Source organism: Molothrus aeneus, chromosome 4 (assembly GCF_037042795.1).
Source record: "Molothrus aeneus isolate 106 chromosome 4, BPBGC_Maene_1.0, whole genome shotgun sequence".
Lineage (NCBI taxonomy): Eukaryota > Metazoa > Chordata > Aves > Passeriformes > Icteridae > Molothrus > Molothrus aeneus.
Window position 1 is genome coordinate 69463578 of NC_089649.1, and position 1150045 is coordinate 70613622.

The following is a 1150045-nucleotide window of genomic DNA, read 5'->3' on the forward strand; positions in this document are numbered from 1 at the left end:
TTAATCTTTCCCTTCTAGTTTATCTGTAATTAGTGACTTAGGCTTGATCTTGTCTTTGCCATCCTAAGACTGGGAAATATTTTATAGGTGTATTTTTACCCTAGAATTCTTCTGTATCAATTCTACTGTAATTGTTGTAGAAAGGCAGAAACCCAGGAGCAAATCTTTTCTGAAACCAGAGGAGAGCAGGAAGGAGATGTTTAGAGAATTGGGAACTGCCAAATCACAGCCCCACTGTTATTCCCTTGGAAGAAGATGCAATGCAAATTGTGGAGTCCAGCAAAGGGAACAATTTGAAAGTTGTGAAGGATGCAGGGATGGCTGGACATCACCTGGAACAAAGAACTTGCCCATGTGAGCAAGGATTGGGGAAGCATTGAACAGGGTGGCCCTGGAATGTCCAAGAAATGGGAAGGTGAGATGCTTGGGGTCAGGGTTTAGGGCCAGACCTGGCAGTGTTAGTTGATGGTTGGACTCACATATCTTAGAGATCTTTTCCTTAAAGATTCTATGATTTTATGAGAAATTTTTACTCATTCATATAGTCTCATGGGAGAAAATAACATTACAGCAGGACTGTTTTGGGGAATATAAATATATTGAGTTGGCAAATGTAGAACTGCATGTCCAATACCTATTTTTTAAAGTACTTTTGTAGTGGCAGCTTAAATTAACAACTAAAACCCTTAAAAACCCCCACCAAAACTATGCCAGGTACTAATTCTCTAATACAAACATACCCAGACTGCTGATCCCATCATCTGCTATAGATAATTAATTTAAATGTATTGCAAAGTAAAAGTTTAGATCCACATTCCTTACGCAGCTAATCAAGAGAGAGATCTTACAAGGGAATGCTGCAATGCAGAACACCTAAGATTTGCTAATGTGAAGTAGTAGAGTGACCAAAATTTAAAAAGATCCTTTGGAAAGAGAAATGTGCAAAAAAATAGGCAAAAAAATGAAGATCTTACACTACAGGGAAATTATTGGTAAATGAGCACCATATCCAGGGGCTGTATCTTGAACTTTGGCACATCTCTATACTGAGAAAAAGGGAAAATGGAAAAAAACCCAAGACAATAAGAAGGTGCCAGAAACCTTGTAGTTGAATGGAATGTGTGTTCTTTTTTATAGGAATGCCACTACCATATTTTCTGAAAAATCCCTTTGCCAGGATTTTTCTCCTGGGAAGCTGAGAACCCTCAGAGAAAAAGGAAACCAATTCTTATCTCATTTGCTTCTCCTGTGTTTTGCTTCTTTGGAATGTGTTTGGAGATTGTTTACCCACAGGTGATTGTTCCATTGGATTCTGGTGTGAATTGTTTTGACTCATTGGCCAAATGGGGTCAAGCTGTGTCAGGCTCTGGAGAGAGTCAGGAGTTTTCATTATTATCTTTCTAACCTTCTGTAAATATCCTTTATGTATTCTTTAGTATAGTTTAGTTAAGTATTCTTTAATATAATATAGTATCATAGAATAATAAATTAGCCTTCTGAGAACATGGAGTCAGATTCATCATTCCTTCCATGGTAGGGAATCTCTGAAAATACAACACAGGAACACTCAGAACAGACCCTCTCTCTTTTAATGTTTTCCTCCTCAGGAGGAAATGAGGCAGAGAGAGGCTTTTCATGGAGATGGACTGCTAAAGAAGATGCTGTGAAGAAAAGCAAAGTACTTGAGAATAAATTATATTGCACTTCCTGGCCTTCTTTTGTTTTGTTTATTTAAATTTTCAGATGGTTTCCTATTTTATCCCACATCAGACAGAAATATGGAACTATACAGTTGTAAGGGTCAAAAAATAAAGCATGGTTTTGTATTCTTTAAAATAGGTTCAGTTGTTCCCATCATCTCTAAGAGGTTTTTGTATAATCTGTTCATGTTGGAACTCCCCAGCTTGCCTGGTCAATATATCCCAGTGTAGCCCTGACAGTCTTTTTGCTCCTGATATTTAACCCATATTTTCCGTGCTAGAAATAAAACAATCTGTTCTTATCCCAGCTTTCAAGGAGATGGAGAAGTGATAATTGCTTCTCCCTGCTGAATTTTCCTCAGGATGGGGTCTGTAAAGCTGTGTTCTGTAAGCAACACTGGGCTGTGAATAAGTCCTGTAAATATCTAAAAGGTAATGTCAGACCAGAGACCAGGGCAATTCCCTTATTCTCTTTTATTCCTTTTTTTTTTTTCCTCTGCATATTTAAGCAATAATTCTATTTGCATTTTTGCTATTCAGGTGTTAAAACTGATCTCATAAGATGTGCCTCAGTCAACATGAAGAAACACTGTATGTGATTCTCACCTGTCTGCTCCCTTGGTTTTTATGATGTTACAATAACTTGCAATTTATTTCTCCCTCTGAGTTTAATATTTTCCATCTTATCTTATGCCAAATCTCTCCTGCCCTGTTGCTGCTGCTTCCCACAGGGCTGTGAGGTCTCAGAGGATCTACAATTTCTGTGTGAATACAGATTAAAATGCCAATGTGTGCATTCATCCCACTTTATTTTCAAATTAGAATTTTGTTTGCTCATAGCTCCTGTAAAAGTGAGTAGAGTTGCAAAATGCTGACAGAATAATGTTTTCAGTTTTGTTCTAATTCTTTTCTTCCCTTTGTTTTTGTTTTCTCTTAGTTTGTTTTTGTTTTGCTTTATTTACCTCTCTAACTCCTCATCTACAGTGCTGCAAAGAATTTGATATGGCACAATAAACTCCCCCATGTCACTCAAATCACATGAGCTCTGAAATGCAAGATGTTACTTGCAGGGCTGAGTTAGAAATAAAAATGTCAGCCTTACTCTGAGACTTGCTGGTGTACACTAAAACCTGTCCTGCCTCTTCCCCTCATTACCAGGTAAATGAAATTGAGTGGGAAAACTGCAGGAATAGGCCAGGGAGAAAAAACAATTATCCAGGCTGGTGGTCACAACCTCACACAAACACAGTGTGACTCATCTCTGGGAAAAATGAAGGTACAGCAAGAGGAAATCATCACAAATGCAGGGTCATGCTGGAGAAGCAAGATTTATCACTTGATTTGCAGGGTTGGGGTGCCATGGTCATGACATCTCATGCTGGTTCATGGATCAATCATTCCTGCACAGCACAGGAGCAGCTGCAGATTACCCAGGGCCAGAGTTGGGTATAAAGGATGGGAAATAAAGCACATCTCACTCCACCTTCAGGAATGATTTCACCAAGGAGTTTCTTTAAACAGCACAACACCAATGTAGTGACAAACCTGACTGAAATTTCCTTTTAAGGTTTTGAAAGACTACTGGGATTTTTCTTCTTCCTTTTCCAACAGGAAAAACCTGCAGAAGCTTCTGTACAAGACTGTGCAAGTGCTTCCAGTGCAGCTGTCCCAAAGCACCTGATATACTGCCAGCAAATCCTTATGACTGCATTATAAACTAATTGTCCTCCTGGCTGTGAGCAGGATGAGAAGAACATACTTTAGATGCAAATACTTTTAGTGTAATATTGAAAGTTCTCTCTCCTTTACCTGAAGCCACAGTAAATCTCTTTAAAATACATCCAGGCAGCAGGACTGTGTTTACTACATTCCTGCTTAGCCAGGTACTCCTTTTTCAAGGGAGGTGTCACAATAGGAGACAGCACTTGTCAGCAAATATATAATATAATATAATATAATATAATATAATATAATATAATATAATATAATATAATATAATATAATATAATATAATATAATATAATATAATATAATATAATCTTGTCAGCAAAGATTGCATAACTGAATCAGAAATATTAATTCATACATCTTTAGTTAAGATGGATGGTGCTGCAGCAAAGCATCTGTGCTGACAGATATCTCCTGCTCTCAGTAGCAACTGAATTCATAGATCCTCTCACAGTGTAACAGGAAGAACTACCTAAAAGCAGAGCTGGGATGAGGGTTAAAAGAGAATACAAGCTTCTGCTTTCAGTCCCATTCATGTTATTAACTGCAAAATCAAGCTGTGTTTTCATCTATGTATTGGTCTGAGCTCCCTCTCTGCTTACACTGCCAGGAACATGTGAAACACAGCAGCTTCCTGATGAGAAGATCACAGAGCAGAGTAATGACAATTCCAGGAAAGAACTGCCCCTCCTGTGCTGAAAGCTGCACCAGGCCCTGACCCCTGACTCCAGCAGTACCAGGAATATTGGCTTGCAAATGAATATTGATCACACAAACAGCAACCAGGAGGTTCAGGTTCTGTCATGATTTAGCCACCATGCAGTGAGGAGAGGTGAGCACCAGAGAAGACAAAGAGCTTTCCCAGGTAGGTGATGTTACTGCCTGATAAAACACTCGGGATGATGTGGAGATCAATACAGAACACTCAGAAGGTTTAGTACGCAGCTGGGTATTTATGTGAACACTAAAGGTCAGTGCTCTTCAGTCCAGAGACAGGCACAGGTTGTGCAAACACCACCCAGGAAAAATCCAGGAGCAGGAAAACAGAGGAACTGTGTGTGGATCAGTCCTGCCCAGAGCTCACCACACACCCAGCACTCAGTGGTCTCCTCCCAGGGTAGAAGGAGGAAAGGTGTGGGATTTTTGGGGTCCCCAGATGGAGGAAGAATGAATCTGACTCCATGTTCTTAGAAGGCTAATTTATTATTCTATTCTATTCTATTCTATTCTATTCTATTCTATTCTATTCTATTCTATTCTATTCTATTCTATTCTGTTGCATTCCATTCCATTCTATTCTATCTATACTAAAGAATAGAGGAAGGATACAGACAGAAGGTTTAGCAAAATACCAATTAAAAACTCGTGACTTTCCAGAGCCTTGACACAGCTGGCTGTGATTTGGTCATTAAGTCAAAACAATTCACATGTTGGATAAGCAATCTCCAAACCACATTCCAAAGCAGCAAAACACAGGAGAAGCAAATGAGATAATAATTGTTTTCCTTTTTCTCTGAGGCTTCTCAGCTTACCAGGAGAGAACTCCTGGGCAAAGGGGATTTTTCAGAAACTGTGATGGTGACAGAAAGGAAAGGAAGGAGGCAGCAAAGGCAGCTGCAATTCAGAGCAGTACTGAGCAGCCCAGCTCTGCTCCTCTTCCTCTGCTTGCCTGGCATCCAGAGATGGAGTAAAAGACTGAAAGGCAAAACTGCTGATTTTCAGAGCCCTGCCAACCACCAGAATTAGTAAGATCCTTGTGGGCCCAGAATCTTCAGATACAAGAAATCTTATGGACTTAGGAGAAAGGTGAGTTTTGCTTTGTTCCAGAGGGGGAATGATGATTTGTGAAGGCTGACCTAGAACAGAGACTAGACAAAGCTAAAGAATAAATTAGGGATTTATTAAAAGGATCTCCTCAATGGATGCACCTTGGGCAGCACAAGAGCCCAGCCAGGGCTGCACCCAAGATGAACCAAAATGGTCACAAAATGCACAACTGCTCACGGGGTCTGTCACTTTTATAAGTTCTGCTCCATTTGCATCTTGCAGTTAATTGTCCAATTCCAGCTTTAGCCCATGCAGTCCCACCCTGCTTGTTTTCCTCTCTTCAGCCCATGTTGTTTGTGCTCTTGGGCCTGAGATTTGGATCATTTGTCCTTGGTCCCAGCTGGAGCAGGAATTGTTTTGTCTCCCTGCTCTGTGCACAGAGCTCAGCATCCCCTCATGTGAAGCCCAGACCCACACACTAAAGCAGCACAGAATCTGAAAAATAGAAAAGCCAAAACCTGAGGTGTCAGAAACAGGACAGACTAACAGAGCATTGAATGGACAGCCTTTCCCAGAAATTGATTTTTCTTCCTTCAACCAAGAGCAGTATCTGTTTTTTTTTTTTCTCCTCCTGCATTTCTGTGAAAAGCTGAACACATTCCAGTTAATGTGGTTCATTGGTTAATCTTAAGGCTTCCATCAAGTGAGGAGACATTTCCTTGAAAATTACACTGGGGGAGTGGAGTGAGAATTTTGCTGGGGGATAGATAGTACATTGTATGGGTTGTAGAAGGAAATGTAAACTACTAAGGAGAATATTAAGGCCTGAATAAGTTAGAGTAGCTTAAATTGCAGACCAGTGTTTCTTCACATATAATCCAACTATTGTGAGTAGGCAAAAATACAAAATGTTTCACTGTTGCTTTAATGTAAGGGCAAAAAATTAAACAAAAATAGTACAAAAAATAAATCAAAATATGAAAATACATAAAATAATGCTTCACATGAGTGCAGAATGCAGTGTACTTGTTCCTCCAGCTGTTTTAAGAGATGTGGATCCAAAGAGCCTCCCTAAATGCCTTGGGCGATATAGGTAAGAAATCTGATTTTAAAATTAATTTTATAATTATATTGTACAAGATTTATAATTGATAATGAACAGGTATTCCTGACAGTTGTCTAAGCTCTTTCTTTCTCTAGCTGGAACTTAAGAACAGATTTTATTGTCTTCTTCAGCAATATCCTCTTTTGACTTTGAACAGTGCCAAGAAACCATAAGAAAGATAAAAGCAAGAGAATTAACCAGACTTTCCAAAATCTAGGTCTAAAGAGAAAGACAGAAATAAAGACTGCAAAGTGAATAAGTGAATATAGAATCTTGTCTATCTCATTAATGCTGTATTTTTTCTAGTAGGCAAAAATCAGAAATTCTTTAAATAGCTTTGACCTAAATTGAAACAGAATCTCAACATTTCCGAAAACCAAAGAAAACAAACCCAAGGCAAAAAAACCCTGAAAGTTTTTTAAAAAATTTAAAATAAGTGCAGGCATTTGTTATTTTCAGGAAGAGGAACAGGCTGCCTGGTGCATGGTAGCTCTTTAACTGGCTTAGGTAGAGTTCTTTGGAGTGAAAGACTTTCCTGCAAAATGGGAATTACCCAGAAACCAGACAGCCCTGCCTTTGAATCATTTCCCTGCCTCATACTTCAGAAACTGATGACAGCTTGAAATCCTGGGATACCTGGAATGACCTTTGAAAATTCATTCCTTGCAAGTCAAGCAGATGGGCACAGAACACTTTGCTGTTTTGGAAAACATTAGTTTAAATCATTGCTTCAATAAAACATTGCCTTTATTGCAAATCCTGGTTTTATATGAATACACACAGCACAGCGTTCCAGATCAGCTCTGGCTGTAACAGGAACTGCTCTGTTTTCTCCCATGTTTTCCAAATTCCAAAATAAGATGAAGAAAAGAGAAAAATTACCTAAAGCACAATGAAAGCTATTTAATGGTTAGCTAGGATAACAGATATCTGTAGTCAGAAGAGCAAATACCAGCTGAGCTGGTTTGAAAATTAGGCTGCTGTGCTGCTCGGCACAAGTCTCACACTATCACATACAAAAAGTCTGCCATGAAATTGGCATTTCTGGAGTATTTCTGTAGCACCTACAGGCATATTCATGAATAACACTTTCTTAAGGTGAAGCCTTAGCAAATATGTCCTCTTCCCAATTTAGAGCCAAAGATGTGCAGAAAAGCTCTGCACAGAACTGAAATTTGCAGCATGCTGCTTCACCCCCAGGCCTGTGCCTTGCTTCTCTCCCTTCTCAAACACTCTCTAGAATGTGATGTGCAAAAGGTGAAGGGAAGCCCTATTAATCAACCACAAAGTACATTAAAGCACCTAAATAACTTGTTTATACAAATGATCTGCTCCACTGTAAGTGATGAGGTCAAGAGTCCCATTTGTTGCGTGGTGCCATTTTATTGATGTGGCAGGAGGCAGCAGCAGCTGCAGTTTTGTCACGCTCTGCTTTCCACCCCTCCCAAGGATCATCACTCCTGGGCTGTCAGAGCCATTGAATATCCCAGTGCATGCTGCATGTTTGATAGAGCCCTGCCTGGGCCATTCATCATGCCGGGAGTTAAATTTCCTCTGTCAATATGGAAATTCTGCAAGGGCAAGAATGTGTTATCAATTTTTATTGAGGGAATGACAGCAAGAAAGTGGGTCAGTGTGAGGTTGCCTTCAAGCAGTTCCTTCAAAATTAAAATTGTACTGACTAGCTGAATTTCATAATGTGATTTAACTTTAAACTATTTTCCATGTCCTGTAACATACCAGGTCTCAAGGACTGACCTTTTTTTTTTTTTCCTAAAGTGCATCCCTTTTTAAAAGTATAATATCACTCCAGGCAGGAAAAGGAGGATTTGAAACATTATCCCATGACAAGTCATTGGCTATGGCAATAAAAAGAGATTTTCCAGGGTCTTGCAAGCTTTTGAAAACATTTTAGAAAAACAAATTTACTGACAGGGACATTTAGAAATCCCCCCAAACTATCAATAGTTCATCAGGTTGTCCAGCAGGTACAGAGACTAAAATAAAGGAATATGAAATATGTCAGGCATTGCAACTTAACATTCCTGTATTAATTAAGTGCAAGAACAAAGAAAAAAAAAAGAAAAAGTTATGAAAACTCAAATCAGCTTCAATAACATCAAAATTCAACTTATAGAATTATGGATGATCAGTATTAACATAAAAAGATTTCTGAGGGAAGAGACCTCTTTGATCTGTAAGACAAAAGTATAATGAGACACCATGGCTGGAAGATGGAGGGAGATATATTCAGAACAGAAATAAGGGAAACATTTTAAGGATGAGTGAAATTAACCATTGGAACATTATCCCTGGGTGGACGGTGAATATTTCATCTGCTGTCATTCTCAAATCAGTAATTTTCTAAAAGAAATGCATTGGCACGTTTACAAATTGCTATGAGTTTGATGCAGGAATCACCTAGGTAAGGAGGAAAATAAATAGGCAGAGGTTAAATATCTGTTAGATATCTGTTCATAAATGCAATATAGTATAATATAATTATACCATATATTATAATATAATTATACTATATAATTACGTTATATAATACACTATATTATTATTTATTATTATACTATATTATAATATATATTATATTATATTATATTATATTATATTATATTATATTATATATAATTATAATAATCCAATTTTTTTTCCTTGTACATTTTCCTCCTTATACTCATGAGAACTGCCCATGTTTTTTGTTTGGGTTTTTTTTCCATTACTCCTTACCTACAGCAACAGAATAATTGTTAACACTGCTGAAGATATTTCCTGCTCAGTGAAGGAGATATGGTCAGGGGTACAGGTTTTTTTTGTGGAGTTACTCTTCCATGACACCAAAAATAGCAGCTGACATTTAGTAGTGGGGATGATGATACACAAACCTCAGAGGATGTGATTCTTGTTTCCAAGACAGAGTAGTAACTATTTTGTAGGATGGGCTTGGGAGGTAGAGATATGGTAAACAAGGTAAACAACATCTGCAGTAGTTAAAATGAAGGATATCATTCTAGCAGAATCACTTCAAAAAGTTGGATTTCTTCCTCAAAGTAGGATTTAGTGGTGAAATTCTCTTCCACTGAAGACCCCCTGCCTCTCTTCCTGTTGAGCATTTGAATAATCTCAGCATGCAATATTTTCATTTGCAGCCTGCGAAGTTACACATGGAAAAAAATTCATGTGCAACAAATGAACTATTTATTTTAATGTTTATTCCATCTGACATTCTCTCTAATTTTGAAATATTGGCCAACACTAAAGAAATCCCTCAAAAATAAAAGGACAATTTAACCCTACCTGTAGTAGATTTCCCCATGTGTAAATATACAAGGCTGTGTATATTTACATGAAAAAAAATTGAAATTGGCTTCATTCAGATTGAGCGCCAGAAAAGACAAACAATACATCATTCTTGATTTACTTATATATACTTATATAAGATATATGAAGATCAGAAATTCATGTGTCACAAAGAGGGTTTAATATTCCGTAAACATGACAGGAGACAAATGAGAACCAAATGTGGAGCTGCTTATTCTGGGAAGAACTTTTTATTTCACTTTTTTTCTTCCTTGCCCCTGTAAGCTCTGCTTGAACCAGAAGCAGCACTTGAGAGGGTCACAGGCTTGAACTGCTTTCTCTTTACATATTTGAGTTAATGTTCCTTTGAGTGGGAAAAAAAAACTGAATCTGCTGATCCCAGGGTTGAGCAGGCTTAGATTGATGCCTCCATTCTTTGTGCCAGCAAGTGACCTTAATTCACATATTCCATCTATTTTAATATATGGTATTATTTACTGCACTGCCTCAGTGTAGTGCTTTTTAAATATTTATGAAAGCAGCCTTTACATGCATAGCACTGATGTTTATCCTTTGGCTGGTGACAGGGAATGAGCAGTGCATGGTTTGAACAATGAGTTTGGATTATGCAGAATTTATTGCTTTTCTTTTTTATCTCTTTCATGCCATAGACAGAAGCTTTCATCTGTTATAAAGTACAATACTGTTTTCTCCACATGATAGTATTACTGCCTTACCAGATCTTTTTTTTTCCCTAACCCACCCTGTCATTCCTGGCTTTTAATCTCCCTTTGTGCACCTACACATCTCTCTTTTTTTTCTTTTTTTTTTCTTTTTTTTTTTTTTGTTAATAGAACACAAATATTTTACTGTATTCTTGATGTCCCATGTTCTACTAATATTTTAAGAGTGTCATGCTCTATTTAAGTGTCAGGATGAAGACATCTAGTGTAATCTCTTTTTCCTGTGAGTGCTTCTGACTTCTTTTTTGTCTGTATAATTCTGCCTTGCAAGGAGCCTTTTGCAAACTAATGTTCTTAAGAACACTGGAGATGAAAACAGCTCACCTATGGCATTACAGAGAAATGAAACTGGCAGTGGGTGAATGGCTGGGGAAGTGAGATATTAGAAAGAAAAAAGAAGCAGTCTAACCACAGTGAAGCAGTCAAAAGCTTATAGCTGAAATGAGGGATAATGAATTAAAAATGGGTAATGTGTGCTTCTTCTGAGTGAGGTAGATTCTGGTTGGAGCTTGAATTGACAGTTCTGAAGGATTTGTCTGTGGAAAGGATGCTGAGACTGGAAAAGTGCAAATTTGTCCTCATCACTGGGCATTTGATCTGCTCAGGGGAGGTTTTCTGCCTGCATTCAGTCTGTCTATTGGGGATTTGGATCAGAACTGATCAATTAATTTCATATAAAATCACCTTCAAGTTGTAATTGGTGGTGGTTATTTACATCCTGCTTCACAGGCTGGTGTCTCTGAGGTGATGCCAAATCTTTGTTGAGGTGCAAAGAAATAGAAACAAAGTTAATAGAAACAACAACAACAACAATGATAAAAATAATAATATATTACTTTATTTAGGAGAAACTTTGGGAAACGGCATCTCAGGTGATAGAAATAAATGTGGGTCATATTAGAAAACCACAATTTTAACTTTGCCTATTAAGTTTGTTTGCCAGACTGGTGTTGGACATTTCAACAGAATCTATTGCTGATAACATCTCAAGTTTTAACATTTCACCATAAAAATGTCAAAATGCGTGATATACTAAATCAAAATGTCAAAATGCCTGATATTCTAAAATAACTGTCTATGCATGGAAACCAGGAGCATGGTAAAGCAGTGGCAATAACCACATGAGGATACCTACATTTTACAGTCTGAAACTGTAGGTAATTATTGCATTTAATTTGCAGAACTGTGAGTTCTGCTGTTGCCCATCAGTGCTGTGACCATTTTCCAGATTCAATTGGCCCTTTCAAATCCCTTCCCATTGGGAAGACCAATAATTGTTTACATGAGGCCCAAAAAAGCCCCAAATAGTTTTCCTTGACCTGCTGGATCACAGCTCTGCACTGTTGATTGTTCTATTGGCAAAAGCATAAAAGAGACAAGCTGGAAAAACATATTTAAAACGAAAATCTTCAATTAGAAAAAGAACAATAATTTTTCCATGAAAAATGGCATAACCCTGCAACTTGTAAAAAGCCATTAAGAAAAGTATAAGCTAGTTTCATTTTTATTTGTTCTGTTTTATTCCTTCTTTCTGTTTTGGTAGGAAAGGAATCAATGTAACAACACAATTTCATTCTATACTTACATAAAATCGTTCACAAACTTGATTTTTAACCCTAGAATTAAATATATTTTGCATTTAGGAGTTACTGGACTATTATTTCTATATGTAAAAAGGTAGTGGATGAATTATTAACTAGTTTATGACTAAAAATAATCAAGAGTAATAAATCGACACTAAAAGGCCTATACAGCAGAAATATTTTGATACTTCCTATGCTTGTAAAACTTCCATCATCATGCAGATGATTTTTGATAATTTGGGATGTTAGCTGTTCATTCTGCAAGTGGAGTCATTTGTTGCAGCTAAAGGAACAAGGACATCTAGGAAAAAAAAAAATCAGGTTCACAAAACAAACTCAAGGTTTCCCCTTTTGACTTCTGCACCTTTTGGTTTCTTTAACTTGGGGAATCCACAAACTTAATCACAAAGCTTTCTTCTGGTCTGCAATATTTGATACTTCATTGAACATTTTTTTGCTTTGTTTGTTTTGTTGGTTTGTTGACCTCCTATAATTAAAGCCATGAAATGAAACAATCACCTAAATTCCTCACAACTTCACACTGTGTATTCCAGCTGTACCTGTCTTTACAAACACAAACCCAAATTCAAAACTATCCACAATCCTGTGAACATGTAAAGCACATAAATCATGGAGTGCCACTAACTTGGACCAGTTTACCTAAAAATTAAGAATTTTTTTGCCAAAAAATTATTAGGAATATTAAGAAAGAAAAGACTCAGCTCCTTGTATCCAAAGCCTATCCCATATATAACTAAGGTTTATTGACTAGAGGCACAACATTAATAGATTCTCTTCTGATCTCTCTGTTGGTAGTTTGGGGTAAATCTGAAAAAAAAAATTAAAAATATATATGTATATATAACCAGGGTTAATTAGAAATTTAGGTGGCATTGGAATATGGTATCATATTTAAAGCAATATCTGCTTCAGACAGCTTTACTCTCAAACGTTCTGGCAAGAGAAAAGAATAGCTAAAGCCTGAAAATTGAGCTCTTTTCTCTTTTTTCACTTTATAACTGATAAGAAATGCCATCAACTGTGCAGGAAAGCTTTGGAAACAAGGAATTTTTTATGCAAAATCTAAGCATCATCAGAAATCATCATTACCTAGGCTGCCATAGTGAACAGTATTACTGCAGAAGCAACTATATAAAAAACCAAATAAGTTTCCCTGAAGACAAGACCCAAGCCTTGCAATTTCCCTGTCAAATGCAAGATTATCATCTACTCATAAATATCCTACAGGGAAGCCAAGGGATCTCAGTCTGGGCACGTTTTATGGATATGCACCATATGGATGGAGGAGAAATGTCTATATTAACAAAAGAAACCACTGAACAAACAAAATGTTATCTCTGGGGTCCAAAGACTGACAAATTTACATAAGAAATGAGTCCCACAGTTTAAAAAAGAAGGTTAATCCAGCGTTTCAAAAGTTTATCCAAGAACATGATCAGTTCCATGAGCTAAAGTCTCCAAGATTAAAAGGCTTTTTAAGTGATATTAGCAGATTTAACCAGAAGATTTTAGGGAATTAATATAGGCATCACTGAATAAATTCTATGAGCTGTGCATGCTAGATTAGATTTAGATTCTGTAAATGTAACAAAAATGGCTTAATGATAATGGATGCTTTGACAAACCAGAGCCCTGCTCTTAAACAAAATGACCCCAAAGTTATTTACAAGCATACAATGCTTTGTAGCTCTTGCCAAATATTTGCCCAATAGGTGTCTGTTCTTTGGACAGACTGCTTAACATCTTCTCACTGTGCTGTCTTCTACAATTCATAAATAAGTACCCATGAACTATAGAAATATGGATAAATTAACCAAAAATTAATCTGACTCCATATCTGAATACACTCAGAATAAGAGGGCTCTATCTTTTCATGTTTGCTTATCACTAAGTGTGAATAAAGATATCAATGAATATGAGGAGGTTTGAAGGTTTAATGATGCAAAAAATGCAAAAACATTTGAGCCTCGTTGAACCTGCCCATAAATATTTGATCCAGAATCTGGGTTGGAAACTTGATAAACAAGATTTCCCAGGAGAGCTGCAGATTTCAGTTTCCTAATATATTTTTCAATGGCCTATTTAATATAATTTCCATGCTTAATATCTTTAATTTGTTTTCTTTTTGAACTTCATCCTTTGGGAGAGTATTTTTTATATATATATATATACACTAACAGATCAGTGTGTTTGGACATGGAAGTTTTATCTTTCCCTCTGTTGTTCCAGATGCATGACACAAAGCTAAATAAATGTCATCTAAATCCCAAAGGGCCATCTACTCTGGATTCTGGAGCCTGAAAGAAAGACAAATTAAGATTGCTAGAAGTGATATGAACAAAGAAAACAAAGGCTGGATAGCCTTGGCCACAGAACCGTGTGTGAGCTTTCAGCAACGATTTCAGGCCACTCACAAAGCAACAGTTTGGTTTTGGAATTGAGTTTCAAGCTGCTTTTGTATTCTCAGGGATCCACAGGCTTCTTTCAGCCTGCCTTGAACCTTGGTTGTGCTGCCAATCTTCTCTGTGGTTCATCCTGCCTCCATCCATCTTTCTCAGCAAAAGAGAAATTCCTTGCTCAAACTTCCTGCTTCCTCTGCTTCTTGGTATTTTTGAATATCCAACGTGAACTGTTTTCATAGTTTTAAAAGTTTCAAGTTATTAGATGGCCCAGTCAGATTCTGATATGTCACAGGCCACTTAATGTCATCAAATTATCTCCTGACAGACAGCAATCACTTTTTATTCATGATCTTGAATGACTTTGAGGATTTCAGGAGGCTGAGGAGTTGTCACAGTTTTTGTAGTTCACTGTAATTATTTTCCATGTTAAGGATTTTTGCTTTGTTTTGAATTTATATCAATCAATTTCTAAATTTCAACAATTACGCATGATTAAAGGTCCTTTAGCACTTGGCATTTTCTTCAGAGAGAGTATTTATGTGCTCTAATGAAGTCAGTTCTCAATCTCCTTGTGAAAATCCAAATATTTATCACTCTCTGGAATTTCTTATGTCTTCAAAAGCCTTTCTTTGTGCCTGCTCTCTGCTCATTTTTTCATCTTTTTAATATCTTTCTAAAATCACTGAGCATTCTCACTGAGAACACAGTATTCCAATACTGGGCTCACAGATATCACAGGAAGGCTACTGTTAACCTTCATTTTTAATGAATTAATCCCTGCTTTGTACATCAGGAATCACAGTCCCACCATTGCACAGAAAGCTTGATTTTCTTGACTGTAGAACTCTTAGACCCTTGTAGCTCCTTAAATTTCCAGCGCTCAGTCTTCATAACTGACATTCATTGTTCCATGGTCTCTAATGCTTTTTTCAGCTGTGCTGACACAGGATTTGTTTGAGAGATCAAAAACTATCAAGTAAAACAAAGCTCTTTGTGTGACTGGTACATCCCTTTTTTATTTAATAGAGCACAACTGCTTGGGTCATCTCCAGGTTCCACCAGGAGTAAATTCAGGGTGAATTTGTCTCTGGGTGACTGAATGGCAGATTCCCCATCTCTCAGAAATATTTCCCCATCTCCATCTCAGCGTTTTCTTTCACCTCAATCTTTTTGACTGTGAATTTAACCTAGAGGACCTCCAGGAGTTCCTCCCCAGTCTGACAGGAGAACAGCACAAGGGATGAAGCATTTTTTGAGGTCTTGAGATAACACCACAATGATGGATAACTTCACATTTGCATTTTTATAAAAACTAAGATGAATTTTGTCACAAACCAAACCCATCAAGAACTCTCCTGGATGAAGTAAGGTGTGACATCAATAAACACCCAGAAGAACATTTTCTTCACCATTGCAACCCTTAAAAGCTTGAGAGAGAAAACTGCCTCAGCAGCAGCTGAAAACAGGTGGAATCATGACTCAGTTATGTTTCTCCTGAATTAAATTTAGTTCCATTAAAAGTCCATCATTGCTGTATCATTGCAGCCGTGAGATGAAACTCAGGCCTGGTAAAGATTTTTTTCTTTGTTCCATAATTTTATCATTCACACCTCAGTCATCAGAACACACAAATGACCTTACAGATATGCAAGTCACAGAGAGCATCTGGCAGCTTTGTGCTCAACCACCCTTCACAGCAGGTATCATTCACAAAATAATATAAGCACACCTTGGGGCACTGCTGTTTGCACCAGCAGCTGCATTAATCTCTCTATAAGGAATACAGATTTTCATGGATTTTACTTGGCTGTAAAACTTACTTTCATACTGGCACTGCCTGACTGTCATGAAATTTTTAAAACATATTTTAAAATAGAGAATAAAATTGACAGATTTCAAAGAAAAAGAGCACCAGCTGTATGCAAGTATTGAAATCAGGCAAGTTCTTGAATTCAGTGCACAGCCCGAGTTGTAGGATATTTCATTTATTTTCTAGGCAAAGTGATAAAACCACAGAACAACAGGATGGTTTGGGTTGGAAGGGAACTTAAAGGTCATCCAATTCCAACCCTGTGCCATCTTCCACAGGTTGCTCCAAGCCCTGTCCAGCCTGGCCTTGGACACTCCAGGGATCCAGGGGCAGCCACAGCTTCTCTGGGACATTTCTCCATGTTTTATTATCAGCTGTTCTACAGTCGCAGGGTAATTTTTACATTTGCTACAGCAGAGTGTATCTTGACTCCCATGGCATTGATTTGTCCAGCAAAAGTGGGGTCCATCAGACTGAGCCTGAGTCTGTTTCTGTAATTATGACACTGATTAGATCTGCCCTGGCTGTGATCTTAGCAGAGCCCTAAGAGCTGTTTGCTGGAGGTGCCTGCTCACCAGTTCTTTATAATGTTATTTTTTCCACTTCTTTATGGCTGCCATGGGGTCTATGAATGCCAAACACACCTGGTGTCATTTGGGACACTCCAGGAGGACACTGAGTGTGGCTTGCAGCCACACGAGTCCAGAGGATGTGTGGCTTTTTCTCCATCCTGTCTAAACCTGAGGAGATGCCACAGCTCTGCTGCTGTGTTTGGAGAGGCTCCAGATCCCTGGTTTGCAACAACTGCCTCCAGACTCTCACAGACATCCACTTTTAGATGCAGCAGAATCTGCAAGCTGAGGCCCACCCCGAAATTTGAGTGTTTCACCTAAATCAAGAGAAGTACTAAACTGTACAGTGATAAAAATAGCAGGAACTTTGGGTCTAATTCTGGGTATAGCCTGATTTTTGAGTCAAAAAGTGTTTTAGTGTTCATATTTCCCCACTGAATATGTGGAGCAGGGGATATTCCAAATACAGATGATTGTTTATTGCTTAATTAAAAGCTCCACTTCCCAGTGGCTTTGTGTTTGTACATTTATTCTGGTTGGAGTAACTAAAAAATAGTCACCAGCAGATAGAAAAACACAATATATTTGGTTTCCTTAAATGACCCATCTTCCTGGGACATTTCTGAATAGTCACATAGTCACAGCCTCTTATTGTGACTATTAAAACAGGTTAAAAGAACTTACACTTAAAAATACCAGAGTTGTGATTGGGATTTTTTGGTACGAGCCTTTTTTCCAGGCTGCTGCATGGCTGGGATTTTCCCCAGAAAGTCTTGATATAAATGAGCTTCAAAGTCACCTGTGAATAAAGAGATAAGAGACAAGGTTATTTTGGAGAGTTGAAAGTAGTGTATTGCTCTTCCCTATATAAAATTACAGTTCAGCAAATCAGGCTGTTGGGGTCTGGAAGAAAAGTCTTTCTTTCCTTTCTCCCTATTTTCTTCTCACTTGCCTCTCTATAAAAATCCTCCAAAACTTCCCTGAAGTTAATGAAATGTCACCAGAGTAAAAGGAATCAATTTCAGGCCATTTATGTTGTCTCACATTTGATCTTTTTCTGGATGTTTTACTTGTCTTTGTCTTCCTTTCTTATTTCCCAGGAGAACAAAATAAGCAGGATCAGAGCCCAGTTCATCACTGGATTTTTTACGCCAGCACAAAGCCATTTATTTCAGCGCTTTATGCAGGTATAAAATTTGATTTATAATGTTTGGATGTGCACATCCACAAAGTGATAAGTTACAAAGGAAGCACATTGGAGAAAAGGTAATGAGATGTGAATCGTGATGTTATTTTTCAACTTAAAGTTTGTTAAAGATTTGTTTCTTATTAAATGCCTGAGAGGCAGTGTATCAAATTTAAGGTTTCAGAATTGAAATATAGAAAGATCTCTAACTGTCATAACAACAGCAGATAAAGTATCAATAATTTCTGTTTTGAATGCAATCTGAAATTAAATTTCTTTCATTCTATGACAAAGTTGATAACAAAGCAAAATGAAACATTCCAATAATGTACATCCCATATTTCTGAGAATAAATATAATTTCTTTGTTGAACAGCCTGGAAATTGTCACATTTCATATACAGAGACATTAAAGTATTAAAGTAAGCAGCGATTTGCAATCAGAGTCGACCAGAACATCAAATTAAAATTACATTATTAATATGGTCCATTGCCTCTGCCCATTCCTTATGTTATTACCTACAAAGTTCCATTCTCTTTTGGTTTTGTTTATGCAGTTTTTGTTCATGTTCAAGTAGTTTAAAATGTGAGTTCAGCAATGTATTCCAGACACAACCTAGCTTTGGTATTTCTCAGATGCAAAACTCCTCTGAAATGTTTTTGAATAATCTTTCTCTCTAAAGTAGGTACAAACAAAATCCCTTCTCCTGATGTTGGCTGTGCCTGTAGTTACTCCCAGCAGTACTCGAATTGTATCCAGAGGAAAACTCTGTTTGCTTTAAGAAAGACAGAAAAACTTAACTACAGCTATAGGACATAGCTTTGATTAACTTCTGAAGATCAGATCTGGTAAATATTTTAATAAAAATGTTTCAAAGGAAAACACAAGTCTGGGGAAAAAAACTGGAGGACATATTCTGAATAGGTTTTACCTTTAGAATCCAGTGTGGAGCATAGAGTCACAAAAAATTAACTTTTAAGCATACTTGGTTTGGGTGGACTTTTGATGAAGTGCTTTACTCTGTATTTCTAAGGGAAAAGACAAAACACAAGGTTTATAATTCTCATCATCAAAGCATACTTGAATAACACAGAACAATCATCTGCAAAAAAAATAACCCCAGCCTCAAAGGATTTGGAGAAATTATCTGGTGGCATCTGCTGTACTGCCACTTGCAAAAGGTGAATAATTTAGCATTCTGCCAATGCAAAGTCTTTAGAAAACTTTCTTTGAATATCTCTGTTTAGTTGGTGGATATGTTTTGTTAAATATTTAAAATATATCAAACAAATTTAACCTTTTGTTGTTGTTGTTGTCATTGGGTTTTTTTTTGTTTGTTTGTTTCCCCTGCAGGGCAAATCACTGGTTCCTTATTTAATATATTCTGGCCCAAAAGGAACTTGGCATTTAAACATGTGCAGAACTTTAAACACAAGCTTAAAGACAATGACTTCTCCCATGCTTGGGTACCTTACTAGGCTGGGACCATAGGCCTAGTCCAATTTCAAACTGTCTTTTCATTAATTTTAATGAATATTAGATTGGATGCTCTGTGAATTTATTTCACCATTGTCATCTCCCAGTATTTCTCCCTGGGGACTGAGTGCAAATATTTGAGATTCAGCATGTGTTGCTTATCACTTTCATTTAGAAAATATGCCATGTTTTGTGTCTTCCTGCTCTTTGAATGGGTGAACACAGAAGAGCTTCCCACAGGATGCCTTTCAGATTTAAATCTCACTTTCTAGAGATGCTCATATGAGGATTTCATTTTCATTTGCTGTGAACATTTGTGCCAGTAAAACTTCATTGTCTGGGTGTGTGCAGAAAGTGAGCAGAAAAGATGTGAGAATTTGAAATCCTTTGCTGCTAAATCTCTTTTACATCTTTTACTATGGCTGGTGAAGAGATGAGGGCTGGCTGCAAGAACCAGGCAGAGAATTTAATTTTGCCAGTCATGTTTTTCAATGGATTAGTTGAAATTTCTCTAAATCCCAGAGTGCTGAGTATTTTAGGAAGGCCAGTAGAGAAGAAAATCTTCAAAGATCCCAGGAGTCAGTTCAGAGTGACAACAGAAATGGCAGTCAGTGCACACACACAAAAGGAATTGAGGGAACTAAATGACAGCTGACAGAAAATGTTTGAATATACATTAAAGCTGGGAAAGTAGTAAGGCCATTTTCTGTTTAAACTCTCACATTGCACAGATGAGAATTGTTAAAGAGCTGCCACATTCAGCATCGGTAGTTCAATTTCAGTGGTGAGAAAAGTGCCTGTGAAGTGTTATAAGCATACATGAGTTGTATGCTAAATGGCTACATTTGATGATAAAACCTGTGAGTAAATACATAAAAATGTTTTCAGAAGAAAAAAATTCTCTCCAAGCTGGGATTAAATGAGAAAGAGTTTATATTTATCCCTAGGCACAACTTAACACACCACAAAATTCTATAGAAACAGTTACAAGCCTAAATAATCAGTTCACTTTAGAGACAACCTTATAAATCATGTGGTGAGCATGTTTATGTCTAAAAATGAAGGAAATTCCCTTCACACTTGAATAATTAGGAGGGCATAGATGGAGAGAAAAGATGAAGATCTGCTTCCATGGAAATAATATCCTAAAAGCTGGGTTATCAATCCAACAGGACAGATTCCCTAACACAAGAGCTACCTTTTAAATTAGCTCCTGTAAATTAACCAGCTCAAGTCAACGTTGGCAGGATCTTATCACCATAATGCACAATCAAGTCTACACTATTAAAATTCTACTGGAGAAAACTTAGTGTGAGATAAGGCAGACATGAATGATTATTTAACATTAATCCTGATGACAACCATTTCCACTTTGCTGTTGAAATTCCCTCCTTCCTACATTTTCATTTCCAAATACAATGCAAACAACATGCTCTAATCAATCACTTCTACATCCACCATAATTTTTATTTAAAGCCCTGTATCTTAGATATATAAGCCAATGAAGATAATTTGTCTTCCCTCTTGCTTTCCAGTCTCACTGAAGGGAAGGAAAGGTAGAGTAAGGTGAGGTGGTACAGAGAGGTAACAGGTAAGATACGGAGTTTTGGGGTTGTTTGGTAGTTTTAACACTGACTTTTGCATCCAGAATTCATTCAGGGGTGAGTTACAAATGTTGGCAACACTCAAGGCTTGTCCCAAACCAGAGATATGTTTGTCTGGCACAGCATCCCCTGAATGTGATTATAATTATAGATATGATTATATGTCTAAGTCAGGATGAGCCACTTTGGTCATCTCTGCAAAATGATTCCGAGTTCAGGTTTGTCATAGAAACACAAAATGGTGTCAGGTTGTCATAGAAACAAAAAATCACTGAATGGTTTGGGTTTGAGGGGACCTTGAAGACCATCCAGTTCCCAGGGACACCTTCCACTAGAACATGATCCTGCTGCTCATGGTCCTGAATTCCCTTCACCCCTAAGTGTAGGGAATTAGGATTTTAATCATCACAGGTGTTGGTCTTTTACTGAAAATGAGCACTTTATTCTGAAATCTCCCTCACAGATCAGTGTAATGGAACTGCTGAAAATTTTGCTTAGAACATGATTTTGTAAAAATGAGAGTTTCTTTATCTTTTTCTTTCTTATTCTTGAAAAAAAAATCTAACACAGCTATTGCATGGGATAATTTTCTAAATGAAGACAGCATTTCATTCAATATCCATCAGAAGATGCAACTGGGGATTTCAGAAGGTGAGCAAACTAATAAATGAGAAGAAAATAAAGCCAACATTTTAATCAAAATTCACAGTGACAATAGAAAATATATATTTGTAAAATGATTTGAAAATTAAGCCAATATAACAGTGGCTCTGAAAGAAACATGAATTAAAAATTACAGTGAAAAAAAAGGATAAAATGCAATCCTTATGCATGGAAGTAAGAACAAGGGTTCAATCAACTCCTGCAAATGCAAATCAAGACATTTAACATTTTGAAGAAGAGCAATATAATGCAGCGGGACAAATTTGTAGACAAGAACACATTTTGGGAACCTGATGGATTCCACCTGAAAAGCAATTCACTTATGCTAACCTCAAAAGAAATATTTAGAGTGATTCATGGCTCCATCTGGCTTCTCTGCACACAGAACAGGTACTGGTAGTCATGAACTTTTCATCTTAAAATATCAAGAGAACAAATCCCTGTCAGAGGCACTCTGAGTGTACCTAGGAGAGGAAAACTGTGTTGCTAACAGAGTGCTTTTACTGGCTGCAGTCATGCTCCAGGAATATAGATCCCAGGAATTTAGGTCTTACATTCCTAAGTGGTGTCAGAATAAAACCAGAATATAAAAAATTCCTATAGCTGAGAAGAAGAATTTGGATAGGATTGTCATATGTATTGTAGCCAAACAAGAATAAGAGAAGGAACAAAGAGGCTGATTAAAACAAATCCCCAGCACTCTTCAAATATTTACATTTTTAGTTATTGATAAACCGACACTCAGTCAGGAAAGTTTCACATGGCAGAGTCACAGTGAGTTCCTTTGTGACAAAAGATGACATAATTATATTTTGTAATAGACAAAATTCCATTAATACCCAATGAGGGTGAGATGAATTTGATATGTTTGAATGAACAACTGTTATCATCTCCCTAAGCCCTCCCAAATGAACAGTGCTGAAAATCTCTTCTCTGCTGACCCATGCACAAGGAAGTCTTGCTGGCAAGAAAATGGGAGAAAGAGCAGATAAACTAAGAAGGACAGTTTTCAACAGCACATGGGATGGCCAAAAAAACAACAAAACAACAAAAAAGAGAAGTGTCCAAATCCTCAGTGAACAGTTAAGATCTATGGCCTCATTGACTGTCCTTACTGAATAAATGCCTTAAATGACAAAACACTTGACATCTGCCAGGGGCCTCTGTGATTCTGCTTCCTGTGGCAGCATTGCCAGGCCATTGGCATTTGGGTCCTGATTAATCCCACCCCAGGCTGCCACCTTGTGTAACCCCTTCAGCCAACCATAAATATTGCAGGGCTTCTGATAAAAATATTACAATGCTTTTCCTCCAGGAGAGGCCTGTGCTTTTCTATTTCATGGAATCAGATCATTGTGAATGCAAGATAATTTGGTTTACAACCAGATTTTTTTACTTTCTCGCTGCTCATTAATAGGTCTGTGCACACAAGGAAAATTTCCTCCTTATTTGTTGTGTACGTTTGCATCCTGCCTGTGTGTTCTTCTCATTTTTATGAAGCTAGGTCATGTCTTTCAGATAAAGTTGGTAAAAAAGCTCATATCGCAAGTCCTCACAATTCTTTTAAGAAGAGAATGTTTCACAAGAAAGTGGCAGTTTCTGTGGAACATGGTTTAAGAAAGTGTTTCAGACTGACATATATTCTTTTTTGTCAAAATGTAAATTTTTTACATAAATATACTAATGTTGATCAATATATATTATATATGTGTAAGTGTATTTATTTCATATATATATATATTTGTCAACATATAGTCACATAAATAAAGAGCAAAAAGAAGAAAAGAAACTGAACTATTTTGCATAATAATGTCACAGGCTATGAAAACTGCATTTCAAAACTTCTTCTATATCAGGCCTATCTATTCCAGGAAAAATATCCATGATAGAGATAAATTAACCTTGACTGCTGCACTTTAAAAAAAAATTCTTCATGGGAAACTACTAAAGCTCTTGTTTTCATCTCACTTCAGAAGTACCATTAATTGTCATGAAAATGATAAAAAAAAAATTTCTTTCTCTACTATTGAGTAATATTAATGGCCAGCTTGGCAAACTTTGACCCCTTCCACTTACACTCATATCTTTTGTTTTCTCCTCGCTATTTTTCATTATTAATTTCTATTTTCAATCAACAGTTACATGTCTCTTAAGGTACATATTATTTTATAAAGTACGTGCATTTTTACAGTAAATTTACTTCAGCCTGTGACTTTGTGAAATAAAAGGAAAACAGGTCATGGAAAACAAACCAAGGAAAATGAGGATTATTTAAATAGAAATAAACCAGGTAACTTTCTAAATTAAAAAAAAATGAATAAAATAACATAGCAAAATAAAACAAAACAAATTAAAAAAAATCAAAATAAAGCAAAACAAAAATTTGAAGGTAAGCTAAAATTTGGCAAGACAGAGTCGCAACACAATTCAAAAGGATCACAGGATTCTTTTCTGTGTGAGAGATTCCTGCACTGTCAGGGAATGAACGTGTCTTGCTGCTACCAATGTTCACTCACACAGGAGGCACCACAGCAGGGAAAGGTGTTGGGGTGTTTGATGCCAGTGTGAGTAAACCCAGCCAATTGCTGCAAGCAGCATGTTCCCCTGCTTGATTTCTCACTGGGATCCATCAAACACCAGTTAAGCCACACTCTCAAGAGAGGTCTCCAAGGGTGAAGCCAAGGCCTTGTCAGAAACAGGTGGGGGGCACCGGACCCCAGGCACTTCTCAGGAGCATCATGATAGGTGGTGATATTTGATGTTTGAAACTAATCCATCATCCTGGGCAGTGCAAACTGAACAGGGAGAAGACAAAAAGAAGGTAAAAATTGCATATAGACCATGGAATTATTCCGCCAGTTCACAAATGAATGCACAAGGTTTGAGGTACAGTTAAGAGATCTAAAGGTATTTGATTTACTGGCCCCATAATGCTGGAGAACAGTGAGGCTTAAAGTACAGACAGTCTGAAATCTTCATTTAGACGGCATTAAATACATGCAGCCAAGTGCTATATTTAAGTATTAGACAAATATTTTAATTTTCAGTGTCTCTTAGGGCTAGTAAAATTCATATCTGCAAAATCACTGAGAACATTCAATCAATTAAAGGCAGATTTGCAATCTCCATCAATAACATCTCCCTCTCCTTTATCTTCAGTTTTAGAGATTAAAGTTTCCCCTGTGGAAACAAAAAAAAAATTCTCCTCATCAGCCTCATGATAAATATCCTCCATCCATTGTTGGCTGCTCAGTTCTCCCATCAAACAGATTCTGTTGAAACATATTTCAAGTTGTTTTGAAATCAGCATGCAGACGTGAAATTAAAAAACCCCACATGCTGTTATTCTTTGATCACCTCTCCATGGGTATTTTTCTAGGGTCACACAGAAGGTCTGACTTGGTGAGGGAGAAAAAAAAGAAACCATAAAAGGGATTCTATTCTGGCTGAGAGCACAGGAAGCTCCTGAGAGAACTGGTTTCATTTCCTCATTTACTACAATCTGGCCTTCTTCCTGTAGGCAAATCCTTTAAATGAGACTTTCTAAAAGTGTTTTATTACCAACAACTGAGGACAGACACTCAAAAGTGCTCCAAAAATGGGAGGCTATAAACAGACAAAAATCCCCTAGCCTAGAGGTCTTTTGTAACTTTGAATCTTCAAACTCAGTTTTGCATTCTTCTCTTTTGAAATCAGTTGAGGATAACTGGGTTTAATTCAAAACCACAGGCTGTCCCTATTTGTAAAATAAAGATAAAATATACTCCAGCTCTGGGCAAGGATGCTATCATTAATGCTGGGAAAGCTGTGCAGGATCTGTGGGCTGAAAGCACCTTCAGGTATTCTTAATTCAGGTATGTATCCAAACTCATCTGATTTCCTAATCCCTAATTTAATCCCTAATCCTAAATGTCCCAGGGTGCTTATTTGAAACTCTGGGTCTCTTCCAAGACTTTGGACATGGTCCCACACAACATCCTTGCTGCTAAATTGGAAAGATACAGGTTTGAGGGATGGACAGATGGATGAGGAATGGGCTGGATGGTGACACCCAAGGAGCTGCAGTCAGTGGCTGCTACAAGTGGCAAGTGGAGACCCTGAGGGTCAGTCCTGGGACCAGATCTGTGCAATATCTTCATTAATGACCCATTAGGGCCAGTGGGGGCTAATGACAGCCAGTTTGTGGTGGCACCAGGCTGAGCAGTGCAGTTGGTTCTGCAGAGGGAATTGTTGCCGTGCAGAGGGACCTGGACAGGCAGGAGGAGTGGAGAGGGTGAACACTCTGAAATTCAACCAGCCCAAAGATGAGTTCCTGCTCCTGCACCAAGGCAGCTCCAGGGGTCCAGATGGATTGGGTGATGAATGGAATGGGAGCAGCCCTGTGGAGACGGAGTTGGGGATGTTGGTAGATGGAGAATTGGGCACGAGCTGGCACCTGCAGCCCAGGAATCCACTTGTACCATGGGCTGTGTGAAAAGAAGCCTGGGCAGCAAATTGAGGGAGGGGTTTGCTTGAAGAAGGCCTCACCTTTGGTTTTAAAGGCTCATTTTTATTAAATTCTTAGAGGAAGGAGGGATTTTCTAGTTGGAGGAGATTCTGCCGTTTCAAATGTCAGCTACCTTATATGTGAGTAATTTGAACAGTGCCTGAAAAAATAATGCCAGGGCTCTGTTCTATTGTCATTTAATTAGCATTATTTTTTACACAACAGAATTGCAAATAAAAGAAAAAATCCATCCTATTAAAATGGATCCCCATATTTCTGTGTGTTTACCTGCTGAATGTTGTGGTGAATTGCTCTAAAACAAGGAGTTCCATAACTTATTTGTTACCCCTCTCTCTGCTTTTATGCCCTTCTTTCTTTTGCAATTAATTTACCTACAATAATTTAAAGATAACCCAATGAACAAAAAAAAAAAAAAAAACAACCCAGCTTTAATAACCTCAATAGGTTTATACCATGAAAGATCAAAATCATTAAACAATATAAAATTGCACTATATATTATTAATGTATCTATAATTAATCCAGCCTGGCAGTGCTCACCAATGATAAAAGTTTTTCCACCACAACCCTTGCAAACAAAGGTTGCTCTGTTAATTAAAAGCAGCAAAGGGCTTTTGTAAACTTTTTTTTTTCTTTAATCGAGACAGTTCATCTCTGCCCTGATCACAAAGCAAGGTGTGTAGCAGGAGGTCTCAGTGTGCTGTTTCTTCAGAGAGAATTTCTTAAGACGAGGTGTATTTTTTGTTGCACAGAAACACAGCAATAAGCTCCAAACCCATGAGCAGATTGTAATGCACCCAGCTACGGCCATTCAGTCAAATCCTAACAAGATCTGTATGGCCCTTCAGAGAGTTTTACAAAGAGAAATTCCAATATGAAAAGGCTTTAGTCTGTTTGTTTCTCTGATTTAAAGAAAAAAAAACCTGCAATGTTTAGACATGTTGCAGTGATAAAACAAAAAATAATGGCATTGTTTTGGGTGCGTTCTGATATTCCCTCTCCATTTTCCGACTTGGCATCCATTTTTGGGATAAAAAACTGATGTTATTGTTTTTCAGCAATTGTATCTAGTTCAACATATTTTCCTCTGCCCTGGGGAAAGCACAGCTCGATATACCATTCATCTAGAAACAACTCTGGTTGGCCTTATACAGCTCTGAATGTGAAATATTCAATTCCTTTCATCCAGCTCAAAGAATTGCCCATTAAGACCCATAAAATTAGAAGGAAATGTTCTTGGAAAAAAAAACAACAACAAGAACAACAACAAAAAAACCCAAAAAAAACCAACAACAACAAAAAAAACAGAGGAGCAAGGCCCCAGAAAACAGAGACTTGAGAAATTATTTATAGAACTAGTTTTAAATTAATTGTCCTCCATTTAGAACTAGATACTAATCTGGCTGCCAAGGTGGGATGCAGCCTTTTCTGTGCTACACACTTTAATAACACTATGATGGTAATTAAAACAGAGTGAAACAGTAAGCTTTATAAATAAAAAGCAAACAACATCTCAGTTGATTATATTTCCTCTTTTTATTGTGATTTTGACACAAATGAAGACAAGATATATTTTATTCATTTTCTATTTTCTCTTCAGGTTTTGTTTTATGGCCCTCAGGGATACAGGAGTGTGCATGTAAAGAAGTCCATAAATTAAACCAAACTGTGTTTATGGTAATACTACTACATCTTTACTATGTGTTAACTTAATGTGAGCAAACTACAGTTTTCATGGTAGCTCATTTGCATTTCCAGCCCTGCAGTTTCACAGGTATTTTGAGATATCAGTACTTTGCTTCTGGAAACCACTACAGTGAATGGAAAAAAAAAAAAAAGGAAAAACAACAAGCTCTAAATTTTCTCATCTCAATAATTTTCCTTCAAGTGATTTTCACTCATAAAACCATATAGAAGTTTGGGTTAAAAATGACCTTAAAGATTATCTTGTCTTAACCCCCTGCTATGGGCAGGGACATCTATTTTGTACCATTCAGATACAGTTCTGACAACTGGTGGAGATGGGGAATCTGAATCATTATTGATTATCAAGACAGTTGTATTATGAAGAAAAACCCTAGGTTTGGGTCCTTATTAATGGAATTAGAATATTTTGAACATCAGATGTTAAAAGTTATAATTTTACATCCGTAACAACAATGTGCTTCTCTCAGTGGGTTATTATAGAAAATCATCAAAAAGCAGATTCATCTGGTAAGAAAAAATAGAAAAAATATACTTTTCCCTCTTCTCCAGAGGTGTTTGTACCCTCTGGGTCAAGGATGTGGGCAGAAAGATTTTATTTTGTGTCTTTGGTTTCTTTGTTTTATGAGTGACCAGGACCAGCATTTCACACCAACCTGTGGATCTAAGCTTTCATTCTGCACCTGCCTTTGCTCTCCTTAGGGCCTGAGCAATTCTTTTCCAAAAGAGATTACTGCAGGTGACAAAAGCCTCATCAGGAGCTGTTCAGTGAAAGGTGCCAGAAAAAGGTGCCAGAAAGGTGCCTTCACCCCCAAAATGTGTGATGTCATCCAAATGTCTGAGTGATGCTCTAAACAGAATGAATTGGTGGTTAAGCTACAGTGATGGCAAAGGGAGAAGGAACCATCCTGTGCCTTCTGCTGCTGGGAATTGTTCTCAGCTCCAGGGGAGTATCCAGTAATGTTATATACAGAACCATGGAATACCCCGGGCTGGAAGGGACCCACAAGGATCATCCAGTCCAGCTCCTGGCCCTGCACAGACATCCCAGCAATCCCCCCCTATTCCTGAGAGATTTGTCCAAATGCTCCTGGAGCTCTGGCAGCCTCGGGGTATTGTATTTGCAGCGACCCCTGTGGCAGGAAGGAATGATGAATCTGACTCCATGCTCTCAGAAGGCCAATTTATTACTTCATGATACTATATTAAAGAATATTAAACTATACTAAAGAATACAGGAAGGATACTTACAGAAGGCTAAAAAGATAATAATGAAAACTCCTGACTCCCTCCAGAGTCCTGACACAGCTTGGCCCTGACTGGCCATTGAGTCAAAATAATTCATACCAGAATCCAATCAGACTGTGGGTAAACAATCTCCAAACACATCCCACACAGGAGAAGCAAATTAGATAAAAATTGTTTTCATTTTCTCTGAGGCCTCTCAGCTTCCCAGGAGAAAAAGTCCTGGGCAAAGGGATTTTTTCAGAGAATGTGAATGTCACATTGGGGCTGTGCCCATTCCCTGGGGAGCCTGGGCAGTGCCCAACACCCTCTAGGGGAAAGACTTCTTTCCTAATTTCAGCCTAAACCTCCCCTGACACAACTTCAGGCCATTTCCTCAGGTCCTGTCACTAGAAAGAAAATGAGAAAAAATACTAACACACTATTGCTTCTTCCATAGGTGCATTTCTCCCTCCTGAAATACTCTCAGATTTTCACAGACGTACTTTCGTGCCAGAAATATTGATATTATGCCTCACTCCTCCTATAGAGATGATAGGAAGAAAAACAAATGTTTCATCTCCTTATTATGCAGAAATTAATTGAGTGTAAGAAAATTCTATTGAATCCAGCTAAAAATACTGTGCTTTCAGTTGTCATCCCCAAGTCATATGCTTTTTAGTTTCTTGTGCAAGTGCAGGAGATTAGTACACACCCCATTTAATCTGATCACAATTGCCTGCCATTTTAATTAACCTTTATTGGCATGCCTATATTGCCAAGAAAATATACTTTGAGAAGCCCCATTAATAACAGTATTATTTGTTAGGCTGAGAGTTTTTTTTCAGTTTTACCCATCAAATTCTTTAGACAGATAATAAATCTGTGCAGCCTAGGTTTACTGGTAGGCTGTTTGTTTTGCTATGTTTTTTAACAACACATTTGAAAGTTAATTTTCTGAGAAAAGGATACTTAAGAAAATAATTTTATCCTTACCTTACAGAGACAAAAACCGAGGCAGAGGTTATATGGTTTGCCCCTCGCTTTACAGCAGGTTTAAATGCTGGGTTCAGTCTGGGTGATAAAACAGACAACTCAGATAGATAATTCAAATTCTTATTTAAATTTAAATTGAAGTATTTATGAATATTTAATTTTTTATTTTTTTTTTTTTTTTAGAATTTCAATTTAAATATTCATATCATCCCACTTCCCATCCTTTCTTGCCTCCCACTGATCTATCCCTACCTGATGGTGGCTCATAGAGGCTGGGGGCAAGGAGCTGGTCCAGATCCTTTTATCCTCATCAGGAACATGTCAGTGAAGCCATTGAAGCACCACGGGGCAATGGAGCATTTATTTCCTTATTTCCTGCAGCTGATCACCACTGGCCTGAGCACTCGAGACCAGGGAAAAAGTTACAGCTGAACTGACCCCTGCTCCTTGAACATCCAGTTAATCCTCTCTGTCCTAAGGCAGGCTTCTGTCCCGAGCCTGCCCACATTTCCTAACCCACAAAATAAGCTCCTGAAGGCAGTGTTTTGATGTATTTTCCAAAAGCTTCCAGAAATCACATTTTCTTCTTTTCTGCTATTTTTCTTCTTTGGCATTACACTCTGACTCCGTATGTTGCTTCCTTCTACTATAAAGTTATTAAAGAAATCTCAGCAGAACGTCCCCCACTCTTAATTGGATCCCTTCCACTTTCCATGTGAAGACAGAGCACTAAAGATGATTTGTGGCTGATTAGTTGTTCTCAAAGGACTTTGAATGAACCATCTTTACTATCACCTTGCTCTGCAAAAGCACAGACAAACCAGCAAGAACAACATTTGCCACTCTGCACCCACTTTAAAGAATTATCCTGGTTTCACTTTTTCAAAAACAAATTTTATAGACGTAGTAGAACACATGTGTTGAATTGAGATTTTCCATTTAGTGCCATTTGAATAATAAACACTGCCCTCCATGCAAGTGAAAATCACAGCTCTGGCCTTATGGGCTTCTCCTGCAACAGCCTTGTGAGTGAGAAATCACAGCACATCATAAATCCCATCCAATATTGAAACTCCTGCGGAGATAACAAGGTGAGAATGAGTCCTGTTTGTTCTCAGTTATGCTATCACATTTATGGCTGCTTAGCCCTTGAAAAACAAGTAAAACATTTTGTATCTGCAAGCAGAAAAAAAGACATACTATAAGAGAGAAATACCACAGTTACCTCTTTAGATTTTCAGAGTTTTTTAAGTAACATTGCTTATGAGCTGCTTTATTTTTATTTAACATGAAATAAGACATGAGGAAAAGTAATAAAATTTCAAACAGTAGTGAGAATGAAGTTTTCCCTAATTGCAAATAAAGGGAAAATTGGAAATGACATGGTGGGAACTGAAGAGAAGAAGGAAGCAGTGAGAATTAACTTTGGACATTTTATGTTCTAAATTTGGAAATTTAGAGTCCTTTGGACATTTAGTGTTCTAAATGTCTTTTGTCAAAATTATTTCAACTTCATGGCTGGTGCTAAAAGATGAATCAAATAAATACAATGGAAAGGTATTATTAGTTTCAAAATAAATTTGAATACCAAATCAGCAAAATCCACTGACAAAGCACTGAATAACCCCGAATGTTTTTCCCATAAAAACCAGGAGCTGTGTGCCATACAATAAGAGGAAAAAAAAGGTTATCTTTCTGATAAACATATGTTTAGTAGAATAAACTAAGCAATACTCCTCCCTAAATAAGTGTTTGTTTTTGGGTTTTTTTCCTCTGCTCATTATCAAACTTATGGTTCAAACCATCCTCAGTTATCCTCTGCCTGGACACTACCTAAAGAATGTATGTGTTTCATTTCACATGCTTATATTTGCTGCAATTCAATGTACAAAAAGAAACCATCTGTGTTAAATCATTATCCTTCAGGGGGAATTAATTCATGGCAGTAATTATACTTCTTTTTTCCAATAATTCTTGGGTTTTCCAAGTCCAGCTTGCCCCTGTAAAAGGGGGATTTCAGGAAAATTCAATATGCTTTGGCTCTGGTGATAAGGAAGTTGCCATCTGATAGCAAGGACTCCTTTTTTATTTTACTCTAGAAGAGGAGAAGAAAATGATCGTATGAAAATGGTCAATGTTAACATATGATCATAAATTACCACTGGACAAGGACCTGTGTGATGGCTTCTGTATATGATGGCTTGTGTATGTATTTAATGAATTCTGTAGCACCAAATGAAAGCAATTTTGTTCTTTCAGAGCAGCTTTTGTGGAGTTCGTAGCACCATATATCTGAAATTACAGATAGAGAAAATGGTTTACAGGCAGTAAATTGCTTGTGCATGGTCAAATAATGTATAAAACATTAAAACAGGAACAGATTCCAGAATGTGTCGTTGCCATATCTGGGTTTTGACCACTGGAATGTGTATTTGTTATTTGTGTATTTGACTGGGAAGATTATCAAGGCCACAGAAGAAGCCAAAAGCTCACAAATTGGTTCACACATTCAATTATGTTCTTTGAAAATCTGATTTTGCAGCCTTGTAGTGGTAGGAGTCTCCCAAATCCATGTAGGACACTGGATCTGAGCCTCTTGAGCACAGCACAGCATGAAATTGAGATAATCAACCATAAGCAGTGCTGGGTAAATACCTTGCTGCTAAACTCCTTTTTACATTCTTAATTCCAGCAGAAAAAATATTTTTGATTGGGCAAGGCCAGAAGGACCCTTTTGGGATAGCAAGGACTGCTGAAATGTTTCCTGGATGGACCATCACTCAGTTATAGGATAGGTGTGTACTTGCTCAATTCTCTCTCCTTTCTCCTGACATTAATTGTTTAATTTTCTGCCAAATACAGATTAAATTTTATGTGTCTGAGGAGTGATAGATGGTGACTTCAAGACAAAAAACAGATTCAGAAAAGCTTGCACAGTGTCCTACCCCATGGATAATTATTGGCCCCACACCAGCAGCCTTAGATGCAGCAGCCTTAGATGCAGCAACCTGGAGAACCCTTCATCTATTCTAGAGATGACTTTAACAATGATTTACTGAAGGATTGGTTTACTTTTGTGCGTGCATATCTCTAATTTATTGTTTAAGTAGATAAATAGAGGATAGGCCCAAACTACACATTTTTTAGTAACAATAAATGGAGGAAAAGGTTAACTCAGTCTACAGGGAATTATTTCCCGTGTATTAAACAAACACACAAAATAGCTTTGTCTAATCAAACTTCACCATTATTATACAAACTGGGAATGAGAACATTCAGAAATTCAGGTAAATTTTCTTCTTTTTCTTCCTGATACCTCACATTTTTTACCCGCTATAGCAGGTCTCCATAAAAGTAAGGAAAGAAACTTCCTTAGGAGACATTTTTTAACAGCAGTCAGGCCCAGAAATGTCATACACAATGGGATAACTGCTGATATAAAAGGAAATCCTTCTAAAGGTCTCTTCTCAGAGAAAAAAAAAGATGTCCATATACACTCATACAAATATAGATGTATACACACACACACACACTCACATTTTTGGGTGTGTAGAACACCAAAAAGCCAGGAGTAATTCAAGCAGAGATTAGATGAGATCTCAGCAGCTAAGCAGGACCATCTCCCACAAAGAATTTGACTGGGCTCAGAATTAAAGTTGTGTAGCCTTGGGCAAGGCATGATCACAGTTTTCATGGAATTGACCACTGGAAACATGTGGTTATGTTGATTTTCACAGCAGATACCTGGCAGAAGCATTAGGATGGGACAAAAATATTCCACAGTTCTATTTCTGTGTGTTACCTGGAAGAAGACAGCAGCACATAGATCCTGGATCCATCCCCATCAGTGTTCCTCTGTGGCTGAGGGATGCTCACCTGCTCTCACCTGGCAGCAGGAGCCCAGCAGGACATCTCCCCTTTCCTGGGAGCCCCCACAGGTGGGTCCTGAGCAGAAATTTGGCCACTGCCACGTTCTGAGTCCCTGCCCAGGCTGGGCTGGGAGCCTGGGGCTGGTTCCACTCTAAAATTCTGCATGAGGCCTTGTGATAACCCACAGTGCAGCATTCAGTTCAGTTTAGGATTATTCAAAGAGCTGATTGCAGTTAAAATACCAACAGAGAAGGGCAGGAGCGGCACAGAAAGAAATTACTATTTTTCATATTTTCCATGCATACTAATGAATTATTTTAATTAAATCCAGATAAAGTTCCAAACAGAACTCTTTTATTTCAGAAGTGGTGACATGAATCCCTTTGATTTCTTCATCTCCTCCCCTTCTCCTGCTACCAAGCTGAAACAATTATATTAATTCACTATGAATTTGTGATTAGTTTCACTGATTCTGAAACCCCATTGACTTTTTTGACAAAAAAAGCTTTTCAGCTATTCATCACATTCTACTGCAGAGCTGTGGGGTGGTAAACCAACCACAGCACAAAGGTGCACAATTTATTAGAAATGCTGGATCAACATGGCAAGAACCAACAGAACAGACCAGCACATTGGCCTGGCTATGTCTGAATTGTCAGAGCAGGTCCTGCTCATTGAAACACTGCAAATATTGAAATATTCTCCTGCAGCCACCACTTGGCCATGGCTGACCTGGAAGACTTGGGGCATGCATTTAGACTTATCAGAGGTGAGTTCAGGGTAATAAGTTCAGATAGGTGTCTTATTGTCTGCAGGCCACCACAATGTGAAATGTTTCTTCTTGAGGAACTTGTTGGTATTCTTGACATAACATGGAAGTCTGTAGCTTTTCATTTAGTCTCAAATAATGCCCATTTCTCAAAAACCTTCAGTTATACCAAAGTCCCTTTGGTTACCAAGACAGAGTCTGGAACAAAATCATCCCCCCCTTAGCCTGCCCTATCCAGGGGCTGATAAAATGTTTTCTGTTATCTCCACTCTTCCAAATTCCAAAAACGTGTGATTAGAAGATAAAGGCCTCCAGAATACAAAGGAGGGAGGCACATGACAGTATCATTCATAATTTCTACTCTCTCACCAAAAAAATTACACCCCCAGCCACATCATCAACTAAAATAGCACAAATACAGATTCTTATCTGTCACCGTCATATTTTCTGAAAAATCCCTTTGCCCAGGATTCTTTTCCTGGGAAGCTGAGAAACCTCAGAGAAAAAGGAAAACAATATCATCTCATTTCCTTCACCTGTGTTTTGCTGCTTTGGAATGTGTTTGGAGATTGTTTACCAACAGGCGATTGTTTCATTGGTTTCATGTGAATTGTTTTTACTTAATGACCAATCACCATCTAGCTGTGTTGGGACTCTGGAAGGAGTCACAAGTTTTTCTTTATTATCTTTTAGCCTTCAGTCTGTATCTTTTATGTATTCTTTAGTATAGTTTAGTATAGTATTCTTTAATATAATATAGTATCATAAAATAATAAAGAACATGGAGTCAGATTCATTCATTTCCCCCTCCAACGAGGGACCCAGAAAATACCACACTTATCCACAAACATTAAGATTTTATCAGATGTCAGAGGCTTCTACAGATAGCCAAAGAACTCATCCAGATCACAGCAAGCAGGATAAGTCATTCAGTTTGGCTAAGAATATGGAATTCTGAGTTGATTACAAAGATTGCTATTACTGGAAAGCAGATCTCAAAAACCATGAATTCTTTCATGGTAAACCCCTTCCCACCCAAATTATTTCCCACCCTGCCCTAAGAAGATTTTGAAATTTTCTTCCCATATCTAAAATCGACCCTTAGACTGCAAAGGTTCTTTGCCTTCTGCCCACAGAAGATGAAGGTAAAGCAATAAAAACAAAAGTAAATTCATATGGAATCAGGTTTTCTCAAGGGACAGGCACTTCTCTCAATCCCTCAAAAGGAATGCAAGTTCAGGAAAGATTATAGGAATACAAGAATTCCTTTTTTTTTTGTCCCAAAGATCCTAGAGGATTTATCTAAGAAGAATTGCATGTGTGGATTTCTTCAGCCCCTCTAACACTGACCCTTTGTTGTGTTTGGAGCTGAAGAAGTTGACTCCATTTCACCTGGCTGTGAAATAATTTAGCATTTAATCCTAGTTGCTTTCTAGTAGTGCTGATTCCAAATCTGGCAGAGCACCAAGGTCTAGGGAAAGAATAAGGGAACAAATGATAACCTGAAGGGACTCTGGACATAAAAAGCCACACAATATGTTGTTGTTATTGCTGTTAATATTTATGGCTATCACAGTGCCCTGAAATTCTAGGGATGGATCATGATCCCACACACTAAATACTAGTTTCTACAATTAAAAAGGTAAAATATTACTAACTTCTCCTCAGGGAGAATAGATGCTGCATTATTCCTCAGGGAGCATTTTCTTTCTGTGAGTAAAATTGACTGATAAACCACCAGCATCTAGATTTGGGATGGATGGACTGCTGAACCTTGTTTCCATTGTCAGAAGCTCTGGGAAATCCATTTTCATGTCAATGCAACAAGTCCCAGCTGGTTTCTCTATGTTCCTGCTATCTGGGACATTTCAACTTCACAGCTCAGGAAACTGAAATGTAGAAAGGAATTGTCCAAGGTTACAGAGGAAGTTGAGGCAGGAACAGGAATAGAAAATGTAGGTGGCAAGGCACATCACCTTTCCTAAGGAACAGAGCAAAATATCTTTTCATTCTCCAGCTTTCCCTAATGTATTGTTACAGAGCAAATTCAAGGTAAAATGTCCTTTTAATTCAAGTTCTTTGTTTGATTTTTCTGAATTTAGAAGAAAAAACAACTTTGTTAGATGCTATTGGTAGTTATAGAAAATACTTTGTAATTCTTTTATTCAAAAGGTAGAAAGGACTCAAAACCAGTTATTTTTAATTACTGCTATAATTTTGCTTCCTTAGCAGAAAAAACAGTTTATCATGCTGATGGAGAAGGAATTTAAAAACCTATTTGTTTTAATTAGAATACAAAAATATATCACTTCACAACAAACCTGAAAGGAAAGTTCTGAATTCTTAAAATTTTTCAAAAGCCTGATATATAATTGGGAAATAATTAACTGTTTCTAGATTTCAATAATGGCATTTCCACTTTTCCATGTTAATGAATACTGAAGGAAGAGTATGTCATGAAAGTGTAATCAAAGCTGATTTCTTTCGTGAATGATTTACAGGGGCTGTGGCATTCACATTCTCTGGAAAAATCCCTTTGCCCAGGATTTTTCTCCTGGGAAGCTGAGAAGCCTCAGAGAAAAAGGAAAACAATTCTTATCTCATTTGCTTCTCCTGTGTTGTGCTCATGTGGAATGTGTTTGGAGATTGTTCACCCACAGGTGATTGTTTCATTGGATTCTGCTGTGAGTTGTTTTCACTCTTTGGCCAATCAGGGCCAGGCTGTACTGGGACTCTGGAAAGAGTCACAAGTTTCATTATTCTCTTTTTAGCCTTCTGTGAGTATCTTTTCTGTATTCTTTAATATAATATAGTATAATAAAATAATAAATTAGCCTTCTGAGAACATGGAGTCAGATTCATCATTCCTTCCTTCATTGGGGCACCCTGCAAACAGAATAAGGGGCAGAAGCAGAACCTGAGTTTTTTCAATCACCTCACACTAATGCTTCATTGAGACACTGAAGTGCACTGCATTAACAAAGCTACCCCTCCCCCAGAAATTCTATAAATGCAAATATACCATGTATCTCTCATTTCATGACATTAATATGAGCTCAATACATCAGCACAGAAGTAAAAGTGTGCATAATGTGGACTGCCACAACACAGTGGGACAGGAAATACAAATTACATCATGTATTTGGGCCACCTGAGTGGTGTTTAACACTCCATTGGTAGGGGATGATCGACTGGCAGGCATGTCAGAGGCACACAGGCTCGTCAGAACCCTCATTAGCTGCACACTGAAGAAACTGGGGAGGGAAATCAATACCAGCTCAGCAGCAGGAGGAGGGTAGGGAACCTCCATCTGCAAATCCTCAGCCCTGGCAATTCAGTTTTCTCATGCAGCTGGTGCCTATTGAAGTAGAAGGGGCTGAAATCACAGTAAAGATTTATAGGGCGAGATCCACAGCGAGGTTTTTGTTCTGGTTTTGCTCAAAATGGAGGTTATTGAGCCTTGAGTAATGATTAAAGCAAACTGGGCAGGTTGTATCACGAGGATAGTTCATTTTCCCTTATTAAATGGAAAGAATAATGTGTAAAAGGTACCAGAAAATTCAAGGAACAAAGCTGGTTAATCAGGTGATACAGTCTTGCCTGGGCAGGTCTAAATGAGAGGAATTAACAGGAAAAGATGAAGATATCTTCAAGAATCTGCTATAGCCTGGCAAAGGAGATTTGTGGTAGAAATGAATGCCATCCCTGTCACCCTGATTGTGCTACCTTGAAGTACAGAGAGTTTGTCACTAGAATCTGTATTAAATTCTGAGCCTCTCTATGGAAAGCTACAGGACAGTCAAAATTTTCTTTGTCCCCTCACTGACCCACAGTGAGTAAGAATTAGAGTTACAGAAGTAGAGGTAAAATGTCTTAACCTCTGAAAGGCCTTGTACTTTAGAGACCAAGGCTTGCCCTGTATCATACATTTTTCTCCAGATAAAAGGGTTTATTTTTTGTATTACTCACTCTTTCTTCTTGGTCACACTGTGTTTTTTTTATATAGCAGACAATTGAGAATTGGTTTTCCTTATTGGAAAACCAGACCATGGTATTACAAAGCTTAATTCTCCCCTCATGATGCATAATTAAAAGATGACCCATCAATGGTAACCTCCATTTTACTTTAAATAACTTTTTTATTAACTACCTCTGAATTTGAAGCTGAGTTGATTATGATCATTAGATAGTTTTATTATGAATGAAGTGATTACTCCTAATTTATTTTATTTGTCATAAAACATTTCTAAAGGGAAAGGCAGATATGCCATTAGAAGTTCTAATATATCTGACTCCTCAATTCAAAATCAATCCACTTTTAGTTCTATATTTTTTATTTCACTTAGGATATTCACAAAGTCATATTTCCAATACTTAGGGTAGATGCTATCTATCTCCTACATTGCTTTAAGAAGTGGAATAATGGAGGTAGAATAATGTATTTTTAATATGATAGGTACAATCCCTAGGCCAAAGAGAAAAAAAGAAAGAAAGAAGGAAGGAAAAAAAAATCTAACTGTATGAAAATGTGATCCAGATCAGATTCTTTAACTCTACAGTTGTAGATCTGCCTTTGCAAAGGAGATTTCCATGTTGCAGTTCACAGTCCATAAGCTGTCAGCTCATTTTATACATCAATTACCCATCTAACTATGTACAAAATATTGTGAAATCCTGTATATCCATCCTGCATTAACCACTGAGCTCTGCAAACACATTACATTGTGCTCTTTTTTGTGCTTCCTGTGACAAGTACAGACAAAAACTATTGAAAACAGGAAACACTCAAAAAGCACAGAATTTTCAGCTGTTCTCCCATTACTTTCAATGGGAATAAACCACCTAACTTGTCACATCGGAAGACACAGAAATTCACATTTCTATAATGCCTAAATATATATAATTTTATTCCTTAAGATACCAGGCTTCCTTTGAGGAGATGCCCTCCCCGCTTTTTTGCAAGATCAAGGTCTGTAAGAATGCCAAAAGATCAGGTAAAAAAGCATATGCCTTGCTAAAAATAAGTATTTTACTTCATTGTATTGTACTGTACTAATTCATCATGAACTGCCAAAATTGACAGTTTCAGATTGCAGAAATAATATCTTCATTCTCTAATTTTTAAAGCCGAAGAACAGTTTGACGTATAACTGGGAGCTGGAAGAAAAAAAAATATTGAAGGCAAATTTTATATTAGTTTTGTGTGAGATGGGGATATTCTGGCAAAAAAAGGTGTCTGATCTTGTAACACAACAAGAATTTTCTTATTTTGAATACTTTTGGCAACACTTTTAATGGCTGGTAAGAAAATATTTGTTAGAAACCTTAACATCCTGTCAGAATATTTGTCACTGTGAACTCAAGAGTGTGACTACTTTTGGCTGAATGAATTTTATGCTACAGAGAACTGTGAAAAAGGAGATACCCTCCTTTACTCTGCCATAGATGCTGAGGGCTCATCTTTTCCCAGAGGCTTTGCAAGAGGGACAATAGAACTTTTACCAGTGTAAAAGGGGGGAATCAATCAAGAAATTTTACTTAATAGGCTCATGAAATGCACAATTTAGTATCCATTTTCTTGATGGGAGAGCGTGGATGGTTGTTCAAATAGCACATTTGCAAGAAGTGATTTGTCTTTCTGCAACTGCAAAGATTATTTTGCTGTAACACATTTGTTTTGCTTAGGACACGCAATAAAAGCATAAAGTGAAAAAAAAAAAGCGCCAGTTAAGAGAAAAGTCTGATAAAGTTAAGGATAAATTTCTGGTCAAGGCTATAAGAAGAATTTTGAAGGCTAGAAGAATTTAAATATTATGAATTCCTGATGAACTGCTTAATTAAAATCACATCTTCATTGTCTTTCAGAAGTTGAATTCTGAGTTTTTAACCCAATGGAGCAATTTCTCTACCTTCACACATTTTTGTCTCAGTTTTCATGAGTAAAAAGTACTATAATTTTTTTTTAATTATCTAAGAAAATGTTTATTTAAAGCTTATTATTACACTTAAATGGTTTTTAAATTTATTTTTATCTGTTTATTTATATTATTATACATCATCTTATATCAATTTATTTTTAAAAGTGCAAAACCAAAGAAAACCACATAACCATGATGTGACATTTAAATTATCATAATAATAATCTGTTAACAGCAGAGTCCCAGCTGCAACTCAGTAAAAAGTTACTTTATAACTTTCAAATATGGAAAAAAGTTTCAAATTAAACTTTCTTTTTCTTTAGAAAAGAAGAAAAATCAGAAAGATCAAGATTCTATTTTCTTAATTTAGACACATCAAAATGTGTAAAGATTAAATGATGTGACAGAAGCTGTGCAAGAAAAGTGATTGTGAATTTAAGTAAAAAAGAATTGTCTTATATATTCACTTTAATAGATGTAATTTGACATGTCAAATTCAAGAAAGTATGTATGCATAATGAAAGTTCATTAAAACGTGTACATGCTCAAATTTGGTCTGGATATTGGTGAAATTTACTCTGAAATTTTAAATTAGATTATAGTTAGCCAGGGATTTCTGTAAATCCCTTCATTAATCTCACAGCTTCCTGGGACAGGCAGATTTCACAATTCAGAGTATGGGCACTAAACACAGGAAGGTCAGTTTCACTTTAGTTACTTGTTTGTATCCGTGGTTTTTTCACCCATTTCAGGAGAATTCCTATTGATTTTGGCCACTTCATCCATGAGGAAGGGTGAAACAAAGGTCTTCAACTCTGAGACCTTTCCCTGTGCAGAGATTTCCCACGAGATGTTCCAGGCTCAGCTGAGATCTGGGGGTCACAGCTCCATTCTCTGTTGTGTCCTCAGACCCATCAGAGAAGCTTTTTTGGGGTGTAATTCTGAGTTTAGCAAACCTCATCCACCTCCAGCTCCTCCTCCAGGCCTCCTTCTGTCCCCCTTCAGTCCCCTGGGCTTTGTGTGAGACAGGAGATCCATACCTCTCCTGACCATCAAAATCTCCACTTAGGACTCATCTGGAGCCACTTTTGGTGAAAACAATGAAAATTTACCTCCAGCATCAAAGCAATGAGGCAGCAACAAAGATTTATGAAGACAAAGGTAAGAGGTATGTGGGGAAGGAGCAGAAGGAAAATACAATAACTAATTATGAATAAACTAATTATCATCAGAATAAATTCCAAACCTCTCTCTTTCCCTCCTTGTGTCTGTCTGACATATTGTCAGCATTTCCTTTATTTCTGTGACCAGCAACCTGTTCCCCTGCCCATTCCATGTGCTCAGGTTGCTGCATCAGGAAACATTCTTTCCTTGGCAAAAAGTTCTGGTTTTTATGTCCAATCTTTTTCTTAAATCTCCCTGGGGTTCCATTTAGATTAAAATCCTCCTTTCTCCCACCAAACACTATTGATCCTTAATTTATTTAGGAGGCAGTTTCAGCACTCCTTCTTCCAGATATTGACTGCTCTTACTGCCTTGGAAATGATAATGGCCTTTCAGAAAAAAATAGGTGCTATCTCTTGCACTTGAGTAGGCATTAGAAAAATATTAACAGCTCTCCCCCACTTGGGAAGACAAGGAGTAAATCTCCTTTGGGAAGTTTTTCTGTACACTCAACCTTGTATCTCATATTAACGTGGAAAGTCCTAATGATACATCTGCAGAAATGATGCTTGTAGGTCATTAGTAGGTGTTGGTTGAGACAGAAGTGAAAGCAAAAATATAGAATAGGTCTTAGTAAAGTTGACTCAACAGTATTCTAAGGAAAATGAAATAAGCCAGGTCTCTCAGTTATTTGCATCAGGATCTGTACAAAATAAAACTGTTACAATTGCAATTGCAAAAACAAGCTGTTAAAATTGCAATGCTAGCATTTATCTGGCTGAGGTATCTGCTCAGACTCTGCCTCACAAGGCATAAATTCATTATCCTAAAAAAGAGCTCATGAGAGAGCAGTAACATCTGCAGGTTTGCATGTTCTGTCAGAAATATTAATTACATCCTACCATGGTTATGAAAGACTCTCTCTCGTGTATCACCTGGTAGAATGTCAGTCACCCATTTAATATCACTTCTCACCCCAGAAATGCCCCTTAAAACAACCTCTAAGAACCATCAGAAAACTTTAGATGCATCACAGTAGACAGCAAGTGACTGTGGAGCTGTATTACCCTGGAAACATTTAAAAGGGAGGAAATGTGGGTTCTTCAACAGCTGTATAGAGGAAAAATTGCATTTGAAATAAATAACAGCTCTGCAGAATGGTCTGTCTACATTTAATATCCCCCTTTTTCCAAATCAGGGACTGTGATCTCATTAATGAGTGTTAATGAACTACATCTCACACAATCTCCACATTCCCTGGATTTATGATGAAGAAATGATTGGGACAAAGAGAAGCCAGGAGTGTCCCCACTCCATGGCACAGAGAAGGACTTGGGACAATGTATTGGCCACCTTTTCTAGATTCTCTGCATTTCCACACAGCTGGGAAAACAGACACTCTGACCTTTAAAAAAAAATCCATCATGAAAATTTCCTCAGTGTTTTCACTTTGCCTTAAATGAAAGGCAGCTTCTCTCCATGACAAACTGCTGGGTAATTACATTTGCTACAAAAAAATGTTTGTTCTCACCTATTGTTCCATGTGTTTATGAAAATAAATCAGGCCTAATGCAGTCATGTCTCAGAGTAAATTAATCTCCTGGCAAAAGATTCCATTTCCAGTTTAGACTTTCACTAAACAAGGGTGTGGACTTCAATGCGTAAAAGCAGCATAGATGGAGTCTGACACCAAAAATTATTATTAAGGTACCAGCTCTGTAAAAGCCAGGATAGTGCCAGAAGCTGGAATTTATAAAGTACCTGGTATCCAGTGAATAATAATAACATGCCCCACTAATTTTAATATATTTATTAGTAGCAAGTATTGTAACCTTTGCATAATAATTTTGGAAAACAATAAATGTGCTAATATTCGGCTTCAAAAAGCAAAGCATTTCTTTCTAATTGCTATTGTTTCCTGATCAAATACTTGGCAGAAACTGTCTTCCTTTAACCCACACATCCTCTGACTGCCCCAAACTGCTCTCTAGAAGGAAGAAAATTAATTATTTCTCATATGTATGGTGCCTCCTTCTTCTCTACATACAGCTGAAGGAATGTCTTATCCTCCAGCAGAAAGAAAATTGGACGTAAGCAAGGAAACGTGGTCCTTTTTTCCCTCCATGTCTTTGAGTATTCATTACAGGTACAGGCCAATACCTAGAGGATCCCTTGCTGCTCATTTCAGATCTTCCACGTTTGATTCAGCTGCCCAATTAAAACACTTAGGAGTGATGAATCACCCATCTCAGTGGCTGAGAAAGTGAGGGCTTATATTTATATTCTGAATTTGCTAAGGCAAAGATGGAATCAGGAAGTAGAAATTCCATTCATCAGTGCAAGAAAGGTACAAGAAGAAAAAACCTACTTGTCCTGCAGCTTCTGGTCCACCTAGCCCATCTTGGACTTGATCTTAAAGATCTTTTCCAGCCTTAATGATTCTATCTTCCCAATCAACATCCAGTATTACATTAAAAGACAAACAACAACAAGGAAAGCAAATCCTAATAATCTGATATTCTGCCAACATGCAAAGAAAGTACCTGATCCAAAGACTTTGGTCATGTTCAGCATCACTTTGAGGTAGAGCAGGAAAGGATTCAAACCCATGCAAAAAATATATAATTTAATCCTAGATTTTAAGGCTTAAGCCTAAATGGGGTTCTCCACTGGAATTAGATGCTTCTGTAACTTTGAAGGTCTTTTTTAAATGCAAATTGGAGGAAAAAGGTGATATCTCATGTCACACAAATTCTGAGGATAACTACACTAAAGATTACAAATAAAATCACGTACTACAACAGAGGATTCCAACTAAGAATTGTGACAAAATGTATTTTTCAAACTCTCTGCTGCATTTCCCACAAAAAGCAGACATTATTCTTCAGACTCCAGGTAAGAGAATGAAGTCCAAAAATGAAGAGGCAATCTGCAGCCCCACGCTGAGCACAGAGCCCTGTCTGAACTGCAGCATGCAGCAGGGATTTAAGAAGAACATACAGTCCAGTCAATGATAAAATGTTTGTTGCTCCCTCCCTGGAAGTTGTAGAAAATCAATATCCCCATCAGTACCAGGTCCACTGGCTCTAACAGGCTGAGCTTTGCAGCAGGCTTGAATTTCTTAAATTCAGTCTGCAGCCTGAGCAGGGAGGGAAATAAATGAGTGCGTGTGTGTCAGTGCCTTGTGTGTGTGCGCTTCTGAGGGAGAGGGGTGTGCAGTGAGCTGGAAACCAATTAAATTGTAGTGTTAGATAGGTGATGAAAAGGGCTCTGTAAAAGGAGGATAGTGCCAGAAGTTGGAGTTTATAAAGTACCTGGTATCCAGTGAATAATAATAACATTAAACATGTTCTGAAGTAATTTACTTGTAGGGAGAATTGGAGTGAGAAAAGCAAAGCTTAAAAAAAATGTGAAGTTCAGGCAACAAACCTAGAGGAAAAAATGAAAGAGTCAGATCTGATGCTTTAAAAATACACCCAGTAGTACAAAAGAACAGTTAATAATGAAAGGCTTGAGGATGACCCATACTGACTGCCAAACCTCACAGAAAATAACCCTAAAATGTTAAGTGGTTGTGATAAGGACTCTTATTGAGGAGATGGGAAGGAGGTGGGGAAAAGTATGAGTCACATAACCACTTTCCCAAACCTCTTGCACTTATCATCAGCATCCTCAAAGGATACTCTGATCCTTAAAATCCAGTGTAGCCTTTAGGCAGCTGCCAATGGAAATGTGGGGTGGTTGGCCTGGAATCCCAACTGACCCCACCGTGCCCTTTGTGCTGCTGCACCTTCACTTCTCCCTTGTTCTGATGCCTCAGGTTTTGGCTTTTCTATTTTTCAGATTCTGTGCTGCTTTAGTGTGTGGGTCTGAGCTTCACATCAGGGGATGGTGAGCTCTGTGCACAGAGCAGGGAGACAAAACAATTCCTGCTCTAGCTGGGGACCAAGGACAAATGATCCAAATCTCAGACCCAAGAGCATAAACAATGTGGGATGAAGAGAGAAAAACAAGCAGGATGGGACTTCATAACCTGAAGCTGTAATTGGACAATTAATTCCAAGATGCAAATGGAGCAGAACTTATAAAAATGAGAGACCCCGTGAGCAGTTGTGCATTTTGTGACCATTTTGGTTCATCTTGGGTGTAGCCCTGGCTGGGCTCTTGTGCTGCCCAAGGTGGATCCATTGAGGCCTTCTAATAAATCCCTACTTTATTCTTTAACTCCATCTAGTCTCTCTTCTAGGTCAGCCTTGACAAGGCATCAGTTCAGGGAGGGAAGAGCAGCTCCTGCTTGGGAGAGAGTTAAGATGGAGTTCACTTCCTGAGGTAACAACTTGAACAGTCCAGCTTGGGGGCTTGACCTCCAATGGAGATGTCAATGGAGACATCAGTGCAGAGTCACCTCCAGAGGCTGAATGAGGTTATGGGAAGAACAATTCCTCCTGCTTTTCGTGGTTTCTCTCTCTCCTTTGTGCACCTTCTGCTCTTGGTTTGCTCTAATCTCCACCTCCCCTTCCCCAGTTGTAGCCCAGCCTAACCTTGACACCAGGAGAGTTGCAGCACCGGTCTGAGAGAGAAGCTTCACCTCTCGGACTACTAAACCCATCAGCCAGGCATCATCACCACTTCATTTTCTAAGGAATGAATAAAATAAGAGTCTTGATTTGGCCCCAGCCTTACAGGATGAGGAGAAGGGAGGAAGAAAGTTTTCCTCAGCATTTTCGATCTTCACCCTGTTGAAAACAGGATGCTCAGGGGAAATATTTAAAAACAGTTTCCAGCCTTGATCTGCCTCTGGCAAGAAGCTGAATAAAAAACTGAACCAGCACAGTCTCCCTGAGCATGGTTTGAGTATTCAAAAAAAAAATGCAAAAAGCTAAACATCCCCTTGAATGTTTGCACAGCCATATCTCCAAGTTTGGGCAGAACATACACACAAGGGAATCTCTGGGAATTACTGAAGTTTTTCGCCATTAGAACAATTATTTGGAAGTAAAGCCACATTTATGCACATGTTAAAATCAAGGCAAGAAAGAGCTCCCTGTATAGGGAGTAAATGGAGCTATAAGCAAACCAGTTGGAAACTATTGTTTTTATATAGCCAGACTCATTGGCACTGGTTTAAATTTTTGAATGAAGGAATAATTAGGAAAAGATAAGTCAGCATCCCTAATTAGCACTCTGCATTGAGCAGCAAAGACAAGTGCAGTAGTTTGACTCTGGTCATTTTGAAATACAGGAAAGGGATAAAAATTCTTGCTCTGAACATCCAATTTTACCTGTTGGAATCTCATTATTTCCTAAAGGATTGCACTGTCAAAGAAATAGAGTTAAGCACTGAATTAAGCTCAAAGATATTTTCAAAATAGGGTGAAATTGTGCACCATATTGAAGCATTACCCTCTCCAGGTTTTTTTTTTTTTTTGTAAATATCAACAAATAGTCAAGCATCTTTCTTTCTTTCTTTCTGTCTTTCTCTCTTTCTTTCTCTTTTTTTCTCCTTCCTTCCTTCCTTCCTTCCTTCCTTCCTTCCTTCCTTCCTTCCTTCCTTCCTTCCTTCCTTCCTTCCTTCCTTCCTTCCTTCCTTCCTTCCTTCCTTCCTTCCTTCCTTTTTCTTTCTTTTCTCTCTTTCTCTCTTCCTTTCTCTCTCTCTCCCTCTCTCTCCTTCTCTCTTTCTATTGTGTTACAGCTTCTGTGTTGACAGATCTGCATTGAGATCAAAGCTCCACTGATTTTTATTGGTTCTGTTCTAATATTGACACCTCTCACCTGATGTGTGAGGGAAATCACTGCTACTGAAATCAGCCAGCTAAAAACCCAAATCCCTCAAACAGAAAGAAATTAGAAAGAGAAATGGCCTGTGGTGTTCCAGCAGTAGTGAAATGAGGATCAGGTGTCCAAGTTTAAATTTGGAGCCCTTGCAATCAATAAAGGTGCTTCAGATTTGTGCCCGCATGAGAGCAGCATTGCTTTATGAGATGAGCACAGACTTTAAGAATTGCCATATTTATGGGTCCTGCCAGGGTTTCACTGGAGGAGCTTCCACCATAGAGCTGAAAAGAAGCAATTAAAAGTGGCAGTGGCAGGTTATAACTGTAAAACACCTTCAGAAGTTATTGTCTTTTAGGATATCTTCATAGTAGTTTTCCCGTTGGGACATCCATTTAGGCATCCTCAGTGGATTAAAGGCATAAACAATCCCATTTCACTCCCACAGGTTTGCAAGCTGAATAGCTGTCAGTCTTAATGTGAAAATACAGGAAAAGAAAAATAATTTCCTTCTAAGTATAACAGAGATCCAGTTGGTAGCTCACAATTCAGCAATAACCATCCCATCCTGCATCTCTCAGCAGGAACTATGGGACTCAATAAGATTTCACCAGATTTATTATAATGGTAGAATTATTGGAATAAGTCTACCAGAACACCTGAAGGGACTGATGGAGTATAAATACCATTTCCATTAGGAAGTAGGTACAAGTGAAGCTCACCTGCCAGCCAAAAACCTCTCACATCTGCCTGGGATGTAGCTCTGCTTGGGGCCTCCTCTGTGATTTTCCTGACAGTCAGGCTCATTTCTCTTTGCTCAACATACAGGCTTTTCTTTTCTTTTCTTTTCTTTTCTTTTCTTTTCTTTTCTTTTCTTTTCTTTTCTTTTCTTTTCTTTTCTTTTCTTTTCTTTTCTTTTCTTTTCTTTTCTTTTCTTTTCTTTTCTTTTCTTTTCTTTTCTTTTCTTTTCTTTTCTTTTTTCTTTTTTCTTTTCTTTCTTTTATTTTCTTACTTTCCCTTTCTCCTTTCCCTTTTTCCTTTCCTTTCCTTTCCTTTCCTTTCCTTTCCTTTCCTTTCCTTTCCTTTCCTTTCCTTTCCTTTCCTTTTCCTTTTCCTTTGATATGATCATATAGGTTATTTTTATGCACAGTAAGGAATAGTGCAGTCATCTATCCATGGAAAGAAAAGCATAATTCATGCAATTTGACTGATCATTACTTCAATATGGTTGGTATAAAGTGCTGTAAGAGGCTGTCAAATTGCTGTTCCTTCATCAGCCCCATTTTGCATGGAGTAACAGGGGAAAATAATTCATTTCTCTTTAGCTGTAAATGTTCTCAAGCCAGCCTTCCTCTCTCTTACACACAAATAACTAATTTAATAAAATACCACAAAGCACAACAAAGAATGGGGGGAACTAATTTTGAAAATAACTTTCTTTTGAGAATTCTTCAAAGCTAAGACAATCTAAAGATCCAATGCAAAAAAGCTGTTTGAAATGTTGTCTGGATAGTTAACCCCAAGGTCTCAAGAATTCATTGATATTTGAAAATTTCTCCTGAGCAAAAACCAAAACAAAATCAAAACAAAACCCAAAAGGAGAGCTATTGCAGTCTGTTGTTGAAAAATCAATTGCTGCAGTCTGCTGTTGAAATGAAAAATGAGAAGACTGTTTGAGGCAACTCTTAAATCTTCTCTACATCCCTGCTCTCCAGGAGACTTCCCTATCCTGCAGGAAAAACTGAGTTCTGTACTTCCAAATGTATCACTGCATCCAAAATATATCAGAATATATTCTGGTGAACGGTGACCATTTTTCCAGGCATCTCAGATCATGCCAACATTGTTTACACCCCAGCAGTCTGTCTGCTGTACTCATGGTTTCACAAGATCTGAGTTGTTGGATAAAGGACAGGAACCCATGAGGAATAATTTCTTTAATGACATCTCCTGATTAGGAACTTAATTTGAGATCTGCCTGTTACAAAGTTATTAATCCACCTAATGTTCTTTGTTCATTCTATGTATGGAAAGTTTCTTTTATTCAAATGACAGCCAGTCATACATCAAATGCTCTGAGAAAGCCAAAGTTTCTCTATAACAAACAGACCTTTTTGGCTAGACCTGAAATTCTGTCAAATAAAACATGCTCTTGTTTTAAAAAAAAAACTTCTTTGAAGCTATGCTGACATTAATCTTATGGTTCTTTTCTTCTAGTCCTTTGCTGCTGGTGCCTGCCTCCATATTTTACTAGTTATGCTACTTTATCTAGAATAAATCAACAGATTGATGCAGTTTATTTCCCCATATAATTCATTTTAGCCCTTTTCCATACTGAAATTAGTAATCTTCCAAACTCTGGAATCGAGATTTGATTACTAACAAACACTCATGGTCTAGAGGGCCCTTTGGCTAACTCTCTCAATGCTTATGACACATTTCCTTGGTTTGCTGATTTATGTTGGAACCCAGGACATCCCTCTGGCTGTCCTGAGCAGTCCAGACCCCTGCCAGGGGGCTCAGAGACCCTGGCACAGAGCCCAAGACACCTGTGGGTTTGATTATGACCCATGGAGCAAGTTACCAACCTTAGATGAAGATCTGCAAACCACGAAAGTTTAAGTAGAATGATAGTGAATTTATCATGGGGTGGAAAAAAAGATTTTGGGGTTTTTAGAATGGGGGTTCAGGGGGCAAGATGGAGGGATCTGGGTATGTCCTGCCTTTCTCCTTCTTCTTCTTGGCCTCCATCTTCTGCTGTGATGTTGGCACTTTTCAGATTGGTTTAGAGTAGAAGCTCACTGTCTAACACAGGTGATAGGTACTGGAAAGTAATTGTAAATATTGTATATGTAATTTTTAGTATAAAGACATGACACCACCCTGGGGGCAGGCAGTGCACCTGGATTGTCTTGCTGAATGGACCTCAGCTGGACAGGAGAAAGAATTTTACAGATAAGGAACAATAAATAACCTTGAGACCAAGAACTGAAGAGTTCTGGCTCCCTCTTTGAGCACCAGGCTGGGAAAAGAGACTTTCTAACACACCTTGGGGTCACTCTGAGCAGCAAGAGGCCCCAAGACAATTTATTAGGATTTGCAAGTTTTCTTTCCATCCTGAGGACCAGGAAGGCTCAATCACATTTCCCAGCAGGACGGGCAGCCTGGAGCTGACACAGGATGAGGGATCTGCAGCCTGTCCCTCATTCTGACACTCTTTAGGGTGATATCAGTAGGTGCCTGCCCTCAATGACCATCCACTCTCCCTACATGAGCAGTGCCAGCTGTTTGCCACTCCCAATTCTCAAACTTTACCAGAACAGCTTCTACCCTTTCCAAACTGAGCAAAACCCTGCCCTTGCCACCAACATTTTCAGTTCATTTGCATCTGATAGAAGCTCCTGCCCCATCAGCTGTCTTAATTTTCTTCACAAACACAAGCTCCCCTTCCTGTGAACTCCAGACTTAGGGAAAGGTAAATCTGCTTTTAAAATGTCCTGTATCATAATTTTTTAATGCTAATGCCTGCTGTAGTTCCTCACTTCCTTTGCTTTCATTTGTAACATTCCTGCATTTTTTTGTTGGCCACAAATTCTTTGCACAAAACAAACCTGACCAGGCAATAATCATGGGTTAGTTGCAGAGCTGCTATATTTTAAATTAGTGATTAAATTTTTACTGAGAATATAAAATTTTCCCTTGCTATGGACTTTGCTGTATTTCTGATGTTTTGAAATCTAAGTGGGTTTTGTCACTACGTCAAATTAAAACTCCTCAGCTAAAATTGCTCCATGTGACACAATTTTTGATGTAGCTGAGGTCATTCTTTATTGAGAATAAGGAGTCCACAATAAATTCCTGCCCAGCAATTTCATTACATGCAACTTTAATGAATTAGTATTTAGAGTCCTGTAACTCTCAGTGGTCTGTGATTTATGAACATCTAATACTGACCCCAGCAACTTTCCTTGCATTCTGATTTTTAACAATCACCAGCTCCATCAGATTTCCTTTCTGGGTATGGTGTTGGCAACAATGCACACAGGCTTGTTCTTGACAGGTAATTTGGGGTTATTTTTCACACATAAAGGATTTTCAGCTTGGATTTCATGCCTGAGAATTCAAACATGACTGGCCTGTTTTAGCCTTCTCTGTCTTGTTTGTTTACAGGTCTCTTGACTAGGGAGAGGTTTAAATTACCACATTCATACAATCTACTCTCTCTATGCTTGACCTAATATCCCTTGGTCAAAACTCTCCATCTGGTGCCATTTAAATACTCTGGTTTTGGTATCTCCTGAGTCCTTTCCTTTCTATACTGCAGGAAAACCTCTCTCAGGATAGGTTTTCTGGGAAATTCATGGATAGCCTGGATATTTTTAACTTTCATCTTTCTACCCAGATCAGTCAAGCTTTGCAGACTGTGAGGAGCTGTGCCAGATGCTGTGTCAGAGTCCAGCACAGATGGAGCCAAAGGTAGCCTGGTTTCAGTCCCACAGTCCTGCCAGCCCCTGAGTCATGGTGTTTGCTGTCACTCCCAAAAAGGAATGAATAATCTTCATATGCTCCCAAATTTACACCAAATGCCATCCTCTTCCCTCAGCATCCCTTCCTCTGTGTCAAGTGCCACTTGTGGATGCTCTGTTAGTGATGTCTGCGCTTTATTCTGCTTTAAGCTGGGTTTTGCCTCCATCAGCCACTGAAGAAAGACCTCTATGCCAAGAGCACTCCTCACATCCCCTCATTAACAGAACTGTGCCTTCAGAGGGGGAAACAGAGGCTGTGACTCACTCCAGCATCTGCTGGCACCAGAAGGCCTGGGAATGGATGGATGGATGGCTGGTGGGTGGGTGGATGGAGCCAAACAGACAGAGGAGTCTCTCAGTCCCAGTGACAGCTCCTGAACATGCCATCTCCCAGCTCTCATACATCAGCTGAGGAGCTGACCCATCAATATGCTGCACTCACACTGGAGTTTCAGGACAGAAGAAGATTGTGGGGCTTCTCACAGTCGTGATTCTTTCACTTCCAGCCTCTCCCTGGCACTGCTCAGTGGGAATGAGCAGTGAAAATGAAATTAAGTGAAATTACATGAAAATGAAATTGAATGAAATTACATTCCTTGTTCTCACACTTTCCCTTCTCTACCCTGTCAGGAGTGTGAACCAGCATACAGGACACAAGGATAGTAAAAGCTGCTGAAAAAAAACCAACCTATTATTAAAAGGAGCTCTTATTTAATTATTGAAAGGATTTATGAAGTGGTTGATGGATAAGAGTCACTGGAAGGACAAAGTATGGGGCTTTCTACAGGGAGGAGAGAAGCCCCCCTCAGCTTTAACCCACACAGAGCATCAGTGTCAGAGCAAAAAAAAACAGCCAAAAAAACCTCTTCCACTTTAACTGACTGAAATAAAGACTGGACATTGGTAAAAGTGGACATCAGCAAGACTACAAAAATTTTGTAGAGTTACAGCAGTTAATGTTAAAAGTTTTGAGAAGTTATGTGTGGTGTTTGTGAGGTCCCCAGGACGAGGTGAGAAATGAGAATCTGACTCCATGTTCTCAGAAGGCTGATTATATTATATTATATTATATTATATTATATTATATTATATTATATTATATTATATTATATTATATTATATTATATTATATTATACTCAAACTATACTAAAGAAAGAGAAAGGATACAGACAGAAGGCTTAACAAGAATGATAATGAAAAACTCATGACTGACTCCTCAGAGTCTAACACAGCTGATGGTAATTGGCCAATAATTAAAAACAATTCACATGGAACGAATCAAACATGCACCTGTTGGTAAGCAATGTCCAGAAATATTCCAAAGCAGCAAAACAGGGAGAAACAATCAGATAATTCTTGTTTTCATTCTTTTCTGAGGCTTCTCAGCTTCCCAGAAGAAGAATCCTGGGCAAAGATGATTTTTCAGAAAATATCACGGTGACAGTTATTGAGCACCATCCTTTAGTTTTAAAATAATTTTGAATATTAGAGATTAGCAGAAGACACAATGAAAAGAACAGATCATTGCACTTCTTCCCAGTGGGAAATTCGTGCATCTTTTTATGGAATATCTAGTCCTATGTTCTGCAGGACCCTGGTTCTGTACTGGACATCTTAGGTTGGAGCATATATTTCTTTGCTAACTTGACAGTAAATCTTCCCAGCTGTATGACAAACAGCACTGCCAGGCTTTAAAAGGGTATTTCTCCATAGCAGGAATTCCTTGAATATGGAATTTCTCTGTAATTTCTTCCTAGAAGATGCCACCTTTTGGGGGACCAGGGCAGAAAGCAAAAAGGGTAGGGGTAAAATCACTGGGATTTTTTGGGTTTTTTTGTTTTGTTTTGTTTGCTTTTTTGGTTTTTTTTTTTTGTTTTTGTTTTTTGGGGTTTTTTTCATTGTTTATTTTTTGGGGGTTTTTTTTGTATGTTTGTTTGTTTGGCTTTTTGGGGTTTTTTTTTCAGGAAACCACACCTTGTACCCTTGTTCCATCTCCACTTCAAACCAGATCTCAAGAAGTTCTCTATCAGAACACAGCAAAGTAAGTGACAAGCAATCATTTTCCATACCCTAATTAATGATGTTGTCTTGAGGTTTGTTCTTTCCTCCCAAAATTTGAAGGTCACTGGATGACTGACATAACCAATGGTAGCAAAAAAAGCCTTTTATCCCTGTTCAAACATTTAGTGTTTCTAATTGTACAGATGAAATGGTGAAACCATGGATAAACAGATTCCATATCTCCTGATTAGATTTTTAATAAGTCAGAAATTTGCATCTTTTCTTAGCAAATTTGGACAAACTTGTTAAAATGAAAAAATGTATATTAACTTTAACCCAAAGAAGAGAAATAGTTTTCAATTATGTCAACAGATTTATCTTGTACATTCTTTGCATCTGCTGAAGTGTTATATCTTTAATATAAAATAACTGCTTGGTCAGAGCTGGGCTTCATTTCCCTTGAATACAGGCTTTGGGAAACCAGTGATGTGTTCTGCTTAAAGCTTTTTACATTATTTGCAAAATTTTTCCTTTTAAGAAACCTATAACATCCACAGAAAGTGAAAGAAATACTGTTAGCTGGAAAACATTTTGAAACATCTGCATTTTATGCAGCAAAGAAAAATGTCTTTAACAGCTGATACACTGGGCTCATAATTCAAACTGTCCCTCATTACAGACCTAAATTTATCTTCCATCCCACACAGACTTCTACTCTATCCCAATTTTCCTACTCAGAATTATTCACATCAGAAATGTAGGCCCATGAAATGCAGGGCAGCAAAAAGTGTTATTTATGCTAAAGGAACCAATTCCACTTCTTATTTCAGCTTTCTGACTGTGGGTTTATTGTGTCCTCCCTCTCGGGGCTGAGTCCCATCTGGTATCTCACATTTGCACCCAAGCACATGGAGAATGTGGTGTCTTTGCCTCTGAGAGCTTGAATTAATCCACCAGGACTCAGCCATAAAGTACTACAAAGAGCTGGAGGCTTTATTGACTCCAAGCTCTCCGGATGCATTTTTTTGCCATGTGAATTATTTAAAGTCCTTCACGAGTTTCCCTGGGGCCTTTTCAAAAGGAACTCACAATCACCTTCAAACATGCTCTGGCCAGCCCTCTCTTCTAAATCTGCTTTCTCTAAATACCCTGAATTCTGGCAGCAGCTTCCCACCTCTTGTGGTGTCTGTGAGGGTCTTCAGGACAAGGTGAGAGATGAGAATCTGACTCTATGTTTTTAGAATGCTAATTTATTATGACATTATATTATATTAAAGAATGCTATAGTAAAATTATATTTAAGAAAGAGAAAGGATACAGACAGAAGTTCTAACAAGAATGAATAATAAAAACTCATGACTGACTCCTCAGAGTCCGACACAGCTGATGGTGATTGGTCATTAAATAAAAACAATTCACATGAAACTAATTAAACATGCACTTGTTGGTAAACAATGTTCAGACTACATTCTAAAGTAGCCAAACACGGGAGAAGCGAATCAGATAATTATTATTTATATTTTTCTCTGAGGTTTCTCAGCTTCCCAGGAGAAGAAATCCTGGAGAAGGGATTTTTCAGAAAATATCATGGTGACAACCTCTGGGAGGGGAGTGGAGCCCAACAGTCAAAATTTTCAGACCTCTCTGCAGTTACAAGTAATTATTATATTCTAAATGACTGGCCTTTTTTTTTCCAGGACAATAGAGAGATGGTCTAATAATTATAATAGTTCTGATGCCCTGTCATACTTCTACACACAAGATTTATCTTCACAAGGAATATGACGAGTGATGTTATTTCAGAATTGCACATACATGGCTTTATACAGGCACACAAGTTCAAGAATACTTGATTTTAGTTAATTTGCATTAAACCTATTTAATAAAGCTATAATCATTCAGAAATTGCTTCAGAATAACAATAAGATTTTCATTTCACAGTCTTTTTCAAGAACAATTTCTCCATGAAAATCAACTCAAAATTATATGGGGCACAGGAATTCATTATGAAAGAGTTCTGTTAATGAAGTCTGATGATTACTCCAAACAATACTTCTGGGAAACTTGGTTCCCAAAAGCTTTCAGCTGATGAATCCAAGAGTTCAGCCTGAATATTATCTGTAGGAAATAGAGCAATAAAAAAGCTAAAACACCACCAATAGACAAATGAATTATGGCCCTAATTCTTTTTTCCATCAGACTCCAGTGAAAGCATTTTTAATTTTTTTTCTGTTCCTGTAAGCTTAACCAACATTTTTGTTGTTTATGGCTAGTAAGGAAATCATGTTGTAACATCAGCCAACTCAGGACACAGTAAAGAAGCATCTCTACCCTGGTTTAGCATCTCTGTTTCTTCCTTTTTCCTCTTCATCAGCTGGGATTTTATCAACCCCCATTCAGGCCCAGGTAGAGCTTCTTCACCTGTTCATATTTACAACATAGACTCTGAATAAACAATTTTATTGACTATGCATAACCTCTCTTTTTCCATCTCCCTTTCTTATTTTCAATTTCTGGCTCAGCCAGGATTTATTTAATGAATTCATCCAAGTCTTACCAGGAAAACCTGCCCCGCCTTGTATTTTTTATGCACCACTCACAGCGACAGACTTACTAAATAATAAGTATTGATAATAAGAACACCACCATTACCCCAGCTCTTTTCTTGAGCTAACAACTGTGACACAAGCCACCAACAACATAAGAAACCACTTTATTCACCAAACAGTCCTGACATTAACTTCCCCAGCAACAAATAATTATCTAAATAATTTGTAAAATTGTCAAGCAGCAACCTGCTTTTCCTTCTGCAGCTCCCACTGATGTGATGGAATTTCCATTTGGAACACTATGCAATATTTAAATTGGAGTGTCCTGGATGCTTGTAAGATGCTGCTCTTACCCTGAAGGGAGGTGCTTACCTGATGCACTCTAAGATTTCTTTCTCCTTTGAAGGTAATTTTAGCTAACATCAGATGAGGATCTAGCCCACAGAATTATTAGGGCTCAAACCCAACAATGAGAAACTTTCCTTTTGTATCAGAATCTAAAGATTTCCTTCTTCCCTTCCATGAATCCATAGTACACAAAAGTGCAATTCTGTAGGGTAATGGTCGTTTCAGCTAATAAGGAAGGTGGATTTTTTGATATTCCAAGATTTCGTGGAATTCTATACTAGGGCCAGAGTTAAATTGCAAAGGCAGGATCTGAAATTCCAAAGCAAGATCTCATTTCTTCCTAAATTGACACAATATGATACTGCTGTCCGCAGAAACCAAGTTCAATTAAATCTATAATGAGGAAATTGCTTTCTACTATATATTTGCAGTAATTGACTTATTTTTCTCTTTAATTCAGATTCTGAGTCAGGAAAATAGATAAGTCTGATTCCTACTTCAATGCTGGAACTTTTATCGTAATTGAAGACAAAGAACCCCCATAATTTGGCAGGTTTGTACTTACTTATAAAAAACCCCAGTTTATAGACTGTCAAAATATTTCACACTGCTTCTCAAAATAGCCCTTTCAGTTTTCTGAAAATCATTTATAACTGTGAAGAAAAATCAATCTCTCCTTTATACATTGCAATCAATTACCAGGCAGAAGATTTTTAAGTCTTCCCATGATGTAGTTTCTTGGATCACTAACGTTATGAGATACTGACCAAACAGTTATTAGGAAAAGCAGAACAGTGGGAAGATATTTCCAGTTCTAACATTTTTCTGACTGTGGGGCTCTACATACATCTGCAGGAATATATGGATTATTTTTCTAATAATATATCAGTATCTAGGAAAGCTATCAAGGAAACTCTCTGCTTGAAAGTATAAAAAAAAATTAGAAAGTATTTTAGGGAGTGATTCAAAAGTCATAAATGTCACAATACCAAAACGTTCATGGGGAATCATCAGTCAAAGTGAAAAAAAAATTAAATCAAACAATTCGACCCATGTCCTCAATATTTGCATCTTTTCCCAAAAACTCCATGCTCACACAAACACAGCAGCTCATAAGATTTTTCTAACCGAGGTCTCTTGAAGAACAGGACATATTATCAGACCTTTTCCACTTCTCTCTGTACCCCTTTATTCCAAGGATCTGCCAAAGTAGGAACCCAGAAATCTTCTACAAACCTTTCTTTTCTTAAAATAACCAGAATTAGTTTTACCTCTTTACACAGAGAGGGGCATTATCTATCAAAAAATTATTTGCACCTAAATTAGAAAACAAATTTGTTTGATCCTCAGTGGCAGTAAGGACAATAATTTCAGACTGATGGCAAAGGCAAAGCAAGATTGGTTCATAGCTTACAGATGAAAAACTCTAATTTTCCTTTGCTGCTGTGTTCTCCCCACTTCATGCCTAAACAAGACACAGGAACAATCTGATCCCTTTTTCTGCCTAAATAGTGATATCATGTTCTGACAGTGAATACAGCAAATTCTGCAACTGCTTTGCTTTGCATTTGCTTGAATTAAGAAAAAAAAAATCCAGATAGTTCAAGAAATAAATATGTGAGTTCAGTTTCTGAGTAAACAGCAAATCAGTTAATAAAATGAATTCATTCAACCTTCCTGCATCATTACACCTTAATGAAATCAGGACAATAAAATTCCTACAAGGTTACAAAAGTTTAATTTAATAAACAATGAATTCTGTCATGTTCTCAGTTCTCTCAGGATCATTTTTACATTGAGATTTTGCCCCAGCAGTGCAAGTGGTGGTGTCTCATTCCACTTCCTTTTAGGACAAATAGAATCATAGTGTCACAGAACCATGGAATTGTTTAGGCTGGAAAAGATCTCTCAGATCATCAAATCCAAGCATCAGCCCAACGCTGTCAAGTCCACTGCTAATTCATGTCTCTAATCACCACATTTGAACATTTATTTTACATTTCCAGGGACAATACATAATTCACCTGTTTAACTATTAAATAAAACATATTTTACAAACTCCCTGCCTTGATTCAAACTCCCTGCCTTTATTCAGCTGTTCAGTGAGCTTTCACTGAGCCTACACAGCTTAATATCCCTATGAGTGAAGCACTAAGACTGTATCTGGTGATAAATTTGCATATCAAAATGGACATGTGAGTTCAAATTGGAAAGGTACAAAAAGAAGTGATCAGAAATTAAGAAACGGTACTGATAAAGCCAAAGCCTGAATCTCTCAGTAAGAATTCACAATCAAATCACACTGAAAATACCTATTGAACAGCACATAATCTCATTAACTAAAAGTGAAAATTACACTTAATTCTTATTCTCTGAAGGTATGAGTTACAATAAATCCTACTGACATAGCAGTGCATGGGCCCAGGAGCTGGGATCTATTATAATCTACTTAACCTCTGAGAACCTAATTTCCACTCGAAATAATAATTTAAAAAAAAACCCTTAAATACATTGACCTCTAATACACTCAAAACGTTGGAATAAATCAAGTAGCAGAGTTAATAATTGACTCTTTACTAATGTGCTGCTATGAAAGAAAAGAATTTAGTAAGCTTAATGCTATCCCTAATTTGAAGCTCTAATAGTCCATATTTCATATTACTCTTTCTGCCAGCTTCCAAGGTAAATCTTTTTAAGCATTTTGGAGAGGGACTAAAGATGGAGAAAGTTGCAGTGCTGTGGTCTGAAAGGGAACATAATTCACCACTTTATGCCATATTTCCCACATCAGACAATGGTATTTGGGATTTACAGTGATTTTTAGGGACAGAAACTAAAATTGGAGCTTCATTGCAGCAAATGTTAAGAAAAGGCATCACTCTTGAAATAGCGAAAGAGTGAAACAGAGCCACACTCTGTCCAGTTTTGAGGATGGAGGATGGAGTATGGAATGCACAGACAGAAAAAAACTGTACAAAAGTTACACTGAAAGCTTGAGACAAAGCAGAAAGTGGAGACAGTATGTTCCAGTTGTTAATCAAGCTAAATGCACACCCTCCCTCCCTCCCTCATCAGTTCAGGGCCTAATTTTCTGCACACCAAATGTAAAATGTGCCTACTCACAGCCATTCAATTCCAAAGTTCCAAGAGCCACTGACAAAAGATAACCAAGCTTATCTGTGAAGGAGGGAATTTTCACCATAAATAATCAACAGTAAGAAATGAAATATTATATCATATTTATTTTATTATTTTTATCATGGTGAATGGAAGAGAATATTTTTTTGGAGAAACCCCCTTTTTATTAGACACACTATCAGGATTATTCCCAAGGTATTTAAGAAAGGAAGGGGTCATCTACATTGGTTCTGCAACTGATTTAAATGTCAAAATGTGTTGGGATGCAGTCCCTCTGAGATCCATGTGAACGTAGCACTGCCACGAGATATTTGGGCTGCTAACTTTGTCAAGAAAAACATTTTCAACATGTAAATGTCAGTAGAGGTTCCAATTGCTACATTTTCTGACTGAATAGGAGCACAACATATGTAAAAATCAATATAGATGTATTCCACCATATCTATTTTTATATTCCAGGAATAGCAAAGTGAGGAATTAATTCCCTGCTCCCTGTGGGCAGGCAGGAGTTCAGCCATCTCCAGGAACACTGGGCTCCACCACACGTGGTGGTGCTGGCAGAGCTGGGTTTCTCAGCTCCTGGCAAAAAGTTATTTTATGGAGCCCAGTGCCCTAGTGCTGCAGAAATCCCTTTATACCATTGGTATTTAATTAACTGAGGCATTTTAACTCCTAGTTTGATTTCAACCTCTTTAAAATTCAATGTTTTCAGTGAATGATCAAAATTTATCATGAACTAAAGTATATTTCAAAAATAATCTAAACCTTATTTCCTGCATAAAGAAATAAGGTTTAGATTATCTTTGATTATATTAAGGTTTATTTTTTTATTAAGATTTAGGTTATTTTTAAGTGTATGGAGTCATTTTGCTCACAATAGCTACTTGTCACTCTTAATAAGCATACCTGAAGACATATCAAATTATTAACAGATCCATGATCTTTGACAAAGTATCACAACAGATTTTATATCAGCTGGGTAAACCTGCAACCCTGGTTTACTTGGAGACAATTAATTCTGACTTTCCCTCAGTTATGCTCTTATGGAGATCCAAGGTTTTGGGTCTAATATCACAGGAAGAGCTGTCACAGCATTTTCAAGTTTAACTCTACTGAGTGAAAATGGGCACTGGTGCATGGACACAGAAACAACGCTGGGAAGGTCTGGAGTGAGGATTTCAGAGCAAGCATGGAAATGTGAGACAGTGACAGATTCATCGAAATGTTTAGGTTGGAAGGGCCCTCTAAGATCAACCTTAAGGCAACAGTGCCAAACACACCACTTCACCCTGTCCCCAGGTGCCACATCTACGTGGCTTTCAAATCCCTCCAGGGTTGGGGACTCCACCACTGCCCTGGGCCACCTGCTCCAGGGCTTGTCAGTGGAGACAACTTTCAGTGAAAGAAACCCTTTCAGTGAAGAAACTTTTCCTAATATCCAGCCTAAACCCTCCAGGTGCAAATTGAAGGGATTTCCTCTTACAACAGCATTGACAGACATCAGCACTCAAGCCCAGAGCCAAACATGCAGATATCAGATGAAACAATTAACCATGAAACAGAGAGATTCTCAACCAGGACCTGACCTGATGATCCTGCAGAGAATAACCTTCAGTATGGACAAGATCATCAGGTCTGTGAGACTGTGGGCTTTGAATTGATGACTACTGATGTCCTCTATCAGGTTAATATGTGCACATATTCTCAAAGGATTTGGCTTCCTGGAGCTTCTCTAAAATAAAGGTTGTCCCCAAACTCCTTTTTTCAGCAATTCACAGAGTCATGGGCTAATCCTCAGTTATTCATGTAAAGGTCTGTTCCCCAACATGATTCTTTGCACTCAGATTAATTTCTACTGCCGAGCTGAGAATGTCTGTTCCTAATTAAATTAAATCTACCACTATATCTAAGACATAAAGTCTTTATAATTTTTTGCCTCCCTGCTGTCTTTGAGGACTGATAGATAAATAATTTTGATTTGATACTTATCACAACTTCCTAATAGTTTCATTAAAATTATTTTCTTTGTATTCTTTTTGTTTTAATGCTTTATGGGATTCAATCTCCTTTGCTAAAGCCTGTGACCTGCAAAATTACAGTGGTGAAAAAGGGACATTCAAAACCTGATTTCAGGTGATTTCCCATTCATTTGCTTTTTTTGAACTTGAAAGCTAGAGAGGATTAATGTAGGTTCAAGTTTGTCAGAGCACTTAACGCACTGCACAGAGAGCTTTGCTTTGCATCTGCCTCTTGAAACATTTGACTTTTTCCTGCTACATGTCCTAAATCTGCATTGTGATTAAACCCCAGCCAGCACCAGCATCACACAGCACTCATTCCTCGTCAGTGAGGGAGAGAATTGGAAGGGTAAAAGGTCAGACACCACTGTTACAGTCAGCTAAAAGAGATACAGTCCACTGGCATCTTCCAAGGAAAAAGTGATTTGGAAACACAAATTCTATGAAGTATAAATCCAGTAATCTAGGAACAGATTGCTAATTACTTATACAAAAGAAATCAAGTCAGTCTTCATAAACCAGCAGCAACTGCAGCTGTTTAGGGAAATGAAATAAAAATTCCATGCTGTATTGAGGACAACACAATATTATTTTAAAGAAATGCTACCATAGACCTATGGGTAAATATCTGGAAGTTATTTCAGCTTGTAGTTAGAGCCACAGCCTCACTTTTCTCCTATGAGTGTACATAAGATGTGCATAAGATGTTACAGCTGCTGTTTCACAGTTATCCTTGTATTAGTGCAGTAAATTTTTATTATTACATATGTCACTACTTAATAATTCATAGGCAGACCTGTATCCTGTTACTTTTTAGGAGTTTTTATAATGAAATCCATTTGCTCTGCCTTGCTCAATCGATATTTCAGCACAGTCATACAAATCATTGACTTTTCTCCCAGAATCATGCAGAAAGTGCTTATCCAAGGGGACGCAAGCCCAGCCATACTGAGAAAACTGAGCAGGTTGGTGCCAATCTTTTTTATCCTTTTTGAACAACCTATTCCTCTGATGACTTTTCCAAACCAGCTGGGCTGGTCATGAAAACAGCAGCTGGACTGGTCAAGGTTTAGAGGACAGTGCTCCTTCCCTAACTTTTGGAAATGCCTCCACGGTGTTCTCATGGTAGCTGCTGGATGCCAGAACCACTGCAACGAGCAGGAGATGCTAAGAGGACACAGTTCCAATATAAGGTACATTCAGGGCCTTGCAGAAAACAGAGCAGAATCTCTGCTCTAAGACTGCAGTAGATTTTCAAGATTTGGAAGCTGAAGTTGGAATTTTGTAGAATACATACAGCAATGGAAGATAGAAAGTGAAAATGTGTGCCTTCCACAGCAATTCTTTGTGAAAATTATCAGAGATTCCTCAAAAGCATTGCAGACACTCTTTGTGTAATCACAGGGAGGAGTCTTTGCCAATGGCCATCCCAAAAGAGCTGCTAAGCAAGGACATGAGGAGAAGATGACTTTATAATGCAGAATGTTTTTATCTGCGTTTCAGTAACTCAGCAATAATGTAAATTATATTAAAGACTGCAGCAAGTGGATGAAATATAAAATGAGCCAATATTCAACAGATAAAATCTCTAGATGAAATTAGGTCTGCTTTTCACTGATATAGACACTAAAAATGGCTGATAAGGCATAGGAGAGGTGAGGAAAACAGATAGGTGTAAAAAAGGAAAACAGATAGGTGTAAAAAAGGAAAACAGATAGGTCTAAAAAACATGAGAAACAACACAACAAGGGACAGGAATAGGATGCAAGAACATGAGAACCAAGACTCCCTTACAACAGAACAGGTCTTCCAAGAGTCATCTTAACGTGGCCCTAGTCACCACTGAGGAGCATCTAAGTCCAAAATCCCAGAAAGTTTTTCTTAGATAAGAGCTACAATGACCAGCTTAAGAATTTAGGGATTTTTTTTTGCCTTTATTTATTGGTTTTGAGAATAATTTATGAAAGAGCAAAACTGGGACGTGTGTGAGGGACAATACAAAACAAGGATCAAGGCACTGCACAGATACAACTGTTAAGGAATTCTGTGCTGCTTGAGATGCTTTGTCTCCATCCAACAATGCAAATCAGCCATGAGATTGATTTAACTGGGAGTGCTGCTTCTTACCCTCAGAGTAAAACAGCTGGAGGATATTGATGAACCCCACCCGTTTCTGCACATATTTTATAACCACCATCTACTTCATCTGCTTCCACAGTTATTTTGGTGGGGTTTTATTCAAGATGCTTTCTAGGTCTTTATTTGATTTTAGGCTGTTTTCCCAGCCCAAGGAGTATCCAGCCCAGGAAATGCATTTTTCCTTCTCTGCATATGCATTTCAATGTTTGCATTTGTCATTTGCTAAATGCATTATGACACACCGTGGCTGCAATTCCCTAAAGAATTCTTCCTATGATAAAGTGATTTGAAAAGCAGCTGATCAAGGCACTGGGCTTGTTAAGTTTCTAGTAATAGCTACATCCATACACTCCAGGAAGGTAGCAGCAGATGTTAAAATGTGTTATTACTGCTGGATAAGTACAGTTTGCAAAAATTATTTCCAGTAACAGGCTTCCAGTTTTCAGTTGCCAGCACATTTATTCTGGTTATCAAATACATACATGATGCTTTTGTAAAAATACATTTGGTAAGCATGCAACCATTCCAGAGTGCTTTGATCACTGTGTAGCCATCAGGAGGAATTTCTGCTTAGTCCAGCTGCCAGAGACCCTTGGGACTGCCCAAAGAACAATGAGGCATCGCTTCATGTTAAACGAATCTGGTTGAAAATGAGGAGATAGCAGGGGGAACAATTCTTCTCCATGACCTAGTTGCACTTCCCCATTCATAACTACTACAGTTAAGCCTGTGTTAATGGCAATCAAATGCTGCTGTCAAGTGTGACTCCAGGGTGCACCCAAAGTGACTCCAAAATTAGTGCACAACTACTGCAAAGCAGTTTCTGTCTTGGAGGATGAAATCTGAGATGCACATGAGGATTTATATAGTACCATGCTCAATATTAGAAACCCTAATTTTAGGGGAGTTCACCTTCATTAGCCACATGAGGAATATTTTTTCTTGGGCTGCCAATTGAGAAGACCCTTTTGATGTGCTCACCAAGGAGAGCTTGAACAAAAGCGAGCAGAGCATCCTCAGCCATGTGGGCAAATGCCTCCTCTGGCTCACTGTGACACTCTGAAGCGAAACTGAAGCCTCGTGCCATTTCACCACTATTTCATTATCAAACACTACAGGATACAGTAAATTTATTTAACAACTACTGCAAATTAGCAGAGCTGTAATTAAGAGAGATGCTTCAAACATTGTCTCACCACAGGGTGAATCCTTTTGCTGCTTCTTGATGTTATTAGGTCAGAACCTGCTTCCTTTGGTTTTCTTCTTCACTTTCTTTTCTAATTACTAATTTTTATAGACTCCTAGTTACAACTGTGGAAAGAATTTCTTTGTTGAAATAGAGGCACTTTCTAATCCACCTTTGTCAACCTTTATTTCTCACTTATTGTGGTTTGGACTGTCAGAATACTCTGCTCTTTTTTCTGCAGTTGTCTTTAGTTTTGGTGTTTGTTTGAGGTTTTTTTTCCCTTCAGTTTCCAGAAAACCATTCTCTGGCTGTGTAGAAGTAGTTAGACAATTCAAATTACTCTTTATTATAGTGCAAGCAAAAACTTACAGGTTTTTGACTTTTTTTCTGCCTGGTTCTTTGCCTGCCAGGAATCTTTTCCTACACCTGGTTTATTTTAGGTCCTACACTGGAAAAAAGTTATCTTTTAAATCCAATCACTCTCCAGGACTTTTAATATTCAAATAGAAATATTTTAATTTTTTTTTTTCCCTAGGCACCAACAGCACAAACCATTTACTAAAGGAAGGCCTTTGTGATCTACCTTTCAATATCACAATAGCAGATGGGCCTTTCTTTTAAAGAAAAGAAAAATTAGGAAGTGTGAGATGCCCACCAAAAACAGAGTGAGAAGGAAGGTGGGTTCAAGTACAGGTGTAGCAAAGAGAGCCCATATCTACTCCAGCTTCTGTTGAAATTGATCCATGACCATTAACCCACTGTTTCTTTTTAATCCACACTCAAGCACAAAAGGGAAAATGATTCCAGCAGGTGAATTTCCTACAGCAGGACAGCATCCCAGAGGTGGGATGTTCACATCCATGTTTTTGGTGACACAAGAGCTTTGAGGGTCTGGTCTAGACCTTCATGCTAAGACCATGCAGAACTTCAGAGGCTTGGGGAAATAACCATTGAAAAACAGAGTTTAAGAGCATCTGGGGTAAAGTGGCAGCTGAACTTGAGGATTGCAGTTTTGGTTTCAGATAGTCAAAACTGGAGGTGGGCTGGAACTTATGAATGAGGGAAAGAGAGCAGGAGGGAAAATAAATACATACTATTTATATATGCCTGTGACATTAAATAATTGCAAGAAATATAGTAAGTGAATTCCATCCATCTGTCCCACAAACCACCATTAGTCAGTAGATTTTTTTCATGTCTCTTATCAGAACAGAGTGTTGAGACTTTCCCCCCCCCCTCTTTTTCCACTTTCCCTTATGGATCACACTAATGAATCACTGTTTTTCCAGATATTCTCATTTCTTCTCCAAAGAGGCACTTCATACTTCTTAATTCCAATTTTAATTATCTCTTTAGGAAGAGGCTTCACTATGTGTGATTTATTGTACACAGGAATTAAAAAATAGATAAAGTGCACTACCTAATTCTTTCCTTCTTGAATTTTTCTGCACTGAATTGCAAAGTAGAAGGTGAAAATTGATAAGAATAGTCTTGCAATACATAAAAATTTGGTGCCAGCCACCCAATTTCTTAATGTACAAATTGACTGTGGTTTTATGAAATAATACATTAAAAGAGTAAATTGGCTGTTGCAAATGTTAATAACCAAAGTATTACATTGGTAGTCAATGTGCATATGCAAATAGCAAAAATACTATATTGTAGTAATATACACTATATATTACTATATTCTCACCTACTTTTAGTCCAAAATTATTTCAAAGACAGAAATATATATAATTAACAATACTTACAATTCTAGGTCTGATAAGTAGGTACTGCTTGCTTATCTTTTTTTTTTTTTTTGCAATTGGCCTTAAACTGAAATACTTGATGGTTGTTCTACCATTCAGCTGTTTTCAAGCAAATACACATCCTATGTAGAAAACAGAGATTTTGATCAAAAAATAATTTTAAAAAATGAACTCAGGAAAATAAGGAAAGAATAGCTCTTGGCAATAAGTAAATTCTTATCTAGTTCTTAAAAATCTAACTAATGCATATTTCTGTCATGTGTTGATGTAGGCAGAGGAGATCATCTGATTATTTGACAATAAAAGTATCTTTTCTCCCTCTTTTATCTGTAAATGATCACAGTTTAGCCACTTCATTAACTCCATGTTTTGAATATTTTACTAGAAAATTTCCTCCAAGCTATTGCTACACCAAAATTAAAAACTTGTACTTGACCTAGAATGTCTTTTAGGAAGTCATTAATTTTCAATCCAAAGATAAATGATAGAGTTGTTGTTCTGATGACTAATTATGCTAATTGTTAAATTTGTGTGATTTACAGTTTCTTATACTTCTTTTTTCTTCTGATGGACTAAAGTGCCCTTCACTTTCAGAAGTCTCAGAGGGTGAATTTACACAGAACATCAGCAAGTCCTCTCTTAACCTTCATTTGCTGAGTTAAATGCTTGGATGTTTTATGTATTTATTCATTTATTAATGTTAGGCTGCTTTCCCAGAAGAACTATAGATTTTTCATTTTCTGAAACTCTTTCATTCAGCAATGCTCTTTCTTTACTACTTTATCTATAAGCAATAACAATTTTTTTATTTTTAGTCAGTATTGCCTTGGTTTTGCACAGAGCATTGTATTTGCTATTTTAATGAGGACAAGACTTTTTAATGAGTTATTGACTAATAAAATGCCGCTAATAAGGATATTTATGTTTTTGACCTAAACTTTAAATATTATTCTTTAAATATTTTGTCTTATGGGGACAGTGGGACTGGGAATAGAATCAGGAGGGTAAAAGCTACAAAACTCTTGGGTTGAGATAAAGACAGTTTAATAAAGCAAAGCCCACACCAGCCACTGGAAAAAAAAAAAGCCAAAACAAGCAAAATGATCATAAAATATATGGGTAGAATTGAATTTATAACTAGTCACTGGAGGCCTGTAATGAACAGACCATCACTAATACATTGCAATACAGCAATTTTTTAAAACTACCTTTGAGGTCCAATGTCAAGCCAATTTTTAATATGCTTTATGCCATGCTAAACTTAATTGCTCTAATTAGGCCATCGACTTAAAAAAATTCAGTGTGTTATTGTCTGAAAAATGACTAAACAGCAGCATAAAATGAGAAAGAAGTTGCAGAGTGCTTTATAGGGATGGAATCACAAGAAGGCTGGCAGCTTCCAAAAAATATTTAATCTAATACAGCTCAAAACTCTTAAAATATTAAGCTCTTAGAAAGAGAATATTAGGTTACAAATGTGAAGCATCTCCTTCTAGAGGAGACCACCATTCCAATCATCAGCTCACAGTAATACTTCAAACACAAATATCACTGTACATGGGTCTTACTTTTATGTGCCAAGAGCAACCAATTATTCACAATTTCAGTTTTACTGACAGGACCACTCTAACTGCATTTCTCAGGTCTGTTATTCAGAGTGCTTAAAGATCACACTCTGAGCACTCAAGAATAAATCTATCTGGAGCTATAAGATGAATTATATTACAAAGCTGGCATCAAGTTAAATTGTTCAAGCAGGGGAAAGAGGTTTAAAAAAAATGTTCAAAGCAGTATCCCCACAAGTCTGCAGGTACAAGACACAAATACTGGCACTGCCTTCTCAGGTAGGTTCCTTATGCTCTGTTGTTGTGATGGAACTTGGAAAAACAAGAATAATTTTTCCATCTTGAAGCAGCATCCTGAAGTATATAAGAGGACACTGCTTCACCATGGAAAACATAATTTAGGAAAAATATAAAGCTAGGACATCTAAGTATAAAAACCTCACAAACCAACACAAACAAACAAAAACACTCAAAAAAGCTGATCTCCATTTAATGTATGAGGAATTGAAAGGCAAAATCATGAATATTCCCAAGGCTATTTGCAATGCAGGAGGTCAGAGATTTTGCACTTTTACTCATGACCAGCATTTCATTCCCAACTGTTCCCATCATTTCCTGTTTTTCTCAGTCATATGAGGATTCTGCTCATGAACAAGAAAATGTTATTTCTGTACACACGCTGCATTATCTTGGAAAGGGAAGCACACAGACACCGGACACTAAACTAAAGTGGGCATTAGAGTTGCTGTGGGTTCCAAAAGACAAACCAGGCAGAATATTGGACAACCTAGGCCAAACACAGCAGTCACAACATCAAACATCAACAGAGAAGCCCACCTGAACTCTGTATATCTTTTCATTTTCACTTTATCATACACTTCATCCAAGCATCTCAAAACTCTTAAAAATATTTATGAAATCTTGCAGAACTCCTGAGAAGTAAATTATCATGACTTGCCACTTTACAGACTGGTACACTGAAATTAAAAAACAGCTCAGCACAGCACTAGAGCTGGGGAAAGGATTTCACACATCTAACACCGTCCCTTCAGTCCTGAATAAAAATGTCTTAAACTGCCTATGACAAGAAGTACTCAGAGACACCCTGGCAGCTTTGAGAGATTTTTTTAAATTCTATTAAATTGCAAAAATAGATGCTTTGTGTTAATTGATTTTCTTTCTTGCCATCCCTTCTAAGCAGTCAGTGAAGTGTTACAGTTCTCAGAACTCATCTCACCAAATGTCCTGTATTAAATGGGACTTTTCAATACAGATTCACAGAAACAGTCATGGAGTTGGTTGAGAAGGTAAATTCAGATAATCCTGAGAATCTTCCTGAAAAGCAAGTTTCCAGAACTATTTATGTCTCAAGACATACTAATCTGATCTTCCATATCTAATCAATTCCTACTCTTTTTTTTCAGTGCAGAGGTTATGATCATTATGCCACAGAATGATTTAATTTGGAAAAGACCTGTAAGATCATGAAATCCAACCTTCAACCCAGCACCACCATGTTCCCCATTAAACCATGTCTTTGAGTGCCATATGAACATTTTTTTTTTTAACACTTCCAGGAATTGTGACACCACCACTGCCCTTGTCAGTCTGTGCCCAAGCTTTGCAACCTTTTCTGTGAAAAAAATATTTTTCTAATTTCTAATCTAAACCTTGCCTGGTGCAAGGTGTGACCACTTCCTTAGGTTTAATGAATTTTCAGTGTCACATGGTTATATTTTGTCAAAGATGCTCACAGACAAAATGTTTAAAATCTATTAAATAATAATAATAAGTTAATTGACATGGAATAAAACTGGGATAACTTCAAAATATTTCCACTGATTTAGCTCCTTTGCATTGTCTCAGTGTAGTGGCAGGGTATTTGGCCAACAACCCTGCATTGATTTGGTACTGAGAAGTGGAAGCTAAAAAGGAAGAATTCCACTGAGAGAGATGGAATATGCTACACTTCAGGCAACAGTAAGTTAATTCTGGCTTTGTGAATGCTGACTGCAAATCGATGGAAACATAAAGAAATATTGGACCTAGTTTGTTCATTATTATCATCCTGTTTTATTTAAGGGACAGCCTCTTCCTGCATTCTGCAGGTGCACAGCCCAGATATCCATGTCTCTGACTGAACATCTAGCATTAAAAACAGGATTCACCCTCAATCATAGTTAAAATGCTAAAAAAACTTTCAAGCAGGCACTCTACATAGATCCCAAAGAGAATGTTTCACTGATTGGCAGTGGTGGGGTTTTTTGGTTTGTGATATTTTTTGGTTTTGGTTATTTTTGGTTTTGTTTTGTGGTTTGGTGGCTTTCTATTCCTTAAGCTGTTATTTGGACAGATAAATTAAATTAACAGAGATTAGACATTCATGAATTGAATGACAGTGAGGAAAAATGGGGGGTTTTGATCTAGAGCTTCTTGGTTCCTGTGCTACTTTAGGTGTGAACAGTGCAGAACTCAACATCCTCTCAGGCTCATTCCAAAGTACACAGCTGGGCTTTAATCCTGTTTTCAGCTCCAAAACAAAGAGGGTGAAAATGAGGGGTTCTTGGGAAGGAAATACTTTGTGAGGTTATTTGTTTTGCCTTTTTTTGTTTGTTTGTTTCCTTTTCCATGTGAGATTCTTGTTTTTATGGGACACCAGAAATGCAGTTTGTCATATCTTAGCATGGACTGGGAATCAGTGAGAAATGCAAAATTGCTGGGCATAGATTACCCACTATGCACTTTTCTGATTTAAGTTATGGTGAAAGCTGAGATCTAAAGGGTGAGATGGGGAGGTAGAATGTGCTTTAATCTTTCCTTTTTTTTTTAAATTTCTTTCCCAATATCTCACATTTAATACTTACAAGGGAATTCTTCCCCTATTGTGATAGATTTATCTCATGAACACAATTATGTATTCTGTCCTTGAGGCTGAAAGTGTTCTCAAAGAGTTCTTCCTGTTACTCAAAGAGAAAAAAAATCTGTAGAAAGTGCAACACTTTCTACAGTTTATGAATCCAAATCAGCAGGCCTAACTGTCCATTGATCTACTGACAAGTCCTAATAATTTTTTTAAAAATTGCATGTCCTGAAAAAAAAACCAAAAATCTTTTCAGAATTTTCAGTCCTGAAGGGTATGATTTTTAATATTTGAAACTCTAGAGCAGTCCTTACTATCTGCAGTAAGGCTCAGTGTTAAATCAGAGCTGCACACCTACAGACATTTTTGCTCTTGTATCAATAAATATGACTGAGAGGTAGCCAATTAGTGTGCAGCTGTGCCACTGCACTGATTTCATTGGATTCACAAGCTAAAATACCCAGTTAAAAAAAAAAACTGTTAATATTCAGACAGAAATCTTCCATCTTGTTAATACACACACAGCTACACAAGTTGCAGACAGCATCAATGTTTTAACATTATGTTCATTCTGAGGTAAAGGGTTCCTCTCTCTAGAGCTGTTCTGAGCTATATCCTCTCCTTAATTGCTGCTTATCATCCATTCCCCTGCTCTTTCTCAGTCAGTGATAACAAGATCTGTGTGTCACATCCTCACTGCCAGGGGAACCTCGCTCCCTTTGAGAAGGAAGGTCTTCTCTTTTTGCAGAGAGATGAGGTGACCCGCTCTCCATTGCTTAGACAAGTTGTAGACTGTACAAGTGACTCTAGAGGTCCTCAATCTGTCACAAAGCCAATACAATCCATGGCTAAGCCTCCTTCCACATGCCTGCCAAATGTTTCTCCTCACATGTTGACCCACGCTCTATGGATCTTCTCATTTCCCGTCTTTCAATCTTTTATTTTCGTTTCCGGTTCTGTCTCTAAATTTCTCTTCCCCTGTGCCCACTTACCATATGGTGTGTTCTTCCTGATCCTACCATCAAACTGAAATCCAGACTCCCAAGATCAGAGCACCCTCTTTGCTGTGTCAGCACAGACCACAGAACCACAGGAGGGTTTGGGTTGGAAGGGACCTACTCCCAACACCCTGCAAGGGCAACCCCAAGGGACCTTGGGAACAGCTTCAAACTGGAGGACAATAGGTTTAAATTGGATATTAGGAAAAAATTCTTCCCTGTGGGGGTGGTGAGGCCCTGGCATGGATTGCCCAGAGAAGCTGCATCTGCCCCATCCCTGGCAGAGTCCAAGGCCAGGTTGCATAGGGCTTGGAGCAACCTCGGATAGTGGAAGGTGTCCCTGAATATGGCAGGGGATGGAACAAGATGGTCTTTGGTGTCCCTTCCAACCCAAACCATTCCATGATCCTCAACTAGACTGATTTTCTCATAGCCCCATCCAGCCTGACCTTGGATGTTTGCAGGGATGGGCCATCTAACACTACCCTGGACAATCTATTTTATCACTGTCATTGCAGAAAAATTCCATCTTGTATCTAATCACTGATGGCCTACAGGATCTCAAAGAACATCCAGACCTCAGCTCACAGCCCAGATAAGTGTCCATCCACTAAACCTGTGTCGCCATGGTATTTTATGAAAAATCCTTTTGCTAGAATTTTTCTCCTGAGAAGCTGAGAGGCCTCAGGAACAAAATGTAAACAATAATTATCTGCTGCTGTGGAATGCAATAGGTGCATCTGTGATTGGTCTCATGTGGTTGTTTTTAATTAATGGTCAATCACAGTCCGGCTGTCTTGGACTCTCTGATCTATTATCATTCTATATATATATAGAATCATATAAGATTCTATTATCATTCCTTTCTATTCCTTGCTACCCTTCTGATGAAATCCTTTCTTCTAATCTTTAGTGTAATTTTAATATATTATTTTCTTTTAATATAATATATATCATAAAACAATAAATCAGCCTTCTGAAACATGGAGTCAAGATTCTCGTCTCTTCCCTCGTCCTGGGACCCCTGTGAACACCACCACAAACCTGCCCCACAAAGGTGTAGAATCCTTCTCAGCTGTGGACCCCACCTGTCTAAATGGAAGAATTTGACACCATGAACAGACCTTCATTAGCTTTCTCCGTTATGCAGGATTATTTCCATTCCTATTATGGAGCACTGCTACTTCACACAGCATGGTTTCTGTCACCAAGCGGTCCAGAGACTTCTTCAGCTTTCTGAGATATCTGCCAAACCATCCACAGTAGTCCATGCAGAGATCCAGATCCTCGTCACCTAAATTAAGGATACATTTGTCAGCTGTAACAATAATTGAGCTACACTGACTTGAGGATGACTTGAACAATGGACTCTTTAGAGAAGTGCAGCCATGCACAAGCCAGGCATAACTGGCAGTCATGAAACGTTCTGATAAGCCCCCAAAAGTGGGGATAAGCCCCCATCCAGCTTCCCATGTCATCACCAAACTGGGAGGAAATAAGAAATAACCAACATCTGGCACCCTATTGTCTCTTTGCCCCGTGAACTTTTAAAATTATGATGTTGTCATATTAATGAGGAGAAAGTGTTTAATTTATTAATTCATCTTTAAAAATTATGGGTGAAGTTGTGTACCTAGTCATTACATCTTTTCCTAATTTGATGCATTAAGGAATGTTATATTTGGTGTCATCAAATGATCTCACTTAATTATGACAATGGGTAATGATGGCCATTAAAGTAATGACATTTGTCACCATCAGTAGTGGCAAGGGTAATGAATAATGAACAAAATTTCCACAGAGACTTTATAGTCTTATATTCCACTCAGCAACAGACTAGAAAAACACAGAAACAAAATAGTTCCCTGAGGACCTAAAAAGTTTAGGGAAGACAGGAGAGAAGCTTTAAAACTCTTAAACACACTAGCCAAGAAAGATATGGATTAATGATGTGGCATAAAAAAACCCCACTAAAACTTAAAAGCCTCATGAGCAAATCCATCTTATTAGATCTGCAATGATATCACCCCATATATTCTTTTCCTAAAGAAACACCAACTGGATTTTAATGTGACTGCCCACACCTGGAGTATGGTGTCCAGTTCTGCCCCCACAGCTCAAGAAGGGTGTGGACAGACTGGAGATGGTCTGAAAAAAGCCACAAAAATTTTCAGAGGGCTGGAAAGACTGAGTAAGTTGGGTCTTTTTTCCCTGGAGAGAAGGTGGCTCTGGGGGACCCTCACCACAGAATTCCAGTAATTATAGGGTGACTGCAAAGAGGGTGGAAGCTCTCAGAGAGCCCATGAAGAAGGCCAGGGACAACAGGCATGAGTTGTACCAGAAGAGGATTCCCCCAGGTATAAAAAAGAAATTCTTTACACTGGAACAACCTCCCCAGGAGTGTTGTAGAGCCCCCATCATTGGCACCTCTCAGAGGTGACTGGGCAGGGTACTCAATGATCCCATGTAGGTTCCAAATTCTGGACCAGGTCAAGCAAGCTCCCTTCCAATCTGTCTGATGGATTGTTCTATGATTCCACTGAATCCCAGAGGTTGTTTTGTACCCTGATCTTGATCAGAAAAAAGACCCTGAATTAAGAATGCAGGCAAGTATTTTGAGACTAAGGAGAATTATCTTTTTGCCCACTTACAAAAGTAACAGTTAATCTGTCTCTGTGATGCTTCCTAGTCTTACTCTGGCATATAAGCACAGTGGATCCTAAACATAATAATATTATATTTTCTTTCTGACATGAACATCCTGTGTACATGCAGAAAAATACAGCACATCTGTCCTGCATTTACACATTAAACTTCCATGGGAAGTGATGCAATGTGGAACAGAGACTGTTTCTGCCAAGAGAAATGACCAGGACAAAGAACAGCTCAGGTAGGCCTAGAGTTCATACCAAGCCTGGTGTTATATGTTTGCTTTCTCCAAAAGAAACGAGGAAAAGCACTTTATTTGTGCTCATTCTCTCTGACCAGATTGTTTGTCAAGCTACAGACCAAGCAGGGGGAAAATCTAAGTGAACTAATCAATGATTCCAGCTGAACTGTCCTTATGCAAAACCTCTCCTATTACCTGTAGGACCTACCGCCCGCTTTAAAATTGGCAAGGACAACACTTAAGCCTGCTCTGACATCTGCTTTTCTAGGACATGCCATAATTCTGCTAAAATGAATGAGAGTACATTTTATAATAAGTGTCTTGCTGGCTTTTAATGAAATGATGCATTATTAGCAAAGATTAAAAGAAGTAATTATGTACAGTGTGGTTGAATGATGGCTGTGGGGCCAGAGATGATAACTATGTCTGTGCATTTGAAAACTGAGCATTAAGAAAAGAAAGGATTTTTAATTTTTAAGGTGGCAGAGATGGGACAGACTTCATTAATAAAACAAACAGAAAAAAGCCAATCAAAAAAAAAAGGAAACCACAGCTGGAAATTCAGTGAAGGTAATTTTGGAGCCAATATCGAATGGCAATTTGTCTGCAAACTAAACTCTCCAAAGTGATTGTCAAATCTCCATGAGTTTGACTACTGAAAGCACAATGATAAAAAGTATATGAAAATAACTCAAAGAATTATTTCTTGAATATGGAAACCAGATTGCCTGGATGCATCATAGACAAAATGGACAGCTGTGCCAGGAGAAAGGTCAGACTCTGGGCAGTGAGAATGATAATTCCTCCTGGTGCTCTCATATGGATGTGATTTAGCTCTTACCATGTGGGGATCCACAGCTCCTGAGATTAAAAACATCACAGTCAAAGACCATAATACCATTTTCCTGGTATACAAATCTGTGAAACTCAGGCTTCTTCAAGCATAGTTTTGATACCATTAAAAAATAACTGGTTTAGAAATAAAAATACTTAAAGCAGAGTTTAAATAGCAGCTATGACCACCAAGTTATATCATCTATTAATTGTGCTAGCAGGCTCTATAACTGTATTGGGGTGTAAAAAAATGCCCTCGTGCAAAATAAATGGCATAAAATCTATGTCGAGGTGAAATCTTTATGATAGTAAATTTGAGCATGGAGAGAAAGATTTTAATAATTTGACAAGGTATGGGTAAAGAGTTTTACTAATTTCAAAATGGAGTTTGCTAATTTTATGTTTGCCTGTTAAAGAAGAGAACTTAGTGCAACATCCCAGGAATTATCTACCTACCCTACAACTCATGAGTATATTAAATGGAAAAAAAATGTTCACAACTGGAGCCTCAAAAGGAATGGAAGCTCGGAATAATCTTCTTGGATGGAGTACTTTTACCCCATGTACTGCTAGGCAGCAGGATAAGAGCTGGAATAGCACTGCAGGAAATGCTCTGGTCTCTTTATCAAGGGTAGCAAAAGACTTTACTGATGTTTTCCCATCCTCAGACTGTTGTTAGAGACAGGCATAATGCTGGTATTTCCCCCTCCTCTCCTGTTTTCTCCCTCCAAAAACCAGAAGTAAGGGGGAAATTGCTGATGCTACTGCTCCCAAGGTGGGCTCAGCCCATCAGGAAATGAAAACCGAGTCTATGATTAATGTGATCAATTAAAAAAAGAGAAAAAGCTTCTTCTGCTCCAAGAAAATCTTTAATTTTCCCCCATTATGAATGTCTTATTCAGCTGAGGACAGTAAACAGTCCTGTGTTCAGCGACAGGTGTTCCATTCAAATGGACTGGAAATGTGATGAGCTATCCAGTTCTGTCCCACAAAGGCCGCACTTTCACTGGAGTGAAACTCTGAGAAAATGGCAACCAAACAGCCCAGATTTATGAGTAATCCAGAGGACACAGGATATGGAACACGATCAAGAACATAAAACTCCTGAACTCCTTTAAAATATTGAACCTTTAGAACATTATGTTCACTAAATTAGACTTAGTTGATAAAAAAATGAACAGGTACGAACACTATGTGGATTAGTCTGGAAATGATTTAGAGTTCAGTGCACAGTCCAGAGTACATATTCCCTGCTCATTTGGCTTCTGTGGGCAAACTGCTTGTGCATGAGAAGTAAAAAAACAAGAAACGGGAAAATTAATTAGGCTAGAATTACTACTTTGCACCATATTAAAAGGAATTAAGAAGCTCAATAGAAGCCAGATCAGAAAGGACCTTAAAACAAAACAAAACAAAAAAATTATCAGGTTTGATGTGGGAAAGAAGAGCTCACAAACATGTGGTAAAAATGGGTAATAGGATCAGAGGAATGAGGTAGGAAGCCTTCTTACTGGGAGCCTCAGGTGTAAATTGTAGAGTAAAACAAACTTGGTCCAGGGCATGAGAAGAAGAGGGTGTGGTAGTGAATATTCCAGACAATGAATATTCTAGACAATGAAGCTTGTGAATATTACTTGCAATTTTCAATCAGCTCTAGTGCAAATGTCATGAGGTGTTTTTTCCTCTCCTAAGGTGTGGTGGTGGTTTACTTTTCACAGTTCAAATCCTTCCTAAACTTGAGGAGCTTGTCAGTAAATACAGCTCTTTGGTCCTCTGCATGTTCAAAAAATATTATTCTTTCTAAAAGAACAAAGCCAGACTTGTGGCCTCCTGTGTTTGGAAAATAAACACAGTGAAGTTTGGCTGACTTGTGGCTGCCCCTTCCATAGAAATGTTCAAGGCCAGGCTGGATGGGGCTTGGAGGAACCTGGGATAGTGAAAAGCGAAGGAGAGGTTGGATCCAGATGGGTTTTAAGATCCCTTTCACCCCTAACACCCCTGTGATGCTATGACTGTATTTTTCCTTTAGTATATCTTGTAACACACTTAGCAGGTAAGAGATAAGAGGTCGTGTGCTTGTTTTCCTTTCTGTGGAGTCCACTTCCCCAACCAGAAAACTACAAACAAACCCAAAACTAACTATTTTATGGCTGAAGTCTTAAACTGAGAAATTAGCAAATTGGAAATCAGAACAGTAGCACCCTTTGTTTACTTTCTTATCAAGGTGTTTCCACAGTGAGGCAGAATGAGAATCTCAGTTTAATCTCAGTTAGTCTCTTTCTAAATCCCCAGATCAGAAACTCTCACATCAAATTTTTTTGTTATACATAGCAAGAGTTCAATAACTTTTAAGAATTTTGACTTAAAAGCTAGAGGTTTTGTTAAAAAGTTTAAGAACAAAGGTTGGTTCTTAATACAAGAGAAATATTTAATCGGGCATCATTTGTCTGATTTTGCTGCACAGTTTCATTAAAAACTGAGTGTTACAAGACAATTAGAGTTTATGCTGAGAACACAAAAATAAAAAAAAAAACAAAACCAAAAACCAATTCGCCCCAAAAATCCAATAAACAAAATAAAATTATAAATGAAGAAACATGACCTAAGCTGGCAAAGGAAAATATTCTTGATTGATGTAATTCCACAAAAGACAGGAGTATTAATTATGAACAAGACACCACATGTAGAAATCTTTTGTGTATTACATTCTGTGATGTGGTAGAATTCAGATAATTTGGTTTTTTAATGATTAATGAAGTCAGAATCATTCGCATGTGGGTTTTTTTCCCCTACAAAGAATGAAGCAGATGGATGTGTCAGGGCTTTATAAAGTTCAAATTAAAGATGAGGATTTTCCTCTCCACTGTTTGTCTTCATTCTGTGGGGGAGGAGGAATTGAGAAGGAAGAATAATTGCTATTTCTTTGATCAAATCAGTTTAGGATTCTGCATGAATTCTGAATAAACCCCTTTGTGTTTGGAGTGGGCTTTTTTTCCTCTTTTTCCTCTTTTTTTTTAAGCAGTTGGGTTTTCAAGTGGGTAAACTGTATTTTATTCCTTCTCCAGAAATTTATATTCTTATTTCTTAATAAGCCATTCCCAGCAGGCTTTCAAGGGGGTTGCATTGCAATGGGGGCTTTTGCTCTGCGTATTGTTACTAGAATTCAGTCTCTGACTCCAAGAAAAGGCCTAAAGGCAAAACTAAATCAGTTTAATCCAACTTAACATCCTCCAGGGCCTTTCAGCAGATGCATCACAGCACAGACATTTGGGATCTTTTCAGCTTATGCAACTGTTAAATCAGAGCAAAGAACCCAGACTGCTCCTGGGACTCCTAGAACACAAAAACTTGCCCAAGAGCATCATACAGAGCATGTGTTTAATGTCCAGCCTTCTTCACAGCTGCACAGTGGCTTTTCTCCTCCTGATCAGATTTTATTTATCAGATTTTTATGACAATTTACATTCTTGATACACAATTGTCTCACAGTTGTGCTCCAGCTCTTGCTCTGTTTAGACTCTCAAAATTCCAAATATTTCAGTCCAAGACAGGGGATTCTCACATTTCCTCTATTTTTTTTTTTCCTAATTTTTTCCATTTCTAAATGGAAATAAGAGTTGTGTAAAGACTTTTTGCACATCCAGGCATGAAAACTGCTTACTCAAGCTAATACACCTTTATCACACTCCCATTGTGTCCTAATTGTAAAGTGATTTTTAATAGCTTCCAGGTTTAGCAGAGAGATGTGCCAATTGACAGGTATCCATTTGTCTGTCTCTGGGACTCAGGTGCCCACATGGCAAATTGGAGGCACAAAATCCAGGTGAAGTTCTCTGGGAATGCTGCCCCACAACGACACCCAACCTCATCCCGGGGCTGCTGCTTCCTGGAGTTTTGAGAGTTCAGCATTGGAAAGGTCAAACCCCATGGACCCAAACCTTCCTGTTAATACAGGTAAGCTGCAGGAGTGCCCAGACTGTCTGGGAGCCAGAGAGAGGCATCATTGCACTAAGTCACCTTACAGAAAGCCCAGTGACGACTTTTTCTATTACACAGAGAAAACATTCCCAGAAGAGAGAGCTTGAACTCATGTTTCCCCCTTCTGTTGCAAGCTCATGGCTTGATTCCTCCAAAGAACCTTAAAATCTCTTTTGCACAGTGACACTGCTCAGCTTTGCTTGGATTTCATGAAATTTTTAACCTGTTTAGTCTTTTTAAGCTGAAGTGGCTGAAGTTCCAAGGGGGTCAGGTGTGCAGTGCTCACTCCAGCTGTGGATCAGGCAGGCTTGGAGGGACAGGATCTCACAGCTGAGCTGAGCAGAAGGGAAATCACAAATGAACCATGTCGAAAAACCTTCTAAACTGGTTGTAAGTTTTGAGGATCATAACTGGGCAGCAAAATGCACACCAAGCACCTTGGTGCTTTCATGAATTTTGCCCCTCACCCCTAAGTCAAATGGTTATCTCCGGTCATTTGATTTGGAGATGTTGAGTCCCTTTCTGTCACTGGTCATCAAACAGTCACTCTAACACACACCTGAAATTAATTAAATTTACCTCAGATTAAGGAAATCCTATGTTGTAATTAGAATGCTTTCCTGGACACTATCTGTTTATTCACACATCAATCTGCCTGATTATAATTGAATGCGCCTAATTAATTTTCCACTCTCCACCACTCCACATTATTCTGAAAAAAAAAGAAAGCCTTTCCCAGCAGATTGCAAACAAGAATTGCACCTTTTTTCCTGAAACTGTCCTGATAGAAATCATCTTAATGAAAACTGGATACAAAATTTCAAGCAAAATATGAGCATGAAGATAATATCTGCATTTCCTATTGAAATAATGTGCAGATTTCAATGTCATTGCAAGCAGTCACCCAAAGAGTTAAGAGAGACTTTACAGATCTGTCTGCAGTACCAGCCTCTGTGTTACAAAAGAAAGAGAACTTGCTGTATGAATATAAACCTCTAATAAGATGAGAGACTTTTACTAAGCCACTCATGCTTGAAGTCTATTGAAAGATAATCTTTGGTACAGTACTCCCAGAAAAGAAGTGAACTGAAATCAATATCCAGTAAAAAACAGATTAAGAGACCAAGCTAAAGAAATCAGAAGTTACTCAGCAGAACAGACATATATCTTAAAGATTATCATTGATCATGAAAGCATGGGGTCTTTTTAGCTCTGAGGAGAGAACAATTTCTAAGGACAAGACCCTGCCTCCTCTTTAGCTTTAGGTACAATCCCTGTAGTACAACAAATTTTAAATCTCCGTATTTTAATTTAAAATACAGTGGAATAAAAAAAAATAAGGTTCAGATATCATCTGATTATGGGGAGAAAATCTAGTTTTGCACAAAAAGGAGCTTATTTTCACTAACACATTTGAATAAGTCTTTGTTTTCCTATGAAAAAAAAGACAATTCATTTCTGAGATGAAAGATGATTGTGCAGGCGGGAAATGAACATTCAGCAAATGTGAGGTTATTGCCAATATCTTCAGAGACCTTTGACCAATTTAATTACTCCATAAAGCCATTCCTGACTCCAAAATGTCAATAGTAATAGTGTGCATCCTTCCCACTCAGCTGGCCAATGCTTTGGACCGCCATAAACTCTTTTCATGTAAATCAGTCCATAATTTCCAAACACAAAATGATCTTTATCACAACAGCCATTTTCCCTCTCCTTTGCTGTATGTTAACAGAATCAATTTGCATCTAGGAATGCACTTCTTTAAACTTTTAATTATTATTATGATAAGAAGATGCAAGACCCAAAAGTTTAACAGCAGAGAAAAGCCAAATATCTTAACAAGAACTGCAGGTGGAATGTTTGATTTCACATCTGAATGATAAATCTCAGCAAATTAAACAAACCTATTTTAGTGAACAGCAGAGTAACTTATTTCCACTGTGACACAATTCAAATCCTGAACTACCCAGTACTCAAAAAAAAATTATAGAGGGAAAATAATACCAGAAGGAATTAACAATAGATTCTGTTTTCTTTTCTATTCTATTTCTCTTTTCTTCATTAAAGTCTATTTAATATTGAAAATTGTTTAATATTTCCAACATACATCCATAATTGTTTGAGTACTTATTCAGCAGAGAGTATCTCGCAACCCAAAACACCAAACTTCAAAATAAATTCAAATACTCAGTCCAGTTTTATATTTTCACTGCTGTAAAAAGTTTTAAAACATATGCCACCAAATTTGTTTGGTTTTCTTGTCTTCTGGATTACTTTTTTCCTGATTTAATGTTTTATTCTGATGCATTGTATACAAAGTTTCACATTCTTAGGTGGGTTTCTCATTCTCCCTCACTATTCTTTCTTTTATCATTAGAAGAAGTTTAAATATGTAAATACATAGGAGCATCGCAAAAATTAACAATTTTTAAACCCACCATCTGCTACAAAAACAGACTCTTTTTCTTTCCAGGACTAGCATTTAATTTTGCAATCCTAAGGTGAAGCTTCTCTTCCCACAACACCATTCCTTCCATGCCCATTTATACACAGACAGGGTTTTTTTCTCTATGCTTTCAAGATCAAAACATCAAATAAGGGGAAGATAACTTTTCTTCCCCAAAATACAAAAAAGGCTGAAAACAGAGCAATGGTGAGGGATTTGATCCTTTCCTTCTGCTCAGCACAAGGAAGACTCTTGGACGTTTTGTAGTGGGGAAGGGTCACAACCTTGATTTAAGGATTGGAGCATCTGTCACATGAGAAAAAGCTGAGATCACTTATGCTGCTCAGCCTGGAGAAGAGAAGGCTCAGGGGGATCTTCTTAACATGGATAAACACATGAGGGAATAAGGAGAAAAGAGCCCAGCTCTTTATGGTGGTCACGGAATGGACAAGAGGCAATGGGTACTAATGGAAATACAGGAAATTCCATTTAAACATGAGAAAAATCGAATTTATTGTGAAGAGGATTGAATGCTGAAATAGGTTGCCCAGAGACGTTTTAGGGTCTCCATTGCTGGCCTCTTCCAATCTCTGTGATTCTGGGATTCTGAGGGTTACAATAAATGTTGAACCTTCCAAAATACAGTGATGTAAATACCTAATTGTTTGGTCACACTTGATTAGGAACTCATAACCATATTGCATCCTAAGCTTGCTTCAAATATTCCTCACAGGGAATCCCAGTTGTGCCATCCCATTTGACAAAACCTCTAAGTTTTAAACAACTTTCCTGTGAAATCTTTCTTTTCCATCTAAAAAAAAAAAACACAGCAAAAGAAATATTATCCACAAAAACAGATTTTTCTTATTCCCCAGGTATTTGCAGAGTTGTTTCTCTTTCTTATTCTCTCTCCAAGTGAAGTTACTGGGGTTTGGGGCTTTTTCCCCCTTTTTAAGTCTATTATCTCAGAGGCACCACCACCATCATGGATGGGCTCAACCTTGGACAGCAGTGGGTCTGGAATTCACCCCTTGGAAATGGGGGAAGTTTCCAGGAGCGTGTATCACCCCTGCTCCCAAAACCTGGTCACACAATCACATACAACCCATTTTTCACAACTTCTGCCACCTGGGACAAAGGAGGGCTGATCCTGTGCTCTTCTACCTGTTGGCTTTTCTTTTCCTTATCTCCCACCCTCTGTTCCTCTGCTGTGAAAGTAAAGCTGTTTTCACTGCAGAGCTTCATTTTTTGTTCTTGGTCTCTCCCTGATCAAGCACAGCCTTCAGCCTGCATTTTTGCTTTCACAGTTTCCCCAGCTAGAGGCTTGAATTTGGGACAGCTTGTTGGAGTTCAAAGCAACAGAATTACCCACTCTGAAATGAGGGGAAATTATCCCCCTGCACTGACAGCTCTCCAGTTGTTTACTTCCATTTTTCCCTTGTGCTCTCATGAGCAGGCACATTGTCTCCTGCTCCATCTCTTTTCAAGCTGGCACATCCCAAAGTGTCCCAGAAAAAGATGTGTTATCCCAGTTAAACTTGGATTGCAGCTCTCCCCTCCCTTTTGGGCCCAGCAGACTGAAGAGGGAGGCCCACACTTCCATTCTGGCTTAACATAAGGAGAAGGCCAGATTCCTTGTGTGTCATCTTCAGGGTTGTCCTGGATTGCCAAGCAGGTTGTATTCTATTTGCCACCTGCATGGCAGCTGTCTTCTGTTCAGTGGGCAGTTTTCCTTATCTCTTCCACACCCACTCCTCCCTCCAGGGAAACACCTGCTGATAACAGCCATTGAATGTCACTGCATGGCTGATAAGAACTACAGCATCCCACTGGGAGATGCTCTGCCCAGAGGGAGGAGCCAAGCATTCCTACCTGGGTATAATCTGGAGATTCTGGAACACCAGCACAGCTTCTCCACTGGATTTCCCAGAGGAACAGCTGCTGCCTCTTCCACTGGATCTTCAGAGGAAGGCTACACCCTTTTCTACAGGATCCCTGCTCCAGCAGAACCACCCCTGACACTGCAGGAGGGCTGCAGCCACAATTCCAATGGGACTGCTACCAACACCCTGACCAAGAGGGTGTCAGGCTGTGTTCTGTCAGTGTTGTTTTAGTTTACTGCATTGTTTAGTTTATCCTTTTATTTTCTTCCCTAATAAAGAGCCGTTATTCCTGCTCCCATATTTTGCCTGAGAGCCCCTTAATTAAAAATTCGTAGCAATTTGGAGGAAGGGGGTTTGCATTTTCCATTTCAGGGGAGGCTCCTGCCTTCCTGAGCAGACACCTGTCTTTCCAAACCAAGACAAGGGCGTAGGTGCTGAGGGACAGGCCAGATTAACCTGCTGCTCAAATCTGCATTTGGTGATCACCAAAACAGACTTTGAAAGGCAAACGTTAAGATTAATTCAATTACAAAGTTCCCAGACAATACACATTAAGGAAATTGCATCCCATCCTTCTGTTTCGGTGTGTCCAAGCTGCTTGTTTTTTTGGCTGACTAGTTCTCAATTAAAATAGTGTACATATTATCACTGATGTCAGAAGGCAAAACATTTTAGAGCTTGTCAGCAGGGGAGGAGCCCTGAATGGTGTTTAAGAAGGAGAGTGAAAGGAGAGGTGTATATGACAGATGCATCCAGGAAGAGCTCTGTGTAATCAGATTCTAAGTGTTTCTGCTTCAGTGCATAGTCATAAATGTCAGCTGAAAGTTAACTTTGTTGTTTATCAAATGCATGTTAATAAGTTAATTGAAAACCAAAGCGCTCTATTGATTGCAAATGTAAATTGGCAATGCTGTGGTCTCTGCCTGCCAGTCAATGACAGCAGCACAAGTCAGGGAGGCAAAAACAGAATAAGGGAGCTGATCACAGAAGGCATTGAAGGAAGACATAAATCATAGAGAATATTTTCATATTTCAGTATCAGCACACTCCCTACAGTACAACTTCCTGCAGCAGCTGATAAATATTCATTCCCTATAGCCTGCTTCAATTTAAAGCTCAGATGAGACACACACAGACGTCCCCACTGCCCCACCACAACCTCCTTCAGGAAACAGCAAGAAGCAGTGCAGGGTCACAGGGGACAGCCCCTCAGGGAGCACTGTCTGCACTGACAGCTGCTGGGTGGGATCAAGAACTCCAGGAACATCTCACTCTTCTCCCCAGCTGTACTTTTACTGACAAGAATGGGATAAAACTTTCAAAAAGTGACCATATCCAGAGCAAATAGATGCAAGCAACTGGCAACATTTCAAGAGAGTGAGGAATAATCTTCCTTCGGGGAGAGAGAGGACAGCTTTCTTGTAAAGATGGGCTTTTCTGTACAGGATCTACAGAGGTTTTGGCAAAATCCTTTTTTAGCAAACATGAACACCTTAATATTGCTTGATTTTTGATACTGATAAAAATTCTTTTAGTGTCAACAATGACTCAGTGCTAGAGTCAACAAGCACTTAAAATCTTGGGTTTATAATTCACCCCTCCCTGCCCTTAAATTCCCAGCTATCAAACAGCACAACATTATTTTGCAATTTTTCTGTGAATGTCTTTCCATATTGTTTACAATAATAGAACTGAAATTCACTTGAACTGCTCATTAGTGGCATAGCCTGAGTAACTCTAAATACGACCCCTATTATTATATTATTATGCAGAAAGGGTCATAAGTGTGATTTGATTGATGCTATTTGTTTCCTGTACACAAATGAGAGTTTCCCTCTGAGAACAGCAGATACTGTCTGGAACAATATTTTTATGGAGATAAAGCATCTTTTAAGGGAGAATTAAAGTCATTCATAAGGAGCTGAACTAGAAAATCCTGTGTTCTTCTTTATTGGAGTCCTACTGCTACATCTCCTACTGCTTTCCCTCATCATCTGTTCCCAAAATCTTTTCCTTGCTGCAATAAGTAGTTCAGGGAAAGCCACCGTGATGCTGCAGCTGCCTTGTCATGGATCTGGACTGTCCCCTGGGGAGGTGTGCCTGGTTTAGAGCTGCCCATACATCAGTCAGGAGGTGCTGCTGGAAACATTAGCTGGCCAGCCAAAACAGGTTGAGCTTATTTGGTTTGCTTTGGTTGGAAGCACTGGTTTGGGTTGTTTGCCTGTTCAGAATTGTCACAAAAAAATTTGACCCTTGTCTCTCTCCATTTGCCACTTCTGACAAATGGAGCAACAGTCAGCAGATTCAAAAAGCATAAAGAGGAAATGAAGCACCAGGTACATAAAAAACTTGGTCTGATCAGCCTCCCTTACACACAAAATTATTCTGCCCCCTCTTCTTCAAATCTGTTTAAGGTTTATTTCCAACTCCACCAAAACTGCTAGGAGCCAGGCAAACACATGCTAATCTGATAATAAGTAATTCATATAAACATATAATCTGCTAATTTCAGACAGACTGGCAAAGTGAAGCCACATCAAATTTCTAATACTAGGGCGGAAAAGGCACATAAAGAAAAATGGTTTTGTTAGATAACAATAAAAATGTTAGACACAATAAAAATGCTGTAAAATCTCATAAGTCTTAAAATGTCAAGTGACAAATTATTTTATAAATTACTATTTAAGTCAAGTAGTAGTTGACTTGATTTTTTGAAGAAACTATAATTGAAGTACTTTGAAATTTTTTGCTGCCTATATAAAATAAAATAATTGCATAATTAGCACATAATTACTTTCAGGAGTGACTAATTTTGGATTCCACTAAGTATGCATTAATTGCTATGCTGGCAACCGCAATACAAAAAGGCAGAAAGTGAAAACCTTCCCCTATCAAGGTCAGCATTTGCATTATAAACCCATCAAAATAGTGTTAAATCAATGGATAGTCCAATATGCAGGGGCTGCAGGGCTCAGGGCAGTGAGATGGAAGGACAGCCAAGGCATTGCTGGCAGAATTCAAACTGACCTCACCCTCAAAGGTCTGGTTTTGCACCCAGTGAAGACAAATATTTCCAATGGCTTCACTGCTGCAGGATTAGGTCCATTGATGATTTATCAATTGGCTGGTGTTCATTAGCTCTGCACAGTCCACTTTGAAACCTCTTCTCCCTCCTCTGTCATACCTAATTACTCCTATTGTTCAGTTTGAGGAGTTATAGACTCATGACAAACAAGTGTATAATTTTATTTTATAATCCAGTGCTCCATTCACCAAGTTACACTTTGTGAATTTTTGTGTTATTAAAATATTTATGATCAATTTTTTTTAAAGAAAAAATACCAAACAACTCACACATGAAACAAATTCATTTACATACCATTTTTGTCTTCTAGAACATCAGGAAACTTTAATATATTCCTACAGCCAACTAAATGTATTAACACTGCATACATTGTTGACAAGCCTTTCTTCAACAGGAGGTTAAAACCCATTTGATCTTTGAAACCTGTTCATACATTTTTGTTCCAGTTTTGGTATCAACATTTCTCATGATCCTGAAATCATCCAAGATAGCTGAGATACTGATAATATCAAACATCCCAGTTTAGTCACCTCTTATTTCTGTCTCAGAAAAAAAACCCTACCAAATTGCTACCTTTTTTTTGTTTAATGGTGCTGTATAGAGATTGTCCTTCTGCATTTAAACACATTTTAAATAAACCAATTTGTGTTTTTCTGAAATGTTAGAAGGTCTGGTTTTAGGTTTTTATCCTGGTCCTGCTCACATTAACATCAGTCTTGCAGGGCCTTCAGGCAGCTGTTTTCACTTCTGTCATTCCTACATTTTCTGCTCTGCATCCCATCCAAATTTCAGGGATCTCAAAGGGATAATTACCTGTATTGGTCAGTCTTACACACAGGTGGCCCACAAGTCACATAAATGGTTGTGGAATTGTCTAAACATCTCAAAAATCCTAAAAAATAGGTAACTGCTGGAAAAGTTGTCTGTCTTTGGACAGGAATAATAGAAGGAACCAATGAGAGAAAAGTCTTTTTGCAATTCTTTCATGGAGTGTGACCTTCAATGTACCCAGACTGTGTGAGGGAAGGCAACTCCTGCCAACCAGATTAAATTGTCAGAGTGCATGAATTTAAAGCTGAGGTTTTAACTTTCTACCTATTTACATATCACATGGAGTTTAACGATTAGCAAATTAGACACAAATCACGTGCAAATCAATGCAAATTACTGGTTCACACACACAATGTAAACTTCATTTTTCATGTTGGGATGTAGCCAGTGCCTGGTTAACAAGCATATGGATTTCTGATCCGGGGTAAATGAGCTACTCCCCACTCCTTCCCTCTCATTCCTCCACTTGGCACAAACCCACCACATTTCTCATTCAATCCACATAATTCACTCAATACTCTCCTCATGTCAGGCTTCATGTAGGCAGGTAATAACTTCTAGAGTCATTAAATTAGGCTGTGTGCTTTCTCTAATTTGTGCTCCTTGGTTGGAGTTTTGTGGTCACTTACACTAATTAGAAATGCTGAGTTTATTAACAGAAGATATATGCTTTGGAAAGCTCCTGGTGATTTCCAAGGTGTTTATAGATCCCTGCAACTTTTGTTGTCTTGACTTTTGAACTGTGTCATATGTAACTATTCTGAACTGAGCTGATGAAAGCCCTTTGATCTCATCCTATTAATTAAAACCCATTGCATTTGCTGCTTCTCCAACACCACTTCTTATTTCAGAAGGGATCTCCCTTTCTCAAGAGAGATTGCACACAAACAGAATCACAGAATCAGACAACAGTTGTGAGCAGATTTCAGAACCCAGGACATTCCTCTGACTGCCCTGGAGGACTTGAGACCCTGGAAGGGGCTCAGAGACCTTGGCACGGAGTCACAAACACCTGTGCCTTTGATTTTAGCCCATGGAAAAAGTTACCGACTTTGTGTGAAGATTTACAAGCCACAAGAGTTTGAGTAGAATGATAGTTAATTTGTCACAGGGTGAAAGAGTAGAATTTTGGGGTTTTAAAATGGGGGTTCAAGAGGAAAGATGGAGGAATCTGGGCATGTCCTGTCCTCCTTCTTCTTCTTGTCCTCCATCTTCTGCTGTGATGGTGGCACTTCTGGATTGCTTTAGAGTAGAGACAGACTGTCTAACATAGGTGATAGGTATTTGAAAACTATTGTAAATAAAGTATATGTAGTTCTTAGTATAAAAAACTAACACTACCCCAAGGGTTGTCAGAGTGCCTCAAACCAACCTGCCAGACATTTCTCAGCAGGTCAGAGAAAGAATGAAATAGATAAGAGAAAATAAACAACCTTGAAAACCAGAGCCAAGGAACCTCAACTTCTTCTTTGGTCGCAGGGCTGGGAAAAAAGAGACTTTCTAATATCTTGGGAGCCATTTCAACCACAGAATACCCGAGAGCCAGAAGCAACCTCTGGAGGTCTGCTCTGCAAACTTCTGCTCAAAGCAGGAGCAGCCTCAAAGATAAGTCAGATTTCATAGAGTCACAGAACCACAGAATGGTTGGGGTGGGAAGAGATCTTATAAATCATGTCATTGCAGCCCCTGCCATGGGCAGGGACACCTGCCACTATCCCAGGTTGCTCCAAGCCCTGTCCACCTTGGTCTTGAACATTTCCAGGGATGGGGCAGCTTCTCTTGGCAACCAGTGCCAGTGCCTCAGCACCTTCATTAGGAAGAATTTTTTCCCAATATCTCATTAAAACCTATTTTCCTCCAGTCTGAAGCCATTTCCCTTAGTCCTGTCTCTTTCTTGGGTAATTCTGAAGTCTGGAAAATCTGCAGGTTTTGTGATTCTGCTCCCTACCTGCTGAGCCTCTGTTCCTGTGCTGATGGGAAGATGAATTTCCAAAACTCCAGGGTGAATTTCCACTGCAGAAACATGTGGCCTTTGCCTCTTGACCTTTCCTTGTGCAACCCCAAGACTCTCCTCTGTCTTTTCTCCGTGTCGCCGCAGGCAGTGGAAGGAAGGTTGCTCTAATTCCCCTTGCAGCTTCTCTCATTCCTGTGCTCCTGTCTCCAGCCCTCTCTGCTGTACTCACACCAATTTCTCATTTTTTGGGGGACTCTGAAAGATTTTCCACAGCCTCTTCAGTAGCTGTTAAAATACCCAACTGTCCTTTGGTGTGCTGCCGCCAGTTAGCTGTGAATTTTGAATAATGAACTTTTTATGTAATTAAAAGCCACAATTTTTCCCTCCTCTCAAATTCTGTGGAGCAGAGACCTTCCTTTAAGGCCAGGTGAAGAAAAGGACACCTGGAAAATTCTGTTTATCACCCTCAAACTGATTTTGGACTGCTGGAGACAAGGAAGATGAAAACACAGAAATCAAGGGAATGTGCCCACTGGCAACATATAATCCTTAAAACTCCAGTGTGCCTCACAGAAAATCCCACACAATGTGTACATACAGAAAAAGTTGAACTAAAAACATTGCTGAAGTCACAGCATCCATTTAAACTGCCTCAGGCAGGAACATCTAGCTGGGAATGAGTGATTTTAGTCCCTATCAGATGTGAATAACATAAACAATCAAAGAAATATGTCTTCTCTGACATGACCCTTAATCACTGCAAAAAAAAATAAAAAAGAGAGACGGTGACCTTGATTAACATTGTGCTGCTGAATATGATATAAGAGATCCCATTGATCATGGATTCCAGCAGCTGGGGACATACAGATCCTTTGTTTTTATCCCTTCATTTAGCACCTACAGAATTTAAGGTATGATCAAAATAGAGGAGAACATTATACAGGCTGCATCTGTAATCTTCTTCTCCCTGCTGTATACAAAGCTCTTACGTCTTTTGTATGAAATAAGAAAGAAATACTCCCATAACCTGGGCTCAAGAGGAATTGCCAGTTAAGTTTCCATTTTAATGTGTGTGCAGGAGGACAGAGTTAAAATTCTGCAGGCAACTGCAGGCAGTATGTTGTTGACCATTACTTATGTAGCTTCTGCAGTTAAATAAGTTAATTGTGCTATTTTTATTATTATTATTTATTTTGGAGGATTTGAACCTTAAGAGTCACCTTTTAATCAGAAAGGTGTTTTGTTCTGTAGCAGTACAGTCATCCCTACAACATATTAAATTAGATTTTTTTTCTTTCTTAAAATGTTAAAAGTAACATTTTTCCCATGAATATTTATTTTATTTTTTTTAAGCTTGCTTATTTCACAGTTCATCCTTCTCCCATCTAAGCTGCTCTTTCCTTTGCTCCTTGCCTTGCTGCCCAAAGAAATTAATTCTGCTATGCCCATGGTTTTGCATGTATAAAACATCAGATACCAGCATTTTCTGACCTTCTGCTTCTTTCAGAATTCTGTTCATTATTCTGTGGCTTCAAACAACCAGGTATTCATATTTTTTAGACTTCACAACCATCCATTTGATGTTTCAAATGTTTTAAGAGGCTTAGTCAACAAACATCCAGCAAGATGAAATATGCAGAAAGCAGCTACAGTCTGAATACCAGACAAAAAATGTCCACAAATAATTACAGACCTCTCTCATGAGCCCCAGCCACATTCAAACAGACTGAAGTTACAGTTCTATGCTAAATCCAGTATCACAGCTGACATTTACAGCCCCAAAAGTTAAGGGCTCTGGAAAGGATGCGTGGCTGTAGCTGATTGCAAACTGTTGGGAATTATCTCAGCAATGTCACGACTCCCAAATTGGGCTCAGAATTGCACAGGAAGTTATTTACCAGGTCAAGGGCCCAGGTTCAGGTTGACATGGGGATGTACCCCTGTTCCCCAGGTTCCTTAGGATAGCAAAGAGGGGGCAAGTAATGTTTAATTGTTTAACAGTAATTAGGAAATCTTTTATAGTGCATTGGGAAGTGAACAGGGAGTTCCTCACAGCTTTGAGTACATGAGTTGCTTTTGAAAGCCTGCCCTCCTACAGACATCCACTTCTGAAAACACCTCAGTGCTTTGGGTTTAGGAATTAACCTACATGGGCACTGCAGTGACAGAATTTACTTCCTCAGCCAGGAGACTTCATTTACAGCCCTGCACTTGAGATTTTTACCCCTGCTGCAGTATATATCACAGAAACTCATTAAATGAGGTGGCTGTGAACCACTTGCTTTGTATCTAAAAATAAGTTCAGTGCCTTATTTCCACCATGGGATCAATCCAAGAGGGAGATGCTTTTCTTAAGGAATCCAAATGCACCATCATGAACACCGCATCTCTTTTCCTCAGAAACCATATGGATTCACAGAGCAAGTGAAAAGGTTGTGAGGTTTGTTTTTTTTTTTTTTTCCTCCCCTCGTCTTTCCTTTCTCTTTAGTTCTTAAGTCTGGGCATTGTGAAGGAGGGTTGAGCACTAACCTGCACCCACAAAGAGCTTAGAGCAGTACCAGGTCTGTCTGCAATGCCCCTATTGAATCAAAATAAGCTGACATAAGCTGGGTGATAGGATGGCTGGGTTTGTGCTCTCAGAGCTTTTAAACCTCTGTTGAGCTCGAGTGGTGATCGGACTGAAGTTTAGCAAAATAAAGCAGAGAAACTTGCCCGAAACAACTCTCTAGCTTTGGATGAATGCTCTTTATCACTGGCAAACTTAAGCCTTTCTTCTGGGTGTTCACTCTGTGCACTTTATCTTCTCCCAGGATTGCTCCATTGTGAAGAGAAGCACAAGTGTGATACTGCTCTGAGCCGCAGCTCCCTTGGGAGGATCTATCAGGCAAAGCTGCTGCTTTCTCAGCTTCTGCAGAGAATTCATTCCAAATATATATCCCATATAAAACACATTTGATTTTTTTTTAAAAATACACCTCCCTCTCTTCAAGTAAATGCAGCTTCTGTTGTAGCTCAGATGTAGAGCCTTGGATCTGAAGCAGGGATAATCATGATCAGATTTACCAGCCCCACTCTGAGTGGGGCTTCTATTCCATATTTGCTGCTTTTCCTACATAGGTGTTTTTTTTAATCTTTTCCACAGGCATCACCTCCAGACAGCTTTTGAGCCATGCAGTTATCTGTGCAGGACATTTGAATTTTATCTTTCCCTTGGTATGCATGGCATTCATTAACAGCCTGACATAAATAGGATGTGTGAGCACAAACATTTTTTTTCTTAGACCCCAAGACTCTTTCATTGCCATTGCAGGTATAGAAATTTGGTTTTTTTCCAATTTCCTATCTTTCCTCAGAATAGAGGAGCAGGAGGAGAGTGATTGAGTCTTAGCAAACATTGAGACAAAATAAAACTGAGGAAGAAGTATAAGAATCAGATAATAATTTAGGTTGGAAAAGACATGAACATTGAGTTCAAGTGTTAACCTAATGCTGCCAAGGCCAGCACTAACTGGTTCAGTGCCAGAACAGAGGGCCAAAGGAGTGGTTTAAACATTCATCCTTGGAAATTTTCAGTGTTCAACTGGACAAAGTCTTGAGTAATGTGCTCTTTGTGGCTAATCCTTTTTTTTTTTGCACAGGAGCCTTCACTACAGACCTTATATATTCCCTCACAACCTAATTGTTGCACGATTGCAGTACATAGACTGTAAAAAATTGTGAACCAAAAGTGGGATTAAATATGTGCAAAGTAAATCCACAAACACAGTCAACAGCTTCTTTAGACCCGTACTTGACTCTGTAGACCATTCCTGCTCCCTGGCCTCAGGGCAGGTGGACTGAGATACAGGACAGGGTCTGCAGGTGGTACTGTTTGGTTGTGCTGATATTTAGCAGAAAAAAGGAGCTGATGGCTTTGATTTCGGGTTGGTGATTTTACATAACTGACAAGCCAGGCAGAGTCTGTGGATGGGTGTTTTCTATCACAGTCAAATCAAAACAAATAATATGGTTAAGGCACCATACAAACTGTTTGGGATATTGTCATATCATTACATGCTTTCTATTTCTGACAAACATTACTTACATTTCAAAGCACTTTTTTCCCCCAGCTTTCCATATGTCAGCTGCTATCAAAATACACTATTTAGAGTTCAGTGGAAAGAAAATTAAAATTATTATTTTTTTCTCCTCTCTGATCTTCAAGTGCTCAAAGAAAACCCCAGACACTGCAATGTGTGTTAAATGTCCAGCTTTATCCATAACTCTAAGACCATTCTACTGCCTGCAAAGATTGTCTAAGCACTGGAGGATTCCAGCCTCAGCCTTGCAGCAAATAACAAACCTGTAACTTTCCCAGGCATTGTTTCAGTTATTCAAAGCTCATCTAAAATAGAGAGCTCAAGACTGGGATAAAGATTCTCCCATTTCATATAAGTGCTAAATATGACTGTCTCTTTGGAGGGATACCAAGCTGTTCCATCGTATCAATATGTGGTGCTAAAAAGCTAAAAATAAGAAATCAGAAGGAACAATACAGACTCTTACACAAAGTGGCACTGTGGGAAAAATTGTCAGAGAAACAATCTTCTGGGTGACTGTTGAGGCCTTATATGTGAAGTACCTAATTAAGTTCAGAAGGTACAACCACAGAATGGTTTAGGTGGAAGGGACCTTAAAGCCCATCCAGTTCCAACCCCTGCCATGGGCAGGAACCTTCCATGAGCCCCATCCAGCCTGGCCTTGGACACTTCCAGGGATCCAGGGGCAGCCAAAGCTTCTCTGGGCACCCTGTGCCAGGGCCTCAGCACCCTCCCACGGAACAATTTTTTTCCTAATATCCAGTCTAAACCCCCTCTCGGTTTGAATCTATTCCCCCTTGTCTATTCACTAGATGTCTCATGAGTAGTTTCTCCATTTTCATAGCATTTTCAGGCATTGGAAAGCTGCACTGAGGCCACCCCAGACCCTTTTATCTCAAGGCTGAGCAACCCCAGCTGTCCCAGCCTTTCCTCCCAGCAGACCTCCATCCCTCTGATCATCCTGGTGCCTCCTTTATCATCTTATCACAGGCGTTCCATGCTGTTATCTCCTATCACAAAAGTTCCATACCTTCTTGGTACTTCTTGTGGTCAGCTCCTCACAGCACTGACTCTTTCTTCTTCACAAAGCAGCCAAGTGACTCCAGTTTCCTTCTCATCCACCCACCCCACTCTTTTATAGCACTCTTCTTCTCACTGGTTACAGCTGTGGCCCATTAAAGTCAGGCCTGTTCCTAATCTTTGATAATTGGCCCAGATGCAACTCCTTAGGGGTAAGATTACTTTCTACACTGTCTTTATTTTCTTATATTCTATTCCCCTATACCTTTGGGCTTGCTCCAGCAGCTCCTGGTCCCTCCTGTGCTGGATGCTAGGGCTGGAGGAGCTCTGCAGGTGGAGTCTCACCTGAGCAGAGGGGCAGAATCCCCCCTTTCCCTGCTAGGGGACCAGCCCAGGACATGAGGGATTTCAGAGATGGGTCATGTCCACCCAGCACCTCCAAGTCCTTCTTCCAGGGCTGCTCCACCTGCCCATCCCCTACCCTGGATGCTACAAAGGAATGGTCTGAGAAGTGACATGAGCACGGAATCACATACAGTCTTTCAAGTTTCATCAGAACTGCTCCTAAATGGCTGCTCAGAGCAAATTGCAGGTCATAAGGAAAAAGGCATCCATCCAGCGTGCTTCCATTTCATCTAAAACCAAGTTCCAGAGTAGATGAGCAAACACAAAAAGGAGAAAGTGCTGAAAGCATTGCAATATTCAAGGAAAAAAAAAAAGCACAAACCTTTTTTGCATTAGCTGAAAGGATTTTTTAAAGGAGCTCTCTTGACCCATTATGGAAAATGGTTTCTGCCAGTTCAGGTAAGGGTAGTACAGTAGTGGGCACAGTGCTAGGAAAGAGAAATCACTCAGATTAATTAGCAATATAAATGCAGATTTCAACAGGTGAGTGACAAGCAATTGCTGAAGCTGGATGTACTTTCAGTCCTAAATTCAGATAGTGATGTGAGACTACGAGACAGCTATAGCATGTTAATGTAAAAAGCTACTCAAAAAGTTAAGATGAAGGTTAAAGCCTGCTTTGAGCATGTACACTTCAGTTCCAAATTTATTGATGGATGTGAATAGAAGAACAGTTTACTCATACAATGGTTTTACAGACCCTGATCTCATGTGTAGGGAAAGGCATTAGTGCCAACCTCATGCTAATAGATTGCTGGGAAACAAGAACAAAGCAAAAGATGATCTGTGTTGCTGAGAGACTCAGAGTTTGATACCAGTGGGAAATTTACTTCAGACAGGTTTACACCATGCAGTAAATAAAGCACTGAGTTTGCAAGATTGTGTGCATGCTAGCTCACTAGGAAAGTTTGGCCAACAAATCAGTTGTAACCTTGAGTTTGTCACCAGCCTCCCATCCATTATCCTATTCTTCCCCCTCTGCAGTAGCACTTACATTACATATTATGTCTCCTATTTTCTACAAGAGATAACCCTGATCTCTCCAGTTTTCTTCAGAGGCAGCATTTCTTGATTTCTTATCACACTTCCTGCTTCCTTCTTCTGTTGAACCATATTAGAGTTGATTATTTATACCTAAATGTAGAATTTTGAACCTAAGTATGTCTTTTCTTCCCCTTACTCCTTTTTTCTTAAGACTTTGGAACTATTAAATCCAGGTTGAAATGAATTGATTCAACCCGTCTTTGTTCTGAACCAATTATCATGGTGCCAATATTAAAGGTGCATGTTTATTCACATGGGTAATTACTGAAGCCTCAACACAAAATGCTTTCTGGCCTCATACTTTGGTCTAAAGTACATGATCTTTTTTCAATAGACTTTGGTCTAAAATACCTGGTATGTTTTTTCAAAAATGACTTCTCCCCTCCAAAAATGTGATATGATCTGTGTAGGCTTTACCCTTAACCTATTGCACTGATCCAGCCAAATGGAGGAATCTGAGTGGTCTCAGATCAGAAACAAAATCCAGGCAGAAAAAGGCTGTTAATTCACTGGGCTTTTCTTAGAGCTCCAGATTTTCAATACAGTTACAGCTGACCTTGAAACTTTGGATTTGTGGCTGAGGAGATAATGGCAGAAGTGCTGATAGACTAACTAGTGTTTGGGGATATGAATCTGGAGTTTACTCCCACTAGCAGTACATCATTCTGCAGCTGAGGTATTACTTATCCTGCTACTCTTACCCCTGTCAGCTCCAGGAGTTATCTCCCTCCATATCATTAAGGGAGAAAAACCCTGTAGAGTGGCATGAAAGAATTTACACTTTGGAACAAGGTAAAAAAAATATAAAAGGGAAGAGAAAGTAACACAATTTGTGTGCAAGGCATAAATTCTATGGCAGTGAGAAAGGATGAGTCTCAAGGAGAGGGAAAACAAAAATGCAGTTACTTTATTGCTACAAGAGATTAAAACAATCCTAAAATCCTTCAATGGGGTATGTGTGTGTGTGTGAAATCCCACACAAACACACCCAAGTCCTTGGATACTTTTTTAAAAATTTCAAAATATTTCAAGAATACTGATTACCTCACACATTTTCTCAAATAAAGGGTAAAAATAATACTTAAGGTTTATCTGTATGAAAACAGGTGATTTTATCTGGTGTGTTCAAGATCTTCAGAAAATACACCACTAACCCTTACCAAAATCTAAATTACTGCCTGCATTGAATCCCAATGATCTGTGTTTCCTGGAAGTAAAGGGAAGATTTGTTCAAATGGTGCTAAAGAATTGGAAGAATCCTCAAAGTAAAGGCAATTTTTATTCAAATGATGCTAATAATGCAAAGGATCCTCTAAGAAAAGGGACTGGTGATGTTAAGAGATCTGATCAGAGGCACAAATCTTCAAAATTCAGCCTGGAGCAAACTTCAGTGGCTCTGGTCATATTCCAGATTACTGCAGTTGTTAAATATTTATCTTTTCTGTTGTGTCATGTCCAATGCTTGTTTGAAGAAACAATATTGAGAAATGAAATTGAAAAAAATGGACCAGGACACAGGAAATAAATTGCAAGTTGGACATCAAAATTACCAGGCAGGGCAATTCTAAAGCAGCCAATTTTCACACAGACCTTGGTGATTCAAGAGAACATACTCTTAATCAATAAGCTTGTCTGACACACAGCCAAATATGTGTTTTGTACTTACAGACATTCTAAGAATGATTTGTAAATATTTTGCTACCAAGGTTTCTTTTAAAACCCATATTATAATCCAAATATAGAGAAGGAAATAATTGGAAACTTTCAAAATACTTAAAATGAGATTTGGGAAAAGAGTTGGTCTCAAATTCAGGGTCAGTTGGCCTCAAATCGTCCAAGTAGATCTTAATGCTCTGCTGCTGCTGAGAGCCTGCCCTGGGCACTCATGAGTGAGGACCAAATCACCCACCCCAAACACACAGAGAGAGAGGGGGAAATGCAGAACACAAAGTCTCACAGTCCCCACAAGATGACTTGTGGAAGAATCCTAAAAATCATTTCAGCAGTGATGAGCAGGTGACATTATTATAAACTTGAGTTTTCTATTTCAGTCTGGGTAGAGGGAAGGCACTCAGGAGAGGTGCAAGGGACTGGATGCTGCTGGGGAGGTGTGTGGTATTTGCTGGGTTCCCAGGAGGAATTGATGAATCTGACTCCATGTTCTTAGAAGGCTAATTTATAATTTTATGATATGATATTATATTAAAGAATGCTATACTAAAGAATAGAGAAAGGATACTTACAGAAGGTTTAACAAGACACTAATGAGGAACTTGTGACTGTCTGGAGTCCTGACACAGCTGGACAGGGATTGGTCATTAAGTAAAAACAATTCACATGTTGGATAAAGAATCTCCAACCACATTCCAAAGCAGCAAAACACAGGAGGAGCACATGAGATAATATTCTTTTCCTGTTTCTCTGAGGCTTCTCAGCTTCCCAGGAGAAGAAATCCTGGTGAAGGGATTTTTCAGAAAATATGACAGTGACAGAGGTGCTCATAGAGCACCTCATATGACAGAGCCACCATAGCTATCAAATGGATGTGCAACTTTGCCCACTTTCCTTTGGAGAATGCCTTATCCAGCTCACCTCTTGGCATCATTAACATAATTAATAATTGCTAGAAGCTGCCTGCTCTGCCCGTGCTGGGAGTAACAATTTCCTGGGTAGCTGCAGATCCCTTGTGTCAAAGTTCCATGGAATGGTGGGGTGAGGATGGAAAGTGAGGAATGTGCAGCCTTCTTTCACTCACGTAATATTCTTGTGCTCATGATGCAATACTTTCTCCAGTCGTTTTCCTGGCTAAATCTAGGGAAACTGAATTCTATCCCATCCCTGAAAATTCTGTTCTCGTGGTCAAATAAAGATTCAGAAATATCAAAGCACCAATATAAACTGTATTGTACCAAAGCCAATTGGATAAGGTTGCTGGAGGTAGAATTACAGAGTATTCTGAGTTGGAAAGGACCAACAAGGATCATCAAAGTCCAGCTCCTGCCCCTGCACAGAGTCAGTCCAAGAATCCCACCCTGTGCAGATAATATTCTGCTCTCACAAAACAGCTGCTTTGCCAGGGAACTGGCTGGTTAGTCAGCCCCCCAAATGCCTCAGGTTTTACTTTTTGCTTTGCAGGGTGGCCTTGGGCAATTATTTTCCATTTGCCCAAACTTCCCTTTCTCCCTGTACAAAGGATGTGCAAGTGATCTGCTTCTACCAAGTGCTGTAAGAAATTAAGATATTCTTCAACTTTGGAAGCCAAGTACTCACTTAAACGATTCTTATCTCCCCAGGCAAATTTTCTTTTGCTGTTAAGAAAAAACAATAATCTGGAAAGGCACCAACAAAGAGCCTCATTAGTGTGGAGTAAAGATTCTCCTTATATTCTTCCAAGACTGTTGGAAATAGAACTCTGCCAGCAAAAGAACACGAATTATATGGCAATAATATCTTGCCTGCACTTTCTGAGGAGATCAAACACTTTGTGCTTGCAGATGCTGCACTTTTTATGGAGAATCATAGAGATGGAAGAGGCCTTAAAAACCATCCAGTCCAACGCACCTGGAAAAAGCAGGGAAAGAGGTGGGGTCTCCTAGAGAAGAGGACCCACAATAATTATTATTTACAACTTAAATCCCATTTTTCTTGGAAAGGGAGCAGCTGTCCAGCTGAACCCTGCTGGAGAAGGCCCCTGCCACAGCCTGAGTCCCTGGCTTTCTCCTGGCATCACCTCCACACCTCTTGTACAATCCCTGCCTGTTACTCCATGCTGTGCCCTCCTGCCCAACCCTGCAGCTCTGGACTGTAAAAGTGCCACATCTTACAGCTGACAGTGAAGATGGCAACGTTCAGGAAATAAATTCTGAGCCCTCTGATATCAACAGGCACCTTCAATCCCATGGGGAGAGCAGAGCAGCCCCAGCAGCTGCTGGCAGAGCTCCCCTGACCTCACACTCCCCCAGCTGCCTGTGGCCTGGTGCAAGGCAGGAGCCCTTTGGTGACATCAGGAACAATTACTGGTTTGGGTGGGAAAACCTGCACTGCATTGTTATTTATCAGTTGGGTATTTTCTCTTTTCTAAACCTGTGAGTGTCACTGCTGATGTTCTGGGAAGGCAAGCAGAGTAATCTGAGCTCCACCTAATGAACTTGTGCTAATGAATAAAAGAACTGGGCTGTGCTGTGGTCTTTTAAATTCAAGTTGTTAATTTTTTTCTGATAACAGCAATGGTATTAAAACAGTCCCTTTGTACTAAGAAAATGGAATTCATAACTATAATCAGAATTTTACTCTCATTGGTGAGCTAGAAAGAGAACACAGTCTATAATATCTTATTGTTGGTGTGCTTCCACATTCATTGCTTATTTATTTCCCAAGAGCTTAAAACATTTTTACTTTAATCAGTAAAGAAGCAGCAATTTCCCATAATGTCTTTCAGATCATACAATGTCTATATTGAGGCTATCACGTGTTGTTTTTTCATCTGTGGTAGTTTTGTTTCTTTTGGAGGGGTGGAGGGTGTGAAGAGGGAGAAGAAACAGCATTTGAGAAGGAATTGTATAACTGAGACTAGACCCTCAAGCTCTCAGTCAGAAACTCCTAGGCAACAAATTCTGCATCCAAGACACTTGATTTTAAATGGAGAGTTAATCTCTGGGTTTATTTTAAAAGGAGGAAATAAAATAAATGGAGAAGGGATTAAAAAGAGAAGAAGAAGAAGAAAAAAAGGCAGTTATTCAAACTTAAACATTGACCCATACTATGATTTAATGTATCCCATTCCTGCTTCAGCCAGGTCATGTGCTCTGGAGGGGATTTCTGTGAAAACTGGTACATAATCATCCATATCATCCACAATTTATCTTCATCTGTCAGAAACCATCCAAGTCTCATCCACACCACGAGTGACCATCCTGTGGCTCTGTCTGTAGGTGACAATTGTCACATTCTGGGGCTTGAGGCAGCACAAAGGCTTCACTGGTGCTGTGTCTAATGGATTCACAAACCTCTGCATTCACATTAATATTTACTGCTAATTATTGTTGCCAAAACAGAGCAAATAAACCAAGTGTGAGGATTTGTTTGGGTTTCTGAGTGAGGCTAACCTTCCACAGCAATATCTTAAAACTGCAATGCATCCCATGAAGTTTTATCAGACTTGTACCACACAGTATAAGGGAAATAAATGCCAAAGGCATTAAAAATATAGGTTCTTATTGTTCTTTAAAAAATGGCTCTGTGATCATATTGTAGCATAGAATGTAACTTTTTATTTCAAATATTTTTGTTCCTGTCTGTGTATGAGTGCATTGATAAGATAACGAAACATAGAAATAAGATATTACTGAACAGCTTTCCTGTGTGCAGCTATGCCAGTTGGGAAAAAACACTATCAGCAGCAGGAATAAAGCAGCCAAAAATCAAAGTTTAGGAAGGCTTAGGAAGATTATTGCATTACCTCCAGTGCAAAGGAGATACAGATCCTAAACATATTCCAAATCTATTCAGGCTTCAGAATAGTTTAGAATGATCTGTTTTTGTCCATTGTATTGAGAGCCCATGTATAAACACATAACAGGGATTCTGAGAGGCATAAAATTCCTAAGAGTGCACTGTAATTTCCCTGGGCTGAATCAGCTCTACCTACCTCAGGTTTGGTTGGAGCCACCAGTCAGGGAAAACAGAGAAAACCAGGAAAACAGGGAAAACAGGGGATGGAAGTTGCAGGATCCTCCAGCAAGTTCCTGTCGTGCCTGGCTGCCAGGGACCCCAGCCCTGCAGCACAGCAGATCCTGATGGAAGCTTTGGAGCACGGCCATTCCATCAGACACAGAGCACATGGTCTGACACCAGATATTATTGTATGTGCAGGGATGCCCTGACAAAGGCAGGAATGATAAATCTGGCTCCATGTTCTCAGAAGGCTAATTTATTATTTCATGATACTATATTATATTAAAGAATGCTATACTATACTAAATAATACAGCAAGGATACTTACAGAAGGCTAAAAAGATAATAATGAAAACTCCTGACTCTCTCCAGAGTCCCAACACAGCTTGGCCCTGATTGGCCAAAGAGTGAAAACAACTCCCAGCAGAATCCAATGGAACAATCACCTGTGGGTAAACAATCTCCAAACACATTCCACATGAGCACAACACAGGAGAAGCAAATGAGATAAGAATTGTTTTCCTTTTCTCTGAGGCCTCTCAGCTTACTGGGGAAAAATCCTGGGTGAAGGGATTTTTCAGAGAATGTGACTGCCACAAGATGCTGTGCTGGCTAGAGTAGGATGTGGACATTTCCAGGAGGTGATTTGGACCAAAGATACAGCCAATCACTTAAAGCAAGCTTGAGGGGAGTTACAAAATCAAACCAATTTTAAAGAACAAACAAAACAAGGTAGGACTAGGGGGATTGGCTTTAAAGTGAAAGGGGACGAATTTAGATTGGATATTGGAAATAAATTATTTATTTTGAAGGTAGTGAGGGCCTGGCAGAGATTGCCCAGAGAAGCTGTGGCTGCCCCTGGATCCCTGGAAATGTCCAAGGCCAGGTTGGATGGGGCTTGGAGCAACCTGGGCTAGTGGAAGGTGGCCCTGTCCAAGGGGAAGATGATCTCAAGGTCCCTCCCAAGCTCAGCATCCCATGACTCTAGGATATTATCATCTTAAAGCATCTTGAGTCATTCACATTATCAAATATTTCCTGCCAACTTCAATGAAGTTTCATTACTAGCTTTCATTCAATTAGCTTTTCCCTTCATGTGTCATTTTGCCCCACTTCAGTCCCCAAATCCTGCAGAAATCATCACGTGGTTTATGGCTGACATGTCTCCAGGAGGAGGATGTGATGTCAAATATGTGTCATGGATCCTCATACAGATCCACCTATCAGCTCACCTCAGAAACACTTCGAGAGGAAATTTCGCTTGCATTGAGTTTATGGATATAAGATTGGCTGTTGAATGCATTACTGCAGTAGAAAAACAAGTGATCACAAGAGAACAATGATTTTTTTCCTCTCTCCAGAAGGAACACTGCAGAAATCCATTCCTGCTGAAGTACATCTTATCCTGAGAGGTTCACAAATAGCAGGTTTTATTCTTGACACTCACTGGTGGCAGAGTGGTTAGTTTTTAGATTTCATCTTTCCAGCAAGGTCATTTTCCCTGGTGAATCAGCACTTTGGCATCTCATTTTCTCTCTAAAATGGAGGAAACAACATCCAGCATAGCAGGAACACATGGACACACAAACTTTTGGAGATGAGAGACAAGAAAAGGGTCAGACAACTTCCTTTGTGCCAAGGAAATGATTAGACTGACTGGTTGCTTTATTTAGATGTAGTGCAGACAGCTTGCAGTGGGTCCATTAGAAGTGCCTTGCTCTTAATTACATTGACTTTTAAAAGCTTTGATTAATTATGACAGAGAGCAAAGGTTTCCAGCAGAGAGAGGACTGTATCAGAAAACAACTCCTGATGCTGACCAGACCAGGTCAGTGTTTGAAGCATTTTATGTCCCATGATAAACTGGACATAAAGTTGTTGCTAGCAGGATTGTAGGTGTTAAGAAATGTTTATATTGTTCAAAGAGAGTAATGATTGCAGAAGACTAGCAATTTCTTTATTTATTTTAATTGGTGGAACCAAATGAGAGGAAAGAGAAAAATAACAGTTTGGGGGGTTTTTTGAAAGCAAATCAGAATACGTATTTCTTGTAGAGATGGAATTTTTTTCCCTAAATTGAACTAAAAAAAAAGCTTAATTTATAAAAAAAATTGTTGAATTCATTCACCATGTGAATTACAAGGTCTTGAGAGCCTGTGTAAACAGTCAGATGCTTTGCATCTTCCCACCTCATTTCCATCCCAACCCTCAGTGGCTTTCTCAGGTTGGTGCAGGAATTTTCTGATATCTATGGCACTATTATGAAAAATGATGTGCTTGCCTGAGTTGCATAAGGAATAAATTTGCATTCAATTCCCCAAAGAGCCATCAAAGGTTTGCATGTCCTTGAAAGCATCACTGAAAGTGGGATTCATTGAAAACTAACTGATAGTGGAGCTTTCCAATGGCTCTGGGAAGACAGCAGAGGAAAATTGAATTGCCCTGTGCCAGTGCTTCTGTGTCACCAGGAGCTCAGGGTGGGAGCTGGATGACAAGGTTAGAGTGGCTGCACAAAGTTACAGGACACAGGGCTCTCTGCCTCATTTTCTACACCTTTAATTTAGTAATGGCAGCAATTCCCAGGGCTACTCCATCAGGGCATGTTCATTAACATTTCAAGTCCTGCTACTAATGACAAGAATAGGTGACAGATTTAAGAGAGTGAGATTCTGCTGCTGGACTGATTTTGCAGTGCTGATATTTGTGGCTTCTTAAATCTTACTGTTGCAGACATTCCCACCATCTCTGAGTTCAAAGCTTTTTTTTAAACCCCTGACAATTTCTGCCATTGTTTTACTCCTTTATATTTATATCCCTCCTTTTTTTTATCTCACTACAGTAATTATTTTTCTTTTAAAAGCCTCCTGGAAATATGTATCCTACTTTTTTCCTGACAATCAAATTATTTCAAAATTTATCAAATTATCAATTTACCAAAATTTATCAAAATCTTTTCAAAATTTTTTATTATATTTATTTTTCAGCGTTACTATTTGAGCTGTAACATACAGAATTGGTTTCAATACTAAAATTTTAGTCTATTTCAATGATCTTTATATAATATTTTTCTTTGTCACCTATGCTGTTACCCCATCAACCTTCAGACTAAAGCTTAGAGGGAATAGATTGTAGTATTGATAACACACATTTCTAGATAATTCTGCTTGAATTTCAAGATCCGATTAAATCTGAACTATTCTCCAGTTTCAAAAATACTGGTGGGAAATGGAAATACTGGGCTCAGGAAAGAAGATCTGATCAAATGAAATGCAGTTGAAAAAAAAAATAAAATTTGCAAATGAAGTGACTAAAACTAAATGGACTGAGATGAAATGAGGTGCAGTGAAAAGGACAGCAACTTGCCAAAATGATTCATGCTGAAATCCCAAAATCAGGAAAGAAAGATAAATAAAGAGAAAGGAGGAGAAATTGGAGGAATTAAATAGAACAAAAGAAAGACAGAAAATTTTGGAACAAACTGAAAAAAAGAAAAGTGAATGGGATAACATGAAATGCACAGAAATGGACAAAACTTTGCCCAGTTGATCTTCATTGAAATCACAAAATTTTATTTCCTTTCCTGGAAGGAAGAATTTGAAATCAGAGAACAAAGTGGAAAAACACTCTGGAAAGGATATAGGATAAAATCAAATGCAATTAAAAAAAAAAAAATTCTAAATGGAGTGAGTACACCAAAATGTACTGAGATGAAATGAGGAGCAGTGAAGAGAGGTCAAGCGGGGTTGAAAGCAGCACCTCAGGAGAGCATCCATCAGCAGTCTTGGGGGTCAGGCAATATAACACAAGAGGCACAGAGAAAATTCAGGAGTCACCTCATGATGTATTGCTTTCCTCAGTGCCTTCAGAATGGGGCTCTGCCGCAAGCACTACAGTGATATTACAGTGATATATTGGTGCTGCAGCTTCCCCACCCACCCCACCAACTCCCTTTTCGCATCTGACACGACGCCAGGTACAAAATAACACTTTCTCCTAAACTAATCCTGGTCACTGGCATGTCCCTTCTGAGGTAACCACGGAGAGTTCAAGCTCAGAAATTCTGGTAATTGCCCTCCCTGGACTTCAGGGCCAAGCAGTCATGGGGGCATGTCATAAAAATTTCTGGAATTTCATTTCACAAAAAGGAGACATGAATGCTTCCTTGGTGGGAACCACACCTTCAAGGCCTTTTAAGCTGTTGCCCTCGGAGGAGGTGTCCAAACAGCAATTTTCCACATGTCCAGGGGCAACAAAGCTTAGGGGAGCACCATGAGCAGATACATGTGCACATCCTGTGTGTTTTACAAAGGCTGAGTACAGGGAATTAAGGACCCCTGGCAGTGACAGCATGGGCAATCAAAGAGGGAAGCACCACCACCACCACCACAACAACAACAACAACAACAAAAAAACCAAACCACAATCACTCTAATAATCATCACCTGAAAGAGCATATTCCCTTCTTCAAGTCATGGTCCCACACAAACCATTAAACAGAAAGCTGATGTTATATTTACTATCTGCACAGAAACACCTGCACAGAGAGTGAACCTCAGGGAAGTGCACACAGCAAGTTAAAAGTAACTTGAGCACTTGCAAGGACATCTGAGTGAAAGAGGAACTCAAACTTCTCTGCAATTAGACCTTCCCCTCACTGCACATATTTTTATCTCTGACATGAATGCATTTTCTGAAAGTTACGAGGTCCAACCTCTCATCTACAGCCTTAATTATAGGGAAAACAATTTACAGCTTAACTGCAAACACCAAAATTCATTTCAACAACAAGTTCATTTAAAAAAATTAAAGTTTAATTACATATATTTGATTTGATAGTTGAATAACAAAACCTTCCTCTTTCCTGTTTTTCCTTGTATAGACCTTTGCCAGCATAACACCCACCATCCAGCCTTCTCTTCCCCTTCCTTTTACCAGGGGATAGAATGGGCAATTTTTAGTTTTATTTTTTTACAGGCCTGTCCATGCTGATTGCCCAGTACCTCATTTTCTGCTGGCTCTAACATGGTTGTTACATACTGCAGTTATAGGCAATAGATTAAACCTGTTATAGTAAACAAACCAACTTTCCATCCTTTGGGCAAATTTGTGCGATCTCTCCTGCCTTCTCCCCACAGGGTGAGCGGTTCATGTCACAGACATCTTTTATGAAAAATCCTTTCCTTAGGATTTTTTCTCCTGAGAAGCTGAGAGGCCTCAGGAACAAAATGTAACCAATGGTTATCTGCTGCTGTGGAATGCAACAGGTGCATCTGGGATTGGTCTCATGTGGTTGTTTCTTATTAATGGCCAATCACAGTCAGCTGGCTCGGACTCTCTGTCTGAGACACAAGCCTTTATTATGATTCCTTCTTTTTCTATTCTTAGCCAGCCTTCTGATGAAATCCTTTCTTCTATTCTTTTAGTATAGTTTTAATATAATATATATCATAAAGTAATAAATCAAGCCTCTGTAACATGGAGAGAGATCCTCATCTCTTCCCTCATCCTCAGACCCCTGTGAACACAGTCACAGGTTCACATCAGAAAATAAAAATCAAAGCACTGAAGGATGTCAGGTCCTCAGGAGCAACCGAGTCAGAAATTCTCCAGAGGTTGTGGAAAGGGCAGTTAGCTTTTCCTGCTGGCAATAATCCTTAAATTACTGCCTTAATTAAGCATTTAGGTATTTTACTCAGAGATGTGAGGATGTATTTCACATAGAGCTGTGCTGCAGTTGTAGCAGAGGGGTCTCCTCCTGGCTGCCTGTGTTGTGGGCACCTTCATGCCCAGCCTCCTCCTCATGGTTAGGGTTTGATTTGTTGATGTCTCTGTCCCCAAAAGTTCTCCCCCCTCACTGGAGAGAGTCCAGAGGAACCCACCAAGGGCACCAGAGGGATGGAGCAGCTCTGCTGGGAGGAAAGGATGAGAGAATTGGGATTGTTCACCCTGGAGGAGAGAAAGCTTTGGTGTGACCTCATTGTGGCCTTCCAGTGCCTGAAGGGAGCCCACAGGAAAATGGGGAGAGGCTCTACAAGGGCCTGGAGCTACAGAACAAGAGGGAATGGATTCAAACTGAAAGAGTATAGAGTTAAATTGGATATTAGGAAAAAATCCTTCCCTGTGAGGGTGGGCAGGCCCTGGCACAGGGTGCCCAGAGAAGCTGTGGCTGCCCCTGGATCCCTGGAAGTGTCCAAGACCAGGTTGGACAGAGCTTGGAGCAGCCTGGGATAGTGGAAGGTGTCCCTGCCATGGCATGGGTGGATGATCCTAAAGATACCTTCCAACCCGAGCCATTCCATGATTCCGTGATCCATAACCCACTTTTCTCCATTTCTAGAGCAAATCAAACCTTAGCACTTTGGAATTGTTTTTCCTTTTCTATGAAGTTTCTTTGGTGACTTTTTGTCCTCATCTCATCTGTCTTGAGCCTCTCTCTTGCTAACCTCTATGACAGTTCTTTCAAAACTTATTATGTCCCCATCAATTCCCCCCTTCACTGTGACACTTTGTGGCCACTGTAATAAAGACTGCAAAAGTGACCAGGGTCCAGAGGACAAATCCACACCAACAGATCCTTGGGGTTTATAGGAAGGACATAAATAAACCAAAAATACATGGAGTCTTCTCGGCTGAAATAGTGAAAAACTACCTTGTCCTCTGAGATTCAAACATTTGGTAACATAGGTTTTATTTTTATATATTCCTTTAATTAATAATCAAATTAAGCAGAAGGAACATCTTTTTTGCTTTGGATTTGCACAGGAATTAGCCAAGTGAAGACTGGAATTGATGTCCTTCTGTACAACAAATGCTGATTACAGTCTCTCCTGTCTAGAAGTAATTTATTTATATTTTTCCAAATGATCATTAGTGAAATACTACTGACCTCAAGAAAAAAAAAATATAGACAAATTATGTTCTGCTAATGAAGACAGAGAGATTCAGATCTTTCTGGTTTTTAACTCAGAGCTACACTGGAATCTGCCAGACATTTGATGTAATGCCTCATGAAATTGTATTTACATACCAGCAGGTACATCTATGCCATGTAATCTGAGAAAAGAGGAAAAATAGAAAAAAATATTAAACAGGAGTGCAGCAGGAGGAGCAGTGAGGCCTCTAATAGCTCTAAGAACATGGGTCACACTGGATCTTAGAACTACTCAAGGTTTTCAAGTGCTAATGAAATTTCCCTGCTAGAATTCATTCTTTTCAACTGGCAGGGACCAGGGAAATTTTCATAAAAGTTTCTTCCTTGTGTTGTTTACAGCTACTTTTAGATCTTTCACATGGCTTTCAAATTTCAGAAAGAAGGTGGAGGGTAAACAAATATTTTTAAACTAGGTGTGATTTTTTTTTCCTTTTCTCTTTAGTCAGCTTTGTTAAATATATTCACTACATAATCTTGAAAGAAAAAAAGGAAAAAAAAAATCTTATTTATTCTGCTGAAATGTACCAAACTTAGAGGGGTTTGAAAACACCCAGCAGAGCAAGAACATAAAAAAGAATTTTATAGCATTTGTGAAATGATAAAATCTAAATTTGCAGATTTGTTTTTAGGCTTGTATAGCACTGGAAGAGGATTTTTTTTAAAGTTCTTTTAAAGTAATTCACGTCACAATCAGTGTCTTGACTTGTGCCATCTTTGAACTCATGCAATGTAAGGAATGACATCTCAAGATCTCAGCTCCTGTTTTACCACTCATGCTGCACACATTGCTTTGATCTCAACCAAATTTAGCTGAACTTTCCAGAAAAACCAGGACAGAACTCATCCAATTGCATGAAAATTTTAGTCTCCTCAACCTATTTAAGGAAGAGGCAGAGAAAATCAACCTCTTGGATAAATAATGATACCAAATACTCAGTAGAAATTATTGGGCTGTAGCCATTCTTTTTCTTAGTAGAACCCTCTCTACAGTTAAAATCAATTAAATATTTTGAGGGATTTTTTGTTTGTTTTTTTTTTATATTGAGGGAAGTGTTTCATCACTAGTGAATTTCTTTTATGGCATCTTGTTCTTATCTACAGGGCATCCACCCATCTTTGTTTCTATAATCGAACTTTCCTCCAAAGTTCATTGCCTTCCAATTTTTCCCTTTCTATCAGTGTAAATTTATTTCAGAAATGTTCCTTATCTCTTCCAGCTTTCCTTTCTGTATATGCAAGAGGCTTATTCTCCTGTTCTGGGGTTGCTTTCTTGCCTCCTGGAACTCATTTCAAAACATTGTCTGCAAAGATGCAGGATGAGGAGAACTCGGCTTCACTTTCTTTCCATAAAAAACCAAAAATAAACCCACAATTAAAAAAAAAAAAAAACAAAAAAAAAAAACCAAGCCACCATAACTCCCTGCATTTACTCCTAATCACAAGCCATTTTGAAAACAGAACTGGAAAATCACACAGCCTGACTCCATTTTTCTCAGGACAGCCCACTGCAGGTTGGGGTTAGCCCAAACAATGCAAGTCTGCTCATAAAATATCCTTTGTCACCATCACCAGGTTTAATTCCATGAGTGTGACAGTGGTCGCAGGGCTTCTTGGATGAGGGAAGAGACGAGAATGTTGACTCCACGTTCAGAAGGCTTGATTTATTATTTTATGATATATATATATATTACATTATAACCATACTTAAAAGAAATAGAAGGAAAAGGTTCCTCTCAGAAGGCCAGCTAAGAATAGAATAGAAAAGAATGATAACAAAAGGCAGCTCCCTCAGACTCTGTCCGAGATAGCTCGGTCTTGATTGGCCATTAATTATAAACATCCAAGATGGGCCAATCAAAAATCCACCTGATGCATTCCACAGCAGCAGATAACCATTGTTTACATTTTGTTTCTGAGGCCTCTCAGCTTCTCAGAAGGGAAAAAAATCCTAAGAAAGGATTGTCACAAAAAGATGTCTGTGACACATGAGCCCTACACATTTCTTATCCGTGGGAACTCCCATCTCACTTTCAGACCATGATCTCAAAAGGATTTAACAACATTGGGAGATTTGTTGTCAGTATTCCCACTACCCTGTAAATTACTGGCTTTGGAGAGCAATGTGGGACCTTGACACTGCTCCTTCTCTCCCTTCAATTGTCAGAAATGAATTTAAGTTGGTGGAATTACATTAGTGGGAAACCAGATAATGGTCCTAATTCAATAAAGAACATTATTTGTTTACTTTTAATCTGGCAGTCCCACTGAAGTTAGCCAACTTTGAGTATTTTCCAGAATAGCAATGTTTTTTGAGTGAGGATTGGAATATAAAGGTGTTCAGCCTGAATATTTCCTCTCTAATCTAATACAGAAGCATATGTTTATAATTTAGGAGCCTGTGATATAGGACAGAGAGAGAAATCCTTGGCATGAATAACTTCACTGATATACGTGTTATATAGGGCTTTCCTAAAAACAGAGGATCATATAAAATGGCCAAATTCCCAGGCACTGTCAAAGGGGGAGCAGTGAAAAAGCAGATTCCAAGTTAAGGGCATCATGTAAAATTTGTAGATATTCACATTGCATTTGGACTGTTGATCATACACACTTATAGATCTCCCCTGCAGCAGGATTTAAATGGTTTATTCAGCAGCTGCCCCTTGATCCCCCCTCTCCCTTCTCTCATGTGCAAACGAGTCTCACTCGACTCCCAGACCCCACAGCAACTCCTGCATTTGGCTTTGATCTTTCTGATCAGTTGTCAACCTGCACATGCCCTGGTCTCTTTAGAGTCTGAGCAAAAATAGCAGTCTGAAGAAATTTTCAGTCTTCATCAGTTACTCCTGATCAGTTTTAAATTCCTCTAACTTTATGCCTAAATTAAGGGACAATTATTATCCAACTAAGACCCCCATGGACAGGAGCTTCCACCCCCAGGCTGGTTGGTCTGTCTTGGAAAAAAAGAGTCATGGTAATTCCATAAAATCTTCAACTCACATGAAAAACCTAATTTTAAACCTTCTCAGCTAAACACAGCTGACTGGCTTATCTCTATAACTACTAAGACTATAATAAATTGATAGTGTTTATATGAGTGTCCAAATAATGGGGTGTAATGAAGAAACTAGAATGATGTAAAAACTGTTACATCCTATTTTGACTGAATACAGTCTCAAGACAGATTACCAAATTAAAAGAAAAATATTTCTATTGCATTCTATGCCATCAAGATTTTGTCTGCTTTGGAAATGGCAAGCAGTTAAACTATATCACTGAAAAGATAATTTGTGAAGGAGCTCTCAAATAATATGCACACAAAAAAAAACCAAAAACCTTCAAAGAAGATGAAAGATTTTTCAGGTCTGTTTTTGAAGCAGAGAAAACAAGAATATATTTATACAGCTGATAGAAAAACAAAAAGGTGTGATGGTTTAGAAGTTAAAATTAATGTGTTTTGTTATTTATTTTTTTTAATAGCAAGAGTTTAAAAGCACAACTGAGTCTTTAATATAGCAGAGATTTTAATTTATTTTAGGATAAGTGGAGGATGGGTTGGGCTTGGCCTTACAACTTTTAAGGCAGGTTAAGTTCTCTGCACCTCAACAGGCTTGCTCTATAACTTTCAGGCCTTATGCCCTCTGTCTTATATCCCTGTTTCTAAAACAGGGGAAACGTTTTTTTTTTTTCTGCCTCCCAGGATTTCTGGGAGGATCAACACATTAAGGATGCAAGACATTCAGATATGGAGGTGATGTGAACTGTACATCCCTGAGATGGATGGCTGCTGAGTGGAAGCCAAACCCTCAGTTTTCAGAATCTCAGAGGGATTTATCATTCTGGTCTTTACACAGGGGAGAGCTGCATAAAGAAAATGTGACCTTGAGATTCTGTGTCTCCTGTTTTGATGGCCTCAGTGATCAGTTAAAAAACACCCTGTAGATTGACCCAAACCTGCTCAATTTTCTGCTTTATTTTGGGGTCCCAATAAGTGACCAGACTCCTGCTCTGGCCAATACCCTCTTGCACTGTTGGTTAAAAGGGAAGGAAAAGTGTCATCCTCTTAACAGAGTCTTGTACCTTGCCCCGATGTGATGGCTGAGACTGGAACCCCAAGTGCAATTTGGTGATATTCCAGGTCTATAAAAGACTGACAATCCCACCCAGGAGAGAACTGTGTCACTTACACATTAAAGTGTCACTCTTCATATGTCAGCGACTGTCTCATGCCTTTGCCTCTCAGTTCCTTAAGAGATACAAAAAACACATTTCAAGAGAAATTCTCTCTTTTCTTCCATCCTATCCACCTGATCCATCAAGATATTGCAGCAAAGACCACTGCAAATGCAGACAAATGGAATAAACTTGTGAAAAAATGGAGATGGATATGGTCCTCCTTGGTTTGGCTTTTTCACTGCATTTTAAAATGTTAAAGCAAGTCTAGCAATACAACCTACCAAATTCAAAACATGTCTGGTGCAAGATAAAATCAACAAAAAAATCTCTTTAGAGTTAGAGAACTATTGTAGCTGAGTAAGGATTCAGAAAGCAGAATTCAGATCAGTGTTTCCTAAACAGATAAAGTGGAGGGCAGGGATACAAAAATCTGTACTTGGAAGTAAAGGAATATGGCAAGAAGCAGCAAACAAGAACAAATCAGAGAGGGCAAGGTGCGAGAAATCCAGGTTTTATACTCCTCATTTTAACATGAAGAGGGATTAGGAAGTGTTATTACTTCCCTTCTGTTCATTCACAGAACACAGCTAAAATAGGAGAGAGGATTATTTTTTAGCACTGAATGAACAGAAGCTATGGAAATGAGAAGAAGTAGGGTACAGCATTCATTTTGGTCCTAATTAAACACTTTCCAATCTCACACTGAGGGCAGAGTTCATCTGGTTTGACTGCCAGACAAAAGAGAAAAGGAAGGAGCCTACATGGCTGAAATCTCCCCTAATACAGCAGGAGTGGTTATGAGATTCATGTTCTTCATACAACAGCAAAGGCATTCAGTGTTTATTGATTCACTTGACCAAGAATTATGTTACACTCAAAACAAATAAGATATGAGGGAAAGCAGAACATTATTTCCTGCTAGTCGTGCATAAGCAGTGCAAGAGTTCTCACAAAGCCTTAATATAAGTTAAGAACTATAATAATAAAGAAAATATTTTATTGATTGGATAGCCAGTTTGACCACTAGTCCATTTATAAAACAAAAACCATATAAATTGCACCTAAGAATTACCAAGGTCACAACAATCAGACAATGGACTAGAGTGTGCACTATATTTTCTAACTATATGAGTTTATGTTAATTCTCTACTGTTTCTTTCCACAGAGAGGAGAGTGCTCAATCTCCTCCTGAATTCTTCAGTGCTTATTACTATAGTAACCAAGTGCTTCAAAAACATTAATTAATTTTCAAAATATCTCTGTGGAAAATTAAATCCATCTGGACATGGTCCTGGACAAATGTTTTAAGGGGGCCCTTGTTGAGCAGGTGGTTGGACCAGATGATCTCCAGAGGTCTCTTCCAACCTCAGCCACTCTGAGATTTTGTGAAAAATAACATTGTCTTCATTTTATTGAAAGGGAGAAGAGGTAGAGAGTAATTAAGACTGCTTTTTTTGCATCTCCTTTTCAAAACACATTTGTATAATATTTTAGGCATATTTGCATTTGTCTCTTCAAAGAAAAGCTCTTCCCATCTTTAGTTTAGTATTTTTGCAGATGAGATACAGAGTTTTCCTTGAGCATCAAAGAACTGACAGTCTCAGTACTGAAGCAGCACTTTAGGATCAATCAGTCCCAGATCTTTTATTTTTCTCTCCTGCTTTCTCATGATCAGGATCATCTTTATTTGTTGATCTCAAAACCTCAAGCTATAAACCTATCAAGCTGATTTCACAAGATAGTTTTCCCTAAATTAGCATGCCTACATTTGTATTTGGTGGAGAGGGGAAGACAGACTCTTCTGTGGCTGTCCTTCCTTCTCCAAAACCTTCCCCAAAAAATTTAGCTCAGAGAATTCAACAAGAATGTAAAGATTCAGCTCAAAACCAGGCTGAATCTTGTAAACTTACAAAAAACTGAACAGACAGATTTACAACAAGGAGAGTCAGGAAACAACATGATGGAGTCTGATGCAGAGAGAAGAAGTTTAATTCACCAGGCATTTAACTCCAGCAGCCTCAGAGCAGTCTTTTCCCCAGTTAGGTTTAGATGACGCTAAATTAGGATGGGATTTTGTACCAGCTGAGATTTGAAGGTAAAGAGAGGCTTTGGGGTATGAATTTTTGCCTAGAGCTTGGATTCTCTACCTGGAATTTTAGGGGCTTTAGGAACTTTATCTTGCCTGACTGTCGCAATAGGACACGAAATAAAACTACACGCACGCTGGAACCTCCAAGGTAAAAAAGAAGACATTTATAGATATTTAAAAGTGCCAGTGGATTGGAAGATGAAAGTGCCACCTCCTCAATGACACTGGGTGAGACAACAGTCCATCAGATTTCTCCTCCTCCGGAAAAGAATGTAAAACAATAATTATTTACATAAAAGCGCGTGAGAAAGTTCATTACAAGAATGTAAACATCAGAAGTCTGAGAAGAACTTAGAGGAACTTAGAGGAACTTAGAAGAACAGGGCAACACCTGACATCACAGCTGAAATAAACCCAGCTGGTGTTACACCAAGAAATTCAGGGACTTTAGAAGTTTCTGGCTGGGAAAAGCCTCCAGCCGAGGGTGGGAGTCACAAATCCAGCAGCAAACCTTGGCAAAGCAAGTTCCAATGCTAGACTGGCTTTTTCCATCTAGAAAGAACTTTGCAGGTAGCTGGGTCTCAGTGCCATGCAACCGCAGTCATTTGGCAGGCAGCAAACACAGCAAATTAGCCCTACTGATTCCAAATCATAAAACAAACCCTCAGAAACCTCAGAGATTAGCTATCACAAACTTCTAATTTTGTTATTTATAGCAACAACAATAGCCAAATAATCATGTACTTGGGAACCTAGCAGGCACACTAGTGGGTTTTTTAAAAATTATGCTGGTGCCAAAATGACAATACAAAAGTAACGGGGAGGAAAAGTTGATTTTTTTCCTACTTAAAGTCTTATTTTTCTGTCTTGAACTTTCCATAAACCTCCTGGTGATTATCCAACACTACTCCTTGGTTATAACCATGTCAGCTTCCAGCAGGTTTGCCAACTTCACTGGGAGCAGAAGGGCAATCCCACCTACCTGAGCACTTCTCTTCACGTGCTTCTCTCAGCTAAGGCAGGCAGGCAATGTCTGTGCAAACAACCTGGTAGAATTCAGCAACTGAAGCAGAAACAGCTGAGAAGATCCTCAATATTGTCTCAAAGTGCAATTTTTAATAACAGTGCCAGCAGATTAATTAAATTTGCGGGGAATCTCAGAAGCAGGACCAAGTGGAGGAGATGTGGTTGCAGTAGGAGGAGAGAAATACAGAGTAAAATCCTGTCTTTGGGTTGTTTTAGCCCAAACTGTGGAACATGTGCCTTTCTCTGGCAGGAGAGTCCCTATGGAACCTTTTCTTCCTGCATTGTCAGAGGTGAACAAAAACATGAAGAGGAGGAGGAAAAAGAGCTTGCACCTTGTAGGAAAATTAGCATTAAAGGAGGTAAATATTTGATTCCTTTGCTGAGTGGAGCATGCACTGTTGGCTGACTTTTCTTTCTCCCATGTTCTCATTCCTTTTTCATTGAGGCCACCCCGTGTCTATCTCACACTCCTCAGGGAATGCTGCTCAGTTCATGTTGTTTCCTTTTCCTTGAAGTTATTCCTCTGCCAAAAAATGCCTTTTTTGCACCTTTAGCCTTTGCTCTTTACCATAACCAGCCCTTCTCTATTCACACTCTGCCCATCTTTCTGATTTAGGTGAAAATTCCTCAGGGCAAGTTTTGTGGGTGTCTCTGGGTTTGCACAATATTCAGCACCAGTTTCCATGCTTTTAATGGCAATTACAACAAATACACAAGCCATAAAAGGGGTGTGTATGTCAAGTTTGAAAGTAAGAACAGTTGTAGAAGAAAAGTCTTCAGGCTTTTCAATCTTTAAAAGAAAGGCAGCATGAAATTTTATACATTAATTAGGACAGGAATAAATATTTGAAGTAGGATTCTCCTTTTTTTTTCTTTTTTTTTCAGACTGTCCATGATGATAAAAAAAATCTTTCTTCTTTTACTGTGCAAAATTAGAGTTAAATCCAAGCTAATCCTGTTTATTTTCTTGAAACCCCATAGAAATATGTGATACTGCAAAGGCTTGAGGCTCAAAACTTCTTTAAAAAGACAAAAATTTTCAGAAATTACTGGAAAGTGAGTGTGGTTTCCACAGATTAAAAATTGTAATTAATCATGTGAATCAAGAGAATGGGTTTGTACCATCTTCATGGTACATGTGTGTTCTATGGTTGCATTTTAGAAAACGCTTTGGAGACAGGCTAACTTTATTATTCCCATTTTATAAGGAGGATTGAGATACAGGAAGAAGGATCTGACATCATTCTCAAAATCTGCAGTAAGGTCAAATAATTAATACATTCCTACTGTTCCAAAAACAAGATTGTGCTTCCAGCACAAATTGCTAGACAAGAACCTTTTTCAGAAAGTACTAATTGATCGCACACTACTGTGGATGTTGCTTTTAATGTGCTACAGATGCTTGGATACACCAGGTTTCATATCTTTCATAAAACAGATGACCAGGTGTAGAGAACTTCATAAGAATATTTAACATCTTAGCTATTATGAGGTTTTTTCATGCAGTTTTTCATATAGTGAAGCTAAGGATAAAAAGAGATTTAATTTTCTTTCTCCTCTAATGTGCCATTTTAATTTATTTAATTGTGCAAACATATATGCAGAAATATAATATCTATGAATGTGAAAAAGAACTCTGTGGCATCATAGAATATTAATGTACCCTGCAGCTTTTTTATTACTTAGCTCTGAATTGTACCTAGAGAGGAACTGAGATTACTGATGCAGAAAGCAGCATTTTCTCAAGGTAAGTTTATTGTTTTATAGTCCAGCAGTATGCCTGCCATTGCCACCAGGTGCAGGGCATTCCTGCCATCTGCAAACAGTGCTTTGTCCTTATATAAAATCTGTTCACAGCTCTGGTACAAATAACAAAAATACTACTCCCATTTAGGGTTTTGTGTGGTGGCCACAGATGAGTCCAAAGCACAGAACAGGAGGCTATTCAGGTTATTTGCTCTGCTGAGATCATTCCAGGTGTCCTTTTAGCTACTTCATATACTGAAAATTCCCAAATAAATATCTGTATAATATCAATTCAACCACCACAGTGTTTTAGAGCGGGCTCCTAGCTGTGTGAGCTGAAACTGGGGAGGTTAAGACAATCATCTCCTCCTGTTGCTGTTGTGAGAAGTGAGAGGAGGAGACATCAGAAGATTCATCAACCCATATGTGTCAGATCTGCTGAAGTTTTGTAATGGTTTGGGCTTGGCAGAGATCCTCCTCTTGGTTTGCACTTGGAGAGGTGAAGTATCAGTTCTGCTGTTTAGCAGAGAGCAAGAGCACTCATGGGCAGAGAAAAAAGGAAGGAAATTTCCCAAAGTGGAGGAGACAAGACATATGTGTGTCATTTCTGGATTTTGCCCTGCTTCGTTGCTGCACAGAAAAATGGATGGAGGAGAAGGATTACCAAGAAAAGCCTTCTCCTTCAGGCTGGGGACACAGGGGAGTGTTTCTCCTGGAGTCTGCAGCTGAGCAGATATTCCAGAGACCCCTCTTGCTGCTGGAATATCGGCTGTAGGAGCAGCACAGCAATTTGGTATCAAGAGTCATAAGCAGATCAAAGTGCATTCAGGAAGAAAAAAGAAAATATTAAGTCTTTAGATTTAAGAGCTTTAAATAGTGAATAGATAAGTATTAGGGAGTGTATATATATAAATCCTCCACATTTCCTAAGGAGCTTTCCTTGATGCCATGCATAAAATAACTGCCTACTGTACAATATTCTGCATTATCTGCCAGCCACCAATAAGCACAAGATGCTGAAGGAAATGAAACTTCAGTTGCAGACTGATGAAAATTCCTGCTTTTCAATTAATAGTCTGATGGAAAGGTGTGTTCCATAAGGAAAATTTAAATAATACAGTCCTTGAATTCTAGTCACAGGTATTCAAGTATCCATATTTTAGCATTGTGGGCTAAACCAAGTGAAGATTGAACAGAAGTATAGAACCCACATACGATTATAAAATAATCCTATTTTCTGAAGTTTGGGATTAAAGAAGAAAGGTCTACTTATATTTTGAGCTGAGTAATTATTATTCCATTCAAGCAATCTGAATAGAAAGATGCAATTTTAATTATTATAACAGGATGTAAATGCAGCACAATTGAAGAGTTGATTATTCACAAAATTATTGTGCCATTCTTCTACAAATAAAATGAAGCAAAGTGTATTTTGTGGTTTGAAAGTTTAGGAAACACTAATGCAGTCAGTATATTTCTGATGTGAATCTCATTCCATAGTCAAGTGAGTTCCAATCAACTTTCTCACAGAATCTGCATGTACGAATTTTAACTGGCAAATTAGATAGATGTCATCTGTTGGCTCTTTTGGGAAATAAGAAATCCCTCTACAAGATCATCAAATTAGTTTGCACCAATTGTATGAAATGATATTAAGTAATACCAGGCTATGTTTTATTTATTTGAAAGTCTGCATCGGGAGCTGATGAGTTCAAACCCAACCAAACAATCCCAAGGGTAATTTTTATGAAAATGTCTGCTTCAAACCATGGAGTGAATGTGATACTTCTGAGTGACTTGGGCACGGGTACCACTCACACACAACCTCTGCCACTCAAATTAGGGTTTGCATTCCAGCTGAACCACAGGAGAGACCTGGAGGCACCACCAGGTGTGACCTCCCCTCCTGGGTGGGGAACACCAGATTCCATCTGCAGCCAGCTGATGAGGGAGATCCCCACCCCTCAGCAAGAAATAATGAGGGGTTATTTCAGCAGGGGAAAGAAATTAAAATGGAGAAAGAAATAATAGCTTTCTCATCATGGTCCTTTCAGATCATTCCTGGAGTTTTTACTGCCATTGTCTGCGCACTTGCAGACCTTGCCAGTGAGTTATTGCACCATAGAGAACCACTTGGTAATCTCCTGAATGCTTCACTACAAATTGGTCAAAACCTGGCATTTTTGCCACCTCAGTCAGAATCCTTGACTATCTCAACAGAGCTAAAGTTTTCAAGTCTCACACGCAAACCTAATACATTTTACCAAATCCCATGATTGTAAGATTCACAAACACATTTGCTAAATCAAAGTTATCTATTCCAGAAATAGTTATATGACATTAGGAGTTATTTTTTTTTGTGTAGAGATGGAGTGAAATTGGAGTTCTGAGAACTTCAGTATTCAGTTATAAATGAGAAGGAAACTCCACAAATAAAGACACAAAATCTAGACTAGGTAAATAAACTGTTTTCCAGTGGTGTGACTAAACCCCTTGGGAACTGAAAAGGACTGATTTATTTTGTGGTCATGTTACTAAAATTAATTTTTTTCCCCACTTTCCATATGTTAAACATTCTCTTAAAATGAACTGTTAATTATTAATATAAATTTGTTTTGATTTTTATGCCAATTAGGGATTTTTACAGACTTTTATAAATTATACTTTATTTAAAAGTACTTTGTTTCAAGTACTTTTCAATCTGGACTCAAAATTACTTTAGTTTTAGCCTATCTGTAATACTCATTAAGGCAAAACAAATGAAATTTAAAAAAATAAAACCACCTAATCATATTCCTAATAAATTCTTGTGGGTTTTTCTGAAGCAAATACAACAGAATCATAAAATGCTTTGGGGTTGGAAGGGACTTTAAGGATCATCTGGTTCCACCCCCCTGCCATGGGCAGGGATGGCACCCCCTGGGCCAAGCTGCTGATCCTCCATCCCAGCTGGCCTTGGGCATTTCCAGGGATGGGGCAAATTTGGTGCCATGCAGGCAGTGGGCAAGGCAGGAACCTCCAAAGGACAAATTGCAGCTGACACAGGTAGTCCAGAGCCTCTACATGGGTCAGAGCAGCTTGAGGGGATGCTGTTACTCCATGGAACAGGGACAGCAGGAGGAGAAATCTCTCTCCCATGCTGAATTTCAAAATTCTCTCTGTACTGATCTAAGAAGACAAATTCAGGCGATTGTTTTTCAGGGTTTAAAAAAAAAATCTCAGTTTTTCAGGGTTTAAATAACATCTCTCTGTAGGTGCTGGAACCCTGGATGCTGAGAATTTTAAATTTTAGTTTTAAATTTTAATTCTACCCCTCAGCAGCAGGGCTGCTGGATCATTTCAGCACCTGACACCACTCATGGCCCTCTGAGCCCTGAGCAGAGCCAAGGAAGAGCCGTACCTCTTGCACCACCCATAAAAGCCACGATTCCGCAAGGGTTTGCAGGTGAGGAATGTCCATCTGCAATCCTGCTCCACAGGACCCTGAGTGCAGGGAACTGTCCACAGGGCTGGGCTCAAACGTGATACCTTCGGTTTAAGTTTTTCTGTTCTTTTGTATGAAGTGTCACTAGAATGTTTTCACAGGGTGGTGAAGACAAAACAATCCTGTTCCAACTGGAGACTCAAGGACAAGCTCTTCAAACTTCAGGCCCAAAGCATAAACAACATGAAAAGAGGAGGGCAGGCAAGCAAGGAGGATGAAACTTCATAATTTGAAGCTATTAATTAGGCAGTTAACTCCTATATGCAAATGGACTAAAACTTGTAAAAATGTGAGATCTCATGACCAAGCTCCCTTTTGCTTTCACCTTGGAGCCATCTGGGCAGACCCACGACTCTGGCTCTGATACTGCTGGGGTGTGGCCCTTGAAGGCCCAGCAATAAATATCAATAAATACCCACTTTATTGCTCTAAACTCCCTCTAGCCCTATGCAAATGGACTAAAACTTATAAAAATGTGAGATCTTGTGACCAAGCTCTCTTTTGCTTCCACCTTGGAGCCATCCAGGCGGAGCCACGGCTGTGACTCTGGTACTGCTGGAGTGTGGCCTTTGAAGGCCCTTTAATAAATATCAGTGAATATCAATAAATATCTACTTTATTCCTCTTAACTCCCTCTAGCCCTATGCAAAAGGACTAAAACCTGTAAAAATGTGATCCAGGGGCTCATGACCAAGCCCTCTTTTGCTTCCATCTTGGAGCCATCCAGGCAGAGCCACAACTGTGGCTCTGGTACTGCTGGAGTATGGCCTTTAAAGGCACCTCAATAAATACCAATAAATATCCACTTTATTCCTCTTACCTCCCTCTGTTCCAGCCCCTTAAGGCATCAGAGGGACAGAGAGGAGGGGAAGGTGAGGGAGGGGGCAGGAAGGGGAGGGAGAACCCACTGGTGTCACGAGAGAAACACCCAGTGGGTTGTGTTCATCTTCCAAGACTTCACTTCACTTGTTCTACTTCTACTTTATGCCATTCCCACACAGAAAAATTATATTCACTGTGAACATAATGAATGCGTCTCGAGAGCTAAGTATAAGTAAACATAGAAGGGTTTGTTTTTTTTTTTTTCTAAAGATATAGCAAAAATCACACAAACAGTGCAATAACTGGGAAAACAAGAGCTATAAGAGGAAATTCTAAATTACAGTTAATCCAAATGCTGCTATTTTTTGCAAAAATATTGGGCGTACAGCACAGAAAGAGAGTTCCTCAAATAACTTCAATGCTTTTCTGACAGAATATTCTAAAGAGGAGTGACAAATAAACCACCTTTAAAATGGTATTTATCTGGGACAACTGATAATAAGTAGCAGAAAATACAATCTTCCTGCTGCCAAATTATGTTACCGTAGCCTAAATTCTTTCCAGAGATGTGACTGCTGAAGCTAGAATGGTTTGTTTTAAAAGATCTAATCTGTATGTGTAGTTATTAATCATTTTGTAGGAAATTACAGATGTATGCTGACTCTTCTGTTCAATAGCCTGTGATATATAATCCATCTATACATGGTTAAATAAATCACAAAATTTTAACTTCAATGAAAATATGTAGATCTACATGTAAATATGTGTATAAAATATCTTGTATAGATAGACAGAATACTGGTTGCTAAATAGAGACTTGGTTCAGAGACAGGTTTGATATTTTAGTCTTTTCCTCCTGTATAAGGCCTAGGAAGATAAATTTGATGCCATCTTCAGCTGGATTTAGAAAGACTCAAAGAATTGTTCTGGCATAACCCTTAAAGCTTAACTGTGTGTAACAACTTCATATTCTTCACTTTGGCAAAAGTTACTTCTGCTTGCATGGATTTAGTGACACGGCAAAATGTCACTGATTCTTCTGCTTGTATAAAGATCCAACATCTCAGAGAGAAAATGTAGCTGTGCTGGAGTCAGAATGAATTTTGCAGTATTTAAGCTTTATTCCTTGCATTTTCAAGTTAGGGCTGAAGACAAATGGCTGAGGCTTCTGACTAAGCCCTGGCTCGAGGGAAAAAGAGAAAGAAGCACGGATAGAATTTGCAAATCCTTCAGAACATTATACCTTAGGCAGAGAAAGGAGTGGGTCCATTGGTAAAAAGATTCATTTAGGAAACAGGTTTAAGCTCATTGAAGCACACTGAAATTTTTCTAATGATTTATTTTTATGGTTTAAAATGGTTTTAATGGTTTAAAATGATTTATCTTATATAAGTTTTGGGTTCAATGGCACGATCTTAAAAAACTCCTGACTATGTTTGACCCCAGAGGCGTGAAAAGATACATCACATTTCTCAAATAATTTCACTAAGAAAAAAACTCTGCACATCAGAAAGGCCAAAACATTTTTGTTTGACATACTCACAGCAAACTTCCTCACTTTTGCATGGTGAGATGATATCCCTTTCCACTACACCCACAATCAGCATGAATCAGTTTAAAAGAGGCTACACACAACCAGATTTTTGGAGGGGGTCAACTGAAAGGGAAACAGTTTGGGTTTTTTGCACATCTCCATGTTTGAGCTGCATATTCAGCTGACAGTGAGCAGCACATTCAACTGGAGAAAGAAAGAAAGAAAGAAAGAAAGAAAGAAAGAAAGAAAGAACGAAAGAAAGAAAGAAAGAAAGAAAGAAAGAAAGAAAGAAAGAAAGAAAGAAAGAAAGAAAGAAAGAAAGAAAGAAAGAAAGAAAGAAAGAAAGAAAGAAAGAAAGAAAAAGAAAGAAAGAAAGAAAGAAAGAAAGAAAGAAAGAAAGACTTCCAGATAATTACTGAAGTTTTCACTGCCATTGTCTATGCAGTACTTGCCTGCTTTGTCATTAAATGGGTGAATCAATCATCACAGATCCTGAATTCACTGAAAAAATATCGGTTTGTGGAGCTGTGCCAGCTCAGGAAAAAATGGACCATTGACTTCTCCCTCTCAGTGACAAAGGGAAATGTTCTTTCAGTAAAAGGCAGAATTGATGGCCTTTTCTTGTTGATTATGAAGGTCAAAAGGCTGAAGGAAAAATACAGCAACTGGACAGAGAAAAACTATCCTGGCTGAAGAGCCCATGAACTGCCAGTGGCACCAAATGTTTTGTTTTGTTTGCATTGACACCCTCAGTGAGGTTCTGACCACCCCTCCAACCTTATTCACCCCATAACCATAAAAATATAATAATGGTGCTCACTCTGGCTACAAATACAATTCTAAGTTTGAGAGCCTCCTTCTGATCCTTTGGATCAATAAAACACCCACAGCTCATTTCCATACACCAGTGCAGAGGTGCAGGAGCAGGAGGCACATTTCCCAGTCTGACAAGCTGGGATTTACTGCTGTGGTGGGAATATAGAGGCACAGAATGGTTTGGGTTGGAAGGGACCATAACCCCATCTTGTTCCACCCCCTGCCATGGGCAGGGACACCTTCCACTATCTGTGTGCTGTAACTACAAAGATACAGGCACAGACCTAAATTCCATTCATCCTCTAGTTTAGGTCACCCAGACCAACGAGAGTATAAATTGCATGGCACAAACTCTGCTGGCCTGTTTATCTGGGAAGCAGGACTTACAATTTCTGGCCCAAAGAAGAAGACAAAAAAAAGATAAAAAATATTTACACCATAAAAAAAACCCACAGCAAAAATCAGGTTGCTCCAATCCCTGTCTGTCTAGGCCATGGACACTTCCAGGCATCCAGGGGCAGCCACAGCTTCTCTGGGCACCCTGTGCCAGGGCTCCTCACCCTCACAATTTCTTCCTTATATCCAATCTAAATCTACCCTCCTTTTCTTAAAGCCCTTGTCCCTTGTCCTCCCACATACCCATGGACTGTTCATTGTGCTCCTGGTACATGGAGATAATTTAATTGGGCCTCCCTGTTCCACACTGAAGCAGGCAGCCCATCTCACAGAGCAGCAGTACACACATGCAGGTAGCCCATCTAAGACTGTATCTTTCTAAAAATATGTTGTAGAGCTTTTATCAGTTGTTTCCTTTCCCATCCAGCTGTTTGATCTCTCTCCAGTTCTAGTCCTTTGCAGAAAGCCTTGTTCCATCCCAGCCAGGCTTCCTGGGAGCACAGAAACCAATCTTCTTAGGCAAATCAGTTTATGTGCAACTCTAAGCATGTGCTAATTTGAGCTGATTTATTGATGCCAGCATCCTGCCCAGTGTGTGTGACAGCAGCTGCCCTGCTTTAAAGGATTCAGAATCTGCCAGTGGAGGTAAACCACTCTGCATCCTGACATCCCTTCCCTTTTCCAGGCTTTTCTTCTGTGCCAGTTCTTGGGCTCCCTCATCTCAAGGGCCACAATTGTGTCTAACCTGGAGCAGGCTCCCCTGGGGGAGCTTGGAAATCCTGTTGGCACTCATCTCCCACTCCCCCAGCACCCACACAGGGTCAGGCACAACTGAGCCCCTCGTGTCTGAACAACTTTTCTATTCATTTTTCTCCCCTTGGGAGTTCACAGCTTGAGTAAGAGCTTATCTTTCATCTGGGTGAAAAGAATTCCATCTGAATTTAGCAGCTTTTTTTACATCCAGCTTGTACTAGGGGGTTTGATCCAAAAACCTATGGCAGCTTTTCCAGTTTTTTCAAAGTGATTTGGATTGGGCTTTTAGCAACAGGATTCTCTTCTGATGAACATAATTGTCCCACAGAGGCTGATAAGGAGCACACAGCCAAATCCTTCCAGGCTGTCCCTGCCACTCACAAGTTAAGCTAGGTGGCCCTGTGAGTACATCTGAGAGAATGACAAGGGTGATGCGCCATTTTTTCCAAGTGCTCTGATATTGCAACCTACAAAAGGGTTATTTGATTCACCCCAGGTAAAAAAAAAAAACCAAAAAACCCAGTCACTGATAGTGTGTTCTGATTGGGTGCATTCTGACCCAGTAATTTCTTTCAGTAACCTCTTGATTCCACTAGTCTGCAGGCATCCCTAAGTAGAAGCCAAGGATTCATTCAGCTCATGCCACTCAACCCTATTGTAAAATCCATCAGTATTTATGAGTATTGTCCTGGAGATAAAGTGTCTCTGAAAGTTACTGCATGCTAAACAGGTAAGCCTTGATTCAAAGACAATTTCTAAAGAGAACTTACACATTTAAACACCAAAATACTTCAGGAAGATCAGTTGGCTGCTGGTTTTCTTGGCATATGAAGCCAAAGAGAGAAAAGCACATTAAACTTTCTATTCATGCACAGGATGGCTTCCAGTCTTAACATTTGGATGCTGCAGCTCACAGCTCTGCATCATGGAATAATCACAGAATGGTTTGGGTTGGAAGGGACCTAAAAGCTCATCCAGTTCCACCCCCTGTCCCTGCAGGGACACCTTCCACTGTCCCAGGTTGCTCCAAGCCCCATCCAGCCTGGCCTTGGACACTTCCAGGGATCCAGGGGCGGCCACAGCTTCTCTGGGCACCTTGTGCCAGAGCCTCCCCATCCTCACAGTAAAGATTTCTTTCCAATCTACCCTCTTTCATTTTAAGCTGAAACCTTATACAGGAACAACTGAGGGAGCTGGGGGTGCTCAGCCTGGAGAAAAGGAGACTCAGGGCTGCCCCCATCACTCTGCACAGCTCCTGAAAGGGGCCTGTGCTCAGCTGGGGCTGGGCTCTTTCTCCAGCAGCACTGACACAACCAGAGCACACAGCCTCGAGCTGCACCAAGGGAAATACAGGTTGGATAGCAGGGAAAAGTTTTTTACAGAAAGGGTGATAAAGTTCTGGAATGGCTGCCCAGGGAGGTGGTGGAGTCCCCATCCCTGGGTGTGTTTAACAAAGCCTGGATGTGGCACTGGGTGCCAGGCTTTGGTTGAGCTGCTGGGGCTGGGTTGGACTCAAGGATCTTGAAAGTCTTTTCCAACCTGGTCATTCTGGGAATCCTGTGAACTCTTTGAATCAATGACTTCTGTACGTAGTCAATTTATTAAAGATTATGGTACCCATTAGAATAAAAGGAACTACATAAACATAACTAATTTTTAAAGAGGAAATTATTTTTCTTTCAAATTAATTCTACTTATTTCTTAAAAAATAATTAAAACCAATGAGAACTATATTTAGATTATTAGACCACAGGACTAGTTGATCTAGATTATAAATGTTCAGTCCTTTCAAGGGCACACTTTCCCTTTGGGTTTACTTTCTTCTGAATTTCCTTCATATGTGAAATCTACTTTGAAAAGACCCTGGCCCTAGAGAGCACTAGGCAATGTGCTTGGTGAGAAAGTGTCACATATCAAGTATTAGTAAGTAATGACATGAATTCCTTCAACAAGTTGAAAAGGGGAATCCAAATCAAAGAGCAACCATGGCTTCCTCCAAGAGGAGGAAAGCTGAGTGTGCTGAGGACATCCGAAAATCAATCCTGTTCTATCCTACTTCACAGAGCTCTCTATCAAATCCTACTTCCCATTGCATGGTACCTTAAGACTCCTGGGATTCTTTATTTAATCAAAGGAATTCTGTCCAGATCTTTGTGCCCAATGGGGCACAGCTGAAGAGATTTGTCAGCAGTATCTACATCTTGCTGTATGACAGAAGGAGCAACATTAAAGTACCTGACAAACATGGATATCTCCCTGCTTTTTTTTCATCTTTCTACATCCCTATTTCTATCTCCAGGCACCCAAACCTGTTGACAATTCAGGTCATTTGCAATTGCAAATAGAAAACAACAATAATAGACAGATCTCTGTGTGCTGTAACTACAAAGACACAGGCACAGACCTAAATTCCATTCATCCTTAAGTTTAGGTCACCCAGACCAACCTGAGCATAAATTGCATGGCACAAACCCTGCTGGCCTGTTTATCTGGGAAGCAGAACTTACAATTTCTGGCCCAAAGAAGAAGACAAAAAAAGGTAAAAAACATTTACATGATAAAAAAACCCACAGCAAAAAACCCCAAAGCAAAACAAACCAAACTTCAAAGTATCTTAAAAGTAGATGAAAACATTGTCAATTTACAATTATATAATATGTCATGCAAAATGCAAATAATGGTGAAGAAAAACTGCTTTGTCACGAGTCATTAAAGAGCCACAGCCTTATGAATCAGAGCCAGGGCTCTTCTTGCAGGCAAGAACAATTTCAGATTTTCCTGGCCATCTTTTTCCCAAAACAGATAGCTGTGAAATTCCTATTTCCATGACTTCAGATACTGTTGGATCTATGTTAACAGTAGAAAGTTGTTTTTATATTTTCTTTTACAGAGGGTGGACCATATAAAAATCCCTTAAAAAAAAAGAAAAAAACAAAAAAAACCACAAAGTGTTGATTCCACCTTGCCAATTTATCAGCTGGTACAGCTCTTCCATCCAGAGTAAGCATGTAAGAGCTAAGCCATGCCCAGTTGTAGCTGGCACAGTTTTCTACCCTCCAGAGCAAGAATTAAACAAGGACCAAGATTTTGAACTACTCAAGTTTCCACTTTTGCTGCAGCTCTGCTTGCTGGGCAAACAAAATGTGCCTGGCCCCTCAGAAATATTTAAAACCACTTCCATCAACTGTCCCCATGGTTTGATTAGTGGTATTTAAAGGTCCTTTATAAACTTAAAAAATATATATCCTCTTGTCAATTTGAGACAAAAATCATAGAAACCCACCAGTTTTCATTGCACATTCACAATACTCTGTGACCTTGCACTGCTAAGACTACTGACAGCTGTGTGTGCTAGGCTGGTAAATAATAGCTCTGGAAACTGAAAAATCATTCTTTGGAAAGCTCAAGTCTGATCCTTATAAAGGAAACCCTCACATATTCTTGAATCTACATTCAGAGGGTGAGACATTCCCCAAATGTCGAGATGTCGACACCACATACCCCAAGGTTTGCACTAAAATGCTGAGAACCCCAGTTAAAATCACGGCAGAGAAGGAAGAGTTTAGTGCAGCTCAATAAATATTATTATCCCCAGCAGGAGGAAAGTAGGACCCAACATCACCTTGCCCAACAGCAGCTCCTGACCCCAGAATGGCTCAATTTCAGTCAGAACTGCTGGTGACGCAAATTAATAAGGAGATGAATGAGTTGGCTGCTGTTAAAGGGTTGGCTTGTTTGTCAGCATGAATGCCTCATAAGATTAAAAGATCTCATCCCCACTAAAGGCAGGAACTTTGTTATTATGAGTTACAGAAAACACATGAGATCCCTTTCATTTTAATATAATACTCTGTTAATTCAAAATGAAGGATTCGGTTGATACACACACAGTTCAGCTTTTGATGTGCTGTTCAACATTATCTTCTGCTGTTACTCATTTCTTCTTTTGTTGTGAAAAGAATAAATCCTGTATATCTGCTCAACCCTGCTCATCTTTAGAGTCTTGTTTTGTTTTGTTTTTTTTTTTTTTCTTTTATTGTTGTTGTTGTTTTTTGGGGGGGGGTTGGTTGGTTTCTGTTTTGGTTTTGAATGATTTCTTGTTTATTTGGGTTTTATGTATGTTTGGTTTTGTTTTTTAATTCTATCACATGTATTTATAGTGAATATAAAAATAATAATTCTTAGTGCCTCCCCCCAAAGCTTTAATTTGGTCTCATGACTCTGTTTCCTGTCTTGCATTAACATCAAACAGTTTGTCTGTGAAGACAGTGGCTCATCAAAATCACTTGGAGTAATTTCAATTTCACACTGATCACACAGATCTGAAACCTCTCCAAGCAGAGATTTTCATCATAATAAAAAATTTGGGCTCCTGTTGGGGTTGTTGATATTTCAGCTCTGTCTCTTGTTAGTTCTTGGAATAGATGTGTCACGGGAGCTCACCTACAAAATTAAATTGATTGCAACAACGATTCAGGATTAAACAAGATTATTGCATTTCCTTCCAAGTAACATTTTTTCCCCTTTTTTCCATTTTTATCTTTTCCCCCCTCTCTTCACTTGTACTTCAAAGCCTGGCCATTTTGAACAGTATAAAATCAGTTTTTGGTTTTGTCCCACCTTTCCACTGCTTCTTTTGCCCCTTTCCTGATGTTGTTTTTCTGTTATTAATTCTCTTGCAGTTGCACCTGGAGTCTTCAATCAAGACCATGGGAGTGGTGATGACAGGCAGAGCACAGGTTGGGAAGCATCCCCACAGCTCTCCAAAAACAAAGGCAAAGAAAATGCAGCAGAAAGACAAAAAGGCATTTCTGGAAATCTGTGAATGTGTCTCAGCTCTTCTGAATTTTCTGGTCATGCTCTGTTCATGTTTTTCTGTATAATTTTCCATACACTGATTCGAAAATGCCTAGTGCAGACTGTGAGATCACTGACAGAGATGAAACCTGGTTCTTTGCATATTTGGAGCCATTATAGGAAAAAAAAATCATTAGCTATACATAGAACACAATAACTAAGGTGAATAAATTTTGTGATAAGAAAATATTTACTTCCTTCAACTACTCTATAAAACTATGCCAAGCCAATCCAATACATGATTGTGAAGTCACTCTTCACAGATTTTCTTCATCGTGGAAGAATATCAAATGCCTTAGGTGTTATGTACATAAATTCAACGTTTCTTCAGATTTTTCAGAAGTACTTTTGGTTAGCCTAAAACACTTTGCACATGTGTTTAAAAAGACACATGTTGCACACTGTGGTAATGAATGACCTGAAAAAGACTCTGTCACCAGAAGGATGAAATTTTTTAAGCAATCTCAATGATGCTATTTCTTAAAAAAAAAAGAGGACTCTGGATACCAAGCACGAATATTAATTTCTCTTCTGAATAGACTTATAGGTCTAGCCTATAAGTTAGGTGTAAGTTCCATGGTCTGTCCTAAGCAGAAGGCAAATTTTGATGACTTCCAGGGGTCCCTCCCAGGCTGAGTGATTTGGAGTCTTTGATTCCGAATTTATTCTTCAGCTCCTGTTCTTACTCAGAAAAAATAAAAAATCTTCATTTTTTTTCTAGCTTAGAACTTAATACACGCTGCCAGGATGCAGAATAAATGCCTGATTTTCCCTGGGAGGATTCAAAACCTTCTCTTTCTCCAGGAGAATGCAGTGCAACATATTATAAATATGCCAGGGTAAAATGTGGAAAGGATATCCTTGACCTCTTCCTTTTGGGTTTGTTTCATTTCATATAATGTAATTAAAGATTACACTGGAGAGAGAGAGAGGGTGAGTTTAGAGCTCTAGCCTAGGTGGTTCGTGACTTCATCTGGGAAAATTCTGATTTGTGTTTCTGCTCCAAGGAACGCTACTGTATTTTATACAGTATAGAGGTAAGAATAAAGACAACAAGTAAAAATGTATTCTAATTTAAATCTTCAGACTTTTCCTCACTGTATTTTATACAGTGTATCTCTACTATATATTTTTTTTGGTGAAATATGGCTAAATTCAGCCCCAACCATACTATAAAGCAGAATCTTATCCTTCCTGATATCCTTAATTTAGAATATCTGTCTACAAATATTCTGTTACAACATATTTTTTGATATGTGCTCTTCTTCTCCTTCATATTACCAGAATAACTTTCCAGCAACAATATCCTTAACCAACAACCAATTTTCAAGAACCCTCTCAGCATTATCTGATTTCCCATTGAGAGACAGCTATGGTACATAATAATGAGGTGAACAGGAATATATTTTAATGTGTATTTGTTACATATAACATCAAATATTGACATTTCTATTCTTTAAAGATTAAAGAAAAATAGATTAAATCAGGAAGAAGATGCATCAACTCAGGCTTCAGACTGAGAGATATTTGTCCTATAAAAAACACCAGAAAACACACGGGGAGCCATACGTTGTTTCCAAGGGGGAAATTAAGCAGCTCTTAAAATGCTGGCACAAAGCTCTCTTCTTTTTAATTTTCACACTCCTCTCATCTTTTAGAAAATATTGCACTAGGAAATGCTGGACTTACTTAAAAAAACATTGCAGTAGTGCTAATCCTGGCCTCCTTAGCTGCAGAAAGGCTTGAAAAAGTAAAACTCTTCTCACAAGATGGAACATGCTTTACTCATCTATTTGCTCATCAAGCTTAATTTATCCTTGGAAGAGTTGATGCAAAGTTCATTTTCATCTCAAAACAATCTTGACAGGCAGGAAAAATCACAATAATTTTTTTTTTAATTCTCCTGCTTCTCATCTAAGATAAAACATTTTGATGTTTTTGTCATCATACTTTAACTCCTTATTTTAATTAAATGTTAATTCCTCGCCTGCCTTTGCATTCCCTAATATTCTCTGTCCTAATGCATGTAGATTAGGACTCACATCTCCTAATTTATACACCTTCACACCTGAGCAAGACACCTCAGGGTCCTTTTTATTTTTTCTGTCAAAGGCAAAAATAACTATTTTAGAGTTTGATCTTCTTGCCCAAAGGTAGTTGCCTGCTTTAGGATGCAACTAGCAGCACCCTACAGTCACTTGCTTTTTTTTTTTTTTACTAAAAGAAGAGCCTTCAGTGACTCACTGTAATAATTTAAATATCTGCACTGTAGAGTCTGTTTGGTCAGGCAACCTCACCCCTGACATCAGGCTTGGACAATGCTCAGGTCATTCAACAAATGACTGGAGAATATCTGAATCTATCAGTAGCTTCCTCTTCCAAAAATACACCAGCTTTATTTTTGAGGACAAACAAATCTCTGCAGAACCAATCCCAGTGATGCCAGCAATTGTTTACCTCCCCCAGGAACACGAGACAGCAGCAGCCCCCACCTTCCCACAGTGCACAGGAATATCCAGAACCTTCCACCAGAGGACAAACCAGCCCCCAGCACAGCACAGGGAGGGAATTCTCTTCAGAGCCTCTTTTTTCCTCCAGTGTTATTTATTACTCCTCATTTTACATCAGCTCACTTGGAGGGTGTAGCTCCCTCAATTTGCTTTACACAGGCATTTAATCTATTTCCACCTATTTCCACTTCTTTCCACCAAAACAAACCCTCAGGTGGCACTTGGGGACATGGGTTTGTGGAGGACTCAGCAGTGCCAGGTTAATGGTAGGATTTAATTACTTTAGAGGGCTTTTCCAGCCTAAATGAGTCTATGATTGAATGTGTCTCATGTTTAAAAGCCTAGCTGTAAGAATATGGGGGTTTATTTCAATTTTTTCCTCCCCATGTACGCCTTGTATCCAACAAAAAGCTGGGCAGAACAGTCTGCTGTCCTCAAGGCTTAATCCTGTTCCATTGCTGCAGCACTGGATGTGTAAGATTTTCATTACTATGCAGAACACAAACCAGCCAGAAGAGTTCTTTCTGTGGTCAAAAGTTGGAGCTACAAATTGCAGGGGAATGCAAAGAGTGACTGTTTAATGGCAACTTAAAGCTGTAATAGCAGGTCACAAAACTTCTTCCAGCATAACTAGAATTTTGTTGTCACTCAAAATTGCCCAAACAATTATGACACTGTCAAGACAAGTGGTGTTGTCAGAGTAGGACAGAAAATTTAGTGGTTTTTACTTTTCCACTCATGTCAGTCATTGATTTTTTTTTCTTCCCCTCTTATCAGCTTCTCTCTAGTGACCTATTTATTAGATAAACAAGATTCCTCTCTTTTAACTTTTTTTTTTTCTTTTAATTGCCTGTGATTATTAGAGAAGCACTTGTTTCCAGTCACTGTTTGAGCAGTCTCTCAGCTAAACACTGCAGTAACCCCTCTTTATATTACAGTAATTTTACACATGTCAGAAATGCCAATAAAACAAACAGGTAGCTACCAGCTTCTGTCTAATTTATCACATGCTGTATCCACACTGGAAAAGGTGTTTTTCCCTGTGAGGGCTGGAAACAGGGAAGCTGATGACATTTAAAGAAGAGGTTGTGTTGTCTGGGAGGGATGTGCTTCCAAATTGGAAATGTTGGTAACTGAGACCTCCTCTGCAAGGAGATTATGTGTGCATAGGCTGTCAGCTTCCATTAGAAAAAGATTTTATTATATCTAAAAGTATCAAAATTCAGCAGATAATCCCTTCAGGATCTCATCTAAAAGACCCATTTTATCTTTGAGCCAGCAAAGTTATTATAAGATTTTTCAACCCAAACTGAAGTCCTATCTTAGGTGATTTAAACACCTTTATAGGCACAATTCCTAGAAATTAAATATCAAGTAGTTTGCATGGTCAAATGATTTGCAAAAGTCAGAGACAGGAGCTGTGAGATGTAGAAGATCTTTTGGAAGAGGGTGAAAGGCTAAGGGGCATCAAGAGTCCTTGGGGCTGTTGGAGTGAAGGGAGACATTGCTGGAGGGAGAGATTTGACCACTGCATCCTGCTTTCCTCACCACCTGCCCTCATGTCCCTGCAGTGCTGGATCAGGGCTTTTCCACTGCTCATCCTCACCAAAGCTCCACCTGCATGAACTGCACCTCAGGGAGCTCCTTCAGCCCTTCTGCAGCCCCTGACACCAGTGGTGAGTCACGACCCACAGCCTTGGCCAAGTCTTCATAAATTGTCCTCAAGATCCTGGTCTTAAACACCCCCATTTTAAACTATCACAGCCCAAGAAATATAAAAATAACAAAAAAAAATCAACAGCAACAATAATTATATACACAGGATGTATTTCACCTGAGGACACGCTGGTGTTTCCCAAGCATCCTCCTTCAGCATCTCTGGACTGTGACATTTTACTCCCTCATTCACAAATAAATTAAGAATCAGCACTGTGCACAGGATGTTAAAAGCAGCTCTGCTGAGAAGAGATTCCTCTGTGAAATTTCCCTGCCAACACACAACTGCAACCCAAACACTGATAGCACTGGTAGACAGCAGAGCCATGGCCTGGCTAGATGAACTTAAGATTAAATGGAAATCAGTGACTTGAAGCTAATGGGACTTGGAATCACTGTTTAACTTCAGCAGCCTGAAGATTCAACTGGAGGACTGATATTGATTCCTTAAAATGAATACCAGTAATAAAAAAATAAAATATAAAAAAAAGTGTACAAGCAACGAGACAGGATAGGAAGCGGGGGTGGAGCAGATGGGGGATATGGTGGAGAAAGACCGTCTTGAGCAAGAACAGGCAGTACTGAGGAAGGGGAATGCTAAATTATCCATCTTCAGCTAGTCTGTGATGTCTGATAGATGTTTCCTGAGAGTTATGCAACTCAGTAATTGCTGGGGTTTTTTTGTTTTTTTTTTTTGGTTCCACGCTGATTTTTATTAAACCATTCAGCAAATGCTAATTTCAGAGCCGCTTGTCCAATTAGTCACGACACTTCACGGGTATCTCTGCTAGTGAGCAGATCCTTGAGCCTTTGCTCATCCTCAGCAATACTTTTACCTCCTAAAACAAGGCCTGGTGCTTCCCAGGGCAAAGCTGCTAGGATCTGCCTTTGACATTTCTCCATATACAAGGCATTTGCTTGGTCTTGTGGTCGGTTTCAAAAAAGATGGTTCTTGTAAGTGATACTTATCATAGAAAATGGGAAAAATATCCACCAATCTAACTTTTGACAGATGAAACAAACATCTTTGTTTATAACACTTAGAAAAGTCATATATTTTCTGGGAAAGGGAAATAAGAAATTAGTATTTTTCTACTTTAACTAATTTAGATGTGGCTGTTACCGATATGCTGCGTTCATTCTGAAAGCTGAAAAAATCCCTTGCTAATTCTAACTGCCAAAAAACCCCATCCCCAAATCCTCTTTTTGTCAGATTCTTGAAAGCAAAATATTTTTTTAAAAAAGGAACTGTTCAATTGAACATTTTCAAACAGCACTATTAAGTCTGATAGCAGCATGCAATTCAATCTTTTTTTGCAGGTAGATATTGCACACAAGAATGATTACTTAATTGGCATAAAGAGAATGTCTAATCTATTGTAAGTTTTAATAATTCCTAGTTTATTGAATTGAGCAATGAACATCAATTTCTTTATTCTACTTTTATGATGCATGATACCATAGAAATGGCATTTTATGATATTTCAATTTCTGCCGTATGTACTCTTTGTAAAGTATCTGACCTCAATTTATTTATCTGTAAAACAAAAGGAATGGTTCTGCTTCTTTTCTCCTTTTTTTAAAGAGTAATATTCCACTGATAAGAGTGTTATATAGGAATCACTGTTAGAGAATTTTCTGTACATTTGCATTTTAATTACGAAAATATCACCATTATTATTTGCAATTATTTCAGGACAGGATTATTTTCATAAGTGCATTGGATACACAAAATGCCAGGGATGTGAAGTACATCTTCCTTCACAAAAACCCCTCAACATAAGTTCCAGTAGTTGATCAGAGGATAAAGTTTATGCCTCCATTCCTTTGTTCCTTTCCACATCACAAGAATGTGGAAGGTGTCCCTGCCTATGGCAAGGGGTGGGAACTGGATGATCTTTAAAGTCCCTTCCAACCCCACCCATTCCATGATTCAGTTAAGAATGGCCTGAGACAGAAACTTGCATTTCTTAGGGACACAAATCCAGGGGCTCAGCTCTACACAGAAGTTGTTAATGCATAAACTTTGTGTCTGTGTTGATGTTTTGCTCTGGGATTTCATGGAAGCCTGCACACTAAAGTAGAGAAAGACTTGGAGTTCGGTCAGTGTCAAAATGTTGGAAATGGTGTTTTCTTGAGTAAAATGCCCTGTTCAATTTTTTTTTACTCTTTCTTTCCAGTTGAAAGAAGAAATTCTGAATAACGTTCAAACCATTTTAGTAAGAAAAAGTAATTTCTTTTCCCAGGGTAACACAACTCTCTAAAGCAAGGTTTCACCATAACATTTCAAGGAAAAAGTGGTCCAATTTTACAGTTATCTGATTTCTTGGGGTTCAAGACAGACAGAAAGATAATTGCTTGTATTTCACACCTCATCCACAGAGCAGGAAGGACAGTGCTCACTTAATCAGCTGCCATTTGACACTCATCTTTCAGTTTACTGAGCTGTCCTGTATTTACTCTGCCCTAGTCAACTCCAGCTTCAAAAGATAATTATTAATTTCTTCCTGAACCTTCTAGTGTGCTCATCACTTCAAAAACCAACTACTTCTTAAATATTAATTAAATTAGCCTTGCTGGGAGGCAACGTGTGTCCATTCTACCAAGAGGGAGCTGAAACACAAAGACATTAAAATCAAGTAAATACAAATAATGAGGATTGTCTAGCCTGGAACACCTAGAATATTTTTTCAGGCTACTTATATCCTGTGGGTTTTTTTCTCCAGCACAGACTCAGTGGCTTTGGCTGCTACTGCAGGAGCTCAGACTCCTGCCAGTCACCACGTGGGATGTGAAGGTGAGAGACCTGGAGGTGAGGGATTCTCAATTAATGACCATTTGTGCAAAGTTTGGTTGAAATTACTTGATGGGCATCACCTAATTGAAGGCAGAGGTGGAAATCTCATTTATTCCCTGCCTCACCATGAGGATGTGTCCCCTTCCTGCTGTCCCTGGGTGTGCTCAGCCCAGCTGCTGACAGAGAAGATGAAGTCTGACAGACAACCTCCTCTGAATGCAGCCATGGTGTATTCCCAGAATTCCATCACACTTGTGGATTAAGAAAGAATATTGCTTAAAAAAAAGTCTGTGCTTAAGTAATTTAAAATTGTCCCTTAGTTTAGACAAACATGATAACAGAAATTTGGCTGTGCAGGTAGCAGAGAGTCAGATATTTTAAGTATGAGTTTTGCCTGATTTTGCCATGTTAAAGATGGGCTGTCAGTAATGCTCTGTCTGCCCTGTGATTTCCTCCTTGGCAGTCACTCATCACACTCCATTTCCCTCAGAAATATTGCTCAGCTGACAGGCTCTGCCATCCTTCCATTGTCCTATTTACTTTCTTTGAACAATATTTAATTTGAGGAGTTGGCAGAGTGTGGACACCTATGAGCAAATCATCCTAAACTGCCTCCATCACCAACAAGTGAGAAAGAGGCATTTCCCAGGGCTCAGTTAATCTCACATATTTCATGATTATGTGTGAGGATGTAATGAACTGGAGCTCAGCTGCACCCAGCAGTGTCATCTTTGACTGCAAGATTTACGTGTCCCCATTAGCCCAGATGAATGGGGGTGATTTCCAATCCTGGAAAAAAAATAAATCTGAAAACACAGCAATCCCCTGTGTCCTGCATCCACATCCTTCAAATGGAGAGAGGGTTGGTATTTAGATAAACCAATATTTAGATAAACCATGTAACTACAGGCACATCATCCTGACAGTGGTTACGAGGAAAATAATGGTTGACACAAGATATAACAGATAAAGACCTAAAACAAGATGCTATAAATCACATTTTCTTTTGAAAGTGATCCTATCAAGCTAATTTAATGCCTCCTTTCAGGAAATTGCACATTATTAAAGTGTATGGTGTCACTTTTGCAAACTGAAATTGCTACAAGGCATTTTTTATGCCATCACACACCATTTGGGCTAAAAAAAAAATCAGAATAATCTCTAACTCATAGTAAGAATATATGACAAGCAATAGAAGAAGAGGAAACAGCATCAGGTTCTGCCAGAGGTTGGATATTTGGAAAAACCTTTCACAAAAAGGGTTGGCATTGGCACTGCTGCCCGAGGCAGTGCTGGAGTCCCCATCCCTGGAGGGATTTAAAGTTGTGTGGATGTGGCCCTTGGGGACAGGGGTCAGTGGTGGCCATGGCAGTGCTGGGGAATGGTTGGACTCGATGATCTCAGAGGCCTTTTCCAACCTCAATAATTCTACCACCCTGTAATTCAAATGGGACAGATTTAGTTCAGACTGGTTTTTTCTCAGCTGGTTCAGAAACACACAGCATAGAAAATCTTACTCTTGAAATAATGTGCTTTGGCAAAAAGGCCAACATCCAAAAAAGAAGCCTTTTCACATCCACATTCTCTGGAAAAATCCCTTTGCCCAGGATTTTTCTCCTGGGAAGCTGAGAAGCCTCAGAGAAAAGGAAAACAATTCTTTTCTCATTTGCTTCTCCTGTGTTGTGCTCATGTGGAATGTGTTTGGAGATTGTTTACCCACAGGTGATTGTTTCATTGGATTCTGCTACGAGTTGTTTTCACTCTTTGGCCAATCAGGGCCAAGCTGGGTTGGGACTCTGGAGAGAGTCAGGAGTTTTCATTATTGTCTTTTTAGCATTCAGTAAGTATCCTTTCTCTATTCTTTAGTATAGTATAGTTTGGTATTCTTAAATATAATATAGTATCATAAATAATAAATCAGCCTTCTGAGAACATGGAGTCAGATTCTCCATTCCTTCCTGCCACGGGGGTTCCAGCAAATACAATACAAGTGTTCCAGTATGCAGAGATTGGTGAGTCCTGCCTAAAATACTGAGTGAAGAATGCAGAAATCATCCAGTTTTTAAAATCCTATCAGGTAATAACTTAAAAAGATTAACTACTGATGACAGTGTAGCTATTCTGGCTTAAATCAGATGATGATGTCCTTTGTGCAGAAGTCTCTGATTCTCTTCAAAACACATCTAGCTGGAACTATATTTTGTTAATTTTTTTCTCACAGGAAAAAAAAAAAAAGGGTTTTTTGTTTGTTTTCCAAAGAAAGCTTTGTTTGATTTAAAGTTTGACAACAGGAAGATCACTTGCTCACTGTAACCCTTCAAAGCCTCAGTATATATTTTTCTTATTGTGAGTGGAAATAAATTTGGCATTTTAGGAAACTCTAGTTATTGGACTTTCCCCCCTAAATTATATGCTAAGAAAATATTTATGAAATAATGTAACAAATATTTTTCCTTTCAGAGTAAATACTGACAATTTACTAGCCAAGTCTGCTTGAAAATGTTGCAATTCAAAGCAGGTAATACTTTAAAAACATTTTTTTGGTATTTATTTAAGGTGGAACTGACAGGAGAGAGGGAGGATTTTATTTAAGGACACAGCATCAAAATAAAGAATTTTGCTGTCAGTTATAGAAAGATATAATAGGAAGTTGTGGAGCACAGAAATCCTTCCAGCCTTGGATATATTCTATAAACTGAACCCTTCACCTCTAGCTCTTAAAATGTTATGGCAAATTTATTCTTCATTTCTATGACAGAGGTGTTCACATGGTGCATTATTTGAATAATATCTTGTCCTTCTTCAGAAAAATTATCATCCAGGCTCTGTCCAGCAGGGCCAGAGGTTGTCAGACAGAGACCAGAGCTGCCAGTGGCTGTTTTGGGCATGGAGCATCACAAAACATCTCTAACTGTGCTGGGGACACAAGAGCCTCCTCAATTTGCTCTGAAGTGTTTTAAAATACAGAAACTTGATGGTTGCCAGGCTTCATTTTCTCCACCTGTCTGCATTTCCCCCCTGTTTGACATTTAACAGTGTTGATGTCAAGGTGCTCTGTGTTTCAGGAGTTATTCTTAAATGTTCCAACTCGAACACAGACAGGAGCTCATTGGTAACACAGATCTCTGATTTCTTTCTTATTTTTATGCTCAGAGCCATCAGCTCTGTGCCTTGTACTTGTGGCATGCTTGAGAGAGTAAGTTTAAATGCCTGCAGCAAGGCCTTAGAGTGGAATCAGAAATCTTGGTGGAGCCACAGTGCAATAATAAAAAGATACACACAAGAACAGCTGTAGCCAATATTAAACACTCAGCCATCAATTATTGATGAAATCTGCTCCTTGTGCCTGCATGAGAATGCAATTTTTAGGATCTTATTATTTAGAATTCTTAGTAAGGCTTTGTCAAATAAATACAGCTTCCTGCAGTCTGAATACCTCAGAAGCTTCAGGTCATTTAATGTTTGGGTATTTTTTTAGCTTATCCAAACTCACTGACTCAAATAATCTGCTGCTAAAGCCAAAGCTGTGAATACAGGACCATATTCACAGAACCAACAAATCATGGAATGGTTTGGGTTGGAAGAGACCTTAAAGATCCCTTTGTTTCACCCCTGCCATGGGCAGGGACACGTTCCACCATGCCAGGGTGCTCCCAGCCCTGTCCAGCCTGGTCTTGGGCACTTCCAGGGATCCAGGGGCAGCCACAGCTTCCCTGGGCAATCTCTGTCTCACCACCCTCACAGTCAAGAGTTTGCACATAATATCCAAACTAAATACACCCTGCTTCAGCCTAGAGCCATTCCCTCCTGCCCTGTCACTCCAGGCCCTTGCCCAAAGTCCCTCTCCAGCTCTCTCAGGGCCCCTTTGGGCACTGGAAGCTGCTGGAAACTCTTCCCAGAGCCTTCTCTTCCCCAAACTTGCTTCAAAAGATAGCCTCACAAATTGGCATGTACAAGCCTACAAACTGTAAAAACACACACAGAAATTTTGGATTAATCTGGGCCAGATGCTGCATTACTCCAGTTAAATTCCAGTGATTTCCCCTTTCCTCTGGAGAGGAGCACAACAACTGAGTCACTTCTCAAGCAGTTCCACATTGGAAGAACCCAAAAGGCTCCAGGCTCATGGAGCTGGTGATCCTTTAAAGGCACTCACTGAACACACTGCCAGTGAAAAAGGCAGAGCAAGCACTTGGAACCTGCTCTGCATGCCAGGGATCTCTGCCATGGAGTCCTTCAGCTACTCCCACCCAACAGCTTCCCACCCCCTCACTGCAGGGCTTCCTTGGCATCATCTCTGTGAGTCACCAGGCTGCTGCAGCTTGTTCCACAGCCAGCCATTCCAGGGGCCAGGCACTGCCAGAGTCCCCTGTCAATGGTGCTACAGGAAAATCTAGGCGAGCATTTTCAATTTTACACCCAAAACACCCCACCAAAATCCAAAAAAAAAAACCCAAAAAAAACCCCAAAGCCACCAAAAAATGCCCAAAACAAAACCAAACCCAAAAATAATCCATTAAAACAACAGCAGCATTCCAAAGAGGTAATCAGCTGCCATTGATTGATTTTAGATGGGTTGAAGTAAAGAAAGATTCCCTTCCCCTCTTTTAAGCAAAGCAAAACAAAAAGACCCTGTGGAAAACATGTCCTTGCTAGTACAAATTTCAACTGGGGTCAAATCACTACTGTTGGAGAAAATTGATGTATAAGAAAATCTTTTTTCAATATCAGTGCATTATAAGCTAAGCTAACTTATGACTGAAGGGTCATTTTGGCAAAATAATTATAATCAATTTATGACAAAGAGAGGGTATTTTGAATTGTCTCCTGTTTCATTTGTGCACATAAGGGATATAAAGTCACTTTAATGTTACTGCACAGGACAAGAATCCACAGTTCTGAAGAATTGGCATTACAAAATGTTACACAGTTTCTTACCAGAAAGAGTTTCTTACTCAGACAAAGATAATTACAATAAAAGATGTTTGGGACAATTAAAAAAAAATAATATAAACTCCTGATAAAATTCTTCACAAGGGGCCTCACTATTGGTGAAATGACTCATTGCTTCAGTATTATCCATATTTACTGGTGTCCAATCTGCCAATATATGGATTTTAATATAGAATTAACTGCAGGTAGAAGATTTTGCATAGCATACTTATGAAGTTCCTATTCATTGATATACATTTATGACCTCAGGAGTGAAGCTCATGCAATTCCTCCACCACTTATTGTCAAGTTTAAATTGGTTTCTGAAACTTCCACGGGGAGAGAACTTCTGTGCTCAAGTGGCCTCCTACAGTCACGGTGTCAGATCAGGCAGGTTAATGAGACAGGCAGCCAGGAGTGAGAATAAAGAGAAAAAAGGCAGAGCAAACAGGTTAACAAACCCTCACTGAGCCCTGTGCTGCTCCTGGGCCCTCCCCAGCCCCAGCCCTTGGGGCACTGCAGGCAGAGATTTCATCTCAATCAGGCAGCAGGAAAAACTTCCACACCTGATCATGGAAATCAGCTCCAAAATTCAGTGCAGAATTTCTGAGTCTCTGAGTAAATTCTCTCAGTTTATCTGAGAGATCGTGTAAAATGATCAGGTAAACTCAACTCCCTCACTTGATCCCAAAAATCAACCCCAAAACACCTTCATTCAGTTCAGAAGTTCTGAGTGTTTTGAAGAGATCAGATAAACTCAACTCCCTCACTTGATCCCAAAAATCAACCTCAAAACTCCCCCATTTAGTGTAGAATTTCTGAGTATTTTGTAGAGGTCAGATAAACTCAGCTCCCCCACTTGATCCCAAAAATCAAACTCAAAACTCCACCTCAAAACTCCCCCATTTAGTGCAGAATTTCTGAGTATCTGAGTAAATTCTCTCAGTTTATCTGATAGGTCAATTAAACTCATCTCCCCCACTTGATCCCAAAAATCAACCCCAAAATTCCCCCATTCAGTGGAGAAGTTCTGGGTGTTTTGAAGAGATCAGATAACCTCAACTCCCACACTTCCTTTCCATCCATGGTCTGGTTTCCTTCTCCACCTCCACCACCAGTTCCCACGTCTGCCAGACTTCTGTTTATTTTTTAAGCAATCTGACATTTTGGGGAAAGATTAGTTGTACCTCCAAGTGCAACCTGACCCAAAGAATTATGCTAAATGCCCAAATATTGCCTTTTATGCCCTAGTTGCAGTAAACAACACAATCAAACAGCCCATAAAACAATCCAGTGTTATATTACCCAGCACACACACTTCTGCACTGCGGTCTGCAAGCAAGTTTTGTGAGTCTCACAAAGGCACAAATCTACAAGTGGAGAAATTCAAATGTCTATAACAAGCACACCAGCACTTCAGGGTCTATCTATGAGAATATAAAGCCCAGGGAAAACAGGATTTCCAGGCAAAGGAAGCTGTTGCTAAGAGGGTGATGTTGAGTGGTTGGTTCCCACAGTAACACTTGTGCCACGCCTGGCACAATTTCAGTTCAGACAACACACCCATAACAGAAAACATGGAAATTAATCTCTCTCATCAAAGCCTGCTCTGAGAAATCACACTTTGACAGAAGTAAATAAAAATTTAAATCCTCTCCAAATCCCAAAAGAGCCAAAATGAGGGAGGGCAACAGTCCAGTTTCAAACTTGAAGTAGCTGGGAAAGTGTCCCAAAAGTGTGTGGAATTGCTGCAAGGAAACAGCAATTTGCTCCTGCCCCTCTTCTCCTACCCTACATTGCTGGCCCACCGTGTGGAGCCCCTGGGGTGTTTTCCTGGGCTATCCCAGCCCAGTTTCTCCCTGCAGGCAGGCAGCAAAATGAGCTCAGTGGTTTAGCAGAGAGGGTCTCAGGTCACTGCTGAGTGCAGCCTGAGAGGACTGTACAGAGCCTGCTGTCAGCCCTGCTCCCAGCTGTAAAGAAAATCAATCCACAAACACCAGAGGTTTATGTCCAAAAAGGAGACAGAGGAGCCCTTTCTGGCTTTGTTCAAATAAAGGGAGAGGCCATGGGGCATTCCTCTGGGTTGTCTCCAATTTTGGAGGACACAGCCTCCTTTTTATCCCAATTTCCTGGCTGCATTTCCCTTCTCTCTTTCCCCATTTCTGAGGTACTTGAGAGGTTCAGACTTCCCAGAACACCTGATACCAAAGATTCTCCTCTAATGTTAACCCTCCCTTTTGATTTTTAATTCTTACAGAATTTAGGGGTTTTTCTTCCCCATTGTTTCTTTCATCTCTCAATGTCTCATTTCATTTATCAGCAAACCTGAAGTTTATTTGTAAAAGCAAATATCTATTTCCAGTCATCAATCGGAGGAATCCTTCCCATTGTTTCTTTTATCTCCCAGTGCTGGTTTTATCTACCAGCAGACCCACAGCTTGTTTGTAAAGAAAAATCTGCCATTCCTCTCAAAGGGAAATCACCACAGAGTGGATCATCCAAAAGGAACATTTTGCTTCTGACAAATAATGCCTTGGAGACGGTCTGGGATGGCCCTGCTTTTGGCCAATCCTAATTCACACACCTGAGACACGGAGCTGCACATCCCTACCCCACAGCACCTGGGGCAGAGGGTCCCCAGCCAGCTTGGAACTGACAGAGATTTCCTGGAAAAAGTGGTGGGGAGAAGGAGATGATCCCTGGGGAAAAGGGAAATTGGGGTCCAGAACAGAGCCAGAATGGGAAAGACAAGGGAGGGAGCACAAAGTGCAGGGAAGGGAATCGGAGAGGTGCAGGCAATGAAGCAAATGGGAAGGGAGCTTCTCTGAGGAGAGTTTCCAGTCAGAAAACATCAGTGACTGATGGAAACCAAGCCTGGAGTCAAGGAAGCAGCTGTGATTGAACAGCTGCCTTCGTCCACTGCACTTACTGGGGTTTTTATGACTATCCTGTTTTCTCAAGACATTTGTGCACTTTAGTTCAGAAATATTATGGCATAATGAATCTTGACTTTTACAGCTCTTTTAATCTCCTTATAAAAGATTATTGTAGAGGAAAGTCATGTCTTTTCTGTGCTGAAACCCTGGATAACTTTTTCAGCCATTGTAAAATGCTGCTTATCAGGGATTTACTTGCTCAGAAAAATTCTGTGGGGCCATTTTACAGCTTCTGGTTTCAGCTGCAGCTCAGGCACAGCCAGTTTGGTTATCTCCAAGTCATGTTCTGTGGCACAAGACAGATAACATCTCAAAAAACAACACAGGCAATACAGAGGCCTGGGCCCATCTGAATGGTCTGAGGTGAAGATCAATGAGAATTCAGAAACCATTAAAACCTTTGTGATATGGATGCACTCAGCCCAAACTTTCTCTTGCAGAAATGTGAGATAAAGGATAAAGCTGTTTGACATTTCCTCTCTTCCAGGACACTAAAAAACCTTCCTGATGCCATCACAGTGGGAAATTATAAGATGCCCACCTAATGAGGTTAATATAAATAATGATGCTTCCTCCTGAACACGAAATCCTGAGGAGGTAGGAAAAAAAAGTCATAAAATAATCAGCACTGAAGTATTTCTTCAAGAAAGAACAGAGCTTTCAATAGATTGACTGCAAACCTAAAATCCCACAGCTTTGGGAGGAATAAGAAGAAAGTGAAAGCAGAAAATAAAAGAGCAAGGTGCTCTGTAGGATTGAATTAATAATGTAGAAAAACCTCCCAAGTAAGAAACACCAATCCTGAAAGGAAAAATAAAATGTCACTGCAATCTAAAATACTTCATCAATAATGGATGCAATTGACTCTGAATGAGGTCTGTTGGCTCATTTTTTTTCCTGTAGAAGTGCTGTAAATGCAGGTTACCTCCTGCAAGCTGCCCTTGTCACACAAGACAGAGATTCTGCTGCTTAGCTCCAACAATCTGAGGGACCTCTGCAGCTCCTGCCATCACCCCTGAGCCCCAAAATAAAATAAAATAAAATATAAAAAAAAATAAAAAAATAAATAATAAATAATAAAATAAATAAATAATAAAATTAAAATTAAAATAAAATAATAAAAAATTAAAAAATAAAGTATTTAAAAATAATAAAATAAAAATAAAATAAAATAAAAAATAAAATCAAATAATTAAAATAATGAAATTCAAAAAATAAAATAAAGTAATAAAAAATAAAAATAAAATAAATAAAGTAAAAAATAAAAAATGAAAAATTGAATAAAATAATAAAATAATAAAATAAATAAAATTTTTAAAATTAGTAAATAAATAAAATAAGATAAAATTTAAAAAAATTTAAAAAGTAAAAAATAAAAAATAAAAATAAAATAAAATAAAGTAAAAAATAAAAAATGAAAAATTGAATAAAATAAGAATAAAATAAATAAAGTTTTAAAAATGAATAAATAAATAAAAAATAAGATAAAAAATTTAAAAACATTTAAAAAGTAAAAAATAAAAAAATAAAAATAAAATAAAATAAAATAAAATAAAAATAAAACAGATGAATGTGAATCCCTCCCTTGGAAAAAACCTTACCTTGCCCACATCCTCACAGGCAGGAATCACATCCACTCAGCTGGGGAAGCTCCAGAGGAGCAATTAAACCTAATGGGAGGCTCAGCTCCCCATAAATCTCAGTATTTATCTCAACCAAGGCCCAGGGAAGCAAAGGGCAGCGTGCCCTCTGTCGTGGGACGTTCCCACATCAGCTGCAGCCTGTCCATGTCTCTTTTGAAGTTTAATCGCTGCCCTCTTTTCCCAATCAGCTGCACCAAGGCAAGAAGCCTTGATGGGGAGGGCATTGTCAGGAGACAATTTAGTGTGCCCAACACTTGATGCTCTACAGGCCAACTAACAAACCATATTCTCAGACTTTTTTGAGTAAAACCAGGAGAAATTAACAGGTTTTAGAGCTGCCCTGGTAATTTTCTCTCTTTCTCTGCCTCCCCACTAAGTTTGGAAGGCATTTGAGAAGGAGACTAAGGAAAAAAAAATAAGGAGTTTTTGTTCACATTTTTATTAAAGCAAGGCAGTAGTTTCTGAAATGGAAACAAACACCACTCTTCTACAGTTATATTTGAGTCTGAAAGCAGATTTGTGCTCTTTCTGTAGTGAGGGAAGGGACCAAAAGGTCCTTGTGCCTGGCTGTGCACAATTAAATGATCTGGGGACAGGACTCATACTAATTTATAAATTCTCCCAGATTCAGCCTGGCCAATACAATCCCAGTGTGAAAACCTTTATCCATGAAATCAGCATACATATACTGTTTAATTGCAGACTGACACTTGAAAATTTCCCATAATCCACAAAATTTGAATCTGAAAGATGTAACAGCTTCTCTGTGAAGGATGGTGGCCACAGAGTGCAGACCTTTGAGGAGGGGAGTTGCAAGTGTTGTGGTACAATATTTGTAGATTTGATATGTGGAAAAATCAAGAGAAAACTAAATATATATGAGGGTGCTATTTTTTTTTTCTTTTTTTAATCTTTCTAAGTGGTTTCTATTGACTTGTGCTCTACTGAAAAAAAAAAAAAACAAACCACTACAGATCATTTTTTTAAAAATAAAATTCTTAGGAATTATGCAACAAAAATTAGCTGAGGAATTTGATGGTGATAAAGTAGGATGCAGTAACAATATGTCTCAAAATGGAACCCACAACAGTTCAAACAATACTTTTCCTGATGAAATATCTCTAGAAAATTAACAGAGATTACTGGTTTCCATGTGAGTATCTGTGTGGATGTAGACTTAGACTAATTCAGTTTTATTTTTCTTACCATCAGCTTGTTTGAGGAGGTTCAGTGAGAGTCTCCAGTATTTGTGTCTTATTCAGGGCACACAGTGGCCAGTGGTTTAGGTCTCTTTTAGTCTGAAAATTTATATAAAATTTCTACAGACTGGTAAATTTTTTTTAAATTATTTTCTTCTTTTATTTGCAGCATATATTAACACAAACTGGGATGGGAAACCCTTCATCCTTGTGCTGGATAAGCACAATATGCTCATCTGACTGCAATTTCACCATGGAAAGTCCTTAGGATGTTGAAGAGGGGTGAAGAGAGACATTGAAGATCAATAAAACCCCCAGGTTTCCTACATTCTTCCTTAAGATCTATTAAAATTTAAATGATAAAGGCTCCATACACTTTTACATCTCTCTAAAATTTAACATCAAATAAGTTCTGTTCAAATAAATACATATCTAAAGTTATTTTAACCCATTTCTTCACTTATTTCCAAGGAATTAGTCATAGAATTTCAGGATGACAATACCTGACCATGCCCTGTTTTATTTCAGGATTTGTTTTTTGAGGTTTCTTTCCAGTGCAAAATTCTTTTTCTCCTCCTCCTCCCAAAGATCCTAATTTGAAAATTTTCAAGGTACAAAGTGTAATTGCTTTCACACAAATGCTGTCACAGAGATATGAACTGTAACACATTTTCATGATTCTTTTAAAAGCAAAGAAAATTTTAAAGGGTTGATTTGTGCAAAAAATCAAATCCCAGCCCTAGAATTTTAGTGGGTGAAATAGCAATCTAAGTCCCCTTCAATCAGGGGAGATGCTTCCAGCTTCTTCAGGCTGAGGTGATGGGAGTTTATTCATAAAAGAGAAACAAAAGTTAGAAGTGGATAATTCAAAACAGGAAGGATGATATAAGGAAATAAAGAATGAGAAAAGGCAACCTGGAGGGGCTTATCCAATACAAAAAATAGCTATGATTGATGAACTTTTATCACTCCTTCCCACAGAGAAGTCTTTCATGTGTCCATGCAAAATAGGAACTCAGGTAGAAACTGGGTTTTTTCCCACAATCACCTTACAAAGTCACTGTTGTAGGTAAAAGGAAAAAGCAAGATTATTTCTAGGAGCAGCAGAAGCACTTGAAATGCACACACTGAGAAAAGCTAAAATCTCTTCCTGTGGACTGTGACTCATGTTCAGGGTACAATAAAGCTGATGTTTGAGATACCTGCAGCACACCCTGTGCCCTCTGGCAGGGACTTTTCCCACTAATCCACACAAACACAGACCTGTGCTTTAAACTGCTCCCAGTGACAGGCATCTCCCACAGCGTGTGTGGGGTTTTTGAGACATCACTTCCAGCAAAGGGAAATCATAAATCTCTGCCCTTTGCTCCTCAAATACAGAAAACTGTGTGAGCACCCAAGTCAGGTTTGATCAGGGCACGAGGGAAAGCTGGGGGAGCTTTTCTTCCCAGCATAAATAAATGACTCAAAGACCCCAGAGGTGTCTGAGCCCCCAGCAGATCCAAAGCTCTGTCTGAAGGAACAGAACCTCAGATGCACGTGGGCCTCACCTAGATCTGTGACAAAGTCCAGTGATCTTAATTTATTCCACAATTATGGACCAAATAATGGATCTTCCAGGGCCTAATTAATGGTGGAACTGGTGTATGACAAAGAGAAGAAGGTGTCTAGGAGATCCTGCAGGTTCCAGGCTGAGTAAAGCTCAGTGCAAGCTGAGGAAATTAGGGCCTGGGGTTTAACAGAGCCAGACTGGGCTCCACGCAGCCAAAACCCAACCAAAGCCAAATATAAACCCACTAAAAACTGTGTCTGGGTTCATAGATACAGATATATGTAAAATCATAGATTCATTTAGGTTGGAAAAGCTCTCTGAGATCATCCAGTTCAACCCTTAACCCAATACAGCCAAGGCCACCACTGACCCATGTCACCAAGTGCCACATCCACTTCATTTTTTGAACATATCCAAGGACGGTGAGCCCACCACTGCCCTGGGCAGCCTGTTCCAATGCCTGACAACTCTTTCTATGAAGATTTTTTCCCCCAATATCCACCCTGAGCCTCCCCTGGCCCAGCCTGAGGCCATTCCCTCTGCTCCTGTCCCTGTTCCCTGGAGCAGAGCCCGACCCCCCCGGCTGTCCCCTCCTGTCAGGAGCTGTGCAGAGCCACAAGGGCCCCCCTGAGCCTCCTTTGCTCCAGGCTGAGCCCCTGCCCAGCTCCCTCAGCCTCTCCTGGGGCTCCAGACCCTTCCCTGTCCTGTTCGGCTGTCTGTCTCTGTCTCTGCCCCGACACGGGTAGGGTGGTTCTTGGGTGGCACGCGTTTCAAAGGACGAGTCTGGACTCTTCAGCTTTTTGGTCTTCAGATTGTTTATTGTTTCTTATCTACAAAATTTTCTGTCTGCCCAACAGAGGTCTGATCTGCAAGGCAGCCACAGGCACTCTCTGACCACCCACGGGGCGGTCATGTCTTTTTATACTAATATCTACGTACATGATATTTACCTTTATTTTCTAATACTTTTCACCCATGTTGGCAAGTGCACCTTCACCATAAACCAATCCCCAAGTGCCAACATCACCACAGGAGATGGATGACAAGAAGAAGAAAGAGGAAGGACGAGACACGCCCTGATCCCTCCATCTTGTCTCCATAACCCCCCTGTACCAAAAACCTTAAAGTTTATATTTCACCCTCTCAATGTGTCCCTTTTACACCCTTCACTCTAAAGTGATTCTCATGTCCTCAAACTCTTGTTACTTCTGTGGATGGATCAAAATCAAGCCACCAAACACTCTTGGCAACATTCCAGGATTTCCGAGACCCCCAAGGGTTCTCCTGGCATCTCTGGACATCGGGAGCGATGTGCTGAGTTCCCACACTTCCCCAGCTCTGTTCCCTTCCCTGGCCATGCTCCAGCCCCAGTGTTTGCCTCGGAGTGAGTGGCCCTATATATATATATATATATAAATATATATGTAAATACACACACACATATATATAGAAATTCAGAAATTCAGGTATTGGGATCTGCAGAGATCTCAAAAAACTCATCATATCCCATCCAAAGGTCTTGTGTGTGACATTCATGCAATATTCCAGCTAAATAAATGCAACAGCTTCTTCCTGGGGTGTAGATTTCTGCTTGTCAGATTTTTGGTCATTTCTCTGTATCCTGGAAATTTTTGTGCAGGCACAACTAGAGTACACATAATTAAAAACAGTCGCAGTTATAGAAAAATAGTCAAATAGGTTATGAGAGATTAAGATTTAAAAGTGGATTTTTGTTTTCATTTATCCTCCTGCTAGCATCTAATTCTATGGTTCACTGAGAAAACAGAACCATAAAGATAATTTAATATGACCTCCTCAAAATGCAGGCCAAAGAACCTTTTTTTTAAAAAATAATTTCTGCATTAAATATTTCAGGAAAAGAAAATAATAGATCAAACACATCCTCCTAGCAGAGTCATTACCTCTGAATATTCTAGGAGGCTTTGGAAACCCTACTTTATCTCTCTTTCTTCCTTATGTTTAATTTTTAGTGAGCTGGGATAAAGCAGGTAAGCATAAACATTTCACATTCTGCAGCGATTCCACTCTTTTCAAGCCCATTATTATTCAGGACTTACCAAACAACACTGGAACTTTGAAATTTTGCCCAAAGGGGGAAGATAAGATTGGGCAACAGCTACTCACCTATGACACCTCACCCAACATTATCAAAAGGAGGAAACATTCCTCAAGTAATTAAATATTTATTCCTTTAAAGGTATAACTAGAGCATGAAAATACATTTCTACCTCCCACAGCTTTTATCAAGCTGTCAAGTTCTCCATAACTTAGTGTTAACTGAGTCATAAAGGGAAAAATATCTAAAGCAAGAGAAATGTGAGAACCCTTGCTTGAGGATGCACTTGGTCATTCAGCGAGAAACAGGAAAAAAAATCTTGGTTATTCCTGATTTCTGCAGGTGCAGCTCAGCAGCAGAATCAGGATGTGCTCAACTTCCAAAGAGGGGCCTGAATTCCTGCTAGGATGATGTGGGATAATGTGCCTGCCCTTGGACACAGCTTCAGACCTGACCTTTCCCTTCTGGGCAAGCTCCTGATGAAGTTTCAACCATTAAACTTTAGCCTTTTTGTCTCTTCCAGCTTCTTTCCTTCTCCACACACATATTCATCACCTGACAAATTTAATGAACAGCCCAGTCTGGTCTGAGGGGTTGTTTATAAAAACAATTGTGTGTATTTATAAAAAGAGTGAAAAAAGATACATTGACTTATTTCCATTACAAGCCTTTAATTCAGATTCATACCAGGGGGTTCATTTAAAAAATACCCCAAACCTACCAAATTTTTGCTTGAAAATCCAACTGAAATCTGCATTTTTATACAGAGAAATGTCATTTTAAGTCTATAAATATCCATCCTCTGTATTAAAATCGAGTTTCAGAGAGACACAGGTACCTTGCTTTGGCCAGCTGTCTTTGGGATACAGAACAAAGCACCAGACATAAAAATATCCACACAGTATTTTTGTTTTCATGGGACTGTTTCCTTCTGGGTTTCCACAACTTGGTCCACTTCTTTCTAAGGTGTAAAAGAACTGAACTACAGATCAGCATTTCAGACTCTGAGGGCAGTGTAGCAGGAAATTACTGGATCAAAGTGAATTTCTGCAGATGCTTTATCCCCCATTCCCTTACTGTCTAAACATTTCATTTGTTCAGCTTTAAACATATGAAAACTATCCTTCATATGAAGCCAGGCACTTAAATTTATGTGTGAGTTCAATAATGAGATTGAGATCAGTGGGAATGAAGGATTAAAAAGTTCTGTGTCTGAGCAATGGACTAAGTTATTTTGCTACACCTCAAACCTCTCTTCCTTTGTAGTAACAACCTGCTCAGTAGCTTCTTGACCTAAAATACAGATTTAGCTGTGATAACTCTTCACTTTCAGATTTTCATTTTAATAAATAAACAAGTAAGAAAAAAAAAAAAAACAACCTTAGGAAAATTATTTTGAAAGTTATCCACAGGCTTTCTGTGTTCTCTGACTTCTTAATTCAGGAACTGTCTCCTTGCTGAAGATGTGTATTATAAATTGAAATACGTTCATGGTCATTTTCCCATGGTTTATTAAAAGGGGAAAGCCAAAATAGGAAGTTTATCAAATGGGAAGTTTATCAAAATAAAAAGCTAAAAATTTTCTCTAGCCTTCTTCTCATGGCCACAGGTGAAAAGCTACAGACATTTCTGACTGACTTTGTACCTTGGGTGTCTAATTCTCACAGAAAAATACAATGCCTGGCATATGAATAACAGGAAGAGCGACCACAGAATTTGAAACCATCAATAGAAAGTGTCTCCAGCTCAGGGAGGCCTCTCTGCCATTCATGTTGGTTTTCAAAACAGTCATTTGCTGCATATTTATCAGCTGGAAGGAAATTATTTAAAAATAACTAAGTTCTGTCATTAAGAAATATATAAATATATTCACTTCTCTTGCATTTCTGGTACAACTTGAACATTTTCCAGGTACACAGGAAGATGTGTGATACCCACACATTTAGGCTGAGAACCAAGGTGATAGTCATGAGAAAGGGCTGCAGATTTCTGAGCAGAAGTGTGGAGTTCCCTTTTTTCAATGGAGCAATGTCTCAAGAGAACATTTACAAAATCCACATTATTTTTTTATGCCTACCCTTTATACTACACCCAAAATTCTTCTAGATCTGTAAGATTTGCAAGATTTCAAGATGGAAATTCTGTGGGATAAATTCTTGACTGGCGAAGTTAATGGAATTAGCATTGTGGCAATTATGGCATTGTGAAAAAGAATTTCACAATAACTTATTTTAAGATTTTATTTTTTTAAAATATTGAACTTGATGTTTGACAGTTCACTTTGTAACACTGGATTTCTGAGTTCTAAGGGCCAGTGGTTACTTTTTTGTTTATTTAGATTTAGTGCTTATTTTTGCTTATTTAGATTCATAGAATCATAGAATGGTTTGGGTTGGAAGGGACCTTAAAGCACATATAGTTCAAAACTGTTGGTGCCTTACCTGATTTAGTCTCTGCTTGCATGACAGCAATTCCAGATTTTGTAATGATTCTCATGTTTCCATGCACTTTTCCATCCCTTGTTTCAGATGCATGAACAATTCAAACACAGGCACCCAATATTTTCCTCTATCAAACCTGTCCTCATCCTGTTGGCTTTACTACACGAGCTGGGCACTGAACTGGCACGTCCTGGTTGGTTCCTGGCTCATTTTCTCATGTGCATTACTTTATAATGTATCAACACTAAATTTTATTGTGAGGCCATGAAGATATTTAGAGCATAGATGGACAAAAGGCAAACAATCCATCCAAAAGCAGGACTCTAATGGCCATGGACTAATTTGCCCAAAATCACTCTGGATTTTTCCCTCACTGACTGATTTTCCTGGAGCATTTCACAGACACAGTGGCTATTCTGAGTGAGTGGCTGGTCCCAATCTCTTTTCACTGTGATCTTTATCCATGGAGCCCCCAGCACAGGTGAGTCCACATGTTCCCAGGTTCCATTAGACTCCATGCTTTCCTCTAAACTTTTCCAAATTTGAGATGCCTTTTAGAGCAACAGCATCATTTTAAAGCAACCATTGAGTTAATCCATCAGAGATTCAGAGGAAAACACTTCTGCAGAAGGGCTATTGCTTTTCTTCATGGTAAATTGCCTTTTTTCCTTTTTCATGCAGCCTGCCAGGACATTTTTACTTGTCTGATATTTGCTATTTTCGTCTTTAGACTCTGTATCTGTCTTTTGTCTCAGTAGCCTCATTTGTAAAGATCCTAATTACTTTTAGGGGGTTAATTGTTACCACAAGCAATGTCAGTCTATGTCACACTCCAGGGCTTTGTAGGGAAAGCTCTGCAAGGACTTCCCCACATCTCAAATTTTGGTCATGCCTACACTCTCCATCTCTGATTGGGGAACTGCTTTTATTACACAGTACAACCAAAGAAAGCAGAAATAGTAATTTCCTAAAAGACCTCTGAGAGTACATTTCTTTACATAGACTGTGTAGGAGGGCAATAGAACAAAATTTGGTGCTTTGCTATTCTGAGGAATAATCAGCGTATCTGAGACAAGATCCAAACATCTCTCAAAGACTCTGCAAGGGCTACACTTGTCACTATTGCTGGAACCCAGCGTTTATCACAGTGTTTCAAATCCCCTGTGAGGCCACAAATGTTCCCTTAACTTGATTATCTAATTACAAGAAAAATTAATAGATGCTCATTGTTTTCTTTTATATATACACCCAGCCTTTTTGATAATGGCAATACAGGCTCTGTAATTAAGTAACTCTTGGTGTCAAAAGGGAATAAAAGTAGATATTTGTGCAGTGGACTTTGTACAGGCCTGTAAAGCATGGCACAATAGATGATTCCAAGATTGTGAAGTGCCAACCTTACAAGTGAATAAATTGAATTCTCTTTATGATTGTTCTGAGGTGTTGCATTTAGACAAATAATTTCATGACACATATGCCTCAGGTGTATTGAGGGTTAAACCTTTCTCAGATTTAAACTCTGGTTTTGACTCACTGACCATGTTTGGCTTATTATGGTTATTAAAAAATGAGAAAATTCACAAAAATTAAGAATAAGAAAGGAAGCACAAAGCAGAATTAGTAACTCTATACATCTCCTGTGGTTCAGGAGATACCTGTGCATTAAAGGAGACGAGCCAGATTGAGGATTCCAAGGTTAAATGAGTTTATTGAGTTAGTGGTTACAATGGTATGTCAGATACCTGTAATCCAAGCTACACCTACATATTTGCCTCTAAATTCTCACACTGTCAGTTTCCGTGTCTCTAAACATTCCACCACCAGGTCTTCTATTACTAATATAATAATAATAATAATCAGAATAATAATAATCATAATATAAAAGGCAATGTCAATCACCATATTGTGCTTCATACTCCACCATAAGGAATTCAATTGGCAAAAGTAAACCTCTGGTCATATTAATGGGATTAATTGAAATGTGAGCAGTCATAACACTACTAGAATATAAAGAACAAAATCTGGTTCAAAAGAAGCATTTTTAAGATGAATTAGTTTGAATCTGTTTTAAAAATTCACATACTATAATGAAGATGACTTAAAAGTTATATCATTTAATTATTGGGCCACACATTGAAGCATATTGGCTAGTACATTTTTGCACTGCAACAGAAGCAATACAAGCTTTATGGTCTACCATTACAATTCCTTTTTTTTTTATTATTTTTCACTTAATATACCTGCCAACCTAATGTTTCTTGCATGCATAAAAATTTCGGGGTTTAGACTTGAATTTATCATTTATTCCACACGTATACACCCCCGTGACGCAAATTCTTTGGCCAATTTAATGCGATAGTTTAGTTTTAAAAAGGAAGCTTGGAGTTAAGTCCACTCAACATCAGAAGGCAATGCCCTGAATTTTGGGCACTGCAGAGAGTTATTTACTGGAATAGAGTCTCAGGTCGCATGCAAATTGTCACTTTGTCCCCCCCTCCCCATGCCAGACGCACACAAGTCGGCAGGTATGCGTACAAAAAAGAATATAAAACCCTCCTGGTAAAGCTCAGTGGTTTAGAATGAATCCATAGCTTTAAATTCACTTAAGGCCTGTACAGGGGAAATATGTTTCTTCTGGGACCCTCTCCTCACTCTTGTCTGATATTCTTCTGGTTTTTCTCTCTTTACTAGAGGTTTCTTCTCGGGGGCCTTCATCTTCCAAGATACAACTGGAGAGTTCACTGCAGCAGTGCCATAGACCTTCTGATATTTAGTAGAAGCCACATATGATGCTTTCACTGTAAGGACCACAGCGTTCATCAGGTTTTTAGCTGCCTGGATGAGAGAAGTGGCACTGTCCAGCTACAAAAACAGAAAACAAAATGAAATATAGCAAGGTTACTCCAAAACAAAATACAGCAAGGTTATTCCACGGCTGGATCACTGGGCCATTTCCTGACTGGAGCCTGGATCCTCCCAGATCTCATTAAAGATGGAACAAATCCTCTTCCTCGGGGTACCCTGGAGTATCCAGCACAGGCAACATCATGCACTGAACAGTAAAGGTAAGACTGTGGTACCTCACATTAAATTTTTTTAATAAGCTAAAGGAAAAGCTTGTGTTGTCTGGGGGTTGTTTTTTTTGTTTGTCTGTGAGTTTTTTTGGTTGTTGATTCTTATTCTACAATTTAAGAAGTTTTCTGTTTTCTCACAAAAACCCCTTTACTTCTTACTTAAACCTTTAAGAATTTACTGTTACATGTCAGCTGCAAAACAGGTCAACAGGGATTTTTCCCAAGTGTTCCAGTTTGTTCTAATTATTCCTGTTAGCCCAGGATAACCCCCCCAGTGATGTCTACAGGAACAGTGTGAGGCCAGCACTGAGCTTGTTAAAGAATCCCATCTGAAAAGATGAAAGGGGCTTCTGAAACCCCTACAGAAATCAAAAGATGAGACAGTTAACTGCAGGTTTTGGCAGCTCCTGTAATGTGTGAGTTACTTCTGGTCTCAAGGAATGTTACTTTGTGGTTACCAGGCTTTTTGTGCCTTTGTGCTTCTCCCATGCACGAACCTGCATGAGGTTCCTGGGTGTCCTCAGGATGTAAGAGCCCTCAAGGACTTGCTGAGCTTCAAAACACTGGGACTCCCAGTCAGCAAGCTTCCATCACACACTGAAGTGAAGTACATACCCCTGGCCAAAATTTTCAAAAGGATTCCAACATATAATGGGGACTTCCAAGGCAATGCCTCAATGTTCCACAACGTGAATCAGGTACTCACCAGATCCAAGTGGATATTCTGAAAGTAATAAATCCTAAAAATATACTACTAAGGACTGTAGCAAGCCAGGTTACTACTTATGATGTTCAATTATCCCTTTCTTAAAATACCCAAGAGTGGGATAGATGTTTTTTGTGATAAAGCCTTTCAGATATACCATGGAAGCTGCTTCAATTTCTTATGCCTTTCCCAGAGTGTAGGAATGATATGGGATGTTGTATTATTTTACCTCTTTGATTCTACCCCACACAGTTCAGTAAATTTTTAGCTATTTTTAATTAGTACAAATGGCCTGTGTCACTCCAAACCTTTCCTGCTCCCTATTTTGGGAGCACATGGCTGTGTAATATAAATGCTAAGCAAGGTGAGCAGGACAAACAGTCATAGGGCAATAACAAAAGCCACACCATACTTCACCTCAAGCATTTTGCATCATTAACAGAAGAGTTCAGGAGAAATCTCCTTCTGAAGGGTCAGTGACTGATGTGAACAAAACCAGACATTACAGAAAGCCTATATTTGAAACCACATTAATCTATACTTACCTGGGCTGTTTTATTTCCTCTGCTCTGGCCTTACACTCATTATAGTTCATCAAATACATAAACAGCTACATATATTGAGGTGAAAACCAAAAAAAAGCATTTTTATGACATTCACGTAGGTGGTGCCATTCCCTGAAATGCACAGTTAATTGCCTGCCCCTAGTAAATATTTTTCCCTGGGACTAATTTGTATTTCTGTTAGTAAAAGAAACGAAGTTAAAAGATGGAAAATTACATTACATGGTAGAAACATGAGTGTTCAATAGGGAGTAATGAAATATAATCCAGTCTAGTGTTATTCTATAACCACACTGCTGCATGATTTATAAGGCAATCTGTATGTTTGTTGGCAAATAACAGATCACACTCTATTAAATTAGGATATTCTAATTTGCTACAGAGATCTACAATCAAGCATTATTCATTGTTAAATTATTCTTTTTGAAACACTGGTGGATTGATATTGAATATAAAGTGATACCATCAAATAGTGTTTACTTCATAATCAGTGTGGATAAACTGACTGGATTGAGCCTCTATTGCACATTCCTGAATGAATTCTGGTTGCTGAAGGTTTCCAACAGTTTCACATTTTCCACCACAAAAAGCTGTTTTACATATATTAAGAAACAGAATAATTAAAGGAATCATTTTAAAATGAGGGGGCACCAAAATTAGATACTTAAACCCATACACAGTTCAATCTACACCTCTGAACACAGCAATTAGTAATTTTATGGACTGTAGTGATGAGGGCATGCAGAATCTTCCACTTCTTCACAATCAGATGCAGGCTGCAATGACACCTTTTAGGAAACCAGGTTTTGTATTCTGATGCCATTTTGACTCTCTTCAGTTTCAATATGCTGTTAGAGTAGATAAAAGCTTCCTGCTTTCACCATTAATAATCACATTTTAGGATGCAGATACTCCAGTCCTTAACCCTAAAATCCACTTATCCTGTAAAACACTTCCAAGTCTTGGAACCAGAAAAGAGACATAAAACCTCATCACAGGCTGTGAGTGCTCTCCAAAATCTGCTGGTGGTCATTCCATGCATCCAATTTGGCCACCCAAGCACTTCCCGTGATTTTCTTACAGCTTCCAGCTCCTTGCTTGTATCATGGCTCAGCAAAGAAGAATGAAACTGAATCAACATCATCCCAATTAACATTTAGATCTTCCCACACCACCGTGTTGCTCCAGCTTGAAGCTGTGCTTTGCCACACAAAGCTGGAATGAGGCACCAGTGAATCAAGCCCTGAGTGTGTTAATTCCCTACAAAACCTGGGCACAGAAACCCGTGCACTTTTCCAAAGGTTATGCTAATAATAATAAAAAAATCATAAGAAGGAAAATTAACATCTCAAATTAAAGCACCACTAGGAAAATTACTTCACAGTACAGAAGGCAACCTTTACTCCCTGCAATACACAAAGAATTATAGATATAATGATGGATTTTGGTCCAAACAGCCAACAGAGACTTTGACTTGCTGCACAAAGTAATGGTGTCCTCCTGCTTAGACTTCTTTAAAAATATGTTTGCCTGCTTTTAGGGGAAAAAAAAAAGGTAAACTTAGGTGACTGTCCCATGACACTCAGTGTCAGCTGAGGAAAATTCAAATTTCATAAAGAACCTAAGAATAACTGCACTGCACCTGGTCACTTAGAATAATTAAGGTTGGAAAAGATCTGCCAAGAGTATAATTACAGGGTTTTCTTCCCTCTAGAGAAGATCCTTCAGGTTTTGAGGAGTTTTTGAGCTGTTTATCAGCTGTCCTGCAATTTTCCTCTGCTATTTGCAGAATTTTCCAGAATCTTGAGATAATCAAGATTTCTTGCTTCTTTTATACATAATCTAAGTAAAATAATCAGCAATTGCAATAACAAAATAGCTGAAGAAATGGGAGGGAATAAAGCTGGAAATTTTTGTCCTTAACTGTAAAGCAATGAAAAGAGGTGTTCTCCCTGCATTGTCACACTGCTGTAATGGGGAAAAATTATAATTTATGTTTTATAAAGGAGAAAATCTAACTTCCAGAGATGTCTTCATATTTATAATGGTAAATATCCTTAAAAATTAAGGGAAATTGAGAAAAAAACCAAAACCAATCTGTATTTCCAGTGAGTAAGGATACAGAATGGGTAGTTTTAAAAAAGCTGGTTGTTTAAGAATGTTCTATATTATTACTGCTGACTTTAATAAACCTTGAAAAGTGGGTGAAGACATCAAAAGAATTGTAGATAGTTTCTAGTCTATCTAAAAATTTGAGCAATGAAAATAAAATGACCTGTGAAATTATGGGCCAGCTCAGCTGACAGCACTCCCAAATTAAATGATGCAACGTCTGTGGCAGACTCCATAAATAGAGGCAAGAAATGCAGTTAGTGGTAAACAAAGGGTTGTGTGGGTTAAAATATTTTCAAAGTAACCTACATCATATTTTGGTATGATTAAACTTTGAATTGCTTAAAACAGTGCTGTGGGTATAATTGGATCTTTGAAAGGTCTTTTGCTTAGTAATACATGACAGTTTGATTAAAAACTCAGTTGACACAAAACTAACAAGACACAGACACAGAAGGATTCCAGATTCTCCAGCAGCTGCTTCCAGAAGTACACACACACACACACAAAAATAAATAACACTGCTCAGCAGTGAATTTCACAGTGGGGCCTTGGAGAAACCATGTGGAGGCTTCAGAATATTAATATTTCTTCTAAAACTTGGAAAGGGAGTCACTCATTTGAGGAAATTTGCAGATAACAATTGGGAAAGTGTCAAGTCATGCAGAGGGCCTGTGATTGATACCTGTTAAAAGCCACAAATGTAGATTTAATTCTGGCCAGATCTACAGCAGACGATGCCTAATTGCACAATAAGGAACTTTATTCTCTGCAGGATCCCAGGCAATCACTCCTTGAGTACCCAACAAGGAGGAGATTGATTAAATAGGTTCAATTATCATATTCAGTTTATTGTCTGTCCACAGTCATGGGATACTGAGTCCTCTTCTCAATGCAAGAGCAATATTGAGGAACTGGGAAAAAACTTTCAAAAACTCAGTAACAAAAAACATCTTTTATGGGAAAGACTCAGCCAGTTCTGTTTTTTCCCACTTTCAAGTGAATGACTAAAAAAATGAGTTTTCACTGACTGAAATCAGCAAGTACATGTTAACAAAGCTGATTATATTTAAAGTTCCACATGTGAGACAAAGATAAAACAAAACTTAAAGGCTGAGAGGCGAAGCAGGTCATTTTAGTTATTAATTACCTGAAATTATTTATTTAGCAGTTATATTAATTAATCACAAGAACTCATGAAAGATTGATTCTATTTCTTGAAATTGTAAAATCAATATTGGATGGTTTTGCTTAATATGTATTAACTAGTGGACATTTTTAGTGCACATCAATTCAGGGAGCCTGGGCATCAGTTATGCAGGAAGGCAGCTCAGCTGATAATAACACCCCTAGTGACCTTGAAAGGTAGGAAAACAAAAAATTAGCATGAGGAGCTATTGATAAATAGAGTTTGTCTGGTTCACTTTGTATAGATTGGGAGGAGAAAATATAATTTATTTTACACATTGAAATAAAACCTGTAGCCCCTCAAATACTCCTGGCTAAGACTTGATTTGTACACCTTGAACAGGTGACTTAGGCACTGCCAAGCCTTAAGGATTCTGTGAATTCTGGGTGAACTCCTTGCTTCTCCTCCTTTCCAAAGGAAGTTCACACTTTCCTAGACAAGGCACAGTTGCTCTTATCCCACCCCAAAGGTCAATCCACAGTCTCCAGAGAAAATAAGGCTACAATTATGCAATTATGAACCTGGATGGTAAATCAGGAGTATGGATTTCTCAGATTGTATTCTTATGCAACGGAACATTTTCCTCTCAGCTGAGCTTAACAATGAATCCATACCTACAAGAGGCATGCCAGAAAAAGATCTTATTTATAAAATTATATCTTACATTTCTGTGGCACATTTCATGCATAAAACAGGATGCTGTTAGAGAGAGCCAATGCAAGAATGGCCTGTTTGCTATTCAGATGCTCCCTTCCCTTTGGAAGGAGACATCTGCTCTTTATCAACACCGCTGAGGGGCTGTTTTAGTCAGGCACTTCAAAATCTCACAGGGCTCTTGCTAGCTACAGTTCATTTGGAGAAAACTATCCTAAATACTTGAAAATTTCTCTCTCTCTCTCTCAAAAGAAGTCTTTATCTGGAATGTAATGTGGTCATAATAATGTTAAAAATGGATCTGTAGCCACGCAGAGAAAATGGTATTGTACTTGTCCTTTCCTAGCTATTTGTTTTCACATTTGACTGCAATTAACTTACTCCTTTGTACATGATGAATATTCAATTCATTCTGGGGATAGTTGTGTTTTATAGGTGCCCAATCCACTGAATAACCACCCTCATCTGCATTTTTTCAATTACAGGTAAGAAACCCAGGGGATTCCCAAGCCCATTTTGTTGTATTAAACAAAGGCTGCCACGTCCAAGGACAGCAGAAAGCACAAAAACACAGCAATAACTATGGATATCTTGTGTCTTCTATGGACTATAGTCACTTTAAAACACATTACCAACTGCTGTATGCTAATTTGCAAAAGCAGAAGCAAATAAAAATACTCCCAGAACTGACATTCCCAGTAAAAGGTAAACAGCCATAATAGAAATGTATTTCCATATTTCCTTTACTTATTCCAAGTAAATATTTTAGTATTTCAGACACAAAAGGATAAAGGACAAAATGATATCCTAATTCATTTGCTTTGAGAAGAACACTTAATGGGAAAGCTCATATTTTAACAAGTGAAATGGTGAAATGACAAAAAGACAATTGGAAACACCTGAAAGTTAATGAATTACCTAATTAACTAATTATTTTTCTGGAAAATAATTATTGCTAGTGTCTCTCTAGCCTGCAGGTCCCAAAGGTGGAAAACACATTATTGAATTTTTGATAGATACTATTTTTTTCCTATTTAACAAATGCATTTACAGTGAATAAATTATTTCTCCAATACTATTGTTATGAAAAAAAATTACAATAATTCATCTAGTTACCAAATATAATGTAGGTTATTTCCTCGGTATTTAATATTTAATTAATATCTTGTTGCATTCATTTCAGAATTTAATGGGGGAAATTATTTTGACCCATAACAAAAAAATCTCAGAGAAACATTTAATTTTCTTTTTCTACTCATTATCTGCCATTTCACAGGAGAAAAAAGATGCCAAACCAGTACAATTCTTACCACTTACCAGAACCTCTGTAAGGACAAGCAATCCTACACAGCATTGAATTTTTAAAATTCAATTGCTTTAGCAGTCTTTTTCATGCTACAGCACTGTCTCAGGACTTTCAGAGTCTGCTGCTGAATTAAAGTATTTCACAGCAATCTGCATGCCAAAATATCTGGAAAAACTCTAGAGGACAAGGAAGAAATCCTCAGTGAATAAAGCTAAAGGAGTTTTGTAGATGGGGACAGGAAAATTTGGCTCTTTCTACCACGTTTTCTTTGCTAAGGATGAATGTAGAGGAAGAAGCACTTTCTACATCAACCCACGACTGAGAAACAAGGGAATGAGTCTCCTGCCATGATGATTTGTAATATTTTTCTTCCAAATCCTCCTCATTCTGCACAGAAGGAAAGTCTGGAGGACGATGGCAAGGGTGGAATGTCCTGGACAAAGAGCAGGATTGTCTAATGGGCACCACAATTCCAACGCTCCCTGAAGCAAACTTGGCATAACCATATTTACAACTTCAAAACCATTCTGCCCCATGGAATTTTCTCTGAGTCTTTGGATGATTAACAGGAAATAGAATTTTATATGACTGATTTAAACCTAATGTTCAACAAGATAAAAAGTCTGCAGCAAGATGAAGTCCAAACTCTATCTGATGGGAGAGGCAAACTCGAGCTATAACTAAAATTCTTTATATTGCCAGGAAGATTCCTGAAGAAAATTAAAGTAGGAAGTCTGCCAAAACTCAGTATCAAGCCAAATAAAAAAAAAAAGAAATTTACACTAATTTACACAGGGATTCACATGCCTGAAGTCTACCCAAGACACAACATGGTCTGAACCCGAGGTCACAGAAAAGCAAGGGCAGGTCTCTGTCAAAAACATCAGTACACATTTCCATTACATATCCAATTGCAGCTAAATCTGAAAAAAAGAGGAAATAAATGATCTCTAACTAATCTATGATACTGATCTCCCTGCTCCCAACTGGTGTTTTGACTTGTAATGTGAAGATAGAAATACATTTTAAAAGCCCAAAATAATCTAATGCTCTTTCAATCTGAGTTTTAGGAGCAAATCTTTTTGTTCTTTATCTAGAGAACAGGTACAATAAAAAGAAAAAAATCATGTCTTTCTAACAATCTTACCTGAAATGAGTCCAAATCATGTCTGGTTGGCTGGAAATTGTACTCAGCGATAAAATGCAGGAGACTTTGGATACAAAAAAAATCAATAAAGCACAGAAACACTCTATGCTTCACATGAGTAAATGTGTTATCTCCTGCTATTTCTCCTGATTTTGTCTCAAGGAAAACAAAAGGAAAAGCAGCACAAAGCAGGACTTAAGACTACAATGCTGAGAGATGTGCTATTTCCCCAAATTCTTTTTTAATTTGTACCAGTGTCAGACTGGTATCTGTATGTGATTTATCTCCATATCTTCAGCTGTGAGGATCTGCCAGTTTTTGAGGCAAATCTGCTCCTCCAGCTCCTCTCCTTCTCTAAAATCATGATTGCCAGGTCAGCACAGGGACACTTTGAAGATCAAAGTGCTGCACAGGTACAGCTGGCTTCTCTCAGGAAAAGTCTTGGAAACAATGCATCAAACACATCAGAATAAATAAAATAAAATAAAATCTTCTTGTAGAATGGAAGATGATACCAGGACAACTATTCCTTGCTACCTAAAGTTTGCCTGCTGTTCTTCATGTGTATTTTATGTCTTGTAGAAACAGATAAAGGCTTCAACCATTCAAGATATTGATCCTTTTTGAGGTGCTGAAAGGATTTTACTCCCTTGGAGCTGAGGGTCCTCCCAGTGTTGATCAACTCAATCACTGAAAACATTCATTTCTCTGTTTGATTCCCTGCGCACTTTCCAGGACTTTACAACAGTGTGCAATGTAAAAAGAAAAAAAAAAAGAAAAAAAAATCAAAACTCCACCACAGTCTTCAAGGGGAAGCTCTATTTCAGTCTGACACAGATGGCTTAATCATATATCACAAAAAAAAATTAATGGAAATTCTACAATTTTATACCTAATAAATTATGCATTATTAACTGTTCTATTTATTTGGCCAACCCAATCAATAGTTAAACAACATTCAGTAAGTAATGAGAGCTCCCTACTAGAAGGATTTTTTTTTCCCCTGGTCAATTACTGAACAAACAATTTGTAAATGCATCTGTTCATTACATTTTAAACTTTAGCTAACACTAAATGTCATTAAAAACCATTAAAACAGGTAGTAATTACCTGTTCTTAGTGGAAGAAAATGAAACCAGAAAAGAACAAAAACATTTGTAAAGGCCATTGCAATTCACAGGGAAAGAACAAGTAAAGATGACAGCAAATTGAGAATAAATTGGAATGAATAAAATCTTGCTCAGAATTCTAAGGCCTCATTTTTATTACTCATGTTTTATTATGCAAATATACTTTAAGGATGAAAAGAACCTTTTGAGGTCATCTAGTGCAATGTCCTGTTGAAAATTTGAATTACATGAGGTTGTTCTGGATTTTGCTGAAATTCGGGTATGTCCAAGATGGATAATTTCACATCTCTGGGCTAGAGAACCACACCCTGCACTTGAATTTCACTACCCTCCAATTAAAACATTTTTACCTTATCTCTAATTGGTATTTCCCATGTGAAAACTTTTTTTTTTTACTGCTTTTCCTGTCCCTATGTCCATGCAACTCTGACAGGTCTGGATCTGGTTCTTCCAAACCCTGCTCTAAGGTAATTGTAGGCAACAATATTTTCTCTGAGCCTTCTCTGTACACATACAAATGTGTCTGTGACCTGTGCAGATGATGTTGGCAATCTCATTTTCACTGCTAAAAGAGCAAGTGTCCTATCCAAATGGAAAAAAAAAAAAAGAGTAATTGTAGAAAAGGAGGAAAAAAATATCACTTCTTGACAAATTTTTAATTTAAACTGAAAATGTTTAAGTCCATTATGACTCTCTTGAGAAAATACTTGTGTCAGGGATTACAAATTTTCCTGGAGTCTCTTTTCCTTTGCAGTTCAGTACTTCAGGCAGCATTTTCCCTGAGCAACAAATGCAGAAGTACTGATATCTTCCACGACTCAAATAATCCAAAGGGTTCCTCTGCTTTTCACCTCAGGACAACCATCCCACCACAAAACAGATTAATTCAACCACATGTCCAAATCTTACCACTAATCCAGAATTTACATAAAGGAGATGAAGGTATAGACTGCAGGAGTATGGTGAAATGAAAAGGCATTTGCAGAGGCTCTTTTCTTATAAAGTTCTGATTTAAATGGTCATGCTAAGCCACAGACTAGACTGATGCACTTATTGGCATCAGAAAAATTCAAACTTTAAAAATTAGTCATGTCTTTAAATATTAGTCATGGCTTGTGTCACTTGAAGCCCCAGAATTTTTTCAGGTGCCTGTTACTGAGCAATTTCCCTAGGAATGAAAGCAGGAAAAACAGGGCTGTTCTTAAAATCCTTTGATTTGATGTGTTTGGTGACTGAGTCAAAGTGTTCAGAGCTTTCATTTCTACAAATTAAGTCTTGCACTCAATCTACCCAATTCTAGGTTCTGGACCAAAAGATTTCAGATTCCTTTTCTTCTTGGTGAGGAAGACCATGGAGCACTCGAGGTCTTTCATGGGTTCTTTTTCTACAGAGATGGGCCAGAGCACTTCCCCTTTAAAAGTCAGTTTAGAGATCCTAAATTGAATTAGAATCCTAAAATTAATACAGTGAATCTAGGTAGGTGCTCAACATCTGCAAAAAAACACTCCTTGGATTTGGCCTAGTGGTTCAAGAATTCAAACAACTTAATGAATGTTTTTGTGACTATTTTTCTTAATTCTCTTTTGGTCTCCCCAAAAGAGTCAAATGGGCAAAACCCACAAAATAGAAGACATACAAATCTCTCCAACCTCCAGAACCTAAAAAAATCAGGGCACCAAGACAGAAAGTTTACAGATAAATTTTCCTAGTAAGCAATTTAAAAATTTCTGTTCAGGAAAAAATTAGGCATCAGCTCAGTTCACAGAAAGTTGAATTTACTTCCATATGAATATCAACCCTCAAAAGAAGCCCAAGGCTAAACTTTCTGACTCTGTACACATGGTTTAATTCACCTGCTTATGCCTGTGTATTTTTTAAGATATTACCAATCTAGGCAATTGTCAGTGTCTACCTGGAATAAGAATCTCTGCCCTCTGGAAATGGCTCTTGAGTTCCACACTAGGAAAGGCTGGAGTGAAAATCCCAGATGCAGATGTTTACACTTGGCTAGATGAGTCAGTATTCACACAGCAATAGAGATGAGACCATAGACCTCTTCATCATTCAATTAAAATCTTTCTGAATAATAAAATAATCAGTTTCCATTACACCAGAGACCTACTCTCATCTTTTTGCACAGCTTGAGTGGGGCAGCCTCCCATTGTTACTGCAGAATTTCTTTCTAATTCTATCTTTTTCAAACCATACTTAACTTGGGTGAAGTCTTTCTCCTGTTGGTTTGGTTTTTTTTGTATTTGTGGTTCATTTGTTTTTTGGGCGTTGTTTTGTTGGTTTTGGTTGGCTAGTTTTGGTTTTGGTTTTATTTTATTTGGCCATCCAAAGTGGAAACTGCAACATCAAATGCAAGGCAGAGAAACACTGGTCTTGAACACTGAGTATTTTAGTAGTATGCTATTTTAAAAATAGCAAACTAACTAAAAATTTTAAGTTTTGTTTCTTTACATTTTAAATAGAAAAAAAGATATAAAGAAAGAAGTATTCTAAAAAAATTATTTTAATTCTTACTACTTTTTTTCTTTTAGTTACTATTAATAAAATTTCCTTTATAAGATTTTAAAATTTTAAACCTACTTTACCTTTTTCCTAATCATATCTCACAACAAGAAATAAGTACATAAGTAATTAACCAACACTAAAACCCACCACACTCATCAACACATTCATTAAGAAGTCTCCAAATTAAAAAAATCTTAAATTACCAAAACCACTACAGTCATGAAGGAGTATGTAGTGCTTGAAACCCATTGTGATTCTGTAGATCCTTTCTGCCTTGAGCGTGGCTCAGGAATATTTGTAGAAAGGAAATAATGACAATATTTATTTCTGTTTTCAGTTCTACCAGGGTACACCATGTGTTTGCTTTGAGACACTCAGATGGGACTGATAAAAATCCAAGGGATTATTGATTCAAGAGAATCATTATTGAATGTCTTTGAGTGCAACTGTCCCAGGATCAGAAAGTCCAGGGTGTTAAGGCAGTCCTGGTCTCCTCCATCACCACACTGACTTCAAGTGTAAATGTGTGTAAATTTGTGTTGTTAATTCAAACAAGCTGAGGTCGAGGTTTAAAAGGACTCAAATCAACATGAAGAGTCCTCTAGAATGCTGTGCACTGTCATTGTGACTTCTGCTGAAACAAGATTAAATCCACACGATTCGTGTTGAGGCAATGGTGTTAAACCAGCCCAAAACTGCAGGAAGAGAGGGCAGGGGGAGAAGCATCTCTTTGCCAGCTGACATGGTTTGGGAACAGATGGAGCATTTCACAGCTCTCCCTCACTTCTCACAGAGAAAAAGAAGGTAAGAACCAACCCACAAAGTTTTAATTCAACTTGTAAGATAAACCAGCCTGGCAAATAGAGAAAAATTGGGAATTTCACATAGCTGCTTTAATCATACTGAAAAAAATGCTTGATCCCTGTAGGTGATCTTATATCATTAAACTATTGCTCACCCTTTGCCATTGTGACTGAGGAATAAATCTTTCATCTGAATGCTGATCTCCTTAAATATATAGATGTAAATAGACTAGTTAATATATTGGGTTTGTTTTGAGATGATTATACACAACGTGATTGCAAGTATAAATTTTTTAAGAATATTGCATCAAAAATTGACTTTCAGTTTGCTAATAATTTATGATGATTTAACTCATTGGAATTAGCATGTATTGGAAGAAATTTCTCAGATACTTGCTTTAAAAGTTTTCATACTAAACACTAAATAAAATCAGCTGAAATCTAGGCCTTATAACATTTTAATTTAATGTAATGTACATGTAAATAATATTAAACAAACTTCATAATTTAGTGAACACACATTTAAGCCAAAGCTGTAAATGTAGGAATCTGTGCACTTTGGACATTTTAATATTTTTTTAAATCATAGCTGCCAGTAAAATAATTTAACAGGGGAATTAGCTCAGTAAATGTAGCATGAGTTTATTTATTCTCCCAAAGTTAAGCTATTCAGCCAAACTCACAGCCTGGGGTTACCTGGACAAAAATTTGTTATTAGAATTGGCACAGACAGATTTCAGGTTAATTATTGCAACAGTTCATGTAATTTGGAGTATCTTCCCCTCTACAAACTCCCCGCTATACAGAAGTCAGCCAACTGCTAATTTGCTCATCTTACAAGACAACTTTAGAATGCAAATTTCTCTGGATTCAAAGAAATCCACTGACATCTCTGTTCCACGATATCCCCTCCGTGCTGATCACTGTCTCTAATTCACCATCCTTACTGAATGACACCAATTCTGATTTTCTTTTCCCAATACTTACGCCAGTCTTAAAAAGAGTTTCTCCACACCACCAAAATGCTTTTGTATCATTGAAGTGAGATTAGGGCACTGTACAGTTGCTCTTTGTGTTTTATCAATTCTGTGCAAAAACCTCAAGTCTCCTGCATTATGCAAGAATAATTATGTGAGAAGGCAATTTGATAAACTCATCAGCAAAGGATGTGCTTAGGATCTAAATTAAATTTTACCTCCAAGCATTTGCCTCTGAAAAGAACAAACTTCAAATCATCTTTAAGAGCAGCAATTCCCATGAAGTTTTCCCAGTGAAACATTAGAGATTGACTAACCTGTTTTTTTTTCCTTTTCCTTTCCTGAAAAGATTAAAGTTTGGGGAAGCTAAATTTGCCAGGCAAGTTCATGGCTTTGCAAAGGAAGATTTGAAGATTTCAGTGTCTGGTTTACTAAAGGAATAGGCAGTAGTAATAAAACACCTCGTGCACATTATTCAAAGCTAGAAAAGCCTGTCAGGGAGACATTTTTATATTCTTTGTCATTATTTTTCTCTTTGACAGGGAGGGAAACAACCATTTCTGAAATTTTTGGTAGGTAGCTTTGTAAACAAGACTCTCACTCTCCCTGAACTCCATTTACATGTCCTGTGCTTGGATACAAAGAGCATCCCTGAGTCATCAGGGAGGGATATCTGTGCATCACTATGGACCAATTCCCAGCAATGCCACTGACCAGATGATGGAATGGTCTGCACCTTCACCCAATTGCTGAGAGCCACCCAGTCACCTGAAAACAGAAGTACTTCATCCATCAGCCCATGAACCCCCTCTGCTGAAAAGGCTGGGGCTGCACTCTCCTCCTGTGATTTATCCAGGACATGGTGCTGCCTTTTAGTGCCTCTCACTGGGATATGAGCAGACCCCACACAAAGCTGGTAAAGAGCTTCAAACGAACAAGAACAGCAAGATTTGCAGTATCCCTAGGACCCAAAATCTTCATATGATCCTTCTTCTGCCCTTTAGTATGAGAGCTCATCTTGACAGCTTTGATAGATACCCAGGAGGCAGAACAAGAAAGGAAGATCTTCGTAGTCCATCTTGTCTTTTTTTAATATGCTGAGGGATATTAAAACAGTGAAGCAGTAATACGTGGGGCTGAGGGAAATAGGTAACAAGACAATGCTTTAAAGTAAAATTGTAACATGTAGGTAGTGAGACAAAAAACACACCAAGAAATTCAGTCAGCAGCATCCCTGCCCATCTCAAGTTCTTATCAAAGTCAAAAAAAATCAAATGCTTTGATTTATAATTTCAAAGGCTAAGCCTGAGTTACATCTCTTCTGGGTTTTCTGCTTAATGTTATGTCTTCCACAATTTACCTTTGAATTTTATTTCATCTATGAAAAAGGTTTTATAATTGGCTTATTGTCAATACACAGCTTCACATATATTCTGGATAAAGTGAATAAAACAGTAATAGAGAATATTAAAAAAAAAAAGAAATCCTGTCCCATATAAACAGCCATTATCCACAGTTAATAATGATAAATATATAAATAACACCATCTATCTTTAATCATAAAGAACTTCAGGAAAATTATGGCCCAGCACCGTAATTAAATACTGTAATTAAATTAATGGAAGTTCAGTAACTGAGTTCAAGGGGACCAGAGTCTGCCTTTGCACAGGGCAAGATAAACATTGAAGGATCAGTTTAACCATCAGCCAATGGACCACTTGTGCAGGGAAATTGCTTTGCAGGTGAATTTAACTCTGGGACTTCTGGACAGGGAGCAAACGCTTCTCCACATGTGACTGAGACAACACATGCAATTAACTCTGTGAGTCCTATGGTTAATTGGAAAAAAAAAAAGAGAAACTATCAAAAAAATCCCCCATTCTCATGTGTCTTCCCTCCACCCCCAGAGCTACAAAGACAAAGATGAGACAGGAGGTTACTCACCGTTGAGGAGTCACCGCTTCCAGTCTCAAGCGTAGCTCCCTCAGCACAGGTGGGTGGGTGGGTGGAAAGTTGACTAGCCCTGCCCCCATCTATGACATCACACTCTACCTCATAAAAGGTAGTGAAAGTGCTCTGAACTCCAGTCTGATTTCCGAGAGATACAGAAAAGAGATAGTGAGAGAGAGAGCAAGAGAAATATTGTGCCGTAGCGTAGAGCGAGGAGAGAGGGAACGTGTGCTGAAGGAGCTATGCTTGGCCAAGGACACAGGGCCTCCTCCACGATGAGTAACCCCACTGGCTGGGGGTCCCTCTCACTCCTTCCCACAGCACAGGCCTTGCTGATTCAAAAGGGGAATGTTTTTGGCACCTTTTGATGACAACCAGAGAGGACAGAAAGCTCTATCCCAATTAAACGCTGACTGACATCAGATCGGGCCTGAATTTGGTCAATAGATTCCTGATTTTATGTGTGGTTTTGTACAGCCAAACTGCACAAAAACATCCACACCAGTGCAAGCAGCTAAAATTTCAGTGATTGCAACAGGAATTACACTTGTGTTGCCCCATGTGGGATAAACATCCAATTCACACCCGTGGATTGACCCTTGAGTAGAGTAATCCAGAGGGTTGGGTCTCCTGCACCAATGCAAGAGGGAGGGCAGGAACAGAATTATGGTTTTCGTGTATTGAAAATTAGAACTGACAAACTGTGCTGAAAGAACAAGTGAGGGAAGTATAAAAATTCTGGGCATACATTTATTTACAGAGCACACTTTCAAGTTCCAGAAAATAGCAATAAAATTGCAAAGAGGTGATGTTTTTAAAAATATACATTTTTAGACAATGATAGCTGTACAGGCTGAGGCACACTTTTTTTTTCAAACAACATCTCAAGGACTGATACTGGAGGACTTAAAATGGGATATTTAGTCTACTTTATTGTAAATTATATTTTTATCATCCAAATTCTGGAAAAGCAGGTTTGGGAGTAAACATAATTGCTTATATTATCCACTGGGATTTTCTTAATAACCTAGCTGTAGACTAAAATTGAAAAATAGTGTATTTTTTTTTCTGCTGCTACACCTAACTCTATTAAATAAAACTGGTTAGAGAATGGGGGACTTATGCAGTGCCAGTAAAGACTGCTAGTGTAAGAGCCTGCCTTTTGGAAGAGAAAAAATAAATATTCCTTAAATGTCTTTTGAGGGTATGTATTATAAGCACATGGAGTTAATATTGATGCTTTCCCTCAGGCTTTTTTGGTGCTACAAGGTTCATGTGAATTATAGTCTAATAATGATTAGTATTTCTGTCTTAATAACGATTAATGTGCATTCCCTGCTCTGTCAGTGTGTTCTTTGTTTTTCTCTCCTTTCCTTAGACTGAAAAAAGGAAGTGTGTGACTCATGTCTAGTACCAGTCACTCCACCTGACAACAGAATCAAGCATTTACCTTCTTAACCTTCAAAACTTTCATCATCGTGGTTATCCTGCAGTATCTGCAGATGTTGCTTTAAAGCAGTGCATTTGTGGGATTAAAAACTCAACAAAAATGGGTGCCCAGTGGGCAAAATGAAGAGTTATTGTGGCTGTTAGTGATGAGATGTAACTGCAGGAACACAATGCAAAACTAGCAGCTGAGGAATGCTAAATGTGACAGCGCTGTTCATAATTTAACTGTGTTCTCTGTACATCATCTCTTGATTACAAACTATTTGCATGTTTGAAGACAGACAGGAGGAAAACCTCCTCTGGTCCCCCGTACTGCACTGAATCTTTATTAATATTTATGTCTAATGGCCTGATAAAGAGAAAAGAAAAATCCAATTTTTAAAGGCTTTTATGGTAAAAAGTACCAAGTAGTATTCAGTGAATTCATAACTTAGGTAACCTATGGCTTGACTACTGCACCACAGTTGTTTTTGCCAAATAAAGTAGGAACATATTTCAAACTCCTATGGCCACCAGTCCTGATGGAGTCTATGTGAGGTTGCTCCTTCTGATAAAGAGAAGGATGTTCAGAGGATATAACCTTAAATATCAGAAAAATTACATATGTAACAGCAGTTCTAAGATCTTGTAAAGACAGAGTTTAGAGAGATAAAGAGGTAAATTGTCTTTTATTGGGATGAAACATATGGAAAAAGCAGCATTAAATCCTGGAAGACTGAGTATAGCCAAGGACATTCTCCAGTGTAAAAAGAGAAGAAATATGGAGAAATATGAAAATTCCAAAAATGTGATGTAAACAGTTCAATAGATTGGGTGGCAAATTATACCCCAGATGGTATTTTGGGGCTAATACTACTTAAATCTGAAATCTTGTTTTGACCTCCTTAGTATGATATCTGTAGTTGATAAAGAGAATATGAAGTGAAGAGCAAAGTTAAGAGCTGTGCACATAGACCTAAACACATTACTGAATAAAACAGAAAAAGAATACACCTCATGAAATTATTTTTAAATGTATATACATTCAAGAAAGTGCATAAATCTTCCAAATGTTTCAAGGAACACAAGATTAATTAAATGAGTGCATGGAAATGCAAAGAAACAGTAAATGAAGACTTTATTATCAAATATTTTCTTAAAGGATGTAAGTTAAGCCTAACAGCATAAGAAAACTATGTAAATGCTGGTCAAGTAATTGATTAAATCACTTGCAGCCAGGCACCAGAAATCAGCTTAAAGTAGGGGTCCATGTTTAGTCTGACCTCAAAGATCTGATGGAAAAACAATCCCAGTGTTCTTTCTTTCTTGCTGAAAAGGATGAACATGTGGTGGAAAAGGCAGGCACCACACGGGTACCTCTGGGTGCTCTCTGGGGAGTTTGAGCACAGAAAACCAACCCTGCAAAAGCATCACCCAGACTGGCACAGACACAGTGGGTAAAAAAGGATGGATTGTAAGGAATTGAAACGAAAGCTGGAAAAGGCTGTGTAAAAATGCCGAAGTGACACTTATCATAAAAGTCTGAGAGCTTTGCACAGACACACCTCTGACCCAAAGAGGGCCAGCTGCTCTGGGGCATCAGCATGATGGATAAGTGGGAGAATCCTTTTTGTACGTTACCTGTCAGAGTTAAGGAATGATGAAATACGGAACATCCTACCTGACACTGAGTAAAGCTGTAACTTCTCTAACTTTTTGACAATGGAAATGTCGAACCCCGTTGCAGGTATAAAAAGGGATGAAAATGTTTCTGCAGTCTTTTGGTTCAGATATTGATGCTCTAATCCAGTTTTACAGAATTCTAATTTGGTCTTTTATGAGATTTAGCACACATTACTTGTATATTTCATCTCAGTTTCCAGACATGCTATTACCTTCCTGGTAACCCAGCTCACAAGGTTTTGATGAGGTTTTAGTCAGAATCAGAAAGAAGTGATGTTAAAAGAAAGCTTTTGAGAATATCTAACCTAAGAGGTTAGGATTGATTTTTCTGATACTGGATAGTTTTTTTTTACTTTGATTTCATATCAATGTCTTAATTACATTAATACAAAACAAACCCTTTTTGTTGAAGCAGCTGCTTATCAGTCATGTAAGATTAGATGTGATAACAGAACTATTCCTTTGCTTCTGTGAGATACATAAATAATAATTTTAATAATAAGATCTCCCAAGTGTGGAAGAAAATATTTCAGAGGTTAAAGATAGAAGACTACTTTTAACCTTCCTCACTCAGTTAGCTCTCTTCCTAAAGGCCATTATGACATCCCTTATTTAATGGAAACACATCTCTTTTGTGAATTTTATGAAAAACTTTGTTGTAAGCTGTTCTGTTCAGTATTTGCAGTTGATTTTGCTTAGGCTGTAAAAACCTGCTGATGTTTTCCCTTGAGTGCACATCTTCTTGTCTGTGAATAGTTCTGTGTGTGTGTTACTTGTCTGCAACTCTGGTTGTCAAGAAACACAATTACAGTCAAAGTAAGTGATGAGTCTGAACTTTAGCTGTTATTCTTTTAATATCTGCAAAAGCACCATCTGATAGTACTTTCATAAGTGGGATTTCATGTCACCACTTTCCAACTCAAGGAGTTAAATAATTGCAAGAGCTACAAGATGTACTTCTGTATAAGAAACACAACCCAAAATCTCCTATTGTGGGTTAAATGTGTCATTATGGAAATTCAGTCCCCCATAATTCCATGTGCAAGAAACAAACCTCATTTTCATTTATGGCCTTGGGATGAACCTATTAGCAAATCTATGCTGTGCATTAGGGAGGCCAACTGAGAATGCCCCAGGGGAAAGGAATTCTTATTTAATACAAAATGTTGATGCTTGGTCCCAAACCATCTCTGTTAAAGGCAATAAGATGGGAAAACAAGTGAACATAAAATAGCACCAAAGTCCTCTCTTTCTTTATAGTAATTCTTACAGGAATAGTCCTTTGGGACCATCTTAGGGTGTGTTAGAATGGTCTTTGAGCCCTGCTAATTATTGTAGGGCTGCTCTAATTTGTGTATCACAAAGCCATTAAATTCCCATTTTCTTCCCAGCTCATTCAGCATGGCCTGGAATAGGAAAACAGGCTGAAGTGAGCTGTAACCACTGGAGCAGGTGAGCCTTGAATTTTTGAGTGGCTACTATTTTTAAAACAAATGCAGTATGCAATGAAGCACATACAATGGTATTTCCTTCAACTCTCTAACCTTTTTCTATGGTCATATTTGGTTCAAGCCTCAGTCTTGACACTCTAACATTTTACATTGTTTTCAAGGAATTAAACGGCTTCATATTGTTTGGTGTCAGATATGCTTAATCTTTGCAGAAAATTGTTCTAATGAGAAATTTCAATAAATTTAATCTTCACAAATGCATGACTGTTAGTCACTTGATCAAGTACAAGAGCATGTTCCCCAGAGCCAAAATGCTTCTTGAAAAAGGATAAAAGTCTGACCTGTCTAAATTTAAACCTACTGAATGCAGACATATAGATGGTGTGTGTGCTTCTTGTCTCCATGAATATATGACAATGAAGACAAGCGCAGTGTAATTTTGCTTTGCAAATTAAATTCTAGATAACAACTTTCCATTTATGCGGGACATATTGTTTCATATTTATGTGTGTTTATACATGCTTTCATATAAATTGAGGTATTTTCATAGCCTTAAACATAGCCTTTTATATAAAAATTGGAGCTTCAAAAGAACTGAGATTATTGCACAAAAAAATATTTTCTTGTTGGATTTTTCAGCTGTGTCTTGAGCTTTGCTCATCTGCTTTTCGTGACATAAACTCTGTCTGCCACCATCCACCTTCTTTGAAGGAACAGTCATACACTAAGAAAAACAGATTAACTTTTCCAGAGGCTTCAGCACAGCTTTTCCTGTGGATCACAGTTATGATCCCCTTGATGCCCAAAGCTCAGGGTGTGCCCTATCATCCAATCCAGCACCTTTGACAAAGGCAAAACCCTGTGAACTCCCTGACTCAGGAACAAGATCCTGCAGGATCTTTCACTTGGCTGAACCAAAACTCTGCAAAATCGTCACTTAAAAGAGAACTCTGGAGGACTCTTGTATAATTTTAACTTGAAATTAACTGATTACCAACACTAGAGCTTCTCATCTTCTACACTGTCTGCTGCAGGCTTGGATCCCTCCAAGGAAGCCAACTGCATAAACCCTCTGAGCTCCTGGTCCATGCTCCCTTTACTGGGATGCAACAGGCAAGCTACATATAATGAACTAAATTCCTATTATTGTCAAATATTTGGGAGAGGTATTGCACACAGCTTTAGAGTCGCTACAGGTGCATCTATTTGCCTCTTTTATTTTTTTTAATGCATCTTTAAGATGTTTCATAGGATAATTAGGAATTATTCACCGTTTTAACTTTGAGAAAGCCCTAAGATAGAGCTTCTGTAAAATACATCATATATAATGAATAGATGACCATGAGGGATTTTACCAGCACTCATTTTGATTAACCTGCATAACTCACTGGTGCCTTTGTCCTTTAGGAGTAGTAAATTGACTCAGTGTCAGGATGATAAATTTTTTATGTTACCACATCAGGTAGTCCCTTCATGGACAGTGTACTGAGGGACATTCTGTGCCAGCAGGAGTTGTAGATTCCTAAATTAGTCAGCTCAAACAAATTTGTTCCAGATAAAGGTTTATCCAAACCTGTATAAGTATATATGCTTCACATAGCAATATATTTTGGAACTGAGTGCACTTGCTATGGCTGCATTTCACCCTCACATGTATCAGTCTATCTGCATACATTCAGACACTTATGCAGAGGTTACTTAAATATATCTCCAACCCAAACTGTCCAGCTAAAACATCTTTCTGTATTTTTCATGCCTTTAATGTCTCCCAAAGCAGATGACATGAGCTACTTGAATACACTATCTAGATAAAGGTCTCACTTTCACAACCCAGCCCCAGCCTTCCTGTCCTGGAAGCTGTCTTATCACAATGTCAAAATAAAGACCCTGAGTTTTTTATTTCCTCTACTTGCTTGTTCTATTAGGCAAGTAAAGATTATTGTGGAGTTAATCAAGTTTATGGTCCTGACTTTATCTCAGTCCTTTCCCAACACTGCAATTCTCTGACTTCATACTCTTATCTTGCTTTTGGTTTGGCTTTCTTCCCCTGAACGTTTCATATCTCCTATTTCTTTGGCTTACTTCCTTATTATTTCCTAAGTGCTGTTCTTTACCCTCTGCTTCCACAGAATCACAGGATCAACGAGGTTGGAAAAGACCTCTGAGCTCATTGAATCCATCCTATGACGCAGCACCCCCATGGCACTGAGTGCCTTGTCCAGTCTTTCCTTAAACACCTCCAGGGACTGTGACTCCACCACCTCCCTGGGCAGCCCATTCCAATGTCTAATCTCCTTTTCTATGAATATATCCCTCTTTATGTCCAACCTAAACCTTCTCTGGGACAGTTTAAGACTGTGTCCTCTTATACTGTGGCTGGTTGCCTGGGAGCTGGGGAGAATCCCCTCCCTCCCCTGCTGCCCACGGTGCTTTGGATGCAGCTCAGGGACCGTGTGGTTTCTGGGCTGCCAGTGCACATTGCTGGGTCACGTGGAGCTTTTCATCAACCAACACCCCCAAGCTCTTCTCAGGTCTGCTCTCAGCCCATTCTCCTCCCAGCCTGTGTTTGTGTCAGGGATTGCCCTGACCTAGCTGCAGGACCTTGCATTTGGCTTTGCTGAACTTCATGAGGTCCTTAAAGACCCACCTCTCCAGCCTATCCAGGCCCCTCTGGATGACATCCCTCTCTCCAGTGGCACCACACAGCTCAGTGTTGTCACAAAACAAGTGCTGAGGGTGCACTTGATCCCACAGTCCATGTCAGTGACAAAGATGTTAAACAGGGCCAGTCCCACCACCCCCCCTGAGGAACACACTCATCCCTGGTGCCCACTTAGGCAGTGAGCCTTCACTACAACTCTTTGAGTGTGACCAATCAGCCAGCTCCTGATCCTCTTCTCTACAGTTTAGAGACAAGGATATGTGAGCCAGTTGTTCCATTTCTATGATAAATTTATAGCAAAACTCATTTTGTCACTGGCTGAGTAACCTTTTTGCACTCCTGAGAATCTTGATGAGAAGAAACCCAACAGTTTTGTCAATTTGCCAACTCTCCCTTCAGGAACCTTTATTCCATATAATTCTCAATTCTTGCCTGGTTCAGGAGTATGAAATTGGTCTGTTTACCAAACCCTTAATCAACACTTTTCCCATTCTCTTAAGCGTTTTAAATGCAAAAATTCTCTCTGATTGCCAACTTCAAAACAAAGGAAAACACCCCAGAAAGGCTTTCTGTTTCAGGGAAATGAAACACCCCATCAGTGGCTCTTAAGTAAGTGCTCTTCATCCAAATTCAATGAAAGATGGCCTTGCTCACTTTTAATAACAGGTGAACTTCAAACTACCTGATTTTTCTTTGAGTCTATAGAATTAATATGGAGTAACTTGATACTTTACTGCCCACACGATACCAACTTGCTTTTACAGTGTGAGGTAGTTAGAGTGATTCAGCCTTAATTAAAATAAAACTAGGATATTTAAGCTATTTTTATTAATGTGAGATCCATAGGCAGAATTGATAGGGAAACTGCTGGTGAGCTCATCTGAAATAACTGCTGGATGCTCACTGTTATTCTCTGATAAATAATGAGGCTCATTCATATTTGATGAGGACTGGCTCTCTCTGGTTATCTTACTCTTATCACTGATCACAAATAAACATGTAATTATTTTGCAGTATCTCTGTATTTGTTCATCCTTTTATGTTCACCCTCCCAGTCCAGGTGTTTTGTCAATTTTCATCATGTCTCACCCAAAACTAATGGGATTGCTCCAGCCCTTTCACCTTCCTGTTCAAGCTAAATTCCTCATTTCAATCCGCCAAGCAAGAACTCCTTGATAAACTCACAATCTTACCTACACTGTCTTGTACCTTCAACAGAATATAGGAATCCTTCTCTGGGTATCGCAGTTGAGCCTATTATGTTAAGATAAATAGGACTTGGAAAATAACTGGGAGCTGGATCCAGCTGAAGTGTATGTTTGGAGTGTGCTTTAACTATTGATTCCATACTTTTGGACAGTGCTCAAAGGCACATGGCTGCCACTCTAGATGACACTGCATATCTGTCTGGTTCAGAAGTTTAGGACTCTGGAAAATTTTCTGATAATACAGCTGATTTTATCTGTAGGGCTCTAAATCAAACCTGAACATGATAAGGAGCTGCCTTGGATAAGGGATTTTCTTAAATTCTGCTCAATTTAATCCTACAGGAAAAACTGTGGCAAATCTACTAAAATAAACAAGAACTTTAAAAAATGCAAGCTCACAGCCTAAATGGATAGTTGGTAAATGAGCTGATCAGCTACTGAGCAACAGTAAAGAGAACAAGTGGATATTTACTCTAGGATAGGAAATGAATACATAGATTTGTTTCATTGTCATTCTCTTGCTAACAAGAGGCAGACAGAAATGCTAGAAAAATAAAGGAGGCCTAGAGTTAGAAGTCTAATTTTTTTATCTAAATAAGAAACATCATTAAGCAACTGAACAAAAGTAGCTCCCACAAAAAGGCAAGGCCATCAGCAAGAGTTAAGTATATGTAAATGGGATTTACTTCACTGAGAGCAGTGTACTCTCAGCACCTCAGAGGACTCATTCCAATACAATACTGCAAGTGATTATGAAGCAAATATGCATTACCTTAAATAAACCAAAGCAAGAGACAAAGCAAATTATTTTGAAGTGCTTTTACTCTGTAACTTCATTAAAGGAGGTTGTTTATTCTCAGAAGGGAACTAGAAATTGAATATTAAAATCTAAAATTACAGAAATGTAAATCTGTTTATGGACCAAGGTCAAGGAGAGTTCTATTATGAACAAGGCTATCATCTACACAGTTAGAAATATTTTTAAAATATTTTTTAACTTTTGATAATAATTTCTTTTTGCTTTTATCTAACATCCTCCTCACCACATTTGCTTATTTTCTTCCCTGCAATCTTTTCTGGGTTTCCAGGGCTCCTCACTGAAGACCTGGTATCAGGGTTTTTCCTTATTTTACTTTCCAAAACTCCATTGGAATTGGGAATTAAGAATCTCACCTTGGAACATAAAGGGCCGAGTCAACAGAAGGTCGAAATTGTCCTTGCACTCTTTATATTAATGTGGGATTAGCTGATGTGTGCTAACTCCCAATTGCCAGGTCTTACTTAACTGTAAAAATGATTCTGCTATCTGCATGGAGGGAGTCTGATGGGAAAGATCAAAGGAGAAAAAAGACCAGAGGGGAAAAGGAATGGGAGGAAGAAAAGGGAAAACAACAGTGGGTTCTTTACTGAAATAATTCACAATTCAGGACTGTGACATTTTCTTACTTTTTGATCTATTTTCCTATTTGCAGCAAAGTCATTGATGCCAAAAAGGACCCTTCATATGCTATGCTAGAATCATACCAATCTATAGAGGAAAAAAGCAAACAAGATCAGCTTCATGCTTATTTTCAGAGGTAAACCATACTGAACTACTGAATCTTGGGGGGAAAAAAAGGAAATAGAAGTTTCATCAAAAGACATAAGGCACATTAAATGTTATGTACACAGTATTTTTGAAGTTGTTGCAACATATTTTTCTCTAACAAAACTGTAAGAACTGTGGGGTGGCTTTCATCTGTCTTTTAGCTTTTAATTGGTTTTATGTCTCTTTCCTTTATATATAACTATGCATACACCCACACAAAGATTCAAACATACATATGCATACATTCATTTCATTTATAAATATTGATTAATATTCTTAATAATGAAAAAAATCAAGCAGAGATCCTACTCCCCATAATAGTTCTGAATTGCAAGTCATCTTTTGGATTGCTCTGAATTGTCTCGTGGTACTTGTAAACACAGTAGTAAATTACAATATTGTAATAATTGTCATGGTGCTTGATATTTACACCAAAACATTTCAATATAGCACAATCACAGAAACTTACTTCTGTCCTCTTAGGTTGGGAAGCTTGAGTTCTGGATTTCTCTAGTACTTCTAACATTGTACTGTATGCAAGTTGCCAAATAATGGTATTTCATTTTAGTATAAATAAAATACTGCTTATTTGTAATTGGCTATCCAAGAGAGAATGAAGAAGAAGATGGAAGCAGAAGCAGCAAGTAGACAAGCAGATGTGGATGTGCACTTGGATACCAGACCTCTGGATAGCAAAGGAGCATACAGTACCCAGCACCCTGAAGATCAACAGCTCAGAAAACACTGTCAGGAAAGCTCTGCACTGACTGGGGCATGTCAGATCACAAGATAATGCTCTCACAAAGGGATGCACAGGAGTTCAACTCACTCTACCTCCTGCTCAGAGCACCAGCAGAAGAAGCAAGCTGGGCAATCTTCAAATTTTCAGTTTTACCGAATCTTTGGAACAGACCCAAATAATTTCCGTGGTTGAAGCTCATTTTGCCTTTTGAGACTGACTGTGAAAACCCCACCAAACAGAAACACAATGGTGATGGAGCCTGGGAAGCAGCGGATGCCAACAATGCCAGACTGGAATGATGAACTCAAGCAGTTTGGCCACTGATAATTCCACAACAGATGGGGATGTTCCAGGAACGAGGAGATGCGCAAGGCTCACAATGGCTTATTCAGCATCCACAAACACTGAATAAAGAGACTCCAAAAAAGAAACACACACAACCACAAAAGCCAAGCCAGGAGAAGCACTGATTCGGGAGGTTGTTTTAGAGAGATGAACATGACAACCAAATGGGAATGAAAGGCTGGACCCAGGTAGCAGGAGGTAAGAGAAGATCATGGCAGTTACGATGCAGCAAAGCTGTCAGTGATACAAGGACAGATCACGCCGCTGCTGTCAGGAAAATGGAAGAGGATTTTTCATTGCTGTGGGAAGATCAAGGCATTAAAATTACATACGTACATACGTCAAGAAGTGAAGACCAATTGCAGGACGGATACAGGAACCTTTAAGCAGCTCCTTTTAGGATTGTGTATATGACTTCAGAATGCCTGATCCAAGAAATCCTGGCAAGTGTTTAAGACCTTCTATGGTGCTTTGCAAAAAAAAAAATGTTATGTGACTGAGAACACTTTCTGTGACTTCTGATACGTTTGAGGAAGGCCAGTGGTGCCACTGGGGAATCTCATGGATGGAATGAAGGGCACAAGTTTGTTGTTCTAATAATCTTCGTACTTGATTGGGCTTAAACAATGAAAGGGTGCTTTTTTAAAACCATGTTTGGAAACAATTTGTTTTCAGCATCTTGGGTCTCACAAATCACTATTGTTTTGAAACCACTCAGGAGAGTGGAATATGTTACAAATTTACACACATATGGTCTGTACTTGAGTTAGAGGATAACAAAAGTGTCATGGGGCTAAACTAGTGTCAAAGAAAAAAAATCACAAAGAGCAGTCATTGCTTCTTTGCGGTTCTAGCATACTCCCAGAGGCTCAAAGGTCAACATAGGAGAAGGAAAAAAAATATTTTAAAAATGTAAAAAACCTATTGCTTACAATATTACTGCTGCCTGTCTTTATTTCTGCAAAAGGTTGTATGTAAGAAGTTTGTAGTGTTCATTGAAAATAACGGAAATAACTGGGTGGTATTAGAGTATATAATCACTGTGTTTGCAATAGGACTTAAAAACAGCATATGCATCAAAATTTAAAGTATTTTGCTGGCCTTCCAGAGTCTTTTGCTAAACCTAGTGTGCATTGGAACCTGAGTGAATGAATCCCATTAGTCATCACCATCTTAACAATATGCACTTCATAGAGAGTTGGCTTCTGCACAGAGGAAGGAAATTACCAGTACTAACAAAGGAAGGAAGATTTATAACGAGCAAATATACAAAAGCTCCAAATAATTCTAATTTTCACAGCTTGGCAATGACTTTCTAGGCTATGAAATTACTTTTCTTTTGGAAAAATGAAGATTCTACAAGGTTAGTATAAACAAAGGGTAATTGGAAAATCAAATTGCTCTACACAAGTTATTGTAAGGCCTGGAATAATGGTGATAGAATTTAAAAAAAACAAAACCAAACAAAAAAAAACCAAAAAAAAAACCAAACCAAAACACCAAAAAAAAACAAACAAAAAAACTTGCTTATGATTCAGTGGATTTTTGTTTTGCACATTATTGCAATCAAAAATTCTCCCTTTCAAGTGCTACATGGGAAACAAATGGCTAAACACAAATCCCAGCTTACCCCTGATACAATGAGTTCTCCTCCCAGGTTCTGAACTTCTGCCTTCACTTTGCTGCAGATATTGAGCTGGTGGCAGTACAGGGCAATGCGCTGCAGGTAGGCCAGCAGATCCTGCTTGCAGGCTGAGTCTGGGCACTGCAGACAACACAAACACTGATCAGATGGAGCTGAGTTCATGGGATCAGAGACAGGTAATCAGATAGTGGCAGTGTGTGTATTAGGTGGATCTATTCCACTTTGTCTTTACATGAGGTACTAGATAAAATCTGAAAACTCAAATTCTACCTTTCATTTGACTCAAGATTTATGAATTGCAACCTAAAGATGCACTCTACCTTTCTGGAAAATGAGAAACCTCTTTATCGGCATTATGAAAATAATAATTTTAAATTATGCTCCGCAATTATCTATGGAATTGTACTGAACACCCAAAAGGTCAGGTTTAACTTGAAACTCCAGGTTGCCTGCTGGACATCCAAGTTAACATCCAGTATGGACCAGTTAATGTCCAGATACACCCAGTTCTGAGTGGTTACCCCCACGCCAATGCCAGCTCCTGTCTGCCTGGAAGCTCCCCTGGCATTTGTGCAGACATTCAGAGGATTAGATTAGGAATGTGCTGGATGCTGTGAGGGTTTCACAATCAATAGAACTAGAAAGAGCCCCATTACAATTTATTCATAGTCTCTGGGACTCAATAGAAACTGCATCATCCTTTACAATATCAACAGCATAACAAACAACAGCCTTGTAGTTAATATTCCAAGTCTTGCCTCAGGAGAGCAGACCTCAGTAATTCACTCTGATGAAAAAGAGCTGAAAGGACCCACTGCTAACAGCATGTCCCCAGTAAATACTCTTTGGGGCTACCCAGCAAAGTCTGACTGACAATGCTCCTGCATAGCTTGGGGACCAAAGATTCCGAATATGCCTTTTTATCACCTTACAGAGTTCATGCTCAATTAAAAACAAATATTATCAGAGCATTTCAAGAAAAACTGATAGAATTAAATGCACGAGTCAACAACATCACAGCTCCAACCTTGAGATCACTGCTCTGGCCCCAGCAGCTCATGCTGGCAAGGAATGTGCTCATGGTGAAGTAGTTGGATATATTGTTGTCTATAACCCCAAATGGAGTCACTTGGCTTTTTTCTTGCCCTTTAAAACTAATAATAAACAAAGCTGGATCTTCACTGTGGCTGCTGTAGAGCCTCTCTTCCTCAGACAGTTGCCACACCTTTCAGGCATTAATCCCTCAAAGAAATCTTCTCCCTACTGATGCCAATTTAATATAAAAATATTTACTCAGTTCTTGAAGTCTCTGAACTGAAAGGAATGAATTTAAAGCAATACTTCTGAAGAGTTGTCAAGGCTTTAAATATAAATACCTTGGAGTTAAAAAAATGTAAGGGCTCTTTCATTGGAACAATAATTAAAAATGCAACTGTCCACAAAAAGTTTATATTGCTTGAGGGTCCCCAGAGTTCTGTGAAATATCATGTAAGTGTAAGCATTAAAACAAATACTCTCAAAATAATTTCACTGTTTATTATTAGGGTTACAGTCCTCTGAAATTTAAAATATGACTCAAGTCAAGGCCCTCTAAGCCTAACAAGTCTCCTTCTGTTTCTTTCTTTAAAATATTCCACCTCTGCAAACACTGCAGACCAGGAATTTCATCAGCTGACAGATGGATTTCTTCTTTCTTGTGTTAAAATGAACAGATGCTACAATTGAAGGACTGGAATGGGTTAACTACAGGAAAAATGCTTGCTGCTGCTGAAGAAGACCTAAACCCAACATTTCTGGGGCTACAGGAAAATGGAAGCTTTGGGGTTTTTTTGCCACTCTGGCCCATATTCCATGGCAAGGTGTGTTACACATTATCACACTCTTACTTGAAGAAGAAAATGACATTCTTATTTTGAAGAGAAAGAGGCAAGGAAGTTAACAGCTCCCACTTCCAGCAAATTTCTCTTGATGACAATGAAATTAAAGAAACTATAGGAAATTTACAAAGGGAAAAACAGTGCAGTTTAATTTGTCTAAATCTAAAATTAGCTACGTAGGACCTGGATTTAAATTTGGCTCTTGACTTTTAATACAATGCTTCCTCTTGCTCTCCAGATGAATAGATAAATCTGAAAATATACATACAGCAAGGTCATCTGTCCAGCTGTATATATATTTTGAATTTGGTAAAGGAAGTGGGGACACAGACCCCCCAGCATGCACAACACACTGAGGCAACCAGAAAATAGGGAGTCAGAGAACCTTGACAGAGGAAAGAGCCAAATCAAGAGAAAATTGCTGGAAGAATGAGCTGAAAAGAATCTAAGCACTCCAAGGGACTTGGCAGGGGAAACAGAGCATCCAAATCCTTACTGTGCTTTTAACAGCAAAGACATTTGGGAGGTGATGATCTCATAAGTCTTTTCCAACCTGGAGGAGTCTCTGTCTAATTCTAAGAGGCTCAGAAGTGAGGCCTAGGAACAAGCCAGGCATTTCTGAATTTTGGAGAAACTCATTTATGAATTTTCTGCTCTGCAAAATGCTGATGGGTCTAGAAGAACCAACGGGAAGATCTGGATCCAGATTCCCAACAGGTGATTTTCTGGTAAGACACTTTTCCTGCAAAAGGCAACTCATGCATAGAGGTTCCATTGTGTTTCAGCTCATTTTGGGGCTACCTGATCAGCTACTGCCCGTGCCAGTTTGTCCATCCTGGATCCTGCCTCTGCAATCTTCTTGGCTGCATTAATGACATCAGATGTGTTCTTCAGGGGGCCTTTCCCTCTGTGAAACACAAGACAATTACCCACAATCTCAATAAATCGTGAAAAGCAACACTTTTAGTGACCCTGTTTAGTGCTCATTTTTAAAATAGTAACACAAATGTCTTCCTAATTTATTACAATTTTGCCTTTTAAGTACTTTATAGTACAGCTTGATTAAGAAATCTTTCTGCTGTATTTCCTCTCCCTTACAAAATGCCTCAGTGGCAATTTAGTCTGATGGTGCCTTCAAGCACATGAGCTGTACTTAATAGTATATGCATTTTTAAGTGCTCATTAAGCCAACGTTGTTCCTGGAATACACAACTATTTCAAAATGATGTGATTCCCAAGCCAGTGCTAAATGTTCAGCCCATCATGTCTAAGGCAAGAACGTCACATTTTAGAAGACTTTTTTTTAGAAGATTTTTTGTTGGAAAATAAAGAGAGGTGAAGCATAATCATTATGTTACACACTTGAATGTTACACTTAAACCATTTATAATTAGCTTTAGGTCTGATCTTTCACCATATTTTTAAGATGTTGCACAAAATTCTGATTTTAGTCATTAAAACTACCAAAATGTATTAAGACAGAAGGTCTCCACAGACTTCTGTGAGTTTTCATCAGACTCAAAACTTTAATCCTGCTTGTACCAAAAAAAAATTGCTGCTGCTTCTGAGAAAGTCTCAACTGGAAGTGAATTCATTTTCCATTTTTTTTAATGTGGAAAATGACAATATGATCAAACTTTTTTTTTTTAATTAAAGAGAAGTCATTTTTTCTAAGCACAACACTGCATTATTTTTGGAATTTTTTAAAATCTATAATAGCAAGAATAATGTGCTGAAACATATTTCCATTTTAATCTTCCTTCCAGACTTTCATTACCACTTTAAACAGATACAAGTATCCCACTTCTGGTGAACTTAAACTGCAGCAAAAATACTTCTTGGTGACCTCGTGTGCTTCTACATTAATTACATGAGCAGCTCTGACTGTCACAAACTCCATGCATTTGAAAAATTATTCTATTCTAACACTGCTGAGGTTACAGCCAACCAAAAAGGTTTGAAAGGCTTGTTTCTGTTTTAATGGAATATATTGAACAACTTGTTATTTAATCTGATGCAGACAGAGGTGCACTTTGATTTTATTTTTTTTTTATTTACTTCAAATGTGTCAGTAGTCTTTATCTCATTCTCAAATTAGTTTTGTTCTTTTGTTGCTAGAAAATACAATTATAAAACTTCCAGTTTCATGGTCAATATATCAAAGGTTGTCCAGGAGGTTGCAGAAACTGTGCATATTCTGGGCTGTTGCTTTAGAACATCATTTCTTCCTTCCATGATACAATGACAACGTTTGGGCAGTTTTCACTCTATGTTTTGCTGACAGAAGGATCAGAGACAATACAAATGCAAAAGTAACACATAATTGTGTAAAATATCCTCTCCATCCACTTCCACCCCTTGCCACTATCCCAGGTTGCTGCAAGCCCCAACCAACTGAGCTTGAACACTTCCAGGGATGGGGCAACACAAAGAGATGAATAAATGGATGTCTGATTTTAATCCTGAAAAAAAAAAATCACGAAGATTTTCATCCTGTTTTGTGTAATCCCATTTTGATAAATACCATTTACACTTTTGAACTCACTTAAAAAATAAACACTGAACAAAATTTAATTTACTACAGTGATCTGGAATTCAAAGAATCTTGTAAACCTTTCTCCCTGGTGTGATTAACAACATGACCATAATAAAAGACAATAATTCTGTTTACATTGTATCATTAATGAATGGCCTCTGCAATTAGAGAAGAAAAAGGCATCAATAGAGAAAAGAAATGAAAGTGAAAAAAAATCATTACTGACAGACTCCCACGAAGCATTAGATCAAACCAGTTTCATTTCATTTGGGATTTTTTTTGGAAGGAAGTTCAATGTTCAAATGATATAAATAGTTTTGCCATTATTTTTGATTGACACAAATTGTGCTGAAATGTTGAAAGTTCAGAGAGCCACATGCACTTAGATGGGTACTAAAGGAAATGTCACTGGAGTGTCTGTAAGGTCACAGACTAACTTTACAAAATGATCTGCAAATAAAAGAGACTTCCAAATAGCACAAAAAATTAATGTGATTAATCCCACTTGGACAAACACCCAGAGCAGTGGATATTATGAGCATTCCTTGGCTTTGCATCCCCAAAACCACAGCAAATCATCTCAAAAGGGTACAAATCAAGCAGAAAAGGGGAGATGTGGCCCATCTGAGCTGCTGAGCTGGGGTTGTTTTGTCCTTACCTGGTGAAATCTGTCATTTCCATCATGATCATGCACATCTGCTTGGCCAGCACAATGATGTCATTGCCACTGTCATCCCACTTGGCCACCTCTGCATCCAGCTTGCTCTTCTCTTGGTGGAATATCTCCACCTGCTCAGCAATCTTTGCCTTCTCCTCCTGGGGCAGCTGGGCCATGATAGCCTGGAGAAAATACAGGAGTTGGGCATGAAAAAAAAAGGGAGCTACAAACTGGATCTTTCCAGTGGTCCCAACAGCTTGAGTTACTTTTTATGGGAGCTGAAGATGCAAAGTCCTGTAGGCATTTGATTTCTGTCAGGACAGGTACAAGCACATTCACAGCATGTTTATGCCTCTTCTTGCACTTTCAAGATGATAAAATTTATATTTATGATGTCGTGATTATTCAGCAGTTGACAAAGGAGAATTAAACCTCAATTTTGAGGAAGAACAAAACAAGTGACATTTATGGGAAAAGGCAGACTGAATTGCTGTGTCTCCCCTAGTCTCATCCTCTGTCAGAAACAGAGGATTTCAGATTAACACTACACTAAAATAAGCTATGACACACAAGACAATACATTCGAAGTGAATTGCAACAAGTGTATCTTTTAATGATATTTAGTGTTCTGATTTTCTCTTGGAAGAGATGCAAAAAGGCACTGGACAGGTTGGTACTGGTCTGCCTCAGCATGAACAAAGCACAAAGTTCCTGCTCCCCTCCAAAAACACCCTAAAAAAATTATAATAATTACTTTTGAAGATCAAATGGACACTTTGAATAATGATTTCCAAGTTAAGCTATTATTTGGCTCTAGGGGGTTCTGAAGACCACATTATGCATTTAATGGGGTGTGACACATATTTAAGTGTCATTACATTTTTTTCTTGTTTATGTCACTTTCAATCAGCTGCAGTCTTTTTCTACATTTTCTTAAAATGCTCTTGGCTTTTAAAAATTCGTAATTGACCTTTTCCCAAACTGAAATTAAAAAGGGTTATAAACAGTAGATCAGAAAATGAGAAATTTGCAAGTTAATCAAATTAAAATTCAAGACGAGTTTTAATTAGGCCTTATCAATGTAACTCAGCAGTTTCAAGTGTGAGCATAATAGTCTTTGCACAGAAAAATGCAGTATAAGTCAAGCTAATAAATAAATATATAAAATGCACGTAAAACAACAGAATTGAGGAATTAGCTGAAATTAAGACAATGTGATAGGAGTAGTGAAATTTGGGAAGTTTATCTGTATGACTTGCCTGTGGGTTCTTAAGTGGCTGCTTCACCTGAACACTCTTCAAGCTGGTAAACAGTGCTTTAATAATTCTGTTCCAGCTGCTGATGTGCTTTCAAAGCAGCCATATCCTACAGCAAATGCAGCCTGTAAATTCCACTTTTATTTCTACTGAAGACCAACACAAGTCTTTCTGCTAAAACACTTACCAGCCTTATGGAGTAAGCATATTAAACAAATCCATTATATGGCACAAATAAAAGTATTTTGCATCTTTTCCACAGGAAAGGTTCAAGCAGGATTCTATTCTGCTCAGCACTCCAGAATGGGGACTGGACAGCTTCTGCTTGGCATTGTTTCCCTTTTAGGTTTTTATAATTTGTTGCTTCCTGTGCCACATTGCAATCTATGTTATTCAGGAACTGTCTTTATGATATATTATGTTTATACAGTGTGTACCTGATCAAAGCAGAAGGATTTAAGTGCAGCAGTAGTAATAACCACAATAAAAATGTAGTAGAATTCAAGAACCCTAAATCCCCAGGTGAACTCGATTCTTAGTAAGAAAAATTACTGCAGTCTTTACTTGGGTTTCAGATCAAGAAAGGATGACATGCTGCCCAGTCCTAAATGTAACCAAACAGGTGAGAAAGGCTGTGAAATCTGACAAAATAGTCTGTACTGTATCTCGTTTCTGTTATACCTGAGATTTGCTTTAGTGGTCCATACTTTGAATATCTCAAACAGGAGTTTATACCCTTTAAAATATAAAAACCACAAAAGATATTCAACTACATCCAGAACATTCTGTCACCAGCCTCACAGTAAAGAATCCAGGTATTTTTTGCCTTAGGGATGTCATGATAAAACTCCCATTTTTCTGATACATGGTATAGTTTGTTTACCATCTATATTCAATATTTGGGGAAATAATTTTAAGACATTTCTTGCATTTCTCCCACACCTCTGAGTAAGCTTCTTTGAGATTTTTGTTACTCCACTGTTTCTTTTCAGGGTGTAAAACCTTTGTGTCAAGCCCCAGCCTACAGCAGCTGAAAACTCTGTCCTGGTCCTCTGAGCTTTCACAGCATCTTTGCCTGCTGGTCTTTAGGTTCTCAGCCCTACAAAGCCTCTTCCAGACTCCAATCCCCATTGCAGTTACAAACTTTTGCTGGTGTTTGAGTGTATGGGGAGGATGCTTCTTATTTAGTCCATAGCTTCACTTCTAGCACAACAGAACAAATCAGACTTGTGTGAAACAGCCATGAAAATCATTCAGATAATTCCCAGTTTCCTGCTGGTTGTCTCTTGGAAAATGTTAAAAGATGCTTTTCTTTAAAAAAAAGCTTTTCTTTAAAAAAAACCCCTTTTTCTCCAGTCAAATATATTTTCATGATTCATAAAATTATATTCTGATTATTTCTTTTTTAATAATCTGAGCTGAGAAGACAATTCAGTAAAAAGTAAACATTCATCAGAGGACGGCATAATCCTGAGTGTTAACAGGAATATTTCTGAGTGTTAACAGACTTCACTTCCCCAGCACCTGTGACCCCTGAAGCACTCATCAGCCTAATTTGCAATCCCCATGCACAAGCTGAGGTCGCAAATCACAGTGACTGGAGTTTATCATGATGTAATTACCCTGGTAAAATTACATTGACTCAGTAGCAAATGTCGTCAATTACAATTAAATTACAGGGACTACTCAGTAGCTTAAACAGATCTTCTTGACAGGTTTGCACACTGGGAAACATGACTAATGTAAGATTTCTCTGGATACAGCACATGGTGCGCTGATGGGATTTTTTTTTTTTTTTTTTAATTTGCTGACTACTCCCACAGTTTCAGCACATTCCAAACCTGCAAAGCCTCCTCTTACAGCACTAGCTGGAGCAAACAGCTGATACTAGGCACCACGAAAGCCTCGAGACCATTCAATAAATACTACTTAAAAAGGTTTGACGTGAAAAAAAAATCTTTAACAGCTCCATCAGCTTGGTCCCATCCTTTCTTAAACAACCCTGAGGATTGGAGATCACCTTTGCTTTCTGAGGCAGAGATTTTATTGGTCACTGCTGGACACACAGGTGGGGTTTGCACTCACCCTTGCACTCTGGCCAGCAATGAGCTGGTCATCCTCGGTCTGGACGCTCGTTCGGCTGCGCACGTCGTAATCCTCCTGCTCGAAGTCTGAGTCGTCCTCGAGCTCCTCAGGGGTCTGCAGGGACGCACAAAAGCCACAGAGAGGAGATGACAGGCTCAAAAAGGACACAGAGCAAGTCCTCTGCACAGTGAGCTCTTATTTCATTGACTGCCAACCCAGGAAATGCTGTTTTGTTCTTCTCTGAAGTGAATTTGTCTGCCCCAGCAGTCAGGAACTGAAATTGAATTGTCTTAAAAATTAAATTGTTTCAACCCTTGGTTTCTTTACAAATGGCATTTGTCATTACCTTGCCACAACTTTTCTTGCTGCAATTTCTCTTAACTCTGTTAATATGATGAATGCAGTTCCAGGAACAAATATCCTTTGGAAACACTAACAACTGGAATGCAGTATTTTAAAATTATGTTATTTCATATATAAAGGGCCACTAACAGTATTACGTTACTAGAAACTACAAGTAATCTTCAAAAGAGGAAGTAAATACCTGGGAAAAAGCAACTAAAATCCTGGAAGAAAAATTTATCAAAGCAAATAAAATATTTCCCATTGAAAGAAATTGTAAATTATGTCAAGTGGTTTTGAAATAAACATGAAATTCATAATCTGTGTAATCTTGTTAGTTCACATGGTCCTTTTCATATACAGAGCTTTGGAATTTGACTCATCCCCTTGCTGAGACCATGATGTCTTCAATGCTGATGCTACCTACAAATGATGGGAAGGTTTCTTGGAAGATTGATTAAATCAAGTTACATATTTTCAGGCTTCAGATTTTTTAAAATGTTGGAAGGAAGGAGAAAAATTAATAATTGATGGATCTGTTCATTTGGGGTTTTTCACCTTCCAGCAAAAAGTTCTGAGAAAAAAAAAAAATCCTTATTTATATTTAGAGAGACAGTCTTCTTAAAATCAGTATTTAGTATGATATTTAAAATAGATGGTGCAAAAAAGTGGGAACTTTAGAAAGAAGAGTATATTCCATTTTATGGTTGAATAATACCTGGTACAACAGCCTGAGTAAATTCTGTGGTACCAAGCATGACAAAGGTATGAAGAAAAAGAAAAGAAAAAGAAAAGCACAGTAACTGCAGAGAAATCCTCACCTTCCTGGACACCCATCACCCCCAGTGACAGCCTGGAAGGCCAAAGCACTACAGAAGAAATCATCCAGGCTGGCATTTGGTGCTTGGAGGCAATGTCAAGTTTCCCAGCAGAGGCGCTAATCACTGCCAGTTGTCATTACAGCTCAGGCTGGGGGCTGCTCAGTCACCAGGAACGGCTCCAAAACCTCGACCGTAACGCAGAGGAATCTTCTGGTGATATTTCTGTTCCAACACCAAGTGCACATCCCTGTTTATAGCTGCACAGTGAAGTGCACAGGATGGGGAGAGTAAAACACAGCCACCTTGGTGTGACACTGAGAGGATGGATTAAATACGGGCTTTGGTGCTGAGCTGGAGGAAGAAATAACCAAGTGTGACGGTGTGGTAATGAAACTGCACCTCTGAAGAGAGGCATGCACAGAGAGTGTGTCTAACAGGACAGGCAGGAGGAGAAGTTCAGATGAAAAATGAATTTACCTTCCCTCTATTGTCACAGGTAAAATAGAAGGATTGGTAGCCATCCAATAGTCCTGTTTTCCAATCACCTTTAATCTCTTTGTTTTCTCTGCTCAGCTGCCCGAGGGCAGGATGAGACCTTAAAATCTGTCATAAACAACAAGGTACAAAGAGAATCCTACAACTCCCTGAGCAAAGAGTGTTTTCTATCACAAGGCTCAGCTTTTCATCTGCTTAGGCTTTGCTGTTTAGAACAAGAACAGGGTGCAGAGCTTCAATAAACCATCTGGCTCTTCCCCATCCTCCAAATCCACTCAATGAGCCAGTTTCACCGGTCATTGTAAAGCCAGTATCCTTTCACACCTCAAATATATTCCTCTTAGTTTCTTCTGTCTCCACTTTTATAAATAAGATTATAAAACACAATGTGCAGTCCTTTCCAAGGCTCTCATATTCAAACTTGAAGTAAAGATGTAATATTCAAAATATTACCTCTCAACATGGTAACCAGTAAGGACATGAGGCTGCCTCTTAAAAAGAAAAAAATATTCTGAAAATTCTATGCAAGGACTTATTCTTGAAGAAATATCCAGAAAAAAAAAGAAAGTATTGCTGTTACTGACATTCATGATCTTGAAATCTGTGGCCTTTGAAAGACTGAAATTTAATGGGTATGAATGTTGAACTTGGAGAAAATGTAGTGCAAACCAAAAGGGCAAGTGATGCTACTGTTAGCAATATACTACAAGCACAAGACATCCTCCTATTTCCCCTCTGTACAAGTGAGATCTAATTCAAAGTGATCTTTCTGATTCACTCTTTTCATGTTTTCAAGTGTGGTGAATTTCACACTCTCATTTTCTTCCCCAAGCAGCTGCATTTTGCATTAGGGTGAAGAAGTGGGGTTAACTTTTACCTGTTTGCTGCCATTTCGAGCATTTTCATGATTTTCACCATTGCACCTTTGCTTTGTCTCAACTGATCCCCTGGAGATGCAGCCCATAAAAAAATAGAGTCTCCCTTTTGTTTAGACACAAAGGTACCAAAAAAAAAATTATATTGAATTTGACTTAAAGGACTACTCTTAGCAAGGCCTTCTAAATACACCAGAATGACTCTAATTTTTGTGCACAACTAACAGGACCTTGATATTTAAAACCTTGTTTCCAAGACAACAGAGTCTGAGACTTCATTTCTCGGAGCTGGAAGATAGAAAGACTGATTCTGTCTTTCAGACACCTGGATTTATGGTTACACAAACACAGGAATCACAGATCTGAGGTTGGAGACAGCTTCCAAACAGAGCTGACTGCCATCAGTGGCAGAGGAAGCTTGAGTAATATTCAAAACTAATGGATTTTATGCACTGATTGATTTCAGAAGAAAAATGGACCATTTTCATAATCTTTAATCTGTTTTGTAGCACAAGCCATAAGAGTCAAAAAAAAATCCCAAGATTTTTTTTCAAATACATTATCTCTACTACATTCATCTATCTCAGAGGAAGTTTTCCAGTGAAGAAAAATCTTTCACAATCCCAGATAAATCATACAATAAATATATGCTTTCCTCTTTTGAGATGCATGTTTTATTTCTAATATGAATGTGGTGACTTTCAAATTCCAGGCATTGGAATACATATATATTTTTTAATATCCCTCTGGTAGTTTGATTGAAGAGCTTGCTGTGAACAAAATATCTTCCATCTATGTCATTTTTTAAATCTTTTGTGACTGCAGTTTGAAAATGTGAATTATACAAGTATAAGGAATAAAATGGCATATATATGCAGATTTAGAAATGCTATTTGTTTCATGTTTCACCAACTCAAATATACTTGATGAAGATAGAAACCTCACTTTGCTATGCACTTAACAATTGTAAGATGCAATTACAAGAATTTCAGCACTGTGAACACCAAGTCAAGCTAACCTTGTAACGAGAGCAAAGACTGAAGAGATGAAAAGATACTCCCCTGTTTTTTACAATGAAAATTCCTTCTAATTCTAGAAGACAAGGAGAAAAAACCCCAGACTTTACAAGGTGCTTTTAAATCCAACTCCAGACCTTTCTGTACATTTGTTTTGGTACCACTGCAGCCTGAGTGACTCAGCTGCAAGCAGCACGTGAGAGCCTCAATCAGAGACCCTCTCTCACTGCAGGTCTTCAGTTGTTTGGTGATTTACAGTAAAATCTAACACTTCAAATTCAATCTGAGGAGCAGCAGGCACTCAGTGGAAACACTGGACCCCAGGACACCCTTTGGAGATAGAATGTTTCAAAAGATGAGGGGATTCTGCACCAAATCTGGTTTTACAGAGGACACGAAATGTTGCAGCACTTTGGATTTTACTCCAGTGGCTGCCCCAGAGGTGATGGTGGCTAAACCTGACAAGTCTAACAGAGGAGAAGAGCATTAATAAATACACCCAAACCACTGGGGCTGAGGACCCCACAGTCATTTTGCTGAGGTTTTCTCCCAAGGATTGAAAATCCCTTAATGACATAATGGAATAGAAATGGAGTTAATAATAGAATGAAATATCCTGTATTGGAAGGAGCTCACAAGGATTATCAAAGTCCAACTCTTGGTCCTGCACAGGAGATCCCCAAGAGTCACAACTTGTTCCTGAGAGCATGATCCAAATGCTTCCTGAATTCTGTCAGGCTTGATGTGAGAGACTGAAATGGTTAATGGCTTAAACATTGTTAAAAAAGGACTTGGCCATTATGGCAAAATTGTATGGAGAAGCCGTGAGCACCAAAGCCCTGTTCAAAGGTGCCTCCTGAGGGGAACTGGGCTGTGAGTTAAGCCGCCTTGATGGGAACTTGAGCAAAGGTAAAGGTGGTACCATTGTCCAGGTCTAAAGAGAGGTGTAGGGAGAGCTAAACAAGGCTGGGGGAGAAGAATCAGCTCAGTTTGATGGGGAGAAGAGAGATTTTGGGTGTGTGACAGAGGGAGTGAACACCCACCTTATTGGTGCAGGGCAACCTCACTGTAGGGAATAATGTGCTCTGACTCCACGATTCAGAAGGCTGAACAAATGCTTTATTAAGCTATACTATATTACACTAATACTATATTAAAACTATACTAAAGAGATACTACTAAAGAAAAACCCATGACCCTTACAAGACAGTCACAACACAGCTTTGACCCAACTGGCCCATCAATCCAAACAACCATCAGCAGAATCCAATTAACAAATCACTCTTGGTAAACAATCTCCATAACACATTCCACATGTGCCAAACAACAGGAGGAGCAAGTAGAGACAAGAATTGTTCTCTCTTCTTCTCTGAGCTTCTCACTGCCTTCCCCAGGAAAAATCCTGGGAGAGAGAGTGATGTCTCTCTCTGTTCAGAGAATGTGGATACAAAACCACCCAGCCTTACACAAACTGGCTCAGTTGTAAAACCCACCCACCCTGGGGTGGCCACATCCACAGGACACTCACGTGAGGGGCAGCAGGGGAGGGCTCATAAACCATCAGAAAACCATCAAAGAGCCCCAAAACACCCCCTGACTCATTGCTGAGGCCCTGCAGCAGAGAACTGCACGTGATGCAAAGTGATGCCACAGAACCTGCTGCAACAGAGAGCTTCAAACTTGTCCCCCAGGGGAGGCACCAGGCATTGCCAGGTGGCCCAAACATCCATTAACCCATTGAGCTCTCTGTTTGTGGGACCCTCACCACTGAGAAGACCAGAAGAAGGGGGATCAATGAGATGCTGTCAGGATCCAGAGTGCTGGTATTTTCTGCTTGATCTGTCTTTCACTCATTTTCTCTCCCACCCTGCCCCTCTTTTTCTTTCTCTCTCCCTCACACTACTGTTAAATAAAATCCATTTTATCAACCTCATCATATGGTCTTGTTTGCACCTTAACACAGGCAGAGGCATCTCTCTAACAATTTTAATAACCAGAACTCAACACCTGGTGCTGTGACCACTGCCCTGGGGACCCTGTTGCAGTGCCCAACCACCCTTTGGGTGAAGAACCTTTTCCTGATATCCAACCTAAACCTCTCCTGACACAGCTCCAGCCGCTCCCTCGTGTCCTAAGAGGCTCCCAGAGAGCATCTCCGGGCATCACCCCAAAGAATCAAGTTCACAGATGTTTAAAGTCTTCTCTGTAACATGAACTAAAACATGGCAAGAGGAAACACCTGGACATTGGCTCCAATAGTGCACTCCCGACCCAAACAAATGTAATACTCGATTGATGTAGATGCCTCTGAAGAAGAGGTTGCTAATGGCAAAGGCCATGTTTAAAACCAGTAAATAACAGTAAAGTGGCCTTGGAGATTCATAAGAATGAGAAAAGTTGCCATTTTGAGTCCTTCTGAGTGTAGAGAGCGTTTCTGGCCAATAACTGAGGGAATTTCATAAGCAGCTATGAAAACACAAAGTGCAATTTCATCCCTACACAGCAATAGGAAAGGTGTTGGAATGAAGTTATTATTTTCTATTTTATTTCTAGGTTCTATAATTATACTCTTAAATTCATTTATACTACTTCTTAACTTGTGAAAGAGATCTTTTTCTTCTGTATATATAATAATAATAGTCCTCAATGAAAAAATGAGTCTCCTTTCTCCTCCAGAGGGACAATAAATTCTCCCCTTTTGAGGAAAAAAGAGAAGAACAGAGACTATCCACCCTTTCTTTCAGCTTACTAAAAGTAATATTACCAACCAAAATTAATTTCAAAAGTGGCTTTATTTAGTCTCTGGAATGAGGGGACTCACCTCAGATAAATTCAATCTTTCACAGCTTGCACCACACAAACAATCACTGCCTGAAAATAATTGTGTCAGATGCTCTAAAAAGTTTGCAAGATTGGATTTTTTTCCTTTTTTGCAATTCTGAAAAAGTTTTACCACCTGAATTAAAGGGTGCACAATATTTGACAGATTAATAGATGAAAATATTCTAAAGGCTTTTATAGCCTCACCCTTTAATTATACATCCCATTTCAGTGTGAGATGTTCAGATGGAAATGTTAAAGAGTATCTCAAAGTGAAACTAATTTTGTTTTCTACAGCAAATAAGGTTCTGATTCAGCAAACTCTGGTCTGTGTAAGCTTATATATGTGGATTTTTCCAGTTAACTCACATGGATAATGAGTCCATTTATGTGCTTTAATTCTCTGCCTGGGTAAGGAGTATTACATTGAGCTCCATAAATAAGTTAATTTTCTGAAGGCAAAAATAAATCTTCCTAATCTGGGCAAACAGAATTCATTAACTCATATCATACAATGGGTGGAAAGTTGTAGTGATATAATGGCAAAAGTAATTTGGGATTTTCCTAAGGAGACTGAGAAGCCTGAATGCTGATCAGCTCTCCAGGTTCACAGAAGTGTCAGGCAGTGACCAAGGAAGCGATCAGGCCTTCAAAATTCAAAATTTAAACTTAAAAACATCTCACCAGGATGGACATTTCATGGCAAACTCTCGGGGATAACTCTGATGTGTAGGGGGTTGCTGGAAGATGGAGCTCTGTGTAGGGGAGGGGAAAACCTGGGTTTGTAGGAGATCCCACCTGATGATTGAGTCTGTGCCACAATCACAGTTTGAAATGACTAGAAAAGATTAAAGTGTGCTAAGCAATTGTCCTTGTCCTAAGAAAATTTGGAAACTGTTGTTACTGTCTGAGGAACTGGAAAATCAAAGGGAAAACAGAGATGCTTTACTATGCAGATCTTTCATTTTCCAGAATCATCGAATGCTGGAATGGTTTGGGTTGGAAGGGACCTTAAAGCCCATCCAGTCCCACCCCTGCCATGGGCAGGGAACCTTCCAGGCTGCTCCAAGCCCTGTCCAACCTGGCCTTGGACATTCCAGGGATCCAGGGACAGCCACAGCTTCTCTGGGCACCCTGTGCCAGGGCCCCACCACCCTCACAGGGAAGTAATTCCAGTAAAGATTTCCTTCCCTTTCCCTTCCCTGCCAATCCTTTAACACTGCACAGCCAGAGAACAGGATGGCTTTGCCCCCACCACAAGCCAGGACTATAATTCAGGCCACCTGGGATAAGCACTGGGTATGAGAATGGAATTTATGTTTGGCAGTAATAAAATTAAGCTTGTCAAAAGCTTTTTCTGTAAATGTTAATGCACAGTGGCAGATGACTAAAATGGAGCTATTTTGGAGTGTTCCAACTGCCAGAAGTCTTACATCAGTGCCATAATACACTCACAACCACAAGTGCACACTACCTGTTTGCTCAAAGGGGTCAGTTGATGTTTCAGCCCTGTTATTTGCCTCAATAGTTTCCTCCGGGATTTTCTCCACAGATTTACTTGTACATGGCTTTCATTAGGGCAGATTCAAGGCAATTTGTGTTTCAAATAACAGTTTCAGTTGCTCAAGAGGTGTCCAAACAAGGTTTGGTTTGCTGTTTTTCTTTTTTAAATCTTTGTCTGCTGACTCAAGTTAAAAGCAACACCTACTATCACAATAATGATGCTGTTCTGTGGTGTCTTTTATTTGTTTGTTTATTTTATTAAAAGATGTCTAAACAAATTGAATCAACTGGTTAGTCAACACTGAAATGACACGTTTTTTACCTTGGTAAACATTTAAAACCATCTCTTCAGCAGCTCACTGAAGCAGCAAGATAATTTATTCATTTAGATTTTAACCAGACCTACCTCACATCCCAGGCACCACACATACATTGGGAAAAACCCCAAGTAAACAAAAAAATCCACACAAACTTTGAAGAGCTTGGCAAATTAATCCTATTACTATGGAAACAGTAATGGCGTTTGCATCTATTGGCAGTTGTGATCAAATTTTCTAGCTGATTAACATACTAATTGTGATTCATCCACTAAATAACCTCATCTCTTTATTTACTAATTCTTTTGTTGTTGTATATACTTCTGTTTCATGCATGTTTCAATGTCAATCTTTTCACTGTCAGTCTGGTGCATGTTTCAATATCAATCATTTCTGCCCTATTACAACATGAGGCTGATTCCAAGGAGCTTTTGCATTCCTCTTATCCATGAGACCTCCCTGTAAACCCCAGCTTTTCACACCCCCCAGGTGCTTGACATACCCTGATCATCAGGACAGCTTTCCTGATGTCCCGCACGCCGTCGTAGACCAGGCGGGAGGCGTCGATGAACTCGTTCTCCTCGAAGGGCTGGGGCACGTTGGCACTCAGGGCTTCAATGGCCACCTCCACTTGCTCAGCAAAACGTGGCATCACTGGGTTGGACACAAGAAAAGGCAGCAGGATTAGATTTGTGTTCTCTCCTGAATGCTTTTCTGCTGCTCTGGGGCATGGATAGTTTCCAGGAGGCACGGCACACGCTGTGCTGGAAATTCCACAGGGAGCTCACGGATGGGTTTGTACCCACCCTGCACGTGGACAGCTCTGGCACTTGATCTGACAGCATGGAAATAACCATCCCTATATTCTCTCCTCCAATTGTGCAACAAAGAATAGAAAACTTCCTTCCAAAACTTTGATTTACTAACTTTTAAAAGGCTGCAAAATACCTGAGCAGGCAGTAAAATTCATTTAAGAGCTTTACAACCTGTAAAGAGCACAGCAAATATTTGTATCAAGTGATCAAAACAAACTGTAGCCATTATGCCTGCTAATTTACATAATTTGCTCTCTAGCTCATACTAAATAATAATAATTTTATAAGAGACAAAATGCAAAATCAAGGATATACTTTTGTGAAGACACCTAAATGAATCTTCTGTTTCTTTGCTACCACCATGTATATAACACAAAACATAGCCACAGATATTGGCTAAAAATATTATAAACTGTGCTATGAACTTATTTAATATACAATTTAAAGCTATTATTTACTTTTGTAAATGGTTTCAGAGCATTGCTTGAAGTAGCAAGAGATTTTTCTTCAAATTTCATAGAAGATTCCTTTGAAGGCATAATCACTTTCTGCATGTTGTGTTTGCAGGAAAATAACTATTCCCCAAATCAGTCCCCTAACAACTCAAATCTTAAAAACATGAACATCAGGTCCCACTGATTATACTGCTCCTCCATTCCTGTACTTGTTTACTCCTCTTCAAAATTTTAAAATCAATATTGGAGGACTGTGCTCATAGAGGACAAACATAATGAATGTTTCATTAGAAACCTGGATAAAAGAAGCAGTTGGATTAATTCTTAAGAATTTAAGGAACTAGGGTCAAGTTCAAGACTTACAGCCAGCCATCTTTTCATCATGTTCACATCACTTTTGTTCTAGCATTTAGGCATCCAGATCATGCATCACTGACTTTACTGTTTTGGCAATATAAGTAGAAGAACAGGAAATGATGATTCCCAACACAGTTATTGCCTTTTTTTGTTGTTAAAATACTACGTTTTTTGCCCATCTTTTCTCTAAACCCTATTTTTAATACACTTATTGGTAACCTGAACCCAACTGATGAATACAAAGGGGAATCTCCAGTGTTATTTTCATCAAGAGCAGTGACATTCTTTCCTAGGAACTTCTACTGTCATAGGAAACCACTTTTTCTTCTTGACTGAATGTTCTTAAATTTATTTTACAGAATCTGACTTAAAGTAAAACCACAAAAACACATGATTTAAGAATAGTTTACATTTTGAAGAAGTGGCAGCAACCATGAGCTCAAACTTTCTGTTTCTGGCATTTAAATATTACGCATTGGATGCAAATGAGAAAACCTTTAAAAGGATATAGGGATTCAAATATAGTTTATACATCACTATATATATATATTATATATATATACACACATATATATATGTGTTCACATAGACAGATGAAAGAACAGATTTGTATTTTCCATGCAGATAATGTTCAGTAAGTTCCTGGATACACTGGAGAAACAGGAAAAAGTGACAGCAACAATAGACTTTAAAAAAGTAAACATTAACAAAACATTGCCAGGCAGAGGGGAAACATTTTAATTAGAAAAGGAGTTTAAGAGAGATGAAAGTTTTGGAAAGCGTATTTAATAAATGCATATATCAAATTACCTTAATTAATAGAACACTTGAAAGTGTAGTAGGAGACTAATATAATTGCATAAGGAAGTCTCAAGCCTGAATATCAAAAAGCAATCATTAAAAATACAATCTAAACAAGTAAACCTAAAGAATAAACCAGAAATTATTTTGGGTTGTTGGGATAAAACAAGTAATACAAGAGATGCAATAATGCCAAAAAAAAAAGGAGGTAAAGAACCCTAATATTTAGGGTTAAATTAAACTAAACCTTAAATCTCAGTTTATAATTTCTTAACTAGCAGAGGTGGTCAGGTATTTGATATAATTAATAGTAGGTGCAACAGGCCTGAATTAGGAATGGGTAGTTTGAAGAACATCTACATAAGCATAAGGAAATTTATCTTTTACATATGTGTTCAAGTTAACAGAGTAAAGTAAAATTTACCCTGTAGTTTTTAAGACAAAACATAAAGCAATTTCTGAACCATTTTCAGAGAACTCAAGAAAAATATTAATGGTGGAAATTCCAGAGATTTGTTAAGAAAAAAAAAAAAGCACTTGTCTATTTTAGATAAAGGCATATAATCCTTTTATAAAGGTTCTTGTAAAGGTAGAGAAAGAAGGAAGGAAGATTTATACTATATTCAACAGAATTTTAATACTCAGAAACAAAATTAAACTTGACATGGAGCAATTAATGTTTAATTATCTGTAAATAATCAGCAGATGCTGGACAGGCAACAGATTTGTGGCAATAAGTTGCACCAAGCTTTTAGAATATCTCCCTTGACAGGGTAGTGATGGGGGAAGCAGATACAGCTGGGTTTGTCATGGCCACTTGTGACATTCTTAGAACAAAACAAGGGAAATTTAAATTAAATGGTTGTAAGGTGGAAAGTTACACTTTATTCATATTCCTGAACATGAGGTATTAATTCCTGATCACATTTATTACCTCCACTGGGTGTGGAAGCTCCTCTGATCTGTTCTGATTTTGCAGACCTGGATATAATTTAGTCCCTAATTTAAAATACGACATGTAAACATTATCTGCTGCTTCAAAGTGGGAATAGATATTAAAAGGCTTTATGATTGCTTGCTTGCCAGTGGTATTATTACATCAGTGCTCACTTTTGATTGGGCAAGCAAGGAAAAAACACCTTCAATAGGGCTCTATTACTTATTGCTTCTCTAAGCATATGTTGTCATTTAATGTAGGAAGTTTTTGAAAATAGAAAATTGAGTGGAGAAATGTATTAATCTCCAGTTAAGGTTATTGAGGTCCATGAAAAAATAAAAAACCTCCTGTCTTTCTTCTCTGTATTTACCACACAAAGAAGGATACTCCCGTGCCAAAGGTGAAAGAACCACAAGTAAAATTCAGGCAAAGGCGTGTATTTGAATCTGGAGTTAAAACTTGCAAATGTATCAGACAGAGAATGATTCATTTATTAGGCACAGAGGAATTTGCTATAAATTTTAGATTCAGAAGTAAATCAATACTTCTGGGGAAAAATTAAACATTGGTTTCTTAGTTTGAGCTGCTTGAGCCGTGGCCTTAAAAACAGTCACACATATGCTTACACTGAAAAATGTGGTCCATTAAAATCTCTCAGCCTAACTACATGAATTAATTAGGCACCTGCATAAATGTTGACAGAATCAGGTCCCAAGTTAATAGCAACACTTCTAATTCACTGACTTTGTAATTCCAACAAAATAAAGATTTGAAAGCTTTTCTGTGGATGAGTTTCCAATGGCACTGAAAGCAAGACCAATGCCAACAAAATCTAGGTTGAATGGCTGCTGGAGAAAAATTTGGAATCAGAAAAGTTGAAATTATTTCCATTTTATCAACTGATCAATTCTTTTGAATTATACTTTTTTTCTTTTGGCTGATGTATAATAGAAACCCAGCATATCACCATATGTGAATTCATGCCTTGATCAAACTTGTATTTTTTTTGTGAACCCCTCTGTTCCACAAAGAAAATATTTTCTCTAAAGTTCTTGTTTTTCTCCCACCCACCCATATCTCCTACAAATTAAAGTTATCAAGTAATTACCTGTTTCCTAAAAATATATTCCCCGTTGACTTTTTCTCCTATGGCAATCAGTTTGTACTGCAATTTTTGTACTTAGAAACTTCACTGCAAATTTTGTTTAGTGATATGGGAACAATAAGATCCCTGATAGACAGAGAAATGCTAGGTTACATAATAAAATTATTGAGATAGAAATTAAAAAATGTTTGGGCGTTCTTGTTCGTAGCATTAGAACAAAAAGTTTCATTAATATGCAAGATTAAATGAATGCCTTGCTGATTTATTGTACTTTTATGGCCTTATTATTTAGGAACTTGAATTCCTCAGAATCTTAAGTAGATGTGAATGTTCAGAAATGTGGAAAGGGATAATTAAGACACAAAAAAAAGCAATAAAGGTCAAGGACCCTTCAGGTGCACAGTTTCTAATTCTTAGTAGCATCAATGGGAGTGAGGAAATTTGTCTGGTTTTGTCTCACATCATACAACTGAAAGTTTTAAATCTTCCCTTATACCAGGCAGAGAACAGTAGATGCTTCCATGAGAAAATTAATCACACCTATCCTACTTTAAAGACTCAGGTTCACCTGGATAAAATTCTGATTTTCCTCTGCCACTGAACAGAGAGGGAGGTGTTTGGCTTAGATCAGATTTCTGATTTAGACAACCAAGTTTAGGCATAAATCACCAAATCCTGGCACACTTTTGGCTCTAAATCAGGCTGAGCACAACGTGGCTCCTTTCCATCCCAACCTCACTGGAACTGAAGGGTTCCCAGGGGTATCATCTTTGGGGTATCATCTTTGAGGCATTCTTCTGGCCAGCTGACAATTTTTGAGAAGCGCCAGCAGAGCTATTTCTTAGAGCTTCATTTTGAAAAGACGAGCACCTACCTGAGATTTTTATAATCCAGGGATTTGGATCCAAGGGAAGCACCCTTCTCAAAGACCAGGGATTGTTCCCTAGAGCCAGAATGTCCTCAGACAAATCAGATATTTGAGCAGCAGAGAAATGACTGCTCTCTGTACCCACTGCACCATCTTTGCCCTCTGGCTGGCCCTCATACCTCTGTATTTGCTTAAGCATTTCTATCCATCCTTAACAAAACTGATTTTCCCTATGCCATGTTGATAGAGACACATCATTTAAGGTGCCAATCACATTATTTATGTAACCCTCGAATGGCTTTAAAAATCCGGTCACTTGTGGGTAAGATTATTCAAGAATGACATGGCAGTCTAAAGGTTTGCTAAAAGTTTCAGGATCCCTGAAAATGTCTGTGCTTCTCCTAAACATCATAGTTGTTTGTGTCACATAAATCAAAAACATTATCTAGAATGACAGGCAGGATTTATAACTTAAAATTATCAAGGGAGACTAAAAAGAAAGAAAAACTATGAATGATCCATTACACTACAAAAAAAAAAAAAATGCTCTCTTAGAAAAAAAGCTCAGCCATTATCCAGATTTAAGAGGTTTTAGTATTAAAAATTCACAAAGTTACAGCTTAAAAATTTCAGAGCACTGGATGAAATTTCTTCTGTTGGTTTTTGTGTTTGTGTGGTTTGTTTTTTGCTTTCTTTTTGTTTTGTTTTAATTTTTTAATATACTTAAATGAAGAAAGAATGCAGTCTAACTGGGAACTTCAAGTATTTAAAACAGGTACTTAAAAGATCATTCCCAAGGGATATTTGACATTGTCTGTAAAAGACAGCACAGTTTCTCTGTTTCTTTTGACAGATGAATAAGGAATGAAAAATGATACCTTATTTAGCTCAAAGTGTTTGTCAAAGTCTGTTTCTAAAAGAACTGTACATTCCTTATCAGAAGATTCTAAATACTTCACAGAATGTTTTCAAGTCCTGGTCTCATATAATTCACATTTCAGTCATGACTATTATGTTGCTAATTAAAAAGAAAAAGCTTTATAAAAGTCTAATGAAACATTACATAAAATATCAACGTTTGGGTTGGAAAAGATCCCTCAGATCACGGAGTCCAACCATTAACCCAGCCCAAGGCCACCACTGACCCATGTCCCCAAGTGCCACATCCACATGTCTTTTAAACCCCTCCAGGGATGGGGACTCCAACACTGCCCTGGGCAGCTGTGCCAGGGCTGGACAAGCCTTTGGGTGAAGAAAACTTCCCTGATATCCAACCTAAACCTCCCTGGCCCAGCTGAGGCTGTGTCCCCTTGTCCTGTCCCTGTTCCCTGGAGCAGAGCCCGACCCCCCGGCTGTCCCCTCCTGTCAGGAGCTGTGCAGAGCCACAAGGGCCCCCCTGAGCCTCCTTTGCTCCAGGCTGAGCCCCTGCCCAGCTCCCTCAGCCTCTCCTGGGGCTCCAGACCCTTCCCCAGCTCTGTTTTGAGTATCAAACCCTGTGTGTTTCACACTGGTGAAATGGTTAAAAGTCAGCAATAAAATAATGAATAATGAATAATGACTATCCACACCCTACAGCAGTTTGCAGTGAACACAAGACTTTCAGGAAGAATCAGCCTTCACTGCCAAACACTGGTCTAGCCACAGGCCATAAAAACAAAATTCTCAAGGCTTCCTTGAATTTATGGCCAAGCCCTGACCCTTTGGCCCACTTGTGTTAAGTCTTCTGGAACTTCCCAGAAGGCTCCAACTTTATCTGTGGGTTTATGCACCCCAGCAGATTGATGTGGGAATGGAAGAAATGGATTTGCTCATGTGCAGCCCAGGTGAGACGGACACTACAGAAATCAATGGCATGCCTGGAGCTATGGTACCAAGCGTTGGGAGACAGGGACACACAAACTAGAGGGAAAAACTCACCTTCAAGCTTTGTTCTGACTGAACTGCATTGACAGAAAGATAAATGTCAGCTAAGTGCTGTTTGCATCCTGGCCACCACAGGAGCAAAACCACTGATTAAGGACAGGTCCAGCCCAAAGTGGACAGAGGAGGGTAGCAAATGTGTCTCACCAGCTTCAGCTGTCTCTCTCTCCCCTCTACCTGTGCAAGATTCCACACGGTGAGCACCCCCAAAATATTATTCCTGCCAAACAGAACCCTTCAGGGTAATATTTCAAATGAAAGCAAGCTCTTCAGAAGATTCCCTCAAGAAAGCATTCTCATGCTGTTGGGCACCAAGTAGGTTATGTAAAAAGCAAACCACCCTCCCTGGCTCAGCTAGATGTTTGTGTGTATCAATATGTAGGTGTGTGTAGGCAAGGAGATGCAAGGAATACCAGGGCTTTTATTTTAAAACATTATTGTACAGTTCACACTTGCATTCACAAAACATTCTGCTGGGGTTGGTGGATGAATATTGACTCCATTTCTCTGCCTATATTTTGTAGACCTGGTAAATTTCTTCCTACTTCTGCCACCACCCTCCTTATTTTAAAAATGGCTTCTAAGAGCACGAAATATTTTTGAGAGAAGATTTGAACAGTGACTAAATAATACTGGTTTGTGAAAATGGACATTTCTATTATATTAACCCACTATTCACTATACAAGGTGTCTAGCACATCCAAAATAGATGACTCTGGTATTTTTTAAACTCTCACTGAGTTAATTCACAGCTAAATCTTGAATTTTCTTTGATTATATAATCCTTATCTTGACCTTCTTGCATTTCTGGAAGATCTTTAGGTGGTGGAGAACAAAGTGGGAATATCTCCTTGGGGTTTTCAGTGAATGTCCTCCTATAAGTACAGCCTAACATCTTCAGCACTGATGTGAAGCTGTTGAGCATGGAGAAAATATGATTTCTCAGCTGCCCTTTACAATGCCATTGTTTTTCTGAGATAATGAAGTAGCTCAGAACCTTTCTGTCCATGCAGATAATATAGATTTAAATGTTCCATTGACCTAGAGATATTAACTAAAAATAACTTGTAGTCTTGTCTTTCTCTCCCAAGCAGCCCAAACAGCATTTTCCTTTTGGCACCACTATTCACCTGGTAATGCATGCACTGTACACCAACCATGGTGCTGGCCCTGAAGTGACACAAGATTTCCTTTTCTGCTTGCTGAGAAATGATCCCTTGTGCTTTGCCTTGTCACCAGCTCTCAATCCATCAAAGGCTTTAACACTCACCCCATGGTTACCTGGTTGCCAAACAGCTGTGGGTGGAGCATGTTAGGAAAAGCCTTTGAAAATCTACATCAATTATGTTATATTCTCCTTTAGCACTCTATTCCATTTTTAAAAGTGGAGAGAAGAAGAACTAGCATTTCAGCTTTGAGCTACAGTGGTGATTTATTCACCTCTTATGTCTCATTTAATTGCTTTATAATGCATTTTATATGATTTGTTAGTGTAATCCTCTGTATATTGTTCAGAGTTTCTCTGGTTAAAAGTTATTTGGATCAAACCAACAATCTTGGGTGCTCTCTGGTCCTTTTGTAAAGTACCTTTTCTTTAATAATGCATTACATTTTTCTTTTGTTGGTGGCACCCTGACCTTTGCATTTCAGTTTGGGAAAACTTTAAAGAAAATGCTACAATACTTTGCAGAATAAAAGTCATAATTTGATCAGAACTCCTGGATAAATGATTCCATGTACTCAGGATGATGGTACCCGTAAGTTTTACTATAACTACCTGAACTCCCATAAAACATGAATTTAACATCATTTATTTTTTAAATAGGCTCCATTTCACATCTTTTAGCTCTCCCTCAGATTCAATATGGGTTTTTTTTTGATTAGAGCTATGCTTAAATTCATCTTCTTGCTTCTACATTTTGTTTCCCTTCATATCACTGCTGAAAAATCCATCTTTCCCACATTTTTAGTATTAGGTTTGATAACATCATTGAGCTGCCTTTTGCTAGTGATAAATATCTTTAAAGTTTGCCCTACTCACACTGATAAAACTCTCACAGGCTTATTGCTGAATTGCCAGTAGTGCTGATTTTCAACTTCAGTCCATTCTGATAAAGACAAAATAAACCACAATTGTGTCAAAACAGAAGTCGGAGTGACCTACTTAAAACCAGTGATTACAAAGTTACTGGGATATTTTTAAAACATGCTAAAAGCTGAAACTCCAATTTCTGGTGTGAATCAGACGATTTCAAATTTCCAGTGTCCTTCACAGGAGTAACCCAAGTAGAAAAACAACAACAAAATGTTGGGAAGTTTTCACAGCCTTTCCCAGGCAGTCCTGGTCCTACTTGTTCTGCTCTTATCCCTTTCATTTCCCATTCACTTACTTTCATCATAACCCTGCAATTTCTAATCCAGTTTTCCCAGCTTAAATCCAACTCTCGGCCTTTAAATAATGTCACGGCTTTTTCTCCTTCCTGACCCTGAAAAATCTTGGAAAACAGGATTTGGTCTCATTGCCTGTTCCTTGATTTCTTTCTTGGGACAATTATTTTTATTTGTTTAGAAGCACAGGCTTCTTGCCTTCAGTTTTTACAGATTTTGAAGTAACTGCTCAGCACACTTCAGTCTCCTCCTTGGGGAAGGCAATGGGAAAGTCTCAGCTGGCCTTGGTCACTCTGGGTACTGAGCAGGATGAAGAACCTCAATATTCAAACCAATTCTGAGCAGAATTATATAATTGTAATTCTGCTCTGTTTCCTCTTACTTCCTTGCCTTTCCTTTTGCCTTTATCCTTGCTTTTAACTTTTGCTTTCTTCTCTTTTCCTTTCCACCCTTCTCTCCTTTTTCCCCTCCATGGACAACTTGTAACAGGATGATTTCACAGCTTTCCACAAATCTGAATACCAATATAGCACTTAACAGAGGCACCCTAAAATAACTCAAACAAAAAAACCCCACAGAGAAACAACCAAAATCCACCTCAAAGCCATTCAACAACAACAAAAAAATTTGAACCTTGAAGCTCTGGTTTACTCCTGCACGAGTAACATCCAGTAAAATCTGTGAGTTTGGTGTTCCTAGTGAGCCCCATGGACTCTGTGGTTTTATAGATTTCATCTTGGATTTATAAGAAAATCAGCAAGCAAAAGTGAAGTTTTTGTTATGGTTTTTAGAGGAAAATAAAAGTTCTCTATTTTAAAAGGACTTTAACCAGTCTGTCACTCCCTAAAACTGCTGCCAGAGAAAAGAATCCAGCCTCTGTCAAGGACTTGGCTTTAAAGGCAGTTAGACAGGCGCAGGCAACAAAGCACTGAAACACTAAAAACTCCACCCCATATATTCCAATGGCTGTAAATTAAAGCAACAAATAATAAACCTTGGAGGTGAGACTGGTTATTGAAGCAATGTTTGCAGTTTCCATTTCTCAGAAAGTATCAATATCATTTTCGTGAGAGATTAATATTCTCCCCCCAAATAACAGACAAAAAACCAAAAAAAAAAAACCCAAAAAAAACCAAACAAACAAAAAAAAAAACAAAAACAAAAACCTCAAACCAAACCATTAGCAAGGTGCTTGTCTTTCCAAAACACTATATCCATATTTCTCCACTGTGGTTCCAACCCAATACTCACAGATCACAGTGAAATCTGTGGAAGAAGAGGCTTAACAGAGGTTTTCCTTTTCTGAGTGGACAATTAAAAGAAAATAATAATTATAAAAGAAAAGTAATCTGCTTATTTTTTTTCCATCATCATTTAACTAAATTTTTCCCAGCTTCCAAAAGCACTTCATTTAAAATTAAGGTCAGTTAAAAAATAAAAAACAAACAAACAAAAAAAAGGAAAGAATAAAGATGAAAACAGTGAGATGTTCATGATTGTACTTCTCATAAAGATTTTGATGTGCACATGTGTGGGTGGAACCTGAATCCAAATCAATCCCAATCAATCACTGTGGTATTCACGTGCCTTCTGAACAGAGAGAAGCTGTGAGAGAAGCAGAGAAAAGAATGATCAAAGCAATTCTTATCTCATTTGCTGCTCCTGTGTTTGTGCTCATGTGGAATGTGTTCTGGAGATTGTTTACCCAAGGATTGCTTGATTGGATTCTGGTGCAATTGTTTATCTTAATTAGCCTATCAAGCTGTGTCCTGATTGTCAGGAGACAGTCACGAGTTTTCTTTTAGTATTCTTTAGTATTATTTGCACTATGGTATAATATAGTATAATAAAGTAATTAATTAGCCTTCTGATATCATGGAGTTCTGTGCATCATTCCTCCCTGCCTTGGGGGATCCTGGTATATCTGATAAATCAATTCCTAAGCGTTCAATAAATCTGGGCAGGAACTCGAGGTGGGGAATTGAAAGAATATTGCAATAAATGTATGGATCCACAGGTACCCAGATCAGGGAATTACTGAGCTTGGAAAATTCCTCTCAGACCATCGAGTCCAAGCATTCCCCCAGCACCACTGTGCTCACTGTACTCTGTCCCCAAGTGCCACATCCACAGGGTTTTGAACGCTTCGAGGATGGTGATTCCAGAATGGCACTGGGGGACTAAATTCAATTTTAACCACTTTATTCTAAGGCGATGAAATGACTCAGTAAATTCTACTCTTAATCATACAGAAATCATCATCAATGCCTTTGTAAATGGCCTGAAAAGCTGCAGATAGAAATTGTGCTCTAATATTAATGATCCACATTCACAACTGGCAGAAATTGTTTAAGCTTCGTCAGCTTCATTGAATTTGGCCATTCTGTCCCCTGAACTGCTGCTACACAATTTGTACATGATACAAAGTTCTTGATATTGTAAACATAATATTTTAATTTTTTTTAAATACTCACAAGTTTATTTACACTTCATAGAATAAAAAAAAATAATAAAAACTTTGACTTGGAAGAACAAGGACTTGTTCTTAACTATTGAATCCCAACAAAAACACATTGATGCTGTCAAGATGCACTCAGTCCAGAGTTTATAGCACTTAGCTATAATTCAAATTATATGAAAAAGTGAATTAAAAATGGAATATAAGTATTTTTGGTGCATATTATTGATCTATATAATGGCACTTTATACCTGCCCATTAAAAATTTTTAATAAGAAAATTTATAGAATGTTGGGTCACAAATTTTAGCTAAATATAAAGCTCAGACATACATTTTGTTTTGTTTAATAAAGAAATCTTGATGGTAGGAAGAATTCTTCATAGCTCCTCTTCCACCAAAAGACAGCTTTAACAGAAGAGTGCAACAAAATATTTTACCATGTCAAACTGGCAAGATTATTTTCCTTCTGTGAATTCATAAAACCAGCTCATAAACTTTTAAAAAGGAGCTAAATTTATGGTACTTATTCCACTGATCTCTTGTTGGGTAGTAAAAATAGGCTGACATTAAGCTGGGGGCTACAATACCACAAGTAATATTTAATCATCCCCAAATCAGTTTTTAGCTTGTTTTGTTGATTCCTGTTCTCAAAGTGAACACAGAGACTGCAGAGCTAGAACAGCTTTTGCTTTTCCATCTCACAGGGCAGTTCCTGGGCTTTTGGTCCAAAAGTCACACCTAAAGTGTCCTGAACTGGTGCAATTGTCATTTGTTCCTTCTAAAATAATCTAAAATAATCAACCTCAGATGAACAAGTGCAGAGAGGCAGGGGAGGATGAGCTCAGACACTTCCAGACACCCACAATTCGTGCACCTCTATCCCACCAGGGCACCTGATCGGTGTGTGGCGACCCAGACTGTGAAGTCAATGAAATCTGGAGCATGATTTACCCAAAAACCAGCCAAACCCACTGCTTTCAGATGAGAGCACTTGGCAGCACTGCCTGCACTGAATTACTGAGAGCACTGATATAAAGGGCTTTGAAATGATCAGCACAGACCTAATCACATACACTGAGATGAATCCAATCCCTGCTCTGGCAAGGCAAAAACAGATTGAAAAAAGAAAAAAGAATATTTCTTCTGGCTCTATCAATCTTGCAGACTTTTCTACTTTTATATCATCTATGTATTTTTATACAATCTAGCAGAATTTTCAATTTTTCAATAAGGTGGTGCATTTTCAGTTGCTTATATGTATTTTTCAATGAAAAGTTGTTTTGTTTAGCAACAGTTCAGTCATCAAGAAGTACATTCACCCGCACAGACCAAAGAGTAATGTTTGCAGTGATTTTCTGGAGATGTATAACACATAATCAATCAACTCAGAAGAAAAGGCTGTGTATTATTTATTCAAATCATAGAAACTTTGATGTAGTGGCCTAGTCTTGATGTGTTCCTGAATTTCTTCTCCTATATGGCTCCTGTCAGTATGACTTCTGCAACACCACTGAGTAGAAAACAAAAACCACACTCCCAGCCATGAATGTATTTGTATCTTATTTTCAAGAACAGATCTCAGAGAACCACCTAAAATTTTAAATGAGTAAATAAGAGTATCTCAATAATTCTTTCAGCATTGCACCAAACTCACCTGTCGCTATAGGACATGAAATAAAACAATGTGGTCACACAGCTTTCTCAAGGTAAAAAAGAGAGTTTTTAATTTTTGCCTCTAATATTTATAGATTTTTAAAAGTGACAGTAGATTGGAGGGTGAAAGTGCCACCTCTCCAGTGACACTGGACAAACTAACAGTCTATTAAATTTCACTTCTTCCATAAAAGAACTTAAAACAATAGGTTATTTACATAAAGTGTGTGAGAAAGTTTGTTACAAGAATGTAAACACTACAAAGCTTAGAAAAACTTAAAAAAACAGGGTGACACGTTGAGAAGGATGAAAGTTTCACAAAAAAAGTCTTACAGATATGTATGCTTGGCGGAAAGATTTTTGAATGTAGAGTCTGAAGAAGGAATAGAGATGGAAGCAAGTTTTGATAGAGAAGAAAAGAATTGCTGAGCCAGTCTCACTGGATAACCAAGGAGGCAAAGGGTGTGTGAGTTACAAGGGGTTTTATGGCTTAGAGCAAAGGATAAACCCACCTCAAACAAGAAGATGTTGTTACCAAGCAGAAAGAGAGCACAGGCAAACAAGCCTGCAGATGTTGCAAGTAGAAAAAAAATCTCAGACTTTTCAACTGCAAGAAAACTGAAAAACAACTTCTGGCTGAAACTGTAATGCACTAACTTATAGTGATTGGAGAACAGTAACATGAATATGGTAATGACAGTAGTTATGATGGGCTAGAGATAAAAGTTAAGGTACAGATTGGTTCTACTGTATGAAGATGCTCAGCAAAGGAAAGTCTATAATGCAACGTAACCAAAAGAAAAGTCTATAATGCATTGTGACCTAAACTCAGGGTCTCCAGGCCTGGCTGCAGCTGGAGCTGACAGCTGTAGGCACAGGCTCTGTCACCCACAGCCCTGGACTGCTGTGACACCTTGGATGGGATAAACTGCATTTTGGAGAGCTGCCTGGAGTCCTGCATCCCTCTTCTTAGCTCTTACAGACACTCACCTGTTTCAGAGAGCAGTTTGGTAGCTTCCAGCACCTTCTCAGTGTACACCCCAGTCTCATAGTTCTCCATCTCAGCGTTGATGATGTGGATGACTCTGGCTGCGCGGCCCCGGATGGCGCCCGCGGTCCTGTCCAGCGTGTCCACGTCCCCCTCTTGCAGGGCAATCACACACTTGTTCACATCTTCCAGGATGTGGTTTTCTGGAATTCAAGTTAAAAATACACCTGGTTTGATTGCACTCTTCCTCACAGCAAAGCTTACTCATTTGGGCAAATGTCACTATATTAAAAAATGGATATCTACCTTTATCCAGGCTGGAAAACAAAAGCTCTTCTGTGATATTGTCACATAACAGTAAAAATCTGTGTGACATTTAGCTTTAGTAGGGACTGGGCTACATCATCCTACCTCTGCTGTGTGTCCCAACCTGTAATTCCTTTAAAACCACTCACATTAATTTCAAACATCACACTGAATTTTATCATAATGAAATTGTAATTAAAATGAATGCAAAATAGAAAGCAGTCAAATATTTTGTAGATTCTCTAATAAACAGCTGAGCAATTTTCTGAAGGTGAATTTACACTCTCCCATAAATGTTTATTACATTTGGCAGATTTTTGCCTAAGTAAGTCAGGAAAAAAAAAAATCACATTGAAAAGAAAACAGCAAATGGCCTTTGTAGATAGCACAAAATCTGGGCATGGGCAGTTCATCTCCCTCACTCCATCTCTGCCAGAGAATAAACTGGGAATTTCTAATGACACACCCTTATAATTATGTGTGACTTTGCATAATCTGAAGCAAGAGATGACAACAGTGACTCTGCTCAGAGGAGGTGATATCAAGCACTTTAATTGGATTCTTGGGACATGCATTGTTATTTTTCTGGCTCTGGATCAGGCCATCTCCTCTCATGTGCTACAGCATCAGAATTTATGTAGTATTCTCACATACAAATTATGTGAAAGCATGAAGACTCTGACTAGGTCAGGCATTATTCTCTGAAGTCAACAGAGTCAAAAATAATTTTACTAAGACCAAGATTGAATTTCGTATTTGACTAAACTCAGTCTGAGAAACTCAGTGACTCTAAACAGCAACTTGAATTTTTGCTAGAGACACCTCTGAACTGAAAAGGAAATGCTGTTCTTTGTAGTAGTAGGAGTAAAACAGAATTAATCAGTTCACCAACTGTTTTTTGTTAATTATCCTTTGCCACTAGAAAGAATGACCCACTAATCTTCACAGTTAAAAATTCTGAGGTTGGATCATTTGAGGGTTTCAGAAATGTTTTACATGATGTCACATTTTACACTGCAACAACTTTGGATGGAAACTGAAAGTCCCCTGAGCTGTGAATTTGAATAACTTGCAAGGCAAAATTCTTTGTTTCAAACACTCCCTACTCAGAATAAAAAAGCAGTGCTTTGCTAAAATTTTTCTTTGCTGTTTCCATTTCCCCATCCCCAATTTGCTTTTACTGTGGCACAAACAAATTTTGCCCAACAAGAGGCAATATATGAATTTGGACAGTGCATATGGAATATGAAATAACTTCTTAAAATTGTGGTCAGCTTTCTTCTGGTAGCCACCACATTATTAAAACATACCATCAAATGTGACAGTCAATATGAAGAGGAGGAGGTGTCATTTTAGGAGGTACTTTTAACCAGATAGTGGCATTTTGACTGCTTCACTGGTTTAACATCCAAAAATAAAAGTACTCTGTGTAAGCTGAGGCTTCCAAGCTTTACAGCAGGAGCAACAGGATGTCTGTTTCCTCATGTTTAACAGAGATGTCTGTGCAGAGAATTAGGAAAAAGGAATCTAAACTTTACAGAAATAATAATTCTCAACTGCCTTGGAAAGTTTGGATCTAAGGCAAAACTCTGTTTGAGGGAATTAAGATTTGAGAAAAAGAAATTAAAAAGCTCATCATCCATTTAAATTATTTCTGGTTTATGGACACAAGCACTTGAAGTAAGCAAAGTCCTCAAACAAAGAAGAAAATAACCATTGGAGCCAGATTTCCAACTCTGGCACATGGCTGGGTCTGCAGTTTACAGCCTGGTCATCCCTTTCTCTCTGAACTAGTTCTGCCAGAAAGTGTTTGTCAGCTTCAAATCTCAAATAAAAATCAATGTGCTCCCATATTCTGAAGTGCCCTACTGTTCAGAGAGCTCATTTTCATTTTCTTGCAATGGCTTGCAGGAAACACTTGCAGGGCTGTTGAACAGAGGAGTGTAATTAACTAAACCAAATCATTTCCCTGTTAATAAGGGGAGCAGGACACAACCAAACAAGAGGGCAAAAAAAGAAATGAAAGGATTCTTTTAAATGATAAATAATTCTTTTCTTTCAATATTTTTTCTCATAAACTTCTTTTGGAAAGTTTAAGAAATATCAAGGAAAATAACATTTCGGCCAGACTGTCCCATGAAGTTTGGCTCTTCTGAGACATTTGAGTAAGCAAAGCCCTCTTGGCACACTCTATGTCCTTACTCACAACACTGAAATTCACCCTTCTAAGCAAAAAAAGAAAATGAGTTTTCTGCAGCAGAAATTAACCCAAGCCATGCACCGCTTTGCAACTACAGCATTCACTGGGTATGATCAAATTATAAAAATCCACTCTGCCACAAGCTGGAGCACTTCAGCAGGAGGATGGGAAAGACTGTGACCCAGGATCAGATCCAGGATCAGTCCTTCTCTTCTCCATCCCTTCTTTACCCTCCCTACCCAAACCATCCTGTGATTCTGTAAAGTCCACCTTTCACACAATTGCACAAGGATTCCAACAATTTCTACAAATACTCTCAGCCTGTAACAGGTCTAGAACACATTTTTAGAAAGTAGGCAAAATCCTACTTTGTGCCTGAGTTGGAACAAACATTCTCTAGGAACAGAAGCACAAATAGGTGCTATTTTCTGGGAGGTGAAGCTGGATTGCTATCAGGGATTAATTAACACAGCATGGTTGGTCCTACTGAGTACACAAGTTCAGCATTCCAATACACACAGACTAATGGATTAATGATGCTTTAGTAATTATAGCTTTTATCTGCTCTGACTCAGTGCTTTAATCTAGCAGGATATTTTTGGAAAAGTACCTGAAACAGAGAGGAAATCATCCACTGAAGTGATGTCGTCGACAGCCTCAGTGAGAACTCGCACCTGTTTCTCCCACTGGTCCTTGAACACGTCCATGTTGTCCTGGGCTACTTTGCTCTGGGGTCTGGCAGCCAATGTCAGTGCAGCATTAATTACCTGTTAATCAAAGCCATTTGTTAGAGGAGGAGTGGTAATTTTATTCTATTTTATTTTTTTTTTCCAAGGGAAAGAGCACATAGCTTATGGACTGTGTTAAAAATACAGCATACAACGCATTTGATACGAAGGGTCTCAAAACATGGATGCATTTTTCACAGTTCATGGAATTCAGGCAACAATCTCATGACAAAGACAAGGCCATGCTCTTCTTCTAATGCTTTTAAGTGCTAAAAGACTTCTCAAATAGCTTTTAGCAGGAATCTTCACTCACCTGTGGGCACAGACTATCAATCTGTGTGGCTGCCATTCGGACTAACTTCACACCTTCCTCATTATTGGAGATTGAACAGGCCAGATTTGCAACCTGCAATGAAATCATGGAAACATCAGGATGAGAATCAAGTTTTAGGCAAGTGAGCCATTTTATACCTTTCTCTGTTCTTATTAAGCTTTGCCTGAAATGAAAGTTTTTTTACAAGAGGAATAATACATCTTCTGTGCTGGTGAACAGAAACCCATGTAGATGATTTCCTTACAAGCAAACTGAACTACTCATCTTCTTCAGATTTTTCTCAGAATCTTCCTTCACTGTCAAGTGTTTCAAATCCTTCTCTATAGCTCAAAAATTATCTGCTGAGAAGTTATATAGGGAATGCAGAACATCCAGATATTTATCTGTACATTTCCTCTTCTCAGTTTCTTTTTCCTCTTATGAACTACATTCATTATTAATAAAGGCAATCAGGCTCATCCATACACTCCAAGCTTGGCAAAAGGAAGGCTTTTTGATATCTTAACACATGGAATCATACTTTTCAACCCATAATCAAAACTGATAGTGGGCAGTTACATATCTCTCAAATATTTTCATTGTTTCTGATAGCTTTGTGCATATTAAAATAGTTTTAATTTTCATGTGGACTTCCTTATTTCTATGTGTTTGTCTGCCCTGCAGTAAAATATCCATTAGTTACAGTAAAGTCACTTAGAGATGTGAAATAACTGTTGAAACCTCTGTTCTGTAATATACATCTGAAGATCTCATTCAAAGATCTTTAAATCCACATTTACTTGCCATGGGACAGCTTTGGGAAGTCTGAGCCTCTATGACTGAAGGCTATTTAGATAAGATAAAGACTTGGAGAGACATCTGAATGAGACCTAGAAATCAGACCATGTCTCCAGACACAGCAGAGCTGCATCTCTGTGGCTTGGATTCAAGAGGGGGAGCATGTTCTCCCAGCTTTTCCAAAAAATCCATTCCCAAATCTTTGTGCCAACTCCATGAATGTGCCCTGGGTTTTCCAAACAGCAATTCCCAGTGCACATTGTGATATTTCAATCACTAAGGTACATTTTGGGATGGGGGAATACAGGATATTTTTTAATCATCCAAAATTATGGCTCTTTATTCTAATCTTCATTAAAACAAACTTATAAAATTTTAAATATGCTTCCTTGATATAATTCACTGTGCCTGAAGGCATAGCTATCAGTTGGAAATGATTCATGAATTAGTTCAAATGCCCCCATCTTCCCAATTTTCCTCCAGTCTCCCCTTGTGGTATTAATCTGTTCTCATCTGCAGTGCACATCCCTGCCCTAGCCCTGATCCATCTGTTCTGCATAGAACCTATTTCACTTCCAGTTCTGTGCAGCGTGGTTTGCATAAATCAGAGTGCCAAAGCCCAGGCAAGGAAAGAACCCAAGGCTTCAAAGAGTCTTGCAGGCATTTCCTAGTCAAGATTTTATCATAATGTTGTGATTTTTATTTTCATTTCATGATGAGACAAATGAGTTGGTCTGTTTGTTAACAGCCTTACAGCCCTCCTGTCAAAAACATTCTCCTGAGATGACATCTTCCAATTAATTTACCATTTTCTGTAGTCACTTCTTTGCACACATCAAACAAAACCCTTTCATCTTCACCAGAACCAACAGCTAAGCAGGATAATATTTAGAATTCATTAACATAAGTGGAAATTACAGACTTTAAAAACTAGTAAATGATATTAAGTTTAGCAAGAGCCACCTTCCTGTATTAGAACTAAGTGGCTTTTCAGACTGCCCTTACATTTTGTGATTAACACAATCAGAACTTGTCCCAAGGCTTCAGATGTACATTTACTTTTTTGCAGATAGAAATATGTGATGGAGGTTGCTGGGTGTCATGAAATGGCCATCAAACTCTAAAGCAGGTCTTTGAGTTCCTCTGGAAGGGAGCAATGCAGATATAACCAGCAAAAATAAAACTTATTTCTTCTCTGTGTCTGTTAATTACTCTTTAAATAGAATCTGATAGACAATATTTGGATCTTGCAAAGTGCTCTGTTTTTCCAAGAAAGATACAGACACAAGCAGAGAAATCTTTTTTCTCTTTTTTTGTAAAATAGAGTTCAGTACATTGTTTTGGGTGTTACTATCAACACAAGAGTACAAACATAATTATTGCTCCATTAAATATATATCAAAGAGCATTACAGTTGTCTGTTTAAAAGAAATAATGCTATACATCAAGTATAACCCTAAGTTTGATAGTTTCTGTGGTATTTTTCAAGCCTTGCATAAATCCAGCCCTGCATCATCAGCAGTCAGGCAGCAATATTATTGCACAATCCAGCAGGGAGTGTGCCAGCCTGCACCACAGCAAGATCTGATTATGTCAAATAAACACAGAGATAAGCAATTTCCACAATGGCAGATGCAATCTGGATAAAATTGAATTCAGCCCTACAAACCTATGACTTTACCCAAAACTTAATTTTTAAAAGATGGCAAGAAATAGCCTTACTTGCTCCAGCCTGAGTCTCAGTGCATAAGCATGGATCTGTGAAACAACACAAGCTTTAGGTGCTCACTCACCAGATACCTCACTTTTTAATTACTTTGATTGACTTTGTTATCAGATACACAGTCAAGTCACCATCAATTAATATTCTGGCCACAGCAAGGTCCACATGCCTGCTCTGACTTGATAGAAACCACAAGGTAATTCCCTCTGCTTAAGCTTATTATAAATTCAGCAACTTCAGATATTTTTCCTACCTAAAACTATGAATGAAAAATTTAATATACAATTGCACCCCACTTAGCTGACATTTCTGGATCAGGTGCCAGGCTGATCCCTTTGGACAATGGATAAAAAAGGGAGGGCCCTTCCAGGGGCTGTTCCAGGTGCCTGCTTGGCTCATGCTCCAGATGTGTCTGGTTTGTTACAGCTGCCCCTGGTGATAGTTGGAAAAGGTATTAGTGAAATAAAAGGTGTTTTACTGGTGCATTATAACTTGATTGGCATGGGTGTATTTAATGGAACATGTTTTGTGAAGAACAGAGACACTTTTGAGGGTGGGAATTTCCTTCATGTGCCACTCCCGGGCTGGATGGAGCAGAGAGCTTGGAAAGGAAAATAAAAAAGCTGTGTATTTAGTGCAGCTACCAATTTAGCAGGACTTTGATTTTAAGCCTTTACCTTTGCACTTCAAATGCTCTGTCTCCACCAAAGCATTGAAGGGGAAGTTTCCTGAGAGGCTATGGAAGCAACCAGGTAGTTAATTTATTTTTCTTTTCTTTTACTGTTTACTAAGTTCCTTGAGAGCACTGAACTCAGTGAGTGCCTAAACAGAATTTAGGATTGTATTGAGATCAATGTGAACTGTCTGAAGAGTGCTTATATCAAGGAACACATTTTAAATATCAAAATCAATGAACTGTGAATCATTCTCGAAAACACATGGAGAACTTAATAACAGTGAAACTGCTGTGTGGATGAACATTATTGTCCAGAATTTCAGGTCTGCTAAGCTGCCCTTTTACCATCAAAACAATTGCTGAACACCTTAAACCTGTCCTGCAAGAGCACAGAGAGGTAATGAGCAAGAAGATAAACAGCCAGCTCCAGTGATGCTGTATTTTTCTGTAATCACCAAATCCACTGAACCAATACTCAACCTGGGGATGTAAAAAAGCAGGAACCAACTCCTCCATATGAATTTCTATCAGTGGCACCGACAGCCCAAGATGCATTTCTGTACCTTGCCATTATATGTCTTAAATCATGCAAGGAGTTCCATTAGTTTTAGTTATTTAAAATACACACAGGACCAGTTCCTATAAAATCTATCTGTCTGTATTTTTTTTTTTTGTATTTCAGCCTCAGTTTCCTGCTAGATAGCAGATTAGGGTGGGGAATGACTTTGTTTCTAATGCAAATTTTTATTACTCTTTGTGGCAACCTTAGGAGAGGAAAATTTAATTTCTGCCACAAAATTGCACTTCAAACTACAAAAGCAATCAAGGATCTTTCATATCAATTGACTTCATTTTTACACTGATTAAAATCAGGTGTAGCTACCTTTTGTTGTGGTTTTAAATGAGACTATTTCCATTTTTTACTTGAGCCCTTTGTATTATTAAAGGTAACCATGACTATCAAGATATATTGTGCTCTTCTGACTACCAAAATCCATTGTCTTCTGTTTCAAAATTAAATTCAAAGATTTAACATGGCCATTTGGAATTCAACCTAAGTGAAAAGGTCCAAAAGAAAAATCTATTGCTTAGAGCAAAAATGTAAAAAAAGGGAGCAGTATAAGCTACAGCAAAAGAGCAATAGCAACACAAAAGCTGCAGAATATCCTATTTTTTAACATTTTCCTTATTCTTTTTTTCTCACCATAAATTGCTTAGAAGAAATAATACTGAAAAGGCTCTGCTCAGCTTCCCCAGCCATTTAACCATTTAAAGGTAGAGAATGGAATCTATTTCTATCTCAGTTTCTTAGTTTTCCACTTTTTTTTTTTAAATACTTAAGATTTCTTCTTAAATAGTTTTATTGACATTTTTCTATTTATGTGATTTATGTTTTCACTGTAATTAACTGGTGGAAGTAATAGGAAGAAAAACGTTTGCAAGAAATTATTCTTTATTTGGGAAAATGCAGAGTAATTTACACAAACCCAAGCCACTGGTAAACTGCTATGCCTACACCACACATTTGAGAGGCTGAAACTTTTTCAGTGATTCAGCTTGAGCTGAAGGTGGTTTAAGGCAGAGACTTCTGCAGTACTCACAGGGGACTAAAGCCAAGCAAATAATCAATTACCATGCTCAGCTGATGAGAGTAATTTGCTGAGCTGTGGTATCTAAACTATTTGTAATTATTTATCCATTCACTTAGTAATTTATCCAGATATTGCTTCAATCTCTGAATCCTTAAAAATTCTGACATATATTAATGGTGGTACCGCTGTAGGGAGCCCAGTGATATTCATGGAGCTACAAATAAGATATTTTTTTTTTTCTAAAGGAGAGCAGAGTTGAAGCCAAGCTACCCAAGATCTTCAACTTATTTATCCTTGCTGTACTCATTCAAGCATTCTATTATGAGCAAAACTCTATTTATCACTGGACAGGAAGTTTTTGCACACACACAAACAAGTGCCAAAAAAATCAAAATGTCACTGAGAGTGCACATTGCAGCAGATTCCTGTTCCTCACCATGCTCTGCAGTGCCAGCTCGTACTGCCATGGAAATATTGGACTGTGGCTTCTCCGTTCCAGCCCATTCCATATGGCATGGCGAGAACCTCATACTGGATAACATGGCCAATTTTCCCTCTTTTATATTAACCAGTCACTTTTCTACATAAGAGATGGATTTTTAAGTTCAGCTGTACATATATTTCACATCTATTAAATAATCTAACTGCATGCAAAGCAGTAAAAAAAGGCATTACTTTTATAAATTAATAATGACCTGAGTTTGATGTTTGCCTTGAAAATTTCTAGCACCAAACCCTGAGCATATTTACCATGCACTGCTCAGCCATTTACAATATGGATCTAAGGAGATTGGTACCAGCAGGATGTTAGAAAGCTACAGAGCACGTCAAGCACAACAGCTGAATGTTTTATTTCATGTCTTATGTGCTGCCCAGTGAACCTATGAAAACCTCTTTTCACTCTCAAAAGGTCAGCAGCATTTTCTCTCTGTACTTACTACAGGAATGAGGCTTTTCCACACACTCCAACTCCTTTCAGACTTGCTCTGTATCAGATTTAGTTGGAAGATCTTTAAAAGATTTTTGTTTTTGGTAATGTTCCAAGTACCTCAGACGTCAATGAATGCAGCAGGTCTGAGATTTCTGAAGGAAACCTAAGAGGCTTGGAAGCCTCATGTGTACAGAAAGCTTAACTCTAAATGAAAAGATCCTAATTTTAGACTATTTCAATGAAGTGTTATTAAATCATTCTGAACCTCCTTCATTTTCCCCAACCATTATGGTGCATGCACAATTATGGCCTATAGGATGGAATAAAAGGGAGATCTAAAATGAAGTACCTTGAAAAGTCCTTCTACTTAACTATTATCATAACTGAAAAGAAGCCAACATTGTCTCATGTTCAATTATAGAGCTGCTAGTGAAGAACAGAGGAAAAAGGTATCATATTATGTTTGATCTTTTACTTTTCATATCACAATAATAATGATTTCAGACATAAATAAAAAAAATGATAGAAGTAAATACCATCTCTTCTTTTCTTTCCTGTCTCTTTATATATGGAATTTGATCACAAAACTCTGTCTTCTTGAAACAGGGCAAGTTTTTACACCATATTGATGAGCCTCAAGTGTGAGAAATGTGCCTGATTGCAAACTCCTCACTGTGTCTAAAGAGCTTCTAGAAGAAGAGTGGGACAATCTCTGATTTTAAACCATCTTTCCAGGTCATTGTGATTTCTCATTGTGAATTCTCTATGGAAAACAGGAGAAAGCAAATTGATTAGAGAAAATAATCAGGTGATCTTCTCAGGGCGTTTCTCCAATTTAAACCTGAGAAAAATAATTCTGGAAATTACTTCAATTTCAGTTTTACAGGGTTTTTTGTTTGTTTGCTTTTCTTTTTCCATTTTATTCAGGGTTGAAGTTTTACTTTATTTTAATTTGTGAAATTATTCAAGCAATGCTGTTGGACACTTGCAGCGGACACTGCCCAGAACTATCAACTGCATTCTCAGCTGGAACCAATGGCCCTGACAGCAACTGCCCCAGCTCCTACCTGAAGATCCAATTAAAAATCCAGGCCCACATCTGTCAGAAGTTCTCTGTTCCACTAAATAGCTTGAAATTCAGGGACTTTAAAAAAGTGGATGTGGATGTTAATCCCCAGAGCTGAAACCAGCGGAAATTCTCTGTGCTGTGTCACCGTCACATTTTCTGAAAAATCCCCTGGCCCAGGATTTCTCTCCTGGGAAGCTGAGAAGCCTCTGACAAAAAGGAAAACAATTCTTATCTCATTTGTTTCTCCTGTGTTTTGCTGCTTTGGAATGTGGTTGGAGATTGTTTGTCCAACATGTGAATTGTTTTTACTTATTGGCCAATCAGGGTACAAGTTGTGTTGGACTCTGAAGAGAGACTCACAAGTTTTTGAGTAGGATCTTTTAACCTTCTGTCTGCATCCTTTCTCTATTCTTTAGTATAGCTTTCATATAATATAGTAACATAAAAGAATACATAATTATAAAACAATTAAATATTTTATAATATTTATAATTCATAATAAAAAGAAAAATAAATATATTTTAATAAATAAAATACAGTAACATAAAATAATATATAATAATAAAAATATAATAATATTCTTTAATATAATATAGTAACATAAAATAATAAATTTGCCTTCTAAGAACATGGAGTCAGATTCATCATTTCCTCCCTTTGATGGGGGTCTCGGAAAATACCACAGTGCTGTGCCTGAAAACTCCCTCAGGAATTATGGATGATGCTCCCTTGTTGTCCTGAGGATGTGTTTGTGAGCCATTCAGCTGGAATAGAACTAAATGAAAGAAGCAGTGGGGAGCCCAGAGATGAGGGCAGCAGGAAAGGGGTTCCCTCCTGAGGTTCACTCCCCCAGGAGCTGGGAAGGCAGCAGGGCACTCAGCTTCCTCCCTTCAATGATTTATTTTAACATAATTTCTGAAATTCCTCTCTATTCATGTGCACCCACTGCTGAAGAAATAAACAGCAAACAGCTGGAGTAAGTCAAGAAGAAGAGCAGGACTTAGTTAAGACCAGATTTGTATTTTAATTTTAACTGGCCTTGAGCAATGTAGCATTGAATGGATAGAATGCAGCAAGTCTTTCTCCTACAAGAAATCAGCTTGTAAAGATGCAGGGGATCTGTTCCCTGCTGTTCACCTATTCAGGTGGATCATGGAATAGATAACCTGCTCTAAACTGTGCCAGTCACACGACTGCTGAGCCTAGATAGTCTAGCTAAAATTGTTTAATTTCATTTACTGACTTTCTGAGTTACAGGTAAAACTGCATTTTACATCACATTGCTACACCTTTGTTTCCTTTCTCAGAAAGCAAAGGTAAAATGTCCCACTACAAGAGGTCAGAGACCCAGCTCAGTGCTTTTTCACCTCTGTTAGCAGGATTGGGTTCCTTTTCTATTTAATTTGATAACAGGTAAAGGATTTCAGACACTCTTCCTCCATTACTGGTCTATTCACAACGAAACACCAGTGAACAGAGAATGCAGAGGAACACAACAGAAATGACAGCACTGGCTCTGAATGTCAGAGACCCACTGACACACACAACAGAACCTTTCTCCAACAGTAAGTGTGAAGTTCCAAAGTGTAAAAAATGGCCAAAACAATTTCTTAGTCTGGTACATCAACAAAACTCAGGAAGTTTTGTGTGTTAATCCTTTCTGGTCAATTTGCAGCCAAGGCCCCTGCTACTAAAACTCATAATGAATTATGAGCAATGGATCCTGAAATATCCAAGGAGCAAGAGGGCAGCTGGTGTCCTATGGAAAGAAGATTTACAACACTGCAATGTGTGTGAGTCGATCCCATAAAGCAATTTTGACAACATACCCCTGGCAGTGCTGTAATTAATAGATATTAATAGTAAGCAGTTACCAAAGCAATCCATCTATCTAATAACAGTCCACTATTTTGGCAAACTGCTCAGTGACCCTGGGACAGGGATGCATGCCTGACTAGGCTGTGATAATTAAATGTTAGTTATATTATCAGGGAGCTGTATTTTGACAGCTGTTGAAGAAAAAGAGGGGACTGTGTTGGAACTGAGAAAAGTTCAAGACATTAACAGAAGCTCTGAAGGCATTAACAGTGTGATATCAGACACCCCAGGGTATAAACAAAGCACAAATTATAATCACTGATCCCTACAGAAACATAACTTGCAGGTTGGGTAGAACCAACTTTATTTAGCTGACCAATGTGGATGGAGCTGAACTTGGCAGGGGATGCAAAGAACAATAAGGGCTTGTGGAGGTGCATCAGCCAGAAAAGGAAGGTCACAGAAAGTGCATCCCCCCTGATAAGCAAGACTGGCAAACTGACAACAGTTAGAACAGAAGAAATTGAGGTACCCAACAGCTTTTCTGCCTCATTGTTCAATAGCAACCTCTTTCCCCAAAGGAGGGACTGCAAGGCAGGGACAGAGGGAGCCAAGTCCCTCCTGCTGACAGAGAAATGAGGCTGGAGACCAGCTGAGGAACCCAAATGAGCACAAGTCCATGGAATCTAAGGAGATGCACCCCAGAGCCACTGTGATATTTCATGAAAAATCCCTTTGCCAGGATTTTTCTCCTGAGAAGCCTCAGGAAAGAAATGTAAACAATAATTATCTGATTGCTTGGAATGTGGTTTGGAAGTTGCCTATCAACAGTTGCATCTTTGTTTCCATGTGAATTGTTTTTACCTAATGACCAATCCCAGTCCAGCTGTGTCAGACTCTCTGCTCAGTCACAGGTTTTTATTATTCATTCTTGTTTAGCCTTCTGATGTCTCCTTTCTCTTTCTTTAGTATAGTTTTAGTGTATAATTTTCATAATATATAATGTAATGTAATGTAATGTAATATAATATAATATCAGCTTTCTGAGAACATGGAGTCAAATTCTCATCTCTCACCTCGTCCTGGGGACCCTCACAACACCACAACACCCCAGAGTCCTGAGGGAATTGGCTGCTGCAGTTCCCAAGGCACTCTCCATCATATTCACCAAGTCATGGCAGTCAGGGCAAGTCCAGGTGGCTGGAAAAAGGGCAACACTACTCCCATCTTTAAAAAGTGGTATTTGAAAGACTCACAAAATCCCATTCATGATTTTACATGAACCCAATTTTTGTGCATGAATAGTTTGTGAAATGTTTTTACAATAATTTAGTAATGGCTCAACAGGAATGCAAAGCTAAGTCATCTGCCCAGAACCAGAATGTGTGGTGTAGACAAGGCAACAGAACTGGATGTTCCCTTTCCCATTCCTCCTGTCAGCTTTAACCCTGGCATGAAGAGAGCTCATATTGGCTCAAAACATCATTTAGTTTACTTGCCTGCTTAGCAGCCCTTTTTTCTGCTAATAAATTGCTTTTTCTCTTGGAAATGTGATATTTATGCTAATAATCCTTACAATAAGAGTGTCTGACACCAAAAAACAAACAGCCAGAGTACTTTGCAGAAAAGCTGTATGTTGATATGAGGTACTTTCCAAGTTTTGTGTTAAAAAACCACCTCATCAATCCATTATTCCTGACTTCTTGTCCTGTCACTGTCCATCCTTTTGGTATGACCAGAAAAAGAGATTTCTTAAATACAGTTGTTTACCAGCAGCTGCATTTATACCAGTAAGGTAAACACAGACCTGAGCACTTGCTGCCACTCATCCCCCTTTATTCAACAACAAACATAATCCCAGGCAGAGTTTTACCCTGAATGACCTCTTGTAATGTACACATGGTCTCTCTCATATCTATCAAAAAGATGTTGGCCAAAAATATGGCACTGAGAAACCTGGATGTGTTCCTAAAGATATGATAATGGGCTGAGAAAAAACTGCTTTTATATTCTCTCTTCTCATCTGAAATGGGGAATACATTAAAAAATCCCCACAGTAATAATTATTCAATGTACTGGGATGCATATCCTCAAATTATAATTTCTCCTAATTTAACACTGCACTCTTAAGGGTTTTTGCACAGAATTTTGGTTTTGTTATAGTAAACATGGAAATTTTCATCTCACTTGTGAACTCAATCATGTTTATTTGACTAAAACCTGTCGGAGCCCATCTTACATTTTTGTCCCAGTTGTCACATGTTTGCAGTTGTGTGTATGAAAGCTGATTACCTTTGCAAAGGATCATCATTAGCTGAAAAACACCCAAAACCATTTCAACAAAACCCAGATTATTTATTGTGTATTACAGTGATGTTTTTTACTTTTTTTGTGGCTCTACAAAAAAAAAAAAAAAGTCATGTGAATGCAGCTAACAAACAACTAATTTTTAATAATGGGATTTTATATCAAGAGCTCTTCATGTGACTTTCAGCATTAAACAAAGAATGGAAACAAACATATATTTAAGAAATCAATAATGACATCAAAATTCTAAACAGAACTGCAGACACCTTTAATTCACTGTGCTTTGATTAATATTCTCCTGGCATGCAGAGATGACAATAATAATTCAATTGTCTCTGCTGTTAGTTTTGAAGGCAATAGCACTGTGAATTTGGGATTTTTTGGAAGTTGCCATTTGAAAGTCAAGGGCCAGTAGGTCCATGATGAAGTTGCAGAGAGTCTCTCCAGCAGTCCACCTTAGCAATTTTTTTAAGCTTTTGATTAATTTAATTCAAAGGAACAGAGAAGCCTCAGTGAAAATTGAATTCAATGAAAAATTAAAATGTAAGGAAAATTAAACTTCAGTGAAAACAGGCAATTTTTTTGAGGACACAAACCTTATTATGCTCCTGATGCCTCACTGAGGGAGAGTTTAACTCATGGCCCACACTGGGGATTCTGAGGAGCTGAGAAAGTTCTTACAATCTGTGGGAAAAGCTTCACTTGGATCTGACACTTGATTGCAAACTACAAATCTCCAAGAAACCATGATTCATCCTGTCTGGTGTTTACAGAGCTGCTTGTCTGAGAGAAGGAAATCCTTCTTCCAAAAAACCACAGCAAGAACTGCACACCTGACGAACCTCTGGCTGGGAAACAGGAGAGTTTGCTACATGAGGACAGGCTTGCAGTTGGAAGATGTTCCAATTTGCTTCCACAGGGCCTGCTGACCATGGGGATGATCTGAAATTAATATTTTTAACATGAGCCTGGATGTCTGAAACCCTGCACTGGGCCAAGGAGTAGCTCCAGCACTTTGGTTTCAGGTTTCTGTAAGAACTTTTTAGTAAATCACCTTTAAAATTAGCCCCAGGTGAAGGAATGATGAGAGTATATTCTCCCCCTGTGTTATTGGGAAGTTATCTTTCATCACTCTGCAGGTCATCATTCAGTTTTCCAGGAACAGTTTTTAGATTAAATGATTTCTAAGATATCAACCTGGAACAGGAAAAAAAATGAAAGGACATATACAATAAAATGGAGCATTATTAAGTCCCCTCATGCAGCTTTGAAAATTGATAATTTCACTCAATAATATATCCAGGTTAGGTGATGGATGCTACCTGTATTTATTTTTTTTTAACCCACAGGTTGCCCATCTGTGAAGCAGGTGGGGAATAACCCTCTGTCCCTCTTTTGGAACACTTAAATCAAGTTTATTTCAATGTTGGGAACACTGTGGCTAAGTCTGATCAGTTTTTACAGAAACCACAGAACATCCACGTCTCTGCACTGATATTAATATAATCCTACCCCAAGTTATGGAAATTGGATTTGAGAGGAAAGCTGGCAGATGATGCTCCTGTCTGAAAGCAGCATCAGCAGTGCCTGAAGCACTGCTGGCAGGTGTTTGTTTCACTTAGAGCCTGCACTGATAGCAGTTGCATGGATTTCTGTACATGGAACATTTCATTAGGGAAAACAAACAGCAGCAGTGTGTGATGAGGTCAGATTTACTGCACCAACTGCAAGGAGTGTGCTCCACTCTGTGCTCAGGGCCCATTCAAATGTATATTAAGAGATTGAGTAATGACAGCAACAGGAAAATAAAAAACTCAACTCAATAAACATCTCTGCACATTCCTCCTTTGCAGACTCTCTGTGAGCTAAACTAAGTCTGCTCTGTTCAAATTTCTGAGTGAAGAGAACAAGGAAAAATCACATTTACCTACTGTACAGTATATCTGTATCCATTAGGACTATTTTTGCTTATAGTAAATTCACACAACTTTAGAACCTCAAAAAAAAACCAAAAAAACCAAAAAACAACAAACCAAAAAACCCTTAAAATGGGATATACCAAGAAGATATCACCCATGGAGATGACATTTTAAGCTAAAAGAAGTTTTGACACCCCTTCATACTGTCTTTTTTGCATGTGCATTTCTGTGCTTGGAACATGACCCAGAAGATTATTGGTTGAGTCTAAAAATTAATATTTTAAATTAAATTGCCACATGTTACCCAGGTTCTTAGAATATCTTTATACACTTGGAAGATTAAAGAAAAAATAAAACTAAAACATATCTTTGAAGGATTTTTCTTTCTCTCAGAGAACTTCTTTGTATCATTAGAACAGGAGGCATGCTCTGATGTGTTTAATGTGTTATTGCTGTCTCCACTCAGATGTCTGTAATAGCTCAGACTCCCCAGACAATGCAAAAATAATGATGAAAGTTTGATCACTACTCATGTTATCTAAAGTGGGTTGCAGTCAACTCAATTCTGAAAACCAATCCTGTTCTTAGAGTGAGAAACAGCAATAGAGGCCCTGAACATATTAAAAGATCTAGCAAATTTGAAATTTGAATTCTTTAAGTTTTGTGTGTGGGAACAAGAGCTAAAGGGGGGTCAAGTGCAGCTAAGTAAAGGTTCTGTTCATGGTCTCACTCAGTAATTCTCAATCCAGACACAAACCCCACCCAGCCCCACACAAAATGATGGAGCCTCTTCACTCAACCCATGCCCTGGGACAAAGCTGGAGATCCTCAGCCCATGGAGAGCAGCAAAGCTGCAGTGATTGACCTCAGCCCTGGCTCCTAGAACACGCTTTGCTCTGTGAATTCTAGCTTTGAAGAACTGAGGTAGAAATGAATTCCACAATCAATCACCAACAATACGAATGTTTCCGCGCTTTCACTTCTCCATCTGCACAATGGCATTCCAGAATGTTCAAGACATTCTATGTAGAAGAGTCTCTGTAGTGCCCCTCCGTGTATTGAAATAAATAACAAAATAGTATTTTCCAAATGTGTCAATTGATCATAAAAGCTTTTCTTTCACTGACATGAACAGGGCATGATTTGCTGACCAAAGAGCATGTCATAGTCTATATAAAAAATGTATACCATAGTCTATATAAAAAATATACCATTGCAACCAGAAATAATGAGTAATGTATTACAGAAATTCATCAATCCTACATCCTTTTATTCTTCTAACCCTCAACTCTTTAATGGTTAATGTGTTATGTATTCACTGAAGAGCCATCAGCATACATTTGCACTACCACAAACTGGAATTTATTCATCTAGCTGCACAGAGGGATTTGTTAGTTATTGGGGGTCAGTGAACACAGCTTTATAAACTGATATTGAACAGGAAGGAACTGCATTAGTATGAAGCCAGAATAACAATAAGCCAAAGAGTCAGGTACTTTTTGCTTCAGCTCTTAAATACATTTTTTTCCTACTGTCAGGAAGCTAATGATATATATATATACACATATATGTGTGTGTGTGTGTGTGTGTATTTAAAATCTTTACTTTCTTTCCATTACTATTTTGTTTAGCTTTTTAAAGCCCTTGACAGCTGCTGTGCAACAGGGGTTCCTCCCAGTGACAACAGGTCCCAAAAGGCAGCAGGTGCTCCAACCTCTCACTGCTAAAAGCTTTAATCCTACTTTTTCCTCTGTCTTTCTCCAAAATATGTTTCTGATATATCAGATTATTGATTCTTTCTGTGTATTTTGTATTACAGGATCACCTGCCACAGGAGAATGAATCCTGATTTATGCCAGTGTGAATGACAGGAGAAATGAGCTCAGTGGTTTTGGCGTAACAGCTGTGGAAAATGTTTATTTGTGTAAGCTCACGGAAATCAATTCCATTTCTGAGGCAATGGAAATAGAACTTACCCTAGGCAAAGCCCACCTGAGAAACCACCTTTTCTGAGTGAATGACAGAGAAATTTTCTGCAGGATATTAACACCAATATTACACTGCAGGTTTAAGAAACTCATCAAGAAATGAGGCAAAATGACCAGAACTGTGTGGTGACACAAGAGTAATATTTGAAAAATATCACACCACATACACCAGTAGTCATGCAGCCATTCAGGATTATTTAAACTTCAAACAAAAAAATATTTTTCAGTTTATCAATTGAGGTCAAAATTCCTCAATTTTTGTTTCCTAGCTGTCAAAACCCAGTATAAATAAAGGCAAATGGACTTGTGCTGAGGATATTTGAACATTTGATATTGGATGCTGAGAAAACACTGGTGTATTTAAGATCAGCATTACTCATTTCAGAAGTTCACAGAGGAACAGCTGATTTTCACATTCTGTTATTCCCAGTTTAGACAAGCATTCAATTTGAGAAAGGGAGCACAGAGGTGATTTAAATTTAATATCTCGATCTCATTTCAAGAGAAAGGCTTAAACGCAAACACGGTCAAGTTGAAAGTCTTAATGTTCTACTTGAATTCACATGATTTATGGCAGGGGAAAAAAAACCAAAACCTTGCAGTGTTTCAACAGCCTGAGAAATGCTGGTTTCATCTACATGGGCTAAAGAAACCCAAATTCAAACTTCAGGCACTCAAAGTAACATTTGACACTCAAAGTAACATTTAACACTCCAGCTGACATTAGACACTGGCATTCAAACAAACATTCCAGCCAGGAATAAATCTTCCTTTGAAAAATCCTAAATATGAAGTAGGGCAGGTACTGCATTCATCTCCATATAGATGAATAATATATATAATTAGACATACAGGACTGAACTCATGTTCTTACCCTGGATTTACACACTGCAATTGAAGCCCATCTTCAGTCCTCAGTCAAAGGCCAAATCTGCTGCTGAGAGGGCTCAAGTTGCATCTCTTTCTCCTGAGAAATGCTGTTCAAATTGGAATTTAGATGCCCAAATATGCTTGTGAAAGCTTCTCAAGTATTTTGAAACATTTTTATCCATTTCCAGAATCACTCATTGGCTTTAGTGAGCTGTTGTTAGAAGTGCACTCATGTATTAACCAAAATTCAGTTTTTCCTTTAATAAATGCCTCTTTCCCTGAAGGCATTGAAGTCTCTGCTGCCCAGTTCTCTACATATTCACATCAGAATATGCAAGGTGAGTGTATAAGGGCAAAATGTGACAATCTTGTCCTCCTTCCTCAGTGAGACCTGTACCCAGATGATGATTGCTTTGCAGACCAAAGTCTGCATGTGAGCCCACAGGCTTTCATAAAACTCCCTAAATATGGGTGAAAACAGAACAAATGCCAACACCACGAGCTTCAGGCAGCTCCCTGAGAGTTTTTTATAAGCTGTCTAATCATTACTTGCAGAACAGGGAATAAATTTAATAAATTAATTAAATAACTAAACATTTATTAAACAACTAAACAAACTCTCTCATTTTGTCTGCTCTGAGGGAAAAAAAACTTTCCCTTATACAGTGGATAAGCCAATTAGAAAAGAATTCCCATCCAACCCCAGTAAGAAGTATCCTATCCAACCCATGAGGATTTTGGAGTGGATGTTTCTTTTCTGGACTGCAGGCTGTTTTCAAACTAGGAGAATAATCCTCCTTAATATTTAGTGATGGTCCAGCTGCTGCTATCAAGCAGTCTTCTGCTTTTGACAAGTTAAAACCTCATGTCCACTGTAAAAAGGTAGATAATAATCTGCCTGGTCTGAATTGGGAGAGCATTTTAACTTGGCAGTGATGTCTCTATCTGCATTAGTCTGTTAACAAAATAAAAAAAAAAAATCTCATGATGACGAACCAGAGACAATAAGAATTGTAATATTTTTCCTGCTGCTGCACTATTTTTTCCAAGCTAATTCCACATGTCAGGAGGTAATGAAGGGCAATGTAATTCCAAAAGAGAGGCTCAGCTTCTGTCTATAATGCTATAAATTTGAAACTCAGTTCCTCTAAGTGATTAAAAAATTGTATGCCCAAAATGCATTCATTTTTCTGCAACTTCATCCAGTTAACAAAACCCACAAAATTATTTTTACTCAGGCTCTCAGGCTACTAATGCTTTCTGCAGCCAAAGGAACACTTGGGTTTTTCATTCTGCCTTAGCAGTAAAATCTGGCTTCAGCAGCTCAGAGCAATTTGTAGGAAACCAAATTCACAGAGTCTCAAATCTGCTTCTGCTCTCCCAGCACAAACGAGAGAGCCAAAGGGAAAACCTCAGTTCCAAAGGGTCGCAGCTGGTGACATTTTCCAGCAGGTAAAATCTTTGTCCTCTCCCATTGCACCTTCCCAATAGCAGAGGCGTCTCCTTGGTTTTGGAATTTGGTGGGAAGAAGAGTATTTAGTATTAGTATTTATCCATCCTTGGAAAACAAAATTTTTAAACATCTTGGATTATTTCTATGTTTTGCCTGCACAAACAGCTTTAACCTCTGCAGACAGGTTCCAGAGCAGTTTTCACTTCTCCCCACTGCCTTTTGTAGCAAAGTTTAAACACTATGCAGAAAAACCTTTGAAATTTCATGAAAATCAGCAAAGGTTTTGTTCCAAACCCAAACCCAATCAATTGCACATAATTCTGAACCTCCTTCAAAGGGTATTTGAAATAAAACAGTCATTCCTTTGGCAAAACTCAGGCTAAAGCAGATAAAAGTGCTAAAGCAAGGGAATTCTAGTTCTTGAAAATCAAAGCAATCCTATCTAACCATTTATGTCTTAAAAAGGAGAATGTGTCAGCATTTGCTAAATGGTGTATTTCTTCAAGAGTGAGCAAAATTTATTTAAAGAGAGTAATTATACACAATCCTTTATGCTGATAGTATATGATCCTGCATTAAATTGCTACAGGGTTCAGAAATTCTAACATATCAACTTTTCCTAATAATATTAGCTTATTTTTGTAAAAGTAAAGACAGCCTATATTCCTTCAACCTACATAAAACAAAGGATTTCCTTTCTATCTGAAATCATAAATCACATGTCTCAGTCTGTTGACTTCCAGGTGAAAAGAATGACAGAATGGTTTGGGTTGGAAGGGACCTTCAAGATCATCCCCTGCCATGGGGAGGGACGATTTTCATTCTCCCAAGCCCTGTCCAGCCTGGCCTTGGGCACTTCCAGGGATCCAGGGCCTGCCCACCCTCACAGGGAAGACAAGCACAGAAAATTGAACTAGAAAATTTCCTTCCTTCACTCCTGGACAACTGGGGCTCTCTAAGTACATTAAAAAAAAAAAAAAAAAAAAAAAAAAAAGGTTTACATGAAGAAATAAGATCATGTCGACCTGCTATTGCATTTTCCCCCTAATGCATGCATTAAATACATATCAGGATCAACTTTATTTTCTCTATTATCCATAGGCTGTTTTTTATCGAGCTCACAATTAATTTATTTTTTTTTTACCCAGAACAGTCTGGTGGTTTTTATAACAGAGTTTATGAGCTGTTTACAAAAGAACCCTGACATTTCCACATTTCAGCTTAAGGAAGGAAGTGAAGAATATATCAGCTAAACAAAACTGAGGGGGATGAGTAAAATAGTTCCAACAGCAATTAGTCAGGGCATTATGTTTGATATTACACACTACTGCAGGAAACACGACCAAGTCTCTAAAATATGCAAGAATTCCCACACAATTTCAAAAGATGTTACTAATACAGTAATTTATCCTGGGTTTTTCCTCCAGATCTTCATTGTTATTGAGATAGAAAATATATATGGCTGAGGGTTGCAATTGATTATAAACATATATGACAAATTCAGGAAAATTCTTTCATAACAGGAGAATAAAAATAAAGAAATTGTGCCAGACATACGATCTGTATACGAAGTATGTGCCAAAAATATAGCTGTTTAAATAATTGTTTTCTGTCTGGTGGCTGGAAAGAAAAATAATCACCAAAAAATTGTGTCAGGTTGATATGAAGTAAATTCCTATTGGCCAAATCCAACATGTTAGAAATATATTGACCTACAAGTGTATTTCCTACCAGGAAAACATTCATAGGAGATATTTCACACAGCTTCTCTCAAGTCCCAGGTTTTTCCAGAATAACTCAAACCTATATTTATACAATATGCATTGCTGTATTTTAAATTCCCAATGTAGATTTGTTTAGAGGTGTCAGGAGATTTTGTGTTCAGTTTTATGGATCCATTCAGCAGCTTCTGAGTTACTCCCCTCGTTATTTTTAAATAAACCCACGACTTTTACCTGCCAGCTTTACCCTTTATTATCAAGGCTCCTTTCTTAGTGTTTAGGTTAGCATCTAACATCAACCCAAACATTTAATGAATTGTCTTATTTTTCAGTGCTCTTTTCATTGAAAATTTCTGCCTATTTTGCATGGAACTGACATTTTAGTGCATTTTTCAGCCCCATATAATCTCATGCTGTAAATGCAGATATATTTATCAAACCATTATCATCAGTTACCTGAGAGCTCCAGCTTCTGAGATATTTTATGAATTCCTGAAATTTTTCAGAGCACTGACATGACAAAATACATGTCAGTATGTTTTAAAATGGTTGAAACAGCATTACCAAAAAATGAGGTGGGGGGGAAAAAATCAGATTAAACACCACCTGCTAGTGCCCTTATCATGATCATTTTGCCTGTGCACATTTCAACAAACAGTTTTCTGGGAAGGAACTTTTCTTTTCAAGGCCAGTATCACAAGAGTCTCCAGGCACAAAGTGATTTCCACAAATGATGAAACACAAATGATTAAACACTATCCCTTTAGATTATCCACGTGCTCCCAGTAGATCTTCCCTTAAAGTGTAACAAGGGAAGTAAAGAACTGCTTTAGAAAGAGATATTATTCTATATCTGCATTGTGATATATGAGAATTCCACTGAATCACCTCAGCTCTTGCAGGAGCTTTCTGATCCTCTTTTATTCAGAATTACAGATATATCTACAAGGCCAAAAGGCTTGGAGTTAATTCACTGAGGAACTGCCAAAGAAACCTGGATTTCCTCGATGCCCATCAGGCCAAGCAACTGCAGAGCAGGGAAAAGATTAAGCAGAAATAGAAATTCTATTGCCTGATCAATCAGAAGGAATTATAACAATCCTGACATGTTACAAGCACAGATAATAATCTAGTGTAAGACTCATATTTGTGGGAGCATTTATTTAAAACCTAAATAAACCATCTAAAGCATCTAGACAGAACTAGCATCTAGAACTAAAGCATCAAGACAGGAGCAGATAAAGATGCTGAAGAATTAGTGATAATTTAAGAAAATACAATGAATTGTGAATACAAACCATTGAAAAACTTCACTTAGAACAGTCTCATGTGTAAAAAAGAGGAGCAGAAACTGAGAGGCACAAAGAGTTGCCAGGAAGTTTGGGGAAATAGAACATTGTAAATGTTTTACAAATGCATCCAAGGTAAGTGCTTGGGAGGAAAAAAGAACCTCACATTCTGGTAGGATTTTCAACCCAAAATTTAGAAGATTTGTGGTCATTTTGGGAATAAAATTCTGGATCACTTTCCAAATTGCTTTTTGATGTAGAGCTTGAAATTTTCTGGATTTTACAGATTAGAAACTGGACTAGAATTAGATTATTGAATACTTAGAGAATTTGAATGATTATTTACTTTCTCCCACTTTGTTTGTCTGACATTCAGCCTATTATATGCAGGGTTTTAATTGCCTCCTGTTTAGGCTTTTGGTTTGTTTGTTTGCAGTTTTAGTCTTGTTTGTCTTTACAGGCAGCCTCCTCCACCTTCCTAGCAAGTATTCTGCTCTGCTGCTAAGTGCAGCATCTCATATATCCTGTGAGAAAAATTTAATTATTTGAAATTTTAATTCTGCCCTGTCTTCTAACACAAGAAAAGGCTCTCTTAGACATCAAGATGAAAAAATAATAATGATAATTATCATAAGCAGGACAGAGTTGCAGAATGAGGCACAAACATGAAATTTAATTTAACCAGAAGAACTTCTTGAAGATGATTATTTATATAACAAAGATGTATTCTTCACTTTGTAATAAAGTTGCTGATGAAATAAAGGTAGAGTTTGAAGCCACAGTACTGTTCCTTTATTTCTCTCTCCTCCACGCCTTCTGTGAATCATCTCAATAAAGACTAAATAAGTCCCTCTTGTAAGATTCAGATTTCCATTTCTTTATGCACACAAATATAGCTGGGCTTTTTTTATTTTCAAATCGTATTACAACAAAAAATGTCATGCTTAGACAAGACATGAAGAAGAACACACGAGAGCTTGGTTTTATTTCTTATATTACTGAAGAAAAATTCCCACAGGAAGAATGAAAACAAGTATAAAAACCTGTGCAGAAAAAGCTGTAGTGAAGAGGATCAGTGAGTAAAAAAAATAGATTTCTGCCTCCCTACTGTAATAATTTCAATTGAAAGCATCTGTGTTATTTAGTTGCATAAAGTTGTTTTTGTCCTTTTTTTGAAAACACTGAAACAAAATGATGCCATCTAAAACTAGACTTAATAGTGTGCTTACATCTGGCAAAGGAAAATCATTTTTCCAAGGTCTTTGTAATCAGATGATGGTATTTGCTTGTATCTGTAACTGTGTGTGTAACATTTGTAGTTGGTATAATTGAAGAAATCAGAATAAAAGCCCTTGTACAAAGCACATGATAGTTTCCCAGCAGCCCAAAGGAAGCAAACATTGAAAAATGTTGCTGTGCTACCTCAGTCAGATTGTTTTTTTAAAATACAAGCTTTCAAAATACAAGCTTTTAAAATACAACATATTTTGCTCAATTTTAAAGAACGTGTCAAACATTTTTAAAAATATGATTCAATGATTATATATATATATATATCTATATCTCTATATATCTATATTTAATATTCAAACTCCCAATCAGTGTTAGCTGAGTGCATTCACACTCCCACCCAACAAATGGGACAGGAGCCAAAAGGATGGAGCCTAAATTCATGTATGAAAAATGAATCTAGGACGTGTAAAGGTGTAATAATAATCATCTCTAAAGACAAAAAAGTGTTGAAAAAGGGTAAGAAAATGTTAATGAGACCTTTATCCCTCCCTCAGAAGCCAAGGGTACTTTTTAACTGCTTTTAGTAACTCCTGTCTTTTACATTTTACTAGATATAGAAACTTCTAGTGTTTATTTTTCTGGAGGGGATTGCATCCCTCAGTTTTGCAGTGGAGTACTTGAGTTCCTCCCAGAATTCTCTGGGAGAATATAAAAAATAAAACCTGGCCTGTAAAAGATTTAGAGCTGGTAGCTATTGGTCTCAGCCCAAAAAGGAGTGCAAATCCCAAAGAAATGGGGGCATCAGGAGCTGAAAACAATAGAACAGTGAGACCAAAGAGAAAACCTTGTAGAAATGGCAGATTGAGATGAAATGGGCTGACCATTTCTTCAGCACCACTTTTCAGGTGCCACTATTCAAGCCCTGTTTGTCCTCAGTCTCTTTCCAAAGACAGTGAAAACCATAAACATGACTTTGGAATCTCTTCTAATAAAGTCCATGTGCGCTCCTAACAATGTTAATTTCACTTCCTCCTCTTGGTTGGAAGAAAATCTAAGTTTTCCAGGCACTTCATCCCTCTGGTTCTCACTAAAATCAATGGAAATCTCTTCCAATCCCACAAAACCTCTATAAAAACCATCCTCCTCAGCCACTCCAATTGCAGGGTTGCAGCTGGCACTTGTTAGCTTGGTCTAGAGCATAAGAAGTTCTTGGAAGTTTATTTTATGGTAATAAAATCAGTTTAGCTATTTAAGTGCTGAAAGTAGAGGTCAGCCAAGATGCAGCATGTCCCATCTGTTGTGTTACAGCTACATGCCAACAGAGCTTTCCAGCACACAAGATGGAAACAGGAGCATCTTTGACAGACACTGCAAACTAAAATAAGCTTGGGGAGCTCAAACAGGTGAAGATCCAACTGACCATGGGCAGTGGCTCCAGGATGTTATTCTTTTGCTGCAGCTTAAAAGAAAATATCAGGGAAACATAACTTCACCCTGCATGAGGTGGGAAATGCTGATGCTCCCCTAAGGCACACATGCCACTGGTTGTCTCACTTGCAAAGAGACTTGATATGTTGGTGTTATTACAAGGGAAGGATTTGATGTAAATGAAGCATTTCAAGCTCTCACCAGAAGGTAATTACAGGCACACAACATCCCCTCTGCAAGAAACTGAAGGCAGATTTCGAAGAACACTGCAGGAAAGAGCAGCATCTTCTGTGGGAAAAGCTTTTGCCACAGACATGACTGTTGTTGTTCCAGAGGTTTCACCATATGCAACACATCATGAGCTGTCTGAAAGACTTTTTTTTGCCTCTAATTGTCTAGGATCCACATCCAGAGTTGGAAGGGACCCACAAGGATCATCAAACCCAACCCCTGGCTCAGCACAGACACCCCAACAATCTCACCCTGGGCATCCCTGGAGTGCTGTCCAAACTCTCCTGGAGCTCTGGCAGCCTTGGGGCTGTGCCCATTCCCTGGGGAGCCTGGGCAGTGCCAGCACCCTCTGGGGGAAGAACCTTTCCTGATATCCAACATAAATCCCCTGAGCCAGCTCCAGCCATTCCCTGGGTCCTGTCCCTGTCACAGAGAGCAGAGATTGGAGTGCAGACCCTGATGAGGTCTGACCCATCTCCCCCAGACACAACAGCCCAAGTGATACCAGCTGCTCCTCACCCAGCTTCTCTTCCAGATCCTTCTCCATCTCCACAGCTCTTCCCCTGGATTATTTCTAACAGCTTGCTACCTTAAATATCAGAAAGCATCCAAGGGAGAGCTGCAAAGAGGGCAGATCCCTACAAAGATCCACAAGGGAGAAAGGGATCTTCAGTCAGTGCATCCCATGTACTTTGTCTGATTCCTCTACTTTGGGATGACAATAAACACCTTCTAAAATTCCATCTCCTTACTGTGCTGTCCCAGAGGGTACAGACTACAGCCATCTAAAAGGCTGAAGGCAAAAGTTGGGCAAAATTAATTTTATTTTGTATGTTAGCAAGGTTCTAGCTATTTAAAATTAATCCTGGAAATCTACTATGTTTACTTTTACTGGCTTAAATATAGTAAAGAGTAGGCTGCATCTAATGGTTTCTAAATGCTCAAAGTTTTCTGCTCACTTGTATTTAGACTACTATTTTCAGTGACATGCAAATAACAAGTCAACCAAAAGTCAAAAGATATTATGGATAAAATGCAGAAATTGGAACAAGGAGTCTGAAAATCTCACTGATGAACCACTGATAGAAATCACAATGATCAGATCCTTTTTCTCCATCTGCCACTGGTTCATTAAAAGGATATTGCCTACAAAGTGGAGATCATATTAATGATTAAATTAAAAAAGCATTCTGAGGTAAAAAACAAAACAAAACACAACAAAACAAAAACAAAAAACCCCCAAAAACACAAAAAAAACCCCAAAACAAAACAAACAAACAGAAAGAAAAACAACAAAAAAAAAACCAGAATAAAACACTCCAAACTCCCAAAAGTGAAGCAAGACAGACATTTGGTGCTCTGGAGCACTGGAAGTGTTTGAGGCCATAAGCATCACCCAAAGACAACCTGAGCTGTTGTAGTTCTATCTTCAGTCAAGTCCTGGATTTAGCCCTGGTTGATGGACACTGACATTGTGTCTGTGGAGATGGAGGAAGATTTATCATTTTACCCCAACTAAGCATCTTGTTTTACATGTTCACCTACAGCATCAAAATACCAAAGTCATTTGTGTCAAATATTAAAAAAAAAAAGAAGGAAAACAAATTGCTATTCTGCTTTGAAGCTGTTGGAAAGAATTCTCTGCAAGAGAAAAGACTTTTTGAAGGCAGGTAACAACAAAGAATAGGATTGGACTCAGTAAAAACACTGGGGAAGGATTTTTTTGTCTTTCTAACTGTGATGCATAAAAATGATGAATCATTCCAATGATTGCTACCAATTTTGGGTAACACCTCTTTCATTTGCAAATCAGGAAATTTCAAAAGTGGGGACAGAAATGCAAGTTCCTCAGCAGAATTCTGAGCTTTATTAGAAATAAAACTCAAATAAAAGATGGTTTATGGCTATGATATGGATGAGAAAGAAGGTAACTTTTGCAGCAAAAGGCCAAGACAGAAAGCAGTAAGGTAAGACCAAGGTAAAACTGCACGTGCACATTTGCTCTCCAGAGCTCCTGCTGCTGCCTGGCTTTTTGCCATCTCATTCTCTGTACGCATTTCAGATGGGAAAACTGCTATCAGCCACTTTCAGAAATGAAAATACACGGTGTGACTCAGGACTGCCTCTCCAATGCAAAAAGGGATGGAAAGGAGGAAAAAAAAAAGATAGATTTTTACCTGGGGTGGAAGGGGGAAATAATGAATACTAGAATATTATAGTACATTTGAAAGATTCATTAACTTCAATTTTTAATTGAGCAGACAGTAAATAAAGGACTGACTGGAAATAATCAGATTAAACTAATGATTCATGGTTTTAAAGCTTTTATCTGTTAGGCTTTTGAAAATCATCTGTCAGAAATGAGTGTAATTAATACCTACATTGATGTAGAACCTTCTGTATAATGCTGCCAGTGATCTGTTCATCCTATTTATTTATTTACCAGTATGCATTGAAATGGGCAAAGACTATAGGAATACGGAGATATTTTTGTGCAAGCCAAGGTACAAAATAAAATACAAAATTCATCTGCTCTTGCTTTCCCTTGCATAGGATGGGAATATGAAGTGTTGCAGCTTCCTATTTGTTTTATTTAAGTGCTTTACTTTCTTTAAACCAGTGGATGTTAAGGTAACTTCAGTGATTAGCTGCAATCCCATGCATGATTAGAGGTTTAATATTAATATTGTAAGATTTAATATTATTATTGTAATTACTATTAAGATTGTATTACAATATATAATATTGTATATATATAATATATATAATACTTTATTATAATTAATATAATACAATATTGTAAGAACTGTGCTCAGTAGCAGCTAGTCCTACCTACACTTCAATTTTTACAATGCAAACCAACAAAATCACCCAACACTTTTGTTCAAAGGGATGTCCTTTGACACTGTTATTACCTGAGAGGGGTCCCACAAAGCCTCAGTGATTTTCCTCTCCTGCATAAACTCTACAACTATATTAGGATCCCAACAAGAATAATAATCCCTGTGAGGACTGAGTCAAATAAAGTATCATTATTGCTTCTTTCTCATTTCCCCCTCTGCTATTTAAAAATCCTTGTTTTATTGTTAATACACACTGCTGCCTTCATGTTCCTTCTGACATTGCAGCAAGAACAATTCCAGTAACAAAAAAGTACCCATGGCACTTTCAGTCACGTCACAAACAGTGGTTTCAGACCTTATGGCTGCTCTTGCCTGTTTCCTTGGCCATGATATTTCCAAATCTTGATATTTCCAAATCCCCTGAAGCTCTGATCAGTAAAAACTGTGTTTTGGGAAGGTAACAGCTGATGTGCTACAATCAAAAACTGCCCTTATTTCATTACAACTACAAGAAAAACTGGAGCCCATTGACTGGTGCCCCAAAGGGTAGGAGTGTGAAATTACAGACTAAGAGGAGACACCTCCATTTCTGGCTCTGTGATAAAAGGTTCTCACTACAAAACAGTGACTCTGTCACCCAGATATAGTGACCCCATCATTTGGGTGATTCAGTTACTCATCCTTCACGAGCAAGACCTGAATCCTACAAACCTTTGGACTGCAGGAAGTGCAGCCGTTGATAAAATCTGGGCTTTTCCTTCCCTCTCCATCTTGTGCTTTTTCAGGCATAACATATTGTAAGGAGATTAAGGCTTACAGAACCACTTCTCCTCAACTTCTGAAGTCTTGGGAGCACTCCAGGATCATCAAAACAGGAGTTTTATAACCTGTGTACGCTGAAACTAAACTTACTGTTGAGATTACACTTTCATGCTAAAATCCTTTTTAAAGCTACTTAAAAGTTCCTTAAGAAGTTGTCCTCAGGCTGAAGTTGCTGCTGTCTGCTCTGAGGCCATAAGAAAAACTTTCTGGGACTTTGAAGAAAATCCACTTAATTGTTTTATTTGATTTTCAGAAGGCCAAGTCTGGAAATAAAGCAGTGAAACCAATGATTTTTTTCAGGCAAAGTGATGGAGTCAGTCCTCCTTTATTACCATCAATATTTCATAAAATATTTTCTAGTGAAGTCTGATCCACACACTTGTTAAAATGTCATTCTAGAAGAATGGTGAGGTGGTTGGTTTTATCTTTGAAAATTTAATTAGGGTAAGAAATAATTTTTCAAACACTACAGAGATTTGTTAGTAGGCTTATGGTACTTTACTCAGTAATATCTAGGTATTTTCTGAATGAGCTTGCTGCTCTTTTATTTCATGAGGCTTTCTAACATGTCTCCTCCTTCATAAGTGAGCTCTAGGATAATTCTGACTAAGAATACTTTCTTTCTGGATCCATATCTACATGGCATGAAGAATTTTCTTCTCGAATCCATGGGTTGTCAATAGGTTAAAAAAAAAAAAAGAGAAAAAAAAAATCTAGCCCCATATGTGCTTGACATCCAGCAGCAGCATTGCAAGCAGGTATGAATAAATTCACTGAAAATTCACCCTAAAACCCTCTCTTGCCCCAGCAGCTCTCCCAGACCACATTTCTCACAGCCTGCTCTGTGTCCATTCATATCATCATCCTGATTTCTCCTAAAATTTCCCTCATGCAATTCTGTAGCAAAAGTTTCCAGCAAGAGATGAATATTTTGTCCAAATAACAACTGCCCTGGGGGAAACAAAAACATGGTTTATCTGACTCTACTGCTTATCTTTAGGATCTGCTTTGACAGAAAAAGAGTTTAAAGCTGCCCAGGCCATTCAAGGCTGAGACTATTGGTGTCAAAACACAACAACAACAGTTACTGAACCAATCCACAATGGAAAAAGGTGCTTTTTTATTCCTGAAAACACCTGGAATTCTAGGAAAACACACAAAAAAAGCAATGGGGGATACACCTAGGACTGGTTTACCATAACCACAATGCTTGTTAGCATCCAGCTAATAGAAAAAAACAGGGTAAAATCCACTATGACCCACACATTGCATCAGCTGAAGCAACAGAGACACTCCAGTGCAATTCCAGTGCTCCTTGATACTGGGATTTAGATGCATATTTTGTTCTGGATGAATAAATTAATAAATCAGTTTTATCACTCAGAGGTCTGTATTTGAGCATTTGACACATGTATTTTGCAGGCAAATTTTTTTTAAACAACAACTGCTGTAACTTTTGTTCAAGATCATGACATTCCCAGATAAAGGGTTACAATTTCTTCCTCTGCATCAGTTCAAAACTCCATCATTAAACGTGCTGTTCTGTGCTCAAATCCTTGACATGTATTTTCTCTGGATATCTCCTCATTTTTGAGCAGGTCTGAATGCTCTCCAATATTTCTGACTCACTATTTCCTAGTAAATGAATTTTTTCAGTTTCCTCAGAAGTACTTACAGGTTTTATTGAACTTTCTGACTTTTTATATAGTTCTGCCACTCCATTTCTGCCCTGAAATGGCTCAATTGTTAATGACAAATTCCCTTTCTCTACAGTAATTAGAGCTGTTTGTTTAATTTCCTATTTTGTTGTGATTTTGGAAAAACAGATTAGATTCCTGTATTTCATCCTTTCACTCCCCATCAATCCCATTATTTCCCTTACACTTTGTGCTCTAGGACAGGCTATTTAATTAAGCTCTTACAATGTAAGATGCTCATGTAAAAGCACAGGGCTAATATTTAATAATTGAAATATAACCCTGCTAATACATCAGAGAACTAAGGCCAAGATGCTAAACTTCTTACAGAGTAATAAAATGTTAACCTGCCTTCAGTACCAAAAACGTATCCAACACACAGGTTTGAGAAGACACATTGAGGTATACATTTTAAAAAAGCACAAAAAAAAAAAAATCAGTTCTGGTTAGGGCAAAAATAAATACTGTACCAAATAGGATATGAGAATAAAAAATAAAGAATGAGGTTAATTAGGTGGGGCTGTATAGAAAAAATCCTTTCTGAACATCAGCATGCCAGATGTTGTCCTGCACAATGGTGTACTAAGGTTACAAATTCAAACAACTGGTTTGGAGGAGCTAAATCCTTAATTTATGCAATCAGTTCATTAACAAAAGTACCAAGTGCTCTGGATTGTTTTATTAACAAGTTATAAATCACAGAGACTGGGGTGTGATCAGATTGTAAGGGATTGTAGGCATAAATGGAGACTGGAGTTTGTAGGAGTCCTGTTATTTTGGGAAAATATGAATCACACAGCACAGAGCATGATCAGACTGAAGTGAGTCCCCTGCTCACAGGGTGTTATTCACTAGAAAAATTTTTTTAAAATATTACTGATTAAAAATGGAATAATTTGATTTTATCTATTTTAAAGAGGCCTAAAATAAACATGGTTAAAAGTTAATTATCAAAAAAATCAGATCACTGGAAAATATTGGGAAATTATTACCAAATTATCATTTTGCTGCAAGGTTATCTCCTTGCAGTGAAAAAAAAAATTGCTGCAAGGAGATAATCAACTATTTCTCATGAAAATAAGTAATGTAGAACACATAGAAATGTAAAAGGATTACAGAAAAAATGTGAAAAAGTGGCTGCATTACACTTTTGTTGATAGGAAATCCTCCAGCCTTTTTTCCAATGAGTAAAACCACATGATAAGTCATTTTTTAACAAATGATGACCTCTAGGAAATCAGATAACAGAACCAGCCCAGCACTGGCTTTATGTTTACAGTCCCAAAGCTAAAAATGCTTTCAAGTTGGCATGGGGGATTCTGCAGCAATGTCCCAGTTAGTATTTTTTCAAATTTAATTTTAAATCTTGTACTCTCCTGGGAAGGAAGAAAACCATCATCATTACCCACAAGTTGCTAACTTCATGTAGCATTTGATTCTTATTTACATTACAGAAATATGTGTGAACAAACAAAATTATCCTTCAACCCTTTGGTGTTGCCGTGAAATGTAAGATTGCAGCAGTCTAAGAAAAATGGGACAAATGAATAGAAAATGATTATTCAAGAGAATGGTAACAGCCTCACTGCCTCTGGTGTGATTGATTGCTTACTCAGGTGTTTACAGGAAGAAATCTGGGTTGCCAAAGCAGCCATGAGATGAGGAAGCTCCTCCCCCTTCCAGCCATCCTGGATCCCTTGGTGTCACTGGAAATCTGCCCAGGGCAGATGTTGAGGGATCAGCATCTGCTGTAGCCAAGTTCTCCGTGTCCAATTGTTTCATTTCCCCCTATTTTTGTGCCAGCAATGAAGTTTAGAGATCACAGGCTCTGCAACCTCTCCCTTCACAGCAGATGCCAAACTTTGGAGATGGAGCCTCACATCCTGAAGGCAGTGATGGTTTTTGGACAAAACCAGTCTGGACCATGAGTATTTACCTCCTTTAATACTCACTGAGTATTTACCTCCTTTATTAACCTACCTTCTTCAGAGACAGGACCACCAGAGGCTCTAAAAGTCACAAAGCAGCAGCTGTTTCTGTGACTCACCTTGTCTAAGGGGCTTTGATTCCATTTCTGCATTAATTGAGATAGCAGAAGATGAAACTGGCATGGATCCCAGTGGAATAGCGATATTCAGTGGTTAAAGTCAGTAAAAAGAGCAGATAAAGAGTTCACCCATAAGACTGCATTATCAGAAAGTTTTATCCTGAAAGAATTGCAGCTTATTTTGCCTCAAAAGCATTTACCCCTCCAAGGTGGACAAACACATCAGATCTGGCTGCAGGAAGGACTCAGGAACTTCACTCAAAGAGTCCAAACTTCTCATTGTCTCACTGTAAATAAGTGGATTGTGGCTTTAGCTATGTCAGTACACTCCTGATGTTTACCAGGAATGAGGAACATCTGCTGCACACACAACAAAGAAAGGTCTGGGATGGAAATTAAAACTGAGCAGATGAAACACTAGGACACAAAGGTAGCTCACAGCTTTAATTTCAAGTAAAATCTCTCAACTTGAATGAAGAGCTTGAATTAAACTAATCTATGACCTTCTTAACACTCCTTGATTAGAAGCAAGGATTACCACTTCCTAAATTGTACTTCTTATCTAGCTTAAATGTCAGCTAAAAGAAAAATGCAGAGAAAAAGCTGCTCAGTCTGTAAGAGTAAACCCAGGGATGTAGAGATTTTTCAGGATGCAAGCTGGATGCAGAAGCTATGACAGAATATTGACACTTTTTCTCCATCATCAGAAGCCAACAGCTAGCTGTGTACTCTGATGAAGCAGCAGCGTGCACTTAAACAAAAAAAGAATAGAACATGTCAAGTATGTGTGAAAATATCAGCAGGAACAGCCTTTGTTCCTTGAACTGAAGTTGCAGAAATAAATGAGCCAATTTTTTTGCTTAGGCTTCTTCCTCTGGGTTCTGTCTGTCTTAAACTAAAATCTGTCAATGTGTGGATTTATACAATATTTACAAAAGCACAAAGAAAACACTGTCACTGTTCCTTATTTCCTTATGAAGGCCACCAGTGCCTCCTGCAAGGTGAGCTCCCAGCACTGCATCGACCTCAGGTGCATTGCAGAGCTCCACAGATGATCTCCACTCCCTAGGAGAAAGTCCAGTTTTGCATTTCTCATCAAGAAAATACTCTTTGTGGTTTTCTGAGAGTTATTTCTGGGAAGAAAAAATACTGTTTGGATATTACTCCTGTTGATGCTGATGTAAATTGAGATTAAAGCCATTGTCGACCACCAGAGTAAAATCCTCTTTCACGATTTTGTCCCTTTTCTCCCATTACCAGTTGAGCTAAGATGGGGTCACTGAGAAGGCCCAGCTGCTTGTTTTGTGTGCAGGGAACACTGACAATGGATTTTTTCTCCCCTCCTGTCTTCAGCATGCAAACCTGCTTCCACCTTTATGATGAGAAATATTCCAATCAGTCTGAATTAGGGAGCTCCAAATAATAATTTTTTTAGAAAATGAAAGGTAGCCTGAATTGTGTCTCATAAAGAAGTTCAAACTATTTTCATCTTTTTTTCTTTTGTAAAATTAAAAATCCCAAGCTCTAACTGTCCAAAAATAACCCCATTATCCTCTTGAAAGTGGCAATTACATTGAGAAAATTATTAAAGGTTCCTGCAAACTGACTGGAGAGAGAGAGACTATAAACCAAAACTAGGTTCTGTTAGATTTCATCTGCTCCAAATTACCATCCAACCCTATGATATTATTGATGTGCTTTCACTATATCCACTTTAAACCACCATAAACCATTGCCTAACTCAGTTCTTCCACTGGCCAGGTGCTCTTACAAGGCAACTTTTTTATTATTTGTTGTGTCTCCAGAAATCTTTTAATTTTGTATGAGGTGAAACAGACAGATCCATGTGGGCTCCACAAAATTCTTCATAAAAATCAATTAATGCAAAAGTGATAAGGGACTTTTCAAAAGTTGATTTTTAAGTGCTTTAAATATGGTGCTTCATCAGTTCATACTGAAGAAGAAAACGCCCCTTCATTCAGGTTTTGTTGGAAATAAGAATAATGCAACTGAGTTTAACTCTTGTAAATGTTCACTGACTACCAAAATGGTGAAGCATTTCCCTAAAAGTATCAAAACTATCCAAAGTGAAACAACTAGTAGAAATCTCTTGGCCTTATGCCCATCCTTTTGAGAATGGAAAGTCTGATCCATTCCACAATAATTTGAATTCCAACTGAACAGCCTGCTACCATGGCTCTTAAGAGTTTACTGGATGCTGAAAGTCATCCACCAGGAAAACTTGTTAGCTTTAATAATTTAATTTTTCAAGAAACAGTCCAGGGGACCAACACTTAAACCAAAGAACCTCTAGTAAACAGAACGATGAAAATTAATTAATTAGCCTCCTTATAGTGCTTTGATAGATGCATTGAATAAATCTGAACTGATTTATCAGTCAGGTGCCTTTGTGTGGTAGGTGTTAGAATTATCTGTCATTAACCTTATGCTACCAATGAAGGTGCTTGAGTAGAAAAGTTAAATGGTCCCAAGGTCACATTTGAAGCTGGCATCACAGCTCAGGAATTTACTTTCAGTCATTGGAAATAATTTCTTAAAAAACATAAAGAATTCATGAGGTAAAGATCATGACCTGGAAAGGCACCATTATTTCTCTAACCTCAGTTTCAGAGGGCAGAAAAAAATTGAGAAATGGCTGTGAAAAAACATTGCCAGGGAAAGAGTTACCCATACAAGCCTGAACTGGTACCATCTAAATTCTATTATATCATTATGATTTACCCCCAGAATCTGACAATTTGATTTATTTTGTATGATTTACATTATAGTTAAGTGACACCTCACTCTGTGTTTCCAACAAAACCCATAGACAAATCTAGTTGTCAGTGAATGTCTCGAAAAATGACAATCCATCTTTGTTGTTATTAATGTTATGGCAAGAGGTAGGGAAGGGAAATTATTATATAATGAAAATGGCTTTTGAGAGAAGATTTAAATATTCTGCAATATGGACGATAAAAGAAACTTAACCTCCTTAAGGCTCAAGCTGACAAAATATATTTTTAAAAACGTATTGGCTATGCAGAGAAAATTCTGCCATTTCTATTCAACAAATATCAAGAAGTGCAATTTTTTTTCCCCTCAGGATGGAAAAATGCAGGTTTCACGTAAAGAAATATTAAAACATGTATTATTTTTTCCTGACCTTTTGACAGGCTGTCTATTGAGCTTGGTAGGACATCCAAGAAATTCAGATTTCAAAATTAATGATTAATACTACAGACTTTTCACAGTATCGAAGCGGCAGTGCCAAATTCCTCTACCATGAGCAAGTGCAACTCCACGCATTTCAGCAGAGCTGTGTTTGCATATCTTAGCAAGCAATTCTGGCCCCGTGCCTGGGAAAGCATCTTACATTTCATAGTCACTTGATTATGGCTCATCTTTAAACCACACTTTACTATTTGCAAGATACTTGACCCACAAAACCAGAGGAGTCCATCTGCTAAGATTCCATTGTGCATCAGTAAGTAAAAATGATGAAACTACTTGAAGTGCAAAAATCCAGTATAAAAGGGACATAAATATATTCCAAATACGTATTTGCTTCTGCAGACTGATGAACTTGAAATTTGGGGTTAAAAATTTCACTTGCACTAGAAATTTGTTTTTCAAGATGCTTTTTACCTGAACCAGAAATAGTTCTTACTACTAAAAGGGCAAGATCCACCTAAAGGAACCCATCCTTGGAAAAAAGTAAGAATGCACCCACAAGCCAGTACCAGCTGTCACAGATATATAGAATTTAATTAAGAATCTGCTTCTAATATCTGGAACAGCCTAAATGGAATAAAAATATTAGGTATTAGCCTGAGACATCTATTGAAACCAACATTGTTGCTTTTTGGTGGGGTACAACTTAACCACATGTCAAAAATCATTAACCAACCTCCAGTTTGGTCTGAAAGACAAATCTAATGTAATTTTAGGCTTGTAAAACCAAGACTAAATAATTGAAACTGTGCATTTTTTTTTGGTTTCATAGAATCACAGAATGCCCTGGGTTGGAGGGGACTTTTCAGTCCATCCTGTGCCACCCCCTGTCATTGGCAGGGACACCTTCCACTATCCCACATTGCTCCAAGCCCCATCCAGCCTGGCCTTGGACATTTCCAGGGATGGGGCAGCTTTTCTGGGGGCATCAGGGTCTCACCATGCTCACAGTAAAGAATCTCCTCCTAAGAATAAACCTAAATTCTTCCTCTGACAGTTTAACAGCATTACAGCTCTTTCTTCTTCCCCTTAAAGTTGTGGGTTTTTCTGGCAGGGAGTTTTTGGCTTTTTTTTTTTTTTAACTACACCCCTAAAAGGTATTTTTCCTCCTTTTATGCCATTACCTCTTATAATATTTTTAAAACAACTACTTAGCTATTTTTAACTTTTTTAATAATGCTATCAGACCTGTCATTGCAACACTTTTCTGCAAATCTGTGGAGGATGTGACTGCTATAACACTAACCCCACATATGTTCACTGCATATAAGCCTACAACTCCGCTGCCACTATAATATAACTATGAACAAACATTGTGGAGGGGGTTTTCCATTTGCTTGGGGTTTATTTTTCCCTCTCTTTACACACCTACCAGCTATTTCCTTTTTCATTGCCACAGCTCCAGTCACAAGGAGGCAGCAATAAATCTTTGCATGTACACAGGGGCTGGGAGGGAAGGTTGCTGACAGCCCTGTGATCCTCTTGCAGACAACAGCAATAAAAAATTACTGGATTCAGCATTGTACAGAAATTTTAGACCCCCCCAGACCTTTCTTTAGGCACCTACAAGTTAAGTACTATAGCAAACACCTGATTTCCAGAGCAGAATGAGCTACCTTGACTCCCTGTTTGGTACATGGCAAGATGAGATGCTCTAGAACATTTGTAAACACACATCTACTGTTAAAACAAAACATCCAGAGACTTATTTTATCAGGGAACAATCCAGATTTAGTCAATATTAACCAAGAAACCCTTACTCTTTGCCTCAGCTCGGGCTCTACAGAATTAGGATGAGTCCTGCTTTAACAGAAGGCATTCAGATGTGTAGCTCAGTACCTGTCAGATCAGTAGTTCCCTAATTGCATTTCCCTTTGCTAAACAGCACATTGTATGACAAGAAAATGCGTTGCAAAGGGGCTACAAAGCCTTCAAAACATTGTTAGTGCAGAAAAATGCCACACAATGTTATGGAGCAAATCACTGAATTATATTATTTTTTTTAAAAAAGCACTTTTCATAGTTCTTGGCCTGTTGGAGGGCAAACCAAAATGAACATTATCATTATTTTATTAGATGTCCATTCCATGAGTATTCAAGGTTTCAATCATTTTATTTTGTACTCCTCATGGTAGAATAAAGCTATTTCAATATCATCCCTGAAGACTTGTAATTATCACTGGTTGATTTTACAGTATGTCCCTTCAGAAAGAGAAGGTACTATAAATATATATATATTTATATATGAACTACAGAATTTTCAAGACCATACATGTTCTTAAGGCTGTGGGTCCTTTTCCCTATTTCAGTTCAGACTGACTAATGATTAAGTCTAGAGCAGTCCTTGGCCAGGACCAGATTGTGAAGCACTGATTTGGCTTTTTACTTAATAGACATTCAGCTCAATTGTACTGTTAGTGAAGCTGAACTGAAATTTAATTCTTGTTGCTCATGTCTTTTGACAAACTGCTGCTAACACCATTTCTAACATGCTCAATTGCTTTAATGAACCACTAAAACACAGCACATTCCTCTGTCCATCATCCAAACATTTCCGGGGCCATCACTGGTGTAAAGTTGACCAGAACTCCTGAAACAACATTTCTCCCAGTCTGTAACTTTTCCTGCCTCTCCTGGAGGTGCCAGATGGAAATCTGGCTGTGTCAATAAGGTCACTTACTGTTGGAACCCAGGACATGCCTCTGGCAGTCCTGGATGGCTCAAGCCCCTGCCAGGGGGCTCAGAGACCTTGGCACAGAGCCCAAGACCCCTGTGCCTTTGATTTTGACCCATAGAAAAAAAATTACCAACCTTATATGAAGAATTACAAGCCACAAAAGTGTAAATAGAATGATAGTTAGTTTGTCACAAGGTGAAAAGTAGAATTTTGGAGTTTTTAGAATGGGAGCTCCAAGTCCCAAAATAAAGGAATTTGGGTGTGTTTTGTCCTTCTTTCTCCTTCTTCCTAGCCTCCAGCCTCTAAGTGATGGTGGCACTTTAACATTAGTTTAAAGAAGGAACACACTGTCTAACATAAGTGATAGGTATTGAGAAATTATTGTAAATAATATACACGTAGTTTTTAGCATAAAAAATAGCACCGCCTCTGAAGGAAGTCAGAGTACCTCAACCCAACCTTCCAGACAAACCTCGGCAGGTCAGAGAAAAAATGTTATAGGTAACAGAAAAATAAACAACCTTGAATGTAGCCATGATGTTTTCTGAAAAATCCCTTTGCTAGGATTTTTTCTCCTGAGAAACCTCAGAGGAAAAGAAAAACAATAATTATGCAACAGGTGCATCTTTGATTGGTCCATGTTGGTTGTTTCTAATTAATGGCCAATCGCAGTCAGCTGGCTTGGACCCTCTGAGAGTCACAAGCTTTTGTTATCATTCTTTTCTATTCCTTTCAAGCCTTCTGATGAAATCCTTTCATGTATTCTTTTAGTACAGTTTTAATATAATATAAATATATAACAATAAAATAATAAATCAGCCTTCTGAAACATGGAGTCAAGATTCTCGTCTCTTCCCTCGCTCTGGGACTCCTGTGAACACCACCACACTTGAAAACCAAAACAAAAAAAAAATCCTCACTCCTTCTTTGGTTGCCAGGCTGGGGAAAAAACTCTCTGACACATCACAAGGTCAGCCAAAAGCACAAAGACACCAAGAGCTTACCTCCACTAACTTGTTGGCGTGTTCACGGAAGACCTGAGCGTATTCCTTCACCTCCTTCTCGTTGCCGCTTTTGGCGGCCTCGATGAGAACCAGCAGTGGGACGTTGGTCTCCAGGAATGAGTCTGAGATGTGATCCATCACTGCCTTCCGGAGCTGGGACAAAGGACAGCAGAGCAGTAAATAAAGGACATTTATCAGCACACGTTCCCCCTGTTCACGTTGCAGCACCGATGCGTTGCGTCTTGTGGCGTTATGTGGGAATTTGGTTTTTTTGCTTTCTTTTCTCCAATATTTGCAGCAAGCAAAATTAAAAACTTGAGGGCCCAGGCTCTACAAAGCCCCCCTGGGATTTGTGCTGACATACACCCAATCCTACTGGCCTGAATGGATCTGTACAGAATGATGGTGATAACTCATGTAAGACAGAGCAAATTGATGAGAATTGAAAGCTCCACACTACTTGAAAAAACAATTCAGCTGACTAAAAAGGCAAATATGGATTAAGGAGCTTAACTCCAAGCAACCATTAAAAAATATTAGCCTGGATATTTCTAAGCCTTCTCTAATTCCTCCAGTGAATAGTATTCCATGCAATAATTAATATTTTGTGAAGCAGATGCCCTGTGCTTTGTATTCCCTTTTGAATAGCTCCAAGAAGTATAAACAGAAAACCTTTTTACCATTTTCCAGGCAGATTAGAAAACATTCCAATTCATTCTAAAGGTAAAAAAAAAAAAAACACCTTACAAGTTACTGAAGATTTAACACCTGTTAGTCTATATAAACATCTATTTGAAACAGTATTACTGTAAGAATGATGTCACTAACCTCTTTTCCACCTTGCTAATGACCACTAATTAATGTCAAAATTCTCCAAAATTTGAAAGACAGCCAGAAAAATGACTGAAATCTTAAATAATTCTTCCTGGAAGCTTCATTGCTCTGTGGGACTGTGGATCAGAAACATCTTGATTATGTTTTCTCCAGCTTTTGGGTTGTTAAGAATGAAAAACTGTGGACTCAAACAGAAGTTAGGAGCTATTCAGCCTGGAGCCTTGGGTACCCATTAGTCTCCTTAAATCATGCATTTTTAGTTAGATGAAGCACCCAGAGAGGTAATTTTCTCTATTCTGCAGCCCAGACAAGAAAGCTTTAGCTAGACAAGGTGCCATCAAAACACCCAATCACACTGAAAACTGGCCTATTGTCAGACATTGCAAATACACAATCCAAGATGCATTTGCTGTTTGATGGCAGCAATTCTCAGCTCTATTTGAATAAGGAGAAAGCTAACTTTGAATATTTTCCTTCATTCCCTGAGTGGTGCAGTAAAAACAAGCAAAGCAGAATAGCATATATGTGCTTGTAGGAGGTATTCATTTTATTTCCATCACAACGGAAGCAGTCAACGTATTAAGCAGTTCTCAATTCTCCTTAAAAATTAATTCTACTCAGATTCAACCTGGAAAGTTTTTTTTGTTTTTTTTTCCACTTTCAAAATGATTAAAGGCACTCAGAATAGCTAACTCAGTAACACATACAAACAGGGGGAGGAAAGAAGACAAAAAGAAGAAAAGAATCATCTATCAGAGACCTGCCAACAGTTTGGAAGCTGGTGTGTGTTTGCTACCACCTATTACATTTCCATCTTGTTCTCTTTATTTTTTTCTCCCATCAATCTGCTGCTCTCCACTTGCTGACTCTTATTTTATTCTTACATTAAAAGCTCTTTCAGACCATGCTTTGGGTCTATTTGCACAGCATCTCACACAATGGGACCCCAATCCATGAATAGTTTTCATAGGTACCATCTCAATATAAATAACATTATTGTTCCAAATACATCAAAACATTGCAGGAGAAAGAAGAAATAATGTTCTAAGATGCTCAGTGTCAGAGAATAGTGCAGCAGCACAGCACCCTGCATGCTATGGTTGATAGATTTCCAGTCAGTATTTATAATTTTTTTTTTAACTTAAGAATTCAGACACATGGTGGGATTCTTGGGGTTGCTCTGTGAAGGACAACCTGGAGTTGGACTCTATGATCTTTGTGGGTCCCTTCCAACTCAGGATATTCTGTGATTCCCTATTAAATCAGTAGTTGCCCCTATAGCCAGCATTAAGGGAGAAATACTGCCAGAAAAGGTGCATCATAAATTTGCATAATTCTCCTCTGCAGACATCCATTTCCCAGGGCTTGCAGGCAAACTCCAGATCAGATGCCTGATTTGTGTACCCACAGTTAGACTTTGATGCCCATTGTATCAAAAAAGGCCAAATGGTAGCATTTATAAAGGAACACATCAAGCTTTTAAAAATCCAATGTGGCTTCCAGCTCATTCTCAGTGAGAGATCCTTAAAAAATTCCACTTGCTCAAATTCAGTATGTGCCAGTGAAAACTACTGTCCACTGCACTAAAAACCTTACTTTAAATGCTAAATGAGCACCAGCACTTTCCTGTTTGTGTCCTGCCATAAGGAGGGATCTGTTCCAAAGGCTGGTATTTATTCAATGAACAAGAATTCAATTTTTAATCCAAGGTAATGTGCTGTTATGGATCAGGTTATAATAATATGCCCCATGGAATTGTAACAGCAGTCTCAGGATGTTCAAGTAAGCAGCATATTTTCATCACTGTTAAATATCTTCAGCCTACAACCACGTACCAGAAATCAATAAAAAGGACAGCAAGAGCATCAGCTAACCAGCAATTTGGGGTTTACCATAGTAAATATACAGTAGAGCTCTTTCTGAATCAAAAGGAATGAATAAAATGGATATCTGGTTTCTACTGGTAACTGTGTGTTGCACTCTGAGGTTCATAATTGCAGCAGCTGAAAAAAAAAAGAATCTGAATTCTGACTGTCACAGATTTAATAAATACAAAATTAATACATTCTATTTTTCTTCTGCTGTGTTAATCATAGATGTCAGAAGAATATTTCTGGCCACTCTTGTAAACAGGCACTATAATTTCTTTAGGAATTTGTTATCTGAGTTTTAGGACGTCCTTGCATTGAAGTTGAAAGGTAGAGTTAACAGGTTTTATGTAAGCTGGAGACCACAAATTTTGCCATCCTTCACCACAAGCTGTAAAGAATACCTTGACAAAATCATTTGTTAAATGTGACAGCAGTAGGAAGGCAAGACATTCATGCAAGAGCTCAAATGGATACATGACAAGGTAATATAAATGGCACAAGACAAGACATTTAAAAGTACTGGCTCACCATTACCAGTCTATTTGATCCAATTAGGGCTATTCATCAAGGTAAATAACTACTGGGAAAGCAATCTTGTGTGTTCCTGTGCATACTGCAACAAAGCCCAGTCTAAGTGATGGCTTGTGCACCCAGAGATTTCAGTTTCATGCAGGTAATGTCAGCTCAGAAGGGAATGGGAGAAGGCTGTGACTTGAATCTGAAAGCAGCAAAAGCCTGTCATGTTTTATTCCAAAACCAGCACCAGGGCTTTGCTCATGCACCTGTATTAACAAATGCCTCTGCAATGCCTTAATTTATGCTGAGTTCTGATGTAAATATTATGACACACACTATTACTTGTAAGACAACGCTTTAGGTTTTTTCCCCCACAGGATTTTTAATTTAGAGATGAATTCAAAGCACAAATTCCACCACGTGAAACTTCATTTATTAGAGGAGGAAGCACATTAAATTAAGGTCTTGCTTAATTCATTTTGTCAGAAAGGAAACATTATTAATGTACATAAAGCTAACAGATTAAGAAATTTGCTACACCAACAAAAAATATAGAAGGTAAACATCAAGACCTGGAAATATTTTTGAAAGCATGAATGGTGCACAGGCAGATTTTATGCCTTTCCAGTTCAGTCAATTCCATCAGTTTATGGTGCACAGTCAAGTTGCTGTTTTTGATAGCATCATGCTCCACTGTTCTAAGCACTCTTTAGGGCACTTTTATCATTGTCAGTTCACAGCCATAATTGAGCTCAAAGAGGTTAAATGCCCACCAAAACGATGTTTTCCGTGGCTATATAACAATTTTAGAACCAAAATGTCTCAGTGCTACTTACAGTCTAGTAGAGAATTAAATGTCTAATCCTGCCACTGGAAGGTAAAGCCACAGCAGGAGATTAATGACTCCAACAGATTGTTAAACTTTATAAAGCCTGGCAGTGCAGAGCTGCCTGTAACAAAAGTTTACCAAGGAGCACCTTATTCACCATTTTCCATTTAATGGGTGTTGCAACCCAGCTCCAGTTTGCACCTGCAGAGAGCTCCCAAACAGGCATTAATTCAGTTGAAAGGGATGAAAATAAAGCCTTCTCCACTAAGTTAAGGTGTGTCGCCTCCAATATGCTGTGAAATTGAGTTCTGGAGAATAAGGCAGTGACCATTAGGAGCTGCTGCAGTTTGGTGCTAAAGAGAAAGTCTCAGTCAATTCTGCAGAGTTTGTCACAAAGGATCTGACCAAAGAATGGTAAACTTGGGGGATGGGGACAGCAACACCACCAGTGCTGTCTTGGCAGATTAAACAGCAAAAAGACTGATATTTAGAACATGTATCACACTTGCATACTCAAACTCCAGATCTATGGAATAGATTGATAAAGTAAGATTTGAGACAGAGAGAAACCAAATACAGGTAACAAAGACAGGTAATACTTATTAGAATAATGAAATGGCCTGGATCTTAAAGATCCCAGTTCCAACCCCCTGCCATGGGCAGGGACACCTTCCACCAGCCCAGGCTGCTCCAAGCCCCAATGTCCAACCTGGCCTTGGGCACTTCCAGGGATGCAGGGGCAGCCACAGCTTCCCTGGGCACCCTGTGCCAGGGCCTGCCCACCCTCACAGGGAACAATTCCTTCCTAAAATCTAATCTATACCTGCTCTCTTTTAGTTTCAGCTTCTCAATATATTTTTCCATGTGTGAGCTCTCCTCTCTCTATAGAGAAGCTGCCATAGTCAGGAAAAGATTTGGGGTGAATTTGCTAACAGAAAGCAAGTTGAAGGGACAATTTTTGACCAAAAATTTGGAAGAGTATAAGAAACACACACAAAGAACATTCCTCCTAGTCATGGGCCACTACAAAGGATTCCTCAAAATGGTTCATGGCCCAAAGCATGGAAGAACCCAGTTACCAAGTGCTAAGGTACTTAATCCCCATTGATTTAAATTTGTTTGTTTGTTTGCTGGGGTTTTTTTTAGGGCCTAAGGTGGGTGGTTTATCAATTTTCATGACAGAAAAATTTTATACTGCCTTTTCAAAAAATATTTTTCAGTGAGGGCAAGCCTCAGTCTTGCTAGCAATATTAGTGCAGTTACATAGAAGCAGAGAAAAAAAATTATATGTTTGGGGGAATGATAACCACATACCCCCCAAACATGTGAGGATTATCAGGGTATGAACTCTGTCTTTCATGTCTGGATAGAACAACAAAGACTCAACTCTGATAGCAGTTCTGGGATTCTATTAAATATTCATTATTTCTAAAAATAAAGAATTATACAGGGGATTAACAGGTAGAGGACAATACAGAGTTTCCAATCAAAAATGTGGGAAAGCCAGAAATACAGGTAGGAACTGAGACAGTGAAAAACATTAGGGAAGTCAAAATAACCCAGAAGTGAAAAGACAGTGATTAACTTTTGCATTCTCTATGTCCTGAGAGGGTAGAATTGTGATAAAGTGAATGTGGGAGGATGAAATTGCAGAACAGGAAATTGCATGTAGGAACAAAGAGGGGGAAAAAACTATAGGTTATCCCAGCAGAAAAAAATGGATCAGACTTTGAAAAATAACCTTGTGAAAACTGAAGAAGATTGTGAAGTGTCAGAAATGTCACCAAAACTGCAAACCTAGAGTCTGATGTAAAAGAGGTGGGACAAAGAGGATAATGAGGAAGAATAGAGAAAATGGATTAATAGTGCAAGGATTAAACTAAGAACCACAGTCTATTGTGTAGTTTCATTTACTGTCTCAGGTCCTGTTGAAATTATACTTAAATCAAGTAGAGCACTGGAGCTTTATGGGGTTTTTTAAATCAAATACAGTAAATAAATAAAAGGGAAAAAGGTGGTTTGGGGAGATGAAATAGCTATTTGGTCAAGATGAGAAGGAAATTTTCTACATAAACTCTTAATGAAGTTATCCTCACTGTGAGCAGTCAGATCCAATAAGTCTTACAGGTTTAATACAATAAATGTCACATGTGTCACCCTTGCAGTCTCACCTAACCCAGCTGCATGAACAGCCTGGCATAGTAAAATATTGTCTTCAGCTTCTCCAAGACCCAGAGACTGAGCCCAGTGGAAGCTGATGACAGCTCTTGAGTAGACCTGTCTGTTGAAGTGCCAGACAATGGCTGAAACAAGATTAAAAATTGATTGTGTGCTGCAAAAATGGATTTCTCATCATCCTGCCCAAGACTCACTCAAAGTCACCAGTGGATCCTGCCCTATGGACAGAGATGATTGATATCTGATACTATCAATTATCACCCATGCTTTTCAAAAAGCCCTTCCAGCAGTGAGATCAGTCTGGGGTTTGTTCTTGGGGGTTTTTTTGGGTTTTTTTTTTGTCTTTTATCTCGTTTCACTTATACTTTGTTTTCTTCTCCTTTGCAGTAATTTTTACACAGTAAGAATTGCAAACAAACCTTTTGTGTCTGGTTGCTTAATTACAAGTAGAACATAACATTAAAGATAATTCATAACACTTAGAAATAGAGTTGGTGAACAAAATTAATGTCAATTAAGAAACAAATGTAATGTTGAAATCCCATTTGGCAATTAAACTCCATGTACTTTGCCACTGCTCAAAAGTCATTAGGAGGATGGAATTAGAGAAGGCTTTGGAAGAGGATTATGTTTTCCTCCATGTTTATGGTGCTCCCTATCTCATGCTACTGCACCAACATTTGGGGCTATTTTTATGAACCCAAACTTCTCTAAGTGCCTTTAGCTGATGTGACTACAGGTCATTCTTGAGATGATACTACAAACCATGAAAGCTTCTTTATGTAAAACTATTATCAACAGAAGTCTCTTGAAATACATTTCTGGTGGGTTTTTTGCCTTCTTAGTCTGGCTGGTGGGTAATTTTATTGATAATGTAGCAACATTACACACTCCCATTGAGCTTCTCCCACAGTTACAGTGGTTTTTTATGAAAAAGTATTTTAAAAACTCCATACTCATTCCTCTGCAGTGATTAGAGAGGGAGGCATCTTCCAAACACAAAGATTTGTTGGAATATCTGAGATTTTATGAGGGCTCAGTATTTGAGGAATAATACACAAATTATGTGCAGTAATCTCTTCCAATAGAGCTGTCACTGACTTTTGCCTCCTAATTCTTCTCAAGGCACTTTGAAAGGCCAACCCTCTGCTCACTTAAAGTGACTTCAGTTAAAAAAAGAAGAAAAAAAAAATCAAGTCCCTATTTCAAAAAAGCAAAAGCAGCCATGGTTAGTACTTTGAAGCTTTTACCAGGAAAAAAAAAATAATCCATCATGAATATTATGTTGCAGCTCAAAACTTCCTTTGTTTGATGAAACTGTTACACACTGCAGCCTTACCCAAAAGTACCTGATATGGGCATAGTTTCCTGAAATATGGCACCATATGTGCATCAGTAAACATTATGTGTGGAGTAAATTAAACCAAGCCTTATAATTAGGCAGTAAGGAAATTACTGCAGACCTGAAAGAGTAAATCAGCAGTATTAAAGCACTCTCCATTTCCTCTGGAGCACTTCAGAGCACCATAAAAACCTCAAAGTCACAGTGATAAACACCTAGAAGTGCATTTTGAGGGAGACAAAGACATGTGCATTCAAAGAAGTTAAAATCAAAATCCTTATTGATTGTAATTCAAATAACAGGGCATTTTCCCTAATTCTTTAGATCAGATGTTTGAAAATTTTACTAGAAGTCCTTTCCTGAAGTAAATACACCACTTTTTTTCCTAAGAAATGGGAGCAGACAAAAAGTGAAAATATTGATCAGCATGCCAGGAGCTCCCAGCTCTTTCAGACCGCGTTGGTGACATTCAGAGTGTCCCTAATCCTGAGGCCATAGATTCAGTGGAAGCTGTAGGAGCAGAGGACTTGGGGCACTGCTACCTCTGCCTTCTAAGCCAGCATCACACCAGAGTCCAGACTAACACCTTTGTACCTAGAAAACAACTACAAATCTAGAAAAGAACTACAAACAATGCAGTGCATCCCTATCAAATCAATACAAGGCATAGACATGTAGCCCTGGCACAGAAATAAATCTGTATTAGCATTTAATAGACTGCTTTTGGGAAGCCAGCTTCCACATTTCCATATTCAAGAGCACTGGAGTCACTGCAGGTGAAAATCAAACCTATTGAGCAACAAGGAAAAGGTGCTGAGTTTCTCACGGGCAAGAGCTGATGCCACAGGTGGCCTGAGGTTCAAAGGGGTTCAGATTAATTTGTGGCTGGCTCCCTTTAAAAAATGGCAGCATTTTTTCAAAATGTATTTTCATGCAACAGAATGGGGCAATCTGAGCAGTGACACTGCACTTACTCTTGGAAACAGCCAGAAACTCCCCCTTGGTAATACAGCACAGACTCCTGTGGATCATCTGGTTAAGTGTGACCTTGTTTCAACTCTGCCTTTGCAAAATAAATCTTAATAAACATTCCTGCCAGACTAAATTCTGAAGTTACAGCCTCCTTGGAGATTCTGCTACTACTTCACACTTGCATGAAATTTTACATTTTCAGAGCATTGCATCAACTCTTACAAACTCTCACAGTGTTATGTGAGCTAGGGAAGGTCTGTGACTATTTCATTTTCTGTTTTCTTCCCTTATTTAAATTATACAGATCTTAATTAAAAAAAAAAACCAAACCCTTCAGTATTTATAACTTTACCCCATGCCCTCTGGTTTGCAACAAAGGGCAGATCAGAGAAGGAGAACACAATCCCCAGCCCCCCCAGAAATGCACTGATTGCTGCACTGTTGACTATGGACAGCTGGAAAGCCAAAGCACTCCTCACACAAACCCACCTTTAGGATGCCTTAATTAGAAATCAGATTTTTCATGGCTCCCTGTGTATAAAGAGCTTACACAAGACACATCCTGGAAAATGCCAAGTCACCCTCCAGAGATGAACTCTCCAGTGAGTGCCAGTGAAAATCACCTCTTTATATCTCCACCTGATTTCTTTAACTGACATCAGCTGGTGTGAATGTTCAGAGTTCTTTTTTTCCTCTTCCCCCTGCCCCCTCAGTATGAGTTTTTTATTTCTTTGAGTGTGCTCTTCATTGTCTTTGGGAAGCTGAAAAAAGTTTGTTATTTGATGTATATTAAGTTTGATTAGAAATGGGTTCACTGTTTTTCACTAAAGATTTTTTTGCTTTTTGAGCCCTTATGCTTCCCTTTGTCTTATGTTTTAATATTCAGATGCTGTGCACCTCCTAATGCTGGTACAACACAAAACACCTCAAGTGAGGCAGCTTCACTTTCAGAAGCAACTTTATTTTCTGAGCTTCAGATTACTCTTCTAAAACTGGACAGTAAGTCTTGCTTATCCTCACAGAGCACAGTAAAGAGAGGATAAACAGAAAAATTAAGTCAGTTAATCATGATCTAGAGCACCAAGATTTAATTTCTAGGTGCTGCTGACCCTCCCTACAGCATTTGAAGTCATCTGGTCTGGGTGTGAGACAGCTTTGCCGCAATAACAAGAAAATAAGATTTCCTCTTTTGGAGGAAGTCCTGTGTTTTCCTCAAAGCATTGACATTCTGTAAAGAGGCATCCTATGCATATCTTTGAGTAGAGAGATTTAATCCACAGACTGAAAACTTATATAAGTGTCTATCTATAATTTAATTGACATTGTATGGGTTAGCTGTGATAAAATCTGTTCCAACAGAACACATTCTTTCAGTTTTCGGTGTCCCATCAGTCCAATTCCATGAGTTACTATTCATGCTTTTTATTCTGAGAGTCCTTCTAGAGTCTACACCAATTTTTGGCCAGCTTCAAAGTGCTAAACTTTATTTTTTTTTTTACCCTAAATAGCATTCATAAACAGTGATACAAGTCAATCTACGTGGAAGTGAGCAACAGAAAGAGCAAGCTGAGACACTGCTGCTCAAGGAACAGAGAGAGACGATAAATAAGTCCAAGAACATGCTGAAGCCTGGGATCCAGTTCAAACTGGTGTAACCCATATTAATCAAAGGACAGCAGATTGCAAGGCCTTTCAGAGACCTATGAAGATGATAAAAACTGAATATGATCAAGATGTTGTCCCCAAGGTCTTTGTTTTACCAAATTTGCACAAATAAATTACAGGAGGTATTTGTCTCATCAAACTTTAGGCTTTTGCAAGCTTGACTTGCAGCCTGACACAGCTACTGAAACAGGACTATGAAGGATTTAGTGATCATTGTGGGTGCCTTCAAACTCAGGCTATTCTGTGACTAAAAGGTAATATAATAATTGTAGATTGAAGGGAGGGATGTTAGAGATTATGGCTGATAACAGGCTGATCAAAATCATGCCCAGAGTCCACCAATTGTCTTCCAAAGGAATTGGCAAGAGCCCACCTTTGCACAGGGGGATGTAAATGACTGATCAAATATAGATAAGGGTCATGGGAAAGGATGTACTTACTGCATTATAAATAAAGAATTCATTACAGGTATAAAAAGGGCAAATATGACCTGGATTTTATTTTTTTTTTTAATTTTGGCTTCTGCAGAGTGTGTGACTGGTGGAAAGACATCACAGCATGGTCACTATTAATATTAATTCATGCCTAAATGGCCAAATCTGATCCTGAGTACCCAAAGTGTGTCCCCATTCCTAGGACACTGATAGTGGCTGTTGGGAAAAAAAAGACACTGAAAAGAAGCAATCAAAATCCTAACCCATCAAAAAGAGAGAAAACTCATCTAAACCAAATCAGAAATCTTGGAAAAACCTCTCTTACAGCTTTCAGCCTAGCAAGGAGCTCTCATTAAATAACCAGTAACAAGGATAAACCACAGATATACCCAGAAGCTGTTTGTGGGAAATCATATAGAAAAACAAGTTCTGTGCCACTGTGGAAATCACACAAAGGGTTTATTTATGAATAGTAACCTGTCATGGTTATACAATACCAATGTTAGTGCAGTTGCAGATAGCAGAGGAGAGCAGAACCATACTCTGGGCTTTACATTCTGGACTGGTGTTCTGAGGGAATGATACTCATCACAGAAACACTGCCCTTCTTTTTTTCTTTTTTTTTTTTTCCAAATACATATTAATTAGTTGGCCAATTTTAAAACCATCTGAGAGAGAGAGAAAAGGTCTTAATGATGGTGAATAGCTGGAGTTTGATGGAAAATTGTCTGGGTAGCAGAAGAGTGATCCGAATCAGTGTCCTGTGGAGGGAAATTTGTTTAAATTTGTTTTGTGAAGTCAGAAGCTGGCTGGCTGTGGAAACCCAGGGCACACAGGGAATGTTTCTCTGTCTGCTCTGGGGTGCCCTGACCCCCAGGGCAGCACTGACTTTCACCCTCATTCATGGAGAAAGTTTCCCAGACTTCAAGATAGACTGGAATCCACAAAAGTGTGAAATAGATCATAGAGAGTAGTGTAGGTGTATCACTTGGGGAGAAATTGAGGTTTTGGGATTTTTAGCATGTAGTGGATGGAAGCAAGATGGAGGGCACAGGGTGTCCTCCTGGGTTTCTGCTTCATGCTTCTTCTTCCTTCTTCTCCATGGGTTTGGGTGGCATTTTGTAATTGGGCAGAAAAGTCTGCATTGTGGGCTCTGTGGGATCAGTTATTGGGTTAAAAGGGAAAATAATCCAGGTGTCAGCTCTTAACTGGATAGTTTAGTCTTAAAAGCCCTTGTAACAAGAGATTGTTGGCCATTTTGTACCTTCTGATGAAAAGCTGCAGAACTCACAGTAGTGAGACTGTTTTACTGATAAGAAATAATAAACACCTGAGTCTGAACATGAATTATTGTCTCAAGTGCCTTCAATCCAGACCCAAAAAAATCAACAACTGGGACCTCCACAGCTGGCCAGAGTACCCAGACAGGCACCAGCTGGGCAGGAGCCAAAAGCAGCCCATCATTCTCTGCATTTCAGCCTCAGATGATGAGGAATGAGCAGGGAGAAAGATGGGGGTGAGAAGATGAGAGGAAACGTGAGAATCAAGGACCTGAGATTATTGCTGTAGAAAGCCCCAAACAGACAGTACAATGCTAGAGAAAGCAGGATTTCATTAATTCAGGTGTTCACAGTTTTGGTTTTCAGTCCTGTGTCTACACAGCATGGATTCCTCAGGATGCTGTCTGGAAAATACAATTTGAGAAGAGGACATTTTTGATAAAAAGGAGAGCTAAAGTGAAATGTTTTGCCTCAGACAGTGGTGTGAAAAATTCTTTTTTCCATATTCAAAATCACCTCTTCTCAAATTGTATTTTCCAGACCTTAGCTACTACCTGTATGTAGCTACTAAGAGGATGTTGATGTAATTCTGCTTTTTGTGTACCTGTCCAAAAACTTGAGCTGGATTTTACCCAACAACACACAAAGGCCACAAAACTATAATCAGGTGCCAAAAAAAATGCATTTTTGATACTGCACACAGAAACTTAGATATCTAAAAGTAAGATTAATTCCTTTCAGGCATCCATTCCATTAAAGTGAAAGCCCAGGATATCAGTCTAAATGTTCAAAAGTATTTATCAAAATGCAACTGGTAATGCAGATATTTCAGGACTTTCTACTCCACAGTTCCTATTAATATATATATGTTTTAATGAAGTTTTGTTACCTAAAACTGCAAGGGGAAACAGAAATCCAACATAAAAAAATTCAGTACTTTTTATTTTTAATTTTTTTCTACTTTCAGATGAAATATGAAAATTTAAAACCTATAAAAATTCTTTGAAACAAAGGAAAATCTCCTTGGCTATTATAAAAATGAGGGTTTAATTTTTAATATTTATTTATATACAAATATTTGTATTTGCAATGCTAGGCTAAAAATAAGTTAATAATTTTCAAAATGAAAACTGGAAACTACTGGAAAAAATCCACACCAGACTTTCTAAAGCTCTCAGGCTTCTTTTAATTTTAAAAATTAAATTTCTTGATAATTTAGGGACTTTTCCAGTTTTTAAAAAAATTTAATTTTCTGTGGAGAATTTATTTCATGAAGTATTTCCAAGCATCTTTAGTAATAACATAAACCTCAGTCTGTAGGAGTTGGATGAATTCTCCTTAACAGCTGTATGAGAGTACAATTTCCAGTACAAACTGAGAATTGGTGGTGAAAAAAAAATCTTATTTCTGTCCAATTCCTTCCACTTGGAGGCACAGGAAACCTTGAATGGGCAAAAATGCAATACCCCAGGCTGCAATGGCAGCACAGATGGGTGGTATTTAGGGCAAAACAAATGGTTTTGGTTCTTCCACCTCGAGTGGCTCGTGCAGAATGGAGCAGCCCGGCTGCCAGGGGTGGGACAGCAGCAGTGGTGGTGACAGCACAGCAGCTGCTGCTCTGAGCTGTGCCTCCAGTGTCCCTGTGCCTGAAGCTTTTCAAATGCTCCAGGGTTACCTGGAGCATTTGAACTCTTGGGTTGGTGTTTTTCTTTGTTCCTACGGAGGAAAAACTAACAAAAGGATTGGAAAAAGAATTGGAATTGCAAAAGGATTCTAAAAGAATTGGAATCAACCAGCACCTGCTGCTGGCCTGGCTTGCTGTACCCATGCCTTTGTTACCTTTTGGGTTTTGTCTTTTTTTATTTTTTTAACTACAGGCTGGCATACCAGTGGGAAAAAGAGATCCCCAATCTCGCCAATTGGCACAACTTTCTATCAGATCCAGTTCTTTCTTCAGCTTGTTCAAAATGAAAGGCTGATTCAGCCTGGGGAAGAGAAGGTTTCCAGGTCTTGTAGCTCCTTCCAGTGCCTAAAGGTGCTGCAAGAGAGCAGCCAGGGACTTGTGGAAAGGGCATGGAGTGACAGGCCAGCAGGAATGGCTTTACACTCCCAAAGGGCTCGGTTACAGAATCACAGAAATTTTAGGGTTGGAAGAGACCTCTGGAGGTCATCCAGTCCAAGCCCCTGTCAAGGTAGTGTCACCTGGAGCAGGTGACACAGGAATGTGTGCAGGTGGGTTTGGAATGTCTCCAGAGAAGGAGACTCCAGGGCCTCCCTGGGCAGCTGTTCCAGTGCTCTGCCACCCTCAACATAAAGAAGCTCTTCCTCATGTTGAGGTGAAGTTTCTTGTGCTTTAGTTTGTGGCCTTTAGTCCTTGTCCTGTCATTGGGCACCACTGGAGAGAGTCTGGCACCATTCTGTGACCCCTGCCTTGGAGACATTTATATGGATTGATGAGATCCCACTTATTCTCTTTTCCAGACTAAACAAACCCAACTTCTAGAGTATCTCCTCATAAGGGGGATGCTTCAAACCCTTCATCTTTGTGGCCTCTGCTGGACCTTCTCCAGTAGCTCCTTTTTTAAATTGTACTGAGGAGCCTGGGTTAGATTTTAGTAAGAATTTCTATCCTGAGAGAGTGGGCAGGCCCTGGCACAGGGTGCCCAGAGAAGCTGTGGCTGCCCCTGGATCCCTAGGCCAGGCTGGATGGGGCTTGGAGCAACCTGGGCTGGTGGAAGGTGTCCCTGCCCATGGCAGGGGGTTGGATAGAGATGGGTATTATGGTCTCTTCCAACCCAAACCATGCTGTGATTTCGTGAAAATCCAGTAAGGAATGGCAGCAGCAAACCATGGGCTGGTGAGGCGTGTCTGCTTCCAAGAACTTGCTCAGTCTGACTTAGCTTCATGTTCTTACTGGCAGTTTACAGTAAGACATATAATTAGATCTCTATTATAGTTTCCCAATTCCCAGGAGAGTTTAAATGATAAGTTTAAAAGATGTAATTCCATCAGAATAAGAAATATTGCAGTGACTGTGAATTGTGAGGCGGAATTTTAGCACCGTGTGCTCCATCCACAATCATTTCCCATGTCTGCATGTTATGCAGATAATGAAATCAAACCTCCCAAATAAAGAGCTAAGTGACCTGGGAAGAAAATGGAAAATCAGTCTTAGATGAGTGAAAACTGAAAACTTGCAAGGGACCCTGACTACCAATTGGGGGAAAAAAAAACCCATTTATCTATATTTGTATTTTTCATCACCAAAACACCTCTTGTAGGTTATTGTAGCCATGATATTTTCTGAAAAAACCTTTCCTTAGGATTGTTTCTCCTGAGAAGCTGAGAGGCCTCAGGAACAAAATGTAACCAATGGTTATCTGCTGCTGTGGAATGCAACAGGTGCATCTGGGATTGGCTCATGTGGTTGTTTCTAATTAATGGCCAATCACAGTCAACTGGCTTGGACTCTCTGTCTGAGACACAAGCCTTTGTTATCATTCCTCTTCTATTCTTAGCTAGCCTTCTGATGAAATCCTTTCTTCTATTCTTTTAGTATAGTTTTAATATAATATATATCATAAAATAATAAATCAAGCCTTCTGAAACATGGACTCAGATCTTTGTCTCTTCCCTCATCCTAAGACCCCTGTGAACACTGTCACAGGTTTTCTAGTTTTATGGGTTAACTTTAAACATCTAAAGTCTGACAAGCAAGCTTTAAAAGGGAATAATTAAGACAGAAGGCATGATGATATTCAAAGCTGGTTGTCTCTGCAATGATTTTGCCCAGGATATAAAGACTGAAACAGAGGGACACTGTAATCTCCACTGCAGCTCATTTCCTCTGAATCTTCAGGCCTCTCTCCCCAGCATCAAACCAAGCCCTCAGTGAGACCCTCACATTCTGGAATTTAGCAGGGAGTGCACGGGCAGGTCTGGGCAGCCACACACAGGTACTCTGCTGATTATATTCATGTGATGAGGCAGAACATTGATCATAATTCTGAAGGATCATGATTTACAGTCAGAATGCACTCTGTTGAAAGCAGACTCCATCTTCCTCTATGTTTGTGCAAAACCCAGCACAATTATGATTTAATCTTGATTAGTTTACTAGCAACTGCCACAATTTAATAAACATTATACCTACGTGATTAACTTCCATAAATACCAGAAACTGTATTAAAAGCTTCATCTCCAAGCAAGAAAATACAATATCTGTGTTTCACTTTACCCACATCCAGAATTCCAACCTCTCTGAGGCTGATCATTGCACAGGGGTGAATACACATGAGAAGCACACAGCTTATTCAGACAGGGGCCATTTTTGTATCACGTTTCAGAGTAAATTTGGCTTTAGGGATGAGTAATTCAGGCAACTGCTGAGAGCCTCACACAGAACTCACTCATGTGTTAGTCTGCTACTTCCTTGAAGCAGTGAGAACAGAGGTGGGAGGCAACACATGGTCCCAGCTCCACTGCAGAGCTGAGGATCCCACAAATTTGGAGGTCAGAACAGCAGAGATCTCTCTCCTGTCATTAGCTGAGCAGCAGATGTGATGCCAGGCTTTATATAGGAGACTCAGTGATTCATATTGTCTGTAGGTCCACTGCAAGGGGTTTATTTGGCAAAATAAGCTCTGAGAAGATGATCTTCAAACATGTCTGCTAAAGGTTAGGAAGGAAGAGCTGAAACGAGCTGAGTTTTAGCACTGCAGAGCACTGATTTCAAAATGCCTACAGGGGCCACTCTCTCCAAAATTATCATGCTGCAAATAAATACCTGAAGATACATTTAAATCTTTACTTGGTTTGGTAGTTTTCTGGATTTGGGATCATTTTCAATGAGGCCAGGTAGAATTTTCATTATCATTATAAATAATTTGTACAAAAAAATGCAGAACTGGCATCATCTCACAGGGAGAAAAAAAAGACCTAAAAAGAGGCAATCTGTCCTGCCTTAACTTGCAGGTATAAAGAGAAACCTCTCCCTTTTGGTTGCCAATCTCCTTTCACTTCTTTTCCATCTCAAGCTTTTGAAATTAACCTTTCTTCTCACAAAACACAATGATAAATGTAATAGAAGAAAGCCAAAATGTATGGTTTAAACTAGGTTTTGCAGTTATTCATAAAATCATAGGATAGTTTTGGTTAGAAGGGGCATTTAAAGGTCATCTGGTTTATTTCCCTGTGCCAGGGTCAGGGCTATCCTCAATGAGATCAGGTTGCTCAGACCCATCCAATCTGGCCTTGTGTGTTAACAGGGATGGGACATCCACCTCTCTACCAAAATTTTTATTTATTATGACTTTCTGTACCTTCACAGGATCTTTATTTAATACAGTACCTTGGAAGTTCTCTTTGAATATATTTTAATCTTACAATTTTTCATATTCTGCTCATCTTTCCTGTTACTCCAGTGAGAGTATTCAAATAAAACACAAATAAGCACATATGCCACTGTTTTTATGACTGGGTTTTTGAGCTGCCAAGGCAGGGAAGGTCTGGACAATCTGCCTCCCCTCCCACATGGAAAGACCATTGGGGGCTGCACTTGGAATGCATTTTCTTCTGCCTTTTTTTTTGTCACAGGAAATGTTGCTACTTTCCTTAATGTCATGTGCAATGTAGGGCCATATCTAAATGAGGACACCAATTCTTTACACCTCCTCATGTGGAGAAACCAGCCTGAAGTTGGAAAGCAATGATTTCCTTGGAAAATCAGGAAATATCAAAATCAGGGCTCACCTGTCTCCGAAGGTCTCGTGTTTTCTTGGTCATCTTGTCAATTGCAATGTTGAGTGGGTCTCCCTTCTCCTTCCTTCCAGTCTGTTAAAAACACAAAATTTTAGAGTTAGAGAAAAATCCTCTAGGCAATATAAACTGTAACAAAAAAATTATAAGGATTCATCAAAGGAAATTATTGCAGCTTTTTTGTTTGCTACCATCAAGTTGTTATTTCCAAAGTAATGTTTTTAACGTGTTTACGTGCAGGAGGCACAGAAGATTATTTTAGAACAATCCTAAAGTGATAAGAACAAAGATTAAGGTGACTCACCGGAGAGTTCAGAACTTTTCCACCAATAAATTATGTGCATATATTATAGCTAATACTCAAAAAAATCTGGCAAGACCTTTCACTATAAAATGAATATTAAGAGTTGCTAATCTCCATTCTGCCAAGCACTGGGAATGTTAAACATGATAATAAGCAGCAACACAGCTTGAGGACAGAAGGAAAATGGTCCCTACGCCTGTAACAGGAATCACATTGGCAGACATTAGGTTCAGTATAAAGAAGAATTCCACTTAAAACACTTTCCTGCAGGAAGTCTCAAAGCAAAACTCCTCACGAAGATTAAAAAGGGGGAAAAAAGCCTTTTGTGTCACGTAACCAATGGGGGGAAAATATGGTTTTCAGGTTCAACGGCACAAAAAGCATGAAGTGACTTTGTTAGCTGTATTACCTTTCTCTTAAGAGAAAACTACTTCTCTAAAGATTTGTCACATCTTTTGCACATTGAACTCTGTTTGAAAGCTTTTCATCAAGAATCAAAATGATCTTCCATTCTTTCTGGCAGTACTCTTTCCTTCCCAAGGCTGTTTTCAAATACTTCTATTTAGAATTGTTCCTTGCATATGATTAAGAGCCATTTTCTCTCTCCAGCTGAGCCTAATAGCACACGGTTTCTGGGAGCTATTGAGAAGTCACTTTTGGGGTGGGATGGGGATTAAAGACACCTTTCAATGATACCCTCTCACATGTACAGCACTGTTATCAGCCCTACACTGGCAAGAGGCCTCTGTTCCAGTCTTTGCTTTAGGCATTCATTCCAGAGAACGCCTGCTTGCTGTTACTGCCTGTAATTCTAATTATGACACGAGGCCAAAGCTTTTATGATCATTTAAAAATCTGTAAAAACCATCCCCTTTCTTTTATACAGAAATTCAAACATAACAATATCAAGTGCCACCAGAATTTAATACAAAACATAAATTTACCTCTTAGCTTTCTAAAAAGGATCCATTACAAATTCTGGAGTTAATCACACAAATTGACACCAGAAAACAGAGATAAAGCATTTGCTATCACACAAGAGGAGGCATCTGTGTCACCCGCTGATATTTTTATCTCACTTTTCTTGTGTTCATCCTTTGACTGAGTTCTTCTGGTCCCCAGCTGAAGAACCACATCTCTTCAGCCTGAGCAATGTCAGCACAGGCTTTTGGTTTTAGATGTCCCAAATTCAGTCCCCAGTATTTTGTTCAAGACAGCAGGTGTCATATGTGCACACAATCGAGCCTGTTTTTCAAGCTGAAATTTCACAATAAAGCTGAGGCAGAAAAGTTTGGTTCAGGAAGCCTCTCCTGATGATAGAATGGTGCAGCAGGGACTGCCAGATGAGCCAGCCTCAGCCTGGCTCTAGTTTGTTAGACTACAGAGTTACAGTCTAAGAAAACTTAGAAAAAAAGACAATTACTCCAGCTGTGTGCTGTGCAGTTGCTGAACCAAGTTTCCTTGGTTACATTCACACTCTGGGATGCTTTATTTTCCCAGTCAAATAATTCAATTTATCTAATATTCTTTAAATTCTTCTCTTCCTTCTAATTGTTTAAGCTTTAATGGACTGGCTTGGAAAGATCCAAAACCACAGAAGACATGTTAAGACTTTTTTCTTTTTAGGGCAAAGATAACCTTTGCTTGGCACTTTTTCTTTCCTTATTTTAAATAAAATCAGGGAATAATTTACTAAACAGGCCAAAACTCCTGTGAGACTGGCACAAGGTGAATAATCAAAGAGCAAACACCAAGACACTTAAGACTACACAGGGATGGTATTTTACAGGTCTCAAATAAAACAAGTGGTTCACAATTCCCCTTCACTGACCTCATGCAGGGCAGATACATTTCATATTCGCCACCAACATGGTGAGGTCAAGCAATTAATGCTTGGCACCCACTTAGGGGTCAGAAAGTTGTCCTTGAGCAGGAACTTGGGAATCCTTCCAGAGTAGTCAGCTATGGGATAGAGTGACACTAAATAAATTAAGCATTTGATAAACAGCACCATTTAGAGGAAAAGGCTCCTGGAAAAGGTCATTGAAAAAAAAATAAAAGTAGAAATTTTGAGATTGACCTCAAAGTTTGTAATGTTCCTAATGTGGGTGTTTTGGCTGTCTAACAGGTGGGAACTCTCACTGAGAGCAGGCTCATGGCAGCCTAAACCCAGCATCCCTCCTAAACCTCCCTTCAAATCTATCTGGTAACTTTTCGACTCCAGTTTTAAATAAACAGTGTTTATATAAACAGTGGCCCTTAAGGTACATCCTATTGTGAAACACAAAACAACTGGGAACCCTTCTGTGACCCTTAGGCCACACAACACAAACTGTCCACATCCATCTGGCCAGTCCCTGGTCCCTCCAAAGCAGAGCAAAGCCTGTTCCACATTTCTGTGTGCAATTGCCCAAACTGTGCCTCAGTGCTGCCTGAGATGCTGAATGGGATGTGCTGGAAAACTAAACCAAAACAAGAGATCCAGCTGAGCTCTCTCAATGGCAGTATTTTATTAATTCACACAAATAAGGCTGAAGTCTCCCGTTCTGCACCATTTTTACTTATGCAGGAATTTTAACTGACCTTCACCTGTTACTTATAAAATGGCCTTTTAGTCTGTATACAAACCCCCTTCTTCACCATATGATTTCAAAGAAATTTGTTTAGTAAATCACATTATTGAAAAATAACTAGCATGGCATGTGATGCTACATAGCTTCAGGCAGGTCTGTCAAACACCATCTGCTCTGTGCTGAAAATATAAGTTTATTAAAGTTTATTTATTTAAGTCCTTAAATACTCTTATTTTATTGTTGCTCTGTGATAAATTTTTGGCCTTCATTCCTAGAAGGGATAGAAAGGAATTTATTGGTTTCCTGAAAAAATGAAAAAGCTTGGTATTGAGCCATTTGCTATTTCTCTGGTAATCTTTCTCTGCAAATGGAAGAAAGATACTTTGGGATGAAAAGGAAGTAAAAATTGCTGCTGGCATTGGGTTAAAAGGAGAAGGAGGAGAAATGCACAGAATTCCTTGAATGCCAAAATATCTGTATTCAAGTTCTCATGGACAGAATTACATCTATTCATGATGTAATGAGGAGAACTTTGCAACAGGAGAATATATTAATCAAGTCCCTGATTTCTTGTGACCATTAACAGCATTTGCGTACTCAAGATATTTTCAAACAATTTTCTCAGTCTGAGTTGCTTCCATTCTAATTTCCTCAGAGCTTTTCCCTGCCCATCTGATTTATTTTCAGTTCAGGATGAGCCAATTCCAACAGGCTCTGAGCAGGGGCTGTGCTGGCTGCAGACTGCCCCGGGTCAGGAGAGGATCTTCCACTGCGTTCCTACCCCGAGGCTGCAGGTCCCTCCCAGGTCACTTCATGTCAGATCCAGCTCCCTGAAAACTAACACTAAAGTGTTTTTAAGCCTGATTTGCCACCTCACATGAGAAGCTGTGTAGTTTTTCAACACATCCATGTCTGGTAAGTGGAAGAAATCAAGGTACTGACTGTTCTGTTACTCCAGAAAATGCCTACAGTCCCAACAGCATTATCTGAACAATAAAGACAGAACACAGTAATGTATATCAAAGTCTGAAAAGCCTTACAGGTAAAACTGCATGGTACTAAGGCTAGAATTTATTTATACAGGGAATTTCAACTTCATTTGGTTAGGAAATGAAATAAAATAAGAACAAAATGCACTTAAGGATGGTGAGAAATGTCAGTATCTGCTGAATGCTAGGAAGATCTCTGCTAAGGTATAGCACTGGTTTTCCTTTTTACAAAGACCTTTCCCTCTCCTTCCATTTTTCCTTTTTACACTTTAAACTGTTAAGGTAAAATATAAAACTCCCAAAATATGTATCACAACTATTAAGGACATTTACATCCCACGATTTGCTCATTACAGAAGTCTTTTGATCAGCATGAGGTACTTAACAGGACATTTTTCTAACCCTAGAGAATTCACAGAACCAAGACAAGGACAGCCAGGCCAATCAGCCCAGAGACTCAGTGCATTTGAGATGAGATATGGTCAACCTTGGAAGAAGGTGCTCCAGACTGGAACTGTGTTGTTGGTTTTTAATAATTCCTGATATACCACAAACGAGGAAATCGCAGAGCTCAAATTTCAGCCCAGGAAACAGATGAAATTACTACTACCAAAATTATGATAAGGACAGATGTTATTGTAATGAATATATTTGCACTGAAAAGTTAGGATCACCTAGAGATGTTGGGGGAGCAAAGCCAATACTTTGAGCACGTTATTATAAAAAAATGCCAGATGAACAAGTAACCTATAATGTAAGTAACCTGACAATGGTGACCCATAAAAGGGGATGGAATGCCAAGAAATACACAAAAAAGTGGGGCAACTGCAGGCTACAAAAGAATATCACAGACAAAACCCCAATGTGTATCACAACTAAAAGAGTGATTGTTACAGAACACTATTTTCCTTTAAAGCTTGCAATTTAGAAGCTCAGGGTTTCAATTAAACAGTAACAATATTAATAACAATAATCAATGTAAGATGTTTTGGAACCACCATTTTCAGACATTCCTCTTTTTTCTGTGCTGCTTCAGATGTAAGCCAAAGTATCTGGGAGAGTCAATCTCCTCAAACATCAAGTGTTGCATGTCCAAGACACCCTCACTATTGTTTCAAGTAATTTAGCCTCCAGGAGACAGCTGGAAAGATTATCTATTGATCCAAAAGCTACCAAACACTGATCTATTTCTATGTTTTCATCATCCCCTAGGTAGAGGGCTCCATTATTTACAGGTTATTCAGAACTTCAATATCACAACGTTTTATTAAGGTGTAAATTGCAGCTCAAAAATATATCTGTCCTAATATTTTATTTTAAATGTTGAACTTCACTCCTTTAAAACTATGCCAATGTTCAACAGCCCTTTTAAAAGTGATGAAGAGAAGCTTAGTACTAAAAGGAAAAACATTTTGAACAGCAGGCATAGGCTGCATCAGTGCTTTTAAGCAGAAATCTACGTTTAAACATACCAATACATAGTCCCCTTCTGACAGAAGATTATTCATTTTGGGTCAGGAAAAGGCTAAGTAATATATTTCAGGAGAAGTAGAGACTAAATTTCACTGTAAGTTGAAAATTCTAGAAATTTTCTAAGGAGACAGGTCAGGAAAACAAGTTTTACAAAATTTGTGTGGTTCCTCTAGAGATGAGCTGAAGAAGACTTCTTAAAATAATACGTTTAAGGAAAGACTGAGTGTTAAGAAGTCTCTTGGAAATGTGTTATGAACATGAATTACTGTTGTACTCAGTTCAGTGATTTTATCATATTTTTATTTGTATAAATTATTTTGGTTTTAGAATTTATTCTAAGGAAGTGCACTGGGGGTTCTGCAGTCACCCATTTTCCAGCTTCAATTTTGCTATGGAAACCCCTCCTGTGGAACTGAAATTTGTGCATTCCTATGTCCTCTTAATAATTCATTTATTTCATCAAGAGAAAGAAAAAAAAAATTTGTAATTTGTAAAGAAAAGGTTGTGTAGTAAGGTCTTTAGAGCTTTGTTTATGCGGTTGCAAAGGAGAAAGGCTGAGTCACCACAGAGAAAGGAAAAGACCGAAATCATGGAATCGCAGCATGGTTTGGGTGGGAAGGGACATTAAAGCCCAGCCAGTGCCACCCCCGGCCATGGACAGGGACACCTCCCACCAGCCCAGGTTGCTCCAAGCCCCATCCTGTTGCCATCTTATTGCAGGGGTTCCAGGTTGCTGTTGTCTCCCATCACAAAAGTTCCAAACCTTCTCGATGTTTCTCGTGGGCATCTCCTCAGAGCGCTGGCTCTTGTGCACAAAGCAGCCAAGGGACTCCAGAGCCCTTCTCACCCAGCCACCCCACTCCTCTGCAGCATCTTCTGCTCATTGCTTATAGCTATGGCCTGGTCAAGCCAGGCCTGCTCCTCATCTTTGATAACTGGCCCAGCTGCAACTCCTTAGGGGTAGGATTACTTTCTACACTGTCTTTATTTGCTTATATTCTATCCCCCTACACCCTCCAGCCTGGCCTTGGGCTTTTCCAGGGATCCAGGGGCAGCCACATCTTCTGAACAATTCCATCCCAATTTCTGATCTAAACCTCCTCTCTATTAGTGTGAGGCCATTCCTCCTTGTCTTGCCACTCCATCACTTGCAAATATCCTCTCTGCCTTTTTCCTGCAGGCTCCCTTCAGGCACTGGAAGGCCACAGTGAAGTCACCCCAAAGCTTTCTCTTCTCCAAGGTGAACAATCCCAAATCTCTTGGCCTTTCCCTCCCTCTGATCATCCTGGTGCCTCCTCTGGTGCTGGGACAGCTCTTCAGGTGGGGTCTCACCTGAGCAAGGCAGAGGGGCAGAATCCCCCCCTTTCCTGCTGCCCACCCTGCTGTGGATGCAGAGAAATCCCCTCCTGGTGACTGAATTACAGCCCCTTCCTTCCACAGAAATGCTCAGTTCTAAAATGCCGCTCACTAAATAATCTGCTCATAAATGTATGACACAGACTATAAGTTCTCTTTAAATAAAACAATTGCTCTCAGCAGTGTTTAATTACCTTGTGACCAGTGAAGCTATCTGGTTCCAGGGGAGTGTGAATAATTACAGCAATGGAGAAAGCTGGGGAAGCCACATCCTTGCAATCTCAGATAGTAAATAAAGTCAATAAAATTAAAATGAACCATGAGCTGGACACAGTATCAGTACCTGAGCTGTGCAAATCTTATCCTTGGCCTGCATCCAAGCAAGTTTTATCTAGGTCTGTACATAATTAAAACTAAGTATGTAATAAAATAAATAATAAAAACTGTACCCATTAATGGTTGAAGAAGATTCTCTTGTTATATTTTATGTGTGTTTTTTTATGCAGGCCATATCACCACAATATCTGAATGCCTTCAAGTGGTGAATTAAATGGTTTGTTTAATATCAGTCACGTGCAGTTTATTCTTTTAACCTCCCCAAAATGGGAAAACTTGTGTGTAGGGGAGTATTTTACTTTGGTTTGTGTCATTATTTTTCTTGTTTTGCATAATTCACTTTTTTAGCTGTTTCTTGTCTTTTGGAAATAACCAAAGATTTCCAGAAACATCATCAGTGGCAGCAGTTGGGTTTGAAACTCCATTTAGGATTAGGGTTTGATCATCCTGGTTCCCAGGTGGCAGCTGCTGCTATTATTGACTGATATTTACCCATAATCATGTCCTGGCATATAAGCTTCCAAAAAAAAAAAAAAAAAAAAAAAGAACTGGCTGAAGAATTTACATTCAAAATTATTAAATTATTAGAGGCTGCATAAAATGGAGAAGTCTTTCAACTCTTTCACTCTTGAGACTGAAGACAGCAACGTTTTGGGTTTGGTGATTTTTTTTTTTTTTTTTTCAGTTGTAGAGGATACACTGAATAGTTCTGTATTTCTGTGTATTTTTGAACAAGGGTTTCCAACATCACCATGTTGAGAACATGTTCTTGCTTTTCTAGCTACTGGCCAAGACTGGATTTTACAGCATTCTGAGGCTCTGAAAATTCAGAAAAGGCAGCTGGTGGGACCTTCCTAAGTGACAAAGCCTGTGTAACTTCCAAATCTCATTGATTTTTATCTCATAAAACACATGCATTGTTTGGAGAGGTTTTTTTTGACAGGGGGTGAAAGCCACGCAGCAATAAGAAACTTTTCCCCCTGGCAAGAATATCCTGCCATCATTAAAGAGGTGAGCCATTTAATGAAATTCAGATTATAATGTAGCACTCTGTCATTCCAGAAAGCAGTGATAGTGCTCAGGGTAGGACCATCCCATTTAATTTTACCATTCTGAAATACTGAATCAAATCTAGTTATTTTAGCTCCTTCTATATTCAAGATATAGTGAGAGGCATTTTTAGAGCACCCATCTGTCTTGCATATTTATTTTAATACGGAGTACTTATCATCACAGGGGATTGCTTCTCTCCATTGACAGTGGAGGGGAGCTTGAAGCACTTGATGATTAATGTTTAGAAGAATACTGAGTTACATGAGATAAACTGCCTATTTAATAGCTGCAATGAGTGTCCAGCCCTCCTAAAGATCAGGCTGGGGATTTTATCTTGGGCAAATGTGTAGTTTGCATGATTTTCTTCCAGAGAATTAAAAAATATAGTGTTATAAAGGCGTGTTTTTAAAAATTCTGCACAAGACATTCTTGTCCTTCTAGGATGGGATATTAAAAAAAAAAAAAAAATCACCCTCTTCCCACTGTCTGAAAGAAAAACACTTCATAATTTAGATTCAACATTGAATCTTAACCCTTTCAGGTCCTTTCCAAGCTGGCAGCCTGTCACAAGTGGGACAATATTGATCCTTAATATTGTTTAATATTTTCAAATATTAAACAATATATATTTCAAATATTAATATGTTTAATATTTTCAAATAAGGCCAAAGAGAAGTGGGTAGGCTGAAAAGGTCCAGAAAGGGCCCAGGAGGATGATCTGGGAATGCCATGAGAGGAAAAGCTGAGGGAATTGGGAGACAGAAACATCACAACTTAATGAAGAAAGACCAAAGAGCCCCTCCAGTTATATCAGTATTTCTCTAATCAGGTAACAGCCAGATGGCAACATCACCCTAATTTGGAGCTGAAATTTGCTGATAAGGGGGGAAACAAGGGAATGCAGCTGCAGGAGCCAAGACTGATACCCTGAGAGAGGATTTCTGATACGTCCTGTGTCACTGTCATATTTTCTGAAAAATCCCTTTGCCAGGATTTCTTCTCCTGGGAAGATGAGAAGCTTCAGCTTCTCCATGTTTTGCTGCTCTGGAATGTGATCTGGAGAATTGTTTGAATTGTTTATTCAAACATGTGAATTGTTTTTACTTAATGACCAATCACCATCAGCTGTGTCAGACTCTGAGGAGTCAGTCATGAGTTTTTATTATTAATTCTTGTTAAGCCTTCTGATGCATCCTTTCTCTTTCTTTAGTGTAGTTTTAGTATAGCATTTTCTTAATATAATATAATATCATAAAATAATAAATCAGCCTTCTGAGAAAATGGAGTCAGATTCTCATCTCTCACCTCATCCTGGCACCCTCACAGTGCTGGAGAAACCTCTGGCAGTGTGTGTGCAATGTGATTTCTGTCCTTGGGAATGCAGGAGTGTTGGCATGCAAGTCTACTTCTTCTCCTCCTTTCTGTCCCACTGTCCTTGGGAGCTGATGTCTGTGAAGCTTCCCCTCACTCCTTCCTGTTTCAGGGGTGATTTTATAGCAATATGTGCTAGAATTTTAATAGGGCAGAATATTTCTTGCACTTAAAGAACATCTTTTCCTTTGCAATGCCTACTCAAAGAGGAAAACATCAGGGTTTTCATAGAAGAAACTGCACATTTCTATTCAGAAGATGCTGGTACAGAAAATTGATGCTGTTATGCTTAAATGCTTACAAAAAATAGAATTTTTGAAGAAAGAAATGTGAATGATGTAAACTGTTATAAAAACATCAGCCTCACTGAAGCCACACTAATTTACACCAGCTGAGAATCTCCCCACTCATCATTTAGGCAAAATCTTGCAGATGTTTCCATTTAGAAGGTCAAAAATGTTTACTCCAGATTTCAAAATTATTCTAATTTCTTCACAGACTTCTACTTGCAAAGGGTCCACTACAAACTCCTCATTTAACTACCAAATGCTTTGCAGCTGTAAATTGCATTCTGCTTTTAAATTGCTCCTGGATGCCTTCTCTTAATCTAAAATAATGAGAAAAAGGAGATAGTACACAATTTTTTCTTTCCATTCAGATATCAAAGCCCATAGTGAAGGACTATGCAAATAAAAAAATGTCAAAATTTACCTACTTAAATGCAGGCTTTTGAGAAAAGTAGAAAAGTCTGTTCTATTATTTTAAGCATAATAATGTTCCTGAGTCATATATAGTTATTAACAAAATCTTGTGTCATGCATTCCATTAAAATTCTGTCAGTGAAAAAGTTGATGCAATATGGGAACTAAAAAAGAGGAGGGGTAGAGAAGTAGAGGATGTCTTATGTGATGACCAATAATTCATGCATCTAAACTCTGAAATATATTGACTAAATCTTTGGTATGTCACAGATTAGTGGAAATGCTTGTCAGAGCTCTTAGTGGAGGTGATATCCACGCCTGGTATTTCTGTCAGTTTTATGTTTTATATTCTCTTTCAAACAGCACCTATAGCCCTGCTCTCCCTGGTTGGTTTTAGACTAAAGGGTGCATTAGGAGTCACAGGAATTAAATGCAGTATTTCCTGAGAAGTCTCAGCATTCCTTAATGCTGAGATTCCTTAAAAATTCCTTAAAAATTCCTTGAAAATATCCTTTCAGTATTTTCCAGCTCTCTCTCTTGGAGGAAGAGAAGGGCCACATAACAGTTTGATTATAAGCAAAGGATTTTTTGTTTGTTTAGGTATTTAAGAAAAAGGCTCCATTTGGTAACAACATTTGTCTGCAATATTGCCCTCCACAGCATGGACCTTTTTGCATTTTTTTTAGCAAAGAAGCTTTTTAACCAAATCAGCACCTCTGACAAATGAAGTGACCACTGGAGGTTCATCAGAGCATTCACATTTACAGGTATTAAATGAATTTTTCTCATGAAAATATTGAAGCTCCACCTCTGCTTTTCTATTTAGGTGCAGAATTACTGTTCAGGGCACAAAGACAAGTATTACACAGAATTCAACCCCCCAAATGTCTCCTGTCTGTGCCCTGGAAGCACAGAACTCTTTTGGCTGCACTTCCAGTGCTTTGATTAACAAATATCACTGAAAAATAGGATTTCACCCGGTTGGCTGCATCTGTCACTATGCAATAGACCTGTGGATGAGATGTGTATTGACTATTACATCTGCATTTCTTTCTTTTTAATTGCATTGTGCTTATATTCCTTGGGTGATCCATGAGGAAACAAGTGTTGTTTATGCCCAACCAAAAATGTGACCATCAAGGCAGGCAGCTGAAAGTCAATGTCAACTCAATATTTCTACTTATAACAGAGGACTAAATGCATTATCCAATGAATTATTAGGGTTTTTTCCCCTTTTCTTGTCAGTTTCCTCCAGACCACCCAGGGAGGGTTTTTTCTCTGTGAATTCTCTTTAATAACCCAACTTCCTCTGAGCACTTTATTACAGTTCACAGTGAGACAATATTTGACACAATTTTGGATGATGTTTCTTGCATCCAGTGAAACCACTGCTGCTTCCCAGTGCTGGGCCCCACTTGGCAGATGCTGTGCAGCCTCCACAATTACCTGGGGATGCCTCAGACCTTCTGAGGACAGTGACAAGTGCCTGGCAAGAAGAGATTTTCCCTCTGACACTCTCCTGTGAAAACCCCACCTTCAAGCAAACAATGAGTGTGAGCTGTAACTGCACAGGTACCATAACTTCAGCTCCTGTTTGGAATGAACGGAGACAGAGCAAAGAAAAGAACTCAATCCTCATTATGGTAATTAAGCTTTCACTTTGAGTGCAGGCTTCTTTGTGTCCGCATGCTCCTTTGTAGGACATCACAACTGTGAGGCAACAGGGATGAAATAGAAGAAAATAAAATCAGGGGAAAAAAAAAAAAAAAGGAAAAAAAGGAGTTTTTAAACTCCAAGCCAACTTCCAAAAGAGTTCAAGAGCAAAGGACCAGCTCTATTTTCACAGAGCAAAGCCATGGTCTATTCCTGCCACTGCCTCAGATCAATGTGTTAAGTGATACCATTCAAATTACTTGTCAGTTTAATCAGAGGAAGTGAAACACAATTACAGGGCATTAGTGGAAAAGCCAGCACAAAATAACAGAATGTCCATGTGGGATATCTGCAGCAAAAGCCTGGTGAAAATAACCCTGTGACATTTTCATCAACAGTCTTTTTTACAGAAAAAGAAACCTTTTGGAAATGCTATTACAAACTAATTAGGCATAAAATAAAGCTTTACTTCTACAGACTGATTACAGGCCTTATTTCCTCTTGTAGATATCAGAAATATTTTTGGCTTTTGTTTTGTTATTAGAATAAAATTAAATACATGAAGACCTTTACTGAAGTGATAACTGGTACATTTACAAAGCCTCTCTGTGCTCTCCCCCAAGTCAGCAGGAGTTTTGCCGTTATTTCCACTGAATGATTGGAGCATTCATTTTTCATTGACACTCCAAATTTCCATTGAATAAAAGATTTTTTTTTTGGAATCCTCAAGCAGATGACTTGGATTAAGTGGGTGAAATGGGAGCAGGGAAGGGTAGGGATGACTCCTTCTCCTGCTGAAGGCAGGGGTTCAATTTGGTGGATTCCAAAGGAAAAAGAAATGCAAACCTGCCCTGAAATCCCTGCCTGCAGTCCCCAGCTGGGATATTATGGGGTGGGCACTGTGCCTGGAGTCCCTCTGACTCTTCCACCCCAATCTGTACCACAGCTCAGTTTCACTGGAATAGGGAAAAGGGTGCTCAGTTCAGAGGTGTAAAAAAATAGGGATTTGTGAATCCTCATGGTAGGAAAGTAGACTGAAGCCCTGTGTGATCCTCAACCATTAAAATTAAAATATAGGAGGTAGAATAACCTTTATGTGTGTTAGATTTTTTTTTCCTTTTTTTTTCTCTAATTTTAAAGCCCCTATCCATGCATGCCTTCAGGACAGAACTGACAAAAGCTGGAAAAAGCCTTCTCCTTCCAGGCCTAATTGGATTTTTAAGATCCAAAAGAGATGGGGCCCAGACTTTACTCAGCACAGTGAGTCTCCTGGAATGAAGAGACTTCACTTTTTTCAAGAACCACAATGCATAGCCCAGGTCTAGGTGCCCCTATGGTAAAATCACTTAAAATGATCATCTTGTAATTCTGAGCTCAGAGACTCTGAGGTCTTTAATTGGATTTGGCCCTTTATCTTCTATATTCATGAGATAGTAATTAATTTGACCATCCCTGCCTGGTCCACAGGGTAATTGAATGAATAGCTCTGCACAGCACATAAATGCCTCCAAAAAGAGTTATTGCTATGACTGTGCAGTGTGACAAGTTAACTCTGCCCCCTTGGTAATGATGGAATTGAAATTCCCAAGGAAAGTGCCACTGGAGCCAATCTCACTGCTAATGGGAAAGGAAGAAAGTGAATATGCAACATGCAAAACCACTGCACAGCTCATACTCTGCCCTTTAAAATAGTGGCAATTAAAATGTTATCCTATTTTTCCAAGTTTCCTTGCCACACCTTCATCTTCTGGCACTACTAAAACCCTGAAAATACCTCAGAAAGGGTTAAAAGCAACTTAATTCTTTTGGTAGATTGCCACAAAGACTTCTTGGAAGAAATGAAGTGGAAAAAATGTTAAGGAATGTTAAATGAAATCACAGCAGACTGAAACCTGTGGTTCCAGTGCAAGACCTGAAATAAATTTGAAACAGATGCTAATTGGCACCACCTTCACTCTGATGCTCATAAATGAAACGAACGAGACTTCAGAGGTGCCAGAGGAAGACCAGCCATCCAAAGAACATTAGAACAGGCTTGGATTTGGTTTGTCAGCTCCAAAGTTATTTATACCCTTCTAAGTCATCTAGATCCTTCTGAAAATTCATCCAATGAGACACATGTGTACATTTTTAAAAGGAATGAAAGGCTGTGGAATTGAAATCCTTCAATTCCCCTGGATGTGCCTTCCATTAGCAATCAGGTTGGCTTTGGAGGTGAGCTCCAGATCTGGGGCTGTGCTGAGCTGTTCTCTGCAGGAGATTTTTCCCTGAGGAATGGGTAATGGTTTGTATCAAGACAAACAGGGTTGTTTGCAAGTCTCAGTGCAAATCATGCACTGCCACACACATCTGCAGCTGTTTGGAACCCCTTTGAATGACAAATGCTTACAAAACTGATTGCACGTGGTAAAAGTGCTGACTGACCACTACATCTGGTTTGATCCTTTCCCTCCCAAAAGACCTGATGTTACAAATCAAACCCATTTAAATATATAAGGATATCAAACATTTTAATTAGTGTTATTCCAATAGTTCAGCTTAATTCAGCTTTTAATTCAATCTTCTGTGACTTCAATATCAATTTCTGTATTAATACAATGCAGCATTCCACATTTCCTATTTATTGCTCTACTCTTATATGCCACAACCTATAATCCCACTGGCATTATCTTTGATGTTATAATTGAATAAATGCCTACTATAAAAATGAATTATTTCACTAAAACAAGAACAACTGAGGAACTTCTGCACATTCCACTTGGTTGTGATGTTCACCAAGAAGAGAACAACTGAATCCACAGTCTCTGGGAACTTTACTTCTAATTCCCACTCCTGGTATCTAATAGACCACATTTTAGTGAAGTTTTCCTCAGTATGGCAATTAGTGTTAAGGGTGAGTCAATTCCATGATGATCAAACACCTAAAGAAATTTAAAAAAAAAAACAAACTAAAGCTCAGCAGGAGAACCTCTGCGGCTTTCCACACCACATGATGCTTTTCACTTCAAAACTACCAAGTAAATTACTGAGAAAAAGTTACTGTGAATAAAATGGGCTGCACTGTGTTAAGTAATTATTTCTAAAGTGTGAAATGGGTAGGAAGTATCTCATCTCAAAGTAGTGCCATGATGCATATTACCTCTCCAGTATAAAGTGAACAGTCTTTTTTTTTCCTCCTTTTTTCTTTATCTTGCAGGAGCAATCACAGGAACGAAAACTTTATTTTCCTAATGATTTTGTATGTGGGAGAGAAGTGTAAAGACTCAACCTGTGAAACTCTGCTGTGCTCCACTATTTGTATTGTGCTAGGATTTGCAGAATTTTTAGAGGTTCATGAGCTGTCAGGAAATCACACAATGGGTAAGGTTGGAAAAGACCTCTAAAATCAAGTCCCAACAGCTCACTGCCATGTTCACCACTACAAACTCAGTAAATTATGAATATATTTGGGTGATATTCCTCATTTTAGGAATTCAGGATAGTGTTGTGATCCATGTCAAAGACCAGCATTTCTGTGAGTGTTGAGGGGTGCACCTCAGGGAAGATTTGATTTTGGAACAGTGCAGGACACTGCTTGCATTAAGTTTGTCTTTCAATCCTGTTACGCCAAACACTCATTTTGCCCCTCAGTCCTGAAACCAGAGGTAAAAAAAGGTAATTTTAATTGAAAAGTTACCTCACAGCATGGGGTAGGAAAATACCTTTCTTTCTTCTGAGAGAACAGAGGGGATTCTTGCCATTAATTAACACCTAGATGCATAACAACAGGCTGCAAGAAGAAAAGGCTGGTGTTTTTATTGTTTTTTAAAGGTTTTTTTTTTTTAACAACTATTATTAAACGTTGCAAGGATTGAGGAAAAGAAAGGGGAAAACCACATAAAAATCAAAGAGGAGCTTTCCCCAAGACAAAAGGTGACACAAATTGGTTGTAATGACCTGGCTAAATACTGCTGTCTATTTAAAGAATAATTACACAGACATTAAAATATTTATGCAGCATTCATGTGAAATTCAGTCCCAGATCAAAATCAAGAGATAGCAGAGATTAAATAAGAGAATCCTAGTTCAGGTTTAATAGCTGAGAAGCAGGATTATTTTTCCTTAATATCTTTCCTTAATAATCTGTTTCAACAACATGCAATACAATATTTTACTTTCTTTTGTTCACTGCAAAAAGGTCAGAAAGGGTTATTTCCTGAGATTAAATACCACATGGATGTCCAAATCATACTTTGCAGGGCTGTGACTTCTGAACACTCAGAGCCATTCAGTGACTGCCTAAGATAAAGAGCAAAAGTGCATCCACAGAGTGTAAACTCATTCTGGCATTGGTCCTGAAACTATCTTTGAGGTCTGACCTTCAGAAGAACTTCCCAGAACACAGATGGGTTGACTAGGGCTGGCCACAGGAAAGTGTTTAACAAGTCAGTGCTGCACAGCAGTTGGAAATGATGCAGAACAGGACTCTAAACAGATCCAGAGAGCTCTGCCGAGGTATCTGTGTGTTCATAGCTTGTTCCCTGGCACCAGGAGGGGAATGGACAGAACATTTCAGTTTTAATAGAGTTTGGGAATTATATGTTATTAATATCGATTTTTAATACTTTATTATTGAATTAGTTTAATAATTAAATTTCAAAATTCAATAATTTAGTTTAATGTTTGAAATAATTTTACAAATGTGCATATTTCCAAATACAGTAATTGTTAGGTGGGGTTAGCCTGTATTTAGAGGTAAAATGCCAATTCATTTTGGAAGCTTCCCTGTGATGTAGGAAAATGACACAAAGTCATCAGGAAAGGCCACTTTGTCACATTCCCTGATGGCTGCATTCCTGCTGGGCATGGACAGGGAGTGGACAACCACAAATCCTCAAATCCATGACCATGATAAGTGATCCTCAAATCCATGACCACATCAGACTGATGAATGTCTCTGGTGAACCTATTTAATCTCACATGCTCATGCAAAACAAAAGAAATGAGTTTGTTTACCAAGTTAATATTTCATCAGCTTCTCTTTACACAGAGATCTGTGTCTTTAAACAAATAATTGCCTTAAGTGCACAACTGTGTGTACACATTTGCAGATATTTTTAAACTCAGAAATGAAATTTCTTTTCTTAGATGACTCGCTAAATCAAGAGAAGAGTGCCCATCAATCATTTAATATAGCTAAATTCTGGTAAGGAGTGCTTTTTTAAAAAACAAAATGAGGCTGGTAGGACGATTGCCTATGCCAGTGTTCACTTTGACTGATGAATTTCAGAGTGGTTTATTACAACAAATAGCATCTCCTAGTGAAATTCTCTCCTTCTAATATCATTCTGCTCCACAAAAACGTGGTTTTGACATCAGAAACAAATTGCAACAACGTGCAGAAGAATGAGTTGTTGCCTCTGAAAGCTATTTCCAAAATACCACATAACTTCAAATTTTATCAAGACAAAAAGAAAGCTGGGTGACACATATTTATTCATTTGTGAGTATGTAATGCTTTTGTAATTCCAATACACCATGTTTTACCATGAAACCATCAAAATAAATCAAAATAGTCATGTTTTCTTGACTGGTATCATTAATATTTTCAATGCTGAGAAGGACAGGGTCCAATATTATGGACTGTGTTAAATATCTTAATTCAACTGCTATTTTTTCTTTCATGTCACTGCCCTCCTCAGCTGGGCAGGAAAAGGTCAAGATAAGGACAGGGAGAGATCCCTCACCAGTTCCTGTCATGGGCAAAAGAGACTCAGCTGGGAGGAACTAGTTTAATTTATTACCAAGCAAATCAGAGTAGGACAATCAGAAATAAAATCAAATCTCAAAACCCCCTCCCTGCACCCAGAGAAATTATTTAGAACAGCAAAAACTGATGTGGAAAAGTGTTTCCTTCTGAATACAGAATTTTACAAAAACTTTTGGCTTTGTATCCTCATGACTTCTGGCTTAAATTGACTTTTGAATTATATTGACTTAACTAGCTTTGGTATGACTGCTGATATTTTTTTTATTACAAGACAAGCATTATTAGAATTGGTTATTTCTGTAAACCTTGAATCCAGTGAGTTAAATGTGACCATGATTCCTCCCTTCTGTAATAAATCCTAATAACCCAACTGGATTTATAACAGCCTATTATACAGCACATTCATGAATATAGAGCAATTTTCAGTTTCCTGGACTAGAAATCATGATCATGTCTAATCTCCTGAGCCTGACAATAAGTTTATGATGTTTAGTGGAAAAGCTCACTGACTTCAGAGGTCACTGAAAGAGAGCACGAACTGTTTTACACAGCACAGTTTTTAGGGAAAAAAAACCAAAATGAAACAACACCAACAACACACCAAGAAAACCCAAAAAACCCCAACCAAACAAAAAAACACCTTGTAGAAGGGATGTAAAACAAATTCTCCTATTGCTTTTTGTGTTCCTCTATACTACATGGATTTTATGGGCCTTTTTATTCCACAAATGTTATTCTGAAATAAATACATTATCTTAGAGGGGTTTTTTTTCCCCTTTTCTCAAGTATTTTGGGAATTTCAAAGGTCACATTTTGAGGTTGAATGCCTCATCTCTGGGCAGGCCCCATTCAAGGTTGGACAGAGGTTTGATGTAGTGAAAGACTTCCTGACTCACAGCAGAGGGATTGGAACAGATGATCTTTAAAGGTCCATTCCATGATTCATTTGGATTCTGAAGTGTATTTTTGATTCAGTTTGGAGGGTTTTTTTTTCCTAAGCAGAGTAATTGAAACTACTTAAAACCTGCCCTCGGTATTACCAGAATGAGAATTATTCACCAGTCTAAGAAACAAAATTTGTATTTCTGAAAATGTCCCAGATTTTCTCTCTGCATTCTCCCATTCTCCCACTCTATGGAGTGGATTTGAGATCCTGGTTGAGCTCAGCTGGGAAAAGATGCACAACAGTGGCTGGACCAGCTGGGGGGTTCAGGGAATTGGAATGAGAATTTGGGCTCAGATCTGATATCCCACCTCCAAACAAAGGGCAAGATTCCACCTGAACTGTAAATAAAAACTGTAACTGTGATAAAAACTGAACTGTAACTGTAACTAAAAACACTAACTGTGATTTCCTGCACTGATACACACTATACAAACTATTACTTTTTAAATTAATGCCTTGTATTGAATTGAGCACTGTAAAACCAGCATTTAAATACAATAATCCTTTTAAAAGAATACATAGAAAATGAACAGATCTGCTTACTGCTTCAAAAACCGAGGGTGAAATTCTCTGTTTTGTAAATATGATCTGCAAATATTTATTTTTAAAAGCCAATAACCTAAACATTCTTCTGCCCAAGTCTTTATTTAAATGTCAATTACTATAGCACCAGAGAGCATTCCCACAGCTAAATGATGCTTCAACCAGCTTGCATTGATAAATGTTCTATGACCACTACAGACTATCTATAAAATACTTTTTATTTCATCCATTGGCAGGACTTGCATTGAACTAGCGAACCAGGGCAAGGGGAATAAACCCTCTAGTGATTCCTACAATGCACTTTATAAATATAGTAGGGCAATTTTAACAAATGTCAACATTTACTATCTTTTCAAAATTCCTCTTTGAGAGCCCTTGTGGGATGATTCCCCTCTTTACATCCCTTTCAGGTGGCATTAGCCCACTGTACTGAACTTAATAAAGATAAAATCCAGAGATGCAATAATGGCAATATGGAGAGTTTGAAATAGACACATAAACCCAAAAGAATGCTGCTTAAAATAAAACATTTTTAAGGCATTTTTTATGTTTGGGGTTTTTTTATGTCTTAAGATACTGTGCTTCAAATATCTCCATTAGAAATTTCCTTTATTAAAACAAAATCGGGAATACTTTGTGTGAAACAAACATATGAGAACTTAGAACTGAAATGTTTGGTGATGTGGAAACAGAAGAGCTACAGCTACATCAACCACAAAACAGAAATAATATTTACCATCCTCCTACCTCACCATCAAAGCCCTTCCCCATTCTGGGGCAGTTGCCACCTACTCCCTCTGTATCACTTCAGAGAAAGCTGCAAACACCGCCCAACATTTCTTTTATGTTCCACAAACACATGCAAATCCTTATGCATATGTATGAGCACAGAGACACGCCTCCAGGATGAAACCCAGCTCCCTCCATCAAGGTCAGGATCCTCAAACTGGCTGCTCCCAAGCCAAGGAGTCTGATTGGAATGGGCAGTGCAGTGGGAAAGGGCAGATTGGGAATAACATTGTCACAGAGGATCCTTCCAGCCTGTAGGGTTCAGTCCTTTGTCTCTCCAGTTTGGAGATTCCTACGTATTTTCTCAATTTTTCTTGACCACAGGTTCAAGGTTTGCTTCTCTAAGTGGCAGTTTTGATGTTTACTGCTGAATTTCTGTCTATTTAAACAATCTCAAATTGACTGCCTGGGCTCATGTTGTTTTCTTACAACAGTCACAATTCTTTCCATGTTCCTTTCTTGTCCCTCTTTCCATACACCCACTAAATAACCTGGCTTTCCTCTGACAGGCTGTCAATGCTCTGCAGAGCACCTGTGTGTGCTCAGCAATCTGCTCTGCTTCCAGAACAGTGGTTTTGTTCCCTGGGCTGAGGGGCACCCATGGCTCAATACATTTTCTTTGCCTCCTGCTTCGTCCAAGTCATCCTCGTTCACTCATGAAATAATTTTGGACTTGAGACCTCTGAAGGGCCCATGAGCCTCCTGTGGAGACACCTCCTGGTTTGTTAAGCTGGAAATGCAGCCCCTCAAAATATCCCACTTAAATTCTCTCCTCTGCTTCCATTTCTCTGCTTCAGTGCTGCCCCAAATTTTTGTACCAATTGACTTTTCAGCCTTCACTCTCTCCTGCCATACAGGATGAACACAAAGGCTTGTTTTGAACACTGGGATTGAATGTTGTGCCCTCACAGAGACACATGAATATCAAATCTGGAAAAGATAAAAAAAAAATAAAAAAGAAACAACAAAAGAGAACATTTCACAACCCTGGAAAAATATTTTAAAAATGAAATCCTGTGTATTCTCTTTTTTAACCAGTGATTTAGCACAGTGATAAGCACAACAGCTAATTGTATTTGTGCAAACTCAATAAAAGGAATTGAAAAGCAAAATGTTGCAAACTAAATGAAATAATAGCATCAGTCATCTCTGAAATCATTATCTTACTTGAAAAACATAATAAAATCCAAGTGCATGAGACTTTCCTGGAAATTTCCCACACACTTTCTGAAGACATCTGTTCAAAGCAGAAATGTAGGGTAACTTTCTGGAGAGGGAAGAAAACAACAACAACAAAAAAGCTGAAATCTTCCTGATTTCCCCTATAGATTACACAATGCAGAGCAATTTCTTTGGGGCACTTTGTGACCTTTTCCGCTTGTCTGAACCTCTCCAGTGCTCTGGGGTGCTTCAAGAGAAGCCCTGGATCAGCTCTGGGAAGCTTCTCATGAGGAACAGAAATGGAGTTTTGGCTTTCAGTGTCTACAGACCCATCTTTAACTCATCCATCCTATTTAAATCTAGTGCTGGTGATGAAGGGACCACACCCACAGGAACCTTTTGCTGATGCACTGTGAAAAAATTTCCTGTCTGTGCTGATATTGCACTGATCAAAACCTCATGAACCACTGCCACACTTACAAACACAGGCAAGAATTCAATTTAAATGTCATTTTAAATTCCCACTATTAGACTTTGCCACTGTTACTACCCTAATTTTTTTCCTTATTCCAAGGCTACTGAGCATCTTTATGTTCACAGATTTTAATTTTAATTGCACACTCAACTATCCTAAATTATTAGGCAATGTACCAAGGTAGCAGGAAATTTGCATTATAGTGTTTTCTCCATATGCTAAGCAGGTTAAACTATATCATCCATATGTTAAATTCCTCTCTGCTGTGAGTAGAACCAATGAATATGATCTTTGCATGCCTGTAACAGACTGCAGAACTGTTCAGATCTGCTGACAGCTTCAGCAGACCTTCAGGAACCAGCACCACTTGTACTGGGCACATTTTTCTCCCAAGACTCTAAATATTAAATCACTGGGCATATATATTTGTAGAACTTCTGGCTCAAAACTACCATTCCCACCAGTTCCATCAAATACTTGAAACTTCCTCACAGTATCAGTACCTGTAAATTTATGGGGTTTTCCCCCTGCTTTTTTCCAATATTGTGTTTTTCCATGTCTGCTTTAACTCCTTCTGAGTCAGTTCTGCCTCTATTTTCTCTCCTCTCTCACTACTCACCATTTCAACCTCAGAAATTCCCAGCCAGTCCTTCCCTACCTTTCAAATCCAGCTGGAATTCCTGGCTTTCCATTTACAAGCCATCCTTTAATTCAGCCTCTCTCAAAGAGCCTTGACCAGCTCAGCTGTTCTGGCCACACAAATATCTGAGATTCACAGGAGAGGAGAAAGGGTTGCAAAAGCTGTCAGTGGTTCCTGCCTTCAAATGGCAAGTCCAGTAAAATCTTGCCCAGTGAGAGCTCTGAGATTCCATTCTGGCCAAATGATCTGGCCTGATTTGGGAACCAAAATATGGGACAAGGAACAGGGAGCTTTGGGAGAAAATACTGAGGAGGGAACTCAACCTACAAGGAAAGAAGCTCATGTCCCAAACCACATTGATCTGCAGGGTAAAATGGCTCTTTGGGAGCTGGGGGTGCCAAAACCTCCTCCCAGCCAAGCTTCCCCAAATCTGTGACACAGGTGGGTCCAGGCAAACAAAATATTTCTAGAGGTTATATTACAAATATTCACTCCTCTAAATCATGAGACAAAATGAGACATGCTCTGCATTAAGTGTTTCAATGGACATACAGATCCCAAAGGCATTAGGATTGGGATCTGCCTTTGGGATTTTTCTGCAAATGCTTCTGCACAGCTGATGCTCAGGTGCAGAAGAAACACCAACATCAGCTTGTGTGGCCATTGGCATGTGGCCATCTCCTGCTGCAACCCCCCAGACCAAAGCAGGACTCATGTTCTGCAGGAAGGAGCAGCAGCCAGAAAAAATGAGAAGATCACAATTAGCAACAGAGATAATAGATTTTACCACCCTGGGAAAATAAAAAATCCCCTCAGCATTTAATAAGGAACATGAGATTTGAAGCTGCACTGGGGGAAATTTCATCTTATAAAGAACATTTAAACACTGTAACATGATTCAGCAGAATACTTCCACAGAGATTTTAAGGCTGTGGCATCAGAAGGATGGAGCAGAATAGCTCTGAATCCACCTGCTGCCAGCCCTTTCCAGACCCCAGGGTGGGAATATCAGCCTGGAAAACAGCACAACTGATCTGGGTCCCCAAGGGCTGGGCACAGGAGCCACCTGAGAGCCCTTGTGTGACAGTGAACCCCTTTAGAGAGGCAGGTTACACGAAACAAATCCTGAGATACAAATAAAGGAATGAGAAATAGAAAAGAATAAGCCAGCTCTGGATAAACTGCTCTTTTTTCTTTCCTTGCCTCACTAAGGTATTACAACCTGGTGGGCATGAAAACCAAATTTCTGTGTGGGGGGGAGCTGAGCAGGATGTTTTGTGCAACAAGAGACAGAAGAAAAGGGTTGGATGCCCATGGTGTCAGTTTATGATTTCTGAAGCAAAAAATCTCTGCTTCAGCATAGGAATCCTGTGTGGTGTTTGTGCTCTTTAGCCTGTTTACCTTCTCTATTTCTAAGCAGGAATATTTCATGCAGGTGTTTTGGAGATAAATGGCACAAAGAAAAATACTGGAATTGCAAAAATACTATTGCACTGGAATCTGCAGATATACTTTAGATAGCTGGAAGTGCCTAAAGTATTGGGCAGGTGTCAAATAAATTGTAAGAAATATTATAATAGATCATTCCACATAAGCCAAAGTATCATGGAAATGCAGTTTAGATAATAAAAAAAAAATTCCTATCAGTTTGTCATTTACTCTGTGTGTGTGGGCTTGTAAATAACCATCCCAGCAAACCAAACCAAAGCAAACCTCTTGGGGTATATTCCCGGGAGAATAACACTATGGAAAAAATAATAATAGTTTTTATTTCAGCTCAGAAAACCAAAGGTGCCAAAGGGTCACTTCATTGAATATATTTTGCATGTGAAATGGTCACTAACAGGGATGAAAAAGGCAGGCAATACACCCAGCTTAATGCACATAATATATTCCAGGCCTTCACTGCAATAGTTAATGCCTTTGAGAGCCCTCAGGGGCACAGCTGTCCAGCTCCATCAAGTTTTACACATAATGCAGGTAATCAGTAATTCAAATGTTATACTGAGCTCATAGAGACAGAATAGATTAATGTAGATTAATGTAGGAAGTCTCACAGAAGATGTACAGCTAGGCATGAGAAGGTGTATTTATTTAAAATAGCAGAATCTTATTTCATATTAAAATAAAATTTAGGAAAATCCATAATTCAGCACAAAGTGATTGGTGCATTTAAGTGAATGCTTACAACTCCCAAGCTCTGTGGGGAAGGCTGTTGCACAATGAAATGGCGGAGATGGGAGCTGCAGTTGTGTGGGCACCTGTGGGATCAGAGCAAAGATGAAGAAAATCCCTTTTATTGTGAGTTCTTGCAAATTTTCTTATTTAAATTACAGAGTTTATTCGTACTCTACAGACTTTCTGGGCAGGCAGAGGAATGAAATATGCATTGCACTGCTTATGCATGTTACCTAAACACTCTTTCCTTCTCATTACACGACTCAGCTCAGCTCTAGAGGAGGAGAAAATTTATTTTGTTCTTCCTGTGTCCTGCTCATGAGCCTCAGATGGCATTGAGGCACAGTCAGGTAACTTCAACTCAGGCAAAAATTGAGAGGAGAAAAAGAATTCTTGGTGTAGGCAAGTTCTTCCATCACCACTGTTTGAGGCAGATCTTCTTTACACAGTTTCATTAACATTATATAATTATCCATGCTATATAATGAGCTTTTTACCTAGAGAAATTCACTTAGAAATTACACAGAAAGGTTTTTTCCTGGGTCCATCTATTTTTCATATCATCATTAATGACCTGGGTGATAGCACATGGAATATGTTTATTAAATTTGGAGGTGAGAAGCACTGAAAGTGCTCAGGAGCTCAGGAGAGAAAAAAAAAAAATCCAAAATGATTCTGACAAATTGAACTTATGTTCTCAAAAAGGGGAAAAAAAAAAGAAAAAAAGATGCTATTCCAACAGGGTCATGTGCAAGATGTTCCCTCAGTCAGGAATAAGAGCTATAAACCCCAGAACAAGCAGCAGCTCTATAGAAAATCTGCAGAAGAGGCACCACGGGAGCATCACGAGCCACCAGTGTCACCCAGCTGCCACAAAGGCAGGTGCCCTTGTCCAGCAGGAGAAGCCAGCAGCAGCCAGGAGAGCCTCTCCTCCCTGTCAGAAATGCTTCAGCTTCAACACCTTTGTTTTGGCACTGCGTACTCAGAAAATGTGGAAAGTTTAGGAGGGATCCAAAACAGATCCAAAGCAGCTACCAAGGATCACCAGCGGGAGAAGCCTGAGTGCACCGGGCTTATTCAATTTCTTCAGCCTGAGAAGTGAATCACAGAATTGCAGATCACAGACTGTCCTGAGCAGCAAGGGGGCCACAAGGATGGCTGAATCCAGCTCCTGGCTCTGCACAGACCCCCCAGTAATCCCAACCCTGAGAGCAGGGATGTCCAAGGGATGTCCAAACTCTCCTGGAGCTCTGGCAGCCTCGGGGCTGTGCCCATTCCCTGGAGAGCCTGGGCAGTGCCAGCCCCCTCTGGGGGAAGAACCTTTCCCTTGAGAAGTTTTCAGAGCCTTCAGGAGGCTCTGATGTGTCAGGAATGACCAAATGAATACTGCCTTAGGGCAAACACATGGACCAGCTGATTTTTTAAATCCATTGCACTTCCATGGACTAAGAAGTCCAGCAATAAAACAAGGATATAGCTTGCCCAGCTATAACTGATAGAAAGAATCATGTAAAATGGAGCTGAGCGACTTTTTAACTCCTATTCAGAGGGGTTAATAATTCTTTAAGAAGACTGGGTCAATGGGAACCTCTAAGTGAAATGTTATTTATAAGGAGCTTTCAAAATAGGGTCAGGGCTGACTCAGAGCTTTAAAGGCAATGCAGAAGTCCCCATCCCACCATTTTGGTGAGAATCCACCTCAGCTCCAGAGGATCTACAGATCAGAACACACATTCTTAAACTCTGTCTATTCTCCATATTCTAAAAACACTCAGCACTGAAGTCAAACTTATTTTAGACTTCAAGTAAAATATTTTAAAAATTGAAATAAAATCAGCCCCTAGAATAGCTCCACTGTTGTATTCTATCTTTACTGGTTAAAGTGGAAGCTAAATGTTGGAAGTTTCTGCAAAAGATGATGTCCTACATATTGACTAAAATTCTATTTTTTTCCTTAGGGATTAAGTGCAATATTGGAGAAATGAATCTTGTGGACTTGGTTCAGAAGTGGCCTTGGTGCATCATCTTAAAGGGTTTTTCCAACCTAAATGATTCTGTGATTCTACACTTAGTGTACCAATCAATATTTTTCTGTTTCTTGGTATTTTGATTAAGCTGACTGGATTACACATTTCATATGAGGGTGTTTTTTAATTCCCACTCTGTGAAACATTTCAGCTTTATAAACTGTCAAGCAAAACTTAACTACACACAGATTTTACTCCGTTAGCCTTGACACGATGTTATCTAAACTGGTATTCTCTAAAATTCCAATAGAAAATATTGCAAAAGAAAATTGCAAGAAAGTAAATATATTTTTACAGCCTCCTGTAGTTGCTAAACTACTCTATTCTGTTTTGTAGAGAAACATCTGGAAAATCGACTTCAAAATGAAAAGTAAGGAGTGTGATGTATGGTACATAGCAAAAGTAGATTTTTTATTTCAATTCCTGCAGTTGTTAGGCTAGAAATAAACCATGGAAATGGCTACAGGGGAAATTTCACTGTATATCTAAGAGTAATTATTTATATTTAATATTGTGCCTCAGACACAGCAGTTGGAGTGCAATATCCATTGTAACACCCACCATTGCTCCAGATTTTGATGGGGCCTCTTAGGTAATGTCACATTTGCAATCTCTGAACGCAGCACTCAGGGAAAATCCAGTCAGCAGGAAACAATGAGGATGTGAATGTGCTTGTGAGCCATCCAAGGAACTGTCCTTGACAAGCATAAAGGAAAGCCAAACACCTGTCTGCCTATTATCCACTAGCAATCTCTTTTAATATCAAACATCTTTGCATTTCAATGGACACCTCAGTCTCTGTAAAGCACTGAAAGAGAACAAACACTCCCAAACTACTGCATTTGTAAATGCCACATGATCATGTTTTAAAACCAGACCAGCAAAGTGAAAACATGCAGTTTTGGTTTGGGCTCATAAATTAAAGATCTTATTCTAAGTCAAAATTTTATTTTATCTGCTCATAAACATGAGAAGATTTTACAAACTAAAAAAAAAAGAAAAGAAAAACAAACAAACTTTTTTTTTTAATTTATTGACTAACTGAATTCAGAAATATTTGCCCACATGAGTAAGACAGAAATTTTAAGGAGGAAATTTTTTATGAAGGTGTGTCATGGTTTTGTCTGGGACAGAGATAATTTTCCAGAGTTTTGGATTTAGGATGAGAATGGTGTTGATAACACACTGATGTTTTAGTTGTTGCTCAGCAGTGCTTACACTAAATCAAGACTTTTCCAGTGTCCCATGCTCTGCCAGAGAGCAAACACATAAAAACCTGGGAGTGAGCAGGGCTGGGACAGCTGACCTGAGATGGCCAAAGGGATCTCCCATCCATGGGACACCATCCTAAAACAGAATAAACTGGGGAGAGCTGGCTGGAGGGGCCAATCACTTCTTGGGGATGAGCTGGGCATCAGTCAGTGTGTGACAAGCAATTGCAATGTGCATCACTTGTTTTGTCCATTATTATTATTATTATTATTATTATTATTATTATTATTATTATTACTACTACTATTATTTCTCCCCTTACTGACTTAATAAACTGTCTTTTCCTCAACCCCCAAAGTTTAACATTTTTCCCCAGCTCTCTTTCCCATTCCAGCCAGCAGGAGTGGGGAAGGTGACAGCGAGTGGCTTGTGGTGCTCAGTTTCTGGCTGGGGTTAAACCCCAACAGCTCCTTGGTGACTGTTTTTCCTCTGCAGGTTGAGTTTGATTTTCCATTCCACATCCTCATGTCCTCTCCTTGGTCATATGGGGCAGCCTGTGAACGTTGTGAACATTTCTCCTCTCCCAACAGCTGAGATACAGGTGGGGAGTAAGCCAAGACCAGGATGGGATGGGCAGGCCCTGGCACAGGGTGCCCAGAGAAGCTGTGGCTGCCCCTGGATCCCTGGAAATGTCCAAGGATAGACTGGATGGGACTTGGAGCAGCCTGGGCTGGTGGAAGGTGTCCCTGCCCATGGCAGGGGTTGGAATGAGATGGGTTTTAAGGTCCCTTCCAACTCAAACTACTCTGTGACTCCATGATGTGCAATATCTGGATTGCTCATGAGCAAGACTTGCAGGAAGCAATGGTATTCACTACCCCTCTCGTGAACACTGTGCTCACACCAGGAGCTGTAGGATTTGAATGGCTTTTACCAGTGCTTAACTCAGTGCTCTGCTGTGCTCTGTATTTTATTCAGAAATAACTGACAATGACCTCTCCCAGCGCACGAGACCTTCAGGACACATTCCTAAACCACATCCTCAATGATGCAGGTGGCATTCAATGGGGTTTTAGCAGTGAAAAAAAATAGAGTCATATAGTTCAGGTGCAGGGAAAGATCCACAAATGTGTGCTCTGCACTCCCTAGTAGGAGCAACAAGGTCTTTCCAATCCTGGAACAGAATTTTTGATCAAGTGCCTGGTGGCGAATTTGAAATACTAGCCTGGGGGCCCTGATGAGACATAATTCATTCCAGAACAAATCCAGCTTCTACATCCATTCCTCTAAAGTCATTATTGACCCAAGGGAAAATGCTGGCCTTAAGCAAGTTTTAATAAAGACTCTGGTGGAGTCGTTTCTGCAGCACTGAATGCGATAATGAGAAACAAGCCACTTAGCTGCAATAGACCCAGGACCTGTATATAACCTGAAAGTCAGTTTTCTGAGGTTCTTGGGATTCCTTCCAGGAATGAAACAGGCATCCAAAAGAGATCTAATTACCTTGCACACTAATTTGTTACATAAAAATCAGTCAGGCTTAAATGGACCAATATTCCGCTTGTCCTATATGAGTGTAATTTATTTTAATACTGTTTCTGTGAAGTAAAAATATCCATAGGCTAATCAAGTCTGGGTTGAAAATCAAGGTTTTTACTAAACCAATACAAGTGTGAACATATAAATCTGGCCTTAAATATTGCTCTACTTTAGAACTTTTCTTCAGTTTATTTTGAACAAGAAATGTTTGCATTTATGACCACAAGACTTAATATAAAATAGCAAATTTTCCTACAGACTCTGGCAGATTGAGAGTTTCTTATGGGATTACTGAAAGTTCTCTATGCATGAAGTAGGTAAAAAATCCTTGATAAGTAGCATGTATTAGTTTTAAGTCAGATTTGTAGTGTTTTTTTAAAAAAAAAATGTCCTTCACTCTGTCCCTTTCTAACCATCAACCTCAAAATAAAACCTTGCTAGACACAGTGGAAGTGATTTGAAAATTAAGCTACAGTCTTGACAGAGAGAGATAGAGAAAGAACCCTTTGTGTGACTGCTATGATCCTTAGCCTCCATCCCAGGCAGAGCAAGCACAATCTTTTGTGCCTGGGGTTGATGTCTGGCATTCACTCACAGAGAGATGCTTTGTTTTTTGGCTTCCAATTCTACAGGCAAGTACTAAAGTTGTGAAAGTCAGCAGAGGAAAAACCAGAAATAGGCTCCTCTGCACTGGTGCTTTGGTGGTACAATTGATGGGAGGGAATAGGAGCACAACGAAGAGGGGCTGAGAGTGGCAGTGCCTCAGGCAGGAGGGAAACTGGAGAATATTCCCATGGCTAAACCATGCAGAGAACCCCTGGGCCAGCTCCTGCCCTCACCCCAAACAAGCTGCATCCAGGTATATCATTATGAAATTCACAAATTTACAAAGTTTTACAGGTCTGATCAAGTGTTTACTATGAACAGCAAAAATAAATAATTTTTGCATTTTAGCATTAATCAGGGGGAGATACAACTCACAGCCAGACTGTCAAACCTAAAGCCAGTGTGCTGTACTTGCAGCCAACCCCTTCCTTTATTTCACACAAAAAGAAGTTTGAGTTATTAATTGTTTTTAAGAAAATTCCTAAAATATTTTCTAAAGTTACAGGGGAATCAGTGTGTAACACAACCCTCCTGCTTTATGATCCAGGAGGATTGGCACTTACAGACCTTTTTTTAATCATCCTTTAGGTACTGTTTGAGTTGAAATCAGATACTGTGTGGTAATTTCAATAAAAGTAATATTGCCTCACGTTTCTGTGAAACTCACAGCTATTTATAGGAATGAGATGCAGGGGTGGGGGCACAGCAAATATTCCTGGTTTGAATGGAGATGAAATGTCAGGAAGACTGGAGTTGCCATCTACTGGAATGTGCAACGAATGACAACTGCCATGCAAAAATCCTGAATTTCAAGCATTAGTCACAGGAACAGTCCAGGTACTGCATGGCTCCAGGACAAAAAAATACACACAAAAAAACCCCAATCAAATATTATAAAGTAAATCTCCAAAGACAAAGAATTATTCTCCACTCAGCTTTTGAGAAGTCAGAAGATGCACAAGGAGGCTGTGTCAAACCAATCTTATTTGCATCCTTATCCACATTCAGCAATAGATTATATTTATCACTCCTCATCAGAACACTGATAATTGCACTTGCCAGCTTCAAAAGCACAAAAGAATGTCAGAATCTGAAAAGGAGAGAATTATAAATTCTTCAAGTATGGGCATCTAATCACCACTGCATTTTTCAACCACCACTTTTTAATACAAGATAATATTTAGGAGTATCTTCAGCTGATGAAACACAGAAAAACATAACACAAATCTTCTTAGAGCTGCTTATCATCAAAGACAGTCCATATTAATTTTGCTGTTCCAATAATGTGTAGTAAGTTCATATCATAAAAAAAAAGTATTCAAGTATTCACTCTTGTGCTTGTAGGTGATCTAAAGCAGAATTTTTGTTTCCTACATCCAGGTCTTGCAAAAGACCAATTATTTAGCTAAGAAATTATATACAGGAAGTCTTTACTGCTGGACAGACAGACAAACCAGACCTCTCCAGGGCAGTTCAGAGGAAAAAAGAAAACAGAAATGTCCTGAAAGTGCTGTGACTGAAAAGACACCAAATGAGGAGGAGACTTGATGCTGATAGCAGCTACAGCCCAGAAATTCAAGGTATTTGCAGACATCAAGAGATCACGTCCCACCTCACAAGACCAAACCTATACACCAGGATTTTCTGCAAGCAGTTTAATATTTTCTCATGTTTAGTGAGGATGTTTATTAGTCTCTTAATAAATGGAGAGTATGAAGTGACTGGAGAGAAGTATCTGACATGTGAACTGTGTTATTATGATTAATGGAGTTCACACATAAAGGGTTATTTCGCTGGAAAACGTCAGCTTGAATAATTACTGGAATTACTCCCAAAGGGCTTTAGAAAATGTTCTGCCCAGTTTCAAGTCACATTCTTATCACAGTTTTCTTTTGACTAGAGGGTGATCTTTAATTGCAGTTTTAAGTAAAACAAGTACTGTAAGCAATTCATTAAACATTATGAAAAATGATGTATTTCTCTAACAGTCCTTGAAAGCAGTTTTCACTTTTTACCCTCATCTTTAGGCAATACAGAAAAAATCAAATCAATAAATACAATGGCTTTCTTCTGCCTTTGAAACAAAAAAGCACACTGTCCCTGTTTCCCTGCACCAGATTAGGTATAGAATATCCTAGAACTGATAAATAGGAATATTACTGGCAATATTATTAAGATAAGTAGGGAAGAGATGATAGCATTATTTGGTCTCTTGGATTTCTTAAATCTAATCAGTATTTAATGGACACAACGGTGCCAGAAAATCCAGACAGTCAGAGAACACAGCTCAGAAGCTTCTGAATGTGTTTCAGGGAAGTATCCCAAGGTCAGCACTACTTTGCAGCGCTGCAGATGCTTCCAACAGGCTCCATGGTCCTGCAGAGTGAGGGCCAAGGAAAAGCAGCACAGATCAAAGGATAAAGGGATTTTCTTTGGGCTGAAGGTAAAGAAGCCAATACCACCCAACTTCATCCCACTGGCACTAGGGAAACTTCTTCCCACTAAGTTTTCAATGTCTTCTGCTGCTCATTGCTCTCATGACCTCATGGGAACAGCTTCAAGCGAGTTCTGCTGACCTGATGTCAGTGCCCGGCCCCAGCTCAGCTGCACAATAGATCCCATACCAGGGAGCAGTAAAACACTGAATTCTTGTCCAACAGCTGCCTTGAACACCAGAACTGTGTTATTGTAATATTCATTATGGTTAGAGCACCACTCATGTGGAACCAGGCTGGAAGAGCTGTGGGTGTTCACCTGGAGCAGAGAAGGCTCCAGGCAGACCTCAGAGCCCTTAAGGGGCTCCAGGAGAGCTGGAGAGGGACTTGGGACAAGGTGTGGAGTGCCAGGACAAGGGATGTGGCTTCCCACTGCCAGAGGGCAGGGTTAGATGGGGTATTGGGAATAAATTCTTGACTATGAGGGACAGGTTGTCCAGGGAAGCTGTGGCTGCTCCATCCCTGGAAGTGTCCAAGGCCAGGCTGGACAGGGCTTGGAGCAACCTGGGATGCTGGAAGATGTCCCTGCCCATGGCAGGAAGTTGGAATGAGATGATTTCTTTAAGGTCCTTTTCAACCCCAAATGGCTGTGATTCTCTGACACAGCAAAGGATAGTTCATGCTGGGCATTATGCAGGGACATAGGAAGAGACAATCCCTGAAAGTAAGAACTGGAAACAATAACAACCAACAAAAAGCAACAACTGTAGATGTAAGAAGAAATAGGGCACAAAACGAGCAAAAAAAAAAAAAAAAGAGATACAATTAAAAGAAGCAAAGTGAGGGTCTGGACCTGCTTCCAGGATTGATTTTTAGCAGGTCTGGCACTCACTATTTGTGCATTGCTAAATCACCTTTTGTCTCCTACCTGCCATGGGTACACAACATCCCCTGCCAGCATTCACAGACCACACCAAGCATGAAGGGGGGGTCATTCAGGAGTTTCACACCAAAGGTTTCCCAAATTTTTAGGATTGCTGCAAGGAACATTACTGATGCAATCATGAAAAGTGGGTACTTGTCCACATGCATGTGTGCATCACAGAGCATCCACTTAGACACAAACACCTTTTAATGGACAAAACCCACCTGAATAATGGGGAAAAAACTACAATATATCTTGAGCCACAAGCATTTTACAGATACTGACCTTTGGTTTTGATTTAGAGGCTCTAACTAATAAAGCCTGGCTTTGCACCAAATCTGAAGAAGAAAATCAAGTACACTCTTGTCAAATCATAATTAATTTGCACGACAAAAAAAAGAGCAGAACTAAGCCAAGCATTCTTTAAAACGGGTCTCTAGAATTCAAAACACTCCATAAAATGTCCTATATCTTGAAAAACAGGATGATATTTTCCTGCCTTTTCAAGTTGATTATGCATCTTTCCACTCATTTAAAATATAAACTGAGTTTTAGGAAACAATAAGCTCTTCATTTTACAGGAATATTAAAGATTCAAAAGTACAGCAGTAGGAGAGGGAATGTGATTATGAAACACAGCTGAAGTGAACCCTAAAGCTTTGTTATTGTTTGCCCTCCAAATCTGCTGTTTCACCATTAAAAACATGGCAGGGTAATTTACATTCATGCTACTGAGCAGATTTTGAGAATGCATTTGGCATGTTCTTTCTAAAACCTTGGAAAATTCAGGATCTTTGCATATTTTACTAGAATTTGGTATGCCTCTATATATTTATTAAAAGTAATGGAGTAACACAAACTTTTGATTACTTTGTATGTTTCTTCATTCCAAAACATGAAAAGTCTTCAAAATACATTGAAACAAAACCAAACAAGAATCAGGAATGCATATTTCAAAGAGTGCCATTGGATCTCACAAAATTAAATTAGCCGTTGAGCAAAGCTGAGTTTCTAAGATTACACATACACCACACACAACCCTCCTCCACCATATAAACTCTTCAGTAATGCCTTGAGTATTTTTAAGTTGGTTTAAAAAAAGAAGGTCAGGTTATTCTCTCTTTTTTTTAAGAAGGCATGACTATCTTTTGTTATGCCTTTAAATGTGTCCTTCGGAGACTCCTGACCCATGACTATTTCTCTTAGACATTACATCAGTTGCAAATAAAACGTAATGAAACCATAAATATTGCAGGTAGTCAACAAACCATCGTCTTTAGGCTTGCAAAAATCACAATGACTTCTCTCTGAAATATGAGTCTTCAACCTGGTTTCTGCATTATTAATTCTGTCTATGAGCTAATGATCCAGAGGCCCTCTAATCTCCCTGTAAGATGCAATACACATGCAACCAGGATTTCAATACATTTTATCTTGAGTTTTCCCTTCAGAATATGGGAATCATTGGTTGGACAGGGCTTGGAGCAATGTGGGATAGTGGAAGGTGTCCCTGCCCACAGCAAGGAATGGAAGGACATGGTCTTCAAGGTCCCTTCCAACCCAAGCTATTCTCCAATTTTATGATTCCATTTTTCTGTGGAGTCAGTTCAAGTGGTGTTCTATGTGATAGAAGAGGACTCAATAAAAGTCTCATTCAATTTCAAAATACCAGCACCAATTTCATAACTAACCTGTGTTTCTAGAAACAATGTATCTACAAAGGCCAGCATGAAGTTTTTTTGTCTTTTCTGATTTTGCTTTAAAATACATTTGGAAATGAGCACAAGAAATGGATTAAAAACAACTGGTTGTCTAATGCTGAGAACAGATTTTCTGTTCTAGGAAAAATTTCCAAGAGCAGTTCATCCACTTGTAAAAAGACTTTCCAGAAGACTGCCAGAAACAGCTTTTAACTTGTTCATCCTTGCTTTTAATAATTGATTTCATAAATTCCTCTCTATTCTCCATATATCCTGCACTTTGGAAATCCAAAACGTGTTCACTGCCCCTCAAGGTATTGCCATTGGTAAAAAGAATGAAGGGTTTTGCATCATGAAGGTTATCCCAATGTATTTCCAATGACTTCTCTACAGCATGGTGCTACCTGTGTCCCCAGGTGAGACCTCACAACTTCCCAAGCAACACAAGTTATTCTGGAAAAGGACACAAATGTTGGTAGAACATGATGGATTTGGGGCCATAACTAGTTTGGCTACAGGGGGATTTTTCACAGTCCTAAACAATCCTGCTATTCTGTCACTTCATCCAACCTCTTGATAAGTCTGAGTAAATACACCAACAACCAACCAATCAGCCAATTAACCAACCCCAAGTGGAACAGCTGGAAGAAGGAACATCCATGGAAGAACAGAACCCTTCAGTCAATATGAGTCTCAAAGCATAAATAAAATTCTGTTTAGTACCAGAGTTAATCAAAAATAACCCTCACAGATGAACTATCAACAGTAGCAGAGGGCACAGTAGATGTATTCAGGAGTGTGGATAAGCAGTGGCCCTCCCTGCTTCTAAGAGAATTGGAAATTAATTACAGTTTATTTGCTGGTACCTCCAGAAATGCTTGGGAAGATCTTGAGATAAACCTTTGTGGAGTGTCTCACTTAGCACTTCTGAAGGTGGAACTAATTGATTTCCAATCAAATATGACCAACTAAAACCTTCACACTTGCTAATCATTGCACTCCACATGTGCTTCCTCCATGACTTCTTCCTAAGACATTTTTAGAGATATAAATTAGCAAAGGTTAATCAAAACCCTTTAAATTTTCACTTTTCCTGCAAACCAGAGTTCCACCAACCTGGTAACGTGACAGTAACACAGCAGCCTTTGCCTAGCCAGGATGTTGCATGATCTTCATTTGTTGATTAATCACAAAAGGATCATTTTACTTCTTGTCTTTTTCCCATTACCCCTGGACATTCAGAACCAGTAACTCTGACAAGAGTTTTGCCATCACATCCAGAAATCCAAAGGTATTTTCACAGATACTTAGGAGAGTCAGTCCTTTTTTAGCTTATTCAAGTAGTCTATCAGTCATAAATGGAGGAGAGAGTTACTTCTCCATACTTTGGATATGTTGTCCTAAAAACTGACATTTCTGCACTGCGCTGACAATTCTGCACATGGGTCTCTTCTGTCAGTGACCTTCTAGAGCTATGCATGACCACCTGCAAATGAATGTGGTTGATGAGGACGGAATAACTGCAATGAGACAGAGAAATGTTTATCACCTTGTCAAAAACAAAAAGGTCATTAGCATAAGAACATCTGTGATTTAAAGGTAGCCACAAACCCAATGTGCCTGTCAAGTACTGTAAGAATTTAATAACATCTGGAGCCAGCAGGATTATTCTGGTCAAAATCTTGTATAATGTCACTCATTTTTATATCTACTAAAACAGACATGTTATCGAACTGGACTTCTTACCAGCTGAAATCCTAAATTCTATACAGAAGGGGCAGCCAATAAATGTTCAGGATGACCAAATTCAAGAGAAATAACAGATGTAGTTTGCTTTACCTTAGGTCATATCTTTTTTCCCCCTTTTCTGCTTTTAAATGTTTCTTTTATGCAAAATGTCATGGTTCAGCACACTTGAAAATTAAAGACTACCAAAGATCAAGGTTTGAGTCCTTCCATTCATGAAAGGAAATTAAAATCATCACTAAGAGCATCACTTTTTATTATTCTGATACAAGCCACTCAGAAAATGCCAAAAGGGAGAAGTACACTCAGTATTTAATAGGTTGTTTTGCCTTTTGATATTTTGGTGGAGAATTTATGAAAAGATGTGTGTATGAAGAGTTAGACATAAGCAGCCACATTCTGATCTCATGTACTCTGTCCCAACCCCATCTGTCCTGGATTGAAAATTAAGGTAAGGTAAATATCCAGGCACAAACAGCAAAGGAATATTCAAGGCATTAGCAAGAATTAAATCATTCTGAGGCCAGTTAAGTTATATGGGACATTTAATGGTTGGACTGGATCATCTTAAAGGTCTTTTCCAATCTTGATGATTCTATGATTAATCTGAAGACAATATTAAAAATGTGTAGAGCAAACACATTGAAAGGTGTTTTTCTTTTCCAGACTGAAAAATTCTGACCATTGCTGCCACTGAATTATCCTTTTCATGACTACAAGAAGAAGCTTCCCACCTAAACTTTCTAAAACTTTATTCATGTTGTTCTTCTGTAACCTACTTTACATTGATTTAATCAAACTCCTTTAAACACATACAAACTTAGTTTGCCATTCTTAAAATGTTTTATAATAGCACATTTAATAAAGCTAATTTAAATCTGCTAATTTATAGAGACTTGCCAGAGGCTTTGAAACTTCAGAAAATGTGTAAACTTAACAGTTTGGCTGTGATAACAGCTCAGACAGTGGAAATTAAGCCCTTTGCATTACAATCATCTTCAAAGTGGATTCCTGGTTTGATTGCAAAAAGGGTACATTGCAAAATACAGTAGGACACCAATTTACAAAAGATATTTCAGGTGCCCCAGTTCTTGAATTTGGTCACTATTGTGCCTCAACATCAGAGCCTCAAACATACCCTGAGGTCTCTCATCTTAAGACTACCTGGATTCTTTTTTACAACCAAATTTTGGATAAGAGCAGAATTTCTTCTTCAAAAGCCCTCTGTTAGAGCTCTGAGAGAGTGCACTTAGGGCCATTAATTCTGGGTCCCTAATTCTGGTTGTCAGTCTTCCAGCTGCTGCTATATAGGTTTGCTACTGTCTGCTCTAATTCCTGCCTTTGAAAACCAAATGATAATGGATTATATGCCAGAGTGGGAATAGGCACATTGGTTGGGATCCAAGCTGTATCCCAGGTGATAACAAGGAGAAGCAGTGAAAAAAAAATATATATATTCAGATATATATTCAGCTCCTTAGTGATGTATCAGGGAGCTTCATCTCTACTAGAATAAGTCTTTATACATAGCATTCAAATGGCAACTAAGTGATCCTTATCATCATCTGATTTGCAGAAAATGGTAGCTTTCCTTGAAGATATAATTGAAATTTTCAGGGCTGCTGTTGCAGACCTCTCTCCAAATTTTTACATGGGAGAAGGCATTAAAGCTTCACCCAAAAAAAGACTTGTGGGGTTGCAGATTTTTAAGGGACACAACCTCATTGCTTTGAAGCTTTTTTCAGTATCTGTGAAGTTCAAGTCATCCTTTAATTTTTTTCCCCCTGCTAATTGCACCAAAATATTCATCAAGGCAATCTGGAATATATTCTTGGGTGGGTTTTTTTAGTCTCTCCTGCTTCAATGCTTTTTCTGTCGGTTCTGTCACTGCTTTCCCTCCTGCTTTTGTGTACCGAGAAACAGAATTAAGGTGTACTGCAACCAGTGGACACTTGCATAAACAGCCTGCTTTGAATAAAACTGCATGATCTGAGGAGAGGAAAACCACCTTCAGCTCTCCTGCCCAAATGCTAAAACATAGATGAGGTTCATATACTATTAAAGCATCACATTTTTGCTTTGAGACCACTGAAATGTTGTGAAGAGCAGAAAAATGTAAATAAATTGAACAGGGAGCATAAAAAGCACATTGATCCTCAGGTTCTGCAACCACAATTTAAATGGTTTATATTTGTAATTTATTTAAGACTGTTTCTGGCAAATCCATTAGTAATGAATCTCTTTCACACATTTTTATTTTTATGCACAAGAGCTTTAAGTTTGCCAGGACTTCTGCAAAGCAACTTTTACTGCATCAAATTACTGCATTCCTTGATCTCCCCCAGCACACACTCACAGCAGCCACACTCAAACACAATGTTTAGCTCTGCAACAGACCCCACCAAAACAAGGAATTTCTTTAAAATTAACACAGCTGTGAAAAAGAAAACAAACACAGTGGTTTTGCCCTGTCCCTCCAGCATTTTGCATCCGATGTCCACTTAAAATCAGCACGATCCTCTGCAATCCTTGCATCCTAAAATCCGTGTGGAACTTCTTCATTGGGTATTGATGCAGAATTGGGAGCTGTCAGCTCCGATCGCTCTCACCAGCACAGGGGCTTGAGATTCTATTTCATAATAGGAAAAGATGGCCAGCGTTTTCCTGACAGAAATACCATACATTTTTCAGTCAGTAAAAATTACAGAGCTCATTGATGAAGCCTTTCCCATAGAGAATGAGGACTGAAAATTACCCAGCAAAGAGTTGTTTTTTTTTTTTTCTTGGAACACAGAGCAAAAATCAGCACGATCTGCTAAACTTATTAACTAATGGGGTTTGAAACCCCCTCTTTGCATGCTGCTGACACACTCACAGCAACCTATGCATTGATCTTATTCAAAAAGCACAGTAATCTCAATGCTGCTAGAATTGGAGTTCTGTGTGCCGTAGCATACACCGCAAAGGAAAAGAAAAAAAAAAAAAAAAGCCTTTAGGAAAGGCATGTGCTGAACACACAAAATATGCAGGATGGAAAAAGACCAAATGTAATTAAAGCTTATATGAAATAAGACATTCCTATTTGCAGAGCTCTGGCTGCATTTCTATGAGAAAGAATGCACAGAATTTCAAATCATGCTCTATTTAGACAATGTCAGAAGAAAAAAAAAAAAACACATTTCCCCCCACACACCCCTCAATCCCCCACCCAAAGACCAAAAGGCAAATCTCATCATCGGAATTAGAGAGAAAAAGCAATCCAAAAAACTGGTTTACATATTCCTTCCCAAACCAAGTCGAGTCTCTCCCTCTCCCGGCTAATAGCTTATAAATTCAGACTTTAAACAAAAGCATCCGAGGAAAAGAACAAGAGAAAGAATCCTAATTCTCAAGCTTCCTACTTAGCACTGCCTTGCTTTTGATGATTTGTGCGGCTGTGTGTGCATGCCTGTTTGAGAAATGGCGAGATAGGCTTAAAGTATTTTCCATTTCATCAAAGAGCATATATTACTTTCCTGGTTCGCTCCGATGTTGGTTTTATGCCCACCCCTTTTCAATCTGCCCATGTCTGAGATGCACAGTGCAGGCGTACAATCATGAGCAGCTTACGACACTCAGTGAACACTGGGTGCCTCTGCATGCTCTAGCAACATACTGCTCAGCTGAAGGGAAGGGATTCTTGCTGTCTCTCTCTGCTCTAAGCATCACCTAACAAGCAAAGCGAACAAAGAATGGGAAATAAAGCGACCCTTAGCCGGTCTGTGAATGAATTGTAACCTCTCTCTGGAGTAAAGGTTGTGCCGGTCCATGGTCGTTGCAAATGATGGACATTAAACTGATTGACAAATCCTGTGGAGTCGTTAGTAAAGAGTTTGGAGTTTTTTTCACGCCACAGTGTTAACTGCAGAGGAAAGGACAGAGGGAGAAGGAGAAGATCAAGCTCATGTACATAGTTCTGAAACTTGCAGGTCCTAGGAGGCAGCTCAAAAGCTAGCTGGACAAGCCTTTCGCTCGTTGAGCAGAAGCGAAGTGAGACATTGTGAGCTTGCCAGCCTTGCACAACATTGAAAGGGACTGAATTTGTAGCACAGAGGGGTCTTTTTTAGCTCTGCATATAATTAGTCCAAACACAAAGGAAGCAACTGAATGGAGGTTGTCACTCTCTGGAAAAGGGTGGGTAAGACACTTTTTAATTAAATTCTTTCATGAAGAAAGATTTTTTTTTTTCCTTTGCTGCAGCATTTAAAATGAACAAAATCACTATCATTTTACCTTTGAATGTCTGTGAACTTTAATGCTGCACAGCTCCTGCATGCTGTAAAGTGAAATATTTGCCTCTGTGTTTGTTCTGTTTGCTGTTTTGCTTTGGTTTTCGGGCTTTGTTTCGTTGGTTTGCCTTTTTTTTTTTTTTTTCTCTCCCTTAAATAAAATATGATGTAGAATTTGAAAAGACTCAATGGACATTCTCAAGCCTATTTGGAAATATTCTTGCTAATGGATTTCCTTCTTATTGGTCTCTGTTTAAACTGGCTGCTGAGGAAGCCCCCGGGGTTGATATTGTGTACGCTGGGTATCTTTTCTAAAATGCTTCCAGCTGTGAATAGTGGGTGTCCACAGCTCTGTCGGTGTGAGGGCAGGCTTTTGTACTGTGAATCACTGAATCTCACAGAGATGCCTCGCAACCTGTCGGGCATGATGGGCTTGTCTCTGCGGTACAACAGCCTTTCAGAGCTGCATGATGGACAGTTCACAGGGTTAATGCAGCTCACGTGGCTCTATCTGGATCACAATCACATTTGCTCAGTGGAGGGGAATGCCTTTCAAAAATTGCGGCGAGTTAAAGAGCTCACCCTGAGTTCCAACAAAATAACCCAACTGCCCAACACCACTTTCCGCCCCATGCCAAACTTGCGCAGTGTGGATTTATCATACAACAACCTGCAGTCTTTGGAGCCTGACCTGTTCCACGGGCTGAGAAAACTGACAACTTTGCACATGCGGTCGAACGCCATCAAGTTCGTGCCGGTGAGAATTTTTCAGGACTGTCGCAGCCTGAAGTTTCTAGACATAGGATACAATCAGTTAAAGAGCCTGGCTCGAAACTCTTTTGCTGGCTTGTTCAAACTCACTGAGCTGCACCTCGAGCACAATGACTTGGTGAAAGTGAATTTAGCCCATTTTCCCAGGCTCATCTCCCTGCACTCCCTCTGCTTGCGAAGGAATAAAGTTACCATCGTAGTAAACACTTTGGACTGGATATGGCAACTCGAAAAGATGGATCTCTCCGGCAACGAAATCGAGTACATCGAACCTCACGTTTTCGAGAGTGTACCTCATCTCAAATCCCTGCAGCTGGACTCCAACCGGCTGACCTACATCGACTCCCGAGTCCTCGACTCCTGGAAGTCCCTCACGAGCATCAGCCTCTCCGCCAACGCCTGGGATTGCAGCCGGAACGTCTGCGCCCTGGCCTCCTGGCTCAGCAACTTCCAGGGTCGCTACGACAGCAACCTGCTCTGTGCCACCCCCGAGTACGCCCAGGGAGAGGATGTTTTGGACGCCGTGTACGCCTTCCACTTGTGCGAGGACGCCGACCCCACAAGCGTCAACACCTTCTCCCCGGTGACCAACAACAGCGAGCAGACGCTGGGTTATGGCTCGGCCACCGCCACCTACGACGCGCCCGACGGCGACGAGGACCGGACCACGTACGCCGTCACCATCACCATGCCCGGCGAGAACTCCGAGAACGCCGTGCAGATTCACAAGGTGGTGACGGGCACCATGGCACTGATTTTTTCCTTCCTCATCGTGGTTTTGGTGTTGTACGTCTCCTGGAAGTGCTTCCCGGCCGGCTTAAGGCAACTAAGACAGTGCTTTGTCACACAGCGCAGGAAGCAGAAGCAGAAACAGACCATGCACCAAATGGCTGCCATGTCAGCCCAGGAGTATTATGTTGATTACAAACCCAACCACATTGAGGGAGCCCTGGTGATCATTAATGAGTACGGATCTTGCTCCTGTCACCAGCAGCCAGCGAGGGAATGCGAGGTGTGATTTTCCTTTGGGATTTAAACAGTGTGCAACCAAATAACAGCGTGCAGGCAGACAGTGGCACGGGGTGGGGGGGGGTGCTGGGCTTTGCTGGTGATTTCTGACGTGCACCCCTGCCCAAATTGTTTAAGAGGGGCTGTCCAAAAGACTTGATATTTTAGCTTTATCGTGTCTTAAAAACCTTCAGGACAGCCAATCTTAAGGTTTCATATGCTAATACTCCCTTTGAAGATCTGTCAATATTCAGGAATCTGAGAGTGTAAAAAAAGGTACCAATTATTGATCTTTTGTAAACTAAGAAAACTGTTTAAAATAAAAAAAAATAGCATTTACAGTTTTTACAGACTGGTGTATATTACATGAATGGTTCCCTGTATACAAAATGCAACAGTTTAACCTCTCTCTTCATGCTGAGTGTTGAAATGAAAAGTAGAGGAGCAAAGAAGCCACGTAAAATAGAAAGCTTAAAATGACCCAGGTGGCTTCCCATTGTAATTAGCACACATTCACGTACATCATGTTGCTGAAGATATGAAGCATGACACTGGAATTCTATTTTTGTTAATGTGCTACCTGTAACTGGATGTCAGTACAACAAGGAGCCAGAGCACCTCAGAAAGGCTGAAGTTTTGACTGTGTCACTAGGACAGGATTTCTGAGGATTTTTTAAGTACAGCTCCCTTGTTAGTTGCTGTAAGATCCATAAAAACTGCATTAGAACCCCCAAAAGTATTTTGTATCAAAACTGATGATATTGTGAGGACTCTCTAACAAAACCCAAACAAGTGAAACACTGCCAAAATGTGCTCATCAGAATTTTCTTTAATATTAAAAACCAAACCAAAAAAAAGGCTAAATTTAAGAGTTTTTCCTTGCATTTACCACTTTAATGCTTGTTTTGAGCTATGCCAAGAGCAAATACCCCCTCATTTTGTGCTCTGTGGGTCCATGGTGAAAAGCAAAAGCAATTATTTGGATCTCAGTGGTGAAAGTCAAGAGCAAAACCACTGTCAGGGTAGGACAGAGAGTTTCCAGAGCACCCTTCTGGGTCCTGTAGTAAAGTGCTGGCAAAACCCAGCTCGTGTCCCTCCCTTCCCCTAACAAAACAACCCCAAAACCTCTGCAGAGGCTGGAGGCAGATGTACCCTCCTTACCAAGGACTGAAAAATGGCATTGATGGACATAAGCAGTGATTTCATGATGTAGAATCCCACAGCTGTTTTATCTGACTGCCCTTAAATAAAGGCTTCCTTTCCTTGTATTTTGGATTTTTCATTCCAGAACGTGAACAAGCAAACGATTGATCTTTTCAGCAGCTCCTCTCGCACTAATTGACGATGAGGGAGTTTTATAACATCAGGCAGAGCATCTTGAAATCTTCTTCCTACAGCATTACATGTGAATAAAATGTGATGGATAATGAACTGGGTGACATTTCTATGCTTTGTACATGTTTCTCTATCCTCAGGTTACCACCAAGAGAGGAGCAATTCCAAAATTTTACATGTGTTTTAATGTAACACAAGGTTTTTTTTTCCTTTTTCATTGCAATAAAGTGCTATCTACTCTTACAAGGGTACAGCAGGCTTATAAAGCAGAAAAACAGGCACAGAAGAAATAATTTGTTTTCTTGCATAGCAGGTTTTAGTCATTTATTTAAAATGTAAAGAGTGAATTTTGCATTTCTTTTCTGACTGAAACTATTTTTAAGGAGTCAGAACTTATTTTCCTCCATTTGGTGTATCTCATACCATGTATTATAAAACATGAAAATAACCTCTTAATCAAAATTTTTACTCAGTGAGACTATAATATCATCTATGAAAGCAATGAGATTATGTACTGGGAGAGGACAGTGCCACAGAAAATTTAATGAAAATCAACTGCTTTTTTTTCCTAAAGCAACTGCAAATTCACCCCCAGCTTTCAAACAAGCAAGCACTGTTAAACCCAGGCTTTTCTCTCCTTAAACAAATGCACATTTCTCTTTCTGTGCCTCAAGCCCACAAGGGCTTGATCCATCCTGAAACTCCCCAGTGACCTGAGGGGTTGAGTGTGCACGTACAAACCCAACAGGAGGGGCAGAGGGAAGGTTCAGAACCCCTCCTCTCTTTGGGCTCCTGACCATGCTTGAAGCAAAAGTACTTTATGCCATGCTAACTGTGGGCCCAGCTAAATTTATTTTCTCCATTAAACCTTTCTCTGAAATCGATAGGGAATTTAAGTGTGAAAAATTGACTCTCTAACTTTGGACTGGGCTATGTGCTCCCCAAGCCACCAGGCAGCACTTGGGTACAGCCACTTGCCAGGAAGTTTCTCAAATCAACCAAGGTTATTAAAATACTGTCTGCATATGGTAAAACAAAATATGAACTGGCTTTATGGTGATAATGACCCCCCTGTAGCTATCAGGAAACGTGTTGGTGCAGTCATGGTTTTGCCCCTGTGAACCTGAGACAAGCCTGGTACCAACAAACAATCATCCTGTGGTTGTATTTCTGTGTATTTTCAGCATTTTTGTGGGTTGTATTTGAAACACACGAGTGACTGCACCCCTCTGGAGTCATCTCTGCTGTTCATTGGTGTTAGCAACCTCCAGCTACGTTTGCAAAGATTTGAGCAATTCTGCCTTTGGAATTTATTCACCTCTGTGCTCCATGCATCTGGCATTGACAGCCCAAGTAAATGGAACAGAGCATTTTTCTTTGAAGGTGCAGTGGTTTCTTGAGTGAGAGCTGATTTGGGGTTTGCCTGTTGCCACTTCTCCTGGAGAGAGGTGAGGGCCACCAGTGCTTTGCCACCCTGAGCAGGATGATGGATGGATCCCTCCATGGAGAGCACAGCACTTATTAAAGGATGTATTTCAAAATCCTCCCGCAGAAATCTTTTCTAGAAGGGTAATCCCTTCTAGAGACAGCCTCCTAGTGATCCCCAGAGGATTTCTGGAGATCTTGACACCCTCTGAATATTTATTGGAGAAAAGAGGGTGTCACTGCTGTTACATGGCATGAAGACACTCCACAGGGTGCCCACATCCAGGCTGAAAATTTACATGAAATATGTGTGGGTAATAAAGAAATAAAAGAGCCTGTATGTAATTTCAATCCAGCTATTGCAAATCCAGTTATTCATCCTGCTCCAGGCTACTTGCATTGGTGTATATGAGAGTTATTATATTTGTACTGCATTTAGAGCAACTGCAGGGACAGATTTTCCCCAATTCTTTCTTCCAAATTTCATGTTCAACAACTGCCCAGAGATAAGTTATTCCCTCTCTTTTGATGCCCTTATTCTGGCCTATTAAATGCCTCCAAAATCAAAGGACAAAAAAAAAAAAAAAAAGAAAAAAAAGGATGCTTTTGGGGTGAGTTGTGAACAGTGTTTTGTCCATGAAATGCTTGGGGAATATCAAAGGAAGGGAAATATTTTAAATATTCCCTTTTCGATGTTCCACTTAATAGGACTAATCTCCCTTTTATAATTAGGTAATGAATATTATTTTTTTTATATTTAACTGTCTTTTTGCACAAAAAGCAGGGTGAAAGGCAAGCAAAAGCATTACCTTTCCTGAGCTGGTTAGCAGTACCAGTGTTACAGATCTCTAATATGCATTTTCTTGCTGCTAACATCAATACCCACTCACAGTGCACCCAGTGCTGAAGGAACTGTTGCTGTGTATGCTTTGAATGTATATAAGGGATGATTTATTTTCCTTTCTGCCTTTTTTCCCTTCCTTTCTGTACTACTTAAAAAAAAATGATATGAAACCACAGAATCAATGCTAATGTACCACATTCTGTTTCTGGCCTGAAAATATAAAATACAAAGAAATTCTGTTCAAGGTGCCAATTCCCTGCTTTGCCATGTCTGGGTGCTGCAGGGGGTGAGCCCAAGGGATGACCCATTGCTTGTGGTCACAGCAAGGATGCTCTGGAGCAGGCTGACCCAGCTCCCTGCCCACCTGTGCCACAGAGAGTCCATGAACCATCCCCAAGGCTATTTTTGTATGCTCTAAAATATTCTGTATGTTTTCATGGCTAAGGCATTGAGGGGTAGTTGAAACGAGTCTATTTGATCATTTTGTTCAGTGCTGATAAAAAAACCCCAAACAACTCTCATTTGCTTTTGAGACGGACTACATTTGTTCCTTGTGTGAGTCTCATTCTGCATCAACAGCAAAAGGACTCTCTGAGTCCCCCTTCCTCCCCCCTCCAGCTTCTACAGTGGTATTCAGAATGGCAAAAAGGGAGTGTTTAATGAGGAAGCTCATTTCTAGTGCTATTATAATAATAACAGCAGTGATAATAATGAAATTAAGAGGAGACAAAAGATAAGAGGAAAGACTGGAGCAATGGCAACCAAACTCAGGGTGTTTCTGGATTCCTCTGCCTTTTCCTTTTGTAAAGATGGTTAACCTAAAGAAGTAGCACAGATGAAAAACCAAGACTGAGGGTGGGTGGAGCAAGCAGTTTTAAAAACTGTGCAAGCAGGGATGAAACAGCTTCTGCAAAGGAGGGTACACCACTAAATAGCTCCATTCAGCAGGAGAGAGAAAAGGAAGGGGTGAAGGGACGGGATGAAAGGGAAGATGAGAGCTGGTGAGAAGGCAAGGGGGGCACTGTGCACACATGGGAAATGAGATTTTCCCGTGCCTTCCCCTCCCACGTTCGGGCTGTGGCAAGGACGACAGCAGGGATTCGCTTTAGGGAAGATGCCCAGCATCCCTTTGCCTGTCCCAGCAGAGCAGGGAGGGAGGCGCAGTCGGACGCGCTTCCCCGGACGCGTGCCCGCAGCGCCGTCACTTCCTCCGCCACCTCCCCGGCCCCGGGGAGCACAGTGTCCCCCCATCCATCACCGCCTGCCCAGCTCCTGCACGGTGCCCCTGCCACCAGCGTGTGCGGGCTGGATCTCTCGGCTGTCCTAATCACAGTTCACCACAGACTTGCTAGAAAAGCAGACATTTCTACCCCAAATATCTATTTTTTTTTTTATTTTTTTTTTTTTTAAGAAACCCTCATAGAGAGGGATGGGTGATCTTGAGCTACTGCGGATTCTCCTGCTAATTATATCCACACTCACAGTCAGCTTTCACATTCACAGCTCTAACGACAAACAGATCTGAGATATTTTTGCTGTGTTCAAATTACCATTATGCACCAAGGTTATGCTTTTCCTTGACCTGCCCAACCCAGTCTAATATTAACAAATTGAGCATTTATGCGAGTTCCTTTCCAAGCATGAAGTTGATTAGGAATTTAGGAAATGCTGGTGATTTAAAGATTAACCTTTCATATAATTACTGACATAAACCAGAGCTATTAAGGCATTAGAGACAACTATTCAGAGCATATTCTACATTAAAAACCAAATCACATTTAGAGCCATGCGAAAGACTTTCCATACCAGCCAATATTTTTTTTTTTTTTTTTTTTAACAGCAGAAGAAAAACCTGGTGAAAGGAAAGGAGTAAGCACAGCCTACCTCTAAAGTTATGGGGGGGAAAGCAAAGCTATAAAAATAATACAGAAACCAAGCAACAGTCTTCTGCTGGCAAGACACAGCTTGTAATTGGGTGGGTGGCTGTGAAGAGCTGAGATGAATGCTGCAGAGCACTGTAATTTTATTGCACCCTGTCTGCTCTAAAGTGAACATATTTGCAATGAAAGCTGTATTTCTGTGAGAACAGGGCAATTGGGTTTTTGGGGTTTTTAGTTTTGTTTTGTTCGGGTTTTTCTGTTTTGTTTTTTTTTTGTTGTTGTTTTTTTCAATTAAGATCACGTCACTTGTTGGCATTCAGGCACAACTCTTGAGGCTTTAAAGCAATTACTGTTCTTACTCCCTTTGCTGGGGTGATAGCTGGGGGAGACAGTCAAAGGGAAGAAGCTGCACTGAAAGGAGTTTGAGCTCCAAGTGCCAGATTTGCATCACAAGAGAAGAAATTCAGTTGAAAATAAACACCAGCTTTTCACCTTTCCCTCCATCTCTCCCCCTCCTAAAAACCCAAATATGTAAATATGATAAAAATCAGAGATAGGTGGCAGTGCTAATGGATTAATAAATTAATACTATGCACATTTATGCTTGGCAAACAGCACCTACTATTCTGCTGAGGCACTTTTATTTTAAATCATTTCCCTGCTCTCATGTTCTTCACATCCTCACCATACACAGTCACTACTTCCAGAAAATGTCTTTCAGCACGGGTGCTATGGGAACATGACCAATTCCCTTCCATTTCTGAGCTAACAAAGACTAAATCCAAGATTTAAAAGGCAATAGGTAAGTAGAAAAATCTACTTCATCACTGAATTATCACTTTTAGCACAGCAGATTTCTCTGACTGATGTGATTAGACAGTAAGCCCAGTTATTCATTTATTCCCAACTTTAATCTGGCCCTTTTTGCTGATGTGCCTTTCTCCTGAGAGCAAAACAGACCACAACACTGCAGAGAGGGCTGAAAATGTTTTTGGTAAAATCTAAGATTTGTAAAAATATGCATGGACACATCAAACTGATTTTAGGGCTGATCCAATGGAAAAAAATGCAGCTTATGTACAGCAGATCTTCCTGCAGTAGCACACCTCTGTACCCTAGTGGCTACAGTCAGGTATGAGCAAACATCCTCTGAGAGCTGGGGGACTCAAACTGAAAACAGATTTCTGAATACCTTTCAAAATATCTATTTCTCCTCTAATTTTTACCCCTTCTTACCCATTCTCACATTTTTCATTCCCAGAGCCTCACAGGGAGGGTGAATCAAAAAACAAGAGGGGGAGGAGGAAGAGGAGAGCTCTGAAAATCCCAAACTAAGCTGCAAGAACAGTCCACAGCTATTGAATTCCTGAGGTTTTCAGCCTTTTCACAACTGTCAGCCCTTTGAAACATGTCTGCTATCAACCCTCTTTGCAGGATGAGAGGTAAAGTGAGCTCCCAAGGGTAAACCTGGATCTGTCTTTGTGGTCCAGTGCCTCTCTGACAGCCTGGCTTGCTTAGAGAGCCTGGTAAATATTAAAGAATGTTAATAATAATGAGATAAACCATCCAGGGACTTTTTTTACCCATTCTTTTTTTTTCTTTTTTTTTTTTAAACTTGGCTCCATATTAAAGCTTATCATGACAGAAAATTTACTTATCTGATCCACATTACTTCCCAATGCAATTTTTTTTTTCCACAGCAAACAAATTTGTGGCTGCTGCTCAAAGGTTTGCAATCCTCATGCTAAAGAGGCCACTGGATGTCAAATGTTTACCCTAATCCCATGTAAATGTCACTTAATATTGGACATTTTGCATTTCTTTACCAGTGAATTCAGCTGCCTCCACCTTCACAAACCTTCCCCCTGCACCATAACTCCCTTTCCAAACAGCCCAGAACCTGCTGCTCCTGTCAGATCAAATTCCCAAACAACAACTGGATGCCATGAATTTCTTATGTAATTGCTGCAGTCTAATAAATTGGATGTGCATCCAATGGCCTGGGAGATGAAGAAATCCTGGAGACAGCAAACAAGCAGGAGGAATGCAGCTGCCATTCCCTCTCTGGGGAAAACCCACATAACAAAATCCCTGTGTGGGACAGGGCTTGGGGAAGGTGGAGGGCATAGAGCACAGCTGAAAGGAAAGGGGGATTACATGGGATAGAGGAAATCACTGCTGAAAAATAGAGGGGGAAATTGGAAAGGGGACAGTGTCCATAACAGATGAAGCAGAAAGAGATTTAGATGGTAACCAACACAGCTGATCCTCACTAGGTGATAACAAAGCTCTGTGGAGATTTCTGATAACACGATGAGCCTGTATAAACCTACATCTGCAGTGGGAAACCGAAATCCACAGAGTCCCAGGGAGCTGAACCCTGGGCTTATTCCTCTGTCCATCTTGGCTTTGTCATGATTGGCTTTTTGGTTGATTTTTTTAAAGGTTTTTGCTTTTTTATTGCTGTCATGCACAGAACTGAACCCTTGGAGATTGTGCTTTGGCTTCATGGGGAACATGCCAAGCCAAAAGTTGTTTTCTCAATGGGTGGCACTTCAAGACTGAAGCAAACCTTCCCATATTGCTTTGTGTGTCTATTCCTCTGATTCTGGCAACTGTTGGGAATTACATTAGGTAATTCCCTAGCTGGCAGAATGAAGAACTTCCCAAAAAGTTCCCTGAGTAGTTTTATGAAGTTACACTGAGTATCTTTCCTAATGAGAGTTGAAAACCCTTTTTTTTCCCCCTGGTTCTCTTTTCCCACCATGTAGGATGCTCCAGCCCCAATCTGTCATTTTTCATTAGCACAGGAGTCAAGCTATGGCTATTAATGAAAACTCTTAATGAGGATTTGATGAGCAAGTCCTGGAAAATCAAACTTGAAACAAACAAGCTAAAATCTGTGTCAGATCTATTTTTTGTATGCTGGAAATTGGGAAATGAAGGCCTGTGTAAAGCACTAGGGAATTTAAAACAACAAATTATATTTGGACTTTTGAAGAGCTTTTGACAAGATATTCAGTTTCCCATAAATAAGACAAGCTCCATTGTCATAGAAAACTAGGTAGGAACTCAAAAATACAGTGGCTTTTTATTCATACAGGGAAAAAATGGAGCACAGTGTGGTTCCAGGGTCAAGGCTGCTGAATCATCTCAGCTATGATCAGGAAATAGATGGCATTTTTCAAATGACAGATTATTTATATTGTGAAAAAGAATGGAAATGGTGTGGATGTGCAAAGGGACTTCCAAAGGCTGAATCTTATATAAGGTTTGATGGATGAAATTCTGAATAGTCAAATACAAAGCAAAAAACAAGATATAAAGGAAACTGTTCATCTGTGCCTCGCTGATGTAAGCTATAGGCAACAATTGTACAACTGCATTCCAGGATATTGCATTAAAATCTCTGCCCAGTGTGCAGAGAGGGCAAAAAGAGGAGAAAAGAAAAGTGGAATAATATCCCTAAAGGAACAGCTCTCAAGAAATTAAATAGTGTGATATAAACCACTCCTATGGCTTCAGCTAGAAAATTCTGTTAAGGCTAAGTTAGGAAAGGCTCTGAGCGCTAGATAAGGATAAACTCCTGCCAGGTGAGAGGATGAACGATTTGGGAAAGTTTGCGAGGAGGGAGGGGAAGAAACCGGACCTGCAGGAGCGACACGAGAGCAAAACGTGGATCCACCCCCCCTCTAGCGGCCATTCCCCACCGGCTGCTGCAGAACGCGCCCGGAGCACCGGGCAGCAGCTTCGGAACAAGCACACACCCGTCCTTTCCACCCCCCCTTCAATCTGATGTTCCTTCACCGTATATTGTTATTTTCTATTCCTCATTAAAGTGCCTGCTGCACTCCTGTGTTGTTTCTTGTCATTACTCAGTGCACAAGCTGTTGTGCAGATGGATTTTTTATTTTTTTTCTGCCTGCCTGCAAGAAGAGGATGCAGAGTGCAGAGTGTGACAGGGGCCACGCACACCCTGGCATCAGGAACAATCATAAAATTTTAAAAATAACATTTGGAAGTCACTGTACACATCACCGATGCAAAAAAAGGCATTAAAAACAAGGAACAGTTGTACAGAAATGGGAACATGGAACTAATTTGGTACATATATCCCTAAAACTTTATAGATTAAACAAGATACTTTTTTAGGAACAGCATCTGGGACAGGGCATATCATGCAGTGGAAATGGGTTTTTTTAATTTCTTACTCATGGACCAGTCACTGAATTTCTGTGTTTCCAACCAACCAGCACACATGAGGAAACTGAGGCTGGGTGAGCCCTTCACATCCCCACATCCTGAACACACACAGGTTATTCCTGCTCACTTACACCCTCCTCTGTCTTCTGTAGGACATGCACTAAAACTGGAAGAATCCCCATTTTTACAATTCTTTCCACATAATTCAATATAACAGACTGTGGCATTCACATTCCCTGAACATGATTCCTTCACCCAGGGTTTTTCTCCTGGGAAGCTGAAAGGCAGCGAGAGAGGCTTCAGAGAAAAGGAAAACAATTCTTATCTCATTTGCTTCTCCTGTGTTGTGCTCATGTGGAATGTGTTTGGAGATTGTTCACCCACAGGTGATTGTTCCATTGGATTCTGCTGTGAGTTGTTTTCACTCTTGGGCCAATCAGGGCCAAGCTGTGTCGGGACTCTGGTGAGAGTCACCAGTTTTCATTATTATCTTTTTAACCTTCTGTAAGTATCCTTTCTGTATTCTTTAGTACAGTGCAGTATTCTTTAATATAATACAGTATGAGAAAGCCATAAATTAGCCTTCTGATGAGATGGAGTCCTCCTCATCATCCTCTCCCCTCATTGGTGGCCTGCATTTACCATACCAGACCATTTTCTGCTGCTGTTCTGTAACAATGCACCCTGGAACACTTTGTGGACTGAGGAGAAGAGGTGCTGGGCTGGGTGCCGAGAGGGGCTGGGGGCGCTGAGCAGGAGCTCAGCCCTGTCTGTGGCTGAGGTAACACCACTTTGTCAGAACTGGGTGTTTTGTTAAAATAGCACATTCTACCCCCAAAAAAAAAGAAGAAGAAAACAAAAGAAACCTGGAGCAGAAGTGAACATCCTTCAGCTGCATCCACTGCACCCTCAAGATAATTAATTCCAGTGTACCAGGCTGGGCTTGTAGGGCAGATGAGAGGTGACAAGGAGTTCTATTTGCCTCTTGTAAAAATCATTCCATCACTTCAATTTTCTCAATCCCTGCTTCAAATGCCACCCTCAGCAGTGATTTTTAAGATGCAGCAGGTAAATTTATGTATTTGATAGGAAGAAATATTAACCCTTGCTAAGGTGATTTGCTAAGAAATTGCCTAAGAATGTATTTTTAATTAAGGCTTGTAAGACACTCTTGTATGCATTTTAATAATTAAAGCAGGGCTGCTGCCCTTCTATAAATTATTCTGAAATTACCTGTTGATTATCTGAGATGGTGCCTTTTTGTGTCCTCTTATGGCTCAGATGGAGTTCAGAGCATCCTTAATTTCATTTGAATAATTAATTTAACTGAAACTGAAGAATAAAATCACAAACAGGGCACATTTTGACTTCTCACATGTTAAATCTGAAGAGCAAACCCATGTCTTGATAATGCGAGCTTGTTAAAATAGCCAGACAACAGATTATTCAAAAGATTTGTGTATAAAGATGCAAGCAATTTGCTCTTCCATTACCAAATTAATTCAAGTTTCTGTACATGGCAAATATTATTTGCTAAGTCTCTTCTGTGTGTACTCTGTGCTTCCAGAGGATTAAAGAAGGAATTTTGTCACTGAAAGAATAGGAAAACAGATTTGCAGATGTAGCAATCTTATAAAACCCTGAGCTCAGAAAAAACACTTGCAATGCCACCAAGAAGGAAAAATCATTTCCCAAATTGTCCCGAGTCTCTTCCTACAGAGATTACAAGGACAATGATGCACCTCCTACGTGACTCTTTTCAACTGCTTGCAGGAACAGGCCAGCTCCCGTTCCCTTCCCCTTATTAGGCTCAGGATTATTCCATGCCTGTCTCTTGGTGCCTATATTTGTCATGTTAGGCATTTTTTGCAAGGTGAACACAAGTTATTTTATTCAGAGGTGTGAAAAAAATAAAAAAAAAAAAAGATCTGGTCTTTGCTGCATTAGTCAGGTTTCCATCACTACGAAGTAAAACATCAATTGGGATGAAAACTCTAGAAATCACTTTTTTTTTTTTTTAATTCTTGCCAACTACATAATTATGCCTCAAATGATTTTGTGCCAGGTGGTTTGGCTAACAGATGGAATGGTATATTTGTTCACTCTTCGTAAACCAAGCTCCTTTCAAAAGCTTGTGAGCCAAAAGTATCTAAATTATTGATTGGAAGTTATATATGCCTAATAAGTAATTAAACTAGCTACAAATTACAGTGACTCCTGTGAGCATTTTTAAAAAAATCATATAGAAAAATGTGATTTCCAGCAACATTTTTAAATCATGGCAGATAAAAATATTGGTGTGAAACGATGCACTACAGACAAAGGAGCTTTGGTAGGAAGCACCTCAGAAATGTCTAAAGCAGGACACTTTGCATAACAGGGATCCATGGGCTGAGAGAGGGACCTGGGAGAACCTCAGGAGGTTCAGCAAGGCCAAGTGCAGGGTCCTGGCCCAGAATGAGCCAATCCGAGGCACAAACACGAGGCTGAGTGCAGAATGGATGCGAGCAGCCCTGGGGAGAAGGAGGTGAAGGTGCTGGGGGATGAGAGCTGCACGTGCTCCAGCCCAGAACCCCTGTGGGCAGCAGGGAGGGGGATTCTGCCCCATCCCTGCTCAGGTGAGACCCCACCTGCAGAGCTGCTCCAGCCCTGGGGTCAAACAGGAGAAGGAGCTGGAGCTGCTGGAGAGAGCCCAGAGGAGGCCATGGAGATGCTCCAAGGGCTGGAGCCAGGCTGGGAGAGCTGGGGGTGCTCACCTGGAGAGGGGAAGGCTCCAGGGAGACCTCAGAGCCCCTTCCAGGGCCTAAAGGGACTCCAGGAGAGGTGGAGAGGGACTGGGGACAAGGGAAGGAGGGACAGGACACAGGGCATGGCTCCCACTGCCAGAGAGCAGGGATGGATGGGATATTGGGAAGGAATTGTTCCCTTTGAGGGTGGAGAGTCCCTGGCAGAGATTGCCCAGAGAAGCTGTGGCTGCCCCTGGATCCCTGGAAGTGTCCAAGGCCAGGTTGGATGGGGCTTGGAGCAACCTGGGACAGTGGAAGGTGTCCCTGCCCACAGACAGGGCTGGAACGAGATGGGCTTTAAGGTTCCTTCCAACCCAAACCATTCTGTGATTCCATGATAAGATTAAAAGTTGTTCCAAAGGCTTACTTAACCAACTAGAGCTTGTGAGCAGATCTAACAAATGCAGTCAGGTTCTCAAGACTCTCCCAGACAACATATCCTCAATATAACCACCACTCTGCAGGGAGAAATTGAACTGAGACCAAACCACAAGGTTTGATCAAACCCCTGCTTTATCCAGCCTGCATTGGGAGTTATCTGGGGCTCACTCTCTTCTTGCCTGCACATCCCAGAAGGAAATCCAGAAGCCTTTGTTATGCATGGAATGGCCAGGAATCCATTCCATCAGGAGGTGTTACACTGATTGGGAATGTGCTCAGCACACAGAGAAGGCACAGAGTAAATCCAGCCTGGCTGGAAGGTGCTGCACTTGGAGCACACGTGCAGATCAGCTGTGCTGAGGAGGCACAGCAGGCATGTGATGAACAGCACATTTCAGCAGGTATTTTCAAGCTGGAAACAGCCTGGATTTTCTCCTCCTGTGCCCATCAGCTGGGCTGTAAAGGTACAGGAACTCTGTGACAGAGCTGACCCTGTCCCATTAAACATTTCCCTGAACATCTGCAAACATCACTGATTTCCCAGCCTGTGTAATGATCCTCACCATAACCCCACCGAGCTGAGGGCAACAACAGATCCATTTCCCACCCAACCCTCCCATGGGAAAATAGCAATTAATTTAAAAAAAACCCCAAAAAATGAGAAAAGCTTTTTGTCATAGTATATTAATATCTGTACTATTGCTATCACAAAGTTGTGCCAGAAACATTGATTTAATAGGCACTGCAAAGCAATTACCATGCAAATAATATTAGCCAGCAATTTATTATTTTTTTTTAGTGAAGTCCTTATTTTGGCTAGCAGACCACAGTAACAGATTCCAATAAAAGTGGGTAATTGAAAGAAATTGCAAGTGTCTAAATAGCTGTGACACCAAACATATGAAGCAGCAGTTCTCAGCCTTGCCTATTGGGCTGCTTGTGATTTCAAATATGGACAACCTGGGGAGCCAACAAAGGAACAGCCTACACAGCAAAAAGAGAGCACTGAAGCAACCAGAAGGGAAGATACTGAGGGAAACTCTCTTGATAGTGACATGGGCAAGGAGGACAATGGAGAATAATGTAGAGGGTTTTAAGCCTCTTAGAGAACAGCATTCCTGCCTCAAATCCTTCCTTTTCCCCTGGTTTTCTTCATAAGAAATATTTTTTGGAGTAAGTCTATATTTTTTTAAAGCCATATATGCTCATCTATTTATAGCAGAGGATTGGAGACTTGCTCAGATTAACTGAAATGTTAAAGTTCATGTTCAGCTTCAGAAGTTGCCCATTGATCCTCTTGCCTTGGACTGAACAGAGCAATAGGATTTTTACCTAAATCACTTTTGTGTTCTTCCTGTGACTACCAGAAAACAAAGAAAGTTGCTTAGCTCACACCAGAGCGCTGTGACATTCACAAAATTAAGGAAACTTCACATTGCAAGACCTGAAATATTTAATTCCCATACAAGAGATACTGACAGCTGTGTACTTCGAGACACAATAGGATGGCTAACAATTAAATGATGCCTCCTAGGAAATCTGGGATGGGAAAACATGTCACAGTCAAGTCTGTCATCCCTGGAAAGACCTTTGAAGATCATCATGTATGCACACACTTTCTGAGCAGGGCCAGCAGAAGCCAGAAAGGTCACTGGAAAGCTGGTAGAAAATGCCAATAGCAAAATAGATGAACAATTTTTACAAAAAAAACTTTTAGACTATTTGAGACAGCAAAAAGCTCCTCGTATTTTCAGCACTCAGTTCACTACAGGACTGAACCAAGCAGCAAGGGAAGGGTAATGGGAAGATCCTGTGCTGCGTAAAGTTTATGTACAAACTCAAGCCTGTTATTGAATCCATCCTAATGTAAGTGAACAAACATAAATGTATCATAAAGCACATGCCTCCTTTGAAATAAATACCAGTCTCTTAATGTCTTTACATCTCTAATAATCTTAATGATATTAATCTCTTAATTATGTTAATCTTATCTTACAAGGATACCTATGCCGGCATGATAACTGAATTAATACTTCTGCGTTTTACAGTCAAAATCTGCCTCATTTCCTCAACAGTTCTTCAGGCAGAATGGCAGCTGACATGACAAAATCAGGCAGGAACACATTTGGCATTTGCCACAAACCTATATCAAGATGCACAGTCTTGACTCTGTAGCTTTGCCAAGGAGTAGGAGGATCCACAGGCAAGGATCCCAGTTTTAGACACCAGAGTTTTAAATACAGTAGAGGTGGGTAATAAAGCACCAACTCTCCACACCTGAATTCAGTGCTCAGTGTCAAAGCTTGCATGGATTTTCACAAACTGGTGGCTCACAGTGCTGGGCTGATTCTGTCACTGCTGTTTCAGATGTGACACTTTTTGGCAGAGCACAAACCCAGGGTCACTGAGGAGAAGCTGCCATTGGCATTGCTGTTCCCATCTAAGTGAACAGTGGGATGTCTCCCAGTCCAAACATGGATCCAATTTTTCCAGTGGAATGGAGGTTGGCCTAGAACTGCTGTGGCAATAAAGTCTAAACCCACAAGATCTGTAGGTGAGTTGATTTCACCCCTCACCACAGAAGCCCTGGAGGAAGCCAAGCTAATTGAGCATAAACTGCAATCTTCCCATTCCAGGTAGGCTTTCACAGCCCAAAAATTATTTCTAGACCTCTCCTAGGTCTAGAAGTTGGTAGCTCAGCTCAGTTAATTTCCAAGTCTGAGTTTACCACAGGAATCTAAAAGACTGACAAGGACACCAGGATCACAGAGAAACCAGAACCTCTTTGGTTATGGAGCTTTTCCCTTTGCCTCATTCCACAGATGGGAGCTCAGCATGGCTGATGCTGATTAAACTGGAGCACGTCTGGAGAGATCTGGAGACAGATTTTTGTTTTTTTTCCTCAGACACATCACTCCATCAAAGGCTTGGCTAAATCTCATAGCAATCTCTAATTCTCAGCTATCAATGCAGTGCTCCTCAATAACCTTGTTGTCTTCTTTCACTGTCAAAGGGCTACCTTTGATTATTAGACAGCTAACAAAACACAAACATTGGTGATTAGACCATTTCCTTAGAACTCTGTGAAAAAGGTTAGAGATTTGAAACATATCAATGCTATCAGAGAAGAAAAAAAAAAATGTTTTACTTCTGCCATGGTAACTAAGAGACGTGATTCTCAGATCACAGTCTGGTTCATCCAGAAGGTTTCTACTCCTCTAGTGGTGTTGCAGCCTTCATTTTTCTGGAAGTTTCTGCTAAATTTGTGTATTCAGCTGGCTGACTTCAGATTTTTCAAAGATAAGTGAAGATTCTCCAAAATTATGCTGGCAAGGGAGTACCAGCTCCCCCCAGATATCTGGAGCATGGATAGAAATGAGTGGTCCCACATTTCAGAGTCAAGCAGGAACAGTCTTTAGCCACACAAGGACACACCCCACCAGAGAGGAGAGCAGCCTGCTGAATATGACTCTGAACAGCTACTCCCAGAAGCAGCCATAATTTCAGCATAAATTCCACTAAAATAACTGAAGTCACCTCGAGCAAGGTCCTTTAGCTCTGGCTGATTGTGCAATACAAGTTTCCCTAGCAAGGCTCACCAATTGTTGCTCTCCAAATTCACACCCCACTTCAGAGAAATTTCCTTAAGCAGGTAAGTAATGTCTTTTGAAAATAGAGATTTGCCTAATGTCAGAAAAAAAGAACTCCTTGTAATAAGGTGCTGCCACCAGCATATCAAATGGCTGAATTAGAGCTAATTTAATACTTTCAATCTAGGCTGGGGTCACCAGCCCCTAGATATCAGATGATATTCACAGGATAAGAAACTCTATTCCAGACAAGAGTGGCTCTGAAAAACAATACAAGATTTTCAAGTCTTTCTTAAGGGAAACTGTTCGATTATCTTATCTTCTATGTGGAGTAAGATAGGCAGCAATCAGCTCAATTTGGAACAAAAGAGATTTGTATTCCATATTAGAAAGCATTTGCCAACTGTAAATATAGTTCAGCACAGAAGATGAAGAAAGTTCTGTTTGTGCTCAGAATTTCAGCATTTTAATCCTTTATTGCAACTGAACTGAATTAAGACTCTTCCAAATAACTGTCAATATTACATTGCTTTTTAGGAACTGGAACATTTTGCATTCTACTACAAAAAATTAAGACCTTCTTCAGTTATGTCATCTCATAATATTTTCTTAATTTAAAGAAACCTGGGCACACAAATGTTTGAGTAAAATGTAGATGTGCATGCATGTGCATTCACAAGTTTCTGACAGCACACAAACTGGCACGTAATGAAATCATTCAATTGAATTAAGGGAATTTTCAGGGAACAGCTAACCTTGACAATCAAGCTGGTCTGTAGAAATCCCTGTGCTGGGATTCTGAGGGGTGAAATTCCTGAGTGGCCCCCAGCCCCCAGCAGGTCTGTGGGCAGCTGTAGGGAGAAGCTCACTGCAAGGTTTGATGGAAGAGCTGGTGTCACTCAGAGGGGCAAAAACTCACATTTTTTTCCTTGGAAGTGCATCCATATATTGGCACTAATTCACTTTGGATAGACTGAACACTGCTGCTCTTCAAGGTAATGGAAATTCCTGTTGATTGACAGCACAGAGAGACCATTGCTTAGTGATTTTGAAAAGAAAGTGTAATTGGAGACTGAAACAAGGACATGCTGTCAGCTTTATTCTATTTCCTTGTTTTATATGTAACATAAAGGTAGAGTAGGGCAGAGCTGTAAATCCCTGAGTTTATTTTATTAAGCTCCTAAGTTTATAAATTGGACTATTTTTGATCTCGGCTTTTTTCAGTTGCTTTCATTCCAAGATTTTTTGTTATTTCAGTTTAAAGAAGGAAGATTGCCAGAAGAAAGAATGGGCATCACTAACTCTGATTGTTCATATTCAGAGCAGGACTAAAATTTGAACAATTCCAAATGGGTTTGACAGCAGGGATAAGGAACAGCTTAATTCAGCAATGTCTTTATAATTTCATTTCTAAAATATTGCATACAAGTCTATTAAACATTGTTATTCAGAAGCTAAAATGACAGAATAGAATAATGGAAAGCATTTTAAGAATCTATTTAGCTTACTTGCCTGCAAAAAGTCAAAATCAATTGTATCATTCTTGACAAATGTGGCTATTATCAACACCCGCCACTGATAAGGATTTTGCAGCATCCTCAGGCAAAATCCTTCTGTGCTTTACTCTCATTACTCCTATTACACTGTCCTTAATTCTAATCTAAACTTTTCCTGCTGCAATGTTATTCCAGAACTATTTCTCCCATTCAATAGCAAAATGAAACCTGTTTATTCTATCCCACTTTGCAGCAGCATTTTTTGTCATTCAGGACATGGAGGAAAAATGGGTGCAATTTTCACTTCTCCAGACAAAACACCAGTTCACTCAATCTCCTCTCATAGATCTGATTTTTTTCTAGGACTTTGATCATTATTTTTATGCTCCTTTTCAATCAGACTTTATCTTTCTTGAAGTCTGTACCCCAAATTGACACAGCATTCAGCAGTGCTCTTCCCAGTGTGCTGGGGTGATGTATCCTGCTTAGAATATCTTAGAAAACCTTAGAAAATCTGGCTGGCCCAGGAACAGGTTATGGTACACTGTGTCTCACTGACAGCCTTCCCAAAGAATCCCTGCACACTGGATTTGCTGTCCATTTTTATAAAATGCATGTTTTTGGTAGGTAAAAAATAAGGGAAGAAGATCAAGGTAAGATGTTGAGGATGATAAGAGGATGATGTGAGCACCTCTGCTATGAGGACAGGGGGTGCTCACCTGGAGAAGAGGAAATTCCAGGGAGACTCAGAGCCTCTTGCAGGGCCTGAGGGGGCTCCAGGAGAGCTGGAGGGGAACTGGGGACAAGGGATGGAGGGACAGGACACAGGGAATGGCCTCACACTGGCACAGGGTGGGTTTATTTGGTACATTGGGGAGGAATTCTTCCCTCTGAGGGTGGTGAGGCCCTGGCACAGGGTGCCCAGAGTAGCTGTGGCTGCCCCTGGATCCCTGGAAGTGTCCATGGCCAGGTTGGATGGGGCTTGGAGCACCCTGGGATGGTGGAAGGTGTCCCTGCCCATGGGAGGGGTTGGAATGATTTGAGCCTTCTGGTCCTTCCAACTCAAACCAAAGCATTCTGTGATTTTATGATTTTGCTTTCTTATGAGTAAATATTGAAGTCCTGCATATCCACACTTAATAGTAATTAATTTTTTTTTCTTCTCACTGTAGTCTGTGTTTTGTTTAATATCTCAGTTGCATTCATAAAATTCAGTTCTGGAAATACTGTGTATACATGAAACCACATTCTTTTAAGGCACCACTTTTCTTTGGGTGAAGAGGCTCATTCATCTAAACTGATCACACATAAATACATTTGCACTAGGAGAGCTGTTAATTTATATATATGCCTATTTCAGCCAGGCACTTAACCAGAAATATCCTTATCCAGAAATACAGGCTTTTAAAGTGACCTAAACTGGGAATAAGCCATTAAAAATAAAATAATAAGTCCTTCCTCTCACAACCTGCAGTCTGGAAATGCACCGTATTGGAAAACACTTTTAGGAATTATTTGAAGGAAATTTTGTTTCAGAAAATAATTTACCCATCAGAACAATTATATACTGGGCAAGACACTACTAAGCAATCCTATTTTATAAGTATATTGTGGGAGTTTTTTTTGTCATGTGAAGTGGTTTCATTTTCTTCTCCCTCCCAGGGAATGGCAGCTCTCCTGACAGTGCTGCAGTGCTTCCTCTGGATGTGGCCCAAGTAAGCTGACATTTGAGAGACATCACAGAGGTGACAGGAACTATATTAACTTTTATGAAAAGCCAAAGCTGACTTCAGAATACCTCAAACAAAATCAATCATTCAGTATTGTGTAAAACAGGGTTAAATTACATCCCAAATATTATTTTAAGCTCTGATCTTTGTTGTAGGTTTTCATTAAACATTTTTAATAAAAAAAAATACAACAAAGGACATGTCAAGAAGAATGTTTTAATGAGAATATGAATATTCAGGTGGGAGATGTGAAAGTTAAAGCTCTGTAATGACCTGATTCAAAGGTCACTGAGGCAAACAGAGAGAATTCACATATCACAAAATCACAGAATGGTTTGGGCTGGAAGGGACCACAAAGCCCATCTCATTCCAACCCCTGCCACGTGCAGGGTCACCTTCCACTGTCCCCGGTTGCTCCAAGCCCTGTCCAACCTGGCCTTGGGCACTTCCAGGGATCCAGGGGCAGCCACAGCTGCTCTGGGCACCCTGTGCCAGGCTCCTCACCCCCACATGGCAGAATTTTTCCCCAGTATCCCATCTGTTCCTGCCCTCGGGCAGTGGGAGCCATTCCCAGTGTCCTGTCCCTCCATCCCTTGTCCCCAGTCCCTCTCCAGCTCTCCTGGAGCCCCTTCAGGCCCTGCCAGGGGCTCTGAGCTCCCCCAGGACCCTTCCATTCTCCAGGTGAGCACCCCCAGCTCTCCCAGCATGGCTCCACAGGAGATTTGCTGTAAATCTGATATTCACCAGCCAAGGATCAGCCCCTAATTGTCAATGCACACAAAGGTGTCTCACAGAAATTTCTGATTTTTATCACAAATTCCCTGTGGTTTTCTATCCCCTCTGCATTAAACAGCTGTGTGCACACCAATCTCCCTTTCCTTGTCTCCAAGGCTCACACCTTTGGACTGTTCTTTCTTGTGCCCCTTCCCATGCAATCAGCTTCTTCCTCCACACCTCTCTTGCCTGAATTTTTTTGTTCCATCCTATCCTGTTTGCAGACCTGACACCAGCATCGCTTCCTTGTCTCTCTCTCTCAGCTGCAGCTTTATTCCCTTCCACATTATCACAAGCAAAGACATCTTCATGGCACCACTCCACAAAGGGTCTCTCAATATCTAAGGCCTGTGGCTACAGACCTGAATTTATGATTAATTTCTCCATATCTAGCCACATACTCATGTTTTTTTTTATTATTTTTATCTATTACAAGTTTTTTTTTCTTCTCTTTCTGCTAATTTCATACATGTGCATTGCATCTTCAAGGCACACTTTTACTCAAAGCACGTGTTAAGCTGGAATGCCTTCCAAATATACTGAATTTCTAAATTTAGCTGTAATATCAGGTTTTCAGACATTTGCTCCAGTTTCTGCTTGGGCTGTAATCTCTCTGGGACATGCTTTGTGTCTTCATTTGCATTCTGAATGTAACATTTCATACATTTTTTTTCTTTTTTTTTTCTTTTAAATGTGAATGTTGTTGTTGTTATTGTCACTTGTGACTTTGGCATTAAAGCTGTATCACAGTTAGCATTTGGGAAAGTTTGGTCTTTAGGAGGTTTCTGTTCAGTCCTAATTCAGGAAAAAATTGCCTGGATTTAATGAAATCTCTGACTAAACCCAGACTGACGTAATACTTCAGTCTGTGAACACTGGAACTTTTCCATGACGTAAATGGATCCAGAGCAATAATCCAGAGACATATTATTAACAAGAACATTTATTTATATATGTATATGATTTAATGCTAAAGATTATCTGATTGGAGATACTTTTTTTGTACACATGTGTGAGTAACCACAGCCTGGTATGTCCTGAACTTTACTGCTTTGCCATTTATTCCCAAAGATGATTTTCATGTGGAAGCAGACAGAAATGTTGATTAGAGCACATTAGCAACTTTATTTGCTATATTCAGGATTAAATATATCCTTTTTATGAACATTCTTTTTTAACTGTCTCATTTTCAGACTTCAGAGCAAGGACTGCCAAGAGTTTGGATCCAATCAATTTCTTTGTGAGTCTACATGAGTAATTTGGATAAACCATTCTTGTATTTCACATGGACACTCCAGGACTGTTAAAAGCAGCAGTTCATCTCTTCATTCCAATGCAATCCCCAGCTGAATTAATGAATTCACTGCCTGGCCTTGAATCTTTAGTGTTTGATTTAGCACAGGCAGGGTAAATCCCATATATAATCTCCCCTTGGCACCTCTCTCTCCTTCCCATGTAAGTGTATATATAAGATTATAAATACCATATAAATATATATATATAGACAGATATGTATATTTATGCTGATATTTCTGTTCCAGCCATGCTATCACTATCAGTGAGGTAAGACTAATCCTAAGAATTTATTGAATTTCTTGTATTACATTTACAATAATTTAATACCATCAAGTAGTTAATACTTATCAGCATCTTCTGGAGTTCTTAGGACTAATTTTAACAGCAGAGAGTGTGCCCACCCTGCTAAAAATACAGATGCAGTGGAGAGAAAGAGCCTTTAGGAGAAAATAAGTTTCTATTATAAGGACAGAGACAAAACACTTCCTTTAGTCCCTCATTAGTTATCTATTTTAATGTAACTGCTGCTGTTGTTTTGCCTTTAGCAAACACAGAGCCTTGGTGAAGGCCCAGCAGTGATCCCCAGGCAGGAGTGGCAAAGCTCCCAAAGAGATTTCAGCCTTATCAGATAATAATGCTGCTGCTGGAAGCTCCTTCATTGGGATCTTCAGATGGCTCTGCTATAACATATTTCTTTCTGACTTGCCAGTAGCCAAACCAACAAGACTTCGGTGACAAATGAGCTGTTTAACCCTCCAGGAAGGAATCCCAACTTGGTTTTTAGGAATGCTTCCATTTTAATGTCTGAACGACCAGACAAAGACACATCACCTTTCAAGGAGAGTGAATGCAATCTCAAAGTTTGGAGAAGCATCTCAAAAACATCATTTCACCACAGTGTTTTTGTCTTTTTGTTTGATGGCTTTTGGGAAAAGAAGAAGGTATATACAGAATACAATAAAAAAATCTGATTACAGCAAGATTGCCTTAAATTCCTGAGAGGCTATTTCTCTAATTAAGCAGAACACACCAATTATGTGTGTTTTTACCTTTCAGAGGTGGAGTCTGGAAAAACCACTTATCTCTTCAGATTAAGTGTCATTAACGAGTAAATGCAATGACAGAGTCAAAGAGAACAGGTGTAGCTGGAACTTTTGGAGGCTATTTAATATTTCACTCTCTCTGTGTCATTGTGTCATGACCCTGTGTCATCTGAATGACTCTTTTTTTTTAAATCTCAGACTTTTCAACAAAGTGAGTTTTGTTCTATTGCTAAGTTTATCTTAAAAAATGGTGAAGTTTTATTTGGTGAGATGCCGTCCTGTAAGGAAGTCTTGACTAAAGTTAATTTTCACAGATGCATAAAAAACCAAACCAGGAGACACCTGCAAAGTCATCCTGTACTTACACAGCTCTCAGAGGAGGCAACAATATCTCATTGATTTAAGCATCAGATCTACTTCTTCCAGTCTAAGGACATTATTTTTATCTAAAAGCAAACTGGACAAGGGACTTTCATTGGCTATGTTCACTGAGCTGGAATAAGTCCATGTTTGTCTTGACCTGCTTGGTCAAGACATTGTGGATTTTCAGCTTTAATCCTCCTCGTACTCATTTCAATCTCTCACAAACAACTGGAACTAAGAGTTACATAATCAGCTTCAACAATTTCTCTTTTTTTTTCCCCATATCCATGCTTTTCAAACACCTACATACATATCACATCCTCCTGAGTTGCTCCAGATCCAATGTTTGAACTAATTCTTCATGACAAGATGTCAATGTCGAGCATTATTGAGCCTTAAACAGAGGCAGTGATTGCCAAATGAAATATTCCAGCATCTTCCCAAGCAAACTGTTGAGAGCTGATTGAAGGGAGGGGCTGATTCAGCTGCACTTACCTATTTTTCCAAAAATAGCTCTTTAACCTCTTTTTTCTATAACATTGCTTTCTGTTTCTTTGCTCTGAAGGGTGAAACAGTTCATTGCTCTGAGGGCTCATATGAGAATTATGTTCAATTTTCATCACTGGAGCAGAAAAAGCTGTGAAGCCAAGGCACAGCAAAGACACTCTTGACAAATAATCTGCTCTCCTTTCCTTTCACAATGTAATGGGAATGAGACAATGGTGCAGCAAAAAGGAAATTTTCATGGGCTCTTGAAAAAGAAATACAAAATTGTCTTTAAATTTTGAATCAAACATACTTCAACAACCACTGTTAAGGTGGGTGACTCATAAAGAGATGGTATTACACAGGCAGGGAAACAAAATTGTAAAAAAAAATGGATTTTTTTTTTTTAATTAATGTAATATATTGCTAAACCATCTTTATATACATGCATCTTAAGAAAATAATGACAAAAATTCAAGCCAGGCCACAGAAGTGGAAATCTGGCATAATTAATATTCTTTTTGACAACTGTGAAATTCCTGTTTTCAGTTTGTAATTCAGCTGAGCTGATGACAGATTTCTCCTCATCATCACTGATTTATGAGCTCATCTTGTCAACTTTTCCCCCCTTCCCACACTATGTACACAAGCTGAGGCAGTTTTAAATCCTCAGAACAAAGGACAGCATTTCAAGAAAAAACTATCAAATTGTGCATATCCATAACTGCCTTTTGAAATTTAACAGATTTTGTCTGCATGCCACAGCTCAAGTACTCTAAGGAAAGGACATAAACAGAAAGCAAAACTAGAAGAACAGCATATGATCAGAGTCTGAATGTCTCATCTCTTTTCTCCAGGGTTTTGGATTTTAGTTTGGTTTTTGGCTTTTTTAAAATTTATTTAATTTATTGGCTTTTGGTTTTCTATTAGATGGAGCCTGATAATTTGCTCATATTCTATTTTAATAGAAGGACTTTCTTGAGAAGCAAGTGAGTTGTTGGATCATTAATTAGCACACTGCTACTAAGAATATGATTAATAAGATGAGCAATAATTCATCTTACATTGATATCATCCAAAGAGGAGAAATGCCCAATGAGTATCCATTTAGCTATCTATAAAACATTAGCTGATAATGGCATATTTCACATTCCAGAGTTAAGAAGGAAGATATTAAAGAGTAACTCCAAAAGAGCTGGAGATTTGAATCAGAATCTTTAATTGGTTTGTGTTAGAGAATATTAATATTAGTTGATCAGTGCTCTGGGGTGGAAGGGGAAAAAGTACACAAAGAAAAATGGCCATAAAAATGCATTTCAGAAGTCAAACCAAACAAAAGGAGAAAAGGAGATATATAGTTATTTTGGGGCTGGAATTTTTACAACTTTTCATTTTAGGCAGAGAAACCTCACTGAGTATATAAACATTTCAGAAATTCCAGCATTTAACTTCTCAAAGTAAAACTTATCACCCAGTTCTTCTTGTCTGTCCTTCCTCTTTTACAACTGCAATCATCTTTTTGACCTCACCCCTCCAGTTCCAAGGATAAGGCTTGGAAGACAAGAGTGCAGCCATGCAATTATGGCACTTTTATTATCAGGAAGTCTGTCCTTGTATGGAGCTGCAGAACAGGCAGGTAGGAGAGCCTGGCTGATTCTCCTGATTAGCTGAATAATCAGGCAGTTGTTTCTCCAAATGACCTTGCCTGTTATGATACAGTTTATTATTATCAGCTTCCTTACCCTGCCTGCTCTCTAAATACTCCTCTCTCTATTGTAATCTCTTCCTTGGCTCAGGAGAATTTATTTTCTCCTTTACTTTTCTTCCACTGAAATTGTCGACATCTCTCAAAGTGCTTCCTCTTGGACCTCTTGGATCAAGGTAATTGAATGCTTATCTCTTGTTTTTCAATGATACCATTTAAAGTTTTATTTCAAGAATATTTCACACCACATATGATACAAGTTTCTGTAACCCAGAACTGTTTCTGTAAGCTGGAAAAGGAAATTTCTACAGAAACACCAGGGTCAGTTCACGTTTCCAGTTCACTCATCAAACATCACATTAATTCATTCAGCCTGAAATTCATACAGGAATTTGTTAATTGCATTCAGGGGTCAAGCTCCACAGACCCCTTGTAGGAAGGATATTGTGTAAGAGTTTCTTGGGTACATGCTCCAGAAGAGTGGTGTGGGAAATCCAGTGTCTTTAAACAACCACATTTGCAGGAAAAAGGGCATTTAATTTGAATAACTACCAGGTCCATCACTTGTATGTGCTTCTTTTTTTGCTCTTGGTCCTACAGAGACAATTCAGTTACCTGTCTCAAATGCTAGGAAAAAAAAAAAAAAAACCAGTGCAAGTAGTTTTGTTGATGTAATTTATGGAGCTAGTTTACAAAAAACACAGAATGTCAGCAAAGGGAACTATTTTTATCACAATCTATTGTTTAACAACCCTTCACGGTCAACAAATTTAGTGCACCTATAAAATGCAAGGCAGCTGCAGGGGATGAACCAGCAGTTTAAAAATACTAAAGAGCCAAAAATTATCCAAACCTTCATCTTCCTGATCCACTGATATTGCAGGGAAGTGAAGTGTATACACAGTTTTTTGTAAAAACTTGTCAGAGTTTTAAAATTAGACCATTTTTGGATGCAATTAAAGCAATTATTAAAATTAGGAGAGTGAGTGACTGTCCAGAGCTGCAAGCTGAGTTGCTGTGCTCAGAAATAAGCAGAGAAGTCCTCACAAGCCTGACGTGAAGTCCACAGAATAATGTTGTGACATGTGACAGACACAGAGTACCAAATTCACACTTAATGAAATTTTTAACTGAAAATTTATAATGGTCCAAGCTTCCAAAAGATAAAATTTCATTAAAATAATGAAAAGAATATGGTTTTGGGGGGGTTGATCTTGTTTTTGTTTGATTTGCATCCTGATGCCATGGAAAACCATTAATCATCGGGCTCACTCTCCAGTTTCCTGGGGGAAGAAAGGAATTGCTTGAAAAAGCCTTGAATTTTCTCCCTGTTTCATTAGGTTTCATCTAGCCACCAAGTATCTGGCTCTGTATTGACTATTTTTGTCTTTCTGCTTCCATTCCTGCTGCTGTCAAGCCCACATCCCTTCTCTCCCCCACTGCAATCTCCATCAGCAGCTCTGCCCTTCAACCTCCCTACCTGCTCCTCTTCCCAGCACTCCTGCAGGATTTTCATCTCCTCCCCTGGAGTCCAAGATACAGCTCAAAGATTTGGGCATTGCCAAATATTTCTGTGAAAAGCTTCCTAAAAATCTCAAGGAAAAGAAAAACCACAACAAGGATTCCAAGGAGCAATGAAGGAGAAGCTTTCCCCACCTGGCTGAAAACCTCCAAGGCAGCACAGGACAGACTCTATTAATGCTTGGCTGAGTAATATTTAGCTTAGAAATCTGCTGTGTGTAGCAGCCAATAAATATTTGATCTGTGCTCTTATACTGTGGGTATAGGACTTGCAGGGTCTCCCTGTACTCAGCAAAAGGTGCCCAAAAAAAGGGATTGCACAGGGCTAAATTTTCCTGATGATTTTACCAGTGATAGAGCTGGTGACCCCTGATCTCACATCACTGCAAGAATAACCCAACCCCAGCCAAAATCCCACCATTCCAAAGAAAAATCATTGTCATTGTCAGCATTTTGCAGCAGCTTCATAAGTACTGAGTGTGTTTATGCAGGCTAATAATTCAATTTTATGTTATGAATGCTGTTTTATCTTCCATTTTGTGCTGGAACCTTCAAGAGAGAAGCATTTCTATTTCAGCCACGGCACTGAATGTGGAGGACAATCAGAGTCTGTGAGGTGGCTGATTTTTCATTCAAATGGAAACAGCAGGGCACAAATAGCTGGCCACTACCCCAAAGTATCCATCCTGCCAGGCTGTTTTACAATCCTCCACTTTAGGAGATGGATCACCTGGTTCCTTTCCCTGCTTTTTTTTTTTTTGTTTTTTGGAGAAATTTTCAACTAACACTCTCTTCTGCCAGGATTCAGGAGCAATTTTTAATAGTCTGTTTTTCACTTGGAGCGTTTGGTATTTTCCTAAGGAACTGAAATTTCTTAGAAGGTGCTCAAAAACACATCTTTGAGTAGGTGGCCTATGAATTCTCCTCCTGTGGATAGTTCTGAAGTCAGCCAAGAAAAAGTGGTTTTGGTTGTGGGCTGCTCTTCCTTTGAGGATAGATTAAATTCAGGACAAAACATGGTCAGTGGGAAAAGTAAAAAAGGAGCCTCTCACTTGCTCAATGACCTGCCATAGCCTGATAGCCATGGTCTAATGCTATTTATTCATAGAGTCCACTTTTTTTTTCATTGGGAAAGCTTATCAAAGTGACAAAAGCCATTTAAACCTGACAGAAAACACCGGAGACATGAAGCATTTCTGTACAATCACATCCAGGTACCTCTTCTCCTCACATCTTCCCTTTGGCTGAATGTGGGATTTCTACATACTGGACCTTATTATCTCTGCATTTCAGAGAACTTTGATGTCTCTGTTCACATTTTACAAAGAAACTTTTGTTTTCAGTTCTGAGGGTCACTCTAAGATCAAAAAGCCCTTGTTGATAATCAAAAGCCTAAAGTTTTCTGTGTCTCTGGGTCTTTGACTTCAAAATGCCTACCAAAAATCAGTGCAAAAGGAACAGCATGGAATTTCATAGAATCACAGAATTTCTGAGGTGATTTATCTAGATAACCTCTAACAATATGGAGACAGTGTTAATCAGGAATATTACCCATTAACAAGTGCCAAATTTGCACATGCATCAGCTTTGTGTAAATTCACTTCATAACCTGAGTTATAAGGTCATCCAGGTCTTTTAAAAAGATTTTTCTTTGTCTTTTGTTCCACAAGAAAAGCAAGTGCTTTCTCCTAAGGATAGATTTTCCATATATATATATATATATATATATATCAGAATATTTCAGTTCATAGCATGCATCAACAAGTGAACATATCAAAGGAAAAAAGAAATATCTTTGCTGAGGGATTGGAATAGATGATGATCAGGATAAAAATTCAGGAAAGGGTCTGTGTAAGCTGGTAGCTGATGTTGGATTGGGATGGGTTTCTCTAAATCAGGGAGCCCTTTCCAGCTCCCTGCTTTCTGATCCTGGGGTCTGATGGTGGGTTAAAGGAGAATATTTTATACAAGCTAATAATAATAATATCCTTCCCAATACTGCAAATGTTTTATGTGAGACTGCAGAACAATCTGCATTCCTGCTTCCCTGTGCTCATAACTCCTGCAAACCTTCACACTCCTCGGGTTTGTTTCTGTCAAAAAGATATTGCCACCTCTTTGGATGGAAGAAAGAGTTCCAATACGAGCAGGGGAAAGAATTACAAAACAAAATGAGAACAAAACTGGAAAATGAGTGTAACACAGATCTGCATTTATGGCTGAAATCAGCCTGGTGTGAGCACAGCACCAAAGTCCTCTGAATGTACCAACCACAGCTTTGGAAATAAACTGAACTCATACCTGGCAGGAAAGAGAGGTGGCTCCTTCACATTTTTTGCAGTGCTATGGAATATTCTGTAATTCCAAACTGTTCCTGAGCTAATTTCACAGTTAGTGCTACAAGGGAACACCCCTCAGAAACGTGAATAAATGAATTACTTGAATTCATTCATTAAAAGGGAGAAATAGTTCTGCCATAAACCCATTACTCGCTAGCCTGCTTATATCATTTTTCTAGACCTGATCATGCTGCTCTGTGTCTCAAGCTTACAGGTGACAACAGAGCTCCTCTAGGAAGATAAACTGATCCACAGACACACATTTTTTCCACGCTAATCTTCTCCTTCAAAGAGCACATAAACAACAGCACTGGGAACTCCTACATAAATCACACAACTCAATAACTTTTCCACCTGCATATTTTTCTAATCCTGTCTTAAAAGATGCTGTGATTCTCCAGAACAGAAAAAGGAAACTCTTTGTCTCTGCAAATAAATAACAAACAGAAAATAAAATACCCCATAGAGAGTCAATGTTGGGGATTTTTTTTCTTTTTAAATAAGAAAATCTTGATTCATCAGCATCAGACATTTTTGTCAAGATTGTATTTCCCTTTCCTGAACTCACTCTCTGAAATGAGGAAGACAGACAAAAAATAATTCCAACAGACAAAGGGCAGAATAAATAATTCCCCTTGTTACAAACCAGTGAATGTCTAACTGTGTATGCAAAGTGAAAGTTGCAGTGGGAGGCACTAATTCCACACATTTATTGTTTTGATTGCCAGGTTCAAATTCCTGTATCAATTCCTGTACCCCTGCTACTCTGTGGTAAAAGGCTGGTGTGGGTCTGTGCTTCAAAATACCTTCAGCATTCCACAAAAAACTTTCAGGGCAAAAGAAATGGCTTTTGTAACCCTCATTGTCAGTAATTTTTTCTGGCATATAAACACAAAAGCACACACATATGTGTAAATAAACACAAATTTGCCTACAAGGGCAACAGGCAAATAAAAAGCACAACTGAAAGCCACAGAGCAACATGTGGAATTATGACTTGATTGAAACAGATTATTTCCATTATTAGACAGCACTCTATTAATATTAATTTAAGGCTAAATAACTGCAATGCTTAATTATTTGATTAATCAGGCAGCAGGCTCTTCTTGGATCCTCTCAATAAACTCTTACAGACAATTGAGGCTGAGATCTGCTGGGTCTGAGAAGCTGGGACAGCAAATCATGCACAGACATGGGTTTTTCTCCTCAAGGCTGACAATACACATTTTGAGAAGATGGGGAGAAGAAATTCTGAGCAAATCAGGCCATAAAATTGCACAAGTGTATACAGTTATGAACAAAAACTTCCTTCTTTTTTTCCTTATCTTTTTTTTTTTTCTTTTTTAGGAAGGTATATACATTTTGAAGTCTAGACATTTTGACATCAGACACAAAAATTAAAGCCTTCACATGATATACCTGAGCTGAGATTATGTGTAACCCAACCAGAATCTGACTCAATTGATTTTTAAGACCCTTAACAGTCTTTCAAACTCCCCACCTGATCCATTTAACTCTGCCTGCTGCCAGGTACCAAAGGGATTATGGCTTTGCACCTGCTAGAAGTAATGGATTTAGGATGAGAGAAGTCTAATTCTAAGCACAGAAGTGATAACCAGATGGGGATGCATTCCTCAAAGAAATCCAAGCCCTCTGTGTGAATAAACAATGATTCAGGGAAAATTAAACCTGGGATTTTCACTCTGAAGGCTGCTGAGAAAGATGCTCAGACATGGCAGTGACACATCAGTGATATCAATGCCATTCTCAAAAGAATTGTGCAAATCTAGGATTGTAGGGGGAAGTCCTCTCTCCAACCTCAGGCTTCCCAAATTGTTTACTTGAGCCCTGATCAAGCAGACACCAGCAGCTATTTTTAGGCTAAGCAGCAGATAAGCAATTAGGACAGAAAATTCAATATTAAGTTCATGGTGTGACAGCCCCACTCCCAGGAGTTTCCTGGTGCCACCACAGAAACCATCACTGGAGGGGCTGATGAAGATCACCAGATGTTCAAGCTTTGTTTCACTGCCAAACAAATAAAAATAACAGCTGAAAACAAATTAACCTATTAGCATTGACTGAATGGGGAAGGAATTAAAAATTAATTAATCCCTCCAAATCAGAAGAACTGGGAGGAAAATTCATTAGCAACATTTCTGCAAAGGCTCAGGGTTTATGAAAGAAACTTGAGACCCTTTTCACTTCAGAAGCCTCTTAACAAAGTGATATTCTACAGTGTCTTTTTACTTATTTTTATATTTCCAAAGTGAATGTGATTATGTCTTAGAGGAAATTATTTATATAATAAATCATCAGACATCACCAATTTAAGAAACTGTTTTGACCACCTATGTCAAGTGAACTGAGTTTTAAAGGTTAAATTGAGTTTTCTATTGTGGTTACAGGCTGGTATAAACTCTGGGGAAAAAAATGCAGCCTATGTAATTTCTATCATCATTAAAATGTCATGACATTCAGTCCTTAAGCTACAAAGACCATTCTGAAAATTGAAAGGAAAAGAGACTTTGAAATAAATGACATGACCTTCAGTTCTTTACCACTGAACAGAAATTCACGTGAAATTACATGCTTCTAACACCCAGACTGCATTTACATTTCACCAAAGGAAAAAAAAAAAACCAAACTACTGAAAGCATTTACAAGAATTCCAGAAGAATCTGATCCCCTAAATTCTTGGGTATCTAAAAGTTTGGATGATAATATAGCATACTTATGAGAATCGTATATGTAATATCAACATTCTTTTACAAAGCCCTTTAAACACCACTGCAGAAAATCACCCCATTTTTTCACACATCTGTGACCATCAGCAACTCAACCACTAAAATATCAGAAATAAGCATTTCCCACCTATTATCAGTAAGAAAGGTGAGCACAGGTGTGGGAATTTACAGCCTTCATGGTGTGAGGGCAGATTGCAAACTCCCATCCCACCAAGAGCATTTCCCACTGAGCTATTGGTGCATCAAGGCTTGAAATCAAACACTGGTCCCATGGTCCACACGCCATTTTTCTTTCCAGCATATCATTTGATCAGACTGCAGGAATGTGACCTGGAAAATTGGGAAACCCTGAATCATAAATTATCCCACACCTCTGCTAACAGGATGGGCAAGCTGGGAAGTTTCACTTTTAACCCAGTTTAAGGCACGTTGGCAGCCCTGGGCCTCGTGCTGGTGCTCAGCCTGAGCTGGGCGACTTCACAATTGTGTTTTCTCAACATGCAATAGTAACAAAAATGTAATAAAAATGTTAATGAGGTAAATTAGGTGCAAGAAGTTAAATGATGCTGATCATATCATAACTCTGTGTCAGCTATCTTGTGCACAACATCCACACTGAGTTAAGGGAAGGAGGAGGTGTCAGCTGTTCCTTGTATCAAATGTGGTGACAGTTTTTGAAGCCTAAAAAATCTCCTCAGATAATGAATTCACGATATAAATTCAAAAAGAAAATATTTTTAAGGGGTGTGGAATATCTTTTGTTCAGATGTTAATTTCAGGGAAGGGAAGGGAAAAACTTGCAATATACCCAAAAAAATGTCAAAAAGAAAATGGACTGGATATATACCAGTGATAGCAACCTGGTTTCTTTCTTGCTCTGTGTTTCTCATGTATTTTCCCAGGAGCTGTAGTGTGCTTGAATTTCCAGGTATCTGAATTGTAGAAAACAGCCAGATTCCTGGCACTGATATAATTCCCCTTTTGGTAAAATCACAGAGGAGCAAAATGAGAGGCAGAAACTCCACATCCCACTGCTGATTCCCCTGTGCCTTTGTCCAAGCTCACAGGAATACACAAGTACCAAAAAGCTTCAAATCCTCACTGCAAAGCTTAAGGTAAGCTCCCTTGAATTTCTAAAAATGCAGAGTACCTCACTGCTCCCAAATGACAAGTTGTTTCAAACTGGAAAGTCAAAAAAGAGAAAAGAGGGGAAAAAAAGAAGGAAAAACAAAAGGAAAAATAAAGAGAAATCATTTACTTCCACCAATAATGCTGGCCATGAACTCTGGATTGCTTCAATGTACTGTAGGCATTTTTGTCATTTCACAGCAAGCCTTCACCAGCTTCACCTTGACAGACACAAAATGTACATTTTATACAATAAACTGCAAATTCCTGCTTTCCACTTTATTCTAAAATATGCATTATTGATAATTTAGGCACTATACATCTTGCACTGGGTATTTTCTTGATTGTACACCTAGACTGGTTCATTACTGACATAAATAATAGCACAGAGAGTGCTGGGATACAATGCAGTGTATAGTGAGATGATGTATCTACTCTAAATTTCAATTATATGTATCCCAGTGTGTGTGTGTGTATATATATATATCAAAAACTTTAAAAATATATATAAAATATATAAAATAACATATAACAAAATTTATATATAATAAAAATGCTTCCTTGCCTTTTTTTCACAGTGCAGTCACTTGCAACTCATGCTTCTTTCCCTCAGCTCTATGTACCTCACTGCACCCTGTTTTACCCACTTGCACTGTTAATATTCCTCCCACACCTGCATTCCCTGACCTGTGGAGGCAGAGGTATCAGTACAGAGTCCAGCACAAAGACGTGGTACTGACTTCTTTCAAAAGCAGTACAGTGGTTCTCAAATACAGTTAATTCTGGTTTATTTTTTCATGGTTGGATGAGACTTGACTTCACATTGATGAGTTCTCTCCACCAGAAGCAGCTTAGATCATCTTGGAATTGTCTGCAGCTTGTTTTCTTTGACTTCCTTGCACCAAGTTTTATTACACCTGCCTGGTTCTAACATTGGCCCCTTTTACCACCATCCTGCTGTACTTTTTCGGTTCTCTACTACACCTGCCCTGCTGCTGGAGGTCTGGAGTTGCTGCATTTGGTGTCTGACCCATCAAAGGCTCAGCCTCCTTCTTTCCCAGTGTTCAGGACTTTCAGAGGGCTGAAGCATCAACCCACTGTCCATCTCTTGCCTCCTCTGCTGTATTGGGCTGCCAAAACAACCTCACAGGCTCTTAGTAGGTTCTGTCTCCTTTTTATGGCTTCTCTTTTCTGCATTTCTGTTATTCTCATATTGATGTTTCCCTATTGTTCTGGAATACCCATCCTTGAGGATATTCAAGTTTGCCTGGATAAGACCTGGGAGCAATCTGGTCTAAGACGACCACAGGCTTGGAACAGAGACCTTCACAGGTCACTTGTCTGTGCTTGTCTCACAGCTAAGTGGGAAGAAGGTTCTGAATTGTTCATTCTGTCTTGATGCTGGGTATTACCCATGAAATCTTTATAGCACCATCAAATCTACCAAACTTTGCTCTGTATTTTTTTGATTTCCTTTCTTTTGTATGGGGTACTTTTTTTTGTACTTTTTTTTCCCCTTTGCCACCAACACCCTTTGCTACTTCACATGTACTGAGATGAAGTAATCCTCTACCCAAATCCCATGTATAGCTCTCTCTCATGGCTATTTGGAGCCATTTCATTTGCTCAGATCTGCTTTTCTCAGCAAATTATTCACAATTTCCATGAACTACTCCTGCTGCTAATGCCAGATTCATTAACATTTTCAAGGCTACTCCCAAATACCACAGCTCTAACACTGCCGTGTCTTCTCTTTCAATTTTTCATTCCATGCAAGAGAAAATGTAGAGAGCTTGTGAACGATGATCGCAATCCATTGAGGGCATGAATCATCAAAACACACATAATTCCTTCCCTTAGTGCCTATGTAAATTCTTGAGCTATTTCCTCCCCAAAATTAGGTTAGAAATTCTTAAATCCTAACTTACAATTTCTGTTACCACTATAAACCCAGTGTTTTTATGCTGGTGGTGTTGTCATTACACTGCAAGGGTTCCATATTGCCTGAGTTTTGTACCTCCTTGATGTTTCTTGTAGGCAGCTCCTCCAGGCACTGACTCTTCCTTATCCTCACAGCAGCCAACTGACTCCAGTTCCCTCTCAACCAACCAATCCACTCTTTTATAACACTGTTCTGATTGGCTACAGCTGTGGCCTGTTAAAACCAGGCCTGTTCCCAATCTTCAGTAATTAACCCAGCTGCAGCTCTTTAGGGGGTAAGATTACATTCTACACTACCCTTATTTACTTATATTCTATTCCCCTACAGGTGGGATTGTGACTCTAGTTGCAGCACCTATGGAAATTTATTCCAAATTTTGGACTCCCCAGACAGTGAACACTAAGAAGAGCTGGTTTCAGGTAGCAGCATTTAGGAGACTCTGTACCAGTACAGAGAAACTCTGGCTGGGGCACTGGCAGAGATTCTGCAACTGCAGGTTGTCTTCAAGACTGACCTTTCCTGATCTCCTCCAAACATTTATTTCCTACCCCTGACCATGTCTCCAGCTTAAAGAGACACCAATGTAAATGCAGGTTTTTACAGATGTAAAAAGATTGCACAGGGAACATTGAAGAGCCAAGATTCCCAAATATATTTAGCTTTAGAGTATTCGGATAGAGAAAAAGTCTGGTCTTTGGGGAAGACCAGAGATGTTTTGTCCAGGGAGGCTGTGGCTGCCCCATCCCTGAAGGTGCTCAAGGTGAGGTTGGACAGGGTTTGGAGCAACCTGGTCTAGTGGAAGATGTCCCTGCCCCTGGCAGGAGGTTGGAACTGAATGGTCTCAAAGTTCCATTTCAATCAACTATTCTGGAATTCTCTGATAAGACCTCTCTTTTTTATTGTTTGTTTGTTTTTTTTAATTTATTGGTCTTCATTAATAGAGTTTTTAATGAAATCCCATAAATAATTCCAATGAGAGGCACAGCTGGAATGCAACTTTCCCAGAGCACCATAGAGAAAATGAAAGTCTTGAATAACTTTTCTTTACCATAGAAAGAGAAATGTGAAGCTCTCCCCTAAAGGAAAATTTTATGTAAACCAGAGTGGATTACCAGCATGGCCCCAGCTGCTCTTGGATTAAAATATGGATCTGCAGTTGCAGAAATTAGAATCACCCAGAACTCTGCTGAAGTTGATGTCACGATGCTGAAAGGGACGTATGGAGGATATATGATGCTATAAAGGACGCAACCTCAGGACCAGATGGTCCTGATCAAAACCCTCCCTATGTCAGAGAAGAGTCTTACTGATTTTTATGGGATTTGAATGATTTCTTACTGTAATAGAACTTCCTTTGTTGCTGGAAGATATTCTCCATTATTCTGCATTTTTAAGTTCAAAGCATATCTTGGTAATTTCCATTAAAAACCCCAAACCTTCAGTTACAACTTTCTGCTGATTTATTCTACTTTAATTTCATAGAGATCATTCAGAAATAAACCCAACTTACTGCATCAGATCTTTCTTTCCTTAACATCTTCCTGATACCCCAAAATGATCAAGAAGGCAAAATCTGTAACAGAGTTGGCAACTTTCAGTACCTGACTGTCGAGATAAATTTTAGCAGGTAGGGTTCATGTTACAAGTCATAAGTAAAATATTTCTTTTCAAAAATATTTAACAGCAACAGTGGAAAAATCACCACTGAACATCTTTGTTTTCCTTGCATCAACAAGAAAATATGGCATAGAATCAGAGTAATAAAAGCAGAGTTCAGCAACCTGGTGAGGTAGTTTAAGAATATTTCTGGAATAGTCAGGTGAAGTTAAATCTTCTCCACTGAAATTAAACAATGAAAGTGAAGATTTTAAAATAACCCTGAATTGAGAGCATTCCTGAGGATACTTCATCTCTAATACTTTCAACATAAAAATAATATTTCACCTATTAAAATAAATCTGATTTTTATTTCCAGTTATGGTGAAAAGATAGAGAAAACAAAAATGCAGGGAAATATGGATTAAAGAAAAGAGTAAATGCACTTAGGATTTAAAAACTAAGACTCAGTAGCTGTTTTCACATTGCTTTCCTGCATAGGTATTACTACAAAATGTAGGTTCCTATCACCAAAGGGTCTCAGGGACAGCCAGAGGTGATACAGAGACTCCATCATCAGAAGGCTTGGAAAGACACTTTATTATTAGAAATCTACAGTTCTTATAGAAACAATGGTGGACCTAAGACCTGATTGGCCTTTAGGAATCTTCTCTCACACTTCTGGTGAACCATGAATAGCACACTCTGGAGAACCCTATCTATAAACAGTGGTTACAGAAAGAGAGACAATTATTGTTTGAATCCTTTCCTCTAAGTCTCCCACAGCTTCTACACAGCTTCCCAGGAAAATCCTGGGAGAATCATGTCTCTCTCTGTTCAGAGGATAAGAGATTCCACAGGTTCCCTCTGCTTTGTTTTCTAAAACTGTCCTCCTGAAGTGTGTTCCTTGCTTCCTCACATATTCCACTTTTCACTCTTCAGCCTCTCACCCCATTCTCTCCCCTCTCTTTTCCTTTTCCTGACAGACATTTGAGTGGTTTTGCCTTTGAGCCCCAACCTCTCCAGCAGGGCTGGTCCCCTGCTCCATCTAGTGGGATCACTGCTGCTCCAGCAGCTTGCAGTGCCCAGGGAAAGGGATGGGAGCACAGGGAGCCTGGCCTCGGATACAGCTCCAGACTGGGCCTCATTTCCCACTTATACCCTACTCTGAAATCCAGTGTATTTTAGAAAATGTAGAGTGTGGTGTTCACATGATTCCTTCACCCAGGGTTTTTCTCCTGGGAAGCTGAAAGGCAGTGACGGGCCTCAGAGAAAAGGAAACCAATTCTTATCTCATTTGCTTCTCCTGTGTTGTGCTCATGTGGAATGTGTTTGGAGATTGTTTACCCACAGGTGATTGTTTCATTGGATTCTGCTGTGAGTTGTTTTCACTCTTTGGCCAATCAGGGCCAAGCTGTGTCGGGACTCTTTCCAGAGTCACAGGTTTTCTTTATTATCTTTTTAGCATTCTGTAAGTATCTTTTCTGTACTCTTTGGTATAGTATAGTGTAGCATTCTTGAAGATAATACAGTATAATAAAGTAATAAATTAGCCTTCTGATAAGATGGAGTCCTCCTCATCATCCTCTCCCCTCACTGGGGTTGCCTGCATTCATAATAGTGGACCACAATCCAAAATTGCTGCTGGCATTGCCTGACCACTGTACCAAGAGTTCTCAACACCTGTGGATTTTACAGAACATCACATCGGGGTTTTTATCTTGCCTGTATCAAACAAAAGTAAATGCACACCAGCAGCTTGGTATTAACATCCAAAGAGCCAGCCCTGCCTAAAGATGCTCAACTGAAAGTAAAGATAAATTGATTCAAGTCCTTCCAAGCTTTCACAACAGACTCTGAGCGCCAATTTGGTAAATAAAGTATTTAAGCCCTTAGTGCTATGTGGGCTGCTGTAAGATTAATATTTGAAAGTCTTTGGCAGTGCAAAAAAGGTCTTTAATTTATTTTCACTCTAGAAATCATAGTCAGCATCAGCACAGGAAGCTGGCTTTCTGGTTGGTCTTTTAATATCAATTTGTTGTGGTATTTCCATCTCTTGATTTTGTTTATTCCCTGTGCAAGGGGCCCTGAAGCACTGACTCGAGGAAGGTCTGTCCTCAGCACACACTAAATAAACTTGGATCTCACCACTGGGCTCAGATTTATTTGCAGTGGTGACAGCTGAGTTAGCATGTCCCAGGAATTTGGAATTTAACTTGGCTGGGATTCGGGGCCAGCAAAATGAGCTCACCTGAGCCCATCCAGGAAAGGGTCAGCAAATGTGTCTCCCACCAAGCAATGTGACATTCAGGCTGCATAAACCCCTCAAGAATATGATGCTAATGTCAGTGAAGTTGGGAAGACTTGAAAGGACTGAATGCAAACCCCTAGTTTAAATTTTGCCAGCTTGTGGATGTCAAACAGCAAACTCACCTCTGCTTCAGCTGGTGCATGGCACACTCACATACACCCACTCAAAGGACACAGAAATCCAGACTTTTCCATGCCAGTCCACAGAATTCTGCATATCACAGCTGCTATAAGTATATGGCAACTTCAAAATCTGACATGTTGGATGAAGAAAACATTTATGGCTGCCTCTGCTTTATGAGAGATGGGATAAGTGAACAGTTCCAGAAATTATTTCTGCAGTCCCAGCAGGACATTAAAAGTGCTATCATCTTTTATCAGTGATAATTACACACGTTGGAACCACCAAATCCTCACCTGGAACATATAAATGGGTATTTCCAAACTGATGTAGTAGAGTCAGTCCATCATGTAGTTTGGGCCCTCATGCAGTGAAGGGACAAGGCCATTCAGGGCAGAGATGGAATTACTGGCTGCCAAAGGGGATCTAAATGCTTCCAGGTTAGGAACTGACCTTGCTATCAGTGTCCCTTGGTGAGGGTCTGTAGTGGCAGAGTTCCCAGGCAGGTGCAAAGGACAGCTGTTCTATTGCAAAAACCAGGTCTCTTCAGCAGTTAGCCCATTCTCATGGTTTTAAATCATAACAAACATAATTCAACCAACCACCACACACCATGATGTGAACACGCAATGGTTATGTAACTTGTTTCTCTACCCCTAATTCAGCTGAGTCTCTTTCTGACAGTCCTGTTTGACTTCGCCAAAGTAATAGGCCCGAGCCATGGTTTTACAAGGCCTCTCTTTTATAAAGCCTTTCTTATCTGTAACACCTCTGTTCTGTCCATGAAGGTTTGTGTAACCCAACTTCTCTGACTCTGAATGCAAAACAGAACACTTTGCGTTGGAAAGGACCTTTAAGCTCATCCAGTTTCAATCCCCTGCTATGGGCAGGGACACATCCCACTGTCCCAGGCTGCTCCAATCCCCATCCAACCTGGCCTGGAACACTTCCAGGAACAGAGAGAATGGCAACCTGGACTGAGATTGGAGACTGACTGCTCTCTTGCATTGCCTGCTGATCTAAATGGCTTTAAGCAGCTTTGGAAGTTCATGTTTGCACTGAACACACTATTTAGGAGGTGAGACCACCACAAAGCAGAGACCACTGCAGTACTCACTTTGCTCTGGTGCCTGTGTATGTGTTTATCTAATAATTCCAAGTTACTGTGACTCCATCACCCTGTATCCCTGACCATAAATGCCACTCCACTGGAGAGAAAAGCCTCATGCCTGGGCACAGATCCCTGTTAGCAGTGAGCAGAACTGCTCTGCAAGTCCCAAATGCTGGGAGGTCAGGGCTTCATTATCAGAATGAGTAAATGAGAAATTAAAATGGATTCTGGCCAATTCAGCACATCTGCCATAGAGCAACATCAACCACTGGAGCTTTCAGGGGAGATGGGTTATTAAATGGAGTTTCTCCAGAGATAGAGAAGGTGTGAAAGGCACAGCAGTGCTGCAGCTGCCTCTTGCTGGGACAAACCCATCTGATCCCACCCTCAGGAGCAGCCTTGGATGTGTCACAGCTCCCTGTGGTCTCTGAGGTGACAGTGCTCCCGTGGCTCTCATGTCCACAAGCGGAGACTTAACTAAAGAAACACAAAACTTCCTGGCACATCCCTGCTCACCTGGCACTAACACCCAAATTATACATTTTTGACAAATTCTTCAATATGGCTCATGAACAAGTGAGTACCAGAGAGTTGACTTCAACCTGTACTTAAAAAAAATAAATAATTAATAACAAACCCAAAGAGTCTAATTTCCAAAATGAACCCAAATCACCTTGTAAACACAAATCACCATTGTCCACAAAGCTAAGCACGTGGATGCTGGTGAGACTCTGATGCTGAAAATGGTGGTTTAGTGATTTATTATGTTAATTTTATACAATAAGACTAAGTACTGAAATGTATTTTTACCAGGAAATCAAGTTTGTTTGTAAAACACCTATTTCATTACCCCTAAGCTATCTACAGAAAGAAGAAAAACATTTTTCATATTTTCCTTTCCAGGTGTTTTGATTCACCAATAAATCAATGCTTCAGGTTCTCATTAAATGCATAACTCAAAAGAAACCCTAAAAAAGTTGTTTTGTTTTTTTTAAATACAACAACAACAAAACACCACAGATACTCTGGTTTTGTTTTTTTTTCAGGAAAAAATGTTTTTATTCTTCCATTGTATAGGTTGGTTGAGCAATTCTCATGTAGAAGCATAGAATATGCTGAGTTTGAAGGGACCCATCAGAATAATCAAGCACAACTCCTGGTCCTACCCAGGAAACCCCAAGAATCCCACCATGTGCCATGTAAAGACAAACCTACATTTTTAATAACCAATAATAATCTATTTATAATTCTAAATCCTCAAGCCTCAGAAAGCACAAAATAAATATTTGTAAATTAATTAGTTAAAGGCTAAAAAAGGCTTTTGCTTCCTCTTCTTACTCTCCCATTGTGACTAATTCTTTTTTAACAGGATGAATAATTCAGCAATGGTACAAAATTTTCCTATCTGTAAATAGAACAAGAGGAACAGTGAGATGCAACAGCTCCAGGAATTATTTTTTTTTTATTTAACTCGAAGGATGACCAGTTTTTTAGGCTCAGGTCCATCCCTGCAGTAGTTGATGCCAAACTCCACTAGGTGTCGTCTACCACTGTATTTCTACTGGGAATATGAAAACGCTGGCGCTGAAGACATCTCCCATTAATATTTCTATATATTAGTCCTTCCTCCTGTTCAGCTCTCAGGATGGATCTATAAATTCCCATTCTATATATTACTTATGCACGTATCTTATTATTACAGCCACTGTCACTACTCTTAATTAAGCTTCTTTTCTAAGCAAATATACTTCCTTGCAGGCATCAAAAGCTGCCACGTCCTCAGGAAAAATGAAATAAAAATCATCAAACTAATTCCAAAGGAAAACAAAACCTGTTTTACATGACATCCCTTATGCCTGAATGCTGCTATTTTTGGATGAACACTCATTTCTGAGATAAAGCCAGAAGCAATCATTCATAGGAACCAAGATGAGGTTGTATCAGGGAGGGTTGAGGTGGAGAGCAGGGAAAGGTTCTTCCCCCAGAGGGTGCTGGCACTGCCCAGGCTCCCCAGGGAATGGGCACAGCCCCGAGGCTGCCAGAGCTCCAGGAGAGTTTGGACAACGCTCCCAGGGACAGGGTGGGGCTGTTGGGGTGTCTGTGCAGGGCCAGGACCTGGACTCAGTCCTTGTGGGTCCCTACCAGCTCAGGATATTCCATGATTCTGTCATTATTTCAGTCTTGCAATTAAAACCTCCAGTGGTTCTGAGAGCTCAGTGAATATCCTGGACATACCAAGAGCACCATCAAACCTGCATTGCTGAGATTCTGGCATTCCTTGGGTAAGAGCTGGAGAAACTGGATGGTACCAAACCACAACAGGCCCAAACTATTCCAGAGATCTGACTTTCTTAAGACAGCCTTTGCAACCCATCCTGTACAACTCAAATCTACCTCTTGTGATAAATGAGCAATGCAATGATTGACTCTCACAATTAATGAACAAATATCATGTATTTAGGTTAAGAAAAGTTTATAGATTTATAGTTATATTTTACCCCCTCCCGTGGTTATCAAGGTGTCGCAGCCATCTTTTATGGAAAATCCTTTCCTTAGGATTTTTCCTCCTGAGAAGCTGAGAGGCCTCAGGAACAAAAGGTAAACAATGATTATCTGCTGCTGTGGAATGCAACAGGTGGATCTGTGATTGGCCTATGTTGGATGTTTGTAATTAATGGCCAATCACAGTGAGCTGGCTCAGACAGAGAGCTGAGCCACAAGCCTTTGTTATCATTCTTTGCTATTCTATTCTTAGCCAGCCTTCTGATGAAACCCTTTCTTCTATTCTTTCAGTATAGTTTTACTATAATATATATCATAAAATAATAAATCAAGCCTTCTGAAACATGGAGTCAGATCCTCGTCTCTTCCCTCATCCTGAGACCCCTGTGAACGCCGTCACATCAAGGGACAGCTGGAGTTGGGACATCTGGGAGGGCTGGCTCATCACTATGGTGACATCTGACCTCCAAGCAGGATTTGAGGAAGAGATCTCCACCACTGGACAGCAAAGAAGGGGTTGATGGACAGAACTTTGGGAGGGGTGAAAGGGCTAAAAAGGGAAAACCTCCACTGGAAGGGGACTGAGCACATAGCAGGGAAAATCTTTGCTGCCAGCACCATACCTTTTTTTCTTTATTCAGTCTTCTGTTGTGTTTTTGATAAGGTTTAATAAACCTTCATAAACTATGAAAAGTGAGTAGCTATTTCTCACACTCTGGTCATTATAAATACAAATCCAACGTTCAGCTGAGATACCAAACCAGAAAATTACAAGACAAATGCTGTTTTCAAATGCACAGTGGAGTTCATGTAACATCAATATAAAAAGGTATCATGGTTGCTGTCTGAGACATTGATACTAAAATGTGAAAAAAATTCCTATCACTCCTTTTCAAGGCTGATAAACCCCAAATACAAGGACTGAGAGAAAATTGCTGCCAGTGCATTCAGCAGCACAGGGCTGTCTGTGCAAGGAATTGGACCCAGAGAGACTTGCTGTGTTTACAAGAGTAAATAAAACCAGAAGGATGGAGTATTTTCAACAGCCAATACCTCTAGAAGAAAAGAGCAGCAAAGACTGACTTAAGTTAGAGGGCAATTTTGCCCAAGAGCAATTAGACATGACCATCAATTAATTTTAGTCAATGCAGAAAAGATAAAAAAGCTAAGGTTTATGAAATGACTTCTCAGTTGGGAGTATGAACAACTATTTTTAAGGTGGACACTTCTCTGCTTATCAAATTTACGTCATACAATTCCCATTGGAAGAGGTTATGGAAAAAAAAACCAACAAAAACAATGGGTTTCTGAAGCAACTGAGATAATATTACATTTTAATTAACTTTGTAATGTAACCCTGAAAATGAACATGTATCACAAATTAAATTTGATTTTACTTTTTATGCTTCAACATTTTACTATCTCAAGACTATTCTCTACCTCAAAGAAACAAGACACTATAATGTAGTAAATATTTATCTCTGATAAGGAACCAGAGAGCACTGGTTCCTTATCAGAGATAAACATTCTGATAATTCTTCCTGCATTACTTACAATATGTTTCCAAGCTCAGGCCCATAGCTAGAGTTTTTAAAATGTTGGTTTAAAATACAGCAGAATTATTAGTTACTTTATTTTGCACAGAGTTCATGCTATACATTGGACATGGGTGGCAGGGGTTGGAATGATATGGGCTTTCAAGTCCTTCCAGCCCAAGCCATTCTGTGATTCTATGGTTCTACATTTTTTCTGTGGTGCTTCATAAAAGAACTAGACTGGAAAATTTCCCAGAATTTCTGACTTCAAGGTGATTTTTGGGAATCATATTTGGCAAACTAACTTGAGTTAACTGGTAAAAACAAACCAAAAAAAGGGACAAAAAATAAAAGAGAAAAGCTCTCCCTGTAGAGATTTTGGTTTTGTTTTTTTTTTTTTTTTTTGTAACTTCATCCATATAATCAGTGTTTAACTCCACAGAAAAAGTTTCCTTTATTATTAACAAAGATGGTGCAGCCTGGGTCACTTCCCACGTGAGTCTCTATTGTATCTCTGTTCCTACAGTTTCTCTTTGCCTTTCCTAACGACTCCTTCATTCCAATCTTTATATCCAATGACCATAAAATGTTGGTGTGTTGGACAAACAATGCAGTGTCACATCATTTCCAATTCCATGTGCTGGCTTTGCAAATGGCTTCTCTCAACAGTCATTGAGTGGAAAGCTTTACCCAGCCCACAGATCCCTGAGCACCTGAAGCAGCCTAAATTCCCACTGTTAAAGGGAAGCTTTTCCTCCCTCACCTTCCGTGTACCTTTATTTGCAATATTTCTTTATAAGCAGTGGTTTATAAAAGATGCAGTAGTTGGGCTCTGAACAATAACACTGTCACCTGTGATTTTAGTAGGAGCAGTCAAGTCAGTCCTAAAAAACACATTTTTTCCCCCACAATATCCCTGCACAAACCCCTCAGGATGGGGAACCCCCTGTAATTAACAGCTGATCTCTTCCCATCCTGCCTTTTCTCACTCAATTAATTCACTATTATCATTAACCAGAAATTTTCCTATTCCAAGTTACTAAATTCCTTGCCATTTCCCAGTCAAACCCCCCAAAACACAAGCTTCTCCCTCTTCAAGAGACATTTGGAAAATGGATGTGAGAAGAGCCTAGTCTCCCAAGAGACTTCAGGAGCACACAGGAATCTGTAACCAACTCAAGCAAACTGCTGAAAATTCAAATTATGAGATAAATCTAATGCTCCCAGATAAAAAACAAAGATTTACTCTTGGCAGGTTGGTTTTCCATGCTCTGCCATTTAAGTACAGAAGGATTCACATCATATCAAAGATTGAGACTGTGTATTTTTGAAAAATACAGAAAAGCATGTCTAGCGCTAAATGGTATGTATTGGTTATGAAATAGAAGAGAAAGTGTGACTTGAGAGCTGGTTTTAATAAAGAAATGTTTCCACAAACTCTTATATCAGGATGGCTCTTTTGGGTCCCTTCCAGCTCAGGATATTCTATGACTCCATGTCAGCCAGATCTTATGGTATTTTATATTTTAACAAGCATCACCAGGAGCACGAAGGGTGTGATGTGTTTTTCTAACATGGAGCAGAAAGGATGGAGCTTTACCAGAAGGGAGGATTTCAGATCAACATGAGATATTAATCTTGCATAGCCAAGACCTGCTCATAGTTGAATTTTCATACACTTTGTACAGTGTCTACCAGTGTAATGCTCAAGGTGCCAGAATTATTTACACTCCCTTCTTCCTTTTTGAACCCAAATCCTTCATGGATAATGCTGAGACTGGACCAGACCTAGGGGAACAGGTTAAAAAAATGACAAAAACCCCAACACAAACCATTTTGTGGTTCTACAATTCTATGCTTTCTTATAAATACTTTCCATATCCAATGCCAGGGATGTAAATGCAGAATTTCTGCCTTGTCCTGAAGAGACCACTGTGTCAGCATTGTAACTTCTGGCCTCAGAGACCTGCCAGCTTCAGTTGCATAAACAGTTCAAACAGTCATTACTTCAGGGTTTTTGTCTGTATAATGATAAGGAGATAATGGACATTTGGTCAAGGAAATGTTAGGAGTTGCACAAAGAGATCACAGCCCCATGCTGCATGCCTGCTCACATGAAAATAACCCTTTTATCTTTGTACATAAATACACAGCAACCTTTGCAAAGTCTCCAAATTATTTCATTTTCTTGGGAGAAAGGAACTGTAATTGGGTGGGCTGTGCAAGCTCATTCTTCCTGCTGCTAGTTAAGCCACGGGACATTCATCTTTCCACAAAGAGCCCAAATTGTTCCCGTCTGCACTTGAATGTTTGGTTGTCTCATTTTAACTGACCCATCAGACCATAAACAGCGGCACAAGGCCCTCACATCTATTAACTGGTGTCATTAGGAGTCCTTTCTCATTTATTGTTAAGGACTAATACCTCCTAGACAAGAACTGAAAGTCTCATGAGCAGCCACTGCGAGGCAACACTGATTAAATATAATTCCTCATTAAAAGATAGCAAGCAGCTGGGCCTGGCTTTTTGAGTATACAGACATTTCCTATTAAGGTCCAACTGAATAAACAAAGTTTCCTTTGTGGTTTTCTTTATCCTCCATTATTCCCCTCTCAGAGCAGGCTTCTGGCTCACTGTGAAGAACAGCAGAATTATATCCATGTGACTCTTTAAATTTCACCTACATCTCCCAAATAAAAAAAATATTATTTCCAATATAACTGCTGCCAGAAAACATTCATCAGCTGAAGGCTGTGAAACTTCAATTAACAGGTGACCTGTAGGCAGCATTGCCTGGCTGCAGGCCGTGAGCACACGTAAAGCAGCACATTAAAACCACTGCTACATTAAACAGCTTCACAGGGCACCGAGCACCTGAAGACACTTTGTTCTCTTTCTGCCTTCACAAAGGAGATTGTCCCTTCACCAATCCTGCAGGACACAAATGGTTCTTAGGGAAAGGCTCTGATTGCAGAACACAGAAGGACATTAATAATGGGATCTGGTCCTTTAGCGATCCGCGCTCTCTGTGTATTTAACAAGGAATTGTACAGCCTGGATATCCAGTAATAAGGTCATTCTACTTGCCTGGCCTTATTAATAACATAATCTGATGCTGGCTGAATGGAGGTGGTTCAAAGGGTGCAGCAGGAATGTGCAGGAGGGCTGGGAGGTGATGGAGCCCGACGGCTGCAAAGCCGTGCTCGAGCTGTGCTATCGGAGGGGACACGGGAGCAAAGAACAACTCTGAGATATCTGTGGGAGCCTAAAATGCCTCCTGTAAGATGAACTGCCTGCTGCAGGCACATTTTTAAATGCTCTGGTTTTGTTTAAATGTTCTGTTCTGTTTTCTGCTTTACACTCGTGCAGGGGAACCACACAGCAACTGGAAAATCCTGACGTGTATTCAAGAACCTGATTAAATTACACTGTGTGAATGTTCTGTTGGACCCAGCAGGGCTGGTGTCTGCTAACCAGGCAGTTTATGGACCTCTTTCACAGATACAGATCATACCTCAGCAACTATTTAGAAATTCTGATTCCACAGCTGATGGGATCTGTCTCTAAAGCCTTTCAGAAGCATATCAAGAACATCCTTCCTGACTATCTTACTAATTTTTCTAATTTAAAACAAGCAACAAGATGATTTTTGGCAACATTTGGAAAAGCAAAGTTTTTTTCTTGACTGCTAATGATGCAAATGATAAAAACGATTTTGGATCTAATTTACCCTCCCCACAGAACTCTTGCACAGAAATTGTATTGACTCAGCTGACAACAGAATTTACTCCCAGTTAATAAATAAAAGCCTCTGTATGATATAATCAATGAAACAAACAAGTTGCAGCACTTCTGTATCTCTCTTCATCCACAGCTCTGTTTTAACAGCTTTCCAAGTAAGTCTCCCAGACTCTTCTTTTCTGTTAAGATCTTTTTTTTTTTTTTGCTTCAATAGGCATTTGATGGATTATGGACACAGTGAAATCCTATATGTCAAGGAGATTTTTGTTTTGTCTGGTCTTTTCAACTTTCTTACACCTTCACTGCCCTGCAAACTTCCCAAGAATTAATGGGTAGCTGGGTCAGCAGCTCAGTTACCTCCCTTCAGCATCCAGAAACTACACCCTGGAATATCAGAGAATAAAGGAACGTGAGGGGTCAGCTTTCCCATGGTTTGCTTCTGCAGGAAGAGTAGAAACAGGGGAGATCTCAAAAATACCAGGTTTATGTGGTTCACACTTTGTTTTTCTAATAAGCACCTCCAGTTGCATTCATTATCCCTTATCAGAGGTATTTAAAGTAATAACAAAAAGAACCATCCCAAATGTGAATGTCCTTTCCTGTGAGCAGGCTGGGAATAAGCCATTCTCATAGAAAGTTGTCTAAATTTATTTGGTTGAGGCTAGCAGGTATAAAATCAAGGTCAGAAAATAAGATCACTGAGTCCAGCCATTTACCCAACACCACTGTATTCACCCCTAAACCAACTTCCCACATCCACCTTTTGAATACTTCCAGGGATGGCAATTCCACCCCTATCCTGGGCAGCCTGTTCCAATGCCTGCCAACCCTTTCCATGAGAACATTTATCCTAATTTCCAATCTAAACCTTCCCTGCTACAGCTTGAGGCCATTCCCCTTGGTCCTCTCACGAAGTGCAGAAAATTTCACATCAATATGCAATGGGAGAAAAAAACCAAAAACATAAGTATAATAATTTTAAAATACTTATTCAAATGAATTGGCTTAAAATGCAGTGATACAGAAGAATCCATTGCTACACCAGCAGAAATCAATAACTAAAACAATTTACTGGTCTTGTCCCCAGTCATCACAGCTGCTCTGAAACATCTTTTCAGCCTGACTTATGTAGCACAACTGCATCTAAGGACTCCTTGACTCCCAGAGTTTCATCCTGCTCCTGTTAACATCAACACAACTTAGAAAATCCACCATCATTTGATACCAAAAGGATAACACCAAAAGGATACTGCAAGCAGTTACTCTGCAACAAATTCCTTGGATTTATTTCAATGACTCCTGGTAAATGAGCTCTGGGGGGAGGCAGGTTAACATTGACAAACACACATCAGCATCCATCTACATACAGGAGAAAACCAAAAAGGGCTCTACTGAACAGCTCTAAGCAGATTTGAGGCACTGATAATTCAAGTGCATTCCTTGAGTAGTTTTATATATTCAGTTGGAACATTCTGGATGCTTATTTTGATGAATTGACTCAAAAGCAAAAGCCTGCATATGGATAGACTCATCCCAGATGTCTTGCAGACTTCAGATGAACTGCAAGTAGAGTGTCCTTCTGACCCAGTTTCATCTGAAATTTTACCCTTCTCTACAGGAGGAAAAGACTCTGACTCTCCCTGTGATGGTGGATAGAGATTTATTTCCATGATTCAATACTTGGGCATTGAAGCTGAAAAAATTCAGAACACCAATAAACTCCTAAGTGAGAATAATAAACCCAGAGGAAAACTGATCAAGGCTCAGTGAAATGTTCTCATCAAAGCTGCAGGGGAAAAGTACAGATGTGCTGGAGGTACTGGATTTTGGGCAGCCCTAAAATCCACCCTCAGCCTGGGCTGATCCCCCAGCTTGGGCAGCAGGGAAGGAGGGATTCTGCCCCTCTGCCTCCTCAGGTGAGACCCCACCTGCAGAGCCACCCCAGCCCTGGAGCCAACAGCAGGAGGAGCTGGAGCTGCTGGAGAGAGCCCAGAGGAGGCCATGGAGATGCTCCAAGGGCTGGAGCCAGGCTGGGAGAGCTGGGGGTGCTCACCTGGAGAGGGGAAGGATCCAGGGAGAGCTCAGAGCTCCTTGCAGGGCCTAAAGGGGCCCCAGGAGAGCTGGAGAGGGGCTGGGGACAAGGGATGGAGGGACAGAACAAAGAGGAATGGCTTCTAACTGCCAGAGAGTATGGACAGATGGGATTTTGGGAAGGAATTGTTCCCTGTGAGGGTGGTGAGGCCCTGACACAGGGTGCCCAAAGAAGCTGTGACTGCCCCTGGATCCCTGGAAATGTCCAAGGCCAGGTTAGACAGGGCATGGAGCAACCTGGGCTAGTAGAAGGTGTCCCTGCCCATGGCAGTGGAGTGGAAGAAAATGTTCTTTAAGTTCTTTTTCAACCCAAACCATTCTGTGATTCCATGATTGTACATCAGCTGGTCTGAGCTGGTTAACACACAAAGCCAGTCTAAACCAGAACAAAAGCAGGGGGAACAGACAAGACCCTCAGCTGCAGCTCAATTTGTCACACTTTAAGCCACTGTACACATGGGATGACTCTTGAAAGGTTCTTGTCTCTTTTCCACTTACTTAAGAGAGCTGAGGCTATGACAGGGGTTTTTTTTGGGAGGTGAAGTTGGCTGAGATACATTATTCATCACCTTTCAAAGTAGCACTGACTTTGTCACCAGACATAATGCAAGTGGAAATTTATGTCATATGTTATGCCAAAGGTCAGATTACACATAATCAGAATGGGCCTTTTGACTTTAAAATCCATAATGGTTACAGATTAGGAGCAGGTCCCTTGTAGGCAGCACAGTTACATGGATGGGAAACTGATGTGAAATGAAAGTCATTCATGACAACTTGGTTATATTTCTTTTTAATAATGGATGTCAATAAAGAAAGCTCAGTTCATTTTTAAATGACTGAACTTTTGAAGCGATCTGCTAATGGCTCCTGTGACATTGACAAAACCTGAACAACATTTATCAGGTACATAAAGCTGAGAACATGGTCTGTACCTTGCACCAGAGGAATTTTCCCTAATCTATCCTATGCTTGCTAAAATTTTTAAGAAAAAATGGCTTTTTTACATAATAAATATTACTACTGTCTCAAGAGACGGGTGATATGAAATTCTTCCACTTCCCAAAACACAGTATTTTTTTATCTGCATAGAGGATTGTGGTTTGAATTCTGTCTGGAAAAATGCACTTTAATAAACATCATAACTTCAGAAGAGTGTGTTAGGCAAAAGGTGAATAACATCAGATTTACACAATTTTAAATAAAGATTGTCTGACCATGTTTTAATTTTTACCCCTTTCAGATCTATCATTTTCACTGGGATTTGCCAGGTATATGCCCCTAAATAAGCAGAATGGGGTATAACTGTGAACAGGACCAGAATTTAAGGGCAAAAGAGATATATCACAATAGAACCAAATAACATATTTTTCTTAAAATGTGTACTACAAACCCTTCATATTTTGGCATCTTCAAGATTCTCATTTCAATATGGCCAAGGGTTTTGCTGTGGTTGCCACATCCCTGGAAGTGTCCAAGCCCAGGCTGGACAGACTTGGAGCAACCTGGGGTAGTGGAAAGTGGCAGGGGTAGAACTGGTTGGTCTTTAAAGCCCCTTCCAGCCCAAGTAATTTTATGATTCTGTGATTGTTTTCCCCATTCAAAACAATAAAACAGTTCCTCTGTCCTTATTATTTATTTTTAAATGGCAGTTTCTCACTGACAGAATAGAATTATGTACTTTAATCATATACTGACATTTTTATTAATATACTGACACGAAGAAACAAAATAATAATTCACCAGAGAAATTATTATTTAGCATGGCTGGGATGGGTAGTAATGCACAGTGGGTAACAGAAGCCAGATGTTACAGCTAAAATTTTATCTGAAGTATCATTAATATAATTTCATTTCTCTGTAATTTGTTTACCTGAGGACTGGCAAGAATTTACTTTAAAAAAACACTTGGACTCTCAGAACTTCCAAACTTAAAATTGACCTGGACCAGTCATCAGCCTGCAGTAGTTAGCTCAGGGATTATAGAACACTCCAAAGAAACCCACCCTATAATTAAGTTATTGCCTAAATTCTTAGTGCAGAAGTTACAAGTAAAACCCGCAGCAGGAAGAGAACACAACACTTTCCAACCATCCATATTGTCCTGGCTCCTCCTAACAAAATGGCTTATAGAGAATGAGGCAGTTCCAAAATCTTTAACAGACAAAAATCCTTGTTAATCTTTTTAACAAGGAAAAAATATCTTACTGCCCCCCAAATCTGATGGCTTGAACATCCTTAAGCAGGTGAGCTTAATCTCAGAAGGAACATCCTGTCTATGATACATCTCTAGGTGAGATTCCTCTGTAATTCACAGCAAGGCAAAAAGAGTCAGAGAAATAATGAAACCAAAGCAGAAAGAGGAATAAAGTCTTAATGATCATGAAAAGCCCTGGATTATGAGATGAATATTATATAAACACGCTCCAAATCTTAGTTATATCCAAAGGTTGCAGTTTCAAGATAAAGGTTTCCTGGAAATAAAAAGTTTTCTTACTTTTTCAACATAATCACTGCTAGGAAAATGTATAAGTAAAGCATTTTATAGTTTTCTTTAAATTTTGATCAAATTCATTCAGATTTAGGTTCTGTTTCTCTTCCATTTCCTATCAAAATTTTCTTAATCAATTGTACAAGATTTTTTGCCTGTTTTTTTCTCCACAATTGCCACATTAGAAATTTTAAGATTCACCTACTGCACACAGACACATCACCAGGCAAGTGTAGATGAGCAAGATATAATTAAGTTTTTAAGGCTTGAACATTACCACCACATCAGTAGAATTTTGTGATTGATTCATTAACAGAAGCTCTTCAAGAAACTGTCTGGTAACAAGGAAAAAATCCCTCATAAATCTGTATCCTGTTAAAAGATCAAAGACAGTCAATTTTGCCAATGAGGGGAAGTTATGAGCAGAATCCCACAGGGATCTATCTGCTTTGGTTCTTTGCTCATCTTTATGTCTCTAATTGATCCAGAGCTGGTGAAGGAGTGAAATCTGCTTATATACCAAAATATTCAGCACAGTTAAAACTAGATGGGTATTCAAGTGTTGCATCACCCCAACAGCAGATTTATAACAATATTTCCTATTTTAGCAATTCACTCAGGAAGGAAATCTTGTGTTAGCTTGAGTTGTTCTGTAAAAGCACATTTATAAATGAACAGAAGGAATTATTTTTAAAGGCTTAGAGAACAACACAGAGACCATTACCCATTAAGGTGGGGGGGGGGCATCTGTGCCTGCAGTGCCACAGCTGAGCCAAAGAACAGAAAATACAGACAAAAGTAATCAAGGTAGGAAAATTCTTCCATTCAAAATGAGCTTTGTGGAGAAAGAAGGGGAAAAAAAAAAAAGGCAGACGCATACATTTATAAACTTAATGGAAAAGGTGACTAGAAGGTAATTATTCATTGCTCTCATTATACAAGACCTTGGGGAGAACTGCACTGAGTGATTAGACAGAGGAAAATAAATACTTTGTAACGCACAAATATTTGTCATAGATATCTTGGAGCCATATATTAAAGAACTCCAAAAGCAGTTAAACAAATTCAAGAATTATTACACAAGAATGTCACAGATGCAACTTTTATTTCAGAAATGCCTTGAATGTAAAAGAGAAGGATAACTCAGCACTTATTGATGACTTCAGGAGCTGTTACCAGCTACTCTCAGAAGCAGTTTAGAGATCTTTGATCTCTCTACCTCTGCAGGTACAACTCCATCCTTAATCTGTGGTGAACATCCTCACTTCACTCCCACATTCCCCAACATCTCCAGCTGTTCTCCACTATGCACCCATCACTCCAAAGCAGTGTCATGGACTCACAGAATGGTTTTTACTGGAAGGGACCTTGAAGACCATTTAATTCCAACCCCTTCTCCTGGGCAGGGACACTTACACTAAGCCAGGTTGCTCTGTGCCATCCATAAAACCTCTTCCCATCCAACTCTCCCACTCTGTGATGGGGTCCATCCATCCAAACCTTTTCACACAATCCTGAGTGTCACCATGATATTTTCTGAAAAATCCCTTCACCAGGATTTCTTCTGGGAAGCTGAGAGGCCTCAGAAAAGAATGAAAACAAGAATTATCTGAGATTTCTTGGGAATGTGGTCTGGAGATCGTTTACCTACAGGTCCATCTTTGATTGGTTCCATGTGAATTGTTTTTAATTAATGACCAGTCACCATCAGCTATGTCAGACTCTGAGGAGTCAGTCAAGACCTTTCAGTATTATTCTTGTTTAGCCTTCTGATGTATCCTTTCTCTATTTCTTTCAATATAATAAAATATAATAAATATAATACAATACAATATAATATAATAGCATTCTGAGAACATGGAGTCTAATTCTCATCTCTCACCTTGTCCTAAGGACCTCACAACACAACCCTGAGCTCTTCCCACACTCCTTCCTCACATCCCTAAACCCAGAGAGACCTTTTTGGCTGTCACAGCTCCTTCTGTTCTGTTTTGATGAGGCTCCAAACTGTGCACTGACAGCTACCAGTGCTGGCTCCTCTCTGATGCTGAGTTCTCCTACAAGTTTCACTATGCCTGGAGAAGCTGAGCCCTTGCAGCTGCTTCACAAAGATCAAACCCAGCAAAACCCCTCAGACAGAAAGCTGTTCTCACAAACTGACATGATTCTGGAGGCCATGAAGGAGAGCACCAGGTATCTCTTGTTTCCAGGCAGAATGGGTCACAGCCAATGATTTTCAGAACATTTGCTTCTCTTCTCAGTTCTCTTTGTTTCTTTGTTTTTTGTTTTTTTGAGGGGGGAAGCATCCTGCATCATTTACAAGTACAAAGTGCTCTTCTGAAGTGTGAATGCTTAGTATCTTTAACAATCAAGCAATTTGTTTAAATGTCTAAAAATGGATATAATAGAAAATTATTTCCTTTGTGTCAGTTTTAAAAATAAAAAAAATACACTGAGATTCAAAGTGAGACTCAATGGTTTTTGTACTGTCATATCTTAACTCAGAGTGGCTTAAATAAAAGCCTTGAGAACTCCACCACGAGCCTATCAATGGGTTAGACTTTTGTGTTAAAAATGCTTCTTCTCCAGAAGGCATAAATAATTGCTGGGAGAACAACCAGGAGTCTCATGCAAAGGCATCCTACTGACTTCATCATACCTGGATCAAGCCCAAGGTTTGTATTATAGCTTAATGTATTTTTATACTGGCACTGTAATGAATTCCAACGAAAATAAAGCTCTAAAATGTTAAAGGGGGAAGAGCAGGTTACACTCTAAATCTAAGGAAACTTTGAAATGGAAGTGCTTCCTACACCCAGAGCATCAATCCCGCTCTTCTATTCCTGTCTATAACAACAGAAAAGTCCCACTAGGTGTAAAAATCTCCTCCTAATGCTGTCTCCTTTTCAATGCATACAAGACAAAATGCACTCCCTAAACACATTTTCCTTCACAAACTGGTATTTAAGTAACAATTTCATCTCCTCTTCTGCTCCTCGTTTAACTCCTGCATCCCCTTTCTCCAGCTCTGAACATTTAAAGAGCTTTATGCCACTTTACTTAAATTTATGAGGCTCTTTATTCCTTGCAATAATTTGAGAAATAATCTATCAGTGGAGTTCTCAGCTCCTCAGGACAATATACTTGGGAAAACACACGCTTCTCTTTTAGGGAGAAATTTGATTTTTAACTCCTATTGCTGAAGTCAGATTCAGAGGCATCCCAATCACCAGGACTGGAATTCCTTCAGGCATTTTTTTAGAGTAGGTAAGAAAAATGTTTTGACAGTTTTGGTTTAAGGTGGAAACCTTTATCTCTTTATCTACAAACAGAAACTATCACCAGATCAAAAAAAAAAAACAACCAAAAAAACAAAACCAAACCAAAAAAACCCAAAAACACTAATCCAAAATGATGTTCCTCAAGTAATTCTTGGTGACACTGTATTTTACACTTTCAAAACATGCCAGGGAAATACTGTATTTGTGGGGTGCCCAGATGAAGGAGGGAATGATGAATCTGACTCCATGTTCTCAGAAGGATAATTTATTACTTTATGGTATTATATTATATTAAAGAATACTAAACTATACCATACTAAAGAATACAGAAAGAATACTTACTGAATGCTAAAAGATAATAATAAAAAACTGGTGACTGTCTCCAGAGTCCTGACACAGCTTGGCACTGGTTGGCCATTGAGTCAAACAACTCACAGCAGAATCCAATGAAACAATCACCTGTGGGTGAACAATCTCCAAACACATTCCAAAGGAGCAAAACACAGGAGAAGCAAATCAGATAATTATTGTTTTCATTTCCTCTGAGGATTCTCAGCTTCCCAGGAGAAAAATCCTGGGTGAAGGGATTTTTCCAGAGAATGTGAATGCCACAGGGAAGAACTGGTAAGCACATTTCAAGAAAGTTATCAAGATATTATGGTAAAAAACATGTTTTTTTTTTTAATCAGAGAAGAAAAAGCAGTAAAATCTCATTCCCTCACAAAAGTTGGGTCAGCCAGGATCATGAATCTTGAATGTGAGCGCTGTTATTTGTTTTGGGGTATTTTTTCTGAAAACTGTTAGAACTGAGGTGCTGTTGTTGGTTTGGAATGTTTTTGGTGCTGTGAATTTTAGAGGGGAACATTGTCAGGGAGATGAAGGACTGCAGGAATAAAAGATGAAGGGCAAGAGGGGGTGAACTCATCAATATTTGTACTTCTGGAGGACCCAAGCATTGGCCACAAGGTTCTGCAGCATCACTGTCTGGTCCTTAATGTAAGCAGCATTGTTTATTTTTTCCTTGCTCAGTGAAAAATGGTAGCAATTATATAAAACTGCAGAGCTATCAAGAATTTAATTTTGTGCTTTAACAATACAGAAATTAGGCACTGGCACAGCTTTTCTAAATGAGATTTGCTTCATTTCCTTGTCTCCTAGACAGAATGCTCCCTCCTTCCAGAATAAAATACACCAAAAATCATAACAGCCCGAGGGAATCCCCTTGACCACAGATCCCCCCCAGAATTTGGCTCATGGACAGAGAAATGTTGGGAGGCTCCAGACAGCCTTAAACTCAAGGCCCATACCTGCCCTTAACCATTTCTTCTTTCCCTTCCCCAAATTTAAACAGACTCTTTTTTTTTTTTCACCTTACTCTAGGTCTGCTAATTCCTTCTAGGCTTAAAATTAAGTTTGTTTAGATGCAGGTTAAACATTTTTCAGCTGCTGGGTTAATGCAGATCCCAGCAGGATCTGTGTCCTGGCTGGTAAATGCAGCAAACTGAGCCCTGTGGAAAGACTCAGTGGGTATCAGCACCCTGAGAGCAACTCAAAGCTTGATCAGTAATGTCAGCGTGCCAAATTATGCTCTGCTTAATTGCTAGACACAGAAGGAGAAATATTTCAGTGGAATAGGATTTGTAAATAAGGATTTAAGCATTAGAATTGGGTTGGCTTTGGAGGGGGACTATTTTTTTGGTTTCTAACTTGGCCCAAGCTATTACATACTAAGTATGATAAATGCACTGAAAAGTTACTGAGCAAATAAAAAAAAAGGGGAGCATACTTTCATGTCAATATTGCACTAGATTTTAATTTCTGGTGTCACAATAAAATCAGCTGAAATGCCTACCCTTCCTCCAATAATTTATCTTCCAGGGTTTTGTTTTTGTTGTTTTTTTTTTTTTTTTGCAGCCAGTATTAATGCCCCTTGCTGATCTAATGTCAGTGATATCAGTATTTATTGCAGTTTTTGATTAGCTCTGCTATTATAATTCACGGAAAACAAGGCACAGCACAAATAAGGAATGCTGTAAATCTCCAGAGAAAGCAGAAGCAATCAGGTTCCTATCAGGGCTTGCAGTTTAGGCCCAGTTCTAATAACACACTTTATTGGGCACTTGGGCTAAACCCATCTACACATTTCAGGTAGGTGCAGAATTTTGTGCTTTATCACATTTAAGCCAAAGTTCCAGGTGCGTGAACAGAGGAAAAAGTGGGCATTTTTTGTGATGATGTGGATAATTCAGATGGTCCATCCCTGGAAGTGCCCAAGGCCAGGCTGGATGGAGCTCTGAGAACCTGGCCTAGTGGAAAGTGCCTGTGCCTATGGCAGGGGGTTGGACTAGATGAGATTAAATGTCCCTTCCACCCCAAACACCACTGTGTGATTCTGTGATTGCGTGTCAAGCATCTCCCTTTAAATTATTTGGAGCAGTCTGGGACTGTGGTATCTCTTGGAGACTGTTCACATTGTTCCAGTGGCCAAAGGACACCCACTCCTGAGGAGAAGTCTAAATCAGAGCTATCTGAGAGTGCAGCAGCAATGTAAACTGATAAATCTCCTGGCAAATCTAAGCGAGAGAGAAACCCAAACCTCACAGGCTTTGGCAGAGCACCTCGTTCTGTAACACAAAACTAAAGCAAAACAGAACACAACAACATCAAAATGAAAGAACACATACTGCAGCTTCAAGCTTTTAAACAGAGTGGGTTTGTGGCGGGGTTAAAACTTTTTTGAGGATGGGCATTTGTCCCAAGCTGTGTCAAGGTGAGCACCAAAAAGAGCCTTAAAAGCAGCACCACTGCTTCTCCACCCTCATGGAGGTTTACAAGGTTTTTCAGACACTTGTGCCTGCTTCAGATGCCAAACCCATTTTGTTTTTCCATCAGTGAGCCTGACATGATGCTTTAATTATTTCTTAGGAGGCAGGCATAAAAATATAGGGTTAACGTAGTGACAGAATTATGATGTGAATTATGCAAAATTTATTCCTTTTTTAAAATACATGGTTGCAAATTATCAAGGGATTCTACAGCTGATTTAATTTAATGCATTTATTTATTTATTCATTTATGGGCAGGAAAGAGGGGTGACTGCTAGATTTATAAATATATAAACCCTAAAATTATTCTAGTATTTTTGCCTTGTACATATTGGACATAAAGTTCGACAGAAGTTTGAAGGAAGATAACTTGCAATACAAGGCTCTTCCCACTTCTAACATGGGCAATATTTGGCACACTGATTTCTGGAAAATGCAACAGAGTGAGAATTCACTTAACCCAAACTCTAATATAAAGAACTTGGTTTATGAGGAAGACAACATAAATTGTAGGGATGAAAAGATCAGAAGCCAATATGTGAGGCTGTTTAAATATTCCACAGAAGTCAGTTTTATATCATAATGGAGAATCTGCAAGCAAATTTCCATTGCAAATGTCATTTATCTAAAAATATTAATGCATAAATATTAACTGAAGCTATTTCATACAGCTACATTAATAGAACTTGCATATTCACGATGTAAACAAAACAGTTTACTATTTTTAATTTTATTACTTGTAAAACAAGATTTCTGGGCACATTTTATGTAACTAAATTATATAATTAACAAAATAAAATTATGGCTCTGTGTGCACAGCATGGAAGATGAGAATCACCATCCCAGGTGTACTTACACTTTGCAGGAAGAATTGTGACCATATTAAAGATAACAGTAAAACATAAATTTCAATGAGCAATATTATACTGCTTTCCACATATACAATTAAGAATGCTCTGGAGACAACTATAATACTCTAACACAAGTTATTACTATAATCATGCCACTGGTTGAAAGCCATTCAAAAAGATCCCCGAAACCTTCCAAGCTGTGCCAAGTGATGCCTGTCTGAAGGTGGAATATGCTCCCAGGATAAAAGGCTGATCATCTTTAGTTGGCAGATTTTAAAAGATCACAGGAGGAGAAAAATCCTGATTTTCTAGGAAAACTGAATTAATGATCTGAAATGGTTTTTTATTCATCTTGCAAAACATTGTCAAGAGATGGAGCATGGGGTTGGAACTGGATGGTCTTTAAGGTCCTTTCCACCCCAAACCTCTCTGTGGTTCTATGGCCCAAACTGGCAATGTTCCACTGAAGCAAGTTAAGAGTGAATGAAAATGAAGCTGTCAAGTAAATTTGGGGTGGACCTTCCCAAAAAAGAGAGAATCCAATCAGGACCTGAAGGCAGAGAATGGGAAGGAGCACAAAATTGATTTTACCCAATCTCAGCCATCCTAAAGTTGTGCCTGTAAACTACATCAGACAAAGAGAAATGCATGTTCAGATTCCTCCCAAGCTAGCACAGCACCTAGGGCAGTCTATGAATTTATCCTCTTGCTTCCTTTTGCTGGCAACATGGAGAACACTGAAATGCTGAATTTTAATTGTCTAAAGAGTGGGTGAAGTGCAGGAAGGGCAGGCCTTGACTTTGTACCTGCAGGAGCCCAGCATGGCTGAATCAGCACTGGGGGGGAAATGGAATGAAATGAAAAATGGGCTCCAAGAGAGATTTCCATGACTTTTCTTCATGCATATAAAGAGTAGCACAGATAAATTTCATCCCAACCCCGCTCCTGAAGTAGGGCAGTTACAGGCTGCTCTTTTTTGGGGGTGTCCTGCTCTGAAAGTTGGTCTAAGCATTGTGGTAACTGAATTATGGAAAATATATGAGGTGATCACTTGGAATTGATTTGCTGCCCAGCTGCACTGTCTCACCCTTCACATGAGACTGAAAATAGAATCAAAGTTTTTAAAACTCCTCTCAGTTTCCCCATCTGTGGGTCAGAAAAGAGCATAATCCAACATGGATGTTCCCATTCCTGAAGTTGTAAAGGCCAGGCTGGATGGGGCTCTGAGGAACCTGGGATAGTGGGAGGTGTCCCTGCCCATGGCAGGGGTGGGACCAGAAGGTCTTTAAGGTCCCTTCCAACCCAAACCATTCTGGGATTCTCTGATACTTTTGAACTGGACCTGGAGACCAAAGTCTGGGTGAAACACATTCTGGTAGTCAAGATATAAATGTATTAATGTGTAAAGTTGTATTAATTTTTGTAATCTAAGAATACACAGAGAACTTTTCCAGATGATTGTGGGGCACAGGTATCATAATATAATCCAATCTAAAAATGACAGGAAAATGTAACATTTTACTTTTACTTTCTTATTGTAAGCAGGAAAAAATATTGTATTACATATGCAAACATGCATAATGAACTATCTGCAAACCAGCATAACTTGGCTCTCCCTAAATATAGAGTATATTTCTCATGGAAAACTAATAAAATATCAAGAAGAGAATTCTGTACTGGTGGCCCCAGAATTAACATGTGGTAACATCTTAGTTCCTAAACCTTGGAGGTGACACAGCCAGTTGAACCATTTTCCCCTGCAAAGTCTCTACAAATACATAAAATATAATATATAATATATAATATACAAACTGATTTTCTGTAATATTTATTAATCTTTTTCTGGAAATATCTGCCAGTTGTATGAGCCAGAGCATGTTCTGAGAAGAGCAGAGACTCCCTGGAAATGTGATTCAGGTATTTCCATTTGCTCTGTGCCTGTCACAGCTTTGCAAGGGGGGTTCTAATAAAGAATTTCCCAGTGCCTACACACAGGCAACCCCTTCCAAGATGCACAAAGCCTAAAGTCACAGCCTCGGCCATTTTATAATTCAAATAATCTCACTGCAGAAATGTCTGTGAAATAAATAACAAAATTTGATTAAGAAGTCAAAAAAATGCAGCAGCAGCAAATTGTATCCAATATTCTGTTTAGGAAAGTACATAAATGAAGTTTTTGCTTTAGGGCAGGAAATGTAATTTTCTTTCAGTATAGAGCATTTAGCATCACAGGATTCAAATCTAGCTGATAAACATGTCTAGCCAAATAAAAGTCTTTTCCAATAAATCTGAGCACTTTTAATCAACGTGCTTATCACAACTAAATATTTATTTACTAATTAAAATCTAAAACCAGGGCTTTTAAGATTAAGGGAATCAAGCCAGAAGGTTTGCATTTGTTGAATCTGAGTCCTGTGCTGTTTGCAACCTGAGGTTTTTGGCTGGGAACCATTCTCCAGACTTTTCCACACCTGTGTGAGCTTGAACGTGATCCTACTCAAAAGAGACCACAAAAACCCCTCTCAGCTAAATCACCACTTCATAGAAGGGTGATAGCAGCTCTGAAAATACCTAATTCTGAAAATTCACATTTAGGAAGGTGCAGGAGACAAATCCTAATTGTTACAAAAAGTCTGCAATGTCAACCCAACCTCCACCATCCCCTGGGAACCCAACCACAACTCCCACACCCCTAAGAGACAACTTCAGTAGTTCTGCTGGAGGCTTCTGCTTCCTTCAGTCTAGGCCAGACTTAAGAGCAGATAAACCCATGAACAACTGGAGTTTATAAAAGCTGAGATGGCAAAAATCTTCTAAATTCAATTTAGCGAACAATTGTTCCATTTGGGGATGGAATCTTGTCTGCCCAAGATGCCAATATCAACTGAAATGTTGCAATTTAGGTTTCTTTATGAGAATCACATCTCACCTTGCTGGCTCTACAGAAATTACTCTATTTTTCAGCAATTTTATTTTCCTCTCGCACTTTGTCACTGGAGACTTTAAATAAAATGGTTAGATATTAAAATAATACTGAAAGAATTAAAAAAAAATACTACTAAGGTATCTCCAGTGTTTCTTCCCTTCCCTCTTTCCAGTTTTGCAGCACAGTGAGAACATGGCCTTGCTCATAACTCTGAATGGCTCTGGCAAGTGCTGCTGTAACCTGATGATTTTATTTTTATGGTAAAAAAGATGTTCTTAAATTAATTCATTGGTTTTTTTTAAATTTTTCTTGGATAATTTCAGCTGGTCCCAAGCTCACTGAGCACTTCTTGAATCAGTCTCAAACAACCCTAAGTTCTGCTGGTGTTTTTCTCTGTTGAAGGGTTGTTGCTCAAGCCATTCAAAGTTATACAAAGAAAAATCCAAAACTTGTGGACAATCTGATGGACAGCCAGGGCGGCAAGCATTAAACAGTAAATTATATTACAATAAAACAAGGGACAGGTGAACCTCAGTTTTGCTAGAACCTCACTAACTAAGCAATTTGAAACTGTTTTGATTTTCTACTCAACCTGCTAAATCCTGACATTTCCCCATGTTTTATCTACTACTACAGAGCTGGATGATTCCATTTAAGATGACAAATCTTATGAATGGTGCATAACACAGTCAAAACTATAGAGAAGAGACCTGAGCAACTCTGCTGTGGTGGGGTTCTCCAGGCTCCACGAAATTTTCTCTTCATCATTCCCTCCTCATATACCCAGACACCCTCAATTAAATACTGCATATTCCATGTAGAAGAAACAGCAAATATGAAAAGGGTCATCTTTTGAGAAGCACATTTATTAGCCAGGGCAGAAATCATCTTATGCAGGGTTGATTCACAAATACACATGGAGGAGGATTTATAGAGGAGCAGGGCAGTCTTTCTAAATATTTCCTTAATTATGAAAACACAGAGAAATACAGAGACAGAGAGAGAGGTGTGAGGGTATCACACACAACCACTTTGAGGTTGTGATAGCACCAGCTGCTTTGTCTGCTGAAACATTAAGGCAGTTGGTAGATATGAACAGTCCTCTCAAATAAATCCCATTACTCAGTTGAAAAGTTTAAAACCAGGTACACATTTAACATCACTATGGCAGGAAACTGGAAATGCTCCTGGCACAACACATTTTTGCACAGTTTACATTGCTCACCAATGATACACAGCCATGCCCCTCCAGCTCTACACATATTTATTTTTAAACAATTACCTAAGTTTGACACTAAACTATTCATTGAGCATGCAATTCAAACCTCAGCTAAACTTGCCTGCTTTGTTTGAAGTGTCCTCCCTCTGCTTTTGATTCATTCCTTCACAAATTTTCCTTGTAAAAAAATCCCCCATGCCTGCACTCTTTCTGATTTAACAGATTGGACACAGTGGGGAGATCTCCTCTTCACTGCCATGGAATTATTGAACTTAGCAGCAGCATATTCAGGGAAGAAACCCCAGGAAAAAGAACCTTTACCCTTCCTGGAATGGGCCACTCACAGTCCTTTACAAAGGGAACACTACTACAGGGGCTCACACTGACACTGAAACTAACAAAGATCACATACAGAATCACACATAGAAACAACAATTTCATTTAAAAAAATGAAATTAGGCTGCTACGATTCCAAATTAAAATTTAAATACCACTAATATAAATATTCAAAGCACCCATAATTTTAAGCCAGCAATTAAAAGAAGTGGGGGAAAAAAAAGAAAAAAAAAACCCAAACACTTTCCAGAATGTCATTTGAAATAAATTAATCTCTGTGCTGAAATGGAAATTTATTAAGTTTGTCAAGTGTTTTAATGAGACCTTCTTGTTAGAGCTCACACAGAATCAATGTCTGAAGGGAAGTCCAGCTCATCAAGCTGCAGCAGCAAAATTTACTGACATATTCCCCCTCTAATAATGTATTATCTTGACTTATTCTTGATATGAGTTGTCTGGTCCTAACAGTAAATACAACCATAAAGCAATGAGAAATCCCAGCAGGATGATGACACTAATTGCACTGTCTTGACTTGAATTCAAATTGCTGAGCAGTAAATGAGATTACTAGCCTAAAGATAATCTTAATTTAAATGTGCAGCTGCATTTATCTTATCTCAGATACAATTTTCCCAAGTGCTTAAAAAAATAATACCAGGCAGGCATTGAAGAGGAACCTTTATTTCTGAAGGTTTTCAAGATAATTAAGTGTCCTCATGTGTTTTGTTCTTTGGCCATATTTTATAACAAGCAGTAATTTGCAGATCAGAAGAGAAAAATGAAGGAATTTCTTTAATTGTTGCAACTCTTTTCTGCCTTTGATACTGTCTTCTAATTTTTGTTTTCCACTGTGGAACGTCTTTGATGAATAGAGAATCAAAGAGTTAAAACAGATGAAGTTTCAGACCCATGACTTATGGATGGTCCATCCTGAGTCATGGAATTTTCTTGTAAGCATTGTAAAACAATAGAAAACCTTCAGAAAATTATTTTAGAATATTAATTAGCTTACCATTTCTAAAAAGAAACTAATGTGCCAGGTTTTTTCAATTAAGGGATTATGCTGACAAGCTTAATTAGAAGAATCACAAACAGAAATTGTTTTTTCAGTGTATTTGCACGTGTGTCTTTCCCCAGAATAAATGAGATTTCTCGGAAAACATTTTTCTTTTTCTTAAATTCAGAACATATGTGGAATACAAGCAGTTAGTAGGAGCTCCTATATCCTGCCTGATATTTGCAATCCAAGACTGATTGCAGATTCTTGGGCAAGAGGGAGGATCCTGACTGGCAAAATGCAAAGTCTCAAAAGTAAAACAAAACAAAACAAAAAAAAACCTAAACAAAACAAAAAAAAAAAAAAACAAAACAAAACAAAAAACAGAACCAAAAACCCAAAACAAACAAACAAAAACAAAAAACAAAAAACAAACAAACAAACAAAAAAAAAAACCAAAAAACCCAAAAAAAAACCAAAACGACACCTAAATTCAAACCTACCCCAAAGACATTTGAGATGAAAACTTTGGAATGGATTCAAATCATTTTAAAATGAAGATTTTAACCAGATATGAGATCAGCACCTTGATGAAAATATCTCATGCCTTCTTTATGTTCTCTTCTAAATTTCCTAAGCCTTTATTTCCCTTAAGTAATATTTCTTACTAATTATGTTAATTCAGAGTGTTTAGGGAGTATTTTCTACACTCTGGAATTCTTCAAGAACCTTCCCAGAGCAAATTGGATCAGGATTTATTGTATTTCCATTTGGAGCAGAAAATACAATTTCCAACTGCAAAGCCTCTGTACATCCCAGGACCTGCAGCACAGGCAGAGTATTAGAAATTTTAAGGAGTGTTTAAGCTACCATCACTTGAATTCTCTTCTTCCCCAAGTAAATTTACACCTCAATTTTATGTCTGTTAATGCAATTGTTTGGTTTTTTTTTTTTTGCTCACAGTAAGCATCAGCTTGAAGAGCAGAAAGCAGGAGTGAGCAAATAAAGGAGGAAAGTAGCAATTATTAACAAAACCCCCCAACATTTTGATCTGAGCATAGAAATACATTTGCAATAGAGATCTCTCCTCTGATAGATATGTAAGGTGCCTGTAGCTATATCTAACAGGGTCCCAGAACACAAATCCCTCCTCCTGCTCCCACATTTGAATGCTTCTGCATGTAGCCCTGCTTGCCTCAACAGGAGGATTTCTATTGATCTTCATTTAAAAGGCAATTCCTTTTATAATTGATAATTTTTCATCCTTTCCTAACTCCAGGCTGGCATTTACCAACGAAGCCCAGCAGCCTGTGCAAGTGCTGGAATGGAAAGGTCAAGGACAAGAAAGAGCTTTTGTGAATTGCAGCTCTCTCCCCATGTTCCTTCCCAAGGTGCTTTTTGAATTAACAAGTTCTGTTGATGTCGAGCAGATGTAAAAAAAAAAAAAAAAAAAAGCAAAAAAGGAACTGGTTTGTGTCTGAGTTACATGAAATAAAATATTTTGTTCCACCTGGCTCCTGTGCCTGACTGTTGAGGCCATCCCCTGTGCTGGCCTTGGCTTTGCCACCTCCCAGCAGCTCTGAAAAGCTCAGTTCTGTCAAGCTGCAAAAAGCAAATGCCAGCTGTATTGTGATAAATGTCCCAGGATGGATAAATCAAGGTCTGCAGAAAAAGAATTCTGTTCCATTCCCAGCCTTGATGGTGAAAATGGCTGGAGGATTAATCAATGAAAACTCCTCCTGTTTTTCAAAGGTCCACAAGCACTGAGGCAGACTGAGCCCTTCCTTAGTCAGTGCCCACCCTGCCTTAAAAAGTAATAATAAATCCATTTATGTCACTCCTTCTAGAAGGACACAGCTTCTATCCACAAGGATCAATCAATTTATGGTCTAGACATACTATTTTAAAATTACCTTTCCTCTGGGAAGATGCACGTTGGTAAGAGCAAAAGGAACTCCTATTTTTCCAGTATAATATTCAGTTATTAGCACTTTTTGCTTCTTTTTTTTTTCTAATAGAAAATACATTTGTTAAACATAATCATTATTCTTTAACTCTCTGGATACATGATATCCAATGGTGTTTTCTGAGTAAATGTAAGCTATCTCTTAATTCAGCATAACTGCACAATATCCTATGATTTATTAATGCTATTAACTTTATAGTCCTCCAATTTTTATAATGATCCCATTAAAGTTGTTCTATTAATTAAAAAAATGTAATTGTTTGAAAGGAACTCTCAGAGGTATTATGAATTCTGTGTAATGCTGACATAAGACTGAGGTTATCTGTTTACATCTATCATGTAACTGATGATTAATCTCAGTATCTATGGAATTCCATACAGGAAAGCTTGCATGCACTCATGTTTTTATTTTCCTTTTGTTTCCATTGCTATTATACACTTCTGAGCCACGTTCTTTCTTGGTTTTAATTGTGGTGGGTTTTTTACGTGGTTTATTCATTTCAGGTTTCTTGTTGTTGCTGTTGTTCCTGTTTTTAATAATTCCTTTTCAAAAATTCCTGGAATTTTAGCATTATGTGTTTAGAAGACAACTTCCATTTAGAGATTTAGCTCGTGGTCTTTGAGTAATTCTTTCATGACTATTTGTAAATAGAAGCTCTGTGGTGAATCAAGTCTATGACTCATCCAATTAATAAGCATCAAGTGTCTTATAAAAAAGAACTTAATTCAAAGCACAGTTTTTCAGCCTGACCTCCTATACCAGCAATGTCTGCAGGAATGTTACCAAGAGGCAGCTGGGGGTTTCTAGAAATAAGACTGACAAAGGGAAGGGTGGAGGAGGAATTGTAAGCCACAAGCACAAATCTAGAAACCTTCCCTTTAAAAAAAAAAATAAAAATCAATACTGGATAGTCTGGTATTCTTTTCTTTTGGGAAGTTATGGATGCTCTGCTGAGTACTTTTGGTCATTATAGCTTTGAAGAAGTGACACAAAATGTGATTACACGTGTCCAGTTTTGCCTTCTGTGCTAGATACCCATCCTGTTTCTCCTCTTTATGATTCCTGAAGTACCATGTGCTTGTATGGTGCAGCATAATCAGCTCTGGGTCACACCTAATAATCTCTTCTATGGGAAAAAAGAGGAAAATGAAACATTAACACGTTCATTTGCACATGAAAAATCTGCAGATAGATTAAGGGTTGGTTTAATTTCATTTAAATATAACCATGTAGAAATGAGACATCCAGCCTGAGCATTTATCCAGGCTGTGTTTACATGGGAGAGAAGGCAGCTTCCTCAGAGGATACAGCCCCAGGCAAATACTCTGGATTGGGACATAGCTCTGCTGAACACAAGACCAGATTTGAGCCTTGCACTTGAGACAATTGGAGTTCAGAGTCAGATTCCATTCTCCATGGTTTTCCTACATGACATGGCAAAGGCAGAGATTGGTCTCATGAGTCCCTTCACCACAGGAACATTCCCTGGATGACTCAAAAGTTTTCATTTTCAGATGATGCATCCATCACACAGGAGAAACTCAATTCAGTTACCAAAAAATGCCATTTTAGTGGGCATCACAATTGATCCACATGGATATTTCACAGAACATCACTGATCTGCCAAGAGAAATTAAATTCCTAGAGTCCTCCACTCACAGGCCATGGGCTACTGAGGATTTAAATTGTTTGGAGCTGGTAGCACCCCACATTCTGGAATTTGTTGAGACTGGGGTAGATAATGTAAAAGAAAAGTTCCAGCTCTCTAAATGATAACAGAATATTTAGAAAGATTAGAAAAGTTTGGAAAAAAAAAAAAAAGTGGAACTTGAATGGAAAAAATATTACTTTTTTTTTCAATGTCAATTTTCAAAAAATATTACTTTTTTTTAAGTCTATGCCTACATATCCCTCATCAATAACTGCAGAAAAATGAAATTTTGTATCCTTTCCTTTTTCACAGAATCCTGTCCACTCCTGTTCTTTCTTCCCTGACCCTATCTATGCCTGCTATAAAATTCTGGTTTGAAGAAGTCCTTCCTGTCTTTCCCCAAAACTTTCTAAATTTGGTAGAAGTCTTCCCTGTCCACTGACTAAAGTGTTCCCAAATTGTTTTTTACAGCACTACTTTTTTATATATCAAAAAGTACATTATGGTACTTTTAAAAAAGAAAAAAAGTGTTACTTGTTTAAGAAAGTCCATTATTCCATTTGAGGAACAAAACAGCATTCTCATGGTAAGCAATAAAAAAGCACCATGACTTAGCAGATGCATAGTAGGAATTACAGCTGAGTCTTTCAAGTTGCAGAAGAAAATGTTCAAAAACTGTTGATTTTGATTATAATAACTCAAATAATTCCATCCCTTTAGATGCAACCATAAAATCAGACAGGTTATTAAAAAAAAAAAACACAAAGAAAAAACAATGTTCAAGTGGGTGATTTCCTGAAGTGAAGCAGAGGTAGGCTTGGCTCAAGAGGAAAAAAAAAGAGGATTCCATAAGTTCTTGCACTTCTGCAATATGCTCTTGGATACTTGAAATTATATGACACATATATTCTGATCCTGACAAATTAGAGATCCTTTCTGGAGAGTAAAGGCAGGCCTGAAGAAAGAACATCAAAAATAACATTACATGACTTTGTTTTCTGCATTGCTGGAGGAAAAAGCCCCCATCAAACAGAGCCTTCACAGCATCTGTACAAACACACTCTGCCCTGGGGCTACAGAAGGCAAGAGCTATTTCACCTCCCCTTTTCCTTCAACTTCCTAGCTTTATTCTGCCTTTTTCTTTTCCCCTACAAGCTTTTCTACAAGCTCAGCCTCCTGCTGACTGATGTAACAGCATTTCCTTTATATTTTATTTTATCATCTCCTTCTGTGACTTCACAAACCCAGCTCCTACTGGTGTTTTCCTGAGTCAGCCGATCTTGCTGAACATGAGATGGAGCAAATGTTCCTCTACCACATCTCCTCTCATTTTACACCATTTCATCCACTACCTCACTTCCCTGTGAGGGAAATGATCCATCAGTACTTGCTGAACACAGCAACCATCACAGGAATGGCTGAAATCTCTTTCTAAAGAGAATATGCATGCTACAATTTATTTTAGCAAAGTATACTTAGGGAGGAAGAAAAAGCACCCCAACTTCCTTGGCAATGAGTAAACAGCAATAATAATAAATTTAAAAGAGCAGAATTGAAAATGCAGGACTTAAAATGGCACAAGAAAAAATCTGAGCAGCTTGAGGCCAATGAAGTTGGCAATTTAAGAGTTGCAAGAAAAAAAAATTGAAAAAGACAAAATTGTGGTGTTGTAATTAAGACACTCCACTGATGAACAGACGTCTTGCTGGACTTGGGGTATGGCACCAGACTTCTGGAACAAAGATAGTGCTGCTCAATTAAACTGCTTTTCTATCTGATGGGGCTACTTGAGTAGCAAAAAAAAGTTATTAAATGGGACATCAGCAAAAAGTCTTCTTTACTGCAGCCCAGCTCTTCATAATTAGACTGATAAAACCCCTGGACTCAGGGGCTGCTCAGAGCATGGGTTCTTTAGAGCAGAATTCGTTCTTTAGGATCTTGTGATATCTAATGCAATGCGCCTCCAAAGCATTTCTGAGAATTCCAACTAACATCCCTATTTTCACCATATTCTAATTTGCTTAATTATTTTTTTAATCCACACTTTTGCCCTAATATAATTCATATTCTTCAATTCTTGCACGTTTTCCAAAGGTTGTTGTATCTTTTTGAAACTGCTACAGCCTTTTAAAGGATGGTTGCACCATGGCAATAACCAAAAAAACAATGTTAGTGAAATATTCTGTTTGCTTTGAAGAGAAAAGGGATGGATAAGCTCATCATTATTTAAAAGAAAGTGCATCTTAGGAGGCACAGGTAGATATTCTTCTGCTGCTGTTTTACACCTAAGAAGAAGAAAAGAGAAAGGGAAAGGCACAAAAACAGGGGGAAGGAGGAAAAGACAATAACAAAGAGAAAGAGAAAGTTAAATGAAATAAATACCAAGGAGATGACTGAAAGTGGAAGGAAAACATGTGAATCTCCAAACATCACTTGGAAAAGAAATATAATCCTCACTCACTTTTTGCTAGACTACCCTTGCTCAGTTTCTTTTTACCTTTTCCGTGGAAAAAACCTCAAGCTCTTCTTGTTTTGGATAGTATGTCCTCACAACATCCCCACCTTGGTTTTGCATGATGTTGACTTTAATTTTTCCCCCAAGTCCTCTTGAGACTTGTCAGAAGATATGAGGAAACAGCAGCAATCCCTTTATTAAGGTCATTTACCAACCCTCCCGATATTCATTTTGCCAACTGTTTTCTTAATAGCCCTAACACTTTTATTTCCACTGGTACTCTGAAATTTATCCAAGAATTAGCAGCCATCAAGATGTCCTCAAGCTAACCTGTTTTACTTGGCCAAACTATAAGTTTCAGAAAATGATTATTTGAGTCCTTTGCTGCAAGAGCTTGCCAGAAGCATGCTGTTAAAACCTTTCAGATTTATCACAAGGATTGTAATTTTCTACTGACTTGATTTGATTAGACTTTGCTTTTCCAAATACTTACTGGTGGCCCAGAACTAAACCAGCTGCAAGCAGAAATATATTTCTAACACACAAGTATTGTCTCGTGCAAGCTAGGAATGCTCTAAGGATGGTATGGAACTGGAATCCCACTTCATAAAATAAAAAAAAACCCCTAGATCTGGATATGAAGAGAACATTTCTGAACAAATATCATATTTGCCATCATGTAGAAACTTAGAAATTGTTTTTAGGAAAATCAAGTACAACTCAATTATCAAATACTTTCAGTGTCCATGGGGTATGTGGAGTCCTCTCATGATGTGGAAACACTGGAAAAGTGAGCAGGAATCTTTGACAGCTGATCTAACCCAAACTTAGCCAAAACTGAGATTTTGGATATCAATACTGCCCATGGCAAAGGTTATACAGGGAAAATTCCAATCAGCTTGGGTTGTCCTCTTTTCAGAGAGCTTGGCCACACTGCAGAGCAAAGAGGACACATCCTGAAATCAAGTTTTCTCCAGTGTCAGAGGTAACCCACAGCACACACCTGGAAATTCTCAGAGCAGGTGTCAGGGGTGAAGGAGATCAGTCTGAGCACCAAGAAAAGGCTGCACACCTTGACAATGCCACATAAAGAAAATTTAGGCAAATTATTCAGCATCAAAACTGAAGAGAGGACCCTGAAACACACTCAGAAAGGTTCTTGTATTTTTCCTTTCCTGCTGCCTATTCCTGTTTCCAACTATAGCTTTCAGCTCGTGTAATTAATGAAATAAGGAGCCTAAAGAAGGAGAATCATTCATTACATAACAGGGATTTATCTTGGAACATAAGTCACTGATCAGTGGTTATAATCAAAGGCTGAAATAATTTTAAATAAAAGACAAGTTATGCTGAGGCATCCTTTATCTCCAGCCATTCACTGCAGAGTTTTCTAGGTCTGGTTTTTGGGGTCCTGCCTGCTCCCCTCCCTCCACTTCATCTTCCATCTTACCCATTTTTCACAACCAAAAACTTCGGTAGTGCAGAGGAGTGAACTAAAAACCTCCTGAGATCTTTCTAGCTTATAATATATAAGATAGCTTGTAAATGTTATAATTATTGAATTAATTAATATCATTTAACATGATCATGCTAAAAATAATGGCACTGCTTTAAATTCAAAAAAAGCAGAACTATTTGAATAAAAACTAAAGATTTGTGGTTTATTCTGTTTAGTATGTATTTTCAGCTTAAGTATGCAACTTTCAAAACAAAAAAAAAAAAAACTTAAAGGAAATATCAGACATTATGGAGAACTGAGAAAATTGCTATTAAACTACTAAACTCACCTAAAATATAAAATTGAAAAATATATTAATTTAGGTCAAAGGCAAAGACCAGATGTGTAAAATACAGCATTTAAAATGAAAATAGCAAATTATAGATTTATTTTAAAAAGTTCATTCATTTATCTAAGGGGGAGGCTATACCAGCTTCACAGGTGCATCTTTTCTGTTGGGAAAAGAATTCAAAATATAACAAAACCTTCCCAAAAAAAGCCAAATTCTGCTCAGCACATACAGGGAGAAGAGATGGATGATTTATACACCAGAAACCAGAATCAGTAGAAGGAGTTTGCACAGAGCAAGTTAAGCTTTACAAATTGCTGGTTAGTCAATTCTTTCTCCTGCCAGGTACAATTTTTCAGCACCACATCTTTTTTCATGTCCTTCCTCCCACATAATAAATCAGGAATATTTTCTGGTATTTTCCAAGGACAACAGATACATTATTTACCCTGTTTTTTAATAATGCTGAAAGGTACATTAAGCAGTAAATATTCAGGTTTGCTGCTAAGCATTTAATTTTCCTATTTTTTAATATACATTTTTGTACCTTATTACATATCTTTTTAAAGAAGCTATCAATTTCCTCACATACACACAGTGATATTTAGATTCAGCTATGTTTAAATATCTATTGAAAGATAACAACCCAACTTTGAAATAGTTCTCTTATAAAATAGACACTTGGGAAAATACTATTTTATTATTATTTTATATATTAAAGGATCCTAAATTTTGGCACAATATCATCCCCTGTGTCAATCCTATGTATGGGAAAAGTTTTCATACAGTCCCTCAGTTTGATCTTGGGGGTGAATTTTCAGGGACTGTCACCCCTCACTGCAGTTGATTATGCAAAATGAAACAAAATTACACATTTCAAATGATGCTTTTTAGTTGCAGCTCCAAGTCACTTCTCACCAAAACTAAGACAGGTCAGTTGTGAAATCTGTGAGCCCCATCAGCCTGTAAAATCTGTTATTTTACCCTAGCAATTGGAAAACCTTTTCTTTTTCCCCACTTAAATCAAAGCTAGTGATTTTAAAAACCTCTGGAATGCTTGAAGGGTTTGAATTCCACAGATGGATTACAATTCCTAACAACTCTCAAAGTGCTGAACAACTGCTGAGACTCAGGAATACTGAAGCATCTTATGGAAAAGGACTTTTCCAAAAGATACAGAACACTAAACCTTCATAATAAAGCTGGGTTAGGTGAAACATGAAAACACAGGGCTGTTGTGAGAATATTTAGCACTAAATTTTGTAAGAATGGTCAAGAGTTTGTAGTGATTACAGGAAAGAGGGTTATGCAGTGAAACCTGGAAGATAATTGGGGGTAAAAAGGAATAAAATGGGAGGAAAGCATGACAATGTCTATGATATCTGTGTTTCCAGGGAAGGGTCTGGAGCACCAGGAGAGGCTGAGGGAGCTGGGCAGGGGCTCAGCCTGGAGCAAAGGAGGCTCAGGGGGGCCCTTGTGGCTCTGCACAGCTCCTGACAGGAGGGGACAGCCGGGGGGGTCGGGCTCTGCTCCAGGGAACAGGGACAGGAGCAGAGGGAACGGCCTCAGGCTGGGCCAGGGGAGCTTTAGATTGGATATTGGGGAAATGTCTTCACCCACAGGATGGTCAGGCACTGGCACAGCTGCCCAGGGCAGTGGTGGAGTCCCCATCCTTTGAAGGATTTAAAAGCCATGTGGATGTGACACTTGGGGACATGGTCAGTGGTGGCCTTGGCACCAGTCGGGCTCAATGATTTAAAGATCTTTTCCAACCACGATTCTGTGGTTCTAAGACAAGTATAAAACCATGAAATAAATGCTGTGATGACCACAACAAATGGCAGCCATTAAGACAACTACAAATTCATCTTTTGTTTTCTTTCTGTTTTAAAAGCACCTTCTCATTTTTAATACCAAAGTGCCTTTGGAAAATACTTCCCAGGAAGTTCTACTCATTGCAGTAGCTGCCCTTCAGCTGCAGAGTTTCAGAAGAAAGGAGAAGTGCAGGAATTTAGCACAAGAGTTACTTGCTTAAAGAAAAGATAAAGTATTCTTGGCAAGAAGAGGGGGAGCTAAAAGCTGATTCCTTCTTGCTTTCCCCAAAAGAAAGCACAAAATGGTAAATCTGCAAAGCATCAGTCTGAATGTGACCCTCTGAGAAAGTCATTCTGAGTTGGGTTTTTATCTTAAATAGTGCTACAGATTTTGTATCTGTTTCAACCTAAAGTTGTGAGTGCAATGGAAATCCCATTTGGGTTGAAAAGTTATTGGAAGCAGCATCTTTTAATGGACAAGGCATTAGACATGGTAAAATAACTTGAGATACATTGCTATAGACTTCTATGACTTTGAGGAAAATAACAGACAGTACTTATTTTCCCTATCTGCAAAATTCAAAAGTGATACTTTTTTATCCTTTGTCATGTATTTTGACACCTCTAGATAAAAGGCAAAAAGACAGACAAGTAATATTAAATTCTTTATTTGTGATGAATGCAATTATCTTCATACATATACTTTTTTATGGCCTTTTTTAAAAAATTGAGTAGTTACATGGAGTTTCAAAATCCAACTTTATATTATGCCAAGTGATATTTTAGAAAAAGAAAGCACAGAAGATCATTACACTTGACAGATCCAAAGGATAATTTAACCCATCACAAATAGGTGCCTTAAGTAATTTCTGACTTTTTTTTCCTCTGTGTGTCTCTCCATTGACTGACTATAGAAGGATGATTATCTTACATTATGTGCAAAACTTTTCCACAGCTGCAAGAACCCTATAAACACAGTAAAACAGGATTTGGGATGTAAACTGAGTTTTGGAGTTGTGAATTATGGAGCTGTAATGTTTGTAGGCAAACTGGTAGCTGAACACATCAAAGGCAGATTAATTAATCTTATCTACATGAGCACAACTATTAATGTGATGGCAGGGACAGGTGAATTTTGGTGCTACAAAATCATATTTTTAACTGGAGGGGTATAAAAGCACACTGGAGATTACAAGGTAGAGCCTCTGTGTATTTAAAGAGTTTATTGCCAAAATTTTCTTTTAGCTATGGGTTATTCCTCTTCGTTGTCTGGTGGATTTAATGATCACTGAGCCCCTGCTCAAGGGATTTCTGTGGAACCAATGTGACAACCACCTTATCATCAGGGATGAGAAGTCAGATTGATGAAATTATTTATGAGTTCAGATTACACTGACTCAAAAATTCACATTGCTTCATGTTTTTAATAAGATTTAAAAAACTTCAACAAAAACACACTTTTGTTTGATTTATAGCATTAGGACTTCCATCCAGCACATTCCAGGGCCTAAAGGGGCTCCAGGAGAGCTGGAGAGGGACTGGGGACAAGGGATGGAGGGACAGGACACAGGGAAGGGCTTCCCACTGCCAGAGGGCAGGGATGGATGGGAGATTGGAATTGTTGGAATTATTTTCTGTGAGGGTGGGGAGGGATGAGCAGAAGTTGCTCAGAGAAGCTGTGGCTGCCCCTGGACCCCTGGCAGTGTCCAAGGCCAGGCTGGATAAAGTTCTGAGCAACCTGGGATGGTGGAAGGTGTCCCTGCTCATGGCAAAGGGTGGAACTCAATCGTTTTCAAGGTCTCTTCCCACCCAAACCATTCTGATTCTGCGACTTCTTTTTAACACTCTAAAGTCTGAATGCATCCAGCTGCATATAGGTCAGTACTAATGGCAATTTCCTCATTATTTAGCCCCAACTCACTTCAGAAAAACAAAGTGCTCAAGTGAACTCTCTGGATGTAAAACCTACACACTAATATGTGCATATAGGCTCCTTTATAAATAAACCACGCTGTTCCCATCAGTTACAAAAATACATAATTGCCCAAGCTTAGTTATCTCCCCTTTGGAGCTGAAAAGCTGATATAAATAGTTTTCTCCATACACTTCAGCTACTGAAAATAAGAAAGACATTTTAATATTGCAAAAGTAGCTAAAGCCAATATTTGTTCTGCAGCAAGAGCTTGTGTTGTTTTCTTCTCTACAATATTTTGAGCTGTTATAGAGACATTGCTATATTAAACCTAATGGATTTCAAATTAATTCAGCATTTATATTCTGATCATATTTTCTATCTTATATCTGAAAGGATGCATTCAGCTGATAATAGCAGGCTACAGGAAACAATACTGATTATTTGGAATTAAAATGGCTAACTTGAAGCTATTTTATGCTGGAAGGAGCCTATCAATGCCTTAATTTGCCAGGTGCAGCCAAGTCATTGACACAAGGACCAAGGAGGTGACAAGTCAAGGTTAAGTGCAGCAGGATGGGGTGTTTGGTGATAGTCCTGACTTCCTCATCCATTCCTTTGCCTAGAAAAGCATCTGGAAAACCTCTGGAAGCTTCTTCCTCCTATTTTTTAATTCTAGCAATCCCAAGAGCTGTGGGGTAACTCAGTGTCATGTGCAATCAATCAATTGTAAGGGGACACAACCAGACACAGCAGACCTAAATGCTAAAATCACACAGAAAATGATGCTGAAATCACACAGGAAATGTAATAAATGCCACAGAGCAGCACTGCAGGTATCTCTGTAAGTGCAAGTAAAGAATGATGTGCAACATGAATTCATTGGCAACGTGAGCTTGGAGCCCAGAAAGCCCCAGTGTGGCCCAGGCTGATCCCCCAGTGTGGGCACCAGGGGAGGGGGGATTCTGCCCCTCTGCCCCCTCAGGCAGAGCCACCCCAGCCCTGGGGCCAACAGCAGGAGGAGCTGGAGCTGCTGGAGAGAGCCCAGAGGAGGCCATGGAGATGCTCCAAGGGCTGGAGCCAGGCTGGGAGAGCTGGGGGTGCTCACCTGGAGAGGGGAAGGATCCAGGGAGAGCTCAGAGCTCCTTGCAGGGCCTAAAGGGGCTCCAGCAGAGCTGGAGAGAGACTGGGGACAAGGGAAGGAGGGACAGGACACAGGGAATGGCTTCCACTGCCATAGGGCAGAATTAGATGGGATTTTGGGAAGGAATTGTTCCCTGTGAGGGTGGTGAGGCCCTGACACAGGGTGCCCAGAGAAGCTGTGGCTGCCCCTGGATCCCTGGCAGTGTCCAAGGCCAGGTTGGATCAGGCATGGAGCAACCTGGGACAGTGGAAGATGTCCCTGCCCATGGCAGGGGTGGAACAAAATGAGCTTTAAGGTCCCTTTCAACCCAAACCATTCTGATTCTCTGCAGAAGCAATGTTTCCCTGCTATTTCAGGTGTGGTCTAACAGGGCTGAGTTCAGTGCAATACCCACCCCTCAGCCTCCTGGCTGCTCCCCCATGCACACAGCCCAGGACAAGCTAGAGATTTCTGGCTGCGAGTGCAGCACTGATTCTCCACCCTTCCTTGGACCCAGCACCACTTAATCCATAGGCAAATGCTGCTGCAAGCAATACCAAAATAAAGGAAATTTATGAGCCCTTGTTGTTCATCTCCATCACCGACACCATCAGAAAGGTGATGTGTAGAGACAGAAATTTCTTAGAGACTGGAAGGTTTATTTTCATAAGGAAGGACAGACGTAGCTGCACTACTCACTCTGTTTAGCAATTTTACCCAAAACACGTAATAATGACAATTGCCAAGGGAAAATGATGCCCACACTGGGATCTTCCTGTAGCCTTACACAGCACTCAGTAATTGGCACAATCTCATTTTCAAGTCAGAAGGAGGTTTTGACATCACTTGCCCTGGCAACCATTATCTGTCCATTAGATGGGAACAACAGAAAAGCTGAATCACAGAACTATCAAACCCAGTCCTTGCTACTGAAGAGTCACAGCTTTGAGCTTCTACAGCTTTTTCATGAATTTTAATTGCTTTGCAGTCCCCATTATCTGCCTTTGACCAATTATCTGTACTTGATAGCACCACTGCCTATTTTCATATTTGCAATATACTGCTGGACATTTTTCAGCAGGTAAAAAACCTATTTATCTGCCTAAATCAAAATACTAATAGCCAGAAATGTTACATTATTATGATAAAACAATTTAAAACTATGCTTCATACATCAACTGCCTTGGAAATTTCCATGGCCTTTTTGTTCTCCCTACAGAATACATTTTCATCATTCTTGCCCATGTAAGTATAAAAGAGGATTTTAAAGTTTCCACTTCAGAAATTGTAGTGATCTCCTATTACTTCTGCGTTTTTCTCCACCACAAAAGATTTGTAGTCTTCTCTGGTGATGAAGGTTGTGGATGGTTTTATCATGCAGCCAAGCAAATAACCAGAATTTGGCCAAGCAGCCCAAAGTAATTTTTCAAGTTCTGCAGCTGTCTGACACAGAGAGGTGATGGAGCCTGGAGACTTCATTTTAATTAATCTCTCTTTTCCCTCATCTCCTCTCCATTCAAAGTGGGTAAAGAATTGACCTCATCCACGACTGTAGAGATTGTTTTGAAATTTTAGAAATAATTCACCAATAATGAACTGTTTCAAATCTGCCCAAATGTGAACCAGATACTCTGTACGCAGCTAAAAAAAAAAAAAAAAAAAAAAAAACACCACACAAAAAAACATCCCCCCCCAAAATACAAAACACAGTAACTTTACCTTTGAAGTTGTTCTTGCTCCACAAGAGAAATCTCTTACCCAATAAAAGATCATACATACATGCCTGTAAGTAAATATCTGTGTGGCAGTGAAAGTCAGGAATAATACAGTATTTTCTACTGGAACCTACATCTGGTCCAGCCAATCATCTCCCTGGGCTCCCTTCAATCACCTGATTACGATCCTTAACACACTGGCTTTACTTTAGGATTAATAATGTTTACAGCTTCCCTCTGAGGCTCATCTGAGAACAGCAAACAGCCCACAGTGCCCATGGGCTGGTCTTGCTCCAGGTGCAAGCAATGATCCTTTACCACAATGACACTTTTCTAGGTCAAAATAAAACAAAGTAATGTGTAATTCAGGCCTGTGCTAACCAAGTGAAACACCTCAAACTGTTCCCAGCTCCTCCCCAGCAGCCAACAAGGGCTGACTTTCAATTATTGCCTACCACTGTAACTGAATCCAGACAAAAAATCTTAAAGCAACAACTAAAAAATCTGTGCAGTTAAACTTGAACAGAATTAATTTTCCAGTGAGTTATACAGCCTAAAACTCATGGGTAGATTTTAGCTCAGGAACTTAAAAGTGATTTTTTTTCTTTCTAAACCTGGGAGTTTGTGCCATCCTGCTGGGCAGGAAACCATCACCTTCCTGAAGCTCCAGCCTGGGGGACAGCATTGATTTCCCAGCCTGGACCTGCAGGGACAGCAGCACCCCTGGCACTCACCCCTGGCACAGAGGTAAAGCTCCTCACTATAGGAAATGGGTTTTTATTGCTCAGCTCCAAACTACAGGGGAAAGGACCAAGCACAGAAAATAACACAAATGCCTATGTTCAATTAAAAAAGATGACTGAAGAATGTATAAAGATATAGATAAACACAAACAGAAATAAAGCTATAGATGCAGGAAGATGAGGAAGCAGATCCAGAGATGAGTGTCAAGGAAATTAAAGATTAATAATACAATGCCTGTCTTACAGACAAAGGTATTTTTACTCTGAAAAAAGATTAGAGGAAGGATAAATAGTTCATAGCAGCTGTTTGACGTGTCACTAAATATGCATTACTGGAAGATACTTCACTACAGTGGCAGTGAAATGGAAGAAGAAGGTGATGAGAGCAAGAAAATGTAAGAATTTCAATGGCTGGACTTTTAAAAAAATTGATATTTCAAATTTGATTTTATGATTTACATTAAAAAATAGTTATCCATGAGAGCACTGGTTTCAAAATTCTTAAATATAACAGATCCATAAAGAATTATCATTTGAAAAAGAATTGCAAAGCCAACTAGCCTAGTGATTTTCAACAAGGAGCCTCAATTGCTAAAAGTAGAAGAAACTGGTTGGAAAAAAAAATAATATGCTTATGCCATGCAGTAGACAGTAAAAAAATTCAGTTTACAAATCTGAGGAAAAAAGAAACTGAATCTGGATGGAGCAAATCACAACCACTGGAATGAGGCTCTGACATCTCCCAGGAGGTCCTTCACCTTCCCTACCATCATTTCCATTTTTTCATTCCTTTTTACTTTTATTGTTTTAAAAATGTCTTATTGGAAAAAAAGAAAGCAGGAGATGATTGCAGCTGACTCCAGGTGAAGCCAGGCTGTGAATCTGCTGGAGCTGGACTTGTCACTGTCCCCTGGGCTGGTTTTCTGTTCTGACTTTTCTCCTGCATCCAGGATTTCAATGGCATTGCTGCTCTTCCCTTTGGCACACAAACCCTTCATGCCAAGCCCAAACCCAGACTCCAGGCTGACTTTACTGAAATAAACTCCTTATTCTACCTGGGTATCAAGAGTTTACATTCTATTGGCAGTTTAGACACTGGTGAGTGGGAGTACAAGGACTAAACTCCTGGCTCAGTTTTCCCCTGAAGTTGTTTAAATTATGATGAAGTTGTTTTTTCAAACCTGACACTTTCCTGTGTGTCTTATACAGCATAATACAAACTCATTCAAAAAGAGATTATTCTTGTTTTTCTTAATCTGGACTCCTAAATGAGGTCCTCCTGCAGTTATCTCTACTTTAAATTATTTTTCTAATGCACCATAGGATTCATCTATGTGAGAACACTGTTTCAATTTAACCATTCACAATTTGATTGATTGAATGCAACCTTGCTTTATTTCCATTTATCTTGTTACAGTTCCAGCTAATGGGGAATTGACTGAAGTTCTGGCTCAGCTGCACAGAAGCAAACAGCTGTAGAGATTTAAGATGCTCCTGCTCTCCAGCTGCTCATTCTGTCCCTCTGCCAGATCTTACTGTCCCTGAAAATTTGGCAGAAGTGGGTCTGTCCTATAGCCTCAAGCACTGCTGCTGACATTTGTCCCGATGCAAAGGAATTTTCACATATTTTCCCTCTCAAATCTACTAAAGATGCAGCAACCTTCAGAGAAGGGGCACAACAGAGAATGGACAGTGGCACTTTTGAAGGTGACTTTGCTCTGCTCACCTCCTGCTGAACGGCCCAGGGTCACGTGGAGGGCACCTTACCAAAATGGTCCTTTCACTGACACAAGAAAAAGACACTGCACTGTGATATCCCAAAGGTTTTCAAGAATTTTGCATAATTAATGGATTTATCCGGTCCACTTCAATTCCTTCATGTCATGGAAATTTCAAGAATTTTGAAGCATCTTGTAGGTCCCTTCCAGCTCAGGATATTCTGTGATTCTGTGACCTGCCAGGTTTGTTTCACAGAACCACACACAGAGTTATAGCACAGTTTGGGGTGGAAGGGATCAAAAAAATCATCCTGCCATGGGCAGGGACACCTTCCACTATGCCAGGGTGCTCCAAGCCCTGTCCAACCTGGCCTTGGGCACTCCCAGGGATCCAGGGGCAGCCACAGCTTCTCTGGGCACCCTGTGCCAAGGCCTCAGCCTTCACAGGGAACAATTCCTTCCCAATATCCCATCCATCCCTGCCCTCTGGCAGTGGGAGCCATTCCCTGTGTCCTGTCCCTCCATCCCTTGTCCCCAGTCCCTCTCCAGATCTCCTGGAGCCCCTTTAGGTCCTGCAAGGAGCTCTGAGCTCTCCCTGGATCCTTCTCTTCTCCAGGTGAGCACCCCAGCTCTCCCAGCCTGGCTCCAGCCCTTGGAGCATCTCCATGGCCTCCTCTGGGCTCTCTGCAGCAGCTCCAGCTCCTCCTGCTGTTGGTCCCAGGGCTGGGGTGGCTCTGCAGGTGGGGTCTCACCTGAGGGGGCAGAGGGGACCTTTTCAAAGTGACAGCAGTTAAACACTTAACACAGAGCCATTAAATTATTTCCCTTTCAAGTTTCCAAAGAGGATTTGTCTTTGAGGTCTCCTGGGAAGGGAGAGCAGGGGAATGCAGCTCCTCCATCCCTGAGCAGTTGCTTTTCAGAACTGTCCTTTAGAACGGAGCAAAGCCAGAGGGTTTTACCTCCACCACAGGTCAAGTCCAGCACTAGCTTTTATTTCTGTGTCCTTCCTTGTTTCCTTGCTCAAGATAGAAACCCAGAACACACCAGCAGTGGGAAAAGTTTTAGAACAGTCTGCCTGCCCTTCACAAATGTTCAGGTATGTGGAGTATTTTTATAAAATGAATGTGTATCTTTCCCAAGTCACCACTTTGCTGTCAGATCTCCCAGAGGACTATCCATGGCATAGTACAGGTGACAGCTCATGCATGCCAAGTGTGTTTTCCAAAAGCATTCTCCCACCAACATTTCAGGGCTCATGATGTCATAGCAACTACCTAAACTTCCAGCCAGCCAGATCTGCCTGGGAGCCCATCTGTCACAGCTCCATCTAAAATTGTTTGAGTGGCTCTTTAGAGAAAACAACACTGAATGTGAGAGGTTGTATCGTTTAACAATCTCATTTTTTAATAGATATGGCTACAGCTTGGGCAAAGTCATGGGGAAAGTGGAACACAACTTCCAAATTGCCTAAATATTTTCATCCTGGTTCTCACAAAAGGTAAATCCTGTGAAATACACCCAATCATTGTGGTTGAACAAGCTGTTAACCACTCCCTTCCAAAATCTCCTGATACTACAGCACAATTCAGGCTTGATTTGATTCTATTTCTAATTTTGTCTTTATCTTTTTTCCCTTAGAACTCAAAGGTTATTTCATACACTACAAAACACCAAGTAATTACAGCCATCTGACTGCACTGGGGCCCTGGCATCTCTTCACACTGGAGTCTTGAAAACATTTGCTCCCTGAGGACTATTATTCTTCAGGTTTTGCAAAATTATTTATTGCCTGGAGTTTTTCTTAACTGATTAGCTGAAAAAACTATATTGTATAGAAAAAAAATACCCCTTCTGTTTTCACCTATTTGTTTTTAAAATAAAATACCTTGAACTTTAATAAAGGTGTTTATTACTACAATTCTACTCTTAAAAGCCCAAAAGCTAAACCAGAAATCCTTCAGAAGAGTCTCAACATCTCTAATGTTTTATATTCTGGCCCTGCAGGTTTGCTTATATGAATAGCAGGAGATTTGGGGGTTTTTTAGCTAAATAAATTTATTTTTTTTTAGAAAGATGTTTAAGAGAGCAGCATTTTGTGATTATAAGAGGAAGAAATGTTGAGCTTATATCTTCCCACTTCAGGAATAAATAGTGTATTCAAAGGACTTTTATCTGGCCTTTCTCTCATTGCAAGGCTTATTACCTGACATAAAATTCATCTCTTCACTACTTTCCTGCTGGCATTAGACTGAGTCATGAGAGACTCTTTTCTTGCTTTTTTCCACCTTGTAGACAAGAAAGACTTCTGGTAGTAGCCAAAATGTCTAATGTAAAGCTCTCCACTTGGTTAGCTGGGGCACCTCAGCATAAGGTAAAAGATCACATTCTGTGTTTCTGCACTGAATAAAAGCCCAGCCCAACATCTGAGCTGGGCTGGAACAAAGCTGGAACATCCACACAGTGAAATACACTGGGATACTAAGGTGCAGATCTTTTACCTGGGTGCATAAATCCTGTTTTTTAAACTGCCTGACTCACATCCAACAAAGAACCCTTTGGTAAGGTCCACCTACATAATCCCAAGTTACACAGACAAGTACTTGGGGGAGACAAAAAACCAAAAAAACATTTTTATAATGTAATTGGAACCGGTGTTATTCTTGCATTAAATCACAACAACACTCTGATTATGACGGGTGAAGTATTTAATAACCCAGGTAAAAATGCTAAAATGCTAAGGATATTATGTAGTTATTATGGAGGATATTATGTCAGAATATATCTCTATTTTTAGATATATATATATACATCTATACATATATGTATATATCTATATATATCTATATATATCTGTATGTATCTATATATGTCTGTATAGCTATATATATATATATCTATATCTGTATATATCTCTATATATGTGCATATATATAGAGAGATATATATATATAGATACAGCTATATATAGATATGTAAAAGAATTTGAAATCATGCTGAAAACTCAGGTTTCCAAACAATCTCTCACCATACATTTATCCTGTAATGCCAAAAAACAAATATAAACCAGCCCCTGAGAGAAATGTCAGGAATAATTTGAGTATAATATCACAAAAAGGTGAAGAAATAATCCCATTTCTTTGATACATCCATGTCTGCAGAACTTTGTTCCACTTTCCTTTTTCCTGGTGCTTTTCCCCCCTGCAGGAATCAGAGCTGTGGATGGATCACCAGCAATCCCACACAGGGAGAGATCTCCCCACACCTTCCTACCATGACAGCCTACATGGGCTCTCAGGTAAAAGGAAAATGCAAACTGTTTATGAACAACACCACGGAGAAAAGCAAGTTCTGTTAAGCTTCATATAAACCAGAGGAGTGAATTGAAAATTTAACATGAAAGGCAATTTCCCAAGAAAACTGAAACAATTCCACGAGTGGCTGGAGGGAGGAAATAGTCTGCTTAGTGGATTAAAAGACTGACAAGTATTTCTGAGGAATCTGAAGATGGACAGCAGTAGATAAATGCTCAGTGCTGTTCCAAGGAGTCAGTTATTTCCAAACCAGTAAATATGACAATCAGGTATTGGGTTAGAGACTTTATTTGCCTGATAACTACTTTGAGTGGTTTCATTAAAACTTTTCCTGCAGCACAAAGGTATTCAGATATTGAAGCCCAAACCTCATTCCCAGTTCCCTTATGTCCTGATCTGCCATCACTGACTCTCTTCCCACTTCAAGTGGATGTAGAGGAGAGGGGGAGGGAAACCACAAGGAAGGAGGATGGTCTCTTTAGCATCCTCCACAACTCATCTTCACACCTGCACCCCTGAAATGTTTCCTGAAACAGTGAAAACTTATTCCATTCCCCGGAGTTAAGGAATCTTTTCTTCCTTTTCTCCAAGGAGGCAGAATCTGATCTGCAAAGCACTTAATTATGGCATGTAATAATCTGCTTTTCCTGAATACAGAGAGAAAACAGATTAGACACCAATACATTTTTTAACCTTGATTATTAAGGGAAAAATATAAATGAATTCAAAATGATAAATTCTGATTGAGGGGGAAATAAACATTACAAATCATGTGTTTTTATGTTTTGGTGCAGCATTTCAGCCAGCTGCAAACCACCTCATAGCCTCACACTAATCTGACTTTCTACCTCGCTGCAGGTTGACATCTACTGACGTCAGACTTTAAAAATGCTTCAATCAAGAGCTCTATAATCCTCATAACTAAAATGTCTTTGTTCTGTTTTATGATCAAACATTTCTGCAAACAGAACCACCAGTCCCAGCAAGCACTCAGGATGCTCTGAGGTGAGTTAAGGCACAATAAAAAACTCAGTAATCTCCCAAATCTCCTCGGAGAACACGTTTGTTTATCACCGTGCCTGCAGACTCTTGCACTGCAAATGTGCTGGCAACCATTTCTAGCAGACATGAATATCATTTGAAAAGTTTAAAGATGCACAGAAAAAGCAATCAACAGACTCAATAAGAAATCTCAAGGAAAAAGTAAAATGATTTGGTAAACATGAATGATTGATAAGTTCTTCAGTGGGAAAAATAGGTGGAAATCAAGAAGCAATGACCTTTTGTACCCATCCTTCAAGCAGCAGGTTTTAGAAACTTTTGTATTGCCTATAAAATTAGCTAGAAGATAAATCTCACTATGGTGATTTGCTCTTTATAAGTCCACTGTTCTGAATTCTCACTGTATAATTACTTCAATACAGATAAAGCATGAGTCATCTGTTCTACTCTAACCTTTGCATTTAAATTCGAATTTTATTCCTGCTTATCTTTTTTCTAAATTGATATTACTGTCTACTATGTTTATTAAAAACAACTTAAAGCCACATTGGATGTCAAATTGCACTGAGGCACCATTTGTAGTGTTATTTTAATTAACATGTCTCAGGGAGATTACAATTCTAATCATTTCTATTAAACTATGTCAAAGTTTTCTTCCTCTTAGATGTCAGATTTTGTTTCCTGTTTCAAGTTATGCCTTAATAACCCAGCAGGCTTTTAGTAAATGCTCTGCACACCCAGGTAGGAAACTCAGAGGCACTGTCCTGTTTCTCTGGTAACAGCAGAGCCCTGGGCGATCAGGCCAGTGTCCCAAATCTGCCCCCTCTGGATCGCTTCCTCCTTTCCCATCCTCAGTGAGACAAAATGTCTAAACCTTAGGAAACACATTCCCAGAATGAGATCAGTCAGAATCCCCTTCTCTCATTAATAAGCAGCTCCTGGGGCAGGACTGTAATTGAAGGGAAATTAAAAAGCAAGCCCACCACATCCAGATGAGGAGTGTAAGGGTTAAATCCTTGGGATCTCCCCACATTTTCCCATGATTTACCACAGTCCCTGTAAGGCACAGCGGGGCAGCCAGCAGGATCTCAGGTATTTACATGGCTGCAGGGTGAGGGTCTGTGCACACAGAAAAGGTTTAGTTCATACAGTAAAATATAGGGCACCCCCAAAGAAGGGAAATGATTGGCATCTGACTGCACTGATTCAGAAGGCTGAACAAGTGTTTTGTTAAACCATATTATATTGCATTATACTGTACTATGACTATACTACAAAGTATACTAAAGAATACTATACTATATAAAGATACATACTAAAGAAAACTCATTACTGTCTCCCAACAGTCAGGACACAGCTTTTTCCAATTGGCCAAGGAAACACAACAATCCTCAGCAGAATCCAATTGACAAATCACTTCAGGTAAACAATTTTCCTATCACATTCCACATGTGCAAAACAACAGGAGCAGCAAGTACAGATAAAGATTGTTTTTCTCCTCTTCTGTCTGTGCTTCTCCAGGAAAAATCCCTGACAGAGAGAGAGAATTATGTCTCTCTGTTCAGAGAATGTGAATGCCACAAGTTCATACCTTGTCTGGGTGAATTTCTCACAGTTTGGCCCCAGCTATCCAACAGTACCTCTAAGCCAATGAGGCAGGAAGAAAATACTCTCTTCTTTAGGCTTAAGGGGGTTGTAGTTACTTTTAAAAGTTTTTTTTTTTTCCTTCTTGCTCCCTTTTTGGTGACCCAACCATGAGCTGTATTCTCCTCAGCCATCACGGAACTGTGACACTTTCTGCCAATGTGAATAAACAACAGGACAGCACTTTGCAGCATTTTGAATGGGATTCCCTTTCTTTGTAAGGACTCTTTTCCATGATGGACAGGAGCTGGCTGGAAGGTCTGGTGCCCATCAGAGCTGTCAGGGGGCCCTGCAGGGAGCTGACTCTGGAGAAGGTTTTCCAGGTCTCTTGTAGAGAGAGCAGGCAGAGATACATCAGCCTCAAAGACTCCCACACACCACACTGAGACACTACAGGAGCACCTGATTTGTTTTGTTTTTTTTTTTTTAATGTCCCTTTTCTTAATTAAAAGATGAGTGGCCAATTTATTAGCATCAAGATACTTTCATAGTCTGAAAGACCATGAGAGTCTTTCAGCTCTTAGTTTCTGCACAGCAGGATGTACTGACATGTACAACTTCACTACTGCCAAGGAAATTCAACACTGCTGTCTACCTTTCCTTTGGAAATCCAGACAGAATTAGTTGAATCTGGATTGCCTTCTTTCTCTACCTTATATATATATATATATATATATATATATATATATATATAAAATATTAAGATAGAGGTTCGGTACTACAGTCAGTCTTAAGATGTATCATGTAATTAATCTGCCATTATGGAAAAGCAGACCTTTCTCTGCAGATTTTATTTTGGGTCTTGATTGTAAGTTAATATCAAGATCTTTGAACAGAAGAGATTGAAATCTTACCTATGAAAAAAAAAAATCATGAAGTCTTTACATAAAGCTCAAGTGCTTTGTCTCTGCTTTTGTTCCAAAATGCAAGACTACAAGAAAAAAATCAATTCTTGTGCTTCAATCTAGATCATTCAAATATCTTTAACAAACTCCTTTAATTCTACTCATGTCTTCATTCTCACTTAAAAGCATGGTGTATTTCTGCCATCTTAATCACTTCTCACAATTCTTTGCTCATCCTACAACCTTTTTTCTACTTTTTGTTGAATGTTCTTATATATTTTGATCCAAATTATCTGAGTCCTAACATAATTTTCAGGATGTTAGGTACCCTTCCATAATTATTTGGCAATGGGATAACTCTTTGCATAGCTCTCTATACCACAGTGGGTCTAAACTGTAGAAATCAGTAGCAGAGAACTCCCTGAGCTTCAGTTGAGGAGTGTGTCATGTCATTTTGCAGTTTCTAACACACCTGTGGATTTTTTTTCCACTCATTTTCTCTAAACTGTTTTTTCTTTTCTTAACATTTAAACGGGGTTTTTACCTCCCTCCTTTCTGGTAAAAAAAAAAAAAAAAGAAAAAGAAAAGGAAAAAAAAAACTAAAAGAAAACGTGTTTTGGATTTCAGAGTCCCTCAGTACATGTTCAGAATGCCTGTTTTGAAGACAGAGCCCACCTAGGAAGGAGGAGTTGTAGGAGCTCTTCAGCCTAAAACTTACAAGTAGAGACAAAAAATCAGCTCAAATCCACCAGCTTTGTTTTAGCTGCTGCTCCTTTAACATTCCCATTTGCTGACAGACCACTCTAGTCCCTGAGCAAGATCCTCTCAAGCTTGGGACCACTCAAGCTTGGGAGGCTCTCCCAAGTGCAAGGCTCTTTCCACCCCTCTCTACTTAAAAGCCTGAACACCAATAGCAAAAAAAAGAAAAAAAGTGAAAGAAGAGGTTTCTGTGTGGTTACACATCCCATAGATCAGTGCTGGTCCTGCTAGAAACTGCAGCCTCTCTGGCTCAGTGTCCTCAAAATGGGAGTGATTGCTGAGCTCAAAGATTTCCCATCCCCACCTGCTGAGGTTTCCTCTAAACCCACTGAACAGCCTGTTCTCAATCTGTGTTAAAGAGCTGAAGTGACACCAAACTGGGCTGGAGGAAGGGCTCTCCCTCCCTCAGACCCTGCCATGGCCCTAAAGGAGACCACAACCCAAATTCTTGGATATCCTGAAGCAAGTTGGTGCTGGGAAGGTTGGACACAGTGCTTGGAATGGTGCCTCTGAAGGAAGATTTCGGGTCAGCTCAGTGACACATCCTTCCCATCCTTGTTTGCCTCAAGCCCCACCAGCCTGAAGTAGCCATGCAGAAAGGACAACAAGCACAAAATCAGACAAAATGATTTTGCTGTCTGAAACTTGCCACACAACCTGGCCTGGCTTTTGTCTCCCTGGCACAGGAGGGCACTCGAGCAAGAGGAAAAGGAAGTGTATAAATGTGCTCTGAGATCTGTCCTCCTGGGAAATCGTTGTTCAAATACCATTTAGGAGTTCCTAACATCCTTTTCAGACCCTTGTGGGGGAGTATTTCTCAGGTGAAGAGCTCTCCTTCCCTTCAATTAGAGTCTGGATTTAGAAGCACACCCTATCTCCTACCTCAGCATTGGAACTCCTGAGCACAACTTGGCCAAAAGCCGATGGAGTGAAGGAGTGTTTGAAGCACTTCATGTAATTGTGACAGCTTTCCCAGAATAACCTCCTCACTAACTGGGGAGAGACAGAATTAGTTTTTCTAAGAACTGAACTGTCCCAATTTTAGCCCAGATTTTGCTAAAACACAGTGTTAAGAAAGAATTCACATTTGACCAACAACTAAACCTTGCATTTCAGAAAAGGCTAAGGTAGAAAGAAGACGAGAGGAAAAAGAAAGAAAAAACATAAAGTCCCACAAACTAACAAATAAACAAAAAGCAGCTTTCAATTCCAAGTATTTACGACAAAACCCAAAGGAGACATTAAGCAAACCCTGAAAAGGTTTTTGTTTAAATCCATTTCCAGGAGAGCTGAATGGGGACAGAGGAGATGGAAAAGCTGAGGATGAAGAATTCACCCAGGCAAATGCTTTTCTGTCCTTATCCCTCAGTTTAGCCTTCAGTGAATTTGCCCACATAGTCGTTCCCAAATCTTGGGAAGTGGTGGAACTGTAACACAGTGGGATTCATAACTAAGAAAAATATTGTGATTTTTTTGTGTATGTCACTACTGATCCTGAAGCAGTTTCCATACTGATGGCACTGACCTGCACCCAAAAGGTACATATGGATTTTGGCATCATTTCAGTATCAAATTCTTGCAAAGGAGAGTTAGAACACTTTGCTAACAGTGGCAGAGTTTGGCAGAGCCCTGTAATTAATGTCTTGTTGCTTTTCCCTTTTGTCAAAGTAGTCAAAATAATGTCATATGAAATGATTTATTTTTGTTTGTTTGGCAGCTCTCCAGCATTTCAATAGCAGGAAGGCTGCTGTGCTCAATGTTGATTTGTCCCAGCACATTATATTTGTACAATTTCAACCCTGTAGAACACAGCCAGGCAAGGGAATAACACAAAAGTTTTTTTAATATTCTGCCTTTGCAACAAACAAACAACCCAGAAGAGTGTATTTCAATTTTTGCCTGGGGATTAACATACAAATGTTCTGAAAATTAAGGATATAATTATGTGAAGTCAATTACAATTTTCAATTACTTATTTCCTAAGGCTTTATGCTCAGCAATGTTGGACATTCTGGGCTTGTAGCTCCTCTCAGTCCTGTTTATCATCTACAAACAAAGAAACACCGCAGCCAATGACTCAGAACAAAAGGATTTTAAATATTTTGGAGGTAAGCAGAAGTGAACAGAGCTGTGTCTCAGCTTCACAAAGTGTTTGGGGTGGTCTCAGGGCTCCTGACCCCACAAAGCTTTTGTTATGCCGGTGATAACAACAGAGAGCTGAGGACACAGATGGGTTTTTTTAGGGCTTAATTGCAATACAAAATAAGGTTACTGATTAATAAAACCAATATGTGTGAGTGTGTATGAGCCTTTGTCAAATCTTATTCACAGTTTATAAGTAATAAAGAAGTGAGAGTCAATTAACTGCACCGAATGTAATCACAAGCCCATGAATTCTTTTTACTGTATTGAGTTACAGCTTTGCATACTAATGGATCATAATCATTGCACTTTTTCCCCAAGAAGTTTCCTCTGCAATGTGGTAATTATATAAATTGCAGCTTTTTATTATTTTTTTTAGTGGCTATTGGAAAAAAGTACATATGAATTTTAAAAGAATCATTGTTTTCTTGCTTTTAGGAGAATCTCATATCTGTACACCCCTGCATCACACATTCAGAGGAAACACTTTTGGGAATTATCTGCTGTTTCCATGACTGGATGAGTCAATTCCAATATTTTGCAGAATTAGGAGAGTCAACAATCGGGACAAACTATGCCAAGGGCAAGGTGACGGGATGGGGAAGGGATCCTCAGATAAAGCATTGAGTCTCTTCAGGTCATTTCAAGATTTCTGAAAATTTCTTGGAGAAAGGACAAAGGGGAACTGCAGCCATGTTGGAGATATGGGGAACATCCTTTGGGAGAAGATTCTTTGTTTATTCTTCAAAATAATTTAGATAAAAAGATGAGTAATTACACGTTAAGCACAGCATGAGTACTGTCAGTCTGGAGAGGACCTCAGCAGGCTGGCAGAACAACTTTTTGGGAAGAATTCTATTGTATTCTGCAATTAAATGAGTGTAAGGGACAGGGTCATTTTTTAGGTGCCCTGTAGTTAATTCCGTGGTTCTTTAAAAAGATGATGAAAGGGTAAATCTGAACTGAAGGAAGCCTTAAACCATTTCATCTGCATTTTTACGTTCTGTGACAGCAAATCAGCTTTCATTTTTAGGTTACATAGAACACAGTTTCCTATCTATTTGCTACATGACTACAAACAGCAAAGAAGTATTTAAATTATGCAAGGCTATAAGAATTGCCATGTTTCTCAAGCAAATTACTGAACACCCTTAGAAAATCCCTTGAATATCTCTATGTACTAATGACCAAAGTCATTGTCAGTGTTATTCCTGCTATTCACCCATTACAGCTCAGTTTTGAAATCTAAAATGTGCTTGATAAAATGAGATTTTCATCAGTTACCTACTGCCAGCTAGAAAAGCAGAAAATAGAGAAAATGGCCATTTCTATTTCATATTGCTTAATATCCATCACTTTAATGGAAATGAGATAAAGTAGATAATGGCAGTGAGAATTGTATTAGCAGCACAGACATATATTACATATTTCTCAGAGGTACCATTGTTGTAGCATTTACATTGTTAATATTAAAATGTCTTGAGCAGCACAATCCAATGTAACCAATATTATAAATATTACCTTTAATAGAAAAGACTTGAATGAGCTTTTAACCTTGAATTTGATACAGTGTTGAAAATAACTTTAATACTTGCATGACCTAGCTCCTTGTGAATAGCTAAGTACTTTCCCCCTCAAATAAATCTTTCTCCAAAGCAAAACTTGGTTGCACTATTCTTAGCTGTAATTTCCACTGCACATTAAGTGATCATAGACCTTTTCTGTACTTCTTTTAAGTATAACTCAGAGGCAGAAATGTCAAATTAGATGAGACATTTGAAGCTAATGTTAAATACAAATAAAGACTTTAAGTTATGTTCCATTTTGCAGATGTTTCATTAAAGAGGAGCGTACAGGAAGGTTATACGCATGTTCATATATACTGAGTCTAAGTTGATCTGTGGTTTAAAATGGTTTTTGAAACTGAATATTAAAAAAAAAAAAAGGCAAAAAAAGGCAAGCAACAGGGTCAGAAATGAGGCCAAAATGGGAAGTCTGAGCACAAAATAGTAATGTCAGGGTTAGGAAAAAGGAGACTGTTGGCTCCAGTCTGCAGAATGCTGCAGAATGTCCAAGGAAGAAATGGCAGGGCAGAGCTTGGGCGAGGGAAAAACTGAAAAATCAGACAAGACTAAGAAGATAGTAAAATCACACATCCATGCTGGCAGTCAGGCAATTTGATTATGCAGAAAAAATTGGACAGAATCTAAATCACAAATCTGAATGCCTTTCACTGTGAAGAGCTGGATAACCATGAGGTTTAAATGTAAGACACGGGTTAGAAATGAAGAGTGTGAAGCTCAGCTGTTTAATCTAGGGACCACTGGTAAGAATTTGTTTTAAGTCAGGCAATCATCAGGTGCAAATGGTACTAGAGGGAAGATCTATTACTCTAAATAAGTTTAATCTACCTGTGAATAAGGCAAAGTGCAATACCAGAAGTGTTGGGCAAGCACAGAATGGAAATAATTGATGGAATTGAGTAAGGCGGAGAGTTTTCATCTGGAACACTTCTTGTCATTTATGTTCCAAAAAGAGGAATCTGAATGAACAAAGCAGGAAAAAAAAAAAAAAAGGAGTTAGGAGGGCTTCAAAAAAGAAGATAAAGCAGCTGGGATTGTGCAGTTGTAGCAAAAGGAAGGCTGGGAGGGGCCATTGTAAAACTGCTCTGATGAAAGCTACGGAATGGAATGGTGCAGACTAAGATTTAAGATGAAGAACCTGGTTGGCAGAAAATTAATCCTGTGTGAATTGACAAGGAATAAATGCAATCTCAAAAATATAAAATTTCTGACAGTAACAAGACTGGGGTTCTGAAACAGCCCATCATGAAGTGTCAGGTCAAAAATAACCTTTAATTTTAGTGACAATCTTCACGGATTTGGAAGCAGGATTAAAAGACAAGGCTGCAGTATTGGGGGTCTGGTGGTGAGAAATGTTAGAGACTTCTTTTTGGCTTTATTTCTTCTCTCATAAATTTATATTTAAGGACAGATGAATTGATTCCCAGAGTGGGGCTTTCACTCCCTAAGCTGAGGCACAAACTCTCCTCTCTGTGATGCACAACGAACAATAGAAAAGTCCACTATTAAAAACACAAGTACTGCTTTATTTTTCATAAAATGACAGAGTGATACCACAACCAGGAAAAGAAAAATACTCAACTTCAGACCTCTCAAGATGACATTAAAAAGTTAAGCAGCACTTAGTCTTCTTTAAGGTGTCATTTCTGCTCAGCGTAACTCTACGGCGCTTAATGCAGATGGATGGGCTGAGCAGACTCTGCAAAGACAAGGTTTCCTTCTTTACATCCAATCTAAAAGCTTTTAAAATCTCTCTGTCAGAAATGATTTGACTGCTTATCAATTGCATCCCCCTACTACTGCAAAACTTATAATGAGAGAGGATCACGGGGAAGAAAAACCACATTTGGATAAGTGACAGTAAAATGAAACGCTGTCAATCTGATGGGCTGCAAAGCTGGGCTGTACATTAACCTCACTTTGCTCATTAAAGCTCTCAGCCAATTAAAATAGCAGCTGGGCTCTGTCTGAGTGCTGCCACACTTTGGTGCTGCCAACAAGTTCATTTGTGGTGTCTCTCTGGTGGAAGTACAAGCTCTGGGACAGCCAAGCTTTCATGGTTTGCAATACAGATCAACTCCCAAAATAAAAATTGCCTCTTTCACCTTCGACACAGAGAAGATGTGTAGTGCCTGTATGTAAGAAACAAGTCAAACTTTTTTCCTGGTATATTCCTGATTTATGTACAGTCTGAGGTTTCATACAATTCCTAAAGCATAGGATTTCTATGGATAAAACCACTCTGCTCTACAAAGGAAAGATCTGGAAAAGGACTCCCTTCTTTCTTATATTAATAAAGAACATATAGAAAGTTCATCATTTATCCTGGCATTCTAAAAAGAAGGAAAAAAAAATCAGTTTTATCCACAAACAATATATTTATCAACATACTAAAATGAGAATAATTGAATCAGCTTGCATACATATCTATAGGAACAATCAAACTGATCCCCAGGGTGAGAGCCACCATTTCCCAAATGCTTCTCTTCTATGTGTCACTAAAATTAGAATTCTCCTCACATCCTCTCCATTTAGCCCATAGTTTTCATAATGGCTCTAATAAATAGCAATAATACTGGATATTTTCAAAGAACAAACTGGTGGCTTTATTCTCATTTCACAACACAGCCTAAGCAAAAGCAAAAATAAAATAAATGCCAGACATGCAGGGAAGACTGGGAGCAGCTCCATTAAAGTCAATAGTTATACATAAAAATACATAAAATGAGGAAAGAAGAAGAACAAATGTCTTTAGATAATGTATGAGAATCACAGTATGAACCCTCAGCAGAGATTCATCTACAAAGAGAAGTTAGTCAGGAGAACTGATTTTTAACTTGCCATTTCAAGCAGAAGGGAGAAAGAATAAAAATTTTCAGAGCAGCAGCACTGTCTGAAGAACTCTTTTGTGCTTAAACAGAAAGTCCTAAACAATTTTAAAGCTCAAAGTATGGAAATTAGCATCACAATCCATGGCTTCTACTGCTTTCATCTGTGGTTGGAGCTTGTTATTTAGCAGGACCATCAATTTGGCATCTTCTGTGACCAAAGCATTGCTTTAAAAAAATAAGTCTCATTAGCCAAAGTATTTGCATTATTTTCAAAAGCTTTAAAATATGATATTTTTTTCAAAATTTAACAAGCTGTAAGCATCTTTGATTCCCATCCCTGAATCAACTCAATTTAGGTGAAAGGAGGGGAAAAAAAAAAAAAAAGAGGTTTATTTTGTCACAAAAACTTCTTTTGTAAGAAGTTTTATATTAAAGAGAGGTTTTATGGAAATTTTGTGGTTTAACCTCAGCCTGCAACAAAGTACCATGGGACTGCTCACTCACCGCCCTGCCCTACAGGGATGGGGATGAGGAGCCCAAAATTGGAAAACCCAAGGCTTGGGATGGGAGCAGATGAAGAATTGAAATAAAATTAAAATATTGCTGTTATTGCTACTGATGCTACTAATAATAATTGATGGTAAAGATGATGATGAAAAGAGGCACAAACCCCAAGAAACGCAGGGGATGGACAAAGCAGTGGCTCAGCATCCACTCCCCAGTCCCTCCCAGCACACTCCCCCAGTTTATAAATTGGGATGATGGTCTGTGATATGGAATATCCCTGTGGCCATGCTGCCCCCTGGCTTCTTTCACTTTTCCAAAGTCTTGGAGTAATGCAATTTTTTTATCATTATTATTTTTCTGGAGAAAAGCCAGTTTAGCAGCAAAGGAACTGTTTGCTGCATTGTCTCTCCACAGCTCCTAAGTAACTCCCCTGCATGGAAACCCTGGATTCCTCTCTCTCCTCAATCCCCCTCTCCAGCCCTCCCAGTTCTCAGTGAGCTGAGCAGTAACAGGGGCATTTCCCACTGGTAAATCCCTGCTGCAGTGGATCAGCTACACCAAGATACCCCTTGCAATGTTCCAGGGAGTGCAACTCAAGGCACAGGCACCCAGTTCCCAGTTCTGCCCTCGCCTTTGAGTGATGCTGTGCAGGTCACACCTCCTTTCTGCCCTCCTAAGATACAAATACTCAATCTTTTATAATGCAATTTGAAGTCTACAAAAAAAAAAAAAAAAGAAAAAAGAAAAAAAAAAAGAAAAAAAAAGTTGTTTTTGTTTATTTTGTTTTTTGGGGGTTTTTTGTTTGTTTTTTGGGGGGGTTGTTTTTTATTGTTGTTAGGTGTTTTGGTTTTGGGGTTTTTTTGTGGGTTTTTTTTTTTTTTTTTTTACTTTTCATTACTGACCCCTCAGATTTTCTAACTCATTTTGGATCCACTCTTCATTCCAAGTTTGTTGGTACAGCAGGAGGAAGTGAAAAAGATTTGGCAGCATGCTGAATTCCAGCACTGAGCCTTTAAGGTGTACATTCGATTCCAAGATCCAGGAAACTCAAGGAGTGGTTACATGGTGAACCCAATCAGTTTAATAAATATTTTCCAGCTTTATGGTGCCACAGATGCTCATTAAAGAGTTGTTTGCTTTTAAGTAAGATTCATTTAAATGATACATCCACCGAATCAATAAAATGCCACCTCTGGCTGCATTTTTTACTCAGCTCTCACGTAGCAGTTCAAAATATTCAATAGATTTATAGTGAACTTCATTGTCCCCAGCTGCTGCTGGGTTTTACATCCTTTCACACCTAATCCTCACCATCTGCACATTCAAGATTAGACATGATCCCTCGTGGACCTTGCTGCGTGCGAGCATCCAGCTCAGTGGCTCAGACAAATTTCTCTCATCACTCAAACCACATCCTGTGCACCCACAATTACTTCACAGCATCACAGAGAGGCTCACTGGAGCCACAGAAATGCATTCCTATTACCTGGCAATTATTCAGCACCTGGGAGGATTATACTTTTAAATTACTTGTAGACTGTTAGCACATAGATGCTACAGATTTTCAGGTGTTTTTAAAATGAGTAGCTATGGTTATTGTCTGTTTATCACCTTATTAACACAGGGCCTGCCTTATTACACTGGTTTGAGAATTTAGAATAGGAGTCTGATTGGTCAAAACAATCAGTGTACAAAGTACCTTCACAAGGTCAGTTCTAAAACACTCATTATGGTTTTGGCATTTCAGATTTTTTTTTTTTTTTGGTAATCATTCAAAATCTTAGTCCTGGAGCTATCTGAGCAGAAAAACAAACAATGCATTGGGACAACTCTAAATACTTTAGCCAATATGTGCTGTATAATTCACCTTTCACATCATTCAAAGACACTTCCACAGCTTTCATCAACATTGCAGAGTTTACAGCTCCATTCTTGGCTACAAGGTCTTTGAAGTCACTGCAATCTCTGGCTGAAAAGTCAAACATTAAGCTGACATAACAGCTGTTTACTGCATTAAATGCTGCTGCCCAATTTGTTGCTTTGGAGGTTTTTAAGTTATTTTTCTAAGGAAGAGATCCTAACATGCTCCTTCATGGCAGAATTAAAGCCTGAAGGATGCAGGCCAGCATCACCTCCCATGTGATCTATGACAGCCCAGATCTGGAGCTGCTTTGGTATGGGGCAATTCAAGAAACAGAAACCTGGGGTTACCAAATCACTGCATGTTTGAGTTCTAATGAACATGAGTAACTCAGCTGAAGAGGACAGGAAATGATTGTGACACTGCTCCAAAGCAGGGCAATGACATAAATTCAGATGACCAGCACAGAGCCACTGTAACTGAGTGTGACAGCAGCAGCTCATCCTGGAAGTTCATGGCATGCTCCACATCCCAGATGCTTTGGACTGGGAAAAGGGTTTTACATGGGACCAAATTCATTCCATGCATGTGGATCTGAGGGATGAAAACAATCCTGACTCCTCTGTTTAGATATTCCTTTAATTCTTCTGTCTTTGCTGTCATTTATTTTTGCTCCACCAGAGTCCAATGTGTGCCTTGGATGGGGAGTTAAAATGCAGCCTGTGTCTTAAGAACAAGCTACTATTTAAATTATAAATTAAATAATGCTAAAAAAAAGCCTATGGGAGTTGTCCCAGTCACGAGGTAAAATGAGCAATATTTTAATTTAATATAACAGCTCTTTTCCTCTCTAAAAATTCTGGCTCTTGAAGAAGTTTCAATCTATGGAACAGAAATACCAATTTTGTCCTAATGTATTTTCCTTGCTATTTACATAATAATGAATAGTTTTAAACAAAAGAGAAAAAAAGTTGTAATTTGTGTCCTGGAAAAACACCTCTATTTTTAGGAAAAGCATTGAGCATGATTATCTTCCATTGAAGCACAAGAATAATAGGTATTAATGATGGCACTTCTCCTAATTTCATAACCCATTCTCCCAGCTGAATGAAGCAGGGTTTATTCAGTGAGCCTCACTGAAATCAAACATTTGAACACCACAAGGTGTTCAGCACTGTACAGCACAGCCTAACACTGCAAATATTGTATTTTAGCTCAGTGCTGGATAATGGATTAGCTGTACTGGCAGTCCTCAGTAACAAATACTCTTTAAAACAAAATTAGCCTTTAGAAAGAGTATTTCAAAACAATCAGTGAACCCTGTGAGCTTGGGGAAATACAATGCAAAGTCTGCAATAATAAATCCTGTAACTGCATTTTATTGTCTTCAGTGATTTTTCCATGGATCTCCTATCCCCTAATTTTAGAAAACAATTGTCTCACTCATCAGTTTTTTTTTTTAATATAAGAGTTGTTCCTAGGAACATGAAATATGGATGTCACCCCCTCATGTACGGACAGAGTTCTTTATTCTCTCTTAGGAGTAACCGTAAGAAAGAAATGAGCATTGGCACAAAATTCCTGGTTCATAGACCTGAAACTTAACAGGAATTGTTGTAACAGATGGGAGTCTTACTGTTCTTTGACCCACACAAAATGGGCCAGTCCACGATGGTTTCCAAAGCCAAGGTGCATCTGTTCAGTAGCTGCTACTGAACATTCACCTGCAGGCACCTGGAGCTGCAGAGCCCCACTCACACCCAGCTGGGCAAAACTTTCTGCCAACCTCAGTGCTGGATTCCTGCCAGCCAAGCTGGAAACTGCTTCCTGAAATGGATCTGCAATTGGGAAGACATGGCCACTGTTTTCACACACACATCCATCTGCTGAATGCCAAGGAACTGTTCTTGAAATGAGAAAAATACCTGGGCATGACTATTCCTGCAGGAGCTTCCCAAAGGCATTTGGAGACGGGGAAGGGGAATCGACCTGGCTAAAGGAGGTGAAAATCTGCAGCTGATGTGGAGTGACTGAGACAGGCTTTCTGCTGGGATGGCAGCAGATGATGGTGTAATTAAATATTTACCATAATGAGGGGTAACAAGGGAGTGTCCATAAGCAAAACTCATATTTGCTCCTGCCTGCTTGGCCCTGCAGCCCTCACAGAGCTCTGTTAACAACGTGTGTGTGTGAGTTAAATGTAATTATACACACACACACTTTACCCACACGCCAGTTTTCATAGGGTGACATTAACATCCCTTACGAATTAATTAAACCTAACAAGACACCCGTAATTAAGACTTCTGAGGTTTATTATTTCTCTTTTACTATTGGGAAACAGACCCAAGGAGATTAAGTGCCTTATCTAAGTAAATGAATCTCTAAATTACAGTGGGAACACAGTCCAGGGGCCCTGATTCCAAACAAATTGACTACTTAAGCACTGAAGGCTGAAGTAGTCATGCATGGGAATTAAACAAATTGTCTGAGTTTAGTTGCCAGTGTATCCTTTTTTGGATGACAAAATATTTCTGGAAATAGGTGTTAGCCAAGTTGTGAATTTTTCCCTTAAAAAAATTACATCAATCCAACACCTGTCTGAACTTTTAATTGTGAGTGTTTGCTGTCAGATGACTTTCAGCAAGACACTGTCCATTTATGTTCATCTCTGTGGGATGCAGGAGCAGAGCCTTTACCAAGCCACTGCTCTAATTATTGAAATGTTTTTGCAGATTGAGAAATACATTAGATAAATTAAATTTTCTATCATCAGGCTGTCTGATCAATTAAGAGAGGAGCACATACAAGTATTGAGGCATCATCTGGTTATTTTTTAACCTTCAGCTATACAGGACTTTGTAAAAAAGCAATGAAATTTTAGGGAATGCTTCCTCTGCTGGATCACAAATAAACACTAATAAAAGTTCTGAAACACGACCTTGAAGTGGCCTTAATTTTCAAAGGCCATTTCTAACAACTAGAGAATAAAGTATGGGAAAAAATGCTTTAAAAAATGTTATAAGTAATGAAAGTTGCAAGAGTAAAGAGGACCTGAAAGACCATCAGTCTAAAGCAAAGTGGCAGCTCCTATATTCCTAATGTAAAGAAGCCATATAACAACCTATAGTTGAATCCATTAGGAAAACTAATGACCTACTGACCTCAAATCACATTTTTTTTATTCTCTGTTTAATTATAAAATCACTGAATAACTGCAATTTAAGATCATCTTCACCTAGTCCCCTATAAAACTTCTGTATGGGTGAGCTCTAAGGAGCCCTTGTGACACAGAGTGGCACAGGAAATGTCACCTCACCTTTGCACGCCATTCCAACTTGAAAGAGAAGCAGACACTTGTCTTTTTAGGCTTGAAATCCCTCATTATTGATCCACAGAACATTAACATGTTTCATGGCTTGTTTGTTCTCTAAAAATAGTAACCAGATTGTGTTCAAGTGCCACTTTTTAAGGAAAAAACAAAACACAGCAAAGTGAGACAAGCCTCAGTGCGCAGGTAGGTCAAGGCTGCCCAAACCCACTTTAGAAAAGCCAAAATAAGAGATTCCCCAAAAGCTCCACACACCATTTGCCTCATCTCAGCCAGTCCAGGGGACCTGGGAATCCTAAAACTGCAATTTGACTGAGCTCTTGTCTTCTCTCTCCCCTACCTCTCCCATTTTCCCTGTGCACAAACCTGTCCTGCCCCTTGGCAGGCAGGTCATGGTTCAGTGTCTCTTTGGTGTCTATCAGTACCTCTTGCAGAGAAACCCAACATGGTAAAACACAGAAACAATGCCTGCATCAACCATTCCAGAAAAAAAAAAAAAAAAATCTACACAAAGCAGTGATACCAGCAAACCTATGTTTTGGGGTTTTTTTTTGGGTTTTTTTGTTTTTTTTTTTTTTTTTTTTTTTTTTTTTAATTTGGTGTTACTGGCCTGGTTTTTCCCAGCCACTAAAGGAGTAGAAGTAGGCACTCCACAATCACCTTGCTGCTTTCTTCTTGCCCATTTTTATCTGGTTGTAACTTTCTGCTCTGCTGGAACTACTCTCAAACCAGCCTGGCTGGAGATGCAAACACAAAGAAACTCCAGGACAACCTCCACCAGCAGTACCAGGAAACAGAATCATTTAGTTATGTTCCAAGTACAGCAACAAACACAAGTACACAAGTACAGCTTGTCAAACACAGCAGAAGATGAGCTGGGAATCAGCCTTCAAGATACCTGAACAAAACAAGATGAAAGCTGGTCAAACACTGTTATTAGAAAGAATTGAAAATATCAGTCACACAGGAATCTCTGGACAAGTGATACCTGTTCCCACTCCTAAAAATGACAGATAAAAGAAAATATCCACAAAGCAGCATTGTATTTACTCATCTCTCCAGCCCTGCATTGAAAAGGAATGCCTGGAAGTGCTCTGCTCTCTCCCCTGATCTATACAGGACCTTGGAAAGGCTCCACAAGCATCTGCAGACATCAGGAGTTATCAACCACTCCAGCTCCCTGCTCCCCTCCTGCTCCACTTCTGGGCAAAATGTGGCAAACAAAAATGAGAGTTAACAAACTATAAATCCTTAACTGTTGAAATAATGAAGGGCAAAGTGAACTTAATGTGATAGTCAAGGGTATATTAAAAAAACACTGTTACATGACATATAAAATACAAACATTTCCTAGCTGGAGTAATACTGGTTTTAAAGCTGTTTCCATCTGTGCAGTTCTCAGTGCTGCTTTCTGGTTCATAGGGAGATCATTTTACACTTAGCCCTCAAAATACTTTTCATGTATTTTTACAGTCTCATTAGGGAAAAGCAGGACCAAGCAGTATCTTCCTTCTCTGCCTGATTATAAGCCCAGTCCTGAGCAATATTCCATGTATTTAATTTTTCCCCCCATACTTGAAACAAAAAGCTGCCAGAGATAAAGATTTACAAATAACGTGTGACATTCTTCTCACCTATATTCACCTCCTCCTTTTAGTCTCCTGCATAGTTTCTCTTTTTCTATCTTTGTTTAATTGCACCATCTATATTTCTTTTATATATCTATCCTCCTTTACTTCTCCCTTTTACTTTCTCTAGCAAACTGCTTACACATTCTCCATCAGCTTTCCCTTCTCACCCAGCAGGCAGGTGCTTGGATTCTGCAGATATAGGGGCCAAACCTCTTGGGCAATTTTATCAAGAACATGGAGATTAAAAAAAAAAAAAAAAGAAAAAAAAAGAGAGAAAAAATAACCCCACTTTACCAAAAAGCAGAATACAAAGTTTTTAAGTTAAATAATGATGCTTACACCAAGATCAAAAGCACAGTGAGTCACAGAACTGCAGATCTTCCTGTGCAAGAATTAATGCTGGAAACTAAATCCTTGAAGTTCCCAAACTAATTAACAAACAAAAGACCCAACAAGGTACATTTGTCATAGTGGACCAAAAGAATGTAGGAAATACAACAGGGAAGAGGATTTAAGTGCTGTCAGCTTTTCAAAACAGGCCTTCACTGCATGATCTAGGGCTTTGACATTCCCTGTCTGAAAATTCAACTTATGTTGACATTTTCTTCTTTCTCTCCAGTTGAGTTTAGCCATGAATCACCTGTTCTGCTGCTCCTGGGTGCAAGCTGCTGTTAACAATCTGACATCCCTGCCACTGTGCACTAAACACATTGCAGTGCTTGCTCCTGCTGATTGCAAATGGGACACAGGGATCTCTCAAATAAAACTATTTATTATGGGATCCCAATGTGTGCTTACATTTATACCTTGGTGGCCAGCCTTGCCTATCTAGCAATAAATATTTTAGGAATAAGCAACTCGAATACAGAGGATGAAAATCTGGGATGGAGAATTCCTATCTCCTAAAAAACACAGAACTGTCTCTCAGTGAATTCATAATTCTGCCAAAAAAGCTGATCAGATCTACCAGGTGATTTCAGCATATCTAATTCTTATTTATTTTTCCACTTCTGCCTGCTTGAGTTTCTAAACAACTTTGCGGATATTTGTCCCATTTCCTGTATTAGGAGTTACTTGAACGAATTCATATGAAATTTGAAACTTTGCCTCAGTTTCCCAGCTCCACCTGACTGCAGCAACAACCATCAGCTCATCAGCAGGGCACAGCTGTTCTCATCACCCAGGTATCACCAACGACCACCTCACTTTATAAGAGATCAAAGTACATGAAATAAATATACCTGGAGATTTTAAAAAGCTGGCTGAGAGATACTAAAAACAGATATATACCCCAGACAAAAAACTCGACAGTTGGGGTTTTTTCTGTCTTGTGGGGGGAAAAAAGTGAAGACAACCAAGAGAATACTAAAATTATTTTGCTTATGGAGAGGAAATATACATGTGAAACACAGAGTTTACAGTGGCTGAATTTGCCTCTTTTTATTTCCAAATAATTCCACACTTGGAAAATTTAGGTGTGATTTTTTTTCCAATTTCCCCCCACCTCTAATTAAAAGTTACACTAAAAAAAAAAAACCCTCATTCACTGATACATATATGGAAACTTTAATAGTTACCAGAAATAAGTGTGCTAAATATGGATACAAAATTAAATGCTAAAAGTAGAGCTATGTATCATCCTGGTTTTACTTTCCCATTCTCGTATCTTATATACATATATACTTTCTTCTTTGGAGGGGTCTATATTTCAGAATTCTAACTCCCATCCTAACAAACACAGATTTTTTTCCCCTGAGAACAGCTGTGTGTTAAAGAGCAGGAATGTTACACTTTATCATTCCACAATTCAGGAAGCATCACAACATTTGGGACAACAAAATCGTGACCCACCCGTCTGTCTAAAATAACAATATCACAATTTTGAGGGCTGAAGGAACCCAGTTCCACACCCACATCCTTTTATACTATGACTGTTCTTTAAGAACATCATTTCCCTCTCCCAGAGGCAGCTTCCCAAGTGCTGATGGCAGAGCCCTCACACTGCAGACACCATACAAGTACCACAGCTTCACTTTTTGACATTAATGGGTTTTCTCTAACATATGATGGAGAAAATGCCTCATTTCTCCCCATCATCTCCCAAAGAGATGCTAAGTGTCTTCAGTCAGCTGTGACTGAAGCCACCATGTGTGACAACATTCTCACAGCTTTGAAAGGAACAGGAAAAATTTCCATAGTCTGGAGAAAGCAACGGCTTCTTGTTTGCAAGGAAAAGAACCTGCCAGCTAATAAGAAAAATATTATCTACTTTCACATTAGGAAACTGAGAATCAGACAGAATTTCAGCAATGTCATGAGGGATCAGAACACAGGGGAAGTGGTCTGAACACTGAGGTTCAACCGGGGCTGCTTCAAATTCCACAGTCCCAGCCATCATCAGGTGTTGATGCTGCTTATCCATAATAGAGAAGTGGGAGCAAACCACCTGTAAGAAGACATTAGGACATGCTGGATGTGTTAGCCCATCCCATTCCTGACATTCCAGGAGATTCCACACCTGGAGGGCCAGGCACAGTCTCTGCTGCCAGGAGGCAGGTGGTGACAGAAAATTAAAAGCTGCTACCAGCATGAAATCCCAATTAATGATTACATAATTATTAATTGCAATGAGTGATTACAGGACATGACCCTGCCTTGGCACACACACTCCAACCCCATCCACAATGCTCCCTTTCCCCTTCACATGACACAGAATTCAGGAGACACATCTTCAAATTCCAGATTTTGGAATGAGAGATTTACCTATCTCACAAGGATATGGTGACTTCCCCAATTCATTTGTAAAATGCAGATATTATCGAGCAGCCTGCTCTAGTGGAAGATGTCCCTGCTCAAGCAGAGGGGCTGCAATGAGATGATCTTTGAGGTCCCTTCCAACCCAAGGCATTCAGTGACTCCATGCTATCATTTATCTGTTATCTCTCAACTAGAAAGAAGTGCACTCCAGTGCATAAGTGCTGTAGCTCCAGCTCATTCTCACATTGCTTGTTGTGGTTTTATTTAGTTAAGAAATTTGCATGAAACATTCAGATGACACATGATACATATGTGCAGACACTTCAGTATTTTTTTTACCCCATTCCTGCTGTTGTTGAGTGAAATGATGGCATCTATCACAAAAGCAGAGTAGACTGTTACAACTCTACTACTAAGAAGCAGAATGTGAATAAATGATCCTGAATGGAGAGGTTTTTTTAAATGCTGCTTGTCTTGTGACAAACAAGGCTTTGACTTGGGCTTCAGGCTGCACCAGAAAGCCAGGGCAGATCCCTACCAGTTATTCATTAAGCCAATTTTCCTGTGCATAATAAGCTATTAAGGTCATAATGAATATCTATAATAGCAATTGAAGAAAATAGAAGAAATACATACCACAGTCAGGGCCTTTACTGTAGTACATTAAACTTGTTTTCTACTCCATAGGGTATCCACAATTTTATGTCTTTCTTCCACAATGAACTTTATAAACAAGCTAGAGGATTTATCCTGATTTCACTCTCTGTCTCCACATTAAGAAGTCAGAAAAACCAGAGTATGTGCTGCAGCACATTATCTTCTTACAAACAAATCTCTAGCAGTTTCAGGAAGAATATAGATTCTCACAGAATTCAGTTAACCTCTTGGGTAAAACTGTATTTCTCAGTATAACTCCATGAATTTGTAGACAACAAACAGGCAGTATAATTTAGTGTTGGCACAAAAATATTTTACTGGGCCGACATAGCTCACAGCACTAACTCTCTGAAGTACTCAGCAATTCAAGAAGGAAAGATTGAGAGAATGCTGGAATTAATTTACTCTACCACCAGAGATGGGCTCCAGCTCTATATATGGGATATGAAGTTCAGTTGCTTTCAATCCACACATATAATTACATTCCAGTTTTTGTTTAACAGACACTGCAGAAAGGGTTTTGTTTGTGGGTGCTTTTGTCCTTTTCTCATTTGTCTTGACTCACAGGAAAACAGAGGTGTTATGGGAGACAGTTCCAAGGTATTTTTTTTCCCCCAAACAAACCTTTATAGCATAAAAATTCAGCACAGCTTTTGTTTATAAGCCTTTACAATTTGCTGTAATAAGATATGTTGAGTGGATAGAAGGATATAAAGAAGCCAAACTAAAATCTTCAGGTTTTAGGTACTATTTTAGAAACACTGATTTTTGTCTCAGCTTGAACTTCTGGTGTCATTCATAGAATCACAGAATCACCTCCTAAATCACTGTAATACAGGAGCAAAGACCCAACATTTGTTTGACACTGCCTGGATGAATTCTCATCTCTTCAGTGGCTGTTGCTGTGCTCCATTTTCTGATGGCAATAACATTTTAATCTGTGCTAACAGGTGACTGTCAAGTGATGTTACAGCATCCAGGTAGGAACAAAGTGATGGCTGCTCCAAGTCTGTTCCTCAAAGGCAAAACTCAAAATCCAATTATAGCTATGCATATCCTCCTGCATGGGATCTACCCTACTTTTACAAACAGGTCATTTCAAAATATTTCCTCCCTTTCTCTACTGTTTTAATTCAAGTGGTTTTTGTTTCTTCACTAATTTTCAAAATTTAGCTAGGAGAATCATGGAGGGATTAGCCAGCCAATGTTAAAGACAACTGAATAGAGGTTTTTGGTGTAATTTTCACTGAATCCATCAAATCATGCATTTTTATCATTTATTTAGTTCAAACTCAACATCTGATGCATGGTTGCCTTTGATTCAGAGTGACAAGAAAAAAGTTTACTGTTAAAGATTAATCATGTTCTCCTGTTCCCACTCTCCTTCTGCTCTTAGATTTAGGAGGATGCAGTCAGCTGTAGTTTTATTTTCACATTATGAAAAAATCTGGTTTAGATTCCATGCATTTGTAATTTATTCTTCCACATTACTTACTCAATAGTAATGTAAGTAATGTATGTAATAAACACACATTTCATTCATTCCTTTTGTACTAATAAATGGTGACTACTCTCAAAAAGTCCTTCTGTTTATCCATGATTCTAAAATGTGTAGTTTTTCTGTTTATTCTTTGTGCTTCCCACCTTTGAAACGTCCTTATGGTCATTACCTCTCAATTTAGCATCACTTGGAAAAACTCTGTTTTTGGTACAGGGATCACTGCTACTTCCCCGTTCCCAACTGTTTCAAGGCCCAGCTCCCACCATCACCAAACTGCAAGAAAATTCATGTGCTGCACACCTCACCCATCACCCAATGGTCCTGACACCAAGAAATTATATTTTTCTCTTTTTCTCTAGAAATGTTCAAGTCAACAGGGCTGGACAGGGCTTGGAGCAGCCTGGTTTAGTGGAAGGTGCCCAGGGGTTGGAACTGGGTGACTTTTACAAGTCCTTTCCAGCCCAAACCATTCCATTCTGTCATTTCCTCTTTTACTTTTGATGTTCATTTTCTATAAAGCCTGCTGTGTCAGGAGCAGATCTGTCATTCCAAAACTTACCATGTATTTATCAAATCACACTCATTAGTAACAAAAAAAGGAATAAACCCATTTTTTTGTCTTTAATAATCTCATTCATTTCTTATCTGAAGCTTAACAAAGCCATATTTTCACAGTAAGTAGCAATCCTTCCCACAGGACTGTCATCAATGTCTACAGAATTGTAGCTTTTATTTTAAATGGTATTTAAAAGAGCTTTTGTCATTTCTAGTTGCAAAGCTAACTGCTGAAACATGAAAGCAAGAATATCAATGCTGTAGCTGCCTCCTAAGCCTGACAGATGCAGTGCTTCTGCTGCTGCTCAGAACAAGACACTGAGCAGCCATGGTGAAATTAAAACAAAAAAAACCACCAAAAACCTAAAATTTATTTTAAAAAAAAGCCACGTAAGCAACTTTTCTCACTTTCTGAGACTGACTCCCCCCTCACTTTGTGTTGCTCCAAAGAAACTTGTGTGAAAACTCCTGTCTTTCCTGCTTGTCAAATTTGGCAGGATTTGATGATAAAAAGAGACAATTAGGAAGAATTGAAATTGAAAGATATTCTTCTCACAAAAGCAAGCACAGGGTCCTGCACAAAGGAGAGGAGAGCTAAAGATGGGATCAGAGGGGGGAAGGTCAAGGAGGACGATCACCCAGCTTCACTTCTATGTTCACTCTCCTTTGGCAAAGCATTTTTTCCCTTTCTGGACTCCCATCAAGAGAAGCCCATTTCCCCATCTGTGATTTTTCAGCTGCAAGGACCTAGCAGGGCCCCAGCCTGAAGGATGGGACCATATTTGTGCCAACTCTACACACAGCACTGCAATCCCTCTGCCTGTGAGGGATGCCATGGCTGGCACATCAAATGGTAAATTTCTCTGTGATAACACAATCTGCCCCATTCCAAGAGCAGTAACTCATCTGAATCTGAAACTTAAATCCAATTCTAAAACCATTTATTAAAAAAAAAAAAAAGGAAAAAAAAGCCACCTTCTCTTTCAACATAGAGGTAATCAAATATCTGGGCTGAATTTAATGGGTTTTATTTGATTCAATTACTACTGGGAGGAAAAAGGTATTGGTGAGCTCAGAGCATTGAAGCTGTGCAACACACAAAAATACTATCAAAATCATAAAAATCCTGACATTCAAGAGGTTAATTGCAATGCTAGAATGAAACACATAACAGTAATCACCATTTATTGTCAATTGTTTGCAAATGTGTAGATAAACAAAGTAAATGGATGTGACATATCCCTTTCAATAAATGAAATACTGAAAACCATGTCACCAGGAATTAGACAAATTAGCTGTACATTAAGTGAATGAATTAAATAGAAAAGTTTAAAATACAATTGTCATGGTTTGACACTGGCACAATGCCAGTGCCCCCATGAGAATACCCCCTCCCTGGTTCCTGCTGTGAGATGTGACCAGGAATAAGCAAAGCAGGTTCCCACTTAGGAAAAAAAAATTATTAACTAAACTACAAGGGAAAGGGAAAAAAAAGAAACACACAAGGAAAATGAAAACTTCACAAATACATCTCCTCCTCCTCCTCACCAAATTCCCAATACAATACATCGCCCAAATCATCGACTCTCAGTCCAGCACCACCCTTCAGACAATCAATCCTCAGTGCATCAGGAGGAGAAGGAGTCCTTCTTGTGCCAATGGTGACCTCTTCTTTCATGTCCAGCGCTCTCACCACTGAACACGGACCAGAGCTGCTTCTAGGGTCGACTTTTAAGGATGTTTGTCCCACTCCAAAAAGGCACAGTCTCTCCTTTGGGACACCTGTCCCCACAGTCTCTCCTTTGGGACACCTGTCCCCCCCATATTTTTTCACCCCCTGGGGCCGAGGGGCACCAACACTGAACCCTCTTGGTTCTGAGGCCATTGCCTCCCCCTAGAATGCAGTCTCTGTATCACAAGGAACATGGGTCTGTCCATGGCTGTACAAAAAGAGTCCAGCAAAAGCCACTCCATCATCTCTTCCCACTAGGATTCTTCTCTATTCTTCCAACATCTCTCACTTGCCCAGACCTCTCTCACACTTGCCCATTTCCTTCTTCATCTTCCACTCTATCTCTCTTCTAGGAAAGGTTAATGCCAAGAGAGCCTCCCAGGGGAGAGCCCTGCTTTTAACCCTGTGTTCTCAGAGGCGGATCCAATGTCCCAATGGCCACATTAGGTGCCAATATTAAAATCTGAATATCCACTGGCCTAACCACAGCATCCCAGAAAATACATTTCCTGTCAAACCACCACATCTTTAGAGAGTGAAGAATCTTCATTTCTGACTAAAGGAATTGCCAACACTGGAATTTGAATTGAGAAAGCCTCAGTTCTACAATTACATCAACTTTTACTGCAGCTGCAGAGTTAAGTTATTGCCCTGAGACTGACTAAACCTTTCCCTGGAAATGACCAGAGCATTCTGAGCTGAAGGATGATATTTTTATGGACTGCTGGTTGCTTTTAATTCCTTTATAGCACATTAAAATATAGTCACTCTTTTAGCCATTTTAACCTTGTTTGGCACAAATGGTTGCACTTGAAATTCATCGACTTAAATGGTCCATGGAAGATATCATTAAGAATTGCTGTAGCAGATTTTTTTTTTAAACTTGCAATGCATTTAATTATTAATGTCCCTCCATCATTTATGCCCCATTGTTTTTCAGATTTTTCACATCTTTCACCTTACCTGTTCAAGGAGTTACAGAAGCCAGAACAAAGAATTCCAGATACAAAGACATTCAGAGTTATCACCAGACCTTGCAACAGTCCTAAGTGTCTGCACTGTGAGTTTTGGTGATTATATCCAAGTATCCAAGGTTAGGCTCAATAACAAACTGGGGACAACTCTGTCATTTACACAAGACAATATGGAGATAGGCTCATACACCAATGAGAATACTTGTCATGCATATATATATGCATTATTGTTTTTTTATTTGTTCCTATTTCAGGATGACTTCTGAAAATAATTGTATTTTTGTTTCTTTGGTCTACAGTATAACTTAAAGAATACAGGTTAGCTCACTGATTTTCAGTAACAAGAGGGCCCATAACCTTCATAGACTATTAATTTTCCTAAGTTTTCCTTGAACAACTCCAATGTTTTTAAGATTTAAATCTGTCATCTGGAAACGCTGATCTCCTTTCTGTAAAATCCAACATCAGAGTGACAAGCAGGGCTTGCCTTTGACATAAAAAAGGAAAAAATTATCCCATAAAATTACCCTCATTCATCAAGCTTGTCTTTATTTCTATATTTGTTTTTACATATGTTAAAACAATCACTTCTTTTGTTACATGGCTGAAGTAGTCAAGGACAGTTTGCTTTTTTTCTGTACAAAAACAGAATTGTAAGAAGAAAAACCACTAAACCAAGAGTTATTTATTTATCTTTCTTGAACTCATTACCTATTAGCTATTCCTTTCAAACATTACCTAAGAGTTTTACTGTTCTGCAAATAAATAAGGACAAGCCTCTTCCCTCTGGTTGCTATTTCCCAGCTGTACACCAAAAAGTAATTTCTTGTTTCTCATCTTGGAGTAATTTATCCCAATCCCACAAGAGCAGCCCCAAGAACAGTGCTGAGCCTCACCACCATCACCTCCAACTTCCAAAGGGAATAGCTGGAGCCTGGAAGTGGATCTGGAGAGGGGGAAACAGCTGTAAGAGGAAGCAACTGAATTGAAGGAACAGAAAAAGTGAAAATACTGGAGCTCTCAAGGTGACTGAGAGCCAGGGAATTTCAGGTTAAAGGGCTGTTGTAGAGGTGCCCATAATTTTCTCAAGCTTAAGTCAGTGCTACGTAAATCAGTACAGAACAAAATACTTCTGGAAAAAATAAAACCCAGCAAACCAAACCCCAAAAGATTATTTTGGAGAAAGAGAAGGAAAGAGTACAGCTAGGAGCCCAAAACTCTGCATTCCTATGAAATAAAAGCATTTATCTTAAGATATATATTATATATGCCCAGGAGAAAAACAAAAGGGTTTATTACATGTGTGAAGACTAACAAGAAAATAACATAATTTCTCTAAGACTTGGGTTTTCTGTGAGAGTGCTGATTTATACAGATTTACACAGCCTGAGACTGTGTTAAGATCACAGATACATTGACTGAGTCTCATCTCACCAATTTTCTTTCCTAATCTTTGTGGAAAATTATCTGACAGGAGGTCATGGAGCCCAGAGCTCCTGATACCTAAGAATATGTTCTTCCCTTTCCTGGCCATGCTATAAACCAATCCTAATCACCACAAATATCAATTTAGCACTTTCCAGGAGAGCATTTAATGGCACAACTCAGCTTTAATACCAAAAAGCAGAAACACAATATAAAACCAGAGGGTTCAGTGTTGTAAACTCCTCATAGCCTTGGACACCATTTCTGGACATAGAGGGGGATCAACACACTGAAAACTGTCCTTTGAACTTTTTAAGCTCTTTACAACTTGTTTGTGATGCTGCTTAATAACCCAAAGAAAGGAATAACCCAAAGAAAGAAATCCACTGACTCACTAAAGAAAAAAAAAATCATATTAAAAAGAAACAAAGGATTAAAGATATCTGCAAACACTTTTCATAGCCCATCTCTGTATTTTTATGTCTTTCAGTAAAGGTGTGTTTTCTAGGGGAAAAGAAAGCTGACATAACAGTAAAGTTAAAATTTCAGGAAAAACAAACTAAATCTGCTTCAGCTTCCCAAAAATGGCATTAAGTGAGCATAAATGTATGTCTCTTTTTTGAGCAACACATGTATGGAGCCACCTTATAAATTAAGTAATGAAAGCATTTTTTATGTATCCTGATAGAAATTTAGATTTAGTTAGCAAAAACTTAACAGAGAGTAGCAGTATCCAGTTATCCACAACAGTGCAGAACCCTGCCCATCATGTACCTTTTTCATACCTGCACAAGAAGTATGGAAATAAAACTCGTCCCCTGACTTTTTAACAAATGCATTTTCATTTTCAGTCTCCTCTTCCTTTACAAGCCATGATTTAGCTCAGGCTAGGGAAGCATTCTAGGCAAAAAACACTTCACACTTGTTCCATGGATAAATTTTCCTCCTAGACACCTCCTGTTGCCTGGGCTGTTTTATGTTTTCAGAAAGTCGTGGGAATCTTATTAGAAACTGTTTTCCAAGGAATCTGTGCAATTCACTGGGCAGATTGAATTGCAGGAAAAAAGAAAGTCTAGTTCACCAGGTTTCTTCCAGAGCTGGGAATACAGAAGCAGCAGCTTCCATGGGTGTACATATATATATATATATATATATATGTATATATATATTTAGGACTGATAATTCAGTATGAGCAGAACAGAATGTATTTTCTATATAGGAAGCAAAAAAAAAATCAAAACAAAAGTATGGAATAGCCAAGAATAGTCCTAAAATTTCTGCACAGCAACAGAGAAACCAAAGCTTTCAAAGTCAGATAAGCACAACTTTTACAGGGTACTTTTCTTCTCATGCATTCAATGCTTTGTCCAGAGTTACAGTACATTACCACAATTACCACAACAATAACAAGGTTTGCTAAGACCATTCATTACAATCTTATAAGAAAAAAAAAAATAAATAAAGCTCTAATCCTTCATGTCCTCAGTGAAGAGCAGGTAAACTCTGTATTTATTGCTGGGATTTCTTCAATAACTAATCCACACTGAATTATCAACACAAACTGACAGTCAGCAATCCAGATGACTGACAGAGCCTCTCCTTCCAGTTTTTAATTCCCAAAATTTCATTTATTTGGGCCATTATTGCTCTGTTACTTCCATTTAACTTTTCTGCCTACATTTGGTAATAAAACAATTACTACAATATGTTTATCTACATTATTACATATAACATACAAACACACACACAAATAGATAGATAGATAGATAGATAGATAGATAGATAGATATGCACACAGACACACTGCTTATTCATTACTTTACCTAACTGAACTCTTATGTCACAGACTAATCTATGACAAAATATTTCCAGGTGGTTTAAAATGTCCCTGCACAATACTCATTATACAATACTCATTATAAATGGAAAATTAATAAGGAAAGTTGCTTAAATGTTCCCTCCTATTTCCCAGAGACTGGAAATTAACATGTTGAAAGTGGATGCAAATTCATTTTGCTATCTTATGGTCTTTAGCAATAAATAAATCATATTGTTTCTCAAAATTGCTAATAAATTAAACTTAATAAGTTAAAAACTGCTGGTGTATTCTGAATTTTGCTACAGCATCTGCCTAATACAGTAAACACTTACTCACTATATCACTCATAAAAATCTGTTATTCAAGTTAACAGGCCAGAAATTGTTAAAGATATTGCTCACAAGTGTGTGCACAGAGAGCATGAAAACTCCACATTTAGACAGCCCCTGTAGGAACTGTGACACATATACACCTAGGCAAATGTTAATATAACTAAATAACTAAATAAATAACTAAATGGAAGAGTAAATGTTGGGTCAAATCCTCCAAGAAAGAAAAAAATATCAAATTAGAGAAAGAAGAAAGTAGTGATTTTCATTTTTTGATCCTAGGTCTTCAAGTTGTACAGATCTTTAAGAAATGTTATAAATTGCAGTAGAATAAACTTAATAAATGATTTTGATTTTAGAACAGGAAGACTAATAGGCACAATGGTTTCTTGTTAAATTACTGGGCAGTTAGTAACTCCAATTATACTATATTCCTACTTTGGGAAAAATAATCCAGCATGATCTCAAAAGACAGTAAGAAATTAAACCCAAATGAAGGACATGAATAACTCCAGACTCACTGGGAACAACCAAGCATCTTTCCTTTTTTTATTTTGTTTTTGAGGTGCCAGTGGCATCAGGAATTTCCTATGTGCTGAATTCTCCCAGTTCTACAAAAAGTCCAGTTCTAGCTCAGTCTTTTGCATTTCCAAAGGGACAAGAGGCAGAAGAGCTGCAGCATCACTTGGACTGAAAATCATCTCTACTCCATAACCATTTCAAGCTAATTTACTTTCTCATTATACTTGAAATATATAAAATACAAGCAAGCCAGGCTATGAGATCACCAACTAATCCCTTTTCCTGCTGCACAAACATGAACACATCTCCATTTTTCTCAATTTCTCCCCTAAATCTTCTTGTTGCTGCTGAAATGTGTTTCTGATGGGGGGAATCATATGATATTTCACATCCTGTGGTCAAAAAGTGAGATTATTTTCACTGCCAGGAAGATCCCTTGAGGATATATGAATACTGTGTTTTTTGCTTCAGTCATCCAAAACACTGACCTATTGATCTGGTACGAATCAACAATGATAAATACCAAATTTCCTGTTTCCTTCTCAAAAAATTACAGTTCAAATTATGTAACATACGGAGCATCTCAATTTAGCATTACTTGAGAATATCAGAAAAGAGAATTTGGGAAATGTGATTTGTCTTCTTCCATTGATATTATCAGGACTTCTTTAAAGCAAAGCATTACAGAACATTTCCTTTCTATTGACTCAGCTCTTAATCCAAAGGTACAAATTGGGTTTTGTACATTATGATCCAACCAGGGTGTTCCAATCAAGCCCATTTTGTGTGTGTGTGTGTGTGTGGGAGGGGGCACAAGGAGTGTGCTTGGGGCTGGCTTTATTTAAAGGAAGGCTGGGAAGTTTTCTGGTGAAAGACTCTGTTGATAAATGTTAGGTTAGGAGAAGAAAACTGGTTATTCAATGAACAAAGTGGTGTGCAATTTATTTTACTTCATTAGATGCTGAATTCTTCAAACACTGCTAGGAATTAGAATGCTTTGAAACCAATTATTGTAAGTACATTTAATCACAGCTTTGAAGTTACTTTCAACATGGCATGTTCCTTTTGATTAAATTATATCTTTCTGCCATTCCACTACAAGTACCCAGTTCAAGGGCAAAAGAAAAAAAAAAGAAACAACAAACCCAAACCTTTCAAAAGTCATAAATAAAAACAACAATAATTTTGCTGGTTTTTTTCTGAAATATTTCCACAACCTCCTATTGCTACAAGAGTACCAGTTCCTGCAGAAACTTGAGTGCAATTTTGAATGCATAAAAATTATCACAAAATTAAACAATTATGTCATTGTATATGGTACAATTAATTCCAAGCAGAGAAGCAGAATAGCAGGGAGCAGAAAGATGAACTAAAAATGCACTTACAAGGTACATGGATTTTTTTTTTGAGCAAAGATTAAAGGAGTTCAATAGACTCTCTCACCTTGCTTTGTATGTATAGTACTGGTAATTCAAGCTCTCTGTTATGTGATATTTCTCTTTATCATGATAAATGATGGCTGAAAGGAGCAATTTTGGTTCAAGCCTGCCTCCTGCTTGAAAGAAAATTTTGGTTCAGTGATTTAAACAAGGCAAAACACCATGAATCTCCTCCCTATTCCTGACTTGGACAGGAGCAACTGGAAATGGGATCAGTCCAATGAAGGATCACAAATGCAGCTCAAGGAGCTCTGCTGATCTCAGTGATCCCCATCACCTTCCCTATTCTCAAATGTGCATCTTGTACTTCAGTGATTTCACTGGATTTCAATTCCTCTGTAAAGCTCTGAGTGAAGAGAAACAATGTTTTTATGCTCTTCTGAGTAATTTTCTCTTTTCTTTTGCAGTGTAAACACCAAGTTACTTTTGCAGGGTAAACACCAATACAATAATGCAGGACTGTGTATTTCTTTAAGTCTCACCCCTGGAAGGCCAGGCTGGATGGGCTTGGAGCAACCCAGGATGCTGGAAAGTGTCCTTGCCCATTGGGGGTGGAACTCAATTATATTTAAGGTCCTTTCATGCTCTCTCATAGACAATCAACACACTAAAGGAGAGAAAAGCACTTTTTCTTCTACTCTTTCTTGGGATTATTGACTGGCTGCCCAGCTTGTAACAATAAATGGCAAATTACCTTATGGAAGAAATTAATGTATTTGATAGCATAATGTTTTACTTTTTTTTTTACTTTTTTTTTGGTATTTCCACTTCTACAGCATGGACTCTTTATTGCCATTGGCTGAAGGGTTGGGAAGGTTAACTGGGTAAGATTTATTTTGTAACTCTGCAGAGAAGTGTTACAGCCTTAAAGAGCCAAAAAAGTCCCACAGAAACAGAGAAACAAAAGTAGATCTCAGTGGGCTAATTTGTCTTAGCTTTGTAATAGGAAATAGTACCAAAGCTGTTCATGTGGATCACCAGAACTAAAACCAAGAGGAAGGAAGTGGGAAAAGGCAAAGAGTGGCCTGAAGTATCTTGTGAGGGCAGTTAGAAATTTTTAGAGAAAAAGTAGGGTAAGGAGGTAAAATAAGCAGCAATATTTTAGCTGATCAAATAGAGATGTAGCAGTATAGAAATAATGAGATATCAAAGGGAAATAAAAGAACATGTACTGAATATTATCATCAACACTGGAGAACAAAAGAATTAGAGAACACCTCTTTCTTCTTCAACTCCAAAGCACAATATTCAACAAATAATTGCAGCCTATCCCCAAAATGTCACCCAAGTAAAAGAAAAACAAAATAACACCTTAATGGCACAAAGCAGTGGTTCTGCTTGTTCTTTTTACTTTCTGTCTTAATGACATATTCCATCAGTTCTGAATTTGTCAGAAACAGTGATTAGAGGAGGAAAAAAAATCTCTTTTGTTATCGTCTACCTTAAACTTCAAAGCAGCAGGGACAGTGAGTGAAACACAACTCTATCAAAGTGAGCACTTCTAATCCTTAAGTTTGATATTTATAAATTTACAAGGCTTTCCTAGTCATGCTGCTCAGAACTATCACAGAAAAGCACATCACAGAAACTGTAAATATTCTGAGGCACCTGATTCTATTTTGCCTCAGTCTGAGGGTTCAGTGCACACAGCCTATCAAGAGTTGGGGGAAAGCCAAAACCCCCAAATATTTTCACTGCATGCCTCAACAGAGAAAGACTCATTAATGCTATTAGGTAGCACTCACTCACTTGGTGACATTCATTAACTTCAAGCATTGGTCAAATCTACATTTCATGCAGGGAATTTTCTTTAGAATGTCCCACATCCCTGCTCACCCTGGCTGTCCCTGTTATCATGCTCAGCCTGTCTTTGAACACCCAGATCACCAGGATCTGAAATCATGGCTTAATCAGGATGTTGATAAACCATTCCTAGCTTCCCAATCAATCAATAAATAAATTTCCATTGTGTAACTGAATTACTGGATAATTTCTAAGTAAACTGAAAGACCCCCCTCATATTCGAGCACCCTGAAACTGCAGAAGATTTTTTACTGAGTTTCTGTGGCAAACAGGAATATATCTCTGCTGCAAATACCAAAACCAAATTGCTAAGGAAAAATTAATTTGAAGTCTGTTTGTTGTGGGCCATATAATTGGGAATATTATTTTAATAAAATTCTAATTCTTAAGCCTTTGATACTTTTAACTTCTAAACCAGCAACATATGGCTTTAATTGTGTCCATGCTCAGCTTTTATAGCAGCAATATTGATGTAAAATATGCCACACTACACAAATTTGCATTATATGGGTTTCTCATTTCTTTTTTAGTTAACTACATCTTTTTTACATTTTACAATGTCAACTCCTTAAATGGACCAGCTTTAGATAGCTAAATGCAGTGATTGTGTATTTCTAATCACAGTCAGGTGCAACACTAAACAGAATGTAGGAAATTTATGGTTATACCTGGACATTTTTCTTAAAGCCTCTATAAAAATTTTCTCTTTATTTTGCTTTGTTTTCTTTTGGATTACTGTGCAGGGCAACAGGACAAACTTTCTGGACAGACTTACAGGAGTCCTGCTCTCTAAGAGCTTGTGATGCTGTAATTGAAACACTTCTGCACAAAGTAAAAAAAAAAAAAAGCAGATGAGCTGCAATTATGCAAATGTGTAAACTCAGTGACAATGAACTAGCAGGGTCCAAAATAATTCCAGAGCCAAAGAGGAAGGGAACAGCAGGAAGCAGGACTCCTTTTGGGTTGTAATCTACAGCCAAATAAATGAGAAGTTATAAACAAAACAATAAAAGCTTTAAGAGCTGGGGTAATTGTCAATGTACATATATCAATGCATGGAAAAAAAATACAAGAAGAGCCCCAAAACCCATGACTCTTTAAAGGCATATATATATATATATATATATATATGTCTTTTTTCCCTATAATATTACCAGCAATTATCAGTTTCCTATAATATTATCAGCAAATACTACTACTACTGATTATGGTGATGATAATAATGATAATAATAATAATAGTAATATTGCTTCCGCATATTCAAGATTTTCTAAATTATTCTGATCTGAATATTTGAATATTTTCATAATTCCTTATTAATTACAAGGCTTCCTGCAATATTTTGCAGATTCTAAGTCAGCACTGTTGTATCTAGAGGTTTAATTTCCTACCAAAATAATAACTGGGACCGCAGGATCTTCCAGAGAATTGTCAATACATCACTGAAAGTAAAATAGAGACTTCTAGTAAAAAAAAAAAAAAAAATAGAGAGAGAGAAAAAATAAGAGCATACAAAATATTTAAATTCTTATTAGAGGAGGAATTATTTTTTAATTTTGAAATATTTTTGTTAATCTATCACATCCTTTGACATTCAATTTGCTTTACAAAATGGCATCATGTAGAGCTGCCAAAGAAAAGTCACCATGCTAGGAAGCTTGTCAGTTCAGTCTTTTACTCACATTGGAAAGAAAACCATCTTTAAAATATTAAACACAGCTGTGGGTTTCAGTCCCTCGGTAACTTCATGGCTGTGACCTTCATAAAGACTTGGCAATCTCCCAGTCATAGAACTCATCCAGGATATTAAGGAGAGCCACTGAAGGTCAGCACTGAATTGTTCTGATTAAATTCAAAATATAAAATCAGATTTTCACTGTGCATTTTCTTGCCCTTTCATAATTTAAATTCTCTTTGGTAATTAAAGAATACAAAAAATGCCTTAAGAGTGAGATAATCCTTTGGTGACCACTGCAGGTAGTTTATAATGTGGCTTATTTTATAACAATGATGTTCTGAATCAGATGACAAGAGAAAGGAGAAAAAGAACAATCATCAAAACATGATAAAACTATTCATCCTGCTCCTAATTCATCATCTGGCAGGTGTCAAACTGACCATGACCAGGTACCTACAGCAAATTGTTCGAGGTAAAATTTGGTAAAGTGATGGAAAAATAAAAGAGATTTGGGAGGAATCAGAAGAAACCCAATTATTTTAAATTCCTAGTTCCATTAGGGCTTTACCTCATTCCAGCAACATCAGAGAAGGGATTGTGGGTGAGAAGTGGTTTCAAAGCCACAAATGCGTCCCACAGCCACCCTGAGGGCTTTCATGGAGCTGCTCTCACAGCAGCCTCAGGAACCAAGATCCCCAGTGGGACCAACCAGAGTGGGATCACCCCACTGCAAGGGGTCATGGGCTGGTTTGGGTTGGAAAGGACCTCAAAGCACACCCAGTAACCCCTGCCATGGGCAGGGACACCTTCCACCATCCCAGGGTGCTCCAAGCCCTGTCCAGCCTGGCCTTGGACACTGCCAGGGATCCAGGGGCAGCCACAGCTTCTCTGGGCACCCTGTGCCAGGGCTCAGCACCCTCACGGGCAAGAATTCCTTCCCAATATCTAATCTAAATCTACCTTATTCCACTTTAGGGAACAGCAGCCCAGTGGTAAAGCAGAAAAAAATTCTAAATCTTTCAAACCAGAAATAAACTCTAACATTTTAAGATATTATGGTCAAATTTACAGTACAATTGTGCAACAAGTACCATCATTTATGAAGATTAATGAGATGTTTTTATCCTAATACCTAATAGTCACTCTGTTGGTATCTGCAGTCTAGGCTGAGACCAAAATGCCAACTCAGACAGCAAGAAAAATCTAATTTGTCTACCCCACTCATCAAAAAAAAAATCAAAGTGAAAAAGATCAACATCCCCTGGGTAAGAGCTGATGCTTTTTGATCGTTCCTAACATGGGTTTTGCAGTATATTTAAAAAAAAAATAAAATCAGAAATAAGCCAATAGCTACTGTTCATTCTCCTCCTCATTATTTACATTGATGGATGCTTTTTCAACTCTCACATGCAGGGAAGAAACCACACCCTGCACTGCAGAGAACCCACACTCTGCAGATTTACAAAGCCTCCTATTTCTACAGAAAACACCAAAATACTTCCCCAGCAAACATTCCAGTGCTGTCACCATGCCCTCACTTTCCCAGATGGGCTGCTTGTAGCAGAGGAGAGGGGACGGGAGGAAGGAATTCCAGCAAAGCACAAACCATGGTGCTTGTGGGACAGTAAACACCACCCCAGGCAGCACACACAGCCCTCCTGTTCTAGAATATTCAGTGGTTTCCAGAACTGATTTTGCCATTGTTTCTGGGACATGTTTCTGTGGGGGAAAGAATCTCAGGGAACCTGTGGTCATTGTTGTCAATGGTTTTTGTGCATGAAGAAGAAGATATTGATCTGCACTTTCAGTCTGGTCTGGTAGCTAATATCTAATACCTAGCTGTGACTATTTAGCTACATCGTCTAATTAATGACCAGTGATTTAAGGTAACTTACTCCTCAATTTTAGGACTAATGTAAAAAAAAAAAAAAAAACAAAAAAGAAAAAGTCAGTATGTCATTTATTACACTTTGCAGTTTAGACTCAAAATTCATCTCACCTCAGACAACTCTTCTGCTTCCAAGAGCTCCATCCAGAGCAGCAACCAAGCTGCACACACAACAAAAAACGTTTGTCCCGTGATCCCAACACACTTTGTCACACAGAGCTAACTTAAAGAATGCTTTTGTGGCATCCCCTGCAAAGGCTAATCACTCAAAATATACCCAACTTTGATGTCATTGGAGTCAGTGTATTTGGGTGAGTCTGTCCCAGAGCCCTCCTCACCTCCACTGCCTCAGCCTCCTTACTCACCTCATGGGCTATGCAATACATAATTCTCCGTTTTCCCAAGGTGGAAGAGACCAAGGGACCTGCAGAAGAGACTCAAACCCACCCAAGTGGATTTCAGATCACATCTCTCCCAGAAAGGGATGTTCAGTGGTGACCAGTGTCTCCAAAAAGAGTCATTTGTGGAAGAAAAATAAAGTCTTGCGATATTGTAAGGGAGGATAGAGACTGCAGCTGTCTAGGGCACAACTTCATTTCTTGGGAAATGCAAACCACCTTGGGAATGCTCCATAATGAGCTCAAGCAAGAGACTGGCCAGCAAAGTAGCACTAAAAATAATATTTTCAGAGCCCTGACATCCTCTGACAATTTAGGAACTACCCAGTTTCATTTCTGAGGCTGCTGAAGTACTCTGAAACTTACTTTTTAACAAGAGAACTTCAGTATTATTGTGATATGTCTTGAGCTGCTTCACATCTCATCACCCAGGCTGATCAACCATGTAATGACACAACAAGTACTATGATTTAAAATCAAATATTCAAATATGTTGTGTCTTATCTACTATAATAAAAAAAAAAACTTGATTTGTTTGTCCAAAGCTGTTTTTCTTTTTCAAAGCACAGTCTGAAAGTACCAAATAACACCAGGTCATTTTTCAGACTTTCATCCTGTGCTGTGTGCTCCTCTCAGAAGAAAATTATAATGCTTTAAAAAGGAATGTAAGGAAAAGTCTAGAATCATGTCTAACACAAACCCTGCTCCAGAACAAACAGCCCATGACAGGTTTTTTCTTCAGATTTTAGCTCTACCTCATTAATAGGAAAAGTTCAACTAATTGGAAAGTCAAACTTCCCACTTTCCTTGCTTGACTTATCACCTTTCTAATGAATTTCTACACTTTTACAACATTTCTATCTGCATGACTTAAAATGGCAAAATGATGTCTGTGATTGGACAAGTGTCTTCCCTAATACACCATAAGGTGAGATGTCTCATAGTTTGACAACATTTAACAAGATCTGCTCATTTCTGCAAATCCCCTGTTGCCCAAACCCTTGATCAGACAGCATTTCTGTGAAATTCAGCTATCTAATTAGCTTGTTTGATTATTTGAAATTAAATTAAGTCTCCAAAATTGTTAAATCACCATGTACTTTTCCATCACATTGATTTGCTGCAAGTGGAGAAAAGCTGAGTACTTCTCACCTGAACACTTCTCATCACACAAAAAGAATGATAAATCCATGGCTCTGCACCAGTTTGCCCAAGTTGAAACACCAGGGACAACTCGTGAAGAGTGGTCCAGACCCTGTTTGAGGAAAGGGGCTGAAGGAGATTCCTGTCCCGTCTGGATTAGGGACAGACTGGAGCCAGGATCACCTCCACCCTCAGCTCTTTACACTTCCACCTCACAGAGGTGAACTCCACCACTTCCCTGGAGAGCCTGTTCCAGTGCTCACCCACCCTTTCAGTGAAGAAACTTTTCTGAAATCCAACCTGCACCTCTCCTGGATCACCCTGAGGCAATTTCCCCTTGTTGTCTCCATTTCTTATCTTCATGCATGCCTGAAACTCAAGGCACTACATCATGTAATCACTGGCAGAGCTTTCATCCCTTGATGTCATCTGCTTAGCAACCACAGAACACCCCAGGGAATTCTACTCCCATGACAGAATATTTCCATAGTTAACAAAAGAGGGATAAAAGATAGTCTGTTCCACATAATCCCATTTTGCTCCTCCATATTAAAATTCTGTTGGACTCACTCCTACTCATGATTAATCTCATTACTCTTCAATTAATTTGGGAAGACCAGAAACTCATTTTACACTCCCATAATTATTTCTGTAACACCAGCCAAAGCAAATTACCTTAATACATAACAAATCAACATGCGACTGCTCACATTAAAGCAGTCCTCTCAAAAAAGTACACACAGATTAAGGAAATGCAAGGAACTCACCTAACACTGCAAATGAATGTAGGAGAAACTGAGGGAATGCATGTCAAACCCACGAACTTATTTTCCCCATCATCACATCCCATTAAACTGCTGGCTGTAACTTTATTACTCTTCTTCATTTTTTTCTCAGGCCTCCACTTCTTATTTTGATCCCCTGTTTGTTGTTAAAATGTCAGTAATGTTTTATAGAAATAGCCTAAAATTAAGGCATTGTGTTTATCGCTGCAGGTTTTCAATTCATTTCTCAACATTCTTTTCCAACATTACAATGAAACCTCTGGAAAATCTAATTTAAAGAGTAATTATCAAGATGTATTAAAAACAAATAAAACCGACCCGCCCTGATTTGTCACTGTTATTCAGCTGTAGCTAACTCTCAGCCAAAGGTCACTCAAAGATAACAAATTGGGTGACATCAGCATAAATTTTGCTGTTGTATTTCTGTGCTGCTGCTGGGGGTTGTGACTAACAAATAACAATAACAAAGTAGAGCCCCTCAGTGGAAGCTCAACACTCCAGTCTAGGACCATTTTCTATCATTTTAAGGCAAGTTTAAGAAAATTAATTACCAAAATGCTTGGCTGTAAACAAGGTCTTGGAACAGAGCTTGGGAGGTTGCCCATGGGCGGGGTGGAGTCACCATTTCTGGAAGTGTTCAGAAAAGAAAAAGCAGAATTGGAACTTCACAACATGATTTAGTGGCTGTGGTGGTATTTAGTCAAGGTTGGACTTGATCATGGAGGTCTTTTCCAACCTTAATGATTCTGTAGGGATTTGAATCTGATCTCGTTCTTCTCAGCTTTGAGAAGATGCAAAGCAGTTCTGGAGCTGTCCACCTAAATTTAACACAGTGTACTGCATAACTTATCACAACATCTGCCTTCAAATATATTATTCAGCTGAATATGAGCACTGCCTCCACATTCTTTTAATCAACTTATTAAATTGCACCAAGTTTCTAAACATTATATGTAAAACGACAGGTTAAAAGGATAATCATATACACAATGTAGGACCAGAGTATTCTCTTTTAAAGAACCAAATGACAAAGCTAAATATATATTTGAGGGCTTAGCATCTCTTCAGAGATGAGTAGATGCAGCAGTTCAGGTTCTAAATGAAGAAAATGGTCAGTAAGAGATGGTTATTTGGAAGCTTGGCCAGCGATCAATAAATTAAGAGATCTAAAATAGGATAATCAGGTTGGACATTTAAAATGAACAACAATAATTACAATTTCATACAGTATCTAATTAAATTCAGAAACTCATTGTTGCGGGGAAGCTCCAACATATGAGTGGGTTCAATAAGTCTTTAGCAAAAAGAGTGGATTATGGGTCCACAGATGGCTATTAAAGCAGCGATTCAGATGCTAATTTCAACTCAGCAAGTTTCTAAATCATAGCCTGTGGAAGCTTGGAAGGTTCAGCAGGGAAAAGCTCACTCCACACTTTCCATGCTCCTGGAACTCTTTGTTAAACAACTTTTACTGGACAGGGAGCTGAAGGTCTGGTCTGACCCACTCTGACTGCTGTGTCCTGGTCTTATTCATTGCTTCCATGAGTTTCTCTCTTAAAAATAAATCTGCCTAAAAGTAAATTGTCCTTTCTTTATCTATTTAAATATATATCTATTTTATATCTATTTCAATCTATTTTATATCTATTTAAATTGGCCTTTGTTTTTATCTTTGGAGATAGAAGAGAAGCAAGTATTTTCTGCTTAGCTTAAAAGGTGGATACAAACTTCAGTATTTCCCCAAAATTTTCAAGCACAGCCTTGTTTATCTCTGTGGGACACTCTGGGCTCATGTGCTGCTGTATTGTAAGAGACCTAAAGATCATTTGAGATGGAAATATATTTCTAAATGTTGGAACTGACAGGAAAATATCTTCAGGTGCTGCTGGTAAAAGTTCTCACAAAAACACGTTTGTTTAAGGAATTGAACCATTATATGAACGAAATAGTTTTTTTCCAAAAGACAATTACAATCAAAATGCAATGTACTATAAGTAAATTTTTAATATTGTAAAATTTCAGTACGCTATCTGTGTGATTAAATTCCCTGGTTAAGATGGCAAAAGAATTACTCATCAAGCCCAGGAAAGTGCTTTTTTCTGCATGCATACTCCTGTGACAGAGTACAGTATTTCATTTAATTTTGGAGAAGATTACCACCTACCAGAAAAGGGATATAAAATGCAGTAAATCAAATTACAAGCAATAACACTGACTTTGGGGGTTTTTATTTAGTATTTTCATATTTTATTTTAGTTTTGTAGTGACAGCTTGTTTAAATGCAATTGTGTTCTTTGAACATAATAACAACAACACCTGGCACTTAGAAATTCAAATTATGTGTGAATTCTTTTGAAAATAACAATGATTTGATTCCCAGGCATCAAGTGGAAGCTATCAGTCACAACATGACAGTGAAGAGAAAAATGTTTACCAAGAGGAACAGAGTTATAGTACTTGACTCCAAAACTGGGATGGGGTAGAGATTCACGTTCCCAGGTGTTTTCTTACAGATAAAACTCCACAGAAAAACATTTTGGAAACTCCTTTCTCATTCCTTTTCTCAAGGTCCTCTCCTTTCACACAGCTTTCCACCAATTTTTTTCTCAGCTCTAACACAAAAAGTCTTGCTTTACACCCAAGAATAACATTAATTTTATTTTGTGGTCAGTTTGGTACAGTAACATTGAGCCTGTTCTATCATTTCTTTGGTGCCAGGACTTTGTCACTTCAAAGGCACAAGAAAATTCTTTGGGTTTGATATGACTTTTCAAATTAATCTTGAGATTGGCAACTTTGAGACTTGACACTTTCAGTAAGTTTGAAGTTGATGTATACTAGTAAAATTACAGAGGGAAGTTAGCTCTTATCCCATATATAAGAATTTAGCTGACAAAAGCTCAATAATATGAGCAAGAGATTTCCCAAGTGCCAGCTCAACTTAACAAATAATTGCATGGTGATTAGTACCAATAAATCATTCACACTGCTTCAAAAATATTACAGTATTAAAAAATCGTGACGAATAAAGAAAGTAGAGGCAAAAATTGTTATGAAGTTCTGCTCCATTCTGCTGTTTGCTTTGAATGATAGAATTGTGATTATGGATGTGTAGTTTGATTACAAGTGTGTAATATCACATGGTAGAAAATTTAGAGTTTAAGGTGTTAGAATATAGTAATATGTGAAGCTAAGATAGAGAGTTTAAGGCTGCTGTTAGTTGTTCTTCTTCACTTTCTTCTTCATGAATTTAGGTAATATTTTGTAATTAGACAGAAAAGTTCACATTACAAGACACAAGTATTTAGTTATTGAGCTAAAAATAATTTGTGTCATTTCTTAATTAAATAGTTTAGCTTTAAAAAACCTTGTAGAAAAAAAATAGTTAACCATTTTGTACCTCATTAGTGAAACACTACAGAACTCACACCTTGTAGGACTGAGCTATAGATAGAAAATAATAAACATCTAAGTCTAAACATGAAATATTACCTCAAGAACTTCAATCCTGACCTTAACAGAAGTAGAAAAAACACTGAAAAAACAACACTGGGGAAAACCAAAGAATGAAAAAGATGAAGAACAGGCAATTTAAAAGACAAAAGGAGAAAAAATATAGTCAGAGCACAACATAAGTAATAAACATCAGGTTCTGAAAACAAGAAAGGAAAGAAAAGAATGAGACTCAAACAAAACAAGTTGTTTCAGTGAAGAAAAGAGCACAGCTAAGCTTTTCATTTAGAATGTGAAATACATACAAACAATAGAATGTGCATCCTGCTCTTTCAACACTTTCAAAAATACCTATTAAAAGAACCTTGAACAAGTTACAAGCTGCTCTTGTGAAATCTGAAGCTTCATTTTGAAGACATAGCAAAGACAAAAGCAGAATGTGTTGAAATGCATTACTTGTCTTCTCCTGAACACTGTAATTGTGCTTACTCTGTATTCCTGCATGCAACATTGAATCCCTCAGCCTGCTGCCAGGTTTTCATTCCATATTGTGTATTATCGAAGTGTAAAACTGCTGAATGCACCCCAGCACCATTTTAATCATTATTATAGACAATGTTCCAAGCTGATGTAATCAAATGCCTTTAATTATGGCAATCAAATACATTATCAGTTTACTATTGCTAACCCATATTGGGTACACAGAGCAGCCTGGAATAGCAGGGTCTGCTATTTACACATTACTTGGTTCAACCTCATGGCAAAATACCTCCTTCAGTCTGGGTGCAAATATTTTCATAGAATCGTGGAATGCCAGCTTGGAAGGGGCCTCAAGGATCGTCTGGTCCAGCCTTTCTTGGCCAAAGCACAGTCTAGACAAGATGGCCCAGAAACCTGTGCAGCTGTGTCTTCAATGTGTCCAGCACTGGGGAATCTGCTACTTCACTGGCGTGACAGATGAATAATGCAATGGTTGACTATCACAATTCAAAGGCAAATATCATGTATAGATGTTTAGAGAAGTTTTATAGACTTACAGCTGTGTTTTACCTCCCTTGCATTGTTAGCAGGGGGTGACCTGGGTTTGGGACATTTGGGAGGGTCAGCTTTTACTACAGCAGCACTTGACCTCCAACCAAGATTTAAGGAAGTGATCTCCACCACTGGACAGCAAAGGAGTTGATGGACAGAACTTTGGGAGGGGCTAAAGGGTTGAAAGGCAAAACAGAATCCCAGAATAATGAGGTTGGAAGAGACCTTTAAGATCATCGAGTCCAACCTGTGCCCTCACACCTCAACCAGACTCTAGCACCAAGTGCCATGTCCAGTCTTTTTTAAACACATCCAGAGATGGTAATGATTCTACCACCTCCCTGGGAAGAGCATTCCAGTACTTTATTATTCTTTTGGTGAAAAATTTCTTCCTAATATCCAACCTACACCTTCCCTGATGTAGCTGGAGACTGTGTCCTCTGGTTCTGTCAGTGCTGCCTGGTGGAAGAGACCAACCCCACCTGTCTGCAGCCTCCCTTCAGGGAGTTGTAGAGAGCAATAAGGTCACCTGCTCTTCTCCAGACCAAACAGCCCCAGGTCCTTCAAAAACATTGCTCACAGGGTTTGTGTTCCAAGCCCCTCACCAGCCTTGTTGCCTCCTCTGGACGTGCTCAAGCATCACAACATCCTTCCTAAACTGAGGGGCCAGAACTGGACACAGTGCTCAAGATGTGATCTCACCAGTGCCAACTACAGGGGAAGAATGACCTCCCTGCTCCTGCTGGCCACACAATTCCCAATGCAGGCCAGGATGCCAAAACCTCCACTGTGTGGATGAGCACATGGTGGGAAAAATCCTTTGCTCCCAGAACCTCTATTCAGTCTTCTGTTGTATTTTTTAATAAGGTTTTAATAAACCTTTTAAATTTTTGTGAGTATCATTTCTCACACTGGGAAGATTATTCCGATGGCTGACTGTTCCTGATGGGAAAAAAGTTCTCCCCTTGTGTCTAGCTGGAATCTCCCCACCAGTGACATGCACCCACTACCCCTCATCTTTTTCACCAGCACTTTGGACCCTGCTCCACCAGTGTCAAGCCCAATTCACTGATCCAGGCAGCCCAGTGCCAAAAAAACCTCCCCTCACCTCTTCTAAGCACATGTATTCCACCCCTCCAGTATCTCTTTACTGATTAACTTAGAATAATAGAATATGAATAACAGAATATGCTTTAATAGAATATGAATAATAGAATATAGAATAATGTATGCTTTATACCTGTTTCATCCAAGAAAAAAAAAAAAGAGATGGGTTGTTTTATGGAAAATTTACAAAACAAAGTGATTTATTTATTGCAGATTCCCATTGTAGATGGGGGAAGCACTCCTGGAGAGGACTAAAGTTGCCCAAAGAGACCCTGGAGTTCACCCTTGGAAACAGAGTGAGAGGACAAGGCCTTGAGCAACCCCATTATACACTGAAGGCAGTTTTGCTTTGAGCAGATTTGATCAGATGCCATCCCCAGGTTCCTTCCATCAAAAAATATTCTCTGATTCTGCATTAGCACAGTAATGGCAGTCTTAAACTTCAGTTCTGTGTGCTAATGTTGGGAAAAAAAACCTCAAAAACTCTAATGCTATGATGCTATTGAGAATAAAATTCACGGTGAGAACTACTAAGAGGTCATTAAGTTTCCTTGTTACGTACATTGAGTTTCATTATCCAAATAAATTACAATTTCTTACTAATCAGACAATCTTTGCAGCACAATACAACAAGAAGCTGCCACAGTTACACAAGTGAATCAGTTTGAGGGGGCCATGAGAGTTGTCATGATATTAGGAATTCTATTTGGGGAAGTAATTATCCACACATGATGCAAATGATCAATCACTGTGAAGTTAGTAACAAATGTGGAGTTTACATGGCTCATTAGTATCCATGATACAGACACACACACACACACACACTACAGAAAGTTTCTTTGTCACTGGGAATCACAAGCACTGCAATCTGTGTTTGCCCTGACTTAAACAGATATGAGTTCTGTGGAAGAAGAAGACAACATCCTCTTCTTTTATCCCAAAATAGTGTGGGGAATCAAGATTCTTTTGTTGGTGTAAGGTTATAAAAGGAAAGGGCTCATCACCTGTGCTGCTCTCAGAAAACGTGAAGTATTGGAAAGGTAACTGCTCCCTCAGGCAGCAGGGAATAACAGCCAGGTCTGGCAGGAAAACTCCAAATGTAGGGTGACATAAGCACTGGAATATTCACAGGATAAGATCAGCACGCAGTGCTGGGCACTTTTTGCACTTCAAAGCCAGGAAGGGGATTCATTGACAATACTGACATCAAAGGCTGAGTCACTGAGGGGACTCACTCACTGCCAAGGAGTTTTTAATACTTTCCCCTGCTGCATTAAACTCTGAGGCTGCACAGTTTGGGAGATCACAGGTCATGAAAAGACCGGAATTTAAACAGTTTGGGGCAAATCTTGGGATAGCAGCACCTGAATCTAAAAATAGCAAGGTTACTGCAGGAGCAGCATTTACTTCCCAGCATAGCCAAACCCTTCTCTTGAGAGATTATTTTGTTTGTTATTAAAGTAGTTGCCTAATTACAAAGGCAGCTGTATTTCCCTGTAATGACCCTGATTAATTATGTGAATTGACCCTAATTAACTACAGATTTTTGCAATTACCTTTTAAGTGTGATAATGGGTATGTAAATGTTGCATCTGAACACAAAGTACCTCTTCCAGGTACAGAATGAGTTTGTCCATCAGGCATTAGATTCATGTTTTTCTTCAGATGGTTTTCTGGTGGTTTTTGCCCACTACTGGCTGTATCAACATTAGTAAGCAGCAAAGTAACACAGTACCAGGAGAAACTGAGACAAAGGCAAGATTTTTACAAGGCTTGTGAAATCCTGAATTGAGTAAACAAGGACTGTCTAGGTCTGAGTCAGAAGATTTTTAAGCCAGGGTATTTGAAATCCTAACTTCTTATTTTTGAGCGGTTAAAATTCATCCAAATAAAAGCAAATATAGCAGCAAGTTTATAATTAATATTATCAGAAGAAATAACAGCACTTAATTACTTATGAGTTGGACATCTATAGACTTTACTAAAAATTGATTAGAACTGTCCTTAAAAAGGCAAATTAGTCCTTCAAAGCCCTGAAAAACCAAAATCCTATTTTAGATCTGTGTTCCAAAGCTGGATTTGAATTTGTATGCTGGGAAAAATTAGATATTGATTCTGGGCTTCTTTTCTCACATCCAAGAAGGGACAGTGCTGAAGATGTTACCTAATGTGTACTTGATAGAAAATCACAAAAGCAATGATGAAAGATAGTAGCCAAAAATATAATTTTGTGAATTCAATGGCTTATGAAAGAATGAGCACTACCTCAAGGCAGGATTTTTGTGCTAAAAGGCAAAGTCTATCAACAAAAATTTGGCATTTCCAAGCTATCATTTGGCATTTCTTAATTCCCAGGTGACACATTGGATCTCAGAATGCTGTCAGCTAAAATATGTGAAATGAAAAGCCTAAGACCAGGATATCAAAACATGTACTTGCAAAAGAAGGAAACAGAAGTGTCACAATTTTTTATAAACAACACAAGACAAATGAAATAGGAAATGAAGTTAAATAAAGGGTCACATAAATAAAGCCTCTGCAACCACAGGACTACCAGCAACCACGCAGGAGCAGTAAAAGCTTCCAATTTTAGAAAAAAATCACCCTGAGAAGGGAGAGTGAACCAGAGATCAGCAGCAGAGAGAAATTCCTTCCAGATTTCTCAGGTGGAGCTGTTTTGGCTATAAAGCATCTTTGACTTCAAAACACAGAAGAAGAAATCAGATAATATCAGAGAATTCATGAAGAACACAATAGCTGATCACTCAACTTCTCACAGAATGACAGAATGGTTTGGATGGGAAGGGACAATCAAAGATCATCCAGTTCCAACCCCCTGCCATGGGCAGGGACACCTCCCACTGTCCCAGGCTGCTCCAAGCCCTGTCCAGCCTGGCCTTGGACACTTCCATGGATCCAGGGGCAGCCACGGCTTCTCTGGGCACCCTGTGCCTACTTCTCTTTGGTAGAAGAAAGCAGGAGACAAACTGCCTTGAAATACACCAAGAAACAATCCAAATGTTGAGAAATTGTATATTTAATACATATTTTAGGCTTCCAAATATTTTCCTCACTAGCTATTTCCTCTAGTGTTTGTTGCTATTTGCTAAAGCACTCCAATGCTTGCAGTGTCTCAGAAACCTCATTAATCACCTCCTAAAAGCACTAAGCCCATCAGTATGTGAGGCACCCACCAGAAGGGAGCTCTGAACTGTGGTGTTGTCACCTACTTCTGTAATAAACTGCTGTCATCATCATTACTCCTAACATCGACCCCGTGTAGATGTTTTACAACACACTGGTAAAACACCAGGCTTTAAAACTGCCATCTTTTTAGGAAATTATTTCTTCAAGATCCAATTAAAAGGAAGAAAAAAAAAAAAAAGATAAAAGAAATTCAGTAAGTTGATCAATGAGTTTCTCAAATTTAAAACTGTTGTTTTTCCCTCCTCAGTAGAACTAGCTCATATAAAGAGAAACTCCTATTTACCCAGTAAGGTATCTCTTTAAATCTTGTTTTAACAAGCTGCATTGACACACAGGAGATTCATATGCAGCATATCAAAATAAGAATTCCTCTGTTTTGCTCTTTGTGTGTGTGTGTTTGATATAAAAATTAAGTTAAAAAAACCTCCTTAAACTTTAAAGAGGATGATTCACCACAAAGATTTAATTCATTGAAAGGAAAAGACTACAATGCCTTTTGAAATAAAAGCAAGAATACTAACACCAAATCTCAGTTCTACAGAGAAATAGAATTTATGCAACACACAGCTCAATATCCATAGGTTACTTATATTATTCACAACTTAGTAGCAGCCTACACTCCCATCATAAATTGCAATAAAGCTTTTCTTTATGAGAACATCTCCTTTCATCTCCAACTAAGAATGTAAAAATATACTATCCTACCTAAAATATGAATTGCATCACTTCTAAAAATATCCTGGTATCTATATGTGTCCTTTCACTGGAGGAATTTTTAGCACTATAACCAGGCAGTATCCCAACAGCTCTTTCAAGAATTAGCAGGAAGAAGAAAGGGGCTAAAATATCTGTTTCACTTGGGTCAGGCAGCCTCACTTAGCATCCTATGGTTTCTGCAGGCTGCCAGGCAACAACACTGTCTGGCAATTCTTACCTCCACTTTCTAAATTTCTGAAATTCAAGGAGCAGAACGGCAGAAAACGTGCATTAATGAGCCCAGCATTCCCCCTTGGGTACCTTCCTCCCCTGTTCCCCCCACTGGTTCCCTACTCTAACTCACTGGGTTCGATTTTTGCAGCAGTGCATTTAAACTCTTGGAGTAAAAACAAAACAACAAAGAAAAGGAAAACAGGTTAAAATGCATGAACTCGGTTCAGTACTCATGATTTCCTAGTAGTAAATCAGCGAGTATAGCCCAAAGGAATGTTAACAGGTATCCACTGCTTTCAGAAGAACTTTACATGATTTGAATATTGCTTAGCAACACCAACTCTATTTAAAGGGCTGTGACAATAACATATGTATGAGTAGGTCCAGAAAATAGCAGCTTCATGACATCCATAGCAGTTCTTTATCCAAAAAACTGGATTCTTCTGTTTTATGTCCTTGCTCTCCCAAGGAGCAGGTTCTCGTTCCAGAGCCCAAACATTACTTAAAAGGATCAAAGCAAATAGAAGACTTAGAGAATGGCACACAGATCACACACTTTTGGCTTCTAAATGTTTAAAACCACGGTTTTACATGATCATTAAACAAATACATTATCATTAAACTTATTTTTTATTCTTTGGCAGAAGAAATTCCTACGTTACCAAGTTCTGCCCTGTGCTTATGAAACACCAGAACATCTTTTAAAATTGATAAATTGAAGGTTTGGTTAACAGACAAAATAAATAGGAAGAAATAGATGCAGTGGGAGTTCTGCTGCTGTATCAGATAATGAAGAGGGGACTGGAGAGGTGACACAGAGATGTTCACTCCATCCTAATTCTCTCAACATCCTACTTCATTCCCACACAGCATTGGACCATGCAAACAAGGTACCAGTTTCTCAAAATAGAATAGTGGCAGCAAGTCATGTAAGATCTATTTATTAAAAATACAACAGGGAACAGGATTTTGTATCAAGTATTGCCTTTATCAGCTTAATGCAGTGGAATTGCTGCCTATGTTTTAGAGTTAAACCACACCATGGGATTGAGGAGCGCAGCAACGACAAAAGTGATCCACGTATTTTACCGTGGAATATGCTAGCAGACATCACAATGGGATAAGTCAGGTGTAGAACGGAGATTTGGGGACATTATTCTGTCCATGAGGTAAATCACAGGCATGCCAGGGATGAGGAGAGTTTTGCAGAAGCAGCCATTTGCGGCGCAGGGCTTTAGGCACCCTCCAAAGCCCCAAAGCGCGCGGCAGGGCTGCCACCTGCTGGAACCCGGCAGCGCACAGCCAGAAAAAATCAGCGACTGCTGGATGGAGAAAAACAACAGGGAGTGCCTGCTGACAGGGGGAATTGGGGCATTTAGAGCAGGAGCATGCAGATAAAACCGGATTACATTCACGCATCCGAGAAAAGAGCATCAATACACTCTCAAAGCCCTTCAGACCAAATCACACTTAAGGGTCCCGACTTCAGCGACTTCTCTGCACTTGTCAGGAAGGACTTTTTTTTTTTTTTTTCCCCAAGGGGTTTGGGCAGTGGTCCAAGACACACAAAAAAGATATAAGAGCAATTAGAACACATGCTAGCCCAGAAACATTCAACCTACTGTAATGCTGTAAATATCCACCATTACCAGAGTTATAATACCATGAAAACATCAGAAAAGACATTAACTGAAGGGAGTTTTTCAGTATTTCTACTGAATGGAAAGAATATTCTTATTTTTACACAAATTGATCAGACTAACCTGCATTTCAGGCCTAGAAACTCGAGCTTTTCCAAGACACAATTTCTGAATAAATTGATATATGAATATTGCCTCACAAGTAAATCACTGCCACTTGCCTTTTTTCTTTACTGCTCTCTATCTCCTTCCTTATCTCTACCTTTATATCTTCCTACAATTCCTATTACTTTTAATGTTTCCATGGCAATGGCAGCAAAAGAAAAGATTAAATAAGCTTTGTGTATTTCTTTCTTTTTTTACACAAAATTTTGGAAGATGGCAAAGGGAAAGAAATAATACCACATATCCCTCAGAGAGAAATGCAAGTCAGGCCAATAACTCATTATGCAAACACGAGGATTTACCAATTAGCAGCTATTTGTATGCTCATCTTCATAAACATTTAAACTGAGAACAACAGCTCTAAAGACAATCTCTTAAAAAAACAGAGAGAGAGAAAGTAAGAAAGTATAATCCAATAGAGAATGAAAGTTAAAGTATTTAACTAGAACTGCTAAGGGTTATTGGATACTTTCCAGATAACATCCAAAGTGTATTCTGCATTTTTATTTTGAAGTCCTTATATTAAGGCAAAAAGTTGCAGTTCTACAGTTCAGAATAAATGGATCTTTGCATCTGGAATTAAAGTTAAGTAGGGGAGCCTATCCAACAGCAGCATTTTTTCAACCCTACTCAAAGCAGAGGGCTCTCCTTTAATAGTTCACTTGTTGGAGGAAGAATTCTGCAACTAAGCTGCAATCCCCACATCTCAAAAACCTGCCAGATACACTAAAAACATAACTGAGACCATTTCTTGTAGAAATACTTTAAAATGTAACAAGGACGAACTCATTCTATTTTTAAAGCACTCTCCTGAAGCACCCATGGATCAATAACAGACATTTCCACCTCTTTCATGGTAACAAAACACCCTGTAGAAGTTCAGTAAAACCCTTAAAAATACTCAGAGGTGCCTGTGCCAATGTCGTTTAAAGAGAGAATGCCCCACTAGGGGAACTCAAAATACAATGTTTGGTACTTGCAGCTGTGGGATTCAGGAAATCTGAGCTTTTCTCTCCTCCTGCCTCACAGCCCCTCCGTTTTTGTCAATGTATTTCCTCCGAAAATGGAACCTGGGAGACATCCAAAGTATTTGTCAATTAGGTAAAAGTGAATAAATTGTTCTGGTGGTTTTTTCCAACATTTTTTTTGTGAGAAAACAATTTCCCAAATTAAGACACTGACTCTAAAATGGTTGTGTCAAGATTATGTTTAACTGGGAAAGGTAACTGGATTATCCAAAAAGTTTTAGGAATTCATATGACATTATTTAGTTTCTAAACACAATCCAGCTTTTAGTCTTACAATAAACACAAATATCCAAATCAATACAGTGGTTGCTTTTTAATTTTATTTTAAAATGGTTTAGACCAAAGCTGAATGAACTCTGCCTCAGGCTTTTCTTCTAGATATCCATTTTAAAATCCTTTGGTCTCTTTTATAGACAGCTGAAATTGCTGCAGGACTTTTCATTTCTTGCTTTCGTATTCAAAGTCTGCTAAATGCTGGTTTACTGATATTTAGAGATCTGGTCTATTTTCAGAAGAAAGAGATATTTATATTTCCCAGGGAGTTCAAGTACCGAATATATGACGAGGCTCTGCAGTATCTACAAGGATGTGAACCCCAGAAATTCCAGTTCCATGAGTCAGATGAAATACTTCCCTGAAGCACTGCTAACTTAGTCATGTAGATATTGTATGCAAAAAGAATCGAAACCATCCTTCAAAAATTCAGATGGGTTGGAAATTGTATCAAAAATTGGCTTTTTCATTCGTTTTCAGAATATAGATCTTAACTCAAAAGGTTCAAATATCTTTGGGGATATTTTTTTCCTCTTTACCTCTTGTCCATAAAGGATCCATCACCACCTTAGGCAATGTGAAATGCTCCAAAGCTTTACTCCTGTAAATCAGATTGATCAATAGGTTTGCATGTGAGTTTCTCAAGATTTCGAGATTCCCACAAATTTAACATCATTCATTCAGATATTTGGGTCTCCACAGACAATGGAGAACACTGATAAACCCTTAAATTATACTTTGAACCACAGGGAATTTATAAAAATTCCACCACCAAAATATAAGTTTTCCTATCCTGAAGTTCTGATGAGATGTTTAAAGCAGCTCTTTATAAGAAAGCAATAAATGTTGGAAAAGTGGACATTACTTGTAACTGATTTCCATTCTCTGTCTGCAAGTGCTTACACAATTAACCTTCTGACATGAAGATCTCCTATTAATAAGAAATCTGGAATGTGTGTGCCAAGGAGTCTAGAAGTTAATATGATGTATTACTTGACTTGTCTCCAAAAAATAAGCACACTGGCCTGTAATTGCCTATCTAACCACTTATTTTGTGTTCAAAACAGAGTTCCTATAATTTGAGTAATCCATCTTGATAGAATCTTTTGTGATTAATTCATGTTTTCCCCCATTAAATCACTACCCAAGGGACAATACATACTTTTATATGGGAAAAAAATGATCTAAGGACATACTGAGTTCTATTTCAGAAGGTAATATATGTTTTCATGTATTGTTCTTCCTCACTAAAGTACATCATCCTTTCTTCTCATGTTTGGTGGGGTTTTTCTTCACTTTAATTGTCTGTGAAGGTTATTGCAGTTTACAGTCAGCCTAATTTTGAAAGCTTTCAGGCCTCCTGGCCCTCTGAGGTGAGTTTTCTGCAGAAGGAACCACACCCTTCTCTCACTATTTGGAAATCTTCACTGTTACAAGGTACAATGAGGAGTTTGGATGGAGCCTTCTTCCTCTAGAAACGATGACAGAATAAATTCCACTACACAAAACTGTTTTCTTCCAGAAACTGTTCATTCCCATGATGAGGCACATCCCTTCAGAAGATTATTTCTTCAGAATAAGAAGAAATTTATTTTCTTTCCTCTCCTCTCCTTTCTTCTCCTTTCCTTTCCTTTCTCCTTTCCTTTCTCCTTTCCTTTCCTTTCTCCACTGTTTATTAACTTAACTTCTCTAAGTCTAAGACTGTTTAGTTCCAAAAATCTCCTTTTTTTCACCCAAGAGCCCCTGTAACACAGATCCCTCACCCATCTGGTTACTCAGAGGTTTGTCATACTCATTTCTCTCCATTCCCTTGCTACTCAGTCTTTCACTTACCCAAGTCCATCCCTTCTCTGCTCATTTATTTAAAGGTTAATTTTAAAACCCTATTTTCCACCACAATGGGACTCTGTTCCTCACCTGCCAACACATCATTGTACCAAATTCCAAGGAGACAAACAGCACAGAGATCTTTCAGGGCTGGGAACACCCACTCCAGCAGCGTGGTGCAGCTGCTGGGACCATTCCCCAAAAAAGCTGCTGGGACCATTCCCCACAGAAATCCATTTTCCTGAGAAAAGGAGTAACAGCTGGGAGGGAGAGAAGGGAAAATACTCATGAACAGCCAGAGCAGAGCTCAGCCCAGGCAGCTCTAAGGGCTGCAATGCCCACCTGGCACCTCCTAATGCCATCAGGGTGGCAGCAGTGATGGGGAGGGATGGGAAGAGAATCATGATGGATCATTTCACCCAGAAAGGTCAGCAAACTGCTAAGAGGAAACTCTGAGAGTGAAAAGTATCCATTTGGTCCTTCTTAAGGTACTGTAAGAGCCTGAACCAAGGTTGGATTTGATGGTAGTGGAGGTCTTTTTAAACCTCAATGATTCTATGATTTCCCACAGAATTTTTCAAAGAGGGAAAAAATGTGCAGTAAAAATGTGATTAATGTCAAGACACTTGCAAATATATTGTCCATAACTATAAATTCTCATACTCTCACATTTAACTGAGGCTTAAAAGTAAAAACAAAAAAAAAAAAGCAACCCTAAAAAAACCAAAGTAAAGATCAGGTGGGAATATATATCAATAAACTAAATACAAGAAAAGATTTAGAGAAGCCCATGTAATTCAGAAAGAAATTGATAATGCAAAACTACACACAGGTTTAAACAGCTATTTTTGAAAACCACGTGAAGGTTTTCAATTAGAAATCAGTCTTGATTATATTTGTAACAGCTTAATCTGCCTATTTAAAATAAACATACTCCAATTACTTTCTCAAATGTTCTTCTCCTACTCTTAAATGATACAAGCTCATTTAACAACTGGTAGTCAAACATGTTCCAAACTGCAGAGGATTATTGTGAAGAAAAAGTAATTTTGCCATTCTATAAAAAGTGGCTGGCAATTAGTGATTTCAGTTGGCCTTTTCTCCACAGTGTTTAGCAGAATGTTATATTTAAGTCTTATTAAAATGTACAGAGATTCTAAAATCTTAAATATAGATCTCCTTGCTAATTTTCTGTAAAAGTCAAATAGATAAAACATTAATGTGGAATCAGTCTTAGACAATAGAGATGGAATGGCCATATTGGGTAAAAAGTAAATCATTGTATTAATATACCAATATGGTCTGTATAACCATTTGATTTGCCAGAGCAGTACCCTGTTAAACACTTAGTTTAAACTCTATTTTTACTTAAGAGTAACTTGAAACCTAACAGGGTCAAGAGAAAATGAAAACGAACACTTTTAGAGTATATTTATATCTATTAAATGGTGGCTTTTTCCTCATCCAAATTTGAACTATCAGCTCCTCATGCATCTTTTTCACACACTAGAAAGTTCCCTGCTTTCTTTGTCAGAAATATTCTACCCATAATTGATGGCTTGGAGAACACATAGAGGATCTAAACTATTACTGAGATTCTCATCTCATTTCTCCATCAATCTCATCATTTATTTGTATAAAACTAGGGCAATAAAGTTTAATTGTTTTGCTCTTTCATAAAACTGAAAAGGATCATCAGATCCTGATTGTGTTATTCAATATTAACAAGATATCAGTGTATCACAGAATGCCATGGTTTTTTTACTAGCTTTTATCAAAATAAAGGTGAGCTGGGCTTTAGCTTTAGACACGTACAGCACAAATTGTCTTCAAAGGTTTTCCCTTTGGCAGGAGGAATCAGTGACACCACAAAACCTCAGAGGAACTTCATGACCATCTTTCTGTCTGTTTCCAGGAGAAGAAAGTTCATATGGGTGAAAAAAGGCAAAAAGAACCCCCAAATACCCACAAAAAGAGGCAAAAAGAACCCCCAAATACAATGACCCACAACCAGATTCTTTGGGGCCATAGAGAGGCAGTAAAAGTGAGGTTCACATTCTTGCCTGCCTCTTGCTTGCCCCTGCTACCCACAAAAAGAGGATTTAAATAGAATTACAGAATCGTTTAGGTTGGAAAAACCCTTCAGGATCATGGAGTTAACCCAGCACAGCCAACACCACCCCTAAGCCATGTCCCCACGTGCCACATTTACACATAAGAGCCCTTTCCATGGTGAAGTTCCTTTAGATTCTACAACCTCTACAGTCAGTGTGGAATAACTAAGCAAAGACTGGATCCAATTAAAGACTCACACTGTATTTTAATTTCTACACAGTTGAAAAGAACAAGAAAGACACAGGTATCTTGCACCACTTTTTGCAGTACTATATTTTAAGATCTGTATTATTTTTCAGCTCTGTCTCTGCAGGCTGCTGAAGTCAGTCTCTTCCTTACCCCTCCTGCACCAATGGTTGAGCCTCCCATTCCCTTCCCCCTTTATTGCCTCTCCCACCACTATGTCCAGCTGTAATACTGTAAATGCACAGTGAGCCCCATGGCAGGGAAGAATGATGCATCTGACTCCATGTTCTCAGAAGGCTAATTGATTATTTTATTATACTATATTATATTAAAGAATACTAAACTATACTAAAGAATACAGAAAGGATACTTACTCAATGCTAAAAGATAACAATGAAAACTCCTGACTCTTTCCAGAGTCCCAACACAGCTTGGCCCTGATTGGCCAAAGAGTGAAAACAACTCACAGCAGAATCCAATGGAACAATCACCTCCAAACACATTCCACATGAGCACAACACAGGAGAAGCAAATGAGAAAAGAATTGTTTTCCTTTTCTCTGAGGCTTCTCAGCTTCCCAGGAGAAGAACCCTGGGTGAAGGAATCATGTTCAGAGAATGTGAATGCCACACTGTACCATAAATATTAAAATAGAGAAAAATACAGAGCAAAGAGAGAGTCTGTGTCCCTCAGCAGTGAAGCACAGATTGCTTTGTGGAATGGGTCATTTCCATGGCACACCAAAACAAGGATGCAATGCAATCTCTGGTGAAGACAAAAGGAAACATTTTGATCAAGTTGCCATTTCCTCCCTTGACTTTGCCCAAACTGAACAATTGCAATAGCTACAGGGTCTCTCATTGACTATATGGCAAACACAGAAAATTAGAAGCACTCCAATTGTAAAGAGTGGAATAATAATATTAAAAATTTATGCAATTAAACTAGGTACTCCTGACTATCCAGAACAGGCATAATCATTTGCCTTCTGTACGTCCTGAGCTTAAAGGCTGGAAAAATGCTCTTTTTGGGGAAAATTTCATCAAGCAAAGACAATCTTTGTCTCTTAAATAAGAACACAGGGCACATGCACTTCTCTTAAATAAGAAGACAGGCTACATGCACTAAGAAATTAATGCAGGAGGCAAGCCTGCAAGTCAGTGTGGTGAAAGCATTTGCAGAATAATGATAATATTTACGTCTCTCCAAATTTTTATGCTGTGCATAAAACTTTCCAACTATTACAAAGAATAACTCAGAGACAGGTTACAGAACAAAGTTGCTGGTATGTCTGTGTTTCCTTTGCAGAATGTGTTCATATTAATAAATATCAGTGAGATTAAATCAAAATAACATGTATGGGGAATTGAGCATTAATTTTCTGAATCACTGGAGATTGCTACCATAGTTATTTATAGGAGCACTAAACAAATCTGCAATTACATTGAAATATAGGTGAAGCCTACGTTAAAGCAGAGGAGGTGTAATGAAGATTAAAGAGAAAATACACTTATACAGTTCTTACAACAAACAGATAAAGGCAAAAATTACCATTTCCCATTGAACAGGGAAAGATCTTTTACAATTCATTAAGAAGAATTAAGTGAAAAACAGGTGTACACATTAGAAATTCTTCACAGCTTTAAAGATGTTAACAGCGGAGTGTGCATTTAGATCACATTTTGTGGTGTTCAAGCCTAAAAAATAGGTATGAAATTCCACTCAGTGTTTTGAACAAAGATTATAATCTCTCATACAGGAAATTAAGAGAGAAATATTTATGTGTATGTTTGTTTCTACTTATTTATACATTATTCAGACAAATTTACTTCAGAAACAACCAACAAATATATCTAATGAAACGAATATTGGTTTTGTCCAATCCTGTCCTGCAGAAAATGGGAAAATAACTTTTCATTTACCTCGGCCCTGTGGTTGCAATCCACAGATGTCCTTGGAAGAGCTGTGGCTGACACTTCCCAAAGCAGGTGAGAGCCCTGATTTCTGCCCATGCCCAGTGAAAGATGGGGGATATAACAGATCCAGTCTGCTCTGATTTGAGAACTCACCTTTCTCTAATAAGAGAACCACAGCTGCTGTTTTAAAAAAGTTCTCCAGGTGAAGAAAACTTCAGGGAGACATTACCTGCAACAAGGACCTAATTAAACTGAATTGATTTCCTCCCAAATGTTTCTCACTACTTATGGTTTAGGAACATGGCTGGACAGAAGAGAAGGAAAACCCAAAAAAAATGTATATTTGAATGGTAATTATTTTCTATTCCCCAGCTGGTTCTGGCAGTTATTTTAAAATGCCAGAGAATTCACTGCACTTTGATGAAGGCACTTGTTATTTTTTAGTTGGGAACGAGACAATTCCAGGGCACAAAGTTCAAAAGACAGCATTCACAGAAGGCAATAATTAGACTCAACTACACTAAGATGCTGTTGAAGCTGAACAGCTCTGTCTGGTAGTTGTAGGGGCAGAAATTTAATGTTGCACCATTTGGTGTAATGGCTCTGGTAACTGCTTGCTTATTTTCACACCTACAGTGGAAAGTAATTAAAGTCAAATCCTTTTAGATGTAATTAGATGGCAGGACTCATTTAAATTGAATGCAAGAAAAAGAAGAAAAGTAAAGGATCAGAAAAATGAAGGAAGCATCAGATTTTATAATTAGCAGGTCAGTACCTTCTCTTGTCTGAATTTATTCAGAAAAGAAAATGATTTTGAGAATGCCTGAGATTTACATCCTTTTAGATTTTATTTTTCCTTCAAAATATCAAAAATACTAAAGAAAGAAATGAATGTGATTTATGAATTTTTAATAGTGCTTTTATATTCTACTCTTAGGAAGTAATTGTATTAAAATAAAAGTATAAAAATGTACATCTTCTTATTTGGTACCACCTAGTATTTGGTTCAGCCTGGAGAAGAGAAGGCTTTGGGGTGACCTAAGTGGTGCCTCCCAGGACCTGAAGGGAGCCTGCAAGAAAGATGGAGAGAGACAATTTACAAAGGATGGACGGACAGGACAAGGGGGAATGGCTTCCCACTGCCAGAGGGCAGGGATGGATGGGATATTGGGAATTAGGAATTGCTCCCTGTGAGGGTGGGGAGCCCTGGTACAGGGTGCCCAGAGAAGCTGTGGCTGCCCTGGATCCCTGGAAGTGCCCAAGGCCAGGCTGGAGCAACCTAGGACAGTGGCTTAAAGCAACCTGGGATAGTGGAAGGTATAAAATAAAAGAACTACAATAAAAAAAGTAAAAGAATTACAATAAAAAAATAAAATAATTACAATGCTGATGGTTTTCTACTATAAGTAGCACTGATTAAACCTTTGACAGTAGCCAAGATGCACAAGACAATTTTTTTGTACAAAAAGGCCATGGTATGGGGAGGAATGGGATGTTCTTAAAGATCCCCTTCCAACCCAAACCAGTCTGTGATTCCATAATTCCACTCCTTCCCCTTGGGATAATGGTAAATCCTGCAGCACAAATGGGCTGTGGAGCACAGACTCTTTTCTGCATTTGCAGGAATTTTCCTTTAACTACGGAATTTAATTTCACAACCTTCCTGGACCTCTGAAGAGGTGAAAGCTCACTCTGAGATTAGAAAGGGAATCAGCATGATTTGACAAGCCATTTGATGTATTTGCCTGTAATAACTCTGGCATTGCAACCTTCAGGGGGACAGAAAGCTGACAGCCAGAGAAAGGACACAAAGAACAGAGTTTTGTGACTGCAAGGCAGTTTTTACTAAAAGGCACCAGGGATTTTTATGAGGGGGAAAAAATATATAGATTTCTAAGCTTTTTTTAAACCTTTCTCATCTGGAAAATAGAACTTCTGATTGTGAGATATACCTAGTGATCAACATAAAAACTTGTAATAGTTTGAGCATAAAGTAGTCAAGAAGTCCTGCACATGAAGATAACTGGAGTATCTGATGCACAAATCAATACTATTTATCTGTTGGAGGTGGTTTGACTTCAAAATCACATAAAATTGGAGAAAGAGTCTTAGAGAACTAAGACTTTGGAGTCTTTGGAGAAAGAGTCTTTGATTTGCTTTATCCTGGCAATGCCACTTCATCACAAAAACTTTCAAATCTATTTCTTTTTTTTCCTTTTTATCCCTAATTTAAGTCATGACTCCTACAGCTTCTTTGAGATTCATGGCTTGATCATCTCAAGTAATTTCACTTTTTTTGCCCTCAGACGTCCTCTCAGAAAGGCCTCAGCCTGGTTCATTGTGCAAACACTGAAGATGCCAGTGCAGAAATGTAGAAATCCCTCCAAAACTCCACACACTGCCTAACACTAGAGTATTTTATCCTGCACGTAATCCTGGAACAATTGGGAAACTAATTAAGCAGTGAAGCATATAAAAAAAAGTGAGCAACACAGCCCAATACAGCCATTAAAAAAATCAGAATATTTCTGGATGTAAATTATTTACACATTTTCCACTCCATTAATTTCAAATGAAAATGTATTTATCAAGTCACTGAAAATCTTCCTCCTTAAATATGCAAATATATCTTCCAGCATTTTCCAATATTGAGTCACACAAGCTGTACATAAACATTAAAACTCCAAAATACCATCAACTTGTTAAAGAGCAAGTTTTTCCTCAAAGCACTATAGAAATGAAAATTTATCAATTACATATTCTCAACTATTTTCCATCTATTAAGACTTCAGCTTGGCTGAAGACTGATGTTAATGCTGGGGAGAAATTCCTGAGTTAGCAGAGGAACCATTAGGTATTCTTAGGAATATAAAGTTTGATCAATGTGGCAGTTGTTTAACTAGGAAGGTTTCTAGCTGCATATTTAAGGGAGGGTCATTTATTTAATTTAAATGGCTTTTAACAATGCAAGAATCTTAGTAGCATCTTCATATACCTGGGATAAAAGCATAATAATCTGGGGAAAAAAAAAGAAGAATTACAATGCTGATGGTTTTCAACTATAAGTAGTGTTGATTTAACCTCTGACAGTACCCAAGATCAACAAAGTTTTAGGGGTTTTTTTGTTTGTTTGTTTGGGGTTTTTTTTGTTTTGATTTTTTTTTTTTTGAAAGCCCAAGTCCCTGTCTTGAAAAGTTTCCCAAAGAAAGCCACAGGCTTCCTTAAACCTGCTCAGAGAACTCTGTCACTCCTGGTGCTATTCATCAGGATTAATACTGGAAAACCAGATTATCAATTTTAGGAATCTTACATGGGGAAAATAACAGTTAGAAACAGCAGTCAAAGCATAATGTGAGGTAAGAGAAACAGTTTCAAGAACTATTAATCAATCTGAAATAAATATTTAAGAATTATTAAATTGGCAATATTATATTTTTAAAAACACAGTCCCCTCTCTCAGATGTAGGCATGGCTGTATTACTGACAAACAAGGAAATTACTAATAAATTATTATCTAAACAAAAATGACAATGGACAACTCAATAAAAAACTGAGTCAAGCAGAATGGCAGTAAAAGAACACATATAACACACCAGGGTTAACCCAGTCTCACAAAGAAATAACAATTTCTACCTAGCTTGCAGTAGAAAGTTTACAGAGAAATGCATTTAGAAAGAAACATTTGGAGAGATACTGGAGAAATCCCAAATTTATCAGACACAGACCAGGAAAACCTGGACTAGTTGGTCCTGCTCTGAGCAGAGAGCTTGAACTACAGGATGTCCAAAAGCCCTTCCAATCTCAACAATTCTGTGACAGCAGTGAGGAATGAAGAATTCATCCAGCTCATGCTAGAAAGCCAACTTTGACCTTCTGGGGATTTTTTTTCTGAGTTGATCTGAGAAATACTGAGGTCCAAATTGAGCTTTTTGGAAATGAAAACACTGATAATCACATCCAGAATCCAAAAGTGTTGAAAACTGGGTTTCAGGAGATATCCACACTTTTATGCTGTTGAGATCCACCTGGGCATTCATGGTAGAATTCTTTCCAATGCATTAAAAGAAACCACCAGCACTGAATTTTCTGGAGTTCTTGGTTTGCAAAGCCAGGATCTGACCTGGTTTCACAGCCCTGTGATCTCCCTCTGCTCTCAGGTTTGCCTAGAGACTGAATTTAGAGGAGACTGATAGATTTAGAAGCAATCTTTTGTTCTCTCATGACATGACTGTCACAGAAGTGCTCACGTCAGTGTTTATCCTTGCACTGACAAAATCCTGAAGGAAATTTAAAAAAATATTAGATGAGCTTAAGCTGTGGTTATCTATTTTGCTAAGTTTAGTCAATCAATGCAAAACCACCACAACAAAACCCCAGGAATGTATATATTTCAGTAGTCCACAAAGGAAGAACAACATTATTTGTAAGTATTATTCCTCCTCACTCAGTGAATGGTTTCAGTAAAACTCAACATTCATTAAAAATTATTCATCTCCCTTGGCCTTTATTTGCTGCTTCATGTTTCTAATGAACCTAATGTAGCAAGTGATGCAATCAGACAAAAGCATGTAAGAGCTCTTTCTGCCACTATAGGCACAATCATATTTAATTAAGAATTTATGATTAGCTGAAGGTATTAGTTAACTATTAAGGCCCACTATATTGTCTAGCTCAGAGAAGCAGCTTCCTCATTAACAAACAAGTGCTTGGATCTAATTGTTGCCTCTTTAATCAGCTTGGTGCATTAGTGTCTCATTAACAGGGCCTCACAGAACAAAATTATTGCTTTGATACCACTGGAAATGATTTTTAAAAACCATAATAAATTCTTGGAGGCTCCATCCAGCATCCACTCACAAAGGAGCAGGTGTAAATACCCTTTAATGACTACCTGGAAAGAGTGAGTGGAATTACATTGCAAGGAGTGAAGCCTGGATAGAAGTTTCAATGTGGATCCATTTTCCTCAGTGAACTGCACACTTCCCTTGCAGACAGCTATTGAAACTGCTCAGGGATGGAAGGATAATGTCCAGCACCTACTGATTTTGTTTTTTATTTCTACAGACATTCTACATTCATATTTCACTTTGATCCCATATATCTAAGCTGACAGCACTCCTTTTCTAGGAATTACACTATTGAATAAAATAAATGTAATAACCACTAATAACCACTAATTTTGTGTTTGCTTGGCATTTTTTTCCCTGGGTAGCTTTTTTTTTTCCTTTAATTTTGCAAGAAATCAATGAGCATTTTGGATACCCTTGCTTTGTTCCATTCATTTCATGAATATTCCTTCCATAACTTCACAGATCAGCATGGGTTCAGGAGATCTGTTGGGAATCATGTCTGTTTGTCTGTTTTTAAGTAGGCACTACTACCTCATAAGCAGAGGGTCCCTAAAACGTTCATTCTTCTATACCTAGAAAAAAAATGTTGCCTAATTAACCTTAACAAGAAATGTGAGACATTCAGGAGATGTTTCCTTTGTTTTCATCATATTAATCTGAATATCAGCAGGAAGAAAAATTCCAACTACCTGCACTCAATCCTTCAAGCGATTTTTGACTTGGGGATTCAGTGAGTCAGAGTTTCCATCTTTATGTACAGAAATTTATCAGGTCCTACAGCTTGGCAGGACAGAACAAGAGATGTAAAGCAATCTCATACTGCTTTCAGGACAATTTTCAATAAATAAATTGTGCAAGATAATGCTGTGGGAACAAAAAAATCATGTTGAAGGAATGTCTTCTATAAAAGCGATTTTGTCTGAATAACAATACTTTAAAAATAGGTCTTTTTTTCAGAGATGAACTGATTTTTCACTGGAGAATAGGTCAGAAATACAAGTGCAATAAAATATTATTTCAGCTTTTTCTAACACTCTGCAATGAGCAATTTGATCCATTATTACCATTTTGAAAAAGGCAGTAGTTCCTATTTAAAAGAAATGTTTCTAAGTAGTTTCTTTTTAGACAATAAAATAGAGACAGACTTGTTTTCCTTCCACCTCCAAGAGACAATCATCCCAATGTGAAGAAAAACTACTTTGTATTTTAAAGAAATTCGGCAAAAAATGTAGAAATTTTAGATTTCCTTGCAAAAACAATCTTTAGTTTCCAGTTTATGCTCATATGCTCACTGTCAAAAAGATGGAATTCAAGTTATTTGTAAGACAAAAGAAACAAGACAGCCCTCAGCGAATGTGAAATTTAAGAAACTATCCAGCAGTAATACAGAATGTCAAAGGTCTGTCACTGGGGATCACAGGAGCATTTCTTTGAGTGCCTGTAAGAAATGCACATTGTCAGTGCAATGTGAGCAGTGCTGCTCTGGTGGGTGCAATGAGCTGCACATCCACCAGGATAACAGGGTTGTGTGTACTGGGAATCAGGGAATCCCAGACTGGTTTGGGATGGAAGGCACCTAATGATGTGTCTTGGGTTGGAAATGCAAGATGTGGGAGGGGTTGAGTATTCTGTCACCATCTGTCAGAGGTGGGGCAGTTCTCTGCTGTTCATTGGACAGTTTTCCTTACCTCTTCCACACCCAATCCTCCCTCCAGGAGATCTCTGCTGTTCATGGGCCATTCATTATTAATTCTCTTCTGTCCATGGCCAGGGAGTGTCCCTGCATGGCTGATCCAATTCCATCATCCCATGGGGAGATGCTCCGCCCAGGGGAGGAGCCAAGCATTCCTACCTGGATCCAATCTGAGGTTTGGGACAGCACAGCAGCCTTTGCCCAGTGCATTGCCAGAGGAGCAGCTTCTGCTGCCCTGCATTGCCAGAGGGAGCCCAGGCCCATCTCCAGCAGCCCTGGAGCTGCAGAGGAAAACTCCCCCCTTGTGCAGGATCACTGATTCAACAGAACCACACCACAGCTTTTTTACTAATACTTACAAAGTCATTTGTTTTTTCAGAAGGAATTTTTCAGCAGGAATTAAAACACAAGAAAATACAAAACAATTTTTGGGACAGTTAAGCTGAATTCAAAAATCTCTCTGAAAAAAAAAAATATGGCACAAGCAAACAATGTTTCTCAAATATAAACCCTCCAGCATTTGAAAATTAGACCTAACTTTCCTGGTTACCAATTTTGGAGATTTAGAAGCTTAGTGTCCAAGTCAATTTTTCTGCTGAAGTTGATAAGAACAACTTTCCCTTGTTCTTGAATTCAACAGTTTAAGATTGAAAAGGAAGCCATACTGTCCAACTTTTCACACATTTCAAAGATAAAGACTACAACAAGCATTTTTAATTAAAGCTTTAAAATTAAACCACAGGTGTTCTTCATTAAAAATATGGCAGTTTGTGTCTCCTACTAAAATAAAAATAAGACTTTAAAGTAAGTGCTGAATTATTGTTGTGATGTGGAGCAATGGTTTTCTGCTTTCTCCAATGCAACACAAAGCTTTGAATTTGCCTTTTCACCTGACACACTCTCTTTTTTTTTTTTCCAAATCCTCTCTAATCTCCACTCCTTTACTGTTTAAGCAGTGCTTTTCCAGACATGGATTTTTATTTTGTTATTTAATAACTATGGAAGTATTAACTTGTGTCTATCTTAATACCATTGATCTCTGCCTGTCTGAATATTGGCATTTAAAGCCATAATGCTGCTGTTTATTGATTTGCAGCATTCAGTGGATACTGTCACTAAATACAAACAATCCACATGGCACATCACACTTTTAAAAATAAATACAATGAAACTAATATTTTCTACCTTGTTCTCCAAAATGTGCTGTTTACATGTTTACTTGGGTTTATGGTGTTTTTTGTAAAGTGTTCCCCCTGAAAAATACGTGCAAATCAGCATAAAATAAAATATTATCCTTTTTGATACTAGTAAATGACAAACCACCCCCCTCAGAATCTTTCTGTTGTTGTGTCCTAAACAAGACATATCAGCTGCAGCATCTACTGACAAGTTAAACTTAAGGAATCTAAAAAGTTCAGAAAATAGCCTAAAAATGTCTATACAATGTTTTGAAGACAGAAAAAGATTAAGGCAGTGAGGAATTGGGAAAAACAAAGAAAACAGGCACTGAATTCCCTGCCCACTTTATGTTTAGAGTTGCTCTTTCCATCTATAATATCAGCCTAATTTTTCTGTAAGTGCTGCTGGTTACACTGACACAAAAAAAGAAGTGTGAAGAAACAGGACTTCTATTTAATTTGTTTTTCACACAAACATGCAAATGTTTGATTATTCATTTCTTTTATCTTTGCCTAGCAGTGGGAAATCCTTATCAGTAGAGAACAGCAACCAAATTACAGCGTGTGTTTGTCTTTTCCATAGTTGCATTCTATGGCAGTGAACTCCAAATCTTCCCATTAATGACTGCAGAAGGCAAAGATTTCATCTACAAGCTCAACTGTAATAAAGAATTGCAGGCTAAGATGGTCAGCAACACACTGGTCATTTTTCATAGGTATATGGAAAAATAAATTCAACATAAATCTATCCACCCTCCTGTCAGGGAGTGGCAGAAAGCACCAAGGCCCCCCCCGAGCCTCTTTTTCTCCAGGCTGAGTCCCTCAGCTGCTCCTTATCAGACATGTGCTGCAGACACCTTCAAATCACAATTAAATTGACAGAAGAAAGGGGAAAACACAAAAATGAAACAAACTAAAAAGGCTTTAAATTGAAAAGACTTTAAGCCATTGCTGCCTGACTGGTCATGGAAAGTGGTCAAAGATATTGGGATGAGAATGATGTTGGTAACAAAGTGATGTTTTAATTTTTCCTGAGCAGTGTTTGCACTGAGTGACGGATGTTCCAGCTCCTCATACTGCCCTGCCAGAGCTGGCTGGGGGCACAAGAAGGGGACAAGAGGGGACCAGCCAGGACAGGCTGACCTTAAGTGTCCAAAGGGAAATTCCTGACCCCAGGGCATCACTGAGCAGGAAAACCAGGGGAAGTCAACCAGGGCACTGTGATTCCTGCTCAGGGACTGGCTGGGCATTGATCAGGGCTGGTGAAATACCCCATTGCGCATCACTGCTTTTGTATATTCCTTATCATCATTATTTTCATTATTATTATCCCTTCCATTTCTGTCCTATTAAACTAACTTCATCTTAACCCATGATTTTTAATATTTTTCTGATTCTGTTCCCCATCCCACTGGAGAGGAGTGGGGTGTTATAAACTTTGGGGTGTTAAAAAACACAACATCCTATCCCTCTTGGGTTCTCTAATTCCCTTTGGAGAACTGAGGAAAGGCAGGAGCCTCCTGCAGCTTCTGGTACAAGCACCTCACCATCACCTTGTACAGCAGAAGAGGACCAGAAAACAGGAAATGGCTCAGAGGTCCCTTTTATCATTCTCTTGCTCTGCCAAATCACTGATTAGCTTCTTTCCAACAATACCAGAAGATTTTGTTGCCAAGGTGACCTCATTTCTGAGAACCCAGATCTCTTCCCGGGTGATTACATTTCCATGCTAGAGCCCTGAAGGAAAAAAAATCCTCAGTGCCTGTATTTATTTTAATCTCTGCACTCATCTCTAATTTTTAAAGAAGAAATTAGTTACACATTAAAAAAATTGAGTTAGAGGCTCATTAAAGACAGGCAGAATCTAAATGTCCTACTAAATTTATAATGGGCAAGCAGGTATTTCCAAATTTGTGTGGCATAAAGACAAGACTGTGAGCAAGAGATCAGTCATGTCCTGAATGTCACCCACCCTCCCCTCGGTGAAGGGAAGGAACAAAGGAACAATTCCCCTGACTGCCCATCATTTCAATTTATCTATTGAGTAACATCATCATTATGCCTTCAACACTCACCTGAAGTGCTCACAAGACTGGATAACAATTAGTGTCTTAACACAGAGTGAGAAGCATGAGACACTGAGATCCACTCAAGAAAACTTGATTTTCCACAAAGCCCAAGGAAAAAAAGAAGCAGAGAATTGGAGATTTTTCTTACTGCACTGAATATGGATTTAAAAGGTTCTCCTCGATTCTAGACCATAATATTTATTTTATTTTTATGAGTATTTAAAACTCTGTGGAACACTCATTTTTTAAAATAACAACTAAGAACTCAACACATACAGAAAAAACAGAAGACTAAAATATTTTATCACATAAGTAGATTGTGCTGGAAACTACCCCCAAACACACACACAAATTTTACTGGATTAAATGAGTCTCAACACACCAGAGGAAGGTACTTTCAAACCCCCTAAAATAGTTGGGTTCCTGGTTAGCAGATGAACTGCACACAGGGAGGCTGGGATTCAGATCCTCTCTGACTTTTCCCCCTCTTGGCCACACATTTCAGGGGTGAGAGGCAGAGGGGGCAGTTAAATTCCAATTCTTCTGATCAGCCATGTCCTCACCCACTCAAAAAAATGTGAGTGGAGCAATGAAGCATAGGAGCCTCTGCTTAGCGCCTGGAGTGGCAAAAAAATGTCTTTGGGAATGAAAACAGAATTTATGAACACAGAAAGTTCTTACTCCTAAGCATTATTTGAAAATCAAATGTTCTACAAACATGGTTCCAGTTGAATGTTATCAGAGTGGCTTGTCACACAGGACAAAAGCAGCACAACTGAATTATTTCCATTATACATCTCTGCATGTATTTTAAAATGTTTAAAATTCAAACTTCTTCTCACCCTTGCATGGAACATGAGACCTCTCAGAATCTCCAACACAGGATCAACTGCTAATGAAATTTTTAGGACTTTTTTGTTGCTAAATGAAATTTTACAATACTACTATTTAATTTATTAACTACTAAGAGTGTTTCCTTTATTAATTAAATGCATGCCATTAATAAAGAAGTCTATGAATGCTAACACCACAATATAAAGTTAAATTACTGTGGTTTTCTCCATGAAAATAAAAATGGTGACAGTCTAATGACATGCATGATTGAATAGTAAAATATCATTAAATTAGCTTCAGAAAAATATTTTAAATACTCAAATGTGAATTGTTTTCTTCACCAAAATGACACTCTTGCCAATGCCACCTAAGTATCACAGCCAGATATGCAGACTAGATGGGGCTCTTTAAAAGCCACTAATTTTAAACTGGAATTCTGTTAAAAAACATTTATTTTTTTAAAGGCTTATATCACAAAAATGAATAGGTAAAGAAAAGCGTTGTAAATCACATTTTCATGGTTTGTACACAGTTTATGTGACACAAAATATGTTTTAATTTGATTAACTGAAAACACAGCTCACAAGCACTGATGCTGTGCCAGAATTCCAAGAACATTCAAGAAAAACAAGCAACAGAATCCTGAAGGTGAGTCCATGACTCATAAATTAGCACAACCACAAATTCAAATCACTGTTTTACATATTTGCTCAACAAATACAGGCACTGAGAAATATGCAGCATTCACTGGGAGTCTCCATTTATTCTCTAAACCAGAGGCCCCTCATTAGTCTTTTACTTAATGAAAGATTTGCAGAACATCATTTCAGGCAGAATATGCATAAATCAACCTCGCTGTTGGAGATGAAAACTGGCAAAGATTTTATCTGCAAGCATCCTAAAGTTATAATGACACAGGTAACAGAAGTTAATAACCTGTTACTTTCTTGGCTTGGAGCCTTCAAGATTCAAATTTAGCTAATTTATTTGCAAACTGCAATCCTGTATTTGGGCAGGAACACAGATATATTGATAACTTAGAAGTAATTACAAATTGACATTGTGAAGTGTGCTTGAGACTCATTTACACATATTTTATTTCTTAACATGCAACACCAAAATTATTCTGAAAAGAAGTTACAGAAGAAATGTAACTTAGCTTTAAAAAGCCCCAAAAATCTAAAAAATAAAATCTAATAAAAAGAAACTTTAAAAGCCTAATAAGCACTTTAAAAATTATTTATTATTGCATATTTTGACCATTTTTGTTCTTTTCCTTTGTAAATGATTTAAAATAGAAAAATAAATTCCCAGGTAGGTGATGAATACAAGTGGAGGTGAATGTAAGACCATTAAGCTCCAATATAAATTCTATTTGTGTTAACTTTGAGTTAACGTATTATAAATATTAATTCCCAATTTCTCAACAGTACATTTTAATTACTGGTATCCTACAAAAAGATTCAAATCAATTTTTGAGGAGCAGAGAATACAATGACAAGCTACCACACAGAGTTCTGCCTAGAAATTCCTGGTTGGCTTCAGCAATTGCAATCTCTCTGATAAAACACATACAGTCATAATGTGGAAAAAGAGAGAGTAATTTAATTTGGTGAAGTAAAACATGATTTTCCAGTGAAAATCACAGAAAGAGGATATTTTACTGATTTTTTGTTAATTTTATGTACATTATCCTGATATACCCTTTGCTTGCAGAATTTAGGGCTCTCCCAAAGAACCAATGCATGTTTCTTCTTTACTAAACTTACTTCAGTAAGTTCTAAAACACAGTTAACAGACAGTGTAGTAAAGGCCATTTAAATTTTCCTAATTCCAGAAAAAAAACCAAGATACTGACACTGTGGCCCTTCTCCATTATATTAAGCAGCAAAAATTACCAAACTTTTAGCCTAAAAATTTCCACAGGGGTTGATTGGGAGTTATGCATCCCTTCACCCTATCCTTCTACAAAAAATCATTATCTATTTTTAACTAATATTCTGGTTTTCTGTTTCTCCACTACCTGGCAGGAGTATCAGTTCCATCCCATTCTGCAAAATGCCAGGAGTACAAACTTCTATCAGCTGGAAACGGACAGGAGCTCAGGATGTCAGACAGGCTTTCACTGTGCCCAACTCTCTTAAATATCACAGAATCACAAAATAACTCAGTCTGGAAGGGACTGCAGAGGTCACCAAGCCAAATCACCTGCTCCAAGTAGGGTCAGCTGGGAGGCCAAAACAGAGCTCAGAGCTTTATCCAGGAAGGTCTTGAAAAGCTCCCCAGATGGAGATTGAACCTGTTCCAATGCCTGACTCTGCTCTTGGAGGAAAACTGAAAATCTTGTTAAATGCTCAATGTCTTCACTGCACCAAAGTTTCCAATATTTCCTTAGACTTCCCTACTAGGAGTTCCCTGGAAGTTACAAGTCCTGGTTAGGAGCTCAAGAAGGAAACCACCAACTGGAAGACAGACCCTTCCCACAGATGTAAAGATTTCCTTGGGGGCTGTCCTGCATCCTCCTCCTCCATTTCATGAGTGAAATCAAAGCCACTTTAGCTACAAAAGCCCCTTTTGTCAGGACAGCAAAGCACATAATGTTTATGGGCAAATAAACTCACACCTGTCCTTCAGACAGCCTGGGACAACAAAAATAACGAGGAAAATCAGATACTGAGTTCTACTCTCTCTCCATCCACAGAAAAGCATTTTAAAAGAACTCACTGAAAATCCCAGAATTCCAGAATTAGGGTTGGAAGGAACCTTAAGGATGACCCAGTCTCTCCCCCTGCCAAGGGCAGGGACACCTTCCACTAGCCCAGGGTGCTCCAAGCCCTGTCCAACCCGGCCTTGGAGACTTCCAGGGATCCAGGGGCAGCCACAGCTTCTGTCTCTGCCAGGGCCTCACCACTGTCACAGGAAATAATTTCTCCTCTCTCCAGCCTTCCTGTACACCCCCTCTAGGTATGGGAATTTCTTTTAAGTTTTAAAAAGGACAGGAAGAAACCATGTTTTCCCAATAGATATGACCCACTTCTGCACCTTTATTTATTTAACAAAGTAAATATACCACGATAGGAAGAAATACTAGCTCTATAAGCTAAAGAAAACTGAAAATATTTAGAAGTCCCCAAAAACCAAAAAATTAGGATACAAGGAAAATAATGAAAATTGAGACCATAGTAAAGCAAAACCAGATCAGGTTTATAACTTGTTCAACTATGCTTTTTACCATTCCTCTCAGAGAAATGGGATCACAGGTGCCAGACACACTTTGATATCATAAAGTGACAGGTGAAGGTTTCATTTCATATCCCAGTGTCAGGCCCCTTCTGCTCCCTTCCAGCTGAGGTCCTCAGGCATTATGTTCCAGGTAAATCTTGTCAGTTATGTGTCAGGAAATTTGGAAAGGAGACAGGGAAATTAAAATGACTCCAAAAAGAGTAATACAGGCATCAAGATTGAACTGACAATGGTAAGAAATGTTATGAATTCTTAATAACTTCTTTGAAAAGGTTATTTAGCAGCTCTGGCTTTAGGTCCTTCTTCCACAAAGAAGAAATGAATGAAGTAAAATGGGTAAATTTTAGTACTTTATTTTCCCAAAACTTACTCAAAATACCATGAGAAATATCCTGTCCTGCCTCTCTTTTGATAAAGGTTTGCACCTCACAGAAAGATGGAAAAAATGCTGACAACCTGAAGCAAAGAATGGGGCACATAACCATCCATATCTGGTGTGATAGTCCAATCCTTTAGTAAACTAGGAGCAAGTAAGTATTCCTTCTGCATTAAGCTATGATGGAAGTTTTTTTCCTTTGGATTCACAAAAGTCAGCTACAACAATCCTTAGCAAAATATATAAATAAATCCAACAAGCCATAATTAATACCTTTCAAAAGCCTTTGGTATCAGCAAAATGATGAAAGCAAAATTTGCAACTCAAGGGAAGATTTGGATGTCCAGATTTAAATAAGGCACTATTTTCACCTGGTATTCAGAAAAAAAATGTCAATAAAGAAGCCAAGGGTCTCTCCTCCCCATGTTAACCTGGAAGAGATGGCTTTTGGTCAAAGGTAAACACTGTTTTTAAAGGAAATCAATGACGAATCTGAGAAAAGACAGCAGTTTTTATTTAAGAAAAGAATTCAACAAAACAAGATTTTATTCCAGCTCTCAGATTGGTGACGTTTCAGTCGCTCAGTGAGTGAAATTAACAGAATGAATTTCCTATCCAATGTGTAGTATTTTAAAGTCTTGAAAAATCCAGGTAAACTGTGTCTGTGCCCAGATTTATATTTTCCAAACAAGGAGTTGTTTTATGTTTTGGGGACTCTCTTTTGATGTCTTTCACCACAAATGTGAAACTATTTCATAAACTTTGTTAAATATTTTGCAGAATACAAATTTCAGAATGGAGATGTACTTATTTTAAGAACATCTTGCTGTGAATCCAGGAGAGATCAGCTTATCTGGTTGTTAGCTGATATACAAGAAGCATTGCCGCAACAAATACCTACTTTTTATTTATAGCTCCTTGTAACAGAGCATTAGAAAACTAGAAAACAGGTTTGTATGCTATTCTTGGTGGACATCACTGCTTTATTACTGAAGATAGATTTAATTTCATTTCCATCAGCTGGTGCTGCACTTCAGTTATTATGGCTCCAATGGGTGTAATGAAATGTCACTGCTCTGCAAGGTGAGAGTCAGGAACAACATTATAAAATCAATACCATGGTCAGGCTATTTTGGCATTCATAAGACTTATGGGTTACTTTACAAAACTCGTGTGTTAACTGCATTAAGGTCTCTTTCCTTACATCTTCTAGCTTTCAATTTTCTATGATATTGAAAATCTTCAAGTGCTCAACACAAATTCTCCACATTTGGCTCTATCCAGCGCTAGTTCCTTACAGAAAGTTTTATAGCTATTGCCTTTTATAATGGGAAAGACCAAAGATGCAGAAAACAGCAACTATAACTCGATTTAAGCCCTCTGCTCTGTATTGCTGAAAGCTCCCTCCCTTCCTTTCATTAGATTCTTCTTTGAGTTCAATATTGCCAGTCAAATGGGGACTCAAGCAGTGCTTGAATGGTCCTGAAAATGGTCCAGCCTGCACAAGGCTCCATCTGAAACCAAGCCATAATGTCTCCTTCAGCAAGCTCCCCGTGCTGAAAGCTGGAAATTTGGAATAGTTGAGCTCTGCTGATGATCAGGCAGTACAGTCAGGGACACAGTCAAGGCTTGGAAGAGAGGATGCATGGCTCAAGCATTGCAGCTGGGCAGCAAAAACATTCCCATTTAAACACAGACACTGGAAATGTTTTGCTTCTTAAGCTCCAAAATGTGCAAACTGGCAGGTTCTTCTCTGCCAAGGCAAAAATTATTTGGGATATGCCTGAAAAAAGAGCAGCCTTAAAGTGAATAAATATGACATACAGAACTGAAGTCACATACTCATTATCCAAGTACATGTACTTGCTACCTTTATTAATGCAGATTTTAGAGCAATGTATTTCACAGAACTGGTTACCCTCTTCCAGAACTATCAGTCAACAAAGAAAACAGCCATGGTAAACTGACCTCAGACTGGAAGAAAACAAACTAACATGGTTGTACAGCCTGGAGAAGAGAAGGCTCCAGGGAGAACCATGCAGCACCTCCAATGCCTAAAGGGGCTCCAAAAAAGCTGGAGAAAGACTTGGGACATGGGCCTAGAAGGACAGGACAAGAGGGAATGGCTTTAAAATGAAAGAGTGCAGGTTTAGTTTAGATTTTAGGAAGAAGTTTTAGCCTGCAACCATGGTGAGGCCCTGGCACAGGGTGCCCAGAAAAGCTGTGGCTGCCCCTGGATCCTTGGAAGTCTCCAAGGCCAGGTTGGATGGGGCTTGGAGCACCCTGGGCTAGTAGAAGGTGTCCCTGCCCATGGCAGGGGGAGGGATGAGATGGCATTTAAGGTCCTTCCATCCCAAACCATTTGGATTGGATGGTCTGTGAGTCTGACTGTGAGGGTGCTCTGTGCTGCTGTCACAGGGAACTGCAGGGACAAGGCACCACTCATTGCTGGAATGCACACACAGAAAAATCCAACCCAAAGAGCTCCTGCCAGCAGAGCTCAACCAGTCCCAGCTTATTACTCTCCTTGTTTCTCCCTAAAGCACAGCTATCAATATTAACATCGTGTCTACTACATTTTAATAATGTCATGGAAAAAAAGATTGGTGTGTCTCACTGCCAATTTGGGAGAAAAGGCAGAGGCCATGTTTTGACATAAAAGACATGAACAGCAGAGAAATCTCTTAATTGCTGTGCTTTCTTCCTCCTTGTTTTCTTAGATCCACCCTGTAACGAACGTACAATTATAATCAAAGTCCATTAAAGAAGTATTGCTCCTTTTCTCTCATCAACAAAATAAAAATATTACACCAGACAGTGAGAACTTATTGCAATGACTGGAATGCTGAGGGTCTTCTAAATCTATTTTAGTATGTTTTGAAAAGATACTTATTTTTTAAGCACAGTCAGGCTGTAAAGCTGCACCTCACACCATCACTCTGCTGTGCCTCAGCTCTGGGCATGCAGCTCAGTACGCAGACACCTGTACTATCAGCTAAATGTTAATGTATTCTGTCAAAACCAGATTACCTTCCCCACTAAATTATTCAATGTCATTATCTGACTCGGCCATCTGCAATCCTAATGCCTTGTGTTCGAAAACTCAGAGCTCCTGCTGTATTATTTTTGTTTTACATCCCTACATAAATCCGTTCAAGTCAATATGTTACAGCGAATCCACAAAATCAAATGCAATCTGCTGGGCTGTAAAACACCAGTTACTGAAAATCGAAGGGTTTATTATAGCAACAATTCAAGGAGTCACTGAGCAGTCTGGGTGGGCTGAAGGTCGAACCACATGCTAAGGAATGAGTTAGATAACCCATGCTGCACAACAAGGTATGTGTTTGCTAAACATAGCATAGCCTTGAACCCATTCGTGTATTTCATATCTAATAAAAATCCGAACAGTTGGTCTGATTGGATTTTAAGTGATGCAAATTTGGAAATCAAATAGGCAGCCTCCCTTTAGACTTGGTCTATTTAAACCATAATTGTAAAGAACTGCAAATTACATTTACAATGCCATGGAATTCTCAAGGGATTCAGTAAGAATTTTACCGTAGGAGAAGTATTCACAATTTTTAAATTTGTTATTAACAAATCCAAATGTACACAGCGTGTGCTGCTCTCTGATTTTGTTATTTCTCTTTGCTTACATGGCAGTACAAGTGTAACCACTCTTCAGTGAATGGAATGCTCTTTAGTTTTCATAGCCATTTAATTATATCCTCTGACAAAACCCAGTTATATTATTGTCATTCTGTTAGTCTGGCAAGACTAAGTAAAGAGATAAAATACCATTTACATTTCCCAGACTACAGATTTAGGTGTGATTTGGAGACCAGATTCCCATTCTCAATTATAAATTAGAAGTTTCATCGTCACAAATAAATTTTAAAAGCAATGATGGACTTGAATAACTTTCTTCCTGCCACTTAATACTCAGGGAGAGACCTCATTTGCCTTTGCTTAATAGAGACAGAAGCTGAAAATGTGACATACACACCCTCTAGCCAACAGGCTGCTAAATGGGAACACACAGAAACAGGATAAAAGAGAAAAAACTTCTTTTTCTCCATTATTAGTGTCTCCACCAGAATACGACCATGTCCTAATTCTCCAGGCAGGACATTTATGAGCATGGGCAAATCACAACAATGTTACCATTTCTGTGCACTTTCACATCCAAAATTCATTTACTCTGCTCATGATCTGACACTGTTTTAATTCCTCCTCTCTGGAGGGAGTGTATTTTAGCACTCATTCTGACTTGTCTTAGAGGAAAACCCTTTCACTGAAGTAAAGCTTTACTACACATTTTATAATATTTTGTGACAAAGAAAACTGCATTGGCAGCATCTTCATTTCTACCACGCAGTGCAGCCACCCTGGAGGTGCTGCACAAGGTGGGGTTTTTTTGTATCAGGTTTGTTTAAAAAGCACACAGGGAGAGTACAGGATTCCAGATCATCCCTGCTCCAGATCTTCACAGCTAATTTGAGGCAAATTTTCCCCAGTAGGAATTCCCTCTGCTTTGGAAGCTATTGGTGCTATGAGAGGCAAGTATAGCAGGAAAATTGTAGCACGTGGAAATAAAGTGATCATATCTCAACGTATTAGGCTTGATAAATTTGAAATGATGCAGCACATTCTGTTTTGGTTCAGTATTTGAGAAGTAAATGAAGGTTAAAGTGCATCATGTCTACAAAACATGGTTCAAAAAGGTTTTACTAAAGTATAGGAGTTTTCACAACCCTCCTTTAACAACCCACTCCATTTCTCCCCTTCCCAACTCATCCTGGACTAAGCATCTTGTCAAACTCAGGAGAGGAAAACAAGAGTTAAAAATAAAAGGACGACTGGGTCAAAATGATGCAAAAATAGCTATTCCAGAGGCTTGTGTAAATCTCTTAAAATCTTAATACTCTACAGGCTGTTTAAGTAAGGATCTGGATTATTCACTTTTAAACAGTAAATATCACCTTTGGTTCAGGAACTCCCTGAACCATAAATTGCTGGAGGCTAAGATAATAAATTTTGCAAAGAGGAATCACAATCACAGCATGTTTGCCAGGTTCTTATATTCTTCTTGAGTCATCCCCTGTGACTATTACCAGAGATAAGATACTAGGCCAGTTAAAGCTTTATTCTGAGCCCTTTTATGTTCTTATTCCCCCAAATATAACCACCTTCTTTGAAGATAAGACCAATTCTCAGTGCTAAGAACCTATACACAATTATCTAACACCACTGAGACAAATTCCCAGAAGATATGAGCAAATCACCATGTGAAGTTATTTAATTCACAGTAACAGACAATCTGCTACATCCTCATCTCTGAAATGTGGGACTGCTGAAAGGACCATGGCTATTCATTGGCACAATGTGTTTGAAACACGTTCAAAACCATCTTGATGATGTTACCCTTCACAAGCTGCCCTCCTTTAAATTCTCTTCTCTTTTGGGTTGTTGTCTGCATAGATTTTTATGTCATTTTCAAGGCTCTTTTGTGTATGATCTAGTCATGGTAAGAGAAAAGCATTCCAAGAAAATGATCCAGGACACTTAAAATTCAGTATATGTTGAGGGTAGCAATTTTGGGGCTATCCACAAGGACCTGGTTCCTCACTTACATGCCTGAGAGATATGAACCCAGTCTCAAATGAGCAACCACATCTCACCCTAAGCACCTGAAGCATCCTAAATTCATAAACACAAGCAAAAATTTGATAGAAAAAATATATTAGAAAGAAAATAATAGAATCACAAAGTGGTTTGAGTTGGAGAGGACCTTAAAGCCCATCCAATTCCACCCCCAACCATGGGCAGGGACACCTTTCACTAGCCCAGGTTGCTCCAAGCCCTGTCCAACCTGGCCTTGGACACCTCCAGAAATGGGATGTGTCATTCTTGCACTATCACCTGTGCAAAATCATTGTAGTTTTGCATTTCATGTGTATTTTTATACATGCTCAGAGATGAGGCAATGAGTTTAATTATCTACTGAAATAAAATCCAGTAATAGGCAAAGATTGTCACAATAACTTCCACGAGAGTTTCTAGGGAGCATAATATCCAACAGATACACTACAAAATAGGAAAAATATTAGAAATTGATATGAAACCCTAAGAAGCTGAGTCACCTTAGCCATTTATCTTCTAAGGAAAGCCAGTGAGTACAGAGTCTAGAAGAAGCTGTACCTCTAGCTCCTGTCTGTAAGACACAAAGTGAAAGACCAGAAAAGCAAAGCTATTTACCTAAAAATCTAAATCACCCTAATGCAGTCAGACTACTGTGGGCTTGGCCATCTGGCTTAGAGGCTCATTAGTAAAGAAATGACCCCTTCACATAAAACACAGTTGGGTCATTCCAAGCTAATGAGCCTTCAAGTTTTATTGTTTTGTACACACAAATGGGTGTAAATCTGCTTGGGAAGTCTGGCCTTACACACTCCACATCAGGCACACCTTTAATTGATTCTCTCACTTCTTTCTTTAGTTACAGTGAAAGGACAGGAAAGAAAATAGATTTTTTTTTAAAAGCCTTTGTATTTCTGCCCCGACATGTATTTCAGTAGTTAAATCCTGATATTAAATTTGTTGGGGGTTTTCTTGTTTTTTTTTTTTTGGTTTTTTTTTTAAATCTGATTTCAGAATTTTAATTAGAATTCATCCTGACAAAATGTTAATAATTGAGCATTTGGAAGGAATTTGGAAGGATCATGGAGAGTGACAGCTCTCCAGGCAGAACACACCAGGAGGGATCAGACCCCATAAAATCCAGGACCTGACTCTCACAACGAATACAATGAAGTTTTATATCTTGTGAGTTAAACTTACTGAGATACTGAAATCAGGCACTCGTATTCCCAAGCGAATCCCTTAAAAATACATGTAAGAATGAACAACATTCCCTGACATCCACAGCATTTGGCTCCATATTCTCATCCTATAAGCAGAAATCAAAAACACTGCACGAAGCACAAGGTTTCATGCTCACTTACCCAGTCAGAAGAATAAGACATAATTTTCTACTGAATGAGTGGATTTATGACAGATATCAACAATAAAAATTCCTCCTCTCACTTCCTTTCTTTTTTTTTCCTGTTGTCCAGTTTTTTTTTTTTAACTTATATAGGAAATTTTTAAAAAGTTAAGGCTGCTGTTTACTCTTATGGACTAATATGGTGTGCTAGCCATGCCACTGACCCCTGTTCCATCTTAGATAATAAATTATTAACATTAAAATTTGCCTTGCAATGCCTTTAGCCATTAGACTATTGCTCAGCTTCAAACAACAAAAAAAAAGTGTTAAAAATAATATAATGGAATAACAAATGAGCTCAAGTGCTTGAATTTTGTAACTGTTAAAAAATTCTAATAATCTGATTGCATCCCTGTGGAGGACAAAAAGAAGTTACAGGAAAAAATGTCATTCATCCAATAAAAATAAAAATTCCACAACAAAATCATCATAAGGTATTTGATAGAGAAAAGAAATACACAAGCAAATGCTTTGGCCATTTGACATCACAGCAGCTTCTGTTCTGCTCTGTCAGAAACAAACCACCCACCACTCAATAATCTTAGGAAATTCCCTGGGTGAATGGTCTCACAGCTTGGGAAAACTCAGCTTTGGGCATTTTGTCTCCTTTCCTTCCTAAATGCTATAATAAAATCCAAGTAATGTGATTTTCTGCAGCATCCTGGTCTAAGGGGCTCCAGGTAAGGGGTTATGTCATTCTGTGCTTACCCATTCTGTCTCTTCCCAGCAAGAGCTCAGCCAGGGTTTAGTGCAACAGCTGAAAAGCACCAAAGGTTTCATGGCATTAATAGTCTCTGGTTAATTCTACCTTATCTACTTGCTCAGCTTAGCCTTAAAACCCAATTAAAGTGTAATTCATCTGATGCCAGGATTGAGGGCATCCCTGGCAATGCCCGACAGCCTCACAGTACCCACGTTATTCCACACCATGTACTTTAGAGCACACCCCAAAGAGCTCAGCCACTGGCCACCTACAGCTACACAACTGCATTTTAGGGATCTCAGTAAACAGGAATATAAAAATTCCATTGCGACTTTAATGCATAACTACAGTCATGATGCACCTGTGTTGCCATTTTCTTTGTGTTGATCTTTTTCCATAAATGCTAGAATTGGATAAGGCAGCAAAGATCTGACAAAGATATAAAATATAGGTGTATATATATATATAGGCATCATGAAAATATATATATAAAAATATAGGTAAATATATATGTATGTATAAAATATAGGTATCATGAAAATGTCAGGTCAGTATGTTACCCTAAATTTAAACACTATTTACTTTATAAAGCTGATAAGCTTAAAGCTTTGGTACAGAATTACAGAATAGTTTGGGCTGGATGGATTATTAATGATCACAGAGTTCCAACTCCTTCATGTGGACAGGGAGACAAATTAATCGACAAATTATAGACAAATTAATTTCACAAAATGTTTCATTTCATTCTGTTGTAACAAAATATTGTAAACAGCTGCAATATCTGTTAAAAGGAAAAGTTCTGAAAAAGTTTCCAAATATGAAGATTGAATCAATACTTCAAATTCAAAAAATAATCCAATCCAAAAAGAAAATTGCTTATTCCTTCAGCTCAGTTATCTTAAAAGAAAAAAAGAATCAATCCTCCTACAAGTTTTCAGGGAACTGATTACTGCAGAGACATTTTTGTCTTTCATTCCTCAACTGAAAATATAAAAACCAACTTCATGTGCTCCCAACATCTGGCTAATACACAACTCTGGAAAAAACAACAAATTACTGTGTCACAAAACATGATGCCTTTGCATTTCTATTGCACTTTGGAAGTGTAAGATCATTTCCCAGATGAAATATCAGACTCTATCAAACACTGATATATGTGGCTTCATATTATCATGCATTTCACTGCTGTAGAAGTTGGAAATGATTCTGTCTAAGAATGCACATGTTCTCAAGCATTCATGTCCCTATAGCTGAAATAATTTACTAAAAAATGCAAGTAGAAGCTCATTTCCTACCATCTCATTTCTATCTGACAGCTCATCCACTTAATACTCATTTTATTAAAATACTTTTTTCCCCCAAACAACCTTTTGAATCTATTTGTTTCTGAAGAATCCATAGCTACTAACAAGGTAACATCTTTTCTTTGTGTACTGTTACATTTTCTTGGATTACAGCTGTACCACATCAGCATGCAGATCTTTAGTCATGCACAAAACATTTCTGATGTGCAAGCATGCCCTCTTCTGGATATCCAGCCCCATCATTTCAGCTGAAAATTCCCTAAATTAGAGCTAATTCCTCCAACACTGCCTTGCAGAGCCTTCCTCTCATTTGTAAAAACATTCCTGGTGTAAACAAGTAAAAATAATCCAAATCAGTGCAGGACAAACTGCAGGTTTACACAGAACTGACATATTTTCTGTACTTTGGATTGCTAATGGCACTGTAAATACTGCCATGACATTACTGATAGGAAAAGAGCTTTGACCTTTCCTGAGGTGAAGTGAATCCTTGACTATCCAAATTATGATCTAATCATGTGTCATTTTGCAACAGGCAAACCAAAGCCAATCAGAATTTGCCCAGTTATAGAAAAAATTCAGTCCAACTGCTGAGAAGATTCAGTTTTTAAAGAAAATAAATCAAAGAATCAAATTTAAAGAAAATAAATCAAAAAGAGAGAAATCCCATGTCTTTGAAAATACAGATGTTTTGCACCTCTTTCAACAGTCAAACACTACATTTATACAATTACTGAAGGATTTTTAATGTGCAACAGAAGATGTTTTGTAGCCTCCAAGACACAGATTTTTGATCTGATTTTCTGAAAGCTCACTAATTGCAGTAGGCCCATGCTTCTTTTATTTTGATTCATTCCCAGTAGCTCTACAAATGCATTGGGAATATTTTTCTTTGCATCCAAAAGAATACAACACCCAACAATGTTAATCTGGATTGTGTAAATACTGAAAGTAAGATTTGGACACCAAAACCAGGTATACACAGAGCTAATAATCACATTATTGGCATAGTATAAAATGCATGGTAAACCTCTCTCATATTGATATTGACTTGCAGACATGGAAAAACAACAAATTAATAGCCCATAAATGCTAATTTCAGTAGAAATAAAATTAGAGAGGTTATGAATCACACTATATAGACAAGATTGATAGAGGATTTTTTTCACGTGGACAAACAGCTTTAACAACATCATTTTCAGACAGACTACATCTAATGGTTTCCAGGATATCAAAAGCATCGGAAGTCATCACTTCTGTAAGAACACACTTTACAAAAAAAAAAAAAAAAACAACCAACTAATTAATGCAAAATTAAATGAGTTGAATATGAAAACCATTGCATGAAAATGCAGTTTTGGGGGATTGCTGTGCTTTGACTTTGATTGGGGTGTTTTTGAAGAAACAAGACAATTTTAATCGTAGTGTATTCACAGAAAATAAAAATATCAAATACTCTCAAAAGGTACCAACAGTATAGTCAGACCTTCTGTATTCATACATACATATAAGAGATAAAACAAGGAGGAAAACCAAAAACATTTCCCTAGAAAAGCAAGTTCCCTGACTATTGATAAAATTGGGGTCCACTTACTGCATAATTTATTCCCCACTATGGCACATGAGAAATTTATATAATATTTTATAGGAAGGCAGCATGGGTTGTTGGTCAAAAAAAATAAAAAATCATCAAAATTATATCCCACACCATTCTGACTGTTGTGCCATTCATTCTGTCATGTGTTGGTTTTGTCCCAGCTTTCATTTTAATGGGCAAACACTGCAATTATACAATCAATGCAGATTTTTTGATGTGGAAATGGCAAGGCACTCAAAATTTAATGAATTGAGACTGATATGACCTCAATTTTAATGTTGAGTAGGAGAGGCCCAGGCAGACTAAGCCCTACAGGAACTGAAAAAATCAGGTTTAGATTTACTGTCAGTCTAGAAAATTTCCATGCTAATTTGAAGGGAAGTATCTTGTTAGAAACATCACTCACCCTAATACACCAATTCAGCCTTACACTCCATAAACCTCCTCTGCTTTATTTACATGTTAACATGACATACAACACTTTTATAATGACATCTCATGGTCTGCCTTTAAAGACAAAGAGCAAAAAGGAGGCAAAACATTCTCTGGTTGATACCACCAAGGAAAATCCAGCACTGTGGTTCAAAAACCACCATTTCCTCCCACAAATATTAGAATCACAGAGTCAGAGAATCAGTGAGACAGCTGGTGATGAACGAGATAAGGAAAGACAGGAACCTGTGAGGCAGGAACGGTCTCCTTGTCCTTATCAGAGAACTCAGCTGTGGGAACTCCCCTGCCCAGGAGGTCCTGGGGCATTCACAGGTGGCCTGAAGGTGCTCACTCTGCTGAGGGGCCGTGATGGGCCCAGATGTGATGGGCAGCTGTGTGGAATTGGAAGGCATCAAAGACTCCTGAAGTGTCCCCTGATGCACAGGATTCCATCCTCCAGGTGTCCCTGATCCACAGGATTCTATCCTCCAGGTGTCCCTGATCCACACCATTCCATCCTTCAGGTGTCCCTGATCCACACCATTCCATCCTCCAGGTGTCCCTGACCCACACCATTCCATCCTCCAGGTGTCCCTGACCCACAGGATTCCATCCTCCAGGTGTTCCTGATCCACAACACAACATCACCCAGCTGAAGTTCCCCACCCCAGGGGAACTTCACCTGGGTACCTGGGTGCTCCTACCTGAATCTGAGTGAATATAAACCCAACAGATGGGGTGTTTTGGAGGTTTCTTCCATCCTTTGATGGGTCTAGTCTGTGGCCATTATTTTGACCAAGTGCCATCAAAATTACACTGCCCAAGTCTTGTTGTGAAGCCTTTGGGTGGTGAGACAGTTTTATTCTTGGCCTTTCCTTCTTGTGCATTTTCTTAGGTGATTTTTGTGCTCTTATATTGTCATATTACTAAAGCTAACTGCCAAAATGCCTGTGTGTCTGTTTTCCTTTGCAACTAAATTATTCTACAATAAACCCTACATGTCCATAGTTACAAAAAAACACTCATTCAGGGTCATTTAACTCTAATCCATCCCAAAGGATTTATTAACAAGAACTTGGGCTACCCTCCTCTTTTAGAGTAAATTGTAACAGTAGTTGTAAAGAGAAAATTACTTCAATAAATCTAAAAATCTACTCATCCCAACAGGGATGTGTAAATCTGCAATCACCAGAACCTGAAATCAGGACAATATTTTCAGATATTTGTCATTTCCAAGTCATGAAGTTCCATTTTCTCAGAGCTTTTTTATTTATTTCTGATTGTAAACACCAGTGTGGTTCTCTGAATCTGATAAGAAAAACACAGCAAACTCTGAATATGGAATTACAAAACCAGGAAATTCATGAATGAATAAATAAATCAAAACTAGCTTGTGCAATTGTAAATAATGCAGCATTTCTATAAATCCACTGAAAAATAATGGACATGCCTTATGATGAGGGCCTGACATCATCAAAATAGAAGAGACAGAAGGTTCCTGAAAAGGTGTCTCAAGTCACACTGCAGGTTGCATACTTAGACAGTGATTTATGTACAATTGTGAGCAGTCAAGGCACTCAACTGACCAAGCAGCAATGCATAGAACATTTGGGAACCTATCCTATTCCTCCAATAGTAACTAGTGTGCTTCTACTTGTTTCTTTCAAGTACACAAAGACAAAACTGCTCTAAAAGAGCCAAGTGAACAGTAAAATAGCCCATCTCCAGCTTGAAATACAGTGGAAAGCTTTAAACAAGCTGCTGTCCTCTAAAGATTTTTCGGCCAGCCAGGAATTTGACAATGGCGCCGATGGAAAAAACTGCCCTGCTGTGCCAGTCACGCCTGAGTCGGTCAATGCTGCTGCTCCAGCAGTCAATCTCTTGTCACTTATCCCTGATTCCTGTCTCAGGACAGCTCTGGACATTCCTCTGTCTCTTAACTGCAATTTACTGCTCGCTGTCACCCAGATTAACCTCATGCAAGTCAGCTCCAGAGCTGAAATGTACGCACCAATTATTGCTGATCTTAAATATGGATTGAGATGAAGCTGTTAAATGTGACAGCTGGCAGTATCTTGAGAGTTTATAGATTTTTCAGTTGCTATCATGTTTTTCGTTCTCCAATCAAGCACAATAACCAGCTGTCTGCTAAGGACATTTCATCTTCATGTACTGCAGCACTCTGTTTTTCCTTTGAGCCATTCCAATTTTTTTACTGATATATTTGTGAAGAGAAGCTGCCAGCAGCCTTGTGTTTTCTCATTTGTTTTTCTGCTGTTTTGTTGTTTCAGGAAATAACATTTTCTTCTTTATAAGAAACACAAATTAGAACATATAGCAACTTAGGAGTAAGCAGGTATCAAGGACAAGTATAACTTTGGAGAGTAAAATTTCAAAGAGCAAGCATTACCCCCATGGTAAAGTAGGGTCTTCCTAGAGCACATTACACAGGACTGCATCCAGATGGTTCAGGAATATTTCCAGTGAGGGACATTCCACAGCCTCTCTGGGAAATCTAGTTCTCAGATGTGATCCTCACATCTAAACATAAAATCATCAGTAGTAATACAAGACTCTATTAAGGACTGATCATACCAGTCAGACACGCAGAAATATTATCTGTTCCAAAAAACCAGTTATAATTAAAACAAGAAAAGCTCCTCTGGAATGTCAGCAGGGACTGGGAGCAGGAGCACTGGATAAGAAGGAAAGCAAGGCAGGAGAATGCAAGTTGGCTTAATAATGAGCCCAAAGGCTTTAGAGGAGAAAATCATATTTGAACCAGCTGGGAAATGCCTTTTCAAATGCAGATTTGAATTAATGCCAAGCCAGTACTGGAGTGATTACAGAGGTCTTTAACACTCATGGCTTACTCACTTGTCAACTGCTTTCCAAATTTATCATTGATACACCCCAGCAACACAACATTCAGTCTATCTCTGGCACTGACTTGATGATGTCAGAGGGAATTCAAAGCATTCTTTTTTAAGCATGTATTTCTAAAGATATAATTTCCTCCCTTTCTTATGTTAATCTGACATCAAACCCAGCAGCACCCAGAGTCTTGCTAGAAAGGGTGCCCAGCACTGGGTTGAGTTTGGCAGTGCATTTCTGAGCCAGGAGTTTAAGAGCTGGAACTCCCAGGTTCCTGGTATTTTTGCTCCCTGACAGCCTGCAATATAAATCATGAAGGATCCAGGAGAGAAAAGCAGCAGGAAACTAGACCCCAATCAGAGCTAACCATCCGTTAAATAAGGCTTTCATTTAGACAAATGGAAAACAATTGCATTAAGAGCTTCTGTGGAGCTGCATTTAGGTCTTCTCTGTAGGACAGAAGTCTAGAAATGTAATTTTATTTCAAAATAAATTATGGGACTTATCACATTTACATAAGAAGCTGAAAAATACCCTATCAAATTTCTCTGAGACCCTGGCAAAAAAAAAGTCATATAACACACCAAACTGAGAACTCTCTTGCCTTTGCTTCCCAAAAGTAACAGATTCTAGAATTCAGCTGAGTTCATGAGAGAAAGAATAGATTTATTAAAATAAATAATAAATAAGCTGGGAAAAGATTTTGTCGAAGTTACTGATAAGGCAAATGAAGAATATGCATATTTCTGGATATACAAAGAATAATGAAGCAGTTTACATCTCATCTCCATAGAAGTTCTTGCAGAGAACTCCCAGGGATCTCCCTTGCAGAGGGTTTAGGTACTGTGAGACTCTGGTCAATGCAGTAACTATACAAATATATAATTATTCATAGAATTCATTAAGAACCTAGGGACTAATTAAAACCATTATTTGACAGGTAGGAAATGGAGCAAGTCAACATTTATCTGAGAAGGAAGCAGAAACGTAAACACATCTTTTATAACACTAAATAATACAACTGCAGAAGCAGCACCATTTTCACTTACTTAAGTCGAAATCTCCCCTCTCCTCCTTTCTACCAACTTTTTCTTTCCAGATTTTGTTTTGGATGCCAAAATTTTGAAAGTATCTACTTTTTCTTCAACTCATAGCCCTTTCCTTCAGCTCTTGAAGATTTGTAAGAAGCAGCCCTCTGAGCCCAAATCATAGAAGTAGATGAATGAAAAGGAACTATTTTAAACTGTAGAAGGACTGAACAGCACATTGCCAACACCCTGCCCTTCATCATCTGCATCCTTTAAATATCACCACAAAGTATTTATTTTGCTGGATACTCATTTGATCAACACTCATCCCAAAGAAATCATCATTTTTCAGCTATCACCAAACAGAAGAACCCCCAAAACATGAATGACTGATTAATTTCACAATCGCTAAAGCAAGGGCAGATTTTAAGATTGCAGTGGTTTAAAGCCACACAGGCAGAAGATGTTAAAGATGCGCATCTCTGCAAAATCAACCTTGATCTGACTTAGGACTGTGTCATGTTTGGTGTGTCCCATTCACTTTTACGCTTTTGAAACTCATGAAACTTTCCCAGTGAGATCTTTTGATATACTACACATACTTTTAAGAACCCAAGGAAAACAATCCACAGGTTTCAAGGAAATAGGTTTAATACCAAAGCAAATTCTGCCATGGCAAAATGGATGAAATCCAACCCTTAGACAACAGAAGCTGCCTACAAGCTCAGGATCTGATTTTCTGTCCTGGCTATGGGGATTTAACTAATATATCAGAGAAGTCTAGAGATATTTAACTTACCCCCTGCCCATATTAGATTATAACAGTTGTCATCTCAATGGCTCTTCAGGCTCTGTTGGCTGTATTGATCTGATCTCCAGTATTGATCCAGTCTCTGACAATTTTAACTGGAGATTGGGCAATGGAGGCTCAAATGATTTAATGAAGGAAGGAATCTGGCAATTTGTCCATTCCTAGAGCAACATGATATGGAAGTTGGCTGGCAGCTACAAACTGACCCATGGATTCAAATTCCTTGGAGGGGCAGATTGAGGAGTCAATGCTCAAACTAGCATTGGAATTTTTACACCTGGTATCTAAAAATGGCATCCACCCTTAAAGAACTGAATTGACACCCCCTACTTTACCTGTCCCTATGTACAAAAAAATTAAATTTAGGCATAGTAATATCTAATCTTAATCCCATTCCCAGTAACTGATAACATCGGTTTGGAAACTATTGTTGTCAAATTCTACCACACCAGAGCTGTTAAAGTCAGAAGTACTGCATTTTATGTAAATTAAGTATATATTCAGTTTTTATAATGTTTACTCAATAGGTATAAAAAAAATCTTACTTAAGTTGACTACATTTCAGTATAAGGCAGAAAAATAAATAAATTACAGGGATTGTGCAACTCATATGATGAAGGGCACAAAAAAAGAAAAGAAAAAAAAAAGACTGTTTCAACAACCATACTGTGGAAACCATAAAAGCAGCTGCTCACACCACTTTGTGTTTAAGTAAAAATGATGAAACAATTTTAGTAACGTTCAGAGTGGTCATAAATGCCTGCAGGAATTTAAAAGTTTCCTCCCTCTGTAAATGCAGTCAGAAACAAAATAAGAATGTTTCTCATCCAGGGGCAAATTTCACCATTACCAAAACTCTGTGTACTGAAAAAGAGGCACCACAATAAAATGAGAAGCCACCACTCATCAATTCTTAAAGTTGTTTCAAAAGACCTTTAAGGACTAGACCAGTATTGCTTCTACAAAGCAAGATTTTGTAGGAAGAAACCCAGCAAGTTCTTTTCCACCACAGCCTCAACACCTGATATTTAGTGCTCTCTCTTATAACTTCTAACCCCTAACACAGCAGCAAAACTTCAAATTCATTCAAGCTTTCACGAGAACCTGTCAACCATCATTTCAAAAAACTAAGAGGCAAATAATGCTTTTCAATTCAATCAAACAGCTATTCCTTGAGGTGACTCTGTTACATGAACAGTACCTTTGAAAAGCAACATTTAAGCCTGAACTGTAAAATGAAGTGACTAAAGGACTGAAGTTTGCACTATTGATACTGAATTCCATCACTCTAACAACTGTAACAGTACCAATGAAAATAACAACGTTAAAGGTCTATCCTTGAACACCCTCTTCAGCATTATTTTGATGATGATTCCAGCAAAATGGGATCAAAATGTGTCATTTGAGAGCAACAAAAGAAACAGCAGAGGATGCTCAGTTTGACACCTCTTGGCAAATATTTTAAGACAAGTTTTTGATGTTGCTTTGGTCTTTTTCCCACATCTTCAAAAGGACATGGCAATAGAACATCTGAGTTTTAATACAGAACATTGGGTGGAGAGAATTTTCTGCGACAAGTTCTGTTTGTGCAGAACAAAGGTTATGCACTGCCAGTTCACACCACATCGAAGAATTCAACACCTCTGGAAACCTACCCAGAGAGTTGTTTGTAAGATTGTGTGAACAGCACTAGTGCTGAACCCACTACTTTCATGGCAACTGAGTATTTCATAGCTCCATCAGAAAATGAAACCTTCAGTGATTTAATCCACACACCAAAAAGTCAACCTCTTGCAAATATCTATGGGTAACATCCTAAAAATCAAACACAATGACCATCCCGCAGGGGCAAGAATGCTGAAAATTACCCATATTCATCTTCAATAAGAAAATAATTCTTGGGCCATTTCGCATTGAGATTACTCACCATTGTTTTCATTTTAAAAAGCATTCTACTTCCAAAAGAACTGCTAGCTATCACATCAGAAGAAACTTCAATGCCAAATTCAAGGGGAGTGCCGAGTTCCTTGGCAGGTACAACACCACCCCCCGTGAGCTTCTGATCGTACCCAACTCCTATCAAACCTTTGCAAGGCATTAAAAACTTCAACAACTCAAACAGCTCGACACAAAGCCACGTTACAACATCTGAGATAGATTAAAGCAGCTGCAGCCTCAGGGGGGCTGAGGCACCCGTTGTTACTTACGTTGTTCATGTACTCGGAGAGCAGGTCCTGCAGGGCCTGGCGCACGGCGTTGCACTCGGCCACGATGCGCTCGCGGCGGTCGTCGCGCGTGCATGAGGAGTCGGCCATGAGCGCCGCCCCGCTGATGATGCTCTCCAGCCGCTCCTCCAGTGACGGCCGGAACCGCGCCTCGCTGAACGTCATCGGGTCCAGGATGATCTTGTTCTGGAAGGAAAAGAAAAATGGGAAAACGGTGAGCAGTCGCGGCTCTTTGGCATTTTCAGTGCTTTTGGAGAGGTTTTTTTAGTCTTTCCTATAAATAATTTATCATAGAATACCAGGTTGGAAGGGATCGCAAGGATTATCAAAACCTTCTTGGAGCAATTATCTACCAAATTCCTGAAAAAGAAAACATTAGAGAAATACATATATATGTATGTGTATATGTATATATGTGTATATATAAAAATATATATTCACAACCTTGTTACCCAGACAAGCTGTGGCTGCCCCTGGATCCCTGGAAGTGTCCAAGGCCAGGCTGGACAGGGTTTGAAGCAACCTGCGACAGTGGAAGAGTTTTTAGTCTTTCCTATAAATAATTTATCATAGAATACCAGGTTGGAAGGGATCGCAAGGATTATCAAAACCTTCTTGGAGCAATTATCTACCAAATTCCTGAAAAAGAAAATATTAGAGAAACATATATACACCTTTAAAAAAAATACATACATATACATATATATATGTTTGTATATATGTCTGTATGTTATATACGTATGTATGTATATATGTCCGTATGTTATATATATGTATGTATGTATATAAATATCTATTTATACACACATATGTTTATATAAAAATTCGTAACCTTGTAACTCAGAAAAGCTGTGATTGCCCCTGGATTCCTGGAAGTCTCCAAAGCCATGTTGGACACGGCTTGGAGCAACCTGAGATAGTGGAAAGTATCACCCAAACCATCCCATGCTAAAGCAGTATTATTTCTCCACAAATATTCTGAAAATTTCTTGGCTCTTCACGACATTCATATGTCCAAGGTAAAGGTTTTTTATTCCTGAAGATAGAGTGGGATGCTCTCCGTTAATAATTTCATTTTGATTATTTTAATAAGCAGCCTACACTGCTGAAATGTTACTATAGTGCCTCAATATTTCATGAATTTTAAGAACTGAGGAAGTTAAGACTGTAAGGAAATCATTACTAGATAATGACACACAAAAATACTAAATCTCTGACTTCCATTCTGCAGACCATCTTTTAACAACTTTTTTTGGTTTTTAGTCAGGAAAAAAGTGCTGGATTAGTTAACTAAAAAGGGAGCATTATATGAAGACAGTCTGGAAACATCTTCAGTTTGTCAAATAGTCTACTGGTTAGCAAAATATCTTTATTCTACTAGAAAAAGAATTGATTTTCAAAGACTCTTTTCTAATAAAGAAAGGTTAATTCCTAAATTACAATCACTACTGAACACTTGTGTACTGTATCTATCAAACTTATTACTAAATATCAAATAGGTTTAAACCACATTGATTCTACTCTTCTCACAGTAAAACACCATGTGAAGTTATGAGTTCTGAGTCACTGATGGATTATATTTTGACCTGCTTTTCTCCTCTTGCAGTTCAAGGTAAGAAATACAAAAGCAATAATCACCTGCTCTTACTCCCAGGCACATTTACAACACGGTGTAATTCAGGAACCTTTTGTTGAAATCATGCAAAGAAGTCACCTAATTGCATATGGACTAAAAATGCCCTGTAAGCTGTGCACTTGTTATTTGAGCTTTAAAAAAGAAAATAATCATGAAATAGGAAAGAAAAATGTAAAAGCATTCTGATTTCTAATAATCACATCTATTTTAAAGCACATAAGATTTGTTAATGAGCCATTTTAATTTTCAGAATGTTCGGGTAACTTTATTATTAGTCTATTTCTTTTAATATCCAAGAGCAATCAGCAAGTGCAAGCCAAACAACACAAGTAATTTGAAAATTAAAAAAAAAAGCAACAAAACCAATCAAAATGTACATTAAAACTTAGGAACATGACACATGACCAACATGTGCCTTTAGCACTGAAAATTGTATCTGTTTATTGTTAATCAGAAAATGCTCAAATGGATTTATTCAAACCTAAAGACAAACTTTAACATTTTCTTAGTTTCAGCAGGACAAGGCTCTTAGAAAAGATCTTATTTCTCAATAAAACTTCCAGTTCACACACAGACCCCATAACTCTCACTCTTATACAGAGAAAGGAGCCTCTGAGAAATCTGTAACTTCACTGAATCCTCAGCAGTTAAATAGTAATAAACACAAGGAATTTATGAAAATCCATTCTTTAATAAAAGGACAAATAGAAGAATTTTAACCAGATAATGTATTGTTCCAGCTCCAGGAACTGCTGACTTAGCAGAAAAAATGCTGCATTAGCCTGAATGTGAATAATGTCTCACATGTATCTTCTGGGGGCTGTGTTTCACAGCAGTAAGCAGAGCAGTTTTACAAGCACCTAAATTAGAAATTACTTCTCCAAGAGTTAGGCCTGTGCATATTTATGTAATGGTGCTTTTGAGCCAAAGGGTAATGCTTGGGATTTTCAGAAATCAGCTGTATAAATTCATTTTCACAACCTCATAATTCACATGGCAGTAGCAGGGCTATGATTACACCAAATGAACTATATAAGCCACTTATGGAATTAGCACGAAAAAAATATTGAAAAGAATACCTGTTTGTTTCAGATCCCTAACCAATCCTCCCAGAAATGCTTCCCTTTCCCTCCTCTTCCTCACAGCTGTAGGTGTAAGGTTCTCCACCTACACAGAAACTTTCAGACAGATCTTACACCTCTCAGCAAGTCATGAATCACATTTTTCCCTTTAGATTTGAAGACCCTGCACTCAAGTCTTCTGTGAGACCCAAAACCTACCTGGCATGGAAAGATGCATAGGCAGATCTATTTGCATATGCAAATGCAGCCTCCTGCACCTGTGGACCTGCACAGCTGGGGGTGACCTGATGGAGCAGCCCTGGGGAGAAGGACCTGGGTGTCCTTGTGGACAATGAGCTGTCCCTGAGCCAGCAGTGCATCCTGGGGTGCTTTAGGTAGAGCATTTCAAGCAGCGCAGGGAGGGGATCCTGCCCCTCTGCTCAGCCCTGTGAGGCCACATTTGGAGAACCCTGTCCAGTTCTGGGCTCCTCAGGACAGGAAAGACCTGGAGCTCCTGGAGTGGGGCCAGTGAAAGCTGCAAAGGTGATGAAGGGATTGAAGCATCTCCCTGCCCAGGAGAGGATGAGGGAGTTGGGGCTGTTCAGCCTGGAGAGAAGCCCCAGATGAGAGGGGGCCTCAACCCTGGGTGTCCCTGTGTGTCCCTGGCTGTCCCTGTGTGTCCCTTTGTGTCCCTGGCTATCCTTGTGTGTCCCTATGTGTCCCTGGGTGTCCCTGGGTGTCCCTATGTGTCCCTGGCTGTCCTTGTGTGTCCCTATGTGTCCCTGGCTGTCCTGGCTGTCCCTGGGTCCAGGGAAGGTCAGAGCAGGGCCCAGGCTCTGCTCCAGGGCCCAGCAATGGCACCAGAGGAAGGGGCAGGGACTGAGCCCAGGGAGTTCCACCTGAACATGAGGAAGAATTTCTTCACTGAGAGCCCTGAACAGATTGTGCAGAGAGGCTGTGGAGTCTCCTCACTGGAGATATTCCAGAGCAGTCTGGACACAACCCTGTACCCTGTGCTCTGCCTGAGCAGGGAACTGGGACCAGGTGACCTCTGTGGTCCCTTCCATCCTGACCATCCTGGGATTCTGTGCATTCTTCCATACTTTTTGAGCCTTGAAGATGAACAACCTACAGACCAAATATCTCCAGTATGTCTAAACCCTGAAACCCAACTCAACATTTTCACAAGCAGATATGTTGTACTCCATGAATAAATTCAGGAACTTCTTTACAGACTGCATACAAATACTATTTAGATTTTAAATAATAAATTGTGTAGCACAGAGGATGCATAATTAACCCAAGCCAGATTTCCTCACTTTGAACTGGAAAAAGGGAATATTCTTCTGTGGTATTTGTAAATAAGGAGAAATATTTATGATGATCAAAACTTGGCTCATGAAAAATAAAAGTCACTCAGTTGTACTCAATAATTTTTCAACTATATCCCATAAAACTTTTTATTTATGATTCATTTCTAGTCTTAAATATTATTTAATATTTGTTCAGGATATCTGTTAATGACAATTCAGAACTACAGAGTAATTTAGGTTGGAATGAACTCCTGAAGGTTATACTTTAAACGCCTCTTTAAAACACACACCACTTTAACATCAAGCCAGGTTGCTCAAGGATTCATCCAGTCAAGATCAGAATTCCATCTTAGGAGATTTTCCCAACCTCTCTGCCTACTGTTTGAATGCCTGATCAACTTCATGGGTGATCATGAGTGACTTTTTTCCTTCCCAATATCCAGAATTTTCTCAAAATCCCCTTGTGCCAGTTGAACCTCATCCCAACACCATGAACCTCAGTTTTGCTTAAAATATAACAAATAATGATGTTTATAACCACTTTCTGACGAGTGGTTATAAATAACTGACAGTCTAGATGCTTGTATTAAACTCTTTCTCAAAGATGTCACAAGGAAGACAGATTTTGGAGTTTAGGGAAAAAGGAGACTGAGGATGAGAACCAGCTCCATGACAGCTCCTGATGTTCAATAACCAAAGAAACACAATTTTTTCCTTACAAAAGCTATTATTCTTCTTCAAAGAGAACTTGGTGCCAAAATTCAACTTCAGACTATGTTATTGATGCCTATAAAACTCTTACACATATATTAACAAGGAAATAATGTATTTTTGGAAAGCAGAAAAAAATAGTTGGCAGGCTAAATAAATTTCTTTAAAAGTTGCAATTTCTCATCACTTCTTAAAAGCCAGTTAATGAAAGATGAATGTAAATGAACTGGAACACTTTACATTTCTAATTAGTTAACTAACATTACAGCCATAAATCAAGGACTGATACCATAATTCACTCCTTATAATTAAGTGTTTCAAACCTCTTTATAAATGTTCAGATGACTGTAAACATACATCATTTTTGGCTGCAGTTGCTGAAACAAAATCCAAGAAAATTAATTTTAATATGACTGAAGATTTGTTTGAAAACTGTCAAAACTTATGATAAAATATTCTTTAAATATAGTTACTATTTTCTCTTCAACTCTTCTTTTTTTCCTTAAATTATACCAAGGTGTGTTTACAGAGAAGTTGCCATGTTGTAATAAATATTAGAGACTTCTGAAAATAAACCTCTTCACACTAAGTACTGCTCTAAACCAACTTTCTCTTGTTCAGAAGGCAATAAACTATCTCATACTCTAATAAACTAGAAGGCACCACTTCAGAAATTTAAAATAATGGATAAATTATTCATACTTCAACTAAAAACTGAAAATAGCCAGATACCCTTGTAAATGCATTGTATAATCAGAGAGCAAGCACATCATTATTGAAACTTTGTGACATCTGTCTGCATTAGAATCTCATTTTCAACCATACCAAAAAACCCCTCTCAGTCTTTATTAGAAATATAATGGAAAGCAAAAGCAAAATGTTACATTAATAATTTAAAACAATTTTACAGCTCCAAAAAACCCTAGAATTACTGTATCATTGCCTGCATTTTCCAATTAAATGACTTCATTATTATGTGAAATTGCCTTATTGCTCATGAAAAATCTGCTCATCCTCTTGTTTCTGCACATAGAAAGTCTTAAGGAAATTTCAGCAGCTTCTTCAGAACCTCTGCCTGACCTGATTTATTTATTAAACACATTAATTCATCTGTTTAGAAAGTGAAAGCTTCAGGGCAGAGACCATTTCCTAACATGGTTCTTAAAGATTTAGAATCACAGAATGGTTAAGGTTGGAAAGGCCTCTAAGACCATCAACCATAAACCCACCACCACCACCACGTTCACCAAGTGCCACATTGTCCTGATTTAGAGCAAATTTGGGAGGAAGCCTCCAAAGGGGTCCCTCTAGAAAGCAAATTCAAGCAGCCTCTCTCCCCATGGGTTTGGAAGGCATAAATCTGCTTTGAGAAAAGTGGAAAAAACTGTTTAACAAGCAAAGTGCTCACAAACATGGAAAAATGAGTAACATTAAACAATGGAATCTCTCCTTGTTCTGAAGAGGGGGCAAATTCAGAGAGAGTCTTTGTTGTTGGGTGTAGCTCAGCTGGCTCAGTCTCTTATCAGTCCCTCCTGTGCTGGAAAATGTCAGACTCCAGGCCTTGGTGGGACACAGACGTGAACTTTTGGTGGATTTTTGGCTTTTCAGTTCAGAGCAGGGTGGAACAATTCCAATAAAAAGAAAAGCCACAGTCCAAGGAACTTGTTTGCCTCAGCTAGCTAAAAAACTAACCAAAAGCAAAGGAGAGCTCTGTCCTGCTGTCTGTGCTGCAGACAACAGAGCTCCTGAGAAGGAATGCAGGGCAATCAGGTGCAGTTTCTGCAAACAAACCGCGCTCTTGTTCTCCCCCAGTTCGCTCTCAGAACCAGTCTTAAAGGTGCAGAACTTAATAGCCAGCACAAACTGAACAATGGGGGATACACAGAACTCACAGAATGACCAGGTTGGAAGAGACCTTCAAGATCACCAAGTCCAACCCAGCCCCAACACCTCAACTAAACCCTGGCACCCAGTGCCACATCCAGGCTTTTTTAAACACACCCAGGGATGGGGACTCCACCACCTCCCCAGGCAAACCACTCCAGAATGTTACCACTCCTTATGTAACAAACTTTTTCCTGATATCCAACCTGTATTTCCCTTGACACAGCTTGAGACTGTGTCCTCTGGTTCTGTCAGTGCTGCCTGGTGAAAGAGACCAACCTCACCTGACTTCTTTCTCACCTTTCAGGAGCTGTGCAGAGTGATAAGGTCACCTCTGAGTCTCCTTTTCTCCAGGCTGAGCACCCCCAGCTCCCTCAGTTGTTCCTCACAGGGTTTGTGTTCTCAGCCCCTCTCCAGCCTCGTTGCCTCCTCTGGACATGCTCAAGCATCTCAAAGTCCTTCCCAAACTGAGGGGTCAGAACTGGACACAGCACTCGAGGTGTGGCCTTGCCAGAGCCGAGTACAGGGGGAGAATGACCTCCCTGCTCTTGCTGGCCACATACAAGCATCATAAAGTCACCCTAGGACATAGATCCACAGGCCTTTGAACACTCCCTGAGAAAGTGAATACACAACTGCCCTCAGCACAAAAAAAGCAATTTTCAAGGTAAATTCCACTGCAAAGTGTGATAGATATTTTAGATAAACAATGCCACAACCACAAGGCAGCAGGAAAAACTGCCCTTGAGTAGAAGGAAGCATATGATATACTGAGGGACCTAGTTTTTCTGAGTAACTTGGAGACAAGACCATATAAATAAGAGTGTTTGATGTATTTCTTTGTCAGAAGTGCCTGCACTACTGTGAAAATAAATGTTGTGTGCTCACAGGTTTAGTTTCTGCACCTTTGTCCATGTCTCCTGCAATGCTAATAAGGCTGTTGATCTCCTGTTTAGCAATAAATCAAATGTTCCTACCTGCCAAAGTGCTGTGTTACACAGACACACCATACAGCTGGAAGAGTGTGACAGTGTAATGCTAAACTGCAGCTTCCAATGAGCTGCTCTGGAGTGATGAAACAACACAGAAATAATTCACAGGGGCTCCAAGAGAGCTGGAGAGGGATTTGGACAAGGGCATGGAGTTACAGGACAGGGGCAATGGCTGGGTTAGAGTGGATATTGGGAAGAAATTCTTTACTGTGAGGGTGTTGGTGGCTGCCCCATCCCTGGAAGTGTCCAAGGCCAGGCTGGACAGGGCTTGGAGCAACCTGGGATACTGGGAGGTGTCCCTGCCCATGGCAGGGGGTGGAACAAGATGGTCTTTAAGTTCCTTTCCAAGCCAAGCATGCAGTGATTCTCTGACCTTTCCCTCTGGCACACCAGGCTGGATGCACCCACAGCAGCTTCACAAGCATCCCACTCAGGCAGGAGTGCACAGCCACCAGCAGAAGCAGCAGCCCCACCTTCCCAGCCCCCTCTCCTGACTGCTCTCCAAACGTAAATGGGAGATGCTGCTCCCCTGAAATAGTGGAGGTGTTCACTTCTCACATACCTAAGCTACAGAAGCATCTCAGAGGCGCTAAATAAACACAGGCAAAATAGTAGCAAGTGTAGTCTAATTAGAACATCTCACTTAGTGCTCTTTTCGAGCTGTTATAAGTAACCTGAAACAAACTTTATTATGTTTTTGATTTAGCACTCCAGGTATTCATACTTACATTAACAAGAAATTAAAAAAAAACAGCAATAATTTGAATAATAATGCAATACCTGTACTGCTACAAAAACACATTTCCTTATAGAAGTGATAATTAGGTGTTTAAAGTGTGTTTCTTTTCTGTATTTTTAGTATGTCTAAAAAATTTGTGCTTGAGGGTTGATTACAAAAATTCCTTTGCAAATAAAGTGGCCTGCTGCAAACAGGTTACATGTATTTCGATAGGGAAGTGCACAGGCAGCAGTTGGTGTGAGGGCAAAAGGCTCTTTCTACCACCAAAAGAAGTGGTAGCAAAATTCTGTGGTTAAACTCCAACAGGTATGTTTGATTGCTAAATCTGTCCATAATACTATTCACTATACGAGACCATTTCAGAGGGAAAAAAAAATAAATTCATAGACATAAAATAAACCAGAAGCCCACTAGATGGTGCTCCTATACAGCAAATACAGCTCAGCAGCACCATTCCCACCGCTTAAGGGAAATGAGAGCAATGAGATCCAAATCCACAGTTACCCAGGGTGCTTCCTTTCACAGAGATCACATTTTTGCAATGCATTTGCTCCCAAAATCCTGACATCTCCAGTGCCACCCTTAGTACTCTGGAGCTGACCTTTTCCACAGTAATATATGAACAAGCCCATACATACACAGAAGGGCTTGTAATGAGAAATGCAGGAATAACTGAAAGGAAAAGTTTGTTTGGCCCCTCAGCACCATCAGGACCCCAAAAATTTACTCTGATTCTTCCTCATTTGAGACATCAGTTCAGCATCCTAAAACACAAGGCTCTGCAAACAGGTGAAGCTTTTGGGTTTAGTGTAAAATGCAACATTTTGCTGTTGGTTATTATTTTCTTAATATGCAAAGCATGACCAGTCTGATGTTTCCCCACTCAAAGGAGAGCTGAGGAGTGCAGAAGGTGCCAAAGGATTTCACTACTGCATAGAAGTTTTAGAAACATTGAGGTGCAGCCTGGCTGCCTTCACACAGGAAAGGGTTGGCTTGACACTGTTGCAGTGTAAAAGCCACTTCAGCTGCACCAGGCACAAAAAAAAAAAAAAAAATCCAACTGTGTTTTGGGTCTCCCAAAACAAGAAACTTGTGGACTTGGGGATATGTGACCCACAAAGTTGATCAGAGGGCTGGAGCCCCTCTGCTCTGAAGCCAGGCCGGGGAAGCTGGGGGTGCTCACCTGGAGAAGAGAAGGCTCCATGGAGACCTCATAGCTCCTTCCAGGGCCTGAAGGGGCTCCAGGAGAGCTGGAGAAGGACTGGATCAAGGGATGGAGGGACAGGACACAGGGAATGGCTTCACACTGCCAGAGGACAGGGTTAGATGGGTTATTGGGAAGGAATTCTTCCCTGTTAGGGTGGGGAGGGATGAGCAGAAGGGACAAGGGATGGAGGGACAGGACAAGGGAGAATGTCAGGTTGGACAGGGCTTGGAGCAACCTGTGACAGTGGAAGGTGTTCCTGCTCATGGCAGGGGGTTGAAATGAGATTATCTTTAATGTTCCTTCCTACCCAAACCATTCTGAGAATCTTCCATATTTCATCCAAATCCATACATGAGTTTATCTGAATTTGCAGGACACGTTCCCCAGTGCATTCCTAGTTAAATTCAATATAGAGTTGCTATTATACAGAAATTGCCATTTGCCTGGGCAAGAGCTACTCAAGCTCAACAAGTCTGGTTTCAAATTGCTGTCAGATGTGCAGTAATATTTTTGCAATTGTTTCTTATGAATTTGAGTGGTGAAACAAACACATTTCAATTCTCCTTTCAAAGCTCACATTTTGTCCTGTTCTCTGCAGCATCACAAATCACTTCTCTGAAGAATACATTTACAAGCAAATTGCAATTGCATAAATGTTCTGCAAAAATCCATTCTCAGATCATCTAGCAGTTATTTGTCCAAAAAGGAACATTTTAAAGGTAGTCACTTAATGACACAGCATTTTTTCTGTCTGTTACATTCCTGCCACATTTTGACAGCTCCTAATTTTATTACTGAAAGAAAAAAAAGCAGTCTTTGCTGTTGCTATACCCAGATACTTTGTCTTTTCACTTTCTCTGTAATGTTTTCCCCTCATTACACACTTATTAGATCTTTCACTCCATTTAAGGTGCACTGCATTCTCTAGCCATGCAAAATATTCCTTCAGGAGCATTAATGTAGTCACAAAATCTGTTATGATAGCCCATTTATTAATTATGAGCTGCATTTAACAGCCTGGAGGACATTGACCAGTGTCACCAGACACTTTGTTTCTCATCAAATGTAGTCATCTCCCAGATAGTTGACTTGCTCTGTTCAAAAATTCATTAAAGATTGAGTTACTCTGCCTGTAATTTCTCAGTTCAAATGCTGCTCATGACAAAAAATAGTACAACTTCAGTACCCTGGGACCCATCCCAAATACATAAGTACCTCAAGTACTAAAAGCATTTTAACCACCTCTTTCAATTCTGAACCATATCAAATCACAGAACCATGCCTGAGTTGGAAGGGATCAACCAGTCCAACTCCAGGCCCTTCCCAAGACAACACCAAGAGTCCCACCCTGTGCCTAAGAGCATTGTCCAAATCCCACCTGAACTCTGTCAGGTTTGGTGCTGTGACCGCTTCCCCTCCTTTTCCTTTAAATTCCTTTATAAACCAAATTATTTTCATACTCAGAAATCAGAGAGTAAAGGGTGACCCACAGGCTCAGCAGTTGGAGAAGCAACAAGGACCAACACTGCTGGATTGCAACTTTAAAGACAAAATAGAGAGAAACAATAAATCCAATATTAAAAAAGATAAAAAATGATCAAACATCAGATAAAACAAACTCAGCTATGGGGCTTGCCCATTTGGATTAACATATATTAAAACTAAGCACTATATATTGCTTTTAACAAACAAAATATCATTTTATTCCATTGCTAGAGGCAGAACTTGCACACACAAACACAAAAGGCAGGAAGAAAAGTCAGCCAAGCCATTTCATCAGTTCTTTCTGGAGCAATACAGAAAAAACAGATATTTGCTTTTGGCATCAGTGGAGGAAAGGGGTTTTGGTCCTTTTTTCCTTTAGATATCTTCTCCTCCCCTCTCTAAGTCAGAGGATTTATAAATTCTATTTAATTTTATTGCAGATAATTCAAGCCTTGCTTCAAACACAGCAATAATCCTTTTATGGAGTTATGGTGCATGCATAGTAAACAGCTTTATATTTACAACACCGTTACACCCACCCTCCCAGCACTGTACAAGAATGATTGCCCTCATTTTTCATATCCAAATCTAAGGGAAACTATTTAGAATTGCCTAAAATATAAAGAATTGTAGGTCTGAAAGCCCTAGAATCTGAATTTCCACTGTGATTAGCACTTCTGAGGTGTTGTCAGCACATCCCACTGACACAGCTCCACTCCTTGGGACTCAGGAATTGTAATCCCAGTCCATATTCTGAGAGCAGGCACCCTCCTACTCACCAGAGATACCAAGTGCCCAGTAAATCCTATTTTTGCCTGTCACTGCCCCCTCTCTATTCCATCATGGAGAACACATTTCCCAACAGTCTGTGTGCAGCCCTTGCTGTGGCACAGACAATCATGGAATGACAGAATTGTTTGGATTGGAAAAGCTCTCTTGGATCATCCAGTCAAACTCCAGCCCTGCCAAGGCCACCGATAAGCCACGTCCCCAAGTGCCACATCCCCAGGGCTTTTCAATTCCCCCAGGCTTGGGGACTCCACCACAGCAAATGGTGGAGCATCTGTGCCAGGGCTGGACAAGCCTTTGGGTGAAGAAAACTTCTCTGATTTCCAATCTAAGCCTCCCTGGCCCAGCTGAGGCTGTGTCCCCTTGTCCTGTCCCTGTTCCCTGGGGCACAGCCCGACCCCCCGGCTGTCCCCTCCTGTCAGGAGCTGTGCAGAGCCACAAGGGCCCCCCTGAGCCTCCTTTGCTCCAGGCTGAGCCCCTGCCCAGCTCCCTCAGCTGCTCCTTCCCCAGCTCTGGCCCTTTCCCTGAACGAAGTTATTCCTTTCTTTATTTCTAGATGTAAATATAGATTTTTATAGCCTCATATATTTTTACCCCTTTGCAGTTCCCAAACACACATCAGTGTCAATGCCATCTATCTTCATCTCAGTTTTCATCCAGCACAGTTTCCTGGTCCTTCTTATTGCATTTCTTCTCACTCAATAATTTCATTCTCTTTTTATCTCCCTCCCCACCACACTCCAGTTTCATGTGGAGGTCCTGTCTCTGCTGCTCACCATGAGGGCTGTGGGGAGGACACCAGATAAACCCATCCCACAGTTTAACATGTGCCAACAAAGCAGTCCCTCCATAACCAGATGAGAGCTTACCAGATCAAAACTGCCATTTCCTGAGTGCAAACAGAGCCTTTTCAGAGTTCAAAGTAAGTTCTTCAAAAATTTATCTAAGCAACTTCCATAAATTTGGTTAAATATCATGAGGGGGAAATAAACTCTGCACCCCCAGTTTCATTAAGGACTCAGAGGTATTTCATGAGCATAAAATATATGCCAAATTTTAATAAGAAATTACTAGTAAGACCAGAAATAGCTATTTTTAAATGATCTAAGAGTAAAGCAGCAACATGGAAGTGAAAGGACAAAGCAACAAGGCATTAAACACATTCTTTTGTCATCAATCAGCTTCAAATAGGAATTTAAAGGGAAAAAATCTACTAAGGAACAGATTTGTGAGCTCTCCTTATTTCTACATAAATTGTTATCTCTGAGAAGCAATAAATGACAACCACCTTCAAAACTTTGCTGCTAATAACTCACAGGTGACTCTACACAACCCCCCAGTGTATAGAGTGAGACAATTATCCAAAGACCTAGTTAAACACAATGGCTGTGCTTCAAAGACGTAGAATAATTATTTGTATTTTATGTGATGATATTTTGACTGAGAAAATGTTCAAATTATTCACACTGCAGCTATTTGAAGCTCTAAGCCACATAACACTGATTCCAAAATCTGAAATAATGAAGGCTGAGAAGTGTTAAAATAATGGAAAAAAACCTGTAAACTTATTTTTAATACAGAATCCTCATCTTGGCAGATAATGCAGGGTTCAATAAGCACTTCTACAAAATATAAAATTATTATTATGACTGAGACTGTAAAATAAATATTCTGTAAAATTATTTTCATTACAAAATACAAAGTTCCTTTCCCTTGCTGAAGTAATATAGTGCCACCATAAAAAGCAATGTTTTTTTCTCCACCACCTTTTAACTCATGACACAGTTTCACTAGTCTGCTAATATTGCTTGTTTTCTTCCTTGTAAAACATAAAGGTAAATTCACAGTCATCCCACCATCACCAGCTATAAATTTTGACTTTCCCTAGAGTTTAGGAATGTCATCTTTGTTGCAAAATTAGGTGTGAATAAATCTCATTCAACAGCTAAGCAGTGAGTTAGAAAATGGATAATACAATTGTTTCAGTATCTAGATCCTCATAAGTCAAAGTTTTCATTTAGTTTCCTAAAATAAGAGATAATTCCCCAAAAAGGCTGTTTTTCCACACATAATTATGAACAGAACTCTCTACTATGGCTACACATCTCCCACACACATGCATGGCTCCTGCACCATCACTGAAAGTGGAAAAGACTTTACCTGAGGAGAAAAAGGATGAATATTCTTATACAGGCAGGGGACAATATCTGATGTCTTGCACAGTCTCCACTACATTGATTTTCACTAAGCACAGCCACTCTCTTTGCATTGAACAACAGCCCTTTTTCCAGAAGGCAGCAGCAGCATCATCAGTTTGGGACTGAGAAGTCACATGTTTTCTGTCCCTGTTTGTCAAACCTTTGCTGTCCATAATGTGCAAAGTCCCACACAAAAGCTGGAGCACAATCAGACCACACAGGGACATTATTCCCAGGATCTTACCAACCAGGGACCTGTGGGCTGAGAGGGCCCTGAAAACCCTGAGGAATTCCTCAAATCTTAACCCACAGTAACTGTGCAGGAAAAGCCACAGATGTAAGAAGAGATGGAGGAGAGAAGCCCAGTGCAACATGCTGTGAGATGAACCACCTGCACTACAGCTCCACTATCAGCCCTAAATGCAGCAGGACAGAGCAGCTCCTGAGGTGACAGATGCTGGCATTGCAACCTTGTGTCTTAATCAAAGTGAAAAGGACACCATTACCCAATAATAACTTCAACAAGTCTTCGCCTTAAGTCAAAATGAAAGATGAAAATATTGTCAGAGACTGTCTGTCAGAGACTGCAATAACCTTTTTGTTCACTGCCTGAACTACAATCCTCACATGTGAGATAGGGAGAAACCATCAGACAGGACTGCTAATGAAATTAACAGCTAAACAATTAGCTGTCAGGAAAGTTGCTTAAGTGAAACTGTATCCTCTTGCTGGAAGAGAGGCTGCAGCACTTTGCCCACAGCTGAACTGACTGCTATCAACTCTGTCTGAAAGATGCTTTTTCCATGCCTTTGATTAACATAATTCAAGATTCAAGTTGAATGTTAATGTTTCCAGGACACTGAGCTCCATCACCATTTTCCTTTTTTTTTTTTTTCCTTGTCTTCCTGACTTGCTAGACAAACATGATTGTACCACTCAAGCAACCTCAGATCTTGGTCACATAACCAAACTGCCAGATTAATCAGACTTTGCATTTTCCAGAGCCATGTAGTGAGATTTGTCAAGGATCCTAAGGATAACAAGAATTTATTTTTCTCACTATCCCAGCCACTGCATATGAGCACAAATAACTCCTTGTAATTCCAGTCCATTAGCAGCAAACAACTATTCCTCACCAAAACCAACATAAATCGATGTCTGCCCTTTGCCTCCGTGTGGGATTCGCACTCTCTGAACCTGAGAAGCAGTCAGCAAAGCAGAAAAAAGAATAATCAAAACAATTCTTATATCATTCACTGCTCCTGCATTGTACCAAAGTAGAAAGCAAAATGGAGATTGTTTACCCAAAGTGATGGTGTTTTGTTTCCTTGGCCTATCAGGGCCAAGCACGTATCCAAACTGTCGGTCAGTAGAGAGTCACAAGATTCTGGGCAGTTGAGTTGAGTTGGGTGCTTGTGCAGATTCAGTTTAAATATAGTGTAATATAGGATAAAATAATACAGTAATAAGTATAATAAAGTAATTAATTAGCCTTCTAATATCCATAAAGTCAGATCTGTCATTCCTCCCTGCAATGGTGGCTTGATTTACTATACCTCTGCAGTCTGAGGAAATGGATGTGAATGAAAAGGGGAATTTGAGTCCTGTATAAGAACAACTTAGTTAAAAGCTCTATAGATTGTGTGGAGAAACACCTCATTCTCCACACCCTGTTGCAGTGTGATGTCACAGTGAGATGTCATGGTTTGCCGCAGATACCCTGGGTTTCTCCCTGAAGATTCCTTCCCCAGGCATGTCAATCACCTCTCCTCTCCACACCCTGACCCCTGCTGAGCACTGTCTGTCAAACCTGGCATTCCAGAAGGGCATTGAGAGATTGGCAGAATTCAAAAGATGCCCTCTACCCCTGGGGGCATTGGGCCATCCAGGTGTCCTTTGTCCCTTGAGACCTCCCCTTCGGTACCTTGTTGGTGGTCCCCATATTCCTTCCCTCCCCCTCTCCCCCAGTTTAAAGGGAGAGCAAACCATGTGGTTCAGAGAGTTCTATTGGAGCTGTCGCAGGATTCAGAGGCCTCTGGGCCAGAATAAAGCTCTAAATCAAAACCCTCCAGCAGAACCAGCTCCTTTCCTTCACCATCGCCTTAAAGCTTTTCCACCAGAGGGAAACCTGAGCTCCTGCATGCCTGTACTTGTCTCCAAGCACCCAGCTGCAACATCCAGCTAGCCTATAGTGTATCTGGGGTAAAACACCACAGTTGCCACTTTTTGGCTCAGCACCAAGGGCCAGACAAGCTCAGGAACATCCCGTCCAGCTATATTGGTAATTATTCCAGTAACACCCTGCTGATACTCACATCAAACTCATTCAAAGCAGCAGCAAGCTCTCCTATGCCAGTGTGGCCCTTGTTCTCATCAGTGGGTGAGGTGGCCTGGGCAGCGTTGGAGATGCCAGCAATGGCCTCCTGCACTTGCTTGAAGACGTAGTCCCTGTTGGCCCTGGTGGCCGCCACGTCGGGGTGGCGCAGGAAGGCCTGCGAGGCCGTGTACAACATGGTGGCGTTCTTCTTCAGAGCCCCGCGCGCCGCGGCCATCTCGTCCCTGCAGTGAGGATCCTTCAGCTCCTGCGTGAGAGCACACAGAGTTGGAAATGAAAGGGCTTGTGTTGGAATGCACTGCCTGGAGCATCCGGGCATGGACGCCGTGCAGTGATGGAATCCATGGCAGAACCCACCATAAATCACTGAAAGAATTCCCCTCCTGCCCAAGGACATCGAGTCCTTCTGTGTCACTACACCTGTTACAATCTGCTTGCAATATCTTACCTAAGAGTACTTCCCTTTTGCAAAAACCGACTACAAATGTGCATAAAACATTCAAAATTACTCTTCCCAAACAACTGGATTCCTTCTGCTGATGCCATAATGGCAACACTCCTGTTGCAGCAAGTGCCTTGTTTTTCTAATTACTACATTCACGTCCTTTATAAAATTATCATAAGGTAGACCTTTAAAAAATCAAATTAGAAGTATTACATAGACAAATACCATAGAATCATAGGAATTAACTAAGGAATTAACAGGAAAATCACAAGAATTAACTAAGCTGGAAAAAAGCTTTGAGATCACCCAGTCCAACCTATAACCTAACACCATATGGTTGTAGTTCTTAAAAATCTACTAAATGTGCCTCTCAATATTTCTATTTTGGTTCCCTTCACATTTTGCTCAATTTCTCATATCATTTAGAGTCTTTATATTTAGAATATGACAGATACTTTCTTTTGTTTCCTGTGACAAAAATCAGATACTGCACAATATGTTATCAGAATTATGTATTATTATTAATAACCCCTGATTTTTTTTTCAGTTACAGTGTATATCATATTGTATCATAGTATAGATCATATTGTCCTTGAAAGCCTTACAAACATTAGGACAGCCCTCATAATATTAATTAGAAATAAAAAAATATTATTACTTCTACTTTAAAACTATGAACAAACCAGTCTGGAGAGCTGTACAGTTTATGTCCACACATGGAATCCATCGACAGCACTGAAAAAGGACCCAAATATTCTGGATTTAAAGGTTCTACCCACTGATTAATTTCAACCACATGTGGCTGACAGGTAACAGTCTTCAGAGAGAATTTTTGGCATTTTCTTGTGTCTTCAATGAAAACTTAAGAGATATAAACATCCATTAACTTTCACATTTTCCCTTTTTCCCATATTTGCAGATCTATTTCCACAGGGGAAGTGTCTGAATGTACAGAAGAGCATTCTCCATATAGTGCCTAGATTCTACATTTTAATTTATTTGCCCTAGTCAGATGATTTGCTTTCTGTAGTTCTGCAAGGAGCAGGGAGATGAGCTTGATGATCCTTACAGGTCTCTTCCAACTTGAGATATTCAATGATTCAATTTTAGTATAACTCTAAAAAGACTATTTTTCATAAAAAAGCCCCACAATCATGATTCAGAAGAAAATTGTCATTACTGCAATTCAGAAAATAAGGTAAATAGGTGGATGAATATGGAAAGGCAGCTTTCCAAATCCAGTGTTCAATGCAGTACAAAGATGGCACATCCTTGAATTATTGGTGGTATTCAAATATAATTGAAGTTGGAGAGACCTTATACAAGTCTACAGTATCTTGAAAAGAGCAGGGTTCAGGGGAAAGCTATCTTTATTGCAAAGTTGTACAATAACCATCCTTGAATAAATGTTATCATGAATTTCTGGCCTCTTTTTCAGCTGCCTTAGCAATGAATAAATGGATAAATGAATATTTTTTTAAAAAAAAATCTGAAAATTATTAATAATGGTTTTAAGCACAAAGTAGGTTTCTGTTCCTCCTGAACTTGAATTATACTGAACTAGCAAAGAGCTCGTGCTTTACCAGCTGTCAGAGTGACCTGAAATCTGCATAGGTTAGAATTAAATGGGAATAATCATCGAATTAAAACTATCCTCAACCTCCTGAATCACTTCCCTTTTCACCCTTCAATCTGTTATTAATTGAGGCCTCTTGGAAGGTACTTTTAAAGAAATGGCACTTCTGAAAAACTTCATCGCATTCAAAAATAATCAGTGCAATTAAATTATAGGCCATGACATAGCAATTAGTGGTTCATTGTACATTTTAAACCAGACCTGGACATAAAAGAGGAGAACTGTAGAATGAAGATGGACTTTTCCAGCCACTCCTGTACTCACCTGTTGTCGCCTTGCAGCAACATAGTTCAGTTTAACCATTTCCTTCCCAAATTCCTTAAAGCGATTGGCTAGATCTTGCTCATTTGTGGCATTTTTCACAGCTTCTAGTGCCTCCTCTACCTACAACACAATAAATCAGCTCAGTCAGCATTTGAAGCCACTCTTTGACAAAGTCTGTGACTGCTCCATCCAATACTCTGTCTTACATGGACCCAATTTAGGTTTCACATCCATCACTGTACAGAAGCTTTATGAGAGTCCCATGAACTTTAATTAGGTTTTTAATAGAGCAGCTGTCACTCTGCATTACTGTCCATTTAGTGTGCTTTGGGATCATGTAAAGATAATGTCAAAGATAGCACTGTTTTCATTTCCCCACCCACACTTACCTGATGAAATATTTAATATCTGTGGGGTTCAAAACAAAATACACGAGTATGTTCTTAATGTGTGGTACAGGCTTTATAGGAAAACAACGAAAGTTATCACTTCTGGACAAGAAACATTTAAAAATGAAATTCAAACTTACCATTAAGGTTTGAATTTACCCTGATAAATCCAAAACCATCTATCTTTGTGAATCAAATGATAGCTTCAACCCAGAATATTTGCATTATTTCTTTTTTCCTCAGCTATGAGCTTTCTTTCTTTAGTTATTTAACACTGAGAAAAGAATCTACCCAAAAACCCACACCTGCACTTTTCCAGTGATGCTGTAGCTAACAGACAAAAATATAAAACCCTACTTCCACAAACAAGTTGTTCCACCAAATGTATTGAGAACCTTTACCTTATGCAAAGCAAGAAAAATATCTGAAGGGATAAAATGCTCTTTTCATGCAATAAGTAAAGGAAGCATTACTGTGACTAGATGGAAATTCAAAGTTGTTATTCTCTCTCTTGCAAGATAATGCAATTCCAAGCAAAAATATTGACAACTGAAAAGAACTGATCCTTCTTGCTAAAAGCTGTTGTTCAGCTAAAAGCTGCAGTTCATAAGAACATGCATAACAAATTTTCCCCTCAAAAGGCAAGGGATTATTGGCATGGGGACAAGGAAGGGTCTGCAGCCCTCCAGACATTGCTGGGAATTGATAAATTCAGCAGTAGCTGGTGTCTAACAGTTTAGAAAGGCACAATTATGTGCAGAACCTGTCTTTTTATTGCTTGAGTTGCTCTGTGTTTTCCTACCACTGAGAGAGTATATTTTCATTTTGAGCTTTTACCTACTTACTGCAGATTTACAAATTACAGGGCAGTAGAGTAGCAAACTCATACATTTCTATTGGAAAATGCATAATTCAGGAACATAAATTCATAGCTGTTATGCTGGAAATTATAAACCAAGTTCTGCCAATTTACAGGCTACAATCTTATTCAGAATTCAAGTTCTCTCTTCTTTTAATCTTAAGAACAGAGTTTTTTTAAAGAATGAACTGGCTGCTTTACCATTAACACAAATTGGAAAAGCATCAATGTATTAAATAACTTGTTCTTGCAGAACTTCTTGCAAAATACACGATTTTCCATTTTTATCAGAAAACATTTACATTAAAATACCTGAAAGTTTCATCTTTATTATGTCTGTAATGCCAAGCACAGGCATGACAGACTGATACACGTTTTTTTTTAAGTCCTGCTCCATATTAAATAGAAATCCTGAAAATTTTGTCAGAGATTCCACTCTGATAATCAGATTTCAAAGGATGCTGATCATACTCTATCATGTCAGTCAGACCAGAGACTCCAAAAGGAAGAAATCAGTTATGAGAAATACTAGAATGGACAGGAGCACAAGCTCCCTTTAATGATATTTTTCTTATTACAATTTCTTTTTTACATATTCATACTGGAGCAAATTCTCCTCCTTCAGACAACACTCAACTTCAACTGATCTGTCCCTCTGATTAACTAGCCTGGAGTTAATTACAATAGAGCTATAATCCTCTGTGTGCATGACCACATACTATGATGGTACATGGTTTTTTAATGTGTTACAAAAGCTTCTGCAATAACCACTATCTCTAATTTTAGCAGTGTAAAAGATATGCAATGACCAAGAATCCTTCCAGAAAGCACCTGCATATATTCCCTCTAAAACACTAATTAAAATGCACCATTTCCTGGGAAGCCTTTGACATGCTTTCAGAGAAAACTGATTACAGCACAATTCAGCATAAATCAGGCTTCATTACTCTGACATGCAGAATTATTTGAGTTCATTAATTTTATGGGTAACTTACACAAGTCTTTGAAGGTTACCTTTGAGTCAATAGAATAGCTTTTCCTCCATCAATTTTGTATAGGATAACCATTTTTCCCCCTAGTAATTCATTTGTCTAAAAGCAGTTAGCACTGTAAAGTGGTAAAATAAGGATATTTACATGTTCAATCCTCAGAAATAAATTACCCTTTTTAACATGAAAATAAAAGTGACAATTTAGGTTGAATGTTGAATTTTGCTGAAAAGAACCACTGAGATCACTGACTTCTGAAACTGAACTTGTAATATCATTGGATAAATGCAGAGATTACAACTTCCAGACACAGCCCCTGCAAATCTGGGTGCAAACTGTGCAAGTAAATACACCCACTTACAAACCAGCACTGGACATTTGTATTTTACACAACAGAGTACTCTGCTGCAAAAGAAATCTCAGATGGGAGAACAGAATTTCTCATTTCCCATGAAAGAGCTTGAATAAAAATTTTCATCATAATGTTCAGAAAAAAGCTGTTGCTTATGATATTCAAGTGTTGGCCTTGCTAGGAAAGGACAATCTGAATTACAGTAACATGGAGCATTATAGAGAGGAAAAATTTAAAGCATATTGGAGAGAGACACTGCTTACACTGCACATAACCAGAGCCATGTGCTGACAATTCTGAGAGCAGCATTTTATCCATTAAAGCAGAGCTCACTAGAACCTGTGCTGAAAAATCAGCCTCTTTCCTTATGAAAACTGTTTTCCAGCTATTCAGGTTATCTGCACAGTTTGCAAGTTGAAGGATTTTGTTTTTCCAGAACATCAAATTGCAGTTGCACCGTCAAAAAGACAAATTAAAAAAAAGGAAAAAAAACCAAACAACTTTTTGAACAGTTGCTAAAAAGAAGCAACCCTCCATCTCCTCTGTTGAATTCACACATGCACTCTGTAGGCTTTAAATATTTTGTATACGATTTTATGCACAATTTTATTTTGTTTCAGAGGTTTTTGATGATTTGTTTCTGCAATAAAAATGTAAGTGCAACAGCTAGGGAAGGTGGAAAAATGCATTTCCTAGTTTCAACTGAAAATCTTTTTAATACTCCTGTATAAAATTGTGAATGTGGTGGTCAAAAGTGAATATATATCTGTCCAAACTATCATGGTAATCTTTAATTCCTCTTTACTCTTTGATTAGACAGTTGTACTATTGTCTCTCTCCAAATTAAACATTCGATCTTTAGATATATTCAGAACAAAGAGAAAAAAAAAGAAGAGTAGACAGCTATAGCACCTAAATTGTGCCAGAACACAAAAATACTGGGAAAGTAACTGGGATAAGATGTGAGTGAAGCGAATGTTTCAGTTCAGGTCAGAGAGCTGTTTAACAGCAGTATTAGTCCAGTCACTGAAGACTCACAGCTCACAAAATTTGCTTTAAATGTTCAAATATTAACTTCTGCATAATTAGAAAATGAAAGAGACTAATGCAGAAATGTGTTAACTCCTACCTCTGATCAGCACTTCAAGAGAACCAAGCAGAGACTACGGACTGTGGACAGTCACCTTCTTAACTGATTCATCCTTTTTTTCCACGCCCAAAGCACACAAACCCAAGAGAGAAGGTGAAAAACACCTACGATTTTGAGGTGTGAGAGGAGCCTCATGACATCAGCCATGTCAGCCAGGATGAGCAGGCGAGTGACGGCCGAGAGCAGGGCACGGGCAGCGCGCACCATGGTGCCCCTCTTCACCGAGGAGCAGGGGTCATCGGCGAACTCGGACGAGGCGATGCGCATCGTCTCTCCTGGAGCGGAACACAAACGGCGCTCGGGTTAGCGTTCAGGCTTGTGGGGTTCATTTTTTCATTAAGTATATAAAGTAAGTGCTGCTGGGAAAAAAAAAAAATCAGAGAACCACAAAACTCTTGGGTTGGAAGGGATGTTAAAGCCCAGACTTGTGGGTTTTATTTCTTCACGAAGTATATAAAGTAACTGCTGCTGGGAAAAAAAAAATCAGAGAACCACAAAACTCTTGGGTTGGAAGGGATGTTAAAACCCATCCAGATCCACTCCAGGGACATCTTCCACTCTCCCAGGGCAATCCAAGCCCCTCTAACTTCTCCTTGGACTTTTCCAGGGATCCAGGGACTGCCACAGCTTCCCTGGGCAACCTTTCCAGGGCCTCCCTGTTGTCATTATAGTGCAAGAGTTCTATTGTCATTACATTTCAAGGGTTCCATATTGCCAGTTTTGTACCTCCTTGATGTTTCTTGCAGGCAGCTCCTCCAGGCACTGACTCTTCCTCTTCCTCACAGCAGCCAACTGACTCCAGCTCCCCCTCAGCCAACCAATCCACTCTTTTATAACACTCCTCTGATTGGCTACAGCTGTGGCCTGTTAACATCAGGCCTGTTCCCAATCTTCAGTAATTAACCCAGCTGCAACTCCTTAATGGGTAAGATCACTTTCTATACTACCTTTTATTTCTTATATTGTATCCCCCTAGACCTCCCCACCCTCACAGGCAAGAATTCCTTCTCAATATCCCATCTAACCCTGCACCCCGGCAGTTTGAAGCCATTCCCTCTTGTCCTGCCACTCCATGCTGTGTCTCAAGTCCCTCTCCAGCTCTCCTGGAGTCCATTTTGGCACTGGAAGGTCTCTCTGGAGCCTCCTCTTCTCCAAGCTGAACAACCACACCTCTCCCAGCCTGGCTATGATTCACAGATTTTATATTAACCCAATCTTTGCTGTTGTTAAAAAAAATCCAGTTTGTCTCCAGTGCAGAATCTCAATAAGAAAGTACGTCTAATGTGCAATCAAAGCATATTTACATTGCTTTTAAGACCATTACAACAACATTAAAAAAAATCCCAGATGGCAAAACTTCCCACAAGACAATGCAAATAGTGGGGGAGAGATTTAAGACGGCCACAGTGATTAATTCCCATCAGAACTATTTTCCTTATTATATTTACCATTAGGAATGTATGTTCAAATTATAATTTGCAAGCAGAGTATCTTGGATGATAAGCTGATAATATAAAATTTCAAAATACAATTCAAGTGCCTCATTTCTAAAGCTATATATTCCTCTTAGCTTTCCATAGGGTTGGCAAAACTCTCTACAAATTTCTTAGGAGACAATTAACAAACAATCATTGCTAAAGGAGAACACCAAGTTTCTAAACATACTTAAATGCTATATTGCTCAGCATCACAGAGCTGAAATTCAAGGTAAAAAAGAAAACAAAGTTTCTGTAGGAGGACCACAGTTTGCTGTCCCTACCTTCCCATGCATTTTACTTGTGTGACAAAAATCACTGAAACTAAGAGCAAGGAATTCTGATGCCACAAAGATTTTTTTTCTAAAACTTCCTTTAATTCAAACAGTTGCTTGAAAATTTTATCCACAACTTTTGGCTGAGAGTGTGCTAAAAATTCAGAATAAACCTCTTATTATTATTAGTCAGTGACTCCAATATTTCATGTAAAAGGAGATATTGAGGGCAACCACAGAACAGCTGAGAGCCCAGCATGTGAGCAAGGGTTGGATGTGAGTTTCCTAGCTGGGAATTTGATCCCAGTGCAGGACTGGCTTCATCCAACCAGTGTAACATTGCAAGGCATCACCTTCCCTCCAATTATTTATGGAGGGAAACCAACAGTCCCAGAGTAAATAAAGACTTTGCTCCAAAGTGCACTCTTGGAGCATACTGAGCTCATTGGACCCAAGAGGACACAAACAACCACAGGAAATCCCAGCAAGGTTTTTCCCTTTTTTAAGCTCTAAGTAGGATTCAGGATGAATCCTCATTCCTGGATGAGATGGAAGTGTTTCCAAGCATCCAGCAGAAAACCCCTTGTAAGTGAAAATACTGAATTTTAGAGAAATCCAAGCTGAAGCCAAAGCAAGCTTTTGATTTTGGAATCAGAAGCCTGAAAATTGTTTAACTTCCGTTTTGGTACTGAAGAGATTTTATCATTTTCTGCCAAATTAGCAGTGTGCAGCTTCACACAAATATTTATATTGGACTATGAAAGAAAGAGGTAGTATTTGATAATTGGCCAGTGGCATCAGGAAAGCAAGAAGGAAAATTATCTTCTTAGACTTGAATATCCAAGGAGATATCCCTTGCAAAAAGATTTTAAAATCAACACTCAATGGCAGAGGAAAAATGCACAGAGGGTCAAATGGAAACAGAAACAAACAAAACCAAAAAACCTTAAAGGAACTTGGATTAGATAGTTAATCTTAGCTCACATTAGGTGAAATAAAACTCCAAAACAATGAAGTAGAAATTATTAAATAGACATATTCAAATAAGCAAACCAAAAAAGGTACAAAAGTTCACAGCAGGTTGTTTAAAACTTAAGAAAATCTAATAGTTCGTAATTTAGAAACTAATAATCAAAGAAACTAGCAGTTATGGGGAGGAAGGGTCATCTCTCAGTGCCAATTAACATATTTTAATCCTTTTACAGCAGTGGCATCAAACTACTCTTAGGCTAAAGGTATCAGTGGAGCTTCAGCTGGCTCAATTATTCTTTAGAGAAACTTTTTTAATCTGGAAAAATTCAACCCTCCATTTAGTTATCCATTTCTTTCCAAATGCATTTCAAGTTGTTCTGTAATCTATATTAAATTACTTTCAGTGAAAATTGGGTCAACACAAGAAACACAGACATCTGAAGCCATCAGGTCTGCTTCCTTGCCACTGCAGTCAGTCAAGTGATAATGTAATTAATACTAATCTTAATATGATAATAGTTACACTCATAAACTTATCAAGCTTCCATCTTAGAAACAGCTCAGACATTTAACCCCAATTAATCCTATATAAGAAACTGACTCCAAAATGAACTCCAGAATCTGACAGGTTCCTTTCATTAGGGACACTTTAATGCCATCCTGCCTGTATTTGTAGATAATTTAAATCCATTTTTTTCTCATGACCCATTTGTCCTTCAGTTTCACTGTGTTCTTATTCCACTCTTGTCCCTATTGTTCCTTTTTGGCTTTGTGAATTTTTGTGAGGAGTCCTGACAGGCTAAAGGCAGTACTTCAGCCCCCTCCAATTGCACACAATATCCATTTCTATAATCATTACAGCAGCCCATGAAACAATTCGGCTTCTGGAGTACAAATTATAAGAACTGCAGGTTTTTAGGACCACTTGCAGCTATGAGAAATACTCATGGAATCCCAGAATATCCTGGGCTGGAACTGTAGGGATTACTGAGTGCAGCTCCTGTCCCTACACAGGACACCCCAAAGATGCCACCATGTCCCCAGAGCTTAACAACTGCAAACATCTGTCAACAGATGATTGCAAAGGTCACCAAAAAAGCTACTGGAAGTTCATGAGCAGACTTAGGGTAAAACATCTACCTGTGAGGAAAGCATTGAACCAAGGCTTTCAATGGTTAATAGACAGAGGAAATATCATTTTATCCAAAGCCTTGAAGTGTTTATTAAGAGATAGAAGATGGGCACTGAGTAGCAATGCAGAGAATAGCTGTGATCAGTACGGGATGCTGACAATACACCAAACACCTGGAAATAATTACCAGAACAATGACAAATTGATTGGATGCACCACTCTTGAGCAGTTCCCAAATGGAAGAAGCTAATAAAGCTGCAGTCTAATTAATCCATTTCTTTCAGATTTTTCCTTTTGTTCTACATGTCCATGATTAAAAAGACAGAACAACTGATCCATGACATAATGGAAGTATTTTAGAGTGCTCTCCTTGTAATTAGAGCAAATGCACTGTTATGAAGCTATCATAAATTATAATATATAGACCCAAAATGAGTTGCAGATTCCATCTAAAAGAGTGAGAATTATACTAAATGATAATATGATAGATTTGAACAACCCATAATTGTTAATAAGGTATATTTAAATCATGTAAGCAGGTTTTTAATCCTTTCACCATGGACGTTGTCTTAAGAAACAAAAGCAAACCCTTCAGGATGCAAAGATCTGCAGTTTTACACCCCTTGGACGTGTCTAGAAATTCACCAAATAGAGTAGGATCACTCACTTTCCATACCAGTATGTATCTGAACAGCCAAATTTCAGGAATAATGACCTTAATCTGATCCTGGATGGTTGGTTTCTCACTATCTATATTCCTCCTGCCTTATTAATCACGTTGATTATTTACCACATCTCTTAAAACATCGTATTTTGTTTACAGGATTTTAAAAACCATTCTCCATAATTGAAAATGTTCATTTCACTATTAACCTGTTTGCTATTAATGTGGAAGTTGTTTGTAGACCATTTTCATCCTACATACTTATTAAATACAAATATGCATTAAAAATTCTATTGATAATTCTAAAAGCTTCACACCAATGGCTGTTTAGTCTCCCCTTTCCTTAAAGTCTTTTTCCTAAATCTTTACTACTATGTCCCCTAAATCTCCTCTTCCATTTTCAGCTGGGACTTTGTTCTCCATCTGTGGGAGGATGACCACTGTTCTCATCATTTTAATGGATTTCAGGGCCAGAAAAGGCAATGTCTGATCAAGCCCAGACTTTCCCTGTCACATTTCAGCTCCTGGAGCTGTGTCTCTGTGGAACTGATTGTACAGACAATCCAGTTCACTTACATTTGACTCACTCTACATTTGATATTTAAGACAGAGGGATGGAAGATGAATCACTCTGAATTTTAAAGCACAATGGATGGATATCCTTAAATCTAGTAGGTATTTTAGATTCAATGTTCTCTCTTAGATCCAAGAACACATCACATCATTCACTTCATGGACCATAAAAATATGTAATTTTAATTAACCCAACTACTTCTTTCCTGAGGGACTGAAAATAGCAAGAATACAGAACTTTTGGGTATTTAGCCAATATCTACGACAACATAAGACAATTTATCCACTAATGTTATGTTTTAGAAGGAACTTTTTCTAATTAATAGTCAGAATTAATCGTGCATTTGGAACATCACTGACACACTTAAGTACAATAAAAACCCAATTAAATTTCAATTAAAACCGAAATTATTTGGGATGTGAGGATACACTAGTATCTCTAATCCCTTTTTGTCTGCAACTCAGTTACCCCAAGGATTAACATCCTTCAGGGACACATGAAACTGATCTGCCTTCACTGAACTGGAGAGTTCAGGGAACATCAACATGAACATTTCAGATGCTCAGCACTGTGTCTGGGAACACAAAACCACATTGGACCTCTCGAGATATCAATAAATACAGAGGCAAATTTAAAAAATCAAGCTCAGCTGAATTATAATGTGGCTTTATTTGTATCCTGGTAAAAAAAATCACGCTGCTGAACTATGTTTGACAAAACATGAAATCACAGAGAGGTTTGGAATGGAAGGGATCATAAACCCCATCTTGTTCCACCTTCTGCCACGGGCAGGGACACCTTCCACTAGCCCAGGTTGCTCCAAACCCCATCCAGCCTGGTCTTGGACACTTGCAGGGATCCAGAGCGAGCAACAGCTTCTCTGGGCACCTGTGCAGGGCCTCCTCACCCTCACAGAGAACAATTTTTTTCCTAATATCCCATCTACATCTACTCTAAGTTGAAATATCTTCTCCCTTGTCCTGTCAACAAGGAGTTCAGTACCAATTTTCCCACAATTCCAACGTTCATACTAAAAATTTGAAATCTCTAATTTAAAATAAATATTTTCCTCTTTATCCAAAAGCTGCAAGGTTGCATCAAGAAGCACATTCAAAATGAGTAGAATAGTTCATCACCTAAGTAAGAAACTGCAGTGGAAAATGTTCAGAAAAGTTGCTGTCTTTCTGGTGAACTGTGCATGGTACATTCATTGAAATCATTATTGTAAAAAAGAACTAAAATGAATGGAACTGACAAAGAAAAATCTGTAATTCCTAGTGATTAACATCTTGAGTTTAATCATTTAATAGGTTTCTGCATAACAATTTATTAATTTAAATAGAGCTGTCATTAATAAATTTAACGTATCAGGTACAGAAGGGAACAACATTTGAAAAGCACCCAAAATTCATGGAAAAGGAAGCCCACCAAGAAAACCACTGTGGCATTAGGCACACAGATTCACCCATTCTGGATATTATTTTCATTCTGGGGCCTGAAGAGGCTCACAAATACTGTACAGGAAAGCAAGTTCAAGGGTAGATTCTATCTGTGCCCAAGGCACCGTGAACTAAGTTCAAAATCATAATTAGAATCAGTTCCATCACTCTCTATCATCACATGAAAAGAAAATACCCAATAAAGAGTTTATTTGAAATTGATATTTTTTGAGATAAGCTTCAGTTCAAAGGGTTGATATTTTCCAGCAAGATGCGTTTTCATACCAAAATTTATCAAAAAATCCCAGTGATCTGTGAAAAAGAGGGAGCAGCAAGCTGATAATGTCAGCACATGGGAAGCACTGTGAGGAGGGGGAAGGATTGATGATGAGATTGATCAGTCTGGTGGATTATCAGCTCCCTGTTTGTTTTGAGGGTCACTTTTGTGTTCCTGCTAATTGGTGCTTTTCCTTACACTTAGATCCTACCTGAATGTCTTGAAGCAGTAAGAGAAGGAGGGAACACTGCTTAATCTAGGGAACAAACACAGCTAAAGGTAGAAAAAAAACCTTCCCACAGCCCCAGCGGGAATTAAGAGGACAGGCACGTTAATGCTGGACAACTGAGGGGTCTGCAGCCAAGAAAAAAATAAAACAGGAAAAATTTAAATACAAAAATTTAGAAAGATACTCCTGTATGAGAAAGGAGAAAAGCAGACATGGGAGAGTCATCAACAGAAGGAAAATCTACAGTATAGACTTACAGTAAGAAAAAGATGATAAAGAAGACAACATAAAATACAGGGAGAGCATCTGCAGGTTTACACAGAGAAATAGACTGAAAGTACAAGAGCACTTTAAAAAAATTATTTCAATTCTTCAATTAGTTCACATAATCTGCACACATTGTTTATAATAACCTATATTTGAGATCCAATGCAGTTATTTTTTTGCCATAAAACAACCAAAGATTCTAAAATCATGCTCAAAGCCTCAGCTTTGATAAATGAAAATTAAGTTTATCTTTCCAAAATTGAGAACTATATTTAAAAATTAATTATTGAAGACTAAAAAACCAATTTTGACTTGGCAACATTTTAATAACCTAATAATTTATTGCCAGTTTCAATGGGAATTCACATACATGCAGTGACACCTATGTGTTAATATAAGAGCTCCTTTATATAACCATACTCATTGCTTGAATGTTTAAAAATTGCAAAAGCTTCTCTGCAGAGATAATGAGATAACTGAGCCTCATGGTGTGAATTTACATTCCAGAGCAGAGATCAAAACACAAAACTAATCTATAGCCCTCCATCAACACCCAGAAAGGCAGATTGCTGTTGTGCACAGGAAAAGGCTCATAAACAAAACACGATTATCATTAGGTTTGTAATGAGAACAGAAAGAAATGATCATCGGTCTAAGCCTGTATAGGTAATAGAAAAAAAAATGATGGCTGAGTGTTAGGACTGTCCTTTATAAATAGCTGGGCATGGCAGAAGGGAGGCTGGAGGGGAATCAAAGCTGGAGATGGCTCCGAGCAACCTGGTCTAGTGGAAGGCGTCCCTGCCATGGCAGAGAGTTGGAACTAAATGAGCTTGGAGGTCCCTTTCATCCCAAACCATTCCATGATCCCATTATGTCCATCCTTTTGATTTATGTTCATCCTCATCCTTTCCTTTGTGACTGAGCAAAATTCAGTCACAAGGATGAGGAAAATGCTGAGGTACTAAATTCCTGCTTTGCTTCACTCTCCAACAGTAAGAGGAGTTGTCCTTCAGGTACCCAGCGCTCTGAGCTGAAGGGCAGAGATGGGAACAGAATGAAGCCCCCAAAATTGGTTCTAATCCTGTTGTTAATGAATTTGTAGAATCCTTTTTTATTGGTTTTCTATGGCAGCAGACAGATTTCAGTTCTAGCTGGGCTTTGCCATTTTCTCCCTGCATGACCGCCAAACATCCCTGTAGCTTTCCTGAGCTGCCCATCCCTTGTCCTTTTTCACAAAAGTCACTGACTCTCCTTTTTTGCCCAAGTTCCACCCAAATTCTCTGTTCAGACAGGTAAGTGTTGAATAAATAAAATAAGGAGAGATTTAAAACCAGAAAGTCCACCACAAACAAGTGAAAAGAAGTAGAGGTGACATATTTTCTGAAGAGAAAACACATATTTCATCACACACTGTAGGAATCACATAATATGAACAGAGGTTAACAACTGACTTATCTACAACTAAAATACCAAAACAAAAAAAAGCACAGATCTCAAAGTAAATTGAAACAATTATAGCTGAAGGAAATTTGCAAACATCCGAAATCAAAATCAGTGGAGAGCCTACAATTTAATTTTTAGTAGATATGAAAATAATTCTAAATTCCATCAGCTATACAGAACAGGCTCCTTTTCCCATGTTCATATATAAACAGCAGCTGAAATATCTCACAGATCTAAAGTCTAAAAAGAATTTGTCTCTGATAAAGGGATTAAAACAGAGAGAACAAGATAGCTGGAGATCAGAATGCTGTAATTTGACACTTCTCAGAGGAAATCAGAGCCTCTTATTTGATTATACCATTTTATATTCCCTCACTCTGTAAAGTATTACTGGCCTTTGTAGTATGTGAATGATGTACTTCAGAAAAAGACGTGTTCAAAATGGTAAATGGAAAGGCAGTAAATTAAAGCCTTTTATATACTGACTAAGCATCTTTTAGGACTCAGATATTAGAAAGTATATTTCAAATTTTCATGCTGTCATTTTTAATACTTCTCTTATCCAATACTGCTTTCTGGAACCATATCCAAAATTAAAGCCTAATCTGTATGGGAGAAAGAAGCTTTTATACAACTTTTGAAGTTGGATGACTGCCATGGAAAATGCAGTCAAAAAATAAAGAACACAGAACAAAATGTACTGCAGGCAAATAGGAGGACTGAGCAGCGGGGCAAGGAAGACTCCAGGAGAGAGCTTAGTGCCCCAAGGACCGCTTGCATCTTTCTCATTAAACCCCACTGGGTAATCACAGAATCATGAAATGGTTTGGGTTGTGAGAGACCTTACAGCTCATCTTTTTCCATCCCCTACCATGGACAGGGGCACCTTCCACTAGACCAGGTTGCTCCAAGCCCCATCCAGCCTGGCCTTGAACCCTTCCAGAGATGGGACAGTGTCTTGGTTTAAGACCATTTATAAAGTTGGACACTCCAAAATGAGCCACGTCCGCTTAATTCCAACCAATCCCTTGCCACCAGTAACGAAAGATTATGAGTAGATATAAGTGAAAAAAACAACTGTTTACTAACAAATGGAACAGCAACAGACAAAAAACAACACAAAATAACTGCTAGATACAAAACTGTCCAATCTCACAAACCTCAGAGACACAAAGAGAGACCCAAAATGTTGGAATGAGCCTTCCCAAGATGGCGCCCGCCTGAGGCGGCCGTGTGGCTGAGGGACAAAGGGAAGATGGTGCCACACCCATCCCCTCCAAAAGGGAGACTGCAGGCCCCAGAAACAAAGAGACAAGATGGCAGCAACCCTACCAGAAAATACAGGAGCCCACAGAGCAGTCTAGAGGTAAATAAAAATTTTTCAGCTCACGCGGGGTCTGCGTTGCTCCCGCTGCGGGTTCCCGCCATTTCCAGGCTCCGCCACGGCCGCTGTGGCGTGAGGGGATGAGAGGAGGCTCTGTCCACACAGGCACACGGCGGCCTCACCGCAGGACTATGGTAAATGCAGTGCAACCCCAATGAGGGGGAGAGAAATGATGAGGGGGACTCCATCTTATCAGAAGGCTAATTAATTACTTTATTAAACTATATTATTCTATACTATATTACACTACATCTAAACTGAATCTGTCAAGCATTCAAATGAACTCCACTGCACAGAATCTCGTGAGTGTCAGCCAACAGCCCTGACACACGCACACACTTGGTCCAGGAAACAAAACACCATCACTCTGGATAAACAATCTCCATATTGCATTCTGCTTTGGCACAACGCAGGCGCAGCAAATGAGACAAGAATTGTTTTGATCATTCTTTTCTCTGCTTCTCTCCGGTTCAGAGGTCCCACACAGGACTTTCCAGGCTTTTCTTGCTGTCCCCAGAGGTTGCAAAATTCACCTTGAAACAGTTTCTAATTGTGAAATGCATCTTTAGCAGTGGCTACAGTTGCAAACTGTAAACAAGCACCTCTGAAGAGAAGCTCCCACCTACACAAAAGCCACCATGAAAGGAAGAGCCTCTGCTCCCACAGATTCTCTGGGCAACATGTACCATAGCCTCACCACCCTCATGGGGAGGATTTTTGCCTCAATCCTAATCTAAACCTATCCTTGTACAGTTTAATGCCATTCCCCCTTTTAACTAAGCAGAAATAATCCTGGTAACATGGATCCAAACTTTAGATCTTCCCATGTTAGATAAATTACAGCAGCATTTATTAATTAATTTAGAAATTACAGTCTAAACACAGAAATTATCACTTTTAAAAACCAAATTCTGTTGTGCAATTTACTCAACAGAATGAAACTTTGAAGTTTGTTAGCAATTCTTTATTTTGTGTGCGTGTATATAATCATCACAAAGTCATTCTTGCAATTTTCCAGCTAGTTTTTGAAAGACTGAAAATTCACTGTTCAGTGACTGAAGCAAAAAGCGATGACCAAACCTTAAGCTTAACTCTTTCTCCCTTCAGTATGCTACTTCCCAATTTAAATATCCCAGACAAAGTCTCTGCACCACTCCTGATCTCCCACCAGTTTTCCTATCCTTCATCAGACAGCTGGTGAAACTCTCAGTTCCTTTGCTCTGCTAAAAACTTCCATCACTGACCTACACAGTCATCTGAGGTCACTCCTGTGCCAGGCTAAAAGGAATTTCCTTCCAAATACTTTTGATCTGACAGACTAAAATAACTGATTTTCCAGTTCAAAGATGACTCAAACTTTTCCTTTTCTATTTCCTTCTTCTTCTTTTTTTTTTTTTTTAATGTTGAAGAAAAAGAATTTCAGTTCAGAATTTCTGCCTAATGAATCAACAGTGATTTCATTTCCAGCACTCAGCTGGGAGTCAGAGGAAGTTTCAATAACACATAAATCAGAACAGCTTCAAAAAGAGAGGTCGAGATGCTCACCCTGTGGTGCTTTGCAGCTTCACAGAACCATTCTGAGGGGTCAGGGACTTCAGCTCCAATCTCCACATTGAATTACGCACAGAGGGGACACAAATACAAATTTCATGCATGGAGGAAATCTTGCAGAACATTGCTCATGGTTAGTTCAAAACTTAATTGAAAAGGCTGTACATTAAATGCTACTGAGGACTACTCACTATGGATTAAGCCTATCCAGCTTGGGAATTACTGCTGGAAGACAGAACAGGGCAAGATAACAGCCTGTGGTACCTATCCCAATTTGTAAGATTTTTTTTTTCTTTTAATAATTTTCTTAATTTAAATCCCAGTGAAGCTATTCTCCCAATCTGACCTGAATCCAGAAATTTCATGCATACTAATGGGTGGTGGAGTTAAATATTTACTGCAAAACATGGCCTAGTTACAGTCCCTTGATAGTGATTTTTTTTTTAACTGTGCTGAATTTCTGTAATACTTTCTCAAATAAAACCTCTACTAACAGAAATATTTCTTCTAAAAGAACAAGCAGTAATTTTAGGATTTGATTTTAATACTCAAATGAAATATTTCTGGAGGAAACACTACTTCCCTATCTTTCAGTTTCTGAGTATAATTTTATTTTTGACAACTGTCAGAAGCTGGCATGTTAAAGAAATTTCATTCTGATTTCATCCTGATATAAAGCCACAATAGTATAAAATCTTCAAGAAAGACAACGTAAATAAACATAGGATAAGAAAATTGCCAAATGTATTAATTTATATTACTTTTCAAAGTTATATCACTGCTTTTGCAAAATCTGTTTCAAACTGTCATGTTCAGGCAATATATCAAACACCAACTACCCCTTATAACAAACATACCCGGGAGATGAAAGTCACTTTAATAATTTTAAACTAACATGAGCTTAAACAAAGCACTGAAAAGTGACGTGAATATCAGAAGAACTCCAGCCAAGACTAAATAGAAATAAACCTTTTGGAAACGGTGCAGAGAATAGAGAAGAAGCAAAGATCCTTAGACAGCCAGCCGGCTTTACCAAGAACCAATATCATCAGCAGGTCTCCCAAAAAGCCTAAATCTAATGTGCACAGAAAATCATGGAATGGTTTGGGTTGGAAGGGACCTTAAAAATATCTAGTTCCAACCCCCTTGCCATGCCCTGTATGCATTTCATTTTTTCTCCACTTTTAGTTTTCTTCTTAAAGATCAATCCTAATCAGGAACAGAGTGGAGCAGGACAAGACATTGGTGCTGTTGGGTTTGATTCAGAGAAAGATAAAATAGTTTGGGTTAGAAGGGACTTTGAAGGTTACCTAGTCCATCCCTTGCAATGAGCAGGGACATCTTAACTAGACCAGGTTGCTCAGAGCCCCATCCAACCTGGCCTTGAATATTTCCAGTGATGGAGCAAGCACTGTTGTCACATATAACGCAACAGTTCCATTGTCAGTACATTGCAAGGGTTCCATATTGCCAGAGTTTTGTACCTCCTTGATGTTTCTTGCAGGCATCTCCTCCAGGCACTGACTCTTCCTTATCCTCACAGCAGCCAACTGACTCCAATTCCCCTCAACCAACCAATCCACTCTTTAATAACACTCTTCTGATTGGCTACAGCTGTGGCCTGTTAAAATCACACCTGCTCCTAATCCTTAATAATTGGCTCAGCTGCAACTCTTTAGGGGGTAAGATTACTTTCTATACTACCTTTATTTACTTATGTTCTATCCCCCTACAAAGCATGACCTCTTTGGGCAGACAGTTCCAGTGTCTCACAGAATCATAGAACAGTGAGTGCTGAGAGGCTGATGTGTGTGGTCAGCCATAAATAGAAATGATATACATGCATATTATATATCTATCATATATATCAGCTGTGTATATGTGCTTGTATAGTGGATATTTTTGCCCCCAACAAAGGAAAGGAATGATGAGGAGGACTCCATCTTATCAAAAGGCTAATTAATTACTTTATTATACTATATTATTCTATATTACACTATGTTACATTACAACTAAACTGAATCTGCCAAGCACTCAACTGCACTCCACTGCCCAGAATCTCGTGACTGTCAGTGACAGTCCTGACGCACACCCCTGAATTCAATTGCTCAGTGAATCAAAACACTCACACCAGAATCCAATTACCAATTCCCTTCAGGTGAACAATCTTCCATGATGCATTCCACTTGTGAACAACACAGGAGCAGTAAATGAGATAAGAATTGTTTTTTCTTTCTCTGAGGTTCAGAAACCCAGAAATATTCTTGGGAAGATGTGCCTTGCTTTTCTCTGTGAAGAGAAAGGTGGCGACATGTTTGTATGCAAGTACTGGAAATACAGCATCAGTCTCGTTCCTGCTTCAAACTGGGGCCATGGAGCTGCAGCAGCCTCACTCCTGGTTTTGGGAAGCCCTGACCCTACTTTTCTCTATAGCAACTCTGAGAGATGCTGCACAACATCTGCTTTCCCCTCATAAGTGTTTTAAATAATTTCGGAGTAGGAATTTTGATGTCTTTCTGCAGCTCAATTCTCAGAGAGCTGAAAGATAATTAATGGATAGAAAAGAGTCTGAAAGAGCCAGAATTAGCATGGAATGGTACTTGAGGGCCCAGATTTCTCAAGAGGAGCATTGCAAACATGAATAACAATTGAAGTCACTTCCCTACATAACAAGCAATTCAAAATAGAAAAGGAATAACTTTTATTAACAAGGTAAGAGTTTTCAGGCCATGGCTCCAGTGATTTGCTGAATAGAAGACTTCAAATCTTTGTGCTAAAAGCTTTCAGCCCAGGCATGAGCCACCAGCCAGACAAAAAGCAAGTTGCAGGGCAGCTCATCACAGATACTATTGGAAAAAAGAGAATATGTTTATTGTAGACACAGGTTCTTTCAAAAGTGCAGACCAAGATTCATTGTCCCATTAAGCAGGAGTGCCCACATGACCCGCTTCACCTTTCAGGATGAATATAAATTCTAGTTTGCCTAAAAAAAATCTGTTTCTCAGTAATTTCTTTCCACAGACACTTTTTTCTCTATCAAGAACTAGCACACGCTAACTTTTGTAAGCAAAAAAAAAGTTCTCATATACTTCAGTGAAAAGGTTATAAATAAACATAGAGAGAGCGTATGTTTAAGTGAAAAGATCAGGGTTTTTTTTTTTTGTCTAAAAAACAGGTTATCTAGATTCTAGATTCTCTAGATTTCTCTAGAAACCATCTTTCATAGAATTACTTCTAGTTTTAAAATTTCCCTCAAAAAATTTCAAAAGTAGATAGTTAAAAGCATTAAAGCACTAAAAATATTCTTTTTAGTGTGTTCTGTCAGAAAAAAAATGCCAAGAAAGTTAAAGTCACTTTCATGTCTCAGAGATGTTCATCCAATGTCAAGATAGTCACAGAGTACACAGATCACATTCTTTTTCACAATGTCCATAAATCTGCATGAACAAAATTTAAGTCTACCTCAATTTTACCCTATCTTCAAACACAAAAAACATCAATATGTATTTTGTTTCCCTTGATGAATTTCATATTATGGTCTGAAATTTTATCTACCATGCTTGAAAAGCAAAAAAAAATTTAAAACACAACAACCAGCAGCTGGACTGAATTATGTTTCTAATGGAAGTTTCAGCTACATTCAGTTTCTAATGGAAGTTTCAGCTTCATCTTACATCCAGAAAACTTCCAGGAAAATTACATTAAAATCAGGCAGTCACCAGCACATACCTACAGACAGACATTGCCAAAGCCATTTACCAGATTGAATAAATTTACATGAATATAGCCTATTTCCTTGTGTTGCTTTCTGCAGCATCCCAGGCTGTGTCCTAACACATTAAATCAAACTGGAGCCCAGTGGAACTGCAGTTCTTGATAGATTTTTGTGTCAATCGTGGCTTGAATTTCTCCTCCACAGGGAATTTCCTTGTTCTCAACTGATCAATAAAAGACCATTTGCATTTAGACACTTATGCTGTGAATATAGCATATGCTGTATTTTAATTCCTGTGAGTTCATCTTCACTTCTCTGCTCTTCTAAGGGTTTGTAGCTTCACTCTTTATGGTCATGGAATCATGGAATGGTTTGGGTTGGAAGGGACCTTACAGATCATCTGGTTCCAACACCTGTCTGCTTTTCCTTAATTTATATTCCTTAATATAAAAAGGCATGAATGATAAACTTCCACATTTCCCAGGTCTTCTTTGTCCCCCATCTGGGAGATCTTTTACACAACTCTGACAGTACCAAAATAAACATCCACACGGCAAAGCATTCAATATCCACCAACTGGATAACCTCACTTACGTGGTTTTGAAGTGTAAGTGTTCCTATCATGGAATCATTATGGGATAAAGAGATACACAGGGATGAGCTTTAGGCATCATATCTTTTGTGTTGGGAAGGATGAAAGTTTGACAAGAAAGTCTCACAGATGCTTAGCAGAAAGATTTTTGAATGTAGAGTCTGATGAAGGAATAGAGATGGAAGCAAGTTTTGATAGAGAAGAAAAGAATTGCTGAGCCAGTCTCACTGGATAACCAAGGAGGCAAAGGGTGTGTGAGTTACAAGGGGTTTGCATGGCTTAGAGCAAAGGATCAACCCACCCCAAACAAGAAGATGTTGTTACCAAGCAGAAAGAGAGCACAGGCAAACAAGGCAGCAAATGTTGCAAGTAGAAAAAAGGTCTCAGAATTTTCCACTGCAAGAAAACTGAAAAACAACTTCTAGCTTAAACTGTAATGCACTTACAGTGATTGGAGAACAGTAACATGAATATGGTAATTACAGTAGTTATGATAGGCTAGAGATAAAAGTTAAGGTCTAGATTGGTTCTACTGGATGAAGATGCTCAGCAAAGAAAATTCTATAATGCATTGTAACCTAAACTCAGGGTCTCCAGGCCTGCCTGCAGCTGGAGCTGACAGCTTTAGGCACAGCTCTGTCACCCACCACCCTGGACTGCTGTGACACCTTGGATGGGATAAACTGCATTTTGGAGAGCTGCCTGGAGTCCTACATCCCTCATTTAGGTTCTTACACTTTTGGTTTTTGCTCTTTGTGTTTTTAGAACATATTTCATAAATCAAACCAGTTTATCACCAAAGTTTTCTACAGCCAACAGAAATTACCCTTCCACACTACAGAAGGAACAAGAATCCTAACAACCATGGACATTCTCATTCATTGCAAAGCATTTTGCAATGATACAGAGCATTTGTTCCACACCTATCAATGGAAAGCAGGAGTCCCTGGAGTGAATTGCTGCCTTTAGTAGGACACAACACTACCCAGCAACGCAGGGCAGGAAATGAGGAGCACACCAAGAGGCAGCTGTAAGTGCCGCAGACATTTTTAGGTTGACGATGTAATTATCCCAGCTGGAACCCTGCCAGGAAATCAGCCAGGAAAACACAGCCTCAGTTCATTAATCCAGCTCTTTATGCCACCCAGCTAAACATATCATTTCACATCACACCAGGGCTGCTCTCATTTAGACGGCTCGTGGGTGCTAATAATGGTGTGTGGTGTCTCCTGCTCTCCTCATTATGGGATCGTGTAGAACAGGCCCCAAAAAAAGCTGCTCCACTTTTCTGACAGGCTTTTTTTCCCCAGCCTGGAGTGTTGACAAGAGATGAATGTCTGTGTCATTCTGTGTAATTCTGTTTAAGATCTTCTTCCTCCTCTCTGCTTCTTCATTGTTGTTTGGGTTGGTTTTTTTTTAAAATATAGGTTAAGAAAAGTAAAAGTCTTTTTGTCATGTAAAATGACAGAAATTCAGTCTGGATAAAGAATGTCTAAGTTTAGCTTGATGTCTCTAACTCAGGAGAAGGCTCCTGAGGAGAAGCTGAGTCAGCATCACAAACCCAAAAGGGAAAATGTTAATAAATTCAGAGAGCATATGGGCACTCATGTCACCACTGAAGATGCTGAGCTACAACTTGACACAACACAAAATAAGTCATGTAAGCAACAGAAACTGAAGTAGTTGACAAATGAAAATTAATGCCAGAACAGCCAGACATAAGCATTAAAAATCTGAAAAACCTACCCAACCAAAACCCCACCATCACAACAACAAACATCCAGCAGAAAAAATAACCCACAAAACCCATAAAACTCCACTAGAATACTGGAATATCATTGTACATAGAGTATACAGCAAATACTTGACTTATTCTGATGTACTGACAATTGGATTTTTGAGAAAACCCAAACCACACAGGAACATGAAAAGAGAGTGGAGAGGAGGAAAAAATACCCTCAGGATAGAACAGACTGGAATATTCACTAATCAGGGCTTATATACACAAAATTTAACCCTGCCCTCTCTTATGATCACTTCAGTCCAATTGTCACAAGATAAAAAAAAAGCATAGTATGAGTTCTTGGGGAGTAACTCACTGAATATCAGTATTTTACACCCAAATCCCTTTAAAATCTCAGTTGAAGATCTCTCAGTCTTGTTCTAAAAACCCAGGGCTGATGATACTGGCAGATGGTATCTTTAGATGTAGGAGTCACAATGGAATAAACCTGAAAGGTACTTAATTCTGCTGCAATAAAAATAATTACAAAGTCAATACAACTGAAACATTTTGTCATAGGCATATATTGAAAACATACTTTTCTCCTACCACACAGGTAAATTTGGAAGCACCTCATACCCATTTGATCTTTTGAAAAAAAATTGTCAGACCTTGTGAGTATCCATTTATTTTATCACCAACACCCAGCAAATAATTGTCTTAATGTTGTTATTATACTTGTATTTTTAGGGTTTGAAACTATTTTTTTACATTTTTGAAATCACAAGTATTTCTATATTGCTCTTTTATCCGGTTAATAATTGTTAGATTGTTCAGAAACATATGTACCATAATCGTAGTGCTACATTTGCACCCACAGGCTTTAAACCACTGCTCAGATTCAGCCAAGTGAAAAAAATCACATCATTTTGTCACACAGCAGAATAAAAACCAGGCTGAAAATGGAACAGTAGGCTTTGGCACTGGGCAAAGTTCTACTCCCATCAAGCATTTTTTCCTGCTAGAACCCTGAGAATTTTAGACTTTCTGTGCTGACAGACTCTGACCCCAAAGAGAACACTGCGTTTAACCTGAGGCTGTGGAGAAGGTTTCCAAAATGGAATGACAGAACTGGGATTGTGGGTGTGGAGTTTGAATAAAAGTGTGTAATATCACATGGTGGGAAACTTAGAGTTTAAGTTTTTAGAATATAGTAATATATATAAAGCAAGATGGAGGTTGTAGGGCAGAGGCTGGTCCTTCCTCTTTACCTTCTTCTTTACCTTCTTCTCCATGGGTTTGGGTGGTTTTGTGTAATTGGATAAAAAGTCCACATTGCAGGCCATGGGTGGTTGGTTATTGGGTTAAAAGTAAAAATAATTCAGGTGTCATTTCTTAATTGGCCAGCTTATCCTTAAAAGACCTTGTAGAGGGAGAGATGGGGCTCCATTTTTACCTTGTTAGTGAAATGCTGCATAACTCACACTCTGTGAGACTGTAACATAGATAAGAACTAATCAAGATTTGAGTCCAAACAAGAAACACCATCTCACACATTTAATGCCAACCCTGGCAGAAAAGAAGAAAAAAAAAAATCGACATTTTCCCACATACCTTGTTTTCGAACATCATCTACAGCAGCAACCAACTCCTCCTTGAGATCCTGGCTCTCTTTAGCAATTTGGTCTCCTTTTTCCAAGAAGTTCTGCGTGGCCTGCTCCACTGAGGCAGCCAAAACATGAGCCTTCTTCGAGCGTCCTTTCTTCTTGCCAGATGGTCCTTTATTGCTCGTGTTCACCAGCGTCGTTACCTTTGGGCAGGAAACACAAGTTTTTGTCAGTTTGAACAATTCTCTATTTATAGGAACACCTAATTCAATCCTCACACTATTCTCTGTGCCCTGGAAGGGACGTAGTGGCCACATGTTTTGAATAGATAGAATTGTAAGTATAAAATCCAGCGGCACGTCCCCCAAAAGAGGGCTTTCCTTTTAACCTCTCCTCAGTCTGGGCTAAGCAAATCAAAGCCAAGAAGCAAAAAGAAAAAGATAAGAACCAGGCATGGCAGGGCTGTGGTGCCAAAGCCTCGTTTTTGTTGCTTGTTTTCATTTTTTAAAAATGAAGACACCGATAAAATGGAAATCTGAACACACAAGGGTCAGAAACCACTCAAAAAGCAATTGTCCCTTGAGATAATGTACTTGCAGTGACATGCAAGTGGTGACAAAAACATTCTGGCCATTTTGCAGACATGAAAGGTACAAAGAGCTCCTCCTGCAAAGATTATACAGGTTAAAACTCTTTGCCTTAGCGCTGCTTCACTACATTCCGAATATTTTGTAATAAAACCACAGCAGGCAGCAAAATGATCCTACCAGTATTTAAACAGAAGGAAACTGCTTCCATGTTTGCAGAATCTCCTGAAGGAATTCTTTATTGAGCTGTCAATAAACTGATTAAAAAGCTTAAAATCACAGCCCAGTGTGTACATCCCACAGCTGAGTGCTGGGCAAAGATGGAATCCTGCATCACTCCAGCAGTACCAGGCTGCTGCACTGGTAAAACTGGAATAAAACTGGAATATTGTAAAAAACTGCTGCTCTGGTAAAACTGGAATAGAACTAGAATATTTATTCCAGTAAAACTGGAATATTGAATTGGGTACCATCAGGTATTAAATGCACCAAAAAATGAGCAGTGATGCAGTTCTCCCTAACCAGGATACAAACCAGGGCACCTTTAGCGTTGTATCAGTGTTCTAAGCCACAAATTTGCTGTAAGAAAAGAAATGCCTTTGTAATAAAGACCTTTTACTACAAACCAAAAGATTCTAAAACAAGTGTGAAAATTCACTGTTCTCTCATCCCTATTAGCAGAAGAGTGAAAAAGTCTGTGGTACAGTTTTGACCAAAAAGCCCCTTTTACCGTGCTCTTTGTGCTACTTTATTTTCTTTCAGCCAGTTTCTTTTTTCCAAATCACATCCTAAAACTACAGACTGTGGAAGAATAAATATATGTACCTATATCTATATATATAATCAGGGCTTGAAAATACCATATACATGGATGTATTGAGAGAAAAAAAAGTAATCCAGGGTCTCCTTTCAGGAAGGAGTCTGCTTGGCCACTGGAATGTAATATTCATCCATCATATGGGGTTTTTTTCCCACTATTTATATCTAGAAATAATATTTTCTTTATTAGCTTTCCCTTGCAAATATTCCTCATGAAATTTCCTGAAGATCTTTCATAGTTGATCATTGTCATTGGCATCTAGCTATGGACACCTACAGAAATGCAAATAATTCTAACCCACCACTAAACCATAAGAAAAGCTTATCAGAACTTCCCAATGTGGAAATAGTTATAAATATATTGAAATAAAATATTTAGTACTATTTTCTTTATGGCCTTTTTGAAATAAAAGAACTGCTTTTTATTATGCTGCTTAATATGCAGAAATAGATAACAATCAAATTGTCTACAAGTGCTCAAAATCTTCTCACAGTTAAGAACTTCTGTGTAGAGCAGATGAACATGTGCAAGTCCTAGAGAGGAAGAGGATCCAGCACTGGCAGAATGCTCTTTGCCAATGCTCTGAGCTGCTGAGTCCAGAACTAACACAGTCCAAAGGAAAATCCAAATTACCACAGAAGATGGAGATTTCTTTTACCACTTCTCATAACCCACATGTAGAAAACAGCACTCCCAAAGTCAATCTTCTTTTTCAAAAGGAAATACTGGTGTATGCTGTTTGAGCCCACTACATAAATGTTTTGCTGCTCTATTTTTTCTTACTTATTTTGTTTCAAACATTAAAAAAAAATAAGTTTCCATCATGTCAAAAGGTGAGACTCAAATATAATCATGGAAGAGTGCCAGCTAGAGAACACAAGATCACAAACGGTGCTAGAGGCTTTGTTTGGCTCAATGATTTGTAAACTGGAAGAAAAGGCTTTAAAATTTTAAACAAGATCTACTGGCATGAAATCTAAAAAAAAAAAGCAACATCTCAGTACCCTCTGATCAACAGCATTCAGATGAAGCAAGGAGAGAAATTTCCATGTGGGGCTAGGACATTCCCTTGGAAAACTGGATTCCAGTCTCTGCACCAACAGGTTGGGTTCTGGGTAATAATGAGATCTCATAGGAAGAAAACCACTCATAAAAACTGGAATATTGCCATTTTACCTACCTTGTGTCAGCTTCTTTAAATTACATTAAATTATGAGTTAAGGTGCTAAAAAAGCAGTCTCTTCCAAAATTAGAATTCCTGTTCCACAAAGTCAGCTGTACTGGATCAGGGCAAAGGGCAAGAAAGGCTTCTGATACCAATGACAGAAAAATCCATGGCATCCAAGCTTCCTTCCTATTTTTAAAAATCCAATAACCTATGAATTGATATAAATTGCATATAACAAATGAGGCAAAAATAATAACATTTTATCTTAATAAAATAGCTCAGTTTTTCAGCAGGGCTTTCAAGCTAACTGGTTTATTTTAAATATCTTACCCCACCTAAAGTGATACAAAGGAAAGAATGTCTCTATCAGCTTCTGTTACTAATTAATGCAGAAGTCACCCAAAATTCTGTACAATTATCAAATATATCACTTGATAATTACCATAAGCTCATTTGGCAGCCTTGTAATGATCCTGGCTTTGTGATCACACTAGGGAACCTTGCTCTCTTATTTTATTAAAGAAGCTTCACACAGTCCTAGCACAGATCTCTGCTGGAATAACAGAACTTCACTAATTAATAGTTCAGCCCCATCCTGAATTAAGGCCTCCTTACCCAGCTCCAGCAGCACAAAAGAAAGGTGAGGATGTCTTTGCTAAAAGCAGACTATTCTATTAGCATGGATTTCCCTATGGCAGAGGTCAGGTGTGGGCAGGGAATGGCAGAAGTGAAAGGGGACAGAGCTGGATCACACACTCATCAAATCAATCCCCTGCCAGCAGCTCCAGCTCACACAAGGACATTCCTGGCTCTCTGAATTCACCTGTCTTCCCTACAGATTTCTGAAAGGGGTGGGCCACAAGTTTCAGAGTTGCAATTCTCCCCCTTTGCCTTCCCTTTGCTCAGTATCTGCTCAAATTGCACGAGTCACCCAAGACTTTCCATAACCACATTAAAGACAAGCACATATTGACAACTCTTGAGGCAAATATTATAGACCCTTTTTTTCTTTTTTTTTTTAATTTTTTAATTATCTTGCTAATCCTTATGTTTTCTCTCTAGTCCCTCACACAAGACAGAATCCTTGGTATTGTGGTTTCAGCACAGATTGGGTGATGAAAGGATTGAGAGCAGCCCTTTGGAGAAAGGCTTGAGGACACTGGTGGCATATGGCACAGGGACTGGACCAGAGGAACTTTAAAGGTCTCTTCCAGCACAAATAATTTCATGATTCTGTGATTCTACAAATTTAAATATCAATGACAGAGGTTGTTGGGAGTTTTTCTGAGAGTGGACAACATTTATATGTTTCCTTGTTTTTAACAGAGCAAAGCAGGCAAATCAAATACAGCTCTGAAACTTGAAAACAATTCAAATACTTGGCTCTGGTTGTGACAGTTGCAATCAATGCAAAAGAGCTTCTCTGAAGGATGACTAATTATTTACAAAAAAAAAATTCACTATTCTCCCCTATGCCCCTTGTATTTTCAAGTAAGTATTATTTGTTCTTCCTAGTGGCATTTTTTGGATGTGAACAGCTACAAGTTACTCCTCTCTTCTCATGCACTCATAGGTCACCAAGGTGCTGGAAACACTCAATGTCCTGAGCAAAGACAGCCCTGACATTTCAGTGGAAGGGCCTTTTTTCTTCTGGGTATCAGCTGCCCTTCCACTCCACTGCACCCTCTCATTGCCTCACTGGCTGTACAACAGTCACCCCCCGAGCACTCCAAATCCCGCTGCTTCCAAAAGAAGTTGGTTGAATCAAAGGAAAGAAAATAAACCAATACAACTGTCTGGAAACACAACACATCTTTTTTTGAACTGTCTCATGGCTGGGTTTGTTGGTTTTTTTTGTTTGGTTTCCTTTGGCAGAAGAGACCTTTCAAAACACCTGGAGAGAGAAGCAGATTGTGTTGGGGAAGATCTAATTTGATTCCCTGCTCCAAATGAGGTGGACAACAGACCTGAGCACTGTGTTTGTGACCTTCCCTTGGACCATCCAGCAGCACAGCAAACACAGGGAGGGGATTTTGCCATACAAATTCCTGGCTCTGCACACCAAAGACTCAAGTTATGCTGTGGCTCTCAGCAGCAGCTCATTAGCTGGTCCCACTCCAACTGCAAGGTGTTATTGAGCAAAGCACAGGAGAAAATGCTTTCAACAACTACTTTTCATTCACATACAAAACAGAAAAGCAACTACATTGGATTTTTTCCACATTTCTGCAGAGAAGAAGATAACTTGCTGGGTTTTTTCCCATATTTGTGCTTATTTTCTAGTGCCACACAAAAAGAAGAGTATTTTTTCCCTATTACACCAATATGTGTGAACACAGATGTTCTGCTGAGCACGATTCAGTCTGTAACAAAGCTCCATTTTTTGATAATAACTGTTCTTCAATTTTCCCTATCAACTTGAGTAATTTGCCACTGTCCTTACCACATAAATCATAACAGCTTACATAATTAACTCTTGTAATTATCCCCGCACGATTAGCACCAGCTGTCTACCTAATTCATAGAACTGAAATTCTCTTTCTGTTCTATGTGGATATTTGGATTCTCATTGATGAACAGAACTTTGCCCATCCACACTGAATTCCAGTGGTTTAACCCAGCTTTTTGTACTCCTTCCAGCTCCCCTCAGTGTTTGCAAACACCTGGGGGTGAGAGGCATTCAGAAATGAGCAGGCTCCTCTCCCTAATGCAGAAATTATTGGCTGGGGTGCTACAAAATGCCAGTGCCACACCTCCCTTTTGGCTGGGAAGCACCCAGATAACTGAGGCAACACTGATTAGAGCCAGGATATTTTATATTTTAATCCTCAGTGTAGCTTGAGGACAGCAAGCAGCCCTGATTCACATTTCTGCTGCCAAACACTGATTCCTGAACAAATCTGCATATTTATATTCTGCCCACATGATGCACCTTTAGGATGTAATTTGGAGATAGCAACACCACTGCTGCTAATTTTTAGTTTTCTTATCAGTGCTCCCACCACGGGAAGAGGTTTACATCCTGGCCAATGTGATTGAATATTATATAAGGCACTTTTAAAGTTCTTCAGCAAATATTAATTCTCAGTGGAATTTCTGACTCCTTGTTATGCTATCAAAATGAATAAAAAATAAATAAACCACCCCACACTTACTTTCCTCCTACAAATCTTCACAAAAACCTATCAAAAATGTCTACAACAGACATACAAGCCTGAAATATGTTTTCACAAAACATATTGTTAAGAAAAAGAAGACTACAAAAACACAATTAAATGAAGAATCATGGTTATGTTCCTCCTACAAATCTTCATGAAAAATGAAGGCACCAAAACCTGCAGCATGTTTTCACTGACTCTTCCATAACTGAAACAAGAATCAATTTAAATTAAGCTAATAAAATGTCTCCCATAATACAATTTGTCTCTAATTTGTAACAAATTAGATGCAAAGGTTATTAAATTCTCCTTTTGTGACAAATTTCTCCTGTTAATTGGCACTAAAGGACTGTGATGCTATTTAGAAGCCAAATATGAATTCCAGGAATCACCTGGTAGACAGGAAAAAGAAATTATGCTAATATTCCACTCATGAAAGACAGAAGATTTCTATTCCTCAGGTTTCCCAAGGATTCACTTGCTCCTTACCTTGAACCTTGAGGTTCCTCACACCGTCCTATTGTCAACTGGTGACTCCAGGAGTTGACATCTCTTGGAACTGGCAGCACAAGCAGCACCATCCATTACTGTCCCCCTCTGTGCTGGCAGGATTGCAAAACCTCACTTTTGAGAACTAGATAACCCCATTCCTGAGCACATGTTTCCAGTATCTTGTTAGGATTTTGGCAATTACAGCTTTTGCCAAGAGAGAAAAGCTGAAGCAGGTGTTTAATTGGAGCAACTACACATTCTTTAGCAAAACCATTGGCTTAATCTGACTCCTAAAAAAATCTGTTCAATGCCTTCAAATGCAAGAAAATAATGAAAGTCAAGTTTTAAGATGTTCCTCTCAATGTGTAAATCATTGTGGGTTTTCTAATTGCACAAAAGGGCTTGATCCCAGTACAAGTCCAACAGCCAAAGACAGCACAGAATCCACAGATTCCCATCATTTCATGTTTTTATGTAACACCAAAGCACATTAGGCTGTATAATTTCAAAAATTCATGCCTTGTGTTAAACATGCATTTTCTCTCATCTCTTTCTTCATTATGCATGAGTAATTCATGATCCCACTAAGATGAAAAGAGAAAAAAGAATTCCTCCCCCCACAATGGCCTAATTTTGGCAGGATGACCACCTGAGGGGCCAGACCACGAACTGGGGGACACAGCATTGTCTTGGGGGTAAGAAATGTGGGTCTGAAGTTCCTCAGGCTCAGAGAGAAGTGAACCAGGTCTTCTTCCTTCAGGGGTGACCACCTGGGATATTTCATAAGAAGGTGGGCTGCAACACCAGCGTGCTTGGGCTCGAGGAATGAAGCCCATGAAGAAGAATGAGCCATTTTTTAACCCTGAAGGAAGATTTCAAGCTAAATCCAAGCAAACTTGTGCTCTATTAATCACCATATGATGGAAGCTCCCCTCTGCAGGCTCAGAGTTCAGCATGTCAATTCTGGAAAGGGATGGGATTTCAAAAAGCTTCCTTTCACATCTCTCCCACAACATCTTCCAAATCTCACTCCTAAGCTTCTCTCTTCTCTTCTGCATGTGTTGAAAAGGAGAACTAATCATGTAACTTCTGTTTATGGATTACACTCCCAGAGCTGGGTGCCTAAATGGACTTGGCACCTCCAAACCTTCAAGTCTTCCAAAGCTCTAAATCAAGGATCCTTCTGGGTTTTATATAGCAGAGATTGAATTTTAATTGGAGCAACATTTGGCAAATCCTTCCTGCTTGTGATCCTGTCACTATCTTCCTTCTGTTTCTCATTGTCCAAGTGAGACAACATCACGTATCCATGTGGGAACTTAAAATGCTGAAACCACCAAAGGCAAAGTTACTTGGCTCCAAATGATAACTCTGTGCAACTCAGCAGTGGTTTAACAGACCACAATGCACAAAACATTCCTTGAAAGAGTAAAACATGAAGTTTATCTTACCCCAGCTAAAAAAAATCAGAAAGCTGGAATCTACCTGATAATCAGTAAATACACATTAAACAGAGTGACCTCAAAGCAGCCAAAAATGTTAAGTTCCAGTGCTGTGTTAAATGATCTTGGCAACCACTGAGCAGTAATTGAGGATGAAGTAATTTTTTGCATTCAGTAACTTTAGTTAATTTCTCATAGTTAATAAGTTATTACTACTGCAAGCCCCTGCTGACATCTGTTATTTTCCTTGTTAATTAAAACAGTAAATGTCACTGATGCCATCCATAAGTACGTGTTTTTCTGCAGTTTTACCAACTTTTAATTTTGGGAACAATTTTGTTGCACTACTTTTGGATGTAGAAGAAAAGCCATCATCATCTCCAGTTTGCTGTCAGAATAGGAAGCCCCCCAAAAGAGCTGCATTCACATCTATGTGAATGATAAATAAAAAGTACAAAACAAAGTATAAAGCAACAACTCATAACTCTAATAACTCCAATACCTTCCAAAACTGAATACAGCACTGGTAGTCAAGCTTACAAACACATAACATGGAATATGTAGCCAATAGCTATGTATTAATATCACAAAATTAAGTCTCAAAGAGTATCAAAAATAAAAGATTGCTGTTATTATGTATTATGTGTGGGAAAATCAACAAGCAAGTTTTCATGCCCATACTCAGTTCTCAGCATTAATCAATCAGAAACAAAGCCACCTTTGCCTAAATATTACTAAGTGGATCCTCAAAATCTCAAAAAAATAAAAAATCAACAAAAAAAACCCACCAAAACCCAAGACAAGGAAAACACACATATCTGTGGTTTGAATTAGAACCAAATGCAAGTGCATTTATACTCATCTCAAAAGTACCAAACCACCTGAGAGCTGTAAACCAAAAAAAAAAAAAAAAAAAGCTAAAAACCTCCATGGCATCACACTGCCTCCCATTCCACCAGCAGCCTTTATTTCTCCTGGTTCTTTAGCAGAACAGAGAATAAATCCAGAGGGTCTGAGACTGATCCAAGGAAGATATTGCATTTAACCACATGAGGGCACACCACACTAGAGTAATATAAAAACTCCTGTGAAATCCCTGGATTCATTGTACTTGTGTTGTTTTATTGGATCTATAGGAGAGCACGAGCCTTGGCACTGTAAACAGCACACGTCTGACAAAGGGAAACTCTTAGCTGATATTTAATGCACTATTTTCTTGCCACTTGTTGGTTTAAAAATCTGCTAGCAATGTTAAAAGCAGCAATATTTAAGATGTAGTTATCAAAGGAACTCAACCACAGAGCAGGCAGCAAGTTGTACTGGCTAGGGGAAAAAAAATGAAGGAAAAAGAAAAAGTGAGATAGCAATTGCTTTAGTGAGGTTCTACAGCTTTTCATAACCAATTCTGGGGTTGTGGACTCTCCATCCCTTGAAGTGTCCAGGGCCAGGCTGGAGGGAGCTTCAAGCAACCTGGGATAGTGGAAGGTGTCCCTGCCCCTGGCAGGGGGTGGAACTGGATGATTTCAATATCCCTTCCAACTCAAACCATTCTAGAATTACACTGAGGGACTAAAACACCTGCAAGTTTTATTTCCTACCTTACTAGATACCACATCTGGAATAGAAACTTCAATATTATCTTTCTTTAGGTTTTTTCTCCAACGACTCAGACATTGTACGAGAGGAAATAACACAAAAGGATTGAAATAATCCTGATCTGGATACCAAAATAAGATAGCAGACAACTACAAAGGCAGGTAGAACAATATTTAAGCTTCTCACAGGCAGCTGACCTCCCCAGGCTGGAGAGAGGAGTTGCTCCACCAGGAGTTGCTTCCTCAGGGTAATGTTGTTGTTTGTGAACTGCCCTAAACAGCACTGAAAACAATCTCATTCATGACTAAGTACCAAAGGCAAACGATTCCCAGGAGTTTCTGTTTCAGTTGATGTAAAGTACTGTAAGTGAAGGAAGTAAAGTATTTCAGACATATGTGCTGAGTTAGTGCTCTGGTTTCTCTGTAACAACTAATATATCTTTTTTTAATGAAAACCTTGCCCATAAAGAACAGCAGAAAACAGAAGCAAGCAATCTTCCACTCTATATATATATATAGATTAAATCAAAACTCCCCCCAAAACTGATACTACTTAACTTTCTGGGGGGTCTATTCTGAATATTAAGAATAATAATGAAATTAACTTCTTCTTCATGCCATTCCATTGCACTCAGGCTTATGTTATGAACAGCACAGAGTGTCCTGGTGAGACTGCAAATCCAGAGCACCTATGAATTCCCACACAGGAAAGCAGAAGAGAGTATTCCCTGAAGGGTGCTTTATTTAGGTTGTTTATTTTGCACATTTCACACACTGCATAAAATCTCCATCGCCAACATAAAATTCTCAAATTAGCACAGAATCACAGAATATCTTGAGCTGGAAGGGACCCACAAGGATCATCCAGTCCAGCTCCTGTCCCTGCACAGACACCCCAAAAATCCCACCCTGTGTCTGGAGCAGTGTCCAAACTCTCCTGGAGCTCTGGCAGCCTCAGGGCTGTGCCCATTCCCTGGGGAGCCTGGGCAGTGCCAGCACCCTCTGGGGGAAGAACCTTTCCCTGAAACCCAACCCAAGCCTTCCCTGGGACAGGTCCAGCCACTCCCTTGGGCCCTGTCACAGGGAGCAGAGATTGGAGCTGCCCCTCAGGAGGAGCTGCAGACCCTGACTCTTCTCCAGCTGAACAAGCCCAGCGACCTCAACCACTCCTCGTACGCCCCCCCTAGAGCCTTCACCATCTTCATAGCTGTTACACTCTTCATCAGAACTCCAGGAGGAAGTTCCCTGCTCCTCAACTAAGCAGGGCCACCTTCAAAGTAGGATAAGGATTTGATCCAGCACTGCAATGTCTGGTTTATTCATGAGTGTCACCGTCATATTTTCTGAAAAAATCCTCTTGCCCAGGATTCTTCTCCTGGGAAGCTGAGAAACCTCAGAGAAAAGGAAAACAATTCTTATCTCATTTGCTTCTGGAATGTGTTTGGAGATTGTTTATCCAACAGGTGGTTGTTTCATTGGTTTCATCTGAATTGTTTTGACTTAATGACCAATCAGGGCCAAGCTGTGTCAGACTCTGAAGAGAGTCACGAGTTTTTCTTTAGTATCTTTTTAGCCTTCTCTAAGTATCCTTTCTGTATTCTTTAGTATAGTTTAGTACAGTATTTTTTAATATAATATAGCATCTTAAAATAATAAATTAGCTTTCTGAGAACATGGAGTCAGATTCATCATTCCTTTGTCTGGGAACCCCACAAACACAAGACATGAGCTCCAAAAAGGACTCAGTACTGCAGATGTACTGAGAGGGGATCTCTTGCTTCCCTTCACTCTCTATTATGTTAATCCCACCAGAACAGCCCCACATTGATGTGGCTCTCCAGTGCCATGTTCTGAATTTTCCAGCAGGACTCTGGCATTCTCCCTCGCAGGGCAGTGCTCAGTCAGCCTCCACCCAGCCCACATCACAGCACCAGGTGACTCCATCCCCCTGCTGGACTCTGCACTGGCTTTTGCTGATCTTCCCTTGGTTCTGCCAGCCCATTTCCCCGCCTGTTGAGATACTCCTCATGCCAGCCCTGCTTCTCGAGTGTATTGACCTTCCTCCCAAAGTGGTGCTGTCTGGAAATTTCTTGAGGGTGCATTTCACCCCTACCCAGACCAATGACAAGACATTAAACAAGGTCAACTTTGTCCAGGCTCTGCAGAATTCCCTTGCAATTGGTGGCCACCCCTACCATTGAAGTCCAGCCAATTTTTGACCTCCTCTGTACTCCCCATATCCCCTGAACATTCTAGAGAGACTTGGAAGACAGAGCCTGTATTTCATCTACAGTTAGAAAGCACAGCCTATATTTCATCTCTGTTTCTCTCTATTGTGTATCTTTTCACAGCAATACAGGAAAAAAAAAAACCTATCCTTAAAAAAACACCACCAGAAAAAGAACAGAATTGTATTGTTACAAACAACTTGTTTGAAAGATTTGATGGAGTCTGTAGAAAGGTTTCTTAGGATCTTTTTGGTTTGTTTTTCTTTTTTTTTTTAATAGCAACAGACTGAGCTTTCAAGTCATTACTATATAGCTAAAATGAGACTCAAAGCTATCTTTTGATGGTCATGCACTGTGGGATCTCAGCACATCGTTCCCGATGTCCAGAGATGCCAGGAGAACCCTTGGGGGTCTCGAAAATCCTGGAATGTTGCCAGAAGTGTCTGGTGGCTTGATTTTGATCCATCTACAGAAATAACAAGAGTTTGAGGACAAGAGAATCACTTTAGAGTAAAAGGTGTAAAAGAAACACATTTAGAGGGTGAAATATAGACTTTAAGGTTTTTGGTACAGGGGGGTTATGGAGACAAGATGGAGGGATCAGGGCGTGTCTCGTCCTTCCTCTTTCTTCTTCTTGTCCTCCATCTCCTGTGGTGATGTTGGCACTTGGGGATTGGTTTATGGTGAAAGTGCACTTGCTAACATGGGTGAAACACATTGGGAAATAAAGGTAAATATTATGTACGTAGATATTAGTATAAAAAGACATGACCGCCCCGTGGGTGGTCAGAGAGTGCCTGTGACTGCTTGCAGATCAGACCTCTGTTGAGCAGACAGAAAATTTTGTAGATAATAATAAACAATCCGAAGATCGAAAAGCTGAAGAGTCCAGACTCGTCCTTTAAAACGCGTGCCACCCAAGAACCACCCTACCCGTGCCGAGGCAGAGACAGAGACAGACAGCCGAACCCGACAATGCACAGGCTGTATCTGCCATTGGAGATCAACCACCTCATCCACTTAGGCTGGGGGGGGGGTCTCACATCACTTTCCAGTACAGCACATTTCATGAATTACAAGGGTATGGTGCTAAGCTGGCACACAAACACAGAATCACAGAATCATGGAATGGTTTGGGGTGGAAGGGACTTTAAAGACCATCTGGTTCCAAGTCCCCTGTCAGGGACAAGGACACCTTCCACTATCCCAGGTTGCTCCAAGCCCTGTCCAGCCTGGCCTGGGACACTTCCAGGGATCCAGGGGCAGCCACAGCTTCTCTGGGCATCCTGTGCCAGGATCTCACAGGGAAGAATTTCCTCCCAATATCTAACCTAAATTTTACCTTTTTCAGTCTAACCCATTAGTTCTTGTCCTACCACTACAGTTCCTGATGAAGAATCCCACTCTGGCTTCCCTGTAGCCCCTTGGATACTGGAAGCTGCTGTGAGGTCTCCACACCATCTTTTCCTCTCCAGTCCCAACTCTCTCACCCTGTCCTCATAGGGAAGGTCCTCTGGTCCCCTTCTCAACTTGGTGGCCTCCTCTGGATTTGTTCCATAAGTTCCATGTCCTTCCTATACTGTGGGCACCCAGAATGTACCCAGCACTGCAAGTGGGGTCTCACAAGAGCAGAGCAAAGGGCGACAATCGCCTCCCTCGAGCTGCTGGCCACACTCCTTTGGATGCACATTTGTTTTGGAATTTCATCACTGGGGACCTGCCAAGGCAGAACAGATGCTAATTCAAACAGCCTGTTGTTCAGAGACAGAATTCCAGACATGGCAAAAGAGAACATTTCCAGAAACCTCCTTTGGTCAAACTTGAAGTAAGCACTGGCGTTCTCCCAGGCTTCTCCAGGAGCTGATCCATCTCTGTCCTCCTCCTGCTGTTCTAGATATTTTGTCAGAAGAACAGAGAGCAGCAACATCATCCCACACAGAACTAACAGCCACTTCTGTCCCACACACTCCACAGACAGATCTGGTTGAGGAGACATCAACTTTTCTTTTTTTTCCCCCTTTGTTTGTTTCAACAGAACCATGAGTAATACACATAATTATGCCACTGCATATGGCACCTAAACTTTCCTGATCACCCCAGCACCAAGCATTTGTCTGCCTACCTGATCCTGGATTTGGGATTGTGTTTTTTCTCCCCCATGGCAAAGTTCAGGCCGTTTTTCCCCTCCTGCTGCAAATTAAATACTCCTTCCTAACCCACTGTCCCTTGCCATTGCCACCATCAGCACTGATTTTCTGAATAGCAGCACAATGCCAGGAACTCTGGATTAAACTTAACCCTGCAAGGAGGGAAACAACAAAATCACAAAATTTGAAGGGCTATAACCTCAACTGGCAGTGACAGCCAAGAAAAGTCTTAGAAATGTAAAAGAAAAGAATCTGATATATATTCCCAGCACTAAGTGGCAACTGGCAGAACAGAACAGCAGGTGCCAAGGAGAAGTTGGTGTGTCTGAAACACAAAGTGACATTAAATTGGTTTTCAGTTTCTCTGACTAAAGCAAAGAGACACAAAATAAGCTTTTTACTAAAACCTAAATGCGTTAATTAACACTAAATATATGGACTTCAGGCTGTATTTGTAAGAATAAGCTATTTAACAGAGATGTCATCCTTAACAGCATATAATTCCATACTACCTTTTAAAAACAATTATCTCAGTAGGCTATTACTGCTAAAATTTAAAAAGGAAAAGAACAGATCTTTTCAGTCAGCTTCCTAACAAGCACGTCTAAAGTGTTTTCTTTAATTATTAAAAGGAAAGCCTTTAAAAAATGCCAAAATTCTCCAGCACAACTGTTAAGAGTACACAAAGCCCTGTAACACAAATTTCCTTTCCCACAAAATACTGCTCAGGCAAAGAATGGTTGTTCTTCACAAATGCTACTTAGAAATGTTGAAAACCACCCAACTTTAAGTCTTTGGGGATGCAGTTTAATTTCTCTGCCTTCAGAGCAATGCATAAAGTCAGTAGAAATCTGTATATCTCTAAGTAGCAAAAAAACCCTACAAGGATTGACTCACAAGAAGTCCAAAAATTTGCAAATAAATCCAGCTGAATGTACAGTATGAGAAGTTTCAGGCAGTTACCACAGGGAATGTAACAGCTGGTAAAAATACCATCCATACTATAACCTAGGAGACTCCAGAGACTGGGAATAGTAAAATTCAGATTAGTATCTACGAGTGGTTTGTTAAGTACCACAGTAAAAGCAGAAAAAAAAAGGATTAAAAGAACAAGCCTTTAGTCAAACTAAACATAAAAATTCTTCCAGTCTGCCACTTGAAAGCTTGCACATTAGGCTAAGTACTGCTCCTACTGCTGCTTCAAGGAGTGTGTTTATACTTGGGTTGGGTATTGTTTGTGTTCTTTTATCTTAGATATAATGAATCTCTTGTTATTAACCGTGTCAATTGATTAAAGTTTCATTTAAATATGAATGCATCTCCTGCACTGTTCCTAGATAAATTCTCTTTTTTGCTGTTTGCTGTAAATTACATGAATATAAGTATCAAGGAAGGAAGAAAATACCTGATTTTCCTTCTTCCTTTTTTTTTTTCCTTTTTGGTTTTTTGGGTGGTTTTTTTTTTTTTTGTTTGAGTTTTTGTTTTGTTTTGTAATAAAGAACACAGTTCTGAGTCCTTACAGAAAATACTGCCTTATAATTTTAGAGGGCATTACATTTCTATAGAGTAAAAGATTAGGTATGTTCTGGAGTGAGTTAACAGAAGGCAGTTTGGTGTTAAATCACTTTAGAAGATTATTCTACATCACTGAACAAAACCTTCACTAAGATTTCTATATCAAATTCTAGAATTTGTTATTTATGGGGTCTATCCCCCAGGATAACAGAATGATGAGTAATTGAAACCAATACTTTCTTTAATGCAAATGTATGAAGTTTTGGAGGTGCCACCAGGATAAGAGAGATACAAAATAAAGTTATTTATTTGATTATTACAAAACTATACTGGAAAGATTCCCTGCCAGAGCTGCCACTGCATCTCCTCTCCCACCAGAACAGCTTTTTTTTCTGATCTGCAGCCACAACAAGGATCTTTTTTTAGGCAGCAGCACTGGCCCATCACGAGCAGCAGTCGATGATTTGCAGCTGCTGGTCCTGCTCCACCAGCAGCCACAGCTGCACCAGATTTCCACTTGGCTCAAATAAATTCTCTTATTCACCCACTGATGGAGTTAAACCTGTGCAAAGCTCACCACGGCAAATAACTGTGAATCTAAAACCAAGGCCAAGCTGCTGAAATGATTTCATACACATGACAACACAGTGTTAGCAGAACTAAGAACCCTTGTGCAAAGGTTGCTTGTACCACATCAGTGTTTAGATGCTGTTTAGGATTTAGCTATCAAAAATTATGATCTTGCACTTTTTCCACTCAATATGTAAATACTGGACCTCTTCAAGGCAATTCTCTTTGGGACTCCTGACATTTAAAATAAAACAATGGCAGAAGGAGAAAATGAACTTTCTTACTTTAATGCAGGACAGCACATTCAGACTCTATTTCTATTTATTGAAACACTCCATTTAAAAATTCCATCAGGATTGTGCTGCAAGCTGCTTTTGCTCCCTTGTTCCAATTATTTACTTTCTCCTAATACTTTTTGCCTCAAGTTTTCTCATTAATAAATAGACAGCCAAACCTTTCCTGTACACACACAACTTTTGATGACAGAAGGAGTTTCCTGCAAACTGAAAAATAAATGTCAGTCTTACAAATTACAATTATTTGTTGCTACTTATTAAGTAAACCATTTAGTATTTCAAAGGCCTATTTTTAAGTTTGAAGGCCTTTCTTAAGTGAACTGGTTTTGCAATAGATCTCAGACCAAATAAATGTGATTTGCTGTGCTGACAAACTGTTGGAAAGGTGAGAAGAGGATTTAGAGGAAGGTGTGGGAGTGGGATATAGAACAGCACATGCCTGGCAAAGGTTGTTGGGGTGTTTGAGGGGTTTTTTTGGTTGTTTTTAATATTGCACTGGAAGAAAAAAAGAAGAAACACATCCTGTGGAAGACCCTTTCAAAAGGTTTGTTCAGTTTTACATGACACAAGGAAGAGAAGAGAGTTCTCAATGCATACATTTCAGATAAATAAAATCACCAGCACTCTGAAATTTAATTATGAGATTCCTCAAATCTGTGCAAGCCAAGAATCTGCATTTTAGATACAAACTGCTAAGTAAATTTTAATAAATCTGGTTGGTCAGATTGCTTCTGAAACAGGAAAACACCATCTCCAGAAAACAAAAATATATTGATTTATGCTGAATTGTTCAAAGTTAATCCACAACTTCAGAGAAACTTGGATGAACAATCCCTGCACTGATCCCAGCAGAGTCACACAGGTCTGCAACAGAGGGGCAGTGCCCAAAAACACATCCACAGAATTATTAAAGTTATTAATTTGTGAAGGAATTGCTTTTAGCTGACAAGAAACTCTCTAAAACTCAACAACTATCTTAACAAACGTCTTGAAAATATCAGCAATTAAGAAGGATGAGTCTAAAAAGAACAAGAGTCTTGTTTGGATGTAGTTATATGAAATTAAGGATGGGATTACACACATTGAGGAGCAGGAAATGTTTGTTTTCAGGAACACAAACAGATCACTGAGCCACACAAGAATAGTTAGAAATATTTACATTTCTTGGGTGTCATTTTCTCTTTTCTAATTTTCCTCTGTGTATTGTTGTTTTTGTTGATTTTAATAATTTGAAAAATTTGCACCTATGACTATGAATACAAATTAATTAAAATAAAATCAGGAGGAAAGGTTCCATTCCTAAGCAACTAAATTAACCCAGGTCAGCATCCAAAGATTTCATGCAGTATTAGACAAGCAGAAGCTGCTTCAATTAATATATTCAGATTTCCAGAAGAATTAGAAGCTGGTCAGTACTGGAATAACCATTGATATGAATATTCTCCCCCAAAGGCTTTCTTGGGAATTAGATTTTATAGAAAATGTTCTAGATATTTTTTTTAAAATAATGTTGACTATTGAGTGGGTGAGACAAAATTAAATTATATGGTAAAAGAAAATCATAATACAACATGAAAACAAGGGGCAAACAAAAAACCTTGCCTCTAAATGAGGCAGGATCTGCCTTTAAGTGACAGATGTTGTTTTACAAACACAATTCACACACAGAACACCTTCAATATTCCCCATATGTGTCACCACCAAGCAAACTTGAGATCTAAATAACCTGATGTTTTCCCACACAGGCAAGTGCAGGTGGAAGTAATATGTTCATGAGGCTTAAATATTCACTTTTATTCATAAATGAAACAGGAGTCACAGAAAGGGCATTAAGTGAGACAACCTCAGACAATTGCCATAGAAACCCACTTACATCTGTTAAATATTTTTGGCCAGCAAATGAATTCAAGTCATTAAGTATTTATGCTCTCTTAAATACAATCTGTTAGAAATGGAAAAATGATTTAATTTAATGCACAAGCAAAGGTTTTCACACCTGCTAACATCTGAAAACCCCAAATATTTCCTGTTTAGCCCCAGAGGCTCTGAAGGCTGTGGTCCCCCTGCTGCTCCAACATCTCTGATAAACTTTTTAGCTCCAGCAGAGGCTGGGAAGGGACTGAAGCCCAAGGAGGCGCCATTATTCATTAAGCTCATGATGCTCCTGCCTGAGGAATGAATCCCAGCTTTGCCCTGCTCTGACTTGGGGCACAGCTTGCGCTCACAGATAAAGTCCCCATTTAAAATCCTGCTGCCACAAAAAAAGCAGCAGATTTATCTCCAGCTGATGAATTCCCTGATTTTTAAGAAGGTTTTAGGTTGCTTATTAGTCTCAAAAATTTGAGCAACCAGCTCAGGGGGAAGCCAGAACTTCCTCACCAAGAATATTTAGGCTCTTTCACACGAAGTGGAAAGGAATGATTTGTTAGGAGAATGAGGAGTCTCAGTGCTGACCTGAAACTATGCAGTCTCTAAAAATAATAAAAAGGAAAACCTACACACACACACTCCAGAGGAGCACATTCCTTCCTTCTGTTTAACACACAGGAAAGAATCACCCTTTCAGAGACAGCAGAAAAAATTCCCAGAAAAATACAACACACCACAAAGACTCCCACAACACTTATTTAAAGTTGCATTTCTCATTGTTTCTGATTATCAGTCTCCGTGTGAAGACAGTGTGTTTGTTTATTCTTGACCCAGGCCTTGATCTCAATCCCACAACTTAATAAATATCTTACAGCTTTTTTTAGACTAGCACAATCTAACAATCTTTTTATTCTTAACAAAAAATGTCTTGAGAACTGAAATGGGAGAAAGGTCAAAAAAAAAGCATCATAACCTTTCCTGCTTGAACTATGGAAAAATCTTAATATTATGACTTGTGTTTGTTCACATCTTTCTTTTTTTTTTTTTTTTCCTTTTCAGGAAATTGCTCAGACTGTAATCATAACCTTTCCCAAAGCCCAGAATAATATAACTCAATAATAAATGTAATTAAAATGTAACAGCTAAGATCCCTGGACTCAAGACCTTACATACAGAGCACCTCTGCTCATCAAAGGTCTCCATCAGTTTCCTTACTCTCTCCCAGGCCTGTGATAGAGATCTTGGAAGTGAAATACTTCAGCCTTCAAATTCAGCTGAAGGATAATAAATAAAAGGACATAATAAATAAAAGGACATAGGAATAAAAGGATCTCAAGAACACTTTTGGCATTTGATATATGAATAAAGTGGAAAGGAAACAGATGGCACAGTATGCATAAAATTCACTATTATGCTAATGAAATTAATCAAACTAAAGCTGACCACAAAGTAGCACAGAGGACACTTGCTGCTTTTAGGGACAAAATGGGAGACAAACTTCAATGCTAAAATTAAAAGTTAGCACACAGAGGAAAAAAACAAGGATACACATAAAGCTATTGTTGCTCCAAAGAGATGCTGTGATGTGACTCCCACTGTTCAGAAAGGCAAAGAATGAAATTTAGGAAAAACAAAAGACAAAACAATCATTCTGGCACTATATTCATGGAAAGGGTGCAAAAATATTGGTGCTATCTCACTCCAAAACAGAACCAGCTCCACCTCTCTGTCCTTCCTGGCACTGGCACAGCAGAACTCTGGTTTTAGTCCTTAAAATGACCCCAAGCTGCACCAGGGGCGGCTTAGATCAGGTATCAGGAAAAGCTTTCTCACAGAAAGGGTTGTCCAGCATTGCAACAGACCCTGCAGGGCAGTGGTGGAGTTGCCGTGCCTGGGAGTGTTCATAAAAACGTGTGGATGTGGCACTTGGAGACACAGGGGTGAACCTGGTGGTGCTGTGCTCATGGTTGGACTTGATTATCTTAGAGGTCTTGCCCAGCTTTAATGGTTCTGTGATTCTGTGAATCCATCCCCTGCACGACTTCCTGGGGAAATCTATTTCAATGCCTCCCCAGTCTGACTGCAAGAGAGCTCCTTCCAATATCAATTTGCCATCTTCTGGGTTGGAAATTAACTCCATTATTTCTCTTCCTACCCACTCCTGCCACAGAAAACAAATTGTCCCATTGCCTCCTCATGTATTTGAGAAGTGCTACTTTCCACTTCACTCACCTTTCCTTAGAATAACTGCTCCATTTTGTCCCATCTTTCTTTGAAAGTCGTGTTTTCAAGGTTTCTAATCTTAGTTATCACTCTTATCTAGACACCCTGTAACTCAGATCTTTGCTCAATGCAGGGTTTAAAAGTGGGCATTATATCAAATCCTGGAGGGACAGACACTGATCTCTGCTCTCTGTGACAGGGACAGGACCCAGGGAATGGCTGGAGCTGGCTCAGGGGGATTTGTGTTGGATATCAGGAAAGGTTCTTCCCCCAGAGGGTGCTGGCACTGCCCAGGCTCCCCAGGGAATGGGCACAGCCCCGAGGCTGCCAGAGCTCCAGGAGAGTTTGGACAGCGCTCCCAGGGACAGGGTGGGGTTGTTGGGGTGTCTGTGCAGGGCCAGGAGCTGGCCTGGATGATCCTCGTGCATCCCTTCATGCTCAGGATATTCCCTGAATCCCTGACCTTGCTTGACCAGTACAGCCCCACCAGGGCTGAAAAGCATGGCAGGAATATTTTTCAGGATGGATAATCTCTGATGCACAGCTGATTTAGTGCAGGCCTGTTCAGTAAATCACAACACTCTTGCCATGCTCATCTGTGAGGCATTCTACAGTTCCTTGTCCCCTCTGTGATGGCAGGTCACTGATGTGTATTTATGCAGTTAATTACACTTGGCCAAAGGCAGAGCTTTCTAATTGTCTGGACTGAATTAGATCCTATATTTTCAGATTATCATTTGCACTTTGCCAAGGTTATGTTGACTCCTCATTCTGTCTCCCAGAAGGCTTCCAGCTCAAGCTTGGTGTTGAAGGCATTTCTCCATTCCATCACCTGGACCTTTGGTTAAAACACTGAAAAACTCAGAATACCATTCAGCTGACACACCTTTATTGACAGTGAAAGCAGGGAGTAAATCTCAGTCCATAGCAGATGCACCTAAACCATGGCTTCCCCCTGCAATGTCACTTAAAGCAGTATTAAAAGTTTTAAACAGGTCAAGAAAAGCAGCACCAGGCTCTCCTTATTTAGTCAAGTTTCATCCCAGATACAGGAGGTAACTGCAAAAATCCGCATTTCTTACACCCTGTACAAACACCACAAAAAGTGCTGACAAGAACTAGCTGAGAATCAAATCACTGCCTCAAAAAACAGACAGTGGAACTGGAACAAAAAACAGAGAGAGTGACTGGAGAGAGCAGAACTTCCTCCCTGCACATCCCCTTTGTGAAATTTTCACCACTTTTGTGTTCTACCTCCTTTTTTGCCCAAATCTGAGGCTGAGCAAGTCTTGGCTCTTGACAATCAGTGGTTCAAGGAGAGAGATCCCTCAAAATTTACCAACCAAGCAATCTCCCACAGCCACCTGTCAGGAGCCAGGACATCCCTCTGGCTGTCCTGCGCAGCCCAGACCCCTGCCTGGGGTCTCACAGACCCTGGCACAGGGCCCAAGATGCCCCTGTGGGTTTGATTATGACCCATGGAGCAAGTTACCAACCTTAGATGAAGATCTGCAAACCACAACAAATTAAGTAGAATTATAGCAAATTTATCATGGGGTGAAAAAGTAGATTTTGGGGTTTTTAGAATGGGGATTCAGGGAGGCAAAATGGAGGCATCTGGGTGTGTCCTGCCTTTCTCCTCCTTCTTTTTGGCCTCCATCTTCTGCTGGGATGTTGGCACTTTTAGATTGGTTTAGAGTAGAAGCTCACTGTCTAACATAGGTGATAGGAATTGGGAAGTTATGGTAAATATTGTACACATCGTTTTTGTATAAAAAGTTTTTAGTATAAAAAGATAACACCACCCCAGGGGCAGGCAGAGTGCCTCTGTCTGACCTGCTGAACAGACCTTGGCAGGACAGGAGAAAGAATTTTATAGATAAGAAACAATAAACAACCTTGAGACCGAGAACTGAGGAGCCCTGACTCTTTCTTCAAGCACTGGGCTGGGAAAAGAGACTTTCCAGCTTTTCTTGGGGTCACTGTGAGCAGCGAGAGATCCCGAGAGCCACCTGCTCCCGGACACTGCTAACGACAGCAACCAGGGCCACCCCCAGCTCAGCCTGGCTGCCCTTCCCAGCACCAGATCTCAGCAAAGCATCCATCCTTCAGGGGGTTTTGCTGCTTTTTAACAGGACTCTGCCTCTGAAAGGCAAAGGAATCAACAGGACTTTTGCCTCTGCTGCCTGGATGCAGGAGGTGATAATTCCTGTGTCAGTGTGTTATCCCTCTTGGAAGGCTGGAAGAAAATTTCAACAGAAATTTCAAAATTTCCAAATTTTAAAATTTCAATTTTTGCCATGGAAAGATTATTTCCTGGCTACCAGAGTACTAAAAACCATATTCAGTCCCACCTGAAAAATCTGTGTAAGAATTGCCTAGAAACTGGGTTGTTCAAGTCCATGGATATGTTCAGAGATGGCCCAAAATCTGCCCAGATCTCCCCATGCTGAAAGCAGAGATGTGTTAGGGCAGCTGAGTGAGTGACAGAAAATATTCCTCATGTGCTGTGCCAGGGTATGGCACAAATAATTTTGTCTTTTTGTAATCTCTGCATAGTTCAGGCCATGATGAGTAATTTTTATTCTAACATCTAAAAAAACACCAGAATTTTAAAGCTTGAGTATCTCCTTTGGCAAAATACAGATTTTTTTAAAAGGTTTTATCTATAATGTTCCTTCACAAGGAAAAGCACTTCTTTTTATTCCATCTTTGAATAACTTGATTTTACATTTATGTGTAGGAATCCGTATCTAAAAGCATACATGATTTTAAACAAATCTAGAAATACTTGTGGAATCTACAAGGTAAAACTTTTATCAGCCCTAATGCTTTTTAAAAATGTATTTTACAGGCAATTTCCTGTCACACATTAACAGCAAAGTTAACATAAATGTTTAAAATATTTTTACTCAACTATAAAAAGAATTAAGATTATATCATTTAAGAAAAATGTCTCTTCAGTAGAGCTACAAAAATCAGTCCAGGACAGTCCCATTGATTTCACAGGCTAAAAGGAGTAAGATACTATTTTCCCTTTCTTTTTCTGAGTTTTTGTTTTTCTTTGTTTTGGGGTATGTTTTGTTTTTCTTTTTTTTTTTTTAATTTCTTTTTAAACTTCTTCCTAACAAGCACAAGCTAAAAAGAAACAGAGGAACTGAAAGTTCCAGCTCTTACCAAGGAGGAATTTCAAGGAAAACCTGTACCCAGCACAGCACTCAGTATGTCCTTAGCACTAAACAAGTATTTGCATTAAAATTAGCAGGAGTTTGAATTGTTTTCATAAATCAAGTGAATAAAAATGAACCAGTAAATCCCAGAGTCATGCAGCAGAATTATAAGATACCACGTTATAAATGCCACAGTATTTCTCACAGCAAAACTTGTTAGGATGAGAAAGTAAAAAAAAATTAATTCCTCTCAGCTCATAAACAAATAAGTGGAGAATATTAGACTTGAGACAATCTGCTACTAATACTCTGATTTCAAGTATTTATGGATTTGCATGAAATTATATCTCCCCTCTTGCTCCAGTTTCACACTCCGGCTGTTGATATTACACTACATTTTTGTGAAGAAGCTCATCAACAGTGGTTTTACCATTTCCAGACCAGTATCATTGAAAAATGATGGTTTTTTTGCCAGTGTTCTGCAGGCTGTTTGCTGAGCAGACCCCGTGTCCCCATCCCCTGCATGGCAGAGGTGCAGCTCAGGAAGGCACCAGAGGCAGAAGAGGCTGCCCAAGGTGGCATTGGCAGCTTTGGCTTTTCATTCCGCCTTGAGCCTTTTTGCAAAAAAAGTCCAAGTGATTTCCACACCTCTCTCCTTCAGAAATCTCAAAATAACAATAAATAGGAACAAGTCATAAGCTCAAAGGGACCTTTTCCCAACAACTCAATTTTTCACCCATATTTTTTTTTTTTTAAATCATAATTTCACTCTCCTATGCCCGACTATAAAAAAGAAAATCATTGCTTTGAGTAATGCAGATTTTAAATCAGCAGTGTTTGTACAACTCAAGAATCAGAGAATCACAGAATGGTTTGAGTTGGAAGGGACTTGCAGAACACCCAGTTCCAACCCCTGCCATGGGACACCTTCCCAAGGCCCAGGGTGCTCCAAGTCCAGCCTGGCCTTGGGCACTGCCAGGGATCCAGGGGCAGCCACAGCTGATCTGGGCACCCTGTGCCTTGCCAAAAATAACAACATAATGCCTGCAAACCTTCCAATTTTAGCTCTGTTTACAAATACTCCTATTTCGGATGAGTTGATAAAGTAAAAGTTGGGTAAAAAAAAATTAGTTGATAAAGTAAAAGTAAAGATAAAGTTGGGTAAAAAAGAATGTATTTTTATCATGTACTACTGCAGGACAACCATGCCAGGAAAAAAACCAAACCTATGGAGCAAACACTAATGTTTTACAGACATTTTCTTTCAAAGCATGCTGGTGTATCACCCCTGCAGTACCACAGCACCTCAAACAAGCGTCACAGAACAGCAATCTCTCTTCTTCTGAGCTCCAAAACTTCCCCATTGCCTGCGGCACTCTCCACATACTTGAGGATTTTGTTATTTTTCTTCTTTCATCACGTTAGATGACTGCTCAGCTGTCTCATCCAGCAATGTTTTATTCCAATCAGCTACTTCAGAAGCAAGGCAAAGGCAGGTCAGGTTCTCATCGTGACTAAATTTTGCTGATCTTTTACACACATCTGGTAAGAGACTCGGGGACAGCGTTGCTGTCATAGAAATTTACCTTGGGAGGAGAAGTCTGCAAGCAGTTTCTTTGTTTTGGATGAAATGCTCACACTAAGTCAGACAGGGCTGTTCTGTGAGCACTCATTCCACGAGCATTTCAGCCCCTGAAGGTTGTGATTTCCCAGATCTCCACCATTTTCTCCCCAGTACTCCCAGTTTCCATCTCTCCAGCTGCAGAAGGGCTCCCTGTGCTCCCATGGGAATAGCTGCCTTCTGCTTTCCTGTGTGGAATAACTTACATATAAAAAAAATCAAGGTGTGTGCTAAATGAATAAATAGGATACAGCAAACAGAAATGATCAGTGAACCATCCTTTGCATCTCATCTCCAAGCAGAAGCAATTTCAGAATATTAACTGTGCTGGGGGATACAATATAATCAAAAGTCTTACATGGGGGAAAAATATTCAAAACATATTTTCCAAATTCATTTAGAAGCAGCATCAAATAATCTAATTCAGTAAAACTGTTTTGTTTTCCCTTCATCCTTGTCCCCCTGTTTTTTGTGTGTGTGTGGACAGATCACCCTCCTCTAAAACACCTCCTATAAAAGGAAAAATATTTGAGTAATGTGTGAATGTTGCCATAAAATAATTGAGCTTTCAGGTCTAAGGTGGTTAATCAAACTTGATCAATAGGGTCAACAGAATGTGTTGACCTGATCAATATGGAAAATGTAATGCAAAATGCTAAATTTTTAAATATATATATATATATATGCACCTTGTATTGAGACAGAATCTTAACTAAATCCAAAATCTATTAAATCTAAATCTGGGCTAAGTCTCAGACACATCTGAAATACAGAGATTTAGTTACTTCAAAAGAAAATGTGTCAAACCAGGAAAAAACACAATAAAAAAGCATCAGATCATGTTTTTTATGTAAAGTTCTTCAGTAACCTGTACGAGTTTTTCCAAAGTAAGACTGCAATAAATACATTTACAAGGATAAGCAGCATCATAAAAATCTCATGAAAAGTAAAAATGAGTGGTGCAGGAGTATAAAATGAAATTACAAATGTTAATAAAGGCTGTATGAATATCAAGTTTCCCACATATTCTCAGTGGACGAAAGTGGGGCTTAATGACTCCAGCAAAAGGCACATTTTGATGCCACAATTAAGTTTTTGATAGCTCCACCCTACAGAAATGGAAATTCTGGAAACCCAGCACAGGCTTCCCTGCTGGACTTCTGTGAAATGAGATGCTGATTACACACACTCATTTTCTGGCTCAGTGAGCTCCTTGCAGAGAGCTCAGGAGCTGTGGTGACAAATCCATCACCTCACAGAGCGCACAGTGACGGCCCCACAGCCCCACCCCAGCGCAGCCCTGTGCAAGTTCAGAGCAGCCACCAAGGAGGAAATCAATAGAAAAATGTTCTGTACAGTTAGATGGAGAAAAGGGATATAAAAAATGATACATTACATTCAATTTTCTCCCTTCCTTTGAAGCCTCAGCATTCTGATGGCCACAGCAGTAACAGACACATTGGAAGAGCTCCTGACTCGCAGCAACTGAGTTGACTCATCCACAGTGTGCATTACCTCTGTATCTGCCAGCAATTCAATGTGAAATTTGCAACTAAACCTGCAGCTCAGACTGCCAGCTCCCCAGAACAATTGTAACATGACTGATTTTCCAATGAAGACTTCTTTAAACTTGCCTCATGAAACTCAATAAGCAGCCAGCCAATGAATCCAGACCCAACAGGCTGTTAACCTGAAACCATTTTCTCTAAAACAGGTAATTCCAAACTAATAAATGCAACCCTGCTGATTTCTGCCCTTTCCTGTAATAAAAACACACAAATTCAAAAGCTGTGTTGGAGTCAAGGGTAAAGAAAAACCTGGAAGCAGATGTTACCACTGACACAAGAACTGTAAAAGCAAGGACCTACTTAGAGAGTTTGGCAGAGAAAATCGAGGACCACCACAGAGTGTGGCCTGAAGAAAGGCTCAACAACCTCTGGGTTAAAGCTGCAGTGATTTTTAATTTCTTTTTTCAAGCAAAGATTCTGAAAAGAATTTAAGAGGACCCAGGTCTTATATCCAGGAAGAATAAGGAGGAAGAAAAAAAGGGAAGAAATTACTACAGGACTTAGACTGATGAACAAATAAGTAGAATTTTTTTTTTTTTTTTATTTGGCCAAGGGAGGTATTTGAAAGAACAGACAAAATAGTCAAGTGGGAGCAGTAAGACAATCCTTCATAAAGTCACTACAGGAAGCTAAAATCTGAAATTGAACTTCTCACACCCTCACACCTCCAGTGTTCTAAAACTGCTTTCCTTCACAAAATTCCATTCCATAAAGAACAAGACCTTTAATATTTTCAGCAGTTTTCTTTCCAGCTCAAAAATATTTAATTGCACTTTCTTGACAATTCCTAAGTTTCATCAGTATTTTGGAACAGGATGGGGCCTGGGGACAAACTCAAGTGATTGGTGAGAGCAAAGGGCTGGATGGGAGCCCAGGAGGATGAGGATGCTACAGAAATTTAAAGATCCTTTGGGTTCCCTGTCCCAGAAGTCTTGTAGCAAAGGCTGCACAGGACTTTTGAAGGATTTATCCCACTTCAGGGCAACTCAGCTTTAGCAGCATCACTGTTAATGAAAAGGAAAGCTCATAAACATCTTTGTTTATTCTTAGTTTTTGACAAAATCGGTTTCTAATTTCTCTGCTGACAAAAGTATGTATAAAGCCAGTATTTGATTATACACAAAACTCCCACAGCTCAGTACAAACTGATATTCCAGGCTTTCCACCTCATTTCCATGAGAAAATAAAAGATCTATGGATGTTTGACGTCTTTGCTGGCTCATCCAGGGCTGGTGCTGGGTTGTAAAACCAAAACAGTCACAAAACAAAGAAAATAAATAAAAAGTACTGAAATCAAACAACCAAAACAGCTACAGAATTAAAAAAAAAAAAAAAAAAAAAAAACAAACAACACACCACAAAAAAACCCAGAGCCAGCACCCCTCACAGACTGTAATGTCTTCTGAGAAAACTGCAGGGCAAATCACTTGAAAAAAGAACACAATTTTGTAACTTGATTGTATCAATTTTACTCTTGGACGCTTTAAGTTCAATGAAAAAGGCTGAGAGGTGTGCAGAACAAATGCATTACTAATCTCTCATTAAAGCTGTATAAAATATTCTGCAGTGATCTGCTACACTGAGCTCAAAATTTCAGACTTCAGTTCCAAAGTGCTTAGTAACTTTTGTTCAGTAAAATTTAAACACCTGAAAAAGCTCTAGGATGATGATTACAATGATCATTTCCACTCTTGCAGCTTGTCTACTGCTAGAAAAAAGTTAAATTTTAAAAGAGACCAAATCCCCTAAAGACCAGTACAAATACTGAAATTTTTACCAGTGTCAAAAACCATCCTTTTCTTAAACAAAACCTTTTAAACCTTTAAACTTTTAACAAAAATCTAACGCTACTTTCTACCCAATATTCAGAACAACTAAAATCTAAGTACAGAGATGGACTCACAGAATGCCCTTGGAGAGGGTAAAACAAAACCTGAAAGACAACCAAGGTGGAAACACAGGAAAGCCCCTTACAAAGAGACTGAAATCTCTAGCAATATGAAAATATAAAATAATGTTCCTAATTTTGTCTTACTGGCCAAGCAAACCAGCAAGGAAATAGAAGATTCTGTCTCCAGAGCTGTCTGCCACTCAGGGATGGGAAGAGATGCAGCTCACAGCCTGGATTTTCTTCTGTGCTCAAACACAAGCACAATTGTGATAATTCACTTCTGGGGAATTTTGGAAGGAATTTGAGATGGCACTTCTGAGTTGTTTTTGATAATTCAGTTCATTTTCTTAATTTTCACATAAGCAGGAAGGATGAGTCTGGCTCAAATTGTTATAGTATGGTTTAGAAGGTTACAAGACTTATAGCTACATGACTTTTTAAGGATTTATTGACAAATAAAACCCTGCTAACAAGGATATTTATTTTTTTACCTAATCTTTAAATATTTTGTCTTATGGATTTATGGTACAGTGTAACTTTTTTTAGCCAACCATGTTGTGGTACTGTTACTGTACTGCATTCTAATCTCTTTGTTTACTTTTGTAGCTATTTTATTTTTTTTATATCTTAAACTCTAAACTTTCTTTTAATTAGCGTAACTTGTCTCTTTGAGCTATAAACCTACATTCTTGCTTCTAGCACCTAAGTTTGGAAGCCTTTTCCAAGGTCTTAGATCAAATCTTGTGTTTAATTCTAAGCTTTGGCTTGCAGGCCCAAAGTTCTGAGAGTTCTCTGCACTTTGGATTCCAACACAAAATTAAATTGACTTTCAGGAGCTCTTGAGAGTTGCAGTAACAGCATTAAAAATATTCTGTGGATGAGAAGGGTCGTGTGTAAAGTCATGGCAGTGATTTCTGGCTGGAACTAAATGATGTGACCCTGATACATCCTGAACACAGGAGCTGGAATGCTGCTGAATTCAGGAACTCCAAAATGCACATATCTCTTTGCCACTGGGTTTAATCATCATTATAAGTGGCTCAAAAAGAAATGCTTATTTTACAGGGCATGGACCATTATAAAATTAGCTCACTGATCACAGTCAGCACTACAACAAGGATACACCTGCCTGTTTCCAGCTCCTCTAGCAAGTACTTCAGTTGTGTCAGACAGGAACTGCTCAAATAAAAACCATTTCCTTTTCCATGAAGGGTAAAAACACTGCCACAAACTTTGTTAATCCACCACATTCCAACAGTCAACAATATCACATGGCATGTACATGAAAACACTCAGTCCCTCAGCCTAAAAAGGAATTAAAAATATAAATATTACAGGCTATGGAAGCATTCATAAAGATCTCATGAGGTGGAACACAGGAATGAAGCAGATTTAAAGAATATGTACCAAGGAGACAGAAAAGGAAGAAGAAAAAGACAACATATATCTATCTATATCTATTTTAATATCTATAGATACTGATATTATAGGAGCTAGGATAGATATCTATCTTCTTTTTCTTATGCCTTATATGCATGCATTTCCCTCAGTTTTTTCCCTCCTTGTCAGGAAAGTATAAATGTACCTGCCAATTAAAGTATTTCAAGCAGAGTAGTAAAGGCTTAATCACACCACACTAAGGGTGTAGATGAGTGTAATTCCCTGGGAAAAAGTGGAATACATTAATACAGCTTCCCTGGAAACAACTCCACATTCAGAAGCCATTCAGCACACTGGGTTATGTTTTTACATTAACACCTTCCAATGGAAGTATTTATTATTAGCATAAGCAGATACAATACATTTTCATTACTAGGGAGCAAGATGAAATGAATCAGAAAAATTAATTCTCATTGCAAATCTCCTTTCTCCAAAACCCTTCTCTGAAAACTTACAGATTAATTGTTTGTACAAGGAGATAAGGATTTAGAGCAAGAAAGTGCAGAGGTTTCAGCCTTGTCCAGTTGTGAGTCCAGCCTGGAGCTGGCTGGGATTGGCTCCATGGACATGGGGAAGCTTCCAGCAGCTTCTCACTGAACCCTGTAGTCCCCTCCCTACCAAAACCTGGCATGAAAACCCAATATTTTTGGTTTATCTTTTTCCACATTACCACTTTCTTAAGTGAAAATTAATCTGTATTTCTTAAAATTTTACATATAATCAATTTCATCTATTTTCATCTTTAAAACAGGTTTATAAAGAGCAATACACACATTAAATGTCAAGGTTACTTTGTTATGACCATGCTTTTTTTTTTTTTTTTTGCTAAACACCCTTTTATTCGTAAAGGAAGAGAGGAAATTTGTGCAGATAGTCCTTTGTTCCACACTGACCCAAGAAACTGAATGAGAATGAAAATTCTAGCGCTGGCTTCATTTAGGATATTAAAAAGACTTACTTAAGAAAAAAAAGATATCTACAAAAAAGAAAATTTCTACTCAGCAGAGAAATATTCCTTGTATTCATCAAAGGTCATCTGCACAATATTGAATTAATCTGTGTTGAATAAGCTAAGCAAGAGTTATATATCCTTAATACCCTCATTATAAATTAGTAAAGGTTTGAAGTTCCATCAATGAGGACCAACGCACTACAGGAGTACAGAGAAATAGACTACAGAAGAGACTCCAATACACAAAGAGGAAAATATTAATCATGCCATTGAAAGAGACAAGTAGAAGAGGATATTTCTTCCCAATCTGAGCATTTGCTGCTCAGACACATAATATTCAAGAACACCAACCTCTGATAAGCTTGTGAGAAAAGATACTGAAAATTAATATACCAAACAGGAAAATAAATATGGTAATTTACACCATGTGCTTAAGGCACAATCACACCATTTTCTTAAGGCAAAACTTCATCTAAATTTCTCTGGCTGAAAATCAAGGTCATCTTTAAAATACACCAAAAGCTCAGATATCTCTTGTTACCAAAAAAAAAAAATATTTTCATAAAACAGCCAAAATTACCAAAAAATCTACTTGGATCCATTAAAGGTTGCACACCCAATGGAATCAATATTCCAAAGAAATTAACAAAGGAAACAAACAGAAATCAAACCCAAAATACCCATGTATCCATGCCCCGAGTCCTTTGAACTGCAAATAAATCAGTCCTTGTTCAGAAATACATATTGAAGGGCAATGGAACAGAAACTGCCACTGCTTCTCAGAACATGGATCATTAGAATTAGGTTAATTAACACCTCAAAGCAAAATCTTGTAATTAGGGTATTATTTTTGTAATTAGGATTATTTTCTAGCTGTTCTAACTTTTGCAGACTGATGACACACACAGCTAATGAAGTTAATGAAAAAGAAGAAAGTGAGTAAGATTTTCAGATCACTCTGAAGAATGAAGCTAAGATGGATTACAAACTTCAATATCCAAATTGCCCCCAAAGTCATTAGAAACATACATATTTAATCACAGAGGTGCTGCTCTAGTTTCTCTTTTCCCTGGCAAATCTGATCAATGACAGAAAATAAGGGAGGGAGGGAGGGATTGCTCCTTCCATGATTCAGAAAGAGAGAACACCCATTACTGCAGGGTTTTGTTCTTCCAGTAATTATTTTCCCAGTTTTATAACTCCTGGCGGACCTAGAGACCTTTAAGATCAACAAGTCCAACCATTAACTGAGGACAACTAAACCACACCCTCAAGTGCCACATCCACAGGTTTTCTGACCACTTCCACAGATGGTGACTCCACTCCCTTCACAACTCCTTCCATGATGAAATTTCCCCAATATCCAATCTAAAGCTCCCCTGGCCCAGCCTGAGGCCGTTCCCTCTCCTCCTGTCCCTGTTCCCTGGAGCAGAGCCCGACCCCCCCGGCTGTCCCCTCCTGTCAGGAGCTGTGCAGAGCCACAAGGGCCCCCCTGAGCCTCCTTTGCTCCAGGCTGAGCCCCTGCCCAGCTCCCTCAGCCTCTCCTGGGGCTCCAGACCCTTCCCCAGCTCCGTTCCCCTCCCTGGACAGCTCCAGCCCCTCCAGGTCTCTCTTGTCATGAGGGGCCCAAACTGACCCCAGGGTTTAAAATGCCTCATGAGTGCCACGCTTCAAAAGTGTATCCAATTCTTCATCAAAGATTCAGGTAGCACTGATGTCCCCATCTTTCCAGCTGGTACGTAATTTACCCTTTATTTATAGTTTATATTCACTTATCATTTCATTTTCAAGGGAGAGGATTGTGTAGGATTAATAAAAAACCTTCTCTACAAGACAGCCTCTTGCTGATACACAAACATACACTGAGGTTAAGACCACAATACCTCTTAACTTACTGAGTTACTACTTGTACTGCAAATCCTACTTCAAAATCCCTGATGAGGCTGTTTAGTGTTTGGATGTTCTATTTTCGGGGTGTGAATGCCATATCCTAGTTTAGTTAAGATTAGAATCATAAAATACTATTTACATTGTAAGTGCTACCAGAAATAGTCTCAAAATCTATACTGGCAGCAAATTTAGGACAATTTCTTTTTAATTGATAAGCCTTTGCATAGATGAAATGCATCCCAAGTCTTTAGGCTTCCATTAAAAGACAAAACCACAATAATTCACGTAATTTTTCTCTGATCTCATTCCAATTTGTCAACTGCTCTTTTGAGAAGGGGAAATCCTTCCAATAATAATCTCATTAACAAATACTATGTTACAACAATAATAATGCTTAAATAAAATTTACTTTACACCCAGCAGCTGATGCACTTAAGGATCATTTTATCATGTTACGATGAGCTCACATTCAGTTGGATATTTGAAAATCTATTTTGAAGTTGCTGCTTAACAAACCATACCAAGACCCTGCTCATACAGTATGTGACTAAAATTCTTTATTTTAATACATTTGATTCACATTTAGTGATATTAAAAACATTTTATTTAAGTTGCCCCCCCCGTTAAAGCACCACATTTGTATGACAAAAATATCCTAGACTTAGAACCATTCCAGTTATATAAATTATTATATTAGCACTTGTATCTACTGCAGTAATTCTGCAGTCTTTAATTTAACCACTGGAAAAAAAAAATGTGTCAAAGACTTTGAGTAAATGAAATTTTATGTTATCAACAAGGATTTCCTTATCAGCCAAAATGAAAATCCATTTCAGATTTTGTATCAATGCCACTGTCTTTCAATTATGCAACCATCTTTTAAAACATAAGGTGATATACCTGTCCTGCTTTAATCAGCATTTTTAACACAAAAGAAAATGTAATTTGCCAATATATTTGTTAACCCTGAGAAATTTTGGAAGTGACAGGCAGTTCACAAGATGTTTTTAAAAAAAAACCCCAAAACATAGAACTGCTTTTCAGCAAACTGGGAAAAAATCATCTAAAAATGCAACCAGAGCAAATTTTCCCTCAAAACCTTTATATGTTCCCCTTCTACAGGGATGACCCAAATTTAATCAACAGGATTGTTAAGAACCTGCTGAGTTGTGATTTGGGGATGTGAAAAAGACTCATCCCTGTCTCACTAGACCTCTCTATACATCTTCAAGGACACAAGCAGAAGAACAACACTTCAATAATTAGATTGATCTTCTTGATTAGAGCTTGGAAATCCCAGGCAAGAATGTTTTCTGAAAAGCCTTCCATGAAAGCTGCCAGAAAACCATCTGCAGGAATAGAACTGGGTTAGAAAGCTGTCTAGACAAGTTCCAAAGATGATATTTCAGGATACAGGATGGAGACAGGATCAGGGACCTCCCTGGGCTCCAGCAATGGAACTGGTCACACTAATTATTCCCTACACTGACAGGAAAGAGCCAGGCTGGGCAGGGCTCAGAGCAACCTGGGATAGTGGAAGGTGTCCCTGCCCATGCAGGGGCTTGGAACAAGGTGATCTTTCAGGTCCTTTCCAACCAAACCATTCTTCAAATAAAATTATTTTGTCCGTATCACATAAAGACAAAAACACTTTCCAGTAACCCCGAGCTGCTAAAAATTGCCTAATGATGAAGAAAATTGAGGAGTTATCCAATGCACGGAAAATCCAGCATTTTATCCAAAGAATTACAAATTAGAGCAGGTTCATTTTAGCCATGAGCTTTTTCAGTCACAGCTTATTGCACACCCAAGATGCTCCCAGCACAATCTGCATTTCCAGCTACGATACACCAGTGACAAATTTTCTCACCATCTTTCCACCGTCTCTGCACATTGGCTTGTGCAGCAGGAGAGGAGAAAAAGCAGCCATCATATTTGCCTTGCTCTGAGTTAAGAACCATCATTCCATAAAAGCAGAACGCGGAAGTAATGGAGGAGTCCTAAATCCCTCTGAGTCCTCATTCTCCCCTCTGCAAATGCCAACATGCATAAAATCCAAAGTACAAACGTAAACACCTCTGAACAGTGGGTAAAATGTGAGGCACAGACTGACAAGGTCCAGATCTTACAGGACACTGCATTCCAAAAATACCCTGCAGCTTTCAAGCATGGGAGAGTAAAAATAGAAATGACAAAATTTAGCTAAAGGTTCTCCTAGACAGCGCAAAAAGTCTCCACGTTGAGAGGATCCCAACTAGAGCTGGCACAAACGTTACTGAAACAATGGTAAACAAGAAACAGGAATAGCCAGGGTGCAGCAGATGCCTCTCTAATGGTTAAAAAAACATCCTGAAGTAAAAAGGCAGCTGGCAATGCTCAGTTCAGGAATTATTTTAGGCAATACATAGTACAAACTTAGGACAAGAGCAAACAGCACAAGTTGTGCCATGGGAGGTTCAGATTGGATATCAAGGAAAAGTTCCTCACTGGAGGGGTGGTCAAGCACCAGGACAGGCTGCCCAGGGCAGTGATGGAGCCCCCATCCCCGGCATGATGTAAAAACTGTGTGGATGTGGCACTTGGGGACATGGTCAGTGGTGGCCTTGGCAGTGCTGGAGAACAGTTGGACTTGATGATCTTAGAGGGTTTTTTCCACTTGAACAATTGCATGCTTCTATAATGCTGGAGAAGGACAGGAGGATTCTCTTCCTATTCAACATAACAACTTCATAAAAATGTTTGAAGTTCAGTTTCAGAGAGAAAAGTTCCATATTCCTTTTGTGCTATGATTTGACTTTGTCTCCCCAGCATCACCCAAATCCATGCACAGTCCAAGCTACCACACTCCCAGAAACACCACAGATTTGGGACTGCTCTGACAGGAGGAGCCTAAACAAGAATTAGTTTCACTACTGAGAGAATAGTCCTGTTCAGGTAAAAAAAAATAATAATACTGAGCTAATATTAACCTTATTATACAATTGAATTGAGCATGAGTGATCAAAAAATAAACCTTTAGAACTCATTTTCCCTTAGGTCTCTCTTGAAGGCAAATTCAGCTGAATCCAGCTACCAAATAAAGAAATTGCTGGAGAATTCAGTGCAATTACTGAAACAAGTGCAACAGGTATCAGGCATGAAGTGCTCCATTACCCACCTTCTCCCCAACTTGTTTGAAATATGCAAAGACATTCACCAACCCTATAAAAGTAAAGCTGTGGTTCAAATGCAGCTGACAAGATTAATAAATGTCTTTCTCATGGAAAAGAGCACACCAGATTTAGGGTTCAAATGCAGTAAAACCAAGGTTCACCAAATATTAGTAATATCCAATTCATTGGAATTGTTGGGAGTACAGTTATGTTTATTTATCTATGGCAATATAGAAATTTGCTCTTTTTCCAAACACAGAGTACAAGGGATTGGATTAGGCCTAAATTCATGAATAACAACATCAGCCATGATTATTATGATTTTCTATATAAACAATACGAAATAAAACTATTTGTAATTTTACCCAATGGCTTATCTATTTCACAGATATAGCCAATTAATTTTACTGAGTGATGCTATTATTTTTTAAAAATGCAAAATCATTAATCAATTATTTTTAGTCTGCCTCATGATAGATTGTTGCTTCCTTTAAGATGCTGAAAGTGGTATCTTAAATTCATTGGAAAAAGCCCACAGAACATGCACTGCAATCAGAACTGTCTCTCCACAGCAAATCTAGAAAGACAAAAGTGTGTCACACTGAAGGAAAACAGAATCAGTCACAAACAATCTGCAACAGGAACGCTCACCATTATTTGTGCTGTTGTTAAAACCCTGGAATAATAAGTAACAGTCAAAAAATGTAAAGATCCCAAAAGGCACAACTGCTGCATGGCTCTGGTAAATAAAGGTACAGTTGTAAACACCCACGTAGGCTGAGTATTTAAAATTCCTAGGCAAAACTAATGAAAAGAACCACAGATTGACATTAGAAAATTTAAACCTTAGCAATAGAGAAAATCTCATCTTCTCATCTTCAAAAACTTGACACAGCTCCTTAATCTTTTCATCTGTTTGTACATACATGATTATTTTTTGGTGCTTTTCAACAAAAAATTGCATGGATATTGGTGGTTTATAGTTGGCAATTATTTCTTTTTCTTCTTAACATATATATATGGCATTCATATTCATATTTAATCACCACTCAAAACCAACAGCAACCACAAAAATCCCCTGACTCCTTATGGATAACCTCCAACAGTCTTATTTTTCAGCTATACATAAAATATCACGTAATTGCAGTTAAAACCTTCCTAAAAATGTAATTCTTTTTTCTTAGGAAAACCACCCACAGTCTAACAAATAAAATTGCAACCCACTTGGTAACTATGCAGGAAGGTGAGAGTAATAGGCAGCAACCCTTCAGAATATGTTTTAGTTATATATTTCCTTATAAACATGTAATGGAATTAAAAATTATAAGACTCATAGTAAAACAAAAGGTCAGAAAACAAAACTACCAACAAATACAATTACCTTATGCTTTTAGCTAATTGTGACACTGAAGCCAGAGGAAATAAACACATTCCAATTAGTAATTTCAACCCAGTGGAGAACAGACATTCTAATGATTTTTTTCCAGCACGCATTTCTTAGAAAATCTCAGTAATGGCAAGTTAATAAATGACATGACAGGGGCTACCTGCTCCTCTTCCACCATGACAACAAGCACTGGGAACAGGGTACCCCAGCCAGCTCCAAGACTCTCACAGCTCTGACAGCCACACAATGTTTTAATTAGTTTGCTAGTTCAGGGCTTCCTAGAATAAACGCAGTTCTGTCATTTCTAATGCATTCTCATGATCAGTTAATGGATTTTTGGATTTATTTTGCCTCCAGCTCAGACAACCTTCTTGTCTTCTAATTTCTTCTAAATCAGTTCCTAGGTTATCCATATTTTCTCATCTGGAACACTAATGAGCTTGTCTAAAATTCACTTTTAACGCACCATTCTCCTACCCTGACTCACTGAGGTGCTCTTTGTCAAACCCACATCACATTTCTGCATTACTCTCCAAAGTATCAGTAGAGATCTGTGGTGTTTGTGAGGGTCCCCAGGACATGGTGAGAGATGAGAATCTGACTCCATGTTCTCAGGAGGCTGATTTATTATAATATTCTATCAATATTCTATCAATATTCTATCAATATTCTATCAATATTCTATCAATATTCTATCAATATTCTATCAATATTCTATCAATAAATGCTATACTAAACTATACTAAAAGAAAGAGAAACAGTACATCAGAAGGCTTAACAGGAATGAAGAATAAAAACTCGTGACTGACTCAGAGTCTGACACAGCTGGTTGTGATTGGCCATTAGGAAAAAACAATTCACATGGAACCAACCAAACATTCACCTGCTGGTAAACAATGTCCAGACCACATTCCAAAGCAGCAAACACAGGAGCAGCAATCAAATAATTGTTTTCATTCCTCTCAGCTTCCCAGGAGAAAATCCTGGGCAAAGAGGATTTTCAGAAAATATAATGGTGACAGAGAGCAGTGGATGTACCATCATCTGGAAACCTGTCAGTCATGCTTGTACACATACACTGAGTTCAGGGTCTAACTTCACAGATACAAAGGACTAAATTAGGACTCTTGGAGCCCTAAAACTTGTGTACAACAATTTCCAGTTTTTCCAGCATTGTCCAAAATCATACACAGCATGGAGAACAAAAAGATACTCTGATTATTCAAAGGCAAAAGCCAAAATGAAACATGAATTTGTCGTGCTGGTGCTGGAAATCACAGGATCAGGCAAAATCTGGCTGTAGGGGACTCAGGATTAAATCTGCTCCAAACTGCTGGTCAAAATTCCTTTACAACTCCCTGAAAGGAGGTTGTGCCAAGGCAGGGATTGTCTCATCCCCCAGACAAGCAAGAGGATGAGAGGACACAGCCTGGAGCTGTGGTCAGGTTGGAAATCAGGAGGAATTTTCTCACTGAAAGGGTGGTCAGGCATTGGAACTGCCAGGGAGGTTTGGAGTCCCCATCCCTGGAGGTGTCCAAGGAATGGCTGGGAGTGGCACTCAGTGCTCTGGGCTGGGGACAAGGTGGGGACTGGGCAAAAGTTGGACTCTATCATCTTGGAGGGCTTTTCCAACCTGAATTATTCCATGGAAGTAGGACTGCCTTCAAAGGCTGCTCAGAAACTTCTTTGAAAGTTCTGCTGCATTTTGTGGCCATCAAATCTCTCTCTTCTACCCAGTGACCTGTTTCAATGACTTATGGAAGAACTTCCCATCTCCAAGATCTCCTCCTCATTAAGCAGCTCATTTGAATCCACAAGTGGCCTTCAGAGCTCAAACTGAATGGGATTAAATACCTATACATTTATCTATTTATTTACTTATTTGCAAGATAAAGTTTCAAATTAGATGTTCTCTCCCTCAGGAAGGAAATTGCTTTGAAACTTTTTAAGGAGATCCCAATCTTTTTATCTTTTTGCACGTGGCATCTTGTGGAGGCTGGCACTGCACAGGCAGAGGTAAACCAGAGATTATTCCTGACCTGAGCAGGCTGCAAATGCTATTTCAGGCAGAAAAAAAAAAAAACAAAACAAAAGATATTTAAAACTGGGATGATCCTTAACTTATCTGAGAAAAAACAGAAAGAGCAGCTGAACAGCCTCAGCTAGAAATGCAACAGATAAAGGCAATCTGAAGGTAACACATTTTTCATCACTTGGAGCTTTCGTGATTCCATTTGTGTGGCTCATATAAAACAGGTTTTAGTCAAACATACTACACTGGAATCAAAGTAGAGGGAAATAAGCAAATCTACTCATTTCCCTAATACAAGAAATCAAATCACATGTTCAAAAAGGAGGTTTTACTTTATTTATTCATATTATCTAGAATTCTATGAAAAGAAGAACTCAGAATGGAAATATTCATAAAAGTTGAATAAAACAATAGCCTAACATTTCTCTACCCTCTCTTGACAGCATTTTATTTTTTCCCTAGTCTCCTTGACACACTGCTAAAATAGAAACACATTGTTGCTCATCAAAATACAATCTTGGGAACATGAGTTTTTATCATTGAAGAAATCCAAGTCCTGCAGCTCAGCTTGTCATTTCTTGATTGGCATCTGCTCAAGCATGCTATCAAACCAAGGCGTAGCTGAGCCCAAAGTTAACCCAGCACCTGGTGAAACTGTGAAGCTACAATGGTACTTCTGGGCTGATGATCTCCCTTCTCTGGGCAAAGCAGCAGAAAATAAAGCAAAAGGAGAACAAGAAATTCCTCCCAGAGGACACAATAACTTGGGTTTCACAACAGAGTTTGGTGCACAGCAGCTTCACTTGCTGATGCTGGTCAGTTTATCAGAGAACTGGCAACCTCATTTTCAGCTGGTTTCACAGTGAATTCAGGATTTTAGTCTGTCTTTCATACCAAGAACAAAATTATAAGGGTTTATAATGGAAGTTAGTTACCATGTTATCACCATGTGGAATGAAAGAAATTCTCTGCCTCGAGTCTGTGAAGTCATGCACACGGTTACACAGTTACAGACTTTCATGTCCAGAATAATTTGTAGAGAAATAACAATTTTTTTTCAAAAACAAAGAAAGACACCCAGATGTCATTTCTTTGGAAAGTGACTCACTGAAAGAGCAGAGAAACCATACAGAGACATCATTTTGGGGGAATTAAAGACACAGCTTTCCCTTATTAACAGCAGCTTGGAAACAAAAAGGCACCAGGCCTCTACAAACACTCCATAAAAACAGGTTTTAATAGTTTCTGTAATTTGGATGGTTGGTTTTGGTTTGTTTTCATTTTGAACCTGTCTTTCATGGTGAAATAACAAACCAGAAGCATGTCTCAGTCAGACCCCTACTTTAGACTGCCTGTTTGTTAAGTTTCTAAATTGCTGTATAAGACAGATATAAGTAAATAGTTGTTACTACTGTATTCCTGCTCACATTTTGAGACCATAAATTATTTAGAACAAGAGTCTCTAAACATGTTTGAACAGAGCTTTCCAACAGAGATCACAAACAAAAACTGCTCATGTTTTTATTATCAACTACTATTAAGATAATTATGTAAAGAGAGTAAATACAGCATCAGGCTGAAGGAAGAAACAAAACAAACCAAAGACACTTGCCTGGGTAACAAGTGGCTCCAATAGTCTCTCTACTGTGAGAGTCCTGATTTCCAAACTTTTGGGGTCCCATTTCAAAATGATAGGTGACGTTGCAGAAGTCATACTCCCTGGAACAGATCAAATCACACAGCATGAAAATTACTACTGCAATATCCACATACTGCATAGCATTTATTTAAAGAATAAATATTTGTAGCCACATATTAAATACTTCTCCATAATCTTGCTGGCGTGCCTCTACTCACAAGAATACCCAGGTGCACCGCTGCCATATCCAATGGGTGCTTAGATGTTTATATTCTGAATTATTTTTACTCCTGTACCTCCAACACCACAGCAGATGGGTGTGTCCTGAAAGAACCACACCCCATGGAGGGCACAGGCAGGAACCAGGTTTATCCTGAAGGACTCCATCCCATAAAGACACCCCAAACTGGAGCAGGGGAAAAGTGTAAGGAAGTTTTATGAACTTACTGAAACCCCCATTTCCCACTGCACCACTCAGCATGAGAGAGGCAAGGATCTGGAAGAGTCTGAAGTGGAATAAAACAAATTCAACAACTCTGTTCAGATTTTTGAATCAAACTTCCCCCACAATATTCAGCATTGCTTAATTTTGCATCAAGAAGAGGAGTACTCGCTCAAAGACAAAACAGATTCTCCAAACCACCTTAGGCTTAAAAGCTTAAACAAAGCCCATAATGAAGACAACAGCAAATTGCTGTCATTTTAGTCACCACTTCAGGTTTTCATGCAATTTTCTAAACAGCTGACTTCATTTTGGAAATTCCAGATACAGACAAGTCCAGCTGTCAGGCTGTAAGACACATCCAATGCACCTTATTGAGCTGGAAAGTGATTTAAGTATTTGGTGACAAGCAAAGCCACATATAAATTAACCTGTCCACCAAACCAAAGAAGACAGAAAAATCTAATAAAAAATGCTCATTTTAAAGAATTCTGATTTAAATATTTCCCTTTATTTCAAAATTAACATTAAAAATGAGAAGTCCTGTGTACCATGAGAACACTTAACAGGTAAAGGCAAACCAATAATATCATACTGGATCTCATGTGAGATTCAAGTCAGGCCCTTCTGCATACAATATCCCAAAAGTTTTAAATTGTTTTCTTCAGAAAACAATTCTACTACTTTTAACTTAGCAACTTCTGTATTTTATCTTAGCATTTTTAATCAATAAGCTAATTTCAGTACTAAAATTTACAAATAAATAAACGAGTTAATCACCACCGTAATTAAGGGAACAAAATCAAAAGGAACTCTGCTATTGCTCCTTGGATCACAATGCACTTCATGAATTCAGCAAGTTACTCACTCAGGATTTAGCAGCATTATCCAGAATATACAAAATAAATTCTACTGCTCTACTCAGGAGAGTGTCTTGAGGAATCACTATCAATCAATATAAACAGGCTGGTGAGTCTCTGCAAAAGATTCTCACTGGGTTTAAATACTTGCTCAAAAAGAGAGGCATATCAGAACTCCCTAATCAATATATTTATAAATCACACATAAAACCATCATTAGCCTCCTCTCACTTGCAAACATTTGGTAACAGAATTATCAGATAATATCTAGTGAGTGCTAAAATCACTATTATTCAGTTTCCAGTCTCCCACAAAAACCCATTAGGTTTCATGTTTTACAGTGCTGAAAACACCCAGGCGTGATTAAAGAAATTTGTGAGACAGTTTCTAGCTGCTGTAAACATGGGTGATGTGGGAGCCATCATTCTTCCAACAGATAATATTTAATTATCTTTCTGAGCCTGTTTCTTTTTCATATAAAGTTGGCTTCCACTCCAGTTGGTCTCTGGAATTCAAACAATAAACCTGAAGTAGACAATTATTCTAATTGGTTAATTATGAGTCATGATATTTTCAAATGTGTCACAGTCTTTTCACTAAGCACACTTCTCCTCACTAACTATTAACATGAGTACTCAAACTTGTCATAATTCAAAAACAAATTCAAAGCTGTACCATGCTCCAGAGCCTACAAAAGCAAATTAACTTCAGTGGATGGCAGTCATGCAGGTGATACTAAAAATAACCTGGGTGATCAGTTGTTACAGCCAGAACATCGCCAGAATAGAACCTTTACTAAAAAACAAAGCAAACATCCCTCAGAACTCAATACAAAAGGTTATTTTATTCTAATTTTATTGCTTTTTCTTTTAGTTACTATTAATAAATTTTTCTTTATACCCTTTTAAAATTTTAAACCTACTTTACTTTTTTCCCAATCCTACCTCTCAACAAAAAATAAATACACTAACAATTAACCAACACTAAATCCACCACAGTGACTTTCAAATATAAAAAGGGAACACGCAAGAAAAAACCTTATTAAAAACTTATGACAGTTTTTCATTTGCAGTCAAATCTACACCACAACAGCAAATAAGTATAAAGTAAAATTAATGTCTTTTTTCTCAACACCCCTTCAGCTGCTGTCACAACAGCAATTTTAAATGACAAGACTAAAAAGAAGTTACCTGCCCAAGTGTTTATGTAAGAATAGATGGAGTGGTTCTTCCTTGCAATTTCTACACTGAACTTCCTACGGCAAACAGGGACTGCTCAGTTGGATAAAGGACTGGATGCTCAGAGTATTTTATGACTATTTGACCAAATATTCCCCAAAAGTAGCTTTAAGTCCTCCACTGAAAGGAAATATAATTTAATAGTGCTGTAATAATACTGCCGTAGAAGTATAGAGACATTGCAGTCCTAATCCTGAAACTAGCTCCAGACTTCCTTCAAGAATATATTTTAGGAATTCTATTGCCTGTGTTTCTCCTTCCTTGAGCACGTGCCAAAATGTCTCTTGTTCTAAGCTTTTAGCTTTTCCTAAACACAGCAATACAGAAATGTCTCTATCCAGCTCAGTAATGTTCAGTGTGAGCATTTGTTTAGCCAATCTGTCTTCAAAGCCTATCTGTAAAGAAAATAAGTATTTACTTTAGCAAGTACTAACAAGTATTTACACTTGGACAACTGGAACAAGTGGAGCCAAAATCCACATCTGTCACTGTCATATTTTCTGGGAAAATCCCTTTGCCCAGGATTCTTCTCCTAGGAAGCTGAGAAGCCTCAGAGAAAAAGGAAAACAAATTCTTATCTCATTTGCTTCTCCTGTGTTGTGCTCACATGTGGAATGTGGAGATTGTTTCATTGGTTTCATGTGAATTGTTTTGATTTAGTGACCAATCACAATTAAGCTGTGTCAGGACTCTGGAAGGAGTCAGGAGTTTTCATTATTATCTTTTAGCTTTCTGTCTGTATCCTTTCTGTATTCTTTAGTATAGTTTAGTATAGTATTCTTTAATATAATATAGTATCATAAAATAACAAGTTATCCTTCTAAGAACAGAGCCAGATTCATCATTCCTGCCTTCATCTGGGAACCCTGCAAATACAAGGCACAACAGTAGAATTCTCCATTATATAACAGTCCCCAGAAGTCTAACCCCACACCACCCTTGCCACCAGCCTCTTCACACAGCATAATTTTACTTTTTGGAACATCCTACGAACCCAAAATGTTCGGCATGTGGCATTGTTTGTCTGTCACACTACAACTGCCTGGTTTTCCTCCACAACAGATCCACTCTCCCTGTGACTCACACAGAGATTTCTGAGGGTCAAAGCTGCTCACGAGTGACTGCAGCTCATTTCTGTGCTGCAACTCCAACATAAGAGTAAAAATATTTAAAATCTACATCAGCAAAAGCAACCTTTGCTGAAGCAAAGTGATAACTTTTTTAGAAATATAAACATTGCCAGTCTTGAGCAGACCTCCAGCTGTTAGTCCAGCTCACATCTGCAATGCAGACATGAAAGACAGATGGTAAACATTCCATCCAGAATAAAGTTAAAACCCTTTCTACCTGATTCATAGCAAAGCTGTAGGATTAATCAGCTGGCAGGAGTAAATTGGCAATGCTGGCAGTACAAGTCTGTACTTCCAACACTCTACTTGACACTGGAAGGCAAAAAATTATATTTATTAGTGAAAGAAAGATGTCCAGCAAAGTTGAGAAGCAGTAAGGTGAGAGGACTCAAAAGGCTAAATAGGAATAATTTAGCAAAAGAGTAACAATCTTTCCAAATAGTAAAGTTAAAAAACTTTTTAATAGTCAATGTTTAACAACTTATGCTTAAGGCATTTACATGGACTAGTGAAGAAAATCTGCTTTACATCTGATTCTCCATCAGTCACCACCCTGGATTTAATTATCATTTTGCAATCCCCATGTCCAGGCCAATAGGGCAGTTCCACACATGGTTTAAACCCAGCTGATCTCCCAGCTCAGCTCTTCCTGCAGGTTTCCACCCTTCTCCCTTGGTGAATTCCACCAGGAGCAGAACCTGCCTGAACAATAATTTGCCTTTCAGGAGTGCTCAGCCCCCTGCCTGCCTCTGCAGCCAGGCTCACAGCAGCACAGGTGACAACCAAAGCCCTGAGAAGAGCAGCACAGGCAGAGGGCAGGGCAGCCTCTCCAGACACAAAGTGATTTGAGATGAGTTAAAAACTGCACAACACAGCCTGCACTTCCTTGGTTCTCATCTGAAGATTGAGAACCACGTCAAAACAAACACCTCTCTGCACAGAGACAGACTTCTGCCAGGAATATGGAATTCCTTCCAGCAGGATACACAAGCCCTTGAGACAGACAGAGGAAAAAAAAAATCTGACTGATTCCACATTTGCTTCACTGGGAGGTGGAAATCTAAAGACATGAATGGTTGTACCCTTGGGGCTGCCTACAGAGCATAGCAGAGATGCACAAGCTGGCTCTGGATTGGTACAGGGCAGGCAGGAGCACAGGACAAAGCAGCTCAGACATCAGAAATCCTACAAACACACACAGCCCTGGAGAGCCCAGCCGTGGCTGACCTGGCTGCCAGAGGGCTGCGCTAAGATATATACATATTTATATATACAAACCTACATATACATAGCCAAGATTCTGCTCCCTGACATTTATCCGCAGTGCTGAGCAAAATGCAGCTGCACCTCTGCTCTCACCTGAGCAGCAGGAAGTGAAGCTGCAAGAGCTCTGATCCTCAAGGCAGCCTGGTTTCCAGCACAATTCCCAACCCATTTGCTCATTCTCTGTCTCCACTCCCACAAGAATACAAATAGAGATAGAAGGACAAAAAGCAGGAGCACATAACAATTGCAGGGAAAGGAAATAAAACAGAAATGCTAAGAGGACAGAGACTTACTGTGAGGAGTAAAAGTGCAGTGGGAAAGGGAATAGGGAACATGCCTTTCTGCAGATAAAAAGCTCTTATCATTAGTCAATGACAGCCCAGCACAGCCTCCAGCAGATCTGGCTGAAACAATCAGAGTTCAAGTGGGCACTTCCCATCACCTTGCTTAAAAAAAGCAGAGAAAGGAAAAAATAATAAAGAGAGCAGGATGGTTTGGAGGAGTATAAGGAGCATCTGTCTCCACACTTGAACAACAACTTCCTGACATACTCGTTTATTTTGTTTAAAGAATACAACTCCTCTCTTCTTTTAAAATTTAGGTGAGGAAGAAACAAGCCAAACTAAACCTTTAGGCCCTACTCCCAAGCCTAATCACACAGAAAAAATTTTAATTGGAGCTTTTCTAAGCTCTCAATTTCCCTTTGTATTCACAATCCTCTCCCCTTCTGCTAACCCTCCACCAGCAGGGCGAGATTCTGCTTTGGCCTCAACAAAACCAAGTTCTTAAATGGAAGCAGCCCAAGATGCAAACTCAGATTTCTAACCAATAAACCACCAAGGAAGGAGGGAAAAGGGCTTTACTGTTGTCATATATAATGCAACAGTTCTATTGTCATTACATTGCAAGGGTTCCACATTGCCAGAGTTTTGTACCTCCTTGATGTTTCTTGCAGGCAGCTCCTCCAGGCACTGACTCTTCCTTATCCCCACAGCAGCCAACTGACTCCAGTTCCCCCTCAGCCAACCAATCCACTCTTTTATAACACTCTTCTGATTGGCTACAGCTGTGGCCTGTTAACATCAGGCCTGCTCCTAATCCTTAACAATTGGCTCAGTTGCAACTCCTTAATAGGGTAAGATTACTTTCTATACTACCTTTATTTACTTATGTTCTATCCCCCTACAATTCCCCCTTTTCCTTTTAATTATGGAGTCGCAGCAATTCTAGAAGGAAATGTTCAAATAAATTTACATTATGACACATTCATATATTTCATTCAGAACTAATAGTTATACAAACGTTCAGACAACATATTATAGTACATGTAGATATATTTCTAAATGTTGGTTCACTTTTGCAGCTTTATCAGCTTACAAAGTACTTTTCTTCAAGATGTTTTATACTCATAGTTAACAAACACTAATAGCTGCAATTAATATATTTTACCAATAGTTTAGTATTCAAGCTCTGTTTCCCCAAATCCGTGGGGTTTTATAGTCAGTCCCAAATTCACAGGGTCATATAGTTTAGTATTTGAGTCCTTTATCCCAAATCCCATCAGAGTCAGCATTTGTTGTCATTATAGTGCAAGAGTTTTGTTGTCATTACATTGCAAGGGTTCCATATTGCCAGAGTTTTGTACCTCCTTGATGTTTCTTGTAGGCAGCTCCTCCAGGCACTGACTCTTCCTCATCCTCACAGCAGCCAACTGACTCCAGTTCCCCCTCAGCCAACCAATCCACTCTTTTATAACACTCCTCTGATTGGCTACAGCTGTGGCCTGTTAAAATCAGGCCTGCTCCTAATCCTTAATAATTGGCTCAGCCCCAACTCTTTGGGGGAATAAGATTACTTTCTACACTACCTTTATTTACTTATGTTCTATCCCCCTATGCTTTCCAAGGGGGGGTAACAGAGCCAGTGGGACAGAGACCAGGCAGAGCCCCAACACAAGAACCGGCTAAAAAAGGCAATGATGGAGAGATTGACATTTTTCACTCACATTAACCAGCTCAGTCTTGGAGGCAACAGCCTACACCAAGACCTGCATCAGGTGTGAGGCCTTCAGAAATCAGAGAGACCCTGGAAATCTCCCAGGGAAGGTGCAAACACCAGTGTAAGGGTTGGAGTAACAGAGCGGTCCCACCCGCACCCACCTGCCTGACCCTCTGCTGCCTCTGCTTTGACCAGAAAGTGAGAATGGACCTCGAAATTCTGTGCAAACCTTTACTGCTTGCAGTGTCCAAATAGCTTTTATCTACTCTATGTCCTAGGAAAATAATTCTGCTTTAAGGGCTCACACACCTACAGCTGAGCCTGAGTGTCTATTTAGGCTCTCCCATCATTCAGCACTCAGGTGAAGTTTATTATTTAGAAGATCTTCACTCCAGGGGGATGTTATATCTAATATCCAATCCTTAAAACACCTAAATTTCTAATGGTTGGTTCTCCATGAGAAGCCTGGTGATTTAGGGAGTGCTATTCCTAGGAAGGATGAAAAATAGGATTGTTGGCATTTCTTTGCTTTAATAAATATTCCAAGTAGAACCACATGAAAAGTAATTTACTCCAATATGAGTAAGCAATCAAAGTGCTTGAAAGGTGCTTTGAACAGCCATACATAAAATTCCTATATTCAAATAATTCATTTTGTATTATTTATACAAGCATGTTTTTTTTCCACTGAGTAACTTTTACAGTCAAGGTAGGGGAGCTTCCCTAAAAGCTCAGTGAAATAAAAGATTTTAAGGAATCTGTGCTACAAGGCAGCCCAAACCTCAGCAAAAGGCTGTCCTGTCTGTTCTGTACAACCATAGATTTTCCCCCAGATTGCTCTGTATTCACACAGCTCCTCAACACCTCCTAATAAAAGTTCTCTCACAGCTCTGGACGTGATCAAAGCCCCTGAGCTCAGTGCTGCTGAGAGGCTGGTTCATGTCAGGTCATGCTGCAAGCCCAGGAAAACCAAATCATTTTAAATCAGGTCCTCAGTGCAGATCCTGCACTCTGCCTTCTCTGTCCATCACAGTTCCTCCCCCAATGATGCAAATTTCTACATTCAGCAAAGTAATATCTGTAAGAGACAGATAAATTACTGTAGATATGCTGAATTTACAGAAATTACCTTCCTTTTTAGTAATAAAACCGTAATATTTGGAAACTTTTTTCTGCTTCCACTTAAGGCAACATTACCTTGTAGGAAAAAAAAATCCAAACAAACATTTCTTCACTTCTTCTATTTCACTTCCTACTTTTCTTCATTGTATGAACTTGGCATTAGTAATACCAGCTCACATTTTACAAAGGCCGAGAAGTACTGACAATCTTTGGTTTAAATTAACACATTTGCTCCCCTTACAACAATAGAATTAACATCTCAAGTTCCAACGGTGCTTCAAAAGGAGTTCTTGAACTTAATCCTAACCATGACTTTGCAAGCTTCTGTTCCTGCATGTAGGGGTCATCCTTTCACCAAAAGAATCCTATTTACAATTCCTCATCCTTGGAAACTACAATTAACCTTACCTCTGTATTACCCTGCAGCTGCTCTTCACTTCTCTGAGAGGGAACTCTTTATTCCAGGCAGATCAACCACTGCTGCCTCCAAATGAAACAATTGACAGATTTTCCTATGGAGAGTCAAAGCTTTAGGGGGTTTTGAGTTTTTTTTTTAGTTTGCTTGGCTTTTTCAGGAGGCTGTTTCCCTGCTGGTTTTACTAGAATGGCAAGGCTTTAGCAGCATCTCTACACACATTTCCTTTTCATTAAGTTTTAAATTATCTAATTATTCATCATTTTAATTAAAGGGTTTTTTTTTCTGTTGTTCCTACAGGTGCAACACTGTTTTCCTGCACTAAACAGAATCTTTTGGTTATGTGAACTTTAGTTATGTGAATTACAGACACAACCAGCCCAAAGACTGCACAATTTCACTGGATGAGAAGAGTCTCCCCTTGCCCTTGGAAAGCCCACAAGCCTCCACACTATGGAGAAGGAGCTGTGCCATTTTCCAACTCCATCATTAACACATTAAACAGGGCTGGCTTCAAACAAGGCCCAGTGGAGGCACAGCTGACATTTTCCTCAGCAATTAATATCTGGGGTCATTAAGCACCTCTCTGAACATTCCCACCAACTTCCAGCTGTCACATCATCCTGGATCTGATCTGTCCAGCTGCTCATCAACTGCCTCTGAGAAACTCCTAAGAATCTCAGAGAAATTTATCATCTAACCTTGTGTTCATTAAATCTGCTCTTCCTTTAAAAATTTTACAGAAAGTTGCTTTATCCTTAGAAAAACCTGTTCAGAATAGGCCTCATTCTGAGACAAGCCACAGGTACTACTCCATAATTATTTATCAGCAATCCAAAATAGGGACAAAGTAAAAATCTGCAACAATAGAACTAAATGTCAAGAATAAGAACTGTGACTGCTTAATTCTGCTTGGTCACTTATTATTGAAAACTTTCCTGATGTTATTTTTATGCTGATGGATGTTTTAAATAAGGCACAATGCATGATAATATCCCAAAAGTTTTATCCTCTTCCCCAGTTGTACATTCACAGGATTTGCTGTAGTTCTGTTAGTTGGGAAAAACTGAAATACAATGTGGTATAAGAACTGCATCACATTATATTCTCAACTGAATTCATTGAATTAAAGATAATAAATGTTTCCTATTCAGAAAAGTTCTTTATTCAAAAAGAACTTGCAGACAATCAGGGGACATGTACAATTTCTAACGTAAAAGATGCCATCTTTAAAGAATGTAACTTGCATAGGAGAAAAATAAAATAAAGTAGCTGTTTCTCCCAAAATTTATGCACAACTTTGGAAAAATGTCATGGAAAGAGAGAGATAAGGCTTCTAACACCTGACCTCTCTCTTATTTTTCCTGAGTATGCAGAGTACTGAAGACAATCCAGAAAAGAAGCAGAATTATGTCAGAGCAAGGCTGACAATTCAACATTAATCTCTCACAAAACAATGGGAGAAGCAGACACTTGAACATGTAACAAAGTATTACATGGGAGGTAACGAAATTAAACTTGGTATCACAGATTTACAGACTTTTATTTAAGAGAACTTTAAAAACCATAAAAACAAAGAATAACAAATTATTATAACAGATTCCCCAGTAAAGGCAAAGTGAATGAAAGCTGAAATTACACAAGTTTTTCACAGAAATAAACAGCTCTTAAAAGATTTTTAAATAGGGAAAAAATATGTATGAGGAACAGGGACCTGAGATGGATTTTTCATCCATCCTTATTTTAAATTCAGAACTTTACAGTCTCCAAGATAAGGAATACTTTAAGCAGAACTGACTTCATTAGAAGATACGGTGCATGATAGGGAGGTGATTACACTAATCACATCTCTTGCTTCCTGCAGGACACTGTCAACAATAAACAAAATAAAAAAAAAGGCAAAGGATGGGATCTGGCTTCATTGCAAAAAGTCCTGTACAGCCACGCAAACACCCTGAAGGTCATTTTGCAGTCCCAAAAAAACAACCAAGTTTCCAGAAAAGTCAATTCACACGCTCCAAGCAAGAACTAAACTGCTTTTATCCAACTGAATTCCAGACCCCTTGAACTCCAGCAGCGAACACCACAAAATCTACAGCACTACCTTCCATTAAGATAAGGAGCATATAGATTTAAGAGTTGCCACTAATTATAAACGTGCTGGAATGGGTCAGACAGGCCAGTGACATCGGGAGATTTATGCTCCATGGCAACACAATTTATGGAGCTGGAAAGGCACTGGCACTGCCTGGTACAATTCCACTATTTGTTTAAAACTACCCATAAAACACAGAGAACTGTGTGGTCATAGAATGGTCAGAGAATTTCAAGTGATATTTCTCCAAATAAAGGGATTACTTTCAGAGCTAGAGATGATATAATCACAGAATCACAAAATGGTTTGGGTTGGAAGGGTCCTTAAAGTTCATTTTGTCCCACCCTCTGCCATGGGCAGGGACATTCCCACTAGCCCAGGTTGCTCCAAACCCCATCCAGCCTGGCCTTGAACACCTTTCCAGACAGAAAAATCCCAATCTAGTGGCAGCTGATATTTCCATTACACATACACAGCAGTAGAATAAAAACTCCCCATCACGGCTGTTAATTTCCTAATGGCCAGTATTTTAAAGTTTCCTCTTTTACATTTTCTTATGAACAAACCCAGTTTTCAAGGCAGTAAGCTTCTTTGATTTGGCTTACATCCCTGTCTTTAATAACTCCAGAGTATGCTGCCAGCCACCACAACAAAGCATGAATGTTCCTGGGCTTTAGTGGGGTATTTGCAGCAGAATGAAAGAAAACCAAGCAGATAATTCAATAGTGACAAGTGTCATCACGGTTTCTCTTCATTGCACAGGCATGGAAAGTATCCAAAATCACCATTTGTCCCTGATCAAGGGATGTTCAGCCTTTAAGCCCGAGTTCTTTTTTGTTTTGTTCCCTGCATCCCAACAGGCAGTCAATAGGTGATTCTGCTGCCCTCACTAATCCATGGCATCCTATCACTCCTGCTGCTGCCACGTACAAAGCACTCTAAGCTTATCCCTTGTGGCTGTTTTGTTGTTGTTCACTTGGTTTTAACTATATGTTTACATCCCACTCCTTAAATTCCCCATTTGTCCTCGCTAATTCCTCTGTGCCATCCTATTTCTTCCAAAATAATTCTTATCACTGTGGCTCCAGCTTTCTGCTGTCTGAGAGCAGACTGACGGGGCTGTTTCTCATCCACTCTGTTCTATTAATGCTCCACTTTGCAACAGAAAATCTAATTTATCAACATCAGCCTGTACTTTTTGATTTCTGTGTAGTACTTAGAACTAAATATGTTTTTTCCCCACCTATTCCATTAAGAAATCCATCATCCCAAGGACATGGGAGAGTTGTTTTTATCTGAGATGTAATTGTGTTGTCCTCTTAGCTTTCATTTGCTGTCCAAGCCACCATGACCTGCAACACCTTTGGAACATAAATAACTTTTCAATAATGTTGTGCTTTACAAAAGCCCAGCATTATATCTTATAAAAGATATGTTTAGATGCCTCAGATTTGTATTACTCAACATCTGAAATAAGGAGGGAAAAAAATAAAAAAACCAACAAAGAAAAAAACCCAAACCAAACCAAACCAAAAAAATCAACCAGAAAAACAAAGAGCCAAAACAAAATAAAACAAAACAACCCCTACACCCCAAAAAACAAAACGCAAGGAAAAAAACTTACTGGCAAACCAAATTTGGATTTTTTTTTAGTTTTCATCAGTCAACTGTCATACACAAAGATGTGTCAATTCTACCAGCTAGAACTTCTATGGTCACTGTTCTAGAAATTTTGGGAATTTTCTTTTTTTAATTTAGCTGCTGATATTTCTGGTGTGACCACGAGTGAAGACAAGACAGTTCAATAAATCAGTGTCGGTCTAAACTACATCTGGTAACTGAAAGAATTTTTCAGATTCATCACCAAGACTTTAACTGGGCCCTGTTGTCAACCCCTACTTTGAGCCACATCTACTCACAGCTTTTCTTCCACCTAGGTGAACCAAAAACACTACAAGGGCTTTGAATTACTAAAACCAGATTTTATTAGAAGACAGCTTGGCCATTACAATAAAGAAAATTCAGGAAGAGAGAATGAAAATGAAAGGGATTTATGAACAGATGTAATCTCCTTTCAGGGTTGAGCTCTTCCTTTGGCTTTGCTCTCAGCTCTAGCACTTTGGGGAGGTTTGCTGGCTAACACCATATTTTGCCCTGTCTTTGGCAGCCTCAGAAAGTCCATTTCCACCCTGTTATAACATTGGCAGGACATCTCTCTGGGCATCTATTCATGACTCTTCAGAAGGCATCAGGTTTTGGGAATGCTGCAGGTTCCATTCTCACTTCTGTATCTCAATACAGAAAAGAAATACAAAAAGAATTCAAACTATCCAGGAAGAACTCAAAATAGATAGCCCAACATTTATTATTTTCCTTTACTTTCATGTCATTTCCCTCTTCTCTTATGTTTCCAGGAAACCTGGTTACTGACACTAAATTAACTGATCTCAGGACTGAACACATTACTGAAATGCAAAATGCCAGCCCACAGAATCTGATCATTTACCTGCTCCTCCCTTCTTTGCCTCCAAACAAACAAGAACCATGGAGCAGGATTGCTTTGAAGTTCTTACAATGGCAGTGAAAAAAGACAGATTAAATTGAACTTTGATAGATGCAAAGTGATAAAAACCAGGAAGGACCAGGATCCTGCCTGCATGCATAACGATGGACTCTGAATTGGTTATTAACACCCAGGAATGCAATCTGTGAATTATAATAGCTTTCTGTAAATGCCAGCTTAACACAGAGCAGCAACAAAAATAAGGTGAGGAATTATTCTAAAAGGGAGCAAGAACAAACCAGAAAACAGCATTATGACAATATAAATCCATATCATTAATATAATTTAGCCATCACTTTCCTACAAAGAATATTGCAGAACAGAGGAACACAGTGGCAACAAGGGCAGTCAAGGACTTCAAGGAAAAAACCACAGAGATTAAAAAGTCTTCACAGAACAAAAGAAACCTAAAATCATAGAAACATAAAATATCCTGAGCTGGAAGGCTCCCACAAGGATCATCAAAGTCAAACTGCTGGTGTGGTACAGGTGAATCCCAACAATCCCACCCTGGGCTTCCCTGGAGGGTTGTCCAAACTCTCCTGGAGCTCTGGCAGCCTTGGGGTCGTGCCCAGCCTCTGAGGAGCCTGGGCAGTGCCCAGCACCCTCTGGGGGGAAAACCTTTTCCTAAAATAATAATAATAATAATAATAATAATAATAATAATAATAATAATAATAATAATAATAATAATAATAATAATAATAATAATAATAATAATAATAATAATAATAATAACAACCTTTTATGCCATGGATAAAATTATACAACGTTTTGCTTTTGCCTTTCCCAATGGAAATAAAAAATTAACAAAACCCTTTTGGTGTTATCGAGAAAGGTTTGGGAACTCCCTGTCATAGTGCACTACAGATGTGAGAAATTTACACCAGCTCATAAAATGCTTCCATTCATTCATGAAAGGGAAGAGAAAGGGAAAAAAACCCACAAAACAGACAAAAACCCCCTAACAGACTGCCCTGAAGCTGCTGAGCTGCAGGCTGCCTGAGGCTTGAGAGGAGTCCAGGAAACCTATCAGGGAGTGCTCTCCTACACTTTTACTCAGAGGCATCAGCCACTTCATCCCCTCATTAAATGGAGTGTAAAACTGTTGTCACCCCAGCCTGCTGCCTGCTCTGGGATGGAGAACAAGACAAATCCCTTGGAGACGATCTCCAGGAGATAAAGAAACCTCCAGGGTACAAAAGATTGGGCCAGCTCTTGGGAGTGAGATAAATCTACTCCTTTTCCACTTCCCTTGTGATAAAGCAAGCAGGGCACGTGGTGCCAGGCTCTTAGAGCAGGAATGGCTTTGCCCTGACAGGGAGGATCAGGAACCAAGGAATTCAGTGGATCTGAAGGGAAACACGGAGATGACAGCTCCAATTTGCCTTTCAAGCATCAGCAGCTTCGTTTACTAAAAGAGGCACATGGAGGAACCATTCAGTTTCACACAGAGGCACTCATGAAAATTACTTTTTATCACAGACCCACGGTGTTCCTGGAAGTGAGGAATCACTAGTGAGAAGGGCAGGCATGGGAAAAAACTCAAGGGCAGAACTGGTGGTGACATTTTCTTCACTATCTACGCTGCAGTGGCACAGTGGTTCTGCTGTCAGTGTTCTCACAGCCTGACAAGAGGGAGGTTCAGACAACTCTCCATGGGCTGCTGGTGCCAAAAGGGACAGAAAACACAACAAAAAAAAACCAGATTCTAAATATTATATATGATCTATTTATCAGGCAGAAAGAGAAGCCTTTTTTTTTGTCTTCTAACACAGAATAAGGCTGGAAAAGACCCCCAGATCAGTAAGTCCAACCTCTGAGTATCACCATTCCCACTTATTTTTATCACCACTTTTAATGAAGGGATGGGACCACAGCTGGGCTAAGAATAATTTACTGTTCTGATAAACATCAATCTCAGGGGCTGTGAGATTTTAGAGGAGCAAACAGTTGGCCACAGCTCAGAGTAGTAACAAGCTCTTCATTACAAGACAATATAGAACTTTTTAATCCAATGGACAGTTGCTACAGGGTTTATTTTGTTTTTCTGACCTATCACCTTTACTCACTTCTTCTGCACTGTGGATATTTTATCCCATGAGCTGCTATCTCACATGCACAGATGAAATATATGTTATACATATTATAACTTTTAAACACTTAGCTCACTCTACACAACCACACCCCTACATTATAAACCCTTCACCATCTCATCAATACAGCTTCTCACTTATTTAAGGCATATTCTTACTTGCAACTCTAGAAACATAAGCTGATGATTTTTCTACTTCATGTCTGTGTACTTTATTTTTACACCAATCCAAGCTTCTTCCAAGGCTGCAGACCAAACCCTCCTTTGTCTGTGGAAGTTCTTCTCTCTCCATTTCCCATACCCACTAAACCATATTAAGCACCACAAATACTCATTTTTTTGAACACTTGCAGGGATGGTGACCCCACCACAGCCCTGGACAGCCCCCTCCAATGCTTGGCCACTCTTTCAGTGAAGAATTTTCTCCTGCTATCCAACCTGAACCTCCCCTGGTGTAACTTGAGGCTGTTTCCCACTATCCCTTTCTCTGGCCTTGTAAAAAACACCTTTAAGTCCCTTTCAGGTTGATCAGCTCTTTACTATCATTTTAATTTCACAGGAAAACAAAAAGTCACATTAAATCAAATATTCCCATTTTTTTCTGCGCCTCTTCCCTTCCCTAGCCCCTCAATAGTTCCCACATTCCCAAAAGCAGAAATACACATTTAAATCCTCTACACTACTTTTAATCAATGATGATCTTGCACAATTACTTAATTGTAAGGTAGAAGCTAATGAGGAAATTCAAAGGAAAGTGAGCTCATTTCAAGAAATAGAATTCCATTTAACAGCACTTAATTACTTCCTCAGATCACAGAAAGGAAATCAAACATTCCTACCAGCAATTAATTTTTTTAATATAATCAGAGCAAACTCAACTGAAACCAGATATTAATAAGAAAATACTTGCCTTCTGAAACTTGAATTCCAAATATATAAAATACACTACAATCAAAAATATATCAATAAACTACTACTGTTCTATTTCTACCATCACAAAAACCATCCCTAAACTCTCACAGTGGGTGAAAAATTAATTATGCATGAGGTCATAGCATGAAACCCCAGGTACTGAACTTCCATTACTTTGAATTTCCTTGTTAGATAGAAATTTGGGAACATCACCACAGGCCTGGCCTCATAAGGAGACTTTTGACCAAGGATTGGTAATAACTGATACAATTTTGGAAGAAAAATCTACTTCTACAAAATTCCACCAGTCTATTGCAAGTAAGCAAAGTAAATTAAACTAATAACCTAAGGTAAGTCTTGCAACAAAATATTTCACAACAATGAGCACATTTCATCAAATCCATAAATGAATCTCACCTATTAACATTTGCCAAATCCAAGCCATGCTATACAGTTTATAACTGAATTACACAAAATGTTAATCCCAGAATTTCACTGTTATCTTGCCTACTTCTATGTGGCAAAATTTGTTTGCACAAACACAGGTCTGAAGTCTACAACTAAATGGGGTCATTTCAATTAAGGTAGTGTTTGCTACAATCCTGGAAATCAGATTTATGGGTCAGAGGCTTTTGCCAGGAATATCACAGCAATACATTTGTGTGCATTATTTTTAACTAAGACAACTCAGCTTATTATTTTCCTCAGAAAAATACCAATGGAAAGTACCATTTATAAAGGGCTCAATATTTTATTTCTATTGGCACTGAGATCTCATGCTCAAAAAGCCTACGTTCAAGTAGACCAACTAATGCCATTATTGTAAATATCTCTGGTTATCAGACACATTGACAGCACTTTTTTGGCATCATTTATGACCTGTCCTGGGCCTTTTGTTCGGAGTCACCTCAGGACAAAGGCAGCACTCTGAGGATGGGATAACCCAAAGGGAGCAAACCTTCAGCATTCATCTTCACTCACACCTGCACCTCCTGCACAACTCTCTTCAGATGGGGAGCCACAAACTTATCTCTTCCCATTAATATTTTTGATGCTCTGCATTCCCTCTCAAAACATGGTATTCATGAGAAGAAAGCACGAAATCAGAAGAGATTACTTTGTGGAATTAATTTTGATCCTGCCATCAGTGAGACAAGTGGATAAGAGGAGGGGAAAAATGATGATTTCTTAAATGTTCTTGATACAATCAGTGTTCTAATCACCACTGCTGTTCCTTACTCTTATTCAGAGTTATCTATCCATCATCCACTGCTCCATTCTCTCAGAATGCCTTAAGATAATGTTTCATTTCACCAGCCAGAGGCAGAGGAATGCAAAGTAGCTCAGTTACCCTGGGCAAATAAAAGCCATACCCGGTGTGGACCCAGTCACTTTGAGTTCCATTAAAACAAACTTAATTAATTTAAATGTAACATTTTCAGGAGCAGCTCTGTACACAGTTGACCTTGCTCCCTGAAACAATCTCCTGCACTGTTATGTCTGAATCACAGAAATTGTCTCCTTTGTCACTTCACTGCACTGTGGCTGTGATTTTTCCTTTTCATATCCTGTCCTTATCAGCTGCAAAACTACAAACACATCTCATAAATTGCACTGTCTCAATGGTGTAATTTTGTACTGTTGTTGTAAACTGCAGCTTAAAATTATAGCTGAAAACATATGGAGATCCACAGTTATATACTAAATATTTAATTTGCCTTCTTGGGAGATAATTTAAATATATTTATATGGCTGAAAAATTGTTGTTGATTTAGGAATTATGAATTTTTTTTATTTATTCTTACTTTCCTCAAATGCAAAACAAACAAATAAAGAAGTACAGGTACTTTTAAGTGAAGTAGGAAATTAGAGTTAATCCCTCAAGTTAAAGGGAACAGAAAAGCATTTATAGTTCTTCCTGAAATTAAAAAGAACCATTTGACAAGTTACTCTAAATTTCCACATCCATCACAAAAGAACATAATATATGGATAAATATTATTAGAAACACCAAACTGTATAAGCCAGCTTTCTAACACAGGAGACAATTCAACTTTCATGGTTAAACAGTAATAAACTCTAACTTGTATATCAGCAGTTCTACACCTTCTACCTCCTTCTCTCAAGTGATAATTGCTGAAGTGTTTAAATAAAGAATTGCACATAGCTGGTTTGACATCATATATATATATATATATATATATATCAATATATACATATTCATGCATAATTCTGCATTTTGCATGCAAAATCAGAAATTCCCTGTGACTGCTAGATGAGGAAATTCCAAGGTAATTTCAATTCTGTCCCAAAGTCTGTTTCAATTGATAATTTTGGGACGTTCCAGGCATTACCTGCCTTTCCCACTGCCCACTCCCAACATTCCAGTCCCTACAGGATTTCCAGCCAGGACTGAGAGTGCCACAGCCCATGTCCAATCTCACCTCCAAGGATCCCTCAGAGTTTTCCACTCCCACACTCCAGGGCTGAAATGGGATTTGTGCTAGGGTTGTTTTTCAATGTAGCTCGCAGCCAGCCCAACACTGCACGCTGCTGATCCCAGAGAACGCTGCAGCACCCAGCCTGAATCCCAAAATCTGAATCATGGCTCCTGCTTACAAGAACCTGATAGGTTTTTCATGCATTTATTTGCCTGCAAGTTACCATTTCCTATTATGCAACATTAGGCATGAGTGGTTAATTAGTTTTTCCCATATGCCAGCACATACGTAAATTCCAATTATTAGCAGTGTTAGCTTACACAAATTACCTTTAAATCCAATATTTGCATATCTTCTGGTCTGCACAGCCTCCTCCAGAAAACAGCATTTATGTTGTGGAAGGTTTTATTAGTTCTTTGAAGAGATCTGTGTTTCCTGATATTTAACCAAGTATTTAAATTGTCATTTGCGTCACCAAGGTCTCCTTCAGCTGAAACACTTCCCAATTTGAGCCAGGCTCACACACAGTAACTGAAGGGCCCAATAATTCAGTTTCTGATGTAACATTACTCCTGCTCAATGCACCACTAAAACTCATGAACCTGAGAGTGCTGGATGGAACTTCCAGATAAGGCTGAATGACATTTTCAATTTCATTAAAACAAAAAAAAACCAAAAAAAAAAAAAAAGGCAGAGCATTCTCCCACTCAAATCACTGAAATCTCCATTTACTGAACTCCCATTCTTTCCTCCTTTATCAGGAAAATAAGGAACTATATTTGATTAATGACTCCACCACCATTCACAGTGAAATCCTCTGGGCACAGAATACACATTTGCCTTCCTACCAGTGCCACACTTTGATTGTTTAAGCAGCTACTTTTCCTGTAACCTAGGCAGAAACTCCACAGGTAATTAAGGCAGTTTGTCCATGATAAAATACTCAACTAGATTATAAGCAAAAAACAGAGCCAAGCTCTCAAATGAGTATTTACTTTGGAAGGTAAAATGGGAAGAAAAAAGTTAAAATACACCAGCGACTCTCAAAAAGCTAAACAAAAAGCAAAGTTCCCATTGACAGCCACATTACGATCATCAAGATTTTTCATGAAAGATGTTGAGGGAGAAAAAAAAATAAAAGCTAAATTTCATAAAATAATAAGCAGAACAAATCAAGGTAAAATATATATACTTCATTTAGGACTCTGGTATTATTAAGCACTTCAGCTTTGCTTCATGCTGTGTAACTCCCACAGAAACTTCTAAGTCATTTTCTTGTACTGCAGAAAAAATGCATTAATTTGTCCCTTTTTATTTTTTTTTTCTGGGGTTATTTTTGTTTGGTTTGGGTTTTTTTGCAGGGGGTATTATTGGGGTATTTTTTGGTTTTGTTGTTGGTTTGGGGGTTTTGGGGGGTTAATTTTGGTTTGGGTTTTTTGGTTGGTTTTTTTTTTTTTCAGGTTGTTGGGTTTTTTGGTTTGGTTTTTGTTTTTGCTCTTGTTGTTTTCCTTAACCGTGTATGGAAACCTAAAACTTGGGTAATAAGGAGACATCTGAACAAGCTTTTGGACAGAAAGAGCTTCAGTATCTGCCATGGATACACAGATGTTTACTCAAGCCAAAATGTGAGAATGGCATTCCCCCTGTAACACAAAGGGAGCAATCATCTGAAAAAAGGACCACACAGAAGACAACCTTGTACCCAAGGAAACAGAACAGCAAAGTACCTCATTTTTCACACCACATCACACAAGCAGTTACAAATTCTAAAGGAAGTATGCTAAAAGGACTACTTTCCACTAAAAGAGAAAGGATATGATTTTACAAGCCCAATATTATGTTTTCATTCATAAAATCTGGGAACGGGGCCAGACCTGACTGCCTACATTCCACTTGACCTTTCAGGAACATTTATTTCAGTGCAGAACCTCCACACCAATACAGAACTTTGAATTCCACCACTAATGCCAGTCACAGATAGCACCTCCCAGTGAAGCTGGAGTTATTTATAAAATCCTTCAGGGATCATAAATCCAATAAATTATCCATCCCACAGATCACACCAGTGAGCCTGGCTGTCTACAGGAAGTGACAGTTCTGGATGCCAGTGATGCAATTCACTAAATTGTGTTGATTAACAGGGAACCTTGCAGTCATGGTGGTGACTGCTCCAAGGAAGCAGCTCCACTTTTTGATGACTCTTCAGCTCAATGGTGCCCAAATTTTTCAGCCAAGAAGAACATTAGCTTAGCCTGTTCATATGAGGTGGCTCCAACTACAGCAAGATGAAGGCAACCTACTCGTGGATGGAAGTCATGGCAGCCAGAAATGAAATAAATTGTGGTGATTGCAGAGTTTACAACTCTGCAGTGCCCACGTGAAAAGATGCAGCCCAGGGCTCCTCATCCTACCCAAGGCCAGAAGCTTGCAGGGAGCTGTTAATGTCAGAACAATTCCGACACCTCACACTCACCTCCTCTTCTCCTCAGGGACCTTTTGAGAGCCAGCCCTGCCACAGGTAATTATCCTTCTGGGGTGTGTTACACTGGAGTAGAAGCCACTGAATTTTGTTTCAAATCCTTTCCTCAGCTTTTGGGGTTTTTTTTAGTAATTTCAAGATGCCACCTCATCTGTGCCATTCTCTTTCTCTGCAACAGACAAACGGCATTTCCAGCTTGCCAAAGGACAGAATAAATAAATTGGTTCTGTGAGACATTCCATGTTATGATTTCAGCTATACAATGTATTGTGTTATGCAAGAAAGGAGAACATATATTACATTTAGAATGGAAATTTGGTGTACTCAAAGAGGACTTGGTTGTTGAAGTGAGTGGCAGCTCATTAATTAAAAAAATAAAGGAGGACTCTATTATCATTACTTTCCATTATATATCAGACTTTTTAAAGAACCAGCACTTTTCCACAGAGCTGCTCCAGCAGGGCCACTCTCAGGCTGTGTTTGTGCCTGGGATTGCTCTGACCCAGGTGCAGCACCCTGCACTTGGCATTGCTGAATTCATGAGTTTCCCAATGCCCAAGTTATTTGCAGTAGCTGAAAAAAACCACACAATTTATTATTTGTTTGAGTTGCGCAATCTCAGCAGATTCATTAAAAACCTTGGCAAAATAAATTTCAAAAACTACTTAAATATTACACGAGTTTCAAAGCCAAACTAGATTCTAATTGGATCTTTTTCAGACTTTTTATCGTGAACCTAATGAAAAACCTGATACTCGAGGTTCATACATTCTCATTCTTCAGATTACTTGAAATAACTTCAGTTTTCTTTTCAAGCTATACTTACTGGCACTACAGTCAATCCACCACATTTAGGTTACAATTACGACCCCGAGTGCTGCAGATTGAGATAGGATTCACGAGGAGCTTGGCAAGCCTGGAGTGTGTCAGACACGAGAGGATCTCACAAGAGCAGAGATTTCTGTCTGCCCTTACAGACCATGATACAGGCTCTAAACCTGCTTTATTGAAACCAGCAGTCATTTTCTCTATTGCCTTCAACTGCTAAAAGATTTGACTTCCTATTATATGAGATTGATGATGACTTCAAAAATTCTCAAATGTGATTTAGCCCCTAGTCTTTTTGAAAGGCAGCTATTTTTTTCCAATTTCCCATTTCCTTTTTATTATAGGCACACGTTATTGCTTTATTAACAACCTTTGGAGAATACTTCTAAATTTGGTGCAGCAGATGACTTGTCCCAATTCTTTCTTCCCTAAGTAGTTTTCAAAAACTTTCTACAACTACCTTTTCCTATCAACACAGCATTTCAAAGACATTTTTCTTTCTTTTGACAGTTTCTGATGATCATAATTGCATTTTTGCTAGTTTGTTTTTAAATCAAACATACACTGAGGCCCAGTGCATTTAAATGTTTGAAAATAAAATTAATGATCAAAAAGACAAATAAATGGGGGGCAAATTTGGATTCCTTTTGGTTCCCTTTATAATATCAAGCCAATGAAGTGTGACAGACTTAGCAGAACTGAACTTTATTCTTAGTCAGAAATAAAACCACTGACCATAAAGCCAATATCCAATGTGGCCTGTTTATTCTCTTTAGCCAAATTTTCCTATTTCCTCTTTCCTTATTAGAGCACAAACTCTGAAGAGACACTTCGTGAGCAGAATCCCTAAAGCCAGAAGGGAAGGGACAGCGCTAAGTGACCCAGGACGGGATGATTATTCCAAGTATTTGCACTAAAAGGTTGACTCCTATTTTTCAGACTTTCTCTGTAATCTCTTCTGTTATTTAAATGCCTCATTGCATACACAACAAAAACCCAGTGGGGAAAAAAAAAAAGCATTTCCATAGCAACTATTCCAAGGAACACAGTTCAGTCATTTTTATCATAAAATTTTATGGACTTTGACCAAGGCTTTTCTTTATCTATTTTTTTTTAAATCTGGCTTTATCTATGTTCAAGTGGAAATATTAATATTGGGCAGGAAGAATTTCATAGGAACTTATTATTAAAAACTAAACTTCACCAGATGAATGATCCCTAAAGGAACTGTGATTCTAAAGACATTACAACGAAGAATTTGTTTTAATATTTGAAACATCTACAGTGACATCACATAAAAATAGAATTTACACAGATTTTTAAATCACAAAATAATTTTCCAGAGCAAAAAGATACAGAAATAAAGAATAATTGAGTGCAGTGAGGCTTTTTAATTTCTTTTTCCATTTAGATTGTTTTTTAAGGTTTGGAGTAGATTAATTTTGTAAAATCTTTGGGGATTTGCACACTTGGATCTCTCATGACAAGATATTACTATGAGTGCACTGTGTAGAGTATAATCATTCTTTTGGATGAACAAGCACAAACTATCAACTCCAAACATCTCAGAAGAGATTTTGATTCTACTGTGCAAATCTTTACTACAATCTTAGTCTCAAAACATGGGATATTTAGTCTTATAATATCAGAGATGACAAGATGCATGATATTCCAGAATAAGCTCATTGAAGTGAGATTTTTTACTTAAGACACACCTGGCTATATTTTTGCTTATTACAAAATATATTAGTACTGGTTTTCTTGACAGGAAAAAGGGAAAATTTTCTCTCTTCTCAGGAGAAAATTCCCATCCAACAGTGCAAAATCTCATTGCCTCTTCCCACCAGGCAACTCCCATGATATAGGAATGAAGGCACATTCCCAGAATAATTTTCCTTACACAAGAAAACTCAAGCTAAATTGGTAAACCAGGCTGGAGATCGGAACCAGAAGAATGCAGACACTTCACAAGCAATTTTTTGTTTGCCTGTTTTTACACAACCTACTTGTCCTCCTGCTGAAATCACTAGATTCATGTCAAAAACTTAATTCTTCCTGGGTAAATTCATTCATTGCTGCAATACTGAACTTTGCTGAAGCAGCCCTCAGTAGAGTATTTATCAGTATTTATCCTGTATTTATCAGTATTTTTATCTGTTATCAACAGAGCTTCAAATTAGCCCCACTCAGAGCAGAATGCCACATGAAATAGTGGCTGGAAACAGAACAGACACTATCTTAAATCCATTTTCTCATTATTCTGTAGGACATCAGATGATAGGTCTGAAAAAATAATAATTAAGGATATGTAAACAATGTGACTGAAGCTACCTCCAAGTTCATAACAGCCAGACTAAGAAATTCCTGGGTTTAAGGCACTAAAGGTTATTGATGGGTGAGGTTTTTTATTAAATTCATTAATAGATAATGGCACTCAAATGCAGAGACATCAAAGCAGCCAATGTTTCAGCAATATCTGAGAAACAGTTAATGGAAAGTCTTCAATCAAAGGAAGACAAAGAGTGTTTTTCTAACTGAATGGCCACAGAAACTGTTAAGTGATTAAAAGCACACAGAAAAGTGTGTTTACTGGTACAGAAATAATTCTCACAGGTACTGGTAGGGACAGACAGGTGACAAAGAGCTCAACCTTTGATTTAGGTCAGCTCATCCTTATGAAAGCTTTCCCATTTAAAGGGGATGTGTTAAAAACAACAGAAAATTCATTCTAAGCTTCAAGAGAAAAAGTGTGGTGGAAAGGGGAAAGGGGAAAGGGAGAGTGCAATATGTTCATCTAAGATGCATCACAAAGTCATAGAAAAATCAAAATTACTGGCTGAAGGGAGTACAGAAGCTTTACAAAAAGCAGAGAGGAAATCAGGACATTGAGAAGAGGATTCTCCAAGGTGTCCCTCTGCTCCTTCAACCACTGACTAAAGAATTAAAATAAAATATCACAGAACCAGGAAAACCAAATATATCCCAATTTATTAAAGTCAAAAGGCCTCCACCTATAAATTATTCACACTGAAAGGTCTATAAATAATGGTGACATAAAGAAAAAAAAAAGGGAAATTAGAATGTAGAAAGCCTAAGCAGAGAAAGCACAACTTAGGTTCTCTTTAATCATATAACCTCTCAAAATTTATCAGTTACAGGAAGGTATTCATGCCCATCAAAATTAAACAAAATCCTACTCACTAGAACTTCCAAATCCTCCAAACACCTGGAGCAGCAGCAGCACCACTGAGGTCTCCACTAAAACCAAGCCTCAAAGCCAGAAAGGCCAAAAAGCTCATTTGATTATGCAAAACATCCAATTTTAATCAAGCAGTCAGTTGATTACTCTAGAGAGAGAGGTCACTTAAAAATAACACAAAACAGAAATAAACATTGACTGCTGAAAGGAGTGGGGAGGAAAGGCGGGAGCAAAGAAAAATCTGCCCAAAAAATGATTTTAAAATGTGCTTTTCTCCAGCTTCGCGGCAAATTTCCAAAACTTCTCCAGGGGCAACTGAAATGTGGCTGGTTCTGTCACTTTTACTCAGACATCTACACACAAAAAACAAAAATCTGCCCATGGGCGAGTGGCAGCTGCAAGAGCATTTGCTCCACCTTCCTCATTTTTGCACAGCACAGCTCTGAAGTGAAACCTGGCTTCACATTCCTGAGAGATGATTTCAAATTAAAATAAAATAATGTAATATTGAAGGTCATCTTGGAAACTTCTGTGAATGAGTTACTGATATGATCTTAAACTGAGCCTCAAAAATCAGAATCAGTGAGACAGGATGTGGCACTCAGTGCCCTTGACACCTGTTCCATAAGATGAATTATTAAACCTGCCCAGATCTCTTCCACTGCAGCAAATTAACCAGATCCTGTTAATTTGAAGAAGAAATCACATCAGAGATCAACAGCAGTGTTTGTTCTCTTGCAGCACTTATGGATTTTAATCTCATCAGGTTTAGAACTTCTGATCAATACAATGAACTTCAGCTCACCAACATGAAAATTAATGAGCAAAACTGATTTAAATTGCAAGGTTCATCAATTCATAATGAAGCTGAAGAGAAAACCTCTTTATGGTTTCCTTTTTGCAAGCTTTTGGAAATCTTACCCAGGAACACTTTTCAAAATCACGTTTTATTGTTTGGTTGGTTTTTTTAATAAGTAATAGATTAAATTTTAAGCCAATCCTCAATTTATTTATTACAGAGAGAGGCAGGGTAAAAATGCCCTTTATTCTCTGCAGGAGCTCTTGAGGTCAGAACTCCATCTGCATTTTTTAGTGCTATGCATATACTCTAAATCACAGTTGGATTTATGTTCCAGCTTTGGAATTTATATCACATCTATGTCATGTCTAATTCCACACCTTCATCCAAGGTTCAGGCTCTAAATGGTATTTGAAAATCCTGGGAAGTTTTGTTTCTTTTATTCATTTGAGTATTTAAAGAAAAAAAAAAAAACGGTAAAATAACCAGAAATCTCCCACTTCTAAAATTGAAAGGATATGATAATATACATTCATACCCAAAAAATAAATAAAATCACTTACAGCTACAGATAACGTTTGTTACACAGATTTAAACAGTAAGAAAAATAATGCATTCACCCTGCATATGGTCTTAAAATAAGAACTATTTAAATGTCAATTTTCTGTATGTTAATTAAAATTTCCATCCGAAAGTGAAACAAAAAAAAAATTAAGCATCTCAAATAATATTCTCCATGCAAATTATTCTAAAAATTTTAAAATTAGGCAAAGGAATTTAAACAGCTCATAAGCAGGCAGACAAAGGAGAAACCACAAAGGAAATGTAGAATATAACATTATGTCAGTCTGTCAAGTATTGACTTCTACTTTTAATTTTAATGTTAGCCTTTTCCATAGATATGATGCTTACAATAAATTGTTTTTACAGTGATAGATGAAAACTAATGTTTCAACGTGAACATTGTGGCCCTTTCACTCCCCTTTTATTAGGAATGTAAATGACAGATTGTATTTAAATGTAAATCAAGTAGTTTTAGAGGTCACTGATCAAGAAGAATGATTTGCCTTTAGAAAAGTAACTGATGAGGGGGAAAATGGAACAAACTTCAATTTATTTTTTTTTCCTAATCACAATTCTTTGATATGAATGAAACGTACAACAAGGAAACCACAAAAACTGAGATACTGGATGCCTTTCCTATGGTGATCTGCATTTAGAAACTGTGGAAAAAACTCTTCAAAAGATCATTTGTGCTAACAACAGACACACATTTGACAACATTGTTGAAGGGGTAAGAATCCTGCATTGTCAAAAAGATAAGCCATAAAACCTGATAGGTCTTTTCCCCCTCTAATTCCTTCAATGTTGGGCCCTGTGGATCACACATTAGCCCACAACAAAACAGAGCAAGGAGTGTTTAAGACACAGCTCCACTGCCTAAAACATCAGCAAAAAAAACCCAGAGAAGTGCTGATGGCTTTCAAATTTAAGTTGTGGCTGCCAGCAGTGTGTGTTTATGTCACAAGACTTGTCTGTGCTCTTCTACACTACCTAATAATTAAAAATAAAAGCACAGAGGTATCTGTTACTTCCCTTTCCATACAAATGGGTTATCATGTTCCTTACCAAATACAGAACAAATAGTATGTGTTGGTAAGAATATTACTAATCTAAACAAAGTGAAATTAAGAAGTTTCGTCCACTGTGTGTTATCTGGAAACATAGGGTGAGAAAGAAAGATACAGTGAAATAATAATGACTCTATAACCATTCAGTGGGCAAGACTTCTTTATTATTCTTTAACTATCTAAGAGTATCTCTATTAAATGCAGCTTTGGGATTTTCAAGGAAAAGAATTATGTTTACAATTTATTTCTGTTCTGTCCAAACATTATTCAACCATCTAGGCTAGTGACTATAGTTATTTTCAACCTTTATCTTTCTTTAAAAAAAAAAACAACAAAACACTAAAATATAACTATAAAGCAGTAACTTGAAGCCATTCTGGATTTAAACAAGTTTAAATGGAACAGGACTTCTTGGAAGACAGAGCTGAGACAAAGATGAGCAAAATATTCCAACTGGGCAGTCCAGCATCCTTCTCATGCATATTGCTGCCAGAGGAAAGGTGGGATAAAATATCTCCCTGCTGGCCTTTACTTTCAATCCTTGTAAATTTGAATTTGGCTCCTTGGGGTGACATTAGAGCTTTGCCTCCTGTGGATTGTGGTTGCTCTGCATGGGAATCCCAAAAATCACAGAATTATTTAGGTTGAAAAGACCACCACGATGGTGGAGTCCAACCTGTGACCAGCCCACAGCAAAGCACTGAGTGCCACAGCCAGGCCTTCCTTGGACACCTCCAGGGATGGGGACGTCAACACCTCCCTGGGCAGCTCCTGCCAATGCTCAACAACTTTTCCAGAGGGAATTATTCCTGATGTCCAATCTAAAGCTCCCCTGGCCCAGCCTGAGGCCGTTCCCTCTGCTCCTGTCCCTGTTCCCTGGAGCAGAGCCCGACCCCCCCGGCTGTCCCCTCCTGTCAGGAGCTGTGCAGAGCCACAAGGGCCCCCTGAGCCTCCTTTGCTCCAGGCTGAGCCCCTGCCCAGCTCCCTCAGCCTCTCCTGGTGCTCCAGACCCTTCCCCAGCTCTGTTCCCTTCCCTGGACAGCTCCAGCCCCTCCAGGTCTCTCCTGCCACAAGGGACCCAGAACTGGACACAGCACTCAAGGTGTGGCCTCACCAATGCCCAGCACAGGGGGACAATCCCTGCCCCAGTCACTGCTGTTTCAGACAGCAAGGAGGGGACAGACTTTAACAGGAATAATTCAGTGAATTCCTAAAGCAGAACGTGGGGGAAGGAGAAAAGGACTGATCAATCCAACTCCCAACAGTAAGAGAATCAACAACTCCAGGGCTGAAGCAGAAAAATCCCTCTGACCTAAAATGGTGGGGGTGGGGATGAAGTCCTTCAGGCAGATTTGTCAGTAGATTCAGTTAGGGGGGGGAAGTCATTTTTTGGGATCTGAAAACTGAGCTGGATTTGAGGGACAAATGTATCAGCACAGGCAGGTCCCTGCTGGGTAATAATTGACATAGACTCCACATATTCTGATTTCTTTATTAAGAAACCTGTACTTTTATAGACAGTTACAATACAACTGGACCTAACTGATACTCCAACCAAAACACCATCATCATTGGCTAATTAAGAAACTACTTGTTTGTTTTACCATTTGTTTGGTAAACAAATCTCCGTAACACATTCCACATGTTCACAACACCAGGTGCAAGTTAAGGTAAGAATTGTTTCTCATCCTTTTCTCTGATCTTCTCACAGCCATTCCCAGAATGATGCCTGGGAGAGTTGTCTGTTTCTCTCTGTGGCCAGAGAGCTGCTGCCACACAAATGTGGTTGGTTAGAAATGTAACCTCTGCCTCAAGGAAAAGTTCTCCAACCAACTTTCAACCTAAAGCACCTTCACTTCCTGGGATAGGGATGGTCAACTCAGCACCTCTTATTAAACAAACAGGCACATATGATCTCTCCAAATCCCCATTTTCCTTATCTCCTAGTTTAATAAAACATCTCAAAGCTACATTTCTATGCTGTAGAAATGACAAATCCCCTCTATTTTCCAAGTGTGTGCTGGAAAAGAGCACGGATTTCTGGAGCAGGCTGCACTCCAGAGCATCTGAACCCAGTACCCATCAACCACGTGCCCAATATCCCATTTCTGAAACTCTGCAATGATACAGGAATAATCAGAAGTAAAAGAGTGATAATTATTTTTTTCCTTAATATATAAAAGCCAATGTGCATCTAAAAACTTCATATTCTATACAACTGCCAATCTTTTCAATAAACAAACCAAAGGAGGAAAGAGAAATCTGTCAGAGGATAAATCACCTAAAGTACCTGACAAAAAAACAAGGCTTTTCATTTTAATACTGATAATTATAGAAATTAAATAATGCTGGCAATGGTATGATGATAATTATACACACAGAAAAAAAGGAGCAGACTAAGCAAATTATTCAGAAAAGCTGTCTCATGAAAATACATACTTTAAATTTTTGTATTTTTTTAGACAGGAAATGGTGATAAAACTTAAAAAAGATCATGTGATTATCAACCATTTCTCTTAGAAAACAGAATTTGTGGCATCACTTACAGATTTTTGATCTACACTCTCCAAGAGCATCACCTTCATATCCACAGTCAAATAACAAAATTTAACACAACCAGTTTTGGCCATAGCCCAAAATTTAATCCAAATAAATAAAAAACAAAAAAACACATTGCAAGCCATTTCTTTTTATTAAAGCAGACCCAGCTGGATGTGCTGCTCAGAAATCTAATTAGAGCTGTAACTGAAATTACTTTTTTTTATTCTAGTTGATAGTCTGAGTTTACTACACACTGGCATCCCAGCAAGAACCGGTCCAGCAACATCATGGTGAAAAACTGTCTGCTCATCTTGTCCCACATTTCCTCCCATCCCAGGAATTTTGCCATATGAGAAAATGCTCCAGGGCTGGAGCCAGGCTGGGAGAGCTGGGGATGCTCATCTGGAGAAGAGAAGGCTCCAGGGAGACCTTAGAGCTCCTTCCAGGGCCTAAGAGGCTCCAGGAGAGCTGGAGAGGGACTGGGCACAAGGGATGGAGGGAAAGGACAAAAGAGAACGGCTTCAAACTGGAAGAGGGACGGGTTAGATTATATTTTAGGAACAAATTTCTAAATGGGTCATGAGGCATTGGACCAGAGAGCCCAGAGAAGCTGTGGCTGCCCCTGGATCCCTGCATGTGTCCAAGGCCAGGTTGGATGGGGCTTGGAGCAACCTGGGCTGGTAGAAAGTGTCCCTGAACATGGCAGAGGGTGGAACTGGTCCTTTCCAACCCAAAGGTCCTTTCCAAGGACCTTTCCAACCCAAACCATTCCATGATTCCATGTCCTCTCCAACTCAAACCATCCCATGATTCCATGTCCTCTCCAACCCAAACCATTCCATGACTCCATGTCCTCTCCAACCCAAACCATCCCATGATTCCATGACCCATCAACATTTCTTCCTGCACTGCAATGCTGCACTACTCAAACATCTTCATTTCCTGCATCTAAGAAATGCTCAAAAAACCAGTGTTTTGCTGTTTTGTAGATGTGGGAGGGCTTCTGCTCCTGCCCCACCTCCCTGAGCACCCCTTTCACCCTCGAGGTACCCCAAAAAAGCTGCATCTCCTGAGCTGCTCCCATTGCACACTTCAAGGACAGCAGCACGTGAACCACAAACGGTGCCTGAGCTGTGGCAGTGAAACACAGGGACCAAACAGGTTAACTGCAAACTGCAGCTTCTGGTTTATTTTTTTTTTCTGATGTGAACAAATTAACAAATTCTTATTAGCCTCAGTCAGAACTGAACTGGAGGAGGAAGAGCTGGGAGGAAATTTCAGGTGCCACTGAACTGGAACTTATCTAATGAACTTGCTGTTTTGAATTCCTGGCTAAATTAAGTGCTATTACTCTAAAGGCTAAGAGGGATCTATTATAACAATAAAGAGGAGGGGGGGAAAAAAAAAAACCACCTTTTTTAAATTCCAAATTTTAAAAATTTAATACATCTGAAGCAATTATTTCTTGTATGGAATAACAGGCCCAGGCTTTTCCTTTGTCAGTTCCACAGTTCAAATTCACCACAAATTTGCTGTTAAATCCATGGTTGGGCTCAGTGATCTCAGAGGTCTTGACCACCCTCAACAGTTCTATAATTCCATGAAGGAAATCAAGAAATCACTGTCTCTAGAACTGTCTTTTTATTCCAGCTTTGCCTTTGCAGGTCCCAGATGAGATTTCTCAATCATTTAAGATTTCATGCCACATAAAGTTTGCTGTACAAATGGGAAATTCAGCATTTAGGCAAATCAGCAGTTCTCTTCAACCCAGTAATTATTTCTTTTATAAAGAGAGAAGTTCACAACAATATTATGCAAATTGTCTCTCTAGTTTTTTGGTCATTTGCTTATTTTTTGCAAATCATGAGCAAACTGTTGACTTTTAAAGTGTTTGAGAAAAGTTTTTAATAGCACAACTGCACCATGGAAGAGCTTGACTATACTTTTATTGCCCTATAAATGAAAAACTAACTCTTTTAAATTTGCTAATTCATATAATTATTCTAAAATATGATAATTTCTTCAAACATAAATTTCGGCTACAGAGGCATTTTCAGTCCTGCTTAACATTTGAATTCTTCTACCTTTGTTTAATCTCTGCAATGAGTCTAAGTTCCCATCATACAAAATGTTCTGCTTGAAATCTTTCCTGAAATTACACCTAGGGCATCCCAGACTAAGGGAGGGGAGGGTTTAATATCAAATGCTAATGTAATATGTTCCACCTCATGATTTTCTGTGCCAACATCCATGTATAATTTAGAGTTTCTTCAAAAGCATGCATGAGGGCAGAAATTAATAGATTTAATGATGATTGATGTTTTTGTCCAGCTTTTGATTAACACGGAATGCAGCAATAAACAACAGAAGTTAAACACTGAAATTATCAAATACTGTTTACACACATCTCCATTCAAATTGTGATTTTATTGTGACTTCAGCCTTAATCCATGCAGAAAGAATGTTTAGCCTTTCAGGTAACTTGTAGAAAACTCTTCAGTAAATTTTCACTTGTTCCGAAGTATCAATAGAGACCTTATTCATCCAATATTTGCTCCCTCAAAACCAACAGAATTATGTTCACTGCTACAAAAAACCAGAAGTGAGACATAAGAATATCTGCACCCCCAAGTTAAATGTGGAACAACTGCCCAAGACTTAGATCAACATTCAAGTGACCAAAATAACCACTCCAAATAATGTTTTATTCTTTTACCTTTCTTTCACCAAGACTAACAAGCACTGACCAAATCCAATGCTTTAACTACCTGCTATGAGCAAAAAAACCTCCCTGATAAAATCCATTATCCACCTGCCTGCAGAAAATCAGCTTAAATGTTCCCAAGATGCCACAGAAGAAAGATCTTCAGCCAAGCTGGCTGTCCATTACTTGAAATAAAATATTTTCCCCAAGCATCTTCTATTTTCTACAGAAGAAATTAAAAAAGAAAGAAGACAAAAAGAAAAAAATTAGGTAAAGTGATGGAAATTGCAACCACTACAAGGATAAAGAGAGCACTAAAAATAGTTCAGCCACAAAATCTGATTATTTGGTAAATTGAGATTATTCATGAAAATCAATGCAATATAAAAAAAAATCAGAAGTAAAATAAAACAGAAAGAACAAAACTAACTGCTTCTGAAGGGAGTGGAAATAGTGTGGAAAAGAGAGACTAAAAGGTTTTAAAGGTCATATGGAAAGCAACAGAACTGCCATGGTGCATTCAGTCTGGATACTCAGCTTTTAGAGCAGTTACCAAGGAACAAGAGGTACAGAAGGAAGTCATGTGGCCTCTAAACTTTCTATCTAGAGAATCACACTCCCAGTCAAAAATGAAATTATTATCTCTGTCCCGTTATACAGGTATTATTTTTGGATTTCTTCTTATGTTGTTCCAATCCAACCTACACTTAAATCTCCCAAGATACTGCTCTTGTGACATTGTGACTCATCCCCATACCTGGAGCAATGCTTCCCCTCTCCTCTTCTTGATGTTATCATCCTGCACCTCACTGTCTGCACTCTGCTAACAGCAATCTTATTCCAACACATGCACTCAGAAAACTACTACAAAGGTACTTCAGTTTTTTTAAAGTCAGTGCTTTCTCAAAACTTCTCCCAAGAACTAAATCACCTCTCTGCATCACTCTGCTCACCCTCACTTTTAAAGCTTTTCAAAACTTCACTCAGTCACCCACTGGGCTGCAGTTTAATGAGCCTTCCCTGCTGCAGCACTGATGGTTTCAGCAGCATCCACCTGTTCCTCACCACTTCTTCCCATCCACATGCTCTGTTCCCAGTTCTGCTCACACAAGGACTTGTTCAGGTGCAGAACAAACTGAGTGAAACTCAGAAAAAAAAAATCCAGGTTTGGAGTAAGTATTTCTAAAATGAAAGTTAATTTAGGGTACATCAGCTGTGCACAAATGACAGAGCACAGCTCAGGAGCTGGCACAGGATGAGAATCATCAACAGCAGCTGCTTGACTTAGCCCTGGAGCTAAGGAATTACTGAAAATAAGCTTTCTGCAACAGGACATTGAGTCCAGCTCCAAACATCCCATAAAGCTGCTGACCAAAATGTTAAACAGGTAACACTGCACCCTCTCAAGGGCTGGGCTTGACACCCATTGTATTCACAGGGATGCCCTGATGAAGGCAGGAATGATGAGTCTGACTGTTCTCAGAAGGCTAATTTATTATGATACTATATTATATTAAAGAATACTATACTAAACTGTACTATAGAATACAGAAAGGATACTTACAGAAGGCTAAAAGATAATAATGAAAACTCCTGACTCTCTCCAGAGTCCCAACACAGCTTGGCCCTGATTGGCCAAAGAGTGAAAACAACTCAGCAGAATCCAATGAAACAATCACCTGTGGGTGAACAATCTCCAAACACATTCCACATGAGCACAACACAGGAGAAGCAAATGAGATAAGAATTGTTTTCCTTTTCTCTGAGGCCTCTCAGCTTCCCAGGAGAAAAATCCTGAGCGAAGGGATTTTTCAGACAATGTGAATGCCACAGACACCTGCAAGGAAATTCTTCCAAAGATCCCTTCCCTCATTGCTTCCTCTCTGCCTCCCCCCAGGGCTTGGCTTGGCTGCACCATGGAAGGAAACCCAGCAGTGGTTGGGATTGGGAAGGGTTGGTATCACAAAGCCTTGCCTTGGTGACCAGTTCTAACTCTGTGTTTGCACTCCATCTGCAAAAATCCAGCTTCCCCTTGGAACAGAGGGGCTGAGTCTGGTTTTGCCAGGTAATTGCACTGCACCTGGCACAAACAGAATGGGAATGCTGACCAAGACTCAGAACTAAAGGTACTGCAATAAGTGACACCCCAGCCTCCCCTTCTCTCTCAAAGAGTCATAAAAACCATTACAGAAACCATCACTACCCACATGACAACAACAAGGTGAAGTTCTCTTGTTCCCCATCTCCCTCTTTTTTCTTGAAACAGAAATCCAATCTGGAAGTGCTGATATAATGTTCATCAAATCACAGGCTGGTTTGGGTTGGAAAGAACCATAAAGATCATCCAGCTCCCCCCAGTGCCATGGGCAGAGACAACTTCCACCATCCCAGGCTGCTCCAAGCCCCATCCAGCCTGGCCTTGGACACTGCCAGGGATCCAGGGGCAGCCACAGCTGCTCTGGACACCCTGTGCCAGGGCTCCTCACCCTCCCAGGGAACAATTCCTAATTCCCAATATCCCATCCATCCCTGCCCTCTGGCAGTGGGAGCCATTCCCTGTGTCCTGTCCCTCCATCCCTTGTCCCCAGTCCATCTCCAGCTCTCCTGGAGCCCCTTCAGGCCCTGGAAGGTCTGAGCTCTCCCTGAAGCCTTCCCTTCTCCAGCTGAGCACCCCCAGCTCTCCCAGCCTGGCTCCAGAGCAGAGGGGCTCCAGCTTCAGAGCATTTCCTCACATGGCAAAAGTCCTGGGATGAGATGAAAGAGAGGAATAAAAACCAGGGAGCTCCTGCACCACGATGGAGAGAACCCTGATGAGACATTCCCTTCTCTCTGAACCAAAGTGTCTGGAAGTTTCAGTGCAATTTTTGCAAACCACCTGTCTTCTGGAGCAGGTGGAAAGGCTGTTAGGAGAGCATTTTTCTGCAAATGGAATTTGATTAGTACACGAACCTTCCATGTAATGTTCTTATAATGAGTAAATTAGTAGGTGATATAAACCTCTGGAAAAGCAAAGACTGTAATGAAAACCTGATTATCCTTTTTACAGTAAGGCTGAACAGGAACTGATGCTATGTTTAAATTGATCATGGTTTTATTCCCACCCCCAGGCAAACCTGCATAAACTCAATGAGCAGTGTGATTTCATTAAATATACGTAAAATGAACAATTTTCTTGTCCTTTGAAAACAACTGATTCGAAGGAAGACTGAGGCATTATGACTGACAGCTGGGTTCTACAGCCTTTTCAATCTGCACAGGATTTCCCATAACTGACTGAAGGTGAAAGAATCACAAACACAGAGAAAAGAGAGGAAAAACAGCCTTAATAAGCTGGGAGCACATGAATTTTAAACAGCTGAGAGAAATGCAGTGGCTTTGTGGAGTTGGTGGGAAGTCTGCTGTGCAGAGAAAGCTGTTCAAACATCCCCTCTGCTGAGCCTGGAAGAGGATGCTCAGGACACCCATGGACTTCAAAGAAACCTGGAGCTGTCATGGATTAGAGACTGCCCTGACCCCATCCATTTGTACCCAAAGCAGGCCAGCAGTTGTCTTGGGAAAGCACTCTAGGAAATGGCAGAGAGAAAATATTTGGATTTCCAGATACAAATCTCTGCTCTTGGGAAGGAGAGAGCAGCAGGGTGTGAGACAAATACACAGAAGTTACTCAGCTTACTTGGTTTTGTCCTAACTCCACAGAGGAAAGAAAGCTGGCTGACCCCTAAAATTTAGAAAAGTCTCTATGCTAGGACAAAAAAATAGCATTTAAATGTGGAATTTTTCTATATCTCTTACATAAAGAGGTCTGATGAACAGTGCTTGATCCTTAAAATATCCATCATTATACAATTGTACTTTCTGAACCAAGAGTCACCTATAAACACACATTTACAGGCTATACAGGTCCAGAGAGAGAGCCTGTGTCAGGTTTTTCACTGAGAATCCTCAAAAGTCACTCATCTGGAAAAGCAGGAGCCAGATCCATATGGTCAGATGACATAAATCTGAGATGCCTGTGGTTCTGCACTGCCACATCCTCTAAGTGGCCCTTTCAAAATTAATATGGAAATTCTAAAGATTACCAGTTCTCAAAATAACTGAAATTTCAAACACACAAAAAAAAAAAATCCAACTTATTGCATGAGGTTCAGTGCAAGGGTATTTTAAAGAGTTTAAAGCAGTTTTTCACTGGTGCTATGGTGTTGTTCTCAGAAGGAAACTGATTTCACCACTAATCTGTCTGAGAAGAATTTGGAGAAGCAATACAGAAGGGAATAGCACCAACTCAGAAAAAAAAAATATAGAGAGAGATATATTTAACAGAAAATCCAAGACAAAATGGTACAGTAACTGCAGAGTTGTATTTTGAATTGTTTGCAACCTGTCCAAGCAATTACCATCACTCTGTGCTCTGACCACAGAGGAAACCAACACATCTAATCTGGTTTTCAGTCTTCAAAAAACCTCTCCACTCTGACTCTTACTGGAACTGAAAATCCCCCAAGTCAAGGAGAAAGACAGAAAATGCATTTTCTTCTTTACCAACATTAAAACACGCAGTAACTTCTTGCATAAATACATAAAAAGCTGCATTCTGATGGGATTAATTAACAAGTGATTAGTATTTGCAGGCTAAAGGAAATATGAGAAGTAAATAGGTGACAATGGAATGCCAGTCCTTCAAAAGAAGCAATCAATTTTCCTAACATCAGATTAATTTTTCCACAGGGGAACTTTTCATATACAGTTTTCATCTGGATAGTGAATCTTTGATCAGTGTCTCTGGAAAAAAAAATAATCTCTGTGAAGATTAAGAAAACAAAGGAACCCAGATAAACTCGGAAGAGGCAATGAAACTTTCAGGCTATCAGGTAAATAAATTATCACAGGCACCTTGGTGGAATACAAGGAGTTTTCATATAGGATTAGGATGGAAAATGATCGGGTTTAAAAACAAAACAAAAACCCACAAAAGAACAAACGAGCAAACATAAGAAAGGGAAAAAAAGGAGAAAAAAAAAAAGGAAAAAAAGGAAAACAAAGGAAAAAGGGAAAAAAGGAAAAAAGGGAAAAAAAAGGATAAAACAGGAAAAGGGGAAAAAGGGGGAAAAAGGAAAAAAAAGGAAAAAACAGGAAAAGGGGAAAAACAGGAAAAAAGGAAAAAAAAAGGAAAAACAGGAAAAGGGGAAAAAAAGGGGAAAAGGGAAAAGGGGGGGAAAGGCAAAAAGGGGAAAGGGGTAAAGGGGGGGAAAAGGGGGAAAAGGGGGGAAAGAGGAAAAAGGGGAAAAAGGGGGAAAATTGGGGAAAAGGGGGCGAAAAAGGGGGAAAGGGGGGAAAAAGGCAGGAAAAGTGGAAAAAGGGGGAAAAGGAGGGAAAAGGGGAAAAAGGGGGAAAACAGGGAAAAGGGGAAAAAAGGGAAAAAGGGGAAAAAAGGAAAAAAGGGGAAAAAGGGGAAAAAAGGAAAAAAGGGGAAAAAGGGAAAAAGGGGAAAAAAGGGGAAAAAAGGGGAAAAGGGGAAAAGGGGAAAAGGGGAAAAGGGGGGAAAAGAGGAAAAGGAAAAAAAGGAAAAAGGGAAAAAAGGAAAAAAGAAAAAAAAAAGAAAAAAGGGAAAAAATAAATAAAAAAGAAAAAAGGGAAAAAAGAAAAAAAAGGGGAAAAAAGGAAAAAAAGGAAAAAAAAAGAAAAGAAAAAAAGGGAAAAAAAAGGGAAAAAAAGGATAGCAAGATGAAACTGGCACCTTTTCAAAGGAAGTAATATATTAAGAAGTGCTACAAATTGGCACAAGGCAGGCAATGTCAATGCAGGATCTAATCAATGCTCTCTGTGCTATGAAACCTGACCCCTGGGGCAGCTGCTGTACCTGAGGCAGGGCAACACATGAGTGCATGGTGAGCTAGAAAATAATTCAATTTTAGTGACATGATATCACTCATTGTATCTGTTTCCTCTAAAACACCTCTAACCAACACTTCAGTCCCAGCCATCCTTTCTGGAAGCTTCCCTATGAACAAGGATGCTCAGGCTCTCCCTGTTTTTTCCTCTGGGCCTCATCCTCTTTGCATTTTACCTTTCCTACCTCCTTTTGCTGCTGGCTGCCAACTCTCTGCAACACTTCTTGCTTCCAAGGCACTTGAAAAAGATTCATAATTGCTTTTCACATCTTGAACGTTTTTGCAGAAATATTTTTGGCCTCCCATGTAACGTTTTGGGCTTTGAATACTTGCACATTATGATACTTTTTTTAAAAAACTTCTCTTATCCAAAAGTAGCTTTTGCTGCTGTCCTGAGTTCTCATTGTCTTTCCTTCATTTTCTATTTTAATGAGTATTATTTATTTTCCTTACTTCCTTGAAATGGTTGGACTCTATGATTTCCCAGGTCTCTTCCAACCTAAATGATTCTATGACTCTGTGAAGTTTCTCAAGAACAAAATCCCCAAGTGTTCTTTTTAATTGCCTTTTAATCATATCTCCCTGTATGTGTAGTTCTCTTTGGAGATTAAAACACTACCATCGTGAATTTGCCTTTTTCCCCCACCTCCTACAAGGCTTTGAACCAAAATTTCTGTGATCCCCGTTTCTCAGATGTTTTCAACAGTTGCAGTTTTAGTCCCAAACTCATTCAGAACCAAGTTTTTCCTCTCCTGTGATCCCTGCCTACACTTCAGTGAAGTTGTCTTCAGACAAATTCTGCCTCATCCTCTCTGAGCTTTTCCTACTTCACTGCAGAACTTCAGTCCATGCAGTATAATTATACTGCCTGCTAAATTAACTCCTTTATTTAATTGGATTCTGAGCTTTCTGGAAAGTAAAACACAACCTCACGTCTTCCCTCTATGATTTGTACAGCATCACCAATCCCCAGAAGGAATTCCTGCCACCACTTTAGGAAAAAAAAGGAGGTGAAGAGTAAAGTGAAAGAGAAAAGTAAATCATTTCTAATGATTAATAGAAATAAATAAATAAAGCAGAACACTCCATCATAAATCTCCCTGTTCAGATTGCAGATATTATCAAGCTCAGTGACCAGGGGCAAAAATGGGTAATGAAAATGCATTTTTCACCAGTGCATAAAACGAAGAACAACGTGGGAATAACATGGGGAAAAGTAACTCTATGTGTAAAAGGGTTGGCTTGAAGATAGCAACCGATCCCAGAGCCCTCTGAAAAAGTAAAGCTCTGCACAGCTTTGTTCAGAAAAAAAAAAATGCAAAATACTTGTATGTCACTATCTATTTTACATCTACACTCTGGCAGAACCAGAAGATGGATCTATAGAGTCTCCATGTCAGGTGACATGGAATGCTTTCCATATGAAGAGAGTCTAAACACAGCTCATTATTCAATTTTTAAATAAATCCCAGAAAAGAAATATTATTAAACCACACCCCATCCCTAGAAGTGTCCAAGGCCAGGTTGGATGGGGCTTGGAGAGACCTGGGACAGCGGGAGGTGTCCCTGCCCATGGCAGGGGGTGGGGACTGGGTGGTTTTAAGGTCCCTTCCAACCCAAACCATTCCATGATTCTGTGTGAAGACAGATGGCACAGAGTGGCACAGAGCTCTCGACAGCTCCTATGACACGAGAACTCAAACGCACCTCAAATTCCTCACCCAACAGATTTCAAACCATCCATCCAACAGGCAACACTCGTCCCCTCAGATTGGTGGAACCAATTAGAGCAGGATGTTTCAGAAGTGAAGGGAACATGGAGGAGGGAATCCATGAAAACAATAACATTTCTGTCCTTAATGAAAAACCCTGCTCCAGTTGCTGCCCTGACCCTCAGGGAGTCCACGAGCAGCTGGTTCTTGGGGGCTGGATGGAATACCCAGGGATCAATCCCACCACACATATCCTCTTGCTTCCAACCACCAGCACAGAAAGAAGGACAGATTTGATTATTCACTTCCCCTGTGATCAGCATGTTTAGTATTTTCTGAGTTGTAGAAGTCTTTGTACAACACAGGGCAGGGTTTGGCATTCCAGAGATGTCATCAGACCAACCCACAATTCTGCTAAAATCCTACACTTGTTCTAACCCATAAAAACCAAGGAACTTCATCAAACTTTCAGTTTTCAGTTCACTTTCAAACTTTTTAGGCATCCACATGTTTGTGTTTAGGTTTGGGAATCAAAGCTCCTGAAATAGTCAATGGAGGCAGTTCCAAAAATTCTTCAAAATATCTCAGGCAGATATTCCCACCCATATTAAAATTCCACTGAATTCAATTCATCCCAGTATTTGCTGATTTACAAATGTATAAGACAGCACTTCCCAACTTTAATTAAAACCTTCCTCACACATCTGTTAAAAGCAAAAATAAACTAAAAAAAACCCAAACAACCCCAAAGAGCAGCAATAATAAACTACATGCTCCACTTCCCAAAGCTGGATTTCATTCACAAATCTATCAGGTTTTATTCTCCACACAAGATGACTCATGTTCACTCCCTTCAATCTTCAAACATTTTGTTAATATATGCAGGAAACAAAGCTACAATCGTTTGCTTATGAAAAGGGAGGTTTTTCTATAAACCTAGAGCTTGCAAAGGTATAAGAATTTGCCTTGCACAGAAAAGAATACTTAGCATACAGTGAAATATTTAAGTTACAGACACATTCTTTCACTGAGATGTATCCATTATTTATACATAATAACCCAGAAATAATGAAATAACAGAGAAATAATGACAATAATGAGGAATTATTCTACATGAAAGACAAATAATCTTAGGTAAATTTGGCCCAAAGCTAGAGGGAATTATCAGCCAAATATTGGTAGGGATTGCCTGAGATTACCATTTTCTTTACCTAAGAAATGAACAGAAAGGCACAAAGGCCCAAAAGCTCACTTTCAGTCTGAATTTTATGATGATGCACTACTCTTGGTCAAAATGTAATGGAGAAGGCGAGAACGCTGAAAACAGTAAAAACCAGAATTTACTCTCACTCTTTCATCTGCCTGTTTTTATGGTATTTGACAGGAAGCCACCCTAGCAGCCCCTAAAGAGTAAGAACATCACAAATCTTAGTTTTATTGCCCTTTTCATAAAAAAGTTCTTCAAAAGCTCATGTTTCATCAATCTTCTAACTCCAGATTTTTTGACTTTGATGGTAAGTTTTAAACAGACAGGTATTTTCAACTTCTTTTCTTGTTGTGCTTTCCACTTGCACATCAGAACACCTAACCCTCTCTCACAGAATTCCTTCTACTCATTTTTATTTCTTAATGCAAGCCAGAAAAGTGCCTCCACTGCTTTTCCACTCCCCATTCTGTACATGGCAGAAATCTCTATTTCCTTTGTTTGATTTGAAATCAAAGAGAGTTGTAAGGAACTAGACAGCTCCTCACAATAGCAGAGGAAACATACAGAGAGCTCTGTTCTTCTCAAACACAAGACCTATCATTTCACCTCATCTAGAGAAGAAATAAACCCTACAATTCCTTTAAATCAGGCCATAGGCTACAGCCTATATGATCAATCATAGCCATTACTCAAATCCAAACAGTCCCAACATCCACAGGCCTTTCCTGTTAATAAAAGCAGCAAGACAGTTTTTCAAACAAATACTGTGTAACAGTAGCAGAAAACAGAGCAAATTAAAAATAACCAAGTAAAATGAACGAAACTTTTCTGTAGGTCCCACCATCCTCTGCTAACTGATGAGGTTGTGACTCTTCTTCCTCCCAGATCTTCAACAAACTAAACATTTACTTCCAGGGACAGGGTTAATAAAAACCTGATGACAAAGGGCTCTTTTTCTTTACCTCTGAATTTCCCCCAGTCTGAGACAGATGCCACACAAGTCTTGGTGAAAAGAGAGACCTGTTGTGCTTTGGGGAAAACTCACTTTTTTCCCTTAAAACCAGCTCAAACCATGTAATCATTTAAAGAAAAAAATAAATTACCGAGGTGTTTCTGGTTTGTCACCTCCTGGATTTAAATGGAAGTAGAAATATGGGCTCTTTGATCATTCCAGAATGTTTATGAAGCTGCACAGAAATAATTCACAGTGCTGGCCTGTGACAGCAAAGCTGTTGGCAAAGCAGCACGAAGGGAGACAGTGATTTAATTTCCAACACCTCAGCGAGCCCTGGGTGGGTGCTGGTACTACAAAAGAGGAGGAGAATCATCCTTGCAGGAGAGGCTCCTCCAAGCTCCCCCCAAACCAGGGCAGATCTGGGCTGCAAAACCCAGGAGTCAGGGCTAAAATGTGACATTCTCTCTAGAGGACAGGGAGCTGTTGCTTAGAAACTGTTTACAGACAAATCCTGCTGGTGTTCCTAAAAAAAAAAATAAAATAAGGTCATTCTTGGCTGTAGGTAGGAGAGATCTTTATTGATATGAATCCCTCCACGTCTCTCTTTGCTGTCAATAATTAACAATGCTTTAGGAAGGTTGCTTGGATGCTCTTTTAACCAACAACTGCACATTCCCAGTGACAGAATTTCCCATTTGGAAACAATCTGGTGGGAAAATTGGCATCACAGTTCCCTCAGGAGGCTGAGCCCAGGCTCCAGGCATAGACTGGAGCATCTTAGGAAGGGACTGGCACCAAAAGTGAGATCAAAAGAGGGTGGGAGCAAAGTGCAATTAATCTTCTTAGTTGTTGGTAGGAAAAAAAAAAAAAAAAAAGAAAAAATGAAGGAAAAAACATGACAATATCACCAGGCCAAAGAAAAAAAATGGTTCTACTTCTTAAGCACCTGATGAAACCAAATCTGCTAAAAGTGAAAGGGGAAAGGCCACAACACCTCTTTGAAGCCATGAGAGAACAAAGTTTGCCTTGAAGAACAAAAGGTGAGGCTGGAATTGGATTCACTTCATTAAGGGAAGTACTAAAAGGAGTTCCTAAGTATCTAAAACAAAGTTGCAAGCAAGCACTCATGGCTCACAGAGAAAACAAATTCGTTCAGAGCAGATGGGAAAGAAAAATTATATCAATCCAGAGCCAGTTTTCTCCTCCGCATAAATAATCCACGCTTGAACAATTTTTCCTCATATAAATAACTACATTTATAAGAAGCCTCAAGTAAGAAGGCTCTTATATCATTATTCACTTAAAAACCACTCCAAAAATTCAGACAAATCACTGCTTTCTAAGTAAAAGAAAATAAAATGCACAGCTTGTGGTAATAAACAGCTCATTGTCATCATCCCAGAGAAAGGCATTTTTTTCTCTTCACTTAAAAACAAACGTAGCACAGGCTTGTTTTCTTATATTGAACAAATCACGTGAAATGAATACAAATATCAAAACACAGAACCTAATGTGGAGAAGGGACAAATGTCACAGGGATAGCCTCAAAAAACAAAGTTGGCAGTGTCACCATCATATTTTCTGAAAAATCCTCTTTGCCCAGATTTTTCTCCTGGGAAGCTGAGAAGCCTCAAAGAAGAATGAAAACAATATTATCTCATTTTTCTCTCCTGTTTTGCTGCTTTGGAATGTGGTTGGAGATTGTTTGTCCAGCAGGTGCATAATTCAGTGATTTAATGTGAATTGTTTTTACTTAATGACCAATCCCCATCAGCTGTGTCAGACTCTGGAGAGGGTCATGAGCTTTCATTATCATTCTTTGTAACCTTCTGTCTGCATCCTCTCTCTATTCTTTAGTACAGTTTTATAATATAATATAATGTAATATAATGCAATAAATTATAATGCAATATAATATAATATAATATAATATAATATAATATAATATAATATAATATAATATAATATAATATAATATAATATAATGCAATATAATGCAATATAATGCAATATAATGCAATATAATGCAATATAATGCAATATAATATAATGCAATATAATATAATATAATATAATATAATATAATATAATATAATATAATATAATATAATATAATATCCTTCTAAGAACATGGGGTCAGATACATCAATTCCTCCTCCATCCTGGTGACCCAGCAAATACCACATTGGTAGAACTCGTGTAGAGCTTGTGTAGAACAAGCACCTCTGGGGTGAAACTTCAGGGACACATCTCAAATTCATCAACAAAGCCCACATTCTGTGTAGTGCCAGCAGAAGGTCACCACACAATCCTTAGTGCCAGAAAAACAGGGATCAGGAGGGCCTGTGTAATTTAATCAAAGTTCCTTCGTTCTAAGGACAGCTGCCAGCCTGTGTTGTGACACCCCGAGTGACAAAGACTCTTAGGATGACTTTACCGGTGCAGTTAACATGGAAGACACAAGTTTGGGGTTTCAAGGGTTATCACAACCTTAAATGGGTTCAAAGTCTGGGAAAATTGTTTGACTCCTTCATTCAATGCATGGCTTCCCACCCAGAGAAGGGGATAAGATCCCACTCCCCCATGCTAGAAACACAGACAAAACCAGCCAGGAATAAAGGAAGCTTAACAACCACATCCATTATTATTTGCAAATTCATCCAGAAATACACTTTGGATTAAAGCAATGCTAATTATTTAAAAAATTAAAGATAACATGGCCCATTTCCCAAAGGCTCCCAAAGCCACACGGGGGACCTGTGAAGCGTGGAGGAGAGGCCAACCTGATTTTTATTCCTGTGTTGTTGAGCTTATCTACATGGGAAACAGAATTATGCTCTATTTAGCCCTCTGTCAGGTTGTTCAGGTTTTAAAATAACTGTTAATGAAATCACAAGCCTTCAACACAAACAGCAGCAACAAAAATAGCACCAGGACAGAAAACATTGGACTGCAGCAACTCTGAGCCAGAGTGGAGCAAAAAAGCATCTCCCAACACTGAGCTGGCTTGAAATAAAACACAAGGAATAATAGATTGCATTTTACTGAGGCCTCACTACAATGATTCACATTTTGTAACAACCTTCACAGAAATGCAGCTCTAAAAAATTAAGTTTTTCCTTTGGCTTTAGAACCTAACTTAGCAAAAACTAATTCAGCATGGGAAGTGCTCATTACTTTGACACATAAGATATCTGGGAATCACCTGAAGCACAATAATTTAGCATAATAAAAAACAGCATTTCATATTTTTCAGCTTTTTCACAATATTGTGCAGAACTCAATTGTAACCCATTCAAATGGTTTTAGCTTTAAAAATATTACTGACAAGTAATTTGCTCTCCATTATTTAGAAATATATAAACATCCACTTTTTTGGTCTGAATTTTAGGAATGACTCTCAACAAAATTATTTAAAATAATAAAATCATTTCTTAAAATATTTCATAAAATATTTCTTAAAATAATAAAATAATAGGATGACACAGTGGTTTGGGTTGGAAGGAGCTTTTAATGATCATTTAGTTTCAAACCTCCTGCCATGGGCAGGGACACCTTTCAGTAAAAGTGAGTTTTTGCTTGGCATTTTCACTAGAGGACCTTAATAAATAAGATTAAAAACCCAAGAGCTTCTTTAATGGTGATTAAAGATGTGCAAGGACTGTAAGGGGTGGTATGGTATCACTGCTGGGACAGAAGAAATCCAAGTGATTACACACCTCCACCAAATCCATTTTATTTAGGGGGATCCAAAAATGGAAACGCAACAGTTCCTCCTCAGACACCAGAACTTCCTTGGAGGAACAAATAATGAATCCTTTCTAACATGCTGACTGTGACCACTGCCCTTGACAGACCTTGCACCTCCTTGTGATGTTTGCCACAGAACTCTGTGTTTAGCAACATGCCCAGAGTTCATTCAGATTCATCACACAGAACATAAACACATGTCTGTAATAACCAGAATTTAAGACAATTGAAATTTTATTTTCACTTTGCCAAAATGCTGGCTCTCTCATGGAATTTCACCATTATTTCATGTACCCTGTCACACTAAAGACTGACCCTGAGTTGTAGTTCCTCCCAGGGCATCTTTCCATCCATGTGAGCACCTTTGGGGAGAAATACAGTGAAATTTATTAAATACTCAGTGCTTTGGTATGGCTGGGGCTGCTTCTGGCACTGAGTTATTACCCAGAATGTTGTACAGAATCAGAGCTGCACGAGCCCTGTGCCCTAAGTGAAGAGCAAAGCTGAACACTGCCAGGTCTCTCTGTCATATTTAGGGAATTAAATCCACCTGTAATGTTTTCTTCTACTGGCCCAACATGACAACAGAAGCTTTTCACTTCAGAGGAAAAGCAGGCTTTGGCTTCAACAACAACACAAAAATAACCCATTAAAATGAAAGGTTGAGCAGTATGTATTGTGTATTTGCAGCAGCTCAGAAATCAGATGCAAAGAGCTGATGTTCCAGATACTTATTGCTAATTTTTTTTTAATGTTAAAATGGAAAAAAAACAAACCTCCTGCTCACATAAATAATTTGCTTTCTAAAGCATGTAACAGACACAATCAGTGCTCACAACTGCTCTACAAGGTAATACAGAAAAACATTTGAACTTCCAGAGATAGAAGCAATTTATACATCACTGTAATAGCACACAGGACTGGCTCCAGCTCCACTTAAAACACACAGAAACAATCCACAGCCAAAGGCAGAACCAGCTCCAGAAGTGTTGGGAAAGAGCTTTGCAACACTGATGAAAATTCTGTAATTAATTTCAGAGGATCAAGGATTTAATCTTGCATAATCTGAACACCCAAACTAGTCCCTTAAACAAGACAGCCAGAAACCATCTGCTGGAAGAGGCTCCTGGTAAAATAAATCTTTCTACTCAGTCCTTGTTAAGTGTTCCTCATGTTTTGCACATTTCTTGACACTGGAGGAATGGATTTCCGATTCAAAGCACTGAATTTACTGCAAAAGGAGGATTAAGTGAAGACCAGAGTTTAGATTCAATGTGGGTGCTTTAGTTTTATTTTAATACATAAAGGAGCTTTACCTGCTCAGACACAGGACTTTTTCTTTTTTTATATTTACATATTTTCCTCTTAATAAAAGGACCTCTAAGTTACTGGCAGCTGTTAAAAGTCCTGCTGTGATGTACCTGTCCCACAGCAGCTGTGCTTTGCTGTGTTTCCCATACCTGAGCATTGCAGCTGACTTCCATTCCAATTTCCAGTTAAAGCAAGGTGGAAATTATTAAAACTACGTTTTTTTTTAAAGAATGATTTCAAAATTCTTCCCTCATTTACACGATCTTGCTTTCACCTCAATGAAAAACAATTTATTAATGAAAAACAGCAATGAAAGAGAAATATCCAAACCAGCCCAGCCAAGGGGTGAGTGTAGAGGGTCACTCATAGCTTTTGGAGGCACAATCAGACTGTGCAAGTCTCAGCAGTAATTTCAAGCACACCTGAAGGGTTTAAATTCCAATGTCTTGTTTTATAGAATCACAGAATATCCTGAGCTGGGTATCATTCTTCAGTGTGTCCACACATCCAGGATCTGCCCTTGAAACACTTCCTATGGATTCCTGGGCAATGGGGTTTTCAGTCCTTCCTTAAAGGTTCCTTTTGTGTAATCAAACATTCATTTCCCTCATCCACCCATGTCCTAACCATTCCACAGCCCATCTCACTCTGGTTCAAGAAATATTTCATTCCTGTGGATTATCTGCCAAGGGTTGACCAGGACAAGCTTTAGACATCACAAATCCTGCAGCACCCCGAGGGTGGCACAGAACTTTTTTGTGGATATTGTGGCAACAGAACAGACCTCACCCCACCTTTAATGTGTTTATGGCGCAGAGAGAGCAAAATAAAGAGACCCCCATTTTTACACCGTTATGGAAAACTGATATTAAAAATACCCATCTCTAGTGTTTCCTCTTCCTCCTGACTGATCTTTTTATGAAAAACCAGCCAAGAAGCTGTTCTTGGGCTATGTAATTTTTTCTTTCTTTTGGCTGACTGTCAACCACCTAGCAAAAATAAACTCATTAAGCTGACAAGAGACCTGAACACACTCATGTTGCCAGTGCATCTCAGCCTCACTCTTGTGAACCCAAAAGCAATAGAAAAATTAAAATAAAGTTAAGCTGACTCCACCCTTAGGATGCAACCAAATTTGTGAGGATCTGTCAGTCCAAAGTCAGTGTCTGGCAGCATCTGAGCTAAAGGGGATGTGCAGCTTCAGCACATGTCAAGCCAAAACAGTTCTGAAACTAGCAGCAAAAAAGGAGAGCATGGAGTGTGGAGCCTCCAAAAAAGCATCTCTGCCACAATTAGAGCTCTCAACCTAATTGTGTTTGCAAGCCTACTATTTTTGCACCCAATCCACACTGCTCTCCCTGTGTTCAATCTGTCCAGCTAGCTGGGATTTTTCCTCTGCTGCCACCACATTTGTAGTTTGCTGAGCAGATCCCCAGCTTAAGGCTCACACAGAGCCTTGTAATCACTGAGGTTTCCACTTAAAAGCAAAAGGGAAAAAAAAGTTACCATGGCTACTACAGTCACTCAGCTTTCTCAACTACTTCAAGACATTAATTCTGAAGGCTTTTTGGCTATGTTTGCACAAAATGTATGCTTCCATACTACTCTGTCATGTAAATTAGGTTGTGCTGCAGCGTTTGAGATCACCTGGGACCATCCAATACCTTTGGCTGGAGTTTCAAGAAGACTCCACAAGAAGCAAGGTGATAGTTTCACTGATCACATTAAGGAAATTATAATTAGATATATTAAATATAATTTAAAACAATAATGAAATGCTGTTTCTTACCCAGCCAACTGAAGGTAAATATCTGAACAGAGACATTCTCTAGTTCTTAGGCTGAAATTGTAAACAAAATTTGTAGTAGGTACAGAATAGGAACAAAGCAAACCATAAAGTATTTGCAGAAAATGCTTTGGAAATGCACTTAAGTTATTCAGAAGATAAGGAAAACATACAGAGAATGATACCATGTGTGTGAGATTTGATGCTGATTTTCATCCAAACCCTGAATGAGCAAAGACAATCCTGCCCAGGAGCTGTGTCCCCCCTGCTCCTTAGCACCTACAAAGCACCTGAGCACTTCTCCACACTCACCTGCATCACCTGGGCTCAGGCCTGAATGCAAGGATTGGGATTGGAGTGTGAAAGAAAAAAGCTCAACTTTGTTCAAGGATGCAAAAGCGTGTGAGAGCATCAAGGGATTCAGTTTGCTGCCTTAGCCACACACAGAATGCTCCCTGAGCCACACGAGGAGAATTAAATCACAGGATAGAAATAGCTCTCCTCTTTCCTTTCCTCACCTTCCTGTTCTTGCTGGGTGTCAGATGTGACCCAGAAGCAACACTTAGCAAGGCCAAGAGTCCAAAACACGCTGAATCAAATTCAGCTGGAATTTTAGGGGGAGCACCTTGGGGGCCACCCATGCAAGGCAAGGAACAGCCCAGCAAACTCTGCAGCCTCCCAGCAGCGCTCCTGCTGAGCAGGACATTTGTCAGAGCATTTTTATCCTGATTCTCTCCCTGCTACACCTCATCCTCCTTCATTCACAGCCTTCCTGAGGGTTTCTTGTTCTTAGAAGTATTTCTGGGAGCATCCAAGCACTGGGAATGGAGATGACGGAGATAATAGAGACGTTTAAAATTAGACTAAGCAGCTGTAATTCTGAATTTGCATTTCTGACTTGATTATAGTAAGCACTGAAGATGATCTGCACAAGAATTAGGAAGGAGTTCATGTGCTGCAATACAAATATATCAATCTCTTTCACTTTGACCCCATTAAGGGGGAAAAAAAAAAGATAACAAATGGCACTTTTATGGAAGTTGTTTCTTTGCTATTCTATAACTTCATTTGAAGGAGTCACCTGTGGATTTTAATTGCAGGAATTAAAGTAACCAGCTTTCCTATATTTTACAACATATTTTCATTATCTTTTACTATTCTCCTGATTACCATGGATTTTTCTCATTTCATATTTCAGTAGTTAGCCATTTTATACCTTTCCTTATAAATCTCTACAGTCTCTTATCTGAACAGTCAACATTTGTAACCATGGGATAACAATTTATGAAGCACTTTGATAAATTCTCTATCCAAACCAAGCACAGATGACACAATTTTACTTAAATATTGTCTCAATAAAAAAATGTTACAATCAATCTTTTCTATTCTTGTAAAAAATAAAATAACCATTTTCATAGTATGATTTTTTACACAGATGCAGAAGGAAAAAATAGTATTTGGGTTCTATATTCAGTTTCTCCACAAATATCATGAAGAATTAACCATGAGTAACTTATCACAGCTGGTAATTTTATATCTGGAAGAAAGCCTGATAACAACATTCAAGAAAGTTAGTATTTAATGACAGAGGACATCACACCTGTTTCCCGTTGATTCATGTTCATTCATTTACTTTAAAATATTAATTTACAGAACCCTCTGAATTAAAGTTACAGAACAGCCTTGAAGAAGAAATTTCACTATCCCAAGAAGCATACAACAAAATCTTTTTCTAGAAGTAGCAAAGGAGAAAAAAAAAACCCTAATTACATAAAAACAAGTGCCTCTCATTATCTGTTTGCAAATAATTCTTATGCCTCTTATTGCAAGAGTTTATTCATTTTTCTTAGTGTAGATCCTCTGCAAAGGACACAACTATTGCCACTGCCATGATGGCACTAGAACAGAACTAAAACCAGTGCTGACCAACATTTTAGTCCATTTTTAAGTGCTTTACTCCACAGTCTAACTTGAAAGTTCAGTCTCTAGGAAGAAGCCTTCTGGAGTTCCTTTTGATGTCTGAAAAGACATAGAGAACTGATAGAAGTGGTTTTGTCAGCTCTGCACAGGATGGACATAGCTTCTGTGTTTAAAACATAAGGAATATTTCCAATTGATCCTTCCCTTACAAGCACAACTGAGAGAACTGGGAGATTCAGCTGCTCCTGCTGTGCTGAATGGGCTTTAATGGAGAAATGCCACAAAGATGAAATATGTAAGAGTGAGTGGGTTTTGTTAGTAAATAACAGCATATCAAAAATTAAGCTTGATTAGTTGTAGAAAAGGGCAAAGGGAATAATCCCTTTAGAAGCTTTAAGTAACTTAAAAGCTTAAGCCCCATTTACAGAAGTCACCTGGGCAACTGGGAGCCTCCCCTGACCAAAACCACTTCCATTTCTTGTATTCAGAATTTAAGTTCCACTTACACTCAAATTGCCTTCCATTTGAATATTCTTGTCTGCATTAAGCATATTGTAACATATGCTTGTTGTTTTTTTTAACACAAAGCTTCAAAGAAAAGGACAAGTCCACAGGAGAAAGAAATGTCACATAATAATGACTGTAACACCAGTAAAAAACAGCAGAGTGGTGTATCTACAAAAATATCTTGGAAATACTCCGAACTCAGAAATTATTTGGTATAACTACAAAATCTACTGGTTTTCTTACCTTTCAAATGCAACCCCTGTGAGATGTTCTAAATGTTACAGGATTCTGGTTCACTTAACTGAGCAATTCTCATTACTTAAGAAGCCTGAAAACTTGGGCAGTCTCTGCTGCAACGTTGAAAATGTCTCCCCACTGTTCTCTGTAGCAGAATACTAATGCAGGGGGTGATGTGGCTGAAAAGCACAGCTAGACAAAAAATATTCCAAAGGAGGGGAAAAAAAAAAGAAAAAAAAAAAAAAAAAGGCCTGGCTATCAGAAAATGCTGATTCAGCAGAGTTACAGTACTTCAAGGAAAGGTGTGCTTTGTCCACACAACCAAAGAAAAACTAGAGAAAAGCTTTCCTCCTGCCCCTTCCAAAGTCAAAATGCTTTGTCTGATGACAGCACAAGACATCTGAATCTGAAACAATAAAATGTGTATGGGGGTGGGGGGAGAAGGGAGAGTCCTGCCAGGGGAAAGATTGTTCATTTTGCTGGCAATTTTAAAATTCACCTGTTTGTTTCATGCCAAAACAAAAAAATTATTCAAAACACAAGGAACACAAAAATCCTGCCTTCCAACCAACTGTACTGGTAACTGATGGTCACAGCAGTTTATTTCCCCAGAGCAGCTGATCTTTTGTTGTATAAATATGACTTCAACCTATCCTAGTGTTTGGAAACATTCAGGAAAGCCTTTCTGTAAGCAACCAGGGCTTGGAACCAGATATCACTGCTCACTCCATGTGTGATGCTGAGGAAACCATGGGAAAACTGAGATGTAGAGCTCTTATACAGAAACCTGATACAAAATTCATTTACAGCCACAGAGTGCTGAGCCTGCCCAACCAAAGACTTGATACAACAGTGTTATCACTCTGGGATATATTTAGATGCACCATGGATTCCTCTAAGACAGTAAGAAGCCACAATGGATTAACTTAAAATCAGAATAGAATCATGGAATGGTTTGGAATCATTAAAGACCATTTTGTTCCACCCCCTGCCATGGGCAGGGACACCTTCCACTATCCCAGGTTGCTCCAAGCCCTGTCCAACCTGGCCTTGAGACACTTCCAGGGATCCAAGGACAGCCACAGCTTCTCTGGGCACCCTGTGCCAGGGCCTCATCATCCTCACAGGGATGAATTTCTCTGTATTTCTAACCTAAATTTCCCCTCTTTCAATTTAAACCCATCACTCCTTGTCCTGTCACTGAAGTTCCTGGTGAAGGATCCCACTTTGGATTTCCTGCAGCCCCTTCAGATACTGGGAGGTGCTGTGAGGTCCCCACACAACCTTCTCCTCTCCAGAGTGAACAACCTCAACTTTCCCAACCTGTCTCCATGGGGAAGATGCTCTGCTCCTCTTAGCAACTTCTTGGCTCTCCTCTGGACCTGCTCCTGCAATTCCATGTCCTTCTTGGGGCAACCAGAACTTACAGCGGTGTTACCAGTGGTTAACAGAACTTACAGTGGCTGAGATACCAACCACTTCTTTATATAAAAAAACAAACTGGTTTCTGGTCTTTGTTGTCACTTCAACCTTTTCTACAGTAGTCTTTAAAAACCCTGTCTATTTTTAATTTCCAGCACTGCCCAGGGCAGGCTGGACTCAGCAGCACTTTGCTCCCAGCCAGGTTCAGGTGTTGTGGATCCAGCTGGAGGATCTCACCCATCACTACTGGAGCTCCAGAGAGGAAGGAGAGCCTCAGCTGCCCCTGCTCCCTTGGAAAGCTGTGCCTCAGCAAAGTTTTCACAGCACTTAATCCCAACAAATGCAACAAATGTAGTGTTTATACAAAATCAACAAGTTCATCCTAGTCAGGAGTAGCTCTCACTCTCCTGTGAAATACAACTTTCTTTTTGTAACTTTCATCTTCCCATTCTGGTCTTTTTCCCGTCTCCTTCTTGTATCTCACCTAAAGCAGCTCTAAGGGAGCAATTCCTACAGACCTGAGCCACAAAACCTCCCAGCAAGTTATGTCCTAAGCATGCCACTCTAAGGACTAACAGGTATGGGCTGCTACTCTTCATTCCTGCACATTGCCCTTCTCATTTCCAACTGCATATCGTATTCTTTACTTACTCCTGCTTCCCTGTGAGTGAGGCACAGAGAAGCTGTGGCTGCCCCTGGATCCCTGGAGGTGTCCAAAGCCAGGTTGGACATTGGTTCTTGGAGCAGCCTGGGATAATGAAGGCCCCTGCCCATGGCAAGGGAGTGGGACTGGATGAGCTTTAAGGTCTCTTTTAACCCAAACCATTCTGTGATTTTTTTTTTTTTTATTTCTGCATAGCTGCCCTTCATCTTCCCATGACCATTTGATATTATATCTAAATTCAAAGTATTCCTTTGCTTTATACACCTATGAACAAACTGTGGAGCAAGTGAATAAAGAGTTCAGCTTTCTTTAGCCAATCCTTAGCTGTATTAAAAGCAAAGCCTACTCACCTAAAATGTAACAAAAAATCTCTGTCGTTCTAGACAGAAAAAAAAAAAAAAATAATCTCATGCTGGTGTGTTCAGACAGCATGTAATACCTGCAAGGCATTGTCATAACTACTACAATTTGACCACAAAACAGATTTCAATAAATACTGTGGTTCTAATTCATATGTAACAAGAAGAAAAGTGTTAAGAGATAAAAAAATCATACTTTTTGAAACAGTAGGTGTAAAAAACTAATAGGTGAGGATGAAGACATTTCTTGGCAGCAGGAAAAAAAAAGCAGGGGGGAACTGCAGGAACAAAAGAAAGAAATCTCAGCTGTCACACAGGTGTGGTGCTAAACAGGGACTCTGAGCTACACCAATAGTGCAAAAGGGCAGATGCATTCAAAAAGCAATTCTGCATGTGCAAAGAAGCTGATGATTCCCTGGTACCTCATGAGAATATTAATTACTTTTCCATCTCATCGTAAGTACCATGTGAAAAGAGTGTTACTTTGCAGTAAATATTTTTGGTCAGCAGGACCAAAGATCACCATGGAGAAGCACTCCCAGAAGAGTCCAAGGAGTTCTTTGTCCTACCAGCACAGATTTTTAGGAATTCTGAAAATCCTGGGGTAATTCCAGCAGTCTGAATGAACACTTAGGTTACAAATATGCTGTGGTTGTAACCATAGGAAGGTTAGAACAATGGCAGTTCTGAACAAAACAATAATTAAAGAGAAGTTATGGGGGATTCAACTGATACCTCAGAGCTCTCTCTAACAAATAATAGGAAGTAAAATAATGAAAGCTGACTTACTAAAAAGATTGTGATTTAATTCCTTGATATGACTGAGACTTCCAATTGGCAGAAATATCTGTCTGCCTGTATAAACTTCTCTGGCATTAGTGCAGTGTTCTGTGAGAGCCTGACAACCAAACAGAACCAATTAAACTGGTGAAGAACTGGTTAAGTGACATCTCAAAAAGAAAAAAGAGCAGCTTTTGAGAAGAACTCATCACAACATAACTCACATTATCATGGAACTCCCCAAAGGGGAGCCACTACCACAAAACACCTTTTCAACTATTTGTAAGTCTACACCATAAATCATGACATAATTTGCACAAGTATAAATTGATAGAGTGCTACCTAACTGAGATAAATCAGTTCCAAAAAGCCATCAGGAGTGTTGGGTATAATCAATCAATGCTAGAAACAAAATGTTGTTTTAAAAAGCCAAGAACAAAGTTGTAAAGCTGTAGTCAGGAAAGCGCGTGCCAGTCTAGGGAATGATGAACTCTTGTGGAAAGAAACAGTCCTGCAAAGGGTTTGCCACAGTGAGAGTACCCAGAGAAAAGGAGATCAAAATGCAAGGCTGCAAAGGAAGGTTTAATATGTAAATGTGATGCAGAAGCAGGAGAGTAACACCAGAGAGGTAATATTTAAACACACAAAACACTCCTGAGACAAAGCTCTGGTGTGCTGCATCCAGCTCACGTTTTCGTAAAAATGCTGAAAAAGTGGATTTGGAAAAAACAATCCCCAGAAACTGAGTTGTGAGGAAAATGCATGCAGTGACAAATTTAAAGAACTTCAGCTCACTTGGTTTTTCAAGTAGAAAAGAGAGGGAATACTGGGTTACAGCAGATAAATACTTCCATGGTAAGAAAATACTTTGAGCTCTTTAGCACAGTGGAGAAAGGCACATCATTAACCAGTGACTGGAAGCTGAAGCCAAATAACTTAATAAACAGCAGATTCTCTACCTCTCACTGTCTTCCGATCAAAATTCCAATTTTTCTGGAAAACATGTTTCAGCCAAATGCACGTTATTGCATTCAAGAGTAACTGGGTGAAATCCAACTGACTCCAACAGTCAGGGGTCAGAGCAGGAGATCTAATTGCTTCCTTTGGCTTCCAAGCCTCAGTCTACAAATACTCCTGGTTTTCACTGCTTCAAAGGCATTTCAGTACTACCATGCATGCTCAACATTAATATTAAAAGAGCTCTCAGCAAATCTGCATGAATTACAGTTGTATTTCCATGTAAGGGCTCGAGTGACACTGGAGCTTTCCTGTTGAGGCTTCTGTCACCAGCAGAGCCCATTAATGGAATTACAGCTCCCTTGTACCCAGCTGAGGTGCTATTTCTGTAAACAAGCATTTACACAATTGAGTGCAGAACTTCACCCTTCATGTCAGTACTTTTTCTCCTCTAGAAAGAATCCCGTTTGACCTGGAGTATGAAAAGGCTGATACAATGCATTGTATCAATCACAGGCACTACAGGTAAGAAAGGAAAACCAGCAGCATTGTAATAGCCACAAAGCCAGGAAAATCTGGTGTTCACATCAGTAGCATCCTTTGAGCCTGCCCCTGTTTATGCTCCTCATGCACCTGGCACTCCAAAACACACACAGCACTCCCAGCAGTCTTGACAAATCCAACATTTTCCAGGAATACATGCCAAGGTAATGTACAACATACACGTTAAATGTCCAGGCTCACAGAGTTGTGCTGTAGCATCAGCTGCTGTGGTATTTGTCAATTTCTAAAACAACAAGGGAGCTGAAACGTTTCTATCCTGCTGAAGAATGAACTAACTTCAAATTCAGCAAGCAGAAGTTTCAAAAGGCTGGAATTGTCCGAAGCACGCCTGCAACCAAATCAATGCTCCACAGGAGAGAGACACAACCACCAAAGTGACAGAGAAAAAAGAACCTTAGAAGAACCCAGGCATAACACACAGCCAGCGAGACACCAGGGAGGGCACTCACCCCTCCAAACCTCCAGAGGAGGGAGTGCCTGTTAAAACCCACTGTAAATATGTATAAAAGTTTCTTTCCCGAAGCCCTGGCCCTCGGATATCCCGCCGAGCATCCCCAACGCCACCTCCCAGGTGGGCACGGCAGCCAGGCAAGCCTGGCACTCCCCATCACCACCACCATGGCCGAGGAAAAAACTTCTCCCACCCCAAGGAGCCCCGCAAGGAGACACTTGGGCTGCCGTCGCTTTCCAGCCAGCATCCCCACGGCTCCTCGCAAAGACAAAGCCACGCTTTAAACTTTCGCTCCTCGCCAGCGGAGCGGATCTTCTGCTGGGAGCTGGCACCTCTCGGGATGTGCAGCGGGGGCTTGGGAAGGTCTCAGAGCCCGGGAGAGGCCTGGAGGGAAGGGATGGGGATGGAGATGGAGGAGGTGCCCGCAGCCCGCTCCCCGCGACCCTTCCCCGCACACAATCGGAGCAGCGGCGACCGCAGAGCGCAGGGACGCACAGGGCGATGGATAAAAGGGAGGAAGCAGCGTCTAACGCCCGAAGAAAGGAGAATAATTTCAAACAATACCCACAAAAAAAAAAAAAAAAAGACTTAAGATAATACGGAGCCAGGTTTCACCTCGAAGTGATGGCGGGTAAATAGATGAATAAGTGGAACAACACACCTCTGACCCTCTCTTTTCTTCCCTAAATATAATCCCCCTCTTCCCATAATACACGCACCACCAAATGACCATTAATTCAAATCTATTCTTTACAGGAGGGGGGGGATTATCTCTGTGACCGACTCTGTCTCTTTCCCTCTCCCGGTCTTTCACTGCGCGAGAATTGAAATTGCATTAAAAAAAAAAAAAAAAAAAGGAAAACCGGAGGGGGGGGGTGGGGGGGAAGGCAAGATTATTATATCTGGAGGGTGAGAAATGTGGGCACGGGGAGAGGGAGCCTGGGGGATGGGGAGGAGTAGAGAAAGGTGGCTAAGGAGAGAAGAAAGGAAAGGAGGACTAGGAAGCGCAGGGAAGGATGAGGGGAAGGCGAGATAAGGGAGAAGGAGGATAAGGAAAGAAGGATGAAAGGAAGGAGGTCGGGAGGAAGGATGAAAGGGAGGAAGGGATGAGGGGAAGAAAGGAGGATGCTTTGCCCTGGCCTCACCTCAGCTCGGTGGGTGGGGGTGGGAGAATCTCTCGCCGCCGCCGCCGCCGCCTCCTCCTCCGCCACCTCCTCCTCCTCCCCAGCAGCGCCGGTCACTGACGGGCCGGGTGTGCGGCGCGGCTCCCTCGCCCGGTCCCCGCCTCCCCGCTCGCCTCGCTCCCTCCTCCCGCCGCCGGCCCGAGCCGCGCTCGCTCGGCTCTGAGGGGAGCCGGGCGCTGCCGCCGCGGCCGCCCCGCCACAGCCACGGGGGGAGGAGGCGGCAGCGCGCCTGCGCCGCCGGGCGCTGCCGACGAGGGAGGGAGGGATGGACCCGCCGCTTTCCCGGCTCCGGGGCCGGCCGTGAGTATGGAGCGGGCACGGCTGCGCCAGGTGCGGGGCTGAGAGCGGGGCACGGGCGCTGCGGGAGCGGGGGACGCGGCCCCGGTGCGGGCGGTGCGGAGCGGGAGGCGCAGGAGCGGCGGGAGGGATGGAGAGGCTGTTTACGAGAGCGGGCTGTGACAGCACGAAGGGAATGGGTTCGCACTGAAAGAGAGGGCGTTTGGATTAGATAATAGGAATAAATCCCTCTGTATTAGGGCGGTGAGGCCCTGGCATAGGTTGCCTAGGGAAGCTGCAGGCGCCCCATCCCTGGAAGTGCCCAAGGCCGGGTTGGACCGGCTTGCAGCGAGCTGGCACAGTGGGAGCTGTCCCTGCCCGAGGCAGGGATGGATCGAGATGGGCTCCGGGGTGCCCTTCCAGCCCAAACCACCCCGATATTCTCTGCAGGCAGTGCCGGCAGCGGGGGCTCTCCGGGCACAGCCGGGTGGCCCGGGAACAGCGCCGGGAGCAGCAGGGCTGGGACGAGGAGCTGGAGACGCTCTCTGGGTGCGCCCCCGTCATGGCCCGAGCGCTGCGTCAGGCGCCTCGCAGGGGAAGGAAGAGCGGTGGGGTATGGATGGACCGTCAGGACTGATGGCAGGAGCCTCGGTTCTCCTGTTCTGTTCAACTGCAGAAACTCTGTGTGTGTCCTTTCTTCCTTGGGTGTTCGGCAGCCCTACCTGACAGGAGGGTGTAGGGTCCCAGGGAGCCAGCGACAGGATGACAGGTCACAGCCTTAAGCTCCTCCAGGGGACCTTCAGGTTGGACTTTAGGAGGGATTTCTTCACAGAAAGGGTGGTTAGACATTGGGATGGGCTGTCCAGGGAGGTGATGGAGTCACCATCCCTGGAGGTGTTTAAGGAAAGACTGGATGTGGCACTCGGGGGTGTTGGGTCCGGGCTGTCCAGGGAGGTGATGGAGTCACCATCCCTGGAGGTGTTTAAGGAAAGACTGGATGTGGCACTCGGTGGTGTTGGGTCAGGGCTGTCCAGGGAGGTGATGGAGTCACCATCCCTGGAGGTGTTTGAGGAAAGACTGGTCGTGGCACTCGGTGATGTTGGGTCGTTGGTTGGACTCAAATCTTGGAGGTCTTTTCCAACCTAATTGATTCTGTGATTTGCTGATTCTGTGCACCAAACACCAGGCTTTGGTCCTCTCTGCAAAGCCTTGCACTTTCATTTCCCCCTTGCTCATCCTACCAACCTTATTTTTTCTTTTTCACTACGCTGGCAGCACCTTCTGCTGTCTCTCTTGGCCAGAACGTGCTGCCACCATCCTGCTCCAAACCCCAGGTGTGGAGGAAGCTCCCTGTGGAGCGTGGGTGTCACCAGGGGATTTTGCCATTCCCATGCAGATCCCACTGACGTGCTGTCGTTCCAGGCATCCTTTGCACCTCTTGTGGCATCCATCTGCTTCCCTGGCTTCTACAGAAACTCACAGGCAACAAGGAGGGGAGGGGGAGGAGTCCTCCCTTGCTTTTACCTTTGCTTGACAGTTTTAGGCTTGCAGGGATCTTGCCAAAACAATTTCCCTGCCTCAGCCTCTATGGGAATGATGCTAGTGGTACAGGTGACTGATGGCCCTCAAGTAGAGGCAGCAGTTTCCAGTCTTTTTCTTCTCTTTTCCCATATAAAAATACAGTCAGGATCTATATTCATTCTTACAGGGAATAAGTGAGGAGTGGAGCTGCATAGGAACCTTCTCTCAGGGACTGAAACTGGGGAAAAAAAATTTCTTAGGCAAGAACTCATTTAAATATGAATTTAAATGTGACCAGATGCTGCATGGCACATACTTGGTGCAGCCATGTAGCTGGAAGTAGTCACAGTCAGTAGTGTACAGAAATACTTGAAATTATTATAATCTCACAGTGTCAGGTGTGAGCAGAGACCATGCTAGGCTTTATGATGAGATGCAAATTCTTGGTGTAAGGCAAACTGGGGGTTTAGTTTGTGCTTTAATAGGTTTGCAGGTGGCACCAAATTCCTTTTCTAGGTACTGTTGTCCTTCCCACCCTGTTAAATGGATCTGTGTGATGTGAGGAAACTGTTACCTACAGACCTTCTGTTTCTTGCCTATATTTTTGTAATCCAAATGTTTTTGGATTGCTTGTTGTTCTAGGTAGGGGCAGTGCCTTCCTTTGGATCTGGCTGATGTATTGTGAATATTAATGGCAACAAGGAAAGTTCCCAAACAGAACATGGTAAATTACCTACTGCTTTATCACCCTGCATTACTTTGCTAATTGAATGTCAGCTAAATGTTCCTTCAGGCATCTGACTGAAATGAGCATGAGCTATAGTGTACGTGTAAGACCACAAATAATAAATCAGCATGATTATGAAAAATAGTATTTCTCCCCTTCACCAGTAGCAAGGCTTCAAATGCATCTCTTGTAAATTTAAACCTAAGGATTCATTCAGCTGGTTTTGTATGTTTTGGTTTAAAGTGTGTCACTTTCAGAAATAAATGAGGTTACTTACCTAGTCCAGATCACTTTTATCTGAGACAGAAGACATGGATTGCTGGACTGTTGCTAAGAGATCTCCCAGAATTCCATGAAGAAATCTGAAGATCTGGAAGAGCTCTGTGAACTTACTTTTTCACGGTCCTGAAGGAAGCTCTGTCATTTCTTTCTTTCCTTTAGGTTATTGAGTGATTTTTGAAATCACTCAATAACCTAAAGGAAAGAAAGAAATTACTCTTATTTTTATCACTGTCTCAAAGGAAAAGAAGAAAACTGAATTTGATGCCACTAAAAGAAAGAAATCACTCTTATTTTTATCACTGTCTCAAAGAAAAAGAAGAAAACTGAATTTGATGCCACTAAAAACTTTGTTTACTAAAAACTGAGATAAGCTGCTAAGCTGCTCAGTGAGTGAGTGTATCTCACACCAGCCAGGGGACAGCTCCAAACAAATGCTTTTGACTCCATGACATCTCCCACTGCCAACATCCAGCCATGGAGAGAGAAGAAACATCACCAAACCAGTGGAGATATTGGGCACTTGGACTAGCAAGACAAAAGGACTGTTCTGCTTGAGGGAAATATGCATGGATGGGTTGTTTTGCCTTTTTTTTTAGTTGTGTATTCACTGTGGAGCTGCCTGTCATGATCTAGAACCCAGTTATTAAGCGGGTTTTGTGCAAGATGAACCCCCCTGACTGTGCCCATCGACCTCCTAAAGGTGGAGCAGCCCTTAGATCTGGAAAGGCCATCAGGGCAGGACTGGGATCATGGATTGAACTCTGTAAGGACAGAGGGACCAACCAGAAGGAGGATGCACAGAATTTGTGGTGTCTTGTGAGCTCTGGGGACAGTTCACAGGATTTACACGGCAGGATGAGCCTCGGGGTTCTCTGAGTGCGTTCCTCTTGGAAGAACTCAAAGCTGTGTGCTCCCTGGGATAACAAGGAAAGGAAATCAAGGGGAGGGTGAGTTTCTCTGCTCAAGGAACTCTGCTTTGGTAAATGTGGCTTTCCAGGCAGATTGTTGGTTCCGGGGTATCTAGCACACAGCAAATTTCAGCACGCAGCAGTCTGGTTTCCAAATGTTAATCTATAGTTTGCTGATGCCCAGACAGATCTGAACTTGACTTTCTGAATCATCTTTGGAATTTTTTTCTCTTTAATAACAATATTAGAAAGGAGGGACCTTGACATGATGTAGTGTAGTGTAAATAATTTTCTTCTGCCTACCATTAAACTCCAGCAAATACAGATTTTCTCCATAAAATTACATGTGACATGTGTTCTCTGACAAAGTTACTTTGATAGTGAGGACAACAGCCTAAAACTTTAATCTTTTCCAGCATGCCAGAAGGAATTACATTGAGGATAGATCTAAAATTAAACTGAACATGTTTATAAATATAATCACTATATTATTTCTTCATGCTAATTCTAGCTTTTTGTCTTTTTTTTTTAAATGTAACAATCAGTTACATTTTTAAAAAAATCTCTTTTTTCCCTCACAACTGGCTTACCTGGACATTTATCTTTTGCTATAATATCTGTCACATAATTTATCCCTTTTTTCTTTTTTTCCTCTGTTTTCTTGTATTTTCCTTGCATCTAAGTACTGTACAATATCAGCTTCTTCAGTTAGACTAAATATTTGACGTGTTTTCAGTCTTACAATAGCTTAGTCTGCTTCTTGAAGCATTACAAACTGTGTTTTTATCTCTACATCTCGCTCTTGGGAGAATACCACAGCAGGAATTTCCCCCCTTTCCCCAGCATAAAGTCTCAGCATTGTCTCTGTGTACACATAAAAAAACCCTCCACACCTTTTACTCATCTTTTCTGTTGTAGAACTTTCTTCTGCACCAAGAGAGATCCTTGCTGAAAACCATTTTGATTGTTTGCTTCAAGAACTTTTTTGAGTTCTTGCATCTTCTGTTATTATCTCAATACCTCTGTGTCAAAATGGGCTTTCTTCACCACCTGATCCTGAATGCCTTTTCCTATTTGTACAGCATTTGTTGCTTTAGTGAAAAAGAGAATTTTGGAGAACAGGGAAGCTAAGACTAGTGAGGGCTTTTAAGGAAAATAATCATTTAAATGATATCTAAGTGAGAGAAATGGAGGAGAATCTATCTCACAGGCAATTCAGACTGAAAGCTGCAGGTGGAACTTGGAATACTTGAAGCTTCTTTTAGGCCCAGTGATGTTTAAAGACAAACCAACTTGCTTTAATGCAGATAATTGGCTACCTGTACTGAAGGCAGGTTGTCAGCAGCTCCCAAAAGGTCTTTCAGTGCCTTGTATAATAAGACATTTCTTTTTAGACTTAACTGAGTGGACATAAATAACCAGGGATTGAGTAACATCACTCTCTGTCCCTGAACACATTTGATTATCTGAATTTCAGTTTGGGTGTGTCATTTTTGACACATTTACTTGAGCACTGTATTGCTCAAGTAAATGTGTCAAAAATATTTCCTGCACTGAATATTTCCTACTGTGCTGGATGTTCCATGAGCAGCACAGTGAGGCCTTTCCATCCTGCAGGATATTTAAATTTAAATTTAAATTAAATTTTATGGAGAGTCACTTTTCACTGTCATATTTTCTGGAAAAATCCCTTTGCCAAGATTTCTCTCCTGGGAAGCTGAGAAGCCTCAGAGAAAAAGGAAAACAATTCTCATCTCATTTGCTTCTCCTGTGTTCTGCTGCTTTGGAATGTGGTTTGGAGATTGTTTATCCAACATGTGAATTGTTTTGACTTAATGACCAATCACAGCCAGCTGTGTTGGGACTCTGGAGAGAGTCACAAGTTTTCATTATTACCTTTTTGGCCTTCTGTAAGTGTCCATTCTCTATTCTTTAGTATAGTTTAATACAGCAGTCTTTAATATAATATAATATCATAAAATAATAAATTAGCCTTCTAAGAACATGGAGTCAGATTCATCTTTCCTCCCCACGATGGGGGACCCCAAAAATACCACAGTCACTCGCAAGGTGGGCTGTGACACAGAGGCCTCTGCCACCCCTTGCTCTGGCTCAGAAGAACCTGCCAGGCTGAACATCCAGGGACTTAGCCTGCCTCAGACCCTTGAAGAGACTTGCAGGCAAGCAGCAGATGCAGTTTGCTTGGAAAGAACCACAGGAGGTCTGTCTATTAATGCCAGAGAGGATGGGGCAGATACCTTCACTGCTTTCAGAAAGCTGAATTTAAAAATTCAGAAGAAACACAGAGAGTACGCCTGCTGTTTGCTGGTGTTGGACTTAGATCAATGCCCACCAGAGCAGGCTGTTAAAAGGCCTTTTCCTTAAAGAGTTTCTTCTGAAAACCATAGGAACGGGCTTTAAATTTTGTTAAAATTTTCCTTTGAACTTCAGTTGATGCCACCAATTATCAGAGCAGGGGGTTGTGTGTTAGTGGAGATCATCTGTCACCTTTAATTGCAAAGACACTTTGCAGTAGATTCATAGAGTTATTTCGAAGGGGGATAGAGAAAGAAGGGTTTAGAAGTTTTGCATATATTCAGAGAATGTGATATAAAATTTGGAATATTCAGTTCAAATACCATAACTTCTTTTTCTCACATTGATAAAATGAATATATTTCTGTCTCAAAGACCGAGACTCAGGGAAATGTATCTTCTCTGCTCTTCTTCAACAACTAACTTGACTTCTTTAAAGCTGCCTCCATTTCTCTTACCTCAGAGCTTTTTTAATTGTACATATATGAGAAAAAAAAATCATTTTCTCTCTCTCCTCAGAGCTCTTCTTTCCTCCAAGCCCCTTGTTCAGACAAGCAGCTCTTAGGCAGAGGGTTCTGTTTCCCACGTTGACCCCCACCTTCGAGCTGTTTGTCTCCCATCTGTTGTTTGTAAACACTTCATGCCCCGTGCTGCTGATGTTGTCAGCTCCTTGAAAAACAACTTCTATTTTCTTATGTTTGCACACTGCATCAAAACAACAGGAAATCTGTCCATGCCTGGGAAGCCCACGCAACGCCAGGATCGTTGTTTTCTTGCTGGGGATCTCAATTAAGGAAACTTGTCAGAGGTAAACAGTGATGATGCAAGCTGTAATTCAGTGTGGTTCATCTGTGCACAGAATTTGTGTTCTGGGAGTCTTGGCCAGGAGGGAAGAGCAAGGAGAGGGAGATGCAGATGCCAGAGGAGGAGGGAGCTGGGCTGAGTGTGTGAGAGAAGGGACAGGAGGTGGCAGAGGAATGAGGCAGAAGGTGAACAGATTAAGAACTGCAGGATGTATTTTTGGCTCATGCCTTTGCAGAACTAGGTAAAAGTTGTCTTCTGGAACTTCCCTGTCACCAGAATCCCTTTCTTTTCCCAGCCAAAGAAAAGCATAGGGAGAAGGATTAATATCCAGATCTTAATGTAACTGTCACAAATTAAGATTGACTCCAGAATGGTCAGTGTGAGGGGCAGAAGGGTTTCCGTGCTGCCACGGCTGCACATCCACTTCAGGAACTATTCTGCTCTTGAAGAAAGCAGCCAATGGATTTGCTCCACTTGAGGGAAGTTACTGCCCTCAAACCTTCTGCTTTTTCCACTATTACATCTTCCTGTGCTTTCTACACCCAGGTGGGATGGAGAGCTGTCCAGTACTTGCTCATCACAGTGAAAATTGCTGGATTCCTCAGTATCCCAGTCCTGTTCTTCCATGTCCTGAGGATTGGGCTAAATTTTGATCCTTTCTCAGGCCTTATTATGCAATCTCCTGTGGCCTTTATGAGATTTATAGAGGACAGAACATGACAGGGATTATTTCTATCTGATATAATGTTACATGTTGGTAGTCTAGAATAAGAAACTCGGGTTTAGAAACTTTTCTACTTGTTTATAGTTTCTGGTTTGCTCCACATCAGTGGTTCTCTGTGCTTAAAAAGGGTTAAAGCAGATGGTTGTGATATATTGTTACCTAATGAGAAGAAATGCAATCAAATTTATTTTCTATCTTTTGAGCACAAAGCAGTGACCAAGATTCGTTTCACTTAAAATAATGTTTACAGGAATCATTTCCCATGTCTTAATGAATGTAAACTTTCTAATTCCTTTTTTTTTTCCTCTTGACAGAAGCCCAAGACAATGCTTATCCTTCCAGTAACTCCTGTAAAAAAGCACAAGAGACCTTGAACAAAAACATGGCCTGAAGAAAGTTAATGAAGTTGTTAATAGTCTGTGTCACAAATGAGAAGACTGTGGATGATTCTGGTTTCTTCCTTCAGGCCTTGATGAGTCATGAAAATGATAGAAAGCTAATTTTTCTAATGGAGCAGGTTCTGTAAGTAAAAGAAGAGGAAAAAAATCAAGGAAAAAACTAAAATACAGACATCTGATGACAGGAGCTACTACTGGTGGTGACCAGTGTGTTGTAAGCTGGAATTTTCATTAATCTTAATGGATGTTTTGGCCTAATTTACAGAGTCTTCCTTGTTAATTAACTTTTTAAGAAAGGTCAAACCCTTTTTTTCCACTAAAGGTCATGTACTTCAACCAAGAAATCTTTTCTCATCTACAGAACAATGCAGCACCATAAAATTCAGGTGGTTTTCATTCTGAACATATTAATGGATCATGAGCAATATGCATGGAGTATTCCACACCCCTTTGCCCTGTCCTCATTAAATAATTCCTTTTTGTGTTTGTGGGTGTGAATGATCCCAGGGTTATGCAGTTATCCAGCAGCAGGCTCATCCTCTGGAGCCTGGGGATGGAGGTAATTCCACAGAGAAGGAAAATGACGTTCCAAAAACCCACATGGACCTGAGAATTGTGTGAGAAGAATGCTCCTTGTGAAACAAGGGTGCCACATTTAGATAAAAACCTTGATTTTGGTATCAGAAATGCTGTGAACATTTCAGTTCATTGAAATGTTTGTTGAATTATGCAGCTTTATTGCTTCTGAAAGTGTTTGTAGCTCTTGGTCAGTCAGGTCAAGTGGTACCTAAGGGCTCACAGGCCTTACATCAAGCACACCTAAAACAGGAATGGCACTGCAGGAATATTGACATTTTCAAATCATTCTTCCTATTTAAATAGCAGCTGAATGAACTGCCCCTTAAAAAAACCCCCAAAAAACCTAAAGAAAGAAAACAGAAAATGTTTTTTCATTAAATTGGTGAACCTGCTCAGAAATATTGAAGGGACACAGCAAACCAGAGTGGTCACAGGACTTGCACTAATGTGGGGGAAAAAAACTACCAATATCCTAATTGGGGAATTTCTCTGACAGGAAACTAGGATCCATTCCACTTCATGATTTCTTCATGCAAACTACATGAAATATTTTATAAAACCTGAGTGATTTCCATAACAGAATTTTGGCAATTTAAAGCAAAACATTTTGCTATGACAGTTCCTACAAATCTTTTAGCTTTATTTTGTATTATAAATATGTCAAAATGAAGCCATTTCTGTCCAAACAAAAAATTTCCAGGCTTTAAAAAAATATTTCTTATTTGCCACAGTCAAGATGAAGACTAATTTCAAATGCTGTAACTTGGATCTGCATAACCATAAACCCACAAGGACATAGCTTTAGTCTTATAAATAAGTAATGTCATTAGATACAGTATTCTTATTTTAATTGACTCTGTTTGCTACTCTGTATAGCAGTGATTGAAAAATAAAATTCATTTAACATTGGTGAAACCTTTTCTAGTGGTTTCTGAACTGGAAGTCAACAAGCACAAGCCATTGCCAACAATGTTATTGGTTTTGGGGTTTGTTTCAGTAGTAAAATCTAAGTGAAATCAAAGTGGATACAGGGAATTGCATCTAATCCTTTGTCAATAAGAATCAGGTGAAATCTCAAAGACATAAAACTAGCACAGGTTTATCATGCAGACATCATTGATGAAACCCCACATAAGGAACTCATTTCATTTTCTGCAGGTGGACCACTGTAAGTAAAAAAAGTGTCTTTTTGTGGGGGATATTTACCAAGTTGGCAGTTGAGTCTTTTCCTTCAGAGGTATTGAAATGACTGGGTATTTTCAGATTTGGGATTTTTTTTACATCAGAAGAATAGATGGAGAAGGAGTTGGCAAAGATAGAATTTATTTGTGTGAGGCAATAAAGTTGCTGAATTACAGTTCATGCAATTTCTTAAATTGAAATTCATATATATTCCTCCCTTAAATTAACCCAGATGTGTCCTATACATGAGTTAAGCATGGGTTTAATCACAGATTATCAACTGATGCATCTCCTCAGAGGGGCTGACATCTGCCTTGCTTTGTGCTGTAGTCTCTCAAAGTGATTCAAGAACTACAACGTGGCAGAAATAAATACTTGAATTTTGTCAGAAAAAAAGTAGAAATCATTTGATTAGTGGCAGTTTATTTTCTGGTGATGTGAAGTTGCTGAGAAAAAAGGAAAAGGGAACATCCCAAAGCGTGAAACAAGCAGAAACCACACTGAAATAAAAGCAACAGAGGGTAGAATATTCTGAAAAAGCATCTGGAAAAGAGCAGATTTAAGATCAAGGAGATGAGGAACTGCAGGAGCCAGTGGTACCTACATTTTTTCAGCACATGGTGAAAGGCTTTATGCTCAAAGAAATAGAACACAGACTTTTCTCTTGGTCTTTTCTACCCCAAGCCATGGAGCTGTCTCAGTTACATAAAGCGTGGAAAAGTGCTCAGTAGAACTGTGATGAGATGTCACAGAGCCCTGTGAAAAGTGATTCTAATCATGAAATTTTAGGAAAAACTCCTGGTTTGTTGTTTTTTTATATATTCAAGCTCTAGCTAACTTCACTCTTTCCTCCCACCCACACACACTGACATTAATACAACTTTTGCAATTGAGTTGAAGGACCAAGATACACTTATTTTATACTTTTATTTTAATGCTTCAATATTTTTTTTTTCCCCTTAGCCAGTTATAAATGCATATGGGTTTGGGAGATTTTGGAGTAATAGGGAGTAAAATTGAAAGTGCTTCTGGGAAATTGCTTATTTATATAAAGCTGATGAGAAAACAAGTGTTTTATGGGGAGCCCTGAGTCTCTTAAAGGATATTTGGCTCAAGGACAGGGTACTTGCTGAGCACAAATCTAGGTGTGTCTGTTATTGCACTGCTTTGTGCTGGGAGTGGAAAAACAACATGTATCAGGTGCTTTTTATCATATATTTATTTTCTCTAAATGCCAGTATGTCTTGGTAGTATACAGAGTGATTCTGTGTCCAGATTTCTGCTGTCACTAAGACAATCAGCTGGGTTCTAGACATGGAAAATACATTTAAAACTGGGAGTCAGCTTGTGTAGCACAGCTCCTTTCAAGGCTCAACAGGTGTAAATGAACCAGTAAAAAAAGACATGAGTGCTAAGAATATCAGCAACTGCTGCACTAGATGTGATCAAATGATAACTGCTGCACTAGATGTGATCAAATGATAACATTTGAGGCAGCAGGGTCATAGAAATCATAAGAGCAAATGACAAAAAAAAAGATGTTCCAGAAGATGTGGAAAGAATCAACAAAAAAAGCAAAATTTACCATTTAGCGTCTGATTTTCTGAAGGTGAGTGCCAATACAGGGCATCCCACAAGGTGCTCAACTCTTTTGCTGATAATATCTCAATTTACCCAAGAGTAAAATGCTGTCAGAGTAGTTCAAACCTGTGATTTATTTGACACTGTAAATGCTTTTAAAATCTTGCTAATGATTTAAGAAAAAGACATGGAAACAAGCAGAAAAAATGAGCATTATCTAAAGTCAGTGTGGGTGTGGTGCCTTGACCCATTTAGACTATTAAGAAATATGCTGCATTAAAGTATTGAATATATTTTTTCATTATGTATTGAGTGGCCAAAAATATCTTAAGAGCCTTTTAAGGTAATGTATAATAACATCTCTTCCCCAAAAGTGGGTCAAGGCTTACGTAGTCTGCATTTCCAACGTGGGTCCCTCTTAAAAGGAAAATCCCAAAGGTACAGAAGGAGCTAACACAGCAAAAGAGTCCAAATCCTGTATTTTGTGATATCCTTTGACCTTGGTCTGCCTAAACTCAGAGCAACGGATGTGGTCTAATATATATTAATGGCAAATTATCTTGAAATATTTTTCTTTGGTGCTGCAAAAGTGCAATAATTTGATGATTTTGTGTACTGGCTCCTTATTTTTTTGCCTCCTGATAAAAACTCCCTGTTTCCCATTAAAAGAGTGAGAGGAGGGAGGCTCCAGGCTACTGCCCACAGCACAGGGTGGTGTAAGAATAAAGGAATAATGTGCTCTGAATGTGACATTACAAAGCACCTAATGGGATTAGCAGGGGTGAAAAGGGAAGGAGTGAGCACAAGTTGCCACAAGATCCTCCACTTGCTCACTTAAAACCTTAATTCTTGTGCCTGTTATTAGTTGCAGGGAATTATAAAGCTGTAAATTACATGGTAATTTGATGAGTTACACCTGCATGGACATCAGATAGAGGTTGAAATTGTAAAAGTCAGATATTGAGCAAATAAGCTTAAATAATACCCTGTTATGCATCTCACATCTCCCTTCTTGGACATTTTTTGCAATGTTATTTCCAACCAATAAGTATCAGGAGTGTGATGCCGATTTTTGCCCCAAAAGGCGAGAAATTACTGCTTAAGAGACTCAGTCAAATAAGCAGGAGGTATTTTATTACGACGTCGGAGAAATCCTAAAATGGGATTTCTAAATCTTTACAGCAAAAGCGTACCTTTTTATACAGTTTTAGGTTTGGGATTACATCATATTCATGCATATACATATGGGGAGTGGTGTAGGCGGAGCGTGGGCGGGGACTTCTCTTTTGAGGATCTTCTCAGGGGTCGTTCCGGTCGGCCTTCATCAGCTTCGAGGAGTCTTCCTCTTTAAACTTTTGAACCTCTCCCCAAATTTGGTCAATTCCCGGTGTAGTTGGCTTAGTCTCCAGGCCTTGGCAAGGGTCTCAGGGTCAATTTGACATGTTGGCCCTAAACGTGCTTTACCCAGCAGTTCTTAACTTATCACTGTCTGTCCTTATCTCTTCCCTGTCATTGTGTTCCATACCTTACTCAATTTATTGCTCTATGTGATTTCCTAACATTGAATATTTCCCATAACTGCTTTATATTCTATGCTTTAACCCATCATCTCTTGAAAGTAACTGTTTTAGGGGCTTCATTTCCCTCCTTTTCTTATAACTTACGAATTCTTTCGTCAAGTTCTAATCCTTCGGGGCGTTGATACGCCCGCACCATCGCCCAAATCATTTGGATCTTACTCATCAAGGATTTCAGCCTCCACCACAAGCATAGGTTCATAAAAGTCAGTATAAGCATTGCTATAGTTAAAATTAGTATCGGGTGTACCAGGTAATGAAAGACCTGTGTTGCTGTTGGGGAAAATCCTGTGAAAACGTCCCACTAGTGATGTTGGCCTACTTGTTCTACTTCAGTCAGGATGTTTTTTATTCTTTCTGAGTTGTGCTCTACCTGTAGGACCATGCGCTTAACTGTTTGGTTCACTTTTTGCACCAGTCTTCTTACTTCTGGATGCACGAGCATCGCCTTAAGAACCTCGACATCCATACCTATCTGTAATTTTGGCAACTCATGATACAGGTAGTAGTCTGCATTAATTAGCTGCTGGGTGGTTATAGGAGCGGTATAGTTAAAATCACAACCTATAATCTTGGTAAAATTACATATACAAAAGTTAGTATTGTCTTGGCAACTATCTACAGTTACGTTACTGCAAGCTGTTCTGACGCAGGCGCATCCATTCTCTACATAATAAACCTGCGACCGTACTCTATTGTGTGGAAGCATTTCAAAAGTGCATACACTATTTTCAGCATCTAAGCATAAATCTTCTGTTTCTACTATAGCATTTTTACATATGTATCCTAGTTGCCCCCTAGGAATACATGCTTCTGTACTAACAGACTGCCACTTATTTTTGGCGTCATCATAACTCGCCCAAACATTATGATCTACTGGCCTAACAAGGACATTCTGATGTATGGTCCCTAAGGTAAGGATAGGGAAAATCGCCCTTTCCTCTGCAGCACTGATGGTAAGAACATAGGCTTCAATGTGCTCATGCTGTGGTACATAAGTAAAGTTTACTAATTGCCACCAGGCTTGATGGTCCCTTTCAAATTGTGTAGTATGACTATCCTTCAATATCGTTTCTCTTATTTCCTGGGACAGCGTTCTTGACGTTCTTTCTCTTATTATCCCTGCTGCCACTGACTGTACCCACTGTTGTGTTTGTGTGCATTGGATAGCAAGCGCAATTTCCTTGCTAATGTTTCCTGTATAGCCGGCAATTCTAGCAAAATCTTCAGCAGTGTGATTTGCTACCAGGGTTAGTAACCTAACTACCAGTGATTGTGTTTCTGCCAATGTAAGCATGGATGAACTCAGGGGCACTTTAAGTTTTCTTAAGTTGGTGGTGACAGTACTCAATTTGTTAACCAATACTTCTTGATCTATGGTATTCAGTATTCCAAATCCAGTGCCGACCCATCCACTTATATCCCTTTGCGCCCGCCTGTGATAAGACCTAGTAGCTAGCCATGCCTCCCATCCTTTAAGGCCTTGTTGTATGAACGGTTGACAGTCCTTTTACAGATGGGTAATGTTAGTCTGAATATTCATCTGCACCTTTTTCAGAGAGTACGTGGGGTCTAGCAGCAGTTTCAGTTCATCTGACCTCCTTACTACCTGGGGCCCGATAAAGGTTAAGTTATGCACCTTTCTACATTCAATTGGTGGAGTAATTTCTTGGGGCAAGTCTAAATTTGGATATAAGGAGATCACGTCTTCCGGTGATGCCACTTCGTATCTGGTAACACGTCTGGGGAAACTAGTACCCTGTTCCAGCGTTTTCGACTCCCTTTCACATGCGAACGTCATCGACTGATCTAATCTAAATGCCATCTCACACTGTGCTTTCCCTTCCTCGGGACCGCTAGATGCTACGATCTTTCCCACAGGAAAGAGGAGAGGGTGAGGGTCAAAGGTTATATTTTGAGGATGTAGTTCCCCAAGTGAATCTTCTCTATAAATTACCGAGTTTCGGGGTTGTGATCCAGGTGGGTCTTCCCTGAAGTCACTCCACAGACATGAAATTGGGCCCTTTTGCTGGATCCAAACGGTGGGCTTGCCCATTTTCACTGGACTAAAGGTAATCAGATTATGTTCAAAAGTTGGCATCAAGGGTTGGATTGTTAATACCAGCCGCCTTGTTTTTCCTTCTACTGGGTCAAGTTCCCGGCACCCAATTTGGATTTGATCTCCCTTCTGTGCCACTAGGTATGTCCGCTTATCCCATTCCTCTTTTGGGTATGGCTGATTGTTACATAAGGCATAAACCTCGAAATAGGGCCCCTTCATCCCTGACTCCGGGTGAATGCACTGGTGTGCATTGGACCATGGGTCTATTGGGGCAGAGTTTCGAGGAAAAACTACATTCTGCCCGAATTGTATGGATGTTAGAAAAATAACTATCATAAGTATGGTTTTCCCCATTGATCTTCCTACCATTTGTATTTCCTTAGTGTGGGTGGTGCTGGATTCTCAGAAGGCTCCACGTCCAAGGCAGGTCTTATCCATTTAGCTGGGATCCAAAGAGAACTTGGCTGGCATTCATATGGAACCCCAAGGGTCTGATGATCAGGATAGTAGGGGTCTGGAGTGGAATCCGGGTCACGGTGTCTACTCCTCTTGTTTACTCCCCGGTGCTTTCTTGACCCGTGAGTAATGGATCCACGTAGGTCGCTCCTTGATTCGAACCACGGTGAAGGTGGTCAGCAGCACTTGGAAAGGTCCCTCCCACTTTTCTTGTAGGGGTTTTCCTAAAAGATTCTTAACATACACCCAATCACCCGGATTAAAAGGATGCAACTTACAGTTAGGTTGTTTAGGTTGGTGGTCAATCACCACCGCAGCATTCTTGTCAAATTGCTTCCCCACCATAATCACATAGTCATAAATATACTGATTACCTATTTGATCTACAGCGTCCCCATTTACAGTTTGCATAGCATAAGGTCTGCCGTACAGAATTTCAAATGGGCTTAGCCTTTCTTTCGATCTTGGCTTGACTCTCAGTCTAAGCAGAGCAATAGGCAAAGCTTGATACCAATGCAAATTAGTCTCCTGGCATATTTTGGCAATCTGCTGCTTAATAAGATGGTTCATCTTTTCCACCTGGCCGCTGGCCTGTGGGCGATAGGGCGTGTGTAATTGCCATTTGATTTATAGTGCTTTGCTTATTGCCCTTACCACTTTTGCACAGAAATGTGTACCCCTATCCGAAGAAATGCTCTTCGGTACCCCAAACCGTGGAATGATTTCATTCAACAGTACTTTGGTCACTTCCCTTTCTTATTTGTTCTGCAAGGGAATGCTTCAGGCCACCCAGAAAATGTACCAGTTAATACCAGCAAATATCGAAACCCTCCTTTTCTTGGGAGCTCAGAAAAATCAATTTGCCACACTTCACCTGGGAATTTACCTCGATTTATGGCCCCTGGATGTATCTTAGTTCCTGTATTCGGGTTGTTCTTCAGGCACCTCTCACACTGGGATGTGACATGTTTTACAGTGGTGAACAATTTTGGTCCTGCTATCCGAGCCTGCAAATACTGATATAGCGGGTCCAAACTCCAATGGGCTTTCTCGTGTTCTGCTTTCACAAACTGCCACATCGTATTGTCCCTGGTATTATTAACTGTCCCGTTTCCAATTGACCAATGGGCTTTCTCGTGTTCTGCTTTCACAAACTGCCACATCGTATTGTCCCTGGTATTATTAACTGTCCCGTTTCCAATTGACCCCAACCATTCTCTAACATATTACCTTTATTTCTCTGAATCCACCTGTGATCTGACTCCTGATATTCTGGCCGAAAATTTGTGTCTAACTCACCTGGTACTAGAGCTGCTACTTTTATTTCTTCAGTTCTTGCAGCAGCTAATTTAGCCTCTGCGTCTGCTTTTCTATTCCCTATCTCCGGGATAGTGTCCCTCTTTAAATGTCCCTTACAATGCATTATGGCCACCTGTGCTGGGAGCTGGACTGCTTCCAGCAGTCGCAGGACCTCTTTTGCGTGTTTGACTGTTTTTCCTTGAGCAGTTAACAGTCCCCTTTCTTTCCAGATGGCCCCATGAGCATGTACGACGGAAAAGGCATACTTAGAGTCTGTCCATATGTTGATCCGCATGTTCTCCGCCAATTCCAGGGCTCGAATCAGAGCTATCAGTTCTGCCTTCTGGGCTGAAGTCCCTGCGGGTAAAGGGTTCGACTCAATTACCTCTTCTGCGGTGGTAATTGCATAGCCGGCCATTCTCACTCCCTGCCTCACGAAGCTGCTTCCATCCGTGAACCAGTCGTCCGCATCTTCGAATGGTTCTTCTTTGAGGTCCGGGCGGCTGGAGTAGACGGCCTCAATTGTTTCCAGGCAGTCGTGCTCGATCGGCTCTGCTGGGGCTCTCCCTTCTAGGAATAAAGCTGGGTTCACAATGTTAGTGACCTGAATAGTCACGTCATCTGACTCAGCCAAAATGGCCTGGTATTTTAAAAATCTGGAAGGTGACAGCCAGTGGTTACCTTTCTGCTCCAACACAGCTGAGACGGTGTGAGACACCAGCACCGTTACCTTTTGGCCGAGCGTGAGTTTCCTGGCCTCTTCGATATTAATGATTACTGCGGCCACCACTCTCAGGCAGCCAGGCCATCCCTTGCTTACTTCATCCAACTGTTTGGAGAAGTAGGCCACAGCTCTCTTACGTGGTCCTAACTGCTGTGCCAGGACTCCTAGGGCCATCCCCTGTCGCTCGTGGGAGAACAGCCAGAATGGTTTTGATACATCTGGGAGACCTAAAGCTGGTGCTCTCATTAGCTCCTGTTTCAGCTTTTTGAAGGCCCCCTCTGCTTCGGGAGTCCAAACTAGGACACTCTTGGTCTCTTTCAACAAATCATACAGCGGTTTAGCGAGCATCCCGTACTGGTAGATCCATAGCCGACACCAACCTGTCATCCCCAGGAAGGCACGCAGTTCTCTCACCGTCTCTGGTTTAGGCATCTGGCAGATGGCCTCTTTTCTGGCTGCTCCCAGGGATCGCTGTCCTCTGGAGACTTCGTATCCCAGGTACACCACTTCTTTTTGCACCAGCTGCGCTTTCTGTTGGGAGACTCGATATCCACTTAAACCCAGAAAGTTTAACAGGGAAATAGTCCATGCAATGCACTCTTCCTCTGTCACTGTTGCTATTAGGAGGTCGTCTACGTACTGTAGGAGAGTGCCATCTCCCAGCGGCCTTTCCCACTGTTCTAACTCTTTGGCTAACTGATTCCCGAAAATCGTGGGGGAGTTACACCATCCTTGGGGTAATACTGTCCACGTAAGTTGGGTCTTTCTTCCTCTATCCACAAATTCCCACTCAAAGGCAAAAATCTTTTGACTCTCAGGAGCTAAAGGAAGGCAGAAGAATGCGTCTTTCAAATCCAATACGGTGAACCATGTCAAACTATCTTTCAGTTTAGTTAAAAGCGTGTATGGGTTAGCAACTACCGGATGTAATGTCTTGGTTATCTTATTTACTGCTCTCAAGTCTTGGGACTAATCTATAAGTTCCATTAGGTTTCTTTACTGGCAGAATTGGGGTGTTAAAATCTGATTCACATTCTATCAATAATCCTAATTCTAAGAACTTTTTAATTATGGGCTCGATTCCCTTTCTATCTTCTAACTTCAGTGGGTATTGTTTCCTAACCACCGGCCTTGCTCCAGGTATAAGTTCAATAATGATAGGTGTTGCTTGTTTTGATTTCCCAGGTGTATCAGTAGCTCATACTAGTGGGTATACTTCACTTAGGATTCGCCTGATGTTATGATTCTCAGGCTTTGGTTCCACACAGCTGATTGTCAGGCTTAGAGCTGTGATCAGCTGTTCTTCACTTACTTGGAATTCCAATTTGTCTTTGTTGAACTTTATTATAGCTCTCAAATTTTCCAATAGATCTCTCTCCAATAAGGGCTTTGGCGAATTTGGTAAATACAGGAACTGATGAATTCTCATTTGTTTCCCAATTTTGTATTTGATGGGTTTCAAAAAGTAAGCTTTTTCTGGTTGGCCTGTTGCTCCCACAACTTGCACAAATTCATCACTTTTAGGTACCAATTCCTGATTTAGAACCGAAAAGGTTGCTCCCGTATCAATCAAAAAGTCCAATTCCTTTTCACCTTCTCCTAGCTCTATTTTAACCAGTGGGTCTGCTAGGGAACGGCCCACCGGTCCCCCTCAGTCGTTATCCTGTTGTGTGGCCGTAGTAGTGCCCAATAGTCTCTCCCTTAACTGGGGGCATTCCTGCTTCCAGTGTCCCATTTTCAGGCAGTACGCACACTGGTTTGGCCCCACTCTAGTTGGGTGGGGTTGGAGTCTCCCCCCCCTTCTTGCCGGATTGCCTCTACCTCTTCCCCTGGTTCCAGGTCCCGAGTAACTTGTATTCTGAGCTGCCATGGCTACAGCCACCACTCGAGCTATCCTCCTGTCCTCCTTTTTCTTTTCCTCAATTTCTCTATTATTATACACCTTCCATGCCTCATTTAGCAGTGTCTCCAGGTTTTTATTTGCTGGATGCTCAAGCTTTTACAATTTCTTCCTGATGTCTGGATTACTTTGTCCCATCATTAATCCTAACAGGTGTTGTTTCCCTTCTTCCGTCGCTGGGTCCAGGGGTGTGTATTGTCTCATGGCTGCCCTAAGTCTATCCAAGAACTCTGATGGGGTCTCATCCTTTCCCTGCCTGATGTCATATAGCATTGACCAATTGATAGCCTTGGGGATCGCGTTACGCAAGCCCATTGCTATCAGTTTTCTATACTGCACTAACCGCTGATAGTGGTCTGCATTGCCCGGGTCCCATTCTGGTTTGCTGCTGGGAAAATTATCTTCTAGTCTCCCCGATAATAGTTGAGCATGTCGCTTTCCTGTTTCCAATACGAGTTCCCTTTCTGTATCTGTCAGCTCTGACAACATCACCTCTATATCCTCCCAATCAATATCCAAATTCTTTACCATTAATTCAAACCTCTTTGCTACTCCCTCCGGATTCCTTCTAAAATTCTTTGCCTCATCCCTCCAATTATTTAAATCATTGGTCGAGAACGGCACCTTTACTCTTGTCCTTTCCCCTACCATTGGCACAACTTGTCGGAGGGGAGCTATCGTGTGGTTCCCCCCTCTCTTTGCTTTGCTTCCTCCCGTGCCACAGATCTGGTATAATACGAGTGGCTGATCCCTTCCCCGGGATCTTCTTCCTATACCTCGGTGCCTTCTCGATTCTTTCTCTTTCTTCCGACCTTAACGGGCTAGCCTTCCCCCAACTCTTATCTAACTCCTGGTTTGGGGAGGGGCCCTGGATGGTATTCCCACAGGCTTATTTCACTCTCTTTTCCATTGTCCCTCCTTGTTAGCTTAAGACATCGCTGCCCAATGCTACATGCATCGCAGCAACGTTCTTTAGGTTTTGAGCCTTTCTTATCCTTTTCCAGGGCTAGTACCAGAGGGTCTTGAGGGGCTGCATTAATTCCACACTCCTTTTGCCACTCAGGTTTATTCCTCAGGGTGAAGAACATGTCTGCATACATCACCTCATCCCATTTATTGAGCCGGCGGAGGAAGAGCATTAGTTGTAAAATGGTATTATAATTAATTGTCCCCTCTGGTGGCCATTTCTCACCATCATCTAATTTATACAACGGCCACCACTGCGTGCAGTATTTAAGGAGTGTCTTTTTACTTATATTTCCTTCTGGAATCCCCCCTAAGTCCTTCCAATGCTTCAGAATACATCCTAAGGGGGTTTTCATATTTATATCTTTGCTCGGTTGACTCCCCATTGCTATTTTCTGGGTCGGTGTTTCTTATCTCACTAAGTAAATCTCCTTCCCACAAGCACTATATACCAGTTTATCTTAGCACCTCATTCATACAATATCCAAGCGCTTCGTCCTTTTCTGACCTGGCCTCTCGCGAGGGACAGGAACTGCAGAGCCGGACTCCCACTCGCTTCGCAGCCGGGCTGCGTCTCAGACACACTCTCTCATACACGGTGCCAATTCATTCAAACTGTCCTACCTTTCCGTTCTATCAGAATACACTGCTTTACTGCAAGATGTCGCCGGCAGACCGTAAGATACCGATATTGGTCGGCTCCAGGCCGTCACACACTCGCAAACTGTAAATCAATAGTACGGTTTTGCCGATAATATCACAACAAATTTCAGACAACATAAAAACCACTAAACTCGTCCCTTTGCAAAAATCTTACAGTCAATACATCAAAGCATACAACAGGGTTAAACAAAGGTATAAAACGTATACACTCCTTCCAAGTTCCTCCAAGGGAGTGGAGAAAATTGGACCGAGTCCCGGAATTTAGTTCAGTTCAGATAAAAACAAAAACTGACCACTCTTTTTAACCCTTAAATCACAGTTTCAAACAAACCAACAAGATCAATACAAGAAGAACAAGTGCATCAGAGTCTTGCCTCTTTTTTTCTTACTCTCCTTATTATTTTTCTTTTTTTTTTTTCTCTTTTTTTTTTTTTTTTTTTTTTTCCTTTTTTTTTTTTTTCTTTTTTTCTTTCAATTACCAAAAGGTACCCACCAAAGGCATCAATTACTGGTTAGCAAAGACACCAATTACCAAAAGGTACCCACCAAAGGCATCAATTACTGGTTAGCAAAGACACCAATTACCAAAAGGTACCCACCAAAGGCATCAATTACTGGTTAGCAAAGACACCAATTACCAAAAGGTACCCACCAAAGGCATCAATTACTGGTTAGCAAAGACACCAATTACCAAAAGGTACCCACCAAAGGCATCAATTACTGGTTAGCAAAGACACCAATTACCAAAAGGTACCCACCAAAGGCATCAATTACTGGTTAGCAAAGACACCAATTAACAAAAGGTACCCACCAAAGGCATCAATTACTGGTTAGCAAAGACACCAATTACCAAAAGGTACCCACCAAAGGTATCAATTACTGGTTAGCAAAGACACCAATTACCAAAAGGTACCCACCAAAGGCATCAATTACTGGTTAGCAAAGACACCAATTACCAAAAGGTACCCACCAAAGGCATCAATTACTGGTTAGCAAAGACACCAATTACCAAAAGGTACCCACCAAAGGCATCAATTACTGGTTAGCAAAGACACCAATTACCAAAAGGTACCCACCAAAGGTATCAATTACTGGTTAGCAAAGACACCAATTACCAAAAGGTACCCACCAAAGGCATCAATTACTGGTTAGCAAAGACACCAATTACCAAAAGGTACCCAAAAATACCAATTAGGGATTCTTTACCAGAGCGTCCTCTGGTTTACCCTCCGGTGGTCACGTCTGACCCCGTGTTCCCATAAAGCGCTTTATCCTAAAACCAATGAACAATGATAAAAATACCTCTTTAATTTGGAGCAGGAGAAGCAGGAGATGCAGGGAACCCTTCGTCCACCAAAGAGCGCTTGGTCCGAGGGGGAGTCTCTTCTGACAAAAAGTCGTCAGGGGCGCCCAGAGGGTCCCAGCCCCGGACCCAGCGAGGGGACTCCTCAGATCCTGGATCCCCTGCTTCGTCCCACCTGGGTCGCCAGAAATGATGCCGATTTTTGCCCCAAAAGGCGAGAAATTACTGCTTAAGAGACTCAGTCAAATAAGCAGGAGGTATTTTATTACGACGTCGGAGAAATCCTAAAATGGGATTTCTAAATCTTTACAGCAAAAGCGTACCTTTTTATACAGTTTTAGGTTTGGGATTACATCATATTCATGCATATACATATGGGGAGTGGTGTAGGCGGAGCGTGGGCGGGGACTTCTCTTTTGAGGATCTTCTCAGGGGTCGTTCCGGTCGGCCTTCATCAGCTTCGAGGAGTCTTCCTCTTTAAACTTTTGAACCTCTCCCCAAATTTGGTCAATTCCCGGTGTAGTTGGCTTAGTCTCCAGGCCTTGGCAAGGGTCTCAGGGTCAATTTGACATGTTGGCCCTAAACGTGCTTTACCCAGCAGTTCTTAACTTATCACTGTCTGTCCTTATCTCTTCCCTGTCATTGTGTTCCATACCTTACTCAATTTATTGCTCTATGTGATTTCCTAACATTGAATATTTCCCATAACTGCTTTATATTCTATGCTTTAACCCATCATCTCTTGAAAGTAACTGTTTTAGGGGCTTCAAGTGTTTCCTTAGTAGGCAAAAATTCAGGTATTCCAAGACATTCTAATACACTGAGGGCATTTTTTTTTTCTCTGTAAGGTGACAGTGGTTATCTCTTGAAAAAGTGCCTAATCTCTTCCATGTTTTATCTCCAGATTCCCTCTGAAAACTGTATCATTAGAAATTGTAATGAAACTCAAAAAAAGTGACCAGAATAGTAATTGACAGAACACTTGGCACCTTCAAAATGGGACTTGGATGCTCAGATAAATGTGGTGGAACAGAGCTGAGCTGCCCTTCATGTGAGTTCAGAGCAACCCTGGTAGGTGTGAGGTTGTGTAAGATACCCATTAAATGTGCCTCATCTGGGAAGACGAAGGGGTAGCTTTTTAATGAGTCAATCTAAATGGCTGAAGTAAATGACCATAATGATAGAGACTTGGAAAATTATGTGTGCACAGATGTGGGACTGCAGCACCGCAGAGGAGGTGCTGGCTCTGGCTGGCACACAGACCTCCTGCATGCTGGCTCAGATGTGCCTTCTGAGCCTTATGTGCCTTTACATTTCATCCCAGAACCACTTCAGTGTCAGGAAAGTGGAAATCAGAGATGCCATCTTCCAGTGCTGAAGGGAAAAGTAGATTGCAGATCAGCAGAGTACAGTTTCAGGCAAGAAATGGTTTCCAAGCTCTTCATTTCTCATGCCAAACGGGAGATCTGGGCACTGCTTATCCTCTCCTCCTGCTCAGCAAACAAGAAGGTTCCAGCAAATGCCATAAAATTAGGGTCCTAATTTCCACTCCTTTGAGTTAGTCTATAGCAATATCCCTCTGTTAGGAACTCTTACAATCAGGTATCAACTTAAGGCACCCAAGTTCTTTATTACCTCTTCTCTTGCCAAATTCTTCTTGGTCCTATAAGGTCAAACACCCTTTCCCAGACAAAACCCTACACTAATGAGAATGAGACATCAGTTCTTGCACCACAAATTAAAGAGAGGGAAGAAAAACCTTTCAGCTATAGACTTTTCTGTACTAACAAGAATAGACTCAAAATTATTTAAGTATGAGAGACTAAAACAGAAAAGGTATTGCAGCTTTTCTGGGAAAGCTCATTTTAATGGACCTCCTTATTCAGTTATGCACAGAATAAGCTCCTCTATGAATAGCATTAAAAGACTCTCCTTTCTGTGCATATCTGTCCTATATTTTCTATACATTCTCCTCAAAATCTTAAACTATCTCCAGTTTTTATTGTGCCAGGTTTTTGACCCCCTCGCTGCAAGAAATGAGCACGTGCTACACAAAGCTTGGCTTTGCCAGTTGTCCTGCTAATACACATAGGCTGTCAGACCAGCTGGCTCCTGGCAAACAGCAGAGGTAAATGTCAGGTTCTTTCCTGTCCCTTGCTATGAGGAGAGCACAAAACTGTCCCTAAACAGCACAATGCAACCAGAGTCCACTGATTCAGTTTTGCTTCAATAATCTCCAGTATGGTAAAAAAATTAACAACAAATGGGTCAGGCACATAGGGGGAAAGAAGGAAGCATGTTGCTCTTAATTTCTGATAAGAAATTTAAATTTTGTAGTTTCCATTTAAGTTTTTCCATCTTAATCCAAGTAGTGTTACACAACTGATGGACTGTCTTAAGAGCATTTTTCTTTCTTCTATCAATAAAAGTTTATTTATTTCTTACCAATGAGAAATGAAGGGCCAAATCATCAGATGGGAGAGAGCTGGGTTACTCCATTCAAATAAGATTTATAACTGGCACTTGCTGGTTCTGGTCTGCATATCTGCTGGTGTGAAGGGAAAATAAATCCTCCTACCTGATTTTGTCATGAGTATCTTGTTAGGGATCAAATTGACCTCCTCCTCCACCATTCACATTTGGGAGTTTTTAGCCAGATCAGGTCCATCAGCCAAGCGAGAGGGTTGTGGAATAGTGGGGGAATTGTGCTCTGCCATTTTTGGGGAGTCATACACAGCTGTGGGATGAGCAAGGATGGATGATACTCCTGGATTGGTCATGGCTCAAGCTGCATCAAGGGAAATACATGTTGAATAACAGGAAAATTTTTTCACAGAAAGGGTGATAAAGTTCTGGAATGGCTGCTTGGGGAGGTGGTGGAGTCACCATCCTTGGATGTGTTTAACAAAGCCTGGATGTGGCACTGGGTGCCAGGGTTTAGTTGAGGTTTTGGGGCTGGGTTGGACTTGGTGATCTTGAAGGTCTCTTCCAACCTGGTCATTCTGGGAATTCTGTGGCTCATAAACTTGGGAGAGAAAATGTGTGGAAAATGTTTTGCTGTAGTAAGAAAAAAATGAGGAATGTTCTTTCTCCCGTGGACTGGCCAGGCTGGACAAAACACCCAGGCTAAATGTGGCTGTTGAGCAGCCGGTGACACCACATGAAAAGAGCTTTAGCAAGGGAACAAAAGCGACACTGTTTTATCTTTACTGCTGATTAAAGTCTGTAACTACTGTAGCTACAAAATTATGCACATTTTAAACAAAAGCCTGCGCCGTGTCACAAGCAAGAAAAACAAGTCACAGGGTGCAAGGCAAAGCTTTCCTCTGAGGCACTGGTGGTTAACCAGTCCCTCTCCCACAGTGGCTGCAGTGTCATCTGAGCTGGGGACTTGCTGCCCTGTGCCAAGCAGTTGCCACAACACAGCTTTAACCCTTCCCTGGGCTCAGCTGGGCCACCAGAAATACCAAGCCTGGGGCAGAGAGAAGGGGTTTTAACTGATACTACCTCCAGTGAAAGATAGGTTCATCCCAAAATACCTCACCAGACCCCACACCTCCTCCAAACAATTTAAAAAAACCCAAACCCCACAAGGCCAGACATTAAAAAAAAAATCAAACAGAAAAAATAATCAATGACATCCTGTTAAAGAAAGGATTTAATATATTAAAAAAAAATACCAGTCATAATTTTAAACAGGTACTACATAACAGATAAGGAGGTCTGGAGAAACTCTGGAGGGGTTTTCTCAGTATTAAAGGATGATGAAACATCTGTACATTCCATCCATCACTGATAATGGGAAAGAACATTTGATTTGGCAACTTACAGAGAGGCTAAACCCTTCAGATTTTACGTAGGGGGGAAAAAAGAACAGGTTATACAGCCTTGAAAATATTCATTTTTTCTTTTGTGTACACAGAAGCAAATTTATGTACAGCTTTTTTGTGTGTACAAGGCTGTTTCTGAACAGCTAGTCATTAAAAATATCAGTTGTTCTCCTACCATGAAGAGCTTTCAAATATACCAGGGAAATGTGTTTTATTTAAAAAATAAAAGCATTCCATTAAAGATATAAATGCAGATTCAGATCCTACCTATGAAAAGCTTGAGATTTTACATTGCCAAACTCAAACCTGTTCTTAGAGCTGTAGTCCCAATTCATTTCCAAACCCTTTTGTCTTCCTAAGGTTCATCCAGAACAATCCATAACACTGACCCTCAATAAATCTTTTCTATCCTGATCCATTTCATATTGTTCTGTTCATGTTTATTAACCCTTCAAAAAGCACCTTTCTTCACTGGGTTTCTACCAAAGCAATTATAAGATAACATCTGGCCACAAAACCCCTGTTAGAAGAAGCAACTGCAAAGGGCCACCTAATTTGGAGAGTTTTCAGTCTCATCCATGAAATAACAACAATCCTGAATTTTAAGCTGTCATAGAATTGTGGAAGGGTTTGGGTTGGAAGAGACCATAAAGACCAGCTAAATTCAACCCCCTGCCATGGACAGAGGCAACTTCCACTGTCCCAGGTGGCTCCAAGCCCTGCCCAGCCTGGCTTTGGGCACTTCCAGGGATCCAGGGGCAGCCACAGCTTCTCTGGGCACCTTGTGCCAGGGCCTCACCACCCTCACAGGGAACAATTCCTAATTCCCAATATCCCATCCATCCCTGCCCTGTGTCAGTTTAAGTTATCCCAGAGCCAAATCTTTGAACATGAGCCAGAAGTCAGTCCTAGCCCAAATATCACTGTGTCTCTAGAAGCTGCTGCCTTAAATCTCTTCAAGATCCAAAGCCTGATTGCTCTTTGGTCAAGCTGACACTGTTGATTGAAATTCCCTTTCAATCTGAAAAAAAGGCCACAATACAGGGCAAGGTTGTAGCAAAGGCATTTTGGGGAGCCTCAGAAGAGCATCCCCTCAAAGCAATTGCCAGCTTTTTTTTCCACTTCTACCAAGTTCAAAGTTCAAGACAAAAGTTCCTTTGAGAACTTGAATCAGGGTCTAACATTTCCAAAATGCACAGCAAAGCAAGAAATGTCACTCAAGCCATCACTGAAATGTTTCTAATTACATCCCTGAGTAATTACATTACCCTGTCCTTTTTAAGTAGTGGTTTTAAAAGTACAACCCTTGGCTTAAAATTGATTCCTCATATTTAGGCAATTCCTCCTATCAACTTGAACCAACAGTGTTTCATCAGGTGATAAGTTTTCACTGGTTATAGTCCCAAACCTGCTGGTTATAGTCCCAAAGCTGCAAAGTGCTGCAGGATGATAGGGGGAAGGGATAATAAAAATATTTTAACAAATTGACTGGATCATTCAGCTAGGAATAATTAGTGCAGTTATTTTAAATTATATCCTAAGGATATACTAAAACCTGCTGTCCTTTGTGTGGTACCAGAAAAGGGCACTGCAGATCCCAATTGAAAATAGACCAGAAATTTGAGATCATTGCTCCCCACCAGCGTTTCTGCCACTGAATGGGACATTTCCATACAGCTGGAAGCCCTAAGTCTCCAAAAATTGTCATATAATTCAGTTGAGGAGCACTGGAGACACAGCTAATGCTGTGCCATTGTCTTTTGCTTCTTCAATAATTTGCCTCTGATGGCATGAAGAAGCCAAACATCCCTGGAAGTGTCCAAGTCGGACACGGCTTGGACAACCTGGGCTAGTGGAAGGTGTTCCTGCCCATGGCAGGGGTGGAACAAGATGGTTTTTAAGCTCCCTCCCAACCCAAACCATTCTTTGATTCCATCATAGCTTAAAATTCAGGATCATTGTTATTTTGTGGATACAAGACTGAAAACTCCCAAAATTAGGTGGCCCTTTGTAGTTGCCTGTTCTGGTGGCACAAGCACAACAAGTTGTGTTTGGTTTTCTGTCCCACCCTCATCTCCCAACAGCAGCCACATGCAGCCAACTCAATATTCCTCAAGCGATTGCACACTCATGTCCCAGAGGGTTTGGGAGCTATTTAGAACACACCAAACAAACCAAAAGGTGATTTTTCCTGTCCAAACCCTCTCCAACATTTGTCAGGCCCTTAAAGTGACACTTTAACTAATTTTTCTGATGTTTAACATCTTGCTAAAGGTCTAAACTAATGGGTGCAGATAAATCCTTGAAGGAATACATCTTCTCTTGCCAACATTCTTGGCAAAATTTATGTCCTTGTTAATAGTATTGTACTTAGAAGTTAAACAACCCTTAAGTGCTCCCACTTGGCTGTATAAATAAGGCTTTTATTCATGTGAATATTTCTGTTCAGCACATTTGTTGAGAGATACCTGACCCAAGTTTAAATCTGGAAAGGACAGGAAAAGTAGAAAATTTCCATCCTTTCCTGGAATTTGGTTTGGTCTATGAATAAAAAATCCACACTAAGGTCCAAACATTGTTGTGGCAGGTGTTGCACAAACATTAAATGGAGGCATCATTGCCCAGAAAACTTTATAGATTCAAACAAAACCACATTAAATTGGACATAAAGTCTGAATTTGCACATAAATGAACATATTAAAGTATTAAAACATTTTGTGGTCCATTTATGTCTCTGAGTATGGTAAATTTTTCTATCAAATCTTTTTGATGAAAATAAAAAGCTGAATCATATCAAGCAAAATATATGCATAATGTTTCAAAAAAAAAGGAGAATGCTGAAAAGGATCATTTCAAACCAAAAGTAGTGTTTAAAAAGTCAATTTCTTTATAGTTAAAGATAGGGTTTAAGAAAGAATTCTAATTACTTTGTTTAAGGTCAAACAAATACTCTTTCAAGTCAAAATCATTTAATCTTTCTTTTCATTTTTTGCCAGGCTGACTAGAAATGAAAGTAAAATGAATTATCACAAGAAAATATTTCAGTCCGCGGACAATAACAAAAATGAAATGAGGTAATTAGGCATTTCTAGTATTTTTGTTGCTGTTAATGCAGGGTAGAGGTTGGAAGTAAACAAGGAGCAAATGGAAATCGTGAGTAGGTTACATGAGAAAAAAGAGCTGCAAACCAGGATTTACAGAAAGATAAGATAATAGATGTTTGAATTTCAATATGATACTTCTCCATTTGATGAGCTGTCCAAGGGACAGGGTGGAGATCCAGGATAAATTGACAGCTGGACAGAAAAATTTGAGAATGCTGGGAAAGTTTGGAGTCCTAATGAGTTAAAGGATCAAAAATCTGGAGCTGGGAACTGCTGGGGTGAGAGCACAAAGCCAAGGAGCCACTCCTTGCTGGAGAGGTGCACTGGAGGCTCCAGCTGAGCCATCCTGGTTGGGGCAACTTCTCCCAAATTTAGGGTTGGGCTCCTCTCAAAACCAGAGCGTGACAGAATGGCCTCAGATTGTACCAGGAGGTTTAGTTTGGATATTGGGGAAAATTTCCTCACCCAAAGGGTGTCCAGCCCTGGCACAGCTGCCCAGGGCAGTGGTGGAGTCTCCATCCCTGGAGGGGTTTAAAAGCCACATGGATGTGGCACCTGGGGACATGAGAAAAAAGAGCTGCAAACCAGGATTTAAAGAAAGATAAAGTAGCAGATGTTTGAATTTCAATATGATACTTCTCCATTTGATGAGCTGTCCAAGGGACAGGGTGGAGATCCAGGATAAATTGACAGACAGAAAAATTTAGGAATGCTGGGAAAGTTTGGAGTCCTAATGAGTTAAAGGATCAAGAATCTGGAGCTGAGAATTGCTGGGGTGAGAGCACAAAGCCAAGGAGCCACTCCTTGCTGGAGAGGTGCACTGGAGGCTCCAGCTGAGCCATCCTGGTTGGGGCAACTTCTCCCAAATTTAGGGTTGGGCTCTTCTCAAAACCAGAGCGTGACAGAATGGCCTCAGATTGTACCAGGAGGTTTAGTTTGGATATTGGGGAAAATTTCCTCACCCAAAGGGTGTCCAGCCCTGGCACAGCTGCCCAGGGCAGTGGTGGAGTCCCCATCCCTGGAGGGGTTTAAAAGCCACGTGGATGTGGCACCTGGGGACATGGTCAGTGGTGGCCTTGGCAGTGCTGGGGGAAGGGTTGGACTGAATGACCTCAGAGGGATTTTCCAACCTTGATGATTCTGTATGAAAAGTACCAATACAAAATGTCATGGATATAAACGCCCCCCATTTGTTTCCCTCATTTTCTCATCCCTTATTCCTGTCAAATGCCCCAGAGACATTAAGCCACCCTGGGTGGTACATGAGGCACAAGGTTTCAGCTCACTTTTCAAAGAAGTTCTTATTTGCCAAAGGGGAGAAAAAATTTAAAACCCTTAATTCCAGGACTGTTCCTGTGTTACCTGAAATCTACAGTGTGATCTGTCTGTTATTTCCCATTACCACACCTATGTGGAAAAAAATCCTCATTAAAGAGGCTGTTTTACTTCCTGCATTTCAGATATTCAGAGCTTGACCTTGTTTTGCTGCTGTGTGGACAAAGATTATAGTGTTCAAAAGCCACACTCAACCCTGGATAATTTGCTTGTCTTTACTGCAGTAAATTTGTATATTGATCTTTATTACAGTATCATCTAACAGGATGTTTAGCATCCACACTCTGTCATGCAGGGCTCTGCACAGCTATGAGGGAAGAATGCAGAGTAGGTATTATGCCACACAGGAAACAATGTATTTCTATTTCATACATGTAATTTAGGTTTATATGTAATAAAGAATTATATGTGCCTGAAGAAGGAATTTTCCTGATATCCAATTTACTGTGAAACACTTAGAAAATATTTCTCCATGTGGGTGGGGTCTTTTTTTTTCAATTGTCCTTCCATGATTTCTTTTTCCTCTCTTACATTAATTTTGTTGGCAAATTTCTCAGAATTTCACTGAGATGAATTTTTCTGCCTATTACACACCTCTAGTTTGTTTTTTTTTAAATAATTTCACACTTGTTAGCATTTGGAAGGATGTCATAATAGCAGAGCAGCCATGCTGTTTTCATTGGCCATTTCAATGAAGAAAAATAGGCTGTGTGTGACATAATAAATAGACATGGAAGAAAAATTAAGTCCTATTTCTCAGAAGAACATCTAAAAGTGAGCCTATATATATAGGCTTAAGTCATCTAAATGACTTGATGCATATTTTTATTTTAGTATCTGCAGGAAGATGGATCCCAGCCCATTAAAACTAAAATTTCCAGAAAGGCAGGCACTCTGATGTATCATCTGTCAAGGTAAAGGGACTAAGAACCTCTAGCTGACTGATATGATGGATTTTCACTTTCCTACTTACTTCAAGAAGGAAGAAAGTGTGGAGCTGAACAGCTGGTAACATTTGCTAAAAGATTATGGTGCTGAGATTCTGATTTAAATTTGACTTTTTGGTCGTAAACACATGAACAACCCATGAAATGTTCTTATTCTTTAACATATTTTCACTTGAAAATAGTGATTCAACTGTTTCCTCTGTAAAACCTATACAGGATTAAAGAGCAAAGAGGTCTCCAGCTGAAAAAAAAAGACATGTATTTCCTGGAAAAGGAAGTCATGCAAGAGGCTCAAAGCTTTCTTCAGGGTAGCTGCTACCACCTTCTGTAAGACTGTTGAAACACATGTAAATGAGAAGTTTTAAAGTATATATATATAAATATTTGGCAACATAACGAGACTCTTCCCTACATTGTCCCCTTTAGGCTTAGAGATACAAAAGACTTTCCTGCTGTTCATTTGCAGGAGAACCACGTGAAAATATCTCTGGCTACTCCACCATATGAGGTAAATTTGGAAATATTTTAGCAATGATGCGAAACAAGCCCACAAGCTGTGACAAATACTGTCAGCACTTCTTGTACCTGCAAATAAAGAGAATATCCCATGGTATTTGCAGCCTTTGCCCAATCAGGATGTAAACTCTATGAGTTATTTTGGCACATTTCAGAGGAAAATATTGCCTCACTAAAGCCAGACAAGGACCCCCAAACCTGTTCAGTTAAAAGCAAATCAATCAATCAATCAAGTCATAGTATTTTCCAAGCCTTGTCATCAAATGTTGTCTATCAAAAAGCCATCCAGAAGTGAAAAGCTGAAGCAGCATGTGAAACTCTGATAAAAATAAATTATAAAATCATTTCCTGGAAAAGACATCCAAGATCATAGAGGAAGAGTATTTTAGTGGTTTTCTGAGAGGAGTCTATAAACAAAATGTGAACAAAATCCATCATAACTCTGTAAAACCTAAATAAAATCTGGATTATAAATGGGGTAAGTAGTCAGACTGCACCCCTACATCATTTATCAACAAGAGCTTTCACTGATAAAAAATAATATCAATAAAAAACTGATTTCACAGAATGTTCTGAACCCTTTGGTGAGGTGGCCTGATTTAAGCTACAGAAACTTCAATAAAACCAGGGAAATCATACAAATAGGAGCAGAAAATATGTCAGATATTTCAGATATGAAACCACGCCTTGCGAAGTAGTGAGTCCCAGAGAGTGTTTGGGTTTCTAGAGGTCTGGAAAGCCTTTTTTACAGCCAAGGACTGAACAATATTGATTTGTTTAGTTTATCTGAGGAAAGATTATGATTAAGTCACCTTCTAATCTGTAAGTAGGAACATGGAGAGAAGACTTCTGATAATGGAAAGCTCTTTAATCTGGCTGACAGAAGCATGGCAAAAGCCAATGGACAAAATCACTTAAATCGTTTTGGAAATGAAACACACACTTTGAAACCATGGGGGTTCTGTGTAACAGATGACTAAAGCAGCTTATTGATTCCCCATCATTTCAAGTCTTTGGGGTTTTTTCTGGAAGAGCCCTAATGTTGTCAAAAGTTACAAAAGCCTTGATGCAAGAAGTGCTCTGTGAAAGTGCATGAATTGCACCAAATTCACATTAAGTGAACATGTTGTTGTCTTCTGAGTTTATAACCTGTAAATCTTTAATATTAGGCCATAGTTATGCATATCTATAGCTTCTGAGATAAGAAACTGTACTGTTCTTTGAAGAAAAATAAAGTTGATAGTTGATAATTCTATTCTTTTCTTTTCATTTAATGACATCTCCCAGTCTAGCTGGCTGGTTTGTGCCTGCTGGAAAGGAGAGTTGGTGTTATTTAACACTTCCAAAACATATGGCTCTGGGCTTCATTTTGTACACTACAGCTCACAGATTCCAAGAATTAATATCTTGTGTCCATCATTCTCCCACACACATCACTTGTTCTTGTTTTTTTGGTTTTTTTTGGTTGTCCCTGATATTTTTTAAGAAATCCAGAAAACTTCCTAGAAAGCAGCAGCACCTAAATACTGTTATAACTTCATTTCTGTGGTGTGTTGGTTTGTTTCTGCATCTATTGCTGCAGCTGAAATTTTGGATGTGATTTTACAAGTTTCAAGTGGGACCAATCTCTGTGGGAATATTACAGGATATTGCTAAATATATATATTGACAGATTAGTTTATTGAGCAAGAGGGAAGAATTTGAGAGCATTATCTGATACTAGTAAATTATAGTTGGTTTGTTTAGTGAAAAAATATTGAAGATAGGCTGATTTCACACAGCAAAGCAAATATAGATACCAAGCTATAAAGGGGGTGTGTGGAGGGTGTTATAAGTTGTGCTCATCAAGCACTGGAAGACTTGAGCAGAGGTTTTTTAGCAGAAATGTTCAGGGAGGGCATATCACTCCTAGTAAATAGAACTGGTGAGAAGTGATTTTTGACAAATAATGCAGGAACTGGGCAGTAATTTTAACAAACAGTTCTGCTGGCCGGGAGTGACTCACTCCAGCACAGTAAAGACTTTGTTGTTAAAAGTACTTGCACTCACATTAGGAGCCTGAAATCATCCCAGACATAATGGCCCACTTTGAAAGAGCAGGAAACATTAAACAGATTGTCCAATCCAGAGAAAATAACCATAGGAAAATTTATTGAAAGGCAGCTCACCAAATAGCATATCCTGCAGTTCAATCCAGGGTGTTTTGTTTTCCTCATACCGAGACTCCAGCCTGTGATTTCAGCTCAACAGCATGACTCTGTAAAACAGGTCTTTCCAAGACTGTAAAACTAGGAGAGATTTTGGGGCAAGGACTGCATAAAGATAGAAGCAACAATAAAGCCCTTGTTCTGTAAAGAGGAGGGAAACCAGTGCAGCAGCAGCAGCAGCATGATTCACCCTCCTTAACTTCAGCCATCCAAAAGGTAGGTGTGGAATCAAAGTTAGTCACTCCTTTTTTGTCACTTGTGGAGGAAGATGTATCCTGCCTGCTTCAGAGAACCACTTTGGGAACTGCTATTTAGGAAGACTTCCCTCTCTCCACTGCCGTGGAGGATACCCAGGGGAACAGCCAGCAGAAAACATCTTACAAACTAAATCTAGACAGGATTGCTCTATCTCTAAATTGCCAAGAAAAGCTGTGGCTGTCCCATCCCTGGAAGTGTCCAAGCCAGGTTGGACAGGGCTTGGAGCACCCTGGGATAGTGGAAGGTGTTGGGGGTTGGAATGAGATCATTTTTAAGGTCCCTTCCAACCCAAACCATCCTGTGATTCTCAGCAGTCCCACTCTGCTGAAACCAAGGCTCTGTGATTCACTCTCTCCAAGGTTTATGCACAAAGGAGTGTTGGATTCAGTGCATACACAAGGTGCAGTAAAATATTTAAATAGAAGAGGAATCAGGAGGTAAGCAGAGGCAAAGTAAAAATAACCACAAGACCTCAAGAATCACATTTGGCATCTTCAGCCCACAGCAAAAAAACCCCAAATGCCCCACATTCCTAATCTCAGTGAATTGAGGCAAGGTAAAAAATTATGTTCATATGAGGTGATTTAACCAATATGTTGTCCCAGTTGCTGAGGGGGAAAAAAGAAGTAAAAATTAGTAATGAAAGTATAAAAAGGAATGAAAGGGAAGTTCAGATTGGCATTGCATTAGATAGGAAGGGAACAGGAAAATTATGGCAGCACTGAAACATCCCTGGGGGTGGTTAAAAACCACATATGTGGCACTTGGGGATGTGGTTTAGTGGTGACCTGGGCAGTGCTGTTGGACTTGATGATCTTAGAGGGCTTTTCCAACCTAAATGATTCTGTCATTTCCCTTTTTAACAGCTCTCTGCTTCAGAATGATTTACTGCAGGGTTTGTATTGATTTACAATTATTAGACAGTTATTGTAATTTATGTTGATAAAGCAATAAGGGAGTACTGAAAATATTTATTGAATATGCGAAACTTTGTGGCATTTAGACATTAATCAAAGCTGATCATCTACAATATATGTGCTAATAAACCATTAGTGAATATTTAACCTGCAAACAATGAAAAAAACTGATAGATTACCTCCTTCTGGAATAGAGGGACTTTGTGGGAATTTTGAATTATTTAAATTGTGACACAGCACAGGATTTAGGAGTGGGAAGCAATTTTACTGAGAGATTTTCTTTTTTAGTCGCTGAGTTCCTGATAAAAAGAATGATGGAACTAATTTTGTTTCTTGTTGATTTAAACATTAGCAATCCTGGGGTTTGCAAAAACATTAAAGATAGTTTTCAGGGTGAGTCAGATACTCTTTTGTATAATGCAATCATTTGCCTTCTTTGAAAATCAAATAATAAAATAATATTAAATAAAATAATATGCATAATAAAAAAAGAAAAGCCCCAAGTAACTCGGGCTTCTCAGTACTTTGTTTCAGAAGTCAGAGAGAGAAGTATTAGGGGTCAGTTCAGCATTTGCCTAAGAGACCTGATTAATTGGAGAATAAATGATTGTTTGTTCAGCAAATGGTTCAGAAGACTGGGCATTCTTCCCTGACCAGCTGAGCCAGGCTTTGCTAGGCACATCTCCAGGCTAGGGGACACTTGTCCTGCTCACCCTGTCCTTGGGAAGGTGGAAAGATGCTGGAAGGGACATTGCCTGGAAAGGAGTTAATCCATTAACGCCTCCTGCTTGATTAATTTTCTGCTTCAACTCATTTAAATTCTCATTCTGCTGATTGTTTCCTTTCAGGGAAGGCATTTGTGGAAAGGTTATCAGCTTCTTGGAAGGACATAGCAAAGCCTCCAAGCACAAACCTAGCCCACTTTTCCAAATAAACAGCTGCAGACAAATCCTGGCTTCATTGATGGGAATGGAATTTTTTAGAGAATTGCAGAATGGTTGGGGTTGGAAGGAACCTCTAAGATCATTCAGTCCAACCACTCCACTCAAACAGGTTTTGAATAGCTCCAAAGAAAAAGAATCCACAATCTCTCCAGGCAGTGTGCTCCAGTGCTGTCACTCTCACAGGATAAAATGATTTTCCTCATATTTAGGTGGAACTTTCTGTGCTTCACTTTGTGCCCACTGCCCATGGTCCTGTTGCTGAGCATCACAGAAAAGAGTCTGGCCCCTTCCTCTTGACACCCACCATTAAGATATTTATATGCATGGATAAATCCCTTTTCAGCTGTCTCTTCTTGTGGCTGAGCAGCCCCAGCTCCCTGAGCCTGCCACTTTTAGGGAGATGCTCCAGTCCCCTCTTCTTCACTGTGGCCTTGACTGGACCATCTCCAGAAGCTCCAGGTCCCTCCTGCCCTGAGGAGCCCAGAACTGCACATAGCATTTCAGGTGTGGAATCTGGAATGTGGCTGAGCAGAGGGGCAGGATCACCTCCCTTAACCTCCTGGGAATTCTCTAATAAATCCTAGGATCCTGTTGGCCTTGTCATGGACACTTCTTGTCCATCACAACCCCATGTCCTTCTCCCCAGAGCTGCTCCATCAGGTCACCCCCAGCCTGAGCTGGTGCCTGAGGTTGTTCTCCCCAAGTACAGGACCCCACATTTGCATTTGAATTTCAGAGCTTTGCTAAAATTCAGGACTTTTTTTATCCTAACAAAGGAATCAAGCACCAATTACTTTTTGGATAACATTCCACTGGTAATAAAAATGAAAAAGTACCAGATGTTTGTTGGACATTTTCTCAGTTCTTTACATATCACAGAATTCTAGAATGGTTTGGGACCTTGGAAGAGACCTTGAAGATCATCCACTTCCAATCCCCCTGCCATGATCAGGGACACTTTCCTCTAGCCCAAACTGCTCCAAGCCCTGTCTGACCTGGCCTTGGGCACTTCCAGGGATCCAGGAGCAGCCACAGCTCCTCTGGGCACCCCGTGCCAGGCCTCACCACCCTCACAGGGAAGGATTTCTGATGCTCAGGGTTATTCTTCCCCAAGTGCAGGACCCTGCATTTGCCTTTTTTGAGATTCACTGGGTTTCTCTTTATCTGAGTCTCCAACCTGTCCAAGGTCCTGCTGAATGGCACCACGACCTCCAGATGGATCAGCCACTCCTTCCAGCTCTGTACCATCAGCAAACGTGTTCAGGGGACACTGTCCCTTCATCCAGCTCACTGCTGAATAATAAGAACAGGACTAAACCCAGCAGTGGCCCCTGGGGCACACAACTACCTACAGGCCTCCAGCTGGACTCTGCCACTGGTCACAACTCTTGGGCTCAATGAAAGCGGTCAGCAAAGACCAAATTGTTTCAGCTCTGAGCAATGCGTGTATTAGAAGCAGTCAAAATTGGTTGCTTTTCAATCAGGACAGGGGAAAGGAGGAAATGGGCCATAACTCACCATGTTCAGTATGGGTGGGACATGCAATGACAATCCAGTTGCAGCAGAAAACTGCTTTCAGCAGGAGAGCATAAAGTGAGATGTGAAACATGAGGCTTTGTAGATAGGGAGTCCCACTACACAGAAGTTGGCTATAATTACCAGAGGAAATGATAACATTATGGCAGAGACCAAGGACAGGTATGATGCATTATGAGAAAGATCAGTCTGAGCTGCAAGGGCTTCCCTTAAATTATCTTCATTTAAGGTCATTCAAAACTTCCCCCAACACCTTATTTAAACTGGCTGCAAAAGTACAGCAAGTGCTAAAATTTCCTCTCTAAAGTTTTGATCTGTGAGCCATTAATATTTCCCTTAATTTAGCTTGTGTGCTATTTACAAATCAGAATTGCCTGCCTATGGGAAGGGATTTGTTGGAGGAAGCTATTCCATTACAGGGGATGATTATTTTCTTGTTCCCCACCACTCCACCAGTTTACACCACCAGACTATTCTGCTTACTCACAGGAATGAGTGTTCACAAGGATTTTTACTTCCCAATCACAATATTGATACAAAATACTTTCCATTCTTCCTAGGTATTCATGGCACACACTGTAACAATCCATCTGTTACCAACACCCTGCTCTGCAGAATGTTTAAACTGTGTGAATTAGGAGTAAGAATGGGTAGGATTTCTTTATTTAACTATACCTGTGATTTGCTTAGCACAATGGGCACGGGAGGAAGCAGAAAATAGCTTGGCTGATGTGTAAGTTTTGAACTTTTAATATTTTTGACTATTCTTTTTAATATTATCAGCTGTGCTGCCCCAGGAGTGCATATAATAATAATATAGCCAAGCATAGCTGTTAGCAGAGCTCTGGTCTCAAAATACTTAAAATAGAGATGTTCTGCTATAGTTTCTCTGAGGACCCTTCTCGTAGGTGTAGTCAGTGACAGAGGTATAACCTGTGTTTATCACATCCTGCCAGCAGCTCTGACATTTCCCAGGACTTTTCTCCCACCACATTTGGATCCATGATTCATCTGACTGTGTCTCTTGGACGTTCAGAGATTTCCTTCTGCTGTTCAATTCAAAGGTGATGTCAATACTCAGTCAAAGTAATGAAATCGTCTTTTATTTCATCCTATTTAATAAATCCATTTATACACCATTGAAAAGCTACAAAAAGTTATTCTTTTTATCCACAAGACCCACATATCCAGAGCTTCCATTTGTGTCCTAGATAGACTGGAGGGTGGTACTGAGGAAAAAAACAAAACCCTGTAGGTATATCCAGCGATTTTCTCCTTGGCAGCATTTAAAGAGGAAACAAAAGAAGTTAATTCAGTACGTGCTTCAATGTGGTAAATTTTAGACAGAAATGCTGCTTGCCCTCAACATTTTTACGAGTTCCAGGTGGAAGTTCTACAGCCTCAATGATTCTGCAATATCTGGAGACAGCACAACCCATCAAAAGTGCAGGAATCATCCCCATCCTTCCCGTCTGCTGCCAGTAGAATACACAGCCAGCAATTCCCAAAGCCTCCCTCAGGCATTTCTCTGTCGGATTCACATAACATGTCAAAGACATGATTTTTCTCTTTGATTACTGCAGTAAAATAAAGAGCACTGAAAAAGCAACATCTGAGAAACTTACCTTACAGTTACATGAAAAATCCAGCTCCCTGTGAAGAAAGGTAATGAGGAGGGAGTCACGGTCGTTACTCCTTGTTACAGCACTTTAGAGTAACAATGCCATTTGGAGACCCTTGCTGCAGGAAAGTCAGGAAAAGCAAGTCAGCAATCAACTCCACAGGCCAATAGACTAAGATATATCAACTCCAGCTTTAGTGCATTTGGACTCCAAAGTTCCCTGGGTTGGCTGAAATGCAAAGGCTGGAGCACAGCAATATTTTTCTGTCCTGTTGACTTTTTCTACCTCTTTCCACCTGGCAGTGACTCTTAGTAGTTAAAGCAGAAAATGGAATTCTGGCTCTAAAGGTCTAAAATTGAGTTATTGTCTCATTATATATATGAGAAATATATATATATGTACAGCTTTAAGGTACAGGTGCTTAAGTTTTACTAAATCAATTTGGAATTAAACAACTAAGCACCTTTCAAAAGCTTACAGATCCCTTTCAAGTTCTGGTCCTGCCTTTTTTTCCCCCTTCTTTTGGATTTCTGAGACAACAATAAACATCTGTGGGCTTTTTTAATGCTTTACTTTCAGCCCTGCCAATTATGTGCTGTTCTAATTAGAGTCAATGAGAGGTGTGGGCTTCTACTTCCCCTCTTAAAACATCATCAAATGAAACAGAGCATTTTATTCCAGCCTTGTCACTTGATTCAGCACATCACAGGTGTGTTAGTGAAGTTGTAAACATATTTTTTGCAGCCCTGAGAATGAGAGAAGATGGAGCTGTTTTTGTGCATTAAGAGCTACAATCATTTGATTACTCTGGTTTTACAACAGGTCTAAGTGGAACAAGTACAAAGTGACCCAGAGAGTACAGTGACCTCCCAGACAGTGCAGGCTTGGCTATGCAAGGCTGTAACTACCAAAAAAAATGTTCTTTAAGAGCTCAAGATAACCTCAATTCAAGAACTTTGTATTTAGCATATTTTCAATACAGCAGGAGGATATTTGAGGTCAAGATCTCAGGATCCCCTGTTCGACATTCACTATTTCCCTTTCCACCCATTCCTGCTACTAGACTTGGCTGGCTTCACACCACACTGAATTGGCAATTTTTTTCTCTTTGCATTAGAGAACAAATTCAAAAAACAGCCATGTGTATCATGGATAGAAAGGCAGGGAGGGGATTTAAATCAGCTGGGAAATTCTGAAGTTGGAAATGCTTGTTTATAACAAAGGGAAGCTAATGGGTCTTACTGAGTAGCAGGATGTTCAACTCTGCTTTCTCACCACTATTCCCCATCACACAGGGCTGCAGTTACACATTTGTCTGGGGAAGGATAATGAAGAAACTGTGAGTAGAAAACAAAGAGCTTGTTACCAGTCAAAGATTAGCCCATGCTGTAGCCCAGACATTTCCCTGCAAGCAATATAGCCAGCAGAGCATAAAACTACATTTTACTGTTCAAGGTGCATTCAAATACAGTGGTGATAGAAGAAAAATACACAGCTTTTAACAAGACAGCAAAATAACTTGGATTTCTTATTTGGCCAGGAGATTAATTTCCTCACAACTTGCCAGATATTCAGCAAGAAAGCAGATTTCTGCTTAGAGCTGTTTGTCCCATCAAAGCCCAATGGCTTGACTTGTGTCAAAAAATTGGGAAGGCAATCCCAATTTAGATATCAGGTGCCTGATTTGGAGATCAATGATTAACTTGAGAAAATCCAGTGTCCTGGCTTTCAAACAGCAGTGAAACTACATCTGGAGGAAGATCAGACTGGTGTTGTACCCTGCAAAGGACCATAAATATCAGTCACCTGTCATACATGATGTTGGGATTTATCACAGTGTATCAGAAGAAGAGAGTAAGTGGTAAAATATAATTCAGGATATAAGAGAATTGATTCTGTATGGCTTCAGGATGTTTTCTAATCAATTATTCAGAGGGGAAAAAAAACCCAAAAAACAACTGCTGGTTCCCAATGGAAATAGAGAACAAAGTTATTTAATGAGCTGCCATAAAACACAAACAAGTTCAGTTGGCATTATGCAGATAAGCTCAAAGAACTTTTTCAAGATTATAGTTTAAAAAGGGGACATATTAGGAAGTTCTAACAACATTACCTCACCATCCAGCTGTTTATATTGTACTTCCAGCTCCTTTGAAAAGATGCCAAAATAAATTTGAATATTATCTGCAGAGAACTTCTCTATGGAATAATCACCAGACTGCTTTTCATTATACCACAATTATATCATCAGCATCTAATGATCAGAATGCAGAGCAGCTGATTATTTTCATAATGCAATTACTTCATTACATCTTAGAAAACTCAGCTGCATGCAAACAGTTCTCTCCAAATAACCCATTTGTCTGATTAATCATCTGATGGGAACTCCTCTCTCTCTCTCTTGCCCCCTTTTAAATGTTCACCTGTTTTCCCTGTGCTTCCTGTCTAACTTGGTCCTTACAGCATTAATCACTCAGGAGGAAAGAGGAAGATGGGCTCTTTCTCAAAATACACTGACAGATCCACATTTTCCAAGTGAGGCAAATGAAATTGTTCCCAGGGATTTGCCCTTGCCGCTTTTTGTGTGTCCAAACCTCGAGGTATGAATATAAATCAGGAATTTGTGCAGGGGTTTATTAGCTGACAAATGCAGATGGCTAACCCTGGTACACACACCCAGGCAACTTGAGTGTCTGGTGGGTGTTTTTGAGGCAGGCATTTCCAAATAGCTGACTTTAACCCTCTGCTCCTCGCTGTCAAGAGGAATCTCCAAGGCTTTTGCTAATAACTGCTGTCTTTCATGTGTATTTTAGAATAACTTTAATCCTAGTGGAGCAAACCAGATTAAAAAAAAATATAATAAAAGGCTGCAGTGTTTGATTGTTCAGCAGGATTGTTTATACAGAAATGCTGGAATAAAAATAATTAGCACTTCTAGGGACTTCCAGCTGAAGATCTGAAACCTTGTTTGTGGAAAAAAAAAAATTAGTTGGGTTTACATTTAGTCCATGCCTTTTGCAAAACTCAGTGACTCAAAGAAGGAATGTGAAGGCCAATGTACTGCCTATTTTTTATTGTTGTTGTCCTTTTTTTGTGGTGCTTTGCTAAAGTTCACAAATACCAAATGAGAAGGCCAAGGAAGATCACACCTCCAGACTCCTAATCCCTCTCCCGAACAGATAGCCATGGATCAATTACATGCTCAGAAAGGGAGAACTTAACTTACAAAAGAAAATATTTTAGGCAAATCTACTGAGGCCTAGACATAAGAAGAATGATATTTAATTGAAAGAGAATCTGAATTAAATGCCCATATGAGAAACAGACTTATGAGATTGTAAAAGAAAAATTATTGTAGCAATTATGATGGTAATAACAATGCTATTACAGATAGGATTCCTATTGTAAAGGCTTCTGTCGTTTTGGGCGAGTAATTTATTCATTTTCATTTCTGTAGACTGGTATGTTGATAATCAGCTTTACTCCAAAGGGTTTTTCTGCAATTTGGAAGGGGAAGGAATTCGTAAAATTGCAGCTCCTTATGCTTGAAATCTAATTACAGCTATAGAATCCCCTCTAACGTTTCACTTCATAGTGGTCCAAGTCATGTGTATCACAGCTGGGTTTCTCTGCAACTGTTACACCTCTGCAATTTAATTTTGTTAGGTAGGTGATGAACAGCAAGTTTAGGCTTGCTATTTAAACAGAACTTTACAGAAAGCATCTCCCTAAACCTGGATCAGCAGGACATGAGCATCTCCCTAACCTGGATCAGCAGGACATGAGCATCTCCATAAACCTGGATCAGCAGGACATGAGCATCTCCCTAAACCTGGAGCCAGGACATGAACATGTCCCTAAACCTGGAGCCAGGACACAAACATCTCCCTAAACCTAGATCAGCAGGACATGAACATCTCCCTAAACCTGGAGCCAGGATATGAGCATCTCCATAAACCTGGAGCCAGGACATGAGCATCTCCCTAACCTGGATCAGCAGGACATGAACATGTCCCTAAACCTGGAGCCAGGACACAAACCTGTCCCTAAACCTGGAGCCAGGACATGAGCATCTCCCTAAACCTGGAGCCAGGACACAAACATGTCCCTAAACCTGGAGCCAAGACACAAACCTGTCCCTAAACCTGGAGCCAGGCTGCCCCTGAGAAAGCAGCAGCAAGATGCTGGCTTCTCCCTCCTTGTCCCAGCAAGCAGGTTTGGTAAATTCAGAATGAAATTCTTCAGGATTCTCCTTCTTGGGATTCTCCCTCTCAGCTCCTCTTATTCCCAGCAGCTCTGGGAATAAGAGTTATTTGAACGCCTTCCCAATTTCTTCAGCACTTTAAGCCAAGCCATTTTCACTTAGTCATATTTTACACTGTTTTTTAAGCACATTGTCACCAAAACATTGGCTGAATTTGTAACAAACCCCCTAAATTTGTGGCAAATAAAGCATTTAAACAATTATCTTGGAAACATCTAAGTAAAAACCACCTAGTTATGAACCCTTTGAAGAACTTCAGGGGAACAAAAGTCTTTTGGATCTTCCCAAAAATGCTTGGGAAACAATTTGCTGCAATGTGATATCTTCACATCCTAAACAGAGAAATAAAAATCCTCATCTGTGCCCCTCATTAGGTGCATGCTGTTTATTGTGCATGTCACACTGGTAGAGTACAAGGGAGATATTACCCTGTGCACATCTTTCTTTTCACTCAGCTGGACTTTTGCCACTGGTTTCAAAGAGAACATGTTATCTCATAATTAGAGAAAGCCCAGGAAAAACAGAAAAATAGGTCATAATGTTCAAAACAACTGTGATTCAATGCTTCTGGCCAGTTATTTTCCTACACTGCGATTAATTTAAGATAATTTAATTTAGCTTGTTTTAATAATTGCATAACTTTTCTCTGGATGCCCATGCCAGATGGCTCAACCAGCCTGAAAACAGGAAGATGCTGTAATTGTGGCAGCCTAATAACATTTATTTACTACAAGCCTGACTGTCTGTGACACTCATCAGAGCTCTGCAATATTGTTCTTTGCACTATATTGCTTCAGTGCACTTCTCTTTTAGCCACACAATCTTTTGCCTCTCCCAAATTCTCTGAGAAAATTTGGGTTTTTAATGCATTTTTCCCCTTTTTGTGCTTCTTGTGAGAACTCAAAGTGCCCCAGTTCTGGGTTCTGCCTCTTTGCCTCTGCAAATCACCAGGTTAAACTGTGTCAGCCTCCTAATGATGATTCCTTGATGATTTCTGAATAATTCAACAATTATCTCATAACATTTGGACAATTAATGTATCTTCAGGTTGTTAATTCCTTAATTCAAAATTGAGGAAATATTCTGTCTCCAATTTGTTACAAAAAAATCTTTCATTTTTAAAGCTGGAAAATGAGTAACTTACTGCTTTCAACCAAGCAGTATTTCCTTTGGTTTGTTTCTGCTTATTTAATTTCTGTTTGCTCACAGTTAGAAAGCAAAAAGTAATTTTTAATCTCAGATTTAACATGAGCAATTTCCAATATTCCTTCTCTCCGACCTGTGAGTCTCATTGGACCTCGTGCACCCCAAGATTCCTGGCAAAACTCTTGCATTACTTATTCAGCAGTGAGGAAAATAAGGTGAAAATACCTCTGAATTCGATAATTTGTGAGGAAACGTCTGAATTTTGGAGCCATTTTGGTACATTCAGGTTAGTTTCTTTTCTTTACTACTTCTTTACAATTGCCACACTGAAGATCACCTGCTCTGGCAGCTGATCCACCTACCAAGCCATGTAGAAAAAATATGGATTTTCTTGAAAAATCCACTGCTGCTGCTGGTTTGCTGCTCTAATGGAGAAAGAGATTGTTATAAATACACACCTTGGAGTATGTTGATCTAAAACTTTTATTTCCCATCAATATGAATTTATTTGGGGCATTTGCTGCTGCCATGCCATGCAGTGTTGTGCTACCAAAAATCCAAATACTTTTGTCAGACAGCAACAGGTCCTGTAGAAACATCTCTTTTTCTCACTTTTTACAGAAGTAATGTGCTATTTTTATGAAGCTTTTTAGGTAATGGGGACAGTTTTTATTGCTGAACTGAACCAAATATTTTCCTTAGGAGAAGTAAAAATCAATTGACTTGAGGAGAGATTTCATTAACAAGGACCAAACCCTATTTTCAGTGAAATCAAATCAGTGGGAAATTTGCTATGCATGACCAGGGACCCACATTCTAATTACAATTAATCAGTTATCCCGTGTATTTGGCTGCTCTTTTCCTGTTCTCAAATAATTTGCAAATCACACTGAATTTCTTGCATCCTTATTTCTTGTCTGGAATTGTTCAATACTAATTTAAGTGAACCCATTTCAGCTCATGACGTGTTTGTGCACTATTTATTTAGATTTAAGGGGTATTTTTTTCTTTTGCTGAATGAGACATGGTATTCTTCTTCCCTGAATAGCTGTCTGAAATATCAAAGTGGGGATGATTGAAAAAGAAATGATCATAATTTTTTTGGAACTCTCATTTTGTTTATTGAACAAATAATATGTGCTCAGGTTTTCATTTTCCTTCCCCATTATCCAGTAAAAGCCATGGGGAAAAGAAAGATGGGGAAAAATAAAGAAGACAATAGTCAAAAATACTGGTGTGCTTTTTGTTCTGTTTGAAAAACCAATGACTGCAAAGAGAAAAATAAGATTTCTTGAGAAATGATAGTTCTCTTAAAAAAAATGAAATTTAAAAATCAATGATGTCTCATAGGAGGATGTTAAATAAGAGATGGAAAATAACAATTGTATACTATTGTGCATGTAAGAATATAGGTGCAGAGCTGAACACTGGGCAAATACCTGATTCTACAGAGTTCAGTTCAAAACAAGAACTGAACAACCATTCTGAGTCTAAAGGAACATTTCTGAATGCTGCTTTTACAGCAGTCAGATAGGTCCTGACTCACTTTCTGGAGAATGGATAAATTAGGACATGAACTCAAACTCATTGCTGGAAAAATTCCCCTTGATAGGAATGGACTTTGGGTCAAGAAAGGGAATAATGAGTTGGAAAATGAAAAGAAGAATAGAGTGGAAAGGAACTGTCAGGGCAAGTGTGAGGGCAAGAGCTGGACCCTTTTTGTTTAGGCATTAATCCTAAATTTCTCCCCACAGCTGGAACAGGTGCCAGTACCAGGGGCTGGCATCCTCTGGATGCTTCCCAGGGAATGAAGCACAGACCTTTGGGTTTTCATTCAAACAGGGGCAATTCCTCTCCTCACCCCCAGTTTCCTGTAGCATCTTTTTTGATCCATCACCTCCACTCCTGGCAGTTCATAGTTTTTTAAGTCATTCAGGAAAATTTACAAATGAACTTTCCCAACATGCTATATCAGGAACTCCATTTAATTTGTCTTTATGGTGTCCCAGGATGATTAATTATCTTCTGGAAGCGCTCTGTGTATCTCAGACTTGTGTTTTACTGAATTTTTCAGTGTTACCTCTTTGTTGCCTGAGAGTGCACCTGCTTTTAATTTTATGCAAATGATATACAATTATATCTTCAGAGGGATTCAAATGACAATGTTTCCCTGACTTTTAGTGCTGCCTTTCTGACATAAAGCTGTGGTTTAGTGCAGGTTTTCACACAGCTAAAATCAATTAATCATATACCTTGAATTACATCAGCTTAGGCATTGTAAAATAAAAAAAATTGAGAGCTGGGGCCTCTTCATTCTAAATTGGGCCAGTATCAGGGAAAGATTGCATGAAGATTTTAATTTTAAGTGCTTTTAAATCACTATGGTATTTTCTTTTCAACAATTCCCATTCTCACAGACAACTGTAGTGGCAGAATTTTGAAAATCAACTTAGAAATTTATAACAACCTCATTAGAAGCTTAATTTTGCAACTCACAGTCATCTAAAAAGTGATTTTAGGCATATAACATGATGTCTTTGAGCACCACTGGCTCTTTGAATAAAGAATCATTACAGTCAAAAGTTGGCTAATGAGCCATAGAAAATATTAAGCTATAGATACAAATAGTGTTTCCTGAAGAGCTTGTAACATGGATAATTCAAGAAACAGGAACAGGTAGAATTTAAAAAAAATATGATTATTTTTATATTCTTTTAAACTTCTTTATTTCTTTTTATCATTTTAGCAGATACCTAAGTATTTTCTGTATGTTGGCAGAACATTCTTGTTATAATTTTAGCAGATACCCAAGTATTTTCTGCATGTTGGTGGCACAGGACTATGTACAATCCTTGTCATGTACGTGTAGAGCTACGCCCCAATGCCTGTGTGTGAAATATTTACTTCTTGGGACTTCTGCTGCTCAGAGTCACCCCGAGATGTGTTAGAAAGGTTCTTTTCCCAGCCTGGTGGTCAAAGAAGGAGTCAGAACTCTTCATTTCTCAGTCTCAAGGTTGTTTATTGTTTCTTATCTATAAAATTCTTTCTCTGGCCTGCTGAGGTCCATTCAGCAGGGCGGGTTGAGGCACACTGGCCACCCTCAGGGCAGTGTTATCTTTTTATACTAAAAACTACCTGTACAATATTTACCATAACTTCCAATACCTATCACCTATGTTAGACAGTGAGCTTCTACCTTAAACCAATCCAAAAGTGCCAACATCACAGCAGAAGATGGAGGCCAAGAAGAAGAAGGAGAAAAGCTGGACATGCCCAGATTCCTCCATGTTGCCTCCTGAACCCCCATTCTAAAAACTCCAAAAATCTATTTTTCACCCCATGACAAACTAATTATTATTCTACTTAGACTTTTGTGACCTGCAGATCCTCATATGAGGTTGGTAACTTTTTCCAGGGGTCATAACCAAAGTCACAGGTGTCCTGGGCTCTGTGCCAAGGTCTCTGAGCCCCCTGGCAGGGGTTTGAGCAATCCAGGACAGACAGAGGAATGTCCTGAATTCCAACATTTACTCACTGAGTACAATATTACTACTACTTCTTCCAGAGCAGAAATGCACCAATCCTCAAAATTCTCCCTAATTCTGCCCTCCTGCTAAGTGTGTCCATGCCCACTGCCGGATCCATGGGCAGGTTGTCAGAGTGCTCTGCCACACCAGGAAATGTTGCATTTCCTCTGCCCATCTCCACCTTGGGAAGGAGAGATTAATGCATGCTCCAAGCCAATCTTGGATTTCCATAAACTATTTTGGAGTGATGTGATTAAAGATGGCAATCCAGGCAGAACTGCAGCAAAGTTTTTGTCATTTTAATAGCTCTGCAGTGTCCTTAGTTATAATAAAGGAAATTGTGTCATTAAGAGCATGTGTAGATTGGTAAAAGGCATCCATTCCTGGTACAGAAAAACAAATTTACTGGCAAACCTGCTGAACTATTTTTTGCATCCTTTATTCCTCTCCTATTAGGTAACACAAAAAAATAATCATCTTTCCTGCCTACTCTGGACATGAGAGAGGGATTCCTCTACTACATTCAAATCAAACACAAATATTTATGGAATATTGGTTTGGAGTTGGAAGGGACCCCTAAGATCACCCAGTCCCACTCCCAGGGACACCTTCCACTGTCCCAGGTTGCTCCAAGTCCCATCCAGCCTGGCCTTGGGCACTTCCAGGGATCCAGGGGCAGCCACAGCTTCTCTGGGCACCCTGTGCCAGGGCCTCCCCACACTCACAGGGAAGAATTTCTTTCTCTACAAGGATCTCACAGCCTTCACAGACTCCACAGGACAGATCCAAGGGTTCTAGTTCAGGGCCTTGTCCTCAAGCAGAAGGTGGGTAATGAAATCAGGTGCCAGCGGAGCACTGAACACTAATTCTGTATTGTGTATTACATCAGTGCTTATGATTTATTCTATTTAGCCAAGGAGGACATGCACAGACACAGGCTTTAGGAAGATCTGGCTCAGATGAAGAGGGAAATGGTCATTTCATTATCCAGTGGCCTCATCATTTCATGCCTGTTGGTAAAAACGCAGCAAACCTCTGGGCTGAGTGATTACTAAATGATACTTTCCACATCTGCCCTTCCATTACACCCTCTATCCACTCATCAGAGAGTGTAACTGAGGCTTTGCAGCTATTTATTATAATTTTCAGTGGAGCACAGTTGACCCTGTGTTTGTAGACAACTTCTTTTGACCCGTCCACTTTAAAGAAAAAAACACCTCCAATCAGTTTATAACGGTGGAACAGAGGGAGGAATATAATGAAATTGATGAAATGGATATAAGACTACTGAGGCTGCATTTTAATTCAGTCCTGGTGCTGTTTGCATCTAATAAAATTCCTCTAAGGGAATTTTTTAAGCTGACCTCTTCAAAGTAAATCACAGCATGATTCACTGTACAGCCAGTTTTCATAATCACAGTGTGTGAGATAAAGCAAGGCTGCAGTCAGGCATGCAGCGACAGGACAATTGCAAACCATCATCCTGCTGGGAACGAGCAGAGAAATTCAATTAAAGCTCCACTTTTGATGAAGAATCGGTGAGGATTCATTGCACTTGCTCGGAAGAGGAAATGGCACTCGGGATTTCGGCACTCAGGTCCTGGCACTGCCACCAGCCCTAAAGGTGGCCTTGCTAATGGAAAGACATTTTTCCATGGTTTTTCTGCAGCTGGGGATTTCTGGAATGCTCTGTGGCCACTGCTGCGTTGCTAAGTGTCTTGGTTTGAAAAGCCTCGTGTCTGCTAAGGAAGGCAGGAGCCTCCCTTGAAACAGAAAATGTAAACCCCTTCCCTCTGAATTATTATAATTTTTAAATTAAAGGGCTCTCAGGCAAAGATATGAGAGTAGGAATAACAATTCTTTACTAGGAAAATTAAAAATACAAATGCAATAGTACAAACAAAACCAAACCACTGCCAGAGTCAGAGCAGTCCCTGTCCCCTGTGTGTCAGGGGGTGGCACAGCCCCATCCCATGGGGGCTCAGCCCTCCTGCAGTGCCAGCTGTGGCTCTGCTGGAGCAGGGATCCTGCACAAGGGGGGAGTTTTCCTCTGCAGCTCCAGGGCTGCTGGAGATGGGCCTGGGCTCCCTCTGGCCATGCAGGGCAGCAGAAGCTGCTCCTCTGGCAATGCACTGGGCAAAGGCTGCTGTGCTGTCCCAAACCTCAGATTGGATCCAGGTAGGAATGCTTGGCTCCTCCCCTGGGCGGAGCATCTCCCCATGGGATGATGGAATTGGATCAGCCATGCAGGGACACTCCCTGGCCATGGACAGAAGAGAATTAATAATGAATGGCCCATGAACAGCAGAGATCTCCTGGAGGGAGGATTGGTTGTGGAAGAGATAAAGAAAACTGCCCAATGAACAGCAGAGAACTGCCCCACACCTGACAGATGGGAATAGAATACACACCCCCATTTCCAACCTAAAACACTAAGTCATGTAAGACCAGTTCTATGGGGTGAAACATTTGGCCCACCCTGTGTATTTTTAAAGTATTTTCATGGTGGAGTAACACCAGGCCTCCAAAAACATGGTGCAGCAGCTTCTCCAAAGCCAGTCCATGATGGGAACCAATATGACACAGCTCACTCCAAATTTAATGATTTTTCAAACCTCTCCTGCAGCCTGACCTGAGAGAATCAGCTGACACCATCCATGGATTATGAAGCTTCCCACCCCGTGGCAATACTTCAGTGATGTACAAAGTCTGCTTTTGGATTCCACAAAGTCTGGGTGAACCCCACACTGATGATCTGGGAAGAAGACATGAGTTTTAATGCTGAGTTTTACACCATGAGATGATTTGCAATAAAACTACTTCAAAGAAGAAACAGCTTTAAAATCCTTCTTAACTTAAGCTCTTCTTCCTTCTCCCCAGCCTTAATGCAGTTTTATTTATTTTTAAGAGAGGGATTCACTTATAGGATAGTACTGAATGGTTGCCTCAGCCAGGCTGTTTTGAAACTATACTTGCCTACTGCATGTGGCCTGTTTTGAGGTTTAAGACATATTTTGGAGGGAGAAAAATCAACAGCAGTTGCTGATATTTAAAGCCATAAGGTCCTAATTTCCTCAGATTCAGGGATCAAAATGCAGAGGGAGAAAATGCTGAAATAGTGGAGTCATTTATAAATTTTATAGCAGCAGATATGAGACAAAAAACAGCCCCTTACCCACGTGTGCTTTGGGTGCAGGCAAGGCAAACAGAATTTGAATACAATATTTTTCTAGTGAAAATGAATAGATAAAAAGAAAGAAGCACACAGATCTTCTTCTTCCTCACCCTGTTCAGACCCTACTGAGGTATCACTGCTCTCCTGGATGGGAGTGGCTGAATTCTGTTCCTTGCATCACTGTCTCCTCATTGGGTAGCTTGAATTGATTGCAGCTGGGGCTGCTGGGATCTACCAGTTTGCTCCCCATTAAAAGCAGATTTTTTTCCACTGAGACACTGTGGGAAATAGACATGTAGGACTGTGGGAGTGGAGTCGAACTCCAGAAAAAGAAATGAAAACAACATCATGGTTATTTATGGGGAAGATCCTGGTGAGTCTGGAGTCATGGATTGGACTGAATCACTATTTTTTTTTTTTTTTTTTTGTTCACATCTCTGCTTAAGTTCCTGCTGCCTCATGCCTGGTTATCTGCATCTGTGACAGGTGGCAAAGATGTTTGATTCATCCTTTTTGCTGTTCAATGTGTGGAGAAAATGCTGGCAGACCAGGACATTTCCCTGAAACTCTCCTGCAGAGGCCCAATTTAAACATCCTCATATTCTATCAATTTCCCTCTCTCACTGATCCCCTCTAGCCATGGAAAACAGTCACAGCACTGTAAAATTATAAATTATAACAGTGCCCAGGCTGCCCCAGAACTAACAGGTGGAAAATATAAGTTTATTCCTCTAAGGTGAGGTTTTATCTTAAAATAATTCACATAGAAAAGAATAATAAGTAAAATCTAAGGACTATCAGGAGCCATTGTAACTTCCAAAACTCTGAGATCACAATCTGTAGTACTACACACTCATAGGGATCCTGAAATATTTCAGATTGTCTGCCATATGCTCTTTGTCAAAGTTGTGCACCACTAAGCTTTCATTAAAAGCAGAATTTCTCTTATTGTGAGGTTTTTAACAGTTTTGCTTTGAATTGAGAAATCTTTAAATGCAATCAGCACAGAAGCCTTTTTTCTACCCAGGTTTCCTTATCACCAATCCTTCTTTGTACTCCTCTTTATTGTATCTCAAAGGAACAGCATGGTTGGCAGCCACTACCTATGATGGTGTTCAGGGCAGGATTGGTTAGCAGGGAGAACTTCCTTCAGTGTGGAAAATAAATAAATTCCTACATGCATTTCAGTGCTTGCCAGAAATCATCTTTCTATTTACAACTGAATGACCTGAATTACCTTTTTACACATACAGATGAACCAGGTCTCTGAAGGCAATCAAAAGACCACTGCTCCATTTTAGATGCTGATCTCTGAAGCAGAATAGCAAGAAGTCCAGAACTGTGTTTCATGGAAAATTCAGGTTTCAAAATGTGTTTTCCAGGCTGATGTAGAACAGGAATGAAGTTTTCTAAATGCATTTTTGGTGACAAATACAAAACAACCCTCTGCCTTCTTTAGAACACACAGAGAGTCTGGAACTCTGCTGTGAGGTGTGGGGAGGCTGGATTCAAATTCCTCCTCCTTATCTGTTGAAATGCCATAGAAAGGAGTAATCCTGGGCATTCACCTTCTCAGAGTCTCCTGGATTTTTCTGTCATTACTCTTTATTGAGCCTTTTCTTGGGGGAAAGTAAGAAAAATTGCATTTGATGGGAGTATTTTTTCACTAAATAAATGTACTCCTTGGGTAAAGTTTTCATTTGGACAAATGACCTCGGGTCTTGTGCACATCTGTGAGTTAAGGTGCCCCTTTTCCCAACCCCTTTGTGCTCTGCTCCCTGCTCTCCCAGGGTGTCACTTTGGGCTTGTGCTGGCACAGTGGCGCATTCAGCCTGAGGCAGTGGTAGTGACCCCTCTCACACTCCCCAGCCAGGCTCCCAAACCCCCACCCAGCCTGTGCTTCCAGAAAATGCATCTCCCCAAACCCGAGAAAGCCTCATTAAAATTTCAAATACCCACCACATAACTGCTATCATCTGTGAATTCCCCAGCCAGCTCCCTTCTGACAAGGTTTGATATGGTGGAATGCAAAATGCATATTTATCCTTGTTTTTATAACATTTTGTTATTGCCTCCCATCATTGGGCCATACCCTGGAACTGATGAGATTGCAGCTGGTTGGGGCATGCATCACCTAAATTTTATAGAGTGCCTTCTACTCTTGATTTTCAATTGTCACAACCCACCAAAGATGTGCTGTTTCACAGCTTGGGGCTCTAAGTCACAGGAGATAAAGTGCATATTGGAAGACTAAATTGAGTTTTTTACTTTAAATGGAAGGAAAGTCATAGTTGGGGTAGAGAAGAAATAATAAATCTATTTTCTGGAACAAATAGCAGCTCTCATGGTTTCCAGCAATAAAAGCAGGAAGAAAGGCCTAAAGACATGAACATTTAAACAAACAAGTTGAAGATCTTAAAGAAATGACAGTGGGAGCTCTGAAAACTGCTGCCAACTTTCAAAAAGAAAAAAAAAATCTCTCTTTTATTTGTTTGGGTTGTTCTTGTACAGGAAGGAGGTGGGGAGAGAGAAAGCATTTTAAATAAGGGTTTCCTAACCACATGGGTAGAGGTAGGAAACTGTTTTCATACTGGTTGCATGAAGAGAAACTGTTATTTTAAAAAAATTTAAAGAGGAAGCTGTTAAAAAAATAACAGGGGGCAGAGAGGAATAATAAAATAACAGCAGATCTTCTGAACTGTGAGGCTTTGGGGAAGAATAAACAACCAAACCCCTGTCCCTGGTAGGTGTTTCTCAGCTGGATGGGCTTTGCATGGCCAGGTTTTGGTGGTGAGGGGGATACGGGGGTGGCTGCTGTGGGAACCTGCTGCAATGTCCATGGAGCCAGTTCCAGGAGGAGCAGCCCTGCAGCCCCCTGGTCAGTGCAGAAGTTGAATTTGCTTTGCCCATGATGGTGTTTGGTGGGGGATCTCCCTCTGTGCTTTTCTTCACCCATGAACCCTTTGTTAGATTTTCTCTCCCCTGTCCAGCTGTGCAGGGCAGTGGCAAAGTGGCTTTGGTGGGTGCCTGGTGTCCAGCCAGGGTCAACCACTACACCTCCCATGAGAACAGCTCAGGATGCTGCCCAAATCCCTTTTTGGGGCCTTCTGTACTCATCGGTGTCCAGGGACCAACTACAGCATCAGGAATGCTCACATTTCCCTTGGGGCTGCAGGAGCTTTGCTGTGCTTTATAACCCAGTTATCTTCCTCCCTCTCCTGTGAGAGCCAGAAATCCACCTGCAGTTTCTGTCTTGGATCTGTCACAGAATAATTTGGGTAGGAAGGACATTAAAAATCATCTTTTTCCAGCCTTTGCCATGGGCAGGGACACCTTCCACTCTCCCAGGTTGCTCCAACCATCCAACCTGGCCTTGGACAATCCCAGGGATGGAGCAGATCTCCCTTCCTCACTTAAAAGCTTGAGGAAGGGAAATCTAACCATATTGCAGCTTCTTACTTTGCCTCTTTTTTCTTTCTTTGCTTAATTTATGACCCTTTGGCAAGTTTATGGCAAACCATCCAGCAGAGAGATCTCTGCAGAGACAGGGCCTGCAGCAAAACTGAAAGCAAGACATAAATATGTTACTTATTTTTCTCATCAAATGTATTCTCTTAAAATCTCTGTGCTTTATTTGGAAGCTGAGCAACATGGAGCAGATTCCAGTGTAATATTTCATTAACTCTGTTGGAGTGACACCACTCTGTTGGTGTGCTGTGTTATTTAATACTTAGCCACAGACTCGACTGAGATGTGGAGTCAGATGCCAGCATTCTTGCTAGAAAAAAAACCAATATTCATGTTAAGGATTCACATCACCATTTAATTATTAATTGTGCCTTAATTGGCTGTCATAAATTCATTTGCCCTTTGATCTACAACAATGATTCTTTGGGGTTGTTATGACTGCCTGCAAGCATGAGTAATGACTTTGACTTCAATGCAAAGATGTTAGAACAGTGTTGCTGCTACAGCTGAGGTGACTGAAAGAAATTGAGTTGTGGAGATAGTGGGAAGGTGGAGAAGTCACAGATTTCCAGCATTTCAAAGCATGAGTATTTCACACCAGAGAAGAATCAGACCAGCCTGCCAGTATAGTGACTTCACAAACAGCTATTCTTGCAAATGAAAATTAATAGAAAAGAATTAATTTGGCCTTTTGGCACCTAAACAGGGTCCAAGAGAGTTGGAGAGGGACTTGGGACAAGGGATGGAGGGGTGGGACAAGGGGGAATGGCTTATAATCCACAGAAGGCAGAGTTAGGTGGGATATTGGGAAAAAATTCTTTCCCTGTGAGGGTGGGGAGGTCCTGGCACAGGGTGCCCAGAGAAGCTGTGGCTGCCCCTGGATCCCTGGAAGTGTCCAAGGTTAGGTTGGATGGGGCTTGGAGCACCCTGGGACAGTGGAAGGTGTCCCTACCCAAGGCAGGGAATTAGAATGAGATGAGTTTTGTGGCCCCTTCCAATTCAAACCATTTTATAATTCCTTAAAACGATAAGATTCTATGATAAAGGAAATAAATAAATAAAAATTAGATCAAAATGAAAGAGCCAAAAGGTGCTGCCTGTAAAAGAGTCAGGTCCCGTTACCCAACAGCTCAGATAAACTGGGAGGCTGCTCTCGGGCTGAGCCACAAATCTGAGCTGCCTTAGTGCAAAGTGATGCCAGCACACAACACAAATCTGTCAGGCAATAAAAAAAGCTTTATAAAAGCTTTTCTGAGTGCATGGGCACAGCCCCCTGGAGCTGGGGAGGCATCTCTGCAGAGGGGGTGCTGGCAGAGGGGGCTCTGCTCGCAGCCCATGTCCCGGCGCGGGCGTCTGGCAGCGCCTTCACCCACCCAGCAAAGTCTCACATCCCTCCCTGCCACTCCTGCACCTCAGGAGTCACAAACTCCTCCACAGAACACCCTGGAACAAGCACAGACACTTGCACAAAATGCCAAAAGTCACGAAACTACACGGAGGTGCATGAGAAGGAGTATTTTTAGCTCTAGTGGATAGCTCTGCATATATAATCTGTAGAAGGATGTTTTTCCTCTGAGTTCTCTGGTAGGTTTTCTGTGGTGTTTGCTGGGTCCCCAGGATGAAGGAAGGATCGAGAATCCGACTCTATGTTCTTAAAAGGCTAATTTTTTATTTTATGTTATATATTATATTAAATAATACTATACTAAAACTATACTAAGGAATAGAGAAAGGATACAGACAGAAGGCCCAACAAGATACTAATTTAAAACTCGTGACTGACTCCTCAGAGTCCCTACTCAGCTGGACAGTGATTGCTCATTAAGTAAAAACAACTTACATGAAACCAATCAAACAACCACCTGTTGGATAAAAAAAAAATCTCCAACCACATTCCAAAGCAGCAAAACAGGGAGAAGCACTGAGATAATATTAATCTTCTTTTTCTCTAAGGCTTCTCAGCTTCCTAGGAGAAGAAATCCTGGCAAAGGGATTTTTCAAGAAAATATGGCAGTTACAGTTTTGCACTGGAAAATGCATGTTATGAACAGAGTGTGTCCCAGGCCAGTACAGGAACCAGCTGCTGACTTCTGCACGAGCAAGTTGGCAGCAGATTTGATCCAGGTCAGCAGTCAGAGCAAGAACATCCAACTGCATTACGTAACTTGGCAACCTCCTTCCTTCTCCAGGCTCCTGCATATTCAATGTACCTCATTCCCTGCAGCTTGGAAGCACAGGCTTTGAAGGAAAAGTCAGCTTTAGGTTTGGATTTCCTACATCCTGCCCTGAAATAACCTCTCTCCCTATCCCCATGTCCCACACATTGAGTTTTAAGATCTTTTTGTGCGCTACAGGTTTTTGGATTACATGAATCCCAGCAGGCTGAAGGCAGGATGATACCTGGCTCCCTTTACAAGGAGGAAACTTCTCTCAGGCTTGCTGCTGCAAACATTGCTCTCCATCTCCAAGGAAACAGGCAGGGAGAGTCACTTTCATTGCCCAGCTGCTTCCAGAGATTCCCAGGAATGCTGGGGGTCCCTCTCTCTAAGGCAATGAACTGGGATTTTTGCATTTTTTCACTGCTGTTGCTCCCAAGCTGTTGTGTGACCTTGGGGTGAGTCATTTCCCCTCTCACTTTTGAGCATTTTGAATTTGTAACTCATTCAGGAGCCCTGCTTTTTGCCCTTTTTTTTTTGTTCTCTTGTTGCAGGTCTTCTTGTTGTTGTAGGGTTTTTTTTAATCACTATTTTTCTTATATTACTTTCTTTAAAAAAATTCAAACCACTGAGATTTTATGGCAATCTGGACATCTTCTCTACTTCTCCTTGCAATGTGAAGAAGAGAAAATAAGAAAGTCTCTAATGACTGCAATGGGCATCTTCAGAAAGCATCCCTTGTGTCCTAAGGGAATGACTAAATCTCACTATCAGAGGAATTAAAGAAAGAATGAAATTCCATCCTGCTACGGGATTTCTCTTTCTTGCAAGAAACAGTAGTGGAAAAGTTCTCAGTTTTTCTGCATCTGTTGGGGTGGGGAAAGATGGTTTAAAATTTCATCTTTAATCACAGAACAGCTTTGGTGGAATGGACCTTAAATATCATTTTATGTCCCTGCTATGAGCAGGAACATCTACCTTTAACCAAGAGGATCAGCCTGGCACAGGAAGGATTCAGAGCTATTTTCCTCCCAAGACATCTCACCCTGTGTGTTTGGCAGCTTCTGGCTCCAGCCAAACCATGCATTTTTGTGTATTGGGAGTGGGGAAAGATGGTTTAAAATTTCATCTTTAATCACAGAATGGCTTTGGTGGAATGGATCTTAAATATCATTTTATGTCCCTGCTCATCTTCTACCTTTAACCAAGAGGATCAGCCTGGCACAGGAAGGATTCAGAGCTATTTTCCTCCCAAGATATCTCACCCTGTGTGTTTGGCAGCTTCTGGCTCCAGCCAAACCACCCACCTGCCTGGCCCCCTGCCATGCACTCAAATAAACTGCACTCACCACTTTCACACCCCCAAGTGTCGAGAGGCTCCTGTCTTGGCAATGGCACAGAGAGGAATTTATGCCTGAGCACTGCTGAGTGACAGCAGAAAAACCTCTGCAGAAGCACAAATAAAGCAGCAGCAAGGAATCCCTCCTTGATGCTGATCTATTATTCCAGTCCCATGAGGAAGGCAGATGTCAGACAGCCCAAATCTATTTCTGGCTCACAGTCTCACCTTTTAAAACCTTGATTCTCCATGCAGAAGGTGGAGATGATCCTCAGATGCAGAGGATGCAAAGAGAATTAAAAGTGCTTAAAAGGAGCTTGCCAGAGTGCCAAATATTTGCAGTAATGAAAAGATACCTACAATATTGGTGATATTTTGGGTAGATACTGAATTAATCATCATAGGAAACCTCTTCCAATTCAGCACTTTCTCCTCTGTAGAATCACAGAATCATTTAGGTTGGAAAAACCCTCTAGGATCATCCAGTTCAACCATTCCCCCAGCACTGCTAAGGCCACCCCTAACTCCTGTCCCCAGGTGTGGTATTTTTGGGGTCCCCAGATGAGGGAAGGAAATGATGAATCTGACTCCATGTTCTTGGAAGGCTAATTTATTTTATTATTATAGTATATGATATTATATGATATATGATATGATATTAAAGAAAACTGTACTAAAACTATAATAAAGAATAGAGAAAAGATACTTACAGAAGGCCTAACAAGATACTGATGAAAAACTCGTGACTCTCTCCGAAGTCCTGACACAGCCTGCCTGTGACTGGTCATTAAGTCAAAACAATTCACATGAAACCTATCAAACAACCACCTGTTGGATAAACAATCTCCAAACCCATTCCAAAGCAGCAAAACACAGGAGAAGCAAATGAGATGAGAATTGTTTCCCTTTTTCTCTGAGGCTTCTCAGCTTCCCAGGAGAAGAATCCTGGGCAAAGAGGATTTTTTTTCAGAAAATGTGACTGTGACACCCATGTGCCACATCCACATGGCTTTTAAATCCCTCCAGGGATAGGAACTCCACCACACCCTTGGACACTCTGTGCCAGGGCTTTAAAACTTTTTCTGTGAAGAAATGTTCCCCAGTACTCAATCTAAACCTCTCCTGGTTCACTTTACTCAAGGGTGCATTGGATGTGTAGGAATCCATTTTCACATTTCCCTGCTATCTGTGACTGCCTCAGGTTTTGGGCACATGTTGTCTTTACTGGGTTATGAATATCTTCAGGCTTTACTGATTTCAATCATTTTGTTGGCACTGAGCACCTTTGGAAACTGGCAGACTTGTCAGTGTTTCATGGCATCCAGAGCCAGGACGTTTTTTTCTAGATTTTTACAGATTTAATGATTCAGTCAAGGAAAAATAGAAGGGTTTTTATATAAGGCAAGAAAAAGAATCCAGAGTTCAAGTTCCCTGATTTAAACTCAGAATCATAGAACTGGAGAATGGCCAGGTTTGACAGGGAAAAGTAGGGGTTTGTTAAGGCTTTCCAGGGAAATGGCACGTTTTTTATTTTATTTAATGAAGAGACAGCATATTTACATTACCAGTAGTAATACTTTTCAAATGAAAATGAAGCCATGAATGCACATCCTTCTGTCCCCAAAATTCCCTTCATTCAAGGCAAGCTTTACATAACCTAACATTTCTATACCACTGATATCAGACTTTATTCTTTAGTAATTACTGGAAGTGCACACAGCCACTCAGCATTAGTGCTGTTTCATCTCTCTGAAGGATTGAGATCTCCATGTCTGGGATAAGCTGAATTCTTTGCCTTTGATTCATTGAAACTCCAAACGTTTTACACTCAGAGCAAGCACAATAATTTTTAAAAAGTGCTTTTTTTCTCACCAAAGCTTCAGAGTCAGTGGTGAGGACAGCCCCAGGAAGGGGCAGTGTGGAGCACTCACCATGGCAGCCGTTCACATTAGCATCCTGTGGTCAGTGCCTTTTGCTTCATTATCCTCTCCTTGGTTCATCCTCACATCACCTCCTCATGGGAGGCTCTGGGCTGCAGCTCGCCCACCAGCAGCTGAAAGCTGTTCATGTCCCTCAAACCCTCCTCACTCAAGCCTTGCAGTGTTTGGAGAGCTGGGTGTTGTGGCATTCACATTTTCTGAAAAATCCCTTTGCCCAGGATTCTTCTCCTGGGAAGCTGAGAAGCCTCAGAGGAAAAGGAAAACAATTCTTATGTCATTTGCTTCTCCTCTGTTTTGCTCCTTTGGAATGTGTTTGGAGATTGTTCACCCACAGGTGATTGTTTCATTGGATTCTGCTGGGAGTTGTTTTCACTCTTTGGCCAATCAGGGCCAAGCTGTGTCAGGACTCTGGAAAGAGTCAGGAGTTTTCATTATTATCTTTTCAGCTTTCTGTAACTATCCTTTCTGTATTCTTTAGTATAGTTTAGTTAAGTATTCTTTAATATAATATAGTATCATAAAATAATAAATGGGCCTTCTGAGAACATGGAGTCAGATTCATCATTCCTTCCTGCCATGGGAGTCCCTGAAAATACAAGACTCCCCCAAACCCTCCACTCTTCAACCTTGCAGTGTTTGGACGGCTGGGGGTTGGGCAGTCATCATGAAAAATGGGGTTTTGTGTGGTTCTACAAATGCATTTGAGTTGACACCGATTTATTCGTGGTTTGTCTTTATGTCACGTCAAGCTCCCTTCTAGTGCAATATGAAATTTTTTGCTGCTTTTCTTCAGGCTCTCGTTCCCATATCTCCCTATGGGGCTGATTTTAGGGGGTTGATTTCCAGGCTAAAGCACAGTGAGGGAGAGGGGCTGAGTGACACCTGGATGTGCTCCCTTGGTCCCCTCGAGCCTTGGGGGCAGCCCTGGGAGCCCAGCTCTGCCTCTGCCAGCTGCAGATTTTCCAGCCTTAAACAGATTTGTAGCAATCAGCAGTTCCCAGTTTCCAGAGGGACACAGCTACATGTTTCTGGATTGCTGCTAGTTTTTCTCCTCTGAAAGCTCTTCTCCACAGAATAAAAAAAAATAAAATGAAAGAATAATAAGGAAAAAAAAGCCAGGGCAAAACCTCACACACTTCAAGAACTTCCTTTTTTCTCAGTTTCCCCAGAGCCTGTCCAATGTTCATCAGCCTGTTATCACTTCTGCCCAGCATGGTGAGCCCTCTCTGAAAAATAAGACCAAAACCAGCTGAAATAAAGCATAGGGAAAAAAGGCAAAATGGCAAAAAACCCAGACTGACTCTCCCTCCTAAAAAATGATGTTATGAAATGTTAAGAGAAGCTCAGATGTCCCAAAAGCTTTAAACCAGACTGGGTTTGTATCTCTTTATATTTCCTTGTGGATATAACATCTTTGTTGAAAAATGGTTGGCTTAAAACAAACCCACAAACTCTTCTGAGGGGGAAAAAAAAACCTTTGAAATTATTGACTTTTGTAATGTGGCCTATATTTTTAATGCAAATATTTTTAGTGCAAATACAAGGCTATTTTATTACATCAAAATTCATGGCACTGCAAACACATGAGGAGGTGAGAAGTCAAAAAAAAAAGGGTGTATTTATTCCACATAGAAAAAAAAGGAAACCATTTCAATTTTCAGGAGAATAGTTTTCCTGGGGTTTCACCTGTTACACTTAGATATGTCAAATGATTGTAACATATATGTTCTGACACGTTTGAGGAATTACAAAGAATTAATCAGAAGTCTGAGCTGCCAGGTTATGTAATGCAGGAAGGGGTGGAATTGAGGTCAGGGGAAATCTGATGCTTGTGTGATATCAAGATTATCCAAATAAAAACAACACTTCTGATTTGCTAATTTTTAACAGTCCTGGAGTATACAAGGTAAAAGATTGTATTCAAGAAGAAATAATAAAGCCCCTATGGCAGCTGTCAGAACACAAAAGGCAAAATAAAATGCTGTTTTACAGGTATTTAAAGCCACAAGCATCAGTTGGAGCTTGATGTGACTTGCAGATAAAAAGAAAATCTATGAGTCCTAAATATGCACAGGAGGAGGAAAATCACAGACACACCACAGGGATGGCATTGAAGCTCTCTCCACTCCAGGCATTCCAGCTAATTGCTCACTGTGGCAAAGCCCACATCCAATATTCAGTGTCTGGCACAGGAGCTGAGATGCTGCTGATTTCTGCTGCAGATGATGGAGAGAAGGTCCTTAAAAAAGGACAGAAGCTCAGGATCTGGGTGAAAATAAAGAACACAGCTCATAAATTATGATTTATACAATGCATACAGTTATTAACTGCCTAAAAGCAGCTCAAAAATGCTTCTCCTGCTACAGATCCACCTGTCCTGCAACAAGAATTTTAAAACCTGGCTTTGATTTAAGCTGGAATAGATGAAGGGATGTGAAGGAGTCCCAAATACAAACACCTCCACAGGACACCCAAGGATAGACTGTGATCTCCACCTTAAAATGCAGTGACTTAGGGAATGGTACATTCATCCTTGAGGTGCGAGTGCTGCTCTGAAATCCATCCTCAGCCTGAGAGCCTTCATCTCTTCCAAGAGAACAAGAAAATATTCAGCCCCTGACACACAGGCATCATTTATGGGGTCATGAAGGAATAGTTTAGGTGAGGTATTTGCCACTGGGCTGTTTTGAAGCTGCTGCTCTTTCCAGCCAAAGAACAAATCAGGGAACCAAGAAACCCCCATAATATATATATAAAAAAATCAGTTTACTGCCAATTTTTGCTGACAGATAAGAGAAAAAAGTAATTCTGCATTCTCTCCATCTTACCTGGACAGCTTAAGCACATTCTATGACTAAATTACAGGAACTGTCCCAGGAAGCAACTGAAAACCAGAGACCTCCCTGTGCTGAAGCACCAGGCTACAGAGACATATTTATGCCATTTTTCCCTCCTGTACACATGCATCAAATAGTAGCATTAAGAATTGAAGTACAAAGTACCCAGAATAGCCCAAAGTGGAAAAAGATCAAATTTCTCTCTTGCAAGGTGAAATAAGTGGGCTGAAACCCTTTCAGAATGAAAAAGGAGGGGAGCTGAGCCTCCTGCTTTCATGCTGAGCTCTCCAGCCACCACCAGATGACATGAAAGGTGCTGAGTGTCACTTTGAAAAGACAGCAGTGAACTCCAATCACAGTTTTCAAAGAGAAGGAAGCAATTTCAGAGCCTCCTTTTATGCAAGGACAGGTTAAATGTTTGTACACTCTCCATGCAAGGGCTGGGTGTGCTGCATGGATTGTTCTGACTTTTTATGAATATTCCTGAGGGCCTAAGGCTGACCTGGCCAGAAGAGCCAGAACATGACAGTGAGATAACCAATGGAATGGGGTTTAGAGAGGATGAAAATCCCATTTAAAATGGGTAAAACAGGCTCCAGAACAACCCCAACAGTGTGGAATAAGCCCCAGATGTTTTTCAATGGGCATGGCTATTTTTTTAATCTTGTATTACACCTGTGCACAATCACTTTGCCTATTTGCCATGCCCTAAGGCTGACCTGGCCAGAAGATGACAGTGAGATAACCAATGGAATGGGGTTTAGAGAGGACCAAACTCCCATTTAAAATGGGTAAAACAGGCTCTAGAACATCCTCCACAGTGTGGAATAACCCCCAGATGTTTTCCAATGGGCATGGCCATTTTTTTAATCTTGTGTTACACCTCCTTTTCTGTGCACAATCACTTTGCCCTGCCCTAAGGCTGACCTGGCCAGAAGAGCCAGAAGATGACAGTGAGATAACCAATGGAATGGGGTTTAGAGAGGACCAAACTCCCATTTAAAATGGGTAAAACAGGCTCCAGAGCAACCCTCACAGTGTGGGATAACCTGTGACAGTGTTCACAGGGGTCTTAGGATGAGGGAGGAGAGGAGAATGTTGACTCCATGTTTCAGAAGGCTTGATTTATTATTTTATGATATATATTATATTAAAACTATACTAAAAGAATAGAAGAAAGGATTTCATCAGAAGGCCAGCTAAGAATAGAAAAAGAATGATAACAAAGGCTTGTGACTGACCAGACAGTCTGGACAGCTGGACTGTGATTGGCCATTAATTAGAAACAACCACATGAGACCAATCCCAGATCCACCTGTTGCATTCCACAGCAGCAGATAACCATTGGTTACATTTTGTTCCTAAGGCCTCTCAGCTTCTCAGGAGAAAAAATCCTAAGGAAAGGATTTTTCAGAAAATGTGGCTGTGACAAGAATCCCCAGATGTTTTTCAGTGGGCATGGCCATTTTTTAAATTTTGTGTTACTCCTCCTCTTCTGTGCAGTGTGTGGAGCACAATCACTTTTCTCTTTTTCCATGCTCAAGTGATTGGTAGGTTTTGCTGCCCATTTGTTTAACATTTCCTCTGCTGAGGGAAACTCACATTGCCTTAGACACTGTTCTGTGTCAGGTTCACCAGGGCACTGCTGGCATATCATTGTCTCAGATTGCAATGTAACACCAAACTGCTTTGCCTTAATCATGTTCTATCTTTCAAGGGGGCAAAGAATCCCATTTTCTTTTTTTTTTTCCAACTATAGGAGGCTCGAAAAATATCAACTTAACACTGCCCTGAAAATAAAAGTCAACATAATGCCTTGTTTCAGAAAGAGAAGGTAAGAAAGCAGCTTTTTGCCTCAGAAAAATGGTTCCAAAAAACATACAGAATAAACAATGACCATATACACTTATTCCTGAAGTGCTTCCATTGGAGCCCTTTGATATGAGCAGAATTAATTGCAGCATTGTGCAGCAGAGTTGGACAAATTGGGAAGAAGGATTTTGGACATTCCCACAAATGGAAGGCTGAGCAGTTTGTTGCTGAAATCTCTGTGTTTTGTTCAAGAATGTTCAGGTGGATGCACTGATGTTTATCACAATGTGGGCACAAAACAAAAGCTGCCCAGGGCTGCTGTAAGCATTCCAGAACACTCTCAATGGGACTGCTCTCACAAACATTTTGGAAAGCTCTCTTTTCAAAAAAATCACTTTGCTAGTGCATTGTGTCATGTTGTGGCCGTGCCTCACCCTTGCATGTGATTTGATTTGATTTAGTGGGTCAGTGGAAATGATGTGGGGACACATGGGAGCTGTCCCCTGTCTGCATCACGGGGTGGTCAGAGGGAAATGTCTCGGTGCTTTGAGGAGGATCCCACAGGATTGCTCATTTGTGCTCCTCATGCTGCAGGCTGGGCACATTTAAAGCCTGGAGGGTGGCTCAGTTTGCAAATAATGCCTGAGTCACCACTCAGATGGAAATAGAGGAGGGGGAAAGGATTTTTTATTTTAGAAAGATGTCATGTGAGGATGGTGACACATCCTACACAGAGAGACCATGGATAGAATCACAGAATCATAGCTTGGGTTGGAAGGGACCTTAAAGATCATCTAGTTACAGCTAATAATAATCATCAGCTCTGTTCTCCTCAAGAAAATAGGTCTAGAAGTAGAAAAAACTGCCAACTAAAGATAGCTTGGTATGAAAGCAGAGAAGAAGATGTCACTTCATCACTATATCCTTTAAGGACATGGTTAAATCAGTCATTTTCAGAGACAGTTAAAACACACTCCATTTGTCCTCAAATTTTCCTCAAATTGTCCTCAAAACAAAGTTGTCCTCTACCTCCCTGATGGATCCTACAATGAGAACCATCTAGGGTTTTCCTGACAGGATTTCAGGAGATGGGAGGTGCAGGTGGATTCAGATGGAGTGGATGCAGAGCTTTCAAGCTGAACCAAGACAGGCAGTGAAGGATAATTCCCTTTTGAGGTGTCAGTTCTGGATGCCTCCTGGAGCAGGGAATGCTTCCCTAACTGTTGGGAAGGATGAAAGTTTGACAAGAAAGTCTCACAGATATGTATGTTTAGCTGAAAGATTTTTGAATGTAGAATACGAAGAAGGAATAGAGATGGAAGCAAGTTTTGATAGAGAAGAAAAGAATTGCTGAGCCAGTCTCACTGGATAACCAAGGAGGCAAAGGGTGTGTGAGTTACAGGGGGTTTTTATGATTAGAGCAAAGGATAAACCCACTTCAAACAAGATGTTTTTACCAAGCAGAAAGAGAGCACAGGCAAACAAGGCAGCAAATGTTGCAAGTGGAAAAAAGGTCTCAGAATTTTCCACTGCAAGAAAACTGAAAAACAACTTCTGGCTTAAACTGTAATGCACTAACTTATAGTGATTGGAGAACAGTAACATGAATATGGTAATTACAGTAGTTATGATAGGCTAAAGATAAAAGTTAAGGTACAGATTGGTTCTACTGGATGACAATGCTCAGAAAAGTCTATAATGCAATGTAACCAAAAGAAAAGTCTATAATGCATTGTAACCTAAACTCAGGGTCTCCAGGGCTGCCTGCAGCTGGAGCTGACAGCTTTAGGCACAGGCTCTGTCACCCACAGCCCTGGACTGCTGTGACACCTTGGATGGGATAAACTGCATTTTGGAGAGCTGCCTGGAGTCCCACAGCTCTCATTTAGGTTCTTACACCTAACCCCTTCATGGCTGTGGCAGCTCTTTGGATGTCACCTGTCAAGAGCAAGAACTGAGGCATGTACAAATGGATGGCCAAGTTTGTCATCTTGAAATTAAAGCCAAAGGTGTGAAGGTTGTTTTCAAAAGCAATGGGATTTTTCTTGGTCACTTGATCAGGAAAGAAGATAAAAAAAGGTTATATTGAGGAGCTTAAGGAACATGTTTACTCTTAGTATAACCTATATAACTTTTATATATATATAATTAAAAATATATATTAAATACATATATAAATATATATATATAATATTTTTGCTATATTTTTGGCAACACAACAAGGAAACAGGACTAAGTTATACTGATTAATGAACAAAAGTAAATAATTTTCCCCACCCACAAACATCACAGCTGGATAGGACAATATATAAGAATGTCATTGAAATTTACTGATCTCTTTATTTAAGTACTTACATCAGCAATCAGGATTTCCAAGAGTTTAGGGGGAAAAAAAGTGATTACAATCAAGAAATCTCCAGCTATAAACCGATTTGCAGCCTCCCTTATTTCTTTCTTCCTTTCTTCCCTCTCCCTCCTGTGTGGCAAAAGGCAATGGGAAATGAGTCCCACTTAGCCAGCATTGAGGGATGTTATGTGAATAATTAATGGCAGTTTTCTGGCTTGTCACATTAATAAACCAGAGGGCAGAGAAGCATCTCCAGGACATCAGAGACCAGGGAGAGAAAGGGTGCAAAGGTTAAAATATAGTCCATATGGTTTTTTGCTCATATATTATCAAAATAGGAGGAGGAGAGCAGTTTTCCAGCCATAAAATTTTGAAAATGTCCTTACAGAGCAAAGCCCTGACTTCCTGTGTCCTGGTGCTCTTTAATTCATTTATTATTCCCTCTCAAGGACTCACTGTGTGTAGGGATGAGGCAAGCCCTGCTTGGAGTGCAGGATTTTGCTAGTGACTTCTTCACCCATACTTGAGCTCAAAGACATCACATAGGATGGATGGATGGATGGATGGATGGATGGATGGATGGATGGATGGATGGATGGATGGATGGATGGATGATGGATGGATGATGGATGATGGATGGATGGATGATGGATGGATGGATGGATGATGGATGGATGATGGATGGATGGATGATGGATGATGGATGGATGGATGATGGATGGATGGATGATGGATGGATGGATGGATGGATGGATGGATGGATGGATGGATGGATGGATGATGGATGGATGGATGGATGATGGATGGATGATGGATGGATGGATGATGGATGGATGATGGATGATGGATGGATGGATGATGGATGGATGGATGGATGATGGATGATGGATGATGGATGGATGATGGATGGATGATGGATGATGGATGGATGATGGATGGATGGATGGATGATGGATGATGGATGATGGATGGAGGGATGGATGGAGGGATGGATGATGGATGGATGATGGATGGATGATGGATGGATGGATGATGGATGATGGATGGATGATGATGGATGATGGATGGATGGATGGATGATGGATGGATGATGGATGGATGGATGGATGATGGATGGATGGATGATGGATGGAGGGATGGAGGGATGGATGGATGGATGGATGGATGGATGGATGGATGATGGATGGATGGATGGATGATGGATGGATGATGGATGGATGATGGATGGATGATGGATGATGGATGGATGGATGATGGATGGATGGATGATGGATGGATGGATGGATGGATGGATGATGGATGGATGGATGGATGGATGGATGGATGATGGATGGATGGATGGATGATGGATGGATGGATGATGGATGGATGGATGGATGGATGGATGATGGATGGATGGATGGATGATGGATGGATGGATGGATGGATGGATGGATGATGGATGGATGATGGATGGATGGATGGATGGATGGATGGATGGATGGATGGAGGGATGGATGGAGGGATAGAGGGATGGATGGATGGATGGATGATGGATGGATGATGGATGGATGGATGATGGATGGAGGGATGGATGGAGGGATGGATAGAAGGAAGTTAGGCAAAAGAAATGTGCTAAATTTGAGAGGAAAATATCAGTAAAAGTATTTTAAAATTATTTTTAGATGCCACCAGCTGCCAAATGTTGTTTTTTACACCATATACTGACAAGTGAACAGCAAACCCAGGCCCATAGGGAAAGCTGTGTCTTACTAAGCCTCTTGGAAAGTAACGTTTGGCTGTCATGCAATTAAGTTTATTTGAATTAATCAGCTTCTTGAACTGTCTGAGCAAATGTTCACCCTGGAGACAGTTGACTTGTAGCAGTTTTCAGTGGTGCATAACAAAATTACCCTAAAAATCGAACTGGAGGCCTGGGTAAACAACCACCTGTAGGGGATTTCCCATGAGCTATGGAAATTCCTCTCCACAGCAGTCACTGCCTTAAAGCCACCCTGGATGGGAGAGACCTCAGGAGCCAAATCTTCTGCTCAGAGCAAGGGCAGCTGAGAGGGCAGCCCAGAGGGCTCAAGGCTTTACCCCTTCAGCTTTTCAAGGATGATATTCACCCGTAGCCAGGCTCTGTCTCTGTTGCATGCACAAAATAAAATGTGTGTGGCATTCACATTCTTTAGAAAAAATTCTTTCACCCAGGATTTTCTCCTGGGAAGCTGAGACACTTCAGAGAAAAAGGAAACCAATTTTTATTTCCTTTGCTTTTCTTTTGTTTTGCTTATGTGGAATGTGTTTGGAGATTGTTTACCCACAGGTGATTGTTTTATTGGATTCTGCTGTGAGTTGTTTTCACTCTTTGGCCAATTAGTACCAAGCTGTGTCAGGACTCTGGAAAGTCACAAGTTTTCATTATTATCTTTTTAGCATTAAGTAAGTTTCCTTTCTGTATTCTTTAATATAATATTGTATTATAAAATAATAAATTAGCCTTCTGAGAACATAAAGTCAGATAATCATTCCTGCCTTTGTCAGGGCATTCCCTGCAAATACATTAAATATGTTCATATAAACTGCTTTCAGTTTACTTGTTTTACCTTATATTTGCAATAAGAGCATGCAAAAGACCAGTGAGTGCAGTTTAGCTGATAAATGGCTCTGCTTTAGCCACAGCAGTGTCAGTGCTTGCAATATTTCCACAGGGACCTACCTGTACAAACAATATCTAAATGAGGAGGCTGCTGACCCAGATTACAGCCTCTAGATGCTACTGGAAAAATAGGAAATGAGCACCACAATAATTGAAGTAAATAATTGAGCATCCTACAGGTTAGAATGAGGTTCTTGCAGTGTGCTTATCCCCTGCAAATTAATTTTGTCCTATTTTAAGTATGATTGCAGAGTAGCTTTAATTTTTATCACCACATAAATAGTATAAAATAGGTTTTATTGGTGCCACGGTCCCTTTTTGCAGGGAGATGGTCTTGTAACCATTGGATGCACCAAAAGACAACTCTACTGCTTAGCTACATCTGTGGACATGGAGGGATTAAGTTTCTGCAAGCAGAGCTGCCAGCAGTGTATTTCTGTAGTGTGCACATTTCCAAGGCAAGATAGGTCTCTCTGAGGAAAGAAAACAAAGTATTACCCAGGGGCGTTTGGGACATTTCTAAGAAATTGCCTTTTCTTTGATGAAATGCAGTTTCATCAAAACATATTTTTTTTTTATTATTTTTCTTGAAGCAAACTAGATATCCATTTTCTCAGAAAAGGCATTGGGGTGCAGACAGGATTTCTTGTAGAATTGAAAAGAGATGGGGATAAGGGACACAGAGCCACCATCCCCTATTTCAAAGTGCTATTACCTCAGTGGGAAAGAGAAAGGAGGCTCTGAATTTTTATTCCCAACACAAACAGCTAAGTTGGAGTGGTCTAGGTGCCATAAGGAAGCAACATGAGCCACCACTTGCTTTCCTTGCTCCACAGTTTTTGTTGGTACCAGTTTGCAAAGGGAGCTCAAGAGGCACCTGAGCCCCAACCATGTCCCCCTCAGAAAGTGGCTGAACCACTCAGGGGCTGAGATCCTGAAATGTTTTGGAAATTTCTTGGATTTTTTTTTGTCAGAATATGTTAGAAACCCTTCCTTCCTTCCTTCCTTCCTTCCTTCCTTCCTTCCTTCCTTCCTTCCTTCCTTCCTTCCTTCCTTCCTTCCTTCCTTCCTTCCTTCCTTCCTTCCTTCCTTCCTTCCTTCCTTCCTTCCTTCCTTCTCTTTCTCTTTCTTTCCCTTCCCTCACTTTATTGCACAATTAATGTTTTTTTTAAAGTTTTTCTCCACACACAGACATATTATTTTTCAAATCCCACTTTTTTTTTTGCCAAGACAGAAGAGCTGCTTCCTGCCCTGCTCTGATATTAACTGCTTTGTTCCTCAGGTTTGATCCCATTGTTGCTCCCTGCACATAAATCTTGTTTAGTCAATAGGATTTGCCTGCCTGAAGGAATGCATGATCAACTGCATAGAGAAGCATAAAATAGATTTTTCTGTTTCACATCCTTAAAAAGGTTTTTTGTAGGGAAATAATTCCCAAAGCTGTTTCTGGCTAATATTTCTTTTTCCTCACTGAACTATTTTCTTACTCTTTTGGCTTGCTGAAGGATATGAACTGGAATCTCATTTATCAAGTCTTTTGGTCTAAATTTTACTTTTCCTTCTATTTTCTGAGTTTGCTGTAGTTTAAAATTTATTTCAACATTTTATTTCAACACTTTGGCATGATGCTTTCTCTCTCAAGAAGTTTGAATCCTTGATTCAGACAGGCTGAGCAGTCCAGCACACATTGAAGAAATCTGGCAATATTCCAGAAACCCTTAGAGTATTGCAATATGAGATGGAATATTGCAGGCAAACTGGAGAACTCACAGTGTAAAACCCTCAGAAGTCTTTAATGACTATGAAATAGATTCAATAACCTGGCCAGGGGGGATGCTTCCTCCAAACATCCTTTTCTGTGCCTTGGTTGGTTATGTCACTGCTTAGGGCACCTATCTAGCTCTAAGTTTGAATGCTGACAATTATTTTAGCAGCATTTAAGCCCTTGAGCTGAGAGTTTGCAGGAATATGTTGCATATATTAATTATATTTTTTTAAAAATTTCAGAATTTGACTTCTATCAGTTCATCTTTTGGACAGTGGCCAACACCGAAATTTGTGCAGCAGGAGAGGGGAAAATTAGATTTTATATTTATCTCTATTTCACTGCTTATTTCAATGTTGCCCTCACAGTTTTGTTTTGTCCTGAATCCTTTCTGTTCACAATAAATTAATTCACATTAGATGACAGTGCTCAAGATGTCTGCACGCCTTTGACTTAGGCTGTGGTTTAATAATATTCCCAACCTTAAACCCTCTCCCCTCTCTGAATAGATCTTGGCATTTTGTTTGCCTCCTGATCCCTGCTGTGCACTGAACAGATGTTTTCATGGAGTGGTCTTCAGTGACAGCAAGATCTTTTTCTTGAATAATTACAGTTAATTTATAACTCAGCTATGCATATGAGCAGCTGAATTGTCCTTTCCAGCACGTGTCTCCTCAAATTTGCCTGCAGTGAATTTCATCTGTCATGAATGTTGTGCAGAGAGTTCAGTCTGGCCATCTAGAATTCTCCAAAGTCTTATTTAGTCTTGGCCAATCTAAGTTATGTCACATAAACTGCATTTTTCCTGGAAAAACAAAAAAAAAATTTAAAAAATTGCTGCTGAAGGCCTTGTTCCAGATTATTTACAATAGTTTTTGATATTTGTCTCAGCTGCTGCCTGGACTTTGCAACATATATTTCATATCAAAAAGAAAGTAAAAGCCATCCTCCAAGGAATTCAGTTTTGAGGCAAGGGATCCACAATATAACTGAAATATTCAAGGTGATCATTAACTACACCTTGCTAAAATAAAATAGATTTTTAAAGCTAACTATATAATTTTTGATGACTTTTGGTAAAAAATCCCCAGCTGTTCATAGTTACACTTCAGGTACTCAGTGTCCCTGTAGGAACATTACAGAGCTTCAATCTTTTGTGGATTCCTTTGACAGTTATCCATTAAATGCGACTATCAAGCCTCACCCTTTTTTATCTTTTTACCAGTTTTTAACTCCAGGCAGAACCTTACCCCATGACAGATGACTTTCTTAAGCAGCTTCTTGTAAGGAATTCTGTTAAAAGCTTTTTAATAAATAATGTTAACTGCTTCTCCTCTCACCACTCCTTTACCAACATCTTCAGCAGCCAATCCCTATTTAGCAGAACATTTTGTCACGAACTAAAAACTAAACAGACATCCCAGACTTTGGTGGAGGAGAATTGTATTTGTGGGGTTCCTAGACAAAGGAAGGAATGATGAATCTGACTCCATGTTCTCAGAAGGCTAATTTATTATTTTATGATACTATATTATCTATTAGATTATTATATTATTTATTACTATATTATTAAAGAATACTAAAATAAACTATACTAAAGAATACAGAAAGGATACTTACAGAAAGCTAAAAAGATAATAATGAAAACCTGTGACTCTCCAGAGTCCAACACAGCTTGGCCCTGATTGGCCAAAGAGTCAAAACAATTCACATGAAACCAATTAAACAACCACCTGTGGGTAAACAATCTCCAACCACATTCCAAAGCAGCAAAACACAGGAGAAGCAAATGAGATCATTATTATTTTCCTTTTTCTATGAGGCTTCTCAGCTTCCCAGGAAAAGAATCCTGGGCAAAGAGATTTTTCCAGAAAATATGACAGTGCCAGAGGAGAGCTGGATTTCACCATGTTTCCAGCTTTGCTGAACAGGTGATTTGCAAAGCAGATTAAGCTGAGCAGGGACTTGGACATCCAAAGTATTCTTTATTATGTTATCTTAATCTCTCAGCCTTCTGCCTTCATCTTTTTTTTTTCATCCCAGCCACCTGCTGTGTGTGTAATCCATGGATTGGAATTCTCCTGGGATGCTGACCTCTGTGCTTTGTAACCTGCCTGCCCCTTTGTACAAGGAGACACTCACCCCCACTTGATTTCCTAAAGAAGTGTTGGGGATGTGTGTAGTAAAGCAGTAGTAACCTTTCCAGTAGTTTGGAATGTCAGAGAACTTTCCTGAGCGCTTGGGTGCTGTTTATGAGGGTAACATTGGCAGGCTGGGAGAGATGGGGCTGTTCAGCCTGGAGAAGAGAATATTCCAGGGGGATTTTCCAGGGCCTAAAAAGATTCCAGAAGAGCTGGAGAGGGACTTTGGACAAAGGATGGAGTGACAGACAGGACACAGGGAATGGCTTCCCCCTGTCAGAGGGCAGGGATGGATGGGATATTGGGAATTAGGAATTGTTCCCTGGGAGGGTGAGGAGCCTGGCACAGGGTACCCAGTGAAGCTGTGGCTGCCCCTGGATCCCTGGCAGTGCCCAAGGCTGGGTTGGACAGGGCTTGGAGCAGCCTGGGATAGTGGAAGGTGTCCCTGCCCAGGGCAGGAGCTGTAAGTAGATGATCCCTGATGTCTCTTTGTCTGGGATTCTGGGAATATCCTCATGGAACTGAGATTCCCACATTCCAGCCTTGCCTAGCCCTGCTGGAAAAGTGACCATCCATTTTGCCTGGAAGCAGGATGGAAACTGTTCCTTTTTCTGTAACTAATTCCCAACGAGAGGAGGTTTCAATGTGTCACTAGCAATCTAACATTCATGGCAGCCCACAGAGCACCCAAACAGCTTTTAGCTGCAGTTCTGTTTTCTTCCTTCTTTGCTCAATTTATGCCAGACCAATATTCTGCAAAGTATTTCAGTATCTGGCAGCACAGAAGATTGATGTAGATCAGGCTTCTCAGTTTCCCCCATCACCAACTTGGCAATGACAGCCAAAGAGAGGAGCCTTTTACAGCACTGAATGAAGAATAAATCTATACAAATTTAATTAACCTCTGCAGAGCTTATTGAATCCTAACCAAGTTTAGTCATAGTTCTGTAAGTTTGGAAGTGCTTGGCATATTTTTGACTCTTGTACAATAGTTTGAGCTGGCTATATATACCAATCAAATTTGTAAAATGAAATTAATTGTTGCTCTTATTGGGGTTTACTGGTGTAGGAATTGCCACCTACATATACAAGCAAAAAACCCATTTCTGCTATAAATACAGCTTTTATTTATTTTTCTGGAATTCAGATAACTAAAAAAGAGGAAGGCCAAAATCAACCAAGGTGACATGAATCAATGGATGGAAACAAAATAGCAACATTCTTTATTTTTATTCTGACTGGGTTTAACACGGCTGGTGCTCTTTGGGTCCCAAAGATGTCAATGTGAGTTATGTCAGCTCATGCTGAAAGAGTGGATTGAAAATGAGTTGTCTGGATAAATCCACCCCACCTCCTCTGTTTCAAGAGGATTGAGTTAAAAACTTTATTCCAGCACTAAGGACCCCTCAGTGCTACCTTTGTTTTTTATTGTTGTTCAAGGCTGTCACTCCTCCACCTCGGGGTCACCGAGCAAGGCTCACTGCACAAAGGGGGTGGGCAGGAGGTGTTTTGGCATTGAAAGATTGGCTCTGAGAATTTCAGGAGGGAATTGTGTTGGAAGGAAGTGTGAGGAAGGAATAAAACTATGCTGGAACAGGCAGCAAGGCTTTGCTGAGCTGCTGAGGGAAGCCAGGAGGCAGCTCCTTGCAGTAAGGACACACAGATAGGTGTCACAGACATCTTTTCTGAAAAAGCCTTTCCTTAGGATTTTTCCTCCTGAGAAGCTGAGAGGCCTCAGGAACAAAATGTAACCAATGGTTATCTGCTGCTGTGGAATGCAACAGGTGCATCTGGGATTGGTCTCATGTGGTTGTTTCTAATTAATGGCCAATCACAGTCCGACTCTGTCTGAGCCACAAGCCTTTGTTATCATTCTTTCTTTTTCTATTCTTAGCCAGCCTTCTGATGAAATCCTTTCTTCTATTCTTTTAGTATAGTTTTATTATAATATATATCATAAAATAATAAATCAGCCTTCTGAAACATGGAGTCAGATCCTTGTCTCTTCCCTCATCCTAAGACCCCTGCGAACACGGTCACAGGCAGAAATAACCAAAACCTTCTTTTCCACACACATTCTGATCCCTTGCCCAAGCTCTAAGTGAAATACAGCTACTTCTGCTGTGTTGGTGACTCTTTCTAACAAAGTGGAAAGCAGTTCTTGCACCTGCTTTTCTTCCTCTGCAGTTAAATCCTTGTCCAGGTGTTTTTGTCCTTTCCTAGAAGCCCACAGGAAGACTCTTTGCCTGTCTGACTTAATTTCTTAGAGTCAGACAGCAAAATAAAATGCTTTAAAGAGGTCTCATGAGGAAGCCAGGTGTGATAAAGAGCCAGAGCTTAAAACAGGATCTCACCTGGATGCTTAGTCTGATTGTCCTTAGTGCCAGCCCAGATTCTGGCTTTATACCAAAAAGAGGGATTTTTATGGAATAACACTGCAGGAACCACAGAGGGGATCCATCAGTCATTGCCCATCCAGTGTTGTCATCCCAAGGGGAAAACAAGGTTCTTTTGCATTAAAAAACACTTTAAAAACATTGTTGTCACCTCCCTCCTCAGGAGTTTAAGGGAACAAAGTGTTTCTACTTGTGAAGGTGGTCTGAGTGGATAAAGCCCTGAATGAAAATCTGGCCCTGAGGGTCTCATGCCCAGTTTCTGGTCTGCCACCCACTTTCCTCATCTGCCTCTCCACTCTCACTGTGGATCTCTCTCTCAAACAATGTATTTATCTCTTTATCATTTTGCTTTTCTGCAGACATTTTAGCTCCTCTGACTGATTTCTTTGAGTAAGATTTAAAGAGTAAAATAAGAATATATTAGAGCTGTAGGGTTTTCTTTTTCCAATTTTCACCATTAAAAATACTACATGTTCTATCTTTTTAAATGAATTCTCCTTTTTTTACCTTCCAATACCTGAAAGGAGCCTCCAAGAAAGCTGGAGGAAGTCCTTCTATGAGGGCATGGGTTGACAGGACAACAAGGAATGACTGCAAACTGAAAGAGTAGATTTAGATGGGAAGTTGGGCTGAAATTCTCCCTGTGAGGGTGAGGAACCCTGGCACAGGGTGCCCAGAGAAGCTGTGGCTGCTCCTGGATCCCTGGAAGTGTCCAAGGCCAGGTTGGATGGGGCTTGGAGCAACCTGGGACAGTGGAAATTGTCCCTTTCCATGGCAGGAGGTGAAACAAGATGATCTAAGGTCCTTTCCAAAAAAAAAAAAAAAACCAAAACATTCTATGGTTCTGTGTTTCCATGCTTTTTTACAACTTTACTATTTTTTACTATTTTTAAAAATCGTCATAACTTTACTATTTTTAAAAATCTAATATAAAGCATGTTATTTTGCCACTCATGAACTCACTTGTTTTCTCCAAAGGGATTTAAGCTCAGAATATCTAAAAGCCCTTGTAAATCTCCAGAGTAAATATCATGGTCAAAAAGTTCATTTCTTTGCCACATTGTGACTGTCTGCCATATACTGAAAGGTCAAATGTGCAGCAGATTTACTGAGGCCAGGAAAATATCCTCATAAATTTTGCCTCCCTCCTGTAAAGGGCCAGATACTTACCTTATTTTTCTATTTTTCACACCTCCATAAAAATATATAAATGTACTAAAAGACAGGAAGACTTTATGTCCCCTAATTAATAATATCCTTGAAAATAGGAACAAAAGCAACCCCAGAAGCCTTTGAAAGGGAAGCACTTCACTGCACATGTTTGTCTTGCTGCAGAGACAGGAGAAGAAGAAATGGGATAAATAATGATGATATGATGCTCTGTGTGGAAAGTGTTCAGATGTTGTGGAGATGATCTTGGCATTGATATAAAAGACTCCAAAGCAGAAGAAAAGTGATCTTGGACTAGTCCCAAAATTTCAAGTCTACTTGTGAAGCACAGATAACTCTTGCTTCCCCTTTTAACTTTAAAACACCGATTTCTGGAGCTGCTGCTCACATCACACAGAGCTCCTCTTCTCTGTCTGATCAGAAATGGAAGACTCTCAGTGCTGAAATATCTTCTTTCAGATCATCAGCTGGCAGAAGCCATCCATTGTCCATTACACACCTCTTTGCACCAGCTGAGCTTCTGACCACAGATGTGTTTTCCTGGCAGTGAGCAGGAAATGAGAATTCAAGTGAAGCAGTAAGAGCTCTCTATTAATTATTCATGAGAAGAAGAAGAAGAAGAAAGAAGAAAAAAAAAGACAAAAAAGAAGATGAGGAAGAAAAAGATGAAAAAGAAGAATAAAGAAAGAAAAAGAAGAAGAAGAAGAAAAAAAAAGAAGAACAAAAGGTGAAAAAGAATAAAGAAAGAAGAAAAAAAAGAAAAAGAAAAAGAAAAAGAAAAAGAAAAAGAAAAAGAAAAAGAAAAAGAAAAAGAAAAAAGAAAAAGCTACATTTTCCTATTCATAGAATGTCTTAACTTTGGACCCCTCTGTGGCACAGGGAGGCAGGAGTGTCCACACTGCATTTCTCCTGATTAGGGGAAACAGTTTCAGCATGGCTCAGAGCCTTTGGTGAGTCATTTTTCATTCCATGTGTGCACTCATGTGCTTCACTCACCCTTAGTCCAGCTGGAAAGGATGTGGAGAGAGGAGAAATCCAAGCTAATGTTTGAAAACCCTTGAATGTAGAATAAGCTAAACCAGTGTTTTCTGTAACTGGGGGACAAAACAGGTTATATGTCATAGTTTGGGACCAAGAGGCAAAAACTGGCTCTGTAATGGAGCAGGAGATCTTGGTTTTGCAATGACAAAATTCCTCCACTTGCTTATAAACTCTGTGTATCATTAGATACTTGATTTTCAGCTTACATGGAAACACTACTGCTCATGGTGCCTCCAAATAAAACAAGATCTCAGGCAAGAAAAATCTCTTCTTTAAGCCAAATGGAGAAAAAGCCTCAAAAACTTGACATGATTTTGTGTAAAAATAATACAGTGGCTGCTTGAAGTCAGTCAAAGATTTCAATAGTCAGAAGGAACTTGGAAAGAGAAACACTAAAAGTTAAAGTGCGGGTGAGGAGGGCATGAAAATGCAATTTATCACCTGCTTATGAGGTTTGTTACATGAACATCAACACCAGGTGGGTTTTTTGCATATATTCCTCATCTTTTCCAGCAGAACATCATCAGCCTTCACAGTGGCTCAGTGCACCAGGATACAGGATACTGGCACTTCCCAATATATCAAATATAGACCCTCACATTTTGCAGTGATGGTCATTACTCTGGGCTATTGTGCAAATAGGTTTGAATGGATCTTTTAAAATCCCACTTTAAACACTGCCAGGAAATGAGGGATGTGTGATCTAGTTGCAGGAAGAGCTGGGGAAAGGAAAATGTATTATCCAAATGTGCATTTAGCTCAGAAGGGGCACTGAATACTCCCAGCCCTTGTGAGCAATACCACGAGATTAACTCACTGCAGGCTGTCAAGGGCTTGTCAATGTACAATGTTTAATTATATATATCTTATGTTATAATTACACCTCGTTAGAAGCTTGGCTTGTTCCATTGTCAAGGCATGTTAATAATTGCCATTTCTAGATAAACCACAACCAAACACAAAATACCTATTAGGATGATTATCTTTGTAAGTAGAAAAGAATTAGGCTCAAATTAGGTTTGTTTCCTTTTTTTAAGGCAGCTAATTATTTAATTTTCTTCTGCTTACTTTACCAGGGTTTTGTTGAGGATAAACATATTTTCTATCCTGGCTTTTAGCCAACAAAAGGAAGAAGATGGAGGGTAAAGGAGGAGAGAACCTTGATTTGTAGCCTTCATTGCATAAAGGCATAATAATTATCTATTCCTTTGTTCTGCATTCTTCAGGTAGGAAAAATGATCATTCTTAAGAAACAGGATTGCCATACCTGGTGACACAGATCCAGTACAACCACTGCTGTTAGCTGGCTCTCATTAATAACTACAAGATTCCTGTCCAAGCCTGATTAATTTAATTTTACATATGTTGGAGCTTTTCCCAATTTCCTTCTGTTACTCAAAGTGCCATAACTTGGGATTCATAGGTTGTTTTCTGGCACTTCTTAGTCACTTTTTAAAGAAGAAAGGCACTTATACTCTTAGATCCTTTATTTAGAAACGTAGTGTTTAGTTTCCATTCCACAAGGAAGTGATGGAGAGAAGCTGATCCTTAGCTCGAGTACTTTGCCCTCCTGCTCTGTGACCTCTGGAAAGAGTCTTAGTAGAAAATGAAAATAAAATTTCCATTTGAAAAGTGGAATATTATTATTCAGTACTTTTTATTTTTTTAATAATATGGGGGCCCTTCATGTGTGTTAGGTGTTATGTAAAGTCACAGAGACTCATCAGGTCCTCAGTGGAAGTTATTTAAACATTCAATTTTTCTTGGGTTTTGGTTCATAGGAATTGCACTGTTTGGCACCAGGCATAGACCTGATCCTTTTTCTAGCTGGAATTCTCATCAGAAAGTCTCTCACACCTGTCCAAATGCTACTGAGAGCCTAAAATAGAAGCACTGAGGTCACATCTGTTCTGCACACCGAGAGGAAGGGGTGGGAACTTCAAGGCAATGGGAATGAAAAGGAATTTGTCAGTATTGCGGTGGCTACCAGTAGGAACTCTGCCTGTCAGCAGGGCATCACAATCAAAAAAAAACCCTCAAAAGCCCCCTCACCATGTGTGGGTTTATCTAAGCCATGTCCTTACAGAGGAGTCATGGATGAAGAAGTGGAAATTAGCAACAGCAACGTTTTGGCTTCATCACTGGAAGTTTTAGAATTATTTGCTGCATAATTTTTAAAAGTAGCAAGGTGCAGCTTCTCCACTTGTCTGGAGCTTTTCCACTGGTAGGATGGTGCCTGGATATCCTAGTAATGGTCCACTGAATGGGGAATAATTAGTATTGACTCTATGATTATAGGAGGTTGATATATTATATTATATTATATTATATTATATTATATTATATTATATTATATTATATTATTCATAACTCTTACAGATAGTCTGATACAGTTTGGCCTAATTGGTTAATCTATCTAAACACTAGCTAGTGTTTAATTAAGAAACCACTCTTTGGTAAACAATCTCCATAACACATTCTACACGTGCACAACAACAGGTACAGCAAGTGGAGATAAGAATTGTTTCTCATTCTTTTCTCTGAGCTTTCTCACACCTTCCCAGGATAATCCTGGGAGTGAGCTCTCTCTGTTCAGAGGATATGTGATTACTACACCTGGAAACCAGCAGTGCTGAGTGACTGGGAGCCAGCAGCTCAATGGGGACAAGGGAGAACTTGCAGTAAAGCCTCAGGTGGGGTCATTGCATGGCTCTTGTGTGGGGCTCAAATATATGGAATATAAATGGAAACCAGGCCACAGGAGGTGTAAGGTGGGATATTGTATTTGTGGGGTGCCCAGATGAAGGAGGGAGGGATGAATCTGACTCCATGTTCTCAGAAGGCCAATTTATTATTTTATGTTACTATATTACATTAAAGAATACTAAACTAAACTATACTAAAGAATACAGAAAGGATACTTACAGAATACTAAAAAGATAATAATGAAAACTCCTGACTCTTTCCAGAGCCTTGACACAGCTTGGCCCTGATTGGCCAGTGAGTGAAAACAACTCACATGAAACCAATGAAACAATCACCAGTTGGAAAACAATGTCCAACCACATTCCAAAGGAGCAAAACACAGGAGAAGCAAAGCAGATAATTATTGTTTTCCTTTTTCTCTGAGGCTTCTCAGCTTCCCAGGAAAAGAATCCTGGGCAAAGGGATTTTTCCAGAAAATATGAATGTGACAGTGGGACAAAAGAAGAACGAATGGTGCCTGAGGTTTATTTTAATTGGATCCTCCCTGTTTGCTTACTTAGCAGAATTTTGGGCATGAATAAATAAGAGAGAGACCCAAGTGAGTGGGGGTGGCAGAAAAGGGAGGGATCTCTGACTTGGTCAAACCCATCCCTGTTGTATTTCTCCCTTCCTTTGCATTCTGTAAAAGCACACTCAGGTTTTCCTCAGGAAAAATTCCCCAAATCTAGGCCCCAAATTCATTGAAATGAAGATGTAACTATCATTTGCAGAGAGTCTTGTCCTTTAACAATCAGACTTGGTGATCTTAAAGGTTATTTCCAACCTTAATCCATGACTCCATGATGCTGCAGCCACATTACAAAAGGGCAGCTCTTTGTGTCTCAGGTCTTGGAGTGCCTTTGGTGTCCTCCCCTGAGTTCCTGCAACATCAAAACCTTGTTTGCCATGAAGCAAAATATCAGGAAGTGATAGAGCAGGACAAACCCTCAGGAGGCTGGAGAGCTGCAGGATAAATTTGGGGGCAGCATGGGCCTGCTTTGCCAACAAACAGCCACTTTTTATGAGACAGTCCTATTAAATAATGATGACTCACTCTCCAGACAGTAATTTATTTATATGCCTTCTTTAATGGTTTGCAAATCACTGCTTTAAAAAATGTCCAGCTGGAAGACAGGGAGGCTTAGGAGACAGGGAATCAGCTTGATAGAGAATCAGATTAAATAAAAATGACATGGAATTTGACAGCCAGGACACGTGGTTGGAAAAAAAAAAAACCACCACCATCCCCCAAGCAGAAATGCAGCCTCATTGCTGGGACTGGTTGCTGTAGCTTGAGATTCCAGGTTTTTACTGGATCCAGCAAGACAAAAACATTGAGGAAGATGGGAGGAGGAAATGAGATGTTGGCTGATATTTAGTGACAGCATTTCTTCCAGTCTGAAACATTGATGAGCTTACATTTTTTCAAGCCAGAAGGGATTACTTTGATATCATAGTCTGAATTGAAAAACATAAAAAGAAATGCTATGCCTTGTAAGAACAGACCAGTAGAACCAGTAAGAGACAGAATATACTTTTACATTATAATTAATATTGGAGAAATGAGTATGGTTCACACACAGAAAATTAGCATATCAACCACAGGGGAGATTTCAGTGCAGGTTGTAGCAGATGTGACAGCCAGGGCTTGGTGTCTGGACTGGCAGGAAGGTAAGGACCAGTGGAACGGGCAAGGCTACAATTCTTGTCTGATTTCTAATTCTGCCACCAAGGATGTTCAATGCCTGTGTGCCTTGAGTCCCCCAGGAGCGTGTGGAGGGTAATGTCCTCCTCCTAAGGTCCATTCAGTGTCATGGATACTGATGCCTGAAGTTTTAGCTTTCATATCTTTCAGATTCTATGCCGCCTTGTTGTGGAGCTCTGAGCTTCATATTAAGTGTTAGCAAGTTCCCTTCACAGGGTCGTTAGACAAAACAATCCTTTTCCAACTTGAGAAACAAGGTCAGCCATTACAGCCTCAGGCCCCAAAAGCACAAACAACTGTGAATGGAAGAGAGCAGACAGGGAGGATGGGGCTTTATAACCTGAAGCTGTAATTGGACAATTAACTCCAAGATGTAAATGGAGCAGAACTTATAAAAGTGAGAGACCCCTGTGACCAATTTTTCATTTTGTGACCATTTTAGGTCCATCTTGGGTGCAGCCCTGTCTGGGCTCTTGTGCTGCCCAGGGTGGATCCATTGAGGCCTTTTAATAAATCCCTACTTTATTCTTTATCTGTCTAGTCTCTGTTCCAAATCAGCCTCTCAAGGCATCAGTACAAACTGCTTTATAGAGGGCCAAAGTGGGAATTACCAAGGGTCTGACTCAGTTTTAAAGATGATGGAACTGAGTTTTAAACATATTCATGGTGCATTTTAAAATTCCCCCCTTAACAGCAATTAAAATCTAAGCATTTTAGGGGATGCTCTCTGCCACTGTCCCAGCAGCTCCTCCATTCCCCTCATGCCTGTGAATCCTGGACATTTCTGCAGCAGCTGTGCAGCCTAGAACAGCTCAGCTCCTCTTGGCATTTTGCTTTGAGATGATTATTAACTGTAATAGAACCTGGGATTTTTGACACTACTTCCATATCTGAGCACCTGCCTTAATCTGGCCTGGGTGCACAACCTGCATTCTGTCCCTGCCTGGAGCTGGTGCTTAAAGCCTTCATGGGAGTTTTATTGTTTGCTGGACAGCAGGAACTTGACCAACTCCCTTAGAATCATAGACTCACTTAGACTGGAAAATACTTTTAAGAACATAGAATTCAATTTTCACACAGCACTGCCAGAGTCACCACTAACCCATGTCCCCAAGTGCCACATCCACATGGCTTTTAAATACCTCCAGGGATAGGAACTCCACCACTTTCCTGGGCAGCCTGTGCTGGGGCTGGACAACCCTTTCTGTGAAGAAATTTTCTCTGTATTTTCCCTGGCAAAATTGGAGGCTATGTCCTGTTCCTTGTTACTTGGGAGAAGAGACTCCTTGTTACACTCTCATGTCAGGGAGCTGCAGAGAGCCATGAGAGGCTCCCTAATCCTCCTTTTCTCCAGGCTCAGCCCCTTTCCCAGCTCCCTCAGCTGCTCCTCACTCTCTTTAGAGGATAAATTACAGCTGTTCTGACAACCTGGCCAACAAACACCAGGACTGGCTATTGCCCCTCCTTAGAGGGGGCAGATGTTTCACTGCAGATTTAAACAGAGCCAGCCCCAGCCTGCCCTGCCCAAGCTCTCAGCTGGCTGGGCATGAGCCAGCCCTGTCAGGAACCACAGAGCTCCAGGCCATGCAGGGTTGCTCTCCTGCAGATGCACTAATGTGGTTATGCAACTTCTGGTGGGGAGCAGTGAGAGGAGCTCAGGCCCTGGTGAGTGTTGACATCACCACAGTTTCTCCTCCAGTGTTTATATATTGATGTTTCACTTAGCCTGGGGTTTTCAGAAAGCTCCTGAGATGCTTCAGTCTGAGAAATCTGAGTTCCTGTGTTTTATCCCCCTCCCAACCACTGATATTGAAGTCCCCCTTGCCTTGGTTGACATTCTCTGCATGTTCATTTTTTTAGGGGTATCCTGAGCTCCTCTGAAGATCCAGAGGTCCTTTCATGGGAAGCCAAATGCAAATGGAAAGAATGATTCATTATCAACAGAATTCTCCTAATTCCAGGATAGTAAAGGAGCACAGGCTGCTGCAATTTCCACAAATTAATATTTTCCACGTTTTTTCACTTGTCAGGAGGACAGGGTAGCACATCAGTTACAAACAATTTTTTGATAAATCCAGAGGCACAACATCAATTGATGCTGTGGATCTGGGCCACAACCTGCACCTGCTTCCAGGTGACCACCTTGTCCCTGGGTAAGTGGTTGTCCCGATGGAAATCATTGCCTATCTTTGCCTTTGCAAAACTTGACACCTTATCTCAGGAAGCTGTGTGCTTTTAAGAGCAAAATGAATGCACCTCTGGAATTAATTAATGCTGTAGAAGGGGCACAGGTACTTGACTATGACTAAACACCTACCCTAAATATCTGTAAAGTGACTTTGAGTTTTAGATTTTGGCAGACATTGGTGACTTTTGCTGTTGGACACAGATGTGACACAGGGCTCTGATAAACCACTGAATTCAGACTTTTTTAAATTATCATTAACCTTTGATTAAATACTGTTGCTTCCAAAAATAATTACATCAAAATTAGGAGAAAATCCAACGATCTTCTCACATCAGTTCTTTGCTCCTGTGATTCTAAACCTGTGTTTATTTGTGCTGAGTTTTTGCTGTGAATTTCAGGGACAGAGAAGCATCCACTGTGGAAAATGCTGTGTAAAACCTGTTTTAAACATTGGCTAAGTCAGATCTCTGTCAGGTCTGTGTTTCTTCCATGCAGTGATCCATCCCAGACCTCAGCACAACTCGATTAATGCTGCATTTCTTCTTAACGTTTCCATCAGCAATTCACATCAGTTGCCTGCAAAGTGTTCCATCAATAAATCCTCGCTCAATTCCTGCTTTATTAAGTAGAGGAACATCTGGATCTGGGGCTCAGGTGTATGTTTCAGTCCCCACCTATGGAAGGCACAGCAGCATCAGGAAGGGCTGGGTGTGCTGCAGCTGGGGATGGGATTCCTGTGGGAGATCTGGGATAACGCTGGTGACAGTGCCCTTGGAAAGGGCCTGCATGGAGATGGGGCTTTGTGGAGGGGCTGTCTCCTCCCTGCTGCCTTTTTGTGCAAATTCACACACCCAGGACCACACAGGGCTCAAAACAAAGTGACCTTTCAAGGTGCAATCCAGTCACTCTCATTACCATTATTGCACCGTGTGCTGTTATCCTCAATTTTCTGCTTTTCTGCCCGTTCCTATCTTTTTATTTTCTCCCTGTTGTTCTTCTCTGTGCCTGGATGGCTGTGGAGAGCATTCAGTTCCACTTAGTTGTGATCTCAGGGAAATCCTTCTTGACGTGCAGAAGCAGCGAGTTTGGGGATTTTGTTCCCTGTCCTTTTTCTGAAGTGTGTGCATTCCCTTGCACGCTGCTCTGCTGGCTGTACACAGGCTTTGCTCCTCAAGAGACAGGAGGGAATATTGTTTTGGTCTCCAGACACTTTGCAATGTCACAAGCTCTTTGTGCAACACATTTAAAATTTAGCAGTGAGAAAAATGAGGAGATGTGTAGGATGGACCATGCAATGCAGCAACGAGTTCTGGTGATTTTCCATCTTAAATATGAATTTCAGTATAACTTAATTATTATTTTTCTATTCTCTCCCCTCAGCTCAAGATTTCCTATCAACATCACAGCACCATTCAATTCCTGCTTGCTGAGACAGTGTTCATTTGGGGCCAGAGTCAGGAATTCAGTGATTTTCTCCTGTGTAAAACCACAGTGAAGAGACAATTGCAGTTCTTCAGCCTTGGCTCTTTTTCCTGGGCTCTCTTCTAGATTTTTTTCTCAAGAGACTTACACTTGAGGAGCGTGATGGATATCTGCTAACACATTCTTGGTATATGTCTTAAAATTTAAACAAGATATGCAGATTGAAAAAATGGTTTATTGATAAATTATCTCTTCCATTGGAATGAGCTATTTTTAAAAAGTAGAAATTAGACTGTGGAACCTGATGTGGTGGAAAATGGTCAAGGAAAGACCTGATTTATAAAAATCCCAGTGTCCCTGCACAGACTGATGCTGCTGAGAAGGTATTCTTGACCTGATACTGATAATTGCTGCAACATTCAGTAGAAATTTCTCTTCCCTTCTCCCCCTCCAAGCAAATTAAAGTATTATTTTCATCCACATCCATGGAACTGGTTTGTTTTATTTTCACTTTGATAGATATTTTTTCACTGCTCTTAGCCCTGTTTAAACAAAGCCTAATAAAACCCTGAATAGCTGTAAATTCTTTAATTTATCTGGTTACTTACACACTTTAAGTCCCTTTCTTCATCTTCAGCTTCCTCATTGTCTACCTGGAGTCTTCTGTTTGCAAAACTTGGTTTAAAAATATGCAGTTCCACCAGAAGGATTATGACACTTTTATCCCTCATTCTACCAGTCCAGCCCTCATCTTGAGCACAGTGACATCTCCAGCATTAAGAAAGGGTCTTTTCCTGAGGTTTTTTTTTTGGTTGGTTGGTTTTTTTTGGGGGTTTTTTTTGGTTTTTTTTTTTTTTTTTTTGTATTCTCAGTTATCATTTAACTGAGAGGATAGAAAGAATACAAAACTCTATGGAAAAAACAGAATGGAAGCTGATTTCCAAGATTTCACAAACCCTTTCATCTTGTTAGGAAAAAACAAAGTTATTTATTTTTATAAAATAATGTAAATTGGTTTGGCTGGGAAATAAGACAGGAGTCTCAGCAGGTTTATGTTGCTGGTTTATGGTTTATGTTGTGATAATCTGAAGCTTTTCAGCATTGTGGGATGTGTCTCCCATAGACAACCAATAAGTTTTTGGCAAATCACAGAATCATTAAGGTTGGAAAAGACCCTCAAGATCATCAAGTCCAACCTCTGACCAAGTACCACCCCTCCTCCTAAACCTTATTGTGAAGTGCCACACTTTTATTCACTTTTTAGCCACCCCCAGGGATGGTGACTCCACCACTGCCCTGGGCAGCCTGTGCCAGTGCTTGGCCACTCTTTTAGTGAAGAAATTTTTGCTAATATCCAACCTAAACCTCCCCTGGCAGAACTTGAGAACATTTGACCTTGCCCTATGAGATGGCTCTTTAGGTGACATACTATTAGGATATATTACTTTCTGTTCCCTGTTTGACCCACACTGGCTCTTCCTTATATCCCAAATCAAGGTAGAATCTCTCTTTCCTCACTCGCATCTCACTTTAATTTCTTTCCTCTAAGAAAGAAGAATTAATATTTTCTGTTTAATATCTTTGTTGAACAGGGCTGGCTAGAAGAGTGTGCACAGCTCCAGATGAGACAACAGCTGCTTTGGAAGGCACCATTAACATTTCCTGATGGCTCCTTGAAGCATTCAGCCTGAAGCCTCCAGAAGCACATTTGTCTTTTTGATGGCTTTGCCATGTCAGTGCCTCACAGCCATCCCCTGACTGACCAACACATCCTGTCATGTTTCCCTCTCAGCTGTTTGCACTGGAAAACTTGAAGCTTTACTAGATTAATAGTTCCTAATCTCCAAATGTGTGACCTTATCACTTCAAAGTGTTAAATCTCATCCCATTTCTGTTATTCCAGTTCCCATTCAATTATTTCAGTAGACTGAGTGCCTCTGTGTCAGTGATGTCTCTTGTCATCAGTTTAATTAGTGTACTCTCAGTTTTGCCGAGTTTATTAGTGAAAGCATTATCAAGACCATTGTCAGCACCCAATACTTGTAATTACCCTCAGAAAATCACTTTTCTTTTTCAGCCCAGTCCACTGACATCCTCTTAGTTCCTCTCATCCTCTTACTTACCTTGCAGCTACAGTTCCTCCCTTGTTCTTCCACTGAACTTTCTCTGGAACAACTTATTAAAAATTTCACTTACATTTAAATGAGCTAATCTAACATCTGAACCAGCAGTTTCCAGGAGATGAGTGTCTGTGACAACAAAGAGCTCGTTTCCATATCAGTGACAAAGAAGGAAATGCTTTTCCCTTTGTGATATCAAGATTCCTAACTGGTGCCATGTGCCACACAGAGCTCTATCCCCTTGGAAAGGCAGCTTTGAGGACGAGGTTGGATGACACATTTCTGATCTCTGAGGTTCTTCAAAAGGAGCTTCTTCCTTGATAAAAAGAATCAGACTTGAGAGACAGGGAAAGGAGGAGAGCTCCAACTATGAGAACAGATTTCCAGATGGGCTGTACAATCTCCAGCCTTTCTCAAAGCTGGACAAAGCCTTGTGTGACTTGGTCTGACCTCTGAGTTGATCTTGCTTTGAGCAGAGGCTCCTGATAGTCCTTCCAACCTGGATTTTCATAGCACCCTATGATCCCACATTATATTTTACACCATCTTTCTAAAAATTTTATCTCATCTCCAGGGCATCCACAGCACCAGCAGAGAGAAAAACACTTCTCCAAAGGCAAAGCTTCCTCCATAAAGACTCAGTTAAAATTCATTGATCTCCACTGGGTTTTTTTTTTTTTTTGATAGATATGTTTTCTTATTTGCAAAACTGAGAATGTGATAAAAAGGAAAGGTGTCTGAGTACCTGCTGTTGTTTTTACAGGAGGTTTGTTCGTAGTTTTTAATTTTTTTTTTCTATTTTCCCCACTGTAATTTGACATGAAAAGCTCCTTTCACTACTCTGCAAGAATTGTTACGAAAAAGCTTTCTGCATGTACATGTTCAGAGAGCATAAAATAAAGTGGCCTGAATTGCTGGGAACAAACCTCAAACTCCTCACAGACACCCAGAACAAACCACAATGTGCACATAACACACCACAGTGTCTGCTCTCCTTCCCAGCCTATAAACTCTGACATGGAGGGAAAACATGGAAAAATATCACCATGGGATAGGGGGTTGCTGAGGCTGTGATTGCCTGGAGCTAAGGGCTGAAATTTCTTCATGAAACACTGAGACAACTTTTTTTTTTCCTTCTGTCCTGGGGGCAATATTTCACTCTGCAGCTCCTCAAAACAAAAGGCCAAGGAAATATTACAACAAGTCCCCCAGTGATGTTTTTGCCACACAAACCCATGGAGCCCCCATGGTTTTATTCCATTTCCTTTTAAACATCAGCTACTAATGAATAACGGGCAGGTTGAATGTGTTTCATATATGGAGTAGAAAATAACTAGAAGAACAAAATGCTTGGGCTGTAAAGCCAAATAAGTAAAACTCAGGAAATGCCACAGTTTAAGCTGTTCATGCAACTTGACCTTGACTTTGTTGTGGCTGGGCTCTGGGTTGCAGTTATTGCATTTTATTTTCCAAAGGCACATGTTGCAATTAGGCTGTTTCATTCTGCTTCTCTCTGCCCCCACTAAGAAGTATCACATTTCCAAAAAAGCTCTGCTTATTTTCACTTGGAGTCCTCAAGCCTTCTTGTCCCTCTTGTCCTCAACTTCTGTCCTTCCCCAAAAATGAAATAAAATTAAACAAATCAATCAACCAACCAATGGAAGGAGGGATAAAGTACCCCTTGCACTTTTTTTTTTTTTTTTGCTGTGAAATGAGGAGAGGCAGGGGTGTTGCTGATTTCAATGTGGCCCTTGTGTGAGAAAGCTGTGTTTGGGATTAAGTGGAAGGTGGCAGTAGAAATCTTTATATTGGTTCACAGGTCCTCTGGAAAAAAAAAAAAAAAGCAGTGTTCTCTATTGGAAAAAAACAGTGTTCTTCATTGGAAAAAAACAGTTTTCCATTGGAAAAAAGCAGTGTTCTCCATTGGAAAAAAACAGTGCTCTTCATTGGAAAAAAAGCACTGTTTTCCATTGGAAAAAAAGCAGTGTTTTCTATTGGAAAAAAGCAGCGTTCTTCATTGGAAAAAAGTGTTCTTCATTGGAAAAAAACCCAGGGTTTTTCATTGGAATAAAGCAGTGTTCTCCATTGGAAAAAAAGCAATGTTCTCCATCTCCATTGGAAAAAAACAGGGTTCTCCATTGAAAAAAAAAGCAGGGTTCTCCATTGAAAAAAACCCAGTGTTCTCCATTGGAAAAAAGCAGGGTTCTCCATTGAAAAAAACAGTGTTTTCCATTGGAAAAAAGCAGTGTTTTCCATTGGAAAAAGCAGTGTTCTCCATTGGAAAAAAACAGTGTTCTCCATTGGAAAAAAGCAGGGTCCTCCATTGAAAAAAACAGTGTTTTCCATTGGAAAAAAGCATGGTTCTCCATTGGATTCCTGGGATCTGGTGCTGCTGGGAAGGATTCAGAACTCCAGCAGTGGGTGCTGCTCTGGAGGCTGTGGTAAAAATCTCCTGAGGTTGCAAAGGGTTTCTGACATGGGGAGAGACAGGAATGGAACAAGCCACTGAGTCACAGCCCAGCTCCTTAACTGGAGGCCCATTCTGCCAATTTTCCCTTCTTCATTCCTACAGGGAATGATAGAAACATAAAGTCATGGAATGGTTTGGACTGGATGGGAGCTGAAGGGCAATCCACTTCTGTGGTGGTGTTCACAGGGGTCTCAGGATGAGGGAAGAGATGAGAATCTTGACTCCATGTTTCAGAAGGCTGATTTATTATTTTATGATATATATATTATATTAAAACTATACTAAAAGAATAGAAGAAAGGATTTAATTAGAAGGCTTGAAAGGAAAAGAATGGAATCATAACAAAAGCTCATGACTCTCAGAGTCTGAGACAGCTGGACTGTGATTGGCCATTAATTAAAAACAACCACATGAGACCAATCACAGATGCACCTGTTGCATTCCACAGATAATTATTCTTTTTCTTTTCTTCTGCCGCCTCTCGGCTTCTCAAGAGAAAAATCCTAGCAAAAGGGTTTTTCATAAAATATCATAACCACACACTTCCAACCCCAGCCACAGGCAGCAGCAGTTTCCACTACGCCAGGTTTTGCAGAGCTCTGTCCAACCTGGCCTTGGACACTCCCAGGGATGGGGAATCCACAAACATCAAACACTGGGATTTTACCCCAGGGATGGGCGTGATACAAATACACTGAGAAATCATCTTACCCTTCTCATCAGCCAGTTTATCAACCTCTTGTGCCACTACCTCTCTTAGATTTTTGAAAACAACATTTCTCTCTCCATTGGTTTTCTTTCTTGGCCTTGCAAACCCATATGGAGGGAATTAATTTTACGCAGTTATTGTCTGTCAGTTACTACTTTATGCGTCAAGAGGTTTATTTGGAAAATTAGGGTGCTGCTCCTTCAAGCATTAAGCAGATGTTCACTGCTCACAGTGAAGGCAGCCCCCTGAAATCCATTAAATTATTTGTGTGTGGGAGGCTAAACAAACCTGCCTGCATATGCAGGAGCAGGGACCTCTTAGCTAAAAATAATGCATGTTTTGGATAAAAGTCCAAGATTTCCAGTTAAGACAGCTGGTTCAGAACTTGTCATAGAGATACTGTTTGCTCTTTTTTTTTTTTTCTCCAGTGATCTCCAATTAACCCTATAAAGGAAAAAGGGCAGCAGACAGACATAGACACAGAAATAGCAATGGTAATTTGTCTGTTTGTGCTCATATAACCCCAGCATATGGTGGCTCATCCTCCACAATGTTCTCCCCCAATCTGATTTAAGTTGACTGAGAAGAGAGCTATAAATTTTTTATTTTTTTTCTTGTTGGCATCACATATTAAAAGGTGACAGCTCTATCATATCTAGCAGCAAACCTTTGCCTGATGCCTGAGTCACACATTTCTCCAGGCTGACAGAACTGTTATTATTCTTACACTTTGGGACACATGTGACCACATTGTAGAGCACATTGATGCTCCAATATGCTTAGGAGTTTGTACTACCTGCACTTTGTTTATGCCATTTTGGAGCTGTTTCCATGCTGAATGTAGACCCATTTAAATTGTTCCTCTTAATGACTACCAGTCATTTTCATGCAAGAATATTTGAATGCAAGAATATTTGCTTTTTTCAATTAGTTTTTAGAAATAAGCAAAGAAAGAAAGTTTTTTGAGGTTTTTTTTTTTTTTTAGTTTAATTTTTTTCAAATATGATCAAAATCATAATCACAATCAGAGATTTCTTTGGGCTGGGAGGGACCTTAAATACCATATAGTCTCTCTCCCTGCTATGGGCCAGGACAGTTTTTACTAGGAATTTCACATTTTAAATAATATTTAATATAGCCTTTTTTTTTTTTTCTGATGGAAACAGGGTGGAACTGGAGCAGATCCCAAATGATGACAAGAATCAGACTGTCTCTCAAAAGTGATTCAAAGCACTTAAGTGCTTTTTTGCCTCAGTTTCCTCATTTGCAGAGTAGAAATATTAAAGGCAGGGGTTTGGAGACATCCAAGCAAAGGCCAAATTTGCATTTATGCAGAGAGGGGACTCATTTAACCCCAGCTGTGACTCAATATCCTTTGGAGGTGGGTGAGGAGAGCACAGAGCCTTCCCTCCTCACTCAGGAAGGGCACAGCACCCTGAGCCAAGCCCACTCCTCCTGCACTGCCAGTTCTGGTTTTGATTTTACCCAGAGCATTTCTAATTTCCTTGATTAGTGCAGCTGAAATCCAGCTGGGAGCCCCTTCTGCTCCCCTCACGCTATGACAGGACTGAAATCTCTGCTGGTCAGGTTTTTCCAGCCTAATGGTCCCTGTTGAAATCACCTCTTGACTTCTGGCAGTGACAAGGGCTTTGTATATTCTTTGTTCCAGAGATCCAAACAGAACACACTTCCCTAAACCTTTATATTTATAGCAAAGGTCTTCACACCTCTGCAAAATCCAGCTCCTTCCACAGCAAGCTGCACATTCTAATTCTTCATGAACATCAAGTTTCTGGCCCTGGACTGGAATCGCAGATGTAGAAACAATTGCAACAACAAAGAAAACCTCAAAACAAAACCAGAAAAAAAGGAAAAGAAAGACCATTGTCTTTTTCATGCACATTAGACATCTACCCATGCTAAATGATTACAGAGTGAGTGAGTCCTCTTAAATCAAGCACAATTTTTCTCAGGTATTCACTTGTAGGAAATTACAGTAAGAAAATGATGGCATAATTTGACTGTTTGGGCTTGAATGCTGTTTAATGCCTTTGAAATGAAGGAGGTAGTGAAAGAAGGATTTTGGGAGGGAAAAAATAAGAAAACAATAGGAAAAACTGATTAATATTGTCATGACAAAATAGCTTCCTTCAGGGGACAACAATCTGGGTTGATGTAGTGTGTGTACCAGAAGCTGAAAAGATTTGTGGAGCTTGGGAATTCAATTGCTGCTTTTTCTGGAGTAATTTTCATATAGTTCTTTTCCCCTACCCCTAGTCAGGAAACCAAGTTCATCCAGGGGTTTGGAAACTGAGGCGCTGCCTGCTGAAGCAATTTGTGCTGTAATATTTGTAAAATCCAGGTTGGATGGGGCTTGGAAAAACCTGGGACAGTGGAAGGTGTCCCTGCCCATGGCAGGGGCTAACCTGGATGGTCTTTAAGGGTCCCTTCCAAGCCAAACCATTCTGTCATTCTATGATTAAATTTTTGATGTGAAGAAGAAAATCTTGCCTGGACTGCCAAGCACATCTCTGCACATTTCCATTTTTCCCAGTCTGTTTCTTCACAGTCAGTCGACCAAAAATCAGGGGCTTGATTCTGTGCAACAGACAAAAAAGGGGACACTCAATTAGGCAAAGCACTGCAAATGAGGTGGCAAGGACCAAGGGGGAGGCTCAGGCAGTGGATGGTCCTGCTTTGGAGACATCTGAACTCCTTTGAGTTCTCCTGGAGAGCTTCAGAGGCCTCAGTCTGTAACCAGGCACTGCAAATTGAACTGAGGTGTTAAGGATGGGAGATCACCTTGAGGTTCTTTGACTTCTTGGTTTGTTGTCTCTTTTCTTCCTTGACATAATGTTGTTGGCTTTGCTGAGGGGTTCAGGCAATATCAGACCAGACTTCTTCCTCTGCAATGACAAAACTCATCGAAATGAAGAATGAAATATTTTCCTGCTTATGCTTTATTTCTTTTTTCTCTTTTTGTTTTTCCCTCTAAAAGAAGAATAAAGCTTTGAAAGGAAAAAAAAAAAAAAACAACTCCCTCCAAGCCATGACACTGTAGAAGCTGATATATATCCTTAAGCAGATTGAAGAACCCTTGGGTCAAATTTTAAACCTTCCCTGCAGGTGGTGACCATTTCCAGAGCCTCCACCTTGCAGCCTCATCCTTTCACAACCAGCTCTTCCCCCTTAAACCTGAAATTTTTATTTCAAACCTTTACCCACTAAAGACAAAAATGAAAAGGCAAAATCAAAGTGAGTTATTCTTGTGGAATGACTAATATGATTAGTGTTATTGTAAAGAAGAGGTGGTGGAGCTGCAGTTTTGATCTCTCCCTACTTTGGGAGCCACAGACACATTGAACAGCAGACTTTAAGATCTCATATCTCATGCTCTTGGGCAATGGGTTTTGCCTTTTGAAGTGCTTCTTTTCTTCCCCTCTTTTCCCTCTTCTCTCTCTTTTTTTTTTTTTTTCCTTTTTGTGGGCAGGAAAACCAGAGAAAACCCAACTTAGGTTTTTTTTGACATTTTCCAACTGATCTCTGAGCAGGGATGGTCCCCACAGTTTGCCATGTGACCCCCAGGATCAGGATGTGTGTTCTGAGCTGTTGGTTTTGTGTTGAACATGGTGATAACCCTTCCCCAAATCCCAAGGTGCTTTATGGATATAAAAGGGCAGGCCCTGTTTCACAGCTGGGATGTTTGAGGTGCAGGGAGGTTGAGAAACCACTTAATTTAGGGCAGTAAGTAATGGAGCTAGGAATGAATATTCACATCTCCAGGCTCCCATGAACTTATTTTGGAAATGAAGTAAGAAAAAAATATAAAATGCACGAGAAAACAATAGAATAATAAAATATCCCAGCCACCACCACCAGCTCCATCTGCCAGCCCTGCTCAGTGCAGAATAAAGCCACTTTTTTTTCTTATTGCTCCCTGGAGTGCTGTTTGTCATCAGCCTTGCTGAACTTTTCTCCTGTTTCTCTCAGTGTTAATCACAATGGTGGTGGCTCTAAACTGTATTTGAGGGGCTAAAATCTGTGCTTTGCAGCAGGTTTGTGCTCACAGCATTAACTCTGTGAAATTCTCACAAAGAAAGTTGATCAATGCAACTGGTCATTAACTAATTAGTAAAGACTTCAGTTGTTAATCAAGAAATCTGCCTGAATCGAGGTCAGTGCAGGATGGAGTCACAGCACCAGGTCCTGTTCTTGTGGGGAGAGGAAATGAGAGCAGCTCCTCTGATTTGAGGTGTTTACAGGGCTCTGAGTTGGTTCTTGGGCATCCCTTTAGAGAGGAAGAAATGCTCCTACAGCAGATCACTCATCTCACCACCCTCAGACACCTAAAGTCCACCCTGTGATTGTCTGTATTGTAAATTCCTGTTAGAGCCATTTAAGTTGCCAACTCACATGTGGACACTGGCACTACCTAAAGTAAAAATTTAGAAGGAAAATGAATTCCAAATGAGATGATTTTATCTGCACAGCTAGATGTGGCAATCAGTGCTGTGGTTTAGTTGTTATGGTGTTTGGTCAAAGGTTGGAGTTGATGCTCTTGGAGGTCTTTTCCAACCTTAAGGGCTCTGTGTTTCTCTGATTTATTTCTTGGTTTGTTAAAAATATTTTCTTTTCCCTGAGTTTATGTAATTTCTGCACATGTCTTTACATTTGGATGGAGAAACAATTACAAGAAATAGAGGCTGAGGAGAGAAAAAGGTTGGATGGAGCATAAAAAGATCATCTAGTCCAAGTCCTGGCCCCACACAGGACAGTCCCAAAAATCAGATAAAGTCTCAGACACAGTGAGAGCTCTGTCCAAACACCCACTGGGCCTTGGGGCCATGATCACTGTCCTGGGCTGTGAGATAAAGGACCTTGGTATTTCAAATTTCATTCTTGTGCAAAGGGTCCGAAGTGTATGAAATGGAAATCAGTAAGGCAGCACTGCGCAGGAGTACAAATGATGATGATGATGGCAAAATCCTGTAATTACTGACTCTCAAGGAAAAAAAAAAACCTGATTAACTCAGTCATTACCAACTATCTAAATAACAGTTATCTCCTAGAGATTCTGCACTGGATTCACAGGGCAGGCCCTGTCCATAGTGACAAAAACAAGGTCTGTACCTTGAAAAGCCTATTCAGTCTGATACCAGGATGAGAACTGGCTGAAGAAACCAGCTTTTCAGCACAACACAGGCAGTTTTGTGACCTTTTTGCTGTTTATTGCTGTGAATGAGGGTCCTCTCTTGAAGGTAGGAGCTTGGTGGTTTGTGTTTCCCTCTGCATGTTTTATTTTGCTAACGTGGTTTTCTCCTTGATCCCAACGCAGTGGAACAGATCAAACCCAGAGTTTTATAAGGACAAATTCTCAGCAGAATTTCAGCAGTGGGATACAAGTTAGGTACATCTTACAGAGCCTCTCCTTAGACTGAAAGTTAAAAATAAGGCAGCAAAAGTACTGGTGTCCAGAACTCACTGTTTCCACCATCAACCTCCCTGTTTTATAGGATTTATAAATCAGCTTTGAAAAGTTTCTCCAGGCTAAATTTTGGCAGAGAAGGTCGCAGGCAAGACTTGGTTTACTAAAACTCATTAAAAATGGTTTGATGTTTTAAATTACACTGAAGCAAGAGAGGAAAAATTCTATTTCTGTGGCTTTCAGCATTTCCTCCCCCACCATCCCATCCAATTTGAATTCAAATGTGTCTGAGTAACTATGCTATGGTACCACTTTCTTTTCTTGTGGTGTTGCCATCAAGTCTTTCTGTGGGTAAAGCAGTCCCTTTCTAATCTCCAGAATGTGCAGCTCAGCTGCTGAACACACTTGGAAAACATTTCCATTTCAGAAGCGGTTTTTTGCTTTGAAAACTTTGTAAAATCTGTGGCAACTTCATTCATCTGAGACCAGCTGAACACCCATTTATTTCTCTCTGCTGACCTCCGTGGACACTGGGAGAAGCAGTGTAAGAAACAAAAGTGACTCCTTTGGATGGTTTTCATTGCAGTTTTGATATGGGTGGCTGGAAACGGGAAAGGCAAATGGAATTTTGCTAAACACAAAGGGACCCAAGTGGAAAGAATCCACCATAAATATCCATCCAAGTGAAAGGCTCTACATTAATTATTTCCACTCAGAGCAGGGATCTTGGAGACCTTGCAGGGGCAGTAATTAGGAAGTGCTGGAGCCAGAAGAGGTCTTAGGGATCCTTAGGATGGGAATGGAGACCCAAACCATCATCACAACCCTGTGTGAATTCTCATCACTCATGTCTCCTGAGACTTATGTTATCTCAGAATGGATAATGCCCCTCAAAAAGAAGGGGAAAGCCACACAAAGGTGGCAAAGATGGCCACAGTCGTGTAACAACTTCTGCAATAAGGAAAAATCCTATAAAATAGTTCCTTTAACTTAGCAACAACCAGGATGGACATGATCAGACACACGGAAAACAATGAGAGACATTGAAAAAGTGAGCAGGGAATCATTACTCTTCCTTTCTTGAAATACAGAGAATAGGGGACACCCAATTCAATTATCAGGCAAGCAGCTCAAAACAAACAAAGTGAAACAGCATTTCGTATGGAGCCTAATTAAATTACCCCAGAAAGCTGTGGAAATTTCAGTGATTGTGCTCCAAACCTGACAAGACTTTTTCAAGGAGTACATATGAGTTTGGAACCATTAGCTGCAGCAGCAAGTCCTTATGCCACTGTCTGCCTGAAGGATTTAATAGGGAAAAGATTTCACTACAAATGTCTTCTTTGTTATCCACTCTCCCTGAAGATCTGCCACTGGATAGTATCAGAGGTAAGGATTTAGCTTTGATGAATTTTCTATCTCACTCTACACAGTTGTTTATAGATTCTTTTCTCACATTATTTTTGGGTTTATAAATTCCAGCCCTGGAAAAATGTGTTTGATTAATTAAGTTTTATAGCCTGTGGGAGGGGAAGTCTGTTCTGAAAAGCTTAAGAAAGAACATAAATCTCCAAAAGAATGCCCAGCTGAGAGAGAGACTGTAGAGATGGGGAGGGTCAAATTTCAGCAATAATTGTGGCTGGATGCATCCAGTTATTGATCCACTTCACCCTCATCCTGCATCTTTTCAGGGAGATTCTACATCCACCCCTAAATCTGCAACTGTCCTTGCTGCTGTATTGATAATGAATGTGATAATGAATAATGAATGTATTGATAATGAATGTGGGATAATGAATGTGAGCAGCTGGGGCATTCCTGAAATAAAATAAAGCAACACATCCTTTTATGTTGGCTTTGGGAGCAGGATGGAGCCCAGGGTCACACATTTCATAACCCATTATTGCTGCTGGAAACCAGAAGCAGTTTATTCATCAGGTGTGACAAGGCACTGAATTGTCACCCTGATTTTTTAGGATTTTCTAAGCCTTCTGATGTTTACATTCTTGTAACAAACTTTCTCACACACTTTCTTTAAATAACTGATTGTTTTGCATTCTTTTATGGAGGAGGAGAAATTTGATGGACTGTTGGCTTGTCCAGTGTCATTGGAGAGGTGGCACTGTCACCCTCCAATCCACTGCCACTTTTGGAAATCTATAAATGTTGGAGTCAGAAAATAAAACCCCTTTTTACCTTGGGAAGAGCAGTGAGTCCTCCTTGTGTTGTTTTGCATCCTATAGTGACACTGAATTTATTTCCAGGGATGAGCATTGTTAATGCCACAACTCCAGGATTCTTGTGGTCATCGAGGAATCACCATTTTCACTCAGGAAAAGAAATTTAAGGATGAGATTCAACCTGCTGAACAGATGGAAATCCTGATATCAAGGATCACAGGATGGTTTGGGTTGGAAGGGACCTTCAAGACCATCCAGTTCCACCCCTGGCCATGGGCAGGGACACCTTCCACTGGACCAGGTGGAAGCATTGCCCACCCTGGCCTTGGACACTTCTAGAGATGGGCAACCACAGCTTTTCCTTATCCCAAGTCCCTCTCCAGCTCTCCTGAGACCCTTCAGGCCCTGGAAGGGTCTCTGAGCTCTCCCAGGTGCCTTCTCCTCTCCAGGTGAGCACCCCCAGCTCTCCCAGCCTGGCTCCAGCCCTCAGAGCAGCTCTGTGGCCTCCTCTGGTCTCACTCCAGCAGCTCCATATCATGGGATGCTTAGCCTGGGATTCCTCACAGTCAAGGAAATAATGAAATCAATGAGTTCTTACAGATTCGACCTCGTGAAGCTGCTGGAGTAGTTTTCTCTCTAGGCAGTGACCAAGCCAGACCCCTAAATCCCACAAAGTTGGAGATAGCAGAGATAAAGCCTACTTTAAAATTTATTTATTTCCAATAAAAAGCTGCTAAAAATTAGCCAGGAAGATACAAAATACAATTTAAATCACCAGGTAAAATAGCAAGACGTAGAACTAATCATAAATCTTCTGAGTTTTTATTAAATTTTGAAGCCATTGAGCTTTGTCCAACACACCTGACTACCTTTGGGAAAGCATATCAGGAAAAAGAAAGTCCCTCTAAAAAGAGAAGCTCAGAAGTGCAGGGAATTAATTGTTTGTGGCAGTTTGCCTGTTCTTCACACTGTTAACAAGAGACTCTTGTTCCAGAGCACAGGTGCCTTGGGAGTTTCTTTATTGGTTCAAAAGGTTTACTGAGACCAAGTTATGAGTTGTTCTTTGAGTCCCATCCCAGGTTATTGCTTTTTCTTAGAACACCAAATTGTGTAACATAACGAAGTTTTTGAAATAATCTCTGCTTCCACCTAAGAAGGAACTGCTGTTCTCATAGTAACTGAAGAAAAGCCTGAAGAAATAAGCTGGCAATTACATCAATTCTCAGACATACATAGAAGGAATATCAAATTTATCTGTTCTAGAAACTTCCTGCAGTAGGGGCCAAGCTTTTGGGTGGTAACACCTTCAGAAAGTGTTTATCTTTCTAAACATTCCTCAGACGTTCTTTTAAAATATTTTTCAATAAGTGGAATCCATAACAACAATTTCTGAAGGCTTGGATTAAGTGTGGAGGCAAATAAGAGAATCCAAATCCCTGCTGTGATTCAGCAGGTTTGGCTTTGTTAAAATGCTCCTGTCCAATCTTGTAGAGGACCAAGGTAGATGCACTTTATCAACACAGGACTTTATCTGTGAGATGTTATCACCTGCTTAACTTAATGCATTGAAAGTAGTCAGGTTCATGAATTTAATCTTCAGAGATAGTGAGTTTTCCTTCTGAAAATCCTGCTTTTACATAAAATCAAGAGTAGTCATGAAGAATATCAATTCTCTGTTAAGGTTTGTTTTACTGTTAGGGTTTTTAAAAACTTATTTCCTCATGAGGAGAAATAGCCACCAAACCTCCTATAAGATCCTCACTGACATGTACCATATTTTGAAACTGGTTACCATGATCAAGATCAGCAGTTAAATACAATCTTGAAAGGCAAAAGGAGCTCTTTAACCCACCTGAAATGCCTTGTTCTTCTGAGGAATTAAATTTTACTTCAGAGGCTTTTTTTTTTTCTCTAAGAAACAGACAGATAGTACACATAAAACTCAAGCAACTTTTTTTAACAGAAATTCTCATAAGAAAAATTGGTTTAGACCAGTTCTACAAAACATTCTCATAAAAATGTACATTTGAACATGTTTCTTGTTGTGGATTTGGCTTCTTATTTCAGAGTACAAACTTAAATTGCTTTAAAAAAAAAGAGCCCTTCAACACATCAGAATTTCAAAGCATTTTGTGAGAGTTTTGGGTGGACACTGTCAGGCACTTTGCTGGTTGCATTTAGAGCAGAGTGAAGAGCTTTAACATGGTGTTGACAACACTGGCTTAAGCCTGTTTGCTTTTGTTCTAAATACTACTGGGCTTTTTTGCCCTAAACCATTGCAAAGTCAAAATAATGAATGGGTAGACATGACCATTTTATGGCCTTTTGTTTTTGCAGAGAGAGAGAAAAGTATTATCTGTCTGTATTGTGTGCAATAGCTGCTGTGCACCCAAGCAATAATTATTAAAAGATGCAGCCAAATATCAGTATGATCTGAAATGCTTCACTGCATCCTGCTGCAGCTCATGCTCTGTAACCCACATTCATGAAGAAGATTGAAGAATCCAAGTGGTGCTTGTGTGAGTGTTCCCCAGGGAAAGTTCATTTCTGGCTGGAAGTGCTGCCAGCACTGGGGATCACACCCAGCCAGGGTGAAACTCCTCACCATGGAGGTGTTTGACACCTCAGAATTACCCAGGGGATGGCTCTGAGAAGAGTGGGACATAAACCAGGGAACTAAAACATCTTCACAGCCCCAAAATGACTGCACAGCACTCCATTTGTCTGTGGGATGTGCAAACAGCAGTGTGAGCTGTGACAAAGTTAATGCCTGACACAGGAATTTACAATTCTCATTCTTTACCTCATTGGTAGACAACCAAATGTCCCCCAGGTGGAATTGTGGATCCTGTAAGGCTAATGCACATCTGTTGACTCTGTGCTGGCCTCTGGAAGCTCCCTGAGGACCACCCAGTGCCTGTAGATCAAGGGCTGGGAACCACAGGCAGCTACCCAAACCTGAATAATCCAGGATGGAAATCAAAATGAAGTTTCCAAATTCAAGAAGTCCATGGCTGTGTGTCAGTCTTCCAAGAGAAGAAATGGCTCAGATCCTACTTGGTTTCAAAGCTTCACTGATTTATGAATGAGATGGTAAAAGCCCTAAGAATTTAATTTTAGGACTAATTTATGTTTTCTGGTATGTGTCCTTGGGAAAAAAAATGGTCAGCATGGGAAGCCTTTTAAAATTTAGCTAGAATTTTTGATCATTTAACAGTCCTAGAAATTATTTTTCAACCTGCTGGTCATTTGTGTGGGGAAAATATTAGATAAAACCAGAAACTTTGAGCAAGGTCCCACATTTGGAGCTGCTTCATAGTTAAAATTGGTGGATATATGCCAGCAAGTTTGAGCTCCTGGATTTCCATACTGAGCATATGAGCATGTGCAACAATCCTGATGATTTTAGAAAGTATTGGTCACTGCACTGATTCTGTTCATGAGTTCCCCAGTTTTTTCCATAAAGGTCTTCAGTATATCCAATACCACAATTATCATTTCTAGGGTGTATTTACCAGTTTTATACCCTGAGATATTTGAATACAGTCCACAATAGGTCTGGCTGAAATTGCAAACTGCTGGCTTGAACAAAATCAAGATATGTTGGAAGATTATGTGAAGGATTGAAAGCACCAGACCTAATGTTCATTAAGAAATCTCCACCTATTCTCTGAGACAGAGTGGCTGAACATGGTTTGATCTTAGTGTCACTTCTCTTTTGAGGTAAAACCAGATTATCTGAAATAATTCTGAATGTGACTTACCTAACCCACTCAATTGTACATGTGAAGTGACTTCACAATGGCACAGCTGAGGTCACACTCCCTGTGAAGGTCCAACTTCCTTTAGATCCATTAAGAAAAAAATGTGAATTTGTTCATAAAATCATAGGATCAAGGAATTCTAGAATATCCTGAGTTGGAAGGGATCCATAGGGATCATTGAGCCCAACTCCTGTAACTTTGCAATTTCTTTTCGACATATTAATTGTTCAAACAATTGTTGAAAGTCAATTTAGTTAAGCAAGCCCATTTTTTCCATATGTAATGCATTATTTTCAGGCCATCCTTCTGCTGGCTTGAGCCCTGCTGCAGTTTTAAATTCAAACAGCTTGGAAAGAGGCTTTTTGCCTGAATTCTTTTTCTGTTGAAGGCAATGGCAGAAGTCCACTCACTTCAAGGGGAATAAGAGCTGGCACTGGTGAAGAGGTTTGGCTGAAGTGACTTTGCCTGAACATCACTTTCTGGGGATGTGATCCCTGTTTTGCAGAGAGTTTGGATCTCTCCTTAAGGATATATTCCTTCTTAGGTACAATGTGCAAACTTTATGCTTCCATTATGTGTCTAAATTGCCCAGCTCTGCTTCACAGAACTACTCTTACATTTTACTGACTAAACTGGAGCTGAGGCACACAGAGGTGCCACACAAGGCCTGGAAAACCTAAGTTACCTTTAATTGATGCAATGCAATGCAGTGCCTTGCTTTTGAGACAGAAAGGGTGATTCCTATTTTCTTTAAATATCAAATATTCCAGTTTAGCCTTTAGGACATATTTCTGCTTCACCAGAGGCAAGTGATTTTCCTTCCCTCCTTCCACCTGTGCTAAGCAGCATGGAAAAAAAAAAGTCTTCCTTCAAAGGTTCTCCCTTTATCTTCTTGGCATGAACACAAGCAGGAAGCAGGAAATTGCTTCCTTGCAAAATATCTGATAAACTGGCACTTAGAGCCTGACAGTGGAAAGACACAGCTTTTTATTTCCTTGGACTGAGGTGGAAATTAAAGTTATGTTAGCTGTCTCCTGGGGTATTGATCACAGCCCTGCTGCCTTTGGAAGGCTGCTGATGTGCACTTTTTGCACAGATGACCTCAGTGAGAAGTGTCCTCAAGCAGAGCCCCCGTGCAGCCAGCAAGGGTTGCTGGATTCCTGTGGAGGGAGCTGCTGGCTGGGTCTTGGATTTCTGGGGTTGAAAGGGCTCCCGAGGTATTAAAAATTCTTTTTTCCCAGCCCTGTGACCAAAGAAGTCGAGATTCATCAGTTCTGCTTTTCAAGGTTGTTTATTTTCTCTTATCTATCACATTGTTTCTCTGGCCTGCTGAGATCTGTCCTGCAGGTTGGGTTGTGGCACAGTCCCTGCCCTTGGGGTGGTGTTAACTTGTTATACTAAAAACTATGTGTACTTTATTTACAATAATTTTCCAATACCTATCACCTATGTTAGACAGTCTGTCTCTACTCTAAACCAATCCAGAAGTGCCACCATCACAGCAGAAGATGGAGGCCAAGAAGAAGAAGGACAGGACATGCCCAGATTCCTCCATCTTGCTTCTTAAACCCCCATTTTAAAAACCCCAAAATTCTACTTTTCCACCCCGTGACAAATTCACTATCATTCTACTCAAACCCTTATGGCTTGTAAATCTTCACACAAAGTTGGTAACTTTTTCCATGGGCTAAAATCAAAGGCACAGGTGGTTTTGACTCCATGCCAAGGTCTCTGAGCCCCCTGCCAGGGTCTGGAATCCTCCAGGGCAGCCAGAGCAATGTCCTGGGTTGCAACAGCTGGGATGTTTAGAAAGGGGTAAGGAAGGCAGGAGGATTTTCCTTCTGCTTTTCCTCTCTGTTTCTTGTCAAAATTTCTGGAGAAAGTAATGAATTAAGTGACTGAAATAGTTTGCTGCTCTTTAGGTCTACAATAACGCAGCCCATGGAGGTTTGTCCTCAGCCATGCAAGAGACAGGTTGAAATGCAGACAAAATGCTTACCTGGCTGTAGGGTGTCACAGGAATACATGAAAAGAGTGTGACTGATGGAAGGAGTCTCTACAGGAGGGCTTGTCCCTCTTTCCCCAGACAAGGACAATTATTTCTGTTTATTTTATTATTCTGTTAGACAGTTTTGATCTCCTTCATTGTACAGATGTACCCTGCAGTGGTGTTTTCACTCTGTCCCTCAATGCTGGTGTCCTACAGACACTCTTATGTGGTGTTTGTGCAGTCCTCAGGATGAGGTGAGAGATGAGGAATCTGTCTCTATGTTCTCAGAAGGCTGATATTATATATTATATTATATTATATTATATTATATTATATTATATTATATTATATTATATTATATTATATTATATTATATTATATTATATTATATTATATTATATTATATATTATGCTATACTTAAACTATACTAAAAAAGAGAAGGATACAGACAGAAGGCTTAACAAGAATGATAATAAAGGTCATGACTGACTCCTCAGAGTCTGACACAGCTGATGGTGATTGGTTATTAAGTTAAAACAATGCACATGAAACCAATCAACATGCATCTGTTGATAAACAATCTCCAAACCACATTCCAAAGCAGCCAAACACAGGAGAAGCAAATCAGATAATTATTATTTACATTTTTCTCTGAGGCTTCTCAGCTTCCCAGGAGAAGAAATCCTAGCAAAGGGATTTTTCTGGAAAATATCACGGTGATGCTCTCCGTCTCAGCCTCCACTTCCTTCAGCTCACTCACTCAACAATTTGATCACTCTCCCTCCTCCTTTCTGGACTCCCTCCAACTGGACCATATTTTCTTTCAGCTGTGGTGTCCATGACTGGACACAGTGTTCAGTGGAGCTGCAAGTCCAGTTGATGCCTCCCTGAGGGTTTTTGCCTCTGCAAGGGCCTTCCTCATCTCTAAGTCCTTCACTAATCCCAGGGTTCCAGCCAAGAGTCAAAGTGTTTGCTTAGAGAACAGCAGGATGCAAATGTTTAGCACAGCTTTGCTCTGGGTGAAGAAAAATCTGTTTTGTTTGGGCTTTTTTGAAGTTTTGGGTCACTAGGACAGCCGAATAGAGGGGTCACTTAAGCTGGCATCAGATCTGAGTCCCCCACTCACTCAGGTGCAAACCTGGCTCCATCTCTGCCCACTCCCTTTTGGGAGGCACAGGGATATATTCCCTGCCTTGGTGTGGGGAGCTGCAACGTGCTGAGGTGTGAAATGAGGGGCTGCTCTCAGAGATGGACTCACCATGCTGGCTATTATAATGTCAAATGTGTGCTGAACACTTCAGGAGCTGTTGGAGGATTTGGTTTGGAACAGCTCCTTGAAGCTGGTCAACGGGTAGAGATTTATTAATGTTTCTTTATCCAGTTCAGCTTTTCATTTTTCATTTGTTTTTTGGTGTATGTGTCACTCAAAGCAAAGTTTTGTCAGAAGTAAAAGCACTGACCAGATTTCAGTCTTGCTAAAAGCTTTACTGTATTGAGCCATAATTTTTCAGGTTAATGTGTAAATAGAAAAAAAACAAATAGAAGTAGATTGAAAGGGACAAAAAAAACCCCCACCAAACCAGGGAGAGTTTAGAGAGGAAATAACATAATTTTGTGGGATTTTCCTTGCATTTTACTGCACTATTTGAACCCTGTGACTGACACTCACCTTGCATCTCCATTGTGTATGGCAGGCTGCAGGCTCTAAGCTGAATCTTGTCTAATAGTTCCAATTTCTGTGTGCCCAGGACTGACGGAATCAGACTTCATAGGAGGGAAATGCTTGTTCACAGGTAAAATTTCCCTGCTTTTCACAACTGAGATTGTTTAATCTGAGCATTTTTATTTAAGCCATTATGTACAAATACTCAAAGAGATGATTTTAAGAGCAATGACACCATGGGGGCTGTTTCTCTAAAATGCCCTACAAACCCCTCACTCACAAGCTGCTGATTCATGGGCAGTTAATATCAGATATACAAATATCAATAAATTCTCTGCAATTCAATTCCTTTGGGGACAGAAAACCCTTGATAAACCAAGGCTGATTTTACTCACAGCTTAAATTTAAACCTGGGTTTGACAACAATAACAATAATATCCATATCAGTCATACACATGTCCAGATCAGCTGCCCATGTCATGGAAAGGACAATGTCTTGTCAAGGGAAGAATTTAAAGGCTCCAGATCAGCTTATGAATTTGTGTAACATTTTGGGAAGTGTGCCAAAGCTGTAAAGCAAGCCTGGCCTTTTTAAAGTCCACTGAATTGTGTTATTAACCTTGGAGTAAAAGAAGAGAGGACCATTTTCAAATGTTATTTTGATAATTATCATGCACAAGCAATAGAAAGCAAACAGCAACCTTCCCCTGGACACCTACTCCTCATTTGCACATTCTAATTACTTACATTTGCATACACATATGAAAACATGGTGCTTTCCCCATCAGTGCTGATCACATTCCTCATTAAGTTAAGTAAATACCCCCAAAAAACCTACAACACAGTTGTAGCTGAATCTGACGTTATTTTACACAGACTAACAGCCAATGCATTCTTCTGGTTTTTGGTTATCTTGGATAGTAATTTTAAAGAAAAAAAAAACAAAAAACAACAACTACAAGGTTTGATACTGGAAACAAATGAATCTGTGTGTCTTGGCTTGAAAAGAGAGGTGACTGCTAAGGAAGGCAGGAGCCTTCCTTGAAATGGAAAATGTAAACCCCCTCCCTCCAAATTATAATAATTTTTAACTTAAGGGGATCTCAGGCAAAGAGATGGGAGTAAGAATCACAGTTCTTTATTAAGAAAAATAAAATAAAAATAAGAATGCAGTAAAACAAAACAACACTGCCAGAGTCAGAGCAGGCCCTGCCCCCTGTGGGTCAGGGGGTGGCACAGCCCCATCCCATGGGGGCTCAGCCCTCCTGCAGTGCCAGCTGTGGCTCTGCTGGAGCAGGGATCCTGCACAAGGGGGGAGTTTTCCTCTGCAGCTCCAGGGCTGCTGGAGATGGGCCTGGGCTCCCTCTGGCAATGCAGGGCAGCAGAAAGCTGCTCCTCTGGCAATGCACTGGGCAAAGGCTGCTGTGCTGTCCCAAACCTCAGATTGGATCCAGGTAGGAATGCTTGGCTCCTCCCCTGGGCGGAGCATCTCCCCATGGGATGATGGAATTGGATCAGCCATGCAGGGACACTCAGTGGCCATGGACAGGAGAGAATTAATAATGAATGGCCCATGAACAGCAGAGATCTCCTGGAGGGAGGATTAGGTGTGGAAGAGATAAAGAAAAGCTGTCCAATGGGCAGAAGAGAACCGCCCCACCTCTGACAGATGATAACAGAACACCCCTGGCCACACCTTGCATTTCCAACCTAAGACACCTGTGGCTGGGTCACCTCCTCACTCTCTTCTGTTTTTGGTCTGCAGTTGTCAGGTGTGGAGAGTTGAGCAGCTGCTGGCACAGGCTGCTCATCTGCACTCAGCTAAAACAGCATTTCCTCCCTGCGAGTCCTGAATCCACCTCTGGGCAGCCCTTGAATCACTGCAGCATCACCACAGGCTCAGCAGAGCCCTCTGCTCCAAACACAGAGAGAGTTTGGAGGGGAGGTTGGGAATAAACACATTACATTCCTGCCTGGAAGCTAGGATGGGTGTTGCATAATTGTAGGTGTTATTTTGTGGGTGGGATTTTGGTGGACCTGGTTAGGGAGCGTGGAGATTGGTTTTTAAAAAGTGCTGTGAAATCATTCAGGCCACCACTGGAGCCTCTTGCTGGCATAAAACTTCAGCTCAGAATATTAGGAATTAATTGATCATGACACCAGGTTGAATATTTAGCTTAAACTCAGAGTTTACATTACAGCAGTAATACCTAAATCACAGAACTGTAGTTTAGCTTGGGTTGGAAGAGATCTTAAAAACCACCTAGCTCCAACCCCCAAATGTGCTGCATGCTGTGACACAGCTCAGTGCTGGGCTGGTTTGGATTCTCAAAGACATGAGCTCTACAGCAATCCCACTGTTCTCCTGCCCTGCCTTGAGCTTACATCTGCTCTGCTTCAGCAGAGCAAAGCCAAGCAGGCACAGAATAGTGATTCCTGCTCTGGGAGCACATTCCTGCTTCCAGGTGCACTGCTGCAAGCACAGGAGTGCTGGCATAAAGATGTCAATTTGCTGAAACCCTTCAGTATTTCAGTGAAGAGAGGGACAAGCTCCTTTTTCCTCAAGGAAAAGCTGTCAGTGGGAAAGCTGAGAGGTGCCCTCCAAACATGGTGGTGTTTAAAGGATGCTTTAATAATCTACAAGAGACAGAGAGCAGGGGGAAAGGGGAATTTGCAGGTAACTCTGTGGTTTCCAAGGCAGGAGAAATTCTGACAAAAGGAGCCTTCCAAGCTGTATGAACAACAGAGGAAATTCAATGCTGAGATGCAAAAATAATGCATAGTATCTTGAAATACTCAAATGTTTATTTTGTACAGCTGGCTATGGAAGTTCTACATTGTTTCAGCTCTAGTAGATCTGTGAGTCATTATAAATAACTTAATGAAAGTGCTTACTGTGGAGGCAGGGTCAGTGGAACAGAATTGTAAGTGTGCCATGAAAATCACAGTGGGGAATAATAAAGAAAATGATACAAACCTGTGTAAATCAAAATGCTTTTTCACCTTGAATGCCATGTGCAATTCCAGGCACCTAAACTCAAAAGTGGACACAGGAGAAATGGAATTGATTCTGTGATTTGTAGCAACAACTATTATAACATGAGATCATTCATCTTAGAGAGGAAAAAATGATCCACACCACTATAAATGTGTATAAACAAATGAGCTATAGAGATGATGTAGCTGCAGAGCTCTGTTTAGCACTTTCTTAATTTTTTAGAACAAATACTATTTCCTGAAATAGAAAGGCAACTTTTTTTTTTTTTAACAGGAAAGAGGAGTAATTCTTGCAGTAAAATCATAATTAGCCTTTGGACTGTATTGCTACATGATCTTGTGGTGATCATAAAAGCTTAAAGATGCTGTTCAATAGCAGGTAAAAACCAGGGATTCCTGGGGTTTGTATCCTCTTTCCTGGCCTCATTGCCACCTCTCCCACCTGCTGGACTAAGGAGGGGGCCTGTGTCCCAGGCAGGACACACACACTGATGAGTTAATAGGTATTTCTCTATGGGATGAGATTAACATGTTAAAACCTTCTCTCTTTCTTCTTTCTTCCTAAAAGCTGGTGGAGCTTGACAGCTCAGAGGCTTCTCTGGTTGAAATTGAGAAAGATGTTCAAAAGAGAAAGAGATAGAAAGGTTATCAGATCAAAAGAAATGAGGATAAAAGAGTCCTGCTTGTCCCTAGAGAAATGTAATTTGCTCTGGGCTGCAGTTCAATTTTCATCCTGGAGCAGCTTCTGAGGAGCCTGATCCCAGAATACCACCAGGTCTGGGGAATTGCAAAGGATTCTGTGAGTGTTTCCAGGGCTGGCTGAGCACTGAGGCTGGACAATGCTGGAGCCAGGAATGTGCCACTGGTGAGGGTGGCTCTTCCCTTCCTCCTGCCCAGCTCCAAAGGCAGCTGCAGGGGCAGGATGGAGCTGGGGGGAGGCAGGGCTGGATGCAGAGGAGCAGGAGCTGTGCTGGGGGAGAGCCAGGGCTGAAACCCAGATTTGACACAGCAGAACTTGAAAAAGTTGCAGAGCAGCTTGATCAGGAAACTTTGCCAATCTATTTCTGTTTGCTGGAAAGGTCGTGCGTCAAGCAAGGCTTTTTACTTCCTCCCTAGCTGCAAGAGCTACATTCTCTAGTAATTGTGGATATTTACTTTATACTCAGATAAGCCTTTTATTTTCTCTGACATTTTCCCTGAGAAACAAGGATGTCTTGTTTCTGATCCTCCTTTTTCAGCTTGCAGCACTAGAAGAGCAGATGCTGCTTCAAGAGAGTGAAGAGTGAGTACTTCCAACCCAACATCACCTACCTGGCATCAAACAAAACTGTGTGCAAGAATAAAATGTCTCCAAGAGACATTTTGTTGTCCCTACACATCTCTTCTGTGCAAACACAGTTTGGAAAATAAAATACCTTCTGCCATCACACACAGCTAGAGATTCTTCAAAGTCAGGAAGTGCAATAAAAAGCAACATTTTTGAAGCTGTGCAGCATCCTGTGCAAACAGCCCAGATTTTATCTGTACCCTGCTGTTGCTGCTACCAGAGACCAGTGGTGGAAATATTCAGTGGTACATTTTGATCTCTGCATCCTCTACTTTGCCTCAAAAACTTTTCCATTAGTGCTCCTGAAGCCTGCAGTGAAACAAACTCAGGAGATGACTCTGCAAGGCCAGGTTGTAACTTCTCGATCTGCCTTCACTTTTGGGAGCCAGCAAAAGATCAGGTGCTCAGGTTTTGAGAAGGAGATATTGTGGGGCTCCAGAAAGAACAGATTCCATGAAAAATCCCACTTGTTACCACTGGGATAAATTTAAAGGTGTCTCTGCTCTTCCTGAGCAATATCTGTAAACTCACTGAGACATTCCTTTTGTGGGATATACATGAAAAACCCCATAGAGATGAATGAGGTTTCTAAGAGGTCAGGCCTATTTGCACCTCATTCAAGGGAGACAAAGTAGCAAAACTTTCAAGTGGGAGGTGTAGAAATGCATCCTCAAAATTCTAATTTTTTTTTTTTGTAGTTTTAGGAAATGTACGTGTGTGCCAAAGTATCTCCTTGTTCTTCTGATGTTTTTATCAGATCCATGCAAAATGCAGTTCGTTCCAGCCTTGAAATGCAAATTTGTCTTACACTGCTCTTGCTGCCAGTAGGAAGACTAAAAATACATATGTAATGATGTTCCTGGAACATTTTCAAATGCCTTTAGATGATGATTCCAGGTTTTTCTTTTTCCCCTGCTGTCCTGTCCAAAATAGTGTTAATTTTGCAGGCTCATTTTGGCCCAAATGTATGGACTTGTATTTAAATTCAAAATTCCTCTGAGGATAAAATAGCTCAGCTATTAGAAGAAATTTGCCAAGTAGGTAGGTCACCAAAACGGAGCCTGAAACAAAAAAAATAAAATTAGGTTTTGCCAATTTATAATGCATACATCTGGTTTTGTGATTTTCTTGTTACTTTCAACATTTTTTGCAGTATTAGAATCCCAAAGCAGCCTACAAGCCTGGTAATTCAGGAAGGCTTATAATTGAGGCAGGTCTATTTAATTTTGTTAACAGAGAAAAATGAGAGAAGAAACAAAAAAGAAGCATAATCATCATAACCAAAGGCAGTTGTTACAAAGGCTTCTGACTAATGCCAACAGCAATTTTTGAAAGTGGGGACATTTTAAGGCTGATGCCTAAAAATATGGGTTTAGGAAAGCATACATAAGTGACTATTTAAAGTGTCAGAGTCAGGGAAATATTCCTGCTAAAACCATATTTTAAAACTGTCCTGAGTGGAGGCAGAATTAGATTGATTTTAACATAAAATTCTTTCAAGAGACTCCATGCTCCTGTGTTTTTTGAATGGGAACCAGGAGCACTCAGACCTCCTGAAAACGAGGAATTTTAGAGATAAGTCTAGAGTAAATCTAGAAGGACAAGATGGGACATTTTGAGTTGGCTTCAATGTCAAGACTTTAAATACAGATGTACTTGTGGGATCCATCTTGTTAAACACAGATGTACTTGTGGGATCCATCTTGTTGAACTCCAAGCATCCAGCGTGGATATTTCTGTTGAATTTGGATGTCCACTTTGCCTCCAGGCAATGGAGAGAAGAAGAAGGGATGAATCATCTCATCCTGGAGCAGTTTTCTAAACCTGGTCACATGAATCTTCCCCTCCAAGGGCACATTCCTCTCCCAGGAGTGTGGGATGGGTGTTGGCACCACAGATGTCTGAAATTTGAAGTTACATCTTGTCCTGGATACTAAAATCCAGGCACCATCCTGTGAACATTTTGCTCCAGTCTTTCTCCTTCCCTTCACCACCTTTAACATATGATACAGCAATGTCCCTTTAATGATTTCTTTTCCACAGGGCTCAGAGGTTGAAGAGATTTATGCTGCTTGGTAAATTTAACTTCATACTCAGTGCAATAAAGAATGTGAAGGTGCACTTAAGAGTTAGAAAAAAATCTTGGCTCTCAAGCCATAAAATTTCCACAGTGTGGGTATTTCAGGTGTCTTATTGCTGAATGTGCTCAAAGTAGCCCGAATGGGCATTGATGATGGGAAATCAGTATCAGGAAGGTGGTAAATCAATGTGTTGTGTGGATAGCAGGGTGAGGTTAAATATCCCAAGCAATGATATCAGAAAGTGTTTTGAGAGATAACCACGTAGGAAATTCTGGAGAAAGAGGCTTTAAGGTAAAGCTAATAAAAGATAACGTGGCTAAGCTGGAGTGATTCAAGGTGAAATTCAATTCCCAGAAAATTCTTGGTGCTTTGACGAGAGCACATTTTGCTATCATATCTACAGCTCCTGAACAGGCATGGCTGTATCAATCAGACTTAGAATGAAATATAGTTTGATAATTAGCTGCAGAAAAGCATTTGAAATGATACAGAGCATCAAGAAAGAAAGTAAATAACTGAAATGCTTGGTAAAATTACGTGTGTTTAATGGGAATCAACTTAGCTTCATTTAAAATTGCTGTAGAGACTTAAGGTCATTTCAGTCATCAGACAGTGATGATTTATTCCCTAGAAACTAATAGGCACACTCCAAACCTAAATAGAAGTGAAGGATTTGCAGCATATTACAATATTCTATATTGGCACTGAGCTGGAAGCCTTCCTGAATGAAAGCAAATGACTTTTTGTAGCTGTAGCATGATAATTGCTTGAAGAACAACAACAAAAATCCCAACCAAAAAAACCAGCAAGCTATTTCTGAAATACAATGCAGCGACAAAATAAGAAATGGAATTGAATGAGAAAAATATATCTGCTGAGGACAAAATCAGACAGCAGGGAGAATTTATAGCCCTGTGCTAATTTCCTACTATCAGACACTGATCTGGATGGGAAAATGACAAAAAAGAACCTTATCTAATAGATGTGGCAGAAGTGATGGGTTTGAAAGATGACAATCTTCATCTGAGCCGATAACAAAGATTCATATTCATAGAGCCAAATGTTAAACTTTCTCATGAAAATGAAGTGTTTGCACCTAACATATTTAGAAATTAGAATCAGGAAGAGCTTCTCCTCCTATCTCATCCCCTATAGCTTTTTGGAATAAACTAAATGGCTTTACTGTGCTCAGGAAATCAGGTAAGTGCCTGCTGAACCTGTTTGCTCATTCACTCCCATCACCAGCTAAAAGACTTGTAAATGTGTTTGTAAACAGTGAGTTATGGGGTTCTGAGTTTGCTGTGCTGCAGGATTATGCAGGTCACACAGTCCTGTACATTCACTGCTGCAGGTTTTCAAACCAAACACGAGCAGGGTTTGTGAGGGGAAGGGGAGGCTGCACAGAGATGGGGTCAGTGCTTTGCTGGCTGACACTCTGCCCTTTAAAATACAGAGTAGCAGGGAATGAAGCAGCTTTACCAGGATTTAAACCTCAGCCTTTTACTTAACTGCATAAATCTAATTTGGTCTGTTTTGCTTAAGCTTCTGAAAAGCTCAGAAACACCAAGGGGATGCTTGAGCTGCAGCCTTGGGGTCTCTTGGACTCTGTGCTGCGCTTAGGATCAGCCAAGGCATCATCTTCAATATTTCCTATCTTTATCTGTGGCAGTGTCCACCTGAAAGTTCCTAGCAGACCTAAAATCAGTGCAGTCAAAACTGAATTTTTATTCCTTTCCCTACCAAACATCCACTCACTTGAGTTCTTCAGACACAGGCAACTTGTGTGCTCTTCTCTGTCTCTCTGCTGGGTGTGTTTGGCCTGACTCTGACTCATCTCTGAGCACTCCTGGCACAGCCAGATCTAAGCTATATTTAATTTTGGGTGATGCAGTGACTTCAGGATTGAGGAACTCTCTTGGTCAGGTCATTTGCTCTTTCCCCTGACAGCCTCTTCTTCATCCATGTAAATCCTTTTCAAATAGAGCTGAAATGACTGTTCCTGTAGTTCATCATTTAAGGGAATAAGGCACTTTCCCCCCTTTTTTTTTTACATTCCTTCATTGGAAATCTGCACAGAATTCAGCACAAAACACTTGTGCACTTTCACAGACCCCCACAGCCTTGACCAACCCTGCTGATGGACTCCTGGTTTCCTTATGCTTCCCAGTCAAAGAATCTGTGTGTATTGCAGAAATGTCATGGTTTAATCATCAAATATTGATGGCCAAAGCTGCAGGAGAAACATATCCACTGCTTGTCTTAGGGATGGATGTCTGAAGTGTTTGGTAAGACCATTTAACTCTGAAATATTTACAGTGTAAAAGGAAAGCCCTGCTAGCAATGTTGTGATGGGAGAATTGGATGCTAACACATTACTTTATATACTAAAGAATTATAAATGCAGCCACAAAAAACAAAATCAGATACTGGCCTGGAGTCTGGGCCTGATGCAACCCTATTTGGGTTGTTATTAAATCCCATCACCATGTCTTTTAGGGCACAAAGATCTGCAGCTCAGGACTGAGCATGAGAGTGGGAGCAGAACTCACCTGTCTGCTGTCTTTCACATAAATATAGATGCTGAAATCAATTATACAAGAACCAGACTCCTTGCTGGCTCATTTCTCTCCTAGCAAGGAATCACAGAAGTTTCCAGAAGTTCAGTTCTTCCTAAACTCCTCAGAATCTGGGACAAAACATTATCTAAAGGAGATTTCAGACCTCCAGCATGTCTGAAACCATGAAAAATAAAATAAAATAAAATAAAATAAAATAAAATAAAATAAAACAACATAAAATAAAATAAAATGAATTCACTCACCTGGGATGTGTGATTACTTCTGCACTGACATATGGCTTGAAGCATCCTGCTGTCTTAATTACAGACCAATCCTTGCACTTATAAGGACATCACACATTTATTTTGCAATGTGAATATCACTATATATATTTTTTCCCCCCTGATTTGTGAGGAAAATATTCCAACAAAGTTTAGCTTGCTTTTGGCTAGCCGGTATCATAATCGTGAGAAAAGGTAGGAAAGGGAAGAAAAAAAGTGTTGGTTTCAGGTAAGATGAAGGCTGAGATTGGTGTGATCTGTTTGGCCATGAACTGGTTAAAAGACAGGCGTGCAGAGCCTCCTGGCAAGGCAGTGAAACAGATGGACAACTTTGCCCAAACTAGGACTCCTCTCAAAGAGGGAAGTGCTGGAGAATCTGTGATGAGAGAGATATAAATGAGTATTCCAGGAAACCATTAAGATTTGGGCTGTATCTTTAGCTGATGCAAAGTGGAGTTCATGGAGCACTGAACTGAGGGTTGGACCTGTTGCACTTTTCCTATCTCTCCACTAAAGGAAGAGGTGGAGAAAAAAAAAACCCCAGTGTTGCCCCTCCCCAGGTGTGTGAACAGCAAAGTATCTGCAGAGATAAGGGGGAGTCAGGGGAGAGCAGAGAGAAGATGTTCCCTGTGGAGGATATGCAGCAAGACAAGCCAGGACACTACAGAATGCTTTCAAATGTATTTCCAGCCTTAAATAAAACATTTTCTGCTAAAAGAAACATTTCAAGAAGGTAACCCAAAGCCAGACTGGCTGCAAATCAGTGAGGTAACCACAGGGCAGCCTGTTAGAAACGTTGGGGACACCTTCACCCCTCCTTGAGCAAGGGAAGGCAGCTCTTTTCACCCCTAGATTGGATGTACAGCTGGCAGCCAGTTTTTGTGCTTCCACTGCATTCAAGGCATGCAGAAACATTCCCTCCCATGCCATACAGTGTTTTATTGCTGCTGGGCTGCTAAAGGATTATCCTTAATTCAGGTGATTTGCAGAGAATTCCAGTAACAGTCTCTCACTGAGCCCTGTGCAAGAGATAACGATGAAAATGTATTTCAGACTGGAAAAAAGCTTCCTATCTCTTCCCCAGTCAAAAGTAATTCCACAGCAGCAAGGTGCTGTACTCTGAGATGGATTTTAATCTGCCTTACACCAGCTGAAATTAGAGAAACTTCAGGTGGAATCAGTAGAGTTGTGGTAACATAAATCAAATCCTTTTTCAGCTCTGCATGAAGGGAGAGATTTTTATTTTTTTTTCCCAAATAAAGGAGGATTGAAAGGCAGAGTTCTCTTTCCCTACATATCTCTTCCCTGAATGTACTGATGAATTTCAGGTAGAATGAGTTAAGACAGGGCTGTGCACAAAGGGGATCAAGTAATGTTGACAAGAAGTAGCTGGTGACAACAGCAGTTAATACCAAGGAGGCTGAGAAAGGATTTAGTGGTTATGGCACTATTACACAGGCTGCTGGAGATAAGGCAGAGGCAGCCAGCAAGGAGGCAGCAGGAACAAGAGTCAGCAAAAGACAAAAGGAATGAAAGGAGCAGCTTAGTCATTAGGAGAGTAAAACCACTTAGAGGTGTTTGTGCCCTTCACCCATGGGCTTGGCTGTGGGGGCAGCACAAGAGGCTGTGCCAGGACAGGAGAATGGAGCCCTGCAGGTGGGAAGGGTATTTATTTACCATGTTCTATACAGCCAGGCAGTTACATGGCCCCCTCACCAGCATTTTGCCCAGTTTGCTTGGCACTCTCACCACAGCAGTGGCTCCACTGGTGAAGGATTTCTCTCCTGTCCCCATGGTGGTGCCCACAGGGAGCAGCCCTGTGACTCTGCCACTCTCTTTCTACTCCTGATATCACACAGAGACTTTGTGCTGTGATTTACTCCTCCAGCCTGTGTCAGGAGATTGTTCTTCATAAGGTCAGTGGCATTTTCAAAGAGCAAAGCAACAGATTTTTGCAGGATGCAGCTGCCACGTCCTGAGCAGGCGCCCAGACGCCATCGCCAGCCAGGCAACAAGGTGTCAAGAGCATTGATGTGCTGACATGGAGCAGGAACAAAAAAAGAATTTCTAAGTGCTTTTGAACTGCTTAGAGCACTCCTTTAGCCAGCAGATTCAAAGAATTGGAGACAACAAGCCCAAAACTGTGCTGAATAGGGATGAAAGAAGCATGGATTCAATGCTTTCACCCAGGCGAGTGCATCAAGCTGCAGCTCTGTGACAACCCCCTGGTCCTGGCACTTGGGAACTGCAGACAAAAAGCCCTGGCCCTGCTGACCAGCACACACTCACAGAGGGGACAGGCTGCCAGCCCCAAGCATGTGTTCTGCCCAGAGGATTGATTATTTTCATCTCTCTTTTTAACCTCCCAGAGGCCAAGACCTCCCTGGAGTTCAGTATTTATCCGCACTAAAGAGTAAAATTTTACTTTTTAATAAAGAAAAGCAGGTGGAGGCTGCAAAGCTGTGGCTTTTATCAACAGAACATCTTTTTTCCTACTTATTTGTTTGCTTAAATGTGAGTATTTAGGGAGTACTACGAAAGAGGTGCTCATCCATGTGTACCCAGCTGTCTTTTGGACACTGAACAATTTGGAAGATTTTACCTTGCAAGAACAAATACTCACCTCTTTTAACGGAATAAGAGAATTCTTTATCTTCATTATGAGTAACTGTTTTTCAGCATGGAGATTTCAGATGTACAACACCAAGAGTAACACTGAATGAGGTTTAAAAGAGGGGACAATGCCCCAGTTTAGCAGAATGAGAGACAAACAACCTTCACCTCCTTTTTGTCTCCCTGTGTTTAACATGTGCCAACTGTCCCAAAACCTGTTCTGGCAGCTGGGGACCAGCAAGCCAAATCTGGGCACATGGATTTCCACCAAAAACCTTTGATCTTCAGCCCCATCCCTTGTCCTGGTCAGGGTGTAGCCATCACGGTGGCCATGAAGGTTTTTAGGATTGTGGCCACAGTGACCACAGTGACCCTGAGGCTGTTCCTACTGGCAGCAAGCTGCAGAACAGCCCCAGCAGAGCTGAGGATGAGGCTCCTGGATGTGGTCATGTAGTGGTTTACATTTGGCACGAGCTCCCCTCAGCTCTGAGCAAAGCTGTGCCAGAAGAGTGGTGGGAGCTGCACTGCATTTAAATGAGAGCCTGAAAAGAGCTCAGAGCTGCTCAGATGGCAAAGACATCTGCATCAACATCCTCAGCCCAAGAATATGAAAGGCACAGATCTCCAAGTGCCAGGGCACAGTGTTAAGTTCACCAATGGCATGCAAAAATCAAGACAATACAGTCTTGGCTCCTGATCTGTTGAATCTGTTACCAAAAAAGAACCCCCAAAAAAAAACCCAAAAAAACCACCCCAAGAAACCATTCAGCACAGATGACTTCAATGAGACTCGCCCCATCTCCTGCAGCAAGTTCATTTCCCACAGAAAATAATTGACAGAGAATGGCAGTTGCAACCCTTGTGTGTGTGAGAGAGAGAGACTGTCTCTGTATCTCAAAGCATATTTTTATGAGGTTCTGGAAAGAAGCTGGTCTGGGATAATTGTTGCTGGAGACACTGAGAGGCACTGAAAGCACCAGCAGGCATTTTTGACTAAACCCAAGAAATTTGTAAAATGTAAGACACAGTGTGAAAGGAGGGGAGAAAAAAAAAAGAGAAGAAAAGAAAAAAGGAAGCCCACTAACCTCCCCCAAACCCAAACTCTGCAGCTGTGAAGCCAAAGGAGCCCTCTGAAGACAGACAGTAAAGTCGACTCCCTGCAACGGAGAGTTCTTGCAATCAGAGAACACACTAGTGAGAATTTTTTTCTTTCCTCATGACCTGGAAAAAAAGTCTTTGATATTCTGGAGGGAATTAGGAAAAAAAAAAAATTGAAAGTGAGTGAACTTCACTAACAACCTTCTCCCCATCCCTGCCCCTTGGCAAAAGGATATTTTCTGACAGAATGCTCTCCTGTTTGAAAATGTTTTTTTTTCTTGCTATTAACTATTTTTCTGGAAGTTTTCTATCTCCTTTCTGAAGGTTTATCTGTCTGATTTATTCATATTTCTTAATGTCCAGAGTTTTACCTTATAGACACCAGCAAAATTAATTGTGTGGCTGGGAAAGGGGCTTGGAAATGTGTGGTGCTTGGGAGGGCCAACACAGGCAGGAGATCTGTAGTAATGTTTTAAATTTATAATACAATACAATATTTTAAAAGTAACAACTTAAATTAGTAATGCATTTTGCTCAATTGCTTCTGCTAGGTTATTACTTAGCTGGAAAATTCAGGAGTAAGTAACTAAGAGGAGTTCTCTTGCCCAGGACACACCTCAGCCCTCAGATGTTTTCCTCTGCCTCCAGAAGCTACCAAAAAGGAGATATATCCATATCAACAAAACCCTTTGCCTTAGCTTATGAAGTACAGGTAGATTTAAGATCCTTCCTCTGTAGCACTTAGCAAGTGAGCCTTATATGCAATGTGGGGAGCAGAGCAGCCCTTTTCCTACATGGATTAGCACATAGGAAATTTGCTTCTCTTTTTAATTATTCTTCCCACATATAATTATGTTTGAGGTCCCCTTTCGTGCTGGGAGTGGGTAGAGGACACCCTGAGAGTGGGAATGCCTCACTCCACAGCATGTGATGGCTCCTCAGCAGTGCCCTTCTCACAGCAGATTTTTGGATAACACATGGAAACAATTTAAACTGGCATCAGCTGCTAAAGTGGCTACAGCTGCCCATTAAAAAGTAATTGCTTTTCACTGCCATTAAAAAAAAAATTCATTTGATTTTTCATCTTTGCTCTGCAGTTCAGTCTCTTTTCTGCACCTGTCAGTATCATGATGTTGCCTGAAGAATGAAATTTCCTCCAAGCATCTGTTTCAGCTGATTGAATATTCTCTTACTGTATAAGATGAGCCCATTGTCTGATGAATGCATGGGATTTAATTTTTGAACAACATGTCAGGGACTCCTAAGCTTGTGTATGCAAATTCTTTACCTCTATGAAAGAGCCATCATCTTTGCATCTTGATGGATCACTTTCAAGGGACAAGGCAGATAATTAATTTATTACATATATATTTGGTTGAAAATATAAAAGGGTGATTTAACAGAGAGACCAATTAAGAAGATGTGAAAAGTTTACAGAATTAGGAGTGCTGGCAATGCAGATTGGGTTTCCTCACAAAGAGCCTTTGTCAGGGACACATTGATATTCTAGGTAAGTCCAGACACTTCTAGGTTTTTTTTGTTGTGGCTTTTTATTCATGGTTTACTTGAGATTATCTTTTCTCCCTTTTTCTTTTTTTTTTTTTTTGGTTGTCTGAGGTTTTACAGTAGCTGCTCTGAGATGTACAAATTACAGAGCTAAACACAAAATGAAGTGGAAATGGGAAATTAGTTTACTGTGCAGTACACTCTGGCTGATGGATGGCTACAGTTCACTTTCAGCTTGCTTTGAAAACAATTCTGCTTTAAAAGTAATCTTTGTGAGCTGACTTTCCTTTTCACTCTCCCAGAAAAGAAAAAAAAAAAGAACCATAAAAATGCTTGTTCTTAACTTGAATTGACTCGACATCATTACTTTGAGATAAAACCCAGGCTCAGACAAGGCAGTTTGGCACTTTAGCCCGGGTTGCCACTGTAAATTAGAGCCTTCCTGAGGAGACAGCCCCAGGCTGGTGTAAATCAGGAGCAGCAGCCCAGGGGCTGGGAGAGCACCTCTGATCCAGACAAACTCAGGGACTAGCAGAGCACAGCAGGTTGCTGTGGCTACAGAAGGAAAAAAAACCAAACACCCCAACTTTTCCAGGAGTTTTCCCACAAATCAACAATGTCCAGTGCTGGTGGGTTTAGCAAACCTGCTTCAAGCTGGCATCTAAATATGAATGGCTGGGCAGGAGACTTGACATCCCATAGCCCCACCAGGCTCAGACCTCTTTGCCTGCCCACCCCGTCCTTTAGTGCCAGAAACTTTGGGTAATATGGTCCCAAAATGGCCAGAGCCAAAGCAGCTCCATCCTGGCTGAGCAATCCAAGGACCAGTGCACTGCTTAGTGCTACAGAAAATGTTCTGTATTAATGCAAAGCTGCTGCTGCCCTGCCCTCACAACTGGATAAGCAATTCTGTCTCTCAAGGCTGTTTGATAAAGCTTTACACCTATCCTGCATGTCCATGAGGTGACACAGTTGCAGGGATATTAAAAAATGCTCTGGCTGCAGTAAAAGCAGCTAAGAACAGTTCCTTAGGGCTCTCCAAAACCAGTTTGGTTTTTTTAAATCACCACAAGTATCAGCATTCCAACATCAACCTTGTGTCTTGTGGAATAATGCAAAAATTTCCTTTTGAGATTTAAGTACTGTGGGCAGGTTATGGATCTGGTTTTTATTAAAACAATAGGGATTTTTCTTCATGTGCTGATTAATTCAGTTTTTTTTTTTTTTTTCTGGTTTCATAGAAGAGAAAGTGCCAGAGACAATTACAGGCCAGTTGCCTGGAGGACTCAAGGCAGGTTGTGGTTGTTGTGGGGAGTGCAAGGGGCTCTTTAGCCACATGGTGAATAATCCTGTGTGCAATTGGAATAATAGACTGATTTTGGTTGGAAGGAACCTCATTCCAAACCCCTGATGTGGTCAGGGACACCTCCCCTTAGACCAGCTTATTGCTGGATGCCTATTTCCTCTATTTGATGCTTAAAACAACATTTTTAGGTGATTGCTTAACAAGTTTACCACTGATAACAACAGTGACAGCACCACAAACTCGTACACCAAAAACTTCATACCTGCTCACAGACGTTTATCCAAATCCTTTGCCTTAACCACATGATCCAAGAAAATCCCCACTGACCAAGGCTGAAAAGGATGCTCAGGTCCTCACTGCCAAATTGTTTCTCCTAGAAATAACTGCTGCCCTGGGAGGTTACCACAGAGCTCCTGGTAAAGGAAACTGGGAAGATCAGGGAATGGCAGCAGATTGTTCCCAAGCAGGGGTAGTTTATCAATGGATTTGACAAGGGGACTGCTGGCAGGCAGTGTGTATCCACAGGGGAGGTGAGGTAATGCAGGCAGAAGCATTAAGTTTCCATGGGGTCACGTTTTCATAGCTGATGGCACAAAATGCAATTAGAGAGGGAGAAAAATTAGATTTAGGGGCTTCTCATCTATAAACACAGGAGCTGGGGCTGCATTTTAAAGCAGTGCACAGTGAGATGCAAATGACTGAGTGGCTGCTTCGTTTGAGAGACCTGCTCCTCAAGTCTTTGGCCAAGATAAGGAATCAAGGGCAGTTATCTCAGTGTGGTGGAGATTGAAGATTAGAGATCTCTTTTAAAATATTCATAGAATGCTCGAAGGATTCCACCAATGGATATCAGCAGTCCCTGGATAGGATTTCATTCTGCAATACAGACTCTGATGGTTTTATATTCTTATTGAGGACCAGGAGGGGAAGATGGTTCCTCCTTTGTACTCCTCCTCCTCCAACTCCTGTCTGAAATGAATGTTTTTCCTACAAAGTTATTACATCATCCACTTCATTAAGTGATGACCCAACCCAACCTTTTTAATGTCCAACACCTATGTGGCAACTGGCTTTATTCTTCAGTTTTAAAAGGAAATAAAGTGTTTTGATTTTATCTTGCTCTATGACTTTGAGAAGCTGGTGTCTCCAAGCTGGTAATCTGCAAAACTCTGCTTTAACCTCTCTTTGAATTTCTAGGAGCTACAGCAATGATTCTTAACCTCTGTTTGGATTTCTAGGAGCTACAGCAATGATCCTTTCTGATAATGATGAGAAAAATGTTTATTTTTGTCTAAAATCATGTTCAAGGAAAGAGTAATTTTGTTATAATGATGCAATACTTATTTTTAGATGGCTCTATTTTCAAGAGAAGTTGCCCTCATCGTGTTTAAATAAAAACAAACATTAAAACATAGATGTCCAAGCCTGTTAATGTTTCTTTGTTCTTTAATGGAACAGAGGGAGAATTGACAGTCCTTTGTCAATCCTCTGGTTGGCTTCCACTGAGAAATGAGATTATAAAAAGTATTCCTAACAGGGTTTAAGTTATGTCTCAAATAATAGTTGTGAGGTTGTGTTATCTGAAGGGGGAGGGAAAATAATTGCTTTAACCTCGAGTAGAAACCATTACACTGGGGATTTCTAATGGGACTTTAACCACATAAGAGTTAAATGTTTGATTCCAGTGCACTGTCTGTAGGAACAGGAAATTAAGGAATAGTTTTACAAGGCTATTCATCTTACCTCAAGATAGATAACTAAACCAGGAGCCTGGATCCTACCTGTTTCCAGTGAAAGAGTTACTTAATGAAGTATGACTTAATTAGTTGGTATTTGACGTCTGGCTGTGGGATAAATCCTACCAAAGTGAACATTTTGAAAAGCCAGGCTGAAACCACATCACAAGGAATATTCACATAGACAGGAAGACATGTATAAATCAGACCACTTTTCCTCCTTTGCAGACATCATCACTCACAAATCATCTTTAATGTGTGTTATAAAAATAATTAATGGCCCAATTATAACTTATTTTTTCTCCATAGTACTTCAAACACCTAATGCATGTAGACATGCTCAGAAAATCCCAGAAAGTGCCTGTTTCCACCTGGAGGAGCCTGGAGATCTTTGAAAATCTGCTTCTGAGGGGATTTGAAAATGTTTTTAGCCTTTTTTTATATGAACTTCCCTGCTGCTATGTTCATTCCTTACAATAATGAAATGCAGCGTGGTAGAACGAGGGAGAGATTCCCTCCAAATAGGTTTGGAAGCTGCACAGCAGCACTTACAAATTGCTTCTTGACTGGAATGATTCAACATCAGAGGCTTGTTAGCTCCAGTCATAGATGCACAGATCTGGTTTCTTAAAGGCTGGCTTTGCCAAACAAATCAACATCTCGTAGTGTTGCAGGGAAGCTGAAGCCTGGACTTCTAATTCAACAAGAAGAAGCTGCTGGTAAATCCCATAGCGTTGCTTTTGTCTTTAAATAAACTGTGGTGTGAATTCAACATAAAAGCAGACATGGAGCATGTTGTCTGATATTTTGGCTTGGGTTCTAATCAACAGTGTTTACTCAAGTGAAATGTGGTGATAAATGCTCTGAATCAGAAGCATGTTGTGATGTGCTGCAAAACCCTCTGTGGTAAATTGGCTTTTTCCCCCCCTGACTGAAACGCTTTCATTGTTTGAACAGAGACAACAAAAGCCAATTTCTTCAAGGAACCTTGTAAGTCAAACTCTGCATGTATCAAAGCCTATTCAATGAGCCTGAAGCTTCTATAACATAACTTGTAAAAAGCAAATTATTTAAAGAAGATTCAAATTGAAAACTCTAATCCTTATGATTTTCTTTATAGTTTTTCCTAATGTCATTTATACAAGTGAGAATTGGGAATGCCAGCACAGAGTTACAGAGAAGTGTGAAGAAAAGAAGCTGTTGCATAAGACTTGTTTAGATTTTTTTTTTTATAGTTGCTGTGAATATTTATAAGACTCATTTCAGCACTGCTGCATTTCATTGTTTGTGCCTCTGGGCAAACCAACCTTCCTTCCTGCCCCCTGTCCTTTGTGGCATTCACATTCTCTGATAAAATCCCTTTGCCCAAGATTTCTCTCCTGGGAAGTTGAGAGGCTTCAGAGAAAAAGGAAAACAATTCTTATCTCATTTGCTTCTCCTGGTTTTGTTCATGTGGAATGTGTTTGGAGATTGTTTACCCACAGGTGATTGTTTCATTGGATTCTGCTGTGAGTTGTTTTCACTCTTTGGCCAATCAGGGCCAAGCTGTGTCGGGACTCCAGAAAAAGGAGTTTTCATTATTATCTTTTTAGCATTTAGTTAGTATCTTTTCTGTATTCTTGAGTACAGTAAAGTATAGTATTCTTTAATATAATATAGTATCATAAAGTAATAAAATATCCTTCTGAGAACATGGAGTCAGATGCATCATTCCTGCCTTCCTCAGTGCTTCTTCCCTGCAAATACAATAATCCTTTCCTGCTGCTTCCCTTTCTCCCCCTTCAGTCCCTTTAAATCCTCTAAATGCGTAATAAACAAACACTTCTCCCAGGAAAGAAGCAGAAACACAAATTCTGCAGGACACGCTTCCCCAAGCAGGCACAGCCTCCCCAATCAACCCAGGATCCTGAGGAAAAATGAGCCCCTCTGAAAAATCCCTTCACCCAGGATTTTTCTCCTGGGAAGTTGAGAAGCCTCAGAGAAAAGGAAAACAATTCTTATCTCATTTGCTTCTGCTGTATTGTGCTCATCTGGAATGTGTTTGGAGATTGTTTACCCACAGGTGATTGTTTCATTGGATTCTGCTGGGAGTTGTTTTCACTCTTTGGCCAATCAGGGCCAAGCTGTGTTGAGACTCTGGAAAGAGTCACAAGTTTTCATAATTATCTTTTTAACATTCGGTAAGTATCCTTTCTGTATCCTTTAGTATAGTATAGCATTCTTTAATATAATATAGTATCATAAAATAATAAATTAGCCTTCTGAGAACATGGATCCTGCCTTCATCGGGGCTTCCCTTCAAATACAATAGTCTTTTAAATACAATAGTCCTTTCCTCCTGCTTCCCTTCCTCCCCCTTCAGTTCCTTTAAATACTGTAAATCCATAAGAAACAAACTTCTCCCAGGAAAAAAGCAAAAATACAAATCCTGCAGGACGCATTTCCCCAAGCAGGCACAGCCTTCCCAATCAACCCAGAATCCAAGGAAGGATGAGCGCCTGGTGAAAGCATCCAGGGAGGCTCTGGGGCCACCGTTCTGTTCTGTGAGCAGCAAACCACAAATTCAGAAGTGCTCCATTCTTCCTGTGACATTTATGACCAGACTTTCCAGCTTAGTTCACTGCCTCATGCCCAATGTCCCGAGGAATATCAAAGCCTTTGAAGCCATTTTCCTTGATGATTTTCACTCCAGTCCATATGTTAGAGATCCCTGCAGGCCCCAAGCCTGCCTAAAGGATGCATCATGATAAAGACAAAACCCTGACAAGAAGAATTTGGACTTCTTTCCTACATGGTCATTGAGGTCTTTGGAAAACCTTGTCTTGAATCTCAATTTTCCATCATACAGATGGAGAATTATCTTTTCCTTTTATTTTTTGTACACCCTGTTTGCTTAAACTCCTTTAGGATGGTCTTTGGTGAAGCACAATGGGACCTTAATCCTGGCAAAGTTCATGGATTCTTCAATAATTCAGATAGTGCAGAATCACCTCAATTCCCACAAATGAGTATCGTGCATATAATGTATTGATTTTTTTCCCCACTTAGTGAGCTTCCCCTTTCTTTTCTCCTTTTTCCTCTCATCTTTTTGATAGATAAAGGAGATACAGATTTATGAGGTCAGAGGCCTAACAGAGAAAGAGCAATTTAACTGTGCAGCAGTGAAAAAAGAAATCTGAGCAAAAAAAAATATCAATCTGCAAAGGAAGGAAATTCAAAAGATAAATAAGAAGCTGAAGAAAGACCATATTTGAAAGAAAATTCCCCTTTAAAGGAGATGAAAGGCAAATGATCTTTAACATCAAAAAGCACTACCCAAACAGAAGCCCGAGATGATTTTGTTCTAAAGTAGTAAAATGGAGAAACAATTAGACTTAATGTGAAAGATGGAGAGAGATGGAGGGAATTTTAACTCAACAGAAAGCAGTGCTAGGAAACAATTGTAAGGCAAGTGGGAACTAACAGGAAAGGAAGAGCATTTGTAGGCTCAGAAGGCCACACAGCAGAATGTTATTTTCAAGAGGCACATCTCTAGTTCCTGGAAGCTTGATGGGAATACCTGGTATGGAAGCTTCAGTGGGTTTTTGGCAGACCTGCTCTGTGATTTTAACTGGCAGCTGTCTTTCCCATCAATGCTTTGTCCTCACTTCCCCCCTCCCATTCATTACCAAAATGATGAAACCTCGTGGTCCATTGCTGACCAAGGAAATCCAGGGAGCAGCATCTGTGCAGGAAATGCATTTTCACAGCAGAGCTCATTTTAGTGGTGACCCCACACAAGCAGCTGCTTGGCAATAGACTGAAATCCATTTAAAAATGCCAGCTTGAAAGAGAAGCTGAAGGAAAGCTGGGCACACTCTCCTGAAATATAGGCCAGTGGTAGCTGGGTGCATTTTTTTCTTTGAATTTAAAATGAGGAATCCTACTCAGTGACCTTCCCAACTAAACCTGTGTGTGCCAGAATGCATAGAGACCTAGAGGGAAAATAAATGCATTGCAGCCCCCATCTCCACATAGAAAAATATAAGAATTATATAATTCAAAACAATTTTCAAGGCAATTTTCTATCTCTGCTATCATTCACAGTAGGAGTAAATGTCCCAGGAGTGGGTAAATCATAATCCTTACCAATCTTTGGCAAAAAAAAAATAAAGTAAAAACAAAAAACTCCAATTTTCTTTTATAAACTGTTTGCCAAAGACCTTGATTTACTATCATGTAGGCATGGAAAGTGAAGACCTGCCTGTAACCTGTGAAGTGCAGAAAATGAATGTTAAAGAATGCATGATGGGTCCCAGTTAGGATAAAATATTAATAATATGAGTAGGGCTGTGGATATTGCAAGCCTGCTGCCATCTAATTAGAGTACATTGTCTCCTAGCAGAGCTATAATACAAATGGTTCTCCTGCATATTCCCAAATTCTCTGCTTCCCACATACCCAAAGTGCCTGTGAAAATTCAGCATATATTGTTGTTTTGACCTAATAAAAAAAAAATCCTTTATTTTTTTGTTCCATGGTGAAGGTGAGCTCTCACAGGAATTCAAAATACAACTTTCAGAGTTTCTTTTTTTTTGCTCTGCTGCATAAGGTGATTGAAAATAAGTGTTGAAAACAGTGTTGCTTAGAATTTTTTAGAGTTGGTGTCTTTCTAAGCATCCTGAAAAGCAGAACCTCTGGACATGTTAAGACCTGGGTTTCTAGCAAATATGTCCTTGGACTTGTGTCTTCCAGGATGCTCTAAATGTTTGGAATTTGGGCAGATGTCTTGTCGGGTTCAAAACCATCTCAAGTTTCACTTGACTCACACAAGCGCTCCTCTCATGGTTATTTATTATGACAATTTTAGATATTTCAGGAAGAAATTCTTCCCTGTGAGGGTGGGCAGGCTCTGGCACAGTTTGCCCAGAGAAGCTGTGGCTGCCCCTGGATCCCTGGGAGTGTCCAAGGCCAGGTTGGATGGGGCCTGAAGCGACCTGGGGTAGTGGGAGGGGTCCCTGCCCATGGCAGGTGTTGAACAAGATGCTCTGCCACCTGAAGATGCCCATTTCTCGGAACAGAAGGGTACAGGTGAGAAGACTTTTTTCTGATCTTTTCAATGAGATAAAAAGTTGGAGAGGATCTTGGCTGTTCTGCAGGGTAAAGAACTGAAAGCTGTGAGCTAACCCCCAGGTATGGGACTGTGTCTGAAAAGAATTTGTGGAAAGAGAAGGGTCTGAGCACTTGAAGTCAAAGCTTGTAGGTGCAGAAGAAGGGATTACAAGTGACCTCACCCCATCACAAGTCACAGTTGTACTAATTACCAAAGAAGAGTCTTGCCCTTAATGGGTCACAACTGTGACTAATAAAGATAAGTGTGATAAAAGGGGTGGGTTGGGCAGCCAGGGAGAGCCTGGAGGAAGGGGGCCTAGAGGAGGTGCAGGAGCCCTGAGGAAGAAGGATCCAGAGTGACATAAAGAAGAACAAAACAAGGAAGAGAGCTGCTGCTGTTGCAAAAAATCTGCTGTGAGGTCAGTCTGGATCTGATGGAGTTAGAGCCTGTTTTTGGAGCCTGCAGTCACAGTTGAGCTAGGTAAAAAACCTGTGGTCAGAGGTAGCAAGGAAATACAGTTATATTCCAGCAGGAATAGCCTGCAGTCAGTCTGTCAGAGAGGCCAACGGCAGGAACTTACTGTAGTCAGAGTCAGGATGGCTGAACTGTAAAGAAGAATAAACCAGGGCCCTTTGAGAGCCTGTCTTGGCTCATTTCCACCCCTAATGAAAGGTCTGCTGCAACACCTGAGACTAGGACAGGATATCTGAAGGCAACCAATAACAAAGGAATAATCTACCTATTGTGTAAATTATCTAGGCTGCAGCACAAGGGAAAAGGAGATCAAAGGCCACCCCCCTACCTACAAACTGGAGAGGTAATGAACACTCCCTTGCCTGGATCTAGTGGTTTACAGGCATAAGAGTAATTAATGATATAGTCCACCTTGAACTGGGAATTGATGGTGATACTTTAGGTTTTCAGTTTTTCTGTTCTGTTTTGGTGTGCAGCTTTTAGCTTTATATAAAGTGTCACTGGGATCTTTTCACAGGGTGGTGAAGACAAAACAATCCTGTTCCAGCTGGAGACTCAAGGACAAGCTCTTCAAACTTCAGGCCCAAAGCACAAACAACATGGAAAGAGGAGGGCAGGCAAGCAAGGAGGATGGACTTCATAATTTGAAGCTATCAATTGGACAGTTAACTCCTATATGCAAATGGCATAAAACTTATAAAAGTGTGAGATCTTGTGACCAAGCCCTCTTTTGCTTCCACCTTGGAGCCATCTGGGCAGACCTGTGACTGTGGCTCTGACATTGCCAGGGTGTGGCCTTTGAAAGCATATCGATAAATATCAAGAAATATCCACTTTATTCTTCTTAACTCACTCTAGCCTCTGTTCCGGCTCCTTAAAGCATCAATGGGATAATGATCTGCCATCTTGATCATCTTCTTGAGAGCATCACAAGTGAAGATGGAGCTGATCAGGGAGGAAAATCCTTCTTTGGTGAAGCAGGTGAAGTACTTGAGCAGGTAGCTGGCATCGGTGGCCACAAGAGACACTGGAGGGCTGACCAGAGGTGAACTTCAGGTAGTCAAAATCATTGTCCCTGCAACAAAAGCTCAACCTTTTAATATTGACAACAATTAGTGATTAAAAGCCATGGGCATGTCTCAAAGATGTAGCAAAGCTGGCTGATAAATAATGCCTTGACACTGGACATTTACTTTCTTGCCCTGAAGTTGCATTTGGGTTACATTTGCAAGTTCTCCTTCTCAGAGATTTTTCTCCTTTCCTCAATGCTACATTTACCATGCCTTGGTTTCACCTGCTGGTACCAAGTGTCAGCACCTCAGCAGTGTGATCCTGCACGGGGCACTGTGGGACCCAGGAGGAGACATGCTTTATCACTGTGAAACCATAATTACTGCAATCAAAGGTTCCTGCACATCTGTCAGTGCAGACCTTGCATCAGAATTTTTTTCAGAAGGTCATTTTCCAGTCATCACCTCAACTGAGTATTTCACACAGGGCTGACAGGGCTGCCTTCTCCTTCACAAGGTATAGCAGGGAATGTTTCAGGCCTTGCCAGATTGCCACTTCAGGACTGGGAACACTTAGGTGATAATTTCTCTGTTAATTCCGTGTTTCTGTTGGGTGTTTCCAACCACCCCTGTCAGAGCTTTGCTTTCTCCCTCTTTAAAAGGAGCATTCAATTAATTTAAAACAAGAAACCAGACTGCAACTTCACTACAAAGTCTGAGTGTATATAATAATAAATCACAAGCATATTTTGGTTTGCATCTTCCATCTCAGGATGCAAAGTTTCACAAGAAATCTTGTGTTTGAAGCAATGCTCGTGAAAGTGTTAACTTGAAAAGGCAGCTCTAAAAAAGAAACTGCTGGGGATTTGCCTATGATGAATGTAGGGCAAGATCAGCCATTGAGATTTCACAGTATTTCTCCCCTGGTCTATTAAATGTGGTTGTCATGTCCCATCTGACACCATCTCATTTCCAACTGACTTTGTTGGTGATAGTCAGGGCTTCTCATGTAATTGAAGTGAGACTCAGCCCCTGGCACTGACTGCACCTTCCAGGAAAGCACCAGGCTTTGACTGAAGACCTGACATGAATCACAGTCTACTCTCACCAGTGCAGAATTGTGTCAGATGAATGAACAAGAACTTCCTGTTAAGAAACTCAGATTATTAGGTTAAAATTGTTTTGGTAAGAAATAAAACAAAATAATTGCAGATGATCAGCTGAGGTGTGTGGCACAAAGCACTCCAAACATGGATCTTGTCCAAAGTGTCCCAAAACCTTTTGCACTTACAGGAAAACACCCAAATACCTGGATTTCAGTTTTGTTTTCTCATGGTCAGGGACCTCTCTGATTCCTATGGTGACAACTAACAGCCCACTTGTCATCCTTGCTATCCACGGGAACATTTTATAGCATAAAGTGTGGCTTGGCTCATTAGCATCCCAGTCATGAGAGTCATCCTTATCCTCATTGTCATCCTAATAAGGGTATTTGAACAGGTGTCTTCTCCAGAAGGACATGACAAATCTCCATCCCTTACAGATACAAAATTCATTAGACATTTCTTTTGCTTTCAGTAATCCATTTACCTTTTTGTCACAGACCAGCAGTTTTTAATTCTTGGTTTCCTACAGCTCTTTATCTTCTCTCAGACTGGAGAGGAGTACATGCCTGTCTGATCCAGCAGAAGCTGCTCTCTCCAGTGAACTGGAAGAAATATGGCTAAATCAGAATTCAGCTGAAAAATAGGACTTCCTGTAGCTACTGCAACACTGTTTTTTTGTATTGTTGGGAAGACCTAAGATGCTGTTTTGTTTTGGTGCTGCATTGTTTTGTATAAGATGAACCAGACAACTGTTTCTTTGCTACCTCTGCTCAGACGTGTCTTACATCTTCCTACAAGGTGCCAAATTAAGTCACAATTAACAAAAATTGTGAATTTTCAAAGACATGAGCTGCTCCAGGTGATGATCCATTTTTTGGTAGAAATCTTTTTTTCTTGACTCTAGGTGATGAAGTTCCTGATATTGTCACTTTAGCAAATGCCTGTGATCAAATAGTCTGGGGATTGTGGGGGAACCCTTTTTGCCTACTTTGGGCTATTTTAGCTGTTTGTGTGAAGCGTGATCCAGAAGACCAAAAATCAGAGCCCAAGTTCCCATATGTACAGACCATGGTGTAGGGATTGGGCCATCATTAAGTCTGTAGGACTGAGTTACTGATGATGAAGCACATCCAAAGAACTTTGAAGGACACAGCAGTGGGTGCAGGAGCTAATCTGAAGTACCTGATCTCACTGCCCAGCCCTGCTTCCTTCCAAGACTCTGTTCCTCCCCAAAAAGCAGATTTTGGCATAAAGTTGAGTGTGGGAAGAAGGGAGGGTTGGAGGGAAAGTGTTTTAAGATTTGGCTTTCCGTCTTATTATCCCCACTTGGATCTGATTGGCAATAAATCAAACCACCTTGCCCAGTCAGATTTTCTCTCCCCTGTCCAGATGAGGGGGGAAGTGACACGGTGGCTTTGGTGGGCACCTGACACCCAACCAGGGTCAACTTGTCACAGACAAACAAAACACTGGAAAAAGAAATCTCAGGCTCCAGGTTCACTCACGAGTCTTTCCCCGATCTCATTGACTATCCTGTGTGTATTCATCCACTTAACCCCAGGATTTTGGTTTTTAATTTCCTTTTTTAAATTGGTGATTTTACTTAAGAGTATGATAAAATTAGCCTCTTTCCAGTGTTACCAAGATGGAAGTTACAGCTCAAGCACATAGTTTATGATGGGAAAAAAAAATAAAAAATCTGAATTTGCTAAGCCACGTGGGAGAAATGGGCTTTAATAGACCCAAGTCTGCCAATTCCCTGCTTGAATTTCTCTCAATGTCAGCAAAGCACATATGTGTTGAACTTTCTCAATTGCCTCGAGTTCAGCCCAGGATTAGCCTTTGCACTAATCTTCAAAATTGGGAATGACCTTAACATTTCCTGCAAGGTGAGCTCAGACACAACTACGGGAATAATTTGAATGTCATAAATTACCTCCACTCTCCTCTGTGTGTGTGCATGTATAAGTGAATAAACAAGTCCTTATGTTTAGTCCTTCTAAAGAGCCTGTGGAAAGTTTTTTCAGTGCTAGGCTGACAAATTGAGTGTTTAATTTCCTAGAGGATGCAATCAAATTTTGCCTGCTTCTAAATCCCCCTCCTCCTTTTCAGCTTCCTCTCCCTCACTTCCCATTGTCTCCAAGTGAGCAACACATTTCTGTCCTCTGCATCCAATTATGTCTACGATGAATTTTGAAGCAGGAGAATATAAAATATATAAACACTTAGCAAAGAAGGTTTTCCATGGCCTAAAGTAAACCAACCAGTTTGTTACTGCATATCTTATCCAAGCTTTGACTCCACATGAACAAACAAACTGCTTCCCAAAAGTGGGAATCTATTAATGCACAAAAACCTCAATAAAAAGTTATGACCCTTATCCTAACTCTTTCAGATCTAGTGCTACCAGGCCTCCCATGCCAGGGCTCTGCAAAAATTTTATTATTAAATTATAAACACAACACATCCCTAGCCATTCCTAGTTCTAGAGCAGTTCCCAAGGTGGAAGGAATATATCTGATAAGTCAAATAACCTGATAATCAGTCTCAAATTCCCCTGTGAATATAAAATTATGCTTAATTTCTACTTCTGCCAAAAAGCATTTAATCATGTGCTTAACTCTGAGTCCCATCAAAGGCAATTACTCTCAGGAGGAGACAGTTTGGTATTTTTGTATGCAGCCCATCTACAGATTCAATATTGAGGTAAGTGCTTGCTTAACATTTTCAGGAGCACTCAAATACCAACAAATTCTGGATTCAAATATATTTGATGGACACAGACTTGGTTTTCTGAGTTACAAGCTAGTTAGACAAAACAGCCCATGTGAACTTGTATTAAAATATGTTCAGTGTATTTTAAGGTCTTCATACATAACTGCAATAATTTATAAAATATCAGCTTAGTCAAAGCAAGCACTAAGTCAGCTGTGGGCAACAACCTATAAGGACTATGGTGGAACAAGTGACTTTGAAGCTAAGCCTATTTATATTCAATTAAATAATGCAATTTTTAAACTGTTACAGCAAAATAACCTGTTCATCTCAAGTTTAATTACAAAGAAAATATTGCAACTGTTTTTTCTTATGGTGAACAAAATTACAAACCACTGATAGTCCAGAGAGAACTACAAGAAAATTAGGAGTGAATAATGAGCTGGATTCATCTTGGCTGTGTGTTGAGGTCAATGAATTTCCAAGGAAAGTTTCTTACATGGAATTGCATATGCTTGATCCTACTGTCATACCCAACACATTTACATGTTCAGAGATGGGCTGGGGAAGGGTTTGGAGTAAAAGCCTGGTGAGAAGCACCTGAGGGAGCTTAGCCTGGAGAAAAAGTGGCTGAAGGGAGATATTATCAATTTCTACAACTCCCTCACAGGAACAAGTGGGGGTCAGGCTCGGATCCCAGGCAGCAAGAGACAGGACAAGGGGAAATGGCCTCAAGTTGTGCCAGAAAAGGTTTAGACTGGATACTGGGGACAATTTCTTCACCCAACAGTCATCCATCCATGGCACAGGTTGTCCAAGGCAGTGGTGGTGTCCCCATCCCTGAAGGAATTTAAGAGCTGTGTGGATGTGGCACTTGGGGACACAGATTAATGGTGGCCTTGGCAGTGCTGGGGGAATGGTTGGGCTTGATCATAAAGGTATTTTTCAATATAAATGATTCTATTCTTCTAATTCCTTACTATTTGTCTTAGCACCATGAAGCTGCAGTGCCAGAAGATTATCCTGTGTTGGGCACTATGGAAACACACACTGAAAAGGAAGATCTTCCCTGAAGAATTTAAATGTAAAAAGAGATGAAAAACAAATGAACACAATTACCCTGGGAAACAGAGGAAAAGAAAGGGATAGAACTGTTCAGTATCACAGGACACAGCCTCAGGAGGAGTTTTGAGAACAGAATTTCAGAGAACAGAAACACGTCTGGGAACACATGTACCTGTCACAGTTACATTTGCCCTGACAGCATTGTGCCTTCCTGTCTGTCTAAAGGGTAGGAAAACGTAACCTGTGGAGCATCCCTATTCCTCTTTTCCAGCTGCTCATGGAGCTTAGCTTTTTAGCTTAAACCAGATGCTGGGCATCTCTAAACACACCTATGACAGCTAAAGCTAGGAAAGGTGAATTCCAGGTGATGGGAATTTGAGTGACAGTTTTGCCTCAAAGTCAAGTAGAAAAGGCTGGTATTTTGCTTGTTTTAAGGTATGTTAAGAAAACTTTTCCCTGCCCTCAACCATGATCCCTTGCTTGAAGGATGACACAGGCTGTCTGAATTTGTGGATGAGCACAAGAATGGCTAAAGAGAATGAAGATAGCCCAGAGGGATCACAGGGAAGGATTATAAACTCAGTTCTGACCTTGCTGAGCTTGAATTGGTGCATAATCACACAGAAGATGATGTGAGTTTGCCTGGAGGGAGACTGGAGTAGAGAGATCAATCTCTGAGCTTCCTGCTTAGAAAGGATGAACGTTTTTCCTGAGATTTACCTACAGGTGATTGACAGATCAAGATGAAGAAGGACCAAGGAAAATGGCCTTATAAAACACAGAAAATATTTACCAGATGGGAGGAGAAGGTAGGGTGGAAACAAGAGTCTGAATTCATTTTCTGATTCTGGGCTTGCTTGATGACACCATGGCTACAGCTAAACTGACTCTGGTGTAATCTCTTCTGTCATTGCAGAGGGGTTCAGAGGTGCTCTGATGCAGAGCTTCCAGCAGGCAGATATTGGGAAGTCTTCCTGGAAATCCAGGTGGTTTCCAAATGTTATAATCCTTGTTCTTTGAAAGCAGAAGGTGCTCAGATTAAGAACACATTCACCTGTTGAGTGAAGTGTTTGCTTTCATTCTTGGAGGTTGTTTCTCTACTGCCAAATTAAAAGGGAAGGGAAAAAAAAAATTCTGCAGACCTGAACTGCCTTTTTGAGGTTTGATATGGGGTCATCTAAGTGTATCTTGGAGCCTGCTGAGGCAGCTTCGGAGAACTGTACAAGGTGGAAAGAAAGTTCACATGTTCTCCACACAATGTCCCAGGAGCAGCCCCATTCCCAGAACACTCCTAAACAACCAGTAATGATAAAAGAGCACCATGGAACATGTCAGTGATTAAACAGCTTGGGCAGCCATGGATTAGCACTTTAATCAAATTCCCTGCTGCATTTGACGTCAAACAGTTCCAGAAGCTGGAGGAGCACTCCCTGGCATTGGTCTGCTCTTATCATTTATTCCCTGAGGAACAAGAAGAGCAAAATCCTCTCACATAGAAAACTTAAAAGAAAACAATCAACAACCCAGAATTTGCATTAATCAAATTCTTCAGTGAGAGTCACATCTTTCTTCTGAGCCATACCACTTACTTAAAGGTATTTAAGTGAGAGGACTATATTAAGACTTAAGTGATCTTAGGTTTTCTCTATAGTTAAAAGAAGAAAGCAAAAGAAATTAATTATTTAGAAAGCTTAAATTCACCCTTCAATAATTATTTTTTCTATCCAATATTTCTATATTTTTTCAGTATTTAGTCAAACTGTAGTACAATATATAACTACAAAATAATGACATTTCTGCCTATTACACCAGTGATTACTGTTCTCCAGTTATTAATCAACACCAGTTATAAAACATTGATTGCTACATAACTCTGAAATTGGGATAAAAAATTTAAAAACTACCAACCCATGAGGCAAAACTTCCTGTCAGAAGGAGGTTTTCACATTCTCAACAACTGCTAACCTAAGAACAAGCAAACTATAGCAACTATCTTTGCTATATGGGAGGTGTTGGATAAATACCAGAAAAGGGAAAAAACATCCAATGCTGAGAGAGAAAAAAAAAATGATCATTTAGCTCTACACCATGGGACAGGGGTGAAAACTTAAGTAAAGGCAATAATAGCCCAACTAATGCATTTGTAATAAAAGATGAAACAATATTAGCAGGGGTTGTTTGCAGAGAAGTTGGATTTTACTTTTGAAAACTTTAGAGAGGGGAAAATGAAATCCCAGCAAATACAGAGAGCAAAGACGAACACGAATGAGGAAAAGGTTCTACCTGGTCAGGTGGTCCCACTGCTGCTTTCCTCTTGAGGGAACCACAGGCACTGTAGGCAGGAGGAGGAGATTTGTGTTCCAGTGAGCAGGGGTGAGGGCATCTTCTCCACCTGGCAGCAAGGGCAGAGTCTCTCCTGTTTCACAAAAGTAGATTTGAGCAGCAGCATCCCAGTTTCCACTGGGCCAGCTTTAAGTTTGTGTTTTTGCAGTTTACAGCCACATAACCCAGCCCTGAGCTGCCACCAGCCCTGCAGGAGCTACAGCCTCATCGCCATGCCCTTTTTGTACCTGCCCCAGACCTTGCCCTTACGCCTCATCAGGACACACAGCTGCTGGCCCCACTTGTGTCCATCCCAGGGGTGATGGAAGGAGCTGGGAATCTGTGCCAGGGGCAGCTCCTTGCTCCTGATGAGCTGGGCAGTGTTAATCACTGACTGATTAATTAGTGCCTGGAGGTCTTCACCCAACACCACCTCCAGGGAGGTCAGGGTTAGTAACAGATCTGTCACCTTGTAGCTCCTGTAAAAGCCTCTCAGTGGCATCTTTCATATTTTTAGTATGGTTTTTTTTAATAGTTTCACTCATATATATATATATATGTAACAGGAATGCTTGATCTATGGATTTTTATTTGTGTGTATTTAGAAATTAACATCCACAAACACACACTCATGTATTAGGTGAGAGGCACTGGGCACTTCAGGTCACTGGAAATTTGGTTTGCTGCCATAAATCCCATCCTTTTCCATGTGATCTCATTTTCTGGCTTGTTTTATCAGTACAGAACAATCACGAATAGGACAGGACAGAATAGAATAGAATAGAATATCCTGGGATGGAAGGGACCCATAAGGACCAGCAATCCAGCTCCTGGCCCTGCACAGGACACCCCAACAATCCCACCCTGTGCCTGTCCAAGCATTTCCTCAGCTCTGTCTCTCTGGGGAGCCTGGTTAGTGCCCAACCACCCTCTGGGGGAAGAACCTTTTCCTATTATCCATCCTAAATTTCCTTTTTGTGCCATTTCCCTGAGTCCTGTCACAGTTCACAGAGAGCAGAGATTGGTGCTGCCCCTCAGGAGGATTTTGAGCACCACAATGAGTCTCTCCTCAGTTTTCTTTTTCTCCAGGTTGAACAAACCTTCAGCCACTCCTCCTATGGCTTCTCCTCTAGATCCTTCACCATTTTTGTGGCCTTCCTTTGGATGTCATAGCTTTATATCCTTAATCCTGATATATCTTTATGACATGGTTCAGGAAAATGGACTGCCAAAATCTAGATGATGATCAAAATCTGCCTGGTTTCTAACTGCATCAGCATCCTGAGCTGTGTCCCTACATGACATTGCATAAAGTATCAATGTTCCTGACAAATCTGGTATTGCCAGTTGGAAGATGAAAGCAGGAACATGAGGCTGGGGGTGAAGGAGAGAGAGTGGCTGCAGTAGCTCTGGTTTGGCTGAGCTAAAACCCCATGGGACTGTGTGACATTCACATTCTGTGATAAAATCCCTTCACCCAGGATTCTTCTCCTGGGAAGCTGAGAAGCCTCAGAGAAAAGGAAAACAATTCTTATCTCATTTGCTTCTCCTATGTTGTGCTCATGTGGAATGTGTTTGGAGATTTTTCACCCACAGGTGATTGTTTCATTGGATTCTGCTGGGAGTTGTTTTTGCTCTTTGGCCAATCAGGGCCAAGCTATGTCAGGACTCTGGAAAGAGCCAGGAGTTTTCATTATTATCTTTTTAGCATTCTGTAAGTCTCCTTTCTGTATTCTTTAGTGTTCTTTAGTCTAGTATAGTCTTCTTTAATATAATATAGTATAATAAAATAATAAATTATCCTTCTGAGAACATGGAGTCAGATTCATCATTCCTTCCTGCCATGAAGGTCCCTGCAAATACAATAGGACTGCACCCTTGGAGTGCAGTTAGGGTTGTACAGTGATTTTCAGGCATCCTCACACACACACACACACACACACATAGCAGTGATTTTCAGGCATCTTCACACACACACATAGCCAAGAGCACATGTGGAAATAAATGTGGCAGAAAACCTTGGACAGACAGAAAAAGTACTGTTAATAAAATCTTCAGGGAATGACTGTACCTTGTCTGTCTGTAAAGTTTCTAGCACACAACGGCAGCCAAAAAAAAAAAAAATTAAAAGATTAGCAGGCCTCTGGAACAGAGGAGGTTGGCAAGGGAAATGTTCCCAATGTGAAAAATTTCACATGTGGAAATGAGGTGTGAGCCCTGCCATCAATTTGAACCGTGGCTGATGGAACACAGGGAACGTGCTGGGGTGAAGGCAGCACAGACAGCAGCAGATGATTCACAGCCACATGGTTCTCATCCTATTAAATGGAAATGAGGCGTCCACAGCCCAGGCTGCAGCTCAGGGGAGGATTGTGGCTGTGGCCATGAAATAGCAACGGGTGAAGGATTTTCCAATTATTCAAACAACAGTGAGTGAGAAGGGCTGCCCTCCAGCTCAGAGATGCCACGAGTGCTGTGGCCACAGTCACACTTCCAGGGGAGTTATTTACAAAGTTTTATAAGCTCCCTCACTTCAGCACACATTTAACCCTTAACTTTAGGGCTATGGGATATAGGGACTCATCTATACCCATGAAAATCTCTCCCCTTCCCAGGAAAAATGTTGCATCATACTGGAAACCCACACTGTGTGTCTTCTGGTTGAGGTCCAGTCTTCCAGAACCAGTGAAAAGTTCATCAAAATCAAGGGAAGTGCTTTTAATCTTCATCTTTGGATCAGGCTCTTAATGGAACCATCTGTTCCAATGCATCTTCATATGGTGGTGTTTGAGGGTCCCCAGGATGAGGGAAGAGATGAGAATCTTGACTCCGTGTCTGAGAAGGCTGATTTATTATTTTATGATATATTATATTAAAAGAAAATTATATACTAAAACTATTCTAAAGAAAGAGAAAGGAGACATCAGAAAGCTAGAAAGGAATGAATAATAAAATCTTGTGACTGACCAGAGTCCAACACAGCTGGACTGGGATTGGTCATTAATTAAAAACAATTCACATGAGACCAACCAAAGATGCTCCTGTTGGTGAGCAACCTTCAGACCACATTCCAAGCAATCAGATAATTATTGTTTACATTTCTTTTCTGAGGCTTCTCAGGAGAAAAATCCTGGCGAAAGGATTTTCATAAAATATGTCAGTGACATCTTCACAATGGGAAAAACAGCTCCAGAGGAAGTTTGAAACCATTGCTCTTCTTTGCCCTTTGTTTTTTGTCCTTCACCATCTGCCCTGCCTTCTTCAAGTGAGAAATAAGAAGTTTTTGGGTGCCACAGAAAGAGATGGCAGGTGAGGCACAGCCCAGAAGGTGTGGAAGCTGTGGACACGGATCACTCCTTACTCCTACCAGCATGAGTAAACCTGTGATGGCCCTGGAGCAATGAGTGTAGCCTGAAGCTATTCCTGAGGTGATAATTTCTTAGCAGGAGTGTGGGTACAAACACACAAAGGTAATGCAGGTATTGCAAACCCACAATTTCATTTTCCTCATGCTGACAGGTACTGAGCAGTGCTGAGTCAGTTTTCTGTGAATTTTGTTCTCTCTTCCTTAGGAAGTTGCTGCCAAAGCACAAGTACCTTCAACCAACAAAAACAAGAATCTTCTACAGAAATAGGAGAGCCACACAAAATCAAATCAAATGGGCTTTAAAAAAAAATGGAAAGGAAACACCTCCCACGAAGCTTGACCACCCTCAGCTAAAATTCATATAATCAAGAGAAATACTGAGATTCTCTTTTCACAGCTTGTTCTGTTCATCTGTCTTAGGTGTGGCAAAAGGAATTGCTGAGGATTTGTTGCTCCTCTATGTCTGTTCTGCCAACTTCACTGATTGAATGATACATTGGATTTTTTTTTTCCCCAAAAGGAAACAGTTCAATTTAGGCTCAAGGCTTGACTCAAAGCCAGCAGAAGTCATTCAGTGGAAGATTTTCAGCGTTTTCTTTTAATCCACCTTCACAGACCATGTAGGACTGCCCTTCCAGGCCAACAGACAGTGTGTAATCTACACAGGGATGCATAGATACTGAAATACAGGTACTGAAATAGCATTTCTGTAGCTTTTTGTATAACTTTTTGTATCTGCAGTCAATGAGAAAACATCCCACCTATTTGAAATCAATATCTAAGGCTGGGATCAATGGTGCTTCCACAGGTGCCAAAATCTTTTTCCATCGACTGCTGAGAACCCAGACAATGACCTTAGGTCAGGCACTGAGCTTTTAGATGCATCTACATAAATGAGTAGTCTTTGCTGTAAATTCTCAAGGCTTTCTGCTGCTTTCAGTAGTCAAAGGAGAGCTTTCCCTTCCTCTGATACTCTCAGCAGGACAGCCTGTGAATCAATCTACATACTGCTTCACAGACAAAAATGATATTTTTTTCCCTGCATTCAGCAGGAGGAGCTGTAAATGTTGTCCTCTTTGCTTTTCTTCCCCTTGGGCAGCAATAGGCAAGGCAGTGAGATCTTAGCAGAGAGGAAATGAAGTTCAGGAACACTCAGTAGAATGTCCTGTCATGTCATGTGGGAGGGATGAAAAGTTAAACTCTCCCCCGCGGTGGAGATCAAAATTTGTCAGGTTTTGGTATGGATGAACATCCCTGTTACCAAGGACATCATTTTCAAATACTGTGCTGCTCCAGGTCATTCTTAAATCACACAGGCTGTTGGAATGATTAAGGTGCATAATGTGAACTCAGAGACTCATGGTTATTCTCACAGACAGCAAAAATATGATCTTATTTTTTTTCTGCATTAGTGGTCAAAAATAAGTTAGGGTTGTGATAAGAAAATGTGATTTGTGGGTTGGATTTTGCTTCTGGCTCTTTTATGCTCACCTGGAGTAGTGCCTAAAATGTCAGTAGAGCTGTAGGATTTCCACAGTTCCCCTGAGCATGGTTAAAAGTTGGACAAAGCATTGCAAGCACATCACAGAAAATAATCTGACTGGGGTCCCACTGCTGTGGAGAACAGGAGTCTTATCCTCTGCCTCAGGTGGGTGTGAGGAAGCCCTTGAGCACCTCATTTCAGAAGCAATCAGATCCTTTCCAGGTTTCTGAGTGAAGAAGAAAATATTTTTGCAGCCTGGTTGGTTGCAAAAGTGGATGAAAGGTTTTTAAGGTGCTTTTAGTGTGTACTCAAACCTGGCTCAGATCTGCACAGGTCACCTCTGAGCCCCTCTGTCCCACCAGTACACTTGTTTTCTGTTTTCTGTGATCCTTTCTTGTGTCTGCCAGCCTGCTCTCCACTGCTGTGCATTGAAGTAACCTTTCTTTAAGGCTGATAATAAAATAAATGTGAGTGTAACAATGCAAAGAACGTTGCATTAACCCCCCCAAATTCTCCTTGTCGACTTTCTGCAGTTAACTTGAAAAGCATAACAAAGTTAATATGCTGTCAACACTCAGCTCTGCAAATCCAGCTGGGATCTAAAGAGAACAGATCAAAACCTGTCACTGGAATGGGGGCACAGTGCTGCTGGTGAACAAACTGTCCTAATATTTACAGGTTGTTTTAAACAATAACAATGTTCTGATTCCCCTGCTGATACAATCCCTTGGCTCTGAGGGTTGCAAATGTCCTGGATATTGGCCCAGTGTCTCCATCTGATATAAAGCTGCTGCTGCTGGTGGCTGGCTGCAATATTGGATGATGTATGGCCTTCAACTGCTGGATGTGGCAGGAAGATGCATGAAGCCATGGGAGATAAGAAGGTCACAGGCAGAGCTCACTGGATAAATGCTTCCTTGAGGATCTCTGCTGGCTGATATCAGTCAGTTGTCCCAAGGGGAAAAGAACATTTATGAAAGTCACAGACATAAGTGCCTTCAGAACAAAACATCCCACAGAAAGGCTTTGATATAAAAGTGTTTACATTCCATGATTGGGGTTTTAATTTACTGCTCTGGTCAGGCTAAAAATGAGGTGCTGGAGGTTTAAATGCTTGCAAAGTGTTCCTTTACCTTCCCTTGAATAATACATCTAAAAATATTTGTTGTGGCTTCTATCTACTCATTTGAGCTCAGCTAGTGATGTTTTAGCTACAACCACTAACAAACACACAGGTGCTGGGTTGGGTAAGTGTAGCATTCACATTCTCTGAACAGAGAGGCATAATTTTCTCCCTCAGGGTGGTTTTTTCCTGGAGAAGCACAGGGAGAAGAAAGAGAAAACAATTCTTATCTCTACTTGCTACTCCTGTTGTTTTTGCACATGTGGAATTTGTTAGGAAGATTGTTTACCTGAAGTGATTTGTCAATTAGATTCTGCTAAAGATTGTTTTGTTTCCTTAGCCAATCACTTTTCTAGCTGTCTAGGGAGACAGTCATGAGTAGTATAGCATTTATTTAACATAATATAGTATAATGTAATATAGTACAGTTTTAGTTTATAGTTTTAATAAAGCAATTGCTCAGCCTTCTGAATCAATGATTGATGCCAATCATTTCCTTCATCAGGGGCACCCTGATTTTACTATACGTAAGTCCCTAAGTGCATTGGAACCTTGGAAAAGTAGAAATGCCTTTCATCTGTTTGTAATTCATGGCTAAGACATCTGAAGAGGTTTAAACCCAAAAGGCACAACTGATAAATATTTTTCCTGTGTGTTGGAGTAAAAAATGCCACAGCAGGACAAGAGGCTGGACCTGCCCCAGCCATGGGCACTCAGAGCCCAGAACCCTCTGTGCCCTGGGCTGATCCCCAGCAGGAAAGGGGAGGATTCTGATCCCCCAGCAGGAAAGGGGAGGATTCTGATCCCCAGCAGGAAAGGGGGGATTGTGATCCCCCAGCAGAAAAGGGGAGATTCTGATCCCCCAGCAAGAAAAGGGGGATTCTGATCCTGAGTAGGAAAGGGGGGGATTCTGATCCCCCAGCAGGAAAAGGGGGACTCTGATCCCCAGCAGGAAAAGGGGGATTCTGATCCTGAGTAGGAAAGGGGGGGATTCTGATCCCCCAGCAGTAAAGAGGGGATTCTGATCCCCAGCAGGGAAAGGGGGGATTGTGGTCCCCAGCAGGAAATGGGGGATTCTGATCCCCAGTGGGGAAAGGGGGGATTCTGCCCCTCTGCCCTGCTCAGGTGAGACCCCACCTGCAGAACTGCTCCAGCCCCAGGACCCAGCACAGGAGGGACCTGGAGCTGCTGGAGCAGGTCCAGAGGAGGCACCAGGCTGATCAAAGGGATGGAGCAGCTCTGCTGGGAGGAAGGACTGGGAGAGTTGGAATTGTTCAGCCTGGAGAAGAGAAGGCTCTGGGGTGACCTCACTGTGGCCTTCCAGCGCCTGAAGGGAACCCACAGGAAATATGGAGAGACACTATTGACAAGGCCCTGGAGTGATAGGACACAGGGAATGGCCTCACACTGACAGAGAGAAGGTTTAGATGAGATATTAAGGTTTAGATGAGATATTAAAAAATAATTATTTACCTCTGAGGGTGGTGAGACCTTGGCAAAGGTTGCCCAGAGAAGCTGTGGCTGCCCCTGGATCCCTGGAAGTGTCCAAGGCCAGGCTGGACAGGGCTTGGAGCCAGCTGGCATAGTGGCAGGTGTCCCTGCCCATGGCAGGAGGTGGGGCGGGATCTTTAAGATCCCTTCCAACCCCAAACCATTCCACAAACCTGTAATTCTCTGACAACAAAATGTGCTGCATTGTAAATATCTTGAAGTCATGGCAGTAAGAGGGCTTTTGGACTGATTATTCTTTATAAATAAGTGCCTCAGGAGCGCACTCTTTGCAAGAAGGACTGTACTCAAGAGCATTAACAAGGCCTAGCCAGATGTGAATGTCACTGTAATTTCCTTTTTCTGGGGTTTAGTATAGTCCAGATATCAACAGCTGATGAAATGGAAGACCCAAAAGCTCAAAAGAGTTAAGAAATCAAGACATCTTGACAAATAGATACTTGCTTGTCCAATATAACCATGACTCAGTGAAAAAAATTTAATTCATTGCTTAAGTAAGATTGAACATCCTTAGAGGACATTTTGGGAATGCACTTCAACAATCCATGAAATACATTCAGGAACACAGCTGCAGGGAAGGAATAAAGTGTAGGCAATTATACAGAGGCTTGAAAAAGATACAAACTGGGCAAATTGTATGAATGTAATTGAATAAAAGCCTCCATTTTCATCAAATTATTCACTACGTACTAGCAAGGTACTTAAAAAAGAAAAAGGGATTTTTAAAAAATGAATGTTTGGGTTTGGATTTAGGCAACAGAAATGAGGTACCTTAGTCTGTCTACCTAAACACTGCATGAATTTTCGTTGTAATTAGCATATGGAGATCCCAGAAGCAGCACTAGAATTTAAGGGTCTTCAACAACATGGAAAAAAGGGATCATTTTATCTGTGTGCTAAATACAGGAGTGGTGCCAAGCTTGGTGCATCGCTGTTGTAAATTTTGGCCTGGGGTCATAATTGCTAATGCAAAATGCAATCCAAGATTAAAACACCCCAAACAATGGGGTTTAATGACAAAGATAAGTAACTACTTGATCTGAACTCTCAGAGGCTCATCATTCTGAAAATGCACTGGCATGGACACTTAACTGTGAAAGAAGGTGCATGTTTTGAAGTCCTTATCTTAATGAATGTAGGAGTTAATATATGACTACAAATGAGAAAAGGGGACAACAGCTCTCAAGAGTTAAGCAACAGTTTTGTCTCTACTTTTTTGAGTCTAAAAGATGGTGATAAAGCAGGGGCTGGAGTGAAATGAAAAGGGAAAGTCACAAGAGTTTGTTAAATAGAAACTTTGAAAGCACAGACAGATCTGATTGGCCACCATATGAAACACAGGCTGAAGTGTAGGCCAAAGCTTGCTTTGAAAGACAAAAAAACATAGTGAAATGATGTCAAAGTTTACCCATCTGACACCCAGGATCTGTGCTGCCTCACTCTGCCTTTAAGGTTGTAGAGTCAAATCTCTTTGACTGTAACATCCTAAGGATTTTTCCTGACTGCAGCCAACAGAGCAGCTGAGTCTTGCAGTAGAAATGGAAGAAAGGAAATCCAGATAAAAAGACAGGTAAGAAAGGATGAAACAAAAAAAGCAGAGAAGGACTGAGGTGAGGGGTGACCTTTTCCACATTTTCCGCATTCCCAGGGCTGCAACACTGCAGCGTAGCAGCCAGATCCTCAACTGCTGTTGAGCTGATAGAGAGAGACCCAGATTCAGCTTCCCAGACTTCACAAGGATTCCCAAATGTAGGATCCCTCCATGACTGGTGGAGAGAGAGAGGAAGAGCAGATTTGTCTTTACAAACCAGCTGTGGGTCTGCTGGAAGATAAAACCAGCACTGGGAGATAAAAGAAACAATGGGAAGGATTCCACTGATTGATGAATGGAAGAATATGTTTGCTTTACCAAATAAACTTTAGGTTTGCTGATAAATGAAATTAGACATTGAAAGATGAAAGAAACAATGGGAAAGAAACCCCCTAAATTCTGTAAGAATTAAAAATTAAAAGGGAGGGTTATACATTAGGGGGGAATCTTTGGTATCAGGCATTCTGGAAGTCTGTACCTCTCAAGTACCTCAGAAATGGGGAAAGAGAGAAGGGAAATGCAGCCAGGAAATTGGGATAAAAAGGAGGCTGCATCCTCCAAAAATTTGAGAGACCCCAGGTGAATTGCACCATGGCCTCTCCCTTTATTCAAATAAAGTAAAAGGACTCCTCTGTCTCCTTTTTGGACATAAACCATTGATGTTTGTGGATTAATTTTCCTAACAAGTCCATCCCACAGCCCAAAAGACAGGGAGATATTTGTAAAAGAAGAGGCACCTCTCTTCCTTTGCTGGTTTTCAGAGCAGAGGTTTATTCATGTTTGCAGAGTTCAGTGTTGATTTTTGAGGGATGGATCATAGATTTCTGAATATGGGTCATTTTCAATCCTGAGATAACCTGAAAGGGACTCAGAGGCTTTCAAGGCAGGGTTGAGGGCTCTTTTCTCATCTCTAATCTGTGCACTAAGGGCTAAAGTATCAAAAGCAGCCATCAGATTATTTTAAAAGGTAGAAAGGAAGACTCAGGGAACTACAGACCAGTGAGCCTCACCTGTGTGCTGGGAAAATCATGGAGCAGATCCTCATGGATGCAGTGTTAGGGCATGTGCAAGACAAGGCAGTGATTTGAGACAGCCAGGAGGGCATCACCAAACTGTGCTTGACCAGACTGGTGCCTTCTAGGAGGGAGTGACTTCAGCAGTCAACAAGGAAGCACCAATTGGCTTCATCTACCTGTGCAGAGGGGCATAGAATTCAGCCTGAAAATTAATTTTAGACTAACAAATGCATGTTATTTAAAATAAATTCCCAAGTGGATTTATCTTTTTTTTCCTGCTGGGAAATGATGGCAAATGGTTCAAGAAAATTAAGCTTAGTATCAGGGGTGAATGGAGACTGCTGTGTGCCTTTTGAAATTCTGCTGAAATTTTAAAGATCTCAGGTCAGGCTTCTTTCAGAGCACTGGGCTTAGGAGAATAAAATCCTACTGTGTGTCTTGAAAGGGTAGACCAGAGTGCAATTAGGCTTATCTGGAATAAAAGGGATATGTATTAAAAATGTCAGAGATATTGTGTTGCACTGCATTATTTGGTGATTGAGTGGTTAATTCTATGGGAGGAATATAATTCTGATGTCAACATTTGAGTTATATGGATCTAGCCTGCTGGAACAGATCACAGATGTGTGAGAGATATTTTGGGTTGGACTGTAAAATGAATGGTTTACATTCAAACACCTTTCAAGTGATCAGTGACATTTCAGCTTTCATTTTAACCAAAATGCTCTATGTTTGGATGTTGTAAATATTACTGTTCAGCAGAATAAATGCTTAAAACAAAGCATTTAATGCTGTCTTTTAGGAATGACATTTCAATCCTGGTCCCCACAAAAACCCACCCCAAACAACAGCAGTCCAATAAATAAATAAAACTTAAACCACTGATAAAATAAATACATCCATGGGGATTTAAAATTCTTTCCTTGTCAAAGAGCACGAAGAAAGCCAAGATTTCTGAAAGCCACTAATTATATTCAGAGCATATCATGTCCTGACATTCAGCCTTCTTCAAGGTGTCTCTAGCTGAGCACCTGAAGCACCTGCAATAATTAATTGCTTTTCCAAAACCTGGAGGAGGACCCAGATTCCAGGAATTGCTCCGGGTCAGAAGAGCAATATTTGGTCCATTGATGAGATTTCTTTCTCATGTCACACTCTTCTGAGGTGCATGAAAGAGAGGAAATGCACAATTTTCAGAGTGAGAGTGGAGCTTATGCTGAGCTTGGAAAGCTTCCAGCAGTATTTTAGATGCTACTGCAGTACAGAGAAGCCCAGCAGTAACAAACCTTGTTTGCCATTAGATGTATTTTCTAAAATAAATGTGGAGGTAAAATTGTCAGCAAATTGGACCATCTGAGGCTTTTTACTTTCCTCCTGATTTATAGCTATAACACCCCTGCAAATTTTAAGCTAGTATCAAATCCCTGCAGAATCTTTATCCTTCTTAAGCCAAATAATTGTCTTCTGCAGGAATACAAATTTTTCTGTGCCTCTAGGCTTGCAGTATTTGATAGAAATTTCTTTTGGATGCTAATTTATTTGGTTATATTACAGAGAGAAAAAATTGTTTGCTGCCAGTTTCTGGTAGGGGGAAGTAATATAAAACTACACCATCAGTTTGTATTCCAGTAACATGATGAAAACGAGGAACAGGAGAAGGAAATTATGGATAAATGGTCCTCCTGGATATATGGGATTCCCCCAAATATTGAGATTATTCACTCTAAGTGGCCAAAGGGGCTACAGAGGCCGAGGAAATTTAAATGCTTGGCATGGGTCACTCAGGGGATCAGATTTATTCTCAGGCTGTTGCAGCTCTCCAAAAATTTGGCACCTTTCAAAATGGTTATTTGGACTCTCAATGGCTGGTGTGGGGAAAGGAGCACATCTGGAGGATTTCCTTCTCATCCTAAGGCAGGGGTCTGTGACAGGTAGATAATTTTTCTTCAGTAAAATAGATCCAACTCATACAGTTCTCATTTCCAGCCAGTTTTTCCTTCAGCTTTAGTAATTTAAATATTATTTTCCATGAAGAAGCTACTGGTGGGCCAAAAGCCCACTTGCAGCTCAGCTGATGTGACATCTGACAGGAATCAGAAGGACTCCAGGTGCTCCCAGACTTTTCCCTCTGGCTTGTCAGGTACCCCTTCAGTTTTCAAGGATCCTCCTCTTTTCTTTTCTTCTGCAATCTCATGGAGAAATAACTTGACTGGTAAGGCAATGAGTTTCACAGCTTTGGTTGGCTCCTTTATTTTTGTGTGTGTGGAGGTAAATTTATTTGCTCTTTGCAGCAGTAAAGATGATCAATGCAAATCCAGGGTGCTAATTGGCAAGTCTCTAATTACCTTCTTCTACCTTGGGCTGATCCCCCAGCTTGGGCAGCAGGGAAGGGGGGATTCTGCCCCTCTGCCCCCTCAGGTGAGACCCCACCTGCAGAGCCACCCCAGCCCTGGAGCCAACAGCAGGAGGAGCTGGAGCTGCTGCAGAGAGCCCAGAGGAGGCCATGGAGATGCTCCAAGGGCTGGAGCCAGGCTGGGAGAGCTGGGGGTGCTCACCTGGAGAGGGGAAGGATCCATGGAGAGCTCAGAGCTCCTTGCAGGGCCTGAAGGGGCTCCAGGAGAGCTGGAGAGAGACTGGGGACAAGGGATGGAAGGACAGGACACAGGGAATGGCTCCCACTGCCAGAGGGCAGGGATGGATGGGATATTGGGAATTAGGAATTGTTCCATGTGAGGGTGGAGAGTCCCTGGCACAGGGTGCCCAGAGCAGCTGTGGCTGCCCCTGGATCCATGGAAGTGTCCAAGGCCAGGCTGGACAGGGCTTGGAGCACCCTGGGACAGTGGAAGGTGTCCCTGCCCATGGCAGGATGAGCTTTCAGATCCCTTCCTCCTCAAACCATCCTGTGATTCTGTGATCCAGACACTTTCCTGTGACACATTCTGTGACACTTTTGCATGACTGACAAGATATAGATTTATGGAGCATCCTTACATTGATTAGTTAAAGGGATTTTTAAGCTGAGGTGTTTTCTCATAGATGTAGTCAAATCTGTCTTCAAGCAACCTAAATTCCACTGACACAGGGAGCAGAACTCTAAACCCCCAAGGACTTGCTGACAAAGGGTAAATTAAACCCTTCAAGTCACCTCTATGAATTCACACCAAGACAGTGACACTGACATTCTTGTTCCTGTCTGAGTGGGAAAGGAATTTGTCTAACCTGAAAAAGAGGTACTAAAAAAACCCCAAAAACCAAAACCACCAATCAAATAAAAACCCATACCAAACTAAAACCAAGCCAAAACCACTCAAACTTCTTTTATTGGCACTCTTAAACTACTATAAGAAGTAAAATATCAGTATCAGCAGGAACCAAATCCTTAAAACTAACTAGATGTCTGATTCATAATGCTCCATTTAGGGATTGTCTCTTTGATCCTTTTGGAAAATAAGCTTGTATTTTAAAACATGTGATTTCCTCTTTTATTAAAAAAAACCCTAACCATCCAAAACCAAACCTCCTCTGGTGTTTATGCACCTTGTTCTGAGTAAATAAAAGAGGCTTTACAGACTTAAAATCTTCATCCTATAGAGCTTTTTGTTTTGCTTTTTTTGTTGCTTTTACCCACCTTTGGACTTAATTGCCAAGACTTCATTGTTCATCTGCAGAAGTTTTGGAAACAAGTCATTGCTCCTGCAGCTCTGCAGTCTGTGGGAAATCATATTTCTGAAGCTGCATGGGTCTCAACAAAGCAGGATTTCAAAATCTTTATTAACCATAGGTAGCTGCTGCTCCAGTAACCCTATTGAGTTCTCCTTCTCTCTTGCTAAGCAACAAAACAATTAACTTGATCGATGTCTTGGTAAATTTAAGTCAAATTTTCAGCAGTTAGTTACAGAAAAAGGGTAACAACATTACACTTAAAGCTGTTCAGTTTTCATTTCAGGAGAAGTGATAATGTTTCCTGCAAAACCTGGATGCTCTGAATTACTGCATTAATTTGGAATGGTTATTGTAATCCCTGCAATGATTAAAGATTCTAGGGCAGTTTGAAGGTAAAAGAGAAACCTCAGTGCTGCTAAGGCAGAAAAAAATTATTAAATGAATAGTTGAGGTGACAGTCAGAGAGTTAAGGCAGGCAGATTGTGGACCTTGCTCTGTGCTGATTCCCTTCCCTAGCAGTCAGGGGAATTTTTCCCACAGTGCCTTCATTTACAGCAACACCTTTTCAGATGCATTATAATCTAACACTTATTGTTCAAATTCTCCAGCACTTTAAAATTAAAAATCATGTGATTCCACAGTTTCTCCCTTTTGTGAATAAATCACAAAGCAGGATTTTATCTCTGGGATTTTCCTGTCAATGCACACCACACAATGGGGCATTTGCTGCTATTCTGATTTTGCAGCAAGTCTGATTGAAAAATCCTGCTTCATTTCTGATCTGAAAGCAGGAATGAAGGTTTTATCTGTTTTTTTTTTTTTTTTTGTTTAAACCAGGTCTCAGCTGGAAACTAAGATATGTATTCTCACTCCTTTAAAAATTAAACCAATAATTTGGACAGGTGGCATGTTATATAAATCACACATTGCATAGTTGGCTTGCTTTAAACAAATATTAACAACAAAAAAAAATTCCTCTTGGTAAGTGCCAGTGAATTGATCTATGCAGCAATGTGCTGCTGTGCTTATAGACCATCATATCCTGAAAGAATTTCCTGCCTTTTTATTGAAATAATCTTGGGGTTGTCACAGCTGCAGTTCATCCTTTCATGTTTGAGTTTGAGTTGGTTTTGGTCCTTCAGAGATCAAAATTGGTGGTCACCAAAAATTTGGCTTTTCAAGAAAAAAGGCAGCTACTCCAGAGTGGCTGTTGCAGTAGAAGTTTCATTTCTTGGGGGAACCCAGACATTTTCTCTGGGTTCTTTTTGCTGCAGCACAAATTTATAATGTGGGTTTATGCTTTATGCAGCACAGATGCAGGGAACAGAGGTACATCAGTGCAGCAACCTAATGCAGAGGAAAAGCTCTTTACCTCTGCAAATCATTGGTCCCCAGAGAGAGGGATGTTGTAAAACACGTGTCCTCTGTTAGAATCAGTGCTGGTTAGAGTTTAACTCTTCTTGAAGCATTCTGAAAAAGAGGTACTGTGGTATTTTCAGGGTCCCCAGGATGAAGGAGGAATTGGGAATCTGACTCCATGTTCTTAGAAGGCTCATTTATTATTATATTATATTATATTATATTATATTATATTATATTATATTATATTATATTATATTATATTATATTATATTATATTATATTATATTATATTATATTATATTATGCTATACTAAAGATTAGAGAAAGGATAAAGACAGAAGGCTTAACAAGATACTTATGAAAAACTCGTGACTGCTTCCAGAGTCCTGAGACATCTTGCTGTGATTGGTCATTAAGTAAAAACAATTCACATGTTGGATAAACAATCTCCAACCACATTCCAAAGCAGCAAAACACAGGGGAAGCAATCATATAATATTGTTTTCATTTTTCTCTGAGGCTTCTCAGCTTCCCAGGAGAAGAAATCTTGGTGAAGGGATTTTTCCAGAAAACATGACAGTGACAAGGTACCACAAACACAGCTGAGAAAATGTCTGTTTGCTTTCTCTCACACCAACAGGCACTGGTGGCCAATGAGAGCAGCCCAGGGAACAGCTGGAGCTGGCTCAGGGGGATTTATGTTGGATATCAGGAAAATTTCTACCCCCAGAGGGTGCTGGCACTGCCAAGGCTCTCCAGGGAATGGGCACAGCCCCGAGGCTGCCAGAGCTCCAGAAGAGTTTGGACACCACTCCCAGGGGTGCCCAGGGTGGGGTTGTTGGGGTGTCTGTGCAGGGAAAGGAGCTGGATCAATGATCCTGGTCATTGATCTCTTCCAATTTTGGAGTTTCTAATTTTCTGTGACCTTAATGGTGGATAACAGTGCAGCTCCTGACAACCCCAAATTCTGTGCCTCCATTTCAGATGAGAGACTGCCTCCAATTCACACCCCATTTCCCATGTAGGGATTGGGCAATACTGTCAGACAACACCAAAATTCCCCTTTCTAGAAAGAGCACTTTATGGAGGGGCTGGTTTTCATTTTGCATAATGACTCACTTTTGTGTCTTCTTCCAACTTTCTCCCTACCTGTTCTGCAAGGCTTGCCATGATTTTGACTTTGGTCTGCCAGTAAAATAGCTTTGTCTCTATCTGATTACTTTCTGTAAATTATTTGATAATCACAGTTCTTTCCTCCCTCTCAGTGAAGTGCACGTGCTTCTGACAATGCTACTGCCGGGCTTGTGAAAACAGAATGTGGGAAGAAAAGCTGGTGTTTCACAGGGGAAGGCAAAACTGGAATGAATTCACAGGAAATATTGAACTCTTAAAGGAGGGCTTGTAAGAAACCCTGAAACTGTGGGGTGGCTGGTTGTGGGTTTTCAAGGTTGGGATTGAAGGCACTTGACAGGGTACTTCATGTTTGGACTCAGGTGTTTATTATTTCTTATCAGTGAAACAGCCTCACAACCATGAGTTCTGCAACCTTTCATTAGCAAGGCACAAAATGGCCAACAATCTCTTGTTCCAAGGCCTTTTAAGACTAAACTGTCCAATTAAGAAATGACACCTGGATTATTTTCCCTTTTAACCCAATAACTGATCCCTCGAAGCCCGCAATGAAGACTTTTCTGTCCAATTACAAAACATCACCCAAACCCCACTCAGCTTTTTCTTATGAATCTCTTCAGAATCACCACCTTTGGAAAGGACCTCCATGATCATTGAGTCCAGCTTTTGACAGAACACCACCCTGTCACCCAGAAGAAGAAGAAGAAGGAAGAAGGTAAAGAAGAACAACTTGCCTCTGCCCCAAAGCCTCTACCTTGCTTCACATTTATTTCTATATTCTAAATCCTCAAACTCTAAGTTTTCCACCCTGTGATATTACACACTTCTAACCAACTACACACCCGTAATCCCAGTGCTATTAATCAATTTTAGAAGCCTTCTCCACAGCCTCAGGTCAAATGCAGTGTTCTCTTGTGGGTCTGTGCCTTTCAGCACAGAAAGTTTAAAATTCTCAGCATCCAGGGTTCCAACAGCTGGTGCCAGTGTACAGCTCTCAAAAATACATAAAACTAAATACCTAAGGCTTAAAACTAGGACAATCAGAATTCCTAAATACTTACCTAGAAAGAAATAAAATAGATTTTAAACATCTACCTGTGGGCTTTTTGATCTGTAGTTCAGCAAGGATTCCCTCTCTGTTTATTGTATTGAGACATAAATATAAATCTAACACAGGTGCCAGGAACTGACCCTGGCTGAGGATCAGTCCCAAAGCCCTTGCTTGAGAATAGAAATGAATATAATAGAGATGGGCTTTATTTCTTTGTGTGATTTTTCCCCCCTAAGCTTAATGAATAAAGATAAACATTCTCCCATTAACTGGGAGAATGGGAATGACTTCTTCAGTCGTGTTTGTATTCATTATTAGCTTCAAAAAAGACACAGCTATGTGATCTTATGTCTACAAACCCAGCTCTGCTCCTCCCTCCATCCTCTCCTGGCTTTTGCAACTCAGTCAATCCCAAAAGTGATTTGAAGGGGAGGAGATAGGAGAGTCAGAGAGAATTCAATATCCACAGGGTGGTGAAGGGAATTAGCACTCTCTAAATTGAAAAGCCAGGAAGAACTGACATTAGACAATTTATCTGGTGGCAGCTGGCCAGCCTCACAGGCAGTGGCCCACTGGCTGGCAGGCACCTCTGAAACAGGGATAACACACCTTGTTTCTCACACAGCAAGACAGTGAGAGTCTCAGAGGGAGAGCTGGAATTGATGCTGTGAGGGCACAAACCTGTAACAAAGCTGGGTTTTAACCTCCTCTGCTCACAGGATGACTTCCTTCATCCTTGCTTCATTACACTCCCAGGAGCCACATCTATTTCATTCCCCAAAAATTACTGAATTTACTCAGGAGAAACCAGGGGAAATTTGGAAAACTTAAATTAGATGACTCCAGAAAACCCTCTGGCTTTAAATTCTGTGAAGCTGTGAAAAATACACAGAACAAAAAGGATGAATAAAGTGAATTCCTAAGTGGCCTGTGGCAGTGGATGGTAGAAATGGACTGTTTGGCTGGCCATGTTCATCCAGATGTAAATCCAGGCCATGTAACTTTTAGAGCCATTGATAAATACACAACTGAGATTACATTTTAATATTCCTGACCAGTGGATGACACCTGACACTGCCCAGAGAAGCTGTGGCAACGTTGGGCTGGATGGGGCTGACATCAACCTGGTCTAGTGGAAAAGTGTCCCAGCTGGAACTAAATCAGGTTTAAGGTCTCTCCCAACCCTAATAATTCTATGATTCTATCATCCAATTTCAGAAAAGGTGGCTGTAAAGTACAGTGAACTCACTGGATAATACCAGTCACCATGAAATTATTTGCTCAACTCTAATATTTCCTTCCCTTTTATGAATGGGGTTAACAACAATGGGATTTTAAGTGGAATGAATGAAACTGTTACAAGAGGAAGCACCTGGGAGAAGAAAATAAGACAAGTTGGCCAACACACTCCTGTGCTTTAGCTTTTCACCTCTGGAGACTACCAATGTCCTTTAGAGCCCAGCAGGGAAGAGGAGACGGAAGAAAAATGGGAAAATTTGAGGCTGCTGGCCAAGTATTTGCATAATATTCACCCCTTGAGTAGTATTTGCTCCTAAAGAGCAATCCCATCAGGGACCTCTGAGCCCGATTCCAGTGTGTCTTCCCAATGACATCGTTACCCTGCTGGTCACTGATGGGGGAGAGAGGAGGCTCAGGCTCTCTGTACACAGCCCCTTGTGAGGTGCCCAGGCAGGACAGAGCGTATCAAAGAGGATTGTGTCTGACACAGCTCTTTTTTAAAGGCATGCTTGGTTTCCCAGAGAAGTGGGAATCTTGCCTAATCCATAATGACCCAAATCATTTCGCAATGCGTCCCTTCTAAGCGAGTTTGGCCATGTAGTTTCTCCCTGACAAAATCCCTTGATTTTCTAGGGGTGTAGAAAAAGATTAGTGCATAAAAGACCATCTGTCTCCAGGCTGCTGACAGGCTAAAAGATGGGCTTTTCCCTCTCTGTGGTGCAGGTTGCAACCCTCCCAATCTGGAGGCAGCGAGCGTTTGTTATCTCTGTGAAACACCAGCCTGCAACAAGCATTTCCTTTCCCTTGATTTGCTGTCCTGGGATAATCCCCTGGCTGCTCCATGGGCTGACCTGTGTGTGAGCTCCTGGAGCTGCCCACACCCAAGGGACACAGGCTCATCCATCAGGTATTGATGGTTTGGCTCCAGGATTGGATGTAATCAGGTCTTTCTGCCAGGCACACAAGCCTTCCATCAGGAAAGCTTTCCATCCTGATTACTGATGAAATCTTCTGGGAAAGAAGGGAGACTTTCCCACCTGTCAGAGGTAGCAAAAGGACATTATTTCCTGTGTTGTGGCCAGTGCTGTGCATTGAGAAGCAAAAAACTGAGTCTCATTATTGCTCACACCAGTGTAGCATTTGGGGCCTGGGGCTTTTTCATACTGTCTGCTTTGCAAACTCAAAATAATAACCACTTCCCTTCCTGGGAGATTGCAGCATGAATAAGTGAGACAGGCAAATAAAATAAAGACTTATATTCCCATTTCAGGGATGGAAAACAGGCATGGAGAGACTGAGCAATCTGCCCAGAATACCATGGGGTGTAATGTCAGAGGTGGGAGACATTCAAGTCTTTTCTCAATTTCTTCTCCATTCCTCTGCAACTTTCCACTTGGGTTTGTTCACATTCTGTCACCCCAGGTATGTGCTGACACACTGAATATAACCACATTTGATGGTTTTTAGCATTTACAGTAGATAGGTACAGGAAGCATAATCCACTGTCATGGATCACTCCATCCTTGCTTTTAGGTGTCTCATAAAAAATATAGTTACTTCTCCATTACACATCACACATGCAGTGGGCTAGTTTAATATCAAGTTAATATTTAATAGTTTCCAAAATGTTATGCTATCCTCAGGGAAAGATTCTTTCTGAATGTAAAATGTAATCTCACATTTGGTGGATTTGAGTTTTGCACATGTCATTGGATCAGCTGCTGCTATTACCAGATAGGCTTATCTAGATCCTGACAGAGCTAAAAAATTGCATGTGTGCATCTTTGGGTTGTGGTCTGTGTATCCTACCAGCCACATTCAGTTGCTTCATTCTGGGGGTCTTTTATTTTTCTTGGAAAGGAGACTTGGTTTCCTGCCTTCTCCCCTCCCTGCATGGCTTTTGGTTATCAGAATTCTCATTTCCCCATCCATAAAGCATGGATAATAAAACAGGGCTGTCTGTAGTGTGAAATTGAAACTCCTGGCAGCAAAACACAAACCACTGTAGCACTGACATTCCTGGTGGGCCATCGAAGGCGAGAGGGGGCTTACAATGCCTTCCTTTTGGTCCATGTGTTTTAAGGAAGAGGAAAGCTTCAGTCATAAAGTGTTTAATGTAAAATTGTTTTTACCAGCAAAAGGAAGGCATGACCAAGAGAGAAGTGGAAAGCCAGGAGAAATGTTCATGTCCCTTCTAAGAGGAAAAAGGACAGAGATTCCAGTGCTGGATTTTGGGGTTTTTATTTTTGGTTGGTTATTTTGTTGTTGTTGTTGTTGGGGTTTTTTGGTAGGGTTTTTTAATGTTGTTGTTGTTGTGGGGGTTTTGTTTATTTGTTTGGGGTTTTGTTTGTTTGGGTTTTTTTTATCTGGGGGTTCACATAGTTCAAAGCTTGTCAGAAAATCTACCTCAAATCCTGTTTCCTGAGAGAAGGTAGCTTTAGCTCTCACCAGAGAACTTCCAGGCTCTCCAAAAGAGAGGTTTAATAATACTTTCTGTTTCCATGCAACCCACAATCACAGAATGGTTTGGGTTGAAAGGGACCTTACACATCATTAATTCCAAACCCCAGCCATGGGCAGGGACTGCTCCCAGCACAACACCAATCTTCACACCAGCTGCCCCAGCTTGGGGCTGTGCCATGTCTCTGGCATGCTTGGCAAAGCAGCAGAGTCACAAGGTTTTGCTCTTGGTGCTTTTTCCTGCAACTGCTCAAGCTCAAACTTGCCATTGAGGTTTTCCAGCTCTCTGGCCATTTCTGCCCAGTTTGCCAGTAGCAAGAGGCTGTGAGAATGACTGTGCTGCATCAGACGGAAAACCCTCCCTGCCCAGCATCCTTTTTCAGACAGCAATCAGCTCTGGATGCATGGGAAGGGCCTGGGAGCAGGTGTGCATGTATCCTCCTTCCTCAGAGGGTTCATTCACTCTGTGAGCTGATGGCTTAGAGCAGTGCTAAATGACAGCTGGTGTTTTCTCATTTAGCTCTCCTCAGCTTTTTCTTATGAATCTCTTGAGAATCACCACCTTTGGAAAGGACCTCCATGACCATTGAGTCCAACTTTTGACAGAACCAGAGCTTTTGACCTTGTCACCCAGACCAGAGCACTGAGAGAATGTCCAGCCATTCCTTGAGCACCTCCAGGGATGCCCTCCATCACCTCCATGATCAGCCCATTCCCTGACCACCCTTTCAGTGAAAAAATTCTATTTCTTGTTCAACCTGAACCTCTCCTGGTGCAGATTGAGGCCTTTTCTTCTTTTCCTCTCACTGGCTGCCTGGAGCAGAGGCTGATCCTCACCTGGCCTTATTTCAGGGACTTGTAGAGAGTGGTCAAGTCTTCCCTGAGCTTCCTTTTCCCCAGGCTAAACAAACCCAGCTCCCTCAACTGCTCCTTGTGCTCCAGACCCTTCTCCATCTCTGTTCCCTTCTCTGGACACTCTCCAGTCCCTCAATTTCTTTCTTGCCCTGAGGGGCCCAAAACTGGACAAAGCACTCAAATTGTGACCTCAGCAGTGCCCAGCATGGGGAGTGGGCACTGCCCTGGTCCTGGGGCTGCACCACTGCTGGCACGGGTGCTGTGGCATTCACATTCTCTGAAAAAAATTCCTTCACCCAGGAGTCTTCTCCTGGGAAGCTGAGAAGCCTCAGAGAAAAAGGAAAACAATTCTTATCTCATTTGCTTCTCCTGTGTTGTGCTTATGTGGAATGTGTTTGGAGATTGTTTACCCACAGGTGATTGTTCCATTGGATTCCGCTGTGAGTTGTTTTCACTCTTTGGCCAATCAGGGCCAAGCTGTGTCGGGACTCTGGAAAGAGTCAGGAGTTTTCATTATTATCTTTTTAGCATTCATAAGTATCTTTTCTCTATTCTTTAGTATAGTTTAGTATAGTATTCTTTAATATAATATAGTATAATAAAGTAATAAATTATCCTTCTGAGAACACGGAGTCAGATTCATCATTCCTGCCTTCATCAGGGCACCCCACAAATACAATAGGGTGCCATTGGCCACCTGGGCACAGCTGGTGCATGTTGAGCCACTGTCAACCAGCCCCCCCATGTCCTTTTCTTCCAGGCCCTTTTCCAGCCACTCTGCTCCAAGGTTTTAGTTTTTTTCTGCACTGATGTAAATTAGGGTTGGCCCATTGTGTCCTGTGCTCACTCAGGCTGGGTACTTCACAACAACTTTTTATATGCTTATTTAAACACGTGTAGAGGCTTTTTGCTGTGCAGGGGATATGGATTTTAAAAAAAGGCTTTGTTTCATCCTGAGAAAGCCATGCAAGCTAATCCAGATTCCTGCAGCCTGGCAGCTGACATGGTGAGTTTTAAATGCCAGCTGAAAAGAGTGTGAAATGAGTAGATTTCATTTATCATACTTGGATTGTTTGCCTGCTTCATAACCTCTTTGTTAGGAGCAGTTCAAGCCCACTCCAGACACTTGCTGCCCATTGTATATCTGCAAGTTTTTTGCACTGCCACAGTCTCCAAGGGTTGTGCTTCCACCACTCTATTTCAAATGGTAAGTTTTGTGATTGTTGTGGATCTGGCAGAAGCACAGTGAGGTATGTGCAGACTTGTGTCTCTGCATCCATCTGAGACGGGCAGCTGCAGCTCTAACGTGGTCCTGCCTTCCTTGCCAGCAGATTAGGGAAGGATTATGAAAGAGAAGGACACCAAGGGGATCATCATTTCATGTCTGTACTGCAGCAATCCTCCAGCTGGCTTCAGCCTCCATTTGCTCTATGCTTTACATGTGGGATCAACAAGGGAGAAGCACAGAGAGAAACCAGGAAAGCCTGGAAGTAGAAGGCAAATTTTCTGGCACTTTTCATTCTTTTATATTCAGTGTAGTGCGAGTCTGCAAGACAACTAGAGTACACGTGGGAAGGTTGGATTAAAGATTTGGACACTGCCCAGCATTTGTGTTTCTGCTCCACCACAGACTCCCCATGGCCTTGGGCAAGGCTTTAATGGCCAGTCTGGAGCAGAAAGGTGTGATGCCTTGTGGAGACTGACCTAGAACAGAAACTGGACAGAGCTAAAGAGTAAAGCAGGGATTTATTAGGAGGCCTTGATGGATCCACCTTGGGCAGCACAAGAACCCAGCCAGGGCTGCACCCAAGATGAACCAAAATGGTCACAAAATGCACAACCGGGCACAGGGTCTCACCCTTATTTAAGTTCTGCTCCATTTGCATCTTGCAGTTAATTTTCCAATTACATCTTTAGCCCATGCAGTCCCATCCTTGTTTTTCTCTCTTCAGCCCACGTTGTTTGTGCTCTTGGGCCTGAGATTTGGATCATTTGTCCTTGGTCCCCAGCTGGAGCAGGAATTGTTTTGTCTCCCTGCTCTGTTCAGAGAGCTCACCATCCCCTGATATGAAACCCAGACACACACACTAAAGTAGCACAGAATCTGAAAAATATAAAAGCCAAACCTGAGGCATCAGACGTGAACACACCAAGCACAGGAACTCAGTGAGAGGGACCATCAGGTGAGTTTTGGTGTCTCCACAGACACCACAAACCAATATAGAGACACAAGTTGTGACTGGGCAGGGTGGAAGCTGGTGTGGACTTCTCAAAGTTGGCTACTTTAAGTTAACATGGCATAAATATGGATATTTCCACATCAGACTCCCTTGCAAGGCACAAGACAGAGTGCCTTGGATGGAAAACAGCTTCCTAGATCATAAGTTATGATCATGAAAATTATTTCTACAGCCCAGCCCTGTGCAGAATGGAGCACTCACACATTCCCTGTCCCATGGCTCAGATCTGATGCCACCCACTCTCCAGTGTCCCATATAAGCAGCCAGTTTCCTCACCACTAGGATCTTCCAGCCCACCTCTGGAAACTGTGTCAGCATCCAGGCAGAAATTCAATATCCACAGGGATGGAGGGAAAGTATTTGTGACTAAACATGCTGCAAAATATAAAATCATTGGAATTGTGGGGTCATGGGCTTGAAGGTTAGCCCAGATATCCAGAAAATTCCCACTAATGTCCTCCCTCTTTTTTTTTTTTTTTTTGCTTAAGTCCCTTTCCAAAGCAGTTGTTTCTTTGTGGAAGTAAAGCTGTTGTGTCAGGTGACAGAAAGTGGCATGTTTTAAACCCGCTGCACTGAACATGTTAAAGTCATGGAATTTCTCTGAGGGTTAGAGTGAAAAGGTAGTTTCCCTGGATATGTGCTTCCTGGGAAAAATCTTCAGGATGTGAGACATTGAGTCACCTCCTAGAACAGAGGAGAAATGCAAAGCATCCAACTCTTAAAGCTCATCAGAGAGCACCTGCACCAAGCAAGGCATTACACAAATGGACATGAGATGAGCTAAAAGATCATTTTTATCCTCCATTTTAAACATGGATCCAGAAGGAAACATGCAAACAGCAAGGCCACCTTCTGCTACCAATTATTCAGAAAGGTAAGAGTCCAGATTGTGCCACAGAGAACCATTTAGACCTTCTCATCAAAATGTGACTGTGGCAAAGTGAATGCTCTGGGAGGTCAAATGCATTTCCACTCAGGGCAGGATCACTTCCAAGAGCCTGAATGAAGGATTAACAAAGATGACTTGACATTTACCTGGATTCATGTGCAGCTAATAGGGCTGATAAAAGTTCTCCATGAATAATGCATATTGGGTAATTCACAGATGGAAAGATTCATCTTCTTCCATGAGCAGAAGGGATGGGGGAGGGTGGAACATCAGACAGAAAAGATCAGTCTTTAGATCCCTAATATCTTTATCAGTGGAAAGAGAGGTCAAGGTTTCCTGGTTTAGTATCTGAAGTGCTTCCATTAAGGAAGTAATTTTAATTACTTAGAAGGTCACAGTCCCTGTCTTTGTTTTGAGGGTTTTTCTAGGGGGAAGGGGAAGGTGGGATTTAGAGTAATTAGCAAAATGCAGCTGATTTCCTTGGGAGTGGTACATGGAGGGGCTGAGCACAGTGTCACAAAGGCACAGAACAGCTGAGATCAGAAGGGACCTCTGGAGATTGTCTGCTCCAAAACCCATGACCACAGAAACACCAGCTACAGCAAAATCTCCAGGCAAGCATCCAGGAAAGTTGGGTTTGAAAATCTCTGAGGATGAAAACTCCACAGTTCAATCACCCTGGCCGGAAAAATGTTTCTTTTGTGGTGGTGTTCACAGGGGTCCCAGGACGAGGGAAGAGATGAGAATCTTGACTCCATGTTTCAGAAGGCTGATTTATTATTTTATTATATATATTATATTAAAAGAAAATGACACATTAAAACTATACTAAAAGAATAGGAGAAAGGATTTCATCAGAAGACTAGCAAGGGATAGAAAGGAATGGAATGATAATAAAATCTTGTGACTGACCAGACAGTCCGAGACAACTGGACTGTGATTGGCCATTAATTAAAAACAACCACATGAGACCAATCACAGATGCACCTGTTGCATTCCACAGCAGCAGATAATTATTGTTTGCATTTAGTTTCTGAGCTTCTCAGGAAAAAAATCCTAACTAAAGGATTTTTCATAAAATATGTCCGTGACAGTTTTTTACCTTGTATTTGAATTGTTTCTTGTATTTCCATTTATGACCATTGTCTTTTGTCCTTGTTACTGGACACCACTTGGTCCATCTCCTTTACTCAGCCTTCAGGTATTTATACACCTTGAAAAGATCCCTCACAAAGATAAATCAAATCAAATCAGTCTCAACTCTCTCAGCCTTTCTTCACTGAGAGAAACTCCAATCCTCATTCACCTTTGAGCCCCCTGAGCCAATGTTACTGTGACCCATTGTGGCAGTATTTTCACCATGGATGCAGTGATTCCTCGTGTTCCCAGGGAAAGGTGAATGTTTGGGGGAACATTTTTGTGTCCTAGGCTGCAGATGACAGGATCAGCCATCCACTCTGTCCTCTGCAGTTTATGGAAGGGGTGACATGGTGACTGCCTGCCACCGTTCATCTGGTGTTCTTCAAAATCCAGCCTGTGAAATCTCTTGTAAGAGAGGCTTAGAGAAAAGATGTCCTGCCTGGAGCCAGGATTAATGAGGTTGAATCCTGCTGGTGGCCACAGAACTGATTCAGTTTGGAAAATGCTGCTGTGGGGTTTTGTTCATTACTGTGATGGGACCACAAATCAAGTACAACTTTCCCAAGGATGTGCCTGGATAATTCAGTAATATCCCCTTGAAGACCACAGTGCCCTTTAAATTCAAAAATCTGGGTTTTACACAGAGTAGAACAATTACATTTTTAATTAGGACAACTCAAAGCAATTTGGTAAAGCAGAGGAAGAAAGAGAAGACACTGTGTCCTTGCTTCTCCTTTTGATTTCAATCAGCTCAGTGGTTTTCTGAGTTTCAACAAGTTCTAAATGGCTGCTTTGCTCCCTCCAGCAGCCTCCCAGTCTTGACCTGTGGTTTTCCAGGTCCTAGCTAAGCTCTCTGCCTGTGTCTTCCTGTGCCTGCCCTATTCTTCAGTCCTGAAGCCTCCTTGAGAGGAGGCTGAGACCAATTAAGACCAAGACCAATTAAGACTGAGACCAATTAAGCCTCCCTGGGGAGACCAATTAAGCCTGGAACAGCTTCCCAGGGCAATGGTGACAGCATCAAGTCAGACACAGTTTGAGAAGTGTTTGGACAATGCTTTCTGGTACAGGGTAGGATTCTTGGGATGGCCTGTACAGGGCCAGGAGTTGGACTTGATGATCCTGATGGGTTCTTTCCAACTCAGAATATTTCTGTGTTTTTATGATTCTTAGTCCCAAAGGAATGACTCCCTGTCCCTCTGCAGAGTTCCATCTGTCCCAGTCACTTCCCAAATGCATGTGACATATGACACATGTTTAAAAAGCCAGATATCATTTGCCATAGTTGGTCAGCTGAAAAGGCTCTATGCTGTTGATGTAAGAGGGCAGAAGGAAGTTCCCCTGGCCATCAAAATTCTCCTTTCCTCACAGTTAAAAGTTAATCTGTATTTCAATGCAGTGTCCTTGAACCTTGAAGGACATGCACTTCTTCATTTCCCTCTAAATTAGAGCTGGATTTTAGTCAGAAGTTGCATTTAAATGAAAGGCAAAATTCCTCCTGCTTTCAACAGAAGGAAAATTTCCTCGCTTGAGTTGAATTTTACCCAGTCAAGAGTTCACACTTGTCTTGGTAAATAGGAAAAGACATCCCCAAGCTGGTGAGAGGGATTCTGACCAAACTCCCTGTGGCTGCACAGAAGGGTGAAGTCTTCAGGGACACAAAGCCAGGACATCTGCCTCCAACTCTGGAGTCTGCAGAGACAGGACTTGGGAGTGCCTTGACTTCAGTGGCACAATGTGCACACAGCTCCCGTCATCACAGCTGTCCCCTGCCACCACCATGGGACCTCAAAGAGCAGTGACACCACTGCCAAGAATGAAGCTTTTAGAGCTCCCTAAAGAGGCTCAGCTCAGCCTGGGCTGTGCCCACTGACTGGTCCTGAGCAGGCGACACCAGTGTCACTGAGAAAGGGAGAAAACCCCATGGAACAGCGAACCCTGACAATCCATATTCTGCACAAAATCCCCTGGACTGTGTGGCTTCTAAAGCAGGATATTTAATGAGGGGCTGGGCTCTTTTATGTGAAGATTTGTAGCACTTCAGTCAGAAGTTTGGGCTCTTTGTACATTCTCACACTGTGTGAGACTGAGTCTGTCTGTGTGTGTGACAGGCACTGGCAGCCACATCTCCTCCGGGACATATTTGTGGAATATCAGCTATTTAGTGCCATCTTGTTCACTCAGTGGGCAAGCCAGAAATGACTGTGGAACAAACCCAAAACAAGCCTTTCCTCTCCTGGAGGAGCTGATGCCAATGCATCTCTTATCTTGCCAGACATGTGCCAGGTGAAATCACAACCTGAACGCCCTGTGGAGCCTGATCCTTGCTCTCTGTTGGATGCGTAATATCCCAAGTGAGGTTTCCTTGCTGCTCTGATACTGCATCCAAGGCAAGGATTATTGTTTTCTGTAAATTGTGGCTGGACTTTCACAAGAGGTATCTTCTGGTTTGACTGGTTTGCTTCTGAGTACATTGGACTGAATGCAAAGGGATCTGAGATTCAGCTACCAGAGTGGAGAGAGGAATGGCAGAAATAAATAAATGAAATAAATGAGACCACAGGAACCTCACTTCATGCCAAGTGAAAAAAAAATCTTGCTGAATAAAAAATTTAAATATTTGCTATTTAAAGCACCAAGGAGAAAAATAAATAAGAAATAAAGGACCATACTCCCTAAGTGAAGAAAAGATATTTCGTTGTCCCAGCTGCTGAAACACTGACCCTGGGTAGAGGAGGCACAGATTTCACCCCTGATTTTGCTTTGGTGTGTAGAAAAGCCACATCTCCACATCCTTTAATCCTTTTGTTATTGGCTACAAGGGGCATAATGATTTCTGCTTTTGCTTTTCCAGCTTGCTTGTCCATTTTGGGTGTACCTATCTGGGGACAGGAGTCCCACCTCCTGTGTGTGAGCGCCCCTCCAGGTGCTTGGGTTCAGGGACTATTGAACCCAGAATGTGACCCCTCTGCCAAGAGGATTTCAGGGAGAAAATACCACTACAGAACTCACCTGAGGCTACAATCTCTGAAACAAGCAGCTCATCCATGTGAAGCAAAGGCTCCAGGCTCCAGGGAATACTGACATGGAGGTAGAGACAAGTCTGAGCTGGGCTCACTAAATCTCAGCTTCATTTCACTAAGGCAGGGAAGAAGAATGAGTTTTAGCAAGCAGGACAATTAATAATCAAGCCTCATGTCAGGTGAAAGTGTAATTAGCAATGCCAGATGGAAGTGCATCAACAGGAGGCATGGAATGCTCCCTCTCCCTTGGAATATGCCACATTACAGCCACACCAGGCCTTCCTCCAGGAAAGTGGGGGCTGAAATCTCCTCAAGCAGAAGATGGAATTGCATTTTGGTTTATATTCATAGACTAACACCACAAGCCCTGGGCAATTGGTTAACATGACCTGCTGTGATTATTTTGTAATTCTTATGCTCCTCTCCCCCTTTGTTTTCTATTTATGCTGCAGCTACTTAGTGAGTTGTCTAAAATCCTGAGTAGTTTTGGGGAAAACCTATATGATGCTATCTGTTGGTAAATTAGCTTCTCACCCTTCCATTTCTTATCCAGTTCTCAAATTTCTTCCATGGAGGAAACATCCAAGTTATTGTAATTTTATTTTATTTTAAAACAACCCTTTAGTAAACAAGCTGCCTCACTGCAGACTGCTCACTTCCATACTGAGGAGGAGGAACTCATCTGATAATAATTACAGTACAATGCTTCCCTTGAAGCACCTCCAGGAGGCTCTCTTTATCTGGGAAAGTTATTGGGATATTCACACCTAATCACCAGGACACAGAAATACAGCTCTTTAAAGAGGGAAATCAATTTTCCCTTTGCATTTGAAATACTAACAATGTACTTTGCTGGAGCTAAGAGGTTGGATAAGATCATACATCCAGTGCTGATGATCAGCCTCAAAGGGAGGGGGCAAAAGGTGACAGTGGGGCTTAGTGATAGCAGTAACTAAAGAGAAATTTATTAATAAAAGGGAAAAAAGGAAATTGTTAAATGGTTCTCTCTCCTCAGTTCAGTTCCACACCAGTACAAAACCCAACAGTGTTGGTCCCTCAGGTTAAAGGTCTGTTTGCCATCCTTTGTGACATTAACAGGGCTTTTTGCTGTTAGCAATATCCACTGGGATCTGTGGCACAGACAAATCCTCAACACCTACCTGGAATTCTGGTCTCGTTTCCCTCTTTTGTACCCCCTCCATTACTTTCTTTTGTGAGTTATATTGGTGGCAGCGGTTCTGTCCCCTGAGATCACATTAGGGACTTCCAGAGAAATTAATCTGATGGAAAATTGCATTGTCAACCAAACTTAATTTTTTTTTTTTTAATGAAAAGCATTTCCTTCCTGTAGGGAATTCACAATATCTGCTTAAAAACTCCAAACAAACCCCCAAACTTAAGCACTTTGATCTTGAATCTTTCATTTTATGGTATGAGAAAATCTATAGGGGTGGAGTTCTTTTGTTTGCTTGTTTAAGAAAAATTCCATTACCCTACTCAGTGAGATTTTATGAAGGAAAATAGATGTGGATTAGATATTAGGAAGAAATTCTTCCCTGTGAGGGTGGGAGGCCCTGGCACAGGGTACCCAGAGAAGCTGTGGATGCCTCTGGATCCCTGGAAGTGTCCAAGGCCAGATTGGATGGGGCTTGGAGCAACCTTGGGAGAGTGGAATGTGTCCCTGTTGTTGAATAATATTTAAGATCCCTGCCAACCCAAACCATTCTGTGATTCAAATTACAGAGGGTAGCTGAACCAATCTGACCTCTTTCTTCTCTACAACCTCCTCATCTCCTGAGAATTTGTTTTTGTCCCATTTGTCCCTGCAATCAGCCCACAGTGCTTCTTTTTTTCCCTCTGTTTCTTTTATTTTTCCCTTCATCCCATCTCTCCCCTATTCCAAAGTCAGTGTAAAAAAGTCCAACTCTGGGAAAACATGGAGAAATCTGGCATTCACTGTTTTTGTAAGCCCAAACAGAAACCATATTCAAACCTGAAGTTTAGTGAGTCTATGGATGTATGCATGGATAGCTATGATTTATTGGATGTGTCAGGGGTTCATTTCATCTTTAAATAGGAAAACCATGAGGTGTGACTTGATGACTTATTAAAAAAATGTCACACTACCTAGGAAGAGTGACACCATAAAATACTTACACACACAATTCCTGAGAGGGGCTTGTCAGAAGGATGTCCCAGCTTACCATTTAATGGGAAAAAATAATTATTCACGGATTGTTAGTTTTGCTTTTTACAAACAATGAGTCCAGATAATTTTGTCATATCACTGGCTTGTGTTTGCAAGCTTCAATCACTCCTTTAAAACAGCCCAGCCTTCCCAGGGCACATGGAGTGAAAAGGCATCATTTTAATGGGCTTGTAGCTAATTAAAATGTGTGACATTCAGAATGTGGCTGGAACGTGGCATGAAAAAGTAATGACAGGACAATACATCATGTCACGGACAAGTGGCTAAATGTGAGTTGTGCTGGCAAATACCATGGTGAAAAATCCGCTTGAACCAGGCTCCTCCAAGCATTCAGGAATATCTATTTGTTTGCATGTTTCATCAATCCAGAAGTGGTGGAATATCTATTTGTTTACACGTTTCATCCGGAAGCGGTGGATGTGTTCTCACTATGGATAAGTTTTATGACCAAAAATTTGTTTTGTAATTTTCCAAGGTTCTGTCTTTGATGTCCTGGTGTAGATTGACCTCTGTCCTCACAGGGGGGTGGGTGGGTGGGTGGCTGCTGTCAGGGACAGTGTGGCAAACAACATTTGATTCCCAGGGGCAGCGCTGCAGGGAACAACAAAGATTTGTGGTTTTGCCTGGTGGTGTTTATTCTGGGCTGCTTGGTCTCCTTCAGTGCACCTGATAAGGAAATGAACACCTTCCACTATCCCAGGTTGTTCCAAGCCCTGCCCAGCCTGGCCTTGGGCACTTTCAGGGACCCAGGGGCAGCCACAGCTTCCCTGGGCACCCTGTGCCAGGGCCTCCCTGTGGCAGTCACATTCTCTGAAAAAATTCCTTTGCCCAGGGTTTTTTTCCTGGGAAGCTGAAAGGCAGCGAGAGGCCTCAGAGAAAAGGAAAACAATTCTTATGTTATTTGCTTCTCCTGTGTTGTGCTCATGTGGAATGTGTTTGGAGATTGTTCACCCACAGGTGATTGTTCCATTGGATTCTGCTGTGAGTTGTTTTCACTCTTTGGCCAATCAGGGCCAAGCTGTGTCGAGACTCTAGAAAAAGTCAGGAGTTTTCATTATTATCTTTTAGCATTCTGTAAGTATCCTTTCTGTATTCTTTAGTATAATATAGCATTCTTTAATATAATATAGTATAATAAAATAATAAATTGTCCTTCTGAGAACATGGAGTCAGATTCATCATTCCTGCCTTCATTAGGGCAGTTTTCCAGCAAATACATCCCCACCCTCACAGGGAACAATTTCTTCCCAATATCCAATCTAAACCTTCCTATTTCAGTTTAAAAGTGTTCTCCTTTGTCATATAACTCCATGCCCTTTCCAAATGTCCCTCTCCAGGTCTCCTGTACCCTTTAGGCACTGAAGGTGCTGGAAGCTCTCCCTGGAGTCTTCTCCAGGCTGAACAATCCCAATTCTCATAGCCTTTCTTTATAGGAGACATATTCCATCCTTCCATCCATTCCTGGTCCTTTCAAACAGCAGCCTGGCTTTCAGAGGACAGCTCACAAAAAAAATCCCCTCAGCCTGAATCAGAAAGGCTCCAGAAAAAAAAAATTTGGAAATGATGTTTGGATGGGCCAATTTGGATTGTGTTTGCACAACCTGTACTAGTGGAAGGTGTCCCTGCCCATGGCATGGGGTTGGAACTAGAAGGTTTTAAGGTCTCTTCCAACTCAAACCATTCTGTTCCATAACTGAGGATCCCAAATAGAAGATGAAAGGAAATATTGCTGTATGGGCTGATAAAGTTAAATATTTTTGTGTCCTAGCCTTCTTCCTTTCTGCTTTTCAAATTATTTCTATTTATTGCAGATAATTAATTCTTTTTCTTTCTTAGCTATGAGCGTTGGCTCACACTACTAAAGAGTCTAAAAAGGCTCTTTTGCATTTAAAATCTTGTTAGAATTAACCCCAGATTCTTAACTTAGCAGTCAAAATGGACTCCATGCTGAACACAGCAATTCTTTTTAAAAAGAAGGGAATTCTTAAAGGGAATTAAGAATATCTATTTGTCTGCTTTTCAAGGAGACTAATGTTAGAAAAGGGAAAAAAAGGGATAAAGAAAGGAAACAAAATATACCAGTACTGTTAGATTTATTGCTTTTATTATCATTTCTTTGGCTTATGTAAATTTAACTGAAATTTTTCAGACCATTAATCCATAACACCAACTATAGCCCTCTTTGTTCTTAATTAAAAACAGATGGATTGATAGAAGAGGGATGAGATTTTCAGAAGTACTCAATGCTGGCCAAACTCTGCTTTGATGAAGTCAGTGCTGAAAACTCCCCCAGAATCTATTGAGAATAGAGCAGAGCTGAGCATTTCTGAAACCCCTTCCAGAGTGAAGTGTGGTGAGGGATCATTTCTGAGAGCATTGCCAGCAGTTCAGCATTGTGGTTTCCATGAAATTCAGTTTATTCTTTTTTTTTTTTTTGTCTTAAAACTGGTTGGAGCTGTTTGAAATCTACATCCCAAATAGGTTTTTTGGACTCTAAAGGAGTCTCTTGAGCTGTTGTGGTTGGGTTCAGAAATTTGGAGTGGCTTGCAGAAAAGTGCATTAAAAACAGACATAGGGGATTTGGGAGACACCAAAAGTAGCAGTGTTGGGAAGCTGAAATGAGACAAATAAATGTGGCAGGAATGGATTTAGGAAGTCTCAATGTGTTTATTACTTGCAACTGACTCAAGTCCCAAAGGTCAGTAGTAGTAGTTTTAACACCTCTGTCCTCTGGTGATAAACCAGAAAGCAAAAAACAACCAAACACAGCAGATGAGTCCTGGTGCAGAACTGGGAGTGAGGAACTACCCTACAGCATCAGGAAAGAGAATTCATGGTTTAGAACATAATGGTTTAGGTTGGAAGAGACTTTAAAACCCATCCCATTCCAGGCCCTGCCATGGGCAGGGACAATTTACACCATCCCAGGTGGCTCCAAGCCCTGTCCAGCCTGGCCTTGGGCACTTCCAGGGATCCAGGGGCAGCCACAGCTTCTCTGGGCACCCTGTGCCAGGGCCTGCCCACCCTCACAGGAAACAATTTTTTCCTAACACCTATTCTAAATCTAAACACTTCAACCAAAGTCTTAAAACACCTTAAAATTCCAAAATTCCCCGTGATTCAAAGCATCAGGGCTGGTGTGGCAAAATTTCAATCCAAGCTTGACTTTTTTTTGCTGTTGAGGCCCATTTTGTTTATCCTTGTCAGGTGGAAAGACAAAATGTGTTACAGAGACTCCTTTTTGAAGGGATCAGATGGAAAACAGGGCATAAAGTGACAGAACAGACCTGGTGGTTGTGTCTCTAACTGGCCCAATGCCTGTGAAAACATACAGTCCCTTTGCCACCACAGAGGCTGGAGGAGAGGCAGTTTAATGGGCTCTGGACACAAGTTTTAGAGCCTTTCATAGCACAGATATAAATGATACATTTCATCTTTATGCCACCCTTCTAAATCACTAAAATGTAAATTCAGTTAATGCTGAAAGGCAGAAGCCCTGAACTGCTGCTTTGCTTTGCTACTTATAGTGTCAGGACCAGCTCTGGCTTAATCTTCTGGGTGTCATTCAATATATTTCTGACCCAACCAGGTAGAACAGAAGACTTGGCTGTATTTCTAAGCTCTCAGAGGTTTTAAGACAATCCCACAGCTTTTGCAGCAAGTAGTTTTTGCAGTGTACTGATTAATAATCTCAGGGAGAGAGTAATTGTCCACAGGAAAACATCAGCTGCAGACCAGGAAAGAAAATCTCCCCCAAAATTTTAAAAAATCTCAAACAACAAAAAGTACCAAAAAAAAAAAAACCACCAAAAAAAAACCAAGCCACAAAAAACACCCAAAAACCTTTTAGAAAAGGGACATATTGACTTCATTTTCCCAGCAGATGTCTTTGCTGAAGCCCCTCCCTTCCCTGGCTCCATTTGTGCCATGTTAATTGTCATAACTACGCCCTGTAGCTCCTTGGTAGGAGAATTGTCACAATTAGCCTGTGACTTTGCACCAGCTGTCTTGGCATAGACAAGACAACGTGCTTTGGACTCTGAACACCTGCAAACCCAGTCCATGGTGGATGTTTGAATGCTCAAACCAAACAGCTGTTGCATTTCAGGCTTGTTCTCTTGGGGAGGCTGGGGGGAGAGAGGTGGAAAAATGTCTATATGATGGGATGCCATAATTTTCCCTTTTTGAGGTTTTTTCTGTACATTCTCTTCCAGTGTGCTGATGGAGGGGTGGCCCCAGCAGTTATCTGGAGATTACACGATTTGTAGGGCTCCATATATTGGTAGCTCTGAGTAGCTAAATAGCATGGGGGGCAGGGGGTGAAAGAGAAAAGAAAAACCTCCACATTTATTTTGATTTATTTCTAATTACTCCCTTTCCAGGGCTCTGAAAGGACAGTTTGGTTTGGTTGGTGCACTTCTGGATGAGTGTGATCTGGGAGCTGGCAGGCAGCACTTTGGCAGTTTTACCCCAGTGAGTTTAATAACCCAACGAGAATTGCCCAGAACAGTGGGATCAGATTCATGGAATGAGCCATGAATGCATTTCTGTTCCCCAGTAACTGCTCAGTGGGATTATTCAAGAGATTTAAATGTGGGTGGCATCAATTTGAAATGCAGATGGTGTATCTTATTAAACACCATTTTAGCTATTTGTAGTGCTCAGAACAGTATTTGCCCTGAATTTAAATAACGATGTACAGTATTTGTTAAAAAACATGCTTGGGCATGTTTTGTTTAATTAGTGGCTTGAAATTTCCTAGCATATGGCTTGTCATTTGCTAAAAAGATATGCAATTATGAAGTTCCTTGAAGTTTTACTATTTAAAAGCAAAATTAACTTGGTGTGTTCAGCAGTTAATGGCAGGCCATTAAATATAGTATTTACTAAACAAAAGACATATAGGAGCAGCTGAGTGTGCCTGTGCCATCTGTACCTCGAGCCCTGCACATCTTTTGGTTCACAGGAGGTAGACTGGACCCACTCTGCTCCCACAGTTCATTACCAGAGTTTTCTGCACTTCAGTGCAAATGACATCGTGTCTGGTTATTATCTTTAAAGGCCTGGATGCCGCTTTAGAAGCATCAATTTAATTTTTATACTTCAGGAAAGCAAGCAGACCATCTGCTTAGAAATCCCAGCACTTTCTGAAGAGCTGCAGATATTTCTTTTCCCTGTCAGGTTTTGAATGTCCTTTTAAAGTTTGTGAAACTTTTCAATTGCCTGCCTGTTCATTCTTGATTAGGAAATGGAAATGAGAGTCTGGAAGACTGAAGGATGATGCATGAGGGTTTTTTTTTTTCCCTCCCCATAACTTACCTGCTCAGCTTCTACTCCTCATCACGACAGATTGAGTAATTCAGTGTCTGCTTCCCTCCACCAGCTCAGCTCGAGCCAGTTCCTCCATCCAACACCTCCATCATTCCCCAGTCCCAGCAGAGCTGATGGAAAGACTTGCCTCAGGCATCTCCACCACCCCTCATTGCAGGCAATATTATGCACTCAAATGAGTCACAGATTGGAGGATTCTCATTTTTTCTCCTGAGAGCGACTTGTCTCGGGAAGGGAAGCGGAGAGGGAAGCAATGGAGCCTGATGAAGAAGCGAGAAGGGAATGACCCCCCAGCCTGACACATTCCTTTCCTTCACAAGTCTGATTTCATGGCTTTATCACTCGCTGCACTTCTTCAGGCACAGACAGCAGGATTCATCTCAGTGCATTATAGACATCTACACAAGAGCCAGGCCCTCCCAGGCTGAGAATTTATGCAAGAAATAAGCTTTTTTTAGGGTTTTACCTCTTCTGTACATTTCCCTCTTGAAGAGGTGAATCACAGCCCTGAAAGCCCCATTTCTGGTCATTAACTATGAAGGGAGTGTAGGTATCCACAGGCTCCTAGTGAAGAGCACACAAAACTCATGGTTGAAATCTTCAGGTATCACTGAAAAATTCCCATGGATTTCAGGAAAGTCGGGGTCTCAGGTTTTTTCCTCTCTTATCACCATTGTGTCTTTGTCCAGTAAGAACAAGATGCTCAGCTCATCAGAGGGACAAGCAAAGCCATGATCCTTTCCAGGGTGAGCTGTCAAGCAGATGAAAAGAGAGGGAAAACAAACAAGAAGGGAAAAGGTGGGAAATCAGAAGCATTAATCCATATCTCTGTTTCTTTGTGGATGGTGTTTATCTTCTCACTTTAGCCAGGGTTGCCAATACTTTTGCTTATATTTTACTCATCTTTCATCCCATCCTGACCACAGTATCCCACCATCCCCCTGATCTGCTTCACTCCCTCGCACCATGACTTTTTCAGGATTCTCCCTTGATTTCCAGACAGAACTCCAGCCTTTACCACAGTGCTTCTGTGGAGGTGTTCGCAGGGGTCCCGGGATGAGGGAAGAGATGAGAATCTTGACTCCATGTTTCAGAAGGCTGATTTATTATTTGATGATATATGTTATATATTAAAAGAAAATGATAGACTGTACTAAAGAAAAGAGAAAGGATTTCATCAGAAGGCTAGCAAAGGAAAGGAATGGAGTGATAATAAAATCTTGTGACTGTTCACAGCCTCAACACAGGTGGCTGTCATTGGTCATCAAGTAAAAATATGCTCAGTAAACAATTCTCCAAATCACATTCCAAAGCAGCAAAATGTGGAGAAGCTGAAGCTCCTCAGCTTCTCAGGAGAAAAGATCCTGGCAAAAGGATTTTTCATAAAATATGTCTGTGACATGTTTCCTTCTGCTCACTCCTCACTCTGCCTGCTCCACTCCTTTTCCTGATCACTGCTGATTTCCTGCCCCAGCTCTGTTATTTTTTACATGACTGTCTGATCTTTCTGTCTAATGAACAACTCCCCTGACTCCCAGCTCCCTGCTAATGAAGATGGAGAGAGCTTTACCTCTTCACTCATAGAACCCTGGGCAATATCACATAGCAAAAGGAATTATGATACAAAAATAGGTCCATAATGTGCTCACTCTTTCTTCTTCTGTGACTGAGAGTGACTTCCTTAAGGGGAATGTTTCTTTTGTTATCCGCCTTCAGCTCTTATTTCCCTGCCCTGTGATCAATTGGTTTTTGTGGGGCAGGAATGCTCTGAACAAATGGGAAAGGAAGGGAAAGGGAAAGGGAAAGGGAAAAAGGAAAGGGGAAAGGGAAAGGGAAAGGGAAAAAGGAAAGGGGCAAGGGAAAGGGAAAAAGGAAAGGGGAAGGGAAAGGATAAGGGACACCTTCTGCCAGACCAGATTGTTCATCTAATGAATTGTCTTTGGATTGGTTGTTCTTTTTGACTTATTAAGACCTCCAAAGTGCTGCATTTTTGGTCCAGACATGATGAGTTGAAATAGTGTTTGATCCCCTGAGTGGATGTTCCTTGCTGGACAAAGGGCCGTTTTTTTTTCTGCAAACAATTGAAAGGGAAGAAATTAAAAAATGCCCCAGGTCATTCATTCTTTTTTGGCAATAAACTGTCATTCCAGCAGCAAAATAAGTCCTCACATATCAGAAGAAACCAATGAGACTTGATAGCAAAGCATTAGAGGAATGGTGGAGGGAGGGAATCACGCAAACTTTTAAAAACACAAACACATTCTAAATAAATATGAAAATACAACCTTTCATCCCTACCCTCACACATTCAAATGGGATTCATTGTGGTTCAATTTTGACCTTTTCAGGTGCCCCAAAGTCTAAAACAGTGTTTATGACATCCAGTTAAGGGCAACTACAAAAACACATTGAATATTCAGAAGAAATTGCAGTAAGGATTCACCATGAGGAGCTCATTCCTCCAGGTTGTTGAGAACCAATGCTCGGGGTCTCTGTTTGGGGATGTCATTTGCCAAGAAGAAGACATAAAAGACACCTTGACAAGTTGTCATTAAAGATTTCATGGCAATGGCTGTGAGTGCAGGAATTCCTGCTCTGTTGCCCTGGCAAAATTCACATTCAGATGATTACATTTTGCCTGCTTACACTTGGGCTGCATTTTCAATTCCTTGTGTCATTGTCCTTGTCTTCTCATCTTAAATTATTGTATAGCGCTGCTGTGCATTATTAAACAGTTGCCACATTTCATCCCAGTGGATCTTGCATTTAAATGATGGATTTACAAAGGTTCTGCTGCTTTGTTAAGCTTGCCTGTACAGCTGGTTGAGGGTTTACTTCAAGAAAAAAAAGTTTTCCTTCAAAGAAGACTTGAAAAATCACCGGGTTTCATTAAAAGTTGTCAAAATCTTTTCCCTCTTTCATTTTTCCCCCAAAGTTTCTGGGTTTTTGAATTGAAAATTAAATTAAATAGAGGTATATAAAAGAAGTGGTGTTACAAATCAATGTTATTATTAACAAAAAAGCAAATTTTTCCAATTAAACACTGAAAATCATTCCAACAGTATTTTAGCCATCTGCTTTCTGGATATTGCAGTGAAATAAAAAAAAAATAAAAGAAAGAAAGAAGGAATCTATTTCAAGCAACTGAGAATGAAAACAATGGCTGAGCTGCAAATATCACAGCAGAAATCTTTCAATTGTTTCCAGCAAGTCCTTTTTGTGCATCTTCCTTTGAAACTTGAAAATTTCCAAAAGAAAAACTGCCTTTAATTCTGTTTCTTAGTACTTGTATCCATAAAATGAAACCCAAGTGCAATTTGTTTCTTAGATTAGAAGCTCAATGAGACAGGGATCACTGCTCCATGAAATTAGGCACGTTGTGTGTAGGCTGAGGGAACATTCCTGAAAATACAAAGCATTAGGATGTGTCCCAAGAAGGATGCAGGGGCTGTCTGGGGGGTTTCAAGAAATGGAGAACTTAGTTACAGACAATGATATAAGATATAAATATTAGGGGATGGTTGAAATGTGTCACAGACACATTTTCTGAAAAATCTTTGCTAGGATTTTTTCTCCTGAGAAGCTGAGAAGCCTCAGAGAAAAAGAAAAACAATAATTATCTGCTGCTGTGAAATACAACAGGTGCATCTTTGATTGGTCCATGTGAGTTGTTTCCACTTGACGATCAATCACAGTCCAGCTGTGTTGGGACTCTGGTCAGTCCCAAGATTTTATTATCATTCCATTCCTTTCTAGCCTTCTGATGAAATATTCTCTTCTATTCTTTTAGTGCCATTTTAATATTTTATTTTAATATAATATATATAATAAAATAATAAATCAGCCTTCTGAAACATGGAGTCAGTATTCTCATCTCTTCCCTCGTCCTGGGACCCCTGCAAACACCACCACAGAAATGAGATATAGAGGAGAGGGGTTGCCTGTTGCTATTCAGGACCAGGTTGGATGGGCTTGGAGGAACCTGGGATAGTGGAAGGTGTCCCTGCCCATGGCAGGGGGTTGGAGCTCAAAGATCTTGAAGTTCCCTTCCAATCCAAACTCTCCTGTGAATCTGTGCCGTGATTCCATGGCAGCTGTTGTGCTTCAGCTACTGTTCAGTGGCAAATGAAGAACTGAGATTGATGGGCCCAGTCAGGGAAACCAGCACAGTGTCTGTGTGTTGTGCTATCTTGGGGATAAAACAATCCCCACATGCAAAATTAGAGCACTCAACACCCTTGGAAGAGAACTCAAGCTATTTTAAGACCTGTGGAAAGATCTCTATGGATGCAGATTCCCTAGAAAACTTTAAAAAGCTTTAAAGCGTCTCCATTTATTTATAGACAGTTTCACAAAGTCAGCTGCTAAAAGGCAGTGAAAGCTGTGTTGGGGAGTCCTTTCAGAAACAATGCATTTCTCAGGATCACAGTTCTGACTGGGTGAGTTCTGAACTCCACACTTAAATGTAAATATTTTTTATGGCTTAAAGCACTGGCTTCAAAGGCAGCCCTAGGCAAACACTGATGTGCAGGCTGAGTAGGTAATTTTGGAAAGCAAGAGCAGGCCAAGATGTGCCAGGCTTTGGAAAGACATTGCCAGGTCCTACTCTTAGGAAAAATTTCCCTTTTTGTTCTTTTAAGTCCACAGTCTTCTTGTCTGACTATAAATAATTTCCAGCTCTGAGAACAGATGGGATTCCGCCTCGTGGATTTCATAGTTTGTTGTGGCGATTAGGAAGATTTCAGGAGATGTGTATTACTGATATAAAAAAAGAGAGGCCTCCCATCACCACCTGTGCTGGATCCAGCCTATCTTTTAAAGGAAAGCTGAGATTGCTATCAAATAATCTGGTTTAAAGGCCTGGGCCTCCAAGGGGAACATGAACACAATGAAGTTGGAAGAAAGCACCACTATTCTTCATAATTACCACTTTTTCTTTTTTTTTAACATCAAACTGGATTAAGGGAAGTTGCCTCACAAATTAAAGACATCCTTAGAGCTGTTTGTAACTTGAGTCATAGACAAACCAGCAGGGAGAAGTCTTCTGGATGACTTTGAAGGGACTGATCCTTTTTTTCATCCAAGTTCAGTAAGCAAGGCAGCATCTACATAAGTGGAATCTTCAAGGATTTTAAAGTGTTTAAGGTGATGTTTATTGTGTTTGCAGGGAGGAACAATGAATCTGACTCCATGTTCTTAGAAGATTAATTTATTATTATTTATGATACTATATTATATTTAAAAATACTATACTTTACTATACTAAAAGAATACAGAAAAGATACTTACAGAAGGCTAAAAAGATAATAATGAAAACTCCTGACTCTTTCCAGAGTTCTGACACAGTTTGGCCCTGATTGGCCAAAGCGTGAAAACAACTCCCAGCAGAATCCAATGAAACAATCACCTGTGGGTAAACAATCTCCAAACACATTCCACATGAGCACAACACAGGAGAAGCAAACGAGATGAGAATTGTTTTCCTTTTCTCTGAGGCCTCTTGCTGCCTTCCAGCTTCGCAGGAGAAAAACCTTGGGCGAAGAAATCACGTTCAAAAATGTGAATGCCACAGCTCTCCTCACCCCCACCTGTGTCAAGGGGCTCAGGCACACTCCATGAGTCCAGCCTGACAGATTTTCTCCCCTGAATTATACCCTGGCCATCTTCCAGCCAGACCGTTGGGGACTCTGATATTGTTAAATCTGATTCCCTTGTAGGGTCAGGATTGATCAACAAAAGGCTTATTTTTGGCAGCACAAAGGAAATGTTTATTGGCCAATTCCTGTAGCAGTAGGAGATGTGAGTAAATCTCCCTTTGCCCTCACAAAGGTCAGCTTTTCAAATTACCCTCATCCATGTACTGCACCAGGCCATGAGAAAAGGTGTTGAGCACCTTTGTCACACTGAGGAGAGGGAGGGCTGTGCTTAACTCAGCACCTTTCAGGAGCAATTCTTCAGGTCTCTCTCATTCCACTAGAGCCAGGATTCAATTCATGCTCCAACTTAGGAAGGGATCCTGCCTATTTCTGCTGGTTTTGCTCCAGCAGAAATGTGAAACCAATCCGCTGGCTGGATTTCAGCTTGGATAATTGCATTCTGCTCACATAAATTACTTTATTAGTTTCAAAGAGGGGAAATTACTCTCTGCTAACTCTTCCAAAGCTATTTGGTACTGTTAGTAGGGAAGATGAAACTGGCCAACCCACCAGAGAGGTGGCTCTGTTTTGATGGGGGATGAATTCCCCTTGTAGTGAACGTGTTTTGTGCAGGGAACTTCAGTCCGTGCCCAGCCTACATGAAAGATGGAGAGCTATTAACTCCTCTCTGAAGCCTCCCAGCTCTCAGCCTGTGATGTATCTCCCTCAGCCTGACTCTCATGTATCAGACTGGCTCTCTGACAGCTCTTCTGGGATGGCTTAATAAAGCCCTATTAAATCCTCATTTTCCCATTGTAAGCTGGCTGGATTTTGCCTTTCTTTCCTCTATCACCAGCCCCCTTCCTTTAGGATCCACTGGTATTGCTTCCTGTTATCACCCAGGTTACCTGCAAGGCTGCTTGGCTCTGCATCCATCACATCTGGAGGAGCCAGGATTTTCCAGACAAGATAAAAATCTTGTTGGTGACCTAAACACCCAGTTCTGCATCCCAGTGTCACAGCATCCATCCTTGCCTCTGCCTGGCACAAACTGCAGCTCCTAAATTATTCCCTGTTGCTTTGAATGATCCTTCTAGAACCTGCTGTGGGAAATATGCTTTAACTTATCTTCACCCTTCTATCTTTCTGAGGCAAGCTGGTTTTTCCCCTCTGTACCACATCCAGTATTCTTATATCTTGGGCATTAAATCCATCACATGTTTCATCTTTCTTATTCTTTCCCACCCTTCTTAAATTTCTCCAGTGTTCTCATCTATCACATCACTCATTCCAGCCTTGATATTTCCATTGTCATCACTTTTGGTGTCACTCTCATGCCTGAAACACCCTAATTTTTCTCATCTTTTAAGTATGAGACCCAAAATGACATCCTGCCTGAGTCAGGGAATCAGCAGCATTATCTTTATGATTATTCATTAAACAGAAGTTTTAGGACAGCTAATGCATATGCATAAAGTTATTGTTCACAAAGTCTGGTTGTTCAAACACTCGTTCTGTGAATTGTTACTGCAGGAGGAAATTTCCCCACTGTTTGAGGAGCACAGAAAAATACAAGCAGGATGGGAAAGTTTTGAAGTACAATGGGCAAGATTTTCTTGCAAAACTCATGATATTTGGAGGTGTTGAACTCATTCATTTGGTCAGACCTGGTGTTTTACAAAGGTTTATGCACATCTAATCTGAATATTGCCAGTGGTCCCACAGATTGGGACGTGCAGGAGGGAAAGGATTGGCCTGAACCATTGCATGGGCTGGACTTTCTTTGGGCAGGAATTGTAGATAATTCTACCCATCAGCTGTGATCTCACCTCATCTTGGCTGCTGAAAGGATTATTATTTTTTTAAATCTTAGCTTTTTCAATTTCTTGAGGTTGCAGCAGTTTTAATGTATTTGAGGTTTCTCACCTTCCACTGTTATTGAAACAGAGATGAAGAGCCCAACACTGCAAAAAAAGGCACAAATACATTCCCTGAATATCCTTATGAAAGATATGAAATAAACGAAATATTGTATCAAAATTTCCCATTTAAAAAAAATGTGGGGCATTTTTTTAAAAATGGGAAATTTTATGAATGAATTCAATTTCAAAAGCTGTGGATGTTGAACATTTCAGACAGTGGAAGATCTTCCTCACAAGTCGTTTTATCAGCTGCTAATGTACACAGTGTTTGCCATTTTCTTCCTTTGAATATCCCACTATGATTACTATTTTTCTCACTAAATACTTAAATACCTTTTTTTCATCACTTTGTGCATCTGTTCTCCTTCAGTTCTCTCATGGGCAAAGCATATTTGTGTAATAATGGGATTGGAACAAACACCAAGGTGTAAGAAGAAACAGGGGTGCTGGACATGAACAGAAATTCAAGATATTTGTCCTAAATTACAGCAAGATTTTGGGCTCCTGTGATCGAAGGGATCTTTGTTAAGGTCACCTACTTGTTAAGCCTTAGGCAAAAGCCACCTGGAAAGGAAAATTTGAGATCCATAAATTATCCTGAAGCTATGAAAAATTTTAAATCTTGAATCAATGGCAAAGAGGATGCATTGGTTTATTTTTCCTTTACTGCATTTTTGTTCTGCAGAACTTAAATATTCCAACTTTTCACTCCAAATCCACTGAGGTAGTCTGATCACACCAAGGCTACCTGTGTTTCTCCAAAATCAAAATATGCTTCCCACTGGTCCTGTCTTTTGCTGGGATGAGCAGGACAAAGGGAATCTGCATGTTCTCCTCTGTGGAAAACTTAAACAGACTGCCAGGAGCTGGGATCTTGGAACCTGGACAGATGTGCTGTCAAATGGGCCGGGAAATTTGGGTTTTGGTCAAAGGACTTGCAGTTCTGGTGTGCCTTCCCTATGAAAAAAGGCCAGATGAACTCTCGTGGTGCTGGGAAGCCTGGAAACATCTGATCCTGAAGAACCCACACTCAGAGCTTCCTGAAAATCCACCCAGCAGTCAAGGAGCCCAAGTTCATGACTACTCGTAGGCACAATTTCCTTGGTCTTCACTGAAAATAGATCCTCTAACTGAAGTTTCAGCTCTGCAATTACTAATGGAGAAGCATTTTGCTCTGAGAACTCCTATTTTTAGTTAGAGTTCCTCCAGAGCTTCAGGGCTGCTCTCCAAGTCACAGATTTTCCACTGGGCTGTTGGTTCTTTAACTTTTTTTCTGCTTCTGTTAGGGTTGGGATTGGAAGTGCTTGAAATGGTATTTCGTGTTCAGACTCAGATGTTTATTATTTCTTATCTATATTATAGTCTCACAAGATGTGAGTTTTATGGTATTTTACTAACAAGTTACAAAATGGCCTCAAATCTTTGCAGTCTTTTAAGGAGAACTATCTAATTAAGAAATGATACTTAAATTATTTTTACTTTTAACTTAATAACTAATTAATTTTATCTTACAATGTGGACTTTTCTGTCTAATTACAAAATTCTATTTATACCTGTGAAGAAAAAGCAAAGAAGAAAAACTAACCACTACCTTACAACTTTTATCTTAGCTTTATATATATTACTATATTCTAAAACCTGAAACTCTAAGTTTTCTACTGTGTGATTTTACACACTTCTATTCAAATTACAAATTTATAATCTCAGTTCTATTTTTCAATTTTAGAAGCCTTCTCCACAGCCTCAAGTAAAATATAGTGTTCTCCTGGGGGTCAGTGCCTGTCAGCACAGAAAGACCAAAATTCTCAACATCCAGAATTCCAACACTGGACTGACAGGGAAGCAAGGGAAATGTTGACTGCTTCTTTTGCACTGGGAAATTTCCCCTTTCTACATCACTGAGATACACCCACAGAGCTGCAGAGAAATGTTTTCCTCTTCCAAAATAAATTACATTAAAATCCCATAGCACATTACAGAAGCCAATTTTGATATTACCTTTGAAATACTGGGACTCCTATTTTAAGAATTCTTGCTTTGCCACCAGTTCCAACCTGAGGAAATGCCAAATGGACATGAGCTCAGGTGTGCTGGGAAGAAGGGCTGGGGTGTGATAGCTGTGCTGTGTGGAGTGTCAAATCTGAGGAAACGCAGCCAGACAATGTGACAACACGGATTAGACTCCATAAAAATTTCAGTGTTGTCCTTGAGAGAGGAGTCCTGGAACAACTGCATTGCATAACATAACATAATGGTTAGGAAGCCATTAATGACAATTTGCTTCAAACCCAAACAGCTGGCTCTGTGACCCTCTAGGTAACAACAAATACAAGAGCAGGAGGAACAGGAATAATTCAAATCCGCAATATATCCAGTTGCTGTTCTAAATCCTAAGGTACTAACTTTTAATGTATATTTCAATGACAAAGGAATCCTGACACTTTTTCTGTTTAAATATGTAGCCACTGATTCTGGAAAAAAGAAGTGGATTTAGTTATTTGCTTATTTATTTTATCAGTGCAGCACTAGTTTATTTTGGGGTAATCACTCTCATTCGTGTCTAAAAAATCCCTCAAGAATACATTGTGTTCTTAAGAGCATCACCATCATAAATCAGGGTAGCTGCACTGACTTTAGAAATGCTGCCATGATTTATTGGATTTGTAGCAGCTGTGGATCCAACCCTCCATTCTTGGGGGCTTGGTACCAGCACAACCCATCATTGAACTTTACTAGAAGGTTTCTGATCAATACCAAAAAATTGAGGTTTTTTTTTTTTTCTTCCCCATGACAAGGATTCCTACTTCTCTTTTAAGATTCTAAGCCTGCAAAGTATTCAAACCCAACTTTCCTGCAATTTTCGAGGGCCTCTCATGGAGTTCAGTGGGAAACTGAGGCTCTTGACCCTCTGCAGGACAGGACCTAAGAGCTGGGAAGAAATTGCCTGGCATCTTGTACAACCTGCTAATGTGCTTGTGCATTCATGCACAGTAATTGATCTTACAAGCTCCTGAGTGTTCACTGGACTTGCCATTATACCATGAATATTTTATAGCTGCACCACTGTAATAACAGTAATTACATTTGCCCTTTTGCAGAACCTTTTATATAAGGGTTTCAAGGTGGTTTATGGATGGTAATTAAGCCCCATGGTCTTCTTCTTGTGGAGTAAGAATTATTATTACCCTTCTGCAAATGGGGAAGCTGAGGTACAGAAAATCTGAACTTGACCTTGCCCAAGGTCATATCTCAAATCACTGCCAGGATGAGGAGATGAATTCAAGGATTCCTTCTCCAGGGTTGCTGTAGTTATTTATTTGACTTGGATTATGTCTCTGACTCAAGACAAACTTTTAAAGTTGAAACTCTCAATATTTTCCTATTATTTGGAGCATTGCACATTTTTCCTGTTCTGAAGAGTTGCTGTGCCTCACATCACATCAGAAGGTGCTCATTGAGAGGATTTTGAGGTGCTGCACCCACAGACCCTCATCCTACACAGAGATACCAGTGGGGACCTTTCACTAAGGATTAACCCAGGCTTGCAGGTACCAACACAAAACCATTAATGCCATCCACGGCTGTGAACAAAGCCCGTGCTTGAAAGGCACTTTTCCCTCAATTGCCTTGCTAATAGTGAAACAATGTCCCAAGGTAGATTGTAAAGTCACTGCCTGTCGTTGAGATGGATGGAAATGACTGGCTGTGATTGCTGCTTTGATAAACTTATTTACTACCAGAGTGCCAACCCTTGGCTGGGCTGTAAAAAGGGTGTAATTATTACATAATGATTCTATAATGAAAAACACCTATTTACCGAGGGGAAAATGAGCACATTTCCTGAGAGGCACCTCAGTCTAAGTGGGCTGCAGGCTCACAATCAGAGCAGGGCAGGGCAGCATTTGGGGAGGCAAAATTCCAGCACGAAATTCCCGAGCAGCGAGCCCACGAGCACAGCAGAAGGAAGCTGTGGTATTTTTATCTCAGTGGCAGCTCAGAGGGAACATGAAGTGTCTCCACTTTTCCAGCTTCAGATTTAATGTGACTGGAGCCACATGTGGGATTTCCCTGCAGCTGGGGAGCAGATGGTGCCAGGTTATGCAATGTGGGATGTGGGGACAGCCAGCCAATGTCCCAACCTGCTGCTCCTCGTGGCGCTGAGCTGGTCTCGGAGAAGACAACCCTCAGAAATAGACACATAAATATAAAATGTTCTCCAAAAATACAGAATCCTGGCCTGACAGAAGTAACTGGGAAATCATCACTTAATTCTGCCTGTTCAGAACGTCCTTCAGGGAGTTCAGAGATACCTTTGGCACTTAGGAAGACACTGTAATTACTGTAAATGATGTAAAATCCTTTAAGCTATGAGAGATTCGACCAGTCTGATCAATACCTTGCAATAACAAGGTTTATCTTGGTAGGAACTGTTGTGCAGTAATAACATTGTTTATGATTTATTCTGTTTAGCTTCCAAGTTTTTAGTCCAACAAACCTGTGTATTTGAACAAAACACAGTGCTAGCGGGCTGAGTCTTTTGGATTTTGCCACAATGTGCTCCTGGCCTGGCTGGAGGTTGAAAGGGAATGAGGAGGGTCACAGCACATCCATGATAAGCAGGAGTAAAACAAGACCACCCTAACCACAGAGAAAGTGCAGACAGCCCATCTTGAGAAAGGAGTTATTCCCTTTGCACAAGTTTGCCATCCTCTTTTGTTTTGTTTTTTTCACTTTTCTTCCTTGTGGGATCTATGCATGGATTCTACCCCAAACAACAGTGGGGTTTCCTGTTCCTCCACAGCTCCCTGAAAGGTGCCTGTGCTCAGCTGGGGCTGGGCTCTTTCACCAGGCAGCACTGACACAACCAGAGCACACAGCCTCGAGCTGCACCGAGGGAAATACAGGTTGGATATCAGGGAAAAGCTTTTTACAGAAAGGTGATAAAGTTCTGGGATGCTCTGCTCAGGGAGGTGGTGGAGTCCCCATCCCTGGGTGTGTTTAACAAAGCCTGGATGTGGCACTGGGTGCCAGGGTTTAATTGAGGTGTTGGGGCTGGGTTGGACTCGATGATCTTGAAGGTCTCTTCCACCCTGGTCATTCTGTGAATTCTGTGATTCTGTATGAGCAGCTTTCCTTTTATTCTTTAAAAGAGCATCATTTGTGGGAAAAACATCCAAAGGAATCTACTGGCCCTGTCTTTGGCTATAGCTACTCATCTGAAATATAACATTGGACATGGCAACATCCACTGAGTAATGATCCACAGATTGCAGACAGCAGCTCTCTGCACTGTGTGTTCTGAACAGAACTATATTTTAAGTTCAAGCTCTGATTTGCAAACACCTTAAAATGCCTGGAAATTTCACTGCTGCCTTTTTCTTATTCATTTCAGCTCCTGTGCCTCAGCACCTCTCAGCTTTGATGCATTGAGAATCATTAGTAAGTAAAGCACTTTGGATCTATGCTTCTGAGTTTATGTTTCTGAACACAAGCAAAAACTCATACCCATTAGTTATTTACTGAGCTGGAGACTGCTAAAATATATCTCAAGGAAGTTCAGAGATTTTTTCATTTCAACTCATCTTATTGGGAGTTTTGTTAATGGAAGTTTCAGCAGGTGAGGAGCTCTTTTATTTTTACATATTGCACATATTGCACTATATTGCAGTTTAAATGCCATTTCATTAAAAGTTGTTTATGAACAAAACACTTGAAAGCAAATGTGAATTGCCCAAAGCATTTTTCCCATTGTCTGTGATTAGGCTGTTCCCTGAAATCAAAGATTTGATGGACTTTTGTATTTTTTGCATTACAGGTTTTTATCCCATGCATATAACAAATGAAAACCATGAATTGGAGTGGACATGGCATTTTGAAAACCACAAAGCACTTGATTTATTCAAATTATGTTTACATAGGGATTATTTCACCCACCAGTGAAATGCAGCTGCCTCTGGCTTGGAAAACGTCAGTCTTTAAAAAGAAACATTGCTAAGTGAAAAGAACTTTATCTCATATAAAACTTGAGGAGGAATGTAGGCTTGCAGAATGTAATTACTCATTTGGATCTTAGCCCAGACACCAAAGCTATCATTGCCTCTTTAGCAAGAGGAACTTGGAATCTTAAGAGGTTGCACATAATGAAAGCCTTGATTCTGCAACCTTTTTGGAAAATAAAATTACTATTAGTAGTACAATGCTTCCCAAATATTTGGATGTAATTGCACTTATGATTTACACCACACTTTGAACAGGAGACCTCCAGAGGCTCTATAAAAGTAAAGGTGGCTTTGATTTCCAGAACAGCCCTGCTCACTGCTGCTGGATCTCCATGTTTCAGAGCCTGAAAAATGTTGTCACAAGGGAAATAAGTGACTCTGTCCTGGCCCCTGCATCCCTGCAGAACTTCTCAGTGTTCCAAAAGGGGAGTTTCCTGCACGGATCCCTGGCAGCCGCAGTCTCGGGGCTTCTGCTGCTCAGAGTGACCCCAAGATGTGTTAGAAAATCTCTTTTCCCAGCTCAGTAGCCAAAGGAGTCAGAAGTCTTCATTTCTCAGTCTCAAGGCTGTTTATTGTTTCTTATCTATAAAATTCTGTCTCTGGCCTGCTGAGGTCAGCAGGTGAGACAGAGGCACTCTGCCTGCCCCTGGGGCAGTGTTATCTTTTTACACTAAAAACTACCTGTACATTATTTACCATAACTTCCAATACCTATCACCTGTGTTAGACAGTGAGCTTCTACTCTAAACCAATCCAAAAGTGCCACCATCACAGCAGAAGATGGAGGCCAAGAAGAAGAAGGAGAAAGGCTGGACATGACCAGATTCCTCCATCTTCCCTCCTGAACCCCCATTCTAAAAACCCCAAAAATCTATTTTTTACCCCGTGACAAACTAATTATTATTCTCCTTAGACTGTTGTGGCTTGCAGATCCTCATATGAGGTTGGTAATTTTTTCCATGGGTCATAATCAAACCCACAGGTGTCCTGGGCTCTGTGCCAAGGTCTCTGAGCCCCCTGGCAGGGGTACTGGCAATCCAGGACAGACAGAGGGACGTCCTGAATTCTGACACTGCAGCTGCAGGGATGTGGCCACTCAGTAATGACTGTGACAGCAGGAGCTGCTCTGAAGGATTGGTTCACCTCCCAGCCTATTGATTGTGAGGTTTGTAACAGCATTTTTAGCACTGGTGTCAAAATCATGGATGGGTTTGTGATAAAACTTCCGTGATTTTTAAAGGCAGTGAGATTCCAGAGTGGGCACATCCATTTTCTCTGTGATGTCCAACATCTGTGCAATCATTTCTACCCACAGCAAAATTGGTGAGGGTGTTCCAGCAATAAAGATGTTATATTTTTCCTTCTGTATCCTTGGCATTTTCACCAATTTCCCCAAAGGATTCTCTATCTTCCCTTCCCAGATTTTGAGCTATTGCCAGACTGTCATCTGAAGATCTGTGTTATTTTAACGTTGTCTTGGTAAAATATCTGTGCCAAAATTGGAGGAGAATAGAAACGTCAGCCAAATGGTACTAAAATCCATATTTTACATACTATGGTCACCGATTGGAAAGATAGGAAGAGAGTTATGGAGAAAAGAATAGAAGTTTGTAAGGAATGACACATAAATGAAAAAAAAATAAGGATGTGGAGGTTTTAATTTTTTTCTTAAATAAGGAATTTTGTCTGTCTTAAACTGACAAGAATTTTGGTCAGTGTTACCTTACAAGATGTTAGAGCCTGTTACATGAAATCTCTGTAACAATAATTAAAACCAAAATAGTTCCCTGCAGTTTACAACCAGATAATCATAGAATTAAAGACTAATAGAACTAAAGAATCACAAAATTAAAGAGTCATGGAATGGTTTGTGTTAGAGGGGACCATAAAAACCATCTCATTCCAATCCAGTCATGGACAACTGGGTCTAGGTGACCTTGCCTGAGGAGGGAAGTTGGACAACAAGACCTCCAGAGGTCCCTTTCAAAGTCAGCCTTTCTTTGATTTTCTGGTGCAGTCATTCTGTGACTCTAAATAACTTTTAGATTCTATGAGTCTAAATAACTTTCAGCCTTATGAAACTGAAGATCTTCAAAATAAGATCAGAGATGTAAAAACATCTGGCTTTACAGATTCCCCCCATCTGTCACATATACAAGTTCTTCTAAGACCAATTGGTCTGAAAATTCCCTTTTCAACGTTTCAAATGCTTTTCCACCTGGTTTAAAATATCCTAAACCAAAAGGGTTCTAATTACACCTTGCTCCAGGGAAGGAAAATTGCAGGTTTCCTGCGTCCCACTGTTGTATTTTGTGCTGCCCATCAGAGGGAGGGCAAGAGGTTGAAGCAGGTTGGTGTGTGGTGGAGCAGAGAGCAGCAGGTGAGAAAGGATGATAGAGGAGTCTGAGAAATTGCTGGTAATTGTGGTCCAGCCCTTCAAACATTCCTGTCAAGAGGCAGAACTGGACCCATTTTGTTTTTCAGTAGTCTGTGAGCCTCTCATGTAATGAGAGAAACTTTGGGTTTTTTCCCCTCTGCTCTGTGTGTGTTTGTGGCCACATTGCAGAGAAAGGAAGGATCTATTTGTTTCCTACAAATTGATATTTGAAATCTTCTCCCCTTTTAACAAACTCATTCATCTTCACAGTACCTTTGCTAACAGGCAATTTCTACAAATTAAGCTGAACGTTCGATCTGTGTTGTTTTTAATGATCTTTCTTGCCAATATTTATAATGTGCCTTGAAAGCTGAGGCAGACCATGGGCTAGACATTTAATATTAATTAATTTGTCACTCCCCAGAACACGCACATGCTGAGGAAACGAGTAAACATGTTTAATTCTACCAGAGGGGTTGGAGGCACTTGTAAATTGCTAATTCATTTTAAAGGTGTCCTTTCCTCCCTTTCTTTGGAGATTCATTTCTTCATGCTCTCCCCTCCTTTTTAATTGCTGCAATCTCACTTCTGCAACCTGGATTTCACCTCCCTTTTGCCCACACTCCCATTGCTTCTGACTCTTCCCAGCAAGATTAATAAAACTTTCTATAATTGCTATCAGTGAAGGGTTTTGGAGCAAAGGATCCCAAAAAAACCCAGAGGACACGGAGGTGACTATAATTTTTAAAAATTCATGTTATTTCTATGCTGTGCTAAATGTCATTCAAGAAAGGCCAAGAAATGTTCTGCCATTGATATATGAGTCAAGGCTAAGATAACAGATAGAATATACTGATATTAACAACAGATAAGGCAAAAGAAACCCTATGACACAGCTTTGGTCTGTGTGATAAGGAAACCATAAAAGTATTATGGAGCCAAAGATGATCAGAAAATCAACATTTCCTTCCCTTTTCTGTAACAGAAATCTTGCCTTCAGGACATCAGTAGCTTTGGGTCTGCTCTCTGTCCTTGCAAGATTTATTTGTTCTCAGAGCATGTAGGGTTGAGTTGAAGCATGGTGGCTTTTATGCAGAGATATGTCAGGTGATAAATTAAATGTCCAGTGCAGTGGTGATTATGCACAGATTTTTCCTGCCTCCTGTGTTTATTTTCTGTTTCCCTTTTCCAAAGCAAAATGTCACACTACTGGGGTTGTGCCTCAGCGGAAATCAAAGAGGTTGAGGGACATTTTGTCCCCTCTCAGCAGCTTTTTGGAGGTGGTGTTGGTTGGATTTGCTGCACCTTTGAATTGTCTCAAGCTCAGTTCTGGTGATTTTCCTATAAGAATACAAAAAAAATTGTATATCGGAATTGTTAGTTTTTCTGTCAAATGTCGTGTAAAAGCCATTAGTCTGAATTAAATTCCTAATTTAGATTGGCTTTTTTCTGCTTTTATCCTTTTCCAGTAGATCACTCTACTCATGTAGTCTTAAAGATTTCCTAAAACTCTTCCTTAGGCTAAAATATCCCTTCCTATATTTTTCCCCTCTCCAGCTGCCTTATGCCTTATGTAATTCCTTCCTTATAATCTCAAGTTAGTACATTTTAAATGTCTAGTTCCCCCTTTCTGGATTAATGTGGGATAAACTAAATCATAGCTGCTGTTGAGAATAGCACAATGCCACTGATGGAATTAATAAGGAAGGAATGAAAATATGTTTTCAAAGTCTGCCCAGCTCTGTCCTAGAGAGTCCTTCAGATGGGCGTGAATGGAATGCTCTGGGTTTAAGAGATATTAACAAATCCCAATAAACCCAAGCAGATTTCACTGAGCTCTGCATTTCCTGAACTCCCTGTTACCTCACCTCCAGCCTGTTGGTGACACGCCAGCAGATTGATTTGCAAAATTTCTCTCTTTATGACATTCTATAAACGACTTTATGGGACAAAAGACAGATATATCCATGTCTTAGCAGAGCTTCCGAATTGCAGCTTAATTAAAGTGCTGTGAGACACAAAGGGAAGACAAGGGCACAAGATAAAAATCAGGGGTTGTATTCTTGCACAATGGATTCCCATTACCCTAAACAGAACCCTACCAGGGGATGGATGTCCCTCAGCAAGAAATCTTTTATGACACTGTAAATACAGCAAGGAAATGCTCGAGTTTTCATTCTGTGGGACAGGGAGAAGGGAAGGTCAGTCAGAAAAGGAGAAGGGAGATCCTTTAGGGAATAAAAGGATCCTTGGTATAGGGTGAAAAAGAAGTTCCTTGGTACAGGGTGACCCTCATTGGGCAGATTCCTGGCAAAAAAGCAGCAAAGCTGTGTGGTGGGAGGCAGGCTAATGCAGTGAACAGGCAAGGTGAAAATCTCTAGGTGTGCCAGCAGAAGGACCAAGTCACCCCCCCAGAGCTGCAGGTTCTGCATCCCCCTGGAGCTCACTGTCATGGGAAGCTGCTCTTTGTGTTGGTTGGGTCCTGCTCTTTTTATCTTTCTTTAGGTTTGGGAAGTGGTGCAGAGCCTGTTACACAACAAGCACAGAGAGGAGAGAGAAGGTGATAAGCCCTGTGGTAAAGGCATGTGTATGTCATTACATTTTGAAAATGTGGTGGAGTCACAGCCAAACTGAAGGCTCTTGGACTCAGCAGCAAAGCACACATTTGTTTCAAACTGGCCTTAAACAATTAAGAGAGATAAGAAACACATTTGGGGACATGAAAAAGCAGTATTTGGCTACTTTTTAGAGATCTGATTGTGTTTAGGCAAATTAAACAGCCAATAACTACTAAAGCTGTTAAGTTTTTTTATTCAGAATGACCATGAAGGAAGATAAATAATCCTGTCTTAGGAAGAGGTAGAACGAATCATGTCCAGAAGCAAGCCTGAATAATGATTTTAATCACAGAACCACAGAATACTGAGTTGGAAGGATCTCACAAAGATCTTCAGTCTGACTCCTGATACTGCAAAGGACAACCCCAGCAATCCCACCCTGTGCCTGAGAGCATTGTCCAAATGAATTCCTTGAACTCTGTCAGGCTTGGTGCTCTGACCCCTGCCATGGGGAGCCTGTTCAGTGTCTCTCAGAATCTCTGCTGCTCAGAGTGACCCTGAGATGTGTTAGAAAGTCTCTTTTCCCAGCTTGCCAGTCAAAGATGGAGTCAGGATTCTTCTGGTTTTGTTCTCAAGGTTGTTTATTGTTTTTTATTTAATACTTTCTTTCTCTGACCTGCTGAGATCTGTCTGGCAGGTTGGATTGAGGCACACTGACCACCCTCAGGGCAGTGTTATCTTTTTATACTAAAAACTACCTGTACATTATTTACAATAGCTTCCCAATACCTATCACCTATGTTAGACAGTGAGCTTCTACCTTTAACCGATCCAAAAGTGCCACCATCACAGCAGAAGATGGAGGCCAAGAAGAAGAAGAAGAAAGACTGGACATGCCCAGATTCCTCCATCTTGCCTCCTGAAACCCCATTCTAAAAAAACCCCAAAATTCTACATTTTCACCTGGTGATAAATTCACTAACATTCTACTTAAACTCTCTTGACTTGTAATTCTTCATATAAAGGTGGTGATTTGCTCCATGGGTCAAAATCAAAGTCATGGGTGTCTTGAGCTCTGTGCCAAGGTCTCTGAGCCCCCTGGCAGGGGTTTGAGCAATCCAGGACAGACAGAGGAATGTCCTGAATTCTGACAAGTGTCCAACCACCCTCTGGGGGAAGGATTTGATTCAAGTGAAGGGATTGATTTAAAAAGAAGGAAAAGACAAACCTTGACTTATGTAAGGCAGGTTGCTTTAGAGCAATTAATTAAATGCAGATGGCTCTTCCCTGTGAGGGTGGGCAGGCCCTGGCACAGGGTGCCCAGAGAAGCTGTGGCTGCCCCTGGATCCCTGGAAGTGTCCAAGGCCAGGCTGGATGGGGCTTGGAGAAACCTGGGACAGTGGAAGTTATAAATTGGAACTTTGGATGGAAAGTTTGGGGCACTGACTGTTTGGATTCAACAGCGAGGATTTTACACCATGAAATATTAGAGAAATGAAGCAATCCAGTCTTTTCAGATGGATGTGTCCTACAAGGACATCCTGAACAAGCAAAACATGCTGGTTTAATTCCCAGCCACTTATGAATAGCTGGGATATTCTTAGCCAAACAGAATTATGCAGCAAATCCACCCCAAAAGCTGTTCAAACCAGTGTGTTTTATTGTGCAACTGAGATGGACTGAGAACCCAACTGGAGGCTGTCAGGGAGCTGCCAGTGAGTGATAATTCAGTGCTTTTAGTCACATCCACATTCACATTACTTGGAAAATAACAGAGGGAAAAACAATACGAAAAAAAGCCAGAGGGGTTTTTGCTGAATTTTATTGAACTAAGAAATGGAACTATGAAAAGAAGTTGGTCAGGCAATAAGATGTATGCACAGGAAATTTGCAGCCTCAATAGGAGGATAATTGAAAACTGCCAAAGTTTAACATTAGCCTATTAGTAGTGGTTGAGCCTTAATATTAGATCTCCAGATGGGCAAAAAATGAAAGGCTTTCCTCCTCCTTGTGGTATGTGTTGCACTCCAAGGAAAGAGAGAAAGTACCTAGAGCAACACATAATTACCTAATACCAGAAAATGGTCCCTCTTTGTTAAAATCAGCAGCTTGTGTTGAGAACCCTTAGTGGCTGTCTCCTGGGCATTGTTCTTTAAGCACTATTAATTGCAGCTAATGGTATTAATTGTCTTTTGCATTCATCTGTCAAATGTGGAAAGAGCTATATATTGCAAATTCTGTCTCTTCCTGATTGTCTTTTTCAGAAATAAGGCTGGGGAAGACTGAGAAGAAGAGGCTCAGAGATATCTCAGCCCTGTGTGAGGAAAAATCTCACAAATCTCCCCAAGGAGAGTTGTAGCATTTGTGCTCAGACTTTGTAACAATAACAGGGTTTGGTTTAATATTTTATGGAGGGATCTTTTAAATTGGATCAGAATTCTGCCTTAAGTCTTCATTAAAAATACATCTACCCCCCACCATGCCTAATTCTTCCCATGGAGCTGCAGATTCTGCTGATTTTGTCTTAGGGATAACAAAGCATCAGATCTGCTCATGGACAGCTCTCACTTCACATGGATCAAAACCCTGGCATGTGCTGCAGTGTAGGTGATGCTGAGCCTGTCCCACACAGCAGCTGGGAGGGGAGCACAAGTTCCCCTGATGTATCTGCATGTGACCATCTACAGCCTCGTGCTGGAAGCCCTGCCTGCAGAACAAAGTCTGTCACAGGACCGTGTCTCCAAAATATGTGTATTATAGCTCAGGAGTCTGTAAATGCCAAAGACACAAATAATTTCCCATTATTTTTTTGCAACTGGGGCAAGAAAACCACAGTGATTTATTGTATTTTCAGGGACCCCCGTGGCAGGGAGGAATGATGCATCTGATTCCATGTTCTCAGAAGGTTAATTCAATAGAATAGAATAGAATAGAATAGAATAGAATAGAATTAATATAAATCATGCTATACTAAAGAATACAGAAAGGATACTTACAGAATGCTAAAAAGATAATAATGAAAATTCCTGACTCTTTCCAGAGTCCCAACACAGCTTGGCCCTGATTGGCCAATGAGTGAAAACAACTCCCAGCAGAATCCAATGAAACAATCACCTGTGGGTGAACAATCTCCAAACACATTCCACATGAGCACAACACAGGAGAAGCAAATGAGATAAGAATTGTTTTCCTTTTTCTCTGAGGCTTCTCAGCTTCCCAGGAGAAAAATCCTGGGTGAAGGGATTTTTTCAGAGCATGTGAATGCTGCAATTATTTATCTGGGATCTATAAACACTGTGTCTGACAAAGATCTGCTGCAGAGGTTCTGCTTCCAGTTGTTCTGTCCTGAGCTGCACAGGGCACAGATGGAGCATTGCACAACCACAGGAACAAAATTCCACAGTTTGTTCTTCACTGTGCTGTCATTTATAAATTCAAAGATTAATGGGTTTCACGTAGGACTGAATTGGACACCCCACAAAAACCTCAATGCTCTCAGGCACGGGGTGGGGTTGTTGGGGTGTCCTGTGCAGGACTGGATGAACCTAAAGGATCCCTTCCAACTGCAGATATTCTGTGATTCCATGGTGATATTCAACTGGACCATACGAGGGGGAGAGGCAGAGCCTGCTCTTCTAAACCATCTTTTACTCTCATTTGTTGATGTGGGAGTTTGTCCATGCAGACAGACACCAAGAGAGCAAACAGCAAATCTTGGGTGTATCAATATTACTGTCTCCCTTCACTTGTATTTGCACTGGACTATCAAGTTAAAATTTCAAACTGTAGGTGTTTAAACATTTTAAAATGTTAAAATGTTACAAATTTAGCAAGTTTAGATCAAACTGTATATTTCCTTTAAGTCATGCTACTGTATCAGGGTGTTTGATGCCAAATTTAGAGCAGCAATCAGTGATTTCCAAGACATAATTGGAACAGTTCAATTGGCAAAAATAGTCATTTGAGCGCCTACCTTACAGAATTTATGTCAGCTTAGAAATGAAGAATATAGAAATCCTTAGTGACAGCTGAAAAATTTGGTCAAACATAACTCTATTGTCAGGGGATTTACTTTCAGAAAAGTTTAGGCCTTACTACAATGTATTGCAACATTTAAAAAGCCGCTGTGCTCTCTTGAATCCATGTTTTTACTTGCTTTTAGGATTGTTGGTAACATCCCTGTGGGACTCAAAACCCCCAGGGAGAAACTGGTGTCTGTGTGACCATTTCAGTGCAAGGTTCCAGCTGAACCTGCCACAATGGGGACACACAAAGTCAGAGTAGTTTGTTCTCAGATCAGAGAGGAACTGAGATAGTGGAAACTCAAGCTGTGGTGATACAGATCTTTATCCAACCTGGAAATTAAAAATCCTCTCTCATTTGTAGCAGTACTGATCCAGCAAGTGTTTCCTGCACAAGGCTTGACATGAAAAATTATTTTAATAAGTACTAGAGATGTGTTTCAAGATTTTCAAAGGGAAAGTGTGAGCCATAATAAATCTGGTACAGAGAAAGAAAGAAAAGAGAGAGAGGGGGAAAAGATGGAGAGAGAGAAAAAAGGAGAGGAGAGGAGAGGAGAGGAGAGGAGAGGAGAGGAGAGGAGAGGAGAGGAGAGGAGAGGAGAGGAGAGGAGAGGAGAGGAGAGGAGAGGAGAGGAGAGGAGAGGAGAGGAGAGGAGAGGAGAGGAGAGGAGAGGAGAGGGAGGAAGGGAGGAAGGGAGGAAGGGAGGAAGGGAGGAAGGGAGGAAGGGAGGAAGGGAGGAAGGAAGGAAGGAAGGAAGGAAGGAAGGAAGGAAGGAAGGAAGGAAGGAAGGAAGGAAGGAAGGAAGGAAGGAAGGAAGGAAGGAAGGAAGGAAGGAAGGAAGGAAGGAAGGAAGGAAGGAAGGAAGGAAGGAAGGAAGGAAGGAAGGAAGGAAGGAAGGAAGGAAGGAAGGAAGGAAGGAAGGAAGGAAGGAGAACTCAGAGGTAGATTTTTAAACTCATTTAGCAGCCAAGCACTCCTAAACCAGCAGCTCTCTGTTATCAATGTGAGCTGTGCTCCAGGCAGAATTTCCTTGGTGCATTATTGACCTTTAAAATTACATCCTACTCCCAAATATTGCTCCATGCTGCTATCTTTTATTATACTTGGCTTTCTTACAGCATTTGTGTATCAGTCTGCTCTTCTGTGTTTACCTGCAGCCTTTCAGAAGCAATTACAGAGGATGGACATAACTCAAAAGAACAGGTGTAGCACAGAGACAAGAGAGGCTAACAGAGCTCAGGGAAAAAAGGGGATGGGAGTGGGGCTGGAAGAAGGAAACAGTAATAGAAATGATGTAGAGGTATCCTGTCACTTCTCATTAGGATTTGACAGCACTGCAGCATAAAATATGCACAGATTGGCCACCCTTGGTCAGAGCAGATGTCAGGTGCACAGTCTGGAAAATAACACTGAGAGATGCTGGTTCCACAAGGCCAGAAATGACCCTTTGATAGACTCAGACGTAAGAGTTAACCTCAACCTCTCTTTTAGCAGATGAAGTTGGTAAAAGCTCTGTTTAAGTGCAAAGTGGAAGGGCCCAGAGGTGGTACAAGGGATCATCCTGCTGCAGCCAAGCAGGAAATTCTGTGTGATTTCAGGCACCACTGATAAATTGGTAAATCAGTCTGCCATGCCTTCTGAGCCTTGCCTTGAATAGTACAGTAAATACAAATAGAATCTAATTTCCTCCTGATGTGACTTTCTTCAAAGGATTTTCTTTCTGGAAGGGTTCCCAGGACATGGCTATCCCAATAAAAGCATCATTGTTCCTGCTCCTGTTAACATTAGACAACAGATTTCTCCTGATCTCCATTCAGAATGAAAAATTATTCATCTGTGTGTATGAACAGTTCAAGCAACAGATCCATGAGTAACAGCAAGTGGGAGAGAGCACTGTTCTGCTTTCCAGGGACTTTTGCACTGTCTCATGGAATAGAAAAATACTGTAAAAAATAAAATAAGATGGAGAAAAATGGAAATATTTTTTTAAAAAATGTGGAATCATAGTCATTTTTTGGATAGAAAAGTGTCACTGACATATTTTATGAAAAATCCTTTTGCCAGGATTTTTTCTCCTGAGAATCTGGGAAGCTTCAGCTTCTCCATGTTTTGCTGCTTTGGAATGTGATTTGGAGAATTGTTTACCCAGCATGTGAAATTGTTTTTAATTAATGACCAATCACAGCCAGCTGTGTCGAGGCTGTGAGCAGTCACAAGATTTTATTATTCATTCCTTTCCTGCCTTCTGATGTCTCCTTACTCTTTCTTTAGTATAGATTAATAGATCATTTTCTTTTAATATAATATATATCATAAAATAATAAATCAGCCTTCTGAAACAGGGAGTCAAGATTCTCCACCACCACATTTGGCGACCCCGAGTGAGGAACACCTCGCAGAAAAGGACCTCAAAGTTCTTCTGGTTCCACCCCCCTGCCATGGGAAGTGACATATTCCACTAAACTGGTTTCCTCCAAGCCCCATCCAGCCTGACCTTGGACATTTGAAGGTGGTAAACTTGTTCTTGAGTCTCCTTTGCCTTGGTATGTCAGCTTGCTGATTTGTCAGGTCTGCTCTTGCTGTCTCAGTGCACGGGGCTGACGCAGCCACTCTGAATTTCCGCAGGCTCCTGTCAGGCAGTGGGGTGGTGCTGGCAACACCAGCACCAGGAATTAAGGGATCTTCCCTTCTTCCTTTCTTCATAATTAAAATTATGAGCAGCTTCAGACTGACAGTTGAGCAAGCACCAACCAAAGTCACCTAGGCTAAAGGATGTGTGGTTGCCACAATGTCTTTAAGTGGAAAATCAGCTTTGACTCCAGAAAACTCCCTGGGAATATTTTGGAAGAAGCTGGATTATGTGCTTTGTGAGTACTGGTGAGCTCCCTGTTGCTCTAATGAAGACAAAACCCATGGAAAAAATTGCAATTGAACATAAGGGGCATTTAAACCCACAGATCTCTTACACATTTTCTACTTTGTGTTGTCTCTGTCTCATGGTTTAGTCTGCTGGACTTCCTCTGCCATGTGCAGGAAAAATTAGGCACAAGTTACACAAGGATCAGATGCTGCTTGGCTGAATCCCAGAGCCTGTTCCAGAGCCATCCCTTGATTTGTGGAGCCCTGTTAGCAAAAGCCATCCTCTCCACCTGTGAAGATGAATGAAATAGCCCCTCTCTGTCTCACAAAAGTATTATAAACCCATTTTAAAGATTACAAGGTGCTTGGAGACCAGGAAGGTGTAAGAATTATTAGCAGATTATTGTGTAGGAGTTGCACTGAGACCCCTGAGCTCATTTTCATGCAGACCTACAGTTATTTGTCAACAGCTAATGATTTTTTACCTTCATCTGTGCAAATTAAATTCAGAGTTGTGGTGTAGAGCACATTTGCCAACATATCTCAGTCAGATCCATTCGAATCCTGGAATCCCAGCCCTGGAATCATGTTTTCCAATGCATGGGCTCAAACAGGGCAGGTTCAGATGGAGCAGGTTGCCCAAGCAAGTTGTGGAATCACTGTTGCTGGAAATGTTCAAAAAAAGTGTAAATTTGGCACTTGGGGATGGTTTAGTGATGGCCTTGGCAGTGCTGAGGGAATGGTTGGGCTCAATGATCTTTGAGGGCTTTTCCAGCATTAATTATTCTATAATTCTATGAATAAGCTACGTTTGGGAGAGGGAATATTTATTTTTCCTGAACTTGTAATCAGATTTTCCCATGGATCAGCAGGGAGGCCACAGACTACAATGGAAACATTTGCATAGATTTTAATAGGCTTTGTGCTGGATCCACAGCATTGTGGGATAACAGAGTATATTATTACTTCTTCATCTAATAATCCCACACAGCAATGGCCTTACACATATCCCATTGCTTTCCAAGGATAAAAATACCTCCTTGATCTATTTTGCCTCCCTGTTAAATTATTCTGTCAATTATTCAATAATGCTGTTTTTCTTATGATTACTGACATCACAAACACCATTTCCATTTATTTTCAAATATCTCTGTAGAATTCCTGAAGAATTCAAATCTTCTTTATCACAACAAACCACCAGGGAAAATAGGTGTGTGTGGGTGTTTATGTCTTCATGTGTCCTATCAGGAATTTGGCTCTTTTCCCTCTGATACCATCAATGCGTGCTTGTGTGGTTTAGGACTCAGAGAGCTGCATTTTTCCATGCCTTCATTAATCATGTCAGACCTTCAGTTGGCTGTAATTGCAAGTGCCAGTCTGAAGAATTTCATTTTGTGGCTATCATCATTAGGCAGAACTGCTGGGGGTAGAGGAAACCCACAGAGCAAAACACCAGAGTGGGAGCAGCTTTTGCTTTCTCATTTGGTAGCAGGAATTACTCATCAGATCATATTTTTTTTTTCTGCTTCAAGCACATTTTCACTTAGTTCTCCATGCAAGGGAATTAAAAATTCAGGGAAAGTGTATCTGAGTAATCCTTCACCCTGCACAAATTTAAGCACAGCACTTTGGTGTGAACAGTGAGGAGAGCAGCATGCTGGCAACTCACTTTAGAGCTGTGGACAGTCTTTTGACTCATCCCCTGCCCTAAATGGTTCTTGAACAGGCAGGTGCATGGCAGCTGCCTTTGTTGGGGTCCAGGACAGCAGGAGCCTCACTGTGCTCCAGATCTTCTCCACAAAAACTCTTCTTTCTTCCCACATGGCCCCAGCTCTCCTTTCATCCCACATGGTCCAGCTCTCAAGCGTACTAAGCTCATATTTGCTTGTTTTGCTGTGAAAAGGGGTTTAAAGTTAATGTAGATAAATAAAATGCCCCTCAGGCCAGGGGCATCCAACCCCAAAATAGTAAGATCAGGGCAACCTCATCCAACCTGGCTTTGAACATTTCCTGGGATGGGGCATCCACAGCTTCTCTGGGCAACCTGTGCCAGGGCCCCACCACCCTCACAGGGAGGAATTTCTTCCTATTAGCTAATTTAAATCTACCCTTTTTCAGATTAAAACCACTACATCTTGTCCTACAAGTACCAGATCTGGGTGCTGGACAGGGTGATTGAAGCTTTCACTGAATCCTTGTGATGTCACAGAATTGTGGTGTATTTTTTGTGCTGGGGAACCTCAGAAAAAGCAGCCACTCATTTTTCAAAGCCAGGTTGGATGGGGCTTGCAGCATCCTGGGATAGTGGAAGGTGTCCTTGCCCATGGCAGGGGGGTGGAATGAGATGATCTTGAAGGCCCTTCCAACACAAACCATTCTGGTATTCTATGAATCCTTCTGGATCCTAATTTCTTTTGTGAAATTAGAGTTTTCTTAGGATCACACTAAACAAAACTTTTCAACCCCTCAGGAAAATGCACCCTGATAATTTTGGGCTCTTCACTCAAGGAAGGCAAGGCTGAGTGAGAAGAAATTCTAACATCTCCTTTCTTACTCTGCTCTGTTTCTCCACTTACACCCTGGTGGTTTTAGAGTGCTCTCAGAGAAGAAAGTTTGAGGGTTGAGCAGAGAATGAAATTGAAACTGGAGAAGTGCTGCAGCAATTCCCCTTTGGGTTCAAGGGGGTTATTTGTAGGGTTCTTTTCTCTGCTGAAGTGCTTTGATCTCCTAATCACACTGCAAACCTGTGGGATTGCTCTCTGCTTTCCTGCTGCAGGAGAACAACTCCCAGACCTGGATTCAGCACACACTCCTGGGTGTTTTGTGTAAACCACTCAGGCCCTCAGGCAGAGTCAGAAGAAGAATGCTTACAAGGAATTTGGAGATTCAGATGAGAATTAAATGTGAAACAGGTACTGGCAGTCATGCTCTTCCCCTCCAGATAAGTAATTTGCTCACAAACACAAACAGAGAATTGGGATATTTAGAAAATTTTCAGATTAAAAAATTCCTAAGTGTCAGTGGGTTTGGGGTGTTTGTGACAGGTGAGGAATAGGACTTTTTTCTACCTCTCACAATCATCCAGCCCTCAGTTTAATTTGTCTCCTTGTTCTGTCCTTCCCATGGCTGTGTTACAGACTCCAGAATTTTGTGAAAGTCCCAAAGATGCACTAGAAGGGATTCCTGAATCACAGAGCTCGTTATTTCTCTATCTTTGCCTTAACAAAGAACCACTTTCCACCAGAAGGAATTTACAGGCCAACTTTCAAACTTTGACTGTGACCTTTAAAATAAAAAAAAAGGTGCAGACAGAGATTGTCTTTGAAATGGGAACATAAAAAGTGGAACAAGGGGCAAAAGGGCCTCAGATATTACAAGCGAGCTGCAGCTGAAGATGGAAATGAAAGGGAATGACTTAAAGAAAGTATGAGATGTCTGAAGAGAGCAGAGTCCAATATAAACAGCTTTTCCAAGTGCACTCAATCCTCATTAACATGCTCTGGGGCGTTGTTCCTCCCCTGTGATGGGTTTGAAGAAGGGTTTGAAAATTTACTATTGCTTCTAGCAGGTAGGCTTAATTCCCCATCTAAAGCTCACTGAAGTCAAGGAAAAAAAAGGCTCTTGTTGAGGTTGGTGGACCTTGGCTCAGTCTCTCTGACATTTAGCTGAGGTAGCTGAAACTTGTTCCCCTGGAGCCACGCAGAGGTTCTGTGGAACTGAGCTTTCCCTCTCTGTGTGAGGTATAATAGGCCAGAGTTGAACACATTAATGAAAAGGGAGGTCAGAAATTTGGCTTCCTTGTTAGCTCTGTGTCCTGCTGCTCACACACTCCCTGCCGGCAGTAGGGTGGAGAACTGGGAAGAAAAAGAAATTTGTGCGTTTCTATCCTGGCATAACAGGACAGAAAAAGAAGGGAAAATAAAAATAAAATAAAAACAATTAATAATAATAATAATAATAATAATAATAATAATAATAATAATAATAATAATAATAGTAGTAGTAGTAGTCACGGACATATTTTATGAAAAGTCCTTTAGTTACAATTTTTCCTCCTGAGAAGCTGAGAGGCCTCAGAAACAAAATATAAACAAAAATTATCTGCTGCTGTGGAATGCAACAGGTGCATCTTTGATTGGTCTCATGTGGTTGTTTTTAATTAATGGCCAATCACAGTCCGGCTGTCTCAGACTCTGGTCAGTAACAAGATTTTATTATCATTCCATTCCTTTCTATTCCTTTCAAGCCTTCTGATGAAATCCTTTCTTCTATTATTTTAGTATAGTTTTAGTAAATAATTTTCTTTAAATATATATTATATATCATAAAATAATAAATCAGCCTTCTGAAACATGGAGTCAAGATTTTCATCTCTTCCCATGTCACAGTTGCCTGCAAATTCCAATAATAATAATAACAATAATAATAATAATAATAATAATAATAATAATAATAATAATAATAATAATAATAATAATCTAAAGTAGTGATGCACAATGTAGCTCCTCAATGATGCTCACCCAGCTCCCAGCCAGAGATCCCAGGCCAGCTTTCCCCAGTTTATAAAAGCACCCCATGATGCCATATGGGCTGGAATATCCCTTTGGATCAGCCTGCCCTGGCTTGGTCCCCTCCCTTTTCAGCTTCTTGTGCCCCCATCCAGCTCTGGCAGGGCAGGGGGGGAAGCTGAAAAGTGTTTGACTCAGTGCAAACAGTGCTCAGCAGCAGCTAAAAATCTGTGTGTTATCAACATCATTCTCACACTGAATCCAAAACACGCTGTCCCAGCTACTGGGAGGACAATTAACTCTATCCCAGCCAGGGCAAACTGCAAAGGCTCAAAATTTGCTAAACACTTTAGAAGATTTAGAGGCAAAATCACAAAATATTGGGGAATATGTATATGTATATGTATATGTGAAAGCCAAACAATTGGAAACAATTTATGTTTTTACTTTGTGGTTTAAAAAAAAATCAGAAAGAAAGGGAAAAAGGCAAATATTTGGTTCTGTGTTGCTGTAACCATCTGTTGTAGCAAAATAAGGTGGGTGCAGAGCAAGATGCACTGCAGGAGGTCAGCACCTGGCCTGGCAGAGCAGCATCCAGGGCTCTGGAAATGGATTCTCAAAAGCAGCATCCTGAGCTAAAACCCATCAGATTCTGCACACAGAGGAAAAGGCAGAAGGCAACAGTTTGCTTTAATTGCCCCCCATTCCTCTGGGTATATTTCTTGTAGGGAAATCATTCCTATTTAGGACTGGTAAACATTATCTGTTCTCTCAAAAGTAGCAACTTTCTTTGCAGAGCTTGGCAGAGCCTTATTCCAGGTTTCCACTGCACAGTAGGTTGTTTCCACTTTGTATTTACAAGCCAGCTCTGTTATCAGAGCACCTGCAGGAAACAGAGCAGATCAAGTGCTTCTCTTTTCTCATCACCTGGATTCCAAACCCTGTCCTCAAGGACAGAGTCATATCCTGCAAGGTAAAGGAGCAGCTCCTCATTCATTTTGCTGGAAGTTTTCACTGTTCAGACACAAGCTGAGTGTAGATTACCCAGAAAAGGTGAAAAAAGGAGATAACTGTGGTGTGAAGCCGTTAGGATGCTCCTCAAGAAGAGGGTTAGGGTCTGAATTCAGGCTGGGGACAAAGATACTGACCTCCTCTTCAAGGACTAGACCATGGAATAAAAGAATTGATCAGGATTTTTAGCAACCTTAAAGCTCATCCAGTTCTGCTGCAGTGTTGTTGTGAGGGTCCCCAGGACGAGGTGAGAGATGAGAATTGACTCCAAGTTCTCAGAAGGCTGATATTATATTATATTATATTATATTATATTATATTATATTATATTATATTATATTATATTACTATACTAAAGAAAGAGAAAGGATACATCAGAAGGCTTAACAAGAATGAATAATAAAAACCCCTGACAGACTCAGAGAGTCTGACACAGCTGGACTGGGATTGGCCATTAATTAAAAGCAATTCACATGGAACCAATCAAAGATGCCCCTGTTGGTGAGCAACCTCCAAACCACATTCCAAGCAATCAGATAATTATTGTTTACATTTTTCTGAGGCTTCTCAGGAGAAAAATCCTGGCAAAGGGATTTTTCATGAAATATCACAGTGACATAGTTCTAGCCCCTCTCATGAGCAGGAACAACTTCCATTGTCCCAGGATGCTCCAAGCCCTGTCCAACCTGGCCTTGGGCACTTCCAGGGATCCAGAGGCAGCCACAGCTTCTCTGGGCACCCTGTGCCAGGGCTCCTCACCCTCACAGCAGATGCATTGTGTAAATGCAAAATGTGTAAAGTAAATGTTAAATTAAATATAGATATATATTATAAATAAATTTTCAATTGTATAACCTGAAAAACAACTGCAGGGTCACCCACTTTTCACATGATTACATGGACTTTTCACTGATTACCTTCAGGTGGTGTTGCTTTTTCTGCCTCTCTGGTCCCCCCACATCTCTGAAGTCAAAAGCCAAAGTTTCCCATATCTCTTCCTCTTTTCTCCTTTTTGCCCAGGATTTGTGATTTGGGTTTGAGACCATGCAAGGTGGGATAGGACACTCAACCTCATTCTCCCAGGCCCTTGGTGAGAGCTCCAGACCAGGTAAAGGCAGGGAAGTGTTCACAGCACCCCCAGGCATGGCAGAAAGGAAAGATTTTCCCTCCCTATGAGGGAAAAACAGAGGAGTGCCTGTGTTTTCATGAGGGAATGATTTAAAAGCCCCAAAATAAATCAACAGTTGCCTTGCAATGGACCTGCAGTTTGACCTCTGCCTGCACCCCACCACACCCCACAACATTTGCCGTGCTCAGAGCTCTGTTTCAGACATTTCCCACTGAAGTTTTCTGTAGGTTATCTTTCTTAAGAGAGCTAAATATCCATATCCTCAATTGCTTCCCAAGCACTCTTTCCAGATCATTATGCTGAAGATTGTTTTCCTGTGTGGAGTTAAAAAAAGGCTGTTACTACTACCTACAGAGCTTGCTTTACCTTGACAGCAATTGTGCTGGTGATTTTTAACTCAAAGGATTCACCTTTTCAACTTTTTATTGCTTTTTTTAGTACTTCTTCAGTGCAATCTTGAGGATAAAATTGGTTTTTATGAACATTGGAATAGAAGAAGAAGTGGTGTTAAGTTTGAAAGCCCGATTTTTATTCCATCACCTCAGTTTAAGCCATGTAGTATCACCTTCACTGATGTAAAATGCCAAGCTCCAAACAGAGGAGCAGCAGAGCTGTTGAGATGTTTTACACAAACCTTGCCAACCCTCACTACCAGCTGAAAACCAGATGCTATTTTCCCACATCCAGACAACTCCAATTTCTCCCCTCTGCACAAGAAAGGCAAATATAAAGGTGTCTTTTTCCAGAGCTGGACTAAGCCTTGTAAAGAAAATCATCATCTTGACATTATGCCATAACCAATTGAGCTCATTCTGTGTTCTGACCTTTTCCTGGAGGTCTGGGCCATGGAAATCAGATATTATACCCTGCAAGAAGCAGCTGCATCCCTTCCTGGATGACTTTTGAAAGTCCTGACAAAACAGAGACTTCACATAGTTGGTTTTGTTAGTCTTCTATCCCCTTGGCACACATAAAAATAAGGGAACCAAAGAAGAAATATTTTAGTTCTAAAGCTCACAGGTGACAAGACAAAGGATTTCTGGACATCACAAATATTTCCAAGGGTTTAGAAGGTAGAGAAGGGAGCAACAGCCTGCAGGACCAAGTGGTTTGTTATTGTATTTGTGTTGCCCCCAGACAGAGGAAGGAATGATCAATCTGACTCCATGTTCTCAGAAGGCTAATTTATTATTTTATGATACTATATTATATTTAAGAATACTAAACTAAACTATACTAAAGAATACAGAAAGGATACTTACAGAATGCTAAAAAGATAATAATGAAAACTCCTGACTCTCTCCAGAGTCCCAGCACAGCTTGGCCCTGATTGGCCAATGAGTGAAAACAACTCCCAGCAGAATCCAATGAAACAATCACCTGTGGGTAAACAATCTCCAAACACATTCCACATATGAGCACAACACAGGAGAAGCAAATGAGATAAGAATTGTTTTCCTTTTTCTCTGAGGCTTCTCAGCTTCCCAGGAGAAAAATCCTGGGTGAAGGGATTTTTCCAGAGAATATGAATGTGACACTTTGTTACTTTATACAAAAGGGGAATTGGTGTTCTAGGAAGCACAGGTAAGGAGCCACTGGAACAAAGTACAAGACTGAAAATAAAGGTACATCTTCTCTGTCAAGGCATCAAGGAATCCAAAAGGCATCCAAAGAGAGCACATTTAGCAAAATCTGGAGTCCAGCTCCTTCCCAGATTTGTCCCTGCAATACATCCCATGCTGTGAACCCATGGAACATGTTTGGAATATACCAGTAGCCTGCAAAGCTGTTTTTGAGCTAAACACTGTTATTTATGTCCCCAGCTGTGCCAGGGTGATTTCTTGCTATTATTTTTTTATTGCGGTGCTAGAGATACATAACAGCTGCTGTACCCAGCCTGATTTTCAGCATGTTGAGCAATGGGATTTCTCTCAGTTTCCTTGTGAGGCTCTTCTGCAGCCTCACAGATCAATCTGTGTGGGAGCATTTCTTGAGCCCTGCTTCTCTGTGTTCATCCCATCACTTGTGAAATTCTGCACAGACCTTTTCATCAGGAGAATGGCTGTTCCCAGGATAAATTTTCATGTTCTGCTCCTCACTCAGACTAAAGGGTTTTATCTGTGCAACAGGGAATTTCACAGTTATGGAGTCAACATATTTTAAACCTCCATGATATATTTATAGGCCTCCTTGCTATACATTGGCACTTTTCCTTAAAGGTTTCTTAAATTCTCCTTAGCCTGGTAGAGATTTACAAGTTCACAGATCTCCTAACCTTGTTTTATTTATAAATTCAGACATCAAAACCCAACTGCCATAAGAGGAAGGGGTTTGAGGAATTCATCACAAGAATATTATTTTGTGTGTAAATTCTGCTTTATTCTGCTTTTTCAATCTCCCCTTCAAGGTATCCTTAGCAGAAGTTTTCTGTGGGTAATTGGGTGATGAAGGTAGTCAATTAAGAATCCCTGAAAAGTGTTTCTTTATTGACTAACAGCCTGCAGAATTGCATGTTCTTCCTTCCTGAGAAGCAAGGCTCTTCATCATGATTAATTACTGTCAAATCTCCATAGGTTTGTAACAGCAAGATAGAAGATATCTACCATAAATCACCAAATAAAGTATTTATTAGAGAAAATAACAAGAGGAACATTTCAACTGTCCTGATGAATCACATGCAGGTCTATCTGGCTCAAGTGCCTTCTCTGAGCAGTAAAAGAACCCTATTTTTTTTTTCCTTTTTGTCCCTTGAATATTTTTTCCTTTGTTTTCCTCCCTGGAATATTTCCTAGCAGATCTGTTGAAAAAAGGTCCTTACCTTGTGCCATTCTTCTACATCTTCCTGTTGTGTCTGGAGCAATGCTTGAAATAATGTGTCAGATTTAGATGTCTGCTATCCACAAAGCATGAAGGCAAGCTTGGAAAGGATTTGGAAAGGAGCTACAGGGGGAAAATTTCTCTGGAGAGAAATATAAAAAAAAAAAATTGATTTATTTTCAAAGCTCATGTAGATAGTCTGAGCTAAGAAACAAGAAAGCTCATTCTTTGATTTTTACTGGCAGCTAAAGGGTCTGTAGTATGGAAACAGTGGCAAAGTCATTCATAGGTGAAATTTGAGAAATCATGTCTATTTTTTCTATATAATTATTAAACACAGAACACTCAGCTTTAAATTGAAGCCTTTCAGCCATGTAGGTACTTTCACAGAGCATACGGAGCAGCTCAGCCTAACTAGAAATTTACTACTGTATTTCCTCTGTCTCTTAAAAACACACAATGGACAATCCTCTTTCCACCTTTTAACTGAGTGACATCTTCACTTACCTATAAGCAAGGAGGCCAGCTAAAGGCAGACAATTCGAGGGTTGAGCAAGGTCATGATTGAAGTGGTGCAGCAAAAATTTATTTACTGGGTAGGGACTGTACAAGTTTTGAGGAAATTACTTTAATGGGGAGGTGTCCTGCTTTGCAAGATATGGCTGGGGGTGCGTATTCTTTTATCATCTGTCAGAGGGGGGGCAGTTCTCTTCTGTTCATTGGGCAGTTTTCTTTATCTCTTCCAGACCCCATCCTCCCTCCAGATCTCTGCTGTTCATGGGCCATTAATTATTAATTATCTTCTCTTCATGGGCCATTCATTATTAATTATCTTCTGTCCATGGCCACTGAGTGTCCCTGCATGGCTGATCCAATTCCATCATCCCATGGGGAGATGCTGCGCCCAGGGGAGGAGCCAAGCATTCCTACCTGGATCCAATCTGAGGTTTGGGACAGCACAGCAGCCTTTGCCCAGCCTTTGCCCAGAGGAGCAGCTTTCTGCTGCCCTGCATTGCCAGAGGGAGCCCAGGCCCATCTCCAGCAGCCCTGGAGCTGCAGAGGAAAACTCCCCCCTTGTGCAGGATCCCTGCTCCAGCAGAGCCACAGCTGGCACTGCAGGAGGGCTGAGCCCCCATGGGATGGGGCTGTGCCACCACCCTGACACACAGGGGGGCAGGGCCTGCTCTGACTCTGGCAGTGGTTTGTTTTCTTTTTTTTGTTTGTCTTATTGCATTTGTATTTTTAACTTTCCTAGTAAAGAACTGTTATTCCTATCCCCATATCTTTGCCTGAGAGGCTTTTAATTTCAAAATTATAATAATTTGGACGGAGGGGGTTTGCATTTTCCATTTCAAGGAAGGCTCTTGCCTTCCTTAGCAGACACCTGTCTTTTCAAACCAAGACAGGTGGCAGCTGAGTATCTGTCCTTAATCTCTTTCTCTTCAGTCCTGAATGGCTTTGAAGCAGGAAACACTGTTAATGTTGAGGAGGGAAATCTGCTCTACAAGGCTTCCCAGGAAGGGTCAGCTCCACAAAGCCCTTTTGCCAAGAAAACAGAGGCTCAGAAACCCAAAAGATTGTTTTCTTAAGTATCAAAAGCAGCAGTGGAGATCACCAACTGGTTTCCCAGTAGAATAAAACACTTAGATGTTTGTAGAAGGTAAAGTATCTCCTTTTTGTGCTGTGCCACCAAGGACACCCACATGGTGAGAAACATCTTTGAATCCAGACTTCACAAAGCAGATCAGCAGGTTCCATGTGAGAAAACAACCAGTTTGTGCTTATTCCCTGCTGAACAACCTGTCCAGCTGTTGAGAATTAAAAAAATCACCACGGTTTTGATTGCACACCCTGGTGCCAGCTTCAAGCTCCAATTCTCAGGTGAAGAAATATCCCTGGTACTCCAGATCGATTTCAAGGGGTCTGCAACACTGGAAAAAGGGGTTTGATAGCATTTTGGACTGCCAGATTTGCACTCTCATAGCCAGCAGAGGGAACCTCACTCTCATCTGAAACAAGTGGAAATTTACATTTCTTGTTTTTCTTTGTGTCCACTGTTTAGCTGGGACAATTAGAATTAGAGAATTAGAAGAGAGAATTAGAAATGAGAGAGTGAGAAAGTGAGAAATAGAAATGGTAAATTATTATAGAACAAGGGAGAGAACCATAACATGGGGGAATGGGAGAGATGAAATGACAGAGAAAGGTGTCATAATGAAGACCAGAAGCATGACATTGAACAAATCTTGACATCTTATTCTTACTTTTAATTGGATCTTGTTAATTTACTCTTTATCTAATATTACATAACAGTTGCAAACATTTGAAGAATCAATTCTTCACAGTCAATGCAAAACAAATGAATATACTACTGCATTTTCTTTCCTAAACAAGAGAATATTTTCTGATTCCTGTTAAAAATTAGATATTTTGCCGCTTTTATACAGGACCATAGTTCATTCCTGTTGAATGCAGGGTGTCCTCTTTTGGGAGGTGTTCACCAGCTCTAGAAATAATGAGAAATATTTGCTTCTGTATGAATGAAAAGTTATTATGAATTTTCTAGGCTGGTGGGTTTGCAAAATACAAAATACACATTATATCAAAACAGAAGAGATGGAGTTGTAATCACTCTGATGTGTGACACACAATTAACAATGTTTGCAAATTTGCATTTATGAATAAAATTCCAATTGAAACGGATATTCAGCAGGCAGTAATGAGGTTTAGAGGACACAGCCAAGGTATGTTCATACAACAGAAACCAATGAAGCATGGGTGCTGAACAAACACATGAGAAGGGATACACATTTCTTAATGAAAAAGTCAGAAAAATTCTGCCATGTGGAGCACTTTCATCATCACCTCCATGTGCTTCTGAAAGGACTGAACCCTGGCATCAGGACTGGGTGGTGGATCACTGTGGTATTTTGGGGTTCCCCAGACAGAGGAGGAAATGATGAATCTGACTCCATGTTCTTAGAAGGCTAATTTATTATTTTATGATACTATATTATATTAAAGAATACTATACTAAAACTATACTAAAGAATAGAGAAAAGATACTTATAGAAGGCTAAAAAGATAATAATGAAGAAAAACTTGTGACTCTTTCCAGAACCTTGACGCAGCTGGACTGTGATTGGTCATTAAGTCAAAACAATTCACATGAAACCAATCAAACAATCACCAGTTGGTAAACAATGTCCAAACAACATTCCAAAGCAGCAAAACTCAGGAGAAGCAGATCACATAATTATTGTTTTCATTTTTCTCTGAGGCTCCTCAGCTTCCCAGGAGAAGAAATCCTAGCAAAGGGATTTTTCAGAAAATATGGTGGTGACAGATCACCTTGAAGGACAGCAAGCATTGCTCTGCTCAGGTGAATTATGAAACCATGCACAGGTTTCTCATACCTCTCCCCATGCCTGCTCCTCCCCAGCCTCGCTGTTTGTCAAACCATCCTGCTTGGAGATGGGCATGAAGGAGGGGATTCAAACCCAGCTGACATTTGAATGTGCTGGAAAATGTTGGTGGCTTTTTTTCTTCCTCTTCCTCTTCCCTTTTTCTGATTTGGTGTCCCTCCAATGTTTTTCCCTGTAATATTTCATCCAGACAGGTTTGGCTTTATTACAGCCTCAGGCATCCATGCATGCAGGTGTTCCTAAGTAATCCTTGGAAGTACCAAGCATGAGCATTAAGGTTTTGCCTCAGGTGAATTTGAGGAATATTTGAATTGGGCAAGAAACAGGTATTTTTTGTGAACACAGTAATGTAAAATATCCATAAACTGTAAAAATGTGCTGGAGCACTCAGGGAGCAGGTTTTTCCAACCCAAGCCTACAAATGAGGTACCTACAATTTTTCTAGGAAAAAAAAAATGAAGGCTAAGCAGACCTTTGCCAGCCTGAAATGTGTTTCAAGGGGGTTGGGAAAGCCAAAAAAAAAAAGTGAGCAAAAAATGGTAATTGCAGGAAAAATGCCAAAAGCCAGCTATCTATGAAAAGCAACCTTATAGGTTAGCACAGGAATCAATTGTTAGCCCCTCCTGCCCAGGCACATATTAATAAATTGGAGGTAAAGGATAAATTTGAGATAAAGACAAAGAGAAAAATGATTAGTAGGAAGAAGGGACTGGCAGCTGAGAGAAGAGCAGAATTAATGAGGTAGAGCTTGGCTAAAGGAGAGCTCAGGAAAGGGGCATAAATCTGCCTGTCTGTAAGCTGAATACCAAACCAGTACCAAAGGCAGCGTTCTTTTGGTCAGATTATACCAAAATTGGGGGATCTGGGAAGGAAAATGGGGAAAAGAATTTACTAGAAAGTGCATGTGGAGGGTGGAAATGAAGATTCTCACCCATTTTGATTGCCTCTGATCTGTATCGGGCCCCTTGCTCCAAAGTGCTGCATTTGAAACCTCTCAGCTCACTGTTTTAAAATGTCATGTTTTGACTTTATCCCATTTCAAATGATGCTTTGAGATTTCATGTCGTTACACTTCACTGTTTACAAAACACTTTTGTGTTTTTGAGCTGTTTTGTTTGACCTGAAACATGTCATGGAGAAGGGCTTTTTTATATGGTAAGAAAAACCAAATGTCTTTCCTTTCCAATCAACCTTGAATAATTCCCCTCCCCTCAGTTTGGCAGCAAAACAAAACAAAAGAAAAATCAATTATTCACAGAACTCTACTCCTGAGGGCACAATTAAGAATAATTGGAAGAAATTAAGCAAGAGAGAATGTTGGTTTCAATAGTAGGGACAGCTTTTCCCCTGGTGAGAAGCACAGGCTTGATCCTGAAAGTCACTGAGTGTTGCTTGTGAGATGCTCAGTGTCATTCCAGCATTCCATGGGAGCTGCCAGCAGTGTTGGGGCACTATTAAACACCCTGGGAGCACACTTTAAAATCAAATTGGTCATAACTGTTTGGGCCACCAGGCATCCAGGTTGTGTTGTCAAAAAAACAACACAATCTGATTTTGGTTTGACAGCCCAAAATCATCTCACTCCCTGTCTCTATCTTGTACCACTGCTCTGGGCAGCAGCTTGTTTGACACTACTTATCCAGAGCTCTAAATTATTTTTTTGCAGAATCATTGCTGTACCCATTCAGGCAGAATTTTGGAGTTCCTGGATAGGTGTAAAAGAATATTTTTGTTTGAGGAGCTTAAGGCTGGGAGGAATGCAGAGGGACTGGGGGGTCAGTGCTCCATTAAAGCATAGAATTATGGTATAGCATATATATGTCTAAGAGCAGCAGTATATATAGCATATAACTGTAATTAATCCAGCCACTGGGGATTGGAGCTAGAGCAACTGTTGGAACCTCCTTTGGGGTGGAACTTGGTGAACTTTGAGGAACTTTCCAACCCAAGGCATTCCATGATGCCATGACATACTCTGACCTCCACATGTTAGAGTTATCTGAGTTTTACTTCTGTAATCTTTTCCTTTTCCTTTTCCTTTTCCTTTTCCTTTTCCTTTTCCTTTTCCTTTTCCTTTTCCTTTTCCTTTTCCTTTTCCTTTTCCTTTTCCTTTTCCTTTTCCTTTCCTTTCCTTTCCCCTCTTTCACTCTTCCCCTTATCCAAAATCCACCCCTGTGTGTTTATACTGGAAGATAAGGGACTACCTTACAAAAATTTCCATGCCAAGTGTGTGATTTACTGATAAAACTTTAAATTTTTTGCAGACCCTCTGACTATTGTTGTTCCTTTTCAACCACGGACATGTGAAAGTCTGGGCTGCTCCCTTCCCCAGAGGGCTGGGACACCACAGGAGGGTGTATTGATATTTTGTACTGTTTTGTTTTTAGCTGGGAAGCTGTGCAATATAAAGGTGAGCATTTTTGGAAAGACTGCTACATTTAGCACCAGGTTTTCCAGGCAAAACAGTGATATAAAGAACAAAATTGAGGTCCTGTGCCAAGGCCCATTTTCCAGATACAGTTCTGTTTGGCATTAATTATTTACAGCCTTTACCAAGGGAGTCTCATAGAAGGTTTTCCATTATTTTGTGTGGGAGTGACAGATGCAGGGTGTCCAGCCTCACTCAATATTGTCTCCCATATTGTCCCTCCATCTCCTGGAGTTCCAGTGCAGTGAAAGGATTTATTAACATTCACAGCAACTTATCAGCTGCCCCTCAGCCAGATCCATCAACGTCTCCTGAAAATTGTCTGAACTGGCTGATCATGAAAAGGGGGGACTGTGGTAGGTTTGGTTCTTTATTCCTTGATTTATTAAACCACTTATAAACAGTGTTTTCATCACTAAAAATACGGAATAGCCTCTTGGAATTTTCCAGGGTGGAAATGTTTGGGGAGCACTCTTGATGTTCTGGGATATTGTTTATAATTTACCCGTCTCCTGCTAGGGTTTCTACTAGTAATAACAATTCTTTTGCTCTACATATATTTTATATTTTCTGTGGCACTGCTTACAATGGCTTTTACCCTCATGTCATCAGCTTTTCTTGTCAGCTAATCTCAGAATTGCTTGGTCATAGAAGTTTCCCTTTAATTCATTTCTTAAAGTTCTAAGTTTTCCTCATTTTTATTTTGGCTTGGTTTTTTTTTTTTCCTATTTCTGCTTTCTTTTCTCTCACTGAGATGAGTGTTCAGTTTATTCTTATTTGATCTTGGTAGATTTTTGGACTTTGAATCTATATGCTAAGAGAAAATCTGATTTTTCCATCTCTGTTTTTTTATTCCTGCCTCTGTTGGCTCATCATTTTCTTCAGCCCTGGGAAATCACCCTGTTGAATGACAAAGTGAAAATATTGCTGCTTAGGCCTGTCCTCTATTTATCCTGCACATAATCAGGTTGTGACCACTGGTGCCTTAGCAACTATCATTTTCTAGTCCAGTGATTAATTCAGTTTCAGTCATCATACCCAGATCCCCAAAAGAGTTATCTTGCATTCTGTGTGGCACATTTTCTCTGAAAATTCAGGGTATTCTGGTGGAAGCAGGCTGGATGATATTAAATTAACAGCAGAGGAGCAGACAGCAAGAAAGAAACTCACAATATGTTTAAATCAGCATTTCACAGAGAAAAATAAAAATGGGGAGAAATGAGGAGGTTTGAAGCTCTCACAAAGGGTGCTTAGAATGGGGGCCAAGCAACCCAGCAGAAATACAGCAAAAATAAATCAAATCTTCTTCTCAACTGGCCCACACATCATTTCAGGGAGGTGCACGAAAATGCTTTAGCGAGTGAGACATATTTAATAAAGATGGTCCCGAAACAGCTGGAAAGCCTTTTCTGTTCAGCAAGCTATTGGGATGTGAATGTGTATTTATTTGGTCTGCCTCGAAGTATTTCCAAAGAGCAAACACTTAAGAGTCCATTCTAAGACAAAATCCATCTGTTTCTCCAACAGTTTTAAAAAACAGTTTACTTTCTCTAAAATTAACTTGTCTGACACATTGTCATGCTTGGTTACCACAGCAACAGCAGCAACAGCCATACCACGGGATATTAATTTCATCTGAATTTTTGCCACCTAACTTTTTGCTTGTATGTGTGTAGATGTGTGTGTATGCAACTCAGAGTTCTGCACCAAGCTCCCAGCCAGCTGAAAATACCATTTTTTTCTCTGACAGGCCTCAATAAAAATGCTCATACCAATATCTCAGTCCTGAGATTTACTTTTTTATCTAGATGCAACCAGCAGTGTTCTCAGTTCTCTACCAACAAAACATGCAAGGCTCTTTCCTGCTGAACCCCCAGATTCCCTGGGTTTCACACCCCAGTCCTGACACCCCCACAGTATTTTGAGCAAGAACAGGGGGCTGAGGAGGTGGGAAAATATTTTTGTGACACCACAGCAGCACAGATTGGAGCTAAGGGCATTTTTTACCATTTTCCCATTTCCTACTTTCCCCATTGGAAAATTTCAAAATGGAATTAGTTCTACTGGGGTCTGATTTATAACAGGAGCTCAGAGGCTTTACCATTATAAACATCACCATTATAACAGTGCAGGGAAACTGTGGATTTCAACAATCTGCCTTAAAAATATGTGTGAGATCTTTCCTTGTCCTCCCTTCCCCTTGTAAATTCACCATCTGCCATCCACAGCAAAGCAAACCCAGACTGATCTCCTGGTCCTTTTACAGAGCTGGGGATTGCAATGCAGGCAAAGCAGGGGGGAAAAAAAAGTCTGCCATCATTTGTAAAACCTTGTAAAGGTGAGCTTAAAATTGCATTTAAGATGACAGAGAAGTAAAGGGTATATTCAGCTTTGATCTTCCAAAGCTGTCAATCTGTTGGGTGGCCCAGAAAGCCTCAACCTGTGACAGCTGGAGTTAAAAAGAAAAAAAATCAATAAGAAGTAATTTTGCTGGCAGTATCAGAATAGATAATTATTTGAAAGATCACTTCCTTGCCCAGGAAAAGTGCAAACCAAAGGAAGAGAATGACTTGAGCAACCTGCACACCACAGGAGAAGTGAGGAGAACTGGAAAAGCTCCTTAGATCCCATGAAACACCATCCATCAAACCTTGGAGAGCCTGTCAGGAAAAGGGGTTGTGAATTAATACCTTGTGCATAATTTGCAGAGTGATGTTAAATAAATGCTTTTAAAGCTTGCATATTCTAATGGATGTTTCTTCCCAAATCATGTGTATTTTTTGTGAGTTGAATCAATTTTTATCATAATGTTGATGCAGGCTACCGAAATGAAAAAGTAAAAAAATTTAAAAATAAAACAATTTTTGCTTCACTTACTGATCAAACCTCTGTGTGCAACAAAATTACTGAAAAACTCCACCCTCCCAGAGAGTTTATCCTCCTTTCCAGTCCTTTGTGCTCCGTGAATGATGCCCTGGAGGAAGATCGGCCTTAGACATCAACTGGGACACCCCCAAAATGCAGAACAAGTGTAAAAACTGAACAAATCCTGTTCTTCTAGCGAGCCAACACAAGAGGGTGGTAGAAGCATGTCCGGAAACCTTCTGGCTGTCATGGAAACATCTGAGGCTAGGGAGCTGCAGCTCCGATGAGCATCCATGGATTTGTACCTGCGTTAGGGCTCAGAGGCACCCTGAGATCTCCATCAGCATTCCAGGTGGGAGGAGAGACGGGAGTCGGGATGCACTGTTGGGAGGGATGAAAGTTTGACAAGAAAGTCTCACAGATATGTATCCCTAGCAGAAAGATTTTTAAATGTAGAATCTGAAGAAGGAATAGAGATGGAAGCAAGTTTTGATAGAGAAGAAAAGAATTGCTGAGCCAGTCTCACTGGATAACCAAGGAGGCAAAGGGTGTGTGAGTTACAAGGGGTTTGCATGGCTTAGAGCAAAGGATAAACCCACCTCAAACAAGAAGATGTTTGTACCAAGCAGAAAGAGAGCACAGGCAAACAAGGCAGCAAATGTTGCAAGTGGAAAAAAGGTCTCAGAATTTTCCACTGCAAGAAAACTGAGAAACAACTTCTAGCTTAAACTGTAATGCACTAACTTATAGTGATTGGAGAACAGTAACATGAATATGGTAATTACAGTAGTTATGATAGGCTAGAGATAAAAGTTAAGGTCTAGATTGGTTCTACTGGATGAAGATGCTCAGCAAAGGAAAGTCTGTAATGCATTGTGGCCAAAACCAAAGGGTCTCCAGGCCTGCCTGCAGCTGGAGACACAGGCTCTGTCACCCACCACCCTGGACTGCTGTGACACCTTGGATGGAATAAACTGCATTTTGGAGAGCCCCTGGAGTCCCACATCCCTCATTTCAGCTCTTACAATGCCCAAGGCACACATCAAGCAATGTCCTTCAGGGAGGAAAGGATGATGCTCTGCCTGAGTGGGGACCAGGCAGAGCAGAGCAAACCACTAGGTAATGAATAAAAAGGAAAAGAAGCACAGGCAAGGTGTTACACACGGGATGCATCACTTGTAGGAGGTGGAGCACTCCCTTAAAATGAGGGATGCCCACTTCCAGCTGCAGGTGGGTTAGGAAGGATCTCCCTGGGATGCTCAGCCAGCACTAAATGACAATTCGGGTGCTCTCTGCCACAGGGGCTGGCAGCACCCGTGGATCTTGCTCCAAAATATCCATTTGGTCCCTCCTGAAACCAGACTGGAGCAAGACCAGGAATTCAAATGCCCCAAGCAGCTGCTGTTACAGCTGGATGCCCTGAGTGCCTTTCCCTTCTCCAGAAACAAGGGAGAACTTGTTTGTTAACATCTCCCACATCCCAGCTGGGCTGAGAGCCTTGCTTTGAAATGTTGTCCAGTTCCCCTTGAAATGAAATATTGTCCTTTCAAATCCCAGCTGTGGGCACAAGACTTTTCCTGTAGTGTTAATGGTGGGTGCCTTATGCCAGGGATATAATTCTTGGATTCCACAAAGGATGTCACGTTGCCACTGGAGACAGAAACAATGTTGAGTCACCTCAAATTGTGTTGAATTTTAATAGAGCAGGGAATTTTAATATATAAGGGAGAGGTTGGGTGCTGGGATTAGTCTGTAGCCAGTGCTGTTTTTCCTAAAAAAACAAATTCTGCTTGATGTGTGTGAGGAAAGGGTGGACCTCACTGACAGAAGGGAACACAATTCCACTGCTGACAGCAGAACTCCCCTGTCCTCCACAGTCTGGGATCAGCCCATCAACCTTTCCTACATCCCAAATCAGAGGAACATTTAGAAATGCAGTTGTAATTTTATACTTGAGAACTTTTTCCAGCTGGGTGCCTGTCTCCATAGTTTTCTCTTCTCAACTTAAGCAGTAGAAGAGCTGCAAATCGATTTTATCAGGATTTAATTAAATTTGTGCTGTGACCTGCAATGCAGTGTAATCCACAGGAGTGACATCTCTGATTGCTGAGCATGGACATGAGGGTTTGTTATTGGGACCTTCTTGCAATCAACAGGGCCCAGCCTGAATTTCTAATTTATTCAGGATAGTCCTGGGCAGATAAAATTACTTCTCTGCCTGCAGCCTGTCCACTTCAGCACATGAGGCAGATTAAATAATGTATTCAGAACCCCAAAAAATCTGCACCAAACTTAGAGTTCAGACTGGGACTCTCAAGGGAAGTTCTTCAGTGTCAGGACAAATACCAACACTACTCTCCATGGCAGCAACTCCTTCCCCTCTGAAAACTCAGGGACAAATCAATGGATGTTGTGAATTCTCTGGAATGGAGATTTTGATTTTGCAGTGCAAACCATTGACTCCTGGCTGTTTGCAACAGTAATTAATTTAATTACCATCACTGTAGCTCTAAGCATACACTTTAAATGTCAAAACAGGGATTTTTTTAAAAAGAATTTTTATTATAACTGTATTCAAGCATGACAGGCATTCAGCACAATTCACCTTGATGTGAGAGCAGCAGTCAGTCTGATTTCAATGCCAAACTCACTGAATTCTTGTCCTTACACTTTTCTTTTTTTTTTTCACTTTTCAGAACTGAGTCTACTGCACAATTGTCTGCACTTCCTTTGGGAGGAAGCTTCATTTCCAGAGGGGGAAAAGAAGATTCTAATCATTGTGTTCACCCTGGAGTGTTGAGGATATTTCCAATCCCCTGAGCCACTGGAGACATTTGGCAACCTGAAAAGCAAGGCTGGTGCCCTGGGGTGGATTCCATCACTTGTGGGAAGATTTGTAGGGTCCAGGAAAAGGCTTTACCAGCCTGGCCAGTTCTGGGGTTCTTTAAATCAGCTGTGGGACTCAGCTGCCCCTGGCTAACCACAGTTCACTGAAACTTTCATCAAGGGGTGTTACTACTGCAGTTTAAATTTTAGTACCAAAATAAATTTAAATTTAGTTAGTTAATTAATTAAATTTAGTGCCAAAGTCAGCACCAGGATTTGTGGGGTCACTGGAGATGGATGGGCACCTCCTGGCAGGGAAGGGTTGTTTAATCCTAAAACTTTTTCCATGGAGCACCTTTGGATATGTGACAGCTACAGAGGGGAACCAAATTACATTAATGTAATTTATATTGCTGGTATTCAACCAAAAAGAGAGATATAAGAATAAGAAACTCTGCAAATGAACATGAATACATTGTGTGATTCAGTTCAATGATTTATTAATATTCATAAATACCTTTAAAAATTAGTCATGTCTCATGTAGATCATTGATTTCACCCCAATCCCTACAAAGCATTTGGAATTTCCACAACATTCCAAGGGGAAAATATGATATTGGAAAGCTGAAAAATGCTTTCCAGCAGAGCTTCTACTCTTAGTCCCTGCTAACCAAAGAGAATCTGGTTTAGAAAGGTGTCTATAAATTGGAAACTGGCAAGGAGGTTTAAGTGGTACCTAAAGCAAACATTTTCAAATTGTAATGCTGTATTATCTGCTTCAATATGGATTTCACTGCCCAGTTTCAGGCATTTCACTTTGAAAGCATTAACTGAAATGTAGAAAGACCAGTCTGAAGCATGGTTAATAAAGAATTAAAAAATTTCCGTTGAATAATTCACAAACATTTTATGTACTGAATAAGGAAAAACCATTTGAGCAGTGCAAAGTGAAGCAAAAGTCTTTAAAAAGTATTACATGAGAAGTCAATAAAAACACCCAGTACTTATCCACAACAGTTTATTTTATTAGAATTTTTAATCAAAATAAGTCCTTATATCATTCTGTACATAAAGGCATTGAAAATTAAAATTATGCTGGGACATAAGGCCTTACCTCGATGTTGGGACATTTTTAATCTATTTCCAGCTTGTCCCTGGAAATAGACATTGGCTAATAATTAATGCCTTTGTGCTTAACTTCTCTAGCTCTGAAATCAAAATAATGTCATTTCTGGCTTATCCATTTGAAATTTTGTTTATCAATATGTTTAAAGGATTTCAGGATCTCCTTACAGAAAAGCAAAATATTTTCACTGTCACTGCGAAAACCCCATCCTGCACATTCCTACCTGCTCATGTGAAGTACAGCTGTAGTCTTCTTGGGAAAAAAAAAAGTTATTAATGTGTTGTCTTGGTGTAAATGGCTTTGCATGAGCAGCTGAGCACAAATTCCTGATGTTGCTTGGTTTGGCTCCACTGTGAATACCTAAAGAGTCATCCAGGGTGTATGATCATGGACTCATGGAATGGTTTGGGTTGGAAGGGACATCAAAAATCACCCGGTGCCACCCCCTGCCATGGGCAGGGACACCTCCCACTATCCCAGGGTGCTCCAAGCCCCATCCAGCCTGACCATGGGCACTGCCAGGGATCCAGGGGCAGCCACAGCTGCTCTGGGCACCCTGTGCCGGGGCCTGCCCACCCTCACAGCCAGGAATCTGTTCCCAATGTCCCATCCAACCATAACCTCTTCCCAAAGCAGCAGAAGAAAAACATGAGGGTAATGCTTTAAAGACAGCTCCATATAAATCCACACCCCAAGGGCATCCACTTGTGCTTTGCAGAAATTACTGCTGTATTCCATTTGTTTCCTGGCAATGGACATTCCCCACTTGTTGAGAATTACTGGAGTCACTGGTGTGGGCTTGAGCAAGGCTGTCGAGCCTTTTGTCAACTTTTTGTGATGAGTTTGGATCCAAAATCTGCTGAGACTCTGCATCTGTCACCTGTGAGTGATTTAATATCATTCAGTCCCTTGTTTATCAAGATCATTTCACTTCCAGGGAGTTCTTGCATAGGGCTGGAGCATTTCTTTACTTCAGAGATGAGCTTGGGTTAATGCTGCTCTTCATTTTTCTGCCAACTTTGGGTGTTGGACCTGCTGATTCTCAGTTTTTGTTAAAACAAGAGCTGAGCATGGCCTATCAGTTTTAAATACATTAATACACTTGATGTATTAATACTCTTGATGTATAAGTGCTCTTGATGTAATAATCTTCTGGGAAAGTGATTTAGACAGAGGACAGGATGGATTCTTGTCTTGTTCCCACATAATTAAAGCCGTGTTTTCTATGATGATGCTTTGTATTTGGCATTTGTGGGTGCTGTGTCCAGTTTGGGGCTCTCCAGTACAAGGAAGGGTGGTGAACATGGTGGAGAATAGAAAAATACAAGGAAAGGTGCAAGGAATATGGTGTGCTCAGATTTGAAAGCAAGAGCAAGGGTGGATCACTCAACAGACAGAGGTCTTGCTCAACCCAACCTGTTCTGTGATGCTGTGATGTTACACAATGTGAAAAAAGGCAAAGGTTTAACATCTGTCACAGACATATTTTATGAAAAATCCTTTCATTAGGATATTTTCTCCTGAGAAGCTGAAAAGCTTCAGCTTCTCCATGTTTTGCTGCTTTGGAATGTGATTTGAAGAATTGTTTACCCAGCATGTGAAATTGTTTTTCCTCAATGACCAATGACAACCACCTGTGTTGAGGCTGTGAGCAGTCACAAGATTTTATTATCACTCCATTCCTTTCTATTCCTTGCTAGCCTTCTGATGAATTCCTTTCTTCTATTCTTTTAGTAAGTCTTAACATATCATTTTAATATAATATATCACAAAATAATAAATCAGCCTTCTGGAACATGGAGTCAAGATTCTCATCTCTTCCCTCATCCTGGGACCCCTGCGAACACCACCACAAACATCATCAAATAAAATCACAAAATCATAGATCTGTTCAGGTTGAAAAAGATCTGCAAGGTGAAGTTCCTGACCTCCAGCCCCTGCATACCTCCACCAACATCCCCTGGGAACTGCCCTCCTGTCCTGCCATTCAAAAGCTGCCTGAGACCTCTTTTCTGCTGGAAGTGGGAAGGAAATCCCTGCAGCCACCACAGCTCATCAAGTCCTCCTCTCCATCAGTCTCCACTTCCCAAAGTATTGCACCAATTAGGGAAAGGGGGATCAGGAAATTAAAGGAATCCTGCCCCATCAAACCACTTCACATCCTCTTTGGAAAGGGTGTGGCAGCATCCACCTCCCTGGCTGCAGGATTGTTGGTGGAAGAATGATATGAGAGCTGGAAAGGTGAGAATGGGGAATTTCTCTGCCAGGATTCACCTCTTAGCCTGAGAATAGAGGATACAGAAATACCTAATGCAACTTCCTATAAACAACATAAGTCCATCACATTGCAGTTGAAATATGAGTCTCCTCAAGCCAGGTCTCATAAGCTCTTGGAGATCTGTTTCACACCCAAGATAGCTCAGCTACCTTAGAAGGCATAAAATCAGCAGGATGGCTTCTGTGGCAGTGTTGGAAACAAAAAGGTTTTAATAAAAGCAAAATAACAAAACTCTTTACAAAGGAAAACCGAGCCAGGTGCAAGAGGTTCTTGCTCCTATAAAACACCTCACAAAAGCCATTAGTTTTTTTGTTCTCTTCTTTTTCTAGTAAATTGCTCAAGCAGGACTTTTTGGGTTCTGTCTAATTAGCCAACTTTAAGTTTGAGGTGAAGTCCCCGAAGTCCTATGAGATGTTTTTTCACCTTATTGAGGATAGAAACTTCTGAGTTTATTTCCTTTTTAAGGAGACAAAGGATAGTTTTGTCACTCCATCAACAAAAGGCACATTCCTATATGCAGTCAGTGTGAAAATCTCTCCAAGAATCACCAGGTGGATGAGCTGGGGCAGACTGGCTCACCAGCAAGGCTGTGTTGTTCTCACCATCCTCACATTCCCATCCTGGATATTGCACAGCAGGGATACACCGAGCTGCTCTCCATGATAATGGCTTCAATTCAATCCAAAGATCCCCAACAAAGATCACTCAGTTTTGAGGCAGGTTTTTCCCTCAACATATGTTGTTTTTATCACCACAGTAGGTCAGCACAAGAAAGGACTTTCCTTGAAAACACTTCTGAACAAGGCATGAGAAATAAGTGGACTGGCACTGGGAATTTGGATCAATAAGGAGCTCTTGGATAGGGAAAAGAAATTTGTCTCTGTTCTGCTGTAGATTAGGGGAGTAAGATATTGATTTTTGCTCTCAGCACAGTATTGACCTAAGAGGGAATTGCACTTGATGACAGAGTGCAGTGGGGCTCAGGCCTCTCTTTGTATGACCTGCAATTTCCAGTGGGCTGTGGAATATGAATGGGAAAGTGGGCAATGATTACTAAAACAATAAAATAAAATAAAATATCACCAATAGAAACATGCCTGGTAACAAATGCCATTTCTCCAGAGCATCACTCATCCTCATCCATCTGAGCAACATCCCCCTCCAGAACTAATCCTGCAATTACAGGAATGTTTGCTTAGCTAAACACAAAATGCCTCTCGAGTGGAGCAGAGGATTGCTGGGCTTATACTTTCAGCAAAGAGAAAGTGCAGCAACTTGGCCAAGCACAATAATCTCCTGATGGATACATTCAGCAAACAATAGGCTTCTGCTTGGTGTTTGCTGCCAGACTCAAGGCACCAGCTCTGCAGGGCTGAGGCTTCAGGCTCAGAAGATTGGGATTAAATAAACTCAGCTGTGGCTTCTTACATCCCTTTTCTTCCTTAATGTTGGAATACTGAGGGGAGCAGATAAATTGCTAAGGAGCTGCCTCTTTGAAGACTTTCTAGTGCCAGGAGGCCCCAAAGATTGTAGGAGAAAAGAGTTGTAGGTGGGAGACAAGAAATGGGTGATTCGGCCCATGAGGAGAGAGATCACAGGGAAGGAGCTAACATGGGATGGCAGAAATAAGCCCCTCATGTTTTTCATGGCAATAGCTGTTGCATTTTTAACACTTTCTATAAAAATAGGCTTTCATTTGTTTGTTTGTTTGCTTGTTTGTCATAAATAAATAATCCTTCTCGTTTTTTTACCTTTTTCCTACAAAAACAAGTTTTGGCACAATTTTGAAATGCTGCTCTCATCTCTCCCCATGGTTTGTGGTGTATTATGTTCTTATTCCATTGAAAAACATGGGGAAAATCGACCCAAAAATGGATAGATTTGCATTTCTAAAATGCCACCAATAAAACAGTGGCAAACACCTGTTGTATGAAACAGGGGGAAAAAATTTCAAGCTCCTCAGTTCCTTTTGTTTTGTGGAAGTCTTGTGGGAAAATGAAGCAGTTCAAGGGTTAGATATATGCACAACCATCTCCAAAAAAGGACACAAATCTCTTCTCTCCTGTAGGACTCCCTGGACAGAATTTTACAACATGGAGTCATAGAATCATGGAATAATTAAGGTTGGAAAGGACCCTTGGAACAAGTCCAAGTGTCAGTTTAATACAACCACCAAACATCTCCTGGGTTTGTTTCTAGGTGTAAATGTTGTGTTCAGGCTCAGGCAGGAAGGTTTTCCTTTTTTCACCTTTTATCTGTTCTTCAAGGCATCTCCTGAGCATGTCAGATCTCAGAGTTTGTTTCTTGTGTCTGAGGAAATATCATTTGGGGTCTCTCCACCTTGAACATGGCACCTTTGCCCTCCATCAGAGACCATGTCAGAGCCTGCTGAGAGATCTTTGCTTGAGCTTTTGCCTTTTTTTAAAGATTATACTGGCAATGTCTCCTATCTTGGGCAGAGGGGCAAAGAGTGGTTTGAGAGGCCTCAAACACCTTGAATGTTTATGATTTATCACTACTCTTAAGCAGAGTTGATATTCAAGCCCCCTTCAAATAATTGTTAGAGCCAGACAGGGTTAATCATTTCTAATCAAGCATGATTAGCATATAAAATGGGATATTGAGATTTTATAAGACACTCACTGTGCATTAGCAGACGAGAAATACTCAATGTTGAATCCATGAAGAAACAAATTGTAGAATTTTTTTAGAGTTAGCCGAAAAAATCAGGAAGATCCATATGTGGTCTTTGCTCAAGGTCAGTGTCTATTAAATTCTGATTAACTGAAAATTGGGAACTTTTAGTTCTAAAGGTTCTAATTCCAACTAACTTTAGTTAGAACTGCCAAGAAGGGAAGAAGAGGTTCCTCTTTCCTTAACAGTTTATGAATCAATAAATATAGAGAAAAAGTGCATTACTTGACCTAAATCAGGTTTAGAAAGTCAATTGTCTTACAAAGCACACCTCAGTCTAGTATATATTATAAATTAGGGTCAAGTCCCATTCATCATGTGAGATTCTGATACAGCTATTATAACAGGACACTATTTTTTTGTCTCTCCAGTTGCAATCTATAATCAACATAAAAGTTTATAGACTTATTTCTTCCAATATATGGAGGAGAGTTCACAAATTTGAGTTATGAACATGAAATTCCCTATCCACTAAAAGGAACACAGCCTGGTGGATTTTCCCATGAGTGACAGAAAAAAAAATCCATCTTTCTTTGTGACCCTTTTTTATTGCTGTCTGAATATATTTGACATATTGCATGAAATAATCATATTTGGAGAGTCTAAAAGACTTTGAGAAAATGGGCAAAAATTGAGGGTTTTTTTAGTTGTGTTTGTGAATGAGGGCCCAACATTCATTCAGCACAGAGGTAAAATCACATCACTTCACTTCCTCCCTGAGCTTGCTGAGAGAACTTTATCCAGGAATCTCCAAAACTTCAACTGCTGCTTCACTGAGCTCCACAAAACTTTTATTTTATTTTTTTGCACCAGTAAACAGAAAATGCGACACGTCTGAAAACTTTGACACAGAGGGCTGCTAGAAAAGACAGCCAAAATGCCACCTGTCTCTAAATAGGCCTGATGGGAAAGGAAAAAGGAGCATTTTGAGATGGTGTGTACATATGGAAGGCTCCCATCAGTGTGGATGTTTCCCAGAATTGCTCCTGCAGCAGTTAAATACTTTGACATAAGCTGAAGGAGCAATAAGTTGGGGTAAGAACATTGCTGATCCAAAAAATGACAACTTATTATTATCTATGGCCTGATCATAGGAACTTTAGTCTTTCCTTACTCAAAATTCTAAAGTTTTAAACTCAGTTTTTTATATAGATGCAGTCACAAGAGACTGCTTTTTTATTTTAATTTTTTTTAGTGGATTAGACTCTAGTGGTTCTGAAATTTTAGTCAAACTAAATAATTTTTTTTATGGTAAACTGGGCAGGTGCACCATGTTAAAGCACTCAGTCCACGCTCCAGCTGGGCTTTTATGTGCTGGTTTTTCTTTTTCATCTCCCACCTGCAAAAGTCCGTCAGCTGAGCTTGACCCCAAGCTTGATTGCCAGCCATAGACACAAAATGCACATTGCTTTTTATTGCAGTTTAGCTTGAAGTATCTGGGTATTAAATTCCAATGGAAATCTGAGACGTGGCTCATAAAATGTTATGAAACACCTTTTATACCCAAGTGCCAGCCACTATCCATCTCATGTGACAGCCTCTTCCCAAAGGGGTTCTGCAAGGAAAAGATAACCATGCAGCCAGGAGCTTCTTTAATACACAAGCATTTATTTAAATGTGACTGGTTTTAATATTCCAGTTAATAATTGATCTTGCCACCTTGTGGGTGACATCCTGTACCATGGCATGGGGTGGAATCCAGATGATGTTTAGGGTCCCTTCCAACCCAAACCATTCTGTGATTCAATGGTTAATGTGGGAGCTTCCTAAATTTTCCTACAAGAAGAGTTTTCCTACAATTTTTATGTCATCTTGGTAATTGTGGAGTTCTGTTTCCCAAAATATTAATAGTTTTGTTAACAATTATTTTTTTTAAATTTTTATTGGTACATGGTAATATTTTCCTTGTTAAATTCTTACAACTCAGTGACTCATTCCTATAAATCATATTACTTAGTTTTCATTAAATCCTTGTGTTTTACGAGAAAATGATTCTGATTTTTAGTACACTGTTCTGACCTCTTCTGTCTAAGCAACATCAGAAAGCTGAAACACTATTTGATATAGGAGCCAGGACATTACCTTAACCTGCCTCACATATTCTCTCAGTTTTAAAGAAGTCTTCATATTTCTCTTCTCAGCCTTTTGTTACCCAAATAATCCTCAAGATGGAGGCTCCCAGCAATTTCAAGCTGGTAGCTGGGACATATAAGGAAAACATATGGAGGAAGTAATGAGATTTGGTAGTTGTACACATTTTATCACATTTAAATTCACCCCTAGGACTGAAATTTTACAGATTCATCTGGGTCCTATTTCAAGTTCCAGAATTAGGCCAATACAGTTTTTCAGCGCATCCTTTGGATCAGCCCTCTCAGAAATCCCTCTCTCTCTTTGGTCCGGCTCAGCTAGAGTAAGATACAGCTCTAAAGAGGAGAAAAACACTTCAAAATTCAGTTTTGAGCTGGTTCATCTGTGATTTCTCAGTGACAATCTGCCTCGCGAAGTTTGGGCGCTTCTCCGCGGAGTTCCGCATGAGCTCCGTGCGCTGCCAATTTCCTGCAATTGTCTCTGCTCTCAAGGGCTGCTGCAGCTGCCTGTGTTCATCCAAAGGATGAAGAGGAAGATCCTGAAGTCCTGTTTCTTTCATCCATTCCAACAGACCTTGGAACAGGTCTTGATGGCTCCTGAACAAAGGGGAACATAAAGAAAGCAGCCTTGTGCAAAGATATTTGGGTAGGGGAAGGAGGGGAGGGAAGAGAGAGAAAGAGGGAAGAGGAAAACAACCTCTTCTTTAATAGGGATAAAAGATGAACTTTTGAAACTTTCCTGACTCCTCTAAGTTGTCAAAATCATTTCAGGTATGTGCTTGAATATGTTGTAGCTGAAAAACTGCTATTGCTTGACCCCATCATGACCTCTGCTGAGTTCCTGTCATGTTTGAGAAACTCTTCTTCGAAATGTCCTCAGTAACAAGCCTGAGAGTGTTTGGAAATAATTGGGCTCCATGTCACCTTTTACTTTTTCCTAAAAGCCATGCAGTTTTCTCCTTATTTCACTTCCTATCCGTGGGGATTTTTTTGCTGTCCTGAATCACAGGAGAAACTCAGTTTTTATTTTTTTATTGCTACCTGTACATAAATTCTGCTATTGCAGGAAAGCATTCTATTAAAGAGCCATTGGAAAAATCATCTGAAAGACACCTCAAATGTTATCCCTCTCATAGAATCACAGAATGGTTTGGGTTGGAAAAGACCTTAAATATCATCCACTTCCAACACTAACCAAGGGCAGGGACACCTTCCACCAGCCCAGGTTTCTCCAAGCCCCATCCAGCCTGGCCTTGGACACTTCCAGGGATCCAGGGGCAGCCACAGCTTCTCTGGGCACCCAGTGCCAGGGCCTCACCCCCCTGTGTGTAAAGATTTTCTTATTTTAAGTTCTACCTCATTTCTTGACTAAATTCATGACATCATGAATTTTGTTTTTCGTGTATAAAATGTTACTTCCCATTTGGAAAAGGGGAAAAGTTTGGGAAACAAAGTCTGAGGAAAAGTGCTTATTGCAGAGGTCCTTTAGCCCAGTATAGGGTTGAATATTGCTGTTCCCAGGAGCATTCTTCCTAAAAGTCAAGACAAAGGTGGATAAAGTAACTGATGGGAGAGCTCTAAATTAATGTGAAGGGTAATTTCTGCAGGGCCTTCCCCCCACTGTAGCCCATTCCCCACACACCCCATCAGTGAGCATCACACTATTTTATTTATCATATTAATAAAATAGCATCCAATAGGTTTTCCAAGCCACTGGAGAATCCAAAGCTGATTGATCCATGCTCCCTGTTGCAGCTGTTTACATTACTTAGAAATAGAACCAGCCCTCTGAAATAACAACTTGTGGTTAATCCAATGTCCTAAGAGCAAAAACCTCCACAGAGTTGAATGGGATTGGAGTTGACTTTATTTCTTCTCACATAACAATGATCTGCTCTTGTAAATTATCAGTCCCTGCAGTGGAGGATGCCAGCCTGACAAACCAGACTTTCACCTTGTTTTCCCTCCAGTTGCCCCAGCACTGTGTTTGTAACTTTTACAGGGAATTGTTTTCTAATCATTCTCAGCAGAAATTATAAGATGGTCCTTTTCCACATCATTAATACCATTCCTGCCCCTGGCAGGTTGTGCTGTGCAGAATAAACCTTCCCTTAGCCTGGAGTGGGAGGATGTAAGTTTTCTCACATTTTGGCCCATGCAAGAGGGGCTGGGGTTTATCCAAACCCATTCCATAATGCCCTAAATTGTGGCCTCAGCTCTCTTTATAGAGAGCAGGCAGGCACAACTTCCCAAGGATATTTCATGGAAATCACAGTGAAGAACCTCAGAGAAAGAGAAAACAGCTCTTATCTGTATTCTCTGCTCCTGTTGCTTTTGCACATGTGGAATGTATTAGGAAGACTGTTGGATCTGAAGAGATCCAATTTGGTAATTGGATTCTAGTGAAGGTTGTTTATATTAATTGGCCTATTGGGTCAAAGTTGTGTCCTGGCTGTCTGGAGACAGTCACGGGTTTTTCTTTAGTATCTCTTTAGTATAGTTGTAATATAGTATTAATGTGATATAATATAGTTTAATAAAGCAATTGTTCAGCCTTCTGAATCAATGGAGTCAGAGGACAATCATTTCCTTCATCAGGAGCAACCCTGTTTTACGATTCTAAATTCTTTCCCACCATGTGCCTTGGCCCCGTGGCTCTATTTCCAACTGCAACTCTCCATTCCCCATGAATCCATGGAGAGTGGGATCTCACTGGGAGACAGGAGAAGGACACAGGAGCTAAAACAGGCCTTGCAACTCTATTCCAGATTTCCCACTTTGTAAATGTCATCTACAGCTTGGACGAGTTTTTTTATATGGCAGAGGGATCTACAATGTGTCACACCAGGTGAGCTGGAGACTCCTTAGGCTTGCTAGCGATGCTGGAAGGAATTCAGTGCTATTAGAGCCTTCATTCTGAAAATCAAATACCTAACTCTCATTTTTGAATGGTATAAAAATGTTTCAAACAAACAAAATTTTATAAAGAAATGCCTAATTTTGGGGTGCTTGGAAACAAGTAGGAGTTCACTGAAAGAATAAAATCTTTAAATGACACAGGTTTGTTTCCTTTTCCCTCTTTCGTTATTTTGTGTTTTCTTCCTGCCTTTATTTCTTTTTCTTATGGTTCAGGACCTTCACAATTTATGCAACCTTTATGTAAGTCACTTTAGAAATTTATTTCAGATGACTTGCTCTTTGTGGCTGGTGGAGTTTGCCAAGGATTTCTGGTGAGCAGATTTGTGGGTGTCTCCGTGTGTGTGTGGAAAAGGAAAGGGAGAGTTTTGCATTGCAGACAGTGCAAGTAGGACCAAGCCAGACTTCTGATTTGCATAAAGAAAAAAAAAACAAACATAAAGGAAATATCTGCTCTTCTGAGTGCAAAAATTTAGTGAAGAAAATGAAGGAAGTTTTCTTTGTTGGGGCTGTGGAGGAAAATGGAAACTTGGCCTAGGCTTTAACTGATGCTTAATAAATTATCCTAGAGTTTATTTGAAAAATTGCTCTGAATTACACGAACTTATTGCACCATGGCTCTTAGAATTACCAAACCTGTGCAATATTTCCCCAAGTTTAAGTTTCATCCCCATTTCCCTAAAGAATAAACTGAAGCCTAATGATGCTGGATGACTTGAAGGCTGGAACAAGATGATCTTTAAGGTTCCTTTCAGCCCAAACTTTTTGTGATTCTATGATTTTTATGACTTGGGTAGAAAAGCATGCAGCTAGGAATAAAACCCAATGAATGCCATTATCCATGCAAGAACCAAAAATTAATATTTAAGATGATGAAGGAGGAAAAAATAACCACTTTATCCCAATGTATGAGCCTGTCTGTATGTGCACTGTAAATATTTATCCCAATATGACTGGCTTTCCATCAGGATAGGTCTTATTTAGCAGAAGGAAGAGAATAGGATTAATGTTGGTACTCACATTCATTTGAAGGAGCCTCCACCATCTGTGAAATTAATGTGACAAAATAACATTTTCACACGTCATTTATTTTTAATTTCTTTTCTGTTTTTTTTTTTTTTAATAGTCTAATTAAAGAAAAGATTGTGAAGGAGAAGAGCAGGAGGGGAAGAAATCTTAATTCAGAACTTGAAAGCACCATATTGCAATTTGGGATGAGAAGAGGGAAAGATGAATTTGCATGTTGATGCCTTTCATATTTATTCAGTTAGAAAACTGTTTATGGAATGCTTTAGGCACAGAACGTTACAAACATGATCAGAATTTCAGCCACTCAAAATTACCAATGAAAACATGTTCTCTCCTTAAATGGAGGAAGTTCAGAAGCCAAAGGCCCCCCTAGGTCAAATGCTACAGCTTTGATCCAAAAACCAGTAAAATCTCTTTTGTAATCCTTCTCCCTGTGACAGTGGCAGGATCCAGGGAACAGCTGGAGCTGGATAGAGGGATTTATGTTGGATATCAGGTAAAAGTTCCTTATCCAGAGGGTGCTGGCACTGCCCAGGCTCCCCAGGGAATGGGCACAGCCCCAAATCTGCCAGAGCTCCAGGAGAGTTTGGACAGCACTCCCAGGGATGCCCAGGGTGGGATTGTTGGGGTGCCTGTGCAGGGCCAGGACTCGATGATCCTTGTGGATCCCTTCCAACTTGAGATATTTTACAATTCCATTAAGTGTTTCCCTCCCAAAATGATTTTAACATATACCCTTAGTTTAATATATTGAAGCTAAAAATTAATTAATATATGTTGCTAGAACAAAGTGTTTGGTTTCTCCACCTGGACAACTGAATCAGAACAGGGAAATAAAAAAGCTGATACAAAATATAAGGGAAGACTAAGCAGAGCCACAAAAATCTTTTCTTGGCAGCTCCAACATTCATTAGTAGCAAGTGATAAACAAGAAAACTTTCCATTATGCTTCCACATAAAGTAGGAGTTGTCAACACTTAATGCCAAGAGGTCACAATGTTTAATGTCTTTTTTGCTTCAGCCTTCACTAAAATAATTATTCTTGCTCAGATACACTGATAAAACCCGCACAGGGCAAAAAGGCCAAGCTGGATAAGGCAAAGAGGTAACAAAATGAGATATAAAAACACAGGTGGGTGTGGTGGGAGGTATCAAAAGCTCCCATATAACTTCATCTTGTTTAATTACCTTTATGAAAACAACTGGTTTTAGTAACTCCAAAACAGGTCGTGATTCTTCTATAGAGTGTAAACCTGAATGAATAAAAATACCAAAAAAAACCCAAACAAACAAAAAAACCCAAAAAACAAAAACAAACCCCAAACCAGATCCCTGAAAAACTCCACAAACAAACAAAACACCAGACAAACAAAAAAAAACCTCACCCAAACCCCCAAAAATATTGACTATATTTTTAAAACCCTCAAAGTTCAGCACTAAGGAATTATCATCATCCCCAGGATAAACACAAGCACTGAGGAAATCAGAAGTTAAAATGAAACTATTCAGTAACAAGAAATGTTTAGGCCAGTCTATTTTCCTTTCAAGACACAATTTTAAGGGGAAAAAAGCTGTTGATGTCAACTCTTTTCTTTCATGAACACTTTGTTTTTATTTTCGTGCTAACACTTTTTGTGTTATTGCATAGAACATCCTTGTGGTGAGATGTGAAAGCATTAGCAGATTGTCCAGAGGGTGCAAGTGCTCTACAGAGAGTTCAGAAAGAGCTGAAAAACAGTCCTCAGGTTGTTCACACAGAGCCACATGGCACTGAAACTCTCTTGAGTTTGGTGCTATTACTTGCACTCTAACACTGGTTATTAAACATTATGACTTTAGGGTTATTGACAAACAAAAATTTTGCAGTACTGGAGAGGAGAAGTAGACTTCTGAGTATTATTAATAAAGATGGGAACCATGGTGCTATTTATTACAAACAAGTGCAGCTTTCTTATATTTAGACAGTGATAATCTGCTTTATAAATGAAGAAGAAGGAAAACTGGTTCAACAGTAAATCTACTGAAAAAAGATTTATTGAACTTCAAAGTGAAAACTATTAACGAAAACTCAAAGTAAAACAAAAAAAAAATCACATTTCTAGAGAAGGACAAACCTTATCCTGAGCTGAAAAATGCTAATATTTTATATATATATTATATAAAATATTAGCATATTAGCTCCCCCCCCAAAAAAAATTATATAATAATATACTAATAGTGGCATACTAATACACTTGGATTTTGTTGCCCAGAGAAGCTGCAGCTGTCCCAACCCTGGAAATGTCCAAGGCCAGGCTGGATGGGACTTGGAGCAGCCTGGGATAGTGGAAGGTGTCCCTGCCCATGGACAAAGTTGGAACTGGGTGGGCTCTAACATCCCTTCCAACCCAAACCCCTCTGTGATGCCATGATTTGAACAGTTCACCTGAAACCAGGACAACACCAAAGGGAAAAAAATGGAGAAACTGCAGTGATTGGGCCTAGAGAAAACAGCAGCAGGTGGGGCTGTGGCCAGGCTCTTCACACGCACCACATGAAGCTACAGAGGCAAAAAATTGTTTTCAATATACAAAGAGATAAGGCAAGCTATTAAGAATAATTTCCAGCTAGCAGATCCCTGAGGATAAGAGATAAACTAAATTACCATTTAAGATCCTTTTGCATTCTTATTTTTTATTTCTACTACAAGACCTCTTTGAATTTGATTTTCTATTTCTGCCTCATAGAAGAGAGCAGAAATTTGGGGGTTTTTTTTGTTGGTTTTTTTTGTTTGTCTTGGTTTGGGGGTTGTTTTGACTTGGTTTGGGAGGTTTTTGAGTGGGGTTCTGAACATCTATATTTTTATCCCCCATGATTCTGGGGATAATTTTAGACAGAAAATGGTCATAGATATAGATAGATAGATAGATAGATAGATAGATAGATAGATAGATAGATAGATAGATAGATAGATGGTATATAGATTATATATAATATATAATAGATTATATTGATTATATGTATTATATATGAAATTATATATTATATATATTATATATATTATATTTATATATATATATATATATATATGATTTAGATTTATATATAAAATAAAAATGAACACTGCACCACTCTGCTGCTCTTTTACAAGCCCACATTTCTTCTTCCAATTACAAGGGAAATTATTGTTGTAACTCCTTTTGGACCTAATCATTAGCCCATTACTTTAGACATTCTTTCACTTTCCTACTTGTTAAGTCGTGGTGTATTTCCCCAGGGCTTGCAATAAATCCATAAATGCCAGCAATTTGACACAGGGATGCATTGTTAGAGCAGCAGGAGAGGCAGGGCAGTTCCACAACCAGCACATTTCATCCCACAGGCATCGTGGGGCACAAATAATGGCTGTTTTATTCCTAGCCTTGTAGAAACCAGATTGCAGATGCTTTACTTGCACTTTGGAATGTTTGTCCCCATGGGCCAAGGCATTTAGAAATCTGGCACGTTGATGTTGGTGTGATATTTCTCCCAGGCTCCTCAGGAAACCTGACATCATGTTTTGTGACATATCTTGCAGATAGCATTTTCTTTTCGATTGCTCACCCAAATGTTCCCTGCCTGTTGTACACAATACAAATTAATATCACAAGCTGCTGCTATACCCTGCTGCTAAAATGCAATTTGTTCTTCGTATTTCTCCTGTGAAAAGCTGTTGAGGTTCATTTCTAATGCTCAAATTAGAGAAGAAACTCAGGAATGAGGTTTGCAATTAGGCAAGGAATTCGATAAACATCAAAGAATTCATGACTGCTGCTTTTTAAAACCAAAGATCAAAATAAATTCCAGAATGTGTATGAGTTTGAATAGCCATTTATGCAGTGAATAAAGAATAAGAGTAATGTTTGACTTCAGAAGAGTTTCAATTGCCAAAAAAAAAAGTTATGATAAATGTGTAAAATTTTAATTATGTGGCAAATATTGCCTAATGTCATCACCATGAAAAGAAGGGATAGAAGTGAAGATACACCCACTTCAACTAAAAAAACCCAAACAGATGCACAAAATAGTTTTCATCATTTGAAGGCAAGTTAGTGACTGAAATTTTGAGAGAAATGTAGATTAAAAAAAATTAATTATATCTTACAAGATTACTGTGAGTCAACAGGAACATTTTGTTTAGATGAAACCAAAGAAGCCTCAACCTGATTTGCATATTTGGAATTGTTCTGCTACTTTTAATTTTAGCCACAGCAAGGGGATATTTTTGAGAATTCTCCACACTTTATTACTAGAAACAAAACAAGAAAGCAAACACACAAAACAAATATTTGCTCCCCAGGTGACAAAACTGTATCTGTTGACCCCATGTCAATAAGAACCTTGGGCTTGCAGAACACACTAAGAGAACTGAGCACAATTCATAATTATCTAACTTATTACTTGTCCTGACTTTTGCTGACCAAGGAGTTCTAGCAGGCCTCTTGAAGCCTGTGAGGTTTTAAAGGATAATTACTACAAGCCCTGCTTCCCTATTTTTTAGTCATGCACTTTTTCCATGGAGAGGCTGGCAGGGCCTCTATGAAGCTCCAGCTCCAAATTTACCATGGGGAGATGTGAGCTCTGGCGCCCCATAACACCTTTTGCTCAGGTAGGAGAGTGGGCAAGTCCTGTGTGTATTTTAAGATGAGAAAGAGCTGTGTCCTAGTGACCATCAGGTCTCTCCAGGCATTCCCAAGCCACTGGAGCTGTGGTGGAGAGCTTCAGGCTCATGATTCCACTGTGGCATCATTCAGGGATTTGCAAAGGGATATATTTTGGTTTGATGTGCATCACAGAAAGCTCTGTGCTGCCTCCAGCCTCCATCCCCTGCAGGCTCCTGTCCAGCCTCACAGCTCAGCAGTCAGAGGGAGCTGGGCATTTTCCTCTTCAACTGAATAAAGAAATAAATTTATCTTCTACCCAGGGACCTCAGTTTGGCTTCAAGCAGGAACATGCTCCCAGGTCTCTGATATATTCTTTATAACATTAAGTACTTATTGAGCTAAATCAAGGTCTAGATTTTTTTCTGCAACAATTCAGCTTCAGATGTTTCTCCCAGGCAGCAGGAGACTCCACTACAAGTCCCTTTTCCTACTAATATTTAGTTAGTTCTAGCTGGAAGGGGAAAGACCAGGAGATCCCCATTTCACAGCAATGTACATCTCATGGACTAAGGTGCAGACCCAGCAGGTAGGAGGCATTAGAACAAGTTTTCACCCTTTTTCTCAGCTACAGGAGGTAAAAACAAACCAAATTTTGCACCAGCTTCAGGATTTGAAGTGCTACTTCTGCAACAAAATCTTTGAGGATGACAATCCAGGAAATTTTAGGGACTTTTTAGTACAAAGCCGTTTGTAGTTTGACACCTGCCCCCTTCTCCCCCAGCAGTGCCAGCAGCAGCAGCTCAGGCACTTAACTCAGGTTTGTGGAATCTCTCAGACAATTGGAGGCCTAATGGTCAATGCTGAGTTTAACTCTGCTTTGTCAATCTCTCAGAAAACACTTGTCCTCAGACACATTTCCCTTGGGAGAGCTCAGCAGTTCTCATTTCCAGCACGTGGCAGCAAAGAGAAGCCTGCAAGTTCCCTTAAACCAAGAAATAATGGCAAAAAGCTTCATTTCTGCCACTTGTTTCCTGAGACACACCAACCTGGGCTTTGTGCTGAGCACATCAGCCTTACCACCCTTCCTGGGCTCCCAGTACACTGCACAGAGACATGGAATAAGCATTCTGCTTCCAAGAATTTATATTCCCAGGAGGCAAGAGGCAAAGATGGTTTTGTTATGACATATAACAGTGCCCACAGGAGCCATACACAGCACCACTAGAAAAAGCAGGAGTGATACTCACTGGTACCTACAGATTTTCTTCCCAGCAAAAATATGTATATGAACTGAATATTCTGAATGTGCAGAACAGGGGATGGAAGTGCCAGAAAGAGGAGAAAGATGGAGAAAGATTATTTACAAAACACATAGTGCTTTTGGACAAGGGGGAATGCATTCACACTGCCAGAGGGCAGGGATAGATGGGATTCTGGGGAGGAATTGTTCCCTGTGAGGGTGAGGAACCCTGGCACAGGGTGCCCAGAGAAGCTGTGGCTGCCCCTGGATCCCTGGAAGTGCCCAAGGCCAGGTTGGACAGGGCTTGGAGCATCCTGGGACAGTGGAAGGTGTCCCTGCATGGCAGGGACGTGGATTGGATGGTTTTTCAGTTCCCTTCCAACCCAGTCCATTCTGTGACTCCATGATTATGTAGTTTTATTAAAATATAATAGAGAACAGTCACTTTTCCAAGATCCTAGATGTCCAGCAAGCTGGATGAATCAATTCCTTCTTCCACTGCAGGGCAAGATGTGCCACAGAGAAGTGACAACCTGTGATCAGAAATGGGCAGAATGGGGGACAAGGGAGACAAGGCGTGGAAGGTGGGAAGTCAAACACAAACTTGTCAAACTCACAAACTTACAAACGAGGCAACATTCAGAATCTGGTGAACAGCCCCAACTGCACAGACAATAAGGCAAATTAGTAAGATTGATGCTTAAGTTCTCTTCCTGCTCAAACACCATGGCAAAACTCAATATTCATAGAATCACAGAATCATTAAGAAAGTTTTTCCAACTTTCTAAGATCATCCAGTCCAGCCATTCCCCCAACACTGCCAAGGCCACCCCTGACCCCTGTCCCCAAGTGCCACATACACATGGCTTTAAATCCTTCCAGGGATGGGGACCCCAACACTGCCCTGGAGTGTTGGAGTCCCCATCCTGGTGACTTTTCTGTAAAAAAAATTGAAAAGTCCATTTCCATGAAAAAATTTTTCCCAACATCCAATCTAATTATGCCCTGGTGCAACTCGGAAATATGCATGTCTTTTAGAGTACCCAGAGACTGAACTTCTGTTGATTTATTCAGTTTGGGAGGTTAAGGATACAAAGAAATAATTTTACAAAGAAGCAGCTGGCTTTTTTATAATTTTTTTTAAGTTGTTCAGAACAATTTCCCAGCTGGTAGCTGCAAGTGGTGACTTTGTAATTATTAAAATGACTCACCAGCACAGGAAAAGCACAGTTTTTAGAGGGGAGATTGCACCCTGGCCAGCGGTACTTGTGAAGAAATTCTGTAATAAAAAACAGATTAGCTGGTCAATTTATCAGTAAATAAATTCTTTTTCCACAAAAGAGTCCTTGTCAAGCTATATGACCAGCATATTCAATTAGCTTCCAGAGTAAATATAAACCACTTTACAAGATTCTTTCCCAGAAATAAAAGAAAGAGGAAGATAGAACTGAATAGAAAATGGTGCCCTTGTCATTCCAGCCTCAGTCTCCCAGACTCCTTTATAGTGCTTTTCTGAGCTCATTTCACTGGAATTCTAATCTTCTATTTTATTAAATATAAATGGACTTCTAATAATGAGAGCGACATGGAAAATGCAGATGCTCAGAACTTGGGTATGATTCATCCACTTGGAAATATCAAGGCTGGTTTCACTCCCACTCACAAATCAAATGTCTTTTCCAGTACTCAAATGAACCAAGGTGCCCCACAGTGGCCAAAGCCCCCTTACGTTCCCTAGCAGACATGACTTTGAGTCAGAAAATATCATCAGAGATGAAATATTGCTGGTTCTTCCAGTGCTTCCAGGAGAAAAAACATGGTGCACGCATGTTTTGTGAGCTGCAAAGTGAATTTTGGGGCAGAAGGTTCCGGGGATTTAGGAAGAGTTCTTTGGTTGGTTAGGAGTAAAATTTTGGGACAACATTGATGGGAAAGTCAGCATTTCAAATAACTCCCAAGAAAAAATTAATCCTGGAATCATGGAATGGTTTGGCTTACAATGGACATCAAAACTCATCCAGTTCCACCCCTGCCATGGGCAGGGACACCTTCCACTATACCAGGTTGCTCCAAGCCCTGTCCAACCTGGTCTTGGACACCTCCAGGGATCCAGAGGCAGCCACAGCTTCTCTGGGCACCCTGAGGACCTCCCTACCCTCACAGCCAGGAATTTGTTCCAATATCCCATCCAACCCTGCCCTCCTTCAGCTTAAGGTTGATGAGTTGCTTTCCCTCACCAATGTTTGCTGAAGTTTGTAGAAATTACAAATCCTCTGAACAGAGAGAGACATGGTTCTCCCAGGAAAATCCTGGGAAGCTGTGTAGAAGCTGTGGGAAACTTAGAGGAAAGAATTCAAACAATAATTATCTCTCATTCTGTAACCACTGTTTATAGATAGGGTTCTCCAGAGTGTGCTATTCATGGTTCACCAAGAGTGTGAGAGAAGATTCTAAAGGCCAATCAGGTCTTAGGTCCATCATTGTTTCTATAAGAACTGTAGATTTCTAATAATAAAGTGTCTTTTCAAGCCTTCTGATGATGGAGTCTGTGTCACCTCTGGCTGTTCCCCAATACCCCTTCGGTGATAGAAATTCAATTTTCTGACCATCCTTACTTGACCACATCCAAGTACTTTAAAAGCGACTGCTTCCTTCTTGGAAAGTATTTTGCAGTTTTAGGATTCTTTCCTGATCCTACTCTTTGGGTTTGTCATTGAAACCGTGTTCACACCATAGGAAAACCACTTGAAAGTCTTAAATGAAACACTGATGGCAGCCTGAAGTGTGTGAATATATTAGTACCTTTCTGTAAAATAAAAAACCCCACATAGGCTCAGAATGATTTTCCAAAGCCTCTTGTTTAAAAAAGAAACAGGAGTAGTACTTGCAACTTAGTACCTCAATAGAAGATTTTTGACATTTCTCACCTTTAAGTCCTTTAGGCTAAGAAAAACAATCTTTACTGTCTGGATCATATCAGACTCTTGGTCTCCCAAAAGGCACAAGTGTGAGCCAAACCAGTGAGAAAAGATTTTCTGAGATTAATTTTTTTAGAGATTTCAAGACAGTCTGCAAAGATGGTGATTCACCCCTAATTTTGACTTTATGGGTTTATTCTCACTGGAGAGAGGGGAAAATAAAGATGGAAGGAAGGAAATGATTGAACTTGCAAAAGATATGTCTACATTTTCCCTACCCAAGTGTTTGTCAGGGATCTGGTTTTGATTGGGTTCCTCTGAGATTCCCTGATAGATATCCAGGTTTGGACTTTAAAAAATAAACATACAAGACTGAAACTGATTGTGCTGGAATCCACTTCTTGGCTGGCATTACCATATAGCAATTTCTTCATTGCAGGCACATCAGAATTTCCCCAGAAATATTAAATTTTCAGTCATATGAATGAACAAATATTCTGGAAACTGATTTGTTTTAATTGTTTGGCTCATCCCCAACAGGACCAATGCAATATTGACAGTGTGTCCTCCCCCTATCATGGACACAACCGGTGCTGTATTCGAGCCAAGAGGGGAAATATGAGCACATTCTGTGCTATTTTGACAAAATTAAAAGCCTTGAAATGACTGTGAGGGAAAGCCTTGTGGTAGAGATATTAGAGTTTCACAAGTAGAACAGACAGCCTGCTGAATGAATTTGGGCTGGGTTGACTTTCTTCTGTGACCAAGCTACAAGAAAATATTTTAGGTCAGCAGCACTCTAAGCTGAAAGATTTGCCTCAGGCCAGAGGTTTCAATTTCTTCCCAAGGAATCTTACTCTGGGAATGACAATGATGTATCAAAGGTGAGCAAGTAAATCTCCTTGGAGGGCTTTTCCCTCAGCTGATATCTAAGAAATCTTGTTCTGTTTAGACTGAACATAGAGGAGAGTGCTTAACATGTTCTGAACACAGGGGACAGCTGCAGAATTCTTGACCCATGTTTAGTGGAAATCAATATGTTGGATGAAATTTTCTTAGTGAAAACTAGCAGGATTGAGAATAAAAACAAGCCCAGTCTGGCACAACTTGGCAGATCTAAGGACCCGTGCAAGGCCCACTGCAGAGTGAGGACTTTCCATGAGCTGATGGGGCTGGGGGGCAGTTTTAGGGATATGTGAAGGTGTGGTGGCTTCACCCCAACCTTGAAATGCTCCAGTTGAGGGCACCACATGGAGGTTCCTTACTATTCAGCACTGGTGAGACCTCCCTGCTTGGCCAGTTTGGGATCCCAATCACAATAAGAACACATGAGAGAGGATCCTGTGAAGGCACCTGAAGGTGACTAAAGGCTTGGAGCATCTGTCACAGGGGGAGATGCTGAGTCAATTAGCGCTGTTTATCCTCCAGGAGGGAAGATCTTACCAACAGGAGTTGGTAGCTGATGAGTACCTGGTGTGGGGTCCCAGATTTTTCTCAGTGGTGCCCATCGAATGGACAAGAAGCAATGGCAGAAATTGAAATACAATAAATTCCATATAAATACAAAAAAACTTTTCCTGTCTTAGAGGTTGCATGGACACCTCATAGCACCTCATAGCAGCCTTTCAGTCTTTGGAGAAGGACACTTCATCAGGAACTGTAGTGAAAGGACAAGGGGAAATGGCTTCAAACAGAAAGATAATAGATTTAGATTAGATATTAGAAAAAAATTCTTCCCTGTGAGAGTGGAGAGGCCCTGGCACAGGGTGCCCAGAGAAGCTGTGGCTGCCCTTGGATCCCTGGAAGTGTCCAAGGCCAGGTTGGATGAGGCTTGGAGCAACCTGGGATGGTGGAAGGTGTCTCTGCCCATGGAAGAGGGGAGTCATAACTGGATGGTCTTCCAAGTCCCTTCCAACCCAACCCAAACCATTCCATGGTTCTATGAATAATAACAGAATCCACATAGAAGCACATTCCAGCTTTCTGTACAACAATCCAGCTCCACTGAAGCCTGCGAGGATGTGGCCAAAGCATTGTCACAGCTGTCCTTGCAGCAAGGAGGGAAACACACACCACACCACAGAGGATGGAGCAGGGCACCTTGGGAGCAGACTTTCAACATGCAGACACTGACAATGAAGCTACAAGGTTTTAATCACTGTTTTACGTGTGCCACGCACGCCACTCTCTTATTTTGGGAACAGCTTATTACTCTGTCTGGTCTGCTGCAAATGCTAATGCATGTAGATGCTAATCAAGATTCCTGCTCTGCTTTCCTGCCTCACCTAATTGGATTGCATTAGAGCTCGTTTGGGAGTTTGCACTCGGAATCACAAGTGGAGTTGGATCACATCTCCCAGAATCACAAATGGAATTGGATCACCTCTCCCAGAATCACAATTGGAGTTGGATCACTATTGTATTTGGGTTGCCCTCAGATGGAGGAAGTAATGACCAATCTGACTCCATGTTCTCAGAGGGCTAATTTATTATTTTATGAGACTATATTATATTAAAGAATGCTATACTAAGCTATACTAAAGAATACAGAAAGGATACAGACAGAAGGCTAAAAAGATAATAATGAAAACTCCTGACTCCCTCCAGAGTCCCAACACAGCTTGGCCCTGATTGGCCAAAGAGTGAAAACAACTCACAGCAGAATCCAATGGAACAATCACCTGTGGGTAAACACTCTCCAAACACATTCCACATGAGCACAACACAGGAGAAGCAAATGAGATAATTAATGTTTTCCCTTTTTTTCTGAGGCTTCTCAGAAAACCCGGAAGAAAACTCCTGGGCGAAGGGATTTTACAGAAGATGTGAATGTGACAGATCACATCTCCCAGAATGGAATTGGATCACGTTTTCCAGAATCACAAGTGGAACTGGATCCCATCTCCCTGGTCTCAGCATGCTGGCAGCTGTGCTGCAGAGGAACAGGAGGAAGAGCCAGCAAGGCCAAAATCTCAGTGCAGCCAAATAAATCCCTTTGTCATGCAAATAAATTGTCCTGCAGCCACTTGGAAAGGGCTGCACACCTCACTCCAGAGCAGAACAGCACTCTCTTATTTTGCAATAAGCAGCAGAGGATTTGGAGTGGCTACAGGAATGAGGTGGATGTGGGACACGCAGGGGCATGGTTATTGAAGAGTGGTACATTAAAAAACACTGTGACCTGACTTAGGGAGTGAGGGAGGGGTTATGAGCTCCTTCCTCCTGCTATGGGTTTGGCTTGGCTGGTTTTGAAGCCTCAGCGGAAGCCCCATTAGCTGCCCTTTGATTCTCAGGGCAATATTTGGACTTAATGGGATTAATTACTCCTAAATGGCAAGAAAACAAAAATTAAATTCATCACTTAGATCAATTCACCCAGTTTTAGTGTGCACTCTCTCCTTCCAATGGGCCAGTTCTGCAGTTATTCATATTTTTATTCATAGTCTAAAGCCTGTATTCTCAGAAGCTTTACTTGGATGATGGATTCAAAATTTTATGAAAAGAAAAGCAAAGTGACAACGTCCATCCTAGAAAAGAAAGTTATAGTTATTTTCAAGTTTTCAATGTGATGTGATTGGGAAAAAACCCATGAAAAGTTACTTGGCTGCTCCCTGGCAACTTTTAACAATCACAACCCTTTGTATGATATATGATATGTGATATAAATAATATTTATCTGATAAAAAATGCCACAAATATATGTGCTCAGAAATTCTTTGGGACAAGAAATCTGAATAAAAATGATTTAGCAAGAGCTGGAACCAACTTCCCTGTAAATTACACTGATTCCAAGCCCTCATTTATTTTTGTTGAACAATCTTGTCTTCTTTTTTCTTTCTTCCACTGAGAGTGTGAAAACATCAATTTTTCCATCTCTAAAGAGAATCTCCGAGTGGTAACAATGGTTTGTTTTCTCCTTTTTGAGAGAAATGGACACAAGAGCATAGATGTATTAAAAAATAGAACCTGGAAAGCATTGAAGTTCTACTAAAATTCATGCCACTGAGCCTAAATCACTTTAGATTGGGCCCTCATAGATGATAATGGCATTTTCACTGTTTCCCCCAAATACTTACTTAGCTACCAAGAGGAAAACCAGGCACTTTATGTATGTTGATGTTATTCACTGAGGTTCATTGTAAAACTCTCTAATCCAAAATATTTTTGATTATTTGTAATTTTATTTTGTCTAATCCAAAATATTTTTGATTATTTGTAATTTTATTGCTGATAGAGCTCAGGAATGAGGAAGACCCAGGAGTCCTAGGCAAGGTTTACACATTTTTTCCTTCTAACACTCCAACTCAAATTCTCTGTCTTGGTTCCTAACTCAATGCTACAACACATTGCTGTTGTTTTACAATTTTCTTTATGTCCTGGCAGGAAAGAAGTCTCAAGAGGAGGACAGCAGCCTCTACTCATTTTGGCTTTTTGTGGAGAGAAAGACTGAATGGGTCCATCTTAGTGGGAAATTATTGTAAATGCAGGGCACCCCTGACAAGGGGACAGAATGATGCATTTGACTCCATGTTCTCAGAAGGCTAATTGATTACTTTATTATACTATATTATATTAAAGAATACTATACTGTACTTAAGAGTACAGAAAAGATACTTAATGCTAAAAAGATAATAATGAAAACCCCTGACTCTTTCCAGAGTCCCAACACAGCTTGGCCCCGATTGGCCAAAGAGTGAAAACAACTCCCAGCAGAATCCAATGAAACAATCACCTGTGGGTAAACAATCTCCAAACACATTCCAAAGGAGCAAAACACAGGAGAAGCAAATGAGATAGGAATTGTTTTCCTTTTCTCTGAGGCCTCTCTTGCTGCCTTTCAGCTTCCCAGGAGAAAAATCCTGGGTAAAGGAATTTTTTCAGAGAATGTGAATGCCACAGGAAATGAACCTCAGGACCTCTTCAAAGAGCCAACTTGAACCCATCCATGGGATGTGCAGAAGTTGTGAGCACACCAAGAGGATGAAGAAGCTTGAGAACAAATCGACTTTTAAGGTGAAAAAACAACCTTCATGTGGCATCTACTAAATTCAAAGAGAAGAGTGAGCATTAAAGAGGGAAAAGAGGTACTGAAAGGGAGATGCTTTGCAAGAAATGAAGGTGTAATAACCCCAATATGATAATTAATATTAATATATTAATAGTGGTTATATTAATAGATAATTAATATAACCACTGTCTCGGTGGTTATAGTTATATTTCACATATTCAAACACAGAGACTGCACAGCAAAACCCCCTTTGGATTTCTTATTAATCAACTCCCCTGTTTCTTATAAACACAGCTGAGACTGGGAATCAGCAAGAGCAGTGATGAAAGAATTACTTCTGCTCCTCTGAGAAGCCTGGCAGCTTTCCCTTTGCTAATGCTTCCTCTCTGTGTCTCTGGAGAGTTCAGCCCTATTTGCTGCAATCTTCATTGTGGGTGCTCAGTGTCTGAAATATCCCTGCCAGCCTGACATTGAGCAATAGCTTTCTAAAAATGCCTCAAAGGCCATTTTAAATGTGACAAAATGGTCTGTAACAAAATAGGTAAATTCAAAAACCTCATGAGATTTATATAAAAAGCCCCTGAAGAGGAAACTATTTGCTGTCTGTGTTCAGCTGTTCTGTTAAAACATCTTTTGCTTCAACACTCTTCATGGATGTCATGCTAATACACTTTCTTCTGGGGAGATGTAGCTTTTCTCACATGAATGTCTATCACCTCAGGGATAAGACATTACTCAGGTCAAGAAACATTCCAGGAAAAAAAAGTCCCATATGGGAGCAGTGTCAGACACTTCATTCTTTTCCAAGGCCTTGCAGAGCCTTGTGGAAGATCCTTCCACATGTCAATCATCTCCACAGTCCCAGCTTCTGATTGAGAGGTGTCATAAAATCTCTGTTAATGGTGGGAAATGGTAAAACAGAGGAAGGAAAAAGGAAAAATCAAAGGAAAAATCTTCTGCGGCTGAAAGTACTTCTGTCTACATCAACTGAACTGTAATCTGTATGTGCTAACTTACATGTGAAATTTTATTCCATTTTTATAAGTGCTGAGGGTTGACAGCCCAACATGAGATGACAGAACAGTCTCTTAAATCACTGTTTTCTCAGCAAGCAGCTTTTTGGGACTGGAAAGAAATGAAGAAATAATGCTTTAGGATCAAAAAAAGCCCTGTTGGATAGATGGCTGCCAAAGGCTTCATCTTCTGATAACTATCTTTTTCTCCACTGGAACAGAAGCAGAGTTGTTGAGCTTCATTGAGGCACCTTTTATGGCTGGGGTTTTTTTGTGACCATCACACACAATCTCTGTGTGCTGCCTGAACTCCCTGCCAAGGCTGAGAGGGGGTGAGGCTGCTCTGGGTGGGAGTCTTGGAATTTCTTATCAGAGGCAGAGTGTGTTATCAACGTGTGAGGATGTGCCACTCTCCCTACCACAGCGAGGAGCACCTCAGAGACACTTTTAGCACAGAAAACTTCACAGGAAGTGAATTTGGCAATCAACCTGGCAGCTTTCACTCCAGTGAAACCATTATTTCAATCAGCCACATAATGTCTTTTTTTTTCCTCAAAGTAGACACAGCAGGGTGTAGCCTGAGATGTCCAGATTTTATTTCATAACTGTTCTGCTTTACATTTCATTTGTTTTAGCTTTTCTCTCAGCTCTGCCAGCTATTGGGAAGCTTTATTATTATTTTTACAGCTTTCCAAATGCATTGCAGGGTTATAACAAGCATTTTCAATGTCTTGAGGCAGTTCCCTCCTGCCTGTTGCTAAACTGCTTTGAGTAATGTGGTTATTCAAAAAAATAAATAAATCTCTGTGCAATGCATCTAAATGTGATCCTCTCTGAAAATGAGTTTGAATTCTATACCGCATCTTTGGCTCAGAGGTTTTGGGGGATTTTTTTTTAATCTCTCTCCCTCAACTCTTTCAGTCACAGCTGAACTTTCCAGGAATAAAACTTCCAAGAGTCTTATAGATGATATGATGAAATTTTGCAACAGAAATGACACAAACTTTTATCCATTTGTTGGAGTCAGATTATTTCAAGAAATAGGTTCTGCTCAAAGCACCATCTTGTTCCTCTGCTCTGAGTGTTCCTGAAGGAGCCATGGCTTTCATCACTTTACTTTTAAGGAGCCTTTGCTATTTCTCTGCATGCTGAACTACAGGCAGTGAGGACCTGTCAGTCTGAATTACTTTCATTCTCAGAGTCATTATCAGGAGGGGAGTAGAAGAAAATCTTGTTAAGAAATAACATCCTCTGCTTTTCTGTGTAACCACATCTATGTTAAAAAAAATAAAAATTAAAGGCACCTACTTGATGAGACCTTCTGAAATTAGTAAAAAAGGACAGAGAAAGCAAAATATCTTTAGAGGTTTTCTGCTGCACTGACTGAATTTAATGACTGAAAGCCCTTCTTGCAATCACAAACACCTTAAGAAAAGAAAATAAAACAGATGCAGAACACATTCAATGTAAAGAAAGGCATCCTAAGGGAAAGAAGATTCCAGTTAGCTGACTGTCCTCTTTTAATTCTCGTGTCACTGTGACTCAGCTGCTGCACACCACAGACCAAGCACCCTGCTCTGGGGAACTTTTGGGAAGTTTGGCTGCAGCAGAGCCCTGCCAGCCATAAGAGGTTGTGGTGTTGATCAGGAACAGCACTTTGTGCTCACCGTCCAGTGCTGGACCAGTCCAAATTGGCATCTCAAGGACTCACAGAATCATTAAGGCTGGGAAAGTCCTCTGAGATCACCAAGTCCAACTGTCAACCTACCACCACCATGTTCGCCACTAAATCCCCTCCTCAGGTGCCATATTCTCATATTTGGGATTATTTTTCAACACTTTTGGGGGGTGGTGACTCCAGCACTGCCCTGGGAATCTTCTTCCAGTGCTTAACAACCTTTACCACGAAGAAATTTTTTCTGTTATCAATCTAAACCTCCCCTGATGCAACTTGATGCTACATCACTGTCATATTTCCTGGAAAAATCCCTTTGCCCAGGATTTTTCTCCTGGGAAGCTGTGAAGCCTCAGAGAAAAAGGAAAACAATTCTTATCTCATTTGCTTCTCCTGTGTTCTGCTGCTTTGGAATGTGGTTTTGGAGATTGTTTACCAACAGGTGATTGTTTCATTGGTTTCATTTGAATTGTTTTTACTTATTGGCCAATTACAGCCCAGCTGCATCAGGACTCTGAAGAAAGAGTCCTGAGTTTCTCATTAGTATCTTTTAACCTTCTGTCTGTATCCTTTCTGTATTCTTTAGTATAGTTTAGTATAGCATTCTTTAATATGATATAGTAGCATAAAATAATAAATTAACCTTCTGAGAACATGGGGTCAGATTCATCATTTCCTCCCTTCAGTGGGGGTCTCCGAAAATACCACAAGGCTGCTTCCTCCTGTCCTGTCCCATGGAGACTCTGGGCCTGAAGAAAGAGTCTGTGGGTCAGCATTGTCCTGGGAGAGCAGTGGTGGCCTTGGTTTGGGTGGAAAGAGGGTGATGGGCAGCAATAAAAGGATGGAAAGTTGTGCAGGGGAAGTGAATGGGGTTTGGGTGGCTTGACTCAGCAGTTCCTCTGTTTTACAGCTCTGCCCACACAGCAGCTAAAACCATTTTTCAGTGAAGGGCCAGTGAATTCATTTCCTACATCTTTTTTAAAAAACATAACCAAGCTGGTTTGGGGAAAGCAGGCACAGGTATCAGGAGACAGTTCACAGAGCTTTGGGACAGACTGGTAGCTGCAGAGGAAGTTGATTTTACCTGCTAGAGAAGGGAAGCTGCTGACAGAAAATTGTGCATGTGGGCATTTTGCATTTCTTAAGCAAACTTCATCTTCCAGCAAGGGTTGCTCAGGAAATCTTTTCCACAGTGTGATGATATCTGACAGAAAATTGTAGTAGCTGATGGAGAAAATGGTATGTGCTTAACCAGAAAGGATTTATCCATCTGCTCCTCACTGCTAAAAAATATCTGATCATAATGGGAAAGGTCTAAAAATTTTCTTTAATTTTCAATTAAACACTTCACTGCACAAAGCACTATGCAAGATTTTATTTGGGCTCCTGCTCAACATGTTGGAACAAAATGAGCTTTAAGGTTCCTTCCAATCCAAACCAGTCTATGATTTTATGAACTCTTTTTTTCTGTTTACCAATGTACAGACACTTGTTTTAAAAGTCACTAACTGTCAAAATAGAAATGAAAAAGACAATATGGAGAAAGACAACTTGGAGACAAAGTTCATCTACAACTCAAATGAAAACAACTTTTAATAGCCCTTAATGACAAGAAATGAATTGAAAAATCAAAACCATGAGGATAATATGAAGGTCAACATGAAACTTCACATTGAAATGCTGTTCCAGTGTTTAGAGAAGAGTGAGCTGTGAAAATATATTGCTTTTGGCCCACAGAGTCAGACTAATCATGGGACAAGAATGATCCAGCAGAGGTTTTTAATGGAGCTCTGTGCGCTGCTGGGATGGGGCTCTGGGAATTCAGTCTCTTCTGTGTGATTAATCAACACCCAGTTAATGGGCAGAAGGGACCAGCAGATCAATCATGGTGACATCTTGCAGAACAAAGCTCATGAGAGCTCACCCACTTGTCTTGCACTGCTTCCAGAAAAACATCCAGTCCTGATCCATGGAGAGCCAAAGATGGAAATTCTGCTGACTCCTTTGGGACCCTGTTTGACTCTTAAAAATCTCTGTCCTTCCAGACACTGGAATACCCCTAGTTCAACTTTTCCAGCTGTTGTTTCTCACCAATATTTTCCTTTCCAACCTAAAAAACTACTCCGCATTTGCGGTTATCTCCCCACAGAAAAAGTCACATTGCTGTAATTATTATCTAATGCTAATTATAATTTATTAGTGTTCTAAGTAATGCTGATAATCAAGTTTTCTTCCTCATGTTTCTTTTTGATAAGAGTTTATCAGTGTATGGCACTTCTCACAGCCCCCAAAAACTTTTTGCAGCTCATTTCTTTATTTCTCCAGGATTCTTCTGGGAGATTTTGCACAATGTGAACACCAGCCCAGTAATGCTCCAAATGTATATATTCAGTAGATGTTGACAAATTTCAGTTTCTTGTTTGAAGGGATCTTCATGTGATGTCCTCTCATGACAAAATGGTAAATTTTTCACATGCTCAGTGTTGTAATGAGTGTTACGTTGCACATTTTACTATTTCTTTACTTTCTGATTTCATATGGCCAAATGTTGTGTCTGACGTGCAAAAACTTAATAAAATTAAATAAACTACTGCATTATTTCAATTCAACTGGTAATTTGAAGAAGTAATGGGATGCATTGTGTTGCATCTGTACAGTTGCACCAGGGAATTTTTCTAAAGCAAGTCAGTTCTGGTTCAGTCCTCTGCCTTCTACCTCGGCTGTTCAACCTGAATTTACTGATCACATCATCTGCCTCAAGGAGAGGAGGCTGCTGTGCTTCCTGATTTAGAGCTCACTCCTCACCCTGCAATCACAGTTCTCACTCTAAGAGTCTGTCACACTGCTGATGGCCTGAACCATGAAACCTTTTGTGCAAATTCACACCAGAGTTTAAAACTCCCTGGCTGTGAATGTGATTGATAGCCCAGCCATGGATTGTGGCATTCACATTTTCTGAAAAATCCCTTTGCCCAGGATTCTTCTCCTGGGAGGCTGAGAAACCTCAGAGAAAAGGGAAACATTAATTATCTCATTTGCTTCTCCTGTGTTGTGCTCATATGGAATGTGTTTGGAGATTGTTTACCCACAGGTGATTGTTTCATTGGATTCTGCTGTGAGTTGTTTTCACTCTTTGGCCAATCAGGGCCAAGCTGTGTCGGGACTCTGACGAAAGAGTCAGGAGTTTTCATTATTGTCTTTTTAGCATTCAGTAAGTATCTTTATTCTTTAGCATAGCTTAGTACAGCATTCTTTATATAATGTAGTATCATAAAATAATAAATTATCCTTCTGAGAACATGGAGTCAGATTCATCACTCCTGCCTTCGTCAGGGCATTCCCTGCAAATACAATAATAGATGTCTGTCGTGGTTGAACTCTAGTCAGCAGCCAAGAACCACACAAGCCCTTGGTCACCCCACCGCTGCTCCCCTCCATGGTGGGATGAAGAGGAAAATCAGAAAAAAACCAAAACCCCATGGGTAGAGATTGGAACAGTTTAATAATTGAAATAATAATTATAATTATAAAGGAAGGATGAGAAGGAGGAAAAGAAGGAGGACAAGAGGAAGAAGAAGAGGAAGAAGAAGGAAAGAAGAAGAGGAAGAAAGAAGAAGTGAAAGAAGAAGGAACAAAACCCAAGAGAAGCAAGTGATGCCCAATACAATTGTTCACCATGAGCCCTTCCCCCAGCAGTGATTGTCCCCTTTTCCCCTCCTGGTCAAGTCTTCCAGGTTAAATTTTGGGAATGATGTTCTATGGACTGGAGTAATCCCTTGGCCAATTTATCCATCTGTCCTGGCCACGCTCCCTCCCAGAACATGAAAACCAAAAAGTCCCTGATGTAGACTAAGCATGACTTCGTAAGAACTAAAACATCAGTGTGCTATCAACTTTATTTCTATACTGAATTCAAAACACAGCACTGTGCCAGCTACTGGGAATTAAATTATCTCTGTCCTGGCCAAAATCAGGACAATGTCCCACAGAGCCTCTTTCTTGGCCTGCTCTGTCTCCCAGAAACGGTCTCACTTGTCATAAGAAATGCACTGTTCTCACTTTTGCTTCGTCATCACCTGGCTATAAATTATGAGTAATATTTTATACAGATGCATTCTGTCTGTCTGCATTTTGTGAAAATGAAGCAATCTGAATCTGATTCCTTCCCCTCTGCAATTTCCTCATGGGATTCATCAAATCCCATTGTGTTCTCTCTGAAGATCCTTCTCTCCTAAGTGCTGTGAGTCAATGGCAAAAAGGTGACAGTCAGGGGAAGATCAGAGAGAGCAACACCCACAGGTTTGGTAACTGTAGAGAAGAAAAAATTAACTAAAGAAGTTTCAAAACATGAAATAAACATTTTACTTGTTAAAAATTATTATAAATTGTGTATTTGTGATACACACACATTAATCACAGAGATGTTGCTATTTGCATCAAAACCCTCCCAATGATTTAAAGAGAATCCCAGAGTTACAGAATTGTTTGGGTGGGAAGGGACATAGAGATCATCTCATTCCACCCACTGCCATGGCAGGGACACCTTCCACTATCCCAGGGTGCTCCAAGGGTGTCCAGCCTGGCCTTGGACACTTCCAGGGATCCAGGGGCAGCCACAGCTTCTCTGTGCCAGTGCCTCCCCACCCTCACAGGGAAGAATTTATTCCATATATGTAATCTAAATTTCCCTTCTTTCAGTTTGCAAGTAGCATTTTATTATTTTATTCCTCCTTGCAAGAAGGATTTTATTTCCTTAATAAAATCACTCCTATTATATGGTAATGAAGAAAAACCTACCACATTTTCCTTTTTGAACTTGTGATAGGATTTTGTTGTTGAGAGGTTTTCATGGCAAGGATTTCCAAAGCCACTTAACCACCCAAATCTGTTGTACTCTGAAGTTGCACCATCTGTTTTTTTCCAGTGTGATCTTGATATGCTCCATGCAAACAGTTCAGATACTGAGCTCTACATATTTACTTTGGTCACATCTCTAGAGTTATTTACCCTCTTGTTTTCTCACCCTTTTTTACCCTAAAGCCCTTCAAAAGGCCCCGTTACTCAAATAATTACTTTCACTAAACCATTCATGCACATGACACAGGATCATGTGTCTGCATTGGACTAAATTAAGGCTTTTGGCATCGAGCCCCTGCCCAAAAGAATTCCCTGTATCTGCATCTTGTTACAGGCTGCATCCCCTCCAAATGCCAGGCTCAGCTCACAATTTTACAATCCTTTTGAGCAAACACAATGAAATATGGTGATTTTGCAGAATTTTGCTATTAATCTGGAGGGAAAAAAATTGTTCTTTGGAGGTTTACTGGTCATGGAAACTTACAGCATTCCTCTACCACATGAAAAAAAAATTGTTTACCCAGAACTGTTGAATCCATCTTTTTTTTTTTTTTTGTTGACTTTCACCATAAAAAATAACTCTATTTTTTTGAATCACAGGGCTATTAAAGCAACTGAAAGACATGAAACTAAAGATAAAGGTGATTGAAACCAAAATAGAAAATCAAATTTATACTACTTCATGGCTATTTAAAACAGATTAATTTAAAACATTAAAATGTCCTTCTGCAAGTGGTTGAAATCCCTGGTGGGGCAAAGATAACCCAGCTGGGCTTGGTATTTTTTGTGTTCAAGGGGTCTTTGCTCAGTATCTTGCAGGAAACTGGTTGGTTACTGAGGTCAGACCAATACATTTGTTGGTCAGAAGCAGTCACATTGTCAAAACATTATTTGGGAACTCAGAAATTCTCAACCTTAGGTCTTATTCTGTCCTAATAAGAATGATATTTAGAGATTTGCTGAAGTAATTAGGTGTCCCACAGGTGCAGATTTTTATTAGCTGGGCCATGGTTGGCTTTTACTGCCAACCTCAGCTTTGGGCTTCCAGGTTCAAATGGGATTTCAGAGCAGGTTTGCTCCAGAGGCTCTTGGACTAAAAATGAGCTGTGAAGGACAACAATGGCAATGGAAGCCCACCTCACACAGAATCATGGAATATCCTGAATTCCACAAGGGTGGTCAAGTCCAGCTCCTGCACTGGGCAGCCCCAGGGTCCAGGAGCATGGAGAGATGCTTTCTCTCAGAAAGGAGACAAGGACATTCACTATTCAGGAGGAGACTGTTTAGTCTTAGGATACTTCACATTATGGGCAAATTTAATCAGATTATCAGTTTAAAGACTTGCACTTAATCATCCAGAACATCAAAATAACTAAACTGGATGGTCACAAAAAGAAAGAGGGACTGAAAAAGATTAGCTGAGACAGCAGGAACATCTTCAGCCCCAGAGGTTTCTCAGAGCAGGCAGAATGGGTTTACACAAAGTTGTGCTTGTCCTGAAGCAGCAGGATAGATAAATTGACCTTCCAAGGTCCCCTCAAGCCCTCTCAACTCCAGTTTAATATTTCCTGTACATAAAATAGGAAAGGATTAATTCAAATGCAGTAATGACAGGGTCTGAGGTGGGAGCTGAGAACCACAGGTCTGCCAGGATTGTTGCAAGGCTGCTTTCCTTTCCTGCTCAGCATTTTGGGTTGAAAGGATTTATTCATGCATTAAACAAGAAGCTCTTTGCATCATCCATAGCTTGGTGGCAAATTTAATTCCCTGAAGTTTGTAGAAAAATGCATTGAAATTAAGGACAAACCAGAAGCACATCTTCTTCCTCCACCCTAAAGGTTATGGCATAGGAAAAAGGCAGATGAGCCAAAAAGTGCCAGGTCACAGTGAGAATAAATAATTTAGCCACCTTCCAGCATTTGATTCTCTCTGTGCTTGAAGAAAAATGTTATTAATTCTGATATAATGTAATTATCCTTTCAGGGTCACATTTACAAACCCCTAAGAGCTGGTTTCAGCTGCAGCCCACATTTGTTCTGCCCAGGTCGATCTCTTTTCCAATTATCACCCTCCAGATCCCTTTGCAAACAAAATCAGTGCATGCGACTGGCAGTGAGACTTTTGGGAACAACAAACAGAATGAGGTCTTGATGAAAAGGTCAGTCCTGATCCATACCTGACATCTCTCTCACTCTGTTCTGAAGCTGCAGTGAAGGGCTTTAAATTAAGAGAGACCTGTGTGTGAAGTCTGACCCTTTATTTTGAATGATATGGGATGACAGGTAAAGAAAGGGGGAAAAATTAAAATCTTAGCTATTTTAAAAATTTATTTGCAAGCAGAAAGGCTGAATTTGTTTTTGTTTTGTTTTTGTTTTGGGGGTTTTTTTTAAGAATTAATCTCAGTAGATTGACAGAAGTAAATTTAAATATTTTTAATTCCACATAGATCTAGGCCTTTTTTTCCCTATTGCTGGTATCCAGATGTACTTCTTGGGAACCTGAGAGCTTTTAGTAGACTATTCCCTCATGCTTGGAAGGGCTCAAGGCTAGGTTGGACAGAGCTTGGAGCAACCTGGTCGAGTGGAAGTTGTCCCTGCCCATGGCAGGGGGTTGGAACAAGATTATCCTTAAGGTTCCTTCCAACCCAAACTCTTCTGTGATTCTATATTTGGAAGGGAGGGGGGAAAAAAAAGGAAAAGAAAAAGAAAGAAAAAAAGAGCAGAGATTAAATAGATTAAAGATGCCTGAGGAACAAAAAGATAACTTTCCCTGAGAAAGCATCTCTGACAATTTTACTTCAAGTGCAACAAATATCCTAAGCCAGTGAAGAACTGTTGTTGTTTCAGGAATCCCTTGTGTCTTCCTTATGATAACTCATATTTTTCTGCCTGAAAGACAACACAAGGACAATAAAATACATATGGTCTTTGCTCACCAGAATAAGTCAGTGAAAATTTTAGGGGTGATCTATGTTGTTTTTCAAGAATGGGATATCTGTACAGGAAATATGAAATGAAGCATGAAGATAAGCAATAATTTTTAATCACAGAGACAGTCATTGCTTAATGGAACATAGCATTGAAAACAAAATCAGAGGGTGGAAGGTTTATAGTTGAGGATCCAAGCCCAGTGATTTGAATTTTGATTATTCTGGATTTTTTTTTCCTTTCAACAGAGAAGGATTGAGCATTGATAAAATGTTTCATGGAGACATCTGAACATAACCAAATGGAGGGGTTTGATGAGATTTATCTCTGTTCCCTTTAGCCGTCTCTTTTTATTGAAATCTGAGGAGTTGTGGACCTGAGCAGCTCTACTCCAGGTGTGTCATGGTCTTACACAAGACAGGCAAAACCACAGAATCCCAGAAAGGTTTTGGTTGGAAGGGATCTCAAAGATCATCCACTTCCACCCCTGCCATGGGCAAGGACACCTTCCACGAGCCCAGGTGGCTCCAAGCCCTGTCCAAGCTGGCCTTGGGCATTTCCAGGGATCCAGGGGCAGCCACAGCTTCTCTGGTCACCCTGTGCCAGGGCCTCATCACCTTCATGGGGGAAATTCCTTCCCAATATCCCATCCAACCCTGCCCTCTGCAAATCTGAAGCCATTCCTTTTGTCATGTCCCTTTTCCAAAGATCCTTCTCCAACTCTTCTGGAGCCCCTTTAGACCCTGGAAGAGGCTCGGAAGGGTCCTTGGAGCCTTCTCCAGGTGAACACCCCCGGTTCTCCCAGCCTGGCTCCAGCCCTTGGAGCATCTCTGTGGCCTCCTCTGGACTCTCTCCAGCAGCTCCACATCCCCCTGCTGTTGGGGATCTGCAGCTCTGCAGGTGCCCCAGCCCATCACTCCCACTGACTGAGCCATTGCAGCTCTTTCCATACCAGTCTTGGACACTCACCATGTACTGGAGTGTGGCTCCACACATTTTTGGGACCTGATTAAGTGTCCTTTCCCCCAGAGGTCTATTCTGAAGCTCTTGGAAATGAGGAAAGCACTGCCAGTTCTCACTCTCTGTTTTTGTACCGGGGGGCTGACTCCACTCCCCAGTGACCCTAGAAGGGCCAAAGGCCAGAAGTCACCAGTTTCCCTGCTGAGCTCAGATCTGGAGGCATCTAAAGAGAAAGATTCAGAGAGCTTATCACATCTCTTACTGAAGATTTATTAATTGCAGAAATGTATGCCCCGTTCAAGAATTCTGACTTGGCTTTCCCCACCATGAGCTGTGCTGGTGGAAGGCGCTGTTAACCCAGGAAAGGCTGCAGCTGTGAGGACCAGGGGGAAGATACCAGCCCAAATTTCTACAAATATTACATGGAAAATCTCTTGACTTGTGTTTACTGAAAGGCTTTAGCTGGGATTATCACTGAGCTCAGTTCATTCCTGCATGAGCTGTAGAACAGGATCTCATGAGCACTGGCCATAAAAGATGCACATTCTTAATCCCTGGACTCAGAGATGGATGTGGACTGCTCACTAAGCAACTATTAACTCCTCTGAGTGTTCTTAAATGTTAAAATGTCCACATTTGAACCCACTTCCTGCAAGAACAGCTTCAGTTACTGGTAGCTGAGGGAAGAAAAAGTAAACAGCTTAAGGTCCCTCAAAAATCTATTGCTTGTCTTTCCTTGCACTGCAAAAACAAGTGTTAAAGCACAGGGTGAAGACACTGAAATGTGTTTTCAGTAACACCAGAGAGGGCAGAGCCAGGCAGGGACAAGGTCACTTTGGGGTGTTAATGAGCTGCTTGCTTGACCCTGTCTGCGACCCAGAGCGAGGTTGTATTTCATTTATTTAATTTATTTCACCCCTTACTTGCTCTCACAATCCCACAGTGCCAACCAGCCTCTATGGAAATACTGAGCTCTCTTCTGATAATAACTGCTGTGCAATGTGCAAGATTCCACACAAGAAATACGTGTTTCCATGCATGATGGGTGGGATAGGGAGCATCCTCTGCTTTCACAGAATCATGGAATGGTTTGGGTTTAAACAGATCTTAAATCCATCCTGCTCCAACCCCTGCCATGGGGAACCTTTCACTGGACCTGGTTGCACCAAGCCCCATCATAATTTAGTGAGACAGTTCATATTTCTGAGGTGAATAATGTCTGACTGATGGATTAAGAGGCAGGAACTTGCCTTCTTCTGGGTCTGTCCATGTACAAATGAGCCATAATCACCATCCCCTCTGCTGCCTTCAATTTTTTGCCTAAAAAACTGGAGCCAGTACCACAAGCAAGTTTAAAGCTGTGCATATCTCCTTTAAATACCCAGGAGTCATGGGAAGCTACATTTAATGAGGACCTTATTGTACAACCGGCTTCTCTCTAGACAGGGAGAAAAGAAGAGTGAGTTTGGGCACACACAGCAGCCTGGCAAGTGGCAGTGCACAGCGGGGGACAGGAGTGGGCATTTTCCCTGCTGGGATGGAGAGGGGAGGTGTATTCCTCTAATCCTCACAGGAAAACCCACAAGTCTCAAATCTTATGACACTGCCCAAACTTGGAGAATGTTGGACATTAAATACCTTCCACAATTTTCATGATAACTGGGGTGAAATATTGCCATATCCATGCTGCTGGCTTGGATTATTTTACAGCTTTCCAGCCTCTGGCTCGGGGCATCATCCCACTGTGCTGAGCTGTAAAAATACAAAATGAAAGGATTCTCTTCTTTCCCAGTCTAACCACATGACAATAAACAGAAGGCAAGTCAAGAAGGAGAGAGCACCACGATGGGATTGCTCAGCATGTAAGGAAGACTGTCACCATCATAATTTCTGAAAAATCTCTTTGCCCAGGATTTTCTCCTGGGAAGCTGAGAAGCCTCAGAAAAAAAGGAAAACAATATTATCTCATTTGCTTCTCCTGTGTTTTGCTGCTTTGGAATGTGGTTTGGAGATTGTTTACCCACAGGTGATTGTTTCATTGGTTTCATGTGAATTATTTTGACTTAATGAACAATCACAGTCAGGCTGTGTTGGGACTCTTTCCAGAGTCATGAGATTAGTTTTTATCTTTTAGCCTTCTGTCTGTATTCCTTCTATATTCTTTAGTATAGTTTAGTATAGCATTCTTTAATATAGCATAGTAACATAAAATAATAAATTACCCTTCTGAGAACATGGAGTCAGATTCATCATTTTGATGGGGGTCTCTGAAAATACCACAGAAGACAAAAGGCTCATTTCATATAACAGAAAGGGGAAAAGGCACAAATGAGAAGGGATGTGCTCAGATGAACTTCCCCAAGTCCAGCAAAGTCTGGGAGGGGAAAATTCTGCAGATGTGATTGTCTGCAACCTTCATTCTTCATAACAGCCAAGATATGAAATCAGGAGAGCCATAGCTCTCTAGCAGAGATGACAAAATAATTCAGAAAGATTAACTGAAAGCATCACAAGTCTCAGGTATGACCTGGTTGACACTAAATTCCACATAAAAGCCCACAGGTTTTGTTGCCTGTAACTGTTCACAGCATTTCCAGGCAATGGTAACAGCTGTAGAAGAGTTATCAGGGCACTAGGCTGCTCAGAGACTCAGCCCCAGGTGTTTTGCCTTCCTTTATCCAGTCTGATGCTTCTGACAGCTGAGTCACCTCATTTAAAGGTGCTTGAGGGGGGTTTAAAACTTCTGCTGTCAGTTCCCCATGTGCTGCTCCCAGGGACTACTGGGCTGAGGTGCCTCAGGTAACAAAAAGAAGTTTCCAAGGGATTAAGGGGGAAGAAAATTTGCTGAAGGGTTCCAAGGGGAAGATTAGTCATTGTGAGTTAAATGTGTTTAGTGTGAACTGGTGATTGGGCATAGGCAGAGAAAGCGAGAGGTAACTGAGTGAGGTTCTTGTAGTATTTTGGGTACCTTCAATTCTGTATCAAATGAGACACATGATAGTCCTAACAGGCAGTTATTTTTCTTTTATATGTGCTATCTGAACCCAATATTAAATACAAACCAAAAGCAGCACTCTGAGGTGTGGGGTATTGGGAAAATGGAAATAAGGAGTTTCAGTTTTGAAAATGCTGCTATAAATCAGTTAGCTGAAAAAAATGACCTAAAAAGGATTAAACCTAACAAGCTCCAAGGGAAGTGAACAAGCCCAGTGCTTGCTGTTGGGAGATGTTTGCTTGGTGTAATGTGTCTTTTAGGTCACCAGGTCTGCATAGGTAATTACAGGGAGCTGCTCTTGCTAGCAGCATGCCTCTCCTGGACAGAACCTTAAACAGCAAAAGGCTGCTGAGGTATGGGAGGGCTTAAAAAAAAAAAGAATGAAAAATAAGGACACCCTTTAATTAAAAATCAAGGCCATGTGGTTAGTCTGGCTACAGCACACCCTCTTCCCATAGCAAAGAATCATGTTTGGGTGAATCTGTCCTTCCCAAACCGAGTGGCCAGGTGTGCATTTTACAGCTGGGCTAAAGAGAAGGAGTCTAAAGAAGGGTAGAAAATGCAATAGTTAATTTTAAAAATTTTAATTGATGTAAGAGGAAGGTGCAGCCTCTACTTGGAAATGGCTCTTTTTACATCACAGGCTGGTTGTTGGGTCACTCTTTCACCTACGTGAAACTTTATGGTCCCTGAGCAGAAGAGTCTCTAAAGCACAAGTAAGGAAACAGAGGGTTCATGATAATTTGGGTTTCTCTTTTCAGAAAAAGAAGAGAGTATTGTATGAAAGGCTCAAAAGTGCAAAAAGAGAGAACTGCACATGGCTGTGTTTATGGAGAAGGCTGCTTCCTATCCTGCTGCAGATTTCTGGGTGCCTGATGGAGCACAACAAAATGATAAGAAACATTTCTGGGTTTAACCGTGAGGAGTGACCTGGGCCAACAAGACCCAAGGACTTTATCAATTTTTGCACCTAGAACTGCTGGAGCCAGATGGATGTTGGTCACTTGTCCTGGGGAAAGAGCTCAAGTTGTGCTGGGGAGGTTTAGGTTGGATAATAGGGAAAAGTTCTTCATGGGAAGGGTTGACTGCTCAGGGCAGTAGTGGAATCACCATTCCTGGAGGGATTTAAAAGCTGTGGGGGTGTGTTGCTTGGGCATGTGATTTACTGGTGTCCTTGGCAGTGCTGGGTTAAGAGTTGGGCTTCATATTCCTCAAGGTCTTTTCCATGCTTGATGACTCTGTGGCTCTTTGACTCTGTGATCTGCAAACCTTTGACACTCAAAGCCTCAAAATTACACAATACCAAGCAAAGGGAATTAATTTTAAGGTGTATTCCTCAGACAAGCACTCCCACTGCCACTTGTATCCTTGGGAAAAATCCTCCTCCCAAGCCTCTAATCAAATCTTTGATGTGTCAGGGTGAGTCTTGTAGACACATGAAAATTTACTGAGCTGAATTGCTCAGGAAGGTGTCACTCCCAGACACTCTGGATGTCTCTGAGTGCTTTGCAAACATCAGATGATTCTGGAAGGCCTCAGGGTAACTTATGTGGGCTGGAAAGCTGCATTTTGGAATGCATGGTGGGGAGCTGTGGTTCCCTGAGTGAATGGATTTGTGCAGCAGGTGTCAGCACAGCACAATATTTCATTTCTCCTGGGATCAAGTCTCAATAATTTGGTTCTGGTTACTCAGCTGTTAAATCTCTTCCTGACGTGTGTAATGCAGTCTCTGCCTGCCCCTTTTTGCTGTAATTTCTTTCATTAGTACTCAGTTGTGTTTTTTCTGCTTGCTGAGATAGCTCCTTGCCTTATTAGGCTTGGAACTGCTTGATAATTTTTTTCCATCATTTAATGTTGCAGTAAAAAGACTGAAAAGAAATTATTGCTGCACCATATAATGCATGATAAATGTTTCAAAGACATTTAGGAACGTGACTCAGCTCTTAGATGACATTTTAGTTATCAGTGTTCTAATCCTTGCAGCTTTCGGTCCAGATTTTAAGGCATTTAGGCAACTGATCTGCAGTAAATTAAAAAATAAGAAGAGATAGGTCCTAGATAAACTATCTTTGATTTAGATTTTCATCTGTGAGCTCTGAGATCATGCTGAAAACTAAAGCCAGACTTGCCTCTACTCCTTTGAGGAGATAACCAGGCAGGAGGAGAAGGAAGAGGAGAGAGACCATGTGGAAAACAGAAGACATGGTATCAAATCTCTTCTCTGATCAACTCTGGAAGATGGTTTTGAAATCCCAGAAAACAATAATGAATCTCAGACCATCCTGCAATCACGTCTCTTAAAATCTTCACCTGAAGTAATTCCATTTTGGATAAATAAATACTCATTGGAAGAAGTGTTTGACCTTGTTCCTTTGCCAAGATATTGGGAAAATACAATGACCAAACATAACTCATCTTCTGGCTTTTTGGTTCTTAGGTGCATTGGAAACTCAACTATTTGCACAAAACAAAGCAACTTCAGTGTGATTAATTTATCCAAACCTCTTGTTTGCAGCAGCATCTTTGCAGGAAATCTACAGTTTTTCTGCTTCCAATCAAACAAAAAGAGGTTTTCCAAATCCCAGAGCCCCCTAACAGTAGGGCAAAGCCAGATAAGGGCTCTGTGTAAAGGGCTAATGCCAGATTTCCTCTTGATTAGCTTTGGAAAACCCCAAAAGATAAATCTGCCCAGGGAACCTGTGATGTCGCTGAAGTTTTGTGAGCAGTTGGATGTTTTTGTTTGTGCCCACTGGTGGACAGAAAATTAAGCACTGCGGGAATATAAATTACAATGGGGTCATGTGGGGGGACAAAAGTGGGATTTTGAAGTCTTGGCTGCACCTGAGCCTCAGACTTCAGCATCTAAAGAGTTGCTGATTCTCTCTCCCTCTGCTGTCTCCACTCACACCAAGAGCAGTTTTTGTGGTGTTTGCATCAATGCCCTGGACTTGACATTAGGATGCTCCTGACTCTGGGCTGGTGACCCAAAGAATGATTTTCTGCATGCTATCTGAGCAGATTTTGTTGATTTTCAGCCTTGTTGTTCCCATTGCAAGGAGAATTTGGCTTTTCTTTTGTTGGGAGGCTGCTTTTTGCAGGGATCACCTGCACAGTGCTGCTTTCTCTGCCCAGGAGAAATTTCCTCTCCTTTCCTTGGGTCCTGGTGACCACATCCAACAGTCTCCCCATAAACCCCCAAATTGTTGCATTGACAGGCTGGAAAATGAGGAAAGCAGAAATATCTTGATCTTTTTGAATTATCTTCCAAGTTTAATCAGGAAGGAGCTAGAGCTGTTCTCTTTGGTATGCTCATGGCTAAATGAATTTATTACATTTCCTTTTTTGATCAGCTAGAAAAACAGTTTGGAACTGACCAGATCCAAAATCCACTGAGCCACATGAGGTGTTTTTATAGCAGTTAGTAAACTTTGGGTAAGAATTTGAGAATGCAAAATCCAAGCATTTGCAAGGAGTGTAATTGAATAGGGAGAAGGAAATTCACGGTTAGAATTGCTGCAAAACATTTATTTTGACCTTTTGCAATGTTGTTTCTTGCAAATTTACCTCTCAATGAGATTATAAAATGTTTGCTAGTTTTGCCTTAAAACTTGAAGCAGTTTTTGGTTGGTTGAAATGGTCTGGTAAATTTTGGCTGAAATTTGGAGCAGAGTTATGGGGAAATAGATGTTTAGTTTTTAGTTTTCCTTCCTCTGAGAACACTACTTTTTTTCTTTGTAATGACTGAGGAATGAGATGCTGTATATCCTTTGGAGATTTTTTTTTTTTAACACTGTTCATTTGTGAGATCCTGTGTAAGGGGCTGGGAAATTATCCAAGTGCTTTCCTACAAGATACCTCCAGATACTCCCACAAATAATCCTAAATGTTCTTAGAGCAACTGAATGCAGGACAATGTCCCAATAGGTTCCCTTACTACAGAAATCACCAGATTTTTTGCTGTCACTTCCAGCCCTTCCCAGCATCCACCTTTTCATCTACCCTGGATACAAATCTGTTTATTCTGCAGGATTTAAGTGGCAGGGGATTTCTTTTTGTGTTTCTCCACCAATCACTACAGAGGGGCTTTGATGCCTTTTTGTGGCTTCTGGGATTCCCTCAAACATCTGTGTAAGTAAAAAAATCATACAATAAGCAAAAGAATGAGAATGCTCATGAAAGCATATTCAAATCAAGAGAACTGGTTAAGTGGTTCTCTTGCCAACCATTTCTGGACCCAGAAAATCCCAAATATTCAGAGCATAGAAATTACAGGATTATCCTGGCTTGCTGTGGCCTATTTTCCAGGAATGCAGTCAGCTGTGGGTGTGATCTTGTCCACAAACACATCAAACAGGTTTCTTCTATTAGCATATAAGTTCCACAACTTTAAAAATAAACATTTATTAAGGCTGTTTTGCTGTATTTCTAGCAGGCTGTGCAGGTGTTTTATCTCAAGGATTGCAAGATGCTGTTAGCCCTTGTCAGGTTCTTTTACAGTGTGGTTGCACAGCTCCAACACTCTGGTTTGTAAATTATAAATTCCACCAACTTGCATTCACACAGGTGCAAGCGTTGCAGTCTGCTTTTCCCGAAAGGGATGGTGAGCAGTGAAAGGAGCTGGCATCTGCCTTAGTGCATCCTTGGTCTCCCTCTTCTGGCCCAGCTGGAAGGAGCTGAGCATCCAGGGTGTGCTGCAGCTCAGCATCCCCTCCTGCCAGGAGCTGGAGGGACACTGGTGAGGAGAACAGGCCGAGAAGATTTTATTTCCAGGATGTGACTGAAAGTGCCAAGACAGCAGTGGGAATTTGCTGTCAAGATCTCCACCCTGCTCTCATCTTTTAGTGCATCAGCTACAGACTTTGAGGAAATCATCAATGTCTCTTTACTGCACACATGGAGTTGGGAGGAAGGGGTAAAGGAGCTTTGGAAATAAGAGTGGGGAAATACGTTCAGGTTGTGACTCGGAATGTTCTGTTACTGCTGAGCTCTGGCTCCTGTGTCTTACCTGCTGGATGGTATTAAGGGTTTAGAAATTCTAAAGATCTGTCACTAAGTTAAAGCATCATTAAAATAGCCACAAATATGGGTTTTTGTGCATTTTTATACTGGTGCAAGTTTTGTCTCAGCAGGGCTAGGGCAATGACTGTCCCCTGCACTGGGCATTGCAGAGCAATGGAATTTCGGGGTCAGTTTGGGCTCCTCAGGACAAGACCTGGAGAGAGTCCAGGGAAGGGAACAGAGCTGGGGAAGGGTCTGGAGAACCAAAATCAGCTGAGGGAGCTGGAAAGGGGCTCAGCCTGGAGAAAAGGGGGATCAGGGGGGACCTTGTGGCTCTGCACAACCACTTGAAAGAAGGCTCTAGCCAGGTGGGGCTTGGTCTCTCTTCCCAAATAACAGGACAAGAGGAAACAACCCCAAGTTATGCCAAAGGAGCTTTAGGTTTTATATTAGGAAAAAAATTATTCACCAAAAGGGCTCTCCAGCCCAGGCACAGCTGCCCAGGGCAGTGTTGGGAGCCCCCATCCCTGCAGGGATTTAACAGCCATGTGGATGTGGCACTTGGGGACATGGGCAGTGGTGGCCCTGGCAGTGCTGGGTTAGGGGTTGGACTCTGATTTTAGGGGTTTTTTCCAACCCAAATGATTCCATGAGCCTCTAAGTCACCCTGTCAGGAAGATCAGGTGGTAATTTGAGTTTCTTCTAAAGGGATTTTCATGTGAAAAGCACATTTTATATTCCTTCTCTTTGCCTTTGGCTTTCTGAGCCTTTCTGCCACAAACTGGCCTGTAAGTAGTTTTGTTTTTCCTTCTTATTTAAAAAAAAAAAAAAAAAAAGTGGTGGTTACAGCTGTTAACATCTGACTTTCAAAAATGCACTACCAGACTTCTGTATTTCACAATACTGGGGGTTTGTGTATTTTGAAGCTGGGCATTAAACTGTGAGTAACAGCATCACCCACTTGAGTTGGCTTCCTTTTCCCCACACCTGGCTTACATATGTGGCACAATATGTGACATTTAGAAGGGAATTTGGCGAGACAAAATTTAAAAATGGGTGTTAGATGGAAGTGTAAGCCCTGAGACACAGGGAGAGACCACAGGAGAAATGGTTTGGCAATTGTGAAACTGCTGTGTCTGAAATACAGGGAATTATAACCCACTCTTTGGCTGTGTATGGTCTTGTTTCTCACACTTTTGGCACTTTAAACCTGAAATTTTATGCAAGAAAACTCTGCCTATATTCGTAAAAAACAATATTAGAAAAGCTGGATTTGTTTTTGTTGTGCTGCTTGCTGCTTCTTTTGATTTTTCTTCCTTGTGTGTCTCCTCACTGATGGTTTATGTGTGAAGTCAAAATGAGACCTCTAAAGTTTGAAAAAGAGCTTTTTGGGGTTTGAATTTCCCATCTTTGTTTTCTTTGTACCAATATTTCCTTTGTAGAGATGTGGAAAGGAACTGCAGCTCAGCCCAACACTTGTTCAACGTTTTTAATGCCATGATTGGGCTTTAATAATAATAATGACAAATAAAAGAAGACAACAAGTCTTAATCTTGTCAAGATTAGGAATCTTAAAATGAGAATATCATCTTAAACCTGACAAGGTGCAAGCCACTAGGTCCTACAAGCAGTTGCCCATTGGTGCTTAAATATCACGACTTGCCCAACTCTTAAATTCTTTTACTCAGGTAAAGGGATTTCTCTTTGCTGCAGCAGAGATTAAAGTTAGCAATATTATATATTAGAAATATAGGGGGGAAAAAATAACTGTAGCAAGACTGAAAATGGATCCAACTTGGTTAGGGAAGGGGAAAGTTGGCTTTAACACAGAACCTCTTTAAGCTGAGGATTTTGGAGCAGAGGATGTAAATTGTGTGTAAATTTACAGGACCAGATGTGTGAGGATGTCCAGCCATGTGATGTGGCACAGTTTGTGTGCTGTTTCTTGGGATTTTTGAGGTCTAATCAGTGCAACACCAAGTGCCTGAACTAACCCTAGAGGGCTCTCATGACTCAGGAACAGAAAGGATGGGATTATCAGAGGAGAGACTTCAAGCTCTCAATTTTCTCCTTTCTTAAGAAAATACCTGCTTTATGCTTATGTATATGCATTGGCAAGGGTGCAATATTTGTATTTGAAACAGGATTAGAAAGTGTTTAGGGTTTTACTGTGCCCTCCCCTTCATGCAGGGCAAGAATTTTGTCACTAAGCAGGATTTTAAAAACATTTGTCAAATCTGTTGACAATTTCAAATAGCCAGTAAATGTCAGCTGATGAGCTTCAATTCTTGTGAGAATTATGAAAATAACTCTGAATTGGAAAATGTAAAAGTAATACACCTTCCCTTCATTCAGAAGGCCCTGGGGCTTAAAAAAAGAAAATTAACCACAAATATGAAATCTGTGATAAAATTCTCCCCTGTGAGGGTGGTGAGACCCTGGCACAGGGTGCCCAGAGAAGCTGTGGCTGCCCCTGGATCCCTGGAAGTGTTCAATAATTCTCAGCTGTTTTTCTCCCTCACAAACATAGCTTTAAAAAAAAAAAAAAAATTGGGGGGTTTTTAATGCATCCACTCCTTTGAACTTCTGGGGCCAAGTCCAGATCCTATTGTTCGTATTTACCCAATCCACAACATTCCCTTAGCACAGTTCCATGTGCTGGGTAATTTTTCCACATTTACTGGCTAAAACTGTAATTAAATCCTTGAACTTAAAAGTGAAAGTGCCCTGATTAAGGAAATACTTCTGTAGCATTAAGAGAGCGCTTTACATTAAGGATTTTCAAGTGAGTATTTCTACACTAATGATTTTAATCCTAATGAGGACTTGATGTTCTGCTACTCCAGAAGAAAAAGCCCTGGTCTCAGCACTAAACTGATGCAAGCTTTTATTTTTCCTGACATTCTAATTATATATGAGAACAAAAACAAGACAGCACTGCTGGCATGTCAGATGGAAATTTTTTTAAAGAGGAGAATGGCAAGAAACTGGTTGTAGCCAAACCGGAAAATCCCACATTATTATTCAGGATTTGTTTGTTTGGCTTTAAAAAAGCAGGAAGGGATTAATGGCAGGCATATTACCTTTTTCAGCTCTATTGGCTGATTGGAAAGCATGTTAATAAGATGGCTAAAAGATGAAAGATAACCTGGCTTGGGTGCCAGTGTACTCAAACCAAAGTAAAGTGTAAAATACAAATAAAAAATACAACTAATCTACCAGAGGAAGAGATTTTTTTCCTGAAGCATGACTAATTCCTCAGGAAGTAAAGCTGCCTTATATTTTAGGATCTGGTATAAAACATTCATCATTCTTTTGCCTTTTGAAATGTTCACCCTCAGTTTTTATTCAAGCATCAGAAGTGGTGCAGCACTCATGTCAACAAAGGGGAAAACTTTCCCCTCTGTGGCAATTTTCTCTCATATTAAAAATAATACCATCCAGAAAAGAGTAGGAGAAAGTAGATATTTATATCTTAACATTATTTGAACAAAACAAATTATGCTCTTGCTGCTGGAGGTCGGGGAGTTGAACCCTACTTTGATAACCACTGGGGTGTATCTCAACATTCCCAGTAAAGGGAGCATTCCCATGAAACATTTGGTTTAAAATCAAATAACAGCTAGGATGGGAAAGAGCCAGCAGTCATAGTGTGGCCTCCTGAAAAGGAGAAAGGAGATTTGCTGGTAAGGGATTATTATTCCCCAGTTTAGGAAGGACTGACTGGCAGGAGGAGCTGATTCATGGACAGCTTTGCAAAACTAAAGGTTTGGATTTGTACTTTTAAAAGCATGAATTTCTGCAAGTTTCCACCAAACAGTGGAGAAAAAGTAACTAAAATTAAGCTAGAAAACTTGCAAGTTGAAAGCATGTAACCAATAGCTCCTTCCTCCTAAAAGAGGCACTGGGGAATGCTGAAATGTTTGGGCATTTATTTATTTTCCTGCTAGCCCACAGTATGCTGCCTCCTACCCTCTAATTCTGTCTACCTCCCTGCAAAATGAGCTACAAACACGTTCACTAGATAAAAAAGAGAAGGACTTTTTGTAAAATTAAATTTTCATTTCCAAGGGGCCCAACTAAATATGCTGTGCAAGTTTTGTTTCAGGCCCAAAGTACTACAATATTACTGAATTAACTGTGGAATCTCAAATTCAACATCTTTTCCTTGAAGCTGTTAGTGCTTTTACTGCTTGAAATCCAGCTGTGAGTGAAAAATCCTTCTCATCCTTGTAACAGCAGAAGAGATTTGGAAGGAGCGTGCTGTACATGTAGAATAACTATCTTTAAAAAAAAGAAGTACAGGGTGTTCAGTGCAAGCTCTGTGCTTCATTGCATGATTCAATAACTCCTCGTTGAACAGACAAAGACTTTTCAGATGCTTGTAATAATGTGCATTGCAGGAAAATAGAAAAGGGGAAAGTCTGATAGATTTTGAGTCTTTGCATCAAAGGATGAGCTGAGTAACAATTAAGTAAATGTGGATTTATTTGGTTCTGATTTTTCTTTAAAAATACTGTTTCAGGCAAGGCAAACAGAACATAATTTCTTTAATTGGCATTTCCTGAAGCACATAAAGCATGTCAGAGAAAATTAAGGAGAAAAAAGAACCAAATGTCCCCTCCTCATCATTTTTCCACCTTTAAGAAAGCTAAGTAGAATAGAAAGAGGCTGCTGGAAAATGCCAGGATGGGAAACTTCAGCCCAAAATGGTTACAGTTCTTATTTTAGACAGCTTTTGGATGTTGTAAGATATTTTCAGCAAGGCAGGGCTGGGTGGGGCACGGGGCAGATGCCCAGGGTTGTTTCTAACCCAGGGCAAGAACTGTGTCCCTCAGGGCAGGGCATGTTCCTGTCCTTGGGGCTCCCAGAGGTGGCAGGGGATGTGCCAGGTGCCCCTGGCTCCATGGAATGTTCCAGCATGGCAGGGACAGGGCTTTGGGAGACTCTGTGTCATATTCGCATTCTTTGGAAAAATCCCTTTGCCCAGGATTTTCCTCCTGGGAAGCTGAGAAGCCTCAGAGAAAAGGAAAACAATTCTTATCTCATTTGCTTCTCCTGTGTTGTGCTCATGTGGAATGTGTTTGGAGATTGTTCACCCACAGGTGATTGTTCCATTGGATTCTGCTGGGAGTTGTTTTCACTCTTTGGCCAGTCTGGGCTGTATTGAGGCTCTGGAGGGAGTCATGAGTTTTCATTGCTATCTTTTTAGCATTAAGTATCTTTTCTGTATTCTTTAGTATAGTTCAGTATAGCATTCTTTAATATAATATAATATAGTATCATAAAATAATAAATTAGCCTTCTGAGAACATGGAGTCAGATGCATCATTCCTCCCTGCCACGAGGGTCCCTGCACACACAATAACTCTTCTTGGGTGTTTCTTTCCCTTTCATGGGGCACAGCCCAGCTGGGGATGGCCCTCAGGTGGCCTGGGCAGGATGGGCCCTGTGCTGTCTCCAGCCAGGGTCTGTGGTCCTGTCAAGCCTGTTATGTCTGTTGGATAAACCTTTCTCCCACCTCCTCCAGGCCATGGCTATGACAATCATCCTTCTCCTGGCTGTGCTGGCTGTCCTGCCTGGGCAGACACAAGATCCCCAGATTGATATGGCCATGGCCCAGCTGATGCAGCAGTGTGAGGGGTTTCTGTGGCAGGAGGTGTCGTGGCTGTGACAGGAGGTTGAGCAGAGGGCCCTGGAAAAAGCTTTCCTCCACTCTGCATTTTAATAGTTCTTTTGGGCTGCTGTGGCAGCTGTGCTCCTTGAATTCTGCGTGCAAAAGCAGCTCCTGCCTTGAGCAGGACAACTGCAGCAGTGAGGAGGATGAAGACCTCAATGGAGCACAAAATGCTGCCAAGCCTTTGGCTTAGCCCACCCTGTTTCCAGTGCAGGAGCTGCCTGACCTGAGCAGGAATCTGAAGCAGCTGCTGGGTGACTTCTTGATCAACCAAGACTGTTCAGAGCACTCGCATGCCGAAGATTTCCCCACACACTGGGGTGAGTGGCACTCATGAATCCTGGAGGGTCCCCAAAAATTGAATCTTCTACCAGCTGCTCGTGTTCCTGCAGCCACCCCCTGGTCACTCCTCCTTCCTGGAGCAGGACACGGTGGGGCAGCACCCAGAGAGGTGCTCTGACATCCCCGTGGTGCTGGAGTGCTCCATGGATGATGGGATGAGTTTTCCTTGTGTTTTCCCCACTCCTGGGCCAATGAGCTGCCTCAGGAGCAGAGCTCACTGCTCCTAGAAACCCTCTGCACAGGCTCCTGCTTACACCTGGAGCAAATCTCCAGCTGGGTGCACAACTGGCTGAGTTCAGCCTGGCTGTGTTTGCCTCAGTGGTGTCTGATGCTGCCCCTGCTCCTTGTGAGCAACCCCTCCGAGGAGCAGAGCTGCTCTGAGATGGTTTTGGAAGCCCCTCTGAGGAGCAGAGCTGCTCTGAGATGGTTTTGGAAGCCCCTCTGAGGAGCAGAGCTGCTCTGAGATGGTTTTGGCAGTGCAGGAAGGCAGCACAGGCTGATCCCAGGGTAGGCACCAGCCAGCTTTCCCAGGGTGCTGGTTTAACTGGGTGAGAGTCAGACTGGGAAGGGCTGAGGCTCATGTGGGGTTATATTTTCACTTGGTGCCTAAGATTTGAAAGTAGAGATGTCATTGCTGAGCTGTGCTTGTACGGTGTCAGGGTCCTTTCTGCTCAGCTGCTGTCACCTCCAGGCTCATCCACATCAGTGTTCCAGGAGTGATGGGAGCTGAGGGGGCCAGGAGAGCTGAGGGATGATGGAAAAGCTGAGGGGACTTGGGGGGCTGAAAGGGACACACTACATGCAGCACTAGGGGTAAGAATAGGAGAAAACCACATGTGCTGTAGCATGAAGCTGTTATAAAACAGCTCAGGCAGCTTTGGAATGAAAACAGAAAATACACATTAAGTCAATCAGAAACAAATTTGGTCAAAAAGAATGGAAAACAAGTTGCTGGGGCTGTGTCTGGGCTGTCTGGTGATCCCAGGTCTGGTGTGGTGGTTTTCCACAGCACCAAGGCATGGTCAGAGGAGGCACAAAGTGTTCACATGAATCACAGCCTCCTCCGTGCCTGTGTGAGCCACACTGATCAACACCACCTGAATATTTGGCCCAGGGGTTGTGTTTTCTGGGGACAAGTGATCAGGTTTCAGAGCACTGTGGAAATGAATTTTTAAGGGTGTTGCTTTGGTCCCTTGCAATGTGAAATGATGCAGGTTGCTTTTTTCTCTCTCTCGCTTTTAACACAACAATTTTTGCCTTTGGGGACCTGCTTTAATTAACAGCATTCTCTGGTTGCACATCAAAGAGCTGGGGAATGAAAATTAGTTAAAACCTGGGCTTTTGGACCCTAGGAGTTTCTCCATCCTACTAAAATTGCAGGATATGAAAGTTATTTTTCTTCCTTCTACCAATAAAATATTTAGATGGATTCAGCTAAATCTGTTTTCTTGTTTTGAAAAGAGCATTAACAAGTGTTTGAAAACCACCCTGAGTACTGTGTGCAGAGACTTTGAGTCCTCTGTCCACTTTTGGGCCCATCACTTGAAGAAAGATTGAGGGGCTGGAACATGTCCAGAGATGGGTCTGGAACAGAAGTCCTATGAAGAGAACCTGAGGTTTTTATAGCTTGGAGAAAGTCTCAGGGGACACTGTTCTATTAAAAATGCTCTAGAAAATGGGCAAGCACAAAGAACTTTTCCCCGTCTTTCTCCTGCCATTTTTCAAAAGTTCACAATTCTGGAACATTCAGGAGTATCTGCTTTTCTGTGGCTGCTAAGAGCAAGAGTAGGAGGGCAGAAGGACTCAGTTTAATGTTTCTTTGCAGAACATGAGTGAAACTCTGGATGCCACAACTCTCTATGGAAATGTAGTAATTGTAGTAATTTCACTTGCCCTTTTTAAGCCCAAAGTTTTTTATTATTTGAAACAAGATGATTTATGGTTTGACACCCCATCCCTGGAAGTGTCCAAGGCCAGGTTGGGGCTTGGGATCCAACCTGGGATAGTGGAAGTTGTCCCTGAGTGGTGAGGTTCACAGGGGTCCCAGGAAGAGGGAAGAGACAAGGATCTGACTCCATGTTTTAGAAAACTGATTTATTATTTTATGGTATATATTATATGAAAAAAAAATATATTAAAATGATACTAAACGAATAGAAGAAAGTATTTCATCAGAAGGCCAACAAGGAATAGAATTGGAATGGAATGATAATAAAATCTTGTGACTGACCAGAGAGTCTGAGACAGCTGGGCTGTGATTGGCCATTAATTAGAAACAACCACATGAGACCAATCCCAGATGCACCTGTTGCATTCCACAGCAGCAGATAACCATTGGTTACATTTTGTTCCTGAGGCGTCTCAGCTTCTCAGGAGAAAAATCCTGGCAAAGGGATTTTTCAGAAAATATCATGGCTACATCCCTGCCCATGGCAGGGGGTAGGAACTGAATGGTCATTAAGGTCCCTCCCAGCCCAAACCATTCCATGATCCCATTTTTCTTCAGGACCAAATGATTTCCTTATCCTTCCTTGCCCTTTTCCCAGTTTTAGACCCTGGAGGTGCCCAGCCAGAAAGGTCTCATTGAGGCACCCAGCAAGCTGGGAAGCTCTCTGAGGTGCCCACTCTGACAACTTGAGGCAGGTGCTACCCAACAATTTTCTTCCGTGAATTTGCTAGAGGAAGGATTTTAATTTTCACAAACGTGACCGAGGGTATTTGACCAAATTTAAGAAACAGATTTCCTTTCAATGTTATCCTTAAAGCCCCCTTCAAGATACTTCATATCTTGAATTTTTTCCCTGGCTGTTCTCTGTTAGATGACTTCTTATGCTGACACTGATTTTAACATTCTGACCCTCCAAAAGCTGGACTTTGATAATAACAAGAACTTTTCATTCTTTCCTGGGCAGAAGGAATTTTACTTGATTAAGAACAAGAGCATAAGGAAAATTCCTTCTGGCTCCAAATTCCATGAATATCTCTATTTTCCGTGCTCATTTTTTATGTAACTCACAAACATCATTACAAGCTTGTCAGAGGAAACGGGTCACTGCAGTTTATAAGTAGCTTAAAGCACGCAGCAAACACGTCACTGATACTGAGGTGCTGAAAAAAGCCATCAAAGTAATATTTCCAGGATATTTTTAAGTGGTCACACTTCTAATTTGCATCCTACAGGCATAAATTCTGTGGAACTAAGAGGAATGTCTTGCTTTTTTTTTTTTTTCATACTGTGCAAGCAATTGAAGTTCCTTTAGCTTAAACTGAGAAATGAAAGCCGTACTTTACTGTAAGGCTTTTTTGTGTTATTCCAAGAAGCCAGGAGCTCATTGCACCACAAGATTTGTCCAGAAATCACAGAAATATTTGTGCCATTCACAGCCTGAAAGGCCAGGACCTGAGTCCTTTACATGTCTCCTTGGGGATAACCAACGCATGAAACCCCTCTGCAAATCAATTACTTGCTCATAGAAGTTTAGAGTATCCAGAGAATCATTTGTGCAGTTTTTCTCCCAGTAGGATGCAAAATCCAATGGATCTATGACTAAAAATCCTTACAGACACAAAATTGCTGTATCTCAAGCCAAACACATTCTTCCCTCCAAAGAATGAGTATCTTAAAATTCAAATTATTCTAATCCTAATCTAATTTTTAAAAATTACTCCTTTTTTGTTAGGATATGGCTGCATTCAAAAGTAGTCACCACCAGCCAGAGGGATGAGGAGTAGCAAGCTCTCTTATTTTGGCCATCTGCCTTTTCAAAAATTCTGGGGTGATTCTATGATATTCTGAGAACTGGACAGCCTGAACTTTTTATTATTTTGTGACCTCTGGCCTGAAACATTCACCTTAACAATTAATGTGCCAAAACTTACTACTATATCATGGATATTTCCAGATCCCTACATTGTTTCAAAGAAAAAAATAAGCTTCTTCTATTCCACCACCCCATATATTTGTGAGCATAAGATAAACCTGAATTTCATTCCAAGGTTTTTCCCCACATTTTACTCTCATTTGATGGTGATCTGTCCTTCACCAAATGCAGGTAACATCACTGGCCTGTCTCAAGAACCAGCCAATTGTTGATCTTTAAATCTTGGCCATCTCAGTGACACTCTAAGACTTGCTAGACACTGTTCTGCACAAAGCCAGAGCAAATTAGAAGAGCAAGAATTGCAATCTCATTTTAGTTTGACCAGTTTCTTATAGGTAAAAATTTCTTCATTTTTTTTTGTTTGTTAGGGATTTTTAATTTTTTTAAAATCCAATATTACGGTGTTGGATTACAGTATAGGTAGTTTAATCTGCTCATAATTTAAAGTTCAGTGTAAATGCATGCAATTTATTGAAAATGTTAGCAAGGATGAAATTCTTTCTGCCCTGCCACTCTGATGTCCCACAGTGATAGGATGCCTAAGAAAATAGAATAGTTACATACCTGGAAGCAGTTATTCTCCTTCCAGGTAGTACAGAAGCTGAATTCCACATTTCACTCCCTCTCCCTGTATTTCAGTTCTTTATTATTCTGGGCTTTAATTCATAAGAGATTGGTGAATAAACCAGAGCTGGGCCACTCATTATGGCTCTAGTGTATATGTGTATACATATCAGGATCATATATTTTCATTTACAGAGTCCAACATCTCAAATGGAAAGGAAAAACTACCTCAGAACATAGATTTTTCTCCATCAGAAGCAGTCAGAATTTCACATTTTCCTTAATACCTGGTTGGGGCCAGGAGCAATTTGAAAGAACGCCTGAAATCCTGCACTCTGCAGTGCAAATCAATTGCAAAACCTGTTAATACTGTTTGGATGTTGATATCTTTACAAATTCCTCACTTGTAATCCATAGAGGAGCAAGTTTGTCATCAATTAATCCTTTGTATAAACTTCATACCTTGCATGAGTGAAACAGGATGTGAGTCAAAGCAGGCAGTGATTCTGGGAGTGCTGTTCATTACAATTATCACGCCTTTAGCAGCTTTGCCAGCTCTAGCAGAAATATTTGATGTTCCACTTTAGAACTTGAGCAACTTCTGGTTATTTATCAAATGACATTCTGGGGGGAAAGGGAGAAAAAAAGAATGGCAAATTTACTAGCTGAGAGCTTGAGTGCTTGCTGAAAGTCTCGCTGCTTCCTAAAGGTTGAAAAGGATCTTGAAGGACTCACATCCTGATAAGAGCAAGAAATTCTTTAAGAATAATGCAGTTTTCCAAAAATATAACTAAAATCCAAGCAGAATCTAAGATTTTCTGCTGGGAGACTTTTCCAATTAGTGTTAACATTAGTCCAGCTCCAGTTGTTGGATCATTCTCATGTCAAACAACATTTATTTCAGAAATGGTCTGCCTCTCCTCTACATATGACTCAATTTTCATTGATTCCACCACTTCCACTTCAAAATCTGGAATCCTGCATGCTCTTTCCCAATTTTTACATAGGTGAGTGGTTTAATTTTGTTTTTCATGATGTATATATTAAAAAACTCTTTATTTAAAGAACTTCAGCCTTGTTCAATTATAATGTGTGTTGTAACCAACCTATATCTGTAATTTCCCTTAAGGGCAGATGTCCTTAGTGCAACCAAGTACCTAAGATTTCAGAAGAGAAAAAAAAATTGGATTAAATGATTATGAAACAGGATTATTTTAACCTGTGTCCTTTCTCTCTGTTGGACCTACCTGCTCTATACTGTGCCCTCATTCTTTTAAGTACAAAATTTCATTTTCACCCTATAATTTTCAGTAAGATCTCTCTCCCTTGCAGAACAGCACAACCTCATTGGGATATCACCAGGTTTTCTGTGATTTTGGACCATTTTGAAGTTAAGAAAAGATAAAAGGCAGATGAGAAATGGCACATTTAGCTTTAAGGGTGACAACTGAGAAGAGTGGTGAATTGCCCATATGAAAAGTGGATGCTTTTATGGAAGGTACATTTCAACCTAAAACCCGGCAGGAAAGCAATGGGTGAAATTATCTGGGAAATCCTGTACCAGAGATCAAGCAGGAAGATAAATTTACTTCCATCTCCTTCCTCTCTGACTTGCATCTATGAATCCCAATGGTTGGAATCACGACCTGCATAATCTTCATCATGAGTTCACTGCTCTGAAAATGTTTGCAGCAGCAGCCCAGCTTTGTTTCACTGCTCCTCTGCAGATTTCACACACAAATGTGTCACTTCCTGTGTTGTTTGTGGCATCTGAGGTCACTGGGATGACAGAAATAACCAGGTTCTTATATATTTGTGGAATCCTGTGGAAAGCTGTGGGATTTTTGGCCTGATGGCTCCTAAGTCATGCTGAAATCAGGTTTTGGGGTAGGAGTGGAGTTATCCTAAACTGCTGGAAGGACTTGCTGAGAACTTATCCCAAGTTTCCAGGGATGGGATGAAAGAAAACAGCCTCAAGTATTGTATTTGCTGGGAATGTGTTGGAACCCAGGACATTCCTCTGGCTGCCCTGGAGGACTCCAGAGCAGGGGGCTCAGAGACCTTGACACGGAGTCAAAAACACCTGTGCCTTTGATCTGGGCCCATGGGAAAAGTTACCAACTTTGTGTGAGGATTTAGAAGCCACAAAAGTTTGAATAGAATGCTGGTGAATTTATCACAGGGTGAAAATGTAGAATTTTGGGGTTTTTATAGTGGGGGTTCAGGAGGCAAGATGGAGGAATCTGGGTGTGTTCTGTCCTTCTTCTCCTTCTTCTTGTCCTCCATCTTCTGCTGTGATGGTGGCACTTCTGGATTGGTTTAGAGTAGAGACAGACTGTCTAACATAGGTGATAGGTATTGGAAAATTATTGTAAATAAAGTACAGGTAGTTTTTAGTATAAAAAGTTAACACCACCCCAAGAGCAGGGACTGAGCCACAACCCAACCTGCTGGACAGATCTCAGCAGGCCAGAGAAAGAATGTATTAGAGAAGATGAAATAAACAACCTTGAGAACCAGAGCCGAGGAATCCTGACTTCTTCTTTAGTCTCAGGGCTGGGAAAAAGAGACTTTCTAAGGCCTCGGGGTCATCTCGACACCAGAGACCTCGTCAGGAATGCCCCAAAAAAGGCGGGAATGATGCATCTGACTCCATGTTCTCAGAAGGCTAATTTATTACTTTATTGTATATATTAGAGAATATATACTAAATATATAAATATATACTAAATATATACTATATACTAAACTATACTAAAGAATACAGAAAGGATACTTACAGAAGGCTAAAAAGATAATAATGAAAACTCCTGACTCTCTCCAGAGTCCCAACACAGCTTGGCCCTGATTGGCCAAAGAGTGAAAACAACTCACAGCAGAATCCAATGAAACAATCACCTGTGGGTAAACAATCTCCAAACACATTCCACATGAGCAAAACAGAAGAGAAGCAAATGAGATAAGAATTGTTTTCCTTTTTCTCTGAGGCTTCTCAGCTTCCCAGGTGAAAAACCCTGGGCAAAGGAATTTTTTCAGAGAATGTGAATGCCACACTCAACTTTCATTTTCTTTGCATCAGTGCTGTGCTTCATCAAGGGCACAGTGTGACCTTTCCTTTTGGCAGCACTGCAAAGTGTCCCCAGAGAGCTGCATCCAAAATACTTCAGCATTTTATTCCATGTGCACAGAAGTATTCTTGTCTGGGGGCTGCTACAATTAATTAAGCTAAAGGAAATTTGGTTTGGATGTTTGGTTAATTGGTTTTCACAGCTGAAGTGAAGGATAAAATCAGCTTTTTTATGATTTGTTAGAGGGGAGAAAAAAAAAATCATTCATTTTCTTTTTATTAATCTTCCACACCAGCTGAATTAAGTAATGAGTTGTTTCCATGTGATCCTTTATCCCTACTCTTTCGTGCTTGTACACCAAAGAAAGTTTGTTACAGATGGAAAAAAAAAAGAGATAAATATCACAGTCATTTTCCAATAACAATTCCCTTTTCCCCATGTGGCTGCTTTTCTTCAGAAGTCATCTGCTCACCAAAAATAAACATGAGGATATTAAATATACTTTTTCCTGTAAGTCATGTGAGACCTGATCATCTACTAAAATTGAAACTTGTCTGGGAGATATTCAAGCACAATTGAAAGTCTTACCAGAAATGTAGAAAACAAGCAGAAAGAAGGCAATTCTTTTCCTGAATTCAGAAACTGTTTGACAAGAACTACCTGCCTTAAGTTCTTACATTCACTGAAAATGCACTGGTTTCTCTCCCAGGGTCTCTCTTTCTCTGATGGCATTCAAATTAATTTGGTTTTATTGAATAGCTGCTGAAGGGCCATGAGCAGTGTTTAAGTGGCAACCACAGAATATTAAATACTAGTGGTCTGAATGACACCTTTATGTGGACGGATATGGAAAAAAAATCCACTTCTATTATAGATTTCTATACCCAGTATATATATTATAAAAAGATGTTTTACCCTCAACCATGATGCACATTTGAGATCTGGATTTTCCTCATCCTGTGTTATGTATAAATAACTTGCTGGACATCATGGTACAGATTAATCTCAATTTTAGGCAAATATGTCTAAATATACAGCCAAATTCAGGCAATTTGGGGTTTAGATGGTCTGGGAATGCTTTGGAAAAGCCTTTCCCTTCCATCTGTTAAGGTAATTGCAGCTTGTGTAATTGTAGATTCTACCAATTTGTGAACCAAATTTATGAGGAAAAAAAATCTTAAAATGTAGCGAGTAATTTTTTTTGTAATAAATATTTTTTTAAAGAAACAATAATGAAAAACCTGTGTCATAAGGCAAATAGCTTCATGCTTCACATTTAAATTTCATATCTACAAAAAAGCATTGCTGAAATTATGCTATTTAGTTATTCAAATTAAGGCTTGTTACACCTGCACCTTCCAAAGGTATGAAAAATTGGTGTGTTCATATCTAATGAAATATGCATTTCTGAGCTTTTCTAATGTTGCAAGACATGCTAATTTTGTTAAAGTGTTAACTGTTTCTTTGCTTTTAGGGCTTTGGGGCTCGCAGCTGATGGAATTGGGTACTTTGCTGTCCTCAAGCTACCTCCAGGGCCCAATGCTAGAAGTGTTTGATTTGTATGTAAGACCAAAATATGTTTTTTATCTGGACTCTTCAATCCTCATAAAACCATAGAATTCATCCCCAAACAGGGTTGTACAACCTGGGGTGACAGATCCTATACTGCCTCAACAAGGAATTTTATTTGCATTGATTAAATCCTATTGTGCAATTAAAAAACATAAGCCAAGGAAAGCTTTGCATTTCTACAGCAGTCTACCTAAAGAGCTCACAGTTTATTCATCAAACAACACCCAATAATTTTAGATGCTCTATTTAGTGGACTGCCTTCAATCTGACAATTAACACCAATTAACAGCAGCAAACTCAATTCAAAATCTACATGAAAACCAGCAGGTTTGTCATGCAGACACATCTTTCTAAGACATATTAAGATTTCCTGGCTGGAAACTGAATCTAGGAAAATCCAGGCCTATAATTAAGTCTGACTATTTCTTACAGTTGTTTCAATTAACCATAGGAACATCTTAGTAAGGAGTGTGTGAAATTTGTTGTCACTTGAAGTCTTTAATTGAATCTTGTGGCTCCAAGTAAATCACAGGCTGTGGGCTTGTTGAAGGGAGACATAGAATAAAGGACTACAGTTTGTGTTATTTAAATAACAGATGGGATAATTGCATTTTATATTCTGTGAAACATGCCAGCAAAAAAGTTCAAATATAATTGAATTAATTGATCTACTAAGCCAATACTGAAAACTTGCCAACATGACAGATCACTTCCTCCTTAGTCTGAGGGCAAAACAAACCCCAGCCTGTGTCAAACATATTTCCAGGGCGGCAGAGGTCATGAAAGTGAGCACATATCTCCATGTCTTTAATGTGAGTGCTATTCCACAACCCCTAATTACTGTGTCAGAAATCTGTTAAAAGTAACGGGAACTACTCTTTATCTCATCTAATACCATCCAAAAAAAAAGCCAAAGCAAAACAAAAAAAAAAAAAAAAACCAAAATCAACCACCAAAACCAACCCCAAGTGATTTGCTGAAATTTCTCCCAGTTGGTTCTGGAATAGCAGAGCATTTTGCAAAGACAGGACTATCTCAAGCCACTGTGACCCAGCAGCTCCTGAAAACATGAGGTCTAATTAATTTCTGTCATTCATTAGCTCCCTCTGTCACCAGTCATCCCTGATATGAAGGTTTGTGGCCCTATAAACCTCTGCTCACCTTTGCTGGCCATTCTTTCATGAGTTCAATCAGAAGGTAACCATGGCAATCCTTTTAATTTTATTTTTCGTCCGACCTTGCCACAATTCAAAGGTCTTTCTACTCAATAATTTTCCTGATCACAGACAGACCACAGAACATTACTTTCATTTTGTGACCATTTTAAAATAGAAATTACCAATAATCTTGTGGATTGGTACTGTTTTATTCAAGTGGTTTTTCCCCTGATTGCTATCAGAGGATTTTATTTCAAGGTCATTGTCCCACAGTACATTGGGGTTGAACTACTCCATCTGGTCTTTGTGGAATGCAAACTACCCACACATTAGGTCATTAAGGAGTTACAAGAATTATTTTTCAAATATTATATTTTTTAATCAAATACAGTAGATTTCCTGAAAGAAGGTAAACAAGGAATGGTATTGGGAAGAAATTGAAGTGTTCCACAGCTGATCTCATCTCAGAAAGTGATGCATTATCAAACTCACTGAAGAACACTTAATTTCATGCCAAGTAGCTGCAAACAAGGGCAAAGAGCCCTTCCAAATTAATGAATGTATATTAATAAAAATGTTTTTAATAGATCCTTTGAAATGTCATCAATAGCACTTGGGAAAGAGGAAAAGAGGCTTTAGTAGGAACCTGCTCTGAAAGACACAGAACAGAAGAATAATGGTTATTGTAACCAACGGATGCCCCAACAAAGGCAGGAATGATGCATCTGACTCCATGTTCTCAGAAGGCTAATTTATTATTTTATTACACTATATTATATTAAAGAATACTATACTATACTAAAGAATACAGAAAGGATACTTACAGAATGCTAAAAAGATAATAATGAAAACTCCTGACTCTCTCCAGAGTCCTGACACAGCTTGGCCCTGATTGGCCAAAGAGCAAAAACAACTCACAGCAGAATCCAATGAAACAATCACCTGTGGGTAAACAATCTCCAAACACATTCCACATGAGCACAACACAGGAGAAGCAAATGAGATAATTAATGTTTCCCTTTTCTCTGAGGCCTCTCTTGTTGCCTTTCAGCTTCCCAGGAGAAAACCCTGGGCGAAGGAATTTTTTCAGAGAATGTGAATGCCACAAATGGTGATGCCCAGGTCTCTGAATTGCTCCATAACCCACTCAGGAACCATTTGAGGGGGTGACAAAAAATTCTGGAGCTTTTGTGGTGCTGGAATAAATCCCATCTCTCCTGCATTTGCAGCATTCCTAAGTGACAGACTGTGAGCACGTGGCTTTTGCAGAAGCAGCAGCAGATCTGAAGAAAATGACATTGCCAGACATTTCTTTCACTTTTTCTGCCAATCAAGGCAAAATGAGCCTTGTGGAACACGAGGACATCCTCCCAGGTGTCACTGAAGGGGTATCAGGGACAGCCAGTGGTGATACAGAGACTCCATCATCAGAAGGCATGAAAAGACACTTTATTATTAGAAATCTACAGTTCTTATAGAAACAATGGTGGACCTAAGACATGACTGGTTTTTAGGATTCTTCTGTCACATTATTGGTGAGCTATGAATAACACACTTTAGAGAAGTATATCTATAAACAATGGTTACAGAAAGAGTTAATAATTGTTCAAATTCTTTTGTCTAAGTTTCCCACAGCTTCTACACAGCTTCCCAGGATTTTCCTGGGAGAACCATGTCTCTCTCTGTGTAGAGGATATGTAATTACTACATCCAAGGAATTACAAGAGCTGGCTTGAGGAGAGAAACCCTCCCTGGTGGATGAAGACCATTCTTCCTGCCAAAGCAGCACCAGAAAATCACTTTACCCTGAAAGAAATGGAGTTTTCCATGGCTGTAGAGCTTGTTAGATCAACACAGACAATCTGGGTACCTCATGGGGCATCAGAACTGTAGAAGCCTTCACACAGACAATATCCAAGCCCTCCAACCTTTGATGTGTCCCCAAGGCCTGGTTTTCTTCAGTAAATTGATTTGACTGTCACAGGAAGAAAGGTGGAATAAAAATTAAAGTGAAAAGGAGTGACAGCTCATTCACTGCTACCTGACTTGTAGGAATAATATGATGTGAGGCTGGTTTGATGAGAATTAACATTTTAAGGAAAAAAGAATATTTTAATGAAATGGAAGCATCTGCTTCTCTGTTACTTTGGAGACGTGAGGTTAAAAAATATGAAGTACAGACAGGAGAAGATGGCTTATCCTGACCAGTTTTCTGGGGGATTTTTTGGCTGTTGAAGATGTAACAGAGCAACAGAAGATACGGCAGAACCACAAACAGTGGAGAAGAACAAACTGTATTTGCATATAGTGCTCAGTTGCTTGGCAAACCACATGGTCATTTTCTGAGGACTTAATATCACAGCCCCAAGATGGGGAACACTGAGTAGTAAAAAGCACTAAGTGAGGGAATAAAAATGCTAATATCTGGTCAAACGTACACAAAATCCTTAGGTAGCTCCATAGGCCCTTTGATTTGTGAAAAAATCTGAATTCTGCAAGGTCAACACTGTAAATTTGTGCTGTAAACAACTGCTCATCCCCAGCCTGGACTCATCCTGGGGTTGCTCCAGGTGCTGTAGCCATTCCCCGCAAGATGTTTGCCACAGATCTGGGCTTATGTTGGAGCTCTTTGGCTCGGCTAATGAGGTTGATTCACTCAGTTGACTCGATGATCTCAGAGGTCTTTTCCAGCCTTAATGATTCTGTGATCTCAGGAATGTTGAGGCTCAGCATTTTTTCCTGAAGGGAATCAGAGAAAATCACCCCAGGCTGGGGTGTCACACACATCCTTGGGCCTGCATCTCTTGGGCCAGGCTGAAAACTGTGCAGATCCAGTCTGCACAGGCTGAAATTCAGGTGTTTCACAATGCAGCAGTGGGAAGAAAGAGCCAGGCACTGTAATCATGATATTTTCTGAAAAATCCCTTTGCCAGGATTTTTTCTCCTGGGAAGCTGGGAAGCTTCAGCTTCTCCATGTTTTGCTGCTTTGGAATGTGATTTGGAGAATTGTTTACTTAGCATGTGAATTGTTTTTAATTAATGGCCAATCACAGCCAGCTGTGTCAGACTCTCTGCCATGAATTTTTACTATTTATTCTTGTCTAGCCTTCTGATGTCTCCTTTCTCTTTCTTTAGTACAGTTTTAATATATCATTTATTTTAATATAATATCATAAAATAATAAATCAGCCTTCTGAGAACTTGGAGTCAAATTCTCATCTCTCACCTCATCCTGGGGACCCTCACAACACCACAACAGGCACAATTTTACACCTGGCAGCACCACCACTCACTATTTCAGCACCAGCTGTGCTGTAAACAACACTGGAGTTCCAAACTCGAGCTTTTCAGGCTTCTTGTGAGTTAAACTGATTTTTCAACCAATTAATCTGATCTGATCATTGCTGAAACACATTCAGAGTGAAGATGCCTGGTTGTCAGACAAAAACAAAGAAAAAATGAGTGAGGGAATTGTGGTTTTACACAAAATGACAGCAGTTACCAGCCTTCCCTCAGTGGCGGCAGCATCAATTTTGTTGTTGCAGGTCCTTAAGCTTTACACTTTAACATCCAAAATTTTAGAAGTTTTCCAACTTTATCATTCTTGTATTCACTGCAAACAGCTGCTTCCTCCCCTTGGTGTTCTTCCAGACAGGCATTTCAGCTGGAACAGGACAAGTCTGACCACACTTAAGTGCAGCAAAGCTCCAGCTTGGGAAAAAATGTGTGCTGGAATGGGCTGGTGAGGATTAACTAAAAAATTCTTTTCTATTTAAAGCTCACTGCCTGAGGCAGGCACCTGTGGACAGCAAGGGCTACTAGAAAGGGCCTGGGACCACTGTCTGAGGACTCCACGCAGGAAGGAAAACAAATTTCTCAGTCTGGGGACTGCCCTGGTTCCTGCTGGGTGAGAAGGCAGAAGAATCTCTCCTTTACAACAAACCACAGGGGCCTGCCTGTGGTGTGTGCTGGAGGAAAAGCTGCTTCTTTTTCCAGAGGGATTCCTCTGTGTGAGCTGAAACCAGTCACATCCCCTGGAATCACCCAAAGAGGCCAAAAGAATTACAGTAATTTCAGGTTTATTTTTAGGGGAAAAAAAAAGAAAAAAAAGATAAAGCAAAAGTAGTGGCAGAAGGACCTGGGGATATTAACTCCTGCCTTCAGAGGTCACCTCATCACAGCACTGCTGAAATTAAAATATCTGCCTAAATTAACTTTTGACTTCACAGAGGGTGTAATTTGGGTAGATTGAAGTGAGAGGGGGTGGAATGACCTTACTTGGAACTGCAAAGCTCTGGTGAAATGTGGCAGCTCAGAAGTGCAGCCCCACGCTGGACAGTTTGTACAGCTGTGTGCCTTTGATGGGAGAGCTGGGCCACCACTGGGCCAGGAGGTGGGAAATATTCCAGAGGTCAGGGTGTTCACCCTATCAGTATAAAAAAGGAGTGTTAGTGCTGGCAATAAAGCAGTCATATTTTCACAAGTGCATGGGATAAATTAGATTAATTATGAAAATAATTTACTGTTTTTGTAAAGAATATGAAAGTTACTTATAAAACCTGCTGATTTTTCATTTTGGATGCCCTTAAAGCTAGAATCATTGTGTGTGGCCTCCAGAGATGAGCTAGTCCATCTTTTAGTCCTAAGGTAAGATCAGGTATATTTTTGACCTTATCAGGTACTTTGTCCAACCTGTTTCCAAAATACTCCATTAAGAGAGTTTTAGCAATGTCCCAGAAAATTAATTTCAACACTTCACTACCTCTGCTTTTAGAAACAACTTCTAATTTTTAAATTTTTTGTTTGTTTGTTTTTGCAAGTTTACATGTCTCGCTTCTTTTTCTGCATACCACAAATATGGAACCAGACTTCTTCCTTGTTTTTGCTGGAACAATTTCTGTATATGAAAATGTACAGAATATATACCAGTGAATGAAATGGGGGTGTCAGCTGTGGATGTCTCCTCTGTGACACTTTGCAGAGAGCTCCTGATGTCCCAGGAGTAGCAAAAGAATAACTTTGTTGTTGTGCAGCACTAGGTTTTTCTTTTCCCCTCTGCATGTTGATGGGTAAGACTAAAAGGCAAGTATGATATTAATGACTTGTGACAAATGGTGTTAATGGGAACCTTTCCCTTTTCTTTTTCTGGGAACTGACTCCATTTAAATTGCAGCTGATGCTGATGCTGTAATAAAAGAAATTGCAAGGAATCCATTCCCTGGAGTGATTATAGTATTTTTTAATTGCAGTGAGATGAGATCTTTATGAGCATTTTTAAATGTGAAACTATAAAGGTGATATAATGAGGCAGCTAAACCACTCTCCCAATACCCACTGAGGTGCAAGAAGGGAAAAATAAAAGGCAGAGATGATGCTTAACAGCTCGTAGACAGCACTTTTCTCCTCAGGTGCCCTGTCAGGAGCCAGGTCCCGACACCATCAGCTACTTTGAGATCAAGGTCAGCAGTAGCTGAGCTGCTGAACCCACAGATTGAAACAAGCTGCTCTGTGGGGAATTTATTTGGTTCCTCTAGGCAGGACAAGTTGGTGATAAGGCAGGAATTGCTGCTGGTGATCATTAGATGGCAGCCTTCCTTTAGGTTAGGGAGGAAAGGCTCTGAATTTGCTACAGGTCCCCCAACCTGCATAAAAAACATTAAAGCTCGATTCTTCTCACCTGTTGTCACTGGCAAGTTTTCATATTAGTTGCCAAGTCGACCCACCACCCACACTGAGCTCACCTCAGCCACCCAAACATTCCCTGGCAGAGCAATCCAGACATTTTCCCACCTCCAGCTCATGCCTGACTCACAGAGATGCTGAGCAGTGAAAAGTGAGCACCTTCCACTCTCTGCAGACACCTCCACACCAGCCTGGGCTGGAGGGATTCATGCTCAGAGACCCAATCCATGCACTGGGATATCAGGTGGTTTGGCAGGACTGACAGAGGATTTGGGAATGGAAGAGAGCCCTGGATTCTGCTGCAGCATTCAGAGTTATATTCATGGAGCATAAAAATCATCTTAGTGATCTTGGCTTGATGCCTTTTCTTTCCTCATCAAACTCATGTTTTCAGGCCGTGATTCTTTTTAAATTTACACTCAATAAATGCCTTATGGGTGCCCATGCTGATGGATTCTTTTTTCATTCTTTTTTAATAATAAGAAAAAATCCCTTTTCATCAGCAGAAAATTTAAGCTGTATAGGAAGTTCTTTTAATTGATTTTGGCATTCATCATGCATTGAATTGACTGCTTAGCCAGGTCATGATTTTTAATGCCAAATTGGAGGGATTTTGGGGGATGTCTCTTCTATTTTCTGCTTTGAAAGGCAAGTTGCAAATCAACCTTAATATTCTTCCAGATTTGAGTGAAGAGAACTTGCTTAATAGAACTTACATGAAATAGAACAATCTCTCCACACTCCATGAACCAACAACGCTTTGCTCAAGACACAGAGAAATTGTGTAATAAATTGCTATGGAACTGATTAGGATGGGATCAAATTACACCTAAAATACACCTCCAGCTTCATGGCACTCAGAAATGAAACAGAATTAATGGCATCTGAGGTGAGGAATCCATGCTGATTAGAAACCCAACTGGTGTGTTTGCTAAATTCATCAGTGCACCTGATAGCATGTTAAAACAAATAAAGCAGCTGACATTCACTGGTTGAAAATGTAATAAAACGCAGCATTTCAGTAACTCACAGTTTAGCAATTCTCAAATTGATGCTCCTGCCACGGTAAATTACATGGAATCATTTAATTTCTCCCAGCACCTGCTCTGCAGTTTATTTGCAGACGTTTTGCCACGTGGAAGTGGAGCTCTCATTCATCCCTGCTCCCAGTGGTGCCTGTGTGAAGCCTCCAGCTCACAAGGATGAAAAGGAAAGGGAAGCTGGCTGAGCCACCCACGCCTTTGCTGCTGCTACTGCTTTTATTATGTTTGTACTTAAGCGTTGGAACCCTGGATGCTGAGAATTTTAAACTTTCTGTTCTGAAAGGCGCAGACCCACAAGAGGATACTATTTTTGACCTGAGGCCATGGAGAAGCTGTAGTAAATCATTGCAGCCCCAACAAAGGGAGAAAATGATGCATCTGACTCCACTGATATCAGAAGGCTAATTAATTACTTCATGATACCATATAATTTTATATTATATTACACTGAATCTGCACAAGTACCCAACTCAACTGAACAGAATCTCGTGACTGTCAGCCCACAGTCCTGCACACACACCTGGATTCAATGGGTCAATTAATCAAAACACACCAGAGTCCAATTATCAATTCTCTTCAGGTAAACAACCTTCCATGATGCATTCCACTTGTGAACAGCACAAGAGCAGTAAATGAGATAGGAACTGTTTTTTGTTTCTCTGAGGTTCAGAGAATGTGAATCCCAGAAATATCCTTGAGAAGTTGTGCCTTGCTTTTCTCTGTGAAGAGAAATGCAGCTAAAATAAGGCTTCCAAAATTGATTGATAGCATTGGGATTAGAGTGTGTAGTTTGATTAGAAGTGTGTAATACCACATGGTGGAAAACTTAGAGTTTAAGGTTTTAGAATATTATAATTTCTCTAAAGCTAAGATGGAGGTTTTAACTCTCCTTCTTTTTGACCTTCTTCATGGGTTTGGGAGGTATTTTGTAGTTGGACAGAAAAGTCCACATTTCAAGACGCAAGTGGTTATTTATTGGGTTAAAAGTAAAAATAATTTAGTTGTCATTTCTTAATTGGATAGTTTAGCCTTAAAAGACCCTTAAAAGAGAAAGAAAGACCTTTCTTAAAAAGAAAGTCTAAAAGACCTTTCTTAAAAGAGAGAGGTAGTGAGCCATTTTGTAGCTTGTTAGTAGAATGCTGGAGAATTCACAAATTGTAAGACTGTAATATAGATAAGAAATAATAAACATCTGAGTTTGAACATGAAATACCATCTCGAGTGCTTCAACCCCCACCTTGACAGAGGCAGAAAAGAAGCCAAGAACCAACTCAGAGGTCCCTGTTGTGCTTAGCATTGTACTGAGAGGAAAACATGGGGTTTATCATTTAAGTAGAAATGTTTCAGACGGGATGGAAGGGGAGTTATAACACACAGCAGCTGATTTGCTCTCGTTCCTGCCTGACACATTTTAGGGAAGTTGGTTTTTGACTGTGTGGACAAGCAGAAAGTGAGAAACAACAGGAGGCTAAAGGATCAGGTAGACTAAAGGGGAAGGAGGGAAGAACAGGGAGAAGGGAGGACTGGGGAAGGAAGGGAAGAAACAGGGAAAAAGCAGAAAAATTTAATTGTGTACTACAGACAGCTCTTTGCAGCCAGAGGTCTCAACTCAGATGGATTAAATAAAACTAGCAATTTCTCCAAGGTGCCTTATTTAGGGATCCAGTTGCTTTGCATTTGCAATAGTACGGAGATGGAGATGGAGGCCAAAAATATCAATCTTTAGAGTTTCTTCTCTGCCTCCAGTGAGGATGGACCAGTTCTGGAGGGACTGGTCCACCAGATACAGGTGCCTCAGATGGATATCTAAATTTAGATGGGACTGATCCAGGTTTTGCTCTTTGTGTGTGGTTTGGCCAGAGATCTTTCCAACATCATCCCACACCCACTGAGTTATTGGGGAGAGGGTTGACCTAAACTAAACACTTTACAACTTTATTTTTCCTGTGAGTCTTTGCTTTCCTGCTGCTATTTCTGCCAGCTGGAGAATTTGGAATTTTCTTTCCCTAGTTCCACTTCATCCCCCACTGGCACATGGTGGAGTCTAGTGGAGGTTGGAGAGTGTCCTGGTGTATCCTGGCTAATCTGCTCTTCCTCCAGCATCAGCTGCAATTTAAACGGAGTCAGCTCCCAGAAAAAGAAAAGGGAAAGTTCCCCATTAACACCATTTGTCACAAGTCCTTAATATCATACTTGCCTTCTAGCCTTTAGCCATCAACATTCAGAGGAGAAAAGAAAACACAAAAACATTCTGAATAAATGAGATTTGACAGAACTTTCCTCAAGAACAATGGCTTTAAAACTGGCTGTAGGAAATGCTTTTAAAAATAGACCAAATTGATCTGTCACCTTTGAAAAAAAATCAATCTTAAGAAGAAAGAAAGAAAAATTCTATTATTCCCTTTCCAGCTTCTCATAATCATTTTTGAAGTCTGGGTTTCACCAAGGAAGCCTTTTCAGTTTGTTCTTTGAAAAGAGTTAAAGAGTTCATCCATTCATTTGTCCTCTTCTTTTTTTCCCTCTTTGGTATGGCAGCATGATACAAAACACCTTTCCTATATGTATGGAAATAAGGGATGTAAATCCAAGTTCCAAGACCATGAAAATATCATCAGTATTGATGAAGTTAGGCATATTCCTACTGCTGCTGAACAGATTATCAGAGTTGCTTTCATTTACTTACACATGATTTATTTTTGAATCGCTCTCTGGCTAAACCAAAGCAGAGAGTGTGAGATACATTAAAAAAAGCCAATTAACAATCATGTCCCTGTGAATCCTGGTAAGCTCAAAGAAGATGTAGGCATGTTCCAACTCCAAAATGCCCTCAACAGAACTGATGGGTTCATCCATCTGCTGATTTGGTACACCCAAATATTTGATCTAATGTTCACTCAAATCTATGAGAAGAGGGTTGTTGGTTGTAATGGGCTCTGTATAAGATTTGTAATTTTCATCTACTGCTAAATGCATCTGCCATGTCCCAAAAGAGACAAAAGAAGAGGGAAGAGAGGTTTCTCTTTCCTCACCAGCTCTCTGGGATGTACAAACACAAAGCTTTTGGAGGACACTCACCGACATGCATTGGTAGATTATTATGAGAAACTGATAATTGTTATCAGAAACTGATAACTGATAATTAACCGATAATAAACCAAAGATGCATCGTGCCTGACTTCAGGTTCATGAGGGATGTGGCTTGGCCAAGCTCTCCAGCTCAGAGCTAGTGACTTTTTGGGGGATTTTGCCACCCTGAAGCCCTGGGGAAGCATTGCAAACTGGGTTGTGAGCTGGACCAGGACACTCACTCATTTCATCTGGTAGCTTTGGGAACAATATCTGTGTCAGTATTCTTGTGTAAAGATCTGTGTTTCACACAAAACTGCACAAGAGAACTTCAGCACAGACCTTTGCATGAGGAAATGTAGGAAATACTCTCTCCTGAGAAAGCCTTTTCCTGGACACAGAATATGAAAGATGTTTTAAATCCTAAACCTTCCAGAGGATGGTATTTTTATTTTTTTTTCTGGTATAAATCTGCTAATTTGTTATTTGACTCCTACATTTCAACAAAACTCTGTAGTTTAACCTACACTTCTCTCAATGTTTGTTTGTGTTGCCTGAGAAGGGTAACAAGCCCTACAATATATCACAATGTAATTGTTGCATTAATCACCAGCTGAATACATTAATTATCAAATGATTGCATGACAAGGAAGCCTTCCAGACAACACAGAGCTAGATTTATCTGTGCTGTGTGCTGTTACAAGTGCTCACAGCTTGGGTTAGGACTTCTAAGTCTTTAGGATCATTGCTGAGGTATTCCTGGCTCTTTTCTCCTTTCCCTTTTCCTAGATTCTTTCCCCAGAGTACCTTGGTACACACTTTACCCTCTCAATTATCTCCATTTTCCTCTGGGATTATTTAGGATGATTACCCCAGCAATAGAAATAAAGGGACAGCAGAAGGGTCTTGCCATAGAATAGTTTTATTTTTTTTGAGATAACCCTTGACAGTTTCATCTTCGGAGTAAAAACCCAAATTGCTGGATCATCCAGAGTGAGTGGATGGGAACCGATGGCTTCAGACCATGAAAATTCTGATTTTAGATGCATTCCAGCCAGTCCTTTATGTTCCTGACAGGAAAGAAAAACACAAATACTGAAACAAGCTGAGAGCAGCTTCACAGTGCTGAAGACCTCAAACATATTGAGTTTTATCAGTAGGAATAAGAGTTCAAACTTGCAAACATAGTGGAAATAATGTTTAAAAAATCATTAAAAAGGCTTAATTTATGGGTAAAACTATTGAAATATTTGAAAATCTTGACTCTAGACACATTTTAGGGAATTCAGTGATAAAAAAAAATGGACTTGTCCAAATCAAAATGACTACCCTATGAACTTTGGACAAATTTGATTTGATATCTTTTTTTGCTTGTTGGCAGTAACTGGTCAACATCTTCACATTGTACCATCTTCATTGCAAACCCAGCAAAGTCTGGTCTCACCATGCCCTGACATCATATAAATTATATATTATATATATACTACATAAATTATACACATTTTAAATATTAAGGTGATTTCCCTCTGGGGAAGGAAAAGGAAGAAAGTTGAAGATGGCTGTAAACTTCTTATTCCAGGGTACTAAAACTTCATACTAAACTTTATGCATTATTGAGATTTTAATATAATTTCCTTTAAAGAAATAACTCACTGTATTCACTAGGGCTGTGTTTAGTAATAACAATGTTCAGAGAACATAATTCCTCCTTGACCGGAAAGAAACTTCATCAAATATTCAACATAAATTCTTACAAAGCAAATATTTAATTATTTTATATAATCTGGTAAATATTTAATTATTGTATATAGTCTTGTAATTGCAAAGTAATCATTTGGTTCAATATAAATTTCCTCCATTCTAATATTTAACTGTAATTAAAAAAAGTTCAGGCAAAACTTGTAATAAGTATTTGAAACATGAACAGGATTTTAACCAGACGTGTTTTCTTGACAGCTCTAGTAAACATATTGTCCCTGGTAACATTTTAAACTGATTTAAATGAATGCAACATGTCCAGTTTAGAGTTGATGCATTGAATGAACCAGAAGGCTCTACATGAAGTTAACTTTGCAGCAGGAATATAAGCAGACATGAGGACATCATCTGTTGATTAATATCCCCTCTAACTCCACACCCTCAATGAGATTTTTTTTCCCATTTTGTTGACTTAACAGACTGCAATTCTGCCACTGGGTCCCAGATACAGTAAGAGATGATTTCACAAAAAACCCCCCAGTTATGCTGAGAGCATCATCAAGTTTTCCTTTGTCTGTATGAAAGATTGAGTAAAAAACTAGTTTCCCCATGGAGAGCAAAGCACAAGTTGCATTGAGAAAAAGGAAAAAAGGAATCAAGGCCGCCCCCACAAAATGTCAGAATCAAAACTTAAAATAAAAATCAAAGTACGTAGCCCACACTTCTAAATACTCAAACAAAAAGATTGGTTAATTGGCTCCTGAATAGTGAGCATTGATTCACATACACTGAATAATGGATAATAAAGGCAGGTTTGTAACAGGGAAAAGCCAGGCAGGCTCCAAGGCATTAACATGAAATCCCAGGGAATACTCTGCAGGTTAAACTGGTAAAATAGAAAAGCTTCTTTCTGATAGGTTGAGAAAAATGCAAGTGGGGAGATGAAGACAATACAAATTGCCAAGCTATGAGGAATACGATCCAAAGCAAAAGAAAACATTTGTTATAAATGCTCTTTGAGCTCTGTCAGGCCTGGGACCATGACAGCTTCTCTGGGCAGCATCTTCCACTGCCCAGCCACCCCCTGGATGAGGAAACTTTTGCTGATACCCAACTTAACCTTCCCTGCCAAATCTCCAGCCCTTCCCTCAGGTCCTGGCACTGGTCAGCAGAGAGCAGAGAGATCAGTGTTGCAACAATGCTCCCACTTCACACACAGCACCGAAGACACCAAAATCAACCTGAGTGCTCAACCTTGCTTATAGCCTTTCAAAAACAGCAGCAGAACTGCCCAGCACAGAATCACTCAAAATGTGTTTGATAGATGAGAGAGAAGCCAAAGACACACAAATTTCTCTGCATCCTGAGCTGCTGAACACTTCTCTTGTCTCCTTCTGAGCCTCCCAGATTGCAATCAGTGGGATACTTTAGGCTGTTCTCCTTGACCGTGACGTATTTTCAGAATTATTTTAAGGCTGTCTGTACTTGCTATTGTTAGGGGCTCGTTTTCACTATGCAGATGTATTTAAATGTATTCATCCTCCCCCACCTTTCTGTGTAGTGACTGTCAGCTGTGTCTGCACAAACCTGCCAATTACAGTAACTTCCAGAACAATACCAGCCTAATTGATAGGCAGAGTAAATGAAGGAGCAAGGAGGAGATGATCAATGCTGGAAAACGAGTCCACAACACCCAGAGTGGTCATTGGATGTTCTGCTCCCTTAAGGACTTCAAAGCAGCTATTTGAAATTCAAATTAAAATGCACGAAATGTGTGATCCTGCCTGCTTCATTCAGGATAGGGCAGAGTGGAGAATTTTAAATCATACAGGATTTTAGAGCCTAATTCTCTTGTATTTGAACTAAGGTCCTAAGTTTTATGAGGGAGGATCTTATAGAGAAGGATCACTCACAATATTTTGCTTCAGCTATGTAGCTCCATAATGCCTTCAAGGGCAGACAGTGCCCAAGCACAGCAGCACAGTCCTCAGGCTTGATATAAATCTAGGTATTTTCATAGTTTTGAGTCTCATTTCCATATTTCTATGTAGCAGATTGTATGTACTCAAATACTCCAGGTATGGAAACGCTTATCTTAGCCATGCAAAAGCATGAGGTAAAAAGATAATTCCCAAAAATGAACCTCAGATGGCAGACTGAATCTTTTCTTGTCTTTTGGATGATGAACAGGTAACTTCTACCCTCAGTAACATCTGCCTCCTCTATTCTGGCTATGGTCATGGGTTGATTTCCTGGGCTGCACGAAGGAGATAAAGTCCTGGACAAAAGATTTCTGGAATCTTTGTGTCATGGGTAGTGTCTAAAATTTGAGGCAAATACCATCTTGAAGCCTAAAGCAGTGGTTTAGGTTGTGGATGTGTCTCAGTTTGTCTGGGGGATCCAGGCAGTGTTACTGTTACACACATTCTGCCATCTTCCTTTACTTCAATTACACTTTGAGTTTTTTGGAGAGATTGTATTGAAAGAAAATCTGTGAGGAAGACTTTGGGACACTAAAACACTGATTTCCTGCAATATTTACATGAGATTCTGGGAGCTGATATTTCTTATAGGGGGCTGTGTACCTCTCTTTCCTCCACAGCAAGTTCTACTCCAGAACATCCATAATTATATAAATCATTATGAACAAACACTGCAGTATTGATGTCAGAGTGAGCCATCCTGCCACTTCCCTGTTGAAGGCACTGCTGAGGGTCAGGGGAACTTGGTGATTTTAAGAATGGAGTAAAATTTTTCTAGGAGAAAAATCACCCAAATGTCCATCTCTTTTGAACCAAAAGGGAAAGAACTAAAAAAGAAGCTGGCAGAAATCAGAGCATCCTAGAAGACCAAGGCTATAAATCCTTAAAGGCACTTGTGTTACTGCATTAGTTACTGAAATCCATTGCAGGAAAACATCACTTTAGTTTTATCTCATGGAGTCCTCCATACTGGAAAGTGTTCCATGCCTAGCTGCAGCTCATGGAAATTCACCTAAACATTGCTTTACAACTCAATTTTTTTTTCCCAGAGCTTTACCCCAAACAAGACATAGATTGTTGAGATGGAAAGGAACCCAAAGAACAACATGGTGGTGGTAAAGATACTCCATATCTAGAGGAAAATAAAATATATACATATGGGGGCAAGTATACGGAGGTGAACGTGACAAAGAGAAGTACAACAAGGAAAAACTCTTAGTTTGTGAATAGAAAATATAAATATTATACAGAAATTTACATGCTGGAATAAAGATTTTAGTAGCCATTTGATGTACTCAATAGCTACAGAATAACATTAATAATTCATTATTATTATTATTATTATTATTATTATTATTATTATTATTATTATTAATAATAATAATAATAATAATAATAATAATAATAATAATAATAATAATAATAATAATAGTCATCATCAAGATTTTATATTATTTTTGTCCAGAAAATCACTGAGCCCTTTACAAAGGAGATCAACATCATTAGCACTATTTTAGATTCTAAAATCCACCTGACAGAGGATTTTAAGCAGAAATCCCTCTGGAGCCTGCTCTTGAATTTTGCTCATGATGGTTTCTTGCTTTGTCCACCAGCAATATTTGCAAGTCTGAGCAGCCTGGCAAAATTGTACCAGGTGATGTTTTTTCCCTTTTAATATGTGAGTGACATTTCTTTTTCTCTCCAATGACTCATCAGAGCAGAACCAGGGAAAACAACTTTGCTTTTACACATTTCTAGAGCAAGTAAACAAGGTTGCCTTAAGATTTTCCTTGGAGGGCTTTTCCTTCCATGTAATATTGAGTGGCACCCTGTTCTCCAGTCTGAAGTGTTTCCACCTACATTGGGATCATGCCTTGACCTTGTAACAGCCTTCACCCACACCTTACCTAGAAATAAGTGTGAGTGAGATCATCCTAAGGCATGGTGACTGTAATTCAGAGCATGAAAGAACAGTGAAATCCTGTTATTTCCCTCCATCTTTAGCTGTGATCATTGGGATATTTTTAGTCAACTAAAACCAGGTTCATCATTACAATGTAATGAAGAAGAATTTACAGTATTTGCAAAAAAAATTTTTTAGAGTCTTGAAGTGGTCATCAGCATCCTTCAGTCTTCTTTTCAAGGGCTGTGTCAAGATAAAAAAATTTGCTTGATGAGTGGAGCAATAACTCTGGATTCCTTCAACCAACACTAGGAAGGAAATAAAACCAACCTCAAGCAAGCAAACCAAAGACCAAATAAAAAAAAATCCTTTAGTAGATTTTTCTCATTGATTGACCATGGTAAATGATTGCTTTAAATACCAAATTGCTCAGAAGTTTAGAAGGCTGGAGGAGAAATTGTTCTGTACCTCCTGCAACTCCCTTCATGCCCCATGTTCAGGGGTGGGTGCTCCTTTGGCCTTATATAAATTTGGGTAGAGTTAGGAGAAATACTGAGAGTGAATAATTTTATTTTATTCTCTGTGTATTCTTGAGTCAAACCCACTAAACCATAAAATTTTATACATGGCCATATTAAGCAAGGGACATTAAGCCACATTTGTTTCAATTTCCTACTGTTCAACCAAACTTCAGATCAAAGAGGAATAACCTACATTTCCAATATGCTTTGAATTATGGGGAAGTGCTAGCATTCCACAAGTAAAAAATCCACCAGATGAAACCATTATTAATCTAATTTTGACCAGGACTGACCTAGTCTCAATGAAATTAGATGTTTCTATGAACTTTAAACCAGAATATTTTGGAAAGCCTGAAAACTATCGTGGAAAAGATTTGGAAACTAAAACATTTTTTCAAAGAGCAGAAAATAGAATTTATTGTATATTTTCCAAATTTTCTCATGTTCTAAAACAGAGTCATAGAATGGTTTGGGTTGAAAGGGACCTTAAAAACCATCTCGTTGTCATGGGCAGGGACACCTTCCACTAGATCTGGCTGCTCCAAGCCCCATCCAACCTGGCCTGGAACACTTCTAGGAAAGTGGGGATTTCCTCACACTTGTTGGTAGGAAATATGAGTATGATGCCTCAGGTTTTGGCTTTTCTATTTTTCAGATTCTGTGCTGCTTTAGTGTGTACTTCTGAGATTCATATGAGGGGGTGGCAAGCTCCCTACACAGAGCAGTGAGACAAAACAATTCCTGCTCCAGCTGGGGACCAAGGACAAATGATCCAAATCTCAGCTCAAGAGCACAAACAACATGGGCTGAAGAGAGAAAAATGAGAAGGATGGGACTGCATGGGCTAAAGCTGGAACTGGACAATTAACTCCAATATGCAAATGGAGCAGAACTGATCAAAGTGAGAGACCCCATGACCAGTGTCCATTTTTGTAGCCATTTTGGTTCATCTTGGGTGCAGCCCTGGCTGGGCTCTTGTGCTGCCCAAGGTGGATCCATTGAGGCCTTCTAATAAATCCCTGCTTTATTCTTTAGCTCTGTCCAACCTCTGTTCTAGGTCAGCCTTCACAAGGCATCCAAGGTAACTACAGGGTTGAACACAGTTGTGCCAGCACAGGTTTGTCTGGAGTCTGGATCAGATCCCAGTTCTGCAACAAGAGATGTGTCCCTTGACTGTGATTCCTTTAACAAATTTCACATAAAGCAGCAACTTAGAAAAAAATCTCAAATCTCATCTTTGTAGCATAAGACAGGATTGTCATTGTAAACAAGAGGTAACAGCCTAGGGGGAAAGGAGACAAGAACACCTGAAACAGCAAATGCCAGGAACTTGGAGATATTTTGGAATCAATTTATCCACCAGCTCCATTCCCTGACACATCACATATGCTTCCAGGTATCCTGAGATGCCACTGCCTGTCCCAGCTTTCACACCAGCTCCAGACTCCTTTATTTTGCTCACCCACTGAAAAAGCAGAGTGTGGAAGAGAGCTCCCAGCAGATGGAATTGATACAGCAAATATAAATAAAATTCCCTGGCAGAAATCAAACTCTCATTTCCCCATCATTCACTGCAGAGGGTGCTGTCTGCCCACGTTCCTGGTCCCTAGGAAAAGGGGGAAAGAGAGTTGTGAACTATTTAAAAGTTTAAAAGGCCTGTTGAGGGATATTACCCAAATGCTCTAAAGTCTTGCACAATTAAAGACACAAAGTCAAATTTCAGAGTCACGACAAAGTCACAGTGGATATTATCATAGCCCGAGTGGAATTCTGAATAAACACAAAGCAGCCATCCCTGGTTTAAATGAAAAAATAAAAAAATAATAAAAAGTGATTTTCCTCCCTGCTTTTAATGAAGTTTAAGTTGAAGTCTTTCTGAAGTCATTCATGTAGGCAGTGATGCTGAAGTACAAACAGTAACTCCCTCCTGGGAAAATCACAGTTTTGGGGATCTGTTTTCATGCTGAAACTCTGGAAAACAGTGGAAACATCAGAATTTGTTATGAAACAAGAAAAGTAAGGCTCAAAGATGGTCAGTCCTGTCCTGTCCTTTCCACCTCTGTGGGGATGTCAAGGCAGATCTTGATTTCAGCTGAAGCCACTCTTCTGATAGCACTAAAAAATCAAGATTTTTTTTTCCCCAAAACTAGAAGAGTTTATCTGTTGTCCTGCTTAACCTATAACAGTATAATTTAAAATAAAGATGAGCATCTTTGGTATGCTGGGAAGATGCCAGACTTACTCTCACCAGTTCCCTTCAGACCTTATGCTTTTTCAATTTCCAGCTTTCAGTTTTGCAGTTTCTTTCTCTGAGCAGAAACAGAAGGATCCTGAAGACAACAGAAGGGATTTCAAGGCAGAGATGGATTGCAGCTGATTTTGGGAGGACAGGAGCTGCACCCCTTGGAAACAACCAGTGAGCACAAGCTGCCATAGCAGTGGCATAGAAATTTTTGCCCCATCCCTCATGCTGGGGGTGTCCAAGTGCTAAAACAGACTCTCCATCCAGCCAAAGCACCCCTGAGGGTCCAGGGAACACTCCTGTGCTTTGCCTACAGACACCTTTTCTGTTCTCGTTGCTGTAAAAAGGTGTGTTGGCATGGAACCCAGGGAATATGGGGCTGGGGGAATTTTAGGAATGAAATCCTTTCCTGTGGTGTGATAAGAGTTATGCACAGTGGAATCCTTCTCCATCATGTAATCTTCAATGAAAATTTGGATTCTTTGCTCCTAATCTTGCAGCATTTTCCAAGCTTTCTCCTGGAGCCAAGCCTGAGTGCTGCTGAAGTGGTGGCTTCACTGTGTGAGAGGAGATCAGGGACACAGCAAGGGAGCTCAAGGTTTAAAACCCAGAATAGCCTTAAAAATCATGACAACTAAAATTAGGGAGAGGAGGGAAAATAAGCAGTTCTGACTGTTATCCCCAGTCTTTGAGTCTTTTCCTAACAATTCCTTTTTCCTTGAATTCTGCCTGCATGAACCTAAGGATTGGAAATATCAAGGCTTGACTGAGAAAAAAAAGTAACTCTTTTCTACAGTTCTAAGTCAGTTATTTGCTCACCTTCCACATAATAAATTTGCCTTGACTGCTTAAGGAAAGCTCAGGAAATTTGAGTTGAATTGAGTGAAGAACCCATTGCTTCTATCCCATTGAAGAATCTTTTGCCTCAATTAATTTTTCATTGCATTAGGCCAGTGAAAGTGAAGTCACAAAGATTTGGAACCAATTCTAATCAATACAATTTATACATTCAATGATAATTTGAGTTCATGGAGTTGTTCGAAAGCCTTCCCTCAACTGAAGACAGACATAAATCTGTGCTAATCACATATTCTCTGAACAGAGAGAGACATGGTTCTCCCAGGATTTTCCTGAGAAGTTGTGAGAAACTTAGAGAAAAGGATTCAACCAATTATTATCTCTCTTTCTGTAAGCATTGTTTATAGATATGATTCTCCAGAGTGTGCTATTCATGGTTCACCAGAAGTGTGAGAGAAGATTCCTAAAGGCCAGTCAGGTCTTAGGTCCACCATTGTTTCTATAAGAACTGTAGATTTCTAATAATAAAGTGTCTTTTCATGCCTTCTGATGATGGAGTCTCTGTATCACCTTTGTCCCTGATATCCTTTCAGTAATAAATATAATTAAATCAACTAATCTTTAGAAATCTTCTTTAAAACCTCAAGCTTCTGGAGATATTTCCCATAAACCAAGGGTCAAGGGGCACTTTTAGTTGTGCACAGAGCTGACAGACCCCTGACTTTCCATGCACACCCATCCTGTTGCCTCTCCCGTGCATCCCCCAGGGGATTTGCCCCAGAAAAGGCACCCCAGGAGCAGCTGCTGTGCAAACACAGCCACTAGGGATGCACCAGGACACCTCAGACATGAGGAGCAGGTGACTCACAAGGCACCCCAGGGTGCCCAGGATTTAAAATTAAACCTGCAAGAAACAAGATGGAATTCAGGCAATAAATTACTTTGGTGTGAGCTCTTTCAAGGGCCAATTAACCTTAAATTTAAAGGATAGGCACTACAACATTTAGTCAGCTGAACTCTTTGAAAGCGACAACTTCAGGAGAATTTTGAGAGGGTAGAGAAGGAAGTACAGTGATATTCTCAATTTCAGAGAATTAAAAAATAAATTAATTAGACAACTGGTATTTTAGTGAAACTGCTTATCGCAAAACAGCTCTTTTTCCAGTAAAGCTGAATTCTACAATAGACACATGGTAACTTCTCCTCATATCACAGACTAGTACTATCTTTAAATTTGCCCTAACTATTTTATTTAATATTTATTAATATGCCAATAATAGCAACTTTACTATCCTCTTCTTAATTCTTCTTTTTTTTTTTAATTTATGTGGAGTACAGATATATTTTCTATTAACTCTACCTCTGCCTTTCATGTCAACAAAATTCACCAATATCAACTCACCATCAAAGACTTACATATATCAGCATTAATTCTTCAAACCTCATGGAAAATTGTTCACATTAAGAGCACTCTGAGTGTTGCAGAGTGCTCTAATTTTTACACTATATTTCATGTAAAGAAATACTGTGTAGATAGGCAGTACCTAATAAAATATTCCCTGTTCAGCATTATATCTCTACAATTAATTACAGAATTCAAGTCTGACAAGATCCTGGAAGATTTTCCTGGTTACTGGCTCACGTATCAAGATTCAAATCTGCAGCAAGTGTAGAGAAAATACACCAAATATCTGCTATGACACTCAGCCATACAAGAGTTACTTGATGCATTAAACTGTATTTGATACTAATTCTGAGTGGGGAGAAGGAAAATGCACATTTAGCATTTGTGCAGAGGCTTCTGAGTCACAGAGCAGAGATCCAGGATGAGATGGAAACAGCAGAGACCCTCTGACTCCTTCACTCACCCCACTAACAAGAATCAGCTGATGTGTGAAACTCAGGGAACAGGAGCATTTGTAGGTGTTATTAACAGGGTGACTCCCCACCATCACTCTACACATGATAAATTCCTTTTTACTACTGTGAAATGTATTTCTGCATTGTGGCATTTTCAGTTGCTGTTACCTTCTCTTCTGCCTTTGAGCTGAGCTTCACAGAGGCAGCAAAGATCAACTCTGGACCCAAGGGTGAAAATTTTGAAGCTCCAGGCATGGGGAGCACAGTTGAACTTCAGGATAAATTATCTCATTTTTTCCTACATAAAAAAGGCAAATAGAATCTAAAATTTCATGGGGTAAATTGTGTTAATGTGAGATACTGATGGAAAGAGATACTCACCGTGAGGATAGAAGCCATTGACTCCTCATGGCTTCCCTGTCCTCCAGCCCCACAGCTTGTGATCCAATATAATTATTTGTTATATCATTGATTCAGTGCAGGCAGTTGGTTGTGTAAGCTCCATACCTGCAGAGAACTGGCCATAAATACATTCATTACTTGCCTTCCATGGGTTTTCTGAAATCTCATAATGATGCAGAAGAGTTTCTGAGCTGCTACACTGTCTGATCCAGATTCTTCTGGAATTCATGGGGAAAATCCCTCCGGTCTTTTCCTTGTTCTTGGGAATTGCATTGAGTTTCTCTCCCACTTTGCAGACCTTTTTCTGAACACACCTAAAGGCTCATTTAAACATCTCCTTATTAGCACTGTACATTGGAAGATTTTAGTTTCACATCCTGTCAGATTTAATTACAAGCTTCATGTTTTGCTTCACTACATGTGCCTCTGCTGATGTTTAACCAATCTCTTTTTGTTCAGGGAAGGGTGGGGTTTACACAAAAGCTCTGATTATGCACCAGAGATAATTGCATCTCAGTTTTTGGGGGATTATTCTGCTTAGGCATCTACCCCTACATGCTCACAGTCACTTCCACCATCTCCAAAAAGCAACTGCCAAAACAATACCAACGGCTAAATAACAGTAAAGTCACCAAAAATGTGATTTTTCAAGGTGCAAAATGACCTTTTGTGTTCTCCTCCTTCTCCCAGCCTGCAAGGGTTGCAGTCAGTCCATCACACACTGTCTCTGCAGCTCTTTCCTCCTTAGGGGAGGACTCCTCACACTCTTCCCCTGCTCCAGCCTGGGGTTCATCCCACAGTCCTTCATGAACTTCTCCAGCACAGGTCCTTCACCTGGGCCTCAGACCTCCAGGAACTGCTTCAGGGTGGGTCCCTTCCCACTGGGTGTGTGCTTTAGGAACAAGCATGTTCCCAAAGGATCCAGCATGGATCGCCCATGGGGTCACAAATCCTGGCAGAAAATCTGCTCCAGAGTGATCTCCTCCATGGGCTGCAGGTGGATCTCTGCTCTCCATGGAGCTCCCTGGGCTTCAGGGGCACAGCTGCCCCTCCATGGGCTGCACCAGGGGCTGGAGCAACCTCAGATGTGACACCTGGAGCAGCCCCTGCCCCTCCTGCCCTGCCCTGGTTGTGGAAACCCAGGGCACACAGGGAATGTTTCTATGTCTGCTCTGGGGTGCCCTGACCCCCAGGGCAGCACTGACTCTGACCCTCATTCATGGAGAAAGTTTCCCAGACTTCAAGATAGACTGGAACCCACAAAAGTGTGGAATAGATTGTAGAGAGTAGTGTAGGTGTATCACTTGGGGAGAAATTGAGGTTTTGGGATTTTTAGTGTGTTGTGGGTGGAAGCAAGATGGAGGGCACAGGGTGTCATCCTGGGTTTCTTCTTCATGCTTCTTCTTCCTTCCTCTTCATGGGTTTGGGTGGCATTTTGTAATTGGGCAGAAAAGTCTGCATTGTGGGCTCTGTGGGATCAGTTATTGGGTTAAAAGGGAAAATAATCTAGTTGTTAGTTCTTAATTGGATAGTTTAGTCTTAAAAGCCCTTGTAACAAGAGACTGTTGGCCATTTTGTGCCTTCTAATGAAAATCTGCACAACTCACAGTAGTGAGGCTGTTTTACTGAAAAGAAATAACAAACACCTGAGTCTGAACATGAGCTACTGTCTCAAGGGCCTTCAATCCAGACCCAGAGAAACCCACAACTGGTACTGCCACACTGGGGGCTGTAGGGCTGCTCCTCTCACATCTTCTCACTGCAGTTGTGCAGGTTTTCCCTCCCTCTTACACACATTATCCCAAAGGCATCACTGCTGAGCTCAGCCTTATCCAGCTGGGTGTCTCCTAAATCTGGCTGGAATTGGCTCCATGGACATGGGAGAAGCTTCCAGCAGCTTCCCACAGAAGTCACCCTTGTACCAAAGCCTTGCCATGCAAACCCAATGCACCTTTTAATTCCTCTTCTTAACTTGTTGCACACTTGGCCTGACCAGGAGTTCTGAGTAGCTCACCACTGGCTTGTTCTAATTTGTTTCCAGATGCATTCAGGAAGCAAATACCCTTTTAAACCGAAATTCTTTCATTTTTGAACTGAACTCTACTTTTTATCCCCTTTTAAGTAATCACAATGGCACTTACAAGATCTTTGTCACTTTTTTTTTTCCTTTTGTTTACTTTGCCTGTCTTTGATTTGTTCTGGGCTGCTGCCTGACATTTTATGCTATATTGGTAGTTGATGTGAGTTCCTCCACTGCTCCTTCAGCACAGACAACACTCAGCACTTAGTGCTTCCACCTTACTGACACAAAGTGACAAATTGCTTCATGTGGAAGCACAGAAAACACAGAACAAACTGCTTCAATTACTTTCTCCCATGTTCAGGAGAGATTATTTTTATGTTTGGACACAGTGGCAAAAGGACCAACGACCTTCAGTCAGCTGAAATTCTGTTTTCCTTCTGTGCCTATCAGTATGGGTGGATTTCCTTTTTCTTTTTCAGTCTTACATTTTATTTTAGTCTGTGTTGACTTCCTCAGCACATTGGCACTGAGCACCCCTCTGGGAGGGAGGGAAGGAAGGAAGGAAGGAAGGAAGGAAGGAAGGAAGGAAGGAAGGAAGGAAGGAAGGAAGGAAGGAAGGAAGGAAGGAAGGAAGGAAGGAAGGAAGGAAGGAAGGAAGGAAGGAAGGAAGGAAGGAAGGAAGGAAGGAAGGAAGGAAGGAAGGAAGGAAGGATCTGATGATCATGCCTTTATTTAGTAAAATTTGCACATTACAGAATACTCTGCTGTGAAGGGCACTATCAAAAAGAGAGTACTTGCCAGGGAATGATAAGGAGTATTTACAGCACACGAATTTAGGTCATTGCTTGAATGTATTTAGGTGAAATATGGTAAAATACATATCATATTTACATATGGTTGGATGGATTTTTCCCTTCTGAAGTGAGTTTAGAACTTTTCTCTCCCTGCTTGCACCAGCATATTTCAAGAAAAATTCCAGTTTCCAAGCTGCTGTAAATGGGTTTTGTCCTACTCCAGAGGGACAATCATGTGGCTGTCTTCTGATTCTTTTTTCTTTTTGAATTTTTCTTCCAGAATGAAGAAATTTTGCTTTGCTGTGTAAGACAATAAGGAAGAGCAAAGCAGTTCAACACCAATCCTCTGTGTTTTCAGATTTTGAGATTTCACCTTCACATTTGAAGACCACATTGAGTTTTGATATATTTTCACCTTTCATTTTTTATCCTTTATAATTTGTTGTCACTGTGAATTTAAAACCACCCGAGTATAATTAAACATAAATTTAATTTAAGGAATTACAGGATTACAATAAAACCGTCCTCCCCCGATTAAAGCTCAGTGTTTGAAAGAGTGGTCAGGGCAAAATTCAAACAGATTCAGTGCTCTAAGGCTGATCAGTGTTCTCTCTTTTCAACCTCACTTATTTGGACTGAAGGGAGCTGAAATTACCCTCGTAGCACCATGCTCACCAGGACTGAACTTAATAGTGAAAAAATGAAGGCTTTGAACTTGCAGGGTCAAAAGTGGTGGTTTTGATGTGATGTAGAAGCTTTTTGTTCAGAAATGACTGAGAAGAAGGAGCTGTGTACACGGAGAGATCACAAACAGAGACACCGACTCCTTCGGGCCTGTGCTCAGAGAATTCCTGGGAGTTGGACACACTGGAGAGCCAGGAAAACACATGGATGTCCCTTAGCCATGCTCAGCAGTGCCCAGAGGACAACAAGGCGCAGAATCACAGAAACACAGAATAATTTGTGTTGGAAAAGACCTCCAAGATCCTTGAGTCCAACCTGTGACTGATCACCAGTTGGGGCAGAGCTCTGAGTGCCACATCCAGGCCTTGCTTGGACACCTCCAGGGATGGTGATCCCACCACCTCTCTGGGCAGCCCCTTCCAATGTCTGACCACCCTTTCCATGGACAAATTCCTCCTGATGGCAAACCTGACCCTCCCCTGGCCCAGCCTGAGGCCATTTCCTCTCCTTCTGTCCCTGTTCCCTGGAGCACAGCCCGACCCCCCCGGCTGTCCCCTCCTGTCAGGAGCTGTGCAGAGCCACAAGGGCCCCCCTGAGCCTCCTTTGCTCCAGGCTGAGCCCCTGCCCAGCTCCCTCAGCCTCTCCTGGGGCTCCAGACCCTTCCCCAGCTCTGTTCCCTTCCCTGGACAGCTCCATCTCCTCAATGTCCTTCATGAGCTGAGGGGCCCAAAACTGGACACAGCCCTCAAGGTGTGGCCTCACCAGTGCCCAGCACAGGGACACAATCACTGCCCGGGACAGTGAAGAACTGTGAAGTTCTCATATCACATAGGAAATTCAAATATATCAAACTCTGTTGAAACAAAAAGCTTAAATTTTGTTTTTTTTAAATACGTGGGACAAAACGTTCTGAGAAAAACTCCAGAATAATTTTGCCATCAAATCTTATTGTTCCATACTGGAACAACAAAACACAGGAAAGATCCAGCCTTGGATAAGGAAGGGAGAGACTCAGTTAGTTTTTTTTGTACACTAAATGTCTTCAAAAGGCTTGGGCAAAATTAACTTCACTTTGGGACACTTGCAGAATTAAGAGATATTAGAAGTTATTTTTTACTCCTTATGGCGTGATGATTGAGCTTTCAAAGATGTTCAAAGCTGCTATAAAACTGGAGAGAACCATCCATGCAAGTGTAATGATAGAAGTTTCTACAGGCAGCCCTTCACATCCATACCACCTAAAAAGAGGTTTTGCTCTAGAAAACAGGCAGAAATATACTTTTAAATGTGATTAAACTAACACCCATTGTTGATTTTTGTGTCACTTGGTGCAGCTCAGGTACAGGTAGTAACCAAGTAGTAAATAAAGTATTTGATCTTTAGTCTTTGCAGTACTTAATGAAACCTCAGTGTACCTGGTCCTCAGGGCCTCCCAAAGCAAACTGGGGCCTCCCAGGAGGAAGGAAAAAACAAGAAGAAATCCCTGAAAGCTGTCATGGCAAATTTCAGCTATGCAGGTGCCACAGCAGCAGGAGCAGACCCTGAACAGGCCTGTCTTGGTTTGAAAAGACAGGTGTCTGCTAAGGAAGGCAGAAGCCTTCCTTGAAATAGAAAATATAAAAACCCACTCTCTCCAAATTATTATACTTTTGAAATTAAGGAGCTCTCAGGCAAAGATATGGGAGCAGGAATAACAGCACTTTATTAGGAAAGAAAATAAAAGTAAAATTTAAATGAAATAATACAAAACAACACTGCCAGAGTCAGAGCAGGCCCTGCCCCCTGTGTGTCAGGGGGTGGCACAGCCCCATCCCATGGGGGCTCAGCCCTCCTGCAGTGCCAGCTGTGGCTCTGCTGGAGCAGGGATCCCGCACAAGGGGGGAGTTTTCCTCTGCAGCTCCAGGGCTGCTGGAGATGGGCCTGGGCTCCCTCTGGCAATGCAGGGCAGCAGAAGCTGCTCCTCTGGCAATGCACTGGGCAAAGGCTGCTGTGCTGTCCCAAACCTCAGATTGGATCCAGGTAGGAATGCTTGGCTCCTCCCCTGGGCGGAGCATCTCCCCGTGGGATGATGGAATTGGATCAGCCATGCAGGGACACTCACTGGCCATGGACAGAAGAGAATTAATAATGAATGGCCCATGAAGAGCAGAGATCTCCTGGAGGGAGGATTGACTGTGGAAGAGATAAAGAAAACTGCCCAATGAACAGAAGAGAACTGCCCCACCTTTGACAGATAATAGAATACACATGCCCATCCACACCTTTGTAATCTAAGACACTGCCATGTGCTTGGATATGAGATATTTATCTGTTAATTTTTGATAGAAGCACACACTGATTGAAAAGAGGGATCTGCTGATAAGCTTGTAAAACAGTCAGTGCTGTTGTGTTGTGGGAATGAGGCAGGTATTCAAAAAGAATAATGGCTTTTCTTTTACTTTCCTGAGCATGTATTTGTTATTTTCTTTTAGAAACTCAATTTGGACAACCCCACATGGTTTTTTTTAAGATGTATCTTTAAATCCCTTACTGCATGGACCATAACAATATGAAGTTATTTCACATATCATTACTGATTGAGCACGGTGCAAATTTAAAAGCAGATATTCTGCAGAACCATCTAACACTCACTCACTTCAGCCAGAACTCTTTCAAAAGACCATGATTCATCAGGGAACAGAACAATTTCCATGTCTAAAGCTCTCTTTTTTTTTTTTTTATTGTGCCTCTAAGTACCTCACAATCAGTGGAGAACTGTCATTTTCCAGCCCACTTTATGTCATGAGCTAAGTGACTAACCTGTTCAAAGTGTTTAGTGTCAGCTTGGAAAACAGAAAAATCCAGACAAAAGGAGAAAATTAGCATCCTGGTGAGTACAATAAAGCTCATACAAAGATGAAAATTCACATAATCTCCATTCTAATCTTCTGAAAAATACCCAAAGGCCTATAAGAAAGGAGTTTCTCTAAATTTTTGGCTGATGATATATCTGAAGCTGTTTTCCCTAAACAGAAAGTTTTATCACACTAGAAACGTTGGCTTTTAGAATGTGTGAAACTTTTGAAGAGCCTTTGGAGCATTGTGTGTGAAGAGTCAGAAACGAAACAGAAAATAAAATGCAGGCTTAGTGTGGGTAGATAATGACAAAATAACTTGATACCTTTCTCTGAAAAATTAAGATTTTCCTTGAAAAGTATTACAAATTTAAATCTGCGAGTGTGGGTAGGGTACAGCAGCTGCTGCAGTGCCATTGGGGACACAGCCAGAACTCTGCTGAGGGGACACCAGGAAAAGGGGAGGTGACATCAGGCATCAGGCAAAGAACTCATTGGCAGAGTTCCCCAGGAAATAGGACTCAGGCCTCAGCTCATGTCACGGTTTCTGTTATGAACTGGCACAAAATGACACTATAATTCAATTTCCCAATGAAAAGCTAGAGGGCATCTTCTATTAACAGACAAATCAGGACTTTTTATCCTGAAAGCTGCATGACCTCGAAGACTGGAATTAAAAGAAAGCTGAAAGGAATTTAAAAGGAAAAAAAAAGTAAGATTGCATATTTGGAGACATTTCTGTAGTAAGTTGGAACACAGGAGTTGGAAATGAGTGAGAAAGAGGAGCAGTGGTGCGGCACAGCTGCTGACAGGGTGAGGGGGAAATGCTGGGCTGATGCCAGCAAGGAGGAAGCTGAATGCAACAGCCAAAAACTGTTCCCAACAGACTCAGGGAAAATTGTTGGCCTGGTATGAGAAATGGAAGAGATCTCATTTGAAATGCAGCATTCACATCTCTCTGTTCATGGCCAACAAAGATTGAGCCCTGAGGAGGTGGAAGGAGAGACTGTCCTGGTCAGGGAGTGAGAGCCCTCTTTGGGACGTGTTGGAACCCAGGTACTGAGAGTTTTGGGCTCTCTGTGCTGAAAGGCACAGACCCTCAAGAAAACAATACATTTGACCTGAAGCTGTAGAGAAGGCTTCCAAAATTGAATAGTAAACCTGAGATTATGAGTGCCTAGTTTGAATAGAATGTGACAATGTGTTTGAATAGAATGAGTAAGGCAAAAGCAGCCCTGGTATTCCAAGTAAAAGGCCAAGGAGAGCTGAGATTGTCCTCTGCCAGTACCCCAGTGGAACAAACTCCAGGGATAGAAAAGATCTTTTGAAGCTGAAAAAACAAATTTAGAACAAGAGCATCTGATTTGAACCATCAATGAGTGCCTTTGAGCTGATAGCAAAAAGATTTATGGGCTATTCACTTAAGAGTTGGACTTGATGACCACTGTGGGTCCCTTCCAAATCAGAATATTCTGTGATTCTGTGATTTCACACTTCAGGACTGGTGAAGCCTTGGAATAGCATTTAATAGAAGAAAAAGAAATAAAAGTGGTTTTGTAACAGCTGCCATGTGGGATTCAACTTCAGTTTCCATCTCTCACAAGAACAGAGGATGCTCTTTCTGAGCAAAGTACTATTCTCTATTTTGGGCTAAATTACCTCCTGGCTAAGTGCTCATCTCTGAATCTGCACAGCAATGCAATGATGATTTCTCTTCTGACAGATGACAGCATGGAAAATAATGGCACCTCTGCAAATCTTCTTTTACCCTCTCAGAGTAGGGCATGATGAGAAAAGAGTCCTCTCTCTTGAGCCTGGGAGATGGATGGAGATGCTGATGGGTTCCTGTGTGGCACATCATGATGAGAGCTCCTCTCTAAACTGCTCAAGTTCAAATGTTTACACTATTGACCAGCTCAAAAAAACCTGAAATGTGCTGCTCTACTTTGAGCATCTTGCAATTTCACACCCTTTTCTTAAAAAAACATAATAGTATTGGTTGCAAATGATCTCTTAACCACTGGAAAAAACCCAGCTGTGTATTGTTTCACTTATGCTCAGCTCTAAGTTGCCTAATATTGCAACTGGGTTTTATTCATAAAACTATGGCTTTTCTTCAATTCAGTTAATATGATTGAAATGAAATTAATTGAAAAGGGAAATGGATTTCTGTTCAAGCTCATTGGCCTGAATTTCCAGAAACACTGCTCCTTACAGTGTTGCTTCCCCTAACTTTAACTTCTTCCTCTTCTCTGTTTAAATGAAACTTGTCCCTGCAGCTTTCAGTGTGCAGCACAGAAATGTCCTGTGTGATGTGACCTTGAAGCTTCACTGATGGAAGGAACAAAACCTGGTGCTTTCCAGGGAAGCTGATCATTTGGGAGAAATATTGGAGATTCTCACAAGCACTGTGTAGATTTTATCTTATCACTCTTTTCAAACATGTACAACGAAACATAGAATTAATCTGGACTTGTGCTCTTCTCAGAGAAGATGGTGAGCAGATGTAATGTGCTCTGACACCTTCTCAACCAATTTTATTTTGAATCCTTTGCTCCTCCTCCATTTTCCTGGAGCTGCCCAAGTCCCATCACTTGTTTTTTAAGCAGCATTGGTGTTGCAAGCACATGTGAAAGGTGCAGTGTACCCTTAGCAGACACTGCTGGGATGCTCTTCTGAAACCACCACTTTTTTCATCATTATTTCCTTATTTAACAATCTCAAAGCCCTGCTCTTGTGCCCACATCTGTTGGGAAAAATCAAAATTCTTTGAGGTAGTAGAGCAATGTAGAGCAATGCTGAGTGTATTTACTGACAAAATAGTGACTTGTGGAGCAAAATTCTTTATTTTTGGTTATTGGTATGAGGTAATGAGGTAAAAAGCCCAAAGCTAATGAGGTAAAATTCTGGCTAACTGATGGTTTTTATGGGTTGTAAGAAAGTAAAAAAAACTCAGCAAACATGATCCTACTTCCATCTTTCTCTCCATCTTTGGAGGAGGGCCTGGCATAATTTCTGGCTGACTTCAGCAGAGCAAGAACCCTTCCTTGTCACCGTTATTCCAGGTGAGACTTTCTTACAGCTTTGTTTTAGCAGGATGACACTGAGAGGAATGCTGTTTATGGTGGGTGTAAAAAAATGCAGGATTTGGTTGGAGTAAAACCAGAGAGATGGGGCCTATTTCACGGGGGTTTTTTAAGGGATAACTCATTTGGACCTAGTTTCAAAGACAAGTTTTAATTAAAAGCACATTGTGCAGATTTGTAAGAAAGTGGCTAACTGGTAGAAGGTCAGCTGTCTTGTAAGCAGCAAGTCATGGGAAAATTGTGCTATTATGGGTTACATAAGCATAACAAAGCTTTCATCTATAATTACTATTAAATTCATCCTCTTTGAATAGGCTCCACAGCTCTGCTGGCCTTCAGGGCTTTAGCTAACACGGGTTTGACTTTTTGCTAGTGAAAGATACTTCCCAATCAGCAAAGAATATAATGAGACCTGATTCTATCCTGTCAGTGGGCAGAGGAGAGAACAAAGGCAAAACAACACAGAGAGAGCTGGGGCAAAAGTTGCAGCAGATAAAATTCAGCTGGTGTTCCAGAACAGAGGAAATTTAACCCCAGAAAGTCTTTGTTCATTTATGTAACCTTGAGGAAGGACATGTCCTGAGATGACAGCTGATAAAAAGGGACATCACTTGTCATCTGCCAAGAGTAGACAGGTCTTGGGCAGAATGTTGTATTCAGAGAGAGGAGAATGATTGCTTATCACAGCTGTTCCAGAAATTGTGCCAGGGAATGGATTCATCCCCAGGTTCGGAGGTTGGAATCAAGATCAGCACCACAGACATCAAGATCAGGACCACAGACATCATCTACATTGGCTATAGAGAGCAAGGGAGCAAGCAGAGGGCTAAAGTCTGGCAGATGGAACAAGTATCACCAAAAGTCAACACAAATCTTTAAGTGTGACACAGAGCTCCTGGAGTGGGGCCAGTGGAAGCTGCAAAAGTGATGAAGGGACTGAAGCATCTCCCAGGAAAGGCTGAGGGATCTGGGGCTGTTCAGCCTGGATAGGAGCCTCAGCTGAGAGGGGCTCAGCCCTGGGTGTCCCTGTGTGTCCCTGGCTGTCCCTGTGTGTCCCTATGTGTCCCTTTGTGTCCCTGGCTGTCCTTGTGTGTCCCTATGTGTCCCTGGCTGTCCCTGGCTGTCCCTGGGTGCAGGGAAGGTCAGAGCAGGGCCCAGGCTCTGCTCCAGGGCCCAGCAATGGCACCAGAAGAAGGGGCAGGGACTGAGCCCAGGGAGTTCCACCTGAACATGAGGAAGAATTTCTTCACTGAGAGTCCTGAACAGATTGTGCAGAGAGGCTGTGGAGTTTCCTCACTGGAGATATTCCAGAGCAGTCTGGACACAACCCTGTACCCTGTGCTCTGCCTGAGCAGGGAACTGGGACCAGGTGACCTCTGTGGTCCCTTCCATCCTGACCATCCTGGGATTCTGTGCATTCTGTTGCAAAGATTCTAAATACCAAGATGGACTTCTAGCTTTAGTTATTTCCATGTGGTATTGTTATAACCAGGAGTAGGAGAGCTCCTGTACATGTTTAGGTATATACAGGGCTGATCTTTGACGTCCTTCACTGAGATACATTTGCTTTGGTTCTGCTCAAGTCATTCAGCTGTATAAATGTCCACAGAATAACATCTAGCATTAATGAATTAACATCTAGCATTAATGAATTATCATCTAGCATTAATGAATTAATTACCATCTAGCCTGCTTGAAGCTGGACATGGCCTCTGATCTTGTCATAAATATCACTGGTGGTGGCTTTTCCTTTCAAACTCTTTTTTATTCAAACTGGTAAATGCCCAAGTAAGTCAAATTAGTCAAAATAATTTACATCTGAAATCTTGACATGACTTCCCATCCAAACTGAAACATTACCCTGCTGACTGGACATGAAAAATGCAGTCTCTGGTTTATTTAAAAGAATTTGCACTCAAAGAAAGCATCATTAGCTCAGGTGTGCAGCAATGCTGAGTATATTTACTGACAAAATAGTGACTTGTGGAGCAAAATTCTTTATTTGTGGTTATTGGTATGCCCCAAGCTAATGAGGTAAAATTCTGGCTAACTGGTGATTTTTATGGGTTGTAATAAATCTAAAATATTTTCTTTCCCACAGCATGACACTGAGACATTGCTTCTTGCAATTATTTTGCCCTAGGACTATAAATCTGCTAATTATTTCTATTTTACCAGTTAGGATAGTGCAGACTGTATTGTAAGTTTTGAAGAAAAGGTCACCTCAAGAACAGAAAGTCCCCTAAATTTTGTTGCTGGTACATAACCAGGTAACTCAAGACTGTGCTTTTATGATGCTGTCTCGACCAGTCAATTTCTCTAGAGAGGTTCTTCAGCTCTTATGCTAAAAACACACTCAGGTTCTCCCTTTTTCATATCATTTTTTCAGGCAATATTATGTCAATTTATATAGATATTTATTTTCATTGAAGCTCCGTTATTTCCCTGGATATTTTCTAGCTCTTTCCACAGTGTACAGACAAAGAATTATTTCTCTTTCTTTATTACATAGCACAGAGCCAAAGATCTGCTTATCTTCTTTATTACATGAATTATAAAATATTTAAAGATACCTTTTTCCCCTTAAATATTTCAGTAGATACATAGACTAAGTGATGTGCAAATTCTGGTTCTGGGGAGACAGAGACTTGTGCTTAACTTTACAGATAAATGCAAGGGGACCACCTGTGCATACATTTTTAAGACTGGAAACTTAATGTGCCATAGAAGAATAGCTTCCATAGCCATTGTTCAAGGAACAAGACATGGAAGTGTGTTTTCCCAACAGGTCTATTTTCCTTATCACCTGCTGCCATTTGCCTTGAGGAGTAAAAATGACTCCTTGAAAATGCATTCCAAGATTAAGAATTCAATGCCTAGGATGTGCTGCATGTGAGCTTTCCTCATATGGGAAAACAGCATGAAAACACAAAAACATCTGGGCAAACATCTGCTGGCTTTTACTGCACTAATTCACCCACCATCTCCCTCGTCCTGGGCTTTTCTCTCCCAGTTTCCACTGCTTGAGCAAACAGGTAATTTTTGGTTGAATATCAATGCATAATAATCCAAATTATCTTTCCCAACTCTATTTATTTCCCTTAGATTTTCTTCCTCTTTTTCCATATTAATATTGCTGTGTTTATTTTTACCTGCAACCCAAGGAGTTAATTCAGAATATTCACCTGCAGAGCCCATTTTTTCATGTCTTATTCTCTTCCAAATAATCAAGTTTGGCTCTCAGCTTGTGCAATGATTCTTGCAAATTTATTGCATGGGAATGGGATTATATTTTTCTATCAAATATTACAACAACAGGATTTTCTAGACATGGATTTCAACAAGCTGGAATAGGAAATGGAAAAGACAGTATGTGGGTTTTCAGTTCTTCTAGTAATTTCTGCCTTTCTCTCCACACTTACAGTATATGGCTTGGGAAAAGAAAAGATATTTTCTTGAAGAGTATATTTATATTTACAAAAAATGGCTTGAGGGTGCCTGCCTTTCAATAAGACCTGAATGTACATAAAAGATATTTCTACTTCCTTATTAGGATCCTTGAAAATTCAGGCTAAATATGTGAGTGAACACTGCTCATAGCTCGAGGGTTAGAGGGCATCTTAAAAGAAATATAAATTTATAATTGCAGAAGGTCTTGAAATTGGAAAGCAAAATTGAAAACATGATTGTGCAAATATTAGCACAACTCAGAATGATCAAATTAATCCAATTCAGCTGGTCATGATTTCCAAGGGTTTAAAGCTGACCAGACCAGAAAGATTAAATAAAATTGAAATAATGTTTCTGCTTTATACCTGCTTAAAGTAATCCAGGACATCAGACTTAATGAAGGTAAGGATTTTAGGTGATGGGTTTGTGTATGTGTGAGGCAAAAGAAGATCCTGAAACAACAGCACTAAAGCTGCTTTGAGGATTCTCCCTGACTTTTGTGCTATGTACCTCTGGATGCACTGTAAATACAAATTCATTCCCATCTCTGCTTCCATTTGGGGGGTTCTTTCCAACTTCTTCCCCTTCTTGTTTTCATCTGGATATCCTTTTGTCCTGGTTTTGATGTTAACAGATTTACATAGAGAGCTTTTCTTTTCAAAAGGACCATTTGATCATCTAAGTATTGTATTTGCAGGGATGCCCCGATGAAGGCAGGAATGATGAATCTGACTCCATGTTCTCAGAAGGCTAATTTATTATTTTATAATACTATATTATATTAAAGAATGCTATACTAAACTATACTAAAGAATACAGAAAGGATACTTACAGAAGGTTAAAAAGATAATAATGAAAACTCCTGACTCTTTCCAGAGTCGTGACACAGCTTGGCCCTGATTGGCCAATGAGTGAAAACAACTCACGCCAGAATCCAATGAAATAATCACCTGTGGGTGAACAATCTCCAAACACATTCCAGATGTGAGCACAACACAGGAGAAGCAAATGAGATAAGAATTGTTTTCCTTTTTCTCTGAGGCTTCTCAGCTTCCCAAGAGACGAATCCTGGGTGAAGGGATTTTTCAGAGAATGTGAATGTCACAGCACCTGGGCTGTGCCAGCAGTGGTGCAGCCCCAGGATCGGGGCAGTGCCCATCCCCTGTGCTGGGCACTGCTGAGGTCACAATTTGAGTGCTTTGTCCAGTTTTTGGCTCCTCAGGGCAAGAAGGAAATTGAGGGACTGGAGCGTGTCCAGAGAAGCAAAACACAGGAGAAGCAAATGAGATAAGAATTGTTTTCCTTTTCTCTGAGGCGTCTCAGCTTCCCAGGAGAAAAATCCTGGTCAAAGGAATTTTTTCAGAGAATATGAATCCCAAAATCCAAGTCAGATGAATTTTTTCCTGTGACCATGAGAGATAAAACTTGTATGTCAGTGTGTCTGGATTTCCACTGTCCAGGATCTGAAAGATCTCCTTCTCTCAGCAAGCAATTAACCAAAAGCCAATTGTCAACATCCAGCTGACAGTCCTGGGGCAGGGGCTGTGCTTCAAACTGCTCAGAAGCCTCATGAAAACATCAGGAGATATCCCTTGGACACATCTGCATGAAAAGATCCCATGGTTTTCCTCTTTTCTCCTGTATTGTTCTTGACTAATATCTGTCTTTCCCAAAACAGCCCGTCTCCATCTGAAATTGGTACAGCTGCTGTTTTCCTGGTTCCAATTGCTGTTACAATAGATGCTCCAATTCTCCTCTCAATTTGTCTCTAGTTTACTCTGTCCAGATCTTCTCTTGTTCATCAAAAAGTATTTTATTTACTTATATCACATCCCAGTGCAGGAACTTACACACTTTAAAAAGCAAATATCCATCTCCTCTGATAAACTCTGATTTTTATCCCCTTTGACTGTAGGACGTTTAAAATAATTTTTGTTCCTCTTTTCTGAACCATCTGCTTTTTTTTTTCCTCTCCCAAAACTTTCTGATGCAGAAAAGCTTCATGTCACAGAACTCTCAAAGGCAGTAGCCATAAGAAAGTCAATCCAGTATTCAGAGCCAAATTAGGAAAGTTCTAAGTTGTTTTTATTGCAGGAGAATCTGCAAGACAGATTCCTGTAAACATAATACAGAGGTCCTTGTAGAGAAAACAGATTCAGTTTTGGTAAAGGCTGTTGGTTTTGCTGACAGAGATGAGATTCCAGATGAGAAAATAACAAAAAAATTGTTAGTAATGGTAGTAATAGTAATAAAAAATCCCCAATTGTGCTGTCCCAAATCTGCAAGAAAGGTTTACTTTTAAAATAAAAAGAAATATCCGAGTTAGATGTGAAGAAATAAAAAACTACAGAAGATCTACCCAACAGTTAATGGAATCAAAATCCAAAGTGAAGAGATAAAGCAAAAATAAAGGACCTTAAGGTTGCAAGCTGGCTTCAAACTGAAGCTTGAACTGCAGTTCAAAGTGGAAAATAGGGATTTATGTCAAGAGGCCACAGATTAAGATCTGCCACCTGCCCTGAAGACTTTACATTCAGCCTAAATCAAAAATGAACGTCTCTCTGGGGATTGCTGAGTGCCCCTAGAAGGAGCCTTATGATCATAAAAAATGCCTGGGGGTATTTTGAATAAACTTTTTTGTTTAGAAATAAATGACCCAAACTCTGTTTTCTGTTATCCTGCAGTAAACCCATTGTAACTCTCCTGATAAAAACTTGGCTCGGGTACCATCGCTGTATCTAAAACACCAATAAACTGTGGTGTTTTCAGATTGCAACAAAAATTGTAGAAAAAATAATCCTGACACAGTAAATCTGGGAAGATTTACTAGAGACTCCTTAAATTTTTGGCCTAACAGTTTCAATTTCTGGACAAAAATAAAATAACACAGAAATACAGAAACTAGGGCAAAATTTCCAGCTGAACACATTATTTGTGTGAACCCTCTTGTCTCCCCAGCTGATAAAAAAGAACAACATATTGTGTCTGAATCTAGGTCATAGATAAAGGTATTAATATCCCCATTCCAGTGCTGTGGAAACCTTTCCCAGTTTTCCCAAAGTCCTACTGCAATGGATAATCTAAGCAAGGAACAGATGCTCAACATCAGAACCATCTTTACACTAAGTGAAACCTCACAGCAAAATGCATCCACCAAAAGGAAAAACAGAAAGGACATAAAATCATAATTTAAAGGGGGAAAAAAGGGAAAAACCCAATAATTATCAGAAAAAAAAATTAGAAAATTATAGATTGATATGATATATATATAAAAGAACATAATATATAGAATGTTGTATATAAAATATTATTATATATACTATATATAAAATAATATATTATAATAGAAATAATGATACATATTATATATATATATATATATATATATAAAATAGATCTGATATTAGAAAATTCTATTTGAAAATTATACCCATTAAGCAATGCTGTGGCCATCTGAGCCAGGGACTGCAAAACAGAGCAATGGGGAGGCTGCACGGAAGGTTTGAAATTATTTAAAGATCCCAATGTCACTCAGAGGACAGGACTTCAGACCATTTTTGCAAAAATTGACTTTCTTCCTAATCCAGGGAATATGAATATGTGTTTCTAAAGGGGTGAGGAGAGATAATCAATAAAGTGAGAAAGAGGCAAACACACGATGCCAACAGGTGGCTTGGTCACAGACGCTGATCTCTGAGGCATAAAAGCTGAAGGTAGAAAAAGTGTTTCCTGGAGATTTATTTTGTGCACAGCATTATTCTCACTAGGGCCCTGTTCATTTCTTGACACAAGAGGCAGTGTCCCATGTGCACACTTGGCTCTTTCTATCCCTCCAAGCACTAAAATGGAGAATTCTTAAATTAAAATATGAATGTACTTCAAAAAAAATATGAGAAACTTAGAGAGGCTTCAACAGGTATGTTTTGCTCCATTTTCCTACCTCATCATGGGCAAGGAAAGTAATTTCTAGAGAATACCATTACTCAGATGTTATGCAGAGAGTTCAGATACACAGTACAAGAAAACTTCATGGAATCACAGAATGGTTTGGGTTGGAAGGAACCTTAAAACCATCCAGTTCGACCATGGCAGGGAGAAATCCTCAAAGCTTTTTTTCAAACTTTGCTCAAAGCCTAATCCAACTTAAACCCATCAGGAAAATCTCTTTCCCATGTGTTTGTTGCAAAGTTAAAATTTGGACTGGAAATTGCCTGTCTTTAGTATATTTTTCAAAGCCTTTGATGGACGTGGTAAATGATGGGGAAAGATCACAGTGCAGGTGGGCAGGGATGTATGAAGGGGATCTGGGATGAGGAACAAGACGTGGGAGATGCCACTTGTTCACAGTTGGAAGTGTTGGAGGAGGTTATCCAAATGAAAATAAGTATCCAAAATGGAAATTAGAATTTTGCACATCAGTGACTTGTGAAAAAAATGGGTGTCAGTGTATGGCTGTTTAAATACAACTCCAAATTACAAACCCCAAAGCCTTAAATTCTTCTAAACTAGAGTTTAATCACATTACACAAGGGTAATACGATGGGATTCCCTTTGCTGTACCCACATGACAAAATCCCCTGAGTGGCTCTGTGCCCAAAGAGCCCCTCCTGAGGAAGCACAGGAAAGAAAGGGCACTGCAATATTAAACCGAAAAATCCAAAAAGTTGGTTGTGCCACTTTAAAATAACACATCATTGGGCCTCTGCATGACATGTACTTCAAGTGTTTTGCAGCAGTGGATGTCTGATAAACAAAAGCAGAATTATTGCTGAATAATTTGGGTAAGTAAATGAAACCCTTATTATGACTCTGGTACCCAGAGTGTGCTCTCGCTGTAGGATTTCATCCAGAAAGGCTGCAAACAAAGCACTGAGAATTAGCTACAGCCAGATGAGAGCAAAACAGCAACAAATGAAGGCCAGGGAAATGGGAAGATGAAAGCTTCATGGCAGCACAACAGCCCTATTTCTCTGAGCCAGCTCATCTTCAAAGCAAACTGAAAGCAGATGAACCTGGGAGCAGAATCCACCCTGAGCACCCTGGCCTCTGCTGATCCTCCCCTGGGAGATGGGAGGGAGAGGATGCATCAGCCTCCCTCTCCTGGCAAGGGCTGGCTGTTCTCACCTGGGGGTATTGGAAGGGTTTCAGCACACTGGACCTCTCCATGCCCCCACAAGACCAGTGTCTGTTTTGTTCTGTGGCTGATAAACCAAAGCGTGGGGAGGTCAATTGACTCCTGGCAGCAAAGCTCCTCATTCCTGCAGAATGTAATCCCTCTTCCAGTACTCTCTGTCCTGGAAAGTCAGCCAGGAAGATATAAATTTAAATATTTAATAGAACTAAATATTTAATCCGTCTCAACACCCACCTCTTCTCTGCTCTATTCCATTTCTTCATTCCTCCTCTATTTCAATGTGTTCATTTTGCCTTTTCCTATACCCCCTCAGGTGGCTGGTCTCCCTGCAGCCCCTGGTTTGTACTATTTTTACCCTTTTATTCATTCTGCTGCTGCTTTCTTGCCTCTTTTATCCATCACCCAGGAGTGTGCAATGTTTTCTATCACACACTGACTTGTTGAACAGAAATTCTTGAGAAACAAAGCCCCTCATCTGCTCCAGGTATTCCTCCCCTCATCCTGCTATTGTATTTACTGGGTCCTGACAAAGGAAGGAATGATGAATCTGACTCCATGTTCTCAGACGGCAAATTTATTATTTTATGATACTACATTATATTAAAGAATACTATACTAAACTATACTAAAGGATACAGAAAGGATAATTACAGAAAATTAAAAAGATAATAATGAAAACTCCTGACTCTCTCCAGAGTCCCGACACAGCTTGGCCCTGATTGGCCAAAGAGTGAAAACAACTCACAGCAGAATCCAATGGAACAATCACCTGTGGATAAACAATCTCCAGGAAAATTCCACGTAAGCACAACACAGGAGAAGCAAATGAGATAAGAATTGTTTTCCTTTTCTCTGAGGCTTCTCAGCTTCCCAGGAGAAAAATCCTGGGTGAAGGGATTTTTCAGAGAATGGGAATGTGACATCCTGGTTTCCAATTTTGGGTCTTATTTGACCCCTACATGGCTCAGTGCTGTATAAGGGCCACAAGAAATGACCACATCTCATGCATTGGGATGAGTGTGCCCAGAGAAGCTGTGGCTGCCCCTGGATCCCTGGAAGTGTCCAAGGCCAGGCTGGACAGAACTTGGAGCATCCTGGGATAGTGGAAGGTGTCCTGCCCGTGGCAGGGGTGAGAGTGGATTATTTTTGAGGTCTCTTCCAAACCAAACCATTTCCTGTCTCCATGAATTGAGTGTCCCCAACATCACCACAGCACTTGTGGGACCAACTCCCAGTCACGTGCCAGTGGAGACATTAGGAGGGTTTTGAAAAGGGCTGGAGAGCTGCTGCTACTTGAGAGCCTCTCCTGAAAACTATCAACTCCATCTCTGCTGGTGTCCAGTGATGTTAAAAGCTGCTCTGGAAATCACCTCTCTCCTTTTCCCCTACTGGGCCAACCAGATGAGCAAAGGATGGGAGAGAATGGAAAAGCTCATCCAAATTCCAAAGCAGGCAGGAGAGGGAATCAATTTAGAATCATGGAATGGTTTGGGTTGGAAGGGACCTTAAAGATCATTTAACACATCCCCCACCCCAATGTGACTGTACACAGCTGACAGGTCACACAAGCAAAGTATTACTGGAAGGAGGAACGTGTCAATGTCCTCAGGAAAGCAAAGAAAAAGATCCTGACACAAAGATGATCAGAAAGTTACAACTTGCTGATTTTTGTAACACTTTGGAGACAGTTAAACTTTCACCATTTCATGTTTATTATAATTTTTCAGTCGAGTTCTGAACACATCTTACAGAAAAGGGCTGGTTGGTTGTCACTAACATGACAGTGGCTGTACTTACTCCTCTTTTATTCCTCTATATTTTTTGAAGTTGTAGATTTGTGTCAATAATCTATTTGTTCAGGAACTTTCTGCTTTCCAACCTCCACCTATGTTGTCACCCTCTCAGAGACAAACTAAGGCAGAAGAGTCAAATTCCATATATTTTGTGCTGCAGCATTTCACACACCTGTCCTGGATAATTGGATATTAGTCCAATTATATTGGATATTAGTCACCTGTTTCAATTCCCTGGACTTCTACATGGAAACACAGTGAACAGTAATGGACAAAGGCTTTCCTTGTTTCCAGCTAAATCAGTCCATCCACATCTGAACAGGAGAGTTTGTATGAAGAACAATTGTTCCTTAACCCCCTGACTTTATAAAACAATCATCCACACAAAGAACTGAAACAGCAGAATTCCAAAAACAAGCAAGTTTGACCTGAGCACCTGTTAGGAATAAATGTTCTTTTGGATATTTGCAATCAAGGCATGCAAAACCCTCTTATTTGTCCGAGATTTTGTGTCAAAGAGAAACACAAGCAGGCTTTACTGGAAACTTCAAAGACATTTCCAGTGACTCAGGGGTTAGATTTATGGCCCAAAGATTTGCTTAGCTTTTCCACAGAAGCAGGCAGTGTAAAAAGCAATCCAAAATCAACTCTGAAGCTCCAAGACACAGGACAAAATAACTGTTTCCTGAGCCAGGGCATTGTGCAGGGTAAAGCACCAGGCACATGCTGCCCCCTGGCACCAACAATAAGGGAACCTCTTAAGCCCACTGAAGCCTGTAAATGTGTTTTTATTTCAGAGCCTGATATGACTGTGTCGTCAAACATTACTTCTCTTGGACTTTGGGAAACTTCCCTTCATCTTCATGTATAAAATACAAGTTTCTTCCAGCAGGGTTGGTATTTTTGATCCTGGTTTTCACAGTGCTGGGCACCTCTGGTTTCTGAGTAGGCTGCTCAAGTCCTGCAGCACTGCAGGTGATTGTTCCCACTACTCTCATTCCTTATTCAAAGGGACTTTCACAGAGAGGTTCTTCTTTCATCTCAGTGCAATCAGTTGGGAGAAATTGTGGTGGGAGGAATTTTAAAAGCCAGGTTGGAATCAGCATGTGTGTGAGAAATCAAGGAAGGTGACAGTCAGTGGCCAAAAAACAAATAAAGTGAACTTTATTTTGCTCTAAATAGTAGGACACAAGAGGGAGTGTCTGTCCTTTTCCTTCCAAAGACTTCTCAGAAGGCTAAAGTGAAATAATTTCCTGCAAGCAATGAGTGCAATGCAGCTGATATTTAATCACACAGAGTCACTGGAGGTGCACAGACACAGCACTGAGTCACCACACTGACTTGGCACCCTGACCTCTGCTCTGCACACTGCTCCCACAGCCTGGGAGGGCTTCTCTCCTTCCCTGTTTTCCATCCCCAGGTAGGATTGGAACCTGCTCCCTTCTCACTCTTCTGGGCTCTGCTGAGCTCCTCTTTCCCCCTTAAATAATTGTAACAAGAAGCTCAAGTTCTTCTGAGTTCTTCAGGTTGGCTGATAATCCAAAATAAATCTCTAAATGGAGACATCATAAACAGATGGAAAATTTTTAACTTTATAGTTACAGCTGGCAAGTAACAGTTTTGCAAATATTAGGGGAAGATGAGAATATATATTTAGATATATTTTATGTACATATATTTCTAAGTCTGATTTTTTTCTATATTATACATAATATAGAAAATAATAATAATAACATGCAAAGTATCCAAGTAGGATCCAAAGAAAAATAAACCTGTTGAGACTGAGGATGTGTTTCAAGGCATGTTACCTGCATTAACCCCCAGCATGACTAAAAGTGAGGGTGAAGAAGATATTTATCTCCAAGTCATTCCATGCCAAATAGGTCTTTGAGGTCCTCTTTGCTGGGCAAACAACATTCAGAGCTGAGCCCATTAACAGAAAGGGAGAGAAGGGAATTTCAGCCTCCCTCTGGTATCACAGGGGCCATAGAACTACAGCAAAGGAACTCAGAGATAAAAGGAAACTTCTTAACAAGAACATGCCAGTAATTTGGGAGGCTAATTGGTGTAGAAAGCAGCATCCCGAAAGTTCCTGGAGAGATTAGATGGAAATTAATTAAAATGATTTAAAACACTTTGGAAAACCAGCTATGAGAAGTGACAGTCTTGGATAGGACCATAAAATAACTGATTAAGTGGAAATAAATGCAATTGGATTTGGACAACTGAATCATCGAGAGCCAAAAGGGGATGGATTAGAAAGTGATTAGGCTAATCTTGAAGGGCAAGTGAAATGAGAGGAACTTTCCAATCCTTAAATGCTGTCATTATATTTGTTAATGTAGACAATATTAACAAATATTGGTTTTGAAGAAGTGGACCATAAAAAAGGTGCACAAACTAATAAATTATTTAGCAAATGAACTCAAACCACTCCTGTATGCCCCCTTCCATACACCAAGGAGAAGAAAGGAAAGCAAAACATTTAGGAGACAACAGATAAGTGGAAATAGTCCTTAGAACAACTCACAATATCTTGAGCTTCCACATTTTTGCAGAATTCCAAGAAGGATTAGAAATTCCTACAGACACTACAAGCAGGAAAATTACTGCAACATGTTGGGGAAAAACGGTGTAGGAGGGGCCCTTAAAGGTTGGATAAATCATTCTCCAGAGTTAGGAACAGCTACATCTGTCTTCCCCCTCCTAAATTGCCTTATCTCAAAAAGAGTTCCCCAGTTTCTGTGCAACAAAGCCCAACCTGTTCTTCTGTACAGCTCCATGTTGCACCTTTCACCATCCTTGTGTTCAGAAAACTAGTCCACAAACACCAGAGGTTTATGTCCAAAAAGAAGACAGAGTCCTTTCTGCTTTATTTTAATAAAGGAGAGGCCATGAGGCATTTCCCTGGGATCTCTCCAATTTTTGGAGGATGCAGCCTCCTTTTTATCCCAATTTCCCGGCTGCATTTCCCTTCTCTCTTTCCCCATTGGCTGAGGTACTTGAGAGGTTCAGACTTCCCAAAATGCCTGATACCAAAGATTCCCCCCTAATGTATAACCCTCCCTTTTGATTCTTATGAAATTAAGGGGTTTTTCTTCCCCATTGTTTCTTTCATCTTTCAATGTCTAATTTCATTTATCAGCAAACCTAAAGTTTATTTGTAAAAGCAAATATCTTTTTCCATTCATCAATCAGTGGAATCCTTCTCATTGTTTCTTTTATCTCCCAGTGCTTGTTTTATCTACCAGCAGACCCTCAGCTTGTTTGTAAAGACAAATCTACTGTTCCTCTCACTTGTGTTATAGATGGATAATGAGATGATTGCCTCTCGCAATTAAGGGATGACTATTGTGTGAATATTAAGAAAAGCTTTAGTGATGCATGGTTATGTTATTGTGGTTTAGATGTCCTCTGCTCTCCCCATAGCTCCCTTTCCCCCCTGTATTGTTGCCATCAGACAGCCTGGGCTGTCCAGGACAGGTACAAAGAAGCTGCACAGGTGTCCCTGGCATGGGGCAGTTGGGAATGGAAAAGCTTGGGGGTGCTGAGGGGGTGAGCCATGGCAATACCTGACCTCCAATCCAGGGACAAGAAAGCAGCTTCCACTGATAAATGGCACAGAAGAGCTGACTGACAGACCTTGGGAGGGGCCAGGGCTGGCTGATGCAACCCCCAGGGGTATAAAAGACTGAGCATCCATCTTGAAGAGGAATGGGCCATGTGGTATCCACAAGGGGCAGCTTCCACTGCTGTGAATTTTTCCTTATGTAGTCCTGCCTTGGGGAAGATGTATTCAGCTGTCTAAGGGGGGTTTGGTACCACTCAAGATGTTTTAGGGCCTATTGGACATTTGCATGGAGCAGGCAGATGTGCACAGCCTGTGGGATTCCTGTGCCATCCTGAGCTGTTCAAAAAATTCCTGAAAATATGTTTGGCTTCTTGATCTTGGTTTTTCAATGAATTCTAACCCTTTTCCCTATATGAGCCTGTACTAAGGCACGGGGGTTTTCATGACCCTGCTATAGAGAGGTTGTTTCAGAACCCCAGAAATTTGGGAACTATGAGCCTTATAATTTCTTTTCAACTTTACATAAGGCCATGGAAAATGCCATCACCTTTTGCACTGCTGCCAACCTGTTCTTCACCACCAATTGCTCCTTTTATATTCTCTGATGTTTTCCTGAAAACTATAAAGAGAGAAATTTTATCCTTGACCTCATTGTCAGGTAAATAAGATATTTTGCTTTCCTATCAAGAAACTTTCTATATTCATGGTACTTTACAAACCCTTGCATATTCCCATAGAGATTTCACCCCATTCCCGTTGTATCAGCTCTGGAATCTTTGTCCCATGTTTAATGTTCCTGCCTTTTCTGTCTTAGTCCTGCTTCCCCTTCTCCTGCCTGTGCTGCTGAGGATGGATCCCAGGACATGGGGAATTTCCTGGGCTGTGAGTGCACATTGCTGGGTCATGGGGAGCTTCTCACCAACCAACACCCCCAAGTCCTTCTCTCCAGGAGAAGTCCCTTCTCCCCAAAACCTGTATTTGTGCTTGGGATTGCCCTGACCCAGGTGCTGGATCCTGCTCTTGCAATAAATTACAGCTCATGAAGTTCTGAAGGCAGAATGGGTCCTGGGTTTTTTGTGATGCTGAAATGGCTCCCAAAGTATTAGAAAGTCTCTTTTTTCCCAGTCCCACAACCAAAGAAGTTGGGATTCCTCAGCTCTGGTTTTCAAGGTTGTTTATTTGCTCTTATCTAATACATTCTTTCTCTGACCTGCTGAGATCTGTCCAGCAGGTCAGTTTGAGGCACACTGACTGCCCTCAGGGTGGTGTTAGCTTTTTATACTAAGAACTATGTGTACTTTATTTACAATAATCTTCCAGTACTTGTCACCTGTTTGACAGTTTGTCTCTACTCTAAACCAATCCAAAAGTGCCACCACCACAGCAGAAGATGGAAGCCAAGAAGAAGGACAGGACAAGCCCAGATTTGTTCATCTTGCTTCTTAAACCCCCATTCTAAATCCCCAAAATTCTACTTTTTCACCCTGTGGTAAATTCACTATCATTCAACTCAAACTCTTGAGGCTTGTAAATCTTCAAACAAAGTTGGTAATTGTTTTTGCCATGGGAAATCGAAGGCACAGGTGTCTTTGACTCTGTGCCAAGGTCTCTGAGCCCCCTGCCAGGGTCTGGAGTCATCCAGGGCAGCCAGAGGAATGTCCTGGGTTCCAACAAAGGGGGATGATCCTTCCAACCTGGGCAAGCATTAGCATTATTCTGCAGCATTAGGTGCTTAGAACACTTCACTCCTGCTTATCCTTTTCCTTGCTTGAAACAGAAACAAGCCTTGTGGCAGGCTGGCAGGGGATCCACACAAAAACTTCCCTAGTTTCTTCTACCAAAAAAAAAAAAAAAATTAAAAATATCAAAGTGGCAGCCTGAGGGGGCAAACCACCTACTGCCTCTTCTCACTTGTCTTCCTCATCTGAACACAACAGGTTCCATCCAACACAGTCCAGAGGAACGTTGTTTTCCCAGTAGAAGAACAAAGAAGGACATACGGGGGATACAGTGAATTATCAGAAAAATAGAACAGTAACAGGGTTAGTATCTACCTGCTGGTTACTTCACAGCTTCACCAGGATGTGCATCTGAAAAGCAGTGAATCTGCCAGCCAGGAACAAAACTGTGGAGTTTCATCAGTGCTCGTTTTCAAGCTCTCTACCCCAGCACAGAGACTTTTCTGGAATTATTTCTGACCTGTAAAGTCAAACAGCAGACTCCAGAACAGTGATCTCAGCTAATTCTTTTTCCAAACACCTTTGATCAGATATTGGCTTGTGCCATTGGTCCATTGGTTAACACAAGCTTCCATGAAAACTGGGCATCGTTTGTTTCCTTCTCCATGACTTTGTACTCACAGAAATTTGAGCACACACTCTTTGATTGTTGTTAGGTTTTTATTTCAAAGACCTGTGGATGTGGCACCCGGGGACAGGGGTTGGTGGTGGCCTTGGAATGGTTGGGCTCGATGACGTTAGAGGTCATAAATAAACCCCCACCATGTAAATCACAGCGGATGTTGTCTTATGATTCAAAGAATTTGGGTTTGTAAGGAGAAAGAAAGCAATAAAAGCAATAAAATTTGAACAGGAAAAGGAAGTTTCATAATCATCTATGCTGACGCCTCCAGAATAAAGTTGTCACCAAATAATTTATGCATGAAACCTCATCAGATCGACAGGAACCAGAACACCTTTGGAAGGAAGCATTCACTCTTTCAGAAGTTTTAGGTAAACAATTCAATCCAAGCAGCACTTTGTGGACAAAAAGCCTCTCTGCCTCATGGATTATAGAGAAGGATAAGGCCTTGAAATTAAAATAGAGATTTCTACTATTTGAGCTAAAAAAATTATTCATTTTTTTAATGTCAGAAATACTAAGTTCTTAATCTGCATGTATAACAATTGCCAGACCATGTTCACATAATTTTTTCAGTAATATTTGTCATGTAAACACAGTCAGCTTTATTAGTTTTTGTGAAAATTCTTAATCCCTCCATCCCCTTTAAATGAACTAAGCTATAGTTATCTCATTTTAGTAGACAAGCGCAAGCATTCTTGTGCTTTAAACCTGTGTGGCTATCAGAAATCAAAGTTGATGTGATTAAAATATTTCATTTTCACTTCCTAATCTGAGCATTGCCAGGAAATGAAAAGACAAAGCAGATTTATATAACACAGTCACAGAATTTTCTTAGATCAGTTTGCTGGAATGCTATTTCTTCTACTTAAACTCTTGAATTTAGAGAAACAGCACTTCCCATGCTAAATTCTGAATTTCCTGAGGGAAAGTTACCAAATTTAAATACATTCCAGTGAAGTTTCAAGTTGCTTGGCACTTATCAAATTTAATTATTTTGCCTGAATTATCTTTCTTCAGCTTAAAATTTTATTACCAAGATAAAAATCAGTCATTTATACTGAATATATTAATTAAAAAGAATAAAAGAAAAACTCTTTTCTTGAACTGATTGAAATTTTGAAGATAAACATACAAGCGCTTTATTGTAATGAGATAAATATTTTGAAATATTTTTGTACAGCTATGCTTAGTGTTCATTAATCACATTTTTTCCTGCATTTTTAACAGAACTTTACAGCCTTCCTAGAAAATGTAAGTCAACATTTACTGTAGAAGAAGAAATCAAGCAATGAATTGAAGAAAAAGTGAATGTTCTTAAAAGCTGAACACTTTGTAGAGAAGAAAGTGGACGTTTTCCATCACCTGTGGAGGACATCAGGTTTCTAAGATAACCTGTGATTTAATAGGAGTGGGACAGGACAGGAATATTCTCTCTGGGATGTTTTTGAACAATATATTGAAAGAAAAATTACTTATCCTCCTTGGCCACCAAATCATCTTGTCTGCAAGGCAGTAAAATTGAAATACAAACCAAAACAATTTTAATAGGCATTGTCTGAAAAGGTACAAATCTGGGACTTTTCAGCTCAGAAGTTCAGTTTCTCTGCACTGACTGAAAACAAGGCAATTAATTCAGAAATACAGAAATTGGCTTTGTTCCTTCTCTTCATACACCTGCCCTGAAAAATGTAATTCTGGGATTTGTTGTCTGTGCATTTCTTCTTTTGGCTTCCTCAGGCCCTCCCAGAAAGAGCAGGGATGAAGCAGTTGCTCACCCCATTATTTACTGCCGTTCCTGACAGTCTGTCAGCCTCTTTCCACCACCAGAAGCTCATGGGGTGCCTGTAGACTGAGGACTGAGTCCAGGCTGGGGCTGGGGACACTGGGATTGACAATGAATGATCAGCCTTGGTCTTGGATAAATGAATTGTCCAAGTTCTCAAGTAACTTGAAGCTGGAATGGTTTTTCAGTGTCCTTAGGTATAAATAATGCCTTAAGTTAGTGTCACAAAGATAGTTACTGTGCAGGAAAATCAAACTGCTTTTTGAGGCTGAAAGAGAATGGAAAAGGTCAGGAGGTAGCACCTGAGAAATCTCCTGAAAGTTCTTTTACTGGCAGCTGTCAGTGAACTGTTTATCTCAGAACTTACTGTTATTAAGAATTTATTGGTTTTGTTTATCTGAAATTTTATTATTTATGAGAATTTAGTATTCTTGTTTATCTGAGAAATTCTTTAGATGGGGGTCTGAATCAGCTGAAATACATCTGCCTCCAAATGTCATGACAGACATTTTTGCTTATATTTAATTGCTCCTACGAGCCCACACAGCAACATTTTAAAGCAGGGCTGAGATCAAGAAGTTCTTGGATAAAAAATTTCCTCTTGTCATCATCAGCTGATGACCCTGAAGAAGAAAAATGCCCAGGGTGTACATGCAGGATGCTGTGGCTCAATATCCAGAGACACAGGGCAATTCAGCCCCCCAAGGAAACTGGCTGAGATGGATGGGATGAATTAGTTCTCAATTCTGCCGCTCTCTCTGCTGAAACTGAGGGAAGTTTATGAGGATAACTTGTACCAGACAACCAAATTTCAAGCCAGGAGAACTCTACTCAGCTCCCATTAAAAGCCATGGGTAAGTGAATTGTAGCACTGATACCCGACAAAGATGTAAAGCCTAATATTTGACAAAGTGCTTTTCAAAATGCATGAAAACACCTCTATTACCACAACATAAACAAAGACCTGTTAAAGGAAGAAAGAAAGTGTTCTGTCCATGGTAGAGCAGACACAGAGCACAAGCTTGACTATTCTAAACTTTACAAAAACTAAGAAGCTGGCTGGTAAATCAAAGCAACATTTTGTTGTGAGGAAATGAAGAATTAAAGGTCGCAGTCTGGAACTCAGGGGCATTTGGGTTTGGAGTCATCCAAAATGCTGCATCCAATCTACCAAGGTGATGTGACCAGCAAGACACATTGAACTGGGCCACTGCTGAACATTTCAAACTCCTTCCCTCCCTCCTTCCCTCCCTCCCTCCCTCCCTCCATGGGCTTCTTTTTTGCCATCCTTGAAATTCTACTCAATGCCAGGGTTAAACTGTCAAAGATATATTTCTAAAGGACCTGGAAACACCAGTCACACTGCTCAGGATGCAGTCAGAGTATTACATTTTAAAGTATTTCGCTTTTTATTGGGTTTTAATGTTCTTATTTTGATGTTCTGATCCTGTGGACTGTGTAGAGTTGAGCACCAGACCCATTTTTATTGACAGAAGGATGTGCACAACAGGGGAATGGTACAGCAGCAGATAATCTGGTATAAAAAGGGTACTTGGATGGCTGAATTCTGCCATTGTTGAATTGCCAATCAAAACCCACATTATTATTCAAAAATAGCTTGTTACATCCATGGAGATGGAACTCGCCTGTCAATCTGAAGTGTTTGTAGACACAGCCTCAGACCAAGGTCTAAAAATGGTTTGACTGACAATTGTACCCTGCAGTGAGAGCAGAATCCTCTCCTCCCAGTTTTAATTACATGCTTCTTATAAATAAATGTAGTTTAAAAATATTAACTAAGATGCAGCTGTGTTTAACTATGATTATTTTTTCCTAATCTTCCAGAGTGTTCCTCAGTATTTGTGCAAGGCTTTGGAGCACTGCATGACATGGTAAGTGTTATTGCTATGCTGTCGGCTGCTCATGGAAATTACAGCACAGCTAAAAGAAGCAAGAGAATTTCCACTGTAACCCAGGAGTGTTAGATGCTGAAAACTTCCAGAAAACAAAAGGGTTTTAAGAGGGAAACTTTTCCTGTCACTCTCCGAGTTGAGCAATTTGAAAGGAAAATAAGATCCACCTTTTCTTACTTGGCATTTCCATTCCAGCTTGTTCTCTGACTTCCACTCTTCTCATGTTGACTCAAAATGACTTTCACAGTCCTGAGTGCAACTGCAAAGTCCCAGCTCTGAAAGCCTTGTACTTGATAATTCAAGGACAATGAGTCAATTGAATATAAACCAACCCAGATAAGTTTAGGGTGGAAAAGAGAATTTCTGCTAATTCTATGCAGAGTGTGTTGTTCTGTACTAACCATTGAGATATAATCGAAGGTTATTTTAATCAGGATGGGTTATGAGGTTAAAGGACTTTTTTATCTTTCACTAAGTTGGAAACTAAATTTTCATTACATTTTGGGTCAAGGAGACCAGCTACATTTTTTAAGAACTTTTTCCAAAAAGACTCTAAATATTTTTTCATTTTTTTCCCCAAGTTGTCTGCCTTGAACTTTTTACATTTCTGTTTTTACAATTGCCATATGGGCTTCAGTTATGATAATTTGTGTAGGGTGCTTGGGTATTTTTATACATCGTTTTTATGCCTTTTAAAACAGGCAGATGGAGTTGAGCTGAAGTTTGTAGAGCTGTAAACAAGTGGGTATAAACCAGGAGGGGTGTGAAAGGCTGTGCTATCAGTGCTCCATGTTGTTTGTTTAATAGCAAGAAAACATCAAATCTCTTAAAATTATATTGGCATCAGGAATTGCTGAGTACTGCAAGAAGGAACACAACCAAACTACTGAGGTTCATTGTACCAAGCAACCCTCCCAGACACAAGAGGAGCCCCTGCTCTCCAAAACCTGCCTTGCAGAGGGGATAAACACAAAGGAGTGAATGAATAATAAGACAGGAATGGGCAAGGAAAGCAAGGAGCCCCCAGTAAATTTGCTGGATTAGCCAAACTAACAGATACTGTTAACATTTCCAATGTGCTCAGAGAGAAGATATTGAATGTGACCAATTTACTTTTCTTTGTTCCATAGGGAGAGAAAAAAGTAGATGCCAGCTGGAGATGATGAAAAAATTGGTTGTCCAAACCAAATAGGCTGACTTTTCTCACATCAAAAACAGGCAGAGGACATGTCTTGGTTTGAACAGACAGGTGTCTGCTAAGGAAGGCAGGAATCTCCCTTGAAATGGGAAATGTAAACCCCCTCCCTCTGAATTATTATAATTTTGAAATTAAGGGGCTCTCAGGCAAAGATATGGGAGTAGGAATAATAGTTCTTTAGTAGGAAATTTTTTTAAAAAGCAAATACAGTAGTACCAAAAAAAACCCAAAAACAAACCAGAAAACAAAAAACAAACCACTGCCAGAGTCAGAGCAGGCCCTGCTCCCCTGTGTGTCAGGGGGTGGCACAGCCCCATCCCATGGGGGCTCAGCCCTCCTGCAGTGCCAGCTGTGGCTCTGCTGGAGCAGGGATCCTGCACAAGGGGGGAGTTTTCCTCTGCAGCTCCAGGGCTGCTGGAGATGGGCCTGGGCTCCCTCTGGCAATGCAGGGCAGCAGAAAGCTGCTCCTCTGGCAATGCAGTGGGCAAAGGCTGCTGGGCTGTCCCAAACCTCAGATTGGATCCAGGTAGGAATGCTTGGCTCCTCCCCTGGGCGGAGCATCTCCCCATGGGATGATGGAATTGGATCAGCCATGCAGGGACACTCACTGGCCATGGACAGAAGAGAATTAATAATGAATGGCCCATGAAGAGCAGAGATCTCCTGGAGGGAGGATGGGGTGTGGAAGAGATAAAGAAAACTGCCCAATGAACAGAAAATAACTGCCCCACCCCTGACAGATGGCAAATAGAATAAATACATATTTTACAAGCCAGGACAGGACACTGAGACTCCTTACCAAAGTCTCAAGCTGTATCTGGGTTTCTCTCCACCATCACCCATCAGGGAGAGAGCATTTGCTTTCAGAAAGGGAGATCATGACTGAATGATGCCTTTTTTCCATATTTAATATGTTAAATAGGGCATATAGGGGTAATTAACCATGCACCTAAACTCCCTCCAGAAAAAGAAGTAAAACACGGGAAATACCCAAATCTGCAGCTGCAAGGGAAATCAATGTTATCTCACAACTGTTGATTGATTTCTTTCATTATTAGTCCTCCAATTATGATAGGGTAAAGTTATTAATTAACATTGGATCTGGGAATTGCATGAGAGAGAGGAGGGGAGGGGAGGGGAGGATCCTCTGCACAGCACATCCTGCAGGGCACAGTCCCAGTCAGTATCTCCAGACAATAAACCAATGTATAAATAAATGGTTATTTCAAGTATCTAAAGCTGTTGGGGTGATTTATATCACTACCCTTTATCAAGTGCTTACTAAATGCCATAGCCTTTTAATACCATTTCTTGTGCTCTTGTGTCAATTTCTGGAGTGTTTTAGGGCACTGAAATTCATTATAGATAGGACTACAGTGACATTTGGTTTAATTAATTTCTCTATTATGTCACAGCTTGAAAGAGAAGCAATCAGATATTACTAAACTATGAGAGCACTCTGCTTTTTTCATAGTTTTGAAGAATCTTCAATTCCCTTATGGAACTACCTTGGAAGTTGATGTGTAAAAGCAAAATAGTTCTCCAGTCCTCAGGGGTCATTGGGATTAGGTTTTTTTTCATTTTTTCTTATGGCGGAAGCTGGTGCTGATTAAGTCGTGTTGCCGGTGGCAGGGCCTCTTCATTCCTGTCTTAATCAGATACAATGGAATTCCTGTCTTATAATTCCTATGGCACTTCCTTGGGATGGTTACTAAAAAAAAAAATTATTATAATTCCCAAAGAGGAATATTAGCTTCAGTTTCTTCAATGACTGGTCCCATGTCCAAAAAATCAGGGATAAAAGTTAAAGCAATTTTATCTAGACCTAGCAGTGGTTAAATCCCAGCTCTTCAGTAGAATTCCTTGTGCAGAATCCCTCTGGTTCAATGATCCACTCAAGCTCAAGTGGGCATTATGGCTTTTCAGGACAGGGGCTGGGCTCACTTTTCAGACAATATGCCAGAATTTAGAGTCCTTTGGAAATGGGGAACCCACCTTCAGCCCTGAAAAACCTGTAACCTGCAGGTTGGACTCTGGAGAGAGATTCACCAACGTGGGTATGCAAAATAAACAAAAAGAAACTGGGGCACATTTTAAGGTACTAACAACAAATGATGCATCAGTGGGACTGGACACCTTGTTCAGTGAGACCTGAGCAAAGATCCCAATAAAATGCTAGTGGCTTTTTAAGTGGGTTTTAATTTTGAAGTCAAATTCATTTTAAAAAATAAACAAGTAGGAACTGAGGTGCACCAAGACAGAGACCTGAGACTGTGTATAGCAATCCCTGAAAACCCCAATTCTCAGGAGACACTGAGATTCTGTGGTATTTTCTGGGTCCCCCGTGGCAGAAAGGAATGATAGATCTGACTCCATGTTCTTAGAAGGCTAATTTATTATTTTATAATATTATATTATATTAAAGAATACTATACTGAAACTATAATAAAGAATAGAGAAAGGATACAGACAGAAGGCTTAACAAGATAATAATGAAAAACATGTGACTCTCTCCAGAGTCCCGACACAGCCTGACTGTGATTGGTCATTAGGTCAAAGCAATTCACATGTTGGATAAACAATCTCCTACCACATTCCAAAGCAGCAAAACACAGGAGAAGCAAATGAGATAATACTGTGTTCATTTTTCTCTGAGGCTTTTCAGCTTCCCAGCAGAAGAAATCCTGGCGAAGGGATTTTTCCAAAAATATGACAGTGACAAGATGCTGCTGCCAGGGGCTGGCTTACATTTATCCCAGTGATTTTTTAGTATAGCAGTCAAAAAACCCCCAATATCTCCTTCTCCTTGCCACAAGCTGGCGTATTCCTGCTTGTCAGGGGTTTATATTGAACAGCAAAAATTAGCAGGTGGGCTCAAGGAGAAAAGCTTTAAATCGTGCTGATAAATGGCAGCTATTGCTTGGATGGGAAGTAATTAAGACCTTGATGATAGGTTTAGCTCAGGAGCCTGAGGAAACAGAAATAACACCCAGTATTTGCAGTCATTAGGCACGGGAGGATCTTGCCAATTAAAATCCTGCAGTGAAGGGAATGCATGAAGCACTTGCAGGGTGATGATTCACACAAACCTGCTAATGAAGAATTTTTCATGCCTTCACAACTGGATTTTTTCTCACCTGATCCCCAAATAATAACATCAGACTCAATTTATGTTGAATCAAAATATCCTGAGGAGTTAAAAATTCCCATTCCTTTAAAAACACACCTGGACAAAAAGTTCAATTGTCAGTGTTACGTCAAAGCATCCCAAAAAGGAAAATAATGTTGATGGATATTTTTAGGCACCATAAGGGTACGTTTTGTGGTTTAGACCATGATGTCAAACAGAATGGGCCAGTCTGACATTACTGCTAACAAAAAATCATATTTAAAAGAAAAAAAGGAAAAAAAGAAAAAAGTGTAATCAAAGGAGGGGGTCAAAAATAAAAATTTTAAAAAAAGAAAAAAAAAGTTTCTTGCAGCATAAAATCTTTGCAAAATATATAAAATTAATATATGCCACGTGGAGGTCATTTTACACAGAACAAGACCTAATTTCAGATACTTTGTCCTAAAAAAAAAATTTGCCTTTATGCTTTGTTTCCCTTGCTGCCCAGAAGGAAACTTCCATGGAGTTCCTAAGCAGTAATGCAAAACTGGAAAAGAAAAGTGCAGTAATTTGTATTTTAGACCATTATTTAAGAAAAAGACTTTTTTTTTCTCACAGCTTTACTCCACCTCCCTAAAAGCAGATTATATGAATGTACTATCATTAGGTTGATAGTATTATTCTTCTTAAATGCTCTGGTTTAGTTCACAAGGTGGGGTTTGGTTAAAGGTTGGACCCAATGATCCTGGAGGTCTTTTCCTATCTGAATGATTCTATAATTCTGTTTGTTACACAGGCACTCACATTCTGTGTCTGCTGAAATCCCACCTGGGTTTTACTGGGATGAAATTGACTTCAAAATTAAAATCCATTTAAAAAGCCACTTGCATTTTATTGGGATCTTTGCTCAGGTCTCACTAACAGGGTGTCCTGTCCCACTCGTGCATCATTCGTTGTTAGGATCTTAAAATGTGTCCAAATCACTCCCTAAATACAATAATTATGGAGAAAGAATTGTGTTACATGGGCATTTCTGCAATTGCAGGAAGAGTTTTTGTGGAAATCTCTTTTCTCCATGCACTGATGAGGACAATCAACTGCCCATCACCCTTTCCCTAATTATTATCTGCTGCCATTGCAGTTGGCTGCTCATCACTGAAGCCCAAAGCACTAAAAAATTTAAGTGTTCTACCACTTGTTGCCATAAACATCCAGAGAAGATGTGAAGGTAGTCTTTTTTCCTGTCTAGTGTTTAAGGAAAATGACCCTAACATTTTGCACTCTGCTTCTTTGCAGTGTAGTTTTAGAGAATTCACCAATTGCCCTCTGCTTGTTTTAAAGCAGGATATAAAAAGTAATATTCTGTTTTTATCTGCAGCTTTAAATTGTAGAGAGAAAAAAAAAAAAAACGGAAAAAAAATCCCTAAATATATTATAATCGAGAGATAATCCAAAAGGCTTCATTTAAACAGATTTTTAAGACACTGCAGCAATCTAAAGGTTATATAAACTTCAGCTAAGCTTCTTAATATAGGTGTTTAAGCATTATGGAGATTTGATTTTTAACTTAGTGGTGGTCAAAAAGGCCCTCAGCCAGCAAATATATGAGTTAAATTTGAATGCTAAGCAGAGATTATTGGTTCATAAAGCCACCATAAAGAACAGATATTTTTGTAGCTAACATGAGTCACCCAAACTTAAGACTTTGGGCATACATTTCTTTCAAAATATCCATGTTTGTGGGGGAAAAAATTAATTAAAACAGGATTAGCATGTTCTCAGAAAGAAAATGCATTCAGATAATGCAGAGTGACATAGAGGGAAGGATATTACTCATTCTTTTCTGACCTATAGGATTTAATCTTTCCTTATTAAAATTTAAAAAAAAAAATAAAATCAGTAGACCACAGCCTCTCTGCTATCCACCACATCATAAAGCCTTTGTGAATAATTTGGATTAAATAAACACCCACCAAAACACTGGAAGTGGAGAGGTTTCCTCCTCATTTCAGTGGCAAGAGCATTCAATAACCTGTGAGTGCCCTGGTCAGGAGGACCAAACTTTGGAGATATTAATTAGCAGAACAAGAGCTTGTTTGTTTCTCACTGGGGATCTGTTCTTTAGAGGGGCTCTGAGAGCTCACAACACAAAAAGGATATTTTGAAAAAAGCAGAGGAAGCCAAAGGCAGCAGCTTTCAAGAGCAAAGCAGGGTATTTCAAGAGGGATGAGCACACCAGGAGGGTGAGGGATTTACTCTGATCACAGGCTCTGAGCAGGGGGGTGCAAATGTGGAGGTGTAAATGTGGAGGAGATTTACACCAGCTTTGCTCCTAACAACCACCCCCTTGCCAGTCCCAACATGCCAAGAATTAACAGGAAAAGAGGAGCACCAGGAGCTGAGGACTAACACCAGCCTTGCTGTGTCACCCCTCCCCAGCAGAGTTTTCCTCTTTGATCTTATTTAAACTGCATTCTCAGAGGGAATCAATTGTCTGTGATCATTGCCAAATGAAAGCACTTCGAGCTGTTATTACTGAAAATATATTTATTAATGTTTAGGGACCTCCCCAAGAAGCTTCTGGCTTCTACAGCATTTCAAACGTAGGCAAAATAATAATTTTTAAAGAACAAGAACTTTAAATCTGATCTTGTTTTCTTTCAACTCAGAAATGTTCCTTCCACGGTGATTTGTGCCATTTATTTGCATAAGGAATCAGATTTCACTTTTTGCTAGTTTTGTGCTGCTAAAATTGCTGTTTATCCCTTTGCAGCTCCTTCTGCAGGAGTACTGTCTTGTACAAGTCTGGTAAATAATATATTTAATTTCTTTGTGTGCCAAGTGGAACACAAATTCAGTGTGGGGTAGCATTCAGAGCTATCAAAAGAGCTCCCTGAAAAAGATTTTGATGAGATTTTACATTTTCTCTCAAAATGCCATTTAGTTTTATGAGAATCCTGGATTGTAACTTTTCAGGGTAATGAATAAAAGACATGACTCATAGCTATTTTTTCCTCTTTTCTTTTTTTATTTTTTTTCTTTTATTTTCTTTTTTTTTTTTTTTTGAATAGGGCGGTTAATGCAGTTACTTAAAATATGATGTGTTTGTGAGAACTTTATTTAATCCAACAGAGCCCAGGACAGTAAATCAATCTTAATCAGGTAATACACCCAGGGGAAATTGGAGCCATTGTCCCATTAGGCACAATTATTTACATTTATGAGCTCATCCACTTAATTAATTATCATAAAAATGACAGTGTGTCAGAGTGAGACCCTCTAAGGGTTTCTCTCCTGTTTCCAAAGCATCTAAAATATTTTCCATTTCACAGCAAGGAAATGGAAATGTCATGAAGTGCTTCCAATCCTCTCTGGCTACACAAAACACTGTTTCAAACAGGTATCAAGAGATGGGATTGAGCCAGAGAAATGAGTTTCTATAAAGCAATTAGGTATGAATTTTTCACCTGGTAGTTACTTACAATATCTGTTCTTGTACATAGTTTTTAATCAAAAAAAGGTGGGCCATAATTTGGTTACCAGGCTCCGCAGGACTCAGAGAAATTTGGTTTGAGTTTTCCTCAGGACTGTACCAGCTGCAAAGGCATCCAAAGATGTACAAAGGGATCTAAGGAGCTGTAAATCCACATCTTGCAGAGCTTATTTTGTGTAAAGAAAAAAAGATCTGATGGATAAAAGGAGATGGAAAAGCAAGTGCAGGTTTAATCCTGCCTGTGTTCCGGGAAAGCCTGGACCTGGCTCAGACACCTCTGCATCCTCCCTCAAAAGGCTTCAAAACTGCATCCAAATAAAAACTTTCTATTCACAATTTGCATGGGTTCCTAGGAGATTTTGAGGCTAAACAACAGCTTGAATTATGTTCCCACCAGAGGCTCTGCTGTTGTTGCATGAAGATGCTGCTTCTTCTGAGTGCTTCAACCCTTCACTGGGTTTGTAGGATTTACACATCATTGAACCAGAACCTTGTTTCCTGTGCAATCAACAGATTCATAACTTTTTTACATATATTAATTGTGTCTAACTGCTCTGGGCTTTTACTGTGGGAAACAGCAGCTGAGAACTTTCCTATCTTGGGGCAAAAGCTGAAATAAAACCCACTAATTCTTCATACAAAAAGAAAATATTTGATACATTGAACTCTGAGTTCAGAAAAAAAGAAACAAATAGGAGGGGGGAAAGCAAAGAAAACCCAAATAGGTAAGACAGAAATAACTCAATTATAAACATATAGTTGGTATATTCATCTTTGAAGGACTTGCTGACAGGTTTCTTTAGACAAGAACTTTGAGCAGCAGAAAGCAGAGTAGCCCTGACATGACTTGCAAGTTTCTCTCTCAGAATTCTGGCACAGAGAAACTGGAGGAGCTGAGATTTTATTACTGGCAGCCCAAATGTCCTTTTCTTCATACCCCAAAAGCTGCAAAAGGGTTGTATGAGTCCTGAGGATCTGCAAGGTGTGGAAGTTTAGGACAGTGACTGTGATGAGAAGGTCAGGAGCGCTGATGGCAAAGCTCCTGCTTCCACCTCCACCTTCACTCACTGTGGTGTTGCGAGGGTCTCAGGACAAGGTGAGAGATGAGAATTTGACTCCATGTTCTCAGAAGGCTGATTTATTATTTTATGATATTATATTAAAAGGAATTATATACTAAAAATAAAGAAAGAGAAAGGAGACATCAGAAGGCTAGAAAGGAATGAATAATAAAAACCCATGACTGACCAGAGTCCTAACACATCTGGACTGGGATTGGTCATTAATTAAAAACAATTCACATGGAACCAATCAAAGATGCACCTGTTGGTGAACAACCTCCAGACCACATTCCAAAGCAATCAGATAATTATTCTTTACATTTCTTTTCGGAGACTTCTCAGCTTCTCAGGAGAAAAATCCTGGGCAAAGAAGATTTTTCAGAAAATATCATGGTGACAACTTACCTAGGGAAGGACTCCCAAAATTGCTAAGGCAGCTTTGGAGCTGTCGCTTTGCAGCTGCTCCCAAATACGTCAAACCAAGCTAAAATAGTCAGGTTTCAGCAATTGTCCAAAACGTCAAATCTTATGACTTCCTACTGAACTCATTTTCAATATATTATGTTTTCATTTCATTCTTCCTAAAAAGAACAAAGCCTTCTGTGCAGGAAGAGTACATTCTGTTGCTGTCACCGGTTTTTAAAGTCAGATTCCAGGACTTTCTCCTTTATTTTAGCTTTTCCTTTTTTTTTTTTTTTTTCTGGACAGTTCTCCATCCTAACTTTCTCAGTGCATTGCGAGCACATCTTGGTTTAATTTACTATTTGTTTGATTTTGGTAAATAGTACAGGGGAAGTTGTCTAAAGTGATGTGAAATAAGTTTTGAAAACAGTTGCAGTATTTGGAATGATAATTGGATTGGCCACAGATGAGTCATAAGTAATGAAATGCAAGGAATAAAAATTTGATGCTATCTTGTTTGGCCGAAACAGTTTTATTCCTTCAGGCCAAACAGAGTCAATAATTATGTCTCCTACCTTCTATTTTGATAATTTTTTTGGTAATTTTTTTAATATAATGGGATAATGCATCATTCTAAAAGGGAAACATGGTTGTTATGAGCTTGCTCTAAAAACATAGCTATTTTTGGTTATGATCTCAGGATTATTCTGTTTCCAGTCAAAGTCAATTCATTGCCTGTTTATGCATTATTACATCAATATCACCTGTAAGATTTATGGAAAGTAGCAATGAAGTAATAAATATGACCCTTCTGCTATCAATCACCCTTCACAAAGGACAATACAAAAACATAACTTGTTCTTACAAACACCAGGAGCCAAAATGAGATGTTTCAAAACCAGATTTAAGCATATACAGGAAAAAACACAGGAGCAGACAAGAACAAGAGGAAGTGGTCTCAAGTTGGAGAGGCCTAGGTGAAATTTAGGAAAAAATTCTTCACTGGAAGGTAGGAACAGGCTGTTTAGGGAAGTGGTAGAATCACCATCCCTGGAAGGGTTCAAGGCACATGGCTGTGGTGCTTGGGAACATGGTTCTGTGGTGAACACAGTGCTGCTGAGGTAATGGTTGGACTCAGTGACCTTTCCCAACCTAATGATTTGAAGAATCTATGAAATAAATGGAGGGAGAAGCCCCAGCTCTGTGGTGCACAGAAATATTTGAATCAGGGATCCAGTTGTGAACACGGTGCTGCTGAGTTAATGACTGGACTCAGTTGTCACCATGATATGTTCTGAAAAATCCCTTCACCAGGATTTTTTTCTCCTGGGAAGCTGAGAGGCCTCAAAAAGAATGAAAACAATAATTATCTGACTGCTTTGGAATGTGGTCTGGAGGTTGCTCACCAACAGGTGCATCTTTGATTGGTTCCGTGTGAATTGTTTTTAATTAATGACCAATCACCATCAGCTGTGTCAGACTCTGAGGAGTCAGTCACGAGCTTTCATCATCAGTCTTGTTAAGCCTTCTGATGTATCCTTTCTCTATAGTTTAGTATAGTTTTAGTATATAATATAATATAATATAATATAATATAATATAATATAATATAATATAATATAATATAATATAATATAATATAATATAATATAATATAATATAATATAATATAATATAATATAATATAATAATCAGCCTTCTGAGAACATGGAGTCAAATTCTTGTCTCTCACCTCATCCTGGGGACATCACAACACCACACTCAGTGACCTTTCCCAAGCTAATGATTCAAAGAATCTATGAAATAAATGGAGGGAGAAGCCCCAGCTCTGTGCTGCACAGAAATATTTGTATCAGGGATCCAGCTGAAGAGCAGGAAGGATGTGTAGAGAAAATACATCAAAGCCTCTGGCCCTCACAGGTCTGAGGTCGCAGGGAAGGGGCTGATCAGCACAGAGACACCCAAGGTACTAAATATGTTGGTCTTCAGCCCAAAATTGACTCAGCTTGATAATGAGGACTCAGCACCATCCCTCCAACAGCATCCAGAGGAATGGGAGCAGCAGCCCTGGAGGGGAGGCAGTGTTTTTTCTCCTCTCCCCAAATGCAATTACCATTTAGGGAGTAACAGGTTATCAAGTAATGCACATCAAGAGAAAATAATTCAGAGAAGAATTTGAAACTGCTTATTCAAACTGCCTCATTCATTTTTATTGTTTTTTATTGTAAAAGGTAAGAAAATATTATCCCACATACATATTCAAGGGAAAAAAACACCAACGCATTTGGTTTGATGGCCTATCAGAGACTTATGGCATTTTAAGAACCTTGAAAATGAATCCTAAATGTTTGTAAAGCTGGATCTACAGCAGTATTTAACAATGTGGATCTTCTGTAAGTTTAAAGAACGGATAGAAAATAAGAATATTTCATGAATTGTCAGGCCTCATTGCCTTTGGAAACCTTTTCCTCCTACAATGCTCAGAGACACGACTGTGAAGACAAAACAGAGGGTGCCACCAGGTCAATGCTGAATTATTTCCAGTATGGTCTTGCCTTAACCTCTGGTCTCTGATACATATTTTCATTATGCAGATGTTATCACCAAACCTTACAGACTTAAGCTCCTTTTCTACAACAGTCAGACTTCTCCTTTGCTATGCCAGAGAAACTAATTTAGCACAGGGTTTGGGTGGGTATTTTTTTGCCAGAGTTCCTCAAGATGAAGCCCAAGAGATGTAATTGTGATTTATTTTTCTTTTTTCATAGAATCACAGAATAATTTGGGCTGGGAGGGTTCTCAAAGACCATCTAGTTCCAAAACCATGCCATGGGCAGGGACACCTTCCACTCTCCCACGTTGCTCCAAATCCCATCCAACCTGGCCTTGGACACTTCCAAAGGATGTGGCATCCACAATTTCTCTATGCAACCTGTGCCAATGCCTCACCACCCTCACAGGGAACAATGTGATATTTTCTTCTTTTTAAGTTTGGCAGAGCGCACAAAACAAGCAACAGAAAGGTGTAAAATTTCCATCTGATAAAGGTATAACACCAACAAAAAGAATATATTCAAGGTTGATGCAGCCACTCCTGTGGAATTGATATTTTACTCCACACAGGAACTTTGATGTCTGACAGCAAAGAATCTAGACAATAGATAACTTTTCCTTCAAACCAACAAAAAGACTGGACTTTTTTTTAAGGAAGATTTTCCTTAGCTCATGACAGAATTGTAGGTTTATGAAAAGGAGAAATTTGGATGCTGTTCTAGTTTTCAAGGCAAGATGTATTCTGTTACCATCTGTATGGCAGTTGTCTTTTGTCAAGTAGGCAGTTTTCCTTATCTCTTCCACAATCACTCCTCCCTCCAGGGGGGATATCTGCTGATAACAGCCATTGAATGTCACTACATGGCTGATAAGAACTACAGCATCCCACTGGGAGATGTGAGCCCAGGGGGAGGAGCCAAGCATTCCTACCTGGATATAATCTGGAGATTCTGGAACACCAGCACAGCTTCTCCACTGGATTCCCAGAGGAACAGCAGCTGCCTCTTCTTCCACTGGACCATCAGAGGAAGACTCCACCCTTTTCTACAGGATCCCAGCTCCAGCAGAACCACCCCTGACACTGCAGGAGGGCTGCAGCCACAATTCCAATGGGACTGCTACCAACACCCTGACCCACAGGGTGTCAGGTTGAGTTCTGACTCTGTCAGTGTTGTCTTAGTTTACTGCATTGTTTATTTTATCCTTTTATTTTCTTCCCTATTAAAGAACTGTTATTTCCTGCTCCCATATTTTTTTGCCTGAGAGCCCCTTAATTTAAAATTTATAGCAATTTGGAAGGGTGAGAAAAGTTTACATTCTCCATTTCAGGGGAGGCTCCTGCCTTCCTGAGCAGACACCTGGCTTTCCAAACCGAGACAGATGCAGTTTCAGTTTCACACATGATGTGCAGAAGCTCCTGGCACATTTTTGTCTGTTGCTTGCAGGACACACATTTAGTTCCAAGCTGAAGCCATTGCATTTCCATATCCCCTGTGACGAGTCCTGTGGGAAATGGAGCTGTGTGAATTCATGCTTCGGGGAATTTTTTGTACTTCTTGGAACATTTTAAATTTCATATTCCTGGAAAGTGAGGTTGTTACAGCAAACCACAGTGATAAGGGCAGATTTATGGACAGACAGTGCTATACCTCCTTCTTAATACCCTTAGAGGCCAAATTCTTCTCAATATGCTTATTCAGCTCATGAGGACCAACACTGGCATATAGAGTAATTCAGTAACTATGCAGGGGTGGTTTAGCTGCATTTCCCACTGGATTAATTTTCTGTAATTTCCAGGAAACTATGGGTTCAATACAAATGGACTTGCAAGACCTCAGTAATGATGTGGTTTGTCTTTCCAGATGAACTGAGGCAGCATTTGGCTGATAAGAACCTGCCAAGAGGGATTAATGTTTTCATTAATGGATAATCAATTGCTTCCCTCTTCCAGACAGGAACATGAACACAGAATCAAAGCCCCACTATCCCACGTGCTTTGACAATATGGTGATGAATGGGACAGATTTCAGCTATTTTGCAGCATTTTGGAGAGTTATTACTTGACAACAGGGAGTTAAACTCTGTGCTTCCCAAGCTTAATGCACAGCTTCTCCTGCGAGGAAGAGACAAAATCATCCTGTGAAAACAGTTTAGAGGTTGATTTGCATTAAACAATTCTGAGCATGTTCATGTAGTTTACAACTAACATCAATCACAGGGAAAAGATCAGCTATTGAAATGCTTGTGAAAGCTTCTACATGGAAAGCGTCTTGCAGAGTTATTGTACAGACAGACAATATGAAATGTATTTGGTTTGTGTCTTCCAGGAGACTGTCATTGATTAGACCTCGCTGAAAGTGACAGGATTTGAGCCTCAGATCTGGACGTTCTGACCACTGGGAAAGGCTTAATCTTATACTGGTAAATCTTTCCTTGAGCAGAAATGAATTATGTCCTGGAAATGTCCATTTCTCTCAACTATGCAATGACCATCCAAGTCCAGACACATCCTAACACATCACAGACGTGAGGAGTTTGATGAGATGAATCACAGCCTACAGATCAGAAAGATGAGTTACCACAGCAACCCTCACCTAACTTATCTCTGTATTGATAAATCAATACTTATTTACTAAAACAATTACTAATATTATACTATATTTTAATGTCAGCATATTAATGCTATTTTATAATTAAATGTAGTGCATTATTTGTGACACATATTTTTGCTGCAATTTGTAATGCTAATTATCTATATTTATTAATTTAAGAAGTATTGACTACTTAAATAATATAAATTTTTTTTTGTGGGAACAGCCCCTTGGTCTTGTAAGTTTCTTAACTCCTAAAATATCATGTTCCAGGGAAATTTATTATTATCTGTTTTACAATAGTCTGAGATCACAGATTAATTGTCCAATATCAGAGCTATCCACAGCAAGAGCCACAACTTTGGTAAAAGGCCCAACACATGGGATTGAGGAATAATGAAATCAAGGTTGCAGTCTGTTCAACAGTGCTGGGATCCATCATTCCACATAGGAAAGCCAGGATGCAAAAACTTCACAGAGATAAAGGGAAAAGAACTATTTCATCTGGCACTTGCCAGAGAAATAGCACTTGGAAAATACACACTGCTGATGTGAGATGTAGAGCTCTGTTAAGTGAATATCAACCAGCATAAGGACAATTTAAAATCAATTAATAAAATAGTTTTACTGTCATCAGAATGTGAGGGAAACTCGTCCAGATAAAATGTTATATACTGATCTACAAGGTGCCTTGATTGTCAAACATCCTCAATTCCAGTGTTCAAGATTCCCCGAATATATACAAAATACTCAATCAGAAATATGTGTATTGTCCACAGCCATCTGCAATATCATAAACATTAACTCTCCTCACTCTGTTGAAAAGATTAAAGTAATGGGAAAGACATTTTTCATAAATTGAATGCTGGCACACTGAGTGTTATCAAGATAAATTCTCTGCTCAGAGTAGCTCTCCCTGTTCTGCCCACTGATTGCCCTGAGCAGAAAGGAAACATTGCGAGACATCCTAGTGGTAATTGGCAAATTCACCTGGAGTGAAAATGCTCGGGAGCTCAGAGGAGAGATCAACCCCCCCAGCCTTTCCCTCCTGACTCTTCCCTGTCCTCCCGTGAACACCCAGGTGGGAACGAGCAGGAATCAATGCTGCCTGCCTGCGTGGGAGCAATGTCCCATCGATTCTCCCTGGGGTCAAGGAAAGTTGAGGGAGTTCAATCTCTCTTGGAATCAACACCTCCAAATGAGGGATAAAGGCCTCTCTTTCCAGCCAGCACTGATGCTGTACCTATTTTCAGCCCAGTTTTCTTGATTTGCTCAAGTTATTGCTGCAGTTAAGGGCACGAATCAGGGAACTGCAGACAAAGGAAAAGCAGCTTCAAGATTGCCATTGTATTTGTATTTACCATAAAGAGTGACTCGTCTCAAGGATAGGCAAGAGTAAACAAATAGAGCTATATAAAGAAAAATCTGCAGTTCACCTGAGGCTTCCAAGGTGTAATGAGGTTGTTGATACTTGGTATTTTCAAGGTAAGTTAGGGCTTGTCACAGAAAATAATATTAATAGGGCTTGCTCCTTTTCATATCCAAAAGGAATTAACAAGTTTGGACTACTTCTGCAGAGGAAGCGCAAAGATGGGAGTGTCAAGCAGAAATGAAACTTTGAACTGGGACAGTCCTGGAAATTTTAGGCTGCAGAGCATTTTCTGAGGAAGGTTTCAATTAACAGAGACATTGACAGGAATCAAGGCCATGCACTGGAGATGTAAGATGATAAATTCATGCCACAAGATGTAGTTCTGTCAGAGCTTTGCTTAATGTGTCTGTCCCTTCACCACTCTGTGAAAGACTACAGAGATTAATTGATTTTCTCCACAAGAAAAAAACCTTGAAGACCTACAGGCAGTGGAGAAAGGTCTGTGGTGCAGACTTAGGACACCTGACTGAAAAGATAATTTTCCTTTGTTTAGGGACTGCTGGAAGGAAACTTGGCCATGGCATCTCTGATTAATATAAAAACTGTTCACTCTTGAAAGAAGCAAGAGTCCATGTTCAGATCTCCATTTTTGGACACACAGAAATCTATAAATATGGAGGTAATTGTGGATACACAGCATGAAATAGCTTTCAGCTCAAAGTGAACCCCACCAGTGCATTCCTTCCGCTGGCCCTGCTTCCATAACTTCTATGGATAACAGCAAAGCAACTTGATGTGGGCTTGGAAAATGTCTTGGAGGGAACCATTTGTTCAGTTCCAGCATTCTGCCCCGAAGGCACTGAAATAATGTCAGAAATAGCTGATTTTGCTGACAAAAATAAAGTAGGCGCCAAAACATACCAGTAGAGCAGTGAAATGCAAATGCTGGGGACAGAGCTGAAGAGAAAACTAAACATGATTCACTCTAGATTATTTATGTTATAAATAATAATTGTTAATTGTTTCAGTCAGCATCAAGAATAATTTATTTAGTCGCTCATTATACTTTTTTTTATAATTATAGGAACAGAGACACTAATATAACATGGCAGACGTGCTCTTAAAACTCTGTGTTTAGGTAAGAGTTTCCTCACTGACCCTGAATTAAGGTTTCTAAAAGTAAGAAATAGCTTTTTCCCACTAAACTCTGCTATTAAACGGGGAAACTTGGATGACTGGGCAAGGTTTGTACAAATAAATTGTCTGTTTGTTTTGCTGGTGGAAGAACATGATCCAGACTTAGAAGCAGGGTGGCCCCTTGTAAAGGGGGAACCTGGGCTCCAGGGTGTCCTTCAGAGCTCTGAGCTCTGTTACAAGTTGGGAAGACCATTTCAGAAAGGGACTTTGCTGGTCAATCTTTATCATACCTCTCTTGGAAGTTGTAGAGAATTCCCATCTCACTTCTCAGTGGGTTTAAGGTTACCTCAGGAGCATTTCTGATCCTGCAATGAATCATGCGTGGCCTGGACACCGCCTTCATTCCAGCTGTGGAGATGTTGCTTTCTTTCACAGGGCTCTCAAGGCATTTATTTGTGTTTAAGTTGTGGCCACAGCTCTCTTCACAGAGAGCAGCAGGCAAAACTCTCTCCCAAGATTTTTCCTGGGAAAGGCACTGAGAAGCTCAGAGAAGAAGAGAAAACAATTCTTATCTCTATTCACTACTCCTGTTGATTAGCACATGTAGAATGTGTTCTAGAAATTGTTTGCCCAAAGTGATTTGTTAATTAGACACCAATGTAAGTTGTTTTAATTCCTTAACCAGATAAATCCATGAGTGTCATGACTGTCCAGAGACAGTCACGAGTTTTTCTTTAGTATCTTTGTAGTATATCTCTTTAATATAGTTTTATTATATATATTGTATATTATATGTTATATTATATCTAGTATATTGTATATTGTGTATTTTATATTATATATTATGTATATTATATAATATATGTTGTATATTGTATAATATTGCATAACTTAATAAAACATTTATGCAACCTCCCGAATCACAGAGCACATTATTCCCTGGCTGAGGGATCACCTGTTTCTACAATATTAAGTTGAACTTCTATAGCTTTGAGAAAGCTGCTCTTTGCTCTGCCTGTGGTGCCTCTAGATGTTAAAAAGAAAAGTGGGAGCTGCTGTGGGTAGGGGTGTCCATTACCACAGCAACAGAGATGAAGTTGCACCTTCACTGCCAGGTGAGGGTTTGAATTCACAGAGCTGAGGCTGAGCAGTGTTTAGGTGTTGATTTACTCTTTGGCTTAAGTCAAAGGAACAGGAATGTGGGAAATAGTAAAGGTAAAAAGATTTCCAGAAAGCTGTAAAAGCAGGTCTAAGAAACAGAAAAGAACAGAGAACTACCTGCAGCTGCAAAGTCTGAAAGTAGAAAAAGTTACAATGGTATAGCAAGCAAGGACTTTAATCAATAGTTTGAGTTTTCTATCTTGGCTAAGATAGACCTTAAGACTGCAGGAAAATATGCTTAGCAAGATCATAGAAGGTTTTAAGCTTAATAATGGTGTGTTGTGTATTGTTAATAGAAAGACAGGCAAGCATTGTGTGAAGCAGGTGACATGTACTTTTAGTGATTGGCTAAAACAATTGTCTGTAAGCTTTAGCAATTGGCTAGAAAGTTTTTTAAATGTTCTGTAACAAATAAATCTTTGGCTGCTGCTGTATGTGAGCTTTGCCATCTTCCTGTTGTCTCAGCCATGTAATGAGGCTGATGCTGCAAATAAAGCTCCAGGAATGTACCCCAGCTGTCTTTTTTGTGAAAAGAAACCTCCCCAACACATGGAATGAGCCAGCTGGTTGTTCAGGTGGACAACATACCCCCAGGGCAGGTGTGACAATGCAGGACAGGCACAGGCTGGGATTGTATTTGCTGGGTGCCCTGTGGCAGGACAGAATGAATCTGACTCCACGTTCTCAGAAGGCTAATTTATTGTTTTAAGATACTATATTGTCCTGAACCAGGACATATATTATATTAAAGAATAATAAACTATGCTATACTAAAGAATACAGAAAGGATACTTACAGAAGGCTAAAAAGATAATAATGAAAACTCCTGACTCTCTCCAGAGTCCTGACACAGCTTGGCCCTGATTGGCCAAAGAGTGAAAACAACTCCCAGCAGAATCCAATGAAACAATCACCTGTGGGTGAACAATCTCCAAACACATTCAACATGAGCACAACACAGGAGAAGCAAATGAAAAAAGCATTGTTTTCCTTTTTCTCTGAGTCTTCTGAGCTTCCCAGGAGAAAAATCCTGGGTGAAGGGATTTTTCCAGAAAATATGAATGCTACAGGCTGGCATTCCATTCAATTCCAGCTTCACAAATCCTCTCTCCACCCTCACCAGACCTCAACTGGGCAATCACAGAACCCTAGAATGGTTTGCATTTAAAAGGACCTTAAAGCTCATCTCATTCCACCCCCTGCCATGGGCAGGGACACCTTCCATTAGATCAGGTTGCTCCAAGCCCCATCCAACCTGGCCTTGAATCCAATCCTTCCTGCTTTCCTTCTTCAGCTCTCCAACAGATGGAGCATCTCCGTGAGTCCTTGAGCCCCACTTTTTCCCCTCTGCAGGAGTCCCAGCAGTGAGTGCCTCTGCCCTCATCCCATGTGCATTCCTGTCTCTCCTCAGTGCAGCCCACACTCCACATCAAGCCAGCAGAATTCCTGCTCACCAAGGTGTGATTCAGGAGCAGGATAATACAGTAGGTGTTAAAGACAGCCCCATTTTGCACTGGGAGAAAATGGAAAGCCAGTTGTTCTTCACACAGCAGCCTCAATAGGAGCAGATAATTAACAGGTCTGTCTGTCAGCAAAAACCTGATAAACAACCTGTGCTACCCACAGATTTCTGTTTTTAGGCCTCCTTTGTGATTAAGGTGGAGGCATATGTACAGAAGAAAGCACAGATATAAAGATACACTTTTAACAACCAATACTGACTAAACACCAAAAAGTTGATATTACCTTCGAGAAACATATTGCTGTGTTTCTCAAATGCTACATCCAGTCAGGAATTCATATTTTAACATTCAGGAAAGTCATACAAATCATTCAAGAGGAGGAAAGCATGCCCTACACTGAGAAGGTCCATTGGTGTAGTTGCTGCCTCTCCTTTACCAAAACCTTGCCACACAAACTTAATACACCACTTAAACCCTTCTCCCCATTCATTTGGGATTTTCAAACTGAGATTGAATTAGAAGAAAAGGTTACTCTAAGAATTGCTTTACATTGTGCTTGAGACACTTCCAGAACACATCTCAGTTTAAGCCTAGCATTGCCTAATCAATATTGAATCAAAAGCTGAATAATTACTTCAATCCACAGTTTAAAATTAACCTCAGCTATCAGCTAAGCTCTTTGGACTAGAGATGGAACAAAATATGCCTGCATTGCCCTCAAAATGTTCAGGGTCCTTTCTGCCGAGCATTAAGATGAGGATAATATTGAATATTCATGCCTCAGATCCATTTGTGTGTGTGTGTGCCTTGCTTTGGCTGGGTTTCATTCCCACAGCTACAGGCAGGGCAGGAGCAGCACCAAGGCAAGCAGGGAACAGCTCCTGCTCAGAAATTCCACTTACACCTGTGCTCACAGCAGGCACCAGGCTGGGAGTCAGGAATACTGTTGGGGAAGATGAAACAGGAGAGCCTTGTAAATATGATTGCCTGGCAAAAGATTTTGAGACTATAGAAACTATAAGGGAGACTGAAATGAAAGCAAGCTCTGAGATACCTTAGTTACTGAACAACTGGAAAACAATGGTGTGGCCAGACTGAAGGTGATCCCCTTTTGATGAAACAATACCCTCTGCTTGCAGCCAGGTCACAGGGTCAGAGCAGACCCTGCCAGCTTGGCAGAAGGGGCCCAAAGAGGAGTTTTTAGGGTTTAAAATGTAACACAGTATGGTAATGTAATGATTCTTATAGGCTGTATGGAAATGCTATAGGATTTGTATCTTGTACTAGATTGGTTAGTGAGAATTAGAATATTCAACACAGAAGAAGATTTATGGTATTGTAACAGGAACCTCACTCTCTCACTCTGTTATCCTCTCATCCTCTCTCTCTCTCTCTCTCACCCTCTTTACCACTGTCTCTCTCCTCTCAGGCCTGCTCTGAGCTGTGCCTGGCAGCTCCCAGCAGGGCCCTGCTCCCAGGCCCTTTGCAATAAACCCCAAGTTCCTGACCTGCCTGCAGAGATCTCTCATCCCCATCTGTCCTGACCATCCTACCCCCCAACACTCCTACAGGATATACCTCAGGGATTGCTGCCATCCATTCCTGGAGCCTTTTTTATCTGCTCAGGCCCCACCTGGCATCCCCCACAAGCATTCTTCTAAGCTACAGGCCCAGTGTTCTTCCACACCCAGAGCACCTTGTAAGGAATGAAATGAGAAACATCTCATGCTTGTAAGGAATGAAATGAGAAACAGGGTCGTGGAAATCATGGGGCAGGGTGGCAGGTGCAAACTTGTTTATTTCTTCACAGAATCACTGAGTTATTGAGGTTGGAAAAGGCCTCCAAGACCATTGAGTCCAACCTGTGACTGATTCCCACCTTGTCACCAGCCCAGAGCACTGAGTGCCACATCCAGGCATTCCTTGGACACTTCCAACACATCTCTGGGCAGCCACTTCCAACCCCTGACCATGCTTTCCATGAAGAAATTCTTCCAATCATGGAATGCCCATCTACTTCCAACCCCTGACCATGCTTTCCATGAAGAAATTCTTCCAATCATGGAATGCCCATCTACTTCCAACCCCTGACCATGCTTTCCATGAAGAAATTCCTCTGGTGATGGAATGATGATGGTGATGCCCAGCCTGAGTGTCCCCTGGCACAGCTGAGGTCGTTTCCTCTTGTCCTCTCACTTGTTCTTGGGAAAAGAAGCTGACCCCCATCTTGCTGATCCCCCACAGCTCTGCTCTGGACAGCAGTGTTGTTATGATGTTTTGCACCTATGTAAAAGATTACCCAACAGACCTCATGTTATTCGTGATGAATTTCGCTTCATTTTGGCAATTCTCCAATACTAGGAAAAAAAACCCAAACAAACACATCCCATCCCTTTGAGCAGATCGAAACATTTCAGCCTAGCAGTGAGTTGGTGTTTCCATTGGTGTTGTCATTTTGCCCAGTCTCTGAGACACCACAGGAGGCCTCAGGCAGAGGTTCTGGTGCTCTTCCCATCCTTTCCTTTGGGAATTCAGCACAGAACAGGGATTAGAACCATTATCTCCAAGGATTTTGGTTTCCCTCCTAAACTCTCCATTTGCCTGACATGAGTCCATGTTCCCTGCCTAACATATGTTGCTAAACTGTGAGTGGGCTGCTAAAACCATGCTTTACTGGTCCTTTCATTTATGCATATCTACAATGCAGCTGATTTTACCTAAAATACCTCTTTCTAGGCTATAGATTTAATATTTATTGCCTGGGTAGGTGAACTGATGAGCAAAAAAGCATTGGATTATTTGCTTATTTAAAACATTTATGTCAAATGAGCTGCAATACTTATACAGACACCATATTTAGTGCATTTTAGGTCATTTTCAAATAGTATTCTTCTCTCAAGGAAAAACTTCTAAGTGACAATTAACTCCAAAGGAAATTTAGGATTTAATTCTATCTTTAGTCACTAGACAACTCAATACATCTTTAAATCCGCTAAACACTGAGTGTTTGAGGGTGAAGCTTTGCACCACCTCAGGTTAAACAATTACCAAGTCCATCTTGCTTTTTTGACATTTTAAAACCTTTTAACCTCTGCACTAATGAGAATTTCACTGTTATTTAACTGAAAAAAGGTGATGCATAGCTGCCATGTAACTTAAACAGACATGGCACAGTAGAAGATGCAGACAGGGTGTGAGGATGAATATGTATATGCTATTTAATGCACAGACACCTAAATGTGAATCTGCAGATTGAAGGGAAGAATTCTCCTGTAAAAAAACACCAAAATATGCCACCAGTATTTAATGAGAACAAGAAAGATACTTTGATTTCCTGCTGTATATGACTGATAGAACTGTGATCCAAAGCAGAAACCTTTAATCCTTGCCCACCCTCAGCACACATGGACACACCAGAGGGCAGAGACTTCTCCTCTCTGATACACAGAGGAAAATGTTCTTGCCATCAGGATGTTAACCCAGGACAGGGGAATCTTGCTTTTAATTCACTTCTCAATCCCAGTAAAGCACCTGGTAGGTTACTAAGCACCAGCTTCATTACTCTCTTGAAACCAACAGAGAAAAAACTCCCTTCTGTCTTCAAGAGCTGTTGCCATGATAAATGTTTTTAAAGTTACAGGCAGTTTTGTAATAGATATTCCCTACAGTGATTTCTGACAAATCTGCTAAAGATGAGGGTAGATGAGCATCTGCAGGAGAGCCATTCATAATAAATACACCTGTTCATCCAGAAATATCTTTTTAAATTCTGCTATAAACCCAGAAGTAATCATAAAACTCATCCCTGAAATTTATCAAGTTGGAAAGCATTCACAGAGTTCTGCAGGCAGACAGAATATGTAAGTACAAAAAGGAGATTTCTTCCTAAATACAAAACTAAATGGTCAGAAGCAGCATGAACTTATCCTCATCTTTTTGTTTTCAATGAGGTTCCAAAGGAGAACATGAAAAATTAAGCGATATAGATCTTTTTTCAACAGCAGGTTCTCAGTTTTCTTATAAAATTAATATATTCTCTCAAATGCTCTTCAAATACTTTTATTAATGGGGAAGTTTTTCTGACTGTATTGATTTCTGAGGCAAAGTCTCTTGGGATTTCTTCAGTAACTCCAAAAAAATGAGCATCAATGTGATGGGTGAATTATCTGAATCCTAACCAGGAATCAATGTCTTGCTCTTCTGAAATAGAAGAGTAGCAAGGCAAGATTTGCATTTAAATCCTTCTGTTGTAGTCTGTTTTACCTAATTTCCTTTTTTTATTATTATTTTCAGAAGAGCCTTAATAATAAAAGCGGTTGATGTTTGCTTTGCAGACTTATTGATGTTTCTACAGGTTTCTCAAAATAAAGCAAAATGCCCAAGCAAGTCCCATTTCCTATTAAGAGGACCTAAAATCTGAGGGGATTTTGACATCACCGTGGCAGTGACCAAACACTACAACACATGCCGGGAGAACCTTGAAGATGCTCAAAATTTAACTGGTTCTGGCCATGAGCTGCCAAGTGTGCAAATTTCAAGTTCTTCCTTCTTTGAGCAGGCTGGAGTAGAGAGCCCCAGACTTCTTCCCACCCCAAATCCTGCAGTAATTCAGTAGGAATTTGGGCACACCTAGGCCTTCAAGACAATCTTTGTGCCAAGAGCCCTTTGAAAAGGACCCCAAATCTCCTGAGGTGCTGGTGAGTTGCTCTTTGTAGTGGCAGCAGAGCAGAAAGCAGAGGGTGATAGAGGTGCACAGCCCAGGGGTCAGGAAAACTTCCCCCAAATGCTGTGGGGCAGGATGCTTTTCCTCACTGCCAGTTTCCCTTCAGGTACAGGAGTGTGTTGTGAAGAGTTTCTGCTGTGGAGGGGCCCATGGAGCCAGAACACATTAATCAAACCTGAAGAAAGCAGATTTTATCCCAGCACCTCGTCATCTTCGTGCTTCATTGCTCCAAGCCTGTTGTTAATGTCACCTCTAAAATCTCATTAAAAATGGGCCCCTTCAGGGCCTGGGTTAGGTCTCTTCAGAGCTAACCAAGCACCCTTTGGAATGTTGGACAAATATTCCTATCAGACCTTGAATGAAGTTAATAGATTCCAAAATTGTCCTCTGTGGAGCAAAAGGGGAGCAAAGGCAGCAGCCACTTAAAGCAAATCATAATTCACGATCTGAAAATATGCAACATTAAGCACAGCCATATTTTAAATAGCAAGAATTACTTTGCAGGGCTGGAGAGGTTATAAACCACTTCTATTTGTATTTCAGGAGCACTTACAATGCTTTGTTTTGAAAGCTTTATATTATCTTGTAAAACCAGCTCAGAGAAAGACATTGTTTTGTCATTGTCACCACAATGATGGCACCAACTTGTCTGTCTCTGGGCTTTGTTCTCTTTATTGAGAAACAAAGATCCCACATATTTTATTCTTTCTCCTCCTACAGGCACTGAGTGGGGTGCAGCTCTGCCAAATGGGAATGGCAATTGCTCTAAAGAAATTAGAAGCTCTCAAAAAGCATCCCAGAAATATTCTTCTGACAAAGCAGGACCTTACCCTGCCCCCAATTCCCTCTCATCCCTGGTGTTTGCTTTGAAGCCTGCAAGTGGAGGCTTCTCAAGCATCCTGAAAATTCTGGATACCTGCAGGAGGAGTGTTCAGTGATCCTGAGCTTGCACACCTTTGGTTGTTTTCGTTAAAAATCAAAGTGTACTGAAGAAAGAAGCTGACACTGAGCTGTGGATTTCGCTGTGATTGCTGGCAAGCTTCTTTGGTCCTGCATTCTTAAAATGTTGACCAACTGCAGCCTTTGCATCTTGTGTATGAGTTGTAACTGATTCATGTGCTTCTCTGTCACCTTGGCAAACTTTTAATCCAAGGTCAAAGCTATTTTATTATGATTATCTTCAGTCTCCAATACCTTACAAGTGTTCAGAGCTCTCATGGGGAGAAGAGCTAAAAGACAACTTCCAAAAGTTCATAAAATTGCTTATGAAAATAAACAGTAAGAATTAATCTTCTGTCACAAAATATTCCTTATAATCCACTGGTGTCCTGGAGGACAGGAAGAAGTTCCTGGAGGAGGGGTTGTCCTCATGGACACAGCTCACAGGAACTTCTTGAACTTTGCTGTCTTGAAAATATCCAAACCCCCTCTAGCCAAGGTCAAAGCACGCAAATCCACTTATTTTCCCCTTTCTCTTCTGTAGCAAACAGCATAAAAATTTCATCAGTTCTATCCCCTTTTAGCTTTGCCTTCTAGAAATAATATTAAAAAACTCCAACCCCCCTCAGCTTTGCATTTTATCAATTGTATTACCCAAGGGAGGGATTGATGATGACCCAGCCTGGGGAAAATGAGGAGCACATGGATGCTTTCTGCACTTGAAAGAGCTCCTTAAATTGGCAGCCCTGGGACATGGATTTCCAAAATGCCATCCCTTGGAGCAGAACAAGTTAATACAACAGATTTGGAAAGTCTCTTATCAGCTGGGACATCATCTGCAATATCCCTGACAAAAATACCTCCCACTCAGCATGGAGCTTGGCAGTAGGAATTGCTTTTGTGGGCCAGAAGAAATCTGAAAAATTTTCAGATTGAAAAAAATAATATATGTGCAAACAACTCAAGTTTGTTGGTTCTGGAATATCAAACTTGAAACTTCCCAGTTTCAAACAAATGTGTTTTCAAACAAAAATAATTAAAGATTCGTTTTTTAATTTCTAGGTTTTGGGGGTTTTTTTTAGTATTTCAGTAGCTTTACATTTGAAAGGATTTGGAATTGGACTTCAGCTCGGGAAAGTGGGTACTTAGAGTACTTAAATCTTCAAATCCAGTGTGCCAGATTGAATTCACAGAGACTGGAACCTTCCCCTTCCAAAATCAGTTCAGCTGGCAAGACGTGACACCGAGCAAAGATGCGCCTGAAGGAAAGGAACCTTTTCCTAGGGAGGGTGAAAGTAACTGTTCAGCACTGGAGGAAATGGTAACAGCTCAATGGGGTCTTACACTTGTGTCAGGGTTTCAAAGATGGGGGGAGGATGGAGGGAAGGACACTGGACAACAGATTGAAGAGCACCAGCCACAGAGCAGGGAGGTCATTGCTTCTAAAAAAATTCCCTGGAGACTTTAAAGGATTTCTATGCTTTATCTTATCCCGGTCCTTAAAAGCAGAAGTTATGGACAGACTGGAAACTCTGCCTCCAGCTCCTGATTCAGACACACAGCCATGAAAGGCTGCAGTGTTTTGGAATCATAAGACCACAGAACGGTTTGGGTTAGAAGCAACCTTAAAGACCATCTTGTTCCACCCCCTGCCATGGGCAGGAACACCTTCCACTAGCCCAGGTTGCTCCAAGCCCCATCCAATCTGGCATTGGGCACTTCCAGGGATCCAGAGGCAGCCACAGCTTCTCTGGGCATCCTGTACCAGGGCCTCCCCACCCTCTAAGGGAAGGATTTCTTCCTAGTAACCATTCCAAACCTATTCCTTTCCAGTTTGAAGCCATTCCCTGTGTCCTGTCCCTCCATCCCTTGTCCCAAGTCCCTCTCCAGTTCTCCTGAAGCCCCTTCAGGCACTGGCAGGAGCTCTAAGCTCTTCCTGGAGCGTTCTCTGCTCCAGGTGAACACATCCAGGTCTCTAAGTCTTTTCTCATAGGACATATGTTCCATCTTTCTAATAATTTCTGTGGCACTTCTTTGGACCTGCTGCAAATAAAAGAAGAACATAGACACCCTGCTCACAAGCCATGGGGACACCAGCTCTGTATCCCCAAGCCATTGCCCTTGACTAGAGACACCTTTTACAATCCAGCCCAGCTACAGCTGGTGGTTCAGAGTTTGCTGCTCTCATCTTCTCTTAGGCTGGGGGTGTGTGTTCTTTTCCCATCTGTCAGAGGTGGGGCAGTTCTCTTCTGTTCATTGGGCAGTTTTCTTTATCTCTTCCACAACCAATCCTCCCTCCAGGAGATCTCTGCTCTTCATGGGCCATTCATTATTAATTATCTTCTGTCCATGGCCAGTGAGTGTCCCTGCATGGCTGATCCAATTCCATCATCCCATGGGGAGATGCTGCGCCCAGGGGAGGAGCCAAGCATTCCTACCTGGATCCAATCTGAGGTTTGGGACAGCACAGCAGCCTTTGCCCAGTGCATTGCCAGAGGAGCAGCTTCTGCTGCCCTGCATTGCCAGAGGGAGCCCAGGCCCATCTCCAGCAGCCCTGGAGCTGCAGAGGAAAACTCCCCCCTTGTGCAGGATCCCTGCTCCAGCAGAGCCACAGCTGGCACTGCAGGAGGGCTGAGCCCCCATGGGATGGGGCTGTGCCACCCCCTGACACACAGGGGGGCAGGGCATGGTCTGACTCTGGCAGTGTTGTTTTGTATTACTGCATTTTAATTTTACTTTTATTTTTTTCCCTAATAAAGAACTGTTATTCCTACTCCCATATCTTTGCCTGAGAGCCCCTTAATTTCAAAATTATAATACTTTGTAGGGAGGGGGTTTACATTTTCCATTTCAGGGGAGGCTCCTGCCTTCCTTAGCAGACACCTGTCTGTTCAAACCAAGACACCTCTACAGAGATGCAGAGCCTGCAGTGCAGTGTGCAGCCATTCCTGGCTGGTTCCTAGGCTGCTCCACAGCTGCACTTTCATCTGAGGAAATGGGGCAGCTTCACAGCCCTGACTCTTCTCTTTGACCTGGAGGTGCTGCAGCATCGTGAGAGCTGAAGGTCACAGAGCCTTTGGGCTTATGGGTGGGCAGATGTGCAGCCAGGACACATCTGTTTGAGCTCCTGGGTGCTCTGGGGGCTTTGCTGGAAGCTTCAGAGGAAAGATCAGAGAGGAGGCAACACCAACACCACATTAAAGGAAAACCTGTGCTTACTTAAAGGTCAGCAGTGCAATAAAGTTCCAAAAGCTACTCAGAGATGCCTCTCACTGAAAGACACATTATTGATGCACTCAGGGGAGGACTCCAGTGCCCTTCCTTAAGTTGTGTCTGTGCCTAGGATGATGGGAAATATACTCAAAGGACAGAATCGAGCTATTATTTTTAATTCCTTCTTTAAAAAAGAAAAAAAAAAGGGAAAAAGAAAGATTGCTGCATGACTTTGAGCCAGAGCCACCTAATTCATGCAGACAGTCTCCATGGCAGGGCAGCATCCTGGGAAAATTGCAAAGCTTCTTCCTGACCTTTTTCAGCCTTCCTCTTCCCCATCTTTTAATTTCAGACTCCAAACATCTCCCCATCCCCATCTATCCCTCTTGGATACACACTTTGTTCTATATCTGACTACTACAGACATTCTATTTCAATACTCACTTGCTTGGAATAAAATGCTTCAGTTCTTTCAGGCTTTCCTCATTGGTCATGCTTTTTAGGAACTACTCTGTATCTTAAAAAAAGTAATTTTCTCCAAGATAAGAGCTTCTGAATGTGTTGTTTTCCCTGTAGACACCTAAATAACACCACAGAGCACAACCTCTTGATGCTGACTTCCTTTCAGAAACTCTTCTATCTAATTAGTGGCTCACCAGAGACCTTCCTAAGCCAGATATCCATCCAAGGAAAAATTGCTTATGATTGCTACAGACTGAAAAACCCAGAAAGCCACAAGAAGAAAGGAAATTTTCTGGCTAATATTGTGTCCTCGCGAGACCAACTTCAGCTCCATTCTCTGAAACCACTGAAAAGGCACTGAATTAAGCTTGGAAACTGAAGGGAGTTCATCTCGAAGTGACTGGAGGAGGAAAGGAAGAGGTCTGGTCAGCAGAGGTTTTTATGAAGAGTTTCCACCCCTTAAAGCACAGTGTATAATTTCCCTATTTAACCTTCTCAGCTCTACAGGTCTGAAATTTGCCATCTTTGCACATAACTTGCTGAATACTGAGTGTTATTTTGGTGATCCTGGTGTTGCTCCTCCTTGATTTCTGGAGGAGTTTCGTGACTGCACAAGACTCTGAAATGCAGGAAGGACCCAGAATGGTAACAGCACTGCTTGTACTGTGTACTTTTGCTTGATTTTTTCACTGTGTTCTTTTTCCAACTGAAAAGAGACTAATTAGCCTCTCTTTTGTATGTGTGCTCTTTGCACTCACTCAAGGAAAGAAACATCATCAGCTACAACTTCTTCAGCTCTTCCCCAGCTGCCCACTTCTCAGCCTGCTTGTTATTTCTTACCTCATTAGCCTTTAACCTGAAGATAAAAGTGTTTATTGATTTATTTGTTTGTTTGATTATGGAAGGCAAAGTATTTCTGAACCTGGTTTTGTAATTGCTAAAAGATCTGTGACAGAAAACAAAAAAAAAAAAACAAAAAAAAAGGGAGATTAGTATAAGTGTCCTTTCCAAAAAACAGGGGATCTTCACAATGAAAAAATCCCAAATTAGCAGCATTTCTCCACAGTGGAAAAGTGTGAGAGTGCTGACCCTGCCATGAGTCAGAGTGTCTGAATGGGCACAAATCACAGAGAGGGGTATAGATTGACTTCAGTCACGCTGCATAACTCATCAGTGTGAGCAGCTTCTCATGCACTGCCCCTGGACAGCACAGCACTTCCTGCACCCTGCTCACACAACCTGAGATTTCATCATTTCAGAGCCTGAGGGCAGTTTTGGCCAGCATGTTCCTTCCCACTGCAACAGGTGAAGGACATGGGCACAAGGATCTGCCGTGGCCCAGATGAGGACAAGTGAACCATTAAATGTAAGTAATTGGAATATTTATGACCACAAATCCATGAAGTTAGGCTGGAATAAAAGCAACAATTTTAGAGTTTTTCTATGAAGCACAAACTAACTTTGGCTTGACAAAGTGGAATCAAATGAATGCTGGAATGTCTTTTTTTGTTATATGCTCCAGCATTACATTATTTTGTCAAGACAGAGTTTCTTTATTGAAGAAGTCTTTAACAAAAGGAGCCAGAGTCTACAACAGCAGCCCAGATTTATGGACTGAACTGAGGTCCTTGAATTTATTTACATTAGTCTTGCCTGTAAAATCACTGGAGGAAGTCAGGCATCTCCAGAGACTTTGCTCAGAGAAGAGGCCAAATAAATCACCTGCCAGAGGGGTTTTCTGTAGGGATTAAAAAAAAAAAAAAAAAAAAAAAAAAAAAAGAAAAGAAAAGATCAGCTTCCAAATTTAGGCATCTAATTTTGGACCTAGAAGGTGAAAAAAAAATCATTTTCCTTGTTGGTTTCCCAGAGTAACTTATCACTCTGCAATGAATTTCATGGCTCCCTGCAGAGCATTCAGGTAGTTAAAGCTGAGGGCAGCTGGATGAAGATGAAAAGTCTGGGCACTGGGAAGAAAAGAGAACAAAGTACTGAAAGCAGAGCATGAATGAAGATATTCAGGTCTTAACTGCCTTTAAACTGGCAAGTACAGCTCAAGAAGGTAATAGGAATGTCCTTAATTCACACCAACCTTCTGGTTGGCCTGATTTTTTCTGATTTTCCTTCAAATGTGAACAGAAGGAGTCAAAGAATGTTTTTAAAGACAAAGTGCGGATGAGGTACATGACCTCCTGTTCCAGCAGTTGTTTTCCAGCACACAAAGTCAGAGTTGCAGTGACACTGGTCAGGTGAGGCCTAAGAGCAGCCTGAAGTTGAACTCGTGGATAATTGGGTAAGAAAACAGGGACAGGGATAAAACAGGGCTTGCATGAAGGTCAGTCACTGTAATTGAATTGAACCATAGTTATTAAAAGTCTTCTTTATTCATCCTTGAGTTAAATTCCTCTCTGACTCCAGTGGCAAGCTTCAAGTCTCATGGATTTGTGAGTAGGTATGTAGAGCATATTTATTTTAATATTTCTGGACAGACTTCCAGAGACCCAGTGTTGTCTCAACAGGCACACTCAGCCCTCAGAGCCTTTGGATTTTCCATCACTAACACTTCATTTTCTTCCTTCCAATCCATACCCAGCATTATTTTAATGAAGGTGTTAATGTTGCACACTCCTGCTCAAAAGCTGAATTTTAAAAGGGAAGCTTTCAGACCAACCAGAAGCCTTTTCAACCTGGGTACAATCCACAACACATGCAAAGAAGGAAATACAGTCACTTTTTAACAGTTCAGGGTTTGTGTACTGGAAGAATTCCTTGAGTTTTCAAACAGTGTCAATACCCTGCAGCCTGCTTCAAATGCCCATTACTGAGGGCTGTGTTTGAGATAGGAAACAGAATTAATGATGTGACAATACCAAATATTTGCTGTGCCATGCTAAGGAGACCTCTACCTTCACACAGTAGTGCTGACTTAGCCCACAGCAGCAGCAAGAACAAGTTAAAACAATCTTAGACTTGTTTTTAAACTTGGACTTACTTTTGGAATAGAAGTGCAGCCTGAGGCAGTTTTATGCTCTGGTTCACTCATTTTCTTAAACCATATTGTGTATCTCAGTTTATTTTACAAGTTCTGGATTTTTCTAACTATATGAGAGACTCATGCATAAAAGACTGCACAGACTATGAAAGACAAGAACACATCTTTGCATAACAGTGAAACTCTTAATTCCCAAGGGAAAAAAAACCAACAAAATTAAATCACATTTGCAAGAACCATATGGAACAGATGAGGGCAGATTTCCAAGTTCCTTGTGCACAATCAGTATGACTCTAGTCTTGGGTCTTCATGGTCTTGAACAAAACCCCTCAGCAAGATACACTCCAGTGAAGATGGAAACAGTGTGAGTGATCCCAAACACAAAATGCCAAAGGGGAGCTGTGTTTGCTTCTGCTCTCTCCCACTTAATGAGCAGATTTCCACAGCTACCACGTGCCCTCATGCTCATCCCAAATCTTCCCTGAGTGAAGAGACAATTAAGGCAACAGCTGAGTGCTGCAGTGTGTGATGTTCTTATTCTAAAATGGAGATCTGGAGAGAGCTTATGCACAGTGGAAAATAAACTCAAGATTTTTTATTTACATATATGTACATATAATTTTTTTTTTGTTGTTTTTTAAATAAACTTGTGCCCTGTTTGTAGCAACTTGAAGCTGCTGATGGGAAATTTCCTTCTGTCCTGATGATTTTCCTAGTGGATTCAGGTAATATTCAGGTAATAACTCCCAGCCCAGTTCTCAGAGAGAACATGCTACCACTCACAGGAATTCCAGGCTGGAGCCATGAATTCAATCCCAGAGCAGTTAAACTGATAGGATTGCTGCAAGTCTTCAAATCTGTTCAAGTTATCATAAATTCCAGTTACCATCAATCCCAATTGATGTCAATCCCGAACGAGAAACAAGATCTTGTCCAAGCAGATCCATGACTATTCCTGAATTTCACAGAACCCCAGATGGATCAGGCTGGAAGGGACCACAGAGGTCACCTGGTCCCAGCTCCCTGTTCCAACAGGGCCATCCACAGCACAGGGCACAGGGTTGTGTCCAGATGGCTCTGGAATATCCCCAGTGAGGAGACTCCACAGCCTCTCCGGACAATCTGTTCAGGGCTCTCAGTAAAGTTCTTCCTCATGTTCCTCATGTTCCTCACCATCCCTGGATGTGTTTAAAAGAAGCCTGGATGTGGCACTTGGTGCCATGGTTTAGTTGCCATGTTGGGGCTGGGTTGGACTCAATGATCTTGAAGGTCTCTTCCAGCCTTGTGGTTCTGGGAATTCTGTGAATTCAGGTGGAACTCCCTGGGCTCAGTCCCTGCCCCTTCCTCTGGTGCCATTGCTGGGCCCTGGAGCAGAGCCTGGGCCCTGCTCTGCTCCTTCCTGCACACAGGGACAGCCAGGGACAGCCAGGAACACACAGGGACACCCAGGGACAGCCAGGAACACACAGGGACATCCAGGGACACCCAGGGACAGCCAGGAACACCCAGGGCTGAGGCCCCTCTCAGCTGGGGCTCGTCCTGAGGCTGAACAGCCCCAACTCCCTCAGCCTTCCCTGGGCAGGGAGATGCTTCAGTCCCTTCATCACCTCTGCAGCCTCCACTGGCCCCGCTCCAGGAGCTCCAGGAGTTTTGCTTTGAGAGTTTCCTTACTCACCAGAGGTTGTGGAACTGGCCATGATCTCTGCTGTCATGAAAGGATGTTCCAGGGGGTCACTTTTGGGGCCGCGTTGCTCTTGTAGACTTTTCTGTGAGCTTATCTGATGGACAGAAGTGACGTCTGCAGATGACAGCACGAGATCTCCAAAATCTGCCAGCGAATTCTGCATTTTACCAGTCATTTTCTGCTCTGAAGGATGTTCTGCATGTCTGTCTAATTATAGCAAAAACTGTACCGATTGTGTCAAAACTGCCCACTATTATCCAGGCTGTACCAGCCACAGCTGACAAAATATGCACATCCTCTAATTAGGAACATTTTAAAACTGACTTACTTAAATTAAGAAAACCTCCCAATCTTCGCTTACTGACAAGTTACTCTGAGATTCTCAGAGGAGGAGGAGAAGGACAGAAGGAATATTTTAGATTTCTTCCCTTATTTCCTACCTCTACAGAGCACTAAAATAAATTACAATGTGCAAACAATACGTCAGAAAGAAAGGTTTTGGCTTGACAGATTGAAGGGCACAGCATTAAATATAATTGTGTTGTTCTGGAGATCTGAAGTACAGAATGTAACACACTTTAAATTCTTGAGATCTCCAAATGTTTGGACACCACAGGTGACAGCTTAATTCCTTCACCCATTTATGTCACTTTGGAAGAGAGCAGAACACAGCTTTGCTAATGGTACAGGAGGACTTCTAGCTTGATTTTCATAAGTTTCAGTCTATGATGGGGATAATGTGAATAAAGGCAGCAATTCTATCTGGACTCCTTATCTACATATTACAGCTCCCTGTCATTTTGTGGTGACAAGTGCACTTTGTGAGGTAGACACTTTTCCAAGCACCTGCAATTCTGCTCTCCAACCCTAGTTTGAAAGTCTTTACTTCCAACCAGCTGCAGCTTGATGATGAAGGAGAAAATTCTGCACCTAAGAGGATCCTAAGCAATCCCAGGCTCCTTGTGTGTGTTTTCTAATACACCAGGGCCAAAACCTAAATTGAATAATTGAACTCTGTTGTGAAAAATGCGTATTTTATGATTGGCTTTTCACAAATATGAAAATTAATATTATATGTGTTATGTTAGAAAGTTATGCTGGATTAATTTACTTAAGTAGTGTGTTAAATATAGTTTTAAGTTATAACATTATGTTAAAATAGAAACAATGCTAGGTGAGATACTTTTTTTAAGAGAGAGGACTTGCACCAGATAGCAGCAACAGGACACCTGACTCTTTCAAAGAGAATTTATTGCTCCATTATCAGAAGAAATCAACTTTTTCCTGCCTCACTCAGCCCTGAAGAGCTGTCAGGATTAAAAGGAAGAAGCTGACACTGACCAGAGAGAATCCTGCGTTTGAATGGAATTTATGCATCATGTATGAGGTGTGTGAATATGCAACAGGCTGTTGCTTTTAAGGGTTAATCCTCTGTTAAGGTGGGTCCTTTTTTGGGCTCTTTTGCCCAGAAAGAGGTACCTGGACTGTGTGTAACTCTTTGTTCGTATTGTCTCGTATTGTCCTAATCCCAATTGTCCAAATTTTCATTACTCTAACTATATTGCTATTTTTATAACCATTTTATTACTATTAAACTTTTAAAATTTTGAAAACAAGTGATTGGCATTTTTCGCATCTCTGAAGATCCTAAGTGCAGGTGTCATGTCTAAGAAGCGATGGGAGGGCAGGAAAGGAAAGAGAGAGTTATTCACCCTCAAAAAACAAAGCAGATACACTGCTCTGGATCTCAGGGCATGAGTCAGTGGATGGTGAGAAATTGAGGTGTGCATCACTTGTTTTGTATATTTTAAGTATTTTATAATTATTATTATCATTACTATCATAATTAGTTACTTTCATCCAAAGATTTTCATTCAAGAAGGTGATATTAGTGTCAAACTCTCCAGCCAAATTGATCAATGTCAAAATCCAGTCAAAGTGATCTCAAATTGGAATTCTGGTTTAAGGTTTTCAGTGCTGAAGGAGATTAATGTGGCCTTCAAACAAGTTCTTGGCAGAAACAGAGTGAAAATCTCCAGGTTTTAGTCCATTTTCTTCCAGAGCTCATTTCAGCAGGAGAGAAAATGTCAATTTGAGTTGTTTTGCCATTGTCCAGCTTCAGGCATTTTAGCATCTGATTGGTTTCTGCAGGTTCATTTTTCAGCCTTAAAAAACATGGAAATCCAAGTCCAGAGCTCATGAAACAAAGAAGGGCTGTAGTCATCTGTTACTGGGAATAAAAGTCAGGCTCAAAAAAAATTACAAAAAATCCAAGTATCCCACGATATACAAGCAGAATTTGGTATCATTATTGCTTATTGATTACAAAAGCTATTTTTTAAAGAAAAAAAAATCACACACACACACATATATATATATGTATATTTTTGTGGTAACCCTAATAAACAATAATTAATTTATCTGATAAGAGAAATCCAAAACTAAGTACTGTCTGAAATTCATTATCAATAATGCTTTTTCATTATATTTTCCAGGAGCTTGATCTGTAATAACTGGATATGGCTAACAAAAAATAATCTGGGAGGTGCAAGGCTAAAGGAATTTGATTTGCAAGCAGGTCAATGTGTGGGGAAAAGACTATGAAAACTCAATATCTTTTTGATAACATTTTTACTGTTAAAGCAATTCAGAAGCCTTGATGAAAACCACTTTGAAACCGAGGTGAGGAAATTTTCTGTTTCTGAGGTGGATCAGAGTCCATCTCTGTTAAAATCAGTGAAAGGACTTAGAAAAAAACATTTTTATTAAAAATGTTTTTAGTGAACCTGGTGTTTGGAAAAAGGGAGAACAGTGGTGAAACACCAAGACTCCTTTTGTAAAACATGATAAATGTAAAATATTTCTAGTCACAGACCAAGTGTTAGAACATCAAATACTTCTATTTCATCATTGGTTCAATAAAACTTATTGATTCCCTGCAGATGGCAGCTGTTGTTCTCTAAGCTGGCAAATTACAAAACTTCTTTCTCTATTATCATTCTTTCTTCATACTTTAAATAATTGAGAAACTGCAAAATTACCTTTATGTAGTCTCAAACACTTTGAGAGAAATAAAAGGAATTTCATTTCTCTTCATGTATTTAAGATATTCCTTACTCAAGGAGCCACATCTCCAGTCCTTGCCCTGCTGTATTCAGATGCAATGTCAGGATTTCCTCCAGTTTTATTTATTAATTATTCAAAGCATTAACTATTAAATCCATTTTGGAGCTCAGAGTATGCTGCCCACTAATTTCATGAGTGTCCTGATTTTCAGCAATTCTCAGTCTTGCACAGGATCATGATTTTAATATCATTACTACAACCACTGGAAGATGATAAAGTCTTTTAGCTATTACTCTAGACAGTTGTTTGTTGGGGGTTTTTTTTGTCTGAAGAGAAGGAGCACGACCTGAAGTACCAAAATGAAATGTTTAATGGATTTTATCTCACCCATGTAATATCAAGCCATAAATAGTTAGGAAAATACCTCCTTGAAGTATGGAATATTGTGATGCCCGAAGCTGGTGGTGCTTCAATTGTTCAAAATGTCAAACACGGTTTGTCTTCTCATTTGCACCTCAAAGCACAGCTCAGGGAGATAAATATTTCCTTTTGGGTTTGGGTGTCTCTTTCCCAGGCACTCATGAGCACTGCTAATTAAACTGTGAAGGTTTTCACAACTGCTACTAACCAGCAAGTGGAGGAGGAGTCGTTTGCAGGACAATTTGCCTTGTGAACTGCAGAGAAGAATTAAGTCTTCTTTATTTCAGTTGCTCCTGAATTAGTGAAGCAACTCCTCTGTCAGCTGAGCCTCTCACTTCGGAGGGACACTGGAGCAGGAGCAGCTGCTCCTTGGGTGAAAGCATGAGGACTCTGGGTTCTTCCTCCATTGTCACTTCCCTGCTGGGAGCTACCTCTGGGGTTTTTGGGAGGGTGGAAGCTGCCTGAGCTGATGCTGTCCTGTCCCTCCTGGCTCTCATGGATTTCCCAGCCTTTATTAACATCTGTGCTGCACACAGCAGGCCACTGTGGGTTGTGTCACCTCCAAGTGACAAAATCGGGAGCTGCTGATCAAAATCCTGCTGCTGCAAAATCCTTCTTCTCATGGAATCACAGAGTGGGTTGGGCTGGAAGGGATGTCAAAGACCATCCAGTTCTACCCTCTTGCCATGGGCAGGGACACCTTCCACAATTCCAGGTGGCTCCAAGCCCTGTCCAGCCTGGCCTTGGACACTTCCAGGGATCCAGGGGCAGCCACAGCTTCTCTGGGCACCCTGTGCCAGGGCCTCACTAGCCTAGGTTTTGATTTCTTGATACATTCCAAATACAATAGTCTGAGGTCCTGAGAAAAAAAAATTAGTCCTTCCCTACAGAGAATAAGATTGATGAATTCTTTTTTCACTTCAGGCTTCCTTCCACAAGCATAGGGAGGAAACCATCCCATCAAGGAGTGGGTTATGGATTTCCTGAGGGTCAGGGGTGTACTAATCATGTTCAGTACGATACTAAGGACTAAACAGATTTAAAGTTATGCTGTGGGAGGCATAATCCTTAATGCAAAGAGGTGATATAGACACACAGAGAAAAGAAAGGATCAACATTGTGACTAGAATAAGCAATGAATGGCAGTAGGTGTCACATTGGTCCATTTAGGAAGTGAGAGGACACTGAGAGCAAGGATGCACTCAGAGAGAGCTCAGCTCTGTAATCTCACCACTGCCTGCACCAATTTTCCAATCAAATGTTTCGTTTTCAGAGCTGAAGGATATCTCACACTGAGACAATCAGGGCCTTGACAGAAGCCAGGGCTGTATGTGACTTGAGATGGCAGCAGCTGTCCAAAGCTGTGCTCACCCTGCTCTGAGCTGCAAGATCAGAGCTGCTTTGTCAGCCCCCTGAGCAATTTACACTTCCAAGGTAGGGTTTGAGCTCAGGGACTTCATATTGGATTGGTTGAATGTCAGTTCCAATCTCTCCTGCCCATTGTACTCCCTCCCTCAGTGCCAGCACCCACTGTGGTGTCAGCCATGGATAATTGATCCCTTCTGTTTGAACTCCAGCTCGGTTGCTCCGGAGTGCAGCAGTGAAATCTTGTGAAAATGAGTGTGAACCCTGGGAGGGCAGGGTTTAGAGGGGGCAGTGCCACATCCTGAAAATGGCAGGACCTCAGTGCCTGGGAAAATGTCAAGAGACTTCTGCAGAATGTTGCACATTTCTCCAAGAAGGCTGAATTCAAAGTCTCTGTTTGGAACTGAGTCCTTTTGTTGGGGATGGTTTTGGGGTCACCCACTCACAAATACAGGTAGACACACATATTACAAGCTTAGGGCTTCTACATCTTGCAAAAAAACCTCAACAGGAAAAAAGATTCTGTTCCTAGGATTTCTGACAACCTGCCATTGCTCAGCATGCCAAACAGCCCATCTCTGGGAAAAATTGGTTTGCAATGCTGAAATTTGCAATAAACTCCAGTAAATGCTGTGTAACAGAGTAGTTTAAAGTGTGGCAAATATTTCAGGAGAGCTTTCACAGGCTCCTGTGTGCTCACAGGGAATTACCAGTTTATAACTCTTCCTAACAGAGATGCCTGTGGTTGTAATTGCTGGTTTTCAAAATCTGAGAATCCCAAACATCTCCCTGCTTTGCCCAGTGCCATCATCCTATACTTATGTTAATAGAAAAGACTATTTTTTCAGTGTCATAATGAACATCTGCAGATTACAGTGGTGGGTTTCTTCTTCAATGTAAAATACATGGGATGGTACCATGGAAAAATAGGTTTTTTTAAAGTCTAGAATGCCTGCAGTGAGATATTTGACCCCTCTTCCTGTCCAGCAACATAAATGGATTAAAAGAATTAAAAAGGATTATTTCATAAGAGTAATGATTATAGTCTACTGAAAGTGTCCTAAATTATGATGGCTTTAATTTATAAACTTATATTTGCTCTTCCTTTTCACAATTTATTTTTGTCTCAGCTGGCTGAATGGTACTTTAAACATGTAAGGAAACAATGAGCTTGTGTAACCTGTTCCCATCACACATGGATCACTGGAAGTTACTGAAGGCAAAAAAACAGCTCAGCACCTCAAAACTCTGCTTAAAAAATAAAGAAAAAGAAAAAAACCATAGTCTCCAGATGGAATTAATTTAGTCTAACCTTTATTTTTTTTTTCCTTTCCAGTGTGAGCTAGACACCCAAGGCTCTCCTAAGCATTCAAAGAGAACTGGGCAATTTTAAATCATGACTCATCCGACCTCCTTTGCACACCTGCATCGGGAGCTGACTCATCTTCCAGACTCATTTGGGGAGACTCTCTTGGTTCCCAGCAGATGGCCAGGAATCCTGGAGTGATTAGCTCTGCTGTAGATGTTTGCACTGCTCCTGTTCACACACATCCTGTGTCCTTCCTTCAGCAGGAGACTGGTTGCAAAGCTGACATTCCCACCATCCAGATTTTCATGTTTTGTGAAAAAGGCTGAGAAAAAGACAGCTGAGAGACTAAGACAAGAAATTCCTCTTTTTTAAAAGATTTTTATATTGTCTATTTATATTGACTCTTCTGGTCAGTTATAAATAAAACCTCTTTCCTCCAGAAATTAAGTGAAAGTTCTTCCATAAAAACATTCCTCTCCCTCCTGTGGAGCCAAACCAGTTTATAGAAAATATTTTCAATGGCAAATAATTGAACTATTGTTCTTGGTGGTTAACTTGGGGAGACAAAAACTCCTTAGAAAGGAATAAATAGGTTGGTATCAGAATCTTCAGTCTGCGTTGCATTAGCTTTAAACACTAGAAAAGACCAGTAGCAGCTACTCTTCTCCAATTAAATTTACTATTCTCCTCCAATTAAATTTACTCCAAAATGATCAACTAGCTCTGTTGAGAATTTATACTGAGCTTCTCCCACATTATCCATTGAAATCTGATTATAGGAAACCAATAGCAAAATGAACAAAGTCTGTTTTGGAGACCAAGTAGATGTAAAGAATGGATAAGGAATATTTTGCTGTTTGTTGGATCAAACTTGAAGCAGGAGGTCCAGGTGACTCTGCAGGCTCTGTCTACTCTGCAAAGCACACATTTTCTGAAAAATAAAACAGGGCTTCCATAGCATTATCAGCAAATTAAGTCAAATTTGATCCAAATATTTCCAAGAGATCCTCAGTTCTGAGATTCAGGTGATAGTTTAGAAGGCATGGAACTGAAGTTGTGGGTGTTTCAGTGCACTTAGACATTTTCTCAGCTTTGCTGGTGGATCGAATTCCACATTCACAGAGGCAAAACTAGAACACACTAGTAAGAAAAAGAGATGGTTCTCGTGTTAGATGGACAGTTCAGATAATAAAGGCAGGAAAAAATGGGTGAGAGTGTCTCAGAAGTGCTAATCTAACTCAGTTACTGAAATGGTATCATGAACACAGCTCTAACAAAATCTTTTCATCAATGTCACCTCTTCAGTCATCTCGTCTGACATTGTAGAGTTTTTCTCCACAGCAACCATGCAAGATGGTGGCACTTCCCATTTTCCAGAAGCCTCCTTAACAAATGACAGGAAGACAGACATTTCTATCAAAATACTGATCAGACATGCCAGTGTCCCAGATGCCAGAACAAATCTGAGAGTTGTTTCAAGTCCTTGGCGTCTGTGACCACAGATTTGGTGTGATACCAGAACATTCACACATTTGCTGCTGGGCTTCTCAATTCCAACTTCTCCACACTTGAAAAATATCATATAATCATGTAATCATATGATCATATAATCTTTTAACCTCAGTTCTAAAAACTCAGTTCTAAAAACTCATAGGAACCTCAGTTCCTATGCTTTCCAGAATAATGTGATTTTGGAAATCATATGATCATCCCATTCCAGAATCACAGAATGGTTTGGGTTGGAAAGGACCATAAAGCTCATCTCATTCCAATCCCTGCCATGGGCAGGGACACCTTCCACTAGACCAGGTTGCTCAGAGCTCCATCCAACCTGCTCTTGAAGACTGAGTCTGGTCCCTAAAACTCCCCTATTTATTAATCTCTAGGCAGAAATTAAGGGGAGGTTTACACACCCTCTAAACCTCCCCTTATGACTTGATATGATCACCTTGTGATCATAATTGATTTGTCAAAAGAATAACCCAAACCCTTCTGTGATTCTATTGTTATGTGATTAAAATTAGCTGAAAATGCTGAAGTTGGTCTTTTGTGAGGAAACAGAGAGAGCTGCAACCAGGAATGGGTGCTGGGGATGGCAGATAGTAGGAAGCCATAAAAGCTGGCAAGTGTCACACATCTTCTAAAAAACAAAGAGTGCCTGTCAGAGTGCTTTTTGCATTTGGAACATTTCTTTTCAACCAATGCTGAGCTAAAATGTGAAGGAATTGGTGAATTTGTCTGAGGAGAGATGTGAGTGTACAGGGACAAGAAGCTGTTACTGTCTGATCAAACAAATTCTGGATGTCAAAGATACAGAAGCCTGGAATTGCAGCATGAGATAGCCTAAAGCTTTGGGAATCAGACAAAACTCAAAATTAATGCAGAGACTCCCAAAAGCCATTTTGTGGAAAGGAGACAGAATAAGTGCAGCCACTGCTCAAGTCTGTGTGCTTCCTTTAGTCCTGGCCTTTGGATCTGGTTTATGAGCAGTGATGCCAACAAGGAGCATTGTGCACTCTGAAAGTCACAGAAAACAGAGAAAGGGTGTTTGGTGCTAGGATACCAGGGTTTTTTTGTTGTTGTTATAATGCCATTATGCCTGGGGTTGTGGAGCTCTTGAAGTTGTTCCTCTTCCTTTGCTATTTCTGTGTACAAGCACTTAGGAGAATTAATGGTGTTATTTCCTGTAATAACCTGTGGACCTGAGTGTTGCTCTGACTTAATCACACTCGTGTGTTGCCCACATGGTTTTTTAGGATGTGGAGACTTTGAAAAGCCTTAATAAAAGGAGACAAAGCCTTTGATGAGTCACAGCTGGTTACTCATAGGTGGGATTGACTCCCAAGGGGTTGGTTGCCCCCTTGCAGACCTGCCCTTCAAAATTCCCAGAAGCTGTCGTGCTTTCTCCCACACTGCCCTCAAGAGCAGGAAGAACTCTGTAAATATCCCCACAATCACCTGGTTGTCCCCTAAATCAAACTCAAAATGCCCAGAGAGGAAGGAAACAAACTCAGCAGGGAGGGTCCCTTGCAGCATTACAACTTTATCAATATGAATTTTCTTGTGCTGCTCCCGTTGATTCTTTTCCAACATGTTGTGCTTTGTTTTAAGGAAGTTTTCCAGGACAAGGACAGTCACATACACTGACATTTTATATACTGCCCTGCAAAACAGCACCTAAAGCTCATCTTAGACATGAATAGCACCAGGCAAAGCATTGCTTTAGTGTAACACCATTAAATTGTGAGCATATGTGAGGCTTATAGACAATAATTAAATCTGGATTATGCACAGGGGCTGTATCAGACCTTGCACGAAATGAAGAATAACTCTTCTCCCTGATAATGGCTTTAGCAGCTGCTTGGAACTGATCAAAGGATTCTGAATTCAAACAGTGGCTCAAAAGGGTGCAATTGGTTCCAGAACCATCTGCAAACACTCAAGGAAAGGATTTGCCAGTGTTGTCAGCAGTGGCCAGGCAGGTTGGGAGGTTGGGCCAGAGGCAGCTGAGCCACTGAGGCAAATAAGCCTTTTCACAGTGTCTTCAAATAAGGGTGTTTCTCACAAAATTTCAAGCTAAATTTAAAATTTATATTGTTTGCCAGTGCCTTCTTAAACAGGGACCTTTTGTAGGGGTGGAGATCCTTTCAACTGGAGGATCAGATAAATTACTTGGACATAACCCACATCTAGATCAATGTTTTTTAAGTGAAAATGTTTGCACAAAAATGGTGGCCTCTGTTGCTAGAGAAATAGCTTATTCATACCAAAAACATTTGGCCTCCAAAATGTTATTCTGGAGAGATTAAAAAAAAAACCGAAAATCAAAATCTTACATTTTGAGATTAAAACATAAATCAAGAGTTTACAATCAATGTCATTGCCACTGAAAAGAGTTTCTTCATAATCAGATGAAGAAAGTTATGCACTAGAATTAAAATTCAGAGAAAGCCATAACATTTCAAGGCCTAAGGTTACTTTCAAACAGGAATGTAATTGAGAACTCAGGAATCAAATCTATAATTACAGCCAATTATTGGAGAAATTGGTAAAAATTCAGGACAGAGACATCTTAAGAAAACTTGTTTTAAGAGGACACTTAGAGCAGTCTTCACATGTTTATTCAATATATTCTGACCACAGTCATGACTCTTCACAGCTTTAAAGGGTACTAATACCCTGGAAAAATTGTGCTGAATAAATAAAATATGTTGATAAATATATTTTATAATATAGAAATAAAATATATTGATTTAGAGGCCCATCACCACTAAACCAACAGCCCTCAAATAGTTGTGTGAATCCTTTCTAGAAGTTGGCAAAGACAAGCTCCATCAGCTTCTGTCAAAGAGGGGTTCTGGTGCTCTCCAGCTGCTCAGAAAAGAAAGATCTTACAGGTCTCTCTGCAACATGCCAAGAAAAAAACAAGAGCTTCGGGTTGTGTGGGTTTTGACATATTAATATATGAAAGTGTCTCCTGGCTGTTGGAAGGAAAAGGTTTTCACCAAAAGATAATCACTGCCATTAAAAATGCCCATCAAAATGTCAGAATTGATCTAGAATGGTGAAAGGAAAAGAGATGGTGTAAAGTGACCCCATCTCAAAAGATGACTCAGAACCAGCATTTTTTGATCTGGCAGCATCTGCACTTTTTGACAGGAAAATAGTGGCAGTGGCTGTCAGCAAAGAAGAGCACTGCTGTGGAAATCTCAGATTGCTTGGATTTATTGAGCTTGACAATTGAAGGTTTAGATTTCATCATGGCAACTGTTGTTTCTTTTTTCTGCTTGACTGCCCTTAAGACCCTTAAATGTTCAAAGAGCTGCAGATTTTACATGAACTCCCTTAAAACAAATGTCTGCAGCTTCCAGAAGGCAGGCAGGGAAGGCTTGGGCATGAGAGCTCCAGGAAAGTCCGGAAAACACCTGAAAATCCAGAAATCCAGCTGATCCTGAGCTGAAACAAGAAGAGTTTAAAAAAAAAGAAAAGAAAAAAGGGACATGCTTAACAAAAATACCTTCAGAGACTCATGAAATTTCTGGATTTCTGGAAATTTCTGAAGTTCTTGCTGTCTCACAAGGTCACAAGCCCAAGAATGACCCAGCTGATCAATAACATCAAAAAATGCTTCTCTCCACCCTCATCATCAGTAATTAAATAGTGGTGAACATAACACTTCCTTGAGGGACACAAACCCATTTCCATGTGCCAGTCCTGGAGATGGAGAGGTGTGAGTGATGAAATCTCCTAAATTTACTCTTCATGTGAGTGTGCCTGCCCAGTCTGGTGACACTGTGATCCACCATCCTCCTCAGGGGAGAGAGGAAATTCCACAAAAAATATGGAGAAGTTGCTTACAGCTGCTGGAGACATCAAGATGGAGAAATCTGTTATTTCTGTTTTCCCAAATGGAGTCAGAGATTGGGACTCATTTCAAGAACAGCCTTATCAACACCTGGGCCAGGGAACATTACTAGAAATTTCTAAAGCACCAGTGTGTGCTAACAGTTCTTTTGACTTAAACCAGTTTTCCCAAGGCCTGTAAACAAATAAATAGCTCAAAAAAATAAACAAAAAATATGAAGACAAGGTTGCAAAATGGGACATTTTGAAAATTACCCAATTAGCATTGTTTTGATTACTAATTGTGCCACTTGAGAGGCAATTGCTGATAGTCCTTTGAGTTTGGGTAATGTGTGTCCTACCAGGGATTTGTGGAATTGGAGTGATTCTAGAGCAATTCATAGACAGAAAATTTCACACCTGGCATGTTTTAGGCACCTGCCAGGTTGTGAAGGGTGCCTGTATCAAAAAAACAACCAACTGTTCACCAAGAAACCAAAAGATCTGTGCGGGCAGAGTATCAAAAACTTCAGGTCAAAGATGAACACGAAGAACTCAAAACTTGGCTTGATATTTGCAAAGGAAAAACTGATCTAAGGTCGGACTCTGCTGTCTGCTTTGAGAGCAAATCTACTGAACTGTGGGATGCTGATCGCAGATAGGAAATGTCATGTAGAGGGACTATATACATCAAAATAAGCTAAAGTTTATTTCCCTTTAAAGCACCAATTTTAATACTTTTAGTCACATAATTATTGCCTGATTTCACTGTGAGTCACACATAAATTCTTTTAAAGTCTGTTGTTTTCATGTTAATATCTTGTATTTCTAGGTGCACTTTACTGGTTTTATTTTGCTTAATTTTGGAATGACACATCCTTATTAACTTTTTACTGCTTTTCTAATTGTTTCTTATCCCTTCAGTCTTAGTGCTACCACAATTTTTTTTTTTGTCTGAGAATTAATAACATTTGATGAATTAATCTTGTTTTAGGCTTCAATCAAAAAAGATTAGATCATTAGACAAAGTTATTAATGTCCAACACAGCTACAACACAACTAGGGGAAAACAGTGCCAGAAATCTTGTCACAGCTGAAGGCAAGGTCAAGATGGGTCAAGATATGGGTGACTCATTTTTGGCACAAATTACTTTCTTTAGTTTTTAAAAATCAACAGTACAGGGCCAAACAAAAAAGCAGAATGACTACAAATTTACTTCTGTAGCTGAAGTTTCCCACTTAAGAGAGGTATGCATCAATCTATTTCAACTTTTCCAACTTTTTTACAAATCCCCTGTATGTGAGGTGGCTCTTCCTCACACAAATAAAAAGGGCTCAGAGTTTCTAAGATTTTTTCAAAATTTCCCTTCATATCAATCTAAAACATGCATATATTGGAATGGACTTTACAGCTGTACTTCCTCTAAACTGCTTTATTTCCTCTCATTTGCAGCAGGAAAGAAAAGAGAACTCAGAAGAGCAGAGAGCTGAAGGGAATCCTTCAGATTCCTTTTAATACTTTCTGTAAGACAAGAGAAGAAAGCAGAGATGGAAAGAAAGCCATAAATCTCCATAGGGGATCCATCAGCCAGCTTCCTTCTGCCTCTGCCCCCCCTCTCACCTGAAAGCCCCGATGTGGCTTTACCTGAAGCACCAAGGAAAGGTCAATAAATCAAAGCCTTGAGACTGGAGGGCTGCTCAAAGGAGCCTTGAAATTGTTAGTATTTATTCTCTGTTGTTTTTGACCACAGACAATGCAGAGGGAGCTTGTTTAGATCAATATCTACAAAAAAGAAAAAGTGGCTTTGAGCTGTTGGAGTTTTGCTCGGAGATTGTCTCTACTTCCGCTTACTGAAGTTTTTAATCCCACACACACAGGAGGGTTGAGGAGTGTGAGAGGTCTGAGTGGAGAAAAGCAACACAATTTACCAAAAACAGCCAAGGGGTGTTATGGTTGAACCATGAGAAGTGGATTGTAGGATCAGAGAATTTCAGAAGCACAGGAGGGGTTTTAAGGGACCGAAAGATCATCCACAGGCAGGAACTCCTTCCACCAGCCCAGGCTGCTCCAAGCCCTGTCCAACCTGGCCTTGGACATTTCCACAGCTTCTCTGGGCACCCTGTGCCATGGCCTCACTATTAGGAGGAATATATTTTGTGTTTGCCAATGCTAGCAGAACAGGTATTGAAGATTTTTACAAATTTCCAACCTGGTCTGTGCTTTTATGCAAAAAAAACCCTACATTCGTGAGCCAACAGAATCTATGTGGATTTCAGAGTATTTTAGGCAGTGATCTATTGAACCTGAAAAGTGAACTCAGAGAAAACTCATCTTTCATAATCAGCTCCATGAGATGTAGAATAATTGATTTTCTTTTTTAAAAATAGACACTGATATTCTAGAAAGGGTGTGTGTGTGTGTAAGGCTACATTAAAGAGCTGATTGCACCTGAAATACAGGAACAAAGCTTCTGGATTTTAGCAGTTGTTCACTCCAGATCAAGAGAAATCAAATCAAACTGGAGGAGTCTTTCAGAAGGGCTGGGAGGAGGGAGCTGGAACAGAAATCTCAATATGGGAAGAACAAGGAGGATTTTGTGTATTAAGTGACGAGCTGAATGGAAGGTCTGATTGCCATCCATAAATGCATTGGGGTAGAATTGAAATCACCAGTGAAATTAAGACAGGAAAGGGACAAGAACAAACATGACCAGCAATATATTTAGGTTGGAAATTAGAAAGGTTTTTGCCATTTCAGAGTGATGTAGCTCTGGAACAGCATCCCTCTAGGACTTGCAAAAGCAATTAGTTAGCTAAAGGTAATAAACTAGGAGGTCTCACAGATCCCATGAGAATTTTGGAAGATGATAGGTATAACATTCAGAATGATCTGGAGAAATTAAAGATATGGTCTGAATTAAATAGGATGCTGTTCAATGTAGGAAATTAGAAGGTACTGCTTCTAAATGGGAATAATCAACTGCATGGAAACAAGATTAAAAATTCCTTATTACAATGTTCTGTAGAAAACACACATGGAGAGAAGGGTGGGTAAAAGAAATCAAGAGTCAGCCTGGAGAGCACACTCAGGAGGGTTTTGCATCAATCTGTTTCATCTTCCCAACATTCATGCAGGGTTTCTGTGCATGAAGTGACTCTCTTCTCCCTCAACACTTTTCCCAGAAAGGAAGGCCTAGAGGTCTTAAGCCTTTTTCAAAAATTTCCTTAATACCAATTCAAAACAGGCACATTTTGGGAATGGATTTTACAGCTGTACTTCCTCTAAACTGCTTTATTTCCTCTAATTTGCAGCAAGAAAGAAAAGAGAACTCAGAAGAGCAGAGAGCTGAAGGGAATCCTTCAGATTCCTTTTAATACTTTCTGTAAGACAAGAGAAGAAAGCAGAGATGGAAAGAAAGCCATAAATCTCCATAGGGGATCCATCAGCCAGCTTCCTTCTGCCTCTGCCTCCCCTCTCACCTGAAAGCCCCGATGTGGCTTTACCTGAAGCACCAAGGAAAGGTCAATAAATCAAAGCCCTGAGACTGGAGGGCTGCTCAAAGGAGCCTTGAAATTGTTAGTATTTATTCTCTGTTGTTTTTGACCACAGACAATGCAGAGGGAGCTTGTTTAGATCAATATCCGCAAAAGGAAAAGTGGTTTTGAGCTGTTGGAGTTTTGCTCGGAGGTTGTCTTTCACTTACTGAAGTTTTGAATTCTTCTCTAAATACTTCTTGCCAAGTTTAAATACCTTTTGCCAAGTTTAAATACTTTTTACCAAGGTGCTTCCACCACTGCTGTTAGTGAAGGGTGTGAGGAGAATCACATCCTGCTTTCCTCAAGCACTTGGAATATCCCAGCCACCTCTCCCAAAACCCGAGCTACAGAAATACATGGGCAGTTCAAAGCCTAAAAGAAGTCAATAAGAATGGCAAGAATTTTGGAAAAGAGCTTCTAAATTAATATTCACAGGGACCCAGTGCAGTTTGGTTACAGGGAAAACTGCATTGCTTCAAATAAATGAAGTTAATGAAAGTTTAGAGGAAAAAAAAACTGATATTTTTTTACCTCTTATTCTTGTCTTGCATTCTGCCTAATTTAATTTATTTGGGTTTGGTGCCAAGGAAATGTTTTAGCTCTACTCAAAACAAAGTTGCAATGTTTCTTAAGCAAGTTATAAATCTGATGGACACATTTCATAGAAGCAAGACACATCAAGAGAGTCAAATCTGGAGTAATGTATCAAACTTCATACACATCAAAAATATCATAAAAGCAACATCTAATAGATTCCCAGGAGCTAAAAAGTCATCATTAATGAAATTATGTGCTGGTATTGATTATACAACAAAACAAAAATAAAATATTTCCCTTTTTCCCAGGCTGGTCCACAAATAGAAGCAGCCCTGGAGCTTTTACAGATAATTCTACTGTCAAAAGCAGTTATCTAGACTTTTCTGTCATTTCTAATTAATAATGTCATGTCGTGGACTTAAGAATTTCCAAGGCATGGTGACTAATTACCATGTGGCAAAACATGTGCAATTGATCTTTCAAACTGCTCTGCTAATTGCAAACCTGCCACTTGAGGGTGTTCTAAATATTGATTTCTGGTGTAAAGTCTCACTCAGCTTTTCCATATGGACATTTCAGCCTTGCTCATTATCGTGGTGCTCAAGTTTATGAGGACATCAACTTATTTGAAGGGGTATGAGACAGTTAGGAAGGGAATTGGGCACTGAAATAGCCTGATTTAAAAAAAAAAAAAAAAAAAACAAACAAAAAAAACAAACCTGTTTCTAACATATGACAATGTGAAAGTCTGGAGGTTAATTAATCTCTGATAATATAAGTAAATTTGAAGCAAGTGGTGCTATTTTTCAGTGTGCAACTGTGAAAATGTAAATCCCTCTACTTCTGCTGTTTCTGGGTTTTTTGCCAAGGAAGCAGATCGCTGCAAAAAACCCCAAACTAATGACAACAAAAAAAACCCCCAAGAATAAAACAGAACCAGGATGAGATCACTTCATGTGCAGATGATTTATCTCCACAGAACAGTTTGGGTTGGAGGGGACATTAAAGACCATCCAGTGCCACCCCCTGCCATGGGCAGGGACACCTTCCACCAGCCCAGGGTGCTCCAAGCCCCATCCAAGCTGGCCTTGGACACTTCCAGGGATCCAGAGGCAGCCACAGCTGCTCTGGGCACCCTGTGCCAGGGCTCAGCACCCTCACAGGGAAGGATTTCCTCTTGCACCTACTCCAGACACAACTTTTTACCCAAAATAAAGGCAGAACTGTGAGGAGATGTGGTGCCCCTGTGGAAAGCACAGGGATGTGTGTCCCAGGTGGCATCAGGGAGGGCAGAGCTCCTGATTTAAGTTCAAACTCCTCATTTAAGTTCATTTAAGTTCATTGCTCCGCACTGTGAAAAAGTAGCAGAGATGACTGGAGTAGAGGAGAAATCCAGCCCAGCCTCTGCAGATGTAAATGCATAGAGAACAGCCAGAGGATTGAGAGATAATAGGATTAGAATGACTCAGACTTGTAGAGTTTATTAAAACTTTATATTCCACCCACATGTAAGGGAGAACAGCTCTTTCACTGGGGGGCCAGAACTCTAGCACTAGTAGAGATCAAATATCTTTTCTGTGTGTTTCTTCTGCAAAACTTTTGGGATTTAGGTCAAAGGAAAAAACAAAAGTCCTCAGTATCATCTGTTTCCCTATTTTTTCCTTATCTGTTTTTAACACTTCTTGAAAAGCATCTTTGCTAATGCCTACAAATACACTCAAAGCTTTAAGAAGGTGAATGAGGAGAGTCCATCCCAGTTTTTATTTGAGTCTGGCAAGGGCACAGTTCAGGGCAGGGCAGAGGTTTGGTGACTGCTGTGGGGAACGTGCCCCAGTGAGGAGGGACAAGTTAAGGCATCTGTGGAGTCCTTGCTTCTTTTTTGCCAGGGCTGGGATTAAATGTGTCAGATGGTATTTCCTGTTCAGACTCAGGTGTTTGTTGGTTCTTATCTCTGTCACAGTCTCACAAACCCTGAGTTCTACAGCACTTCACTCCAACAAACTAAAAAATGGAGCCCCATCTCTCTCTCTCTACAAGGCCTTTTAAGGATAAACTGTCCAATTAAGAAATGACACTTAAATTATTTTTACTTTTAACCCAATAACCAACCACCCAATGCAGACTTTTTTATCCAATTACACAAAACCACCCAAACCCATGGAGAAGAAAGTGAAGAAGAAGGACCAGCCTCCCCCCTAAGACCCCCATCTTGATTTATATGTATTACTATATTCTACAACCTTAAACTCTAAATTTTCCACCGTGTGATATTACACATTTCTATTCAAACTCCACACCCACAATCCCAGTTCTGTCATTCCATTTTGGAAGCCTTCTCCACAGCCTCAGGTCAATGCAGTGTTCTCTTGGGGTCAGTGCCTGGCAGCACAGAAAGTCTGAAATTCTCAGCAGCCAGGGTTCCAACAACCCTCTTTAGGTGGCTTTGCAAGAACTAAACAACCAAGAACACTCACTTTTGTACACTAAGACCAGTTCTCTGTATTTGAATATTTTCAGCAAGTGTTTAGTCTTGAAATCCTCTTGAAATCCTCGAAATCCTCTTGAAATCCTTACATGTGCAATCCGTCACAACCCATCAAGTTTTATTCCAATCATTACTCAACACTTTGAGTTCAAATTACTGGGGTTGGGTTTGGAACAGGCAGAAAATTGAAATCTTCCCCATTGTAGGAGAAAACACATTTGAAAGCTCATTTTTAAGGAGAATAATAAAGTTATCTTGGAAAAGAGCTCCTGAGAGGCAACAATCCCCATAAGATTATTGATGAATCTTCAGCTACCTTGCAACAAAAATCAGCTGATCAGTTCAAACTGAAATATATCTGTGTCAATCATATGGACCTGAAATGCATGGGTTTTGTATTCATTTTAGAGCTTGCAGATTTTGGTTAGAAAAGTGGAAATTTCTAGCAAAAGTATATTTTTATATATCTGACATTGAGGAGAGGAGCCCTAAACTCCAAGGAAAATTCTTTGTCAAATCTTAAGTTTCTAACCTAGAAATGGACTAAGATGAATATTCCAGTGTTGGTTCTTGACAAACTTTTCTCCTGTCATAAGAGGAGAAAATGTAGCTGCAAGTATTCCCTTCTCAGCAACGCCTGCCTGGTTTTGTGGAAAAGGAAGAGAAATGACAACCCACTTCAGGAAACATGTTTGATACACTTCACCTCTCACTTGTGGGAAAAAATAAAAAAGAAAAAAAAAAGGGTTTAGAATCTAAACACCAAGGTTTTTTTCTCTCCTTCTCTTTCTGGTTTGTGTATTTTGTGGCTTTTTTCCTTTGTTGGTTTTGTTGGGATTTTTAGGAAGGAATAGTTCATAGAGCACAAAAAAATATTCAGAGTGCATCATTCTTGGAATATTCAGTTCTTGCCTATGTGATCTTTTCCTTGCTCAGGGCTACAGAGGATCTTTGGTGGGTCTCAAACACACACTTTAGCGTTATTTATAATGAAGAGCAAAAAAGCACAAGGCTGCGGGCTATAAGAAAAGAATTCCTAGATTTATCTGGGCTCCTCAACATGTTGCTTCATTACTCTCCTAAAAAGGATACTGTGTTAACTTCACTTGTGCACTAAATGCTTTAATGGGGGTTTTATTGCACTGTTAAATTTAATAACATGTTTCTATATAAAATAAATACATAGGCTGGAAAACAAGTAATCCCTCAGTTTTGGAACAGGCTTTGATTTCAAGTTCAAGTGCTGAAGATTTTAGGTTGAAGACTGGAGTGATGGTGAGGAGTGTTACTGATTAAATGAACCACCTTTTGAATCTGACAGGGGGTTTTAAATCAAGCAGCACAAAAGTTAAATAGAAATGGCTCCAAAACATGTTTGTGATGTAGTATAATTTAACCTTGTTATTCATAGTTGGAAAGGTTATAATTTAATTATGATTAATAATTAAATGATAAATCTAATTTATTATTATTATATTGTTATAACATTATTATAAATATTGTTATATCATTATTATGATTAATAATGAAAAATAATTAATCATTTAATTAAATTTATCATTTAATTATATTAAAAATCTTTGATAATCCACCCCTGCATGCTGCCACCACTAGCTATGCATGTAGGGGACATGAGCAATGTGTGAACTGGATTTCTGGTAAAAAAATTAATTTATCCAGGCTTTATTGCTCCATGGGTTTTAATGGTGTGTTGTAGACCTTGTCCAAGAAAAAAGGAAATCATACAGGAAATATTAACTTTGGTAGAACATGACTCCAAAAGACAGCAACAGCCACTGCCCACAGATTATCACTGACAGGCAAATGGAGGAATAAATAAGGTAAAAATGAAGTTTTGAGGTTTCATCTAATTGAAGCTTCATTTATATTCCAATCTAAAGGATGAATTATAAAAAGAAGGTGAAACTCTGGTGTGTAACATGCTCCAGAAGGTGCCTATGGGGAGTGCAGGGTACTTGTCTGTTTATAGCAGTGCATGTTAAACCAACTGCAATATTAATAATGTCCAAAAACCCCATCAGATATTCAGTATAGAAAAATGTCTGATTTCCCTGCTCACAAAACTTACTTTCAAAAGGTCATGTGAGATGATTAATCATTTTTAGGACTTTTTTTTCCTTTGAGAAAAGAATAACATTTCTCATCAGCTGCCTTTCAATTCCTCCAGAAGTGCTCTGAGATAACTGAGATAGAATCACACCACTCTATTATTATTTATACATTCCTTACGCTCTTTAATTTCATCTGAAGCATCTCACACGTATCTTCAGAAACCTGAGTCATTTCTGCAGCTGCTTCTGAGATTTATACCTTTCCTGACACTAACAGCCTAATTTTGCCTCCATGAGAAATAAGACATAGAAACCAATCTCCAAAATTTTATCTCGTCTCTGGGTTTGGACACGTTGGGATTTCAGAGTTTTTTCTCATCCTGCCTTTAAGACACCATTTTGTACAGATACTTAAGGAATCAGTAAAAACTATTCTTAAAAAACTCCTGGTTGGTGGGAGGGGAAGGGATTCAAGAGAATGGCAAGGCTGTGCTTTAAAAAGAGAATCAGAAATACCTCTCCCAAACTCCCTCAGCTTCCGTTTCTGGAAATGGTGGAATTAAATTATTAAACATTTCACAAGCACGTCATAGAGAGGTGATAAAAATATGGTCACTGGGGAACTGTCAGAAAGAAATTCTGTTAAAGCAGATTATTTCCCTCTCTGACTGATGATTTAGCCTACATAAATGGAGAGGAAGAAGGGGAAACAGGTCTTAAAAGTTTCATAACGCTCTGGTATGACATTCTCCACAAAAATTAGGGAATATGGCCTATATTTTACTCATAAATCAGAAAATTGTTCCCTAAATCCTTAGAGCAGAAGAAAAGGACATGCTTTTGGGAGGATGTTTCAGGTGGAAGTCCTATGGAATATGTTCTGCTTTAATATTTTCGTTGGTGATTTGACTATGGAGATAGAAAGTGATCTGGTAGCATGTCTGGCTAATGGGGTAGGAAAAAAACCTCAAAATACTCTGGAAAAAAGAATTGGAATTTTGGCTTGGAATATTTCAATTCAATTGAATAAAATACCGAGTGGTTTAAGAATGAATCAAGAGGAATTCTGCAAAAAAAGGGCCTTTAGTGCGGTCCCCTCCCCACACTCTGGGGCTGAACACAGACAAAGTAGAATCAGCATGGATTCTCATGGAAAAAGTTGAATTCTGGATTATATTAGTATAAGGTCTGGACTATATTAGTATAAGGTCACTGGTTTTCTCTATTTGTACAGCAATGTCCTCACCTGGAATTCTGCCTTCAGGTTTGGGCACTGCAATTACAATTCTGGTCATACTTGAGTGGGTTTTCAGAGAACTGCACTGAAAATGAAAAGAGGTTTAAGAGTATGACTTGGAGAGAAAGGTTTAGAAAAACTGAATGTTTTTAGTCTAGAAAAGAGGGGATGGAGAGGAGAGTTTTGGGGGGTTGATAGATGAAGTCTTGTCCAACACATTGGAAGCAGATTCATCCCTTCTCCGTCCTGTCTCAGAGGTGACAGCAGCCTAGGAGACCACTTGATGTTCCTTCAAACTTTATGTGTGTTTGGCAAAACAGAGACAAGGGAACAGTGGATAACAGATACTGCATGTCCTTGTCCTGCCTGTACTTTTTGGTGTGATGTTATCCAACAGATGAGGACAGCACAAGCAGGAATCCATCGGGCTGAAAACAGCCAAGGTCTCTGTTATCCTAGAGTCAGCCTTTCCAGAAACTCAGTTTTGGATTTTTAGCACTCATCAGCTCTCCATTTAGCATTTCCTTTGAAAGGAGCACACACTCTGCCATGTGGAAGGCAAAATGTCACCCAGGATCACTGTGATCAGCACAGACCTTGCTGGCCTTTGAAAACCTGGGTATTTTCCCTTTTAGTGCTTGATGTGGGAAGAGTTCAGATGTCTAAGATGAAGAGGGGGCATAGCTATTTCTGCTATTAAAATGTCAGGCACATTAACACCTCCACAAATTATGTCAGGTTTTTTATTTTCCCTGAGACTGACCTGCCTGAAATCGAGTGAAATGTTCAATGTGAGTCAAACTATTCATTCAGCACTTTCAGTTCTTGAAACATCTTCCTTTCATCCTTCTTTTCCATGAGCCCATGCTTTTCTCTTCTCTAAGAGAATTTCTTAGGACATCCCACATATGATCAGTTTAAGTGTATAATCAACACACAACTCATCAGTGCTTCAATTCCCCTAAAATACTTTTAAATGCTTGACCTTACTCTGTTTAGTGCAGTTTTTACATAATGTTTTCTGCTTACATAAGAAATACTAAATTTAAGAAAAGAAAAGTGACAGGAATGCAAGCCAAGCATTCAATGGAGGTTTTTTTTGGGGAAGATTCTTTTGTAACACAACCTTTGGTCAGATATTTGTGTTCTGTACAGGCAAATTTCCTTGTTTGACTGAAAGAGCAGGAACTAAGGCATGTCAAAATCTAGGAATCACTTTAAGTGTGCTCAGGGCAGAACCAACACACTTTTACTTCATATCTCTGCCAACTCCCAGTGGCAAACTCTCTGTTGAAGGTGAGGTGTCTAGTAGAGAAACAGAAAATGATCCAGAAAACAGAAAAGGAAGGGAAAACACAATTTTGGGATGACACAGGAAAAAAAACCCACAGGAATATGTTTTCTCCTCATTATTCATAACAACCTAAAAATATTGATAATTTCCCACATGGAATTTGCCTCTTGAACCTGCTGCTGTAGATCTCTGCTGGGGCTGTTCCTGACCCCTTCACTTTTCCAGCCATGGGAGCAATTGCAGCATTTTGTGGCTCAGTGCTGCCCCTGAACGCTCTGGAGAGAGCTCCTCACATTTACTCTCACCAGCTCAGCCCCTGCACCAAGCAGAAAATCAGAAAATCACCACCATTTCAGCAGTGCCTTTGCAAGTCCTCATTTCTCTCTTTTGGTTTTTTTCGTTTATTTTTTTAAAGAATGCTCAGCTGCTGGCTGCAAATGAGGGCTTCTGGATTTGAAAATGGCTCATGGAGACTGTTCCCATCCTGTTGCCTAATTTATGGGGTCAGAAGAGAGCCAGAGCCCCTGGTGGAGGTGGGGTGGATGTTGAGGAGCAGGAGCTGAGACACCTGATGGAGATTCAGCTGGAGCAGAGAGGACATTCTGCACCAAACCACCACGGCAAAGAAAACCTGATGAGAAGTGAGAAGCCTCTAAACTTTGAAATGCAGTATCTCCTGACCCTCTTGGATTTCTATCAGCAAACTTCTAATTTAGAGAGAAAACTATCATCAGATGCAAGTGTTTGCAAGGCTGTCAAATCCTTTAGTGCCAGTGGCCCTCCAGCAGCCTGTCAGTCACAGTGACCTTGGGTTTTGAGCTGCTTGGAGTTTCTTTCTCAATAACATTTTCTCTGATTTTGAAATCAAGATGCACAAAGAAGTCTGTTGTAAAGAAACACAAGTTCCACTTGCCAGAGAGGAGTTTTGTTGTTACATTTTGCCAGAGGCTCTGGAGAAGGGAATAGGGAGCCACAGCATGTTTATTTATGCAGATCAAACTGCATAAATGCAATTGTTAGAATGCATTTTGCCATTGTTCCTCCGCCCTGCAGAAATACTTTATGGCATGGCCAGATTTCTCCTAAAGTTCTTGGGAGCTCTGGAGGTTCATTCCACTTTACCAGTGTGGGCTCTGTAGTTGCACATACACTTTTTACTGATTGTACTTAAAAATCAAAATATCCCTGGTATACACCGGGAGTTGTTCTCCAAAATAGGGCCTGAATTTCCAGGTGGCAAGAAATTGAATGTAAGTCCTGTAAATGTGACCTTTGTGGCTGTAAACGCCCATGTCCATCCTTGTCAATAAGAACAGGGGGGATCTTTTTCCACTTATCCAGAACTTTTGATTCATTCCTCCCCTCACTTTTTTGGTGTAATTGATCAGGATTGTTCTGAAGAACACTCATATTTCTACTGCTCTGGTGTCTTTTTTACACTGCACACCATAATGCATTTTTTTGTGTTTTGGCTTCTCAGGGATAACACAATTCCGGAAATTATCTCTGTGTTTGGAACTTCTTTGTGCTGTACAAGCCACCCAAAGTGTCTTCAGAAATTCTTCATTTGTTTAAATGAAATCCAAATTTTTACTTTAAAATCTCTCCCATCACACATCTTTATTTTTTTTACTGTTTTGTTACCTCTTGATTTTTTTTTCCTATATTTTCTTGAGACTTCCAGAGATGCTCCATTTTTCTTTAAATAATTTCTACCATGACAGGCTATAAATTTTGTCCTAGGATCTCTGCCTTCCAAACTCCCAGCAACATATCTGCATTTCAAATGCACTCTGCACAGTATCTAAATGCCAGCAAGGCATTTAACCTTGTCATTTTACCTGAAATTAGGTATTCAAATTCTTCCTCTTTGAGTTTTGCTATTTTGATTTATTAGTGAAACCCTCAGGTTGCAAGCTGCCATTTCAGGGTTGGCTCTGAAGGTGTTTTAAAAGCACTGCAGATGGAAAGGGGAATTCTCTGCCCTAGCAAGAGCTTGCTAGATATCATCCATATGCCAAATTAATTTGTATTTGGGCCACACTTGATTTAAAAGGTTCACCCCATTATTTTAGAGGTGCATTTAAAAAACCCTTCACTCATTTATTTTATTGCTTTGGAAGCAAGCTACATTATAGGTTCTCCAGCCCTCTGGCTGGATCCTTAAAGAGATAAAATGTTCTGTTACACCCTAAAAAATCCTGACAGGCACAGGACTGGCAGGCACTCAGTGCCTGCAACCAAAGCTGCCACAATTCTTGAATGACATGAGGAACAAGGGAGGTCTTTTTTCCTTTTATTTTTCCTTCCTTTTACAGATTTTATGATCCCATATGCAGAGAAGTCTTTGGCAAACAGGGATATTTTTCCCCCTTGCCAAACTGCACTCATGCTGTCAAGGCCTGATAGGATGCTGTTAATAAACCCCTGGCCATTTGTTGGAAATGTTTTTTTCTGCTTCTCTACCTCATTGCTTACCAAGGCTCCCTTACATTTGTTTATTCACTGGAATGCTGCAAATTCTTGTACAATTCCTATCTTACACTAGAACTTTTAAGAAGTCTGCTACCACAGCAAGTCTTTCCCCATGGAGAGGCTACTTCTGTGCCACTGAGAACTCCCTCAGGAGATAAACCTGTCCTGCAGTGTTGTGTAGCTCTTTGGAGCCTAACAACTGGATTCACCCTTAAACTGACATATTTTTATTGACCTATTGACATAGACTCCTAATTCAAAAAGGATGTTGAGCCTTTCTGCCTAAAGCTTGAATATCATTTTAGGGAATTCTCTTCATTTGACAAAGTTCTCGTATTAACAGAAAGGTGCAAGTTTTGCCCATTTTGATAGAGTTCAGGTATCTCTGGTGAAGTACTTGGATTTAGAAGGGATTCAGCCTAAATTAATAAAAAAACTATTCAAGGCACTCATTGAGACAGCCACTGCAAAACACAAATGCTCTTCCCCCAGCCTTGAAAGCTTTGCTAGACAATTTCTGTCAACTCAAGAGAATCTAAATTTCATCTCACTGAAAACACATGAAGCCTGACATGGTCAAAGGCCAAAGTTTCTCACTTGTGCCTGGGAGAATGGACAAGTTGAGTATTCTGTTTCCACACGTTTTTAGTATCTCTAGTCTGCACATTATGTCCATCAAAGGGGTCTTGGGAGAGACATCACTCAGAAATGTGAATATTACTGGAAATGCCATTCACAGGAGGCCTGACTTTGCCTTCCTGTGAAGGCATAAAGGTATAACAAATAAAAAAGGTACAGTCACAATCTAAATGATTGCAACATCTTTGCCAAAAATTACCCAGAGGGCTTTTGGCAAGGAGGCATCATTTTCTTAAGTGGTTGATAGTGCCCAGGGGAGCCTTTCTTTATTTCTAACATTCAGACCTTGCTGCCTGAATACAGAGGTGAAAGCACAAGGAAAGTTCCTGTAGGATTTTATTTTACCTACTTCACTCCTGATGTCCAGTGTAGCAAAATCTCTGTCTGAAGTTAGAGAATCAGTAGAAAAACCCTTCAAGATCATCAATCCCAACCATTACTCAGCACTGCCAAGGCCACCTCTGATCCATGTCCCCAAGCTTTTAAATCCCTCCAGGGATGGGGATTCCACCCCTGCCCTGGGCAGCTGTGCCAGGGCTCCCAGTCTCACAGCAACACCAGCTGTGAAATCTAAAAAAACCTTGCAGTTTCAGTAATTTTGATCTCAAGGGAGCCAAAGCCAGAAGTCTGCAGCATCATTTGATGCGTGTGTCCAATGGGACAGGGAGGCATTTAAACCCAAGCAAAGAATGGATCCTCACTCTGCTGCTTTTCCAGAAGCCCGAGTGTGTATTTTCTTATTGATTTTCAGGATCCTCTTTGTGGTCTTTTCAACAGCTTTGGACTTTTATACCTTTCCTAGACACATTTTTTACGGATCATCACAGAGCCTAAGGTGGAAATTTTCATCTCCTGCATCACCACAGATTCCCCACTGTTGGCACCCACTCCTCCAGTTGATCCATCCCAGCCAGAGTTTTTCTAGGCTGGGCAGAACAGGCTGATCTGTGTCTTTATGTCACTCTGTACTTGTGCCAAAGCAAATCAGGACTTTGGCTGGGTCCTTGACGGCCCTCAATAATCTCTTCTTGCTAATTCCCAGTGTGTGCAAACAAGTCTGTACAGAGAGAAGTCTGACACTGAAATCTCTGGATCACGAGCCTGTTCCCAGTGTGTTTTGTCTCCTTTTAGGGTGAGAATGAAAAGCTTCAGGAGCCTCCATCATTTGTTATTTTCCTGCGGCAGCAACACAAGGATGTCATCCAAAGGATTGCTTTTTTCTCCTGTTCTTACCTGATCCAGTGTGCTTGGTTTGATTCAGAGTTGGGTTTTTTCTGGAACAGAGGACAGAAAGGGATGATGTCGTTTTGATACAGATATTTTTGGATCTATTTAATATTTTCAGTAATCTCCAGCCAGGCTACTCCTCAAAACCACACACACATATGTTGTACATATTCTTTATTCTGAGTATTTATTTCTGCCATTATTTGCAGAAGTCAAAGATCCTCAGCAGAAAAATACCAGTAGAGCAAAGTCTCTGCCATGGAGAGACAAGAAAAACAAAAATTAGATCAAAGGAGGATAAAGTTAGTGGTGCTAAAAAGCTTTTGAAAGCCAGCACAGAAGGTGTGTGTGAACAAAAGAACAATACATAAAGCTACCAGCATGCTCAGGGTGTTAGCTCTTAGTCACTTATTTCTCCTGCATTATTTGTCAAAAAAATAATACTTCTTCAAACTTCTTCCCCCTCTTTAAATCCCAGTCACACACACTTCTGCTGCACGCCCAGATTGATTATTCACTCCATTGTCATTGCCTGTTGTTCACTGAATTCTGACCTTTCCTTTTAATTCAAGGAAATTCCCGCTACAGACTAGAAAAAAATAATCCCCTGTTCTAAGAGATGACTCATTTCTTTGCTGCCACATCAGCTTGCATGGCATATTTAACTTTGAAATATTACTTGAGCAGGGGAGGAGAAAAGAAAGATGTGGATCAAAAGGTCATTAGTAAGTAATGTTTTAGGAGGGAACAGGTGAATTCCATGGAAGTAAAGTTAAAAGGGGGATGTGAAAACGTTCCCTCATAAAAATTGAAAGGGTCAGCAGTAAGAAATGATGGGTTGTCTTTAGGGAAGATCACAAAGCAGTCAAACCAACCTGAATGCATTAAATTAAGAGAACTAGTATGATCAATATTCTCCCAAACCCAAAGAGATCCATGCCAAGCCCAAACCCTTTGGACAGCAGCACTGCTCTAAGTGGCCAGAGGAAGATTATGAAACTCAGCCAGTATGAAAGTCAGGCAGGAAAAGTACCAAGAACAATGAAGAAAAAAATGGGATCAACACTGAAAACTCTTATTTTAAAAAATCTTTTTCAATATGTGAGGAACAACTCACCCCTCCCCTGCTCAGCTGTTGATTGCTCTGAGCACTACCTGGAATTCATGGAAGATGATGAGCTTCTAAAACCAAGGAAATGATAATGAGCATTCATCAGAACTACACCTCTCTGACACTGGAAAGACAAAGAAAGAGAATTTGTTCCTAGGACTGAATTTCTTTCTTATTTCCAAGAACCTGGATGTGGAGAAAGGAAGAGTTTTGTTTGTTGGATGTGGGCTCTGTCTTACCAAACTCACAAAATTACGAAATGTGAATGTTGAGGTGTGATTGTGACCCCACAGGGAAGTTTAGGACTGTGGTCATATTGGGAAGTGTGAAGATGAATTCGCCATGCCACTGTTTGGAGCACTCAGATAAAAACCAATAAAATGTATTTGAGTGATTTTTCCCAACCAGCAGCAGAAGGACAGTGTCTACCTTGAAAAGGGAGAACACAGAATGATCTTAAAAATGCCCACTGTACAATCCACACTGGAAAAATGGGTGGGAAGCCATCACTGAGGAAAGGTGATGGAGTTTTAAAATCTGGTTTTTAAATTTGACTGGATCAGACACAAGTGTGATATTCCTTCTAAATCAATGCTCTTAACATTGCAATGAGTTATAGGCTATCTTCAGATATCACCTGGTACAGAGGGATCTCAGAGTTTTCTTTTCCTCCCCTGGTATCTTTCAGGCATTTATTCATGAAGAACAAAAAGTTTCATAAAACCAATATTCCCTAAAAATTCCCTTTTCAAGCCTATTCCTGGACTGCAGTCCACAATTTCAGCTCTTCCACAAAGAAAAACCACAGATTGAAAATGAAACCACGGAATCCTAAAAGGACTTGGGATTGAAGGGACCTTAAAGAGACATCATTCCACCCCTCTGCCATGGGCAGGGACACCTTCCACTATCCCAGGTTGCTCCAAGCCCTGTCCAACCTGGCCCTGGACACTTCTGACAGCTTTTCTTGTCTCTTTTGACACCAAAAATTCCCCTCTGGCAATGGTTGTTCAGTGACCATATTTAATTCATTAAAACAACAAAGAGAACTTACAACTCCTAAAGATGAAATTGGAGATCCATTATAACTCAATCTCTAAACAGAAGCAACCACAAGTAGAAAAAAAAATTAAAAAATAATTTCAAAATTCCATGTAAAAAACCTGCTTTACCATGCTTAAAGTGTTTGCCTACTGAGATTTAGAGGTGCCATTTGAGCTTCTTTACAAGAATAGGTATAATGTAGGCATTACTTTGACAATTTACTGCATAATATACTAAAATAGTGAGTGAAAACTCATTAATTGAACTACACAGGCAAAAAAAGGTGGGTCCCAACAGCTTTGATTTGACAAAATCTGCAGTTTGTCAGCACAGACCCTTAATTTATCAGGCAATTATCTGTCTAACAAAGCCGAGCTAACAGTGTTACTGCTGAAAAGTCCAGTCTGGATAATCCATATCACACACAGACACATCACATGCAGGAAGGAAACTCCACCCTTCCTTAGAAAACACCTCAAAGTGAGGGCATGAGGACACCCAGGACAGCTGAACTGAGGTTTGGGGAGACCAAGAACACAACCCCAGGCAGTTGTGGAGAGTTTTTGTCTGTTTGCTGTTGCTGTTCATCTCTTCACCCCCCCATGTTTGCCCTGTAGACTTTGCAATTTCTGCTGTTTCAAAAGAGTTTTGCTTAATTAATTAATGCTTGCAAAGGAGGGGATGTGGCAAATGCTGTTCTAACTCTCTGAAAACTGCCTGATTAAGATGCAAAGCACAGGCAGAACAGCTGTCAGAACAAACTCCTGTGCTGTCAATGCCCTGACAATGCAGAAGACAGCTCTGGATACAAATTCATCAGCAATTAGTTCTTTCCTTGAGTCACAAAATAAATTCTAAAAAGCGTCTCAATGAAACGATTCCCTGCATCTGTTTTTTGTTGCCAGATCATTCAGTAAAGGCCCTGTATTGCTTCCCTGGTAGTTTCATCTCTTCTGAGCAAGCAATTAACCAAAGTCAGTGAGATTATCACAGAGATAATTAATTTATCATCTACTTGCTGCTGTTAACATTTTCTTGTTGGAAGAGTCATTCTGGGTCAGGCTTTTTCACTAAGATACAAAGCATCAGATGGACCAAACTGACATAAAATCATTGTCTCCCACTGAATTCAGACTCCTGCTGACACCAGCAGAACTGGTCCATTTTGTTTTCCAGCACCAATTAAGAAACTGAAAAACTCACATCATTTGCTGGATCATAAAACTTTCCCTTTCTTCACTTTTTCCCCCTCTATTACCTAAAAATGTCTTGATTGACAACACCAAGAGCATTCCAAACTACTTTGCTTTCTGCAGCTGCCCCATGCTGAAATCCCAGGGTGAGCTGCTGGGAAGTTCTGACTGACAGATTTTGGGTCTTTGTTAAATTGCTGTGAATGGAAATCACAGGAGAACACAGCTTGAAGAACCTGAGCTGACACATGACCAATGAAATAACAACCATTTTTCCAACCTTAAAAGACTTTTTTCAGAAGAAAAGTTAATCTTTACAGGATGCAGCCATTTCTTATGACCTTGAGTTAAATTAGTCCTGTTTCCATGGGAAGTTTATGCTTTAGGCTCAGCCATTGCTGGCTGCCTTTACATTTATTTACAATAGTACCTGGAGTCTTCCACTGAGTTCCCATTATGCTTAAGTGCTGCTGCACCTCTTTGTAACAGATAAAAGTACTTGAGGGGATGCAGAATAATATCAGAAAAATGTGTTTAAGAATAATCAGCGAGTCCATTTTAAAGGCAAATAGATTTTATGAAAGATATGTACAGACACACACCTAAATACTTTAATACATCAGTGAAGGAGAGCCCCTTTCTCTTCAAAACTATTTTCTGATGCTGTAATTGCAGTGCTTTTCTTACTCCTTGCCTTGAACACATGAAGAGACTTATTTTTCTTTTCATTTGATTCCACTGAGCAGAAGAGGATTGAACCCTTCTGACAATTCAGGACCAATCTTCTCCAAGACAGAAGATAGAGTAGGAGTATTTTTTTCAGACAGGTAGATTCAAACCCATAGACCTGAAAGAATTTGGATCCTGGGTTTTCCACTGTTGCTTTCCATACTACCAGACCAGATTTCCAGCTAACTCCCTCTGGGACAGTAATATCTTCAATCTTATTTTAATTTCTAATTTTAAATTCCTGTAGAGACTCCTCTCTGCTATTGTCCCAAATGTGTCAGAGGGAGCTGCCACCTGTGTACACAAGTGTGAATAAATTCAGCCCTAAAAGTAAAAAAACTAAATAATTGGTTTACAGAAAGAACTGTAACTAAGACCACAACATGGTCTTGTAAAAATTCTCTCCCCATCTTTCTTGTAGGCTCTCTCCAGGTACTTAAAAACAGGGAAAAGGTGAAAATAGAATCACACTGACTGAGCTTTTTTGACTTCTATTCCCAGCATCACACCTGGAAAAAAAACCCCACAAAATTGTCTCTAAATATCTGGGAGACAAATAAGCCACTGAATTATATTTATAAGGAGAATGTCAAGGCTCTTTTCTCTCTGCAACATGTTAATGCAGAGATGACACAAGATGCAACACAATATTTATCTTTAATTTTTGAAAAGATTGCTGTGAAGACAGAATCTTTTTGCAGCTATCGAGTCATGTAAAACAAAAATGGAGAATGGAAGATTTGCTCAAACAACAGGTAAATATTAAAGGAGCTAAAAGGGAAAAGTTTTGTGTTTATCTGCAGAAGATTTTAATAGCAAACATCTAGAAACTCATCTGTGGTGCAAATAGAGGTGACCTTGGAGAAGGGGAGAGATGGTCCCTTATGGGTGCTTTTAACTTCAGCTCTGGGGGGCAATAATGAAATATATGAAATGAATATAAGAAATCTGAACATGAAATATGAAATCTGAATATGAAATATATTAAATGAAATATAAGAAACCTTCAAAATGTTAGCTTTCAATCAGGCTTTATTGGATCTATCAAATGTTTTTCTGCTTCCTGCAACTAGTTAAACATCAGCAGCTGCAATTCCTCATCCCCCTTCCCTGATAACGCACGCACACGATATTTTTCATTTGAAGATGAGCCTCACACAATTCCAAAAGACAAATCTGTACACCCTGCTCTGGCACTACCAGCAGCTTAGATGGAGATGTCAAAGTTTGGGATATCAGCAAGAGCTGATGTAAATCCTATCTCCTGCTGGGAAATACAGGAGAGGATGTGAGGGACAAAACGGGAATAAAACGTCAGGAGCAGGTAGAGGAGACTGAAAATAGTTTGAGGCTGGAAGGCAGATTAGAGCAGCAAAAGGAGCTGTTATTTTACCTCTCATAAAAAATACAAAAGGACTTCCTGAAGTATATTACAGAATCACATGGGGTTCAGAAATTGGTTATGAGAATGATCAGGGTGCTGGAAGAAAAATTTCATAAAAAGAGATTGAAAGATTGTAGGGTTGTTTACAGAAGGAGTCAATGAATACAAGGAGTTGTGATGAAAATATATTAAATTTTGAGAAGTTAAAGGTAAGAGCTGCTTATTCTTCATTTTGCTGTATCTAAAATCTCAAAAAGTAACGTCCCTAAAGTTCTCCAGTTTATAAATTTCATTAATGGAATTGCTGCTGCTTCAAATAGGTAAAGTAGTTATAAATTACCTATGACTGCTGATATGTGGTTGAGGATATAGATATGAAAAGAAATATATATTATACTATAAATATTAAAATAAATTAAAATTAAATAAATCGTATATATAAAAATAACATATGGACACTAAAATATAAATACAAATAAATATAATAAATACAAATAAAATATAAATGCAAAATACAAATAAAATATAAATACAAAATACAAATATAATATAAATACAAATAAATTTAAACACTAAAATATAAAAAATAAAATAGAACAATAATTTTATATATTTTATGAAAATAAATATAAAATATTGGTAAACTCTAATGATAATTAAAGCAATAATTTCTGTTTTACCTCAGAAAAGTATTGTTTTTTCAAAGAAATAAGCCTAAATTTGCATCTCTGTGTAACACTTGAAATGCAGCTCACAGTTATCCCCATTCCAGTGGATTTCAGGAGTATCCTTGCACAAAATTCATGATGGTTCCCTGTGAGCAGATGAGCATAATGGACAAATTTAAATGTAATTTGGTTTTGTTTTTTTTCCTTGTGCTATTACCACCGTGTGAAACTACCCTGGCCAAGTTCAGCATCAGTTTGCTCTTGATGCAGTGTCTTCTTTTGCCACACATTTTATTACTCCAGAATCCTCCTTGGGGAAGAAAATTATAATAATTTCATCTATTTATATTCTTCCTCTGATCATACTCATAGAATAAACCACCAGAAAAAAAATTTGTTCAGGTATTCAAAAAGAAAATGAATTTTAAAATGCAGGTGCATAGGGCTCCTTTTTATTCCAGAAAAATCACCTTCCATGGGATGGAAGTCCTTTCCAAGCTCCTGTTTCTCTCACTAGCTGCCCAAGGGTCCCAGTGCTTTGTCTTCTCTACTTGTGCCATATTTCCATTGTTCAGTTTAGGTAATTTAAGCTAAAATCAGATTAATTGATCACAGCAGCAGCAGGAGCCTTTCATACCAGCAAATGTAATGGTGAAATCCAGATTTTCTTCCCTCTCCCTGTTCTTCTGCACCTGGGATGTGAAACTTTTGCAGTGGAAGGGGGCTCTGTATTAGAATTAAATTACCAAAACAGAAGCTTCTGGTTTTCCTCAGTTGTCTGGTCAGATTAAATAATTCTGGTTTGAAATTATTTCAGGGATTTGCAGCCAACAAGTTACATCATGGGTTTATAATCTGATTTCTCACAACACCTGAACACCAGGTCTAAAACAAGTGCACAGTAATGCAGAATAAACAATTTTTACAAATTATTTTTCTGAAGTGACCACATAAGAAAAACTATTAATAATCCAAGAATTTTCTCTAATAATTTAATAAGGAATTTTAGGCCCAAACCATGAATTGAAAATATCTCATTATGTTGATATTTAATAATACTTGAAACATTATTTATAACAGGCTGGAAAATTATTCCATGTAAATGAAGTGTGTTTAATTGGATGCAATAGAAAAATAAAAGAAATCTCTCTTTTAAAGAAAATTGTGCCTCAGTGAGTTGGAAATCCTCAGGTCAGCCTAGAACTTAAAATATTTCAACAATTTTGCTGCTTTTATTTCTCCTTGCTGTGCTCAAGCAAGAATTGTCCACTAAATGTCTTGGAAAGAAGTGAAAATTATGAGTTGACTGTTACATGCACTAGTTATTGGGCCTCAATTTGATGACCTCAGAAGAAATTTATCAACCAAGAAAATTTTAATTTCTCGTTTTATTTTATTTAGCATGTTGTTTTCCTTCTCCCTTGTGCCCAAGTTTAGAAGTACCAAAAGAGCCCAGCTATATTATTAAAACTCTAAAAGTACGTGTTCCTTTATTAAAAAACAAAAAAATCTCTTGAATGAAAATTTCTTGGCACCAGCAGATATTAAAATTCATTAAAATATGAAAATAAAGAACAAACCAACCCTCAAAAGCTCTTTTTTCCCCTTATTTTCACTTCAATACAGCCTCTTCTAAATACAAGCAAAAAGCTTAAATACATTACAGAAGGATTATTGACTCAGAAGGACTCATTTATAAAATAAAATCTCACTGGGAGGAGCTCCACTAATTGGCAATTAAGTCAGGTCATTATCTATGTAGAGAGAGAATACCTGCAGGTATAAAAGCAGTAGCTTTGTTTAAGGCTTTTATAGGACTGAAATATCGTTCCTGGAAAAAAAATCAATTATTTTTTATGTTAATGTTGGCTTTTCAGTTTTTTTTCAGAACTGTTTGCACCTAAATTTTTTTATTTAAATTGCAAAGATATTTCTGACAGAATCAACACCTCTGATTACTTGCAGAGTATGAAAGGGGACAAAGCTTGGATATTTCCAGGTGGTGTTAAATTCTTTAGGGACTCCCAGGTTTTTACATAAAGATCTTGGGAGATAAAGCAGGAAGAAAATAGGTGTCCTGACTTTTCAGTCCTTAGCTTTTTCCTGACTAATTTTAATAATAATTTAATTATATTTTTTCCTTTTTGTGCTGGTCATAGTGTTCTTGTGTAGCTGCTGTAGTAGAGAAATCACTGCAATCCCAATTTAGAAATATCTCTGAGCTCTGACGGCAAAACCTGCTGCAACCTTTTCTCATCTCTTCTTGGTAAGATAAAAGAAAAGGTGCAAAAACAACTTTCCCTCGTGGGCATAAGTGAAAATACTGAACTTCAGGTAGTTTTAAATCAAAAAGTCAGTTTTTCATCCACCTGACCTGCTGCAGGTCCCTCCATCAACCCCTTTGGTACCTGTGCTCCTGCCCTGAACTTCTCTCAGGTGGTGTCAAAGGGAGATTAGACATAAACATTTTGCTAATCTGAATTTTAAAAATGCTTTGGAGCATTTCCTTCTCCAGGGGTAAGGAAGGCTGTTCAGGCAGGCTGGTTTGCTTTTTGGAAATACAAATGGCCCTGAACTGCTCTTCAAGACACCTCCCAGTGGTTTAAGACTCTGATATGAATTTGCATTTGCATCGCACTGTCTAAATTCTGAGAAAATCCCCTTAAGCATCAGACTGGAGAACAAATTGAACAGAATTTAGAGAAATGTTGATTTTTTTTTTTTTTCCTTCAAGGCTCAATAGAACAGCACTAAACACACTCGTGGTTATAATTAAAGCAGCCATCATCCTAAAATTTAGCTTAAAAATTCACATTCCACCCTGACTGAAAAGGCTAAACATATCAGAAAAATTGTAAATAACTTGGTTGGTAACCTGTGTGAGATGAAAGGGTGGTTTTCCTCAATATAAATGAGAGTTAGGGAAAAGGAAAAACAAGTTTCTTGCTTACTGGCTCCAGGTGGTGAACTTGGCAGTGTCCTGACCCTTAATTGAGATCAAATATTGATGTGTGTTGGAGGAGCATGAGTCTGCACAAAGCAAAACACAGCATCTGAAAATATTCTCTTATCAAATTTATGTGGAGATTTGAGGAAAAAATACCAGTTTGGTGATTTGGTGCTCGGGTGTGCAGAGGGTAATTCAGCTTTGGGCTCCTGGGCACTCCTGTTAAAGTCAAGTGAGTCAGCAACAGGGGACTGCAAAACTCAGTTTTGTGTGGGATTCAGCCCCTGTTCCCAAGCCCTTCATGAGTGTGTGTTCTACCAAGAGCTGGGAGGAGCTGCCCCATCTTCTGCTTTTATATATATGCAATATATAAATATTGCAAGCATTTATATTCCAGCCTGTATTATTTGCTCATATTCTGCTGGTTCCCAGCTTCTTTTTCTGCCTCTGTCAAGGTCGGCATTGAAGGCACTTGAGATGGTGTTTTGTGTTCAGGCTTAGATTTATTATTTCTTATTTATATTACAAGTTGTGAGTCCTCCAGCATTCTATTAACAAGCCACAAAGTGGCTCACTATCTTTTGTTACAAGGTCTTTTAAGGCTAAACTATCCAACAAAGAAATGACACCTAAATTATTTTCACTTTTAACCCAATAACTAATCACTCATGTCGCACAATGCGGACTTTTCTGTCCAATTACAAAACACCACCCAAACCCATGGAGAAGAAGGTAAAGAAAAAGGACCAGCCTCTGCCCTAAAACCTCCATCTTGCTCTATATATATTACTGTATTCTAAACCCTTAAACTCTAAGTTTTTCACCCAATGATACTATACACTTCTAATCAAACTACACACCCATAATCCCAAGTGCTATCAATCAATTTTGGAAGCCTTCTCCAGAACCTCAGGTCAAATATAGAATTTTCTTGTGGGTCTCTGCCCTTCAGCACAGAAAGTTTAAAAATCTGAGCATCCAGAGTTCCAACAGTGTTCCTGTTGTTCACGTTTGGTTTGGTTACTCCAACCTCTGTATTCAATTCCTAATCTTAGGAATTGAATACAGAAGTTGGAGTAAGGTTATTTCTCATCAAGGTTTCAGCTGGTCACTAATTCATCTGAATGGAGTATTCCCCAAGGACTACTGGCTTGTTGAACTGCAGGAAGAACTTTTTATTTTTTATTTCCAACGTACTTTGACTCCTTCAGGCAAATCTGCATGTGGGATTAATCTGTAATCCCATTACTGATGGGATTAAAGGCAAAACTGGCCACCTTTGCTCTGAGATCTTCCTAATTGCTGCCTCTCCATGGTGGGCAGAGCCCTTCTTTGTTTCCCTGTCAGCACATCTCCCAAAAGAAGGTTCCAAGGTTCAGTTGGCCACAGATCTTAGAAGAAGGGGGACAGAAGGTGGGCAGACAGGTGGTTTGGATAAAGAGGATGTCACCATTTGGGATTCCACAGCAATCCGCTTGCTAGACAATTTCCCTGGACCTGAGATTTGTTAATAGATCACATCTAATTTCTCTTCCTCTGCTGCTCATCCATAGGAGAAACAGGCTGGATTTTTGCTAGCAGTCTTTTCTTTATGGACAAAATAAATTATCCTAAAATTCTTGACCTTCCTGCAAATCCTGAGCAGGGGGGGTTGTGTGCACTTCTCTTTCTGTGCTTGTTTTGATGCCTCTCTCTCATTCTGCATCTGATGACTTCTAAATTGAGCACCAATCCCACAGCACTGCCCATCCAGCTGTGGGCTGTCCCAAACATCTGCCTGACCTTGCTGCCACTGCCCGCTGCTGTGACACGAGCACTGCAAAGGGCAAAGGGGATTTTTGGATCCTTCATCGCTTCTTGTTCCGCCTGGGTTTCTACCCAGGGAACTTTTAAAATACCTCATGTACCTGGCAGCTCTCTGTTGTGCAGCTTTGAGCAAAGACTACCTGAGAAGTAAGTCCTTGTCTGCCTTCTTGCTGTGCTCTTGGAGAACATGATGCATTTTGTGTGGAGAACAATGCTCTGAACCCTCTGCCCTGACAGAAACACCGTGGGCAGCGTGCCGAGCGCGCATTCCCCCGATGTTTATTTCAATCCTCCTCAGCCTCACAGCTCTTGCTGAAATTTATCACATTGCAGGTCATGGGCACAGTTTCTTCAAGAGGGGCTTTTGGGAAGGCCTCCATGGTTTTAGTGGAAGGGTATTCACTGAGCTGCTGCTGACACAACAACTGTAGCACCAAGGGTTGTTTTCAGGCATAACAAACTTGTCTGCATTGTCTCAAAGACCTTCTAGAATTTTTTTTTCCCCCACAGTTGCAAAGTTATGGGTGAATAATGCACAGGGAGGGTTTCCAGTGCACACTAATGCATGAAAACTGCCAAGGACACTCTTAAAAGTCTCAGTATTTTTCTTACCACAGATCACCTTTGGTATCTTCACAAGAGACCTGGTTTCCACCACTTTTTCTTTCTTTGTGAAGGTCATAGAAATAGAGAATGTTTTGGGTTGGGTGGAACCTTAAACATCTTTTATTTCAACCCCTGCCGTGGGCAGGGACACCTTCCACCATCCCAGGTTGCTCCAAGCCCTGTCCAACCTGGCCTTGGGCACTGCCAGGGATCCAGGGGCAGCCACAGCTTCTCTGGGCACCCTGTGCCGGGGCCTCACCACCCTGACAGGGAAGAATTCCTTCCTAAGATGCAGCAGTGCTCTACCACAACCTTCTAAAAGATGTCACCATCTGGATTTACACCATAAAACCACAGGAGATCTCTCAGTGCTTCGATACTGACGCATTTTTGCAGCCTTCTTGCAGTGCTTCTAAGAGAGGGTGAACCGCTGTCAGGAAGCTCAGGATGATCCAGCACAAGTTTTGACTCCTGGAACTTCAGTTCTAATGTTGGGATGTTCCAGAATTTCAGAATTCACAATTAAATTACTGACAAATAAGTAAAGTCAGGGTCCTGGGGTCGGAACATAAATTAAAAGAGATCCACATTTTTATCCCTTAATATTCTGCCACTAAAATTGAGATTTTCAAACATATTGCTTGTTTTTAATAAGAAAGGCTGGCAACAACATCATCCTCCTTGTCCCAAATCTTCATTCACATGTATTTTGAGATTTTTTTTTTTTTCCAAATCATGAAGATCTGAGTGATTCTTTTCCTTGCACCCTCTGGTGGCTGCAGGTTCCCCTCTGGTCAGTGGAGAGCAGCAGCCTGACAAGAGCTGGTGTTGCTGGGACACTGCTGTCCTTCCTTTGGCCAAAAACACTCCAGGGAGCTCTCGGATCAGAGCTAGGATCAAGAGGGGAAAGAAATTCAAGGCTACATCCACAGGACTAAATTCCATCTGACCCTATCTCCTTTAGAAATGCATTTGGGAAGCCTGTGAGTCACAATAAAGGACCTAAAATAGATGTACCTTCTTCCTCCAGGTACAGCCCAATTTTATGAAGACTAGGAATGGAAGTTCCATCAGCTTCGGAGTTTGGTTGTATAGCCTTCACTCAGGGCATTTTTCCTAGCTCGAGTGATGTATTTTTTTCTTTGCTGATAAAGAAGAATACAACTGATTTGCAGTTTTGAAAACTCAAACACCAAGTGGAATTTTTTGGGTGTGAATCTCAGCTGTAAGTTGCTGTGCCAATACCCTAAACAACAAATAAACATACACTTTCTATCTAATGCTTAGGTGAAATATTTTTACTTCATGGAAGTGACAATCTGAAATGACTCTGTACGTCCTGCAGCACTTAAACTTCCTCTGTGATCAGCTGCAAACAGTGATATTGGAATATTATGGTAGGGAAAGACTGTGAGGGTTAAAAATCAGCTTTGCCTTTGCAAGGCAGAGTTCAGCAGGGCTTAACTTAATCTGTTATCCAGAGGGATTCTGTAGCCCAGGCTGGACCCTGCTGCAGTCAAGCAGTCTGGGGGCCTGAGCTGTTTGTGTTTTCAGCAACCTCTGCCAGGATTGCTGATGGATCTCAGGAACTCTGTGTGCAGATCTCCATCCACGCCCACACCACACCAGCCTCACTCTGCCCTTGGGTTCTCCTCACCAGTTATGAATTGTGTTGATACAAAACTGGAGGGTGGCCTAGAGGGTTGTGTGACCCTTCAGAGACCAGAGAGAGGGGCAGAGAGGAACATCCTGAAATTCAGCTTTCCAGGCTGAGCCCCTTTCCCAGCTCCCTCAGCTGCTCCAGACCCTTCCCCAGGTGCTCTGCTCCCTTCCCTGGACACTCCCCAGCTCCTCAAAGTCTTGTTGTGAGAGGCCCAAAAGTGAACATGTGAAACTCTCCAGTTTCCCTTGCAAAGAAAGGTTTCACATCTGCCTTTATTATTCCCACTTTTGGTCTATTCCTGGGTTCCTGGTAGAATTTCTACCAGGCAGAGCAGATGTCAATGTTTATTTCACTCCAAGCAGAGAAATTCTTGACTTGCTCCTGTATGAAGATCTCAGAAATAGATATGTTTATTATGTTTATGGCCCACATTAAGGGAACAGGCAAAGTTGAAAGTTAAAACATATGGAGTTTCTTGTGTTATTGCAATAAAAATCCAGCGAGCTGTGAATTTCTTTTCACATATGTGGGGGTATTTCTACTGTTCAGTTCTCAGCTTTATTTTGGCAGAATAAAAAATAATTCAGAATTTTCCTTCCCTAAGAAGAGATGGGCATTGTCAGAGGGTGAGTCCAGAGGAGGCCATCAAGTTGATCAGAGGGTTGGAGCAGCTCTGCTGTGAGGAAAGGCTGGGAGAATTGGGATTGCCCAGCCTGGAGAAGAGAAGGTTCTGAGGTGACCTTATGGTGGCCTTCCAGTGCCTGAAGGGATCCTGCAAGAAAGATGGAGAGGGACATTTTACAAGGGTCTGGAGTGACAGGAGAAGGGGATAAAGCTTCCCACTCTCAGAGGACAGGATTAGATGGGATATTGGAAGGAATTCCTCCCTGTGAGGGTGGTGAGGCCCTGGCACAGGGTGCCCAGAGCAGCTGTGGCTGCCCCTGGATCCCTGGAAGTGCCCAAGGCCAGGCTGGGCAGGGCTTGGAGCACCCTGGGATAGTGGAAGGTGTCCCTGCCCATGGCAAGGAATGGAACAAAATGGTCTTTAAGGTCCCTCCCAACCTAAACAATTCCTTGATGTTTCTGGTGGGTCTTTTTTTGCATCCCACTCTAACTGAATTCCACAGAAACTCATGGAGCTATGGACACCTCTGCATCTATTAATGGGCTCACTGTCCTGGGCAGGAGGGGGATACTGGTGAGACACCTCTGGTGAGTGGTGGGACACAGAGATTCCCCCTTGGCAGGACTAATGAGAAAACAGGCTGTCCTTTCCTCTAAACACCCCACAGCAACTTTTATGCACTCCCAACATTTTCCATTCCACCCCCAAAGCCTCTGTGTCCCTGCATTCCCTAAGAAGTTCCACAGCCCAAACACCTGATATCTTCCACAGCACAGTGGGGAAAGGGCTTTCTCTGGATGACTGGCTCTGCTGGCTTTCACAAGGTCAGCGATCTAATCCATCTCCTCATCCCAGCCACTGAAATCTGCTCTTCCCCAGCTCAGTGGGAGCCTCCACCGGGCACCCTTCCCCCCATCCTTGCCTTTTAGGGCCTTTTAGGGCCTTTTAGGGCCTGTTAGTTTGAGTCACCTCTGCTCAGTGCACAAACAGTCCATGAGCAAACAGCTATTCATTAAAGGACGCACTTGTTCTGTGTGCAGGTTGTAAACACTGTCAAAAACAATTTCCTAATGCACATTCAGAGGTGGGTGGAATAAAGATTTCCTGGGCAAATCTTAAAGTTGCTTATTATTGATTTTTTTTTTTCCTACAGCCCTCATTGTACATGAAAATTTTCTCTTTCTGCTCAAACACATTAGCAGGTCATGCAGGGCTCCTAGGTGTGATTTTTTTTACCTTTTTCATAAATGCCAGCAATCTTTCCTTATTTCAAAAGCTTTAGTTATCTCTCAGGGAGGGAAGGGGTGGTATTTCTTGGAGCAGGAAGGAACCTGAAAGCCTATTGACTGAGAGGTATTCAAAGGTTTTCTTTTTAGAAGCTGAATAATCAGATATATATGCCTGAATCCTAAGAACAGAATTAGCTTGTAATTCAACACTAGTTTTTCATTAGTTTTGGCAATATAGTTTAATTCTAAGAAAGAAAGGAAAAAAAAGCCATTCCTGTTGTATGCATGACTTTATCACTGAGGCAGCAGGGTTTTCTCACAGTCTGTTTGTCAAAAGAAAAAAAAGAAAAAAACACAACAACAAAAATCCCAGCAGCAAAACCTGACAAGTTGTTGGTTTTTTTTTTTCCCAGTGGCCAAAAAAATATGCAAATTCATTAACAAACCAAATAATGAATAAAACTGTAAATATTTGACAAACCACTGCGTTCCATTAGATCAGCCAGAACACCTTCCAGCTTTTCCTATTTTCAGACCTGTTTCCTCTGGTTTTGCTCAAATAGCTATAGTTATTTTCCCTTGTCCTCCTGTAAATATGTACACTCAGGGTGGCAATAAGTTCCCCAGCTCTCAGCAGTGGTGATGTATTCAATAGCTCTGAGCACAAAAGTGATTTAGGCCTCACCTGCTGGGTTCTTTACACAAATACGCATTCGTGAGACTTCCTGATAGGCAGAAACACTCCTAAACCTTCAGCTGGTGAAATTTATTTATTTTTCACTCTTTATGCAGCCGAGCAAATGGAGCTGGAGCAGCCACTCACTGGCAAAGCCAAACTTTTGTTCCCAGTCGTGATAAATGGGGCACTTAACCTTTCAGGATAAATGTGCTTCACTCTGGAGAGCCTCCCTGGGCACAGGGCTGCTGGTTCCTTTTATTTCAACTGATTGAAGAAACATCAACACACAGAAAGCAGTTTTACCCTCTTCAGTGCAAATTACTTGGCTGGCCTTGATGTCAGAGCACAGACCATGGGATAACTCAGTTTGGGAATCACTGATCCAAGCACCTGCACAAAGTAGAGCCAACACTGAATTTAGATCAGGCTCTTCAGGACTTTATTTGGTGTGGTCTTGAAAGCCCTCAAGGATGGAGACCATGAAATATTTCTAAAAAACAACTTCTTCTGCATTAATTCATGATTGCAAGTGCCATAAAATGGATGTTACTAGTCTGCATCAGCATATTAAAAAGGCCCCAAGGTCATACAAGTGCATGTTTCACTGCCATCAACTTTTAAACCACTAAGTCAGTGATAATGGGAAATGTAAGTGGTTGTTATTTTCCTTCTTAAAGGTTCATTTATTAAACATTTAAATGGGATTAAAATCCCTGAATTCCTGAAAAATATTATTTGTTGGTTTTGCTCAGCAGAGTGTTAATACATTCATTTCTCTTCTGCTAACATTTCTGTGTGCAAGTGCTTGAATCAAAGGTAAATGTTTTCTCAATAAATCATGATGAGTGATGCCTGAACTGGTGAATAAATATTCAATACTAATTCAGTACAAGAATATCTGTGCAACTTGCTCTAGGTGACCCTCCCTTGGCAGGGGGGCTGCATTAAATGATCTTGAGAGTCCCTTCCAACCCCAACTATTCTGTGAATATATTCTTGTATTTCAGAAAAATGAGAGGGACTTGTTCATTAATTTAATTTTACTTCCAATGAGGTTTATAAATAGAAACCTCGTTAGACAAATGAGCTGGTAGGAGAAGCTATAGCAATATTGCAAAATGTCAGTGTGAGATCCTTGATTAGATGGCAAAAGGATCATTAAGTACAGTTACAGTATAATTTTAAAAAACCTAATTACCACCCTACATGAATTCTTTTTGCATGAACGGAGGAGATTATGCCATATCTCCAAAGTGGTTTGGGGTTTTTATTGAGGGTTTTTTTTTTTTTTTGCATATGTTTACAGGATCTAGCACAGCAGTTTTTATCTCTGCCATTTCTTTAGGCTTTGAGTTGCTCTCATCAGCACTGCAAGGTCACCTTCTCCAACCTGCTTTTCACAGAGGGCAGGAAGCACAATGGTTTGAAATAAAGCTGGAAAAAACATCCCAGAGTTTTCAGCCCTGCCATCCATCCCTGTGATGAAACCATGGCACATAACCAAGTCCATAAACACAGAACACTCCCTCCTGATCTGCAAAAACAGGTAAGGTTTGTGTCCCAGCTGTTCTTTCAACAAATTGTTTGGAGCCTTACTCATTAAGCTGCCACAAAAGCTTTTACACATGTTCTGGATGAATTGGCCCAGAAATTATTTTATTCTCTCTTGTACTTTCCCCTTAACTTAATCTTTTTATTCCTGGTATTTTTCACTGGAAGTGACATATGTCATGTACTTAACAGTAGAACTTTTTGGCTCTCTCTTAGTAAGTTCTACAACCTCAAATCTAATGGAGGGCGTGGGATTTTTTAAATTTGGTGGGATGCATTGCCCTGTGAGTATCCTCATATTTTCCTGTTCTTACCAGTGCTAGAAGAATCTTAGGTTGTTCAAATAAGTTCAACCTGGATGGAAATAAATAAAGGGAAGTGAAAGACCCTTGTCACCAACAAACCAGCTCCTCTCCCTGCTTGTGTCAGGTAATTCACTCTTTCCTGAATGCAGAATAAATCAGTCTTCAGAGCTTCATACCAGGTCTCATCATGGACCTGCAAACCTACATTTCTCTGAGGGCATTTCTACAAATTCTTACTGTTACTGCAGCGTGACTGGCTAGGAATAAGCACCAATCCCTTAACCCTTGGCTTGCACTTTCAGAAGCACCTCTTTCGAGACTTTGTGTGCCTTTCCATGCCCTCTCCAGCACAGAAAGACATTCAGGTGTTCCATGATGAGGAGAGAGCTCCCTGACAACCCTCCTTAAGTCAGAGCAGCTGTAAGGTTGCTCTAAACACCTTCCAGTGGTGCAGGTTCAAAGTTAAATCACAGTCAGTGTCCCCTCTCTTCCATGCCTGCAGGGGCTTCTGAGCATCTAAAAGGTTATTTATGAAATGCAGAAGTCCATGCTGGGCCCCAGAGTGCACACAGCCATTGCAGTTTGGGAATGCACAAAAGGCCAAGGCCTGGATATGCTTAAAGTCACCAACAAACCAGCTCCTCTGGCTGCTTGTGTCAGGAAATTCACTCTTTCCTGAGTGCAGAATAAATCAAGCAGCCTTCAGAGCTTCAGGCCAGGTCTCATCATGGACCTGCAAACCTACATTTCTCTGAGGGCATTTCTACAAATCCTTACTTTTACTGCAGCGTGACTGGCTAGGAATAAGCACTAATCCCTCAACCCTTGGCTTGCACTTTCAGAAGCACCTCTTTCGAGACTTTGTGTGCCTTTCCATGCCCTCTCCAGCACAGAAAGATATTCAGGTGTTCCATGATGAGGAGAGAGCTCCCTGACATCTCTCCTTAAGTCAGAGTCTCTTTAAGTCAGGTTCAAAGTTAAATCACAGTCAGTGTCCCCTCTCTTTCATGCCTGCAGGGGCTTCTGAGCATCTAAAAGGTTATTTATGAAATGCAGAAGTCCATGCTGGGCCCCAGAGTGCACACAGCCATTGCAGTTTGGGAATGCACAAAAGGCCAAGGCCTGGATATGCCTAAAGTGTTCCTCATGCATTGCCACAGAATCATGGAAGGGTTTGGGTTGAAATGGACCTTAAAGAACATCAAATTCCAACCCCCTGCCATGGGCAGGAAAACCTTTCACTGCACCACCTTGCATTATTCAAAGGAACAACTTGTTTAGAAGCAGGACTGTAAGGTAAGGAGACTAATTGTGTCTCACAAGGACAGAGAAAACATGGCATAACTGCAGGAAAGAACAAGACTTAAGATCATGCTAAATTCTGTATCAGCTGTCACAGTGCAGGGTGGGGACACTCAGAATCAGAGGCATTTCCATACATCTTCCTTAGCAACATTAGATCAGGACTTTTATTGGGAAATAATAATTTTATTTTACTTAGAAGAAGGTGGTTGTTCTTTCCTCCAGCATTGCTCAAAGAAAAAAAGTCAATATAAACTAGAAGCTCTCCTGCTAATTAACCTCCCTTCATGAGAGAGGTGAGAAAATTAAAAAGCCAATGTAAACACATAGAAATAAGGTGCATTAATACCAAAGGGTTTGGGTGATGCTTTTGTGTTGATCAGCAACAGTGTTCAAATAATGAAGCTGCTCACTGGACTGAACTTTCAAGTGATAGGAGCAGGTGGATCTGCTCAAGTAAACAACTGGTTCTACAAAAGCTTCTGCTGGTGCAAAATCCTTCATTTTTTGGTGTCACTGCTCAGGTATTTCCACTCAATAAACCAGTTTCATGTTCAAGCATATTGAATTCTTGATGCAATTGAGCACAGCAGTGAACAGGAAGAGATATTGGAGTTAAGCAAAGCAGGCCAATTCTTCTTCTTGTGACACAAAATGTGTCAGCAGGAAAATGATGAGTTGCACTTGAGAGAAGACTTGACTGCTTTCATTTTCCTGTCTTGTGCTCTGTGATGGTTTGGGCATCACTTTTCATTTTATATCAGTGTGCAGGCCAGGGGTGTGATGCCACAAGGAAATCATCCTCAGGGGGTGGGCACTGGCCAACTCACACAGCAGAGATGAGAAAGGAGGAGAATAACTTTAGGAAATGTGAAAAATCCTGTGAAAAATAACAGCTGATCATGTTAAGGGCATGTGATGCAGTGGAGGCTGAATATGTTCAGGTTAAAAACACAGGGAGAAATGCAGATTCAAATCACAGAAGCAGAAAACTTCCTTAGCTTTCAACATACACATGATTGTTTCACCCAAAGACTTAGAAGAACTCCAGACTATTCCCCCATATATGATCATGGAATATGATCAGAATGATTTTTCACAAAATCACTTGAAACGTTGTGAGAGGACTGGATAAATCATTTATTTCATCATAATTACAGTGGTAAAATCCCCTTGATGGGAAGGGATGACCCAGATTCTTTGATTTTTCCAGAGTGTTCTAAACACCAAGTGATTCCCCATGTGACTGTGATATCAGAACCAATATCCTGGTTCAATAAACCATATAATAAATATATCAAAAAAATAAACCAACTAATAAATGCTCTCTAATAGACACATCATAAATTCAGGGGTTTTTCCTCTTCAGATCTTCCACTGCATTGCCATGTTGTAGGGAGCTGGTGAGGAGGACAGGATTTTCTGCTAATTAAGACATTGAGGGGCTGGAGCAGGTCTGGAGAATGGAGCAGAGCTGGGGAAGGGTCTGGAGCCCCAGGAGAGGCTGAGGGAGCTGGGAAGGGGCTCAGCCTGGAGCAAAGGAGGCTCAGGGGGGCCCTTGTGGCTCTGCACAGCTCCTGACAGGAGGGCACAGCCGGGGGGGTCGGGCTCTGCTCCAGGGAACAGGGACAGGAGCAGAGGGAACGGCCTCAGGCTGGGCCAGGGGAGCTTTAGATTGGATATTGGGAAAATTCCATCATGGAAAGGGTTGTCCAGCCCTGGCACAGCTGCCCAGAGCAGTGGTGGAGTCCCCATCCCTGGAGGGATTTAGAAGCCATGTGGATGTGGCACTTGGGGACATGGTCAGTGGTGGCCTTGGCAGTGCTGGGGGAATGGTTGGACTCAACAATATCAAAGATCCTTTCCAACCTGAATGATTCCATGAATTATCCATACTTTTATTCAAGGCAGCCTGAATACTGCCTTCCATCTGAATACTGCCTACCACAGTATTCTCTTCCAACTCAGTGAGATCAGCAGCTCCATTATAACCCTTACAGGTTTTACAGCTTCATATTGACTGTCTGAATTTGTCACAATTTCCCTTAATTAAACTTTTAGCAATATTCTGCCTTCAGAAAACGATGCGTAATAACCAATGTGTCAAATCTACTTGTATTTATCACTGGATATGCATCATGGTCCTCAAAATGCTATAAACATATCATAAATTTATTGGTCAAAAATTTTCTTGCTGCCATCTCCAAACTCTTCACGAATAAAAAAGAATTTGTGAAAAAGAAATAAGAGAAAACAAATAAGAGAAAAAATAAATTTTAACAATATCAAAAACTGTCTTTGGAAAACTGAAACCCTTCAAGATAAGGGGAAAATGCAAAGGCTGATTTGAGATACATCCCCAGGAGAGGAGAGGAAGCCTTGATGGACCTCAAATACCCAGATGTATGTGACTCTTAAAAATATGAAATTATTCAGAGGAAAACTGCACATCGGTGAATCCTCTCAACCCAAAACTGGTCAAACAATGATCTTAATGGGGAATGAGTTTATTTCATGTACAAATTCATCACTGGAGAACGAGCTTTTCCTCTCTGTCAGCTTCACCCATTTTCTTGACATGGTGCTGACTGTAAATGAAATTTTCTTGACAGGAATTCATGATGGCATCAGTAGCTTCAGGAGACCTTGGCTTGACAGGAGCTGTGGAGATGCTTCTCTGGGTGGCCCTGGATTTCCCCTATGGCCTTGAGGGCAGAGCCCTAAAAGACTCATCATTTTTAGTTCAACTCCTTGTCAATGCAGACAAAAAATTGCTATTATTGGAGGCTCGAGACATTTATGTAACTCCATAGGAGAGAGATGTCAATGAATTCTAAGTGCATCTGACTATAAATTGGTCAATATACTGCTGGAAAGCACAGTGGAGAAAAAGAGGGGGGGAAAATTCAGCCTCAGATGCGTGATATGGAATATAAGCAAGCTAAAAATATTCTGTCCTGTGCCTGTATTGTTCTGACTCGATGGAAAACTGTCATGGATTTGTTTTCTTATTGATACAGAATGCCAAACTCTCAAAATATGTGCCAGCATCTCTTAGAGGCTTGTGTAGCATCAAAGTTATATTGTGTCTGACATGTTCTTCAGCTAGGAACAGTCAGAAATAGGATGGAAAATGCCTCTTCCTTGCTGTGGGTTTTTATTTCCATTAATAAAAGTTCCTCTGCGTGTGACACACGGAAATAATAACAATCCAGGATAAAATATCTAATATTACAGTAAGCAAAAAACAGCACATTTTTCCTGTTCTTGGGTGTTGTTTTAAAAAGTGGTGGATTTTTTCCCAGTGGCTTTCACATTTCATGCTGTTCATTGTGGCATGTGGTACAAATTCCAATAAAATAAATGTAAATATATATACTTGATATAAAATATCAAGTATTAGGATACTGGGGGGTGGATTATGAAGGACTTGTCCACAGATATATTTTTTTTAAGACTGCAAGCTTCAGTGAAAGTTGTCAGTATTCATAAAATTTAAATAAAGGTCATACATTCTGCTCAACAGAGAAAAAATATACAGGTAAACACATATTATTCAATTCTTTTGGTTTGTTTACACTGGTCTTTACTCCTACTGTGAATATGTTTCCTTTGGATTAAATAGAAGGAAGAAGAAAAGAGAAAAACAAGTACCTCACTTGTCTCCTGCTATTGAGGCACCGTCTGCTGGCGTCACAGAGTGGTCACTGCTGAGCACTGGAGTCCGCCTGCAGAATATTTATAACTGTGCCTACTTCACTGGGGGGAAAAATACTTTCTCAAGAACTTACTGGCTCATTATTTATGATATGTTGCTCAAAATCATAGAAATAAAGTGCTGGAAGAGAGCTCCAGAACACATTTAGTGTGAGCAAATATCAGTCAAATTCAGAGGGTGATTTTCTTGGGAATTAATTGGACCCCCCCATCATAGGCTTGTAGTCCCTTCAGAGAGATGTGGGATCATGGAATCCCAGAATGGTATGGGTTGGAAAAGTCCTCTAAGATCATCAATCCCAGCCTGTATCCCAGCACTGCCAACGCCACCACTGACCATGTCCCCAAGTGCCACATCCACATGGCTTTTAAATCCCTCCGAGAATGGGGATTCCAACACTGCCCCAGGCAGCTGTGCCAGGGCTGGACAAACCTTTCCATGAAGAAACTTTCCCAAATATCCACCCTGAGCCTCCCCTGGCCCATCCTGAGGCTGTTCCCTCTGCTCCTGTCCCTGTTCCCTGGAGCAGAGCCCAACCCCCCCGGCTGTCCCCTCCTGTCAGGAGCTGTGCAGAGCCACAAGGGCCCCCCTGAGCCTTCTTTGCTCCAGGCTGAGCCCCTGCCCAGCTCCCTCATGCCAGCAAATATTTGGATTTTGGAGCATGTAAACAAATAAGCCTTCTGATTTTTGGGGCAGAGTGGCCCTGAGGCTGCTCCTGTCTCAAATTCTGCATTGATCAGAGGGGTTTGGTCAAACAGTTCTTAATTGTATGTGGTTCCAGAAGGAAATTTTGGTATCTCTCTCTTCTTTTTACAACTTCAAGGAACATACTGGCATGCCCATGCCCTGGTACAGCTGGCCAGCATCCCCATGGAGCGAGATATAGCAGAAGATTCCTAATCCTGGGACATTTCTTGGAGAATCCTCACACTGCTGAATGTCAGGGGTAACCTGCAGGCTTGGCTGCACTAGGGAGAGCACAAGTATGTGAGGCTGGGGGCAGAAAACATCCCAGACTTTGAGAAAATCTTGATTTTATCAGCTTCCCCATGCTGGCCTGGTGAATGCAGGACTTGTCTTTCAGTCCCTGAGTGCTGCTCAGTCAGGATTTGGGAAGGTCACCCTGGAAGGAAACCGCAACACTCACACGACACTCATCTCTGAGCAGATGGATAAGAGGTGTAAGCAGCGTCTTTATTCTGTTATCTGAGCTAACAAAAACACCCTGCAGCAAAAACAAATATCTGCTGTTCAGGAATCCAAACCACTCATTTTTGCAAATTAATTTTTTTAACCTTTTTATTCCCAGAGCCTCCCAAAGGAAAAGCACCTCGTGCTGTCTTTGTAAACTGTTCCCACACACTCAACAACAAACTAACAAGCCTGCTGATAATTTCCTTTGCAACTGAGCTTTCCTGGGACAAGTTTGCTGCTGTGGAAGAGGACACAGGGGAATGATTAAAAATGTTCAGTTGAGAGCTGGTTCAAGAGGCCAGTGGCTGCCTTGACAGCTGGAATGTGCAGGAATTTTGGTTTACCAAAAGGCGTCCAAGTTCTTCTTTGACCCTTGGGATTGCATTCTCACTGGTGGCTGCTCCAGAGATTGTTCCAATATTTAGAGTTCCCTTTGCCTTGCTCAACCAACACTGAAAATTTGGAAGGCCACAAGAGGAAGATGTGTTAACAGTGAATAGCACCAGAGGGGATTATAAAAAGAGCCTTTCAGCAAACAAAGCAGTCTTTCAATGAGAAGGGGTATGGCAGAATTTTGGGTCATGAGTCAGTCTGATTCTAATAATCTGATAGGAGAGGATGTGTCCTGTCCTCTGGGATGGGAGAAGCAGATTTTATAGCAGTGGCAAAAAATTAATAGGAATTAACTCCAAAGGCAACCTGTGCTCACATTTCAAGGACAGAAGGCATCCAAATTCAGCATTGTCTTTGGTACCACCAGTTGTCATTAATGAAAATAAACCAGTTTTCCATAGGAATTTAATTGCCTGCCAGCTTTTGCATGCCCAGCCAAGAGTGTATGATTTGTAAGGGGGACTGTAATGTGAGTTTGTGAAGGGGGGGCAAATACCACTGTAAAGAAATATTTTCCTTATGTAGGACAGGCAGTGCAGCTCAATAGAGACACTTTCCATAGCTAAAGGCATGGGTGACACCAGAGCCTTTAAAATTTCTCTTAAAGAGATCTCAAAAGAAATTCTGGCAAAGTATGGACTGAAGAATGGCTGGCAGGAAACCCACGTATCTTCTCTGGATTTTCAATGGAGAAAGTAAATTAAAGGGAGGAGGAGGTGGAAAGAAAGCTGGTAACAAAGCAAGCAGTATTTGAGAGACTTGGCTGCTGGTGCCAAGGCTGCAGCCAGCTCATAAACAGCTATAAACCCCCCCACCCAGTACTCTGTAAGTGACTGGAAAGTCCTAATGAAACACCAAAAGCCACAAACTAAACATGGCACGGGATGAGGAAACAGAGGACAGCTTCACATTTGTGTGTTTTCTACAGGAGCCACAGTTTATAGGGTATCCCTTTGCAAAGGAAGCTGGAGCTGGGCAAGAGCCAGGACTCAGAGGGGGTGTAGTATTGTATTTGCTGGGAATGCCCCAACAAAGGCAGGAATGATGCATCTGACTCCATGTACTCAGAAGGCTAATTTATTATTTTGTGATACTATATTATATTAAAGAATACTATACTTTACTAAAGAATACAGAAAATATACTTACTGAATGCTAAAAAGATAATAATAAAAAACTCCTGACTCTCTCCAGAGTCCCGATACAGCTTGGCCCTGATTGGCCAATGAGGGAAAACAACTCACAGCAGAATCCAATGGAACAATCACCTGTGGGTAAACAATCTCCAAACACATTCCACATGAGCACAACACAGGAGAAGCAAATGAGATAAAAATTGTTTTCCTTTTTCTCTGAGGCTTCTCAGCTTCCCAGGAGAAAATTCCTGGGCAAAGGGATTTTTTCAGAGAATGTGAATGCCACAGTGCAGGAAATGCAAGGTGAGGATGTGGAGGCTGCCTGGTGCATCAAGTCATACATTTATCCTTCTACTCTCTACAAGCTGACCCATCTCCCATGTCAATCTCATAGAATTATTCAGAAATGAGAGGAATAGCAGATTTGTTTTTACAAACAAGCTGTGGGTCTGCTGGTAGATAAAACCAGCACTGGGAGATAAAAGAAACAATGGGAAGGATTCCAGTGATGGATGAATGGAAAAATGATATTTGCCTTTGCAAACAAATTGTAGGTTTGCTGATAAATGAAATTGGATATTGAAAGATGAAAGAAACAATGGGGAAAAAACATAAATTCCATAAGAATTAAAAAATAAAAGGGAGGGTTATACATTAGAGGAGAATCTTTGGTATCAGGTATATTGGGAAGTCTGTACCTCCCAAGTACCTCAGCCAATGGGGAAAGAGAGAAGGGAAATGTAGCCAGGAAATTGGGATAAAAAGAAGGCTGCACCCTCCAGAATTTTGAGAGATCCCAGGGGAATGCCCCATGGCCTCTCCCTTTATTCAAATAAAGTAAAAGGACTCCTCTGTCTCCTTTTTGGACATAAGCCTCTGGTGTTTGTGGCTTAATTTTCCTGACAGAAGTAAGGCAGTTTGTGCCTATTTCTCAACCAACAACCAGGTTTTTACCCTCACCAAAATCCCTGCCACTTTCTAATTCCTGCTGTTGAAGCACTGAAGGTAACCCTGTAGCCCCTATGTGGGCAGCTGTAAACTCATCACCAGATGCTCAAATTCATGCTCAGCCCTGTACTTATCTTCCCCACTTCTCCCTTTATCTCTTCTGGTTCCTTGGCCAGTGAAAGCAGCTGAAGCACCCAGGGCACAGATGAGAAGGAGAACACTGCTGCCTGAGCACACACATCAATTTTGAGAGGGCCTAAAATCTCCAAGTCGGGTGGTTTGTGAAGGAATGGGGTTGACCCACAGGTAAGGGGACTTGTGTGGAGCTGCAAGCCTGTTTGGTTGGAATTGGGTGTCCATTCCCTTACAGAATGCTCCACTGGTCCCTGCCAGTGATGCCTTCCCAGCCTCTGTGCTCCTGGATGCTCAAGTGGGAAGTTTCTCACATTTCCTACACTTATTTCAACACCTTTTTTCAAGGTGAGTTATCACAGCTGAGTCTCCTCCCTGGCCAAAATCCCTTAAGCGACAGAACTGCTCTGCAAGCAAATTCTTGGAAATTTATTTCCTTGGAAACAGGCTGTCTTGCTTCTCCTGTAAGGATTCTTGTACTCATTTGATAAGGCCAGAGGACAAATCTATCCCACTGCCACCTGGGCTGGTGCACATTCTTTAGGACTGACATGTTGTATTTGCAGGGTGCCCCATGGCAGGGAGGAATAATCAATCTGACTCCACGTTCTCCAAAGGCTTATATATTATTTTAACAAATTATTTTGTTATTTTAATTTATAATTTTATGATACTATATTATATTAAAGAATACTAAACTAAACTATACAAAAGAACACAGAAAGGATACAGACAGAAGGCTAAAAAGATAATAATGAAAACTCCTGACTCTCTCCAGAGCCCCGACACAGATTGACCTTGATTGGCCAATGAGTCAAAACAATTCACATGAAACCAATGAAACAATCACCTGTGGGTAAACAATCTCCAAACACATTCCAAAGGAGCAAAACACAGGAGAAGCAGATGAGATAAGAGTTGTTTCCCTTTTTCTCTGAGGCTTCTCAGGAGAAAAATCCTGGGTAAAGGGATTTTTCAGAAAATATGAATGCCACACTGACAGGTTAATGTGACTCTTGTGTCTCCTTCACCTGGAGCAGGAAAAGAATTCTCTCCATGTTCAGCTTCACTGGTGTCCCTGTATGTGATGCCCAGAGAAGCTGTGAATTCCCCATCCCTGGAAGTGTCCAAGGCCAGATGGTTTGGGACTCTGAGCCACCTGCTCTGGTGGAAGGTGTCCCTGCTCATGGCAGGGGTTTGGAACTGAATAATCTTGAAAGTCCCTTTCAATCCAAACCATTCTGTGATTCTACAATTTTGTGACTTTAGTTTTTCTGACTAAAGGCTGTTTGCATCACTTAAATGAGTTCAGCCACTCAGATGCAGTGTGGAATTTTTTCAGGGTATCTACCACAATTACCATATTTGAGGGTCATCCGCCAAAAATAAGCACAGCGTTTATTTTAGGGCTGTGTTTAAAAAGGGAGCTAAAGCTGACATTAATTCTGTAAAGTTGCCTGAAAAACAATAATCCATCTTAACTGCTACTGCAACCTGCTCCTCAGTGCTTTTTTAAGCCTAGTAGAGACATGAATGGAGAAATTGTCACGCAATAATGTGACTTATTCCAAGAGCAGATGCACAACAGGAATCAATTAACATGCTGTGGATCTTACTACTGCCTATGGCACTGCAGTGAAAAATGTAGCTGTCCAAGCAGCTTTTATTTTTATCAACAATTAATTTGTGCCCAGAAAGAATTGAGATGAACTTGCAGAAAATTTCTCAGAAGGGCTAAAAGGAAACAGAGAAAAATTTTAGGAGGCAGGGCCTGAGAACATTTGGCCAGGATGCAATCCGAAGTGTACATTGAAGTGAACACCTGAAAATTTATGGAGGGAATTTGAAGTAATTCTATATAACTTCAGGAAGACCATGATGTTCTTAATTAGTAAAGATTTCCTACATAACAAATTAGTTCTTTCTGTGAATTCATTACTTCATACACAGTGCAGTTTAACTTCTATTTTTAGGGGTGCAACACCAAAAATTCAGATGAATCAGAGGAGTATCAAACTTGCAGGTCCTTCTTGCTGCTGAATTAGCTGTGAATGTAGACAATGTGGAGAGAATCTTCATTTTCAAGGTCCTTTCTTACTTTGGGATTACAGCAAAGGGTCTATAAATGCACAGAGAGACTTTGGCAGGAAAAAAAATGAGAATAAAACTATTTCACAGAAACACTTATGTTATTAATGTCTGAAAATGCAGTGATAGTATGTCATGTAGGAGAGATGAAATGCATTCTCTCTTTTGTGTCTAAAAGACAAAAAAACCACAGTATCTTCTTTTATGGGCAAGACCAGGCAAGACAAGAAAATGGAATTGATTTTTGGTATGTTTGAGTTTATACACTATGATCTGTGTTCTTGGAAGCGCTGCACTCTTTACATTCTCAATTCTCACATTGAAAACCAGGACCTGCAACACTCCAGCCCCCCTCTTGTTGCAGCATGGCAGGGTGGTAGAAATGATTCAGAGGATTCCACACCCTCTGACTGTAAAAATTTTGCAGCCTTTCTACTCTCTCCTTGGAGCCTGGAATCAGCAGATGGATTGGAGATTTTTTTTGCGTAATGTGGGAGAGTTACAGAAGCAAAGAGGAGCTACAGAGCTGCTCATTTGCCTTCTACCAGCTGGATCACACCCAGCTTTGAGGTACAACCCTCTACAACTTCCACAGACATGTCCCTAATTAAATTACAACCCAAAAAAATCAGGGCAGTCTCTGAATGGCATTTGAAGGTATGGCAGACTGGTGACTTGGAAAGGTGAAATTAAGCAGCTTTGGTTTTAGCCTGAGGCTGCTGAAAGGGTAGTGGGTCATTTGTGCCAAGATTAGTTCTGAAAATTGTCACATTCACATTCTCTGATAAAATTCCATCGCCCAGGATTTTTCTCTTGGGAAGCTGAGAGGCCTAGGAGAAAAGGAAAACAATTCTTATCTCATTTGCTTCTCCTGCATTGTGCTCATGTGGAATGTGTTTGGAGATTGTTTACCCACAGGTGATTGTTCCATTGGATTCTGCTGGGAGTTGTTTTCACTCTTTGGCCAATCAGGGCCAAGCTGTGGCAGGACTCTGGTGAGAGTCAGTAGTTTTCATTGTTATCTTTTAGCATTGAGTAAGTATCCTTTCTGTATTCTTTAGTATAGTATAGTATTCTTTAATATAATATAGTATAATAAAGTAATCAATGAGCCTTCTGAGTACATGGGGTCAGATGCATTATTCCTGCCTTCATCAGGCCATTCCCTGTGAATACAATAGAAAGTCACAGTTCTTTTCCTCATTCTCAACCACCACAAAACACAGAGATCCTCAGAAATCTATTGATATTTTGGGAGTGTTGTGATCTGCCTGCTTGGAGGGATGGGACTAGAGTGGTACCTTGAGGTGGCTTGTGCTGAAGGAACTCAGATCTCCAACCTGTTTGTTTGGGGTGACTTGGGATGATCTGAAATTGAGCAGATTCCATCCTGGGGCATAAAAGATTTCACACAGTGCCCTTCCTGCTGTGTGATGGGACATGGATGCCCTGTGGAGCTCCTGATCCATCTCACTTAATAAATATTTCAGCCCTGAATGATGCCCCTGCCTTCACACACCTGCAGGGCCCAGAGGCCAAGCTCTGGAAGAGGTGTCACAGCACATTCCCAGCAATGAGACCAAAAACAGAAAGCTGATGTTTGAACCCCTAAGATTCCTGCAAAGCCAGAGGGGACCATCTCCAGAATCTTCTTTCAACTAATCCTTACATAGTTCCACACATTAAAGTAACATAAAAAAACATAAACTGTTTATTGTTCGCCAGTGCTTGGAGATTCAACATTAAGAGCAGCTTTTTTTTCTAATTTCCTTTCCCATTTACCTCTCATAATAGCACGGATAGGAAGAAAAATGCTCTTTCACTCTCTCCAAAGACAGCAATTCCTGGGTACCACCCCAGTAGAGTGGCACGACTGATACCCAAAATGATGTTCATTGTGGCAAGGGAGGGAATGAGGCAAGGATTTGGGGAGGAAAGGGGATACAGACAGCACCAAGAGGAGCCAACATTCTCTCTGTAGGTAGACTATCACATTAGTGATACAATTGGCAATACAAAATACTTTCACTGAGAAGAAATGGTCTGAGGTCTCAGAACAATTCAATATTCCCACTCAATTTTTCCTCTTGATTCCTAGCAAGAGTGGAATCTGCTGTTAATTGAGCCTCTGACAAATGACCGAGGCAAAAACAAGCTGATTTGAGGCCAATTACCAGCCACAGGGTGCTCATGACTTTGGGTCATTTCATGAGGTTTTTTTTAAGCTGACCACACATTCACAGGCAGGATGCTTTAAATAAACTCATAAGAAACTGGATGTAGGTTTCTCTGAGGGCATTTGGGACCTTTCCAGTAGGGTTGGCTTGTGAACTGTGACCAAAAATATTTGTGCAATCTGACATCCCTTAGCTGGTGGCCTCTGATCCAAATCCAGAGGGAAATGGAATAGTTCAATACACTGATAGCCACAAACAGGAAACGTGGTGCCTCTGCATGCTTCTCCATCTAATCAGAATAAGGGGGTTTGGGAACCTTTTTTGGGCTGTTTTTAATGGAATAGACCATCTTGTGGTGGAATTAGGTTTGAGTGTGGGCAGGAAATCCATGTCATTAACATTTGCGCGTTGCCGTTTGGAAATTGTATATTCTGTCACATTCTTCACTGGGTCGTTGTTCTCTCAGGCAGCCTCTGAGTGTACCAGAGGTTTCTCAGAGCTCAAAATGTGGACCATAGCTCCAAAGTGGTTGTTCTCATTGGAAAACAATGGCTTAGAGAAGCCCTGAATGCTTCTGGAAACAGCTGATATTCTTTGCACAGGCTTGTTGAGAAAAGGGTTAACGTGGTGATGTGAAAAATGGGTGGTGGAGGGGAGGAATTGGGAGTACAGAAATGGTTTGGTTTGGTGCAGTCTGGGGTAAAACTCACTCCTTAGAGTTCTCTCCATGCTGCTTCAGTGACCTGGCTCTGCATCAGCTGCTTTAATTATAAATCCTCACAAGGCATGTTTGGATTATGTAGCAGACACAGCTTGGAAGGAGAGGAACCATATGTCAGGACATACATTCAGGAATACTTCATTATCCTCTAGATTGGTTTGTTCAATCATTCTGACCACCATCTCAAACAATTGGTGTCTGAGGTGTTTGACTCAAAGATCCTCTATATGGGTAAGGACAGGTTCACATTGAACAGCACATAAAGGTAAAAAAAACAGCCACTATAAATAAATACTGTTTTCTAATAAGCACTAAATTATATGGAATTAGAAGACATAAATATGTAAATTGTTCTTTTAACCTTCTACAGAGCTCATGATAAATGAAGCCATCAGTTTCTACACAAAAGCAAATTTCTGCTAAAGAAAACAGTTATAAACACAAATTTATTAAGAGATTAATTTTTGCTTCTCTTTTTTGTAAGCCTAAATTATTATGTTCACTGTCCAGAGTTCACAGGCAAGAGCAAAGAAGTTTAATGGTGAATGGTACACACTGAAAAATGCAATTCTGTATTCAAAGTCATGTTTTCTGATGTGATTTTACATCCATAAATTTTGTTGGTAAATTTGTCTATCACCACTGGCCTTGGGCACAGACTGAAATGCAGAATGTTCTGTCTCAAAAAATGGGAACAGTTTTTTGGTCTAAGGATGATCAAGAACTGGTGCAGGTTTCCCAGTGAGTCTGTGGAGTTTCCTTCCTAAGAAATACTTTAAAAAACCAACTACACTCAGTTCTCTGCAACCAGCTTTGGGTGACCCTGCTGGAGCAGAAGGTTGGACCAGAGATCTCCAGAGATCCCTTCCAAACTCACTGGTCTGTGACTCTGTGAATTCTCTTAAACATGGGAAAATTATCAGTCCTCAATGTTCTTCCTTCTCAAATTAAAGCTTAGCAACACTACACAGAAATGTCTTTGAGAACTGCAGGATACAAAAAGTATTTTGTTTGAAAGGTCAGGGTGGGCACTTTGTTCACCACCTCTGAATGCACTAACTGTGAACTTCAGTCTGTCTAACACAACATCATCTGCCAAGACTGAGCAGTCAAGTGGAAAATTAGCTCAACTGCAGCTCCTGCAAGCTGTCCCACTCCTTTCCTGTAGCTGAGTGATTCTTTGGGTGTCCTGAAGCGTTTGGTACCCTTGCAGATGTCAAGGGGCGACCACAGAAGGAAACTTAAGAAAAAGATTTTAATTTCTCCTCCTGTTAGCAAGAATGAAACTTGCAGACAGGATGAGTCAATTTTTTCTATTATAACATGTTGGAATTCCAGTGAAATGCCCTCTGTTTGCAAATATGCTTAAAATGCCACAAAAGGTTGTGAAATGACAAGGCCGTGATTCATCCCCCTGTCACCCCAGCTCTAACAAACTGCGTCACTCTGCTCCAATCACAGGAGCCCTGAGTGAGGTTTGGGAGGATGAGAAACAGATGAGAGCAATTAGATTTAGAAACATCATTAACTAATATAATGTAAAGGCAGGGAGTGAAGAGTGAAGCAGAGGGTTTTACAGCAAGCGTAAAAGGAAATTGTAAAAAAAGGAAAATGGCAGCTTCACACTTGGCTTGCTTTTCTTTTTAGCATTCTTGTAAAGGGAAAGTCCAGACTTTAAATGAGCAGCACATAGCTCCCAGAAATACATTCAACACTCATCACATAATTGTTTTCACTCTGTCTCTTCTCACAAAGGTGAAAAAAGGAGCCAGCATTTGAAGACTGGGATAGTCCAAGTGAGAGATAACAGTACTGAAGGCAGAGATGTAAAGAAATCAGGAACATAGAACAGAACAGTTGCCTGACAGAGAGAAAAAGGACCCTTGATCAAGGGGGCTTGAAGACACAGCTGAATAATGAATTAATGATTCTCACAGCCAGCTGGAGAAATATTATCACCCTTCAGATCACACTGCAGCAAATGTGAAAGTGAGAATGTGCTTTATCTCAGAGTCTCTGGGGACTGTATATTCCAGGTACCTGATAAAGAGAGTTTCCTCTGCTGGAGAAATGCTGAAAGGCTGCACTGCGAGGCTGAATGAATATTAAAATTCAGCAATAGCCTTGGCTTTTTTTTTTTTCCTTTATATTTGGAACAGGAGCAGAACATTTGCCAGCAAAGGTTGGAGAACCACTTTTTTTTAATAAACATTAATGGCCAATCCATTTAATGGTGTAATACGAGAAGGATTTGGGCAACTTTGGACACCTACGGCTATTTGACCTTCTGCTCTTTATTTTATATCAACAGGACTGTTGAGGGGAGGAGGGAGAGAAACTGGGTAGTGGGGGCTGATGGTTTTTCCACAGAACTAAAAGCTCTACAGGTACATGATATGAATGGAAACAACTGGTCCTTATAGTTAAACAGGATACCAGGGGCCCTTGAAATTTCACTATTTTGTATGCATTTTCACAGAATTCACAGAATGACAGAGTGATTTTTTACTCTTCCTATCAAATTTGATGCACTATTAGTGTTCCATGTACTTGCCCATGTTTCTAAAATTAATCGGCTCTCCTGAGTGCTCACTCAGATTCCTGCCCTTTTCCCAGATAATTCACTCTGGGCAAAGAAGGTGGGAAAAAGTGCATTTCTCTAAAACTCTGTACTCCACTGATGCTGAAAGTGACCAGGTCTTACTGGTCATAATGGTTCCCACTCTCTTCCATACATTTTTCAGAGAAAGGTGCAAGTTGGCATCCCTGAATTGAAAGATCCTCCCCTTCTGTTGTGGATGCTCCATCCCTGGGAGTGTTCAAGGCCAAGCTGGACAGGGCTTGGAGCAATCTGGGATAGTGGGAGGTGTCCCTGCCCATGGCAGGGGTTTGGAATTAGAATTGTGTGACCCCTGAGCATCTGGACATAGGTAAGCTCAGGATTGTGCCAGACAGGGCTCCTGAAGCATCCTAAAGAAACTTTGAAGCCATGGGACAGTCCTGAAAAATCTGTGGAAAGTACTTTTTTCATTAAAATCATCATGTTGAAGCCTCCTCTTAGCTTTTTTGGCATGTAGGTATAGCCAAGGGTACATCTTGATTTGAGTCCCAGTGGCTATTAATGCCACTTTATCCCTTTGAAAGCTTTAGAACATAAGAGGGAAAAGAAGATCAGTATCTCTCCTCCTACCCTGTTTTCAATTCCAATAGACAATCCCACGCAGCAGAGAGAGTATAATTGTCAGTAAATCTGTCCCCAAAGGTGTTAGAATCTTAGATGCTCAGAATTTTAAACTTTCTGTGCTTAAAGGCACAGACTTGCAAGAGAACACTACATCTGACCTAAGGGTGTAGAGAAGACTTCAAAATTTGATTAATAACACTAAAATTACAAGTGTGTAGTTAGTTAAAAGTGTGTGCAAAACTTAAAGTTTGAAGTTTTAGAATATAGAAATAAATATGAAGCAAAATAGAGGTTTTAAAGCAGAGACAAGTTGTTCTTTACCTTCTTCTTCCTTCTTCTTCAGTTTCTTCTTCCTTCTTCTTCATAAGTGTAAATGATGTTTTGTAATTAGACAGAAAAGTCCACATTACGAACTTCAAAAGATCAGTTATTAAGTAAAAAAACAAAATAATCTAAGTACCATTTCTTAATTAGATAGTTTTGTCTTAAAAAACCTTCTAGCAAAAAATAGTTAACCATTTTTTGTACCTTACTAATAAAAAACTACAAAACTCATAGCTATGAAGCTATTTCACTAACAAAAAAATAATAAACACGTAAGTCCAAACATAAACTGCCTTCTCAAGTACCTACCAACCTCAAAAACCCACAGAAAGGGAGCTCAGCAGTCATCCAGGCCCACACCAGCCTTCCCTGTTTGGAAACCTTTAGCTGAGGAACATGTACAGCCCATTTACTGCCCCCGAAATCTGAATTAAGAGCAAACTCTGTGACTACAGCATGTTAAATATTATGAGCCAAGATATGAAAAGATGGATGAAACTCTGTGACTACAGCATGTTAAATATTATGAGCCAAGATATGAAAAGATGGATGAAAAATGATTAAAAGATGGCCTCTGTGTAGAAGTATTAATTTAAGTGATACCAAAGAGCAATAATCCTAAGAAAATGAAAGCTTGGAATGTATAAAAACCAATATTTAATCCAGGAGTAATAACAGAGCCCTCCACATGAGTAACTACAGCATCTATAATGCAATTGATGATGCAAAATTGCTCAAGAAACTCCATTAAGCTAAAGAAAATTTGCTAGAAGGGACAGTAGAATTAAGGATGACAATAAATTGGAGAACGAGCGAGCCGAGGATGTGGAAAAGACCTTTTGCACAAATCAGCAGCTGGAGGAGAAAGACATTGAAGACAAATGGGGCAATAAAAGGAGCAGCTATCAGGATTTCTTCTGTGTCTTGCTCTTTGGGAAAATACCATTACTCCAGAGACAGATTTGAGCAAGCAGGTGGGAAATATAAAAATGATTATTAGACTCGTGGACCAAGAGGATGATTTGAGTGCAAGTGATGGTAACTGCTGAGAGCAAGTGGAAACAGCTTAACCTCCATGAGAAATACATTGAAGCCATAATCATTATATGCAGTGATTTTATTCTCTTCAATTAACACCTCCAGGCTTTGGTGAAGTGCCCAAGAATTTCTGTGGTTACTGATGTTACTTTTTTTTTTTACCTCTGGCATTCAGTCTCCTGGCTGCATTGCCTATTGAATAGGGTTATTTTTCTTTTTTTTATTTTTATTATTATTATTATTCAGAGCTTTGATATTTAGCTAAGGAAATGGTCTTGCAGAAGATTATTGTTGTCTAATGCATCTTTAGGGGGGGTGATGTATGTGTGTATACATATATATATTTATATTTAATTCCCCTTCAATTTATAGGGCCCCATTACAAACCTTTTGGGTTTTTTTAGTTACACAGAAAAGAAAAACAACAGGAAAATTTTGTGGAACATATTTTCTGTCCTTGCTGCTTTTGAAGATTTTACTTGCTCAATTTTCTAGTCCTGTTCTTTGTATCTCTTGTGTTGGAGATCAAAGAAACAGGAGAGATTTAGAATCCAAATAATACACAGTGAATGGTAGGACTGTCTTGTCTGAACACAATTCTCTGTAATTTTTTGCTCACAATGTAAGGCTCTGATAACATGATTCCATCCTATTGATGTTTTGTTCTTTAGCTTCGTCCTTGATCCTGTGCGTGTAACACCTGCAGGGTGGTTGTTCCAGAGCGGGGGCTTTAGACATCCCTCCAGGTTTCACAGTGAAAAGAGACTCCCTGCCCTGAAATGGTGATTATGGAAGGATGTTTTGGTAGCCCTCCCTTTCTATTGCCATCTCCCAGCTCAGGAATATTGACAAGGATGGAATATTGAAAAATTGGTCCCTACAGTACCTCTGGACATGCACTGCATGTGCTCTATAATGTCCAACCAGGATTCATTGGAACAGTTCCACTGACCGAGGTTAAATGCCAGCAAGAGGGAGCTTAATTTTCCAGATTTCCAGAGCTCTTTGTTGCTCATCTGGAAGCTCATCTGATGTCTTGATTTCCGTGGGGGTGTGCTGATTTCCTGCCTGTGTTTAATGACCCCATCAGGTTCTGAACCCACACAGCAAACCCTGAAAAAGGACTTTACACCATCATTTTCTGAGGAGGAGTCTGTATCTCCTCTAATGATGATGTCCTAATTAGCTCTTGCAATGATAACCAAAGATTTGACACTCTGTGATGTAAAACAAGTTTTAGTTCGAGTTAAAAGTACGTGGTGTCCTTTCCTTGAAGTTGGGAGTGTGGGGAGATGCATTATTGATGAGGTTTTCTATATCAGTCCAGGTTGATTCTCCTTGGGACAGTCTTTTATTTCTATGAAAAATGAAAGCTGGTCTTATGAATACTAACCTGCATTTCCTATGGAGATAGGAAATGGGCACATCATTTATGGGCAGGACACTGGAATATCTGCATTTTGAGTGGCTGCATTGTCCAGGAGGAATTCAAGACCTTTAGAGTTCCCTTTCAATTAGCATTTCCTCAGTTGCTATTTAATGATGTCAATATGGAAGGTGTGGAATGACTGTGTGTGCAGAAAAGCCCTCAGTCACATTTGATCATTTGGAATGAGTCAAGGCTAACTCTAACTTTGGAGTGTTATTTGGTAGTTAATGTAATGTCAAGTCTTAATCAAATATACAAAAATGCTCTGTTGCGTGTTCAAGAAATATCCTCCATAGTACTTTAGTCCGTATTATTTATAGATTTCTTTAAAAAAACACCATATAATACTTCTTTGTACTCCCTCATTGCTGCTGTGCTCTCCTGAGCACTGGCTGATTCACAAAGGTGGGTAAAATATCTTTATTGCCAAGCTCAGCTGTGGTTCACGAGGATGCAATACCTGTGAAATATTCACTGCTCACTCTAGGCCCAGCGTTTTATCCAGTCCCATCTGTTCTCCAGCTTTCATGAAACCCTTTTAATCTCAGAAAAATATGTTGCTTATGGCAGTCCCTCCTTTCCTTGGTGATTATTCTCCTCCAGGTGCTCTGTGGCAGCATCCAGAGCTTCCAGTGTCTCCCACAGCCAATTACTGTGTCGGGGAGTTGCTGCACTGTCAGGAAGCACTTTTGGGATGACAGTGGTCCCTCTCATCCAGTGTCTCTGTGGTGACTCCAGCTGCCCACGATGACAATGAGCTGCAGCATCAGGCACAGAAGCAGTCGTTGGAGCCCCCTCCAGGGGCTTATTGTGGCTTTTGTGTTGTAGATTACTGCCAAGGAATAACCAACAGGAGGAGTTTATGGATCAGATGTGCTGTTTATCTGCTTGTTAAAGGCCAGACTGCACAGTTTTCTTGTGAAGGGTTCAATCTGCTTGGCACAGATAAGAAATACCCAGCAGAGAAAAAGAAAAAGCGACTGACTACAGAGGCATGACTTGGATGGAGCAGGGACAAGGATGACCCATGTTACCTTTGATGGAGCACTGGATGCCCTCAGAGGTGAACAGATCAGCATCCCTGATCACCACCACATTTATGGCTAACTTTGTCAATATTCTCCCTAAAATCAATGGAGAAATAGCTTGTAAGAAATCCCTTCTATTCCAAAATAGGTGGAGTGGAAATAAACCTCCTCTTACTGCAGACCACAGTTTAGAAATATTAAAGTTTAGAAGTATTAAAGTTAAAATCTAGACTTGTTTGATCCAAGGTGAATCTGGGCCTTTGACAGTGTAGCTGGATGGTCACTGCTATGGTGCTGAAAATTCCTCTGGATTCATAAAACTGTTAAAGTAAAAATCTTTCAAGGCATAAAGTGAGGGAGAAGAACCTTGCAAAATCCTCCTCCAAACCCCACACTCCTTCCAAAATCCACAAGAGAATTGATTAGTTAAACACTTCCTCATGATTGTAGCAAGTTTTGCAAGGATAAGAACCCTTCTTTCTACCCACCAGAAAATACAAGCTAATGAGCTCCTCTAAAGGACACTGGGAGCCACTTTGGATGTTTTCCAGGATAGTCCTGCTATTATACCTGAAAAGAAGAAATTTGCAAGTCCCAGAAGTGATAGTCCTGATATGATTAAAAAAATTGGAACTGAACAGTAGGAGTGAGTGGCTTTCATAAGGGAGGGAAGCAACAAAGGGATTCTGTAGGAAACTGCACTGCTGAATACATGCATTAGTGACCCAAGAGAAGTGTATTAATGGCAAGGCTGACAAAATTTTCTGAATCTATTTCAGAGCAATAAGTACAAAAACCACTTGTGAAGAATTGGAAAAACACGTCACAAGATTGAGTGAGAAATAAAAGCACAGAATAAATTCACTGTGGATAAATGTGAAGTGAAGGGGGAGATGAATGTAAAGGTGGATGGCTGAAAACAAATCTGATGGGCTTTCATCAAACCATTATGACTCGAGTGAGAGCTTGATAGGGTGGCAACAGTTCCATGAAAGCCTCACTGCAGAGCTCAACAACAATCAAAAAAAATGCTAAATTGAATGCTAAGACTCATTAGGAAAGAAATGGAAAGGAAAATAGATCATTATGACACTGTATAAATTCATGGTCCTCCCAGACTCTGAGCTCCATGAGGCATTTGGCCACTCAGTGTGCTAAAGGGATTGTTATAAATAGAAAAACCACTGAGACTGACAACGAGTACAATTGAAGACATGGTGAGAGTTCCATACAAAGTGCAGCTGCATTGGCTGAGTCTCTCTGTCCTGGAAAAAAAAAAAAACTAAATTCAGGGATTGGACAGAGGTCTACAAAACCATGGACAAAGAGGAGTAGGGAATTACTTATTTTCCTATCAAATTCAAGGCCTGATCCAGCAGGTGCTCAGGGGAAAAAGACAGTTTTCCTACAGTATGAGGTAGACCTAGGAAGTCCTTGGCAAAGGATAGAATTTAGGACTCAAGAGACAACATATCTATCATGAATTATTAAATTAGCTCAGGGAACAACTACTTCCACAAAGATATGGGTTGGGTGGCTCAGCTAGAAGATTTATCTCCCTTCACCCTTCTTTTTGTGGCTCAGTATAGAAGTCACCAGACTGGACCACAAAAAACAGCAAAGATCTTGTGGGAAGATCAACAAAGGAAGGCATTTTGCTGTGCCATGTGCTGTCCAAGGTTTTAATGTGATGCCACTGGAGCAGGTCCAAAATGAAGGAACTGGGTTTCAACCACCATTCCAGAGTGAGAAATTCCTTAGATCACTTGGATCAGCCCAGCTGCTGTGGCTGCCCATGAGTCATCTCACTGGAGGGGAGGCTCTCCACATCTCACAACCTCCAGCTTTGACTGCAGCCCTCTCTGCTCCTCACTGCAGAGTTTTATGATGCTCTCTGGCATCACTTAATTGGCTCCATCTTTCTCTTGAAGGCTGGCTCCGTACAAAAGACAATTTTTTTATTTGATGCTCATTTCTGTAAATTTAAGCTGATGTATTCAGTTGTGAGTGGGGGCAGCTCCTGCCCAGCCTCCAGTTCCTTCCAGCAGGCTGAGCAGAGCCAGGAGAAAAAATTGTATTAAACTATTTATTAATAATTAATTAATTCCCTGTCCAACAGTGGGATTTGGCAGACACTTAGAGAAATGTACAGAAATGAGGGAAGCTTGGTTCTTCTGCCAGGAGTCCTACCCTAGTGTTTGGTGATTCATGAATTTCAAACAAAATCTTTGTATTCAACAGTCTTCAAAGACTTTGCCTTCCACTGATTTTGGAATCCAAGGATTTCTCAAAGCCAGCAGCAATCCATTTTCAGGTTATCTCCACACTGGTGGCCACACCAGCATTAACCCTAATCTTTCATCCCCAATTCAAAATTCTAGATTTAATATTCAGCATTTCCCCTTCTGCATTTTTTGCAACTTGAAAGACAAACTTATCCAGCTTAGTTGTTCCTCACACAGAAGCTGTTCTGCAGGCTTCACCTCTGATTTTTGCTCCTGGACATTGGGGAAAATAAGTTTGGGAAAAGCAAATTACCTTTAGAGACAGAGAGCTTAGCTAACTGAATTTATTGCATCTCAGCTGGTCCTGGCATACAGCAGTGTGACCATGTTTTGCCTAAGGCAAGTGCAAGGCAAAGTATTTCACATACTTAGTTTAGTTTGGGTTTTAGTAACGTTTGGAAAGAGTGGAGTTTTTCGTTTGTGGTTTGGGTTTTTTATTTTGTGGGATTTTCATGTATGTGTGTGTGTGTATTTTTTGTTTGTTTTTGTTTGGTGGTTTTGGAGTTTTTTTTAATTAAAGCTTGGAACTCCAGTTAATTTTGATACTGGCTCCTCGATTTTACTTTTTGTCACTTTATGACAAAGTTCATTTTTCTCCTGCAATGCTCTTTCACTCTATCAGAGACTGAAATCTGCATTGAATATTTTTCTTTTCATTCATTTAAGCAGCTTGCCTGTATATTCAAGGTTATTTTGCTTTTTACTGTCTGCTTTTTACATGGCAGTATTTCTTTGCATTGCAAGATTAACACAACTTTATAATATTACAGTGTCAAGGAAAGAAGAAACTGTTGAACCCTGTGACTACAAAAGTAAAAATATCAAGTGCAGTAATTAGAATCATTATGAATGGGGAAACTAATATCCATCTCATCAGAAATTCTCTAATAAATTATGATTCAGGATTTTTTAAAACCCATGTATGCAATAATACTAAATTAACATTTCCTAGATTCTTCTTCCCTCTCTACTTGCTTTTGTGAATATTTGAGAAGGGTGGGAATGTCTGATTGGGGGGATGCTAATAATACATAAGTAACCAAATTAATGATGTGTTAGAGATTTTGAAACTTTATTTAAATTCATTTTTATTGGTGTAGCAGGACATTCTCTTGACAACCTCCATAATCACATGTGCTTGTTGGGATCAAATTTTTTCATTAATTATTGAGAAACAAAAGAGTCTAAAAGCACAGAGCTTGGGCCTTACCTGTGTGTGTATTCTACAGGACACAGGAACTTTATCTGAGCTCCTGAAGGTGTTGAAAAGATCAGATCTCAACCTACACAGAGGAAAAAAAACTTTCTTGAAGGACAAATGAGAGTCCAAGAAGCATCTCAAGCTAAGACTGAGAGTGAAAGATATAAAGAAAGATATTAAGAAAGAAATACATGTAAAACAAAATTTGTAGCAAGGCTGCCAAAACCTACAAAGAAAAATGACCAACAAAATGAAGGACAGGGCTGGGTGACAGCACAAAAGATATGGAGATTGTGACATGAGCATTTGACATTTCCCTCTGGTCAATGTACAAGGAGCAGCCCTTTCCATGCCCTCAGTGGAGTCCAAGGAGTTTCCTCCTCTTGAACAACTCTCCAGGGAGCATGGAAAGTGTTTTAAGTGATCCTGTCTTATCCACAACGGGATCTGCTCAGGCTGCCCCTCTTGAACCTTCCCTCTGGACAGCCAGAGCACTCTGGCTGTGGCACTGGGAGCAAAAATAGAAGCAAGAAGTGAGTGGGAATTGTTTGAAGCCTTGGGAAGCAACAGAGATAACTGTAGCCTGGCAAAGGGGTTCTTGAAGTATGAAAGGGCGAGCAGAGCTCCTTAGGTTCACTGAGAGGTGAGGTTTGGCTCATTTTCTTTAAAAAAAGCATGATTTCTTTTAAGGTCTTTCAATATTATCAACATTTATTCATCTTGGATCTTCTTCCTTTCTTGTGGGATTTAATCCAACAGAAGGCAGGTGGCGTGGAGAAGAAAGATGGTGTGAGGAACAGAGGGAAGTTCTGACAACCTTTAAGAAACACTGGGGAGAAAAATAATCCCTATTCAGAAAACCTTTTGCATCCTAAAAATGAAGTTCCAGCTCACATTGCTCACAAGCTCCAGTGGCATCACACCACATTTAAAGGGACAGGGCAGATGAATTGAATCCTATGATTTTTGTGTTCCTTTGGGACAGAAACTCACCATCATCACAAGGTGATGGACCCCATGGATGGCCCTTTCCCCATTTCACTGTGGGAAGAGGGCAGGTCTCCAGTTTATCAGCAGTGTTGCACATCAGGGAGCAGCACACATCCCCCTTTGGCAGAAAATTAATGCCAGCTCCTTCTGCAGATGGGAACAGCCTCTCTGTCCTGGCAAGAATAAAATTATTTTTATTTTTCCTACAAACCCCTGTTTTCTCTCTTCTACCCCCCTCTGGCCTCTTTCCACTTGACTGACAAATGATTTCTGAGCTTTTCTGGGTGTTTTTTGACAAAAACCAGATTTCTGAGCCTCTACACTTGCCCAGCTGCACTGAAGATGAAGAGACGATGGGGACATGAACATCCTATGTTCAATCTTCCAGGCTACCAGCTCTCACACTTGGAGAGGACAAAATGACCCTAAAGAAGGTGTAAATTAATATGTTCTGAGATTTACTCTATTCCAATTGTAACTCTTCCATTTTTGATTTTTCTCCTTATTACAGGGAATCCTCCGTTTGATCAAACACACAGAATATTTCTGTGATCCTGCTGCAGAGTACTGCCAGGAACAACAAGAGGTATATTTAAATAGTTGAGTGAAGTTGACTTTTTAATTAACAGTCAGAGTGAGTTTACTCCTCCAGAGAAACCCATGTTCCCCCCCTTTCAAGCAGTACCATGCAAAATGTAGGTACAGTCAGGGTGAGTGGCCAAGGCAAGGGAGATTTTCTAATTTTTAATCAAGACAACAATAACATGGAATTTTATAAATAACTAATGAAATTTTCATAGAAGTTCCTCAGGATGTCTTGCATAGGAAAATGAAGTCCTGAGAAAAAGTGGGTTTTGAGACAGAATGTACCAATTACAGAGCTCAAAGACTGGAAAAGACCTCTAAGGTCAAAAAGTCCAACTGTTAAATGTTAAGGGCTGTTTCAAGAGACACTTCTGGCTCCCACCATCCAGCCATGCTGCTCCTGTCAGCCTTGTCCTATACAGTCCTGACTAAAACTTGCAGTGAGTCATACAAATTAATCAGAAATACATAAAGGTCGTGCACAGAGGGGGAGAGTTTTATTGATTCCTGTAGCCACACAATTTTTATACCATTTCTTGTCTTTCCAGCCCAGACGTGAGTGTGGAGAAGAAGGACAGTGGAAATGGTGCATTCCCAATTTAGGCATTTCTGACTGACTTATTTTTTCAAGTCCCTCTCCCTGATGAATTTCAAGTCCCTCAACAATGAATTTCAACTTCTCTGAAATTCATTGTTGAGGTTTTCTCATCACCAGCTGAGGTTGCAATTATTAAATGGAAAAAGCATGATCCTTAGTTGATGGAAATAAGCACACCCCACAAAAAAATGGGTCACTCCGGGTTCCTAGGCCTGACCTATGAAGGAATCCTTGCAATAAGCCAAGTAACCACCAGTTTACAGAGGTTTGTGACCTTACCAACATCTGCATGGCATTGTATTTAGAAAAGTAATCAGAGGGCTCATGACCAACTTTCAAATTTTGTGGTTTCTCCAAAGAGAAGAAGGGAAAGGAATGATTACTCACATACTGGACCATTTTGATTGTGAATCACAGAGCTATGTGTTGGTTCCCATACCCTGCTAGGCATAGGATATACTAATTTTCTATTTATTGCAGCCATAAAAAAAGTAGTTTTCAGGAGATGGAACAACGAATCAAATCACTGGAAATCCCTTCCTGGCAATGGTTATTCATTACAAGCCCAAACCTATTCAGCAGCCTTTTACACCTTTTGCTCACATAGTTTGGCTAATTCACCTTCCAGGAAAAGTGATTGATTTGCTCTTAAGTGACCCATTTCCTCCTGGGAGGTGTCAGAGAGCCCTTATCAGTCAGACTCCATGTCTTTGCTTTAGTGTAGCTTGGCTTGGCTCCTGTCTGCCTTTCTCTGGGTTAGAGGGTGCAGCTCCTTAGCTTTCACACTGCCTGGCCTGAGGAGATGGATTGAGAGCAATCTGGCACAACCTCTGTCTTACTGGAAAAGCGAATGCCAGCTCTTTCATGCTTTGGACTGAACTTCACACCCCTTGCAATTTAGGAGACAACCCTGAGAGTCCTGAGGGCAAGCTAAGGGAGGACTCATTCCTGCAGCCACTTCCAGAATCTGTGGTGAGAGGGAACAGCCCCATCCCACCCTCTGGGTTGATGTTACCCTTCCCCACAACCCCTCCACATCTCCAATTTAATGCAGACTAAGTTCTGCTTTCAGTACTTATATGGTCCCTGTTGCTGTGAGATGGGTTCCTTGTTCTGATGGAAATTTTTAGTACTCCTAGAAAACAGTGCCAGCTGGAATATTCACCCTCTGTGTGTCCAGCAAGCAGCATTTTCCATTTCCTCAGTAAAAATCCTCTTGGCTACAGCGAGTGCTGCAGGAACCCACACGCTCATGCAAATGAAGAATGACGCAGATTGGGATCTCGCAGGTTGGAGCTGCAGATTTGAGGACAAGGAACAAAATTGGACGCTTCAGAACATGAGGTTCATCTCCTCCAGGTGTCAGCCAGGTCACCATATCTCAGCTCTGTGAAGTCACAGAGCTATAATAGACGTGCTCTGTGCAGGCAGGGCTGTGCCAGCAGCACTCATCCCTTTATCAGGCAACTGCTTTTCTTGGTGCAGGGTCATGGATTTCTAATAGTTTCTGTGAAAACAATCTTGTTTTGGAAAAACTTTTGGAGTGATAGGTTCGAGGCTTTCTGCATGTAACACCGGGCCAATTCTCAGCTGTTGACAGAAATAACAAATTGCATTATTTGCATATATTTTTAATTCACGGCGTCTCATTTCCTGTTTCCTTTTTTAGAAAAACAAAAGCCCCTGATTGAGGTCCAGATTCTCAAACCTTTTGTTACTGAATAAACACTGATTTACACTAGTTAAGAAAATAGTATGTAGATTTCCCTGGGTTTGGAGGGGGAGCTCATGATTTTGGCTTCCTGGGTAAAATCCATTTTGTCAAAAAACCATCCTGGGGGTGAGATATATCCATACTAATAGTCACACTCAGGAATTATATTTCATTGGTATTCCTCACTGTGCTGTCCCTGTCCTCTTGCACATGAATGCAAAGACCTGGAAAATGTCCAGTATTTGAAGCTTGGTATTCACTGGTGGACCTGATGACCCACAGGGGCAAAATTGGAATCCAGGGCAATGGCACTCATAACCAAGATATTTTTTCAGCATAATCTATTTTTTCCTGAGGTTCTGGTTCTACAGAATACACAACACTCCTTATTTTTTCCCCATTTTTCACAAGCTTCCTAGATGTTGGAGACCTGAGACAGCTTGAGCCAGCCATATAAACCCAGACGAATGTCATCAGGATGTGAAGTCTCTCCATCATCATCTACTGCTAGAACTTTGCACTTACAGCTCTGGACCAGCCAAGAATTTTGTCTACACCTCCCCATGGGTTTAGGCCCTCATCAGCTCATTAAATGTAACCTCAGGGTAGAGCCCAGCTCTGCTGTGCAAAGGTACAGAGACAGGCTGAGAGCTGGGGTTGTTCAGCCTGGAGAAGAGAAAGGTTCCAGGGAGACCTTGCTGTGGCATCTTAGTACTTAAAGAGGACCTATAAAAAACAGGGAATTTTTTTTTTATACTGGCAAACAGCAACAGAAGAAAGGGGAATGATTTTAAACAAAAAATATATTTAGATTAAATGTTAGGGAAAAAAGTCTTCCATGTGAGGGTGCCCAGAGAAGCTGTGGCTGCCTCTGCATCCCTGGAAATATCCAAGGCCAGGTTGGACAGGGCTTGGAGCAACTTGGGATAGTGGAAGGTGTCCCTGCCCATAGCAGGACAGCTGGAACTGGATGGTCTCTAAAGTTTCTTCCAACACAAACCACTCTGTGATAGTTTAAGGATCTCTTCATCACTGCAGGGTGGTATAAGATGTTTGGAAGGAAAGGTGCAATGGCACAGTGAGTTTAATCTACTTCTGCAGACCAGAAAGGCTGAAGGATATCCCACAGAAAATCAGTGTGAGCATCACAACTCTGCCCAGATACCTGTTTAGCCATGCTTGGTTCTCAGTGTGGGTAGCAGCCCCCAAAATTACAAAAGCGCTATGAATTTTGTACTCCAAAAACCCAAGGGAGTAACTTGCTGAGCAGTCTTGTCTCTGTCAGCAGCAATGATTGTGCCCTGAATGCCAGCAAGTTTGGCTCTCCAGGATGTTATCTGCAGTAAAGGAGAACTTGGAGTGCTAGAAAAAGCTTCAAGCCACATCAGAGCAAGGAGGTTTTTTTTAAAGGGTCTAAACCACATTCCTATTGTATTTGCAGGAACCCTTGTGGCAGGAAGGAATGATGAATCTGACTCCATGTTCTCAGAAGGCTAATTTATTATTTTATGATACTATATAACATTAAAGAATGCTATACTAAAGAATACAGAAAGGATACTTACAGAATGCTGAAAAGATAATAATGAAAACTCCTGACTCTCTCCAGAGTCCCAACACAGCTTGGCCCTGATTGGCCAATGAGTCAAAACAATTCACATTAAACCAATGAAACAATCACCTGTGGGTAAGCAATCTCCAAACACATTCCACATGTGAGCACAACACAAGAGAAGCAAATGAGGTAAGAATTGTTTTCCTTTTTCTCTGAGGCTTCTCAGCTTCCCAGGAGAAAAATCCTGGGCAAAGGGATTTTTCCAGAAAATATGAATGTGACACATTCCTACCTGGTAACTGCTGCTGGACAGAGAGCTCTGCTCATTTTCCCTGTCAAAGACTTTGCCTCACCCACTTCCCTCACCTCAACATCAGCTTCAGGAATGGTTTGCAAGCAACTATATGACAAAGTTTCAGTGCTCTTGGGTGTTTTTTTGTATATAGAATCATAGAATGCTTTGGGTTGGAAGGGTTCAACTAGGTCAGGCTGCTCAGAGCCCTGTCCGAGCTGACCTTGAATATTTCCAAGGATTTCTATGCCTGTGCCATTGTTTCATCACCTCACTGTTAAAAAATTTCATCCTTATGCCTTGTCTGAACCTAACCTCTTTTAGTTTAAAACACTTGTGCTATTGCACTAGACTCTGCTAAAATTCCATCCTCATCTTTTCTGTATCCCCTTTAGGTACTGGAAAGGACTCATAAGGTCTCACCAGACCCTTCCCTGCTCCAAGATGAACATCACAAACTTTCTCAGCCTGTCTCCATAGCACTCACAGCATCCTCATGGCCTCTTCTGGAGTCATTCCAAGAGGTTCTTGTCTTTTCCGTGCTGAATATGAGCATTAACTCTGGTATCTAATTGCAAATTGACCCAATGCAGTCACAGGTTATGACAGGCCAAGAAGATTCAGCTCTCACCACACCCAGCAGAGCTCTCCAGAGACTTGCACATACTGGGAATTCTGTGGGTGAGAAGCGATGGGACAGCACAAGGCACTTCTCTCTTCTGTAGATGCATTTTGCCAGGCCTTGACCTTTCAGATTCCTCTTCAATGTCTCCTCCTAGCAAGAAAAGAAAAGAGTTAACATTTTGCTACTGTTTCTCAACTGAGCAGCACAGATTTTAACAGGGCATGAAAACCATAATCTCTCTCACTTCCTTCCTTTAACCTTTAAAGGGAATTTTGTCTTTCCATGAGCTTTTCTTCTGCTCTGTAATTTGAACTTGCCGTGTGGAACCTGTTATTTTAAAACCAATATAGATTTCTGATCAGAGATGCTGATGCTTGAAAGGACCAGTGTCACCAAGCCTTCTCCCTGCCTCAGCTGGTGTTATTTCCTGAGGTTTAAATGGATTGTTCCTTTTTTTGGTTTTCTCATTGATCTGTCTCATTCCATATTTCAGTATTTTTCTCAGCCAAGGGTGTATATATTATCTCTCTCTTTTACTCCAACAGAAAAAAAAATCCTCTGAGTGCATGAGCTCTGCACTGATCTCAGACCACGATATCCTGCTCTCATTTTCCACTCTGCTCTCACAGCTTAGTGTGAAGCAGTTGGGATGAGAGATGACAATCTCTCTCAGGAGAACACTCATGCTGTTCAGCTCCATGTGATTTTGTGGTATTTAACACATTCTTACAGCACATGACCAGCATCACACAATTAAGGAGCTCAGGGACTCTTGGAATTTTTTTCAATTTGCATTTCCAGCTGTCTACAAGTTTCAGAAAACCAGATCTTTGCTTATATACATTACATGCTAAGATACTGTGCTTTGACTTGATTGCAGAAATCTCACCCTGTGAGAGATGCTACAACCCACCCTAGAATGTGAGAGTAACCCAGGTTCTTGTTAATAAATCCCTTAGACTGGATTAGAGAAATTACACTGAATGACCAGTGTCTGTAAACCCTACGCACATGCAGGGTTTATTGCAGAACAATTTGATTGCACAGGAAGACTGCTATGGAGCCATTTTGGTTGCTATTATCTATAGTAAACGGCAACATAAAAGCACAAAAATATCATTTTACAAAATGTACAGAAAAGAGAAGAAAAGGAGCAAAAAGATCTCACCACCCACAGACTCCACAATGAGACTTAGAATAATTTCACTGTTTGTTGGCCATAGACTGAACCCATCAGATGGTGCAGGAGAGCACCAAAACATCACATCTATTGGGTTTATATTCACTCAGGTTCAGGTAGAAACACCGAGGTACCTCCCAGGGACACCTGGATGATGGAATGTTGTGGATGAGGAACACCTGGAGGATGGAATGTTGTGATCAGGGATACCTGGAGGATGTGATGTTGTGGATCAGGGGACACTTCAGGAGTCTTTGATGCCTTCTGATGGGATACAGCTGCCCATCACATGTGGCCCCATCAATGGCCCATCATGGCCCCTCAGCAGAGTGAACACCTGTGAATGCCCCAGGACCTCCTGGGCAGGGGAGTTCCCACAGCTGAGTTCTCTGATAAGGACAAGGAGACAGTTCCTGCCTCACAGGATTCCCTTCTTTCCTTATCTCATCCATCACCAGCTGCAGCCTGGCTGGGCTGTGCTCACACTCAGGTACCCTGCACAGAGCAGCTTCCCTCTGATTGATTGAGCCATCAGCATCCCAGTCTCCCTTCCAGGATCACTTTTGGATACATTCTTCTCCCTAGACTTGGGATTAGACAGTAATGTCCCCTTTATCTTGTCCTCAGTTCCTGTCACAGCCCAAATTCCAGTCAGGAGCCATATTTGGGGAAGGGTGGTCACAGCTGGGCAGTTTTTTCTTTGCAGTTTGCTTTACAGCAGGCAAAACTCCTCCAATAATTTTAGCATTGTTGAAGCCATGAAAACATCAACCATTCAGTGTCCCACAGGAGATGGTGCTTAATTGCTAAATGTTCCTTCCAAAGGGATAACACTCCTGCTCCTCAGGAAATCCAGGAGCCAGTGGAGATGAACTAGGCGTGGACTCAGCTCTCTCCTGTCTCCTGCTCAGACAGTGCCCACAAAAGCATGAACTCTTCAGTGCAAAGACTTGTCTCGGTTTGGAAAGGTAGGTGTTTGTTAAGGAAGGTAGGAGCTTTTTTTGAAACAGAAAAATGTAAAATTTTTTCTCTCTGAATTGTTATAAATTTGAAATTAAGGGGGGTTCTTAGGCAAAAATATGGCAGCAGGAATAACAGTTCTTTATTAGGGAATAAAATAAAAGGATTCAATAAACAATGCAGTAAACCAAAACAACACTGCCAGAGTCAGAACACAGCCTGACACCCTGTGGGTCAGGGTGTTGGCAGCAGTCCCATTGGAATTGTGGCTGCAGCCCTCCTGCAGTGTCAGGTGTGGTTCTGCTGGAGCAGGGATCCTGTAGAAAAGGGTGTAGCCTTCCTCTGAAGATCCAGTGGAAGAGGCAGCTGCTGTTCCTCTGGGAATCCAGTGGAGAAGCTGTGCTGGTGTTCCAGAATCTCCAGATTATATCCAGGTAGGAATGCTTGGCTCCTCCCCCTGGGCTCACATCTCCCAGTGGGATGCTGTAGTTTTTATCAGCCACACAGTGACATTCAATGGCTGTTATCAGCAGATGTCCCCCCTGGAGGGAAGAGTGGGTGTGGAAGAGATAAGGAAAACTGCCCACTGAACAGAAGACAGCTGCCATGCAGATGGCAAATAGAATACAATTTGCTTGGCAATCCATGACCAGACTGTGTTTGAAAGGCTGATAAGTGGCAGTTCTCCTAACTGAGTGATAATATTTTAATGGAAGGAAGACAGAAGAATAATCCAATCAGCAGAATGTGGTGGTTTGGCTGACAAACAGAAATTGCTGGGGTAAGTACATGGGATTGCTGAAGGAGTGAAGTCTGGCAGGGCAACAGTGATGTGACTCTCAGAGCAACAAAAAACTTGTGGTGACATAGTTCTCACCCTCCAGTTCTTTTCTAGGAGTTTATTCTATTGAACAGGGCCCTTTCTCAGACCAGACTGCGTTTGGATTCTTGGAAATTTGACAAAAATATCTCCTGAGAACTGGCCTGTTTCCTCTCTTTCCAAGCTGACCTTTTAATGAGGTCTCATTTTGCTTCCATAAGCTGAGAACAGAGTGTACAAGACCAGCACAAAATGTGCATTGTCTTTCTAGGATTTCACATCTGGTTTATTCTCCTGCACATTTCCACTTTCCAGGGAAACAAATCCTAGGACAGTTTTCTTTGCCCTACAATGAGGGATGCTGTTCTTTGATCAACCACTAGAATGAATGTATTTACCCTTAAAACCACCTCTGTTCTCAGAGGTCCTAAAACAACCACTTTTTCACTGTAATTTCTTTCATAATTTAAAACAACTCTTCCCCTTAAAATGGTTTTGGCTGTTTGCTTGGAGTTTTATTCCTCAAACAAATAAAGGGGTTGTTAGCATTGCTTTTGTTCCTGAAATAAGGATTTAAAAAACCCTTTTTGTCTGACTACTAACAAAATAATATCACATTCTGAGGGATTTTTTTTGCAATGCAAGGCCTAATCCTTGTCTTATTCTAAGGATAAGCCAGCATTAGAATGTATCCAGCCTTGGATGTGTGATGCCCAGTTAGATTTATGTTACACCAACCACAGCATGGTTGTGTCTGCTGAAGATTCAATTTCAAGTGCATCACCCTCCAACCTAATACAGAACAAGAGGAAATGGCCTCATTTCGTGCCAGGGGATGTTTAGATTGGCTATCAGGGAAAATTTCTTTATGGAAAGGGTTGTCCAGCACTGGAACAGCTGCACAGTGGTGGAGTCCCCACCCCTGGTGGGATTTTGAAGACATGTAAATGTGGCACTTGTGGACATGGGTCAGTGGTGGCCTTGGCAGGGCTGGGGAAACAGTTGGGCTTGATGATCTTAAAATTCTTTTCCAACCCAAATGAATCTGTGATCTACCAGTTCACAGTCCTGCAGGTGAAAATTTGATCTTTATCCTACTGGATGTTTAATTGAAAATCTCTGAGCCAACATTTAGATATTTTCCAGCAGTTCCTTGCAGCTTAGATGGAAAAGACAAGGGATAGAAGATAACTGCTTGATGGGAGACAGGGATTCATGCACCTGCTCCTGAGATAAGTGACAGAGAACGAAGTGTTCACACTCACAAAAATCATGATAAAGTAGAGCTGGGCACTTGTGAGGGTTTGAAAAATGGAAGTGATAATATTTCGTAGATGTGCTTGCACATAATCCTTGTTTATTGGACCATTCCTTAAATGGTGTTTTGGTCTGTAGATCTCAGCAACAACTTTAACTGATCAAAATACATTCACCCACAGAAGAAAATAAATAGCTTGGTACAACAGCATGATGGCCTCGAGTATTCCAGGGTGAAACAGCAAACAAATTGTGAGTTACTCCTGTAATTCCTCCCAGTCTTTATCATTGCAAAAAGGTGTTGACTCAGCCTGTCAGGTCAAAGGGGATGGGACATGATAACAACATGCACTAGAGCCAGAGTTCCTAGGTTTGGAAGAGACTTTTGTTATATAAATGTCATATTTTTAAGAGCAAACCAGAAAAGTGGATAGATCCCAGACATAGAGGATGTCTCAGGCAGAACCTCAAGGACTTTGGGAAGTCACAAGGCAGCCACTGAAGGCAGAACTTGCTGGGCTGCTCAGGGCAGGGATTGGGAAGCCTGAGGCTTTCTGAAGGCAGCTGGCACATCTCATTACTTGTGAGAGAAAACTGAACCCAAACAAATGAAGAGCTCAGCTCTGGACAAATACAACTTCAGGGTGACTATGCAAACTGGATTCTGGTGTTGTCTCATGCCAACAGCTCATTATTGCTCTGTATAAAGTCCCTGAGATGGTAAAATATAAGGGACTGATGCTCTGCATCTTCTGGCTGCTCCAGATAAGGATCACAGGTTTAACAGAGCTGGTACTGAGTGTCTAAATTTAGAGATGCAAAAGTTATTCCTTGTGAATATATTTTACTACTTCTGTGATGCACTCAAAATAACAAGTTTTTGATCCATGTTTCTCTGTGGAAGGAATTAAATCACATTTATAAGGAATTCCCTTCTTCTACCATGAGCCTCTCACAGATTATTTGCTGCAGGAGCTAGCGAGACTCATTTGATTTTGTAACAGATGTTCCTATGGACTTTAATTTTACTCTGAATTTCTTCATTCTGGTGAAAAAGGGTGTCAATTTACATATGTGAAAATTGTCTCTTCAGCCTCTTCTTACTTTCCTCACTTGAAGCTCATTGATTTTCTCTGGACAGTTCCTCTGGGAGCTGCAGAGAGATCAATATTTGAAGAAACGGTGATGCAGCTGTAACCTCACTAAATCTACCCAAAAAGAAATAATTCAATATTAACTCAGATGATTCTCTCTTGTGGTTGAATCAAATAGACATTTAATAGAACAATCAGTATTTTCATATATAAGTTAAAAATAAGGGTAAACACATGAAAGGGCACCATGTTCGCATGATACACTGAGGCCAAAATTAATTACAGCAATGACCTCTGGGCCAGACTGGTGGCTGTGTGCAAGGAAGACTCTGTTAAGCTCACTGTTCAAAGGTTCCATTTCAGTTAATTCAATTTAAAGCACAGTGAGGCTGCTGCTCCAGCTTTCATTTTGGAAATTTTCTGTGGTTATAGGGCCACAGGAGCATGAGGAGGTTGCTGCTGAACTTATGACTTTTGGGCATGGATTAACTTCAGAGATGTTAGGAAAAGAACTGGAATGATCCTGAGATGTGACCCCATCCCCTGAAGAACCCCTTCTTTATATATTTCAAAACTCATAATAAATATTTATAACATGGATCAGGCACCTACAGATTTCTATTTATTACTGTCAGAAACCATAGATATACTGATTTAATCATCACTGCAAGGTCTTTTGTGCTTCCACCATCCCATCCTGGCTGTGAATTTGCCTCAATGGATAAACCCTCTCGTACTGGTGGCTGTGAGCTCATGACCTGTTTCCCTTTCCACTCCCTCTCACTGGAAATGTAAAATTTCACTTAAAAAAGTATATCTTTTGTGAATTTGACATGAAAATACCTGGCAAAAGCTGCCTGGCACACTGTGGCTCAACCACGGCGAGTAGGAAAACTTATTTTAGTAGTAAATCAACAATAGCAAAAGAAACTGTTCTGTTTAGCAGGTTTGACATTCAAGGCACTGAGACAGTAAATACAATTTGGCCAGGGCATAGATTACAGTTTTCCATTCCCCTCCACACTCAGCACAAGAACAAGGACACTGATTTTTGATTAACAGCAGTAAAGACACAAAGAGAATTCTTCTGTGAGATGACAGCAAAAAACTCCAGGATTTCCAAGTTTAAAAAGTCAGAGGTTTATGGAGGAGGTGGTTTCCATTTGGGAGGGAGAAAGTAATTGAATTTTTAATTTTTTTAAATTTTCTTTTGTCATACACACAAGTACTGGTAAAGAAACTACTGAGGTTTTGCCTCTTCCTGCCAGGGAATGTTATCATTTCAAAAATGCTTTTTTTCAATTTATTCATGTTGGGTTATAAAGATAAAGTCTTTCAAAGCCAACTAAACTTACATTTAAAGTTGAGGATTTGGCTTGTACAATCTGCTTTCTGGCACTCAGACTTCTGCTGGCATCATCCAGTCCTTCCTTCTCCCAACAAATATCTAATATGTTGGCTTTAAATCTGGTAATTTAAAAAATACATAAATATGTATTTAAGTTGCTTAAATGTTTTCCAAAGGTTATCTTACCTTTTATGGAATTAGTGACATTTCATTCCACTATAACATTAATCCAAGATCACAAAATGATAATGGGAAGGGGTCAAGAAGAGCAAACATACCAGCAAAATGTAAAAAGAAAATAAGTCCTCAATAACCAAAATACAATAATATCAATTATGTTAAACGTGGAATTTTATATCCAACCTGAAGAAGTAAGCCTTGGCATTTTGTTGCTCGGCTAAAATTGATCTGAGTGCCAACAGAAATGCCAGCTGTGGGTTTTAATGTAAAAGTCTTTGTCAAAGGGATATTTTTTGATACTTTCTCCTTTCAATGAATCAATAGATTCCCTCTTGGTGTCTCTTCCTGCCTGTCCTGGCACACTGCTGTTGACTGAGTGCAAAAGGAAGGGCTGAGGCTGATTCATATCTGAAGACTTGTGCTGTAATGCACATATTGGTGTCTGCATTGCCAAGAGGAGCTTTATTTTTGTTCTGAATCATGCTAAGGAAGAATATTCTACTTTAGTTGCATGACTCTTGCCTTAAACCATGAAGTTTTCCCCTCACCATTTTCCACCTCTAGGGCGTGGTTATTTCAATAAAATTCCCTTTCCCAGCAGTTTCCTGGGTCAGAACTCTTCCCTCCAGATGTTCTGCTCACAGTCAGCACAGATAAAGGATCTGCTCCAAGTCCTTTCTTTGCCCAGCAGATGGGAATGCATAAATTATTGGCACCACCTATTGGTGAAAAAGGCAAATTATACAGGATTTGTGGGTTAGCTTAAATATCTTCAGTAAATATGGCTTCAAACATTGGCCCTGCTTTGATTTATTTAATGACATGACCCAGCAAGGCCACTCAAGCTTTGCATTTCCCTGTGCCAGAGACAAATTTGAGCTCAGGGGTGATTTGGGATTCATTTGGCAAAGGGTCACACAGCAGAGGAGGAGACAGGGCATGAGCACACAGGTGGAGCAGGTCCCCTGAGTCCCACATTCTTTTAAGTATTTTTCCCTTTAAAATGCAAGCAAAGATGAAAAGGATTTTTCCACTCCAGCACAAGCAGCAGCCACAGCTGGCCCATGAGTCACAACTCAAAGTGGTTTCCTTTGGCTCTTGTGACCAGGAAAGGAGCTGTGTGACACAGGACTTGCTGAGACAGGTGCAGAATGATGGGAATTTCAGGAGCAAAACCCAGGGAATCCTGGTATCTACATGAAAGATGGTGATGTGAAAGGAACTGCAAGGATCAAACCCATGACTTGGAGGCAGAAGCACCTGCATTTTTAATTCCTGTGCTCATCCTGATGCTTGTGTCTGTGGGAATGTTCTTTGCCTGTGAAACAAGGCTGAGTTGAGATTTCTGTGGTGGCCCTCAAAGAGCCAAAGAGAAGGTAGTGGGAGGGATCTGAAAACATTGTAGGTGTTTTGAATAATTCCCTACCAAGAAGTTCTTACTTGAATTATCCATTGTTAGGCTGGAAGTGGTGGAAAACCTCTGGGCCAGGAGACATGTTGGTTCTCTGTGGTTACTGATGAAGAGAATAATTTGCATTCTCACTGAATAAAAGAGAGGGGAAAGAGAGAATGGCATTTTGCTTCAGGCTGCTTTTTTTTTTGAAATCCCAAAGAGTTATTTTGTGTTGATATTAGCCCTAAGTTATCTGCTGAGATGAATTTTTAGCTCTCGGTGTGCTAAACTGTGCATTCAGGAAAGAGCACTGGACTCTGGCTCAGCATGAATTAATTGAAATGTGGAAGGGATCTGATGGATACTTTGGTAATATTGCAGCTATCCTCCGAAGTTTCTTTGAGGTTGTTTTTTTTTCCTTTTTCCCTTCCTAGACTTGGAAAAACTCTTCTCCTTCTCTCCAAAATCTCCCACATGAATGATATCTATTTGTTATTCTGGATGTCAGGGTTATTTGCTGTTATTACCTTGCCCAGCAGGATGGGCTCTTGTGCTCCATTTTTTTTGGAAATATTAGAAATAAGTGAGGACTCTTGATAGACACAGGCTCAGACTTTCTGAAATGTATGAAGCAGGGCTTGATCTGTCTACAAGGTGTATTTAGACACTGCCATGACCTAAACTTTACCATATCTGAGCATGATACTCTGTGGAGTAGGACTGTACAAATAGCTAAGCCCATAAACCTCAATTTATTTTTAAAGAAAATATTGTTCTACACATGTCCAATTCTAACTTAACTAGCACAGGAATGAGGAAGTGCTAATGACACAGAAAAATCCATTTGCCAGTTTGTTGTGCTATCCTGTTTGAAAGGACATTCATAAAGATGTTCCATCATGTCTGATCTGCTGCCTCCAAAAAGTGGCAGGGCAGCTTCAGCCTTCAGAGGATCAATTTTCTCTCAAAAATACACCTCTCTTTAGGGGCTTCTGCAGCAAAACCCAACCAGAATATCTATTTATAATGGCTGCCTATGGTCATTAGACAAGCTGAGGACAAATAATAAAAGCTTGGAGACTGAATTTAGAAAGTGCCCATTTTTATTACAGCTATTTAGATTTGTGAACCAGGCAGTGATCCACAGATTACAACCACGGTGTGAATGCACTTCAAATAGAATGAGAAGAAAATAGGGATGTCCTCAATCCAACAAGCAGGATAACAAACCCTTTCCTGACAGCTCCTATGCTTAGGGACACTTAGGGCATCCTGCATAGCTTGCACCCATGACATGCAGCACAGTACTAAGCAGGTTTTTACCAGAAAATGGTCACATTCTATAACAAAAGGTCTGGGGGGGAAAATATAACTATAGGGGGAAAAAAATATAATTATAGAGGGAAAATGTCAATTGAATTTATTTATCCAGCTCAGGCCTGGTCTGTAAAGTGGACATTTAGGGGCAGTGTATTATGGATGATGTTTGTAGTCTGATCTTCATGGGGACTAAACATTGCAGAAAACAGCAATTTTTGAGGGTGTGTCTTTCTGGTCAGGACTTATTATCTTTATTGATATTATCTTTATTGATATTATATTAAGATTATTCTATCCAAGACAGAATCATAGACTGGTTTGAGTGGGAAGGGACCTTCAAGACCATCTCATTCAAACCCCCTGCCATGGGCTAGGAACTTTCCACTTGACCTGAGCCCCATCTAGACCTCCACACTGGCTGTGGGCAGCCAGCTCTGAGTATTTCTGGTCAGATGGTGGCAGATGAGTTTTATGGATGGCCTTTCCCAGGAGCCTGCAGCTGTTTAAATAGTCAGCCCTTGGGAGCCACAGCACCACAGCTATGTTTGACATTGTTATACCTCAGCAGGGACAGGGAGAACCATGGGGACAAGAAGTCCTTCCCACTTCCTGGCTTCCACAGCTTACTTTAATTGGTAAAACTATGCTCCTGTCACTGGGGAGGACATCATGAAGTCAAACATGAACAAAAATCTTAAGCTCAAGAATTTGTTTGCCCCAGGGCTCAACAAAACCCTTCTGGGTAAAGCTGTGTCTGCAGGGAGCCACGGCACCAGCAGTGGGAGGAATCCCTTGGAAAGGGGACAGGCCTGTCACACCTCCCAGCACAGGACATAGTAAACAATCCCTGTGGCTTCCTGCCAGTCCTTTTGTTTATTTATTTGTTTATTTGTTTGTTTCCCCAGTGATTTTTGGCTTTTCCCTCTGAACAAGCACGTGCATCCTCGGTGCGGAGTCATCCTCTTTCTGGGGCGAGAGAAAAATAACTCTGCACACATATATGTGAAAATCGAGGACATTTTTGTCCTTCTTCCTGCTTTCACATTGAGTTCAGCATAAATTCACAGTTGGAAGTGGCACTTAGTAGTTCTCATACTTTCAAACACATCTTTTTCTTTTCTGCAGTTAATTGACAAAATTTTTACGGGAACAAATAATTCTGATTTGTGACTAAACTCTGACAAGTGCTATTAAACAGGCTCCTTTAATCTGAAGCTGTTTATGCAAGCCTGTTTCATTTGTGATAGGGATGGACATGATCCACTTTACAATTTTAAGAACACAAAGAACTAGGATTTGAAGATAAGCCATAATCTCCATATAAGTAAGCTAACAGTCCCCTAGACACTGTGTTTCATACAGCCTGTATTATTCTCATAATACATCTGAGATAAAAATCATTTTTATGTGCTCAAAAGATAAAATAACTCTAAATACAATCCCAATATTGCCTACAGTTGTTCTGGAAATAAAATTTATGTTCAGTCTCCAGCCTCGCTGTTCTATGGTCCTCTATATAAAATCAGTAAAACATTCAGTTTTTTGCCCTTAAATTTCTGTTGAATGACAGTTGCCGTTCTCCTGAGCCTACTACCCAACTCCAGCCTTTTTATTTTCCTAAGGAAAGGGTCTTTGGGAGCATACACATGTCCCATTCCTTAAATTTTAACACAGCCTGAGCAGGTCCTTGCTCTTCAAGCATCACACTGCATAGGATGAGAAGGTTTCTTCCACCTCAGTTTTCCTCCACAGCACCCCAGCCATTTCCCTTTCAAGTCGAAAGGGAAATAATTTTCCAGTTCTTCTATGTAGCTCTGGGACCCTTTCCCAGTCTCCCAAAGGCAGAGGTGCCTTCCATATACACACACTGCTTATCTTGTGTGGAAGTTTCCTTGGATCCCAGCCAAGACTCTAAAATCAGAATAAAATCAGTAATTAATACATATTAAATTTTGGCTTTGAGCATGCTTCTCACAAAACCTTAGCAAACATTTTAGACCTGTGAAACTGTTAATAAAGCTGTCCCAAAACTGGGTTGTTTTGGGTTGGGTTGGTTTGTTTTTTCCCAGCAGGCAGAATCACAATGTCCATAAATTTAATTTCAGCTTTTTTTTTTTTTTAGTTTAATTTTGCTTGAAAGCTTTAGGTATCGAGATTAACTCATTGAAAGCATGATTTGATCAGCAGATGTTCTGTTCAGTGTAGCTCTGATACATTTGTCTGATGGGTGCTTAACTTCCATTGATGTGATAAATGAAGGAGAAATGGAATGTTCTGGAACATAAGGGAGAAGTGGTGTATCCAACAGCCTTGAGACTGCAGGTCCATGTCACAAAGGCATGGGAGATGCCATCCCAACAACTCCATGTCTCCCACTCTACAAGAGCTCCCTGTATGAGAAGTTCCCATGGCTGGGAGCTCAACTTTCATTCCATAGGGGTTTACTTTGGAAAGAAACTTGTTCCTGCAGCTCGTGTCCACGTGACCTCTTCCAGCTTCTAAGTGCAGCTTGGGTTTATTCCAGAAAATGCAGCTAGATGGAAAATCCAATAGCAAGAGGTTTCTTGCAGTTGGATGGAGACATAATTGGAGTCTGAGCTCCAAATTGGCTCCAACTTTTGCCTCTCCAGCATGGACAGGACGATATCTTAGCTCCAGGTTTTCCTACCTATTTGTGGAGCAAAGGAAGGACACCGTGTAATCACAATCTCATAATCAATCCTGTAAAAGTTACCAGATAAAAAGGTATAAATAGCTCTTGGAACAGGAACTGGAAACAAACCTCCACATTTCAGGAGACAGCCCAATTCCTTTGGCTTGCAGATGGCCTTCCTGCCACGCCGCTTTGATCCAGAGGAGATTTAATCCCAGATCTGCTGCATAAAGACTCGGTTTCAGCACAATGGACAAAGAATGCTCTCCCCTGCCTCCCCAACACGTAGGCTGCCTGCTGCCAAAGCCATTAGTGGAGCCTTGTAGGAGAGTTTGAACCTCCACAGAGAGGATCTGGAAGGCTTTCGGCTTCCCAGGATATGCTCAAAAGGCAGCAGCAATTACCTCCTCTCTCTGCTGCAGAGCAGACAGAGCCTGTTTCCTTCTTTCAAAGGTAAAAATGGACTTACTGCCAGGACAGGTGCCCTAGATAGTAAAGATGCTGGTGCGCAGGAGCCACACAACAAATCTGTGGAAGTGGAAGAGTTTAAGACACAGCGAATCAGAGAATCAGAGAATCAGAGAATCACAGAATCAATCACAGAATGGGTCTGGGTTGAAAGGGACCTTGTGGATCATCCCATTCCACCCCCTGCCATGGGCAGGGACACTTTCCACTATCCCAGGATGCTCCAAGCCCCATCCAACCCAGCTTGGAACACTTCCAGGGATGGGGTGTACTGGTGTCTTCCACTCTCAGTCTGTCAGATGTTGAGTATCTCTTTTGAAACCATGTTTTTTTTGAGGCTGAAGGGAGCAGCTGAGGAGTCAGGAAACACTGAAGGTATTGTGGCTCTTTGGTGTTCATGCCATGCATTAATCCCGTCTTAAAATTGACCTTCTGTCCAAGATTGTCACCTAACCTAAGGTTTGAGCAGAAAAGTGCTCTCCAAGGTATGACTGGTGGTATTCTAAGCTAGGTGAAGCACTGCTGCAGGCTGGATCTTTCCCTCTCTCTTTTCATCCTCATTTGTCCTCTCAAAGACTCCATCAGATCCAGTGTCTTACATAAAGACATTTGTTGTTTTCTTTTCATTTTTTAAAAATAAATCCTATTGAGAGCACCTAACTTTTGGTTGTTTTAACTTCTGGAGTGAGGCTTTTGTAAAACTGGAAGAAATGGCTGAGCTCACCCAATTTTTGTCTGCTTCCTCTATTTAGATAACAATTTTCCCATAGTAGGCTTGCCTTTTAGCAAGTGTGTGTCTAACTTGCTGGCACAACAGCATCTGAGTGTTAGAAATGTGACAGGTTGGAGTTGTGCATTTGTCACTTAGAACCTGCTCTGCTTAAAAAAAAAAAAAAAGATATTTTGCTTTTAGGTTTCCTACAGCCATCAGATTGTTTCAAAGTGAGACATCTACAGCCTTTTACAGTAGGCACTTTAATGGCACAAATGATATGTTATCCAATGAACAGTGATTATGGCTGTTCCCAAATCTCCTCCCTTTGCATCATCTGTTGAACTGTTGGCTTTTTTTTTTATTAAAGTTCCCATACCAGCTGAAAAGCCACAGAGTTCCTGCGGGTGAATTTTAAATGAGTGTATCAGATGGAAAATATCGATTTCCAGTCAATTCCTTGAGAAAAAATGTAACAAAACCAACAATGCAGCACATATTTCACAATGGAAAAGTTCACAGAGGACACAGGAAATAGGGAAAAATGTTTCCTTCCCAGTTCAGTGCAGGAGCTACACAGAGTGTTCCAGCTCATAGAACATGCAAACAATGTCCGCTGCTCAGACAAGGTCAGCAAAGCAGATGTGGCTTCAATTTTGCCACTTGTGCAGCATGAGAACAATCCCCAGATAATGGGAAGACCTTATGGGGAAACCGTGGAGTGTCTCAGCCTGATTCCCCAAGTGCCATTTCCACATTGCTCAGTCCTCTTGGGGCTGCTGGAGCTGCAATGATTATGGGAAAAAAAGAAAGCCTTTGGGTTAAATATCTTTAAAGGCTGCAGGGGGAGGGGAGAAGGAAACATGCAGGGTTCTCCTTGAAGATCATTTTGAAGGATGCTTTGCTCCCCATGGAGTAGATGCACAAAAAGAGGTGTGAAGTCATCTTAGGATAAGATACATCCAGTAATTTCTTAGATTTTCAGCTCCTCTTGGCTCTTCCTTCATGGCCCCTACCATAAAAACTAAATGTACACATGGCCTTTGTGTTGGTTTGAGTGGTTTCAGGTTCCACATTTAGTTTACGGAAGTGTTAATCCTTGACAGAGGTTTCTGCAGCGCATTACAAAGAGGACAAGGAGATGAAAACATGAATTACTGTTAGTACTAAAAGCAGGGCATTTTCCTTGGAAACTTCTCACAAACCTATCAAAAAGTGAGACCTGTCCAAATAAATACTCAGTTCACTGACAGATAAAGATTATCCATTTGCAGTGTTTTATCTTAATAAAAACATTAAGAAGATGGAATTCCCTTTCCAAGCTTTTGGAAGGGGAAGAACAACAACATTGTCAAGAGATGTATGTGACAGAGTAAATTAACCTCTGTAAATCTGACCAAGGTCAGGTGACAAAGGCTGGGAAATCAACTTGAATTCTCCTTTATCACGTTGGCGCTAGGATTTGCTGGCTCTGGATTCCCTCACACACAGATGTGAATCAAGCCTTGGTTTTCTGAGCATCTGCTATTCCAAAAATTAGCAATGAATGGGAAGCTGGAGCTAGAAAAACTCCAGTGAGATAATACAGATTTGATTTTTTTCTCTGAGCATGTTGAATCACTAGCACAAGCCCACACAAAAAGCAATTACATTCTCCTTCATGCAGGAATCTCTGAACTGGTAGTCTGGGTTTTCCTGGGAAAAAAAATAATCTAGGCAGAATTGAAGAATCACTGATTATTGCTTGAGGTTTTGCTTCTTCTTTGCAATCAGCCCAACTGCTTTAATAGCATTTATTCTGCAACTGAGGAAAGTAATGGGTTAAAATTTATTTATGTGCCTTAGTGAAATGCATTTGTGTATAGAAAATTAACTAACAATGACCCCTTGCCATAGAATCATAGAACCATAGAATCATAGAATCATAGAATCATAGAATCACAGAATCATAGAATCATAGAATCATAGAATCATGGAATAATAGAATATTTTGGGTTGAAAGGGGCCTTCTTTGAGAAAGACCAGAGTTTGAAAATAATTTTACCTTAGTCATGGCTTTGGAATAAAAATATCCACCTTATCAGGAAATAGCCATGGATAAAAGCATGGCAATTCACTTTTCTGAGAGCTCACCTTTTGTTCTCACCTGGTGGTGTGCTGTCCTGATCTCTGGGAGGGCAAGGTGGAAAACTTGCCAGCTTGTGCACTGGACTCAGCTATTCTGTGGAAAAATAATCCATTTAAGTGTCACAGGAATGAAGAGCTCCCAATTAATTTTCTTTCTTTACTCACAGAAGCTTCAACAGAGGGATTGACACCTGGTTTCCTTGCTCCAGAACGTGGGCCCAGTGTTGGAGTGACTGAAAACTTCTTGAGCATATTTAAAAGTCTTGAAGTCAGAAATGTGATCTGTGACTAGCTCATAGCCATTCTGATGATGTCATGGAAATGCTTTTTTTTGTTAAAAAGCAAAAGTCTTTATTTTACCTCCACTCTGTGCAGGAATGGAAACAAATAAAAACCCAGAATTATAGACTTTGGGTGTTTATGTAACTTTTCCACATCATTATGAGGTTTCTTTTGCATTTACTTGTAACAAGTGAGATGCCATTTGGTTTTAAGTGCCATAAGTCCTTCAAAGCCTAGCTCCTGAACAAATGCATATTTTTTTGCATTTTTAATTCCAGAGAGATCACAGGATCACACACAGGAGTGAAAACATTTTGCTCTGAAAGCAGCCAGGTGAGTTCAGAATTATCTCCCCATTTTGTCAACCACAAAAGACATGCCAGGGCTCCTGTTATCCCCCTATATTGAAGGGTGTGGAGAGGGTGGAGGGGGGGGATTTTGACATTAAACAATTATTTATGAAGCAGCTACATGAATGTCTGGCTTTAGGACCCCATTTTCACTGTGAATTGCCAGATTGCTCTTTGCCCCAAGCACAGCCAAGGTTACACCAACAGCTCTGCCTGGTGCCAACAACTCTGCATGCTCTGTTTACTGCCCTGGGGCCACTTGGTGCTGGAGTTATTGGTGAAAAATGATTTCTCTCCAAAGCAGGTGAGATCAGGGAATTGGGGAATGTTTCAAAGCACAAGCCTGGAGTGGTAGAAGACAAGGCAGGAGACATATTGCATGTTATTCATTCATGATTTTAGCTTTCAGACTAAATTTTAACTTTCTAAAAACAGAAACAGGAGGCAATCATATCTCAGAGCAAGGACCAGAAAAAATTATTAGTTTCCTCTTGATTTTCTATAGCAATATACAGCATGTATTATAGCAAAACTGCACAGCAGAACTGCTAATATTTTATGCAACACTGAGCAGCAGAATTGATAAGATTCTGTGCAACCTCATAAGGGCTCTGAGTGTGACTCATTTCAAGAGGTACTAATGCCTAACTTAGAGACACAATTCCTTTATGCCTGTGCTGTACATAAAATTGGGAATACCAGTGGAGATACAGTGACAGATCACCTTTGGATTGTCAGGATGCTAGGTGAGAAATTAGAATTTCTCCAATTTGGGGAAAATAGTGATGGTGAAAGTCATGTTCTAGATAAGATTGAATGTGCTGCAATAGCTGTTGTGTGATTTTCCCTGCATTTCTCTAACTGTTCAAATGTCATTTGAGTTCATGGATATGAGAGATTACAGAAGTTCAATTTAATTTATCCAGAAAAAAGCTGGAAGCCTTCCTGATGCCAGGTCCTTGGCCAAGCTGAGTACAGATTTCTGATCCGACTCCACACTTCCATTTATCAGAAAGATTCACAGCAGAGTTGGATATCTGCCAGAAAAGCTGAGCAAATTCAGATGGAAGATCAAAACTCTCGTTTTTGCCTTCCAAAGTTGCAAAACATGATGCCAGTTTACCACAGGACGTAACAAGGTCACTTTTTCTTATGTCCTTATATCAAGGCAAGTTGGTTTTCTAGAACAACCTGATGCAGCTCAACAATCTAGTTCCCGAAAACTGTGACATTCTTCCTCCTCCTGCCTTTGTTCTGCAACAGGTCACTCAGGTGACTCCTGACCTTAAACATAAAAATCTTTGGGTGTGAAGGGACTGAGTGCAAAAGGGAGAGAAGCACGACATTTAAAGGACACACGTGTTTGCTGAGAATACAGGGTCCTTAGCCATCCACTCGGATGGACTGCCTCCCTGCACATCCCATTCCCAGATGAAGTGATCTTTCTGCCTGGTTTATAGAGAAATGTGTTGCATGTAATGGTTATTTTCTTTTGAAAAAATCTAGGGAGACATGATCTGTCGGCAGTAATAAAAATCCTTGCCCTTTCCATTTGAAAACAATGTCTGGGTTTTTACAGTTCGCTGTAGCTGTGCTTCCCACAGGGATGATTTTCAATATCACTGTGTCCTAACAGGAAAAGAGTGATATTTCTACAAAACATCAAGAGTCTCCTTGTTCAGATGATTAAAGAACACCAGAACTGAGATAATGAGTCTTATGTCTACATTAATTCATCCTTTAATCACCATGGTCAAGCCTAAAAATCAAGTCATGCTTTACCTCAGAGCAGGGGCTGATGGGTTGTTTCCACTATGTCCTGTCCTTTCTGTAGAGATGAGATCACAGAATTATGGAAAGATTTGGGTTGGAAAGGACCTTAAAGACCATCAACTTCCAACCCCCTGCCATGGGCAGGGACACCTTCCACTATCCCAGGTTGCTCCAAGCCCTGTCCAACCTGGCCTTGGACACTTCCAGGGATGGGGAATCCAAAACTTCTCTGGCCAACCCGTGCCCTACAATCCTCACAGTAAATAAATTCTTCCTGATATCCAGTCTAATCCTACTCTCTTTCCAATCTGGTCCTCACAGACCTTACAGAGATACAAAAACTGAGCAGAGTGATGGCAAGAGAAAGGAAAGCTGGAAAGGCAGAGGGGAAAGCAAAGGTGAAAGCTCAAGAGAAGGCATCCAAGTTTCCTCCTGCATCTCCTCCTTCCCGAACCTTCACTTTCCCCACACCCTTTTCAGCACTTCATTACCCACAAGTCCCACTTGCCCCCTTATCCTTGAAGATGTGAGGGAAATTTATATGTGCAGGTCCATTTTAATGGCTCTTCATTTATGGTCAAAAATGCTTCTGTACAAGGCTTTATTTGCACAATAATAGATCTGTGTGCCCACCCACTTCCTGGCTTAAAATTATCTCCGAATCTATAATTGCACAGTAAGACTTTCAGCCTCCCTTTCTCCTGCTGTGCTTCACAGCAAACACTATTTCGTTGTTTTTGTTTTAATCTTCTCTGTTTCTTCAGCAGATTGATGGCACATTTTTACAGCTCTGGCACTAATACAGGGATAATGATGTCCTCACCCTGCCCATTTCTAGACATGCTGCTGCATCCTGATGATTTTGCACCTCTGATGATTTTTGACACAATCTTCTCAAGAGAGTAATGGCAACCATGCACAGCCAACCATGCAACAGTCCTGGGAATACCCTTAAAACATTTCATGTGGTTGAACATGAGCCCAGGTGTGCCCAGGTGGCCAAGAAGGCCAATGGCACCTGGCTTGTGGCAGCACTGGGGTGGCAGCAGGGCCAGGGCAGTGCCTGTCCCCTGTGCTGGCACTGCTGGGGCACCTCCAGGGCTGGGGACAGTTTTTGAGCCCCTCCCAACAAGAAAGACCTGGAGGGGCTGGAGAGAGCCCAGGGAAGGGAACAGAGCTGGGAAGGGTCTGGAGCCCCAGGAGAGGCTGAGGGAGCTGGGCAGGGGCTCAGCCTGGAGCAAAGGAGGCTCAGGGGGGCCCTTGTGGCTCTGCACAGCTCCTGACAGGAGGGGACAGCCGGGGGGGTCGGGCTCTGCTCCAGGGAACAGGGACAGGAGCAGAGGGAACGGCCTCAGGCTGGGCCAGGGGAGCTTTAGATTGGATATCTGGGAACATTTTCTCATAGAAAGAGTTGTTAAAGATTGGAACAGATTGCACAAGGAAGTGGTTGAGTCACCATCCCTGAAAGTGTCCAAAACCTGTGGGGATGTGGCATCTGAGGACATTATTTAATGATGAACATGGTCGTGGTGCTGCTGGGTTGACAGTTGCACTTGATGATCCTTAAGATATTTTACAGCTTTAATGTTTCTATGATTTTTCCAGATTTAATGATTCTATGAACTCAAGCTGCCTGGGGACAAAATTTTTCTAGTCCTTGCCTGTGTTTTCTAACTCAGAGATATAATAGTGGTGTGAAACTAGGAAAAATTAAGAGATAATGCAGATATTTTTGTGTTTTGGTTTTGGTGATGTCTTTTTACATATACACAAATGGAATATCCAACTGCAAAAAAAAAAAAAAAAGCTGAAGCTGTGTTAGGGAAAATAAGTGTATCCACTGATCCTGCATGTCTGAAATTATTGCCTCTGGCTTATTGGTTCTTCAAGCCTGGATTAGACACTGGAAAAAGACTTGTGGAAGTTCAATTGTGCATGAAAATAACACTGACAGACACTCCTCCTACAACTCTCAACCCTATAAGTTTAATAAGATTTTATGGAAGGAGAGCTATCTCATATATATTATGACCACTTATGTTTTTTAATTATGTGACTACACGGAAGAGGGAAATTCTGCTTTATGGCCTCTCTGAAGGAAGAACCCACTCAAATTCTCACAAAAAAACCCCAATATGACGTCTGCATCTCACTCTTGTCTTAGAGATACAGATCTTGTGCTAGCAGGAACTCTCTCCAGTCCTGGAATTCTCTTCTGCTTCATACAGAGCCTCTACTCTGAGTTTTTAGATTATTGTCTTCTGAACTTAAAATTTCTTCAGCAGGCTAGAGGGGAAAATATAAGTCTGGGTCTCTCTCAGGAGCAGAGTACAACTAAAGTTGGATTCAAACCCATAAAATACAGAGGTCTGACATGATGAAGTGATGGTTTTGAATATTCCTGGTTTAAATGAAGCAGCCTTGGAGTCAGACCCCAGAACAGATTGTGGCAGGTGTAATGCTGAGAGGTGCCAGGCATGTAATTTTCTCCCATTAAAATAATTACAAGATGGATGATCAATTACTGCACTTCTGAAAAATAGCTGGGAATCCCTCACCCATGGATATTCTATTTGACTGTTTAATACTTTCTGTCAGAGGTATGATAATCACTGCTCAGTGTGGAGTATCACATCCCCCAGATCTCTCACACCCAGGTGTCTTTTGGCAGGTTGTTTCCAGCTCTATTAAAATGGCCACACAAATGTCAACTAAATTCCCTCCTCATGCAATTTCCTAACTGCTTCCAGAAAGCTGGCAGGATCATCAAATGTCCAATGGATAGGAATGGTAAACTGAGATAAATCTTTTCCTCTCTGTACCTTTGAATATTTGGTCTGCAACCCTGAGTTCAGGAATCAAAAATTGGTGTGAGTTTTATTGTATGCTAAGCCACCAGTGAACCACTTCTCTGTCACTGTACAGGGACCTGTTGGAAACTTTTCCTGATTAGAAATTCAGATAAGGGAGACTCATCCTCTCAGAAGGGGAGAGAAACCTCACAAGGGCTGAGGAAAGAAAAAGCAGGTTGCCTCTGTGTCTTAGGCTGGGGGTGTGTATCTATTTGCCATCTGTCAGAGGTGGGGCAGTTCTCTGCTGTTCATTGGGCAGTTTTCTTTATCTCTTCCACAGCCAATCCTCCCTCCAGGAGATCTCTGCTCTTCATGGGCCATTCATTATTAATTCTCTTCTGTCCATGGCCAGTGAGTGTCCCTGCATGGCTGATCCAATTCCATCATCCCATGGGGAGATGCTCCGCCCAGGGGAGGAGCCAAGCATTCCTACCTGGATCCAATCTGAGGTTTGGGACAGCACAGCAGCCTTTGCCCAGTGCATTGCCAGAGGAGCAGCTTCTGCTGCCCTGCATTGCCAGAGGGAGCCCAGGCCCATCTCCAGCAGCCCTGGAGCTGCAGAGGAAAACTCCCCCCTTGTGCAGGATCCCTGCTCCAGCAGAGCCACAGCTGGCACTGCAGGAGGGCTGAGCCCCCATGGGATGGGGCTGTGCCACCACCCTGACACACAGGGGGGCAGGGCATGGTCTGACTCTGGCAGTGGTTTGTTTTTTTTTTTTTCTTTTTTTTTTTTGTACTATTGCATTTGTATTTTTAATTTTCCTATTAAAGAACTATTATTCCTGCTCCCATATCTTTGCCTGAGAGCCCCTTAATTTCAAAATTATAATTATTTGAAGGGAAGGGGTTTACATTTTCCATTTCAGGGGAGGCTCCTGCCTTCCTTAGCAGACACCTGTCTTTTCAAACCAAGGCTCTCTGCCCCGAGATCCCTCTGACTTGCTGCAAACACTGAGCCAAAGCAAATCTGGCTGGCTGCAGGAGCATCCTGTGACAGCACAAAAATGCAGGCGCTGTGCTGAAGTGGGAACATGAACTCCTGAGGGAACCATTGAGCATCAGAGGGGTGGGAGTTCATCAAGCAATGGCCTGGACTGCATCCAGGGCTGCAAATGAGTCCACAGTTCATGATTATCCCAAAAAAAGATGAACGCAGTAATGTTGTGGGGTTGTAAAATGGCTTTTCCAGCAGCACAGCCCTTCTGGACACCAGGCTGAGAGCTGCAGGACAGGAGAGCATGGGAGAAGGAGAATCAGCTCCCAGAAAAGACCCAAAGGAAGTCCCTTCACCTGCAACAAGAAACACAGGGATGGAAGGGTGAGCAGAATCATGTCTGGTGTCACAGAAAGGGAAGAGAATCAGTAAAGCTCTTCCAGCCTATGGAAATAGGAAGGCACACGTAGGACATGGCTTTTATACAACACAGAAACCACTGCAGGGGTTTGCAGAAACCCTCAAGACTTCAGAACCTTCTGGTGGAACAAGCCTGGTCTGAATTCATTGCAAATCTTCATCTTCAGGTGCAGCAAATGAACTGGAATCTTCACTCCCAAATTCTCTCCCTCCTCCCCCTCAGCAGCACAGGGGGATGGGGAGTGGGGGCTTCAGCCATGAATATCTCACAGCCAGGGCAGCCTTTCTTCAGAGCTTTTGAATTTTAGGAAGAGGATCTCAAGGGTTAAATGTTGCATTTATGAATCCTGCCAGGATTTCGTGGTGTCTCAAATATACTGGTGTATTTTTAGACAGACAATTCTAAAATTAACCACTCAGCCTTCCTAAAAACAACCTGCCACACTTCAATAGTTCCCATTGATGCAACATGAATACAAAATACATTTTAGTTCTCTACCACCAAAGAGAAGGAAAATGTTTCTGCCTCTGAGCAGAGGGAAAAGAGCATTTTCTTGAAGTGAACAAATCTCACATCTCAATCCTGCCATCCCTAAAAGGCCCTGCTTGGTGAATCATCAAGTTTGTGGGGGAAGTAGAAGAACCCTGATGACCTCTGCACTTAAAAATTCACATGGAAGACACAGCTTTTTTGAGTAAAACAATGCCTCAAAATCAGACATTAAAAGGGACAGGTATTGCTAGCTTCTTTAAGTGTTTGCTAGAGATTTTCATGATAAAATTAGGTTTTTGTCTGGGATACCAGAGGTAAAATCCTGTCTCCATGGGAGTCAGAATTTCCGAAGGATTTCCAAACCTTCAGAATTTCATCCATCATCTTGTCCTTTCTGTTTCTTTTTCAACCTTTAAATATAAGGTGCTGTGCAATAACAACAGAACTTTCAGCTCCCTCAAAAACAGGCACTACCCAGGAGAGGTTTTTATTTTGAGGTGCTCAGATGGGTTCAACCATGTCATCCTTTCAGTGCAGTAGAATTTTGGCTATCCTTGATTTGACTGAGGCTTTCAGCCTTTCTGTGATGTCTTTGGGGCTCAAAAACTGCAAACATCATCCAAGTTCAGACAGTGGGGCCACTGCAGCTGCCATTTGGGTCGAAAAAGATGTATGGGCTTGGGAGGACAGCTCAAATAGCTCCAATATCAAGCACTTTGCTCATTCCAGATGACACTGAAAATTTCCATAACTGTTTGGGGAAGCAGAGCCTTGCAGGACACAGGTTATCTTCAGCCATTTCTGTCAAACAATTCCCTGTATTAATTTCAAAATCCCACATCCTTTGCTGCGTGAAATGAATTGTAAAAGTCTTACACGTTCCTTGGAGACCCCGTTCCAGCTGATTTTTGGAAACTTAAATGATTTCACCAGTAAGCTGTCATCTTGCTGAACAGAATAATAAACACTGTTGGTTTTGTTCAGGTTTGTTGCCATAACTAAGATTCCAGAACAATTTAAAAGCTGGGTTCATTTTTCTTGATGGGAGATTTCTTCTCGAATACCCAGATTCAGCTTGGCCCCCCAATAACCACTTTTGGATCTCCTACAATGTTATGACAACCCTACTGATACATAAAATATTTGCTTTTTGTAAAAAGTAACAATAATTTCCACAGCCAAATGGAGCAATGCTGACTGTGGTGGTGGAGTTCCCACCCCACATCTCCTAATTACTTCACGAGTTCAAAGCAATTCTGCCATCAGGGTAAAAACTTTGTGAGTAAATCACTTTTAGATGACGTTGGTTAGCCCACTTGGGTTTCTGAAAAGCTCCACTGAGACCAGGTAGAGGACTATTTTTACAGTCTGAGAATACTTTACATGGAAATAAACTGACTTTTAAATCTCCATCTCGAGGAGGTCTTGTGGGACTCTCAGTTGTTTGTGCATTCAGGATCCTACGCAGTGGCTGATGAGTGACTCATCCTGCCTGACACCTTATCTGCACAATACCCTGCAATCTGCACTCTGGGGCCACAGCAGAAAAAAAGGGATTTTACTACTCCTGGCTGCCCAGGCTAAAAGCTGAAGCAGAAAATTGAGGGTTTTTTCCTTACTGTGTCTTATGAAAATCCAACATACTTTTAAAAATTTTCGTTTCTGACTTGCAGTTAAAACTAACAGGAAATAAACCTTCCTTGGCTCTGTTGGTTCCTTTGCTCTTTCTTGCCTTTGAAGTGCATCTCATTTATTTGGGTTAATTGGTGTTACTTGCCTCCAAAAGAGAAATCTGCCTTTGCGCATTTGAAAGGCAGCACAAAGTTGGTTTCACATTCTTATCTATACAAGAAAACTCCAGTCCAGGTCTGCATGAGCTCAAGATTAGGCACAAGTGAGCAAAACAGCTCTGACATCAGAGAAAAGCAAACATCTCCAGCACTTTGCATGTGCTGATTCCTGGGGTTCCCAGTGCAATTTCTGGCTTGTCAAGCCACTCTGCATCTTTATACAAGCCAAAAATCTGCATTTTAAAATCTTTTAAAATCTGCATCTTTATCCAAGCCCAACACCCTGATCTTCACCAGACAGAAGAGCTGGATGACAAAATGCCTGCAGTTTCCCTTTGAGTGAATCCATACCTTTTGGAAAAAAACCTGTCCCTTAGGATTAAAAAAAAAACAATACAGGTGACAAAGAATCAAGAAATCTCTGGGGAAGTTGTTCCAGTGATTACTTTCTCTCACTATTGAAACACCTCTTCTTTATTTCTGATCTGAATTTCTCCAGAAGTTCACTCCAGACTGACCTTCACCTATTACAATGTCTTTTTCTCCTGCATGAAAAGGCTGTATCCTCCCAGGAAGGATATTTCTGTAGATACAGAAATGTGACCAAGTCAACTCTTAAACTCCTTAAGAGTGAAGCTGAAGGGAAAGCTTTTAAATGTCTTGATAAAAGTTGTCATCTAAGGCAACTTCTTGCTGCTTTTTAAAAAGCCTTTTACAGTTTTTTCAATATTTTCACTGAAATAAAAATATTGGACTTGAGTAAAAACATATCAGTTTCTCCAGTTAAGGTTGCATTCAGTGTAATGAGCTCAAGAAGCATCTGGAGAATGTTCTCAGGCACCTGGTGTGATTTTTGGGGTGTCCTGTGCAGGGCCAGGAGTTGGGCTTGATGATCCTTGTGGGTCTCTTCCAACTCAGGATACTCTGTGATTTTGTGACTCTGTACTGCAACCCACGTAAAAATCCTCTAATAGGATGCCGGAGCATCACATTGGCCATAGATGCAGCAGCTTTGTGCCACTCAAGGGTTTCTCCACCATAACCCTGCTGTGGGGGATATTGACCCCTTTAGTGCTGCACTTTCAAATCCCTGGAGGAAATTTTTCACTCAACCAGGCAAATGGAGGAAAATGCTGATGTTTATGCCCCTTTTTGTTCAAAAATCACACCACAGGATTGGAATGAAGTCACTTGGAGGTGTCATTTCTCCTTGTGAAAGGGGGAAATATAAATTGGAAGAAGGCGCAAGCTTGATCCCACTGACTGAATTCTTGTTGTGTTTAAGGGTTCAGTGACACTGGGGTTGTTGATGTTCCTGCACTTTTCTGTCCTGGCTTTCTTGTCACCTGGAAAGGTGATCCAGGCTGGACAAAGGAAACCTGCCTGTGTTTGAACTGCTGATAGTTTGAACCTGTTGATGGTTCACCTCCTACTTCAGCTGCCTAAAATCTAAAACTCTGTCATTTAAACCGGCAGAGACATTACAATGTTATTTCTTCACTGTGCTCATTGTGTTGTGGTACTACAAGATGACCTGATATGGGGATTTGGGCAGAGAATCAGTCACCCACAGGGGTTCTCACCTTGGCTATTGCATTACTTTTGTGGTCCCTCTTCATTTTGGGTCTAATCTTCTAGATTGTTTTAATTCAAGGAACAGAAATCTATTAGAATCATTCATAGTGAATTGTTTCCACTTTCCATTTTTGACAGCCCACTTCAGTCTGGAAATGTCTCTGAAATGGTTTGCTAAAAACAGGAGCCTGGTATGGTTAAAACCTTTTATTTCGCTTCTCTATTGCATTGTCTGTCTAGACAGGATCTATTTATACTTGGCTGTACACCTAATTTAGACAAATAAGTTCATTTTGGTAGAAGCCAAGCCAGAAATGGCACAGACCTTGCCATCTCTGATCTTTAAACCTGAGCCATTTCACTGTCTACCTACCAAAGCTCCTGCAAATGAGGGATTTCCAAACAAGGACAGATGGGACATGAGTAGGAGGGGATTTAAAGTCACATCCACTGCATGCAAGATCACAGGCACAATCTGATCTGAGTGTAATTAGTCTGTGGAAGCCCTCAGAAACCCCTCTCTTTCCTCCTCTCCAGACTCCCACCACTGTTATTCATTCTCTGATCACTGCTATCTTCAAAGGAATATAAAAACCTATAATAAGTCACACCTACTTGTAGTGTCCTGCATCATGGGCTGAAGTTATTTTCAAATCCATGTGATGGGTTAGCAAAAGCCTGGCTTGCATCTGTCTTAATGAGCTGCTAATATTCTTTGCCCTGATTAAAGGCCAATGCTTTCTTAGGGGGCAGCTAAAGCCATTTTCTTTTCTAATATCTTGACATAGTCTGTCACCTCTAATCCCTTTGGACCAGCCCCCCAAAATCCAGATTAAGACATGAGAAAAGCAAATTCCTGGCTTTTTCACTAGCAATGAAAGGATCACAGGATGATTTCAGTAAATTTTATGATGTATCTGTGAACAGGTGTGGTATTTTCAGGGTTCCTCATGGGAGGAAGGAAATTATGAATTTGATTCTATGTTTTTAGAAGGTCAATTTATTATTTTATGGTATTATATTATATTAAAGAATGGTATACTAAACCATACTAAAGAATAGAGAAAGTACACTTACAGAAGGTTTAACAACATGTTAATGAAAAACCTATGACTCTCTCCAGGGTTTTGAGAGTTGGTCTGTGATTGGTCATTAAGTAAAAATAATTCACATTAAACCAATGAAACAATCACCTGTTATAAACAATCTCTAAACCACATTCTAAAGCAGCAAAACACAGGAGAAGCAAATGAGATAATATTGTTTTCCTTTTTCTCTGAGGCTTCTCAGCTTCCCAGGAAAACACCCTGGGCTAAAAAGATTTTTCAAAAAATATGATAGCAACAAACAGGAATTAGGGGAGGGGACTGGACACATCACTGGCTCTAAGATGACATTCACATTGCACAGCTGAATCGATTCTGTCCACTTAGACAGAGCTATTTCTGTTTAATTGCACAAAAAATGTTTGTGCAGGGTTTCTTCCCACTCCAGGCATTCTGTGATCCCATGAACCATGGCAGGTGAAACCTGGGCTGCAAAACACCTCTTTTCCATGTGGCTATAACACTCATCCCAGGAAATGTACACTTGGAGGAGGTCTGCCAGTTAAATCATGCTGGGTTATGGGAGGAAGCTGCTGAGACCAAGACTGATAAATCACAGGTAAGAAGAGACTGAAAGGAACTCCTGCTCAGCATTCTCTAGCCATAAATCTGGACATATTTACAAGCTGCTTTTTGATTTATTCTTTTTTTCCTCCTGGCTATTTTTCTCCTGAAGTGTCCTTGTTTTTCCATGTTCTCCAGAACTAGCTGTTCATCAGAGACAATGTGCAGTTCTCTATGAAGGGATTGAAAAATAAATTGATTTTTTTTCATTGTTAGCTCTGTCAAAGGTTCTCAGGGCTCACTTCTCTTTCTCTTCTTTTCAATGTCCCATGGCTGGGGTCCCACTCCAATGGATGGAAAGGATCACAGAGATGTCCCAGTCTATTTTTGTCCATTGTCCTGGACACTGTTTTTGGAGTTTTGGAGATATAAATTAAAAGCTCAAGATTAGGAAGCACATTCCCAGACAAGGGAAAGCTCCAAAACCCAAAACACTGCCTGCAAAAAGGGGCAAATGCCTTGCTCTTGGATATGTTTTGAAGGAGAGGGAATGTGGCTCCTGCTCTTGGCTCCAGTCAGTGCTGTCATCCTCTAAATGTGATTTGATCACATCCTTGGGGCAACACGGGCAGCAAGAGCTACTCTGTGAATCCCAGGATTATTTAATCATGATGTGGTTTTGAAGAGTTCCTCCACCACATCTCCAGCTAGGCTGAGAAGCAGAATCTAAATTGTTGAAGGTTTTCTGAGGTAAGAAAAGGCCTCTGTGGCCTCTTAATTGCCTCAAAAAAGGGAAAGACAAAGTTTAACCACGTACTTTTGGGAGCCAGGGGCTTTGTCCTTGGTGTCTGTAGTGCTCAGTTGTGACAATCAGTGACACCTTTGTTCCAGTCCCTGCTCTACCTCACAGGACTGGGTAAATGCAAGAATAAATGACATTTGAGGGCTGGTCATGCCCATCATTAACAGGGCCCTGCCAGTGCCAGGGATGGATGAATTTGAAGGAAGCCCTGGGGACATGAAAGAACATTTTGCACAGAGCAGGTCTTGTGTCGAGTTTCTCGTTTGACAAACTCTTCATTTTGGGAAGGTGTAAGGACACCAATTAAATTTCTTGTGTTAAGAAAAGCCACTAAACCTTTGGACACTGAAAGGTTCAAGCTGAGCTAGTTGCAGCTCCCAAAGTTCATCTTTCCCATTCTTCTGGGGGAAAATAAGAAAAAGTGGCAGATAATACACCAAGTTCTGAGCCATTGTTTGCCATACATAATGAAAACACCTGAAACTGGAGGGAAATAAGAAAAAAAAAAGTCAAATTGCTCAATACAGAGCTCCTGTCCAATCACATCCTTGCTTAACTGCTTCTGTATCCCTTGCTGTGCAAAGTTATTCTACAAAAAAAGGCATTTCCACCTTTTCAAGTGGAAACTTCATGATGGGACAGGGCCAGGAGGACCCACTTAGCTGAGACTGTCAGGCAAGGTGTTTTTACTTGAGATTAGTGAAAGAATTTTTTTTTTCTTTTTTCTTGTCTAACGACTGCCCTGTGAACTTTCAAAAATTACATAGAAATCCTCATTCTCAGTTTGAAAAAAAGCAGCTGATTTTGCCACTTCCAACAAATAGTAAGGAGATTGTAAGGAGATTATAAGGAGAGCAATGAGCTTGAAAAAGTGCACAACTTATTATGCACAGGAGTTCTGCTTTTATTTCTTTATTGTCTTCTGCTGATAAAACTTTTTCTAGTGCCTCTACTCCCTGCCCACACTGCAGCTGCAGGGAACCTTCTAGATTTGAGGGACTAGAGTTCGGGGATAAAGGTATAATAAGTCCTCAAGTGGGGATCAGTCCTTTCCTCCAGGTAACAAGTGATAAAACAAGAGGAAACAGCCTCAAGTTGTGCCACAGAAGGATTAGATTGGATATTGGGAAAATTTCTCCGCAGAAAGGGTTGTCGAAGATTGGCACAGCTGCCCAGGACAGTGTTGGAGTCCCCATGCCTGGAGGGGTTTAAAAACCACATTCATGTGGCACTTGGGGACATGGTCAGTGGTGGCCTTGGCAGTGCTGGGGGAATTGAGCTCAATGATCTTAGAGGGCTTTTCCAACCTAAACAATTTTATGATTCTATAACATCACAGAAGAGGGTGTTTCTAAAGAGGTTTCCAGCTGCCCAAGAAGGAGTTACTGCAGCAAGCCTGTTGCTCCCACTCTTGTTCTTTTCTTTTTTCTCTTTGTAAATGTTTCACCCAGACCCTTACAAGCATTTTTGGCTTGTTAATCGAAAAGGATCCCTGCCAGAGGCATTCAGACATCCCACCCTGCAAACCTGGATACTGCTGGCAGGTTCCCAAGGCTGCCTCTGAAGGACATTCCACAAAGGCCAGGAGTCAGCTTTCCAAACCCCACCAGACCCCTTTAACCTGCTTTTTTTGGGAGGCAAGGATGTGACTGTTGATCTTTTGGGGGTGAATGTCCCAGAAGAGCATTCCAAAAGCTGGTAAAGCATGAGGGAAGGAGAGTTTTATTGCTGATTCCTGTCTCCAGCCTGGTTATGGCCCTTCATAGCCCCTGTGTCCATGCAGAAATTTTTATTAATGATCCTTCCTGCGCTGGTTTGTTTAGCACCATCATGAAAACCACCATCAATAACAACATTATCCAACGTGTGTTCTCATGCATCTTGTGCACCCCCATGCAAGAGTTTGGAGACTCTCCAAGAGGACTTCCTCTGGGAGCTGGCTGTGCAGCCAAGCAGCTCTCACTGCTATGAAATGTTTCCTGACCCACTCTGTGTTTATTCCCTGGGGAGCCCCCTCACCATTTCCTGTCCCACGGGTATCAGCCCCTTCACATGCCTTGGATGGCTCCCCTGGCACCCCCAGCCTGGCCTTTTGGTGACATGCCTGTGCCATGGCAGTTCTGGAAGGATGGCTCACAAATTCATATTTAGGTCATTAAGCAAAAAAGCTTTTCCTTAGTTCTGGTGTTGGGATGAGGGTTCCTGCTGGTGGATGCGCTCACGTGCTCAAGCAGCAAATTCGGTGTTGCTGAGTTGTGTATTTGTCTCCTCACAAAATCAGTGGCTGTAAACGCTGTGGCTGTACCTATCCTTCTGATGGAGCACCATCAGAGGCAGAAAAGGGAGGCAGAGAGACCCTGTAGGTTATTAAAAATATTAGAGGTGATGAAATAAACTTTCTCATCCCCACCCCACAGCTCTGTGCAGTCTGAGGCTCAAGAGCAGGATGTATTTTTAATAATGACGTGGAGATGAAGTGTGAAAGGGTGGGATTGTGGCATATCATTTAAGGAGAAAATGAACATGAAAAACCAGAGCAGTGATGCCCCTGCCCTGACTGGGGAGCAGAACTCCAGATTCCTGGTGGAAGTGAGTCATTTCTTCTGCCTTCCATCCGTGACAGATGAAGGGGAGCACAATCACAGAACTACAGAATATCCACAAGGATCATCCAGTCCAAACTCTGGCCCCTCACAGGACTACCCCAAAAATCCCACCCTGTGCCTCACAGTGTTGTCCCAATGCTCTTTCAACTTTGGCAGGGTTGGCCTGACCAAAATCCCAAAATAATGAAGAATGAGATATTCTGAGAAATAACCAAAGCAAAACAAAAAGTGTGAGAAAGACCTGTTGCCATGGGAACAACATGTATCAAACTGATGTCAAACATTCTGCAAAATAATTTCCCCAAGTTGTAAAATGCAGTGATGAAGGAGGCAGCAAAAGGAGGCTGTCGGTGTTTTATTTATACTATTTTTTATCTACCTGCTCGCCTGTGTGGTGTGCATATATCACACCCACACTCACACCCACAGCACACAGCTGTCTCTCTGAACTTTCTTAGATCTGCTCCAGAAATTCAGGTGGTGATGGGGGAGGAAGAAGAATAAAATAAAATAAAATAATAAAAATTAAAAATAAAATAAAATAAAATAAAATAGCATTCAGATTTGGCAAGAAAAAAGTAACTCTTCATCTTTTTAGTACCAGGTAGATGCAGGTTGAAGGGGGCAGATTTGGTTCTTGTGAAGATTCCCAGATCCTTTCCGGCCACACTTCTTCCCAGCTGAATGGTCCCAGCACAAACTGGTGCCTGGGGTGCACGAGGCTGGTCCTCCTCAGGTGCAGGAGTGTTCAGAGGGGTGAGAGAACAGAACAACTGACTTTTCTTCACCCCCCCATATTGCAAAGGGAGAAACACAAGCTGGTGATGCCTTTCTGTGGTTGTAAACGTGGTAAGCACAGAGAGCTGCTCCAAGGGCAGAGCTGAGGCCTGTAAACTCCTTACATGAATATTTCTGTAGCCACCAGAGGAAGCATCTGGGTCCCCTGATGGGATCTTGGAAAACCAAGAAGAGCTACCATAATTTGCAGCAGAGGAAGCAGGAAGAGAGAAAGGCATCATCCCTGAGGGCTGGAGGGGGTTTGGAAGCAGCAGCTTTAGCAAGCAGCAATTATTTTTCTGTATGAAACAAGAAAGTTGTTTTCCCATTTGGCCCACACCAACCTCTGTCTGGCACTGTTTGAACATCTACAGAGTTGCAAGCACATTTATCCAGCTGGACACAGAGTTCCTCTGATATTCCCTTCCCAATTTCTGAGAGCGCTTCCAGGGTTCATTAATGCAGATCCTCAGCTCTGAGAAGCTGTGTCCTCACTATCCCAGGAGTGTTATCCTAGTTCTGCCACATCCTGTTGTTTCACCTTTGCTCTGCTCCCAGGCATGTCTCTCCTTGTTCATACACCCCCTCTGCTGCCTTGTTCCCCTCTGGAATCTCGTCCTGTGGATCCTGCTAAACCTGACCCGCTCAGAATCATGGAACCACAGAATCACTGAGGGGAAAAAAAGACCTCTAAGGTCATGGAGTCCAGGTGTCAACCACCACATTTCCCAAAAAAACTCGTGTCCTCCAGTGCCACATCCACGTGTCCCAGATTGCAAGGCAATGTGTGTGTTCTATTCCCATCTGTCAGAGGTGGGGCAGTTCTCTTCTGTTCATTGGGCAGTTTTTCTTTATCTCTTCCACAGCCAATCCTCCCTCCAGGAGATCTCTGCTCTTCATGGGCCATTCATTATTAATTATCTTCTGTCCATGGCCAGTGAGTGTCCCTGCATAGCTGATAAAATTCAATCATCCCATTGGGAGATGCTCTGCCCAGGGGAGGAGCCAAGCATTCCTACCTGGATACAATCTGAGATCCTGGGATAGCAGAACAGTCTTTCCACTGGATTTCCCAGAGGAAGACTACACCTTTCTCCAGGATCCCTGCTCCAACAGAACCACTCCTCACACTCCAGGAGGGCTACAGCCACAATTCCAATTGGACTGCTACCAGCATCCTGACCCACAGAGTGTAGTGGGATAGAATATAAGAAAATAAAGATAGTGTAGAAGGTAATCTTACCCCAAAGGAGCTGCAGCTGGGCCAATTAACAAAGATTAGGAACAGGCCTGACTTTAACAGGCCACAGCTGTAACACCTGAGAAGAAGAGTGCTATAAAAAGAGTGGGGTGGCTGGGTGAGATGGGCACTGGGGTCAGTTGGCTCCTTGGTGATGAAGAAAGAGTCAGTGCTCTGAGGAGGTGCCCATGAAAACCACCAAGGAGGTGTGGAACCCCTGTAATAAGATGGCAACAACAGGGTGTCAGGTTGTGTTCTGACTCTGTCAGTGTTGTTTTGGTTTACTGCATTGTTTATTTTATCTTTTTTTTTTTCCTTACCTAATAAAGAACTGTTATTCCTACTCCCATATCTCTGCCTGATAGCCCCTTAATTTCAAATTTATAATAATTCAGAGGGAGGAGGTTTACATTTTTTCCATTTTAGGGGAGGCTCCTGCCTTCCTTAGCAGACACTTGTCTTTCCAAACCAAGACAATGTGTTTTTTTCACCCTTCCAGAGATGGTTCACTGGGCACTTCCTCAGACTGGACATGGTTCATCTTGTCCCACCCCTGTCCTTGCAGGGACGATTCCTCTTCCACAATTTTTGCCATCCTCCATCCCATAAACTACTCCCTGACAATATCCCAGTTCTCCTCAAACACAGCATGTTTCGATGCCTCTGTAAAGGCCAGACACCAAAATTACACCACCAACCCATACAAGAAAATACAGGTGAATGTGTTCTAAATACATGAAAACAAGAGCAAAAATGTATAGCTTCTGTAAATCTAGCAGCTTTTTATTCCAGGTGATTCTTTGATCTCTTGCATGGAACCTGCAGGGAAAGAACTGTGCTCCTTCAGAGTATGTGACACCTCCTTGATGACTTCAACAAATTTTGGGGCATAAACCTGAAATAAAACACTGCATGTAATTATTGAGATGGATCTTTAGTGGTGAAGCAGGATTTTGTTCTACACAAAACTGAATGCCTTTTTTATTATACCTTTATTTCATTTCAGTTGATCAGGTTTTGCCACTGGATGAAAGTAAGTTTATTTTGGATTTGTATTCAGGAGTAAGCCAATTTTGTGCAATCAAAACTGTTTACAGGAAGTACCTGATTTCAGTGAATTGCCTGTTTCTAAAACAGAATATCTGTGAGAAAACATGAGGAAAACCGTGATATTACACATTCTATCTTTGACACTTCCACCAGAAAAATTGATATTTTCTCATATGCAACTTTCACAATAAAACTGCTGCTGCTGCTTCACACGAGTATCTACTTTTAAAGATTGAAAGAAGGGTAAGAGAGCCACCTTTCCTCCTCTTTTGCACCTGGTCTGTGATTTGTAAAGTCAATTTACAGCTTTGAACTCTATGTGGAGTTGCACCAGTATATCCCCAACACACTCAGTGAGCATCCACCTCTGCTAGCAACTTTCCTCCAAAATGAAAATAAAACTCACTGGACTGTGAGATATTTTGTCCTTCTGTTTAGATTTTAGGATTTAAGTGGATTGAGAGGCTTTGTTGTTTTATTGTCTGGAATTCCTAAACCTGGGGCAGCTGCATTTCTGCATCGTTTGCAGCTTACAAAATACTTTGGGGTTCTTCAAGGTGGCCCAAACTCCTGATCCCAGCTGATGGTCTGGAGTTGTGATCATGGAGTCCTCAAGGGAATTTTAATCTTCTGATGAGGTGCTCCAACATGTAGAAGGATAAGTGGTCTCAATTCTTCCCAAATATCTTTTAGGAGACACCAGTTTTCTGAGCTGGAAATGAACATTTTCCTCAAGCTGGGCTTTGTACTGTGTTTTTATTATCCACCTACTGAACTCCACATGAGGCACAAAGGACAGAGACCATTACACCTTCCAACATTCCATATGAATTTACTGGGAAACAGGGAAGATCAAAGACTGTCAGTGTTCTCTCTGCTTGAATCCACTGCGTTCTTGTATCTCCTGGAAATTCTGGAGCAACCAGCCCTGAACATTTCGATGCCTGGAATTACAGAGAGGATGGGTGGAGCTTTCTTGTTTGGTTTGTTTATGTTTTGCTGGGGTTTTTTCAGAAACAAGCAGGAGGGATGAACTGTTATTTGGAGCTGGACCTGTGCCAAGCTGCAATTTCAGAACTCCAAGCAGCCTGGAGGTTAACATTGGGAGAGAGTAAATCTCGTGCTTTCACTCCAATTAATGAACATGAGTGCTGTTGCTTGGGTTTTTGGCAAAAAAAGGAATAAAAAAACCTGGTTTCTTTAGTCTGGACTGCTCCACAGTTATGGTGGGGTTGAATCCTTTCCTTTCCTCCCCTGCCACTGTTCATACACCACTGCTTCAGAAGCAGCAGTCTCAAGGAATGAGACAGATCTACATGAAGGAGAGCTTTAAAAGTGCATTTTCAAGTGATTCCAAAAGGAAACAAGAAGACTTTTAAAACTCCAGTGGTGTCATGGGCTATTTTTAGATCTTGAAGGCCCAAGCCTGTTTGGTGAAGAGCCCAGCAGGAAGAAAGCCTAGAGCTGGAATTTAAGCCTTTTGGATGCAGCCCTCTGGTTTTATCCAGTGTTTCTGTCCAACCTTGAACCTGCAGCAGGAATGGCACTGACATATGGGCAACTCTCCTGCCTAACAGAGGTGTTCTTGCCCTTCATTCTGGAATTTGATGAAGTCAAGGCACAGGGAAAACTCACTGTGTGTCTGACAATCACTTGCCACGTGTGATCCAATGAATTTTCAAGAAGGAATGTGATAAATTCATTGTGTGGATGGAGAAACACCAGTTTGGGAAGGGGGGCATCACAAGCTGTAGCACAGGCATTACCTGTGGTTGTGGCCAGCACATGGTGTCTGCCTTTTACCTCTCTATAAACCTATAGGTGTGGATTTACTGTGGAAAATTAAGTTTATTTTAGCCCACTGTCCAGCTGCTTTTCCTGATGATCCTCCAGATATTCCTGCTCTGTTTCATTTCAGCAAACTGATAAGAGCCTTCAGGAGAAACAAACTGGATTTGGGGTTGAAATAATCTGGAATTGGCTTAACAAGCACCTCATGCATTATAAATGCATCCTAAAAGTATGGGACTTATTGTCTAAACAGATATTTTGTCTCCTCTCTCTATTTCATCACACTTCCCTGGTGGTGGTAACCATGGATGGGAAGAGCTTTTTTTTCCCAGAACGGACAGATGGATGTGATGATTTTTGTTATAAATTATTGAACTCTGATAGTGAAATAAACCCATGCCTGGATTCCCAGAGTGACATGTGAAATTGGCATTGCAAGGGAGTGACCTGCTGGACGGAGTAAGGCTCACAAAAATTTCCTTGGGGGTCCTTATTTTGATGAATGTACTTGATTAAACACTTTGGATACGCAAAAAGATCATCAGCTGGACTAAAAATACTCCGTGAACAAAGAGCCATAGGAAATAATGGGGTTTTGTGCTTCCCTTTGTTTACTCCAAGAGAAATTGGAAGGCTTCCATGTGTTTGGGTTGGTGTGTCAGTGAAAGCAAAGAACCGCTGGTCTTGACTCACCAGTGGTTTCCAGCTGCGCTCCACAGACCTCTCTGGTGGGTGTGGGAAAGATCCTTGCCCATTGTTAGCCAGCTAAAATTCATAACCCAGATGCCTCTAACGCCACTAATGCAATTTCACAGCTGCCAAGCTGAGCAGGGTTGGAAATCACAAGGCCCAGGGGCTCAGCTGGTGCAGGCTGATAGTGCTCCATCCCCACGTCAGCAGCCTTGGCTGTGTCTCTTTGGCTGGACCAGGACAGATCTCGTCATCTGCCTTCGTGTGGTCCTTTGTATTCTGTTGTGTACAACCTGTTTAATCCAGGGGCCACATGTGCCAGGCAGATGAGACTCTGCTGCACAGCCAAGGAGCATCTGAGGTCAGTGTAACCTCAGCAAAGGTCAATAAATCGGGTGGTCACGTTGCCAGTCCTTGTTCTTACAGTACCAGTGAATTCATGCACACCTCAGCGTTCACATATCCAGAGGGTTGGGAAAAGGTGGCACAAAGCCAGAGGCTCTGCCTTTTTTCAGATAAAATTTCTGTGAGACAGGGAAGCTGGAGTGTGTTTGAGAATTTCTCCCTTAGGCTGCCCTGGAACACACACTGAACAAATGAACAGCCTGGTTCTGAAGCAGCCAGATTAATGCCTCCAACACGCTGCACCATTGCTTCTGCCACAGGGGCTTCCAGAGTGGAAAAGTGGATTTTAGTGAAATAATGCTTTGGGAAAGCTTTCTTTTTCCAGGAAATTTCTTTCAGGTAAAGGAAATCCCTTCTTGGGGATATTCTAGAGAGCCTGCTGTAGGCAGTTAACAGATGCAGGTGGTGGCTTCTGTGTTGTTTGTGGAAGAAAATTACTCCTCAAAGTGGGGAATTTGGAAGGATTCATCTGCTTTGAATCAACATTTTCAGCCCTCTACTCCCCTTCCCTTGGCCAAAGGAAGTTGGTCTCCTGATTATGAACCAAGCATTAAGAAACCAACAGGTACTGAGGTGGCACAAAACAAAACATGATCTCCAGCTCTGTGTATGTCTGGTGCCATCCCATAAAATATGAAGCAATTAAAAAAAAATCATTTTCAAAGCACAAACTTTTGAAGAGAGACAAGGTTGTAGTCCAAGTGGGTTGCAAATTGCAAGCACACCCCATCCTCCAACCAGGCACACCAGGGACCCTCCCAACCTGGCTACTGCCCCCAGGGAGATGTAGGAATGACACAAGATAACTGAAACTTTGGGACCTAATTGAACCAAAAGGGGTGTCCAGCCCTGGCACAGATATCCAGGGCAGTGGTGGAGTCCCCATCTCTGGAGGGGTTTACAGGCTCTGTACCTGTGGCACTTGGGGACATGGTCAGTGTTGGCTTTGGCAGTGCTGAGTTAATGACTGGAGTTAAAGATTTTAAAGGGATTTTCCAACCTGAGTGATTCTCTGAAAAGGCTCATGAAGGCTTCTCAGAAACCTCCTTAGTTTTGCAGCTTTCCATTATCAGCACAACATTCATTTGTGTGTCAAAGAAAGCATCCACACCATAAAATCTGTGATGGATCCTCTGAAAGGGAACTGACATATTCGTAGCCAGATTGAGCAGAAAATGTCATCCTGTCAGAAAAAAAACCCCAAACAAACAACAGCAACAACAACAACAAACCAAGTTCCAGAATGCAATTCCTTTTACATGCAAAGTCTTGGTGCACACTAAACAAAAATTGCAATTTTTGAGTGGGAAAAGTTGACTTTGGTTTGGTTTTGGCATTAAAAAGAATGTAAAGCAGCACAGAGCAAGAAGAGCCAGTCGTAAAGGGAGGCAGGGTAAACCTTTGTGTCAAGGAGGACAAGGAGCTGCTGAGAGCTCTTCATGGAGCAGGAAAAGGAAAGCTCTGTGTTTTCCCCTCTTTCCACAACCCCCTGAGTCACCCAACACAGAACTGTCACTCTGAGTTTTGCTTTTTGCTCTCTTTAGGCGGTATTAAGAAAAAAAGGTGGCAGTGGGAAATTGGTTTTACCAGTTCTGGGAGGTCTCCACTCTCACACACTCAGCTTCATTTCCAAATCCATACCAATGGCACAACATGACCAGACAATGACTCAACCTGTGTCAGGCTCTCATCCTGCAAGCCTCCAGAAAAATATATCAGGAAGGATTGTGCCATAAATAAATAACATTCAGTCTACCTTTTCAGAAAGCGAGGAAGATTGGACACACAGCAAGTCAGCAGAGCAACCACGGTGATTTGATGATTTCCTCCTTGACTGATGTTCCTTGCCCTGGGGGCCTCAATTCATCAACCTGAGCTTCTCTGGTCAGGGTGGACAACTCACCCCCAGCTGATGGGAACAGTTCCACCAAGCAGATACAACAGGAATAGCCTCTGGTTCTGATTTTCATTCCAAGCTGGTGTCGGCATTATAAACACCGAGATCTGAGCTCAGATTTAATTACTGCTAATCAAGTGAGACTCCGTGTAATAAGTCCACCTTGCCAGATGCTTGTGTAAAAGCAGGGTTTGCATGCTCTGATGTCGGCCAGGTGTTTTCTGCCCTGCATCAAAGAAAGCAAAGAGTAAAATTATTCTCCATCTACTGGAAATGTGCATTTTGTCCACACCTGTTAAAAAGATTAATGCTCAGGATCATTAGTGAGTCCTCTTGAACTTGGTTTGTGACAACTCAGATATGCAAATGACAAACATCCCTTTTATTCTCAAATATGTAACAAACAGAAAAATAAACCATAATGTTGAGTGGTTAGAAGTACTAAAACTAATCAGCATAAAAAGGAAAACCTGGATGAAAGGTTTGAAGTGAAATTTAAGTTTTGAATGAATTTAAGGTTTGAGCGAAATTTAACCTCAGAAGCGGTCTTCTAACAATCAAAAGTTTTATTTCAAGGGTCATCAGATTAATCTGTGTTTTGATGTTTTCAGCAGTGCCATTCAAAAAATGAAAATGCAGAGCATAAACTGGGGGTATAAAAATAGGGCAGGAGTATAAAACACTCCTCCAACTGGAAAAAAAGTGAGAAAACTTGCATATCAATTCACTTTTACAGCCACTCAGCCAGGGCATCAGTCACCCATGCCTGGACTTGTGCACTTCTTTCTCTTCCACCCTTTGTCACTGAGCCTTTCCCAGCAAATGAAAATGTTCCTGCTGGGCTTGCTGGTGTCCCAGAGCTGACCCATCCTCCAAGGGCATTGCCCTGTGCTGTTAAATTGTCCTCGAGTTCCTCTGGGCAGTGACTCCCAGTAAATCTCAGTTACATGAAGATGGAGGGAGGGAGAACTGTTGAGGAGAACAGCTCTTAGTTATTTAGATTTTCACATGATTTGTCATTTCTGGCTCGTGCAACTCTTGCCCATTCAGCTGTGTGGTCTCTGAGTCTTCATTCACCCTCTTGAGCTGTTCTAAATGGAAGGAGCTCATACCAAGGATTAAATTACTTTTTTTTTTTTTTTTTATGGTCCAGGGCAAACAGACTCAGCAGTACAGATACCTCCCACCCCTGTGTTTGGGCACAGAGGGAAGCAAAACTTTCTGGAGTGAAGCCCAAGTTAGTGGTGAAAGATCTGGTGAGCATCAATAGTAACTTCAAGAAGACAGACCAGAAGCTGGAGGCAGGCTGTAAATGTGAGGCTAAATTAGGAGCTGGCTGTGATTTTATGACCAAATCAGAGAGAATCTGTCTCTCATTTTGCTGCATCTGCCTGGCTGGGGCTTTTTCAGGGGCCTTTTTCATGCTCGTGTAAGAAGGTACCCCTGAGGTTACAGGGGGATCAGGGGATCCTGGAACAGGCACAGCTCTGTCCTGAGGGGAGGAGGAAGAGCTGCTCACCAAAAAGAATTAAAAGAGAAACGTTCCCTGCCCCTCCTTCCACTGTGAGTAAATCCATGCTTCCCTGCAGTGAGCCAAGTGAGTATTTTGTCAAAGCCACCAGTTGCTAGGTTTTAATTTGCCACGGGAGGCTGTGTCAGATCACAAAGGAAAGCAGGAAAACCCCAGCAGAGAGACCAGCACCAAAGCAGGGCAGCACTGACAGGAAGCAGAGCTGCTCAGCTGTGGGGGAGCAGGAATTTCTGTTGGAATAGGTTGTTTCTAGCAGCTTGACACAACACTGGAGGCCACACAAATCCCTGTTCACCATATTCCCAGCACTGTATTCAATTTAGTTGCTTCTAATGAGATAAAAGACAGCCCTGGGCTTGAGTCAGCTGGGAGCAGAGCCTAAATGCCCTTCTCAAATCCTCAATGTGCAGCTGAGTGCTGAGACAAAGCTGAGTAATCCTGGAAAATAAGGGTGTGGGATTTGGGGTACTTAGGTCTGTTCCAGACTCAGCAGGTGAGTCTGGTGAGAATATGTGAGTTAGTCACCCTTGGATTGCTTTGGCATCCATGAAAAGCTATCCAGACACAATAGAGAGTGATGCATCTCCTCCTAAACTGAGTTTTCATCAGTGCATCAGGAGAATTCTCCCCTGGAGGCACCAGCTTCTCCCTTTTCCCTCTAATGGAAGGTCAGAGTAACGGGCTTAGGGCAAAACATCTCGTTTTAGATTTCTGAAAGTTAAGGGAGAGGATCATGCCCTGTCACCTCCCCTTGGTGTCATATCTGTGAAACAGGACTAATAGAAAATGAGGATAATGGAAAATGAGAATAATGATTCTGTGCAGCTCAGGGAAGCTTCAGCAGCGAGTGATTGAGGGCACCGAGGAGCTCTGCTGAAGGTGAGCTGAGTTGCAGTGGGAGAAGGAGGCAGCTCTTGGCCAGTCAGGCCATGCTTCAGCTGCACCCAAACTGAAAAAGAGTAGATTCAGATGGGATATTGGGAAGGAATTCTTTCTTGTGAGGGTGGGCAGGCCCTGGCACAGGGTGCCCAGAGAAGCTGTGGCTGCCCCTGGATCCCTGGAAGCGCCCAAGGCAGACTTGTCTGTGTCCAGCTCTGGCCCCTCAATTTAGGAAGGACATTGCGATGGTTGAGCGCGTCCAGAGGAGGCAACAAGGCTGGTGAGGGGCTTGGAACACAAACCCTGTGAGGAATGTTTAGAGAACGTTTAGAGGAACTGGGGTTGTTTAGCCTTGAGAAGAGGAGGCTTAGAGGTGACCTCATTGCTCTCTACACCTTCCTGAAGGGAGGCTGCAGACAGGTGGGGTCGTTCTCTTCCACCAGGCAGCACTGACAGAACCAGAGGACACAGTCTCCAGCTACGTCAGGGAAGGTGTAGGTTGGATATTAGGAAGAAATTTTTCACCAAAAGAATAATAAAGTACTGGAATGCTCTTCCCAGGGAGGTGGTAGAATCATTACCATCTCTGGATGTGTTTAAAAAAGCCTGGACATGGCACTTGGTGCTAGAGTCTGGTTGAGGTGTGAGGGCACAGGTTTCACTCAATGATCTTAGAGGTCTCTTCCAACCTCATCATTCTGTGATTCTGTGATTCTGTGACTTTACACAAGGCCAGATTGGACGCTGGGGCTTGGAGCATCCTGGGATGGTGGAAGGTGTCCCTGCCCACGGCAGAAGATGGAATGAGATGGACTTTGAGGTCCCTTCCAGCCGATGGATTCCATGATTCCATGAATCTCTGATTTTCTGCCCACAACAACCTGCAAGGTGCTTTCACTGCCTTGTCCCCTTGGAGGATGCAGCCATGAGTTTTCTGCTTTACACTGATTGTTGTTCATGCTGTTGTCAGTACAGAGCAGGGATGGTGTGGATGAAGCCCAAGGGAAACCCTCTGCTGATATCCTCCCCTGAAATGACAGGAAGGTCAGAGCCACTTCCCTGCATCTGCCAGAGCCACCCCCCTTTCCCATCCCTCCCCCTGCTCTGGGGACAGGCACAGCACCACTGCCAGAGCCAAGCTTGTCCCAGGCTTCATCAAAATGTTCTAGAAGGAGTTTGCTGCTGCAAGAAGCCAGATTGCACAAACAGGCAGATGTTTGCAAGCAAATGTCCCAAAGAAGATTGAAATCCCAAGGCACTTTTTTTTTTCATAGTTTGCATCTCAAGTGCTGTCAGGATGCTCTGATCACTCGCTGGAGACAAAATGTACAGAAAGGAGCAGCAGAGACAATAAGAGGTGGAAATTTCCAAGTGGTGCCTTCTTCCATGATGAGAGATGGGGTTTGTTTAGTTGGTGCAGCAGTGCTCTGAAATCCCACCAGAGACTGGGGCCTTGGTGTCTGTGGAGGCAAGGAAAGCCTGCTCCTAATCTGATAAAATAGATAAAATATTGTCCTTCAGAAAAGAAAAGCTGCATTCCTGCACCTGATTTGTGTCAGACAACTCACTCCTGCCATCCAAGGTGGCTGTAGCCTGTTGTGTCCCTCCTGAATAATTCTCTCTTATTCCCAGATCCTCATTCAATCAACACCTTATTTTTCTGCTCAAAGGGAGTCCTAGGACACATTTCAATACATTTATACTGAGCCATCTCTTCCCTGTAACCTCCCCTGCAAAGGATCATCTGGCAATGTCATCTGTCCTCTGTAATCCAACAGGCATTTCCTGACATCCAGGAAACCAAGACTGGAATAAGTGGCTAAGGGCTTCTTCTGAAGGTCTGTAAGATACATAAAAAGGCACAGCTCTCCTCTCTCATCACCCACAGTGGTGGGATGACTTCTGTAGCTCCTACAGAGAGATCAGTTGCAGGCAGATACAGATTTCCCTCAGTGCCATGTTCATTCCTCCCCTTCTCCTCAGAAATTATTCAGGTTTGTGCATATTTTCGGGTGCTACTAATCTTTTTTATATTGTAGAGCCCAAAACTGCAACAATACCATGTCAGGGGAGGTTTAGGTTGGGTTTCAGGGAAAGGTTCCTCCTCCAGAGGGTGCTGGGCACTGCCCAGGCTCCCCAGAGAATAGGCACAGCCCCAAATCTGCCAGGGCTCCAACAGAGTTTGGACAATGCTCCACAGAATGGGATTTTTGGGGTGTCTGTGCAGGGACAGGGGATGGATTTGATGATCCTTGTGTGTCCCTTCCAGCTCAGGATATTCCATGACCTTTTTTCTGCAGAAGTTCGCCACTCCTGTCCTTTCCTCAGGTTTCGTTGTTCTTCAGCTCCTGTGCAGTTCTTTCCTGTCTCTGGTGCTCCCATCCCTCCAGGAGAATTTTTCCCATGGCTTCATGCAGAAGAAATTGCAGGAATAATTTACCCAGCCTCTGAGGGGACTGGCAAAAATTGCATCCAATAAAGATGGCTTCAAAAACAGGGCCAGGGAACTGCTGTGCCCAGCGAGCTGGCCCTGGGATGGGGATTTATTCCAGCAGATGTGAGCTGGGAGCTCAGCTATGTGGTCACTGCTGTGTGAGACCCTGCTGAGTCACACTTGGTGTGTTCAGTCACCCCATGATCTCATCCCTTGAAACCAGTGCCTAAACGAAGCCAGTTTTCATTTTGTTTCATACAACACAAGTCATTAACATCGCTGGGCCTCCTCACGCTGGCTGGGGGAGCAGCTCCCTGGGAATCTTGGGAGGGAGCCTGGACTGCAGCCCTCAGCCTGTCTGTCTACCTGCTGTCTTTCCAAACAAGCCTGGGATAGGCAACCCAGCCAAGCCATCAAGTGTCCAGTTACTGGAGTGAGACTGTCTGGAGCCTCACATGAAATATGCCTGGGAGGAGTCCGAAGCTCAAAGCCAAGGCTGGACAGGGAATTAAAGGTCCTATTTTGGGTGCTCTTGCTGAACATTCCACTTGAAGGAATGTCCTCCTTTTAAAAAGGAACGTGAAATGGTCAGACACCATTAAAGTGACAATTCTGTGTTTTGATTTTGTGTGTCATCTAAATACAAGCAGAAATCTGCAGGGAAGGGCAGGAGGAATGTCCTAAGGACAGCTCTTGAAAGACTCTCAAGCACATCATCCTTGAGCATTTTTTTAGCTTAGGAAAACAGGGTCTCACATCCTTGATAGGCTGGGATGGAGCTTTTTGTACCTCTTTTTAAATCCTTATTAAAAAATCCTTTTAAATACTTACAGTGTTTTGAATGTAATCTCTAAAAGGGAAGGAGGGAGGGAGGGAGGGAGGGAAGGAGGGAGGGAGGGAGGGAGGGAGGGAGGGAGGGAGGGAGGAAGGAAGGAAGGAAGGAAGGAAGGAAGGAAGGAAGGAAGGAAGGAAGGAAGGAAGGAAGGAAGGAAGGAAGGAAGGAAGGAAGGAAGGAAGGAAGGAAGGAAGGAAGGAAGGAAGGAAGGAAGGAAGGAAGGAAGGAAGGAAGGAAGGAAGGAAGGAAGGAAGGAATTCCAAGCCTCCAGGGCAACTGCAGCTCCTCCTGCTGCAGGTCAGGAGATTCCTGGATAATCAGTCTTTTCTGACTGTGTTTTGGATTTCATACAGCAGCTTCCAGCAGCATCACACCAGAGTGGCTAAATAACCATAAGACATTTGCAGACACCTTGGTATTTCACCTTTTATAATAAAAAATAGAGCCAGACTAGTCTGAGAGCCCCAAAACAGTTTAGGTTTATGCTTTCCCTGGTATTACATGGAAGACTCTTAGTCTTCCATGGACTGAAGATTTGTGAGGAAACATTAAAAATTAGACAGTTTCATCAATAATATCATGTTTTCTGGCTCTGTTTGGTTTATTAGTGGAGATGCAGTGCTAGGTTTATGCAAGACTTTCTGAGTTTCTCTATGAAACTTTAAAAAAATCAGCCCTTTTTGTCAATAAACTGGCTTGTAAATTGAAGTTTCAGTCACAAACTCAGTCACCAACTGAGCACAGATGGTTTCCCTAATCCTCTGCTTTCCCAGCCCACTCCAACAAAGGTAAGCCACTGGCACTTACCTTTTTTTTTGCCTCTGGATATCTCAGGTTTTTGATATTCAGAGCACAGCAGGGCAATACAAGCAGCACCACATGAAGGTCCCATGTCTTGCCAAATCTCCCTGCACAATTCAGGTTAGGATTTGTGGTACTTTTCCATTTTCAGTTCCCTGTGGGAGTCCTTCCACATCTCTGAGATGGATATAATTGACTTTTCTTCCTTGGTGATCAATAAAACCTCTGTGCTTTGCCTCTCTTTGTGCTTTCTCATTCCTTTTCCTCATCCTGTGCCCTCCCCATGTTCTTATTGGCCTTTGCTGAGACTTTTAGTCATTATGATTCCCAAAGTGTGGACAACTTGTGTATGATCACCTTTTTTACCTCTCTCAGCTGCCCAACTGCTCCATGTCCTCACTCTTTCTCTTTTGATACATGGAATCTAAGAAGCCTTTACTCCTTGTTCCTCATCCTCTGCAGGACCTTCTTCCCTTCTTCTTCCCCATCCTGGGATCCTGTGACATCTGCTGGAACTCCAGATTTCCATAGAAAAGGACCAGAAAACCACAAAACCTTGCCTTGCATGCCCATGGTGCAAAAATTAACTAAGTGCTAACCTTTTACAGCTCCAGGAGGCTGCGAAGAGCAGACCTGCCCACCTGAACAGGCAGGGAGAACTTTACCATATCTTTTTATAACTCCCTGCTCTGTAATTCAGTGACGCTGCTTAATGTGCTCAAAATTGCACTTTTTCCCTCATAGAAGAAAAGGTTAAATGGCCAGATTCCATCCTGCTTCCCACTTTGAATAGGAAATTGCTCCTTAAGCAGCCTCCCCTGTGCAATCAGGGCTGAAAAAATCAAAGGCACACTCCCTCGGGGTCTATCACACATGGAGAAATTGATGCCTTGTGAAGGCTGACTTAGAACTGAGACTAGGCAGAGCTAAAGAATAAAGTAGGGATTTATTAAAAGGCCTCAATGGATGCACCTTGGGCAGCACAAGAGCCCTGCCAGGGCTGCACCCAAGATGAACCAAAATGGTCACAAAATGAACACAAGATGAACCAAAATGGTCACAAAATGGACAACTGGTCACAACGTCCACACTTTTATCAGTTCTGCTCCATTTGCATCTTGCAGTTCATTGTCCCATTCCAGCTTTAGCCCCTGCAGTCCCACCCTGCTTGTTTTTCTCTCTCCAGCCCACGGTGTTTGTGCTCTTGGGCCTGAGATTTGGATCATTTGTCCTTGGTGCCCAGCTGGAGCAGGAATTGTTTTGTCTCCCTGCTCTGTGCACAGAGCTCACCATCCCCTCATATGAAGACCAGACCCACACACTAAAGCAGCACAGAATCTGAAAAATAGAAAATCCAAGACCTGAGGCATCAAAATCAAACTCCATGTAGGAATACCTGTCCTGCCTCATCAGGGAGCAAGTTGTTCTCTGGCAACCAAAAATGGTTGCCAAATTCTCTCCTGCCAGCTCATTTCTGCATCCAGAGCTGAAGGATCTCCACAAACATGGGTGTCCTCAGGGCTGGGTGGAGGAAAGAGACCATCACTTGCTCAGAGTTGTTCCAGTGATGTTCTGTGGCTCTGCAAGTCCTTTTTTGCTGTAGCAGAACTGCTCTAATTACACCAGAAATTGATTCATTGGTGTTAAAACAGTGGCTCTCCAAACCAGAGCCCTGTCCAGGACAGAACCAGTAATTAGAGATTACTAAACCAGTAATTACAGTAATTAGAGAACCAGTAATCCCACCCCCAGGGTCTGGGGTGCTTCCTGACCAAGCACACCCCAAACCAAACAACACCAACAGGTTTTCAGCCCTGCTTTTCCACAGTTTTTCTTTTCTGGTGAAGATCAAGCACTCTTGATCTTCAGAATTCACTGATGACACAAAAGCAAAATAAGGAGCAAAACTCCAATAAAATGCTCAATTTGTAAAATGACCAAGAGAATTTAGCACAGACCACACAGAGAAGGTTTAGCACAGGTCAAAGAGAGGAACGGGAAACCGGCAAAGACAAGATCCACCTGCTTCCCCAATAACTAATGGCTTGTATAGATTTGAAAATTAGCACAAAATTAAGCAGTGTGTGATTAAAAGTGATTCCTGATTATCTCCACATGTATCCACATGTGGCAGCATTTTCACGTTGCCATCACTTGTTTATCTCCACAATGCACTGACATCTTCTCAACCTGCAGGTCCTGAAAAACTAAGCTTACAAAAAAACCCCACAACTGAAAACAAACTAATGACAGCTCCCTGTATGGGATGTGGGACTGATGTTGGTGTGAGGCTCTTTGCAGTTTCGTTGGCTTGGTTGGTGATTTTTATTTTTAATCCCAGGCACTGTTTGCAAACAAAGAGAGTTCAAGAAATATCCATCAAAGAGATCAAGCATTTGCACTAAGAAATAAGAGGTTTACCTATCAACACACCTCACAAAGCAGGAAGTAAATAAAATGGCAATGCAATAAAACTGTGCTAGGCAGAATATATGTGCTTTGCAGGCATGTATACAAAATGTTAGTGAAAATAAAATTGATACTTAACATCAAAGGAAAAAGTATTTCCAAAGCCACTGCAGGTAATTCTTAAACTAAGGCAGAAAATCCTACTTTGGGGATGGTTTTTTTGCAGTCATTTTTGTCAGAAGCAAATGATGTTGTGGATAGCTCATCACAGAATGGTTTGGGTGGAGTAATCCCCATTTCTCTCCATGAAACCACCAAAAACACCCCAAAACCTGACCAGCTGACCAGCTGGTACAGCATAGATTAAAATGTCACATCATCCCTTCAGCCTTGAGTGTTCTCTCTGGGAATTTGCAATGACTGATGAGGTTTTGGACCCATCCTTCCCATTCCCTTGCTGGGGATCACAGTTTGTGCAGCCTGGCCAGAAGATGACCTCTGCTAATTATCTCTGCTAATTATCTCTGCTAATTACCTGCCATCCCATTTTGGGATGGATCAGGAGCTGTGCTGGATGGCAGAGTGAGTGTGGCTGAGCAGAGGCTTGCTTTGTGGGAAGGCTGTTCCTCACATTCTCCCCCATTTTCCATGTCCCCAGGATTCAGGGTGAGTTTTCAGACTTGCCTCGGAAGGGTGGAGGGGAAATCAGAGCTACTCCTTATCCCCACGGGACAGCACTGCAGGTATTAAAGTTAGCCTGGCCCTTGCCTTTAAATCCAGATGGCTTCAGGATTTAATTAGTAACTTGTTTGTGCTTTTTCTTTTCTCTGTTGAAAACCAAACCAGCCCCAGTCTTACAAGGAATACATAAAACATTTAATTTATCAAGTTCTGGGACAGCACAAGTGGAAGAGGTGGCCAGGAGCACACTTCAAATGAAAACCAAAGCAAGAGGTGGCAGAGGGTGTTTTTGCACAAAGAATTTAGCAGAATTTATCAGAAATAATATCTGCCTTTATCAGAAATGCACTCCGATCACTGCAGCCCCCATTTCAGCAGAGGATTGCAACAGGAACCCCTCTGGCTCAGGGAAAGGGAAGCACATGGAAAATGCAGACAGGAGTGAAATGGGTTTGTGATTAGATGCACTGTTAGGCAAATGCCAGCTTGATTTCAGCTCTAGGCTGAACCAACTCCCAGTAATCACAGAATATCCCATGTAGAAAAGCCTGACAAGTTTTAAAAGGAAATAACTTTTTACTTTATTTTTGAACCTTTGGCAAATGCACCCAAGTCTGGATTTGAGCACCTCTGATGAATATTTTTCTCCATAGTCAATGATCTCTGGTGGCCCTTTGCTTTCCAGAACAAAAACTTTTCCCTCTATTTCTCTGCCCAACCCTTCCAAAAGAATTTTTGTGACTTCAAAGGGTACCACAGGAGAGGTAGTTTGATTGTGAGGCCAGAAAACCAAGGAATTGCAATGAGATGAACCTGAATAATGGCTCCTGGGAGTACCTGGAACAGTTTCTGTGGACACAAAAGGGTATTGAAGCCACCACACAAAAATTATTCACTGATATGTAAACCAAAGTGCTCTGACACAGAACAGTTCAAAGTCTGTATTATCCCCAAAACAACCTCAGGATGATACTCAACTCCTCATTTTTATTTTGAATGAGAGGAAACACAGTGGTGGCAGAGCAAGGAAAACCACAACAATTTCAGCCCATACAAAAGAACTTGCCTTTGAATAATAAAACTGCCTTGAAGTTTAATGCTCAGAGTTCAAAGGATCCAGGCCAAATTCAGATCACCAAGAATGATTCAGGATTTCTTTGACCAGCCTGTTGACATTCTTGTGTTCATTACAGACCAGCAGATGTAAAGGGGAAGGTTACCTGTGGTGATATTTCATCCCAGGTACAGCAAAAAAGAAAAAAAACAAAACAAAACAAACAAAATGACCCCCAGAAAACATAACCCTGTTCTGATTCTGGGAATTGCTACATATTTTTTGGAAAACATACAAGAAATTGTGCATTTTCCCCTCAGCCAGTGGGAGGAAGGACACTGTGTGGACAAAGCAGTTTTGAAGTGGTTCACTGTTCTGCCTGTAATTGCAGTGAGATCTGGGGCTTGGTGGGGTTCTGCCTTCCATTTTTTACCCATTAATTATGCTGTTATATGTTCTGGGACCTGTTAAGTGTAAACAGACGTGGGCTTATCAATGCCCCAGCAGTGCTTTCTAGTGTTTCAACTCCTTTGAAAAGCAAGCACTTGTGCTCCTGCTTTGTCTGTAATAGACTGGTTTTCCTTTTCAATTGGAAAACCCACAAGTGGGAATTTATTCTGAGGTGACAGAGAGAAGTTTTGGGTCATGGAGTCCTCAGAACTCCTACACAACCTGAGATTACCTCCCCCTGTGTGAAACCCACCTTTCCCCACATCTGTCTCCCCCAAACATGCAGGGATGTGGTAATTCCTGGAGGAAACAGAAGAGGGGTGGTGGGATAGAAATTCAGCCACTCTACCTGCAAGGGCATGGCTGAGACACCTTGTGGGAAACCAGCCCTGCACATTTCCTGCTATGCACCCAAAAATATGCCTGCCTTGGCTTCCAAAAAACTCACCTTGCCTCCCACTCAGCACTAATGCTGTCTTACAAAGGATTTGGCTTAGAAGTAGGGAGGCAAAGAGTTTTTGGGGTTTTTTTCCTGAAATTTGTTTCAGACTCTAAATAGCAGATGAACTCTTCTGAAAAGCTTGCTTTGATGGTCGGCGACGAGCAGGTGAGCGTTTGGCTGAGTGCTGTAGAAAAATCAAGCCTGTGATGCTGAATAATAGAATATATAGACAGAAAAGAGCTGATCTCTTACTGAGATTCCCCTCCAGCACTGCAAAATTGCTCTCAGCAACACATTTTCCTGAATCCATTTCCATGTTAGACAAAGGCTTGTGCTTTCAACCTGCACAGGGGGGAATGGATGAGAGAAAGGGACAGCATCCTGCTTCTTGGGCAAAAGGTTTCTTAATGAGCACAGTCTGAGCCAGCACAAGGATGGGAAGCTGTTTTCCTTCTCCCACCTTCTGACAAAGTCCAAACTGGGAGATTCACACTGCTTGGGGGTCCACCATAGGATGGTGGGGGTCATGGTATATTTGGCAAAGTGATGGTTGAAGTGAGGGCAATGGCCACAGTGCATAGAAAAGAAAAGGTTTGTGCTTGTTTTTTAAGTCAGCTTAAAAAAACCACACAAACCGCCCATGTTTATGGCCAATAATCCTTTTTCCAGGTCCTGAAAACATTTTTCTCATTAAAGCATCCAGTAAAAGCTGAGGCTGAGGGAAGATGTTATCTCCCACACGAGACGCAGCCTACGGAAATAAGATTCTTTGTTTAGGGCTTGCTAATCTGACCTCCTTTCAACCATAACCCCTGTCATCTTCATTTATTAAAGTCTGTTATCAAACTTATTGGGGTAGAAATCCACAAGTACCCTTTTTTTTTTTTGCCATTACTGGGAAGATCTTCCCCAAAAAGATGTTGCTTCTGAAATCATAAACAGCCAGGCTCACCATGTTTGGTTTTTTTAATCTCCCTCCTGGTTATGCTTGTGCTGCTGCATCCCTTACTGGACCAGTTTCTCCTTCATAAAAGGGCAGAGTAACACCAGCCCCACAAGTGCACCTGGTTTGCGAACAGGATTGGGATTTGCTCCAGCTGCAAAGCCCTGGAGAATCTGACACAGAGAGCAGAGCCAGGGATATTCTTTCCCTTTCTTCCTCCACGTGTGCTCCTTGTCACTTTGACCCTCCATTGCCTGCGTGGTTCATGCCATGAGCCACGAAATGTTGATGATAGAAAGCCAGGATCAGGTGCTCCTGAGAGAAGAGAGTTCCCTTGCAATAGAGCAAATGATTCACTCATTGCAGGGAGTGAACAATTCACCCTCTGGGTGTGAGAGTGTTCCTTAAACCTAAATGAAGATCAAAATGAGAGCTCTGAATGTGTCCTTACATCAGCAGAGAGAAGACACCAACCCTACACATTAACTCTCTGAAGGTGCATAATTAGGGTCTGGAGATAGAATGAGAGCTTTTTGAGTGAGAACTAAGGTTTGGCTTCTTTTTTTATGGAGTTAAAGGTGAATTTTGGGAGTAAAGGTGAGTTTCTCTTCATCCCTGAAGTCTTGTAATCCCGCCAGAGTGACGTGGTTGAAAGTACTCATTTAAGAAAACAAATGACTGGATTTCGTTCAAGAATCAACAGAGGAAGTCCTTTCTTTGCTGTTAGCTGGAGGTTAAGGTAGATATGATGCTGCCTGTTGGGATTAACCACTGCAAAATTTGCTGCATGTTTGGGGTAAACCATCACACACTCTCTCTGCCCCCAGGCTGATGGGGCTGGGGAGTTGTGTAATCCCAAAACTGCCCAGCATGAGCTGATGCTCTGTGGCAATGTCCCATCCTCCACAGGGACACGAGCAGCCCCAGAGTCCCACTGGGTTTATTCAGGAGTGGATGACAGTGGGGGGACAATTTCCGCCCCCTGAGCGCATACCCGGTGTCGTTGGGATATTAATAGAGGCTCCAGGGCTTCAAAGTAACGGCAGAATCTTTAATAAACTTATCAGCTGCCTTCAGGCTGTTGTCTACAAATCCCAGAGGGAAACGTGGTCCTTGGACTGCCTCACAGCCCATGAAAAGTAATTAAGAAATCAAAACTATTGTCAGCGAGCTGAAGTTTGCTATTTGGGGATCTGCGACTCAGCAGAAAGCTCTGAGGTGCCTACAAACCAAGAAAAATGTTGAGAACTTACAGAAAGTGGAACTTACAAAAAATTAGAACTTACAAAAGAGAATTACCTAAATCAGCACAACCCCCAGCTGAATTTTAATTCTAACACCTTCACTTCTGCAGAATATCGCAGGGGATGGTGCATTTCCTCTTCCTGCAGCAAGCTCCGTGGAGCAGCTGCACTCCTGCATCTCCTGCCAGCAATGGACAAGCTCTGGCTTTTACCCACTGTGACCTTTTGTGAGAAACACCAAGCACTTTGCTTCTTCCCTCAGTGGTGGTGTGAAAAATCCCCAGCAGAAATGATGAGTCTGGGACTCAGATTCCAATTTCTGTTGGAAGATTTTCACTGTCATTTACAGCCTGTGCTGATTTTCATGGGTTACCTGCTGCCAGATGTGTGTTTCCTTCTTGCTCTTCCCATTACTATTTCATCTTTACCTTGTAACCAAAATGTCCTCTCCTTTCACAAAGAAGTGTTTTTCCTGCTGGCTCTGTACCAGATATTGTGCTGCTGGAACAGTGAAGTTCCCTCCAGTGCCACCTGCCATGAGTCGTGGCCACTCAACGTGAAGTTGGAGTGTCTGTAAGGTATTAAAATAATCCCCATTCCTAAAAGGCAGACAGGAACCACTTTCATTTGAGCTGCAAAGGAGAGACAACCAGAGAGAGCTGGGGTGTGAGGCTGTATGGGGGAAATGCTGCTGCTTGTTGCCTTTTTCCTGTGCCACAGCACCCCATGAGAAGCAGAGACCCCAGATGGGGAACCACCTCAAAGGCCATGGAGTCATGGAATGGTTTGGGTTGGAAGAGACCTCAAAAATCATCCAGTCCCACCCACTACCATGTGCAGGGACACCTTCTACTATCCCAGGTTGCTCCAAGCCCCATCCAAGCTGGCCTTGGACACTTCCAGGGATCCAGGGGCAGCCACAGCTTCCCTGGGCACCCTGTGCCAGGGCCTGCCCACCCTCACAGGGAACAATTCCTTCCCTTAATCTAAATCTTCCCTCTCCCAGCTTGAAGCCATTTCCCCTTGTCCTGTCACTCCATGTTTTTCAAAACTGCCTTTCCAGCCCTCTTTGAGCTCCTTTAAGTAGCTGGGGACAGAAAAGTGAGAAATTTGGAAGAAGAACAACACTGCCCAAACAACTGAGCATTTCTGGCAAGCAGGGGAGGATGCTGCCTGTGCTGGGCTGTAAGATATGTGTGTATTCTTTTATCATCTGTCAGGGGTGGGGCAGTTCTCTGCTGTTCATTGGGCAGTTTTCTTTATCTCTTCCACATCCAATCCTCCCTCCAGGAGATCTCTGCTGTTCATGGGCCATTCATTATTAATTCTCTTCTGTCCATGGCCAGTGAGTGTCCCTGCATGGCTGATCCAATTCCATCATCCCATGGGGAGATGCTGCGCCCAGGGGAGGAGCCAAGCATTCCTACCTGGATCCAATCTGAGGTTTGGGACAGCACAGCAGCCTTTGCCCAGTGCATTGCCAGAGGAGCAGCTTTCTGCTGCCCTGCATTGCCAGAGGGAGCCCAGGCCCATCTCCAGCAGCCCTGGAGCTGCAGAGGAAAACTCCCCCCTTGTGCAGGATCCCTGCTCCAGCAGAGCCACAGCTGGCACTGCAGGAGGGCTGAGCCCCCATGGGATGGGGCTGTGCCACCACCCTGACACACAGGGGGGCAGGGACTGCTCTGAGTCTGGCAATGGTTCATTTCCTTACTTTTTTTTTCTTTTTTTTTTTTTTTTGTACTTTTGCATTTGTATTTTTAATTTTCCAAATAAAGAACTTTTATTCCTGCTCCCATATCTTTGCCTGAGAGCCCCTTAATTTCAAAATTACAATAATTCAGAGGGAGGGGGTTTACATTTTCCATTTCAAGGGAGGCTCCTGCCTTCCTTAGCAGACACGAGGCTTTTCAAACCAAGACACTGCCTCACCCAGCTCTTCTGAAAGCAGCTGGAGTAAGAGACCATTCATCACCCCTGAATTCCTATGGTGGGTGGATTTCTGAGTCACTGCTCACCTCTGTGCAAGAGAATTCCTAAATTAAAAAGAAGCTGGGCTGCAGGCACAGGGCAGAGATCAGCAGACACTCTGTGGTACAGGTCATTCATCCTGCTTTTCATTCCACCTCTTCCCAGCTCCACTTCATTACCCTGAGAATAGCCCAAATAAACCACAGGAATACCTGGAGTCCTTCTGCATCAAGATAACATCCCTCACAAAGGGGACCATCCCTAATGGACCATTAAATTTACCTCCAAAACGTGGAATCACAATTTCTCAGTCAGTGGAGGAAAGGACCTGACTGAGAAAGGGTCAAGCACATGAGGATGCACCTTCCCCAGGCAGGACAAGTGTCACACTTGGATAACCCTGAGTGAGCATTGCTCCTGTTTATTTTTCCTTCCAGAATTCTATTCCCTTTCTTTCTGAAGCCGTGTAAATATTGGGCATCCACAGCATCTTACAGTGAGAGGTGCCACAGGTGACAGGATGACTTGTGAAAAGAATTCTTCTTTTCTGTCTCCTTTCCATTTCTTTACACACTCTTCCAAAAAAGTGGGAAAATACCCCATTCTTGGGCTTTTAAAAAATTCTTTGAGCTAGATATGAAAAGAAATTAATTCTCATTTCTTAGAAATGGGTGAAGTTTTATCTGAAATCTCACATCAAGCCAGGAGACTTCAAGTCAGAAATGAATTGGAGGAACACCAGGGTTCAGCAAGAGGGGCAGGTGTGTTAAAAAGTGACTTTAATGAATGCAAAGACAGAAAAGAAAGCTTTTTTAGTCTAAAAAGAAGATTGAAGGGAGGGTATAATGGTCTGCCCAGCTAAAAAAAAAAGCCAAACCCAAAACAAAACTGTATATAAAAAGACAATTTCTTTGTGTCTAGGAAATACCTTTTGGGGCAGGGCAGAAATTAATTAATTTCCTGTGCAGGAAAGCAGATTTTGGTTAGAAATGAAGCAAATTTTACTAATTGTAAAGCACCCAGCCCAGGGGCTGGGGTGTGTGGGAATCCCCAGGACTGGACAGATGGACAGATTTCCTGTGCACTTCCACTTCCCAGCCTGCCTGGCCCCATCATTCCTGCCCTCCCAGCTGCATTCAGAGGCTCACCAGTGTGGGATAGTGACACCTCAGCTTTTCTATCAATCTCTCCCAAAATGGCTTGGAAAAAAACACCACCTTCAATTTCTCTTTCTCCTAAAGGCCAAAAAGTTGAGAAATTTAACAAATCAAATTAAAACAAACAACAGATCATAGTTAAATGGCTTGTTTGAAAGATAGAGTTTTACACCTTAACTAAAAGAGCTTTACAAAATAAGTTTATATACATTAATTATTATAGTAACTATATCAGTACTAGTGCCTTGTGTACTTCACTGTACGCAGCAATCAATGAACAAGACCATCAAAAAAAGTTTTTCCCGTTCAAGAGAGAGGGGGAAATGTGAGAAATGGATTTGTAGAAAATTCTCAAAGCCTGACAGAAGGCTCACACAGTGTGCATCTGTATGCAAACCTTGAGATAAGAAATGCTGGCCTAGAAATGCCATGGAACAGGACAGACATTGTTGAGAGAGAAATGAAGCTAGAAACAAGTTTCAAAAAGTAGCCTTGCAAATAAAACTGGGTACTTTAGAGAGATAGAACTATGAAAGATGTAATGTAATAAGACCTACAAAGGGTAATTTTTGATTATTGGTTTTAAAGGCATGGTGTGGCTAAAGCTGATAGGCCAAGAAATGCTTATAATGTAATTAAGAAATAGTTAATTTCTTATTATAATGGCGTGAATTATAACATCTGTATTTTTGTCCCACCCTTCACATGAGACTGAAAACAGAATGAAAGTTTTTAAAACACCCCTCAGTTGCCCCATTTCTGAGTCAGAAAAGAGCTCAGTCCAGCATCTTCCCTCTCCCCATTCCTGCTTTCTGGCCCCTCAGCCAGCCCTGGCCACGATGAGAGGATTTCTCTCCCCATGCAGGTAAGAAGAGTTTTAGCAGCACAAAGCCAGTTTGCTTTTCTAAGAGTTCCACTTCCCAGGTTATCTCTATAGAAGCTCCAGCAGGACTGTTATTCGCCTTTTTATGAGGATCTAGTTTTGGAAACTGCTTTGAAGGCATGAGTAGCTTCACTTCGTTGCATTTAACTGCATGGAAACTCAATTTTTGATGTGGTTTCAGTGCATCAGCAGCCACTGCTTGTCTTGGCAACATGTGCCAGGGTCTCACCACCCTCACAGGGAAGACTTTAGTCCCAAAATCTACTCCAAAATCTGTGTCAGTGTGGAGCCATTCCCCCTTCTCCTGTGTCTGCTCCTCACCATTGCTGAAGCACCACTAATAGGGATTAATTGTTTATATTTGGAGGGAATTGAAGGTTCCCAGATGTCTGAGGGCATGCAAGGAGTAAGAGACTTTTTGCAGAGGAGAGGGAAAGGACAGGAGCAGATCTCAGCTAAAACTGAGCTCATCACCCCAGTGATCCATCCACCTGAGTCATCCATTCCTGTGATGGCTCCAGGAATTATAGGGACCAGAGCCTTAAAACAAATTCTCACAACACTGAAAGTTAGAAGAATGGCATGTTTGAAGTGGCTTGGGGTTTTTCATGGAGCCTCAGACACTGTGGCAAAATTTTTTCAGGGCTCTAGGAAGTCCCCAGGCCTGTGGCAGGCCAGATGTTCAGTAATTATAAAAACATCTCGCAGACATATGAAGCAGAATAGCTCCAGTGAGGATACCACTCATCTGCCAAATGAACAAATAAAATCCAGTCAATTTTAATGGTATTGGTTTGTAGTGACATGGGAGTTTCTGCTCACTGCTCTAGAAAATAGAAAACTTTCAGCAGCCCTGTGGAGGAGGGAAACTGAGGAATAAAGCACTCTGAGCAGGTCTCTTCCTTTTAAGCCTCTTTTCCCCAGCCTGTATAGTCATGCTGTGTGTGTTATCTGCCTTCCTGTGCCAGCCCTAAAGAAAATTTAGCCCTTTTTAAAGCATTAACCAAATTTGACAACCAGAGTAAAGCCTGGAAGATATTATGGTGCATTAAAGATAAAATTTACATTAAAATACTGATTGGGAATGATCCCCAATGCCTTTGTGCTGAGAATGGGGGAGTCTGCAGTTTGTTTCACTTCAAATATTCTCCATTCAAAAGACATGGACAATATCTGGGGTCCTTCTTTGTGTCCCTTGTCCCTCTGAGCAAGATGCTCTCCAGCCCCATGACCAGTATGGCTCCTAAAGGAAAAAAACAGCTTTTATTTTCTGCTGATCCTTTTCAGCCCAGAATGGCAAAATGCTGCAGGCAGGCGAGCTAAAGGCTAAGAAAAACTAAAGCACAAGTGGGCAAAGAGTGTGGTTTTTATCTTTGCCTTGTTATTCACGCTGCTGTCTTTCTCAGCACTTCTCTCCCACTTGTCTGGCAGATTAAAAACAAAAGGAGATAAAATAAAAGGTTTCATCTCCAAAACTGGTGCTTTTTTATTTTTTGTCAATGGGTTTCAAGCTCTTTCTGTTTCTGCTGTGGATGGGACTCCTGCAGCCACACTTTCCACCAAGCATGAAAGGACTTCAAACACTCAAGGGCTGTGCTAAACATTTGCCACACGATGCAGAAAATCAATAATAGCATTTTGGAGAACTCCCAAAGCAGAACAATTCTTGTCTACGTGCACAGTCCTTGCACCCTGGGATCAGCTCTGTTCTGCTTCTGGGTGAACTGAGGTGCAGAAGCAGCCTGTGAATTTATTGCAGAATAAGCCAATACTCTTAAAATAGTAAATGCAGCTGTAGCTGCCTCAGTGGATGGTCTGCCCTTTTCCAAAACTCAGCTGGGTGGCTTTTTACCTTTTCTGTGCTCTGTCCTGCACATCCCAGCTTGGAGATGCCAAGGGATGAGCTGAGAGCCATGAAGTCCAATAAATTTCTATCCAAAACGTGACCAGCCACTGCTGAGCACCCACTTGCCCACAGCTGCCAATTGCTGCCTTAGTAGTAAACAAGGAGCAAACAGAGATTTCACACATTAATTCTCTATTTTTTGACATATACAGTGAAGAATAAAAAAGACTGAGAGCTTGTTTTCTAGCTGCAAGGCACATGTTACATTCACACCTTTTTTTCTCCCCAAAAGATATTGCCTTTTTTTGTTGTGCTGCCTTTTGGGAATGATCCTTGGCAGACGGCATCCCCTGAAACCTCTGTCTAGGAAAGCACCAGCACAGGGTGAAATCACACCCAGGGGGTACAGGATGGTGAACCAGGGCTGGAAACTGTTCCTGGGGCTGTTTGGTGGCATCATTCTGCAGGATGGCACTCCTGAGCCAGTTCAGGGATGCACAGACATGGATTAGCCATGTCCTGGGGGCTGGAACAAGTCCTGTCTGTCTGCACCCTGTGCTGCCAATGGGCCCTTCAACAAGGAGTTTTTTATTAATTAACTCCAGCTTTGTCCCCAAACCTCTGTTGTACAAACATGCTCAGCCCCAAATGACAGAGGCAGGATTTGCCATTCAGGATTGATGAGGTGCTGGCAGAGAGTAAAACTTGTCCTGGGGATTTTACACATCTCATTTCCCACTATGGAGACCACTGAAGCAAGAGAGGCGAAAAAGCAAAGCAAAACCACATATTGTCTTTATTTTCTTGTCGCGTCCAAGAGAGGAGGAATAATGCAAACACCAATAAACCCAATGGCTCTGCTGGGAGAAAATCCTGTCGTGTTTGGAAGAGGCTGTTGACAGAAAACTGGAAGCGTTGAAAGCATCGTTTTCTTCGAGCTATTTATAACCATTGACAGTGCTGGAGCTGGAGGCAGATTAAATGGGAGGCAACTGGAGTTTGAAAGCAAACCCAACTGTGTTTAGGATGGGAATGGGCTGTGCCCCTGATACCTTAGGTTTTCAGTTTTTCTGTTCTGTTTTGGTGTGCAGCTTTTAGCTTTATATTAAGTGTCACTGGGATCTTTTCACAGCGGGGTGAAGACAAAACAATCCTGTTCCAGCTGGAGACTCAAGGACAAGTTCTTCAAACTTCAGGCCCAAAGCACAAACAACATGAAAAGAGGAGGGTGGGCAAGCAGCCAAGAAGGATGAAACTTCATAATTTGAAGCTCTTAATTGGACAGTTAACTCCTATATGCAAATGGACTAAAACCTAATATAATGTGAGCTCTCGTGACCAAGCTCTCTTTTTCTTTCACCTTGGAGCCAGCCAGGCAGAGCCATGACTCTGGCTCTGGTACTGCTGGGGTGTGGCCTTTGAAGGCACTTCAATAAATATCAATAAATACCAATAAATATCCACTTTATTGCTCTTAACTCCTGTGGGAATGTGCTCCTTGTTGAAGGAGTGACAAAACTATCCTTTGTCTCCTTCAAAAGGAAAAAAAGCCCAGAAGTTTCTTTCCTCAATTAGCAAAAAAGACACCTCATAGGATCTGAGGGACTTCACCTCAAATTTAAGGATAGCCAGCAGGACAGAAGCCAAAAAGTCCCACCTGAGCAATTTACTAGAAAAAGAAGAGAACAAAGAAATTAATTGCTTTTGTGAGGTGTTTTACCAGGAGCAAGAACCTCTTGCACCTGGCTCAGTTTTTCTCTGTAATGAGTTTTGTTATTTTGCCTTATATTAAAACCTTTTTGTTTCCAACACTGCCACAGAAGCCATCCTGCTGATTTTATGCCTTCTAAGGTAGCTGAGCTATCTTGGGTGTGAAATAGATCTCCAAGAGCTTATGAGAGCTGGCCAGAGGAGACCATATATCAAAGTCCCTCTAGCCTCTGCTCCAGCTCCTCAAGGCATCACCCCCTGCTCTGCTTTGACTGCCCCTGAGCCCTTCCCTGAGGTGAGGCAGAGCCGCCTTTCACACCAGAATTTCAGGCTGATTTTCTTCGCTGCTTCCTGCACAGCCAATTGAGTTGGTCAGGCATTATCAAGTGTGAAATCAGCAGGAAAGGCCCCCTCAGATATCTGTCAGCAGCAGGCTAAAAATACAATAATCTGGGCCACTGGACTGCTGTGCCACACAGCCCAAGAGCAGCGAACATCCCGGTGCCAAGAACTGTTCCTCAGCCTGTGCTGCAGAGCAGCTCGTGGGGGAGATGTGCAATGATCCCTCACAAATTTTATGGTCTGTGAAACATTCCCTGTGACCACTTTGAGTGAGCAGCCGTCTCCCACAGGCTCTGTGCAGATGGACAAAAATAAGCTCGTTTTCAAGCTGCTCTGCCCAAATTCTGCTGCCACTTCCAGGGCTGCAGCTCTGCTGGATGTGGAGATCATTGCATGGGCAAAGGTTTTTTACAGGGGACTATGGCATTGTTAATCACCAAGTGCCAGAAGGGTTTTTCCAGCATAAAAAAAAATTAATCATTTTTGTGCCAATGCTTTATGGAGAACTTATTTATTAAGTATTCTGGGGGATTAAAGCATTTTTTTCCTTTCTCAGACAGTGGAGCAGAGTGGGCAGAGCAGTGCACAAGAGACTCAATTCTATTTCCAGCTCTGACAATGGCATAAAATACATGAGTGGGGCAATTCACTTATCCTGGTGTTAAATGAGGTAAGAAATCTTGCCTTACTTACTTAAAAAATGTTTTGAGAACCACTGATTTTAAAAAACCCACAACAGATCAACATTAGAAAATAAAAACCAGCATTACTAAAGCAAGCTGCAGATAATTATTACTCAGAGGCAGCAAGAAAGAGCAAAAGAGCCAGTGGTGACTTTAAAAAGCACATAAATGTCATTTCTATCTTTTGTTCATCTTTATCTACTCAGTCCTTCCCTAAATTTCTGCTTTTCACAGAGAAAACTCCTAAGGTGTGACTTCACCCACAATCAGACATATTTATTTGAAACTAGGGTTGGGAATGATTCTGACTACTGGAAAAGCAAACACAAGACTTTTGCAGAGAAGCAAACAAAAAAAAAAAAAAAAGTGAAAACTATCTGTCTCCATGTTTGTACTGAAGGAGAGAGGTGCTGGAGGCAGAAGGTGAGGCACAGCCTCTCAGGAACCTTGGTGGACCTCGTTTCTGGATGTTCAGGTGACAGCAGACCTGGGATGTGCTGAATTTTGGGCAACTCTGACTGTGCAGACAGTGGTGGGGGTGGAAGGTGATGGGGAAGAGAAGGGAGAAGGAGGTCAGGATGGTCTCTTGGGGAGTCCAGGAAGGAAGGGAGCTCTGGGGTCATGGAGTCTGAAATCCCACCACATCTTCCAGACCCTGTCAACACAGCCAGCTCAGCATCCTCCTCAGCCCCTTTAGCCCAGGTGAGACGATGCCCATCTCAAAGTCTCTGCAAGAGAGGAGAACTGAAGCAGTTAAGCTCTTTGACCTGCTTGAGGTTTTTTTTCCTCCTTATTTTTCTCCTTTAGGAGTGAGGAGGTTCCTGCCCAGCAGGAAAGGCTGAAACTGGACTGGGGTGCAAGCACAGCCCCCTGGAAGTGCCAATCCCAGCATGGACTTGCATTCACCACCACCTGCTTTCTCTGGCATGATGAAACACAGATTTCTAATTGGTTTCCTGCAGGTTCTACCTTTTATTTACCTCTTTCAGAATTTACCCAAATGCATACTAAAATATTGTTACGACTTTGCTTAAATTAAATTCAACATAATGACTTTCCAAGCTTATTTAGTTCTGTTTAGGGGGCATTTTTGTTGCCTGGCCATTTCCCCATTTGCCTCTGGCCATTTTGTTGTGAAAGTTTAAACTGCTGGAGGGAGACAGTTGTGGTGACACACTGGGATGGCTGATGGAGGGGACAAAATCTTTGGATCCCAAAGCTTTCACAGGACTGGTTGATTGAAACTATTTCAGGGGTATCCACGGGTACTGATTATCAGTGTATCTGCATAATCAGCCTCATTTTTCCAGAAGAAAAGAGCTGCTAAGTACATCCCAGTGCTTTGTGGCACACTGCCATTCTCCCAGCTTTTTAACATAACCATTGACCCCACAGGGGGTCTGCTCAGGGCTGCTGCAGCCCAGACAATTCCACCAAATCTCAGTGCTCTGGACTCTTCTGGAAGTGCTACATGGGTGAACCTCTCCAAAACAGATTCCAGCGTGAATAACACGCCCTGGTGCACAGCTACTCTATGATGCTGGTTCCAATATTTACTCTGGAGCTCCTCAGGGAAGCGAACCTGAATTATTCAAAGCTCATCTGCACAGCTGCTAATGAAAATTGTTGCCAGGCTCTTGAGCATCAAGAGGATAACTTGAAAACAGAGCACAGCAAGGCTGAGTGATGGTATTTCTTCCATGAGTCCCACTTGATGGGGAATATGAGAGTTCTGTATGTCTTCCCAGCTGGATGCCCAGTGAGAGCCCTGACTCCCCTTTCCACTCCACAAAGGGCAGGAGAATTCTCATTTTTAAATTAAGTTTGGATTTACTAAAAGAGCTCATGAGAAGTTCTGCATCTCCAACCTGTGTTTCGAGTGGCTTCACACTGAAAGAGAGTGAGTTTAGATTAGGTAACAAGAAGAATTTATTCCCTGTGAGGGTGGTGAGACCCTGGCACAGGGTGCCCAGAGGAGCTGTGGCTGCCCCTGGATCCCTGGAAGTGTCCAAGACCAGGTTGGACAGGGCTTGGAGCAACCTGGGACGGTGGAAGGTGTCCCTGCCCATGGCAGAGGGTTGGAATGAGATTATATTTATGTTCCCATCCAACATAAACCATTCTGTCATTGTGAGATTCTACAAACAGGTCACCGCACACTCCACTGAATTCCTTCTGCTGTGCCCTTTAAAGAGCTGCTTGAAGAATTGGCTGACACAGAGGGAGTTAAAAGTCAAGCACCCACCTTCCAGGCATGTGGCTTTTGCCAGCAGCCCTTTAGATCCTTAGAACTCTCACAGTCTTTCAAGTTTTTGAGCAAAAGTCTTATTAAAATTCTATAACTATTATGCTGGCTGGCATCTTGTTGCTGTGCATTGCCCATGTGCCCTTTTACTTACAGTTTTTCTCTGTCAGTCTAATAAATAAATTATGCTTTTTGGAAGGCATCTCAGTGTTGGCATTGGGCTCTCTAAGTGATCTGTGACCTAACACCTTCTGCACCTTCAGCCCCATCCCGAGGCTATCATTAAGCAGGGTTTTTTCTGCAAATTGCTGCCATGGATTTGGCTATTTAATGGTGATTGGGTGACACTGGAGTGCTCAGATAAGACCTCAATTGTTCTCTGCTGGACTGTGACACTCTCCACCCTCTGACTCCATGGCCCCTGTGACATGACACTCTTTCATCTTCTGTTAATAGCCATAAATCCATGGGTGAATATTACAGGCATTGCAAGTTTCAGAGCTGGCTCAGCCTATTAGATTATTAGCAAAAGGCACATTTTGCAGTGGATGAGGCATAGCTCTCTCCTTGGAGAGCAGAGCCATGAGGGTTATCTCAAATCTGCCCAGGAAAAGATGCTCAGATAAGGAGCATGGTTATATCCCTTTGGACCAAGCCAATGGATGCCACAGGATTCCTAAAATATTTAGGATTACACCCTTATCTTATTTGTCTTAGGGGGAGCTTTGTGTAACTTGAAGTCAGCAAATATATGTTTTATTTTGCTTAATTTCTCATTAACATAAACCTCTTTTCAGTACTAGGAGAGCCATTGGCTTGAAGTCTGAGAAATACTGAAGTTTTGGTCAAGTTTAACACAATTGAAAAACTTTGAAATGCTTTGGTTCTGTCACTTGCTAAAGTACACTCTGCTGAAGTAGACACTGATTATTCTCTCTTCCCCTCCCAGCACTGTTACCTCAGTTGCTCTATCACCTTGACATCCTTGATAAGTGGATGTAAATGACAAATGCTAATAAATTCCTGTGCCATTCACAACAGGTCAAGAAAACAAGCAAACAGAAGATTAATACAACTGAATCAGATACCGCCTGCGGAATAATTAAACTATTGAAACACAGCCTCTTTCTTGCTTTAATAATGGATGTTTGTAAATCACTAAATCACTGTTGCCACATGAGATCATTCAGCATCTCTTCTGCCTTATAACTTTCAGCCTAATTTTAGTAATGAGTGTTTTTCCAGTCAAACAATGTTCCTTAGATTTAAAGTTAGCACATTAATATGCACATCAAAAATAAGTACATCACCTCTAATATCTCCCTTGTGGCCAGGTTTCACTTTGCCTGACTGAATCATTATGTATAATTAATATTGGTGTGATTACAGTTTGCCAGATTAAATGATGTGCCCGTGGAGTAATAACAAATCCACAGAAGTTTTTTTGCAAGCAGGAGGGAGAAAGAAATCTTGGTGACTTCCTTCCACCTGCTGCAGCCTCCAAATGATATAATTTTTGTAAGGTTTAATAGTTAAGTGGTGTTGACATCTCTCCTGTTGGTCCATGCCACAGCCACCAATCAGCACATGGAATTATTCCCTCTCTGGAAGCTGTAGGATGCCACAAGTGCTCTCAGGGTGCCAGATGCTGGGTGAAACTTCACCAGCTCTGGTAGATCAAGAAGTCTTCTTCAGTGTTATCCTTCTAAAAAAAAATCAAAAAAACCTCAAGCTAAATAAATTTTAATTTTAATTTTAATTTTTAGCATTTAGTAATTTAGTTTTTATTAATAATATTCCTGTTCTATTCTATTTGCCATAGGAATTGGCAGTAAAGTGGGGTGGAAATATAAGAAATAGTCACAGATTTGATGGAGTCACCATCCCTGGAAATGCTGAAAAAGGTGTGGAAATGCCACTGGAGGATATGGCTTAGTGGTGAAAAAGGTGGGGGTGCTGGGTTGAAGGCTGGTCTTGATGGTCATCAGGCTTTTACAACCTTAATGATTTTATGAGTCTGTGATTCTGGTCTGAGAAAAGGCCTTTGAAGCAACCTGTGCCTCAGTTTCCTCTCTGATGGACCCCAGTGTAGGAACTGAAAGGAATTTTTGGACATAATCCAGGGTGTTGGCACTTCACAGGCGCTTCTGCCATGCACAGCCTTGGAGTTTCTGTGGGTCAGGTTCATAAATCACAGCCCCAATGCTCCAGACCATCTGTGCCCTGACCATCACAGCTCCCATTCCTGTTGCTGTAATTCCAACTATGTGTATTTTTTACCATCTCTCTTGGTTTTCAGTTACACACAATGATCTCTACAAAGATGGGCAATTTATTTATAGTTTATAAGGGACCCAACAATTCAAGGCACCAAAAGAAGTAGCTTGTTATCACTTTTTATTCTCCATCCTTTTGTTTGCTGCACAATCAGACATGGTTTTGCAGCTCTTTTGAATTTTCCAGCCTGTTAACTGCCCATAATTGTATTTTCTGAGTGAGCCTTGTAACTTCTTTGTAAAAAACTCCACTATAACTCCTTTTAGGTGTACAAAGACTTTTTCTTTCCTTCCCCTCATGAAAACAACCTAAATTGTGCCAAAATGGGAGGTCAAGTGAAAAAGACACTCTGACTGTTCTCACCTTATTCTTCACATGCCAAACAAGAAGTTGGTCTCATCTTTGAGACCATGTTTTCATCTACACCAATGCAAGCACAGAGTCATTTTTGTGTTTGTTTTCCATACTCTCTGCCTTTCCCTGTCTCCCTCTATCCAGCTCTAGGACCTAAGAGCTGCTGAGATCTCTGGATGCTTATAGAGTGTTTTTTTTAACTCCTCATGTTCTTAAAAGCCTCCTTGCTGCTACAGAAACCCAAACCATCATGTTTTATTTTTCTTTGACTCCACTTTCTCCACCACCCCCCACTCAGCTTTCAACAGGCTACAAACTCAACATCTCCATCAGCACTAAAAATGCTCCCCATGACCTGTCTCGGTTTGGAAAGCCAAGTGTCTGGTAAGGAAGGCAGGAACCTCCCTTAAAAGGAGGCTTCCTTCGCCTCTGAATTGTTATAAATTTGAAATTTATAACAATAAATTTCCCTCTGAAATTGTTATAAATTTGAAATTAAGGGGGGGGCTCTCAGGCAAAGATATGGGAGTAGGAAATAACAGTTCTTTATTAGGGAAGAAAATAAAAGGATAAAATAAACAATGCAGTACACTAGAACAACACTGACAGAGTCAGAACCCAGCCTGACACCCTGTGGGTCAGGGTGTTGGTAGCAGTCCCACTGGAATTGTGGCTGCAGCCCTCCTGCAGTGTCAGGGGTGGTTCTGCTGGAGCAGGGATCCTGGAGAAAGGTGTAGTCTTCCTCTGAAGACCCACTGGAAGAGGGCAGCTGCTGTTCCTCTGGGAATGCAGTGGGCAAAGGCTGTTCTGGTGTCCCAGAATCTCAGACTGGATCCAGGTAGGAATGCTTGGCTCCTCCCCTGGGCGCAGCATCTCCCCATGGGATGATGGAATTGGATCAGCCCTGCAGGGACACTCAGTGGCCATGGACAGAAGAGAATTAATAATTAATGGCTCATTAACAGCAGAGATCTCCTGGAGGGAGGATGGGGTGTGGAAGAGATAAAGAAAACTGCCCAATGAACCGAAGAGAACTGCCCCACCTCTGACAGATGGTAAATAGAACACAATTTTCTTGGCAATCTAGGACACCAGCTCTGGGGTAAAGCAGAAAGCCCTCAAAGGGATGTGCTTCACTTTTTCGTGTGTCCTGACAGTGCTCTGAGGTTTCCAGCATGTCTGGAGGGCATTTCACCCAGGACAAATGTTGTCCTGCAGTAACTCCATCAGCTTTCTCCTGGTGCTGCTGCAAGTTCTATCAGTATCAGTGCAGCAGGGCTGGCACGGGGTGATTATGCAAACAAAATCCCAAATTACCAAATTGCAATCACAGTGCAGGTGCTGTTAGCACCTGATTCATCCATCACTACCTTATTAACCACTCTGATTATTGTGAGCTGTGAGAAAACCCTCTGATCTCTGTCTAAATACAGCCATCATTGTGGTGATTTCATATTGGAGCCACAGGGATCAAGCAATTATTCAATAAGTGAAAGCAAAAGGCAGCGTGTCACCTCCTGCAGCATGGGCCAGCTTAGAGATACACCAGCAAATAAACAGCCTGGGAGAGCTTTTATTAGCACTGCCACGTTTGGAGACTTTATCTACTCCTAGATATCATAGAACCAAAGAGTTATGGAATGGTTTCGGTTGGAAAGGACCTTAAAGATCATCCAATTCCAACCCTCCTGGGCAGGGACACCTTCCACCATCCCAGGTTGCTCCAAGCCCCATCCAGCCTGGCCTTGGGCACTTCCAAGGATCCAGGGGCAGCCACAGCTGCTCTGGGCACCCTGTACCTCCCCACCCTCACAGGGAGCAATTCCTTCCTCATATCCCATCTAAACCTACTCTCTTTCAGTCTGAACCCATTCCTCCTTGTCCTATCACTCCATGCTCTTGTAAAAGTCCCTCTCCATATATGTGTAGATATATCTGCTGCAGCTGTAAACTGGGTGACACATCCCAGAAACAAGCTGCTCTTTGTCTTGGGAATATTTAGTGTTCCCAAAATGTGATGTGGCTGCCAGAATCCTCGATCTCAGTGAACTCCAGTTCCTCTTCTGCCTTTTTGGTTCAGAGTTAAAAAAAAAAATTGCTTGAAGAAATCCATTGCAAATCAATCAAGCCAAACCAATATTTTATTTCTTTTCAATGCATACATAAATAAATATAGGTATGTAAATAAATCCTCCTTATATGCTCTGCTGGGATTTTCAGCACAGTGGTGGAGAGCAGGAATGATTCCTACTGAATTCAGGTTCTGCCAAGCATTCATGATATTTTCTGGATTCCTGGATTAGAAATGGATGTATGTATGTGATTCTGACCAACTCCCCCTGAATTCCAGGCACAAAATTTTCAATAACCATGGAGAAACTTGTAAAAAAAGCCATGATAAAATATTTGTTAAAAATATTTTAAATTTTTTTGTAGATCAAAAATTATTTCATACAATTCAGGTTGCTTCACCTCCTTTAAAATCCAGATTATTAATTCCTTTAGGCATAGCATTCCTTTTCCCCTGCTGGACAGCTGATGTGTGTGATTTGTGCATCTGGGTTAAGTTGGTTTATCTGAGAATTTTAGAGGGAATCAAAGGGCAAAATGTGTTCTGACGCTTAATTTTACAAGTACATTTGTTCTGCCAAACAATTAATTCTTTAAATTCTTCCAAATGGGAAATCATGCTTTCTGGCCCACGAGCAGACTCGTTATTTCTGACCATAGAGTATGAAAAATAACAGCCCTTTTTTGCAGCTATCAGTCCATGTGACACCTATAATTTACAGCATTTGTAAATACAAATGGAATTAGTGCCAGGTGAGGTTTCCAAAGGGCCTGGGAATCGGATACACTTTGGAAAGGCTGCTGAGCAAGGATCACAGAAATATCTGTTTAAGGGACTTGCCTGGCACTGGGTCTTGAAAACTTTTCCCCATTGAGGTAGTGGAGCTGGACTCAGCAGTTTCACATGTCTGGGTAAGAGCTGGCAGGATTCACCCCTCCTTAAATTCCTGCGTTTTTACGGAGCTGTCTGGACATGTAGGAACAAGATCTAACTATAGCTGACTTCTGCTGCTGTGCCAATCAAAACAGTCAGGGACTCGGGACATTAGCACCCTGTTATCTCTTTGTCTGTACATATTGAAATCTGCACAAAAGGGGAATTAACTCTTTCCCTCTTGCTTCACATCCTTTTCTTTTTTTTTTTAATTTTTTAAAATTATTCTGCACTTGCAATTCATTGTTTTCAGCATCTTCACCTTGTATCTGTACATATTGAAATCTGCACAAAAGGGGAATTAACTCTTTCTATCTTGCTTCCCATCTTTTTTTAATTATTATTATTTAATTATTCTGCACTTGCAATTCATTCTTTTCAGCATCTTTAGCTTGTATCATTTGAATTTTTTTGGCTTTGAGGATTATCACAGGATCAAAATGATCTCGATATTCACCCCTTCACCCCTCCTAAAAAACATTGGGAAAACAGAGTTGATAAAAGCAATTATCCATCCATGGAGTTGTTCCAGAGCCATCTGGGCATGGCCCTGAGGAACCTGGTCTAGTGAAACCTGTTTTGAGCAGGGTGTTGGATTGGATGGTCTCTGGAGGCTCCTTCCAACCTAAAACTTGGAGTTATGGTTCCATGAAATTGTGGTTGAGCCCTCACAGCCAACGCCAGTGTGTTGGCCAGACATCCTCATTGTCAGGGGAGTGACTGGGACCCAAGAAATGTGCTCAAATGAATGTGGCACAGTGCCTAAATTCTAAATCTTTGTTCACCTGGAGTTGTCTGTGGTCCCCTTGTTGGAAAAGTGGCACCACCCAGAATTTGGGAGAGCAGCCAAAAATTGTTACCCATTACTATCAACAGCCCTCTGTCATCTCCTTTCTGAATTAACAGAAGAGCTCATCATAAACTAGAAATTTTCTGCAGACCAAAGTCACCAGGAGTTCTGTTCCAAAATCAACCATATCATTAGAAAACCTTCCCATTGTCTCTCTTTGTTCCTACTTTTGTTTATATCCAAATTAAAATTTTAAGGAGAAGTAATAAGAATACAGCAAACCCTGAAAAATCATAGAATGCGGAAATATTAAAATAATTCCCAGTAGATTCACAGCAATATGATTACACCCATTTTAAGAGTGTAATGTCATATTAAAATAGTTTAAGAGAGAAAAATAGTTGTCATGAAGCTGATTGATTTTTATTTACAGCCTGGTGCATTCCCATCTCTGCAGGGTACTTTCCTCTTTCACAGTAGTGAGGATTCCTGACAAATGTTCCTCGTGTGCTGCTGCCGTTCATCCATTCTCCTGCATCACTCAGCTGATTATTCCTTCTGGGGCTGGAATTTTACATTTGGCCTTATTGAAGTTGACTTTATTTTTTTCCAGGTGATTTTCCCAATCCAGACAATTTTGGATTTAAGTCTTGTCCTTCTGCTGTGCATATGGATTGCAAATGTGATCATTCTGCAGAATTTCTACCTCATTAATAAAAAATTGCTGACTGGTACCTACCCTTTGGAGATTTATGCTTTTGTTCTTAACAAATCATTGTGGTCTGATACTTCTCAGAGAATAGTTATAAATGCTTTGCTCTTTTTCAGTCAAATTCCAGTACAATAAATAGCAGAATTATCTAATCTTTAAGTCTCAAAATTACTTTGGACACTATTTAGTAAATAATGTCCAGACCTTAAGTCATATCTAATATGTATGGAGGTTTTATTTTTTCCAATCCTCCAGGCCTACAGTTTTGTCAAAAAAAAAAAAAGAAAAGAAATTTAAATTCTTCAGCATAGCATAGGTTGTCTTTAAAAAAATTTTAGAGTTTTGGCTTTTATTCATCCCTCTGTTGTCTTCTTCACACTTACAAACTGAGGCTTTATTTCAAAATTATTCTGAAAACAGGAATGGTGCTGTCTTACTGTATTCTTCTTTCCAAGGACTGTCACCCTGCAACTCTTTCCCAGCCCCACCCCATGTTCCCAAAGGTCATTTCCATAACACTGTGGATTATTCCAGTTACCATCAGTAGCACACACAGGTGAATGGTGTCAAGTCCAGATGCTTTGAAACACCTTCTTGATACAATTTTTTCCCTCCCATTTTAGTCTGACTTATTGTTTCTTTTCAGTAATGTTAATTCTGACAAGTAAGTTTCTTACAACTTCCTTGAGCCATTTTCCATGTTGCAATAATATGTATGTCTTCCTTTAACAGAAATTTCCTAAGGCATTGCTAGTTCTCCACAATTTTTCAGCTTAAAAAGTGTTCCCTTCTGGGTCTTAACCTCTTCCATTTGAGCAAATGCATTTTTCTGAATGCCACCATCAATATCTTGCCCTTTTTTCCTAAGGCTCATCCATGCTGATTTAGCCTCATCCAGACTTCCCTTTTTCTTCATGTTCTCAGTCTGTTTCTACCTATTCTATTAAAAGTCATAACATCTTTTTCCTTTGCTTAGATTTGTTTGTTTGGTTTATTTTTTTTAGCTGCCCATCAAAAATTAGGGCTTATTAACATCCAGGCCTTTCCAGGTTCTTTACACACGCTGCTGCACTCTCCTTTCCAGACATGTCAAAAAATTCCTTTCATTACCAAGTGGTATCACTGTGATTAATTCAGCTAATTTTCCAGAAATGGATTCGAAGCTGCATTTCACACGGAGTTGGAAGATGGTTTTGGCACTTGATGATGATGTCATAGAAAGACAGAAAGGTTTGAGTTGGAGGAGACCTTAAAAATCATCCAGGGCCATGGGCAGGGACACCTTCCACTGTCCCAGGCTGCTCCCTGGCCTTGCACATTTCCAGGGATCCAGGGGCAGCCTCAGCTTCTCTGGACACCCTGTGGCCTTACCACCAGTTTTTGCTAAGCAAAGAGTCACTGCCTGAGAATTTTGATAAAATCCTGCAGTTTTCTGAATGTTTTAGGTGATGCTCCTTTCTTCTCCTTGATTTGAATGCATCTAGCTAAAATAATATTCTTTGAGTGGGGTGTCCATAATGATTCACAGTGATTACCAGGACTTAGAGGCAAGGATACAATACAAATTTACAAAATCAATAAGCCAGCACTGGTCAGCTTGTGTAAGAGCATTTGGATGAACATCCCAGTAATCTGAGTTTGTATCACAGCCTGGCATGTCCTGCTTTGGCAGCACATCTCAATTCCATGACCATCACTGGGATCTGCCACCGAGGAGCCAACCCAGTTTCTGCAGAGAAGCTCCAATTAA

The 1150045-nt window shown here is 40.1% G+C and overlaps 2 protein-coding genes and 1 long non-coding RNA gene across 4 annotated transcripts; 2 read left to right on the plus strand and 1 right to left on the minus strand.

Annotated features, from left to right (window-relative positions):
* Window positions 1–156914: 156914 nt before the first annotated feature.
* CTNNA2 (catenin alpha 2) lies at window positions 156915–635517 on the minus strand. 2 transcript variants are annotated; one of them, XM_066548773.1, is made up of 18 exons: window positions 635389–635517; window positions 576989–577095; window positions 536171–536366; window positions 516949–517119; window positions 513106–513221; window positions 510741–511007; window positions 494393–494596; window positions 276050–276130; window positions 258378–258530; window positions 221008–221100; window positions 220577–220733; window positions 217463–217663; window positions 203217–203368; window positions 194526–194639; window positions 191185–191366; window positions 188792–188897; window positions 186099–186233; window positions 156915–158095 (listed from the first exon to the last, which is right to left on the minus strand). In XM_066548773.1, the coding sequence occupies exons 2-18, from the start codon at window positions 577088–577090 to the stop codon at window positions 157808–157810; spliced, it is 2718 nt and encodes a 905-aa protein (XP_066404870.1). In that variant the 5' UTR covers window positions 577091–577095; window positions 635389–635517; the 3' UTR covers window positions 156915–157807. The 2 variants fall into 2 exon arrangements, with proteins under 2 accessions (XP_066404870.1, XP_066404871.1); XM_066548774.1 differs by lacking the exons at window positions 494393–494596; window positions 510741–511007; window positions 513106–513221; ... (2 more) ...; window positions 576989–577095; window positions 635389–635517 and adding an exon at window positions 317868–317985.
* Window positions 316152–322430, plus strand: LRRTM1 (leucine rich repeat transmembrane neuronal 1). Its single transcript, XM_066548775.1, has one exon. The coding sequence runs from the start codon at window positions 317030–317032 to the stop codon at window positions 318590–318592; it is 1563 nt and encodes a 520-aa protein (XP_066404872.1). The 5' UTR covers window positions 316152–317029; the 3' UTR covers window positions 318593–322430.
* A 54-nt stretch (window positions 635518–635571) lies between the features above and the next one.
* On the plus strand, window positions 635572–644876 carry LOC136555772 (uncharacterized). Its single transcript, XR_010783535.1, has 2 exons — window positions 635572–635757; window positions 643299–644876. It is a non-coding gene; the product is annotated as an uncharacterized lncRNA (long non-coding RNA).
* The last annotated feature ends 505169 nt before the right edge of the window (window positions 644877–1150045 follow it).

What these genes read in the sequence shown, in the direction of transcription:
- CTNNA2 (XM_066548773.1), bottom strand. Translation starts at nt 577,090, where the DNA reads ATGACTTCTGCAACGTCACCTATCATTTTGAAATGGGACCCCAAAAGT. An exon ending in AAGCTGTCCTGATGATCAGG is followed by an intron (nt 194,640 to 203,216) that starts GTATGTCAAGCA and finishes GCGTCCCTGCAG; the next exon opens with ACCCCTGAGGAGCTCGAGGA. An exon ending in GAAATGACAGATTTCACCAG is followed by an intron (nt 188,898 to 191,184) that starts GTAAGGACAAAA and finishes TGTGTTTCACAG; the next exon opens with AGGGAAAGGCCCCCTGAAGA.
- LRRTM1 (XM_066548775.1), top strand. Translation starts at nt 317,030, where the DNA reads ATGGATTTCCTTCTTATTGGTCTCTGTTTAAACTGGCTGCTGAGGAAG.